We start from the raw sequence: 1,153,433 nt of genomic DNA, 5'->3' as shown, positions 1-1,153,433 counted from the left end.
GATTGCAGGCGTAATATATCTTAAAGAATGGTAAAATGATTCAATTCATACACAAAAATAGGTACCGTATTAGAAAATAATATTGGCACTATTTCTCCTTCCTCGAGTGCAGTGCAGGTACGTTGTGGATTCTTCAAGATTTCTGCGCTGGTCCCGTTTTAATTTTTATAAGCAGCATTTCTAAGTCTTTGACAACTTATAATTATCATGTAATTACATTCCATGATAATCATTTTATAGGCATTCTAACGCATGTAACGCCTAGAAATATTTATACCAAGATCGATAGCTGCAGTCGCTTAACTGCGGCCAGTATCCAGTAATCGGGAGATAGTGGGTTCGAACCCCACTGTCGGCAGTCCTGAAGATGGTTTTCCGTAGTTCCCCATTTTCACACCAGGCAAATGCTGGGGCTGTACCTTAATTAAGGCCACGGCCGCTTCCTTCCCATTCCTAGGCCTTTCCTATCCCGTCGTCGCCATAAGACCTATCTGTGTCGGTGTGACGTAAAGCAAAAAAGAAACCGATTTATTTATGGTCACACATTCTGAATTGTCAGCGGCTATAAAGTGAACTGCACAAAATTGACTCAGGACAGACCTGGAACATTAGGCTTATATTATGACAGAACTGTAACCATTACTATGAAAGGTGACCAAACCGAAGTGGTATTACGAACACAAAGATTATACTGAGCAATAAAATGAAATATTTTAGCATAATGCTTGATATATGCATTTTATCTTTGTGCTAGTTGCTTTACGTCGTACCGACACAGATAGGTCTTATGGCGACGATGGGATAGGAAAGGCCTAGGTGTTGGAAGGAAGCGGCCGTGGCCTTAATTAAGGTACATACCCAACATTTGCCTGGTGTGAATATGGGAAACCACGGAAACTATTTTCATGCTGCCCACGGTGGGCAAGAGAGATCCGGTTTACTCTAGGTCCGCTAGATGGCAGACAGAGTAAACCGGAACGTCGAAATTGACGAGCAGACAGCCAGATGGCGTCAAATCGAAATGTCTGCAAACGGTAGCTGAGGCCATACGATTATTATTATACGGTGGGATTCGAACCCACTGTCTCCCGGATGCAAGCTCACAGCCGCGTGCCCCGGTCCGCACGGCCATCTCGCCCGGTCGCAGTTTATCAGCAGGCAATGAAAACAGACCTCTTACAATGTATACTGATCCCTCCTCCATTAGGGTCAAGAACTTCCGAACTCTAGCAACATAATTTGACTTAATAAACGTTCTGGTAATGACCCTGTTCGACTATCAGGGTGTTTTATTCCGTGATATAAACTGACAACTTTCGGTGCACACCGTGTCAACATATCACTGTATAGCTTAAACATCTTAAACCTTCAAACGAGAACACTAATTTATGACCGAGCTCGATAGCTGCAGTAGCTTAATTAAGTGCGGCTAGTATCCAGTATTCTGGAGATAGTGGGTTCGAACCCCACTGTCGGCAGCCTGAAAATGGTTTCCCGTGGTTTCCCATTTTTACACCAGTCAAATGCTGGGGCTGTACCTTAATTAAGGTCAAGGTCGTTTCCTTCCCATTCCTAGCCCCTTCCTGTCCCATCGTCGCCATAAGAGCTGTCTGTGTCGATCTGACGTAAAGCAACTTGTAAAAACAAAAAAACAAAAAAAACAAATAAAACTAATTTATGCCGATTGCGTACTGCACAACACGCTAGGTACATTTTCATTTCAGTACCTAGCATAGACACTCTTAAACTAAACACTCGTCCTCATAGCAGGAACATTCTGACTTTCCCTGCACACCACCAAACGGTATACTTGCTCTTTCACTGTAGGTGCAGTACGCTTTTGGCACTCTGCACCAGAAGAATTTCGGAGTCTGACGTCAAGTTAGTCTATTAAAAACTGATATAAGAAATATTCACTTTTTATTTATGGAACTTCTTTTATGACTATTTTTAATGTTCAGATAATGTGTAGCATTGGAAGACGGTTGGCCTTTGTACCACATGTACACGAAATCAAATCTACAGACGTAGTATGGAGTTTTGAAGGGCGGAAATAAATCCTTTTACTGCTCCATGCTGTGCGATTTTGGCATCTAAAAGATTTCGTCCAATAGAGTTCAGATTTCTTTGTCATCTAGTAAAGCGAAATGGAACGTTTAAATTTATATGCAACGAGCTTAATTGGCGTCATATCAAAATGCCCGCACACGTTAGATGATGATGATGATGATGACGATGATGATGATGATGATGTTGATGATGATAATTACTAACTACTTTTGGAGACACCTAGGCGCTGAAATGTTTCCCACGGGATGTTTTTATGTACCGGCACGAGGCTGGCGTATTTGAGCTCCTTCAAATACTCCTAGACTGTGCCGAATTTCAACCTGTCACCTTGGGCTGTCCGACTCGTTGGCTGAATGGTCAGCGTACTGGCCCGCGGTTCAGATGGTCCCGGGTTCGATTCCCGGCCGGGTCGGGGATTGTAACCTTCATTGGTTAATTCCAATGGCCCGGGGGCTGGGTGTTTGTACTGTCATCAACATCCCTGCAACTCGCACACCACACACAACAGTATCCTTCACCACAATAACACGCAGTTATCTACACATGGCAGATGCCACTCACCCTCGTCGGAGGGTCTGCCTTACAAGGGCTGCACTCGGCTAGAAATAGCCACACGAAATTATTATTACCTTGGGCTCAGACTGGTAGCTAGCGCTGTACCATCTGAATGACTTAGTCCAGATATCGTCGGCGTAATCATAAATGTTATTATTAGACTACTTTTTTAGACATTTCTATTCTTTCCTACCGGGCGAGTTGGCCGGGCGATTAGGGGCGCGCGGCTGTGAACTTGCATCCAGGAGAGAGTGCGTTCGAACCCCACTGTCGGCAGCCATGAAGATGGTTTTCCGTGGTTTCCCATTTTCACGCTTCCTTCCCATTCCTAAGCCTTTCCCTTCGTCGCCATAAGACCTATCTGTGTTGTGGGATGTAAAGCCAATTGTAAACTGTTCTTTCCTAGTAGTAGCGAGTGATAGCTGCAGTCGCTTAAGTGCGGCCAGTGTCCAGTAATCGGGAGATAGCGGGTTCGAGCCCCACTGTCGGCAGCCCTGAAGATGGTTTTCCGTGGTATCCCATTTTCACACCAGGCAAATCCCGGGGCTGTACCTTAATTAAGGCCACGGCCTCTTCCTTCCACTTCCTAGGCCTTTCCTATACCAACGTCGCCATAAGACCTATATGTGTCGATGCGACGTAAAGCAAATAGCAAAAAAAGAAAAGAAAGAAAGTAGTAGCGAGAGTGATTGGTACTACAAACAGGTGGAACAATAGCTGGTAGGTACTCGGCGCGTCGAGAAAAAAAGTATAGGTTAGGAATGAACTTGATTGATGAAGCTGTACGCATAAACCGATGGCTGGTGCGGTCATGTGAGGCGAATGGAGGAGGATAGGAGAATAATGGACTCGATCATGGAGGGTAAGTGAAGTAGAGGCAGGTCAAGGTGGAGATGATTAGACTCGGTTTCTAATGATTTATAAATGTAAGAGGTTTGGAACTAAACGAGGCCTCATAACTAGGTACAAATAGAGGATTGTGGAGGCGTTCAGTGAATTCACAGAGGCCAGCAGACTGAGCGCTGAAAGGCATAAAAGTCTGTCTGTCTGTCTGTCTGTCTGTCTGTCTGTCTGTCTGTCTGTCTGAAATAAAAGTAGACAATCGATAACTAGGTTTTAGACTTTTCCCTAAATTACCATCCCCACATTCCACTAAAATATTATCCCCAAATCTAATTTCCAGCCCTACTTTCGTTTACTTAGACCTTCACAGTCGTAAAATTATGTTCAACTATTTTCCGTTAACGTCTTAAACAAACACAAAAAACAAATAAACGATAATTGAACCTACTTTTGTCTGTCTAATCTGCGATGAATTTTAAACGCATGGATATAAAATTGCAAGTTTACAGTGAGAATGATTGATATATATCACCAACAGATTATACTGCAGTTTTGATTAAATTTGTTTAAATAGACGGTTGAATTATCCTTTGTTTGCTATCATTGACACAAATCTCAAAGTTGAATTCGCCATGAATGGGCAGCATGTCACTGACAAACAAACACATCCTCTACTGAAAGGATTACCAACTTGGGCTCGCTTGCTGCACATCTACATAGAATATTAAATGGTTATTGCTGTTGTAATACAACTGCAGGGTACCATCAAAATTAATAGCTGGAATGCTAGCATGTGTGATGAGCCAACGCTATGCAAACGACTTGATCGTTGTGTTTACGACACCCGTGTTGCTCATTGCTCTACTTCTAGATATGTGTATGATAAGGTATGAAAGTATTTACACTTGCATTAATGTATCGTCTGCCTCGTTACTTGGATACTTCTTACAGAGATTAAAAGTGGACAGGTGGATCAGCAGCTGGAAGTGACAATGTATTAAGTATTCTCCATCCAAGTTCGCAGGCGGAAAAATGCGGGCGGGGACTGGTGAGGGACTCCCCTGAGAGGCGTAAGTTTGACTTCCGGTGAAATAAAAGATATTTTAGAATTTTACTTACAAGGACCGATAATAATTACAATGACACGAATCGTATTATAGCGGGAAATTGACACGTCAATAAGTTAATGACATTAAATCAATAAAAACTGATTAACTGATTTAACCTTTACGACTATTTTTGATATTTACTACTTTGAACCACCTTACCTGGCTGGTCGCCTAGCGTTACCGATGGTTATAGTATACGTTTCAAAATTTCTGGTGATTTTTGAAAATTCCATGCTCTGTGTAATCTACGTCCTGATTGTTTTAAGTCTATTGCAATACGCCGTTATTCTATATGGGGTGTAGTGTGTACAAGTTATGTTTGATATTGCGGACCGAGATAGGCAGCGGGGGTAGCTTGTTTGGTCGAATTAAGCCACTCTTGCACACACAGTTTCCAGAAGTCTACTCGCAGAGTTACGTTTACAGAATCCTACGGGGTGTCAGAATATGATTTAGTACCTGTATAAACGTTTGCAGTCCGCCTTTGTGGTGTAGTGGTTAGTGTGATTAGCTGCCACTCCCGGAGGTCCAGGTTCGATTCTCGACTCTGCCACGAAATTTGAAAAGTGGTACGAGGGCTGGAACGGCGTCCACTCAGCCTCGGGAGGTCAACTGAGTAGAGGTGGGTTCGATTCCCACCTCAGCCATACTGGAAGTGGTTTTCCGTGATTTCCCATTTCTCCTCCAGGTAAATGCCGCGAAGGTACCAAACTTAAGGCCACGGCCGCTTCCTTCCCTTTTCCTTGTCTATCCCTTCCAAGATACCCATCCCCCGCCAAGGCTCCTGTTCAGCATAGCAGATGAGGCCGCCTGGGCGAAGTACTGGTCATCCTCCCCAGTTGTATCCCCTGACCCAGAGTTTGAAGCTCCAGGTCACTGCCTTTGAGGTGGTGGAGGTGGGATTCCTCGCTGAGTCCAAGGGGAAAACCAACCCTGGAGAGTAAGCAGATTAAGAAGGAGAAGAAGAAGATAAACGTTTCCAGGAAATTGGAAGTATTGCCAGGTGCCCTGGCATGGACCACCAAACGAAAAGGGAAAACACAGTAGGACCGTTCAGTGCGTTGTCAACTCTACGAAACAGTCAATTTACGGTGCGAGCACTACAGGTGGGCCTACAAAAGGCTTCTGGAGTAAGAGTAAGTGACCAAACGCCCAGAAACAAGCTGCGAGGGGCCAATTTAACATCCCGACGACCCGTTCAAGTACCTGCACCTGACAGACATCGTAGGACAGGCATCGTCAATCGAGAGCGAAATGCCTTCGGAGTCAGTTTGCTCCCCGCTCTCGAGGAACGAGAGCAGCTTAGCGAGCAAGTAGGGGAAGAAGTAGGGAAGTGCATGACGTAGTATGTACTGAAGGCCAGTGGTGCAAATACAGTGCGGCCACGGTATGCAACCCGCCTGACTGTTGCTCTCTTGTCACGTGACAAACACCCGTCCCGAGCGGAGCAAATAACACCTGCTCCCTAGAGCAACTACGTGATGACGTCTGTCGTAGAAGACTGCAATTTGCTAGAAATCGTCTGCGCTGGCAACTGAGAAACTGGCATCACCTGCTGTTCTTAGATGAATCCCGTTTCGTGTAATATCATTCAGATGGTCATCTGTAAGTATGGGGAAGTCGTGGAGTGCGATTTAATCTGTCAGCTGTGCAATGTACCGTTGCTTACGGAGATGGATCTGTTATGGTGTGGGCAGGCATGAGTTATGACACGAAAACCGATCTGCTGATCATTAGAAATGGATCCTTAAATGCTCGACGAAACATTGACGAGATCTTAGTGCCACATGTGATTTTTCACTTGAGGCAACTTGGAGAAAATGCAGTATTCATTTATGATTACTACAAGAGCAGGACGTGTGACGAATGGAGTGGCCATCCAGAATTCCCGATTTGAATCCGATCGGGACTAACTGGAATAAATCACTAGAATGAGTAATCCTCCACCTGAAGCACTGAAATGAAATGACGTATGGCTTTTTGTGCCGGGAGTGTCCGAGGACAAGTTAGGCTCGCCAGGTGAAGGTATTTTTGAATTGACACCCATAGGCGACCTGCGCTTCGTGATGAGGATGAAATGATGAAGACGACACATACACCCAGCCCTCGTGCCAGCGAAATTAACCAATTACGGTTAAAATTCCCGACCCTACCGGGAATCGAACCCGCGACCCCTGTGACCAAAGGCCAGCACGTTAACTATTTAGCCATGGAGCCGGAAACCTGAAGCACTAAAGACCCTTGAATATGCCCTTTTGAAAAAATTGAGGACATCTCCCTCAAGTAAACGTGCGGTTTCTTGTCAGAAGCATGAGAAAGCTTTATGTAGCTGTTATCAATGCGAGGGATTATTAAAACAATTACTACGTGGCCATTTTAGTGTATGACCAGGGACCATTTTGTTTATGACAAGTTTTGCAAATGACTTAGTGTGTTGAGTGTCCAAAGAACGCTTATCTAGGTACAGGAACGCACACTTCCAACTCATTAATGTTCACTAGCTGTATTAGGTGCGCTCATTAGAGCACGGACTGAAATAAGCCTATTCTTCGTAATGATGCCAATGATCCCTGTCATATCCTTACTTCATAGTACTAACTAGTATAAAAATAACTTCATTAGTCGTAATGAATGTACGTATGTTGGGTATTCAGCCCGAAGGCTGGTTTGATCCTCTACAGCTCCACCAACAGCTGTCATAGATAGCCTAGGTGTCACTGAAGAGGCATACTAGGGAAGTGAGGAGTGAGGTAGTTTCCCGTTGCTTTCCTCACTGAGCCAGAAGTTGCTATTGCATATCAGTCTGCCAAGCCCACTGAAATGCATGCACCGACCGACCCTATGAGCGATATTTTCACACCATTCATAACAGGAACTGGCTGCATAAGGAATGGCATTACTGGCATTGCTCATACTCCGGTTACTTTCATGTTGTCAAAGCCAAGGATGAGACTGAGACAGGTCAATGAGAGTAACAAATTTATTCTAGCCCATACCATAAGACATAGTGCACTGTAAACACTACATCCTGCTAGCAAAGGCATAGTCGTAATATCAGAATTAACATTCGCAATTGGGCTTCCTTACAGTAGCCAATATTTGAGGTTTGAAAATAATGGATTCGAGGCCCGAATCCAAAACCTTCGATTGCGTTAAATGATTAAGGGTAGGCCATTATGAAATTTATATTTTCGGTAATTTTATACCTATCTATACGATATAGTTCTATTGAAAAAAGTTAAACATTTGCCCAAATAGAACACGCATTTCCGAAATTCCAAAATTTAAAGCATTGGTCCATCTTCAATATGTCTCAGTTTTAATACTTTGAATATATGAATTGTAGTATTATTTCTGGTTCCAGATACAACAGGATTTGTATTAATATGTGGCAAACCAAAAATGAGCCAGGTATCCAGTGACCCTAAAAATACCTAGAATAAGTTGAAGAATGTATTATTGCATTATCAGAACTTTTAAAAATAATTTAACACGGAATATTTCTGAAAGTTACCAAATGTTGTTAAGATGGATACTGCAAATTATGAAAAGTGTACGATTGCAGAAGGGTGCCAAATAAGAAGATAATCAGATTAAAACTGTTGGAAATTTTGAGTTCTACAAAATGTAATTGTTAACTAGCATTAATTTATGATACAGAATTAAGATCACTGAAGTTAAGTGCCTTACCTCAACGTTTCTCGTTAACTAAACGTGCATGTTCACTTCTCTTGCTTTTTCTACTGTTTTTTTTTTTTTGCTAGTGATTTAACGCTGCACAAACTCGTCGGAGGTTTTCGGCGACGGAAGGATAGGAAATGGCTATGATGGTGAAGGTAACGGCCGTGGCCCTAATTAAGGTACAAACCCCAGCATTTGTCTGATGTGAAAATGGGGAAATCACGGAAAACCGTCTTCAGGACTGCCGACGGTAGGACTCAAACCCACCATCTCCCTAATGCAAGCTCACAGCTACGCACCCCTAATCACATGGTCAAATCGCTCGATTTTTTCATGCTCCTAGACATTCTCTAGCGATTATTAGTTTTAATTTCTTAGCTTATAGGCGTCATCGTGTTAAAAATAGGAACATTTTAAAAACCAAATAAGCCTATCAAATTTAAATGCCTCCCCGGGACTGTTAATAATGGCTCACATGAAAACAGAACGATATCACTGCGGTCCGAAGTTTTGGGGAATGTGTTAGTACCGAAATACTATTTTCGATTTTTGGACAATTTCGGATCTGTATTTCAATAATCTCCCTTATATCAAATTGCACTTTCACACCTTGATGTTTAATAGCTACCAATTTACAATCTAAGGTTAGTCCTATTTTATCTTCCAGCTCCATGGATATATGGTTAGCCTGTTGGTCTTTGGTCACAGGGGTCTCGGGTTCGATTCCCGGCAGGGTCGGGAAATTTAATCATTGGTTAATTTCGCTGGCATGGTGTGTGTGTCCATCATCACATCTTTATCTCGACGCGCAGGTCACTTAAGGGAGTCAGATCAAAAAGAACTGTATCTGGCGAGCCAAGCATGTCCTCGGACACTCCCGGCACTAAAAACCATACGCCATTTCATTATACTGCTCCAATCTCTTTTACTGTTCCAATCTCTTTCTACTCAATTAGGGATTGCTGGGCGAGTTTGTATGGTTTTTAAGAGAACATCGGGAAGTTCGATCCAAGTCTTCGGCATACGAATATACTATATAAGTGTCTCATTTATCTCTAATGGATGCAGAATAGCGATGTTTAATTCATGGTGACGGCTCACTCCGTTCTTCGCTCACTGACTACAAACAAGAGAATAATTTTATTTCAGTTGTGTTTGATAATATACGATGCTTTAGATATTCTACACCACATACTTTAATATAATTTTTGCCTCTTCCCTGCTGCACACTCTGCATTCCAAACTGAGAGATTTATAGTGACAGGGAAACTGAGTTTACTATCTTCTAATAAGATTTCGATAACTAGGGGATTCAACAAACAAAGCAAAGCAAGGTTTTAGTTCTGCGTGGTTGTTGATATCGAGATCGTAGTCATAGACTTCCATTGTTACATGACTGCCGATATCGTCAGCATAGCCACAGACCTCAATTGTTACATGAATGCCGATATAGTCAGCATAGCCACAGAACTTGTTTCATACGACTGTCGATATAGTCAGCACAGCCACAGACCTCCATTGTTACATGAATGCCGATATAGTCAGCACAGCCACAGACCTCCATTGTTACATGACTGCCGATATAGTCAGCACAGCCACAGACCTCCATTGTTACATGACTGCCGATATCGTCAGCACAGCCACAGATCTCCATTGTTACATGAATGCCGATATCGTCAGCACAGCCACAGACCTCCATTGTTACATGAATGCCGATATAGTCAGCACAGCCACAGACCTCCATTGTTACATGAATGCCGATATAGTCAGCACAGCCACAGACCTCCATTGTTACATGAATGTCGATATCGTCAGCACAGCCACAGAACTTGTTTCATACGACTGTCGATATAGTCAGCACAGCCACAGACTTCCATTGTTACATGAATGCCGATATAGTCAGCACAGCCACAGACCTCCATTGTTACATGAATGTCGATATAGTCAGCATAGCCACAGAACTTGTTTCATACGACTGTCGATATAGTCAGCACAGCCACAGACTTCCATTGTTACATGAATGCCGATATAGTCAGCACAGCCACAGATCTCCATTGTTACATGACTGTCGATATCGTCAGCACAGCCACAGACCTCCATTGTTACATGACTGTCGATATCGTCAGCACAGCCACAGACCTCCATTGTTACATGAATGTCGATATCGTCAGCACAGCCACAGACCTCCATTGTTACATGACTGTCGATATCGTCAGCACAGCCACAGACCTCCATTGTTACATGAATGTCGATATCGTCAGCACAGCCACAGACCTCCATTGTTACATGAATGTCGATATCGTCAGCACAGCCACAGAACTTGTTTCATACGACTGTCGATATCGTCAGCACAGCCACAGACCTCCATTGTTACATGAATGTCGATATCGTCAGCACAGCCACAGACCTCCATTGTTACATGAATGTCGATATCGTCAGCACAGCCACAGACCTCCATTGTTACATGAATGTCGATATCGTCAGCACAGCCACAGACCTCCATTGTTACATGAATGCCGATATCGTCAGCATAGCCACAGACCTCCATTGTTACATGACAGCCAATATCGTCAGCACAGCCACAGACCTCCATTGTTACATGAATGCTGATATCGTCAGCATAGCCACAGACCTCCATTGTTACATGACAGCCAATATCGTCAGCATAGCCACCGACCTCCACTTTTACATGACTGTTGATATCGTGATCGTAGCCATAGACCTTCAGATTTACATGGGTGTTGATAATGTGATTGTTGCCTCTGGACCTCCAGTTTTATGGAAATGTTGACATCGTTATCATAGCCACAAAGCCCCCAGTTTTATGTGACTGTTGAAATCATGGTCTTAACTACAGGACCTCTAGTGGTACGTGACTGGTGATATCGCGGTCTGATCCACAGCTAACAACTGTATTGATAAATACGAATATTTTTTATGTTTGGCATAAGGTGTAGTGGACCCTACCACCAGGAGGGACAAACGCTGAACAAAAAGGCAATGACTTGTGCCACAAGGGAGGTGAGGAATACTTCCCAGTTGAGGACAATTTTACACCTGAGCGAAAGCGATGGCTGGTAAGTGTTCGAGAATGCTCAATTCTCCTTACGTCACGAATTGCATATAATTTGTTTTTCCTCTTCTACATTCCACGTAACATTCGATTTTTCAAAACTTTGAATTTACATCAGTCAGCATCAGTGAATACGCAGAATTTGAGAATTCTGTTTTGTTTCTATAATATACATGAAACTATTTTTCTTACTCCGGTCGCCAATAGCAAAGGAAAACGTTACGGTAAAACAGTATTAATTCCCCAGAAATAATGTAATAAGAGTATAATTACAATGGTGGATGTTAATATAGCCAGTGAGACAGGCCATTATGCCTCATTTAAATAAACGTCAAGTCTCAAATAGCACTGCTTACCTAGTGTAGGATTAAACCAGTTAGAAACTGTGCAAGGTATTTGGTGGGTATATCAGTTTGACTTTCCCTATAGCCGATAACGTAATGACAGTCTAATTTTTAAAAAATCTCAAGGACTCCCTTGTGACAGCTAGGAACTTTGCATATGAGTGAATGGTCTGTAATTATTTAGTCATTCTCAGGCACTACAATAAGATAGATATTTCAGCTCGTAATAATGACACAGGCATACTTGATGGTTGATTATTAATGACTGCATATTAACTATAATTTGTTTAAAGCTTCGTAAATCAAGTTGTCAAGTAACATTATAGTCTCCCTTTATGGCTCTGGTAGTGGTATACCGAGTATTGGATGATGAGACGTTTTAAGTGTTTAAACAGATCACTGATCAACAGTATGCTGTGAGTAAGATTTCACGCATTCACGATCTCCAGTGCAGTAGACGAGAGATAAATTTGATCAACACTGACGGAATGTACCGATTGAGTGCAACTTCAGGCACCCATTTGGTCAGCCGGCTGAAACAATAGCAGCTACTTGGGATCGGATGGATAGTGTTATGTATCCACTTCGCTACTGAAATATAGTAGACCGAGCTCAATAGCTACTGTCGCTTAAGTGTGGCCAGTATCCAGTAATCGGGAGATAGTAGGTTCGAGCCCCACTGTCGGCAGCCCTGAAGATGGTTTTCCGTGCTTTCCCATTTTCACACCAGGCAAATGCCGGGGCTGTACTTTAATTAAGGCCACGGCCGCTTCCTTCCAGTTCCTAGGCCTTTCCTATCCCATCGTCGCCATAAGACCTATCCGTGTCGGTGCGACGTAAAGCAACTAGCAAAAGAAATATAGTAGATCATTATTACTACTGTCCGGCTCCATGGCTAAATGGTCAGCCTGCTGGACTTTGGTTACAGGAGTCCCGGGTTCGATTCCCGGCGGGGTCGGGAATTTTAACCTTAATTGGTTAATTTCGCTGACACGGGGCCTGGGTGTATGTGTCGTCTTCATCATCATTTCATCCACATCACGACGCGCAGGTCGCCTACGGGATATGTGCACCAGATGTGCCCACTCCGATACTGGAATAGAATGTACTACTACTACTACTACTACTACTACTACTACTACTACTACTAACTGAGCCCCGCAGTTCGATGACTCTGTACAGTAAATGACAACCGAGTGATTAGAACTACAGAGTAATTTTTGCATCCTGGGATAAGCAGTGCCGTCTGGACTATCATGACAGCTTTACAAATAAAGGGTTGTTGAGGAGTGAAGTGACGTTGTTTCAGAGTTTACAGGCTGTAGACCAAGAATCAGTATGTCTCTTCGTACTGAAAGGGAATGATATAAACAAACAAGATTTTCAACAGGAAAGAACAGTCGGCCAGTGTCAAAGTGGATTTTCGTACAGCGAATTGCTGCTCGTATGGTAAATCATGCCACGAGAGTGATGCAATTAAGGAAGCAGTGGACCGAAAACAACCGGATGCAACGAAAATTTGCCAGTAGGTAAAAAATGTAAATGTCGTATGGCTTTTAGTACCGGGATATCCCAGGACAGGTTCGGCTCGCCAGGTGCAGGTCTTTCTATTTGACGCCTGTAGGCGACCTCCGCGTCGTGATGAGGATGAAATGATGATGAAGACAACACATACACCCAGCCCCCGTGCCATTGGAATTAACCAATTAAGGTTAAAATCCCCGACCCGGCCGGGAATCGAGCCCGGGACTCTCTGAACCGAAGGCCAGTTCGCTGACCGTTCAGCCAGCGAGTCGAACTGCCAGTAGGTAACGAATTGTGATTATAACGGGGAATGACAGACATCTCGGGCTGAATGTTACAGCTTCATTACAAGTATTAACACAATGGTGGTGCGCTGTAATAGGTGTGACATTGTCTACTTCCACTGCACAACGAAGTCTTCTTTGGAGAGGTCTGGTTTCACACAACCCTTCGCGCAAATATCTTTGATCCTGTCTCAGGCTGAAATGGACTCGTCAATACACATAGTAGCGTGCAGATTAGCGAAACGTCGTGTTTTCGGACGAGTTTCGTCTACTTGGTCTAGAATGATGCCTTTGAACGCATTAGACGATATCAGGGATAGTCTTCAGTGGTATCTTCCAGTATGCATTGTCCGGCGTCATACAGGTCGATCACTTGGCTTGGTGGTGAGGAGTGCCGTTGGGTATCGTTCACGATCTCAACATGTACGCATTAAGGATAATCTCACGAACAATAAAGTTATATCAGGGAAGTTCGAGAGGCAGAAGCCATACCCTTGTTTCAGTGTACTCCTGGCCAGAGGCATGCTCGTGCTAGCTCGTTGCGCTCCGTACGAGTAAAGATAATTCACAGAAGGATGTGATCATGATATAACATTTTACAACAAACTGGAATTTGTTGTTGGTAACTTGTTCGACTCATCCTTAATCTGAAAAAAATTAATACATGTAATTAATATATGTAAGAACACAGGGACTTGCCATTCATTCAAAGAACAGAAGTACAAATGAGAACAAACGACAAACAGAATAGCTTTTCAAAATGAATGATCTGTTAGGTTATTTAAATTATTAGGGTTAACTATACTACATCTTTCGGTGCTCATTAGTTGTGCCTAGTTGAAATTTCTTCCAACTTAAGCACTTGTTGCATCATGGATTGCTAAAATGTTCGTGTTTTTGACGAGACTCTATTATCTTCAGAGTTACTAGGTGTTCGGGATTGTTCAAGATGTCCATTATTTGAAGTCAGAAAATAATTCCCCGCTTTGACCGCATATAGGACGGATATAATACCATGTTAGTGGATCAGAAAAATCATATTACTTTAATTCCTTATTTCATTAATTAAAAACGCAAGGGTCGTATGTAGAAAAATTGCTTCAAAACGAAAATACGTAAAACAACATAAAATATAATCCAGCCTGTAAATGAAATGTCGTATGGCTTTTGTGCCGGGATATCCAGGACGGGTTCGGCTCGCCAGGTGCAGGTCTATCTATTTGACTCCCATAGGCGACCTGCGCGTCGTGATGAAGATGAAATGATGATGAAGACAACACATACACCCAGCCCCCGTGCCATTGGAATTAACCAATTAAGGTTAAAATACCCGACCCGGCCGGGAATCGAACCCGGGACCCTCAGAACCGAAGGCCAGTACGCTGACCGTTCAGCCAACGAGCCGGACATACAGCATGTTTTGTTATTATACACAGCCTTGATATTCGTGTTCTTGAAGTATGATTGGACAACGCAAAGAAGTACTTTAAAACCAAATTGTAACAATAAAGAAGAGAATGAAGTTGTATTCTCTTACTGTAACAATGACCATAATGTAATTAGTCTGTCTGTATATCGACTTTAGTGTTGTGAAGAATCTCCTCCATACATGGTAAAAAAGACTTCGTATGTATTGTGTAGAAAAGTGGGGAATGGCCTATGTATCATTTGACTGTCATCTGTGGGTGACAATTCTTGCAAAGCCAAACTTAAGGTTTGTAACAGAGAACTTTCCTATTTTTAAAGTGTCCACCAGGGATTTTGTAGGCTAATAAGTTTGATAGAACGACGATAGGACAGGGGTGGGGGGAAGGTTCAGACATGTCCCGCATTGTTCTTTTATAACTCTGGCAAACTTATCTTGCCACTACTGAATTGGATTGGTACCGTTAGCAGCAAACGCGTGGCACGCTGATACCATGCAAGTGAGCTAACTTAGGTTAGTTCGGTGAGCTAGAACTCAGCTCGCCGCGATGTGTTGGGCATGGCGCTCTAGGAGTCATGTTGACGAACTAGTTCGCTACAAGAGTTGACACGACATGTAAGACCAGAATACACTCCTCTACTCTCGACCCTATATGTCCGACTCGTTAGCTGAATGGTCAGCGTACTGGTCTTCGGTTCAGAGAGTCCCGGGTTCGATTCCCGGCCGCCAGGAACCTGCTACGTAGCAGGGGGAGAGGTGATAATCCCACGTGGCGCGTCCCAGGTGGCGGATACGGGGGTCCTAACCGGCTTGCCGGCGGACTTGATGGAAATAAAATACCTCTCGAGGACAAAACACACACCCCCTGTGGGTGGGGGAGGCAGACGGATAATACACCCACGGTGTCCCCTGCCTGTCGTGAGAGGCGACTAAAAGGGGCGACCAAGGGATGATTGAATTAGAACCATGAAACCACTTTTGATTCGTACCATCACGCGGGGAACACCATGGGTCGCCTTTACTTGCGAGTAGTACCACTCTGTTAGGTATTGAATAGTTTTGTGATTCGTTGCACTCAAGCGGGGTTAAGTGTGGGTTTCCAGTACCCGTGAGTCGTACCCATGTAAGCAACACCACGGGTCTGGGCGTTGTCTGTGAGCTGTACCACTATATGAGCGACACCGTGGGTCTGCGTTGCCAGTGATTAGTACCCACTATGTGAGGAACACCACGGGAATACCGGCGCCCGTGATTAGTACACCTAGGTGAGGAACCTCATCGGTTTGCGTTGGCTATGAGTGGCGCCATTGTGTGAGAAACACCACAGGTATGCGTTACCATTACGACGTACAATACTTGTGAGTAGTACCTCAATGTTTGGAATACCGTGAGTTTACGCTACCTTTGATTAGTACCGCAGCTTGAGGAATACCATGGTTCTCCTTTACTAGCGATAAGTGCCAGTATGCGGGATCGTTGACGTATATATTGACCTATTCACACAAGCATCATCGATTCAGGATTGGGCTTTGGAAGCAGTCCCGTGGTCAGTAATATTGTTTCTGGGAATGTTAGGCATTGCGCGTCTTATCCACTGATTGTTTTAAATTCGTATTCATCAACTCATCCTCATCATCACGTTTTGAATTCGGGTCAGTGGATGAATTTTGTACTTTTAAATTGTAATTCCATTTCGTCTCATGTCGTACCATAAGGGCCGATGACCTAGATGTTAGGCCCCTCTAAACAACAAGCATCATCATCATCATCATCATCATCATCATCATCATCATCATCATCGATTCCCGACCGGGTCGGGGAATTTAACCTTCATTGGTTAATTCCAATGGCCCGGGGGCTGGGCGTTTGTGCTGTCCCCAACATCCCTGCAACTCATACACCACAGATAACACTATCCTCCACCACAGTAACACGCAGTTACCTACATATGGCAGATGCTGCCCACCCTCATCGGAGGGTCTGCCTTACAAGGGCTGCACTCGGCTAGAAATAGCCACACGAAATTATTATTATTATTATTATTATTATTATTATTATTATTATTATTATTATTATTATTATTATTATTATTGCTAGGGGCTTTACGTCGCACCGACACAGACAGGTCTTATGGCGACGATGGGATAGGAAAGGCCTAGGAGTTGGAAGGAATCGGCCGTGGCCTTAATTAAGGTACAGCCTGGTGTGAAAATGGGAAACAACGGAAAACCATCTTCAGGGCTGCCGATAGTGGGATTCGAACCTACTATCTCCCGGATGCAAGCTCACAGCCGCACGCCTCTACGCGCACGGCCAACTCGCCCGGTTATTATTATTATTATTATTATTATTATTATTATTATTATTATTATTATTATTATTATTATTATTATTATTATTATTATTATTATTCGACCCTGTATTCCGTCAAGACAATGCTCGAGTACATGTTGCCAGGAACATTCAAGCAGAGCTGATACGTCTTCTTCTGTTGCTATTCGTTTGACAGATATGTCGCCTATTGAACGTGTATGGGTATGGTCGGTCAATCAGCCCGTTTTAGTTCTCCAGCAGCCGACATCAATGAACTGTGAACTCGCATACAAGCAGTCTGGCAGGTAATTCTCCAGGAAGACATCCGAGGCATCTTTAAATATATTCCACGACACAAAGTAGAAACTTTAAAACCAAATATATTGATATTGGCAATATGCAGAATAAATATGATTCTGTTCTCATAAGTCCTCAATGGTGTTCAAATAGGCTTCAAATAGGCTTTCAGGTATTAAATAACTAACAACTCGTCGTGCCCATTGCATGATATAGTATATGCCAAAACATTTAATTTCGGTGCACAGCAAAAATGGCCAACCTGACAACAATGGGACTCGAAGTATAGTCAATAATGGAAGATTAGCGCGCACTCTGTAATTATGTTTGCAATGCTCATAGACCTGCAGCAAGGATCCTAGCCAACAGGGTTGATTATATTGTTTCAATAGGAAATACAAATAGGCAACTATCCCTTATCAAAAGGGGAAAAAGAAATAATGTCGGACTTCACACGGCTATTAATGGAGGCAAAAAAAAAAAAAAAAAAAAAAAAAAAAAAAAAAAAAAAAAAAAAAAAAAAAAGAGGGAGAGAGAAGGGACAAGAAGGGCGTGGAGATGGGACTTCCTAGGCATCTGCTATTAGAGGACGTTTAAACGGAACATGTCATGTCATTGGTTTTTGACAGGTCAAATCACTCTTTTTTTCGGGACGAAGTTTCGACACTCCGACGACTGTTAAAAACTTTACCAATTGAAGGGACATTAGGCAGTTCTTAATGTGACCAGCCTGGCTAGGACGAGTTCTCGTAGCCTCGTGAAGCTAATCGACGAGTTACTGATACGAGAGGCAACGAACCCGGTCCAGTTATCCAAGCATTACGACTGAGAATGTCATACTGACCACTCACGCCTGAGCCACGGAGGATTATTATTATTATTATTATTATTATTATTATTATTATTATTATTATTATTATTATTATTATTATTATTATTATTATTATTATTTATTTGAACGAATATGTTTTCGAGCGGGAAGGGCTACATTTCCTTTCACCTTTTCAACAAGTAGATAACAGGCAGCAATTACTACCATAGTGGGTTTACCTGTAAACATGAGTCCGTATGTGTTGTACGGTGATTAGTGCTGCGTACGTGTCCTGTAGCCTGTCACATAAAACATCGCCTGGGCTTGCGTGTGATTGGACCACCGTAACACCAACCTCTTGGATAACCAAGGACTGCACGATGCATTTAATTGGAGTTTTAAAATATATTCTTACTATGCTATAGTCCTAGAATATTACAATGCGCGTATTATTATTATTATTATTATTATTATTATTATTATTATTATTATTATTATTATTATTATTATTATTATTATTATTATTATTATTATAATCCACAGCTTGTTTCCAGTCATTCGACGGAGTCAGGAATGGAATGAATGAAGCCCCTATCTAGTGGCGAGGATAGGAATTGTGCCGGCTGCCGAAGCCTGTCGCACTCCTCTAGGGCAATGATCAATGAATGACAGATGGAATGAAATAATATTGGAGAGTGTTGCCGGAATGAAAGATGACAGGGAAAAACCGGAGTACCCGGAGAAAAACCTGTCCCGCCTCCGCTTTGTCCAGTACAAAGCTCACATGGAGTGACCGGGATTTGAACCACAGAACTCAGCGGTGAGAGGCCGGCATGCTGCCGCCTGAGCCACGGAGGCTTATTATTATTATTATTATTATTATTATTATTATTATTATTATTATTATTATTATTATTATGTGGGATTGGGAATATCAAGTTGGAACAGGTAGATCATTTAAAGCATTTACGATGTGTATTCTCCCATGATGGTAGTATGGCAAAGTAGATTGAATCAAGATGCAGCAAAGCTGATGCAGTGAGCTCACAGTTGCGATCAACAGTATTCTGTAAGAAATAATTCAGCTCCCGGATGAAACTATCTTTACACCGGTTTGTTTTTAAACCAACTTCGTTTTACGGGAGTTAAAACTGGGTGGACTCAAGATAGAAGTAAGACATGAACGTAGCGAGAATGATCGCTGGTACAAACAGGAGGTAACAATGGAAGGAGAGTACTCGGAGTAAGGAGGTAAAGGCTTAGTTATGAATGAACTGAATTGATGAAGCTGTATGCATTAGTAAATTCAGAAGCTTGCAGACTGAAGGATGAAAGGTATAATTCTATAATGAAGATGCATGTTCTTCTACTTCTTCTTCCTATTCTTATTATTAACAACAAGAGATATACTGTACTTGGGAGATGTCCCAGTAGCAAACTTGTAGAGGCGCGCGGCTGCGAGCTTGCATCCGGGAGATAGTAGGTTCGAATCCCAATATCGGCAGCCCTGAAGATGATTTTCCGTGGTTTCCCATTTTCACACCAGGCAAATGCTGGGGCTGTACCTTAATTAAGGCCACGGCCGCTTCCTTCCAACTCCTAGGTCTTTCCTATCCCATCGTCGCCATAAGACCTATCTGTGTCGGTGCGACGTAAAGCCCATAGCAAAAAAAAGTGGCAAACTTGTAGGATGAAATGAAGTAAAATTAAAACAAATGTTACATAAAAGCGAGAAAAATACAGCAAGCAATTTCATGAAAACGTAATTTTACATTAATATCGTAAAAAGAATGTTGAAGATAATAAAGAATAAATATGAAGTCGATTAAAACAAGAAACATTGTTTTGAATATAATTATATATAAGTACTGATATACACAATTTATATAGTAATATTCTAGTTCCTTAAATACCGGTAGTCTAAAACCGGGCGAGTGGGCCATGCGGTTAGGAGCGCGCAGCTGTGAGCTTGCATCCAGGAGATAGTGGGTTCGAATCCCACTATCGGCAGCCCTGAAGATGGTTTCCGTGGTTTTCCATTTTCACACCAGACAAATGCTGGGGCTGTACCTTAATTAAGGCCACGGCCACTTCCTTCCCATTCCTAGGCCTTTCGTATCCCATCGTCGCCATAAAACCTATCTGAGTCAGTAAAGCAAAAATAGCAACAAATTGTCTAAAGTCATGCGTCCCGTGTTACCGTGGTATCGCCTCAGGGAATACTCGTATGTTCTGTATCGGCATCACAATCATAGTCGGGAGATGGCAACGTTTTCTATTTATGGAGGGCTTCAGCTCATACTCCATGGCCGGTCCGAAATCTATTCAGTCTAGCCCACAGTCTTCTGAATAGATATGATCCACAATCCTTCACGATGATAGAAATTGTGAAGCAGCAATCAAGTGCCAGTCGAGTGACCACTGCTGTTAGTCACTGAGCTGTGCATAGGCGTGGGTTCATTGATTTGAGCCAGCTGGATTGTAGGACAGTAATCTCCTGGCTAAAACACATCAAGGATTATTGGAAATGGTGGACGTTGTGTAGTGAGGAAGGGATCCATTCAGAGGATTATACAAAACACAGAACCCAGTGACACTCCTTTTAAGGGGACTCGGACGTCATAAAATGCCCAATCACGTGTAGAGAAAACTAGTGATTTAACATTTCAAACTGGACATAATTATTAGTAGTCTCAACATGGAGACCGCTCAATTTTATGCCGTTCTAGGGGATAATATTTAGAAAAGGAGTCAAAGCCAATTCCTCTCAGTTCGTTTACTAGTGGTTTAACGTTCCACTAACACATCGGAGGTTTTCGGCGGAGGTAGCGGCCGTGGCCCTAATTAAGGTACGGCATTTGCCTTGTGTGAAAGTAGGAACTCGCGGAAAAAATCTTTAGGGCTGCCGAAGGTTGTATTCGAACCCACCATCTTCCAAATTCAAGATCACAGCTACGTGACCCTAGCCACATGGCCAACTCGCTCGGTGATTCTTATTTGGAAAACCTCTCTTTAAACAATCAAAAATCACAAGATCATTTTATATTTGATCATAGATAGAGATTTCATGCTTGTCAGTTGTAATCGTGCGACTCGTTGGCTGAACGGTCAGCGTACTGGTCTTCGGTTCAGAGGGTCCCGGGTTCGATTCCCGGCCGGTTCGGGGATGTTAACCTTAATTGGTTAATTCCAATGGCACGGGGGCTGGGTGTGTGTGTGTGTGTGTGTGTGTGTGTGTGTTGTCTTCATCATTTCATCCTCATCACGACACGCAGGTCGCCTATAGGTGTCAAACAGAAAGACTTGCACCTGGCGAGCCGAACCCGTCCTGGGATATCCCAGCACTAAAAGCCATACGACATTTCATTTTCACTTGTAATCACTGCGAACAGATGCGTTTAAACTGAAAATGTTGAAGAAATGTCTCATCATTCTAATACAAATGTTGAAATTTTTCATCTGTTATATTTGTTCCTTTGGAATAAAATTATACAGTCAGCATACCAAGATTGTCTGATACAGTTGCTGTACGATCGGTCTGTGCTTCCGTCTCCAGCTACAAACCACTGCAATCATTTTTAGGTAGGCTATTTATACCTCTTCATGAAATTATAGATTTTAATACTTTTAATAAATAAAAGTAGAAAAGCAAAGTCATTTCCGTACAGGCCATAAGGACCCTTGTTAGGGTGGAAGGTAAAGATTTCCACTGTCCGTAACCTCGGCACTTCGTGGGGTAGAGTGTTTAGCTCTACGCCAGATCACATTTTCCCACAAACGTTTGCTGTAGGATGAGTGAATCTCTGGGCCATGCGCACCTGCGGAAGAGGAAATCTCTCCTCTTAAATGTTTCGACTTCCGGATGGGGAATCGAACCCACGTTCTTTCAGGTAAATCGAGCACGCCTTTACCACTTTGACTAACCACCTCCTGAATAAATAAAAATAGTACAGTGAAATTATGTCCATATGTTAGTATAAGGGATGAATTTTTGTACTCTTCAGAAAATAATTTCTGAAAAACATGTACCTAAACACGCTTCCATAATATAAAAGTTTTGTTAAGCACATTAACATTTTTTTATTTGCTATTTGCTTTACGTCGCACTGACACAGATAGGTCTTATGGCGACGAAGGGATAGGAAAGGCCTAGGAGTTGGAAGGAAACGGCCGTGGCCTTAATTATTGTACAGCCCCGGCATTTGCCTGGTGTGAAAATGGGAAACCACGGAAAACCATCTTCAAGGCTGCCGACAGTGGGACTCGAACACATTAACATTTATTGACCTGTTTACTGTAGGCTAGTTCAATGATATTCAACACAACATTTATTAAAGAAATTGATAACTGATAATCTAGGCCTTAATCAAGTGAAAAGTTTCTTGGAAAATCTGGAGGCCGACACTCTGCAGCTAAAACCACAGAGGGAGCACAGGCTGATCATTGGCACACGACAAATAGGAGTCTCGTACCCTTCCTGTGTGAACACGTGTAGCAATAATGGTTGGGTGAATGTGAATTTTCGGCTATCCTGTTTTAATTTCTTCTTCTTTTGCTACCGCTTTTCCCCACACCTGTGGGGTCGCGGGTGCGAACCGCGTCACACATATATATGATGATGCTGGAAGTTGTGGTGGTGGTTTTTTTGTGTGTGTGTGTGTGTGTGTTTGTTTTGTCCTGTTTTACGGCTGGATGCCCTTCCTGACACCAACCCTATATGGAGGGATGTAATCACTACAGCGTGTGTCTGTGGTAGTTGTTTTCTGAATATGATGAGGAGAGTGTTGGGACGGACACATAGCCTACACCCAGTCCCCGAGCCAGAAGAATTAATCAGAAGCGATTAAAATCCCCGATCTGGCCTGGAATCAAACCCGGGACCCTCTGAACCGAAGACCAGTACGCTGACCATTCAGCCAACGAGTCGACTATCCTATCTAATCGTTGGTGAAAATATTGTGTTGTGTGGAAGTTCAGCATGCTATTCCAGGCAAATTTACACAAGCGTATGCCACTTTACTGGAAATTATGTTCAATATTCATTATTTTGTTACTGTGCGCCAGTGTCGTGAGGAGGGCGACACAGTAGGAAGCAATAAATATATTTTACTGTTATATCGCCAACGGCCGTAGCCGTGTTGAAACACCGGATCCCGTGAGATCTCCGAAGTTAAGCAACATTGGGCGTGGTCAGGAGTTGGATGGGTTGCCACGCGCTGTTGGTGGGGGGTAAGGGAATGGAGGAGCGGAAAGGAACTGGCCACCCTACCGCAAGTAAACTCCGGCTCAGGAATACCTCTACGGAGGTTCGGACCTGCCTTCGGGCAGAACAACCCTTACCTACTGTTATATCTATGGTGTTTAAGAGGTAATAAAATGTTTACAACTGGTCGATTAAAATGTCCACATTGCTTGAAAATTGAAAGTACCGGTATGTTTAATTTTGTTCAAGAGTTTCGCGTGTCTCAGACGGTTGAGGCGCTGCCCTTCTGTACCAAACTTGGCAGGTTCGATCCTAGCTCAGTCCGGTGGTATTTGAATGTGCTCAAATACGTCAGCCTTGTGTTGATAGATTTACTGGCACGTGAAAGAACTTATGCGGGACAAGATTCCGGCACCTCTACCCCTCTAAAAACCGTCAAAACTAGTTAGTGTGACGTAAAATACAATAACATTATTAATAGTTTCTCTAGGAGAAGAGATCAAAGTGTAGCTTTTTGAGGTTAAATAGTAGCCATGAATGATCCCTTGGTTATACTACCCGCCGAACACCCATACTTATTTTAACAGTAAAAATAATATTGTTCTTCTTGCTACGATCACACGGCTGGAGTGTGCATGCACTGCTCAATAGGGACCGTATTAGCGAGTGGTAATAAATTCCACTGAAAATATATAATTGTACTGGGAAAAAATAGCGGAAAATTAATTGCTGTGTAAACTGCACTCGGAAGCGAGAAGTCACAAGCGTAAATTGCTCTGGGAAAATATTTTGATCAGTTTTTCATGGAATATGCTCCTTTATTGCATCTTCGAAACATAACAACCCATAATTTACTTTTATCTAGTAATATTAACATATTTAAAATTATCCATACTTAATACCTAGATGTTTTTTAATTGTTATGTACATCCTTCTGTCTGTTCAGCCCTCAGCAGCTCCGACATCAGCAATTATAGACAGCCTAGGCATCACTGAAGAGGCATACTAGGGAAATGAGGAGTGATGTAGTTTCCCGTTGCTTTCCTCACCAATCCAGAAGTTGCTATTGCATGTCATTCTGCCAAGCTCACTGAAATGCACGCACCAACCGATCCTATGAGCAACATTTTCACACCATTCATAACAGGGACTGACTGCATACCCCTAGCCTATACCAGAAGACGATATAGTGCACTGTAAACACTAGGTCTCACCAGGAAAGGCACATGGACATTCTTAGTACCTAGATTTTCAATTCAACTTTAATGGTAATGGTTATGAGCCAAATCAGTTCTAGCAACATTTTTTTTTTGTTAGGGGCTTTACGTCGCACCGACACAGATAGGTCTTATGGCGACGAAGCAACATTATTATTATTTCTCATTGTATAGACTGATGCATTGAATGTTATACTCCATTTCATTTCTACACTTTTAAGTTCACTATCGTAATAACATTTATGATATTCTATAACGATCAAATCCCTTCCCCGTTCAATTATGCCATTTACAATTGAAGAAATTACTGTGGAATTGTAGATGCTGATGCTGTAGGTACGTAAGGATTGAATTGAAGCAGTGATGGAGACTTGGTGGAACGAAACTCATTTCTATAGATATTGCTCGATTTAACTTTGTCGAGTATCTAGTACGGTCGCATCTTATTTTGTAGTTATGTGCGGTACTGCCTGAACAACAGTTTTCACAACATGCTTGAAAATAATAAGCAGTGCAATTTATATCCTTTCGTGTTAGTGACGCAGTGCAGTTTAAAATCACCCGATTATAAATATCTTATTTTCCTTTTCAGCATTAAATACTGAACTGTTAACCTCTTCACTTACAAGTTCCATTTCCCATTATTCATGTCTCATGCCTGGATGTTTTAACAATGTCTGAAATAAGCTAATTCGTATTGTTTATAAAGTTAGTCTGATAATGTGTATTGTGTATATTTATAAATAAAAATAAACAATGAACCTAATTGTCTCTTCGCTCTTCAGACGGAACTTTAAAACTATGGGATATATTTCCACAGATTTATTATCTGTAAACTAGTCTTCACTATCCTCATAAATGTCAAGACGTCTTTAATCGTCCTTTCTTTACACCTGGACGCAAGCATGTGTTGAAGATAAGAGTACATCAATCGAAGTAAAACAAAAAGTACAGAATTATTGTTAAAGTACGGTACAGAGACTGACTGTCGTCTTCACAAGGCACTAACAGATTTTAATAACTTGTGTTGAATAGTCAGATTAAATGCGGGACCGGAAGAGAGGATGACTTTTGAAATCAGAGTTAACTCGTGATTGGGACAGCGGAAGACGGGTGCTGACTTCCCCGTTATCTCGTGCGTGGGATATACAACTTTAAATAATTGATTATAATATTTAATACGAAAGAGTACAACCGACTCCTTGGCTGACTGGTCAGCATATTGGCCTTCGGATCAGTTTCCCAGGTTCGATTCCCAGCCGGGGCGAGGATATAGTTAATTCCTCAGATTCGGGACTGGATATCTGTGTTTGTCTTAATACTGTACACTTCTCTGCATATTCACATAATACACCACAATACTAACCACTACAGAAACACGCAGTAGTGAATACCTCCTTCTGTGTAGGGTTGGCATTGGGAAGGGCATCCAGTCGTAAAAGTGAGCCAAATCAATAATAATAATAATAATAATAATAATAATAATAATAGTATTAGTACACTGTATTTAGTGAGAGGGAGGTTATTGCATTCAATCAAAAGCTTTCATGTTGATAGTGCCAGATTAAGAATTGATGACAGGAACAGTTCTTTGGAAAAAAAAATTAGAAGGGTTGGGTAAGACTCTAATATATTTCAATTTTATTGTTGAGAGTTTACGTAGATCATTTACTAAAATATATAAATTAGTGGTAATGGATTCAGCTGCGTGAAAATGTGGTAAGCAGCTTGTCTTACGCCAAGGGCTTAATCCTAATAGCAGACTGTTGAAAGCCAGAAAGCTAATATCTTGCAGCTTGAAAAGAGATGCAGCGAGTTTAGAATGAAAATTATCATTTCTAAGACAAAAGTTATGTCGCTCGGGGACAAAATTTGAGGTTAACTGGGAAGTACAAAACTGAACAGGTGGATCATTGAAAGTACTTAGGATACGTATTATTCGTTTGCATAGTTATATCGCAGTTGGGACAACAGTGGTAGAGTACACACGTAGTTTGATACTGAATGAGGTGGATTTCTGTAACAGTGTTTTAATCGTGATAATAATGATAATACACAAATCCCAATGAGGTTTCTGGAGTGAACTACATGGTACTTCTGGACTTTGCCTTATTTTACGGTCGGCAGTAAGTGAAATATAATTAAGGGGTAGCAAAGCCAGTGCAATATAATGAACGGTGTTCTGTAAGAAGTGAGTTCTCGGATAACATTATTTTACATCGGTCCGTTTTCATACAGACTCCGCTGTACGGGAGTGGAAATTCGGTGAAAACAAGATATCTTATTCATAAGTTGGAATAAGAGAAATTCAGGTAATGAGAATGATTGCTGGTACAAACAGCTTGGAATAATGGGAGGTAGGTGTGAACTCGATGAAGCTGTGCGTATAACTGGCTTCAGTGATGGGGTCATGCGAGATGGATAGAGGAGGACAGGTTACCTAGGAGAATAGTGGACTCTGCCATGAAGAGATTGAAACTAAAGCGACGATAATTAGACTAAGTTTTGAATTATTTAAATGTAAGAAGTATAGAACTAAATGAGACCACGGAGCAAGTCGCGAGTAGAGATTATGGAGACTCATAGTTAGTTCATAGGGGCTTTGCAGACCGAATGTTGAAAGGCATAATCTATGTGAAGATCTGTGTACAGTAGACCTATGTGTTATCATATTTATTCAAGGTCTTTACTAGGAATGAAGGCCGAACGTCTTCAGGGTTGGCCACTCTAAATCTTATTCAAGGCCATTGGTTAATATTTACAGAGCGATTGCCAGCCGCTCCAGAATAGAAAGGAAAATAACATCCCTACCCGTCGATTACTCTAATAGAATCGAGACTTGAAGAATATAGTCACCAAGGAATACCTAACAGGAAACATTAAAGACTAGCACAAGTTGAGAAACAATGCCGGTCTGGAGAAAAGAGGCTTCCGAGACATGAGTAAATGAAGAATTAGATCTCTGAGGAGGCTAACTGCGGTGTTATAAACCTGTAAGTTCCGGAAACCACTCTCGCAGGAGGGAAGGCATTTTTTAAGCTAGGCTGAGAAGATATCGGGAACGAACGAGAACCTCTAAAAATAATTCATAAGTACTTCCTAGTAGGCTTAAAATGGATAAATAATAATAATAATAATAATAATAATAATAATAATAATAATAATAATAATAAAAAATTTTTGGTAAGGAGACACCTTGGTTATCTAATTTCTCTCCTGAAAGGTAGAGGACACTTTGTTCAATTCTCACGTTAATCTCCCGCCAACAGTAGTACATTGTGTAAAAGCTGGGCTCACGAAGCGATAAAAGGTTCTCGATCCTTGCAGTAATGCGTATGGAGACATAATAAATTATTATTATTATTATTATTATTATTATTATTATTATTATTATTATTATTATTATTATTATTATACCGGGAAGTACACCTCAACTCCGCACATATAAAAGAAGCGCTTTAAGAAACACTATCTATCAAACAACTCTTGAAACAGGTAATGCATAAAGTTGGGACATTAATCAGAAGATGTCACTACTGAATAACTGAGTAATATGTTATTTTAAAGTTTCCTAAACTGATTGGATGTATTTGTTTTCTTTTGGTGTATATCAAGAAGTTTGAACTTTTCTCCATAGATGTCTTTACAAAAAACTGAGATCATGCACTTTGGTGCAAGGTGGAATAATTAATGATTTGAAGAAGTTGTGTGTTTATAGGTTTTCTCAACTAAATTGACTTTCATTTATTTTGGTGCTTCTAGGTTTGCAACACTTCCTTCTCTTCCCTGCGGCTTTTGAGTCTGGGCAATCACAAATATTCTGTAATTATTTTTCAGCCAGTTATAGGCTTCTTGTGGCTTTCTGTTCGGCCAATAAAAATGAGAGGGTGTGTCCGGATTTAGTCCAGAGCCTTCTCGAACCCTCCCCTCGGGTATATAAGCTGCGGCTTTTCCTAGTTACCTTGTCTTATTGATCGTCGGAGTTCTGAGTGTGTGTGTTAAGACAGGAGGCGAGGTTCCTCTTTCTTCGGCAGGCAGAACATCAGCCCAGGTAATGGCCACCAGTTTTCTATCTCCGTAGCTATCTCCGCAAACTTACCCGAGGGGAAGGTTCTGATCTTTAACTATGTAACCACCTGTTTTCTAAAATGTAAACTTTCTTTCGGCTGGTATAAAATTTCATAAAAGACTTAAACTGTAAATCGGGGATGGAGAGTGCGTTACCCTCTCGAGTTCCCCTTCATTTATCTTGAGGTGACTATGATTTTGTAACCGTTTTTCTCCTGTAAATTACCAAGTAACTTGTTCTTCTAGTCACCTCAGTAGTGTGGGATTAGTCTCTGCATCATCAGGCATAAGCCCAAGTAGGGTTTTAAAACTGTATTTTCAAGGAGCGCAAGTGTACGCCTCCATACATTTTGAGTTTGGGCCAGTAATATTAACCTGTTCTTCTTTCTCACGAAGGTCCGGTAGTATGGGTACTAGATACCCCTGTGTAAAGGTATTGTAAATTGTAGTTTGTGCCTAGAGAGACCAGAGATTGTAAGGTTTTGTGTAAAGTTGCCTTGAGTAGGCTGTAAGAAATTGGGAGCCAGTCTCCTTTGTTGAATTCGGAGAGCTTGTAAACTCTTTCTGATTTTTGTGTAATACTGAGTGGTGTCTTTGGAAGGCCTCAAATTGTAACGGTTGGAGCAAAGTGCTCTGGAATTTTGTGTCTAATTAAACGCTACTTTGGCGATATCGTAAACTTGTAAATTTGGGGCTTGAAGCTCGAAACTGTTAAATTCCCTATTCGGGGGTTTACTACTTTTTTGTCAAAATTGCCATTGTACCTGATACATTGATATTTTTCACTAAGTGAAGAATTTTGTTAAGTTCGAGATTTGAAAAGAAATATAACCTTTATATTAACGTTTTAAATTAATTTTTGATGTCTTAGTAAGACCCATTCAAGCCCACACCTTTTTTTACCTCTCTCTGTTCCACGGAAACTCCGTAACAATTATTATTATTATTATTATTATTATTATTATTATTATTATTAAAATACAGCGGAATCTCTATAATTCGAATTCAGCGAGGCTACGACTGTACGGAAAGGAAGGCAATATTTCAAAACTTCACACAGCACAGCATGTGCAAAATACACGTACACAGATTCGCCACAGAACACGTCATAGTTGAATAATTCCCTTCGCAAAGGGTTGGAGTCCATAATGATATATGGCTGTAAAACTTGACGAGTCTACATTGTGCGATGTGGGAGGAGGAAGAAGAAAAGAAGGAATGAAATTGGAAAAGTAGCTAAAAAAATGAATATTTGTGATTGTTCCGATCATCTGCAGCCATGTAAAGGATTTTGAGTATCACGGTTGAGTGGCTTGTGCACTCACTGTTACGCCGCTTTATATGGATCAATGTGCATTTGGTGTGGTGAACACCAGGAATGATACAGCAGTTGAGTTAGTTCAGTTTGTATTTCCATTACGTGCTCAGAATGTCTCCATACGGATTACTGCAAGGATCGAGAACCTTTTATCGCTTCTGAGCCGAACTTTTACATAATGTGCTCCCGTTGGCGGGAGATTAATGTGAGAGGTGAATAAAGTGTGCTCTACCTTTCAGTAGAGAAATGAGATAACCAAGACGTCTCCTTAGGAACTAAAATTCCCCGGTATCTCATGGCCGCACTAAATGTACTTGTTAGCGCTGAGTTTCTTATTTTGTGGTGCTACATTCTATTTTATGTGCCTAGCTGAAGATTTTTTCAATTAACTTTAAATGTGAGGCGAAAGGGCATGTATGCCAATCCCATGGTGTTGGAAGAATGGATATCTCATACTTGAAGATCCCGGCATCCATTCCCAGCCAGAAGGATTCTAATTCTGAACAGAAGGCTGGAACGGGATTCTCTTAGTCTGTAACTGAGGAGTTGCCTGATATGAGAGTCAGTGGAACTGGTCAAAAACTATGCAGTATGGTGAGGATGTTGTCATCCTGACTCCGTTTCACGACAGAAGCAGCGTGCTCCGTATCTGGCTATCAATCGCTTAGAAAAAGATTCTAGGTGAACTGCAGACTACTGTAGGCCATTCTAAGTGGGCAGCCCCGTGCTTGGCCCAGGCCAGCCTCGGGCTCTGAGGGCTCGGAGATAGCGAATGAGTAGGAAAGAAACGGAGAGTGGAGGGTATGGTCGATACACTTTGATATATTAAAAATAACGACAAAATTCAGCCTATAATAATAATAATAATAATAATAATAATAATAATAATAATAATAATAATAATATATTAAGTCCCACTAACTACATTTTGACGGATTTTGGAGAATCTGACGAGCCGGAATTTTGTCTCGCCGGAGTTCTTTTACGTGCCAGACGATGGAGGCGCTGGCCTTCTGACACCAGCTTGGCAGCTTCGATCCTCGCTCAGTCCGGTAGTACTTGAAGGCGCTCAAATACGTCAGCCTCGTGTCTGAGCCACTCAGCCCGGTAAAAAAATAAAACATTAAGAAACTTTCCTTTCTTCTGCCTTTAGGACGGTTCATGGCATCTTCGATATTAAAAACTGTGTGGTATCAGTTACAATTGTTTAAGCAGAAATAACTCGTAACTCTGCTTCCAACGCAACACCGAACAAAAATGCCCAAATTTTACGCTTATTCAAATTCACGACTGAGAATGTATGTTCGCAAATATTTGTATAGTCAAAGTAACCAATTTGCACGCCTATGCGTGCATAGGCGGAAACTCTTTCTGTTCCAAGTTTTTATAAAATGCTTGGAGGCCCCCAGGAATTTTGTAATACCTATTTTCCAAAACAGTGTTTTATTGAAGCCTTATCAGCTCTCGTTGAACTTTGACTGGAGCCTGCTCAAATTTAGAGAAAAGGGCGTAATAAAATAACATTGGACAAACCATTCGAAATTTCAAATGACGGAACGTAGACCGCATGAGGACACTCAAATCTAACACAGAATCAGCATTTGCAACCATCTACAGTATGTTCATGGTCTCTGGACTAACTACTCCAGGGAATACTAATTGTGCTATTTTCCTACCCGACATCCGAAAGCCAATAAGAGTAGTGCAGTATTCTTTCGACACCGATCATTTTAGATCTATGAGGCATTAGGGAGTCTGGGGCGGGATAGCCCAGTGGCTCTGTCCCTGGTTGTTACGGAAATGATAGTCTATTCTTGAAATGTCACGTCCCTGTGGTCCGAAATTCACCTCAAAGTGTAAGTCCCGTGGTTACGATTACAACACAAGTCATTTAAAACTACAGAATACCTTACTACTGGGTGAGTTGGCCGTGCGCTTAGGGGCGCGCGGCTGTGAACTTGCATTCGAGAGATAGCGGGTTCGAATCCCACTGTCGGCAGCCCTGAAGATGGTTTTCCGTGTTTTCCCATTTTCACACCAGGCAAATGCTGGGGCTGCACCTTAATTAAGACCACGGCACCTTCCTTACAACTCCTAGGCGTTTCCTATCAAATCGTCGCCATAAGACCTATCTGTGTCGACGCATTGTTAAGCCACTAGCAACTTCTTTACCTACTGAGTCATTCATTTACACGTCAGGCTCCTTGGCTGAATGGTCAGCGTTGTATCCTTTGGTTCAGAGGTTTCTGGTTCGATACCGGTCTGGATCGCCCATTTTAGCCATGTTTGGTTAATTACTCTAGTTCGGAGACTGGGTGCTCTTCATTATCTCGATAAATATCTCTTGAGACACAGAAAACATAACATACCACAGAAACATACAGTAGTACCGAGCGAGTTGGCCGTACGATTAGGGCATGCCACTACGAACTTGCATTCGCGAGGTGGTGGTTTCGAACCTCAATGTCAGCATCCCTGAAAATGGTTTTCCATTTTCACACCAGGCAAATGCCGGGGCTGTACCTTAATTAAGGCCACGGCCGCTTCCTTCCCACTCCTAGACCTTCCCTATCTCATCGTCGTCAAAAGACCTAACTGTCTGTGATGTAAAAGAAATGCATAGTAAATAAATCCCCCCACATATGGGTGGTATTACAAAGGCATCCGACCGTAAAACAAGGCAAAGTCCAAACGTACCACACAGTTCACACCCAGAACCTCATTGGGAGTTGTGTGTTAATATAATTATTATTGTCCGGCTCCATGGCTAAATAGTTAGCGTGCTGGCCTTTGGTCACAAGGGTCGCGGGTTCGATTCCCGGCAAGGTCGGGAATTTTAACCATAATTGGTTAATTTCGCTGGCACGGGGGCTGGGTGTATGTGTCGTCTTCATCATTTCATCCTCATCACGATGCGCAGGTCACCTACGGGAGTCAAATCAAAAGACCTGCATCTGGCGAGCCGAACTTATCCTTGGACACTCCCGCAAGTAAAAGCCATACGCGATTTCATTTTTCATTCTTCCTTCTTCTTATTATTATTTTGCTTAAAACATTGAAGCATAGACATTTCTCCTTCCTTTATATCATCTACGCCATAGAGGCATGCAATTCAACAACAGAGCACTCAGCTGTACACTGTCCATAAATTCATTCAAGGTGAAAACACAGAAACAGAAGTCGACGCTTGTATCCGGAAATGTGCGGTTGTATTTCAACTACTCCGATCACTCTGGACAGCAGATTGTATTTCACTTAGCATCAAACTACACACGTCTGTAGTCTACCATTGTTGTTCCAACTGCAATATAGGCAAGCGAATCGGAGGGAAGATGCCTTCTGTTTATCGTGAGAAAAGTCGATGTTTTCCGTCATCGTTGTCTGCGATCCATTCTGAAGGTACAGTTCATTGACCACATCACCAACAAGGAAGTACTTCGGCGCAGCGGTTTGCTGGTCCTACACGTCACTGTTGCACGCCATCGACTCAGGTTTGCTGGCCATTTTGTATCGTATACCTCCAACGACCAAGCACTGAGTCCTTCATGGAGCCAGACGGACTAGAAGCCGCTCCCGTAACACCTAGCGGCGAACATTCAGCAATGATTTGAAACTTGGAGCGATGCTGAAACACTTGCGGTAGATAGCCATCGATGTTCAAATTTCTTCGCCCGATGTGCTCAACAGCGCGGGAGGATCAAAGTCTTGTTAAATGTGGTACTATCGTAGATGTGATTTCGCCGACACTGGAACACTGAAACCCTGGGAATCAATCAATCAATCAATCAATCAATCAATCAATCAATCAATCAATCAATCAATCAATCAATCAATCAATCAATCAATCAATCAATCAATCAATCAATCAATCAATCAATCAATCAATCAATCAATCAATCAATCAATCAATCAATCAATCAATCAATCAATCAATCAATCAATCAATCAATCAATCAATCAATCAATCAATCAATCAATCAATCAATTCTTCCTGTGCATTCAGGGCTGTCGCCCAAGTGGCAGATTACCTATTTGTTTACCTAGCTTTTTCTTAAACGTTTTCAAAGAACTTCGATATTTGTCTAATATTTCTCTTGATAAATTATTCCAATCCCTTACTCCTCTTTACTACAATTTGTCCTCTTAAATTCCAGTTTTGTTTTCATATTATGATTTTTCCTACTTTTAAAAGCTCTACTCAAGCTTATTCGTCTAATAATGTCATTCCGCGCCTTCTTTCCACTGAGCATCTCGTCTGCTTACTACAAAGTCTTCCAGTTCTTTTATCAAGCAGTCCTGGTTTGGGTCCCGTACACTGGAGCCATACTCTAATTGGGGTCTTACCAGAGACTTATACGCCCTCTCCTTTACATCCTTATTGCAAATCTCTAAATACCCTCATAACCATGTGAAGAGATCTGTAACCTTTTTTTAACAACCTTGTTAATATGATTACCCCTAATGAAGATCATTCCTTATATTAATACCTTGGTACTTAGTCTTTCCCATGAGGTACTATCACCCTTATTAATACAGTACCGTAATTAAAACTGAGAGGATTTTTTCTTTTGGTGAAACATATCCTGTCTTTTCATGCCGTTTGCCGTTGTCCGCTATCCATCGCTCAACATTGTCTAGGTCCCCCTGCAGTCGCTCACAATCCTGCACCATCCGCAAGTAGCCTTATGTCTGATTCCAGTTCTTTATTCATGTATATAAACTGCCCTGCGGGGTACCCCTCTTAATCATTACCGGATCAAATAATATTTCACAACGCTAATTCTCTGAGTTTTGTTTCCTTGAAATTTAACCACCCATTCAAGCAGTCTTTATTATCTAGTTTAATAGCCCTCATTTTCGTCGGTAATATCCTATGATCTACCCTATGAATTTTTTTGGATAGGTCAATAGCGATACAGTCCATTTGACCTTCTGAATCTAAAATATCTGCTATATCTTGCTTGAATCTTAAAAGTTAAGCCTCACTGGAATAACATTTCCTAAACCTGAACTGCCTTCTATCAAACCAGTTAGTAATTTCGCAAATGTGTCTAATATAATCAGAAATAATGCTTTCCCAGAGCTTACAAACACGTCAAGCTGTATGGCCTGTAATTATCCACTTTGTCACCCTTTCCCTTGTACACTGGAGCTACTATTGCAACTCTCCATTCATTTGATAAATGGCCGTGGTGTTAATTAACATTCACTATACAGTGCATACATGATTTGAAAATGGGAAAGCACCGGGCGAGTTGGCCGTGCGGTTAGGGGCGCGCGGCTGTGAGCTTGCATCCGGAAGATAGTGGGTTCGAGTCCCACTGTCGGCAGCCCTAAAGATGTTTTTCCGTGGTTTCCCATTTTCACGCCAGGCAAATGCTGGGGCTGTACCTTAACTAAGGACAGGGCCGCTTCCTTCCAACTCCTAGGCCTTTCCGATCCCATCGTCGCCATAACACCTATCTCTGTCGGTGCGACGTAAAGCCACTAGAAAGAAAAAAAAAAGAAAAAAAAGGAAACCATAGAAAACCGTCTTCTGGGCTGGTGTTGGTGGGATTCTAACCTACAATCTCACATTTACAAGATTACGGTTAAATCGAGCTGTACCAACATCACATGTTGCTATACCTGTGTTGGGCATTGGCCTATTAAGCATCTGCTGCTCAGTCCGAAGGTCTGCAGATTACAAAGTGCGTGGTCAGCGAGAGGAATCCTCTGGCCATTTTTCTTCGCTTTGTACACAAGTGCCACTATCTGACCTTCAGATGGCTTCTCAATTGCTCTCTTGTAGGCTGAGTAGATTTTAAACCAGCCCTCAGATCCAGATAAAATCCCTGACCTGGCCGGGAATCGAATCCGGAGCCTCTAGGTAAGATACAGGCTCAGTACTTCTAGACCACGGGACCGGAAATCGAGCTGAACCGCGTTGCATACTTGTTCGAAAACTACCTATTCAATAGATCTTTAATCGCGTTTAAAAATCTAATTTCCGCCATAAAATTTAACATCAAATTTCTGTCATTCTAAGAGCAACAAGAAAAGTGTTTAGTACAGTAGAATGACCTAAATCGTGCCCTTGTGCATTAGAAGCGAATTTTGATCAGTCACACGATGCATAAGCACAAAGACTAAAGACAAGGCGCAGTAAGCACCACGTGACGTGGGAGCTTCGGGTACAAATCTCTTGAAACTTGTAACATATTCCAACAAGCGCCTCTCTATAGCCTGAGGATCTGAGGATGAAACAGAATTTCATTACGTAATACTCAAGAGCGCTGACACCCTCCCTATCGCCTCGATAATATCCCTCATGAAGTCAGCCTTTTCTGGAGGAAAAAATCATAACTGCTTCATCGTGTTTGAGTGTGGGAGAACTGAGAATTGCGTAAATTATTTCATTATTTTGGTCTGTAATAACAGCACCGGACGAGATTGCCTTGCGGTCAGGGGCGCGTGGCTGTGAACTTGCATCCGGGAGATGGTGGGTTCGAATCCCAATGTCGGCAGCCCTGAAGATGGTTTTCCGTGGTTTCCCGTTTTCACACCAGGCAAATGCTAGGGCTGTACCTTAATTAAGGCCACGGCCACTTCCTTCCAACTCCTAGGCCTTTCCTATCCCATCGTCGCCGTAAGACCTATCTGTGTCGGTGCGACGTAAAGCCACTAGCAAAAAAAATGTAATAGCCGAAAAATAATTAGGTGGGTACTACGTCTTTAAGTTGAACGCGTCCTCTGATTTTGTCAGACTATGTTAGGGAGTAGTTGTAATGCACCTGTGTAATGGGCACAAGCAGACGAGGCTTGGGTAGGTCAAGATTATGATGGTTTTGTTGAACACACCCACTAAAAGCTATAGCACTTACATTTTTTTGTGTCAAAATTGATGGTTAGGTGAGATTAAATCAGTAAAATAATCTATACGCACGTTCTTTATTCCTACAGGCCGTGGTACGTCGGGCTGAGTAGCTCATTCGATTGAGGCGCTGGCCTTCTCACCCCAACTTGGCAAGTTCGATCCTTGCTCAGTCCGGTGGTATTTGAAGGTGCTCAAATACGCCAGTTAGCCTTGTGTCGGTAGATTCACTGACACCTAAGAGAACTCCTGCGGGGAAAAAATTCCTGACCTTGGCGTCTCCGAAAGTGGTAAAAGTAGTTAGTGAGACGTAAATAAATTATTATTATTATTATTATTATTATTATTATTATTATTATTATTATTATTATTATTATTATTATTATTATTATTATTATTATTATTATTATTGAAGAGTGGCATTCCGGTAACCTATGTGCTGAGTGATGTAGAGTGGTTAGCTCTATTCTCGGCTACTCTTTTCCCAGGATTTAATCGGGTACTCATTTCTGAGGTAGGCTGAATGAACGCGAGGACCACGTGTCACTCAAGTGGTTGAAGTCTTGTTTCTAAATTTTCAGACAACCTGACGGAGAATTGAACTTTCGAGATATCCCGAGCAGTCTTTTACTACGTCGGCTATGTAGCTAGCTTCCTCCCACCTCCATCACCTTTCTAATATAACATTTTTCCATGTACATAACAGAGATAGTAGGTATGCAAAGCCTGTCTTCAAATTCCCATCCATCGTAACACTAAATTTAACAATTTGTTTTCATGGCATCAGGTATCTTTAACGCCTTTAATCTTAAGTGTACCGGGCGAGTTGGCCGTGAGCGTAGAGGCGCGCGGCTGTGAGCTTGCATCCGGGAGATAGTAGGGTCGAATCCCACTATCGGCAACCCTGAAGATGGTTTTCCGCGCTTTCCCATTTTCACACCAGGCAAATGCTGGGGCTGTACCTTAATTAAGGCCACGGCCGCTTCCTTCCAACTCCTAGGCCTTTCCTATCCCATCGTCGCCATAAGACCTATTTGTGTCGGTGCGACGTAAAGCCCCTAGCAAAAAAAAAGAAAAGATCTTAAGTGTTGCACACCATACGCAGGCCGTAATATCTTTCATCCTGGAGGCTCAGAACATGCAATCTTGTGTTAATCAGAAAGCTGTATATGATTTAGACAATTGCCTTAATCACAACTGCTATTCTGTTTATTTTCTTGTAGTAAAAAAAGTCATAATGCTCTAGTTTAAACTTAGTATATAATGTATCTGAATAAACACAATCCTTACTTAAATCTACTTTAATGTTTAATCAATTTAATATTATAATAATTTAGTGTGTCCTTAAACCTGCATTTTATTACATGAAAGCCTCAATGGTATGTAACCAATAAATTCAATGCAATGCATTAATAAGAGAAGTAATATGTAAGACTCAAAACATTAACATCTGGATGCAACGTACTTCAACGTCTTTCAGATCACATCAATCTACCAACTGAAATGCAAGAAAGTAATTTCGTATTCTCGGTGGTATTTTTATCAACGTCGACACTACACTCAGGCTACAGTTTTATTACTCTCAGTGGTCCCTTGGCAGTTACATAATGCCATTCTTGAAATTGCCACAGAAGAATTCTGTTTGTTCTCTCCTCTTCATGACTTGTAACGTTTGTCACATGAAGACTTGTACAAGGAATATTTGAATTTAAAGGGACTTATTGTTATAGCCTAAGATCCTCCGTGGTTCAGACGACAGCGTGCCGACCTCTCACCGCTCGGTTCCGTGGTTGGAATCCCTGGTCACTCCATGTGAGATTTGTGCTGGACAAAGCGGAGGCGGGACAGGTTTTTCTCCGGGTACTCCGGTTTTCCCTGTGATCTTTAACACTTCCCAATTTCATTTCATTTCATTTCATTTCGTGTGCCAATCATTAATACCCTCTGTGGGTGGGGGACGCAGACGAAGAATACACACACGCTATCCGCTATCTGTCGTAGGAGGCAACTAAAAGGGGCGACCGAGGGATGATGGATTTGGAACCATGACCTCTCCTGTGATTAGTAGCACTATGTGAGGAACACCATGGGATTTTGATTAGTATCATTCGGGTTGGAGCACCGTGAGTTTACATTACCTGTGATTAGTACCACTATAGGCGGAACACTGTCATTCTGCTTTACCAGTTATGAGTACCATAATGGTGGGCCGCTGACCTGGATTTTGTACGCCTTTGGACAACAAGCATAATCTCGCAAAATAAAGCATTGTGAATCGGATCCGCTGATTGTTTCGGATTCATGGCCAGTTTTCATTATCATCCGTTTTACATTCTAGTCAGTGGATACATTTTGAAGTTATAAATATCGATTCATTTAGTTGCACCTTGTACCATTTAGAGCCGATGACCTAGCTGTTAGGCTCCTTTAAACAACAGACATCATTGTCAGTCATTAATTATTGCCCCTGAGGAGTGTGACAGGCTTTGGCAGCCGGCACAACTCCTATTTCCGCCGCTAGATAGTGCTTCAGTCATTCTATTCCTGACTCGGTCGAATGACTGGAAACAAGCTGTGGGATTTTAATTTTCATATATGTTATAGCCTATTGTGAAGTCAGCTAAAATGTGTTCAACTCAATTCGTAAACCGCTGAAGATTTCAATGATTTTACTTTCAGTAATCTTGCTAAGGAGCTTAAAATTTGTCTTGCAGCAGTTTTTCACGGTGTCGGTATCTGGTGAGATATCGGTTCGGCGGATGCAGGGTGGGTCTCGGCCTACTGTACGGCTCTGCACTCCGACCGACCAACCGAGGAGGGCGGAGGAGGGGTGACCGTGGCTCTGCCGTGGCTCTATGCCTCTGTATTCGGGAGACGGAGAGGGGCTGGTCCCCAACGTCGGCTGTCCTGAGAATGGTTTTCCGTGGTTTTCCATTCTCCTGCACTAAAGAGGACAGTTACTAATGTAGGCCACGGTCGCCGACCCTCTCACCTTCTCAGACACAAATCTCCTGGTCTGAGAGATTGCGTCACAGTCTAAGAAGCCCCCCTCCCCCTTCAGTTTGTGTGTATGTTGGGTATTCAGCTCGAAGGCCAACAGCCGTGCTAACAGGTGTCATAGATGGCTTAGGCATCACTCAAGAGACGTACTAGGGAAATGAGGAGTGAGGTAGTTTCCCGTTGCTTTCCTCGCCGAACCAGAAGTTGCTTACTTATCAGTCTGTCAAGCCCACTGAAATGCACGCACCAACTGACCCTATGAGTGATATTTTCATACCATTCATAACAGGGATTGGCTGCATAAGGAATGGTATTACTAGCATCGCTCATACCACAGTCACTTTGATGTTGTCAAAGCCTAGGATGTGACTGAGACAGGTCAATGAAAGTAACAAATTTATTCTAGCCCATACCAGAAGACATAGTGCACTGTTCACACTACAACTCGCCAGCAAGGGCATACCCCCTTCAGTGGAGGAATGGAAACATTTTAGTAGTAGTACTAACCTTATATTCGCACCCGGGAGATAGTGCGTTCGAACCCCACTGTCGGCAGCCCTGAAGATGGTTTTCCGTGCTTTCCCCATTTTCACACCAGGCAAATGCTGGGGCTGTACCTTAATTAAGGCCACGGACTCTTCCTTCCCATTCCTAGGCCTTTCCTATCCCATCGTCGCCATAAGACCTATCTGTGTTGGTGCGACGTAAAGCAAATAGCAAAAATTAATAAGCTTATATTTTAAAACACAACTACGATATTATCTAGCATTAGAGATACAAGCATTGCAAATTCATTGGTACAAATATTTTCAACATCCAACAAATACGTCAAAAAAAATAAATTTTGAAACTTGCTTGGATCGCCAGCTATGAGGCATATTCTAATGAAATGCACATCAGGCGACCAAGGCGAGCGCTCCGTACAGAGTTCCTTAACCTTCTTCTGAGAGCTACGTATTCACCCTACCCTTCTCGTAAATACACTACAATACCGAGCTCGACAGTGACAGTTGCAGTCGCTTAAGTGCGGCCAGTATTCAGGATATAGTGGGTTCAAACCCCACTGTCGGCAGCCCTGTAGATGGTTTTCCGTGGTTTCCCATTTTCGCACCAGGCGGATGCTGGGGCTGTACCTTAATTAAGGCCATGGCCGCTTCTTTTCCACTCCTAGACATTTCCTGTCCGATCGTCGCTATAATATCTGTCTGTATCGATGCATCGTAAAGCAACTTGTAAAAAAAAGACTATAACAAAAAAAACCATATCAATGCACAAATTAAAACAGGTGGTAAAAGGAAAGGAAAAGGGATATCTGATGTCTCTCAAGTAGTAAAATTCATTCAAATAAGGCGGCGCACGGTTGTCGAACGAAGCACGTTTGAAACCAATCCGTTCTCTCGAGAAGTACTTGACTCCTGAATTTGCAATGTTCATATCTCTAATGCAAGTCGGAAAAACACTGCAGTTCCATTTAAAAATGCAAACTTAATACAGTTATCACGGCAAATATTAACGCCCCGAAAAAGTTTGATTGTGAGCCCCTTGGGACATAATTGAAAGTGAAAGCAGAATTTCGATATATTTAACGGTTTGAGTTGTGTGAAGTGAACACTTTTAGCTGACTCACCGTATATATCTATTGGAGTTTAATTCTTAGATATTATTATTTTAACAGGAAGTATTACTTGTTTAGTTTTAAGTTTTAATTTACTTGTTTGGTTTTCGTACTGTTCCAGATAATGTGTGTTAATCGCTTCAGATCTAATGTCCTCTAGCAAAGATGAGTGCAACACAAGATATAGAGTACATTCCAACTAACATTGTCAGAATGTTACTGATAATTAATTTGGGGGGCTTAGGACATTGTTGACCATCAACCGTGTATAACCTACTTGAATGTATTAGAATGTGTCTGATAACTAGAATTTGGTAGTGGATACGGCAGTGTGTAACTTTTAGGGTTGGGATTTTGATAGGTGCCTCGGAACCGGAAATAAGACATTTGCCGAATATTTCCTAGAAATTGTGGAGCACTCCGGCAGAAAACCACACACAGCTTAGCTCCATCATTAGGGATCATTATTTGTACTGCTCAATATTGTGACAACGAAGACCGAATATGCAGGACCGGGCGAGTTGGCCGTGCGGTTAGGGGCACGCAGCTGTGAGCTTGCATCCGGGAGATAGTTGGTTCGAACCCCACTGTCGGCAGCCCTGAAGATAGTTTTCCGTTGTTTCCCATTTTCACACCAGGCAAATGCCGGGGCTGTACCTTAATTAAGGCCACGGCCGCTTCCTTCCACTTCCTAGGCGTTTCCTATCCTATCGTCGCCATAAGACCTATCTGTGTCGGTGCGACGTAAAGCAAATAGCAAAAAAAAAAAAAAAAAAAAAAAAAAAAAAAAAAAAAAAAAAAATCGAATATGCAGGGGGGTCTTTGGAAGCTATCTCGACGGAGCGGCGACAATGTGGGCGGGCCAGCAGGAAGCAAAACTAGAGCTGGCAAATTGTTAGGGCTCACGATAACGAAGCCCTAGAAGAAGCTGGAGACTGACTGACAATGTATAAGGGAGTCCAGAATGATCCGGAAATAGAAACTATGAGAATCCCTCCTGGGTCTATACAACGTGCAACTGTGGGAGCGCGGAATCAGCTTCGAGTGAGCCAGTGGTGCGCCAGTCGTAACGAGATGGTCACGAGTCCTGTGTGTCACGGAATACGAGCTGGGAATGTAACTACTCTGGAATGAAGCTGCATTGCGAGAGGCATGTTGGGGAGCAGGAGTTCGACTCGTCGCGTCGGAGTGCTGCGTGATCGCCCGAGTTTTTTATTTTGAGATTGTGAATAAAAGCTGTGTCGAGTGGAAAACTCAAACGCGAGTGAACTTGCATTTAACTGTAAATACTAGTTTAATATACTTCAGTAAAACACGCTACTTCACTGTGTAGTACTTTGTTTTAAGGTCCCTGACAACCTGCTAAAATATGGAATAATGTATATAAGACAATATTTTGCAGAGATATAGCTGTAGTACTCGTTCTACCAGAGACTGATCTGAGTAGAAATAATTAAAACCATTTTTCTCCAACTTTTGTTATGTGAATTTATAAAGAAAGCTTTTAAGGAAAGATGTGCAAAAACACCTCAGTATTCTTCAGCATTCCCTTGCTGTTTCTCTACAGCATCTCCCTTTATGCCACCCATTTACTTTCTATACCCTAAGCCTGCTTATTATCCATTGTTTGTAACTTTTCAATAATCATATCCTGGAGATTTTCTACAGTTATTCGTTTGCAGACAGATTTCACTTTCTCTATCCTAGGCGTAGAGATACTTAGTTCACTACAGACTGGATAGTGATCTGAATCATCGAAAAATTCCCTGGAATACCCGCACATTCCCAGCAGATGTCCTGAATGCAATGTCGGTTATAATGTAACCTATTATGGATCTCATATCCCTACTTTCCTACAATGTGCTAATGAATAGCGCTATGCTTGAAGAATGTATTCATAACTGCTAACCTCATACTAGCACACAAGTCCAGTAAACTGTTCCCATTCCTATCATTCCCAATATTTATCCATCGCCATGTCATATCCCTGAGTTCTATTCCCAACTCTCGCGTTGAAATCACCCATTAGCACTGTCCTATCCTTTCTGCTGACCCTAACAACGTCACTCAGTGCTTCATAAGACGTTTCAAGTTCATTCAAATCTGCACGCTCACATGGTGAGTAGACTGAGACAAATCTCGTCCCAATTCCTCCAAGATATGTTCAAATACAACAGAATACTCCCATCCCCTATTTTCGGTTCGCTTGGTGCTGCGGAGAGCGCAATAAATATCGTTTATTGTAATCCAAATTGTTTTTGATACATGCATAATTTTCCTGGTTACAGTTAGTTTTTCTATTACTACATTATACATTACAGATAAGCCTAATAATATTTACACCCAATCTCTTTGTATTTAAAAAAATAGTATTTATTTTTCTCCTAGACTTTAACAGTGTTACATACTCTAGGACAACATGTATCTTATCCATCATCATTTTCGTTAGTGCAAGTCTTCGTTTGTCATAGGTCTGAACGGAGTTATCCTCGACATTCAACTGTTAAATCCATCCAAGTTGTTTGCTCATTTACGTGGTTAACATACTATGTTTCATGCAATGGTATTCCTAATGAACAGTTCTACCCCTCACTCGGCCATTTCTCTTTTTAAAACTTGTTAAGAGCACTTCATAATCTCATCTTTCTCTTCCTAGGTATCTTCCCTTACCCGAATATCATTAACTCCTAACACACCCAGTCTCATCCTCTTAGCTGACTCAGCCAGGTCTGCTTTCTTTCTTTCTTTATTTATTTTTTCCTTCTTTCTTTCTTTTTTGCTTCCATAAGCCCCATTAATGTTGATAGCTCCCCATCGAATTCAATTTCGTTCGCCAAGTTGTTACATTGGATTCACCCGAAATTCCTGGGATGGGCGTGGAAGTATCTAACTAGAGTACTGTAATAGGAATATCGGAGGAACAGGCTGTTCATTATGAACAAATCGCATGCGTTCCCAGGTAGTAATCAATCAACACAGTCAGATTTGGACGAGCATTGTCGTGCATATCTAAACATTTTTTTATCATTTGGAAATCTTTACGTATATTACAAGACAGATGTGTCTGCAAAATTGGGAAGTTACGCTTGCCCAAAATTATGTCTCCGCAGACCAGCACATCGCCATTCTCAGCACATCCCCTTCAGCATTGTAAGCTTGGCTTTACATTCTTTTAAGTGCCCTTCAGTCTGGAAATCGTTGTGGAGATTAATCTGCATTAATTCACAAGCAGTATGCTGACTTAGTGCTCTCTGGTCCAAGCTCAAGATTCTCTGCACTTACGTTTTGTGAACAGCACCTCGCGGGGTTGTAGTAGGCATACAATCTCACTTGGTGAAAGGGGCAGTATATAAAAACAATATTGAAAATGCAGTGACTACGAGAGGTCGGATTGGAACATAGTGGAAGTAATGACAGGCTCGGCTAGTGGGCACATGGTCGCCAACCTACTACACTTACAATTTGAGAGCCCTGTTTAGTCGCTTCAGATGACACGCAGAACAAACCGTGGATGTATTCTATACCGCCAAATTTAGAGGTAAGAGTATACTATCTATGTGTATATATATATGTTGTAAAGCAGTAAGTTTGCATTCGGGAAATGGTGGATTTGAATCACACCATCGGAAGCAATGATTTTCAGAGTTTTTGCATGTTCACCCCATGCAAATGCTGGGACTGTGTCTTACAATGAAGTGTATTGTTTCTATCTAGTTTTAGCCCTTCCCACTCCATTGTCGCCGAAAACCTATATGCAATGTGTCGTCAAACACACCTCAAAGAAAATTACGTCCATCCTGCAATGTTCTTTATGAAAGCCTATTCATTTAACATGCAGGATATGTGACAACCTGCTATAGCTCGGAGATGGCGTGCTGCTGCCGCGCTAAACGACGACTACATAAAACGTTTAAGTGCCCCATCATTACGAGTATGTAGCTTGCAGGCTATCGTGAGAGGGTAAATACATAGTTGAGGGAATAAGTGTTAAACTCTCCATAACATAGCTTGCACCATTGCATACATTAACTAAATGCACGGGTTATATCTACTCCTTCTTCTTCTTTTATTCATTCAGCTGTTAACAAATTTAACTCAAAATTCTATCTATTTTAGCATATATAAAACTAGGCCAATGATGTAAAAGCAATGTCCCTCCCGTTAACCTAGAGGCACCGGGTACGATTTCCCGACAATTCAGGGATTTTGATCTTGGACTGAGGTCTGAAACGGATTTCACTGTCTCGTTAGACTGAGGAACTGTCTAACACGAGATGCAGCGAATCCGGTCAAGAAGGCCTAGCAATAGGCTGAGGGTGCTGTTACGCTGATTACGGGTACTTCAGCATCTGGCTGGACAGTAGTCGTCTTGGAGGTGAAGCACCTTAATGGAATGTTGCGCTACGTTTTTGATCTCGTTACATTGCAAGTCTGTCGCCGTAGTAGAGGGGTTAGTGTACCAGCAAATGACTGGTCGAGATAATATTTTTAACTGGCACAAATGGGTAATATGTACTGATATTCGTTTAACATATTTTCAGTTGGATCTGATAACCAATTCTTGGGGTGTTGTAATTTCGTTTCTAAGGAATGAATTTACATGCCAGAAGCCATAGAGACGGAAATGTCCCATTTTAAATTATTTCGAATACCATCGGCTTTAGTCAGGATTGAACCCACTGTCTTGGGAGAAGGAGCGCAATGATAAACCAGACGCGCCAGTGAGTCGGTGGTGACAATTTCAAAACTGATTTGAATGATTGGAGTGGATGCAGATACCATATCCGGCAATAATGCCACTGATATCCAGCAGGCTGCCTCAGTGGATCAGTGGTAGAGTTTTACGTTTGTTAGTGGTTTGTATCATTATCTCAAATGGGTTTTGGGAGACGATGGGATATGCAAAGACTAGGACTGGAAGGGCATTAATTGTGGTACATTCAGACCTGCCAACCGTGAGGTTTGAAGCTACTATCTCCTGAATGCAAATTTCCAGCCATGCGGGCCATTCAACGCAGCCAACTCACTCAGTTAAGTGTACGACTCATGATCCCAAGTTCGCTGGTTCGATGCCGACTGAGGTCTATTTGTTGAAAGGTACTAAAACATCTTGGCACTCCATGTCATAGTTGATGGCGGTTTTAGAGATCTCTGATTGCCCGCTCAGTGTCACTTGACAGAAATAAATTAACTCAGCCATAGCAACAGTCCAGCAGAATTCCGCTTTCGTCCTTTGGCAGTAACACAGTTGGGATATATAAGGTTTACTGGCTCAGATGGTAGAATTGCTAGCCCTCTGAATTCAAGGTGGGGCGTTCGACCCATCTCAGTCCGGTGGTATTTGAAAATGCTCAAATACATCAGCCTAGTGTGAGCAGATTTAAGGGAACGTGAACTCCTGCCGGACTAAATTCCGACATCTCGAAAATCGTAAAATAATTTTGAGGAACTTAAAAAACAATAAAATTATTAGTTATCGAGTTATATTAACAATAATGCACCCTCATCCAATATTTACCCTGAAGGTTTATTGTATTTCCTCCTCGTCTAATTAAGTATTGGAGGTAAGATTTTTGTTCGAGGAATTTTGGAACATTTGAAAACATTGTTCACTTCTCCGCATGTAAAAAAGAAAAAAGAAATAAAAAGGCCGGGCACTTGACCGTAACTGACACGCTGGAAGCACTTCAGTATGAATGACAGAATTTATCGGAAGTAGGACGTCGCTGGAGCGAAAGCCGTATCATGATTGTACTGCTGGAGGAAATCGCGCTTCAGTATTCCCGCAACCCATCACAAGGATGTCCTGCTCTCAACAGGTTTTGGCCGCCTCGCAGAGCACCGTGTTGACAGTGGAGGGGAAGTGTTTTGAGAACTTCTCTTCCTACATTATTAATGAGCAATCAGATAGACACTCCAGCACGGATTAGGGCCAAGGCTTCGCTAGCTCGCTCGCTGGTTTCAACACATACAGCAGTGGGCAGGCAAAACTCGATTTAAACAGTAATATGACTCTGAGGGAACATAAAGCCGCCGACTTTAATTATTTCTGTGGTTTTAGGAACTACACCGCATAGTAGTTTCCATTTTGGTTAATTGTAGGTGCCTTTAGTTGAATGGTTGTCTAACCCAGGCGCTAAACGTGTTTTAATCAACCAGAGGGATACAGTTTCCAATCTCTGACTGGACGAGCCGTCCCGTCTGGAGTTATATTATGGTTCACTTAGTTGGCACAACAAAAAATATTTAATCTTTGAATGCGGTTTCTAGGAGGATCAACTTGGTCAATAGAGAAACGCGGACAATGTTGATTTTTGCTTTCATTGGGCCACTTATTCTTGGTGTTGCCCTCTCTTTGGCCAGGGGATGTGTGATGATTTGCTCTGCAGTGAAGGACGAAGGAGAAGGGATCGACCATGGCCTATAAATTGGAACTGTCCCGGCATTTGCCTGCAAGTGAGAATGGGGAAACCACGGAAAACTATTCCTAGGACAGCCGACGGTAGAGTTTGATCCACTCGCCTCTTGAATGCAGAGCTGTTAAACTGTAGCCATTCCGCCCTGTGGGCACAGTTATCAGCAGCCTTATAGTCCATGCGTGTCCTCTGCCGTACTTCTACAATAGTTACCATTAACAACTGAAGTATAACTTCGGAGAGTAAAAGTAAGCCTATTTAGAGAAAAACCGAGATGATTTATTTCTACAAATAACCACCAGCTTCCCGAACGTACGGGTTGCCAACAGTTGACAAAGCAAGCAAATCAAGATGTTCCTTTTTACTTAATGTTGAATCAATCAATCAATCAATCAATCAATCAATCAATCAATCTGCATTTAGGGCTGCCACCCAAGTGGTAGATTCCCTGCCAATTGTTTACCGACCCCGATAGCTGCAGTTGCATAAGTTTGGCCAGTATTCAGTATTAGGGAGATTGTGGGTTCGAACCTTACTGTCGGCAGCCCTGAAAATGGTTTTCCGTGGTTTCCCAGTTTTACACCAGGAAAATGCTGGAACTGTACCTTCATGAAGGCCACGCCCGCTTCTGTCCCACTCCTAACCCTTTCCTGCCCCATCGTCGCCATAAGACCTATCTGTGTCGGTGCGACGTAAAGCAACTTGAAAAATAATGTTTACCTGGTCTTTTCTTAAATATTTTTAAAGAACTTGGAAATAATAATAGTAATAATAATAATAATAATAATAATAATAATAATAATAATAATAATGGTATGGCCCCAGCTACCGTGTGCAGACATTTCAATTTGACGCCATCTGGCTGTCTGCTCGTCAATTTCGACGTTCCGTTTTACTCTAGGCCCACTAGATGGCAGACCGAGTAAACCGAAACTCTCTTGGACGTCTATGGCTGAGATTTAGTGAATTTTGTCGGATAAACACCAAAATGTGTCACCAGAGATCTTTTACATGCCGATATCGTATGACATGGAGTGTTGAATGGACTTTTTTCCGCCCTCCAAAAATCCGACTACCTCTGCCGGGTTCTTTGAATCCGCTATCTTGGGATCCGGAGGCCGACACTCTACCACTGATCCACAGAGGCAGCTAACTTAGAAATGTATCGAACATTTCCCTTGATCATTTATTCCAGTCCCTTAATCCTCATCCTACAAATGAATATTTGCCCCAGTTTTTCTCTTCAACTCCAACTTTATTTGCATATTATGATCTGTCCTTATAAAAGCTTCTCTCAGGCTTACTCGTCTACTAATTTCATTCCATGTCATTTCTCTACTGACAGCTCTGAATATACCGCCTAGTCGATCAGCTCATCTCCTTGCTCCCAAGTCTTCCCATCCCAAAGTAACACTTACTACTCGTACTTTTCGGTCGGAAATCACCATAAAAAACCGTGCTGTTTTCCTCTGTATCTTCTCCAGTTCTCGTAGCAAGTAATCCTGGTGTGGGTCCCGTACACTGTAACCATACTGTAATTACAGTCTTCTTACACACCCTCTCCTTTACATCCTTACTACAGCCCTTAAATACCCTCATAACCTTGTGAAGAAATCTGTATCCATTCTTCATTGGGCCGGTCTAATCGCGATCATGCTTACGTAGTCATGTTTGCAAGTCATGTACTCTCCATAGAAGAAAGGACAAGGCAGTCAGCGAGGACAGCAAAATCGATACAAGAACGTTCTAAGGTTTAATATGAAAAAATGTCAAATTGACTGAAGTCGTTGAAAGGATGCAGCGCCTGTTCGTCCGATGTGATGACGTATTGTCTGCATGTCCAACAACAGCGACGGAGACTTTGAGAGATCGTAGAAAAGAAATGACCGCTCTATTCTTCAACAAAAAGGACCCTTGGTATACCGATTTTTGATGTGCCAAAATTGCGACAGAGTTTGCGGTTCTAGTATTGGTCTCTCATTTAACTAAGAATCCTTAACCGGCAACATAGATGTGCTCAGAATGCAGTTGTTATACCCATCATCGAGTGAATGCTTATGATGAGATCATGATACTGAAAATGAAAATCCACAGCTTGTTTCCAGTCATTCCACTGGGTCACGAATGGAATGAATGAAGGCCCCATCTAGCGGTGAGGATAGTAACTGTGCCGGCTGCCGAAGTCTGTCGCACTCCTTTGGGGCAATGATTAATGAACGACAGATGTAATTAAATGATATTGGAGAGTGTTCCTGGAATGAAATATGACGGGGAAAACCGGAGTACCGCGAGAAAAACCTGTCGCGCCTCCGCTTTGTCCAGCACAAATTTCACATGGATGATCGGGATTTGAACCACGGAACCCAGCGGTGAGAGGCCGGCGCGCTGCCGCCTGAGCCATGGAGGCTCTATTATGATGATGATGATGATGATAATGTTGAAATTCGATGACAGTATCCCAATGTTAGTCTTTCCTCTTATAGGTAGGTCTATAGCCAAGCTTGCAGTTCGGAGCTAGCGGCTGACTGGCCGACGCGGAAAGACGTGCTTGGTTCATGCGAAGGGACGTGAGTTCGATTCCCCGCCAGGAAATGGAGACTACCAATTCAGGAGGTACTCATAACCCTGAGTTTACACCAAAAATGAGTACCAGGTTAATTCCTGGGGGCCACGAACCTACTACGCTGGCGTAGGAGGGGGAGAGGTGATACTCCCACGTGGCGCGTCCCCGGTGGCGGATAGGGGGGTCTTAACCGGCTTGCCGGCGAACTTGAGGGAAATAAAATACCTCTCGCGGACCAAACAACACCCTATGGGTGGGAACTCAGACTTAAAATACACCCACGTATTCCCTGCGTGTCGTAACAGGCGACTAAAAGGGGCGACCAAGGGATGATTTGATTAGAACCATGAAACTACTTGTGATTAGTACCACCACGCGGGGAACACCACGGGTCGCTATTACTTGCGCGTAGTACCACTATGTTATGTACCAAACAGGTTTTTGATTAGTAGCAATCAGGAGCACCGTGCGGTCAGGCTTTTACGGTACCTGTGATTAGTAGCACTATATGAGCGACACCAGGGTTCTGGCTTGCCTATGATTAGTACCCACTATATAAGGAACACCACGGGATAGTACGAGTCCCTGTGCTTAGTACACTTATGTGATGAAAACCATAGGTTTGCGTTGCCTGTAAATGGCGCCGCTATGTGTGAAACACCATAGGTCTGTATTACATGTGCGAATTCCATTACCTGTGAGTAGTACCATAATGTGTGGAATACCGCGAGTCTACGATACTTTTGATATTTTTTTTTTTTTTTTGCTATTTGCTTTACGTCGCACCGACACAGATATGTCTTATGGCGACGATGGGATAGGAAAGGCCTAGGAATTGAAAGGAAGCGGCCGTGGACTTAATTAAGGTACAGCCCCGGCATTTGCCTGATGTGAAAATGGGAAACCACGGAAAACCATCTTCAGGGCTGCCAACAGTGGGGCTCGAACCCACTATCTCCCGATTACTGGATACAAGCCGCACTTAAGCGACTGCAGCTATCGAGCTCGGTATACTTTTGATTAGTACCGCACCATGTCAAATACCATGGTTCTTCTTTCCAAGCGATAAGTACCATTATGAGAGGCCGATGACCTATATTTTGGACCCCTTTAGCTTGCAAGCATCATCGATTCAGTATTGAGCTATAGAAGCAATCCCTTGGTCAGTATTACTATTGTTTTCCGTCAGTTTCAGAGACTGAGGCATTGCGGGTCGTCTCCACTGATTGTTTTAACTTCATATCCATCCGTTCATTTTTCGTCCTCACGCTTTGAATTCTGGTCAGTGGAAGATTTTGGATTTTTATTTTGTCATTGCATTTCGTCTCATTTCGTACCACCAGGGGCCGATGACCTAGACGTTAGGCTCCTTAAAACAACAAGCATCATCATCATCATCATCATCATAATCATCAATTCCTGGGGGCAAAGGTGGCCGGGCGTAGAGATAACCACACTATACCACTAAGTACGGAGTTCGCGGACAGTGGGAACCTTTACCTTTCACCCCTCTAAGAGTCTTCTTTACTTCTTTGCTTTGCTTGTAGTTCGGAACACGAATCTTGAATCAAATTTCCATATCTTCAAATAGATACTCCATGGTAATTGGAGTATGTAATAATATATTCCATTAGGTGAGAATGAAAATCTCGTATTCAGTGATGGAAAAGTAGGTTAGAGGGTGGGAGGGAGGGAGGAGAGCAGGAAGAGGATTGGGTTAAAGGACGTTATACAGAGATCATTGAACTGCCCTGGAAGGTATGGACCCTGTGAGGTTGCTATTGGTATTTACAGTTTCCAGGTTCGTCATCCAGTGATTACATGGCACTGCAGGTGGGATATCGGAAGTGAATCCAATCGTTCCATCTGTAATGACATTGATTGTAGCTACTTTCGTAGGTGTTGTAATCAAACTTTATTATCACTCTATTTAATTCGCCTTAGAACTCCATAGAAGGAAACCTGATAAGACATTAAACGACGTGAGTCAGGAAGATTTTAGACTCTGATATCTGTCAATATTAACTAAAGAAGATATGAGCTATTATTAATTTTAAAGAGCAAGTGAAAGAAATATCCACGTGATCGTGATGAGCTCGATGTGGTCTATTATTAGATATGCCGAGACGTTTAAATAGCAGATTAATGACAGGTCTTATAAAGTTAATAAACGTCGGTGCAATGACTGACTTACGTGGTCAAGTGATTAGCACGCTCTCTTGTTGAACCCAAGAACGTGGTTCGATGTCGGTCAATGTATTTTGAAAGACGAGAAAATCCATAACACACAATGTCGTTATTTCTGGTGAACGCAATAATTGCTCTTTCGGCTAAATACTTCTAGTGTTCTAATCTGGCTACGTAGTAAGTTTTTCTGGAAATTTCAATGACTGTTGTCGACTACACTGGCGCAATCTGGTAGTGAGAACGGACAAAAAGCCGTACGATTTTTGTATGTCAGCAGTGAGGCCACACGATGTTATTATTTTCTGAGATGGGTTAGTGGTATAGTATCATTTCATTATCTCAAGTTCCTGGGTTCAATCCCAGCTACGATAGCCGAATTTTCAAAACTCTTTGCATTCTACAGAATGTCATTGTTGTTGGCATGTTGAAGATCTTTGGCGATGTGAATCGTTTCACCCGACAAAATTAAATTCAACGCAGGAATTGTTAGTAGAATTAAGTTTTCGTTGCTAGACAGCAGTACAATCGGAATGTCAAATTGCTTGGCGGGCTGCCTAGATGACACTACTTCACAAGGTCTGCAACTTGGTACGTAAAACCATCAAATAATAATAATAATAATAATAATAATAATAATAATAATAATAATAATAATAATAATAATAATACAGAATTCACTACGTATACATTACAAGCATCATGTTACTCTCATTGTGCGTATAATAGTATGGCTATTTGCATTTTGACCAATGTATGTATGTATGTATGTATGTATGTATGTGATTCAAGGGTCGTTTCTTGACACATTGACAATAGTAGAATTAAAGCCAATGTCATCTAAAAACCAATCACGATGGTCCATAGAAGACTGGAAGGTATAATAATATAATTATTTAGTGTGCCGACGACAGCCTGGTGGAGCCCACGTAAGTCAGACTCTCCGATGAGTGTGGACAGCGTCTGACATAGGGAAGGAACTGTGTGTCATTATGGTGTGCGATGTGTCAGCTGCTGAAATATTATTGACAGAACGAACACCCAGTCACCGAGTTACGGGAATTAACCATATGCTGTTAAAATCCCATGATTCGACCGAAAATAGAACCCCATTGTCCGAATGCAAGAACACGGCCAATTAAACCATTGATGGTGGAAGTCTCAAGTCTGTAAACTCGGCTCTGAGTGGGACAGAGTGGCTAGCTCTGTATCCCACCGCCGTAGGTACTTACAGCTGAGCGAACTCCAGGACCAGGTGACGCTTCAAAAGAGGAAATCACTGGTTTCTATATTTCCCACACCCTGATGGGGAATCGAACCCACGTCCTACCGATTGATCTGAGCACATGTTTATCAACTTAGGCTAGGCAATCTGTATTAACTTAGAGGTTAAGTTAAAGAAATTCCAAAGTGTCGTAACCCTGAGTTGTTTCGCTGGAGGAAATTAGATCACTCTAAGAGTAACTTATTAGATAAATGTGTGAGTTCAAGATACATAGACACTGTAAGCCAAAAGAACAGGATATTGGTAGGTGTCAATAATAATAATAATAATAATAATAATAATAATAATAATAATAATAATAATAATAATAATAATAATAATAATAATAATAATTTTGTGTGGCTATTTCTAGCCGAGTGCAGCCCTTGTAAGGCAGACCCTCCAATGAGTGTGGGCGGCATCTGCCATGTGTAGGTAACTGCGTGTTATTGTGGTGGAGGATAGTGTTATGTGTGGTGTGTGAGTTGCAGGGATGTTGGGGACAGCACAAACCCTGGACCATTGGGATTATCCAACGAAGGTTAAAATCCCCGATCCGGCCGTGATCGAACCCGGGACCCTCTGAACCGAAGGCCAGTACGCTGAGCATTCAGCCAACGAGTCGGACGGTGTCATTGATGAGTCACTATATCTCATTTTTCAGCCTTCAGAAGAGACGAAATATTTGTAATTAAGTAGGGCTGAGTGACTCATTTGGTAGACCGCTTCCTTTCTGAGCCCAGGTTGGCGAGTTCCGACTTAGTCCAGTGGTATCTGAAGGCTTTCAAATGAGAAAGGTTTAGTAGGTAGATTTAACTCCTGCTGAACAAAATTGCCGCATCCTTGGCGTCTCTGAAAACCATGAAAGTAGTTGGTGAGACGTGATACCAATAACATTAATAAATTTGTACTGATTTAGTAACTTTCCATTAAGCAAGTAAAGCTCTTGTTCCGACGGTATATGTGTACTTGGTTCACTTGGAGGGATTTGGTGTTGATTCCCCAACAGGAGAGCAAACAATTTAGAAATGAGACCTTCATTTCAAGAGAGGCACATGGTCCTGGGTTCACCCAGCCTATAACAGAAATAAGCACCTGGGTAATTCCATAAGGAACGAACGAATTGGCTGCGCAGTTCGGGAGGCTTTTATCAGGGAGTTGGTAAGTTCCAACCGCACTGTTGGTAGCCTTGAACGTGGTTTTCTATAGTTTTCCTTTTTCACAAATTCTGAGGATATGCCTTAATTAAGGCCACAGTCACTTTCTTCCCAATCGGTGCGATGTAAAACCAGTAACAAGAAAAACTGTGGGTAAAATGTGATGAAGCGTAAAGCTAACCATCCTATCCCGCTTGGTATCCCATTTACCTTCCGTTCCTCCAAAGATCCGAAGGACCTATTAGATCTCATATCCAAGTTCAAGTCTAGTTTTTTTATTCATGCCATACGGTTTCTTTTTGTTACAGGGCTACAATTTATATGGAATAACAATGGATAAATATATGTAATTAAATATGTTTCAAATCTCCAAACTATGGAATAACAAGGAATTTTTGAAAAGGAAATTAACTCGTTGCAATTCAAGTCAATTAAAGAACAACCCACCCTCAGTACTTCTTCTTAATCTGTTTACCCTCCAGGGTCGGTTTTTCCCTAGAACTCAGCGAGGGATCCCACCTCCACCACCTCAAGGGCACTGTCCAGGAGCTTCAGACTCTGGGTCGGGGGATACAACTGGGGAAGATGGCCAGTACCTCGCCCAGGCGGCCTCACCTGCTATCCTGAACAGGGACCTTGCTGGGGGATGGGAAGATTGGAAGGGATAGACAAGGAAGAGGGAAGGAAGCGGCCGTGGCCTTAAGTTAGGTACCATCCCGGCATTTGCCTGGAGGAGAAGTGGGAACCACGGAAAACCACTTCCAGGGTGGCTGAGGTGGAAATCTAACCCACGTCTTCTCAATTGACCTCCCGAGGCTGAGTGGACCCCGTTCCAGCCCTCATACCACTTTTCAAATTTCGTGGCAGAGCCTGGAATCGAACCCGGGCCTCCGGGGGTGGCAGCTAATCACACTAACCACTACACCACAGCGGCGGACACCCTCAGTACTGTGATATAAATTGATGCAGAGCTTAACATTATCATTTTCAATAATGCATAAAATGCATTTCAAACCTCCTTTGCTTGACACTGGAGATAAGTGTGGATGAACCTTCATGAATTAATTTGGGTTGAATTTTCAGTGCTTATGAAACCTAATTGACGTATTAGATGATAAACTACGAATATTGTGTACAGAAACATGCGAGGATTTGTGGTGATTCATTTGTTTTTATAAACTATTCACCATCGGAGATAGTCCCATAAGATTCAGCATACACTCTAGAAGTGATTTTCGGTAACTCGGGTACAGTTCAATTTTTTTATACGTTAGATTAATATTCATCATGGTTTCTTGAGCACTGGGAGCACAGCTTCGTCAATCAATCAATCAATCAATCAATCAATACTGATCTGCATTTAGGGCAGTCGCCCAGGTGGCAGTTTCCCTATCTGTTGTTTTCCTAGCCTTTTCCTAAATGATTTCAAAGAAATTGGAAATTTATTGAACATTTAGGAAAAGAAGATGAAGATGAAGAAGATGCAGAATTTCGTATTTTCGAAACGTTTCAGGAGAATTAGGAAATATACCATTTGATCTTGTTTAGAGCATTATTTTATCAAAGTGCTTGAGTGCTAAAGAAATAAACTGTTAGTTCATCTTTCCGACATGCGCTTCTTCAGACCGTTTTATTCCAATTAGAAATCTAATTTTATGTCTGATAAGGATCGCTGAGAAGAGATCAAGGAACGACCTCGGCAGAGATGAACCACTGATATTATCTATGACCGAATTAAATGGAAACTGTGGAACCACACATTGGCCTTTATCACAGGGCAGGGCAAATGCTGATGAGGATGATGAGGATGATGGCAAACCCATTTATAATGAACTTAGAGTACGCCTAGGTACAATATTCGTGCTTTTACACTAGTGAATCACTTTTGCAACACAGAATAATTCCTTACCATCTCGTTATGATTCTTTTCTGACTGCTTTATGAAGAAATGTTCGTCTTTTAAGGGTCTAGCGTTTTTAATTAGAAACCGAAGCGACACTGTTACCAAAAGTGAGTGAGTGAGTGAGTGAGTAAGTAAGTAATTAATTCACCAAGAATACCGTATCTGTACCAGAAACGATGTAAGGACCAATCGAAAATTTCTCTGGCACAATCTTAACATTAATTTAAGCAGTTTTTTCTTCCCCTATTAATATATAACTAGAAAATGTACCCGTGCTTCGCTACTGTATTCTGCATTGTATACGAATATTGAAGTAAATACTGTACATGCAGTAAATAAGATTGTTTTAAAATAGCATGTCTCTTAGCGTTATCCGAGAAACAGCATGCAGAGGTCCCCATACGTTGTTTTCAATGTAAAGTGCTTGTTACGAATTTGTGATGATAACGGCAGGCTCACTTGCCTACTGCCATTCACAATCGAGTTGGGAAGTTTACATTATAATTGCAGGCCCCATTGCCTACTGCGCGGTCATAATCGATTTGGGGAGTTTCCGTTACAATGGCAGCCCCCCTTTTCTACTTCCAGACATTTTGCAAATTGATGAGCTTTTATTATAATGCCAGGAAACTTCCCTGCAACCAGTGAAAATTGAGTTGTGTAGTTATCATTATAATGACAGGCCCCTTTTCCAACTGCCAGCCAGCTTACTGCCAGTCACACCAAGTTGGTGAGTTTCCATCAAAATAGCAGGCCAGTATGCCTAATGCCAGTCACATTTTAGATGGGAACATCTGTTTATAACTGCGTGAACGCTTGCCTACAGCCAAAAACAATCGCGTAATGGGGAGTTTTGAACAAAACTGCATGTTCCCTTGCCTTCTGTAAGTCGAATCGAGAAGTGAATTATTCATTACAATGGTAGGCCTGCCTTATTAATGCCAGTTACACAGGAATTGGATAAGGACCCTATTCCTACTGCCAGTCAAAGTCGGGGTGGGGAGTACTGATTACAATAACAGACACACCCCTTCTCGATCGCTACAAAATCGACATCAGTGAATATATATATTTCGACATACGAAAGTATGTGCTTGTTTACAATATTGCAGACCTTCATTTACAGATTAACTGCTGCTAAACGGTACATCATATCGAGAAAGGATTGTACCATAAGACACCGGATTTAGCAGCCTAAATTGCTGGTCTTATGATATCTCATCTATTCATGGGTCAGATTGAGTTAGAAACTTGGAATAGGGTAAAATTTGTGTAAGATTATCTCACATTGCTTTTCGGATAAATGACAGCTACATACATAGCATTTGGCTCACATATGGCTGCTGGGTGGACCAATTTTCGTGTAGAGTTTGATGATTCTATCTTTCGTATAAGTGATGTATGTGAAAAGTCCAAATTTACTTAACATCGAGAAATAGAGAAAAATCAAACGTAAACGGTATAGAAATAGGACAAAAAGTCGTAAGACTAAGGTTGTCGATCACTCCAAATTGAACGGGGATTGTGCCATCCGTTATGTGATAATACTTCATTAAATATATCATTAAATTTGCCTCCATATTTTGATATTCTTCGGGATAAAAAGGAAAAAATTTAAAGATATTGGAAGTTTTCCGTCCGTTACAGGCTAAACCTTATAATTTTGCCTAATTTCAATATCCTTCTTCGACTGGCAGATTATGCCGCAATCTGGGTTTTCGGTAAGGAGTGTAAAAATTAGGACTTTTAAGAAACTAAACAAAAAATATGCAGATGGTCATTATTACCCCTTAAACGTGTAGCTGTACGAAAATTTCGCCAAAATAGTCAATGTACAGGCACACAGTCGTTACGATTTTATTTTCATAGATAAGGAACCTGCTCCACGTACAACACCTTTTGGGCTATATCCGCTGGACTTAACCTGAAAAACGGACCGTTTAAGATATCTCCCTTATTAATCCTCTTGTCGAAAAAATGCACATGAAAAAAGTTTTTAGAAATTGATTTCCATCAAGTTTGGTCGATTTCCAGTCAGGTTGGTCTTGTACTGTATATACTGTGTAAGAGTAAAATCACCATTTCGGTTCCCTATAAACCGCCAGTCCATTCCGGGAACATGAAATGTTATTGACGATTAACACCTACCGTTGGACAGGTGGATGTTAATGTAAAGTTTGACTCAAATATCATCAGTAGTTTTCAGGTTGTAAAAAATTCGCTTTACACGCACCCGCTCTTGAGTTAAGTCCGGTGGGACTTGTACCGGAAAACGGTCCGTTAATGATGTATCCCTTATTAATCCTCGTATTGAAATGATGCACATGAGGAAAAAGGCTTAGAAATTAATTTCCATTAAGGCAGGTAAATTTACATTAAGTTCGGTTGTGTATATTTTGTGGGAATTCAAAATTACTGTTTCGGTTTCTTATAATCCCCCAGTCAGTTAAGGGATTTAGAAACAATATTTGCCCTAAAACCTACCAAACACAGGTGGATTCTAAATATCAAGTTTGGTGAAAATATATCCAGTAGTTTCCAAGTTATAGACAGACAAACAAACAAATAAACAGACAGACACCAAAACTGAATATATGCAGATGGTCATTATTACACCGGAAACGGATAATTGTACGGCAATTTCGCCAAAATTGCCAATGCAAAGACACACTCTAGAAGTGCAGACCTTTATTTCGATAGTTACTGCTTTGAAACTGTACGACGTATCTACAAACGAACTTCACCATCAGACACCCCTTTCAGTGCTCTATATGGTTGGTCCTATGACATCTTCTCGTATCTCCTATATTTATGGGTTAGATTGAGTTAGTCATTGAATGGGGTGAAATTTTGTACAGTTTCCACATACTACTTTATAGTTTTGATACTCATGTGACAGCTAGAATAATAAAATTTGGCTATAACATGGCCAATTGTCATGTCAATGTGCATGCCGAATGTCATGATTCTACCTTTCCTATAAGTGTGCCAAATGATAACATATACGTGTAAAAGTACAAAATCAACTTGAATTCGAGAAATACAGTTGTATTTAACGTATTAGGGATAGAAATACGACGAAAAGTCATAGGACAAAAGTTGTAGATCGCTCCAAAATGAAACGCCATTTGCTTTGTGACTTGTGATACGACTTACTGATTAGCCACCAATTACCCCGAAACGGTCTGCACCGTCGTTAAAATTGCATCCATATTTCGGCATTTTCCTGGACCAAAAGTTATACATTTGCATAGCTTAGAATATTTCCTCAAAGAAAAGAGTGTCCATCATTAGGGATTAGCACTCGCATACATACGTGGTATTTGAGGAAGAAAATAATACAGTTTAGTAAGTTGAAATTAATAGAAAATGGATTATAACTGAGGACATCCGGATGACGACAAATATGTAAATACCAAGTGAATGTATTGGAAAATCAAATGCTCCTCAATAAATTATGCCGGTGTGAGTTATGGATATAAGAAAGCGGTAATCGGAGAGAAATTTAGGCGCAGGGATTCTTAGGTAAGCAGATAAGAAGATGAATATTTTACTTAAGCTATTCGAGGACGGTTATAACATCCGATGATATTCCGCCTATATTCCGCAGAATGGCCGATTGACGACTCTCTTGCTTTCTACCCAAGGAACAACCACGAATTTAAAGGAATGATGAGGAAAATGGCAATACGTTACTTCCCTGCTGGCAAGCAGTCAGAGACGTTGCCATGGTAACCTGTAGGTTCGTTGTCGGTCTGTCGCTCACACACGCAGACCATGGGTAATAGTAAATTTATCCGTCATTTGAATAGTAAGGTAAATTATGAACACAACGAAAGTTGTTTATAATGAAGAAACGTTTCATATACGGTCCACGGAGTTTACAGGAAATCAATAGTATAAGACAAAATGAAGGAAAACCGTTCTCGTTTTCCTATAAACCCCCCGTCTAATCAAAGATTTTAAAATGAAATGCATATAGAAACCTTCCTCGGGGTGAGTATACTCCAAATATGAAGTTTGGTTGAAATCTATCCAGCCGTTTTGCCGTGATGGTGGAGCAAACAGACACGAAAAGTAAAAACCACCGATTCGGTCTTGAGTTGACCTAAAACGGGTAAATATCTGAAAAATCGGCAAAACAAACGAAATTACAGACAGCGGACCCCCTACAACTTCATTTATAAGATTTCTGAACACTGCATTAAAACTAATTCAGCCGTCATATTTTTAACTTAGGCAACCTTGAATGAAACTATCAGATGTAAACTTTGCCCACATGCTTGGTATATGGATACTGATGTTGGAGACGGGAAATATTGAAAGTATTAAGTTGTAAAAAGGTGCGAAAATTGCACTTGTACATACTTGCAAAAATTACCGCAAGATCGCGACAAAGTGGGTAAATGTTGTCTGTATCAGTAAAATTAATAAGAGGGACTACCTGTTCCACCTGTAAGTTATAAACGACTCTAGCGAAGGGAAGAACTGAGTTGAACAGCAGCGTTAAGAGAAAATAAAAAATCTGTCACAAATCTGTTATACTGGTGATATGATAATAATGAGCAATATACAGTAAGAGGCCTTCAATTCTTCTAAACAGGATCAATGCAGTACCCATGGAGTTTGGCATTAAATGAAGCATCTGTAAAATAAAATTCTTGGTTATCCGTAAGCTGAGAATTAATAACTATGTTATAAACGTGGACAATAACACTACCGAAAGGGTGTCAACATTCCAAGTATCCAGAGTGGGACCCGTGAATGAAACCAAGAATAGTGGTGTGGAAGGCTGAACACTAAAGGCTCGGACAGTGAATCGAGTGCAGGCTGTTGGAATGTTGGTGTATTGCAGAATATTGAAGAACCCATAGGTAGAGCACGTCAGTAACGAAAAAGTTCTCCGTTGACTGGGAATCATGCGAATTTTCAGACCTCGCAAAATGCAGCAGAACAGAATATTTCGGACTTACCTTTTGAAATAAGTGATATAAATGATCATAAGACAAGATAAGCGAAACTTGGACGTAAGCAGAGATCATACTGGACGGAGATCTTCCAACAGTGGCTCGACGTTTATGATGAGGCAGCTTGGATACTGGAATCACAAAATAGGAATAATTACTCCATGATAGTCACCAGCATGCTTATTATTATTATTATTATTATTATTATTATTATTATTATTATTATTATTATTATTATTATTATTATTATTATTATTATCGGTAATAAAAGTTATTCCGAGAACATAGGGTAATAATCCAGAAAGAGTCCAAATGACACACGTGGTTGTCAATCTACACTCAGCGGGATTGCTACAAGCATGTCTCAGTTCACACATTGTGAATCTACAACTCGACATTGCCGTTCCATGGCCTACATGGCATCATTGGAACTACCTTTCTCTTAACATGTTTAATATGACACCTAATATGTAATTTTTCCATCAATCACCATTCTTGTTTTGAGGCCGCCGCATGTTGATGTAGTATGATTATTCTTATATATTTTTATCTACTGATGAGGAAGATAACCTATTTATATACGTACATTTGACTTCCAATCAAAAATATTGATTAATTCGAAATAATCTGAATCATGTTTATTGTTACAATATTCATAATTATCGTAACATCAATATTGCGTTAGCCCTAGCTTCTATTCTATATAAAAGAAAACTATTAACGGCTGGGAAAAAAGTTCACTTTTTGAGTGCCATCAAATTAAGACATGCACCGTGCTACTGGGCAGGACAAACGCTGATGAACAAAAACTAAGTTTACTGAGAATAAGTTATATTCAAATAATTTGTTCTTTCTGCTTTTGCTATTTTTTTGTCGCACGAATACACACATGGGTTGTTGGTATGTCTATCATTGGGGAGGGCAGAACTTGGAAGGTACTGGCCTTCGTATTTGCTATGGACAAGTCGTAGTATTTTCTTGGTGTGCCGCAGAATACTTCATACCCACAGAAACTAACATCTCCCGAATAGAAGTTTAGAACTAAAGACTCATTTCGTGTAGTCGATTCACTCTGTAAAGCTGAGGGTAATGCTAGTGCTAATCTGATGTAAACTTCAGCTGGGAGTACACCATTAAACATTTTATGGCAGTTCTCGTGCAAACAATGGACTATCGCGAGGTATATCAGCTGCCTCACCAACCGTAAATTGTAACACAATAATGATCGTTTATGGCGTTGACATATTTCGTATATTGTGGAAGAAATTGAAATTTTAGTAACAAGTGGTTTTGATTTACCTCCAGCGCTAAGAGTAAAGCCCTCATCTGTTTATCAGCACTGCTGTACAGATAAATACTAGCTAAATAAATAAATAAATAAATAAATAAATAAATAAATAAATAAATAAATAAATAAATAAATAACCTGATTCATAAGATTTTATTTTGTTTTTACTTGCGTTTTGTTTGTAATAAGGTGATAGGATTTTTCGTACAACAGAGATATTCTGTAGTAGTAATTAGGAAGATTAATGACCTACTAACAGATTCCTCTTTCTGGCCTTTTACCAATTACTATGTCCTCGGACACTCCCGGCACTAAAAGCAATGCGCCATTTCATTTCATTACCAATTACTTAGTGTTGGTGTTACATGAGGGTTAAGCCCGGTTTTACGGGCGGATGTCTTTTCTCATGTATTCAGTACTGCACGTTTCTGCACTTAATGTGTATTCTCCCAGTGTGGTAGTATACTGAGTGAAACTGATTAAGGGTGCAGCAAAGTTCATGTAGTGAGCCCGCTGTACTTTAAATTCAGTTTCATATTTCTTACCTGGCATTCAATCCTCTTAGGTTTCTTCTCTATGGGCATCACTCTAGTCTTAGAAATGCTGATTTTTATATCATCGCTGAACCTATTTCCAAGCTTTAATTGCAGGCTTTCAGCACTAGTCTACTATTAAGAACAAGTCGTCGGCATAGGCCACACTGCTTACTACGTATTCACTCAACTGAATTTCTAACAGGCTATAAGATGACTGACATAGTGCGTAAAGAATGACAGGCTCCGCTGTTCACTCTTGCAGAGTTAGTACAATATAGTCCGGCTCCATGGCTAAATGATTAGAGTCCTGGCCTTAGGTCCCAGAGGCCCCGGGTTCGATTCCCGGCTGGGTCAGGACTTTAACCTTCATTGGTTAATTTCGATGTTTCGGGGGCTAGTGTATGTGCCATTTTCATAATTATTACTAATCATAGGTAGAGCTTCATTCTCAAAGACGCGCAGGTCGCCTCTAGGTGTCAACTCGAAAGACCTGCACCAGGTCTCTCTGAAGGCCACATGCCCGTGAAATGAAAATCCACAGCCTATTTCCAGTAATTTTACCGGCTCAAGAATGGAATGAATGAAGCCCCCATCTAGCAGCGAGGATAGGAATTGTGCCGGCTGCCGAAGCCTGCCGCACTCCTCTGGGCCACATGCCATTGTTATTATTATTATTACTATTATTATTATTATTATTATTATTATTATTATTATTATTATTATTATTATTATTAGTGGTAGTAGTAGTAGTAGTAGAAGTTTTTTTGTTGTGGTATGATCTGAACCCGATTCCCTGGCGTGAGTCGTCGGCCAAGTTGTTGGCAGGCTTTCCTTCGTTCTTCTTCCCATCCAACACAGTAGAAAAAAGAGGGTTCTACTGTATCCCTTTCAGAACAGTACCGACAACCATCCCCCTGCGTCTTTCCCATCTTCATGGGGTATACGCTGAATCTTCCATGTCCTGTCAGGATCTGCGACAGATAGTAATCTACCTGCCGATGTCTACATTTAAGCCAGTCTCCTATGTCGGGTATTGGCCAACATCGGTTATGCCATCCCATCGGTCTTGCCAGTCTAGTAAGAGCTGATTCCTCAAGGCTTTCTTTTCTTCAGCAGATATAGTTGAACCCCTTTCATACCAAAGTTTTCTCTCTACGACGAGGAGGTCAATGGGAATACTGGCAGCTACAACTTGTAAAGCTGCTGTCGAAGCAGTTCGATATGCACAGATAATTCTGAGCTGCATTTTCCTCTGAGTGCATTGTGCCAGATAGGTGCAGCATAAAGTAAAATGGAATGTACTGCAGAGCACATAATCTGTCTCTTAACTGTTCTTGGTCCCCCGATGTTAGGCATAAGTCTAGCTAATGCCGATGCCTTCTTCTCTGCCTTTTTAGTTACTGCCTTCACATGTGCACCAAATGTGCAATTCCTGTCAATAGAACCCCAAGGTATCGTACAGACTTCCCTGGGATGATCACTGTATCATTTAACAAGAAGCGGATATTCTTCCAATTCCTAGAACCTTTCAAAATTACAGCCTCAGTCTTTTTGTGGAGCCAATCTCAATTTATTATTTACCATCCAAAGGTTAACTCGTCTCAGTGATTCATTTACTCGGAAGGTCAGTTCTTCTACATTCTCTGCTATTACCACTATTGCGAAGTCATCTGCATAACCGATAGATATTGTCCCTTTTGTCAGCTGCTGGGGTAAGACGTCATCATATAGAATGTTCCACAAGGTGGGTCCTAGGACAGATCCTTGTCGAACACCAGCATTCATTTCAAGGTCTTCTAAATCAAGTCGTATTCTACGTCCTTTGAAGTACTCAGCAAGTATTTGTTGTAGATACCAAGAAATGTTCTTCCTACGAAGTTCTCTCAAAATAATGCTCCAAGAAGCAATGTTCAAAGCATTTTTGACATCTAGCGTTATCAAAACAGCATATCGAACTGTTTCGACAGCAGCTTTACAAGTTGTAGCTGCCAGTATTCCCATTGACCTCCTCGTTGTAGAGAGAAAACTTCGGCATGAAAGGGGTGCGGCTATATCTGCTGAAGAGAAGAAAGCCTTGAGGAACCAGCTCTTACTAGACTGGCAAGACCGATGGGATGGCACAACCGATGTTGGCCAATGGACAAAAAAGCTAATACTCGGCGTATGAGACTGGATTAAATGTAGACATCGGCAGGTAGATTACTATCTGTCGCTGATCCTGACAGGACATGGAAAATTCGGCGTATACCCCATGAAGATGGGAAAGACGCAGGGAGATGATTGTCGGTACTGTTCTGAAAGGGATACAGTAGAACACACCATTTTCTTCTGTGTTCGATGGGAAGAAGAACTAAAGAAAGCCTGCCAACAACTTGGCCGACGACTCACGCCAGGGAATCGGGTTCAGATTATGTTGGAGAGCCCGCTTGCCTGGAACACAGTAAAGGCAATGGCGACAAGCATTAGGGGGACGAAGGAGAAAGAAGAGAAAAGGAAGAACTTAATAATATACATCACTCCATTCTGATGTCATGCCATCAAGCAGTTCCAGAATGGGCTTAATGAAGAGGGCAGGGGTTTCTAGTTGATGGAAATCCAACTCCCACACAGAGTGGTGTCTTTAAAAGATTTTCCCCTGCCACAACAAAAAAGTAGTAGTAGTAGTAGTAGTAGTAGTAGTAGTAGTAGTAGTAGTAGTAGTAGTAGTAGTAGTAGTAGTAGTAGTAGTAGTGAAAAATTCTCCCAATATTGGAAGACGTTAAGCAAATAACTCACTAAATTTTTCTGTGAGTTGTTCTTGTTCCAATAGGCTTTCATTCTTTCCGAGAAGGCTTGTTTACGTTCTTCCGACCACTTTGGTCTGTACTGTTTTTGTTGTGCTTGCTCTGATGTAACTTCCCAGTTTACTTTATGTCTAAAGATTTAACTTTCTAGGATGCCTGTTGAACTTATGTTTGCGTTTTTGAGGCCCTTTTGAAGTTCGTTAAGCCAGGGTGTTGAGTTCTTAAGTGAGGTTTTTTATTGCTATTTATTCGGGGCGTCGACCTAAGAAAGTCTTTTGCCCCTAAGGTTGCATATTATTATTATTATTATTATTATTATTATTATTATTATTATTATTACAACATACTAAGGGTACATGTTACATAATATAACATACCAGTCGCTTGGATTTAATTTTAGCAAATAAACAGCTTTGCATACTTTTGCATACCTGACAGCCTGATAGCTCAGAGATTAAACATTTATGGACTCGTGATGATATAAACTTTATTTCTTTTCCACTTTAAGGGAATCCTACCTGAGATTTTACTCCACATTTTTGTTACATCACTATAGAACATTTTAAATTGTATTTTACCTAATATAAATATGAAGATATTCCACGAGTGTGGGAATGCGATCATATTAAACACCAGAGTGATATAATGATGGACAACTGCTTCAGTTGAGTAATGGTGCAAACCAGTCGGCCTCTGTCTAGCTTCTAGACTGAGAATATAAAGCAGCGCTAGAGGACGTGATGGTCATACTACATTCACTTTGTATATTTCATAACCTTACCACAATTTCAAAGCCGCATATAAATGTTGAAGCATGAGCGGAAAACTGATAGCACTCTTTGTGCTCAGTACTAGACTTCTCCTTCCTGTTCTCGAGCGGCGTACTGTACTGAGTAGTCGTTTATCCTCCTGAGGTTGGGAACACATTTTATTGAGTCGAATACTATAAAAATGATTTTTAGACCAAATAGGGCACCGTCCTTCAGGAAATAACCGTTGTTTTCTCCTAATCTGGTCCATATCACACTGAGATTACAATGCATTTGTGTTCCTCGAACAGGTAACATGCACACGAATATAGCCGCGTACATAATAGACAGAAGAGAGAAGTAATAAAGTAAAAGTATTCAAATTACTTGTAACGAATACTTACTTTAGTATGTTTTTTTTACCAGTGATCGTTACTTTTTCACAAAATGTAATTTTTACTCGTAACTTTCTACTCGCAGCTTGCTGTGGTAACTAGTTGAGTTAAGATTTAAATATTAGTGTACCACGACGTTATGAGTTTACATGTGGTCGATACTGGAACCAGAATAAAAATTTGACGGTATTTCCAACCCCCCTCCATTTGAATAAAACATTTAATTTAGTTGGCCCCCTAAATAATGAGAACACGAGTGAAAAATTCACACTTTGCTTGGGAGCAATAATTTTGGAAGTTCCATGGTATTATATTTTGTCACACTTGACGATAGCCACTTAATATTTCTAGGCTAAAGAACACAACATGAAGCAATATTTTTCCTTGTAAATTTTGGTATCATTCCAGATCCACGCGAAAAGAATGTCAGGGCTTTCCTAAAGATACGCGTTATGTGAAGTAGTTGTAACAGTAATTGTCATTTAGGTGACTATTGAAAAAGTAATTTGTAATTGTATTTTGTGTACGTGTTTGGTGTATATAGGGTGTTCGGGAGACAAGGAGACAAATTTAATAATATTTGCTTTACGTCCCACTAATTACTTTTACGGTTTTCGGAGACGTCAAGGTGCCGGAATTTAATCCCTCTTTAACGTGCCAGTAAATCTACTGTCACGAGGTTGACGTATTTGAGCACCTTCAAATACCACCGGACTGAACCAAGATCGAACCTGCCAAGTTGTGCCACCCAGCCTGGCTACAAATATTTTCCTGCTACTTATTGATAGGGCCCTTAATATACATATGACGTCAAAATAATGTTCTCTTTCAAAAATAAAGAAATACATTTGATAATTTGATGTTTGCAGATTAGGTGGTATTTAATAATGAACGTCTTAGGGCTATGCTGACATACAATATTTTTTTGTGTTAAAAGGTTAATTTCTTGTACGTGCAAAATTTTCATACAAACGCTTTAGTGGCGTATACTGAGGGCTACCAAGGCTATCAGTGAAGCCCAAGCCTAAAATGAGAACGATGGAAATCTAAATCTTGTTGTAATGTAAGCATCTGACACATTCTTCCATATACAAAACTTGAAAGCATTGAGAAAGAACGTCGCTCGTATTTCTGAGAGCAAGGCACCGGAGACTAACATCGCAGCCGAAGCTTTCGGCCCACTCCCCTCGAACCACCACGCGAGGCTTACTGGCGAATGTCGGAATGGTGCGGGGAACGAGGGGATACTAACCTTCAGCTGTGCTAGGCTTCGCTCCGTCAAATCGCCACCGCTAACGAGAGAGACAGCGGTGGAAAGAGAAGGCCGAAAGACTCGAAGTTCTCCGGAAGTGTCCAAATTCATGGGATACACCCATGTGCTACAGTATCACGAGTTTGTTTTTGCATGTGCAGGACATCTTACGGGTTGCTTATAGTTGGAAATTATTGTTATATTTCAGTTGATCTCAGAACAATTTTAGTTTATCTGAAGTTATGGTGTTTAACGTGACTGACCTTGTGATGTTACTTTTGTGAAAGGGCTGAACCGTGTGTAAGTTGGTGGATAAAACATTCACGCAACTGAAATATGAAGATAAATTGCTGATAATTAAAAATGGTAAGCCTACCCCACCTCTTACTCAGTTACAGTGTGAACAGGAGGAGAAAAACTAGAATCCATACAAAGGGTATTTCAACTTAAGTAAGTATGAAAATTATTTGTGGTTATGTGGCTCAAGCGAACTTCACAAACTTTATTGTTGGCCATGCTTATTGTTTGCAACTGACATAATAATAATAATAATAATAATAATAATAATAATAATAATAATAATAATAATAATACCGGGCGAGTTGGGCGTGCGGTTAGGAGCGCACAGCTGTGAGCTCGCATCCGGGAGATAGTGGGTTCGAACCCCACTATCGGCAGCCCTGAAGATTGTTTTCCGTGGTTTCCTATTTTCACACCAGGCAAATGCTGGGGCTGTACCTTAATTAAGGCCAGGGCCGCTTCCTTCCCATTCCTAGCCCTTTCCTGTCCCATCGTCACCATAAGACCTATCTGTGTGGGTGCGACGTTAAGCAACTAGCAAAATAATAATAATAATAATAATAATAATAATAATAATAATAATAATACATAGCCTCTGGAAAGGCTTGATGGTGACCTGATGAAATGAATGGTGAAGACGTCATAAGCACCCAGTCCCCGAGCTAGGGGAATTAAGAGCACGAAGAGGCTGATTCGTTGGCTACCATCTACATTGATCAGGTGTTGAGTATTGGCAGCAGCAGAGGCTAGGGCTTGTGAATCATCCTTAACACAGCAGGCTACTCTGATGGCTATTAGCTGCAGCTCAAAACCCTTAAGGCTTGTCGTTGACTAAACCAACTATCGAAAATGGGTAGCCTAAGTCTAGTGATAGCCCATGTCTTGATTGCAGCATACGCCACTGAAACGCTTGCATATTACTTGAAGGCAGTGTAGTGATGTACATAGAATTCGCTCTTGTACTTCACGCGGGCATCCTCTTGAAGCCGCAGTGAAATACTGTGTACATCTGCAGTGCAGTGTTGTATTTAGAATTGTTTCTTGTACATTACGCGTGCATTATCTTGAAGCCTCGGTGAAGTGCTATGTAAAGCAACAGTGGAGTGATGTACTTAGAATTTCTTCTTACACATTACGTATGCGTACTACCTGGAGCATGGTACGGCGGGTGGTCTAAGACAAGGCGCAAACGAAGCTACTACCTATCTTACAAACATCGCGCTCTACTTCAGGCTCCTCCCTCAGACAACCCATTCCCTAATTAAACAACAAAAAATATGGGTTTTAGATGAAGTTTTTGTAAGACTGTTACATAACGTATGTATTTATGCAACAAAACTTGGCATGTTATTTCTGTTGTACTTATAGTCTTAATATGACTTTGAATAAAGGTGAAACTTGAGTACCTGAAATGGAGTAATTCATGATTAAAACTACACCCTAAAACCCATCATCACGTGTAAATAACACAACACCTCTGATACAACCATTAAATATTTAAAAATGTAATATTTTACGAACTATGGACATTCATTCCTACCTTCAATAAAGTTATCTTCTAAGCACCCTGTATATGGGAACGTGTGTATTAAGACGAGCAAGGACACTCATCCCTCAAACCAGATAAATTAACGAGACGACTGAAATCCCGGCCGACCGGAAATCAAACCTGAGACACTCTGAAACGAAGGTCGCTACATTTACCATTCACCCAACGAGCCGGTTAAATATACATTGTATATATAAACTAAAACTTTGGTAACTATTTCAATCCTTTAATCATTAAAGGTCTTTGGTTTAGAGGAAAGGAAACTTACCAGATCGCTCGTCACTGAACAATGTAAACTCTCGCGGATCCATCTTCTTTATACATCATACCACACCAAAGGAAGTACTTTTCAAACAATCGAAACAGTGCGTGGGATTCGAATATTTAAAACTTGGCGTAATTATTAAAGAACGCCGGCCATCAGGACGTCACATTGTCTCTCCCAGTAAAAGTTTCATTTCACCAAACAGAGACCTGGTTTAAGTACAGTTAATGTATATAGAGGTTGGTCGGAAACTACGTGAATCGGGTATATGAGTGTTACAGGGTTGGTCATACTGATAAATAATTATATATCTTGCTCCATTGTCATGTTATCAGCTCCTGAACTTAGCCAATCAGGTCGCTTCGCGGGCGAATTCAAAGGGGCTTTGCGAGGCAGTGTTGCTGTATTAAAAGTCCAATGTCGTATTTACTCTGAATTTGGAGAGATGGAACAATGTTGATACATAACATTCCCCAAAGACAAAATTAATGGAATGCAGTCGAATGAGATCACAATATATCAGACCAAGTAATTAAGTCTTAAAAACTGTAAAAAAATAAATAAATATTCTGGTAATAAGATCATCAACGATGGGAGATGTTACGACTATCCTAAGAAAATAAAATAGAAATAGCTTTTGAAGACCATTGTTTCAAGCATGGCACTGTCTGGAGGTGAAACATGGATATTGATTGGTGCAGTGAGGAGAATACAAGCTTCTGAAATGTAGTGTTATAAAATAATATTGAAGATAAGATGGATAGATGTATTACTGTACGAATGAAGCGGTACTGAATTAGGCGAGAAGAAAACAATTCGGTGAAATTTGATCAGGAGAACGTAAAATTGCCGATGGGAGATGTTTTGAGATTTATTTAGTTGGTTCAGAGGAAAGTGAACGGCTAAGCCATGAATATGAGAAACAGGTTAGAGTAGATATGGTATGTAGTAATTACATAGAGATGGTGGTTTTGGACCTCACCATTGGCAGACCTGAATATAGTTTACAGTGGCAAATCCTATCTGAGTTCGTGCAGCATTAAGCACTAGCAAGAAACAAATTCTAACTAATAACCACCAACCCTTGTGATCTCAATGAAGAACTGGTACAACGACATGCATTATGGAAAAATGAATATGTATGATTATATCCCCCAGTATATTATTACAGTTTGAAGGAAATAGGTGACATAACCACTACAGATGTTGAAGATAATGTCAGTCATGATATGTTTGAATTTCTTGGAGCATATAAGATTCTGACACCACCGCACAGTGAGCATCTGCATTATAGTGGACCTGAATAGTTCCACAAGTGACATTTTGTACTCCTTGCTACTTAAAATGCACCGTGAAACCGGTACACATAAATCTCGACTCTGAAGGTCTCCATTGAGTGGGGAGATGAAAAGTAATATGTGATCTGCAGTCATTAGTAATAATAATAATAATAATAATAATAATAATAATAATAATAATAATAATAATAATAATAATAATAATAATAATAATAATAATAAAGTAAGGAATGTCACGACAGAGTTATTAATAAAGTACTTTATGTTTAATAACTTCTCTGTTTGTTTCAGAGATATTAAGGTTTTAACTTGAAGCAGATTGCACGAAGTGTGTGATGACGGTAATTTTTTCTTCTTCTTGTTCTTCTGATGCCACCACTTTACGAAAGGTTGGTGACTGCCATGAAGAAAATGTTCCTATTTTGAGTTTCCCAACCGTACCACTGTTCAAAGGTCTGCGCAGAGGATAATATTCTCTACCCACGTCTATGTTTTCTTTTTGTCTTGCCTTCTATGATCAGTTGTATCAGGTTGTATTTGTCATTTCGGAAAAATGTGACCCGAAATAAGGCTCCTTTCCTGAGTTTGCGAGGGTTAAGACTTCACAAGATTTCCCGGCTCGACGTTGTACCTCTTCGTTTGTGACGCAGTCTTCGCATGGAATCTATAACATTAAACATTTCAAAAGCCTGCAGTCGGTTCACTGACAGAGCCTTTAGTGTCCATCCTTGGACACCGTAAAGTTGCACCGGTAAAACATAACATTTCCAACGAGTTTTGAGCGGAGGTCATGGTTGCACACAATTTGCCATAATTTCAGAAACAACTTCGTGCAGTGGCCATTCTGGTTTTTATTTCGATATCCAGATCCCAATCTCGTGTTAACCAGGATCCTCAGTACTTTAAAAGTGGAACCCCTTCGATGGTATTTCACTCAGGGATAATAATGTCGTGCGGTCTCCGAAGAGGGCTGGTGCAGGTTTTCCGAGTTGACGCAGTATAGGAGACCTGCGCATCTATGAGGATGGGACCCTACCTATCATGAATGAATTCTAATGATGAAGACGACACACATATTCAGTACCCGAGTCTCGGAATTAACCAATGAAAGTTAACATCCCTGACCAAGCCGTGAATCGAACCCGCGATCCTCTACTCCAAATGCCAGAACGCTAACCATTTAGCCATGGAGCCCGACCCCTCCAGGATGATAAGTGTTGATGAATTTCTGCTTGCTGATTACCATGCATTTTGTTTTCTGAATATTTATTTTTAGACCGAACGCCATGCTTGCTTCGTTGATATTGTTCAAAAGGAATTGACGGTTTTCTAAATTGTTCGAAAGTATCACGGCGTCAGCTGCATATGGGATGGTGTTTATTTGCTTGAAGTTAACATTGATCCTTTTATCATCCCATGTTGGGCAATTCGAAAAAAGGTGGGCTTATTGAAAACGTTATTAGTCGAGTGAAATTTTTTTACTGTGCCGCGTTCTCTGTTGTTGATATTAAGGGTAGGACGAGGTGAGAGATTTGCTGTAGATTAATACTGTAGCTCATGAGCTCAGCGCGACAACATAGAGAGAAAGTGAACACTTCTTTTTATACTAATTGCTTCAAATGGTGCCCTTTCCGATAACGTTACTGGGGAAATTACTTCGACAGCTTTTACAAGGAGAGTGAATCCATTTCAGTTTAAAGAACTGTTAATCCGACCGGCATGTTGAGGAAGAGGGAATTTTTTTATTTTTTGAAATGGATTTATGTAATGTAGCGTTGAAATGTCGACCATTTACTTTTCACGAACCAACTTTCACTAATATCATAATTGTAATTATGCTCGTCTAAGGATAAACAACAAAATGCTTTTATTGTACAGCATTTATTTTTCTTCTTCCTGACCTTTTCCCAATTACCTTGGTTTGACACATTGTGTACATTTATTACAGTTTTATGCCCCAATGCCTTTCCTGACGCCTATCCTATGTGCAGGGATCTGTTCAGTACGGTGTGTTTCTGTGGTGGTTTGTAGTGTAATGTGTTGTATGCAGAGGAATATATTGTGTATTGAGACAAACAAAAATGCCCATCCCCCGAGCAAGAGGAATTAACTTGACGTGGTTAAAATCCCCACTCGGCCAGTAATCAAACCCGGGGCCCTCTGAACCGAAGGCCATTACGGCGATCGTTCAACAATGGAGCTGGACATTTTCAGTGTACATTATTTCAAATTTTGAAATTATAGCTTCCATGTTGAACGTTTGCAATAAATCAGTTCAGAAATGAGGAAAACTATTTTTCTGAGTACCAATCCTTTGATGTAGCGGCAGCGCATTTATCTCATGCCCGGAGGACCCGCGTTCGATTTCCAGTTCGTCCAATAATTCGAATAGTTCCCACCATCATTTATCATGGAAAGCCTGGGTGTCACTGAAGAGGCACGAGGAGTGAGGTAGTTTCCCCTTGCTTTCCTCACAGACGCAGAAGTTGCTATTATACATCAATTTGGTAAGACCAGTTGACCCTATGAATGAAACTTTCACGCTATTCATCATAAGGATAGGCTGCACCTACACCGCTCATACCTCGGTCACTTTCATATTGTCAAAGATAAGACAGACATGTCTATGGAAACAACATTATTCTAGCCCATACCAGATAATTACAGTGTGTACGCGATAATCAATTATAATATTGGGAATATGTTTGTTATAATGTATAAAGTAATGCATTGTCACTCGATGTTAATTCAGTGAAAGGTTACAGGTTTATTTTCTAAGCTAGGACGAAGATATTAATCGATGCTTCCACGGCTCGTATAAATAGACATTATAATATTTCGGGGTTTTGCCGTGTCAAAGAAAACAAAGATTTATGTTTTTTACGTTTCGCAGAGGCTTTGCTTCACGTCTTAAGAAGGGAAAACACGTCCATCCACGAGGAAGATTTCCTTAACAATGACAGTTTGATCTTAAAAATACTGGACCATTTGTCTATTGTAAGTAATACTCTCTTTGGTCATTTAATATATGACCAAGCTCGATAGCTGCAGTCGCTTAAGTGCGGCCAGTATCCAGTATTCGGGAGATAGTGGGTTCGAGCCCCACTGTCGGCAGCCCTGAAGATGGTTTTCCGTGGTTTCCCATTTTCTCACCAGGCAAATGCTGGGGCTGTACCTTAAGGCCACGGCCACCGTCGCAATAAGACCTATCTGTGTCAGTGCGACGTAAAGCAACTTGAAAAAAAAAAACTTAAACGGGAGTTCATAATCCGGAAACTTTATGAACGACTTTTAAATAGCACAATTTAATTTATATGCATTTCATTGGACATTTGATATATTTTTATTAAAACACTATTAACAGTGCAAAGGAAAATACGTATCTAAATTTAACAATAAATGCAAACACAGTATAAATTATACTTTCATTAAAGTACAGTACTGTGCATAATTTCAGTTAATAAAGCCATAGGGATAGGGGCTCTTGCCTACACCGATGGAACATCCACACTGACAAAATCACAATAAGTCGAAAGGTTTTCCCCGAATGGAAATATTCTGTGGCTTCACAGTAAATTTCGGTTCACGTACTCGCGGTAGACAAGTATTACGCAAGAGCCTCTTGAGCTGATTGCTTAACATGGAGAGGGTTTCATTGACAACACAAAATATTTAAATCTGAAATAGTCAATTACAATTGAAAATTATTTCAGAATAACATCGGTAATCTTCGAATTGTCCGCCTCTGCGGTGTAGTGGTTAGTGTGATTAGCTGCCACCCCCGGAGGCCCGGGTTCAATTCCCGGCTCTGCTACGAAATTTGAAAAGTCGTACGAGGGCTGGAACGGGGTCCACTCAGCCTCGGGAGGTCAACTGAGTAGAGGTGGGTTCAATTCCCACCTCAGCCATCCTGGAAGTGGTTTTCCGTGGTTTCCCGCTGCCAGGCAAATGCCGGAATGGTACTTAACTTAAGGCCACCACCGCTTCCTTCCCTCTTCCTTGTCTATCCCTTCCAATCATCCCATACCCCACCAAGGCCCCTGTTCAACATAGCAGGTAAGGCCGCCTGACGAGGTACTGGTCATCCTCCCCAGTTGTATCCCTCGACCCAATATCTTCCGCTCCAGGACACTGCCCTTGAGACGGAAGAGGTGGGATCCCTGGCTGAGTCCGAGGAAAAAGCCAACCCTGGAGGGTAAGCAGATTAAGAAAGAAGAAGAAACAATCTTCGAATTAGAGTTTCGCTTTTGTAAAATCATCTTAAAATTTAGAAGATCATTCATCTTAGAATGTAGAAATATTATATACATTATCAGTCCGGATAAACCGGATAAACGGGGTTCTACAGTTTTTGTCTCGGAAGCCAGAATCCACGTGTTCGGTTTGAAATGTTTAGAATGTGTTACATAATTCGGATCTACAAAGGAGGAAAGTTAAGAAGTTGTCTTCACAGCTCTGGGAACTAAATTTATTCTTATTCTAAATATGTAATTCTTATCTCTGGCCATTGTAACATCGACGTTAGCGGCCATGGTCACTGCATAACTCTTCAGAATGCTCTCAGCACTCATGAGGGGTGTCATTGAAGCAGTATTAATGGCACGCTCTCGAACGCCCATGGAGGCTACAGACAATGGTTCATTAGTATAAGAAATGTTATCTGTGGTCGAGGGCCCCATAATTACCTTCATTAGATTATTGTGTCGTCAATTATCTCGTGCGGTTATTCCCGTCAACATCGCTTACTTATTTGCACCTTGTATGTTTCCAATTAATTTACCACAGTAAAGAATGACACAAGTCCTCGTAGTAACTGTGTGTGCCATGGTACGATTCCGAAGAGTAAACAAACTGCTAATAGTGCACTTGTTGTGATTAAGGCTTTGGGATTGTATTTAAACTTCAACACCACTGATGACCGACTAAATTTGAAGTGATATTACACACAGTAGATAGTTTCTATTTCTCTTCCAGGCGACTTGTCTGCGTGGATCGAGTTGCGTATCTGTGAAGTTGAATTGAAGATAGCATCACCATCATAATCTCTAATGATTGTCTTCTGAGCGCATCGTTGTTGTCCATTATGGTTCTTAAATGGCTGAAAATACCAATTCTAATATTGCAAGCTCTGCAGTAATGCTCCTTGTTAATAGATTACTACAGCCGTGTCTGCGTGAGATTGTATATTGAAATAGATTAGAGTATTGTTATCAGGAGCATAATGACATGCAACCTGTATCCTGCATTCCCAACTTGCTAACAATCATTAGTAGTATTTTGAAGTGAGTTTACATCCTGCCTCCCTTGCTTCGTAAGCCGATCGCGTGCCTTCGCTACAGACGTAAACTCACGTCAGCACCCTCACTCCCTAGCGGTGTTCCGCAAAGACGTGATGTACCGCGCGTGCTCAGATAAGATTGCATCACTGTTTATAGAGCAGCTAGTTCCCGTCAATGCCATTGGTATCAGTCATCAGACGTCCATACAGCGGCATTTGCAGATTGCCACGATGACAAAGATAGCTTAAATAATACAGAAGCAAATTACATATTCGTATTTAGACATTATTACTAAAATCGTGCTGAATTCAACCTACAAGACATGTGCTGAGGTCCATAAGCATGGTTTCTAATTATACAATGGAAACTGAAAGCATTGTTATGACAAACGTGTTTATGAAGGCTTTAGAGATTCTAAACCGTTCACAAAAAATTGGCAAAGATATAGAGGATGGTGACTGTGACTCCTATTATTAAGCCTATTAGTCACTGATTTGCAGTGGCACTTTTCATTAAGGAAAACGACACGTAGCATTCAAACGCGCCTATTGGTGACATCGATTTCCGCAGGCTGGCTTTCATCGGTCTCGAACCTGGTAGTAGGTTGGATGATGTACGTATCAGGTGAATGTGGCTTAAGTACCATGATGTCTAACAGTCTAATGTTCTTTATTAAAGAACCCATTCACCTCTACATTGAGCGTTGAATCTCAATAATAGGAAAAGCCTTCCCTTAAATCCTAGGGAAAGGTAAAATACAATCGGCACGCTCTCGATCCTGGTAATCCCTCACCTACATCCACAACTATGAAATCAAATCAAAATTAAATAAATAAATAAATAAATAAATAAATAAATAAATAAATAAATAAATAAATAAATAAATAAATAAATAAATAGACCAGGAAATGGTCTGAGGAACGTAAGATTGAATTTAGCCGGAAAATGAAGGACTACTGGGCCATCAGGAAAGCTCGAGGTACCAACAAGAAAACAGCTGCCAAACCAGCCGCTAAGAACACCAATTGTGGCAAACAACGACGATGACTTCAAGAAACAGCTAAAACACAAGCACCGTGGTCCATAGATGGCCCTAACGAATTAAAAAAAAAAAAAATAAATAATGTTGTAGGGGGTCCGCTGTTTGTAATTCCGTTCACACCTCTGCTTGAAAATCTCTATATATAAAATTGGATGTTGGTATGTTTGAAGCTAATAGACTCAAAAATTACTGGACCGATTTCGCTGAAATGTTCACAGTTTGTTCTTATTACATCTAAGAGGAATTATGAAGTGGTTTGAACAAAATCTGATTGGTAGTTCGGCACTAAGGGGTGAAAAATAAAATAGGGGAAGATACGCAAACCGCAAGACAAGTCCAATCAGCGGGTTGCCTACCCAACAGTATGTGAAGTTTATGATGTGTCCCTGAAAACTTATTTCTGCTTTTATCAAATAGTGTGGGGACAGGACACTCCTCCCAGCCCAAGGGGAGAGGATGAAATGTAAAAGTAATCGAAAACGATTGAAATCGAAGTGAAGGAACGTGTAATCATTTTAGACAAGACAGCGGTTTACTTAACGGCCAGTATCCAGTAATCGAGAGATAGTGGGTTCGAGCCCTGAAGATGGTTTTCCGTGGTTTCCCATTTTCACACCAGGCAAATGCCGGGGCTGTACCTTAATTAAGGCCACGGCCACTTCCTTCCACTTCCTAGGCCTTTCCTATCCCATCGTCGCCATAAGACATATCTGTGTCGGTGCGACGTAAAGCAAAAAAAAAAAAAGAAAGAAACATCCGATCATTAAATTTTTATATCCCCTGTTACATTTACGTCGCATCGACACAGGCAGTCAGCATTTTCCTGGTGTGAAAATGGGAAACAATGGAAAACCATCTTCAGGGCTGCCGACAGTCGGATTCGAACCCACTATCTCCCGGATTCAAGCTCTCAGCCGCGCGCCTCTAACCGCATGGCCAACTCGCCCGGTCGCACTATATCGATAGTACTCTCTCTCTCTCTCTCTCTCTCTCTCTCTCTCTCTCACACACACACACACACACACACACACACACACACACACATCAACCACTGTGGTACCTCTTGGAAGACCATCCAAAAATTTAACTTGGTATTCAAAATGAATAGGCTACATCAGAATCAATACATCACAAACACACAAATACACGTTCGTAAGTGAGACTTGAACTTATAAGACATACGGTAATAGGTTAGCGTTTATTACCCACGGTTAATAAACATTGAATGTGCGTGGGTGACCACTTATATACACGTCACGATATCTCTCTGAAAGGAGACTCTACTAACGAGCATAATATTACTTTAGGCAGAAACCAACCTCCGCCGGGAAGACGTGAGAGGGAGGGGAAAAATATACTTAAGAGGATAAACTGATCTTTTACTTGGCAATAAATTTACTGATGTGTGTCTCCTGAATCCACTGGTATTCAACCACATACTCACTTCAGATCTCCAGATACTAAGGAAAAACTAAATTATTTTGATAAAAACCTTTTATAATAATTAATATTATATACATTATAATTACATGTCAGTATTATTTGACACACCTTTTACACATTATCAAAGCAATCACCTAATCTTTTCTAAAATTATTTCTAAAAAATTCGAAATTTTCAAACATCTCCCTTGGTAAAAAGCAATCTTATTAATCTCCTAATGTCAGCGGAGAGATGGCGTAGGATGACATCTCCGAACATACCGCGTTATGGAGCAGCTCGTCGCCTAACTGTTTGCAACATTTTCGTAACATTGCTTTTTTAGGAAATCACCTGAAACAAATCTTGCTGCTTTCCTTTGGATCTTTTCCAGTTTTAGAATCAAGTAATCCCAAGTAAGGTCCCAAGCACTGGAACCCTACTCTAGTTGGGGTTTTACCTGTTATGCGCACTAAATACTCTCATAACCATGTCGACCCTGTTTTGCCAAAACGGCGAATGTGACAATGCTCTTTCTATCCATTATTTCCCTTAAGACTGGTCACGCCTTCTAGCTGCATATTGATATGCGGTCCATCTGAACAATTTTCGTTGAGTTCATTCTCCTATGCGACTGTGTAAAGGAAAATGAACTTTACTGTACCATACTAAAGGAATGTATGTTTGTATGACATTTACCCTCTCCTAGAGTGTGATGTATTTAAGGTTCATTTTCCTTTACACACGCGCATAAGAAAATGAACTCAACGCAAGTTGTTCAGATTGAATGGCTGGGCTGGGCGGTGTGACCAGTCTTAAGGGAAATAATGGATAGAAAGAGCATTGTCACATTCGCCGTTTTGGCAAAACAGGGATGATATGAAGAGATCTGTAACCTTCATTTACAACCTTATTAATCTGATTACTCCTTATAACACAACCTCACCTAGGTACTTATCTGAAGTTTAAGCTCTAGATGTTAAACAGTCTCATATTCTTCCTTCCCAATTATCTGGGGTTAGCACTGATGTGGGTAGAGCCTCCGTGGCTCAGACGGCAGCGCGTCGGCCTCTCACCGCTGGATACCGTGGTTCAAATCCCGGTCACTCCATGTGAGATTTGTGCTGGACAAAGCGGAGGCGGGACAGGTTTTTCTCCGGGTACTCCGGTTTTCCCTGTCATCTTTCATTCCAGCAACACTCTCCATTCTCATTCCATAGCATTTATCATTCATAATTAATCACTTTGGGAGTGGCGACCCCATCGTACTAACAGCCTATATCTGATTCATTCATTTCATCCCTGACCCGGTCAATGACTGGAAAACAGGTTGTAGGTTTTCATTTTCAGCACTGATGTGGATTCATTCTAACATCAATAAAATATGGAATGATGTATTCATTGTATGTTTCTGTGGTAGTTGTTTGTGTGATATGATATATGCAAATTAGTGATCTTGTTTAGTTACGGGATTTTAAGCTACCCGTTTCTCAATCACTTCTATCCATATGACTTAGAGTGTACGAATGTGAATGGTTTCACGGTTAGTTTTACACGTTTATTCACGGTTTGAGAAACTTGTTTTCATCTGAATATTTATTAAGTTATACATCTCCCAGTTACTGTGCTCCCATTTCTTCCCATATTCGTCTGTGAATATTGCATCTAAGAACATTTCCTGCAACAGTAAGAATCCACTTTTGAAACGGAAAGATTGCGTCGCTCGGCCACACAGCTCTCTTAAATTAGAGGATGAGTAGTTCAAATTAGAAGTCTACTGTATATTGGCGTGGTAGGCCTCGTAGGAGATGGACTCTGTCATCTTAGATCTCAAAGCACCGGAGTAGGAGGAGGACCTAGTATTCAACAAAAATGAACAGAGAATCCGCATCAGTAACTCCGCGTGTCAGTGGGACTAAGGAAGAAGAAGACTCATTAATATTGACAGTCCCCATCGAATTCAGTTTCGTTCGCCAAGTTGTTTCCAAGGAGTCCCTCGCCTGTCAATTGTAAGTCGAACTCCCTTCTTCCATAGGTCCTCTTGTTTAAAACATTCTGAGCGTGCTCGGTGAAAATTCTGTCAAGCAGGGGTCTACCCTTAATTTCACATAGTCCCAGTGAGGATCTCTCCTCTAACCGCTTAGTGGTGGTGGTGGTGATTATTGTTTTAAGAGGAAGTACAACTAGGCAACCATCCTCTATATAACACTAATCAGAGGGAAAAAATGGAAGGGATCCGACACTTCGAAAAATGAAGATATCGGCCATAGGAAGACAAGGGCCACGAAGGGCGTGAAAAGGAAGGACTCCCTAGCCCTCGCAAACCTAATAGCGTCAGGGTCGGAAAAGAACAAGAGTTGACCAAGTGAGGTCGGATAGGATAGATGAAAGTGAGGAGCCTGGCACAAGTAAGTGGAAGCAATGCCAGGACTCAGCTGAGGGCCCCGTGGTCGCCAACCCACGCTCCAAAGTTCAGAGCCCCTGGGGCATCTAACCGCTTACAGACCACCGGTGCATTGCATAGTCCTAGCCGCCTGAGCACAGGAAGGGCCATGATTCAGAATATGTCCACTCCCATTTTATAGTAACTGGTATCCCGACTCTCAGGACCATTTTCTAGACAACATAGCCGTTAGACATAATACTGTATAGGCTTTTAGGCTTATGCCGTGTCAAGAAAATAAGGTGAAATTCTTTACGTTTCGCAAAGAACTGCCCTCTGCGTCATCAGAAGAAAATCTCGACTGTCCACGAGAAAGGCTTCTTAAACAAGTAGCCTTTAAGAAGCCTTCTAAAACAAAAATCCTTTACGAAGCCTTTCTCGTGGACAGTCGAGATTTTCTTCTGATGACTCAGAGGACAGTTCTCTGCGAAACGTAAAGAATTTCACCTTATTTTCTTGACACGGCATAAGCCCAAAAGCCTATACAGTATCATGTCTACAAGTACGGGCCGTGAAAGCATCAATGGCAACATAGCCGTTGCTCATGGTTCACGAACTAGGACGTGACTGGAGTAACCCACACCACGAAAATTTCCAGTACTGAAATAGTGTAAGAAATTAATTTATTTACATATATGCGAATGACCAACTTTGTCAGTTGCAACTGTACATTGTTTACAAATTAAATTATTCTTTTCCTTTTTTGCTATTGGCTTAACGTCGCACCGACACAGATAGGTCTTACGGCAACGATGGGATAGGAAAGATCTAGGAGTGGGAAGAAAGCGGCCGTGGTCTTAATTAAGGTGTGCCTAGTGTGAAAATGAAAAACCACAGAAAACCATCTTCAGGTCTGCCGACACTGCGTCTCGAACCCACTACCTCCCGAATGCAAGCTTACAGCTGCGGAGCTCTAACCGCACAACCAACTCGCCCGGTTTAAATTATTCTATTCATTTCAACCTAGACATGCAGCCGGTATGTTAATGATTATTTCTGGGGTTGCAAATCAAAACTCTGTGGTAGATGTCAAAAATTTAATGTACTATTTTTGTCATTTGTATGATATTTTCCTAAAGGAAATTTGAGTAATACTCGTATTAGTGAAACCTTTTATGCCTTTTACCTGTTATATTATTGGTACATAGTAACATTGTATTTCTTTCCGTTTACTTTCAGGTAAGTACAGCATACTTCTCTCAAGATTCCTGTTTCTTGTGATCAACAATCTCATTACTCAGCCAGTGCTACAAATAGCCATCATAAAACAGGTAAAAATTCGAAGTTCTCATATTCAAAGTTATGATGTAATAATAATTTTGTTTGGCTATTTCTAGCCGAGTGCAGCCCTTGTAAGGCAGACCCTCCGATGAAGGTGGGCGGCATCTGCCATGTGTAGGTAATTGCGTGTTATTGTGGTGGAGGATAGTGTTATGTGTGGTGTGTGAGTTGCAGGGATGTTGAGGACAGCACAAACATCCAGTCTCCGAGCCAAGGGAATTAACTATTTAATTTTAAAATCTCCGCCCCAGCCGGGAATCAAACCCGGAACCCTCTGGATCAAAGGCTAGCACGCTAACCATTTAGCCATGGAGCCGGACAGTTATGAGGTAATATAAATATATTTCTGTCAAGAAAATAAGGGATTAGATTTGATCAGAAAACGAAGACTGAAATGGTACGGACATAGCTGAACATGTATGAAAAGTAGTTGACAAAAATAATTTTTAAAAGTCTGACTCGTTGGCTGAATGGTCAGCGTACTGGCCTTCGGTTCAGAGGGTCCCGGGTTCGATTTCCGGCCGGGTCGGGGATTTTAACCTTAATTGGTTAATTCCAATGGCCTGGGGGCTGGGTGTTCGTGCTGTCCCAAACGTCCCTGCAACTCACACACCACACATAACACTATCCTCCACCACAATAACACGCAGTTACCTACAAATGGCAGATGCTGCCCACCCTCATCGGAGGGTCTGCCTTACAAGGGCTGCACTCGGCTAGATATAGCCACACGAAATTATTATATTATTATTTTTAAAACACCGGACAGTAGGCCTAAAGTTTGGATATACCGAGCTCGATAGCTGCAGTCGCTTAATTGCGGCCAGTATCCAGTATTCGGGAGATAGTAGGTTCGAACCACACTATCGGCAGCCCTGAAAATGGTTTTCCATGGTTTCCCATTTTCACACCAAGCAAATGCTGGGGCTGTACCTTAATTAAGGCCACGGCTGATTCCTTCCCACTCCTAGCCCTTTCCTGTCCCATCGTCGCCATAAGACCTATCTGAGTCGGTGCGACGTAAAGCAACTAGCAAAAAGTTTGGATAAGTGGTTTCAGGATGTCAGAAAGGACTTGGAGAGGATTTTACTAAACCGCTAAGACATCTTAGATCGAGTACGGCACATATTGCAAATTAACAACTTCAAAGGTAGAACAGCAGATGGACGGCGGAAAGAAGACAGCTACCAGAATGAAGTCTGAAGTAATTGTGGGTTACGGACTGCTAGAAATGTATTACGAGTTACCTGGTTTGAGTTCTAATGGATCCGAACACAAGAAATGGTGTAGGAAGTGTTCACCGGAATCACAATACGATCCCGGACAAGACGGTTACTGGGGCGTCCACTGTATATATTTAAAATTTTTATATCGGAAGCACTATCGCAGAGATTAATTCATCATCATTTTCGGCTAGAAGAATGCAGTGCACGCCCATCTATCTGATTAACCGACCTACCCGGTGAATGTCTCTTCCTGTTTTCCACGGTCGCGTGAATAGAAAATAAATTATACTCCGATTCCCTGAAGTATCTATAAATTCTACAGGCATTTCTTTTCCTCTACTCTTCGTAATTTGGGAGCTCGTTTTTCAATGCGTCTACCATTAGTGTGCATCTCGACGTTCGTCATTCACCCTCCCATTACTCCTCCCCCGTAGCAGGCTTTAGGTCATGAAAATGATGGATTTGTCAACATTCAAGTGTGGACATGTTTACACGCATTTTTAAACGCTCACTCCATCATTTTGTCGTCTTGTTTGTTTTTATCGTCAGTATGGTTCAGCTCGCCTGTGTCTGTGAGGCCATTAACATACGATTACGTCCTGCAGTACTCGTGTCGCGATAATAGTTATGTGGTAAAGCAATAGTGCCCCCCGCTGCAGATCACATCGGACAAGGCTTTTACTGGTTGCCTGTTAAGTACACCTGCTCTGCTCCTAAATCACGTACTTTGATAGTGACCTGTAAAATGAAAACAAATAGCTAATTGTAGCAACAAGTTCTGCCGACGGTAGATACAACCTCATCATGTAACTGAACCTCCTGTCCTGTCCACCTGTTCCAGTACGTTTTAGTCCCGTAGCCATGAGCGAATGTTATCTTAAACAATTATTGATATAATTGCTATGTAAGTTTCTATTTGTATTTCTTATTTTTGTTTTCAACTACTGAAGATAAAATCCTTAAGTTTATTGCCTGTATAAGGCGTAACTCAAAGTTATCGATGCCTCAAATCATCCATGAAGTTCATTGAATTAACTTGATAAACTAAACGTATGAAGGAATGGAAGCGAGAAGAATCGAATGATTAGAAAATAGAAGAGATAATTAGTATTTTCTTGCAGTATTTATATTCTGAATTGAGACCTTATCAGGACAAAATTTAAAGGAAATTTATTACATGCCTACAATGAAGACTCATAGCCACATTCTTGAACGTGCTGTAGAGCCTCATTTAACCGAACAGATGATCACATAATATGTATAAATAGTTGAGTAAATTGGTAATAGTTTAATATTCTCGAGAATAATTTATAATTTGAGACAAACAGTCACAAAATTTGCAGTTTATTCCTTCCTCCGTGCTTGTATCTGTCTAAACGTTTTCAGAATTTCGCTGTCTATTTTAAATCTCCATATCTGGGAGATTTTCAAAGAAAAATAAAGTATCCATCACAGGGATAACTGAAGAATATTGGGGCGGGAAAAAAGAAAACTAACTGAGTAATTGAAAAATAAAAATGGTGTCTGGTAACTGGTAGAACAGACAAAGGGGCATGAAATCTGTCCGAAAAGAAAACTTAACATCCTTTGTTTCAAAACTAACGTACATAACTACCTCAGTGTGGTCAACAGTGGCTGAATTGTTACTTCCATTGACGTTTTCTTAATGGATATATTAGATGGACAGCATAGCTGCTTAGCTTCTTTACTGGCAGTAGCGGCACTTGGGAATTAGAAGTGGTGGTGGTGGGCACAACAATTTATAGGCAACAAAAGTTCCCCAGGTTCAAGGGATATCGCGTGGGGGTTGGGGGAATAGACATTGAAATAAATGGCTATCACATGGTAAGTTTTTAATGCTCTCTGAGTGCATTTCGATGGTTGACAGTCCACCATCTTAATTGCGGTGGTAATACAAAATACAATACAACTTTCACTAAAGGAACAATAATATCACATGTATTACAATTAAATGGAAGTACGGCGCGATTATACAATTTAAAAGTAATTTAGTATTTGATTACATACTAACAAAGTAGCATATACTAGATAGAACTGAACAGACACATTGAATGAGTGAAACTGCCAGACCAGGGCCTCTCAAAAAGCCCAAAATCTCACGCGTGCAAATTGAAGCGCAGAGTTCCTGTGCACAGTGCATCGGTCCCACTCGGCTCGGCTCGGACCAACGCCCCGTCTCTGGGCTACTCGGCTAAGCTCGGCTTAACTCGGCTCGGATTTGGAGCGCTACGGAGCAAATGAGGAAGAGGGAGACAGGCGAAATGAGCTAGACATCGCTATTGTTCCAAATCGACGAGTCGGGGCCTGCACTCTGTTCAACTAAGCGAAGTCGTCTTTTGCACCGTGCTCTGCGCAGTGCACTGGTGCATGCACTCTGAGAGGCCCTGTGCCAGACTAATGAATACGTGCGGCAAGCGGGTGACATTAGCAAAAATATACCCCTGACACTCTTCGTCGCAGAAGATGCTAAACATTGTTCCGCGGGTCTCCACTACTTGCTGTGGTGCCGTACAATTTGGTTAGCCGTGACGAACGACATTTTGTGCGTATTTCCGCTAAGTACTTTTCTTAATAATTAAATAAATTACAGGAAATACTCTTCTGAAAAGACAACAGGGTTTGTACAAATTGCATTTTTTTTTTTAACAAATCCTACTTTCAGGCGGTCAAAGTGGAATAAAAATTTATGTTTTCTCCACAACGTGGGGGGGGGGGGGCAGGGCGAATGCCTAATCACCGCTACTGTTTACAGGTAAGGAGAATACAATTTAGAAAGACGTCCTTTGGCCTGATTTTGAATACACTTATATTGCCTCAACCAGATGAGCAAGTGCTTTAACTGGAGACGCTGATTGATGTTCAGGAAAATATTCTTTAGGCCTTCTTGGTGTTAGCGCTTCGTGTATAAGAAGCAGAAAAGAGCTCTTCCCCGATAGTCACAGAGTGCTTTTCGCATTTCAGTTAAACTGTCTTGGACAGCTCTTCCGAACTCCTCGGGCTATCTGATCTTTTTCTAAGGCCACGATTAGATATTTCGCGCAATGTTTGAGCATAGTTTCATGAAAATTAATTTTTTTTCTGAAGCCACGACGCATTCACTACAAGGAATGTTTCATAGTGTATATGATTAATATACAGTATTTTATTTGTTTCAACACTCTTCACAACATTCTTCCGGGAGGCCTTGTTCCCAAAATTCCTCAAAATCATGAGCGATTATTGAGTCTACAATCTTGTTTTACAACCATTTCTCCAATATATAGAAACGAGAAATTTGAGGAGTTATACTATTTAAAAAAATAGTGACCGCGAACAAATTGTCACAAGTTTTGGTTTTAGTTTTCAGTGGGCTATGGCACTGTCTTTGAAATGGCTGCAGACACAACACCGGAAAAACCCTGGGAAGTGCTTTGAAACTCTGAAATTCAAGCTTGTAATCTTATCTTTATAACCCAGAGAAAGAGATGAGCGTCCGCCATATACAACAAACTATTACCATTGCTGCTATTTATCAAATGACTATCCGGCTCCATGGCTAAATGGTTAGCTTACTGGCCTTTGGTCACAGGGGTCCCGGGTTCGATTCCTGACAGGGTCGGGAATTTTAACCATAATTTGTTAATTTCGCTGGCACGAGGGCTGGGTGTGTGTGTGTGTCGTCTCCATCATCATTTCATCCTCATCACGGCGCGCAGGTCGCCTACGGGAGTCAAATCAAAAGACCTGCACCTGGCGAGCCGAACATGTCCTCGGACACTCCCGGCACTAAAAGCCATACGCTATTTCATTTCATGTCAAATGACTTTGGGGTTCTATAACGCTTCACTGATCTGTCCGTCCCACGAATGCAAGCATCTATACTTTCGGACCCTCATGAATACTGTTCGCGATATATTAAAGAAATATCTCAAGTCTGAAGATACATCGGCACTCTCCAAATTGAGTAAAGTTCCGCTAGACCCGTAAAATTTCACACTGTGCGCTGGGGTGCTGTGTGATCGCCCGAGTGTGTGTTAGTGAAAGAGGAAAAAAGCTTTGTCGACTGGAAAACTCAGACGTGAGTGAACTTGTAAATAACTGTAACTAGTACTTAGTGATAACATATGCACGCTACAGCTCGTTGTATTTTTAGTTTTAAGGACCCTGATTATCCATCATGATCTTTTACAAACAGAAATTAAATTTAATAATTCAAGGAATTAAATTTGTTTCAAGCTACATCAGATAATAGTTTACGAAGTAAAATTGCATTTAGGATTTAAATAGTAAACAATGATTCCTACAACTGGTGAACGGACTCTTAATGTAAATAAACAAGCTGCTCTTGCCTTGCTAAGCCACTGATCGTAACGCAACCTACCAGCTCAGTGCAATAACCACTAATTGATCGACAACTATGTTCTTTTTTCTCTTTTAAAAATAATCTTATTGGCTTTATGTCCACTAACTACTTTTACGGTTTTCGGAGACGCCACGGTGCCGGAATTTAGTTCCGCAGGAGTTCATTTACGTGCCAGTAAATCTATCGACACAAGGCTGACGTATTTGAGCACCTTTAAATACCACCGGTCTGAGCCAGGATCGAACCTGCCAAGTTGGGGTCAGAAAGCCAGAGCCTCAATCCGCTGAGCCACTCAGCTCGGCTTTTTTCTTTTTTTACAATTGGCTTTACGTCGCAACGACACAGATATGTCTTATGGCGACGATGGACAGGAAAGGGTTAGTAGTGGGAAGCAAGTGGCCATGGATTTAATTAAGGTTCAGCCCTAGCGTTTGCCTGGTGTGAAAATGAGAAACCACGGAAAACGATCTTCAGGACTGCCGACAGTGGGGTTCAGACTCACTATCTCCCGAATGAAAGTTCATAGCTGCGCACTATAATGTTCTCTCCTGAGGTCTATATTAATACCAGAGTTTTCAAATTTTGTACGCATGCAATAGGGTATAAGAGCACAACGATGACGAAGGAAATTGAAGAAATCCCTAATCAGAGTTACGGACTTCTTGCAGAGAACTCCTCGATTATTAAATTAACTTAAAACTTTTGAAACAATAACAGCAAACGTGTCCAATCTTCTCTGAATTAGAGTAAATATGGGAGATTCCTCAGAGTCAGTGTTGAAAATGTCTTCCAGCTGCATCTATACGCAACTGTACTCGTCACTCTGGGGAAGACGGTAATGAAGGAGTGATAGGGGATTGCTTAAGTAGGTGGCCCAAAGAACGAAATAATTTGAATGATAAACAAAAGCAATAGAATGTTACAGCAAGAGAATACTTGTTGACGTTTCTAAAATAAGTACAAATACAGCAGTAAGTTAAGGACTGAAACGTTCAAAAAGGGAAATGAGATGTATGATCTGGTGGCTGATGGGAATATACAGTATAATAATAAAGGCGAGGTGAGGAAAATCGGTGGAATTTATGCAATAAAGTTATAGAAGTGGCTCACCTACTAAAAAAACAAGAAATATCGGAGAGATTCGAAAGAGACAGGTAAGATCGAAAATGAACCTGAACTTGACACTATTGTCAAGTTATCAAACCGAGAATGGAAGACACCAGGGAGAACAGCAAAACTGTATAATATTATAAGAGGAACGTGGGAAAAGAAATTTAAAAAAGAATGAGAACGAAGATGCATATAGCTAGTAATAAGGACATGTGTGTGGATGTATCCTAGACTCTAGGAAGTATCTCAAATGCAAGTTTATATAATAACTAGCGAATGTACCCGTGCTTCGCTACGGTATTCTACATTGTATTCGAATATCGAAGTAAATAGTGTGCGTGCAGTCAATAAGATTGTTTTAAAATTGCATGTCTCTTAGCGTTATCCGAGGAAGAGCATGGGGAGGTCCCCGTACGTTGTTTCCAATGTAAAGTGTTTGTTATGGATTTGTGATATAACGGCAGGCTCACTGGCCTACTGCCATTCACAATCGAGTTGGGAAGTTTATATTATAATTTCAGGCCCCATTGCCTACTATGCGGACAGAATCGATTTGGAGAGTTTTCGTTAAAATGGCAGCCCCCCTTTCCTACCTCCAGACAGATTACAGTTTTTATTATAATGGCAGGCAATTATCCTACTATCACTCGAAATTGAGTTGTGCAGTTATCATTATAATGCCAGGCCCATTTTCCTACTTCCAGCCAGCTTACTGCCAGTCACACCAAGTTGGTGAGTTTCCATCAAAATAGCAGGCCACTATGCCTAATGCGAGTCACATTTTAGATGAGGACATTTCTTTATAATGGCGGGCACCCTTGCCTACTGCCAAACACAATCGGGTAGGGGAGTTTTAAACAAAACTGCATGCTCACTTGCCTTCTGCAAGTCAAATCGAGAAGTGAACTATTCATTACAATTGTAGGCTTTCCTTACTAATGACAGTTACACAGGAGTTGGAGAAGGAACCCTTTCATACTGCCAGTCAAAGTCGGTGTGGGGAGTACTGATTACAATAGCAGACCCACCCTTTCTCGATCGCTAAAAATCGACATACGAAAGTATATGCGTGTTTACAATATTGAAGACCTTCATTTACAGATTAACTGCTACTAAACGTACGTCATATCGACAAAGGATTATACCATAAGACACGCCGGATTTAGTGGCCTAAATGGCTGGTCCTATGATATGTAATCTATTCTTGGGTCAGACTGAGTTAGAAACGTGGAACAGGGTAACGTTCTTGTAAGATTACCTCACATTACATTAATTTTTGAATAATTATGTGACGGCTACATACATAGCATTTGGCTCATATATGGCTACTGGGTGGGCCAATTTTCGTGAAGAGTTTGATGATTCTGTATTTCATATAAGTAATCGAAGGTATGAATTATGCATGTGAAAATTCCAAATTGACTTAACATCCATTAATAGAGAAAAATCAAACGTAAAAGGGATACAGATACGGCAAAAAGTCATAAGACCAAGGTTGTAGATCATTCCAAATTGAACGGAGATTGTGCAATCTGTTATGTGAAGGTCTGCACCATCATAAAAATTGCCTGCATATTTCGATATTCTTCGGGATTAAAAAGTGAAAAATTTAATGATCTTGGATGTTTTCCGTTCGTTACAGTCTAAAACGTATAATTTTGTCAAATTTCAATTATCTTCTTTTTCTTCTGGCAGATTATGCCGCAATCTGGATTTTGGGCGAGGCGGGTAAAAATTAGGACTTTCAGGAAACTAAACCAAAAATTATGCAGATGGTCATTATTACCCCTTAAACGGAAAGCTGTACGAAAATTTCGCCAAAATAGTCAGTGTAGAGGCACACAGTCGTTACGATTTGATTTATGTAGATAAGGAATCTGCTCCATGTAAAACACCTTTTTGGCTATGTCCGCTGGACTTAACCTGCAAAACTGACCATTCATGATATCTCCCTTATTAATCCTCCTGACGAAAAAATGCACATGAAAAAAAGGTTTAGAGGTGGAATTCCATCACGTTTGGTCGATTTCCAGTCAGGTTGGTCTTGTTCTGTATATATTGTGGAAGAGTAAAATCACCATTTCGGTTCCCTATAAACCGCCAGTCCATTCCGGAACATGAAATGTTATTTACGTTTAAAACCTACCTTTGGACAGGTGGTTGCTAAATATGAATTTTGGTTCGAATATCTTCAGTAGTTTTCAAGTTGTAAGGAATACGCTTTACACGCACCCGCTCGTGTGTTAAGTCCGATGGGACTTGTACAAAAAAAACGGTCCGTTAATGATATCTCCCTTATTAATCCTCGTATCGAAATGATGCACATGAGAAAAAAGGTTTAGAAATTAATTTCTACCAAGGCAGGTAGATTTAAATTAACGTTGGTTGTGTATATTTTGTGGAAATGCAAAATCACACTTTCGGTTTCGTATAAACCCCCAGTCAGTTCAGGGATTTAGAAACAATATTTGCCCTAAAACCTATCAAGGACAGGTGTATTCTAAATATGAGTATTGTTGGAAATACATCCAGTAGTTTGTAGCACTCGCGTACATACGGCGTAATTAAGGAAGAAATAATACAGTTAAGAAAGTTGAAAGTAATAGAAAATGGATTATAATTGAGGGCAGCCGGAAAACGACAAATATGTAAATGCCAAGTTAATGTATTGGAAAATCAAATGCCCCTCAATAAATTATGCTAGTGTGAGTTATGGATATAATAAAGCGGTAACAGAGGAGAAATTTAGGTCCATTGATTCCTAGGTAAACAAATAATAAGAAGATGACTAATGGTGTTATTACTTAATCTATTCGAAGGCGGTTATAACATCCAACGATATTCCGCCAATATCCCGCAGATAGGCCGATTGACGCCTCTCTTGCCTTCTACCTAAGGAACAACCACGAATTTAAAAGCATGATGAGGAAAATGGCAATACGTTACTTCCCTGCTGACATGCAGTCAGAGACGTTGCCATGGTAACCTGTAGGTTCGTTGTCGGTCTGTCGGTCACTCAATGCAGAGCATGGTACCAGCAGAAAATTGTAAATTTCTCCGTCATGTAAAGAGTAAGGTAAATTATGAACATAACGAAAGTTGTTTATAATTAAGAGACGTTTCACGTACGGTAAACGAAGTTTACAGAAAATCAATAGTATAAGAGAAAATGGAGGAAAATCATTCTGGTTTTCTTATAAATCCCCGTCTATTCAAAGATTTTAGAATGATATGCATATTGAAACCTTCCCCGGGATGAGTATACTCTAAATATGAAATTTAGTTGAGATCTATCGAGCCGTTTCGACGTGATGGTGGAAAAACCATTCTGCTTTTCGTATAAACCCCCGTGTATTCAAAGATTTTAAAATGATATGCATATCGAAACCGTCCCCGGGATGAGTATACTCTAAATATGAAATCTGGTTGAGATCTATCCAGCCGTTTCGACGTGATGGTGGAAAAACCATTCCGGTTTTCCTATAAACCCCCCGTGTATTGAAAGATTTTAAAATGATATGCATATCGAAACCTTCCCCGGGAGGAGTATACTCTAAATATGAAGTTTGGTTGAGATCTATCCTGCCGTTTCGACGTGATGGTGGAAAAACCATTCTGGTTTCCCTATAACCCCCGTGTATTCAAAGATTTTAAAATGATATGCATATCGAAACCTTCCCCGGGAGGAGTATACTCTAAATATGAAATTTGGTTGAGATCTATCCAGCCGTTTCGACGTGATGGTGGAAAAACCATTCTGGTTTTCCTATAAACCCCCGTGTATTCAAAGATTTTAAAATGATGTGCATATCGAAACCTTCCCCGGGAGGAGTATACCCTAATATAAAGTTTGGTTGAGATCTATCCTGCCGTTTCGACGTGATGGTGGAAAAACCATTCTGGTTTTCCTATAAACCCCCTTGTATTCAAACATTTTAAAATGATATGCATATTGAAAGCTTCCTCGAGAGGAGTATACTCTAAATATATAGTTTGGTTGAGATCTATCCAGCCGTTTCGACGTGATGGTGGAAAAACCATTCTGGTTTTCCTATAAACCCCCCGTGTATTCAAAGATTTTAAAATGATATGCATATCGAAACCTTCCCCGGGAGGAGTATACTCTAAATATGAAGTTTGGTTGAGATCTATCCAGCCGTTTCGACGTGATGCTGGAAAAACCATTCTGGTTTTCCTATAAACCCCGGTGTATTCAAAGATTCCAGAATGATATGCATATCGAAACCTTCCCCGGGAGGAGTATACTCTAAATATGAAGTTTGGTTGAGATCTATCCAGCCGTTTCGACGTGATGGTGGAAAAACCATTCTGGTTTTCCTATAAACCCCCCGTGTATTCAAAGATTTTAAAATGATATGCATATCGAAAGCTTCCTCGAGAGGAGTATACTCTAAATATATAGTTTGGTTGAGATCTATCCAGCCGTTTCGACGTGATGGTGGAAAAAACCATTCTGGTTTTCCTACAAACCGCACGTGTATTCAAAGATTTTAAAATGATATGCATATCGAAACCTTCCCCGGGGTGAGTATACTCTAAATATGAAGTTTGGTTGAGATCTATCCAGCCGTTTCGACGTGATGGTGGAAAAACCTTTCTGGTTTTCCTATAAACCCCCCGTGTATTCAAAGATTTTAAAATGATATGCATATCGAAACCTTCCCCGGGAGGAGTATACTCTAAATATGAAGTTTGGTTGAGATCTATCCAGCCGTTTCGACGTGATGGTGGAAAAACCATTCTGGTTTCCCTATAACCCCCGTGTATTCAAAGATTTTAAAATGATATGCATATCGAAACCTTCCCCGGGAGGAGTATACTCTAAATATGAAATTTGGTTGAGATCTATCCAGCCGTTTCGACGTGATGGTGGAAAAACCATTCTGGTTTTCCTATAAACCCCCGTGTATTCAAAGATTTTAAAATGATGTGCATATCGAAACCTTCCCCGGGAGGAGTATACCCTAATATAAAGTTTGGTTGAGATCTATCCTGCCGTTTCGACGTGATGGTGGAAAAACCATTCTGGTTTTCCTATAACCCCCCCGTGTATTCAAATATTTTAAAATGATATGCATATCGAAACCTTCCCCGGGAGGAGTATACTCTAAATATGAAGTTTGGTTGAGATCTATCCAGCCGTTTCGACGTGATGGTGGAAAAACCATTCTGGTTTTCCTATAAACCCCCCGTGTATTCAAAGATTTTAAAATGATGTGCATATCGAAACCTTCCCCGGGAGGAGTATACCCTAATATAAAGTTTGGTTGAGATCTATCCTGCCGTTTCGACGTGATGGTGGAAAAACCATTCTGGTTTTCCTATAAACCCCCTTGTATTCAAACATTTTAAAATGATATGCATATTGAAAGCTTCCTCGAGAGGAGTATACTCTAAATATATAGTTTGGTTGAGATCTATCCAGCCGTTTCGACGTGATGGTGGAAAAACCATTCTGGTTTTCCTATAAACCCCCCGTGTATTCAAAGATTTTAAAATGATATGCATATCGAAACCTTCCCCGGGAGGAGTATACTCTAAATATGAAGTTTGGTTGAGATCTATCCAGCCGTTTCGACGTGATGCTGGAAAAACCATTCTGGTTTTCCTATAAACCCCGGTGTATTCAAAGATTCCAGAATGATATGCATATCGAAACCTTCCCCGGGAGGAGTATACTCTAAATATGAAGTTTGGTTGAGATCTATCCAGCCGTTTCGACGTGATGGTGGAAAAACCATTCTGGTTTTCCTATAAACCCCCCGTGTATTCAAAGATTTTAAAATGATATGCATATCGAAAGCTTCCTCGAGAGGAGTATACTCTAAATATATAGTTTGGTTGAGATCTATCCAGCCGTTTCGACGTGATGGTGGAAAAAACCATTCTGGTTTTCCTACAAACCGCACGTGTATTCAAAGATTTTAAAATGATATGCATATCGAAACCTTCCCCGGGGTGAGTATACTCTAAATATGAAGTTTGGTTGAGATCTATCCAGCCGTTTCGACGTGATGGTGGAAAAACCTTTCTGGTTTTCCTATAAACCCCCCGTGTATTCAAAGATTTTAAAATGATATGCATATCGAAACCTTCCCCGGGAGGAGTATACTCTAAATATGAAGTTTGGTTGAGATCTATCCAGCCGTTTCGACGTGATGGTGGAAAAACCATTCTGGTTTCCCTATAACCCCCGTGTATTCAAAGATTTTAAAATGATATGCATATCGAAACCTTCCCCGGGAGGAGTATACTCTAAATATGAAATTTGGTTGAGATCTATCCAGCCGTTTCGACGTGATGGTGGAAAAACCATTCTGGTTTTCCTATAAACCCCCCGTGTATTCAAAGATTTTAAAATGATGTGCATATCGAAACCTTCCCCGGGAGGAGTATACCCTAATATAAAGTTTGGTTGAGATCTATCCTGCCGTTTCGACGTGATGGTGGAAAAACCATTCTGGTTTTCCTATAACCCCCCCGTGTATTCAAATATTTTAAAATGATATGCATATCGAAACCTTCCCCGGGAGGAGTATACTCTAAATATGAAGTTTGGTTGAGATCTATCCAGCCGTTTCGACGTGATGGTGGAAAAACCATTCTGGTTTTCTTATAAACCCCCCGTGTATTCAAAGATTTTAAAATGATATGCGTATCTAAACCTTCCCCGGGATGAGTATACTCTAAATATGAAGTTTGGTTGAGATCTATCCAGCCGTTTCGACGTGATGGTGGAACAGACAAACAGACAAACAGACAAACAGATACAATTTTATTTATATAGATTAATATTAAAGATACGTCCAAGTACTATTTATGAGAAATACTGTATGTCAGGAAGTATACTTACATAATTCTGTAATATTTTCTTAGTTGGATCATCTTCATTATTGTGTAAAAAAGCTAACTACATGTATCAATTACGATTACAATAAATGAACTCCTCCCCAGTTGGTCATCCGGGACTGGGGGAGAAGAGTATTCTATTCATTCATTCATTCATTCACGTCACCCATATTCCGTGGCGTTCTCCGAAGTGTATCCTTGTCATTCTTACCGATTTCATTCCTAATGGCCTCACGGAGTCTATCAAATAACCGTTGTCTATTCTTGTATATTTATGATTTCTGTGGTGAGTATAATAATAATAATAATAATAATAATAATAATAATAATAATAATAATAATAATAATAATAATAATGTTATTTGTTTTACGTCCCACTAACTACTCTTTTACGGTTTTCGTAGACGCCGAGGTGCCGGAATTTAGTCCCGCAGGAGTTCTTTTACGTGCCAGTAAATCTACCGACACGAGGCTGACGTATTCGAGCACCTTCAAATACCACCGGACTGAGCCAGGATCGAACCTGCCAAGTTGGGGTCAGAAGGCCAGCGCCTTAACTGTCTGAGCCACTCAGCCCGGCTGTGGTGAGTTCAGTTAGCTTTCTCGAACAGCATCAACAGTACCTTGACTTATTTCAGGTGTGTGTTTTCCACTCTCCCAGTCTTCCAATTAGTTTTCACACACACAAAAAAGACGACGACGATTCTTTAAGTGGTAGATTTCCTATCAATTTTTTACCTACCGGGCGAGTTGGCCGCGTGATTAGGGACGGGCGGTTGTGAGCTTGCATCTGGGAGATAGTTGGTTCGAATCCCACTGTCGGAAGTTCTGAATATGGTCTTCCGTGGTTTCCCATTTTCACACCAGGCGAATGCTGGAGCTGAAACTTATTTAAGGCCACGACCGCTTCCTTCCAACTCCTAGGCCTTTCCTATCCCATCGTCGCCATAAGACCTATCTGTGTCGGTGCGACGTAAAACCACTAGTAAAAAAAGCACTTTAGCATTAAATGAGTTTTTCAAAGAACTTAGGAATGTATCGAAGATATTCCTTGATACATTATTTCAATCATTATTCTTCGTCCTATAAATGAATATTTTCCCCAATTTGTCCTTTTGAATTCCAACTCCATCTTCATTGATCTTTTCTACTTTTGAAAGCTCAATTTAAGCTTTATCGTCTACTAACGTAATTCCACGCCATCTCCCCACTGACAGCCCGGAATGTACCGCTTAGTCGAGCAGTTCATCTCCTTACTCCCAAGTCTTCCAAGCCTAAAGTTTTCAACATTTTCGAATCACTTCTTTATTCGTTCGGAAATCACCCTGAACAAATTGCACTGCTGTCGTTTGTATCTTTTCCAGTACTCGTTTCAAGTAACCCTGGTTCGGGTCCCAAATTCTAGAATCCTACTCTAATTGAGGTCTTATCCCAGTCTCGAAGACACTGAGATCATCAAAATCAATTTCAAGTGTAGGCCTACTCTAGCTTGTAGAGGGAAATTGTAATGCATTAAAATTGTAAAAATTCTTTGGATCACCCTGAAAATGAACCAAAGTATGTTTGTATGAGTGACGTAGTACAGGTCCTACCAAAAGTATGACAGCTGCTTATTCCATTAACGTGGTTCCTTCCCTAAGCTTTTGGTCTCGGGCTGTACCTTAATTAAGGCCACGGCCGCTTCCTTCCCACTCCTAGCCCTTTCCTGTCCCATCGTCGCCATAAGACCTATCTGTGTCGGTGCGACGTAAAGCAAGTAGCAACAAACTTTTGGTCTCAGGCATACGATTTTTTGTAGGGAACTAGTACATAATTAACATTTGCTGAAATGTTCATTAAAATAACACTAAGTAACTAATTTTTTTGTTTATCATAGTTTGAAAGAAAATTGCTATTCTTTAATACTTGAGGAGGCCTGAACAATACAATATGGGGGTTACATCAATTTATTTTGTTGTGGAGAAACACATTTACCTGTATAATATTTATAACGGTAATAGAGCGACAGGATGTTTCCATTTTTTAAAAAAAATCTCCCGTTTTATAGCTCGCAATAAAAACGCAGAAAGAAGTCATTAAACAAACATTCCTTGACCATAGCCGGAAAGGAGATCCCTCAAACTACTGAGATCGTTTGTGTGTTATGTTATTGCGTGAACATCGCACTGCAACGTAACACACAAACGATCGCGATTGCTTTAACGGGTCTCCTGTTCAGCCATGATCCAGGAATATTTGTTTAATGACCTCTTTCTGTGGTCCTATTTCGAGCTACAAAACAATGGGAATTTTTTAATTGAAACATGTTCTGTTGCTCTATTACAATTTTAAATATTCTGCAGATATCTTTGTTTTTCCATAACAAAATTATTTATTGTAATCCCCATATTGCACTGCCCGGATCTCCTCAAGTATAAAAATGTAGCTACTTTCCCTCCAATTATTGTAAACAAAAATATAATAACTTCAAAACAATGACTGATATTTTAATGAAATTTTCAGCAAATATTTCTCAAAATATGTACTAGTTCCCTGTAAAGAAGTCGTATGCCTGAGACCAAACGTTTAAGAACAGGATTCATATTCATGAAATAGGAGGTGTCCTTAAACTTTTGGTAGGACCTGTAAATAGCTTATTCCATTGTCGACTGCACCCTTGACATCATTTCTCTGGTCTCCGGCAGGGAATTGCAAGTATGCTCTGTGGGACTAATTCTACAGAGGAACGGCACGTTCCTCTCAGAGTCATAAGTCATCTGCTACGGAGCTTCCCACTTAGCACCACAGCTGTATGTGTGTGTTGGAAAAAGAACGGTCATTTAGTGTGATTTCAAGATGTCTTATAAGACAAGTATAACGTTGGTCGAAAATCCTAAATGTTACTTCTTACGCAGGATTTCGGGAATGTATAACCTCGTTAATTAGGTGCAGAATGTGCGACGCCATTTTACCTAGAAACTGTGCAGTCAGTGATGTGAAGTAATGGTGGATGGCAGTGACTGAGAGGGATATAGAAGGCTCTTTTATCAAGGAAGCCTAAACTCAGCATACCCTCGAGAAGTGATTATTTCACTCATGGGAGTCTCGTAGATCCTGAGTCATTTTCCCCCTTTCGATGCACTGACTCCTACATTTTTCGACTCCAAATTCCATACAGATGTCTCTCCAAAAAGACTCGTTAGATGAAAATGAATTAATCGTTACTAATTCGAATCTCATTTGTTGAAAGACATATTGTGAACATTCGATTTTTCCCGAAGGGAAATTTGTCGCCATTTTCTCTTCCTACTATCGGAGACTGTTTAGCAATTCCGTACTCTGCACAAAGATCAGCCACGGACGCACCATTTTCTTGTTTCACCATTACAGCTCATTTTCCGTGTATAAAAGGATCTGCATTTCTGTCTAGAAAAGAGTTTACTCAATGGCATGTTAAAATTCGGTAAAATACAATGCAAAGTACGAGATGAAATGTCGTATGGCTTTTAGTGCCGGGATATCCCAGGACGGATTCGGCTCGCAAGTTGCAGGTCTTTCTATTTGACTCCCATAGGTGACCTGCGCGTCGTGATGAGGATGAAATGATGATGAAGATAACACAAACACCCAGCACCCGTGCCGTAGGAATTAACCAATTAAGGTTAAAATCCCCGACCCGGCCGGGAATCAAACCCGGGACCCTCTGAACCGAAGGCCAGTTCGCTGACCGTTCAGCCAACGAGTCGGACATGCGTTTCATAAAACATCTTAATAGAAACAGACTTCATTGTGTATCCCCAACAATTGTAAAAAGTCTTAACCGTCAGGGAGCTATGCGATGAATGCGGCTGTTGGCTTTCCGCCACTTTTAAAACCTTGCTTTCTGCATTTTCTCAAATTCTTTTGTTTCTTTTTCTTTGGTGCCCGAATTAATAATAATGTTATTTGCTTTACGTCCCACTAACTACTTTTACGGTTTTCGGAGACGCCGAGCTGCCGGAATTTAGTCCTGCAGGAGTTCTTTTACGTGCCAGTAAATCTACCGACACGAGGCTGACGTATTTGAACACCTTCATATACCACCGTACTGAGCTAGGATCGAACCTGCCAAGTTGCGGTCAGAAGGCCAGCGCTACAACCGTCTGAGCCACTCAGCCTGACTGCTATCCGAATAAAGCGAAGTCCGGATAATCGGGGTCCGGTTTGTCTTTACGTTACTGTATTTAAGTTTTCAATTTCTTAAGAAAAGAAAAGCTAAGGTCCATCTTGTTAAAACTGTAATATCATTTACAGGCGATTTTTAGGATCTAAAATCATAGCTCCTCTCATTCATTCAGACCATACCGTAATTAACATTAGTTGTCAAACAGTTCCTACACATATATACGGCAATCAGAATCAAATTTTCAATCTATGCAGAATCTGGAAGTAGTAGTATTTTAGTTTTGACATCAGAAATGCTACGCATTCATAAAATTTCTGACCTATCCGTAAAAATTCTTGCGTGCGTCTTCTAATGTGCTGTAGACTTGTTGAAAAGTCAATCCCGTGTACAGCGTGGGGCTAGTTCTAGCTATTTGCTTTACGTCGCACCGACACAGATAGGTCTTATGGCGACGATGGGATAGGAAAGGCCTAGGAAGTGGAAGGAAGCGGCCGTGGCCTTAATTAAGGTACAGCCCCGGCATTTGCCTGGTGTGAAAATGGGAAACCACGGAAAACCATCTTCAGGGCTGCCGACAGCGGGGCTCGAACCCACTATCTCCCGATTACTGGATACTGGCCGCACTTAAGCGACTGCAGCTATCGAGCTCGGTTGGGGCGAGTTCAGTATTTCAGGTTTAAGCCCGACAGTTCCTCTGTGGCCGCCTAGTGACAATGAATATTTCTGAAAATTTAAATAGTCGATATATCTGTATATACAACGTATTTTGGTGTTGGTTCTACGTCGCACAAACTCAGACAGTTCTCATGACGACGATGGGATATGATAGACCTACGACTGGTAAGTAAGCGACTGTGGCCTTAGTCAAGGTACATACAGAATAAGCCTGATGTAAAAATAGGAAACCACGGCGGTTTTATAGGACTGCTGTTATTTGAGTCCACTATTTCCCGAATGCAAGCAAACAGCTACGTGTCGCGAACCGCGCTGCCAACTCGCTCGGTCTTTTCATATTGGACAAGGAATAAAAATGTATTTTTTAATCCGTTTACCGACCAGGGTTGGTTTTTCCCTCGGACTCAGCGAGGGATCCCACCTCTACCGCCTCAAGGTCATTATCCTGGAGCGTGAGACTTTGGGTAGGGGATAAAACTGGGAAGGAGGACCAGTGACTTGCCAGGCGGCCTCGCCTTCCATGCGGAAGAGGGACCTTGGGAGGGAATGGGGAGATTGAAAGGGATAGACACAGAAGAGGGAAAGAAGCGACCGTGGCCTTAAGTTAGATACCATCGCGGAGGAGAAGGAGTGGGAAACCACGAAAAAACACTTCTAGGATGGCTGAGGAGGAAATCGACCCCTCTCCACTCAGTTGACCTCCGACGCTGAGTGGACCCCGTTCCAGTCGTCGTACCACATTTCAAATTTCGTGGCAGAACCGGGAATCGAACTCGGGCCTCCGAGGGTGGCAGCTAATCACACTAACCACTACACCACAGAGGCGGACGAAATAAAACTTAGTGGATATACTTCTAAATTTCAAATCTCACTATGAGGAATATCGTCCTTCATCACACAGAACTTAAGAGAAGGTAGAAATAAGTGAAGTACATGATAATAGACATCGCTAACATAGCTTCCAAATGGAAACCTGTTTCGATCGCATTCAATGACATGCAAATGGCAGTGCAAAGTTGTCTGCTCACTCCAGCGTGTAGCCTTTTTCCCTCTTTTCTTGCTTCACAAAAGAGAGGAAGGATGAGATGAAAACTACTTGTAAAGGGTAACAATTGTTCATTTATCTGTTATATTTCCAATGTGTGTTTTACACAGAGTAAAGCAGATTTGGGCATTTGAATAGAATGCTCCATGGTAGTACAAGAGTATACTGTGCCCAGGTGTTTCGTTAAGCGGTTCATCGCAAGTCAGTCCATGCCGAGAAATTCGACCGAGAGAGTTGGCCGTATGTTTTTTTTTTCTTTCGTGTGGCCTTTGGAGACGCCTGGTGCAGGTTTTTTGATTTGACTCCCGAAGGCGACCTGCGCGTCCTGATGAGGATGAAATTATGATGGAGACGGTACATACACTCAGTCTCCGTGGCAGGGGAGTTAACCAATTATGGTTAAAATTCCCGACCCTGCCGGGAATCGAACCCGGGAACCTTCTAACCAAAGGCCAGCACGCTAACCGTTTAGCCATGGAGCCGGACAGGCCGTGCGGTTAGTGGCGCGCAGCTGCGAGCTTGCATTCAGGAGATAGTGGGTTCGAACCCCTCTGTCGGCAGTCCTGAAGATAGTTTTCCGTGGTTTACCATTTTCACACCATGCAAATGCTGGGATTGTACCTTAAGGCCACTACCGCTTTCTTCCCACTCCTAGCCCTTTCGTATCCCATCGTCGCCATAAGACCTATCTGTGTCGGTGCAACGTAAAGCAACTTGTAAGAAAAAAAAAAAGTTCGATTCAAAGGAAGTTATTCAATATAAAATATTTGAAATGCAGTTCTCTTGCACGTCAACTGTTTTAATACTACTACTACTACTACTACTACTACTACTACTAATAATAATATTGGCTTTACGACCCACTGAGTACTTTTTCGGTTTACGGAGAGGTGGTGGTGATGATTATTGTTTTAAGAGGAAGTAGATACAACTAGGTGACCATCCTCTAAATAACACTAATCAGAGAGAAAAAGTGGAAGGGATCCGACACTTCAAAAATGAAGATATCGGTCAAAGAAAGACAAGGGCGTGAAAATGAAAGACTCCCTAGGCCTCTAGTGCTCAAATACTGTCGGGGTCCGAAAAGAACAAGAGTTGACCAAGAGAGGTCGGATAGGATGGATGAGAGAGTGGAGCCTGGCACAAGTAAGTGGAAGCAATGTCAGGACTGAGGTAATGGCCCCGTGGTCACCAACCCACGTTCCCAAGTCGAGAGCCCCGGGGCCCCATTTAGTCGTCTCTTACGACATCCAGGGGATACCGAGGATTTTATTCTTCCGCCCCATCCACAGGGGGAGATTTTCGGAGACGCCGAGGTGCCGGAATTTTGTCCCGCAGGAGTTCTTCTACTTGTCAGTAAATCTACCGACACGAGGCTGATATATTTGAGTACCTTCAAACACCACCGGGCTGAGCCATGATCGCAGCTGCCAAGTTGGGGTCAAAAGGCCAGCGCCTTTACCTTCTGAACCACTCAGCCCGGCCGACTGTTTTAGCAGACTGTCAACATATTCGTTTGGAGGTCCGTCTATTTGTATTGAGTTCTCTGCTGCAGTTTTGCGAATGTGAGATGTCAATTATCAAAACTGGGAATAACCTATGCCGTCTGGACATGCATGTTCAGAGATTTTCCATCTAAGAACGTTTTAGGGCTTTTAATGTGGACTGGAAAAATTTAGATCTAACGCGTGTGATATTTGTACAAATAAAGTAAATCTGTATGCTTGTTCAGAAGTGGTGCAGCTCTTTTCTGGCCCACCTTCAGTGAAGGTAAGCTGCATGTACCTTCTTAACTACATACCAGTCCTTCTGTCCATCTTAAAACCCTGGAACCGTACAACTTTATTTCAGGGACGCTAACTGTACACCCGCGCACTAGATACCCCAAAAATAAAACACGTGTTTTACACATTCAGGCTTACAATTTCTTTTTAAAATTAAATCAGTGAAATGGATTACTTTAAATACGCGAATATATATTTTTGCAGACTAGAACGGCACTGTAATCGTTCGTAATGAAATAAAATAAAAAGGTCACATTAAAAAAAATATACCTTCTGGTTCACTTTGCAAAATTTGGGCACAATTCCAGCATTTGCATGCGATTATATCTTTAGTTCAGGGGCTGCCTGGCCGAGGCGGTAAAGGCGTGCTCGGTTTGCCCGGAAGGACGTGGGTTCGAATCCCCATCAGGAAGTCGTAAAATTTAAGAAACGAAATTTCCACTTCCGGACGTGCATATGGCCCTGAGGTTCACTCAGCCTACACCAGAAAAGAGTACCAGGTTAATTCCTGGGGACAAAGGCGGCCGGGTGGAGAGCTAACCACTCTACCCCATCACGTGCCGAGGTTAACTATGATGGAAGCCTTTACTTCCACTCCTCCAAGGGCCTTCATGGCCTGTACGGAAGTCACTTTGCTTTGCTATATCTTTAGTTCACTGCAAATAATGGTCATTTTAGACTCTTCAGACAGTCGTTACGTATTCCAGACCTGAGACCGACTGGTGTTGGCTGACTTCGGTATCGTAAACACAATTTTTCACGCAATAGAGTGGTGGATTCCTCTGCGTGTTAATGTATTTTTCCGGTCCTCATCAAACCCGGGATCTCATTAATTCTTCTGGCTTGCATCCGGGAGATAGTGGGTTCGTGCCGCACTGTCGGCAGCCCTGAAGATGGGTTTTCCCGTGGTTTCCCATTTTCACACCAGGCAAATGCTGGAGCTGTACTTCAATTAAGGCCACGGTCGCTTCCTTCCCATTCCTTGGCCATTTCTATCCCTTAGTTGCCGTAAGACCTATCTGTGTCGGTGCGACGTAAAGCCAATTCTAAAAGAAAAGTAATTTCTGCCAAAGTGAAAATAAATTAATCTGAAACACGAAGGGAAAATATATATGTTATCAAATTACTTCTTCAACAACGTTTATTTCCATTGTCTTCTTGAGCATCGACGATATTTTCAAGGATATCAGGATTAGACCCTTATAATTAGGGCTTATGGTAAAATCTGTTTGAAGGCAATACATTTCAAAACATTCTTAACACAAAATAAAAAGGAATATGTTTAAAAATGTGGATAAATAAACGGGTTGAAAAGAAATAATGTTTCATTAAGCGTACATCCGGGAATTATATGCTCCAAACATATTTTGTATATCCGTGCAGGGCTCTGACTATAGGGGTTGCGAACACCAAATTAAAGTACTGTGAATTAAAAATTCCCTGGGGTACTCAGTGTCTCGGTGTACGGTTCCACGGTTAAATTTCTGACAGTACCGGGAATCGAACTCAGGCGTCCGAGGACCATAGCATTAACCGTTACACTACACAGGTGGACATTAGTCAGTAATATGGACTGACTACTGCAGTACACATGGCAACGATTACTGTAACTATTGCGAGCTCAGTATTGCGTAAAGTCGACAGCCATGGTGAGCGCAGAGGGCGGTGGAGGGCCAGCTTTACCTCTGCGTTTTCGTGACATCTTCGCCCAGCGTAAGTCTGACTTCCGCTGACATGAAAGACACTTTAGATGGTCAATTCAATAAAATGCTATTTACAAGTGACCGATAATAACTGCAGAGAGAGACGAATAGCATCTTAGTGCGCAATCGACAAGATAAATAAATAAATAAATGAATGAAGGAATAAATAAATAAATAAATAAATAAATAAATAAATAAATAAATAAATATCATTCATATATGAAAACCTATTAACTGATACCACCAATAAAGCCGTTACTTTATTGATGTTATTTATTTTGAACTAAGTTATCTGACTGGTCACCGAGTGATATGTGGAAATTACTGGATGAGTTGGCCGTGCGGTTAGGGGCACGCAGCTATGAGCTTGAATCCGGAAGATAGTGGGTTCAAACCTCACTGTCGGCAGCCCTGAAGATGGTTTTCCGTGGTTTCCCATTTTCACACCAGGCAAATGCTGGGGTTGTACCTTAATTAAGGCCACGGCCGCTTCCTTCCCAGTCCTAGACCTATCCTGTCCCATCGTCGGCATAAGACCAATCTGTATCGGTGCGAAGTAAAGCAAATTTAAAAAAAAAATCACTACTGTAGCAGAAAACTCAACACAAATTGATTGACCTCCGAATGTGTTGATGTAGTCTGCTAGAACGGTCCAAGTACAAGAGAACTGCATTTCATTTTTATTTATTGAATAGCTCCCTTTGGATCGAACTTCTTGGCATGAACTGACTTAGGATGTATCATTTAACGTAACACATGTGGTCTCCGAGCCATGTCAGCATCTCACCAATGTTGATGTCTGACTCGTTGGCTCAACGGTCAGCGTCCTGGCCTTCGGTTCAGACGGTCCCGGGTTCGATTCCCGGCCGGGTCGGGGATTTTAACCGTAATTGGTTAATTCCAATGGCACGGGGGCTGGGTGTATGTGTTGTTTTCATCATCATTTCATCCTAATCATGACGCGCAGGTCGCCTACGGGAGTCAAACAGAAAGACCTGCACCTAGCGAGCCGAACCCGTTCTGGGATATCCCGGCACTAAAAGCCATACGACATTTCATTATTACCAATGTTGATATATTCTGTATCTTACCTCAAGAGGTTTGTGGCAAAGAAAGACACAGTCCCTGTTTCCATCTGAAATGCTCCATTCATCAGTAACCGTAGAAAAATATTCCAACGATTGTTGATGTTCTTAAGTAAGCCTGTTGTTTTGAATTTAATTCCGTTTAATTTACTGTAATTGGACTTATTGAAATTTAATTCACATAAACACAGCATGGCTTACTAAATTGATGTCAATAGAGCGAGTTGGCTATGCGGCTAGTCACCTAGCTGTGACCTTGCATTCGGGAGATGGTGGGTTCGAACCCAACATCAGCAGCCCTGGAGATGGTTTTCTGTGGTTTCCCCATTTACACAACAGACAAATGCTGGGGTTGTACCTTAATCAAGGCCATCTACGCCTCCTTCATGATCCAAGCTCTTTACTATGCCATCGTCGCTTAAAGACCTAAATGAGTCGGTGCGACGTTAAAACATGAAATTAAAGCTTTTCCTTCTGCTGCTGCTGCTGCTGCTGCAGCAGCAGCAGCAGCAGAAGAAGAAGAAGAAGAAGAAGGAGAAGAAGTATAATAATAATAATAATAATAATAATAATAATAAGTCGTGTTTCCTGATTATTTTGAAAATTTGTTAGTGAATTATCTCAAAACATGAACTATAAAGCTATCCAAGCTACAAATATATCGTTCAGGAGAGAACAATCATGCGAGTTAAATACCCCATCACAACAAAGACCATTAATGAGGAAACAATTGAACAACTGTCCTACCTGGCTCTCATATCGTATTTGATGGAATTTAAGATATAAATATAAACGCAGTTAAGAATTCGGACAAATACGAGGAAAGAAATCTGAAAAGCAAACCTAGGAAAGAGAGTTCCGTTAAATTCGCTATTATTACTTTACGGTGTCGACAGATAACGCACTCCAGCTCAATAGCTGTGGTAGAAATAATCTACTTAATCTATGTACCAAGATCAGGTCAATTCTGAAATGAAAATATCACAGGTGAGTTAAATTCACCCCGTAACAACTCTTAATTGGTTATGGAAAGCGATAAAGATAAAATAGTGTTTTTAAAAAAATATTGCGATTACCAACATGTTATTTTATATAACCCAAACAGCAAGAGATGTTGAACGTCCTAGGAATAAGTGGAAATTGTAAAGCTGAAAACAGGCTGCGTTCCTAATTCTTGCAGCATGAAAAAGTTTATCTCTTACGCAGTGCAATTATTACACCTCTCTGGATTTATCTTCAGGCTAGATCCTCATAAGTTGAAATTTACAACGCAGGGTGAACCACTCATAGCTTTAGAACGCAATTTTCTTGTCGTGCGGAGTGGTGGGTTAAGCTAGTTTGCACGCTGTTTATCAAAAATGACCGCGTTCCATAATCTTCTTTACATTACATAAACTTCAACGCCTGCAATTACGGTGGTGATATCAGCGCCCCTCATGGTCAAGAGAAAGTGAGGGGAGCTCTTCCTACAAACATAACCATGTTTCCATCCGAGCCTTGAACAAACGGCGTGCTTTCTAACTTACCTGCGTGTTAATACTATTTCATTGCAGTATTTGGTTTAATCAACTGCTCAGGGATTGCTTGTCTGCGTTTTACCTGGAGACTCTTTATTCCATTCCAGCCCATAGAATTATCTCATTCTTGAACTGAGAACACGGATGGTATTTACTCAGTCTCGTGAGACCAACCGATAATGTGTCTGCTATTAGTGGCAAATGGCCCGGTGAAAATAGCTAAGCCATACGGCGGAAAGAAACGGTCACGCTGAACATGTCACACTCTAATATCTTGAGACTATTTGGCTGGGAAGCGGTCTTATTTATCGGCAAACAAAAATCACTCTTATAAGCCTACCTATAAATTATTATCATTATCGAATAAATTGCAAGTGGGAGATTTCGCCATGGTTATGACTGCTTATAGTGGCACAGCAACGCCTTTTAAATCTGTACAAATAAAATCGTAACGACCGTGTGTCTGTAAATTGATTATTTTGGCGAAATTTTGTTATAGTTATACTTCAGGTGTAATAATGACCATCTGCATACTTTTTATCTTCGGTGTCTGTCTCCTTGAGTTCTTATAACTGGAAAACTTCCGGATATATTTCAACCAAAGTTCAGATTTAGAATCCACCTGTACTTTAGGATCAATATTATTTCTAAAACTCTGAATGGACTGCAATTTATAGGAAGATAGGAAGATCAAAACAGTAATTTTACTCCACCACAAAACATACACGACCAACTTTAATGGAAATCTACCACCTTTAATGTAAATCTATTTCTAAAACTTTTTTCTCAGATATACTTAATGGAATTAAGGAAATGTTGTACAATCTAAGTCCTAAGGGACATAGCCCAAAAGCGGCTGCACGCAGATCAAATTTCTTATCTCTAAAAATAAAATTGTAACGACCATGTCCGTACATTTATTATTTTGGCGAAATTTTCTTGTACTTATACGTTTGAGGTGTAATAATGATCAAAGTTTCCTAATTACGTGTTTCATACGTGATAGTGATCTAAAGGATTCTCCCCTTTGGTGTCAGCCTGTCTGTCTGGTTATATATCTGTTTGTGCTCCCAAAGCTGGAAAACTGCTGGACATAATCAACCAAACTACGTATCTGGTATCTACTCATTCAGGATTGTGTCAAGGTATCACTTCGAATTATGGTTTATTGAAACATTATTCTTAAATATCTTAGTCAAATTAGGTCTAACAAAAGACTGTATATAACTAATGTTTAAGAATATATTGTTTCCGTTAGTTTATGCCATATACTTATGCCATATACTTATATCGATCGATGAGTTCAAACAAAAAATTAATTTAATATACCACCTAACCATTTAGGTGGTATTTTAAACTGATTTGTTCACTTGGTACATGTCACTTCAAGGTGGGTTAAGGGAAAAAATAAAGAGACATTTTACGCTTTTCAGTAGAGCAGATAATCTTTCATGACTCTCCAGTCACAGCGCCACGTCAATGGTCAGAGAAACAGTAGTTTGTAACTAAAAAATGTAAACTTGTGCCCTCATCCCAAGGTAGTGCAGCTATTTTCAGGCACATGTTCCATTTCAACTACATACAAATCCTCCTGCCAATTTTAAATTTCTGGCAGTATCGGGAATCGAGCCCAGGGCCCCGAGGACGGCAGCTACGGAGGCGGGCAGTTTTTATTTTTTATTTTACAATTTGCTTTACGTCGCACCAGCACAGATAGGTCTTATGGGGACGATGGGATAGGAAAGGGCTAGGAATGGGAATGAATCGACCGTGGCCTTAAGGTACAGCTCTAGCATTTGCGTAGTGTGAAAACGGGAAACCACGAAAAATTATCTTCAGGGCTGCTGACAGTGGGGTTCGAACCCACTATCTACCGGATGCAAGCTTACAGCTGCGCTTCCCTAACCGCACGGCCAACTCGCCCGGTGCGGACAGTTTGTAATTGAGAAGCGGGGAGAATGAACCGTACAATAAATTCTGAAATCGCCCTCGTTCTCTCTCGACTTTGTTCGGCTTTGTTGCACTTCACGTTACTGCCACGTGTTTTCGGAGAATCAGTTCCTAACATGTATTAAACTTCTGAATGTAAGCAAGTAACTTCCCATGGATTCACGAAGGAAACGTGTGCAGTAATTTATTGCAAATTTCCGTGCGAAGAACGGGTAACAAATGGCAGAATAACATAATACTGTACCCTCTAGCTGGGAAAGAAGTCGCATGAAAACAAAACAAAAGAACCCCATGGAAATTTAAATGTCCTTACAAGTACTGTAACACAATTATAAGCAGTCACAAAGGAATGCCCATGAAATCTACAGAATTAATCAAATATTCCCTTAGAAGTAACTTCTTCCAGATCATTTTCGAAATTACTCTCCTTCGGTATTTCATGTAGATCTGGCTCGGTTTTACGGCTGGATGTCCTTCCTAACGCTAACCTTATGTGGAGAAAGGTATTCATACTTGTCTCTCTATGGTGGTTGGTAGTCTGATGTGTTGTGTGTAAATGAAGAAATGACGGTTAGCCCCGATACACAGAAATGAACCAGGTGCGGATACAATCCCCGGGACCTTCTGAACGCACTGAAGTGTTAAATACTTTCCAAGTAGGAAGAAAGCAAGCTTATTGGTATTCAGGTAAGAAAATTATTGCTTTATAGTGTTAAAATTTAAACTGTTGCCATGCCAATTGGCAAACTCAACTCCAAGTTGCGACGGAAACGGTCTTTCACAACAGAAGAAAAGCCCCACAGAAAACATTAATTTGCTCCGTTATTTCAAGAGAAAACAAACCCCAGAGAAGTGCGACAGGCTTCGGCAGCCGGCACAATTCCTATCCTCGCCGCTACATTGGAGCTTCATTCATTCCATTCCTGACCCAGTCAAACGACGCTGTCGATTTTCATTTTCAAGGGAAAGCAAAAAGGTGTCCAGGAAAAAGTGTTCGAAATAAATGGACGTGTTACAAGGACTCTGTGGATTTTAGAGATAATCAGTAGTAGGCCTATATGAAGAAAAACTGTTGTTTATCAACATCAAAAGGAAAATAATAGAAGATGTGAAACAATTTATTTTGACTCGGGGGAGTATTGTTGGCGGGTTTGCTCGGCACTTTGTTTGTGTATACCGCAGAACAGGCAAAGTACAATATTTCCGATGTAGAGCACGCGCTATCTGAAGTATTAAATATAAAATACGTAACTATGGACAATATTCTAGCCGCAATTAAGAAATTGAAAATGTTACGGCTATTCCCGTAGCTCACAGAGGAGTAGGAAGCGCCTGGGTTGAATGGCTGGACAGAGCATTTCTTAGAGCAACTTTTACTTGAAAAAATTAGGATATTTTATTTCTGCCCTTTCTTAAAATTGAGAGGGAGTGAAATTTAAAGTTATAACAAAGAACAGTTGAAAATATTAACAACGAGGTAGTCAACTCCAACAATGCATTGGACTTAGTAGTCATAAATCAGGTACAAAATAAAGTGGAAGGAATTTCCAATCGTTAAATTACGTATGGAAGAGCATAATTGCTCCTGACAGGTACAATTTATAGGAGGCTCAGCTCCAAGATACAATAGGCTAGCCTCAAACAGGCAGTCAATTGCTATTTACATTTTTAATTACACCCGGAAACCCCTAAGGTGACTCCATTCAAAGTGTTCATACACGGTTGTCCCATGGTGGGCTTATCAATTAAAAGGTTCCACAATTGCTTCCGGTACTGTTCCCAAAGGGAACCAAAACGTAGCCATAGTTACCCTAAGAACTATAAAGAATAAACAGGGGCATAATTACCCATACTACGAGGCCTTAAAGAAAAAGAAAGTGTTACACATGATAGGCCATTAGCAAAAGTCAAGGAGGCGAAACGCCAGCACTCCTTAAAGAACATTCTGGAAGGGACAAGAACCTAAGTGGACTTAAGGCCCAATGACACAGAGGCTAATCCCATACTAAAATGGGGTGACTAAAGGTGGAAAATTTAAGCCAAGACGAGATTTCTAAAATGAAGAGGTTGAAAACTTTAGTCACCCAGCTCCAAAGTTGAAGGGGAGAAACTGAGGGTCACCACTCGTGCTCCATCACATTATTTCTATTCCTTACTGGGAAAATAGTTGGAGTCTGAAGACTGCGCAGAAGGTTCCACATTTCAACCAAAAGAGAAAATATTACACATTAGATATCAAGAAAACTTTCGAAACCATCCCCTCAAACTACCCGTAGGCACGATCATATTTTTAGGTAACTACCATTATCTTGTAGCACTGGATCTTCTTCAAGCTGGCTGCCTCCTACCTCGTAGCCCTTTCTGGCCTCCGTCAAGTAGCACACTGGAGGATTTCAGACAAGCCGGCCGTAAAGTGCTCTCCTTAAACAGTTCCGTAGGGGTAAGTTCCAGACTAAATTAAAATACAAAGCGCTTATAGGCTGAATTTTCGTACACACCTCCAAGTTTGATTGGCTAGAGAACTATTTACAAGCGTGTGATTACAGTAGAGGAAGAACCAGCTGAAGTGTTAACAACTTCGGTACGTTAAGAAAACAATCCTTAGAAAAAAGGTTTACCAATAACAAAAACAAAATTTCTTCAGCAATTGGTTTGTGTCTAGCCTTTAGATGTCGCTAGTAAATAGATGGCAGAGCCATCTAACCGTCGAAGAAGAACGTTTTTGAAAGTTCATGTCCACTGGCATAGATGGCCGTAGAGAAGACACGCTATTTAAGTAGCCGGTGAAGATGTACCCCTGTGACATCAAGGGTTGCGGCGATGTCCTAAAAGAACCATTGCGTTATACACTGTCGATGTCCAGCAGGAGAAACACGATTTTTACGTATGTTTTACGGGGAAAATGTGAAAACAGCCAGTCACAATAACTCAACATTTCACAGAGTGTGCAATAAGTATAATAGCGTGGCCGTGAAAAGTATGTAAAAGTATGAAACTAGGTGAAAAGTACGAAACTAGATTTTGGCTGCAAGAACCGAAAGTTTGTCCATCAGCTTAGGCTCATGATTTCTTTTTGATTTTGCTATTTGCTTTACGTCACACCGACACAGGTATGTCTTACGGCGACGATGGGATAGGAAAGTCTTAGGAATGGGAAAGAATTGGCCGTGGCCTTAATTAAGGTACAGCCCAGCATTTGCCTGGTGTGAAATTGGGAAACCACGGAAAACTATCTTCAGGGCTGCCGAGAGTGGAGTTCGAACCCATTATCTGCCGATTACTGGATACTGGCCGCACTTAAGCGACTGCAGCTATCGAGCTCGGTAGCTCATGATTTAGGCAGTAAGGACAGTTTAATATGAGCTCAATTAACGAGAAGTTAAATTAGTAGTAATTATTATACGAAGGTATTACCAACCTTGTCATCATAATTGTTATTTCTATGTGTTAACCCGTATTTCATTGTTATGACCATCATCATTAACAACTAGTATATCTGTTATATTTTAAAACGTGTACTGTGATTCTCTATTGTATGCGTATCATTAAAATTAAAATCATGTAAAGCTACAGTCCTCTGAGTGGTGTTGAAATCACATGTATATTAAAACCTGTTCCTGTATTAGTAGATTATAATATCGAGTATGAGTATGGAAGAAATGTATTCAGCTGTTTCCCATTGATGGTGCAACAAACAAAGTGACAGAAAAGATAAAAACCGACCGTCTTGAGTTGACTTGAAACAGATAAGAAAGATATAAGAATTTCAAAAAGGTGCAAAAGAAACCTGCGTATAAACAGCAAGCTTCCTACAATTTTATTTATATATATATATATATATATGCTGTTACTTTATTTGTCGGCCCCGTGGTGTAGGGATAGTGTGACTGCCTCTTAGCCGGAGATCTCGGGTTCGATTTCCGCCTGGGTCGGTGATTTTTACTAGGATCTGAGGGCTAGTTCCATGTCCACTCAGCCTACGTGATTGCAGTTGAGGAGCTATCTGACGGTGAGATAGCGACCTTAAAAGCAAGAATAACGGCCGAGAAGATTCATCTTGCCGACCACACGACACCTCGTAATCTGCAGGCCTCCGGGCTGAGCCGAGGTCACTTTGTAGGCCAAGACCCTTCGGCGCTCTTGCGCCGTGAGGTTAGGTTTATTTTCCTTAGTTTATTTCATGCTTTTCCATCATGGTTATACTGCACTTTTAGAAAGAAACAATATCGGAAGTACTGTAATACTTTTCATTATAAGAAAACGATAAATAAATAAATGAATAAATAAATAAATAAATAAATAAAAAAATAAATAAATAAATAAATAAATAAATAAATAAATAAATAAATAAATAGTTGTGGAGCATGCTTTGGCTGGCGTCACGAATGCACTGGTGGTAGGGACGTGAAATGTAGGGATCTAGGAGGAAGGAGCCATGAATATAAGGACAGGAGAACAGGTAAGCCTGGAGCATCCGTAGTCGAATTGATGGACTCCCTCAGTTCATTACATAGCAATCAATATAAGGTGTGAGTACATCTTATGTACAAGAGAAAGCAATTGCTGTGTGTGGCTGCCCTGAGGCTCCGTTAACGCAGCACGTTCGCTGCCTTCCCGATTGGTCATCGAAAGTCGTAAAGAATCTTGCAAGTAATAGGCTTTAACCACCCAATCGTTAGGTCGAAGCCGTCTTGTAATTCTATTGAAGAAAACAAATACTAATGACGATAATAACAGCATGAACCCTGTCGTGACCAGGCCATCACTCAGCGCCTAACAACCGCCATTGTCGAGTCAAGTCCCCTCAGTTCCGCTGTTGTGGGAACGTCGTTCAGTTCAAACTGTGACCAAATTATAGAGTACATCCTTTACTATCTTGTCAAACAACACTTTAATGATTATTACATCGATCGATTGTAGTCTTCATCGATGTAAGGTGAAGGTGTCTACGGTTTTTGACAGTATAATAACTGGTTATTTCACTGAGAGACAGCATTTTGGTAAATATTGCAGAGGTTTATATTACGGTGTATTGATTGCTCGATGAAATGTTTTGCTCCTCCGGTACTGGAAATCGAGATCAAGCGGATGTTCTGTATTTACAAATCAAATACAAGCTTGTAAATAGATTTAATGTGTTCATCATGCGTAGAATAGGTGTTTGTAACTATGTACAGATACAAACATGCATATGAAAAAATATAATATTTTAGTATTCGACTTCCCTCGCTTCATTTTGGGTGAATTTTCACTGATAATAATAATAATCATCACTAATAATATAATATATTATTATTATTATTATTATTATTATTATTATTATTATTATTGCGTGTGGCCTCCGGAGAAGCCTGGTGCTGGTCTTCCGATCTGACGCCGTATAGGCGACCTGGCCGTCTGTGAGGATGGATCCATGTCTAGGATGAAATTTAATGCTGAAAACGTCACAAACACCTATCCCTCGAGCCATAGGAATTAGCAGATGCAAGTTAAACTCCCTGACTCGACCGGGAATCGAACGTGGGATCCCTTGAATCAAAAGCAAGCGCGTTAACCATTTAGCCACGTAGCTGGACAATTTCACTTATTTCAAGTATATACTAGCAAGGAATTAAGCTTGGGCGTATTTTTTAATTAATACTAAAAAAATGTTTACAATGTGTTTACAATAATTCATCTACTAATTATGATGCAACATGGCAGTATGGAAACTTACATGTTCCTAGAATGAATACAGTGAATTATGGAATTAATGGTGTATTGTATAGGGCTATAACAGTATTTAATTCCACCATAGACTCGATAGAAGCGTGTCAGAATTTCAGTAAATTCAAAAGAAATATTAAGAAATATTTATGGAGAAAATTTAATGTTCCTGTATTTAGTCTGTATAGATGAACTTGTTATCAGGTTTCATTCCGAACTATATAGTTCTGTTTACATAAGCTTTTAAACACACAACTGTATCTTTGAAAAATGTTGTATTTTAGATTTTAATTATTATACGTTTTTATCAGCTCTGCATTATCAATAATTCAATTTGTCTTTAATATTGTAACTGTGCTAGCTATTTAATGTACTGTCCGAATATGAGCATTAGCTCATGGGACCTTTGAAACAATAAAATAAATAAATCAAATAAGAAAATAATGTAATAATAGGTCCTATCGTAATAAACAGTATACCAGTTCTCGAATTCGGCAAGAAATATGTTGAAACGCTGTAAATTAAATTTGTACAGCAGAGGGGTATTAACGTGCATCAGTGTTACAAAGATTGAGATTGGAGTAAATTTAAGTAGCATGAAATGAGAAAGAAAGAAAGAAAGAAAGAAAGAGAGAGAGAGAGAGAGAGAGAGAGAGAGAGAGAGAGAGAGAGAGAGAGAGAGAGAGAGAGAGAAGGGGTGCATAACTCTTATCTATAATTGCCATAGAAAAATTTATAACTCTTAGGTTCTTCAGTCTGCTTTTTAGTAATACATTTATAAACTACCTGCAAAGAAAACATATGGCAACAGTATTTTACCTGAAAAAAGAAACAACTTAATTAAGTTGCACACGAAAACACCATAACGTTAACTGAGCAGCTTGACAAAAAGGATTTTCAAACTTGATCCAAATATCCCAATTTCAGAAAAATCTGACCTAAGAGGTTTTCATTCTTAGGTGTCGAAATATGGGACAAAATTCTGTCTCCTCGGCTTCTCCGAAACGCGTAAACATAGTTAGCAGGACAGCAGAGGGTTAGTCAAGTTAAAACTATTATTATTATTATTATTATTATTATTATTATTATTATTATTATTATTATTATTATTATTATTATTATTATTATTATTATTATTATTATTATTATTATTATTATTAAGTAGAGGAGTAATGAAGAGAGAGCTAACAAGAATCACATTTCAAGCTATCGTATACACCATTTCATCTTCTATTTATACATTAGTACCAATATCTTAACACAAACTATCCTGAATTAGTTAACTAGATGTTCCAGTAGGTGGCTCTCGTTATTCCACATCCTCCCCACCCTGGTCATTTCCAATATGCAGCTAAGCAGCTGGATAGGTCTGGTGATCTGCGTGCCGTAGGTGGTCCTCAGGAGCACGTTCCGCGTTATGCCGTCTCTGCCAGGTCGAAATCCTTCTATTCGTGCTAACTTCCATTCCATACATGGCGTCGCACGTTGTCCTCCTGTAAAAGTACATCATCTCCTATTCTGAGCGCCGCTGACTTGCTGCGTGGGTTTCGAACGATATGGAAGGATTTCAGTTTCAAAAGGTAGTCCTTGGTCCAACGTCTCCAAAACCCGTCTGCAGTCTTTTATTTCAGTCTGTACATCTTGGTCAAGTTAGAATCGATTGTTGGTTGCCCGGACGGTATTGTCAGATTTTCTGCATTTAAGAAGTGAGTGGAATCATTACATCTTGATCACTGTCTTGGTAATAATTTCGTGTGGCTATTTCTAGCCGAGTGCAGCCCTTGCAAGGCAGACCCTCCGATGAGGGTGGGCGGCATCTGCCATGTGTAGGTAACTGCGTGTTATTGTGGTGGAGGATAGTGTTATGTGTGGTGTGTGAGTTGCAGGGATGTTGAGGACAGAACAAACACCCAGCCCCCGAGCCACTGGAATTAACCAATGAAGGTTAAAATCCCCGACCCGGCCGGGAATCGAACCCGGGACCCTCTGAACCGAAGGCCAATACGCTGACCATTCAGCCAACGAGTCGGACACTGTCTTGGTGAGGGTTCTCGACTTAAGGGCGGCTTCAATACGGATGAGCAGGGTGTTATAGCTCCTCGTCGATGTGCAGTTTTTCTAGAGCCTTCCGTGTGCAGCGTTCGAGAGAACCCACCATTATTCATCAGAGGAGTAAGGCGGGCAGAGCCAACAAGAACACACATTTCAATCCATCGTATATACACGATTTCATTTTAATTTTCTATGTTATACAATAATACAAGCATGTAAACACAAATTATCCTGAGTTACTTAACTAGAGATTCCAGGAGATGGTTCCAGTCCCTCTATTATTATTATTATTATTATTATTATTATTATTATTATTATTATTATTATTATTATTATTATTATTATTATTATTATTATTATTATTATTATTATTCTCTCCGATGAGGCCTGCTAAGGACCACATGCCAATTTCAATTCAGTTCTTCATACTTTGTTGTTTTCTCTTCCGTTCCTTCCAATATTCTTTTATTCTTTCACTATGCTGTTTCCTTCTGTCCTCGGACTACTTCGCACCAGGCTTCTTGTTCAATCTTCCTTGGAAGCCTTCCGTACTTACTACCCTCTTTCTAAAAATTTCTCTGTCCATAGTTTCTTCTTCTCTTATATTATTTCTTTCTAAATATTTCCTTACTTCTTGAATCCAGCTAGTGGTTGTTTTTTTGTCCCAAAGGTACTTGAAAATCCTTTTCGTTAATCTGGAATAATCCATTCTGTAAATATGTCCGAAAAATTCCAATCTCCTTTTTCTTATGGTTTCTGTTATATTTTATATGTTCCTGTATATTTCATTAGATCTTAATTTCCATACTTCTGTTGTTTTCACATGGCCTAAGATTTTTCTCATGATTCTCCTTTCTAGTACCTCAAGTTTATCTAATCTATAGTTTAGTACCAGGCATTCCCCTGCATATAAGCATTCCGGTTTCACCACTATAGTGTAATGTCGTCTTATTTTAAGATTTTTAGATAGACACTTTTTGTTATAAGAATTCTTTGTGATACTATATGCTCTTTCCATCTTGTGTACCCTTTATTCTACTGCAGATTTGTCTAAACCATTTTCTTGAATTATTTCTCCCAGATATTTGAATTTCGTTACTCTTTCTACTGGACCAAAATCTGTTGCCAAAAAATTTGGAGTATTCTTCATGTTCGTAATAAATTTTGTTTTTTCTACGGAGATTCTCAAACCTGTCTTGTTGGCTATTTCTTTCAAGAGATTGACTTGTGTTGTTGCACTTGTTAGGTTTTCTGACAATATAGCAAAATCGTCTACAAATGCTAGGCAATTTATTTCAATGCCTTTGTTTTTCTCCCCAAAGTTACCGGCAAAATGTTATGCTCTTCAAGCTTGACGTTCCAAATTCTTACAATTTTCTCTGGAACACAGTTGAATTTTTACTACCAGTGAACCGGTGCGAAACTTCGGCACATCCAACATTTCCCTGTTCCCCCGCCCCCACCCCATAAATGATGTAGTGTTGTAGGGTTGTTCAAATACTCGGCGAAGTGTGCTGTATACACAAAATAACTTGGCAAAGATAGTTTATTAATGTCAATGTATTTACAGTTTACATTACCTTTCCATATAAAAAATTCGTTGTCAGAATGCAATCATCTTGAATTGTTTGTCATTTTTCGTAATTGACGCGAAAATAATCCTGACTCTTGAAAAGGCTACATAGTTTCCATTCGTAAATACATAATTTGGCAAGTATGATCCAACTCTTTGAAGCGTTCGTCCCTGAGATCGATAGTCGCTGGTCACTGCATCAACGACGTTCAGAAAGGCATGGTTGGATCGGATGGGGTGGGGTTAATTCGTGGTATGACAGCAGTTTTTCCAGAGTCAATTAATCGAGCAGTGACAATGTATTCACGAAGGCGCGTGAGGACTGTTCTTGCCTTATCGATTAATCTCTATTCAGCATTTAAATTTCTGATCAGCATGACAATAGTGTTTTTTTTCAAATTAATTTGTGTTGGCAAGCTTGATGGGTTTAAATAGACAGTGTTTTAACGTAAACTGAGTATGCTATGTCAGAAGTATGTAAAACAATCTATACACTAATACCTTGTTCATCGCGTAGGCTTTGAATTAGTTGAGAAAAAGGGATCTTGACAACATAAATAATATAAACTAAACTTAGTATACTTTGATGTCATACGTCCAAGGATACAAAACAATAAATTATTAAATGTTAATACAATTTATTAAAGATCGTCGTAACTCTTCTTACTATTAACTGATTAACAAGCATCGTGGTTCCTTTAGTAAGTTCCAGAGGAGTTATCCAATATTCACTAAAATTCGCACAGTGATCCACTGTTCCCCACGTAATGTGCGGACAAAAGTTTTATTGGGATCCATTTTCAGGAAGGGTGCGTCGGGGTCTCAGATGGTCACATAACTTTGTTAGTATTAACGGTGATCGTTATTCCTTTAGTAAGTCGCTGAGGAGTTACCCAATATTCACCAAAATTCACACAGTGATTCTTTCCCCATTTGAGGTGCGAACGTGCGAACTAAAGTTTCGTTCGAACACGATCTCAAGGAGGAGTCCGTCGGGGTAACAAATAGCCATGCAACTCAAAAAGAATTATGGCAGACTCCATGACGTTGCGGGTGGAAACCGCCCGGTAGATACGTTTTTGGATTTTTCTCTCGCTATCTTTCGTCTCGTGAGTTCATGTACCGTTAATTGAATTAATATTGTAGTAACCCGTGTACAATCATCGTATTTACCAAATATGTAACATTTTACAGCTCTACAGTTTGAAGTCGGTAAAGTAGCTTTGGTCTTCATTATGATATCATAGTAGTGGACGTCATTGTTGTCATATTTTCGTCTTCTCTTACGAGGTATATGTCACTTCTGAATTCTCACCATGATTCGGCCACGCTGTCATGGACGTGGTGGGTCCGAAGGCAATCACGGGAAAACTTGGTGATGAGAGTGGCGTCTTGTGAGTACCCGACGGAGTGCCTCAACTCCATCGAGGTATCGGGTCTACCGCTCCATCGTCTCCATATAAAGGTCGACGCTATCGTCATTCAGATGCGGAACTTCACTACAAGTTAATGGGACCTGCATGAAGTTCATGTCCCTGTATTCAAACTGTGTCAAGTGTGTGATCTTTACTGGCACTCTACACTAAAGACATGGAGGTTATAATCCCACAAGTCGCACTCATAGCGACCAAAGACCTCTTTCCTTTCCAGCTTGAGCGTTTGCATTTCCGTCTCCTTCTGGCCTTCGCAATGACCATCAATCGCACCAGGAAAAGACCAGGCATTCGCTGCAGATGGTTCCATTCGAACCAAGAATGCGGTCTACCATGAAATCTTCCAATGGATTATTCTTGTGAACAAGAGTTATGTAGTCTCTCTTTTTTCGTCATATCACGCTATTTTAATTTACTTTATTTCCAATCTTCTTAACATTGATGCACATTTAATCTTTCAGTCATATGACTTTAATTTCCTGCATTTTAACATATTTCTTGCCGAATCCGGGAACAACAATATATAAATGCTGCACAGCAGTGAACTATTGCTGATGTTTCCTGACGACATCTTGGAAGCACGTGCAAGTCAATGCACTTACATTCACTCTTACGTATACCTACACGCCCATTTGTTGGCTGATGTCGCTTCAACCACTTCAGAAAGAAAGGCAAAACATAGATCTCTATATAGCTAATTAATTAATGTTATTTTCTTTACGTCCCACTAACTACTTTTTAAGGTCTTCGGAGACGCCGAGGTGCCAGAATTTAGTCCCTCAGGAGTTCTTTTACGTGCCAGTAAATATACCGACACGGGGCTGTCGTATTTGAGCACCTTCAAATACCACCGGACTGAGCCAGGATCGAACCTGCCAAGTTGGGGTTAGAAGAACCGTCTGAGCCACTCAGCCCGGCCACGCTCTATATAGCAATGCTGAAAGTTGCAGAGGTATTTTTGAAGTTTTCTTTTAACTTACATTCTAAACAAACAATGTGTCTTAACGTAAACTAAGTCTATGTTACTGTATGTCAGAAATCGGTAAAAAACAAAAACAAAACAAAAAACTTCTTCATCAACACCTTGTTCATCGCTGTAGTCTTTGTATTAGCCGAGTTGACTACTGAAATAATATATAATTATATCATCACCTTTGCCAGGAAGCTCCTAGGTCGGGCAGTTGATCATTGACCTCCATTTCACCTTCTCCTTGTCCTGATCCACTTTGACGCTTCATATAAGCTATCATTACGGCGGACTCACCACATTCAAAGGCATTTGATACCTAACTGCCAGGTTTCATTGAGGCCGCCCCTTACCTGGAGAATAGACGCTGCCTGCTCGATTTTTGTGGCATTTTTCTCCATTGGACGGCCATTGCCCACCTAAAGGAGCCCTCTGTCCGAAGTCATTGGTCCCTTTAGAGAATTTCGTAATACACTGCCGCCCACTGCTTACTCCATCCCGTAGCTAGTAACCCATCAGACAAAACGTTCTTATCCTTCTTCTTCTTCTTCTTCACGATGAAGCCTGCTAGGGACGTCCGGCTCCATGGCTAAATGGTTATCGTGCTGGCCTTTGGTCACAGGGGTTCTGGGTTCGATTCCCGTCAGGGTCGGGACTTTGAACCATAATTGGTTAATTCCGCTGCCACTTGGGGCTGGATGTATGTGTCGTTTTCATCATTTCATCCTTATCACGACGCGCAGGTCGCCTACGGGTGTCAAATCTAAAGACCTGCACCAGGCGAGCCGAACTTGTCCTCGGACACTCCCGGCACTAAAAGCCATACGCCATTTCATTTCCTGCTACGGACCACATGCCAATTTAAATTCATCCTTCCTTGTTGTTTCCTCTTCCGTTTTTTCAACATTCCTTCACTTTGGACCTAGTTTTCTCTTCATTCTCCCTTTGAATCCTTCCATTCTTAAAATCTTATTTTTTTAAATGTCTCTTTCCCTTGTTTATCTTCTCTTATTTTCTTTCAAAATCTTTCTTGGCCTCTTGTATCCAGCTTGTTGTTGAATTTTTCTCTCATAGGTACTTGAATACCTGTTTTGTCAGCCTCTTATCATCCGTTCTATAGATATGTCCAAAAAATAGCAAATCCTTTTTCCTTTTGTTTCTGTTATATTTTCTATGTACTGGTATATTTCCTTATTACTTAATTTCCATTGTTCTGTTGTTTTCATTGGACCTAAGATCTTTGTCATGATTCTTCTTCTAGTACTTCAAATTTAGATAAACTACAGTTCAAAACTAGACATTCACGTGCGTAAACACATTCTGATTTCCCCACTGTATTGTAGTGCCTTATTTTAAAATTTTTACATGAGCATTTCTTGTTGGAAAGGGCGTATGGCATCACTAAGAATTTTTGCATTTTGTGTAATCCTTCTTTTTGTTTTGCAGATTTTATAAACCATTTTTTCAATTATTTTTCCCGGGTATTTGAAATTTTCTCCTTTCTCTATTCGACCATTATTTGTCGTCAACAATTTTGGAGCGTTTTTTTTATTTGTAATAAACTTCTTTTTTTACTAAAGAGATTCTCAAAACCTGTTTTGTTGGCTATTTCTTCCAAGAGATTGATTTATTTTGTCGCATCTCTTAGGCTGTTTGAAAATGTATCAACCTTGTCTGCAAATGCCAGGCAAATAATTTCAACACTTCTTTTTTCACCCCGATGTTACTGGTAACATTTTATATTCTTTTAATATTTAGTTCCAAACCCTTGAATTTTCTTTAGGATACAAACAAATTATTATTATTATTATTATTATTATTATTATTATTATTATTATTATTATTATTATTATTATTATGTGCGTATGGACCCAATGGATCACGCAAAGCTCTGACGATTCTGTTTTCTGAGTTGCCAAACAGCTCTCAGCCTTTATCCGTGGATGGATCCTTTTTCGTTCTTCTTCTGTCCACTTTGCTCCAGTCTTGTTTTTCGCTTCGTTCTCTGGTTGCACTTTCCATACATTATTTTTTTTCCTATATAGGTTTCTGTCCGCGGTGTCAGTTGAGTTTTTCTGGGCTTTTACCAGATCCTTCTTCACTTCCAGCACCCTTGGAATATTTTTTAGATGTTCTATGTAGGTGAGAATCTTGTGTGTCAGTCCACTTGCCGGCAGTCTGCGGACGTGCCCATAAAATTTCACAGGTCTTTTGCGGATGTCTGCTGCAATGTTGGAGAGCTCTGTCATTTTGCGTGACCTCAGTGTATAACCATCTTCTGCTTTTCGAGGGCCGATAATTTTCCTGAGGATTCTTCTTTTAAAATGTTTTCTAGGTCACCTTTCCCGTTTAGTGTAAGGGTCTCGCTGGCATATAAGACTTCGGGCTTGATTACTGTATTATAGTGTCTGATATTTGCATGCCGGGACACGCACTTTTTATTTTATATGTTGTGAACTCTACCGTAAGCTTTCTGAAATGTTTGTGGGTGAAGTTTCTGGGCAGCCTTCTCGCCTCCCGTTGGTTCAAGTATTTCTCCCAAGTACTTGAAGTGTGGTACTCGGTTGATTTGCCCATATGTAGTGTTCAAATTTTGGATGTCAAGTTTCGAGCAGAAGAACTTTGTCTTTTCAGAGGAATTGTAGGGCAACCTTTCCAGCACATTCGCTAAGGGCTTCAAATTGTTTAACGGCTGTGACTACATCATCTGTCAGTATGGCCAGGTCATCTGCAAAAGCGAGGCAGGATATCTCAATACCGTCTTTGGGTTGTCCTAGTCGTATGGGACACCAGTATCGCATGTCTTTCAATGCCTTCTCCCACTCGCGGATGACTTTGTTTAGGATGAGGTTGAAAAGAAGCGGAGATAGACCGTCACTTTGTCGGACGCCAGTTTTAATCGAGAACGGTTCAGAGATCTCCCCCATGAATTTAACTTTGGAGATAGTGTCAGTGAGTGTTGCCTTGATGGGGTTGAGGATCTTGGAATCAAGCCCCAGTTCCTCAAGAATAACGAAGAGAGACTGCCGATCAACCGAGTCGTGCGCTTTCCTGAAGTCAACAAAAATGCAGATGACCTGTTTGTTCCTCAATGCTTGTATTTAAGTGTTGCCTTCAGGTTGAATATTTGTTCTGCACACGAGCGACCAGGGCGGAAGCCTGCTTGATATTTAACAATACTTTGTTCAAGTTGTTCTTGCGTTCTCTTCAAAAGGCAAGCTGAAAGAATTTTGTATGCCACTTGGAGAATAGAAATGCCCCTGTAATTGTTACGTCAGTCTTATCTCCCTTTTTTGTGTAATGGGTGGATGAGGGCGCACTTCCAGTCCTGAGGTAATTCTTCCGATTGCCAGATATCTGTAATTATTTGAGTGAGTTCTTTGAGGGAGTTAGGTCCAAGATTTTTTCAGAAGTTCTGCAATGATGCCATCTTCTCCGGAGGTCCTATTGTTTTTAAATTTGAGGATTTGTCCGCGGGTTTCTTCCTCTGTTGGTGGTGGAGAATCTGGGAAAGTGTGCCTTGGGGATTCTTGAGGGAATCTTGTGAGGAGCTCTGGACATTTGAGGAGATCAGCGAAGTAAAGTGCTAGTTCCTGACAATTTTCTTGATTACTGAGTGCAAGTTTCCCATCTGATCTTTTGAAAGCCAGGTTTTGAGGAGTATGCCCACGGACTTGTCATCCGAATTCCCTGTAGAAATCCCGTACGTTGTAGTAACGAAAGTTATCTTCAATCGAGTCCAGTTGTTGCTTCAGGTGTTTTCTCTTGACCTGCCTGATGATTTTGGCTACTCGCTTTCTAGTTTCATTGAAATAGGTTTGGTTTTCTGGTGATTTCTTGCTGTTGTATTTATGGAATGCTTCTTTTCATTCCTTCAAGGCACGTTCACATTCAGAATTCCACCAAGGGTGTTTTGTATTATTTTTCAGGGGAATATGCTCTCAAGTTTTCTGGATTATTTTGTTGCGGAATTTCTCCCAGGTACCTGCATGTTCCCTTTCCCACACTTCTTGCAGATTAGCGTTTCCAACCTGTGTCGTGTCAAACTTCGGTATGTGTGGCCTGTTATGGTGAATTTTCTTCGGGGTGAATTTTGCCTTTATTCTCACTAAGTAGTGATCGGAATCGACGTTTGCTCCTCAGCGTACCTGTACATCGTGTACCTCTCTCTGCATGGGATGAGAGATGGCAATGTGATCGATTTGAAATTCACCAATCCCTGGACCTCCAGGCCTTCTGTCTCCGTGGTGATTTTCTCAGAGAAGTTGACATGATTTTAAGATTGTTTTGTTGACACAGTTCAGTGAGTCTCAACCCGTTTTTGTTAGTGAATTTGTGAGCAGGGAATTTGTCAACAGTTTTCTGGTGTTCTTTTTCTTTACCAATTTGTGCGTTATTATTATTATTATTATTATTATTATTATTATTATTATTATTATTATTATTATTATTATTATTATTATTATTACGTATTTCTAAGCGTAGGATAACGCAGTTTTTGAGCATTATTGCTGTGGATTGTCTTTATGTATGTGGATGTGCTAGTTGTGCAAGACTTCACTTGATCAGTTCGTAATTCATTTAATGTTAAATTATCCAGCTCACTACTTGGCATCAGATCAAGAAATTACAACATTTTTAGTACATGCAATTCGTAACGCAGATGCAATATATTCTGAGAAGTTGCGTGCTAGCCGTTTGACATGTTTTGAACATATGGGGTGAGAAAGTCTTGTTGCACTGACTGCTAATTAGAAAACAAAGAAGAAAAAGCTTTGATTAATGACAGGATTGTGAGGAAATACTGTGATATGCACGTGATTGTATTTACTTATGTGAGTGATGACCTATTAGAAGACAATGTGATGTGCAATGGGACTTCCGAATAATGGAGCTTCCTTTATGGTGAAAACACATTACTAATATTATTGAATTAGCCGCGCTCAGAGGAAGGAGTGACGGTTGTCTGAGCCCAAGATGACGGGTTGATTACGGCTCTGTGGGATTTAAAGGTGCTCATATATATATTCTAGCCTCGTGGCGGTAGATTTACCGGCACGTAAAAGAACTGTGTGGGATAAGATTCCAGCATCTTTAAAAACCGTACAAGTAGTTGCGAAAATGTAAAACTATTATTATTATTATTATTATTATTATTATTATTATTATTATTATTATTATTATTATTATTATTATTATTATTAACACTGAGATATGCCATGGATGTTTTGACGCTTTTAAGAACTCATGCTGTGAAAAATGTATCTGTAATAATATAACGAGAGCTCCAGAATTTATAGAGATAATCTGGAGCTCAAGTTGTACTTATTTTGTCTATTTAGCGAATAATTACACAATGGAATAAATTATATGCAGACTACATTAGGAATGATTCCAAATGACGGTATTTCCATCTGAGGAGGTCAATACCAAATAAACCTGGGCCCTGTTGTCATTATTTTCTGACCAATAGGAATGGTTATTTGGAGAAATTAAGACATTTGGTAATCTGGTGGAAACAGTGGTAACACTGGCTGCTCTTGTTACCGTCACGCAAGGGTCCTTTCGAAAATCCCATCCAAAAACTTAAAGATCATAATCACCGAACAAGTGACCGCACGGCTTGGGTCATGAAGCTATCAGGTTGCATTCGGGAGATAGTGGGCTCGAACCCTATTGTCGGCAGCCTCGAGGATGGTTTTCCGTGGTTTCTCGTTTTCACACCAAGCAAATTAAGGCTACAACCGCTTCCTTCACACTCCTAGCCCTTTCCTGTCGGCATAAGACGTATCTGTGTCGTAAAGCCAATAGTTAAAAAAAGAGACCCTTATCTGATTCACTCAGGTTCAGCGTCGAATGGCTAATCACTGCGCCAACGCCCCGTTGTATGTGGAATTTCTACCACATTAGATGTGGCTACTTATTTTCCAAAGCCGGGTTGAGTAGCTCAGAAGATAGAGCGCTGGCCTTGTGAGCTCAAATCGATTTCGACACAGTCTTGGTGGTATTTGAAGGTGCTCAAATACGTCAGCCTCATTCAGTAGATTTATCTGCAGTAAAAGAACTCCCACCTACAATGACAGAGGCTTATTGGTGAGATGCCGGTACTCCCACGAGGACATCGATGTTTACCGGTTGTCGGGTTGAGTGGCTCAGACGGTTGAGGCGCTGGCCTTCTGATACCAACCTAGCAGGTTCGATCCTGGCTCACGTGGTAGTTGAAGGTGCTCAAATACGTCAACCTCGTGTCGGTAGATTTACTGGCACGTAAAAGAACTCCTGCGGGACTACATTCCGGCACTTCGGCGTCTCATTTTTTTACAACTTGCTTTGCATCGCACTGACACAGATAGGGCTTATGGTGGCGATGGGATAGGAAAGGACTAGGAGTGGAAGGAATCGACCGTGGCCTTAATTAAGGTACAGCCCCAGCCTCGGCGTCTCCGAAAACTATAAAACTAGTTAGTGGAACCTAGAACCAATTACTTTATTATTATTTTGTTAGTTTTTAATAAAGTTTAGATTAATGTATAAACAATAAGAAGGTTTGCTGTGGAATATAACATAAACTGCGTCCCTTACTTTAGCTGTTCTCGGCCATACATTTCAGCAAAATTTACTTTTCTGGCGATTGCCGAACAACGGGAACATTTAGAGCAGTGTCCTGCATATCTGTATGGTAGGGTTTAAAGGTCATATGGGCGTAGAGGACAATGAACTAACTAACCAACTTGTTAAATCTATAACCTGTAACCTGTAACCTCCACCATTGTACACTACGATGTAGCTGTTTCATCTTTACGTCAAAAAATACGACTGGATGTGTTCCTAGAATTTACTTTCTTTCATTATTTCAACGTCTGAAAGTAACATGCTTCGATCAAGTGAGTTGGCAGCGTGAGATGGTGGGTTCGAATTCCACCGTTTTACGTGATTTTCCATTTCCATAACGGGAAAAGGCTAGAACTGTACCTTAAGTTCCCGGCCAATTCCTTCCCAGCCGCCCTTTCCTTCCCTTGCGCCACTTAAAACCTTCAGTGTGTTAGTGTGACATTAAGGCACTAACAAAAAGTAACATAAAAATAGCTTCGAATGGATTTATTAACTTAATTGTCAGATGTTTTATAATTATTCAAAAACTACGCTTTCAAGGAGGAAAAACGATGATATTATTATCCCCTAAAAATGGCATATGGCTTTTAGTGCCTGGAGTGTTCGAGGACAGAGTTTATGTCCGCAGAATATAATCATCATAAAATATCAAAGCTATTATTATAATAACAGTGCTGCTGGTTGTAATTATTATTATTATTATTATTATTATTATTATTATTATTATTATTATTATTATTATTATTATTATTATTAATCTGCTTACCCTCCAGGGTTGGCTTTTCCTTCGGGCTCAGCGAGGGATCCCACCTCTACCGCCTCAAGGGCAGTGTCGTGGAGCTTCAGACTCTAGGTTGGGGATACAACTGGGGAGGATGACCAGTACCTCGCCCAGGGGGCCTCACCTGCTATACTGAACAGGGGCCTTGGTGGGGTATGGGATGTTTGGAAGGGAGAGACAGGCAAGAGGGAAGGAAGCGGCGTGGCCTTAAGTTAGGTACCATCCCGGCATTTGCCTGGAGGAGAAGTGGGAAATCACGGAAAACTACTTCCAGGATGGCTGAGGTGGAAATCGAACCCACCTCTACTCAGTTGACCTCCCGAGGCTGAGTGGACCCCGTTCCAGCTCTCGTACCACTTTTCAAATTTTCGAGGCAGAGCCGGGAATCGAACCCGGGTCTCCGGGGGTGGCAGCTAATCACGCTAACCACTACACCACAGAGGTGGACATTATTATTATTATTATTATTATTATTATTATTATTATTATTATTATTATTATTATTAAAGAGCCCCATCAGCACACAAGTATTCAGTTCAAACCCAGTTTTAAATAATTTTTAATCAGCGATGATGGACCTTGGTGTAAGGTTGTGTGCTGATACGACTGTTTAATAATAATAATCCGCAGAATATGCCACACTCTCTCTCTCTCTCTCTCCTGTATGCCATACGTCTCAAGGAACTGTTTGACCACTCTGACTCTAATTCACTAATGTAGAGCTCTCACCCACAGTGGTAACAACTCCGGTAACTGCAGTGTGGAGCACTTTGTCCCTGTATACCACATCAGTTACATTACTCTGGGTAGAAATTAGAGGCGTACGTCGATCAAACATTGATAAAACCCACTAGCTGATGATAGCGCTCCAAAATGCTGATTATGATGATGCTTGTGTTTGAAGGGGCCTAACATCTAGGTCATCGACCCCTAATGGAAGGAAATAAGGCGAAATGTAATGACAATTTAAAAGTCCAAAATCATCCACTGACCGGAATTCAAAACGTCATGATGAAAAATGTATGGATGAATATGAATTTAAGACAAGTGGATTGGATCCGACCCGCATTGCCCCACCTTCCTAGAAACTATCTGAAAACAATAGTATTACTGATCAAGGTGATGCTTCTAAAGCACATTCCTGAGACGATGATACTTGATGTCTAAAGGGGTCCAAAATCCAGGTCAATGCTCATAATGCTACTTATCGTTAGTCAGGTAGAATCATGGTATTTGTCATGTTGCGGTACTAATCAAAAGTAGCGTAGACTCACGGTGTTCCACACATTATGATACTACTCACAAGTATCGTACGTCGCGCAGATAATGTAGACCTATGGTTTTTCTCACATAATGGCGCCACTCATGGGCAACGTAAACGAATGATGTTTCTCACATAGGTGTACTTATCACGGGCGCCGTTATTCCCGTGGTGTTCCTCAATCACAGGGCAACGCAGACCCACGGTGTCGCTCATATAGTGGTAACGATCACAGGTACTGTAAACCCACCGTGAAGCCACTCTCTGCTCCTACTAATCACAAACCTGTTGTGTACCTAACATAGTGGTAATACTCGCAAGTAAAGGCGACCCATGGTGTTCCCCGCGTGATGGCACTAATCACAAGTAGTTTCATGGTTCTAATATAATCATCCCTGGGTCGCCCCTTTTAGTCGCCTCTTACGAGAGCCAGGGAATACTGTGGGTGTGTTCTTCGTCTGCGTCCCCCACACACAGGGGGTGCTCCAGGATGAAGGGCTGGTTCCATCTCTCACCAGATCGTCTCCAGATTCCAATGCTCCCATTGTATGGGTGTCCGGCTCCATGGCTAAGGGGTTAGCGTCCTGGCCTTTGATCATAGGGGTTCCGGGTTCGATTCCCAGCAGGGTCGGGAATTTTAACCATAATTGGTTAATTTCGCTGGCACGGGGGCTGGGTGTGTGTGTCGTCTTCATCATTTCATCCTCATCACGACGCACAGGTCGCCTACAGGCGTCAAATCAAAAGACCTGCAACTGATGACCCGAACTTAACCTCGGACACTCCCGGCACTAAAAACCATACGCCATTTCATTTTTTATTGTATGGGTGCAAGCTTATGGCAACTACATCAGAAAGTAGCGTGTTCTTCCACTGTTTTGATGCCATGGGTTGAGAGTTTTAATCCACTGCTGTATGGCGTAGTTTAAGTGGAGATTCCGGAGCGGGCCTTCTTGATAGCAGTCTTCAGTCGCGCAGCCAATTTCGCACTCTCTGACGTGACATTTTTTTATTTCACTCTGTGGTCCTCAGAAGATCCTAACTGAATTTAGTGGCAGTAGCAGTGGGACTACGACGTGCTGACAGCAACAAATACCGATCCTCCTTAAAAGTTGTTTTACGGGGGCGTCCCGTTCGTTATCGATCACAAACCATTTGTATCTCTCTGAACTTTTTCCAAACCCTGGAGACATAACTCTGACTGCTCCTACGCGAACGGCGACATCCACTTGTCACCATCTTTCTTGAAGCAATGTTACAATGCGAGTGCGGTCAGTAGTAGAAGCAGTACAGTCAGTACACTTCCCATGTATAGCTCAGTCCTACACGACCTGAATATACACCACCGACGTTACAAGTGATGTTAAACTGAACGAAATGACAATTACGTCCTACCAGCCAAATATAGAACCTAATCTACGTTGACCTACAGTGAATACTGTAAGTGGGTTTCAGGAAGTGCTTAATTATTTAAAAACGTAGGTGTCGGAACGCATATCCACACATTTCCCCAATTTTCAACCATACGCCTCCCCCTCTCCAACCCAACCACCATAAAAGTCACAGGTTTGGATATTTGAAAACGTACGATGAGAAATCATTGTTTGCAAAATACTTTTCTGAAATTCAGGTCTTTAAACATATTTTTTTGTAATCATAACAATAAAACAAGATTTAATAAAAGCAACGGGTGATGTGTTATATTTTATAGTTATACTCAATTACAGTTCCGTTATTATAATTTAATACACGTGTTTGGTACTGTTTTAAATCTCCGGTGTAGACTATATTCCAGTAACTTTTTATTGAACAATCCTCTTAAAAACACTGCAAAAAATCGCTGGGAGGTGCCGGAGCGCTGTTCCGGCCGAAATTTAGCGCTGGTTTGACATACTGTGACATTTACCATGTGAAACTGTCTTCTTATTCCCATCTTTTTCTTAGCCGTATCTACATTACTTGGGGTTGGTACTATGCGTTTAGTAAGCTCAGTTCCACGGCTGGATGCCCTTGCTGCCGCCAGCCCTTTCAGGAGGGATATATTCACTAGTGCGTATTTCTGCGACGGTTTGTAGTGAGGTATGAAGTTTGTGCGTGTGTGAAGATTTTTGTTAGACGACCAAAAGCACTCAGCTCCCGAGCTAGAGTAGTTAACCATAAGCAGTTAAAATCACCGACTCGGTCGGAAGCTGAACCCAGGGTCACCTGAATCGAAGGTAAGTACGCTGATCATTCAGCCAACGAGCCAGACTACCATGTGAAACTACAGTATAATATGCAAAAATAACTCTTTTTACAGTGTGTGTGGCAACCTAGCGTGAAGACCGATTAGATGTGACAATAACAACAGTGCGTGAGAACTTCATGGTTCTCCAGGTTCGTGCATACATATTCATAGACGGTGGGTTAGTTAATGCATATTTGCAGAGATGTTCGATGTGAGATTCTTGTATGTGAAACTTACTTCCTCTTCAAACAATAGACACTAAGCGAACTTAATAGGCGCTACGAGCCGTGACGCTGTGAGCCTAAATTTGGAAACTGGCGGATTCGAACCTTACCATTACCAACCCTGAGGTTGGTTTTGCATGGTTGCTCTTTTTTTCGCATCTACAGATACTGGATATTAAGGTCACAGCCGCTTCTTACCCAGTCCTTGCTCTTTCATGCCACATCGTCGTCTAAAACCTGTCTTATGTTAGTGGGACGTTAAACAGGACGCCAGGACCGCCTATAACGAAACCCAACCACCATGACACTACAGCCTTGATGTGCCTTGACGCCTACTCAGCCCGCAGGCCTGCAGATTACTAGGTGACGCGTGGTTAGCGCGATGAATACTTTCGGCCGTCATTCTTGGCTTTCTAGACCGGGTCGTTATCTCACAGTCTGATATATCCTCAGTTCTCACATAGGCTGAGTGGGCCTCGAACGAACCTTCAGATTCATTACCACCACTACTGTGTAATAAGCAAGCAAGCTTGTAGTTTCACGTGACTGCTGATATCTTCATCATAGGCTCGGAGACTCAATTTTTACGTGGAATCCGAGCCATAGAGACGTGACTTTTCCATTTCATAATAATAATAATAATAATAATAATAATAATGTTATTTGTTTTACGTCCCACTAACTACTTTTTAAGGTCTTCGGAGAAGCCGAGGTGGCGGAATTTAGTCCCGCAGGAGTTCTTTTACGTGCCAATAAATCTACCGACACGGGGCTGTCGTATTTGAGCACTTTCAAATAACACCGGACTGAGCCAGGACCGAACCTGCCAAGTTGGGGTTAGAAGGCCAGCGCCTTAACCGTCTGAACCACTCAGCCCGGGCTTTTCCATTTCAAACATCCACCAATGCATTATCCGTCTTGGTGAGAAGCCATCAGCAGTACTGTGTGATCATAGTTGTAGAGAAGAGGAGACGCGCTTAGAGCTTTCCCCATTCGATCTGAAATTATTCATTCAGCGTGTCTGGTGTTCTTCCATTATTAATGTTTGAGGCATCATTTTTTTCTGAAGGAGTCGACTGTGTCGTAATAAAAGCGTTGTAGAGAAGTAGAATACACTGCCTTTTTACAAAAGTGGAAACATGAACTGTAAATGGCCAATGGATAGATTCTTTCTTTCTTTCTTTCTTTCTTTCTTTCTTTGTTTCTCTCTTTCTTTCTTTCTTTCTTTCTTTCTTTCTTTATATATTTAATTGTTTAGGCCCTTCAATTCACGGGAGTCCTAAAGTCGATTCTCAGGCAGGTAGTAGATTTTAAGCACGTTTGGTTAATTTCTCCGATCTGGGAATTGGGAGTTTTTTCCAGTACTCTCCTCGTCATGTATGTGTGTATGTTGGATATTCAGCCCGAAGGCTGGTTTGATCCTCCAAAGCTCCGCCAAAGGCTGTCATAATGGCCTAGGCGTCACTGAAGAGGCGTGCTAGGGATATGAGGAGTGAGGTAGTTTACCGTTGCTTTCCTCACCGAGCCAGAAGTTGCTATTACATATCAGTCTGCCAAGCCCACTGAAATGCATGCACCAACCGACCCTACGAGCGATATTTTCATATCATTCATAACAGGGACTGGCTGCATAAGGAATGGTATTACTAGCATCACTCATACCTCAGTCACTTTCATATTGTCCGACTCGTTGGCTGAATGGTCAGCGTACTGGCCTTCGGTTCAGAGGGTCCCGGGTTCGATTCCCGGCCGGGTCGGGGATTTTAACCTTAATTGGTTAATTCCAGTGGCCCGGGGGCTGGGTGTTTGTGATGTCCCCAACATTCCTGCAACTCACACACCACACATAACACTATCCTCCACCACAATAACACGCAGTTACCTATACATGGCAGATGCCGCCCACCCTCATCGGAGGGTCTGCCTTACAAGGGCTGCAATCGGCTAGTAATAGCCACACGAAATTAATTTAACTTTCATATTGTCAAAGTCAAGGATGACACTGAGACAGGTCAATGAAAGTAACATATTTATTCGAGCCCATACCAGAAGACATAGTGCACTGTAAACACTACATCTTGCCAACAAAGGCATCCCCTTGTCATATACTCCCATAATACACTTCATTACCAATCCCTACAGAAACATGCCCCTGTGCGGGGGAAGGGGGTAGAATAAAATCCACCGAGCTCGACAGCTGCAGTCGCTTAAGTGCGGCCACTATCCAGTATTCGGGAGATAGTAGGTTCGAACCCCACTGTCGGCAGCCCTGAAAATGGTTTTTCGTGGTTTCCCATTTTCACACCAGGCAAATGCTGGGGCTGTAACTTAATTAAGGCCACGGCCGCTTCCTTCCCACTCCTCGCCCTTTCCTGTCCCATCGTCGCCATAAGACCTATCTGTGTCGGTGCGATGTAAAGCAACTAGCAAAAGAAAAAGAATAATATCCACGGTATACACTGCCTCTCGTAAGAGGCGACTAAAAGGGACTCTCAAGTTGGGAGTGTGGGTTGTGGCGACCACGGTACCCTAATGAGTCTGGCATCGCTTCCACTTACTTGTGTCAAGCTCCTCACCTTCATCTTTACTATCCGACCTCCCTTGGTCAACAGATTTTCTTTTTCGACCCCGACGGCGTTAGGTTTCCCAGGTTTAGAATGTCTTTGATTTTCACGCCCTTTGTGGCTCTTCCCCTTCTTTTGCTGATATCTTCATTTTCTTCCATTTTCTTTCTGATTAGTGTTAATAGAGGACGGTTGGCTAATTGTAGTTCCTCTTAAAGCAGTAATGACCAGCACAACTACAACTATAGAAACACGAATTGTGAATGTGCAGGATGTGTGTGAAATAGGCGATGGAAGAACAAAAAATGTGAGGATCATTTTATTTATACATAGCTCTGCATTCGTCTTCATTACACGCTTTTATGCCTTTCAGCGTTTAGTCTACCAGCCTCCGCGAATCAAGTAAGTGCCTCCAAAATCTCTATATGTTACTAGATCTGTATTCTCGATTAGTTCTACACCTATTATCTACCCCCTGTGGTTGAGGGACGCAGACGAAGAATACACCCACGTATTCCCTGCTTGCCGTAAGAGGCGACTAAAAGGGCCGACCAAGGAATGATTGAATTAGAACCATGAAACTACTTGTGATTAGTACCATCACGTGGGGAACACCATGGGTCGCCTTTACCTGCGAGTAGTACCACTGTGTTAGGAACACAATAGGTTTGTGATTAGTGGCAGGAGAGAGCGGTTCACTGTGAGTTTTCCAGTACCTGTGATTAGTACCACTATGTGAGGAACACCACGCGTTTGCGTTTCCCTCGAACGGCGCCATTATGTGAGAAACACCATAGGTTTGCCTTACCACTTGCGCGTAGTACCACTATGTTACGTACGAAATAGGTTTGTGATTAGTAGCAATCAGGAGCACCGTGTGGTCAGGCTTTTACGGTACCTGTGATTAGTAGCACTATATGAGCGACACCAGGGTTGTGGCTTGCCTATGATTAGTACCCACTATATAAGGAACACCACGAGATAGTACGAGTCCCTGTGGTTAGTACACTTATGTGATGAACACAATAGGTTTGCGTTGCCTGTAAATGGCGCCGCTATGTGTGAAACACCATAGGTCTATATTGCATGTGCGAATTTCATAACCTGTGAGTAGTACCATAATGTGTGGAATACCGCGAGTCTACGATACTTTTGATTAGTACCGCAGCATGTCAAATACCATGTTTCTACTTTCCAAGCGATAAGTACCATTATGAGAAGCCGATGACCTATATTTTGGACCCCTTTAACTTGCAAGGATCATCGATTCAGTATTGAGCTATAGAAGCAGTCCCTTGGTCAGTATTACTATTGTTTTCCGTCAGTTTCTGAGATTGAGGCATTGCGGGTCCGCTCCACTGATTGTTTTAACTTCATATCCATCCGTTCATTTTTCGTCCTCACGCTTTGAATTCTGGTCAGTGGAGGATTTTGAATTTTTATTTTGTCATTGCATTTCGTCTCATTTCGTACCATCAGGGGCCGATGACCTAGATGTTAGGCCCCTTGAAACAACAAGCATCATCATCATCAGGTTTGCCTTACCTGTGCGACGTACAATACTTGTGAGTAGTACCATAATGTTGTTATCACAGTGAGTTTACGCTACTTTTGATCAGAACCACAACTTGTGAAATACCATGGTTCTACTTTACTAGGATAACTACCATTTTGAGGGACCGTTAACAGGTATTTTGAACCCCTTCAGACAACGAGCATCATCGAGTCAGGATTGTGGTTTGGAAGCAGTCCCTTGGACAGCAATACAGTTTCTGAGAAGGTAAGGCATTGCGGGTCGGATCCACTGTTTAAATTCATATCCATCCATTCCTTCATCATTACCTTTTGAACTCTGCTCAGTAGATAAATTTTGGACTTGTAAATTATCATTGCATTTAGTCTCATTTTGTACCATTAGGGGCCGATGACCTAGCGGTTAAGCCCCTTTAAACAACAAACATCATCATAATCATCATCAACACCGCTTATAACATAATGATTAAAAACAGAGACTAAATCGTCACATTGGTCTCCATCTACTTCTCTTGCCTTCCATAGCAGAGCCTCCCTGCCCCCAATCCCCAATTCAACCGGTTTTGATCTTTTGATTTATTCATTCATTCACATTAGAGTGAAATAAGTTTATAACTCAGTTTGTTCACCCCAATTCCTTAGTATGTATCTCTAGTGGTACAGTCTGTATGAGATACCGGTACTACTGTAGACGACCGTTGCAAGAATATTGCATTATTCACATGTGGTACGATTTCAAGTGGCTTTTTCATTCATTACCTTATACGTGTAATAGAATCACTGAATTTCCAAAGCTGGACTGAGTAGATCAGACGGTAGAGCGCTAGCTTGCTGATCCCATGGTGGCGGGTTTAATCTCGATGCTACGTGGCAATGTTCAAATAAGTCAGCCTTGTGTCGGTAAGTTTACTGACACGTGAATAAACTGTAGGAGAAATGTTTTGGCGCACTCGGCGTCTCTGAACTCCGTAAATGTATTGTAGTTAGTGGTATGGGACATAATAATAATAATAATAATAATAATAATAATAATAATAATAATAATAATAATAATAATAATAATACCGGGCGAGTTGGCCGTGCGCGTAGAGGCGCGCGGCTGTGAGCTTGCATCCGGGAGATAGTAGGTTCGAATCCCACTATCGGCAGCCCTGAAGATGGTTTTCCGTGGTTTCCCATTTTCACACCAGGCAAATGCTGGGGCTGTACCTTAATTAAGGCCACGGCCGCTTCCTTCCAACTCCTAGGCCTTTCCCATCCCATCGTCGCCATAAGACCTACCTGTGTCGGTGCGACGTAAAGCCCCTAGCAATAATAATAATAATAATAATAATAATAATAATAATAATAATAATAATAATAATAACATAGAGAATTACAAAAATTAAGTGCAATGTTACAAAACAATAAGAGTGTAAAGAATTCAATTATAAATTTGAAATGTCGTGGGGATACGGAAGTAATAATAATTTCGTGTGGCTATTTCTAGCCGAGTGCAGCCTTTGTAAGGCAGACCCTCCGATGAGGGTGGGCGGCATCTGCCATGTGTAGGTAACTGCGTGTTATTGTGGTGGAGGATAGTGTTATGTGTGGTTTGTGCGTTGCAGGGATGTTGGGGACAGCACAAACACCCAGCCCCCGGATCATTGGAATTAACCAATGAAGGTTAAATTCCCCGACCCGGCCGGGAATCGAACCTGGAACCCTCTGAACCGAAGGTCAGTACGCTGACCATTCAGCCAACGAGTGATACGGAAGTGAAAGGATAGGACTGACTGGCATGGGGTTTCGGATTACATGAAAGAAGTGATTGGACTAATCTATAAATACGGAAACAACTGATCACCATACTTTATTTATTTATTTATTTATTTATTTATTTATTTATTTATTTATTTATTTATTTATTTACGTACCTTGTTTTGCTTGACGTAGTGAAGCACATGAAGCTTTCTTACATTAAATAAAAATGAACAAATACGTGAAACTAATACAATTTACAATAAGTGGCAATTATTAAAGAAACTAAGCTATAAAATAATTACAACTCTATTAGGAATCTGATACTACTACTACTACTACTACTACTACATGATAGCCTACCAATAACTGTTATTAATCGGTATGATAAGCTAGGAATGTGCAAGTTTTGTGTATGAGATAATACGATCGTTACTGGTTGATGAGATGCATAAAGTGTTTCAGACCACCAAGGTGTTTTCAGGACTTTATTTCGAGCAATTGAGAACTACTACGAGAGAGACATGATTGACTAATCTGCACCAAGGTTTTGACAATCCTCAAGGTAATTCCCTGAAAATTCTTTCAAGTTTCTTTCATGAAAATTCTGGGATACAAACCTATTTCACAGATGCTAAGGCGCCTTTCTAAATTCTAGTTCCGAGTCATTACATTTGCATACACTATTAGCGACTACTACTTAGCAATGCTTTCCTGATAGGTTTTTCAAGACCATAACGTTCATATTTATATTGCGAATATCTTGGATAGAAAGGGATGGGAAAATAATTCTAATGCAAGATAAATACAGTTTTGACAATGCCATTGAGAAAAGGGAAAATCAGCCTATCGATCATTTTATAAAGCACTGGTGCACCATGCTCCGGAAGGATGTTTTCAGGAGGAAAGACCTAGGACAGCATTCTTAATAGCATCAAAGTAGAACATCCTTATTAAGAAATCCAGCAGGTAGCTGAAAGAAGACAGCCTTTACTCTACTTTCATGTTGCCCTCCAACCTTTGGGTTGAGGAGGAGGTGATGATGATGATGATGATGATTACATCCAACGAATGTGGTAACAACAGCTTCTCATAGAGGCAGATGTGGGGCAGAAAATATCGCATTTCATTTTGTAACCCGGTTGTCGGTAATCTCCGTACTCCCAACATGGCATACGACTAAAATAAAACATTAGCGTTACGTTTTCATGGTGACAGATGCATGTTTCGGTTGGAGTCATAGATGTGAATTATTTCGTGGCATGCCACCAGGAAACATAATATAATGAATATACTGCACATTAAATATTTTCCCTCCTATTAGTGCTCACTAAAATTCGTCGCGGTTATAAAGTGGTGTTAATAAAGTATGTAATAAATCAGATACCATATCAAGCCCATTAGGTCGGTAAAACTGCAAAAGAACCACAAAGCATTGATTCAGTTAAGTTTTTACCGTAGCGATTTGAGATTTCCTACACACACTCGGTGTAGTGACCAAAAGAATTTAAACCATTCCTTTGCCATTCTCCGACTGGATGTATTTCTAAGAATACAAGTCTCCATTTTAGGAACGAGTAAGTGGTACTGATACTACGCTCATATTATTTGTCATTTACATCTATTTCGTTTGTTTTAGAAATTGTTCCCCGAGGCTCGACAAGATTGCAGTATGTGGCAAATCGCCAACCTTCCAAACTTGTTCTACTATGAATGTGTAATGATTTAGCGGCCACTAGGTTTTAGTGTGCATTTTTGTGCCTCAGAGCTATTGCACTTTACCTATCAGTAAAGTGTATTTGAAGTACTTAATATCATACTTCAGTAAAACCTAGGACGAACAAACTCCCATCTTGCATTTCTATTACATGAATTACTTGTTATAGAACAGGTGGGTCCTTGGTTGAATGGTGAGCGTACTGGTCTTCGGTTCAGAGAGCACCGGGTTCGATTCCCGATCGGGCCGATTATATTAACTGCATATGATTAATTGCTCCGTCTCGGGAACTGCCTTTCTGCGTTTGTTTTAATACCTTGACCTGACGCAGGATTTCGTCCTAAACTTTATGTTCCTACCCGAAAGTCGTTGTACTTCGAACCTTCTGTGGGCTACTTCTGTGTTTTGCGTTACCTTTTGAATCACTTAGTATACGTTAATTTCAATCATTTGTTAAGAAGGAAGCCATACTTTTTTAGTTTTAGGTCACTTAAATGTAACTCAAAACCTCCTCATTGCCACTATTTTTTTCTTGCAGATATGTGAGTGGATCACAAACTACTATTTGTCACGCGGAAGCTATGCAGGCATATTATGCATTCACAACTACAGATGGCTCTGTGATTGCTGGTAGTAGTACAGAGAGCGCTATGAAATCAATTGTGCGGCGAGCGTCGTGCGAGATTGAAATAACCCGTGTTGAACAGCGCGCGTACATCAAAATAGCCCTTGTCCGGGGGACATGTTACAGAATGTCACAATGAATTGGTGGAAGTCGTAGGGAATAATGACCTCCATTATCTTACAGCAGCATGACGAGTAGGGTGTTTCAGCAAGGATGTGTGGCAACCGGTGATCAGCAACTCTCGGAACGACCTGTCAGCGTGCGGACCGACGCGGCACATGCCGCCATCGAGCAGCTTCTGAAGGAAGACAGACGATGGGCGCTACTGGAGATAGAAGGCAAGTGGTATCAAGAAATAATATATTTAGGACAACTGTATGGTGCGTTTCTCAATGCCACCTGCCTCCTCTAATTCCAGTAGCGTTCAGGAGCCTGCTGGATGACGGCACGTGCCACGTCGGTCCGCACACTGACAGGTCGTCCCGAGCGTTGCTGATCACCAGTTGCCACACATCCTTGCTGAAACTTTCCTATCCACCATGCTACTGTACGGCATGGGAGGGAATTATTCCCAAGGACTTCCACCAATTTACTGTGACATTCTGTAGCACTTCTCTCCCGGAGAAGGGCTATTTTGAAGCATGCGCGTTGCTCAACACGGGTTACTTTCATCTCGCACGACGCTTGCCACACAACTGATTTCATAGTGCTCTCTGTGCTACTACCAGCAATCACAGAGCCATCTGTAGTTGTGAATACACAGTATGCCTGTATAGCTTCCACGCGACAAATAGCAGTGTGTGATCCTCTCACACATCTGCAAGAAAAAGTAAAATAGTTGCAATAACGTTTGCCCCAACCCTCGTATTTATATTGAAATTGTGTGTTCGACAGACTAAAAAGTTACATTTAATAAATCAAATCAAATCAAATTAAATTAAATTAAATTAAATTAAATTACCATTGATCTGCATTTACGGCAGTCATCCTGGTGGCAGATTCTCTATCAATTCTTTCACCTGGTATTTTCTTAAATAATTTCGAAGAAGTTAAAAATTTAACGATCATCGTTTTGGTAAATTATTCCAAACCCCAAATTCCTCTTTCTTTTAACGAATATTAGCCCCAATTTGTCCTCTTGAATTCCAATTATATGTTCATACTGGCATTGCAACTGACCCATTTCATCGGTTCAACGGAAATACTTCAAAATTCTAGGATTCAGTTCGCGTATGGAATTATTTTACATGAATCCAATTTACCGCATCTTCTCTTTGCGAGATTTAATTCACCAGCTGTGACTACGCTGGAGAACGGCAAATGATAAGCATGAGTAACTGTCAGTGACGTGATCTAGATATAATGGTGTGATAATACACAGTTTCCATTAACTATTCAGTGTATTGGAGTGCAAGCCCTGTCGTGTGAGAACGTGCCTTGAATATACTGTGCTGCACACGAATTAAAAATAAACTATATTTAAATTCCTGTTCACATTAGTATTCTGTGGCCACATATTAAGACATCAAATGAAAAAGGTCGTTTCCCAAAGTTTAACCACAAAATTCGAGTTCACGAATTTCTCACCTCATCCTGCTATATGACATCAAAAGTTCATAAGAACAGAGACACGGAGTTACAGTTGTAAACTTTATTGCCGTAAGAAAGTTCGAGTTGAGAGGAATATACTGGAACTGAACTTAGAACTAATACATAATGAGAGGAATGAACTGTAACATGCTCTAAAACTTGAGAATATAAGAAAACTTCGTTTTCTTTCAACCCACGCGTCAGCCTACATGTATATACAGGGTGTTTCCAAACATGTCAGAAGTAATCCGGGTATGGATAGTACACACCAAGACAACATGAAAAGTCCCTATAAACTATGCCCTACGGGTCGATCGTTTAGGAGTACGTCTGTTTGTTATTGCCTGGAATGGAGGGAGAGTTCGTATTTAGAATTACTGTAAGTTTGGAGTCAGGCTTTTACAGAATTTTGAGTACTTCGACAGCGTGTGGAACAAGATTGTCATCGAATACGTGCAGTGCCTGGAATGTTCCAACGTGTCCGACAATCAGTCAGGTGGAGTGATCAGGCGTCCATTCAGGCGCATGGTGGACAGTTTTAGGACTTCTTATATTGGAATGCAGTATCGCTGCTGGTACACCAACTTAGTGACAGATACTCGACGTGGTTGGTGCCAGGTAAGGCTTTAACCAATACTTCCCGTACGAATTTGGAAATTCTGTAAATCGTAAATTATCGACCGTAGGGAATGCACAGTTAAATCACGTTACTATGACAACCTCCTAGTATCCAGCTAGGCAGCGACTCTGTCGGGTGCTGATAGGTCTCGAAATGTTTCTGGATCCATGGTGTCTGCTGTGCGTCCTACGAATGTTGAAGGGTGCGTGGAAGAGGAGACAGACTGCGAACATGACGATCGAGATGGTTGCACAGATGTTCAATTGGGGTGAGATCGGAGACGTCTGGGGGCCAGGGAGGAATTTTGAGTCTTGATCGTGCTCTTCCATGTGGTGGTGATTATTTTTTAAAGAGGAAGTACAACTAGGCGGACACTTCTAGCCGTGTGGCAAGGCGCATTGTCATGCTGGAAGATCCAGTCCTCGCGAGGAAAGACAATCCTCATGTACGGGTAGATGTGATCGCCGAGCATGGATTCATAACCAAATTGATTAAGAGTGCCTTCCACACGGCTGATGGGACCTAAAGAATTCCACGAGATGATTTCCCAGACGATAAATTGCCCCCACCACCTTGTGTTCGTCCAGTAACGGTTGCAGGGTGTTAATTTCTCGCCGGACACGCTGACCTCGATCTGTTCTATGAAGCTGAAAACGTGACTCGTCAGAAAAGGCCAAACAGCGACGATCCAGTCGCCATACTATCGTGTGAATTCCAGTCATTTTCGTCGATTCGCCTGTGTCAACCTTAGTGCAGTAACCCTCCGTGTACACCGGAGCCCCAATCTCAGAAGGGCTCGCTGAACTGTTACGGCAAAAATGTATTTAGATGCCTCCTGGTTCATTTGGACGCTGAGCTGTTCTACTGTAGCCTGTCGGTTGGCCTTCACAAGTCGTCGTAGTCGACGTTCAGCTCGGACATCAGTAGCTCGTGGAGCTCCGTAATTTCCAATATGGTTATTCCCGATATTACAACTCGTCCATCCACGGTACAACTTTACCAACAAGGCACGTGAACAGTTAACAAACGTCGCTGTTTCCGAAATGCTTTCCCCCTTGGCCAGAAAGCCAGTGATCATCCCTTTTTGCAACTCTGTTAAATATCTGCCATTATCCATGACAGCAGGTAGTGCAATGTGTACTGGCAGCCTGTCAGTCACCTTGTATAGCCGTTGAAACGGCATACGTTATGGGCTACGCGCGGCAGATGGCACCTAGCAGGTGATCATTATAACGTGATTCCTCTGTGTGTGTTCATAGGGGCTTTCTTTGTTTTGGGGTGTACTAATCAACCCCCCGGTTACTTCTCACATGTTTCTAAACATCCCATATAAATAAGTTATAATAATGCTTGTGCACTTCAAATTTTTGTCTCATACAGTACTTTGTTTTTTATTAAAGTATGAAGACTTTCACGGCCGGTGTCAATATAATAAAAATCTTCCGGGCTATTATGCCGTGGTCCACTCCTCTCGTTTCTTCCATACGTTTCGACTACCGCAGCAGTATGGAAGAACTTTTCGACTACCGCAGCAGTATGGAAGAACGTATGGAAGAAACGAGAGGAGTGGACCACGGCATAATAGCCCGGAAGATTTTCATTATACTTTGTTTTTTATCTCAGATTCGTTGTGTAAAAGTCGAAAGTGCGCTCACTTCAATTTTTAGTGACTTGTTACATCATCACGGGAAAATTACTTCCTGAAAATCTGTATTTACTTTCGGGAATAGCCAGGTTGTACTTTAGGCTATTATTTGCTTAGTAGACAGCGGCGTAACAAGACTAAACAGGAAATGTATCCTTTCTCTGTTACAATAGCTGTATAGAAACATCGTGCAGTCACCCTAAAAGAAGAATGAGCACATGGTATAAATTCCTTGCTGTTACACATTTCTCGGAATCAATTGCAATTATAGATATGTTTGTTGTGGGTATACACAGGACTTGTGTCTGCATAGGAGGTGAATTTCGGAATGGACATCTACGATCAAGATATCATGCAACACTGCTGCGGTGCGGTCTGTTCCAGGAAGAACTTCGACTATTAATCGCTGTTGTTTCCCAGGGTGTGAAGACGTTGAAACTCTGGGCCATGTCCTGGGTTATTGTCCTAAAGGCGAACGAATGACTCGGCATAATACGGTTCGGTTCCGTATCGCGTAAGCTTTAGAAAAGGCGAAACTGGAAGTCTATGAAGAGGTTCGTTGTTTGGCGGAAGATGGCAGCAGAAATAAACGAGTAGTTACAATATATATAAAGAAAGCTGTGATTCTTGACCCAACCATTCGATTTGAAAATAACTTTCAGCAGGCTGTATATATTGATGATGAGAAGCGGTCAAGTTTCCTCCCACGTATTCCTCACCTGATTGAGAGATATAACTCAATTTGTCTGTTATACACGAGAGGTAAGAGGTCTCCTTTTCAGTGCTCGTCGGATATCTTTTCTGCGGATCACGAAAATTCTAAGTTGACTGGGTTTGTGTGACGGGATATAAGAGCATTTTAACGGAATTCTTGAAGGATTCTGCTCATATATTTAACAATAATTGATATAAAAATTTCTTTATGTGTCTTATATTTAAACAATTATTTATTTATTTATTTATTTATTTATTTATTTATTTATTTATTTATTTATTTATTTATTTATTTAGTTAGTTAGTTAGTTATTGTATGCAAATGCGTTAGCCCATTTACAATATTTGCTCTTAAGTTCTAACACTATTAAACATAATTAGAAAAAATACAAGAAACAAAATAGACACAAAATAGAGTATGAAATAAAGAGTTACATAAGTACAGTATAACAGCAATGATAAAGAGCACAATAAAAAGGATTAAAAACAGACACCATGGCACTATTCGTCTAGCTAATTATATGAAATAAATGCTTAAAAGATTTCAGAAAGTCGGATTTCTTATTTTGAAATAAATCTATATTCAGAGGACGTAATTTATTATGCAGTTACGTCATTTTGTATACGGGTGAATTTAAATGTTTGTTTGTGTTAACTATCGGCAAAAAAAATATCCTAAATTTACCTGCCGGTTTTCTAGGTGCATACAATAGGAGTTGACAATTTAGATCAGTACTGTCTATTTCATTGTTAACTACAGTAGTTTATAGAGAATCATCATCGACTGAAATTTTATTCTGATATCAAGCCTTTCAAAATCAAACATTTAAATCATCTTATGATATGATAAATATTTAGAATATTCTTCGCGTCGCCTGAAGTATATATATTTCATGAACGTTTTCTGGATCCTTTCTATCAAATCTGTGCGTAATTTTTTTGATGGATTCCAAATAATAGAGGCATATTCCAGATATGATCGAACTAAAACAAATTAAAAACAAAATACAGACTTATTACTTAGACTAAACGAAGTTATCATTATAAACCCTTATTCACAAGATTTTCAATATGAGCAGTGAAACTTAAATCACTAGTTAATATTATTCCAGGATCATTAATTTAATTTACTTATTCCAAATGGGCATCATTAATTGAGTACATAAAATTTATCTTATATTTTTTCATTGAAAATTGATCTTCCTGGATTTATTAATATTGAACGGTAATTTGTTAAATTAGCTCCATTAAGACGAGATATTTAAATCAACTTTTATTTCTAAACAATCATTCACATTCGATATTAATATAATTTGATATCGTCAGCAAAGAATAATACCTTTGAGAACCGAATTTTGCTAGGAATATCGTTTACAAACAAGAGAAACAGCAAAGGACCCAAATTAAAGCCTTGTGGTACTCCAGATTTTGGAATGTAATTATAAGGAAACGTGTTTCTGTAACTTACAAACTGACTTACATGCTTCAAATACGAAACCAGAAGAGACATAACAGACAGATCTAAATTATAATCCATTAATTTACTGACTAAACAATCACGATCTACTTTGCCAAAAGCCTTATGAAAATCGGTATAAATGGCGTCTACTTGGGAGCGATTATCAACCTCATTAGATACGTACCGTATAAAGTTACATAAATTGGTTACTGTGGATTTCTTCGGCATAAAACCATGCTGATAGCACAGGATAATTAATTTGACATGATTTAAAATGTGAACATATAAAATACTTTAGGTGGAGACGATAGAACTGTAACTGGTCTGTAGCTATCTATTAACTGTTTCTTCCCAGATTTATAAATTGGCGTAACTTTGGCACATTTCCATTGTTTGGGGAAGGTAGAACTAGTTATGATATGATTGAATATTGTTTGGTCGTCATGATTACGAGCAACTGGTGATTGTGGTGGATGGTTCAAATCCGTGTGGTTATCAGATCCTGACATCCTCTGTGGCCCGGATTCGGTTTCTGGTACCGCCACAAATGTAAGGTTAGCAGGAAGGCTGGTATGTGCTTAAAAGCTACATGAAAATTACCTCCAATGCTGTACGGCTGCTTGGCTGAGTGGTCAATGTAGTGGCCTTCGGTTCAAAAGGCTCAGAGTTCGATTCCCGGCCCATTCGGGGACTTAAAATCTTAAGCGGTTCATTTCCTTGTCTTGGGCACTGTGTGTTTATGCTGTCCCGAATATTCCTACAACTTATAAAACATCCACAACACTGTCTTCCACTGCAATAACACGCAGTTTACCATACACGGCAGTTGCCATCCACCCTCGTCGGAGGGTCTACCTTTCAAGGACTGTGCCAGGCCAGTAATAGCCACACGAAATATTATACTTCCATCGAGGGTGTATCTGAAAAGAGCTGTACCACCTTGGGATGGGGACAAGAACTTATTTTAATCGCCAGGAAGGTAACAGAGATGACTACTGAATTGAGAAGGGAAACGTGAAGGGACGACCACTCGAAGAATGAGTGAAACAGAAATCATGAACGGAAGGGAAAATGAAAGACATCGTAGAGCTCAGATGCCTTAATATTACAGAGCCAGAAGAAAGCAAAAGTTCACAAAGGGAGTTCGACAGGAAATATTGCATGAGAAGGCAGAAGCTATATGGAGGCCCATGATGATGATGATGATGATGATGATGATGATGATGATGATAATATATACTTGCCAAGAGGCACAGAATAATTCAAAAGTGATTTTCAAGCATTTGTAATACATTTCGAGTCATTTGTTCCCTTAATTAACTACAACTTGTTGTTTGAACTGTTTTGTGTATTCTGAAAAATTTACTTTACTCGCGCCAACTTATAGCACAAGACACGTGATTTTTACCCTCTATTCTAGATTTTATTAATACTTTAAAAACACTTTAAAATGGTACTTGTAAAATTCACAGCTTCCATCATGTTTAATAAATAATATTTTATTTTGTACACAAGGAAGCTATATTCCTGTTTACGCATAAAACAGATTCCCGTAAGTATAAGTACTTTCGCATGTATTTTACAGTTAATCTCCCAATACTATTGAATATTTCCATTATTATTATTATTATTATTATTATTATTATTATTATTATTATTATTATTATTATTTTATTTGCGAAAATCAGATACAGTCGGCCATCTTAAAAGTTAATGCTACAGATTTTTCTTAAGTAAATATACTATACTTGAAACTTAATACTGATTCAAAAAAATATCATTATTGACTGAACACAGTCTATGATTCCGAACAGTGCATGCTAAGGAAAGGATTTCGATCAGGGCTGTGTAACGAGATTGACACAAAGAGCCGCCTTCCCTCAGTTCTTGGCAGAACATACGCGACTAACATCTGGTGCTGTTCATGACGATGAAGATCAGGTAATTCTGATGGAGATAAGGTAAATTTTGCGCTTAATCTATAAACCCATCATTAGTGATTAAGGTAAGTAATATTAAAAAGCCAATAGATTAATGGATGAGATAATTTAGTATAGTTAGAGGAGGTACTGCAATTACAGCGGACACAAGTGGTCTTCCAGATGTCCCATATGCTGCTGTTGTGGCTTCATATTAGGAGCTATAGACTCTAGGCCAGGGGTTTGCAACTTATAAGAGCCCTCGGGCCACATTGGGAACCATAGGCATGATGACGGGCCGCACTTACAAAAATTAGGCTAATTTTCGTAAAATTCTGCAAATAAAACAGATATATCAGTATGAATATGAAAAGTTAACTTGAAACGAAAACTTAGTAATTGTAATTACTTAAAATATTTTACATCTGCAAGTCTAATTCTGTACTGATCTTTGTTTCACTTAAAGAAGCAACACATTCACATTTTATGTAGGTGCCCTCATACACTGAATTCATTTTTTAGTCTAATTTGTCTTACGTTTGGATATTTTTCATCGGATAGCAGTTTTAAAAATCTGATCCCGTTCCTTGTATGATCTAAATCCAAAGATCTTCCTTGTGGAGAGAACATTGATATTCAGTTGCAAGAGACTAAAATCTCAACAATGTACTTCTAAGAGTACGTCCCTGAAAATGTATTCGAAAGTGCCGCACTGTGCACCCTTCAGTGCTACCAACAAGGGAACAATGAAGAACTGAAGCCGCCTCTTACACCAATAGAAATCAGAGTATTTTCGGAATTCGTAATACGCTTGGTTGCATAAAATTTCCATGGCTGAGGTTGGCATGGAGTTCAAGGTTTGGAATGGCTCCCATAGTCATTTTTATAACAGTCAAGACCTAACACTGACATTTATGAGGGCTCGTTATCCCCCAAATTTTGGATTTAATTTTAAAAATCAATCAAGTGAATACATAGAAACAGGTAATAATATCAAGGAATGAATGCTCACTCGGTTTTATAATGAGTATGAAAGTGAATACATTTTTGAACGAGTTGTGAATTTTTGTAAATTTCCTTCATATTTCATAAAATACTTTTTTCAAAAATCTTTCGCGGGACGCAAAATGTGGCTCCGCATGAGTCATGCGGCCCACAGGCCGCCACTTCGAAACGCCTGCTCTAGGCCATCCTCCCTGCATAATTTTTTAGTCTATGTTAATGTGCTTTTGTGCTAATAAGTGTACCTACTGTAGCTCTCCTTATGAATAGCAAAGTTGTCTGTAATGACTAAACATAAAGTGGAGTTGCTGAAAGACATGCGGAATAAAGCCCAAAAAAACAATTTTAAAATTTACTTGAAAAAACTAAAAGCAACACTTTTCTTCCGCTTATCTCAGTCATTTTTGGAGTCGCATGAGCCACATCGGCTTATTTGAGTTTTGACAAAGTTTAAGACTGCTTGTCCTTCCTAATCGGGGATGGTTACCTATTTGTACCTCCTGTTAAAAAATAATCACCAATCATAAATTCTCCCTAATTCTATGTGAATTTTCAGGTGAAATTATCACTTGTGGGGATATGCCATTCATATCCAGAGGTTGGGATGGTCGAAGCCATTCGGGGGAGGAGATTCCCTCCAGCATCTCCAGCAAATCGCAAACTAGGTAGGGACCACGTGGTTGCCCCACGCTTCCAAGTTGGGATCCCCTGGGGGTCTCACTCTGCCATCCCTTTCGACAGGCTGGGGATCATGGCTGTAGTCCACCGCCACCACTGACAGAGAAATCCAATTAACCTCAATGAAGCTATTCTGCTGCAATGACCTCAATCTTCCCGGTCAGAATGTGTTTATTGTGGAACATTATTTCCGGTCGTAGGGAGTATGAGGTATACAAATCCACCCAGCTCTTTAAACATCCACCGAAGAGACCTATCGCTCAAACTGAGTTTCAGCGATACATTGGGGACTGTAACATCTCTTGGAGAAGTCTTCCATGATTCTCACTTGTGGTGATGGTTCTTTGACACACTGTTGTCCACTTTCGTTGATCTAAGACTTATCCCGTATGACGGAACTTTGGACTTTAATTCTATTGCCCGGTTCCATGGGTAAATGGTTAGCGTGCTGGCCTTTGGTCACAGAGGTCCCGGGTTCGATTCCCGGCAGGGTCGGGAATTTTAACCATCATTTGTTAATTTCGCTCGCACGGGGCTGGGTGTATGGCATCATCACGTAATTCTCATCACAACGCGCAAGACGCCTACGGGAATCAAATCGAAAGTCCTGCACCTGGCGAGCCGAACACCGCCGGCACTAAAAGCGATATACCATTCCATTTCATTGTTCTATTATTTGGCGCCTTCTCATTAAATTCCCCCTGCTCTTTAACGTGAAGCAAACTGTCCATTCCGAACCAGAGGAAGAAGCACATGTTCTAACATATTTTAGTATACTATTCAATACAGCGGTCATTGACCGCACCAGCGGTTCTAGGTATGCTCATTACCTACGTCCTACCAAGGATGCAAATTTAATGAAATGTAATACGCATGATTCTGGCCGGTAATCAGGAAAAGTCTCTGAAGCGCTTTACAATACGACAGAAAATGCAGTCAAAACAAGGCTTTGAAAATGTATAGCGGACATTTTAACCGCTCTGGCGGTTGTAGTGTTAAGGTTTGCCGTCCGTTCTCCAGACGAGTTCCAGAATGCCTTTTTGGTAAACACAACACATGTGTCGTCTACAGTTTGGTCATGTCTCATCATTTAAACACCAGCTGATATGATTTCATTTACCCAACTGAGAATCGAAATTCGCCCTTCTAAGGAAACCCACTTTCCGTACAACATTTTCTAAATAATGTTCCTGTTCTTCCCAAGGGGTATAAAGGTTTTCCTTTTTTTAACATTATATAAATAATTTTTACTTAGTTGAGTTTGTGATTGGACTCTGTAAATTAGTTGACTCTACTGATACCGACCTGAACTAACTGAACGAAGGTTGGGGAACAAGACGCAGAATAAAGATTCTCGCATACTAATTATGTTTAGTGTAAGCTGTTTAGCCTCTGCGAATGAGAATGTCGTGAGATATGATGTCGCAGTGACATACAGTGTCAACGGCTTGTCCTACGGCACGAAGTGACTAGAGGCTACTCAATGAAAGTGAAAGTGCCTGTCAAACCATTTTTCATGAGATGCACACGCACTTGTGTTAAAAGATCATTAGGTCACTTCATGTAAGTTATAACTCAAGAGCAAGGAGTGGCTGCTTTATCTGGGGGGGGGGGGGAGGTGAAATACATCACGCGAACGTCCTGAGAGAAACGGTGGAGTATTGAGCCCCTACCCAGACCACTCAGTACTTACCAAGGCGAGTTCTGACAAATGATCTTGCTTCCTTCGTGGGTTTTTAAAATGCCAATATCCAACATTTATCAGCTCCCATGGTCTTTGTCCACGTTCTGAACTGAAATTAACGCTAAAGTTCATTCTAAGACTAAAGAAAGCCCAGTCTGAAAATGGTGAATGGATGATGTTGCCACTTACCGTACAGATGTTTAAACTGAGTACCTATATATATATATATATATATATGAACTCAAAGAAAGTGTGCATTTTTCAAGTATAAAGAAGGAAAATAATCAAACTTCGCCAAGCTAGTTAGATGATGTTATTTGAAAGATATAATTGTTACCTTTAAACAAGTTTATCTCCAGAGGATAAAGCACCGTGGTATTCGAAACTGGTAAAACTGTACTTAGGATATCTTCAACGTCATCAGCCTGGAGGCTAGTTGGATCCTCGTGTAGAACCACGGAAGGTGAAGTTTTTCTGAATGATGTCCCTGTTCCTACCAGGATATTTTACCCGTACAAGGGATATGCCGGGCTATTTAATTATTAACGCTGTATAAATATGTTTTACTTTATTGTGCTTGCTGTACGGGAAAGTGCAAACACAGATAGTGGCGCCATGAGATACATTATACATGGTAAAGAAATGAGTTAATTTTTCATTTCCTTCCCCACTGAGCCAGAAATCGCTATATACACACGGCTAACCCAAAGTAAAATATTTCATAACTTGCTGACGTACTAGTCTTGCTTTGAATTTCATTATTCAGCATCACTCATACTACAGTAGCTTCCATTATGTCAATCATTAATGAGAATGAATTTGATTCTGGCCTGTTATTACTGCATTCGATAAGAAATAGCCACGGGCATAATAAAATAGGTAAAGTGGAAACGGATGAGGACGAGTACGACGACGACTACAAAGAAGAGAAGGAGAAGAATATAACAACGGATGAGAATAATAGGATGGATAGACGTGGAGAACAGCAGTGATGATGAGATGAGAATGAGACCGTAGAATAAAAACGATGATGAGACAACAATAGTGAGAACGACAAGGTCGAAGAGGAGTCTACAATATTTAGGAAGAGGGCACGGAAGAACAAGAAAAGAACTACGAGAAAGAAATGAAGATGGTGAGAAACAGTGAAACTACGATGACGCGAGAGAAAAGTAGGATGATGGGAGGAAAAGGAGTTGGAATGTGGCGAGGGAAGTAACAGAAGAGTGGAAAGGAAAACAACAACGATGATGAACATGAACTGGGAGAAGAAGGAGAATAATAATAAGAAGAAGAGTCCTTTTCTTGGTGTTTTAAAGTCATCGAGCGAGTTGTCCGTGTAGTTAGGGGTGCGCGGCTGTGAGCTTGCATTCGGGAGATTGTGGGTTGCACCCCAGTGTTGGCAGCACTGAAGATGATTTTCCGTGGTTTCCCACCTTCACATCGGGAAAATGGTGGGGCTGTGCCTTAATTAAGGCCACGGTCGATTCCTTCCCACTCCTAGCCCTTAACTCTCCCCTCGTCGCCGTAAGACCTATCGGTGATAGTGCGACGTAAAGAGCTTTCTTTCTTTTTATAGGGTTTAGGCCTAATGTTGCACTAATTCATACAGGTTTCGGTGACGATGGGATGCGAAAAGGCACGGACTACTTCATGTGCCTCTTAAGTCTTCAGCCCAGAGGCTGGTTGGATCCTCGAAAATCACTACCAAAATTTATGCGGTTGTAGAGGAAACGGAAAAACTTATGCTAACGCCATAAGGAGGCGTACAAGGTATGATAAGTGAGATAGTTCGTCATTGTTTTTCTTATTGGGACATCGAGGTCATCATCCACCAAGTAAAAGAACGAAGGGTGCTTGATTAGAGAAAACGTGATGATGCCGGACTGAATGGCTCAGACGGTTGAGGCGCTGGCCTTCTTACCCCAACTTCGCAGGTTCGATCTAGGCTCAGTTCGATGCTGTTTGAAGGTGCTCAAATACGTCAGACTCGTGTCTGGCGGGACTAAATTTCGGCACTTCGGCGTCTCCAAAAACCGTAAAAGTAGTCAGTGGGACGTAAAGCTGCTGCTATTATTATTATTCATGGTGGTGACTACCAGGATGAGGTTCCATAAGGAAGAGTAACAGAAAGTATGACGGATTGGTCCTTTGGTTTCAAACTAATTGCCATTTCCATTTATCTTCTTCTACGATCTTCTGAGGGAATGTTACAGCTAGCCTTAATCAGGATGCACAACAAAGAGGAAAACGAGATTTCCTTCAAGGAAGGCAATTAATAAACAAACCCAGTGTAGGTGAAGATACGAGATCGATAATAGCAGATCTCGTTAGACTTCATTTCAAAGTGAACCATTTTGTAAGTCGGTAATTGGAACACTGACTTGTAGTTCATTATTATCTACAAAACCTCATAAAGCTCGTCAATTGTTATGTCAGATGCCTGCTAGACTTGTTCCGTATGTCAGATTATAATTGCATCCCGACTCCACTGACACTTCAGCTGCCACTTAAGGTCTGTTTTCAACCGTGTTGAAGTTTCACTTCATGTTGTTGGTAGAACCTTTTAGAGAGTTATGACATCCACAGCAGAGTACATTTTGCCATTCCAATTCATTCTGTCCAAAATATTCTGACATTTTCATTAGACACTCCTTAATTATTTTCTAGAGGTAACTTAAAGAACGTGGAGGGTATAGTTTTAAATATCTTAGCTATTGGTGCAAAGGGCAGTGAAGTCAGCACTTCAGCTGGGCTGAGTGGCGCGAACTGGGCAGAGTCGGCTTTCGCTTTCTGAGCTCAAGCTGGCTGATTCGATCTCGGAGCAGTCCGGTGGTATTTTTGGTGCTCAAATACGTCAATCTTTTGTCAGCACGTCAAAGAAAGAAATGTTGTGGGACAAAATTCAGCACCTGAGCGTTTTCGGAAACTGAATATTGGTAGTGTATATTAAACTTTATTATTATTATTATTATTATTATTATTATTATTATTATTATTATTATTATTATTATTATTATTATTATTATATAATTCACTGGGGCCATCAAGGACCACGTTAAATCTTGTTGGATTTGACACTGATCTTGGCCTATTTTAGAGCCCAAATTTCCTTCATTCTTTGTGAGTGGGCCTTCTTTCGCTCCTGTGTCCAAGGGGCACCGTGTCTTGTCTTCGGTTGCTCGTCTCGGTTTACCCCGTTCGTCAATATTTTCTTTCGGAAGCGATCTCTGTTAAGGGCGTCTTCAGCTGAGATATGTAGCATTTGCAGGTCTTCTTTGGTATTTCTAAACCAGGGAATTGTGGTTTTGGGGTGTGAATAAAAAAATTGAAAGATCTCCTTAGTTAACTTTCTTCCGTCCATTCTTTTCAGATGACCATAAAATTGTGTCCTCCTTTTTCGGATTGTGTCGGTAATTTTCTCTATTTTGCTGTACACTTCCTCGTTGGATCCCTTTTGATGGATTCCGTTCCTGTACTTTGATTCCAAGATTCCTCTCACAATTTTGCGCTCTCTTTCCTCCAGTTCTTCAAGGAGTCCTTTGTTGGCACTTAGAGACAGGTTTTCGGCTGCATATAGAACTACTGGCTTCAGAACTGGTTCATAGTGGCGTATCTTGGTGTTCTGCGAAAGGCATTTTTTGTTGTAGATTGTGCGGGATGTTTAGTAGGCTATTTCCAGTTTGCGTACTCGCTCCTGAAGTGCTTCTTTGTCCAGTCCATTTTTCATGATGATCTCACCCAGGTATTTGAATTCGTCTACTCGGGTGATGTCCCCGTATTTTGTATGGAGTTTTGGTGGGGCCTCTTTGATGTTAGTCATTACTTCTGTTTTCTCAAACGATATCTGCAGACCAGTTTGTTCGGCAATTTCCTTTAACATTTCAACTTGAGCTCTAGCGGTTTCTGCGTCGTTTGAGAGAAAAAGCAATATCATCGGCAAATGCTAAGCAGTCTGTTGTGATCCCCTTGGATTTGGTTCCTATTCTCAATGGACTGTAGATGGTTTCCTGTAATATCACCCGCCAGGTTCTGATGATCTTTTCAAGAACACAGTTGAAGAGTATCGGGGATAGCCCATCACCTTGTCGAACTCCTGTTTTGATGTCAAAGGAATGCGAGAGACATCGTGGAACTTCACCTTGGATATTGTATCGGTGAGGGTGTCTCTAATTAATGCCAACAGTTTCAAATCAACTCCAAATTCATTTAAGATGTTTAGCAGGATTTCCCGGCCAGCGGTGTCGTACGCTTTCTTGAAGGCCACAAAGACAGGCACATACTGCTTGGGTCTTAGTGTACAATATCTGATGATCGTTTTGAGATTTTGGATCTATTCGGCTGTTGAGCGACCTTTTCTGAACCCTCCTTGGTAATCACATATTTGATGTTCAACTTGTGCTTCCAAACGCTCCAGGATGGCAAGTGATAAAATTTTGTAAGTGACGGGTAGCAAAGATATTCCTCTGTAGTTGTTTATGTTCTTTATGCTGCATTTTTTGTGTAATGGATGGATCAAAGCTATTTTCCAATCTTCAAGTAGGGTCTCCTTGCTCAAATTCCTTCTATTTGCTTTTGCAAGATTATTATTATTATTATTATTATTATTATTATTATTATTATTATTATTATTATTATTATTATTCGCTGGGGTCATCGAAGACAACGTTAAGTCTTGTTATATTTGGCAGTGGACTTTGCTTTCTTTTGAGCCCAGATTTTCCTCATTCTTTATGAGTGCACCTGCTTGCGTTTCTCTGTTCAAGGGACACCATGTCTTCTTTACGGTTGTTCGTCTCGATTTAGCCCGTTCGTCGCTATCTTTTTTTCAGGAAAGACCTCTGTCAAAAACGTCTTTCGGGTTGATCTGTAGCACTTGAAGTTCTTCTTTGGTTTTTCTGAACCAAGGCATCGTGGTTTTAGGTTTTGAATGAAATAGGTGAAAGATATGTTTGGTCAACCTGTTTCAGTTCATTCGTTTAAGGTGACAGTAAAATCATGCCCGTCTTTTGCGGATCACGTGTGTAATTTTCTCTATTTTGTTATACGTAGACTTCCTTGTTGGATCTTCTTTTAGTGGATGCCATTTTTTAGCTGGATCCCATGATTCCCCTAATTATGCTGCGTTCCTTTCTCTCCAATTCTTCGAGAGTCCTTTATTGGCGTTTGGGGGTAGCGTTTTGGCTGCGTACGTAGCTACTGACTTTCGAACTGTTTCATAGTGACGTATCTTAGTGTTTTGTGAAAGGCATTTTGTGTTGTAAAAGTAGATCATGCGTTACATTTGGTAGGTTATTTCAAGTTTCGTATTCATTCATTCATTATTATTATTATTATTATTATTATTATTATTATTATTATTACTACGGGATTTCCGTGGTTCACAGAGGGATAAGAAGCGTCTGGGTTGAATGGCTGGACATGGAATTAACTAGAGCAGAACTTAAAACAACAAATTTGGAAATTATATTTCTTTTCTTTTGAAAAAATTGAGAGTGAGAAAATATGAATGAATAGCAATATCAGGGACGTAGAAGCCCGAAAATCAGGTACAAAACTTGTGATAATTACCAGGCATCTAATTTACATAAAAAAGAGCATTATTGCTCTTGACAGTTACCGTATATTTTTTTAAAATGCTATTTGTTCGGGGCGTCGACCTAATAGAGATCTTTTGTCCCTACTTGCACCATGTGATATGAACCTGCGTGTAAATAGAATGGAGGAAGTGTAGAGTGTTGAATGTGAGGAATGGAACGTTAAGAACGACACAGACACCCACTCCCCAGGCCAGGGATATTAATCATTTACAACTAAAAACTCTGACCCAGCCGGGAATCGAACCCGGGGTCACCGGGTGACAGGCGGACGCGGATGCGTTGCCTCCTACACCGCGGAGCCGGACTACAGTATTTTACAAGAGCAGGAGTTGATCCAAGAAAGTACACTACTCAGGAGTCTGAGCTCCGAAATACCATAGTCTAGCCTCGCAGAGGTGGTCAGTTTCCTTTGATACACAGAAATGACACTAGGAAACCCATGGGGTGACCTCACTTTAGAGTGTTTATCAATTAATCCACAATTACAGTAACATTAGGCACTGTTCTTAAACGGAACCAAGACGCAGAAACAGTTACTGAATAAACAGGGGCATAATTGCCCATACTACATGGCCTTAATGGAAAAAGGAAATGGGAGCACATAACTGGCCATAAACAAAAAGCAAGGAGGCGAAACACCTGCAGTCCTTATAGAAATTGTTGAAACCCTAAGTGGGCTTACGGTTCGGAGATACAGAGGCTAATCCTCTACTACAAGGGGTGACTAAAGGAGGAACATTTAATGCCAAGACAAAAATTACAAAATTTAGAGGTTGAAAGTTTTAGTTATCCAATGCAAGGTTGAAAGGGAAAAGACAAAGGGGCATCACTCTTCGTTTCCATACATTACATATTTCCCAGTAGGGAATAAAACCAGAGTCCTCACACTTGCCGACAATTCTACACTGAAACCCCCCAGTTTACAAAATTACATTAAAAGAAAAGAGGTTGAAACATTCCTCCTTAAACTACCTGCAGGCGCTATCACACGTCTAGGTAAATTCTGCCATTACCTTGTGCCGCTGGATATTTCCCACGCAGGGCTCGCCCCTGTCTTCCTTAGGTCAAGTCACACTCCCAAGCACTGAAGCGATTCAGACCATGCTCTTTGATTCAGACAAGACTGCCCTAAAGTGCCCTGCTCTTATAGTTCCATAAGGAGAAGCGTCCAGAGCTCTTTGCTGAGAGGCTGGATTCTTTACACATCCCCGGTTTTAACTGGCTAGAGAACATAATTCCAAGTATCTGATAGGTAGATTACAATCAAAGAGGAACAAGTTGAAGTGTTGACAACTTCGGTACATTAGAAAAATCCTCAGAACCAGGTTTACCAACTCCAAAATAAACATTACTCTTACAAATCGATGGTCTAGCCATCTAACGGTAGACGACAAGATCCTTTGAAGTTTACAAGTTCAAGTCCGTTGACATAGATGGCCTTAGAGAAGGCATGCAGTTTAAATAGCCGGGGAAGGTGTACCCCTGGTACAATAATAATAATAATAATAATAATAATAATAATAATAATAATAATAATAATAATAATAATAATAATAATATAATTATTAACGTTTTCGGAAACTGAAGATTGGTAGTGGTACATTCAACATTATTATTATTTATTAGTATTAATTATATTATTATTTCAGTAGTACAGAGATTGGGGAAACTTCAGTGATCACTTGGAAAGTCGAACTGGAAAGTCTGCACTAAGGTGGTGCGTTCAAACCCAACAGAAGTAGTTGGATTTTCGATGGGCGGAAGGAAATCCATTTGATACTTAACGTTGAATGATGTCCCTGGTGGCATATTTGGTATCTACCCGGCGTTCAAAAACTCGGCAGTAGGATGCCCAAAGGTGGTTTTTCTGTCATATGGCACAGAAAAGCATAATGTCGACAACGACACAGCCTAGTAGCTGATGCCCTACGGTGATTTTGATTACCCTCAGTGACAAAAGGGGAACGCGCACTAAGGAGTTGTCGTTTTGCTGCAAAATTCGCCATGCAGTTACAGTGCGCCTCGAGCAAACTGTTAAACGATTAGCGTAGTGTCGTGATTAGTTGAACGGTCCTACCACCAGAGGCCGTGAAAGTCTGCCACCCACTCGCACCTAGCGGAACATTGCTTACCTTTGTAAAAAGCTAGTCGACCACTCGACATGGCTCTACGACGTCCAGTCATCAAAATTTGAGTTGGGGGGGGGGGGGGGCAATTCACATTATTGGAATACGCCAGGCTGGACGATCTTATCGACAAATCGACAGTCACCTAGGTCGTTTTACCAGACTGTTTTGTCGTGTTGGGTCCGTCATCCCATCCCAGAATAGATGTCTCAGTAAGAAAATCTGTGTTTCCCAAAAAACCGTACGCCAGACTGCCTTGCTACTGCTATTGCTGGTTCTCTCAGTGGCCTCGATCAGTCTGGTCATGAGTTCCCTGTTTAACTGCGTGTGCGAGTCCTTATATAAAGAGGTTATTATACCGTCTAATAATAATAATAATAATAATAATAATAATAATAATAATAATAATAATAATAATAATAATAATAATAATAATTGTACCGGGCGGTACACCTCCACGCCGCAAATTTAAATATTGCGCCAATTTAAACTCCTCTATAGGAGAAGTTTGGAACCTTGAAAACTGAACTAATTCTACTATTTCTTAAAAGATGTCACTACTGTAAATTTGGTAATCTTGTAGTGTTCTGAACTGTGGTAATCTTGTAGTGTGGTAATCTTGTAGTGTTCTGAACTGTGTCTATTTTGATTTGTGTTTGTTTATTCCGGATCAAGAAGTGTGGACATTCTCTTCTAGAGGTCTCTACAGAGAAAAAAACTAGGATTACGCACTCTGTTGCAAAGGAATGAACCTTCTTGAAGAAGTTTTGTGTTCATAACTTTTTGATCTTACTAAATTTTGTTCTGTGGTTTGTGGGTTGGCAACATTAATCTTTTCTACCCGCTTGTTTTGAATTTAGCCAATGCCGAATTTCTCTAATTAATTTTTGACCAATAACGTATGTCTTCTCCGATATGGATATGTTGCTTTAAGCTATCCAATAAAGTTGAGGGGGGTGTGGGTACTCATTCTTGAAAGGTCTCGAATGTTCTACGAGGGTATTTAAACTGATGATTTGCTTGTCTCGGTGCCACTTCATCGACATCTTGCTTAGTGTGTGATTATGTAGCAGGGGGCGGGAAGCGCCTCTTTCTTCGGGCAGCGGTTCATCCACAAGGTAATGGCCGTTTAATAACTTTATTTCTTGCTAGCTCAGCATTTTAACCCTCGGGGCAGGTTCGAATTTTTCTCATGTAACCCATCTTTAAAATGTAATAGACATTTGGTAACAATTCCGTCTCTTTAACTACAAATTGGGATAGAGAGTGCCTACCCTCTCGAGCTCTCACTCATATTTTTTTGAGGTGACTACGTTTTCATAACCGTTTTTCTTCTCTTCATAATGTAATAAAGTTTTCTCATACGTGTCACCTCCCTAGCTTGGGATTAGCCCCTGTATGATCGGCCTAGCGCCACATAGGTTTTAGACAAAAACTTTGTGTAGGAGTGCAAGTTGTCGCCTCCATGCAATTTTGTATTTTGGGCCAGTTACTTAACCCGTTTGTTTTCCTTCCTGCGAAGGCCCAGTAGATTGGGTATTAGGTAACCCTGTTTCACTGTATGTGTGCCTTGAGGGCAGTTAGTGTAAAGTCAGTTTATGGCATCTTAAATAGGCTTGAAAACTTTGAGAGCGCATCTGCTCTTTCTTGTGTGTGAAACGTGCCTCTAGGAGGCTTAACATGGTAATTGGGAGCAAGTGCTCCTTGGCATGATTGGAGTTTTCTGCCCCTTTGTGTGAACTGGGTACATTGGTAAAGTTGGGCTCATAGCTCAAGGATTGTAATTGTGGGGCTCGAAGCCCAAAAACTTGTAACGAACTGTAATCTGTAATTTCTTAATTTGTTGATCTGCTACTTGGTACCTGTTATACTTTGTTATTTGTTGATTTTGAAAAGAAAATATAACTTTGTTAAAGTTTTAAATTAACTTTAATTTTGTAGTTGAGACCTATTCCAGCCCGCACCTTCTTTCACCTCTAACTACCACGGATATCTCCGTAATAATAATAATAATAATAATAATAATAATAATAATAATAATAATAATAATAATGGAAGTGAGATGCGTCGTTGCTGCCCATCTAGCAACAATAATATAAGAACTCGGCAAGTTTGAGTTCTCTAGCCTCTCTCACTTCAACTCCAAGCACGTAACCTACAAGAGGTGCCCCTGTTAAGCCGAGCAACCCAGTGGAAGGTTGGGTATCCAACCCCAGCGGGAAACTGGGTCGGCGAGCCGATCAGTGCGGGAGGATCACCAATCCGTCATTGAAGCAGGCGTGGTGATTATGCTTCATACCCTTTAAGTCAATCATGATGAGTGGCATTAACGTTAAATCTTCCGGAGGTAAATTAGCCCCACAGTCGGATCTCCGGGTGGGTGCAACTTTGATGTCCGAAGCATTAAGAAATGTTGGAAAGAATTCACAGATATTCCAGATCTGTACATACAACTGTCGTTCTCTATTAGGCAATGACAGACTAGAAGAGATCGAGAAAGAACTTACAAAAATCAACTGGAGTATTGTTGGTTTAAGCGAAGTGCGCCGTAAAGGGGAAGACTGTTTCCGTTTGAAATCTGGCAACTTGTTCTATTTTTGTGGTGATCCGGAAGGGAAATTCAATGGAGTTGGCTTTTTAATTAACAAGAACATTGCTGATAGAGTATCAATTTTAGAAGGATCTTCCAGCAGAGTAGCTCGAATGGTCCTTAAGTTGTCGAATAAATACAAATTGCAGATCGTTCAGGTGTATGCTCCCACTTCAAGCCATCCAGACGAAGAAATTGAGTCCTTTTATGAAAGCCTTGATAACACCTGCAAAAAGGGAAGTGATTGCCACTTCCAGATGGTTATTGGAGACTTTAATGCAAAAGTCGGTACCAAGAAACAAGGTGACACTGTGGTGGGTAAATATGGAATTGATGACCGAAATGATAGAGGTGAGAGATTAGTCCAGTTTGCTGAATACACCAATATGTCCATCATGAATACATTCTTTAAGAAACATCCTGAACGAAAATGGACGTGGAGGAGCCCTAACTTCAGTGTAAAAAATGAGATTGACTTTATTCTGTCGAATAGACCGCATATTGTAAAAGACGTATCAGTGTTAAACCGATTCAGCACTGGGAGTGATCACCGTCTTGTGAGAGCAAGAGTTGAACTTAATGTAAGATATGAAAGGAACAAACTCATAAGAAGAAAGAGCAACAGAATCAATCTCAAAAACCTAGAAAACAATTCGGAATCATTCCGGGCAGCTCTTCAAAGTAAGTACCATGTAACTAAGGCTGAAGATCTAGCAGAAATGATTGTTTCGTGTGCTCAAGAAATCGGGGGCATATGTAAGGAAAGTGACCAACCAAAGAAATTCAGTGACAAAACTAAAACCCTGCTAAAGCGAAGGAGAGAAAAGAAAATTCAGACTGATCGTGACATGATAGAATATTCTGAAATATGTAAGGCAGTACGAAGAGAAATGAAAACTGACTTACAGAAATTCAGGGAAGACACTTTAAGAACAAGCTTAGAGAGCAAGACGAGTTTCAAGACAGCCAAACGAAAACTCATAATCGGTAAAAAGCAGCTAATTGCTCTAGATGGAAATGATGGTCGAATTACTGAAAAGGAGGAAGTTTTGAAATTCATCAGAGACTTTTATTGCAATCTGTATAGCAAACCAAAGGAAGCCCTGAATGGACCTAAACTAAATGATATATCTAATGTTCCAGATATTCTCCCTTCGGAAGTCAAGTGTGCTTTAGATAGTATGAAAAAGGGAACTGCGCCGGGTGATGATGAGCTTTGTGTGGACATCCTGAAACTCACAGGGGAGGAGACAATAAATCACTTGGCAAAAATATTCACTTCCTGTGTGCACTCGGCTTCAATTCCAACATCATGGAACAAAGCAAAGATCATACTGATACATAAGAAAGGAAATATTCACAGTATCAAAAATTATCGTCCTATCAGCTTGCTCTCTATTTTGTATAAACTTTTTACAAAGATCTTGTTAAATCGAATCAGTTTCATCCTTGACTCAGCCCAACCTATTGAACAAGCAGGTTTCCGTAGTAATTTTAGCACAATAGACCACATACTGACTGTAAGAGAAGTGATAAGCAGAGCAAATGAATATCATTTGCCTCTCTGCATTGCCTTTGTTGATTTTGAAAAGGCATTTGACTCTGTCAGCCATACAGCTGTCATGCAAGCTTTACATGAGCAGGGAGTGGAAGCAGCTTACATCCAAGTGCTCAACAATATCTATGAGACTTCTTCAGCTTTCGTTAATATCGGTAAATCAACCACAGAATTCCCCATCAACAGAGGTGTCAAACAAGGTGATCCCATCTCCCCGAAACTATTCTCAGCGGTCCTAGAGATGGCTATGTCTAAGCTGAGCTGGGAAGAAAAGGGAATTAGAATTAATGGGAAAAGGCTAAATAACTTGAGATTTGCAGATGATATTGCTTTACTGGCAAACGACTTCGAAGAGCTCCAGACCTTAATTACAGATCTTGCATTAGAATGTCAGTTGATTGGCCTAAGCATAAACCTTTCCAAAACAAAAGTTATGTCCAACGAATGGGTTCAAGCTGGAAATGTGAATATTAAGAACATGCCATTAGAAGAGGTCAGTGATTACATCTACCTTGGCCAGATTATAAATATGACAGGTGATATAAGACCAGAAATCTATAGGCGCATCAAGCTCGGATGGCAAGCATTTGGAAGGAATTCTTCAGTATTAAGATCAAAAATGCCAGCAAATCTGAAGAAAACAGTATTTGACCAATGCATCCTTCCTGTGCTGACTTATGGCTGTGAGACTTGGACTCTGAATGAATTCACAAAAGGGAAACTTCGGACCGCGCAGAGAGCCATGGAAAGGTCAATGCTAGGCTATACAAAGAAAGATAGGAAAAGAGCTGATGACATCCGGTCTGTTACAAAGGTTAAAGACATCTTAGAGAGAGTACGGTCCTTAAAATGGCAGTGGGCTGGCCATGTTGCACGAAGAAATGATGATAGATGGACAAAACTAGTGCTGGAGTGGAGTCCGAGAGAACATCGAAGGCCTAGAGGAAGACCACCGGACAGATGGGACAAAGATATCAAGAAGATCGCTGGTACCACTTGGATGAGATCTGCCCAAGACCGTTCTACTTGGAGAAGACTGTTGAAGGCCTACCTATACCCACGACTTAAAGAGGCCACATCATTTTAATGATTGAAATGGCTGATTGTAATTGTAATTGTAATAATAATAATAATAATAATACCAAATTTGTTTTCATTTGACGGTCCGGTTCCTTGGCTAAATGGTTAGTGTGCTGGTGTTTCATTCCAGGGATCCCGGGTTCGATTGTCGGTCAGATCGGGGATTTTAACCTTCATTGGTTAATTCCTATGATTCGGTCTCTCTCTCTCTCTCTCTCTCTCTCTGTCTGTCTGTCTGTTTGTGTGTGTGTGTCATCACTAGATCTAATCATGGATGGGGCCTTATCCTCACAAACGCGCAGGTCACCTGTAAGGCATCAACTCGAAAGATCTGCACCAGTTCTCTCCGGAGGCCACACGCCATTATTATTATTATTATTATTATTATTATTATTATTATTATTATTATTATTATTATTATTAATGGACGGTATTTTGCCTACATTCCGTACAATAACCCACTTCATCTGACGACTGGAACTGATTACCAGATTGATAGAGACCTCGGAGAGAAGTAGCAATAGCAGTGGTTCTTCCGTACAGCCCAGCGAGAGAAATCACGTCGTATTACAAGTAAACTCGTTAACTTTTTTTATTTTTCCTCAGTTATCCCGCAATCACGATTCAAATCTGCTATAATAAATATTGCCCCACGGTACCGTAGCTCAACGGACCTGAATCTACTGAATTTAAATAGGATTACTATCAAGACATGTACAAATAACATGATAATTTTTGTGTGCAATTGACAGCAGAATCTTGCGCGAGATCACGGAACATACCATAATTAAATGAACACTCGCTGTGCTGCATGCGAGATGTGCTCCCAGATATCTCACAATCGCCAGACGATCTAAAACATGAGCTAATTTCTTTTCTGTTTTTGTCAGTAACGTGATACGTTAAACATTACCTGACAGATAGTAAGTCATCTTATTTAAAACTTAAGTGGTATTTCATATCTTCCATTGCAAAGTTCGATAGTTACGCTCCCTTTAAGTGAAGAATAAGATAATTTGAAGGAAACGCCTGGTATTGCATATAATTTTGTGATCGAATGTTAACACATTCGTTATTTTCCTGTTTAGCCTGGAGAAATTGATTCGCAATAAAATATCTTATGAGTTCGTAGCTGTGATCTACTGCATTCATTTAGAATACCTCTCCCGAAGAACCTACGTGGTCAAACACGATGTATGGGCACGTTACCAACACAGGCACAGCACACGCGTGTCCGCCGATGTAATCATAGTTACCACAAATAGTTTAATGTTATTTGATTTACGTCCCACTAACTACTTTTTACGGTCTTCGGAGAAGCCGAGGTGCCGGAATTTAGTCCCGCAGGAGTTCTTTTACGTGCCAGTAAATCTACCGACACGAGGCTGACGTATTTGCGCACCTTCAAATACCACTGGACTGAGCCAGGATCGAACCTGCCAAGTTGGAGTCAGAAGGCCAGCGCCTCAACCGTCTGAGCCACTCAGCCTGGCACAAATAGTTTTTAAGTATAAATGTGAAAATAAGCCTATTTGTAGAGTACCGTATATTACATTTTCCAGTCATCAAAGTGTGCATTTTAATCAATGTTAAGACCAATATTAATTATCTATAACAATAAAATAATAATAGCAAAGCAAATCCATGCCATTTCCATACAGGTCATGAAGGTCTTTACAGGAATGGAAGGTAAAGGCTTCCATTATTCGTAACCTCGGCACTTTGAGTGGTTAGATCTATGCTTGGCCACCTTTTCTCCCAAGAATTAACCCATAACTCATTTTTGGTGTAGGCTGAGTAAACCTGTGCCACTCCAGAATCGTAAATCTCGTTTCTTAAATTCTTCGACTTCTTGACGGGAAATCGCCCACGTCTTTCCGGGTGAACCGAGCTCGCCTTTTCTGCCTCGGCTATGCAGATCCTGTAAAATAGTAGTCATCTTCATCATCACCACCATTTATAGCATTCAACATACCCTTAGGACAAAAGGCAGGAAATAAGTAAATGCACGGTGTACGTATAGTTACATATATTAAAATAATTATAACAACCATAACAAGAAACTTACGTCACACACTCGGGTAGATATCACAGATGTTCCACCATTTAACTCATACTTCGCAACTTCCAATGTTGTAGTTGGATCAACTTTTTCTAGAGATCCTTTATCACCCTATCTTGTTCGAGAGCGACCTCGTGGACGTTTCTCCAATAAGGTAGGTGTGAAGCACACGGTTTGATAAAGAACCCTCTGTTCTAAGGACGTATCCAATCCATTGTAGTCTTTTCCTTTCCAATAACTGACGGGGGCTCGTTTTCCCAGAGCTCTGGTACAGGTCTTCCTTTGTCCTTCCTTTCCACCTGTCAGTATTATAGATTAGTATTGTATTGTATTGAATTGTAGAGCAGAACCCTCCTCTCAAGAGTACAAATTCGTTCTTCGAAGGTTAGTGGTGTCGCTCATATTTACCAAACACTTCATAAATGGTTAATATTACTAAAATAACATCGGACCTTAATACCTTGATGGTTCACGCTTGGGATAAGTTAGTTTCTCCAAACATGAGGATTAAAATCTAATGGTAAAATGTCATATTTATAACTTTTCATTTACTTGTTTTGTATCGTTACGTTGTTCATAAAACATATTCTACATTTAACGCTTTCATGGGAAATGTTGAAAAATGCTACGAGAGGAACAAACAGTCACCCATCTTTTAAGAGGAAGAGTTTAGCAATAATAATAATAATAATAATAATAATAATAATAATAATAATAATAATAATAATAATAATAATAATAACATGATGAAGAATTATGGTTTCATGCCCACTAAATACTAAATATAGAGACGCTGAGGTACAGAATTTTGCCACATACTAGTTCTTTCACGTGTCAGTAAATATATCGACACAAAGTTGACATATTTAAGCAGCATCAAATATTACTGGACCGAGTCGCGATCAAACAGGTCAACTTGGACTCATGAAGACCTTTGATTCTATGCTGGGAGTCAGCCAGCCCTGTGAATGTGAGTTTTTAAATCAGATTCGTTGCTCATTTCTCAGAATGACATCGCCGTAAATGAACGAAAGCTTGTTGGAATGAGGATATGCTTTTCATAGTAAATTGGTTCCTTTAGTTGCTATAGATTTTAAGAGACGCTGCAGTCTTTTGGCTGTAGTGATTATTAGAAAGTTGGAAGTTCATGAGGAGTCTCTCCGTACGACACCGTGGGAATCGTGGATATATTCTGTGCCCCCACCCAAAGGGGCTTAACCATATCCATACTAACAGTTCTTCAGTTGTGGATGAAGTAAGTTTTGGTATCGATTTCGGGAAGATGCCCGGCTCCTTGGCTGAATGATCAGCGTTCTGATTTATAGTTCAGAGGATCCCGGGTTTGATTCCCGACTGAGCCAGGGGTTTTAACTGCCTAAGGTTAATTTCTCTTGCTTAGAGACTAGGTGTTTGTCGTAAGACACTTCTCTTCATCTACATGCAACACGTCACACTGTCAATCACCGCATAAATATGCAGTAGTGAATACATTGGGGTTAGCGTCAGAAAGGGCATCCGGTAGTTAAACTGGGCCAAACTCACACAAGTACCAACCACAGTAAGTTGGTGGAAAGGCCAAGAAGCAGAATTACTTGAGAAAAATTAGGAGAAATTTCATGATAACAAGAGAAAAAGAGAAATTCAAAGGAAAACAAGAAATAAAAGTAGATGACAGTTACAAATTATTTCAGAGTACTGTACAATGATAATTAATGTTATTATAATTCACAAGTGTCCGACTCGTTGGCTGAACGGTCAGCGTACTGGCCTTCGGTTCAGAGGGTCCCGGGTTCGATTCCCGGCCGGGTCGGGGATTTTAACCTTAATTGGTTAATTCCAATGGCACGGGGGCTGGGTGTATGTGTTGTCTCCATCATCATTTCATCCTCATAACGACACGCAGGTCGCCTACGGGAGTCAAATAGAAAGACCGGCACCTAGCGAGCCGAACCCGTCCTGGGATATCCCGGCACTAAAAGCCATACGACATTTCATTTCATTTCAATTCACAAGTAACGTAAATATTTACAATACTTCAAAATAAAGTGAGCATTAGGTTGACTTAATACTAACTTCATGTTGCGATTACAACAAAATCACATAGTGTGCTAGTTTCTTGTACGGGTTCGATACGTGCCGAGGTCAATTAATTTCTTAAACGGGAGAAAATCCATGGTAAACGATGCGGTTCATATTGGCACAAAAATAACCCTGTCGGACTCACAAGGGACTTAATTAGACACACATCTCTCAGCAGTCTTATGTGCCTAAATATTGTTTATTTGCCCCTCAGCCAACTGTCGCTGAAGTGTTATTACCTGGGATTTTATCGGTTCATACAGAACTAATTCGCACAATAAGTCCATGAGGGTTGTAACAAGTATTCCTCAGGCTTCTACAGTCATAATAAGAATTATAAAATCGAATGGCCCTTAGCTGCCGCATGCAGGCATTTTGATTTGGCGCCCTATAGGCTGCATGCATGTCAGCTTCGACGCAGATTGTAGAGAAACCGGATCTCGAGTGGGTAACCGCTCGCTGAGTTGTAACGTGTCGGGTATGTGCCACTTAAGATGTTCTAAAAGTAAATATCGTACGACAAGGAGTGTCTTTTCTCCATCCTTTAAAATCCGAATCTGGGGATACGAAGGCCGAAACTCCACTGATCTTCACACCAATTATTTGTGATCAGTATTAATTGTTCTCACGGACCGGAAATATGGCACTAATCAGTCTACGATGGACGAACGGACGAATTTCCTTCCTGACCTGTATTGACCAAGTGACTTGTTACGGACATGCATACTCTCTCCACTCCTTCATCGGACGTACATTAGGATCTTCTTCCTATGGGTTGGTGGCAAAACGCTTCCTTTCCTTATTTTCCAGCTTTCTTCCTAATGATATAGCATTTCTAAGTTTCCTCATCTTTAGTAGATGTAGTCTGTTAGGAACAGACCTTGAATTCTCTCAAATGATGCTCGTTTCTTTCATGGTCGTCATTTGTGGGATGTAAACATAATAAAAAGTAATGTTATTAGCTTTACGTCCAACAAACTCCTTTTACGGTTTTCCGAGACGCCGAGGTGTCGGAATTTAGTCACGCAGGAGATTATTTACGTTCCAGTAAATCTATCGACACAAGGTTGACGCACTTGAGCACCTTCAAATATCACCGGACTGAGCCAAGATCGAACCTGCTAAGTTGGAGTCAGAAGTTCAGCACCTCAACCGTCTGGGTCACTCAGCCCGGCGGACGTAAACGTATTATTATTATTATTATTATTATTATTATTATTATTATTATTATTATTATTATTATTATTATTATTCTCTTATCGAAAAACTACATTCTTACCCTTTTTTCTTACATTGCCTACATTGCTCGGATCCTTGGTTTAATTGCCAGTGTAACAACCTTCAGGTCGGAAGGTTTCGATTTCCAGTCAGGTCGGAAGATTTAGCCATGACTGGATAATTTTTCTTGCTCTGGGACCGTGAGTTCGTGTTCGTCTTAATAATCACCTCCTCATATACACACTACCCAGCACCACAGAAGTATGCATCTCTTCATATAGTTCGCGACAGGAAGGACATCCAGCTGTAAAAATGGGACAAATTAACGTGTAGTGCAGGCCCGAAAATAATTTGGGAAAAGAAGAAGCCATTGTATTCTCTACGGAAGTTATCTACGTGATGTTGGTTAGCATACTACTCGTATCACGCATTTTCAGAAATTTCGTTTTTTTTTTTTTTCCTATGAAGGTTTGGTGAACTAAAAACTAAAAACACCGGGCGAGTTGGCCGTGCGCGTAGAGGCGCGCGGCTGTGAGCTTGCATCCAGGAGCCCTGAAGATGGTTTTCCGTGGTTTCCCATTTTCACACCAGGCAAATGCTGGGGCTGTACCTTAATTAAGGCCACGGCCGCTTCCTTCCAACTCCTAGGCCTTTCCTATCCCATCGTCGCCATAAGACCTATCTGTGTCGGTGCGACGTAAAGCCCCTAGGAAAACAAAAAAAACCTCCCTCTGTGGATTAGTGGAATTGTATTGGCCTCCAGTTCCTAAGATCGCGGATTCAAACCCGGTAGGGATAATCGTATTTTTAAAGGGCGAGAGAAAGTCCATTGGACAGTCCATGTCGTAGAATGTATAAATGTAAAAAGATCTCTGGTGATATTTACCCAGGACACCCAGCACTGCCATCGGGTACGCTGAAGCGGAACGTCGAAATTGACTCTCAAACAACCGGAATGGTGTCAATTAAAAATTATTATTATTATTATTATTATTATTATTATTATTATTATTATTATTATTATTATTATTATTATTATTAAAATGTAAAAATATAACACCAAATTTTCACCCAAAAAATCCTAATTTGTTACTGATCTGAAATATGCTTCTTGTCGGTTCATCTCCCTTGGAATCCAGTCGTGATCCAGATGGATGTTCTGGTGATCGCAGCCATTGATAGGACCAGAGTGTGACACAAATGAAACATTAGGCACGATACAATCAGCTGCTCACCAGTCAGACACGAGAAGGAGAATGGTTGACGTTGAGCGCGTGCGAGCGATAGTATCAGAGGACACCACTCCAGAGATACCTTTAATGGCTTATAAACATACTGGGCGGCACAGCGGGGTGTAACACTCATTCTGTTTGCCTACCACTTGGGTGAAAAAGTATCGTCTTCAGTGATGTAATGACATTAATAACTCTCGTTAGTGTATTTTTATTGCACATAACAGAGCTACTTCAACTCAATTAGTGTGTGTCATCCTTACATTAAATACCAATATACACCTCAATAACAGTTAGGAATAATGTCGTAGATCATTTTACCTCATACTGTAATAAGATAAATACGAAGATGGGAAGAATACATAAATCTGTTTGTAAAGGGTCAAAGAGAGATGTTAGGAGTGGTAGATGTCGGATTGGAACTCTGAAACTTCAATTTCCAGTTCCAATGCGTTAGAAACTACGGCACGGAGTCAAGTCGGAAATATTTGCGGCAATAGGACTATAAAAGTTTGAGGATAGATTTTAAACGTTAAATTTTGAACAAAAAAATAGGCTCATTGGCAAAAATGCTCGAAAAGGGCTAAAATATTTTTAATGTGGGTCAAATCCTCAAAATTTGAACACTTTTTTTAGAAAAACCACATGGCGACCTCGCCTTGTAAGTGGTATGTCCCGGGCTGTCAGTGGAGAGATCGCGGGGAATGACATGAGTAGACGAATACGCTCGAGTGGTGGTTTTGAAGTTTGGAATTATCATAATATTGATATAAAATTCGAATTCAAGAAGAAAAATTTGGGCAAATATTTATTAGTGGAATTAGGGAATGGAGTAATTCATCAAGGGAAATGTTCGATAAATTTCAAAGTTTTTTGAAATCATTTGAGAAAAGACTTCGTAACTAAGAAATCGGAAATCTTCCACCTGGACGACAGTCCTGAATGCAGATCCTCCGTGACTGACTGATTGATTGATTGATTGATTGATTGATTGATTGATTGATTGATTGATTGATTGATTGATTGATTGATTGATTGAGCGAACTGTGGCTGAGTTTTAATTCATTATTTGTTTGTTTACAATTGGCTTTACGTTGCACCGACACAGATTTTGTGGCAAGGATGGGACAGGAAAGGGCCAGAAGTGGGAAGGAAGCGGCCGTGGCCTTAATTAAGGTACCGCCCAAGCATAAGCCTGAAGTGAAAATGGGAAACCACGGAAAAAAGAGCTGCTGACAGTGCGGTTCGAAACCACTATCTCCCGAATGTAAGCTCATAGCTGCGCTCTCCTAACCGCACGGCGAACTCGCTCGGTTTTAATTAATTTTGTCGGGTTCGCACCCAAGATCGTTTTCATGCCGACGTCATACGACATGGGGTAGCGAGCGCACTTTTATTCTGACCTTAAAAAAATGACCACCTCTGCCGGGTTTGAACCCATAGTCTTGAGATCCAGAAGCCGCTGATCCACGCAGGAAGCTTATGGAATAAATAATTTCCCGCAACAAAGCACATGAATGTATGTATTAATCTAATAATAAACCCGGAGTGACTCAGACGTTAGTGTACTGGCGGGTTCCATTTTCGCTCAGTTCGGTTGCATTCGAACGTGCTCAAATACGCCAGCCTCGTGGCGTTGCTCTCATTCTTCCATGATCCTCCAGATAGGCCTATAAAGTGTCATCGATCCCTTCTGTGATTTCTAACCTCACGAATTTCTCTTCATCTCCGCCAGGTCCATGCCTTTTTTTATATACTGAAAAATTTCGATTAAATGCTAAAATACTCCAAAGTATTTTTCCCTGTTTAGTGTTAAGGAAGGACGCTTCCCCAGTTGTACTTTATCTTACGACTATCATCATCACACCAACATCGGAAACTTAATACCAACAAGATTATTATTCTGGAGAGAGGGAGATGATTTATTACTAGAAATAATAAACATCAGCTTTCCGAATGCACTGATTGCCAACGAAGGTTAAAGCCAAAAAATAGGTATGTTAAAATTTGAAAACATTATACACTTATAGAAAATCAAAGTAATATAGTTGATAAACTGCTTGGTGGATGTCTCTCTAGGCTTAAGAATATTGCCATATCTATCTTATATATATAAAATTGGATGTTGGTATGTTTGAAGCTAATAGACTCAAAAACTACTGAACCGATTTCGCTGAAATTTTTACAGTTTTTTCTTATTACATCTGAGAGGGATTATGAAGGTGTTTGAACGAAATCTGATTGGTAGTTCGGCACTAAGGGGTAAAAAATGAAATAGGGATGATAAGCAAACCTCAAGGCAGGTCCGATCAGCGGGTTGCCTAGCCAACAGTATGCGAAGATTATGATGTGTTCCTTAAAACTTATTTCTGCTTTTATCAAATAGTGTGGGGGCAGGACACCCCTCCCAGCCCAAGGGGAGATGATAAAATGTAAAATTAATCGAGTACAACCGATATTAGTGTCGTATATGCTGAGGTAAATACATGTACACAGGCAGGACAACGTCTGTCGGGTTTTGCTAGTACTGTATATATATATATATATGTGTGTGTGGGGGGTCCATACTGTTCCCATTGACCTTTTTATGACGGCTATCAGATAGGCCTATCTGAGATGCTCTTTTGGGGTATGCTGAACTGTTTTCAGAACTGTACGAAAGATGAAACGATAGCGCGTCCTCTTAACGTTAACCCAATAACCAATATTATTATGTGTTCACTGTTATTAGCAGAAATACAAATGGCAACATACGATCATTCAAAAACGAGTAGCTGATTGAGTTTTTAATTGGATATTGAGTTCGTTGCATACATGTTCTCACCCAACACTTTATTTGAGTTTCTGCGAATAAAAGTATAAAGTGAATGAATGACGGCTGTGTCATGCTGTATCTAATTTCTAGAGCCGAACGTCTAAGCAATTAATCTTGAATTATCTGAGCTATTTTGTGTTCAGATGCTTGTCTTGTCTTAATCCAGTGGAGAGATTGGGCTGTCAAAGATACGAGCGGGAGTATTAGGAAGACAGGCTCTGAGCTCGACCCAATTCCGGGCAATCTTCAAATCTCCTGAGCAAATGGGCCAGAGATCAAGCTCCTGTCAGCCGGGAATGGTCTGCACGTCACTCGCAAATGGTGCTGGAGACTGCGTCGTAATTGTGAGCACAATAGAACGAACTGTATCAAACACTAACGATATTTAATTCGCACATTCCCCAGATTATTGCTCTTCATTCTTTTTCCCTTTTGTCTGTTACTTAACATTGCACGAACATGGATAGGTTTCTGACTACACTGCGATAATAAATGACGGAGACAAAGGAGATACAGCCCCGGCATTTATACAAACTTCTACAACTCGAACGTCTATAACATGAATCTTCAATATCTGGAAGGAATTTGCGTTTCCTGACGGAGCCTTACATATGTTTCCTGTAACTCGAAGTTCTGTTGGTCGAATGTTTCGATGTTTCAAGCCCAGGTATAAAACAATTCTCTCTCACTTGAATTTTTTTTTTGCTAGGGGCTTTACGTCGCACCGACACAGATAGGTCTTATGGCGACGATGGGATAGGAAAGGGCTAGGAGTTGGAAGGAAGCGGCCGTGGCCTTAATTAAGGTACAGCCCCAGCATTTGCCTGGTGTGAAAATGGGAAACCACGGGAAACCATCTTCAGGGCTGCCGATAGTGGGATTCGAACCTACTATCTCCCGGATGCAAGCTCACAGCCGCGCGCCTCTACGCGCACGGCCAACTCGCCCGGTCACTTGAAATTATGAAGGTCATTACGCTTATGTGTACTTCATTATCCTCACATAAAACTACGTGCTGTAGTAGAAACATACCGTAAGTAGTCTCCTTATGCAAGAATATGTATTATGTACATTTCAATTACAGTGTATAGGCTAGCTGCATTCTATATCATCTCAACAGTTCGCAACCTTGAGTAGGCACGTACCATAACAAATTAAAATCCTAATTTGGGCTACTTCACAACTGTTAGAAAGCTGATTTTATATCTCATATCTTAGAGGGTTATGCGTAAGTTGGGAGTTCCGGACCTGTTGGATTATTCAAGCCAACCCTGCTCACAACAGTAATGTCAGTGAAGTGAAAGTGAAAAACAGAAGTTGGTGAACGAAGCAGGAAAAAACAGGGGAAAAAAGGAAGACATAGCAGTGTACTCTCGCATTCCAGCTAACAGGCAGACAACAATCAAGACAACATTTCTGACAGTATGCAATAGTCGAGATTTTTTTTTCCGGAAAGGAAGCGATGCAGCTGATTATCTGACTTTTCTTTGTGAAGCCGAAGCAGTATTTTCAGTAACTCGAACTATTTTAATCGGGCGAATTGGCCGTTCGGTTAGGGGCGCGCAGCTGTAAGCTTGTATCCGGGAGATAGTGGTTTCGAACCTCACAGTCGGCAAACCTGAAGATGGTTTTCCGTGTTTTCCCATTTTCGCGCCAGGAAAGTCCTGGGGCTGTACATTAATTAAGGCCAAGGCCGCTTCTTTCCCGTTTCTAGCCCTTTGCTAACCCATTGTCGCTATGAGACTTATCTGTGTCGGTGCGACGTAAAGCACGTTGTATAAAGAACTATTTTCAGCCTTCACAAACACTTCTAATTCCAGTGTACTTAATATTAAAATGAAAAAATAAATTCAAAAGAGCCTGTGTCGATGTCACGGCTGAGAACTTTGACATAGAATACGTAGGCCAAATTTGAAATTTTATTGTTGACATTCTATTTCTCAAATCACCTCAAATTTACGCATCTCCCAAGACAAAGTCGTTGTATCTAAACATAATAGGTCTGCGATATGAGAAGATATGGAAAGAAATTGGCGCTAATCTTACGTAAGAAATTTAAATCTGCATTTGCACCACACAGAGTCGTCGGAGCTTCAGTGAGAACCTTTAAGCCATATCGCCAGGGTGATCGGTATCCACATCTATCCGTCTCAAATTATTTTCCACCACTGGAGCAGTAAATGTGCTCGGCTGGGGTCTGGTAGAACACAACTCACATCACGACGCTTGGCGTTGGTAATTTTGGACGTTTTGAGTTCTGACAATCCACTCTATCCTCTGGAATGCATTTTCGATCATTTTGAAGCCGGTTATTGTTTATATGCCAGCTCATTATGCGAAGAAAAAGTTACTGCACCATTTGTCGTTCACTTGTAGAACTGACTCAGATGAATCCAATGAAACCTCACACGATTTGCTACCGTGCCGGAGCCCAGAGCTACACTAATCGTTAGCTGAGCCTCATGGACACTTTAGCACCTCAAGATGGCGGCACGATTGCATCACCCGATGACGTCACACTGAGGTCAGACTTCTCATTTCCCAGTACATTTGTTCTTTCTCTTTACAGTGAAATACTGAACACTGTCATCGCACGTGGTACCTTGAAATTACATAGATTTTAAACCTTTCATGATTTTGTAACTCTCGTCGGCTATACAGAAACAGTAGTCGTTTTCTACTTCAAAAGTGGTGATTGGTTCAAATATGAAAGATAACAAGATAATGATGATGATGGTGATGACGATGATGATGATGATGATGATGATGATATCTACAGCCTGTTTCCAGTCATGCGACCGAGTCAGGAATGTAATAAATTAACCCTTCCACCCATCTAACGGCAAGGATAGGAATTGTGCCACCTGCCGAAGCCTGTCGCAGTCCTCTGGGGCTATGATTAAGGTCTGACAGATGAAATGATATTGGATAGTGTTGCTGGAATGAAAGATGACAGGGAAAACTGGAGTACCCGGAGACAATCCTGTCCCGCCTCCGCTTTGTCCGACACAAATCTCGCATGGAGTGACCGGAATTTGAACCACGGAACCCACTGGTGAGAGGCCGGCTTGTTGCTGTCTGAGCCACGGAGGCTCGATGATGATGATGATGATGATGATGATGATGATGATGATGATGATGATAAAGCCCTGTTAAGAATAACCATAGCAAGAAAGACGAAGAGATTGTACTGTCCGGAAAAGAAGCCATGAAAATTGAAAACCAAATTTAAGTCAACGTGTTCGGAAAGGAACGAGGGCAGATCCAGGAATGTTCTATTTAGGCAGAGTAGAAGTGAAAAGTGCCGACAAATGTTCAGTGTTGTTCTCGGATGTTCACTGTGTATTTTGATATCAGGAAGCCATAGTCGCTGGCGACTCATTACTGAGTAATTGCATTCTTCTTTCATAAACTCGACCATGTATGTATGTATGTATGTATGTATGTATGTACATGAGTCAGCTGCGACCTTCAGAATACTCGGCCAGCATCCCTGGACAACGTCTAAAACTCTGTTGGAAGAGTTCATTCCAATCTGTATAAACAAAATTGTATGGGGTCTATGATAGTGGTCTGGACATTTGCCATTTATATGGGATATTTACCCGTTTAGTCATCAGCCCGAAGGCTTGTTGGATCCTCAACAGTTCCGCCTTGAGCTGTCATAGATGGCCTAGGCATCACTGAAGAGGCATACTAGGGAAATGAGTGAGGTAGTTTCCCGTTGCTTTCCTCACCTGGCCAGAAGTTGCTATTACATATCAGTCTGCCAAGCCCACTGAAATGCATGCACCAACCGACCCTATGAGCAATATTTTCACACCATTCATAGCAGGGACTGGCTGCGTAAGGAATGACATTACTAGCATCACTCATACCTCAGTCACTTTCATTTTATCAAAGCCAAGGATAAGACAGAGACAGATAAATGAAAGTAACAAAATTGCTCTAGCTTATACCAGAAGACTTAGTGAACTGTAAACACTAGGTCCCGCCAGCAAAGGCATAAACTCGACCATATAGGCTACTTGTTTAAACTTAATTCTTTCACTGAGCTATATTTCCTTTTCGTTTGTTTAATCGGTACAGTATCATGTGACTACTTTCCATGTTACTTGGTGTTGGGGTTCGTGTTACAACGTAGCTTACAGTCTCGCCACGGGGCTTGAGCTCTACTATGACAATGCGAACACAATGCTCAATTAGTGGCAATTAGTCAAATGATACTGCGCCGAGTGAACGTAAGCAAAGCTAATTTAGTTCGGAAAACATAACAAATTCCCTGTAAACAAACAGATACGTAGTAGAGATAAAAATATAATAAATGTAATTAGTAATGGGTCAGCTGCGACCTTCAGAATACTCGGCCAGCATCCCTGGACAACGTTTAAAACTCTGTTGGAAGAGTTCATTCCAATCTGTATAAACAAAATTGTATGGGGTCTATGATAGTGGTCTGGACATTTGCCATTTATATGGGATATTTACCCGTTTCAGATCAACTTAAGTGCGTCTGTTTATTTCTTCTATAATCATGGGGAAACGGCTATAGTATTTCGACTAAATTGATATTTAGGGTATTTGTTGAGGAGAAAATTTTAAGATGGGAGGTGGTGGTGGTGGTGATTATTGTTTTAAGAGGAAGTACAACTAGGCAACCATAATCTATTTAACACTAATCAGAGGGAAAGTACGGAAGTGATCCGACACTTCGAAAAATGAAGATATCGGGACAAGGGCCACGAAAGGCGTGAACATGAAAGACTCCCTAGCCCTCGCAAACCTAATAGCATTGGGGTCGGAAAAGAACGAGAGTTGACCAAGAAAGGTCGGACAGGATAGATGAAAGTGACGAGCCTGACACAAGTCAGTGGAAGCAATGTCAGGACTCAGCTAAGGTGCCCGTGGTTGCCAACCCACGCTCCAAAGTTCATAGCCATTGGGGTCCCTTTTAGTCGCCTCCTACGACAGCCAGGGGATACCGTGAGTGTAAATTCTACCGCCCCCACCCACAGGGGGAATATGTGGGAGTGGAAGTAAACTAGGTCAAAAGTGTTCTTTAACGTTTTCATACATAGACCTACTAATGACAGACCACATCACCGTCATGCCGGGAAGTCGTGTTGAATTCTTAATCCTGGAAACACAGGCAAGAAGCCTATTTCGATCACATCTTCAGAAATGGCGAGTACATCCTGATACAAGTCAAAGAAGGCAAGTTAGATGGTCAAAGTGGATGTGGGCGGAAACGATTTTCCTGGATGCGGAATCTTTGACAATGGTTCGACATCCACGATACGGTAATTCCTATATACTAAACACAAAAGAGGAGAAATTTCTCCATAATTGATGCCAACGTTCTCCGAGGAGACGGCAAAAGAAAAAAAAATAATTTTCTTTAAAATTTAGACACTCTGTAACCGTATGTTTAAAATAAACAAATTTTGTCCAGTGCAATGTTATGCTTGCCCTTGAAATGCCGGAGCAAATTAATGTTTTGTGTGGCATTTCTGCTTTGTCGATAATGGGTTCTTAGCTGTCTGAAGAGGCCAGTTCTAGAACCACAAACTCTGCCGCCGCAAATCTGCCACATCAAATTTATCAATACTCCTTGGGTTTTTTTTTTAGAACTTGGTAGTCGTTTCTTTTCTGTGCTCTCTGTCAGCTCGGTTCAGTCTGCAGGTTGGCATGTCAACGCTACGGTCTGCCGCCGCAAGGGTAATCCCGTGGCACTATACTAGTAATCATTCCTGTAAACTCGTGGCTGTTCTTTGATAGCGGGTGTGTGAGGCATGAACCCACTCTTCCCTGTTCATCTGTGCACCAGAAATATTGTTTAACATCAAGTCATTGAAATGAGCCTGCTGTTTCTCTAAATGCTCCAAATTTATATCCATTTTATTTGTTTTGTGTGAGTGGGAGGGGGGAGGGGTTGATTGGCTCAGTAACTTAGTTTCTGGCTTCCCACTCGGAAGGCTCGGAATCATGTTCGGTCTTGGGTCGAAATTACTATTTTAAAAGTCGTCAGGAAGGGTATCCGGTCTTAAAACCCCCGGTCAAAACCAAAATGAGCCTGGTAGCTCCAGCGACCCCAGAAAATACGGGGATAAGCTGAAGAACGTTCACTTGTTTTGCGTGGAATTCCATATCTTCCTGTCGATGTCTAAGTGCTGATGTCAGCAAAAGCAATACTAGATCTCAGAGAGGAAATCCTGGTTGACATTTCACATTACCAAGGTTAAGGTCCCTGGGGATCGATGTAAAAATAGAAAGAATGGAAAACACCAACACAGTAGTCATTTCCTTGAAGGTTAAAACTACGTGTAATAGGCTATGTATCTGCCACTGCTATGCCGAATGTCTGTACTAAGTGGCCTTCCATAACCCGGTCTACGAGTATAGAAATATTCATAATCTTCACCATTCATTATCATAATCACATTGTTGTACTGAATGCATCAATATCGATCATTATGGGTTTCAGATGGTTGAAGAGGCCATTTCTAGAACCACGAACACTGACGCAATGCTGCCACATCATATCTACCAAAGCTCCTTGTTTTTGTAGAACTCTGTAATCTTTTTTGCTCTACTATAGTAGAACGGTTGGCAAATCTGATGTAAACTTTACCACGGCATAGAAGCAAAATATGTCATTTTCCTGCAAATCCACTATTATTTTTGCAAATTGGACGTACATAGGATTTACAAGAAGGTCAAAATAATTTTCGGTTTCACTCTCAGGAACGCAGAAAATTGTTCTTCTCAATCTTCATGAAATTTACTTTATAGGCACTAACATCGTTAACTTTGAATGTGCCATGACAAATTTGGCAACTGTGATGTGCCAGCCACTGACTTACGGCAGGTTTACGGGACGGATGAGTGAAAGACGAATGACCTCCCGCAGTGCCGTCTCTTGTGGTTTGCGCGGAGGTCAAAAACCACTCCTGATTCCTGAATCAGAAAATGGCCTATGCATAGCCTACACTAATAACTTACTATGGATCACCAAATACAAAATATTAAAGGAAAAATGTAACACTTTCTGGCATCCCCACTCTCTCCCTTTCATAATTATTCAACTGGAAGAATCCACAAACTCTCGAAACGGTGTATAAGAAGTTGCACTATGACATATAACAAATGTTGGGCCTGAAAAGTGAATCAGATTGTCAAATATCAGTTGGTATCAGTGTTGTTCGGAGTACTGAGGGTATTTTTCTGACTGTGTAGTTCAAGGAACTGGTCTTAACCTCGCGTCACTTCCATACCTGGTAACATTCGATTTTGGTAGCATGCGAAAAACCAACGAAGTTTGCCGAACGTTTTTGTTTAATTTATAACATCATTCAATAATTCTCCGGATCCGTGGCTAAATGGTTAGCATGCTGGCCTTTGGTCAAAGGGGTCCCGGGTTCGATTCCAGGCAGGGTCTGGAATTTTTACCATCATTGGTTAATTTCGCTGGTACGGGGGCTGGGTGTTGTCTTCATCATAATTTCATCCTCATCACGACGCGCAGGTCGCGTACGGGAGTCAAATCAAAAGACCTGCACCTGGCAAACCGAACATGTCCTCGGACCCTCCCGGCACTAAAAGCCATACGCCATTTCATTTTTTTTTCATTCAATAATATGGACATTCGTTAGTAATATCTGACCATGAAAGGAGAAGCGACAGGCAAAGAAGGCGAAGAAGCAAACAGAACAGGCTTGAGAGCTGCTATAAAAACACAGCAGTCTGGCTAATAGCGGGCATGCCAAGTCTTGTGCATGCAACATGACTCTACCTAGTGATTACGTCTCTGACTGGAATCAAATATCCAACAGAAATTAATGGAAGTGCATTAAAATATGGCAAACGACCACTTTTTATAAGACAGGCGTGAACAACAAACATACCTTTTTCTTGATACAGTTGATTGATCTGACTCGTACTCTAATGTGCTAATCCACGTAGCAAAATACAAGTACCAGTTCGAATTCGATCAAGAAATACCTCATCATGTTCGTTAAAATATTTCGTTTGTAAGTTATAATTGGATAGAAAGATTACTTTTTATCTTCGACTTGTTAACAGTTCTTTTTTAGAGAATATTTTCCGGTCAGTCGCAGACAAATTATAATATAATTGAAAAAGACATAAAAGTTAACAAGAACATTATTAAATACAGAATGACACGCGCATGTCAAGAGGAGATGATAATAAACACGCTATTAACTCGATCTAGTCTGATTTATAATTTTTTTGATAATTGTCTGTTCTTAGATAATTTTAAATCATTTCTCAATCTTCACAGGCATTTTAGAGTTCCAGTTTGCATCAGATTTGGCAACCGTTCAACTTCAGTTTGACAAGAAAATGTCTGAGAGCTCTCAACCCATTAGCCTCAAATCATTCAAAAATGTTAGAAAACATATTACACAATAACCACTTCGAGATAACGTGTGTTCTTGTTAAACATTTTTGGTTTTCCGTGTTCTGGAAATATAATAATTTATGTAATGTTCTTCTTTGACAGTTTTAGTAAAATTTTGTACTTTTTTCAATATATGTTTTTTTTGCTAGTTGCTTTACGTCGCACCGACACAGATAGGTCTTATGGCGACGATGGGACAGGGAAGGGATAGGAGTGGGAAGGAAGCGTCCGTGGCCTTAATTAAGGTACAGCCCCAGCATTTGCCTGGTGTGAAAATGGGAAATCACGGAAAACCATTTTCAGGGCTGCCGACAGTGGGATTCGAACCTACTATCTCCCGAATACTGGATACTGGCCGCACTTAAGCGACTGCAGCTATCGAGCTCGGTTTTTCAATATTTTGTTACGGACATTATCATTTTCTACATTTAACATAAGGAAGTGTTTGTATTGGAATTCTGTTTCGGACTCTGAGACACGTATTTCACACCTTCACCTCATCCATCTTACTTTTAGAATCAACGTAAATCAGAAAATCTACTAAAGTGGAAACTCTCGAAGCTCTCATGTAATGGACACCAGTTGTTCCATCTCTGATTAATGTCACTTGTTCGACGATCTAATGGTGTGTATAGTTCCTCCCTAATTTGTAATGCTTTGTTACAGCCTAAGTCAGATTTCGCTCACATATAGACTACGTGTTTAGCATGAAATGGTATGCTATGCACACAGGAAAATGTAATTGTACATCCGATTATCAAGGGAAAACTTTCTTAAATACCGAACGACAACTGGTTATCAATGGGAGATGAAATGAAATGAAATGTCGTATGGCTTTTAGTGCCGTGATATCCCAGGACGGGTTCGGCTCGCCAGGTGCAGGTCTTTCTATTTGACTCCCGTAGGCGACCTGCGCGTCGTGATGAGGGTGAAATAATGATGATGAAGAGAACACATACACCCAGCCCCCGTGCCATTGGAATTAACCAATTAAGGTTAAAATCCCCAACCCGGCCGGGAATCGAACCCGGGACCCTCTGAACCGAAGGCCAGTACGCTGACCGTTCAGCCAACGAGTCGGACATCAATGGAAGATGAAGTGAAAATAGAGTTTTATTTAAGAGGTTGTGTTGAATTTATTCAGATTGTGTAAGAAATGAACTGTAAGATGTATCTATAGCAGAGATATTCATTAATGGGAAGTGGTAGGAGAAGTAAGAAATATATGGCATAACCTTCACATCCCCATAATGCGCTGCATGTCCACGTTGAAGTCACCAATGAGTGTGACGGGTACTCGTGTGTCTGGCACTAGGTGGGATATTATTGGATATTATTTTCCTGATATTCTCTGTATAGTTTCATAGCATTCGAGCAAAACACATTGCCATTTTTCGGAGTTCATTCGTCCCCCATATAATACGTTCAAACACATTACAAAATTCATTGTGATTGACCAAGAAAAAACTGGTATCCATGTACTGTTCATACGATTTAATTCCCGTTTTGTAATCCCGTCGTTTTGGTTGTTCATGTTGATGAGGTTTACGTTGCTTCTGCACTTTGATACCGTTCAAAGTATTTGAAGGTCGATCATCTTCATCAGTTGTCTTTGTTGATCGCTCTACTATCACGACATCTTCTTCCGAACGAACACTTGATCCGGGTCATCACTATATTTCACCACTTTAAGTTTTTTCCACTTTTATAACTTAACTAGCAGGATACCCGTGCTTCGCTACGGCTTTAAAATGAAAGTTATTATTCAAAGTTTAACATTATGGAGAGTCCACTGTCAGGTGTTCCTGTAAAATACGTCCTCAGTTTGTATGTCAAACGGTTTCTGGGGAATGATTATTTTATTATCTAGCACTCACCTGAACCTCGTACGGAAGAATTTGAATGTTTAAAACCATATCTTATTTAACATCTAGGACGTAAAAGCGATCAACCTGTGAAATTTTGAGTTTGTACGTCGAACAGCAATGGAGGAATGATTACCCTTTTAAGTGGTGAACATCAGTTAATAATTGTGGAACAAGTTCATTTTTAAAAAATTGCCCTTTCTACGGGTTTCTCCGTGAATAACATTTGAACCGGATATGATTTCCTAAATTTTCTTTTTCAGTTTGGTAGAAATCTCCAAAATACGCGTTTTGACAACTTAACCACTCTTCTACTTGCAATATTTTACTCACAATTGAGCGAAATAGCTTAACTTTACGTTTTTGCAGAAGTTTGGCCTTCCCTACTATGTGATCTAAGAAACATTTTCAGTGTTAAGTTGTACAATTTAAGACCAACATTTGTTAGCTTCACGGATACACCAATAACGCACATGCACACAAACAGGTCGATCACAACTGAGCCACTCGCAAGGAAATATGTGGCTAGGACTCTTATTTGCGAGGGAGCTATTCTAGCTAGTTAGCAGCGCTGCAGTTTGTTTTAGTTACTGTAACATATTCCTTCGCGAGCAAGTATTTACTTGAATAAATACAGTATATCATGATTATTAATAAAAGCGGTAAAGCTGTGGAACATAACGTGTAGACTTTCCCAAACTCATTTATAACAGATAGGTCTCGCTCATTATTTTGATATCTAGACTCTCTCGAAACTTTTTAGAGCGTTTTGATCAATGAGTGTTTTAAAGACGTAAGGCAAATTGTGAGTTAATATATGTTACATATCAGCTTCTGGTGCCGGGGGTGTTCGAGAACATGTTCGGCTAGCCTGCTGCAGGTTTTTCCATTTGACTCTCATGGGCGACTTCCGCGTCTCGATATGGGATGATGAAGATGATGAGGTAGGGAGAGGGTGGAACCTGGTGTCAGCACATAGTCTACTCCTGCCCAAAGCTTTACGTCCTCATCCGAAGGACGAATCACAGTCAACGGCGTAATATGCCCTCACTCCATATGATCACTAATCTAGTGATTAGAGATTGTTTACCACCACCTCTCTTACCCTGTCGGCCAACATTCTGATGGTGACAATATTTTTGACCAACGGGACTCGAACCTGCTAACCACGGTGTTAGGCCATATTAGACTTGACGCTTTAATGGTCATGGCAACTAGACAGGCGTTGTTTCACTCTCTTGGTTTCTTTAAAGTAACTTCTTTTTTCTAGTTGCTTTACGTCGCACCGACACAGATGCGTCTTATGGCAACGATGGGACAGGTAAGGACTAGGAATGGAAAGGAAGCGGCCGTGGCCTTAATTAAGGTACAGCCAGCATTTGCCTGGTGTGAACATGGGAAACCACGGAAAACCATTTTCAGCGCTGCCGACAGTGGGGTTCGAACCTACTATCTCCCGAATACTGGATACTGGCCACACTTAAGGGACTGCAGCTATCGAGCTCGGTAGTAACTTTTCTAAATGGTATTTGTTCGTGAGTAGCCTCCGTGGCTCAGACGGCAGCGCGTCGGTCTATCACCGCTGGATACCGTCGTTCAAATCCCGGTCACTTCATGTGAGATTTGTGCTGGACAAAGCGGAGGCGGGACAAATTTTTCTGCGGGTACTCCGGTTTTCCCTGTCATCTTTCATTCCAGCAACACACTCCATTCTAATTTCATAGCATTTATCACTCATTAATAAATCACTTTGGGAGTGGCGACCCCATGGTACTAATAGCCTATATGTGCTTCATTCATTACATCCCTGACCCGGTCATTGACTGGAAAACAGGTTGTAGGTTTTCATTTTTCATTTGTTCGTGGCGTCGACCTCTAGAGATCTTTTGCCCCTACTTGCACCATATGATATGAACTTGAGTGTAATTGGAATTGCGGAAGTGTAGAGTGTTGAATGGGAGAAAAGGAACGTTAAGGACAACACAAACACCCAGTCCCCAGGCCAGGGATATTAATCATTTACAAATAAAAGACCCTGACCCCGCCGGGATTCGAACCCAGGGCCGCTGGGTGACAGGCGGACGCGTTGCCCCCTACACCGCGGGACCAGACAAGTAACATAATGCATGTCACATATTTCACTTTTGACGTTATCGTTCAAGTCGTAATTACTGAACAATATACAAAATTGGGAAATAAAATAAATCTCATGTTATACACATGGGCTAGTAAGATCATGAACGTAGATAGAAGAGATTGGTTGGACGAATAATGATGAAATGGGTGGGGAATACAAGATCGTGACACATTATACTTGTAAAAATTATGCTGAAATCATAAGGAACTTGGTATCCCGGTCACTCCATGTGAGATTTGTGCTGGACAAAGCGGAGGCGGACAGGTTTTTCTCCGGGTACTCCGGTTTTCCATGTCACATTTCATTCCAGGAACACTCTCCATTATCATTTAATTTCATCTATCAGTCATTAATAAATCACTTTGGGAGTGGTGACCCCATCGTACTAATAGCCTATTCATTACTCCCCTGACCCGGACAATGACTGAAAAACAGGTTGTAGGTTTTCATTTTTTCATAAGGAACTAGGTATGAAATATAAATACACTGCTCAGAAAATAAATCTGGACACTTTCTGAAATGTCCGTATGTCCACGATACGCATACATATTTAAATGGAAACAGACGTGCAATGAAGAAAAACCTTTTTCTTTGCAACAATTAATAATTGAAATTAAAAACATTCTTTGTGCACTAAATACACGAGGTCATTCATTGCACAACGTGTCCTAAATGGTCCCGGGTCATACACCAAAATGGCTGTATGTTATTCAAGCATGTTAATAAAGAGCAGGCGTATTGCCACCCCTTTCATGGAAAACAGCTTATCAATTCTTTTGATCAGGCGCCGCACGTTCAGTCCAGTTCCTGCTTTTCCAAGACGGCGTCTCGAAAGGCTTGTTGTGTTTGGGGTGGTGGTTTTCTCGCTCGGTTGGTCCTAAACTTGTTCGATTGGATTAAAGTCGGGCTTCTGAATAACAACTCGATTCATTAAACGTGGTGCTACCGAGCTCGATAGCTGCAGTCGCTTAAGTGTGGCCAGTATCCAGTATTCGGGAGATAGTAGGTTCGAACCTCACTGTCGGCAGCCCTGAAAATGGTTTTCCGTGGTTTCCCATTTTCACATCAGGCAAATGCTGTACCTTAATTAAGGCCACGGCCGCTTCCTTCCCGCTCCTAGCCCTTTCCTGTCCCATCGTCGCCGTAAGACCCATCTGTGTCGGTGCGACGTAAAACAACTAGCAAAAAAAAAAAAAAAAAAAAAAAAAAACGTGGTGCTCTTTCAGGAAACTCCGAACGATGTTGACATCATGCGCTCTAGTATTATCAAGCATTATTTTTTTGTTTTCTCAAAGTTCTGTCATGAGAAATCAAATATGACACTATGATCTCGTCAATCTATCATCAAGCAGTTCAGGATCCATTATGAGTGATAAGGAGAACAGTTTCCGTGTCAAGACTGACTTACTCAGTAGAAGATCCACCTTTATAAGCAACGGTGGATTGTGTAGCTGTCGGATGACGTCCGTTCTCACGTCTTCTCCAGACTCGCAGACGACCATTGGAACGACGGGTTTCGTCCTAGAACAGCACAGGACTCCAGTGTCTTAGCTTCCAGTGCAGATGATCTCTACTAAACTGTATCCTCCTGCCACAATGCTGTCTTTCGAATGCAGATACTTAAGCGGTTCGTCAGGAATGGCCTCTCGAACCCTGTTATTAACGAACTTGACCTCGGTTTGCTTTTCTTCGGCGGCCCGTGCCAGGGCTTCTAGTAACACTTCCAGGTTCCTGGGAATGATTTCACAGATACCAAATCGCATTCTCAACAACTCAAGACATTCTGGCAACGAGTGGTTTCATTCGACGGCAACTGTTTTACCCAATACCTACTTCGGTCCGTACGATCATCCATAACTTGTAAACACTCCGCTCCACACAGACAAAACTTCGCACACACTTTGAATTGAGGTACTCGTACCTTTCTACTTACACTCCACCTCCCAAATATTCGGATGATAGTGGAGCCCTATGTTATGAAAAGCCCTCTGTGATGTAAACAGGACATGTTGAAAAAATGAAAATCCTCAGCCTGTTTCCAGTCATTTGACCGGGTCAGGAATGGAATGAATGAAACGTCTTCTAACGCGAAGATAGGAATTGTGTCGCCTGCCGAAGCCTGTCGCACTTCTCTAGGGCAATGATTTTATGACTGACAGACGAAATAAAATTATATTGAAGAGTGTTGCTGGAATGAAAAATCCGGAGTACCCGCAGAAAACCTCTTCCGTTTCGTCCAGCACAAATCTCACATGGAGTGACCGGGATTTGAACCACGGAACGTAGCGGTGGGAGGCCGGCGCGCTACCGCCTGAGTCACGGAGGCTCTAAACAGGACATGTTACAGCCTTTATAGTCCAATCCCCAACCCAGTGTACATTCGTACAACGTACTTAGGAACATCTAAAGACGAGATCAGATTTTTGAGCAGTGTATTGCAAATACGATAGTACATACTGAATTTAGAATTGATAGTTGAGATAGGAAGTTTAGATCTAATATATCAATCTTATTTTATCTAAAATCACAGTCTTCAAATAGCCGACGAATGTAATATCCAGTTCGTTACGCACGGTCAGAAAATATTATATGAACGAATTGCACCTGTGAAATTCCATTACAATTTTTGTCCTAAATGAAGATAATTGCTTGCACACAAATCAACAGTAAAATTAGCAGTAAATTAATAAATACCCGTATTAATAGAGACGGCGACTATTTCGCTCTAGACACGAGCGACTCTCTTCTGTGGCCTTCCGCTTCATCGTGCTATCTTTTTGTTTCCTTCGTGATGTCCAGGTGTAACAGCGACGAATGGGAGTGCTATGCCTGTGAATTCTCAACATCATTGTCCATCATGACTAAACCGAAAAATGGAGGTGAAATGTATCGAGGATATAATAACCTTCTTTAGCGAGGACATTGAGCGTATTTTACGAAAATTGCAAGACCTAGTACTGAATCATGTATTTCACCAAAAATAGCATGACCCGTGGTCCGATAATATTAATAATTGAATTATGGGAATAAGTCAACAGATTGGAAAGGATCGGAATAGTTCAATAAATAATCAAGCAAAGCAAAGAACTTCAATTGCGGAACGACTTCACAACAAAAGAAACAAAATTCCAATAAATACTCCTAATGTATTCGCCAATGTACGTATTTCTGTTTTAATACTGTTTTTTATTAATCCACCGCTAATTTGACTCTTGATTTTCCCTAAAACAATTATCTTCAATTTAAGGCAAATAGTGTAATAATGAAATTCGGCAGATACGATTTATTCACATAACCCCTTTCGTGGTCCTTCTCTTTCTTTTGCTGATACACTGATTCTTCGAAGAGTTGGACCTCTTTGCCTTTCTCTTCTGATTACTGTTAAGAGGGGATTGCCACCAGGCGAGTTGGCCGTGCGGTTAGAGGCACGCAGCTGTGAGCTTGCATCCGAGAGATAGTGGTTTCGAATCCCACTGTCTGCAGCCCTGAAGATGGTTTTCCGTTATTTCCCATTTTCACCCCTGGCAAATGCTGGCGATGTACCTTAATTGAAGCCACGGCGGCTGCCTTCTCACTCGTAACTCTTTCCTATCCCATCATCTCCATAAAACCTGTCTGTGTCGGTGCGACGTAGAAACACTAGCAAAATAAAAGAATTACCTCCAGGAACCCCTTCAGTCCGTTCCCCCTGGGTCATACCTATTCTATCTGCTACGGATGATATGTCTCTTCAGCACTCCTACTGATTTTTCCACATGCAGTGAACCAATTTAATTGTACCGTTGAGAATGAACTCCTGCTCACGTTGGGCACGTCCGTGATCCAGCCTGTGATCTGGCATATCTTTCACAAAATATACCGTGAAAGTTAGGCGAGAGTGCTTAAATGATTTATGTCCTGTTGCATGAAACAACTCCATAAAGTATGAAAATAGTTCCGGAGCTTCTCCTTCTGGGGTTCGCCTATAATTCACCATAATTCATTCCCTCTACGCTTAATTAACGTTTGGCTAATAGGCTTACGGACTGGCAGTGAAATTGGTGTAGCGTGAAGAGGCTTCAAAAACCTGCTGTAACCTATTATTTACAGCGGTCGTGTGTTGTGTCGGACTCAATCACAGACATTTAAATCAAACAGCCACCATCTGTTCTACATTTCAGCCATCATCTAACACGCTACGGTATCGGGCCGTCTATTTCTGTACCTGAAGAGGACGAGCACTCATCGGTGGCCAATCATAACCTCGTTATGTCAGAAACAATCAAATGTTTGCAAACCTGCCTCCGCTAACTAGGCAAAGAATCTCCTAGGAGTTAAAATGCACATGCTTGTGATGCTTATTTTCACATTCCCAATTCTCTAATGTACTTTTAATATTGTGTAGAATATTCACCTATACTTTGCCCGTTAAAAGTAATGTCCCATTTTCCGGTACGTGGTTGGGGATGAGGTGAGGTAAGGGTTATTCTACCTGAAGGCAGGTCCGAACCTCCGCAGAGGTGTTCCTGAGCCGGAGTTTACGTGCGGTAGGGTGGCCAGTTCCTTTCCGCTCCTCCATTCCCTTACCCACCACCAACAACAGCGCGTGGCAACCCATCCAACTCCTGACCACGCCCAATGTTGCTTAACTTCGGAGATCTCACGGGACCCGGTGTTTCAACACTGCTACGGCCGTTAGCTTGGGGAGGAGATGAGATGAAATTATCTGGCATGATTTTACGGCCGGTTGCTCTTTCTGACGCCAGCCTCAGTTGGGGAGCTAATGAAGTTGAAATGAATGATGAATGAAATTAGGTAAGGAGGTGGAAGGAATCAGCTGTGGCCTGTGGATAAGAACTGTCCCGACGTTTGCCTGGAAGTGAAAATGGGAAACCACAGGACAGCTGACGGTGTGGTTCGAACCCACTTGTCTCACGAATGCGGAGCTTGGTTCCATAGTCGTAGCGTGTTAACACGCGCGGCCACTCCGCTCGTTGGCCCATTAAACATAATTCAAAAGACAATCTCTACTAAAATTACCGATCATCTATCTGGTTAAATTCCTTGACGATTAAAGTTTGAGGTGCGCTCATTTAAAGCTCAAGTCCATCTCAGTTCATAACCTTCTTCTTCTCCTTCTTCTTACAGAAAATTGCTGACCATCGCGGAGTAATGATAAACTATTGGTTATTAATAGGAAACAACATTCCTCGCATTTGCGATGGGATGATCTTTGCATGTGATTTAAACGCTGCCATTTTAATTCACTCACTGATAACTAGAGCGAGTAAAAATATGAATAAATTTAAAATATAAAATAAAATGTATGAAAATATGAAAAACATGAAGTTTAAATTGACGAAATATGAAATTATGTGAAGTTGTTTGTGCTGGTTTTAATTTGTATACTTGAAAGTTAATTGGTAGGAATTCATTCCAAAATTCAATATAATAAAAGTAATAGATTGAGTTTTTATTTTAAAATTATTGAATAACAAGTTTCTTGTAATACTGTGTTTATTTAATCAGTTCCCAGTAATTTACAAAAAGTAATGAAGTAAATTATAATTAATAATTATTTGCAACCAATATGTAATTTTGCTTTTCAATACGACTTAGCATATAAAGCTGCTTTTACTTGTACAGGAAATCATGTTAATTTCAAGTTAATACGAAATCAAAGAAAACACTGACATTACATAAATTTTAATATGTTTATTTTAAAAACAGGATTAAAGCGTATTACATTTTCAGTATGCCGGCCCCGTGGTGTTGGGGTAGCGTGCCTCCCTCTCGCCCGGAAGCCCCGGGTTCGATTCCCGGCCAGATCAGGGATTTTTCTCTCGACCTGACGGCTGGTTCGAGGTCCACTCAGCCTACGTGATTGGAATTGAGGAGCTATCTGACGGTGAGATGGCGGCCCCGGTCTCGAAAGCCCAGAATAACGGCCGAGAGAATGCGTCGTGCTGACCACACGACCCCTCGTAATCTGCAGTCCTTCGGACTGAGCAGCGGTCGCTGGGCAGGCGAAGGCCCTTTCAAGGGCGTTAAGTGCCGTGGGATTTGGTTTGGACATTTTCAGTATGCTTTAATACACTTTCAGCTGCTGGGATCTGTATTGAAACAGGGTACACTATTTTTAAGTATGTCATACGATGTTATACGTGAAACTGTATTCAAAATAAATAACATGAATATTTAATTCTGAGTTAAGTTTTAATATGATATATTTTAGATTAGAACTTTGGCCGGTAAGGTTCTGTCATATAAGGTGCAATATTGTGTGCATATTGCCAAGGCATTCTCGCTCTTCATAACGTATGTGCTGCGGGTCAGTATATCTCCAAAAATATTATCACATAGGAGGTTTCGTCCCGGCAACGACGATATAAAGTTTTATTGACATATGTACGAAATTATGTTATCCGTGTTTACAGGCATCATAAGTATTCTTTCAATTCTACATTTCGTAAATAATCAATGTCATTGGATTTAATAGTGAATGTATACAAATTAACTTCGTTTTGTAATTTATTTTCTTATTTATTTCTTTATTTATTGCTTATAAAATCACGAATGAAAATATACACAATTTCTGTTTCTAATTTATTTGAATAACTACTTAATGTATAATTATATAGAATTTCATAAATGCCAGAATATGAATAAATATGAAAATGTTCGTAAAATATGAATATTGTATCAAAATATTATGAAATATGAAATTTTTTATTGGTAGATTTTGATTGCTGACTGCATAAAACGTAAAAAGATGTGGTTCCAACTTGAATATTCTTTATAGTTTAGAATATAAAATTTCATATATTTACTCGCTCTACTGATAACGAAAGTTCAGGATATAGAAAGAATGGAATCTGGACATAGTTTACAACACGTCCATCTCATCGATAGATGTATCCTATAAACAATTTGAGTTTCTTTGAACTGCAACGTCTAGAATGTTCTCCAAAGTGCATTTGTGATGTCACGACGATTATAGCGAGAGTGTTGTCGGTCAGCATAGTGACGGAAGGTCACCGTAAACTGGGCACGCCTTGTTGACGTATTGTTTGACAGCTTTAGCAACATTTTAGAGAGTTAGATATGGACTGTATCGTGGGTCTTGAAGAGGCCGAATGGTCGTATCATGCAACTGCCAAGCATATAGGGCATTCAGATATCACAGATTAGCTATTATTATTATTATTCTTCTTGTTTTCGAATGGGTCTACTATGGACCATGTTAAGCATCATTCATTTACGGTTCTTCCTCTTTCGATCGGCCCAGTACTTCTTCATCCTTTCGGAGTGGGCTTCTTTACGTTCTCGTGACCAGTTGTTGCCGGTCCGTTTTTTGCTACTTTGATCTTGGAATCCCTTAATTTTGTTGATGATTTTTCTGTATTCCTGTCTGTTGTATACTACCTGCTGTGATATATTATTTTCCTCCATATCCTCCTTGACCCCTTTAAGCCAGCTAGTTTGTGTCTTCCTGTTCTCCATGTATTCCAGAATTCGCTTGGCTGTTCTCTCTGGTGGCATTCGTTTAATGTGTCCGTAGAAGCAGAGTCTTCTCTTCTTGAAGGATGTTGTGATTTTTTCGGTCCTTTTGTATAGTTCCTCATTTGGTCGCAGTCTAAATTCTTGACCCACTTTCCTGGGCCCTAGTATCTTCCTCAAGATCATCCTTTCTGTCTTTTCAATTTTTTCTAGTAAGCCCTTCCTGTTCAGTGGAATACATTCGATCGCATATAGACTTTCTGGTTTGATGACAGTGTTGTAATGTCTGATTTTTGCAGTGAAACTGATTTTTTATTGTAGACATTTCGACATAACTGGTATGCTGCTTCCGTCTTTCTTGCCCTTTCCTGTAGTGCTATTCCTGGTAGTCCTGTTGGGGTTATCCATTCCCCCAGATATTTAAACTTCTGTACTCTTTTAATTGTTCCATACTTGGTGACAATATTTTGTGTCGGATCATTTTTGTCCTGAATCATTAGTCCCGTCTTTTCGAAGGATATCTGAAGTCCCGTCTTTACAGCAGTCTCTTGAAGTGTTTCAATTTTTGTACCTTGGCTGTTTCAGTGTCTTCTGCCAGTATTGCCATATCATCTGCGAATGCTAGACAGTCAATTTTGACTCCAGATCTTCCCAGTGATATTTCATTTTCCACCCCTATTCCGTCAGTCTCTTCCTCCACTCTCTGAACACTTTTTCAAGTTGTTATTATTATTATTATTATTATTATTATTATTATTATTATTATTATTATTATTATTAAGCTCGCCTGATGGTCATGATCCCCAAGGCGTTGAAGTCTAAACGGTATGACACCGTGGCTAGCCGGTTTGAGTCCCGTTGGTCGAAAAAAATTTCACCATCTGAATTTGGCCGGCAGGATAGGGGAGGTGGTGGTATACCATTTCTAATCACTAGATTACGTGTCAAAAGCCTGGATTAAATTCCAAACCTCTACACAGTGCTCATATGGAGTGAGGGCATATGACTCTGTTGATGGTGAGTCGTCCGACGGATGGGGACGTTAAGCCTTGAGCAGATTCCTTGGTGCTATTCGACAGGAGTAGGCTATGTGGCGGCACCGGGTTTCACCCTCTCCCTTCGTACTATCCTATATCATGTCATTCATTTCATCTCTGTCCGACTCGTTGGCTGAATGGTCAGCGTACTGGCCTTCGGTTCAGAGGGTCCCGGGTTCGATTCCCGGCCGGGTCGGGGATTTTAACCTTAATTGGTTAATTCCAGTGGCTCGGGGACTGGGTGTTCGTGCTGTCTTCAATATCCTTGCAACTCACACACCACTCATAATACTATCCTTCACCCACAATAACACGCAGTTACCTACATATGGCAGATGCCGCCCACCCTCGTCGGAGGGTCTGTCTTACAAGGGCTGCACTCGGCTAGAAATAGTCACACGAAATTATATATTCATTTCATCTCATTAACTCCTCTGATGAGGTTGCAGTCAGGAAGTCCATCCGGTCATAACAACCCGCCAGGACAGATTCATCTCACCTCATACCCGACCTCGTTGAGAAACGGGACTAAGTTTGGACAAACAAACATTATTATTATTATTATTATTATTATTATTATTATTATTATTATTATTATTATTATTATTATTATTATGTCCGACTCATTGGCTGAACGGTTAGCTTACTGGCCTTCCGTTCAAAGGGTTCCGGGTTCGATTCCCGGCCGGGTCGGGAATTTTAACCTTAATTGGTTAATTCGTACGTCACGGGGGCTCGGTGTATGTGTTGTCTTCATTTCCTCCTCATCACGACGCGCAGGTCGCCTACGGGAGTCAAATAGAAAGACCTGCACCTGGCGAGCCGAACCCGTTCTGGAATATACCGGCACTAAAAGCCATATGACATTTAATTTTTATTATTATTATTATTATTATTATTATTATTATTATTATTATTTGGATATAAAGCTTTTAAAACATTCTAGTTCAATTTTCTGAGATGAAATCTCCTTTCGTGGTGGAAACTTCTCCCCACGTTTCACTGGAGCCAACTGGACAGACCACTGACATTTTAGTCGAAGGTGAAGGAGTTCCGGTCGTGCTCTGCTGCCCCTCCGAGTGTCAGTGTTAAGTGGCTTCCTCGGCCACGATGGAGGGCCATATATTCACTTAAAACCGCCTATATATTGGTCATTCTGTTGAAATATAGAGTGCAGTGTTCATTATCTGGAGGTGAGTGGACATTGAGCGATTAATTTATTCCATTCGGAACCACTTAACGTGTAACGTGCATTAGCATAATTCAGAGGGCAGCCTGCATATGCAACTCTTGATTTATAGATTATGTTTCTTGTGACGGAGAATTATCGGAGGAGACAGTGGAAACAAAGGCTGGCGAACTGCCCACTTCTTAGATACAGGGAGGCCCATTAAAATTCTCTGTACAATATACTCGTATTAAAGTTGAGGTCAATGGCAGTTCGAAGAAAAATATGGAATGATATTATAGCTTCATGCTCGCCTGAGTTATGTGGTGGCTCTCGGCTTAGACTCACTGCTGTACATCTGGAAGATCAACCAAACTTGTAATTCTTCGTGCCTGGTAAACATTAAGATTTGATAGAATAAAGCCAACAGCACGTTCATATCTTGTATTTCTAACGGGGAATGTACCGTGGTCGTCTATATCGGAGTCTATAAGTAGGAAGTTCACACTAACTGCGCACAGTGTTAGCGGTGAGTAAAGTAAGAACGAACAGCGCCAGACTTGAAAAACACGATCTAATGGTCTAGGTGGATTCTGAGAGCTCTCGAAAGTTAACGAACGTAGGGCGTGGTGAGCACTTGGGGAAGATTATCCTGTAAGGGATCCTGTACTGTTGGCTCTGGAGAGGAAGGTATGAAGTGAATCCTAGTTCAGAATGTGCGATTCATATTCATATATTCACATCGAACAGGTCTCTCAGTGCTTTAGTACTGCCTTTTTTGTGTCCAACTTATTGGGTTCGATCCTCGATCCATCCAGGGGTGTTTGTAGGGTCTCAAGTAAGTCAGCTACGTGTCTGTAAATTTACCGGCATGTTAAAGAACTCCTATGGAATAAAATTCCGACATCTCGGTGTCTCCAGAAATCGTAATGGTAATGGTGGAGATTATTGTTTTAAGAGGAAGTTATTGGGACGTAACGTTATTATTATTAGCATCATATTAAGGATAGTTCGCAAACTGGTACAGTGGATACGTCCTGTTTATGTATCGAGAAATAAGCATGACCTTACACTGCATTTGGGAGATGGTGGGTTCAAATCCCCCAATCCATGGTTTCCCATTTTCACAGCAGGAAAGTTCTGTGGCTGTGCTTTAATTAAGGCTACGGCCGCCATTTCGAAATCCTAGCCCCTTCCCCTCCTTGGGCCGCCGAAAATCTTCGATATGTTAGTGCGATGTTAAAACCGCTAGAAAAAAAAAAGAAAACAACTGATAATTTCTTTCCTAAATCATTTTTCGACCGGAAAGTGAACCCTTTGGTCATATGACAAGAGCTTTAATTTAATCCTGGTTGTTACGTAATCAACTCTTGCTGACCCTTTTATTGTTCAGTAACCCATCAGGAACTGGTAATATAGCGAGTTAAATTATAAATACTAACTTCATCAACGTACCCTAGCACAGGGGTGTCAAACTCAAACCTGTGTGCGGGCTATGTACTCGTAACTTAATCGAGAGAGCACAGCAGGCCATCTATTGAGACAAGAAAATTATTAATATGGGGTATAGACGTGCATATTTTCTTGAAATTGATATATTATACTCCATTCGAATCTTAAATAACTGACCAAATTGCAAGATCAGACGAATACTATGTGAGCATACCATTTTATACTGGCAGTTAGCGTAAAGCTGGCCCCGTGGTGTAGGGGTTGCGTGCCTGCCTTTCGCCTGGAGGCCCCGGGTTCGATTCCCGGCCAGGGCAGGGATTTTTATCTCGACTTGAGGGCTGGTTCGAGGTCCACTCAACCTACGTGATTAGAATTGAGGAGCTATCTGACGGTGAGATGGCGGCCCCGCTCTCGAAAGCCCAGAATAACGGCCGAGAGGATTCATCGTGCTGATCACACGGCCTCTCGTAATCTGCAGGCCTTCGGGCTGAGCAGCGGTCGCTGGGAAGGCCAAAGCCCTTTCTAGGGCGTAAGGTGCCGTGGGGTTTGGTTTATTTATTTTGGTTTATGTAGCGTAAAGGAATGATCTGGTAGTGGAAGTCTCGCCTACCGCATGTTCAAGATACGGTGAAAGATTTTGAATTGATACAACCTTCACGATACTTTTCAAAGGATCACCTGGAAGCTAACTTCTTAATTTGGATTACTTTAACTCTAACAGGTAAAAGAACTGTTTACAAATAACGCGCTAACGATCACTGAAATGTTAGAGTGAAATACATGCTGTCTGCTGCAGAATTTTGTCTTTTTGAGAATGACCATACAACCTCGGACGGTAGAATGGAAGACGACATTCAGTTGTTTGAACCGAGCTAGATACAATTTATTACTAATACCTGCCAAAGAAGATGTATTCTGTTACGCGATTGATTGATTGATTGATTGATGGATTTATTATTTTTGGTTGCTACAACCCATTAAGTTAAAACTTAATAAATTAGGACCAAAATGAATAAAACTTCATGTTTTGTCACGGTCCGTTTAAAATGATATCGTGGGCGGCATAATTGACACCCTTGGTCTAGTTAATACAATCTTGTGAGATCTGAGAGGTTTAGGAATGATGGGCGTGTTCAGTATTTTGTTAGGTGATTGTCTTACGAGGGGGGGGGGGGGGAATTGAAAGCAACTGGCGAATTTACCGTGCTTCATCGCGAGATGTTTCATTGCGGTCTCAGTGCACAGTATATTAGGGAATAGCCTTCTGTTTCCAGACGTGGGTTCAATCACGGATCTGGTCAGTGGCATTTGAAATTGTTTAGATGAAACCACTCCATGTTGTTTACCACCAGAATTTTAAGGAATATTTCATTTAATGGGGGGCTGCTTGGCCGAGGCGATAAAGGCGTGCTCGGTTCGCCCGGAAGGACGTGGGTTATAATCTCCGAGAAACGAGATTTCCGCTTCAGGAGGTGCACATGGCCCTGAGGTTCATTCAGCCTACACCAAAAGTGAGTACCAGGTTTATTCCTGGGGGCAAAGCTCTACCCCATCAAGTGCCGAGGTTACGGCTAGTGGAAGCCTTATCTTCCACCCCTCCAAGGGCCTTCATGGTCTGTACGGGGATGACTTTGCTTTGCTTTGCTTTGCTTTGCTTTGCTTTGCTTTGCTTTCATTAAATGGACTCTCGGTAACGTTGTACTATTTGGAAGTTACCTACTAGTGATATTTCCACGCTGTGAGAATCCCTTCTAGAATATGGAAATTAAAAGCCATGGGACTTAAATGGAAAGGGACACAATCATCTGGGTTCGTCCTCGTCAGTTCATATTCACTAAGTGCTAATGGACGAATACAGAGCGTCCTTGAAAAAGATTCCAATATTTACAGAGGAGGCAACACGCAACGAACGAACGAACGAACGAAAAAAGGTCCTATAAACATTGGTCGCAAACTCAGTAACTTCCGAGTTATGGTCCGCCTTCACTACCATCAATGATCACAATGTCTTTGATCTACAATTTACAACATGTGCTCGATGTGAACACCAACCATTGCAGTGTCACAACAAAACATGCACCATTTGAGAACTACCATACAGCCGACGAAACTAACCTATCTGACTGCGAGAGTAATAAGTTACAGTCTGTAGTACTCAGTGGAATGAAATGAAATGGCGTATGGCTTTTAGTTGCGGGAGTGTCCGAGGACAAGTTCGGCTCGCCAGATGCAGGTCTTTTAATATGATACCCGTAGGTGACCTGCGCGTCGTGATGAGGATGAAATGATGATGAAGACGACACATACACCCAGCCCCGTACCAGCGAAATTAACCAATTAAGGTTAAAATTCCAGACCCTGCCGGGAATCGAACCCAATACCCCTGTGACCAAATGCCAGCAAGCTAACCATTTAGCCATGGAGCCGGACGACGCAGTGGAATGCTGTACGTTGACTAGTGTGGTTCGTTCTTGCTTGATACAGTAGAAATGCATACACAAACAATACACCGCATCAATTGTCTACGTACAATGGCCTCACATTTGTTTCGTGACAAAGTGCTCGGTTTGCAAGATTAAGGTGCTCCTACGGAAGACCACAACACAACACGTTACTGGATTCATGGCCAATGCTTATGTAAGAACGTATCTTCGCCTATTTATTCATGCGACCCTCCGTAAATTATTGGAACATCGTGATCATTGATGGTAGTTCCATAACTCCGAAGATTTGTATTTGCGACTGATGTGTATAAGACTTTCTTCCCTTTCGTTTATTGCGTACTGCCTCCTTTTTAAATATCGAAACCTGTTTCAAGGACACGCTGTACGAGGATATGCAAACTAAAACTGTGTGTACTGCTCAGAGTGACAGCCTGTCAAATGTATTCCATTGATCGTGTTCTACCCCACTCGTTTGAGATTTCCAGTGTCCAAAATGAACTTCTTAAAATTAAAAACCGTCTATATAAGCACACATTAAAATATTTATAAACCGGGCGAGTTGGCCGTGCGGTCAGGAGCTCGCGGCTGTGAGCTTGCATCCGGGAGATAGTGGGTTCAAATCCCACTGTCGGCAGCCTTGAAGATGGTTTCCCGTGGTTTCCCATTTTTACACCAGACAAATGCTGGGGTTGTACATTAATTAGGCTACGGCTGCTTCCTTCCAACTCTTAGGCCTTTCCTATCCCATCGTCGCCATAAGACCTGTTTGTGTCGATGCGATGTAAAGCAACTAGCAAAAAATAAAAATAAATAAATAAAAAGCCGGTTTTCGGAAGCTTAGTTCCATCATCAGTAACAGCTGAGTCAACATGCTCGGTCATTCCTGTCATTATAAGCACACCTGTCCTCTAAATTTTAAAATCAAGTCGACACAATTACGTAGATTTTAATATTTTAATTTTGAATATTCACTGATGATGGAACTAAGCTTCCGAAAACCGGTTTTGAATTAAAATACTTTAATGTGTGCTTATATAGACTGTGGTTAATGTTAAGGAGTGTATCAAGCCAACAACACTGTTTACAATGGCTTTTGTTTTTTAACAATAATTATGAATATACAAGATGAAAAACTTGCATTTAATCCAACCGTTCAAGTACAGTAACGACTGGAAAATAAATATTGATATAATAAATATCATCCGAAAAAATCTTGGTCCTAGTCTCAAAGATGGTGTTTACAGACTTCGGAGCAACTTAGAAATATACACCCTCACTGAAAAGATATCAAGCGTAATCCGGAAAAGGATAACATTTTACGCTCACCTCTTCAGATTGCCAGCTGAAAGAATCTGTAACGTTTGTTATCCTACTTCAGAAGTCTCTAAACGATTCCTCCTCGGTCGGTGGGGATCTATAAAGATCTTTTAAAACTATGGAATCTTAGAAACAGTCATCCAACTCCGAGCACCACTCAGGCACAAACTTAGACAGGTTCACCAAGAAGAGGTTCAAACTCAACTGAAACATGTCCATTCTGATGCATGGAAGAATGGACACTCTGAAGGGATGAAAAACAAACAGTTGAGATCTCGCGGTGCTTAGTGCCCCTAACAATGAATAATAATAATAATAATAATAATAATAATAATAATAATAATAATAATAATAAATATTGGAACATTCGTGAGTTACACCCAGTGTAATATGCATTTAGCAACTGTATCAAATGCAGAAACCTCAAGTTCGATGTCGCACGAGATGGATGGAATTTCGTTCCTGTAAATTTGGGTCTTGAGTTTAACGTTATTTGATTTGGTTTCCGTAAAGATTAGTCCTTAAGTTATGGTTATGCAGAAAATATCTTCAAAGAAGTTCAGAAATTCAATGCGACGCTTAACATAAAATTAAGGATCAAATATAAAACAAGGCTTAGAAAGTGCAATTGTGAATGTGTGCTGAAAGGAACTTAATAATTATATATGTTATTTTATTTTAATGTATAATTTATTTTTATTTTAAGTTATAATTAACTTACTTTATCTCAAAACTGGGGAATTAATTCTGATACCGTGCCATAAATAGTGTCGCAAACTATTTTTTGAATAACTGGAATATCGTTTCAGATTTTTCAATTTACTTTTACTGTAGTATGTTAGGGAAATGCGCATTACTCGCCATTTGCGCCATAGTCTTCAAAATTTCCGTAGTTAGCATTCATACATACTTGGAGACCCTTTGGCCAGTCACGTATAGCAGAAAATACAGTATCAATCAGGAATCTGCCATTGCTGCCACCAAGGAACATAACTAATTTTCAAGCATTGAGTGTATTTTCTTGCAGACTATTCCCTCTAGCACTAGCCACAGTTTGAAGTCCAGGGTGTTGGGACTGGGGCTACCAGTAGGCCACTCAGCAGAGGAGATGAAGTCTGGTACATTGGCCTGCAACGACTGTTGACTCATCCTTGCATTTTGAGCTAGCGCAGAATCTTGCTGGAAGATTCAGGTCTTCTTTATGAACATGTTGTGACTCAAATACTTCATGAGAGGATCCAGAACAGTTTTGACATGCACTCCGGCACTTATGTTTGCGCCTTTGTCAAAAATGTGAAACCTGTTAAGGACGTCATACCACGCCCGCTACCAAAAAATAACTGAGGAGGGATGATGACTTCTCTGGACCTTAGAAACTCTTTCACGAGCTTTTCTATAACTTGCTGCATATACCCTGTCGTTCTAGTGGCTAAAGCTCTCTCCATCAGTGATACTGTCCATCTTGTGAAAGATGACTGGCCAAATAGACTCCAAGACTGCATGCGTGCTAAGAGTGAAAGACTGATTGGAGCAAATAGTGTGAAATGCATGTGTGTGTGTCTACATTATATTGAAAGGAATTTTTAAACATTCTAAAACGATATTCTAGTTATTAAAAATATTTCTTAACAGTATTTATGGCCAGACTGTAACGGTTCAAATCCCGTTACAAGATGATATCTGTATTTTTATTATTGTATGATTTTATCTGTATATTATTATTATTATTATTATTATTATTATTATTATTATTATTATGTTATCTGTGATATTGTTACTATTATTGTAATTATCAGTCTTATTTAATTCGATTTTGCAAATGCCTGTTGCTTGCAAGATTGTACTTAGATGTATGCATATATACGTATGTGTAGAATAACACTCAATACCTGTACAGTGAGAATTGTTGTATATATCAGAGATTGGATGTGACATCCTTACATTGTGCAATATTGTTGGCATTTCTGCCAAGTCATTGCCAAGTCATGGCTACGGCATCGTATTTATTTAGCAATTCGCTCAGAGAGTCAGCCGCCCCGGGCTATTTCACCACTGTCTGTAATATCTGTCGCGTAGGTGGGAGTATGTTATTGTTATTTCTGGAGATTACGTAGCTGTGTCAACCAACGTCTATAAAAGGTGGGTGCATATTATAGCGTCAGTCATTATTTAAACGGAAGCAGTACAGTGAACAAGTCTACTAGATGAAGAGGCCTCAGTCGGTCAGTCAACGAGTGTGAACGAGAGATGGAGAGGACTCAGTGAGCCATTAATTATTGGTCATTGAGAGAGTGAGGCCAAAAGTTAGTTGGTCACTTAGTTGAAGACACGGACGCAAGGGCTTACCATGAAGTCAGAGAGGGCAACCCTGGACCTGCCAAGAGGTAATACCATATTGACTTACAAAGAAGTCAGATGATATGGAGAAGAAACAGTCACAAGGATGTATCACCAAGTTAGGCGTGACACATCTACAGTAAACACCAGATCAATGGATTACGTCGTAATTACACTCAAAGTGTTGAAGGTACAGTGAAGTGAATCAGTGAGGGAAATATTTCGTATAAATTGTTAAATGTCCGGTCAAGAAGAATTTAAATATATGCCTAGTTTCTTTCAGTTGCAATGTCATAATTTCATATTCTCATCTGTTTTATCGCAACAAGACTCACTATTTTTTGATATATTATTTAAAGAATATATATTGTTCAATCAAACGAATTCATAGTTTCATTTCATTGACAGTAAAATATCTTAACCTCAAAATTAATGGGGAAACCGAACGCCAATCTCCTTTTCCCAGAACTTATATGGTATGTTGTCAAAAGTAAGCTTATTACCCCACACCCTAGAGATAGTCAAGAGTCTCATTCTATTATTGCTGCACTGAGTGGCAGCTGGCGCCCTTCAAATAACGTATGTGTAATTAAGCAGGTAACAAGTAAGAATGAGTACAAGGTCCGACGAGTGTGTATTTTGTTTAATGAATGTTAATTTTCATAATTTCCATGTTAAATGCAGATATTCAGATTTTCAAGTTAAATGCAGTTTTATATATAATGTTTGTAAATTAGTCAGTGACTTAGGAAACTCTCAAGACTAACAGGTACAATAACATATTAACCATATTTATTACAGTAGCAGTAGACAGTTCTGGTTTGGAAAATGTTTAGTAGGGGGCCAACTCCTGTAGTGACCCTTCTCCAGTCTGGAAAGCAGCTCTGGTGTCTCCTTGAATATGGTGGGACACCAATAAATAGATTTTGGAACCAACTCCAGTCCTGTCGGAAAACAATGTCTTCAGGGCTTTTGATCGTGGGATTCGATTCTCGCAGCTAACTCGCTCAATATACTTGCATTCAACATCCGAGCAAATAACATAATATTGTTATTTATTCTTCCCAGGAAGCCTCCGTAGCTCAGGAGGGAGCACGCCAGCCTCTCGCCGCTGGGTTCCGTCGTTCAAATCCCGGTCACTCCATGTGAGATTTGTGCTGGACAAAGTGGAGGCGGGACAGGTTTTTCTCCGCGTACTCCAATTTTCCCTATTATCTTTCATTCCAGCAACACTCTCCAATCTGTCAGTCCTTAATCATTTCCCCAGAGGAGTGCGACAGGCTTCGACGGCCGGCACAATTCCTATCCTCGCCGCTAGATGGGAGCTTCATTCATTCCATTCCTGACCCAGTCGAATGATTGGAAACAGGCTGTGGATTTTCATTTTCACTGTTATTTCTTCTTCCATGTTAACTGACCCAGTAGAGAAATAGGACAAAGGTTACTCATCTCCCCCAAACACATATTTCTTCTTCCCTGGCCTTCTCCTAATATCTTGTGGTCGGCACTGTTTTTACACCCTGATGCCCTTCCTGACGCCAGTTCTATGTGCAGGGATACATTCATTGTAGCGTGTTAGTGTTTGTTGCTATTGTGTAGTGTAATGTGATGGGAAACTGTGTTTAAATAAATAGGTATACATTAAGACAAACGAACATGAACACTCAAAGGAATTAATCTGACGTGGTTTAAATCCCCTACCCCGCCGAGAGTCAAACCCGGGTGCCTCTGAACCGGAAGTCACTACGCTGGCCATTCAGCCAAAGACCGAACACATATATGTTTTTCCTATAACATCAAAACATTTTCTTTGAGATAGTTTAATTTTTAGAAAGTTTTGAAATTCACATAAACGTATTCCTTAATGTAATTAATAACTAACAATCTTGTATGTTTTCCTTAAGTTCTTATTTAATTGCAATACCCAGACTTGTAAGAACAAGCAGGTTATTTATTTTACAGTTTGCCATAGAGTACTGATGTTTTTCTTCTTCTTTTCCAGGTGAGTACTGTTGCTTCGTGACTGGTGATTAGAAAGAAATCTGTCTGTGAGTTACATGAAATTATTTTTAACTTGAATGACAAGTTTTAACCCATAATGACCTCCCGATTGTGACGTATATCAAGCAAAGGATCTACTGATTTTGATGTAACAATGTCTCAGAGAAATACGAGGTAGTATATGATGTAATGGTATGGAATGTAAATAGTGAAGTAGTCAGAGTAAATAGGTCAGTTAAAAATTGGCACTCAGTATTTTAGAGGCTAGGACAACGTCAGCATGTAGTAATATCTACATTAGACATGCTGATAGGATAGGCGGTAGAAGTAGGTTACATGGTTGCGACATCTTGCTCTTTATTTTTTCTATCATGCCATTTTAATTTAATAATTGCCATTGTTAGCTCATGCCGTTTGCCGAAATGCCATAGCCACTGGACCTCCGAGAAGTTGTTGTTCAAGGCCTATATGGACGTAGAATTTAATTTATTTTACTTACCTTATTTTATTTTATTTTATTTTATTTTAATTTATTTTACTTACCTTATTTTATTTTATTTTATTTTATTTTATTTTATTTTATTTTATTTTATTTTATTTTATAACCTGATGTGAATAAGAACATGTATTGGGCGGAAGCCTGTTATGTTCAGCAGTAAATAAATACCATACCATACTTATATTGTTGTGCCGTAATCGACAAAACAAACTATACTGAAATGCTATTTGATTTTGTTGGTACACTATGTGTCCAAAATGTACCACACGGTGTTCATAATGTTTCTGAAGATTATTGAACATGTTGATGAACGAAGGTTGCTGTAAGGACGCAAACAAATGACGTTATCTTCTCGTGTTATTCGGGAATACTTTTTTAACGAGTTTCTTTACGTCCCACCGACGCACGCAGATAGGTGTTATGGCGACGATGGGACAGGAAAGGGGTACGAGTGGGAAGGAAACGGCCGTGGCCTTAATTAAGGTACAGCCGCAGCATTTGCTTGTGTGAAAATGAGGAAACCACGGGAAACCATCTTCAGGGGCGCCGACAGTGGGATTCAAATCCACTATCTCCCGAATACTGGATACCGGCCGTACTTAAGCACTTGCAGTTATCGAGCTCGGTGGAATACTTTTTGGTCGGTCATATGTTTGAAATCTGACTCTATGAACATGTCCTATACAGAGTGGTCGGAAACAAAGGGAACCGTGCATACGAGCGTAAGAGGGTTGGTCATACTGATAAATAATTTGAAAAAAAAAAGTTCATATGTAGAGCCTCCGTGGCTCAGGTGGCAGCGCACCGGCCTCTCATCGCTGGGTTCCGTGGTTCAAATCCCGGTCACTCCATGTGAGATTTGTGCTGGACAAAGCGGAGGTGGGACAGGATTTTCTCCGGGTACTCCGGTTTTTCCTGTCATCTTTAATTCCAGCAACACTCTCCACTATAATTTCATTCCATCTGTCATTCAGAGGTGTGTGACAGGCTTCAGTAGCCGGTACAATTTCCGTCCTCGCCGCTAGATGGGGCTTCATTCATTCCATTCCTGACCCGGTTGCATGACTGGAAACAGGCTGTGGATTTTCACTTTCATTTTCAAGTCTATATGTCGCGTCGTTGTCATTCTATCAACTGGTGAAGTGAGCCAATGAGATCATTTCTCGGGCGAATTGAAATGTGCTTTGCGAGGCGGCGTTGCTAAATTTGCAAGTGGCTTAGACCGGCTTGAGAGCCATGCCAGGAAATCAGTATCAAACGTTGAGTTCCAGCCGGTGTCACAGTAGTGCACTTGCTATGGCGCGATCCTGTCAGTTTAGAGGTCCATGTTCATATCACTCCCCGGGAGATTTGTTTGTTTATGGGTGCTCTAAAGCCGATCTTAAGCCACGTGCAGATTTTTTTTTTGCTAGGGGCTTTACGTCGCACCGACACAGATAGGTCTTATGGCGACGATGGGATGGGAAAGGCCTAGGAGTTGGAAGGAAGCGGCCGTGGCCTTAATTATGGTACAGCCCCAGCATTTGCCTGGTGTGAAAATGGGAAACCACGGAAAACCATCTTCAGGGCTGCCGATAGTGGGATTCGAACCTACTATCTCCCGGATGCAAGCTCACAGCCGCGCGCCTCTACGCGCACGGCCAACTCGCCCGGTACGTGCAGATTTAGCACCACGGCCTCGCAAAGCTCATTTGAATACATCCGCGGAGCGATCTACTTGGGTAACTTCAGGAGCTGATAACATGACAACGGCGCGAGATATCGAATTATTTTTAAAATTATTTATCAGTATCTTCAACCCTCAAACGCTCACATACCCGGTTCACGTTATTTCTGACTGCTCTCTCTATATAAGCATCTGGGACCATGATATCCGTGGAGCAAGAAGGGTACGGGATTGGCAGTCGTCTAATTAGTTGTAGAACTCCAAAGTGTTATTACAGAAAGGTAAGTGACTCATTCGCGCTGTGCGCTGTAGCTCTATCTTTCTGCATCCATTGTTCTCAGAGGGGTAAGTTCCCGGCAGAACAAAAATGGCACAAATCCCGCACGAATGGGAGAATAATGAGGTCTCTGTAGACTACCTATTTCGCTGTTTTTGGATTCTGTGCAGCATCAGCAGAATGTAAGAAATAAGGGCCCGATATTTTACGACCGGATACGATGCACTAAATCATAACCCGCGCGTTGTGTATTAGTTTATATATAAGATCAGGACGTTCAAACGCTAGAAAACAAAACAAAACGAGTTATATGTTCGTTTATCTCTCCATCAAAGTGAATATGGATTTCAAGTGAAAGCCATATGTTGCAGAATAAATTTGGATCCTCATACGTCATGGACAACACTGAGCCGTAAACATGCAGCAGGGCTTGCTCATTCCTTTCTGCAAATTCACCGAGCTCTGTAAGAATCCACCGAACAGACCTGCACGATGTACGCAGTAGACTACGCTTTGAGCACTATAACACCTGTTGGAGAAGTGACTCTCGTTTGTGGTGACTGCCCTTGGGTGTCCTGTTGTCCCATTTCTCTGACATAAGACTGATCCCACATGACGGAATTTCTTAAAGACAGCTAACGTTGCTCTATTATTTGGTACCTCGTCATTAAATCGCACTGTACTGTTTTCTAACTTGAAGTAAACTCAGCCCACTGACTGCTTACTCCGTATGATCGGAAATAATCATCATCATCATAGGTTGTTCTGCCATCCGGCAGGTCTAGTCATGGCTGTGACCTCCATATCTCTCGATCTTGTGCCCTTTTCTTCACTTCTGCATAATCTTCCTTTCTTTTTCTAATGCTGTCTAATAATGTTCCACGATAAATACTCCCTACCTTCTCCTCTGTTGTCAGAAGCATAATTGTAAAAAATCAACACAACACTGAATTCACAATATGAGAAGTTCTTTTCTAAAAGATAGCAAATCTAACATATTTAAAATTGTGATGAAGATATAATACATACGTTGGTAGAAAGCTCCATAATATGACAGACGACGAAATCGTCAAAGTGGTCCAAATCCATGTCAAACAGGGTATTGAAAATCACGTCGATGCCATTAAGTACCATATCTCATGGGTGTGAATTGACTAACACATTACGCATCCATGCAGCCAATGAGGAGACATTTACGGGCCATGTGGCTAGCAGCAACAGAACACTTTGTTTAATGTACACTGTTGAATTCTATCATAACATTTACTGTCCGACTCGTTGGCTGAACGGTCAGCGTATTGGCCTTCGGTTCAGAGGGCCCCGGGTTCGATTCCCGGCCGGGTCGGGGATTTTAACCTTAATTGGTTAATTCCTACGGCACGGGGGCTGGGTGTATGTGCTGTCTTCATCATCATTTCATCCTCATCACGACGCGCAGGTCGCCTACGGGAGTCAAACAGAAAGACCTGCACCTGGCGAGCCGAACCCGTCTTGGGATATCCCGGCACTAAAAGCCATACGACATTTCATTTCATTACATTTACTATTATTATTAACCTAATTAATCTGTGCCTTCACGGTAAATAATTTAATTTTGATCATTGTGTATTTAAATACAGTCAGTTTCCCGATGCCGCAGTGAAATCTGACATTCAAAGGGAAGTAGTTAGTTTGTTCCAAAAATTAGCAAATCTATCCTCTTTTCTTGAATATTTCTTAAACTGTAAAAAAACAAAAAAAAAACAAAACAAAACAACAACTTTGTATAATAATGTATTTATTTTCTCTGAACGTAATAAAAGTTCTATTTACACGAGAAATTTTACACTCTGAGCGTTTTCGCGCTCTCTTGTAAAATTTTATTTTTGAACTTCGTACCTGTTGAAAATAAGCTTCTCATTATAAATACTATTATATTATAGGCCTACTATAAATAAATATTCGTTACTAGGGATATGTGGACAGAATATGAGTAATAATTTCAGTGGCGTTTTTCTTGCAGCTTACCGCATTACCTGATTGCCTAAATATCTTTGTCCAATAACTGGTAATGTGTCGTAAGATTGACATTCAAACTATTATTATTATTATTATTATTATTATTATTATTATTATTATTATTATTATTATTATTATTATTGAAGTATAGCCTTCATTTATGATCACTTTCATCAATCTGTCTGCCGTCTTCTGAATTCTCTGGAAATATCAGCCCCTCGCATTTGAAGGCGGCAGATTCTGCGTTGATGTTTCTGATCTCTTAAAGTGATTTCACTGACATGGAGGTACTTCGTTTTGTACATCAACAGTTTATTTGTGATTTGGAGAGATGAAATGTCTTCTATTGTTTGAAATTGGTTCACAATTTGGGTCAAAAATAACCCCCGTTTAATAGTTATTCACGACTAGTTGATGTACCCGTGCTTCGCTCCGGAATTCTACACTGTACACCTACATAATTCTAGGTTAGGTAATGTACACGTTGAAAGATTGCATTAAATTTCATAGCTCTTAACGTTACCCCAGAAACGCGACGGGGAAATCACGATACGTCTTTTCTCATGTGAAGACTGTCTCTTGCCTACCAACAGTCACAGTCAAGTTGGGGAGTTTACTTCTTCTTCTGCTAAGGACCACGTGCCAATTTCAATTCAGTTCTTCATACTTAATTGTTTTCTCTTCCGCTCCTTCCAATATTCTTTCATCCTTTCACTATGCTGTTTCTTTCTGTCCTCAGATCACTTCGCACCAGGCCTCTTGTTCAATCTTCCTTGGAATCCTTCCATAATTACTACCCTCTTTCTAAACATTTCTCTGTCCATAGTTTCTTCTTCACTTATATTATTTCTTGAAATCTTTCTTTACTTCTTGAATCCAGCTAGTTGTTGCCTTTTTGTCCCAAAGATTCTTAAATCCTTTTCGTTAATCTGGAGTCATCCATTCTGAAAATATGTCCTTTTTATGGTTTCTGTTATGTTTTCTATGTTCCTGTATATTTCATCATTAGATCTTAATCTCCATACTTCTGTTGTTTTCACAGGGTTTAAGATTTTTCTCATGATTCTCCTTTCTAGTAGATAGTTTAGTACCAGGCATTCACTTGCATATAGGCATTCCGGTTTCACCACTGTAGGGTAGTGCCTTATTTTAAGATTCTTAGATATACACTTTTTGTTATAAAAATTCTTCGTGATACCATATGCTCTTTAAATCTTGTTGTGTACCATTTCTTCTAATGCGGATTTGTCTAAACCATTTTATGGAATTATTTCTCACAGATATTTGAATGTCGTTACTGTTTCCACTGGATCAATATCTGTTGCCAAACATTTTGTAGCATTCTCGATGTTCGTAATACATTTTTTTTTTCTACGGATATCTCAAACCTGTCGTGTTGGCTATTTCCTCCAAGAGATTGATTTGTGTTGTTGCACTTGTTAGGTTTTCTGACAATATACCAAAATCGTATGCAAATGCTAGGCAATTTATTTGAATGCCTTTGTTTTTCCTCCCCAAAATTACCGGCAAAATGTTATGTTCTTGAAGCTTTACATTCCAAATTCGTAAAATTTGCTCTAGAACACATTTGAATAGAAAGGGGGGGGAGGGGGGGCGGGGCGGGGCGGGGCAAACCGTCACATTTAATTATAAAGGCAGATACTCACTCTCCACCTGCCTTTTTACATCCTCAATTGTTTTCCCAACTGAAATCAACATACGTCATTACAATGACGTCAGTAGGAATGTCACGATTAAAAGCAATGCTATCATATGAAATACTCTATCAAGTGAAAAACCAGACATTTTCGCACTTTTAACGAACAGTACTATGCTGCCGATCTAGCAGTCCAAAGTTCCAGAATGAGCAGGCCGCAGACAACCGTTAAGTGTGCACACTGCTCATTCCAATCAGCGCTTCGGAGTAGGGATCGAATAGCTGGAATACTAATAATAATAATGTTATTGGCTTTACGTCCCGCTAACTACTTTTTCGGTCTTCGGAGACGCCGAAGTGCCGGAATTTAGTCCCACAGGTGTTCTTTTACATGCCAGTAAAATCTACCAACACGAGGCTGACGTATTTGAGCACCTTCAAATACCACCGGACTGAGCCAGGATCGAACCTGCCAAGTTGGGGTCGGAAGGCCAGCGCCTCAACCGTCTGAGCCACTCAGCCCGGCAGCTGGAATACTATGATGGACCAGTGTGTTACGTACCAGCAGTATCAGAAAATGTATGAACCAGACGAATGGCATGCTTTAGAAGAAAATTATCTAACTCTCCAGCTATTTCCCGCCAATATTCAGGAAGACTGTTGTATTCGGTACGCAGCAGCAATCCCACCTATCGGAGATAAGTGGCAGCAGAAGAAACAAAGAACATCGTAACAAACAGTGGTCAATGTAATGTTATAGTTGATCAATTTTATGAGCTTTCGAAATTGTAGGCCTTCACATTTAGTTTAGACTCTGAAATACCATTCTTATCATAGTCGGTATGGTTAAATTGAATAAAACCTAAATGATCGCAAATAGTATTCCCTGTAACTTGCGTTATGTAGTACTTTTCGATAGGACCAATAACATAGTAATTTAAACATTAACTTTTAGGCGCCTTCCCTTAAACTACCATTTTATTCAGGCAGAATACAATTATTTATAGCCTATTTTTTTTTGCTATTTTGCTTTACGTCGCACCGACACAGATAGGTCATATGGCGACGATGGGACAGGAAGGCCTAGGAATGGGAAGGAAGCGGCCGTGGCCTTAATTAAGGTACAGCCCCAGCATTTGCCTGGTGTGGAAATGGGAAACCACGGAAAACCATCTTCAGGGCTGCCGACAGTGGGATTCAAACCCACTATCTCCCGGATGCGAGGTCATAGCTGCGCGCCCCTAACAGCACGGCCAACTCGCCCGGTATTTATAGCCTAGACCAGGGCCTCTCAAACGCCCAAAATCTCACGCGTGCAGATAGAGGCGCAAGAGCTCCGTGCACTGTGCATCGCTGCCGCTCGGCATGGCTCGGATCAACGCTTCGTCTCTGGGCTACTCGGCTAAGCTCGGCTCAACTCGCCTCTGCTCGGCTCAAGTCAGCCTGGATTTGGAGCGCTACGGCGCAAGTGGGGCAGAGGGAGACAGGCGGAGCGAGCGAGACAGGCGTGAGGAAAGAGAGAGTAAGCGCTATTGCTCCAAATCGAGGAGTGGGGGGGTCTGCACTCTGGTCAACCAAGCCAAGTCGTCTCTTGCACCGTGCACAGTGCATGCACCACGCGCATGCACCCTGAGAGGCCCTGGCCTAGACTGTAGGCTATTATTCCCGACTCTACAAGCCAATTTTTATTAAATTATATTTACGCATTTTCTCGTGGCTTGGCGTTGATACGGAATTAGCAATAAGAATACAAATTCATGAATATCTCTGTTATATTGGCCGGTATGGTAGAAATGTATAAGACATAAATGATCGGAAATGTAATTGTGTATATCTTTTTTATGTAGTGTTTATCGATAGGATCACTAATAACCTAAATATTTGAGAATTAATGTTATGCCTTCCCCTAAACTACCATTTCACTCAGCGTGAATAACATGACTTATAGCCTAGGTTGTAGTGGTCATTCCCCACTTTACACACCGATTTTCATTAAATTCCCTTCAATAATTTTTTCGTGATGCGCGTACATACATACAGAGAAGATGGAAAATTAAAACGTGCATCTCCTTGTTACTGTGGACACGTTCGATACAGAAATAACATTCGTTTTACATTCCGAGCAGTGTACAGACAAAAGTCTTATTTTATATGTGTAGATTATTCAAAACGGTGTCGTGTCGAGTAGCTATTACGAAACGCTACGCCTGTGTCTTACAGCAGCTCATTGCAAAAGCCCTTGAAGCATATTTGACGGGCGTGGATTCGAAACCCGTTATCTGGGAACGTTTTGCCTAATATTATAATATTTGCTCACCGAGCGGAGTGACCACCCGTGAACCAAGCTCTGCATTCTGGAGACGCGTGGTTTTGAGCCGCACCGTCGACTGTCCTGAGAATGGTTTTCTGTGCTTTCTAATGTTCATTTCCGGGCAGATGCCGGGGCAGTTCTTATTCATAGGCCAATACTAATTACTGCCATCCGCTTAACCAATTTCATTCACTATCATTCATTTAATCTTCATTATCTCCTCAAGTTGGCGTGAGAAAGGGCATGCGGCCGTAAAAGGTACCATTAAAATTCATTTCATCGCATCCCCGACTCCGTATTAGAAACGGGAGCACCGGGCGAGTTGGCCGTGGGCGTAGAGGCGTGCGGCTGTGAGCTTGCATCCGGGAGATAGTAGGTTCGAATCCCACTATCGGCAGCCCTGAAGATGGTTTTCAGTGGTTTCCCATTTTCACACCATGCAAATGCTGGGGCTGTACCTTAATTAAGGCCACGGCCGCTTCCTTCCAACCCCTAGGCCTTTCCTATCCCATCGTCGCCATAAGACGTATGTGTGTCGGTGCGACGTAAAGCCCCTACCAAAAAAAAAAAGAAAAAAGAAACGGGAGCAAGGGGTAGCCATTATAATGTCTGGTCATTGTTTTGTTCTTTGTTTCAGAATATTATTTCTCGTCAAGTTGATTTTCCTTTCATAATACATTTCAACTTTTTAAATAGAAGCTGTTGTATTATTCTTACCATTAATGTACTGTAAAAGATAGGTCCGATATTTATGATATTTAGATATGCTTAATTACACCAGCCTCATGTCGTCGAAAACCATACAAATACAGAGGCAAAAATTATTATTATTATTATTATTATTATTATTATTATTATTATTATTATTATTATTATTATTTGACTACTGGCTATACAAGGGTGATTCAAAGAATCATGCAACAAAATCTGTCATTGCATAAGTGTATTAAACTACTCATACGGACATTTTTTTACACATTCTATATCATTGCAGGTTGTTCAGACTATCAAAGCGCTGAATAAGATTTGTTCGATACATGAAGTGTTATTTCAGAACACAATGAAAATATTGTAGAACACATACACTTAAAAATAGGCTTAAAATAACAATAATTTTGATGAAACAGTGATGTCACAATGTTATAAAAACTACAATAAATTTCATTTGTAGATTTGACAGCATATTCTAGGAACTGTCTTCTCTGGAACCCGGCAGGAAGAAACTAAGTCGCATATCCCCGAATTTTAAGACCAACAGCTCCAGGTTTATGTTGTCCTTTAGGAGAATACGCCAGCTCGATGACCTTTGGGGTCTAACCCTCGATGTTCGAGGGAGGTTGCCGAGAGTAAGCATATATTGCTCGTCTCATGGCTTCGATTCCTCACAGACTTCAAGCGCTGAACGAAGCCGAAGGACTACATACGAGGTAATAAGTAAGCTCACGGTGTTGTTCGAATTCCACGTAAAAATTTATGTTTCAGCTGCTGTTATAATGTCCAATAGCAGTCAGTTTGCCGACTCGTCCTTGGCTTCATGTGACTGCTAATAATGACAAATATAATAACGTTGAACACACAAAAATAGATAAAGACCCTGATCAAAGTGTGTTTCACTGCGAAATTGATCAAAATCTACTCCTTGCCCTTAGCATAGATCTTCAGTTCTCCTCCTTGTGCAAGCATTTGTTGGAGTGGTGCCAAAATAACCTTGGATTAATTGTTGGTACGGACTAAATATTGGAGGAAAATAATTTGATCGTAATACGTGGGATGAAAATACACTAAACTAAAGTTTTAGAAAAATAATGTTTACAGAAGAAGAGAATGGACGAATTTACCTGAAACCGGACCCAGTGTATGGCAACTTGTTAACATCACCGTGAATTGTGAACTATTTTCCACCCAAACGTTTCTTTAATGGCCCAAATATATTAAAAGCACTCGATAACAGATTAAGACAGAAGGGAAATGGTCCAGTATCGTACCTCACAATAGCAACTCAAGCGGGTACTTCACTGACTAAGGCCTGACATTATTATAGAGTAATAAGATGCTTGTTTGCAGCGACCCGAGTAGCGTTCAACGAATTTCAATTCGTGAGGGAGCCTTGAGACGCAAAATCGTATCACAATATATATATATGACCGTGTTTCCTACAACACTGCATTCTTACTACTGGTGTTAAGATGGTATGACTGGCATGGGGTGCAGTCTGGTGGCTGTGAAAGTAACCAGTATTTACCTGGGAGAAAATAGAACTAAATGGGGAAAACTTTCACAGGTTACTTTCAATATTAAATTAGATTCGTACAATATACGAAATAGGTCTGAAAGCACTTGGACTCCTCGAAGTACGGAGCCCCTTATCATGGATGTTATTTTTCCAATCAAATCCTTTGCCAATAAAATAGTAATTTTGAAAACAAAAGTAGTCATTTCGCCTTCGGAAACCACTATGAAAATATTTCAGTTTAGAAAGATGGCTACTAAGGTGTTGTCATCTAAAATTCAATACTGAGCGAGTTATTCAAAAGTGCTCACTCTTAATGACGCATGTGCTGCGGGTCAGTATTTCTTCGATAACATCATCACATAGCCGTTTTAGCAGGCGCAACGACGAAAAGGTATATCCTGAGTGATATTTGATTCAGCACGATGGTAAAATCACCGTCAATGACCGCCCATGAACGTACTATGCTCATACCACTTGTTTACTGTACTAATGCAGAACACAAAGATAGAAATCTTTGAGGAAATGTTTTGCTCTCAAGTAACGGAAGGGTAAACAGAGAAGTACGATTTAATGGCTGCTCTCAAGCGGAAGGGCGGCCGCTCCGCTGGGACAAAGCTGAATGAAACGAGATACGAGCTCGCCAATCACTTCCTGGAGCTGACACACATTCTTCCTGCAGCTGAATTACTCGTTTGGGACGCTGTGTGACGAATGGCAGAATAGAGGAAGTTGGATATTGCCTACCATCTGCATGAATCGTGGGAAACTTTGGATTTTGTCAGCATTTCCGGAAGTTTTATATCTTGTGTAGTATATCCCTCTATTCTTGCAGAAAATGAAATTAAATTAAATGATATTCATTGTATTAAAGACACATCCCGGTCACTCCATATGAAATTTGTGCTGGACAAAGCGGAGGCGGGACAGGTTTTTCTCCGGGTTGTCTGGTTTTCCCTGTCATCTTTTATTCCAGCAACGATTTCCAACATTTCATTTCATCTGTCAGTCGTCCGGCTCCATGGCTAAATGGTTAGCGCGATGGTCTTTGGTCACAGATGTGTCGGGTTCGATTCGCGGCAGGGTCGGGAATTTTAATTATCATTGGTTAATTTCGCTGGCACGGGGGCTAGGTGTATGTATCGTGTTCATCATCATTTCATCCTCATCATGACACGCAGGTCACCTACGAGTGTCAAATCAGAAGACTTGCACCTGGCGAGCCGAACTTGTCCTCGGACACTCCCGGCATTAAAACACCATTCCTGACCCGGTCGAATGACTGGAAACAGGCTGTGGATTTTCATTTTTCATTTTCATTGTATTAAGGAGACCGTGGGTATCTGCATATCTTACATCTAGCTGTACAAAGTTGTCGTAGTCTGGTACAGGTGCACTACTTTGTACTGCTTGATAACTGACGGAACATAATTAAGACGATGGTTCAATAAAGAAGGTAACAAAACCTCGCATTGCAAAACTATATTCAGCTGCAATTATAGGTACCAAGAGGTGGGCAAAGTAAAATTGGCCCAGAAAATATTTATAAGACTGACGTGGAATTGACCCTTGTTAATGAACAGAACAGCCCATCAAGGGAAATGCTGGAAACCTTGATTTCGATGCACCAATCAGTTGCTGTCATATATCTGCGCGTGCGCATCTCCCGAGTACGTCGTTGTGTCAATACGTGTGAGTGAGTGAGTGAGACGTGCAGACGAGTTTGGTGACCAGGTGAATGCAACAAAAATGGTGGTTGGGATAATAAAACAGTGCGTGTTCACTGTCGACTGTTATGCGAAGCACGATTCGTGCAAAATCTGTGCGTAACTATTTGTACAAGTGTATAAAACTGGAAGTATTTTGGCAAAACCTTAAACAATATCTGGAATACAGAACTTGTGGCAAAATGGCGTGAAACGGCTTCTGTAACGAATAAAAGCCGTAACTATCCGAAAAGAGTTCTAACACCAGAAACATTGCTCGAGTGAAGGAAAGCCTGGCACGAAGTTCAACGAAATCTCAACGCCGTTTATCTGTGCAAGTGGGTATTAAGATATCGTCGTCTCAAAACAGTATCAAAAAGGATCTGCATCTGTATCCTTAGAAATTTACAAATTTACTGTTGTGCGTGCACTAAAGCGTCAAGACGAACTTTGGCGTATTTAGTAATGCCGGTGGTTTCTGAATGAAGTGGAGTCAGGCCTTTTGGATCCTCCGGTTTTCATTCCTTCAGATGAGGCACTTTCCAGCATCTTCTATGATGTTTATTAACAACGGTCAAAACCGCGTCAGTCCTATTTGTAAATATTTTCCGTGCCCACCCGGTACCGGCCAGAGTATGGCAGTGGTACAGACTAGTTTTCTACGAAGTCATCTTGAATGTCTAGAAACTTGTTCTTCCGGTACATCAAGGAGTCTAAGTCAGTACAGAACAACTCCGTGTCAAGTCCACGAAGCCATGTCAGGATGGCGGAGATATTCGGTTTACTGGCAATGTTACAGATTCGAATTCCTCTATCATCTTAGACACAGCACACATTGCCATCTGTAGTGCCGGCCCAGTTGGTGTGTGGTGCGGTGCTTGTTTCCTTGACACCACATTACGTCTTGAGTTGCCGGTGTCGTGCCCTTTGTTCATTAAAAGCGGATCACACTACGCTCTTCGTCATGTCGTCATGTATCTGTATGTGTTGCCGTAGTACAGCTTATATGACACCGAGCGAGTTGGCTACGTGATGAGCTTGCATTTGGAAGAGTGGGTTCTCGAACCCCACTGTCATCAGTCAGAAGTTGGTTTCCTACAGTTTCCTATTTCCAGATCAAAATTAAAGCCATGGTTACTTTCTTCCCGGTCAAGCTCTTTCCTATCCCATAGTCTCCATATAAGACATGTAAGTAACTGCGCGACACACGACAAACAACAAGAAAAGGTAAAAAATTCGCTGCACTGATAAGACTCTTCTAGACTTGACGCGCCCATTTATACATAGTGAACTGGAGAGGTGTAATTTATTTTATGTTAAATGCAAATACAAATTTTTGATACGCTTTTTATTTCTCTTCATTTTTTATTCTCGTATAATATTAATAACTATCGTCAGGAACACTGTGGTTTCGTTAGAGCATAACGAGTAGAATACCTCGTGAGATCCCTCGCTGAGTTCAGGTACGCTCCCGCAGAGCAGTGGTAGTGAAACCTAACACTGACACTTTCCTCAAATAAAGTACATTACTTAAGTTACCCACCAAAACTACGTAGTTTGAGGCCACTTTTGATAGTTTACGAGTAGACTATGCAGATTGTCGAGCTTGAAGATCTCTGCAGATTTCTCTCGCCCTGAAGAAGAATCAGCACCTTAAATAGTGGTTGACCAGGTTAGGAATAATGTCCAAAGTGTATTCAATAAAACAATCATCTCCTGATGGCACAACTGAAATCGTCTCAGTCGTAAAATATATCGCAACACATCGACCTAAACGAGCTCTGTTTATCATGAATTTTCCTTTTAGTCCGGAAAAGAATGTTACACGCACACACTTATAGATGGACGTGTTATAAACCGCATGCCACTGCCGGATCCATAATCTTTAATTTACGTAAGAATTGAGAACTGACTTTCACTTGCGTGACGGAGAGAATGGACACAGGATATATACTTCATAAATTTTGAGGATTGCCTAACAACATACCCGGCTACATGATAAACTAAGCAGTTGTATATCAAAGGCCGATCTAGGAAGCCAAGAATAACGGCGAGAGGATTCGTCGTGCTGACCACACGACACCTCGTTATCTGCAGGCCTTCGGGCTGAGCAGCGGTCGCTTGGCAGGCCAAGGCCCTTCAAGGGCTGTAGTGCCATGGGGTTTGGTTTGGTTTGTATATCAAAGGATCGGGGAAGGGTCTCTACTCCGGGAGAGCAGTTTCCTATTATTCAATATATAAACAGTATTCAATAACGAGGAAGTTAAACGATTTCACCATTCAGAACGAAACAGTCCGCCTTTATAATTCAATCTGCAAGAAAATGCAGGTCACACATTCTGTTTTTGGCCGACAATTATTTATCTTTCCACGGAATAAATCTCGCCCACTTCGCAAACTTTATTTTCGCTTTGTGGTGTAAAAAATCGTCTACCATCAAACTTCCTTCCGTAACCCGATTTACAACTAGGAACGAAACAGCACGACATTTTCTGGAAATAATAGGAAACTAGTTGATTGCACACACAAAGAATTGCAAAGATCCTAACATAGCCTTTCGGAAAATATTAATAAAAAGCAAATTCCCTCGATAAGCGTTAAAATTATCCCCATGACTTGATGCATACACGCTATTACCTTCGTCGACAATTTGGCGCACGTGGTGTTGCAGTTGCTGCATTGCGACCGCAGCGCCACACTCGAGCGGGGCCACCAACGACAATGTTAAGAGAGCGAAGTGATCACACTAGGTATTCTATTCGTCATGGTTAAAGTTAGAAAACTTATTCCGGAGTCAATACTGCTGATATATTGGACTGTAAAATGCAGCCGGCTGTGAAGATTTGTGGGAGAGGGATGATGGCATTTCAGTATATCCGAATATAGAAAACCAACAACACAAGTTATAAACTCCACGCTGTTGTCTATTATTTAAATAGGAGATAGCTGCTGAGTAAAGCGAGGACTTGTAACACACTGGTTAGCAAGGAGTACTCTGTTCAGCACAGCTCGCATACCGCGAACTACATAGTTTGTATTTTGCATTAGGCATAAGTTGTTGTAAATTAAATTTTAAACTTACTTTTCTTTAAAAATTATTTGTAAATTCATTATGAAAGAGATTTTTTTTAGAGACATTCCATTTCTGCTTCTGCTTCTGCTGTCTCTCACAAAAGATTGATGACTATCATAGAGTAAGTTTTCCTGTTTTGTTTGTCATATGGAAGTTGTCATATCGTGGATGTCGGAACACTGTCGGAGGTTCCGCGTCCACGATAATCTTCTCTGCCCACGTCCTCATTTCCCTTCTGTCTTGCTCTCTATGATCAGTTGTACCAGACTGTGTTTGTCATCTTTGAAGACGTGACGGAAATAGGCTAGTTTCTTTTGTCTTACGATTTCGCGACTCGACGGAGTACTTCGTCGCTTGTGATGTGATCTATCCATGGGATATTAAACATTCTGCGATACATCCACATTTGGAAGGCTTATGGTACGTTCATTGACCAGTAACACACGAACACTTCACGACATGCCAACGAGTTTGGAGTAGGTCACATCAGAAAACAATACATTTTAATGCCAGAAACACATACCTTATTATACCAATTCTGGATATGATATCTATATTTAGATCCCACCCTTGTTAACAAACACCCAAGGTGCTGTTACAGCGTAGAATTTGAATTTCTGAACAAAATATACCCTAATAGTGCACGAAAGCCAAATTTACCGTTGATACAAAGTTTAATAATAATATCCTCTGATTTTTGCGTGATTGTGGAACATCAATTAATGATAATAATTGTCATAATAATCAAATTATTTCGTATTGATTCAGTCCTTTCTCTCCAAATGACTCCAAGGTCGGACATTTCAACGACAATGAGCTGAATGCTACGCTCTTACGTGATGAATATCCTAGTGGTGAGCAGAGAATTCAGCTTCGAATCCCGAGAGAAGCCATATTTTAAGCTCACTCATGTTAATAATTGTTTCATTGTTGGTAAGAAAAGTAAAGAGTGAAAAGGGCTATAGAGAAGATACAATATTGACGAATTATTTGACAGACAGAAGGAAGACCTACGGAAATGGGTTTGATAAGGTACTTCATCAACATTAATTCAATTTAAATGTCAGTAGGTGTGAATAATTCTTAATTCGTGTAGAATATGTAATTATGCATTACTCAACTATACGGACGAGGCACTATTCTATCAATTAATTTATTCTAAAGGAAGTACTGTCAGTGTTAGTTACTACGTAAAATACGGTAAAGTGCTTTTCTTTGAAATTAATGCATTGAGTTAGAATAGTTCTATATTTCAAAATGTAACACACATGGGAAATACAGTCGAACATCGATACGGCAATGTTCCGGAGATTAGAGAACTTCTTAATATTAGGATTCTTATTGTATTGCATAGTTATGAAATTTATCTTGAATTTATATTTCGAAAGGATAAGAGAAATACGCACGAAATAAGGTCAAATCTCATCAAAGAATATTTACTCACCATTTTTTATTTAACATTTAGGAAGGTTCTTTGAAAAATACTGTCGTTCTGTGTCCTAGTTGGCAAGTTGCCTCCTGGCTGCTTCTGGTGGTGTTTGAAGGTGTTCGAATACATGTCGTTCTGTTGATTTACTTCCACTTACATTTTACCTGCGGGATAAAATTTCAACACTGCTGTCTCTCTTGAATTCAAATGCAACTGATGGGACGTTACACAGATATTAATAATAAAAGTAAAATAATAATAATTAATAATAATAATAAATGTTATGTGCTTTTCTGACTTCATTCAACTGCATTACTTTAGAGATATTATATATTTATTTTTTATCGTCTACACTTTAAACATTAAAAATTAAATAATTGAAGTTCAACCAATTCAATACATAAAAGAAAGAAATGTAGTAATTACATTCTTATTTAAATGGGACCGGTTTCGACCTTAGTCCAGGTCATCGTCAGCCGTAAAAACAAGTAGGCGAAATCACACAATGTTTATGAATATTGGAGAAATGGGTTAGTTTCACACTCTGTCAGGCACAAAGTCACAACACTATCAAATAATATATGAAGGTTATAAATAAACTTGAAGTCGCAGACGAATATTTTGTAGAAGCAAACCGCCAGTTCCCGGTGATCAGCGCGGCACATTCAAGGTCATGCGCTGCGGTCTCGAACGCCAAAGTAGAGAGGAGAATGTCTTGAAGGTCCAATATTTGTCTCGGTTGCGGGAAGTTAAGTACGTATATAAAAAAATATACGACGCAAATCAGTATAATTGAATGAGAACTTGTGCTCCTGCTAAGTTCTTGGAAAACAGTTGACTTTAAAAGTCTACACTTTCTCACTTTGATCATATATTTTATCAATTTCTCCTGATTCTCTGCTGACGAATATTACAATACAGTACAATACAGTTTATACTTTTTATATATAAACTGTAATTTATTTTTCAAATTTCGCTTTGACTTTCTTTTCACCTATTTAGCATTAGTGAGGAGGGGAGAACAGACTGCAAGCCTGTATCTTCATGGTAGCTTCTCGTTCAAATCCCTCGATCATTAACCACGGCATCTAGCTTTCTTCCTTTGTATTCAGTTTCAATCACTTTCATGATCTCAAAGATCTTGGGCCAATATTAATGTTATCGAAGTTGAGTACTATAATATTCCTTTTGTACGATTGGGTGGCTGGCCGGTACGGTGGGCTGATGGGCTCAATATATAGCACTAAAAGAGTTATCGTTTTTCATTTTTTTTGCTAGGGGTTTTACGTCGCACCGACACAGATAGGTCTTATGGCGACGATGGGAGAGGAAAGGCCTCGGAGTTGGAAGGAAGCGGCCGTGGCCTTAATTAAGGTACAGCCCCAGCATTTGCCTGGTGTGAAAATGGGAAACCACGGAAAAACCATCTTCAGGGCTGCCGATAGTGGGATTCGAACCTACTATCTCCCGGATGCAAGCTCACAGCCGCGCGCCTCTACGCGCACGGCCAACTCGCCCGGTATCGTTTTTCTAGAGATACATTTCCCATATTAATACTTAAATGGTACAGTTGTCGCGTATTTCGAGGGTGTGGTTGAAAGCCACGACCTGCGATTAATGAGTGGGTAATGCGCTTGATGCAAAAAGTAACTGAACTGTACATATCTCATCAAGTATTTGCTTTAATTATCGTTTTCCATCAACCGGTTAGTACATAAGATTCATGTCTACTCTCAGATAACATAGTGTATGAGCGAAGATTATTTGCATACTCAAGCTGAAGTAATAACTTATGATTTAATTATTTTTTTGCTATTTGCTTTACGTCGCACCGACACAGATAGGTCTTATGGCGACGATGGGAGAGGGATGACCTAGGAATGGGAAGACCGGGCGAGTTGGCCGTGCGGTTAGAGGCGCGCGGCTGTGGGCTTGCATCCGGGAGATAGTGGGTTCGAATCCCACTGTCGGAAGCTCTGAAGATGGTTTTCCGTGGTTTCCCATTTTCACACCAGGCAAATGCTGGGGCTGTACCTTAATTAAGGCCACGGCTGCTTCCTTCCAACTCCTAGGCCTTTCCTATCCCATCGTCGCCATAAGACCTATCTGTGTCGGTGCGACATAAAACCACTAGCAAGAAAAAGGAATGGGAAGGAGGCGGCCGTGGTCTTAATTAAGGTACAGCCCCAGTATTTGCCTGGTGTGAAAATGGGAAACCACGGAAAACCATCTTCAGGGCTGCCGACAGTGGGGTTCGATTTAAATTTGAGACATCATCTGTATACATACGTTTCAGTAGTTGTATCCATCAGACCTTGGCCTTATTACAAAGCAAAATCTGAAAATGTGGATTTACCAAAAATGTATAAAAACAAATAATAATAATAATAATATTTATGGCACACTAACTACTTTTACGGTTTTCGGATAAGCTGAGGTGCCGTAAGTTTGTTCCACTTGCCTGAACCGGGATCGAATCCTCCAACTGGAGCTTTAAAGGCCCAGCACTCTACCGTCTGAGCTACTCACTTACTTACTTCAATGCTTTCATTCCCCACCCTGAAGGGGTGGGGCGGGCCACCTAGAGGGTGTCGCCCTCTCTCTGGCCAAGAGATGCGGGCGGGTTGGGGAGATGTGATGGAAGAAGGAGGTGGGTAAAGGATGTGGAGAGTTAGGAGATGGGAGAGGAATTGTGCCTATGCCTGGGTATTACACAATTGCTTTATTTAAGTCATTAGTACATGATACATAAAACATATATGATTTACGAAAGGGTGTGAGGGATAAGGGGGTGTGCAAGGGGGAGAGATGAAGTGTAGAAGGAAGTGCTGGGGTAAAGGTGCAAGGTAAAGAGATGAAGGCTGGCTGTCATGTGATTAAGTGAAGTGAGGAGAAGTCGAAGGAGTTCAAACGTTGGGATGGTTGGGGGGATGAAACCAGTCGGAGGAAGGGGAGGACAAACTGGTGGAGATGGGTAAACAGGAGGAGGGTCCGGCCGGGGTCGGCGACGAGGAAAGGTAAATCGGGTCGAAGGTTGGGGAGGCGAACGGGAGGGTTCCACACGATGGTGACGGTCATATAGCTTGATCCCATGAGTGATGAGTTGGTTCACGTCTTCGGGCGTCGGCAGGTGGAGGCGAACTAAAAACGTTGGACCATCAGCGTTGTGTATCCGAAGTGCTCGTTGTACGGGCAGTCCTTGCTGACGGAGGTGAGTAGCGATGATGTCAGTAGGAATACTTGGGTCCACCCCGCAAGCAACACAGCTGTAGTTATGAGTACGGTTGGGCGACGGTGGTGGTGATGGTGAATTGGCCATGTTTGTTGAAGTCCCAGTGTTTGTTCGCTCGGCAGGTGGCTGGGAGGTTATACACTGAGGTCTTGGTTGATCAGTGGTGGGAGGGTTAGGGAGTGTAGACATCATAAGGGGTAAAGGATGGGATAGAGTTGTAGTGGTGGTAGGGTGGGTTGGGGAGGTGGATGCAGTGGTGGTGGTGACGGTGGTGGTAGTAGTTGTGGTGGTAACAGGGTTGGTATGACTAGGGAACAACGGTGGCGATGGAGGAGGGGGTGAGGTTACGACGGGCGAAGCAGTTGTAACAGGCGTAGTAGGTTCATCTTCTGGCAGCTGGGCTAATATATATGATGGAGTAGAGGTCGCTCGGTATCGGTAGCCATGGAGGAGCGCTCCGGTTGCTTGGAGGCGATTGCGGTCGTCTTCAAAGGCAAAATACAGAAGTACATCGGGAGATGGGTCGGGGCCATCATAGAGCCGTGAGGCGCTATGGACGCCGGTCCCGCGGAGGGCAGTCTGGATGTCGTCGTTGGAGAGAGCAAGGCTGACTTCTTCGATGACACAGGTATACATGGTGGGAGGCCGACTTCCAACTAGGTGTCAGGCCGTTATGCGTGTTTGGGATCGGCGGGGTGAAATAGTAGAGGTGTGGAATCACCCGGCCGAACAAAAAGAGACCTTGCGTGGAGAAGCGTTCCTGATTCGTTTTGAAGGGAAACCAGTTCTCTTCGTTTTGAAGGGAAACCAGAGCTGGAGCTATTCAGTCCGACAAAACAGGTTGTAGGGTAATGCTGATTTATATGTACTGTAGTCGAGTTACATTATTATAACCACCTCCCAATTCTGACGTCGGCAGCACGCAGCCTATATAATGTGTGGCATGCCTAACCTGGCGTTATGAGTAGGTTATGCAAGATGTGCGATGGGCCGTTTGATCAAGTATCACTCCCGTCTCTCGTAGATAAATGGGACAGATGATCCGAGTTGACGAGTGGCGTTATTTCCCAAAAAAAGCGCAGTTTGTGAACTGTCCGCGTGATGCTGTTGTGAAAGTTTATCGTGAGTGGACAAATGATAACATTGCGAATATTTAACATGGAAAATTCAGAGCACTCCCTATCGTTGTTTTGAATGGTATCCATCATCTACGAAGGTACGTAACAGCCGACAGAGACGTTAAAATTGAGCAGTTCGTCGTCAAAATGAACCAGGTGGCTACCAGACGTGTATCTAAAATGACAGTTCTGTAAACCTGCTGCATATGGGGATCCAAGGCAGGAAGACCCTCACTGCACATACGTTGACGTGGCTTCATCCGTGGAAAAGGATTCAGTTCGCACGATAGTATCGGATTTAAACTTCTGCTGGTAATGTGTTGCCTTCTCCATTGAGTCACGTTTTCTACTCCATCGAGCATATGGATGTAGACATGTCAGGGGAGACACTGCGGTGGTGGTGGTGGTGATTATTGTTTTAAGAGGAAGTACAACTAGGCAACCATCCTCTATATAACACTAATCAGAGGGAAAATTGGAAGGGGTCCAACACTTCGAAAAATGAAGATATCGGCCAAAGTAAGACAAGGGCCACGAAGGGCGTGAAAATGAAAGACTCCCTAGCCCTCGCAAACCTAATAGCGTCGGGGTCGGAAAAGAACAAGAGTTGACCAAGAAAGGTCGGATAGGATAGATGAAAGTGAGGAGCCTGGCACAAGTAAGTGGAGACACTGCGGGAAAGTCCACCTTGAAAGAATTGTTGGAAGAAACATAAGCCAGTGTTTAGTCTAAGGAACGTTTTCTTGTCAGTTAGTTTGCCAATCGCGTTTCTTGTTTTGTTCCTCTTATCTAAAGAGTATCTTTAGGATAGTCGAAATTGAACTTTATCATTCTTCAGACCGGTGCTACAGTTCTCCAGAAGCCTTGTATGTCTTTGTCGTCCCTCGATGGCGACGTCCTCCATCAGTTGTTCTCACCGGTGGCAGTGTCTGACTCGTTGGCTGAACGGTCAGCGTATTGGCCTTCGGATCAGAGGGTCCCGGGTTCGATTTCCGGCCGGGTCGGGGATTTTAACCTTAATAGGTTAATTCCTACGGCTCGGGGGCTGGGTGTAAGTGTTGTCTTCATCATCATTTCATCCTCATCACGGCGCGCTGGTCGCCTACGGGCGTCAAATAGAAAGACCTGCAACTGGCGAGCCGAACCCGTCCTGGGATATCCCGGCACTAAAAGCCATAGCCTACGACGTTTCATTTACCGGTGGCAGTCTCTCACCAACATTACACGACCAGAGTTTCTTTGGCTTTTCAACAGAGCGTCATCCTTCAGGATTTCGGTTGTCCTCATCTACTGCACGTGTCTAAGCTACCTCAGTATGCGTGTCTGTCTGCGGTCATGATTTATTTATATTATTATTATTATTATTATTATTATTATTATTATTATCTTGTGTCAGAAACGTATGTATACACAGTTACAATAATCTCCATCAAAATTTGGCCACATCCACTGTGGCTGGATTGAAGTAGGTGATAATTTGTACATCAACATTGACACGGTGGACGCTAAACCATGTTATTGAGAGTGTTCATTATGATGTCGGCGTTGTTATAGGACCATCTCTCCAAACTAATCTTCGACTTAGCCACTTCTGATCTCAGCCTGTTCATAGATTTCTGTGCAATCCAATTCTCATCATTACCAGGCGGTAAATTTTATAACAATGTTATTTGCTTTACGTCACACTAACTACTTTTTACGCTTTTAGGAGACGCCTAGGTGCCGGATTTGTCCCAAAGGAGTTTTCTTACGTGCCAGTAAATTTACTGACACGAGGCTGACTTACTTGAGCACCTCTAAATAAAAATGGACTGCACCAGGATCGAACCTGCCAAGTTGGGATCAGAAGGCCAGCGCCTCAACCTCTGAGCCACTCAGCCTGGCAGATAAGTTTCCGGCTTCTACATTTCATGCAGCGAGGTGGCGGACTTTTGTCTTCCATAGCTGAAACCTAAGTTTTGCAGACGTTTGGTGGCCTTCTATTATAGCTACTTGGTCCATATCCTCCAGACTTCGTTGTCACAGTTCGCTCCTAAATTCATCCTCAAAATCTTTCCCTCCCAAGTGTTAAGAACATAGGTGGCCAATGAGAGAGCGCCGCTTCTTGAGCTAACTGCATGACCGCGGGAAGAGCTGAGAGCATCCGACTTCCAATAGTTTGTGCTGTAAAGACTAGATGGTGATAATGCGGAGTTAAGGCGCATGAAAAGCCACAGCAATGTACCTAGATGAGTATATTATGTTTAACCAATACAATCGGACGGTTCGTTGTGTACCGTACCCAGGGGTAAATACCCTCTAGGACGATGCCTCCATTCCTGTATGAACATCCGACTAACTCAGGGTTGGGCAGAGTGTGGGTTGGTTGTCGATTGGGTCAGGATAAAAAGTCGAAGTTCTACACTAAAATATCAAACAATGACAGGAAATGGAGGTATAACACGAATGAGAAACAATCATAGGGGGTAAGATGGATTTATTAACAAATATCCCCGATCAAATCACACGAAAATAAATTGAATCAAGAAAAATAACAATTTTGTAAAAGAAAAATAAACTCAAAGTGTAAAAATAATTCGAAATTAGAAACGTTAATTGAATAATTGTACAAATTTGACATTAAAAGAAAAACAAGTTCAACAAAGAACATTAATATAAATCAAGATTGAGTTTCTTCTTATAGTCCAATGTTTATGTTATATGGCAACAAGTGTACGCAAACACTGCCATGTGTTATTTCCGTATGGAGTTTCACACTATCGCATCCCAACGATACGGTTTCAAATTTAAATTACTCCCGAGAGTCGTCAAACTATTTCCGTAAAATAAAAGTTACATAATAAGAAAAATTACGACGGAAAGAAAAATAATTAAGACGCACCGGACGCTATGTAAGGTATGCAAAATACTAGGGGCAAATCCTACACTATATTTACAGCAATTCAAATAATCAAACTAAACATATATGTACATCGGATATCGAGTAAAGTCTTAAATGCTACACTGCTTCTAATGTGAATCCCGGTTCACTACAAAAGATCTAGACAGAACTAGATAAACCAACAATACTTCAGCACTCGGGCTGTTCCCTTTAAAAAACAACGAGACAGGGTATACAATCATAAATAATAAGGTAAAACCATCCTGTAAGAGAAAAACATATAAATAATCCTTGATATCATGAAGAAAGCAATGGGCAACATTGCCTCCTTCTGCTGCGTTTGAGCGCTCAACAGCGCGGTCATCCGTCATGTACTTCCGGGTAGATTACGAGCTGTAAAGAAATATAGAACTCCACTACGCTAAACTTTGGATTTTGTCTCCCGTGGCCGCCGCAAGGAAATACTGTCTCTTTCACACATGCCGATAACACAGGCCAGGAATCTGCTTGCCATGAGATAATGCCCATCATCAACTACACGGAAACTCCCGTATATTCATTGCTTCTTAGCATGCTTGGGCCATTTAACAACATCAGACTCAATAGTCTGGAATTAACACTGTCCATTCTGATCACAATATACACTCAGAACACACTAAGCAGGCACACACATCTGCATAATACTCTATCTTGTCAGGCATACCATCAGCCTGCACCAACACATTATAATTCAGCATGCAATTATTATCTCATTATTCCTCATGAATCCCACTGGCCTTTCCACATAATGAGACGCAGTTCGAGTCCTTGGCAGACCATCAGGCAAACAGAATCCAACTTAACTTCAAAGATCTTAATTTAACAACGACGTTCTGCAGCTCCTTCTGGCAGCTTCTGTAAAACCATGCATCATGCAAAATAGCTATACCTGTCTCTCTGAATAACCAAAATAAAATGAATTGATACGTGTTTGACGTAATATAAAAATGAACCTGTCGATCTAGCCCTTCTAGCCTATATATTTAAGGAAAACTCGGAATATCCTACACTAAGTACTATATTTAAAACAATAACTGATCCTATCAATCCCTCATTTTCCCAAACATCTACTCATAAAGCAAAATGAAAATAAAATAAACATGCATTAATCTCGTATCCGAATCTATCATAGTAACAAGGTTAAACAAATACATGCCGTCAGGCTTACTTTATATGAAAATTAAAATTCTATCTACACTGCCCAAGTACCTTAACATAACTTACATATCATGCGGTAAATAATACATGCGTCTTACTTTACATTCTATGTGACTCTCGGGAAACCAGGATAGCAGCTTACATCCCCACTACTTTTGTGTTTACTCCATGTTAATCACAGCATTAACATGTGGGAATGCACTTCCTTCCTCTACAGGTGTATCCATCATCTTGCTGGAAAACAATTCACTGGAACACAGAAGACTATTATTGATAACCTCTTCACTGCTTAATGCTGCGAGCCGAGATACCCTTTCTTTTACCAGATCAGCTAACACACTGATTCACATATATATAACACACTTCACTTAAAGGGTAAAAACACAGTTTTTAAAGCAGCCCACGGTTCGGTACGGAAGTTCCACGCGAATACGCGCCCGTCGCGAAATAGTAAAACAATAGCACGTTTCCACCACACTTGTTACTCAGCGGTTACTGAACACCGTCTTTATCACTTGAAAGTAAACTCTGCCAAAATTGTACTATTTCATTTACTGAAGTACAGTAAATATTGCGACTGCACAATTTACAGTATCAATGATAACCAGTTACTATTACTGAAATAACGCCAGTCACAAAGTTAATACATCCGCACTGTGCAAACTTTTACTACAGAGTGACGCTCTCCAGAGCTAAGGGTTACTGAGGAGGCTTCGGTGACGCCAATAATGTTGGGGTTCCCGGGTGTCTGAACCAACCACCAATCAGAAAGTTCGTCATGTATGATGACATAATACTTATTGTAATATATTTACAAAACACAGCTCAAACACGAGCAAATCTCTTCCACCAATTTCTATAATACATTTCCAAATATATCTGACTTCAGAAACTGTGGAAAAACCGATCTCTTACAGAAACTGACTTTATCCACAAAGCACGTTGGTCATCCTGGAATTAATATTTGGCGCGGGGTAGCCTCCAGGTTTGCCAAATCCCTAAGTTCCCATTGGCTGAAATATCTTGCTTGGTCAGCATCTAATACACGTGTCGATCCTTGCCAGCGCTTGGGTACGCTATCCTTTCTCACGGTCATACGGAAATATGAAGCAATATCCAGCGAACCACTGTCTTGCTCAACATCCGGTATCAACTATCTTGGGGTACGATGCTTTCACATGTTAAGACTGTAACTTTCATGAATAAATTTCACATATTGGTCAAATAATATTCCAATTATTATTATGGGCCGGTAGGATACGGCTCATCCCTCTCTCACCCAGGGAAAAAAATGAATATGGAGTATTTATTTTTTTTTCTTAATGTATTATTTGACTATTTATTAGCATCTGGATGTATACAATCTCTTTCCTTTATTACTATTTGCCGTCTCGCAAATTTGTATTCTCTTCCCATAGTCTATCATTATCTTGGCGGATGTTGTAGTAGATATCAAGTAACGCGTGAAAACGTCGCTGCATGCCACCACACTCTTCACAATCTTCTACTCCTGAATAATTGTCTCCTTCCATCTGCGCGAAGTTGACATTCTCCGTGTCTTCTCCGGGGTCATCTGCATCCACCATCACAGGTTCATCATTTGGGTTTTCCTCTTCTTCTCCATCATCTTCACTCTCATCTTCTGCCATCTCTCCTTCTTCTTCTTCTCCTTCTGGGATGTCATCTATTCTAATTTGACCTCTGGGATAGTAGAGCTTGAGGTTTGAGGCGTTGAAAACTTTCTCCGTAGATCCGTCTAAGCTACAAACTTTGTAGGAATTATTTCCATATACCTGAGTTACTTTATATGGACCTATATACAACTCAGCAAACTTCTGACAGAAGCGCGCTGACACATCTGAGCTCTGAGGACGTTTTACCAACACAAGCTCATCAACCCGCAGTTTTCGATGAAACCGCTTGTTTCTGCTTCTGCGTAGCCTCTTGTCTGCCTGAGCCTTTAATTTTTCTGCAGTCTCTCGTATGCATAATTCTGCAGACGGCCTTGGGTCATTTGGACATTGAATTTTCTCGTACCATGGACGCTGGGGGTATTCATTGAGATGAATAATACTGGGAATCTGTCCGGTACTTTCATGCTTGGTAGAATTAATGCTTTCCATAATAATTGGAACCACATCTGGCCATTTCCAGTGCTCTCTTGGTATGAAGATGCGACAGTACTTTGCTATCTCTCTCATAACTCGTTCGCTCGGGTTAGACTCCGGATGTCTCACTGAACTCAACACATGTCTTATCTCCATCCTATCGAGCTCCCTCTTGAAAGCAGGCGAGGTGAACTGTGGACCGTGATCACTTAATATGCTTTCTGGCTTACCCATTCTCGGAATGATCTTATTTTTAATCTGATGTAGTGCGGATTTCGTGTTGGCCTTTTGTACTGGGCACAAAGTTACATACTTAGAAAATACATCCATGCATACTAAAATATATTTCACACCACGACGTCCTGCAGGTAACGCTCCAAAATAGTCAATTGCGAACAGTTTCCTGGGCATTGTAGGCAATACAGCTCTTGGTTGCTGTTTTAATAGGAAAGTGTTAGGTTTGATACGCTGACATATGTCACAGGTTCGCAAGACTTGTTGAATCATGCGTCTCATCCTTGGCCAGATAAAAGTATCCTGTAACGTAGCTGTAACTTTCTCAATACCCGCGTGTCCAGTGGTATGACGCCCTAACCATATCAAGTCCATCTGGAACACTGGTGGAACAACAATACGAAATTTAGTGTGTTCTTCGTCAATAAATTTATGCAAAAGGTTATTGAAGTAGTGATATTGGGATGCCTTCTTTTGTGCCTCGATGAAACCTGGGGTGCCGGGTTCGAGTTCCTTATTAAAGTAATCAATCAGTAATTTGGTTGGTCCGTAATTTTTCTGCTCTTGGCCTAAACTTGGTAACTTGTCTAAAATGTTTTGGTCCTCTTCGCCCAACATTGCCAAATTTACAGTAGCCTCAACTTCATCCGGGTTTCGACTGAGTGCATCTGCCACGGTGTTCAATTTGCCTGGGCAGTGTTCTAGTGTCAGATCGAACTGTTGTACAAATAATGACCATCTGTACACCCTGTCGCTACCTACATTGGATTTTAGAATGAAAGTTAATGCCTTATGGTCCGTTCTAATGATGATCGGAAATCCATAAATATACTTCTTCCACTGACCTAGGGCAACTACTATAGATAGCATTTCTAGTTCCGTTGTAGTCCACTTTAACTCATGGTTACGTAACTTCCTGCTTGTGAATGCCAAATAAGTGATCCTGGGTTCGTTCTCTGGATTTTCCTGATACAGAACCGCTCCTATGCCCACATTTGAAGCGTCTGTTTGAATTATGAAAGGGCGGTCATATGCAGGATAGCCTAGCTTCACTGCTTTCGCCAGCATTTCTTTGGTCTTTCTAAAAGCCACATCTTGATCCTCTCCCCATTTCCATCTGTTATTCACCTTCAAAAGCTCCTGCAATGGTGCTACAGTGTCTGTATATGATTTACAGTGGTCCGAAAAGAATTGACAAAGTCCTAAAAACTGCCTGATGTGCTTAATTTTGGTAGGTTTCGGAAAATTTTGTATTGCTGATATCTTCGCCGGATTAGGCTTGATTCCTTTTCCATCGATGACATGGCCCAAAAATAAGGTACTCCTGCTACAAAAATGAGATTTCTCCAGATTTACCTTGAAATTGCAGCGATTAAGATCTGCCAAGAGTCGGTCAATTTTGTCCAAATGTTCCTCGATTGTTTTCGAACAGAAAATTATGTCATCGATATAGATGATAGTAAATGATTTTATGTCTGGACTTAAATTGTCTTCCAATGCACGGATAAGAGCGGAACTTGAGTTCTTCAACCCGAAAGGCAAACGTAAGAAGTGATAGGTCTGGTTGTTGAACATGAAACCAGTTAGTATACTAGATTCTGGATGTAATTCAATGTGATGAAATGATGAAGTTAAATCAACGGTGCCGAAGTACTCCATGCCTCCGAACCTCTTTAAAATATCCTTAATTGCTGGTGCCTGCGTATACTCGGGGACTAGGCGCTTGTTAACCTCACGTGCGTCCAAACATACCCTAACAGAACCATTTGCTTTTGGAACAGCCAAGATCGGACTCAAAAATGGTGTGGGCGATTTGGTAATGACTCCATTCTTTTCCATATCATCTACCAATTCCTTCACCTGAGGGAATATCTTCTCGGGAATGGGATATGGTCTTTGTTTAAATGGCTCCCAGTTATTCACAATAATTTTGTACTTGTAGTTAGGTATTTTTCCTGGTTTTGATCCGAATACATTCTTATGTTGTTCTAAAATTTCTTTCATTTTCCCACGGGCTTCTTCGTTCACTGGTGCTTCCGCTAACTTCTCTGGCAACAATTTTGAAAATTTTTCATCCTCCTCGACTTCTAAGTTTAACGTCATGGCCTCAAAATATTCTGCGAGCTCATTACAATTTTCCACAAAATTTACTGGAAACTCAAAAGATTCTTCCTTTCCCTTGGTTAAAGTTGCTGTCCAAATTCTTTCATCTCCAACATTCTCTTCAACCTGATCTAATCTCAACTCTTCACTAGAATTTTGTGTTCGGAAAATAATGTTATTGTTTCCCATGTCTATCAAGGCATTGTATTCTCCAAGAAAATATGCACCAAGAATTAAATTAAATTCCATCTTTGGTAGAATTACGCAGGGATGTGACATAGTTAAATTTCCAATTTGAATATCCAAAAGAGCCTGCTCCTTACACACAGCTGTCTTGTCCGGTACAATTACCCTGACTTTCAATCTTGATATAGGAATAGTGAGTACCTTCATTCGTAATTTCAATTCATTAATTAATGCCTGAGATACCACACTAATCGACGCTCCAGTGTCCACCAAAGTTTTTACTCGTAAATGACCAGCTCTAGTATATATTACGGGTAAGCGCTTTACAGAATTATAATTTTGTGATACTTCCTCTTCCAATAAATCCTCGGGTCTTACAATCCAACTGTCTACAGAGACTACGGTCCAACCATTATTGTTCCCATTAGTCAAATCCAGGCTATCTTCCTCATCATCTATTGTGCTTTTTTTTGTTGTCAATCCCTCGGCCCTCATAATTAGGAGCATTGGTATTCAACCTGTTTTCCTGTTGCCTTACACGGTATTCCCTGTACGCAACACTTTCAGCTCCATGACATTCTTCATTACCAGTAGCTTGTATGGCTCCTCTCCACCGGTCTTCCTCCTGCCTTTTTCCTCTCAACTCTTCAACGTACTGTCTTGACTCTTCTCTTCTTTGGTCACGGTTCTCCTGGTAATTGCCTCTTCCTCCTCTGGGGTTTCGCTCCTTCTCGTCCCAACGATAATATGGTCTTCTGGGTCCACCATAATTTCTATACTTGTATCTATAGGTCCTCCCATTATTTCCATTTGGATAGCTATATCCTCGCTGATTTAGGCTGTTACCTTGATAATTATTTCTTCGAAACTGGTCTCTTCTGTCTCTCCGCTGCCAGTTACCATCCTGATGTACAGCACTCCTGTTGGCTTGCTCATGTGTCGCTGTTTGAGTCCCTAAGCTTTGATACTCATTTCTCTTCCTTACTTTCGGTGGATTACTTCCTTCTTCCACCCCTACCGTATGAATAGCCTCAACATGCCTCAACCTTGGCTGGTTTTGACGAGATGTTAAGTCTAACTGTCTTAAAGTCAACTCCGCCTCTGCTGCAGTTTTGGCATTAGCTGCAATTAATGTCCTCTGCACTTCAAGAGGTAGTTGCCGAGAGATTGCTGCTATACTTTCGCTCTCGCTTGGGGACATGTCTAAATCACGAAACTTGAGCATCTGAGAAATGAAAAAAGGAGAATACTTTGTTGGCGTCGTAGCCGGATATCTACGTGAATACAATTCCATCCTCAGTGATTGCTGCGTAGATACGTCCCAGAACTTTTTAAGAAATGCCTCCTTAAACTCCTCATATGTAGTAAATGTATAACGGAAAGCATTCGCCCATTCAGCCACGGTTTCGCCTAGAAATCTTTCTACTGTCCTTAATTTACGCTCTGGTGGTACCTTGTAATCTGCTAAGAAGTCATCCATTTCACGCAAGAAAGCTTTAGGTGTTCTCTCATCATTCCCTGTAAACTTCCGTGGTTTTTCTTCATTGCTCCTCATAATATTGTAAATAGGAACATTATATGTTTCATTCGGAGTTGAACAGTGGACCTCCTGACGCGGTAACTGTAAAAGATTGCTCAACGCAACGTTATCGCTAACCTGACTTGGTGCCTTCTCTATAATGGTTTGTTGAACTGTACTTTTCAATTTACTAAGTTCTTTGTCCGTACGTAAATCCAACAATTCTAATTTATCCTTCATGTAGGCGATTTCCTTCTCAACAACCTCTATCTTCACTTGATTTTTCTGTGAAACTTCTGTCCACGTCTCCAGACTCGAACCAAGTACCTGTAGATCTTCCTTGTTCCTTTCCCTATCAGCCATTATCATGTCTTTGACTTCCTTGCCTGTCTCCGCGATGTCTTCCTTCATTTCCAATCGAATCTGAGTTTCTATTTCCTTCATTCTTTCCTCAGTCTCCTTTTGCTTCATCTTAAGTTTCAAATCAATTTTGTCTTTTGTTTTCTGCTGAGCTTCAGTAATTTGTTTACTACTATGCTACTATTTACTTTACGTCGCACCGACACAGATATGTCTAATTTGTTTACTGATGTCCACGGTGAACTCTTCCAACCTCGTCTCCGTGTCAATCCGTAACTTGCCAATCGCGCCTCGCTGGAGTGTAATCTCTGCTGTAGCTTCTTCTACTGTATGCGATAAGTCTCCCAGCCTCTTATCTGTACTAGTCATGTGTTCTGTCACCCGATCGGCAATTTCCTCAACAGAATCTCTAATCTTTTCAATTTGCGTCTGTGTTTTAAGTTCTACTGTTTCTAGCTGTTTCTCTAATTTTCCCATGCCTTCTAAACAGCATGTACGAACGAAGTCAATTTTCCCCTGTAACTCATTGGTCGCCACCTTAAGTTGCTCCTCAGTTTTCTCCGCCGCCTGTGTTAATTGTTCCTCAGTCCTATCTGCAGCTTGTTTAAATTGTTCGTCAGTCCTATCTGCAGCTTTTTTAAATTGTTCGTCAGTCCTATCTGCCGCTTGTTTAAATTGCTCCTCCAACTTACCCGAAAGTTCATTCATACGCTCCTGTTCCCTTCTGTCCATCTCCGCCATGCGCTCCTGTTCCCTTCTGTCCATCTCCGCCAACAACTCCTCCATCGTCATCGCCATACCAAATACGTATTCGAGAAAACGCAGGGATGCTCGCCACTACCTAGTATCCTATACCGTATCTTGTGTACTCCATACGAAAACCATTTACTTTACTGAAAAGCTATGATTTACGTTAATCATATACCAAGAAAACATGGCCTCAAAATTCGCCATATAGAAGCTTCCTATGATTTGGGATATTTATTTTCTGCCGCGCACAACAAACAAACGCGTTATCATAACTTTAAAAAGAAATTACTAATATTGTGGCCCCAATTTATTTTAATCCAAACATTAATTTTCCTGTCTTTTGGGCTCTAATCTAAGTACTAGACAGCAGTACTGGACCATATTTACGATAAATACCTCCGACTCCAGACTAATATTCCAGCATAGGTTTACCAGTCAAGAATCATCACCATTCATTGTAAATATCACCACCATTCTCTTAAGACTGAGGCGATCTTAAGTTCCTAACCTTACTCTAAATCAAATAAAATTATCGTTACTGGCAATTGAAATTTGATCTGCACACAAATTCCAGGCTATGTCAAGATCAACACATGTCTGAAGGACACGTCATCGACCACTTTACCTCATTAGAGAAATCTTTTTATAGTTCTCTGACTCAAATAGAGTTCCTTTATTACTACGACCCGCCTTACTTGTCGGCTATGTTCCTCATTCTTCCTAACATAATTTAAATCAAACTTTTTGCCGATGTCCCTAACGTAATGCATTTAGATTTTATTCTAATTTTCTAAACACACGATTTCCGATGAAATCTTGCCCTTTCATGTCCACCTACTATCATTCGTAGTACTGAACATGGGACTCTAGACTCAAGCTGTCTGAACGTTAGGTTGCCAGATTCCTAAGTTGCGCCTATGGTTCGAAATTACCTATCTACCTTTCTTAAATTTAATCATTATCTGGATACCAATTATTGGTCTCTTCCAGCTTTCGAACCATGATCCTAATCCTATCTAGCCTTCGGAATAGCTTGTCAAATCACATTCAATCTCGCAAATCTCAATTTGACCTGCCCAAGTTTGTAAGAACAACCTAGACATCTTTGGGTAACACAAAAATACTCCCAGCGGGATACGAACATACACCAAAGTGTCTATTTGCCCTTAGTTGCGGCGCCACATATATATGTACCGTACCCAGGGGTAAATACCCTCTAGGACGATGCCTCCATTCCTGTATGAACATCCGACTAACTCAGGGTTGGGCAGAGTGTGGGTTGGTTGTCGATTGGGTCAGGATAAAAAGTCGAAGTTCTACACTAAAATATCAAACAATGACAGGAAATGGAGGTATAACACGAATGAGAAACAATCATAGGGGGTAAGATGGATTTATTAACAAATATCCCCGATCAAATCACACGAAAATAAATTGAATCAAGAAAAATAACAATTTTGTAAAAGAAAAATAAACTCGAAGTGTAAAAATAATTCGAAATTAGAAACGTTAATTGAATAATTGTACAAATTTGACATTAAAAGAAAAACAAGTTCAACAAAGAACATTAATATAAATCAAGATTGAGTTTCTTCTTATAGTCCAATGTTTATGTTATATGGCAACAAGTGTACGCAAACACTGCCATGTGTTATTTCCGTATGGAGTTTCACACTATCGCATCCCAACGATACGGTTTCAAATTTAAATTACTCCCGAGAGTCGTCAAACTATTTCCGTAAAATAAAAGTTACATAATAAGAAAAATTACGACGGAAAGAAAAATAATTAAGACGCACCGGACGCTATGTAAGGTATGCAAAATACTAGGGGCAAATCCTACACTATATTTACAGCAATTCAAATAATCAAACTAAACATATATGTACATCGGATATCGAGTAAAGTCTTAAATGCTACACTGCTTCTAATGTGAATCCCGGTTCACTACAAAAGATCTAGACAGAACTAGATAAACCAACAATACTTCAGCACTCGGGCTGTTCCCTTTAAAAAACAACGAGACAGGGTATACAATCATAAATAATAAGGTAAAACCATCCTGTAAGAGAAAAACATATAAATAATCCTTGATATCATGAAGAAAGCAATGGGCAACATTGCCTCCTTCTGCTGCGTTTGAGCGCTCAACAGCGCGGTCATCCGTCATGTACTTCCGGGTAGATTACGAGCTGTAAAGAAATATAGAACTCCACTACGCTAAACTTTGGATTTTGTCTCCCGTGGCCGCCGCAAGGGAATACTGTCTCTTTCACACATGCCGATAACACAGGCCAGGAATCTGCTTGCCATGAGATAATGCCCATCATCAACTACACGGAAACTCCCGTATATTCATTGCTTCTTAGCATGCTTGGGCCATTTAACAACATCAGACTCAATAGTCTGGAATTAACACTGTCCATTCTGATCACAATATACACTCAGAACACACTAAGCAGGCACACACATCTGCATAATACTCTATCTTGTCAGGCATACCATCAGCCTGCACCAACACATTATAATTCAGCATGCAATTATTATCTCATTATTCCTCATGAATCCCACTGGCCTTTCCACATAATGAGACGCAGTTCGAGTCCTTGGCAGACCATCAGGCAAACAGAATCCAACTTAACTTCAAAGATCTTAATTTAACAACGACGTTCTGCAGCTCCTTCTGGCAGCTTCTGTAAAACCATGCATCATGCAAAATAGCTATACCTGTCTCTCTGAATAACCAAAATAAAATGAATTGATACGTGTTTGACGTAATATAAAAATGAACCTGTCGATCTAGCCCTTCTAGCCTATATATTTAAGGAAAACTCGGAATATCCTACACTAAGTACTATATTTACAACAATAACTGATCCTATCAATCCCTCATTTTCCCAAACATCTACTCATAAAGCAAAATGAAAATAAAATAAACATGCATTAATCTCGTATCCGAATCTATCATAGTAACAAGGTTAAACAAATACATGCCGTCAGGCTTACTTTATATGAAAATTAAAATTCTATCTACACTGCCCAAGTACCTTAACATAACTTACATATCATGCGGTAAATAATACATGCGTCTTACTTTACATTCTATGTGACTCTCGGGAAACCAGGATAGCAGCTTACATCCCCACTACTTTTGTGTTTACTCCATGTTAATCACAGCATTAACATGTGGGAATGCACTTCCTTCCTCTACAGGTGTATCCATCATCTTGCTGGAAAACAATTCACTGGAACACAGAAGACTATTATTGATAACCTCTTCACTGCTTAATGCTGCGAGCCGAGATACCCTTTCTTTTACCAGATCAGCTAACACACTGATTCACATATATATAACACACTTCACTTAAAGGGTAAAAACACAGTTTTTAAAGCAGCCCACGGTTCGGTACGGAAGTTCCACGCGAATACGCGCCCGTCGCGAAATAGTAAAACAATAGCACGTTTCCACCACACTTGTTACTCAGCGGTTACTGAACACCGTCTTTATCACTTGAAAGTAAACTCTGCCAAAATTGTACTATTTCATTTACTGAAGTACAGTAAATATTGCGACTGCACAATTTACAGTATCAATGATAACCAGTTACTATTACTGAAATAACGCCAGTCACAAAGTTAATACATCCGCACTGTGCAAACTTTTACTACAGAGTGACGCTCTCCAGAGCTAAGGGTTACTGAGGAGGCTTCGGTGACGCCAATAATGTTGGGGTTCCCGGGTGTCTGAACCAACCACCAATCAGAAAGTTCGTCATGTATGATGACATAATACTTATTGTAATATATTTACAAAACACAGCTCAAACACGAGCAAATCTCTTCCACCAATTTCTATAATACATTTCCAAATATATCTGACTTCAGAAACTGTGGAAAAACCGATCTCTTACAGAAACTGACTTTATCCACAAAGCACGTTGGTCATCCTGGAATTAATATTTGGCGCGGGGTAGCCTCCAGGTTTGCCAAATCCCTAAGTTCCCATTGGCTGAAATATCTTGCTTGGTCAGCATCTAATACACGTGTCGATCCTTGCCAGCGCTTGGGTACGCTATCCTTTCTCACGGTCATACGGAAATATGAAGCAATATCCAGCGAACCACTGTCTTGCTCAACATCCGGTATCAACTATCTTGGGGTACGATGCTTTCACATGTTAAGACTGTAACTTTCATGAATAAATTTCACATATTGGTCAAATAATATTCCAATTATTATTATGGGCCGGTAGGATACGGCTCAGTTGTATATGCTGTATTCCTAAACAGCTTTTTATGTTGGATATAGGCCTAGTATTCCTAGGAGTACATGTAGTAGTCTAAGGAGTATATAGTTATCACGTGTCAAAATAATTAATATTGTTTCCAACGCATAACATATGAAATGAAAAAATTAAATGTATTTACTTAGCTTAGCACATGGCGTTTGTACACAAAATAATATCTCTTTCCTCACCATAATCATGCACTGAATAGAACGAGACACCAGGCACAATAAAACTGTTAACAGTTTAAATACACTTTAGGTACGCGCCCCTTCACTACTTGCAACCGAGAGCCGTGCAAGCAGCTGCTCTGTCAGAGTGCATACTCTGCTCCTTTATCTGCCTGAAATGGAGCGCTGCTCATTAAGCCGAAATGTGCCCGCCTTTGATTTAGAAGAAACTCGTTCTTTTTCACGAGTGACCCTCTTTCTACACTGTATATAATGACAAGTATTATAGCCCTATGCGTACACAACTTCAGCCGGTGATGATGGACGGACGGACGGGTTTCTGAAAGATGAAATCTGCGCTTTAACTTCTTCTTGACACCTCGTTGTGGTCGGTGATCACATTCTCCACGTATCATTTCGCTCCCTCACATCCATTGAAATATTGCTTGTTTCACCACTCGATCTTATTCATAATAATGGACTTGTAGTTTGTCTTCTCTTTACTGATATGAAGTCCCTGATCTTTTTGTCTTTTTTTCAGTGTCTGAACATTCAACCAGTATAACATTTTTTACCAAATTTCCTGATCATATTCTTTTAGCTAACATTATACCACGAATTACTTAATAGGATATTATTAAATGCATCTCCATAACAATATCGGCTTCCAGTTTCCCTTCAAGTTTTCAGTACGGAGGCTCGTTGGATCCTCAAATAGCACCACCAAAGATTTTTTAGGAAACCAATAATACCGTGCAGTGCTAAAACGGGGCGTACTAGGCGTGATAAGTAGTGGAGTGGTTTGCCATTTCTTTCCTCACTGAACCAAAATGTGCTATTGTAACACTACTGATCTTATGAGTAACGCCTTTCGCAGCATCCAGAGTACCAATAGTGCTCTGAGTATTAGTACTAAGCACCACCCATTCGTTCAATAGGGATTGATGAGTGTTCTGTGCATGGTTGGTCCTGAAAAGGATTTTTCATTGGTAAGTTCTCTTGCATATTTGTTGCTGTGTAGCAGCACCTTTGTGGAAAAATTAGCCAGTATTAATCCGTCGCCCAGGAATCGCCCGATTGCAGTAACCACAAACTTCGGGAAGGCTCCTTTCTTGATCCCAAATCATCCCGATCGAACAAGGTGGCTTTAGGAAACATCGGAGTTGCTGCGACCAGGTCTTAACATTGACAAGTGTAGTAGAAGTTGGATTTCAACGGGGTCTCAAATCAGCTGCAGTTTTTGTGGATCTTACAGCAGCTTACGACACTGTATGGAGGGAGGGCTTGATTTGCAAATTGACTGAAATCATCCCATGTCAAAAGCTGGCACTTTTAATGAACAACATGCTTTCTGACAGGCGCTTTAAGGTGTTCGTGAATGGGCAAGCTAGCAGGTGGAGGATTATAAACAATGGCGTACCTCGGAGATCATTTCTGGCCCCCAATTTGTTTAACCTGTATATCCATGACATGCCTCACAGAGATTCCATGAAAATCCAGTATGCAGACGACCTATCATTAATTATCCAGAGTAAAGATTTCATGTACTGCGAGAATGTTCTAGCTAGTGATCTGGCGAAATCGAGTGATTACTTCCACAAATGGAGACTTCAACACAACCCAAACAAGACTGAGGTTACTGCATTCCATCTAAATAATAAAGAAGCCCAAAGGAAGCTACATGTGACTTTTGACGGAATCGAAATACCCCATAACTACAATCCAATATATCTTGGAATCACTCTGGATCGGTCCTTGGCATTCAAAAAACAGTGCATCAAGTTATCGAGGAAACTTGGCTCAAGAGTGAATCTACTCCGAATGATTGCCGGAAGCAGCTGGGGTGCAGACGCTAATACTCTACGTTCTGCTGCACTCGCTCTTGTGAATTCTGCTGGTGAATATTGTGCCCCTGTGTGGGAAAACAGCGCTCATACCACTAAGATTGATGTGCAACTCAATGAGACCATGAGAGTTATCACTGGTACTGTTAGATCTACTGCACACAGTGGCTACCAGTCCTAGCTAATATCGCTCCGCAAGATCTAAGGAGGAAAGCAGCTAACGCAAACTTGCTCAAGAAGATCACCTCTCATAAGAACTCTCCGTTGTATGATGCCCTGCAAGATCCATCAACAACACGTTTGAAATCACGCAAGCTACCTTGGGTTGATTTAGAAGGTATCAATTTTTTTCAACATGACCTACAAGTGGCAACAACGTTGGAACGAACATCCACCCAACAATGCTCACCTGGTTGAAGATCCTACAAAGAAGGTAGAGGGATTCCAACTATCACGCCAAACCTGGTCGAAGCTGAACCGCATTAGAACGGGTCAAGGGAGGTGTGGTCACACCTTAAAGAAATGGGGTTTCCGTACATCTGCTGCCTGTGACTGTGGAGTGGAGGACCAAACCATAAAACACATTGTTCAAGAGTGCCCATTTCGTGCATTTGACGGTGGTCTGAAGACTCTACTCCAAGTGACACCATGTGCTCTCGAATGGTTGTCAAATTAGGATATTTCCATTTGATTATTTGTAAACTTTTGTGTTCTTGTACAACCATACGATATATACGTATATATATACATACCCATTCGTCAGCTGCTACCTTCCTCTCACAGGCATAAATGAGACGGAAACTTCAGTGAAAGTTGCATTTTGTTCTGGCATGTGCCAAGGAACAGATGTAAAAATACTGTATCCATCAAGAAATAGCGACGGGCACTTACAATTTTTTAACATTTAAACTGAACGTAGTTTCACAAAACTTCACAAGTAACTTGTTGCCAATACCATAGCAGTACGACAGTGGATTAAGCTATTCGGTGACTTGTTACTACTTAACATTGTATTTACAACGCCATCACATACAAATTTACACAAAATTTACAGGTCCGGGCTGAGTGGCTCAGACGGTTGAGGCGTTGGCTTTCTGATTAACTTGGCAAGTTCGATCCTGGCTCAGTTCGGTGTTATTTGAAGGAGCTCAAATACGTCAGCTTCGTGTCGGCATATTTACTGGCGCGTAAAAGAAATCTTGCAGCCGGCACCTCGGCGTCTCCAAAAATCATCAAAAGTATGGTAGTTAGTGGGACGTAAAAAAATAACATTTTTGAAACATTGCAATCGATGAAATTAAATTATGGTTCACTTCTGGGAACTTAAATTTTTGATAACAACATTATTATTAAATCTTAGGTTTGAAGCTTCGATGATTAAAGTTTACTGGATATTGGGGTTTATCTTGAAACATCCTTCCCTTTGGGAAAAGGGCTCTAAGTCAACTGCAAGTAATCTCAGCGTTTTACAAACGAATATTTACCACACTTTGTTTTACATTACTTTGCTTATTTAGCAGGGCTTTTCTAGTTAACTGTTCACCTGTGCCTAAGCTGACTTGTGTAACCATTGTTCACGGTACCGTTGAACCATTCATTTCTTTACTCTCCGGCTCCTTGGCTAAATAGTCAGCGTAATGCCCTTCGATTGAGAGGGCCCCGGGTTCGATTCCCGGTTGATATATATGTATATATCGTATGGTTGTGTGTTTGTGCTGTCCCCAATATCCTTGCAACTCACACCATGCAAAACTCTATCCTCCACCACAATAACACACAGTTTCCCATACACGGCAAATGATGCATACCTTCGTCGGAGGGTCTGTCCTGCAAGGACTGCACCAAGCCAGTAAAAGCCACACGAATGTAAAAAGGATTAGGTTATTTAACTACCATGACTTTACTAATTCCTATCTAAAGTCTGTTTTCAGGATCTTTTAATTAAATCACCAATCCAAATTAACTTAGGCTGAAGAGATCTGAAACTGCAGCTTCTCCAGTTTCTTGTCCTGATGTTGAACTTGGAACGTGACTGTGGAGAAACCGTGCCTTGAGCGCGCCAACTATGTGAATCAAAACTTAAATTTCACTCTAGCTAGCAAACACAAAATATATAAAGTAGAGAAAATCCCCGAAGTGAATAATAAATTATCTCAAAATAGACCATTCGTTATTTGAATTGTTAGACCAGGACTGCCGGTTGCATGGCTTCCAATGAGCAGGCAGCCCTGATCTTATCAGTATTCCTCGGGTCTAGAAGAAAAACATCTCCAACTCTGTTTAAGTGATATATGTTCTTGACGTGAATAGTAGTGGCAGAACCACACTGTAGTCTGAAGGAGAGGAATCAAGATAAGTAGCGACACATTTGGTTGGCCCCCTTCGTGTTATGTTAGCACATTCTTGCTTTGAAATATAGTCACCTTACCAGAAGCATACTGCATGCGTAAGCTAGTGATCTATAGCAGTTCACGCATATTTAAATAACATCACTTTTCAAGAGCAATTTGTTACCTGTATCATAAAAGAGAGTGTGAAAGTATCTACGACTGAAGAATGTTAGAACTGCCTATCTACAATCTGAAATTTCACACGAACATGAGACACAAATGCTTGGAAGATTATCTTGACATTCTTATGCAGGTAGGATCAAGAGAAACAAATATAGTTTAATATTACTAGCGTAGGATGTTCCGAGCAGTTATTCTGGACAATTTCAGATAGTAATAGGTGTATAAAATAGATCAATTTTCCAGTAAAAGCCTTCTATTTTGTTATAGATAACGCAAGCACAGCTCTATCTGTGGTGAGATACAGAGCACTGTATTTTGATATTAAGTAGACCACGTTCGTTACCTTCATCGATCTGCCTCAACCCGTCTTTGGTTTTGATGATATGAAGGATTCTCTATGCAGCCAATCCCTGTGATTAATTACTTGGATGTGACAACCTCTCGCCCCGCAGGCCTGCATGCACGCAAAGTTCGCGCGGTACGAAAATCAACCCGCTGATTGCAGGATTTTTCATGCAAATTATAAATGATTAAATTCGGTATTCCGATATTGCTAGGTAATTGTAGCTCACAGCTAAAAGCTACAATGAAACATTTAGCGCAATGATGCAACCTCTCCCCGCTCGATTACACGCACTCAGCGCTGTAACAAGTGAATGGCGTCAACCGATTTAAAATATTTTGGTCTCTTTTTGTTCACAAATAGACGATCTAACAAATATGAGTGACACTATACCAAATAAAAATACAGTTAATGAATAAGGGACTGTAAACGTAGAGAATTGCAACAAATCTTTTGAAAAATCTACAGTTTTTACGTCTAAATATAAATTTCGACCTCACGTATACGGTACCACTAGAAAGCTCTCGTAAGTCTGATACGGTGGTATCATAATGGTTTCGCTCCAACCGTTAGAGAAAAATGTATGTGGGGCGGAATATGTGAGAATTTCTTCATTTGTTTCAATCTGATTGTAAATTCCAATCCATGATCTGTATAATTTTAGTAGTAGTAGTAGTAGTAGTAGTAGTAGTAGTAGTAGTAGTAGTAATAGTATTTTGTTATGGCAGGGGAAAATCTTTTAAAGACACCACTCTGTGTGGGAGTTGGATTTCCACCAACTAAAAACCCCTGCCCTCTTCACTCAAACCATTTTGGAACTGCTTGTCGGCATGACTTCAGAATGGAGTGATGTATTTTATTTTCTTCCTTTCTCTTCTTTCTCCTTCATCCCCATAATGCTTGTCGCCATTGCCTTTACTGTGTTCCAGGCAAACGGGCTCTCTAACATAATCTGAACCAGATTCCCTGGCGTGAGTCGTCGGCCAAGTTGTTGGCAGGCTTTCCTTCGTTCTTCTTCCCATCGAACCCTTTCAGAACAGTACCGACAACCATCTCCCTGCGTCTTTCCCATCTTCATGGCGTATACGCCGAATCTTCCATGTCCTGTCAGGATCTGCGACAGATAGTAATCTACCTGCCGATGTCTACATTTAAGCCAGTCTCCTATGTCGGGTATTAGCTTTTTTGTCCATTGGCCAACATCGGTTGTGCCATCCCATCGGTTTTGCCAGTCTAGTAAGAGTTGGTTCCTCAAGGTTTTCTTTTCTTCAGCAGATATAGTCGCACCCCTTTCATGCCAAAGTTTTTTCTCTACAACGAGGAGGTCAATGGGAATACTGGCAGCTACAACTTGTAAAGCTGCTGTCGAAATAGTTCGATATGCACAGGTAACTCTGAGCAGCATTTTCCTCTGTACTCTTTCCATAGCTCTTCGGTGAATCTTCCTCCTGAATGCATTGTGCCAGATAGGTGCAGCATAAAGTAAAATGGAATATACTGCAGAGCACATAATCTGTCTCTTAACTGTTCTTGGTCCCCCGATGTTAGGCATAAGTCTAGCTAATGCCGATGCCTTCTTCTCTGCCTTTTGGGTTACTACCTTCACATGTGCACCAAATGTGCAATTCCTGTCAATAAGAACCCCAAGGTATCGTACAGACTTTCCTGGGATAATCACTGTTTCATTTAATAAGAAACGGACATTTTTCCAATTCCTGGAACCTTTCAAAATTACAGCCTCAGTCTTATGTGGAGCCAATCTCAACTTATTATTTACCATCCAAAGGTTAACTCGTCTCAGTGATTCATTTACTCGGAAGGTCAGTTCTTCTACATTCTCTGCTATTACCACTATTGCAAGGTCATCTGCATAACCAATAGATGTTGTCCCTTTTGTCAGCTGCAGGCGTAAGACACCATATAGAATGTTCCACAAGGTGGGTCCTAGGACAAATCCCTGTGGAACGCCAGCACTCATTTCAAGGTCTTCTAAATCATGAAATCGTATTATTCGTCCTTTGAAGTACTTAACGATTATTTGTTGTGGATACCGAGAAATGTTCATCCTACAAAGTTCTCTCAAAATAATGCTCCAAGAAGCAGTGTTAAAAGCATTTTTGACATCTAGCGTTATCGAGGCAGCCCATTTCTCACTGCTTTCTGCCTGTATTTGAATCACCCTCTAAGTAGCTTGGGTTTTGGTTCTACCCTTTCTAAAAACAAACTGGTTCGAAGAAAGTCCTCCCTGTCGTTCAAGTTCTTTCTCCAGTCTAGTTTTAATCAATACTTCGTAAAGTTTGCTCAAGGTGTTTAATAAGCAATGTGGCCTGTACGCTGATGGAACTAATGATAGTTTCCCTGCCTTCAATAACAGCACCAGCTTGGCTGCTTTCCACTCATCGGGGAATTCACGCTTTTTTAATAAATCATTGAAGACTGATAATATCCAACCAGGTGCCACCTCAACTGTATACTTGATGGCTTCTGGTGGTATTCCATCTACACCTGGTGCCTTACCAGTCTTCATATTGCGTGCTAACTCTTGTAACTCAACCACAGTAAACGGTTCTCCAACACAAAAATCTGATTCTGTTTCAAGTCTGTCATTAGTACAAGGGAACAACTCCGTTGCTATGGCTTTCCTTCTATCAGCTGGGAGCTGAACTGGTACTATGTTGATTGATTATTCGACCGGTCACTATCATATATCCCGCCCCCCCAGATATCACTGTCTAGATCTGTGTAGTAGTAGTAGTAGTAGTAGTAGTAGTAGTTCATATAATTATATACGGGACTCTATTTCTGATAAAATACATAACTCTTCTAATAACATTAATACTTGAAAAAATACTCTTGTAAGCAACTCTTACATATATTACAGTAATAATAATCTTAATACTTAAAATAAATTTAACTTGTAACTATGTCCTTCATACATTTAATAATAATAATAGTAATACATTATAAACTGAACAAGTTAAAGAATGATAAAGACATTATTTATTGCTAGTTGTAGAGATTATTCCTTAGAAGTTGAATGGACTATCTGACGTAAAAGTCAGTTAAAATTGATACATTCTATCCAGTTACAGTACAAAAATGAATCCCCCATGGCACTTCAGACCTGATGGGCTTTGGTCTATTAAGGGACCACTGCTCAGCCATAAGGCCTGCAAATTACGAGGGGACGCACTCTGCTAAAACAGGAGCTACCTAGTCGAGGCAGTAAAGGAGTGTTCAGTTTATCTAGAACGACACGAGTTTGATTCCCAGTCGAAAACTTTAGGAACGATATCAAGATCATGAAATCATTATCATCTTAATCATCTTTCTAGAACGACTGCTTGCAAATGCTTCTTCACTCTCGCTCATTTTTACAGGACGGAAAGTTCTTTCTACGCTTTCTAACAATCTGCATGTTTCTTCTTGTTCCTCAGTCTTTATATTCATACCAAGACTGATCAGAATTGCATGTAGCTAAACATACTCCAGTACTTTAATGAAATACATTTTTCTCGCTTCAAACGTAGGTATGCAAACAAAAACAAGTTTCTATGAAACGTGGCATTGCATGGAAGTGGAACGTGGACAATAACTAACGCAGAAAGAAAATAGAAGGCTTTGAAATGTGGAGTTAAAGAAGAATGTTGAAGATAAGGTGGGTACATCGGATCACAAATGAGTAGATACTGAGTCAGACTGGCGATGGGATAACGATTTGACAAAATTTGACTGGAAGAAGAGAAACTACGCCTACAAGTTGCTCAGTTAGTTTTCGTGCGAAGTGTAAGCGTAAGGGGAAGAAGGGGAAGGCATGGATATGGCAAGTAGATCAAAGTGGATGCAGGATTGCAGTTGGTACGTACAAATGAAAAGTTTAGCTTAGAATAGAGTACCATGGAGTGCTGCATCAAACCACTCTCTGAGCCTTACGCCGCTTACCTCCGAATATAACGGCTAGCGTTATTAGCTATCATCCTTGGATGCCTATGTTCGATTCGCAGTAGTGCTGGAGATTTAAGTTTAGCAGGAGGGCTTGTATATAATAATAATAATAATAATAATAATAATAATAATAATAATAATAATAGCACGTGGCCTCCTAAGAGACCTGCTGCAGGTCTTTCGAACTGACTCCTATAGGTAACCTGCGCTTCTGTGAGAATGGGGCCCGACCCATGACGAATTCTAATGCTAAAGATGGCACACACCCCCAGCCCCTGAGCCATCGGAATTTACCAATGAAGGTTGAAATCCCCGACCCGGCCGGGAATCTAACACGGGACCTCTTGGGCCAAAGGGCAGCGCGCTAATCGTTCATCCATGGAGCGCAACATTAAACAGGTTCATGCACTTCACCTGCATTGGGAGTGTGCCAGAATAGAGCTCAGCCGCATCGAGAAATGAGAAGAGACGAGTTTAAGATAAACTTAGATTGATTCTTCAAATCAACAAATGCCATGTAACATTGCAGGAATTTACCCTTATTTATTGGGAGTCCTAAGCTCACACAATGTTTCAGTATTGCTTCGCATGTTCCTTCAGTTTTCAGATACCAGACTGTTTTTTCATTTCGACAGTTTATGTCTACATAGAGATTACCACATGACGACTAATTACATAGGTATAACAAATGATCGGAATAGATTTATTTAGTTCATGTTGATATCATTAGTGGTACACTCGAAAATTACGACTGAGTCACTGGATTTACATGGACCTTCAGCTAAGAACGTAATCGGTTTCGAATTTGAGACGAGAAAGATGTCTCAAAATTATACTTCCTCTGAACTTCAGATAGGCTATATCATTACTAATTAGCTTAGGTGACAGTGAATTTTTAATAGAGCTCGGGTTTATCTGCATAAACAGGTTAGTGTAGGTGAAAAAAATAGCTCACACGTATAAAGAATTATAGGCCTATCTTACACACGGGGATTTCTTTAACTACAACTGCAGTTAACGACCACAAATTGTATTCATTCAAATATTGTTAAAATATCTGTAGTTACGTACATTGCTAAATAGTGAGAGAGAACTTCAGCACACATTCCATCCTTTCAAAAAAATAAAAAAATAAAAATATAATAATGTACGCCTCTGTAGTGTAGTGGTTAGTAAACATGAAATGACGTCTGGCTTTTACTGCCGGGAGTGCCCAGGGACAAGTTCGGCTCGCTAGATGCAGGTCTTTTGATATGACGCCCGTAGGCGACCCGCGCGTCGAGATGAGGATGAAATGATGACAACACATACACCCAGCCCCAGTGCCAGCGGAATTAAATCAATTATGTTAAAATTCCCGACCCTGCCGGGAATCGAACTCGGGACCCCTGCGGCCAAAGGCCAGAACGCTAACCATTTAGCCATGGAGCCGGACTAGTGGTTAGTATGATTAGCTGACACCTCGGAGGCCCACGGTTCAATTCCCGGCCCTGCCACAAAATTTGAAAAGTGCTACGAGGGCTGGAACCGGGTCCACTCAGCCTCGGGAGGTCAGTTGAGTGGAGCGGTTTCGATTCCCATCTCAGTCATCATCGAAGTGGTTTTCCGTGGTTTTCCACTTCCCCTCCAGGCAAATGCCGGGATGGTACCTAACTTAAGGCCACGGCCACTTCCTTTCCTCTTCCTTGTCTATCCCTTCCAACATTCCCATCCCCTCACAAGGTCCCTGTTCAGCATAGCAGGTGAGGCTATCTGGGCTAGGTACTGGTCCTCCTTCCCAGTTTTATCCCCATCCCAATGTCTCACGCTCCAGGACACTGCTCTTGAGGCGGTAGAGGGTGGGATCTCCCGCTGTGTCCGAGAGAAAACCAACCCTGGAGGTAATATAATTTCGTGTGGCTATTTCTAGCCGAGTGCAGCCCTTGTAAGGCAGACCCTCCGATGAGGGTGGGCGGCATCTGCCATGTGTAGGTAACTGCATGTTATTGTGGTGGAGGATAGTGTTATGTGTGGTGTGTGAGTTGCAGGGATGTTGGGGACAGCACAAACACCCAGCCCCCGGGCCATTGGAATTAACCAATGAAGGTTAAAATCCCCGACCCGGCCGGGAATCGAAGCCGGGACCCTCTGAACCGAAGGCCAGTACGCTAACCATTCAGCCAACGAGTCGGACACCCTGGAGGTTAAAAGTATTATGAATGTAAAGAAAATAATAATAATAATAATAATAATAATAATAATAATAATAATAATAATAATAATAATAATAATAATTTCTCACATCACAGACCCATTGCACATCGACTTCGAAGTTATGTAAATTCGTTTAGAAATCTATACTAATACAGAGAGATTGTGAGTTTGTTTGTATCTACTAGGCGGTCTAATCTCAGAAACTACTGGATCGATTTTCACATTTCTTTCAGCATTTGAAAGATAATATAATTCCGGGTAACACTGGCTATATATCATTCCGAATTTTGAATGGTTCCAGCGAGAACCATGACTGAAGGAAAAATGTCAGCAATGATAAATCTGAAAGTTTGCACGTTTGCCCGGCTGTATTTTTTCAAGTAAAAACTACTTGATGGTTCGTGCTCAAATTTGGCAACCATACAACTGGAACGTTTAATTAACTTATCGGCATTGCACCTGCGCCAGCCCCACGTTGTAGGGGTAGTGTGCCTGATTTTATCCGGAAGTCCCGGGTTCGATTCCCGGTCAGGTCATGGATTTTTACCTCGATCTGAGGACTGGTTCGAGGTCCACTCAGCCTACGTGATTATATTTGAGGAGCTGTCTGACGTTGAAATGGCGGCTCTGGTATAGGTTATAGAGGATGGTTGCCTAGTTTACTTCCTCTTAAAACAATAATCATCACCACTATCACCCTGGTCTAGGAATCCAAGAATAACGCCTGAAAGGATTCGTCATGCTGACCATACGACACCTCATAATCTGCAGGTTCTGGGTTTTTGTTCATTGCGTGTGCGAAAACCAGTATGTGAAATATTTCAGCTTAGAACTTTACCCGGTAAGGTTCTGTCGTCTAAACATCAATATTGTGTGAATAATTTCGAAGAATTCTCCGTCTTATATGTGCTGCGGGTGAGTATTTTTGCCATAATATTTTCACATAGCGGTTTTCGCAGGCGTAACGACGATATAGGCTACTTACTATTATAGTGTTTCTTAAGGAGGCCTTGCAGAAAAATAAAATGTGAAGCATATCATAGGAAAATATGCACCCGGGACCCGTACACGTGAACGGTTGGTCCTATTAAATAATGGAGTCAGCGATTGTATTAAAAATTCTGCTTCCTAGAGTAATGTCTAAGCAAGTCTTTTGTAATTCTAACAGTATTACAGAAAAAGACGCTTTTCTGTGTTTTACTATCACACTATCTCTGAAACTGATCTTGAAGCGAAATAAAATGTGAAGTAACTCAAAAGAAAACGTAGGCTACGCCTGGAACCCTTAAAAGTGAATAAACTGCCTGAACAGTTAGCCCTGTTAAACATTGCAGCAGAATAGGTGTACTTAAAATTCGATTTACCAGAAAAAGTCGATATGCATTTTTTTGCAACTCTAATAATTTCCTAGAAAAGAATGCTTTTCTGTGTTTTCACGTGAGGTTTCGAGGGTTGGAGTGTGATGTTCTTACTTTCAATGAATAAAACAAACCACAAAATGGCGGGTGCTACACACATTCGTGTGTGATTCATAACGCCCGCTCAAGCTCTCGCCTTTTTTTTACTTTTGATATAACCGAGCAAATGCCATATACAACTGGCTCTGCTTCAATTTGAGGACCATACCCTAGCACCGTGTGTCTGTGTGTGTGCGTGTCGTATTTAAGTCCTTTGATTGACAAGGAACATCAATAGATTAAACAAATGACAAAACAAACACACTCGGTCAACTACCATGGCATGGAATTTCACTGCAAGATTTTGCACTAATATAACAGAGATCGTTTTACATCTCGCACACCGAGCTCGATAGCTGCAGTCGCTTAAGTGCGGCCAATATCCAGTAATCGGGAGATAGTTGGTTCGAACCCCACTGTCGGCAGCCCTGAAGATGATTTTTCCGTGGTTTCCAATTTTCACACCTGGCCGCTTCCTTCCACTTCCTAGACATTTCCTATCCCATCATCGCCATAAGACATATCTGTGTCTGTGCGACGTAAAGCCAAAAAAAATTCTCGCACATTCACAGCCTTATTAATTCTTAATATTCTAAAAGTTTTGATGAAAAGTTTAGCGATATGACTTCGAAACATACTGTTCCTTTACGCAGGCCAATTATCCCATATACCGTATATTCAAATAATAAAATATTAATATTATTCATGAATAATTCTTTCCTTTGCGTTTGTACTTACATGATATGAAAACTAGCCGTTCCAAGTCTAAAGTGCTCTACGTGGTTAAGAAACCGCTGAGTTGAGTGGCTCAGACGGTTAAGGCGCTGGCCTTCTGACCCCAACTTGGCAGGTTCGATCCTGGCTCAGTCCAGTAGCATTTGAAGGTGCTCAAATACATCAGCTTAGTGTCGCTCCATTTACTGGCACGTAAAAATAACATTTGAGGTACTAAATTCCGGCATCTCGGCGTCTACGAAAATCTTAAAAGTTGTTAGTGGAACATTCCGTTAAGAAACCTAAGAGCATTTATTGTCGAGTTGGGTATAGAAAGCTGGAACAGGTAGATCGTTTCAAGTATTTAGATGTGCATTCTCCTAGGATGGTAATTTAGTAAGTGTGATTGAATCAAGGGGCAATAAAGCTATTGCATTGACTTCGCTGTTGCATCAACAGTATTCTGGAAGAAAGAAGTCAGCTCTCGGATGAAACTGTCTCTGCACTGGTCTGTCTTCTGACCAACTTTGCTTCGTCGTGTTCATCTTATGATTAAGTTAGACATAACAGGCAAGAAAGTAGCGAGAATTATCGCTTCTACAAATAGTTGGGAACAATGACATGAGGTACTCGTAATTAGGAGGTAAAGGCTAAGTACGCATGAACCGGCTTCAGTGGTGGGGTGATGTGAGGCGAGTGAAGGACGATAGGTACCTAGGAGAATAATGTACTTGGTCCTGGAGGGTAAGAGAAGTAGAGGGAGGCCAAGACGACGATGTTCAGACTCAATTAGGTACAGAACTAAACGAGGTCACAGAACTAGTTACAAATAGAAAATTGTGGCGCCGTTCAGTAAATTCACAGAGACTTGCAGACTGAACGCTTGCGCGTAGTACGCTATGTTGGGTACATAATAGGTTTGTGATTAGTAGTGACAGCGTGTGAATCCGCGTGGGTTTTACAGTATCTGTGATTAGTACCACTATATGAACGACAACATAGGTCGGCCTTGCCTATGATTAGTACCCACTATGTGGGGAACACCACAAGATAGTACGAATCACTGCGATTAGTTCACCTGTGTGAGGAACACCATAGGTATGCGTTGCCTGTAAATGGCACCGCACTGTGAGAAACACCATGGGTCTGTGTTACATGTGCGTCTTACATTACCTGTGAGTAGTACCATAATGTGTGGAATACCGCGAGTCTACGCTACTTCTGATTAGTACCGCGACGTGACAAATATCATGATTCTACTTTCCTAGCGATAAGTACCATTATGAGGGACCGAAGGCGTGAATTTTGGACCCCTTTGGACTAAAAGAATAATCGATTCAGTATTGTGCTTCAGAAGCAGTCGCTTGGTAACTAATACTATTGTTTGGCGCTAGTTTCTGGAAAAGTGGGGCATTGCGGGTCGGATCCACTGATTGTTTTAAATTCATATTCATCCATCCATCCGTCCATTCTTCGCCATCACGTTTTGAATTCTGGTGAGTGGGTGGTCTTGATTTTTTTAAAATTTTAAATTGTCAATACATTTGATCACATTTCGTACCGTTAGGAGCCGATGACCTAGATGTTAAACTCCTTTAAAGAACAAGCATCGTCATCATCAGTATCATCATGCTGTGAAATGTTTCCGCAGGACAGTAACACATTTTCAATTAAGGGAGAGAAATCTTTTTTGTATACCTAGTTAATTATCTCGATGGAGAATTTTTTTTGCCTTTTAATAGAGACTAATTCTAATTAAAAACCTTACGAGGATACATCCCCTTGAGGTCGGAGAGCACTTTGTTGCCGACATCCTTGAAAGCTCGGCACAGCACCTACTTCACATGCAGAATATTTCTTACCTGCTAATGGAATACCTTGTTAGGGCGTGATAGCAAAGTGGCATAGACACTGACTGTTCATTAAAGTGGTAACTGTTCGAATCCCAGCTAATGCATGTGCTATTTTTGAAATTAAAATTCGACCCTATGATTCTGATTAAACGTAAATCTGAAGATCTAGTGACCATGATCACGGAATTAACAGCCGCGTAAAACTACAAGCTTGCTTGATTGAAAACGGTGTCCATACGAGAACGGTGGATATTGAAGAAAGCATCCGGGCAGAAGGATGATATAAAGAGGATAGTAGTAGCTTTAATGGATAATTCAGTCAGAGTTCACAAAATGATCAAAGCAGACATTTAACTTGCACCATGAGCTGCGAATGAAGAACAAAAGTTCACTCCATCTTCCTCAGATTGTTTGCCAAGCGGTAAAGACGTACAAAGTTCGTATGGAAGGACGTGGATTCAGTTCCCTGTCGAGAAGTCGAAAAAGAAAGGAAGTTGATACTACAGAGGCATATGGCTCTTAGGTTCACTCACTCACTGAGTACCGGGTTAATTCTTGAGGCCAGAGACAGCTAACCACACTTAGTGCCGAGGTTACGGGTAGTGGAATTTTTTAGCGTTCATTTCTTCAAAGGTTTTCTTAGTCTGTGCAGAGATGGCAATCGTATATTTAGCAACTCGGCTAGCATTACTTATTGTAAGAGTCACTGTTGTTACAGTACTTTGCTCTGCCAACAATGCCACGATTTCTTCTCAATACCTTGTGCACAAGAGGCGAGCAGCTGCTCAGAAGGTCTTTAGGTAGGGACTGTGTATCCTTTAGACACCGAGAGGAAAGTAATTTTGAATGCCGCTAACCATATCCACGGCATGCTGTCTCACCTAAGTGACATGGCTCCTTCTACTCCATGTACTTTACTTGTAACCGAATAGAGAATCAACTTAAAGAATGAATTTCCACGTATGTTCTGATGCAGTTATGGAAAAGTAACATAAAGAGCTATTTTGCAACGTGACCTTATATTAATGATTAGGGCCCGAATTTAAATGTATGGGGTAGATCCCTGACTCGAATGGTCATAAAGATAGTGGAAGCCTTTGCCTTCCACTTCCCGAAACGTCACCAAGGTCTGTGCAGAGGAAGCTTTGCTTTGCTTTGAAGTGAGTTATAGGGGCCATGCACTTGTCCAGAAGTGTACATCTCGTTTCAAAATTTTTCGACTTACTGATGGAGATTCGAACCCATGTCCTTCTGGGCGAACCAAGCACACCTTTGATCTTCTTCTTCTTCTTACCGAGCGAGTTGGCCGTACGGTTAGGGGCGCGCAGCTGTGAATTTGCATTCGGGAGATAGTGGGTTCGAACTCCACTGTCGGCAGCCCTGAAGAAAGTTTTCCGTGGTTTCCCATTTTCACACCAGGCATATGATGGGGCTGTACCTTAATTAAGACCATGACCGCTTTATTTCCACTCATAGCCCTTTCGTACCCCGTCGTCACCGAAGACATAGGTCTATCAGTGCCGGTGCGAAGTAAAGAACCTTGTAAAATATATATACATTTCTTAACTCTATTTTTTTACGCCATGTGTTAGAAATCATTTTCTGTCACTGGGGCAGTAGATGAACATCTGCGTGGAACTCGCCTCACAACGCTCGGCGCTTTAACTCTGAAACACTCCCGATAAACTCTTCGACGCTCGACATGAGTGATTTTGGACTGTCTTGTATTATGATAAGCCTTTGTATTTTCTCGAATGCATTTTCTGAGATACTGAAGCCGTTTATTGTTCGCATGTCACGACATTTTATGAGAGAGATGAACTTTTCGCACTTCTGTTATATTTTTTAATGATTAATATTTGAATTATTTCTTCTTTATATCTGTACAGACCACTGAAACAAATCAAGCGACACCTCACGCGATGCGATATCAGGCCGGAGTACAGACCTACTCTGTTAACCGTGCTGTACAGCGCTTTTACTACCTCGACACGGCAGCACTGTAGCATCACCTGATGATGCCATACCGAGGGCAGACTCTATTTACTAGACACACTTGTTCCGAAACTATGAACATATTTTACGTCAAAATTATTCCAATAGTGAAATGAAATGGCGTATGGCTTTTAGTGCCGGAAGACATTCCAGTAATAACACATACTTTTTAGAACCATACCATTCGATAAATGAAGACCGTCCGTGGCTCAGGCAGCAGCGCGTCGGCCTCTCACCGCTGGGTTCCGAGTTCAAATCCCGATCACTCCATGTGAAATTTGTGGTGCACAAAGTGGAGGCGGGATAGGTTTTTCTCCAGGTACTCCGGTTTTCCCTGTCATCTTTCATTCCAGAAACACTCTCCACTATCATTTCATTTCATCTGTCAGTTATTAATTATGGCCCCAGAGGAGTGCGACAGGCCTCGGCAGCCGGCACAATTCCCTTCCTCGCCGCAAGATGGGGGCTTCATTCATTCCATCCCTGACCCCGCAATTGACTGGAAAACAGGTTGTAAATTTTCTTTTTCAGCATTCGATAAATGAGTTTTAGGTAGAGGAGCAGGTGAGTCCGAATTTCGATGCACATTTACGCACAGTTACTCGTATGTCCTGCTCTACGTTAATTTTTATTATCGTGGTCACAATATGAATATTGTTACTTAGACTTGTCCAAATTTAAAGGTCAACATCTACTTTAAAATGTTACTTTACAAGACCCTTGATAAATACACACTTCGTGTACATTTATTCTGTTAATACACTGCATACAGCTATTTGAATACGAAGTCTTCACAGCGTAAAACGCAAGAAAGCAGCCTATTATGGCCAAATCTCCCGAAATAACAAGTACAGTCTGACCCAACTAAATTCATCCGCGCGGAATATTATTATTATTATTATTATTATTATTATTATTATTATTATTATTATTATTATTATTATTATTATTATTATTATTATTATTGTTACGGAGATTTCCGTGGTAGGTAGAGGTGAAAGAAGGTGCGGCTGTGAATAGGTCTCCAACTACGGAATTAAAGTTAATGTAAAATTTAACAAGGTTATATTTTCTTTCCAAAATTCAGAAATAACAAGAATGGCAGGTACGGAGTAGCAAGGCAACAAAGTACAATTACAGTATTTACAGGATTTGGGCTTCGAGCCCTGAAAACACAATTCTTGAGCAACTAGCCCAACTTTACGATATACAAATTTCAACAACGGGGCAGAAGACCCCAATCAAACCCTGGAGCACTTGCTCCAAATTACACAGTAAAGCCTCCTCGAGGCATACAACACTCAGTTTAAAAAAAAAAGAGCCACTCGCTCTCAACTTTAAGCCTCTCCCAGGCCACACCAAACTCCACCTTCAAGCTGTCCTCAACGGACATAAACACAGGGGTAAAATACCCAATCTACTGAGGCCTATTAAGTGAGAAAAGGTTAATTATATGGCCTCTAAAATACCAACTTGAAAGGAGGCTCTCCGCACTCCTAATACACTTTATTTAAAACCTACTTGGCACTAGGCCGTTAATGCAAGGGCTAATCCCATACTACAGAGGTGACTTCAGAAAAGAACAATTTACATTATATTAACGAAGAATAGGTTGAGAAAAATAAGTTCACCTCAAAACAATATGATTGGGAGCTCGAGAAGGTTAAGCACTCTCTATCCCGATATGCAGTTCAAAAGATGAAATAGATACAAGTTTCTTTACATTTTAAGGAAGGTTACATAATGGAAAAAGCTTCGGACCCGCCCCGAGAGTTAAACTGCTGAGCTAGCAAAGAAAGAAGTTATTAATTGGCCATTACCTTGTTGTTGACCGCTGCCGAAGAAAGAGGCGCTTCCCGCCCCCTGCTATGTACTTTACACACTGAAAGATGGAACAGAAGTGGCCCAGAGACCCTAAAATCAGCAGTTTATATACTCTCGCGGAAGGTTATAGGCGTTAGGGGAATGAGAACACCCGCCCACAATCACTTTATTGGAGAATAAAGAGAAACCCCTACACAAGATGAAGAAGAAACACATTATTGGTGGAAAATTAATTTAAGAAATTCGGGATTGGCTAGATTTAAAACAAGGGGAAAGAAAGGGGTAATATTGCCAACTTAACCAATGACTGAAAGAAATTTAACAAAGAACAAACTTTTGAAATAAAATTTTCTCCAAAGAACAGTTCTTTTTCTTCGCACTAGGGTGCACTATTGTAGTTCTTCAGTAGTGTCCTCTAGAAGAGAAAGTTCACACTTCTTACTTCAAGCAAAACAAAAACACATCAAAAATGACACAGTTCTAAAACTCCAAAATTTACAGGTAGTGACATCTTCTGAGAAAGTAGAAAATTAATACCGTCAATAAAGTTCAGACTTCCTCCAGCAGAGGAGTTTCAACTGGCGCACATTTTAAATTAGCGGCGTGGAGGTGAACCGACCGGTACAGACCTCCCCCCACAAAAGTTCCTCCAGGGGTGACACATGAAATTTGTTTGAAAACTAGGTCCAAGTTTTGATGTAGATGTGGAGATTAATTGCAGAAGTATTTTTAAGATTTTCTTAATATGGTTTGATTCAGTTTCAAAATTTTTGTTGTTGCAGGTGAAGTAAAGTCTTTATGCTTGTAGAAGTTGAATTCAGAAGATAAACTTTAGTTTTTAAAGTTGAGAAAAAAAATTTCTAAGTCCACCAGGTATTGCAGAAAAATCCAAGAGAAGGTAGTAATGTCGAACTGGAATGTCCATGTAGTTGATTTAGACTAAGTTGAATGGCCAGATCGGCCGTTGCCGCTTGCGTCCAGGAGAGGCCGCTCGGACCCCTCAAGTACCCTGAGATACCGCTCGCCCGCACCATGAGGGGAGCAGTGGTGTTGAAACACGCCGCGCCCGCGGTGAAGATATACAGGCTGCGGGCAAGTAGCAGGTCGTGCGCCGCACATCAGCCTTGGCCGGGAGGAGAGCTCCGGCTCGCCGTGCACATGTCGTCCTCGCTGGGGTCGAGGGGGCCCATCCTCAAACCCAGTCACGGCACAGCGCCGCGCGGCTGCGGGGGCACTGAAACATTAAAGCTAGGCGGCAGAATATTGTTGGACCATCATCTTTTTGAGGGCACAGACTTTGTGGAGAGGTTGAGGGGCCAGCGGCGTGCAGATATCCATGGCATTTAATATAAGCAAGCCACAGTGTGTATAGCAGGAGACGGGAGCGTGGTAATGGCCGTGGTAAGGACAGAATGGCAGTTTAACCGTGCGGGAGGGGTTTACAAAAACTTACATATGAAACAAAATATTATAGAAGGGGTAGAATGCCTTAAAAGTGAAAACTCAAAAAAATATAACCTTCATATTCCTTTCAAATTATATGAAGCAAGTTAACACAAAATTTACACTGGTTTCACCTGTGACAGGTGAACCCTAAATATCCTCTCGGTGGCTGGATTACTTAATAACAACGTAACCGGCGTAAGGAAATGAAGAATGACACACGGCCCCTGGAATCTGGGGGCAAGCTTGCCCGCGGGAACAAAGTTCTTGACCATTACTTGGTCACCTACCTTCAAAGGGGTGGGTCTCCGTCCACGATCATACCTTTCCCTAACCTTTTCATGAGAGACTTTAAGATTGGCTTTAGCCTTCTTCCAAAGATCTTTGATGTTGTCCGGATCTATTGTCTCGGGTAGAATGTCACTCAGAGACCAGAGGTTAGAGAGCGGCATGTTGGGAACAAACTTGAACATCAAAGAGGCTGGAGTAAACTTATGTGATTCATGAACCGCCGAATTCAAAGCAAAAGCTAACCAATGCAAGGACGTGTCCCACCTGGAATGATCTTCATGATGATAGGCAATAAGCGCGGACCTGAGATTACGGTTAACCCGTTCAGCCAGAGATGGTTGAGGGTAATAAGCAGAAGTAGTTACATGAGAGATAGACAAGTCAAAACAGAATTTACGAAAAAGGTTTGATGTGAACGCCTTAGCATTATCAGACACAACATATTGGCACGGACCAAAAGAAGCAAAAATAGAATTTAGGCAAGTAATGGTGGACTGAGCGGTAGCCAGCTTAGTCGGAAATAACCAAGAAAATCTTGTAAAACCATCTACGCACACAAAGATGAACTTGTTGGCATTTCCCTTTGACTGGGGGAAGGGTCCTACATAATCAATATACAGGCGTTCCATGGGGCGCGACGCTTGATGCGAAGACAGAATGCGTACCTTGGTGGACATAGTAGGTTTACTAAGCAAACAGGATTTGCAAGCCTTCACTAGTTCACGGATTTCACCGTCCATACCCTTCCAGATGAACCTTTCACGAATCTTTTCACGAGTTTTAAAGATTCCAAGATGCCCCCCTAATGGGGTCTCATGATAGTACTTGAAGATCATAGGTACAAGAACAGCTGGAACGACAACTTTCATCATCTTATCATGCCTCGAAAACATAGAACACCATTCCTCAGAACATAAGGGACCACACGTTCCCCAGAAGAAAGGGTTTCCATTATCGGAGCCAGCGTCGGATCTTCACGTTGGTATTTCTCGATATCCCTAAAAAGCATGGGGGCATCTGTTAAGATGGCATTAACATCAGATAACATGGACTCGGGAGGAGATGAACGATCGACCGGTTCATGGTTCTCAACGTCGTTGAAAAACATACGGCTGAGTCCATCAGCGACAACATTTTCGGTACCTCTGATATGCCGGACATCGAATTGGAAGGCAGAAATACGGATGGCCCAACGGGCTATACGACCAGTACGACGCGGTCTACCTAAGACCCAGCTTAAGGCTTGATTATCTGTCTCCAGGTCGAATTTGACATGTTCCAGATAGAGACGGAACTTCTCTAAGGCGAATAAGACTGCCAAACCTTCGAGCTCATATGGAGTATTTTGCTTCTTGAGCCGATAGAGTCCTAGATGCATAGGCGATGGGTCTCCTCCCTAGTTCAGTCTCTTGAAGAAGGACTGCAGCTACTGCTGACGACGACGCGTCCGTTTGGACGATGAATTTCTTTGAGAAATCAGGCATAGCAAGGACAGGGGCATTACAGAGAGCTAATTTCAGATCTTCAAAAGCGGCTTGTTGAGAAGGGCCCCACTCGAATTTGATGCCTTTCCTACGAAGAAGGTTCAAGGGCGCCGCTCTATTAGCGAAGTTAGGAATAAACTTCCTGAAGAAATTCACCATACCAATGAACCTGGCGATACCTTTAATGTCCTTGGGAGGTTTAAAATCACGGATGGCCTGTGTTCTAGAATGATCGACTGCTACACCATCAGGTGACACGATATGCCCTAGGAATGACATAGAGGGCTTAGCAAAGGCAACCTTGGACAACTTGACAGTTAACCCAGCCTTACGAAGGCGATCGAGAACTTCTCGCAGATGATCTAGATGTTCTTCAAAAGTTTCTGAAAATACGACATCATCCAAGTAGTGATATAAGTACTCAAATTTGATGTCGGAGAAGACCCTATCTAGTAGCCTAGTGAGTACAGCTACTCCCGTGGGGAGCCCGAAAGGCACGCGGTTGTATTCATACATATTCCAATCCGTGGCAAACACTGTAAGATGTTTAGACTCTTCGGCAAGGGGAATTTGATTATAGGCTTGATTCAAGTCCAAGATAGTAAAGAACTTGGCCTTACGAAACCATGAAAAACAAGAATGAAGGTCAGGAAGGGGCACAGATTGCAACACCACCTTCCGATTGAGAGCCCTATAATCAATGACAGGCCTGAAGCCTCCTTGGGGTTTCGGGACTAGAAAAATAGGTGACGAATACGCCGACTTAGAGGGCCTAATAATACCGTCCTTCAACATCTGATCGATGATTTCTTTCAGAGCCTTCATTTTAGGTGGAGATAGCCTATAAGGTGGAAAACGGACAGGAATTGAATCCGTGACCTCAATTTTGTATTCAATAAGGTCAGTAACACCAAGAGTATCAGAGAACACCTCTGGAAATGACTGACATAATTTACGAATACTATCAGCCTGCTCCTCAGGTAGATGTCTAAGGTCTAACAACATCACATCCTGGGTAGGCGAAATAGATGAGCATGATACAGAATTACACTTTAACAAGGGAATTTTACAATTGAACGCAAATTTGAATGTGCACGACTTACTCTGAAGATCGAGCACAAGACCAGTGTGAGAAATAAAGTCCGCTCCCAGTATGATGGGGCAAGACAAATGCTTAGCCACAAACAGTTTGGTTTTCCATGTAAATTTAAAAATACGAATTTTGACCTGTACGGAACCTAGAATTTCTAATGGAGATGAATTAGCCGAAACATATTGAACAGGAGATGAGACATAGTCAGGTAGTTTACAAACAGATTTCAATTTAGAATACCATTCAGCCGAAATAATCGAACAAACACTGCCTGAATCTAAGAGAGCTGTTACAGGTTCATTATTTAACTCAATCTTAAGAAAAGGAACCGGTGCGGGGGTATCCGCCGCAATCCTAAGACACTCCTTGGGGCATTCAAGGGATGGATTTGAAGATTGAAATTTCCCTGATTTTTCGCTCTGTTTACCCGGGGCTGAGTCTCGGGAAGATGGATTAATCGACTCAGCCGAAGGCACTAGTCACTTTATATTGTTGTTGGAAGTTGCACCAGAAGTTGAGCAGGAGGGGGTGCTATTCGAATTGGGACAATTCTTGGCGATATGTGAGAAGGCCCCACATTTAAAACAGCCGTGTGATGAACCAGCTCCATTCCTTGTCACACTAGATTTGAGCAATGGGCACTTGTTCCGAAGGTGGTCGGGCGACCCGCAAGCATAGCATTTACGGGGTGTGACTGGTCGGCGAGGTGGAGGCCGATTATTACTAAAAGAAGGCGGGGGTTCTTTCGCGACACGCAATGAATCGGCGTATCTAACTCCTTCCGCTGAGACGGCCAATGCTTCAAGTTCAGAGAAGGTTTGTGGGCACGCCGCGAAACACAAATATGATCTATAAGATGGTGAAATACCTTCCACAATGGCTTGTACAATCTGATCCTCAGGGAAGTGAAGAGCAAACACCGTAGTATAAAACTTAATGTCCTGTATGAAATCAGACAAGTTTTCATCCAAGCGTTGTACACGGTAATAGTACTTCTGAATCAGAGATGACCTCGCGCGAGCAGGAATAAAATTTGCAAGCAAATGTGCATGAAAATCTTCAATAGATGACTGTTCGGCTATGGCTCTTACTATTTTGTCTGAGAGAATACCAGTTGCATAAGGATAAATTATTTGCAAAATTTGACACGGAGAAAGAGAAAAAACAAGGGCATGATCCTGAAATTCAACTAAAAATCTTAAAAATGAAATTACTTCACTGGTGGTATTAACTGAAAACTTAGAGATACCCCTGAGCAACATTGCCAATGGATGGGGCAAACTACTGAACCCAGGTGACATAGTCGGTAAAGGTTTAAGTGGCAAAGAAGTTAATTCAGAACGTACATTAGTCAATGAGTTACGACGTTCAGACTCGTTGTCTAATGGGGCAGAGATAGTTTGAGCAGCAACGGTTATCCTATTGACTTCTCCCTTAGGAGGCTCTTCCTCGCTCCCAGCATTCATCGTGGCGGGTTGATCAGTTTTGGGAGGAACTTCCCCAGTTAACAATTGAGTGACCTTGCTAGATAATTCAGAAATATTTTCAAGCAGCGTACTAGCTTCCTTCTTCTGAACGTCATTCAACTTTAGAGACAACAGATCGTTAACTCTATTTGAAAAATGAAACAGCCTAGCTTGCACACGCTTAATTTGATTAGGAGAAGGATCATTTTCATCAAAAAAAACTAACTACAGAAGCTAGCCCCGTAATATTCTCGACGATCGTGGAAAGAGAGTCGTCAATTTCTTTCTCTCCCAAAGTGGGGATGGAAATGGGCAAATCAAGGGACTCTCTAAGCTTGTTTGTGTCTACTGCAACCGTGCCTCCAGATTGCACATTTCTAATAGTTAATTCATAGATTAAATCCTCCTTGCGCAAATAGTTAAGATGGAGGACATCGCGAGGGCCGGGCATGATGACAGAACAATTTTGAAAACCTCAAAAATTCCAGCAACTGAGAAAATGGTTAGAGTTCGGAACAGAACACTATTTAGCCGTCAAAAGGGGCTAAAATGAGACCCATTCAACCACGCTCTGCTACCACTTGTTACGGAGATTTCCGTGGTAGGTAGAGGTGAAAGAAGGTGCGGCTGTGAATAGGTCTCCAACTACGGAATTAAAGTTAATGTAAAATTTAACAAGGTTATATTTTCTTTCCAAAATTCAGAAATAACAAGAATGGCAGGTACGGAGTAGCAAGGCAACAAAGTACAATTACAGTATTTACAGGATTTGGGCTTCGAGCCCTGAAAACACAATTCTTGAGCAACTAGCCCAACTTTACGATATACAAATTTCAACAACGGGGCAGAAGACCCCAATCAAACCCTGGAGCACTTGCTCCAAATTACACAGTAAAGCCTCCTCGAGGCATACAACACTCAGTTTAAAAAAAAAAGAGCCACTCGCTCTCAACTTTAAGCCTCTCCCAGGCCACACCAAACTCCACCTTCAAGCTGTCCTCAACGGACATAAACACAGGGGTAAAATACCCAATCTACTGAGGCCTATTAAGTGAGAAAAGGTTAATTATATGGCCTCTAAAATACCAACTTGAAAGGAGGCTCTCCGCACTCCTAATACACTTTATTTAAAACCTACTTGGCACTAGGCCGTTAATGCAAGGGCTAATCCCATACTACAGAGGTGACTTCAGAAAAGAACAATTTACATTATATTAACGAAGAATAGGTTGAGAAAAATAAGTTCACCTCAAAACAATATGATTGGGAGCTCGAGAAGGTTAAGCACTCTCTATCCCGATATGCAGTTCAAAAGATGAAATAGATACAAGTTTCTTTACATTTTAAGGAAGGTTACATAATGGAAAAAGCTTCGGACCCGCCCCGAGAGTTAAACTGCTGAGCTAGCAAAGAAAGAAGTTATTAATTGGCCATTACCTTGTTGTTGACCGCTGCCGAAGAAAGAGGCGCTTCCCGCCCCCTGCTATGTACTTTACACACTGAAAGATGGAACAGAAGTGGCCCAGAGACCCTAAAATCAGCAGTTTATATACTCTCGCGGAAGGTTATAGGCGTTAGGGGAATGAGAACACCCGCCCACAATCACTTTATTGGAGAATAAAGAGAAACCCCTACACAAGATGAAGAAGAAACACATTATTGGTGGAAAATTAATTTAAGAAATTCGGGATTGGCTAGATTTAAAACAAGGGGAAAGAAAGGGGTAATATTGCCAACTTAACCAATGACTGAAAGAAATTTAACAAAGAACAAACTTTTGAAATAAAATTTTCTCCAAAGAACAGTTCTTTTTCTTCGCATTAGGGTGCACTATTGTAGTTCTTCAGTAGTGTCCTCTAGAAGAGAAAGTTCACACTTCTTACTTCAAGCAAAACAAAAACACATCAAAAATGACACAGTTCTAAAACTCCAAAATTTACAGGTAGTGACATCTTCTGAGAAAGTAGAAAATTAATACCGTCAATAAAGTTCAGACTTCCTCCAGCAGAGGAGTTTCAACTGGCGCACATTTTAAATTAGCGGCGTGGAGGTGTACCGACCGGTACAATTATTATTATTATTATTATTATTATTATTATTATTATTATTATTATTATTATTATTATTATTATTAAAGCGTCTTTATTGTGGCGAAGTTAGGGCTCCCGGCCCTTTCTTACACTTAACCACTTCATGTATATACAATGTATATTTTACATAAAATTTAAACATACGAAATCTTTACAACCTAAAGTATAACTAAAGCAACTAAAGTATCACTAACTAAACTAAGGTGAGTAAAGTATAACTAAATTATATACAGGAACACATTGCAATAAACAACCATATTCACTCTCATTCATGCATCCCATTCACACTCAAGAAAGACTGGAAGTGCTTAAAAGATGACGCTGGCAAAGGATTTTAAATTTTGTCTTAGATTTAGCTTCCCTGATGTCATTGGGGAGTTCATTCCACCAGCTCGTGGCGGTGATAGTGAACGATCTGTTGTAGATTGCGGTTCGATGCACAGGAATTTATAGCGTACAGCCTGACCGGGTACTGAACAGGTGCAGGGAACTAAGGTAGCGAAATCTGGTGGATAGGTAAGGAGGAGTGTTTTCAGAAAGCACTTGATACACCAAAGTAGTTGCGTGGAGTCTACGTCTGTCATTCAGTCTAACCAAGATAATTGTGTATAGAATGGGGATACATGGGCGTATGGTTGTATGTCGAATGCATACCTGATGCATGCATTTTGGGCACGTTGCAGTCTCATGCTTTGCTCGTTATTGATATCAATAAAAACTGTATCACAGTCAGACAGTGTTTCGACGTTATTGATACGGCAGTTCTGATGCGGGAAACTCAGAAGAGGAAAATATTACTACACGATGTGTCTAGCGCTCTGTGAGGAGGCAGCACGTGAAGAGGAACACAATGCACAGTAATTATTCAGTACATCTCTTTTCGGCACTACCTTCCCTTGCTTAGGTCCAGTCGCCAGTCTGTTGTTAGAGACTTGGCTGAATTTTGACACCAGATATTCACCACGTACTTGTATCTTTTTTTAATAATATTGGTTTTCCATCACACAAACTACTTTAACGGTTTTTGGAGACGCCGAGGTGCCGGAATATTGTCAGGCGGAAAAATTTATTTTATTTGCCGATACACCTACCGACACGGGGCTGAGATATGTTAGCACCTTTAAATACCACCGGACTGAGCCAGGATCGAACCTGCCAACTTCGCCTCAGCCACTCAGCCTGGCTGTCTGAGACTCTAACCCGACGTCACTTCGCCGGGATTGGATTTGGGACACCTGCAGAACAGTGCTGCTACACCTTTTCCTCTCGAATGTGCGGCGGGTTGCGGTGTCTTGGAATGAGAGGCTGTTTCAGTTAGGGTTGCTGGCTGATTCCCGTGTGGAGAATAAGCAATACACATACTGTCAAAATAAATGAAACAGTAATACATCTTATAATATATTCATTATACTACGGATAAGGGATAGCGAGGTGATTCAATGTGCATATTTCAACAGTGGTTACACATTTGATGGGCCTGTTTTAGGTCTTTCGAGTTGACTTCTGATGGTCATCTGCGCGTCTCTAACGATGAGGCCTTATCTAGGATGAAATATAATATCCCAATCACCGAGGCAGATAAAATGACCAATGATAGTTAAAATTCCCAACACAACAGGGAATCGAACCCCAGGGTCTCTTGGACCGCCAGCATGCTAATCGGTCAGCAAGGAGCAGGACTACACATTTGATCATCCTGAATGACTTACTACACCAAAGGGAGTTCGCAGTTGATTTAGAAGTGAGCATCAGTGATCAATGCAATGACTCGTTCTTCATAACCTGTTAATGGAGCAAGTTTAAGACTACTTGACCGAGCGAGTTGGCCATGCGGTTAGGGTCATGCAGCTTTGAGCTTTCATTCGGGAGATAATAGGTTCGAACTGCACCGTCGGTGGCCCTAAATACGGTTTTCCGTGGTTTCCCATTTTCACAACAGACAAATTCCGGAGCTGTGGGCTACCTTAATAAAGGCCATGGCCGATTCCTTCCCACTCCTAGTCCTTTCCTCTCCCATCGTTATCATAAGACCTGTCTGTGTCGGTGCGACGTAAAGCAAATTGAAAAAGAAAAAAAGTCTACTTTGAATATTTTGTAAAATCTGACGACGACTACTTTGTGAAATGCAAATCCCATTCTCTAAATACAATCTTCCCATTCAGTACTATTACTTTTTTCACACCTTCAACAAAGGCAAGCTTTCCATCGTTGTCATGTGGATAATGTTTTACTCAATGCTAGTACTACGCATGAAAACTAAACATTGTGTACCACTTTCAATGATGTCGATAACATTGTGCTTTATCGACTCCAAAATGTGATGGGTTCTCCTTCATTTTGAGAAGGCATTGAACAGTAGAAGGAAAACGACCCCAGGATAGATGTCCCACCGGACGGGTAGACCAATTGAAATCCTGGGTTCGAAAATCGATATATGAGGCCGACACAGCTGGCACAGAACCGGAGAGAATGGTGTTTACTCCCCAATAATACATGACGTGCAACCACACTCTGTCAGGGGTACATAGACTGAAGAGAAGAGAGATTGTTTACAAGAGTTTCTGGATAGGAAAAGTAAACAACTTAAAATGACATGTAAATATTGTCTATTGCTGTGAACTAACAGAAATTTGTATTTTTCGTCCAGAGTGAAGTTTCCTTCTCATTCTTCCTCGCATGTGTGGACTTGTCCCAGTTTTACAGTTGGATGCCCTTCCTGACGCTAACCGTATGTGGAGGAATGTATTCACTACGGAGGGTTTCGGTAGTGGTTGGTTGTGTAGGGATGTGTTCAGTGTGTATGGATATAAGTATATTGGAATAAACACAAATACCTAGTCCCCGAGGCAGAGGAATTAATTAGATTCAGTTAAATACCTAAACAGACTGGCGAACGAACTGGGGACCTTCTGAATGGAAGACCTGAACGCTGACCCTTCAGCCAAGGAACAGGTCTTCATCCATAAAATATGAAGTGTATGCTATGATACAAAATTGTGTGGTATATTCCGTGACACATAACACTTCCAAGCCTTCCAAAAGATTCTGCCGTCTTATTTACAGTTTTAGCAGCATATTTGGAACATCATTCTTAGTGAATATTTTGATGTACCCATTAGTTTGAAAGTAAATCAAAATGTCCTTAAATTGTGTAATTCGGGCACAGCTAGTAAAAACTGCTGTAAAAACGCAAATGAAACAACTGGAATTCATTTGGTCTCTGTTTTAGAATAGTTTGGGTCCATCTGACAGGTGGAAACACTGACCGTTAGTCAGGAATTTGCTAGTACGATTAACAAGCCGAGAGCGTTTGTCGCAGAATTTGCAGCGGCCGACACCAGCATCCGAATAAAGACAAAGCAGCTTATAAGAAAACCAACAAAACGTTGATTTAAGTTCATCCGCCATTTCATACATTTAACCACGGTATTATATCACTCTTTCGAGACAAATCACCTGCCTGGTATCTACGAGGAAAATGCGGCTATCCTATAAGGAAGATGAAACAAAACAAATGGAGGCTTCAGATTTGCCACATTCCCGAAGGGGGATCCATTCATTTTGTTTTCATTTTTGTTGGATGTTGAGTTTCGCCGTATTCAGACTCTTCGCGGGATCTCATTACAATTACACTGTCGGACAATGTCCTAGAACTGGTCACATTCCATTCTTATCACAACTGAGGAAGTGAATTGGTAGTTCTTCCCGGCAAGCGCGCCCAGTAGATCGAAACGGGGCCATTTTCAATAGTCAGGTAGGGCATCCAATAGTAAAATTGTACAAAATCCACACAAAGTGTGCTACGGAAGTGACAAACGGGGTTTAGGAAAATTTGTCTCAAATACGATGATTTAAACTCGTTCTAAAAGCATGGTAGCTCCACAGTCTAGGGGTAGCGAGTCTGTCTGCTACCTACAGGACCTGAGTTCAATTTCTACCCAGGTCAGGTATTTTTACCTCGATCTGAGGGCTGGTTCATTGTCCACTCACCTATGTGAGAACGACTGAGGCGCTGTATGGCGGTAAGATAGCTGCCCCGGTCAATAAAGTCAACAATAATGGCCGAGAGAATTCGTCGCACTGACCACGCATCACCACAATCTGCAAGCCTTCGAGTTGAGCAGAGGTCGCTTGGAAGGCCAAGGTGCTCCAAGGGTATAGCACTATGCGATTTAGTTTGGTTTTAACCTAAAATAATTTTTACCTGGTTCTGAGGGCTGGTTCAAGCCTACGTGATTACAATTGAGGAGCCATCTGGCGGTGAGATGGCAGCCCCAGTCTAGGAAGATAAGAACAACAGCAGAGAAGATTCGTGTCTACCACACGACAAAACGAAGTTTCTTTATTACTTCCGGCGGCGCGATTCAAATTGACGAACTCGCCGTATTTGCTATGCCAGAGCACAAGCCAGCTGCCGCGCTTCAGGGAAGAGAAGACAAGTGGAGGGAGGGGAAGTGGGGTGTATGATGGAGACGGAGCGTATGCATAAGTTCCCTCGATTGACTCGCACAGGATTGTCCTTGCCTTTTACAGGCAATATCCACAGTAACTGCAGGGAGTACAAGAATACACTGTAAAGACACAATTGTCAGTCAAGGAATGCACCAGATCTTTACTCCTCTCGTCTTCTGGAGGCGTCATTTATTATAATTCTTCTTTTTTTTTTTTGCTAGTTGCTTTACGTCGCGCCGACACAGACAGGTTTTTTGGCGACAGTGGGAAAGGAAAGTTCTAGGAATGGGAAGGAAGCGGCCGTGGCCTTAATTAACGTACAGCTCCAGCATTTGCCTGGTGTGAAAATGGGATACCACGGAAAACCATCTTCAGGGCTGCCAACAGTGGGGTTCGAACCCACTATCTCCCGGATGCGAGCTCACAACTGCACGCTCCTAACCGCACGGCCAACTCGCCCGGTCATTTATTATTTAACATGCTCCAAGATGTATCGCTGCCGCCATATGATTGTGTATTTCTTCACTCACAACATTGTAAATGTAATGAAACACTGAACGAAGGTAACAATACGCCAATGGTTTGGTTACAATAGATGTTCAATTCGGTTTATGTACAGTAAGTGATAGGAAGGAGTAGTTGGTAAAGGAGAGCAGGACATTCCCGGAAGAGGAGGGGGTAGGACGGGACTACCCCTTAGAAATAAAAGAGAGATAAATGCGGAACGAGAAGGAGAGAGGCGCGGTACAGTAGGAGAGCGGTTACAGCCTCACAAGATCGACCGCTAATGGAATGGTGAGAAAGCTGCGCTGTCATCTGGTAGGGATAGTTGGGGGCGTCTTACGGTCTCCACGGATAGGGCCGGTCGTGTCATCAATGGGATGGCGGTCTTTTTCTCACCAGGGATGATGACATGGCCGGACAGCAGTAGTAGTAGGACGATAGTTTTTTTGGTTAGCGGGGTCGATGGACGTGGCATGCAGGGACTGAGGATGACTGCTGTGGTGATCCTCCACAGGGAGGGTCACGTTTCCGGAGTATCTGATGGACCTCATGCCATGCCCTAAGAGTCTCGTGTTGTTGTTTTTCTTTGTTCCTTTTTCCTGTTTTTGTAAGTTGTTTTTATTGTGAACATGTATTTGGGGATGAACGCCTGTTATGTTCAAGAATAAATGCAATACTTCTATGCACAGTTCACAACGGTGTAGTAGAGACCTTTGGACTCTGTTCAGGATTTGCGGTGAGTGACGAACGACCTGGAAAGATGTCTGTATTCTTGGTACACGTTCATATTCCCTTTCCACGGGGTTCGCTATAGTAGTCAGTTTGTTCATAACAAACTGTATCCCGTCTACTGGGGCTGAGAAGCGACTATGCGAAACGAACGAGAAACTTGTGCTTTCGCACGGAGCATTACCTCTGTCTCCCACTTCCCTTCGCTCTGACGCACAGCAACAGGCAGCGGCTGGCTCTCTGGCATAGCAAATACGGCAGGTCGTCCGTTTGAATCGCGCGCCAGGAAGATGCAATATAACCTAATTTTCCCGAAAGGAAAAGTTTTCTCCGTCAATCGCATTGCACCATCTTTAACATAATACGACGAGCATCCTTGATTTTTTTTGTCGCTATAGTTCTGATACACCCTATAGAAGCTATTCCCTTGAAAAATCGAATGCGATGAGCAGAACACGTAGTCTGAACGGAACGTGATCATCTCCCAATGATGATCCTCTACGGTGAACTGCAAGGGGGGAATGACGGGCCAGAAGACAAAAGCTCCGATATAAATATAACATGGGTCACTGCAAGCTACAGTGTGCTGAGCCTCAGCAAGCAAACACTATGACTGGCGACACAAAGGTTTACGTTCAAGCTAAAGGAGAAGTAAAGGATTTGGATGAAAAGCGAGATGCCATTAAAAATGATGCCCAAGCAGCAGTTTCTGCGTATCTAAAACTCAGGGAACATCCTTCCACGTGTTTATTCAGCGCCTCTTCAAAACAGTCAGTCACACCCGAGTACATTAAAAGAACAGGAATAGTAATACAGAACAGTACTCACTGTGGACAGATACGGCCAAAAATGTGTATTATTTTACAGTTAGTTTGCTTTCACTCCATTGAAATAATTAGTACTAAGAAATATTTAAACTCATTTTACACATTATCTCTTTTTCTGGGTTTTAAACAGTGTTGTATATTCTAGCACAAACAAGTATCCTTCCTTTTCCTATTTATGTTATTCCTTACATCATGCACTTAGGTTTTATTTTATCACATATTTCCTATATTATTGTCTCTCCCGATGTGATTCAGTCTTTTTTTAAATACTTCGACAATGTGGTGTGAAATTCTTTATCTTTATTGGATTAACATTACTTTTAATTTCTTTTGCGTTGCGACGATGGGATAGGAAAGGGCGAGGTGTGGGAAGGAAGCGGCTCTGGCCTTAATCATGGTACAGTCCGAGCATTTGCCTGGTGTGATAATGGGAAACTACGGAAAGCAATGTTCAGGGCTGCTGACAGTGGGGTTCGAACCCACTATCTTCCGCATGCAAGCTCATAGCTGCGCATCCCTAATCGCACAGCCAACGCGCCCGATATATTACCATTACTATCACTATCTAGGGTATGAAATTTCAGTAATAAATCCTATATTCATTACTCGGGATTCGAACCGCGGCTGCCTTCGTGAAAAGCTATTGAATTAGCCAATCGCACATCATATCCTTTGGTTAAACAATAACATGAGAGTGCGGTGTTCATCTCATGGTCTCAGCTGATGGAGATAAATTCGATCAAGGAGCAGACTGGATAGAAAGGCCTAAAAATTCAGCGAGCGTCGCAGCAAGCCAGTGCAGTGCCGGCCGCTCCAGATTTACCCCGGCCCCGTCTGTTCCAGGAATAAACAAACTGTTTCTAGGCCTCGCTCTCTCATCACGATAAAACATACCACGCTTCCAACTCGGCAAGTTCAAGCCTCGCGTTCGGACGATTTGTTATTCTCAGTGTAAATAGTTTACTTAGGCAAGATATTTCCCACTTGAATACTGACAGCACGATTTGTCACTCCCGTCAGTCTGTCTTAGGGGGCTACCTATACAGGTGGTTAGAAAGTAAGTTATATATTCTTCATGGAGCTTTAAAAATGACTTAAATGAAATCATATCCCAGTATATGAAGTGAATGTTTCAGCTACATTGTCACCAATTTGACCAAAGAGGTTGTACACTGTCTCTAATAATGATAAATTATTATTATTATTATTATTATTATTATTATTATTATTATTATTATTATTATTATTATTATTATTATACCAGCTATCGCGTGGTACCATTTTTGTTTTACACCACATACTGCCTGTATGTCAATTTCGACCAGAACGCTTTGTGTCTACTCACAGAAGACTTCTATTAATTTTGTTCGGTAAACGTCAACTGTGTCACCAGATATGTTTTACGTCGCGACATCGGATGATGCGGGATGCCGATTTTTTTTTCCACCCTTCAAAAATCCGATTACCTATGTCAGGTTTGATCTCTGGATCCGGAGCAGTCACATTACTACTGTTATTTTTGAGAAAGGAATTTTAGGCGCTAATACGTTATAATGCAACGTGTTTAAGCAAGTCTCAAGTATCATCAAGCCCGCGCGAATGTCTTGCAGTTAGGTTTGCATAAATATTAGGGATATTTTTCTTCTTCTTCTATTCCGAATCTCTTACATATGTTCCTCCTGTAAGTGGGGGTGGTAGAATAACACCCATGGTATCCCCTGTCTGTTGTAAGAGGCGGCCAGAAGGGGCTCCTGGAGCTCTCAACTTGGGCGCGTGGATTGGAGATCATGGAGCCCTTAGCTGACCCCCGGCATTGTTTCCACTTAATTGTGCCAGGCTCCTCACTTTCATCTATCCTATCCGACCTCACTCGAGGCCTAGGGAGCCTTTATTTTTCACGCCCTTCGGGACCCTTGTCTTCGGCCCATATCTTCATTTTCTGAAATGTCGGATCCCATAATTTTTTTCTCTTTGATTAATGTTATTTAGAAGATGGTTGCCTAGTTGTACTTCCTCTTAAAACAATAATCACCACTCCCACATCTGTGGCGTCACAGGTGCGAACTGGGTCGCACATGTGGATTTGGTTATGTTTTACGTCCGGATGCCCTTCCAAACGCCAATCCTATATCGAGGGATGTACTGCAATCACTATACCGTGTTTCTATGCTGGTTGGTACTGTAGGGTGTCGTCTGAATATGAAGTTGAAAGTGTTGGGACGAACACAAACACCCAGTCCCAGAGCCAGAACATTTCAGCGGACGCGATTCAAATACCCGACCCGCCGGGTTTCGAACCCTCTGGAGGGAAGGCCCAACGCTAACCATTCAGCCACTGAGTTGGACATTATTATTATGAATATTATTATTATTATTATTATTATTATTATTATTATTATTTACGTAACTCGTACATATCCTAAATGAATTGTCAAAACTGATAAATAGACAGCCTACATGACGTTGAATTACAATACCTACACCCAGGGCATGTTGTTATTCATTAGAATGACCTTTCTCATGTATCCTGGGCAATGAAGACATGTCATAAAGTACATTAGTGCAAGTTACTGCGGCTATATGCAGAGTTTTCGATAGGTTTGCTATCTATAGAAAAGGAACGACTTATATTTCAAGTTTGTTCCGATTATCTCTCAGATTTTTCCTTATAAGGCTATAGCTTGATTATATAATTGGAACAGTAGGTGTGTTGATTCCATCGACATTTTATCTCGCCAGGTCAATGTACTGTATTCACAAATATCTTCTCTGTGTACTGATCCAGATTCATTCAGAGGGATTACAACATCGATCAACCCAGTTCGCCTTCCTTTCTCGTAAACATTTCTGTTATCAGTCTATTGTATTGTACAGCTTTATTTGTGAGAATTGCTTGATAAAAGTGTTCAAAGTGGACCATAATAATGTTTACCATGGTCCCTTGTGATTGGAGAGAAGATCGATTTGTTAAACTAAGGGAACTGAAATGTCAGATTTCTCCTGTTCCTGTATTATACTCCTAGCATTAGAACTACTGATTCAGATGTAATGAAAATCTGCTAACGCAGATAGGGAGGTCACTTTATAAGTGGTACAGTGATTAAAATCCTGAAAACCGGGCGAGTTGGCCGTGCGTGTAGAGGCGCGTGGATGTGAGCTTGCATCCGGGAGATAGTAGGTTCGAATCCCACTATCGGCAGCCCTGAAAATAGTTTTCCGTGGTTTCCCATCTTCACACCAGGCAAATGCTGGGGCTGTACCTTAATTAAGGCCACGGCTGCTTCCTTCCAACTCCTAGGCCTTTCCTATCCCATCGTCGCCATAAGACCTATCTGTATCGGTGCGACGTAAAGCCCCTAGCAAAAAAAAATCCTGAAAAAAATATTTCACTGTTGCCGCGTGCCCTTCCTGACGCCAACCCTGTTTGGATGGATGACTGTTGCCAAACTTATAAATAAACAAATTCCCAGGCTTTAAACAACTAAAGGTACATTTATGAGCTATATTAAAGTAGAAGATTTTATATTAGGTACAAACAGAGACTACTTTTCAGTCTGGCTCCTTGATTGAATCTTCAGCATTGATAGCCTTTCGTTCAGAGGGCCGCAGTTTAGATTCTGGGCCGGGTCGGGGATTATAGCCATGTATGGTTAATTCCTCTTAACTCGGGAGTCGGCACTTGTATTGATATACCATTCATTTGCATACAACACTTCACATTACCCAACACCACATTAACACGCAATAATCCACGGGCCTACATTCCTCCACACAGGGTTGTGGGTAGGAAAGGCGTCTGGCCGTAAAACTGGGCTTATTCCATCTTAGTGCCAACCAACGTAACTAAGAAAGTACTTACAAAAGGAAAAAGTATATTGTGCACATTACTATCCAATGAAATATTATTGGTTTAGAATATAAAGTTTCCTTCCAATTTTATTTCGAAACATGTCATAACCAAGAATAATTCTAAGTTAATATTTCTCCTTCTTAAGTTCAATTTTAGTGTATTTTCCTTTAATTAATTCTTATTGCTGATAAATATAAAACATGCATCCAAATGCCTGACCAACACTTGTGTTTTGAACCTTAGTATTTGCTACTTATAGTTTCAGGAAGAGATCCTTATTTTCCTCGCCAGTGCATGATTCTATGTTTAAACTGTTTAACATTTTTTTTGGAAATTGATTCTTCGTTTAAATCCGGGATGCGAAATTTCTGTCAAATCTGATACATTTTTTTACAACTTGCTTTACGTCGCACCGACACAGATAGGTCTTACGGCGACGATGGGAGAGGAAATCCTATGGGTGGGAAGAAATTGGCTGTGGCCTTAGTTAAGGTACAGTCCCAGCATTTACTTGGTGTGAAAATAGGAAAACACGGAAAACCAGTTTCAGGGCTGCCGACAGTGGGGTTCGAACCCACTATCTCCCGGATGCAAGCTCACAGCTGCGCTTCCCTAACCACACGGCCAACTCGCCCGGTCGAATCTGATACATCGGCTGCATTGTAGTATTTCGCTTTTTGTTGTTGTTCAGAATCGTCAAACGTACACACGAGTCTGTCCACTTCATTCTATTTTCTTTCTTTCTTTCTTTCTTTCTTTCTTTCTTTCTTAATCTCTGGCTGCTTACACTGTTACATGATAAGGATTATCATTAGCATACCGCAACTTCAAATTTAGAACAATGTTTGATTTCAGCTTTCTTCTGGGGATTAACTGAAGTAACTGGCATCAAATCTCGTTGACAATCATCTCCACAATGTTCGGAGCAAAGCGTTGAATTGTTTTCTGAAAACGAGTTACACCTTTTACTAGCACGGAGCCATCGTTCATTTAGGTCAGTGTTTTCAGGGAATTGAAGAAACTGTATATTTGGTTCCTATGCGTGTCTGATATTTGTACAGCCTGTAATGGCGCAAAAGAAAAAAGAAAGATAAAAGTGCGCACTGTTACTGCTGTTTAGGTTTTATCACCGGAAATAAATACACACGCTTTCTTTTCCACCATAGATATGCTAATATCATTAGCCACTAACTTCTGCTTACACAGCGATTCTTATTCGAATTACCGCTACCTGGTCAGCGTGTGGGTCCCGCGTGACGTCACAGCTTCATTTTGCTACTGCGCACCTTTCCCGTGATACCTACCTCCTATTCTACGTACCTTGACTTCACCGAACCTGGTGGCACCAGCCCCGAACTCCAGCCACGCTAACCTGTCACTAGGTATGAAATGAAATGGCGTATGGCTTTTAATGCCGGGAGTGTTCGAGGACATGTTCGGCTCGCCAGGTGCAGGTCTTTTGATTGGACACCGGTAGGCGGCCTGCGCGTCGTGCTGAGGATGAAATTATGTTGAAGACGACACATACACCCAGCCCCCGTGCCAGCGAAATTAACCAATGATGGTTAAAATTCCCTACCCTGCCGGGAATCGAACACGGGGCCTCTGTGACCAAAGGGCAGCACGCTAACCATTTAGCCATGGAGCCCCACTGTCACCAGGTAGCAGCAGCAGATACCATCGAAGAAGGGAATTTGTTGAGGCAAATTCTTGTCCTGAGTTTGTAGCTTGGCAGTGACGTTAACCACTTACAAAAACTAGTTCTGTTGCGACAAATTGTCACTCTTAGTCCAGTCCTCACCACGTGCGTTTGACAGATTCCAGTGGTTCAAACGAACCCCTCCACACACCAAGTAACAAAAGAACCTAACTACATCATGGAGACGGGACCACCCCGGTGGATCGAATAGCCGGGACCGCGACTGAAGGTATGACTTACCTCTCCAAGCCAGAGGCAGCTCCCAAGCTGAAGACGTCCTTATCGGTATCTCCGACCTCATGCCGGAAAGCTCACCACGTCTATAAAAGCTTGTAGCTACTACCGTAGTCCCCTTCAAAAACTACCTCAATTTTATTGATGAAATCCAAACTACTTAATCTTCCCTAACGACAGCAATGGCCTCGCCAAATTTTCCAATGCCCTCACTAAAGCCGATCTCCAACGCCAAATTTCACATCATGTCCACTAACGCACCTACATAAACCAGATCACGGATAACAAACAAATATAAATACCCCCCCCCCCCACAAAAAAACGCACGCAAAGACCCAAACCTGAGATGCACCGCCCACATTCACTAAAACAAAACACACACAAACATCACGAAGAGAACCCAGATCTGAGGCGGGACCGGAAGCGAATCCCCCACCCCTTCTACCACCAACAGTACCAAAGGTCCATACCACATCTGTAACCGATCCCGGGACTAAGACGGTACTGGTTCTGAGCCCCTTCAAAACCCCGGACACACACACACCACACTTCGCCAGCTCAAGAGAAGACCAAGAAGCTCTGCCCCTCAGACCAGCAAAAATCCAAAGGGTAAGGGCGAGAATAGAACGCCAGAGCCTGAACCTAGTACACCACACAACACGACTCTTGTAATGTAGTGCTACAATTACCTGAAATTGCACCACTCTGCAACAGGTGGGGAGGTTCTCACCGCCACACTGTTTGTAAGGTGTCCCGAAGCCAGGCGAAGTGCACGAATTGCCTAGGTAACCATGCCACTTCATTCCTTGGATGCCCGTACATTAAAGAGGCAAGTGTGGCCCACTACAAGCGCAAGCTCAAACAAACACCCTTGCACCTCACACCTCCTCAGCCTCCACATTCGACGAACTCATACTACTCAGACCTGACATGCCTCCCTCACACTTAGATAATCACAGCCTCCTCCATTCACCTTCTACTCGCTCTTCAAATGAAGCACTGAAATGAAGGGTGGTAGGCATGAAATACATCCACCCCTCCATTAAGCCTCGACTTAATAGCTCAGTATCCAATAATTTATTTGAAACAACAACCGGTTGAACTAGGCAACTATCCCTCCGTCGTCATGATAGAAAGGACTCTTTTTACTATCGGCTTTACGTCCCGCCGACACAGATAGATCTGATGGCAACAAAAGGACCTTGTAAGTACGACGATACTACCCCTTCACTAACCCTTCACCAACCTTGGTAATAGAGAACCTTCAACTACCATGATCCCTAGAAAAGTATAATATTCCCAAAACTTCCGAACTTTGTAATGGGGTTCGAAATTGGGCCTAAGGAACAAAATCACATAAAACCGCACTGTAAACGTCAGACATTTTTCACGCAGTGGGAAGCTGTTCTTCCAACCGTGACTACTCCTCGACTTCAAAAATGTAACCATCACTGCGTACATTACGTCGTTTAGACCGATGTATTGATCTATGATGGAATCGTTTCCTTTCTCTATAATTGTTAATAATCAATTGGAAGACTAGCAGTTTATCATCATCATCACGATCCCCAATTAAAGGATTATTATTATTATTATTATTATTATTATTATTATTATTATTATTATTATTAACTCATTTAATTACCATCATCCCCACGTAGCTTAATAACAGTGATAGTTGATTTAATATTACTATCTTTCTCCTGTGTAAATTACTATTAATGACTAAGTATGTGTAAACGCGGGTTAAGTATAAGATACAGACATATATCCCTAACTTTTATTAATTAAATCATCTATCTATATATGTAGTTTTCATGGACTTAAAATGACCTGAAGGTCCAAATTAACTTTTACCATGAAACTTGGCCAAATTATTATTTGGAAGTTTTTGATATACGAAGATTATAAGGATACATAACTAACTGATCAATTAAGGAAGCTGAAGAAGTGATCCATTGGTTGACAGTAGAGGGAGGGTCCTACTGCTGTTACTGTATAGGCTAGTAACTGCTAACCGGATCAAATATTTATTAAAATAATCTATAAACATGGTATAGGGCAGCAGTTCTCAACCTTTTTCTAAGAGATGAGGATCCGGTCCCAATAAATTCTCGTAAATAGGTTTTCAACAAAATTCTTACTTCGTTCGGTTTTCAGAACAGAGGATTCACTAGCCAGCGTGGTAATAGGCTTCTATGTGATTTTTTATGACCGTTCAAAAATACCGGTATTTTCTTTCCCGAATGTTGAAAAATGCCTTCCTTTTTATAATTTTCTTTACGTCCATCGACACAGATAAATCTTATGGCGTCGATGGGGTAGGAAAGGGTTAGGAGTCGGGAGGAAGCGGCTGTGGTCTTAATAAAGGTACAGCCTGGTGTGAAAATGGGAAACCATGGAAAACCATCTTCAAGGTTGCCGATAGTGGGGTTCGAACCCACTATCTCCCGAATGCAAGCTCACAGCTGCGGAAAGATTTCTATGTCTGAAAATTCCCGATCATACAAAAACTAAGTGACCCGGGCAATGACATTTACAACACAGATAGTTGATTTCAGAATGCAGAATTTGGAATTTTAGAGACGAGTTGGGACTACCGGTTTCTACACAATCACGAAAATTATTTCCTAAGAATATTTCCAGTGTAAAATATTTATTCGTGAAAACTGATACGAAAAGTAAACCGACACATTCCATTCTCACCGTCTGGTAAAAATGATCCCGGCGGTTCATCATTATAGGGTAGCTGCCTCTGTGGATCAGTGGTAACGTGTCGGCCTCCGAATCCTAAGATAGCGGATTCAAACCCGGCAGAAGCAGTCGAATTTTTGAAGGGCGGAAAAAACTACATTCTACACTTCATGTTGTACGATGTCGGCATGTAAAATATCTCTGGTAACACATGGCGTGTACCTGACAAAATTCATTAAATCTCAGCCATAGACGCCCAAGAGAGTTTCGGTTTACTCGGTCTGCCATCTAATGGGCCTAGAGTAAACCGAAACCTCGAAATTGACGAGCAGACAGCCATATGGTGTCCGATTGAAATGTCTACAAACGGTAGCTGAGGCCATACGATTATTATTATTATTATTATTATTATTATTATTATTATTATTATTATTATTATTATTATTATTATTATTATTATTATTATTACTATAGGATCCAAGAAAACATTGTGCTTAAGACAAGAGATGTGTTTAACAGTTAATGCAATACAAATATTAAATAAATAAATAGGAAAGGAATGCTAGGCCTATATTTTATACAGGTCTTACTCAAAGCATTTTGGAACTTTAATTTGGAAAATAAACGCTCATAGCTTTGTGCACCTATTTATTAATATTCTTGGGTAACTTCATTCCACAATTCGACAGGAGAGTTCCTAGCAGTACTAAGGGAAAAGTCTATAAAACTGCAATAAGACCAGTCATATTGTATGATGCGAAATGTTGGTCAGTAAGGAAGCAACGTGCTTTTCAGATCAAAATGCTGAAATTGACCGGTGAAGTCACTTTATTGGACAAAGTGAGAAAAGGGGCGTCTTAAAGACAGGTCCATTGCATACAAACTTTTCGAGGGCAGGCCAAGATGGTACGGCTATGTCACGAGAAGCCCAGAAGATCATAGTTATGATTTGGCCGGTAATAGACTCAACCTACAGGCCGAGGAAGACCTCTTCAAACTTGGATTTCCGTTATAGATAAAAATCTGCGGGGATCCCAACTAAATCATTAATAGCCAGTTACTGGAAGAATTAGCCAATACCGAGCAAGTTGGTCGTGCGCTTAGCGTCGTGTAGCTGTGAGCTTGCATTCGGGAGATGGTGGGTTAGAGTCCGACTGCCGGCAACCCTGAAAATGTTTCTCTGTAGTTTCCCAGTTTAATAATGTTATAGATTTTACTTTCCACTAACTATTTTTACAGTTTTCGGAGACGCCGAGGTGCCAGAATTTTTTCCCGCTGGAGTTATTTAATGTGCCCATAAATCTAACGACTCGAGGCTGACGTATTTGAGCACCTTCAAATACCACTGGGCTGAGCCAGGATCGAACTTCCCAAGTTGGGCTCAGAAAGTCGGCACCCTGCCGTCCGAGCTACTCATCCCGGCATTTCCTATTTTCACCACAGGCAAATGCTGGGTCTGTACCTCAGTTAAGGCCGTGGCCACTACCTTCCCAATTCTAGCCCTTCCCCATACTTACGTCGCCTTTTGAACATTAGCAAATGCAAATATACTGCATATACAGTATACATATACAATATAGACAGCGCATTTAAACTTGGTGGGCCGACCCCAAATGAAATGGGATAAAGAACAGGACAAAGGAGGAGGTCCATTCCATTTTAATATTCATTTATCGTTGAACAATTTTAATTTATTGAAATTTTCTCGTGTAATATTGAGTGATACCAACGAGGAAGCATAATATTACAAAACTACCAGATAGTTATGGAATTTTAATATTCTTCGAGTTTGAGTAGTTCACACACATCGTATGTCACAGACTACTAACTATGCAACAAGACGTATAACCGTGGTTAGGCGAATTCTTGGCAATTTGTACTTCTCAACTCGATGGATGTACTGTAGATCTTAAACTAGGTTAAAAATGTGCACGTAACCAGTCTTAATGAAACAGATCCTTTTCCTTCACGTCTCTATTACTCGTATTCGAACCGGACTCCGCCTGCCTCCCTGGCCGTGACATTTAAAGAACTTGCTGACACATTGCAGTTCATGTAATCGAACTGTGTTGTGTTAGGAAGATCAGAACCTTTACATTCTTCGTAACCTGGATGGCATTTTCTACAGTTAGTCATCTCACGGTAACAACGAGATTCCTTACTTAATAATAATAATTATTTAATAATTGTCATTACTATAGCTGGCTGAGCTGCCCGTAATTAATGGGAAGGGACAGATTGCACACAACACAATCGAAATGGGCATGCATTTAGAGCATGTCACGCAGATGCCGAAATCAGGTAACAGCAGGCTCATTGAAGATTCTTTAATGGATGGAGTCCTAACGACGGTCAGAATACTACTCATCGCCCCGCCTAAGTACCGTTTTGAACATCCTTCGTTTTTCATACACGACGAGCGCCACTTCAGAGACCCCCATGACCCAAGTACTATGTATATTTCAACAAAGTTTGAACGCTGTGTCTCATAACATGTTTCTGACAATTCAGCGCTTATGACAGTGTTAATGTCGGCGGTTAGTTAGAAACAGTGTAGGCAAACAGTGCATCTGCCTCTCAACCGAGGACATACATCAACGAGTTTGTCCAAATATGTGTCCTTTGGTTAGTAACTCGATGAAGAGCTTTCAAGTGAAATACACGTGGGTGAATGACGGTTTTAAAGGGCATTTATTCCCATTTCCAGTTCATTGTACTTTTAATAGAAAGGCCATAATGAGTTCATTAATATAGATATCGAGGTGCTCAGGAGAAAACGCTAGAAAAGAAAGCTCTCTCGTTTTCACTCAGGGTATCTTTAATGTGAAGCTCTTTTAATTTCCTATATAAACTGATCTTCTAGTCTCTATTGTTGCAAATACGAGTATGTATTCCAATAATTTATCAGAGGGCTGATAAAATAAGCGTAGCAGTTCATCTCGCCATGCCTTATCGTAATCCGATAAGAATAGGGGAAATTAATTTTCTTTCCTGGAGTCTTTTCGTTCTCAGGAAAACCTCGCTTGACACATTCCTCACCATGACTACCTTGTCTTTTGTTGGCACCAAGCTCGATAGCTGCAGTCGCTTAAGTGCGGCCAGTATCCAGTATTCGGGAGATAGTAGGTTCGAACCCCACTGTCGGCACCCCGGAAAATGGTTTTCCATGGTTTCCCATTTTCACACCAGGCAAATGCTGGGGCTGTACCTTAATTAAGGCCACGGCCGCTACCTTCCTACTCCTGGCCCTTTCCTGTCCCATCGTCGCCGTAAGGCCTATCTGTGCCGTGTCGGTGCGACGTAAAAAAGGGCTAGCAAAAAAAATCTTTTGTTGGCCTCAGTGATAATGTTGTCGATGTCACGTTCCGGCATGGCTCCTATCATCTTCAGCTCCTCACATGCAGGCAGCTAATGATTTGGAATGCGCTGTTGTAGCATCACGCAGACATAATCGTAGTCGTCCTGTTCTCACGTTTGATCAAGGAATTTGCAATTTCGGGGGATAAGCTAGAGGATCATATTCAACTAAGAATCCAATCACCTAACACTCCTGTCACAAAATTTGTTGTAATACAAAAATCAGGTGTTTTAGACATAGTGGTATAATAATGGCGTATGGCCTCTGAAGAGGCCTGGTGCAGGTCTTTCGAGTTGGCGCCGTACAGATGACCTGCGCGTCTCTGAGGATGGGGCCTTAACTATGACGAATTCTGATGAAAAACACGGCACCCAAACCCAATCCCCGAGCCATCGGAATTAACCAGTGAAGGTTAAAATCTCAGACCCGTCCGGGAAACTAACCCGGGACCCCCTGGACGAAAGTCCATCACGCTATCCATTTAGCCATGGAACAGGACGACATGGTGGTAATCCTGTGCAACTAGAAAAACCACCAGAAAACTCAGCGTTTCGTTTTGTACTCGGCAAGAGAGAGAGAGAGAGAGAGAGAGAGAGAGAGAGAGATGCAAAGGTACTTCATCCACCAAGGAATAGCCATAGGTGATCTCAATTAATATACAAGGTGTCTGAAATAAATTATGGAAATTGCAAGAGGGCATAGTGTACAGAAACAAAAATCTATCTCTAGCGTATTTTCTTTCCTCCTAGTGGCAGCCCAACTGAAAGTAGACAAAGGAATGTAAGTTCAATCGTGAGCAACTTCTGTGTCAGCCTGTGCAGCGTGTGGCCGGCCAAACTCTCTTGCTTGTTAACCTTGGACGGTGCTTTACCGTAGCGCACTGACGTGTCGCTCGCTCACATTTAATCTTGCTAGTAATGGCGGCGTATCACACAGCGGCATCTGATCATCATGCCTGGATAATGCAGCGTCTTTATTATGATTATACTGTGCTAAGGTATCCTGAATGGACTGGCGTACTAAACTGTAATCCTAGTAATAAAACTCCTCCTGGTTTAGGATGAACACAATTCATTTGCTTTATGAAACATATCGGTAAACACAGTACATTGCATGCATATCAAAGTTCGCCTCGCTGGAAAATAATGACTGAAATGACATACCCCCGTAACATAAGTTATGGAATAGAAGAAAACATTGCAAGCACGCCCTGTGGTATTGGCAAATATTAAAGGCTAAGTTTAGAACAGAGCATTTTTGGATATAGACTAATAAAATTAAGTCCAGCGTAGCTCCGTACGTTCTTATTGTGGTTTGATAGGTGTTAATCAGAAATGTACACCACTATTAATGCCCAATATCTTCTTTACGTTATTTAGATTTCCTGACGTAACAGGCTTGGGCTTCAGAACTTGGCTTTAAGATTGCTTAGGTCATTAAGGGCATGCTCAGAGATAATTGTTTTCTGTTACTTGTTTATGTACTGCAGATAGTGTGAACATTTTTCTTTCCATTTTTGTAGTTTGTTTCAACCGGAGCAGTGCTTCAACGGTAAAAATTACAGGAAATTATGCTTTCAATTTTTCCTTCCTGATTCCTCGCTTGTCCACTCCCCTCCCGTACATGCGTCGAGTCACGTAATGCACTCTACTGTATTGCTTGCCAACTACACAGTAGATGTACACAGCCGATACCGTGCGGTACTCAGACAAGCGCTCATGTCTGTACTCCGTTTGTTAGTAGAGATTCTTATCATTTCTGTTTATCTCATGCATTATCCTTGGGAATTTTGAAATTCTGATTGCTAATCACCGCTAAAATTCTGTAGCGAATTCATTGAACTACATCGCAGGATACGAGAAATGAACCAGTTAGCCATGGCGATTAATCAAACTGTTTAGGAAAAAATGGATTAGGGCCTTTCTTAAATTATTAGGTTATCCACAAATTTTCCGTAACTTATTTTCAGACATTCTATAGAAGAAAGGTCCTGAGTTAGTTCTCCATGGTCCAATTGGATTTCATAACTGACCTTGAGAGAGAGCGGACTCTTGAAAATGGTCGGCATAGTTTCCGCAGATACGTTGGGAAATAGGAACCCAATTTGATCTTGGCGTACAAACCAAGGAACTTTCTCCCACATTTATCAAAATCTAGGATTCCAAGAATATCTCAGTATTTCTTCACAGGTACTTGGTCTCGCCTACCTATCCTTGTATACTGACAACAAGTTCATCAAACATGCAAATGAGAGCAAGTGGTTATCACAGTCTATTTTCTCTTAAAACAATAATCACTACAGCAACACCCCCCATCTGCTTTCACACAAAATCTTTGGTGGTATTCTACAAGATGGTTACATAGTTGTGAATCGATTCATGACAGCGGACATCCAATTAAGAAGATTTAAGTGGAATTTAGAGGGATTAAAAGTGACAGGTTCATTCAATAAAATATTTAATGCACTTGTTTCTGTGTAAATCTTTTGGTGGCTTTAATTTTATCTTTTTTCTATTTCAATAGGCTGGTGAATTTCTAGATTGGGTCTTTGCATGTACGTAAGCGATTGTGTTGCTGTCATTCTGCACAAATTGAGAACTTGATACTAAGTTAAACTATTGCTAGTGTATTTATCTTCAATTTCTTGTCGAGTCTCGTCCGCTCCCTTTCATAATTACAGAGGTATTTTAATATCCCTATTAACTCTCTCTGTAGATCAGTGGTTGAGTGTCAGCCTGTAGATCCGAAGGCCGCGGGTTCAAATCCGACAAAGGTACAGTAATCACATTTCTGCCGTCTGAAGTCTGCATGTAGAACATCCTCTGGTGACACATTCGGTGTTTACTGTAAAAAAACAAAACTCAGGTCACCCAGTAGATATAATAATAATAATAATAATAATAATAATAATAATAATAAATATAATTTTACCTGTTGTGACCTTTGGAGAGAACTTCAGTAAACCCTTTACGTTTCTAACAATTCTAGTTGTTCTCGGAAACAGTGTAACCAGATACACATTTTCTCTGTACTTTGACTATGTCAAAGTCCACACTCTTAGTATTCCGGCTTCATTTCCACCATGTGTAAAATCCCGTTTGATGTTTAATTACCAGCCTATTTCCTGTCGTTACGAATTGCAGCACCACCAACAGTCTGAATGACTGTCATTAAATCTTCTGATCAGCTTTGAGTTAGGTACTGCTTTGTCCACTTCAAATTATTTCGATACCAGATGTCGCTCTGGAGCTCTTCTTTCCTTCATAAAAGTAGTTAGTGAGACGTACAACCAATGTTATTATTATTATTATTATTATTATTATTATCTTTCAATAACTTATGTCACATGTTCGTCGTCGTCGTCGTTGTTGTGGTAGTAATAACGTAGAATACGTTCTTTCGGAGGATCTACTTCGTCAAAATTGACGCTTGGACAGCGTTATCAATAACCGTACAGCGCATGTGTACTCTTTGTTGTGGTCACAGTTATCAAACCACTGTTGAGTATAATTTTCAGAACGTGAAAAGTAATCCTATTATAACAAGTTCCATTTATCTATTTGTGTATTATATTTATTTATTTATTTATTTATTTATTTATTTATTTATTTATTTATTTATGTTTTTATAAAGTGGCGAAGTTAGGGTTCTTGCCCTTCTTTTATACTTAACCACATTGGAACAAATAATAATTAAATATTAGAATAAAATAACAATAATATTAATACAGTAATTATAAATACCTTGTAAACAGTTGTGTAATATTAAAAAAACGATAACCAAACCAAACCTCATGGCACTACAGCCTTTGAAGGGTCTTGGCCTACCAAGCGACCGCTGCTCAGCCCGAAGGCCTGCAGATTACGAGGTGTCGTGTGGTCAGCACGACGAATCCTCTCGGCCGTTATTCTTGGCGTTCTAGACCGGGCCCGCTATCTCACCGTCAGATAGCTCCTCAATTGTTATCATGTAGGTTGAGTGGATCTCGAACTAGCCCTCTGGTCCAGGTAAAATTCCCTGACCTGGCCGGGAATCGAACCCGGGACTTCCGGGTAAGAGGCAAGCACGCTACCCCTACACCACGATAACAACTAAGCTTAATCCCTCCGAAGTTCATACTTGCCTCAAGTGAAATTCCCTCCAAAAAGGACTGCGTAAAGCGAAATAAGATTTTTATGTTCCTGTCATTCGACTGGTATAAAAAACATTCTATGCATGATGTTTTCATAAAAAGGGTTTAAATTATTTCTTCTTCTTCTTTTCTTGCTGTTGTGTAGGGAGGGGTCTCTGACGGAGATTTGTGTAACTAAACACAAAACTTTGAGCGTTGCTCTGTAACCGACGTTATCAAAAATACGATAAACGAACATGCACAAACAACAAAACCTGGTTTCCATGCAAGAGACAACAATCGTTATGAATATTCTATATAAGGAGTGTGCTGAACGTAACCAGCACCCAATGAAAAATATCTTTTACTATCGTATAGGTTATTAAAAAGAGAATATAATATTCCAGAGACGTTTTGAATCAAGTGTTAATACCTTACCATTATTATTATTATTATTATTATTATTATTATTATTATTATTATTATTTATTTCGGGCTGAGTGGGGGCTCAGACGGTCAAAGCACCGCCTTTCTGAGCTCAAGTTGGCAGGTTCGATCCTGGCTCATTCCAGTGGTATTTGAAGGTGCTCAAAACGTGAGTCCCATGTCGGTAGATGTACGGCACGTAAAAGAAATCCCGCGGGACCAAATTCCCGTACCTGGACGTCTCTGCATACCGCACGAGTAGTTAGTGTGACGTAAAACCAATAACTGTATTGTCGTTCTCTGGCGCAGTGTTGTAGCTACTCGGAACTTGAATGTCCAGGTTCGAATTCAAGGGACTTCCAGTAAGATCAGTGAGAGGTGATTGCTAGTGCGTCCAGCCTAAACCCCACTCTGACTGAGCATTAATAATCATAATCCATCGAACCTACACGAACGTAGAATGGTTTCGTTGACGAACGAATTGTGGTGATATTTACACAGCCATTCGACCTAACAGAAAAATTAACGTTGAATTTGGACTGCCTCAAGGAAGTGTGTTTACCCTTGGTTTGCCTGAGTTTGTTATGGAATGTACTCGCTTTAATATTTTGCTACAACTCTCAACATGACTAGCTCTTCTATTAATAACGGTAAGAACCAAGCGAGTAGACACAACAGTGCCGTAACATTCCGAATATATCACACTAAGAATGTGGTTTAATGCGAAATAGCTCCCGCTGTGTATCTGTTCTGAACTCGTTATGCAGTATTTAAGAATTTGTCTTATGAATGAAGGCCGTATTACGCGACGCCCTGCTCTGGCACTAGAGTATTTTTAGCGCGGAAGTCGGAACGTTCTCACATTCAGTCGGTGTTTGTAATGAATGAACTCTGCTTAGAGATAAAAAGAAGTAAAGGAACATATATCCTCGTGAAGACGCCAAGTTGGTGTGTACATTTCGGCTTGTGGCCCTTCGTCCAATGGCAGTATGAGATATGAGGTCAGCTATCCACACTGATGAAAAACTGCCTGTGAGCCGGAGAAATTCTGTTTTGGACTGAGGGGGAGAGGGAGAATGTGATGATGTTTATCAGTCCTCGCATATAAAATGGGTGACCTACAATAGAAGTAAATAAATATCCTTGTATCTTTCTCCTCAAACCGAACAAGTTGGCTACGTGGTTCCAGGCATGTAGCTGTTTGCTTGGATTCGGAACATGGTGGGATGGAACTCCATTTTCAGTAGTCCTGAAGATGGTTTTGCTATGATTTCCCATTTTCACACCATGCAAATATTGACGGTCTATAATTAAGGCCGCGGTCGCTTCATTCACATTCCTAGCCCTGCCTTATCCCATAGTCGCCATACGACTAGTTGGAGTCCGTGCGACGTAAAACAAATAGCAAACCGAAAAGCAGAAATAATCTTGCTTCTCAGAGAAGTTACATTTATAGCACTATGATGTGTCGCGATCCAGAACAGGGTTGCCCAGCTGCTAAGCTAATTTTTACAAACTTCTATGGTTCATGGGGATGGCAGCTGAGTGACATTGTCAGTGACTTGTCACCAAGGTGGCCACGTTTCGAACCCCAGTTATACACAGAGAATTTTTAAATGAAAGGTAAAGGCTTTGAGGTTAGGATTTAATGCACAGTTTAAGATCGTATGGCCAATGATTGCAATGTCACACCCTCATAAATCTACAAAAGTCAAAGCCATCCCCGTACAACTCGTGAAAGCCCCTGGAGGAGTGGAAGGTGAAGGTTTCCACTATCCGTAAACTCAACCCCAAATTCCGCCTTTCCCCCAGGAATTAATCTAGTTCTCATTTTTGTGTAAGCCGATTGAACCTCTGGGGATATATTTCTCCAGAAGTGGAAATTTCAGGTCTTAAATTTTTCGATTTCGTGGTGGGTAATAAAACCCAAGTCCGTCCGCGTTGAACAGAGCACGATTTTACCACCTCACCTAAGTAGATCTCTCTCTTCAGCTTACCCCAGCTATTTCTGGATTGCTGGATCCACCCAGGCTCATTTTGGTTTAAACAGGATGCTCTTTATGACACCACATGAATTTTGAGATGAAAATTTCAACACAGGATCGATCGGAATTCGAACGTCAGCCTTCCGGGTGGAAGGCCATTATATTATTATAATATTTCAGTGTAATAGCAGCTTTTATCCGATCCGCTTGCATCTTGTTAATGAAGCCACAATGGATCTGAGATAACTAAAGGTCTCAACAGTTTCACACGTATAATATCAAATTTTTAGTTGCTTGTCCGAATCCATAGCTAAATGGTTAGCGTGATGGCCTTTGGTCAAAGGGGTCCCGGGTTCGATTCCAGGCAGGGCCGGAAATTTTAACCTTCATTGGTTAATTTCGCTGGCACGGGGGCTGGGTGTATGTGTCGTCTTCATCATTTCATCCTTATCATGACGCGCAGGTCGCCAAATCAAAAGACCTGCACCTGGCGAGCCGAACTTGTCCTCGGACACACCCGGCACTAAAAGCCATACGCCATTTCCATTTCATGTACAGTAGTTGATTTTCATTTCCTTTCGCTATTTCTTTTAGCATAGATTTTTTATTTAGTTGCATTGAATCTCAACCCCAGATTCCCTATCAGTTATTTCAAACTTCTTCGACTACAGAAATCGATTGTTCATCAGTCCTTACATGTAAAAGATGTTACCTACTAGGGAAGTAAATAAGTATCTACAGGATGGGCACAAAATCGCTTTCCCCCCAGTAAGTGGAGAAATAAAATAGAAGAAAATGGGTGACTTTCACTCAACTTGGCAATCTTTGTGTTGTACTTTAAACTGTTCAAACTATCCCCACCATGTTCAGTGTACTTGGTATATCTTTTCAATATTGATTTGCAAATATCATGACACTATCGAGGATTGTCATCTAAACTCTCTAATGATTGTTCGATTAGCTATTTCAAGTTACCCAAATCCTGCGGTTTGTCGGAAAACGCTTCATCTTTGACAATACCGCACAGTAAGTCGTCTCAAGGGGTGAGGTCACACGAGCGTGCTGGCCAATCCGATCCAAGAACTCCCTCACACCGCCACTAAAGTAAGACGGTGCTAAAAAACAACAACAACAACAACAACAACAAAGAAATGTGTAGACGTACGAAAACAGTGTTACCAGTCCAAGCTACATTAAGAGACACAGTAGTGCTTGTCCTACAAAAAAAACAACCACACACAAAATCCGCGCGTTGCTAAGTTGCTGTACATTCTTTCCTCGAGACAGTACGGGTTTCATCTGTTTCAACTGTGTCATCTGCAGACTAGAATTTGTAGTTATCTATAATACTCTGTTTGCTCCCACGGTTCGTAGTATTTTGTCCGACTGCTTTATCCAAGACTAAATAAAACTGAGTAGAGTGGAATGTTTTTTCTTACGCCTTTTTCAGGTAGGGATTCCTCTCCGAAAGTGTGTCTCGCTCATATTTTTACCTGAACTGTTCATAATTAACCAACGCATATCTGATGACAAATACAACTGGGTAACTACGGTTTATCGGAGAGCACTACAGTAATCAATTATCATCTTTTCTGAAACTGATTCGTGTACTGCCAGATCAATAATATGTGATCGTTTTTCAACCATACGAAGAGTATACAGTACGTCATTTCCACATTAGATCTGTCGGTTAACTTCACATTAGTATGATGTAAACTGATTGTACGTATGAAGTTTACTGACCTTGCGGTGGTGTTGGTAGTTGAAATTTACTCTCCTCGTCAGCTTATCAGCCCTCTGCTACTCAATTTCTACTATTTTGTTAATATTTTTTAAATTTTCAGGAAAAGTATGAATATATTGCCGACTAAACGATGGCGTGATTAATACCTGGTTTGCTGAAATACATTTTGGATAACAAGCAATAAAATAGAACTGGTAATAAATGATGTTATTGGTTTTATGTCCCACTAACTACTTTTACGAGTTTTGAAGGTACCGAGGTGCCGGAATGTTGCCCACAGGAGTTCTATTACATGCCTCTAAAACTACCGACACGGAGATGACGTATTTGAGCATCTTCCGGACTGAGCCACGATCGTATCTGGCAACTTATGCTCAGAAATAGTGCTCAGAAATACTGTATACAGTGCCTTAACCGTCTGAGCCATTAAGCCTGGCAAACACAACAATAGAACTAGAATTATTAGTAAACTGAGTAAAAAATCTGTGGTTTCCATTTCAGTATTATAACAGACAATTCAATGAATAAAGGAAGGCAATCATTCTGAAGATATGGTCGCGTCACTAATCTTTGATATACTGTAAAGTCCAAGATCTTGTCAAATAATTTTCATTACCGTGTTGATGTTAACCTACTTCAAAACTACCTTTAGAAAATATTCCACTAAATGAACATGTGTTATGTACTGAAGTAGTTTTGTTACACTAAAGGACCAGTTTCGACTCATCATAGAATAATATTCAGCTCAAATATTAAAATCAAGAACACTATATAATTACGTATATGCAGATAAAAAGTTATAATAAAATATATTGTACGTAGCATCAAAATGTCGAGGGTTCAGGAGAATTATTCTTCAGTCTCCTGTTATTTAAATTTATAAAAGTATTTCCATGTTGAGTTGAAACTAGTCCTCTGGTGTAATAAAAGTAGTTCAGTTCATAACTAGCGTTGACTTGGTGGAACACCTTTTTAAGGTAGTTTTCAAATAAAATCCAAGGACTACGTTTTACTCGTTCTCAGGAGAATATGTCATTATTCCCTTTCTGAGGACTACGCAAAGGACTCAACGACCCCGAGAAGAATTCTTTTTTTGGTATTCTTCCAAGTTCTATTTCCTCGTAGGATGCATCATTGTATCCAAGAATTACCTGACATGTCACAGTTGCACTGGTTATAAGGAGTTCATTGTTACTCTCATCAGAAACAAATGATAGCTATCGGCCAAAAGAAATGAATATGAATTTTGCTCGGAGGCTTGGCGAAGGGAATAACGCTGATTCTGTTCTCAGAGGAAACTTCAAAGTGAAGTAACTAGAGCGCTGAGATACCTGCTGCGAGGTGTATTTTGAGTACAATGGTAGCATTGAGTAGTCAGAAAGTCATGTGATCACAGTTACACGTAGAACAGAGAACCAGCATTTTCTAGCATGTCAGTTACGTCTGCGAAGTAAGCCCTTCTTTCAGAAGATCTCTCTGAATTAGTTATTTCTGGAATTAATCGGCACTGAGGCCTTCGTTTTCGAGGTTCATGAGTTCAATTCCAGATTTGGTTGGGTTTTTAGCCACATCTGTTTAATTCCTCTAGCTTGAGAACTGAGTTTTAGTGTTCGTCTTGAGACACACTTCCTCATTCATTCATTAATTCCTTCATTCATTCATTAATTCCTTCATTCATTCATTCATTCATTCATTCATTCATTCATTCATTCACAGCACACCATACTACCAATCACCACAGGAACCCACTATGGTGAATACATTCATTCACACAGTGTTAGCGTTAGAAAGAGCATCCGGCCATAACATTGAACACATTGCATCAACAATCCCACTACCGCGTGAGGGAAGGGACAAAAAAAGAAAGGAGAGAGAGAGAGAGAGAGAGAGAGAGAAAGGTTACTGTAAAAAAATTAGGAATAAATCCCTGTTATTGAACTAGGTTTCTGTGACCAGATTTAACTCTCTTCTAAACAGTAGGGTAGTCGTATCTCTAATTCAAGCTGTTTATTATATTGAGTCTAAATACCCTGGAATACCACTCATTTCCAGCCTACCAACAAGTATTAGCTACGTGTAGTCACTCAATGATTAACTCGGTACAGCATATCATTTGTTGTTTATGCTGGCCGCCACATGGAATTCTCTGTATCTTATAGCCTACCGAAATAGGAAGCAGGACAAAAAATCTCTCGTTAAGAAACGATGCTGGAATAAACTCTATACTTAAAAAGAGGCTGCTCGTCACTTAATGTGAATTAATTATAATACATATTCCTTTTGAAATTTTTCGTCGATTTACCTCAACATTTCTTGGTACAAGTATAATAGCTTATGTGGTATACGAAACTAAATTTGGAGAACTTGAATAACTATTCCTGTTATAGGAAATATTATAATGGGGAAATACTAAACATGACCATTACCTACACTTTATCGGGAAATCAACTCATTATAACGCAGATTATTTTGACTATATTTTTTTTTTGTTTTGCTAGCTGCTCTACGTCGCACCGACACAGGTAGGTCTTATGGCGACGATGGGACAGGAAAGGGCTAGGAGTGGGAAGGAAGCGGCTGTGGCCTTAATTAAGGTACAGCCCCAGCATTTGCCTGGTGTGAAAATGGGAAACCACGTAAAACCATTTTCAGGGCTGCCGACAGTGGGGTTCGAATCTACTATCTCCCGAATACTGGATACTGGCCGCACTTAAGCCGACTGCAGCTATCGAGCTCAGTTTGACTATATTTAATGTCTAACGAAAGCACATCACTACACAAATCTAACATTATGTTAGTTCGAGCAATATGAGTCTTCCACTAATAGTACGCTAACATCTGAAGAGGAGCAATATGTATTTTATTTAATGAAACAACTGCATCAATTTCAATCAATTACAGACTGTATATTTGAAGACATTATTTTTCAGGATATGAAGCACAAACTATTTTGTGTGTGAAACGATTTACATGATAACTTGAAAAACTGTAAAGTATACGCACTAATTTTGTGCTACAGAAAGTGTGGAAGACAAAAATTTGTTCATTCAAAGAGTAGTTTGTGACGAAAAGCGTGATGTCTGTGGATGTACGTTTTTATGATACCTGAGCTTCTGTTAACATTTACCTACTTTCAAGCTGTACTTTTTCAGACCGTTGTTAAACTCCTAAAGTATTTACGTAGAATTGTCAAGTAATGTCCGTTCACTATTGCCCATTTCTCATAAACTAATACCATTTATACTAAGGTATGTTGGGTTAAATATATGTACAATTCAACAAGGGACATGTTTCAAAATGATGTATAAGCCTATACCATAGCAGTGAGCTTGCATTCGGGTGATTGTGAGTTCGAATCTCGCTGAAGATGATCTTCCATGATTTCCCATTTTCACACCAGGCAAATGATGGGGCTGTAACTTAATTACGGCCACGCCCACTGCCTTTCCAGTCCTAGCTTTGCACTACCCCATTGCTGCCGTAAGACCTATCTGAGTCGGTGCGACGTTAAGCCAAAAAGGATATAAAGAGATATGTATTATATTATACCAGTCTGTATATATACGAACGATAACACACAAAGGAAAAATACTGTAAATTAACTGTAGAAATGCTTCAACTAGCATTATACTGTAGCGAAAAGGATGAATAATAATAATTATAATTTTACGTCTCACTAACTACTGTTTACGGTTTTCAGAGACTTGTAAAGCCGGAATTTTCTTGCAGGAGTTTTTAAAATGCTAGTAAATATACCGATACGAAGGTGCCATATTTCATCAAATACCACAGGACTGAGGAGACTTCGAATTCGCTAACTAGAACTCTGAAGGCCAGCACTCGACCTCCTGAGGTATTCAGCCAGGCGAAATGTTAATCTACCTTTATTTGTAATTTGTACTTCGAGAATAACAGTTCTACCTATATTGTTAAATTCCTCATGCGGTGTTTGAGGTATTCCATATTAAATTAGAGAGCAAAAATATGAGGGGTTTTAAAATGTTGAAGTAACTCAGAAAAATGAGGTACTTAGAGATAAGTACTCATTTCTGCATGGTGTCACGTTCCTCTCTTCAACAGCTCCCATTATATTGGATGCTGAATATAATATATTTTTTCTGAAAATCAACTTTTTACGGGAATGTTATGAGAAAACAACAGATTAAAATTATGACCTCCATTTCTTTACAATTATGAAGACACTATTCTTTTTTAATACAAAAGTAACTCGCTTACGTTTAAACATGTTCTGGAAACATATTTGTTGAATTCGCCCGACTAATTTTGAAAGCACGGGGCGAGTTGGCCTTGAGGTTAGGGCGCGTGGCTGTGAGTTTGCAAGCGGGAGATAGTAGGTTCGACTCCTATGATTCACATAACATTCATGGCCCCATATATTATTTGACAACGCAGATTTATTCAACTGCCGAAACTAAAATCATTGATGTATTCCGATATTTTTTTAAAATTTTGGAATAAAAGTTGAATTAACATTTTAATTTGCATATATAATTTGCATTATTTGCATATAATTATAAACCTATATTGCATGTGTGCAAATAAAACCTCATTCAGTTTTTTATACCTAAGGGTAACTTAAATAAGACCCTCGGAATTTACAAAAAAAAATTATATCATGCGGTACTTTTAACAACATTTTCTGCGAGTGAATTACAGTTGGAAAAATATTTGTGGTACAACCGTACAATAATATCGTACGCGGAGCAATTCTCAAGCCTTGAAAGTGGCAGTTCAAAATGGCACGCAAGAGTTTTGAAAGCGACACTGATTTCGAATCACCTGAAACTTTAGCAGAAACGTTGAATATTACTAACAATTTATTGCTGCAAAACTCAAGGAAAATGTATGAAACATTCTATGCGCAGTTCATGGAGTAGAGAAATATTGAGTTAATTTCCGGTGTTTTAAGGTGTCTTGCTTTGAGATTAAAATCCGTGCAGGCCTTCTGTTGAACTAGTCAGGAACAATTTTTCCTTTTATAAAGATACTAGCGCCTTAATAAATGTCATTATAAGCTCTTTGCAAAATATACTATTACATAACTTTTATTATGGCGCTTTTCTGAATCTATTTTGTTATTCTAAATATTTAGAAGACACAATCTTTTTAAAATATTTTGTGCACCTTTGGCAGTTTGTGTCAGACTTGATGTGAAATTTCCCCTGTATAAACTTCAGTGTTAAGCATTTTAACACAATAAGTCTTTCTCTAGCGTTACTTAACAATGAGTAGGCCCTGACGTGAAACAAACATATGAATCATAATTAAATTTGCCTAGCGGATATGAACTAATTTCCGCACATATGAATTAATTCCACCTCGTAATGACACGACTTTCATACTTCTTTCTAGATTCCACGAAATGATCCTGAGCATTCTTAAAACCCGCTTTGAATAATTAACATTCAGCGTACCAACTGCTTGTGTGTGTGTGTGTGTCTGTGCGTGCTATTTAAATCTCCTGTTGTATTATTTATGAAGTAACAACATATAGGTGTGTAGATATATATATATATATGGTCCAGTTGATAAATATCACACACATTAGTGCGCTTACTATTCACTCAGCATGCCATTAACAGATGAACTCCGCCCATAAGCGTCGACCAATGTAGCTGAACAATATAGTGTGTCTGCTGGGACCGTAATAAACAGTCGATATTTTAAAGCGGAATCCATCCTCCCTTTGAGATAGTGACAATGCCATCAGAAACCATAGACAAGTAATGAGAATCCCGTCATAAAACACGTCCTATCGAGTGTCACACAGCTTCGCCATGTGGGCGTGTTTTATGTTAATTCCCTTCGATGTTTGTCAGAATAAATGGAGTAGATTAAGGGCATTAATAAAAGAAATGTAAGGATACGTTTCAACGGATTAAACAAGTGTAACTAATGATATCATCTGGAAACAGACCGTCAGTATTACAAGAGATAAAGTAGGAGTATTTGTTACTTCCAGCAGAACTAATTACATCTGTCCCTTAAAGATTAAAATCAAGTTTATTTTCCTGCCGTTGAAGTCTCTTAAGTGGAAGGTAGAGCATTTGTTAACCAGTGATGTTATTTTTCTCTCACTGTTAGAAATTCATATTTTAGGACCTGTTAAACTGTATATTCATTACGTGCATAAATTCATGTGAAGGTTTTCTATTTTATTGAAAAAGCATTTGGGCATACTAATTATTGAGGAGATGGTGGTTGTATGGGAGACACTTTTTCTTACGTCAATAACTCTGAATATATATGTTATACAAGGTAACTGTCAGTAAATCCCAATCTAAATATCATTTTGCTTCATACCTACAAGAAAATAAACACCAAATTACAAATATTTATCGTTATTTTGCTGCAAATATGAGCACTAAGAATTTGAGACACAGAGTGAAATTTTGTTTTAATGTAGCATTACTATGATTTTGTAGTTAACAAATCTATAACATTAAAAATGTATACATACTATATTAGTATAAAACCACATCTTTCAGTCTTTCAAACTTTCCTTGCCTGTTTTTTTCCATTTCTTAAAAGTCACAACTGCCATAACAAGAAGTGTCAAAAGGAAAAGACACCAAAATTATTTAAAGAAACAATATGTCTAGGTGCAGAAATCACAAATAAAAACAGCTTGTTCACATGCTGAGCAATCCACATGAGCCCATCTGCTACAAACTGTGCATCTTATCCACATTTCTCCCGCATTTGAGTCTTCAAACATCTCACTACAGAAGATTGCAATTTTGCGTTATCTTCTCCGGGCGTTCAGTCTTCAGGAGGAAGGGATAGTTCTGATTCCCCGGATGATATGGACACGTCAGTGTCTTCCGAATCAGAAGATTCTTCTCTGAATGGAAGTGTTATTTTTGCACGCAGAGATTGTTGTTGCAGCTTAGATCTACTTTTTGTCTTCCTCTTCAATGTAGCAGAGTTTCCATTTGAAGCCGGTTTCTTTTTGCTAGTGGCTTTACGTAGCACCGACACAGATAGGTCTTATGGCGACGATTGGATAGGAAAGGCCTAGGAGTTGGAAGGAAACAGCTGTGACCTTAATTAAAGTACAGCCCCAGAATTTGCCTGGTGTGAAAATGGTAAACCACGGAAAACCATCTTCAGGGCTGCCAACAGTAGGATTCGAACCCACTCTATCCCGGCCGCGGCCTCTAACCGTACGGCCAACTCGCCCGGTGAAGCAGATTTTTACCTGTTTGAAGCGCTAGAAGAGTTGTTCGAAGTTATCTGGTATCCTGATGTGCTAGGTCTTGCATTTTGATGGGCATCTTTGGGATGATTCTTTTCTCCAGAAATTTCAAGTGCAGTCTTGTAAGGTGAACCTGTGATCACTGTGGCTACTGGTGCTTTTCGTCCCCTGTTACTTGTCTTTTTCTTCAGTCTTTGACGATGCAATGTAGATCTTGGCACATTGTAATGATTAGCAGCTTGTCGTGCACTTAATTTTTTTGTTCTCACGGCTGTAATTGCGGCTTTCATGACGTCTTCATTCCAGTTTTGTACGAATTGCCGTCGGTGAAGGCCCTAACTTTGTCCTTGTATTTTCTAACCAGCCAGCGGTTGAAACCTGCACACACAAACATTGCGGTTGTAATATGGAACATGTCTGTCCGATAACGCCACCAATAGCTTAGGAGTATTTAACCTTAAAATATTCCAACGTACATTTATTCCCCGGGCAAAACATATAACAGCTATAAAGCTACAACTATCCACTGTACCATAGCACAAATGAAATAACTGTACCTTACCTAATCGCTGAAGAACACAAGCTGAAATATCCGTCCGAAAAACTTTTAACTCGTTCAAAATTTAAACCCTCCTCTCACAACAGCTCTCAAGCGACTGTCGCGCTACATTCTCTGACATGGCTGCCTTGAATCAGAAACAAAATGGAGCCACCGCAATATATTCACGCCATTAGGATAGCTGAAACTGACGTGTCCCATTTTCCAACCCCGTCCTGAATTTCCATCTGATTATTATTATTATTATTATTATTATTATTATTATTATTATTATTGGGTCTTTTAGTAGTATAATAACTAGCGGTAGATGAAATAAGGGCGCGGCCGATGACCTAGATGTTAGGCCCCTTTAAACAACAAGCATTATCATCACCGAAGTACGGGGACATGAAGTTTTAACCTGCACAAAGAAACAAAGCCTTTCTTTGCAGAAGAAATACGCTTACGTCAAACAAGCTGGGTTCAGGTAGTCCGTAGCGTTTGGGTGTGAGTTGATGCCAGGGAGATAGCTAAGAGCCTGTTTATATATTTTTTCAGTTGTCGTTAGGAGTATTATTGCTGTGCTTATGGATACGCTTTAAATTGTGCTGCTCTGATGAAGCTGAAGTACTAGAAGAACGGTCGAATATGGACTGCCAAGTGCCAAACAACGAACGTTTGCGACATATTCTTTTGAGGTAGCTCGAACCATTTGTACACTGTACAGTGACGATGCTATCGGGGAGAGTACGGCAGAAAATGGTTTAATCATGTTAAAAGGGGTGAATGAAGCCTGGAAGGCAGTCCAAATTCAGGAAGACCATCAGAGCGTATTGTGTTCTGGAGTTTCTTCCCAGAAATGTAACTGTCTCTGCTGACGATTCTTGTCAAAAACTGAGACGCCTTACTGCCGCAATGCAAGAGAACCGAGTGGGACGATATCAATGCGCTGCTGGCATACCAATAACGTGAAAAATGCAGTTACCCAGGATTTAGGTCGGGAAGTTCTTCCATACCCCCCACCTTGCCGCCTCCGCTCTTTTCACGATGAAAGTGATCTTTGAACTTCTCTTGTCGAACTTCTTTAACGTCAAACCAGCTTAGAACTGAATCATTGACGCAGCGTTGTGATAATGCAGGGCATTAAATCTGCTGATTATGATTAGTGACACTAGTATGTAGCTTTTATCACTATTGTATTCCATTATCTCAAGCTGTGCAGTAATTGAACATATCATGTCACAACTAAAACTCTACGGACTTGTGCATCAGCCTAATAGTATGGCAGTAGAGCAGAGGCAGTAAGTAGTGCAGAAAGGGGATGAGTGGAAGCTTTTAAAATGCTGTGTTACAGAAGAATGCTGAAGGTTGGATGGGTAGATTGGATCACGAATTATGAATCGAAATGCTGAGAGGAGAACGATTCGGTGAGTAGCTCAGGCAGTTAGAGGGTTGATCTCGCCTCAATTCGATGGTATTTGAAGGTGCTCAGATACGTCAGCCTTGTTTCGGTAGATTTATCGGCACGTAAAATAACTCTTGCGGGACAACATTCTGGTACATCGGCGACTACGAAAACTGTAATGGTAGTTAGTGGGACGTTAAACAAGAATTATTGTTATTAAATTATAATTCTTCTTTTTCTTAATCTGTTTACCCTCCAGGGTCGGTTTTTCCCTCGGACTCAGCTAGGGATCCCACCTCTATCACCTCAAGGGCAGTGTCCTGGAGCGTGAGACATTGGGCCGGGGATCCAACTGGGGAGAATGACCAGTACCTCGCCCAGGCGGCTTCACCTGCTATGCTGAACAGGGGCCTTGGTGGGGGATTGGAAGGGAAAGAGAAGGGAAAGACAGGGAAGAGGGAAGGAAGCGGCCGTAGCCTTAAGTTAGGTACCATCCCGGCATTTGTCTGCAAGGGAAGTGGGAAACCACGGAAAACCACATCGAGGATGGCTGAGGTGGGAATCGAATCCACGTCTACTCAGTTGACCTCCCGAGGCTGAGAGGACCCCGTTCCAGCCCTCGTACCACTTTTCAAATTTCGTGACAGAGCCGGGAATCGAACCCGGACCTCCGGGGGTGGCAGCTAATCACACTAACCACTACACCACAGAGGCGGATGGACTGTAGATCTACTGGAAATTAACCAGTCCATATTATTTTCTGTATTCATGAACACACGATCGCTGAGAACCCATCACTAACCTGTAGGGACCTAAACTGGAAAGTGTTCACAGGTCATGTACGTGTTATGACTAAATTTGGAACGCTGATAGGGAGTCGTGTGAAATGCTTTCTTCAATCGGTTTTCTACTTGTTTCAGAGTAAGTATAACGAAAAGGCACTAAATGCTCTGAAAGTGAGAATGTAATGTTCGAGGAGGTATTACGCTAATTTTCCAGAAAGAGAAACTTAATATTGCGAGCACAAGTCAAGCGCGCAACATGCGATGTAATGATGGCAGACATGCAAGGAGGAGGGACATGACAGATACGGCGCGAGTGTGAAACAGCTGAGCTGAATGGCTAATCAGCTGAGTTTGGAGTTATGCCCACGTGCTAGTCCACACATCGAACATAAAGTTTCAAATACCTAAACTTTGATGACCTATTCATTCCCCTTAGCTAGGCCAGGGACCACTGATCAGACATATTGAACCGGAATTACTTATGGTTGTGTGCTCGGTTCCTTTTGGCTCCTCTCTTAGTCAACAGCGCATGGCTGCCCATCCAAGTGGTCACCACGCCCAATGTTGCTTAATTAATCCGGTGTTTCTATATGGCTAAGCCGTTGACCCAAATTCTAACTAAACGTACCGGTACAACAACATAAATACTAATACTAATACTTCTGGAGAAAAAAGACCACTACAGCATGGATTAAGGAAACGAAGAAGGATATGGAAAGGTTAAGCATCTTGGAAGACCAGCTGTTAGAAAGGAATACGTTTAGGAATACACTGAAGAATTTGGAAGGTGTTCAAGCCGCAGGAAGAACTAGGAAGACCGGAAGAGCCTGGACAGATGAACAACGGAAGCAGGCCAGCGAACGTATGAAGGAGTATTGGACACAGAGAAAACTCCGCACGAAGAGAAAGAAATGAAGTTGTAGCGTGATCCTTAGTGGTCCATTCGCTTGTAAAAAAAAATATATATATATTGTAACCGTTAGGGCATATGTCGTCGCACCAAAACTAAGTATGAACCAGCCCTGAGCACATCGGGCGACAAAAATGAAACTGGCCCCATTAATTGGGCAACAAAATGAGGCTTACCTTGAGTATAAGTAGGGCAATATTTCTTAATTTGGTTTTACAAACAGATGCACAGATGGAACATTTGGATGAGAACCGCCAGAAGTCACTTACCAGGCTTGAAGTCTCATCCTCCCTACTTTCATAGCATCACCGGCTGAATTCGGAGAGCAATACGGGTAATGGAATGTTCGATAAAGAAATAAAATAGGCATTATCTAAAATAATGAAAGTAGGATTCTATAATATGAGAGGAATATGCTAATATTTGTTAAATGAGAAGAATCTCCGTTCAAGTATATATTCTAAACATTTTATTTATACTGATGTGAACCACACAAATAATGTTCTATCTCAACATATGAGCGAAAGAAAACAATTAAACTGACACAATTATATACATTATATGCCTTCTTTTCTTGAAATTGTCCTGGCATAATTAGTTCTTGGCGTACATCAATTCACTCGATCAACATACACTGATATATGAGTGTATTTATTTATAAAAATGGATATTGAATGGTATCCTTTATTTATTAAACTCTTATCACAATGGATATTAAATATGGTTCCGGTACCGGGGATCGAACTCGAGCCTCTTGGGTAAGAACCAGGTATCCTTTATTTACTGGTCATGATTTGGATAGAGAAAGAAAAAAAGTTATAACACAATATAAGCACATCTGTTATACACACGAGATTGCATTGCCGAGTATCAAACATGTGATCCGTTTGACCACGACAAATGTATATTTACATTGAACACTTACGATGAACATACACGCTGAACATATATGTGCGTATCCTGGGTTTACCTAACTAATTATATATTCAAAAAATCAGCCAAAGCTGGAATCGAACCCATCACCATAGACCACTTTGGGAAATAATAAAACACACAGAAACATACATATAAAAATATCAAATATATTTACACAACACATTTTGAAGATATGGCTTAACCAAGCCATAATATCTGGTTAAATCTTCGCTCCAGCATCATTCGAACCAACAGGCTTCGGCTTTCAAGGTAAAAATTTTTGAATTCCAATCAGAGGCTAATTTAATACCTAGCATGAGAAGGGATCTATCCTTCACAAAATCAGGAAATTATCCGTGTTACTCGCAACGTATAATTAGAATGGGATTGAGACTACTCTGGTGAATGAAAAGAGCTTGGCCCGTTAACATCGCTTTGCTAGAAACTGCAAGGGTTCGCTCGGTCTACAGTCGACCGGCCATAAACTTGTCAATCACTATAACAGCTGCGTAACTAGCCCTAGGCTCAAGGCCGCACTAGATAGACAGGCCACAAGGCTCGGACCGTGACGTCACTAGAGTGGCTGGCGTTCAGCATGGCAGTGTAGGGTCCGCTCTCACTTTCACCATGATATTGTTCATTTATTGAACTTTAACGATATAATTGATCACTCCTTGAATTGTGGCTTTACTTAGGCTTGTATACTACCCGAGTTTTATGCGGGGAGAAAACTGGCTGGGCAGTATTTGCACATTTCTTTACGTAAAATTATGCTGACATCTGTCACTTGTAAATGAACACGGTATCATGTAAAAGATTAGAACGCATAATACGTATACAAATAGTTGTAATGTTACTAGGAAAATACATGATGGGAATTCACAATAGTCTGAAACCTTTTTTAGAAATTAAGCTGCAACTTAAAACTTACCTAACAATTCCTAAGGTTTCAGTTTATACATTTTTATTTCCTGAGGATTTCTTCTTCTTAGCCATGAGTTTGTCTACGGTAACTTTTCTATTGTTATTCAATAATATATTACAAAAGTTGTATATACATTAGTCAACGAAATGTTTAAAACTACCGGTATTTGTTTTTCTTTTTTTTGCTATGGGCTTTACGTCGCACCGACACAGATAGGTCTTATGGCGACGATGGGATAGGAAAGGCCTAGGAGTTGGAAGGAAGCGGCCGTGGCCTTAATTAATGTACAGCCCCAGCATTTTCCTGGTGTGAAAATGGGAAAACACGGAAAACCATTTTCAGGGCTGCCGATAGTGGGATTCGAACCTACTATCTCCCGGATGCAAGCTCACAGCCGGGTATTTGTTTAATCACTGCATGTTTTAAACATGACTTTTTCGTTTTCCAGAACATTGTTGACAAGCGAAATCAGATTTTTTCTCTGAGAATCCTCATGTAAAAACATTAGTATACAGGTTTACATTTTATAGCTCTAATGGAGTCTGGTACATCACATTTTGGTCCAGGGCAGGAGCAAGCCAAGGCCGCACTAGATAGACTCAGATAGACATTTTTTTTTGTCTGACTCACGGTTTTCAAAGTCAGGATAAGTTGTCAGCTTGATTAACCAGTTATTTATTAAGATTTTAAATAAATGACCAGTATCAAACAATTATTAATTTTTTGTGTTTCGTCAAATGGGTTTTGAAAAGTGGTTTGTAAATTGCTTTTGCACAGCTTTTCAAACATTTTCCTACTAACACTGTTAGGGCCTATTTTTAGAAATTATGCATGCAAACTTATAAGCTATAGGCCTATCTGTTAATACTTTAAAGACTTGCAAAGTTAGTTCTTCTAAGAAATGTCACGTTAGATTCTTACATGGAAGCAAATCAACAAATTCTTTCTTTTTTAAAAAAAGACTGGATTGACAACATAAAAGTTCGTGCAGTTGTAGCTAATGCAGTGTTATTTTCTCCACTTTTACTACTAAAAGCAACTCCCTCTACCTTTCCTCCTGCCGGGCGATTTGGCCGTGAGGTTAGGGGCGTGCGGCTGTGAACTTGCATCGGGAGATAGTGGGTTCGAATCTCACTGTCGGCAGCCCTGAAGATGGTTTTTCTTAGTTTCCCATTTTCATACCAGGCAAATGCTAGGGCTGTGCCTTAATTACGGTCACGGCCGCTTCCTTCCAGCTGTTAGGCCTTTCCTATCCCATCGTCGCCATAAGACCTATCTGTGCCGGTGCGACGTAAAGCCACTAGCAAAAACAAAAACAAAAAAATAAAACCTTTCCTCCTTTATAGTTCAGTTCACGTTTCACGTAGACTCCATCCAACAAGTTACAAAATCTTTCATGCTCCTTTAACAATTTTAGTTTCTTTTTCAAGTAATTCCAATGTGAATCATCAATACCCGAATTTCCCTGGCCTAGTTTTACAGTAAAAGACTGTGAATAACCGGGTGAGGCATTGTAAGAAACGTTGACTGTTCTATCTTCTTTTACGCTCCAGGAAATGCGAAAAATATTGAAGTGAACCATGTTATTAGTATACAGGAGTAAGACACTTTCTTTGCAAAGGCTATAGTTAACTGTTCCTTACAAAATTCTAATTTATCAGTAATGATACACTCATCAACTTCACTTTCAATTTCATCGATTATTTTGTGCACAGATTCTATTTTGTCGTGGACAGTCACTTTTGAGTTACAAGCAGGTCTAAACAGGAAGTTACAAATACTTTTCTAATTTGACCATTTTAATATTTTGCCCCCGTCCCTAATGCGCGTATATCAGCGTTATCATCATCATCATCATCATCATCATCATCATCATCATCATCATCATCTGTTTACCATTCAGAGTCGGCTTTTCCCTCGGACACACCTCTACCGCCTCAAGGGCAGTGTCCTGGAGCTTCAGACTCTTGGTCGGGGATACAACTGGGGAGAATGACCAGTACCTCGCCCAGGCGGCCTCACCTGCTATGCTGAACAGGGGCCTTGTGGAGGGATGGGAAGATTGAAAGGGATAGGCAAGGAAGAGGGAAGGAAGCGGCCGTGGCCTTATGTTAGGTACCATCCCGGCATTCGCCTGGAGGAGAAGTGGGAAACCACGGAAAACCACTTCCAGGATGGCTGAGGTGGGAATCGAACCCACCTCTACTCAGTTGACCTCCCGAGGCTGAGTGGACCCTGTTCCAGCCCTCATACCACTTTTCAAATTTCGTGGCAGAGCTGGGAATCGAACCCGGGCCTCCGGGGGTGGCAGCTAATCACGCTAACCACTACACCACAGAGGCGGACATATCAGGGTTATCACTTATGAAAATAACATGTTTAATGGCTTTAAAATCAAGAGCCTCGTTTAATGTTAAGGAAGTACCAATTTTCGGAATATTTTCCTCAGTCATATACATTTTGAAAATGCAGAAACTTTGGCTGTTAAAATTGACGAAAACTTTGTCCAAATCTAATTTGCGTTTAATACTGAAATTGCCCTGAACGTCATCGAAGTCCCGATCCCGTCATATTCTTCCTCAGCTTTCTTTCTTTCCTTCCTCTTCCCGTTTATCAATTTCTTCTTGTCTTTGAATAGGATTTTTGCTCGGTGTTGGAAGATTTTTAGACAGATAGGCAGGCACATTTTCAAACTTAGGAATAGCGTCGTTTGAGAGTTTTAAATGGTTAGGTTTTACAGTTAAAATAGACTCATCAGGTCTTTTAACAGAATCGTCCCTAATTACGAAACTTCGTCGAAGTGTTTTATGCCCACAACTGAGCTTGCTGAAGGGACGAATTCGGTTCGGTGGATGGCTATGATCCACTTTTGTTTCCGAAACAAGTCAGTAGGAAATTTAAACACTGAAATATTAGGCTGTTTTGAACTGTAGTTGATTCTACAAGCAGGTATACAACACGACGTGGCCATAATTCACAATGTTCACACACGTTTAAATCATACAACACCATCGATAGCCTCACTGCTGCGAGGTTCAGATCAGCCTACAAGTCACTGGCAAGAAGTGAAGCGGCTGGCGACTAGTGTGACGTAGCGGGCGAAGTGGAGGGGGAGCCTTAAGGCCTGTCTATCTAGTTGGCCTTGCTAGGCTGCGGACACCATAAATCGTCCTTCACGCTTTCTTTCATTTTCCTTACCTATCATCTCGGCTTATTGTCAAGTATGCACTCACTTCAAAGCCATTATTTCTTATTACTCGTTATTTGGCTATATATTCAGCCCAATTCAATATCTCACAACAGCTATAATTATTTATTATTCCCTACCACTCCAACAACATAACATGTTACTGCTTCGCCCTCTCATATCATGCCATCGTATCTCAATCCGTTCATTTAATTCACAGAGAAGACTCCATTTTTTCAGGCTATTTAATTTTTCTCACATTTTCATATATAATTATAAATTAATTATACCTCGGTTTGGATCAACTCCAACGATTATCTAATATTATCCGGGATTACAAATACCTGAATCACAAACGTATAATTTATATCCAAACTACTCTGAATATCTTTACCAGACGAAGAAATATAAGTCTAGCTAACTTGCCGTTCTTCCCAAAGATAGTTCATATAATCTAAGAACTTTGGAGTCTATATAATAATTCATGCAAATGAATTTTGTTAAATATCAATGATTATCTTAAAAATCACTTGATGATCCTAACTAATAATAATAATAAATCTTTCCCAGTCATACGCGCATAATGTTCCCTACACCTTTAATGTTTAATTATGACATTATAATATTTACAAAATAAAATTATTACTGGCATGCATCTCTCGTGTTTAAGGTATATAAAAGCATGTACTTAACACATGGTGAGTAAGGCTTGCTGTCATCTAGGGTACATCTTAGATCTTTGCACGAACATGATGAATATTCTTGTTCCTGGTAGTCCTCGATTCCTCTTCATACGACGATCCATGACTCGAACTGTTGTCTTCTCAGTTGAATTTCTGGACGTTCCCTGTAAAGCTGATCGCAGGCACTCAGGCGCGACTCTTGTAGGCTCCGAGTCTTGGGTTCGACGACCACACATGAACACACAGAAAAGTGGAGAATGAGTTATTAAATACTGTTTATGCACTTCAAAAAGGGGCCTACTTGTAACAAGATCCACGCTTAAGTTGAAATAGATTAACGCAAGTAGTGATAAGTTTGTAAAAATCACTGTTCATTCCCTGACCGTCACACAGACTATCACAACGAATGTCCCTGGAGGATGCGAATATTAATTTTGTCAAGAACAGTTATTTAATTTTTGCTAAATGTCACTCGTTCTTAAATGCTCAGGAGCGGTGATAATTATCCCTTGTATATATTAATTAACTGTCTCACCACGCTAAATAACCTGAAGCGTTTGCCCTTCGTTGGTGATTGTACCATAAGTCATAACTAACTATCTTCAACGATTGTGATGTTAAAATGCCAAATTAAGGCTTCTATTTGGCAATTATGTACATTAACTTGTACCACACGGCTTATTCCGTAAAAATATTTACATCACATCGATGTGTTTCTTCAATGGCACAACACTTGGTACACTGATATCCAGGTCACTGATATCCAGGTCCACTTCTAATGTGTTGAGCTGCAACTACACAGACGACAATAAGGTAACGTGTTACCACTGCAGCTACACGGATGAGAATGAGATACAGTATCTGGATCCTAGCTGTACGTATAGCCTCCGGACAAATGGTCAGGGGGGAGATGAATTACGTCCCTGTTGAAAATGACGGTCCGGTAATCGGAGTCTTTGAACGACGTGATAACAGTCGAATTAAAGCTTATGACCTCTACTTTCTACTGAACATACGTGAAACCAAAGCGATCAGTAGATCATTCATAATTTCCAAAGCGTCCTTTTGAAAAATCACGCGTCATGTTTCATCATGCAATATCTCCCACTTTTTCCCACATGTTGTCAGATTTCAGTAGTCACCTTTCATCTGCGTACTACTGTATGGTAGGCGTCATTACTGATCCATTATTGAAGTATTGTATTTATATGCATTGACAGTCAGCATAAAATACATTGGTTCGAATGGGACCTGATTTATAAATTTTAAAAAATTATTTCATATAGAAGTATTCTTCTTCTTCCTCTTTTTCGTAAATTATGGTGAAGTGGTACTAATGAATGCGGTGTTGAATTTATAGTGGGCATTTATTTTTCAACGGTTAACACACCTTAATTCGGCCCAGTCTCCAATAACCTCCATCTCCGTGCGTAGCGTTATCTTCCCTTCTCGCTCGCTCGGAAAGAGAGCGCGGTTTCAAGGTTTAGCAATACTGCGCTATCCTTTTCTTGTTACAGCGCAGAAAACTGCTCCCTTCGGGCTGACGTATCGCGAATCATACCCCGGTTCGACATACAGAATGCTAACTACTGCATTATATGTCACAGGATGTTGCGGAAAACGGCATATATAATTAGCCTGACCTCTTGACATGTCCACGGCTTGATGGTGAACGGTCACAATATATATATAAAAATAATCTAGGGAAATGAATCAAGGTATCGCAAAGTTAATGCTGCAAGCTCGCAGATGCAATCGACAGCATTCTGTAAGAAAGAAGTACACTCCTGGACGAAACTATCATTCCACTAGTTAATTTATCTAACCGACTTTGCTGTACTGGAGTGAAAGCTGATTGGTCATATACAGTATCTTATTCATAAGTTAAGATAGAAGTAACAGGCATGAACGTGACGAGAATGATTGCTGGTACAAAAGGGTAGGAATAATTCTAGGGAGATACTCGAAATGCGCAGATACAGGCTACGTTAGAATTAAACTCGGGTTCGTACCGCACTGTCAGAAGACCTGAAGATGGTTTTCCGTGGTTTCCTATTTTCACAGCAGGCAAATGCTGGGGCTGTACCTTAATTAAAGCCATGGCCGTTACCTTCCCATTTCTAGTCCTTTCCTGTCCTATCGTCGCCGTAAGACCTATCTGTGTCGGTGCGACGTAGGTTACAGCCAATTGTAAAAACAAAACAAAAGTAAAACAAAAAATAAAACAAAAACTCAATGGATGTTGCCTGTACGCATAAAGCCACTTAAGTGGAGGTGTCATGTGAGATGGAGGAGTACGTAAGATAATAATGGACACAGCCATGGAGACGGTGGTTAGGCACAGTATCTAGTGTTTTTAAGATAATAATAATAATTTCATGTGGCTATTTCTAGCCGAGTGCAGCCCTCGTAAGGAAGACCCTCCGATGAAGGTGGGCGGCATCTGCTACGTAAACGCGTGTTATTGTGGTGGAGGATAGTGTTATGTGTGGTGTGTATGTTGCAGGGATGTTGGGGACAGCACCAACACCCAGCCTCCGGACCATTGGAATTAACCAATGAAGGTTAAAATTTCCGACCCGGCCGGGAATCGAACCCGGGACCCTCTGATCCGAGGCCAGTACGCTGACCATTCAGCCAACGAGTCGGACGTTTTCAAGATAATTAAACGAACTAAACGAAGCCACAGACCTAGTAACAAATAGCGGAATGTGGAGGCGTTTAGTTAATTCACAGAAGCTTGCAGACTGACTGCTGAAAGGCATAACAGTCTATGACGAAGCTGTATGCTGAAGAAAATAATGAGCGCAGGGTATTGTATGTTCCTCACATTTAATAGCTTACCAGACTGAATTTTATCAAAATATAATTCACTTCCTATGTAGATACTAAACCCTGTTGATAACCGCAACAAATATATTTATATGTTGAATTAATACTGAGAAAAGTTTATGTGCGAGGAAATTGTGTTGATGGGGTGATAATACCTAATGGGGAACACTGTAAGTATCTAGGTGTTAATATAAGCAATGATCTTCATTGGGGAAATCACATTAACGAGGCTAAGGTTACAGATCTCTTCACATTGTTATGAGAGTATTTAGGGGTTGTAGTAGTATGTAAAGGTGAGGGCGTGTAAGTCTCTGGTGAGACCGCAGTTAGAGTATCGTTCCAGTGTATGGGGCTCTCACCAGGACTACTTGATACGCAAAAAATTAAAGGAAAGCAGCACAGTCTGTTCTGGGTGATTTCATACAAAGGAGTAGTGTTACGAGGAGGTTGCAAACTTTGAGCTGGGAAGACTTGAGGGTAAGGAGAATAGATGCTCGACTGTGTGATATGTTTTGAGCTGTTAGTGGATACTTGGTGTGGAATTACATAAGTAGACGAATAAGCTTAAAAATATGAAAGAACATAATATTAAGATAAAGTTGATATCAAATTAACAGATTGAGTGGGGCAAATATTCACTTATAGGACGAGGAGTAAGAGATTGGAATAAATTACCAAGGGAAATGTTCGATAAATTTCCAAGTTCTTTGAAAATGTGTAAGAAAGAGCTGAGTACACAACTGAGAGAGAATCTGCCACCCGGGCGACAGTCCTAAATGCAGATGATAGATTGAAATAAACAATAATATGCACTCATTCCTCTTCTGGGCGACTGATGTATTCATGAATGTATGTAATAATCATACACAAACTTTTCAAGGTAAACAATAAATCGATTAGTTAATTTTTGTGGACATAATATTCTGGGCATCAATAGTACAATAGTAGAGGGGTATTATTTTAATTTAAAAAGTACAAAATTCAGCGAGATCCTCCCGATTAAAACCGAACGAAATTTTCGACATTCATTACATGCTCAACCCGAAGCTTGACAAATGCTCCTTCAAAACCAAACAACGTAAACACAATACAAATTAGGTTAGATTTTCATCATCATCATCATCATCATCTGTTTACCCTCCAGGTTCGGCTTTTCCCTCGGACACAGCGAGGGATCCCACCTCTACCGCCTCAAGGGCAGTGTCCTGGAGCTTCAGACTCTTGGTCGGGGGATACAACTGGGGAGAATGACCAGTACCTCGCCCAGGCGGCCTCACCTGCTATGCTGAACAGGGGCCTTGTGGAGGGATGGGAAGATTGGAAGGGATAGACAAGGAAGAGGGAAGGAAGCGGCCGTGGCCTTAAGTTAGGTACCATCCCGGCATTCGCCTGGAGGAGAAGTGGGAAACCACGGAAAACCACTTCCAGGATGGCTGAGGTGGGAATCGAACCCACCTCTACTCAGTTGACCTCCCGAGGCTGAGTGGACCCCGTTCCAGCCCTCGTACCACTTTTCAAAGTTTCGTGGCAGAGCCGGGAATCGAACCCGGACCTCCGGGGGTGGCAGCTAATCACGCTAACCACTACACCACAGAGGCGGACAGGTTAGATTTTACTTAGTCTATCCCAGTTCGTTCGTAATCTGTTTACCATCCAGGGTCGGTTTTTCCCTCGGACTCAGCGAGGGATCCCACCTCTACCGCCTCAAGGCAGTGTCCTGGAGCTTCAGACTCTGGGTCTTGGGATACAACTGGGGAGGATGACCAGTACCTCGCCCAGGCGGCCTCACATGCTATGCTGAACAGGGGCCTTGTGGGGGGATGGAAAGTGTGGAAGGGATAGGCAAGGAAGAGGGAAGGAAGCGGCCGTGGCCTTAAGTAAGGTACTATTCCGGCATTTGCCTGGTGGAGAAGTGGGAAACCACGGAAAACCACTTCGAGGATGGCTGAGGAGGGAATCGAACCCCCCTCTACTCAATTGACCTCCTGAGGCTGAGTGGAGCCCATTCCAGCCCTCGTACCAAATTTCGTGGCAGAGCCGGGAATCGAACCCGGGCCTCTGGGGGTGGCAGCTAATCACACTAACCACTACACCACAGAGGCGGACGTCTATCCCAGTGCTTGGTCAATTTCTGGAGGCTTCAGGAGACAACTCTATCCCACTTGGTACAGAGGTTACGGATAGCGGAAGCCTTAATTCTTCACTACAGGAGTCTTCATAGTCTTCACGGAGATTGATAGTATGAGAGAAGATATAATAATACACTGAGATGAACTTAAAATGAAACCGCCCGACTCAGTCGGTAAAGCGCTGTCTTTCCAAAACCAGTTTGGCGGGTTCGATCCTGGCTCATTTCTATGGTGCTTGAGGTTGTTCAAATATTTCATTCTCTTGTCGGTACATTTACCGTCACTGAAACTTCGGCGTCTTTGAAAAACGTAATTTGGTTCGTAGTACCGAAAAGCAATAACCTTCTTATTGTTAGTATTTTTCTCTTTCTTTCTCACCCTCGTGGGTTTGCGAGTGCGGACTGCGTTGCAAATATGAGCTTGGCCACGTCCCACTTACGGATGCCCTTCCTGATGCCAACACTATGTGAAGAGCTGTAGTGTTTGGTAGTGTGGTGTGTTTTGTGTGTATAAATATACGGATAGGACTGTACTGAGATAAAATGAACCCTCAGTCCCCGAGTCGAATGGATTAATCAAAATCCCCAACCCGACTGGGAAACGAATCCGGGATCCCCTGAACCGAAGGCCTCGACTCTGACTATTAAGCCAAGAAACCGGACAATGACATTAATAATAATAATATTTAATAATAATATAATGAAAAATGATATTTGGATTCAGCAGAAGTCTCGTGCAGGTCTTTCGAGACGACACCCATTGTTGACCTGCGCATCTTTGAGGATGGGGCTGTACCTAGGCTGATATCTTATGCTGGAGGCAACACACACACACACACACACACACACACACACACACACACACACTGTTCCCCGAGCCATATGTATTAACCAATGAAGGTTAATTCTCCGATCCGACTGGCAATCGAACCCGGGACCTGTTAGACCAAAGGCTAATTTGCTAATCAAATGTACGATATCGGTACTGATTTTCTCATTACACTCCTCGTTTATTCTGGAATTCGTTTCATTTGCCTATAACACAGTGTAAGTGTTCTGTTCCGAACACATTACTTGAAAATCTTTCAGTTTTAGTCTGTGGATGTTGCGATGAGCACAGTGTTTTATCCACTTTAACTGCTTATAGTAGTGGAGAACTTCAGAAAAACATGTAACAGAAAGAGAGCCACTTCAGATCCTAGCGGTAAGTAAATGTTCTAGAGAAGCACACTCTGCCGTGAACAGTGTCAGCCACTTACTAAGTTACCGCTTCGTACCATGTGTCAGTCCTGTCATAATCTAGAGCGCTATTACAGTAACTCGTCATTTCTTGTATTAGCGTATATGTTGACTTATATCCAGTATATTTTACCACATTCTTTTTTTTTTACAAGTTGTTATACGTCGTACCGACACAGATAGGTCTTATGGCGGCGATGGGACAGGAAGGGGCTAGGAGTGGGAAGGAAATGGCCGTGGCCTTAATTAAAGTTCAGCCCCAGCATTTGCCTGGCGTGAAAATGGGAAACCGTGGAAAACCATTTTCAGGGCTGCCGATAGTGGGAATATCCTTTTTAGCATTTCCAAGAAGTCAGTGTGATTGCCCATGTATAGCCTCATGAGTTTTATTCGGGACAGAGTAAGTAAACAGCACGATTCTCAATCAGCCAGTTCACTTATTTAAATTAATAACGATGAATATAGCAATAAAATAAAAGTGATGCGACACGTTTCCTGCGTTTGTCCCGTTTCCCGACCTTGCACCCACTTCACTGTTGTTGGAAATTTGTGTAGATATGGCCGATTTTTACAGTCGGATGCACCTGCTTACACCATTGCGTGTTTCTCTGGTTGTTAGTAGTGTGGTGTGTTGTGTGTGTATATGTTGAAGGGTGTGTAGGAATAAACACGAACACACCGAGCGAGTTGACCGTCCGATTAGGGTGCGCAGCTGTGAGCTTGCATTCGGGAGATAGTGGGTTCGAACCCCACTGTCGGCAGGCCGAATATGGTTTTACGTGGTTTTCCATTTTCACACCAGGAAAATTCTGGAGCTGTACCTTAAGACCACGGTCAATTCCTTCCCACTCCTAGCCCTTTCCTATCTGTGTCGGTGTGACGTAAAACCAATTTAAAAGCAAAACAAAAACATAAGGCGAAGACCCAATCAGCGAGTCAGAGGAACTAACCTGATAAGATTAAAATCTCTGACCTGACCCGAAGTCGAAAGTTGGACCCTCTACACCGAAGGCCTCAACACTGACCCTGCAGCCAAGAAGCCGGACGCCTAACATAATACAGAAAACTCGTGTTTGTTTGAGCAAATGAGAGTAAGAATATGAATATGCACGGAAAATTGAAATAAACAATTCAATTAACATTTTTATCGACAACATAGTAATGTATTTAAAAAAAATTGCAAGAAAGCGTTTATTTTGAAAAGAGACTATGCATAACTGTATATAACATTGTAGAGACCAGCTCGGAATATTTTAGTAATCAAGGGAGAAAAGAGTACAACGTCCTAGTGTTTACACTGCATTTTCATTTTTGTGCATCAGTCTCATCCTTGACTTTGACAATATGGAAGTGACTGAGATAGATGTAATACCATTCTTTGTACAGCCAGTCCCTCTTACCAGTGGTGTGAAAATGTAGTTCATAGGGTCGGGTGGTGCACACAGTCGGTGGGCTTGGCAGACTGATACGTAACAACGTCTGGCTCGAGGAGGAAAGCAACGGGAAAGTACTCCACTCCTCATTTCCCTTGTACGCTTCTTCAGGGACACCTAGGCCACCTATGACAGCTGTTAGCGGAGCTGTTGAGGATCCGATCAGCTTTCGGGCTGACTACTCAACATACATACGAATGCCACTATTTGCAGAAAAGCTCAATGAAATACTCTAAGTCTGTGTTCCTCATTCTGGGAGAAAATGTGTTTAGACCCCTTTTTCACCCTGTTCCAGAATTGAAGAACTTTATCATTCAGTTCAATTTTAACATTCTGGCGAACATCCATAAATGGCAAAATGAAAGGTTGTCGCCAAACGACCTACAAGAAAGATACATTTACACTATTGCTATTAGAAATATACACTGACTGAGCAAATGCCATGGGATATCGGAGCACTGATGTGCAGGTGTGTTGTCTGCGCACCACACGCCCCCTGTGCCAGCGGCAGTTGTGTAGGAGACCTCGTGAGCAGTGGCTGTGCATGTGACAGGTGTAACATGGAACGTCGTCGTGAGCTGACACCGTTCGAACGGGGTATGGTGGTCGGTGCCCGACGGATGGAAAGTGCGATTCCGGAAGTGGTGCGGGAATTCGGCTTCACACGATCAACCGTGTCCAGTGTGTATCGTGAATGGTTGAATGCGGGTGTCACCGTCCACAACAGACGAACGACCGGCCGTCCAGCCTCCCTCGATGACTGTGACCGGTGACATCTGAGACGATTGTCAATAGTGACAGACGGGCAACCGTGCAACAAATCACGGCTCATTTCAACACAGGCCGTGCTAGACACGTCTCACAGTGGACAATCCGTAGGAACATGGGTTCTATGGGGTATGGGAACCGGCGCCGCACACGAAGGTGTGGTCCAGTGCGCTGGTGTCTCTGTTATGGTCTGGGGTGCATTTTCCTGGTATGGAATGGGCCCCCTAGTTGTTCTGGAATAGACTTTGAATGGTACGCGGTATGTTGAGCTGCTCGGAGACCATCTCCACCCATTTTTAGCCTTCCAGAGCCCAGACGGTTCTGCGGTGTTTCAAGATGATAACGCGCCGCCGCATCGCTCCCACGTCGCCCGGGAATGGTTCTAGGAACATGCAGCAGAGGTCCAACGACTGCCATGGCCACCCAGGAGCCCCGATATGAACCCTATCGAGCATATCTGGAATGTCCTGGAGCGCAGGCTCCGTGCCATGGATCCTGCACCCACGAACAGACCAGCATTGGCGACCACTCTGCAAACGATTTGGTATCAGCTGCGTCCAGAGGACTACCAGGGACTTGTCGACTCGCTTCCACGGCGTCTCACTGCAGTTCAGCAGGGCCAGAGGAGGCCCCACACGCTATTAGGTGACTATCCCATGACATTTGCTAAGTCAGTGTATACCAGCCTGTGTAATAGAGTCCACTTTAAAGGATATTTTACAAGTCCCCTCTCCCTTGACCAAATTTTATGTACGAATCAGTGGATGTGTATTCTCAGCTTACGTCTACTACATGACAAAATTATGAACTCAACACTAGTGACAGTATTGTGATACACTTTAGAGTGCGGTCCCAGTCAACATCGACATTACAGAATATCAAACATTTGTATGCCAGAAGAATAAAGAATAAGTTTAATTTTTTGTGGTCAACACACGTAGATACATTTACTTCAATAAGTGTCACTGTTTACTTTAACCATCTATCTTACACCATGGAGTTCAGTTATTTAGGCGCAACACTGTCCACCCCATCCCTCCTCTCTCGTAATTTGCTCCCCGAGTTTATAATCTATTGTTGTATCAGCTGCCTATACAAGATAATACTGACAATCTACCAAGTTAATTAAAGCTGGGATAATACAGAATTACTGAACAGAACCATCTAAGGAAGTAAAGCGGCTAAGTACGTTATGGAAATATCGCGCACCCAGCTGGTGTTTCTAATAGAACAAGAATTTGATTCCTGAAGAAAATATTTTCAAAAAATAAAGTCTTTCTATGAGAGAAAAGCCTTTCCTATACGGACCATGATAGGTCCAGGAAGTTTTCAACTCTCCGTAACCTCAGCACTTAAAGGGAATTCTATGGTGTGCCGGGCTCTGATTTTGTTGAGCCTTCGCGAGGTTACTCTGCATGGGGACAAAATCAATTCCTAGATGTTAGACCCTTTAAAGCATCATCATCATCTTCATTATCATTATTTGGAAATTCTTTGGAAAGGGCGGGAAATTTTGAGTTTGTAGCTGTAGAGTTTTCAAACACAAGCAGTCATATAAACCAGCATCCAGAGAAGCGTTCTTGTAGTATAATGGTCGAAGTGTTAGATCTTTAACGTGTGCTGGTTTGAGTCTCGATCAAGTCATATTTTAATTTAATTGTAATTTATAACTCTATTCTTGCGTTTTTTTGTTGTTTTTTTTTTGCTAGTTGCTTTACGTCGCACAGACACAGATAGGTCTTATGGCGACGATGGGACAAGGAAGGGCTAGGAGTGAGAAAGAAACGGCTGTGACCTTAATTAAGGTACAGCCCCAGCATTTGCCTGGTGTGAAAATGGGAAACCACGGAAAACCATTTTCAGGGTTGCCGATAGTGGGGTTCGAACCTACTATCTCCCGAATACTGGATACTGGCCGCACTTAAGCGACTGCAGCTATCGAGCTCGGTCGTCGTTTTATTGACTAGCTCAAGGTTCCAATGTTAATTTTCCCGTTTCCGTGTATTCACTTTCGTTTTATCGCAACTACGTGTACATGTCATGGTATAAATTCTTCAGAATAGTCTGTCCGGATCCGTGGCTAAAAGGTTAGCGTGCTGGCCTTTGGTCACAGGGGTCCGGGGTTCGATTCCCGGCAGGGTCGGGAAATTTAACCATAAATGGTTAATTTTGCTAACACGGGGGCTGGGTGTATGTGTCGTCTTAATTATCATTTCATCCTCATCATGCCTACGGGCATCAAATCAAAAAATCTGCACCTGACGAGTCGAACTCTTCCTCGGACACTCCCGGCACTGAAAGCCATACGCCATTTCATATCAGAATAGTGCAGTAAATCATCTTCAACAATACCTTTGACCACAGACAGCACAATCAACAGGAAGTAACTGTCATATTCTAATGAAGCCGACAGCTGACATGTTGGGAAACTGCGGTGAAAGAGTTCAAATACACAAATACTGTAAAACGGTATATTTCCGTGCTGAATTTTTTTTCTCGTTAGAATACCTATGTAGGGTCACATGAAGAATCAATATATTTCAGCTTTGGTGGTGGCGACGTCTGCCGAGAATACCATGGGCGGCCAAAATTAGTAATAAGTACACAGCTGAATATAGACAAAAGCCTATCATATTCCTTAACACATACATGCGTGAGAATAAGTTACATTATATTCTTATATTTATGCACCTTTATTTTATTTACTTACTTAATTGTGTAGTTATTCGCTAAATAGACAAAATAAATACAACTATAGCTCCAGATTTTCTCCAGATAAATTCTGGTGTTCTCGTTATAATGTTTCGGATAATGCGCAGCACATATGAAAAGTTCCCCTATTGGTTAGCCTTCAGATATAGGCTAATGCATCTATTTAAACAAAATTGTATACCATAGATTTTGTCCCCATATTTCATATTTACCTCATTAGGTATACCATATAGATTCAAAATTTAGGGTGTCTCAACGGGAAGTCTCACATTTCAATTCAGTATACCTTAAAGGGCATGGCGGTAGTCACATATCAAGCGCACTGAAACGATGCACAAATTAATGGGGTTTTCAAAAGTCAATTTCTTATCGACAGACGGCAATGTTGGAAAACCAGCAATATTTGCAGTTTCTAGCAGCTTTTCTCGCTCCCATTGTTAGTTATTGACACAGGCAGAACGAAGTCTTTATATAAAGTCCAGCAGCGCGTGTTTATCGTGACGAAATACTGGCTTACAGAATCTGTACTACCACACAAAAGGCTTACCGTCGCGAATATAGTATTCGGATAGTCGTGATCGGAAGAAAATAATATTGTAAAGCTCGTTGCTTACTGTCCCAGATAACAAATGTCCGTGAGTGACTGTTTCGCTTCCCTCGGAAATCATTACATCTGTCTACTGCCCGATCATGACAAGTGTATACATTGTTACAATTTTTTCCTCAACTTCTTGGAAAGAAACGCTGAAATTTTGACAATGACGTGGTTTACCGATGAAGCTTGGTTTCATCTCCCAGGATATGTAAACTCTCAAAACGCGAGGATTTGGGCGTGAGAAAACCCTCGTGAGATCCACCAGCAACCACCTTATTAGCGAAAAATTCCGCTGAGAAAATCATTGGACCAATTTTCTTTGAAAGCACTGAACACAACTGTTTACCAGGAACAATTAGACGACAATGAACTTTCGCAAGAGTACTTCCAATAGAATGGTGCCACGTGCCACATCTCCAATGGTTTAAGAACGGCGTTGTCTTCAATAACATTTGGCCTCTAAGATCACCAGACTTGATATGGGAAAATTATTTCTTGTGGAGATTTCAAGGAGATTGTCTACAAGAAGAGATAAAACACTAGTCAGGATCTCAAGGCAAACACCACGACTAAAATAATATTGGCGCGGGCATGTTGAGGCGTATATCAGGAAACACTGTGAATCGTGCAGAATGTGGCTTGAATAAACTATGTACTTGATGTGATTGTAAATCATTCTCCCATAGTTTATCTCAAATTTGCACGCCGTACCGTTGTTGTAATGTTATTATGTTGAACGCTACAGTTATTTAAAAAAGCGGGACTTCCCACTGAAATACACTGCATCTTCAGTTCACTTTCCATCCGTTCGCCTGTCTCTCTGGATGTTTGTCCGAACATCACGGGAAAACTACTGGACAACATTTCTTGAAGCTTAGTGTGTAAGTTCAGTGTTATCTGGAGAGTTCCCTAAGTCGTAAATCATGTTTGATTAGTAGACGTATACAGTGATGTTGCAATAATAAGAAGAACAAAGCAAGAAATACCAAATTTCTCCGTTGATATTAGTCATATCGAAAAACTGTAAGTTATAAGAGATATAAACAACATATTTTCGATATTTTTTTATGTGTTATGTACTTTTCCTTTGTTTTTAGGCGGTAATCTGTTACAATCCAAACTTATTGAAATGAGTAACAAATCTGGTTTCTCTAGCGTGCACAATTGTGATGCTGTTTTGATTAGATATACTACCCCTAGAAATTGTTACTGTCGATACATTATGGAAGAGTGGGCTGGATGACCATTCTACCAGCTAAATTAGTCTGTATTCTAACCTATTGCTGTCTGAAAATCCGCGATAGTAAATAATAATAATAATAATAATAATAATAATAATAATAATAATAATAATAATGATAATAAACATACCGGGCGAGTTGGCCGTGCGCGTAGAGGCGCGCGGCTGTGAGCTTGCATCCGGGAGATAGTAGGTTCGAATCTCACTATCGGCAGCCCTGAAGATGGTTTTCCGTGGTTTCCCATTTTCACACCAGCCAAATGCTGGGACTGTACCTTAATTAAGGCCACGGCCGCTTCCTTCCAACTCCTAGACCTTTCCTATTACATCGTCACCATAAGACCTATCTGGGTCAGTGCGACGTGAAGCAACTAGCAAAAAAAGAAGAAGAAAAAGAAAAAAACTTGAAAACTTGAGAAATAACTTTGGGAGATAAATGGTCTTAATCATGCGACGGGAGTAGGACCTTTTTTCTGTTAGTGAGAAGCAATCTAAGTTCTGCCCGAGTTCATGTTCCATTGTGTTCATAAGTCATCTCAAACGACTACTACTCACGCAAATAGACACTGCAGTTGTAACACTTAACCAAAAGAGAACTTCTCTGAACACCGTCCACATTTAATAACTGCGATATTTTCACATTCAAATAAACTTTAAAATTCTTGAAGCAGAAATCAATTACGTTATCAATATGGTCTTCGTTTTTTGCAGCTAATTCTGCTAACATCCATGCATAGTGCTGTCGTTGCTGTTATTACTGAGGTATTGTTAGTAGCCTATGCCAGTCACTCCGCTGCTGCAGAGCATCGGACGACTGTTCAAAGTCAACGTTATGTGAGAGCTCACGCATCATGTATTTGTGCAACTGGAAAGGAAAAATGTTAATCCATGGGTTGAAGATCCTCTGTTGTACTTCTCTTTTGCTAGCAGTTTAACGTCGCATTAACACATTGACATATTTAGGCGAGGCAACGATGAGAAAGAGCTAAGATTTAGAAGGTAGTGTGAGTACAGCCACAGCATTTGCTTCGTATGAAAATGGGAAACACAGAGCAAGCGGCCGCACAGTTTGGGTCGCGTAGCTATCAGCTTGCATTCGGGAGATAGTGGGTTTGAACTCCACTACCGGCAGCCCTGAAGATGTTTTTCCGCGGTATTCCAATTTCACACCAGACATTAAGGCTACGGTCGCTTCCTTTCCACTCCTAGCCCTTTACTATCACGTCATCGCCGTAAGACTCATCTGTGTCGGTGCCAAGTAAAGTAAACTCTAAAAAATGAGAAACCACGGAAGACCATCTCCAGGGCTACCGGCGGTAGTCAAGTTGAAAAATCCGGGAATATGTGTTTAGTATAGCAGGATATGGCCGACTCCCGTGGTGTAGGGGTAGCGTGCCTGCCTCTTACACGGAGACCCCGGGTTCGATTCACGGCCAGGTCAGGAATTTTTACTTGGACCTCAGGGCTGGTTCCAGGTCCACTCAGCCTACATGATTAGAATTGAGGAGCTATCTGACGGTGAGATAGTGGCCCCGGTCTAGAAAGCCAAGAATAACGGCCGAGAGGATTCGTCGTGCTGACCACACGACACCTCGTAATCTGTAGACCTTCGGGCTGAGCAGCGACCACTTGGTGGGTCAAGGCCCTTCACGGGCTGTAGTGCCATTGGTTTGGTTTATAGCAGGATATGGTAGTGTTATAACATTGAATGATTTTGCCTTCCTCATGACAAGGTCACTTGTCAGAAGGACCACTCAGGCCGGCATAAGTAGACACTGTAAGTCTCTCTCTGGAAGAAGTTTTCATCGAGGCAATTTCTTATATCCCGACGAATATATAATACATGTGGCACGATGCCTACGATGTCTGTAAGAAATTACTTCCGGGAGGCAAATTTTCCCCAGTGTTAAAAAGAAAGAAACTTAAATATATCTCAGTAGTAGTCAAAACACGACAGATAGTGTGAGTTGTTGATTCGGCGACGGTCCGCGATTCTTTCATGGTGTCAATTATTTTTAAACAAAGCGACGATTCTCATAAATATCAGCCAAATAAAGTAGCCCACAGTCTGGAGTCAATGACTGTTCCTTCCCGCCCTTTAGACGGTGAATTATTTGATACCGTGTTTCCATTCTGCAGAGTCATCACAATTTACACAAGGAACCATCCAATGAGACATAATTTGTGACCGCCCGCAGTACTGCGACAGTCTAAAAACATGTGCTTCCAACAGCTGCTGCCGGAATGAGATGAGCAATACATCACCTGACGAAACGATCCCCTATATCACTTTCACTAATTTCCGGATGTTGTAAAACTCTCTGATGAATTTAGCGCTAGAACGTTCTATCTGAATATTGATGAAAAGTGCACACTAGTTTCAATATAACAAGAGTCCAGAAAAGGTCTGTCAACACAGATATCTCTCATCGCTTCATCTTACTTCTAACAAGCCGGGCTGAGTGGCTCAGACGGCTGAGGCGCTGGCCTTCTGACCCCAACTTGGCAGGTTTGATCCTGGCTCAGTTTGGTGGTATTTGAAGGTACTCAAATACGTCAGCTTCGTGTCGGTAGATCCACCGGCACGTAAAAGAACTCCTGCGGGACTAAATTCTGGCACCTCGGTGTCTCCATAAATCGTAAAAGTAGTTAGTGGGACGTAAAGTTAATTAATTAAGTTACTTCTAACACGTTCCTCACTTGCACTTTCGCTGTCCGACTTTCCTCAGACAACTGCTTCTAAGAACATATTTTTTTACTTCGGCATAGATCATACAGGTTTTCAGTACCAGTGGGATGGGAAACATCTACGACAGAGAAGGAGGAGTCTGTGGCCTTAATTTAGGTACAGTTATTTCAATTTTTACTATTAAAATCACTTGCCAACAGTGGCGACTCGTGCTGAATTATATTGGTGGTTCTGCTCTGTTTCGCCTAGTCCATTGCAGTAAGTGTAATAGACTAATCTAAATTCGTATTATATATGGGAAATGCGAGCAGAGCTCGTGTGCATGCATCTTTCAATCCCGCATGTTCTATCAGATTTGAAGTTACCGAAAACTTACAGAAAAAGTACAGGTAAACATACATCTCAATTTATAAGACCCCGATTTCGACGGACATCAACGATATAAATAACTGACTTGTACAAAAAAACAATTAAAAAGTTGCAAAAAAAGCCTTTCTACCGCTCATCGAAAAAACGTTGATCTAGTGTCGACGCACTCATATTTACAGAGGTTCCGAGAGATGCATACATCTTTGAAACCCGGCTTCCTTAATGGAGGGGGAACATCATTTAATGGTACTAACGTTCCTGTTTTCATTTTCATGACTCGGAAGAATTCACTACCATTACGAAGAAATATATTCATGATTACTTGTAGGTCTAAGAACTCGCTCCCACAAACCTACTACGCTGGCGTAGCAGGGAGAGAGGTGATACTCCCACGTGGCGCGTCCTAGTTGTCGGATAGGGGCGTCCTAACCGGCTTACCGGCGGACTAGAGGGAAATAAAATACATCTCGCGGACCAAGCACGCAACCCCCTGTGCGTGGGGGACGCAAAGAATACACCCACGGTATCCCCTGCCTGTCGTAAGAGACGACTAAAAGGGGCGACCAATGGATGATTGTCTTGGAACCATGAAACTACTTGTGATTAGTACCACCATGCGGAGAACGCCATAGATCGCCTTTACTTGCGCGTAGTACCACTATATTAGGTACCAAATAGGTTTGTGATTAGTAGCACACAGGAGCACCGTGCGGTCGGCTCTTGCAGTAGCTGTGATTAGTACCACCATATGAGTAGGACCATGGGATGATAGCTACCATGGTTCTGCCTTGCCTATGATTAGTACCCACTATACGAGGAACACCACGGGATAGTGCAGATCTCTGCGGTTAGTACTCTTATGTGATGAACACCATAGGGTTGCGTTGCCTGTAAATGGCGCCGCAATGTGAGAAAAACCATAGGTCTCGAATTTCATAACCTGTGAGTAGTACCATAATGTGTGGAATACCGCGTGTCTCTGCTACTTTTGATTAGTACCGCAACATGACAAATACCATGGTTCTAGTTTCCTGGCCATAAGTACCGTTATGAGGGGCGGATAACTTGGACTTTGGAACCCCTTTAGATTGCAAGTATCTTTGATTCAGTGTTATGCTATAGCAGCAGTCTCTTGGTCAGTAATCCTATTGTTTTCCGTCAGTTTCTGTGAATGTAAGACATTGCGGGTCACATCCACTGATTGTTTTAAATTCATATCCATCCATTCACTCTTCGTCCTCACGTTTTGAATTCTGGTCAGTGGAGAATTTTGGACTTTTAATTTGTCATTCCATTTCGCCTCATTTCGTACCATTAGGGGCCGATGACCTCGATGTAAGGCCCCTTTAAACAACAAGCATAATCATGATCAAGAAGTCGCTCATTCGCTTCGTACGAGAGAGAATGTTTTCGGTCGTTGGATAGAAATTATACTTAAGACCGGGCCATTTACACAAAGATAGTGAAATAGACCTATACGTACCCCTAAATCTTGAAGTGCGTTGTTTGAAGACTTAACATGAATACTAAGTTGATTTCGCTTAATTTAATCACAACTGAACATCGTCAACTTTTACCACGGACTTCTCATGTATTTAAGCTATTTGGACTTTCTTTCTGAAGAGAAGCATCACAACTATACAGTAGTATCTGAAAGTATTGATATGTAAGAATTTTAAACCATGTCAATATCTACACAGTTTTAAGAGTTCTCTATGTACCTTGATGAGTACAGCGGAGGGAGCATTTTGCCAAACAGCTGAGATTTCAACATGCTCCGCTTTTTGCCGTGATTTTCTCGCAGATGGTGGCGCTGTTGCTACCTCTAGTGTATTATTTACTAACTCTAAGGTCGCAGCGATACAATACCTGCGAATAGGCCAGCCGTGCTGCAAAGCGTGCAGTTCATACAGAACCTTAGGGGCGACTCTTAGAAATCTATCGGATAAAGCTGTAGTTAAGTGTGCTCTCTTAATGTTCTGTTGTTGACAGAACCTAACAAGGTTGCCAGATGACCAGTTAATGCATTCGAAACAGTCATAGGTTAATTCGTCTTCTGGAAACATGAGAGCAAGGCATTTTTTAAATAAGCGAATCATTGCAGCAGAATTCATGATCCACCACAATGTAATGTTTGTGAGGAGTAGCCAATACGAAAGGATGAAGTTATCTGATCACCTCACAGCACCTCTTAAGGCGGCTGTCCATAGTGTTCAAGAACAGCAAACAACGGGCAAGTGTTTCAATGAAGGGAATAAAATGCAATTTAACAAAGTCAAAATAGTAGCGTTTATTGATAGGTGTTTAATGTCGCACTAACACATCGAACATTTTCGATGACGGAAGGATAAGAAAGGGCTAGGATTGGGAAGGTAGCGACCGTGGCCTTAATTAAGATACAGCTCCAGCATTTACCTGGTGTGAAAATGGGAAGCCACGGAAAAATTCTTAAGGACTCTCGACAATGGGATTCAAACCCACTAACTCTCAAATACAAGCTCTCGGCTGCGCGACCCTAATAGTACTGCCAACTCGCTCGTTCATAGGCCGGTTTTACATTTGGGTGAAAGTGTAGAACACATCCCGTTTTTGTTGTAAGAGGCGACTAGAAGGGAGATCTCGAAGCTCTCTAGGCGGAGGCGTGGGTTGACTTAACTTGTACTAAGCTCCTCATTTTAGTCTTTCCGATCTGCCGGGCTGAGTGGCTCGGACGGTTGTGGCGCTGGCTTTCTGACCCCAATGTGGCAGGTTCGATCCTGGCTCAGTCCGGTAGTATTTGAAGGTGCTCAAATACGTCAGCCTCGTGTCGGTAGATTTACTGGCACGTAAAAGAACTCCCGCGGGACAAAATTCCGGCACCTCGGCGTCTCCAAAGACCGAAAAAGTAGTTAGTGGGACGTAAAGCAAATAACATTATTATTATTATTATTATTATTATTATTATTATTATTATTATTATTATTATTATTCTTTCCGATATGATCTCCCTTGATCATTTCTAGCTTTCTTCGGACCCGGACGGTATTACTGTAGGTCGATGTCTTGGATTTTCGCGCCGTTGTAGCCGTTCGCTTTCTTTTACTTTCTTCAAAGTATCATACTTGTTCCTTAGTCTGCGCCGATCAGTGTAGAGGGGACGGTTATCTATTATTACTTCCCCTAAAACTACTACTGAAGATTGTTTTCTGTGGTTTCCCATTTTTATACCAGACAAATGCCGAGACTGCACCTTAATTAAGGCTACGGCCACTTCATTCCAACTTCTTCCCACTTTCCTATCCCATCGTCGCCAGAAGATCTATCTGTGTCGGTGCGACGTAAATCACCTTGTAGGGGGAAAAAAGCAAGAAAATCTACTCCTACCATTACCACCACCGAGACCACCCCTCTGATATTTAGTTAAAGTACAACAAAAATAAATACATGGGAGTAATTGTAGTGCTTGGCTTACATTTGGAAGATAAAGGGTTCGAATTCTACCACAAGCAACCTTAAAGTGGTTTGCAATGGTCACCTATTTTCACACAAGTCAGGGGCAATACTTGGGCTGTACCTTATTTAGGGCCACGGCCGCTTCCTTCCAAATCCTAGCCTTTACTACCCCATCGTCACCAAAAGCCTTTCTGTTTGGGAGCGACTTTAAACCACTAGGCCTAGTGAGAAAGGCAACGAAGACAATAGAGGCTGTGCGTGTAGTAGAGCTGATCACCCTATCTTAGTAAGTGCCGAGGTTCTGGATAGTGAAAGCCTTCATCATCTTCTTCTCCAAGCCCTTATTACATGCACAGTGGCTCAAGAAAAGAATGAGTACATGGTATTGTAGAAGATCCTCGCAGGTAAACTTCCCTCAGAAACAAGAAAGCCTATAGATATAATGTCTGTTGTCGGTATCCACATAGTTTGTTTCCACGTGGGAGGTGAATTAAAGTTTTTTAATCATTAAAATTAAGTTGGAAAAATATTACAAGCAAGGAACGTACAATACCAGGCTCGCATTATTTGTGTGGCTATACAAAGATGATTTTTTCTTCCGGATCCATGGCTGACTGGTTAGCGTGTTGTTTTTCGGACCTCGCAGTCCAAGGTTCGAATCGTAGCCGGGTGATGTGATTTTATTTTTAGACCCGTTCGATGTCTTGACTCGAGGAATGAGTACTTGTGCTGTTTCCAATACTCCACGAACTCGCACAGAACACAACGCCGCAGAACATTATCACAGAGTTTCCTATACACACTATTTATCACCCACCCTCGTCGGAGGGTCTGCTTTTCGAGGGGCTACACCAGGCCAGTATAAAGTCTTGTTACGTTTCGTTTGTTTGGTTGCATGATTCCCGAAAACAGGAGACGTTTAAATTAATGTGGAACAGCTTGGTCTTCCCATTTATACCATGAAGGTTTTATGACTGGTCTAATTTCAATATGAAAGGAGAACAGGAAGTTGTGTACAGTGGCTGGCGCTTTATCAGACAACTTCACCGGATGCAACAGGCTGCTCCTGCGTGGAGGCAGCACGCGATACAAATGTAACTCATTCATTACATGACCATGGGCAACGTAATGTTCCGATACCGGTATGGAATATGAATGCTATCGCAAACTCTGATTCATATCTGTCTGCAGAGGTCAGTTTGGATATTTTTGCTTTCCAGTGAGAGCGATTTCCGAATCCTATCAGACAGCCACACTTATCTCTTGTATAATTTTAAACATGAAATAATAATTTACGTTTCAGGTGAATTTCTATGCCAAAAGCTTGGTTTCGGTTGTCCCTCTAGATTTTATCCGGAAGCACGAAGTTCGATTCCCGTATGGTAAAGAATTTGAATCTTGGCGACAGGTGTAAGCGTAGGGGTCGGTAAGCCGAGGTGGTGAAGGCGTCATCGGTTCACGGGAAGGACGTGGGTTCGATCCACTGTCAGGAAGTCGAAGATTTTAGAAAAGAAATTTCCACATGCGTAGAAGCATATGGTTCAGAGGTTCACTTACCCTGCAACAAAAATGAGCACAAAGTTCATTCCTAGTGGTAAAAGTAGCTAGACATAGGAGTAGTCACTGCCCCACTTACTTTTAGTATCCAGTTTACAGATAGTGGAAGCATTTATCTTTCATTTCTCCAAGGGCCTTCCTGTGCTGTACGGGAATTCCCTCAAGAATGTCAAGCAGTGCGACTGCAAAGTTGGGCACGTTGCCTACCTGGCACTGCAACTACTGCACAGCTTGTGGACATGGACTTGATGACCACGAGATTCCTGTTGAGTCTCTTATTTACTTACAAGGGCTCCTTGTTTTATCCCCTCTCCTTTTGCCAACTATTGTTTTCTTACAGCTCTCACAATTATAGTTTTACACCGTCTAAGAACTTTTATCTTTCGCATTTCAAGACCGCCTCATTCTTTAGCAGATATCTTCATTCCTTGAAGAATCGGAGTTTTTCTTTTTATCAGGCTAACTTGATTCTGATGGTGGAGCAGAGGCTTTCTGGGCCCAAGTCTCAGTCCGATGGTATTTGAAAGTTAAACAAAAGTACAGTCTCATGCCGGTAGTGTTAATGACATATGAAAGGACTCCTGCGGAACAAAATTCGTGGCACCATGGTGTCTTGGAAAACAATAGATGGGACGTAAAGCCACTTACATTATTTTGTATCTTTAGTCCTAGCCCGAAGGCTGGTTGGATCCTCAACAGCTCCACCATTAGCTGGCCTAGGCATCACTGAAGAGGCGTGCTAGGCAAATGAGGAGAGAGGTAGTTTCCCGTTGCTTTCCTCACTGAGGCAGAAGTTTGCTATTATATATATCAGTCTGCCAAGCCCACTGAAGTGCATGCACCAACCGACCCTATGAGCAACATTTTCACATCATTGATAGCAGGGACCGGCTGCTTAAAGAATGGCATTACTAGCATCGCTCGTATCTCAGTCACTTTCATTTTGTCAAAGCTAAGGATATGATTGAGACAAATCAATGAAAGTAACAACATTGCTCTGGGTCGTACCTGAAGACATAGTGCACATTATTATTATTATTATTATTATTATTCATTCATTCATTCATTCAACTTCGCTAATCGGCCAACTAGGGACCACGATAAGCCTCACTTTACATTCTGGCATTTGTTCGTCTTTCGCTTGATCCGCATCGTCTTCATTAGCTCACTGTGTTTAGCACGACGTTCTTCTGTCCATTTAGCACCAGTTGCCCGTTTTTCGTTCCCGGAAAGTCCCAAAAGTCTTGATGGCTGCTCTGAAAAGATTTCGGTCTTGTGCATCTTCTGCTTGTAGGCCCAGTTCTTTAAGATCTTTCTTGACATTAACGTACCATGGCATTGCCGTTTTTGGTTTTGCGTCAAATATACTGAAGATACGTTTCGTCCATCGAGAGTCGATCATCCGTCGTATATGACCGTAGAAGCGAACTCTGCCTTTACGCATTGTGTCCGTGATCTTCTCTATCTTAGAGTATATTTCTTGCCTGGATTTTCTAATGTAGATGCCATTTTTGTAGTTTGGACCAAGTATGGTGTGTAAGATCTTTCTTTCTTTCCTCTCTAAATCCGCAAGGAAACATTTCTCGGACAGGATAAGGCATTATTATTATTATTATTATTATTATTATTATTATTATTATTATTATTATTATTATTATTATTATTATTATTATTATTATTATTACTTTCACCTGTTGTCAGTTTAACGACCGGTAGAAGATCCAAAACAACGATAATCACTGTCAGATATTTTACAGGCCATCTAGCTGGGCAATAGCCTTCTTGGCAGTCCCAGGACACTTAAACAATTTCCCTTATTTGTCGTTTCGTAACAACATAATTATAGAATTATTATATTATGCATCAAAAATTGATTCAAAATGGCCCTTAATATAAATCAGAGGACTGGGTGAAAGTCCTTCACCACTACATTTCGGTTTCAAATCCTAATGAATTCCATGTGAATACTATGTTGGACAAACCGGAGATGGGGCAGGTGTTCCCAAAGATTTCCAAGTTTAGAAAATCTAATAAAACCATGTCTATAGCTCATACCGCAAACTTCTTAGACGACAACTACTCAGACAGATGGTCATGAGTTATTGTTGTGCGGAATCTTCAGGGTGACGACTTCCGGACCAGATTTATTAGGCTCCCTTCAGTCAGGCTGAAATACGAGGGTGAGTGAACCGCGTCCCAAATCCCAGACTAGAAATATAGTTCTTTTATGAGTTGGAGAAACGAACCTTGGACACCGAGGTTATAGGCAGATACTCTACATCTACCCCTTCACCATAGGGGTTACTAATTTCAATCCAGTAATACTTCAAAATCGTTCACTGGCCAGAAATTGTTTACAACAGTGCTAGAAGTCGACACGATCCTATACTTTGGACTTCATCATTTGATCCGTCAGGCGTATTTTCCGGCATATAAGACAACTTCTTTTGAATTTTTTTAAAGCCACAACTTGGCAAGGATCTTGCATAGGCATATTTTAAAAATCAGTAAAATATATGTGGGAAAATGCATAATATACTTAAAAATATGTATGCATTACACCCTATTAATTTATTATTCCTGTTTAAATATTTGTATAAACTATTGCTTATCAGCGGCTCAAGAGATGAAGCAACTACACTCATAGTCTGGGTTAAGTGCGCGATATACGTTAATCTGGTACGAAGAGTTGTGCCTGGAGTAAAAATTTTTTTCCTTATAGGTTTCGCGCAGCCGATTCGCTCGGTTGGAATGAATCAATGAGAATTATTTTACTTATTACAATTGTAATCGTTTCTTACGTAGTACATAAGCATAGCCCGGTGATAATGTAATTTGCTTTTCACAAATGCGGCTGCGGTTCGAATTTCTGACTACTAGCGCGTTTCGAAAATATGTCTATTATTTTTCTCTTCACAGATACGAAGTTATCATTGAAATTTAATCTCCCATGCCTCCACAAAGTGATCTGGTATTCAAAGGACTTTTTTTCTACTTAACACTCGTGCTGTTATTGATTTTTTTCGTTTCAATGCACTTCCATCAGATCATGTACGTTGTGCTTGTCAGCCGTACGTTAAATCATGAGTAGTAAAACGTGTGCGTAACAGAGATAAACATTCAGTATTTGCTTTAGACGTTGTTTCCTTTAGTTCCTTTCAACATTCCCTGCTACTGATATTCCTCTGACTTTTCTTTCTTTCTTTCTTTCTCTCTTTCTTTCTTTCTTTCTTTCTTTCTTTCTTTCTTATTTACCTCCCTTCCTCATTTCCTCTTTCCTACCTTCCTAATTTTCCTACTACTCATCTTTATGTACCAACGGCCGTAGCCGTATTGAAACAACGGATCCCGTGAGATCTCCGAAGTTAACCAACATTGGGCGAGGTCAGGAGTTGGATGGTTTGCCACGCGCCGTTGGTGGGGGTAAGGGAATGGAGGAGCGGAAAGGAACTGGCCACCTTACCGCACGTAAACTCCGGCTCAGGAACACCTCTGCGGAGGTTCGGACCTGCCTTCGAGCAGAATAACCCTTACCTTACCATCTTTATGTCAGCCATTTTTCCCTTTCTTACCTCAATTTTCCCTTTTTCTTTTTTTACCGTTATTATTTCTTCCTTTCTTCCCTCTTGCTATTCTTCTTTCCATCGTTCTTTTCATTACGTTTTTACCTTTGTACCCTCCTGTTTTTTCCATCCATTTATTCCTGACTGACCTTCCTTCTTTTCTTCCCGCACTTCATCTTTCCATCAATTCCTACTTTTTCTTAGCCTCCTTTCCTTCTTCTCTCGCATCCCTAAAATTTGACCCCTTTGAAACTTATCTTACGTTTATACGGCTGTTAAACACGCTAATGTGGCAACCTTAACGTCATCAGCTGACCATTACTGACAGTTTAGCTGAGAACAGTGATGTCCATGATCGGCTATCATGCTGTTTCAGTTGCGTTCACGTCCTGTTTCATGATATTAACGTTTCTTACTCTTGAACATATATTTGTAAAAGCGCATTTTACCTATAAAAGTACTTAAGTAGTTCTAATATATTAGGAAAATGACAAGTAACGTTTAGGGCAATTTGAAACAAATTGTATCATTTAAACTCGTCCTATAAGCACAGTGTAGCTAAACCTCCTTATACTAGTATTAGCTAGCTATAAAATCTGTGTGCTTGTAGTCGGGTACATTTCAACCGATCACATTTTCTATCAGGCATTTTACAACTGTCGTCTAATTAGGGTTACAGCTAATATATATGACCTAATGAGAAGAAACAGTTTTAGTATGCTGAATATTTAGTACTTCTAAGTGGGTTTGATGATGCAGTTTTTCTTTTTCTCATGAGGCATTGTCGTGTACCATCTTCTTAGAAAGACCACGCATGTTAATAATTTTTTCAGTTCTGTTCATCCATCGTATTCTGAGAATCCTGGGGCCAAATTGTAAGATGTTCCTAACTGTCTGACTATATTTTACAAATATATTATATAAAACTGCATTTAACTTGAAAAATCTGAATATCTGCATTTAAAATGGAAATTATGAAAATTGACATTCATTAAATAAAATGCACACTCGTCGGACCTTGTACTCACACTTACTTGTTACCTGCTTACTTACACATACGTTATTTGAAGGGCGCCAGCTGCCACTCAGTGCAGCAATAATAGAATGAGACTCTTGACTATCTCTAGGGTGTGGGGTAATAAGCTTACTTTTGACAACATACCATATAAGTTCTGGGAAAAGGAGATTGGCGTTCGGTTTCCCCATTAATTTTGAGGTTAATATCTTTTACTTTCATTGAAATAAAACTATGAATTCGTTTGATAGAACAATATATATTCTTTAAATAATATATCAAAAAATAGTGAGTCTTGTTGCGATAAAACAGATGAGAATATGAAATTATGACATTGCAACTGAAAGAAACTAGGCATGAATTTGAATTCTTCTTGACCGGACATTTAACAATTTATGCGAAATATTTCCCTCACTGATTCACTTGACTGTACCTTCAACACTTTGAGTGTAATTACGACGTAATCCATTGATCTGGTGTTTACTGTAGATGTGTCACGCCTAACTTGGTGATACATCCTTGTGACTGCTTCTTCTCCATATCATCTGACTTCTTTGTAAGTCAATATGGTATTACCTCTTGGCAGGTCCAGGGTTGACCTCTCTGACTCCATGGTAAGCCCTTGCGTCCGTGTCTTCAACTGAGTGAGCGACCAACCTTTTGGTCTCACTCTCTCAATGACCAATAATTAATGGTTCACTGAGTCTTCACCATCTCTCGTTCACACTCGTTGACTGACCAACTAAGGCCTCTTGATCTAGTATACTTCTTCACTGTACTGCTTCCGTTTAAGTAATGACTTATGACCGACTGAGGCCTCTCCTTCCCGTAGACTGACGCTATAAGGCGCTGGTCCTCGTATTTATAACCACTGGTTGACACACCTACGCAATCTCCAGAAATAACAATGACATACTCCTACCTACGCACCTACGCGACAGATATTACATACAGTGGTGAAATCGCCCGGGGCGGCTGACTCTCTGAGCGCATTGCTAAATAAATACGATGACGTAGCCATGAAGTGGCGATGACTTGGCAGAATCGCCAGTGGTATAGCAATATAACAACGTCACTTCCACATCTGATACATCGAAACTCTCACTGTACAGGTATTTAATGATAATCTACACATACGTATATATGCATACATCTAAGTACAATCTTGCAAGCAACAGGCATTGCAAAATCGAATTAAATAAGACTGATAATTACAATAATAGTAACAATATCACAGATAACATAATAATAATAATAATACTGACATAATAATAATAATAATAATAATAATAATAAAAATAATAATAATAATAATAATAATAATAATAATAATAATAATAATAATAATAATAATAATAATAAAATACAGATAAAATCATACAATAATAAAAATACAGATATCATATTGTAACGGGATTTGAACCGTTACACTACTCTTATTAACTTGGAACGTAATTACCAGCGTCGTCGTGCTTACATATTCCTGGTCCGTTCTTTCAACATGACCGTACCATCAAAGACCAACTATGCTAATATTTTCAGACACTTCCAGCTCTCCTCTCACTACCTTGTTTGCTACTTTATCGATACTTTATCCTATACAGTTTCTTATTCTTCTTCCTATTCCAATTGTTTGGGGTCGGTACCACATGCGGATTAAGCCCTGCTTTACGACGGCAACCTTACGCGGAGGGATGTATTCTCTACCGCTTGGTCAGGAGAGTAGTGTAGTAGTGTGGTCCGATGTGTGTATTAATATAAGAGTACAAATCCAGCCCTGAGCCAAAGAACTAACCAGACGTGCCTAAAATCTTCGGCCCGGCTGAGAATTGAATCTAGAGCCCTCTGAGCCGAAGGTTACTGCGCTCACTGCTTAGCCAAGGAACCAAACTGTCATATCCTGTTTATCAACCCATTTTCAAGTCATTGGCGAAGTTTCTCCTTTGTAAGTCACAAGGTGTTATGTCTACAGTTTTGTGGATCCTCCCTTTTTATTTTTCTGGCACCTTTCTGTCAGAGAAGGTACTGTACACCTGTGTATAATTAATTAAATCATAGTAAATTAAAATCCTTCAGAGCTGTACATTACGCTGCGTGTAGAACAACTACAGGGCTAGAGATTACTAACCATAGGGCACAGGGAATTCCTTTGAGTGATGAACCAGAGTTGATGTCTGTCAGCTGGACAATACGTGTCATACATATCTAGCTCTGGTTCATAATAGCATCACTACTAGATAGAGCAGACAACTTTCTGATAGTGAACTCTGTATAGGGAATGAACAGAACAATTCGAGCATACACTGGTATTGCACGCGTTTGACTTCATTTATCTGTCTATAGACAATATTATAATTATCCCTCTATTATCATCATCATCATCATCATCATCATCATCATCATAATTATTGTCATCATCGTCGTCGTCGACATTCAAGGATTAGGTCATTGGCTTGTTTCGAATTCGCATTACCATAATGTTAGAGGGCTTCCATCTGTCTTGCCCTTTAGAATGGTAGTCGTTATCGTTTTCATAAGTCTTCATACATCTGTTCTAAATACCTGTTAACCCCAACGTCATTTATAAATTCGAATAATAACCGCAAGAAGTTTTATACAGAGATTTCTACGTACTACTTAATTGTGGAACAGATCAGGGCTAATGCAACCTTTGACTGATCGTAAGAGGTAGATTCAGCAGCAGTGTTTGGGCTATAATAATTGTTTCTGAGAATTCACGTTTCACTTTCGAACAGAGAAGGTAGGGTAGCCATTCCATAACAAAAAAGGGTGCTAATTTTACATTTCTCAGTGTTATCTTTATAATTTCGAATGTTTGTGTGATGTGTTCGTAATATCTCTTCATCGTATGTGACAACAAAAACAACTACAAGTGCGCGTTGGTATATTGGTCCAACTACTCTTCTCCCAAACCAGGTGTCCTGGATTCTATCCCTAGGACGAGCGCGTGGAGATAGGAAGTACATCCTGAGTTAAACTCCTTGTCAAATCTTAAATTGAAACTAGATGATCGGTTACTAACTACTACTACTCGCTCGTTTTATAATTTCCATACGACTGTCTTAATTATCATTATACGCGAGTTGCATACGACTGTTTATGCTCGACGATAATTATAACTCTATTTTTTTAAATATTCATAAATTTCTGTCGAGATGTCGCTTGACAGTTGAGTTTACTGAACAGGCGCAGGTTATTGATTGTCCGTGAGTGGATCAGAGACCTTGGCAATGTCATATGTTTACAAAACTTTGATTGAAGGTTATCATACCCTGGCTTTATTTCAAATACAAATTGTTTATTGCACAGTTGGTGAAGTGGATTTGTGAGAATGTGCCGTGTGGTTGTGGAGTATTGGAAATAGAAGGTGCATTAATGTTAATCTATGCCTTTGCTGGCGAGATGTAGTGTTTACAGTGCACTATGTCTTCTGGTATGGGTTAGAATATAATTTGTTATTTTCATGGACCTGTGTTAGTCTCATCCTTGGCTTTCACGAAATGAAGATGACCGAGGTATGTGCGATGTTAGTAATACCAGCCAGTCCCTGTTATGAATGGTCTGAAAATGTCACTCACAGGGTCGGTTGGTGTATGCATTTCAGTGGGCTTGGCAGACTGATATGTAATAGCAACTTCTGGCTAAGTGAGGAAAGCAACGGGAAACTACCTCACTCTTCATTTCCCTAGTACCGGGCGAGTTGGCCTTGCGCGTAGAGGCGCGCGGCTGTGAGCTTGCATCCGGGAGATAGTAGGTTCGAATCCCACTATCGGCAGCCCTGAAAATGGTTTTCCGTGGTTTCCCATTTTCACACCAGGCAAATGCTGGGGCTGTACCTTAATTAAGGCCACGGCCGCTTCCTTCCAACTCCTAGGCCTTTCCTATCCCATCGTCGCCATAAGACCTATCTGTGTCGGTGCGACGTAAAGCCCCTAGCATTTCCCTAGTATGCCTCTTCAGTGACGGCTAGGCTATCTATGACAGCTATTGGCGGAACTGTGGAGGATCAAACCAGCCTTCGGGCTGAATACCCAACATACTGTACATACATGTGGATCCGACATGTTTCATTTTGCTATCCTTACCTAATTGGTCAAACAGTTGTATCATAATGAAAATCTGAACTCTGATTGGTGGAGAACCTGTATCATAATGAAAATCTGAACTCTGATTGGTGGAGAACCTGTATCATAATGAAAATCTGAACTCTGATTGGTGGAGAACCTGTATCATAATGAAAATCTGAACTCTGATTGGTGGAGAGCCTGTATCATAATGAAACTTGAACTATAATGAGCCTCATTAAGATTCAGTTTTCTGGAATATAATATTTATTTTTCAGCATCGTCAAGCATAATCATATCAACTTTTCCCACACGCTGGTACGAGTTGTATCGCACATGTGAACTTGGCCCTGTTTTACGCCTGTATGTTCTTCCTGGCACCAACCCTATTGCGTGTTTCTGTGGTGGTTGGTAGTGTGGTGTTTTGTCTGAATAGAAGAGGAGAGTGTTGGGATAAACACCCAATACCCGAGCCAAACGAATTAATCAGACGCGGTTAAAATTCCCGACCCGTCCGGGAATCGAACCCAGGACCTTCGTAACCGAAGACGTCAGCGCTGACCATTCAGCCAAAGAGTCGGGAAAAAGTAAGAACATCATTAATAAATAATATTCACTGAATATTCTTGTACCGGGCGGTACACCTCTACTCTGTTTATTTAAAAGTTGCGCCAGTTGAAAATCCTCTTCTGGAGGAAGGTTGAACTTTATCTATTCTATTAATTCTCTACTTTCTCAGAAGATGTCACCACGTGGAAAATTTTGAGTTTTTGAACTGTGTCACTTTTGATGTGTTTTTGTTTCGCTTGAAGTAAGAAGTGTGAACTTTCTCTTCTAGAGGACACTACTGAAGATCAACAATAGTGCGACCTAGTGCGGAGTTAAAGAACTATTTTGTTGGAGAAATTTTTATTTCAAAAGTTTGTTTCTTGTTAAATTTCTTTCTGTTATTGTTTAAGTTGGCTGTATACCCCTCTTTTTCCCCTTAGTTTTGGATCTAGCCAATCCCGAATTTCTTTAATTAATTTTCCACCAATAATGTGTTTCTTTTTCCTCTATGTAGGGGTTTCTTTTCCCGAACCAATAAAGATTTTGTGGGAGGGTGTTTTATTTCCCCTAACGCCTAGAATCTTCCGCGAGAGGATATAAACTGCTGATTTTGGGGTCTCCGGGCCACTTCTGTTCCATCTTTCAGTGTATTAAGTACATAGCAGGAGGCGGGAAGCGCCTCTTTCCCCGGCAGCGATCTACTACCAGGTAATGGCCTATTAATATCTTCTTTTCTTGCTAGGTCGGCAGTTTAACTCTCGCGGCGGGTTCGAAGCGTTTTCCATCATGTAACCTTTTCCTAAAATGTAACTACTCTTTTCTTCTTTTTCTTGTAAAGCTACATATTGGGATAGAGAGTGCTAACCCTCTCGAGCTCCCACTCACATTTGTTTTGAGGTGAACTTATTTTCTCAAACTTTTCTTCGTTTATGTAATGTAAAGTGTTCTTCTCTAAGTCACCTCTGTAGTATGGGATTAGCCCTTGCGTTAGTGGCCCAGAGCCAGATTAGGTTTTAAAAGCAAAGTGTATTAGGAGTGCAAGTTCGCCTCCTCTCAAGTTGTATTTTAGAGGTCATGTATTAATCTTTTCTCACCTAATAGACCTCAGTAGGTTGGGTATTTTACCCCTGTGTATATGTCCTTTGAGGACAACTTGAAAGTTGAGTTTGGTGTGGCCTGGGAGAGGCTTAACTTTAAGAGCGAGTGGCTCTTTTCTAAAACTGAGAGTTGTATGCCTCGAGGAGGCTTTGCTGTGTAATTTGGAGCAAGGGCTCCAGGGTTTGAGTGGGGTCTTCTGCCCCTTTTGTTGAAATTGGTATATCGTAAAGTTGAGCTAGTTGCTCAAGAATTGTGTTTTCAGGGCTCGAAGCCCAAATTCTTTAATCCCTGTAATTGTACATTTCAAGTTGTATTTCGGCTACTAAGTACCTGTTCTATTTGTTGTTACCTAATTTTGAAAAGAAAATATAACCTTGTTAAATTTTAAAATTTAATTTCTCTTTAGTAGCTTGAGACCTATTCACCACCCAGCACCTTCTTTCATGCTTAGCTACCACAAAAACTCGGTAACAAGTGGTAGCAGAGCGTGGTTGAATGGGTCTCAATTTAGCCCCTTTTGACGGCTAAACATTGCTTTGATTCGAACTCTAACAATTTTCTCAGTTGCTGGAATTTTTTGAGTTTTTCAAAATTGTTCCGTCATCATGCCCGGCCCTCGCGATGTTCTCCTCCTTAACTACTTGCGCAAAGAGGAGTTGATATATGAGTTAACTATCAGAAATGTTCAATCTGGAGGCACGGTTGCAATAGATACTAACAAGCTTAGAGAGTCCCTTGATTTGCCCATTTCCATCCCCAATTTGGGAGAGAAAGAAATTGATGACTCTCTTTCCACGATTGTCGAGAATATTACTGGGCTAGCATCGGTAGTCAGCTTTTTTGATGAAAACGATCCATCTCCTAATCAAATTAAGCGTGTGCAAGGCAGGCTGTATCACTTTGCAAATAGAGTTAATGATCTATTGTCTCTAAAGGTGAATGACGTTCAGAGGAAGCAAGCTAATACGCTCCTTGAAACTATTTCTGAATTGTCTAATAAGGTCACTCAATTGCTAACCGGCGAAGCTCCTCCCAAAACTGATCAACCCGCCTCGGTGAATGTAGGTAACGAGGAAGAGCCTCCTCAGGGAGAAGTCAATAGGATAACCGTTGCTGCTCAAACTATCTCTGCCCCATCGAACAACGAATCTGAACGCCGTGCATCATTGAGTAACATCCGCTCTGAATTAACTTCTTTGCCCTTGAAACCTTTAACGACTATGACACCTGGGTTCAGCAGCTTGCCTCATCCATTGGCAATGTTGCTTAGAGGTATCTCTAAGTTTTCCGTCAACACCACCAGTGACGTAATTTCATTTTTAAGATTTCTAGTGGAATTTCAGGATCATGCCCTTGTGTTTTCTCTTTCCCCATGTCAAATTTTGCAAATTATCTATCCTTATGCTATTGGTGTTCTATCTGACAAAATAGTTAGAGCCATCGCTGAGCAATCATCTATTGAGGATTTCCATGCCCATTTGCTAGCTAACTTCATCCCGGCTAGGGCCAGGTCCTCCCTTATTCAGAAATACTATTATCGGGTACAGCGCTTGGATGAAAACCTGGCAGACTTCATCCAAGATATTAAGTTTTATACTAGGGTGTTTGCTCTTCACTTCCCTGAGGATCAAATTGTACAAGCTATTGTGGAAGGTATTTCACCATCCTATAGGTCATATTTGTGTTTCGCGGCGTGCCCGCAAACGTTCTCGGAACTTGAAGCATTGGCAGTCTCAGCGGAAGGAGTTAGATACGCCGATTCTTTGCGTGTCGCGAAAGAACCCCCGCCTTCCTTTAGTAACACTCGGCCTCCACCTCGCCGACCAGTCAATCCCCGTAAATGTTATGCTTGCGGGTCGCCTGACCATCTGCGGAATAAGTGTCCTCTGATCAAGTCAAGTGGGACAAGGAATGGAGCAGGGTCATCACAAGGCTGTTTTAAGTGTGGGGCCTTCTCACATATCGCCAAGAATTGCCCAAACTCAAATAGCACCCCCTCCTGCTCAACTTCTGGTGCAAATTCCAGCTATGCCAATAATAAAAAGTGACTAGTGGCGTCGGCTGAGCCGACTAATCCATCTTCCCGAGACTCAGCCCCTAGTAAACAGGTTGTAAATGCAGAGATCGACCAGCCTTCAAATTCATCTTTTGAATGCCCTAAAGAGTGTCTTAGGATTGCGGCGGATACCCCCGCACCTGTTCCTTTTCTTAAGATTGAGTTAAATAACGAGCCTATAACAGCTCTCTTAGATTCAGGCAGTGTTTGTTCCATTATTTCGGCTGATTGGTATTCTAAATTGAAATCTGTTTGTAAACTCCCTGACTATGACTCACCTCCTGTTAAATATGTTTCGGCTAATTCATCTCCATTAGAAATTCTAGGTTCCTTACATGTCAAAATTCGGGTTTTTAAATTTACATGGAAGATCAAATTGTTTGTGGCCAAGCGTTTGTCTTGCCCCATCATAATGGGAGCGGACTTCATTTCTCACACTGGTCTTGTGCTCGATCTCCAGAGTAGGTCGTGCACATTCAAATTTGCGTCCAATTGTAGAATTCCCTTGTTAAAGTGTAATTCTGTATCATGTTCATCTATTTCGCCTACCCAGGATGAGATGTTGTTAGACCTTAGACATCTACCTGAGGAGCAGGCTGATAGTATTCGGAAATTGTGTCAGTCGTTTCCCGAGGTGTTCTCTGATACTCTTGGTGTTACTGACCTTATTGAATACAAAATTGAGGTCACGGACTCGATTCCTGTCCGTTTTCCACCGTATAGGCTATCTCCACCTAAAATGAAGGCTCTGAAAGAAATCATCGATCAGATGTTGAAGGATGGTATTATTAGGCCCTCTAAGTCAGCGTATTCTTCGCCTATTTCTCTAGTCCCGAAACCCCAAGGAGGCTTCAGGCCTGTCATTGATTACAGGGCTCTCAATCGGAAGGTGGTGTTGCAATCTGTGCCCCTTCCCGACCTTCATTCTTGCTTTTCATGGTTTCGTAAGGCCAAGTTCTTCACCATCTTGGACTTGAATCAGGCCTATAATCAAATTCCCCTTGCCGAAGAGTCTAAACATCTTACAGCGTTTGCCACGGACTGGAACTTATACGAATACAACCGCGTGCCTTTCGGGCTCCCCACGGGGGCAGCTGTGCTCACTAGGCTACTAGATAGGGTCTTTTCCGACATCAAATTTGAGTACTTATATCACTACTTGGATGATGTCGTCGTATTTTCCGAGACTTTTGAAGAACATCTAGATCATCTGCGAGAAGTTCTCGATCGCCTTCGTAAGGCTGGGTTAACTGTTAAGTTGTCCAAGGTTGCCTTTGCTAAGCCCTCAATGTCATTCCTAGGGCATATTGTGTCACCCGATGGGGTAGCTCTCGATCATTCTAGAACACAGGCCATCCGTGATTTTAAACCTCCTAAGGACATCAAAGGTATCGCTAGATTCATTGGTATGGTGAATTTCTTCAGGAAGTTTATTCCTAACTTCGCTAATAGAGCGGCGCCCTTAAACCTTCTTCGTAGGAAAGGCATCAAATTCGAGTGGGGACCTTCTCAACAAGCCGCTTTCGAAGATCTTAAATTAGCTCTCTGTAATGCCCCTGTACTTGCTATGCCTGATTTCTCGAAGAAATTCATCGTCCAAACGGACGCGTCGTCGTCAGCTGTAGCTGCAGTCCTTCTTCAAGAGACTGAACTAGGGAGGCGTCCCATCGCCTATGCATCTAGGACTCTATCGGTTCAAGAAGCCAAGTATTCCATCTATGAGCTCGAAGGGTTGGCAGTCTTATTCGCCTTAGAAAAGTTCCGTCTCTATCTGGAACATGTCAAATTCGACCTGGAGACAGATAATCAAGCCTTAAGCTGGGTCTTAGGTAGGCCGCGTCGTACTGGTCGTATAGCCCGTTGGGCCATCCGTATTTCTGCCTTCCAATTTGATGTACGACATATCAGAGGTACCGAAAATGTTGTTGCCGATGGACTCAGCCGTATGTTTCATAACGACGTAGAGACCCACGAACCGGTCGACAGTTCATCACCTTCCGAGTCCATACTATCTGGTGTTAATGCCATCTTAACAGATGCTCCCATGCTCTTTAGGGATATCGAGAAATACCAACGTGAAGATCCGACGCTGGCTCCGATAATGGAAACCCTTTCTTCTGGGGAACATGCTGTCCCTTATGTTCTGAGGAATGGTGTTCTATGTTGCCCTTCGAGGCATGATAAGTTGATGAAAGTTGTTGTTCCAGCGGTTCTTGTACCTATGATCTTCAAATACTATCATGAGACCCCATTGGGGGGGCATCTTGGAATCTTTAAAACCCGTGAAAAGATTCGTGAAAGGTTCATCTGGAAAGGTATGGACGGTGAAATTCGAGAACTTGTAAAAGCTTGTAAATCTTGTTTGATCAGTAAACCCACCATGTCCACTAAAGTAGGCCTTTTGTCTTCTCATCAAGCGTCGCGCCCCATGGAACGCCTGTATATCGATTATGTGGGACCCTTCCCCCAGTCAAAGGGTAATGCCAACAAGTTCATCTTTGTGTGTGTAGATGGTTTTACTAGATTTTCCTGGTTATTTCCGACTAAGCTGGCTACCGCTCAGTCCACCATTACTTGCCTAAATTCTATTTTTGCTTCTTTTGGTCCGTGCCAATACATTGTATCTGATAATGCTAAAGCTTTTACATCAAATCTGTTTCGTAAATTCTGTTTTGACTTGTCCATCTCTCATGTAACTACATCTGCTTATTACCCTCAACCATCTCTGGCTGAACGGGTTAACCGTAATCTCAGGTCCGCACTTATTGCTTATCATCATGAAGATCCTTCCAGGTGGGACACGTCCCTGCATTGGTTACCTTTTGCTTTGAATTCGGCGGTTCATGAATCTCACAAGTTTACTCCAGCTTCTTTGATGTTCAAGTTTGTTCCCAACTCGCCGCTCTCTAACCTCTGGTCTCTGAGTGACATTCTGCCCGAGACAATAGATCCGGACAACATTAAAGATCTTTGGAAGAAGGCTAAAGCTAATCTTAAAGTATCTCATGAAAAGATTAGGGAAAGGTATGATCGTGGACGGAGACCCACCCCTTTGAAGGTAGGTGACCAGGTTATGGTCAAAAATTTTGTTCCCGCGGGCAAGCTTGCCCCCAGATTTCATGGGCCTTGTATCATTCTCGATTTTCTTACGCCGGTTACCTTATTGCTAAGTAATCCAGCCACCGAGAGGATATTTAGGGTTCACCTGTCCCAGGTGAAACCGGTGTAATTTCTGTGTTAACTTGCTTCATATTATTTTGAAAGGATATGAAGGTTATATTTTTTTTTTTTTTTTGAGTTTCACTTTTAAGGCATTCTGCCCCTTCTATAGGATTTTGTTTCTTATGTAAGCATGTTTGTGAAACCTGCCCCGACCCATTAAACTGCCATCCTGTCTTTGCCACGGCCATTACCACGCTCCCGTCTCCTGCTCCACTCTACACAGTGGCTTAATGAATACCATGAATATCTGCACGCCGCTGGCCCCTCACTCTCTCTACAAGCCTGTACCCTCAAAGAAAATGATTGTCCAACACAATTCTGCCGCCTAGCTTTAATGTTTCAGCGCCCCCGCAGCCGCGCAGCGCCGTGCAGCGACTGGGGAGGGGGATGGGCCCCCTCCTCTCCAGCGAGGACGACATGTGCACGGCGAGCCGGAGCTCACCTCCCGGCCAAGGCTGATGTGCGGCGCACGACCTGCTACATGCCCGCAGCCTGTATCTGTTCACCGCGGGCGCGGCGTACTTCAACACCTCTGCTCCCCTCATAGTGCGGGCGAGCGGTATCTCAGGGTACTTGAGGGGTCCGAGCGGCCTCCGTTGGACGCAAGCTGCAACGGCCGGTCTGGCCATCCGACTCAATCTACATCAACTACATGGACAGTCACCATAAGCAATAATTACATTTGGGAATTTAACAACAATATTTGGTGGACATTGCAAACTTTTCTTCACTTTTAAGCATTAAAGGTTTATCTTCAGAAATTCAACTACTACAACAGAAAAACTTTACTGCACCGGCAACAACAAAATTTTGAAATTGCAACCAACCAAATTACTAAAATCTTATAAATGCTTCCGCAATTAATCTTAATATCAACATCAAAACTTGGACCTTATTTTGGAAACAAAGCTTATGTTCTTCTGTGTTACCCCTTGGAGGAACTTTTGGGGGGGGAGGTCTGTACCGGGCGGTACACCTCTACTCTGTTTATTTAAAAGTTGCGCCAGTTGAAAATCCTCTTCTGGAGGAAGGTTGAACTTTATCTATTCTATTAATTCTCTACTTTCTCAGAAGATGTCACCACGTGGAAAATTTTGAGTTTTTGAACTGTGTCACTTTTGATGTGTTTTTGTTTCGCTTGAAGTAAGAAGTGTGAACTTTCTCTTCTAGAGGACACTACTGAAGATCAACAATAGTGCGACCTAGTGCGGAGTTAAAGAACTATTTTGTTGGAGAAATTTTTATTTCAAAAGTTTGTTTCTTGTTAAATTTCTTTCTGTTATTGTTTAAGTTGGCTGTATACCCCTCTTTTTCCCCTTAGTTTTGGATCTAGCCAATCCCGAATTTCTTTAATTAATTTTCCACCAATAATGTGTTTCTTTTTCCTCTATGTAGGGGTTTCTTTTCCCGAACCAATAAAGATTTTGTGGGAGGGTGTTTTATTTCCCCTAACGCCTAGAATCTTCCGCGAGAGGATATAAACTGCTGATTTTGGGGTCTCCGGGCCACTTCTGTTCCATCTTTCAGTGTATTAAGTAGTTAGCAGGAGGCGGGAAGCGCCTCTTTCCCCGGCAGCGATCTACTACCAGGTAATGGCCTATTAATATCTTCTTTTCTTGCTAGGTCGGCAGTTTAACTCTCGCGGCGGGTTCGAAGCGTTTTCCATCATGTAACCTTTTCCTAAAATGTAACTACTCTTTTCTTCTTTTTCTTGTAAAGCTACATATTGGGATAGAGAGTGCTAACCCTCTCGAGCTCCCACTCACATTTGTTTTGAGGTGAACTTATTTTCTCAAACTTTTCTTCGTTTATGTAATGTAAAGTGTTCTTCTCTAAGTCACCTCTGTAGTATGGGATTAGCCCTTGCGTTAGTGGCCCAGAGCCAGATTAGGTTTTAAAAGCAAAGTGTATTAGGAGTGCAAGTTCGCCTCCTCTCAAGTTGTATTTTAGAGGTCATGTATTAATCTTTTCTCACCTAATAGACCTCAGTAGGTTGGGTATTTTACCCCTGTGTATATGTCCTTTGAGGACAACTTGAAAGTTGAGTTTGGTGTGGCCTGGGAGAGGCTTAACTTTAAGAGCGAGTGGCTCTTTTCTAAAACTGAGAGTTGTATGCCTCGAGGAGGCTTTGCTGTGTAATTTGGAGCAAGGGCTCCAGGGTTTGAGTGGGGTCTTCTGCCCCTTTTGTTGAAATTGGTATATCGTAAAGTTGAGCTAGTTGCTCAAGAATTGTGTTTTCAGGGCTCGAAGCCCAAATTCTTTAATCCCTGTAATTGTACATTTCAAGTTGTATTTCGGCTACTAAGTACCTGTTCTATTTGTTGTTACCTAATTTTGAAAAGAAAATATAACCTTGTTAAATTTTAAAATTTAATTTCTCTTTAGTAGCTTGAGACCTATTCACCACCCAGCACCTTCTTTCATGCTTAGCTACCACAAAAACTCGGTAACAATTCTCATTTCGCATGTCTTGTAAAATATGTCTATCCTAACTAATGTAATTTCTTCTGCTATGCGATACATCAAACGTCGTGATCTAGAGGTGAAACAAATTGTGACCGGCAGATAATGTAGTTTTACCATAAGCGATACTGACAAGATATTCCCTGAATTTTATTACTCTAGCCTGTGGAACAATTGCGACAGCCGAGGGATGACCCTGAATGCTAGACACAAATCATATAGAACTGAGAGCATATGATTTCTTGGAACATACAGCTCCGTGAACTGCGTTGACAGAAAGCAGATCAGTGGGCTGATTCGTCACGCTAACTCGACGCCTTTCCATTAGCCTGCTACGTTTACATTTGCGAGCCATTCATCACTCTCATATGAATCAGACAAATTTGAGGTTAAATCTCGACTAATTTATTTTCGTCGTATTTTGAACGTTGTGTCATGTGATAGACTCCGCTATGGGACGCTGTATTTATCGATGTCTCCCCTCGCGATGACACTGACATATCTAATACGTGCTTCAGAATTCCTGTACAACGCTGCAGAGCGATTTTCTCGTCCAGAATAATTCAGCCACATTAGTCGACAGATATTCATTTGCAGATGTCGTCGGCACATAAATTTTACTGAATTCGACCCAGCCCATGCTTGGAGGTCACTCCCAAATATTTCAGAGTATCTTTAAGCTTAGATACTGTACTATAATTTTCATCCATAGCTCTCTGCATCCCTATAGAATCGATCGGCTTTTATCCATAAAAATGAATGTTGTAACTAACAGCCCTGGACCCCAGCCAATTCCTGATACCATATCAGAAGGGATATTATTTTACGGCGCAGATTAGTTAGTTCCCGTCTTTATTATCATTGACTCGACCTTGATTACGAGTGAGTTATCTGATGAACTTGCTCACCTCCCGCAGTGGGTGGCCAGGAATATACTGTACACCAACGTTTTCTCTGTAAAATGAGATGAGGAGTTTGTTGTCATTAATAATGTGTTCAACAATTTCTTAATTACATGTTTGAAATATACGAGTCCGGAGGAAAACGACTTCTGGTGGTAATGATGATGATGATGATAATAATAATAATATGAAAGTCAGGCTTATTAAAGCATTAGTTCTCCCAATATTTTATTACTGTGGTGCTGTAATAATTGATGCAACTAATGAAAAAGTAGGAACATACAACGGACTATGAATTGTTGCATCAGATTTATATTTTCCTTACGCTGTGACACACGTTACACTTTATTACAAGCAACTTTTCCTCCTGATATCTGAAGAATTCAAATATCTTCATGTAGCCGTGTTGGTGTTTAGATCCCTAATTGAGAGATCTCTCCAGTACCTGTCCTCAAAATGTACTTACCTTTCCTGTTTTCATCAGCACAATACACGCTGTGTTACCATCCTTGCCACCACCTTCAGCAGGTCAGCTCCGTGTAATCGATCATTTAATTCCAATGGAGACTAGATTATAGGACTCGGTTACAAACAACATACACAGCATGAACGATTTAGTCAGTCAAGTCTTCGCACAGGAAGTACCTAAAATATTTGTCAAATTCAAGACTTCACAAGACTTCAAAAGAATTTTAAATACTTCACAAGTTTTCTTGTCAAATCGCTTGAAATATACTTGACAAGTCTTGCGAAATCTCCAGAAAATCTTAAAATTGAATTACAACATGTTTTAATCGATCAAAGAATTGCCAAATCTTTGACAGAATTGACCAATGGAATTCGAATATTAACGGTGCGCGCTATGCCGCTAGGCATGCTGGGATTGCTGGACGGGAATCAAAAAACCAAAGCGGCTGTCTTCTTGACCGAGGGATATTGTGTGTGTATTAATTGCTAAGAATAAGGCACATTCCTGCCTATATTCAGTGGACTCAGTAGAGTACCATAATAAAATGAATAAAATGTTATCATACGAGGAGAAGGCAAGAGAAATATCTCAAAGAAGTGGAGAACTTTTATGTTTATTATCGTACAATAACCTGTAAGTAAGTACTATCATCAATGTTCGATTTATAACGAGCTTCACATATTATTATTATTATTATTATTATTATTATTATTATTATTATTATTATTGAATTCCTAATATATATTCATGTAATAAGATATTAATTTCCGTATATCCTATTTGTTATCATTTTTTATTCAAATGCAGGGTAACATAACCTCTGAAAATGACGTTTTGACAGTAAATACATTTCATAAATTATGTTGAAGGTAACCACATTTTTTATTTTATTTATTAACATATTCATTAACTGCATGCTCCATTACAATTTAAGTAATACTATATGCATTAGTATTCTTTTGTAGTCGTGATTACATTTTCTTTTCATTATGTTACCTATTTGATTTTAGTGTGTCTAGCCTAGAAACATGTTACAGTTTCCTTTCAGTGAAAGTGTTCTTTCTTGACATAACTATGCCCTACATCACGTTGTCAAAATTGGTACACTTCAAAAAATAGCTTAAAGAACTTTAAGTATTTACGTATAAGTTCATTCTTGCTTGTAGGCCAGTGGCCTCCTGAGTTGATTACATTTGTCTTTAGGTTTATCCCTTCGTGTTTTAATAATTCACACTCATATAGGATGTGGTCCACACTTTGCGTTTCTTCGCCACACCGACACATCGCATGCTCTTGGATATAAAATCTATGCAGATAGGTCCCTATTTTTCCATGCCCTGGTATCATAAACGTCATATTGTGGCTTAAGAGAGAATTTTTGAGTCAAGTCTCGCTTTAACACTCGGAAAATATGCTTTCGTTATTGATCCATTGGAAGTTTCTTCACTCTTCTACCCACAATTGTAAACATCTCTCACGCAATATTTTTTTACTGCACCATCAGAAATTTGATCGAAAGTCACTTCTAGGTCTGTCAAAGTAACCGCATTAATATTTTCGCCATCTAATCTATGGTCTATTGCGCGTTTGTATTCTTTTTTTTAACAATGTATCCCACTTCTAGTCCAAGAACCACAACTCCTGTTTGTCTTTCCTCAGTGTAAGAACAAAATGCTATCAAACCTTGCCAAATCTTTTCAAATATTGTCATACCTTCAGCAAAGTTGAACAATCTTTGACGAGATTTGATAACATTTTTTTTAAAGTACTCAACTGAAAGAAAATTTTGATGGTGTACAACAGGATTTAGATGCTTAAACCAACGTTGTGAATCGTAATGAGTGAATGATAGTGAAAATGAAAACCTACGACCTGTTTTTCAGTCAGTGACCGGGACAGGGATGGAATGAATGAAGCCCCATCTTGCGCCGAGGATAGGAATTATGCTGGCTGGCGAAGCCTGTCGCACTCCTCTGGGGCAATGATTAAGGACTGACAGATGAAATGATAATAAATATTATTTGCTTTACGTCCCAATAACTACTTTTACGGTTTCGGAGACGTCCAGGTGCCGGAATTTCGTCCCGCAGGAGTTCTTTCGTGTGTCAGTAAATCTACCGACATGAGGCTGACGTATTTGAGCACCTTGAAATAACACCGGATTGAGCGAGGATCGAGGGTCAGAAGCCCAGCGCCTCAACCGTCTGAGCCACACAGCCCGGAAAAAAATGAAATGATAGTGGAAAGTGTTGCTAGAATGAAAAACGATAGGAAAAAGCCGAAATACACGGAGAAAAGCCTGTTCCGCCTCCGCTTTGTTCAACACAAATCTCACATGGACTGACCGGAATTTGAACAATGGAACTCAGCGGTGAGAGGCTGGTGTGCTGCTGCCTGAGTCACGGAAGCCTCAAACTACCGTATTCTAGGCACTAATTCACTACAATGTTAATACGCCCCGATCAATGCAATTTGGCTCATAACCATTATTTGTTTATGAACGTCAGATATGAAGGCTTTTACACAGAGAATAACTTCTTCCGTGTCGTAGAAAAGCTTACAGTTATTGATGAATGACTGTTTCGATCTTTGTGTAAACCCAGAATGCAGTGAAATCTACTTCTGAATGGGTAAACCCTAAAATGAATTTTGGTCGAAATAAATTCAGTGTTTAGTTGTCCTGAAATGGATAATTTTTAAATCGATTATTCTCCCTCGTACTCTTCAGGTTGCTGAAGATGACAAAGAATATCGATGAAGTTCCCTGTAATAATGCTGCGAACTCGGTAAGATAGAAGTACGTAACTTTATTGATATTTGGTACAAGAGTAGCTTACGGCTACCGGAATGAATACTCCTGAGATTTCTCTAGTTGATGAAATAGAGGAGATATTCTTGAAACGGGAAAGTCAAAGAAATTTATTTTAATGAATGGTAGGGATTTAATTCATTTCTTCTGGACATCCAACCAGCCTTTGGTTACAGCATTCAACATGTCAGGATCGAGTGTAGAAACATTGTACTGAAGGTATTCAACTTCGAATTTGCGAATAAATTTCTTTCCAGGCCTACTGTAGAACAGGAGATTTAGTTATCTTGACTGTGAAGGTGGCTACAATTAATTTTGAGAGATCGGCTGCTTCGTGGTAGAATTATTTTCCTTGCGTCGTACATCATAGTGCTAATCGTTTCCAGTCCGGAACTTCGGAGGGAGCAGGATGAGTTAATAGACAATTTCTGGCGTCGCGATGCTAAACAAACACCCGGATATAATTCATCCTCTTTAGCTGGGAAGCTTAAGTACGTGAATGGACGGATGAATGAGTATATTAATGAATGACGACATATGCCATTATATAAATCTATGTTCTTGGCAGCACAGACGACACTACCGACGCTAGTGGTGTGAACAGATTTGTTGAGTTCTGGCTCCACTGTTGTGTGTTTATTCAGGATGCTATTATTTGATGAATGATGATCAACAGATTTGGCCTCATTTTAAAGATATTGTCTCATGTATCGGTCCCAATAAACCGCAATAATTGTTTGCAAACTTATTTACCCTTTTGAAAAGTATCATCCTAATTTATTTTTACTACTCGATTTGAGAGCGACCACCTAGTTAACGATTTGGATAGCAACGTCTATCATGGTCATACTTATATTAATTGTGAAGCGTATTTCCAAAACGTACCAAATCAAAAATATTCAAAATTGAGACGAATATTATGATGATGATGATGATGATGATGGAAGACATACGCTGAAAGTTCCTTATTATGAAAGAAAAATAAATCGTCAAGACGGCCAAAATAGAAATCAAACATTGCGTAGGAAATCACGTTGTATAACAATAAGTACAAAATCCATGCAGCCAATGAGGAGCCATTTCCGGGACACGTGACCAGCAGCGACAGAACCAAACCAAATACCATGGCACAACAGCCCCGAAGGGCCAGGGCCTACCGAGCGACCGCTGCTCACCCGAAGGCCTGCAGATTACGAGGTGTTGTATGGTCAGCACGACGAATCCTGTCTGCCGTTATTCTTGGCTTTCTAAACCGGGGCCGCTATCTCACCGTCAGATAGCTTCTCAGTTGTAATCACGTAGGCTGAGTGGACCTCGAACCAGCCTTCATATCCAAGAGAAAATCCCTGATCTGGCTGGGAATCGAACCATGGGTCTCCGGGTAAGATGCAGGCACGCTATCCCAAGACCGCGGGGCCGGTGCTATAGCAGAACACATTAATTTACATTGTTTTAAATTATTTAATTTAATATTATTGTAACTAATCTATGCCTCAGTATAAATAACATAACTTTGATTCACTGCACATTTAAATAATACAGTCGGTTGTCTGGTGAATGCAGTGGAATGTGTGACTTTCACATGGAAGTATTCACACTTTCAGTGCTACAAAGTACCACATCCAACCTTTGTTGTTGACTATTTCTTAAATTGCGAATGTTTTAATTCAAACACTTTGTTTAATAATGCATTTATTTTGTTGTAACATAATAAAAGTGATAAGATGAATTTTCAGTTGAAACTTTACACTCTCAGCGTTTTACCTTTTTCCTGTAAAATTTTGGACTTGGTGCCGCTAAGCTTTTCAAACGTTGCGTTAGAGGAGTTCAAATGGCCTATCTCGATAATGGTTACTTCCTTAAATTTATGCTTCTTTTTCAGCTATGAGGTATTCATTCGGGAGAAGTGGGTTCGAACTCCACTGTCGGGAGCCATGAAGATGGTTGTCCGTTGTTTGCCACTTTCACACCAGGCAAATGCTCTGGCTTTACCTTAAGGCCACGGTCGACTCCTTCCTACTGGTAGCCTTTTCTTATCCCATCGTCGCCGTGAGACCTATGTATGTCGGAGCGACGTGAAGCAAAATGTAAAATATATATACATATTTCTCAGCAACTGCTAGGTATGTAATGTTTAAATATTATTGACATAATTTAAAGGCACCTTTTTGAAATTAAACTAGGCATTTTGCTCTCCTATCAGTGTAACCAGTTTTTTTTTTTTTTTTTTTACAATTTGCTTTACGTCACACTGACACAGATGTGTCTTATGGCGACGATGGGACATGAAAAGGCTAGGAAGTACCGGTGGTCTTAATTAAGGTACAGCCTGGTGTGAAAACTGGGAACGATGGATAACCATGTTCAGGGCTGCCGACAGTGGGGTTCGAACCTACTATATCCGAACAGAAGCTGACAGCTACGTGACCCAAACCACTGGGCTAGTTGCTGGATAAACAGTATTTATGATTTACATACATATATCTTCATTATGCTGTAAACTGTTATGCCTTTCAGCATGTAGCCTGCAAGCCTCTGTGAATAAACTAAACGCCTTCACAATTCCCTATTTACAAGTAGGTCTGTGACATCTTTAAGTTCCACACATCTTTGTCTTCGAATTGATATTAAACGAGTTCAACCATCGTCTCCATCTGCTTCTCTCAACCTTCATCGAAAAGTCCATGGACATAACCTTCCTGCTCCATTCGCTTCACATTACCCCTCCACCGAATTCGGTTTATACTAATACTGCTAATAAATAATATGATATCACCGGCCTCATTCATTTAATGAGCTTTAGACACGTCCAGTTAAAACTGTGCAGGTGGAGTTCGTGACTAGATGTTCCGAGCGTGACACCATACCAAACTGTATGACGATAAGTGTGTGACTATTACGAAAACGCATAGTAATATCTCTAATTATGACCCAAAATCTAGTTAATTTATATAATTTGTACGACTCCTGGTTTACAAGTTAGCGCAACAGGTTGTTGCTAGACGGAACAGGATTCACACTTCGACTTCGTTATTAATTGTTGGGCAATACAATAAGTATTATACAGGATTAGCTTAGTGCCCTCAGGACAATTCTGATGAAAGCTGAAAACGAATTGGTTTCGTAAACAGACTGCTATGGCCCTGGGATCCACCAGACTCTACACTTCTGAAATATTCTGCTGGTAAAGAACATGTCTACTTGGAAATGCATGCCTTCTTCTTCTTCTTCTTCTTCTTCTTACCGGGCTGGGTGAGGACGTTTCTCCAGTTGTACCTCCAGTTAATATAATAAATCACCACCACCACCGCCAGCGGTCTGGTTAGCTCAGACGGTAGAGCGCTGGGGGGTTAGATCTCAGTTCCGTCCGGTGGTATTGGTGTGTGCTAAAATAAGTATGCTGGTCGCGTGTTGTTAGATTTACCGACAGGTAAATTCACTCTTGTTGAACAAAATTGTGGAATTCTCCGGAAACAGCAAAAATAGTTAGTGGGAAATAAAACTAATAAGGTTATCTCTTTCTCCTCCATGGCTTAGTACGGTTTCCTCAAAACATCCTGCCTTCCGCCATCTTTTCGCACTAACTTCTCTCTGTCACTTTGTTACCTGCTCCAAGAAAATCGTCTTCAGTTTTACCTTCAACCTTCCTTCTATATTGGCAATCACATAATTATGTTCTATTAAGTGTCCAGTAGTGCCGGCCCCGTGGTGTAGGGGTAGCGTACCTGCCTCTTACCCGGAGGCCCCGGGTTCGATTTCCGGCCAGGTCAGGGATGTTTACCTGGAGCTGAGGGCTGGTTCGAGGTCCACTCAGCCTACGTGATTAGAATTGAGGAGCTATCTGACGGTGAGATAGCGGCTCCGGTCTAGAAAACCCAGAATAACGGCTGAGAGGATGCGTCGTACTGACCACACGACATCTCGTAATCTTCAGGCCTTCGGGCTGAGCAGCGGTCGCTTGGCAGGCTAAGGCCCTTCAAGGGCTGTAGTGCCATGGAGGGGGGGGGGGGAAGGTCCAGTACATTTATTTCATCTCTTATGTATCCTTGTTTACTGGTTTATTTCCTCAAATATTTTATTGTGTTTATCTCCATTACTGACTTCATCTACGTATGAACATTTCTGTAGCTTTTTCCAACACCACATGCTTCAGGTGAATGTATTGTAAGCTGCGCACGTTCCCATTCAGATAAGACTTTCAAAGTTTATTTCTGTGCATATGGAATTAAATATAATTTAATGATTAAAAAGTAGGTATATTCTCCTGGACTTATCTATATGCCCTTTAGTTTTGTCCTGAATAATCAGCTTTTCCGTATTGTTTGGTTCTCCTTTCATTACAAGGCCAAAGTGTTTCAGATGATTGAACAGAATCTGGCATGAGAGACTACTTTCAATTTTAAGCTCTTAAAGAATAGAGCTATTCGTACGGTAATCGATCCACGGAATTCTCAAAATTCTTCTCCAACAAAGCATTTCGATCTTATTGGTCGTCTTCTTAATGTCTTGTTTGTTGATGCTTGTTGTTTAAAGGGGCTAACATCTAAGGTCATCGGCCCCTTCTTAATGACCACGACTCACATCCATACATTAGTATGGGAAATACTAGACCGTTTACCAGTCTTATTTTCAAATTCTTAGACATCTGCTGGGTTGAGTAGCTAAGACGGTTGAGGCGTTGGTCTTCTGACCCCAAATTAGCAAGTTCGATCCTGGTTCAGTCCGATGGTATTTGAAGATGCTCAAAGAAGTAAATCTCGTGTCGCTAAGTTTACTGGCACGTAAAATAACTGCTCAGGGACTAAATTTCGGCACAACGGTGTCTCCGAAAGCCGTGAAAATAGGTAGTGGGACGCAAAGTCAAAAATATTGTTACTTAGAAATATGTTGCTCTTTCCACCGTCTTATTTTTTATAACCACGTCAGCCGGGTTGCATATTTGTTTTACAATTGGGGGGGGTAATAGGCATGAAAAATGGAGAAATTGTTGCTGTATTTAGGTGGGAACAATGGCAGGAGGTTAAACACATGTCAAAGTAGGGATTGAGCACGTTAACGAGGCTGTGCATATGAACAGGCACCGGTTTTAGGGTAATGTGAGGCGAAAGAACAGTACAGGTTACCTGGAAAAATTAGACGCAGAGCCCTGCCTCACTGTCCTGGAAATGAATCCTGGTGACTTTAGATGGGATTTTCGCTAGAATTAATACATGTCACTGCGTGAGGCATCTTAGCTTAAACTACGTGGCAAAATCCCAATTACCGGGCGAGTTGGCCATGCGTGTAGAGGCGCGCGGCTGTGAGCTTGCATCCGGGAGATAGTAGGTTCGAATCCCACTATCGGCAGCCCTGAAAATGGTTTTCCGTGGTTTCCCATTTTCACACCAGGCAAATGCTGGGGCTGTACCTTAATTAAGCCCACGGCTGCTTCCTTCCAACTCCTAGGCCTTTCCTATCCCATCGTCGCCATAAGACCTATCTGTGTCGGTGCGACGTAAAACCCCTAGCAAAAAAAAAATCCCAATTGAGCTGCGTGCTTGCCTACTGCATACACACATGAGAAGGTAGCACTGAAGACGCACTCTAGTGGAGGATAAGGGAACTACACAGAAATAGGTGGTAATAATAATTAGTATTGCAATAATATTTCGAAGAAGTGGCCATGTGGTTAGGGTCGCGCAGCTGTGAGCTTGCATTCGGGAGGCAGTGTGTTCGAACTCCACTGTCGGCAACCCTAAAGCTGGTTTTCCGTGGTTTCCCATTTTCACACCAGACAAATTAAGGCCATGACCACTTCCTTCTCACGTATAGCCCTTTTCTATCCCATCGTCTCCATAAGACCTATCTGTGTCGTTGTGATGTAAAGCAAATTGTATAATAATAATAATAATAATAATAATAATAATAATAATAATAATAATAATAATAATAATAATAATAATAATAATAATAATAATAATAATAATAATAATAATAATCGTAGGGCCTCGGCGACTGTGTATAGGCATTTAAATTTGACGTCATTTTGTTCAGTTTGCGTTTAAATTTTGCCAATAATTCATTTCCATCACTTCAAGCAACGTAGCGATACTCCCTGCTATTTGACACCCTCCAGAACCATACAGCGCTATCATCTCTATAGTTCCTTTCCACGGGCAGTATTTTACGAAATGTATTATCTTCTTGCTCGATATTAGAAGGTATGATATATTAATTGATGTATGTAATATTTGGAGTCGTAAATGTATACCTCCCTCCCTTAAACGAAAATGCTAATGTACCTTAAGAGCAGAGACCACTCTCACAAATTAGCGTACGTTTCAAGAGTACAAGGAAGAACGATATCAGGCCACTCATATAATGCGATTCGCGCTAGTTTTACAATATTATCCTCATCAATCAAACTTCGAGTCACGGAGGAACCCCTTTGTTTCAGCTGCAGCCATCTGCTGAACTCCACACAGAATTGCTGACGCTCAATATTAGTATCAACTCGTAAATTAAGTCAAGAGTGGAAAAGCCTGGTCTCGAACTAGTGGCCTCTTTCATCTCCCTAAAGTTATTCTCGCCTATGCTTGGAGATCCTCCTTCATGACTGTAATAAAGAATGTGATCTTTGGAGTTTGGGCAGAGGGATAAAGTAGATTAAAAATGTCAGACTTCAAGAGTCTCATAACCACCGAATATATCAGTCCTTTGAATATATCTGGTTACTGTAGTAATAACTACGACAGTCATACATTTCCCAGGATGAAAAATGGCAATGATATAAAACTGATACATTAAAAATTTATAATTGACAGTCACGAGAGCTATATAGATCCTGCCGTTACAAATGTTCATATGTAGATCATGAGTATTTCACTTTCACTGTTTTATATAACTGTTCATGAGCAAGTATAATTTGTCTCAGGGAAAATAAATGTCAGATTCATCAGTAATTCCTATATTTCCGATCATACAACATGGCAATCTGGAAACTTACATGTCCCTAGAATGAATACAGTGAATCATGGAACTAATGGTGTATTATATAGGGCAATAATAGCACTTAATTCCACTTCAGACTCGACAAAACTTGTCACTCACCAACATCGATAGCTTCAGTAGTTTAAGTGTGGCCATTATCCAGTATTCGGAAGATAGTGTGTTCGAACCCCACTGTCGGCAGCCCTGAAGATGGTTTTCCGTAGTTTCTCATTTTCACACCAGGCAAATGCTGGGGCTGTAACAATTAAAGTCACGGCAGATTAATTCCCACTCCTACTAGCCCTTGACTGTCCCATTTTAGATTTAAGTTATTATATATATTTTTATTAGCTCTGTATTATCAATTTTTGAATTTGTCTTCAATATTGTAACTGTGCCAGCTCTTTAATGTGCTGTCCCAATACGAGCATTAGTTCATGGGATCTTTGAAATAAATAAATAAATAAATAAATAAATAAATAAATAAATAAATAAATAAATAAATAAATAAATAAATAAATAAATAAATAAATAAATAAATAAATAAATAAATAAATAAAATGTTATAGCCGGAGGTCTTGAAAGAGTATTTTAACATTGCACAAATCGGAGACTTTTCACGTTCATCTGTGGTGAACGAGGGGTATAAGTCACAAACCATAGCCAAGGTGGTCAACATCAATATTAATTAAAGTGGAGTTTCTCTTGTAATGATAATAACCAATGGAAGCGCTACGATTGTTCGGATCACACACCTTAGTCAGTAAACTTGTAGAAATATCATTGAGCTGGGAAATACCTATATCCCCATTGTACATGGTTTGAATTTTCACACAAATTTTCACACCAGGCAAATGCTGGGTATGTACCTTAATTAAGGATACGGCCCCTTCCTTGCCACTGCTAGACCTTTTCTATTCCATCGTCGCCATAAGACCTATCTATGTCTGTGCCACGTAAAGCTATGTGTAAAAAAATTGGATATAAAGAATCAGAAAAATGTTAGAGATGCGGTATTAGCAATTCAATGTCATACCTCTATACTAACAACCCTTTGAATTGCATGTAGTATACACCGCATTCACTGAATTGGAAGAAATTTAAAACGTCATGGCAACTTATTTTGGCAAACATACAACATTGCACTTAAAGATCCACAGATCGTAAATGAATATACTTTTTACTACCCGTGAAACACCTGTAACATTTAGCTAACATTATCGGCGCACCTTGCACAACTACGGCAATAACATCTAGAAGTGGATTCTAGGTCAACCTGTTGCACTTGTGAATATGACGGATTTTGTCGGAGAAATACGGATTCACAACACACATCATTTAGAACGAGAATCATTTGGTGTAACTTGAACATTATGAAATCTCAGATGACAAAGCCTTTCAACATGAAATACTTCACGCTGCCGTTTTTGCAGGCACAACGACAATATTCATATATATTATACAGGCCTGTACTTCATTCAGATTTTTAGCATAAGAGTATTTTCCACTCAATTTTTAAATCGTTGTATATTGTAAACAAAGTAGCCGTTACATAAAGGGAATCATTAATTGCCAACTAATAGGTTGAAATTAAAATTCGTATAAGTGTCGTTTGTGTACAGTTAAAGAAAACTTTGTTGAAGAAAGGCAATTATAACTTCTGTGGAGCTGGTGATATAAGGCTAACTAGTATTTATCTATCGTATTGAAAGTTTTCATTCCCCAACCCAAGGGATGGAGCGGGCCATCTAAATAGGAACACCCCCTCTCTGGCCAGGTTTCGGATTCTATTTAATTAGGAATATGATGCATGTATCTTCAGTTAATTGATGTTACTCATACTAATCTGCTTAATGTTTGTCCTTACTTTAAGTAAGACATTTTGAGAGCTTCATTCATATCAATTACAATTCCTTAAGAAATCATTCCACAGAAGGTGAATGTACTGAAAGGTAAATAGAAAATAGAGAAAATATTTCCCCTGTGCGTGAGGAGTATGGAAAACATCCTTTGCCTGGCGTAAGATGCGATCAAAGGAGATTTCGAAGCGTGGGATGGTAACCATAGGTCCTGTTCGATAGCCTGGTAATGGTTCTATTTACCTGTTGATATAGATGTTGATTCCCATAGGGAATATGAAATATTTGTCCTGAATGAGCAAATTTATAATACCAATATAAATGGTCCGTTATTGTACATTATAAATTTTCCAGCTAGCTCATTCTTGGTTGCCAGCGTTTCGCCCTCGTGTGCTAGGGTGGGCTCATCAGTTCGTACCTAGCACACCTACCAACACGCTGGCTAGTGCATACCGTGGAGGCCACTGCGTAGGCTAACTGGAGCCACCGGCAGTGCCAATGCACTAAGAGACTTTGTCTCATCACTAAAAATTGATGCCTGCTTGGCCATCAGATGATATAGATGTTGATTCCCATAGGGAATATGAAATATTTGTCCTGAATGAGCAAATTTATAATACCAATATAAATGGTCCGTTATTGGACATTATAAATTTTCCAGCTAGCTCATTCTTGGTTGCCAGCGTTTCGCCCTCGTGTGCTAGGGTGGGCTCATCAGTTGGTACCTAGCACACCTACCAACACGCTGGCTAGTGCATACCGTGGAGGCCACTGCGTAGGCTAACTGGAGCCACCGGCAGTGCCAATGCACTAAGAGACTTTGTCTCATCACTAAAAATTGATGCCTGCTTGGCCATCAGATGATATAGATGTTCATTCCCATAGGGAATATGAAATATTTGTCCTGAATGAGCAAATTTATAATACCAATATAAATGGTCCGTTATTGGATATTATAAATTTTCCAGCTAGCTCATTCTTGGTTGCCAGCCTCCATGGTATGCACTAGCCAGCGTGTTGGTAGGTGTGCTAGGTACCAACTGATGAGCCCACCCTAGCACACGAGGGCGAAACGCTGGCAACCAAGAATGAGCTAGCTGGAAAATTTATAATGTCCAATAACGGACCATTTATATTGGTATTACTACTTACCTGTACCAGGCTTCTTACTTTCATCTTTCTTATTCGACCTGCCTTGGGCATCACTTATTCTCCTTTTACCCCATTGGTATTAGATATCCAAAGCTCTTCTATTTTCTTGTGTGAGTAGAGTACTTTATTCCTCGAACCTTCGGACCACTTCCATTTCTCTTCTGATTAGACTTAAGTCATTCGGACTAAATCCTATTCAGAAAACATTAATAAATGTCTTACTATTTGTACGAAGTAAAATGTTTTGACCGGGCGAGTTGGCCGTGCGCGTAGAGGCGCGCGGCTGTGAGCTTGCATCCGGGAGATAGGGGGTTCGAATCCCACTGTCGGCAGCCCTGAAGATGGTTTTCCGTGGTTTCCCATTTTCACACCAGGCAAATGCTGGGGCTGTACCTTAATTAAGGCCACGGCCGCTTCCTTCCAACTCCTAGGCCTATCCTATCCCATCGTCGCCGTTAGACCTATCTGTGTCGGTGCGACGTAAAGCCCCTAGCAAAAAAAAAAGTTTTGATGATATTCTTGCAAACAATAACCACGGCATTTTTAATTCATCCATAAACATTTTGAGTTATTTACAATATTCTGCCACATCTTCCATAATTTAGCAATACTATTGTTCTCTCATACACTTTATAGTTTTTCCTTTTAAAATATCATAGACATGTTTGTTGTTGTTGTTGTTGTTGTTGTTTAGTCCTCAGCCCGAAGGCTGGTTGGATCCTCAACAGCTCCGCCATCAGCGGTCATAGATGGCCTAGGCATCACTGAAGAGGCGTACTAGGGAAATGAGGAGTGAGGTAGTTTCCCGTTGCTTTCCTCACCGAGCCATAAGTTGCTATTACATATCAGTCTGCCAAGCCCACTGAAATGCATGCACCAACCGACTCTACGAGCAATATTTTCATACCATTCATAGCAGGGACTGGCTGCAGAAGGAATGGCATTACTAGCATCAGTCATACCTCAGTCACTTTCATTTTGTCAAAGCCAAGGATAAAGCTGAGACAGGTCAATAAAAGTAATAAGATTGCTCTAGCCCATACCAGAAGACATAGTGCACTGTAAACACACGGTCCCGCCAGCAAAGGCATATCATAGACATAGCGAAATAAACATGTTTTGTGTTGCTAAATATGAAACTAATATTATTATTAATTAATTAATGCTCTTAACGTCTTAATGTTTTTCGTCCTTTTGGAGGATGGTCGATATTTTCCGAACTAAGTATTACTTTACAAAATAGTTCGTGACGACGATGAGGACGATGATGATGATGATGATGATGATGGTGATCATATCGTCGTATTGTCTCACCTAACATGTTCAGGTATCTATATATGACGCCATTTAGGTTACCTGCGCGTCAATTTTGATGATCCGTTTTACTATGCCCGATAGCAAAGAAACGGGACCTCTGTTGTGCGATCTATGGCTGAGGTTTAATTAATTTGATGGGTAAAAATCAAAATGTGTCACCAGGTATCTTCTACATAAGTTACCGACATCATACGACATGGAGTGTTCAAAGGAATTTGTTCCGCCCTTCAAAATCCGATTACCTCTGCCTGGCTTGAACCTACGATCCCTGGATCCTGAGGCCGACACTCTATCACTAATGCCAAGAAGGAACTGTTGTTAATAATAATAATAATAATAATAATAGTAAGTTTTAAGTACACATGTCCATTAACTAAAATCCCGAAAGTCACTAATACGACGTAAAACAAATTCGCAAAATGTATACATTAAAATATTAACATTATTTTGTCATTTTTGTTCTTTGACGTTTGATGAAACAACGAAACGGAATATTTTTATAATTTTGATGCCAATGCACGTGTTTTTCCCTTCATACAAATATGCGAGGTTTGCCCAATGTGTGTTGTAGCACTGCTTATAGCAGTGACAGAGGAATAATCTCATCAACGAATACTTTTCATCAGTTGTAGCATGACCTCGCTGCGGTGGTTCACGGTTATTCCAGCACGCCAAGTTCCAGAACTGTAGCTATGGCGAAATAGGAAAAATTCGTGCGGAGCAATGAGTTTGGCTGGGAATTCGCCAAAAATGACCTCGGCTTGTCCTGTTATACGTGTATGGCCACGAGGTAAGTGGAATGAGACTTGGAAAAATGAGACCAAGGAGATTTACATGATAGTAAACTACGATACAACAAAGATCATCTCGGAAATTTGGTTTTCGAAGCGTCTAGAGAACTATTAATATCTAGGGACAACATTAAAGGAATGTTTTAAAGAACTCAACAAATAAACTCACGAATAATTTTATCATTAGAAGCTGTATTCTACGCGAATAATCTATATAAATAAAGTTGTAGGGGGTCCTCTGTCTGTGATTTCGTTTGTTTTGCCAATTTTTCAGATATTTATCCGTTTTGGGTCAACTAAAGACAGAATCGATGGTTTTTTACTTTTCGTGTCTGTTTGTTTGTCTGTCTGTTTGTCTGTCTATCTGTTCCACCATCACGTTGAAACGGCTGGATAGATCTCAACCAAACTTCATATTTAGAGTATACGCATCCCGAGGAAGGTTTAGATATATATATCATTTTAACATCTTTGAATAGACGGGGGGTTTATAGGAAAACCGTTCCGGTTTCCTCCATTTTCTCTTATACTGTTGATTTTCTGTAAACTCCGTGGACCGTAAGTGAAACGTCTCTTCATTATAAACAAATTTTGTTATGTTCATAATTTACCTTACTCTTCACATGACGGAGAAATTTACTATTTTATGCGGGTATCATGCTCTGCATTGAGTGACCGACAGACCGACAACGAACCTACAGGTTACCATGGCAACGTCTCTGACTGCTTGCCGGCAGGGAAGTAACGTATTGCCATTTTCCTCATGCTTTTAAATTCGTGGTTGTTCCTTGGGTAGAAGGCAAGAGAGGCGTCAATCGGCCTATCTGCGGGATATTGGCGGAATATCGTTGGAGGTTATAACCGCCCTCGAATAGATTAAGTAATAACACCATTAGTCATCTTCTTATCTGCTTACCTAAGAATCATTGCGCTTAAATTTGTCCTCTGTTACCGCTTTATTATATCCATGACTCACACCAGCATTATTTATTGAGGGGCATTTGATTTTCCAATACATTCACTTGGCATTTACACATTTTTCGTTATACAGCTGTCCTCAGTTATAATCCATTTTCTTTCAATTTCAACTTTCTTAACTGTATTATTTTTTCCTTAATTACTCCGTATGTACGCGAGTGCTAGAATCTACTGGATATATTTCCACCAAACTTCATATTTAGAATCCACCTGTCCTTCGGTAGGTCTTAGGGAAATATTGTTTCTAAATCCCTGAACTAACTGGGGGTTTATACGAAACCGAAACCGTGATTTTGCACTCCCACAAAATATACACAACCAAACTTAATGGAAATCTACCTGCCTTAATGGAAATTAATTTCTAAACCTTTTTTCTCATGTGCATCATTTCGATACGAGGATTAATAAGGGAAATATCATTAACGGACCGTTTTTCGGTACAAGTCCCATCGGACTTAACTCAAGAGCGGGTGCGTGTAAAGCGTATTTCTTACAACTTGAGAACTACTGAAGATATTCGAACTAAACTTGATATTTAGCATCCACCTGTCAAAAGGTAGGTTTTAAAGGTCTATAACATTTCATGGTCCCGGAATGGACTGGTGGTTTATAGGGAACCGAAATGATGACTTTACTCTTCCACAATATATACAGTACAAGACCAACCTGACTGGAAATCGACCAAACGTGATGGAATTCCATCTCTAAAACTTTTTTCATGTGCATTTTTTCGTCAGGTAGATTAATAAGGGAGATATCATGAATGGTCAGTTTTGCAGGTTAAGTCCAGCGGACATAGCCCAAAAGGTGTTGTACGTGGAGCAGATTCCTTATCTATCTATATAAATAAAATCGTAACGACTGTGTGCCTGTACATTGACTATTTTGGCAAAATTTTCGCACAGCTACCCGTTTAAGGGGTAAAAATGGCCAACTGCATATTTTTTTGGTTTAGTTTCCTGAAAGTCCTAATTTTTACCCTCCTCGCCCAAAATCCAGATTGCGGCATAATCTGCCAGACGAAAAAGAAAATGGATATTTGACAAAATTATACGTTTTAGCCCGTAACGGACGGAAAACTTCCAAGATCTTTAAATTTTTCACTTTTTATCCCCGAAGAATATCTAAATATGGAGGCAATTTGAATGATGGTGCAGACCTTCGGGAAGTCCTATCACATAACGGATTGCACAATCTCCGTTCAATTTGGAATGATCTACAGCCTTGGTCTTGTGACTTTTTGCCGTATGTGTATCCCTTTTACGTTTGATTTTTCTCTGTTAATCGATGTTAAGTAAATTTGGACTTTTCACATGCATAATTCATACTTTCAATCACTTATAGGAAATATAGAATCATCAAACTCTTCACAAAAATTGGCCCACCCAGTAGCCATATGTGAGCCAAATGCTATGTATGTAGCTGTCACATAATTATCCGAAAAGTAATGCAATGTGAGATAATCTTACAAACGTTTCTAACTCAATCTGACCCAAGAATAGGTGGCCATGGCCATTTAGGCCACTAAATCCGGCGTCTTATGGTACAATACTTTGTCGATATGACGTACGTTTAGCAGCAGTTATCTGTAAATGAAGGTCTGCAATATTGTAAACAAGCATATACTTTCGTATGTCGATCAATATATATTCACTGATGTTGATTTGTAGCGACCGAGAAAAGGTGTGTCTGCTATTGTAATCAGTACTCTCCATACCGACTTTGACTGGCAGTAGGAATGGGGTCCTTCTCCAACTCCTGTGTAACGGGCAGTAGTAAGGAAGGCCTACCATTGTAATGAATAGTTCACTTCTCTATTTGACTTGCAGAAGGCAAGGGAGCATGCAGTTTTGTTTAAAACTCCCCTACCCGATTGTGTTTGGCAGTAGGCAATGGTGCTCGCAATTATTAACAAATGTCCTCATCTAAAATATGACTGGTATTAGGCATAGTGGCCTGCTATTTTAATGGAAACTCACCATATTGGCGTGACTGGCAGTAAGCTGGCTGGCAGTAGGAAAGGGGGCCTGACATTATAATGATAACTGCACAACTCAATTTCGACTGATAGTAGGGTAGGTGCCTGCAATTATAATAACAACTCCGCAACTGTTACTGTCTGGAAGTAGGAAAGGGGGCTGCCATTGTAACGAAAACTCCCCATATCGATTGTGACCGCGCAGTAGGCAATGGGGCCTGCAATGATAATGTAAACTTCCCAACTCGATTGTGAATGGCAGTAGGCAAGTGAGCCTGCCATTATATCACAAATCCGTAACAAAGACTTTACATTGGAAACAGCGTATGGGGACCTCCCCATGTTGTTTCTCGGATAATGCTAAGAGATATGCAAATTTAAAACAATCTTATTTACTGCATGTACTGTATTTACTTCGATATTCGAGTACTATGTAGAATACCGTAGCGAAGCACGGGTACATTTGCTAGTATTTTAAATGAAATTGAACGGACCTTCTATTTGATTATTTCGCAAATAATTCTTACTATTGGTAGCATTTTTATTCATAAACCGCCAAAATTTCTACCGGATCGTAAAACCTTCCTAAGACCTCCAAGGAATATGAATAGCATACGTTGAGGATGTCTTCCTTAAAGCAAAGCAAAGCCACCTACGAATGAGCCATGAAGACCCTTAGAAAGGTGGAAAATAAAGGCTTCTGCTATCCGCAAACTTAGCACTGTGATAAAGAGATCTGGCACGCATGGATGTGTATATGTTGTCGTTAGTTGCGGGTTTAATAAGACGTCTTATTATTCTTCTATTACTTTCCTCACATCTCTGCGGTCGCAGGTGTGGTCTGTGCCGCACATGTGGATTTGGTCCTATTTTACGACCGGATTTCCCTTCTGAACCCAACCCTATATGGAGGGATTAATCACTATTGCGTGTTTCGGTTGTTGTTCGTAAATAGTATGGCGTGTTGTCTGAATATGAAGAGGAAAATTTTGAAACAAACACAAACACCAGTCCCCGAGCCAGAAGGATGAATCAGATGCGATTAAAATCCCCGACCCTGCCGGGAATCGAACCCGGGACCCTCTGAACCTAAGGCCTCAACGTTGACCATTAAGCCAATGAGTCTGGTGGGTTTAATTAGATACAGGATAGTAATTATTTCTAGTGACAATGATTTTCTGACGCATCCAGAATAAATTAATATAAAAATAGTAAGCAAGATTTAGACAAAATTAGCTGTGTGAAAGAGTATCGACTGGAAATTTTTTTAATGTTTAAGAGATAAATGCACATAAATTCCTATCAACCTGCTTTTTTCATTTCCAAAATTTTATGAGGTGTTATGGAATGCGCTTCACTGGAAGGGATGGTACAGGAGAGAAAGGCTCCATCCGTTTCATACTTTGCAAATGGTTTCAGATTGCCTCAGTCTGGTATGAAATATATGACTTTCAGTATTGTCTACAAACTTTGTTAATACTATTTTTAAGAATGGTGTGTTTTGTTTTTATTTAATTGCTTTCTCTTGATGAGTTAGTGTTAGATTTTAATGTAATATCTAATGTAAACATGTAGGTTTTAGGAAATCAATTCATAATGGAATGTAATAATTTGTGGTTTGTAATAGAAAATATTTCTTCTCTTTTCAGGTAAGTTTGAGCAATGATGCCAAATTCATTATTACCTTCACTGATGTGAACACAAGGAAGATATAATGTAAGTCAAATTAGTTACATATTGTCATTGAGCTTGCAAATATATATATAGTATTTTAACTTATATCTTTCAGCGGTAAGGTTCTGTCATCTAAGGTTAAATATTAGTCCAGGGGCATTATGCACATTTACCTACTCCGTGGTTTTTTTTTGTGAATGGAAGGCGTGACTATGTGGAATCGCTTTATTGTGTGCTACATAATGGTGTATTACCGGGTGTTTACCTTCAAATTTCGTTGTTGGGCTTTTATGGCGTCATAAGTCCAAGATGACTGCCATATGTGACATTTTTCATTATATTAAGAATAACTCCTTCCAGAGTGCTCGAACGCAAAACGTGCATAGAACATTTTTTGATATCCATGTTCCGGCGAACAAATTTAGTTTCTTGCCGTTTGTGATTTATAGTCTATTACATATGTCATCATCGGTTTTAAACATGTTACCATCAGTTATTTACTAAGGGATAAAATAAATAATGATAGAGCTGATATTTACTCACAATAAGTTTAATAATACAATGATATGGAACAAACATTACCAATACAGTCATTTACAATGGTAGAAACACACATCTAGCTTCATTGCAAGATTTTGTCAGATATTACTTTGCTCTTGATTTAGGAAACTATGCAAGTATGATCGCTTGGTATTTGGCTAATATAAGGCAGATAGAAAAGACAAACCCAAATCTCTGGGAATATAGTTTATGAAAGCGAACTGGGTAGTAAACAGGAGTAGCATACCATTTGGTCGTTTGGGTGCAACACGTTAACATTCGAGTACAAGATAAGTGATACAACGTACGTTGGAAACACTTCTATGAAGTTAATGTTATCGTACACCAAGACTAAAGATGAGTTAACAGCTTACTTATAAGAGAAAGCAATAAAGCATGCAGGTGAAAGAAACAAAGTTCATTTATATCTTGAAGGGAAACAGCAAAGTCTTCAATGGATATTGTAACGGATGAACTCAAAAGCAATCATGAGGAGGTAGATACGAAAATCATTTTACATTCAATATTCGCTCGTCGTTGTGGTGTAACACAGCTTCATTATTACTCACCTGATACAGATGTCTTAGTTCTTGCTTTGTGATTGTCCAAGCTCTTTCTACTGGTGACTATGTTTATAACTGGAGTTGGTCAAAATGGAGGAATTATCAGCTTCAGCAAAGTAACAGATTCCCCGGGCCCAAGGAAAACTTCAGCATTACTAGGTATGCATGCATTGTCCGTAAATGACACCACAGGAGCATTGGCGGAGAAAGCAAACACCTCTGTTTGGAAAGTCTTCAGTAAAGCAGATTACGGCATGCTTGAAGCTGTTAGAAAACTTGGAAGCTTGGAAAATATTCTTGATAATGCCAGAATTTGAATAGAAAAGTTCATGTGTCAAGTCTATGTCCCTGGCACAAATATATCAAACATTGGAGAACTGAGGTGGGGGATGTTCGCAAAGAAACTTGAGGCGAAAACTTGCCACTAATAAGAGCATCACTGATACCATGTATTGGTAGAGTTCGTTATCAAACCATGGTATGGTGCCGTGCTGACAAGCTGTACCTAGATCTGCCTTCACCGTTAAACTGTGGCTGGGAATTGAAGGAGAAAAACGACTATTATGCCCTTGTTATATGTATGCTACGGTGCACTCCAGAGACAGTTCTTCAGCTTATTCGGTGCTCTTGTGTTAAAAGAATGTGTGCTCCACCATGTAAATATCTTTCCCAAAATCTAAACAGCGCTGAACTATGTCGGTGTTTGAAGGAGATGAAGATATGTGTGGCAGTTATGGAGACCATGCAAACCATGAAGATTCATCGGAGGAGTTAGATTGTGATGATAATTTGTTTTAAAGAATAATCTCATTAAATAGTACTTTTTACATCAATACCTAATATAGTTTATAACTACTACAACGACGCTCTACTAAAAATGTATTATATAATTGAGTTAAATTTGCTTTATAAAGAATAATGCCGTATCATTGTCATTAGTTCTTTAACGTTAGACATTGCTTGTTCAGTATCATTGTACATGCATTAGTAAAGTGTGTTTAATACCACATGGCTGTACTAACAATGTTTGTTCCATATCACTAATTGATAAGGACTACATTTGTTTGTCGGATCCTGGACATCAGAAAATGTTCTATGTACATTTTGCGTACGAGCACTCTGGAAGGAGTTATTCTTAATGTAATGAATAAATGTCGCATATGGCGGCCATTTTGGTTTATTTCATAAAAACCAAACAGCGCAGTTTTAAGGTAAACAACCGGCACTGCACCAATATGTAGCATACAATAAAGAGATTCCACATAGTCACAGCTTCCCTTCACGAAAACTCCCACGGGATGCATTATGCTCCTGGACTATATTCTCAGGGAATTCTCGTTCTTTCTAGTATGTGCTGCGGGTCAGTATTTCCCCAACAAAATTATTACATAGCGGTTTTCACAGGCGCAACGACGATATATTTTTAAACACTCTAATTTGTTATCGACTGCCATGATTGAGTCAGCCCGAGGACTGACTGGATTCCTAACAGTTCCACCATCAGCTGTTACAGGTAGGAATTGGTAACTATTGTTATTATTATTATTATTATTATTATTATTATTATTATTATTACGAAGATATCCGTGGAGCAGAAATAGGTAAAAGAAGGTGCTGGGGTGAATGGGTCTAACTACAATATCAAGAATTGAATTAAAACTTTAAAAGGTTATATTTCTTTTATAATATCCAACTTAACAAATTTCTTCACTCAGTTAACACAACAACATGACAAGTACAATTAGTAATCTTGAAACCAGACTTAGAAAATCCCAAATTAGTGAATTTTACAGCTTTGGGGCTTCAAGCCCTTAGCTTACAATTTCTGAGATACCGGATCCAGTTTACAAAACTTACGAAATATCAATGGTTAGACAGGGACGGAAATATCCCGATTTAAGAGCACTTGCTCCAAAGTTACGATATTTAGCCTTCTAGAGACACCTTTCACTATTACAAAACTTTGAAAAGAGCTTACATGCTCTCGATTTCTTACAGCCCACTCAAGGCAACATTAAAACACAATCTTACACTCTTTGGCCTCACAAGGCACGATTTACAAATGCAAATAGTTTTACACAGGGGTATCTAGTACCCAACCTAATGGGCCTTTGCGGAAAAAGAACATGTTAAATAAATGGTCCGAACACAAACTGAATGGAGGCGTACACTTGTGCTCCTAGATAATGAAATATTAACACCCTAACAGGCTATGGGCCCGACGAAACAGGGGCTAGTCCCAAGCTACTTAGGTGACTCGCATGGAAATAAATTTTAAACATTACAGGAAGAAAACAGTTACGAAATCGTAGTCACCTCAAACCAAGATGAAGGGGAACTCGAGGGGTTAACTCACTCTCTATCCCCGATTTACAGTTTAAGACTTCATGAAATTTTACATTAGTCGAAAGAAAATTTACATTTTAGAAAAGTTTCTTACATAGTTAAAAAAATTCGGACCTTCCCCTCGGATAAGCCTGCGGAGGTATCTACAGAAAATAGAATTTAGGGGGCCATTACCTGGCTGATGTTCTGCACACACACACTCAGAAAGACGACGATCAAGAGTCAAGGAAACTTAAAAAAGCCGCAACTTATATACCCTCAGGGAAGGTTCGAAAGGGTTCTTGGCTAATCCGGACACACCCTCTCATTTTTATTGGCTGAACCCAAAAGTTACACTCAAAACCGAACAAGAAGCTTGTGATAGGCTGAAAATTAATTACAGAAAATTTTCATTGGCCAGATTACAAACCTGCGGAATGAGGCAGAAGTGTTGCAAACCTAGAATTACATAAAAAACAAATGAAAGTTGAGAAAACCTATAAACACAAAATTTATTTCAATAACAACTTTCTTTACCTTGCACCAGAGTGCATGACCATAGTTTTTTTTGGTAGTGACATCTGTGGAAAAATGTCCAAACTTCTTGATGTACGGTAAAAACAAAACCAAGAGAAATCCAATAGGAAACTTCACAATAACACAATTTCTTGATATTTCAGTAGTGACGTCTTCTGATTAAAGTCTCAACTTTATGTAGTAGCAATTCACATTTTGGTCGGTATAGGAGTTCATTAAGGCACTTATTTTGAATGTTTTGCCTGCTGCCATTTCTTGATGGATGCAGTACTTTTGTATCCATCTCTTAGCACAGGCCAGAGTAAAGTGTAGCTTCCACCGAAGTCCCAGTCTCATCCATGGCTGTGACAATATGGAAGCTGCTGGGGTATGGGTGGTGCTGAGTAATGACATTCAGAGCACGACTAGTGCATCTGAGTGTTATGAGTTGCTCATAGGGTCAGTCGTGTTGCAATAGCACTTTCTGACCCAGTGAGGAAAGCAATGGCAAACTACCTCACTCCTCGTCTTGCCTAGTACGCCTCATTTTGGTGCTGCCATTGGTTTTTGCGGTTTCCTTCTAACCGCATAACTTTTGGTGGTGCTATTTGAGGATCCAACCAGCCTCTGGGCTGATGACCTAACAGACAGACAGACAGACAGACAGACAGGCAGACAGACAGACAGACATTTTGAGGTGTACCTCCCTGTACAATTATTATTATTATTATTATTATTATTATTATTATTATTATTATTATTATTATTATTATTATTATTATTATTATTGTGTGTGTAGTCTGCGAAGAGGCCTGGTGCAGGTGTTTCCGAGTTGATGTCGTATAGGTGACCTGCGTGTATGTGAACATGGAAACCTACCTATGATGAATATTCTGAAGCTGTAGTCGGCACACATGCCGTGCCCCAACCCGTCCGGGAATCGAACTCGCGACCCTTCTACTGAAGTTGAGCATTCTAACCATTTAGCCATGGAGCCGAAAAGTAGGAGAATGAGTATGGTTACTCGCTGAGTCAGAAGCTGCTGTTAAATGTCTACGGAAATTTGAACACACTGTTTCTTTCGACATCATTCTCACAGGGACTGATAGTATAAGTAATGACGTTACAGGCATCGTCCATAGCTCAGTCACTTCCATATAGGCAAATGCAGAGACTGAAATAACTCATATCGTAGGAAATAACGAACTGCTTCTGGCTCATACCAGAAGATTTACTGCGATGTATAGCCTAAACTCTCTCACCTGAAATAATCAGTATGTAATTTCGAATAAAAAAGTAGTTATAACTTAATTATTATTCTTTTTCCCTTACCGTCAGCGAGTGTGAACTGCGTCGCAAATCAGGAATTGGCCCTATTTTACGGATGGATGCACTTCCTGACTCCAAATCTATGTGGAAGGAGAACTGTTGCCACTTGGCCCCGTTTTGTGGCCGATTGCTCTTCCTGACGCCAACTTTATCTTCTTTCTATGGTGGTTAGTAGTGTAGTGTGCTGTTGTTACACGAAGAGGAGTGTATGGGGACAAACACAAACACTCAGTCCCCGAGCCAGAATAATTAACTAGACGTGGTTAAACCCCTCCCTCAGCCACGAAGCCAACCCAGGACCCTCTGAACCAAAGACCTCAATGCTGATTAAAGTCTCAACTTTATGTAGTAGCAATTCACATTTTGGTCGCTCGACAGACAATCAGTTTTAAATGATCGGACCCACAGGGACGTACTTCTCATTCAAGAGAACTTAATGTTAAAATAAAAGCCAATCAAGTAGCCACTTGGTTTGGGTCACGCAGCTATCAGCTTGCATTCTAGAGTGTGTCTGTTTGAACCCCACTGTCGGCAGCATTGAAGGTTTTCCGTGGTTTCCCATTTTCACACCAGGCACATGCTGGGGCTGTACCTTGATAAAGGTAATCGTCGGTTCCTTGCCGCTCCTATCCCTCTCCTATCCCATCGTCGTCATAAGACCTATCTGTGTCGGTGCGACGTAAATCAAATTGTAAAAATTGTTAAACTGAAATATGGATTAAATTAGCTGGGTGAAAGAGCATTGACCCGACTATTAATTTTGTTTAAATCCTTAAGAGATACATGCATATAAATTCGACCATTCTTCCTATCGACCTGGTATTTCATTTCAGTACTTTTAACTTAGTGCGTTGTTTTAAAGACAAATTTCTTACTGAATTTTACATCGATTCAACACAACGTACCTTAATAGAGCTAGTCTCCGCTGTTACGGAATCAAACTGTTCGGCCTCCTTATCAGGTTACACAGAACAACACTTCAGGAGAAAGAGAAGCTTAATGCCCAGGACTTCAAACGACGATTTCTGTGATAGGATATGTTAGACAAATTATTGTTTAACAAGATGGACCAATGAGCAATTCACACAGAAGGTCAAATAATTACGGTGGACCAGAATATAACAACAAATTCTGTAAAGAGAAGCGGAGAGTGAGGATCAAAATGACAACTAAGAGGAAAATGAAAGGGGTAATTTAATAAAATGAAGTAAGGAAACCAATTCATGTTATAAAACATTGTGGCACACACGCCAAGATAAACAAGAAAAATCATACAAAAATATTTTTCGAATTAGATATTAGAAGTAACATTTAACTACTTCTTCTACCGCGCTTTTCCCACGCGGGTGGTGTCGCGGATGCGAAACGCATCGCAAATATGGATCTGGCCCGTTTTTACGACTGGATGCTCTTCCTGATGCCTACCCTATGCGATGAGACGTATTAACTATTGCGTGTTTCTGTGGTGGTTAGTATTGTGATATATTGTGTGAATATAAAGAGAAATGTGTTGAAATAAACACCCAGTTTCGAAGCCGTAGGAATTAACCATACACAGTTAAAACATCCGGCCCGGCTGGCAATGGAACGCGGGGTCTCTGAACTGGAGGTACGTACGTAGACCGTACAGCCAAGGAGCCGGACAGATTTTGACATTGCATTATTATTATTATTATTATTATTATTATTATTATTATTATTATTAAACACACCAGGACCAGGGAAAGTGGAGAAATTGTGTAGTAGTCTCATGAGATAAATGCATGGAAAGCATACCGAAAGACGGTGAAGATAGTGATGGTACTGGTTACAAATCGTGACGACATGAATGAGTTGATAAAAAAAAAGTTTTGAGTTAGTTAAAGTGTGGCAAATAATTCACAATGTCTATTTATGATTATTTACTTCCACGAATTCCGTGCGGTATATATAAAATAGTTATATTTTATTTAGTGATGTCACTCGTCTGATTTCTTGGCTGAATGGTAAACGTCGTCGTCTTTAGTTCAGAAGGCACTGGGTTCTGTTCCTGGCCGGTTACTTTCACGGGCTCGACGGCTGGGTGTCTCTGTTATTATGAATCTCTTAACTTACACATAACTTACCACACTACCAGCCACACAAAATATGCAATAATGAACACATCCCTCCACATAGGGTCTCGTCGGGAAGAGCACCCGGCCGTAAGACTGAGCCAGATCCTCATGGCGCGCTGACCCGAAGAAGATAATATTTGAAATCACTCGTATTTTGAATTTAAATTGACTAACTGCGTATATCGGTAACGATAAATTAATACTCTCTACCAGTTGGTTGTCATCTGTGATAAGAATTACTGTAATTTACTCATTCATAGCATTGTCGGAAACATTTCCTGAAAGAAAATCCTCCGTGGTTCAGGCCACAGAGCATTGTCCTCCCACCGCTGGGCTCCGTGGTTCCCGGGTACTCCGGTTTTCACTGTCATCTTTCATTCCAGCGACACTCTCCAATATCATTTCATTTCATCTGTCAGTCGTTAATCATTGCCTCAGAGGAGTGCGACAGGCTTCGGCAGCCAGCACAATTCCTATCCTTACCGATACATTTCCTTCCTGATCCGGTCGAATGTCTTGAAATAGGATGAGGATTCCCTGAATGAGGGTACAGGGAGTTGTTTGAGAACCTTCCCTTTTAGCCTTCGGAGGCTCAGTTTAAGCACACTTGCCGGGCAGTGAGTTGCCTCCTCCACCTTAAGGGCCATTAATTGCGGTCTGCTCCCGACGACAAGGCCTGTGTCCCTCACGGAGGCAAGTCCAGCTTGTGATCTGTGAGATTACAGCTGTGCTGTCAGGGGAAAGGACAGCCGTCACTCTCAGTACACGACGCGCACGCCTGTGCGCGACTCTTACAGTCCCCAGCAAGTCCGTGACCCTCCTAGCACAAGACAGTACTTGAACTACTTAACATTTTTAGTCATCTTGCACTCTTGTGGGGTCTCCTCCATTTACATCGACCTATCACGATGTTTTCGTTTAAGTGCCCGAACTAATTTCCACGACATAGTAATGTTCTCGCTTGTACCTTCCACCTGCAGTTAGCACTTTCAGTTAATTCTCGACCGAGTATGTAGCGCAGATGTTAGATAGGCTTACTCACCTATCCTCACGTATGGGGCACCGCATCCTAGCAAAGTGGACTTGTGTCTAAACGTGCCTAAAAACTCTTATCAGAAGACTTACTACCGGGCGAGTTGGTCATGCGGTTAAGGGCGGGTAGCTGTGAACTTGCATCCGGGAGATAGTGGGTTCGAACCCCACTGTCAGCAGCCCGGAAGACGGTTTTCAGTGGTTTCCCATTTTCACACCAGGCAAATGCTGGGGCTGTACCTTAAGGCAACGGCCGCTTCCTTCCCACCCCCACCCCTATCCTATCCCATCGTCGCCGTAGGACCTATGTGTGTCGGTGCGACGTAAAACAAATTGAAAAAACCCTACTGGCTCGTCAAAGAATGCAGTTACTGCCCACAATTCTTACATTTCATTGTCCATCTTAGAAATGGTAGCAATAGAAGACAGATAAAATTCAAAACATTATTTTTTAATTTATCGTCTCGTCCCAAGGGCGACCAATAGGATAGTTTGTACGGAGGTGGGGGGCTAGACCCGGGGGTTTGTAGTATTGTTAACATTTTGGAAGATAAATTGCGACTTTTATTCCACGTTATAATATCCCCCACCACTTCTACGTAATGCCGACTTTTAAATAATTTTCTTGAAAGAAAAACACATGACTGTATTAGATTTTTCCTTTCCCTGAGAGCTAGTCGGGGGGTGGCGTCTCCCCCATGCCCCCGGGCATGGGCGCCCTTGGCTAGTCCCCCTGTGACCACTTCAGCCTTTCTGGATTTCTAGTACTCCCTCATCATGGTAGAGAATGCAGTTCTTCGCTCTTCGGACCACTCTGCGCAGGTCGTCTTCTCGCTCCGTCCGGAATATTCTTTATCTCTCGTATCCAGACGTAAACTTACTTGTTTGTTATCCAGTGTCGTAAAGACACCGGTTAAATAATGCTTCCTCATAACAATTGAAAACTTAGAGTACAGGACCTCAGGAGATATTAACCCTCATAATTTTGACGTAAGCCGAGGATCTTAAGTAGGAATTTCTTCTTTCACTTGAAGCGTCTCTATCTTGCTGTAGTGTGTGAGTACCAAGCACTCAGCAGCTTATAAGGCTTCAGAACGTACTACTGTGATATAGTGGCAGTATTTGGCCTGCCATGAGATCGATCTCTACTGGTAAGTGGATTTGGAGAAGTGAAAACCTACTTTCATGCGCCCATCTCGATACTTCAGGCTTCTTTCATTGAATCACTGGAGGAAATCATCTCTCCAACGTACTTAAAAATCAAGAAATGCAGCAGTTGTATTATGACGACCAGACATCATTACTTCAATTTATTCAAAAGTTATCTGTAGGCAAATAGAATGGAATGCTCCCAACCCCTAGTTCCGGATCGCCTGCAACTGGGTAGAGAGTAATCATTCATTACAATCACAGTTATATTTGATACATGCATCATGCTCTTGTTACAATTAGTTTGTTTATTACTACATTAAATATTACGATTATGGCTAATCACCATTTACACTCTAAATTGTAGGTTTTATAGCTTTATTTATTTTTGTCCTAGACGTTAAGTGTTATATAGTCTAGGGCAACATATATCTTACCCTTATTAATTTGTATTAGTGCAAGTATTTTTGTCACGAGTCTGAACAAATTTATCCTTACCTTACAATAGACATTATGAATCAACTGAATGACTTTATGAATGCATGAATTGCATGAGTGGATTGCATTCATGCAATAAACACCCGTCTCTCCTAGTCACGGATTGCCACCAACTGGGAAGAGAGCATTCAGTAATGAATGTGTGATTGAATGCTCTCAGCTGGAGGCTTATAGCTTCAGTTACTTCCTGTAATGTTTAAACCTGGAGGCAGGTGATATTGAGGTTATCTGCCATTTGGACTACTATATATCATCTGCAAACGCAAGGCAGTCAATGTTTTCTGCTTTGAATACAGTGTCCAGCGTAATACCATTATAGGGTAGTCTATTTCTCAACTCTCGGACGATATTTTCAGCAACACAGTAGTTAAAAATAATGAGAGAGTCCATCTCCTTGACCAAAACCAGTCGTAGTCTCAACGGATCTAGAGTTTTCTCTCACGAATTTCACTTATGAATAGGTGCTGGTCAGAGTTTGTTTGATAATTGACTAAAATCAACAAAAGTCAATACCATTAATTTGATGGGAAGATATCTGATGTTTGCGATATAGTAAAAATATATGTTCACTACAGGAGTGGGTCTTACGGAAGAAAACTTGATATTTACCAATCTGCCGATCAAAAACAGGTTTCATGTGATTTTGAATTTCCTTTGACAGGATTGCATAGGCAATTGAACGAAGGGATATGACTGTAATTATTCACATCTGTTTTTATGGTAAGTACGTATAAGAGCCGATTGCCACTCCATAAGGATAGTTCCCATATATCATGAAAGATTTCTTCAATGATGGCAAAAAAATTAGGACCAGCCAATTTGAGAATTTCAGCAACTCCGGGATCCTTGCTTGATGTCTTGTTGTTGTGGAGGGATGGAATGATTTGGGTGATTCATTCTCAGTCAGGAGGAAATGAAGGTTGGAACAGAAATTGTAATCTTTGATGCTGAAAGAGGACAGTTGACTAAGGACTCAAAATATTACGCTAATCGTTCACAATTGTCATGTTTATTCAAACCAAGTTTGCCGTTCTCGTCTTGGAAACATAGTGAAGGGACTTGGTAGCCGGAAAATTATTATTATTATTACACACTGGATAAATGGCTAAGAATTGGCCTCCAGATCCCGAAATCACGGCTTCAGATCCGGTAGAGAGAGTTGTATTTTTGAAGGGTAAAAGAATTGTCCTACGATATCAGCATGTGGGAGATCTTTGGGGACTTACTCGGTTATTACGGATCGGAATTGACGAAAACTCAGCAGTAGGCCACCTAATAGAATTGCAGTTACTCTGGCAACTGGTAGAGTAAAACAGAACGTCTAAATATTACGCAGGTATCATAAGTGATGTCAAAGCAATGTCTAAAGGCGGGAAATGATGGCTTAAGATGATTATATTATCAAAAATGTGTGTATGGGCTTTTAAAATGTTTGTATTATGAAGTATCAATGAACCGGCTCACTGCTTTGATTATCGGCTGATTTGGAGATTTTAGCTAATTAATTCCTCTGGCTCGGGGACTGGGAATTAGTGTATGTCTGCAATCATACCCCTTAATGTCCATACGGGAAATTCCACGTTAAATTGGAAAATAAATTGCAAATGAAAGGACTTGGGATTTTTTAAATTGCAAAATGTTAACGTAGATAGATAAGCGTCAAAATATAGATTATTAAAACTATTGTTCTAATTGTAATAGAGCTCACAGAATGATTACATATAATTTTTCCTAAATTTCAAGGTCCATATTTCAATATTCCTTAGAGGTAGAAAATTGAATATGTTATTTTCATGTATATAAAATTCAGGCTTTGTAAATGACAAGCGAATCTGAGGCTTGTTGTCAGTACTTGAAAGTAACCTTTAAATATTAATTCTATTGTTTTCTGTCTGGCTCCATGGCTAAATGATTAGCGTGCTGGCCTTTGACCCTGGGAGTCCCGGATTCGATTCCCGGCTGGTTCGGGGATTGTAACCTTAATTGGTTAATTCCAATGGCTCGGGGATTGGGTATTGTGTGTCGTATTGAGCGTTAGATTCATCATAGGTAGGGACCCGCATGTCGTCTATATGTTGTAAACTCGAAATGTTTGCACCAGGCTTCTACGGAGGCCACACGCCATTTTTATTATTAAAATATTGAAAAGATATCTAAGTACATCAATGCTTTTAGTTTCATCTGTTGAATAAATCTGCGTTGTGAAATGTATGGGTTCATAAATGATATACAGATAAAAAGTTAATACAAAATTGTGTTTGAGAATAATTGCAGTAGCTGTAGGTATGACCTTGTTTACTCCCCTAAAAACGGTGTGGATACTGTCGGTATCAACAGTGTTTATTATTTGACAGTGATTATTTTGGTAAGACTGAGCTCCCACAAATTGCACGTAACTACTTAACAATCGAGCAGCAACGCAGGGCGTATGCACCTGATTACTACCTCCACTCAGTAACAGTTCGTGTAAGGTTGCATCAAGTTAAGGCACAATTTTAAGAAACGGAACAAATAAATTCACATTCGTACAGTTAGAAGAAGACTCCCGAAGTCTTGTAAACGCAGTTTCAGAACATGTTAATAAATATTTTCTTAATACCGTTAGTATTGTATTCTATACAGTATTGTTTGTACACCCGTAAAGACATGAAAGGCATATCTTTAGTAGTTTGTTTATATTATTTTTGCCAAAATTTGATTGTTGGAAAATATATTCAACATTTAATTTAATGAATACCGTTGAGCAGAGGGAACTGATATTGTGCATAAATGAATATCTCGAATCACCTTTTCATTTTATGAGATTATTATTATTATTATTATTATTATTATTATTATTATTATTATTATTATTTTTATTATTATTATTATTATTATTATATAATTCTCTGGGACCATCAAGGACCACGTTAAGTCTTGTTGCATTTGACACTGAAGTTGGCCTTCTTTAGAGCCCAAATTTCCCTCATTCTTTGTGAGTGGGCCTGCTTACACTCCTCTGTCCAAGGGGCACCGTGTCTTCTCTTCGGTTGCTCGTCTCGGTTTAGCCCGTTCATCAATATTTTCTTGCGGAAGAGATCTCTGTTAAGGGCGTCTTCAGCTGAGATATGTAGCATTTGCAGGTCTTCTTTGATATTTCTAAACCAGGGAATTGTGGTTTTGGGGTTTGAATAAAAAAAGTGAAAGATTTCTTTAGTTAACTTTCTTCCATCCATTCTCTTCAGATGACCGTAAAATCGTGCCCGTCTTTTTCTGATTGTGTCGGTAATTTTCTCTATTTTGCTGTAGACTTCCTTGTTGGATCTCTCTTGATGGATTCCATTTAAATTGTATGTTATAGTTTCTGCAAGGTATTTTCTGATATATTACATTAATTTTTTAAATATTATTTTGTAGCTGTCCTAAATCACATGGAGTACACAATACAATATGCTATGATATCCCTCCACATAGAGATGAGGGAGGAAGGGCATTTGACCGTAAAATATGACCAAGTCAAAATATGTCAGACAGTTTGCATCCTCGACCCTATTATGGTATGGAAAGAATAAGAATATGAATATGAAAATTATTTGACTGGCTGTTCATAAGGACTTGCAGAGTGTCTGTCAGATAACGCTATAATTCTTCTTCTTACTTTTCTTCGTTATTCCAGACTAAGGAGCCTGATTGAACCTATTTAGCCAATGTCGTTGCCTTTGTCTTCACCCCAAAGTCTCTCCATCTTCTCGCTATGGCTTTTCTTGCGAACTTCTGACCAAGTTTTGTTGGTAGCAGTGCTTGGGTGATGTGTAAAGCGGTGACTGTAGATCTAAAACAATGTCATCTGTGATACCTATTTTCAGAAGATCTTCTCCAACTTCGATCAGGCAATTTTTTTTTTTTTTTTTACTTTCATTGATAGGACAAGGTTCAGAATCCTTTGGGTCAATCTCTGATTACTCATTCTGAGAATGTGTCCGTAAAATTTCAAACTCATTTTCCTAAATGTGCCTAAAATGTTCTCTGAGTGTTGGTACAAGTCATGAGATTTCCTTATCGTCCATATCATCCCTGTACAGACTGGTTCAAAAATTTTCCTTAAGATTTTTCTTTCTTGCTTTTCTACATCTTTAATGAATGATCTACTCCCAATGATCAGTGTATTATTATTATTATTACTATTATTATTATTATTATTATTTAAAATGAAGATCCTTATACTGTTTCCAGTCATTTGACCGGGTCAGGAATGGAATGAATGAAGCCCTCATCTAGCGGCGTGGATAGGAATTGTGCCGGCTGCCGAGACCTGTCGCACTTTCTCTGGTGCAATGGTTAATGACTGACAGATGAAATGAAATGATGTTGGAAAGTGTCGCTGGAATTAAAGATGACAGGGAAAACCGGAGTACTCGGAGAAAAACCTGTCCCGCCTCCACTTTGTCCAGCACATATCTCACATGGAGCGACCGGGACTTGAACCACGGAACACAGGGGTGAGAGGCCACCTGAGCCATGAAGGCTTTATTATTATTATTATTATTATTATTATTATTGTACCGGGCGGTACACCTCCACTCCGCTAATTTAAAATGTGCGCCTGTTGAAACTCCTCTGTTGGAGGAAGTCTGAACTTCATCTACGCTACTAATTCTCTACTTTCTCTGAAGATGTCACCACATGGAAAACTTTGAGTTTTTGAACTGTGTCATTTTTGATGTGTTTTTGTTTCGCTTGAAGTAAGAAGTGTGAACTTTCTCTTCTAGAGGACACTACTGAAGATCACCAATAGTGCAACCTAGTGCGGAGTCAAAGAACTATTTTGTTGGAGAAATTTTTATTTCAAATGTTTGTTCTTTGCTAAATTTCTTTCTGTTATTGTTTAAGTTGGCTGTATACCCCTCTTTTTCCCCTTGTTTTAGATTTATCCAATCCCGAATTTCTTTGAGTTATTTCCGACCAATCCGATGTATCTTCCCCCAACTTGGATATGTTTCTGTACCCTAGCCAATAAAGAATTTGCGGGAGGGTGTTTTCATTCCCCTAACGCCTCGAAACTTCTGCGAGAGGATATAAACTGCTGATTTTTGGGTCTCGGAGCCACTTCTGTTCCATCTTTCAGTGTGTAAAGTACATAGCAGGGGGCGGGAAGCGCCTCTTTCTTCTCCAGCTGTTCAACACCAGATAATGGCCTCTTAATAACTTCTTTTCTTGCTAGGTTGGCAGTTTAACTCTCGGAGCGGGTTCGAAGCGTTTCCACCATGTAACCTTTTCCTAAATGTAACCAATCTTTTCATCTATTCTCTTTTAAGCGGCATATTGGTATAGAGAGTGCTAACCCTCTCGAGCTCCCACTCACATTGTTTTGAGGTGAACTTATTTTCTCAACCTATTCTTCGTTAATGTAAAACCAACTGCTCTTTTCTAAAGTCACCTCTGTAGTATGGGATTAGCCCTTGCATTAGTGGCCTAGAGCCAGATTAGGTTTTAAAAACAAGTGTATTAGGAGTGCAAGATCGCCTCCTCTCAAATTGTTATTTTAGAGGTCATGTAATTGCCCCTTTTCATTTAATAGACCTCAGTAGGTTGGGTATTTTACCCCTGTGTCTCTGTCCAGTGAGGACAACTTGAAGGTGGAGTTTGGTGTGGCCTGGGAGAGGCTTAAATTTGAGAGCGAGTGGCTCTTTTGAAAATTGAGTGTTGTATGCCTCGAGGAGGCTTTTCAGTGTAATTTGGAGCAAGGGCTCCTAGGCATGAATGGGGTTTTCTGCCCCTCTGTTGAAACTTGTGTTTGGGGTAAAACTGAGCTGATTGCCCAAGCAGTGTAAAGTCAGGGCGCGAAGCCCAAATCCTGTAAATATTGTAACTACCCTTTTGATTTGCTACTTTGTACCTGCCATGCTTGTTATTTCTTTGTTTTTGAAAAGAAAATATAACCTTGTTAAATTTTACATTAACTTTGATTCCGTAGTTTGAGACCCGTTCACGCCCGCACCTTCTTTCACCTCTACCTACCACTAAAACACGGTAACAATTATTATTATTATTATTATTATTATTATTATTATTATTATTATTATTATTATAGTCTGCTCTATATTCTGGATGTAGGCCCCTAGCATCGATTTACTTCGATGGATAACTTCTCAATATGAAATGAAATGTCGTATGGCTTTTAGTGCCGGGTTCAGCTCGCCAGGTGCAGGTCTTTCTATTTGACTCCCATAGGCGACCTGCGCGTCGTGATGAGGATGAAATTATGATGAAGACAACACACACACACACCCAGCCCCCGTGCCATTGGATTAAACAGTTAAAGTTAAAATTCCCGGGAATCGAACTCGGGACCCTCTGAACTGAAGGCCAGTACGCTGACCATTCATCCAACCAGTCGGACACTTCTCAATATCATTTCCACAATTTGTTTAAGAGTGACCTGTGAATCACATGGCTCGCTTGGAGCCTTCAGATCTATCCCGCAAGACGACCTCCTCATACTAGTTTGCCCCTTATTCAATGTGAGAACATCGTCAGCTACGTTGCTTAGCTTTCCTGAACGGTTAAGATAAGTACTCTCGCACCACCTGCTTTGTTAACACTTGTTTTGATGAAAGGAACTGTACTAATTTGTATGTACGCCACGCGGGCTGGCCATTGTTTTCGACTTGGATTCATGGGATCGTAAAAGTAGGTGTTTATAGAGGTATATAATTAGAGCTGAAGAGAGCGAGCCCACGTGGCTTCATCTTGCCACGTGCAGTAACATTCTGAGAGTCTTAAAACTCGGTCAAACTTGTATTATCGAGAGGAGATCTAATACCATATCTCAAACACCACGGGAGCTGCCGTCCAGTCAAAGTGCGTTCACCCCACAACCGCACGTGTTCCTCCGAGGCTTGATGTTTATTTATTAAGTTTTATTCGAAAATCTGGATGTTTATTTTTCCTTCTTATTTCCCTTTCTTCTGAGTGTACGCTTCTAGGCCGCGTAACATTTGAGGCTCTTCTTAGTGAAGGAATCTTAAATTATGATCTCTCTTTCCGGTTTTACCAAGAGAGGGGAGAATTTAAATTAAAACCTTTTATAATAACTGAGGAAAGTGGTTCTCAAGATATCTATTCCAATGTTATCATAATTATAAGATTGTGGAACTTTGGAAATGTCTGTAGAGCTTTGATTGTTCGCATTGGAAGAAACAACTTGGGAAATGTCTGTAGAGCTTTGATTGCTCGCATTGGAAGAAACTACTTCGGAAATGTCTGTAGAGCTTTGATTGCTCGCATTGGAAGAAACAACGCTTTTGATTTCATTTTCATGTTACCGAGCTCGATAGCTGCAGTCGCTTAAGTGCGGCCAGTATCCAGTATTCGGGAGACAGTAGGTTCGAACCCCCCTGTCGGCAGCCCTGAAGATGGTTTTCCGTGGTTTCCCATTTTCACATCAGGCAAATGCCGGGGCTGTACCTTAATTAAGGCCACGGCCGCTTCCTTCTCACTCCTAACCCTTTCCTGTCCCATCGTCGCCATAAGACCAATCTGTGTTGGTGCGACGTAAAGCGAATAGCATTTTCATGTTTGTCTCAGAGTTCGTGTTTCAAGGAGAGTTAATATAAATGAAGGAGAAATGCCACTTGTACTCTCTTCATACTCTAGAACTGTAAGCCATGGTCGAAGATATGTAATTGTAATGTGAGGGCGTAGAGAAACCTTTTGTCAACAGTTTCATGTGCTTGAGAGAGTAACTTCGTGTGTCTAAATTGGTTTGTGGATTGGTTGTCAATTAATATTGTACGATATTAAACTATAGACAGGCCTCGGTGGTGTAATAGTTAGTGTGATTACCTGCCACCGGCGGAGGCTTGGGTTCGATTCCCGGTTCTGCCATCAAATTTGAAAAGTTGTACGAGGGCCGGAACGGAGTCCACTCTGCCTCGGAAAGTCAACTTAGTGGAGGGGGGTTTGATTCCCCCTCACCCATATTCAAAATGGTTTTCCGTGCTTTACCCCTTCTCCTCCAGGCAAATGCCGGCATGGTGCCTAACTTAAGGCCACGGTCGCTTCCTTCCCTCTTCCTCGTCTAACCCTTTCGATCTTCCCATCAACCCACAAGGCTCCTGTTCAGCATAGCAGGTGAGGCCACCCAGACGAGGTACTGGTCTTCCTGCCATGTTGTATCCCCGACCCATTTTAACGCTCCAGGACACTGCCTTTGAGGCGGTAAAAGTGGGAACCCTCTCTGAGTCCGAGGGAAAAACAACCCTGGAGGGTAAACGGAATAAGAAAGAAAGAAAGAAAGAAAGAAAGAAATAATTAAAATATGGACCATACCACTCTTATACTGTATGAACAAGTATTTAAGGTACGAAATACAGAAAATAGACTATGATACTTCAAGGCACTCCTAACTTTTACACCTCTTTCTGCATATGCGGCCCTTTCTAAAACTCCCGCTAACAGTTTTTTATAATACATGCACCCAATTTTAACTGGGTCTTCCGCTCCAAAATGACTTCATCTCAAGAGTAACTTTTTCTAGAATTCTAAATAATCGGGACAAATCAGTTTTAACTTGGTTTGGTCAAACTTTCACACAAACGTGAATCAGTATGTTGCACATAATTTGTAGTAATTTTTGAATGGTCGGAATCTTGTAAAAATGCCGTGAGTCAGTGAATGAAAAATCAACAGTTTTTAAGATGCATGTCTGTATGTCTATACGTTATTCCCGTTTCCTTATACAGAAACGGATGTGAGGGAGGCGAGATGAGATGAAATGTTTCTACGGCCGTATGCTCTTCCTGTCGCCAACTTCAGTTGAGGAGTTAATGGAGATGAAATAAAAGATGGTGAATGCAATTCGATAAGAAAGGGGAAGAAATCGGCTGTGGTTTATGAATATAAACTGCCCCTGCATTATCCTGTAAGTGAAAACGGGAAACCTCAGGGAACCATTCTTCAGGACAGCCGACGGTGGAGTTCGAACTCACCTGACTCCCGAATGCAGAGCTTGATTCCATAGCGGTAGCGCGTTGATTCGCGCGGCCACGACGCGACGGTCTGTTGAAGAAGCATGCCTCTCGTTAACAAAAATGTTGTTAAAAATACTGTAAAACATTTTAATTAATACTAAGTACAGTAATAAAATTATTCTTTAGTCTATACTAAGCTTAACAATCAAGTTCCAAATCAGAAGATAACATTTTGGTGCGCACGGAGCGTTTAGAAAACAAACCTTTTTTTTTTTTTTTTGAGACAGAGCCATAATACCGAAACTAATAGTTCAGTTTGAACCAAATTTTGAATTATCTTCATTTGGACTGTATTAACTGTCTCAACAAATTTGGTATCAATGAGATGATTCTAAAAATAACAGACAGAACATTTATTACGTACTCTTCAAGCTGTATTTTGCTGGAAACAAGCTTTTGTGGAGTTCACACTCACTACCCGGAACGCTTCACAAGGACAATCTGGCGTGAAGGGCTGCAGAAAATTAATCTATGTACTGATGACTACAAGAAGAAAAAGAACCCTTTTAGTTCGCATGTGTATTGGTAATAGAAACCAACTGCTATCGTGCTCTTTTACAGCAACGAAGCTCGAGGGGATGGACACCCTCGCAGTGCTAACTAATAGTGGGCGCAGTGGAACGGACAGGACCTGCTGCTGCTGTGTACAAGAAACATTCTTTACTTGAATTAATTTGCCACGCGTTACACAGTAAAACAATGCATAGCAAATGAGCTCCCGTACGCCATCCTAGCAATAAATACAGCTCCAGTCATTGGCAAGCCATCTGGTGCACCGTACCTGCAATCATATTCCGTACATCAGTAAATGGTGTAAAATGCACGCTTTTTAACAAGAATGTTTGACTATAGTGTCTACTTTAATGTTTTTTCTACCTACTTAACTTTCTGAATTCACCACCTGCTCAATTAATCTAAAAATCTGAAATTGACGGACGGATAGACACAAGTTGTTACGGTACAGTAATCCAATAAAGCTAAGATTAACTAGAACATATATTTAACTTTTAGTGAGGTGGCCGGCTTCTTGGTTGGATGGTTAGTATTACAGCCTTGGTTCAGAGAGTACTAAATTCGATTCCCGGCCGTATCGGTTATTTTAGCCGCGTTTAACTAATTCCCGTAACTCGGTGACGGGTTGTTTGTGATATTCTCAATGCACACCTCACCATATAAACCCAACGCATATCACAACCAACCCGAGAATTGGATTTCTGAGCCCAAGTTGATGGGTTCGATTCCGGCTCAGTCTAGTATTCAAAGACGACAGCCTCCTGTCAGTAGTTTTACCAGATCATAAAAGAACATTTGTGGAACAAAATTCCAGCATCTCGGCTCTCGGAAACCATAACAATAAAACCTGAATAATAATAATAATAATAATAATAATAATAATAATAATAATAATAATAATAATGGGTTCCCTTTACGTAACCTCGGTACTAAGAGTGGTTAGCTCAGTGTCTGGCTGCCCTTGCCACCAGGAATTGACCTGGTTGTTGTTTCTGGTACGCTGGTACGGGATGAGTGAAACTCCGGGTCGTCTGCCTCTACAAGCGTGGAACTATCATCCGTACATTTTTCGTCTTCCTATTGAGAAATTGAACCTACGTCCTTCTTGGCGAGTCGAGCTCGCATTTATACCAGCTCATTCAGGCGGTTTATATACATGCGTTCATACACACTCCTAGTGAATGGTTACGTTGCTGTCAGCTTGCATTGGGGAGATAGCGCGTTTGAACCCCACTGTTAGCAGTCCTGAAGATGGTTTTCCGTGGTTTCCCATTTTCACACCAGGCAAATGCTGGGGCTGTACCTTAATTAAGGCCACGACCGCTTCCTTCCCACTCCTAGCCCTTCCCTGTCCCATCATCGCCGACGTAAAGCAACTAGCAAAAAAAACCTAGCCCTTTCCTGTCCTATCGTCGTCCATAAGACCTAGCGGTGTCCGTGCGACGAAAGCAAATTGTGATGAACAGAAAAAAAGACAAAAAACCCAACAATATAAACACGCGCAGAGCTGATATCTATGTTTTAATTTGCACCAAGTGCGAGACCTGCACAGCGGGTAACGTTAATGATGCAACTGACGGGAGAGATTATATTACTGCGAATAATTACGGGAGCAAAAACTAAACAGAGAATAGTTTACTGTAATTGTGTGTACGTTTACTTAACCCGTGAGTTACATTCTGTACACAGCGCAGCATGTTGTGTTTGTGCTGTGCGTAGAAAATGTACCAGGAATGACTAATGTATTCTGAAATTAAATAATTGCCATGAAGCTGCATGTTGTCCACCCTGGAATGAGTATTAGGTTACTGCATAAGTTCCTAACTTTCGCAATCATCATAAAGTGAGTCGCTGATACGTATTATTATTATTATTATTATTATTATTATTATTATTATTATTATTATTATTATTATTATTATTATTATTATATTACCGAGCGAGTTAGCCATGTAGTTAGGGTCTCGTAGCTAAGAGTTTGCCTTCGGAAGGTTCTGGGTTCGAATCCCACCGTCAGTAGCCCAAAATATGGTTTTCGGTGGTTTCTCATTTTCATACCAGGCCTTAAGTTAATGGCCGCTTCCTTCCCTTTCCCATCCTTGCGTCGCTGAAAACTCTTAGCGTATTATTGTGACTTTAAACCATTAGCAAGTATATATTCATCATTCATTCAATTAGGTCATCTCAGGACCACATAAAACAGTTCTCTTCTTCTTCTTGTCTTCCCAAAAATTCATCGTTTCTCGGTACTTTTCCTTCCATCTATTTACCACCTAACTTATTCTTGTCTGTTTCTGAAAATTTACCATCATATATCACTTCCCTTAATTATTTTCTATTTGTAAATTTTTCTTTTTTTTAAATTCTAGTAGGCCTAGTTTTATATCTTCTTCGTATTTTTGAAAAATGCTAATTTAATTTTTCATTTGCATAGTGTTCAAAAATGTGTTTTGTGAATCTGTCTTTGTCCATTCTCTATAGGTGACAAAAGAATCTCAATATTCTCTTTCTGAAAGCATGACCTATTTTTTCTGATGTTCTGTATAAATCTTGTTCTGGTCTGAATTGTTATATGCTATTCTTCCAATTATTATTATTATTATTATTATTATTATTATTATTATTATTATTATTATTATTATTATTATGTAAATCCATACTTGATTACATCTCCCTCAACACACATGCATGGGACCGCCCGGACTGTGAGATAGCAACAAGTACATTATGAGACATGTTCCTTCCTCCTCCCCTCCCCCACTCGTTTCTGCTCTCCTGCGTACCATATGTTCGCACAATAGCTATCTTTGCAACAAGTATCGAATTACAAGTGATTTAGGCACTTTTCGGAGATGATGTAAACAATACTTTTAGCCAGACGAATTATAATGCTTATTTCAGAAAAGGAAAGTTAATGACTTTTTTCAGAAGTAATAAATAAATAAATAAATAAATAAATAAATAAATAAATAAATAAATAAATAAATAAATAAATAAATAAATAAATAAATAAATAAATAAATAAATAAATAAATAAATAAATAAATAAATAAATAACAACAATAGTATGGCGTTACCTACCAGGTTCAACCATATGTATTTAACGATTCATGGTTGCTTCTTTTCAGAAGTTATTACAACAGTTAAGTTTCTAATGGAAATTCATTACTATAGACTTACGAATGGATTTTTGTGTTCTATCATAGCCGTCTGTGGTTCTATACCATTACTATGAAACACGTTTTTCAAACTTAAGCTGATAACAATAAGAACGTGTCAATATTCTGTAGAAAATTGAGCAGTATGTAAATTCTGATATAGAAAATGCTGTGGAAGCTACACTGTCAAACCTCATGCCATGTAAGTCCAAGAAAACGTACGGAAGGTTTGTTATTTAGTGTGTGTGAAGAGAAATGGTATGTTACATTTCTACATTCTTAACTCTGTAAATGTTATAGTTGTGTTGTGAATATTAATAATAAACGGATTAAAATCCTTTATTTTGAATATTTACAATGGGAGTGTGTAAAAACATGACTTTTGCTAATGATTAACTAAATAAAGGTAAATTATTTCACAACTAAAGTTAGTATCGAAAAGTAACTGTTATATCGTATAATAATTCGGATGTCTAAAAATTCACAAACGTGCACGCTAGGAATCGAATGAGGCATTCCAAAAGGGCAAGAGTTCAAAACGAAGAACGAAGGAATTATTTTAGAAAATGTAAAAAAATTGCATTGAATTTCACAGAATGAGAGATTGCTTATTAGCGAATTCCCTCTATGATCAGAAAAACTTCAAAATTACGCCCCTTTTTCAGTTTTTAATTTTTTAGATTCCGCTCTTAAACAAGCTGTGCACTCTACCATTATACAACCACTGGAGCTGGAGAGCACATTCCACTAGAGTTCGTGGTTTACGCTGGTATCGACTGGTAGGTCTCCATATTGTCTACTGTCCGCGCTGGTATTTTTAATAAAGTCACCCCTACTATTTAGTCAGTGACCCTCTCTGGTATGTTATTGGAGGGTAGAGTATCGGGTGTCGATCGTTCCGTAAACAGCGCAAGCTTCCCTCTAATTCAAAGTTATATATATTTGTTAGTTGCTTTACGTCGCACCGACACAAAAAGGTCTTATGGCGACGATCAAAGTAATATTAAAGGTACCGGTAAATATGATTTCCATATCGATTATTTTTGTAGGTTCACGATTAATAATAATAATAATAATAATAATAATAATAATAATAATTTGTCTGACTCATTGGCTGAATGGTTAGCGTTGAGGCCTTCGGTTCATAGGGTCCCAGGTTCGATTCCCGGACGAGTCTGAGATTTTAATCGCCTCTGATTAATTCTTTTGGCCAGGCGACTGAGTGTTTGTGTTTTTCCCAACACTTTCCTCTTCATATTCAGACAACACACTACACTACCAACCGTCACAGAAACACGAAATAGTGATTACATCCCTCCATATAAGGTTGGTGTCATGAAGGGCATCCGGCCGTAAAACAGGGTCAAATTCACATGTGCGACACAGTTCGCATCCGCGACCCCACAGGTGTTGGGAAAACGGTAGGATAATTTGTTTTCGTCCTACTAATTACTTTTACGGTTTACAGGGACGTCGAGGAACCAGAATTTTTCCTGCAGGAGTTATTTTACGTGCCAGTAAATCTACCTGCGTGAGCCTGGCGTATATGAACACCTTTCAATATCACAGGACTGAGCCAGGATCGAAACTGCTGGAGGCCAGTGCTCGTCGGCCTGAGTCACTTAACCCCCAGCTGTTATTATACAAAGTATATATGCGAATAATCCCATTAGGACTATGCAAAGTACTCAGAAGCGTGCATTTGCCTTTCTCTGTGCCCATATTTCCTTAATTCTTTTACTTTAATTCTTTTACTTTAATTCTTTTCCCCTTGGTCAACTTGCTATTTGTGAACTTTGGATCAGAAAATTACCCTCTTTGGGACATCTATTGGAGTCATTCCTGCCTGTTTCAGGTCAGTTTTGTTTTATCCAATCCAGTTCATTGTGCCTGTTTTCGTAGAATTCAGCTATTTGTTTTGTAAGTCAGTCTTGATGCATTCTTTTGATATGTCCATAGTATCTTAATCAGCGTTTTCTAATGACACTGTGAATATTTGTATATTGTCTGATGTTGATTGTTATTATTAGTATTATTTTTCACTGATTAAACCGATACAGGATTTTTACCGACACACGGATTTCTGAGAATTTCTCTTTTAAAATTTGCACAAGGCTGTTTGTTTCTAGAAGCCAAGCTGAAAAGTTTAGGTTATTTGAGGAAAAGATAATGGAATATTCCCACAGCCAAACAAAATGTTATAAGTTGATAGAGACCTCAAACGAGGGGAAATATATGTAGACAGTAAAATAACAGCTATTGAATATCGATATCAATCACTAAGGAAGGAGTTCATACAAGTGGATACCGCTTAATTCAGCACAGAATTAGGGAGCGTTGCAGGGTTCGCGTATCGAAGGCTATTCGAAGCCACAGTCATTGCCAATGGATGGAACGGGGAAGGTAGTCTCTTCTGTAGTGAGTGTTATTAGAGGTGATGCCTTGGATACCATTTATGCATTTCCAGAGACTGATTCCTTGGAGGCCCGATTAGCGATAAGGTATGGTGTTAAGGATCTTCAATAAGTTAAGTTTATCGTCGCCAACTTCATAGAAAACTCCCGAAACGTGACTACATAAACCACGATACACGCTCATCATCGACCACTGGATGATGAGGAGTCTCTAGACGAGAATGTAGAGAGAATTGTTTTGAAATCCTTGTACAGTAAGCCGCAAAATCTCAAACGTTCAGGAAAACTAAGAGCAGCCGATTCTAAGTGGAAATCATCGTGGGTCAGCCATGCTCCTTCAAAAAATTGGGGTACATGCCATTTGACTCATGCGTCAGTTGGACAGTCTATTTGTCAACGGATCGATGACTGGTGTGGTTCATGCGATGCTTCTGGACACCGGGGCCACCATCACCATTCTGAAGGAGGACACCATGGAAGGAGACTTGTATCCTACGATAGTTTTATTGAAAACTGTGACCGATGAGACAGTGAACACCTACGGCGAGACAAAGTTAGACATCGCCCTGGGGAGCAAGATGACTCGACATCGAGTAATAGTGGCCCATACGACAGAAAACTTTATTTTTAGGATGGACGTGGTGATTACATTTGGACTCACTTTAGACCCTAAACGAGGATGTTTAAAATTCACAAACAAAGAAATAGTTCTTCGCGAACGAAGCAGTGCAACCATTGGAACAGTTTGAAGTACAGATGAGGTATTTCCTCCCTGAAGCAACAATTTTATTGTGATTCAGGTAGATATTATAGACGGAGAAGTGACAGGAATTTTCGAGTTCATAGCCGGAGAGGAGGTCTGACGAGGAGCAATGGTGGGAAGAGCTGTTTTTAATGCTAAAGGTTCCATTCCGATCAGCATGAGGAATAACGAATCTAAACGAACCCTTGAAGAGAGACACGCTGGTGGCCTCGTGTAATCCGGTATGAACCATTATTTATGGGGAAACCATGATAGATACCAAGAACGATGTCGCATTCCACTCGAAATTAGCCGAAATTTCAGCTCGGACAACCTAAGGTGACCCAGGATCAGAAGACCAAAGTCCATGAAATTCTGGCCAAATATCAAGATGTCTTCTCAATCGAGAAGTGGTCTTATGACAGAACGAGTGTTGTAAAATGAAATAAACACTGGAAACAATTTATCGATCCGATAGCGCCCACGATGCTTGTCGTTATCAAGAAGTGGCTGAGAAAATCCTTCGTATAAATAAGATGTCACTGAACTGTCTAGTAGTCCCTTGGCGTCGGTGGTTTTAGTGAAGTGAAAAGATGGGTCGGCATAATTTTGTCTGAACTACACACAGTTGAATACAAAGTCTATCTAAAAAGCATTATTTCTCTTCGGGATAGAAGACACTCTGGACACTATCTCTATATCAGTTTTTCCAATCTAGAATTAAAGAATGGATATTGGCATATGAAAATGGAGATCGAAGATAGAGATAAGGCAACGTTCTCGATTTTTACGGGACTCTGGTACTTAACGGTTATGAGTTTTGGGTTGTGAAGCTTACCAACTACATTTGGATTCAATACTGCGACGTTTAACGTGGAAAACTTCACAGTAATAGGGAAAGATGTTCAATGAATGTCTATAATGAAAATGAGGGACTACAGGGCACCAACCTTAAGCTGAAATTGAAGAAATGTGTTTCCAGGAAGAAGTCTAGTATTTAGGACATGTTCTTTTCAAAGGCGAAGAGTGAAAGAATATCCTATTCCCAAGGATACGCATGAAATTGGAAGTTTCTTGAGATTTTGATCCTGTTATCGATTCTTCGTACCCAGATTTGCCAATATCATCAAACCTTTGACGAGACGATTGTAGTCAGTTGGGTTGAACAATTGAAGAAACTGCTAGTCACGGATCCAATTTTGATCAATCCCCGTTCTACCGGCATGGGAGGAAGAAGGGGAATTCCAAGCCAAGTGGCTCTTTAATACACAGAGACAACGTAGTTTGTCACCCAAACTCCAGTGACCTTGGTAAGTGATGAAGTCCAAGTTCAGTCCCAGTCTGAATTGGGGTTAGAAGGGGCTGAAAAAATCTCTGAAATGATTATTGATGTAGCCTATGCGTGTAGGTTTCAGCATAGCTCTCAACTAACCTTGGCGGGGGAGGGGTGGAAAGGGGATTAAATATAAAAAAATAATAGCAAACGACCAATATTCGTGTAGAATCCATAGTTTTCGGGGACACTGAAATGAACAATGACACTCAGGATGTCGTTAACGTTCAAAGTCAGCGTCCATTTTTATGGGAACTGAGAAGGGTTTAAAAAAAGAAAATGTCCAAAACGACAGAAATTACGGATATATGTGTGTGTGTTCCAGCATAAATCTCAACCGGACTTCGTACACGTATGACTTTCGGTGTGGAAAAGTTACTTTGGGGGTAAGAATTCCCTAGGGGTGCAGTGAGGACGGTTTCAAATGTAAAAATAATCAAAAGCGACCAATATTTGTGTGAAATCGATATACTTTTTGGGGTCGTTGAGTTGAATAATGACTCTCCGGATATACCGTTTAAGTACGAGTTCACTCTCCATCGTCATAGGGGTTGAGAAGAGTGAAAAAATAATCTCTAAAATGGCCAAGATTATGTATGTATGTATGTATGTATGTATGTATGTATGTATGTATGTATGTATGTATGTATGTATGTATGTATGTAGGTATGTATGTATGTATGGTACACATGATTTACTATGTGGAAGAAAACACTGTGAGGGTAAGAGACCCCTAGAAAGGTGTGACATGTAATAATTATTTAAAAAATAACCTATATTAGTGTCGAATCCATAGCTTATGGGGTCACTGAGATGAATTATGACACTTTGAGTCCAAGTTCAGCCTCCGTCGGCATTACAGGCTTGAGAAGTGGTAAAAAGAATCAAGGTTTAAAATGAACGAAATTAGTGTTGAATCCACAGTTTTTCGAGTCACTAGGTTGATTGGTGACTGTCTCAGAGATAGTTGGAATCGTGTACATCATAACTTACTTTATTTATTTGAAAGGATGAGCTACTTGGCAGACAATCTGTGCTCCCACAATGACAAAGTTAACGTGCAACTAAATGCTGTAATATCTAACTAAAAATTAAACACATAACAACAATTCTAAATCTACAAAAAAAGTTCGTCAAATGTCAATCAACGTCCACAATAAAGAAATTGACAAAAAATCACTTTAAGCAGGTGACTTGAAACCTAAAATTAAACATTCGAAAAAGTATTCGAGCAGAGCCGGGTACTACAGCTGGTACCGTATAAAACAGAGATGATGACATTTATTTTTGTGTTGCAGCTTCACGCACAACAGAGGACTAGTTTTGAGTGTATTATTATTATTATTATTATTATTATTATTATTATTATTATTATTATTATTCAAAATAGAAGTGATGAGTTTTTATAGTTCTATTTTACATACTAAAGCGAAAGCATTGTTATTATTATTATTATTATTATTTTAAATAGAGCATACACTTAAATATATAAAATACTAGCTTTCGGCCTTGATTTCGTTATCGTTACTAAATAAAAACTTTCGAACATAGTCATGTGTCCACCAACATGAAGCGAACCTGCTGCACAGCTATGCTTTGTCTCTATTCGCAGAACGTACTGTAGTTACATCACCTGCCCTGAACTTCCACGCTTGCACTTAGAGTTCTGGTGGCTTTTGAGCTTGTCATACCTGATCCAATTCAACGATGGTATAATTAATGTAACATATCCTTTGATATGGAAAACTTATTTCATCATCAAATTTTAGCGTTTGAACTCGTTGAATCATACTTCCTAGGGTTAATATAGGGGCACTCTGAAAGTCGAAAATTACAACTTTGTGCACTTTAATTTGAAAACTAACACATTTGGAGCAGTTTGAAGAGATGGAACTAGTATTTGATTCCCTTTATTGAATTTAACAGCCATTATACTGTGGAGTATTTCATATTTGTGGTCTGAGTACTTAACCGACGCTTGGCTGCAGTATCTACTACCATTCATCATCATTAACTAGAAATGGCCAAATGATATCAATTACTGTGCAGCGGGTTAATGCAGACAGGGGATTAATATTTCGACGTTAATAATTGAGTTCAGCGCTGTTACAATAATCCACTACCGTTCAGTTTGTATACGTATTGAGGAAATGATTTCTATGAGTCATAAAAACAGTTTATTTATCCCAGTAATAGAAACGCGATCCACCAAATTGGGTGTAATAATTACACATACTAATGAGGAGTAATTGGTTATATGTAGAGTGGAAGGTCGATTTTTCTAACATCAGTCCTTCGAAACGTCAAATATCCTAACACACAATTCTTCGTTAAAACTTTAGTGCATTTTCTTTCTAAAAAGTAAAACAGCACACTGTACAAGAGTAGCCTCTGTGGCGCCGGCCTCTCACCGCTGTGCTCTGTGGTTCACATCCCTGTCACTCCATGTGAGATTTGTGTTGAACAAAGAGGAGGCTGGACAGTGTTTTTTCGGTTACTCCTGTATTTTCTGTCATCTTTCACTCAACAACTCTCTCCAATATTGTAAGTTAATTTCATCTGTCAGTCATTAATCATTGCCCCAGAGGAGTGCAGCAGACTTCGGAAGCCGACACAATTCTTATCCTCGCCCCTAGATCGGGGCCTCATTCATTCCATACCTGACCCGGTCGGATGACTGGAAACAGGCTGTGGATTTTATTTTAATTGTCACTGTGAAAGAGTAGTGTCATGACGATTCGAGATAATGCACTTTCAAAGAATGCCACTGCCTTGATTCACCCAATGGATCAAAAGAACTGAAAGACTTCACAAGAACGACTAAGATAGCATTATTGCTTTTTATAATAAGCTGAATCTTCAGGGCTGTTCCTGCATGTTCGATGAATCGTAGGAATTGATGACGAAATATATTTTTTAAATGCTTGGAATAATCTCTGATCAACAAAAGAAATAGAATAGAATGGGTCCGAAGAGCTGCAGAGAAGTGCATTTACAGACTTGTTTGAATCGATTTCAGGGTTTGAAGTCTATGATGAAGATTATGCAAATGAGTGGCTGCAATGTGACGGTGATCCAGGTTTTCAAATGTTAAATGGCGATGAAATTTCAACAAAATTACTTACTACAATCTATTTTCACTGGATCGGTCGAAACTGGCTAAGAAAATCGCCAGGAGCTGAAACCGGGCCTCTTATACTTATAAACAGAGTGAAAGAGGCACATCCCAAAATTAATAACAAAATAACGGAGATCTAGGCTTAATTAAAATGAAACACATTTATTATAGCGAACAGGGAAGAAATCAGTCAATGACTGGCATGAAAGAAAGAATAAATAAGGATATAGGAAGTTAGTTACTCGCATACATGATGTTCAACAGCGGTCCAATCAAAGGGAGTGTTACACAATTTCATATGTCTTTTGTATACTTCAAGAAAGCACAGTAGAGGAATCTGTTTGGTAATATAATATTTCACTCTTCACACAGTGAGCACGGCGCTTAATTAAGATCAGATCCCAAAGTATTTCTGTCTCGAAATAGGAAAAATAATCATCTCCAGGTACATCATCAGAATCTATATTCCCACCATTTTTTAACAATCCCCACGGAGATTAAATCCCCAGTAAAATCAAAGATGCCAGCGAAATTAAGACCGGCTGAAAAGAACTACCATGGAATACAAGAGAGTAAAGAAAATGGTTGCCATAGTAACAGGAAATAAATAAACACGCGTCAGAAAGGCGTAAAAATGAGGTTAAAATCCAAAATAAACGGATAAACCGGCTAGGAAGGCCAGAAATGAAAGTAAGACAAAATGAGAACAATGATAATAATAAATAATAGCTAGATACTGGAAAGTAGCGTAGTCCCGGTATTCACACCACACCCACACACGCACGCACACACATAAAGACCAGCATACGAAATATAAAGTACAAAAGTACAGTGGCACGGCACACGACGACAAGAATCGTGCAGCATAAAATACTTCTGTCAACGTCTCATGAGTTCGATCTGAAAGCACAGATCAGAACCCTGAATTGCCGCAAAAGGGGCATGGAACACCCAGTCCAAACACACAACGTAGACAAGTTACTCGCTGCATAGCAAGTATTCATATCGTGCAGAACGACCAACAGGAATCGTACAGTATCAGTGACAAAACACAATGTAGAGCATGAACTCGAGCCAAGGCATCGAAGGTAAAGAAAAATTAAAGGTCTCCAACTAAACACAGCAAGCAAACCCACCACGCACATGGACAATCGGGCCGATGCTACCTTTCGCTCTTAGCCGAAATGAGCATACATGTAAAGGAAGGGAGGTAACAGAAAACAAGTCTGCAACAAGATAATAAAAGAAATAACACACAAAACGAGAGACCTCCTTATGAACAAGCTTACTACCTATTACCTACGGTGAACTGAGAATGGTAGTAACAAACAGTACGTCGAGAAGAAGTAGTCATAGTTCCGATTCCAAACTATGAGAGTCGTACAGGGTAACGTATTTAAAACGTTTGTACCTTCTATAAGAGACGAAAGCCACATCACAAAACACCGTCTCCATCTTATTATTCTTTTTAAGCTCCAGACAGTCAAAGATCACACAATGCAGATAAGATAGAAACAAATACTTTGGCAATCCTCATAGCATGAGCTGCCATCTGTCTAAATAGGGATAAATTACACATCGGGCACGGCATTCATGATACATTCGGGAGATAGTTGGTTCCAACCCCACTATCAGTAGCATTGAAGATGATTTTCCATGTTCTCCCATTTTCCCACGAGGCAAATACTGGGGTTGTACCATAATTAAAGCCACGGCGCTTCCTTCCTATCCTATCCGTGTCGGTGCGACGTAAAGTAAGTTGTAAAAAATGCAACATAAAATGGTGCTCACCATAAAACAGCGCGTGTTCATTGTGATGTGTTAGCGAAAGACTATTCGTGGAAAACTTGTGCCAAAAAAAAGTTTGCGCAAGAGTTTAAGACTGGAAGTGTTTTAGCAAAACCTCCTGAATAGTCTGCAATGCAAAACTTACTGGCAAAATAGCGTGAAACCGGCTCTATAGCGAATAAAAGGTGCAACTGTCCCAAAAGAGTTTGAACATCAGAAAACATTGCTCAAGTGGAGGAAAGCCGATGAAATCTGAACGCCGTTTATCTGTGCAAGTGGGAATTACGAGATCGTCGTGTCGAAGCAATATCAAAATATACTTACAAATTAACTGTTGTGCATGAGCTAAAGCGCCCTGACGAACCTTCTCGTGCTGAGTCCTGCCGGTGGTGGAGTCAGGACTCTTGAACACTCAGTTTTTTATTTCTTCAGACGAGGACGTTTCCAGCATCTTCTGTAATGTTCATTAACACGGGTCAATTTTGCACACCCGGTACACCTATAGAATTGTGATTGTCAGCAGACCGGAGGATAGTTGGATCTTCTGATAACTTCAGTGGAGGTTTTAATTGAAGGGAAGCACGCAAGGTTTGGCGGCTCTAGTCTACAATAAGGCATAATGGCCTTTAAACTGCCCCTAGTTCTGACATGTACTAAGAGCACAGTTGTAGAAATAATGCATGATTGCATGCATTAAGAAACGGAAACTGGGATAATAAGTGTAGCAATATGGAAGAAAAGTTGTTCGAAAGTTGAGTGTCTTCGGGGAGTTACCATCTCCCCCAGTTCCTAGTCCATTCACCTCATTCGACTGCAAAACTGAAAACAATATTTTTTCTGTTGGTTGTTAATTTACATTCAAATATCATCAGTTAAAACCTTAAGTTTAAATAATTAACCTGGAAACCATTTATATGAGAATCCTTAAGTAGATTCGCACGTAAGATGCCATAAAGAAAGGTGATTTGTTGTAGTTTTCTTAAGTAGTATATTTCAAACTTCTCGTCTGAGACGTGCGCTTTAATGACCTTGCACCCATCAATGTGCATCTGAAGTCTGGTAACAGTCCTCGACGTCTGAAAATACGTCCAACTGTAATTCCAGGCATAATTAATAAACCAGCACTCACTGTCGCCTCATTTGTCGCTTTAGCCAAAAACTTGTCCAGAGCATCGTGGAAGACTATATCTAAAATGCAATTTCTGTAATGAGTTTAAGATTTATACATACACAATACCTCCTTACCGAAGAGAGGTTCATATTTGTAAATAACAATAACGCGATAAACATTAACTGTAAGCTTTAACTCCGAGGAAATGGTTTCGTATGTCACCATCGGTAGCTCTGGATAAGATTTTCAGATTATTCCCATTTTCAAAGGCTGTCACTGAAAAGGCGTTTTAGGGAGGGACTTAACCATTGCTTTCTTACCGAGCCAGGAAGTGCTCTTGGATCTTACAAAAGATACCTTCACAGCATTCATCACTGGGAATGACAGTATAAGGAATGATGTTAGTAGTTTCTCTGATACGTCAGTTACTTTCCTATTATCAACGTCAAATGGGTCTGAGACACTTCGATGAAAGTAGGGATTTATTAACCCATACTGGAAGACCTAGTGCTCCATTACCACCATATGTCATATGACTTTGGTTGAGGCTTAACTAAAATAATGGAAATGTTCAAATTACAGAATAAAGTTATTTATATTATTATCGTGTATACTGAAATAAAAGAACATACTGAATGCAGATATCATGATAATGTTATTGCCTTTACCTCTAACTACTTTTACGGTTTTTGGAGACGCCTAGGTACCGGAATTTAGTCCCGCAGGAATTATTTTAAGTGCCAGTAAATGTACCTACACGCGGCTGAGGTATTTCAGCACCCTCAAATATCACCGGACTGAGCCAGGATCGAACCTGCCAAAATAGGGCCAGAAGGCCAGCCACTCAACCGTCTGAGCCACTCAGCCCGGCTGTAAATATCTTAGTTACCAAGTTCATATCAACGTACAAGGTTGATTATGTTATACACATATAAAATAGAGACGTCAGACCGCACTTACATGTGAGCACATGGATGCGGAAGACAAAACATTTACTTATTTCCATCGAAAAAGAGTAGTTCTAAACCTAATAAGGTACAAACCTCAATTACTAAAAAAGTAAACGGAACATAACAAACTATATCAAAAACTAAAAGATAACTAAAAAAATAGAAATAAGTGGATAAAGTGGATAAAGAATCCTTCAGGACCTTAAGGGATGATAAATGGTGTAGATCCTTGAGTGTTAATTCCAGACATTGTTTGTTGTTCAGAAGTTGCAGATGGGTGGACTCAGGATACCTTACTCATAGGCTGGAAGTGAATGGAAGTGACAGAAATGAAGGTAGCGGGACAATTTCTGGTACAAATAGATGGGAAAATTGACAGGGGTTATTCGAAGTGAGAAGTTAAGATAAGTTAGGATATAACTCTATGGCTATAGCTGTGTGTATGAACTGGTTTCGGTGGAAGTGTCATGTGAGACGGAAGGAGGAGGAGAGGTTTGCTGCGAAAATAATGGACTCGACCATAAAGGGTAAGAGAAGCACAGGTTGACCAAAGACCAATTGCAAATGAAGGCGTGTAAAAATGTTCAGTTAACTTCTAGAGACTTGCATACTGAATGTAAAGTATAACAGTCTACAATGAAGATGTATGATACGTGTATTCTAAATTGCAGTCTAAAAATGTTAAAATCCACATCTTGTAAACTCCCAGGAATGTAGTAGATCTACTCTGAGGAATGTTCGTTATCACTCTCCATGTCTATTAATATTCGACCATTGTGCTGAAACCCTGAACGTATGTACCGTAACTGAATATACTGTATTTCTGAGAAACAGCTGGAGAGATTCTTTAAATGACAGAATAGACACCAGAAGCAGCTTTACGCTAGATAAAATTTCATGCAGAAGGAAAGAATGTATACACCTCCGTAATCCAACATTCAATTCAGGCTCCGTTGTTCGTGCAAACTTAATGGCAGAAACGGCTCAGGCATAAATCGCTCCTCCCTTACAGAAAATAGCACAATAAAGATAGCATTCTCGTAAAGTTTTGTTTGAATCTCCTCCATTGGAGAAAGGGGGATGAGGGAATATACTAAACTCCCAGCACTACGACGCTATTCAGTATTTTGATGTGTCAGTTATCAGACACCATTGCTTGGCAGAACACACCATTACCGATATATGACAACAGTAAACATTTTGATATCATCCCAGTGACTTCGTTTACTACCAGTTCGGTTCCCAGTGGAGAGGAAAGTATTTAGTTTCCATTCGTATTCTGTCATATATTTTGCTCACCGCATATTGTTGAAAACGGTGTAGACTTCCAATCGAAGGAACCTCTCTTTATTCTCTTACAATATACTACATTCTTTGGGAAACTTCTGATGAGCTAAATAGCAAAATATGTCAAAAGAAATTACATTCTTTTTTATTTATTATAATTTGCTTTACGTCGCACCGACACGGGTATGTCTTACGGCGACGATGGGACTGGAAATGCCTAGGAGTGGGAGGGAAGTGACCGTGGCCTCATTTAAGGTTCAGCCTCAGCATTTGCCTGGTGGGAAGATGGGAAACCACGGAAAACCATATTCAGGACTGTCGACAGTTGGATTCGAACACACTACCTCCCGGATGCAAGTTCACAGCTGCGCACCCATAACCGCACGGCCAACTCGCCCGGTAAATTACATCCTTCCACCCACTATACTTAATACTTAAGGAAGACTGGAACCCAAAAGACGATATTTTAATCGCAAAGAATAATTAAAAATTTTCTGATTAAATTAATATTCAGAGCTGTTCCAATTGTAAGCGTGCGTTACGGTATTTTTACTACTTCAAGGTGGTAGCACTGACGTCATACCGACGTCAGACTATTGTTGCTAGATACATCGGTCCTCTTTAAAATGAGATGTTGAGAACTGTCGTCGCACATGTCTAAAAATGTTCTTGACTTATAATGCTTTTATAATGCTGACCGGTCCATGTCCAGACATTTAGACGTATTCCACATGAAAAAAACACTCAACCAATACAGGTGTATAGTAGAACCTCTGTTAACAGGAACAAGGGAAGGGAGGAGGGGAAGGTGGTTTTGAATAATGAAAATATCGGATAATAATTTATCATTTTTATAGTTAAGAATACTTTTATGTTTTGCATTAAGGTAAATTAAGACAATACTAATAAAGCAATTTAATAAATTCAAATTTCTGCGCATGTTTAGAACAAACCATGCTCCATAATGTATAAAGTTATATTCTGCACATTGCACTATTTCTTTGAAAAATCTTCTACTTTCTTTTGTTTTTATTTTTCATATCGTTTTCTAGTTCTCTGTCACATAGTTTCATTAGAAGAATGTTAGAAGTCCTTGATTCGTCCATCACTGGGTTGGCAACAAAGGGAAGCAGGCAGTCAAGGTTGGAGTCCACGCGTTCGGATACTCATTCTCTTTGTCATAATATAACAAAAAATATTCTTTTAATTCGTTTTTGCCGAAAATATTTATTTTCTGTCGTTTCAGTTAAACGTTATTTCGGTTTAAAGTGTTCCGGATAACAGGTTCTACTATATGTCGTTAAAACATGGACATTCTTCCTCCACTAAACGTACGCACATCGGTACAATATGCCTCACAATTGGTAGAACACTCCGTGGTAGGCTATCCCTACTACTCAACATATCAGTACTGACTGAAGGTACCCAGTTTTTCAAGCACTGAATGCATGAATTAAACTGGGGAGTGGCTGAAACTTTTTATGGACTGACGTATGTTTTGGCTACCGATGTTTCCAAAATATTTATTGATCTTGTAAGCGAAGCATCTTCAGAAGGAGCATTTCAATTTTCTGAATACATGCTAAAAATTTGTATTTGGTGGTGATGGAATACCACCGTGTCCTCTTTGTCACCTTCACTGTGGGCAGAGTCTCCAAATGAAATAAAATTGTCTCCGCAGTAAATAATCCGGAGGCATTTTATAGGTATTACTATGATTACTTTTAGAATTTGCATCCTTCCATATTGAAACTTATTGAAGTGCTGAAGGAAACACAAATCAAGATTTGCGAATCAACATAGCAAATAATATGGCTTCGAAGGAAAACAAATGTATATCGTGGATAAGTTGTGACTGATTTCTCTCTATACATGTGCATGATTGGTGCCTCCGTGAAACATAATGTTTATACACCTCAACAGAAAATAACTATACATCTCTGGCTTCGGTATCGATAGGAGGAAAATGGTTAGACCGAAAGAGTTGGCGGTGCGGTTAGGGGCGCGCAGCTGTGAGCTTGCATTCGAGAGATAATGGGTTCGAAACCGACTGTCGGCAGCTCTGACGATGGTTTTCCTTGACTTCCCATTTTCACACCAGGCAAGTGCTGGGGCTGTATCTTATTAAAGGCCACGGCCGCTTCCTTCCCACTCCCATCATTTTCCTATCCCATCATCGTCATAAGACCTATCTGTGTCGGTGCGACTTAAAGCAACTTGTAAAAAAAAAATGTTAGCTTTTCCTTTGGGGACGCCGACTATACAATTACAGTTTACAGTTGTGATTGCGTAATAAATACGTCCAGAATTGAAAGTTTACACTTTTAACTCCGTTCCGTTGAAGAGGTATGGAGTAATTTAATCTAGAAGTGTTTTCTTCTCTCCTAGAAGCTAATAAAAAGAGATTTTGGTAGAACTTTGCTGGCGTTGACGGACCGATTGTTTACGACGCCACTGAATTACGTTACAGTAATTACCGTGCAGGTTTCAAGGCAACAATCACCTGTGACATTTAGTGTGTGAAATTATTTCTGTGCACCCTGACACAATTATTCGTTTTACTTGTAGGGAGTGCAAACAAAAACGTTTGCTATGCTCACCTTTGAGAACTGGCAATGAGAAAAATATCCAGTGTGAAGATCATTGTTTGCAATAATCTATATTATTACCACGATAGACTTGTCATGTACACAGCAAGGTCATCCCGGTGTATTTATAAAATTTCAAGACCTTATCCTACTAAACCAACGGCCGTAGCCGTGTTGAAACACCGGATCCCGTGAGATCTCCGAAGTTAAGCAACATTGGGCGTGGTCAGGAGTTGGATGGGTTGCCACGCGCTGTTTGTGGGGGTAAGGGAATGAAGGAGCGGAAAGGAACTGGCCGCCCTACTGCACGTAAACTCCGGCTCAGGAACACCTCTGCGGAGGTTCGGACCTGCCTTCGGGCAGTATAACCCTTACCTACCTATCCTACTAAAAACCTTCAACTAAAAATTTTACTTAGAATTGCACCTAAATTTACTATTATTGTATAATCATTTTCGTAAATCCAACATCAACAGAGATTATTAGAATTCTTTGTTTTACCCGGGCTGCGTAGCTCAGATGGTGGAGCACTTGCTTTCTGAGTTCAAGTTAGTGGGTTCGATCCCAACTCAGTCCGGTCGTATTTAAAGGTGCTCAAATGGGCCAGCCTCGTGCCTGTAGATTTACGAGCGCATAAATGATCCCCTGAGGGACTAAATTTTGGTACCTCGGAGTCTTCGAAAATCGTGAAATTAGTGAGCGGGTCGTAAAATCAATAACATTATAACTGATTATTATTCTGCTTTCTGCAAACCGCAAGTATTTTCAGAAAATTTGAAATCATGTGTCCTTTTTAAAAATTATTATCCATGAGCTGCTAAATTCCAAATATAAACTTTGGCTGAAATACTTCGAATTGTTTCCTGGTGTACGTGTACAAACAGGCACATAGACAGATAAAGAAATGTTATGTTTGCTTCATGCTTTCTGCAAACCCCCAGTACATTTAGGGATTTTGAAATAGTATGTATTTTCTCTAAATCTACCAACCACCACAGAAATTCGCAATAGTGATTACAACCCTCCATGTAGGGTTGGCGTCAGGAAGGGCACCCGGACGTAAAACAGGGCCAAATCTACATGTGCGACACAGTTCGAGCCCGCGACCCCACAGATGTGGGAAAAGCGGTAGAAGGAGAAGTACCGGGCTAGTTGGTCGTGCGGTTAGGGGCGCGCAGTTGTGAGCTTGCATTCGGGAGATAGTGGGTTCGAACCCCACTGTCGGCAGCCCTGAATATGGTTTTCCGTGGTTTCCCAATTTCACACCAGGCGAATACTGGGGGTGTACCCTAATTAAGGCCACGGCCGCTTCCTTCTCACTCCTAGGCCTTTCCTATCCCATCGTCGCCATAAGACCTATCTGTGTCGGTGCGACGTAAACCAGATAGCAAAGAAGAAGATTTATTGTCTCTAAATAATTATCCTACAGCTGGTACATTCCAAATATAATATTTGGTTGAAATATTTCTAATCTCGCCTCCCTTGCTCAGGCGGCAGCCTCTCACCGCTGGGTTCCGTGGTACAAATCCCGATCACTCCAAGTGAGATTTGTGATGGACAAGGCGCAGGCGGGACGGGTTTTTCTCCGGGTACTGTTTATTTCTGTCATCTTTCATTCCAGCAACACTCTCCAATATCACTTCATTTCATCTGTAGATCAGTGGTAGAATGTCGGCCCCCGGACCCCAAGAAAGCTGGTTCAAACCCGGCGGAGGTAGTCTGAATTTTGAAGGACGGAAAAAGCTCCATTCGACACTCCATGTCGTACGATGTCGGCATGTAAAAGATCTCTGGTGACACATTCGGTGTTTACCCGACAAAACTCATTAAAACTCGGCTATAGCTGCCGAAGAGAGATTCTGTTTACTCTGCCATCTAGTAGGCGTACAGTGAAACTCGGCTGTAGATGCCTAAGAGAAATATGCTTTACTCTGCCATCTAGTGGGCATATAGTGAAACTCGGCTGTAGATGCCTAAGAGAGATTCGGTTTACTCTGCCATCTAGTAGGCCTACAGTGAAACGGAACGTCGATATCGACAAGCAGACAGCCAGATGGCGTCATATTAAAATATCTAAACGCGATAGCTGAGGCCATACGATTATGATGATGATTTATTAATTATTATTATTATTATTATTATTATTATTATTATTATTGTTGTTGTTGTTGTTGTTGTTGTTGTTGTTGTTGTTATTATGTCTACCCTACAGGAGTGATAGGCTTCGGCAGCCGGCACAATTCCTGTTCTTGCCTCAAGATGGCGGCTTCATTCATTCCATTCCTGACCCGGATGAAAATGAGAACAGGCTGTGGATTTTCATTTTCATTTCGAATCCCTTTCTGCTGTAAGCATATAAACTGACACACAGACAGTTAAAACAATGTTATGTTTGGGGTATTGGTCTTAAAACAGTCTGAAAAGCATGAAAAACGCGAACCATTGATTTAATTCGGAAAAACTGGAAAAATTGAGTTTTGAATAGAAAATAAAAATTGGTAGTTCTGTCCAACAGCTGATATCCTCTTCGTGGTTACGAGACAATAAAATTTTGTTACGAAACACCGCCTATAGATTATACGAAGGTTTTGTTCAATGTGAACCGAGCGAGTGGCCGCATGGTTTGGGGCACGTAGCTGTCAGCTTTGCAGTGGTTTTGAATCCTACTCTCGGCAACCCTGAAGATGCTTTCCGTGGTTTCCAATTTTCATACAGGCACATGCTGGGGCTGTACCTTAATTAAAGTCACGGCCGCTTCCTTCCCAATCTTAGCCCTTTTCTATCCCATCGTCGCCACAAGACGTATCTGTGTCGATGCGATGTCAAGCAAGTTAAAAGAAAGTCCAATCTGTCGTTATTCCAGGGTCTCTTGTGTTCCTGTGTTTGTTGCTAAGTAATCTAATTTAATTACTTCCCTGAAGTAGTAAGTTAACCTACTTCCCGCCATCAATAACAACCCACAGTATTAAGGTAAAATCCGCTTGCTTCTCTAAACACACCATATGTTTTTACTTCCTAACGAGGAATCGAAGCCACGTCCATCTGGGTGAACCGAGTACGTCCTTACTGTTCCCGCTAGACAGCCCCTTAATTGCTTTCTAGCTGTTATTTAATTTGGTCGGTTGCCTAAAGTAATTTCGGTCTTCATCACATAATGACTGACTGCAAATCTCAAGTGAGAATATATGTGACAGTCCTTAACAGAAGTTATCTAGAAGAGAACTCAGACAGACAATGTCTCACTCGGCCTGCCAGACGTGCTAGAGAAATGAACTACTCTCTTAAGACATTGATCGCAACAACCGACTCCGGTAAGAGAAGCAGATTAATGTTTCCTCCTGGTGGAGAACAGTAATGGATTAATACCTTCCAGAGCTCAGAAGACTATATGATGAATGTTACACTGGAACGAGTTGTTATAAAGAAGAAAAGATATAGAACACTTCATCTGAAAGTGCTTTGTTACTTTCTTTTCCCTCTCCTGGATATTCACCTAATTAGTTTTTTAAAGAAGCATTTATTTTAATTACAGAACAATTAGCTGCTCATTCTAAAGAGAGTTTTGCAGCTGCATTCTTTTAAAACAGCCCATTAACTTACTAACATGAAAATTATCCGAGGTGGTTTGTAGTCAGGTTCTGGTTCCAAGCGATCTCAAGAGGGAACTTCATCGTCAAACAAAGGGAGAATGCTGTCTACATATCATGCTGGACAAAGAAAATGTAAAGGAGGAACAACTGACCTAGGCCAGGACGTGAAAGATACACACACGTACATAAGAATAACCTAGCCATGTGTGTGCTGTGAGTTACCTTATTATCTTACATACAGTATTACCATGATCTCAAAATCCCTGCTAACATACAAACCAATGTACTATAATAGAAGGTCATGAAAATAAAATCATTCATTACTACTTGTATGGTTTTCTTAGATACTAAGGTGCCAGAATTTTGTCCCCTACGAGTTCTTGAACGTGGCAGTTAATATACTGATACGAGGCTGATGTATCTAAGGTGAGCCGGGATCGAACCTGTAATATTCGGCTCAGTCAAACAACCCGGTATTCGGAAGGTCTTTAACCCACGTATTCACAAGACATTCCAGGTGACTCTGAATTGTGCAGGAGGTCAGTAATGCAGAATGTAAACTGCACTGCATCAATAACACGAGGAGGTGTACATTGAATTGTTCATATTTTCACTAGAGATGGGAAGTAATTCAGTAGAAGTAATCTTATTACTTGCAACAAATCGTTACTTTTTTTTGAAAAATGAAAGTTTTGCTCGTAATTGAACTAACTCTGAAATAATGACATTCTTGTAACGGGCACATTATAGTAATCGACATAGGCCTACACCGCAGGGAAGCAGAATCGCGATAACTCGTCAGTTCCACTACAACAGAACCACTAGCTTCGGATAACGTGCTTTCTTACCTCTTCAGTATTTCCAAAGACATCAAACTTATAGCCGGGCTGAGTAGCTCAGACTGTGGAGCGCTGGCCTTCCGATACCAACTTGGCAGGTTCGATCTTGGCTCAGACCGGTGGTATTTGAAGGTACTCAAATACGTCAGTCTCGTGCCAGTAAATTTCTGGCACGTAGTAAAACTCTTGCGGGAGTCCGGTTCCTTGGCTGAATGGTCAGCGTTAAGACCTTTGGTTCAGAGGGTCCTGGGTTAGATTCTCGACTGGGTCGGAGATTTTAATCGCATCTGATTAATTCTTCTGACTAGGGGAATAGTGTTTGTGTTTGTCCCAACACTTTCCTGTACATATTCAGACAACACAACTACACCACCAACCATCACAGAAACACGCAATAGTGATGACATTCCTTCATATAGGGTTGGCGTCAGAAAGGGCATCCGGCCGTAAAACAGGGCCAAATCCCCATGTGCCACAGCAAGGGTGTTGGAAAAGCGGTAGAAGAAGATGATCTCCGAAAACTGAAAACAGTAGTTAGTGGGACGTAAAACATTATTATTATTATTATTATTATTATTATTATTATTATTATTATTATTATTATTATACAATATACGGTACATCACTGCTGTGGAAGTTCTTAAAATTACATATAGGTATTCCTTCAAGTGCCGCAGTAAGATCTTCTGTTCAGTAAATGTAAATATGGATAATTTTAAGAATCAATTATGATGTAAAATAAATTGTAAATTATTTGAAATGCGAAAAGTCACCATCTTTGTGAGAAAAAAGGTAATTTTCACTGTTCCAAGGTATCATACATTTAGTCTCGTATTTAGTGACAATAACCACTTCATGTATGTTGAAAAAACAAACAATGAAGTAACATCTTCGTCATTACAGATGTTGGTATCATTCCAGCCCATGTGAAAAAATGTCTAAAATGCCAGTCATTAACTTGAATAATTATTGGCGTTCTATGAATCAATTGTAATTTTACCTACTACTTGTTAAAAGTGTAATTTGAATTGTAATTGACATAAAATATTTCTCAGGTAACTGTAATTTAGGTCAATTACTTTTATCATGTAGGTACATTCCGCATCACTTATTTCCACACACTTACTGAAGACTTTTGTCAGACAATACCGTGCATAAGATGAAAAAACCCTACAACCTGCTTTCCAGTCATTGACGAGTCAGGGATGTAATGAATGAATCATACATAGGCTATTTACATAGGTGATTTATTAATGACTGATAGATGCTATGAAATGAAAATGGAGAGTGTTGCTGGAATGAAAGATGGCAGGGAAAACCGGAGTACCCGGAGAAAAACCTGTCCCGCCTCCGCTTTGTCCAGCACAAATCTCACATGGAGTGACCGGGATTTGAACAACGGTATCCAGCGGTGAGGGGCTGACGCGCTGCCGTCTGAGCCACGGAGGCTCCACCGTGCATAAGATAAACGAGCAAAATCTTTAAGTGAGTTCCGTTCCACCGGCACTGCCTTAGTGCTTCAGCTCGGTCTACAAGCATGTATAGTGTGAGCGCCTGTAATTCTACAGTGATGTACCGAGCGAGTTGTCGTGCGCTTAGGGGCGCGCATTGTGAGCTTACATTTTAGAGATAGGTGGGTTGAAACCCCACTGTTGCAGTCCTGAAAATGATTTTCCTTGGTTTCCCATTTTTATACCAGGTAAATGCTAGGGATGTACCATAATTAAGGCCACGGTCGCTTCCTTCCCATTTCTAGCCCTTTCATATCCCATCGTCGCCATAAGCCCTATCTTTGTTGGTGCGACGTAAAGCAACTTGTAGAAAATATCTTATGTGGTTTGCTATTCTTTTAACAGTGTCGCATTAATGAACGTGAATTAAAATTTTTGGTATTCTAATTTTTCTTCAGTATACATTGTTCCCAGCCGCCTCTGTGGTGTAGTGGTTAGCGTGATTAGCTGCCACCCCCGGAGGCCCGGGTTCGATTCCCGGCTCTGCCACGAAATTTGAAAAGTGGTACGAGGGCTGGAACGGGGTCCACTCAGCCTCGGGAGGTCAACTGAGTAGAGGTGGATTCGATTCCCACCTCAGCCATCCTGGAAGTGGTTTTCCGTGGTTTCCCACTTCTCCTCCAGGCGAATGCCGGGATGGTACCTAACTTAAGGCCACGGCCGCTTCCTTCCCTCTTCCTTGCCTATCCCTTCCAATCTGCCCATCCCTCCACAAGGCCCCTGTTCAGTACAGCAGGTGAGGCTGCCTGGGCGAGGTACTGGTCATACTCCCCAGTTGTATCCCCCGACCAAGAGTCTGAAGCTCCAGGACACTGCCCTTGAGGCGGTAGAGGTGGGATCCCTCGCTAAGTCCGAGGGAAAAACCGAACCTGGAGGGTAAACAGATGATGATGATGATGATGATACATTGTTCCCTATTCCGTTGTGCTTGAGGCCAGACCTGTCTAGATTTTGCCGGCCAGGTGAGCTATTCCTGTTCGCCAGTGCACCAACAAAAACTATAGCGCGCCGAGGCCTCACCTTTTCTCTTGCTGTCACCTGGCATCCTATGTAGAGCAGTAGTGAGGAGGAAGATCTTTGAGCGCTGCATTCAGAATATTGCGGAAGCCGCATAATTATATATTCCCTTTCTTCGCTTCTTCGAGAACTACACCAAATCCTGGAGCTTTAAATTACAGATTAAATACCGGTACTTGTATTGCGACAGAAAATATTTCGTATAAGTAGCAATTATTTTCAATAATAGTGTTCTTTGTGAGTGTTTCCACGTTGTGTCGATTTACATACATATAGCCTACCAAGGTGTGGCGTACAGTGAATTACTTCAGAAGATTTTTATTTGCAGTTCTTTCACCACAGGAAATAAGCGTCCCTAAAATCACCTCCACAGTCCGACTCGTTGGCTGAACGGTCAGCGTACTAGCCTTCGGTTCAGAGGGTCCTGGGTTCGATTCCCGGCTGGGTCGGGGATTTTAACCTTAATTGGTTCACTCCTACTGCACGGCGGCTGGGTGTATGTGTTGTCTTCATCATCATTTCATCCTCATCACGACGCGCAGGTCGCCTACGGGAGTCAAATAGAAAGACCTGCACTTTGGCAAGCCGAACCCTTCTTGGGATATCCCGGCAATAAAAGCCATACGAAATTTCATTTTCATCACCTTCACACGTTGTGGCGGAGCTTGTCGTTTGTGAGATACAAGACTTTCAGAGATATAAGTAAAAATGAACATGGAGAGCACTTTGACTACCTGCTTATGGAACCTTGGATACTCTTACTCATGACGTTTGCCGACCAGAACATTAGATCCTTGTGTTTGTGTTACGGGAATCATGGCGTTTAAGACAATGTTTTCTTACATTTAAAATTACAAGGTCACATAAAATATATTTAACATTTCCGCTATGTGGACACGTTTCACTTTGTCACAAACTTCGAGCAAATGCAAGTATGAGGCAAGAAAGAGAGAGAGAGAGAGAGAGAGAGAGAGGAGGGGAGGGAGATAAAGTTGTGATCTCCAAAAGTATTGTGCATTATATAAATTGAAAATAAATATAACATTTTTTATAACTCATGTATTTTTATTTTACTCTTAGCTTTACATGAATTTGGTTTTAATTTAAAAGTAATATCAAAATGTATTGCCTATTTGCTATAATTTACTCAAATGTTATGTTTCTCCTCAATACGCATTCAAGTGTTGAATTACAAATGTGTAAATTCTATAAAATGCAATGCAAAATATTTGCTTTAAAACACTGAAAATCCACCTCCGCTATCATTGAAGAGTAATGCAGCTAGTTGTACATATGAACTGATTTCTTTAATGGCATGCGTTGTTCAGTTTAATTCCTATACATACCGTGCCTTGTTTCGTTTACCGGAATTCTTGGCGCTCCAGATTCAGGCCATTAATTGATAACATAAGGCAGTGACGTAACAATAGCTAACTAAAGCATGTCACATCTCTATTTAGTAAACATTCTGCTCCAATTAAAAAGCTCATTTCAGAGAAATGAAATGGTCGTTCATTTAATTCGTCTGGTCAGTTAACCCACTTGTTCTGATGAGAGTGGTGACTGTATCGCAGTAAATAAAGCTGCGGTACAGTTGGTGGCGACACCCGCCGAACCATCTCCAGTGATTGCATGTGTTCGATTCCTTCACAGCTCCCTCTTTGGATCAGTGGTAGAATATCGGCCTCCGGATCGCATGATAGCGGGTTCAAGTCCAGTAGACGTAGTCGGATATTTGAAGGGTGGGAAAAAGTCCATTCGACACTCCATTCGGCTGTGAAAGATCTGAGGTGACACATTTGGCATTCACCCAACAAAATTAATTAAGGTTAGCCATAGACCCCATCCAGTAGGCCTGGAGTGAAACGGAACGTCGTAAATGACGAGCAAGCAGCAAAATATTGTCAAATTGAAATACTTGCACACGATAGCTGAGAACATATTATTATGATTAATAATATTAGTTATTATTATTAAGATTATTAAAATAGTGTTATCATCATCATCATCATCATCATCATCATCATCATCTGTTTACCCTCCAGGTTCGGCTTTTCCCTCGGACTCAGCGAGGGATCCCACCTCTACCGCCTCTAGGGCAGTGTCCCGGAGCGTCAGACTCTTGGTCGGGGGATACAACTGGGGAGAATGACCAGTACCTCGCCCAGGCGGCCTCACCTGCTATTCTGAACAGGGGCCTTGTGGAGGGATGGGAAGATTGGAAGGGATAGGCAAGGAAGAGGGAAGGAAGCGGCCGTGGCCTTACGTTAGGTACCATCCCGGCATTCGCCTGGAGGAGAAGTGGTATACCACGGAAAACCACTTCCAGGATGGCTGAGGTGGGAATCGAACCCACCTCTACTCAGTTGACCTCCCGAAGCTGAGTGGACCCCGTTCCAGCCCTCGTACCACTTTTCAAATTTTCGTGGCAGAGCCGGGAATCGAACCCGGACCTCCGGGGGTGGCAGCTAATCACGCTAACCACTGCTCCACAGAGGCGGACTATTATTATTATTATTATTATTAATAATAATAATAATAATAATAATAATAATAATAATAATAATAATAATAATAATAATAATAATAATAATTCCTGCATGAATTATTCCGACCTACGCAATTAATAGGTGTTAAATACGCTTTTCCTTCGGCAAATTATAAAGATTTCAAATGTGTCATATCCCATTAGGTCAGTCACAGATGGAAACATACGCAGCACCTTCACCTGAAAAGAACTTGAACGGGGCTCTATTGGGTTCACGGCCTCAAGTTTTGACGCAGAATACACACTGCGTGATAGATGGATGTGACTACATAGATTTTTTAGAATTTGCTGTACGTCGCACCGACAGAGATAGGTCTTACGGCGACGAAGGGATAGGGAAGGGCTAGGAGTGGGAAGGAAGCAGCCGTGGCCTTAATTAAGGTACAACCCTAGTTGCCTGGAATGAAAATGGGAAACCGCGGAAAACCATTTTCAATGCTATCGACAGTGGGGGTAGAACTCACTATCTCCTGAATGCAAGTTGATAGCTACGTGACCCAAACCGCGCGGCGACTAACTCGGTAATGACGATGTAAAATATCTAGTATGGTTTTGAAACTTTATTGCTGACATTTCATTTCTTAATTCTAAAAAGAAAATAGCTTCAAGACAAAGTCGATGTAAAATGGCTCTGTGTTTTGTGAAGTAGCATACATAATATGGAAAGAGATTGACGTCAATAGTACGGATACTCCCGGCAATAAAAGGCATACGATAGATAGATAGATAGATAGACAGATAGATAGATAGATAGATAGATAGATAGATAGATAAAAGGGAGAAAATTAAGTCTATATTTGTACGTCACAGAGTCGTGGGAGATTCCATGGGTGCAGCGGAGATTCCGTATCATCTACACCGTGATCAGTGTCCACATCCATGGGTTCCATATCATTTTCTACTTCCTAGGCCATAGATGTCCTCGGCTGGAGTTCCAGTAGCGCGGATCTCTCCTCACGGCACTCGGCTGCCTTAGTTTTGAGACACTCCCTATAAGCCTTGCAGTGATGGATGGACTTTATTCCCACTATTCGACAAAAAAAATTCGTCACAAATGGTCTACGGAATAGGAATCATCTGAAATTCACAAAGGTAGAGCTTATGCTCTCGTACAACCAAACCAACCAATACCAAGTCATGGTATAAAAATTTTCATCGGTCACGAGCTCTAACGATTTCTGTAATCCGAATGAGGCTAAATCATGGATCATTTCCCTTCAGATCTACATCGCACACGAGTTTTGGATTCACCACGCTGTCAATGCCAGTATGCGGAGGATGGCGATCACAACCACATTTTTTTTTAATATGGCCCTTATGATGCCTCTCGAAGCCGTTTTATATCTGAACTATGTCATCTACAAGTGCCGTTCTCGACCAGCGCTGTATTGGTGTTGCAAAGTGTAAACAACTCAGTTCTCAATGCTGTGATGGACTTTCTGAGAACCGCAGATGTAAGAATTTGACTTTGTCCTCTTCGTATTGTTGTCAGTGTTTTGTTTGTTGTTTTCCCTCTCCTTCCGGAAAAGAGATTCAATGTGGTTTCATGTACTTAATGAATGTAGACAATTTGATTTTTATTTCTTGTCAGCACTTCGCGCTGTCGATTCATATTTTTGTATGTGTACTGTGAGTCTTCATTCTACATGGAGGATGTCAAAATGTTGTTACAACAAAGGTCAATTAAATTAAATAAAAAAATAAATGGAAAAGCCTTTCAGCGGTCGGACTTCGACTTCATGGAATTCTGACAAGCCACTCTGTCCTCCCAAATACATTTTACATAAATCTAAAGCCATTTATTGTTTCTACTTAGCCGGGCTCAGACGGTTGAGACGCTGGCCTTCTGACCCCACCTTGGCAGGTTCGATCCTGGCTCAGTCCGGTGGTATTTCAAGGTGCTCAAGTACGTCGGCCTCGTGTCGGTAGATCTAAGGGCACGTAAAAGAACTCCTGCGCTACAAAATTCCGGCACTTCGGCGTCTCCAGAAACCGTAAAAGTATTTAGTAGGACGTAAAGCAAAATAACAAAGAAATAAACTTTTTGCACTCTTTCGCACCACAATTTTCTCAAATATTCTCTGTATAAGTGGTTTGGCAGTTTGCTTATAGAACTTATTAAGACGAATCGAAGGACACCTAAGACGGTCTGCCAGCATGGGGGAGTTCGGAGTGACGATAATTAATGGCTGGCCGCGCAGCATTGCGATTTTAGTATAAGTTGGTGGCCCTATTGCATCACACAAGGCTTAGTTACGATTATTCAGCAATGAACCATCACCGAGCACGGCTGTTTTAACGATTTCGAAGGTACGAATTCAGTTGACCGTTGAGATATGGGTTTTATAATCCGTGGTTCAAGACAACGTCTGTCACAGACGAGAATGGAGTTGACTTACAAGTAACTGGTACCCAGCCAACATTTGTGAAGTGTTTAGATATGAAGTAAATGGGTTTTTACCATGTCTATTATAATAATTTAGACGGACTGAGTGGCTCAGACGGTTAAGGCGCTGCCTTCTTAGTCCAAGTTGGCAGGTTCGATCCTCGCTCACTCCAGTGGTATTAAATAAAGGAGCTCAAATACGTCAGACCCATATCGGTAGATTTACTGGAACGTAAGAAATCTCATGCGGGACAAAATTCCGGCAGTATGGCGTCACCGAAAACCGTAAAAGTAGTTAGTAGGTCGTAAAACAATAACATTATTGAAATAATTTAATTATTTGAGGTTAGAACTGTGATAACTATTGTATTAAATAACATTTCTATTATTTCAGTACTGTTTTCTGTTGCTTTTAAGTTCCTTACTTCCATGTAATTTCCATAAGTGAACTTTAAGTTTCTTCTTTTTATTACTTATCGAAAAGGGGGACATGCGCAGGTGATAAAAATCAGGGTTGCAAAAATTTAATATTTCTCCAAAGGGTTATATTCATACACATTTTCAAAAAGAGGATTCTAAGCAATGCCACAAGATAAGATACATATGTTAACACAAGAGACACCGAGCTCGATAGCTGCAGTCACTTAAGTGCGGCCAGTATCCAGTATTCGGGAGATAGTGGGTTCGAATCCCACTGTCGGCAGCCCTGAAGATGGTTTTCCGTGGTTTCCCATTTTCACACAAGACAATTGCTGAGGCTGCTCCTTAGTTAAGGCCACGGCTGCTTCCTTCCCACTCCTAGCCCTTTCCTCTCCCATCGTCGCCATAAGACCTGTCTGCGTCGGTGCGACGTAAAGCAACTTCTAAAAAAAAAAAAAAAAAAAAAAAACAAGCGACTGTAGATTGTTTTTTCGTTCACCTGAAAAATTTTCAAACTTGTACGTACCACCTTTTATAAATAAATATTCATTTGGTAGTCATGAATTTAACTCTTCTTTGTGTTCACTTTCGAATACATAGATTAGAGCGAATGGAAGTGTTTATAATTTTGACGCAGACCTTGCCAGAGGTTCAGGTGCGCAAGAATGTGCGGAATAAATACTCCTGCTTCCATAAATAACCGTTATCGACAATCCTCACTGAATATGCAGCAGCAAACTTAAAATGTAACGACCTGGATGCAATGTAACCTGCAGGTGCAGTATTTCACTGTTATTGGTTGAAGCACTTTCCTCCAATGTGAAGCAATGTGATCACCAGCGTAATTTAGAGTTTAGAATAGCTGCCTACCGTATGGGTGGTCCCGAGTTCAATTAAGGGCCTCACCTAAAAAGTCCACTTTTCAACCGGGATCGGAGTTCCTATGTGATTAATGAAGGAGTTACTTCGTCATGAATAATGGTATGAATGGCGATTGTACTCGTTACACTGATGAAGTTACACCCAATACAACCGCCAATCGTGGGAGGAGAAACTGAGTGACCATCGCGCTCTCTCTCTGATGGAAAATATTTTTCGCAAGTTGCCGAATAAATTTAATGCATAGTGTATCCTGATATTTTCCGTGCGGCTTAGTAATTTTGGAGTTAAATTTACTGTAGATCCTATTTTGAACTATGGAATGTCAATAAAAAAACATTCGCCAGGTGAAATAAAACCATTTACTCATCAGAACCGAATAAGCAATCAGGTCAATTATAGCCAAGTGAATACCAGTACTGGGGCGTGATACCAAGTGGAATGGTCACTGGATTTTGTCCAAGGTGGCCGTGTTTTGAATCCCAATCAATTCTCTTGGGATTTTCGAAATTAAACCTCACGTCTCTGTGTTTTTGTATCCTCGTAAAATTGGAAGTAGCATTGTTATGATCCGGTGTTAGCAGTCACATAACACTACAGACACAGTTTATTTGATGGATATCATTCTCTGGAAACCAGCAACTGTCATTTCATGCAGATTCAATCGCCTACTTATTGGTAGACTTTGTTTAAGGCATTCAGCTCAGTGCCAGAGATACTTAAAGCTACCAACTCAGTTTTATTTATCTATCTATCTGTCTGTCTATCCATCTATCTCTATCCGTTTCGAATTATCGGCTAATATTTTATTCTCAGACGAATTTGATCGTGATCAATTCTCCTTCCAATTCATTTTTGTATTGTTCGTCTGATTTTGACAGTTTCCTGCCAAATCTTCTTGTGTTGATGGCGGGCAAATTGGTATTTGAGAAAGAGCCGTACTGGAATATTCCTGAGTAGGAAAAGGGTTTAAAGGAGGAGTTTACTGCACTTTGTTTCAACTACAGTTAAAGGCACCTGTTCATAATACCTACATGCATTAAAGCGCATTTTGTACATTCGTGTCTAAGATACTATTTATTCCAAGACCATCAAAATGTGATTACTTTCAACATCAACTAGGACAACAACCCATCAAGAATATCAACTATCCATCTCCCTTCATACATCAAATCACATTAAAAGGAAACTAATTCAATTTCTGCAACAAATTTAGGCAAAATTTTCACGGAAAGGTAGACTATTACTTTGAGTCATAATTCCTTATGCTCAAGTTAATATCAGTTTTTTGTAACAGGTGGATAGAACGAAAGTTATAGGAACAATAGCTGAATTCATTTCCTGGTTGTACGCGCAATTTCTCAAATATTTCTGCAAGACCTTCTCTGATATTCTTCATTCATAAGTTTATACCGAGTGCAGACTCCTGCTGATGTATTACTCACTCCCCAAGAAAATGCTGCTAAATCCACCACAATGCCACCGATTATCAAACACGTATCGAAACTCTGAATTACAAGGAGTTGCTGACGTACAATATCCTCAGCTTTTGAAGCTAATCAAAGATAACATTGTAGTCCTTGAGTCTTGTTAATGAACTACTAGATAACATTACTCCTAAAGGGATTACGACGATACATTTTCTACAATGGCACAAACTTTAAGATGTCAGCAATGAATATAATAGCTAGTTAATAACACAAAAATGAAACCACCATTCTTCTTATTCTTTTCTTACCGCTTTTCCCACACTTGTGGATTCGCGGGGGGCGAACTGCGTCGCACATGTGGATTTGGTCCTGTTTTACGTCCGGATGCCCTTCCTGACGCCAACCCTATATGAAGGTATGTAATCAGTATTGCGTGTTTCTGTGGTGGTTGGTTGTGTAGTGTTTTGTGTGAATATGAAGAGGAGAGTGTTGGGACGGACACAAACACCCAATCCCCGAGTCAGAAGAATTAATCTGAAGCGATTAAAATCCCCGACCCGGCCGGAAATCTAACCCGGGACCCTATAACCACAGGCCTCAACGCTGACCATTCAGCCAATGAGTCAGACACAAAAATGAAACCACCTTTCCCTTTGCGAAAACTAAATGATCGTAAATATGTCCCATGTGGGTGAGGGACGTAGACGAAGAATACAGCCACAGTATGTCCTGCCTGTTGTAAGATGCAACTGAAAGGGATCCCAGGGGCTCTGCTTCCACTTACTAGCGCCAGGCTCCTGACTGCCACCTATCCTATCCGACCTCCCTTGGCCAACTCTTGTTCTTTTTCGACTCCGTTGGTATTAGAACACTCAAGGCCTAGGGAATCTTGCATTTTCACGCCCTTCGTGGTCCTTGTCTTTCTTTGGCCGATACCTTCATTTTTCGAAGTGTCGGATCCCTTCCATTTTTTCTCTGAGTAGTTATAATAGAGGATAATTGCCCAGTTGTACTTCCTCTTAAAACAATAACAACCACCACCACCGCCACCATCAACGGCTGCTAATTTCAGGAGACCACCAGCCATAAGACATAGCCGGTGCGGTTGCTCGGTAACATTGTCTGGCCATTCATCACAGCTTCTACGGTTGCTAGGTTACACTTCCGCAACACATTTTGTGACGGTACCGGTAATTTCGTAACGCAAATTTTCAGATGACTTCCAGTCATGAAACATAATTGCAACCTGTGACAATAAATTTCGTTGAATGAAGTCAGAACGGTCGATCCGGCAACACTGGCGACACACAACGCTGCACCTACATAGCAGCAGGTTTTGACCACCTGCTCCCAACGTTGTTCAGTTGAGCATCGTGTGTGTTCCGTGTAAGACCTGTTTGACACAGTGCGTGTTTAGTGCGTTGGTTCTGAACTGCGAACTGGAATATGAACGACCAAAAGATCGATGTACAGTTTTGTTTTAAGCTTGGCAAGACACCGAAAGAAACGCATCCGATGCTGGTACGTGTTTATGAAGATCAAGCACTGTCCTTGAAGTGTGTGTACGAGTGGTTCGCCCGTTTTCGAGGAGGCCGGGAAAGTGTTTCTGACAAACCCGTGGCGGAAGACCGGCGACCGCCGTTAGTGACAAAAGCATTGAGAAAGTGAGGACATTAATCACGAACGATCGGCGATTAACTGTGCGCATGATAGCGGATGAACTGCAGTTTAACCGTGAATCCGTGCGAAAAAAATCGTTACCCAGAAGTTATGAAAGAGGAAAACGTGTTTACATCTTGTGCCACATCACTTGACTGACGATCAGAAGCAGGCACGTTTATGAGACTTCACAGGATTTTGTCGAAACGGCGGATGCGACACCAAATTTCTTGAACTGTATAGTCTCTGAGGATGAAACCTGGTGTCTCAGGTAGGGCAAAGAAGGGGGTGGTGCAACTTGAACATCCCCCATACTCGCCAGATCTCAATCCTCCAGACTTCTTCCTATTCCTACGATTCAAACTCGTTTTGAAAGGAAAGAGATTTGACAACATTCCTGAGATCCAACGAAATGTGACGAGACTTTTGAACACCATCCCAAAGGAAGCCTTCTTGCAAAGTTTCCAGGACATGTATTGCCGATCTCAGCAGTGCATAGTTATGGAAAGGAACTATTTCGAAGGTCAGTAAGGTCACTGTCGTGCATTGTTTATCTATGTTGATAGTACAGGGCTATTCACCGAACGTTTTTGTCACAGGTTGTATATTAGGCCACGGCCATCTGCTCGGCCGCTGGTCATACGGGCATAGAATACGTCGTGTGGCTTTTGAATGGATGTTACAAATAGATGAACGAGCAAGACACTAGGTTTATATAGGTTTTTACTCCTTAGCTGGGATCTTCTCTGGTTAATGTTGTGAAATCGTACTATTTCCAATCTCCATAGACTTGATGACAATTCTTGAGTCTTCTGTCTCTATCTCGAGAGGCTCGGCGGGAACAGTAAACTGGAACTGTGCTAAACAACGCGTACCGTATAAGCTCATTCATAAGAAATGGGTCTCGCTCAATACTTCGAAGTCTAGACTCGTGTAATGCTTCCTGGTCAATAAGTGTTTGAAGGAACCAAACTTGAAAAGATAATGGACTTCACGGAACAAATGAGCCCAACTAACTGTCGTTGCTTTGCATCCGGGAGATGGTGGGTTCGAATCCCACTGTCAGCAGCCCTGAAGATGGTTTTCTGTGGTTTCCCATTTTCACACTAGTCAAATGTTGGGGCTGTACCTTAATTAAGGCTACGGCCGCTTCCTTCCCACTCCTAGGCCTTTCCTATCCCATCGTCGCCATAAGACCTATCTGTGTCGGTTCGACGTAAAGCCATTAACAAAGAAAAAAAACCTATCCTTACTGTCTAATCATTAGAGTAGAACGAATGTGGGCAGATTCCAAGAGCTGCGAGATTCTGAAGTTGAAATGCCGCACTCATCGGAACACTGTTGCCACATGTATCCGCTTTCGGCACATCTATATTCTTGTTGCACCATCACTGTATGTAACTCTCCTAACGCACTCAAGTGAAGCATATGCAAGGCAGCAATTCCCAAATTGGTCTTTCACTGAGCGACTGTACTAGTGAGTGCACTGGTTACCGAGCCTATTATCGAGTTTACGTTGTTCTGATATCGCTCACCTTGACCTAAGAGCGTGGCGTCTGTCCACGCTCGTTCATTTATTAGTCGGAGGTGGATTTTAATGACCGAAAAATATTTAAAATGTGGAAGCAAATATGACGTAAAAAGCATTCAAATACGACACGAAAACACAAAAATATGACCTTATAGATTAATGTATAAAAATGTAATGTTACACTTAATTTAATTCACATATAACTGTCATCTTAAAATCATTACTAATAATATACTATTTCTGTCATCTATAACAAAGTTCTTTGTTCCACTTCACCTTCAGTTATAGCAAATTAGGTCTCCTAAAAAAACTGTAACAGTCAGTGTCGAAGTATTTGGCAAGTTTCTGCTCATCAATTTATATTTTATAAAAATTAGAATAAAATACCCGTAGCTGGCATTAGATCCAACTGTAAATGAAAATTAAGCTGGATAATCACGTGCGTTTTCGAGTTCCCAAATGGAAACCTCTACGGTTGTAAGACAGGATGATTTTATACCTGAAGAAACTCCGCTCGACAACTCTTTATGTTACGGGACCGAGCTCGATAGCTGTAGTCGCTTAAGTGCGGCCAGTATCCATTAATCGGTAGATAGTGGGTTCGAGCCCCACTATCGGCAGCCCTGAAGATGGTTTTCCGTGGTTTCCCATTTTCACACCAGGCAAATGCCGGGGATGTACCTTAATTAAGGCCACGGCCGCTTCCTTCCAATTCCTAGGCCTTTCCTGTCCCATCGTAGCCATAAGATGTATCTGTGACGGTGCGACGTAAAGCAAATAGCAATATATATAGGCCTATATAACTTATACACTGACTGACAGAGCAAATGCAACACCAAGAAGGAGTGGTTCGAAAGAGATGAAAGTTGGGGAAAAAACAGAGACGGCACGGGCGAATAATTGATGTTTATTTCAAACCGATATGCAGGTTACACAATGCGCACGGCATCGACTCAGTAGGATGTAGGACCACCGCGAGCGGCGATGCACGCAGAAACACGTCGAGGTACAGAGTCAATAAGAGTGCGGATGGTGTCCTGAGGGATGGTTCTCCATTCTCTGTCAACCATTTGCCACAGTTGGTCGTCCGTACGAGGCTGGGGCAGAGTTTGCAAACGGCGTCCAATGAGATCCCACACGTGTTCGATTGGTGAGAGATCCGGAGAGTACGCTGGCCACGGAAGCATCTGTACACCTCGTAGAGCCTGTTGGGAGATGCGAGCAATGTGTGGGCGGGCATTATCCTGCTGAAACAGAGCATTGAGCAGCCCCTGAAGGTACGGGAGTGCCACCGGCCGCAGCACATGCTGCACGTAGCGGTGGGCATTTAACGTGCCTTGAATACGCACTAGAGGTGACGTGGAATCATACGCAATAGCGCCCCAAACCATGATGCCGCGTTGTCTAGCGGTAGGGCGCACCACAGTTACTGCCGGATTTGACCTTTCTCCACGCCGACGCCACACTCGTCTGCGGTGACTATCACTGACAGAACAGAAGCGTGACTCATCGGAGAACACGACGTTCCGCCATTCCCTCATCCAAGTCGCTCTAGCCCGGCACCATGCCAGGCGTGCACGTCTATGCTGTGGAGTCAATGGTAGTCTTCTGAGCGGACGCCGGGAGTGCAGGCCTCCTTCAACCAATCGACGAGAAATTGTTCTGGTCGATATTGGAACAGCCAGGGTGTCTTGCACATGCTGAAGAATGGCGGTTGACGTGGCGTGCGGGGCTGCCACCGCTTGGCGGCGGATGCGCCGATCCTCGCCTGCTGACGTCACTCGGGCTGCGCCTGGACCCCTCGCACGTGCCACATGTCCCTGCGCCAACCATCTTCGCCACAGGCGCTGCACCGTGGACACATCCCTATGGGTATCGGCTGCGATTTGACGAAGCGACCAACCTGCCCTTCTCAGCCCGATCACCATAGCCCTCGTAAAGTCGTCTGTCCGCTGGAAATGCCTCCATTGACGGCGGCCTGGCATTCTTAGCTATACACGTGTCCTGTGGCACACGACAACACGTTCTACAATGACTGTCGGCTGAGAAATCACGGTACGAAGTGGGCCATTCGCCAACGCCGTGTCCCATTTATCGTTCGCTACGTGCGCAGCACAGCGGCGCATTTCACATCATGAGCATACCTCAGTGACGTCAGTCTACCCTGCAATTGGCATAAAGTTCTGACCACTCCTTCTTGGTGTTGCATTTGCTCTGTCAGTCAGTGTATATGTTACGGGAGAAAATTTGATTGAAATAATTTCACATGAGAAAAGTTCTGATTCACATTCCTCTAATGTTAATTCGTGTCCACAAAGAATTTCTCTTATCTTGAGAATCGTAGAATAACATAGATTAGACAATAGCATTCTATCCAATTTTTCACTAATCGTGTCGGCCACCTCACGTTTTGATCGAATTGATTCATCCTCAGTTTGTTTTAAATTTCCAGTGCATCGCAAAGTGGAAACCCTGAAGTTCCAAGATGAATGAATCATCTCTGTAATCTGCCAAAGTTTGATGTGTGCCAAGCTTCTGACCAAGCTCTGAGAAATCAAATCTTACACAATTTGAATAGATGAAGGATTGGAAGGTTCAAACTCTTGAATTACTCTCTCAAAGGAATCGTAAATTCTGCAGTAATATTGAGTATCGTCGAGACACGTACCCCAGCGAGTAAGGATAGGTTTAAGAGTGAGTGGTAGAACAGGGGTTGTTTCTTTCTTTTTCTGTACTAGAATTTGAGCATTCCGGAATATTGTCTTCCCGTTAGAAATTAGCCTATCTTCGTCGGGGTAGTTGTTTTGAACCTCTCCCGCCACTCTATGCAAAGCAATCGCGGGACACGTAACATGGTCCTCTCCCTGCCTTAGTCATGTACGGGGCGGCATCTGCTACCAACTGTAGAATGTCTTCCCTCTTTACATCATCTGGCCAGAGTAGCTCCATAGCATCATGAAACAGCACTGCAATGACGGAATGATTTACTTTCTCCAGAACTTCACATATCAGAAGAAACACTTCACCAGGCGGGTCCTCTTTAATTACACCAATAATAACGATTGCTACATATCCCCCTTTTATATCAGTTGTTTCATCCACCGAAAACCATATCTTTTTTTTTTTGCTAGTTCCTTTACGTCACACCGACACAGATAGATCTTATGGCGACGATGGGACAGGAAAGGGCTAGGAGGCTAGGAGTGGGAAGGAAGTGGCCGTGGCCTTCATTAAGGTACAGCCCCAGCATTTGCCTGGTGTGAAAATGGGAAACCACGGAAAACCATTTTCAGGGCTGCCGACAGTGGGGTTCGAACCTACTATCTCCCGAATACTGGATACTGGCCGCACTTATATCTTATTTTTGACAACTTAAAATCTTATCTTTTAAAAAAAATCTTCACGGCATGAGGAGATATAATTTTTTTCTAGGTAGCGATTCACAAGGAATTGGCTGACTGATGTACGTTGCTAAGAAGGATCTGAATTTGGTATTGTTTACTTTTTACAGGAATACTGGAGGTAATCATCATCATGCAGAGATCTTTAAAAATTCCGACCGATCGAGTTGGCCGTGTGGTTAGGGGCGCGAAGCTGTGAGCTTGCATTTGGAAGATAATGGGTTCGAACCCCACTGTCGACAGCCCTGATATTGGTTTTCCGTGGTTTCCCGTCCTCAGAAGGCAAATGCTGGGTCTGTACCTTAATTACGGTCACGGCCGCTTTCTTCCCACTCCTTGCTCTTTCTCATACCACAGTCGCCATAAGACCTATCTGTGTCGGTGCGGCGTAAAGCAAATTGTAAGAAACGAGTAATAATAATAATCGTGTTATCCAATAAGCCCGTCAGTAATCGGGAGATAGTGGGTTCGAGCCCCACTGTCGGCAGCCCTGAAGATGGTTTTCCGTGGTTTCCCATTTTCACATCAGGCAAATGCCGGGGCTGTACCTTAATTAAGGCCACGGCCGCTTCCTTCCAATTCCTAGGCCTATCCTATCCCATCGTCGCCGTAAGACATATCTGTGTCGGTGCGACGTAAAGAAAAAAAAAAGAAAAAAAAGAAAAAAAACAAGCCCGTACTTGAAGAAGCTCCCTCTTCGCGAGAGCTTTTAGGCTTACCTGTATCGCTGTGTGCTCTTGCACATTAAAACGCCTTTAGCCGATACCTTAACTTCACAGAGTTTACGGTATAAAGTAACTCAATCACTACTAAAATTCATTACCCAAATGCTTAAATTAATTGGCTCAGTTTGACACTTTTTGAACACTTCCCTTCGGGCATGTTGAAACAACACTGAAAAACTGAAGTTGCGATCTCAAACCAAGGACAGCTGAAGGGTGGAGGGGAGGTTATTTCAGTTTCTTTCACTTTTTCAGGAAACAAAATTTCTGGCAACGTGACCATTCAGATAAGAGCGAGATAAAATACGCCCAAAGCCAAGATGCCTTTTTCAAAATACTGTATTTCGCTGTCGAGGTTGAGCTCGTTAGTAATTTCCATTACTCGTTTGTGCATACTTTTACTGCTACCTGCTCGGCTGCTAAATATAGACTAAAGCTGGGAGATATTCCTTCCACAGAAAGACACCACCTACCTGTTGCAGTAGTAATATATTGAAGTTTGCCACATAAACTCACGTACCGGTAATATAAAATTCTATAGAATATGACTTCATATAAGCAGACATATGAGGAATGTATAAAAGGTCGAAGATATGACTTTTGACGCAAAATAATCGCCCTTTAATTTCCTTCAGAGGACGTATACGCATGTTTATACATAGGTAAAAGTCAAAATAAAGTTCTTGGAACAGATATGCCATGTCAGAGAAGTCCGTCCCTTACTCATAAGTCTGCGTGTTTGTTCTAGGGACAGGTTCGTTCTCTGAGCAAACGAGCAGAGCAGCAGAATTGGAGAGGTGTAATATGATGGAACGAGCTCAGACTTGGTCATTGCACGGCTCAGCGGCACTGACGTACTGGCTAGAGCTCGCAGCACTCGGCCGCCTCGGATTTCTTACGTAGTCTACATCGTCGTTCCACCTTGAAATACCGCTGTGTGACAATGTTGAGGGGAGAAATACTGACCCGCAGCGCATGTATCACTTAGAACGAATATTCATTGATATAATTCAAACAAACAATACCGAATATTAGACGTCAGAACCTTTCTGGCCAGAGTTCTAAGCTGAAATATTGTCGCATAGTGGCTTTTCTAGGGTCAACGACGATATGCTAAATTTAGCTTCTAACATTTTGGGCATGTTTGGCTCCTTTCTTACTCATTCTTCGGTTTTATTTCCTTTTGCAATATTTTCGAACTTTTGTGAAATAAGATATTGAGACATTCCGGAAATTTTTACAATAGTCTCCAGTCATTTCACATTTTTTTACACACTACATCACTAGAGCAATAGACCTTGAGTAGACAACGAATGACACCTGGCTGTACGTGATGCCGCGTTGCAGCCCAGAATTGTACTAATTTTACAGCACACGCCAACCTCCAATTTCACTGCAAAATGGCGGATGTCCCGCCGCCTATTATTGGGTCATCTGACCTTCAAAACAATTTGGCTAGACTCTTTGGACCTTTCTGTTTTCGTCTCATTTTTTTATAGTTTTGAAATTATTGAAGGAAGTCTGACGAGCACATTTTGGGAGACGCGGAATTTTATTTAGAGACCCAGTACGTTACTGACCGGGTCCGTTGCCTCCCATATGAACAGTTCCTCAGTTGGTCTTACGAGGCTGAGTAAACTCCATCCCAGACCTCGGTTCAGAAATTGAACTTTGGACCTCTGGGAAAGACAAGCGAGTTACCCCTACCACACTCAACAGGATGATGATAATGATTATTTATTTAACGTCTCATATGTTACTGATGATTTAAAGAGACATTCAACGACACGAAGTTGTCGCATTTAAACAATCTCAAAAATCAGACTTCTATTTGAATTGAACCTTCTATCTTGAGAATAGAAAGAAGACGACCAACCGACTGAGTCATGGAGAGTCGGACTGAGTAGCTCAGATAGTAGGGTGCTGGCCTACTGCTTCCAAGTTTGCGGGTTCAATCCCGGGTCATTTCGTACAGTAGTTTTTCTAGGTGCTCAAATACGCCAGCCTTGTGTCGATACCCTTACTGACATGTAAGAGAACTCCTGCGGGACAGAATTCCGGTATCTTGGCGTCTCCAAAAACTGCAGTAGTTAGTGGAACGAAAATCCAGTAGCGTAACATTTATTATTATTATTATTATTATTATTATTATTATTATTATTATTATTATTATTATTGAATTACTGAGGTCTGCTGAGCTACGATATATATGACGTATACTTAAATACATAATTCAATAAAAGTTAGGTTCATTCAAACATGTAATTAGTTAGTCAGATATTTACTGTTTTAGACGTTCATTTATTAGTTGGGAAGGAGAAGTTACAACGTTTTCGACTCTAGTGTATCCATGTAATGAAAATAATGAATCCTGTTTGCCCTAGAAAGTGGCGGAACTGCCCTTTTACCTCAGTACTTACTGTAATATTTCTGGCTTTTAAGACATTCTCCTGAAGGACTTGATCACACTAGAACTGCTTGATTAAATTTTAACAAAGGAGTGGGTTGCTCCCTGGATGTGTTACGTAAAATAATTTTTGAAATACCTCTTGCAGACGAGATGGCTGATTCCTCCTCTGAGATCTGGCCTATCCTGTTAATCAGATCGTATCTTTCTTTCCTTCAGATTATTCCTGTAAGGGGGAGAAAACAATATGGTGTTCTTGTGAAGCTCTTGTCAAAATATTCGTTGCCACGCCGCTGCGCTGTATCTCATACCGGCTTAAAGGGAATAATTTGGCTTGCTACCTTTGAAGGCGAGCTGTCTCTTGCTTATTAAGTAGCTACTGCTCCGGCTGGCAAGCGTGAGAGTTATTACTGGTTAATTAACGTGAAGTATAAGAGACAAGTACATACACTTAACTCAATAAAGGGTAATTCACAGTTAAGCTCACCCTATGTACCCTCTGATAGCCTATATACAATCAAAGTGAAGGGCTTCACGCTGAACTTTGAAGTTTGGAACACGGAGGGTCTCGGTTAAGTTTCCAAATTCTGGAAATGTACTGAGTAGCTTCCGAATAAGCTATTGTATCCAGCAAATACAAACATGTTCTGAACATCAACCAGTACTGAATGTCGCCAGAAACCTGCCACTGCAACAATGGATGCAGTAAGATCCCACCTCGGGTGGTCACCTGCACTTCTGCAGCAATACTTTGGAGATCGCTTAAATTACAATAAATTCCCAGATGTCCTCATATGGGGCATGCTGAAAGAATATGTTTTAACGCAGAATTACGTTTCTCGACAAGGAGTACATAGATAGAAAAATTCTCAGACTCTCTTTAGCGCTTCGCTATAACGCGTATATCGCCGATATACGATTATGTTTAATGTCTCAGTTGACAGATAAGAGGACGCTACCTGTTGTAAAAGAATGAAAATATGGAACGGAGTTTTCATGAAATAGCGGTTCAAATCAACGCAAAAGTTTTGCTAAATGTGACGTCACACGCGTACTCTGTTCTATGATGGCGTTGTGTTGCCTCGCGCACTCAGCTGGAGGTTAACTGTCGTCGCGAATACATCGTGGTCGGTTGTATATAATAGGCGTAATAAATTTAATAATGGAATCTTACTTTTACTCGTAATATTACTCCCGAGTTCTTAAATTACGTTTCTTGTTTCTTATACTGTATTTCCTTACTACAGAGAGCTATTACCCACATTCCAAGTGTACTACGTTCTATTGAACAAAATTAACATCCACATAATATGTGCGTATTGTTTTTAATAAGTAAGTCTAGGAAACCCTTAAAATCCTGCGGGAATTACAATAGTGACAGCCTACCACCAATGTTTGGTTCAGATGACCAACCTAGGAATTTTCCCGAATTACGAGAGAATGTAATGATATTTTTTGGTGTCCTTGAAGAAACCTGTGTTCAGCAACGTGTTCGACAATCTGTAGGACCATTATGAACAATGCACGAGACGTGAAGGTGCAAAATCTGAACACATGCTGTACTGGTACAGTTAGATACATGTTGCCGTCCTCACCTTGGCTGTTATAATGACGTATCTTGATGTTCAGAGCATGTATGTCCTTCGTAGCTGTGAGCTTGCTTCCGGGAGATAGTCGGTTCGAATCCCACTGTCGGCAGCCCTGAAGATGGTTTTCCGTGGTTTCCCATTTTTACACCAAGCACATGCTGGGGCTGTACCTTAATTAAGGCCACGGCTGCTTCCTTCCCATGTCTAACCCTTTCCTATACAATCGTCGCTATAATACCTCTCTGTGCCATTGCGACGTAAAGCCACTAGCAAGCATTATTATTATTATTATTATTATTATTATTATTATTATTATTATTATTATTATTATTATTATTATTATTATTATTATAGTAATGTTATTGCTTTTACGTCCCAGTAGCTACTTTACGGTTTTCAGAGAAGTTGAAGTGCCGGAATTTGGTCCTGCAGCAGTTCCCTTTTACACTCGAGTAAATCAACCGATAGCGCTTCAAATAATATATGACTCAGCAGGACCGAACCCGCCAACTTGGGCATAGAAATCTAGCGTTCTGCTGACGGAGCCACTACGCACGATATTATTATTATTATTATTATTATTATTATTATTATTATTATTATTATTATTGGAGTTTTTAATTTTCCTCAGAACTTTCTATATTTTGCATGTACACACTAGAAGGAAACGTTGGCGATTAAACTTCATATTAATGCCTTTTTTGACATTTTAATTTCATTTTTATAATGAATTTAATTAATAAACTACTACAAAATAATTCGTTAGTAAATAAATATACAGTTCATTTATTAACACGCTCTTCTCACGCAGAAGAAGCGCAGCGCAGTAACTGGGATCAGTTTCAGTTACCGGGGTTGGGCCGGTGAAACAAGGTCTGAGGACCAATACGCTAACACGTACCACAAATACGTAAATACATTTAAAATCCCGGCTGACTACTTTTTTTCTACTATTGGTAACTAAAGTAGTCAGATAAGTCAGAGATGCATGATGCCCCTTATCTGATTTGCTATATGCTTACTTTATTGCCACAGTTCAGAACGTTATAATTTTACGGTACCAAATGAGATTAAGAATACGCCAGCTATTGATTTTGAATTTCTTGTTTGCGGTTATTTATGAGACATATATTTGGTCACGCACCATACACACAGTTTTCAGATAATGGAACTTAATACTAGTAATAATAACTGCCTTGAGGCACTTTTAAATTAGGCTGAGCAGTAATCATCTTCGAAATTCACACAATTAGATTCAATACAACATAAAACTTAAGGAGACCCAATTGTTTGCTTGTTACGAAGTATACTTAGCTATTTTGAACATCGTAGTTATCAGATGACTCTGTTCAACTCGTGACAGTGTTCATTCAGATACTTGAAAGTATTAACAGAAATTATAGTTTCATTAGGATGGTACGTGACACTAGCCTCTGAATAAAAATTAGTAAAAGAAAAAATGAAACCTACAATCTGTTTTGCAGCCATTGACCTGGTCAGGGATGGAATGACTGAAACCCATCTTGCGGCGATGATATAAATTGTGCCGGCTGCCGAAGCCTGTCTCACTCCTCTGGAGCAATGATTAATGACTGAAAGATGAAATGGAATGATATTGGAGAGTGTTGCTGGAATGAAAGATGACAGGGAAAACCGGAGTACCCGGAGAAAAACCTGTCCCGCCTCCGCTTTGTCAAGCACAAATCTCACATGGAGTGACCGGGATTTGAACCACGGAACCCAGCGGTTAGAGATCGACGCACTGCTGCCTCAGCCACGGAGGATAATAAAAGAATAAAGGAAAAAAGAAAGCACACTGAAGATGAACTACAAGGGAACAGAATAATGAAGTCAATAATATTCTTAATAAAAACGTTCGCCTGCAAAATTGAGGTTATTGAAAATTGTTTGAAATATTTCAACTGTTTTATACAGAAATACGTGTGCTGATTTTTATTGAGACCACCATTTTCCTTTCTCGCATACGGAATTTTCACAAATGAATGTGAAAATATATAATAAAGTGAGGAAATTAAGTTTAAAAAAAACAAGCTTGAAATTATTTCATGCTTATATTTTTTAGCAGGAAACCATTCCTAACACTTAAGTACATTTATAAATCCTCATGATTTATTTTTCGCTTTCACTCAATCGCGTAGAGAGTAATATAATAATAATAATAATAATAATAATAATAATAATAATAATAATAATAATAATAATAATAATAATAATAATAATAATAATGGCAATGGCGTGTGGCCTCCGGAAGAGCCTGGCGCAGGTCTTTCGAATTGACGCCTCATAGGCGACCTGCGCGTCTGTAAAAATAGGACCCTATATATGATGAATTCTAATTATGATAATTACACACAGACACAAAACCCCCGAACCATCGGAATTAACTAATGAATGTTAAAATCCCTGAACCGGCTGGGAATCGAACTCGGGACCTCTTGGACCAAAGGTCAGGACGCTAACCTTGTAGCCATGGAGCCGGACAGGACAATAATGAATGGTATATACATAGTGATTCAAAAGGATACTTAGATAATGAAGTAGCTCACACAGGGCTTGACATACAACTCTCGAAAAGGAATTAAATTGTCTAAGAAGAAACCCTGTGTCGAGTGATGCATTAAATGTGACAGTTTGAACAGCTTTTGTAAAAAGTATTCACTATCCAGTCTCTAACTTCGTTGTGTGCACAAACGACTAGCAATTCATTATCAACTTTGAATTGTTTAGGAGTGTAGAGAATTTTTGAGAATACATAGTCCTTTATGTTGTTCCGGACATCCCCAGTTCTTGCTCCACCGGGCGAGTTGGCCGTGCGATTAGGAGTGCGCAGCTATGAGCTTGCATCCGGGAGATAGTGGGTTCGAATTAAACTGTCGGTGTTGGCAACCCTGAAATTTATTTCCGTGGTTTCCGATTTTCACACCAGGCAAATGCTGGGGGTGTACCTTATTTAAGGCCATAGCCGCTTCCTTCCCACTCCTAGACCTTTCATATCCCACCGTGGCCATAAGACCTATCTGTGTCGGTGCGACGTAAAGCAAATTGAAAGGAAAAATTTCTTCCTCCGACACAGGGTTTTGTTTCTAGATTTCATGTTCCTGTTCGAATGTTGTATTTCGACTTTTTTTACAGGCTACTTCAGTTTCGAAGCAGCGTTTCGAATCACCCTGTTTGCATATTAAAGTACAATGATTCATAGTTAATGATGCAGATACGATTTAGTCATCTTTCCCAGAGAACTACACTACACAGCAGTCGTAATGACCAGTCAGCAAGAGCACGGCGCGGCGTATCGTTCCTCTAATGGTTTGTGCCATAAAGCAGTGATATTGTACTTGTTGCCAATAGTCGTCTCAAGTATCGGGAATATAAAAGTCCCCCGTCGAGAGCGTATAGTAGACTGCGCTACTTTCGTCGAGCTGTAGACACATTAAGAGGATCTACACCGCACCATTTTAAGAAAACTCTTTGGGAGACATTAAAGATAAGTCCTTCGCTCCGGGGAAACGGTATTATTACACTGTGGACGTCTTAGAGTCTCATGGTTTCTCAATACTAGATCTCTCTTGCCTCGTGAATAATCATGGATTATTCGATGTCGGTTATCGAGATAGTTTCCATTCTCTTTTTGTGGCATGCGACTTAGTCTTTTCCACCACGATGATGATGATGGTGATGAAGATGATGATTGTGCTGATGACGATAGTGGGGTTGATGATGGGAATAATGATAATGATCATCTTCAACTTTTAATTTTGTGTGACTTATAGAAAGAAAGTATCTGTCTGGGAGGTGTAGTGTCGTGAAGTTTTCGCTTATGAAATATGCCTCGCCGATGGGTACGAGAAAGATATCAACAATTGTCGCCGGTTGTTCGGGCGAGGAAGATGTGTCTACCTCAAAGTGAGTTATTGGTGCGGGCTGCATCTGCACGTGTTTGATGAAATGTATCTACTTAAAATGAAGGAATACATGCTTGGAAACCTGCAACAGAACGATCCCGACGTTCAACAGTATGGGAGGATCGCCACACCTTACGCGATAAACAATTATTGGTAATTGTTTGCCTGCATCAGGCTTGCAAACCTGTGTCGCTGTTGCAAGTGTTGTACTCACTCGACAACATTGACGTGGACTGGGAAGACTTAGGAGTAAGGAGCCAAGTTGCTTGACTATGTGGTATGTTCTGAGCTGTCAATGGAAAATTGGCGTGGAATGACATAAGTAGACGAATAAGTTTGAGAGAAGCTTTTAAATGTAGGAAAGATCATAATATGAAGTTAAGTTAGAATTCAAGAGGGAAAAATTGGGGCAAATACTCATTTATATGACGAGGAGTAATGGATTGGAATAAATTATCAAGGGAAATGTTCGATAAATTTCCAAATTCTTTGAAAATATTCAGAAAAATCTTGATAAACAAGGTAGTCTTCCACCTGGGCGACGGACCGAAATGCAGAGGATTGATTGATTGATTGATTGATTGATTGATTGATTGATTGATTGATTGATTGATTGATTGATTGATTGATTGATTGATTGATTGATTGATTGATTGATTGATTGATTGATTGATTGATTGATTGATTGCCGTGGTGTCAGGAACGGTCACGCTGGGCTGGCGAATGGCATGGTGTTGTCTTCAGTGATGAATCGTGCTTTTGCCTTGGCAACAGTGAACGTCACAATCGTTTCGGACGGTTTGATGGGGAGAGGGGTCGTGCCGATCTTATTTTCGATTGGCAAACTGGGCCAAACCCCAGGCATTAGTCTCGGGAGGTGTTCGCTTTCATGTGAAATCGCCGTTAATGGTTGTTGAGGGCAGAATATTTGCTCAGCAGTATGTGGACTGCTTTGCCAATCTGGTGGTTGTACCTCTGATGTTTTTGTAATGGCCCGCCAGGTCTCCAGACCCAAACCGTAATGAAAATTTGTGGGACATGATGAGAAGTTGCCTGCATAACTCCAAGTCATCCCATACTTCGAACGAATTGACCCGCGGTGCAGCAAGCATGGTCTGCAATTCCGCAGGACGTGTTCCAGGGCTTCATTGACTCCATACCGCGCAGGATACAGCAATAAATTACAGCTCCAATGGACACAACCTGTACTGACTTCTGTGTACAGGAACAGGTGAATGTGTTATCGTCGCAACCTCGCTTCACACTCATCCACCATGCACAATTACGGCGTTGCAGTCACACACCTTCATGGTGTTGCAATTTTCATTTTCTTAGTAAAGTATGATAACCTAGTACTACAGTTCCGGAATGTATAACTAAGGAATGGGTTTATAGGTATAAATAATTATTTTTCAATAATTATTTTTCTACATCTTGAACGAAATTCTAGGGATAAATTGCCGCCTATACTGCTATACAATGTATTTTTCATGAGAATTAGGGGTCTTAGTGAGCATGAACGAGGATTAGACTTTAATGTGTGTACTAATATGTGATAACCTAAAAATGTTCCAATAATTTAGCGAAAATGTTGTGATTTTCTTCAAAACAAAGCACAATAAAATGCCATAGACAAAGTAGCATTCTTGTACATGGTGTTGCAATTTTCTTCAAAACAAAGCACAATAAAATGCCATAGACAAAGTAGCATTCTTGTACATGGTGTTGCAATTTTAAGAGTCGTTATGAAAACAAATTTTATGAGAATTATTATATGCAATCAAAATTAGTCTTCTTATTAGTGTAGTTTTATAAAGTAGTGATATTTGAAAAGAAAACTACCGATATACAACGTATGTACTTGCTGTCTGAACACGTCGGAAATGCTTTTGAATTTGTATGTCAGGGATAAATTAAATTAGTTTTCAAATTATACCCCACTTATTATAGCAGAAATATCTTGATGGCTCACTTCAATTTGTACTTACCTCAATCATTTTCGTGGTCAGTTCCAAATATAATAGTAATGCGTACGAAGGAATTAAGAAAATTCACTTAGCAATGATTGCGCAGGCCATTAAACAAGTTCGAGCTACCTTTTCAAATTATTTGTCTTTCGCACGATCCCAGTTCCCTTGCACCTAACATCTTCAGTATGAAAATTAAAAAAATTATTTTAGAGTACTTTCGATAACCCCTACCTAAGGCAACAACTGGACATTTCGACGTCTAAGATCAGTAACAGTTGAAGAAACATTAAATATTTTTTACAGCGTTTTACAGCGTTATGATGGTTATTGACTGCTTTTTTGAACTGGAATCAATCTTGAACAATTTCCTGTGGGATTCCAATTTCCTGAAGGTCTTTTTCTGTTTCACTAAGTCAGTTGTTCATTGAAAGAGCAAGGTTGAGAATCCTTTTGGTGAGCCTGTCATTGTCCATTCTGAGAATATGGCCATAGAACTTTAATCGCCGTTTCCTGATGGCGTGGGTGATCTTTTCAGAATGCGATAAGGCTACCGAGACTTCAGATTCATCCAGATTCCCTCTGAGCAGACTGGACCAAATATTTTCCTCAATATTTTCCCCTCCTGCTTCTCTATATCTTTAGTAAGTGACCTGCCTCCAATGATCAAGTTTTCCGAGGCCTATAGTGCTTCAGATTTGATAACTGAATTGTAATGTCTTAATTTTGCATTCTTCTTTTGTTGTATCTGTTACAGGTGAGTCTATAGGTCTTCTGTACAAAATAGTAATATATATTATTATTATTATTATTATTATTATTATTATTATTATTATTATTATTATTATTATATTATTATTATTGTTACCGTGTTTTAGCGGTAGTCAGAGGTGAAAGAAGGTGCGGGGTGGTGAACAGGTCTCAAGCTACTACAGTAAAATTGTTTGAAAATTTAACAAGGTTATATTTTCTTTTCAAAATTCAGAAAAAACAAGAATGGCAGGTACGGAGTAGCAAGGCAACAAAGTACAATTACAGTATTTACAGGATTTGGGCTTCGAGCCCTGAAAACACAATTCTTGAGCAACTAGCCCAACTTTACGATATACAAATTTCAACAACGGGGTAGAAGACCCCAATCAAACCCTGGAGCACTTGCTCCAAATTACACAGTAAAGCCTCCTCGAGGCATACAACACTCAGTTTTCGAAAAGAGCCACTCGCTCTCAACTTTAAGCCTATCAAAGGCCACACCAAACTCCACCTTCAAGTTGTCCTCTACGGACCTAGACACAGGGGTAAAATACCCAACCTACTGAGGCCTATTAATTAAAAAAAGGAAAATTACATGGCCTCTAAAATAACAATTTGGGAGGAGGCGATCTGCTCTCCTAATACATTCGTTTAAAACCTGATCGGGCTCTAGGCCGCTAATGCAAGGGCTAATCCCATACTACAGAGGTGACTTAGAGAAGACCAATTTACATTACATTAACGAAGAATAGGTTAAGAAAAATAAGTTCACCTCAAAACAATATGATTGGGAGCTCGAGAGGGTTAAGCACTCTCTATCCCGATATGCAGTTTAAAAGATGGAATAGATACAAGTTTCTTTACATTTTAAGGAAGGTTACATAATGGAAAAACTTCGGACCCGCCCCGAGAGTTAAACTGCTGAGCAAGCAAGAAAAGAAGTAATTAATCGGCCATTACCTGGTTGTTGACCGCCGCCGAAGAAAGAGGCGCTTCCCGCCCCCTGCTAGGTACCTTACACACTGAAAGATGGAACAGAAGTGGCGCAGAGACCCAAAAATCAGCAGTTTATATGCTCTCGCGGAAGGTTCGAGGCGTTAGGGGAAAGAAAACACCCTCCCACAATCACTTTATTGGTGGATAAATAAAACCCCTACACAATATGAAGAAGAAACACATTATTGGTGGAAAATTAATTGAAGAAATTCGGGATTGGCTACATTCAAAACAAGGGGAAAGGAAGGGTTAATATTGCCAACTTAAACAATGACTGAAAGAAATTTAGCAAGGAACAAACTTTTGAAATTAAATTTTCTCCAAAAAACAGTTCTTTCACTCCGCACTAGGGTGCACTATTGTTGATCTTCAGTAGTGTCCTCTAGAAGAGAAAGTTCACACTTCTTACTACAAGCAAAACAAAATATGTCGAAAATGACACAGTTCAAAAACTCCAAAATTTTCAGGTAGTGACATCTTCTGAGAAAGTAGAAAATTAATACGGTCAATAAAGTTCAGACTTCCTCCAGCAGAGGAGTTTCGACTGGCGCAAATTTTAAATAAGCGGCGTGGAGGTGTACCGCCCGGTACAGACCTCCCCCCCCAAAAGTTCCTCCAGGGGTGACACATGAAATCTGTTTGAAACAAAGTCTAAGTTATGAAGTGGATATGAAGATTGATTGCAGAAGCATTTATAAGATTTTCTTAATTTGGTTTGATTCAGTTTCAAAATTTTTGTTGTGACTTGGTGAAGTAAAGTCTTTATGTTTGTAGTAGTTGAATTCAGAAGATAAACTTAAGTTTTTAAAGTTGAGGAAAAATTTTCTAAGTCCACCAGGTATTGCAGAAAAATCCAAGAAAAGGTAGTAATGTTGAACTGGAATGTCCATGTAGTTGCTGTGGATTAAGTTGGATGGCCAGACCGGCCGTTGCAGCTTGCGTCCAGAGGAGGCCGCTCGGACCCCTCAAGTACCCTGAGATACCGCTCGCCCGCACTATGAGGGGAGCAGTGGTGTAGAAACACGCCGCGCTCGCGGTGAAGATATACAGGCTGCGGGCAAAAAGCAGGTCGTGCGCCGCACATCAGCCTTGGCCGGGAGGAGAGCTCCGGCTCGCCGTGCACATGTCGTCCTCGCTGGGGTCGAGGGGGCCCATCCTCAAACCCAGTCGCGGCACAGCGCCGCGCGGCTGCGGGGGCACTGAAACATTAAAGCTAGGCGGCAGAATATTGTTGGACCATCATCTTTTTTGAGGGCACAGGCTTGTGGAGAGGTTGAGGGGCCAGCGGCGTGCAGATATCCATGGTATTAATATAAGCCAGCCACTGTGTGTAGTGAAGCAGGAGACGGGAGCGTGGTAATGGCCGAGGTAAGGACAGGATGGCAGTTTAACTAATCGGGGGAGGTTTACAAAAATGCTTAAATATGAAACAAAATATTATAGAAGGGGCAGAATGCCTGAAAAATAAAACCTAAAAAAAAATATAACCTTCATATTCCTTTCAAAATAATATGAAGCAAGTTAACACCAAAATTTACACTGGTTTCACCTGTGACAGGTGAACCCTAAATATCCTCTCGGTGGCTGGATTGCTTACTAACAACGTAACCGGCGTAAGAAAATCGAGAATGATACAAGGCCCATGAAATCTGGGGGCAAGCTTGCCCGCGGGAACAAAGTTCTTGACCATAACTTGGTCACCTACCTTCAAAGGGGTGGGTCTCCGTCCACGATCATATCTTTCCCTAACCTTTTCATGAGACACCTTAAGATTGGCTTTAGCCTTCTTCCAAAGATCTTTAATGTTGTCCGGATCTATTGTCTCGGGTAGAATGTCATTCAGAGACCAGAGGTTAGAGAGCGGCGTGTTGGGAACGAACTTGAACATCAAAGAAGCTGGAGTAAACTTATGAGATTCATGAACCGCCGAATTCAAAGCAAAGGCTAACCAATGCAGGGACGTGTCCCACCTAGAATGATCTTCATGATGATAGGCAATAAGCGCGGACCTGAGATTACGATTAACCCGTTCAGCCAGAGATGGTTGAGGGTAATAAGCAGAGGTCGTCACATGAGAGATGGACAAGTCGAAACAGAATTTACGAAAAAGATTTGATGTAAACCCCTTAGCATTATCAGACACAATATATTGGCACGGACCAAAAGAAGCAAAAATAGAATTTAGGCAAGTAATGGTGGACTGAGCGGTAGCCAGCTTAGTCGGAAATAACCAGGAAAATCTTGTAAAACCATCTACACATACAAAGATGTATTTGTTGGCATTTCCCTTCGACTGGGGGAAGGGTCCTACATAATCGATATACAGGCGTTCCATGGGGCGCGACGCTTGATGCGAAGACAGAAGGCCTACCTTGGTGGACATGGTGGGTTTACTAAGCAAACAAGATTTACAAGCTTTTACTAGTTCACGGATGTCACCGTCCATACCTTTCCAGATGAACCTTTCACGAATCTTTTCACGAGTTTTAAAGATACCAAGATGCCCCCCCAATGGGGTCTCATGATAGTACTTGAAGATCATAGGTACAAGAACAGCTGGAACGACAACTTTCATCATCTTATCATGCCTCCAAGGGCAACATAAAACACCATTCCTCAGAACATAAGGGACAACATGTTCCCCAGAAGAAAGGGTTTCCATTATCGGAGCCAGCGTCGGATCTTCACGTTGGTACTTCTCGATATCCCTAAAGAGCATGGGAGCATCTGTTAAGATGGCATTAACACCAGATAGTATGGACTCGGGAGGTGATGAACTGTCGACCGGTTCGTGGGTCTCGACGTCGTTGGAAAACATACGGCTGAGTCCATCAGCAACAACATTTTCGGTACCTCGGATATGCCTGACATCGAATTGGAAGGCAGAAATACGGATGGCCCAACGGGCTATACGACCAGTACGACGCGGCCTACCTAAGACCCAGCTTAAGTCTTGATTATCTGTCTCCAGGTCGAATTTGACATGTTCCAGATAGAGACGGAACTTCTCTAAGGCAAATAAGACTGCCAACCCTTCGAGCTCATAGATGGAGTATTTTGCTTCTTGAGCCGATAGAGTCCTAGATGCATAGGCGATGGGTCGCCTCCCTAGTTCAGTCTCTTGAAGAAGGACTGCAGCTACTGCTGACGACGACGCGTCAGTTTGGACGATGAATTTCTTTGAGAAATCAGGCATAGCAAGGACAGGGGCATTACAGAGAGCTAATTTAAGATCTTCAAAAGCGGCTTGTTGAGAAGGACCCCACTCGAATTTGATGCCTTTCCTACGAAGAACGTTTAAGGGCGCCGCTCTATTAGCGAAGTTAGGAATAAACTTCCTGAAGAAATTCACCATACCAATGAACCTGGCGATACCTTTAACGTCCTTGGGAGGTTTAAAATCACGGATGGCCTGTGTTCTAGAATGATCGACTGCTACACCATCAGGTGACAAAATATGCCCGAGGAATGACATAGAGGGCTTAGCAAAGGCAACCTTGAACAACTTGACAGTTAACCCAGCCTTACGAAGGCGATCGAGAACTTCTCGCAGATGATCTAGATGTTCTTCAAAAGTCTCTGAAAATACGACGACATCATCCAAGTAGTGTTATAAGTACTCAAATTTGATGTCGGAGAAGACCCTATCTAGTAGCCTAGTGAGTACAGCTGCTCCGGTGGGTAGCCCGAACGGCACGCGGTTGTATTCATACAAGTTCCAGTCCGTGGCAAACGCTGTAAGATGTTTAGACTCTTCGGCAAGGGGAATTTGATTATAGGCCTGATTCAAGTCCAAGATAGTAAAGAACGTGGCCTTACGAAACCATGAAAAACAAGAATGAAGGTCAGGAAGGGGCACAGATTGTAACACCACCTTCCGATTGAGAGCCCTATAATCAATGACAGGCCTGAAGCCTCCTTGGGGTTTCGGGACTAAAAAAATAGGCGAAGAATACGCCGACTTAGAGGGTCTAATAATACCGTCCTTCAACATCTGATCGATGATTTCTTTCAGAGCCTTCATTTTTGGTGGAGAGAGCCTATAAGGTGGAAAACGGACAGGAACCGAATCCGTGACCTCAATTTTGTATTCGATAAGGTCAGTAACACCAAGAGTATCAGAGAACACCTCTGGAAACGACTGACATAATAATACTATCAGCCTGCTCCTCAGGTAGATGTCTAAGGTCAAACAACATCTCATCCTGGGTAGGCGAAATAGATGAACATGATGCAGAATTACATTTTAACAAGGGGATTTTACAATTGGACGCAAATTTGAATGTGCACGACTTACTCTGAAGATCGAGCACAAGACCAGTGTGAGAAATAAAGTCAGCTCCCAATATGATGGGGCAAGACAGGTGCTTAGCCACAAACAATTTAATTTTCCATGTAAATTTAAAGATACGAATTTTGACATTTACAGAACCGAGAATTTCTAATGGAGAAGAATTAGCCGAAACATATTGGACAGGAGATGAGCCATAGTCAGGTAGTTTACAAACAGATTTCAATTTAGAATACCATTGATCCGAAATAACAGAACAAACGCTGCCTGAATCTAATAGAGCTGTTACAGGTTCATTATTTAACTCAATCTTAAGAAAAGGAACCGGTGCGGGGGTATCCGCCGCAATCCTAAGACATTGTTTGGGGCATTCGAAAGATGTATTGGCAAACTGAACGTTCCCAGAATTCACGATCTTTTTGCCAGGGGCTGAGCCTTGAGAAGCAGAATTAATCGACTCAGCCGAAGCCGCTAGTCACATTTTATTATTGGCATTGGTGGAATTTGCACCAGAAGTTGAGCAGGAGGGGGTGCTATTTGAGTTTGGGCAATTCTTGGCGATATGTGAGAAAGCCCCATATTTAAAACAGCCTAGTGATGAACCAGCTCCATTATTTGCCCTACTAGACTTGATCAGTGGACACTTATTGCGCAGATGGTCGGGCGACCCGCAAGCAAAACATTTACGGGGTGTGACTGATCGGCGAGGTGGAGGCCGAGTATTACTAAAGGAAGGTGGGGGGTTCTTTCGCGACACGCAAGGAATCGGCGTATCTAACTCCTTCCGCTGAGACGGCCAATGCTTCAAGTTCAGAGAAAGTTTGCGGACACGCCGCGAAACACAAATATGACCTATAGGATGGTGAGACACCTTCCACAATGGCTTGTACAATTTGATCCTCAGGGAAGTGAAGAGCAAACACCCTAGTATAAAACTTAATGTCCTGTATGAAATCAGCCAAGTTTTCATCCAAGCGTTGTACACGGTAATAGTACTTCTGAATCAGAGATGACCTCGCGCGGGCGGGAATAAACTTTGCAAGCAAGTGTGCATGAAAATCTTCAATACATGACTGTTCAGCTATGGCTCTTACTATTTTGTCAGAGAGAATACCAATTGCATAAGGATAGATAATTTGCAAAATTTGACATGGAGAAAGGGAAAACACAAGGGCATGATCCTGAAATTCAACTAGAAATCTTAAAAATGAAATTACGTCACTGGTGGTATTAACGGAAAACTTAGAGATACCTCTGAGCAACATTGCCAATGGATGAGGCAAGCTACTAAACCCGGGTGACATAGTAAGTAAAGGTTTCAATGGCAAGGAAGTTAATTCAGAACGTACATTATTTAATGAGTTACGGCGTTCAGACACGTCCAATGGGGCAGAGGTTGTTTGAGCAGCGATGGTTTTCCTATTTGCTTCTCCCTTAGGAGGTTCTTCCTCACTACCTACATTCACTGTGGTGGGTAGATCGCTTTTGGGAGGAACCTCCCCCGTTAACAATTGAGTGACCTTGCTAGACAATTCAGAAATATTTTCAAGCAGCGTACTAGCTTCCTTCCTCTGAACGTCATTCAACTTCAGAGACAACAGATCGTTAACTCTATTTGAAAAGTGATGTAGCCTGGCTTGCACACGCTTAATTTGATTAGGAGAAGGATCATTTTCATCAAAAAAACTAACTACAGAAGCTAGCCCAGTAATATTCTCGACGATCGTGGAAAGAGAGTCGTCAACTTCTTTCTCTCCCAAGGTGGGGATGGAAATGGGCAAATCAAGGGACTCTCTAAGCTTGTTTGTGTCTACCGCAACCGTGCCTCCAGATTGCACATTTCTAATAGTCAATTCATAGATCAACTCCTCCTTGCGCAAATAGTTAAGATGGAGAACATCGCGAGGGCCGGGCATGATGACAGAACAATTTTGAAAAACTCAAAAATTCCAGCAACTGAGAAAATGGTTAGAGTTCGGAACAGAACAATGTTTAGCCGTCAAAAGGGGCGAAAATGAGACCCATTCAACCACGCTCTGCTACCACTTGTTACCGTGTTTTAGCGGTAGTCAGAGGTGAAAGAAGGTGCGGGGTGGTGAACAGGTCTCAAGCTACTACAGTAAAATTGTTTGAAAATTTAACAAGGTTATATTTTCTTTTCAAAATTCAGAAAAAACAAGAATGGCAGGTACGGAGTAGCAAGGCAACAAAGTACAATTACAGTATTTACAGGATTTGGGCTTCGAGCCCTGAAAACACAATTCTTGAGCAACTAGCCCAACTTTACGATATACAAATTTCAACAACGGGGTAGAAGACCCCAATCAAACCCTGGAGCACTTGCTCCAAATTACACAGTAAAGCCTCCTCGAGGCATACAACACTCAGTTTTCGAAAAGAGCCACTCGCTCTCAACTTTAAGCCTATCAAAGGCCACACCAAACTCCACCTTCAAGTTGTCCTCTACGGACCTAGACACAGGGGTAAAATACCCAACCTACTGAGGCCTATTAATTAAAAAAAGGAAAATTACATGGCCTCTAAAATAACAATTTGGGAGGAGGCGATCTGCTCTCCTAATACATTCGTTTAAAACCTGATCGGGCTCTAGGCCGCTAATGCAAGGGCTAATCCCATACTACAGAGGTGACTTAGAGAAGACCAATTTACATTACATTAACGAAGAATAGGTTAAGAAAAATAAGTTCACCTCAAAACAATATGATTGGGAGCTCGAGAGGGTTAAGCACTCTCTATCCCGATATGCAGTTTAAAAGATGGAATAGATACAAGTTTCTTTACATTTTAAGGAAGGTTACATAATGGAAAAACTTCGGACCCGCCCCGAGAGTTAAACTGCTGAGCAAGCAAGAAAAGAAGTAATTAATCGGCCATTACCTGGTTGTTGACCGCCGCCGAAGAAAGAGGCGCTTCCCGCCCCCTGCTAGGTACCTTACACACTGAAAGATGGAACAGAAGTGGCGCAGAGACCCAAAAATCAGCAGTTTATATGCTCTCGCGGAAGGTTCGAGGCGTTAGGGGAAAGAAAACACCCTCCCACAATCACTTTATTGGTGGATAAATAAAACCCCTACACTATATGAAGAAGAAACACATTATTGGTGGAAAATTAATTGAAGAAATTCGGGATTGGCTACATTCAAAACAAGGGGAAAGGAAGGGTTAATATTGCCAACTTAAACAATGACTGAAAGAAATTTAGCAAGGAACAAACTTTTGAAATTAAATTTTCTCCAAAAAACAGTTCTTTCACTCCACACTAGGGTGCACTATTGTTGATCTTCAGTAGTGTCCTCTAGAAGAGAAAGTTCACACTTCTTACTACAAGCAAAACAAAATACGTCGAAAATGACACAGTTCAAAAACTCCAAAATTTCCAGGTAGTGACATCTTCTGAGAAAGTAGAAAATTAATACGGTCAATAAAGTTCAGACTTCCTCCAGCAGAGAAGTTTCGACTGGCGCAAATTTTAAATAAGCGGCGTGGAGGTGTACCGCCCGGTACAATTATTATTATTATTATTATTATTATTACTATTATTATTATTATTATTATTATTACATAAATACCTTTTTACCACGAGTTCGAGGTATATCTAAGCAAATCAATGTGAGATAGAAAATGTTATAACTGTATTGCGTTGAATACGTCATCGTGTATGTTTTTATAACCCTCGCTTTAACGAGCTTCGTAGAACTGGGGCCACTAAGGGCCAGGAGTTATGCGCTACAAAGCATGCGAGTATGTAGAATTTTTTAAATTTTTTAACGGATATTTTCTTTTTGCTCATTCTTTCCTTGTTTTAGTTTCATTTTCTGCTTACGGACGACACACAAACCCAGTCCCCGAGCCAGCGGAAATAACCAATTAAGGTTAAAATCCCCTACCCGGCCGGGAATCGAACCCGGGGCTCCTTGAACCAAAGGCTAGCACGCTAACCATTCAGCCATGGACCCGGACAAATGATCGTTTCTATTAAAGAACAGGAAATAGTTAACCAAATTCCATGAATGACAAATATGAAAATTGAAAATGATTTGAATGAAGAGATATAATTGCAAAAATGCAAATATTATAAATGAGGTAAACATACAAGCTTCCTCTTGGAGTACAGAGCTCTGTAGGCAACTAAATAGTTCTGTAATAATTAGATAATTTAAGGGGATTCTGTTTCATTTCATATGATGCTACCGTTTAATAGACAGAACTGATTCACAAACATTTGATAATCAAGGCAGGTTAAAGTGCAGTTGTTAATAGCATGAGAGCAAATCCGTTGGTCTACGTCAGGACGCTTTTATGGTGTCCAGTATTAGTTATTGTCTGGCTCCCTGGCTGAACGATCAGCTCTCTGGTTCACAGGACCACGTATTCGATGCAGAGTCGGACCGGAGATTTTAACTGCCTAGAGTTAATTCCTCTAACTCGGATATTATTTGTCATCACCTTAATACTCATCTCTTCCTTTTCTTGCCACGCATTACATTATTAACAACCACTGAAACAGGAAACAGTGAATACACCCCCCCCCCCCACATCAGCTTGGTGTCAGGAAGGGCATCCGACAGTAAAGCAGAGTCATATCCACATGAAATCCCGACCAAATTAAATGAGTTTAATTAGAAATGAGTCCATCAGAGCCAGGTAGAATTGATTTTAAGAAAATAAACACCGTATGGCTAGAAAGAAGCTGTGGTTTTTAGAAGTGTTTAAATTGAAAAAAAAAATACGAAGACCTATTACAGAAACTTGACCCTTCCTTGGGAATATAATAAGACAACAGTGGCCTTAAGTCGGGCAAAATTTCACTGTTTGACTTTAGTTCAAGTATTAAGCATAATAAACCTCTTACTGTGCATACGTACAAGTAGTATACATGGATCATTTAGTGGAAGATATGAAATTTCAGGAAGGAATTCATTTGGGTGGATGCCTGTCGTAAGAGGTGACTGAAACGGGCGATCAAGCGATGATTGGTTCAGAACCATGAGATTACCTGTGATTAGTACCATTACATGAGGTACACCATGGGTCTGTGTTACCTGTGATTAGTACCATTACGTGAGGAACGTCATGGGCCTATAAAAATGAAAACCTACAATCTGTTTTCCAGTCATTGACCGGGTCAGGGATGTAATGAATGAAGCAGATATAGGCTATTAATACGATGGGGTCGCCACTCCCAAAGTGATTTATTAATGACTGATAGATGCTATGAAATGAGAATGGAGAGTGTTGCTGGAATGAAGGATGAGAGGGAAAACCGGAGTACCCGGAGAAAAACCTGTCCCGCCTCCGCTTTTTCCAGCACAAATCTCGCATGAAGTGACCGGGATTTGAACCACGGTATCCAGCGGTGAGAGGCCGACGCGCTGCCGTCTGAGCCACGGAGACTCCCATGGGTTCTGTATTACCTGTAATTAATACCACTATCTGAGGAATATGACGGGATTGTGAGTTTCCCGTGATTAATATCATTAGGGGAGGAGAAAACGTGGGTTTACAATACCTGTGATTAGTAGCAGTATATTAGGAACACCATGGGTGTACGTTACCTGTGATTAGTACCATTATGCGAGGAACACCATGGGTCTATGTTACCTGTGAGTTGTACCATTTTATGGAAAACACCATGGCTGTACATTACTGTGAGTAGTACCACAATATGTCGAACACCATGGTTCTACTTTGCCTGTGATTAGTACCGTTATGAGGTGCCGGTGACCTGGATTTTGGATCTCTTTGGACAACAATCATCATATCAGAAAATAAGGCATACTAATTGGATCCACTGATTGTTTTCGAGTCATGCTCATTTTTCATCATCATTTGTTTTACATTCTAGTCAGTGGACACATTTTAAAGTTTTAATAATCGTTTAATTTCGTTGCACCTCGTACCATTAGGGGCCGATGACCTAGCTGTTAGGCCCCTTTAAACAAAAAGCTATCAGCCGAGTTGACCGTGCGCGCACCTGTGAACTCGCATCCGGTAAATAGTGGGTTTGAACCCCACTGTCGGCAATCCTGAAGATGGTTTTCCGTGGTTTCCCATTTTCACACAGACAAATGCTGGGACTGTACCTTAATTAAGGCCGCGGCCCCTTCCTTCCATTTCCTAGGCCTCTCCAGTCCCATCGTCGCCATGAGACCTATCTGTGTCGGTGCGACGTAAAGCAAATAGAAAAAATCTAATAGAAGTAAGCAGTCAGGTCAGCCATTATTCTTGAAGGAGTCTTTCAATGCATCATTCGCTTGTAGCTCAGTCACTTCCATTGGTAAATGTTCTGAATTTTCAAAACGTCCACTTCAAAAGGATTTTGAAACGCTTGGATCTCATTTATCTAATCGTGAAGTTCCAGAAATTAACTCTTTCAGCGAGTTCTATTGCTTGATCACATTTGTCAACAGGAAACTCATGGTCTTTATCTTCAAGTTCGATATAAATTCTCTGACAACGGGACTCGAGCTGGCTAACTACGGCGTCAGGTGATACGGACTTGATACTTTAACGATCATGGCCACTGCGTGGGCTAATAATAATAATACTAATACTAATAATACTAATAATAATAATAATAATAATAATAATAATAATAATAATAATAATAACAACAACTTGTGTCAGGGATGGGATCTTGCTACCTGCTACTTTCCCATAACCTCCAGCCACTGTGTGTACATGTCACGTCTTACTACAGGAAGTGGGGAAAAGTTATATGATGCTGCCGAACCACTGCGACATTGGCACCCAGTCCACAAATTTGAGAACTATCATGCATGCTCTTAGGAACAAAAATAAAATAAACTCCAGAGTGGTCAACAGTTTTCTTTCTCATTGCTAATCTATCACTCTTTGGACCACAATAAATAAAAATAATGAAATTGCAAATAAACATTTCTAATAAAATCTCGAGCTGGTGCACAGTCTTAGACTTGCTGTCTCTACAGTGTGGACGGAGGCACCATTCAGCTTATTTAGACCGCTTTTGGGTGGAGTTTGAGATTTCTTCTATGATTCTCTAACGCCGCAGGACATCTGAAGTGTACAACAATATTCAGTGTAGAGTTTGCAAATAATTCAAGGTAATTTTATTCTGCAAATCATGACGGGAAGGCTTCGCGGGCCGCGGGTTGCCAGCCGCTGCTCTAGACGAAACGTAATCGTTTCCGGATAGGGAAGCAGGAGGGCGTTCCCAGGCGCACATGTTTTTCTGTTTATAGATTTTCGCTGTTCAGGTTAATTAGATGCTTTCTGTAGCCATAAAATATGGGTTTGGTAAAATATCAACATCACAAGTCATTTTTTCATTTTTTGTGCTTAAAATCAGAAGACATAAATTTCTTAAGTCAGTTTTATGAGATTTACAGGTAATAATGGAAGTGATAATTGTTTTAAGGGGAAGTGCAACTAGACAATCATGCCCTATAAATTCTAAACAGATGAGAAAAATCGAGAGGAAGATTGATGTTATCGACAATCGAAGAAAAAAGACCTTGAAAGACTTAAAGATTTCATAGACTTCGTAAACCTACTACCGACGGAAGAGAAGAATAGTTTTCGAAGGCAAGTCAGACAGGAAAGATGGAAGAAAGGATCCTGGTACAAGTAGGGAGAAGCAATCATAGACTCGGCTTGAGGTCCCGTGATCACGAATCCATTCTCCCAAGCTGAGAGCTGCTGGTAAGTAACTCCTCACCCCCCCCCCCCTCCACTACCTCCACTTCCAGTCTCCTGGTGCCACAGGTAGAAGATACCGTGTGTATATTATACGCCTCCTCCCACAGGGGGATTGTGGAATGAACAAGAATGAACAAAAGTAGGAGTTAAATTACTAGTGTGAAGAATAAATTATTTTGGCGAAGGATTGAGGATGATGTCCAAGGTATTAACTTCGAATGAGTGTGAAAGTAAGTCTGCGAAACACTATACTCAGGTCAATATAGGTAAATACAAGTATCAACAGTAGTCATTCTCTTCAGTTATTATCAACTGTAACAGAGTTCTTCTACCACTACTGGTCTTCAGTGTGTTCAATTTATTATGTGCAAATTGAAAAGTATAAAAATATGTCTGTACGTGTTAAAGCGGTATTGCAATCTGAGATATCATAAACTTTCTGTCTTACTATTACGAGGGTCGTTCTCGGTTGAAATATATTACATATAATTACAGGCATAACGAGCAGTAAAACTTTTACTGTCCGACTGAAATTTGAGTGTCTTCTCCTTTCTGTAGCTTAATGGCGATTCTGCGTAAGGATGAGCTAAAAGAAGGTTCCAGTTGCAGTATATTTGATCAGACTGCATGATCATCTCAGAATTCGACACAATATTATATTTATATTCTCGAGAAAACTCCTTCAACACAATATGGACAAGTGACAATGACGTAAAATTGTCTGTTAAAACAAGATCATCATCATCTTGACATTTTTTTTCAATGACACGGTTTTATTTCGAATGGAAGCTATTCGAACTTCCTGAAAATATTGAATATTCGGTAAGAATAGCTTTGCTTCCTGAGAAGAACATACGTCTGTTCTGATTATTTCCAAAATAATAACAATAATAAAAACACAATTGCCGCCATGGCGCAAGGAGCCCCGAAGTACCTTGGCCTACCAAGCGACCGCTGTTCAACACGAAGACTTGCAGGTTACGGGGTGTCGTATCGTTGGCGTCCGCCTCTGTGATGTAGTGGTTAGTGTGATTAGCTGCCACTCCCGGAGGCCCGGGTTCGATTCCCGGCTCTGCCAAGAAATTTGAAAAGTGGTACGAGGGCTGGAACGGAGTCCACTCAGCCTCGGGAGGTTAATTGAGTAGAGGTGAGTTCGATTCCCACCTCAGCCATTTTGGAAGTAGTTTTCCGTGGTTTCCCCACTTCTCCTCCAGGCAAATGCTGAGATGGTACCTAAATTAAGGCCACGGCCGCTTCATTCCCTCTTCCTTATCTATCCCTTCCTATCTCCGCGCAAGATCCCTGTTCAGCTTAGCAGGTGAGGCTGCCTGGGCGAGGTACTTGTCATCCTCCCCAGTTGTATCCCACAACCCAGAGTCTGAAGCTCCAGGACACTGCCTTTGAGTCGGTAGAGGTGGGATCCCTCGCTGAGTCCAAGGAAAAAACCGATCCTGGAGGGTAAACAGATAAGGAAGAAGAAGTATCGATGGCACGATGAATTGTCTCGACCGTTATTTTGGCTTTCTAGTCCGGGACCGCTCTCCTCAATTGTAATCACGTCAGCTATATAAATAAAATAAAAATTAAACGTAAAACAATCTCCACACGCGCCCTAATTCATCCTGGAAGAGTGGAAGATAAAGGCTCCCATTGTTCGTAACCTGTCTATTTTTCCATGAATTGACATAACACATTAAGTCCACGCTGAGTGAAATCCAGTACTTCGGAATTGTAAGGCTTGTTCTTAAATGTATAATTCTTGACTAAGAACTGAATGTAGTTCTTATCTTTCTGCGTTAACCAAGCACTCTTTTACCGCCTGTTAAGATACGATATCGCTCGGACTATGATGTGGTTGGAAAGAAGGACGCTATAATAATAATGGCGTATGGCCTCCGGAGAGGACTGGTGCAGGTCTTTTTCTAGTAGACGGCCTATTAGGCAACCTGCGTGTCTGTGAAGATGAGGGCCCTACCTAGGATGATTTCTTATGTTGAATACGCCACATACACGCAGCTCCCCGAGCCATTGGAATTAACCAATTAAGGTTAAAATCCCCGACCCGGCCGGAAATCGAACCCGGGACCCTCTGAACCGAAGGCCAGTACGCTGACCATTCAGCCAGCGAGTCGGACAGAAATACGCTAAATAACTTGTACAATTGAAAGTGGCGTTACCTATTTGGATCCTCTTGACATTACCTTATGCAGTGGAATACCAGGAGAGAGCGTCCGTGGCTCAGACGGCAGCGCGTCGGCCTCTCACCGCTGGATACCGTGTTTCAAATCTCGGTGACTCCATGTGAGATTTGTGCTGGACAAAGCGGAGGCGGGACAGGTTTTTCTCCGGGTACTCCGGTTTTCCCTGTCATATTTCATTCCAGCAACACACTCCATTATCATTTCATAGCATTTATCACTCATTAATAAATCACCTTGGGAGTGGCGACCCCATTGTAATAACAGCCTATATATGTTTCGTTCATTACATCCCTGACCCGGTCAATGACTGGAAAACAGGTTGTAGGTTTTCATTTTCAGTGGAATATCAGAATAGCATGAACATTATATTTTACTACTATGGTATTTATAAGAATGGGGGTCATTAAACCTTCAGACACCAACCGAGCATACCATTAAGGGCCTAAGTGACTCCAAATATTGGAATGGCATGTGGTCAGCCTTTGGGTTTCATGACCAGGTCCAGTGCCTCTCATGTCAAACAGCTACTTAATTGGTCTCTGTCGTCGCCGTAAGACCTATCTGTGTCAGTACAACGTAAAGCAAAGTGCAAAAAGTATATATTGTTCTCAAGAGGCTATGTGCACTCCGTTTCAGCCCTCAGTTGAGGATTGAAATCCTTAGACGAGCCAAGAATCGAACCAGTGGTCTCCAGATAAGAGGCAGGCACTCTACCCCCATTACAGGGCTCGCCGAATTTTACCCAAAATTTTCAGTAACTCGTAGACTTGAACATACAATCCAGGCCATGTCTGACGAAGTTCGCCAAGTAGAAATCAAATCTATACAAACTGAAATGCATTGTTTTGTTCATCGTCTGTTCATCTTTCCCTTCTCCTACAGATTTCGGCACTCCCTATTGAGTTTGTGGCTGCAAAATTCTTCGTACATGTGGACTTGGCCCTGTTTTACGGCCAGATGCTCTTCCTGACTCAGTTATATGACGGGATGTATTAATTATAGTGGTTTCTGTGAATGTTAGTTATATGGCATCTGTGAATGAAGAGGTGTGTATTAAGACAATCACGAACGCCCAGCCCTTAAACCAGGGGAATTAACCAGATGCGATTAAAATCGAACTTGGAACTCTCTGAAACGATACTGAAGTGGTGATCATTCAACTAAGGAGCTGGACAGTTCATAGTCTCTCAGTACCAAATAAAAAACATTTGTTTTCAGTTGCTAAGCAGTTATGCTACACAATGGGGTTCATTTAATTGTATAATAATAATAATAATAATAATAATAATAATAATAATAATAATAATAATAATAATAATAATACGAAATGTATCTCTAAATTCAGCTTCATTCAGATGGGGGATACTATCTACAGAACATAAGTTACTAAACACCGGGGCATATAGAAATGAAGGATTAAATTAAATCTATATTACAAGAAAAATACTTTCTAAACATAAAATTCATAGATTGAATGTTCGCTATCCATCGGACGCGATAAGATATGAATCCTATATAAATGACTAGCTGATGTATCCGTGCCCCGCAACGGAATTTGATATTCTATACACAATTCTAGGTTAAGATTGCATTAAATTGCTTAGCTCTTAACGTTACCCTAGAAACACGACGGGAAATTCACCAAACGTCTTTTCTTATGTGAAGACTGGTTTACGGAATTTTCATTATAATGGTACGCCCTCTTGCGTACCATCAGTCACAATCACGTTGAGGGGGGTCATTATAATGACAGGCACTCACTCTCCACCTGCATTTTTACATCCTCAGAAAGAGTGGTTTTGCTTTACGTCGCACCGACACAGATATGTCTTGCGGCGACGATGGGATAGGAAAGGCCTAGGAATTGGAAGGAAGCGGCCGTGGCCTTAATTAAGGTACAGCCCCGGCATTTGCCTGGTGTGAAAATGGGAAACCACGGGAAACCATCTTCATGGCTGCCGACAGTGGGGCTCGAACCCACTATCTCCCGATTACTGGATACTGGCCGCACTTAAGCGACTGCAACCATCTCGGTATAAGTAATTTCGACGACGCCAGTAGGAATATCGCGATGAAAAGCAATGCTATCATATGAAATACTCGATCAAATGAATAACCACACATTTTCTCACTTTTAACGAACAGTACTACGCTGCCGATCTAACAGTCCAAAGTTTCAAACCTGGTACGACCATGCCGCAGTCAGCCGTGAGGCGTGTACACTCTTTAATTTGGGGGAGGAAGTGGGGGGGGGGGGGGGGGAGAGAGTGCGAAAGGTGTAGAGTTCTAGAGCAAAATCTATGTCAGTTTATTCAAATGTTTAATAGGAGTACCCGATGAGTCGGAAAAATCTCAATTCACCACACTGGCGGGGGAGAAAGCTGTCTGTCTTGGTGGCAAATTTTTACTCCAAGCCGGAGGAGAAACTCCCTCTTCGCTGCTAATTTGGAATAAAATGAATGTAGAATTTAATAAAAGTGAATACGAAGAAGCTTTTCTTAAAAAAAACGCTCTTTTCAGTGTTGAATTTTGAGTCATTTCGTGAATTGTGGTGCTAGAATTTGGAATAGGCCGAAATTGTAATTCTAGACCAGGTAGTAAGTGAGCCTCTGCCATTATTCCGTTAAGTATGAGCACTGATCATTTCAATCAGCGTGTGAGAGTAGGGGTCGAATAGCTGGAATACTATGAGGAATCAGTGTGTTACGTATCAAAAATGTATGAACCAGAGGAATGGTATGCTAAAGAAGAAAGTTATCAAACTCTACAGCTATTTCCCACCAGTATCCAGGCAGGCTGTTATACTCGGTACTCAGCAGTAATACCATCAAGCGGAGATGAGTGGCAGCATAACACAACAAACAATGATCAGTGTAATATTATTGTTGATCAATTTTATGAACTTTCGATACTGTAGGCCTTCACATTTAGTTTTCTTCTGACTGTGAAATACCACTCTTATCATAATCGGTACGGTAAAACTGAATAAAACATAAATGATCGGAAATTGTATTCTCTATAACTTTTATTTTGTAGTACTTTTCGATAGGACCCAAAAACATAGGTATTTTAAGAATTAAATTTTAGGCACCTTCGCCTAAACTACCATTTCATCCAGGGTGAATAAAATTGTTTATAGCTTAGACTGTAGTTTCTTATCACCCAGCTCTATATACCTAATTTTATTAAATGTTGTCCACCCATTTTCTCGTGGCTTGGCGTTGATATGGATTTAGCAACAGAAATATATATTCATGAATATCTGTTATCATAGCCGGTACGGCAAAAATGTGTAAGACATAAATGATCGGAAATTTAATTCTATATAACTTTATTTATATAGTATTCATGGATAGGACCATTAATAACATAAATATTTGAGAATTAGCCCTTCCCCTAAACAACCATTTCACTCAGCGTGAATAAAATGATTTATAGCCTAGATTGTGGTGGCTCATTCCCTGACTTAACATACCGATTTTCATTAAATTCTCTTCAGCCGTTTTCTCGTGATGCGCAGACAGACAGACAGACAGACAGACAGACAGACAGACAGACATGATGGAAAAATGAAAAGTGCATTTCCGTGTTGCTGTGCGTAGCCGATCATTATTTTTAAATTCTGAGTAATGTACAGACGAAACTCTTATTTTATATGTATAGAGATTTCAGAATGCGAAGTAATCCTTTGAGAGTGCACAGGGTCACTCATTTAATGAATGAATCATGTAATTTGTACTCCATACTGAATTTTATGAACAACCAGGAGTTGTTGCTTGCGCTCCGATCGTAAGTCGAATTACCTTGATGACCTGATAAACGATATTTTTCTTAGTAATAGGAAACGGTCTTTCTCGTAAATTCTGCACTTTTCCTTGCGGAATTTTCTGCTGATCTCACTATTTTCCCATCTGATAGATGGATCGATAATGGTGGCAGATTCTTAGCTAGGTTGTGTGGCTATGATCTCGATTCCTCTGTGTAATCCCTTATCAGAAACACCATGCACCTCCTCGTGAACCCGATATCGTCTTACCCCAAGAGCTTCAGCTATCATGGAAAACATTGTACGATGCCTCCTTACGTTCGGAATCTGTGGTAGGAATCACACCATTGGTGGCCATGAAAGCGGGTTTCCGTGGTTCCCCGTGTTTACTCCAACTTGTACCTGATTTAAGGCTTCGGCTGCTGGTTTACCAATGGACTATGCTCTTCTGTCCGAGAGTCGCCAAAATTGTATCCGTATTAACACGAACTTAATCAGCTACAAAAGTGAAATTACGATTTGCCCTGTACTCATTCCTACCCTGAGAGTCCAGCAGGTGCCTATTTCCCTCTTCCTAGCTTTTATTCCAAATAGCCATTTTTTATTATTCTCCACCTCTACTTCGCCCTGTCGATAAAATAATACACTTGTACCTCATTTTGGGTACCTCTGGATCTGTGCCCAAGCATAGACAGGCTTAATGCCAGGATTCCCGACGTAATCAGAAATTCTCCTTCGCACATGCCCATACCAGCGGAGACACTTTTCTTCCAGCTTGTCGGTGATGTCGCGTACGCCACGTACTCGTTGTAACACCACACATCCACCTCAGAACCGGAATTAAGGTGGGCAGGATTGTTCGGATGTGACTCGCAATGATCCCTCACTGCCATAGGTCAAGAATGGCTCAATGATTGTGTTCTATACTAGTCATTTCATATTGACAGCCATTTTCTGCCACACATGACCGCAGGTACGTCCCTGTATTTGAGCCTGGTGGTAGAGAGGGGGCAATGACTGCATATAAAAATAATATTTTATAAAAATAATATTGTATATGCAGGCGGCTAACGAATGAAGGGACCGATTATCTCCTGGTATAAGGAGATCCCCTATACCAAGTGCCAATAGTCTCTTTGAGAGTGGATGAGCGGGTATGGGTAAGGGCACTCTATTGTCCTAGGGACAAGAAATTGTTCCCAAAGGCGAAGGAACCAGTTTGGTCAACGGCATTAGGATGCAGAAGGCAACGGGAAACCACTGCATTAACGATCCTGAGAGATATTCCAATAAATCCACATGGCATGGCTGCAACGTCAAGATCGGAGCTGGCCGTGCGGATCGTCTACCTCCGTTTGGAGACGACGGCTTAAGAAGAAGAAGGCTGCGATGCGGTGCTGAATGTTTGTACTCAACATTTCCTGGGCAGTGAACTATATCATTATCTGCGTTGGTCGCACTTGGTGATTTGTTGCTCACCGATGGCAATCTTTTCTTCTTGGGTATCAGATATATTGCATGCCATGTACTGGGTCTTCTTGTAACTACTCCTCACGCACATAAAATATATGAAAGTGAATTAAATTGAAATACAATATTAAAATGCTCATGAAATAAAAGATTACATCGTCGGACTATGTACTCACACTTTGCATACCTGATTACGTACACACACAATTGTTGATGGGCTCCAGCTACAAATAGATGTAACGATAATAGAATGAGAGTCTTGAATGTCTCTTAGGGTGTGAGATAAAAACTTACTTAGACAGCATAACATATCGGTTGTGGGAACAGGAGATTGATCTACTATAGAAATGAAACAATCAATTTTATTTGGTAATGAACAAAATATGTTCTTTAAAAATTGACTTTAACGAGTGAGATTCACTGCGATAATACAAGAGAAAATATAAAACCGCCGGGCTGAGTGGCTCAGACGGTTAAGGCGCTGGCCTTCTAACCCCAACTTGGCAGGTTCGATCCTGGCTCAGTCCGGTGGTATTTGAAGGTGCTCAAATACGACAACCTCGTGTCGGTAGATTTACTGGCACGTAAAATAACTCTTGCTGGACAAAATTCCGGCACCTCGGTGTCTCCGAAGACCGTAAAAGTAGTTAGTGGGACGTAAATCAAATAACATTATTATTATTAAAATATAAAACTCTGACATTGTAACTAAAGGAAACTGTAGGCATGAAATTTGATATGCTCTTGACCGGACATTTAAAAGTTATAAAAGAAATTTATCCCTCACAGTTCACTTGACTGTTCCTCGAACACTTTGAGTGTTATTACGACGTATTCCTTTGAGTTGGTATCTGCTATAGGTATTTCAAGCCGAAGTTGGTGATGTATCCTTTTAGTTTCACAAACGAGGTATAGTATGGTTTGAAATTATATTTACACTTCACAATCAACTTTAAAAGTAATTCACTGGCAACTGTTAGTCTGCATTACGACGACTCATTATTCGGCTTTCACCTAACTGACACATGAACTCAATCGAACAGATGCACCAAACACACACCGAGCATATAATCCATTTGGCCACTGACAATTACGTATCCATATCACTGTTCCCCATTTGTCTCCTTCCATTTTACTCCAATTGACTTCATGGCAAGTCTTTCCATACACCTCCTTCCAACCAACTGCTTCCAAGCAACTGAACTATCCAACTGACTGACCGACTGAGGCCTCTATCCAAATGACTAACCATCGACCAATGTTCCATCCCTCTGACTTCACTGACCATCTGTGGCCTTACTCTCCAAATGACTGACTCTAAAGAAGACTGGTCCTTGTATATATAAACACTAGTTGTCAAACCTACGTAATCTCCAAAACTATCAATGATGTCACTCCCACCCGGCTACAAATGTTACACACTCTGTTGAAATAGCCTGAAGCTAACTACGAGCTTCCTAAATATGATCTCTTCGCTAAATGCATACAATGACAGAGCGATGACTCGACAGTTATGGTAGCAGTATTGCAAAATGTGAAGCAATTTTTAAAAAGGTAGTATCACAAATAATATATCCATATCCGATATTAGGCAGTAAGTCTCACTTTTCATTATTTTGATGCTAACATTCACACACATACTGTATATATACACAATAAAGCAAACGATAATTTATTAATTAATTCATAGTGAAATGAGATTATAAAATAGAATCACAAAATAATAATAGTTACAATAATAGTAGTAATAATAATAATAATAATAATAATACAGATAATTAAAAGAATCTTCGACTATTTCCATAATAAGAATACCAAGCCGAACTGATTTAAGGAAACTGAGAAGGACCTGCGAGAATTCCAAATTACAGAAGAGATGCTTGTTGATGGATCTGCGAAGAAAATAACCAAAGATAAAATAAAAAGGTTTTAGGACAGGGTGAAGCCGAAACGACTATACAAAATTTCTGAAGAAGGAAGGCATGGTCCGAAAGGATAAAAAAGTACTGGGAGGACAGGAAAACACGACTCGCTTACCATTGACAGATCTATCGTACCCCAAAGAGGGTGAAACGAACAAGAATAATACAGAGAAATATTAGTAACAGGATTTGAACCGTTACATTATGAACTTTCAACATCAAGCCACTTCTTTGTAACTGCTGTTTTCATTCCATAAAATCTTGTTCAAGCGATTTACTACTTTCTGTGCAAATAGTTACGTTATCAGCATAGATAAAAGTCCATTTTGCTTTAGTTTTGTTATCTTCAGTTAGTGCATCTAGAACCAAACATACAAAAACCGGCCGTAAGACCGAACCTTGTTGTACTCCTTCCGTCACTATAACCGATAATAACTTTGAGATTTTTGCCTGACGGATCCTGAGTTTGCTCCATACTTTATATCTAAATTTCATTCAACTCGGAGTTCATTGTGAGAAGATCATAAAACCAAAACCTTGGGCCGGCTGTTGAAAAATACTAACCAAATGCGAGTGATAGTCACAATAACCTTCATACTTAGTATTATCTATACTGGGTTTTTCGAGATTGGAAGCCAGGAATTAGCAAGTTCCGCTCAGTTAATCAATGTTCTTTCATTTCCTCTGCAAGCTTTACGGGGCGTGTGTTCCTGACCTCGCTCCAGCTAAATATAAGATAGTAGTTGATCATGGTAATGTCCACGAACGAAATGCGTGCTACGCCTTGTTGCGTGTCGTGGCGCTATTAGTGCAGGTAATTGGCCTGCTCTGGCTCGTATTAAGCCACCCTCTCTAACCCACCAACAACGAGCGACACTTACATCGCCTGAAGGCAATACACTTTACAAGATTACAGCATCCCTTAAACTAATGGAGAACACTTTACCTGCTTCCCACGATACACTTCATTCATCTTACGGTCCTTGGCGGCTGTTTGGAGAGGACATGACAGCCTCTTTCACAGACTTGTCATACCTAAAAGGTAAGTTTGGAATAGCTGGATAGCGCATGTATGAAAACGCCAGGTCAATATATTATATTCTAATCTACAAAAATACATTTTCATTGCAGAAACGTTTTGTTTCAATAATAATCTTCGTCTCAATGCTCGTAATATTGGTCACTTCCTAGACACTGATGTTTGTTTGATAGTCCTACCATTTTCCTGTGAATATTCTTCGAAGAATTAGTCATTATAAATGTCTTCTCTAAGTATTCAGTATCGTACCATACGTAAAACAGCAAAAACAAGAACAACATTAACACCAACAATTTGGTCAGTAATGCCATCGGGTGACACAATAGAAAATTACGTTATGCGTTGCTTATTAGCTGGGCAACACTACGTTACTCTCTTCTGTCCTGACCACACAACTATTGAATGATGGCGCTAAAGTTAAAGGTTTTGTTGGTTACCTAACCTAACCTAAGAATTGCACATTCGTTCCAGCCAATCTCACTTTAGGACAAGCGGCACTTTGAGAAAAACTCAACTCTTGAGTAGCTGACAGTAGAGCTCTCGCCCTCTGATTCCAATTTGGCAGGTTCGAACCTGGCTCAGTCCGGTGGTATTTGAAAGTGCTCCAATGCGCCAGTCTCGTGTCTACGGATGTACCGGCACGTAAAAGAATTCCCGTGGGACAACATTCCGGCATCTTGGCGTCTCCGAAAAACAGTAAAACTAGTTAGTGATATGTAAAACCATTCCTAAAAGATTTTCTGAATTTCACGTCTGTTATGACGTAATATTTTGGAATTAGTACCCTAAAATTCCACGTTTAACCTTCCGCCTGAAAAATGAATGAGCAACTCTGTAGCCTAGAACCAATGAAGCGTAACTATATTGTTTCCTTTTTTATTTATTGCTGATTCTGTTACACCCAACTATGGTCTATTAGATGCAGTGAGTAGTAAATCCAAAGAGCTTTAATAAAGAAGTCAAAAAGTAGTAACTCCACCTCTTCATAGGACCAAATGGTAGTGAATGCCACTTGATTCTCTTTGGTTCTAAGATTTAAGTACAAGGAAGTGCGTAACTCCACACAGGTATGAGTTACTCTCATTTAGCTCTCAGTATGGAACAGTGTGGTGCAACATTAACATTATACTCTGAACACAGTATTGTTCAAACAGTGAAATATTGCTCTCTTCAAAGTCATAATACATGATTACCCTCTTATTATTTTCTAGTGTAGATTCGAGACTAGAAAACCTTTCTTCCAGGCTGATTTTGTGTTGCTAGAAACAATATTTTGGAATGTATAAAACTGGAAGCAGTGAATTTAAAAGTAGAGGGGAGCTAATGGCAGAGTTGGCTCTATCGGTTGATGTGGACAGTCAGAATGCAGAATATAATACAGTTGAGGAATAGAACTGAAGGTTAGTTCCAACACATTATTTTTTCTTCACGGTAATGGGTTTGTTTTGCAAATTATGGGAATATTCCCATTTCGTTTTTACCTGGAATAAGAAACGATCTGGGCGTATGTAAGTAATGATTCTACGCTTACTTACAATTTTGAATTGTCATTTTTAATTGCATTTACTTACGTTTAAATTAAGTTTAAGTGTTTCACATGTTTATTAACTTAATAAAAGGCTGTGTGTTTGGTTACCTTCCATGGAGTTGCGTTCATATGACTCTTAGCAAAATGCAACGTAAAATGAAATTCCCTTAGAGCCAAATAATCGTAAGACCCTTTTCTCAATATTTTTATATTTTAAAAAAGTCTGTAATGATAAACAAAGCTGAACGACATCGTAAGGCGTATCACTCAAACGTTTTATAAAAATTCAACCAATTCTTAGAGATATTGCTGGAAATGTTAGCGAAATGTTGTTTTCTCGCTCTCCTGCTAATTATTTGGCGCTTACTTTTGTTTGACTCTGGGCTACAGAACTGCTAATCCGTTACTAGCATGGAAGTCCAGCAAACGCTTCCAATTTTTTCCATTTTACCCCCGGGCCGATGACATAGATGTCAGGCCCCTTTAAACAGCAAGCATCATCATAATAATCTCATCATCATAATTTCTTCCCCACATTTATCCATCATCTTCTCATATCCTACAGTTCTATTTCAAATTCTCGCTCTGAAATCGCTCATTAGCAGTTTCCTATACTGTTGACCTTTACTTCGATGCCTCCATTGCTTCATATAAATTAAAACTTGTCAACTTCATCCTCATATGGTGATTAAACTGAAGTAATTCTCAACTATAAAACATATTCGCTCATTTACGTGCCTAACAGAAACTACGTTGTTTCCTTGGTGCTCCTGGCGAAGTCTCACTCTCTTCCCTTCCTTTTTCACAATAATAACAACAATAATAATAATAATAATAATAATAATAATAATAATAATAATGTTATTGGTTCTTTGAAAAGGAGAGGAGAAGGAAATAAATGTTATATTGAATAAATTATGTGAAATCATGACAGATCCTATGGAATCACTTCTTCTTCTTCTTTCGGTGCCTATCCGTTTCGGATGTTGGCGATCATGATGGCTATTTTCGTCTTGTTTGTGGCAGAGCGGAACAGTTCAACTGATGACATATTGCACCAGCCTCTAAGATTGTCAAGCCAAGATATTCTTCTTCTTCCAGGACCTCTTTTGCTGTTGATTTTCCCCTGGAGTATTTTTTGGAGTAGGTTGTATCTATCTGTGTTGCGCATTATATGTCCCAGATACTGCAGCTTTCGGCATTTCACTATCTTGATCAACTGAGGTGTTGTGTTCATCCTTCTCATTACTTCCACGTTTGTAATTCTCTGGGTCCAAGATATTCTCAGGATCCGCCTATAAAGCCATGTTTCCAAAGCCTCCAGCTTCTTCTCTGTGTTTTTATTTAAGGCCCATGTCTCTACACCATATAAAAGAACAGAAAATACATAACAGTGCAGAAGTCTGATTTTAGTCCCTAAAGTTAGATTGTGGCTTTTAAACACATTACTCATTTTCTGGAACACACTTCTTGCTTTTCCAATGCGTGCCTTGACTTCTTGTGAGCAATAGGGAATCACTGGACAGATAAAAGGAATATTTTTTCCTCAACGTAAAAGGAAACATTCCTGTTGAAGTTGCGAAAAATGGAGTTCAGAGTAGTGAGATCGACTGTGCCAGTGGAAAGGATAGATTACATTGTCATAAAACAGCAGTAATAGATGAAATTAATCTTTAAATAGTGAAATGTAGTGGGGAGACTGGGAAGAAATGCCTTCATAGAGTGAAAGGATTACCGTGGATTGTGGGTAAGGTACCGTCTGATTTGACAAAAGCAATAATTACACCTATCTACAAGCAAATAAACAGGAGGGATTGCAACTACGGCTTATGCTGACGACTTAGTCTTAATAACAGGTCGCGCCGAAAGCTTAGTCTAATATCTTGGAAGTTGAAAATAGGTGCAATGAGTATGGTATGAAAATTAGCTTTTCCAAGACTAAATTAATGTCAGCAGGTAAGAAATATAAGAGATTGGGGATACAAAGCTGGCTGAAACAGGTAGACTATTTCAAGTATTTAAGATGTGTGTTCTCCCGGGATGATAATATTGTAAGAGAGATTAAATCAAGGGGCAGTAAAGCCAATACAGTGAGATCGCAGTTGCGATCAACAGTATTCTGTAAGAAGGAAGTCAGCTCCCGGACGAAACCATCCTTACATCGGACTGCTTTCATTCCAGCTTTGCTTTAAGGGAGTGAAAGTTGGATTGACTCAGTATATCTTATTCGTAAATTAAGAGTTCAGACGTGAAAGTATGGAAAATGATTGCTTATACAAACAGGTGGGAACAATGACAGAAGGCTACTCGGAATGAGGAGATAAAGGATAAGTTAGGAATGAACGCGATGGATGAAGCTGTACGCATAGACAGGCTTCGGTGGTGGGGTCATATAAGGCGAATGGAGGAGTTTAGGTTACCTGGAGAACAATGGGCTCTGTGATGGAGGGTAAGAAAAGTAGAGGGAGATCAAGACGACGGTGTTTAGACTCAGTTTAGAGGCCACAGATCTAGTTACAAATAGAGTATTATGGAGGTGATTAGTAAATTCACAGACGCTTGCAGACTGAACGCTAAAAGGCATAAAATTCTATGAAAAATATTTATTTATTTATCTTTTTTATTTAATTATTTATTTATAATTTATGATTAACCTGCGTGCTGAACCTCTGACAGTGGTTCGGCATTGAACATGCGGCAACGGTGATACGTGAAGTACAATATAGCAGAAGAAGGGGAAAAGAAGAAGGCCAGAGTCAAGATTGACACCTCATGTATATCTTCTTACTTCCGAGTGAGTTGGCTGCGCTGTATGGGACACCTAGCTGTGAACTTGTATAGGGGAGTTCGTGGGTTCGAACTCCTGCACCAATAGCCCTGAAAATAGTTTACCGTGGTGGTGGTGGTGGTGGTGGTGGTGGTACCGTAATTAACGGCACGGTGCCTTCATTTCTACTTCTACATTTTTCCTATACCATTGTCACCGAAATTCTATCTGAGCTAATGCGACGTTAAACCACTAGAGAAAAAATAGTGAATAACCTTTTCTTGAATATTCACATCCTGTTGCCAGTCATTCGACCGGGTGAGAAATGGAATGAATGAAGCCCCCATCTAGCGGCGTGGATAGGAATTGTGCTAGCTGCCGAAGCCTGTCGCACCCCTCTGGGGCGATGATTAATGAATGACAGATGAAATGAAATGGTATTGGAGAGTGTTGCTGGAATGAAGTATGACAGGAAAACCGGAATACTCGGAGAAAAACCTGTCCCACCTCCGCTTTGTCCAGCACAAATTTCACATGGAGTGACCGGGATTTGAACCACGGAACCCAGCGGTGAGAGGCCGGCGCGCTGCCACCTGAGCCACAGAGGCTAATAACCTCTTCTCACTATATGAATTTGGTTTATCTTCGCCCTCTCCCTTTAAAATTAATTGGAGTGTGAAATTTAGGTTAATATTCAATCCTGCGTATATTTTCTTTCACCCCTGTATTTTCCAATGATTTTATGTTGGCCAGGATATAATATTCATAATTACATACATTATTCCACGGCTGCCTTTATTTTATAAAATATATTTACTTTCCTTCTATGTCTGTATGTTTCTTGTGCTCCTAGATTTATTCTACTAATTCTTGGCATTCAAACTTGCTCTTTTATGAAGGACTTCGTCGTTCCTAGAAACTCTCTGTTCCGTTCAGCCTGCAGAATAACGACTATCCACTTAACTACTGTAGGATCATTTTGAACTTGCAGCCATTGGCGTCGCAAGTTTTTGCAAAGAGAAAGGCTAATGTGCATGGTACTAAATTGGCATCCTCATCATACTTTTCTGCAACTCAGGCTAGGAGCGGTCAGAGAACAGAGTAACATAATGACGCTCAATCTTTTCTTGCAGAAGACTATTTCACGCAATAGCGGCAATTAAATTTGTATTTCTAATTTCTTTAATGATTTAATGATATTTAAGTAATGAGGTTTAGTCCGTGATAAGTTCATTACTGAGCGATGCCTAAGGGAAGTCATCTTCCTGCGCGCATCATTACGATATGAAATCGTCTGTAACACAGAAAAAGTAATAGCACATTAGGTTTTATGATATTCTACGTGCGTAAAATATCTAATACCGACCTATCACTCGAGACAGGACATCATAGACAAGTGATGTTTCTCTTTACGATGTTCTATAGACTTTTACTTGAATCTAGTTATCTGAATAAGTCACTAACGGACAGGAATAACGAAGTACACTGCACAAGCGACACAGTATTACGCCCATAAGTAATATCCAACGCGGTTTGATGATGGGAGTGATGGTGATGGTAGTGATCATTGTTTTAAGAGTAAGTATAACTGGGCAACCATCCTCTTAACAATAATCACAAGACAAAAAAGGAAAGATCCGATCCTTCGAAGAATGAAGGTATTGGCTAAAAAAAGGAAGTAAGGTTAGCGAAGAGCTTGCATGATATGCGAGACTCACTAGGCTCTGCAAACATAATACCGTCGGGTTCGGAAAGGAACAAGAGTTGACGAAGGGAGTTGACGTGGAAATGGTAAAAATGAAGAACGCGCCACAAGAAGGTCTAAACAATACCGGAATGAGTTAGGACCCTGTGGTCGCCAACCCACACTGTCTAGTTAAAAGCCTCTGAGGTCACCTTTTACTCGCCTCATACGATAGGCAGTGGATATCTTGGATAAAGCCTATTCTACCGCCCCCACCAACATGGAGGACCAAGGGAATGTGTAAATGATATAGATTATACACTGAAGAAAATGGAAATTGCAACACCCAGAAAGAGTGGTGCTACATTGCTGCAATTGAACATGCAGGACGAGTGTTCGGTTGTGATTCGATGATTACACTTTCAGGTTCCTCTGACCGCAAGTTTGGACAACAATCAATACAGGATGTGCCCACCACGAGCTGGAATACATTGGTGAGTTCGTCGAGGCATGGAGTCAATAAGGCCCTGGATTGCTTCCTCAGGAATTGTGGCCGATGCTTGCTGCACTGCATGGGTCAGTTATTCCAGAGTTGTGGGTGGCTGAGGACGGTTGGCCAGTTGTCGACCCATCATGTCCCACACATGATCAATAGGACTGAGGTTCGGTGATCTGGCGGGACATTCTAAGGTTGTGATGTCGTGGAGAGCTTCTCTGGAGATGCGTGCAGTGTGAACCCGGACATTGTACTGCTGAAACATCCCATTAGCAAATGCTCGCCATCATAGGGACAACCACTGGATTGAGTACGCTATCAACGTACTGTCGAGCAGTCATAGAGCCCTCAACAAGCACTAATTGTGATTTCACATTAAAACCAATATCTCCCCAGACCATAATGCTTGGTGCCTCTCGACAATAAGATCTGGGCGGCCCCTCTCTCCGGTACGTCGACTCACACGATTCCGGCGATCACTGCGGGCAAGACAGAAGAGCGATTCATCACTAAAGACGACCCTATGCCATTCGTCGACCCACGTCGATATTTCTCGACACCAGGCCAGCCTTACACGTCGCTGTTGTGGGGTCAATGGAACACCTTCTGCAGGGACACGGGCTCGTAAGCCAGCCGCACGCAGGTGATTACCAACTGCTTGTTGTGTAACGTGGGGTGCCACAGCTGATCGAATTTGCGCTGCTGTTGCATGGGATTCCATCCGGGCCATCCGAATGATGCGGCGATCCTCTCTCACAGTTGTCTGTCGCGCTGGGCCTGTGCCAGGTCTACGAGTGAGGGTACCTTTATTTGACCACTGCTTCCATACACGTTGTACCGTAGATGCCTGTCGGCCAACAAGTGCAGCGACAGTCCTTAGCGATAATCCAGCCTCACACAGCCCAATTATCCGAGCCCTCTCAAACGGCAACAGTTGTTGATAGCGTGCTTTTCTCTGTCGTTGAGGCATGTTTGATGGGGAACACTTCACTGCACAGACTGCAAGTCAACTACGCTACACCAGAGTCCGTATACTGGAGTTGATTCCTCCGCGACCAATCACGAGGGGAGACCTGTAGCAACAATCCAATGGGTCTGAAACTTTGATCGTTTACATATCTACATGGCATCGTTCCATATCTTGTAAATCAACACAAACGACCAATGCCTTCATGGTGTTGCAATTTACATTTTCTTAAGTTTATATATAAATGAGTTCAACAAAGCACGTGCTATAAAAATGGGTTAATTCATTGTAATCATCGGTGTACTTTTTTAGATTATATGATGGAATACCCCCTGCCTGATGTCAGAGGCGGCTGGTGCCACGGTGTAGGGGTAGAATACTTGCCTCTTTTACCAGAGGCCCCAGATTCGATTCTCGGCCAAGTCATGAATTGTTACTTATTTCAGAGGGCTGGTTCGAGGTCCACTTAGCCTACGAGATTACAATTCATTAGCTATCTGACTGTCAGATAGCGGTCCTGGTCCAGAAAGCCAAGATTAACGGCCGAGAGGATTCGTTGTGCTGACCACACGACACCTCGTAATCTGTAGGCCTTCGGGCTGAACAGCGATCGCTGGGTAGACCAAGGCCCTTCGGGACTCCTGCGCCGTGGGGTTTGGTTTGGTTTGGTTTGGTTTGATTCATTTTGTCGTAAGAGGTGACTAAGAGGGTAACCCTTATGTGCTTTAAAATTGGAAAGGTGAATTGTTGACCACAGGAATCCCAATCGAGCCTAATATTTTTCCCACTAACTCGTGTAAGCATCTTCACGTTATCAGCTCTTCTTTACTACGATCATCCGACAGTACAATGTTTGCGAGGCCTAAAATGTATTTAATTTTCGCGTTGCCCGTTGCCTTTCCCTTTCTGTTATCGATACATTTACTATCGGACGGGAGGGAGTTCTTCCTTGACTAGTGTACATAGACGGCTGCCTAGTTGTACTTGCTCCATTGGTGGAGCAATTTGGAGTATTTCGTCATCGCTGCTTGACCGGAGCTAAGTCCTGTATATATTTTTTCTTTGTCTGGATACATCTCAAATAGGTAGCTCACCAGAATTACCTGTGTCTGGCTACTTGGCTGAATGGTCACCGTAGTTGCGGCTGTTCTTTCCTTCAGCTCGGGGGCTTGGTGTCGGTGTTCGTCTTCGTACACATCTCCTGTTGCACACAACACATCACACGGCAAACCACAATAGAAACACGCTACAGTAAATACATCCCTCCACACAGGGTTGGCATCAAGAAAGGCATCCGGTCTAAAATGTGGGCTAAATTATTCATAATAAAATCCGACGCCAGGGGTAAGTGGGAAAACGCGGTTAGAACCACCGAACCGACTGATAATCGAACCCGGTATCCTCTGAATCGAAGGGCACTACGCTGACCATTCAGCCAGGGAGCCGTCCATTAAAATTTATCGCGTGCACTGTTATAAAGAATCTCTATTTTCAAGCTGTGCGCGTTTAATACAGAAATTAGGTTTAAAAGGTATCATTCATGATAACGAAATAGTCGAATGGAGGAACGACGAACAACTTGTAAGTCAAAAATCAGTTTTATTGGAACCTTCAACATCACCTAAATTGGGATGTCAATTGAGTAGAGGGGGGGGGGGGTTCGATTCCTACCTCAACCATCCTAGAAGTGTTTTTTTTTTTTTTTTTTTCGTGGTTTCCCGCTGCTTCTCCAAGCAAATGCCAGGATGATACCCAAATTAAGGCAACGGCCGCGTCCTTTCCCGTTCCTTGCCTATTCTGTCAAATCTTCCCATCCTCCACAAGACCCCTGTTCAGCATAGCCCACGCGAGGTATTAGTCCTCCTTACTAGGTGTATCCCCCGACCAAATGTCGCACGTTCCACGATACTACCCTTGAGGCGGCAGAGGTGGGATCCGTCGCTGAGTCCGGGGGAAAACCATCTCTGGAGGTTAAACGTATTTAAATAAATAAATAAATAAATAAATAAATAAATAAGTAAATTAAATACCATGAACGAATCGCGTGAGTACACCGAAGGTTATCACACAGTATCCACATAGGCCGACATGTGTCCCTTTAGCGTTTCATGCTGTGCGTGGAAGTTTCACTAGTTGCATACAAATCCTTATTCAGACGTACAGTACCAGACACCGAATAGGGCCTCAAGAACAGTGTGAACCAGAGAACTATGTTGAATGAAACCGCAGCATGCTCCACGGCACAGTCAACAAGCCTTTGACCAGCTACACGAGTTTTAAGGTGGCGTCATAGTAGGTCTAAGGAAGTCGCATTCGACGGTTCGATGCATTGATCACCACTTCAACCGTTCTGACTACACTGTGCGACGGGGTTGGACGCATTGGATATATGGAGGGTTCCAGTTGCGCTAGCTGTGGCAAGATCATCCACAGGAGAATATCCGACGTCTGTATGCCTCCACGCTCGACCGTACTTCTCACAATCCGTGCTATGGGTGGTCCAACACCGTATTAAGTACATCCTGCATAAATGGTTAGTGTGGTTCAATATCTTTGAAGTTTTAGTCCTGTGAGTCAACCCACTTAAATATCCGTGCGTTAACTCCATGGTGTCCAATTTTTTTTTTTTTTTTGAGAATGACTTTATTTTGTAAATATTCTTATTATCCAGCCACAATTATTACTGTGGTATATTGGTTAAGTCCATTAGTGAATATTGTATTCAATATTCCCTTTTTGTATAAATTGTAGGTTACGTACTTAGTAACCAGTTTGTCTGGGATCAAAAGCACGTTTCTAGGTGTGGGTGAGGTAAGGTCTACGGTCAGAATAGAATAGCCGAGTCAACCTGAGTTGCGGGTGTTCAATTACTTTTTTAAATTTATATTTAGAGAGGCATTTGTCCTCCTGGTGCCCAACAGCATACGGTCACGCCACGTAGGAACCTCCATACCACAAGGTCATTCTGAGAATAGCCTTATTACTGATTCAGGTTTCCTTCGGATTTGATTAATAATCGATTTAACATTGTATCTCAAATACAATAATAATAATAATAATAATAATAATAATAATAATAATAATAATAATAATAATAATGGTTTTTCGTTCCACTAATTATTTCCCTTTGCAGTATTGCAGAGACTGCTAGGTACTGGATTGTTTCCCTCGCGGCGTTGAAATTTGTACGTGTACCAAGATGAAATTATTTTGTGAAAGAAGAGAATCCTTCTTGAATTAACCTTCATTAATTCCTCGGACGTCTTGATAACTCATTTCTTTACAGCGGAAGCCCATTCCTTTGTGTGAACGGGTCAGTATTTTCGAGAATCTTTCGAAGAGTACACGTCGAGCAAAAAATAAACGACCGGGCGGGTTGACCGTGCGGTTAGGAGCGCGCAGCTGTGAGCTCGCATCCGGGAGGTAGTGGGTTCGAACCCCACTGTCGGCAGCCCTGAAGATGGTTTTCCGTGTTTTCTCATTTTCACACCAGGCAATTGTTGCGGCTGTACCATAATCAAGGCCACGGCCGCTTCCTTTCCACTCCTAGCCCTTTCCTATCACATCGTTTGTCTGTGTCGTTGCGACCGAAAGCAAGTTGTTGTAAATTGTTTTGAAACTCAAGTGTGTGTTGGGGAGTTGGGGATTAAGGATGTGTAGTGTTCATTTTGTTGAATAGCATTGCAGACATTCTTGATTTAATGCAAACCATAAGACTGACGAAACGTTATAAGGCAGCAACGATATCCCTTGAGCGTATAGCACAGTAGCAGTGTAAGCTGATACCTGTTGATATCCTGTACTATCACTCAAACAGAATAATTAATCTTCAGCAGGTGTTTACTTCCACACTGTTTACAGTCAACAGAGATTGAATATATAGAATTGTCGTAATTTAATGCATTTCATTTTGAGGACATACAAGTTATTCTCATTCACCGAGCGGGTTGGCTGCGTGGTTCGAGCCACGTACTTGTTAGCTTGCATTTGGGATATGGTGGTCTCAAACCCCGTCGTCGGCAGACCTCAAGATAGTTTTCTGTGACTTTCCATTTTCACAGCAGCAAATGCTGGGGCTATACTTAAATTAAGGCCGTGGTTGCTTCCTTCCCAGTGCTAGCCCTGGCCTATACCATCATCACCATAAGACCTGTACGAGGTAAATTAAATGTGAAAAAGGAATCTACATACTCGTAGATTTAAGCCGGCATACCGTAGTAAAAATTGAAACAGTTTACACGATAAATAATCTAAGGGCAAGACGAAAATTTATGTAATTGAAAAGGTTAGAGTAGGGGAATAATTTCTCAAAATACCGGACCCATGTACTATGACTTACATTGGTCCCCCGTGAACCTGATTTCTTCCTGCTCATCTGATTTATTTTAGCCAATACTTTCCTACTGTCATTTTCCTTACACTTTTTATTTATGTCTGCAGCCATCTTTTGTTGCCATTCCGACTTCGTCATTATTAACAATTCTCTGTATTCTTTCCTTTTTCTACAACATTCGTTTGTAGCTACTTGACCACCATCCACCCTGTATCTCCTAAGTGCCTTCATAACCAGTGACTTTTTCTTAGCACATTCTGTATTATACCATCCACATTTTATCTGCGTTCTACCTGGATTTTGCCTCATACATTTTCCTGCCATTCCAATTACATTTTCTATCCTGGTTAGGGATTCTTCAACTCTATTCTCTTCTATCAGTTTTACAATACCTATTTTCCAGATCTCAAAATTCTCTCCATTGAAGTACTCTCTAAATTCTTTCCCTAAGGATAGGGGAATAATAAACACAAGATACATGAAAATTATCTATAACAAAATAAAGATTATCACTTTATTATTTTACAATAACTTGTTACAAAATTAAACGAGAAAGAGAGAGAGAGATAAATAAAAGAAAACAATCGTTGTCAATTTCGTAGTAAGATAGAAATAATTTTCAGGAGTCCTGTGTTCATTATTCCCCTATTCCAAAATTATCCATTGCACAAATCGTCGACTAAAATTGATAACATTAAACTTGTGTAATTTGTAAAATATTAGAATTTTGTAGGGAGGTATGCTGGTTTAAATTGATTTACTATTCAACGAGAAATAAGACCATAAATTGAAGTACACGATCACTTTGGTTTTTAGGAAGCAACACAGTTATACCAAATTGTCATAATTAAATAGAAAATATACCTACAATCGCTGTAGTAATGTAGGTTTTTGGGCAGATTTAGACCACTAGATGGAACTTGTTATTCAGTAATTTCTCAAATCACTGAAGTAAACAAAAAACGTAAGTAAAGTCACTCATAAGAAGAAAGAGTGCGTGATATTGTGGAGGTCCCTCGAGGTACTCTCAGAAAGAATTAATAATAATAATGTTATTTGTTTTACGTCCCACTAACTACTTTTTAAGGTCTTCGGAGACGCAGAAAGAATTGAAACTATAGATATAATGATATATTTTATGTGGGTATGTTACGGGGTTGTATTTTCATGGAAGGAGAATTACATTTTTAAACAATTAAAGTTATGTATGATGAAATATTTAAATGCATACTATACATTTTCTTATTTTTTGAGCGACTGTGCATTCGACAGAAACTGAGTGTTTGAATTACTTCAGTGAAAATGAATAAAGTATTCAAAACCAGGACTCTCAAATAGGATTACTTTCTTGGATACAAGTTAGAAATGCTTTGTGAAGCAAATAAATGTCTTGAAATACCACAAGTAGTGTAGCCTTAATGTTTGTTTTATTACTGTTGGTTTAATTGAAAGTGTTACTTTCTTTACGATCTTGTGTCAGCCTCTTCTCCGCTCTTCCGCCTGTAGTGGTAATAAAATCTCGAGGACTGTGTCCACCATTAGAAAACAATTTGGTGAATGTTACTTTTAGAACGGTAGGTCAGTTGTTTATTAGATGTCTTGGACAAAGACAACGTTGCTTTAAAACCACTACACTGTGAGCGATTGACGATTGCGTTTAATATAGGACACCGAAGCCAAACCAAACTCAAAACACACGGCGCAACACCCCGCCTGCCAAGTAACCGCTGATCAGCCCGAAGGCCTGCAGATTACCAGGTGTCGTGTAGTCAGGACGACGGATCCTCTCGGCGGTTATTCTTGGCCCTCTAGACCGTAACCGCTATCTCACCGTCAGATAGCGCCTCAATTGTAATCACGCAGGCTGAGTGGACCTCGAACCAGCTCTCAGATCCAGGTAAAAAATTCCCTGACCTGGCAAGGAATCTAATCCGGGGCCTCCGGGTAAAGGCTTGGTTTCTCAGAACTGACGCATGCGAGGTGCGAGGCCGACATTGCGTGCTTTCGTCCCAATGACTCTCCGAGGCTCGTGGTTTCCCAGGCAGCGAAGCGGATCGGTTGCCGAGCATATGCCTTGTTCAATGGATCTCGCAGCCTGTGCGCTACTGTTGGAAGAGGAAGCGGATTATGTATCAGTACTGGAGGGTTTTCTTCACCCCTATAGCAGTATCAATGGAAACTGTTGATGATCTTGTGATGTCAGCCTATATCGTCCACAACCTTCTCCGGAATGAGCGAATTCCTTGCCCAAATGAACACTTTATTGGCAATTTGGAATTAACAGAAAAAACATGATTCCTCTGGCAGCTGACAACGGGGAAAATTCTACACATGATGCTTTCATGATAAGAGAAAGCTTCAAGAATTTTTTTTGTAGCAGGGAGGGAGAATTGGCATGGCAAAGAGAATATGCTAACAGGATGGAGTGAAAGTATTTTTCTAACGGACAGACATGTGTTTGTTTACCTATAGTTTACTTTTTCTGTGACCCAATTCGCATAATAACGGAATGAACACCGTTATGAAAATAAAAGACGTGATTTTATTAAATGAACAATACTGAACTCAAATTTTTTTCATATTAAAGTAATGGATTTAGTGGTTGATATATCATTTCTAACTCTGTTAATTATATAATCCGTTGAAACTGAACTCATTATATTTGTTATAAGTAACATCATCAATAATAATAATAATAATAATAATAATAATAATAATAATAATAATAATAATAATAATACTCTACCACCGATCCACAGAGGCAGCTACCACATCAATGAAAAAACAAAGAATCCCAAGAACGGAGGTTCCAAATGACAGTAAATTAACATTAATCGTCTGGTACCTCCGTCCTTGGAGTTTCTGTTCTTACGAAGTCTTTCCTTCTCAAGACCACCGTATAATACATAAAACTAGCAACATTTATTAGCTTTTCTATCCAGCTTCAGCGATATCATTTTCCATAAGTTGTCGTTGTTGTAGCTCTAGTGTTGTAAGTGATACAACCCTGGGTGCATTCGAACTTCTTCAATCAGTTCCTCGTCCATTTTCGTCCGTAAAGCTGATCGTGTTGCTTAAAACAGTGAAAACAAGTTCTGTTCTGTTCGTGAAGTTGATATGGGCTCGTTATTTCACCCAGAGTGAAAACAAGAACAGAAACAATGTCGCCTCGTACTGTTGTCGCCTCGCACAAATCTGGCCGGACGAATCAGTGCGCGGTGACGCTGCGAGGTCTCATTGCGAGGTTGCGCACACTGCGCACCGCGCAGCTTGAGAAACCACTTGCATAAGCTCGTGTAGTCTGAATTTGTGCGAGGCGGGCCTCGCAGCTCGCACGTCGCATGCGCCGGTTCTGAGAAACCAAGCCTTAAGAGGCAAGCACGAGACCCCTACATCGTGAGGACGGCGGGCCACCGAAGCGCCTGCTGCTGTTTCTTGATGAAAGTAATATTTTTTGCATATCTGTCTTACCAGAACAGAATGCAGCTTCCACCGAAGTCCGACTTTTTTCTTTTGTTAGTCGTTTAACGTCACACTAATATACCGAAGGTTTTCGACGATTCAAAGACGGGAAATGTAGTGGCCGTGGCCTTCATTAATGTACAGCTCCAGCATTTTCCTGCTGAGAAAATGGGAGGGCACAGAAAACCATCTTCAGGGCTGCCGAAGGTGGAACTCAAACCCAACATCTCCCGAATGCAAGTTCACAGCCGTACGACCCTAACCGCACAGCTAGCCAGCTCGCTCGGAGGTCTGACTTACTGACTGTGACCATATGTAAGGTGCTGAGTAATGATATTTGGAACACGATTAGTGCGTCCGGATATTATAAACTGTGTTACTGATAGCGCCAGTAGTGGCTGCAATAACACTTTCTGGCTCAGCGGTGGAAGTAATTATTGAATATTAGTAATGTATATGCTTAACGCTACCATCGGTTTTTTCAGTTTCTTGATAACCACGTGACATTTGGTGGTACTATTTGAATTTCCAATAAGCCTCCAGGGTGATCAATCAATCGGTCATTCACCATTGATCTACATTTAAGGCTGTCGTCCATGTGGCAGATTACCTACCAACGAACTTGGATATTACATTTATTCCAATCCCATACTCTTTGTCCTATAAAGGAATATTTGCCTGAATCTGTTTTCTACTTTTAAAAGCTCCACTAAAGCTTATTCTTCCCCTTATGCCATTCCACGCCAACTCACCACTGACAACTCGAAACATGCCGCATAGTCGAGCGTCTCGTCTCCTTACTCTCAAGTTTTCCAATTCAAAGTTTGTAACATTTTCGGAACACTATTCCTTTGTCGGAAATCAACCAGAACAACTCCTGCTGCTTTCCTTTGATTTTTTTTTTTCAGTTCTCATATCAAGTAGTCCTGGTGAGGGTCCTATTCACTGGAGCCACACTCTCACTGCGGTCCTACCAGACACTTCTATACCCTCACCTTTGCATCCTTACTACAACCCGTGAGATCTATAGTCTTCCTTAACAACCTCGTTAATACTCGTATGATTGCCCCAATGAAGATCATTCCTTATATTAACACCTAGGTAATTACATTTTTCCCATTAGGTAATATCGCCCCATCAAAGCAATAATTATAACAGAGACGACTTTTTCCTCTTGGTCCGTTAGGTCTCGCAAACCTAAGAACAAATATGCAACCCAAGTGCTGCAAATATCCCTGAGGGAGGGGCGTGCAATCTTCATAACCTTGGCATTAAGTACAATAGAATGGTTAGCTTAGTGCCTGGCTACCTCTATCTCGAGGAATTGACCTGGTAGGTATTTCAGTTGGTGAAGAGTGAACCTCAGAACTACGCTTGTATAGAAGTGGAAGTCTCTTTTGCAAATTTATGGACATATTTTATCGTTATGTTCTGCTCGAAAATGTGATCACTCTTGTTCTACTTTGATGTATCGGTGGACCATACATAATTATTTATTACTATTCAAGCAGAAAATGAGTAAATATCCGGTAAAGGAGATAAGTGTGCATATCAAAGAATATTAGATAAAACTGTAATACCGGGTGCCGGCTCCCTGGTGTAGGGGTAGCGTGCCTGCCTCTTACCCGGAGGCCCCGGGTTCGATTCCAGGCCAGGTCAGGGATTTTTCCTGGGCCTGAGGGCTGGCTCGACGTCCACTCAGCCTACGTGATTAGAATTGAGGAGATATCTGACGGTGAGATAACGGCCCCGGTCTCGAAAGCTAAGAATAACGGCCGAGAGGATTCGTCGTGTTGACCACACGATACCTCGTAATCTGCAGGCCTTCGGGCTGAGCAGCGGTCGCTTGGTAGGCCAAGGCCCTTCAAGGGCTGTAGTGCCATGGGGTTTGTTTGTAATACCGGGTAATACAAAATGTTGCGCAGAAACTGCAGTAGCCCGTAAAGGTTTCTAAATACAACTTTCGAAGAGAATCACGGCAAGACTGGTAGTGTCAGGAACGAAATAATGGACGATTTATTTTATTTGTTTTTCTTTTTTTCTGTATTCCTAAACAATTCAGGTCTGACAATGAATATATGACACTGGATAGTGTATGATGTTTACAAAATCTGATCAGACTGCCACATCGGCGCAGTACAATCTGGCAGAGGTAAGCTCAACTTCAGTTTCTGCGCCCATTTTGTATTACTCTGTGTATTTTGTGTTACTTTATGGTTGTTAGCAGAATGACTTATTTGACTTGGATATTCGCATAACCCACTGTATGAAGTTTCGTTTTGTGTATTTTATGTTTATTAGATAAATGGCAGGCGGATTCTGGCAGCTAGCGCGCAGGAACTGCAGCTCCTCATGAAGAAGCTTATGTCGATTAGTAGGGAATATGCTGGGCTGAGTGGCTCAAATGGTTGAGGCGCTGGCCTTCTGACATCAACTTGACAGGTTCGATCCTAGCTTAGTTCGGTGGTATTTCAAGGTGCTCAAATACGTCAGCCTCGTGTCGGTAGATTTATTGACACGCAAAAGAAATCCTATGGGACTAAATTCCGGCACCTCAGCGTCTCCGAAAACCGTAAAACTAGATAGTAGGTCGTAAAGACTATGTTATTATTATTATTATTATTATTATTATTATTATTATTATTATTATTATTATAATTATTATTATAGACTATTAGTAGGGAATATGGCCTATTAATTAATAGACGGAAAACAGAAGTAATGATTATCGAAAGACAGAAAGTCAACCAACTAAATGTGAGGGAGGTGGCTTGTTTCGAGGTCATCGGGAAATTTGTCCACCGGGCTAGTTGGCTGTGCGGTTAGGGGCGCACTTTTTTCGCACTCCTAGACCATTCCTATCCCATCGTCGCCATAAGAACTATCTGTGTCGGTGCGACGTAAAGCAAGTTGAAAAAAGAAAGAAGTTTGTCTACTTGGCTTCAGGATTTCCGATACAAGAGGGTGTTCCAGTGATATCAAGATAAGAGCGGCCATGGCCAGGGCAGCCACCACAAAGATGAGTAGGATATGGAAGGACCATACAGTTACAAAGAACAAAAAACTGCAACTGGCACACTCCCTATGTACTTCCTTGCCACCTATACAACTGAGACCTGGACAATCAAACAGGCTAATAAGAGGAGAATGGAGAGCTTCGAGATGTGGGTTTACTGACTCATGGACTAAACACCGAACTAATACGTCCGTGCTGGAAGAAGTAGGCGTCCAGACTAGGCTTCTTGTACGGATCAGACAGGCTTACCTCCGGGACTTTCGGACACATCGCCAGAATAGGCACTCTGGAGAAGCTTGTGGTGGAGGGGAGGATTAACGGCAAGAGATCGCGAGGAAGACATCCAGTCAGATGGGTGGACCAGGTACAGCCTCCGGTGGGGAAATCTTTCCACGAGGCAACCCTTATAGCGACAGACCGCCAGACTTGGAGAAATAAACTCAGGACAGTGAACGCCGCCATGCACTGTCAAGGGTAGAGGATTGAGGAGGAGGAGATAAATAATGAAACTAAAATAGTTGTAAGACCGTCGTGTGGTGTAGGGGTTAGTGTGATTAGCTGCCACCCCCCGGGGGCCCGTGTTCAATTCCCGGCTTTGCCACGAAATTTTAAAAGGTACGAGGGCTGGAACGGGGTTCACTCAGCCTAGGGAGGTCAAATGAGTAGAGGTGGGTTCGATTCCCACCTCAGCCATCCTGGAAGTGGTTTTCCGTGGTTTCCTACTTCTCCTCCAGGCAAATGCCGGGGTGGTACCTAACTTTAGGCCACGGCCGCTTCCTTCCCTCTTCCTTGTCTATCTCTTCCAATCTTCCCATCCCCCACCAAGGCCCCTGTTCAGTATAGCAGGTGAGGCTGCCTGGGCGAGGTACTGGTCACCCTTCCCAGTTGTATCCCCGACCCAATGTCTCACGCTCCAGGAAGCTGCCCTTGAGTTGGTAGAAGTGGGATCCCTCGCTGAGTCCGAAGGAAACGAAACCTGGAGGGTAAATAGATTAAGAAGAAGAAATCATTGCAAGGGAATGAATTTAGTAGTGTGTATTATATGTTTTTATGTATGCTGAAGTGAATTATGTTCTTTTTCTTTTACAGGTAAGTACCCCTTCTCCTCTCTGAGCGCTACCTGTACAGCACGATGCAAACTGTGAGTACTTAGCTTTGACATAAATACACTGACGAGGTGAGCCATATATCCAAATCAAATTATATCACAGTGATAAAGAAAATCTACTTGAATATAAGGGCACCTGGACATGAGACCTGCATGTTATAAGGCTCGCTTTGTAGGTTCGTATCACAGAAACTATTTGTTCGAAGTCTAATAAACTTCACATAGGTCAACTCGTGCACAATAGTCACTATTCCCTTTAGTTCATAAACAGGGATGCAAGCAGCAAGAAAGCACTTTTAAAAATCGTCCGCCTGCGTAGCGTAACGTTTAGTGTTATTAGCTGCCGTCCTTGGGAGCTCGGGCTCGATTCCCGGTACTGCCAGAAATTTAAGATTGGCAGGAGGCCTGGTATGTGGTTAAAATGGTACATGCAGCTCACCTCCATTGGGGGTGTGCCTGAAAAGAGGTGCACCACCTCGGCAGGAAGATACGAGTTTACTTTATTTTACATTTAAAAATTAAAATTTCTGACGCACAATTTTCGCTGTGGTCTACTGTATATTACTTTGAGGTATACTAGTATTTTGTACAAGTTAAAAGCACTAGTACCTACTATAGGCTACTTATATCTGCATTCGAAAAGTATTAGAATGGACTCCAAAAAACCCAATTTATTTCCCTCAAAATTTGGAGGTATTTTCTGTCGAAATATTTATGATTTAAAAAAAAATATATATACACCGAGCTCGATAGCTGCAGTCGCTTAAGTGCGGCCAGTATCCAGTAATCGGGAGATAGTGGGTTCGAGCCCCACTGTCGGCAGCCCTGAAGATGGTTTTCCGTGGTTTCCCATTTTCACACCAGGCAAATGCCGGGGCTGTACCTTAATTAAGTCCACGGCTGCTTCCTTCCACTTCCTAGGCCTTTCCTATCCCATCGTCGCCATAAGACATATCTGTGTCGGTGTGACGTAAAGCAAATAGCAAAAAAAAAAAAAATATATATATATACTTTTGTATTTCTTGTAGCTCTTAGGCAATTAAAGGAGTATGCTGAGTCTGATTTCTCCAGCCCTTATGGTTCCTCAGAGAAGTATACTTACCGAGCAAGTGGCCGTGTAGCTGTGAGCTTGCATTCGGGAGATAGTGGGTTCGAACCCCACTGTTGGCAACACTGAAGATGATTTTCCGTTGTTTCCCATTTTTAAACCAGCAATTGCTGGGGCTGTACCTTAATGCCACGGCCGCTTCATTCCTACTCCTATCACTTTCCTATCTCGTCGTCTCCATAACACCTATCAGTGTAAAGCAAACTGTAGAAGAAAGAGAAAAGGAAAAATCAAGGAACTTATATTTAAAGATTTTTAAATGTTACTTTCGGAAATGTACTTCGTAATATTAGCTGACAAAGAAAGCAGCAGTTTTGTCACTACATTTAAATAGCCATTTACACTACTGTTGTTACAGGAACACAAACATAAACATATTACATATTTTTCGTTTCAGAAAACCTTAATTCATTACAAAATTGAAAAATCCAAAGCGAGAATTTGTAAAGAATGCTCATGTCTAGTTGCCCTTAGAGACGTATCAGTATTAAGGAATACATGGGATATTATGCCATCATTTATGGTTCATTGTTGTATTGTCCTCGAAACAGTGTACATTTTGGGCAACAGTCTGGTCAGGTTTAAGTAATTTGTTGCTGACCAGTTAGAACTGGGTGTATGGTGAGATTACGCATTCAGGTGCATCGACTATCTCGATGTACTTGTAAGACTGATATATGAGCCGTGTTTGCCAATGGCTGTATAAACAAAAGATACCCTATTGACATATTTAATTTGATGAACATGAACGATCATCATCAAAGTGTCTGCATCTTGATGAAACTCTGCACTTCCCTGCAATAAGCTTCTGGAGGATATCAGTACAACCTGAGTACGGCTGATGTACCATTGATGTGTGTAACATTAATAATAATAATAATAATAATAATAATAATAATAATAATAATAATAATAATAATAATAATTGAATTGCTTTTACGACCCACTAAGTACTTTGGACGGTTTTCGCAGTGTAACATTACTGATCAAATTCAACAATCTGTTTTACTTGACTAAATGGCAGAGAAAAAGGATCTCTCTCGGCAACTTGTGGCCGAGTTAAATTAATTGTGTGAAGTAAACACTCATTGTGTGACAGGAGGTCTTTTTATATGCCGACATGGAGTGCAAAACGTAATCATTCTACGCCTTTCAAAAGTCTGGTCAACCATTGTCAGATCTGAATATGCGATCCTGTTTTAATAATGTAATGGCGTTTGGCCACCGGTGAGGCCTGGTGGAGGACTTTCAATTTGACGCCGTACAGGCGACCTACGCGTCTATAGGGTAGGGCCCTACCTATGATGAATTATAATGCTTAAGACGGCACACACACCCAGTCCCAGAGCCATTGGAATTAACCAATTAAGATTAAAATCCCCGACCCAGCCGGGAATCGAACCCGGCACCCTCTGGACCAAAAACCAGCACGCTAACCATTTAGTCATGAATCCGGACATGAGATCTTATACACTGCTGTTTGTAGAAAGTGAAACACCAAGACCGAGAGTTGTGATCACAATGCAATTTATTCCACATATTAGGGACATGACAAGACACAAATGATTACAATTACAGAACTGTACATGCACGGTGACCGTGGAAATTCAGTACGGCGCAACGCCACCACGCGCTGCAATCAGAGCCGCTAGACGTCGTGGCATGGAATCAAAGAGCGCCTGAATATACTGCTGGAGGATACTCTGCCACGCGGTTTGTAGGCGCGTCCATAAATCAGCAACAGTCGCTGCAGGAGAACCTCAACGAACACGTTGCCGACCGACCATATCCCAGACATGTTCAATGGGTGACATATCCGGCGAACGGGCAGGCCAGGGAAGCAGTGGTATCCGTCGTTCTTTGAAGAATGCTTGCACATTCCTCGCCACATGCGGCCGGGCATTGTCCTGTTGGAATATGGCGTCTGGAACGGCCTGCAGGAGGGGCAGTGTCTCGAGCTGTAAAACCTCTCTGATGTAGCGGTAGGTGTTCAGATTGCCTTCAAGATGTAGGAGGGGAGATCGCATGTTATAGGCAATTGCGCCCCAAACCATCACACTTGGCGTTTGTCCGTTATGCCGCTCAAAGATACAGTCTGCCCGATGGCGTTCACTACGGCGGCGTCTAACGCGTATGCGGCCATCACTGTAGGACAAGCTGAAGCGGGACTCATCCGATAACACTATATTTTGCCACTCAGCACGCCAGTGTCGGTGTTCACACGCCCATTGCAGTCTACGACGCGGGTGGTTGCTGGTCAATGGAAGCCGGCGCAATGACATGCGTGCCACCAGCCCGGCCCTCAGAAGACGGCGTCGAACCGTCGATGCAGATAACCCCACACCCGTTGCAGTGCTCCATCGTCGAGCCAAAACTGTGGACAAACCTCTTCTGTCCGTTACGGCTAAGCGGACAAGATGGCGGTCATCTCGTGCTGTGGTCACATTGTGTCGTCCAATACCCTGTCGGCCCCCTTCTCTCCACTGGTTCCACATACACCTCACTGTTGGAGCAGCGTACCCTGCACGAGCCACAATGTCACGGAACGACAGACCCATCTCCCGGAGCCCTATCATTCTGCCCCGTTCGAACGCACTCACATGCTGATATTCCCTCCTGTGATGTCGGCGAGGCATAGTGGCACCTAGATACACGTTTCCACTTCGTATGACGGCTCCGCACTGACTGAGCGTAGCGTAACACTGTCCTGGCCGGTCACACACAGAAGGGCACTGCTGGGCCTACGTGTACGCCATCTCTCTGCAATTTAAAACACTTATTATGGTTCCACTGTTCTACACGTCCTCTGATTTTGACGTGTTTCAGACCATTGCTTCTGAGTGTTTCAGTTTCTACAAACAGCAGTGTAATATTTAAACTGACATACTTCTGACCCAGACGGGTAACTATAGAAATAAAATCCATGAACAACTGACATGTCATGAATTTATATATTAAGAACGTTTAATAAAAACGGTTATGTCCAGTCCGCCCATCCGTTCTATCGGTCCGATTTGCTTTATTTTTGTTCTATACTCTCCGGAATCACCTGCCGGTGAATCATCAAACATTGATAGGCCTCTAAGTTCAGTCATCATTGAGTAATCCTAAAATCATGTCACCAAATGACCACTACAGTAATAGCAGGCGAAGGCTTACTCTAGCCTGCAATACATTCTGTACTTAACGGGGTCGCACACAGTTAAGGAGCAATATCTTAAAGATATCGGCGGACAGGTTTGCCTGTAGTCAGCTGCAATTTCAACCAAACTTCGTACAAATGTAACAATACTGTCTGTCTGTCTGTCTGTCTGTCTGTCTGTCTGTCTGTCTGTCTGTCTGTCTGTCTGTCTGTCTGTCTGTCTGTCTGTCTGTCAAGTTATCAGCCCAGAGGCTGGTTGGATCCTCAAATAGCACTACCAAAGGTTATGCGGTTATAAGGAAACCCCAAAAACCAAGGGTAGCAACAAAATGAGGCATACTAGGCAGATGAGGAGTGAGGTAGTTTGCCATTGCTGTCCCCACTGGGTCATAAAGTACTATTGCAGCAAGACTGACCCTATGAGCAACACCTTTCATAACGCTCAGATGTACTAGCCGTGCTCTGAATGTCAGTACTCAGCACTACCCATACCCCAGCAGTGTCCATACTGTCACAGCCATGGATGTTGACTGGGAGTTCGGTGGAAGCTATACTTTACTCTAGCCTGTGCCAAGAGATGGATGCAAAGGTACTGTATCCATCAAGAAATGACAGCAGGCAGGTGACAATACTACCTGGAAAGAAATAATGTGAGAGTAAGACACACTCAGCGCACCTAGGCATGAAGCTGAGAGGAAGTGACATATAAAAGTAATCGAAAGAGCCGTATATTAGTGTTGGATACAAAGATTTTGGGGTCTCTGGGATCAATTGTGAAATTTCGAATGCCGTTTACCTGTACGTTCAGCCTCCATGGGCATGCGGGTTGGGCTGTGGGTTTAAATGGCGTGAAAAAATAAAACTTACGAAATGTTCGAAATTAGTCTTGTATTCAGTTTTGGGGTTCACTGGGCTGATTGGTGAAAGTTGGAATCATGAACATCATATCTATAGGGTGATATATATACAGTAATCACTCATTTATTATTATTATTGTTATTATTATTATTATTATCCAGTATTCGGGAGACAGTGTGTTCGAACCCCACTGTCGGCAGCCCTGAAGATGGTTTTCCATGCTTTCCCCTTTTCACACGAGGCAAATGCTGGGGCTGTACCTTATTTAAGGATACGGCCGCTTCCTTCACACTTCTATCCCTTTCCTGCCCCATTGTCACCATTAAACCTATCTGTGTCGGTGCGACGCAAAGAAACTTGTAAAACAATGAAAATGGAAATCCACAGTCTGTTTCCAGTCATTCGACCGGGTGGGGAATTGAATGAAGTCCCCATCTAGCGACGAGGATAGGCATTGTGCCGGCTGCCGAAGCCCGTCGCACTCCTCTGCGGGAACGACTGATTAAATGAAATGATATTGGAGAGTGTTACTGGAATGAATGATTACAGGGAAACCCGGAGTACCCGGAGAAAAACCTGTCCTGTTACCGCTTTGTCTAGCACAAATCTCACATGGAGTGACCGGGATTTGAACCAGTGGTGAGAGGCCGACGTGCTGCCGCCTGAGCCACAGAGGCTTTTTGCAAAACAATACATATATATAATATTATTTGAAGGGATCAGCTACTCCCCAGGCAATATGGACTGCAGGAAGGGCAAACCTCTAAGCGAAACAAAAGAATCTAAAATTAAAATTTTTAATTAAACACGTAACAACCACTCTGAAACTATAAAATGGTTCGTAAAATATCGATCAACATCACAATAAACAAATCTACAAAAAATAACTTGACACTAATTAAGAGGCAATACAAATCCTAAAAGTAGACTTCAAAACTTATCCGGGCATCGCGTCGAGGAATTTCATATGGAGACACGTTATCTCACCTATTTATAACAAATTCTGCGGGACACCACGCGTCCTCTAGTATAATAAAGAATCCTACCAGAACAGTTGATAGAACAAATAATATAACAAGTTTAACAGTAATAATTTATTTCCTTATTAATTATTATCCTTCGCTCTTTCCTTGTCATAGCTCTAATAAAAGCCTGACAATAATTAAACAGAGTAATAAATTGATAACTGTTTGTGAAAGGCGTGAAATTATTTTACTTCGCTCCCCTTTGTCCGTTTGAGGAGACTGGTAATAGCGTCCTCCATCTTCCGACTAGCACTTATTAATTGGGGCTGACACAATAATTAAAAGGTTCTTGTTATTGAATCACGCCGGATGTGTAAGGGACTGAGGCTGGAAGCTGTATTCAGAACGGCTCGAGACCTATACAACCGAACGCTGTAATCTTGGGAGCAATCTGTCTTAATAATGTAGCGAACAATGGAGTGAGTGAGAAGAACCAAGTCCTTGCTGGCCCCACCCAGCTGCAGTTGCCTCTGGCAGTTCACTCTACCTTAAAGGAGTCAGCTACCGCTAGTTTATAGAATGACCCTGATTGTCACTGTATTTCTGGAGGTATTCGGATGGTACCACAACATGGGACTTGATTTTCATTGTCTAGCAACGGACTATCCAAATACAACTCTTCCCATACAGTGACTGTTACCTAGAAGTCACCAATACTCTTTATCAAGAGCAGACGATATGGATGTTTTTCTCCTTAAAACAACAATAATCGCTATGAAAAGACACAATTAGAATCACATGCACAGTGAGATGTGAAGGTAGTAGCGATTATTGTCTTAAGAGGAGGAACAACTGGGGAACCCTTCTCGCCGAATAAGACTACAGCTTACTGCACAGTTGCAGTAACCTATGACGGAAAGCTCACTTCTGTCATGATCTTGACTTACAGTATAATAATTATAATTTCGTGTCACTATACCTGCAGCTCTCGTAAGGCAGACCCCCCCCCCAATGAGGGTGGGCGGCATCTGCCATGTGTAGGTAACTGCATGTTGTTGTGGTGGAGGATAGTGTTGTGTGGTGTGTGAGTTGCAGGGATGTTGGGGACAGCACAAATACCCAGTCCCCGAGTTAAGGGAATTAACCATTTAAGGTTAAGATCTCCGACGCGGTCGGGACTCGAACCCGGTACCCTCTGGACCCAAGGCCAGCACGCTAACCATTTAGCCATGGAGTCGGAACACTTACAGTAGAAAGGGTGTTTATGCTAGTGAGTAGAAGTCATACGGACATTACCATACAGGAAATATGATTAACGTTTATATAAGTATCATACAAATAAATCGATTAGGGAGTACATGATATCATAAAGAGATGCAGTTGAATTTCCTCTAAAGTACAACTTCTTTAAGCTTTAAAGTGGACATTATTTTAAAGAATTTAATTTTGCATGAGAAAGATGTTCGAAACACCTCCTTTAAGTCAAGTCCTTGAACCTCGGTTAGTAAACAGTCAACTTATCTTAAGCGGATGCTTCGTAGAAGTTCTAACACTCGACAAATAAAAATAAGAATGATGTACGTAACTCACCAACTGGATTGCTGAGGTACTAAGTTATTAAGTTATTAAGAGGAACTCGTTAACACCCGGCCGTAAGCATTTAAGACTTGCGCCGAGCGCACAGGCATTGTGGGAACTGCAAGCAAGCTCGCGCTGTTCCAGAACACCGGCCAAGGTCAAGCGACGTCACGCAGAAGGTTCTTTCGTGTTCCATAGCATTGCAGCATGAACGAAATGTGATATCAATATTTCAATAACGTCACCTTGCAGGCAGGAATATTGAACGCTGCTAGCCGAAATTTCATGTCAATCAGTGTAAAGATGGCCAAGATATAAAATTTTCTTGGGGCCCACAGGTGTAGCCACGCCCACCGACCTTTGGCAATATAAGCGAATCGCCAGCCTGGGGTAAAGCAGAGAGTGTGCAGTGTGCGCAGTGTGCAGCTGCAGTGTGCCGTAGGCAGAGAGAGTGAGAGGAGTCGGCAGTAAGCCGTGAGCTCAGTGTGTGTGTGCAAGTAAGCACGTCGCGATATAATTCGTCACTCGGTCCGGCTGTGTACTTGAGTTCGGAAACGTTAGTGTTGGAAGCTTTCTCCGTGGGCTTGAACTTTGTGCATGAACAAAAACGTAATTTCGTTTTTATCAGTCTGTACGACTTGGCGATTATATTTCGTTTGTGGACTATGAATGTTTCTAGCATAAACTGTGCCAACCTTGATTTCATTTAAAGACTGTGTTTCTAGCATAAACTGTGCCAACCTTGATTTCATTTAAAGACTGTGTGAAAACAGCGATAACGTTTCTAACATAAACTGTGCCAGCCTTCATTTCATTTAGACTGTGTCTATCCATTGAACTGTGTTCGTAATAAAACTGTGCCGACCTTCATTTCATTTAAAGACTCTGTTTATCCATTTTTCGGAACTGTGTTCGTAATAAAACTGTGCCGACCTTCATTTCATTTAAAGACTGTGTCTATCCATTGAACTGTGTTCGTAATAAAACTGTGCCAACATTCCCTCTTAAAGACAGTATTAACTTGTGGAATACGGTATCGTCATTTCTTTCCGAGGGACCATGCCAATTCCCATCATAACCTGTTCAGAATCACGTATGATCTTAAGTGCCAGTGATAATCTTCTGAAAATTACGACGTAACAGAACTTGGACTGTCGTTTATTTCAACAGGTGTGTGAATATTGTGCTCATGGTGTACAGTGCAGAGACTGTACCCGGTGAATTTCCTTTTCTTTGTGAAGTGCTTAATCATTGCACCTCGGAAGGTCCTAGATTGTTTTCGTTTGTTTATTATTCCAAATACGATAATTCCTTCCATCTTATTCTCATGGAACTGTGACCCTGACTTTATCCTTGCTGCTAAAGTGCGTTCAACATCATTGACTGTGGGAACTATTTCGGTGTGCTTCGCCTTAGAGAGGTGTCACACCAAGTCCCATGACGTCCGATGCGGAAGCTCCACATTTCCCCGTTCCTGCCTCAGGTTCGAGTCGCCATCAACACTAATACAGAGAAAACACCAACGACGGAAGACAACGCCGACGCCGACCGCAAGACGACGCAGACGCCGCAGGACGACGTCCCCTCCACGCCTTCAAGGACAACCCCACGATTCAGCTGTAAAAGGTGACATAATTCTTTGCATATCTATTGAATAAACTGAAGGATCCACTTAATCATAAATTTTTTTTCACTACCCTTCTCTCTCACTCTCTTAGCATGGGCCGTACACGCCTTGTCATTTCTCATGCTCTCCGACAAACTGAAGTACGGGCGTTCCTGTTTCAGTACATGCATACATACATAGACTACATACATACATACATACATACACTGGGTGGCTACAAGTCACGGGAAGGGGTGTCCCACTAGAAATTGTGCCGTGCATGTCCCCTAAGCGTTGCGGCTAGCTGCAGCGTAGCTGGACACTCTGTCACAGACACCGGTGTCGTGAAGGTGGCATCACGTTGCGAGTTAACAGACTTCGAACGCGGGATAATGATCGGCGCACGGCGCATGAGCCATAGGATTGCGGAGATTACACGGGAATTCGGGCTTTCGACGACAACAGTGTCAAGGGTGGTTCTTCAATATCGCAGAGAGAATATTTCCATCCGCGTAAACCACCACACGGGAAGACCAGAGCGTGTTTATTGAACAGACATCACGTTGCCTCCGCAGAATCATACTGGGTGCTCGATGGGCTACTGTGAGTCGGATCACCGCCCAGTTGAATGTTGGGAGTCAGGAACCCATTTCTACAAGGACTGTAAGGACGCAACTGCATCGCCTAGGCTTCACCAGCCAACTACCAACTCGTATCCCTTTGCTGACACCTCGACACAGATCTCACGACGTGCATGGCCCGCGAACATGGAACCATGGAACAGTGGCGGCTTGTGGTATGGTCCGAAGAATCCCGGTTCCAGTTGTATCGAACTGATAGGCGCGTAAGAGTATGGCGTATGCCCCATGAAATTACCAGATGCATGCATAAGATTTTGCCGGGTGTTGTGGTAAAGCAAACACGTAATTTTCAAGGGAAATTCGTTTTCTGTTCATTCAAAAGGGGCTGCCTGGCCGAGGCGCTAAAGGCGTGCTCGGTTCGCCCGGAAGGACGTGGGTTCGAATCCCCGTTGGGAAGTCGTAAAATTTAAGAAACGAGATTTCCACTTCCGCAGGTGCATATGGCCCTGAGGCTCACTCAGCCTACATAAAAAATGAGTAGCAGGTTAATTCCTGGGGGAAAAGCGGCCGGGCGTAGAGCTAACCACTCTACCCCATCACGTGCCGCGGTTAACAATGGTGGAAGCCTTTACCTTCCACTCCTCCAAGGGCCTTCATGGTCTGTACGAAGGTGTCTTTGTCTTGTTTATTCAAAATATTGGCCATTGGCTTCCACACACTTCGCCCATCTTTCAGGTAAGTTATGAATACCATGCCAGAAAAACTGCGTGTAGTTTTTGGCAAACTTTTCATCGAGCTATTTTCCAACTTCCTCGAAATTGCTGAAGTGCTGCTCTGCGAGCGTATGTCACATTGATGCGAAGAGGTGATAGTCAGATGGCGGTGGGTGCGGAGGAATGTTCCATCCAAGCAGTTTCAAGGTGTCTTTCACTGGTTTTGCTATGTGAGATGGCGTATGGTCGTGTAACAGAGTCACTTTGCCATGTCTTCTGGCCCATTCCGCTCGTCTTTCGATCAAAACATGATTCAAATTAATCCTTTGTTGGCGATAGCTTGTATTTAATGGTTTCGCCCGAAACTGCTCGTCTTCGTACTTTTGTGGTCTACCAGAGCGCGCAGTGTTTTTCACATTGAAATCAAGAATTAGAAAGACAATCCGAGCCGCAAATATTCTTTTTCAGGCACAAGCGTCGGCATGATCACTGACCGATGCAACACAGACGCGAGAGTTTCGCGAGCTCAACTTGTATGTGTTGGTAGGTTAAATTCAGACGAACAAACTGACGTATGTGTCAAATTCATACGCTGCTTACTGTTCGCTAGCGCCATATTTTAGTGAAACTGGAAAAGACTTATGCATACACATGGTATAGATACTGCGTGTCAATAAGGTTGTGTCGAAGCTGGTCTGGGGGCGTTCTCATGGTCGTAATTAGGCCCCATTGTCCGGCTGCAGGGAGCGCTGACAGGTGCACGTTTTGTGGACATTCTTTCAGACCATCTGCATCCCTTTCTGGCCCTAGATTACCCTGATGGGGATGCCATGTTTCAGCAGGACAGTGCGCTATGTCATCGCTCTATGGTGGCACGCAGGTGGTTGAAGGAATCCACCAGTGAAGTTACGACCATTGATTGGCTCTCGAGATCGCCCGATCTTAATCCAGTCGAGCATTTATGGAATTCTGTCGATGCTGGTGAGGGCTCCATGAACTCCACACTAAATACACAAGACCAATTGCAGGTAGCAATGCAAGATGCGTGGGTCCAGATCCCTCGAGAACGATTCCAACACCTTGCAGAATCGATCTCTCGCCGTATTGCTGCCGATCTCAGGGCTCGCGGAGGAGCAACTCGTTATTAACATCACATTCAGTGTCTTTCCGTGACTGTTGGACACTCAGTGTACATACATACAAACATACATATAACGAATAATATAATTATTTTGAAGAATATGCAGACACTTATGGAAAACATTACTAATTATCTGGAAAAGTGGATCCATCTATCAAAATGGAAATCACGATCTGCAACTTAGTACGGTGTTACCCTACCCCATAAGTTCATTCATGCTTTGATCGATCATTCGTGGGATGCTGACTACTTGGCGAGTGAGGCTGTCCTGCTCTACCCTTTCCCTCTCTTCGACAACATCCCTCCGGAGGTCGTCCTGGGTTTGAGATGGGTTGCTACGTCTTCATATCTCTTGTTTCAGCTGATCTCAGGCCTCTTAAAAGGATTCATACTAAAAGACATCGTAGATCATTCTATACGATTGACAGGGAGCTGAGGAAGATTTTACATTAGGGGAGCAGTGCACGCGTATTGCCGTCTTACAGAAAGAACTTACCTCAGATACGTTGTCGGTATGACCTAATAATGGGCAGCAGGATTCAGTCCATTTTAGAATTGCCATTATGCCGTCAACTACGATGAGTGGTGGTCGATGTGCATACATAATGCCAGCACAAGACTTGACGTATCTGCATCCCTGCCAGACGCGTTGCATGATGGATGTGAATCGGCTGGCATGAATACGACCTGACGCCATCATGCTTGATTCCAGTCCGAATATTACCCTAATCATGTGCACCTGGCGTCACTGTGTTTGGGGTGAACATATAGATGCTCGCCAAGGAACTCTGGAGTGCAGGTGGAGCCTATGGAGATGATATTTGGATTATCTGACATGCACCTCTCCCAGTTTCCATCAGGAAGGTATTGCGCAGCTCTACTGCGGTGTCTTCTGGGTTCTTACAAGCCAGGATTCACAGGCAGTGGCTATTTCGTTGTTATCAGCGGGTGACCAGTGGGAGAACAATCTTGAATATGCTGGTTCATACGTCAGTGGTCTTAGGTCCTCACGGGGAAGCCTTGCTGATGCAATTTAACGATTGCGCACCCTCAAATATTGTAACGACTCGTCGAGGCATGTTTACACACTGAACGGGCTACAAACGGCGTTCGGTGCATTTTGTGTCCAAGGGTTCCAGCTAGATTTAAATCTTATGGACTGTCCTTATATTGCAGTCGTCCTGATATTGGTGACGGCATTTCATTACGGTGTCTCTTCCTAATGAGACATCAGACATTTACCATCAGTAAATTCATTTATTTATTTCTTACTATCATTAACCCAATCTTAGGCCGGGCTGAGTGGCTCAGACGGTTAAGGCGCTGACCTTCTAACCCCAACTTGGCAGGTTCGATCCTGGCTCAGTCCGGTAGTATTTGAAGGTGCTCAAATACGACAGCTCCGTGTCGGTAGATATACTGGCACGTAAAAGAACTCCTGTGAGACTAAATTTCGGCACCTCGGCGTCTCCGAAGACCTTAAATAGTAGTTAGTGGGACGTAAAGCAAATATTATTATTATTATTATTATTATTATTATTATTATTATTATTATTATTAACCCAATCTCATTATGATCAACATCATTAATACACTTATTTAGTACATGTACTCTTATATTTTAATTTTATAGTGCACTGTAACTCGGGATTTGTTCTCTGGAGTATTTTTTTCATTAGAAATAAATAAAATAAAAATAAAATATGCCTTCAGTTTAAATAACGTAAAACACTCGTTAGACAGAAATAGACCATACATTCAGTAGCATAAATTATTTAGATAACTGATAGGAAACTGAATTCACTTTTCAGTTGTTTTTTTTTTTTTTCGCTAGTTGCTTTACGTCGCACCGACACAGACAGGTCTTATGGCAACGATGGGACAAGGAAGGGCTAGGAGTGGGAAGAAAGCGGCCGTGGCCTTAATTAACGTACAGCCCCAACATTTGCCTGGTGTGAAAATGGGAAACCTCGGAAAACCATTTTCAGGGCTGCCGACAGTGGGGTTCGAAACTACTATCTCCCGAATACTGGATACTGGCCGCACTTAAGCGACTGCAGCTATCGAGCTCGGTACTTTTCAGTTTCTTGTTAGTTATTGCATAGAAATTAGGTTAATAGACATTGTCTCTGTTATACGCCTCGTTCTTTTCGTAATACAATCTTTTTTTTTTTTTTTTTTTTTTTTTTGCTAGTTGCTTTACGTCGCACCGACACAGATAGGTCTTATGGCGACGATGGGACGGGAAAGGGCTAGGAGTTGGAAGGAACCGGCCGTGGCCTTAATTAAGGTACAGCCCCAGCATTTGCCTGGTGTGAAAATGGGAAACCACGGAAACAATTTTCAGGGCTGCCGACAGTGGGGTTCGAACCTACTATCTCCCGAATACTGGATACTGGCCGCACTTAAGCGACTGTAGCTGTCGAGCTCGGTACTTTTCAGTTTCTTGTTAGTTATTGCATAGAAATTAGGTTAATAGACATTGTTTCTGTTATACGTCTCGTTCTTTTCGTAATACATTCTTATCAGCACAATTACATTTCGAGTAAACGGAGAAATATTTAAAAGAAATAACTATAAGCCTATCGTTCGCAAAAAAAAGGAGGCTTGATAACCGACCGTTTAAAAAGTACCGTTAGCAATATTTGAAACTTGTTAGGAGGCCATATTACTTAGCAAGCAGAACGGTCGGTTTTATCGTTCTGTTGTTTTCACATAATTTACTGAACTGTGCATGGCCTACTTACGTGAGGATAATTAAAAACTGTCTCACGTGCCTGGTAAAGACAATCTCTTGGCCTATAATCTTGTAAACAATCGAGTCCCAAGTTTTACATAATGATAAAGATCGTTATCATATTTCAAACCCACCGATTTAATAGAAACGTATTAGTTACAGTCCCTCACAACGGGACAAATGGATATTTTAAATCGTTCGTTCATTTCTGTAAGTGCTGTGTTCGAAACCATGGGAATTTCCAAAACAGTTTTTTTCTTGCTTTTTGGTTTTGTTTACTGTACCGGGTGGTACACCTCCACGTCGCTAATTCAAACTTTGCGCCAGTTGAAACTCCCCTACTGGAGAAAGTCTGAACTTTATCTAAAGGGGTTAATTTTCAAGTTTCTCAGAAGATGTCACTACTTGGAAATTTCTGAAGTTTCTGAACTGGGTCGTTTTCGATGTATTTTTGTTTTGCCTGTAGTAAGAAGTGTGAACATTCTCTTCTAGAGGACACTACTGAAGAACTACAATGGTGCACCCTAGTGCGAAGTGAAAGAACTGTTTTTTGGAGAAATTTTTATTTCAAAAGTTTGTTCCTTGTTAAATTTCTTTCTGTTATTGTTTAAGTTGGCTTTATAACCCTTTCTTTCCCCTTGTTTTGAATTTAGCCAATCCCGAATTTCTTTAATTAATTTATGACCAATCAGGTGTATCTTCCTCAACAGGGATATGTTGCTTAACCCTAACCAATAAAATTCTTGTGGGAGGGTGTTCTCATTCCTGAAACGCCTCGAACTTTCCGCGAGAGTATATAAACTGCTGATTTTTGGGTCTCCGGGCCATTTCAGTAACATCTTTCAGTGTGTAAAGTACATAGCAGGGGGCGGGAAGCGCCTCTTTCTTCGGGCAGCGGTTCATCCACAAGGTAATGGCCGTTTAATAACTTCTTTTCTTGCTAGCTCAGCAGTTTAACTCTCGGGGCAGGTCCGAAGCCTTTTACCATGTAACTTTCCCTTAAAATGTAAAGACACTCGGTATCTATTCTATCTGTTTAACTATAAATTGGGATAGAGAGTGCTTAACCCTCTCGAGCTCCCACTCATATTGCTTTGAGGTGAACTTATTTTCTCAACCGTTTCGTCCTTAACGTAATGTAAATTGTCTTCTCATATAAGTCACCTCTTTAGTATGGGATTAGCCCTTGCAGTAACGGCCTAGTGCCAAGTAGGTTTTAAACAAAATGTATTAGGAGTGCAAGAACGCCTCCTCTCAAGTTGATATTTTAGAGGCCATATAATTGACCTGTTTCCTTACTTAATAGGCCTCAGTAGGTTGGGTATTTTTACCCTTGTTTTCATGTCCTTCGAGGACAACTTGAAAGTGGAGTTTGGTGTGGCCTCTGACAGGCTTAAATTTTGAGAGCGAGTTGCTCTTTCTTGAAAATTTTGTTTTCTGCGCGCCTCAAGGAGGCTTTACTGTGTAATTTGGAGCAAGCGCTCCTGGGCACGAATGGGGTTTTCTGCCCCTCTGTTGAAACTTGTTTTGGGGTAAAGCTGGGCTGATTGCTCAAGAATTGTGAGTTCGGGGCTCGAAGCCCAAATCCTGTAAATACTGTAATTGTACTTTTGTTGCCTTGCTACTCTGTACCTGCCATGCTTGTTATTTCTTAATTTTGAAAAGAAAATATAACCTTGTTAAATTTTATCTTAACTTTAATTTCGTATTTTGAGGCCCGTTCACCCCCGCACCTTCTTTCACCTCTGCTGTTCCACAGATACCTCGGAACATTTACAATTTGCTTCACGTCGTACCGTCACAGATAGGCCTTATGGTGACGATGGGATAGGAAAGGGCAAGGAGCGGGAAGGAAGAGACCGTGGTTTTAATTTAACTCCTCAGCATTTGTCTGGGGTGAAAATTGGAAAAGACGGAAAGCCATCCTCAGGGATGCGTACGGTGGGATTCGAACCCACTATATCTGGAATTCAAGCTGATAAGTAAGTGACCCAAACCGCGGAGCCACTTAGTCTTTCTTTGAATCAGTAAACATAGATGTTGAGCCCAATGTCAACAGATAACGTGCAAAGAGAATCGTTAACGGCCCATTCGAAATGAAACGTTGATCTTTTGGTGTGACCTTCCAAGAGTTAAAAATGGATAACTTCCACAGTGTTTGCACTAACTTAATGAAATCAGGCGACACATATCCTACTAGTTGTTAGAGCCCAGAAAGAAAATTACAGAGGTCTAGTGACACAATTGTAGGTTCTAGATGACATTTCGTGATTTCTTTACGTGGTCCTAAACTTCTTACCGGTACTGTAATTTGAAAGTCATTGGGCTTATACCCAAAAGTTCAAAAGCATACACTAGCATCAACAGGTGTCCGACTCGTTGGCTGAACGGTCAGCGTACTGGCCTTCGGTGCAGAGGGTCCCGGGTTCGATTCCCGGCCTGGTCGGGGATTTTAACCTTAATTGGTTAATTCCAATGGCACGGGGGCTGGGTGTATGTATTGTCTTCATCATCATTTCATCCTCATCACGACGCGCAGGTCGCCTACGAGCGTCAAATAGAAAGACCTGTACCTGGCGAGCCGAACCCGTCCTGGGATATCCCGCCACTAAAAGCCATACATTTCATTTCATTTCATTCAACAGGTTAATACTGAACATGAGAGCTAGCTACTTTATTTTCCTGTATAATTCTTGAATTCCTTCAAATTAATGGTTTGCCTAAACATATTTTTACTCTAAAGATTCGAGCCATAGTTATGCTCATTAGAAATCGGAACGTTTCCCAACGGCTCCTAATCACAACCAGATTAGGTCCTAATTCTAAGAATGTAGGGAAATTATCTAAATTTGGAAATAATAAGTGGAGATGAAGCTGAACAGAGAGCTCTAATCCCTCGAGCTGACTTACCAACATCCGATAAAACATTTCCATTTTCTTTCAAGAGGCATCAATTACCAATCCGCTTGACATTTTGTATCACGATGGATAAATTCCAAGGGACATGTAGGTCTCTGTTTACCTCAGACAGTTTTTAGCTATAGCCAGTTAAATATTGCAATATCAAGAGAGCGATATTTTAAAGTTGCAATAGTGCCAAAAGGTAATTGTACACGGAATGCATCGAGCAAGTTGTATCACGTATCTATCAGCTTGCATTCGGGAGATATAGAACCCAACTGTCGGCAGCTCTGACGATGGTTTCCCGTTTTCACACCAGGCAAATGCTGGGGCTGTACCTTAATTAAGGCCACAAACGCTTCCTTTACACTTCTAGCCATTTCCTATCCCATCGTCGCCGTAATACACACGTGTCGACGCAACGTAAAGGAAATTGTAAAAAACAAATCGAGGAAGTCCTTCAATAAATATTTATCTCATTGACCGTCGTGTCTTGACGGGTCTCAGCTTGTATTTCATAATTACTGTATAACTCTCTCGGTTAATCACATGTAAGTACTTGACCTCATGTTTTTAGATTCTCCATGATACAGGAGTTCTTGAGGAGTGAATGTCACCGATGGTGTTTCATATCGACGTTCAAAAAAGCTTTAGAAACAGGTTTGATGATCCATTACTAGCATTTTAAGTTATTCCATTTCATTGAAACAGAGTACTCCGAATTATTAAATCCACAGAATGTTCCCAGTCAAGCCCTCATCTAGCGGCGGGAATAGAAATTGTGCCGGCTGGCGAAACCTGTCGCACTCCTGTGGGGCAATGATTAATAACTGACAGATGAAATGAAAAATTGGGGAGTGTTTCCGGAATGAATGATGACAGGGAAACCCGGAGTACCCGGAGAAAAGCCTGGCCTGCCTCCGCTTTGTCCAGCACAAAACACATGGAGTGACCGGGATTTGAACCACGGAACCCGGCGGTGAGAGGCTGGTGCGCTGCCACCTGAGCCATGGAGGCTTACAGAGTACTCCAAATCTGGAGCTAACTTCAGTTAATGCCGGGCTGAGTGGCTCAGACGGTTGAGGCGCTGGCCTTCTGACCCCAACTTGGCAGTTTCGATCCTGGCTCAGCCCGGTGGTATTGGAAGGTGCTCAAATACGACAGCCTCGTGTCGGTAGATTTACTGGTAAGTAAAATTCGGGACTAAATTCCGGCACCTGGGCGTCTCCGAAGACCTTAAAAGTAGTTAGTGGGACGTAAAGCAAATAACATTATTATTATTATTATTAAATTCAGTTAGGAGTCCGCAGACAATGTATTTCCAGCAGTATATTATTGTGGAGTAGGTTACCTATCTGAAAATTATTGAGGAACATACATAATTTAAGAACCAATAACCTGGTATGTTGAAAAAAATATAACTTCTCCCATCGAATTAAGTATGTAAGTATTAGTAACGTTGGCATTTTAGTACTATTCCTAAAACGTTGTAGAATCCCTTTCGAGCTCGGATATTTGTGGTTACTTAGACTGAAGTGACACGTATGGACGTATAGAAATCGTCTCCCTGCATGATTCAGATCTATCCACAACTGCTGCAACGAGAACTTGAATTGACCAAAATATGGCTTCCGATGGAGATAGCTAGAAATAAAATTCAGGAAACTCAATCGTCAAAAGTTACCAGTGTTTCGCCCAGAGTGCGGCATGGGCTCATCAGTTGGATACCGCACCTTCTCCAAGACACTGGCCGGCTAGAATTCTTGAATATTTCAGAGAGGTCCCAGTTTATGTTCCAGCTGGTCCAATGCATTCTCATTTGGCCACATATTCGAATAATTTGCTGACCAACGGAGCAATTCGTGATTATTTATGCATCTTGTGGCCATTTGATATGTGCAGGTTAGAACGTACTGTCATGTTGAAATCATTCCTGAGGCATGAATAGCAACACAGGAGGATTAAGATTCTATCACCGTAATGTCTGTAGAATCATCGGTAACGAGGAGTTATTATTAGAGAATATAACTTAGCTTCTTCAGTTGGTCTTACACTCTGTATTATTACTTATCCTTTACACTTTAAACAAAAGAAGAGGCTTATATTTGTCGTGACTCTTAAAGCATTGAGACCAGTGTACAGTAATTTAAGATAATAATAATGGTATTCATTTTTATGTCCCACTAATTACTTTTATGGTTTTTGGGACGCGGAGATGCCGGAATTGTGTCTCGCAGAAGTTCATTAATGCACTATTAAATCTACCGATACGAGGCTGATCGATTTTAGCACCTTCAAATAACACCGGACTGAGCCAGGATCAAACCTTCCAAGTTGGGCTCAGAAGGCCAGTGCTCTATTGTCCAAGCTTCTCAGCCGTGCGGTAATTTAAGACGTTTTATAAAAGCATGTCCAGGATGTACAAAAACTGAATGGTAAAACTTCAGGAATGGGTTCATCATAGAGAAACAAAAAGGAAATGCATAATTGTAGTCATCCGACCTTTGCGTTGGCCATCACGCTCTCCAGACTTAAGCACTCTGGACTTCTCATTTGTAGAAACGTACAGTCAGTCATGTATTGAACTCCTGTTGGTAGACCAACTTCCCGTCTATTAGATAGTACACACTACACCAGACTTTTTGATCCCGTTCAGCAGTCAATGCAAAGACGAACGGAGGCCTGTATTCAGACAGGAGGAAGTCACATTGAACATTTCATCTGCTGTTACAGGCCTATTCATGACAAGAGTGCAACAATTTTGGGAGTGTCGGATTTCACTGACGTTTCTGAAGGTCGAAAAGCTCCGTATTTATGAATTTTCGGACCCATGTTGTTGTACCCTTCTTTGATTCTCCAGGAATCTTCTCAGGAATCCATTACTGAAGATTTACCGTTGAGTTTTGATACATCTTGTATAGTATCAGTCTTCCCATTTCACGTTCCATTTAGGCCTACCTGAATGAAATATATCTTCCATGTGCTTTCTATCATTCGAAAATAATTCTTCACTTTTATTTCCATCCTCTTCAGCACCGTTTTTTTTTGGGAAACTTGAACCTTAACATTTCCTTCATCCTATGGGTGGGGCGGTCTGAAATGGCGTATGGCTTTTAGTGCCGGGAGTGTCCGAGGACACGCTCGGCTCGCCAGGTGCAGGTCTTTTGATTTGAGTCCCGTAGGCGACCTGCGCATCGTGATCAGGATGAGATTGAGATGATGATGATGAAGACGAGACATAGACCCAGCCCCGTGCCAGCGAAATTAACCAATGATGGTTAAAATTCCTGACGCTGCCGGGAATCGAACACGGAGCCCCTGTAACCAAGGTCAGCACGCTAACCATTTAGCCACGGAGCCGAACGGTGGGGGTGGTAGAATACATCCACGCTATCCCCTGTCTGTCGCAAGAAGCGTAGATGAGTGGAGTGAGTTATGTATATTCTTGCTGCAGTGTATCCGGCTCGACTTGCCGAACGCCCACTTCGATACAGACATTGTATCTGCGTATCATGTTCCGATATACTCTCTCACAAACCCCTGGTAGTCGAACATCCGTCGCTGCCATAACCAGCACAAGCAGATCTTTCCTCGACTCCATCGGGATCTTGTAATTTCTACTCTTCATGTGACTCCGCAGGAATTCCAGCGGCATCAAATCTGAAGAACGTTTAGGCCGGTCAATTGGGCCACCAATGGCTATCCACCTTGCTTGTAGTTGGGACAGACATGGGTCCCTATTCATTATCTACATGCACCTTCTCCCCATAAGAGTGTGTAATAGAAATTGAGGCACGGTCTGTATAAGCGATAAGGAGAAATAGAGGCTGATAATAAATTGCCATGGCAACAGCTCTTCAATCAACGACCAGTAAGAAACTCACGAAAGAATGTAAGGAGTAAAAGTGATGAAGAGACGAGTTTCGGGCAACTCTATTTTCATTATTTTGTTGCCGTTAACTGGTGTAGGCATTACTGTTATTATATGTAATAATAGTTTACGTAAATCTACTGTTGACAATTTAATGATTAACACTAGTTGGAATGCCATTACTTGGGCCGATACGTCTTTATTTCAGTGTTCGTGTTGAGGAAAGTGTGATTGAATTGAGCTTACAAATTAACAACTGACTGAATATATTTATCATACTGTTGATGTATTTCATTGTACTATATATTCTGAATAATTAATGGACCCTGCGATCAGAAATATTTTAACTTAGAAATACAATTAAAACATTGAATCAAATTGTCTGCGTCGTTCATACAGTTCGATACCCGGTCTCCGTGAAAACAGAGAATGGGGTTGTGTAAGCAATATGACACATTTGAGGATAACAACACATTTTTCAAAGTACCGAGGAACAATATCGTAAAGCGCGAACTTCAGATAACTACTACGCCATTACTTTAATGGAATGTCTGTGTAGCACGCAGTTGTATGTCATGCGCTGTACTGAACGATCGGACTTCACGCCTTCTTTTCTCTTCTTACCAAGTTTCTGTGAGAAGTAAATCTTATGAAGCTCGGGGTGACAAAATAAATGGCTTAGTATTGAATGCCTGTCGATTGAACCACGGCGTCTCAGAAAGCTTTGTCACTTGCTGTTAATATTGCTTGTTATGATACAAGATTACTACAGCAGTGTTCATTCTGCTACATGAAAAACCTTTTTCAGGAATTGTTGTAACGTTTTTCTTTGTAGCGTAGATGGCATATTTTATATCTTAGTCTGAAATGTATGTAAACTATAATACGACATGTTTGCTAGAATGAAAATGTTGAAACCGTGATAAGCGGTAAGTCATAATATGAGCCAAGAATTTCATGTTGTAATAGGTAAGAAACCAAATTAATGTAAGGGTGCCCTTTTCCCCCCGCTCTAAAGTTGTGTAGGGGGAGTTGCATAAGTAGCAGGAAATATTACAGGCTGTACACTAAAATAGATCTAAGCAAATCTCGTAGCAAAATAGTCGTGCACACAGATGATATTTGATATCCGTTTGCATTAAAACTTGTTTCTGCATGAAATTCTCGGCCTGGCCTTAAAAAAGAGAAGAAAAGTAAAGAAAAGAAAAGGAAAGAAAAGAAAAGAAAAAAAAGAAAAGAAAAGAAAAGAAAAAAGAGAATGAAAGGAAGAAATGTATGTGTTTTGTTTACATGATCAATGGATAAATATTATTTTTGAGAAAATGTTCCCTTGAAAACCGGAGTGCTTGTAACATTCGATGGCATGGTATTATTCACACGCAGACTTGAACTAATTCAATTTACGCGCTATACATGCTACGAGTATGGTGGGAAGTCGCCAACGGAAACGCAGCTATGGGTTTTCTCGTCATTTGCGCACTTTTTGTTCGTGATTTCACTTTGTAATTAGACAATTATAACGCAGCTGTCGCTATTTCTGTATGGTTAATTTTAACATAGGCCTATACAAATTCTGACAATCGTGACGTCTCAAATAAATAAAAAATGCTTACTAACAGTTGGTGATAAAAGAGTGGAAGTCGTTGTTGATCACGGTTGGTTAGAAGTTCATAAGTTTGCTGATTTGTTTCGGTTCATGTTCGGTAGAGACAATGCAGACGTGAAAAAGCAGAGAAAATCCTATGAGGCCCTTTCAAACGCAGAACATCTGAAGAATGTAACGTCTAATGGTCGAAGGTTTACGAGTAACACACATTCCAAAGCTGTACTGGAATTATCGGTAACAGCCCTACCCGGTATATTCCGCTTAGAATAACTGTTTGTGAACAAGAAGTTTGCTGGTTTCTCGGCTTCGGAGCGTGGTATTTTTTAGTATTGTTAGGAATCGTGCATGACGTTATCAACGAGAGACCGAGTGAGTTGGCCGCGCGGTTAGGATCGCGTAGCTATGATCTTGCATTTGGAAGACGGTGGGTTAGAATATCACAGTCAGCAGCTACGAAGACTGTTTCCCGTGGTTTCCTATTTTCACACAAGAACCTTAACTAAGACCACGGCTCCTACCTACTAAATCCAAACGCTTTCCCATCCTTGCGTGGTGGAAATGACTCAAAAGCTTGGTCACAATATGAAGATGTACATAGAAACCTATAAAAACGTCTACCTTTTTTGTGGGGGGGGGGGTGCTAATTAAGAATTGCAACATTAAAATGGCGGATCCAATATGACTGATAAAATATTTTGCGATATCTAAAAAATACATTTTAAATTTCATCGCTTAAGTGCCTCACCCGCTTGCCGTTGATTGCAAGAGAACTTTGCTCTTTGTCATAATTTCGTCATCGACCCCCAGAATTAGCGCGCTTAAGGGCACATTTTTTGAAAAATTTCTGCTACGTACTGCTGCAGTAAAATGGCGATAAAACAAAATTGATTGAATATGGGCAGCTTCTTCTTTCTGTTTCCTTTTAAATACATTCAAACGCATTAGGACAACCATGGCTCAGGCGGCAGCGCGTCGGCCTCTCACCGCTGGGTTCCGTGGTTCAAATCCCGGTCACTGCATGTGAGATTTGTGCTGGACAAAGCGGAGGCGGGATAGGTTCCCCAGTTTTCTCTGTCATCTTTCATTCCAGAAACATTCTTCACTATCATTTTATTTCATCTGCCAGTCATTAATCATTGCCCCAGAGGAGTGCGACAGGCCTCTGGTGGGGGCTTCATTCATTCCATCTCTGACCCGATCAATGACTGGAAAACAGGTTGTAGGTTTTCATTTTCATATTAGATATAATACGTTTATTTTTTATATTTTTAACAGCTAACGGCCACATAAGAGAAAGAAAGGCAATATTAAAATAACACGGTAAGTGATTATATTATACAATACCTTAAGACAGAATTTCGGACTCCTAAATGAATACAAAGTACCCACTCCATTCCACTTGATAAACTTGACAGACATAAACCGTAAAGATCAACCAGAGGACGTATGTTCATGAGGACATGTGTACTATATACTCCCCGATTACATCCCACATGGCTGCAAATATCGTGCATAATGAAAACATGCGAGGATGTATAAGTTTTATGTGTGGATTATTAATTGGAAATGGACAATATATATCGAAAGTATTGCATAATAATGTGTACGTTATTCGAAAATTTCCTCTCGTCAATTCTATAACACAAGGTATACCGTCGACTATGCAGTCGGAGCGAATAGGCCATGCGGTTAGGGCCGCGTAACTGTGAGCTTGCATTCGGGTCCCGGGCTACTACCTGTCCAATATTAGCCCTTCCCCTTCTTGGAGTCGCCGAAAGCCTTCGATGTGTTAGTGCGATGTTGATTGACTACAAAAGAGCCCTAAAATTGAGTTAAATATAAAAAAATTAGAATAAGCAAAAAATGACGTTCCTCCCAATTACTTCCTATCCCTTTTTATTAGGTGTTAATAATAATAATAATAATAATAATAATAATAATAATAATAATAATAATGGATTTATGCCCCTCTAACTGCTATGGCTTATGGTGTCGCCGAAGTTTCGTGATTCTGTCCTGCAGGTGTAAGTTATTTGAGTACTTTCAAATACCAGAAGAGTGTCCCCGGCTGAAAGTGGGAATGTTAAGTCACGCTGGTGATGCGCATTATATTCCTAGGTAATTTTTAGTAGTATTATATCTGAATAATCAATTCTTCTTAACCCTTCGAAAAATAAGAGTATCGGCATAAGAATGGAAAGGGCTAGAGGGGGCGTGGAAATGAGAAACTCCCTAAGCCTCGCACCCCTAATACTGTTGGGATTAAGAGAACAAGTGTTGACTAAGAAAAATGGGAAATGAGGTATAGGGTCTAAAACTGATGAGTATAGTAAAATGTAAGGGTAAGCAATGCTGGTATCAACTAGTTGCCCCATGGTTACAACTCACTCTCTCAAGCTGAGAACCCCTGGAGGTTCACCTCTTACGAAGGTGTCCTCACACGCAGAGTAATGACGGGTGTTTATTCATAATTCATCAACCAGTAGGCGTTTTTGAAGTTTGGGATGCGAAATATTTTCACTCTTCCTTACCCCAGCGGGTCTCATCTTAGCCAAATGAAGGTATAGTTTAGTAGCAACAGGACCCTAGCTACTTCTGACATTGCTTTATGTGTCTGGCTCCTCACTCTCATCCTTCATATCTGACCTCGCTGGGTTGACTCTTGGTATCTTCTGACCCTGTCGGTACTAGGAGTACGTTTCTTTTACTGCCTTACATCTCTGTTCCCTTTCTTGCCGATACCATAATTCTTAACTCTGGATCTGTTTTTGCTTACCCAAATTCCTATCCAAAGCAAATAATGTATAACTAGAAAATTGTATCCTTTCTTCGAAAAGGAAATTTATAATGATTTATATTTGTTTTCTCCATAACTTTGTACCAAGTTCTGAGGCTCAATTCACATTTCATTACAGTATGTTAAACTGATATTTTTCTCCGGAAGCTTGTGGCAGTAATGTGAAGTACGATAAAGACGGCCAAATCGGGATAGAACGAGGACGATATCAGAATGTACAGTGCGACACAGTTTCCGGCCCAAAGTTGTGTGAAATTGCAATTCCTACAACATATAGTATAAAATTGATTGATAGACCTGATATCAACGGAAATACTTCAGAATGACCGTTCCGATTTTCTTATAAACAAATACTCCATGTGATTACCTTGAAATCATATCCATGTGATAATCCTGAGAGGTAAGGTAGGTAAGGGTTGTTCTGCCCGAAGGCAGGTCCGAACCTCCGCAGAGGTGTTCCTGAGCCGGAGTTTACGTGCGGTAGGGTGGCCAGTTCCTTTCCGCTCCTCCATTCCCTTACCCCCAACCAACAGCGCGTGGCAACCCATCCAACTCCTGACCACGCCCAATATTGCTTAACTTCGGAGATCTCACGGGATCCGGTGTTTCAACACGGCTACGGCCGTTGGCAATTCTGAGAGGGTAGATTCCAAATACGAAGTTTGGCTGACATTTTCCCAGTTTTAGGAATAATAATAATAAATAGACACCAAAAGTAGAAAACACTCAATCACTATCACGTATGAAACGAATAATTATCAAGAAAATTTGTTTAAATAGAAAATATACAGACACATAACCTACGATTTTATTTATGCAGATTATTGAAGCATGGGCAATGCAATCGGGAAGGACAAGGAAAAACGGAACTTTTCTAGTATAATATAAGAAAAGTCGTATTGACATCGTCAACTGGAATAATTCGTTGACTGATCACTGATGTGTTGACCATGATGGCCCACAACATAATTATGTATTGAACAACAGCAACGGAGGTACGTGTAAGACACCGTACAAAAGAGCGAATCATTGAGAGAAGAAATGTCCGTCAGGCTGTACAACGAGAAGTACCTTTGGTAGATTCGATTTGCCAGCACTTTGGTAGATCGTGTGGCTCTAGATTTGACTATTCAGTCATATAAAAATCCATCGTCGGCAACATTCATGAAGTCGAAAGGCAATCGTTATGCCTGCTGATGATTGCCTGAGATTAATAGCCCAGCAAAAAATAGTAGAAAATTAACATACCATTCTTCCAGAGACTTCCCTGTCATCTGTCTCGGTGCCTTTGTTCAGCTAGCCGTAAAGAGAATCGACTTCAAGAATCAAGTTTCAGAATATCATAGGTGTTTGCACCGACGAATAAAAAGGAATGGGTAATAAATGAAAACCGACACACCATCGATTTAGGACAAAAGCAACACTTTCATTAGGGCAATACGGTGAATGCCAGGAAATTCATGTTATTTTCCTTCTAATGAAGGCCACGGCCGCTTCCTTCCCATTGCTAGATCTTTCCCATCCCATCGTCGCCATTAGACCTATCTGTCAGTGCGACACAAAGCAAAATAGCAAACATTTTCCTTTCATTACTATCTAGAAAGGCTTATTACTTGTATAAAAAACATATTCTTTTGTGTGGCCTTCATTGAACCTGTTGCAGGTCTTTCCAGTTGACGTCCTGCAGATGACCTGCGCGTGTGTGGGGATGTAACACTACCCACCACCACTCCTGAGGTGGAAATCGAACCCAGGACTTCCTGGAACAAAGACCAGCACGCTAACCGATTAACCTTTGAACCTGGCGAACTAGGACTGATATAATATCTGTTGCGATCGGGAGGACACATCTTGAGCGCGTCTGCGAGTCTTTAACTGTTATCTTCATTGCTTCCTCCTTGATGTGTAAAATGCGGCACATCTTGCATGGAAACCATTTGAATTGCGAATCTGACCTATTCCACTCCGCTTGTTTTAATCTAAGGCACGGTAACAATATGTCAGCCTCCGTGTTATCTACCCCCGCCGACGAAACAATAATTACTTTTAAGACGACGATGGGAGGGCAGCGCCCCCAAGGAGCCACCGCGACGCCCCCAGTATCGATCCAGAGCCGCCTAGCCCGCCCCTAGCGGATCGGCGTCTCCTCTGTCGTCAGCTGCACGGACACTTATCTGTTGTCAGCCACACACGCGGACGGAGCTCCGTCACGCAGCACGACATTCACATGGACACACATTCATCCTGACACGCTGTTACAGAACAACATTGGATACATTCTCCCGGGGGGTTATTCACGTTTGTACTTAACACAACCCTGATGAGCACAATTTGTCTCGCATTGTTTAAATAGATACACGACGTTCACACTTTCGTTACTTCATCCGCTCACTGTAATGATGAATATGGTCGAGTGACTTGTAGACCCATTGAATTCACCCTCCTTGCTTTAGTTGCTATGTAAGTGTTGTGTTCTTATCTTCAATTATAAGTGCCCAGTGCATATATTTGTGTTCAAAACGAATGTTTAATTAGGACAGGGAATCGATCAGATTCTCTGTCGATTCTGATATAAAACTAGTCTATTAGTAAAAATAAATATTTTGAAAGAGAACCAATATGAAATATTTTAAGATTTTTCTTCTTTTTTATGTCATTGACCAAAAGCGAATCAAATGTAAAAGGACATTTTTTTGCTATTTGTTTTACGTCGCACCAACACAGGTAAGTCTTATAGGAAAGGCCTAGGAACCGGAAGGAAGCGGCCGTGGCCTTAAGTAAGGTACAGCCCCAGCATTTGCCTGATGTGAAAATGGGAAACCACGGAAAACCATCTTCAGGGCTGCCGACAGTGCGATTCGAACCCACTATCTCCCGGATGCGAGCTCACAGCTGCGCGCCCCTAAACGCTCGGCCAACTCGCCCGGTGAAAAGGACAATTAACATACCTGCGTCATTTAGTATAAGTTTCCCTATGATGTGATATATTTCATCATCGATAAACACGTGTAACTTCTGTCTTCTTTGATAGGAATACTCGCATCCACTTCTTCATTGCTACATGTAAGTTTATCGAACGTTTAGACATTTGTCCTAACGCTGCCTCTGTTTATTCAAACCCTCCACCTTCTGCAGAACATTCCGGACTTAGTCCTTCTAATAATGTACTTAAAAAGGCCTGGACCTCGACATGGGTTTGAAAACGCAGATCTTCAACTCCGTCTTCCATTTTCATTAAAAAAAGTCGCTCTTCTTTCGGGAAACATTTTGCACCACATTTGCACAGACATGTCGGAATCACCACACACAACACCGAGTTTCTTGTGAATTTCGTTGGATTTTTCGACATGTATCCACTCATACCCGAATATGGCACACACTTCTTCCGTACTCTACGTCTCCAAAACAGGAGCACCAGCCATGTTACCATACTCTGACACGAGACCGATTTTTCCCATCGCTACTTCCCTCTGTGGGTCGCAGCGGCTATGTCTTCGCGTCTATAGAGAAACTCAGGACTGTTTCTTGTAGAGAACAGACGACACTACATTCCTAATAAATTAAATATATAACGGCCTGCTCCAAAGAATGAATATACAGGGCGGTTGGTAACAATGTGAACTGGGTATATGAGCGTTAGAGGGTTGGTCATACTGATAAATAATTTTGAATTAATAAATCGAAATCTCGCACAGTTGCCATTTTAACAGCTGCCGAAGTTAGGCAATCAGATCGCTTCGTGAGCGAATTCAAATGAGCTTTGCGTGGCAATGTTGCTAAATCTGCAGATGGCTTAAGGCCGGCTCGAGAGCCATACCGAGAAATCAGCAGCAAACAACACAAACACACCGTTGGTTTCAACCAGTGTCCTGGTAGCGTACTTGCTTTGGCGCGATGCTATCATCTCGGAATTCCGTATTCAAACCCGTCCTCTGACGAAGTTTTATTCTTCGACTGGTGCTCTCATGCCGATCTTTAAGTCATGTACAGATTTAGCAATAGTGCCACGCAAAGCATATTTGAATTCACCCGCGAAGTGATCTGATTGGATAAATTCAGCAGCTTATAAAATGGAAAAGGCGCGGGATATCGAATTATTGTTTTCAAATTATTTATCGGAATGACCAACCCTCTAACGCTTTTAAACCTGGTTCACGTTGATTCCAACCACTCTGTACATAAAAGGCAATTAACATCAGTATTAATAGGTTTAAAACTTACCAAATAAATCTTCCTTTTTCCCAGAACAGTTCTACAGAAATAGTTTCCTTATTTCTTAATTAATTAAATGTTTTAACACAGGACAGAGAGTAATAAGGATAATAATTAAGCTGACCTATCGGCCACCCTGGGAGAAGGTGTGATAGCCTAGTGATATCATCACTGCTTTCTCACCAAATCGACAGATGTTCGAATCCAGCCTATTATGTTTGCGATATATGAAATGAAAATTCATAACCCAGTGGTTGGGATTTCACGTAAAAGTGGAAGTCCCGAGGTTATGATTGCAGTATCAACAATCACGTAAAACTATGTTTGCTTGAGAAGATTCATTTTAAAATGCCCAAAAGAATGTCTTTAAACAGGTCTGTTCTATCAATATCATCTTGTTTCTTGAATATATTTCATATTTCTCGGTATATAATACCCAGGGAACCATGAAAGCGCTGGTACACTGGCCCCATACCTGAAAATCCGGCTACGAATCCACCACTTAGTCCTAAATTGAACATGATTACTGGTTGATTCATGTAAACGTTAGAAAATAAATCTTAGACAGAGAGACATAACTATAATAGTAATAAATTTGCAGCTATATAGGATATACTGTACTTAAATAGAGCGGTACTCCAAAATTGTCCAAAATAATTCATTTCACCAATACTTGTCACCATAAGCGGGTAATTGTCACAGATATTTGAAATATTTCACCAATGTTGAAACGTAGCGCTCAGTACGGCGCTGGCCTTCTGACCCCAACTTTGCAGGTTCGAACCTGGCTCATTCCGGTGGTATTTGAAGGTGTTCACATGGTACGTCAGCCCCATGTCGGTAGATTTACTGCCACGTAAAAGATGTCGTGCGGGACTAAATTCCTGCACTTCGGCGTATCCTAAAACCATAAAAGTAGTTAGTGGGACTTAAAGCTAATAGCATTAATAATGTAATCTTTTAACTTCGTATATTCTCCGAGGTAGTTCAGCTAATTTTAGGCACATCCCCAAATGAGATGACCTGCATGTATGTGTTGAAAAACGCACCACCCTTTCTGCTAATCTTAAATCTCTGGTAGTACTGGGAAACAATCTAGGCAACTCAGGACGGCAGCTAATATAATAATAATAATAATATTAATAAGAGAAGAAGAAGAAGAATGACATCTTATTAAATATTAAATTCTTCTCCAATCTTCGTTATGCCCATTCAAAGAGCGCGTTTGAATTTGTTCGTTGGCCTGATGGTTTTATACATTACATTATTATTATTATTATTATTATTATTATTATTATTATTATTATTATTATTATTACTATTATTCAGCTTTAGAACTCCCCCCGTCAGTTTACGCACAGTGAATAACGATATATTTTTAGGAGAACCGAATGTATTACATATTCATAATATCATAATTATTTAACAAGGGAAAATAATGATATGCATCAAATTAAATAATTAATATTTAATAAATTAATTTCATTGTAGTTTTGGTACATATCAGAGAAAACCATGATCCGCTGGTATGTCTAACTGATGATCTGGTGCTGGAGTAGTAAGAATAAACTACCGATCTCTTCACGCATAAAAAAATGTATATACACAGAGGATGTTGATAGAAAACAAATTCGATTTCCTAGAAATACGTTCTGCGGCCTATTTTCAAGCAAAATGAAAAATGAAAACCTACAACCTGTTTTCCAGTCTTTGACCGGGTCAGGGATGTAATGAATGAATCATATATAGGCTGTTATTACGATGGGGTCGCCACTCCCGAAGTGATTTATATTAATGAGTGATAGATGCTATGAAATGAGAATGGAGAGTGTTGCTGGAATGAAAGATGACAGGGAAAACCGGAGTACCCGGAGAAAAACCTGTCCCGCCTCCGCTTTGTCCAGCACAAATCTCACACGGAGTGACCGGGATTTGAACCACGGTATCCAGCGGTGAGAGGCCGACGCGCTGCCGTCTGAGCCACGGAGGCTCCTTTCAAGCAAAATATCATAACTAAATGAAAGAACTCTTTACTCATTTCAAGTTAAGTTACATGCGATGTTTTTAAATGACTAACTAAAGGTTAAAAAATATATTACATTCCGGCTATATAGTATTAAATTTTGTAAAGGGTGTACTACAACACAGACTCCATGTACCAAATTACGTTTTTTTTTCAAATTCCGAATCCCTCTCAACAGTGAAACCCTCCTGTAAGATATTATACATACTTGAAGGTAGTCTTTGAAATGCTTCCTGTAAATCATGGAAAGCTTACATTTCTATGAAGATTTAATCATTTTCATCTGCTTTTGAGTCAGATCTCATTGCAATTGCTAACTGTCATTGGTGGGGGTATATCCAGATCTATATGCGGAATGGCTCGTTAGCTGAATGGTCAACGTATCACCAATTGGTTCAGTGGGCCCCAGGTTTGATTCCCAGCCGTGTTGCGGATTTTTAGCCGCATGTGGTTAATTTCCCTTGTTCGGGGTCTATATGTTAGTGTTCGTCTTAATACACACCACACAAACACTCATTGGCGGCAGTGGACGCTTTTTAATATAATTCTGTGATCATAGAACTAAATGTCGGATAATAAGAACATGGAACATCAGCAATGTGATCCGAAGAATAAATTCCATAAATTTCGAGGTACTGAATTGCAGTTTTCCACCGGGCCAGTTCTTGCATGAGAATTTTATCGATGAGATAAGACCTTATGTAATTATTGCAATGATTTCGAGCGATAACCAGTCATTAGAAACCCTTCATATCCAGAACTTTTGAAATTACTACAAAACGGTGGGTTAGTAACATAAACACCTTGGTGAATTATGATCTAACTTTACTGTATCTCTCTAGTCTGTTGTGTCTTGCCGTACAGTACAATATTACAGCGTTAAATGTCGTAAGCAACTTCTGAAAAAAAAACATCTATGAATCATCAGATAAGGAAAGGAATTATACGAAAATGTAAAATGCATAGTTAATAATGAATGGATATATTTTTTCCTCCTCATTCTGCTCTGTCTTGACTTATAGTACAAGATTTCCATTTTCACAAAAAATGGGCACGTGGGTTTTTTGAAATAACCGATTCAATTAGTCTGATGATCTTACTATTTTTATTCTTGGTCTTGTTCGAAAATGGTGGCATGAATTTCTTGTCCGAATATAACAACCCGTAGTGGACCGACGAGGATACTATTAGAGCAATGGACAATTGAATTCAAAGCTTTCGAATTTAGTATAACTATCATGGCTGGCCGTTGTTCAGTATTGTATAAGCAGATCAAAACCTGTGTGAAATGTAAAATATCCATATCCAGAACAAAGTGTACCTTCCACTGAAGTCCCAGTCTCATCCATGGCTGTGACAATATGGAAGCTGCTGGGGTATGGGTGGTGCTGATTAATGACATTCAGAGCACAACCAGTGTGTCTGAGTGTCATGAAAGGTGTTCCTCATAGGGTTAGTTGTGCTACAATAGCACTGTCTGGCCCAGTGAGGAAAGCAATGGCAAACTACCTCACTCCTCATCTTGCCTAGTACGCCTCATTTTGGTACCGTCATTGGTTTTTGTGGTTTCCCTATAACTGCATAGCCTTTGGTGATGCTATTTGAGGATCCAACCAGCCTCTGGGCTGATGACCTTACAGACAGACAGTTTATTTCTTAAGAAAACTTTCCTTGCCGGGCTGAGTAGCTCTGATGGTAGAGCGCTGGCCTTCTGAACCAAACTTGGCAGGTTCTATTCTGGTCCAGTCCATGCAGGAAAATATACTGGCACGTAAAGGAACTCCTGGGGGACGAAATTCCGGCACCTCAGTGTCTCCTAAAATCTTAAAAATAGTTAATGGGACGTAAAACCTTTAATATTATCAATCAAACTTTTCTAGTAAAAATATACACGAATTATTTAAGAACATAATTTCCTTCCTCATATAAAACTTCGATTTTCTTGGCCTTATATTTTGATACTACGCTATCGTTGAATAACTATATACTATCGTTAATAACTATACTGAGTACTTTGCGGATGTAAGTTCAGTGCGATTCATAAAACTCTCGTATGGTGTACTGGATATCTCTGCTCCGTTCGGTAGGCAACCAGCAAAACAAGTGTGGCATCGTTATTTTTCTGCTGACAACCTTCCAATCCCCAGATTTTTCCAACCTTTCCTTCGTGGATAAAGTTTAAAATATTTCCATGTCACTGCCATTTATAGGAAGGATCAATATTCTCATATTTTCTACTGTACTAAATCATGGAGAAATAAAAATAATTTATTGAGCTACATCCTCCTTCCTGGCCTCATCTACTCAATAAGGTAAATTATAGCCCTACCATTAAAATATTCATACCTCAATTTCCCGTCATCACTCATATTGTAATGTCGTACATTCTGGTAGTTAGATTGAAAAATATTATGACTTCCGTCTAACAGGAATTGTAGGACGAGTTTTATGACTTAAAATCTCCTCATACGAGCACGACGTTTCCGAACTGGGTTAGTAGCGTGTTTAGAATTATTACATTTTCCTTCACCATCCTCGGATGTATGCTACACTTGAAATGACGAATGGTTCCAGGAGGCAATAAGCAATAAATATATCGTATTTATTGTATTATAGAGAGCTTTATTCAGCACTGGCTGTCAAAAACCATCCAATAGCACGTGAATACTAAGTACCGTACACATTCTATTGTAAAGTATTTAATAAATCACTCCATACGACTTATGACCACCACTTGCTTATAAGCGAATGAAATACGGTTTGGCGTACAGTTCATATTATTACCACAACTAATAATAATTGTACAGTAATACCGTAAGTATTATTATTATCAATGGATTTACGTCGCACCGACTCATAAAGGTTTTATGGCGATGGGATAGAACAGGGCTGGAACTTGAAGGTGATCATGGCCTTCATTAAGGCAAAGGCGTGGTGTAAAAATGAGAAACCACGGAAAACATCTTCAGGGATGCCGATAGTGGGGTTAAAACCCATCATCCTCCAAATGCAAGCTCAGAGCTACGTGAAACGAACCACATAGGCAACTCGCTCGATAATCATACTAGTTTATTAATTAATTAATTAATTAATTAATTTATTTATTTATTTATTAGCTATTAATGTCGGGAGTGTTCAGCTCGTCTGGATGTGAAATGACTACTGTAGCCTATAATAAGGTAGGGAGAGGGTGAAACCCGATGTCGGTACTTAGCCTACTCCTGTCGAATACCACTTACGGGTATGCTCTAGGCTTAACGTTCCCATACGACTGATGAATCACTACCAACAGCATCACATGACTCACTGCGTATGAGCACTGTGGAGGTGGTTGGAATTGAATCCAGGTTTGCAGGCCAGTGATTAGAAACTGTATACAACTTTAGGATAAGTTTATAATGGCTGAAGATGCTTACGACAGTTGAGCGAAACATGTCCCAAATTATAACACCAGTTGTAATGATTGTATCATAAATATAAGGATTGATAAGTATTGGAAAGGTGGTTTATCTTATTGCTTTTTATTTACGACTTTTATAATCTATATCAAATACGGTTTACAATGAGATTTATAACACGTAATGTATACAACCACCTCTCCTTCCCTGCCAGTCAACATTCTGATGGTGAAAATTGCTTCCACAAATGGGACTCGAACCGGCTAACAACCTTGCGAGACCATAGAGCCATTACGCCTTGTCGTTCATGGCAATAATAATAATAATAATAATAATAATAATAATAATAATAATAATAATAATAATAATAATAATAATAATAATAATAATAATAATAATATACACGTCGTTCTAAAACTACGGAAGTGAACACCTTTATGACTAAATGCAGGTGAATCCCCTTGTAATAACTAGCCAAGAAATATCTGTGCTCCTTCCTCTAGGAGTTGCATTAGGTGAGTGGCATTATCACTGGCTTCCCTTCAAGGCGACCTCGGTTCGATCCCGTCAAACGCATCTGAGATTATTGAAGTGAAGGAACAAGTTCTTTTGGTTCGGGTTCCGCGTAAATATAGAGTATATGTGCCTATGACCATGATATCAACAGTCACGTAAAACAAGAAGATTACTTGCTTCTTTGCTCCTTCCTTAATATTGTGCTTGTGTTCCGGGGGCGAAGATGTTTTCAGCCGATCACTTGTTGTTTCGAGATCGTTCCTAGCTGAATCACAAATGGTCCCTATATCATCGACGCAGGGTACAACAGCTAGTTGAAGATGAAGTAAGTTCGCAACCAGAGAGAGAGAGAGAGTTGGATACATTACACGGGTCTTGTAGCTGTAAACTTATATTCAGCAGGTGGTTTTACTGGTCCTGATGGAAGATTCAAGTCCATAATCCAGCATGACTGTGGATGGCAGCTTGGACTCAGAAATCGCCCACAGGACAAATAGTAGATGGATGAACTGGAGAAAGATGTCGGGAGTGCTTTGCGATAGGAGGATAAATGTGCAACTGTGAGACGTACAATGTTGTATGGTGCAAAGGCATGGGCAACTGTGAGAATGCAGGAGAATCAGCTAGCCATGTCAAAGATGAAAATGCTGAGAATAGTGTATGGTGTTACCAGGATGGACAAGGTCAGATACGAGAGGATACAGGCGAGTACTAAGTCAATAGAAATTTCCTAATAAATCCGAGAGAGAAGACAAAAATGGTCTGGTCATTTAATGAGAATGAATGGCGACTGTGGAGGTAAAAGGAGTGGCAGTATTAATGTCGAAGGCTCCATAGGACGAAGAATATCAAGAAGGAAATGACTGAACCACCTCAACAAGGATTTGAGAGGGGAAGGACTTAATGAAAATGCGTAGCACCCAACTAAATGGAAGCGATTCTCTAGAAACGCCGACCACGTTTAAGAAAGAAGAAGACTGCTTGAATCTCACCGTCGGCAGTAATGAAGGTAGTTTTCTCATTTTCACATCAAGAAAATGCACAGGCTGTATGTCAGTTAAGATTACGGGTCAGCCGTAACCCTCATATGTGTTTATGTGAAATTAAGACGCTAATGATTTGGATCTGACTATCGCAAGAAAGCAGAAAAAAATACAGGGATCTCTCAATGTTCTTTGTGAAAATAATACTAGTTTGTTAGGGAATGGCCGAGGAAGGGGAACCTAGGAATAGACCCAACATGAATGATGTTCGTTTTCAAGCCACGAGAATTACCACCACTTCGACATTGCGTTCACTGTTTGTGCCTGCAATCATTCTCGCTACCTTTATGTCGGTTACTTCCAGCTTATGAATAAGTTGTTCTGAGTTCACTCATTTTTCACTTCGTACACGAAAACTGACCGATTATCGTAAAGGAGCTGATTTCTTTCTTATAAAATACCACTGATCTCTACTGCGAGCTCAGTGCGTTAGCTAAATAATTGAAATGATCCGCTTTGGTATTTCATGCAGTCTGCCTTTGTTTCTTCCCTACCGGCGTCACTTTAGTCCTTGAAATGCGAATTTCTATTTCATAGCCACTACGCCTCATTTCAAGCTCGAAAACCGAGCAAGTGGCTGCGGGGTTTGGATCGCGATGTTGGCACCTTGCATTCGGGAGACAGTGGGTTCGAACCCCACTGTAGGAAGTCCTGAAGATGGTTTTTCCGTGGGTTCCAATTTTCTCACCAGGCAAATGCTGGGGCTGTACCTGAATAAAGGCTACGGTCACTTCCTCTCCACTAATATCCCTTTCCTATCCCATAAGACCTGTCTGTTTTGGTGCGAAGTAAATCAGGCTGTAAAAATGTTCAAGATTGAAAACATTAATTTGCAAGCTTCCAGCAAAGTTTACAAGTAAGGCCAGTCATCAATAAAGGCCAGACCGTTAACTTGATTTTACCGAAATGAATCCCTCCTTGCTATTTCATTCCTTTCAGTAAATGATCCATGAGCAGTCATCAACAAAGGTGAATATTCCTTCATCTAAACAAGAATTAAAAATAAAATTCGGATCCAAAGCATACGGTGCAGTTAGTAACTAAAATGAGTTTGACGAACTTCCTTGGTCAGTTTCTTGTGTTGACGTCAACAATTCATGACAGTGACGCAAGGGGGTAGCTGATTACAGGGAGACTTATCGGCCTAGTAGGAGGTCTGTGATGAAATAACGTGATACTCTCAACGAAACGAAAATAGATGCACTAACGAAGAGTAATATCCTTCAAAGAAACAACGGTCCCAAATGAATGTGTGCTCATCTACTACAATGGAAAAGTATTTCTTTTTGCTAAGTTGCTTTAAGTCGCACGACACAGATAGGTCTTAAGGCAACGATGTGGCAGGAAGTGCCTAGGAATGGGAAGGAAGTGGCCGTGGCCTTAATTAAGGTACAGCCCCAGCATTTGACTGGTGTGAAATTGGGAAACCATGGAAAACCATCTTCAGGGCTGCTGACAGTAGGGTTCAACCCACTATCTCCCGAATGCGAGCTCACAGCTGCGCGCTCCTAACCGCACGGCCAATTCGTCCGGTGAAAAGTAATTCGACCGTAATAAAGCTATTTTCGATCCTGGCTGTGTCCGTTGGTATTTGTGCTCATGTACGCCAGCGTCGTACCGGTATATTTACAGAAACGTAAAAAGAACTCCTCTGAGATCAAACTCCGACATCTCTGAGTCTCCGTAAACCGTAAAATCAATAACATTGATTAGAAATATTTTCAGCGTTTGTTTATTAAATTTCTCTTGAGATTGCGGTTTTGGTCCATCGCCTAAGATGGCTTTTGAACCCAGCTCGATAGTTGCAGTCGCTTAAGTGTAGCCAGTATTCAGTATTCGGGATATGGTGGGCTGGAACCCCACTGATGGCAGCCCTGAAGATGGTTTTCCGTGGTTTCGAATTTTCACACAAGGAAAATGCTGGGGCTGTAGCTTAATTAAGGCCACGGCCACTTACTTCCCATTCCTAGGCCTTTACCGTCCCATCGTCGCCATAAGACCTATCTGTGTCGGTGTAACTTAAAGCAACTAGCAAAAAGAAAATGTTCTTGCACAGATGCAGGGATAGTCCTACCTAGCGGATGCGATTGGCAGCAGAAAGTTAAATTATACCTCAGTTAACAAATGTCAGTCTCTGTAACTTTATTTATTCTTGACCGAGCGAGTTGGCCGTGCAGTTAGGGTAGCGTAGCTGTGGGCTTGCTTCGAGAGATGGTGTATTCGAATCCCTCCCTCGGCAACACTGATAGCTTTCCGCGGTTTCCCATCTTCACACAAGACAAACGCTGGGGCTTGTCCTTAATCAAGGACACGGCTTCTTCTTCCCACTCCTAGCCCTTTCTTATCCCATCGTAGTCATAAGACCTACCTGTGTCGATGCGACGTACAGTAACTTGTAAAGAAATAATCGTATCTCAATGTATTTAATACAAACAATTAGAAATTGGCTTTGCTAAACATTTTGTTATTTACTTTTTAAATACAGCCAATATTTCCGGAAGTAACTGGATGTTTGTGAATATGTAATAGATGCGAATATCTCCGATATTACTCCTCGTAAAACAAAATCACATGACACAGAAAATATCGTAAATTATATTTTTTGCAACTGTTCCTTTGTCCAGTGTATAGCTGATATTATTGGAAAATTTTGGAATTTCCGTTCTAATATCCTTAATAACACTCAGCCACTGTACACTAATCAAATAATATACAGATTAGTCCACAGTCCGGCTATCCCTGAACGTAACTACCCAGTTTCTAGGAATTCTGCTCAACCGTATTCCCGTGATGTTAACACGAACGAACAAAATAACACTGAACTGAACCTTCGTGTCAAGAACTAACGATAAGTGTGAGGCAAATAAATAATGTACAGACAAAATTAAAAATTTTGTTTTACACGCATTGTCTTTTGTATTGTGTTATTTTAGACAAAATAAATCAATTTATTTAAAGACTTAAGGGATTCAAGTCATATTCTAGTTATTATCAGTCGAGTTATGACCGTAGGAACTGGACTTGACTTGCCTCTAAGCTTTGTAATGACGACTGACTTGTCTTTTCTGCTCGTGTACTTGCCTTGTAGAACAACAGTTTCATTCCCGAAGTAATACCTCACTGCTCTAGTTGTTATTTATCTCGAAAGGTTCATTACTCTACACAGAAAGTAAGAATTGCCGATAATCACTTGTCAATTTAGTGACGTACAATAGACAGAGGAATGCTTTCTGATTTCTTCATCTTCGTTCATGTCATCAGCAAGTCATCATAGGCCAGTCTCTAATTTAATGCGCTCGGCTGTTCTTTTCTACGCTGGAATATCTATGTTGCATCAGACTTCCCAGACATTTATATACTGTGCTTGTTATAGTTTCACCTTCAAATAATATTCAAGGCACAAGTTGAGTCTGGATTCTACTCAACTGCATTCCTCTGCTCTTCGCGGATTTCTCCGTATTTCCACTTTTTAACTTCATCTCATGTTTCAGCATGCAGCACTATATCATCTGCATATATCATTGTCCAGAAGTCCCTCCCCCACATTATTTCCGGTATAGATTTCATGAATAATGCAAACAACAGCGGACCAAGAGCTGAACCTTGGTGTAAGCCGATATTCACTTTGATGGATGCCGTTTCACCAGCTGAGTAGCTCAGACATGTGTAACTGTAACTGTTCGTATCTTAGATCGATATCTATCAAGTTGATTCCGTTGTCTAATTACAATTTTCGTACCATTTACTAATTTTTATACTCTGTATAGATAATTGCACATTACGTCTCGGTGGTTAAGAGTCTTTTCCATTCATAAATATTTACATGGACCTTGTATCCTAAATTAATTAAAATAAAAAAGCATTATCGGAAAACTACGAATTGCATATTAATCCTTAACTAATACGAACTCTACTATTGGTTTTCTTCTGGATTTATATAGAGTATATTCTGTACCACTTCGACAAACTACCGTTATGTGAGATTAGATAAATAATACTTTTACAGTTTTATTAGGAATAGGATTGAGAAAATGTATCTGCTTTTGAGCACACAATTAAAATCTAACATGCTAACGAATTGAGTATTAAAGTAGCCGGGAATGTTCGATTAGAATCCAAACATGTCTATGCCGTTTGTTCATAGTACTAAAGCTCTCGCTGTACACTCAAGAGCCTATTCATCAGTTTCTTTTTTTTTTTCCTTTTGCTACTTGCTTTACGTCGCACCGACACAGATAGGTCTTATGGCGACGATGTGACAGGAAAGGGCTGGGAAGGAAGCGGCCATGGCCTTAATTAACGTACAGACCCAGCATTTTCCTGGTGTGAAATGGGAAACCACGGAAAACCATCTTCAGGGCTGCCGACAGTGGGGTTCGAACCTACTATCTCCCGAATACTGGATACTGCCCGCACTTAAGCGACTGCAGCTATCCAGCTCGGTTCCATCAGTTTCGACGTTCCATTTTATTCTATCACATGGCTGAGAAAGTGAAACTCTCTTAGGTGAACTGTAAGGGAATTTTTAGTTACTTTTTTCCGATAAAGACAAATGCGCTACCGGGGCTCTTTTGCTAGTCTACATCGCACGATACTGAGTACAGAATGGAACTAAAGAGACTGATAGTGTACTACAGATACATATTAAGTCTTCGTGGTTAAAAGTAACTTCCATTCTTCAACATTTGGGGACAGCACAAACACCCAGACCCCGGGCCATTGGAATTAACCAATGAAGATTAAAATCCCTGACCCGGCCGGGAATTGAACCCGGGGCCCTCTGAACCGAAGACCAGTACGCTGACCGTTCAGCCAACGAGTCGGACAAAAGTAAACTCGTGTCCTCATCCCGAGGTGGTGCAGCTCTTTTCAGGTACACCCCCGTTGGAGGTGAGCTGCATGTACCATTTCAACCACATACCAGCCTCCTGCCATTCTTAAATTTCTGGCAGTACCGGGAATCGAACCCGGGCCACCGAGGACGGCAGCTAATAGTGCTGACCGTTCCGCTACGGAGGCGGCCAATTGCATGGTAATCGTTAACTACTACGAACTCTACTAATGATTTTTTCTGTATCTATAGGCCTATATATTCTGTACCGCTTCAACAAACTACCTTATTGTCGATTTATTATGTATGACAAACAATGGACATGAATAGAAGCGAAGAATATGTTCAGTCACCCATGTCTGTCGTAATGGTGTATGGCCTCCGGAGCGGCCTGGTGCAGGTCTTTTACTAGTAGACGGCCTATTAGCCAACCTGCATGTCTGTGAAGATGAGGGCCCTACCTAGGATAATTTCTAATGTTGAATACGCCACACACACCCAGCCATTGGAATTAACCAATTAAGGTTAAGATCCCCGACCCGACAGGGAATCGAACCCGGGACCCTCTGAACCGAAGGCCAGTACGCTGACCATTCAGCCAACGAGTCGGACATGTGTGTCCGACTGGCAACTATAAAGAGTAACTGCCGTTGGCTCTCAACTTACAGTATAAACATGATTAGATGACGGCAGGTCTGACATTGTTTCCACTTACTTGTACCATGCTCCTCACGTTCATTTCGTTATCCAAACTCCCTTGTACAATTCTTGTGATCTTCTTATCCCGGCGGTATTAGGATTTTGAAGCCTTTTATTTTCACACCAAACCGCCGGCTGAGTGGTTCCGATGGTTGAGGCGCTGGCATGTTAAATACTGGCTCAGTCCGGTGGTACTTGCAGGTGCTCAAATAGGTCAACCTCGTGTCGATAGATTTACAAGCACATACAAGAACTCCTGCGACCGGGCGAGTTGGCCGTGCGGTTAGGAGCGCGCAGGTGTGAGCTCGCATCCGGGAGATAGTGGGTTCGAACCCCAATGTAGGGAGCTTTGAAGATGCTTTTCCGTGGTTTCCCATTTTTACACCAGGCAAATGCTGGGGCTGTACATTGATTAAGGCCACGGTCGCTTCCTTCCCATTCCTAGGCCTTTCCTGTCCCATCGTCGCCATAAGATCTATCTGTGTCGGTGCGACGTAAAACAAATAGTAAAAGATAAAAGATAAAGGATAAAATTCTGGCACCTTGACGTTTAGGAAAACCGTCAAAAGTATTTAGCGAGACGTATAAACGTTATTATTATTATTATTATTATTATTATTATTATTATTATTATTATTATTATTATTATTATTATTATTATTATTATTATTATTATTACCTTCACGTCCTTCGTAATTCTTTTGCCGATACCTTCACTCCTCGAAAAGTCAAATCTCTCCCTTTTCTCCTTCTACTTAGTATTAAGAGGCGATAGTTTCCAGGTTGCACTTTCCTATAAGAAAATAATCACTATCATCACCACCGGACGAATTGGAAAGAGGATAACAACTCTGACTGAAGAAGCACAGAGGATATAAAGTACAGAACAGCTTGAGCCAAATCTTTCTTCAACGAAAGGAAAGGGTTGCTCATGTCAGATGACGTAAGTATAACAGTATGCCCTGCGTAATGTGTGACTTTGTACATATTTCAGACATGGAGGATCCGAAATAGAGAGAATTGTTGTTCTGAAGAAGATTACTTAGTTTTTCATGGAAAATAGTGAGGAGTAATGATGTACAGTATCATAGGAAATAGTGAGGAGTGATGATGTACAGTATCATAGGAAATAGTGAGGAGTGATGATGTACAGTATCATAGGAAATAGTGAGGAGTGATGATGTACAGTATCATAGGAAATAGTGAGGAGTGATGATGTACAGTATCATAGGAAATAGTGAGGAGTGATGATGTACAGTATCATAGGAAATAGTGAGGAGTGATGATGTACAGTATCATAGGAAATAGTGAGGAGTGATGATGTACAGTATCATAGGAAATAGTGAGGAGTGATGATGTACAGTATCATAGGAAATAGTGAGGAGTGATGATGTACAGTATCATAGGAAATAGTGAGGAGTGATGATGTACAGTATCATAGGAAATAGTGAGGAGTGATGATGTACAGTATCATAGGAAATAGTGAGGAGTGATGATGTACAGTATCATAGGAAATAGTGAGGAGTGATGATGTACAGTATCATAGGAAATAGTGAGGAGTGATGATGTACAGTATCATAGGAAATAGTGAGGAGTGATGATGTACAGTATCATAGGAAATAGTGAGGAGTGATGATGTACAGTATCATAGGAAATAGTGAGGAGTGATGATGTACAGTATCATAGGAAATAGTGAGGAGTGATGATGTACAGTATCATAGGAAATAGTGAGGAGTGATGATGTACGGTATCATAGGAAATAGTGAGGAGTGATGATGTACAGTATCATAGGAAATAGTGAGGAGTGATGATGTACAGTATCATAGGAAATAGTGAGGAGTGATGATGTACAGTATCATAGGAAATAGTGAGGAGTGATGATGTACAGTATCATAGGAAATAGTGAGGAGTGATGATGTACAGTATCATAGGAAATAGTGAGGAGTGATGATGTACAGTATCATAGGAAATAGTGAGGAGTGATGATGTACGGTATCATAGGAAATAGTGAGGAGTGATGATGTACAGTATCATAGGAAATAGTGAGGAGTGATGATGTACAGTATCATAGGAAATAGTGAGGAGTGATGATGTACAGTATCATAGGAAATAGTGAGGAGTGATGATGTACAGTATCATAGGAAATAGTGAGGAGTGATGATGTACAGTATCATAGGAAATAGTGAGGAGTGATGATGTACGGTATCATAGGAAATAGTGAGGAGTGATGATGTACAGTATCATAGGAAATAGTGAGGAGTGATGATGTACAGTATCATAGGAAATAGTGAGGAGTGATGATGTACAGTATCATAGGAAATAGTGAGGAGTGATGATGTACAGTATCATAGGAAATAGTGAGGAGTGATGATGTACGGTATCATAGGAAATAGTGAGGAGTGATGATGTACAGTATCATAGGAAATAGTGAGGAGTGATGATGTACAGTATCATAGGAAATAGTGAGGAGTGATGATGTACAGTATCATAGGAAATAGTGAGGAGTGATGATGTACAGTATCATAGGAAATAGTGAGGAGTGATGATGTACAGTATCATAGGAAATAAATGTGAAACAAAGTTCATGAAAAACTTTCAACAAGAGAATTATTATATATTTTTGACACTCAACGCGGTATAGCAACCGCGCTGTTGTCATAATAGAAGGAAGCCTAGATAGGAGGAAATACGGAGGACGCCCTATTGAGACTTTCACGGAGCATGTAGCTGAGACCAGAGTCAATTAAATGTCAAGATTGCTGTCGTCTGTTACAATGAGATTCCGTTTGATCTATTCAAGTGATTAGTACAGTATCGAAGTCGTAATAAAGCTGATATCGGTTATTCTTAAGCAATAATTTATCAGTTTAGTCTTACTCTTGGTTTTACTTCTCTTCACTGTCTTTCCTCGCGGCGAGTGAACTGTTCTTAAAGGAAATCAATGGTGACTGGAAGCTGGCTCATCGCCACTGAGATAAGTTAGGAAAATCATACGAATTATTCGTAAGGTCTGACACTGTTCATATCTGTTTTCACTTTGGCTACATTAACCGCCAGTGTCTAACAAGAAGGAGAGTCATTCAGAGCGGTCTGTATGGATATGGTGGAAGGAGTATTCTGAAGGAGCTAATTATGGGTGAATCTTGAATCTTCTTAGACAGGGCCGTAAAATGGAGGGAACATTTACCGAGTAGTTTTGTTCCATACCATACAAATTAAATTACGATTTGGATATATATTTTATACTAGTAACTATGCCTTCGACAGTCAAAATTAGTATGTAAATTGTTATTAGAAATTTGAACTGAACATGTTACTGTAACTCAGGAATACGAGTTGCACTTCCCATGTTACACACATGTTAATTGTATAGAATCGTAACAGCTGTTACCGAATTTCCTTATGCATATTGAGAGTAGTTGTTGATGGCAGTTAAAGTTTATGGATCTGAGAACTCTTCAGAAAGCTACAGTACACTGAGTGCTCAAAAGTCATGGGAAGGGGCGTCCCATTGGAAAATGTGCCGTGTATGACCCCTGAACGTTGCGGCTAGCTGCTGCGTAGCTGAGCAGTCTGTCACAGACACCGGTGTCGTGAAGGTGGCAACACATCGCGAGTTAACCGACTTTGAACGTGGGATCATCATCGGCGCATAGGTCATAGCATTGCGGAGATTACACGCGAATTCAGGTTTCCGAGGTCAACAGTGTCGAGGGTGGATCTTCAATATCGCAGAGAGAATGTTACCACCCCCGTAAACCACCGCACGGGAAGACCACAGGTATTTAACGAACGGACATCACGTCGCCTTTGCAGAACCATATTGGGCGCTCGATGGTTCCTATGAGTCAGATCACCGCCTAGTTGAATGTTGGGAGTCAGGAACCCATTTATACCAGGACTGTGAGGAGGCAATTACACCGCAAATGCTTCACCAGCAGACGACCAACTCGTATCCCTTTGCTGACACCTCGACATAGAGCTCAACGACGTGCATGGGCCCGCGAACATCAGCAATGGACCATGAAACAGTGGTGGCGTGTGGTATGGTCCGAAGAATCCAGGTTCCAGTTGTATCGAGCTGATGGGCGTGTGAGAGTGTGGCGTATGCCCCATGAAGCTATGGATCCTGCGTGTCAACAAGATTGTGTCCAGGCGGGATGTGGTTCAGTTCTGGTCGGGACGGCATTATCATGGTCGTAATTAGGCCCCATTGTCCGGCTGCAGCGAGCGCTGACAGGTGCACGTTATGTGGACATTCCTTCAGACCATCTGCATCCCTTTCTGATCCTAGAGTACCCTGATGGAGATGCCAAGTTTCAACAGGACAATGCGCCATGTCACCACTCTGTAGTGGAACGCAGGGGGTTGGAGGAGCACTCCAGTGAACTTACGATCATGGATTGGTCCTCCAGATCCCCCGATCTTAATCCAGTCGAACATTGATTGGACGCTGTTGATGCTGGTGTACGCTTCATGAAGCCCGCCCCAACTACACAAGAACAACTGTGGGGAGAAGTGCAAGGTACGTGGTCCAGATCCCTCCAGAACGATTCCAACACCTCGTAGAGTCGAAGCCTCACCTTATTTCTGCCGTTTTCAGGGCTCGCGGAGGAATAACTCGTTATTAACATTACATTCAATGTCTTCCCATGACTTTTGGCCACTAAGTGTATTTACCCATTGGTAAACAGTAGAGTGGCGAGAATAATCCTAGATCGATGTAAAGTATCTTCCTGTGCCTTGTTGCCTGTGACATAGAAGGGTAAATTTAGAGGGAACTACCTACGTTTAAGAACGAATGGTATGTCAGAATTTCCAGATTTATTCTTGGAATAAAACACGGTCTTCATGCAGCTGATACCACCAGAATTTCTGCATGAACATTATTTTAGACTATCTTTACCATAGTCAATTGCACAAACCAGCATTAGTATTTAGATTGTGAAGAATAATATTAGAACGCATCTAAGTCTTATGTCTATCTTGTGAGGTAGCATGTCTGAAGGGTAAAGAGATCTAAGAAAACTAAATGTACGTTCTCATAATCATCATCTCATTCTGCAGCCAGTTCTAATGTAGTGTACGTTATTTTGTCACCTTTCAGAATGTTCAGAACCTTTTGATTGATCATGTTAATTTGCCCTGAATTCTCATTTGGATAAAAAGAAAAACCAACCAAATATTGTACAGTATATTTTGGAATTTGATTTTATGAAATCTCATTGCAAATTTGGTCTCGTTAGACATTACTGAGCTTTAGAAGCCATTCAGTCCTTTTTGGTTTAAAAACATTCTTTGGTGATAGACTTGAGTGATGTAAAAAAATGAAATGGCGTATGACTTTTAGAACTGGGAGTGTCCGAGGACAAGTTCGCTTCGCCAGATGCAGGTCTTTTCATTTGACACCCGTAGGCGACATACGCGTCATGATGAGCATGAATTCATGAAGACGAAACATACACCCAGCCCCCGTGCCAGCGAAATTACCCAATTGTGGTTAAAATTCGCGACCCTGCCAGTAATTGAACCCGGGACCCCTGTGACCAAAGGCCAGCACGCTAACCATTTAGCCATGGAGCCGGACTGAGTGATGTAAAACTGACTAAACAAGGATCGGTTAATTTGAATGTAATTTTCAGTTTCCTGCCATTTATATGTAGATTTCTGATTTCTTTCCTAGGTCCAACAACATCTCAAACTCAAATATAATACGGAATTCTTGCACTTACTTTCAGCGCCGTAACTTATTTACAGACAGCAAGCGGTCTGTAATGTTGTAGCCCATACAATATGATGGTCACGCGTGTCCGTTGGTTTCAATTCTGGCTGCACATTGGTAAGGTGCTCTATCGTATCTTATTCCATGCTCGCTGGCTGGCACAGACGGTTTTGCTAATATGGTGACGGGTGACGGGCAATAAACTTGGCCTCAGCGAGCGAATGCATTGCAGTACATGTCGCTGTCTCTGTTATTATGTACTCGTTGGCAACCACCTACAGCAAAGCTTTCTTTAAAAACGTACCAAATCATGGTTGTGAAAGATTCATAGTATTCTCCTTGTAAGGAAAACATAACAATAATAATACCAATTTCATCTATTGAAATATTCTCGTTTCCTCAAAATCGCTAATAATAATAATAATAATAATAATAATAATAATAATAATAATAATAATAATAATAATAATCGTATGGCCTCAGCTACCGTGTGCGGACAATTCGATTTGACGCCATCTGGCTGTCTGCTCGTCAATTTCGACGTTCCGTTTTAGTCTAGGCCCACTAGATGGCAGTCAGAATAAACCGGATCTCTCATGGGCGTCTATGGCTGAGATTTAATTAATTTTGTCGGGTAAATACCAAATGTATCACCAAAGATCTTTTACATGCCGACATCGTACGACATGGAGTGTCGAGTGGACTTTTTTCCGCCCTTCAAAAATCCGACTACCTCTGCCGGGTTTGAACCCGCTATCTTGGGATCCGGAGGCCGACACTCTACCACGGATCCACAGAGGCAGCTTCAAAATCGCTCTGAATGACAAACGGAATAGAGATTTTATATAAATAGATAACTGCTCTTGTTAACGTAAAGAAATGGATGAATACTGATTACAGCCACTATATTTATTTAAAGAAGGCAAGATTTTAGCCAAATTCCATTGTCTTCATCAGGGCATGTTAAGTTCTGCCTCCGACAGTAAGCAAAGAAATTCGAAGGAACGTAGAAGTCATGACTGTACTATCCACGGCCTACCCCACTAATTGGACTCAAGGATCATTGTGCTGTGATTCACCGACCTCTGTCGACAGTTTCCTGAGTGCGTCCCGCTGTTCCATGTATTTCTGCAGCACAGGTCTCCATGTATTTGACAACTTGAAGCCGTCTTCCCTGTTGATGTTATTTGGGTGCAGCTCTATCTCTATGGCTTCTCTTACCAGTCGAGCATAGAATTCTTTTAAAGGCGCGATGACCTTCGCCTGGTCAAAAAGGATTTCATGGTCTGTACTGTAGAAATGTTCTGCTAAGGCAGACTGGCTTATGGCATTCTCCGTGGAGGATGAAAGAGTGACTCTTTCTACAGTACAGACCATGGAATCCTCTTTCACCAGGCGTTCATAACTGATCTTGTTACACTTTTTTTTACATTTTATTATCAATCTATACGTTCGTTAATTTGTCTGTTGTCAGTGCAAGGGGCAGTGTTATGTGTAGTTGTACCTTCTGATATTGAATACATAAATGAATAAAACATATAATTTTCGTTGGGCAGCAGACAACATAGATTTCGATGTGGCTCTCTGCATGAATCCTTTATCGAATAACTTCTTGTGACTTGCACGATGGAAGGGAAGTTCCACAATTCCTAAAGCACAGTTTACTATGGAGAGTCATTTAAGATATAATGTAATGGCAATATATAATTTCATGTAATTATATGGCTACTAAATAACATACGTATCTTTAGACCACCTAGCTAGGAGAAAACACTTAACCACTGTAATACTCCATGAATGGCAATGTGCTAGTTGCTAGCCCTGAACACCCTCTTTGGATATAGCACTAGGTAACACTTAGCAAAAGTACTTTTATAGGTGGAATGTAGTCTGAGAGTTCAGCTATCATCAGCATGAACCTTACGAATAATTAGAGTAACAAGCAAAAAATGACTGCGACCTCTAGCAATATCATAGCCTTGGATTAAATATTAGAACGTACGTTAGGATGATACCACCAGAGGAGCAGCCCCTGAGGGTGGTATCCCCTGCCTGTCATTAGAGGCGATTAAAAGGCTCCATGGCTCTAAAATTGGGAAGCGTGTTGGCGACCACGAGCCCCTAAGCTGAATTCTGCCTCTTCACTTCCATCTGTCCTGTCCGATCTCCCTTTGTCAACTTGTGTTTTTTTTTTTTTTTTTTTTTTTTTTTTTTTTTTTTGGAACCCGACGATTTTAGGTTTTTGAATTCTAGAGTATCATTCATGGTCCTTGTCATTCTTTGACTGATGCCTTCATTTGTTGACGTGTCGGACTCCTTCCATTTTTTCGCTCTAATTAGTATTAATAGAGGTTGGTTGACTTAGTACTTCGACAAGTTTTCTCCTGTACTCTAGGCAGGGGCCCTTACAGGATGCCATCAGCCAGGCGAACTGAGGCCTGGTTTTTTAACGAGGTTGATACTCCTCCCGCTCTTCCTCTTCTTTTTTACGAAGTGGTCTCTGCAACCGACACATAATCATCATCCATCATCATCACCATCATCATCATCATTCGTTGATAGTCATTCAAGACCACGTTAAGTAATACATTTTTGCTAGCATTTTTGAAGCCCAGAATCGCTGCATTTCTTTCTGGCAGACTGTCCATTTTTCCTCCGTCTATCCTTTGTTCTGCTTCACTTCTTTGTGGAAGCCCTTGAAGTTTTAATTCTGTAATTTCTATCGCACTCAATTTGAGATATCTCTTGCCTTAAACCAACCGCACCGACGACCTTTCTTACCTACTGAAACCGCTTATCTGAAACATTAGCTCTATTGCCCAATACTTTTAAGTCTAATTTTTGAACCATTTTCCGTCCATTGTATATAGATATCCGTCGACTTCAGTCTTTTTCTTATTGATTACGTTAGTCCACGTTTTTCTGATTTAATTCTTTGACTTTCTATTAACTACTGTCCCGTTACTATCATTGGACCATTATCTTGCGAAGTATTTTCGTCTCAAATTTCTCAGATTCTCTAAATCCACACTTTTCAGCCGTTCGGAGGCACTCTCTTGCATGAATACACTTCGTTTTAATTAGTATTGTAATATCTTGAGCATAGTGTGTATTGGATGGCCTTTTTCTTGCCCAGAGTGGGTGTTATACGGAAGGAAATGACAATTTTTTTCTCCAGCATGCATTATTTCCCATCTTGTTCCTTTAGTAGAGTCATGTATTGAACAGCTGTGCTTATGTTTTTTGATAAGATGGTCATCAGCGAAAGCAAGACAGTTATCTTGACACCATTCTTTAATCCTCCGATATTTACTTGTTTCAGTAAACCTTTCCTGGCAAGTTCCCTTTCTCATTCGCAGATAATCTTCTCCAAGACACATTTGAAGAGAGTTGGTGACAGTACACCCGCCTGTCTGAATTAAATTTTAATTTTGAACTCCTTGGAGAGCTCTTTCAAAAATTCAACTATTGAGTAAGTGGGTTTGATCATTTCCGTTGTTTTGTCTTCTACACCAGATTCCATTAAGATGTCGAGCAGCACTCCGGTCGACTGAGTCATACGATTTTTTTTAAAATTTAGGTTCCATATCGTTCCCACTTTCCTATTATTATTATTATTATTATTATTATTATTATTATTATTATTATTATTATTATTATTATTAATTTCATGTCAAGAGGAGTTTATAAGTACAGTAACAATAAACATTATACATATATAAATCTTCGATGTAGACTGTTATACCGTTTAGTCTCTAAGGCTCTGTGAATTAACTGAGTGCCTCTACAATCCTCTATTTGCAGCTAACTGTGCGACCTCTGTAAGTATCACTTCTCGCATCATTAAAGCGTTAAAAATGAGTTTAATCATAGTCACCTTGGTCTTCCTCTGCTTCTCTTCACCCTCCATTGCATTGTCCATTTTTCCCGTAGAAAACCTGTAATCCTCCATTCGCATCATATGATCCCACCAACGAAGCCAGTTTATATCTACAGCTTCATTCATTGACTTCATTCTTAAGTCGGCCCTTACATCCTCATTCTGGATTTTGCCATTGTTCCAACCTATTCTACTAGCGATCATTTTCGCTACCTTCATGTATGTTGCTTCTGACTTACGAATAAGATATCCTGATTTCACCCAACTTTCACTTCCCTACAGAAAAGTCTGTCTGAAAATAGATCAATGTAAAGATAGTTTCGTCCGGGAGCTGGCTTCTTCCTTACAAAATACCGTTGATCGGTATTTCGAGGTTAGTGCGTCAGCTTTGCTGCACCTTGTTTCAATGGTTTCTTCTTCTTCTTCTTCTTCCTTTCACAGTTATTCTAGGGACCACATGACTATTTCAATGTTTGCATTTGTTGTTCCTTCTTCTTCTTCTTCTTCTTCTTCTTCTTCTTCTTCCAATTCTCCTTCACTTGTTCACTATGTCTCTTTTTCCACTTCTCGGGCCATTTTGAATCTGGTTTCTTTCCCTCCCGACCTTAGAATCCTTCCATGTTTAACACTTTCTTTCTAAAAATCCCTCTCTCTGTTGCTGCTACTTCTCTTATATTATTTTTTTCCAAATCTTTCCTTACTTCATATATCCAAGTTGTTGTTAACTTCTTGTTTGAAAGATATTTGACGATCTGCTTGATTAACCTGCTGCCATCCTTTATTATTATTATTATTATTATTATTATTATTATTATTATTATTATTATTATTATTATTATTATTATTATTATTATTATTATTATTATTATATCACCTACAATATCACAATTTACGAGCAAGAATTCATTATCGACAATGGCAGTTTCTAAGAAAGGAATAGTGAATCAATATAACAACTTTGTTCAGTAATTGTTCACAGTTCGATGAATTGAGGTGTATGAGTAGCATACATAGCGGTAGATATGACAGTTTTTCACCTCTCCGTACTCTGTTATTTGTGCACGCAAGGTTGCATGCCTCTGTAATGGCACTCTCTTAAGTGAGCTGTAAGATTAACGCTTGATTTAAACCGTGATGTATTCATATCAGTGAAACAACCTTCACCATTTTTTTTGCCTGTTGCTATTGTGTGAAGAATGCCGCACGGCCCTGACAAAGAAAGCCACAGCACGTGATATACGACGTCAGTGGCAGGACAATCCATCGCCACCTACGTTCTACTGTTTTGCGAGCACTTTTCCGAACAGACATCTCGGCTTGTTCTTTACACACTTTTTACTCTCAACTCGCGTGTCACGAACACTTACTTATTATATCTTGGACAATCAAATATTTGATGGTATCACCGCATCTCTCTTATACGATATTTATTTTATTTTTATTTAGTTTTAATTGAAAATGATACAACAGAGAACATGTATCAAATACAGCATACTTAAAAATATTAAAATATAGCAGTACAAATACTAATTAATTTTATTAATGACTAGAATTTGTACCCGTTCTTTGAACGGGAATTTACCGAGCTCGATAGCTGCAGTCGCTTAAGTGCGAGCAGTATCCAGTAATCGGGAGATAGTGGGTTCGAGCCCCACTGTCGGCAGCCCTGAAAATGGTTTTCCGTGATTTCCCATTTTCACACCAGGCAAATGCCGGGGCTGTACCTTAATTAAGGCCACGGCCGCTTCCTTCCAATTCCTAGGCCTTTCCTATTCCATCGTCGCCGTAAGACATATCTGTGTCGGTGCGACGTAAAGCAAATTGAAAAAAATAAATTGAACGGGAATTTGCAATGAATTGCATGTTTCCTTCATAAATGTGTGTGAAGTAACACGGCTCTATTCACACGTTTAATACGATACTTTGAAGAGGTATTTTTCTTCGAAGGCACGTGATAGTAATGCGAAGTACGATAAAGGTGAACAAAGTGTAGACAGAATTAGGACGATTTCCGATTTTTTTTTTTAAATTCACAGTATAGTTCCTACTCCAAAAATTGTGGAAAATTCTCCCTGCTTCTGAGATGCATATTGTTTGTGGTGTGACGCTGTGATTGCTTTTTTATGCTAGGGGCTTTACGTCGCACCGACACAGATAGGTCTTATGGCGACGATGGGATAGGAAAGGCCTAGGAGTTGGAAGGAAGCGGCCGTGGCCTTAATTAAGGTACAGCCCCAGCATTTGCCTGGTGTGAAAATGGGAAACCACGGAAAACCATTTTCAGGGCTGCCGATAGTGGGATTCGAACCTACTATCTCCCGGATGCAAGCTCACAGCCGCGCGCCTCTACGCGCACGGCCAACTCGCCCGGTGCGCTGTGATTGAAGTCTCACGAGACCCATAGTTGATGATACCTCTCTTATTATCTGTTCTATCTTAAGGAGTAAAATGGCACGTTTGTTCTTCCCGTTAACCTATCTAGAAGAGACATGCACCAAGTGTCTCATGGAACTTGGTCTAAACGTCCAAGGTTTCGTAAACATCTCCGTTATTATCAGTCGCACGATAAATACATATATGGCATAAACGGATAGAAATAACATATTCTCAAACGATTATTATATACAATATTTCATAAACCTAACGTTAACGAAGATATTTGAGAATAATCATCCTATAAACTCTAACTCCATGCGATGACCTTGACGTCATATGCACCTGATAATACAATGCTGAATGAGTAGATTCCAAATACGTTGTTCGGTTGAAGTATGTCCAGTCCTTTAGATGATCAGTGTCACTAATGAAACAAATTATTATAATGAAACCATTCCGTACAATTTTGTGTATGTAGATGATGAAGATGATAACAATAATAAAAAATATTAATCATCCAGGTATTCTCATCTTCCCCCCGGTGTTCAGTTACATTAGGCGGGATTAACATCTAACAGGGGCGAAACATTGTGGATCTTCTGATATTCTCCCGTTATTGATCCTTCAAATCACTATTCATCACTTTCCTTAAAGTCCTGCAGATCAAAAATCACATATTGTGAAGTTCAACGTAGATGTTCTACCACAGGTTTAGGCGAAGAAATGCATAATGCGGCTGGTGGGAAATTGTTCTAATTCTCGCACGACGATGTCTCTGATGAGCTGATGCCTTTCCCAGTTCATAAAACTGTTGTCCCCAACAAATGTGGATTCTCGAATAAAACATTTGAAAACACGATTTTTACAAATAAAATAATATAAAATAAAATAAAATAAAATGTTATATTATGTCAAAAAAAATTAGAAGAGCTAGGTACCTATTATGAGAAAAACCAACTCAAACCAAATCCAGCTAAGGCTCAAATTTGTGCGTTCCATCTGCGGCATGCGCAGGCCTCTCAGAAACTCAAAGTACTATGGAAGGGGAACTTACTGGAACACTGCTTTACACCAAAGTACCTGGGAGTTATGCTGGATCGCACATTAACATATAAGAAACATTGCCAAAACCTGAAACAAAAGATAGCTGCCAGAAACAACATGCTACGAAAGTTATCAGGAACAAGTTGGGGAACACAACCACAAACGATTAGAACATCAGCTCTAGCTCTATGCTATTCTGCAGGAGAATATGCCTCCCCGGTTTGGTACAGGTCAGCTCATACGAAGCAGGTCGACATCGCTTTAAACGAAAGCTGCAGGATGATTACTGGATGTCTGAAACCTACACCCATTGAGAAGGTCCAACTTTTAGGTGGTATTGCTCCCGGTGAGATTCGTAGGGAGGTAGCAGCTAACAAAGAAAGGCTCCAGGCATCTTCTTCAGAAGCACATCCTCTCTATGGATACCACCCAGCCACACAGAGGCTAAAATCTAGGAAAAGTTTTCTCCGCACATCAGTTAACCTTGAGGGGAAAGCAGAGAATGCTAGAGTCACAATGTGGAAAGAAAGAATCCACCACCTTTCCAACTGGATAGAGCCGAAGGAAAGTCTTCCATGTGGACACCAGGAGAAGTGGACAGTATGGAAAGCCCTTACAGACTCCGTACAGAAGTCGGCAGAACCAAAGTAAACTTGCAGAAGTGGGGCTTCTCAAGTGATTCATCACTTTGTGATTGCGGAGAGCAGCAGACGATCCAACATCTATGTCAGTGTGTTTTATGTCCTTCAATGTGCACTATGAAAGACTTCATTGCAGCCTCCCCCAACGCTATTGACGTCGCCCATTACTGGGCAAGCATCATCTAGCTCTCGAATATTGTTGCTCTATCTGTGATCGTATAATAGACTTGTATATTTGTATAGTAAGAATGTAGATATCTTGTTGGTTTTTGTTAAAAGTGTGGGACTCTACAATTTCTTGACGGCAGCATCGCAGTTTCTTTAGCCTACTGTTTGACTAAGATGTAATTGGTTTAGTATTGTTTCAATGTCCGTGTGTTCCTTTTGTAATTCGGTTAAGAAGTGATACGGACTTGCAGTAGATGATGGAGTTCCACAACAATTTGTAGGCGATGAAATTAAATGGCGTATGGCTTTTAGTGCCGGGAGTGTCCGAGGATATATTCGGCTCACCAGGTGCAGGTCTTTTGATTTGACATCCGTAGGCGACCTGCGAGTCGTGATAAAAATGAAATGTTGATGAAGACAACACATATACACATCCCCCGTTGTAGCGAAGTTAACCAATGATGGTTAAAATTCCCGACCATGCCGAGAATCGAACCCGGGACCCCTGCGACAAAGGGCCAGCAAGCTAACCATTTAGCCATGGAGCCGGACTGTAGGCGATTATACTACTCCTCGGAAGGGTTATTAATCTTCGAAATTCACCGAAGTGTTGAATGGTATTGGTTCTATAGTTCTAATGAATATTGAAGAGGAATTAACTTATGGCATCTTCTTCTTCTTCTTCTTCTTCCTCTATGAGAGTAATTTCAAAATGATCACTTACTGTAAGGAATTCCTGTTGGAATAAACACAAACACCGGGCCAGAAGAATTAATTAAAGGCGATTAAAATCCCCGACCCTGCCGGGAATCGAAGCCGGCACACCAAGGCCTCAACGCAGATCCATTCAGCAAAGGAGTCGGTCAGTACATTATTATTATTGTTATTATTATTATTATTATTATTATTATTATTATTATTATTATTCATGTATTTAATGTATTTATATAGTTATCGTATGCTAATACAAAGGTATAAAAATTATTGTAGCTTACATAATTGAAGAGAAGTACTCCGAGATCAGAAGATCGGAATATCTGTCCAAACCCACATTGGAAATGTATTGGATGGCTTCACTGAACGTGAGAAGAAGATCTATCAAAGTGCTGTTGAACTGTCTTTATCTGCTCACCACAGTCGCACTTCGGTAGAGTCCGCCATCCACGTCTGCTTGGCCGAGGCAGTAAAGGTGCACTTCGATAACCTGGTAGGACGTGGGTTCGATTCCCTGCCAGGAAGTCGTAAAATTTAAGAAACGAGATCTCCACTTCTGGAAGTCACATGGCCCTGAGGTTTACTCACCCTATCCGGAAATGAGTACCAGATTAATTCCTCGGGGCGAAAGGGCCGGGCATAGAGCTAATAACCACTCTAGCCCATCAAGTGACGAGATTACGGATAGTGGAAGCCTTTACCTTCCACCCTTCCAAGGGCCTTCATGGCCTGTACTGGTTGTGAGATGAATTTGCTTTTTTTTTTCTTTTTCTTTTTTCTGGAATTCTCAGCTTAGTTCTTGTGTTACCTCAAAGGATTAGGAAAAGTGCTTAAGACTACATAGTATGGACATTTAAATTGTTTACCAGCGTAATGAAGCAACTAAACATTCGATGATGATGATCTAAGTACCAGTTTGATACTGACATTCCCCTACTGTCATCAAATGTGGCAACATATGTGAAGAATATACATTTTAAAACAAATGATTTAAAATGGGCTAATGCAGGGGTTTTATACATACAGTATCTGTCACAACACATTGGTGTATCGTGTTGCTCGTCGGGGTGTATCGCGATATTCCAGAATTTTAAATTACATTTATACCATTCATAAATTCTCTATAACTCATCTTATATTTGCCATGAAGCCCTTAATATGGTACATTTTATTTCTAAACACTTCAATACAATCGCCAACGGCCGTAGCCGTGTTGAAACACCGGATCCCGTGAGATCTCCGAAGTTAAGCAACATTGGGCGTGGTCAGAAGTTGGATGGGTTGCCACGCGCTGTTAGTGGGGGGATAAGGGAATGGAGGAGCGGAAAGGAACTGGCCACCCTACCGCACGTAAACTCCGGCTCAGGAACACCTCTGCGGAGGTTCGGACCTGCCTTCGGGCAGTATAACCGTTACCTTACCTCAATACAATCCTTTAGAATTTATGCACGATATCAATATCTCACATACAAATTTACCTGCTTTTTTTTTTTGCTAGGGGCTTTACGTCGCACCGACACAGATAGATCTTATGGCGACGATGGGATAGGAAAGGCCTAGGAGTTGGAAGGAAGCGGCCGTGGTCTTAATTAAGGTACAGCCCCAGCATTTGCCTGGTGGTGAAAATGGGAAATCACGGAAAACCATCTTCAGGGCTGCCAATAGTGGGATTCGAACCTACTATCTCCCGGATACAAGCTCACAGCCGCGCGCCTCTACGCGCAAGGCCAACTCGCCCGGCTCTGCTATTTTTAGCGTTACACTTGTGTGAATTCAGAATTTTCGACAATGTCAATACTGTAGTTAAATTTAAACAGAGGAACAGCCTGGCCCATCTTAGAGATAGTTTTAGTATTGGGTCTGTCAACTATAATCCTCCTGAGGTTGGTTTCCTTCTAAAAGGACACTGTTTAAAAAGGGAATATCCAACAAAAAAATATTTTAAAATGACATAAAAATGAATTGAGGATATGTTTGTGTTCCATTTTTAATTTTTGGAAATCCGGTGACCTCTGGTGTGGTACACTTCACTGTCTCACACTTGGACACCATATCTATCTGAAGTACTTATTTGATTATTGTTTGCATGAAGGAGCTATATCAGATGAATAGAGAGTTGCTATAGTAGCCCTTGTGTTTAAAGGAAAGGATGATAGACATAAAGCTGAAAATTACAGGCCAGTCAGTTTGACATGCATTGCATGTAAGCTTTGGGAATGCATTCTTTCTGATGATATTAGACATGTTTGCGAAATTAGTAACTGGTTCTATAGAAGGCTGTTCGGGTTTAGAAAAGATTATTCCGGTGAAGCTCAGCTTGTAGGATTCCAGCAAGATATAGCAGATATCTTGGATTCAGGAGGTCAAATGGACTGTATCGCGATTGACCTGTCTAAGGCATTTGATAGGGTGGATCATGGAAGACTACTGGCAAAAATGAGTGCAATTGGACTAGACAAAAGAGTGACTGAATGGGTTGATATATTTCCCGAAAATAGATCTCAGAGAATTAGAGTAGGCAAAGCGTTATCTGACCCTGCAATAATTCATAAGATAATTCCTCAAGGCAGTAGTTTTGGACCTTTATGTTTTCTTATATATTTATGCGTAAAAATTATATGAGTAAAGATGTTGAATCAGGCTTCTTGCGGATGATCTTATTCTGTATAAGCAATAAATAAGTTACAAGATTGTGAGCAACAGCAAAATGATTTCGATAATGTTGTGAGATGAACAGCAGGCAAAGGAATGATGATAAATGGGGTTAAAAGTCAGGTTGTGAGTTTCACAAATAGGAAACGTCCTCTCAGTTTTAATTACTGAAGATAAAGTTGGAATTCAAGAGGAAAAATAGGGGCAAATATTCGTTTATAGGAAGGGGAGTTAGGGAGTAAATACAGTAATTTACCAAGGGAGATATTTAATAAATTTCCAATTTCTTTGAAATCGTTTAAGAAAATGCTGGGAAGTCAATAGATAGGGAATCCGCCACCTGCGCGACTGCCCTAAGTGAAGATCAGTAGTGATTGATTGATTGATTGATTGATTGATTGATTGATTGATTGATTGATTGATTGATTGATTGATTGATTGATTGATTGATTGATTGATTGATTGATTGATTGATTGATTGATTGATTGATTGATTGATTGATTGATTGATTGATTGATTGATTGATTGATTGATTGATTGATTGATTGATTGATTGATTGATTGATTGATTGATTGATTGATTGATTGATTGATTGATTGATTGATTGATTGATTCTGTTAGAGACACTTTCGAGATTTGACCAAAGGGAAATATTCTGGGCCTCAGGAGGATAAATCCACGTATCGAGACGCACCAGTAGTGCGGATTTGATATTAGTTTTAATAGATGATTGAAAAAAAAACTCGTTGGCTGAATGGTCGGCGTACTGGCCTTCGGTTCAGAGGGTCCCGGATTCGATTCCCGGCCGAGTCGGGGATGTTAATCGCTTCTGATTAATGCTTCTGGCTCGGGGACTGGGGGTATATATCTGTCCCAACACTCTCCTCTTCATACTCACACAACATATCAAACCACCAACCACCACAGAAACATACAATAGTGATTACATCCCTCCATATAGGGTTGGCGTCAAGAAGGGCATTCGGCCGTGAAACAGGGCCACATCCACATGTGCGATGCAGTTCGCACCCATGACCCCACATGTGTGGGAAAAGTGGTAAGAAAAGAGGAAGAAGAGGAGGAAGAAGAAGAAGAAGATGATGATGATGATGATGATGATGATGATTTTACAAAAAATTAAGAAATTAATATTTTGTCGGATATCCAGTGTAGGTAAGTCGGGTAAGTCTTCCTCTGACGCAATGTGACATGCTACTTGTGTTTAGGAGAGTGCAACTATTTGTATGTTACGGTGATGGAGATTATTGTTTTAAGAGGACGTAAAAAACTGCAATTATCCTCTACTAACACTAATCAGAAAGAAAAAATGAAGAGTTCCAATCATTCGAAAAATTAAGGAATCTGTAAAAGAGACGGAAGGGCCAGGGGGCGTGAATATAGAAGACTTCCTATGTCTCTTAAACCTAGTACTGTCGGAGTCGGAAAAGAACAAGAGTAGCCTACTTCTTGCTATTTGCTTTACGTCGCACCGACACATATGTCTTACGGCGACGATGGGATAGGAAAGGCCTAGGAATGAGAAGGAAGCGGCCGTGGCCTTAATTAAGGTACAGCCCCGGCATTTGCCTGGTGTGAAAGTGGGAAACCACGGAAAACCATCTTCAGGGCTGCCGACAGTGGGGCTCGAATCCACTATCTCCCGATTACTGGATACTGGCCACACTTAAGCGACTGCAGCTATCGAGCTCGGTAGAACAAGAGTAGACCAAGGGAGGTCGGATAGGAAATATTAAAGTGAGGAGACCGGCATAAGTAAGGGGAAACAATGCCTGGCTCAGCTAGGGCCCCGTGGTTGCCTTCCACGCCCCTAAGTTTTTGTTTTGTTTTGCTAGTTGCTATACGTCGCACCGACACAGATAGGTCTTATGGCGACGCTGGGACAGGAAAGGTCTAGGAATGGGAAGGAAGCGGCCGTGGCCTTAGTTAAGGTACAGCCCCAGCATTTGCCTGGTGTGAAAATGGGAAACCACGGAAAACCATTTTCAGGGCTGCCGACAGTGGGGTTCGAACCTACTATCTCCCGAATACTGGATAGTGGCCGAACTTAAGCGACTGCAGCTATCGAGCTCGGTACGCCCCTAAGTTCAGAGCCCCTGGAGACCGTTCGGCATGCCTCTTAGGACAGGCAGGGGATACCATGGCTGTATTCTACCAGCCCCACTCACAGGGAGATTTGTGTGTTTTAATCGGCCTGTCTACAATAATGGATGTCTCATACTACATAGAAGTTTATATTATTTGTTTTTCTTCCTCTTCTTTTTTGCCAAGCTGAGTGGCTCAGGCGGTTGAGGCGCTGACTTTCTGACTCCAACTTGGCAGGTTCGATCCTGGCTCAGTCCGGTAGTATTTGAAGGTGCTGAAATACGTCAGCCTCGTGTCGGTAGGTTTACTAGCACGTAAAAGAACTCCTGCGGGACTAAATTACGGCACCTCGGCTTCTCCGAAAACCGAAAAAGTAGTTAGTGGGACGTAAAGCCAATAACATTACCATCTTCTTCTCCTTCTTCTGTCACGATGTCGGGGGTGTTACGAAAAAGCGTGCCGTTATCCAAGGAATGTAGGGAGACTTTAAGATTGCCCCTCGATCAACGTATCAGAAATTGAAGCTGGCATGCATATTAATAGCGTAGCCTCTATTAAAATTTATTACCTTCATTAATCGTTGACCGTACATTACGTCAGTTACAGATATAGCACGAGACCTCTGGCACTCGAACTCAGAGGTTGTAAATTGAAGTGCTGCTCTTATAACGACCCCTCTGGTGCAACGTCATGGTACTAAACTAAATTTGGCCTGAACAACTAAGGAAGTGAATGTATATCATTAGAGTAATATCTTCAAACAAAATAGTAAGCTGTGCAATAATCTCTTGCAGCCGTTTGACTATCTCAGTGACCTATCTGTTATAGGAATATCAGGAACTTCAGTCAATCAGCAGCTATATTTCGTGTGAACACTTTGGTACTAACGCACCTACGTGCAATTGCTTTTATATACATTCATCAGGATAGTGCACTCAAACAATTTTATAGATAATTTGCTGTAATATCGTACTTCAGTTGAATAATCACGATTTCAAGGTTGAAATTTTTCCTGTAGTCAATAGTCCTCAACATACAAACTCTAACTGAGGGCTATCATTTACTGATAAATGCATATACAACCGCAAACTTTTCTGTAAATTTTTTAAATAATCAACAGGTCTTTCACAATACTTAGGGTCTGTCGTTAGCGGTTTAGGCAACGTAAGACAAAAAAGCGATCGGATGACCGTTTATTTTTCTTTGACTTCCTTTACTATAATCACCAGCGCTTGATTTCCTTATTATTATTATTATTATTATTATTATTATTATTATTATTATTATTATTATTATTATTATTATTATTATTATTAACGTAGATTGATGTTCATACACCTAAACTTTCTCCGATAAAGTTTCTATGCAGTTGTGAAAACCACATCATAATCCGTGCTGTAATTTGCAATATTAGTCCGCACAAACGTAGGTAGACACTTATCAGGGACTCCATTGGATTCATCACCCAGCATAGTCACCAGCGTTGAGCTGCTGGCTTGCCAACGGTTGTTTTGCTGGAAAGCATCTACTTCTGCCTTGGATGGGTTTGGTCAGTCTCCACTCCTTGTTGTATGAATTAAACTTTTCCAGATCATTGCAGAGGATGCACTCTTCTTGCGTTGTTGTTGCGACTAATGCTAGGTCATCGGCATAGCAAACTTTGGTATTCGTGGTACCGGAACTGTTCAGCTCAGGAACAGACAGTGGAAGACCTTGTGAAGGACTGCCTACTGAAGAAGTATCTTGGGTCGTTCCAAGACCTCATCTATACTCCAACCTGGCTGCAGTCACTACGTAGCAATTTATGATAAGGACTCCGAATATACAGTCACTCCCATAAATATTCGGCCACTGATAAAATCCGCGAAAAAGTGATGACAATAACGCACCCATGAGCCGAATGTGAAACCAAATGTGTCCAAGTTATGAAACTACATTTGGTTGCTTAGACCGAAGAGAAATCACGGAACATTGATGTACAGCATGCTGTAAAAGAAAGGACATAGTGGACGTGGGTGAAATGACACGCCTCAAATATATTCGGTCACCCGAAAAGGCCGGGTTTGCCGTTGTGTTCATTGACAGAGAGAGGGCAGACAGCGTTGCAAAACGTTCAGTTCAGGAGTGCGGTGCCGCGAGACACGTCGTACAGAAATCATTTGCTGCAGTGTTGCGGAATGGTATCAAATGGGGTGCAAAAGACAACACAATACCACTTTTGAAGAACGCCATCTCGTAATATTCCATCGTGCTCGAGGTAAATCGCATAGAAAGATATCTCAGATGCTTAACATAACCAGATAAACAATTGGAGATATAATAAAATGATGCAAAAATGAAGACAGAATTGTTTCAATTCCCCAGACAGGCAGACGAAGAAGGCTGACACAACGAGAGGAGCGGTTGTGCTTCAGAATGGAAAACGAAATCCGAAAATTAGTGCTCCGAAACTGGCAGCAACTGTTTTAGAGGAGTGTGGAAAGAAACTGGGTACTGATACCGTGCGAAGAGCACTGCGAAGGAATGAGTTCTTTCGGGGAAGAGCTAGGAGGAAACCATACATTAGTGCAGTAAATAAAACAAGCGGCTAGAGTTTGCAAAAACTTTTGTACGCAAACCCAGTGCTTGGTGGGGGGATGTTATTTGTTGATGAGTCAAAGTTCAACGTCTTCAGGTCCGATGGAAAGCAATTTGTGTGGCGGAAACGTCACGAGGAACTGAGAACAAACAATTTACAAGCAACGGTAAAAAAAATGTGGAGGAAGAGCAATAGTGTAGGGATGTGTAGCATCGAACGAGGTTGGTGCACTGAGTTTCATTGAAGATACTTTGACAAAAAGGGGGTATTTGGCTATCCTCAAAAACAATGTGCGACAATTTGCGGAACAACTTGGTATGCAGTGTACTTTCAGGTTCTACCAAGATATCGACCTCAAGCACAAGTCGTAACTTGTCAGGGAGTGGCTGTTGTACATCTGCCCGAAGGTCTTGAAACTCCACCACAATCACCCGACCTGAATCCCATCGATAAGGTATGGAGTCCAATGAAGGCAGCTCTGCAATTGCGGCGGCCAAGTTCCTTCAGAGACTTGAAGAGGAGACTGCTACAAGAATGGGCGGCATTAAGCCCTGATTATATCAAGAAAGTTATCGCCAGTATGCCGAATCGACTGGAATAGGTCCTAAAACATCAAGGTGGACCTACAAAGTACTGAATGTGTAACACTGTTGTGAATTATGCGAGTTTATGTTGCTTTTTGTGTAGTGGCCGAATATTTTTGAGGTGGCACTGGAATTATTGCTTTTATTTAATGTACGACAGAGGGGGTACTAATGACTGTCAGAAGATTTTGAATTACATCACAATGTTTGTATAACGTGTTACTATGTTTTCCTACATGTTTCGTTGTATTAGACGTTGTCATTATAGTGTAAGAATAACTACCCAATAAAAGTGTGTGAAAAATCAGAGTGACCGAATATTTATGGGAGTGACTGTATATATCTTCTATGAACTTTTGTGACATAGTTGTGAAATATGCCCTGTGTATTTTTGTATCATATTTCTTTGTATTTCTCTGTATATATCTTAAATAAAAATAAGTAAATATGGCAAATACGATAAGAATAGTTGTCAATATTTATCCCGTCTAGTAGCAGGGTTCGCACAGTAGCTCGTTCGATCGTGGCCTATGTCTCTTCATGTCGCTGTGCAGTGTGTCAGCCCAGCGTTGGTCATGTCCCTGAGGTCTTTCTCCGACGACTTCCCAACGTTAGACTCATTTTTGCAATAGTATCTGCTTTCTCATACTGCACTTGTCCAAACTGCAATTTTCATGGATTTTCTTCTGGATCGGTGCAACGATAAATGTCTACTGACCATCTCATCATCATTTTCTCCATGACATTCAGTGGACGTTCTGCCTCTTTCGTGATGGACGAACATTCGGTAATATATCCTTCAGAAGTGCAAACACGCCTGCTAAATTTAATTTGTCTAGCACAACTCCTCCTTGGTAGAGTGCAACAGGACAACGGTACGATAAATTTCAGATGATCTTCCCTTCTGCGGTCGAAGATGACGCTAGCTGTCGTTCACTACTTCATTCTGGCTGGATAAATTACCCCCTGATGGTGGTGGTAATTTTTTTCTATTTGTTTTACGTCGCACCGACACAGATAGGTCTTACGCGATGAAGGGATAGGAAAGTGCTAGGAGTACGAAGGAACCGACTGTGGCCTTAATTAAGGTACAGCCTCGATATTTGCCTGGTGTGAGGATATAGGACACCACGGAAAACCATCTTCAGGGCTGCCAACGGTGGGTTTCGAACCCACTATTTCTCGAATGCAAGCTCATAGCTACGTGACCCAAATCCCAGTCACTTACTCGGTATATACTATTTATATATATATATTTTTTTGCTATTTGTTTCGCGTCGCACTGACACAGACAGGTCTTATGGCGACGATGGGACAGGAAAGGTCTAGGAATGGGAAGGAAGCGGCCTTAATTAAGGTACAGCCCCAGCATTTGCCTGGTGTGAAAATAGAAAACCACATAAAACCATCTTCAGGACTGCCGACAGTGGGCTTCGAACCCACTATCTCCCGATGCGAGCGCACAGCTGCGCGCCCCTAACCGCACGGCCAACTCGCCCGGTCTATATTGTTTTAAAGGGAAGTGTAACTATCCCGTCGTATCTAATCAGAACAGAGAAAGGGAGAGGTCACACCCTGAGAAGAATGACGTTATCGTCAAAAGGAAAGGAAAGAAAGGGAAAGGCTACTAAGGCAAAGACTCACTAGGCCTCGAAATCCTAATACGGTAGGATGCGGAAGAAAACCAGAGTTGACACAGGAGGTAGAACAGCAGAGATGAAATAGAGGATATTAGCACGAGTAAGTGGAAGTAGTGCCAGACTCAGTTAGGGACCAGTCGTCGCCTATACACAGTAAGAAATTGAGTGTCCCTGGTGTTATCCTCTTGGTCGGCTCTTAGCGACAGGCAGGAGATACACTGGATGTATTGTAGCACCCCCATTCACAGAGTGTGATAACCCTCGCGTTCATCTCTTCAGTAAGTTGGATGGTGTCATTTGATGTATACATACTTGTTAATTGGATATAACAATTTCAGCAAGCGAATTTCAGTAGATGATTGATTCTAATGTATGTGTCGTAGAAATAGCTACAGTGACGTTTTGAACCTAAAGAAGAGGAAGTGTCATCCTGTATTGACATGTTGTGAACTTGCTATATAATTTGGCCAGTTCTTGATCTTTCAGTGTATCTCCAATATTGATTTCCTTAGTGAAAATGAAATGAAAATCCACAACCTGTTTTCAGTCATTGGACCAGGTCAGGAATTGAATGAATGGAAATGTGCTGGCTGCCGAAGCCCGTCGCACTCCTCTGGGGCAATGATTATTGAATGACAGATGAAATGATATTGGAGAGTGTTGCAGAATGAATTATGACAGGGAAAACCAGATTACCCGGAGAAAAACCTGTCCGGCCTCCGCTTTGTCCAGCACAAATCTCACATGAAGTGATCGGGATTTGAACCACGGAACACAGCAGTGAGAGGCCGGCGTGCCGCCGCCTGAGCCACGGAGGCTTTTCTTAGTGAAAACGTTTTAAATTTTTGTTATTGTTGGATAAATTAATAATTATCGCTTGTTTATTGAACGGTGGTCAGAAAGCGTCTTGCTGAACTTTGTGGATATTTTCAGAAAAATAACCGAATAATGTAATTAGAAACTGGTTTGATAATCAAAATATAGCGACAATTTAAATGTTACGTAATAAAACAAAGGACACGAACAAAACGAAGCCAAATCAAATCACATGGCACAACAGCTCCGAAGGGCCTTGGCCTACCAAGCGACCGCTGCTCAGCCAGAAGGCCTGCAGGTTATGAGGTGCCGTGTGGTCAGCACCACGAGTCATCTGGGCCATTGTTATTGGCTTTCTAAACCGAGACCGCGATCTCACAGTCAGATAGCTCCTCCATGGCAATCACGTAGTCTGACTTGAACTCGAGTCAGTCCTCATATCCAGGTAAAAATCTTTGACCTGGCCGAGAGTCGAGCCCGGGACTTCTGGTTAAGAGGCAGGCATGCTACACCTATGCCGCGGGGCCAGCAAAGAACAGGAACAAACTCACGTGTTTAACGGGTTTGAAGGCAGCGTCTATCAGATCCTGGAGTACCTTAAGGAGAGTGGGCAAGGAGGTGTACCAGGAGAGGGCTAATATCAAAGTACGCACGATTGCAGTGTTTCTTCCAGAGAGTACATTGATCAAAGAAAAATTGATCTATGCCTGTACCATACAAGTCTACTCTTGAACAATATTCTGAAGGGGTTTAAGACAGTCCGACATATTCTGTGAAATATTCTGTGAAATTATGAGATTGTCGACTCTGAAAACAGAAATGTAAATTTAAAACATTTTCTCTGCCATCCACAAACGGTGGAGAGTATAATTATTTTATGTACATTTACATGTTTTTAAACGGATGGAAGAAAGGAACCTTTCCTGTTTGCCCCTCCGCTGAACTTCTAGGTATGGTGTAGGTGGATCACGAGCCTAAGGCTGTATCTGTCTAAACTCGATTAGTTACGCAAATATTAAAAGCGTTTTCGTTGTAAACATCAACGATAATTTCGTTGATTTTCCAAGATGAGGACGTAGAACACATTCTCACAGCAGGACTGGACAGGTCTTGGACCAGTTACAGACATCCTCAGTATATGATATTATTATGTTTCTCCGTAACAAGATATTCCAGCATTTCATTTTTAACCAGTTCTCGGACAAGAGAGACTAATAATCCCGTCCTTTGCCACTTAAAATAAACACCACCATCACAATCACAATCACCGAACAGACAAGAGATCGATATACTGCACAACTAAATAATAATAATGATGATAATAATAATAATAATCATCATTATCATCATCTATCCGAAGGAGTAGCATTATGAACTCGAGTTAACAAGCTAGAACTCGTTCATCAACTTACCAAGAATACCTACAATAAAAAGGGTCTCTCCCGTAACACTAAAATGAAGCACTACCAGACAGTCATCCGCCCTGAGGCTTTTCTTGCTTCAGGATGCCTAGTATTCAAGAGGAAGGGACTCGCGGACAAGCTCGAAATCCAGGAGAGAGAGACATTGAGGAAGATGTTGGGACCAGTCAAGGAAGGGAGCGAGTACAAAAGGCAACCCAAACAAGAGCTCTATAAATACTGTGAAAAAATCATCCGGGAAGAGACACCTAACATTTTATGAACACGTCTACAGGATACATCATGTCAGGCTGACCAACCAGCTTCTCGCTTACTGGCAAAAGAAGAGGACCAAGTCACTATGGTTGATGGAAGTAAGCAAAGATCTGCAAGAATTGGGAAGTCATCTATCAGGAGGATCCTTAAACAACTCAGGTTCCAGGACAAACCGCCAAGAAGGAAGACGGGAACCCGCTGGACAAGGGACAAGAAAGAGAAACACAGGCAGAGGATGCGCAATTACTGAGCAAACATCAAAACCCACGCCCATACGCAATAATAATAGTCTCGACCAAGAATCGAGCACGGGATCCTACTACGCTGAATGCAGATCATTGATTGATTGATTGATTGATTGATTGATTGATTGATTGATTGATATTTGACTAAGTTGGCGCGTTCAATCCTACCTCGGTCTGGTGGTATATGGTGGTATGCAAATACGCCCGCCTTGTCGGTAGATTTACCAGCACTTAAGAGATCTGCTGTTTTGCTGCTCCAGCGAGTCCAAAAACCGTACATAAAGGTAGCTTTTGAGACGAAAATTCAAGAGCAGAGAATAGTTTTGACAATTTTCACCAAAACATCTTTTATAACAATGAAATTTCACGATTATGTACACCTAAATTAAAATAATATCTATAATGTTTTGTTTTCAGACTGTACTCTCTCCTGTTTATAGAACTTCCACCTATTCCCGGGTACGTCAGCCTCGGTTACAACTTAATCGTGGTAAAATAGATAGCTTACCAATGTTAAGTTGAATTTCTGTTGCATCATGCCCGGTTTTGAAATGTGTGACGTTTCACCGCGATTAAAAGTTAACCGGTTGTGAGGGAGCAGTTACGAAGCTAACCGAGGTTTTAAGGCCTACGTACGCTACATAACCTCACGAGCAAATTGTATATTACGTGCATCCAAAGTGCCGTGACCTTATCGTTACATGGTTTTGGCACTACATATCCTATATCTAAGTGTCTTGAGGATCATGAACAGAGAGAAGGAGACTGTGGCGTCCTTGTTACAATTAACAAGTGAACAACTCGAGTTCCCAACTCATAGAAATAATCCTGTTTCACCAAAAAGTAATCTAAGTGAGCATTTCAGTTTCAGATACTAACATTTGGCGCTTTCGTTCGTCCTTTCTTTTCCACATCGACTGATACTGATAGCCTAAACTAGCCTAATGAAACAACATTAATAAATATTAGAAATAAAGAGCTGTAACAGAAGATACGTAAAAAGTTTCTGACAAGGAGAAAAAATGTTTATAAAACTTTTTATAAAATGAAATAATTTAAATAATATTCGTTCTAGAAATAAAGACAGCTGATGGTTCCAGACAAAACATAAACAACTGGGAACTGGATAAATGTCATTAGAGAAACATGACTGTCGAAAATACCACTACCTTCTGGATAAATTAAAGACAAGTGACTATGGAACTCATCACTGCATCCTGAATATTACTTTGAATTAGTTCCGAGAGGAATAATATTGAGAAAAAATGAACGTCAAAGAGCGCCCTTTTCAAATCAAGGATTAACAATGGTGCAACAGGTTAATGACAATACCGTGGTAGAGTTTTACAGCGGTTTCGTAACGCCTGATATTTACCGAGAATGGTGTACCCGGGCAGTATCCTAATCCCAAGAACTGCCAAGACTTGAACCTTAATATTTCATATATATTGCGTATTACTATTTTATCTTAATAACTGTGTTACTAGCCGTAATAGTATTTAAAATATATAAGCAGATAAATGACACATGTAATTTATAAAAGGCTTATTTTACACCCTCCGAATGGTTTATGGTAACTATGACCACGATGGAGCACACAACTGTTGACAACGCTTTCATTGTGACACTTTTGATCAAGTGGGTCGTCCGAAAATACATATTCTTCTTTAATAACAGTAAGCCGTAAAGACTGTAATTGAAACTGTGTTATGAACTGCTCCCCTACGATATTTCATGTGGCATATTGCTGTCATGGGGTTGTTGACTTCTCTTTGTCTACCAGAAATAGGTCAGAAAACTGCTCACAAATACCGGACGTACAAATCAAGCCCTGAAAATAATTCTGTGTCTGAGCATGGTGTGGTAACCATCCCCATTAGAAGGCGTCCTTGTCTTTTTTCTGTGGGCTATTCCAATGATAAATAGAATGACGGAAAGTTGTTCACAAAGGAGGGAGGAAATGGAGACTGTCTTCCGAATCGGTTTCCTAAGACTCGAATGTTCCCATTTGGGAGACAATAGCGGCAGTGAGAGGTTGAGAGGAGGGGTGGCTTTTATATTTCACCGCTGACTGGTCGTTGTCTGCAGTTCTACGTGGTGACGTCTGTAAACAACCATCTCATTTCAATTAACCATACATTAGCTTCATTCTTTCTCAAAAGTTAATAATAGAGTGGCTTAGAAACAAGCCCATACATGGAGATGAAACTCTGGCTAAGAAAACTGGCGCCAAATTGTCGTCTTATTACCATAACTCTGTAAACTAATAGTGGGTGATGATATGGGGTATATGTACTTGGCCTCAATCCAAGTTTCACTGTATCTACTGGTTTGGTTTCTTGAACTGGGTACTGCTACCATGAAAGTGCCGCCTGTACACAGTACATGTTGTAAACATTTACCCGCTCTTGCTTTTTAGAGTGACACGTTAACTCGCCTTACCTGACACCCTCCAGTGAACAACTCCTTCGACGTTACCACGGTAAGTAATGTGCATTTATTTAGGTTTGCAGTGGACCAATTTCTGTTCTTAAGAAATGCCTTACCGAGCTCGATAGCTGCAGTCGCTTAACTGCGGCCAGTATGCAGTATTCGGGAGGTAGTGGATCCGAGCCCCACTGTCGGCAGTCCTAAAATGGTTTTCCGTGGTTTCCCACACTCACATCAGGCGAATATTGGGACTGTACCTCGATTAGGCCACGGCCGCTTTCTTCTCACTCCTATCCCTTTCCTATCACCATAAGAACTATCTGTGTCGGTGCGACGTAAAGCCAATTGTAAAAAAAAAAAAAAAAAAAAAGAAATGTCTTCCCTGCTTGTGCTAGTTTGCATTTTAAAATATGTTCTCCTAACTTCTGCTATCTTGAGTTATTCTAGCACCCAGGAAACATCATTCATATTGGCGTAATGTTTATATCAATTAATATTCGGTATAAAATTCAAAATATCTGAGACGCAGCACATAACAAATTGCGTAAGCTGTACGAAGTGTATTCGTATAAGAGGATGATATGAACAGAACTTTGAGAGCAGAACAAAGCATAATAGTGTGAGGATGCTGGTTGCGATACGCTATGAATTTTCATTCTTAACACACTCCACACATGTCCATAAATCTCACTTGAATCTTGACCCCGAAGGACACTTTATTACCGCAAAACTAACGCATGTTCACTTTATATGGTTTAGTCGACTCCAGCGGTGATATATTAAGATTTTCTGAAGTTACAACATACATAACAGCCGCACTGATTTATTACGCCCTCCCGCGATGCTTGAAAGTAAATACATAAGAGTAAGTTCTTCTTCTTCTTCTTCTTCTTCTTCTTATTCTTGTGAAGTATCTGAAAATGTTGAAGACCCCTTGGATAGACCGCAACACCAATGAGAACATGTCTTGCCGGAAAATCATGTGAAGTCCATGCCCTCAGAGAAAGCTGGTGAAAATCATGGAGTAATTATAATTTTTCGCTTCCCGTATCAGAGTTGCCGTATCGTGGATGTCGAACTATTGTACGAGGGTCCGTATTCAGGATGATCTTCTCCGCCCCATCAAGTTACCCGTCTACCGCGTGTTCTATGCTCTGTTGTATCGGTCCGTATTTATCATTTCGGAAGATGTGATTTAAATATGCTGTTTTCCTGTCCTTTGCCACGGTTAGGACTTCCCATAATTTCCCGGCACGATGAAGATCGTCCTGATCGGTATTGCGGTCTATTCATGCGATCTTGAATATTGTGCGATATTTCAACATTTCTGAAGCCTTCAGTTGGCCAATTGATGAAGCACTTAGTGTCTAACTTTAGACACCGTAACCACTAACTTCATTCGGAGAAAATTCTGAACCTTTTTCAGACATTTGCTTCTTTTGCTAGTTACTTTACGTCGCACCGACACAGATAGGTCTTATGGCGACGATGGGACAGGGAAGGACTAGGAGTGGGAAGGAAGCGTCCGTAGCCTTAATTAAGGTACAGCCCCAGCATTTGCCTGGTGTGAAAATGGGAAACCACGGAAAACCATTTTCAGGGCTGCCGACAGTGGGGTTCGAACCTACTATCTCCCGAATACTGGATACTGGCCGCATTTAAGCGACTCCAGTCATTTGACCGGGTCAGGAATTGAATAAATGAAGCCCCCATTTAGCGGCGAGGATAGGAATCGTGCCGGCTGCCGAAGACTGTCGCACTCCTCTTAGGCAATAATTAATGACTGATGGATAAAATGAAATGATATTGGAAAGTGTCGCTGTTGAGAAAGATGACAGGGAAAACCGAAGTAGCCGGAGAAAAACCTGTCCCACTTCCGCTTTGTTCAGCACAAATCTCGCATGGAGTGACCGGAATTTTTTTTTTTTTGCTAGGGGCTTTACGTCGCACCGACACACATAGGTCTTATAGCGACGATGGGATAGGAAAGGCCTAGGAGTTGGATGGAAGCGGCCGTGGCCTTAATTAAGGTACAGCCCCAGCATTTGCCTGGAGTGAAAATGGGAAACCTCGGAAAACCATTTTCAGGGCTGCCGATAGTGGGATTCGAACCTACTATCTCCCGGATGCAAGCTCACAGCCGCGCGCCTCTACGCGCACGGCCAACTCGCCCGGTGTGACCGGAATTTGAACAACGGAACCCAGAAGTGATGAGCCGGTGCGCTTCCACCTGAGCAACGGAGGCTCCAATTTCATTCAGGCCCAGTTCCTTCAACGAATGTTAAGTGTTAGCACTGCTGTTTAGGAGACTTAACACATAATTTAGTAAAATGGGCATCTAATCAAGAATAGTTTACTCTAACAAATTGTTAATATTTGTGTTAAATTAACATGGCAGCAGCCTTGTTTTAAACCTATTAACAGCTGTTAAACTGTCGAAATGGTAGCATGTAGAAGATGTAAGTTTGAAGCTTTACTGCTGTATGAAGACTATTATAAACTGAAGAACGCAAAGGACGAACCATACTAAGAAGAAACAACTTTTTAGAGTTGTCAAAAGAAAGATTTCCATAAAGATACCTAACTAATGTCATAATGAATAAGGTACTAGAAAAAAATTGAAAATGCATTAGCATTTCCCACAGATTGAAACTTATTAGTGTCACTAGTGCAGCAGTTGTTTATAGTTCTTAGAGATTATGCTTCAGACTCATTTCATGTAATTGTAGGCGACTATGTTCATGAGTGCAAGACAAGTGAGTGTAGAATTCTGCAAAGAATTCCTGCTGCAATTGCAGCATTAACAAGGCATTATATTATTTTCTTCGCGGTAAAAGAATGCCCGAAAATCATTCAGGACGTACCAATTATTATGATATTTTCTCGGTGATGTAGAAGCCTTAGATTGCACTCATATAAGAATGTTGTGAAATAACAGTCAATTCCTTCATTTTTCAAGCACACTCGCAAACTTTCAAATGAAATCTATAACAGCATTTGTCCCACATGGATCAGAATAATGTTTTTAGCTGCCTCTTATAACGTCTTAGTGGTCTCCGCTAACCATAATCTATAATAATGTACTGTAACAGTAACGCCCGTACTTCAGTTTATCGGAGAGCATGAGGAACGACAAGGCGTGTACGGCCCATGCTAAGAGAGTAAGAGAGAAGGGTAGTGAAAGAAAAATTCATGATTAAGTGGATCTTTCAGTTTATTCGATAAATAGGCAAATAATTATGTCACCTTTTATAGCTGAATTGTAGATTTGTCCCTGAGGGCGTGAAGAGGACGTTGTCCCGCGGCGGCTGCGTCGTCTTGAGGTCGGCGTCGGTGTTGTCTTCCGTCGTTGGTGTTTGTATTAGTGTTGATGACTCGAACCAGAGGCAGGAACGGGGAAATGTGGAGCTTCCACATTTGACGTCATGGGGTACTGGTGTGACACTTCCCTATGGCGAAGCACGCCGAAATAGTTCCCACAGTAGCAAGGATAAAGTTAGAGTCACAGTTCGTATTTGGAATAATACGCAAATGAAACAATCTAGAACTTTCCGAGGTGCGGTGATCAAGCACTTCATAAAGAAAATTACATTTATCGAGTACAGTCTCTGCACTGTACTCCACCAGCATAATACATTTGTTGAAATAAATGACAGTCCAAATTCCCGTGCGTCGTGATTTTCAGATTAACACTGGCACTTAAGATCATAATGCAACACAGTTCAACGGATAGACATAGTCTTTAAATGAAATTGAGGCTGGCTAGAAATACTACCGCTGCTTTCACACAGTCTTTGAACGAAATCAATGCTGGCACAGTTAATGCAAGAACACAGTCTTTAAATGAAATAAAGCTGACACAATTAATGCGAGAACACAGTTTTTAAACGAATTCAAAGCTGACACCGTTTATGTGAGAACACAGTCTTTAAACGAATTCAAGCTGGCGAGAACACAGTCTTTAAACGAATTCAAAGCTGACACAATTAATGCAAGAACACAGTCTTTAAACGAATTCAAAGCTGGCACAGTTTATGTGAGAACACAGTCTTTAAACGAATTCAAGCTGGCGAGAACACAGTCTTTAAATGAATTCAAGCTGGCGAGAACACAGTCTTTAAACGAATTCAAAGCTGACACAATTAATGCAAGAACACAGTCTTTAAACGAATTCAAAGCTGGCACAGTTTATGTGAGAACACAGTCTTTAAATGAATTCAAATATACAGCCGGATCGAGAGACGAATTATGCCGCGACGGCTTACTTGCACACACTCGCTGATTCACGGCGTATTGCCGACTCACTCCACTCTCTGCCTTCAACACACTGCCGTCGCATACCGCGCACTCCCTCTGCTTTACTGCAGGCTCTCTGCTTACATTCTGCCTTACCCCAGGCTGGCGACTCGCTTATATTTCGTTCATGCAGCAATGGAACACGAAGGAACCTTCTGCGTGACGTCGCTTGTCCTTGGCCGGTGTTCTAGAAAGTCGCGAACTTGCTCGCAGTTCCCACTATGCCAGTGCGCTCGGCGCAAGCTTACGGTCGGGTATTAGCGAGCTCCACTTAATAAAAGAATGAAACGTGAATGCTCGTAGGGCGTTACCGTTTCATCTCCCCCCCCTGCTCGGGAAAAAGAAAATTGCTGGGCGATTTTCTTTTCGCTCATCTCCTAGTAAAGTATTTCTTGAGATTGGCCGAGTTGAAGATCCCCTCAACGTCGCTATCTGCCCTTCCTACTTCGTACGCACCATTATCTAGTGCGGTAAGTATCCTGAAGGGTCCTATGAACAAGGGGCAAAATTTGGCGTAAATTCCCTGGTCGGGGTGCGAAACTGCAGGCTTGCGTATTAATACCAGGTCATCCACTTGTAAGGGTTGTCGAAACTTGTGATGTCGTAACTTCTTTTCTCGGACTTGAGCAGCATGTCGTAATTGCCGAAGTGCCTTGGTAATGCGAGCTTGTTGGCTCACTGCTGCGTCAGGTTGATCAGGCAAAACTCGATCCAAGGTCTGTCAGGGGTGAGGCCTTTATGTACACTTAAAGGGATGTCCTGAATAGACTCATGCATGGTGGTATTGACGATCCTTTGCATAATGGGCAGAACTTCAACCCACTTCCAATGCTGTTGTCCACAATACAATCTACAGAATCTGGCAATTTCTCGCATAACCCGTTCGGCTGGGTTGGCTTCCGGGTGTCGGATGGAGTTCATGATATGCCCTATCTCAAGTTCTTCCAGTGCAACTTGGAATTCCATGGAGGTAAACTGACTTCCATGGTCTGTTAAGAGAAATTCCGGCTTGCCCATCTCGGGAATGATGTTTCGACGGATCCTGCGGAGAATGTTCCCCGTATTTGCCTTCTGAATTGGAAGCAACATAGTGTATTTAGAAAATGCATCTATGGTGACAACAATGTATCTGTTGGCACGTAACGCCTTGGGCAAAGGTCCATATAGGTCCATTGCGAAGATCTGGCCAGGTTTTTCAGGTATTAAAGGTCGTGGATATTCCCGGAGGAGTCTGTTATTGGGCTTGATCCTTTGACAAATATCACAAGTCCTAATGGTGTTACGGATGTCACGGCGTAAGTATTCCCACGTAAACCTTTCTCTAATCAGGTTTAGGACCTTGTCCGTACCGGCGTGTCCAGAAATGGAATGGCAATGCCATATAATAGCAGTCCTTATTCGAGGAGGGGCATAAATACGATCTGTTGTTCTAGCGAGGTCGACGTACTTGTGAAGTAGGCCATCATGGTAGCAAAAATTTTGAGCTATCCTAGATATACGAGGATACTCGTCGTCGTCTTGAGGGATAAATCCTTTTAAAAAACGAATCAGCTCATGGCTTAGAGGATCTCTTCCTTGAGCTTGCGCTAGATACTTTAGTCGTCGCAAGAACTCTTCATCTTCATCATTCATGACTTCAATCGCATGGATCGAAACCTCATCTGTCGGATTCCGACTTAATGCGTCGGCTAGGATATTTTTCCTTCCGGGCCTGTGAACAACAGTGATATCAAATTGCTGTATAAACAGCGCCCATCGGGTTATCCGTTCGCTTGTAATGTCTGACTTGAGAATAAATGTCAGTGCTTGATGATCTGTGCAAATAATCACCGGATATCCAAAGATTATTTTCTTCCAGTAAATGAGAGAATGTACTACGGCAAGGGCTTCTAACTCTGTTATCGTATAAGCCTTTTCATGGGGTCTCAACTTGCGGCTCATGAACGAGAGAAAGGTGCGGACTTCAGGTTCCCTTGGATCAATTTGGAAAAGAGCTGCACCGATCCCTATGCGACTGGCGTCACATTCAATATAAAAGGGTAGCTCGTAATTAGGATAGGCCAGTTGAACGTTGTCTTTCAACATCTGTTTTGTCGCCACAAATGCTTTATCGCAGACATCAGTCCACTTCCACCTGTTGTTCTTCCTCAATAACTGCTGCAGGGGTGCTACCGTTTCAGTAAAATTAGGGCAATGCTGCGCGAAGAACTGGCAGAGGCCTAAGAATTGCCTGATGTGTTTCATTCTTGTGGGTTTAGGAAATTCTAGAATACATTGAATCTTAGCCGGATTGGGCTTGATCCCATTCCCTCCAATAAGATGGCCTAAAAACAAAACTTCAGTTTTGAAAAACTGGCTTTTCTTGGCGTTAATTTTAAAGTTCTTGGTCTGTAATTCCTCCAACACCTTATGAACATCTCGTACATGTTGTTCCAGGGACTCGGACGCGATGATGATATCGTCCACATAAATGGTGGTGATTGCCTTTACTTCATCGGAGACTTGTTCCTCTAAGGCTCTGATAAGAACTGCACCAGAGTTCTTAATGCCAAAAGGGAGTCTATTAAAGGCATAAGTGACATTATCAAAGATGAATCCGGTAAATTTCCGACTATCTTCATCCAATAAAATGTGAAAATATGAAGAAGCCATGTCCATAGCAGAAAATACTTTCATGTTATGAAATCTCCTAATTACATCCCGGAGTAGGGGAGGGTGGTCATATTCTAACACAAGCCTATCGTTCAAAGCCCTCGCATCGAGGCATATGCGCAGATTACCATTTGGTTTTCTTACTATAGCCAGAGGATTAATATAAGGTGTGACGCATTTTGATATGATTCCATCATTCTCCATCTGTTTAATGATGACCCGTGCTTCTTCCAAGTACTTCATGGGTATCGGATAAGGCCGTTTCTTATAAGGTGATGTGTCAGTAACATCTAAGTGGTGCTTGAAACCCTTAATGACTCCAGGTTTCTCAGAAAATACATCTGGAAACTTCTTGAAAAGCTCTTGGATTGCCTTTATTACTTCATCATCATCGTAATCTGGGCTTTCAGCTACATTGGCGTAAAGCGTGAAGTTGTAGTGGTCCTCGTTAAACTCATCATCGATAATGGACGCCATCTGGTCCTCTACGGGTCCCACTTCCTCGGGTCGCCCCTCTTCGTGGACGCTTTCTTCGACAGGCGGAGCCTCGCTCATCTTGCCTTCTACTATGTCCACCGGGGTCTCACATTCCGGATTCTTCACGTCATTATAAGTAACCAACTGTAGCCCTACAGATTCGACGTGAAAAAATTTAATCACATTAGCGGGATAATCAATGATTCCCCCATGTTGAATGAGAAAGTCTGATCCAAGAATTAAGTCAAATTTCATTTGCGTCAAAATCAAAAATAGATGTTGGAACTTAACACCACCAATTTCTAACTCAAGAAACGCCTGGGATTTGCATTTAATAGCTTTGTCCGGAACTATGCCTTTAACCTTAACTTGAGCAACCGGCAAGATGGAGATGTAGGTCGTCTCCTGCGCCACATCTATTAATTTCTGCGAAATTAGTGAGGCCTGCGATCCTGAGTCTACTAAAGAGTGGACAATCATATTGCCTAACTTAATGATAATGATCGGTAAGCCGCGTTGTATCTGAGGCTGTCGTGGTGTTGAATCCTCATATAGTAAATCTGCATCCTCTAAATACCAATGGTTAATGAGTGCACTACATACTACCTCTCCTCCCTCCGGGTTTTCAGGCAATCTCTTTATTGCTTTGACAAAGTTTTTTTTTGGTACCCGTAGCTCTTGGATCCATTTCTGTTCTCTCATTTCTTCTCTGCATCTCTGCCTGGTATTCCAAAGAAGCTGCTCCAGGTAAGCCCTCTTCCCTGTTCTTATTCCTTACATATTCCGTAGTCTCCCTCCAACGTTTCTCTAATTCTTCCCGTTGGGAGTTCCTATTATCATTGGGTTGGTTAGCTGCCTGCCTCCATGAAGGTCCAGGTTGAAACTTAGCCCTCCCTTCGTAGGGACGATTCCTAGATCTTCTGTACCGAAACGGAATATCTCGGCGAGTTTCTCTTTCTTCTCGCGGTTCTGAATTTACTTGAACCGGAGTCTTCATTTCCGTAAAGTTGGTTGTAGTTTCTTTGGTTCGACCTGCTTTTGCTGCGCTCTGAGTGTGCGCAGTATCGAGTTTCCTCAGGACATCATCGAGCTGCTCCAAGTCCTGGACGTTTGCTGCCACCAATATTTCCTGAACATTTGGTGGAAATTGCAGCGTTATGACCTGAATAAGTTCTTGCTCCGGTAAAGGAGGATCGAAAAACTGCATCTTTTTAAGCTGAGATATAAGATAATCCGAATATCGCGAGGAATTGACGGACGTGTTATACTTTCTAGAGTATAATTGAAGTTTTATCAGGTGCTGAGCCTCAGCACTCCAAAATCGTCTAAGTAAGGCCTCCTTAAATTCTTCGTAAGTGTTAATACTGAATTTAAAAGCGGTAAACCACATTAACGCCTTGCCTTCTAACAATCGAGATGCTATTCGTAAACGACGGTCGGTCTTAACGTGATTTTCTTGAAAGAATTCTTCGAGGTTGAGGAGAAACTCCTTAGCAGTATACTCCTCTTTCCCCGAAAATTTGGCTGGTTTTTCCTCAGTTATTTTAAAAATTGTGGAAACATTCATGGATTCTCCACTAGTGTTGTGAAGGCTAGATGATGAAACATCCTGTTCGATTTGCGATACTTTGCTGTTGAGAGCTTCTATACCCCCTTGGAGTTCAAGTTTTAGGGTTTTAATTTTCCCCTGTACGGAATTCTCAATTTCCTTGACCTCCTTTTCTATGTCGGTCTTGACTTCTGCTACGTCGCGACAGATACGAGTAATCTGCGTGTGAGCATTATCTAACTGAGTCTTAACACGTTTATCGGCCTCCTCTTGCTGACTTTTCAGAAGAGTAATTTCGTTTCCCAACTTCATGAAATTATTTTTAACAGATTCATGAAGTTTGTCTTGAATAGACGCGATTTTAGTTTGCGCAAGAGATAATTGAGCATGGGACTCTTGAAATTCTTCCTTTAAGCTTTCTACTTCCTTAAGGACTTCCTGAGAAGAAGACGGGAAAGCAAGTTTTAAGTCCTCCGCCACTTGTGATTTTATATCTTGCTTAATGGTTTCTAAGTCACGTGTTAATCTTTCATTTATTTCCGTAAACTTAGAATCCATCCTTTTGTTAGATTCTTTAAATCTTTTTTCAATTTCGGCACCTGCACTATTGAGCCTACGTTCCAAATTATTATTAACTTCTGCAAATTTTTGATCAACAGATTCTGTCAATTTTACAATGTTGGCATCATTAGCCTCCCTAAGTTGACCTATACTAGCCTTAGTGGCTTCCATACGACTTTCCAAGGCCGCGTTAGATTCTTTAAGTTGAGCTCCTAAAGTATTATTAGATTCAGCAATCCTACGCCCGAGATTAGTGTTACTTTCCGTAATCCTGTCATTTAGACTGATTTTTAAAGCCTCAGTGGCAGCTAGTATATTTTCCATATTAATGTAGTTATTTTCACAAAATGCAGAAAATACAATCATTCACCTCATACGTAAAATCACCATTATTGTCCAACGGTAAAGTTCAAAATTTCACCAACACAAAATATCAAACACTTGTACATAAAATCAAATATCACCATTATTGTCCAATGGTAAAGTTCAAAATTTCACCAACATAAATATATAAGCCTGTGCATGAACATTATGCCTGAAATGTTTTATATAGCAAAAGAGAGAAAAAATAATAATCACTTGTGCCATAAACTTGATCAGAGTTCTGTGCCAAAAGTTTAAAATTTCATCAAAGTCATTGAATTGAACTTCGTAAAATTTTAACACGTTCACTGAACTGGAATTAACGTACGTACTATGCACTTTTATTTGAATTGGTAAGTTAAGATATCACTGATTTCAAAGTTAATTTTTATCACTTTACTCTCTTTAATCTGGCCCCAACGTCACGGGTGCCACTATTCACTACCTTCTCTCTGTAACAGTAACGCCCGTACTTCAGTTTATCGGAGAGCATGAGGAACGACAAGGCGTGTACGGCCCATGCTAAGAGAGTAAGAGAGAAGGGTAGTGAAAGAAAAATTCATGATTAAGTGGATCTTTCAGTTTATTCGATAAATAGGCAAATAATTATGTCACCTTTTATAGCTGAATTGTAGATTTGTCCCTGAGGGCGTGAAGAGGACGTTGTCCCGCGGCGGCTGCGTCGTCTTGCGGTCGGCGTCGGTGTTGTCTTCCGTCGTTGGTGTTTGTATTAGTGTTGATGACTCGAACCAGAGGCAGGAACGGGGAAATGTGGAGCTTCCACATTTGACGTCATGGGGTACTGGTGTGACACTTCCCTATGGCGAAGCACGCCGAAATAGTTCCCACAGTAGCAAGGATAAAGTTAGAGTCACAGTTCGTATTTGGAATAATACGCAAATGAAACAATCTAGAACTTTCCGAGGTGCGGTGATCAAGCACTTCATAAAGAAAATTACATTTATCGAGTACAGTCTCTGCACTGTACTCCACCAGCATAATACATTTGTTGAAATAAATGACAGTCCAAATTCCCGTGCGTCGTGATTTTCAGATTAACACTGGCACTTAAGATCATAATGCAACACAGTTCAACGGATAGACATAGTCTTTAAATGAAATTGAGGCTGGCTAGAAATACTACCGCTGCTTTCACACAGTCTTTGAACGAAATCAATGCTGGCACAGTTAATGCAAGAACACAGTCTTTAAATGAAATAAAGCTGACACAATTAATGCGAGAACACAGTTTTTAAACGAATTCAAAGCTGACACCGTTTATGTGAGAACACAGTCTTTAAACGAATTCAAGCTGGCGAGAACACAGTCTTTAAACGAATTCAAAGCTGACACAATTAATGCAAGAACACAGTCTTTAAACGAATTCAAAGCTGGCACAGTTTATGTGAGAACACAGTCTTTAAATGAATTCAAATATACAGCCGGATCGAGAGACGAATTATGCCGCGACGGCTTACTTGCACACACTCGCTGATTCACGGCTTATTGCCGACTCACTCCACTCTCTGCCTTCAACACACTGCCGTCGCATACCGCGCACTCCCTCTGCTTTACTGCAGGCTCTCTGCTTACATTCTGCCTTACCCCAGGCTGGCGACTCGCTTATATTTCGTTCATGCAGCAATGGAACACGAAGGAACCTTCTGCGTGACGTCGCTTGTCCTTGGCCGGTGTTCTAGAAAGTCGCGAACTTGCTCGCAGTTCCCACTATGCCAGTGCGCTCGGCGCAAGCTTACGGTCGGGTATTAGCGAGCTCCACTTAATAAAAGAATGAAACGTGAATGCTCGTAGGGCGTTACCGTTTCAGTACGTCACGTGTGACAAAATACTATTCCAACATACCGCTAGAAGCGCTTTATATAAAGAAACAAAAGATGCTCACTGCCAAACACATTCAGAAATCTCACGGAAACTATTAATTTGTCTTTAACAACTGTTTTATAACAAATGTTAGAAATATGTTCAAGAAACAGGGTACTTTTAACCAAAGTGTTAAATTAAGAACAATTGTTAGTGAACATTTGTTAAATAAAATTTAACATTGAGTTGAAGAAACCGGGCCTCATAATCGAACTGATTATGGGAACAGAGGTATAACCACTAACCAACTACGCCAATGAAGTATATTCTTAAACTGCTACGTGAAATCAACTTCATACTCAGCCGAGGTCCCTGTGGTCTCAACCCAACGATCTCGAGTATAGAGCAACAGAATAATAAAGACTCACTTCATTTATAAATACAGTGGTTAAATGATTCAATTCATAACGTGTAATATTTTCATCCTTTTTGTAGGTTAGTTGTTAGTGTGATGAATTTATACTCTGTTTTATGACGCTCTTGCTTAAACAACTCTCGCTCTTACATCTGTCGACATCTGTGATGGATTTGTGTACGGAAGCACGAAGTGTATTCTTCAATCGACTCAGATTTAATCCCTCGCTTTCTTTCCTTATTCTCTTAGCTTCAGGCAGGTTCCTTGAAACATATTCTAAATCAATTCCTGCCGTAAAAACTTCCATTCGGTTACTTTCTTATTGGTCGTGTGATCAATTGTATCAGGCTGTATTTGTCATTTCGGAAGATGTGACAAATATGCTCCTTTCCTTCCTTTTGCCAGGCACATTTGACAATAGTGTCCGAAAACCACACCAGCATCACCACTACTGCCTTATTCTTCTTTTTATGCTTCTTCTCTTCTTCTTCTTCTTCTCCTTCTCCTCCTCCTTCCGGTCTAAGTGAATCAGCATCTAAAGCGCTGGCTTGCCGAGTCCTATTTGGCAGGTTCGATCCTTGTTCAGTCCGATGGTGTTTGAAGGTGCTCAACTAGGCTACGTCAGCTTCGTAAAAGGAAGTAAAATGACTCCTGAGGAACAAGATTCCGTTAGCTCTGCGTCTACGAAAACCATTAAAGTAGTTTGTGGGACGATTCTTCTTCCAGTGCCGGTCCTTGATCGAATGTTGGTGGTCCACCTGATAATTTCGTCACTATTGACCACAGCCCGTAACAGTTCATTGGATGGAGCCTCAGATCATGTACTTGAAATTTTAAGCCAGAACTCCCTTTTCTTATTCTACTTCTAGGTCCACGATTACCAACCATTTCCGCCTGAATTAGCTCGCATCTCATCACATGACCCAGATATTCCAGGTTTCTTTTTTAATTTTTCTTTCCACTTTAGAGTTCTTTACTTAGTCTCCTCCATACTTGGTAGTTTTTATACAGGGTGTTTCAAAAAGTATTTTACAGCTTTACAATCCCACAAAGACTCTCATATCTTGCAGATATGGTTAACGCCTCATGTTAAAGCCAAACTCGTCAAGTTTTGACCCAGCAAATTTAAAGTGTATGGCCCGCTTTTTCATGTTTTATTGAGAAAAAAACCATATAAGGCAATGTGTATCGAGAAATGGGCCAACAGTTCCAAATTCCGAAAATTAATGAATATGGCAACGATGACCAAGATGGACGCGTTCCATTCCAGGAAGATGTTGCACCACCACACTACCACAACGAAGTTCGTGCCCTACTTACACAGAGATTCGCAGGTCGTAGGAATGGTCATGAAGGTCCAGTTGCGTGGCTCATCAAATCTACGATCTTTTCCTGTTGAGGTTTGTCGAAGATCTTGTTTTGTGTGCCTCTTCTTCTTGCCAGTCTCACCCAGCAAAGAACTCACTGTGCGGACTTTGACTCCTGACGTACTGACTCGTGTGTGGGAAGAGGTTATCTTTCGGTTTATATATCTGCCTTAATATCTCTTAAATAGATATGAAGAAAACTTGGAAAACGATAGGCTACTCTTTCTACAAATACTGTAACTCTCCATCAGTTAATACTCAAGCTTTAACAAGAACAAAGAACAAATAGTCATTGCCAACCTAACAGTAGCATTCAAATTTATGCAACAAAATAATATTCAACTGAGGATCATGGCAATGCATTCTTATGATGAATTTTTTCCTTCATTAGTCAACTCATCGACAAATAGCCATTGAAGAAACATGGCTTTCATTCAAGCAGAATAGATACATTTGTGAAACTTTGAGTACAATTTTGTTGTATTCATTGTCAGATTATCCTTGACCAGTTCATTCTAATCGTGTGAATGAGCTTGTTGGCGAGGTGTTAAATACGCAGCGATATTTCATTTGTCTGGACGAGAGCTTATCGTACGCCAGCTGTTGATAACTGTTGTGAAAGAGAATACCATCCATCAAACAAGCTAGCCCGTGGGGCGTATCATAGACTCGCCAATGATACATTACAGTTTTAATCTTTCTGTACAATGGAGATATTTATCCACGTCGAAATGCAAAGAAGGCTCGTTTTTTCCTTCTCATAACTCGTGGAGCGTGAGAGATTCTGATGGACATAGGTCCATGCCGTGGAGCAGCTTCTTCCTGCCCGGAGGGAATATACCTGGCCATCCATCATCACGAAGTAGTATTCGGACCCTTCCAACTGGGATTAAACAAATTAAATTTTATAGACGAAACGGAACATGTCGTGTGTGCTTTGTGCAGGTAAGGTGTGTGTTCATCTGAATATCCGTAGCTAGACTATGTGCCGCTTGAAATTCTACTTTCTCGCATACAGATACAGAATAAAGAAACTACCAGTTTAATGAAATAAATAGATAAATAATTAAATTCATCTTTATTGTGGACTGTTGACTTTCAGCTACCATTTCGTTTTGCAAGTTATTTTACGTCGCACCGACACAGATAGGTCTTATGGCGACGATGGGGCAGGAATGGGCTACGAGTGGGAAGGAAGCGGCCGTGGCCTTAATTAAGGTACAGTCTTAGGATTTGCCTGTTGTGAAAATGGGAACCACGGAAAACCATCTTCAGGGCTGCTGACAGTTTGGTTCGAACCCACTTTCTCCCGAGTACTGGATACTGGGAGCACTTAGCACTTAAGTGACTGCAGCTATCGAGCTCGGTTTTCAACGTCCAGTCGGCAGGCCTCTGTGAATTAAGTAAGCGCCCCAACAAACTTCTATCTACAACTAGCTCGTTCGTCTCGTTGGTTAAACGATTATTTATAGAAATGGAGGTACATCTCACAACGGCGCAGTAGCCACCAGCGTTTTGGAGAAATGTGGCAATCCAACTGACGAGCCCACTGCCACACTGAAAAGACTCAAAGTGCTTGAATGTTTTACAAAATGGGCAATCAATCAAATTATGGTTTCCTTCTAGGAACTTATTTTTTATATTAAATGAGTATAACCATCATCGCCTTTGTCTCCCTCTACTCCACTCATTTTTAATGACAGAGTCCATTACTCTTCTCCATTCACCTCACATGACCACACCACCAAAGATAATTTATACGAACAGCTTTATTGACGAGTTTATTCATTTATAGTCTTATTTTCAGTACCTTCCAGTCGTTGTTCTCACTGTATCAGCAATCATCCTCACTACCTCATGTCTATAACTTCTAACGTATGAATAAGATACCCCCATTTCACCCTCCTTTCACTTCCGTACAAGCAGGACTATGTAATGAGTTTCATCTGAGAACTCTCTTATTTCTTACAAAATACCGTTGATCGCAACTGCAACCTCAGTGCATGAGCTTTTCTATTCAATTTCACTTAGTATGCTACCATCCAACGTACTAAGTACTTGAAATGGTCAGTTTGTTCCAGTTTCGTATTCTATGTGTGGTATTCAGTCCCGTTAGATTTCTTCCACGCCCTGAGGGGGGGGAGACGAAGTATACACGCACGGTATCCCCTGCCTGTCGTATGCGGCGACTAAAAGGGGTGTCCAAGGGATGATGGAATTCGAACCATGATAATTACTCGTGATTAGTACCATTACGTGAAGACGTTACTTACACTTTGTTAGTGCCATTATCTGAAGAAGACCATAGATATGGACATTGCCTGTGATTAGTAACATCGTGTGCATCCCTCCGAGGTGGGGGAGCGGGCGCACTCAAATAATACACTAATGCCAATGAGTGAGAAGGCGCTGCGCTAAATTATGTTGGTTCCCCAGTGTTCAGAATACCGAGCTCGATAGCTGTAGTCGCTTAAGTGCAGCCAGTATCCAGTAATCGGGAGATAGTGGGTTCGAACCCCACTGTCGGCAGCCCTGAAGATGGTTTTCCGTGGTTTCCCATTTTCACACCAGGCAAATGCTGGGGCTGTACCTGTAAAGCAAAAAAAAAGGATTCAGAATGGGTCTGCGTTACCTATGAGTAATGCCACTATGTATGATGATGGATTTAGAATGTTAAACTAGTAGTATTTCTTGTAAAATTTTCTTTCCATGGAATTGCTTGCTGTACACGTTGTTGTTGTTGTTGTTGTTATTGTTGGGTAATTATGTTTTTCAATTTACTTTATTATCACACTATTGTAAGTGATAACTGCCACCGGGATATATCCCAATTGCGATTTATCTAATAATAATAATAATAATAATAATAATAATAATAATGTTACGAAGTTTCCGTGGCTCACAGATTAGGAAGCGCCTGGGTTGAATGGCTGGATAGGGGATCGCTTAGAGCAAACATTTAGTTCAACAAATTGTGGAAATTGTATTTATTTTTCTTAAAATTCAGAAGGAGTAATTCAACGACAGAACAAGGAGCAGTTGAGATATTAACGAGTTCGTCAGCTCCAACAATGCATTGGACTCAGAAGTCCTAAATCAGATACAAAATAAATTGGGAGAGACTCCCATTTGTTAACTTACGTACGGGCTCCTGGCAGGTACAATATTATGAAGAGCGTAGTTGCTCTGAACAGGCACAATTCATAGGAGTCTCAGCTACAAGATACAAGAGGCTAGCCTCAATCAGGCAATCGGTTGCTTTTCACAATCTTAATTACACATGCTAACCCCTAGGGTGATCTCACTTCATAGTGTTCATACACTGAGTGACCCATGGTGGGTTTATCAATTAGCAAGTTCCACAATTAGATTACGTGCTGTTCCCAAAGGGAACCAAAACGTAGACACAGCTACCCTAAGAACTATACAGAATAAACAGAGGCATAATACCCATACTACAAGGCCTTAAGAATAAAAAGAAAAGTTTAGACACAACAGGCCATTAACAAAAAGCAAGCAGGAAAAATACCAGCACTCCTTAACGAACATTTTGGAAGAGACAATAACTACGTGGGCTTAAGGCGCGACGATAATAATGTATGGAATTGCCATCCATGTCCTCCAGGCCGACTGGGAGTTCCGCTATTCCTTTCTAAGAAGTACAGAAAGGGGCTACTGCAGTGCTGGCACGTAACAATACCTTTACTTTTCACTCATTCAAATCTTGTACGGAAATTACCTTGTTTTATATATTTCACCTTTATATTCACCTTCAAAGTTGGCTCAACGAGTTTCCCCGAATCGTATTCTCTTCCTTTGTGATCCAATATAGCGATCGCACCTTAAATATTCTTATCTGATATAAGATATTTGAGAACTTTATTCTCTTTTCTTACTGCATCAGTTAGTGCAACTCCCTCTGGGTATCAGGAGTAGAGTGTCGGCCTAAAAAATTCGACGATTGCGTGTTCATACCCGGCCGACATAGGTAGTCGGATTTTTGAAGGGCGTAAAATAGTTATTTCGGTACTCCATGTCAACAAGTAAAAGAGCTCTGGTGGCACGTTTTTTTTACCACACACAATTTATTAAAATTCAGTCGTAGATCGCCCAACAGAAATCCGTTACTCTGCAATCCGATGCAGTAAAATAAAACCCTGAATCTGACATGCACACAGTCTGAATGGCTTTAGGTCTTAGTACCTGCACACAATAGCTGAGGCCATATTGTTGTTATTATTATTATTTTAAGAGTTAAATTACAAATTGAAACCAATGGAAGGGTTGGCTGAGGATCAACTATCACTGCAAATGTTGACAACTCAGTGACCTTGTCTCCAGATCCTTAATGTGGCCTCGGTTCGTTCTTCGACAATACTACTGAGACTTACAAAATGGTTCGGATTCTACGTTAAACTTCGAGTCTTTTGGCTAAACAGTACAAAATAGTAATTCAAAACTTCTTATATATATTTTTTCTATTTATTTTACGTCGCACCGACACAGATAGGTCTTACGACGACGATAGGACAGGAAATGCCTAGGAATGGGAAGGAAGCGGCCGTGGCCTGAATTAAGGTACAGCCCCAGCATTTGCCTGGTATGTAAATGGGAAACCACTGAAAACCGTTTTCAGGGCTGCCGACAGTGGGGTTCGAATCCACTATCTCCCGAATGCGAGCTCACATCTGTGCGCTCCTAACCGCACGGCCAACTCGCCCGGTACTTTGTATATCATCGCCTTCCTTTCTCAGATTTTATATAATTTGCTGGTTTTTCAAACCTGTGACAAACAACGGAGAATTTCAAATGTTTTGGTGACCATACATTATATACTTATTTGCAGTAAAGTTTACGGTACTTGCAGTAATGAAAGACGAAATACGAGTGACGTGACTGGTAGTGCTTGGCGGGCTCTAATGAGCCATGGAGGAGTGGCAGACGGCTTCACGTCTGTGATTGATCTGTAATCATGCAAATAAGGTTACGGCGGTCATTTGTACAGTCTCAATATATGGTTTTACAGCCATTGGACCGCTGACTTTGCTTGAAGTGACCATCGGGACGTCTTCGTCTGGTTGAGATTGAAGATATAATTCGATTATTAATCCGCCTGAAATTGCAGGTGTCCACAAGGATCCAAAATAGTACAAAATTAAAAATCAATTGCCTGCAGTAGATATGAATAAAATAATTGCAATATAAATATATAAAAAATATTTATGATTTGTGGCACTTTAAGTGCGTTAACATGAGAATCATTGTAATTGATGTCTCAGTATCCTGATGCGTCCCTTCAAATCTATGAGGGCAACAGCGTGGAGGATATCTTTGCCGATTCGGAGTCTACTGTAGAAATTGACAAGAAAAGACGTACCGGGCGAGTTGGCTGTGCGGTTAGGGGCGTGCTGCTGTGAGCTTGCATCCGGGAGATAGTGGGCTCGAATCCCACTGTCGGCAGTCCTGAATATGGTTTCGCGTGGTTTCCCATTTTCAAACCTGGCAAATGCTGGGGCTGTACTTTAATGAAGGCTACGGCCGCTTCCTTCCAACTCCTAGGCCTTTCCTATCCCATCGTCGCCATAAGACCTGACTGCGTCGTCGGTGTAATGCCACTAGCAAAAAAAAAAAAAAAAAGAGACGTAACTGTGCCCCTAGCTCGGACCATAAGTCCCCCACAACTTCAAGGTTCTTGAGGTGATAGTGGAAGATACACGGATTGTGTCCATTCCTCTTTTCGCTCTACTGGCTGTGTCGCAGAAGTCTTAAAATGAAATGGCGTATGGCTTTTAGTGCCGGGAGTGTCCGAGGACAAGTTCGGCTCCCCAGATGCAGGTCTTTTGATTTAACTCCCGTAGTCGACCTGCACGTCGTGATGAGGATGAAATGATGATGGAGACGACACATACACCCAGCCCCCGTGCCAGCGGAATTAACCAACTATGGTTAAAATTCCCTAACCTGCCGGAAATCGAACCCGGGACCCTGTGGCCAAAGGCCAGCACGCTAACCATTTAGCCATGGAGCCGGACGCAGAGGTCTTAGATTTGACGGTTGTGTCGATTAAATACCTGCTGTTTGATTTTTGCTTCTTTTCGAAGGTGATTAGTTCTATTCGACGACAAGTGCCGGCAGTAGTAGGCTATTGTCTACGCACTATCGATATATGAAATTCATGTAGCAAATTTCCATTCTTCTTTCATTTCTACTTGACCAGTCGAGTGAAGCTGCTTGGAAGCTCACTGCCTGAATTCTGGTTTACATTTTTGATTCTCAGGATATTCTTCTTCTTATTCCTCTTTTCTTCCCCTTGCTCACACCCTGGAGGAGGAATTGGGTGAAAAATGTGTCGCACACGTGAACTTGCCTCTATTTTATTGCCAGGTACATTTCTTTTTCTTCCTTGTGATTTAACGTTCTACTAACACATTGAAGGTTTTCCGCGACGCAATGATGGGAAACGCCTACGGTTGTGAAGGAAGCGGCTGTAGCAATAATTAAGATGTACCCCAGTACTGTCTGCTGAAAAATGGAAAACTTGGAAAAGCATCCATAGTGATGTCGAAGGTGAGTTTCGAACCTACAATCCCCCAAACACAAAATCACTGTTACATGATCCAAAACGCGCACCCAATTTGGCTCGGGGGATGCCCTTCCTCATGTCAGTCTGTGTTCACTGGTGCATGTTTTTGTGGTGGTCGGTAGAGTGATACTTGTATGCGTATGAAGGGATTAATTCCTATAAAGTTTTAAATTAATATATTCTCGTTGTTTCAGAAGACTAGTGAAAATGAAAACCTGCAACCTGTTTTCCAGTCTTTGACCGGGGCAGGAATGCAATGAATGAACCATATATAGGCTATTAGTACAATGGGGTTGCCACTCCCAAGGTGATTTATTAATGACTGACAGATGTTATGAAATGAGAATGGAGAGTGTTACTGGAATGAAAGATAACAGGGAAAACCGGAGTACCCGGAGAAAAACCTGCCCCGCCTCCACTTTGTCCAGCACAAATCTCATATGGAGTGACCGGGATTTGAACCACGGTATTCAGCGGGGAGAGGCTGACACGCTGCCATCTGAGCCACGGAGGCTCAGAAGACTAGTGTCGAGTGAAAATTCAAGAATTTTATGGTGGACTAGTGTTTTACAATGTATTTACACTTTTAGCTGAGGGTTTATAAACACCAATTTATTTAATGATTGTGTCCTTGCTTTAGTTTAACTTGTGTAAATGAATATCTGAAGATGACCGAGTCATACAGTCGAAACTAGTTCTATTCGTAAAAAGTATATGTATTGATTACGTGGAATAAAACATCAAGCTACAAAGTAAGATTATAAAACGTGTGACTACGATGCCGTCAGACCTGGTATTGATCATGTGTGTTACTGTAGTCCACCGGATGGGAAATACAAGAGTTCCCTGCGTATTTCATTTCGGCCAGATTATCGGTTTGAGGCTTCGCGCAGGCACCAAATTCGTCACGTGGCACTGTTTCAGAAGTGTTCCATGAGTAGGTAGATTGGGGGGATTCCACCATGACCACCAAGGTCAAGTGCCGTGGAGTGCAACGTGCAGATGCCGGCTAGCTGGGATGTTAAGAGTCCTTTCAGTTTGCTTTACGTAGCACCGACACAAGTAGGTCTTAGGGCTAGGATCGGGAAGGAAGCGACCGTGGCCATAATTAAGATACAGCTCCAGCATTTGCCTCCTGTGAAAATAGGAAAGCACGGAAAACTATCATCAGGGCTGCCGATAGCGGGGTTCGAACTTACCATCTCCCGAATTCAAGCTGACAGCTACGTGAACCAGACCATGCACCCACTCGCTCGTTTGGATGGTAAGAAGGTCTTATAGTGCAGCAGATCACTAGCAAAATCGTGCTGGACAATAACGCAGCTATGCCATCCCGAACCATCTCTACGCGATAGATACTGAAGTCACCATCCCACGGGGGTACCTCTGTTCACCGCACGTCACAGCACACAATGACTGACACGGGCAAAGGAATACCGCCTTAGACTTCCGACTTAGGTAAAAGATCCCCATGTCAGATGAGTAGAGGTACAAGACGATGGGGGTGGGGAAGTATGACTGCGTCACCCCGCACGTGAAACAATGGGACGCCCTTGCCAGTAGGTTACAGCTCAGCCGGTGGTAGCGATATCCTGGTTCACTTGGGAAGAAATGGGACCTCTGTTATATCTGCAAACGTTCGTCCCTCTCGGGCGAATGATACAGTAACCTTCTGTGTAAATGTATATTTAAAACAAATACTTTAACTTATGACCAAAAATTAAATAGATAATGAATATAGGTTATTATATATTTATACCTCTGATCATGTCTACCCGTCGCCTCCAGCACCCTCCAGGAAATCTTTTCCTTCAGCAAGGCAGTACACTGGCCCATCGCTCCTGAATTGTGGCCATTGGTTCAATGAACACTCGACAGACAGGAGGATACCTTGTTAGTCCCGAGGGTCACCCGACCTCAGTCCTCTTGAACACATCTGAGATGCTATCGAGAGGGATCGGCGCGCCCTGAACACTGCTCCGACCCATCTCCGTACATTATTGGAGGCTGTGTGGCTGTCATGGATCAGTATGGCACACTAACGCCTTCGATACCTTGTGGGAGTCAATATCACGCTACGTCACTGCCATCATCAGGGCGAAAGACAGCGCTACACACTGATAGCCAAGTATTTCTAATTTAATTGCCCCTAAGTGAAAAGATGACCAAGATTTCACAATATGTACATAATATTTTAACTCTCATTATAAACGATACAAAAGTATTAAAACCATAATATATTCATATACAGTAATACTCTTTTCCTTACCTTTTTACCCAGTTTATTAGGGTCCTGTTTTACAGCTGGATCCCCTTCTTGACGCCAAGCCTATTTGGGTGGATGTATTAACTATTGCGTGTGTCTTCAGTGGTTGTTAATTCGGTGTACTGTAATAGAAGTGTATTAAGACGAACACAAGCACCCAGTCTTTAAACCAGAGGAATTAACCATACGCAGTTAAAATCCCCCGCCCGGCCTGGAATCGAACTGGGGCCATCTGAACCGAAGGCCAGTACGTTAACCACGCAGCCAAGGACTCGGACGATATATTCATGTACGGTGCATGTTAGTAAAACCGGTTTATAGAACGTAAAGATCTGTTCGTATTTTCAAAATCTCATTTTCGATGTAAAGTATTTTGTGTAACTATATAACAAAACTGTTGGTATTTCAACAGCTAACTGCTCCGAGATGCCTATACATTTTCCAGCAATTAATTATAACACTACTATTGATTTATCAGAAAAATGATTGTTAATAATTGTAAGTTCAGGATATATCAGTTGATCGTTTTCCCAAGATTCCCTTGTTAGTGTTAGAAAAATTATTCACATTTAGGAATAGGAGAAAGAAACTTTCCTCAGTTAAGGATATCAAGAGTACAATTAGTAGTTCCTCCACTCGATATCTCAATTAATATGCTCATTCAGTTCACATTTGCCTTGAAAATGGACAATGAGAGGTGTTTTCCTTATTGTAACTCATTGCGGAAGCCAGTATCTATAGACTGCGGGCAATAATAGTATATTGCAGGGAAGTCAATACCAAATAGACTCGACTGAGCGGCAATTTGTAGTGATTGGCTGCGCGAAGTCACTGTGAAAGGCACCTCAGAACTAGATCGCAGACATTGAATGATGTGAGCCTTTACTCATACGTCAACCAAAGCTACTGCCTCTCTGGGCAGCACAAATGTCACCCTGTTGCCCGCCATTAAATAAACTCCTTAGACGGAGAGATACCATTCTCTGTTGGATTACTGTGTTTACATTCCTCGATATATCCTAGGTCTATCCTTATGCATCCAGTGCTGCGTAGGCAAGGCGATGAAGACTTGTATTAGTTTACTTGTCTTTCCGGTGCCGTCTTCTTACAGAAGGTTGGTGACCATCATGGCCCTATTTTATGTCCTGGATGTCGAACCACTGTCGGAGGTTCCACACCCAGTCTTCTTCTTTCTGTCCATGTGTCCCTTCTATCTTGCCTTCTTTCCATGGCTAAATGGTTAACGTGCTGACCTTTGGCCCACGGGGTCCCGGGTTAGGGTCGGGAATTTTAACCATCATTGGTCAATTCCGCTGGCACGAGGGTCGGGTGTATGTGTCGTCTTCATCATCATTTCATCCTCATCGCAACGCGTCAAATCAAAAGATTTGCACTTGGCGAATCGAATACGTAGTACAGTCACTAAGTTTTGAGACTTGACGCCTGGAGGACAGGCATCCACACGACTGCGTATGCTGCACACGATGCCGCATTACACGGCGTATGCCTATACAGAAGCACATCCACCCTCAAAATAGTCGCCGTTGGCCGTTATGCACGTTTGCCAACGTTGGTATAGCTGCTGGAAGCACCGCTGGAAGGAAATGCTATGTTTCGTCTGCAGTTATTATCCGGTTGAGAAACGTCCGATCATCGTTAGCAATACTGATGTGGTCACCACAAATCGTCATGCGATCATCACGTTGGTCTTGCGATAGGATTCTTGGCACACTGTGCTGGGCAACACGAGACATGTTGTGGTCATCCGTCAGAATTTTGTGGCAAGTACCATGGCTGACCCCTACTGCTGCTGCGAGATCGTCTACCGATTGGGAGCGGTTATCCCGCACCAACGTTGCAACTTCTTGGATCTTGCGTTCCTTTCGAACTGTTTGTGGCTGACCCGTACGCACATCATCTTCCAAAGTGCCCTGTCCTTGCATAAAACAACACTGCAACTCAATGCGTCCTCACCGTAAACCTGCTACATCATTTCAAACGTTCCGGCAGCGGTTTTGCCCAATTTCTGGCAGAACTTGATGTGTGCCCGTTGCTCAAACTGTGACATGTTAAGGTCCGACGGGCGCATTAAAATCACCGTCATAACAACGACCATACGTCTGCTTCCAGTTCATGCATTCAACTTTCTCTTGCAGGGATGAGAGACTAACTGACATGGTACCATACCACGGCGCCACCTATCAATCAATCAATCAATACTGATCTGCATTTAGGGCAGTCGCCCAGGTGGCAGATTCCCTATCTGTTGCTTTCCTAGCCTTTTCCGAAATGATTTCAAAGAAATTGGAAATTTATTGAACATCTCCCTTGGTAAGTTATTCCAATCCCTAACTCCCCTTCCTATAAATGAATATTTTCCCCACTTTGTCCTCTTGAATTCCAACTTTATCTTCATATTGTGATCTTTCCTACTTTTATAGACGCCATTCAAACCTATTCGTCTACTAATGTCATTCCACGCCATCTCTCCGCTGACAGCTCGGAACATACCACTTAGTCGAGCAGCTCTTCTTCTTTCTCTCAATTCTTACCAACCCAAACATTGTAACATTTTTGTAACGCTACTCTTTTGTCGGAAATCACCCAGAACAAATCGCTGCTTTTCTTTGGATTTTTCCAGTTCTTGAATCAGGTAATCCTGGTGAGGGTCCCATACACTGGAACCATACTCTAGTTGGGGTCTTACCAGAGACTTATATGCACTCTCCTTTACATCATTACTACAACCCCTAAACACCCTCATAACCATGTGCAGAGATCGGTACCCTTTATTTACAATCCCATTTATGTGATTACCCCAGTGAAGATCTTTCCTTATATTAACAGCTAGATACTTACAATGATCCCCAAAAGGAACTTTCATCCCATCAACGCAGTAATTAAAACTGAGAGGACTTTTCCTATTTGTGAAACTCACAACCTGACTTTTAGCCCCGTTTATCAACATACCATTGCCTGCTGTCCATCTCACAACATTTTCGAGGTCACGTTGCAGTTGCTCACAATCTTGTAACTTATTTATCACTCTATAGAGAATAACATCATCCGCAAAAAGCCTTACCTCCGATTCCACTCCTTTACTCATATCATTTATATATATAAGAAAACATAAAGGTCCGATAACACTGCCCAGAGGAACTCCCCTCTCAACTATTACAGGGTCAGACAAAGCTTCACCTACTCTAACTCTCTGAGATCTATTTTCTAGAAATATAGCAACCCATTCAGTCACTCTTTTGTCTAGTCCAATTGCATTCATTTTTGCCAGTAGTCTCCCATGATCCACCCTATCAAATGCTTTAGAAATGTCAATCGCGATACAGTCCATTTGACCTCCAGAATCCAAGATATCTGTTATATCTTGCTGGAATCCTACAAGTTGAGCTTCAGTGGAATAACCTTTCCTAAAACCGAATTGCCTTCTATCGAACCAGTTATTAATTTCACAAACATGTCTAATATAATCAGAAAGAATGCCTTCCCAAAGCTTACATACAATGCATGTCAAACTTACTGGCCTGTAATTTTCAGCTTTATGTCTATCACCCTTTCCTTTATACACAAGGGCTACTATAGCAACTCTCCATTCATCTGGTATAGCTCCTTCGGCCAAACAATAATCAAATAAGTACTTCAGATATGGTACTATATCCCAACCCATTGTCTTTAGTATATCCCCAGAAATCTGATCAATTCCAGCCGCTTTTCTAGTTTTCAACTTTTGTATCTTATTGTAAATGTCATTGTTATCATATGTAAATTTTATTACTTCTTTGGCCTTAGTCCCTTCCTCTATCTCGACTTTATCCTTGTAACCAACAATCCTGACATACTGCTGACTGAATACTTCTGCCTTTTGAAGATCCTCACATACACACTCCCCTTCTTCATTAATTATTCCTGGAATGTCCTTCTTGGAACCTGTTTCTGCCTTAAAATACCTATACATACCCTTCCATTTTTCACTAAAATTTGTATGACTGCCAATTATGCTTGCCATCATGTTATCCTTAGCTGCCTTCTTTGCTAGATTCGATTTTCTAGTAAGTTCCTTCAATTTCTCCTTGCTTCCACAGCCATTTCTAACTCTATTTCTTTCCAGTCTGCAATAGTGCACCACAGCTCCATCACACGGTCAGTCTCAGAACTTAATGACTGTACTACGTATGTCCTTGGACACTCCCGGCACTAAAAGCCACATGCCATTTTATTTCTTGCCTCCTATGAGAAATTGTGCATCAGGATGTATTTGTCATTTCGAGAAACGTGAAAAAAGAGGCTGGTTCCTGCATTTTGTAAAGGTTAAGACGTCATGATTTCCCGGCATAATATTCTTAAATGTTCACTCATTGATTTCGTTTTCGCCGTATACGTAATGACACTTCACACGACGCATTACCACGTCGTAATCCAGAGCTACACTGACTGTTATCCACGCGACATAGCGATTTCAACATCTCAAGATGGCAGCATTACTGCATCACCCGAAGTCAGACTCTTGTTGCTGCATACATTGGTCCTTATTCTTGAGATATTGAACACTGCTATAGCACGTGTTGTCTACAAAATATTTTGATTTTCAAACATTCATATTATTTTAACGATCACGGACCGAGCGAGTTGGCCGTGCGGTTAGTGGCACGCAGCTGTGAACTTGCATTCGGGAGATAGAGGGTGCGAATCCCACTGTCAGCAACCCTGAAGATGGTTTTCCGTGGGTCCCATTTTCACACCAGGAAAATGCTAGGGCTGTATCTTAATTAAGGCCACGGCCACTGTCTTCCCACTCATAGCTCTTTCCTATCCCATCGTCGCCATAATACCTATCTGTGTCGGTGACATGTAAAGTAGATTGTAAAATAAAAAATAGAAAAAGAAAGAAAGTTACGCTCACGGTTTGTAAGTCATAGACGTCTTCTACGTCACAAATTTGAGAATTAGGCCTCTGGGCCGAAACATTTACTTTAAGTGAACCAACACTACATACTCAATCGAAGACTGCATGAGAGATCAGTGAACAGGTTGCAATTGATAGCGCTCCAAATGTAAGGTAGTGCCAACAAACACGAGGTCTTGGGAAAGCACTGTTTTCAATTGTTTCAAGGCAGAATACTCATGGATAGTTGACCGCTTGTAGAAAATTCACAATGAGATCGTAATACCACTCTGTAGACCAAGTCAGTCTCGTACACTAACTTACCGGGGGAGTTGGCCGTGCGGTTAGGGGCGCGCAGCTGTGAACTTGCATCCGGGAGATAGTGGGTTCGAATCCCACTGTCGGCAGCCCTGAAGATGGTTTTCCGTGGTTTCCCATTTTCATACCAGGTAAATGCTGGGACTGTACCTTAATTAAGGCCACGGTCGCTTCCTTCCCACTCCTAGGCCGTTCCTGTCCCATCGTCGCCATGAGACCTATCTGTGTCGGTGCGACGTAAATAAAAGCAAATAGCATACACTTCTTGGGTCTAGTTTCACGGCCGGACGTCCTTCCTGATGCCAAACGTGTATGTATGTTTAGACATCAGCCCGAAGGCTGGTTGGATCTTCAACAGTTCTGCCATGAGCTGTCATAGATGGCCTAGGCATCACTGAAGAGGCGTACTAGGGAAATGCGGAGTGCGATAGTTTCCCGTTGCTTTCCTCGCCGAGCCAGAAGTTGCTATTACATATCAGTCTGCCAAGCCCACTGAAATGCATGCACCAACTGAACCTATGAGCGATATTTTCACACCATTCATAGCAGGGACTGGCTGCGTAAGGAATGGCATTACTAGCATCACTCATACCTCAGTCACTTTCATTTTGTCAAAGCCAAGGATAAGACAGAGACAGATCAATGAAAGTAACAAAATTGCTTTAGCCCATACCAGAAGACTTAGTGCACTGTAAACACTACCTCCCGCCAGCAACGGCATTCAATGTGAAGGGATGTATTCACTACTGCGAGTGTCTGTGGTGGTTGCTGTTGTGGTGTGTTGTATTCAGGTGGATAAAAGTGTACTATGAAGAACACAGACACCCAGAGAAGGGAATTAAACTTTGGCAGTTAAAATACCCGGCCAGGCCGGGAGTCGAATCTGGAGCTCTCTGGGGTTTATATGAAGTTAAAAAAATGAAAATTCTACATTTACACACAGAAATATAGTTTTGTATACATTCACAAATATTTCTTCTGCTGTTATCGTGTCTCTGTTGGCCTATGTTGTGAACTTCAATTGCTCTGGCACATAAGTAAATATACCATTTTACAAGGGACTATTAAGTGCTTCACTCGTCCCGAATGGATTTGTTCTTCTTGTGATTTGTAATATTTCAAGCAAAATGAAAGAACTCTGCTCCAGTCGAGAACACAAGTTGTGTCTCATTCCCTAAGTCTTGCTACCGCCGCCCGCTCTTTCTCCGCTTCACCCTTCTCCTCTCCCTGCCCCTTTGTACCGCTGTGTGCAGAATCCCACTTCAAAGTTTGTAGATTGGTCTGTTCTGAATGAGGGTACGAAAACAAACAAACCGAGCAAAGGCACTTAATGCCGCCATGTAATTGAAATGTTGGGCTGTTATTAATTGGACAGTAAGTCAGCGACAACAGAAACATCCTTCTTCAGAATTCGTCGTCCTCTTCATAAAGCACCCAGTTATATAGTAGCCTACCGTATATGTGTGTGCGAAATTCCTTTTGTACACCATTCGTTGGTGTGTGTGTGTGTGTTCCAGTTCATCAGATTTCCGTGAGGAAAATAAAACTGCTGTCCTGTTTTCATTACCCCCTACTATGAAATGGTCATCTGACGAGGAACCCGTCCTACTTCCAGGTCGGGAAAACGCAATGTTCTTAACTAAATTATCATTGAAAGTATCACACAACGTCTAGCTCACATATACAATATTAGGTGCAGACCGAAAACCTTGTTCGGCTCGCCAAGTGCAGGTCTTTTGGTTTGATGCCCGTAGGCGGCCTGCGTGTCGTGATGAGGATGTAACGATGATGAAGACGGCACATACACCCAGCCCTCGTGTCAGCGAAATTAACCAATGATAGTTAAAATTCCCGACCCTTCCGGGAATCGAATCCGGGACCCGTGTGACCAAAGGCCAGCATGCTAACAATTTAGCCATAGAGCCGGATTGGGCTGTCTATAGTTTTAACCAACATATTTCCCGGACTTGTTCTCTGTTGAACGCCAATAGCTCCGTCAATTGCCAAGGCTAGCAGATTCCCCCGATCTCTTTCGTATTATGTGTCAATGAAAACGTACTGTTAATAGCTGAGACCATCAGATTTCTCAATTTCCTCTCCTATTGAATATAAAGTAGATTATCAACAACCGACGCGAAAAGATTCCCGAACTTCTTTCCTGTTGAACATCTACGGGACTGGACCGCCAATTGCCAAGGCCAGCATTTCCCCCAGACCTCCCGCCAATGACCTCAACGGGACCGAATAGGATAACATCTTATGAGGTTCATTCTTTATGTTAATAACAATTAGATATATCATTTGCGAAAATGAATCCTGGCGCACTCATTTTGTATTTGCGAGTGATTAATTACGACATATCTATGTCAGGAGATTTACTGGCATGTTTAAGATACTTTTCGAGCATTCTGTATATACTTTAGCCTACTAGCTTATCTTAAAATCGAAAGTATTTGAAGATCAATTAAATACACTGCATTTTGATAAGGTGGTAGAAATGTGTGTCAGCACTTACTAGCGTAGACCTACAGTATCCTAAAATGAAAAGCAACTCAAGGTTCGTTACATGCACTACAGTTTTATTTACTGATGCTATTATGTTATAATTTCCCTAATTATGGGGCTGCCAATGGAACAAAGTATACTTCATTTATAAATACACAACTTACCATTCGTTACTTAACACGCTATAACAAAATACTAAGTAATAAATCACATGAGCATGAAATATGAAATGTTTTTCACATACAGTACAAAAAGGAATTAAGAAGAAAAATTGACGCACACGATACTATTGACTGTATAAATGGTTTCGCAAAATTATCAGTGTGCCGCGAATGGCAACTACCTCTATGTTTGTCAACAGATGTCTTTATATACCTAATGAAATACAAAACTGCGATAAGAATTTAGGAACTGTTCCCCGGGTTCCCACCATCAAGCCTGTGACTAATATATTTTGCAGTCTATATTTTTCCTTATAAATACGAGACTGAATTCTGATCTGGGTTCAATCCGTCCTCTGCCCATCTTACATTTCTCATGTATCTTACAAGCAATACTACTTCTATGACGTAGCTTGGTTCATCTTAGCGTCGGTCCCCAGTCCGGATAAAGGAGGAGCATTTTGAAAAACTAGCTATTTGGTCTTGAGAATTACTCTGATAACGAGAAAGCGTGCGCTCTTTCGGTGCTGCCAGCAAATCGTACTCTTAGGGCATGAATGGAAGGAAGTATCCTACGCCTCCAATCTGGTACGTCTATATTACAGTATCTCTAACAACAGAAGACCTGGGGCTCCAGGTCTGGAGTTGTGCGAGAGTTTCGTAGCCTTCTAAATAAAGGTTAAATCATTACTCATCAGCTTCAAAAGAGGCGTAACGGGATGGGTCATTCTCGAGATAATCATCCCGCCTGTAAGATTAATTTCCTGGGCTATTTGGGCACTATTTATTTCCACTACAGAGTAAATAGCAGCGTATATCGTTGTACCTAATTTGCATGATGTACAGTCGTACCACTACTTGTGTGCATTTAATTTATAACTCATGGATAGAAAAGGTTTCCTGTTTTTCATTCAGCTTACAAGAGTGTATATTCAACTATAATATTGTAGTAATATTAAATTAAATATAGGCTACTGCGTTTTCGATAACTATTATGGCTATACTATATGTTATCTGCTATGACTCGAAAATATTCCTGAAACTCCAAAAATATTCAGATATACTGTAGAATGTGAATATGGCAAGTCTCTCAGTTGGCAGGATCGATCTCAGCTAAATCTGGTGTTACTTGAAGCTGCTCGAATTCGGCAGTCCCATGTCGGCAGATTTACCGGCATGTAAACGAAACTGGACAACATTCTGGCACCTCGGCTTCCAAAAAGCCGGAAAAGTAGTTAAGTAGTTTGAGGGAACTACAGCCATTATTATTATTATTATTATTATTATTATTATTATTATTATTATTATTATTATTATTACGGGGTTTCCGTGATTCGCAGAGGATTACGAAGCGCCTGGGGTGAATGGTTGGACAAGGAATTACATACATACATACATGCATACATACATACATACATACATTACATTTGTAATTACCCCCCCCCCCACATAGTACAAACCATCAGTATAAGGAAATAAAGAAAATAGCACATCACTGGACTAACTACTTAACTATAACTAAATCTATAGATAATTTTATACCAAATCCTCTACATAGCAGCTCACACATGGGCGGATACCTAGCTCCACATGCAACGCGCTACCTCTACATTCTCTTAGTACCCGACTAAACTAACTACTTAACTACAACTAAATCTATACTAAATCTGTCTGATCGCGACATCAACCCTTGGTGAAGAACTGCGACCACCTTTTCCTGGGATGCCGCGACCAGCCATGTCTCATGAAGCAGAAAACAGAGCCCTCATAGAACCCCTCACCCTTCACCCACATGTGAGCGGATTGCCAGCTCTACATGTAGCCTGCCACATCTGCATTTTCCTGTCGAGACGGATGCCATAACTCGGCTCTTCTTTCCCTGTCTCATTGACATCTTTCTCGATCTAACCTAATAATGTTTTCTACCTTGCTCTACTAGTACAGTCGGTCTGATTCATCACTTTAGCTTGAGATAGGTCAGGTCTCTCTCTCTCTCTCTCTCTCTCTCTCTCAGCACTACGTCACAAAACTCCACCATCTCGCTGCATCTTTTTTTTCTAACTAGTTGGTCAACAGTTCCTTTCTCAGTTACAGTACAGGTATATTTCCAGACCCTCCTTATACTTAGCCCCTCTTAACCACTCTCATACTTATCTTTTAACATTAATCAAATTCCCATTTATACATACACATACACGTAACAAAATATGTAATACAACGACAAATACTACACAGTAAAACATTCTATCCTTAATACCTCGTTCTATTCTCGGTATTACATAGCTCCTTCAGCCATTTCACTCTCCTTTCTTCCATCACTAACTCTATACCTTTTCCTGTTTCAACCCTTTATGTACATACCTTCCAAATTACGTCCATCCACCTTTCCTTAATACTCCTTCCTTCTTCCTATTTACCTAAACCTTACATAAGCCGCTACCCATCCTCTCAATAATATATATTACACACAGACTTTACACTACACACATAAAAACAGTCTACCCTTCATACCTCATTCTATGTTCATTCTTTCTTTTTATAGTTCTTTCCGGCGCGCGGCTATGAGCTTGCATCCGGGAGATAGTAGGTTCGAATCCCACTATCGCCAGCCCTGAAAATGGTTTTCCGTGGTTTCCCATTTTCACGCCAGGCAAATGCTGGGGCTGTACCTTAATTAAGGCCACGGCCGCTTCCTTCCAACTCCTAGGCCTTTCCTATCCCATCGTCGCCATAAGACCTATCTGAGTCGGTGCGACGTAAAGCCCCTAGCAAAAAAAAAGTTCTTTCCGCACTATCTCCCTCTCTTCTTCTTCACACTAATGTATTTGTCTTATTACTACTTCTTACACATTTCTATACTTACATTTCACATCAGTTCTATATTTTTTACAACTAAACCATTTATAAACAAGGGTTTACTTAGAGCAACGTTTAATATAACATTTGGAAATTTTATTTCTTTCCTTTCCTTTTTTCTGGTTTTAAATTGAAAGATATAACACCTGAATGAATAACAAGAAAATAAATCAACTTAATAATGGGCTCGCCTGCTCTAATGATATCAGGGACTTAGAAGTCCGAAAATCAGGTAGGTACAAAACTTGAGGTAATTACCAATTTGGTTGATTTACATAGAAAATAGCATAATTGCTCTTGGAAGGTATAAATATTTTATAAGAACAGGTTTTGCTCCAAGAAGTTACATTACTCAGAAGTCCGAGCTCCAAAATACATAGTCTAGCCTCGCAGAGGCAATCAGTTTCCTTTGCTACACAGAAATTACACTAGATCACATCGGGTGACCTCGCTTTAAAATAACATCAGTTTATCCACGCATTGATCGCTGTTTCAGAAATAGAACCAAAGTCGAAGAACCAGTTACCCTAAGAATAATACAGGAAACACAGAGGCGTAATTATCCATATTTCTTGGTCTTAATAGTAAAAAGAAAAGGTTGTACTTAGTCGGCCATAAACAAAATGTAAAGAGGCAAAACACCTGCACTCCTTCCAGAAATGGTTAAAACCGTAAGTGGACTTACGGTCCGAAGATACTGAGGCTAATCCTATGCTACGGCGGGGTGACTAAAGGGGAAACATTAATGCCCAGACAAGATTTAAGAAATTTACAGTTTGAAAACTTTAGTCACCCAATGCAAGGTTGAATTGGAAATGACAGAGGGTCATCACTCCCTGATCCCTTACATTATATTTTTCCCAGTAGGGAGTAGAACCAGAGTTCTTAGACTTTCCGAAATTCTACATTTAAAACCATAATCTTGTATCAATATATAAAATGAAAAGATGTTGAAACCTTCTCCACAAACTATCCGCGGAGGCTATCACATGTCTAGGTAAATTCTACCATTACCCTGAGTCGCTGGATCATCCTCACGCAGGCCTCACCCCTGTCTCCCTAGATCACGTCGCACTCCCCAAACACTGGAGGAATTCAGACAAGACGGCCCTAAAGTGCCCTGCTCTCATAGTACAATAAGGGGAAGATTCCAGAACTCTTTACTGGTAGGCTGGATTCCTATACATTCACACCATTTTAACTGGCTAGAGAAAATATTTCCAAGTTTTTGGTAAGTTGATTACAATCGAGGAGGAACCAGCTGAAATGTTGACAACTTCGGTGCATTAAAAAATCAAGCCTCAGAACCAGGTTTACGAACATTAAAAAAAAAAAAAAAACATTACTGTATGAAATAATTAGAGTTTAGCCCGTGAGAGAGAGCAAATAAATCGATGCTAGAGACCTCTAACTGTAGAAGACAAACGTTTCTACGAGTTCACAAGTTCCAGTTTGTTTACATAGATGGCGTTAGAGAAGGCGCGTAGTTTAAATAGCCGGGGAAGATGTACTTCTGGTACACTTATTATTATTACTATTATTATTATTATTATTATTATTATTATTATTATTGTTGTTGTTGTTGTTGTTATTATTCGTGATTTAAAGTTATCGTTTGTTTCTCTTTGCAGGTAAGTTCATCTTTCGTAAGGGAATAACTAGGGGAGCATCTCATTCACTGTGGTAACTCTGTGTAAAACTGTAAGTAGAATATTTAACACATTCTTCATTCTGAAACGTCGTTATGTGCGGCTGTTCGCTTTGCTCTATTTTCTATTGTTTTAGAACTTTTAAAATTTCTTGATATGTTAAAATCGGATATAAATTAAGAATTTCTTCTATAAACGTTAAATTGCCTTTGTTCTTTGCTGGCGGGACCTAGTGTTTACAGTGCACTATGTCTTCTGGTATAAGATAGATCAACATCGTGTTACTTTCATTGATCTGTCTCTGTCTCATCCTTGGCTTTGACAACATGAAACTGACTGAGGTATGAGCGATGCTGGTAATGCCAGTCCTTATGCAGCCAGTCCCCGCTCTGAATGGTGTGAAAATGTTGCTCATAGGGTCGGTTAGTGCATGCATTTCAGTGGGCTTGGCAAACTGATACGTAATAGCAACTTCTGGATGGGTGAGGAAGGCAACGGGAAACTACCTCACTCCTCATTTCCCTAGTACACCTCTTGAGTGATGCCTAGGCCATGTATAACAGCTTATGGCGGATCTGTGGAGGATCTAACCAGCCTTAGGGCTGAGGTTTGAACATGCACACATGTAATTAAATGTCCGATTCCATACGTAACTGGTTATCACCCTGGCCTTTGGTCCAATAGCTTTAATTCCCGGACGGGTCGGAGACTTAAATTTTCATTGGTCAATTGTTGTGGCTCGGGGACTGGTTCAGGTATTGTAGAATGTTACCAATTCTCGAAGAGACGTTCACCAGCTAAAGAAGTGTTGTGCCGTATTTTGCTTTAACCCAGATTGAAGCGCAAGAACTCCTGCAGCATGTGCTCCATATGGAGATCATCTGAGAGTGTGAATAAAATATGTGAAACGTTCTTTCGGGAAGTGTCTACTTCTTATATTACTTCTGGGAAGAAATCGTGCAGGCAGGGAGATAAGAACTAGCGGAGAGAAGTATGATGCTCGGAATAGTTAAATAATTTTGTCCATGTCTTGCCAATAAATTTTTGAAATTCTGTCCTGAATCTCTGTGGTGATATAAAGGCTGTTTGAACGAATTTTTCAGGCCATGGAAGATCATACAAAAGTGCGCATTTGGAATTGCATACTGGCAGTCAGGTTTGTTAGTTAAAGAATAATAGCAGGCAATTACACTTCCTGGCACAGGAACAGAGTGGCCTCTTGCACGGAAAAATCTCCGTCAAACTTTATATATCTCGTCTCATGCCTTTTTCATCCAGTTTAATATGTTTCTTGCTTTATTTATTATACAGTACACCCGTTGGCAATAAACTTGTGTTAGAAAATGTGACTTGCAGCGTTTAGGACAATTTGTAGCTAATGTTAAACATTTTCTGAAAGCAGAGACGTGAACATGTTCGTGTATTAACTAGCCAAGACTTTTCGAACGTTGAATGTCAGCTGGGAAGGAATTATACTGGAACACTGAAGAATTCCGAAATTCCTCGGAGTTACTCTCGACTGTGCTTTGATGTTCAGAAAGCTCCGCTCGAACATCGAGCAGAATGTGGCTGCTAGAAATAACATTGTCCGAAAGTTGACTGGAACAACTTAGAGTGCACATCCAAATGCAGTGCGCTATTCAGCAGCTGGCATACCATACCAAAACTGTAAATGCCGACTGAAAATGCTGTCTACGTCCCACATCTATTAATTTGATTTTGTGTTTTGACGGGTAGCACCTCCCAACACCTGCAGAGAAATAGCTGGCAGAAAATAAAAGGACATGACTATGATTTCTGAAACTCATCCTGTGTTTGGCCATCAGCCAACATGTCAACTTCTCATATCAAAAATCAGTGTCTAAGATCTACTGATGTCATTGCAGAAACAATACGAAAAGCAAGGATTCAAAAGTGGTGAGCCAGAAGTTATCTAATGGCTAATTCCAGATGAGCAGCTCCTTTCTGGTAACATGGCAGATTGAGTGACTTGGAAGTCGCTCTACATTCTGCGTCCAGGTGTCATGAGGTCAGGACAAAACTCAAGAAGTGGAATTCCAGCGTGGATTCCATATTGCGTGGATGTGGATAAGAGCAGACCATATTTGCGATGCAAAATATATATTGAACAAAGCTTCATTATTCCCAGTTTCTGAAAGATCATCATCATCATCATTATCTGTTTACCCTCCAGGGTCGGCTTTTCCCTCGGACACAGCGAGGGATCCCACCTCTACAGCCTCAAGGGCAGTGTCCTGGAGCTTCAGACTCTTGGTCGGGGATACAACTGGGGAGAATGACCAGTAACTCGCCCAGGCGGCCTCACCTGCTATGCTGAACAGGGGCCTTGTGGAGGGATGGGAAGATTGGAAGGGATAGGCAAGGAAGAGGGAAGGAAGCGGCCGTGGCCTTAAGTTAGGTACCATCCCGGCATTCGCCTGGAGGAGAAGTGGGAAACCACGGAAAACCACTTCCAAGATGGCTGAGGTGGGAATCGAACCCACCTCTACTCAGTTGACCTCCCGAGGCTGAGTGGACCCCGTTCCAGCCCTCGTACCACTTTTCAAATTTCGTGGCAGAGCCGGGAATCGAACCCGGGCCTCCGGGGGTGGCAGCTAATCACGCTAACCACTACACCACAGAGGCGGACTTCTGAAAGATAACATTATTTAATTCTGTGGTCAGTTATGAGCCTATGCTATTTTCACTCACCATTTTAGGATCTTAAATTTGCCATCTAAGTAGGCATAGAGTTTCCTGAGTTGAGGTCAAAATATATTCGTTTTAAATTTGTAAGCCAACGGCCGTAGCCGTGTTGAAACACCGGATCCCGTGAGATCTCCGAAGTTAAGCAACATTGGGCGTGGTCACGAGTTGGATGGGTTGCCACGCGCTGTTGGTGGGGGGTAAGGGAATGAAGAAGCGGAAAGGAACTGGCCACCCTACCGCACGTAAACTCCGGCTCAGGGACACCTCTGCGGAGGTTCGGACCTGCCTTCGGGTAGAATAACCCTTACCTTTACCTTAAATTTGTAAGGCTGTATATTATAAGTAAAACGGCAATTCAGAATATAAATTTCTCCTTATGGTTTAGGAGTTCGTAGAGAGTTACGCTAACCACGTTATGCTGCTGGTGCTAATTAATTCTGATCCATGGGGAACTCTGAAAATCCATCTCTGCGATTACACGTGCACTCAATGTTGCACTGAGAAAATGAGCAAGGATTTATCTCGAAATGATTTCTACCATACTAACTGTAGGCCTATTTACAAAATTATAGGCCATTTTTGACTCCTTCCCAAAGTAACATTCATTGAACTCTTGCGAGCGTGTAAAACATTTGCTTAGAAATTGTGTACTTGACACTTCCAGTGCAGTAGGTCAATATTTTCTCTAGTATGGTGGCAAAAGAAACACAAAATCCTTGCTCATGCTCTGCATTGAAATTTAAAAAGCACTGCGAGAGGAATAAAGAGTTATGTGTATGTTTCGTAGATCTAGAGTACATGTGAACTGATAAACATATGTGATCGGCTGATATATCCAAGTTCACCTCATCATAGAGATTTCTTGATGCCGCGCTGATTAGCTGAGGTGGTATAGCGCTGGACAAGTTCCCACTAGATGGTCGAATACTATCAGGAATATAACTGCATTGAACCTTCTTGGTTCAGCATGTCTTGCCGAGGACTGCAATAGATAGACAACTGAATAATAGTCTCCTCGGAGAGCATGGTCCTCAGAATTTAGGGAACGGTAAGAGAGAGAAAGTTTTACGGTTGGTTTTACAGTAAAATTGTTGATGAGAAAATGCATTTAGAATATTTTGCCCTATACCTTCCACCGATGAAGTGGAAAGAGAGATACGTGCTGGTGAAAGTTTTCCAAGAGCAGATAACTAACTGTACGGAGAATTGCTATAGAAATCATCGTAGCAAAATTTAAGGGCTTTCTATACATCTGTCTTTAGTCAATTCTTCATTATTGACCAAATAGTTGTGTTTTACACTGGAAGGAAGAGACGAAATCAAGAGCAGCAATAATACAGAAAAAGAGGAACTGCTAAAGGCAACAACGCGCCAGGAAGCGAATACATCGCAACAAGCCTCTAACAGCCGCATGTCCACCTACCTCCTCAGAGCAACTTCAGGGGTCGACAAAAATGAAATCATTCACGAAGGGGATAACTAGTTTACCATGGTGTAACGAATGCGCCACGGGCCCACCTGCCAAAATAAAAATTTGGGCCCCTCAAATAAAATGTAAAAGTAGGGGCCGATGACGTAGAAGTTAGGCCCCTTTAAACAACATGCATCATCATCATCATCAAAATGTAAAAGCCTATTCACTGCGGCAGGTAGAAATAATCAATATATTGTCAAGTTATGTAAACGATTATTCGTTATCGTAAGGTTATTTAGACTGAACAGTCAACCATGAACCACTTAAATGTTCGTACTCAACTTTAATTGGTTTCATTTTTCAGTAATTACAGAACTATACTCTGTAGCCGATAACGAAGTCACGTTTTTAATAATTTATTCCATTTCAAAAACTAAAATTTTCAAAGAAAGTTTGAAAATATCAAACCGCACAACTGATAAGCCTAGTCTATTATTAACTTCACGCAGAGAGAGCTCGATCGATACTGAGTTGACTGATTGCTACTACACCAACTTCTTATTGACACTGTACCGGAGGCACACCTTCTCCGGCCAGTTAAACTGCGCGCCTTCTATAAGGACATCTATGCAATCAAACTTGAGCTCTTGTTATACAAGGTACTTGGGTTTTCAACGGTTAGATGTCTCTACCACAGGTCTAACTGACCCCTCGGGCGGGATCAACGGTAATTAATTCTTAACGTAAAGTTTATTTTTACTATTGGCCAACATTAATTTTTGAAAAAATCAAAGTTACCAACACTTTCGCTGCTTCCTTCTTCAATAGCTATAGCTATCAACCAATTTGAAATTTGTAAATTTGTGTACTGAAATCCAGCTTATCTCTAAAGAGTTCTGGAAACTTCCCCACGAAATACTATAAAAGCTGGGTGCTTTACGTCCGGATTGTGATCTTCATCGCTCAGTTTAGTGAGTGCGGCGTGTTCTTAGAGGGTAGGAGCCGCGATCGGCGTTCGGAAGGCCCAGCAACTCAAGGTAATGGCAGAATTTTCTTAATATGTGATATCTCCGGCAGATAGCTTGTTAGGAAAGTTTTCAAATCTCTTTTATTTTTTGTAAATTCTAAACCTAGTGGTTTGAATGTAGACTTTTCAGCCGGTCTGAGGACTCTGTTCTATTCCCTGTTGGGAGATATGTAACGTAAGGGAACAAAGAGTGAAAACCCTCTGATTGCCATTCAACTTGGTATGAGGTGACTAAAGTTTCTAATCATCTAAAATTCTTAACACTCTTTTGGTATTTCATATTTCTCCTTTAGTCACCTCGGTGTAGAGTAGACATAGTCTCTGTATCTTTGGGCCATAGGCCCACTTAGGTTTTTTTTAAACTAGAAGGAGTGAAAGTGTTCCGTCTCCTAGCCTTTTGATCATGGTCAATCATGTTCAACCGTTTCTTCTTCTTCTTCTTCTTCTTCTTCTTGCGTTACGGCCTCTGTAGGACCACGGACAGCTCCTTCACGGATTGCATTTTCTTCTTCTCCTCCCAGAACCTCTTCATCCTTTCTCTTCTTCTCTCCCGCTCTTCTTCCGAGATATTCAGTATCATCTTCTCTTGTCTACTCCACTGGTGACTCTCAATCCTTTTCCTGTATCCATCCCTATCATTGATCTCTGGCATATTAGTCGGTATGTACTTGCTTTTCCAATTTTCCTTTTCTTCCACCTTGATCCCCAATTCTGACCAATCTTTCCGGAGTTCAACTACCCACTTGGTTCCTGTCTTTCCTCGTGTCCTCGCTGTTGTTTCCCATACTCTTTTCGTCATTCTATCCATATTCATCCTGATTACATGTCCCGCAAACCGTGCTCTTTTCAGTCTGATTTCTTCTGAGATTGTCCTCATGTTCCGGTATAATTCTTCCCTGGGTCTCCTCATCCATCTCTCACCTCCTCTCTTAGGGCCTAGTATTTTCCTCAATATTTTTCTCTCTTCTTTCTCTAGTTGTTCCGCACCATTTCTTCCTAGTGCTATTGTCTCAGCAGCATATAATACAGCATTTCTCACCGTTGCCTTGTAATGTCTGATCTTTGCGTCTGTAGATATATTCTTTTTATTGTATATATCTCTGGTCATACAGAAGGCTGATCGCATCTTCTTTATCCTCTCTGTTATTCCCTCATTACTCCTATTCCTTCCTGTTATAAATTCTCCTAGGTACTTGAATTTGTCCACCTTTTGCACGGTGCCTTCCGGTGTTGTCCAATCCTCAGTGGTATTCAATGTCTTTGTCTTGTTGTAGGCGATCCTCAGTCCTACCCTTCCGGCTATATTGCTTAAGTTGTTGAGTTGTGTCTTTGCATCTTCTTCTGTCTCACTTACTATAGCTATGTCGTCCGCAAAGGCTAGACAATCTACTTGAGCCCTATTGTCCTTTTTGTCCCCAACATGCGTCTTTGGTATTCCCATTGTCTCATTCATTGTTCTCCACTGTCTGATGACTTCATCCAGAGCTATGTTGAACAACATTGGTGATAATCCATCTCCTTGTTTGACACCAGTGTTGATATCAAATTCTTCAGAGAGTACTCCTCTGAATCTCACCCTTGCCTTTGTGTCTGATAGAATTTCCATTATGAGTTCATGTGTAGTGCCATCTAATCCTCTGTTCTTCAGGATTCTTCCAAGAGTTTGTCTGTCGATGGAGTCATATGCCTTAGTGAAATCTACAAAGGTTACCACCGTTTTTCTGTTCTTTAAGGCCCTATGTTCTATCAGTTGTTTCAGTATAAATATCTGTTCTATGCATCCTCTTCCCTTCCTAAATCCTGCTTGGTAGTCTCCAATTGTACTTTCTAACTGTTCTTCCAGTCTATTGAGCAGGACTTTCGACAACACCTTATAGCCAATCTCTAGTAGCGAAATTCCTCTATAGTTGTTTGCATCCCTCTTGTCCCCCTTCTTATGTATTGGTATTATGATCGCATTCTTCCATCCTTCTGGTAACTTCTTTGTTCTCCAAATCTGGCCGATGATGTTGGTCATGTTGTCTACTGCCTTGTCACCTCCCCACTTAATCATCTCAGCTGATATTCCATCTTCTCCGGTTGCTTTGTTATTCTTTAGATCGCTTATGGCCTGTGCGACCTCATCTCTAGTTGGAGGACATGACTCTCTCTCTTCTGTGTTTGTCCCCAGCTCCAGCTCTTCTTCAGGTGGTTCACAGTTTAACAGGTCATGAAAGTATTCTGCAAGTATCCTACAGTTCTCCTTCGCACTAACTGCCAGATCCCCATTCTTATCTCTTATAAAGAGTTCTTTGCCTTTATATCCACTCAGGCTCTTTTTGAATTTCCCAAAAAAGTCTCTACTATTGTTTTTCCTGAAGTTGTTTTCAATTTCATCCAATTCCTGCTTCATCCTCTGTCTTTTGGTCCATCTTATGGTTCTGGCTGTTTCCTTCCTTACTCGTAGGAAAACTTCCCATTTTTCCAGGTTCTTCTTAATGCTCCAGTCTCTCCAGGCTTTCCTGCGATTCTCAACCGCTTCCTCACAGTCCGTATTCCACCACCAGTGTTTCTTTTTCTTTTCTTCCTTTCCCCATATTTCAGCCTGTTTCCTCATATTCAGCTTCATGTCATCCCATCCATTGCCAGTTTCTATTCCTTCCTCGTATTTGGATCGATTGTGCCGTAATTTGTCTCTGTCTATATTTATTTTTCCAGTTGGTCTACTTGTCTGTGGCAGTCTACCCCTGTGCGGAATCCAAAGGCACTTGATTTCTGTAAGATAGTGATCTGATTCTATTCTTGTGTTCTTTCTGACCTTTGTGTTCATAATCTCTTTAGTGTTTGTCCGATTGATTGCCACATGGTCAATCTGGAATTCCCCAATGTGGGTGCATGGGCTTGCCCATGTCTTTTTCTTATTCGGTTTGGCCCTGAAGTGAGTTGTCATAAGTCTCATTCTGTGTTCTCGACATAGTTCAATTAACCTTTCTCCGTTTTTGTTCGTCCTCTTGTGTGCTGGGTACTCGCCTACTATCCCCTTATGTTGCTTCTCCCTCCCTACCTGTGCATTATAATCACCTACAAGTATCTTTACTTGTCTGTGTGGTATGCTTTTCAGTGTATCATCCAGTTCTTCCCAGAAACTGTCTACAGCTTTCTTGTCTTTTCTGTTCTTGTCATTGGTAGGCGCATGTCCATTTACTATGGTATATTTTTTGTTCCCTGCTCGAATTGATAACGTGGAAATCCTTTCAGACCTACTCTTCATTTCAATTATGCCATCCTCATACCTCTTGTCTATTATGAATCCTGTACCAAAGCATGTAGGTGTGTGTCTTCCTTTTCCCACTCTGATTCCTGGTTTCCCTTTCAGCACTATGAAGCCTTCTGACTCCACTGTGTCTTCATCACTATATCTTGTTTCTTGCATGGCTAGTATCCCAATGTTTCTTTCTCTCATCTCATCTATTACCTGTTTAAGTTTACCAGTCTTTGTCATTGTCTGTACATTTATGGTCCCCATCCTGAAAATCTTTTTCGTTTTGATCCTTTTGGAGGTTCTTGGGAGCTCCGACTCTTCCCATTCGCACATTCTGGCAGGTCCCCCAGAATCCGAATGCCTGCTTGCGTCAACTTTGGTTGACGGGGGATTGTCCCCCTGGGGTAATCTCAATTCTACAGTGCGATCCATTCCATGAGCTAAAAGGAATGTTTGTTGGGACAGCTCGGGACTGTCCAATTATACGACTGAGGTTGTTAGCCCCAGAAGATGAAATAAGAGCTTGATGTTCAGCTCAGGCTGGCATTTCCTCCAAACCTCACGCTTCGGTTTTCCCCGCCGGTACTCGGGTGGCTGACTGCAATGGACTCTGGAGCCTCTGTGGCTCAAGCGGCAGCGCGCCGGCCTCTCACCGCTGGGTTCCGTGGTTCAAATCCCGGTCACTGCATGTGAGATTTGTGCTGCACAAAGCGGAGGCGTGATAGGTTTTTCTCCATGTACTCCGCTTTTCCGTGATTTCATTCAGCAACACTCTCCAGTACCATTTCATTTCATCTGTCATTCATTAATCAGCGCCCCAAAGGAGTGCGACAGGCTTCGGCAGCCGGCAGAATTCCTATCCTCGCCGCTAGATGGGGCCTTCATTCCATTCCTGACCCGGTCGAATGACTGGAAATTGGCTGTGGATTTTCATTTTCAGTACTGACACTCATTGCCCCTGTTTATGCTTTGGAACAGAGAGTGAAAAATTGCTGTGTAGAAGATCAGCTCAAACAAGGGCTAAGTAACTGTAAATACCTTATTTGAAGATTGTCAGGTATAACCTTGTGCGCTGTAAGAAATGTGTTTACCGAGCTCGATAGCTGCAGTCGCTTAAGTTCGGCCAGTATCCAGCATTCGGGAGATAGTGGGTTCGAACCCCACTGTCCGCAGCCTTGAAGATTGTTTCCCGTGGTTTCCCATTTTCACACCAGGCAAATGTTGGGGCTGTACCTTAATTAAGGCCACGGCCGCTTCCTTCCCACTCCTAGCCCTTTCCTGTCCCATCGTCGCCATAAGACCTACTGTGTCGGTGCGACGTAAAGCCAATAGCAAAAAAAAAAAAAAAGAAATGTATTTCTCGGAGAAGCTGGATTGTATTAACTTTGGAGCTCAGACTCCTAGGCTGTGTAAGTCAGTGGAGTAACATGCTTTTATCAAACATTGTACCTGTTTCAGAGCTACAATGCTCATCCCTTCATATATTATCATTTCTCTCTAGTTTTGTACCTGAATTCTGTTGGAGCTGACGTGCTCATTATTATATTCATCATCATCATCATCATCATCATCAGGGTCCCAATCCAGTCGCCCGGGTGTGGTTTCATTATGATATTGTTATTCTTAATTCAGATCTTCTATCAAATTTTAAATTTAAAAGAAGAAAATAAATAAAATTTCGAATTTCAATGTGTCAAGTTCTACTCTTGTTAATTCGTTGTCCACCCATTCACCCTAGGCGCTTCCTTACACTTCTGTGATCTACGATATCTCCGTAACAGACATTATACACTGTTGTCTAATAAATGTGTGACAAAAAGTTGAATGTTCAGAAAAGTGTGTGCATAATACGATATCACGTGCACTACACGTTAACAAAGTATCATTTTCCAATTAAGGTATGATATTTTGGTATCAGTTTTCACTGCTGTAATAATTTGCTGCTGGTCTTTTGTGAGAGGCGTGTTGCTATTTTGCGAGCGTGCACAGTGATTATTAGGCCACACACACACACACACACACACACACACACACACACACACACACACATATATATATATATATATATATATATATATATATATATATATATATATATATATATATATACTATTTTCATTTTTTGCGAGGAGTCTTCGGGGCCCTGCAGGCCCTAACCTTACACCCCTGTATGATACAAAGCTACCAAATACAAGGTGACCCAAAAGTTCGTTAATATTAGACGAGGCAATACTTCACGGAATACTGGAGGTAGGTAAGGGTTATTCTGCCCGAAGGCAGATCCGAACCTCCGGAGAGGTGTTCCTGGGCCGGAGTTTACGTGCGGTAGTGTGGCCAGTTTTTTTCCGCTCCTCCATTCCCTTACCCCCTACCAACAGCGCGCGGCAACCCATCCAACTCCTGACCACGCCCAATGTTACTTAACTTCGGAGATCTCACGGGATCCGGTGTTTCAACACGGCTACGGCCGTTGGCTACTGGAGGTAGAGAGGTAATAACTGACACACATCATTGGCATGACATGGGGTTTTATTGACATCAACAACAAGTGCATAAACAGGCGCTGGACAGCAACACGTCAGTGGTGCCACATGAGACCCGTATAGGGTATAAAAGGAGCTGTCGTGAGAGAGGGCGTCAGATGCAGTGTTGCGAACTTATAGTTTCAAGATCCGCTAAATACTGCAAAAAATCCGCTAAAATTCCGCCAAGAAATCCGATCTCAAATAATGAGTAATAATAATAATAATAATGAAAGTAAATGTCTGCACTCACCTGATCTGTGAGTTTCACTGGGATTAACCCCCTACCTGCGAGCCGGCGAGGTAAAACTTGTAGGCGTTTTACTGCCGGGTACAAACTAGGTGAATCCCCTACCTCAAGTGCCGCACACAGAACAGGCCATTTCATTAAACGGTCTTCCTTCATTGCATAAATATAAATGCTACTCTCTCACAGTTTCATTATCTGTCGTCATTCGTCAACTAAGAGATAAGCACCCTTTCCTCACGCATTACAAATTTATGATACCATGTTCTCATAACATCAAATCAAATAACATGTTTTCCTCATGTGACTGCTCGCTCCTGACAAGAAATACGGAATAGCTCAGAGACAGACTGGAGTACAAATTTTTAAAAAAGTAACATGGATAAAACGCTAAATTCCGCTATAATAAATCTAGAATTCCGCCAAAAAATCCGCTGTCCGCTAAGTGGTATATTTCGCCGCCGATAGTCTTCTAATTCCGCCAAATTTAGCGGCAAATCCGCTAAGTTGGCAACACTGGTCAGATGCGCCTGCAATCGCTGCATGTTTGTTACCGTACAGGAAAAGGCACTGTTAGTGAAGCTTTATTTACTTAGTCTTGGTGTCAATAAAACCCCACGTCATGCTAATCATGTGTATCAATTATTACCTCTATACCTCCAGTACTCCGTGAAGTATTGCCTCGTCAAATGTTAACGGACTTCTGGGTCATGATGTACTGCAGAAAGGAAATGATGGCTCTCTATTACAGCATTTAGCCAATATAAAGGCGTTCAATATTGTCCCTCTATATCTATGATTACATTAGTCATTACTCATTATGAATGTAGCGAACGATGTAACATATATCCCGTAATTCCTGTCCCACTTTCTATTCCACTGAAGGCGTGTCGACTCGCAAGGTCACAAGGAGCGATGATAAACTCAGCCAAGGGAATTGGCCATTGAGGAGATTGCTGAAAGAAAGAGGTAGCCCCATTCTTTATCACATTGAAATAAGTCAGGCTGATTGGCTCAGGCAGTAGGGCGCTGTCTTTCTGAGCCTTAATTGGCGTGTTCCATCTCGGCTCAGTCCGGTTGACGAGGTGTTGGAAAGTGCTCATGTGCGCAAACCTCGTGTGCGGTACATTTACCGGCATGTAAAAATCACCTTCAGTGGGAAATTCATTTCTGACACCTTGCCATCTCCGAAAACCGTAAATATGTTTAGTGGGACGTAAAACAGGATCCTTGACTAAATGGTCAGTAACGCGGCCTTTGGTTCGATTCTTGGGTGGGTCGGGAATAATAATAAGCGACCAAGCGACCGCTGATCAGCACGAATACCTACCGATAATTAGCTGACGCGTTGATAGCGCGACGAATCCTCTCGGTTATTATTATTCCCTTTCTACACCGATATCGTGAGCTCATCGTCAGATAGCTCCTCATATGTATTCACATAGGTTGAGTGGACCTCGATCTAGTCCTCAGGTCCACGTATAAACTCCTCACTTGGTTAGGAATTGAACCTGGGGCCTCCGGATAAGATGGAGACACGGCACTCCTATACCATGGAGTTTTATTATTATTATTATTATTATTATTATTATTATTATTATTATTATTATTATTATTATTTAGTAGTAGTAGTAGTAGTAGTATTTATTTATTTATTTATTTATTGACAACCACGGCTTGATAGCTGACTTACTGAGCAAGTTGGCTAAGAGGTTTTGGTAATGCAACAGTGCACTTTGATTCGGCGGATAGTGGGTTCGAATCCGCACTGTTGACAGCCTTGAAGTTGATTTCCATGGTTTTCCAATTTCAAATCATACAATTGCTGGGGCTGTACTTTTATGATCACGGTCGCTTCTTTTCTAGTCCTAGCCTTGTCCCAACCCACTGACGCCATAACACCCGTCTGTTGGTGCGACATGAAGCAAACCTTCTTAAAGTCTGTAAAATGCCCTCACTATTTCTCATTTTCTGACAAAGATGCTCAGAAAATTGATAAAAGGCTCCAAGGCACTGAAAAAATTGCACTGTTGGACAAGGGAGTGCTGTAGCTCTGGATCCCCAAACCTTCCTTCACACATGCTCTTGTATAAATTACGTGCGAAATACCAGGCATGAAGATTGTTAACTTTTAAAAAACTCCAGTTCTTACGGATATTTTGTCCTAGAGGTCTTGATAAGTTTTTATGGGATAAATTTCTATTGCAATGTACAAATGAATGCAGATTGTTACAAGACTTTCACTCTATTTCCGCGTTGTTGTTATTATAATAATAAATAATGTTAATGGTTTTACGTCCCAATAACTATTTTTACGGTTTTCGGAGATGCCAAGGTGCCCGAATTTTGTCCCGTAGTAGCTCTTTTATGAGCCAGTAAATCTACTGACACGAAGCTGACGTCTGAGCAACTCAGCCCGTCGGCGTTGTTTTAAAGAATCATATCCGAATCCGTAATTATTACTCTTGGTATTTGATTATTATTATTATTATTATTATTATTATTATTATTATTATTATTATTATTATTATTATTATTATTATTATTATTATTAATATCAATATCGCAGCAGACACCAGACGGTCGGCAGACTGCACGAGGGCCTCACCCTGGCGGGCGGTATTGTTATCCTAGGTGGGGCTGTGACCTCAGCAGTGGCCAAACCCATAAATCTCCGCGCATGACGTCATGACACAAGCATGTCAATCAATTGGTTGCGAAGTTTGCTGTGTTTCCTGACACACGGATCCTGCACTATGGATAGTGATATCTGAGCTCCGCCTACAAGCCAAGTACGAACCTGATTCCATCCCGGACGAAGTTATGGAGAAGTGCTGAAAACAAATCTATCTCTCTGTCTATAGACTATCTATCTATCTATCTATCTATCTATTGTACCCTTGGAAATATCCTAAGGCAATTTGGGTGCACTATCTATCTGAACATACTTGCACTCAGTGTCGGATTTACTATTTCTGCACCGCTAGCCACAATATAGTATGATTTTCTGGGCATATTTTTCTGGCAGATGAGTAGCAGAGTGGGGATTTTCCAGACTTAAGACGTTAAAAAGTATATAACCTGCTAGATAGGTGTAAGAAAAAACTGTCAAGTGCTTGAAATAACTACAGAATACGGTATACCTAATAGGGTCCAACTAATATTTTAAATAATATAAAACTAAAATATTCAGAACCTGGTAACGTTTGAAGACAATAATGTACACACCAATCATAGAACAGCTAGAACACATTCATAAACAAAGCATGGACCTATGAACAACAATGAACAGCATGCCGATGCCTATGCGATTAAACAGTAGCACTACAAATACTGACTAGCTAGCTTGCCATACATTTTTCACGCAAAAGCCAGGGTCCCCGAAAATATTTAACTAGCAGATGTCAGAAGATGATGTTCTGTGGTTTTCCATTTTAACATCAGGGCAAGTTTGTACTTTAATTACGACCACGACTGCTTCTTTCCCAATCCTAGCCCTTTCTCACCCTTTAGGAAACCTTCCGTGCGTTAGTGCAACTGACTATAAAACCACGAGGTGAAGAGAATAACATTTTCAAAAACCTTCGTACATATGCCTATCTCGTTCTTATCTCGCGCGAGAGTATAATTATTAATTTAACTTTGTTTACATTTTTGTCAGTTTACTCTGGAAACTACCCGAGTGAACAGTAAACTGGTAAGAAAACTAGCCTGCCAATTATTATATTAACCGTAAGTAAACCTTAGAGATGGGGGGGGGGTCGTCAGTAGGAATATAGTAAGAATCACTTAGGTCTAATGTTTAAGGTAGAAATGTGCAATTTACAGGGAGTCCCTGAGGATCTCCATCAATATCTTTTCAATTTCATAGAATGGAAGTTTCAAACTTTTCAGTTAAGCTCCTGTGTACTATCTGCGCACCTTTTAGCGATAGATTTACACCCTAGAGCTGAAGCGGTCGACCTCGGCATCTTCGAGATTCGTACTGGCAATCTTTGAAACACAAACTATGAATCGCTTATGCATCGCTGTGCGACGTCTGGCGTACACTTTACGTATTAGTACTGTTATTATTTACACAGCAAAGCCAAACTATAGAATTCACTCTAGGAATAAGATTCGCATCGAGAAATGTTATATAATGTTATATAATGTGTGTGTGACACAGTTATTGCCTTAAAATAACAAAGATTTAGAAAATTCATATCGATCGATCATATTATCGATTCATACCAGATTTCATTTCCATTCAGTTGGCAGTACTTACGGAACCGGAATCGCTCCCTTCTTACTCCTCAAACCCGCACGCAAATCTATCGCTAAAAAGTGCGCAGATAGTAGTTTGGTAATAAAATTCTGTTCCAAAGAGAGGGCTCTAACGACCCACTGATCAAGATGAATATCGTGTTTTGAGGAAAGGTAGGGCTAGTTTCTCAAGATAAATTTCGTCAGTCTGATTCGAGTCCCTTTCAAAACTAGTATAATGCTATTGCTTTTGCGTCCCACTAAATTACTTTTACGGAAGACGCGAAGATGCAGGAATTTTGTCCCACAGGAGTTCCGACACTATACTGGCGTATTTGAGCAGCTTCAAATACACCGGAATGAACCAGGTTCAAACGTGCCTATTTGGAGTTAGAACGCCAGGGCTCTATCGTGTGAACTACACAGTCTGGTTTTTCATAAAGAATAGTAGAATCTAAAAGTATTGCCTTTTGGATGGCTATGATGTCAGCCCTCAGTACAGTCTTCTGTAGAGAATTAATGAACCTCCTTGTGCACTCCCATCTGTACTGCCTAATGGATTGAGCACTTGTTGATGGCGATTGTTGCACAGTGGTCCAGTGCTTCGGCATAACCCTCAAGTTTCCCAGTCTGTCAAACATAAATTATAAATTTAAGAAACACGTTAACATACCTGGAAAATGATATATATATGTATATGTAATACTGAATTATACGTTTCGTTCCACACGAATATTCTGAGATTCTATCAAATCACTTATTTATCATTGTTATATATCTAAAAAAGTTTCAGCGTTTACAGAACGTCGAAATTCACTCACATGCAACCCAAATAGTGTCCAATGTGGCTGTACGTGGTAGCTGACGCCGTACGATATTTTTTTATTTTTTTGCTATTTGCTTTACGTCGCACCGACACAGATAGGTCTTATGGCGACGATGGGAAAGGAAAGGCCTAGGAATGGGAAGGAAGCGGCCGTGGCCTTAATTAAGGTACAGCCCCAGCATTTTCCTGGTGTGGAAATGGGAAACCACGGAAAACCATCTTCTGACCTGCCGATAGTGGGGTTCGAACCCACTATCTCCCGAATGCGTGCTCACAGCTGTGCGCCCTTAACCGCACGGCCAACTCGCCCGGTACGATTACTATTATTATTATTATTATTATTGTTATTATTATTATTATTACTATTATTATTATTATTATTACCTACAATATGCTTAGCCTCAAGAACTTAACAATAACATTACACTGTCTAACTACTGGTAGTTGATCCGCTTCCATTTCCTTTTTGCTAGATTGTTTTACTGCTGAAGAGAGGATGAAGAGACATTTTCTTCATTTGTATAAGACTAACCCAGCAATGATGGACGTAGTAGATATCAATCGTACATAGGCCTCAATTGTACGCTGTCCTTCTGTTACACGTGAGAGAGAAATGCACGAGTGTGGCACTCACTAGGTGGTCCAAGTCTTACACTGCTGTCTCGCTCCTGAAGACTTCGATGACTGCGCGTCAGAATGGCTCCAAGGGATTTGAAATCAGTCTTATCTATCGCTCCAGCGTGCGTAAGTTAACCTGAATAGGTTTCATGGAACGAGACATGTATGAACGTATTTGAATACAGCTCCAGGCTAACGTATTGTAAGCATAAGTCACAAACCACAGAGTAACACGGTAGTCGGATGGACAGATAGATATCTTGAATGGTTGTGAAGTTAGAGCTCTGGAGCAACTCTTACGCTTCAGTACTAGCCTATTTATATATATAATTATCGAATATAACGCTACAAAATTTCAAGGGGACTGTAGAAGAAAATTATACATACGCTGGTCGTAATTGCAAACTCAGTGCGTTAGCTTCACGGCACTTCGATTCAATTTCGCTTACTATACTATCAGCCTGGGAGAATATACATCCTAAATACTTGAAAACATCCACCTGTTCCAGTTTCATATTTCTTTGCTGGCATTCAATCCTCTTAGGTTTCTTCCCTACTGACATCACTTTAGCCTTGGAAGTGGTAATTTTCATATGATTATAACCGCTGCACCTTCTTTCAATCTCCAAGATAATATATTGCAGGCTTTTAGCACAGTCTACCATTAAGATCAAGTCATCGTCGTAGGCCAAACTGCTTACTACGTAAAACTAACGGAATCCTTCCGTCAATTTTACACTTTTCAGTAAGCGACTCATATGTATACTACGAACTACAAAGGTGAAAGCTAGCTCATGTAACTGCTTCGAACCAAGTCACAGTACAATCAGTTCCCATTGTTCAACATAAATTCCTTAGAATGCCTGTAATAACCTAGTCCTTATCACATATTTCCACAGTACGGCTGACATCTTTTCCCTTGGTACTATGTCATATGCCTTTTCTAGATCAGCTAGGGCGATTCAATAAGTAACGCACAACTTTCTTTGTTGTGAAATAAGATGTCGGAGATGGACCTAATTTTTATACATAACTGCAAACCTTCCTTGGCAATGTCATAAAATTTCATCGTTCTCTTGTAAAAATGGCTACTGTACATGAAGTAGGCAAAGCAAAATAATAAGGTCCTTGGAGGGGTGCAAAGTGGAGGCTTCGGTTACGCCCGGCCGCCTTTGCCCCCAGGAATTAAGTAATTTTGGTGTAAGCTGAGTGAACCTTAGGACCATATGCACCTCCGGAAGTGGAAATTTCCTTTCTTAAATTTTTCTACTTCCTGACGGGGAATCGAACCCACGACTTTCCGGGTGAACCGAGAACGCCTTCACCGCCTCGGCCAGCCAGCCCCTACATGAAGTACGTACAGAATCTATAGCTGTGATTGAATTTCATTTTGTGGAATGGTAGCCTCATTTCAGTCTGGTGTGCCATACTCCGTCAAAGGCTTGCTTTAGATCTAGAAATACGGCTTCGTTATAGTTTGCGTATATGTCTGTGCGAAACAATTCTGTGGTACACAGTAATTGTTTGGTCTGATATGAAAGCGAATTGCTCTTGTGTGAGTGCAGGGTGTATATTATGAGGCTTGATTCTGGAGATAAGTTTTCCAGTACCTTACTCTTAGTCTCTGCAAGACTTGTTACAGGGCAACGGGGGATGCTTTCGTCGCACTTGTGGTAGCAGGATTCAGTTTTTAATTATACTAAAACTGTGATCATTTACACAGCTGCCTGCCTGCGTCCTATCTGCATTTGTTGCTGTCCGATGTTCCTTCCTGGGTGCGTTCTTTTATTTGCCAATGAGCGCATTCTATTCATCTAAACACGGGAGTCATAATGGGTTAATAACTCTATTTCATTATATTCATACAATACCACAAGAACATCTGTCTGGTGCCTTACGGAGTGAGATCCGAGCAGTCAGTGGACCTCGTCATCCGTTTTATGGGAGTCTGTGATCTTATTGTTTTTAACAGTGACATTTTTATTTTGGTTACTTGTGTTTAACTGTTATTTTACTGTAAACTACGCTCTTATATTTTTTCTATTTTTAAAATCTATTTGTTGTGTGTTTCAATATGTTCTTAGCTTTTAAGTTGAGCAGTACTAACGCATTATCTTTTACGAACAATGCCTTATTTCAATGTATTACATTGTAATGTGTTTTAATCATATTACTGAAATAAGACATTGTGAATTAGATCTTCTGAGTATTTTAAAGTGCATAAGGATTTTTATCATCCGTATAATTTGAATTCTAGACATTAGGTAAATTTTAAGCTATCATTTCGTTTCGTTTCATTTCATATTATACTATCAGGAACCGATGGCCTATATGTTTTTTAATGCTCTTTGTTTGTGGCGTAGATCTTTTGCCACTACTTGCACCATATGATATGAACCTGCGTGTAATTGTAATTGTGGAAGTGTAAAGTATTGAATGTGAGGAAAGGAATGTTAAGGACGACACAAACACCCAGTCCCCAGGCCAGGGATATTAATCATTTACAATTAGAAACCCCTGACCCGGCCGGGAATCGAACCCAGAGCCGCCGGTTGACAGGCGGACGGGTTGCCTCCTACACCGCGGGGCCGGACTGACCTGTATGGTAGGGACCTTAAGAAAACAACCACCACAAGCATCATAATCATCATTATTACTGTCTGGAATGTAGAAATCCGTGCCAGAAAATTACACTCCATTTGGCCCGTTCCAGCGAGCCGACTTTTTTTGTTTTTGGTTTTACAGTTATAGGTTTGAAGTTCAATGTCCTTGCACAGGACAAAATAATTTAGAAAACCATCACTGACTCAGCATATTGTGAGAGAGGTGTCAACTGCGTATGCATGTGTCTCTATGGGAGACTTATCGCTCGGTAATTGTTCACGGCCGGTCAGGAATGTGTATGTAGGAGCACCTGGCGGTAATTAAGCTCAAAAAGGCATCCGGGAGCGCTGCGAGGCACAGGCCATCTCGCGCGCAGGAATGTAGGAACTGGTGTTCGAGGAAGTGACCAGTTTATGCAACTACCACAACATTGTTCACTCAAGCTCGATAAGGAGCTATATACAGAGGACCATAAATCTTGCCAGAGGACATTCCGCTGCATTTCAATTCTAACTTGCGTTACTGAAGAAAAATATGTATACTCAAGGAATTTGTGACAAGCACCATTGAGAATTTTCTTAGAAGACAGAAGGGAAGGCTAGAATAAATTTTCTTCTTGTTACGTATTTAATTTTTTTGGGCACCGTTGTTATCAGCCCCTAGTACTAAGTAGTAATCTGTGAGCCCATATTCTCTGTATGCTAATGTAGCTAGTGGAACGTAAAACTGTAACGTTTACAGTTTTCGAAGACGCTAAGGCACCGGAATTCTATCCCACAGGCGTTCTTTTGTGTGCCAGTAAATCTGCCGACACGAGGCTGTCATATGTAAATACCTTCAAATACCACCGAACTGAGCCGGGATCGAACCCACCCTGGGATATTTTAGCCCGACATATTTTCCTTTTAATTTGTGAATTTGAATTGATATATTCCCTTACCTACTATTGTGAAAATTCAACTAGCGTAATTTTTTACTAAAACATATTTAAAAATGTCGGATGCGGGCAAGTTGACGAAATGTTAACAGATCTTAAATAAATAAATAAATAAATAAATAAATAAATAAATAAATAAATAAATAAATAAATAAATATTGAATATGAAAAATGTGTTTAAAATGAGTGGTTCATGCGCAATTGGCCGTGTGTATAGAGCAGGGCCTCTCAGGGTGCATGCGCGTGGTGCATGCACTGTGCACGGTGCAAAAGACGAGTTGGCTTGGTTGACCAGAGTGCAGACCCCCACTCCTCGATTTGGAGCAATAGCGCTAACTCTCTCTTTCCTCACGCCTCTCTCGCTCGCTCCGCCTGTCTCCCTCTCCCCCACTTGCGCCGTAGCGCTCCAAATCCGGGCTGAGTTGAGCCGAGTATAGCCGAGTAGAGCCGAGTATAGCCGAGTAGCCCAGAGACGAAGCGTTGATCCGAGCCAGACCGAGCGGCACCGAGCGACACCGATGCACAGTGCACGGAGCTCTTGCGCCTCGATCTGCACACGTGAGATTTTGGGCGTTTGAGAGGCCCTGGTATAGAGTAAGAAAATAGCACTTTTCTTTACATTTTGTAAAATCTTTAAAACTCTATAGTCTATGTCATCGTAACATTGACCTGAATAAATGATTCCAAAGCAAAGCAGTCTCCGTATACCCTCCATCTGTTAACTGAGTTCATTACTACTGGTTTCTCACGAATGGGACCGTGTCGTGGATCTTGGCCAAAGCATTGATAATATTTTGAGAATTGTCCTATTTTTCGGATTATATATTAAACTAGAGGTTCCATGGCAATGATCACATCAACTGTCATGTGAAACTTTCATACATAAGCTACTTTATAGACTGTCATGTTCAATCTACAAGCTTCCGGGCTTCCATAATTCTCTATTGCATTCAGCACTGCGATGTGATTTACCCCTCGTCTCTTGCATTGAAACTGCTGTATAACAATTGAGGAGTGTCCGTTCAAATGGCGCTATTTCCACCCTAAGTAAGTTGTGGAAAAACGCAAGGAAACATTAATAAAAGGCACATGAAACAAGCCCATGATCGTGTATAGTACTACTTTTAAAAAATTGCATCTTTCTGGTCTGAATTGCTCATGGCATTCGATAGTATACAGCTAATACAAATAATAAATAAATAAATAAATAAATAAATAAATAAATAAATATATATATATAATACCTTTCGAATTCCACAGTTATAGTATATGTCTATTGTCCCCCTTCGGCGGCATAGCCTATACAAAGAAACCGAGGTTATCGTCTTTAACCCTCCCCCTGAATATTTTAACTTTCCTTAACACTTGTAGGTGGGTGACGCAGACGAAGAATACACCCACGGTATCCCCTGCCTGTCGTAAGAGGCGACTAAAAGGAGCGACTAAGAGATGATCAAATTAGAACCATGAGACTACTTGTAATTAGTACCACCACGCGGGGAACACCACGGGTCGCTTTTACTTGCGCGAAGTACCACTATGTTAGGTACAAAATAGGTTTATGATTAGTAGTGACAGTGTGTGCTCAGGATGCATTTTACAGTACCTATGATTCGTACCCGTATACGAGCGACACCATGGTTCTGCCTTGCCTATGATTAGTACCCAGTATGTGACGAACACCACGGGATAGTGCGGGTCCCTGTGGTTAGTCCACTTATGTGAGGAACGCCATACGTTTGCGTTGCATGTATAGGTCTGCGTTGCCTGTAAATAGCGCCGCAGTGTGCGAAACAACATAGGTCTGTGTTACATGTGCGAATTTCATTACCTGTGAGTCGTACCATAATGTGTAGAATACCGCGAGTCTACGCTATTTTTTATTAGTATCACAACATGACAAATAGCATGCTTTTATTTTCCTAGCGATAAGTACCATTATGAGGGACCGATAACCTGCATTTTGGACACGTTTCGACTGCAAGCATCATCGATTCATTATTGTGCTTTAGAAGCAGTCCCTTGGTCAGTAATTCTATAATTTAACGCTAGTTTCTTGTAATGTGGGGCATTGCGGGTCGGATCCACTGATTGTTTTAACTTCCTATCCATTCATTCTTTCTTCGTCCTCATGTTTTCGAATCTGGTCAGTGGAGGATTATGAATTTTTAAATTGTCATAACATTCCGTCTCATTTCGTACCATTACGAACCGAAGACCTAGATTTTAGGCCCCTTTAAACAACAAGCATCTTCTTCATCATCATCATAATCATCATGAACTTTTCTTTCTTATTTGAAGCATAAAACATAAAGAAATACAGGGGACCGAGCTCGATAGGCGCAGTCGCTTGAGTGCGGCCAGTATCCAGTATTCGGGAGATACTAGGTTCGAACCCCACTATCGGCAGCCCTGAAGATGGTTTTCCGTGGTTTCCCATTTTCACACCAGGCGAATGCTGGGGCTGTACCTTAATTAAGGCCACGGCCGCTTCCTTCCCACTCCTAGTCCTTTCCTGCCCCATTGTCGGCATAAGACCTATCTGTGTCAGTGCGACGTAAAGCAACTAGCAAAAAAAAAAAAAAAAAAAAAAAAAGGAAATACAGGTGGAAGCACCCCCTCCACTTCGTGGAGAAAACATTACATTTTTATTCTATTTTAGCCGGCTTAAACTCAAAATTATTAAAACAAGCAAACTTTTTACAAGCCCAATTGTCTGATCAGCTAATTATTTCCTTTATTATCTTCAATTATTAACAAAATTATCAGCGGAAATACGCAAAAATGTCGTTCGTCCCGGCTAACCGATTTGTATAGCGCCACAGCAAGTATTGGACACTTTGCATGTGCTGTGAGAAAGGGTATGTATGTTCGGTCCGTCAGCGATTCCGCTGGTGGGATCTTCAACAGCTCTGCCATAGGCTGTCACAGATGGCCTAGGCATCACTGAAGAGGCGTACTAGTGAAATGAGGAGTGAGGTAGTTTCCCGTTGCTTTCCTCACCGAGCCAGAGTTGCTATTACATATCAGTCTGCCGAGCCCACTGAAATGCATACACCAACCGACCCTATGAGCAACATTTTCACACCATTCATAGCAGGGACTGACTGCATAAGGATTGGCATTAGTAGCATCGCTCATACCTCAGCCACTTTCATATTCTCAAAGCCAAGGATAAGACAGAGACAGATCTATGAAAGTAACAAAATTGCTCTAGCCTATACCAGAAGACATAGTGCACTGTAAACACTAGGTCATGCCAGCAAAGGCATGTGAGAAAGGGTAGGAGGGGTATATATATATATTTGCCAACGTCATGGACACTGAGGTATGATATACCCACTTGCCGCGCGCATTCCTCAGTTTGGCAGTCTCTTTAATGTCTGTTACTTTCTTAGTTTGTAGCCAAATACTAAATGATTTTTAATTGTATAAACACACTGTACTTCCATTAAATTGTAATATATGTGTAATGTTGTTCCTTTTGTGAAAGTTTCATTGTATACTATTGACAAGAAGAATGATGAATGCGAAGTTCCGTATCTGTTGCTGTAATAGTTTTCAAAAAATGGTGGTTGTTGTGCTTTGTAAATTCTGCAGGCACAAACCCGCACACGTGCCAGCCAGCCAGCTTGGTGCGTCCAGCTGACTTGTGGCCAAGCTCTCGCCCTAGATGTAAAGAACACATCTCCTAGTGCAGTCTGTCTCTCACCACTTCTCGGTTCCGCTCCTCCCTTTCGAGTTCTCCGGTCTTCCCCTCTCCTGGCTGCTGCCCCGCATAAATTCGGGCAAAGCACACGCCACCTGACGAGAAGTCACGGCAGCTTGTAGGTACAGCATGAGTAACAGATACTACATTCAAAGCTACAAACAGTAATCGTGCGGACCGTGCGAGATCTCTGAAAGAAATGAATGTTCATAATTAAACTGTTCATTATGGAGTACTTACAGTAAATGTGTAACTAAAGCACAATTACACTACTATTTTGAAACTTTTAGTCAGCACCTCAGTACGCAAGAGTCATCACGGGCGGAACCGATGTTTGTTGTCAGGCTTTGAGACTTGAGATAGGCGCATGCGCTTGCGCAACAGCCATACTTGCCCCTCGCACCCCTTACCCCGCAACCACGTGACTTCTCATCAGACGACTATAGTAGTAGCAACGTTGTAAAACCTACCTAGGTGATTCACGTAGGCTTTCTGGCGTTTATCGGGCGGAATGCGTGCATTTACAATAAATTGACCGACTTGCCGTTGTCAAGGTAACTTTTCCTTCTTCCTTTGTTCCAAGCCATGAATGCGGAAAGTAACTGCGGACATTTGACAGTAATTATTTCCTCAGACTGAACGATTCTTTATCCGAGAAAAGTTGCATATACTGTACCAGTAAAAGAGCCCGACTTTAAGAGTTATTTTCAACGTAAGCTTGGAATAGTTCTCAGGGCTAAACTGGATGAATATTAGCTAGGGCTTGGTACAGGAGGCAGGGTCCTATCTACAAGAAAAGTTTGAATCTGATTTGATAAGAGTTTATTCATGTAATGCATATTAAATTGCACATCACCTCATGGTAGATAGGGGTTGTCTTCCACATTGTCCTTTAAATGGCACGGATCTCCAGCTCATCAGGCCGCACCGGCTGGAACACGTTCCAGAAGATGCCCAAGTACTCCGTCAAGATGCGGACGGACCATCCAGGTTGGTTACATGGAATACGCCTCAAGCTCGGGATGACCTCCGATGGTTCCCGACGATGTTGCAGGTAATCACATTACCCAAGTACAATGAGGGTGATAATGCCCACAAAACTCCGAAAATGTGTTCTTCGTCACTCGCAGAATTTATAAGTCAAAGTTCATGAAAACCTTGAATAATTAGTTTTCACACCATTAGTAAAATCACTAGTCAATGTTCATAAACACTTTCAAGAATTCACTCTTTAACACTCATGGAAATGACAAGTCCATGTTCATGAAGACTTTCAATAATGTTATAGTTCATCAATGGAAAAAATTACAAGTCTTTAAGTAATCACTGGCAAAAATCACAAGTGTATGCTCATGGGAACTTCGAATAAATTTAGAGTTCGTCACTCGTGAATATTACAAGTCTTTGAATAATCACTAGCGAAAATTTTAAGTCCAAAGTCCATCACTGATAATTATTACAAGTCTTTGAATAATCACTGGTGAAAATCACAAGTCTATACTCATGAACATTTGGAATAATGTTAGAGTTCAACACTCGTAAAATATCACAAGTCTTTGAAAAATCACTGGTGAAAATTTAGAGTCCATCACTGGTAAATATTACAAGTACCATTTATAAAGACTTAGAAGAATCTCAACACTCGTAAATATTACAAGTCCCATTTATAAAGACTCAGAAGAATTCGTACCTCAACACACGTAAATATTACAAGTCCCATTTATGAAGACTTAGAAGAATTCGTTCCTCAACACACGTAAATATTACAAGTCTAATTTATAAAGACTTAGAAGAATTCAGAGTTCCTCAGTGAGACTATAACCACACGAAGATAGCTTCCGACGATAATGGCAGCGAGTAGAGCCACGTTGACTACTCGACTGTGTCTGACTGACTGAGATATCAGGCTATACTGAGCCCTCCTTATATTTGGTTTGGGGACATCTACGTCACATATGCCGTGAAGCTGGTTATCTCCTGAATCCCTCGACGGATTTTCTTGAAATTCAAGCATTGCGACGTTTATGTAGTTCCCTTTAAAATGACATGTTGCTCAAGTCGCTACCACAATTATTATAGGAGTTTTAAATTTTTTCCCATCGAATGTTCGGGAAGGTGTGACGCTTGAATCTGGAACATACGAGTTCAGGCTAGCTGCACGTGGCATGACAGGCGGGTGATCTAACTAGCCCTGCAGCTACGTCACGCATACAGCTGTTCTCAGCTTGCTCGCTCGTCCCGCTGAATGTAAACAAACCAGGCTTGCACGGAGTAATACGCGTGATGATTCAATACAAAAAACATGCATGTACAGGTCGTAACCGGTACAATACGTTGTGTATATACAACGTACAATATCTCAAGGTTTGCGGCTGTACCGTTCCCTTCCATCCTGTATAAAATGAATATTACCTTCGTTAGATTCCCATATTCAAAGTACGCCTTCATACATGTGTCCAGAAATAACAATAGGCTAATAATAATAATAATAATAATAATAATAATAATAATAATAATAATAATACAATCTAAAGTAAAAAGGAAGCACTGGGGAGGATAGCAAGGAAGATGGAACTGACATTTAAAATGAGCCATGATATTTTCATATCCAAAGCCATCTCCTACCAGCTGAAGTTGCTCAGCGTTGAACAGAAAGTGATGTGCCAGCCCCATTACAATATTGTAGTCTAGCCCTTTAACTGGCAGTCAGCTACAGTTCAAGGAAACATTTTCAAAGGATAGTTCTACACCACATGGACACTCTGAATACTCTGATGTGTTGACAAATATATATTTACATCAAGTACAGAAATTACGGAATGTTGCTTGAGAGCAGCACTGCCGAGTAACAATCAGTAAATTCGATAAAATTCGTAAGAGCAAAACTGCCTGTTAAAGGGCTTCTGTTGTTCACGGCCCATGAGGATCCAGATTTTCAGCAGAGTCCTCATTATTACTCCATTCGTGCGGAATTTGCAGTTTTTCCTTGCGGCAGAAACTTACCCCTACAGAGAAATGGATACCGCAAGACGGAGATTCCATTTATCAACAAATCTAAGTCACCAAAAATAAAAAATAAATCCCCCTGAAAAGGCCTTTTTGTTAAGATGCGAAGCATTCCCTCCCTACCCTATACCCTTATTCTTCTCAAAATTCCAAGCAATTAGATTTCTATGTTTCACAGGAAAGGAGGTTCCTTTCCTAACATGCGGGTAAATGTTTCCCTCCATGACAGATCGTTATTCCCCCGCCAGTTTATGTGACAAAAATTTGCCGATTTATCGGCATTTCGCGGAAACAGGCGAGTACACGGGTATAGATTTCGTCCTGGGACTCCCATGTAGACCTACTCTCTCTAAATCAAGAAAATGAAAAACGCAAGATGGAGCTACAGCCTACACGTGGCGGAGTCACTTACCCTTGAGCAATACTTTCTAGATCGCCTCGTTTCTCGTGGAACTCCATTCCGGCTCCTTCCTGCTCTTCGAATCTTGCGGCCCCAAATGCTTACATTTAATTATATTACGCGAGAAGATATCATTTTTTTGTGTCCTTACAGCAACCTCTGTTCAACAACATGTTCGGTCATCTTTAGAAGTTATGAACAATGTATTTATACAAATTTTGAAGACATACTGTGCCATAGTAGTAAAATAACATTTCATTGTCGATTGTTTTGCCTCATACAGCACAAGGGTAAACAGATTAGCAATCTTGAGCATGCATAGAATTTTCGCTCCGAATTCAGAAGATATGTTCAATGAATAAATGAAGGAAAGCCGCCATTAGGACGTTCCCTACTGACGAAAGTGTGTATTTATAAAAAGCGTTGATTTATTTAGGTACTAAAACTTGTTGTAAAATGCTACATTCAAACCAATAACTGACTAAAGTGGCTATAAAAGGCATCTTCATAGAACACGAATTCAACATCATATTGTGTTTATTATCCTGAGTGAGTCTCACACCTTACTTTTATTTTTAATTTTGTATTCATTGGTGTATTCCAGATGTAGTAGCACTAAGTACTGGTAAAGTAGCCTACAGTACGTTTGAATAACCCGTCTTTAAAATGAACCCCACTCCTTCCACGTACACCACTGTTCCGCTCTGCTTCGATTGTCCTCTGCGACCAAGTCAAATATTGTCCTTTATGACCTATCCTTCTCCGTTCGCTTCTAATGGCATCTTCCACCGAAGCCTGTTTGTATGTACACCGTCATCTCGCGCAACATAACGTTTAGTACCTTACTGTATATCCGCTTGGAAATATTCTGCTATTGTTTCTTCTTAGTTTTGGAATTTCACTATAAGGTACCCGCAGTCCACTGAATTTGTAATCCCTCAAGCGAAGTCGACCTGAAAACGGAGCTTCATAAGATTATTTCCTCTACGAACTTACTTCCTTCTTATAAAATACTGTTGATTTTAGCTTTGAGCTCACAGTTGGTTGTTTTAAGAGGAAGTACAACTGGGCGACCACGGTCTATTAACACTAATCAGAGGGACAAAAATGGAAGGAGTCCGACACTTCGAAAAATAAAGACATTGGCCAAGGGAAGACAAGGGCTACGAAGGGCGGGAAATTGAAAGATTCCCCGAAATTTGGAACCTAATACCGTCGGGGTCGAAAATAACAAGAGTTGACCAAGGGAGGTCAGATAGGATAGATGATAAATGGCACAAGTGGAACCAATGCCCAGATTCAGGTAAGTGTCCCTTGGCCGCCAACCTACACTCCCAAATTAAGAGCCCCTGTGGCCCTTTTAATAATGTTATTTGTTTTAAGACCCACTAACTACTCTTTTACGGTTTTCGGAGACGGCGAGGTGCCGGAATTTAGTCCCGCAGGAGTTCTTTTACGTGCCAGTAAATCTACCGACACGAGGCTGACGTATTTGAGCACCTTCAAATACCACCGGACTGAGCCAGGATCGAACCTGCCAAGTTGCGGTCAGAAGGCCAGCGCCTTAACCGTATCAGCCACTCAGCCCGGCTGTGGCCCTTTTAATCACCTCTTTTAAGACAGGCAGGGGTACCATGGGTGTTATTTTAACCGTCCCCACTCGCAGGAAGATGTGAGCTCACAGCATAAGCTTTAGCTACACCTTGATTCAAATCTTTAGTTTAGAACTTTCTTTATCAAGCGAGTTGACCAAGCGGTTAGGGTCGCGTAGTTGTGAACTTGCATTCGGGAGATGGTGGGTTCGAATCCCACCGTCGGCAACTTTAAAGATGGTTCCTCGTGGTTTCCCATTTTCACACCAAGGAACTAAGGCTACGGCACCTACGGTACCTTATCATCCTTCCGTCGCCGAAAACTTTCAAGGCGTTAGCGCGACGTTAATCCGCTAAGAAAAAAGAAAAATCAACTTTCTCTCATTTGACTTTTCATTTTTCTTACAGCATGCCCTTATTAACAGTTTTCACATTTATGTAACTTTACAAATATTATGAAAAGTACCCAGGTTGAAATCAATTCTTTAACTCAAAATAATTTCATGAATGAGCATTTCGTAAGTGGTGATACTCTGTTGTGAATCACCGTATACGTTTAATTAGTAGGTGAACTGTACCGTATGGTAGACCAGTTCGTGTAAGCAGTGGTCGTTAAATCTCGCTGAGACTGGGTCAGGCAGACCCATCCCGGGAGAATATTACTCCAGCCAGTTATTTACTGTAGCTTACAGGGCGCAGTGCTGGTTATGAGTAGACTCCTCCCCTAACCTAGAGCTTAACAAATTGTACTAACAACCCCTGCTCCGTGGATGAACCTACCCTAAACATATGTGGAAACGTATCCTGAAAATTATGTATCTGCAACTGTAAGGAAATAGCTTTAGGTTCAGTCTGAGCAGCGAAGACACAGAAACAATTTTCAGACTGACGCAACTCCATACTTATTAAGTATAGGACTCAAGTGTATATCTATGTTAATAATTATAAGTTTCAGTGTTGTGATTCAAAAAGTTAGTTATATCAATGAAAATATATATGAATTCATAGTGCACTTCCAGACATTCTAGAACCTGAAACCTTGATGCCAGCTTAAGCATTTATTCACTAGGTGTGCCACTCGCTTATCAGTACTGGTGCACTTTCGCTGAAGTACTGTTCAAGTTACAACTTGCTCATTTCGCTTACTACATACGTCGGAGGGTGGTGTACACAAATAAATTATTACCTTTGGTGGTAATTCTTCTGGTGATTAATTAAACTGCTTATTTTTCTGCGGAGATAAGGTCTGGAAGCGATAGTAATTCCTTACGAGCCATCCTGTGACACGTAGAGCTCGTTAAGAACCTTGTATTACCAAGGCGACTACTGCCCAGGTACGCAGCTTGCGGATATTAGAGTACCGCATGGTTAGTGTGACAGCTTCCTCAGTCGCATTACTTGATTTTCTTGGCCGGATGGACTAACTCTCATATAAGAAATATCGCTTGGTTTCACGGGGCCGTCAACTGAGTCCTCCCAGCCCTCATTTGAGATTTTAAAATTCGTAGACGAGCCAAAAATAGAACCTGGAGTCTCCGAGTAATAGGCAGACAATTAATACCACACGGCCTACAGCCTTCGGTTTATTATTTTAGGATACTGGCACAGGATTAATTATATTTCACGATGAAATGAAATGTCGTATGGCTTTTATTGCCGGGATATCCCAGGACGGGTTCGCCTCGTCAGGTGCAGGTCTTTCTATTTGACACCCGTAAGTGACCTGCGCGTCATGATGAGGATGAAATGATGATAAAGACAACACATACACCCATCCCCCGTGCCATTGGAATTAACCAATTAAGGTTAAAATCCCCGATCCGGCCGGGAATCGAACTCGGGACCCTCTGAACTGAAGGCCAGTACGCTGACCGTTCAGCCAACGAGTGGGACATATATCACGATAATGTGATTGTATAAAAGCTGTCTGAAAACTAATGCTGTTGTGATGTCCAGAAGACGAAGAAGATGATTATACTTTGGTGACTTTAATTTATTTGTATTATATTTTTATTTTTATCTCTCTGGATAATAATGAATAATTCCCACGGTATTTCCTACCTGTCGTAAGAGGCGAATAAAAGGGGCCCAAGGGTCTCTAAACTTGGAAGCTTAGGTTGGCGATCACAGGGCCCTCAACCGAGTCTTGGGAATGCTTCCACTTACTTCCAGTTCCTTACTTTCATCGATCTTACTCGACCTCCCTTGGTCTTGGTCAACTCTTGTTATTTTCCTATTAGGTTTTGACGCCCAGGGAGTCGTTAATTTTCATTTCCATGTCTTTCTTTTGCCCATACCTTAATTTTTCAAAGTGTTGGACCTTTTCCATTTTCCTTGAGATTAGTAAACGTTTCGTCTCACTCTGGGGTGGTTCAGTGCTTTTCAGGCACAACCCCCTTGGAAGTGGCAAAACAGTGTAACTGAAACTACACCAACTTAGAACTTTACTCTGAAGATGTCACAACAGAAATATGATGTAATTTTGTTATTGTGCAGTTTCCTAACCTGAGTGAATTTCTACTTGTTTTGTTTGACATTCATCAAGAAGTTGGACATTCTTCCACAGATGACACCATTAAAAACTATGATCATGCACACCGGTGCGAAGTGAAAGAACCTATAATGTAAAGAAATTTTATATTTCTAGGTTTTTTAACTAATTGATGTTCATTTATTTTGGGTTGTCAATATTTACCTTTTGTTTCCGCCAGTTTTGAATCCAACCAATCACTAATTTCTGTAATTAAGTTTCCACATATCTCAGGCTTCTTCTCCGATTCTGAGTGTTACTTTTGAAATCTACCAATAAAATTCAGTGGGTGTGTCTTGATTAATCGTAAATGATCTCGAACCTTCCCTGAGGGTTTATAAACTGCGGCTTTTCTCGTTTCTTGGCCAATTGCCTTGATCGACGTCTGAGTGTGTGTGATAAGCAGGAGGCGGGCGGCCTTTTCGTCGGCAACTAGAACTGCTACAAGGTATGGCCACATAATTACATCTTTCTTTCTTGCTAACTCCGCAGGTTAACCCGAGGGAAAGGTCCGAATCGTAAACTATGTAACCTCCTTTTCAAAAAATGTAACTTCTGCCGGCAAATGTAAAAAATTAATAAATCTTTAACTTTAAATCGGGGATAGAGAGTGATGTACCCTCTCGAGCTCCCCTTCAACTTGGTTTGAGGTGACTACGTTTCATAACTTTTTCATTCTGTAACGTGGTAATGTAATTTCTATACGAGTCACCTCAGTAGTTCGGGAATAGCCCCTGTTCCATCGGCCTAGTGCCCTTTAGGTTTTAAGTGTTCACACCTAGGAGTGCAAGTTTCGCCTCCATTAATTTTGTGTTCGGGCCATTTATTTAACCGTTGTTCTTTTTCCATGAAGGCCCAGTAGGTTGGGTATTAAATACCCCTGTATTATCCTTTTGCAATTGTAAGTTGTGCCTTTAGAGGCCTGAAATTGTAAGTTGATGTTGCCTTGAGTAGGCTTGGAAAACTGAGAGCCTGTTAGCTCTTTTTCAAAGTTTTTGTAAGATTTATGAATGCCTCTTGAAGGCTAGATGTTGTAATTTTGGGAGCAAGTGCTCTTTGAATTCGGGAATTTCTGCCCTTGTATAAATGTGTGCTCTTTTGTAAATTTGAGCTAGTAGGTCAGAAAATGTAAAGCTAGGGGCTTAAATCCCGAAGTGTTAAGATTCTGAATCTTGGATTTTTCCCCATTAATGATTGCTACTTGTACCTGTAACATTGGCGTGAAAAAATTTTTTTGAGTTTAAAGTTCTGAAAATATAACCTTCAGTTCAAGTTTTAAATTCTATTCTTGACATTGTAGTTAGACCCATTCCAGCCCGCACCTTCTTTAACCTCTTCTGCTCCACGGGTAACCTAGTAATTATTATTATTATTATTATTATTATTATTATTATTATTATTATTATTATTATTATTATTATTATTATTATTATTATTATTATTATTATTATTATAAGCGTCGGAATGTATTGCAGCCAATACATTGTCAATACGCTTTTAACTATTTTTCATTTTGTAAGTGAATGGCAGTAACAAACGGTTCCAACAACCGTAATCCTAGATCAGATATTGTCTGAAGAGACTAGATCCAGTATTGGTATGGCAGGCGTCGTCGTATTTCGTAGTAAGAAGTTCTACACCATTTTAGGAATGAAGACGTTGTATAAGGCTATATATAACAATCGGCTTAAGTGGCGGAGTAAATGTATTACGGAAGACTGCTAGCAAGACGGGCTCAGATGTCAAGTCCAGTGTTGGATGTAGAACCACAAGGCGGTTGTTAAATCCACTTCGTACGTTTCAAAGTAAGAAGTTTAGTCACCCATGACTACATTGATACCTACGTCAGGAATACCATGGAGGCTCATGATCCAGTCAAAGAGACTAGCTGACCAAACACTGGAAGTCGAGGTAGACCCTACTGAAGATTGACATATCAATGATGAAATATTATCCTATTCACGTTGGTGCGTTCGGAAAGATCTGAGTGTTTCCGTTAAATATATGATTTACTCAGATGGCTTAGTAGTTATGAGTACAGACGATATTCATCTTTTGCCATCTAATATCTTAGATAATGAAAATGAATGTAGCGGAGTGCAATATGGGAAGACGAAAGTGATTCGGTTGGAAAGGAATAAATTAAAAATAGAAATTCATAAGTGGAGTGTCTACATGCATCCTGCCACAATGGTAATAGGGTAATTAAAAGCGTATCACCGAACGAGTTGACTGCTGTTTGGGAGATGGTGAGTTCAAACCACTCTGTCGATAGCCCTGAAGATGATTTCCCGTTGTTTCCCATTTTCACACCAGGAAGATACTGAGGCTGTACCTTAACCAAGGCCATGGTCGCTTCCTCCCCTGTCCTGACCCTGTCCTACCCCCTCGTCATCAAAGACCTGTCCGAGTTCTATCCGTACTGTTAGAGATACTTTGAGGAATATCCTCTAGACGGCAGCACCGTGCAGGCAAGTGAACACCATAAAGTAGCAGTGTGGTAATGACCGTCCACTTCAGACATGCATGAAAGTTGGACAGTGGTCTCGTATTTTGTTTCTGAGCAGTAACGGTTTGAAACATTTTGAAAATTATCGACGAATGGCGATTTAATATGGTGAGGCATGTTTGTCACAGTAGAAAGATGAAAATGCTTAGCCCCATATTGTCAGGGTTGTGACCATGCAGCTCCTGCATTTGGAGTATCCATATCCACCTTATTCCTCAGACGTTGCCACTACTACTACTACTACTACTACTACTACTACTACTACTACTACTACTACTACTACTACTAAAATGTTTTTCATTCCTCCCGCGAAGGAGGAGGCGGGCCTCTTAGACGGTAACGCCGTCTCTTAGGACGAGAGATATGTTACGGTGAAGGAGAGGGTGAGGGGGTTTGTGGCCGTGGCCTATACTAGAAACAGTCCCGGCATTCGCCTTGGTGCAGGAGAAGGGATACCACGGAAAACCATTCTCAGGACAACCGACGGCTGGGGCCAGCCCTTTCCCGTCTCCGAATGCAGAGGCGTAGAGCCACCGTAGAGCCGTGGCCACCCCTCTCCTGCTCAGATGACCAGTCAGAGTGCAGAGCTGTTGGACCACGGACCAGCCGTGGCCACTTATGGGCCGAGACCCACTGAACTCATGTCCCACGGCTACGAAGTGGCCTCTATCGCTCAAATGACCTCCCCGAGGTCTAGACAGAAAATGCCGCTCTTCCTGGTCACCTACAACGGGACCAATGCCCAGGAGAGCTCCATCTACGAAATTACAGGCCTAGCTAACACCTCAGTCAAGCTAGAACGTTACCGCGGCCCCCAAGGCCCTATCCAATGCTATCGCTGCCAGGGCTTCGGTCACGGCTCTACTGGCTGTCACTGCAATCAGAAGTGCGTGATCTGCTCTGAACAGCACCTCGCTGGAAACTGCCCTAGACGAGGACAGGATGAATTCGTCCCGACGTGTGCTAACTGTAAAAAGAAGCACACGGCAAATTACAGAGGATGCGAAGTATATCTCCGCATACTGGAAGGCAGAAACCAGCGCCTACCATTCACTAAGAAAGGCGACGCCGCCCCCACCCCCATTAAGAACCCGGCCCTTAGGAAGAAGGGAACTACATTCGCCCAAGCCATGGGATCGAACCCCGAACCTTCCCAACCCAACACCTCATCCGCCCCCCCTGCCCCCCTCTTCTCCGCTACCAACTTCCCTCTTCTCCCCACTACCGCCGCTCCCGCCCCCGCCCACCCCCAAACCACAACAAACTCCCCTGCAGCCGACCTGTTTGAACTAATCCAGTTCCTACAGGACCCCAAACTTAGGGAAGTACTGTCCCTTCTCCGTCGTCTCCGCAATGCCTCTACCAAGGCGGAGATGATGGAAATTTTACTAAGTGCAGCCCTCGAATGGACCAGTGATGGGAACTAGACCCTACGCACGACCTCAACACTTAAGAATTCTCTTCTGGAATGCCGACTCTATCCTCCACAAGACAGCTGAACTTGGTGAACGAGCCCGCACACACCACGCAGACCTGATCTTAGTTGGGGAAACTCAACTCAAACCTCACTTAAATGTACACCTACAAAACTACATTCTGTATAGAAACGACCGCCCCGGTGATCGAGCCGGCGGAGGTACGTGCATCTTCATTAAAAACACACTTAAACACACTCGCTTACCAACCCCACGAGGCCTAACACACCTAGAGGCCACTATAGTGGAGGTAGAGACCAGTCGAGGACCTTTAGCTGTTGCTTCGTGCTACTTACCCCCCCAAAGCTGAGCTTAATACGGACGAGTTCGACTCCATACTACGAATCAAACCAAGAGTAATCCTCGCGGTAGATTTAAATTGTAAAAACACCAGATGGAAAAGCCGCCTTACTACGCAACGGGGCCGTATTCTCGCCACGTACTGCGATAATAACAACGTACTAGCTCATCCCTCCGATAAACCTACCTTTTACCCCTACGACCCTAGCCTACTTCCAGACCACCTTGATATGGCCCTCTCACGGAACCTCAATTTATTCCCATGTCTCACCACTGAAGATTTCCTAGACTCTGACCACACTCCCGTCCTTCTCACCCTCGACGCCGCCCCTCAGCACGAACCGGATACCATCCCGCTACACATGCGTACTATAGACTGGGAACGATATCGCAGTACACTGAGCGAGGCTATCACTGGCAATCCTAGCATTCGCTCAGCCGAGGATATCGACCTCCAAGCAGAAATTATTACGTCGGCCATAAGGAATGCAGCTAAGACTTCCGCCGTGGGACCTTCTACCCGAAAGCCTAAAGCTACCTCACTGCCACTCGAGATCCTACAAGTACTCAAACTGAAAAACCGGGTTCGAGCCTTGTGGATGAATACCAGAGACCTTCGAATGAAGGCGCTCTGGAACAGACACAAGCGCAACCTACGAGTACTACTAGAACACCACCGTAGAGCTGCATTCCAGTCTAAACTCTCCGAATTAAGCTCAGCAGACGGCTCCGTCTATCGCATGGCACGCAAATTTACGGGCGCAAGGACAGGCATACCTGCATTACACGGCCAGAGAGGGTTAGCCTACACTGATGAGGAAAAGGCAGAAGCACTGGCGGACACGTTAGAAACTACGTGTTCTCCTAATGCTGAACCTGCGAATGAGGACTTCATAGACGAGGTGGAGGAAGATCTACTGGAAATAGACGACCCCCACCCGCCTCTGGAATTCAAATTCGTCTCTACCGCTGAGGTCATGTCGCATATTAAAAGGCTAAAGAACAGGAAAACCCCCGGCCTGGACGGGATTTCAGCGGTATTCCTAAAGCACCTCCCCAAGAAGGCTATCACCTTTCTCACTAAACTATTTAATGCCATATTTCGTTTCGCTCATTTTCCAGCCTGCTGGAAAACAGCGAAGGTAATTATGCTACCCAAACCTCAATCTGACCGGACGTTCCCACAGAACTACAGGCCTATCTCTCTCCTATCTATCATCTCGAAATTATTCGAAATGATCCTCCTATCCCGTCTCCAAGCGACTATAGACGACCTCAATCTGGAACTGAATGAGCAATTCGGCTTCCGGAAAGGGCACTCCACGACACACCAATTACTCAGACTGACAGAAGACATAACCAAAAACTTTAATGACAACAGATACACAGGAGTCTGTTTTCTGGATATTTCTAGAGCCTTCGATAAGGTCTGGCATGAAGGGCTTATTTATAAAATGAAACATTTCGGCTTCCCGCCCCATTTGACCGCTCTAATTACGAGCTACCTCTCAGAGAGGAAATTCCAAATTTCAGTCAGAAAGGCACTATCATCAGCACGTACTCTTACGGCGGGCGTGCCCCAAGGCAGCGTGATCAGCCCCTGCCTGTTTAACCTATTTATCTCCGACATGCCTAAACCTCCGAAGGCTAAAACCTACCTATATGCTGACGACACGGCGATCTCTGCGGTCTCATGGCAGGCCCCCAGAGTTGAAACATACCTTCAGGACAGCCTCTCCCTTCTCGAACCCTGGTTCGAAAAGTGGAGAATCAAAATTAACGTTAATAAGAGTCACGCTACTCTCTTCACGAAGCGAACTTCGAGACTTGAGGGCGGTCTGGACTTCTTTGGCGAAGTTATCCGATGGTCCCCAACCTCGAAGTACCTGGGGGTAACTCTAGATCGAGGATTGACGTTCCGTCAGCATATATCTCAAATTTCGGCCATCGCCCACACTAGGGTATCACAATTATACCCCCTACTTAACGCTAATAATAGCCTCTCCACAGAAAACAGGCTCCAACTGTTTGTCACTATGATTAGGCCGCTACTCGAGTATGCCTGTCCAATATGGGGCATTGCCGCCAACAGCAACCTGCATAAGGTGCAAGTTGTCCAGAACCGGGCACTTCGCCTTATCACAGGGGCTGAGTGGCACACTAGGAATACTGACATTCATGACGAATGTCAAATCACCACGCTGGGGAAAAGACGGAGGCTCATGGCTAGCAAGCTTTATAAGCGGCTACCCAACGCAAGCAACCCGCTTATCAACCAGCTAGGCAACTACGAAACCGATGGCCTCAAGTATAAGAGGCCAAAGGTAATCCTGACTTAAAACCCGCGCTCAGCGCCAGGCCACACTGGCCAGCCATGACTTCACGTCAAAACGAACCCATACTCCACAAGCAATTAAAGCAAGCGGGGAAATATCAGATCAAGACAGGGCTCTCAAAACCGGTATCGGTTGACAGGCCACAATAATCGCGACTTTGCGACTCGCGTCGCAAAGTCGACGAAAGAATAGGGTGGGTGGTGGCTGCATCCACCGACACCTTGCCCCTGGCGATTATCACGTGTTTGGGCCACTCACAGAGCCACTGGAAGGAAAAAAGTTCCGTTCAGATTAAGATGAAGGATGGAGTCTGTGTACGAGTGTCCATACAGACAACCAAGGCATTTAATGGTAGAGGAGTCCATGCACTTCTTATTCACTGCAAAACTTGCATTAAACGTAACAGAGATTACGTAGAAACAATATACTGTTGTCTGCCACTTTCAATCAAAAACTTAAATTCAGAAAGATGAAGGTTTCCATTTGACTCGTTCCCGCAGATACCGGTTTTTTGTGTTCGTAAGGACAGTGTACTCTGAACTACAAGAAATATATATATTTTTTTTTGCTAGTTGTTTTACGTCGTACCAACACAGATAGGTCTTACGGCGACGATGGGACAGGAAAGGGCTAGGAGTGGGAAGGAAGCGGCCGTGGCCTTAATTAAGGTACAGCCCCAGCATTTGCCTGGTGTGAAAATGGGAAACCACGGAAAACCATTTTCAGGGCTGCCGACAGTGGGGTTCGAACCTACTATCTCCCGAATACTGGACACTGGCCGCACTTAAGCGATTGCAGCTATCGAGCTCGGTAGATATAATTGCAAGAGAATAGTATTGTTGTTCCATGAGATTAGTTCTCGGATTCTATCTGGTAAAATACGAATAGGACAACCCTACGTATACAGCTTGTTTTGTGAATTGGACACCTTTACCTCACTCTATATGAATTGCTTTCAAATAACGTGGAAATAGTTCAGATGTTCCTACTTGTATATATCTGCTAATTCATTCTGGTATGTGAATTATCCAATAATGTTGGCATCCTTTCATAATCTTAAACATGCCAGTAATGCTGTATTGAGCATGCGAATTTGAGTCATGCAGCTTCGTAATATGCATCAGTACAAGCAAGTGTTCGTACATGTAGCGGAAAATGAGGGTTGTAAACTGCACCAAAGCGTTGAAAGACCCTGAAATATGTGTAAGATGAACAGACCATAAAGAACAGAAGATTTATCTTCCTCGTTTAATGTATTCTATGCCATGCTTTGCGACCGTGACCCCGACACTGCACAGTTCACTTCTTTCATGTCTCTACAAAAATAGTGATGCCGTTATTCCTTCGTAAATGTAACCCTACTCTACGTATTACTTGTATCTATGCTGACAAATTGTGTTAAGTGGAACTCGCAATTCCCCGTTTTGTATGATAACTCTTTGGGAGTTTAATTTAGTCCTCCATTCGTGACAATTAAGGGGAAATATTCCAACAAAGAAAATAAATCTGTATATTTTTCATAAAGTACTCTCGTTGAGTGTTTATTCTCACTGAATATGAGAGTGATTAAGTTTGTTGCTGCAATTCTTTACATCGTTATTAATCATACTAGCCAGGCAAGCCTTCAGCTTCCATGCCATGAATTCTAAGAACTAATTTGATTAATAACTTCGAGAAAATCAATTAGCGAAATAGGCGTTACCATCGTTTGACGGTGGAGTGAATGGGTATTGAATAGCAAAGAAGTTTTTATGCTGCTGTTTTGCATTATAAAGGTTGCATTTTACATGATTTACTTTCTATTGCGCGTATTAAATCCCTGTCTATAGCAAGGTAAAGTATTCTCCGTACAGGCCGCGAAGCCCTTGGAGGAGTAAGAATTAAAGATTTCCACAATCCGTAACTGTTTTGGTTTGATCAGATCAATTGCATTGAACGTTGGTAGGATGATTAATTAAGACATCATAAACTTAATGGTAAATGCCGTTCAGCCGTAAAATAACACTTACCCATTTAAAAATAGTAATTTGTTTCTACAGATTGAAATGTGATCTGACGTATGTAAGGTATCGATTACAAAGAAACTTAATGGGATGATCAATTAAGATATCAAAACATTGCTACACTCCGTCGTTATACAGAGTGTATCTTGATGATGTTACAAACTTTCCGGAAACGATCGAGTTAAAAGTTAAGAAAATTTCTATTCATTTAAGTCCGTTTACCTGCACAAGTTTCACAAGCTTTTCAATTTACAACAAATGTTCGAAATTCCGTCCCCTTGCGTCAATTCAGGCATAGCATCGTCACTCAAAGTTGTGTTGTACCCGTTTGAATACTCCCAGTGTCGTTTGAACAGCGTCGCAGGCAGCGAGAATTCTTGCAAAGAGATCCTCTTCAGTCTGGACAGGTGTTTCAAGAAGAAGAAGAAATCAAGTGGGGTGAGATGAAGTGAACGATCGGGCGACGAAACCTTGTTGAGAACAGACGGACGTCAAACCACTTGGATAATTAATAACGTTTGGCTCGAACGTTTCCCGACTACGGTTCCTCATCTCAAATTGATCCATTTACCGTCCTCCAGTAACTCTGAAAGTTGGTAACTTCATTACGGCTACATCCTGTGTAATATGACATAATGAATTATTTTGAACTGAAATATGACAATTTCCTCATTTGTGCTAAATAAAGTCTATATTAATAGCATGCACGTTCGGTAGATGACCAAGATTTCATACATTATATTTTAGCTTCCATTATATAGCCTATATATAAAAAGAGGCAATACTAAATTCTTCCTCTTCTTGCCGGGCTGAGTGGCTCAGGCGGTTAGGCGCTAGCTGTATGATCCCAACTTGAAAACTCCGTACATAAGACTCGTTCAAAAATGTATTTCAGAAACAAGCTCTATTATTGTTCTGTTTTTTTTTTCTTTTTTCTTTTTGCGAATATTCTTATTATATAGGAATGTTTGCACTAACAGTTGTTCTTCATTTCACATGCCTGTGTTCATGTTAATCACGTCCTCCCCCCCCCCTCAATAATTACCCGAAGTCCCCGAGATGCAGGGGAATTTTGCCTGCCTCTTACCCGAGAGGGGCTGCCTCGCCGAGGCGGTAAAGGCGTGCTCAGTTCGCCCGGAAGGACGTGGGTTCGAATCCCCGTCAGGAAGTCGTAAAATTTAAGAAACGAGATTTCCACTTCCGGAGGTGCATATGGCCCTGAGGTTCAGTCAGCCTACACAAAAAATGAGTACCAGGTTAATTCCTCGGAGCAAAGGCGGCCGGGCGTAGAGCTAACCACTCTACCCCATCACGTGCCGTGGTTAACAATGGTGGAAGCCTTTACCTTCCACTCCACCAAGGGCCTTCATGGCCTGTACGGAGGTGACTTTGTCTTTATCTTTGTCTTACCCGAAGGCCCCGCGTTTGATTCCCGGCCATATCAGGGATTGTTAGCCGGATCTGAAGGCTGTTTCGAGATCCACTCAGCCTGCAAGAGTACAATCGAGGAGCTATCTGACGGTGCAGTCACCGTGCATGTAATAATGACGTATCTTGTTCAGAACATGTTTGTAATTTCAGTACCGTTTGTTTTGCCGCATACTGCATTACACATTACCGTTCTGATCCAGAAATGCACAATATTGCAACATGTAAAACATTTTTATGAGTATATCAGAATTAAAAATTTAAATATTTTCATTGCATGTAACATATGTAAATTGTTAAGTTGTATAGTTCTTGATCTAGGGTAAGACGAGGTGATAGATTTTAGTGGTGTGAATGGATTTGACACAATCAAGTTGGACTGAAAGACTAGCCAGTTCTAAGATTAAGTTTGTAAAACAATGTGTATATTTAACAAATCCCACTTTTTTGCCTCCTCAGTGCTGAATGCTGAAGTATTTAGCTATCAATATTGGCTGCATTACACCTCTTTGTTTAATAACTGCTCTCGGTATATCACACGAATAACAAAATTGTGGAACCAAATTATCGTATCGTGATGATAATGGTAAGTAAATCACAGAATTTTGAACCAATAAAGCGTTACACACGCAGTATACTGGTGCAATATATTTCCATGTTCATTTTCCAGTTCGTGGATTTGTAAACATATGTTAATAGAAATGAGTTTGTTAAATATCCAGGTGACAATCAACTAGTGAAATCTGTATTCAAACCAGCTGTAGTGAAAGTGAACAGAGTCAATATACGGTGGCATAGATTTCATGTCGGTTTGAATGTGCTGAATTGTTATTGACATCAGTTGGACGTATCATACTTTTTAAATTGAACATTGATTTATCAGAACTCCGAATAAGTCGGCAGTACTTCTTCAGGAAATGTCTCGGTAAAATATCTAAATACCTTGATAGATGATCATTATGATGATGATGATGATGATGATGATAATCATTACCATTTAAAAAGAAAATCGATGGAGAGTATTTTATGAAACCCTTCCTATCGTTCGAGAGTAGCGGGAAGATGTCTCATTATCCGACGGGATATGCTGGTGAAAGCTCAAGGAAATGGCCATGTTTGTAAATCTTCAGTCATTTGTTTCAGAAACAACATTTCTCCATTCAGTCACATTTGCGGGAAAATTAGAAAAATATGTTCTCTAAGATATAATTTTCTTTGAACAATTTATATTTGCAGGTTATCTCATTACTAAGTGAAAATATCCCGACGTCCTGTTCAAAAAAGACAGCGCATCATCACCTACTATAGATGTTTTAATATGTGATGGAGATGTGCAGTTTTTGAAGAAAACAGAGTAAAAACAGTACAAATTAGAAAATCAAGAAGTGGAAAATAAACCTTTAAAATGTGAAATTAATAATAAAATTCTAATATTAGCAGTAAATATTTTAAAATTGTTTAATATTGCCTATTAATCATACATTTTTATAGAAAACATGTTTGCAAACAGAATTTCTTTTTACTTTCTCTTACTACAACATAAACACAATATTCTTAATATTAATAATATTGCATATCTGCTCCTTTTTGTAGCGCTTTTCCCACACTGTGGGGCCGCGGATGTGAACTCCGTCGCGCATGCGAATTTGACCCTGTTTTATGGCCGGATGCCCTTTCTGACGCAACCCTATGTGGAGGGATGTAATCACTATAGTGTGTTTCTGTGGTGTTTGGTAGTGCGGTGTGTTGTCTGGAAAAGAAGAGGAGAGTGTTTGGACAAGCACAAATGCCTAGTCCCCAAACCAGAAGTATTAAACAGAAGAATCCCCCCTCTGCTCGGAATCATCTGAAACGAGGGTCGCAACGTTGACCAATCAGCCAAGGAGCGGACTGTTAATAATATTGTATATACTTTTTATAATACATTAACGATGTACTGAGAGTATAAAGTAATTCATTCGTATTTCTGAGTATGAGATTTATTTGTATAACCATGACGATTTTCGGTTTTGTTTGTTATAAGTTGCTTTACGTCGCACTGACACAGATAGGTCTCTTAGCGGCGATGGAACAGGAAAGGGGAAAGAAGCGGCCGTGGCCTTTATTAAGGTACAGCCCCAGCATTTGCCTGGTGTGAAAATGAGAAACCGGTGGTATTCGAAGGTGCTCAAATACGTCAGCCTCGTGTCGGTAGATTTACTGGCACGTAAAAGAAATCTTACGGGACTAAATTCCGGCACCTCGGCGTCTCCAAAAACCGTTAAAAAGTAGTTAGTGGGACGTAAAGCAAATATCATTATTGTTATTATTAAAATGAGAAACCACTGAAAACCATCTTCAGGGCTGCCGACGTTGGAGTTCGAACCCACTATCTCTCACTGAGTTTGGTGCGAGTTTTCAGTTGATGTCGCTGGCCAGACTAACGTTTCATTATAAAAGTCATGGCATTCTGATGGAATGTATGGTTTCTATTCCTTTATGTCAGTTAACTTCTCATATAATGTTGCATTTCTTCATGAATAAGCAGGAATACTGGCCCACAGTGGAGATTAACAGTTTAAAATTATGAACATCAGTCAATTGATATAATTGCACAAGCGGAAATGGAAAGTGTTACACCATGTACACCCTGACGGAATGCCACCACACTGAGACCCCAGTATTTCCATGCCAGTGAGATATGCTGATTACAATTTATTCCTCATACGACCTAAGGCTGCTGGTGTGGGTGCTTGCTGGCTATTGGGTATGTCTAAAGTTACTGTCTCTTAGAGATTGCAACACAACATGCCTAGAGGACGTGCACAGGCAGCTTGTCGCCATCTTTTGGACTTTGTGAAAAGTGGAATCGTTGGCATGACTGATATTGGAGCATCATACCGACAGATTGCACAGACAATTGGCTGTAGTGCAATGACTTCACAACGAGGAGTAACGGGATGAACTTAGGGCAACAGTGCGGGACGAAGAGGAGGCACGGGTCATTCTAGAAGGACTATACCGCGAGAAGATCGTAGGATTCATCGGCTGGCTCTAACGAACAGGCGGATGACAACAACTGAAATGCGGTCAGAGGTTACAGGCGGAGTGTCACCACAGACCGTCGGGAACAGATTACTGGAAACTGAGTTGAGATTTCGAGTTGCCATGCGTTGTTTACCGCTAACACCAAACCACAGACAACGGAGACCTGTATGGTGTAGAGCCTGAGTCAACTGGGACATTGAATGGCATTTTGTGGAGTTCAGTGATGAGTCTCGCTTCTGTTTGTGGCAGTCAGATCGACGTGAACATGCTTGGTGAAAGGTCGCAATAAGCAGCGATTATCGAGACCTGTACCTCTCCAATTTCATGAATCATGGTGTGGGGAGTAATTGTATATGACAAGAGGACGGATCTGGTACTGGTTGGAGGGAGACTAAATGCTCGCCAGTATGTGGCAAGAATAGTGAACCCTGTTGTCATATCCTTCATGATGAGGGTACCAAATGCCATATTCTAGCAGGATAATGCAAGAGTCCGCGTTGTAGTCCATACCAGAAACGCCTTGAGGAATGTACGGATCCTTGACTGGCCTGCCCGGTCTTCTGATTTGTCACCCGTACAGCATGTCTGGGATGTGATGGGAAGACGTATATGGTCATACCAGCCACCGGCCAGCAATCTTCATGAACGGACACAGCATGCGTTTCACACATAGCACGAAATCCCTCAAGGCTGCTTGCTTCAATGCCACACTGAATGCAAGAGTGTGTTCGTGCCTGTGAGGGTAATAACTCATACTGATGATGATGATGATGATGATCGACAGTTCCGAATGAACTGCAAGTTTAATCATTTAATACCTGTAATATGATGAACATCTTCAAGAAGTTTTATAAATATCGGAGTGATACTTTTTTTTTTTTTACATACATATCTTTATTACCCACCCTAGAATACACCATCGGCTTTACAGGTAATAAAGACAGACAGAGCGAAACCCCAAAACAAAAAGAACAAACAAACAAACACTAGGCACTACATCTCTCCTAAAACTACTTAGCTAAATTATTTACCTCTAAATCTACTCAGTGTCCTCCCACACGCACGCGGATAGCCGGCAAACGTGCAGGAAGCACCGCACTACAAATTACCCTATTTCCCTATTCCCCTATTCCTACCAACCTCCTAAAAAAATATATAGTAGACCAGTCTCTGCGTCAGCCCTGGTATGGAATACATGCCCACCAACCCGTTGATCGCAGGGACCAGCCTCGCCACGTGAGAACTGATCTTATTTCTCACCTACACCTGCTGACAATGTATTCCTTACTTACCATGTGTGCCAAGCCAGCTTGGCGGAAACCAGACCCATCACATGGCTTGTCACACACTTCCGCTATATACGTCACACCTTCTCTGTTCATTGTCAGCTCACTACCTTCCCTCTTCTTTTTCTTTTCTTGCCGTGCAGACATGCTAAAGCCTAGCTTCTTTGGGTTGGGTCAAGCCCCAACCCGTCCCTCTTCCCTTGATACGCCACCTTCTCCTCTCTCGCACTATTCCCGCCCACTATATCTCACCTTCTTGAACTTAAGACTTAAACATCAACAATTACTTTTTTTTCACTTACACACAAACAGACAGTTTCCATTCCAAGTCCATCAGTTCGGAGTGATACTTCATGGTGTAACATTTTCCATTTCCGCTAGTTAATTTACTATAACTGTATTAATGCTCCATAAAGTCACTTTCATGAGCCGACGCAACACGTCCGCCTGTATCTATTTGGAACAAAACCAGCACCTACCGAGAAGTTGTATTGGATGTGCAAGCCAGAGTTATACCGCAGAAGTGTTCTTTATGCAAAAGTATTGTTTCTGAAACAGATTATTCACTTTGTAGCATTGTCTATCCAACTAACAAGGAGTCTCGCAACCTTGTCTCCGCCAATTTGATCAATTTTCAATATAGGTTACTTGATCCTGCGCATGGCAAGAAATTTAACCGATTCAAATTGCAAGGCGGAAACCTCTACCCAATTCCGTGAAAATGGACTTCGAACATTTCGAGAATGCTTCACAAGACCAGCACGGGACAAATTTCCACAACGAAAGAGCAGCGCCAAGAACAAGCCGTTCGATTCCCAAGCTCATGTTCCACGGAATAAACATGCACGCATAAACTGGCTACTGTGATGTGAGGTGGTTACCTTGGACAGTAGTGGACCGAGCTCGATAGCTGCAGTCGCTTAAGTGCGGCCACTGTCCAGTATTCGGGAAATAGTGGGTTCGAACCCCACTGTCGGTAGCCCAGAAGATAGTTTCCCGTGTTTTACCTTTTTTACACCAAGCAAATGTTGGGGCTGTACCTTAATTACGGCAATGGCCGCTTCCTTCCCTATCCTAGCGTCGCCATGAGATCTATCTGTGTCGATGCGACGTAAAGAAACTCGTATAAAAACACGAATAGTGGACTCGGCCATGAAGGGTAAGAGAAGTGGGGGAGAAAGGGGACAGTAAGTGGACTCAGCTTTTCATCATAAGAGGTGTGGGAATAAACGAGGCCATATAACTCGTTGCAAATAGAGGATTACAGACTGAACGAAGGCATAATAGTTTATAATACAGAAGTTCTTAATTATTATTAATTAATATTATTATTATTTCTCCGTTAGAGTCTTTTAAGGATCACGAGACAATTTCAATGCTTCATTCTTTGTTGCTCCTTATTCCTCCTTTAATACTCCTTCATCTGCTCATTATGCTCCATTTTTCTCTCCTCAGACCATTTTGAGCCGGTTTTCTTGCACTCGCGATCTTGGAATCCTTCCATTTTAACGCTTTCTTTCTAAAAGTCTGTCTCTGTATTGCTTCTTCTTTCCTAATGTTGTTTCTTTCCAAATCTTTCTTGATTTAATGAATCGAGGTTGTTGACTTCTTGTTCCAAAGATATTTGAATATTTGTTTGGTTAACCTGTTGTCATCCATTCTGTAGTCCGACTCGTTGGCTGAATGGTCAGCGTACTGGCCTTCGGTTCAGAGGGTCCCGGGTTCGATTCCCGGCCGGGTCGGGGATTTTAACCTTAATTGGTTAATTCCAGTGGCCCGGGGGCTGGGTGTTTGTGATGTCCCCAACATTCCTGCATCTCACACACCACACATAACACTATCCTCCACCACAATAACACGCAGTTACCTACATATGGCAGATGCCGCCCACCCTCATCGGAGGGTCTGCCTTACAAGGGCTGCACTCGGCTAGAAATAGCCACACGAAATTATTATATCCATTCTGTATAAATGTACAAAAATATTACTCGCCCCTCCGCATTGTTTCTGTTGTGTTTGCTATGTTCCAGTATATTCCATTATTACTTCTTGATTTCCAGAGTTCTGTAATTCTTAGCGGACCGAATATTTTCAGTATCATTTTTCATTCCAGTACTTCTACTTTATTCAGCTTGTAATTAAGTACTAGACATCCACTCGCATACAGACACTCCGGTTTGACTACTGTGTTGTAGTGTTGTATTTTGATATTTTTAGATAAACACTTTTTGTTTTAGATATTCCTAGTTATACTGTATGATCCATCTTGTGTGTCCTTTCATCTACAGCGGATTTTTCCAAACCATTTTCTTGATTTTTTCTCCAAAATATTTTTATTCTTTTAACTTCTTTATTCGACCAATTTATATTACTAGGAATTCTGGAGAATTGTTATTATTTGTCATAAATTTGGCTTTTTCTACAAAAATCCCTGTCTGTTGGCTATTTCTTCCAAGAGAAAGACTTGTATTGCTGCATTTTTTCAGGTTTTCTGAGAATATGGCAAAATCATCTGCAAATGATGGACAGTTTATTTCAACACCTCTGTTCTTTCTTCCCAGGGTTATTGCTGATAGCTTGTGTTCTTTCAGTTTTTCATTCCAAATCCTCACTATTTTCTCCAGAACGCACTTGAATAAGAGTGGATATAAACCATCACCTTGTCTTACACCGGTATTTATTCTGAATGGTTTAGATGTTTGCTCCCGCTCCCCTCCTGACCAATTTAATGTGATGGGTTTCTACAAGGATGATTTTCGACAGGGATTTCAACCTGTTTTGTTATTGTTACTAAACAATATTTTGTAAACTATGAGGTCCACAACCTCACCATGTACTACTATTGTTCATTTCCATCTGCATCATTTGTTTTTTCATTCCTTTGTTTCTAACTTGTGATTTGGTTCTTCACAGTTCAGAAGTTGATCGAATGTTTTGCTAGTATTTCACAGTTCTCGGTGTTGGTTGGACCTATTGCGCCATTTTCATCCCTGAAGCAAATACCTGGAGTTTTATAGCTCTTAATGTTATTTTTAAACGTTTGTTAGAAATTCCGGGAGTTGTTTTTTGCAAAGTTATCCTGTATGTCAACAAGTTGTAATTTTTCAAATGATAGTTTAGTAACTTACTCCTTGTTATTCTTGCTGTTTATTTTCTTTGCTGCGTAAATTGCTCAAAGTGTTCTTCCTTTCCAGAGCACTGTCATTCTTTCCCTACTTTTGTTCTTTCTGTTTGCGCTTCGTCACAAGTTTCATTCCACCAAACTTCCTTTTTAGTTCGTTGCCGCACTGTTCATTTTTTGGATAATTCTTGCCAGTTACCATATTGAGTTACTTGAATTTCTTCTTAAAAATTTTTTTTTTCCGGTGTAATGTTTAGTGTCTCTATGTTATATCTCATTAATTTCTTTGTTTTATTTGATTTTATGAGGGAGAAGTTTAACTTTAGAGAGGTAGTGACCAGAGTCCAAGTTTCTATTTCCTACTAGTTTTACATTAATAATTTGTTTAATATTTCCTTGAGAAATAGCCACATGATCCAACTGGAACTCCCCCAACATTGGATTCGGAGATATCTATGTTTTACTTCTTCTTGGTAGTTTTCTGAAGATAGTCGACATTAATTTCAACTGAAAGATTTTACAGAGATTAATTAGTCTCATTCCATTTTTGTTCGATCTTTTATGGGCTGAATATTATCCTACTGATTTACAAAAAGGTTTTTCTCTCCCTATTTGTGCACCAGAATCTCTCAATAGTATCACAACATTTAATTTTTGGATTTTGGGCATTTCCACTCCCATAAGTTCCCAGAATTCTTCTACTTTACTAGGATGTTTCTTGTTATCTTCATTTATTGGTGCATGGCAATTTACAAAGGTATACTGTTTATTTTTGCATTTAATTGTGAGATGAGATATTCCTTCTGAACTAGATTTGAATTCTGTTACATTATCTATTACATTTTTATGAAAGTAAAAAAAGGCAGTACCTAGCAGTGGCGTTTCCTTCATAGTTTTGATTGTTGGTTTACCTTTAAAACTTCTACGGTTCTTGGTTTCTGTTAAATTTTCATCCAAAATTATTGTTTCTTGTACTACTAGAATTTGTATTTCATGTTTATCTAAAATAATTTTCAGTTCTTTCTGTTTACCAGTTTTCAACAAGGAATTTATATTCAAAGTACCTGCAAAAATTTTCTTCTTAAACTTGAGTCTGGAAGGATACCAAGGATGCTCCGACTCATCCTTATTGCAGATGCTGAGACTCCCCTGAACCCTAGGTCATGATGCATTGCATAACGCAATGGCGGATTCCTTTTCCAAGCTACCACCTGGGGTAGTGCTTTCTCTCAGTGGACTTTACATTCTGCAATTGAAATTGTACATAGTACAGGGTAGGAAATGAATTCCAAGATAAGATCGGACTGTTAGTCTGAAATTTTTATTTTATTCTTTATTTTATTTTTTCTTCGTGGTTTACTCCACTAGGTTCTGCCGCTCTCTCTACCGTTGGGAATCGGAGATTCCTCTTCCGCCTTTGAGACCATTGACCGGGTTTCACATTTAACACTAGACAGGGGCCCTTAGAGGATACTACCGCCCGGAGCCAGATGGACCCAGGTTTTGGGACCAGCAGTGGTATTATTATTATTATTATTATTATTATTATTATTATTATTATTTAATGTAGCAATCTGTATTAAGGGATGTTTCAATGCGGTCAACATTAATACTTGCGTACAGTGGTTATTATGATCTGAAGAACGTACAATTTTAGGCACCCTGTAGAGTAACGTTAGGGGCACATTGGGGAGCGCCTAAAGGAGAGAAAATTGTAACTTATCGCTCGGGCTCGGCAGAGTCTTACGGCGGCATTAACTGCTATGGACGGCGCTTTGTAAAGAGTCACTAATTAATTGGCTAAGTAAAGTCCTTTAACAATTTATGTATTTAAGCCCGAGCTGTGGGGGTTAGCAAACCTTCACAATTTAATTAGCGAAACACTAAAGAGAATATAAAATATTATTAAAATGCAATGTAATTTTGAAGCTGAAGGGATCAAAGCTATTGACTGAACATGATTGTAGTCACTTTATTCTTGCAGATATCAAATAGCTCTATAACATCCCTTCTAACATTAAAATATTTAGTATTTTATTATTATTATTATCATCTGTTTACCCTCCAGGTTCGGTTTTTCCCTCGGACTTAGCGAGGGATCCCACCTCTACCGCCTCAAGGGCAGTGTCCTGGAGCTTCAGACTCTTGGTTGGGGATACAACTGGGGAGTATGACCAGTACCTCGCCCAGGCGGCCTCACCTGCTATGCTGAACGGGGGCCTTGTGGAGGGATGGGAAGATTGGAAGGGATAGGCAAGGAAGAGGGAAGGAAGCGGCCGTGGGCTTAAGTTAGGAACCATCCCGGCATTCGCCTGGAGGAGAAGTGGGAAACCACGGAAAGCCACTTCCAGGATGGCTGAGGTGGGAATCGAACCCACCTCTACTCAGTTGACCTCCCGAGGCTGAGTGGACCCCGTACCACTTTTCAAATTTCGTGGCAGAGCCGGGAATCGAACCCGGGCCTCCAGGGGTGGCAGCTAATCACGCTAACCACTACACCACAGAGGCGGACAAAATATTTAGTAATAATAAATAATAATAGTATGGCCTCAGCTACCGTGTGCAGACACTTCAATTTGCCGCCATCTGGCTGTCTGCTCGTCATTTTCGACGTTCCGTTTTACTCTAGGCCTACTAGATAGCAGACCGAGTAAACCGAAACTCTCTTGGGCGTCTATGGCTGTGATTTAATGAATTTTGTCGGGTAAACACCAAATGTGTCACCAGAGATCGTTTACATGCGGACATCGTACGGTATGGAGTGTCGAATGGACTTTTTTCTGCACTTCAAAAATCCGACTGCTTCTGCCGGCTTTGAACCCGCTATCTTGGGATCCGGAGGCCGACAGTCTACCACTGATCTACAGAGGCAGCTAAAATATTTAGTAAAAGTTGCTCACGGCTCAATGAAACCCTTGCTGCTGCGTACTCTTCTTCTTCTTCTTATTCCTTAGCCTTTTCCCAGTTATCTGGGGTTGGCCGCTATGTGACTTCTTCTTCTTCTTCTTCTTCTTCTTCTTCTTCTTCTTCTTCTTCTTCTTCTTATTATTATTATTATTATTATTATTATTATTATTATTATTATTATTATTATTATTATTATTATTATTATTATTATTATTATTATTATTATTATTCCTTAGCCTTTTTCCCAGTTATCTGGGGTTGGCCGCTATGTGAATTAACCCTGGTTTTACGGCCGGTGGCCCTTCCGGAATGCAATCCTATGAGAGGGATGCATTCACTATTGCGGTTTCACTAGTGGTTAGTAGTGTGATATGCTGGTAAGATGTGTACTAGGATGATCACAAACCCAAGCTGAATGAACTGACCAAACTTGGTTAACATCCCCGGCCCGGTCAGGAATCAAACCCGTGGCCCTCTAAACGACTACACTGACCTTTCAGCTAAGGACTCGGGCAAACCTCTTGCTGCTGACGATCAACAGAATGAACCTTTTTCTTCCGCATGTCGGATATGTTCCGATTTGGTCTAGTGCGTTTGGGTAATAGCCCGGTAAGCGGCAACCTGAATTACCCGGATAACTTTTCAATCGAGTGTTAATTTACTCGCTCATTAAAATTTTACGTAAAAGCTTTTTTTTTTTTTTTTTTTTTTTTTTTGCTAGGGGCTTTACGTCGCACCGACACAGATAGGTCTTCTGGCGACGATGGGATAGGAAAGGCCTAGGAGTTGGAAGGAAGCGGCCGTGGCCTTAATTAAGGTACAGCCCCAGCATTTGCCTGGTGTGAAAATGGGAAACCACGGAAAACCATCTTCAGGGCTGCCAATAGTGCGATTCGAACCTACTATCTCCCGGATGCAAGCTCACAGCCGCGCGCCTCTACGCGCACGGCCAACTCGCCCGGTCGTAAAAGCATTTAGTGGGACGTAAAGCAATTAGCATTATTATTAACATTTTACTATCTGTAATCTCATGATATTGAGGAGGATGAATTAAAACCAGTTATACTAAATCAGAAAGTACTGTAACAAAAAGGTATGTTCGAAAATATATTGTGCTGTATGTGTTTTGCTTGTAAATCCAACGAAAGTTAGAGAAAATTATTATTTGCATTTTACCGTTCGTTGTTGAATAATCTGTACAATCTTCGCTGTAAGCGTATTGTCGCAATCATGGATTTGACTCGTACAAAGTAAGGATTTATCTGAATGGTGCGAGAGTATTAATTTTTTTATTCCCAGCAGTAAACAAGCACCCGAGTGACATAATCTACCAATATAACTGTATTATTGTAACGGGCTTCAATGAGCGAGTTGGCTACGCGGTTTAGACCGTTTAGCTGTCGGCTTCCATTCAGGGGATGGTGATTTCAAACTCCACTGTCAGCAACTCTAAGGATGGCTTTCCCACTTTTACAATAGGAAAATATTGAGGGTGTACCTTAACTAAGGCCACGTTGCTTCGCAGAGTTGCCTTAGGACCTGTCGAAGTCGGTGCGACGGAACACCAATGGCTTCTCACCGAAGAGGGCTCACGCCATCTTTCAGGCCATTCCCTTTGGGATGGGAGAACAGTCCGTGTGGTTCGTACGTAGCCTCTTGCCCTACGATTAAGTAAGCGTTTCATTCCAGCCGTCTAGTTTGCAATGTCACATATACTTTTTGTCTCTGAGACCTCTTGAGCATATCCTACGCATGCCCAAGGACCACTTGATTCTTCATTCAATAAACATAAACCAGAATTTTGTAATGGTACCGTGTTTGATTTTATTCGTAGAATTTAGGACAAATATTTACTTTCTTTAAAAGTTTAATTTAACTTCATTTACATAAAGATACTTTATAACTGCACAGAAATAATAAAACAGTGTGACGCTTGGTTAATAATTACAACAGTCTGAATATGAGATTTACTTTTTTTAAATCACTGGCTGCGGTTGTTGGATGAGTCGGACGGATGGTGGTGTTTTCCAAAGGCCAAACGATTTACAAGCATTGTCACTCGAAGATCAACCTCTGCATTAGCTCTGTTTCTGTACTTAGTTTTCATTTGTGTGAGAGCAGAAAAGGTACACACACACACACACACACACACACACACACAGGTATGTTGTCATGACAGGCATTACACGCAGTATTTCCTTTCTAGATATTGTATGGTATAGGGGATGTCATGGACCCAATAATCAATCAGAGACGTGGAGTTCTGATACATTCATTTAATTTGCTGGAGATAAACATGCCACTCCATCTGATTCTACACCCATACCGTATTTCAATTTATTTTTCACTTTCTCTCTGCCAAGCTACTTCGGCTAGTTGATCTTCCTCATAGAGGACAGTTGATGTTCAGTTCCAAAGAAGGGCTTTCTGATCCTCTAGATTGTCTCAACCAGAGGCGGTCAATATGGTCTGAGTGTGGATACTAGCAATTACAAGTCTGCCACAATTGCATCACTTACATTGCCTTGTAGTATTCCTTCTTTTCCCGCTGCTGATTTGTACCATCCATCGGCCAAATTAATAGAGTTACATACAGTGAAGACGTAGTTCCTAAATTTAGTATAATGCTCTATGAATTTTGTGCGTACAATAGGATTTCACTCTTCAAATACTTACAACTTACATTATTATTGCGGACCCTTGGTTTATCGTCGCGGCCACCCAGGGGGCTGCTGACCACAGTTTGGGAATGGCTGATACAGAAAGTAATTTCATCCACATCAAAATGTGTAGACAAGCATGTGGCACTATAAAGAAGAACATTAAAGAATAGGACAAAAGAAATAAGACGAATAAAAGACCTCAAAGACTAACATTTCTTTATGAGAGTGAAACTTGGATGCTTGGCAATAAAGAGTAGAGAACAGCAACAGCTGCTTGAATTACCTCTCTAAGGTCGCTCGAGGAATGGTCAGTTTCACAATCGAGATATATTCGAAAAATATGGTATGACCTCTACTGGATATATTTTTGAGAGTTATAAAAGGTGATGAGAGCCTTCGTAGCTCAGGCGGCAACGCGCCGGCCTTTCACTGCTGGGTTCCGTGGTTCAAATCCCGGTCACTCCATGTGAGATTTATGCTGGACACGGCGGAGGCTGGACAGGTTTTTCTCCGGGTACTCCGGTTTTCCCTGTCATATTTCATTCGAGCAACGCTCTCCAATATCATTTCATTTCATCTGTCATTCATTAATCACTGCCTCAGAGGAGTGCCACAGGCTTCGGCAGCCGGCACAATTCTTATCCTCATCGCTAGATGGGGGTTTTATTCATTCAATTCCCGACCCACTCTAATGGCTGGAAACAGTCTGTGGATAAAAGGTGATGAGATGGGCGCATTTTAAGGATGGAAAATATAGGCTTTATATTTTAAAAATCGCAAAGAAGGGAGAGATACGCAGGACGTTCCAGAAACAGGTAGCAGCGTGAGTGAAGAGGTAATAGAAATTGATGGATTTAAAGGAGTCATTGATTTGGATGAAGGGAAGGGAATCTTCCCTTTGGTAAATATATTTTCTTTCTTGTTTTTTCATTTTGACTCTTTTTATCATTTTCCAGATATTACAGTCTAGTATGTAGTATACTTAGATACATATTCAAGCGAATAACATATATTTACAGATAAATAAACAACGTATGATTTTTTAAATAACAAAGAAAGGCGTTTATAGAAACAGTATTTCCAGAATATATCGCTTATCGGACATGGACATTTTCTTACACCCAAATTAGAACAGCAGATAGATTTGTCTTTCATGGATCGTACAAGAGATTTGCATACAGTGAAAACAGACGTACATAGTATTCACTTATAGGCTATATATTCCACATTTATATTATGAACCTTACTGACATTGACCTGCAGGTCAGTTATACATTTCTCAAATACACGTTGCTTTTTTTACATTCCCAAACTGCAAATTTATTTATTTATTTATTTATTTATTTATTTATTTATTTATTTATTTATTTATTTATTTATTTATTTATTTATTTATTTATTTGCCTATCCGTGGTATCTTATTTTTTGCTAATGGTTTAACTCGTACCAACACTTCGAAAGTTTTCGGCGACACAATGTGGGAAAGTGATGCAATTACAATGGTAGTAGCAGTGGCCTTAATTAAGGTACAGAATTTTCCTGATATGAAAATGGAAACCACGAAAAGCCATCTGCAGAGCTGGTGATGGCATTCGAACTCAGCATCTTCCGAATGCAAGCTCACAGCTACGCGATCCAAACCGCATGTACAACTCGCTCGGTGGGAGTACACTTACCAACTAGGCATGGAGCTGGCCTACAGTCTCTGACCTTTTTTCTCAGACTAATCCCAGTCAATACTGTATATTCGTAATACTGTGGCGATACAACACAACTCATACCACCCATACTGTGGCTTCATGGCGCATAGATAACGCCGAAGACATAATTCTAGGCGGTAAACGTCACGTCCACGACTTTGAGAGCAATTTCCCCCAATTGAATAGCCGATAGGAAACCATGAACGTGTTTAGGGTTAGTAGACTTTCCATATTCTGCTCTTTCTGTGGTTGTTCCATTTGTGGTTAGATCGTTTTCATTGGATTTTGTGGCTTTGTGTGTTCGTGGTGGTGACGCTGATGAAAGAGCATCTGTCAACCCGTGAAACCACCCAATGTCATCGGTGATAAACCGAATTAATTTACGTACAGCTGCAATAATGGCGACGAAGATTGAACCTGAGAACATTATTTTCAGTGCTGAGAATATTTCAATGAATTCAGAACAATTGCGATACAACAGAACAACCTGCATTGACGTCAGAATTAGAAATCCGATTTGAACCGCTCTCGTATACCATTTCATCTCCCTCCTCAGCCTGTACATCAATTATTGTATCAAATCCCGTAGCCAGGGAGCATTAATTGTGCTTATTACAGATTAGGAAATGTACGAACAAACGTACATTTTCTTCGGCTTACTCTACGAGGGATAGTTCTCTCAGATGTAAATTAATGTCTTGATGGGGTGATATTACCTCATGGGGACCACTGTAAGTACTTAGGTGTTAATATAAAGATGACCGTAATCAGTGGGATAATCGCATTAAGAAACTTGTAAAGAAATGTTATAGATCTCTTCGCATGGTTATGAGGGTATTATTTAGGGGTTTTAGTAAGGATGCAAATACGAGCAAGTGGCCGTGCAGTTAGGGTCGCGCAGCTGTGATCTTGTGATTCGGGAGATAGTAGGTTCGAACCCCACTGTCGGCAGTCCTTAAGATGGTTTACCGTGGTTTCCAACTTTCACACCAGGCCAAGGCCGCTTCCTTAACACTACTACCCCTTTCTTATCCCATCGTCACCAAAGGACCTATTGTGTCGGTACGACGTAAAGCAAATTGTAAAAAAACAAAAAGAAAAATAAAGATGTAAAGGAGAGTCTCTGTTAAGCCGCCAATTACTGTATGGTTCCAGTGTATGGGAATAGTCCTGATGCGGGTGAAATGGAAAGTAGCATGATTTGTCCTTGGTGATTACCGAAAACAGAGTAGTGTTGTGATAATGTTGCATACTTTATGCTGGGAAAATTGGGAGTAAGGAGACGAGCTGCTCGACTAATTGGTATGTTCCGAGCTGTCGGTGGAGATATTTTTTTTGCTAGGGGCTTTACGTCGCACCGACACAGATAGGTCTTATGGCGACGATGGGGTAGGAAAGGCCTAGGAGTTGGAAGGAAGCGGCCGTGGCCTTAATTAAGGTACAGCCCCAGCATTTGCCTGGTCTGAAAATGGGAAACCACGGAAAACCATCTTCAGGGCTGCCGATAGTGGGATTCGAACCTACTATCTCCCGGATGCAAGCTCACAGCCGCGTGCCTCTACGCGCACGGCCAACTCGCCCGGTGGGTGGAGAGATGGTGTGGAATGGTATAAGTAGACGAATACGCTTGAGTAAGCTTTAGTGAAGCTTTAAAAAGTGGGAAAGATTATGAACATGAACCTGAAGTTGGAATTCAAGAGCAAAAGTTGGGTCAAATATTTATTTATAGGATGAGGAGTTAGCGACTGGAATAATTTATCAAGGAAAACGTTCGACAAATGTCAAAGTTATTTGGTTATATTTAAAAAGGCAATATAAACAACTGATAGACAATCTGCCACCATGGTAACAGCCCTGAAGTAGATCACTGATGACTGAAATTCATTCATTCGTCCCTAAGAGAGATTCTCTAACAGAATGAAATCGCGTAACGATTGTTGTAGGCTATTTGTTCGGGGCGTCGACCCATGTGGATCTTTTGCCCCTATTGTTGTAGGCTACTTGCACCACTAATGAACAACAATAACGATTTGCTATATTAATATAACCAGGACTCCAGAATTCACCTAGGGAGAGACTGGAGCTCTGGCTGTGTTTATTATTTAACGAATAAGGGAAAAAGTAAATCAGTAATCATAATAGAAGTGCATAAATATATAACATAATTTAGTGTGCTTTCCAAAAAGCTTCTTTAAAATACTTGTATTTGTGTTAATGAGTGATATGCTTCTACAACAATATAATAAAGATAACTTCAGCTTTCATATCTTAAAAATTGTATAATATAATTGCTGAGCCACGCTAACAGTATTTCCTGCTGCGAAGCAGATCGAATAGTGTGATACAAACAGTCCCTGTGCTACAGTGTGTAGGCATGTGTTTATCCTACAAAACGGACCCCTTATCTGAGGTGCGATGACATCCTCACACGTAATCTTCCTCCTAATTCCTCAACGTTTATTAGTTGAATTATTTAATGGAAAATGCTGTCAATCCTCACACGGATCTATATAGATTATCGATACGCTTTGTGTCCCTGGCTCTTCTAATATTAAGAATGTCATAATTTTTCTACTGATAGGTTAGCTCAAAAGCCTATTCGTACGACTATTAACTGTCAGAATCACAACTAAAGAAAATACACCATTATTCTTGGAAATATATCTCATCTCTCGGCCACCATTCCAATTTCTTAGCAATCTTTCTTATCATGCTGCCGTTACAAGGAGCAAACTGTACCGAGAAAGAGATATATCTGACCTAAATATTTGATGAATTGTTAGTTTTATTCCTCATTAATTCCTCTGTACGGTTAAACTTCCTGGATGTGCTGGAGCATTTTCTTGCCGCAAGATATCTCACTTTCTGCTATTTACATTAAGGTAACGTAAGCATATAACTTCATAAACCCGGTTGATTAGCTTACAATGGAACTAGGTCCAATTACTTGGCCGTTTCGGACCAGTTGAAAGTGGAGAACTGCTTCAAAATTCCACTAATCGCAGAGAATCATCTTTTGTTCAAAATAAACTTGACGAACTACCGTTTGATGTTTTTTTTCACAAGTCATGCCGCTTCTCTTCTCAGAATGTTTCATAAATAACTCTTCAAAAACCAGCCACCTAAAATAATGTTTAGGAGGTGATACCAACTTTTCTCAGCTGTGACCACGTCCTATGGATTTATTCATAAACTTTTGTGCACAATGTCGAGTTGGAGTAGCTGTGTAACAGCTGTGACTTCGGAAATACCATGGCTTATGACAGGGCCATGAGACCGGAGTGGCATAGTCACTGGCTTCTCATCAAGGCAGCCACATTTCTATTCCCGGGTCATACTTGTGGGATTTGTGAAATGACATGTTATCGCAACGTTAAAACACTAGAAGGAAACGTCTTACTTATTTATATTAAATGTCAGGACGTGAATATAATGTATTGAAGTTTTCTTGAAAATTAAGTTGGCTTAAATACAATATTAGATCCTGTATATTGACCATACAATGCTCTATCTTTGTGATATGTAATGAGACGTATTGAAATTACTTGTAAAGTAACTCATTTGGTGATACGATATTAAGCAATAATTATGTTGTCTGTTACTCCAAGAAGGCAAACTCTCCTTAATAAAGTTATAGGATGAATAGAGGCCTACTTGATGAACAAGAGTCTGGCTGAATAGTCACGTACATATTTACAATTTATTAAATACGACAAAATTTGACCATAGAACGTCAATTTGAAACAAATATTATGATATGATGTAATTCATCTTATATACAAATTCATCCAAAATTGGCTTTATATTTCCAGTTAGAAAGTAGTTAACAGGATTTTCTGTGTATTGCAATATTTTTGTAGTTGATTCTGAACACCTGAAGTATGTAAGCTATGTCTTTATGAGACAGCCACCTGTTAGAAAGCGTTCCATTCCATCTGGCAATGCTTTGCTTGAGCGGAACTAACACTGAATAGACCTGTCGGTGTGAACAAAAGGCTTAAGCTGCGTTCATACATCTGAGAGGTGAGATCCTGATAGAATTCTGCTCCGTTAATTTTCTGTCATTGTCAGTGGAGAAAGGGAATTACACAACAAATCAGATACTGCACAACAATCCGTCATCTATATGTTTCTGTATACGAGTTTTGACTGTACATTGTTAATAATTAAAAATTAAATGGTATTTCTATATCGGTCGTGTCAAATTTAATAAAATTTGGTATGTAAAGTAAGGGAATAAGGCACTACAAAATGTATACAGAAGACAATTTCCGATCGTTTATATCTTATACAGTTTTATTGTACCGGTTATTATAAGAGATGTAAGCAAAGCAAAGAAAAGTCATTTCCGTACAAGCCATGAAGGCCCTTGGAGGGGTGGAAAGTAAAGGCTTCCACTATCTGTAACTTCGGCACTTCATGGGGTAGAGTGGTTAGCTCTACGCCCGGCCGCCTTTGCCCCAGGAATTAACCTGGTAGTCACTTTTGGTGTAGGCCGAGTGAACCTCAGGGCCATGTGCACCTCCGGAAGTGGAAATCTCGTTTCTTAAATTTTACGATTTCCTGTCGGGGATTCAAACCCACGTCCTTCCGGATGAACCGAGCACGCCTTTACCGACTCGGACAGGCAGCCCCTACATAAGAGATATAGGCCCACGTTAATTTATACTCTTGTTGCTTAGTCCATTCCAATGCCCAACATCGGTAGCATGGAAATACTGTTCGAGTCGTGTTAAATGGCGATGGTGGTGGTTTTGAGTGTGCGTGTCTTAAGGTGAAAATACGCACGGTTATCAGCAGATATCGACAAGCAAAATTGTGAAGGTGACTATCAAAATGAGAAGGAGGAAGAACTCCCCTCCATTGGATGATTTAGAGTCCGTAAAGCACTAAATGTAAAGGCTTAGAGTATCGAAAACCCATAAAATTGATCATCAATTAGCATTACAATGACTATTGTTTGTTGTGATGTTTGTCCGACAGATCGCATTATTGCTGCATGCCACATGAGCTAATTTACGCGAGTAGAACAGCCTGCTTGAATATTGGAGGGAAGTAGCTGGGGAGTTAGATAACTTCCTTTTCTTAGCAGGCCATTCCTCTGGTTCATATACGTTCTGGTAACTACTGGTGGTGCGTGACACTGGTTCTTCATAGTATGCCAGATTTTCGATCCCTGCTATGAGGCGCTGATAGAAATGAGAAGTGCGTGCGCGTAACGTAAAACGGCAGAGAGGAGTGTTCACCGCTGTCTGTGGCTGGGTCATTCCAGGTCTGGTCCTTGGCATTGCTGAAACGCTAGCATACTGTTAGTGAAAACTGAGAAACTGTGCAGTTTTACATTTGATCGAACATTACATATGATAGAATTGATTTTAACCGCGACAGAATATTGTATTCTTATAATAATACTGGCGTCATTGTAATGACCTATGTGGAGTTTAGTTTAATATTTGTCTGTGTTACTTACAGCATGACGGAACTTGGCATTTCAGTTTAGACTAAGGCTGTAATTTGTTCAAACAAGAGGGTAGTTCAGAATTGGCCTAAAGTATAAAACTCGGTGTATCTCGATTACGGTTTGTTTTACATGAAAATAGCTCATGCCGAATTTTTTGTTTTTAAAGTTGAAAACATTTCTTAGCAGTCAAAGTAGGGCGCCTTATACTAAGAAAAACGTAAAATTAAGGAATTTCCTCAATTGTGCCGAAAGTTGAAGGGTTAAAGAGCCGGGAAAGGTTTCAAATTGTCAGTCTTTAATAGCTCTATCAAACTTTAAAAAATTACAAATTTCTAAAATCACTTCCGGCCTAAATGCCGTTCTGTAAAAGCAGCCTAAAATATCTTGTCTCTTTAACTCGTTTCCTTTTTTATTCAAATCCTAGCCAAATTAACTTATTTACATAATTCTTTCTGTAATGTATTCCTTGGTTCCATAGCCTCAGGAATTTTTTGATTTTTGAAAAATGTCCACACCGAATGTAGTTATAAGGGCTTAAGTGAAACTGTGCATTGACTCATATTAGCGCTCGTAGTGGTAGAAAAATACATCATTATACTTCATTATATTTTACTTGCCTCAACTTCGTAGCTCATATACCTAGGTTATTTTCAACATTTAGTTGCTTGCCTGAAGGGCTAGAACTGTGTATTTTTTCTGATAAAATGAAAAATTAATCAGGTCTGGCAGTTTAAGTCCAAGAACCGGTAAATAACTCTATAGAATAAAGAGAGTTGATATGTAATTTTTTCCGGCAATGTTTGAAAGGCTTTGTACATCTGTCATTATTTTTTAAATATTGGCCCGATAGTTGGGTTGCTTTCGTACCGGAATGAAGAGATCGAGTCAAGATCAGCAATAATGCACAAAAATATGTAATTACAAACGGTCACATAGAGCAAGGAAGCGAGTACGTCACGACAAGCGGCTGACAGGTAGAGGTATGCCAACACATGAGCCTCAGAATCTGGGGAACAATATGAGGGGTGGACAAAATGTAAACATGCACATTCTAAGTGATTGTCCCGTCAAAGATGGATTCTACAGATGGTTTAATATCAATTTAAACATGTATTATATATTCATAGAGGAACTCTGCCGCACTTTAGCCCCAGATGGGATTTGATTCACTGACAGACAACTGCCTTTCTTTAGGCAATGTTCATTGTGATGGTGGTGATGCAGTGGTCACCAACCCATACTCCCAATTAAGAGCTCCTGGGATTTCACTCTTAGTCACCTGTTACGACAGGCAACGTATAGGGTGGATGTATTCTACCGCCTTCTAAAGAGGAGGATTACTGTTGTAAGGAGAAAAACAAGAACAATCCTCTGCCCCTCAACATTAATGGAGGGCGACAACGGAAGATGTTGAATGTTTTGAAGAATGAAGGTACCGGAAAGTAAAGAAAGGGCCCTGCAATGGAGACGTGAATGCAAAATACTAATAAGGCATCATGAAGCTAATACCATCAGGCTGGTAGAGAGCAACAAGAACTGAGTAAGGGAGGTCGGATAGAAACAAAAATGAGGAGCCTGCACAAGCATGTGGGAGTAATCGCAGACTCCGTAGAATCAGCCGGCGTCCCCATGGTTGCCTTGACGCTATCAAGTTGAGAGTCGCTGGGAGAAGTACGTATACTATGTTGTATATTTGAAAAAGTATAGTACCGTGTATTTTTTTTTTTTTGCTAGGGGCTTTACGTCGCACCGACACAGATAGGTCTTATGGCGACGATGGGATAGGAAAGGCCTAGGAGTTGGAAGGAAGCGGCCGTGGCCTTAATTAAGGTACAGCCCCAGCATTTGCCTGGTGTGAAAATGGGAAACCACGGAAAACCATCTTCAGGGCTGCCGATAGTGGGATTCGAACCTACTATCTCCCGGATGCAAGCTCACAGCCGCGCGCCTCTACGCGCACGGCCAACTCGCCCGGTCCGTGTATTTTTCAGCAGTACTTAATAGTCAATCCTTTAGAAAGGAAATGTGAACAAGTGTATGATCACATATTCTTACCAATGTGAACTCGTACCAACTGACACTCTATCAGAAGAATCACTGATATATTATTTCTTATCCAGTTCTTAGTTACCAGGGATAAATTGATTGTCATTAGATTACTCTTCGTAATCAAGTTTTCAGTGTGAGCAAGGAAATAAAATTCCCCATTATTTTCATTCCGACATGAATGAAAATTATTCGAATAACAATACAATTTCCCAGAAGAGGCAGCACTTATAACCTGCACTAACAGCCTTGAGCTGGCATACCGGCTGACCAAAACCATCTACCACAAAATGTCTTCCTCGCGTAAAATAAAATTTTGATGTTACCATACAGTTATGCACTCAGGATGCTTCTACGCTACCGAGTGTTTGATAGCAAAACATTGCAAACAAATAAATTTAAATTGTATTCCATTCTAAACTAAAATCCCACTATGTTGTCTCTTATTGTTAAGCTCATGTTTATAGTTCACTTCCTCGTTTCTCTTGATATCATCTACCTCATCGTCTTCGAAAACATCACTAACAACGTCATTATAATAATCATATTAATAATACAGGTTTACAACTGTTATATTCATTATTGTCAAACTATATACATATATAACTGAGTATTTATAATATTGTATCGATATTATACTACTGAAGAAAAGTGCGCTATTACGTTAAATCTGACTTTACTTTATTTTCCCAAGGACCTCCACTGGGGTGAATAAAATATTTTAAGTTCTTTATTTTCATTATTTCCATTTATTTAGTATTTAGAATTGTGTATTGTTCGTATGTCTTTCACATCATTAGGTTTGTGCCTGTCTGAAGCACAATAAATAATAAAATAAGTAAACAAATAAATACTTAATGGGAACGGGCTGGGTGACAAACTGGAGACCCAGGAGAGACAGATCCAGTGAAAGATACTTTTTTTACAATATTTTTGACGTCACACCGACACAGATAAGTCTTACGGTGACCTCTGGATGGAAAAGCCTAGGAGTTGGAAGGAAGCAACCGTGGCCTTATTTAAGGTACAGTCCCATTATTTGCCGGGTGTGAAAATGGGAAACCACGGAAAACCATCTTCAGGGATGCCGACAATGGGGTTCGAATCCACTATCTTCCGGATGTAAGCTCATAGCTGCGCACCTCTAAACGCACGGCCACCTCGTCCGGTGAGAAAGATACTGGGACCAGTCGAAATAGGTGGCGAATACACAACGAGACTCAATCAGGAGCTGTATAATTACACAGAAAAACATTACAGACTTGACTAAGGGGAGACCTCGAATCTTCTACGGATATAACACGAGGATGATCCCAATTTGACTGATAACCCGGCTTCTCTCCGACTAGGACAGGAAGATCAAGACATCGTGACTAACAGAAGTGATCACAGACATTCAAGATATAAGTGTAACAGACGGAGATTTCAGATACAGATCGCCTCTCAGAAGAATACTGAGAAGAAAGAAATTCCAGGACAAACCACCCCGCAAGAAGTCAGGCATCCACTGGACGAAGAAGGGAAAAGAACAGCATAGACAGAGGATACGTGATTACTGGGAACATATAAAGTCCCGTTCTTAGCGAAAAAGAGTCAATGTCGTGCTTCTTAGTTGGCCCATTCGAAATAATAATAATAATAATAATAATAATAAAATATGACCTACCGTGTGCAGATGTTTTCATCTGCCCCATTCAGGCTGCCTGTGGTCAATTTCTATGTTCCGGTTTACTCTACGAAATGGCAGAAAAACGAACCATAGTTGGGTGATCTATGGTTAAGTTTTGATTAATTCTGGCGGTTAAATACCTATTGTCACCAGAGATGTTTCACATGTGGAAATTATACCATATGGAGTGCCGAATTTACTTTTTTTCTCCCTTCAATAATTCTAGCACCTCTGCTGGGTTTTAGCCATGTTTCGTAGAATCTTCCCTCGATAAAGTGCGTCTCAGAACGTTAGTAGTAGTGGGTAAAACTTAGGCATATGTTTACTGAGGTATCGTATATATATTTTCTTGACTTTCGGTGACAAGTCCCTTAATTTGGGTTACCTGAATGATTTTGTTGAATTTTTATGTTGTGACTTTATCACTGCTCACACAACGCAGTCAATAGTAGACGATTTGGAGCAAGAGAATTCTTGCGGATGGACTCCTAGTAGCACTTTAGCAAGGGCGTGTGGCGTCGATTGATGTATGATAGTGATTATTATACTTGCAATGTCTGACTAGTTGGCTGAATGGCCAGTGTACTGGCCTTCGGTTCAGAGGGTCCCGGGTTCGATTCCCGGCCGGGTCGGGGATTTTAATCACTTCTGATTAATTCTTCTGGCTCGGGGACTGGTCTTTGTGTCCGTCTCAACACACTCCTTTGCATATTAACACAACACAACACACTACACTACCAACCACCACAGAAACACGCAATAGTGATTACATCCCTCCATATACGGTTGACGGCAGGAAGGGCATCCGGCCGTCAAACAGGGCCAAATCCACATGTACGATGCAGTTCGCACCCGCGACTCCACGCGTGCGGGATAAGCGGTAGGAAAATAATAATAATAATAATAATTATTATTATTTCGTGTGGCTATTTCTATCCGGGTGCAGCCCTTGTAAGGCAGACCCTCCGATGAGGGTGGGCGGCATCTGCCATGTGTAGGTAACTGCGTGTTATTGTGGTGGAGGATAGTGTTATGTGTGGTGTGTGAGTTGCAGGGATGTTGGAGACAGCACAAACACCCAGCCCCCGAGCCACTGGAATTAACCAATGAAGGTTAAAATTCCCAATCCGGCCGGGAATGGAACCCCGGACCGTCTAAACCAAAGGCCAGTACGCTGACCATTCAGCCAACTAGTCGGACATTGCAAATATAATAATCACTATCACACATCAATCGACGCCACACGCCCTTGCTAAAGTGCTACTAGGAGTCCATCCGCAAGAATTCTCTTGCTCCAAATCGTCTACTATTGACTGCGTTGTGTGAGCAGTGACCACACGCCCTTATTATTATTACTATTATTATTATTATTATTATTATTATTATTATTATTATTATTATTATTATTATTATTATTATTATTATTATTATTATTATTATTATTATTTACATATTTTCACACAAGGAGGTATCCCGCTAACGCAGTGACCACCAGAGTACGAGTTCTTTTTTAAATGATTAAAATCCATATTTTGTTGATTACTACCTGAACCTAGATAAAAGTTCTAATGCAGTATAGTTTGTGCTGCAATGAGATATGCCTGTAGTGAGATATTTACCCGGGGATATCAATTGAAGCAAAGGGATATCTTGTTATTGTGAAGATTATTGGCTGAGATAATAAAGTAAATATTTGCTTAGTGCCATTAAATTTAAATTAACAAGGCTTGTTTTACATTTCGGTTTTGGGGCTTCGCTTAAATTTTACACGTTTAGAAGGTACAAAGCATTTTTTTCATACCACATATGTTTAACGTTAGGTGTGGTAGGCCGCGAATAGATACGTCGTAACCGTTTTTGAGTTTAAAGACGGAACATTCTTGATTGTGCCATTGATTGCGTACTTCTCGTTTATATTATTCAATTGACTTAAATTCTCGTACTCATCTTCGTTTCAACTTGACAATTGCATGTTTTTATTTGTAAAACGTGGTAGCAAGACTTGGATTGAATTCTTGCAGAATGGAAAACGAATCTGATTTACAGTTCTGTGGCTAAACACCAGTTTCCTGTAAGAATGCACAACTTTCGTAAACAAGTCACTTGGGGTTTAAGTTGTTCAAAACTTTAAGAGCATTTTCCTGATTCTAGTTTATTAAATAACAGTACGAAGCTGAAATTCGCACCGATCATAAAGATAATTTTGGTAATTATTCATAAAATTGCTTTCATATCTGTTTTGAAAACCATTAACCGATTCATTACCATGTGGCAACATTTTCAATAGTGCCTACAAACGGAGAATGACGAATTATATTGTACTCTACACTGCATTGAAGTTTCATTTTGCGCTCGTGCCTCATAAATAACTTCGGATGGCTGAAAGGCATAGTGAGATAAACAGTCACCGTTTGTCATTGATATAGGAAAATATTTAGTTACAAACCACCCACAATCATGTAAATTTATACCGCACAGTTCTGTACTGCAAAATGGAGTCGTCGTAAAGCTTTGCTCTAGTACATTGGCTCCAGATTATGGTATGCATGCCCTCGGGAGAACATGAGTAGTTAATGTGGGATATGCAAACAGCTGAGATTGAAGAAAATGCAGTATGACCTTTCGATAAATTACCTCGTAACTGCAAATAACTACCATAGAGGGAAAAGGAATAGCAAACTAAACAAACTTCGTCATTTGACATTAAGGTAGATAAATATTTATGTTCAAAGCATTTATAAATGTCAGTTTACATTAAACAACATTCCGTGCTTGAAACCTCTACAGCGCCTGAAATTATTATTATTATTATTATTATTATTATTATTATTATTATTATTATTATTATTATTATTATTCCTTCGCTAGTGGCACGGCAATTGTTGAATTAACCTCTGGCCACAGGGACCCCTGAGATTCTTTCAGCTTACATCAGAATTACTTCCGCTGGCCGTGCGGTCAGGGACACGCGGCTGTGAGCTTGCATCCGGCAGATAGTGGGTTCGAATTCCACTTTCAGCAGGCCTGGAGATGGTTTTCCGTGGTTTTCCATTTTCACACCAGGCAAATGCTGGGGCTGTACCTTAATTAAGGCCACGGCTGCTTCCTTCCAACTCCTAGGCTTTTCCTATCGCATCGTCGCCATAATACCTATCTGTGTCGGTGCGACGTAATGGAACCAGCAAAAAAAAAAAAATTTACTTCCAGACGTACAACCATCTCATTTCACTTGACGCGGTTAGAAATCGTAGGTCAGGAAGTCGACAATCTACCACTGGAAACCACGGAAATCCTCTTCTGCGATGGTCGAAATCGATAATGAGTGCATTCCGTTGCAGGCATATCGAATCATAAATTTTTTGTCCGGCTCCATGGCTAAATGGTTAGCGTGCTGGCCTTTGGTCCAAGAGACACCGGGTTCGATTCCCGGTTGGGCTGATTATTTTAACAGTAATTGGTTAATTCTTATGGTTGGGGGACTAGGTACGTGTGCCGCCTTCAGCATTAGAACTCAACATAGGTGGGGCCCCATTCTTACAGCCGCGCAGGTCACAAGCCATTCTTCTTCTCTTCTTAAATAGTTTTTACATAGCCGAGAATCGAACTCTTTATCCTGGTGGAAATCCGCCGTACTAACGCTAGACCCCGTCAGTGCATCAAGGAAAATATCTAAGATAAATTTATCGATAGTATGAACAAAGGTAATCAGTTGTTAATAAGAAAGAGAAGCTGGTAGCAATAAGGACTTTTAAAAGTTAGAAATGTCCAGGTATGTACATATGATGTTGGAAAACTATCTGTAGAAACTGACACCGCAACTAAGGGTTACCAAAACAATCGTATATTATATAGGAATTGATGTCTACTTCGAGACACAAAGTAACCTGTCTCTGTCGTTGCGATATAAAACGAATATTTAAAAATGATATTCCATATGACTATCTAACACATTCCATACAATTTTTCAGATCTCTTCTAAAGCGGTCGAATTTGTTAAAAAATAATAAACAAATGCATTTATTTATTTATTTATTTATTTATTATTTTATTTATTTTACCGTGGTCCAATATACTTATTGTATTTACATTAGATGCGGGCGGTATAATTCTGCATAATTACTTTAATCGATTACTTCAAGACCATCGTGTAGTTTTGAGTTAATATCTGTTTCGAGATCACTAACCATTAGACGTACAATTTTACGTAGAATGCGAGCTAATGGGATGTGACTCTTTAGCTCGAGAATTCCACTTGCATTCAAATCGCTACTGCTTTGATCAGATAGGGGCCAGTTATGATGTCACTCGACTACCATGTTCATAAATTGATTATTTCTCTAATACTCAGTTTATTTTTTGTGGACCGGGCAAGTGGCCGTGCGGTTAGGATCGCTCAGCTGTGAGCTTGCATTCGGGAGGCAGTGGGTTCAAATTCCACTGTCGGCACCTCTGAAGATGTTTTTCAGTGGTTTCTCATTTTCAACGAGGCAACTACCAGAGCTGTACCTTTAATTAAGGCCAGGGATGCTTCCTTCCCTTTCCTTGTCCTTTCCTGTCTGTTGTCGCCAATAGACCTGTATCGATGCGACGTAAACCAAATTATGTATTTTTCGTGGAAAATAGTTCAAAGTTTTTCTGACAGTTTCTAGATACTTTCCGAATTTATAAGTTGCAACCAAAGCAGCCTTTAACTACGTACTTACATACATATACTTTCGTTACTGACATAATGTCGGCGTTTTATCTGCAAGTTTCTGCGAAATAACTGAGCGGCTTCACAGTCCTCTATCTGCAAATGGTTTTGTGGCCTCATTCCGCTTCAAACTTCTCATCATTAAATCATTAAAAACCATCGTCGCCTTGGTCCCCTTCCACGTATGTTACCGTCCATAACAGAGTCTATTATCTTCCTAGTCCTCTCCATTACTGGGCAAATTGGCCGTGCGGTTTGGGGGCGCGCAGCTGTGAGCTTTTATCCGGGAGATAGTGGGTTCTAGCCCCACTATAGACAACCCTGAAGATGGTCTTCTGTGGTTTCTCATTTTAACAACAGGAAAATGCTGGGGCTGTACCGTAATTAAAGCCACGACTGCTTCTCACTCCTAAGACATTCCTGTCCCATCGTCGCCATAAGACATATCTGTGTCGATGCGACGTAAAACAAATTGTTTAAAGAAACCTCTCCATTCGTCTGATAAGACCCAGCCCTCGAAGCTTGTTTATGCATACTATGATGAAATGATGGATGTTCTACAATCTCGAACTTAATCTCGTGGGAGTTCACTGTTGAACGAATCTTCGTTTACAATATAGGAAGGGAAGTTTTCCTTTAAATCCAGTTCCAATTTGTGGTTGGCAGAACTTGAAGCGCGCTGCAATAGCCAAGAATGTTGTAGGATTTAGGCCATATTCTTAAACGAACGAACGAACGAACGAACGAACGAACGAACGAACGAACGAACGAACGAACGAACGAACGAACGAACGAACAAGTAGTTTTACATGGTTGTTGATATCGTGATCATAGCAAAAAGGACCTCCAGTTCTACGTGGAATCCGAACTTCAGGGTCTGACTTTTCATTTCAGAAATCCCATATGCATTGGCCGCGATTCAAGCCATGACCGCCAGTGACTTAGTCACTCGCTTATCACGTTCGTCATTGTTTATATTGTAGAAGAAGCATCAAACTCGGCTATTTTCACTATACGGTGATGAAAGCCTGGGTATCGCTTGGTAGGTATTTAAAACAAAGGTACACATCTGGTCTTAAAACTGAAAGACATATCCGATTCTCAAAGTGTGTCCAAATTTCAATCCCGCTCCGTTCAAAAAATACGGTTTTTAGAGAATTTATACATTTCTAGGTCACTGTTTAATGTTTATTTTAATTTTTAAGAAGAAATGCTCTCCGAACACAAACAACTGGTCCCCGAGTGAGAATTAATCATACACGGCCAAAATTCCGTATCATGCTAGGAATCGAAACCGGAATCCTTTGAACTGAAGACCTGTACGTTGACCATTCATCCAAGGAAAAAAAGAACTGTTCTCTGAATATGAAGTTAAAATACGAAGCTGTCATCTGTCAGTGCGACACAGCAAAGATACATCAGTTCACTCACGTAGGTCCCTGCGGAGAGAGTGTGACGGGGTGCTGCCTGTCCCCTTAGGGGATATATATTCTCCGCCGAGTCACCAGAAGATTTCCCATAGCGTCTCTTCTCTTATCTAAGTCACTGCTGGTATCTTTTATCTTAGCCTGAATTGCACGTATTATGAAACGTGTCAGTGGCCCATTAAGCTAGGTCACCCTTCTCGACCCCTATGATACACTGTCTTATTCTGGGCAGCTTCTTAATCTTGCTACTCTCAGCAGATTCTCCGTCAAGCGCCGGGCGGTATCTTGTATACAAAAGTGCGCCGTAGAATATGAAGCGCTATTTCCTTGGATGCTACTAAGTATGCACTACGGCGAGGAAATCTTCAGGCACTGTATTTTATGGCGGCATAATATACAACGTGAGTGTCAAGTAGTTTAAAGCAGTGGAGGGAGGGTTATTTGATCTGAAGTGCATGACCCGCTACTACTCAAAGGCTTTCTGAACCCTTTGTAAATCTAATTTCGCACCTACACTACAGTAGCGTCCAAAAGTTAAGCATAGTTAAACTGTCAGGAAATGTTTAGTAATGAGGAGTCAGGGTTGACCAAAATGGTGTAAGTTAATCAAATACTTACCAGTGACGTGCAAAGAAGGGAGAGGCTTATTTTTAAGACTGCTCATTCAAATGCAATTTACCGGCATTTTAATTATGCTCCCTGTTACTACTATTATTACTACTACTACTACTACGTTTAAAACATACCACTGAATATATTAAAATACATTATTTGAATTAATGTTGAAGACAAAATGATATTGAATTATCACTCTCTGTAGATTTCTTGCAAATTGCTCCATTCCACTATAGTGTTCAGTGTTAAACATAGCTGTTTACAACAAGGGCCGGTATTGAATGACATCAGCATATACTATGGTATACACTATACACAGGTGCATACTTTTGTCGTTAAACGTGAGGAGAATCACAAGGCAAAACAATGATTACTATTATTATTAGGCTGTTATTATTTGTGGTTGCAGGTGTTCCTTTGAATGTGAGAATGTAACAAAGGGATTCAGTTAGTATTATTTATTATTTTATGTTTCAATAAAGGAAGAGAAGTACAGACGTTCGATCGGAGTTTAGACGAGGTAACCCTGTCCCCGACTTGCGTAGGCCACTGTCTTGTATACTGTAGAAGACAATAAAATACACGAAACTAACGGTTGATTTATATTACAATAACACGAATACAAAACAAAATGAATATCCCTTACAGCGAAAGAGGTTAAAAGGAGTTGTAGTTACTTACTGACAGTCACACGGTATAACATGCTTTTTTTCTTTGTTTTTCTATTTATTTTACGTCGCACCGACACAGATAGGTCTTTTGGCGAGGATGGGAAAGGAAAGGTCTAGGAATGGGAAGGAAGCAGCCGTGGCCTTAATTAAGGTGTGAAAATGGCAAGCCACGGAAAACCATCTTCAGAGCTGCCGACAGTGGGGTTCGAACCCAATATCTCCCGATTACTGGATACTGGCCGCAGTTAAGCGACTGCAACTATCGAACCGGTGACATAACATGCTCTCTTCGAGATGATTCAAGAGCTTTGAGGGCAACTCTTCACCAAGGGTGATGCAGAACTGTGGAATTTTATTATTCTTACTGGAGGCAGGTCAGCTGCATTTTAGCTTGCTATTTAGGTACAGACATGCTGTATAGTATATTAATTATACGCCACTTATCCACCGATTCGTGTGTTAAAATGTATACTTTCAAGGATAAATATATAAAACGTGTGGCTATTGATCTGAAATAGTTATCTCCATTGAGTGACTGCTTTCAGGAAGGAGTTATTGTTCAGATATGCTTAGGACAACGTAATCTCCTGAATCCACATTTTCTCACATGAATGCAATAAAGTGCAACACTTAGACCTTTCGAAACAAACGCTTAGAGGTTTCTTTCAATATTCCTCTGACGTATTGAACTCAGTTTACGAAGTTATTGCGAGACACATGGTGCCAATTCTTGCATTAGTCAGTTTGAAGATGTTATTGCATAGTATTTCAGGTAAAGGATAATGACGTTGCATATAATTTCTTTTATTACCTCCTGAAGTAAGAGAACAATAATGCCGATTTGAGAACCATGCCGAGAATTCAGCATCAAACACAAACACAGCGTTAGTTTAAGGTGGTGTCCACGTAGCATACATGTTACAACGCGATCCTCTCAGTTCGGAGGACCGTGTCCAGATTCCTCCGCTGGCGAAGTATTTTTCTTAGAGTGGTTCTCTCAACTCAGTCTTAAGCCACTTACAGGTTTATCAACACCGTCTCTTAAAGAACATTTTAATTCGTCCGCGAAGCGATCTGACTGGCTGACATCTGCTGATCAAATGACAACAATGAGAGATATAGTTTTCAAATTATTTATCAGTATGACCAAACCCCAAACGCTCATATAACCGGTTCACGATGTTTCCGACTGCCCTGTATATTTAGTTTATAAAATATTAATTTCGATTTGTTCTGGTGAAGTCATATTGAGTAGGTACTGAAAATAAACAACTTATGGAAAAGGAAAGTCGAAATAGCAATCGGTGTGTGCTATGATGTGATTTATTTCATCTAGTGGGGTCTGTGATGTCACGCGGCAGGGCGGAGTGAAGCGTGCTGCCATTTAGTTATAGATTCATGACGTCTGGAAACTTTCGCTTAGTATAATTTCCAACTCACCTTGGTAATTCGCTGGCAGGACCCATTAAGGCATACGTATTCAAGTAAAAGACCATTCTCCCTGGCACATCGAATATTTTAGCATTTCTTCTTAGAATAGCTTACCATACCAGAATTAAAGCGATTCTTATGTACTGAACAAGATTTGAAAATTAATTATATTTAAATCTATTTTTGAAGGGAATGATATTCCTAAGTAAGACAATGGAAAAGATTTTACTGTGACATAGGTTTAGTTTTCTATGTTGTTCAGTTGTTAATTTAATGTATACAATCGTAGGAATGGATTATTATTATTATTATTATTATTATTATTATTATTATTATTATTATTATTATTAAAATAATACTTGCTTCACGTCTATTTTGATGGTTTTCGGAGACGCCGAGGTGTCGAAATTTAGTCATGCAGGAGTTATTTTACGTGCCAGTGAATCTACCGACACGAGCACCTTCAAATACCACCGGTATGAGCCAGAATTGAACCTGCCAAGTTGTGGTGAAAAGGCCAGCGCCTCAACCGTCTGAGCCATTCGGCCCGGCAGGAAGGAATCCATTTAGATGGACATGTAATAAGCAGTTTGGTCCATGCTGATGACTTGGTGTTAATGGCAGGCTATACTGAAAGCCTGCAGTCCAATATTTTGGAGCTTGAAGGAAGGTACAGCGATTATGATATGAAAATTAGCATTCGCAAGAGGAAAGTGAAGTCGGTAGGGAAGAAATCTAAAAGAGCTGAACGCCAGTAAGGGAATATGAAACTAGAAAATGACAATTTCAAGTATGCCTACTTGGGATGTGCATTCTCCTAAGATGGCAGTATACGTGTTACCAGTACTAAGTGAAGTGGAATAGAGGTACAGCAAAGATAATGCAGTAAAACTCGCCTTTGCCATCAACGGTGTTATGTAAGAAAGACCGAGCGAGTTGGTTGCGCGGTTAGGATCGCGTAGCTGTGAGCTTGCATTCAGGAGATGGTGGATTCGACTCCCGCCTTCAGAAGCTCTGAAGAGGGCTTCCTATTTCCACATCAGGCAAATGCTGGAGCTGTGCCTTAATTAAAACCAAGACCGCTACCTTCCCAATCCTAACCCTTTCCTATCCGAAAACCATTGATACACTATTGCGACGTAAGACCACCTCCATCTGTGGGAAAGAAGTTCTCGGACCGACTTTTCTGTACGGGAGTGAACGCTGCGTGGACTCGGATTATCATATTCATAATTTGGAAGTAACAGACGTAAAAGTAGCGAGAATGATCGCTGGTGCAAAGAGTTTTGAACAAAAACTCCGTGTGGCTTCTGAAGGGGCCTGGTGCAGATCTTTTGAGTTAACGCGAGGATGGGGCCCTACCTATGATGAATTCTAATGCTGAAGATGGCACGCATATCCAACGGCCCGAACCATAGAAATAACCAATGAAGGTTAACATATAATCCCCGACCCGGCCGGAAATCAAACCCGGCACCTGTTGGACGAAAGGCCTGCACGCTAACCATTTAGCCATGGAGACGGACATTTGGAACACTGACAGAACAGTACTGGAAGAAGGAGATAAAGGTTAAGTTAGAAATAAACTCCATGGATGAATATAAATTGGCTTCGGTGGTGGGGTCATGTGAGGCGAATCGAGGGAGATAGTTTACTTAGCTGTGGAACGTGGAGTAAATAGAGGGAGAACAAGGTGACAATAGTTGGACTCAATTTTTGGTGATTTGATGATGGGAGGCATGAAACTGGAGTAGACCACAGGGCCGATTGTAAATAAGGGATTGTGGACACAGCTAGTTGACTCCCAGAGGCTTCTAGGCTGAGCGCTGAAAGGTACAACAGTATACAGTATAAAGGAGATGAAGGTTCAGTGGCTATTCGTATTTGTTACAAGAACGTGACGAAAATTTGAATATATTACGTGGAGTACTTTGGCAGATGGGGATAATAAGACGTGGTATGCAAGTCACAACGATTAAACTAATTTCGATGCAAACACTCGTAAAGTGAAGCACCTCTTTCGATAACTGAAGAGAATGCAATGGAATCACGTAAAAATGGAATCATATTTCATTATAAGTTACTAAACTTTAGAAACATGTTTATGAATCATTTTCAATAAATGATACACATTCATCATAACATTTTACATTATATTGTTTGATGAAAATATTAAAAAACTTTATTTTGCTTTACGTCCCACTAACTATATTTTTGCAGTTTTCGGAGACGCCGATGTGCCAGAATTTTGTCCCGAAGAAGTTCTTTCACGTGCCAGCAAATCTAGAGACACGAGGCTAACGTATTTGAACACCTTCAAATACCATCGGACTGAGCCAGGATCGAACTTGCCAAGTTGGAGTCAGAAGACCAGCGCCTCAACCGCCTGAGCCACTCAGCCTGGCGAAAATCTAAAAGAAGCACAAACTTTCTATTTTTAGGAGTCCGATTCCCATTAAGGGGTTTCAGTTGGACTAGTGGTTTAATTAAGGAACTGTCTCTCATGAAAAGCATCGAATTCTGTTATCAATGTCAAGCAATAACATAGGGGATTCGTCATGCTATCTGAAGTTCTAACTCATCTTGGTAGACAGCAGGTGACTCGGCAGTCTCAGGGCACTTAATGGATGGTATAGGTTCCGAATTTACTATTTTATGGTTTCTCTATTGCTTCTTTTATGGGTGAAGGGGCTACAGCCTTGAGAAAGGTACGCCCCCTAACAAGAATTTACGGCGAGCTCAAGCAAGGAGCGCATAGCGGGCTGAAGGGCTGTATTTCCTCAGAACGTTGCCAGTCTTTCCGGCTGAAGACAGCCGCTTCTCACAAGACGGAATTAGGGAACGGCCTCATTGTCCTAAAAATATAGGAATAAGTGAAAAGCAGAGATCCCATACTAATTTATCCCATCACCGAAAACATTTACAATTTCAGCCATAGAATTACGTTCAGTGTGAGTCGTATCACTGCCTTGCTGAAAATAGGTGTAGTTCCCCTCTTCTTCGGTCAACATATTAAATAAGGGGTGCACAACAGTGTCCAGGTATCGTTTGGAGTCAGTGTTTCGTAAACAAATATGAGTCCAATTATTCTTTGTCCAGAAACTGCACGTCAAACGCCCACTTTCGTGCATGCGTGGTGATTATAAGTGTCCCAGTGTCGAGTTTTCTGAGAATTAATGTATCTACTGAGATGTAGCCAACTTTCGTCAGACGTGTTAAAAAGCGTAGGATGCAAATATCCGTCATTCAATGATTGTAGCACCCAGCGGCAAGATCTCCAACATTTAACTCGTGCAAAACGGAATTTTAAGCCCTCTCAACACTGAGGTGGGCGAGATGCCACCCTCGTATGGTAAATGGTTGGACGGTTTACTAGACCTAACCTGAAGTCCAGCTCTCATATCTCTACATTTTCGTCGCTAAAGACGTTGCCAAATGCCATTTTCTCCTAAAGAATGGTCCAGTTTGGGCATCACCGTTCCAGCAAAGCACGAACACATGGTTTTGATGGTATAGAACTTTCGGAAATAGTTTGCAACACTTCCCCACACACCTATCATACGACTTCTATTTTAAAAGGTAAGTTTTAACAGTAAATACTGTTTCTCAATGGTGTACTTAACCATGCTGCATAATTGTTATTGTGCACTTTATGATCACAATCACTGAACGCGTCAAGTAAATCACGGCTCTCACTAGTACAAATACAGAGTTCTGCTAACAACTGAGTACCGGGCGAGTTAACCGTGTGGTTAGGTGTACGTAGCTGTGAGCATGCATCAGGGAGATAGTGGGTTCGAGACCCATCGTCGGCATCCCTGAAGATGGTTTTCCGTTGTTTCCCATTTTTACACCAAGCAAATGCTGGGGCTGAACCTTAGTTAAGGCCAGGGCCGTTTCCTTCCAACTCCCAGCCTTTTCCTATCCTATCGTCGCCATAAGACCTCTATCCGTGTCGGTGCGACGTAAAGCAATTTGTAAAAAGTAACTGAACCTTACAGGACAGAGGATAGGGCAAAGAATCTGTAGTTTCTCCCTCGTCCTTGAGTGAGGGAATACAGTACAGCCTGTCCTTCTCATCAGTTCGCTGTGCTATGCGCCTAGCTTGAATTTGCCATAAACACTTGTTTGTTGGTCATTGTATAATATTGCTACATTTAGTAATAACTTTTCTTAGCAACAGTCACGGTGAGATTCACCAGACTCTTTGGTTCAATGATTAGTGTCGTGGCCCTCAGTTCAGTGGGTTCTGGGACCTAGGAGGGACCGGCTCGAGAATGTATAACCTCGTCCGGCTCATCTGGCTGGGAGACTGGGTGTTATTGTTTCTCCCAATACACACCTCTTGATATACGATTACATACAATACATCACAGAACTAATCACTACAAAAATACGTACTAGTGAATACATCCCTTCAGATAGTGTTGGCATCAGGAAGGACATCCGGCAGTCAAACGGTGAAGTTCACTTGTGGGACAGAGTTCACACCCGCGGTCACATCAAGGTGAAGAAGAAGGAAAAGAAGAATACCCCATGTGGGTGGGGGCGAAGAATACACCCACGCTATCCCTTGCCTATCGTAAAACGTGACTAGAAGAGGCGACCAAGGGATGCTAAATTTTGAACCTATAGGTTAACTGTGATTAGTACCATCACGCGAGGAACACCGTGAGTCGACTTTTCTTGCGATTAGTACCACTATGTGAGGAATACTATGGGTCTGTGGTTGGATCACTATGGGTTTACAGTACCCATGTATAGTATTTACCGCTATGACGGAGGCTCACCCTCAGTCCAGATTCGGCTGAACAACCCAAAGGAGATTTTAAAAAAAACTATGCTCGCTGGGGTGTATCAGCATCTGGTTATGGACATCACGGACCTGCGTTCCAAGGAACACCACGGATATGGGCGTAGTCTGTGATTAGTACCAGTATGTGAGAAACACCACGGGATAGTGCGGGTTACTGGGATTAGTACCAGTATGTGAGAAACACCACGGGATAGTACGGGTTACTGGGATTAGTACCAGTATGTGAGAAACACCACGGGATAGTACGGGTTACTGGGATTAGTACCAGTATGTGAGAAACACCACGGGATAGTACGGGTTACTGGGATTAGTACCACTATGTGAGAAACACCACGGGATAGTACGGGTTACTGGGATTAGTACCACTATGTGAGGAACACCATGAATTTGCGTTGCCTATGAGTGGCATCATTATATGAGAAACGCCATAGATCTGCGTTACCTGTAAGTAGTACCACAATGTGAGGAACATCGTGAGTCGACATTACTTGTGATTAGTACCGTTACATGAGAAATACCATGGTTCTACTTTACTACCGATAACTACCATTATGAGGGTCCGTTGACCTGGATTTTGGACCTCATTAGACAACAAGCATCATCGATTCAGAATTGTGTTTTGGTAGCAGTGCCTTGGTCAGTATATACGCTTGTTTTAAGTTAGTTTCTGAGAAGATGGGGGCATTGCGGGTCGGATCCACTGATTGTTTTAAGTCCATACTCACTATTCATCGTCATTTTCTTTAATTATAGTCGCTGAATTGATTTTGCAATTATTTTAACTTTCAATATTGTGAGTCGCTGATTATTTTAAATTCATATTCATCCATTCATTCTTCATCATCACGTTTTGAAATCTAGTCACTGGATGAATTTTGGAATTTTAAATTGTCATTACATTTCACCTCATTTCGTACCATCAGGGGCCGATGACCTAGATGTTAGGCCCCTTTAAACAACAAGCATAATAATAATTATTATCATCATCATCATCAAGAAGAGTACTGTGATATTTCATAGATGCCCTGACCTACACTTTTCTCTAATGCACTTTGATCGGAGATATGAAATGAAGCTTGCCCACCTGAGCATCACACATAGAATTCGAGACTCCGCTTTTGTACTTCAGCGGTGAAAAATATATTAATCTTTCAGTAAGAGAAATGGTGCAGTGAGAATTTTAAAGAAAAGGAGAAACGTGAATAGAGATAATAGAATAAGTGAGGAAGAAAGAAAATTGGAATATCGCTTAACTTTGATGCCGTCATGCGCAGATGATAAATTACTGCTGGTGTTGTTTACCAAAAGTTGGAACGGTTTGGAGAATCTATATATCGCCGTAAGAATGAGTGAGCTTGGTTAAGACTACTTCAAAGTTTTCCTCCTCAACATTTCCAAAATCTTATCACCCACACACTTGGCTGTAACTCTCTTCGCGAACTCGATACTTGTGCTTCTGTGTGGCTCGTTAATGATCTTTGGTCAGGACAGACATTACAGTAATAATAATAATAATAATAATAATAATAATAATAATAATAATAATAATAATAATAATAATAATAATAGCCGGCCCGGCGGTGTAGGAGTAGCGTGCCTGCTTCTTACCCGGAGGCCCCGGGTTCGATTCCTGGCCACGTCAGGGGCTTTATCTGGATCTGAGGGCTGGTTCGAGGTCCACTCAGCCTACGCAATTACAATTTGAGGAGCTATTTGACGGTGAGATAGCGGCTCCAGTCTAGAGAGCCAAGAATAACGGCCGAGAGGATTCGTCGTGCTGACCACACAACACCTCGAAATCTGCAGGCCTTCGGGCTGAGCAGCGGTCGCCTGGTAGGCCACGATCGTTCGGGGCTGTAGGGCCAAGGGATAATAATAATAATAATAATAATAATAATAATAATAATAATAATAATAATAATTAGAAACTCTAAATTTGTAATCACTTTTGTAGGCTTTAAAAAAGCCTATGATTCAATTGATAGAAATATTCTAGTTGATATTTTAAATGAATTTGGAGTTGGTAATAAAACAATTAAAATAATTAAAGCAACATTAACAAACACAACATCCAAAGTAAATTTTTTGGGAGAACTCAAAACCATTTGAAATAAGATCAGGTGTACGACAGGTAGATGGTTTGTCACGATGGTTTGTCACCTCTACTCTTCAGTTGTGCATTAGAGAAAGTAGTTCGAGAATGGAGGAAAGCCAATACTAAATGTGTTCAACCAGGAATAAATCCAAATAAAATCATCATAGATTGTTTACCTTTCGCAGATGACGAGGCGCTAATTACAGACACTTTAGATAATACTCAAGAACAAATGCGAGAATTACAGAAACAAGCGGCCAAAATAGGATTGCAAATATCATTTGTAAAATCAAAGTTCATGTCAAACATCATTAATGCCCTTCAAAATATCACGATTAACAATAACATGATATTTCGGACAGATTGCTTTAAATACGCGGGAGTGTAACGGTTCAAATCCCGTTACAAGATGATATCTGTATTTTTATTATTTTATCTGTATTATTATTATTCTTATTAGTAGTAGTAGTAGTAGTAGTAGTAGCAGTATTGTTATTATATCAGTATTATTATTTTATCTGTGATATTATTACTATTATTGTAATTATCTTTCTTATTCAATTCAATTTTGCAATGCTTGTCGCTTGCAGGATTGTACTTAGATGTATGCATATATACGTATGTGTAGAATAACACTCAAGACATGTACAGTGAGAATTATTATAAATCAGATGTTGGATATGACATTGCTATATTGTGCAATACTGCTGACATCTCTGTCAAGTCATCGCCACGTCATGGCTACGTCATCGTGCTCACTTAGCACTGAGCTCTGTTCCTTTGATTTTCTTAGGGAGGCCCAGGGCATTTCACCATTACATGTAATACTTGTCGCGTATGTGGGAGTACGTCATGGTTACTTCTGGAGATTACGCAGGTGTGCCATGCAAAGTCTATAAAAGGTGGCTATATCTTGTAGCGTCAGACATTAGTTAAACGGAAGCTGAACAGTGAAGAAGTCAAATGGATTAATGGACAGTCATTATTCCACTGGAAGCAGAGGCCACAGTTGGCCATTGTGTGAACGAGATGAAGAAGACTTAATGAGCCATTAGTTGTTGGTCATTGAGAGAGTGAGGCCAAAGTTGGTCGGTCACATAGTTGAAGATACGGACGCAAAGGCTTACCAGGAGTCATAGAGGGACACACTTGCATAGAAGTGATACCATACAGATTTACCAAGAAATCATATGATATGGAGAAGAAGCACTCATATGGATACATCACCAAATTAGGCGTGACACATCTACAGTAAACACCAGATTTAAGGAATACGTCGTAATTACACTCAATGTGTTGAAGGTACAGTCAAGTGAAAGAGTGAGGGATATATTTTGTATAAATTGTTAAATGTCCGGTCAAGAAGAATTCAAATTCATGCCTAGTTTCTTTCAGTTGCAATGTCATAATTTCATATTCTCATCTGTTTTATCGCAACAAGACTCCCTATTTTTTATATATTATTTAAAGAATATATTTTGTTCTATCAAACGAATTCATAGTTTTATTTCAATGACAGTAAAATATCTTAACCTCAGAATTAATGGGGACACCGAACGCCAATCTCCTTTTCCCAGAACTTATATGGTATGTTGTCAAAAGTAAGCTTATTACCCCACACCCTAGAGATAGTCAAGATTCTCATTCTATCATTGCTGCACTGAGTGGTAGCTGGCACCCTTCAAATAACGTATGTGTAAGTAAGCAGGTAAGAAGTAAGTGTGAGTCCAGTGTTCGAAGATTGTGTATTTCATTTGATGAATGTTAATTTTCATAATTTCCATTTTAAATGCAGATATTTAGATTTTTCTATATAAAAGCAGTTTTATATGTTTGTAAATTCAGTAAAGGAGTTAGGAACAACTTACAGGAGAATGGATAACAAAGAACACGGAAGAAAAAGTATCTATTGATATAAGAGTAAACAAAATGGAAAGGATGTTTCATACGAGAAAAAATGTATACAATGAGAAATCTCTATCCTGGAACTTGAAATTAAGACATTATCAAACAGTGGCCCGGTCAGAAATTTTATATGCAGCAGAAACACTTCAACTTACAAGAAATGGGGATCTTGAAAAATTAGAAAAGTTGAAAGAAGAATTTTGAGAAAAATGCTGGGACCTATAAGAAACAACAATGCTGAATTTAGACTGCGATAAAAAAGAGAGCTATATTTAAAAGTTAAAAACTAACAACTGTAATGAGGAAAAGAATACTCTAGATTTTTGGACTCTTTTATAGAATGAATAACAATAAACTAACTAAACATATCTTCAACTTATTGAACAGTTACAAATCCAAGCCAACGTGGTTCATTGAAATTTGAAAGGATATAAAAAACGCTGGAATTGAAATAGATACAATAGAAAACAGAACACGTTTCAGAGAAGTAACATGAAAGGCAGGATTTCAGGAGAGGCAAATTAACAACTGGAAGAAAATGGACTCAAGAGAAAAAGAAACAACATTCTCAGAAAATGAAGGAAGTTTGGAAGCGAAGAAAGTTAATTACAAAGAAAAGTAACCAAAGTTGTTTTATCGTACCCTCAAAAGGGTTAGTCTAATAATAATAATAATAATAATAATAATAATAATAATAATAATAATAATAATATATGTGATAGCAGAGCGGCATTGTCACTGGCTCCTCAACAAGGCGGCAGTGGTGGCTCGATCCCCAAGAGTGCATTCGGTATTCTTAAAATGAAAAATCATACCCTCGTGGTTCGGATTCTACCTAAAATGTATTTTCTTACTACTACTACTAAAGTAATAATATAATTCATATAATAATATAATATATTTAACCCTTTATAAGGCAGTACTCAATAAAACATTTTCTTTTATAACTTTATTTACAGGCTCTATAAGTGCTAAATAATAAAATTTAACAGAAAACAAAGACAATACAGTGCTCAGGGGGTCAGTAATAAGACGGGAATTTACTTCCCACTGCCTGCTGTTTGCCATTCAGAAGTGGGGAAATATTTCCAATGGCCCACCTACGGACACAATTTCAGTTCAGTTAGATCACTTTTTATTTAGCAGAAATATTTTGGACACCTATGTGGGCTATGGGAAGCATATTCCCACATACAATCTATATAAATAAAATTGTTTCTGTTTGTCTGTTTGTCTGTCTGTTTGTCTGTTCCACCATCACGTCGAAACGGCTGGATAGATCTCAACCAAACTTCATATTTAGAGTATACTGACCCCGGGGAAGGTTTCGATATGCATATCATTTTAAAATCTTTGAAAAGACGGGGGTTTTATAGGAAAAACGGTTTTCCTCCATTTTCTCTTATACTATTATAGGCAAAATATCGAATTTGTCGTATAAGGACGAGACAAAGCTCAATTTAATCCTCTTGACGCAAAGAACAAAACTCGGTAAGCCCTACGGGCCCGAAAACCATGTTTTAAGGCCCTAAAACCAACCGTTACGGAGATATTGGCACCACACTACCCCTGCTCTAGGAATCGGATAAAGAAATGAACTGCCGTAACCATGGCAACGTCAGCTCCAGGATTCTAGAGCAGTGAGATTATGCATGTACGTTTGGGCATAGCTGTCAACCAAAATAGGTACAAATAAGACTTAATATCTGGGAAAAAAATATACTGTTGTGTAAGGCACTCATAGGACTCCTTTGGGCGGGGATGGAAAGGGGGTGAAGAACGAGTGTAAAAATCTATATAAATAAAATTGTTTCTGTTTGTCTGTCTGTTTGTCTGTTCCACCATCACGTCGAAACGGCTGGATAGATCTCAACCAAACTTCATATTTAGGGTATACTCATCCCGGAGAAGGTTTTGATATGCATATCATTTTAAAATCCTTGAATAGACAGGGGGTTTATAGGAAAACCAGAATGGTTTTTCCACCATCACGTCGAAACGGCTGGATAGATCTCAACCAAACTTCATATTTAGAGGATACTCATCGCGGGGAAGTTTTCCATATGCATATCATTTTAAAATATTTGAATATATGGGGGGTTTATAGGAAAATCAGAATGGTTTTTCCACCATCACGTCGAAACGGCTGGATGGATCTCAACCAAACATTGTATTTAGAGTATACTAATCCCGGGGAAGGTTTAGATATGCATATCATTTTAAAATCCTTGAATAGACGGGGGGGGTTTATAGGAAAACCAGAGTGGTTTTCCCACCATCACGTCGAAACGGCTGGATAGATCTCAGCCAAACTTCATATTTAGAGTATACTCATCCCAGGAAAGGTTCCGATATGCATATAATTTTAAAATCTTTGAATAGACGGGGTGTTTATAGGAAAACCACAGTGGTTTTCCTCTATTTTCTCTTATACTATTGATTTTCTGTAAACTTCGTTTACCGTACGTGAAACGTCTCTTCATTATAAACAACTTTCGTTATGTTCATAATTTACCTTACTCTTCACATGACGGAGAAATTTACAATTTTCTGCTGGTATCATGCTCTGCATTTAGTGACCGACAGACCGACAACGAACCTACAGGTTACCATGGCAACGTCTCTGACTGCATGCCAGTAGGGAAGTAACGTATTGCCATTTTCCTCATCATGCTTTTAAATTCGTGGTTGTTCCTTGGGTAGATGGCAAGAGAGGCATCAATCGGCTCATCTGCGGGATATTGGCGGAATATCGTTGGAGGTTATAACCGCCCTCGAATAGATTAAGTAATAACACCATTAGTCATCTTCATATTTGTTTACCTAAGAATCACTGAACCTAAATTTCTCCTCTGTTAGCGCTTTATTATATCCATAACTCACGGCATTTATTTATTTGTCGTTATCCGGCTGTCCTCAGTTATAATCCATTTTCTATTAGTTTCAACATTCTTAACTGTATTATTTTCTTCCTTAATTACGCCGTATGTACGTGAATGCTAGAAACTACTGGATGCATTTCCACCAAGATTCGTATTTAGAATACACCTGTCCTTGATAGGTTTCAGGCCAAATATTGTTTCTAAATCCCTGAACTAACTGGGGGTTTATACGAAACCGAAACAGTGATTTTGCACTTCCAAAAAATATACACAACAAACGTTTATGGAAGTCTACCTACCTTGGTAGAAATTAATGTCTAAACCTTTTTTTCTCATGTGCATCATTTCGATACGAGGATCAATAAGGGAGATATCATTAAAGGACCGTTTTTCTGTACAAGTCCCATCGGACTTAACTCACGAGCGGGTGCGTGTAAAGCGTATTCCTTACAACTTGAAAACTACTGAAGACATTCGAAACAAAATTTATATTTAGCATCCACCTGTCCAAAGGTAGGTTTTAAACGTAAATAACATTTCATGTTCCGGAATGGACTGGCGGTTTATAAGGAACCGAAATGGTGATTTTACTCTTCCACAATATATACAGAACAAGACCAACCTGACTGGAAATCGACCAAACCTGATGGAATTCCACCTCTAAACCTTTTTTTTCATGTGCATTTTTTCGTCAGGAGGATTAATAAGGGAGATATCATGAATGGTCACTTTTGCAGGTTAAGTCCAGCGGACATAGCCCAAAAGGTGTTTTACATGGAGCAGATTCCTTATCTATATAAATCAAATCGTAACGACTGTGTACCTCTACACTGACTATTTTGGCGAAATTTTCGTACAGCTTTCCGTTTAAGGGGTAATAATAACAATCTCCATAATTTTTGATTTCCTGAAAGTCCTAATTTTTACCCGCCTCGCCCAAAATCCACATTGTGGCATAATCTGCCAGAAGAATAAGAAGATAATTGAAATTTGACAAAATTATACGTTTTAGCCTGTAACGAATGAAAAATCCTATATCATTAAATTTTTCATTTTTTATCCCCGAAGAATATCGAAATATGCAGGCAATTTTAATGATGGTGCAGACCTTCGGAAATTCCTATCACGTAACGGATTGCACAATCTCCGTTCAATTTGGAATGATCTACAACCTTGGTCTTATGACTTTATGCCGTATCTGTATCCCTTTTACGTTTGATTTTTCTCTATTAATCGATGTTAAGTCAATTTGGAATTTTCACATGCATTATTCATACTTTCAATTACTTATATGAAATACAGAATCATCAAACTCTTCACGAAAATTGGCCCACTCAGTAGCCATATGTGAGCCAAATGCTACGTATGTAGCTGTCACATTATTATCCGAAAAGTAATGTAATGTGAGATGATCTTACAAAACCTTTACCCTGTTCCACGTTTCTAAATCTGACCCAAGAATAGATGACATATCATTGGACCAGCCATTTAGGCCACTAAATCCGGCGTGTCTTATGGTATAATCCTTTGTCGATATGACGTACGTTTAGTAGCAGTTAATCTGTAAATGAAGGTCTTCAATATTGTAAACACGCATATACTTTCGTATGTCGATCTATATATATTCACTGATGTCGATTTAGCGATCGAGAAAGGGTCGGTCTGCTATTGTAATCACTACTCCCCACACCGACTTTGACTGGCAGTAGGAAAGGGTTCCTTCTCCAACTCCTGTGTAACTGTCATTAGTAAGGAAGGCCTACAATTGTAATGAATAGTTCCCTTCTCGATTTGACTTGCAGAAGGTAAGTGAGCATGCAGTTTTGTTTAAAACTCCCCTACCCGATTGTGTTTGGCAGTAGGCAAGGGTGCCCGCCATTATAAAGAAATGTACTCATCTAAAATGTGACTGGCATTAGGCATAGTGGCCTGCTATTTTGATGGAAACTCACCAACTTGGTGTGACTGGCAGTACGCTGGCTGGCAGTAGGAAAAGGGGCCTGTCATTATAATGATAACTGCACAACTCAATTTCGAGTGATAGTAGGGTAATTGCCTGCCATTATAATAAAAACTGTAATCTGTCTGGAGGTAGGAAAGGGGGGCTGCCATTTTAACGAAAACTCCCCAAATCGATTCTGACCGCATAGTAGGCAATGGGGCCTGCAATTATAATGTAAACTTCCCAACCTGATTGTGAATGCCAGTAGGCAAGTGAGCCTGCCGTTATATCACAAATCCGTAACAAACACTTTACATTGGAAACGTACGGGGACCTCCCCATGCTCTTTCTCGGATAACGCTAAGAGACATGCAATTTTAAAACTATCTTATTTACTGCATGTACACTATTTACTTCGATATTCGAATACAATGTAGAATACCGTAGCGAAGCACGGGTACATTCGCTAGTGTGTGAAATAAATGTATATTTCAGAACTCCTCAATTGGTAAAAGGAAGTAAATAATCTCAGAACAAATGAGAAAAATGCACAATGAACAAAGAACATCCATGTAAATAGTATATAGACTTATAAAATGTTGACTTCTTACCCTATTTTCACTTCATAAATCTTGTTCACAACAGGCGTTGCGCTGGCACGATACCACTATTCAGATGTTTTAAAAAGAATCTAAAGAGTCTAAGGAGATTAGAATAGTTCCACAGATATTCCCAAGAGTGCAGCACACATCAATACATGGGAAATAAACTCGCAGCAACCAGAAATGACAAAAAACTGAGGTGGGAAAATAATTCCCACCTCCTTTAAAGGGTTATATAAAGTAAAGCGGCGAGTGGTGCAGTATACACAGCATACTGATGAGGTATAACTCATATAACATACCGTCGTTGTTACATTAAATTCAGGTCGAAATGAACACAGCGCTTTTGTCGAAAAAAGTTCCCATAAAGGTACTGACTGAATCCACCAGTACGTTTCTACAAACGTTTATCAATTCTCTCTCTTTCACATAAAATGTCTTGAAAAAATTAAGGACAATACCCATAACTGATCTTCTCCATCCAAAAAAGTCGGTGTACCTCGAACTTCCCGGATCCGTATTGTTGGGAGAATTTCGCCCAGTGCTATTCTTCACATTTTCCGTAAATCGCTTGACTTTTCCCTTGGAATCAAGGTAGACTGGTTCGGACAATTTTTTTTCGAACCGGACGGTAATGTCGACCATAATGGGTGGGGAATAATTCATGTCAAGTGCCACGATGTCACTGAACCGGCGGGTTCCATAATTGTTCTTCTTCAATATGCCTTGCCCAGACTCCCGGACGTTGGCGATCAAGAATAGTGTTCTTGTATCTTCGGACCACTGTAGAGTTGTTGGACGGTCCATATTCTAGTCACCGAGCTCGATAGCTGCAGTCGCTTAAGTGCTGCCAGTATCCAGTAATCGGGAGATACTGGGTTCGAGCCCCACTGTTGGCACGCCTAAAGATGGTTTTCGGTCGTTTCCCATTTTCACACCAGGCAAATGCCGGGGCTGTGCCTTAATTAAGGCCACGGCCGCTTCATTCCACGTCCTAGGCCTTTCCTATTCCATCGTCGCCATAAGACATATCTGTGTCGGTGCGACGTAAAGCAAATAGCACATATTCCAGTCCAGTGTTGAGACATGACACTTTTTTCCCCGCCTGATCATAGCTGTTCTTCAATATTGACATCGTATAAACCACACAGTGATTGGCCACTCTAGAGTGATTGGCCACCTTGTGATCTCTCTGCCTCTTGTACTCTTTGGATACAGTCTGACTACAGCTGATGCCACTAGATAGCAGCAGTGTACCTTTGTTGTTGATTCCAGCTAACTTTCATTGTCACCAGATGCTTGAGTGTTGAGTAATGGCATACTGTATTTGTTGATATGAAACTATTTCCGAATTTTAAGGTATGTATTGAATATTTATTAAGGTTTTGATAAATTCATTCGGCCATCTCATAGGAGAATGAATTGTTCTGAAGTAGTTATACTGTATGCAGATGGTGTTTAAAGCATGGAATGATGTTTAGCGCAATTGAATTGCTATGAATCACAATGTTACACGCAGTTTTGGGGTGGCCAATGACTGTGTGTGAATAATAGTGGAAAAATACTTATTGGCCAGGTGGCCAATCACTGTCCTTCGTAGTGGCTAATAACTGTGTCCAATATTAACACAGGTGCAGACATTTAAGTATCCATCATGCCCAAGGCTCCAAAGCAGTCTTATAGTGCAGAGACAATGACGTAAGTCTCCAGTTGAGAATAAAAACCCAGGTCATAAAGATACATTTGGTCCCAGTACAGCTCTGTCAGATGAGGAAGAAAGAACATTAGTGAGGCAGGCCTTTACATTTCCTCTTCCTTAGTGTGCTTGCACCGTATTTTATAACAAAGCCTACGTCATTCTCAGCTACTCCTTACCTTATTTCAGATGGATAATAGAACTACCACGGAAAGTTTTCCCAAGGAAAAAGGAGGACTTAAAAACAAGCGTCCAGCAATTCCTGTGTTAACATTTAGACACAGTTATTAGCCACCACGAATGACAGTGATTGGTCACCTGGCCAATTAAGGCGTGGATGTACGACCAGGCCTAGGCCTACCGTGTTCAAAACAAATGGAACCTCAGGTATAATTTATACATACCAAGACAATTCACCTACACATTCCAATTACGACCACGCAAAGAAAAGACCCTTTTTACAAAGCACTCCTATGAAAGCATGTGTCAAATGTTGAACCTGCAAGAGAACAATAGTTCTTCACAACAGTGTTGTTTGCGATTATTGTCACAGAAAGTGAGTACGAAAATACCACCAGATTCACATTCCTGAAAGCGATGAAGAGGACTTTCTTTGCCCTGGTTGCTACAAAGAGGGCGATTCTGACAGTACCCTTAACTGTGTAGTGTAATCAGATGGTGTACTCAACAAACTGTGTAAATTAACGAAATAAAAATGGAATCATCTTTGATTACAGCACCACGAAACATCAACTAATTTGTCATATTTTAAAGTCGAGTGATATCAGGACTATGGACGTAAATCAATAATTATTATATTGCGATCAGTGCGTAGAAGGAATGTCTAACACTTCCATAATTCAGTCATCTCAGATTTAATGTACTTTGTGTCAATTAAATGCCTTAATTTAAATAAGGAACAAGTGGCCAAACACTGAAATAATACTGGGCAATAACTGTATCTTTTTAATCTTATTCAAATTTGGGAATTATATTATTGTCTGATCAAATAGTTGTATTGGTGCACTCTGAAGGAGAAAGTCCTCGTTCCAGTGAAACAGTGCTGTTGGCCTTCGGGAATACCGCGAACTTTGAAATGCCTATTTCCTGCCTTATCTCACAACTTTACTCTTGAAAGGAGTCTGGGTACATCTTTTTGGATGTATTGGTATTAGTTACGATTTGACTGTTAGCAAAACCGCATTTCTTCATCGAAGTCCTCGATTTTGTCCACAAATGGATCTGATAAAGCTCTGCATGATAGATAAGCGCTGAAGATATTTCTCTCACGAGCAGTTAAAATGGCCAGACCTCTTCGATCACGTGGTGAGTAAAACATCGGCGTAGGTATATTAGTTGGAAGTCTAGCTACGAGTTATAGACTACTCCTGATCATGAGGTATATGCCATTAGTTATGGCAAACGCAAAGAGAACCATTTGTAGTAGAAATATAAGAATTACGAAGGGGTACTGACTGATAAAAATTTCTGGTTCGGTTTAAGTAAAGGTGTAACTGTTAACTTCTCTAATTTTGTATTGAAACGAAGTTTTATGTACCAGTTTAATGTTATTTCCTCAGATGTATTGCTTCCTAAATATTTGATTTTCTTTCCGGGCCCTAAAACCCTAATTACGCTTCCATTAATGGCAACATCCTCCTGATGAAGCGCTCCCTTGAAATTCTGATAACACTGGATTTATTTGCGATAACATTATGCCAGTCTTATGAAACATGACACAGTTAAATTTATTTAACGAAAAAGAGCAGTTAAGGACTAGTAATTACTTGGTCGTCAGCAAATCTTAGTTAATCATGCTGCGTTAATATCCTCCGCTGATTTATAACCGAAAATGTTTCTGAAATTTGGGTAGTACATTTCCTAAAATTGCGATGTTACAGAACCAAAGGGGCAATGTTCCACCCTGTGGAACACTTTTTTTTTAATTACTTGGGTTCTGACCTGTCTCTCAAGGAAAGAAATATTTTGTTTTGTTCACATGAACTGGCTATTAGTCACTGCATGTTTCTTGATCCGCCCATTGCCATTAAATGTCTTTTGATCTACTCATGCCCGATGTAATAAAAAGCTTTGGATATTTCAAGAAAACCCACAGCACAATCCCTCTTGTGATTTCTGGCATTCTGAATTACCACGTTAACAATTTTAGAACTGATCATACATTCTGGAATTTCTGGAGAATAACATCTTTGATTCGGATTTAGATCGAATTAACACCTGAGATACTATTCAAGGACTTTATCGATGATTCATCTTACTGTTCAGTAGATGGATGGTTACTCACATCCTCTGCATGTCCACAAGAATTGTTTAACCGTCTGAAAGTGTAAGAGGTAAATAAGCTGTAGCAAGCATTATGTCATATCATCACTTTTAAAACATTTGCCACATGTAACTTTTAAATGGTCCTCGAGAGGATGCGATCGTGTTCAGGAGCAGAGTCAAAATAAATTTATTTGATTGTTCGGCTGACAACTTCAATTTCAACAGTTATATCAGGCTGCAGTTTTCGTTAGTGTTATGCTGTAAGTAGGATGCGGATTCTTATGAAAGTACATATTCCATTCCTTTACTTTTAGACAACATAAAATTAAATATTTCAGCGAATTGTGGTTCTTCTGTGTTCAGTATGGTCTGCGTTACGTATGAGTTGTACCACTTTATGTACAACACCACTGATCTACGTCGCCTGTGGTTAGTGAGAAACACCACGGGTTTGGCTCACCCCCGTGATTAGTACCACTATTTGAGGAAAATCATTGGTCTGCGTTGCCAGAGAGTAGTATTGTTATGTGAGGAACATCATGGGACTGTGTTGGCGGTAGGCGTTACCATAATGTGTGATGCACCGTGAGTCTGCATTGCCTATGATTAGTACCACTATGTGGGCGACCCCATGGTTATACGTGACCTGTGATTAGTTCCACCATGTGAGGAACACCGCGGGATAACCCGCGCCCTTAATTAGTGAACCTAGGTGAGGAGCACCATGGGCCTGCATTGCTTCTGATTGGTGCCGTTATGTGCGAAACGCCATGGGTTTGTACTACCTGGGAGTGGCGCCATTGTGTGCAACAAACCATGGGTTTATATTACCTGTGATTACTACCGCCATGCGAGAAACACCATGAGTCTACGTTACCTGTGATTAGTACCACTGTAGGAGGAATACCATGGTTCTGTTTTACTGGTGATTAGTACCATTGTGAGGGGCCAGTGACCTGGATTTTGGACTTCTTTAGATAATAAGCATCATCCCAGTAATTAAGACACCGTGAATTATTGTATCCACTGATTGTTTTTGTTTCACGACCATTTCCTCATCACCATTCGTTTTAGATTTTAGTCAGTCGATACGTTTCCAAGTTTTAATTTTCATTCCGTTCACCTCGTACCATAAGGGGGCGATGACCTAGCTGTTAGGCCCCTTTTAACAACAAACATAATCATCAACATCATTGTGGTTCTGATATGGTTATACACATGTTTACATATCCTTGGTACTATTACACCTTTTTACATATTATGTGAAGAATGTAAAATTTTTGTACATATCTAGGTGATTATTCAAAAATAGTTTAAAATTTGTCAGCTCGTTTAATTTTCGGTGCAGAAGAAAATTTTGCCGGAACGGCACCAAAACATCGCAATGGAAAACATGCAGAAGTACTTGGTGACACCCCGTGCATCACGATAGGAAAAGTTACATGTAAAGGAAGTCCTCCTACTTTACATACCGATTTTCATTAAATTCTGTTTACGTATTTTCACGTAGCTCGACGTTGATGTGGACATAGCAACAAAAATACAAATTCGTGAATATCTCTCCTATCATAGCCAGTACGGTAAAAAAAACGGGCGAGTTGGCCGTGCGCGTAGAGGCGCGCGGCTGTGAGCTTGCATCCGGGAGATAGTAGGTTCGAATCCCACTATCGGCAGCCCTGAAAATGGTTTTCCGTGGTTTCCCATTTTCACACCAGGCAAATGCTGGGGCTGTGCCTTAATTAAGGCCACGGCCGCTTCCTTCCAACTCCTAGGCCTTTCCCATCCCATCGTCGCCATAAGACCTATCTGTGTCGGTGCGACGTAAAGCCCCTAGCAAAAAAAAAAAAAAAAGTACGGTAAAAATGTACAAGACATAAATGATCGAAAATTTAATTCTACTCGTATATAACTTTTGTTATGCAGTATATGTCGATAGGACTACTAATAACATAAATATTTGAGAATTAAATTTTAGTCTTCCCCTAAACTACCATTTCACTCAGTGTGAATGCAATTATTTATAGCTTAGATTGTAGTGGCTCATTCCTGACTTTACATACAGAGTTCCATTAAATTCTCTTCATCCATTTTCTCGTGATACACGTACAGACAGACTATTAAAAATTGTGTTTCCTTTTTACTGTGTACATACCCGATACAGAAATACCATTCTTTTTAAATTCTGAGCAATGCACAGACAAAACCCTTATTTTATATATGTGTAAGAAGATAGATATGCTTCATCACTTCCAAATGACTTTCTTATTCATTCGAAGCAAAGGAATTCCCTTCTTTCAATGAATATTCAATCATTTGAAGACGAGGCGATGACAATCCGATTTCCCAATGTGTAACTGAGGAATTGAATTCCTCAGAGCACTCCCTAAAGCGGGGAGATGAGGAAGTTGTGAGAACTTTCTTCTCCAGTTTAGAGCTCACCAATTGACTTGGAATGCAGCCAATAATCAGGCTTTAAACTGGAAGTACTTTTACCATGCTAGAAATGCCGATAAATTCAATGTAATCCGGAGAAAGCAAATTTTTTCAAGAATACAATGAAAGTTGGAAAGATTCCTGGAACCGAATGTTGAATTTTGTGAAATTCTTAAACTACAACCCTATGAGTAATGAAACTGGACATAAGGATAATGTTTGTAATAGGTGATCATTTGTCCGCCTTCTTGGCAGTATAGTCAACATAGTGGCCTTCTTTTCCGAAAGTCCCGCCTTATATTCCCGGTCTGGTCGGGAATGGCGAATAGGTCTCTCCACATAGGTTTGGCTTCTGGAAGGGCGTTCAGTGGGTTCGAATCACACCATCAGCAGCCCTGCAGACGATTTATGTAGTTTCTAATTTTCACACCAAGCAAATGCTGAGGCTGCACCTGATTTGAAACCATGGCTGCCTCTTTTCCTTTCCTGTCATCGCTGAAAACCTATCTAGATAGTGAGAGGTTTCATCACTCATGAAAATGAAGGGTATCCGACAGTAAAATTGCGCCAATTCCTTATGAAATGCAGACTCTAAGTACCTGGAAAGAAGAAAAAATAATAGATCGTTTATCTCTGTTATTCATTGGTTGCACCTACCTTAGAGAAATGCATTCTTATTGCGAATTTACGGAGGTCGTCATTGCACTCAATGTGATTATTTAGAAAGTAATGAACTTTGACAGCATTATCATGTGTAGTGTGTTCATCTTGTTAAGTTCACACAACGAATAAATACATCCCCTGTAACACAGAATTCCGTGTAACAAACATTCAACTATCCAAAGGTCGTTGAGAAATACGTAGAAGTATGCAGGAAACTAAAATGAATGCAATAAAGAGACCTTTACTACCCTCTTAGCCCCTTTAACTCCCGAAAACCTTGCTTCATCAGGCATGGCCTGGGACAATAAGAAAACCAGTACAGTGAAATTATGAAGTAAACACGAACAAAAACAGCATAGGTTCAAACACACATTCCACTGCTCTCCCAAGTGTCGGACACACAGTTCGTAAAGAAGGATGGTGACTGACAGACCCTCGCGTGTTGCCGTGGGACGATGAATTTCACTCGAACAACAGTCTTCTTCTGTCAAAAATTGAATCCCAGCGCGTTGATCCTGTTTTGACGAGTTCGGAACTGTTGTCTTATTTGTCCACTGGTCACCCTGGCAGAACAAGCATGGTAACTGTCAACTCGAGCTGAGGAATGGTTGGGGTATAGCTGTCTCTTTTCCCTGCCTACATTTCATTGATACGCACGCAGTTAGGAGAGCAATGGAGCTGTTGTAAATTTCATTTTTTCTTCTGATTCGTCTGTAGGGTCACAGTGACAAATTAGTTCGCAACACTCGTTTACCCTTTATGTAGAAGTTTTCATCGTTGGAAAACATTTCCTAAACTTGTTTTATCTTTTCTGAGTGAGAGAGAGAGAGAGAGAGAGAGAGTTAGTTTTGGTCGACAACATTAAAATTGACCTCCAATGTCACCACACTATCATCAGCCTTCATGCGCTTATCCATTACTAGTTCAGCTTTTCTATGTTAAATAACGTGATTAATCACGCTTGGAGAAAAGCTTCATTTCCAGCTAAATGTGATGTACGGTATTTGATGTTCGTGACAATGCCCTCTGGTAGACTAAGATTCGATTTGCCAACTCCCAACGGAGCAAAAGAACGACTTATCCAGTGTGGCTATAAAGTGGTCATTTAAACCTACAATATATATTTAAGGATATTCATATATATTTATTATTACCGCTATGGACAGAGAAAATTTGAACGATAAACAAGTTTGAATTTTCCGTCCTTTTTCAATATTATACCAATATCTGTCAGGCATTTCGCGAATGTGCCTTCTCAGACTTACGTTAGCACCGTATATTCTTATCTGTGCATATTCTTCTACATTTGAACTGTTCCGGGATAAGCTGAACGTGCAGCTAGGGGCGCGAAGCTGTGAGCTTGCATCCGGGAGATAGCGGATTTGAACCCCACTGTCGGCAAACCTGAAGATGGTTTTTCGTGGTTTTCCCTGTTCTCACCAGGAAAATGCTGGGGCTGTACCGTAATTAAGGCCATGGCCGCTTCCTAGGACTTTCCCTGTCCTATCGTCGCCATAAATTCCATCTGTGTCGGTGCGACGTAAAGCAAATTGTAAACAAAACAAAAAGTTCATAACCTGAAGAAATAAAAACTAAAAAATTACTCGCATTTCATAACTGGAAGTCAAATCAAAATAACCCCTTGAGAAAATGCACTAAATACAAAAATATCGCAAACATCCCCGTTATTGTTAAGCGATATTTTCTCAATTTTTTTAGTCGGCACGTGATGTGTATTTGGCCTAGTTTTACGGCCAGATGCTTTTCCTGACACCAACCCTATATGGAGAGATGTATTCACTATTGCTTGTTCCTGTGGTGGTTGGTAGTAGTTGTTATATGTGGATGAAGAGAAGGGTGTTAAAACTAACAAAGACTGTAATTTCCCAAACCAAGAGAATTTAACTCCCTGAAATGAAGGCCAGTATGATGACCATTCACCCAAGTAGGCGAACTCGAACAATAAAATAAGTGTTTAATATTTTCGTCGGATACTAATTTACTATGCGAACAACATTACGTTGACTATTTAGCTGATGGCTCCAAAGACTAAACCCGTAGAAGCATATCCGGAACTTCAACAAATCAACACCTGTCTATTCCGTAATTATCGCACTTACGTTCACATGTTTCTATATAAATTCATGATAATAGCGCACACACATTTATATGTTCTTTGCTTTACTATCATGCTTCACAGGTCTTCGATGATACATTTCATTGATATTGACATTTATTGAATAACATTACAGGCTTTCGGCCCAAATACATGTTCCCGCTACAAAGAGATAAAATATGAACTAAATGTACCATGTGGACGCAAAATACAGTAAATATTGTCAACAACCTTCGGGATAGGCCCGCCCTGTCCCTCCCTCTTGTGTCATTCTTTCCCTCCCCCCTTCCTAAAAAAATACAAAGTCTACTATGTGGACGCTCACATGGGCGGAAACCAATGCTCATGTGAGCGCCCCCCACCCCCTATGACTAACTCGATAATACATTTACGTAACTGTATGAAGCGAGAGTCGTCATACTTGGAGATTGCCACCCAAGGAGTTCAAATGCAAACACTTCCGTACTGAAAGCTTTATACAGGGTCGGAAACAACGTGAACTGGGTCATACTTATAAGAATGAAAACCTACAACCTGTTTTCCAGTCAGTGACCGGTGAAGCCCCCCATCTTGCGGCGGCTGCCGATACGTGTCGCACTCCTCTGGGACAATGATTAATGATTGGCAGATGAAACAAAATTATAGTGCAGTGTGTTGTTGATATGAAAGATGCAGGAAAAAGCGGAGTACCCGGAGAAAAACCCGTCCCGCTCCGATTTATCCAACAAGAATTTCACATGGAGTGACCGGGATTTGAACCACGGAACCCAGCGGAGAGAGGCCGACGCGCTGCCGCCTGAGCCACGGACGCTACCGTTAGTCATACTTATAAATGATTTGTAAAATATAATTCGACATCTCGCGCCATTGTCATTTTATCATCTGTTGAAATTAGCCAATCTGCACGTGGTTTAATACCGGCTTGAGAGCACCAATCGAAGAAAAACTTCACCATGCGAGGGATTCGAACACGGACCTCCGAGGTGACAGGATCGACGCTACGGTGACTGTGGCTGAAACCGACGGTGTGTTTGTGTTTGGTGCTGATTTCTCGGCATCGGTAGCTGGTGGGCGATCAGTCGTCAACGGAATTGTTCGTTAAGCAGCCATGTGGCATGCGTGCAGTGGACTTGGACTCACCTTCTTCTATTAGTGGTCTCAGGAATATGAAGTAAATCATTGAGGATGATCATATTGAAAAATATGGATTCTAAACACAACTGTCAAAATTCTGCTTATTTTAGGAGAGGAGAAAAAGTGAAATAACTATGGAGCTGATGGTAAGAATGCTTCTTGTTTTACTATATTCACCATAATGCTGTTATATTTTATAGTCATGTCCTCTAATTTTTAAGAATTGCTGCAAGTCGTATGATTTAATTGAATTTGAAAAACGCTACGGAATATGTCACTGTACCGGTTGATTTAAATATGGTGCATTTATAGAAGAAATAATTCGTATATTTATTACTAAATACTAAAGACTATTTTGTCAGTTCAAATCAGAAATTTAAATTTTCATGTACGGAAACAAAGCAGTGAACATAAGTATTCTGAATACTTAAACAAAGTATTGCATACTATTTATTATAGAAAATACATTTTACATGTTGGTGTTGATATTTTTCTTCATTCACAAAGTCTAAAAATTTGGATTTGAAAATTTGTTATTTTAACAATGACTTTGATGCATGAGTATCTACTTTTGTTAGTTGAATTTTGAATATGACTACAATCTTCATCTTCTTCCACCGCTTTTCCCGCACCTGTGGGGTTGCTGGTGCCAACTATGTCGCCAAGTGGATTTGGCCTTGTTTTACGGCCGGGTGCCCTTCCTGACGTCAACACTATGTGGGGAATGTAATAATGTATTACTATTGCATATTTATGTGGTGCCAAGTAGTGTGGTGTATAGTCTGAATTCGAAGACGAGAGTGTTGAGGCGAAGACAAATACCCAGTCCTGAGACAGAGAATTAATCAGATGCGATTAAAATCCCCGACCTGGCCGGGAATCTAACACGGGGCCTCCGGGTAAGAGGCATGCACGCTACCCCTACACTGAGGGTCCGGCATTTTGAAATTTACGGATATAAAAATTTTAAATAATAGAGGACCAACGTGTCACAAATTAAGGTCATACGAGACAACAGACAGTTATGCAGTAATTGCTGAAGGCGTGGGAACATATTTTCTCCCCACGAATTTCTCTTTCTGGTTATAAACTCGCTGTACTGATTATCCCTTGTTATGTTCGGCTCGGCAACAAAAGCACAAGTTGTCCACCACGTTCCACTTCCCGCTTGGAAAAGCATTCAAAGTCTACGAGATAAAGGCTTCCATAAATCTATTTCCAACTTCCGTGGATGGCTTTACAATGAGGCGGGAGTGCTCGGGCGCACGGCTAATCATGTCGGCAGACAATAACGAAGCTGAGGGCGGTTACTGACAGGAAGACTGTCGACGTTCTGCGGTCTGCTGGACTGTCATCGTAATTCGCCGAGCAATTTTCTCTGTGACAAAGCCAGGCTTTATTCACTGCCAGTTGATAGTATTCTCCCCTTTGTGGAGTGGAGACCTGTTAAATGATACAGTATTTCTGACGGGTACGTAATGAGTACAGTAATCTGAGGATTGACAATGGTATACAGATACCATAAAGAGCCAAAACAGATTCTGCAGTGGGGGCAGTAGAGGTACAGCCAGGGTATCCCCTGTTATTAGAGGGGGGGTAAAAGGTATAAGCCCAATGGCTTTCAATTTGGGAGCGTGGGTTGGTGACGATGGGTTACATTGATGAGACGGGAATTGGTTCAACTTTTATTTGCTGGGCTTCTCACTATCATCTTGCTGTATGAACTTCCTTGGTTAATTATTTTTCTCTTCCGACTCCAACGGATTTAAGTTTTTTTTTCTATGGAGTCCTCAGTTTTCACAACTTTGTCCTCTTTTTCTTTTCTTTGTCGACACCCTTATTCTTCGAAGGGTCAGAATTCTCTCATTTTTCCTTTAATTAATGTTAATAAGGTACGGTTGCGCATTAGAACTTTCACTTCAAGGCATCTAGACGGAAAGTCATCAAAAATTAAAAAAACTTTCATGAATTCGGAAATATATTATAAGTGTGACAACTATCATTGATCTGCACTTAGGACTGTCGTCCAGGCGGCAGATTCCCTGTCAGCTATTTACCTATTCTTTCTTAAATGATTCTCACTTCGAAATTTATCGAAAATTTCCATTGATAAATTATTTCATTCCCTAAATCCTCTTCCTATATAATATTTTCCCGAGTTTGTCTTTTTGAATTTCAGTTTTATCTTCATATTATGATCTCTCATACGTTTAAAATATACTTCTTCTTCTTCTTCTTCTTCTTGATGTGTTTACCCTTCAGGGTCAGTTTTCCCCTCGGACTCAGCGAGAGATCCCACCTCTACCGCCTCAAGAGCAGTGTCCTGAAGCTTCAGACTATGGGTCGGAGAATACAACTGGGGAGGTTGACCACTACCTCGCACAGGCGGCCTCACCTGCTATGCTGAACAGGAACCTTGCGGGGGGATGGAAGGATTGGGAAGGGATAGATAAGGAAGAGGGAAGGAATCGGCCGTGGTCTTACGTTAGGTACAAGCCGGCAGTTGCCTGGAGGAGAAGTGGGAAACCACGGAAAACCACTTTCAGGGGTGGCAAAGGTGGGAATCTAACCCATCTCTACTCAGTTGACCTTGCGAGGCTGAGTGGACCCCGTTCCAGCCCTCGTGCCACTTTTCAAATTTCGTGGCAGAGCCGGGAATCGAACCCGGGCCTTCCGGGGTGGCAGCTAATCACACCAACCACTACAACACAGAGGCGAACCCTTTAAAATATCCACTCAAGTTTATTCGTCTACTAAGTTCATTCCACACCATATCTGCTCTGACAGCTCGGAACATTCCGCTTAGGCGAGCAGCTCGTCTCCTTGCTCCAATATCTTCCTCACCCAAAGTTTGAAACATTTTGTTAACACGACTCTTTTGCCGGAAATTACGGAGTACAAATCGTACTGCTTTTCTTTGGATCCTTTCCTGTACCCATGTCAAGTAATCCTGCTGTTGGATCCATAAGTCGGCCCCACACTGTACAGTAATTGGGGTCGTACCAGAGACACACTGTTTTTCCTTCACATCCTTACTCCCACCCCTAAGTACTCTCATAACCATATGAAGAGATCTCCTTTACAACCTCGTTAATGTGATTGCGCCAATGGAGATCTGTCTTCACTCAACTTCTTACAGTGATCCCTATGTTCATGTTCTTTCACCCCATCAACACAGTAATTTTACCTGACAGGACTCTTTCCCTCTTGGTGAAACGTGCAACCTGACTTTTCATCCTTTATAATCACTCCATTGTCTGCTGTCCATCTCGAGGTCATTTTGCTATTGATCACAATTCTGTAACATTTATTACTCTATATAGTATAATATCATCTGCAAAATGCCTTATCTGTGATCCCAATCCTAACTCATATCATTTATATACATAAGAAAACATAAAATTGTAATAATACCGTTCTCCGGGAACTCCTTCTTAATCGTTACAGAATCAGATAATGCTTCACCTGGTGTAATTATGATTTCTGTTTTGTAGAATTCTAGCCACCCTTCTACAACTTTTGTCTAGCCCAATAGTCCTCATGTTCCTTTCCGTAAAATTTTATTTTACATGGCTGTTTAAATATAGTGACTCAACTGCCACTCCTCCCTCAGCTGCCAGCTAACATTACATTCCTCAAAGTGACTACATACATACATACATACATACTGCTATGCCACTGATCGCTCAGTCTGCTGGTCTCTGTTAATTAACTAAACGCCTCCAACGCCTCCAAAATTCCTTATTTTCAAAAAGCTCCATGATCTCGTTTAGTCCCAAATCCCATTTTATTAAATCATTAGAAACTGAGTATAACCATGGTCAGCTCGGTCTCCCTCTACTCTTCTTAACCTCCACGGACGATTCCATGAGGGCGGTAACCTATTCTTCTCCATTCGCCTCACATGACCCCACCACCGAAGCCAGTTTATATATACAGTTTCATCCGTCGAGTCCATTCCGAACTTAGCCTCTATCTTCTCACTTCGAGTACAGTCCTACCATTGTTCCAGCCAGTTTGTACCAGCAATCATTTACGCTACCTTCATGTCTCTTACTGCCAACGTACGAGTAATCTATACTGAACCCACCCTGATTTCACTCCCATACAGCGAAGCCGGTCTGAAAACAGACGAATGTAATGATAGTTTCATCCGAGAACTCGTTTCTTTCATACAAAACTGTAACTGTGACTCACTTTCTGTTACGGACCTTCATTCTATTTCACTGTCCCGCTCCATGGTTCAATGGTTAGCGTGCTGACCTTTGGTCACAGGGGTCCCGGGTTCGATTCCCGTCAGGGGCGGGAATTTTAACCATAATTGGTTAATTCTGCTGGCACGGGGGCTGGGTGTATGTGTCGTCTTCATCATTTGATCCTTATCATGACGCGCAGGTTGCCTGCGGGTGTCATATCAAAAGACCAGCATCTGGCGAGCCGAACTTGCCCTCGGACACTCCCGGCACTAAAAACCATACGACAATTATTCTTACTTACAAGGAGGCCGTGACAACGTGTACGGACTGCTTTCATCCATTTCATTGTACACGCTCTTTAAATATTAGGTATATCTGCTGAGTTTCACGCTCTAATTGATTCCTTAAGTAATTTCAAAGGGTTGTTAGCGTAGTTAACGAACCCGTTAAAACAACAGCCACCACCTCTAAAACAGCTCTCGTCCTGTTCGAGCTCTTCTTTAGTACTTAAGTATTTGTCATTAGGCCTGTCATGCATTTTCAGCATTTTCCTGTACACTAATATTTCGAAGACCTTGTCCGTTGAAGGTAAACATTATATAACAAAAGCTGACTACGGGTTAAAGAATCTAATATACTCATGTATCGCAGTCTGAATGCCTCCATTGAATTCACTGTCGAGGAATTTAAGATGCGTATTAGAACTTCTTGAGAAGCAGAACATGCGGGATCTCCTTCCTTCCTCTTGCTGTACCGCGTGAAATACCTTTGGGTAAAGTTAAGTGAAAGTTTCGAGAGAAGTGGCTTCAGCACCTCCTAGTGTGTATATAACGAAGTTCTCAAAATGTCTTTCCCCTCTCTCTTTCTCACCAAAAGCGGGAACTCGTTCGCGTGTGATTCCTTGTTATATGAAGTATTGGTCTGTACACGTAGTAAAGTCCCGTACAATAAACAACTTCATGCAACGCGAAACATTTATCCTGCGCTAATAAACTGGAAACCAACGTCGTTCCCTCACGTAAGAAAAACAACCCATTACACTTGAAATATATATCGTTGCTGGAAAAGTAAAAGGTTGTATTCCACAAAGCTCTTCCTATCAATTATTCTCCTTAAGACTGGTCACGCCTCCCAGCCACATATGGACACGCAGTCCATCAGAACAATGTCCGTTGTGTTCGTTTTCCTATGTCGACAATTAAACGAAAATGAACCTTACATGCATTGTACACTAGGAGTGCGTAAATACCTAATGCAAACGTACATTCCTACAGTACGGTACTGTAAGGTTCATTTTCCTTTACACATGGGCATAGGAAAATGAACACAACAAAATTTGTTCTGATGGACTGCATATCCATACGTGGCTGGGAGGCGTGACCAGTCTTAAGGAGAATAATTGATAGGAAGAGCTTTGTGGAATACAACCTTTTACCTTTCCAGCAACGATATATAAAATAAGAGTTTTGTCTGTACAATGCTCAGAATTTAAAAAGGATGGCATTTATTATCAGTCATGTCGACAGTAACAGGGAAATGCACTTTTTAATTTTCCGTAATGTCTGTCTGTCTGTCTGTATGTATGTATTATGTATGTATGTATGTATGTATGTATGTATGTATGTATGTATGTATGTATGTATGTATGTACATGCATCACGAGAAAACGGCTGAAGAGAATTTCATGAAAATCGGTTTGCAAAGTCAGGGAATATGCCGCTAAATCTAGGACAAATAATTATATTCACGCTGAGTGAAATGGTAGTTTAGGGGAACGCCTAAAATTATATTCTCACATATTTGTTATTACTGGTCGTATTTTAATGAAATCGGTATGCGAAGTTGGGGAATAAGTTGCTACAATCTAGGATATAAATAATTGTATTCACGCTGAGAAAAATGGTAGTTTACGGGAAGGCCTAAAATTTAATTCGCAAATATTTATGTTATTAGTGGTCCTATCTTAATGAGAGTCGGTATGCGAAGTCGGGGAATAAGTCGCTGTAATCTAGGCTATAAATAATTTTATTCACGCTGAGTGAAATGGTAGTTAAGGGGAAGGCCTAAAATTTAATTATCAAATATTTGTTATTAGAGGTCGTATTGATAAATACTACATAACTAAAGTTATATGGTATTACATTTCCGATCATTAATGTATTACACATTGTTAATGTACCGGCTATAATCACAAAGATATTCATGAATTTGGATTCGTGTTCGTAAGTCATATCAGCGCCGAGTCACGAGAAAATGGGTAAAGAGAATTTAATGAAATTCGGTATGTAAAGTCGGAGAATAAGGAACTACAGCCTACGCTATAAATAATTTTACACATTACAGAGCCGAAAGAAAACTAAATGTGAAGGCCTACAATATAGAAAGTTCATAACATTGATCCACAATAACATTACATTGACCATTGTTTGTTGTGAGGTGCTTTGTGTCTTCTGTTGCCATTCATCTCCGGTGGATAGGACTACTGTTGCATACCGAGTATTTCCTTTATTTGCTTTACGTCGCACCGACACAGATAGGTCTTATGGCGACGATGGGATAGGAAAGGGCTAAGAGTGTGAAGGAAGCGGCCTTGGCCTTAATTTAGGTACAGTCCCAGCATTTTCCTGGTGAGAAAATTGGAAACCACGGAATACCATCTTCAGCGCTGCCGACAGTGGGGTTCGAATCCACTGTCTCCCGGATGCAAGCTCACAGCTGCGCACCCCTAACCACAGGGCCAACTCGCCCGGTCGTACAGAGTGTAGCTGCCTGCCTGGATATTGACGGGAAGTAGCTGGGGAGTTAAATATCTTTCTTCTTTAGCATACCATTCCTCCGGTTCATAAATTTTCTGATAATACTGGTAAGTAACACATTGGTTCATCAAAACATTCAAGCTATTCAATCCCTACTCTGAAGCAATGATTGGAATGAGCAGTGTGCATATTTAACGGAATAATGGCAGAGGAGTTTTAACGGCAGTCTGCGGCCTGGTCATTCCAGCTCTGGAACTTTGGACTGTTAGATTGGCACCGTACTACTGTTCGTTAAAAGTGATAAAATGTGCGGTTTTTCATTTAATAGAGTATTTTATATGATAACATTGCTTTTAATCGCTACATTCCTACTGACGTTTTTGTAATGACCTATGTTGATTTCAGTTAGGAAAACCAGTCTTTCTGAGAATCCCGTAGCGAAGCACGGGTACATTAGCTAGTACTTTATAATTATAGCATTCATGATTACAAACAGAAGGAAAGGAAAACGGAAAGAAAGTTTAAAATTCATGTCTAAATTACTTTAAAATTTTGGAGCCTCTGGAGCAATATCCAAGAAACCCAGAAAAATATCCTCGACAATATTTTCGATGATTTTTTGTAATATCTGCATTTGCATGTTGGGCTCAGGATTTTCCTTCTACTTGTACAAAAGGTCGGCAAATGTAATATGATTTGTTATGATTGTGTTCAGAGTCGATCACTTCTCCAAATCATCATCGAGGGGAAAACTGAAGGAGAACGATCTCTTGGAAGACGGAGAAATTCCTGGCTTAAAGATCTGCGCCGTTGGTATGGACGAACTTCCATTGAAATCTTTCGAGCCGCTGTTTCGAGAGTTATCATAATCAATTGGATCGCCAGTCTTCGTAAGGAAACGGCGTCCTAAGCAGAAAAAGAATAAGAATAAGAAGAAGTAGTACGATGTTCTAATAGAGCACTATTGAGAACATCTCCTTAAAAACAGAAATGTTTTCAAGCAATAGCTGTATTGATATCGTGACCAAAGGCACGAGACCTCCAGTTTTCCGTACTTCCAGACTTTGCACCTTTGTACGAAAAGTATTGATAATAGTCTTACTTCTTACATCCCAAGTCGAGTGGCTGTCACAATCTTGGTGTATCATCAGGTATACTGTATTCTAATACAAGGTCTTAAAAATGTCTAGCAAGCACCTGAATGACGCCTGAACACACCATCTCATTGATTTTCATAGTTGATAGCTATATTGGCGTAGTACTGAAGTGTCCGTTACGGCATGACTGACTTCAGACTTAATCCTGCATACGAACTGTCCCTCCCCACATTCCAGATAACTAAAACAGGTGCAGCTTGTAAGCGATCGACCGTAGAGGAAATGTTCTTAGAGATATATGTATTCGGTTGGAGTTTACTATGCATACGTCCCCTCTCCCTCCCTCCCGCTGATTTCCCATATGTTCGGGAACACTCTGTAGCAAAAACGATGAAGATCTCACGAAAATGAGCCACACGGCTTGCGAGAGAAATGAATAGCGATCTATAATACATATATCGTCGTTGCCACTAGAACTAGCTTAGAAATCAGACCAGAAAGGTTCTGTCATCTAAGGTTCATTATTGCATGAACTATAGGCTATCAACGAATTTTCAATCTAAGTGATACCTATGATGGAGGTCAGTATTTTTCCCCTCATCATTGTCACACAGCGGCATTTCGAGGCGCAACAATGATATGCTGAAATGTCGTTGAAGAAGCAATGCCGCGTATCTGACAATGCTCTTCCTATCCATTATCTTACTCAAGACTGGTGACACCTTACCGTACCGTACTATAGGGGTGTGTGCTTGCATGACGTATTTAGCATAGGAAAATAAACACAACAAATTTTTTTCTGCTGGAAGCTGAAAGGTGTGACCAGCCCTCAGGAAAATGTGTAGGAACAGCATTGTAAAAATACGCAGAATTACTTCCTCAGAGGTGATATGTTTTTTTTCCATGAGTATTGTTTAAAAAAAACAGCCTGCATACATTGCTCCAATTACCCTCATACCAGACTTGATGGGGGTCGTTCTAGCTGTACTAGCTCCTTTACCGACTTTGGCAATCGCTTGTGAAGGCTGTTACAAAGTTATGATAGGGAGGTTTCTCCATAATACCGTTGGAACGCTAGTTGCCCATGGTACTGATAGGAAGCTGTGTACCGTAACATCGTAGTTCCAGCTTCAGATGTGTTGGTTTCTTGTTTCTAGTGTCGCTAATGGCTTCATAATAAGATGTTTCTTATTGATAATTCATAGTGACGTGGTAGTCTTTTTTATTGCATAGTATAGTGATTTGGTTCCTTAAATTCTGTTAAAATTTTTTCGAATATGTGATATTGTTGTGTGCCCTTTTGTACTTCAAGCAGAGGAAAGAGCAAGGCGTACTATCATTTCACAAATTTCCTGTAGAACAGGACAAAAATAGACAGTGGCTGAAAGTGATTTCTGGCGACAACCTTTTCCCAAACAGTAATTCTGCTTCTTTTGTTGTCTATAACCTTCATTTCAAAGTTGATGATTATTCATTTGTAGGCAACAGTAAACCAAACCAAACCAAATCCCATGGCACTGCAGCCCTTGAAGGGCCTTGGCCTACCAAGCGACCGCTGTTCAGCCCGAAGGGCTGCAGATTACGAGGTGTCGTGTGGTCAGCACGACGATTCCTCTCGGCCGTTATTCTTGGCTTTCACCGGGGCCTCACCGTCAGATAGCTCCTCAATTCTAATCACGTAAGCTCAGTGGACCTCGAACCAGCCCTCAGGTCCAGGTAAAATTCCCTGACCTGGCCGGGAATCGAACCCGGGGCCTCCGGGTAAGAGGCAGGCACGCTACCCCTACACCACAGGGCCGGCATAGTAGGCAACAGTAGGAAACTATAAAAAGTTTCTGTACTATCAGCGTTCCCTAACTATTCTAGTCATAATACGACTAGTACCAAGAGTCCCCGAAGACAAATGACTAAAACCCAGTGGCGTGCGGTGAACATATTAATTACCCCAGCTGCAAAAATGTTTTGTAAATATAAACAATCGTAACCTCGCTACACTCTCTAAAGTCAACATTACCATTTTATAAGGCTGCGTTTTTCGTGGAAAGGTCTACCTGAGAAATATCTTTCAAGAATATTTTCAACCAGACGCTCGCACATACTTCCAATGTAATACCAAATGTAATACTCTTCCGGCGTACTTCCCTATACACGTTCCTCCCCGCCCTACACGCAACCAGCGCACCCATCATGTGTCCCATCCGCGTCTAACTTTACAACAACGCTCTATCTTCCACCGTCTCCCTACTCCTGGTATCTCACTACCCGATATTGACATATTCATACCTTTCGCATCCTTCAAACAAAAAATTAGAAGATTCCTCTAAGTCCTCCCCAGGTTTTCACTTTCTTCCGTCCCTCCAACCCTCGACCTTTCTTCTTCCTAATTTCAGTAACCGACCCTTGCCAGTTACCGTTGTCATTGTTGTTACATTGTTACTGTTAAAATTGTTAAGTTATTGTTGTTACTTAATATTGTTGTTTATACCTTTGTTATCTTTTATACGTATTTAAACTTATTATTATTATTATTAGTGTAAAATGGCCCTCCATAGGCTGTATCAAATAAATAAATAAATAAATAAATAAATAAATAAATAAATAAATAAATAAATAAATAAATAAATAAATAAATAAATACTTACTTACTTACTTACTTACTGGTCGGCGCTACAGTCCTTGTAGGTCCTTGGCCTCCTTTATCACCTGCCTCCATTCATCTCGGTCCTCAGCTTTTCTTCTCCAACGTTTAACTCCTAACTTTCTAAGGTCATCCTCAACATCATCAATCCACCTTTTCCTGGGTCTTCCTCTTCTCCTCCTTCCATCAAGTTTCCCTATAAACACCTTTTTTACGGTGCAGGTTTCTGCCATTCTCTGAACATGACCGGCCCACCTAATTCTTCCCTGCTTAATTTTAGCAACAATATCTGGCTGGCCAAACAGTCCTTGCAGCTCTACATTTGTCCTCATTCTCCACCCATCCTGCTCTCTTACTGCACCGAATATCTTTCTCAATATCTTCCTTTCCCACCGTAACAGCCACTGTTCTTCTCTGGAGGTCATCACCCAGCATTCTGAGCCATACATAACTATTGGTCTTAGTACTGTTGTGTATATTTTAATTTTTGTATTCCTGCTGACATTCCTGGATTTAAACATATTTTGCAAGGCGTAAAAGCATCGGTTTCCACTTGTTATCCTCTCCTGTATTTCCACGGAGGTTTTATTGTCCTCTGTTATTATAGAGCCTAGATATTTGAAAGATGTGACTCTTTGATATTCCTTCCCATTTAATCTTACTGGGGTCCTTCCTCTTACTCCCTCTGTATCTCCCATCTTCATATATTTTGTTTTGTTTATATTCACTTCTAGTCCTAGGTCCCGTGCTTTCCCTTCTAATACTGAGTAGCTCTCTTCAAGAGCTCTTTCATTTCTTGCAATTATTGCTACATCATCAGCATATGCTATCACTTGTACTAATCTGTTCAAAATGGTTCCCCCTGGGTTGATGGGCAATTCACGGATTACTTTTTCCAATGCTAGATTAAAAAGAAGTGTGGAAAGTACATCTCCCTGTCTTAGTCCTCTCTCCACTAAAAACTCCTCTGACAGATCTTGCTCCACTCTCACCTTGCATACCGTTGTTTTCAAAGTCATTTCTGTTAATCTAATCAATTTCCTTGGGATTCCAAATTCTTTCATAATCTTGTAAATTTTACCCCTATCTAGACTGTCATATGCCTGTTTAAAATCAACATACAGCTGATGTAGCTGTTTGTCATATTCATAAAATTTCTCTAGCACTTGTCGTAATATAAATATCTGATCCAGAGTAGAGCGATGTTTTCTAAAACCTGCTTGGTAATCCCCTAATATTCTTTCCATCCATAATTCCAATCTTAAGGCTAGTACCTTACCAAAAACCTTGTACGTTCCATCCAGCAAGGTGATCCCTCGATAATTTCCACATACTGCCTTATCTCCCTTTTTATGTAATGGGTAAATTATACCCAATGTCCAATCCTTGGGTATTTCCTCCTTTGTCCAAACCTCCTTAATCAATTCATAAACAGCCATTTCTATTCCCTCTCCCCCATATCTCAACAGCTCTGACTCCATTCCATCTTCACCTGGGGCTCTATTATTCTTTAATGCATTAATTGCAGCTTTGACCTCTTCTAAGTCTGGCTCTTTTACTGATTCCTCTTCCAATTCTCTTTCTTCCCCATCAACATTTATATTTTCCTCCTCTCTATCATCTTCATTATTTCCATTGAGTAACTCGTAAAAATACTCCTGCCATCTTCCAAGCACTTTGCTTTTATCACCCAGAAGGTTTCCATCTTTATCCTTGAAGAAAACAGCTCTTGGTTGAAACCCTCTCTTAATGTCTTTTGTTCTTTCATAGAACTTTCGTACCTCGTTTCTATCCTTCATTTCATCCAGTTCTTCGATTCTCTTTCTTTCAAAAGCTCTTTTCTTATATCTACATATCTTATCTGCTCTTCTTCGTTTCTCTCTATACTCTTCTACTGTTTGTCTTGTTCTCCTTTGAAGCATTCTGTTCCTAGCATCATTCCTCTCTTGGATTAATGTTGAACATTCCTCATCAAACCATTCTGCTCTCTTTACCAATTTCTTCTTTCCCAAGGTACTATCTGCAACTTCACTGATAGTTGTTTTCAGTATCTCCCATTTATCTTCCACTTCTCCTTTCTCCCATAATTCCCTTTTTATTACCAAAGATTCAGCTATTTTCTTTTTGTATTTCTCTTGCAATTCCTCATTTTTTAGTCCTTCAATATTGTGCTTTGCCTTTCTTGTTACTTTTTCCGTTCTTGCCAAATCTATTTTTTGTCTGTACTTGACTCTAACAAGATAGTGGTCTGTATCTGCATCAGCACCTCTGCAGCTTCTAACATCCATAATATCTGATGCATGTCGCCTGTCTATGATAACATGGTCTATTTGATTTCTTGTCACACCATCTGGTGAAATCCAGGTCTCCTTGTGAATGTTTTTCCTAGGATGCCAAGTACTTTTAATTATCATCTGCTTTCCACTCACAAAATCAATCAATCTCAATCCGTTATCATTACTTACTTCATGCAGGCTTTCTTTCCCTACTAAGTGTTTGTACACTTCTTCTCTTCCAATTTTTGCATTTAAATCTCCAAGGATAATTTTTACATCATGCCTTTGAACTTTATTAATTTCTTCCTCCAATTTGGTATAAAATGCATCTTTCTTCTCATCTTCTGCCTCCTCAGTAGGGGCGTACACACAAAACACAGTTACGTTGAAGAATTTTGCCCTAATTCTCACAGAGCACATCCTATCATTGATTGGAGTAAAGTTGATCACGCTTTGCTTTACTGACTTATGTATGAGGAATCCTGTGCCATTACTGCCTGCTTTTTCTCCACTGTACATCAAAATATGTTGTCCAGACATCATCATCCCTTGCCCTTTCCATCTTAGTTCCTGTAGAGCTGCTATTTTCACTCCATACTTATCCATTTCATTCCTTAATACTTTTAACTTGCCAGGTCTCTTCAATGTCTTAACATTCCACGTTGCTAATATAATATCATTTTTCCTTCTCTTTAGCCGTTTTTCTCGCCGGTTCGTCACCAAGTTTTCCAGTCCTGCATTATTCATTCTTAAGGTATCCGTAACAGTTGGTTTTTTTACGAGGTAGGGGAGTTAACCCTACGCTCAACCCCCAACCTGGAGGACCAGGGTATCACTCTTAGTCTGGATCATCACCTTAGACCTGTCCGGCTTGGGTGGCCCTACCAGGAGCAGATGCTCCCGCCGGCATAGCTCTAAGGATCATTTGACCACGCAAGCCTCCAATAAACACCCGGCAAAATATATTTTGCCTTCGTCAAGGTGGTGATACCTTCGGGAGGAAAATAAATAAATAAATAAATAAATTGATATTCACGGCAGTGACGACACCAGCATAACTAAATCTATAGCAGAATTTAAACAGTGTACTTACAGTTTCATCCGGTGACGCTTCGTGATTGACGAGTAGTACAGTGATGGTTTTCACAAAAATACGCTAGGACTAACTATTTGTTTTTTACTTAAAAAGCCTTATCTAAACTAATCAGCAAAAAGTTAACTGGTATTTTACCGTCGCTGAAGTTCTAGTTTCACTCGCATATTGAGTGTACGTGCATCAACGACAGACGAGGGAAAGTATTTGTCACGACGTATAACACACGTTATATTCATGAAAAATGCCAGAGAACTCGCGAAACCTTCACCAACAGTATAATTCAATAGGAACACTACAAAAATTCACTATATACCACCAACACAGACAACCAAATACAAAATTCTTTTAATTCGCTCTTAACTCTGTGTTCATGCTGGGAAACCTAAATATTTTTCTGTGACTATCGGAACACTTACTCTACACTTGCCATAAATGAATTGCTCGAAAAAACTGTATGCGGTACTTGCCGAAACCCAAGACTAAAATATATTCTTCTATATTACAATTGATTTCGTATACTGGCTCTATTTTTATTAGCAAGACGATGTGCAAGTGGCTATATTGTTAAGATCATAATATTTTTGTTGCAGTCTCTAGTGTGTGCGCTGAAGACTGCGACTGTCAAGTATTAAAACTAACATTGCCTTACCTAAGCTAGCTGGTCTGTCGCCGTAAATTGCTGTCGGGGGAGGGCCTACAGCTCCGCCGCGCTGCCAGGACAAGGAAGCTTCAAGTGCATGCGTTACCCAAGCGACCTTAAATTTCGCTGGGGTATCTCTCTTTCGCGCCGGCAAGAAAACCTAGCTCGCTGGAGAAGCTGAACTGCGGTAGTGCAAGGCGATTGTCGAGACAGCTGTAGGCTTGGCTTAGATGTTCGCAGTTTTTTAAACTTTATAGAAAAGCGTTCTAAGGAATAATTAGAAAATGTTAATACAAAGTTCTTTACCCCAGCAACGCTGGAGTAGATGGGGTTCCGTGCACGCCACTGCTAAAACTGCTCAACCTTCACCCAAAAATATCAGAAGTGTTAAAGTTGCTTATGATTTTCAAAACCCCGATTCAAGCTGCTCAACATCAAATAATGAAGGTATAGGCAATGTTGAAACTAAAATTGATATAGAGATCCTTAGATACGTATACACCGCTGCCGCAAATATTCTCCAATGTCTTTTATTAAAGAATCTTTTGGGCGGAGCCATATTTGCCATATGAAAAGCACGCAACACAATTTTAGCAAATAAAACCTGAACTTCAACATTTAAACACACATAGGTAGCAACCATTACTGTTCTGACAGTAAGGCCAAATTGTGAAACTAAGTGTTCCCTATTGAATTACACAGTGTAAACTAGGATTAGGCTGAAAAGCGACCTATTTCACTGGCATTGTAGCTCTACATTCGGGGGGCAGAGGGGCTGGTCCTTACCATCGACTGTCCTGTTAATGTTTTTCATTTTCCTGTACTACTGTGCATGCTGGAACAGCTCCTATTATAGGCCACAACGTACCCACCTCACTTTCTTCGCAAAAATACAAATCTCCTGGTCTGAAAGACGGCTAGAAGGCCCGCCGTATCCCATCAGGGTACGTAATGGAAGTAGTAGTAGTAAAGGGCGAGTTGGCCGAGTGGTTAGGGGCGCGCGGCTGTGAGCTTGCATCTGGGATATAGTGGGTTCGAATCCCACTGCCGGCAGCTCTGAAGATGGTTTTCCGTGGTTTCCCATTTTCACACTCCTGGGCCTTTCCTCTCCCATCGTCGCCATAAGATCTATCTATGTCTGTGCGATGAAAGCCACCAGCAAAAAAAGTAGTGGTATGCAATAAACAGTTCGGCAATTCTTACTCAAAATACTTTTGCCTCATGGAATTCTATGTAAAACCCTAGAGCAAAATATGAGTGAAATGTAATCAGTAACTGTATATTAAAATGAACATTTAAGCAGGTTCGAGCTGACATAAACCTGTTATTCACTCACCGTGTCGTTCAGAAAGCACCGCTGAGTGTTTAGTGTAAAAGACAAAGAATTTTACTTTTGTACACTCCCATTCCTGACTGTAGCACTTCAATTTTAAAACTAATAATTATGTTATTGTGTTTACGTCCAGCTAACTACTTGTGATGGTTTTCGGAGTCGCGGGAGTTCATTTACGTGGTAGTAAATCTACCGGCACTAGGGTGACGTATTTGAGAACCTTCAAATACTACCGGACTGAACCAGGATCGAACATTCTAAATTCGAGTCATAAGGCTAGCGCCTCAACCGTCTGCGCCACTCAGACCGGTGATTTTTAAAACTCTAATAGAACAACGAAGCTTAACCTCAAGATCATGACTTTCCTAACATCAGAAGACAAACTTACTGAATAATAACCTTGTGGTAAATTCTACTATGTGTTTAAATAATATGGATAATAAAAGTGATTACTAATATTACTTACTTACGGAATGCCAGCTGGACTGCTGTATCTCTTAACAATCTCATTTCACACGACATTATTTTCAACGAAAATAGCCTTTAGGATTAATAATTAACAATCTCCCTACCTTCAAATTACGATACGTCGGCAATCAAAGTCAATAAATACCTTTTCCACAAAGGAGTATAATTTCTACCGCACAAACTTAGGCGGGCAGCACCACGCGTCGAGCTATGAAACTACTCTGATTACAATGTATGTAGGGCCTACTCATTTAGCAAGGCCGCAGCACAGCGTTGATGTAGTTGACAGTGATGTACAAACGCGATGAACCCGCGAGAGTTTACATTGTTCAGTATCAAGCATTCTGGCAAGTTTTTTCGATGAACCAAAGGCTGTTAATGTTTACATGATTAAACTAATGACCAGAAGTGTTAGTTTATATATTCAGCTCGTTGGGTAAATGTTCAGCGTAGAGGTCTTCAGTTCATTGTGTCCAGGTTTGATTCCCGGTCGGCTGGGGATTATAGCCATCTGGTTAATTTGTCTGTTGCGGCTATGTCTCCAAATACCGGCTACTACTACTGCTACTACTACTACTACTACTACTACCACCACCAAATAGTTTCATTCCTCCCTTGAAGAGGGAGACGGGCCGCATCGACGGTGATGCAGCCCCTCAGGCCAGGAGATTCGTATGGGAGAAGATGATATGCGGAGAAGGTGAGAGGGTTAGCGGCCGTGGCCTGTACTAGGAACTGACCCGGCATTCATCTTAGTGCAGGAGAATGGAAAACCTCGGAGAACCATTCTCAGGACAGCCGATGATGGGGACCAGCCAATCTCAATCTCCGGAATACAGAGGCGTAGAGCTACGGTAGAACCGTAGTCACTCCTCTTCTGCTCGGTTGGCCAGTCGAAGTGCGGAACTCTCGGACCACGGACCAGTCGTGGCTACTTGTGGGCCGAGATCCACTCTGCATTCGCAGACGTGTTTAGAAGATAAGTAGAAATAACCTTACGGGAGGTAGGGACGAATGTCTGCAGTTCGTAAAATATTGTTTATTTAGCGAATGGTTTGTCCACAGTAGGTTTGTGATTAGTAGCAGAAGAGAGTGGTTCAATTTGGGTTTACAGTACCTGTGATTAGTACCACTATACGTGGAACACCACGGGCTTACGTTGCCTGTGATTAGTATCCACTATGTGAGGAATACCACGGGATAGTTCGGGTCCTTGTGATTAGTACACCTAGGAGAAGAACACCATGGATTTGCGTTGCCTATGAGTGGCGCCAGTATGTAATACACTGACTGACAGAGCAAATGCAACACCAAGAAGGAGTGGTCAGAACGTTATGCCAATTGCAGGGTAGACTGACGTCACTGAGGTATGCTCATGATGTGAAATGCGCCGCTGTGCTGCGCACGTAGCCAACGATAAATGGGACACGGCGTTGGCGAATGGCCCACTTCGTACCGTGATTTCTCAGCCGACAGTCACTGTAGAACGTGTTGTCGTGTGCCACAGGACACGTGTATAGCTAAGAATGCCAGGCCGCCGTCAACGGAGGCATTTCCAGCAGACAGACGACTTTACGAGGGGTATGGTGATCGGGCTGAGAAGGGCAGGTTGGTCGCTTCGTCAAATCGCAGCCGATACCCATAGGGATGTGTCCACGGTGCAGCGCCTGTGGCGAAGATGGTTGGCGCAGGGACATGTGGCACGTGCGAGGGGTCCAGGCGCAGCCCGAGTGACGTCAGCACGCGAGTATCGGCGCATCCGCCGCCAAGCGGTGGCAGCCCCGCACGCCACGTCAACCGCCATTCTTCAGCATGTGCAAGACACCCTGGCTGTTCCAATATCGACCAGAACAATTTCCCGTCGATTGGTTGAAGGAGGCCTGCACTCCCGGCGTCCGCTCAGAAGACTACCGTTGACTCCACAGCATAGACGTGCACGCCTGGCATGGTGCCGGGCTAGAGCGACTTGGATGAGGGAATGGCGGAACGTCGTGTTCTCCGATGAGTCACGCTTCTGTTCTGTCAGTGATAGTCACCGCAGACGAGTGTGGCGTCGGCGTGGAGAAAGGTCAAATCCGGCAGTAACTGTGGAGCGCCCTACCGCTAGACAACGCGGCATCATGGTTTGGGGCGCTATTGCGTATGATTCCACGTCACCTCTAGTGCGTATTCAAGGCACGTTAAATGCCCACCGCTACGTGCAGCATGTGCTGCGGCCGGTGGCACTCCCGTACCTTCAGGAGCTGCCCAGTGCTCTGTTTCAGCAGGATAATGCCCGCCCACACACTGCTCGCATCTCCCAACAGGCTCTACGAGGTGTACAGATGCTTCCTTGGCCAGCGTACTCTCCGGATCTTTCACCAATCGAACACGTGTGGGATCTCATTGGACGCCGTTTGCAAACTCTGCCCCAGCCTCGTACGGACGACCAACTGTGGCAAATGGTTGACAGAGAATGGAGAACCATCCCTCAGGACACCATCCGCACTCTTATTGACTCTGTACCTCGACGTGTTTCTGCGTGCATCGCCGCTCGCGGTGGTCCTACATCCTACTGAGTCGATGCCGTGCGCATTGTGTAACCTGCATATCGGTTTGAAATAAACATCAATTATTCGTCCGTGCCGTCTCTGTTTTTCCCCCAACTTTCATCCCTTTCGAACCACTCCTTCTTGGTGTTGCATTTGCTCTGTCAGTCAATGTAAAAACCATAGGTCTGCGTTACCTATGCGACGTACAATACTTGTGAGTAGTATCATATTGTGTGGAACACCGTAGGTCTACGTTACTTTTGATTAGTACCGCAACATGAGAAATACCATAGGTCTACTTTTACTAACGATAAGTAGCATTATGATAGGCCGTTGACCTGGATTTTGGACCCATTTAGACAGCAAGCATTATCGATTCAGGATTGTGCTTTGGAAGCAATCCCTTGTTTTAAGATGGTTTCTGGAAAGGTGGGGCATTGCAGGTCGGATCCACTGATTGTTTTAAGTTCATAATTACTGTTCATCGTCGTCTTTGTGAATTCTAATCAGTGGATCGATTTTGTAATTATTTTTTATTTTTCCAGTATTGTAAGTTGGATCTGATGATTATTTTAAACTCATATTCATCCATTCATTTTTCACCATCAAGTTTTGAATTATGGTCAGTGGATGAATTTTGGACTTTTAAATTGTCATTACATTTCGTATCATTTCCTACCATTAGGGACTGATGACCTACTTGTTAGTCCCTTGTAAACAACAAGCATCATCATCATCATCATCATCATCAATGGTTTGTCCGAGGAGCCTGAAGTACAGTGCGATGTTTTTGACGTAGTTAGAAGCATCCTTTGCCCCTTGGCTTACACCACCCGCCGTACCATGCACCAGGCAGAGTACAACATGCATGCGACTTCAAGACGTATGCGTGCGTAATGTGCAAGAAACAGGTCTATGTATAACACTGCATTGCAGCTTCAGATATTATGCAGGCGTTTGTATAAAAACGTTCCACGGACAAGAAGCGAATATATGTATGTAATGTATGTATGTATGTATGTATGTATGTATGTATGTATGTATGTATGTATGTATGTATGTATGTACTGTATGTATGTACATCAACAAAGCCCTATACTGTACAGTATATATGTTGGGTACTCATCCCGAAGGCTCGTTTGATCCTCCACAGTTCCGCCAATAGCTGTCATAGATGGCCTAGGCGTCACTGGAGAGGCATATTAGGGAAATGAGGAGTGAGGTAGTTCTCCGTTGCTTTCGTTACTGAGCCAGAATTTGCTATTACATATGAGTCTGCCAAGCCCACTGAAATGCATGCACCAACCGACCCTATGAGTGATATTTTCCCACCATTCCTAGCAGGGACTGCCTGCATAAGGAATGGTATTACTAGCATTGCTCATACCTCGGTCACCTTCATGTTGTCAAAGCCAGGGATGACATTGAGACAGGTCAGTGAAAATAACAAATTTCTAGCACACAGCAGGAGACATAGTGCACTGTAAACACTACATCTCGCCAGCAAAGGCATGTACTGTATATGTTACAAAATAAATTTAGCAAATACTTCCCCAACTTAAGGTTTGCCATAAAGGCAAAATATAACAAAACAATGATAATATTCAAGTAAGTCCAAGAGATTAAAAAGAAATCAACAACAGAAAACATAATGTATGTTTAGTTACTACCACTCTGTGTTTTGGACCAAAGTTCAAAGTAGATAGGATAGCCAGAACATTTCCACTCTAACCAACTGATACAACATGAAACAGCTGAACAATTATCTTACTAAACTGTGACGCAGAAGAGACGTACTGTATAAGTAAATAATTGTTGGCAGAGTTATTAATCGTACCCTGACAACCTGGGCTTAATCTGTTAGTGTTTGATACTCGACTAAGATAGAGACATCGTCGACCCAAATCAAATTTTACAGTCTACAAGCCATGGCTGACAGTGGATATTACGTTCTACAGTACTAAATGAACCGATCTCATCTACCCTCGACATTATGATGCAGTTATGAAACAATCTGTAGTTGGAATGCAGATAGAATACTCCGGAGATTATGTGGGTCTCCCACAAACTGTATACCTGAGATGATCTATGTCTGACGTCTCGGTGCGTGTATATTAAACACTATGATTAATGTCCCACCCGAGACACAATTCAGTGCTCCTGTTTCGAACTAATGCATCAACGGAACGTGCCGAAGTACTGAGACTACAAAACACCAATAATTATACCATAAAAACAAATCTAATTAAGATTAGAGCTCTGGTGGATACATCCATGAGAATGAATGGAGAAAGTTGTTAAAACATCAAGTGGTATACATTTTATCCCATTGTAAAATCGTTTCAAAATTTCATAGTGATATTCCCAACTATTAGATCTTCTACTGTAATATATTACGTCGACATCCTGACGAAATAAAGAGTGAAATTTTTTGAGAAGGAACGATCCAGGTGTTTGCCGCTCACATATTCCGAGATGTTTAACACGGATTTCTGAAGTTTTATTTTGTGGACGTTTTCTAGACTATTTGGGGATCAGCGCTAAAGTAGATGAGGGCTAATTGCCAATTTTACTGCCGAATTCCCTTTTTGAGGACAATCCGATGAGGAGGGATGTATTCACTGTTACATGTTCATGTAGTGGTTGGTAGGTGTAATTTGCTAGTGATTTAACACATGGAAGCTTTCGGAGACGCAAGGATGGGATTCTAGGGTTGAGAAGAAAGCTGCTTGGGCATTAAGGTAAAACCCCAGTAATTACCTGGTGTGAAAGTTGTAAACAACGGAATACTCTCTTCAGAGCTGTTGACGGTGGAATTCGAGCCCACCATCCCCCGAAGGCATGCTCACAGCCATGCGATCCGAACCACCCAGCCATCTCGCTCGGCAATGGCTTGGCAATGAGATGTACAGTATGTTAATGGAGATGTGTTCTTGAGAAGACCAAACACACCCCAAGAGAGAGCATTTGACTAGAAGCGGTTAAATTCCTGATCTGGCAGGGAATAGAACCCGATGCTCCATGAACAAAGGCCACAAAATTGACCATCCAGCCAAGGAACGGAACAACACAGGCAATTGAATTAAGGTACAGTATTGTTAACACTTACGTTTTTAGTTTTCCATATACTTCAATGATCTCACATCACTGTTTATTGTGTAAACTGGTGGAAAATTAAATCCCAACACCAAGAAGGGGGAGGCGTGTTTGCCTATTCACACTTGCGCGTTAGTCTATGAAAGGGGGTGCTAGTAGCGCCACTATGACCTTGAGAAATAAGTTTGCTTTAAGCGCGCTGTACACTTCGTGAGTGTTATCGCACGGTGCTGACGTCGTGAGGTAGGTGTGAGCCAGATCCACCTTTAGGGAGACGGAGAGAGTATCAGCAACTTCAGTGAGTTTGTCAAAGCCGTGTAATAGGGCAACGAGAAGCTGAGGCAGGGATGTATCCATAGTGCATCGGTGTTGGCAACAGTGGTCAGAGGAAAGCACTGTCTCAGGAAGCCCGGAATCCAGCCACACACGGGCCACTACCCGCCGTATTCGTCGCATGGCAGTGGTGGATCATACTGCATCTTCAGCAGCCATCAGAGTTTCAGTTGGCGCCACAATGACACAGCAAACTGTAAGAAATCGATTACATGAAGGACAGCTCTGTACTAGAAGTCCTCTATCGTTTATTTCATTAACTGTTACCTGCGACTTCAGTGGTGTCAACCTAGAACCAGTCGGCCGTGCTAGAACTCACTGGAGGGCTGAGTGGAGATCTGTTGTGTTTCTGTCTTGGTGCATGCCAGTGATTGCTGTAGGTTGGTGAAGAGGAGGCCAAATGAGCGCTCGGGAACAAGCTATCTGTGGCGTCGACACACTGGACCTTTCGTCCTTGACAGCGGACTTGTACGTCAGACTAGAGATTGAACCGTTTGTGCTGCCATACATTCGCAGTATTCAATGGGGTGTTCCCTAACTGGATAACGTTGTTCTCGTACCACTGCTGTCACCCAACGTGTTCTGCAGAGTGTCGACCAGTCGCCTTGGCCTGCGACCATTGAGCACATATGGCACAGTACGCGAAAAAACCAGCGTCATCCATTACCAACATTAACCGTTGTTGTTTTTATTGACCAAATGTAACAAGCGTGAAACTCCATCCCAAAGAAAAAAATACATATGGCACCTGCAGGAGACAATACATGCACGTTTGTAAGCTTGCATTCAAAATCGTGCCGGCTACGGCGGTTAGTAATGCCACAAGTCTTCTGGCGCGTACTTAAATCTGTGACCTAGACACTTTAATGAAATAAAAAATATGTTACATAGGCAATTGCTCAGTCTAAACTGTAGTCTTGTAAACTAACGTCTTATTGCTGTTGGGATTTCATTTTCCGCCAGTGTGATTGGCTGAAAACAAAGAGTTCAAAAAGATGGTGAGAAATATGATTCTGGTAGGGAAGTCATGAATGAATTTGTTATCATGAAATGTTCTGTATTTATCATTGTTAAAATTACCACATCAAGTAAATGATTGAGTTCAAACAATGGTATTTAACTGAAACATAGGAGGTTATAGAAGGCCCTTTTAAATGAATTTGTATGAGACAGTGTAATGCATGGGCGTACAATTTTATTTTAATAGCTTTTGATCTAGTGTTAATCATACAGACTACTTCAGCCGTACGGAATTTGATGCATATGACACACAAGATGAATAGAACACTTGACACTGTTGATGATTAATAAGTGCACTCTTTTGATAATGTAAGTGGCAAGTAGGAAGAATTTACTTTTGTCTTATATTCTCTCTTATATTTCTTAAATATCTGCGCACATGCCCTCAGTCTGGTCTTCTCATCAGCTGAGCATTACTCTGCAGTGTGGCTCAACAGCAGATATACGAAACTTGTTTATACTCAATTGAATCAGGAAATGAGAATTGTGACTAGCACAGTCAAATTAACGTCTACATTCTGGTTACCGGTTCTGAGTCACATTCCACCAGCAGAACTCACACATAAACATGACTTAGTTCAGGATTATAAGAAGACTGTGCTAGACTTTATTAACAATTTAAAGGTCAGATTGTAAACAATGTAATATATTCTATCTATTTTTATAAGTATTTGTTATATGCACTCCCAAACGGTAAATAAACAAATAAATGAAATGCGAGTAGCATTGTGTTTTGTAGCCAGTAAATGTGGACAACCTACTTGGTGGCGGTTCGTGTAGTTCTGTTAAGTTCTTTGTGAAGTCTTCTTACTGTGGATAAAATCTCCTGTATTGTAAGGAAGGATAGTCAGGGTCGTACAACGAGACACCATCATGTGTACAAAATGGCGTGTACACGATAATAATCCGAAGCAGTAGGTACGACAACTGCCATGGTTAAATCGGACCTTGATGATACATGTAATGCACCTTCTGACAGAGTTCCACGCCGGTGGATGCAGAGTAGGTCTTGGCCCACAAGTGGGCGGTCCGTGGTCCAACAGCTCTGCACTCCGATCGACCGACAAACCGAGCAGAGGAGGGGTGGCCATGGGTCTACCGTGGCTCTATGCCTCTGCATTCGGGAGACTGAACAGGACTGGACCTCACGGCTGGCCCCAACCGTCGACTGTCCTGAGAATGGTTTTCCGTGGTGTTCTATTTTCTTGCACTAAGACGAGCATCTCCTTCACCGTAACAAATCTCCCGGCCTGAGAGACGGCGTTACCGTCTAAGAGGCCCGCCTCCCCCTTCAGGAGAGGAATGAAAACGTTGTAGTAGTAGTAGTAGTAGTAGTAGTAGTAGTAGTAGTAGTAGTAGTAGTAGTAGTAGTAGTAGTAGTAGTAGTAGTAGTACAGAGTTCCACTACGAGAACTAGAATGGAAACTCATGATGCGGCTGTATGTGAGAATAATGTTACACACGATAATGTTTGGAGATAACTCGCCCTTCCCTCTTCGTATTGAGTGCTCTTTGTTTTAACCAAGTTAAGTTTTGACCAGTTCTCAGAGGCTGGCCGCATTCTGTTGCTGGATTGACGAGTTTGATATTATGGGCGATTGCTCTCTGAGAAGGGATCTACACAACAGTGAAACGAAAACCACATCGTTTTAGGTTTACGAGCTTTGTGGAGATTGCTAGTCCTAGCATTACGTGATTAAAGATGCTATGAGATAAATACTGTATGACGAAGAAACAGCCGTAGACAATGCATTATATGAACTAATGAGATACGGTGGGCCTACCTCTTAAATTGGCTTGTACATTTATTTTCCGATGACCTCATTTTAAAGCTTCACATTTATAAACGAACCGAACATACGTGTTGCAATACTTGGACTTAGGGTGGTACAAAGAGACGTTAATGAGGTGTGACAAGAGATGAGAATAGCACAGATAAACTAAATGAGATTGTTCATTAATGTTATTCTGTTCATTATCATTCCTCTTTTCTTTAAAGATCTTAAGTCATTCAAATCAGGTAAATGTAGAATACAGTCAGTTTTAAATTATTTATAGTTCTGCATTTGATTATATTTTTGACCACTTTTAATTTAAAAGATGCCTCATTGGAACTCTTATGTGGAACGAGTCTTAAAATACAGTGATATATGTATGCATTGTCTTTAAAATAAACTTTCACCCTCAAAATGTCGTGTTGGTAGAGAATTTGGATACCACCATAGCATCGCCTACATCGCATTAAGGCTTGCTAAATAGGCGTTCGATTACCTGTAACCACTCCACACGATGCTCCTTAGACCAGGCCATTCAAACTCGGGGTTTGAGGGCTAGAAGCCCTGGCACTGCCTCGTGTCTGCGCACGGCTGACTCCCACTCCTCTCTCCGTGTGGCCGCGACGATGTATGAACGAGCGCGATGGTTTGCTGACCTTGTCGTTTTAGACGACATTACAAACCGTTTGAGTATTTGTTCTTACTAGTGATATAACTGATTGAAGGTTTTCGTCGCAAGGATGGGAAAGTGCTAGAAATGGTAAGGAAACTGCAGTGGTCTTTATTAATGTACAGACCCACCATTTCCCTGGTATGAAAATGTGAAACTATGAAAAACCATCTTCTCGACTTCCGATGATGGGATTCGAACCATTTAAGTAATTCAAATGTTTCCTTGGAAGGCCAAGACGTGTTGATTGTCGTTATGTGGGACATAATTCGTGTTTTTAATATGAAACTTTTATTGTTGGAAAAACAGTTGCAGGCTAATTGTTTGAAGATTACGATCTTTGCAATCATGTAACTTAATTGATTTTATCACTGATAGTTAATGAGTCCCTCAAACAATTAACCAGTGGTTTAGAAAAAGCGCCTGAATTAATCGCTCTATGACGCCCTCTTCCGGAGTGTTCTCTCGAAGGTTGAATCATCTAACTTATTGCCTCGGTCCATTTTTACATTGTTTGTCTGTTAATTAATCTACTCAGAGGCTGACCACCGAAAGGTCAGTTTATGTCCGGTGTACTCTACACTTTCTTCTGTGAGTACTTAGTCGTGTACGCTTTATATCACGAATACTTCCCATTTCATAAAATATATACACCAATCTGTGAATCGAACTTCGACGTGGAAGTTGAATATCAAGGAATCTGCCAAGAAATAATATTTCTACATCACTAGCATATTCTGTTCGCACGCACGAATCATAAATACATGTCTCTGTTTTTGTGTGTGTGAAATAGAATACGTGAATTGAGTCAAATTAACTTTTATAGGCTTCCTCCGTGAAGACCGGAAATAAGATCACCACACCACAGTTGCCTTTTTAATCGTCCTCAACATGCTTGGAGTTCGAATAGCTAGCAACCCTGACTCTCAAGACACTATAATGGTTCGGTATAGTGTAAGTCTGATTTGCTAATTCGTATCCAATTTATCAACATTTGACGAGGATGTCACACGGTGGTAATTCTGAACTGAAAAGGGAGGAGAGTTAGTGGTGGGGGAGTCTCCCCCAGGTAACATACTTTTTTTAAAGTTTGAACTGGACTATACTTTTTTTTTTGCTAGGGGCTTTACGTCGCACCGACACAGATAGGTCTTATGGCGACGATGGGATGGGAAAGGCCTAGGAGTTGGAAGGAAGCGGCCGTGGCCTTAATTAAGGTACAGCCCCAGCATTTGCCTGGTGTGAAAATGGGAAACCACGGAAAACCATCTTCAGGGCTGCCGATAGTGGGATTCGAACCTACTATCTCCCGGATGCAAGCTCACAGCCGCGCGCCTCTACGCGCACGGCCAACTCGCCCGGTGGACTATACTAGTAATGCTTTTAGGTCTTATTTAAGTTCAACTTCAAGCGAACAATATTACGCACGGAAGAACGCCAATACAAACATATAGCTTAACAGGCTGGATTCAAATTCCCTATGTTCTTTCTTAATTACGAGGGCGGATCGAACAGAAACAGATATTATTATTATTAATAATAATAATAATAGACGGTTTTACGTCTTACCAACTACATGTACGGTTTTCGGAGATGCCGAGGTGCCGGAATTTTGTTCCGCAGGAATTTTTTAGCGTGCCAGTACATGAGGCTAACGTATTTGAGCACCTTCAAATACCAACTAACTGAAGCGGGATCTAACCCGCCAACTCGAGTTAAGAAGGCCAGTGCTCTACCACCTTATGTACCCAGCCCGGTGACATTACTTTTACGAAATGTTTAATGAGAAGTAAGAACAAAATTATGTACATAAAGTATAAGTTTTTACCTTTTTTTTCAACACATAAGCCAAGTCTTTGGAAACATCTCTACCGCCGTGATACGCAGTTGAGTATGGCTCGTACATAGAATTCCTTTGGCTGGCAATATAGCCACTTCTTCATCTGAACCGAAGCATTGACACTCTACAGATTGTGGAAGGCCCAGACTGAAAGGTGGTCGATTGGTTACCTCCCAGCAATACTACTCATTTTTTACACCAACAGAAGCTGCAGCGTGTGGGTGAGCATTATTATGAAGAAGTCTGACATTCTCAGTGAAGAAATTCCTCTGGGTAAGAGTCATATTCAACTTCGTGTCAAGACGAGAGAAATGTCTAGTGAGGATTGGTGCATATGTTGAAAAAGAAATCAAACCTGTAGATTTTGTGTATATTTGTTTTGTGTGCTCATGAAATACTTCGTAAAAAAAGTGCAAGGCTAACGCGTGGAAACGTCGGTGTCTCTATTACTTGAAATAAGTGAGTTTATTTGTTTGTACTGTATTTATTAGTTATACAACAGCAATAGTTCGTTTAATATATGAGTCGACATGTACGTAGACCTTTCACTACTAAATCATGACAATCTCACCATTTTTACTTTTTCGTCTGAAATTTTTGGTTTGGGCAATTGTGTATACATTGTGCTGAACATTCCTTGTTTGTTGGTCTGTTGGCTACAAAACTGCACCTTCCAAACGATCCTAACCCATCGCGTTCCTAAACTACGATGGTTTTCGTGCTCTGAAAGAAAGGAAATGGTCATTCATTTCAGCAACCATCTTATTTTGTGTGATAATGTCAATAACTCAGCTTATCGAGTTTCTTTGGCCCATTACTCTTTCCAAAAACGTCATTATGTTAGCTCTACGTGCAATTTAACTATGTTTACTCTGCGTTTCAAAGTAAAAGAAAAACGTGTGTCACTTTTAGATCGACCCTCGTACTTACTACAGTAGCATATCGAACTTCAGTCGGTCCATAGCCACGCTAACCAGCTTCCTCCAGCTTGTCATGTTCAATCATTCGTCTAAAACTAGTGTATATTTGCAGGCTCTGCTTTTACCGATGGTAGCCATCTTCTCCTAGGTCTTCCTGGTGGTGTCTTTCCTTCAATTATTACTATCTAGCACCTACCTACCGTACTATGGAAGTCTCCTCTCCTTAATCATAACTACGATGTGTAGGTCTCAGCAATGTGCGGTTCTCATTTCAATAGTTGTGACGTGTCCCGCTGTTCATTCACATTCGTTGTGATGAGCTGTTCCGAAGTGGAATATCCCTCCCTCAGTGTGACTTAATTCATATCCACGAAAAGCGACCATGTTATTTTCAACAAAGAATTTCGTTTTGATAAAAATGGCACTAATATTCGACGAGAGGGGAAAATTAAAAGAAATATAGTGGACATAAACCAATTAACATACTGGTATTCTTTCTTTACAATTAATTTGACGTCGCACAGACACAGATAGGTCTTACAGCGACGATGGGATAGGAAAAGTCTAAGAGTGGGAAGCCCTTAAATGAGGTATAGCCCCAGCATTAGCATTTGCTTGATGTGAAATTTGATATTATTTATTTATTTACTTAGTTATTCATAATCGATTTTAGCCATCTACGGACAACGTAAAACACCTTTCATGGCTTGTTTTTTTGCTAGTGGCTTTACGTCGCACCGACACAGATAGGTCTTATGGTGACGAAGGGATAGGAAAGTGCTAGGAACTGGAAGGAATCGGTCGTGGCCTTCATTAAGGTACAGCCCAAGCATTGGCCTGGTGTGAAAATGGTAAACCACGGAAAACCATCTTTAGGGCTGCCGACAGTGGAATTCGAACCCACTATCTCCCCGATGCAAGCTCACAGCTGCGCGTTCCTAACCGCACGGCCAACTTTACTTTTCATTGGGACCAGTTTTTCTTCACACTCTTGCTTACAGCTTCTTTCTTTTCAGCCGCCCAATGTTCTTTCTTCCTGGTCGCTGTTTCTGGCTTTAGGAACCCCTGAAATGTGTATATTATTATTATTATTATTATTATTATTATTATTATTATTATTATAAGCATAGGGAGGTAATGTATTCCAATGACTGTTTTAGGTACATAAAATGTTAACAGATAAAACGAAGAATATATGTAGAGCTGGTAGACGACGAGACGAATTTTCTTCAGAATTTTCTCATGTCCCAATATGATTTTGTATGCTTATTGGTATATATTGAAGAATATATTAAATCGTATAATAATTCGAACACGCTCAGCTAATTTTCCAGCTTCCATGGTGAATGAACGTCTGAGCCCTTTTGTATCTGCACTTGGAGTGCTCTCACTGGGTAAGAAAGGGCAGTTGTCCAGCTGTATGTCCTCTTAAAACAAGGATAACCAATACCAGTTACTATTTTATTCTAATTGATAATCAATAGATAGATAGATAGCCTGCTCATTCGTGATTAAATTTTTCACTCAAAATCCCTGACACTTCATTTAGGTGGTACGACATTAAAATTGTACAAGTATACAATAGAAATAGTAAGTATAATAACAAACCAAGAAGAGACTCCGTGGCTCAGGCGGCAGCGCGCCAGCCTCTCACCACTGGGTTTCGCGGTTCAAATCCCTGTCACTTCGTGAGAGACTTTTGCTGGACAAAGCGGAGACGGGACAGGTTTTTCTCCGGGTACTGCAGTTTTCCCTATCATATTTCATTCCAGCAACACTCTCCAAAATAATTTAATTTCACCTGTCATTCATTAATCATTACCCAGAGGAGTGCGACAGGCTTCGGCAGCCGGCGCATTTCCTATCGTCGCCGCTAGATGGGAGCTTCATTCATTCCATTCCTGACCCGGTCGAATGACTGGAAACAGGCTGTGGGTATTCATTTCAATAACAAACCATAGCAAAAATTGTCATAGTAATTGTTACGGGATTATCATGGATTGCAGTGATGTAAGTAGGTGTGGGCTTGAATGGGTGGACAAAGAAGAGACGAGAGCATAATTTAAAATACTAAAATTAGAAATTTTATTTTTTTCACTTTTCTAAATTAAAACTTTTGTTGTTGTTCATTCAGATTATTTGTCAAACAACAGTTAAATGGAAAAACTATGAGCTCGTCAGCTCTTTACACAACAATGACTTAAAGTCAAAATTTAGTTACAATTGACAAGGTTTACGATACGATAGCTTACAAATGAATGAGCATGGTAGCTCTAAATGTACATTATTTTAAAGAGCATAATTGCTCCATCTAAATACACCTTAGCAGACTGAGCTCCAAAATTAACTACAGTCCAGCCTCTCAAAGGCACAAGTATTTTTTATCCAAATATTACATCAGATCACTTTGAAGACAGTGTCTATTGTCATTTTTGTTTGACAGTCTGATCCACAATTTTTCATAAATAATTAGAAATTAAACAGGGGCAATAAGTGCCCATACTAAATGACCTAAATGTACAGAAAGAAAAGGAGTAAGAAAATCGGCCACGAACAAAATGCTAGGAGGCGAAGCACATGCACTCCTTTTGAAACACTTTGAAAAACACTTCAAATCCTGTATGGGTTTATGGCCCGAAGTTACAGAGGCTAAGCCTATACTACAGCGGACTAGATGCCAAAAAATATTAAGTTCCAACAATGTTTGAAGATTTCAGAGATTTAGAAAATCATAGCCACCCCCATACCAAGTTGAATTAGAATTTATAGAGGGTGAACACTCTTTATTCCATAAGTTACATATTTCCAAGCAGGGATTTAAATAGAGTTCTTAGATTTGCCTTAAAATTTAGATTTAAAAGGCGATGTCAAATTTTAGAAATGTTACGTTAAGAATGAATTTTGAAACTTTTCCCTGAAGTTAACTTTCTGGAGCTATCACATTTTAAAAAGATGTCTTCCATTACCTAGTGCTGGTGGGCCTTCTGACGACGGGCAAGAAGGCTTTTCCCTGCCTCCACTAACACCTTATGCACTCTAGACTGGAACGATGAAGAAGGAAACATGGCCCAAAAGCGCCCAGCCTATATAGCAGAGGAGAAAGTTCCAGAACTCTCTAGGCAGAATGCCTGTACACACTCCGAATTTTAATTGGCTAGAAAAATATCTACAAAAATTTCTGATTGGTTGACAACTTCAGGAAGAAGGAAGCTACTGTATGTAGTGCTGACAACTTCAGCACATAAACATATTACAAACACTTCAGTTGTACAAAACTTGAAAAGAGAACATTCCCTTAAAAATTAATTGTCCGTCCTCCCGCCAGAGGGGGCACTTAAGTCGATAGTAGAGACATCTGAAGATTAATGGTCCAATCTTCTTCCGATACATAGTTTCAGATTGATAATACAGATGGCCTTCTAAAAAGCGCTCAGTTCAAATACACGGAGAAGGCGTACCTCCGGTGCAGTAATAATTGAAATAATTATTATAACGCACTACTTTTAGAATGTACAACATGGCAGTATAAGTGAGGATAATAGTTGTAAAATTAACAACATTAGTAATAAAAATAATTTGCAATATAAACCTATAACTATCAAACTCGTGTCCGAACTTTTACAAAAGTATGCTCATTCACTCACTCATTTACAATTCGCTCATCATACAAGGCCACTGGATCAACTCAGCAAGTGATTTAGGCAGTCTAATTCCTTACGTAACTGCAAATCTCTAATGTTGGCAGGGAACGTATTCCATAGCCTAACGCCAATGACTACGAAGGAGTAATTGTAAACACTGGAATGACAAAGATATAGAGAGAGGCCCGATCGTGTATTGTGGTTATGATAGTAGGTGAGGTAATTGAGGTTTTGAGGGAAGGTAATTCGGTGCACCTGAATTTAGAAATCCACAAATAAAGACAACATGTTGAGTTCGCTACGCTTGTATACACGAAGACAACAAGGTGAAATATTAGTATCGTGTCGCAACTTAAATATAAATCTCTTTCAGGTGTTTTGAACCCCATTCAAACTTCTTCAGACTGTCTTGAGGTATGTCCCTAAGTCTAGTGTCTCAGTAGCCTAGAACAGGGAAGATGAAAGGGTTGCACCAGTCATATTTCAAGCCGTTTATGAAAATATCGTCTAAGGGGGAGATGGAATGAAAATTATTTCACGCTAATGTTGAAATTTCCGAATTTATGTAATAGTAAGACTGCCGCAGCAGTGTTTAAAATGCACAAATATATAAACATGTAATTTTTTTTTGCTAGTTGTTTTACGTCGCACCGACATAGATAGGTCTTACGGCGACGATGGGACAGGAAAGGGCTAGGAGTAGGAAGGAAGCGGCCGTGGCCTTAATTAAGGTACAGCCCCAGCATTTGCCTGGTGTGAAAATGGGAAACCACGGAAAACCATTTTCAGGGCTGCCGACAGTGGGGTTCGAACCTACTATCTCCCGAATACTGGATACTGGCCACACTTAAGCGACTGCAGCTATCGAGCTCGGTAACATGTAATATAGTGTAAATAGACTGATTATTCACGCTTTCATAATAACAAAGGTGTATAGTAACTATGAACGCGGCATAATATACATATGCGCTATAAGCCTATTCATAACGCTGTTCGTGCGTCGCTTCTGACCAAGTAGGTCTTCCGAAAATACGTTCTCTAGGTTAAAAACTACGAAAATTGAATAGTGGTCGTCAACAATAATAAAGCAACGTACTAGAATCAGTTTGTAATTGATTTTGGTTTCCTTTAACCAAATACTACAACAGTTTGCATACTTCATTACTTGAATACGCATATATTTACCAAGTTGAGTGGCATCAACTTGCTGGGGCTCTTGCAGCGTCTTCCCCTTTGATTGGATTCCCTTCCAGCGCTGATGGAACTCTGATGAAATGTAAACGTCGCCGAGATGCTCCATGAAGTGTGACGTTTGACGTCGCATCTTCTCGCGACACTTCCGCAGAAAGACGCGACGTAAAAGATGATGAATAGCCTCGCCCTGCCGTAACAGTCTCCGCCTTAGGTCAGGGTATCGAACCGAAGAGTTCAACAAAGACGGTGACGGGAGGCATGTTTGCTTCTTTTCTTCTCCGTGAAAGGGGACACAACTTAGCCGGTTATAAAGACTCAGTCGGGCTGAAACTATCTGCGCGGCGATAGAGATGTCTGCTAGGTAGCTATATGGGAGAGGATGAAATACGGGAGGGTAAGGTTTAACTGCCTTGGCGTATATAAATGTATTTGCGATAAGACGGGTGACTCCCTTTCTGTCGCATATCATGAACAATGGGACGCAGCTTTTGTATAGAATCCGAGATTTTGTTTTTGTTTTAGAAAGGAACTTGGAGACCATACATCATATATCTTTTAAACTCTCACACCTATCTCGTTTTCTCTTCACACTCAGTCATCCTGTGTCAATTTCAGATATTTTTCTAGGACTTTCTCAATAGGAAGTTTTCTATCTAAAAGAGGAGAATCAAAAGTGAAGTTACAGGTCCTTGTATTGATCAGTAGATATTCCTGAAATATTTCTTTCTGAAATGTCAATGAAAAATACGTAAAGACGAGCAAGTGTCCTTAAAACTTTCAAATTACCAACAAGTGTTCCCTATTGCAACCAAAAGTCTGTATGACAGTTTCTTGGTTCTAGTTCCCTTTTTGTAGGACTATTATTGAATGAAAACCTACAACCTGTTTTCCAGTCATTGACCGGGTCAGGAATGTAATGAATGAAACATATATAGGCTGTTAATACAATGGGGTCGCCACTCCCAAGGTGATTTATTATGAGTGATAAATGCTATGAAATGATAATGGAGTGTGTTGCTGGAATGAAAGATGACAGGGAAAACCGGAGTACCCGGAGAAAAACCTGTCCCGCCTCCGCTTTGTCCAGCACAAATCTCACATGGAGTCACCGGGATTTGAACCACGGTATCCAGCGGTGAGAGGCCGACGCGCTGCCGTCTGAGCCACGGAGGCTCAGGATTATTATTATTATTATTATTATTATTATTATTAATTTAAAAATTCATATTTTTTAACGTGCAGAAAGTCAAGGACATGTTTCTGTCCCATTTAAACACCTTCAGTATCACCGATCTCAGCTACGACCTGCTAACTTAAAAAAAAAATGACAGCAGCAAGTGGACATGCCACTGGACCGGAAAGTTTCACTCTTAAATTCCTATTATAATCACTTCCATATTTTCTGACTTTCGAGGCATCCTGGTACGTCGATTTACTGACGATCAAGTTAAGGAAGCATTAAAATAATTTTAATTGGACTGGATTATGTAATTTTATTTATTGACAATGTTCTTATGGCTTGTGCTTATTATGATTCTAACATGTGAAATATTTGTCTTTGCAGGTGAGTATATCCATAGGCATTCTCAGGACTAGCAGCCCATAGTAAATCTTGTTCACTTCACCGATGGCGTAGTGGAACGTACTGTGATTATTTATGCACCCGTTCAGATAGTTGTAAGTACTATAATTAATATATTTTCCAATGAGGTGACAAACTGTTATGTATAATAGTGAAAAGTTCTTGATTAATTTTTAATTCTATATATAATACTGGAAATTACTTCTGGATTTATTGCAATTACATTTGCTTCCAGACAGTAGTTTTACTCATTTGAGATCTCTGCATGTTGTCATTCGAAATTAAGCTGGAAGGTTAAGACGCTAATATTGCTGGTGATACCGGTATTTGTCTATATAAATAAAATCGTAACGACCGTGTGTCTGTACATTGACTATTTTGGCGAAATTTCCGTACAGTTATCCATTTCAGGTGTAATAATGACCGTCTGCTTACTTTTTAGCTTTGGTGTCTGTTTGTCTGTTTGAAAACTACTGGATGTATTTCCACCTGTCCGTCGGTAGGTTTTAGCACCAATGTTGTTTCTAAATTTCTGAACTGACTGCGGGTTTATTCGAAATTGAATCCGTGATTTTGCACTCCCTCAAAATATACATAACCAAAATTAATGGAAATCTACCTGCCTTAATGAAAAATAATTTCTAAACCTTTTTCCTGATGTGCACCATTTCTATATAAGGGTTAATAGGGGAGATATCAGTAACGGACCGTTTTTCGGTACAAGTCCCACCGGACTTAACTCACAAGCAGGTGCGCGTAAAGCGTACTTCTTACAACTTGAAAACTACTGAAGATATTTGAACCAAACTTTATATTTAGCATCCACCTGTCCAAGGTTAGGTTTTAAGGTCAATACCATTTCAAATTCCCGGAATGGACTGAGTTTTTATATGGAACCGAAATGGTAATTTTTACTCTCCCACAATATATAAATTACAAGACCAACCTGACTGGAAATCGACCGAACTTAATGGAAATCCAATTCTAATTTTTTTCTCGTGTGAATTTTTTTAACAGGAGGATTAATAAGGGAGATATAATGAAAAGTCGGTTTCTCAGGCTAAGTCCAGCGGACATCGCCCAAAATGTGTTATACGTGGTGCAGATTCCTTATCTATCTACATAAATAAAATCGTAACGACTGTGTGTGCCTGTACATTGACTATTTTGGTGAAAGTTTCATACAGCTACCCGTTTGAGGGGTAATAATGACCATCTGCATATTTTTGGTGTAGTGTCGTGAAAGTCCTCATTTTACCCCCCTCACCCAAAATCTAGATTGCGGCATAATCTGCCAGATAAGCAAGAAAAATGAAATTTGGCAAAATTATACGTTTTAGCCTGTAACGGACGGAAAACTTCCAAAATCTTTAAATATTTCAATTCTTATCCCTGAAGAATATCGAAATATGGAGGCAATTTTAATGATGGTGCAGACTTTCGTTTATTTCGTAGGATAAACGGGAAGTCCTATCACATAACGGATTGCACAATCTCCGTTCAATTTGGAGTGATCTTCAACCTTGGTCTTATGACTTTTTGTCGTATCTATATCCCTTATACATTAGATTCGTATCCATTTCTCGATTTTGAGTAAATTTGGACTTTTTACGTGCATAATTCATACTATCAATCACTTGCAGGAAAGATATAATCATCAAATTCTACACGAACATTGGCCCACCCAGTACCCATATGTGAGCCAAATGCTATGTCACCTAATTATCCGAAATGTAATGCAATGTAAGATATCTTACACAAATTTCACCCTATTCAACGTTTCTAACTCAGTCTGGCCCATGAATAGATGAGATGCGAGAAGATATCATAGGGCCAGCCACATAGGCCGCTAAATACTGCGTTTTATTGTACAATCCTTTGTCGATATGACGTACAGTTTAGCAGCAGTTAATCTGTAAATGAATGTCTGCAATATTGTAAACATGCACATACTTTCGTATGTCGATCCATATATATTCATTGAAGTCGATTTGTAGCGATTGAGAAAGGGTGTGTCTGCTATTGTAATCAGTACTCCCCACACCGACTTTGACTGGCAGTAGGAATGGGGTCCTTCTCCAACTCCTGTGTAACTGGCATTAGTAAGGGGGGCCTACCATTGTAATGAATAATTGACTTTTCGATTTGAATTGCAGAACGCAAGGGAGCGTGCAATTTTGTTCATAACTGCCCTACCCGATTGTGGTTGGCTGTAGGACAGGGTGCCAGTCATTATAAACAAAATGTACCCATCTAAAATGTGACTAGCATTAGGCATAGTGGCCTGCCATTTTAATGGAAACTCACCAGCTCTGTGTGACTGGCAGTAAGCTGGCTGGCGGAAGGGAAAGGGGCCTGTCATTATAATGATAACTGCACAACTCAATTTTGAATGGCAGTAGGCAAGTGAGCCTGCCGTTATCATCACAACTCCGCAACCCACACTTTACAATGGAAACAACGTATGGGGACCTCCCTATGCTGTTTCCCGGATAACGCTAAGAGACATGCAATTCTAAAACAATCTAATTTGCTGCACGTACATTATTTACTTCGATATCCGTATACAATGTAGAATACCGTAGCGGAGCACGGATACATTTACTAGTATCCAATAATAACAATGATAATATTAAAGGATTTTGAAGATTTCTATCGATGGGGAATTTTGTTTCACAGTAGTTCCTGTACGTGCCGGTAAATCGATTGACACGAGGCCAGCATATTTGAGCACATTTAAAAATTCACAGAAGTGAGACTGGTTGAATTTACTACTTAGAGTTCAGAAATGAGCGCCGTCTTGTTGAAAACGACCTCATTATTATCCATCTGCTCAGGTAATTCCTCGAAGATATGGTTGTAACGGGCACGAGACGTTCGATGCTTGCTACTATCGGTTACCATACAACCTGTTGTTTCCAATTTTCTAAGCCAGGATTGTGTCTCTGTTTGCCCTTTCTGTAACAGTAATGGAGTTCCATATCCAGTAGTTCTTCCACCAAAAATAAGTACGGTATCTTCACAGCACACGACAACAAAATTTAAGGACAATGGAAATAGACGGGGGAAAAAAGAATAACATATAGACTATGGCGACATCACTCGCATACTTCCATAGTTCCAATGTCTTAACCGCCAGAAATCGTACATTAGGTCTGTGGACGAAGATATAATATTTTTGAAACCACCCGTTTTATGTGTTTTTTTTAAAATGCTATTTGATCGGGGCGTCGACCAATGTGGATCTTTTGCCCTTACTGGCACCATATTGCATGAACCTGCGCGTAATTGGAATGGCGGTAGTGTGGAATGTTGTGTGTGAGGAAAGGTAGATTAAGGACGTCACAAAAACCCAGTCCCCAGGCCAGGGATATTAATCATTACAGTTAAAAACCCTTGACCCGGCCGGGAATCGAACCCGGGGCGGCCGGGTGACAGGCGGACGCATTGCCCCCTACACCGCGGGGCCGGAGTTTATGTGGGTTACTTTGTAGCTCAGAAACAGCTGTATAGCCACAGACCTAAACGAGAAAAGAACCATTGAAAGCCTGTGCCAAGGGATAGGTACACAAATACTGCATCCATAAAGCAAACAACGTGGTTGTTCTTTCCGTAAATTCTGTAACTTGAACATATCAACCGTCCGACTCGTTGGCTGAACGGTCAGCGTACTGGCCTTCGGTTCAGAGGGTCCCGGGTTCGATTCCCGGCCGGGTCGGGGATTTTAACCTTAATTGGTTAATTCCAATGGCACGGGGGCTGGGTGTATGTGCTGTCTTCATCATCATTTCATCCTCATCACGACGCGCAGGTCACCTACGGGTGTCGAATAGAAAGACCTGCACCTGGCGAGCCGAACTTGTCTTCGGACACTCCCGGCACTAAAAGCCATACGCCATTTCATTTTTCAACATATCAACCGAGTGAGTTGACTGTGTGGTTCGCGCCGTATAGCTGTTCGCTTATATTCGTTAGATGGTGGGTTCAATCCCCACTTTCGGGAGCCCTGAAGATGGTTTCTCGTAGTTTCCCTGTTTTCATACCAGGCAAATGCTCTAACTGTACCCTAATTAAGGTTGTAGTTGTTTCCAGTCCTAGGCCTGTCCTGTGCCTTGGTTGCCAACCATTCTCCTCTCAATCCTGCTGTTCTCTTCACTTCCTTGTAGTCTTTATTTCCCTTCACGTTTCTCATATCGTCAAAGTATGTCTTCCTTGCTATTCCTCTATGTATATAAACCATGCATCATTTGAGTTAATGTGACGTAAAACCAGCAGAAATATATCAAATGTCACCATCGTGAAAACGTTTGGTATTTCTTCTATGTTTAAATTAACAACAACACCGTGTGAAGCGGAGAAAATTCAAGTGGAATATTTGATAAATTGGGTTGATAATCTGGGATTTCGGTGGGGTATATTTCATTCCATTACTCGTTGAGATTTGTTCTATTCGATACACATTGAAAACTGGGGAGCATAGCATGCTTGGAGATATCTATATAGACCGTACATCATTCTATAGCGTATAAATTAACAGATTCGGTACATATCTCACTTTCCTTCCTCGATTACCCTGAATTGAAAAATATATTATTGACGACCTCTTCCATAACAATCTCCATTAAACTGCCAACGGTTTAAATTGGTAACGCGTCATCCAGCTAAAGACTGAGAGTGAACAAAAACCATTCCTTCTTTATCCAAATGAAAGGATAATGACAAATCTGAGGCAAACCTGAGTAAGACTCGTATTTGCTGCAAACTTCAATTGCTGTTTGCCAAAATATGTTCTGTTCCTTGCTCAGCGTACTGTCCTCCGGTTCGGAGGACCTCTGGTTCGATTCCCGCCCTGAGCAGAGATTTTAAACCCTGATGGTTATTCTTCTGACTCATGTAATGTTCGTCTTGATACACTTCTCTTCATCTACATACAACGTACCACTCTATCAAGGGAAACGCGCAATAGTGAATACATTCCTCCGCATATGGTAGGTAACAGGAAGGACATCCGGGCATAAAACTGGGCCAAGTACACATCAAACTGGAAAGAAGAAGAAGACTGAACATTATGTAAACAAACCGTATTTCATTGCAAGTAGCAATAATTGACATTCAATTAGCTGATGCATAATTTACGAAATGTTAATACCTCGACAATTAGATTACCGGTGTTAAATACAATATTCGAATGTGCCATCTGATATTATTCTAATACGCTTACAGTCTTAAGAGACTGTATGATATTAATGAATTGCACTAACGATATGAAGGTACGAACTATGGCAATAGTTTAACTCACTGCAAATCACGAAACTGTTGTCAACATGCGTGTTAAGAGATAACTGCAAGATGTATCGGAAAGTGAGATCTCTTCATGTGTTCGTGGTAATTTATAGTGCAACCCTACAGTCAGAAAATAATATCTAGGTACGGTAGTCATGGGAGATAATTGTAACGGACCACAGTTAGGTGACACAGACTATAACAGAAGAAAAACATAAATTCTTTGTTTTTCAACAAACGTCATATTAGTTAGTAATTTTTAAACATGTCTTCTGTATGTATCTGTCAGAAGTTGGCAAACAAGAGCTTCTTCCCTTATGTGCATTATCGTGCCATACTGGACCGACTGCACCGTGCGGTAATGGTATGATTAAGATATTTTACAGTTCTTGTTTAGGTCTGGTGGCGTTTCATGCGACTTGGTGCTGTAAAAAGACAGATCAATTATTCAGCCTGTTATGATCCTGTTCTGCCTTGAAGGCCCATCTTGTTTCTTTGTTTTCCGGAAACTCTCACTTTTGGAAGGGTCGAACCTTATTTCTCTTCCAATAAAGTTGATGGAATGAACATCAGGTTGTGCTCCTCCTTAAATAATTACCTCATCAGCTCCGATCATGTACCGGTAATAGATCTTGGCCAAATAGTCGAAAGAATACAGCAGGACATCTGCAAAAAACTGTTCAACATCTTTGCGATGGAAGTAATTCTAGGGTTGGCCACAGCATACACTAGTGAGAATACGACAACCAAGTGCATTATACAATCCTGGACATTGCTAACTTAGTCAATGTCCTCAGTTTTAAGGCAGAGGTTACTGATTAGACATTCTGAGCCGGAGATTATTTGCAGTAGGGTGGAGAATTCCTTCCCGTTCCTGTTCTAGGCAAACGGCACGTGGGATATCGGTGAGCACGCTCAACGTTAGTTAACTTCGGAGATCTCAAGGAATTTGATGTATCAACATGGCTGTAAGTTGGCAACAAGAATACAAAAGCATTTTTATGTCTCATAAAACAGGTATCAAACACAACGAGCTGATTGTCACAAAGTAATCCCTGGTCCATGTGGTCATATGCCCTTAGCAAGTTTGTAGCGTGGGATGATTCGTGCACTCGAGAGATGGTGGTAGCCGACCGCTCCGTCAGCAGCTCTGAAGATGGACTACTATGGTTTCTCATTTTTACGCTAGTCAAATGCGATGTATTACCTTAAGTAATGCCACGGTCGCTTTCTTCACAGTCCTAGCCCTCTACCATTCCATCGCCGCGGAATGTATTCGGCTCTTTGGCAGAGTCATCTGTATTTTTCCCTTCAGGCAATAGTATTTTGTTCAGTAAAGTTCCTAAAATACACAGTTCGACAGACGTTTGGTTTTACGGATATCCCTTAGCCCCTAGTAGCCCATTAAATAGTGCTCACTGTATATGTTTGAAAATTGTTTACTCCGCGACTTCAGCTCTTCTGCAAGTACCTAAATGTCAGGAAACAGTAAATATCAACGATATCTCTCCTGTGAATATATTGTTGATTCTGGAATACCAACAGATTCAAACCAGGAAGCATTGTTAGTTACCCTTGGCACTTATAAATGACCCACCTGAAAGGATCATGTACTGTCATAATCTACGATATGCCGGTGGTTTAAAATTATTTAAATTATTCACTCGACTGCGTATTTACTCAACGCCAACATGATTTAGACAAAATAATGTAATTGAACATTAAATATACGGTGTATTTAAGTTCACAATAATATCCTTTATTCTTAGTTGAAATCCTGCTAGATATTCCTACAAATTAGGAATAAAAACGCTCCAAGTACAAATAGATAAGAGATCTTGGGGTAATGATTCAATATAAAATTTCATGCACTTTTCATATTTATATTTTTTAATTTAATTATTTAAAGTGATAAAGTGTAAGAGGGGGACGTGAGTCCTAACTTCACCACAAAGGTAAGTCAGAAATAAATAAATAAATAAATAAATAAATAAATAAATAAATAAATAAATAAATAAATAAATAAATAAATAAATAAATAAATAAATAAATAAATAAGTAAACCAAAGAAGCATCCGTGGTGGACTCAAGAATGTGATGAAGCCATAACACAAAGACAAATCGCTTGGCAAAGGTGGAATTCCCTGAAGAATCCAGAAAGATATGAAGACTTTCTGAAGGCTAGGAAACTTGCAGCGAAAGTGATCCGCCAAGTAAAGCGCGCATTTGACAAAATCCAACTGACACAGATCGAGCAGGACTTTAATAAGAATAATACTAGGGATTTCTATAGAACCTTCAAACGCAACCTCACGAAGTACACCCCACCAAGTCTACATTTCCGAGATCACAATGGAAAGGTTGCCTACAACGACAAGGATAACTGCCAAATCTTGGCTAAATATTTTGAATCTCTTCTTAACTGCGAAGAACCAGAATCAGAATTCACCTTTGAAGAATCCAGACATCCCAACCCAGACTCTTCTCCCCCCACAAAAGAGGAAATCAAACAGATAATTACATCATTAAAGAACAACAAAGCACCTGGAGAAGATGCGATAATTGCTGAACTCTGGAAGTCTGCAAGTGAAAAGGCGATCGATAAACTAACTGAGATCATTCGCGAGATCTGGGAAACAGAAAGGATCCCAAATGATTGGACAGCAGCCCTGATTCATCCCCTACATAAGAAAGGTGAGAAAACAGATGTAAACAACTACCGCGGCATCTCCCTTCTCTCAGTAACATACAAAATTCTTTCCAAAGCCCTTCAAACTCGGGCAGAAGAGCAACTTGATTCACAGTTGGGTGAATACCAAGGAGGCTTTAGAAAAGGACGATCTTGTGCAGAGCAGATCATGAACCTTAAGTCCGTCCTGTCGTACCTAAAATCCAGGAATAGGAATTTTGTAGTTACTTTTGTTGACTTCCAAAAAGCCTATGACTCCATAGATCGACACACTCTCCTCCGCATTCTGAAGGAAATGGGCTTAGACAACAAAACGAGAGCTATCATTCAACAGACCTTAACCAGCACTACGTCCAGGGTGAAATTCAGGGGAGAAATTTCACACGTCTTCGAAATCAAGACTGGTGTTAGGCAAGGGGATGGACTATCACCCCTTCTCTTCAACTGCGTTCTGGAGAAAATCATTCGGGAATGGCGCAAGGAGATGTGCAAGGAAGAGGTTGAAAATGGCCTTAGAATAGGATATAAGAAAGATGATCTTATCATAGACTGCCTAGCTTTTGCAGATGACCTAGCGATCTTTTCTGATTCCCTAGATACTGCTGAAAAACAAATTAACCAACTGAGAATCCAAGCAGCAAAAGCTGGCCTTCAAATCTCTTTCCAAAAAACAGAGTTTATAACCAACATCAAGCCAGCTCCCAGAGAGCTCATTGTGGAACAGGGAAAAATCAAGCAGGTGGAAAAGTTTAAGTACTTAGGTGAGTGGATAGTACCTAACAACTCTGAGAAAGAAGCAATCATGTACAGAATCAACAAGATGGAGATGGCATATCAGCTGACTAGGAATGTCTACAACAAAAGATCAGTGTCCATCAACGCCAAGCTTAGGCATTATTGTTCGGTTGTACGCCCGGAAGCACTGTACGCAGCAGAATGCCTTGCAATGAACAGAAGAGGTCTGATGGAGAAGCTAGAAGCTAAAGAAAGAAAAATCCTGAGAAAGATTCTTGGACCAATCAAAGAAAATGGTGATTACAGGAGACGACACAACTGCGATCTGTACCAGCATATGGAGAGGATAACGGACACGATTCGGAAAAGGAGGATTAATTTTTATGGCCATATAGCACGCATGAGCACACAGAGACAGACCAATAGGATATTTTCCTACTTTCTTAATAAGAAAACCAAGGGACCCTGGTTTATCGAAGTTGAAAAAGACCTTCAGGAAATAGGAATCACACTCGAAGACATCCAGAAACGTGCTCCTCTCCAGAAAAAGCTCCAGGGATACAAGAGGTTCCAAGAAAGGCCAAAGTTGAAAACAGGCAAGAAGTGAACTGATGAAAGAAAGGAGGCTCACAGAACGAGAATGCGTGAGTACTGGGGAAGAATTAAAGCTCAAGGATGCAAACGGTTGAAATAACGTGGTCCACAGCAGGCCGAAACGAAGAAAGAAGAAGAAATAAGTAAATAAGAATTTATTGCAGCCACATGTTCATATAATGGGATACAACAATAGGATTCAAGGTTACAAAGTAAGCATGAAATATTGTCACACAACACACTGCGATTTACAGATGCTCGAGGCGGTTTAGTCTTTGCTATAGTCAACTATGTTCTTTTCCCTGTTATTACACAGTGTTATGTGGTATTTGTCGAATGGCTTCTCACACTGAGAACATATACATTCTTTGTTCGGTTCATGATATTTTATGTTTTTGAAAATTTTGTGATGGAAGCCGTGTACGGCGAGTCTTGTGACTGCGTTTCTTAGTTCCTGAGTTTCCTGTGTACAACTTCTTGGCCAAATAGTCGAAAGAATACAGCAGGACATCTGCAAAAAGCTGTTCAACATCTCTGCGATGGAAGTAATGCTAGGGTTGGCCACAGCATGCACTAGTGAGAATACAACAACCAAGTGCATTATACAATCCTGGACATTGCTAACTTGGCCAGTGTCCTCAGTTAAGGCAGAGGCCACTGATGAGACATTCTGATAGAGTTTATTTGCAGTAGGGTGGAAAATTCCTTCCCGTTCCTGTTCTGCGTAAAAATCCAGTGGTATGTCCTGTTGCTTCAGATGCTTCTGCTCAAGTACCTTCTCCATTTGCATGTTAGATGGCAGGTGTAGTTTGAATCGGAGGTCTTCTATATAGAAAGGTTCCCTTGCTAATTCATAGATTAGTCTGGACGGTAACGATCTTGCCACGCCCAGTGCTCTCTTAAGGAATTGTACTTTTACAGGTTACAGAAACCTGTAATTTCTACTGAGAAATTTTATTTGAGTAAGGTTAGTATCTGTTTTTATCTATAGATTGCGATTGTATGGACAAAATTCGGATATGCGAGCAATATTTGAAATCCAGCTGCAATGTCATATTGCAAGCACAGAAAAAGTTCCTAAATCCATTCTCCAATGGGTGTGACAGTGTTATTCAGGATACAATTTCAATACAATTTATAAACGTTAAGAAGTGGATATTTATCATTCTAAATGCTGTCATTGTCTTCTACTTTTTGGGGAAGGAGTGTTAATAATGTTCCCAGGTATAGATGGAAGTGAAAGATTTGCATATTCTTTCTCAGAATCTGTATTCTATTTCTCCGAACGTAAATTTATATCTACCGAGAAAGTGGCTGGGCGGTTTGGGTTACGTAGCTAACAGCTTGCATTCGGGAGATAATGGGTTTGAACCCCAATGTCGGTAGCCCTGAAGATGGTTTCCCGTGGTTTCCTAATTACACATCAGGAAAATTTCGGGGCTGTATCTTAATAAAGGCCACGGCCGCTTCCTACCCACTCCTAGCTCTTTCCTATTCCATCGTCGCCATAAGACCTATCTGTGTGGGTGCGACGTAAAGCAACTTGTAAAAAAAATGTCTGGTTAGGGAGCCTCTTGCTCCGAATAGCAGGCCTCTGACAATCCATCGATCCATAGGTATTTTGTACTCTTCAGAGAGGTAAGACATTTTAACCTCTATATTTCATCACGACGAACTGCTGTTAAATTTTGACATAAAGAAATTGAAAGCTTACGAATGATACAAATTTTTATTCAAAACTTTAAATATAAGAATAACAATGTTCCTATCGTTCCTGAATTTGTGTCCTCCTTATTACATCAAGATCAAACAGAATTTGAGGACCCGGTAGCAAGATCCATTTCACATAAGAACTAGCTTTTATATGGGCTGTGGTGTGTTTACAACAGCGCTGTTCGTAACAAGTAGAGCTTACATTTCAGTAGTCCGTTCCATGAATTCACGTTCAGTTTCAGAATTTCCACAAACACCGCATAGATACACAGAAAATAATTTTAACGTTGATCATCACTTTCATTATAAATTAATGTATACTGAAAATAATTACTTTTTAAAATATATAGACTATTTTCAACTTACTTTACTACTAGCACCGGCACAGATAGATCTTACGGCGACGATGGGATAGGAAAGTCTCAGCAGTGGGAAGGAAGCGGCCATGATTTTAAATTAAGGTTCAGCCCCCCCAGTATTTGCCTAGCACGAAAACGGGAAACCACGGAAAACCATATTCAGGGCTGTCAACAGTGGAGTTCGAACCCACTATCTCCCGGATGCAAGCTCACAGCTGCTTGCCCCTAATCGCACGGCCAACTCGCCCAATGAAAATAATTAGACATATGTAATATTGGGTGATGTCATAGTTCGATCTTCATTTAGTTAAATCTCTGTAAGATACGTGCATCAAATATAATTTAAATTGGTTTCATTTCTTTAGATTACTTTATATAAATGTTATTTCAGTTTATTGAATTATGCATTTTAACATAATTTAAAATATAATATGGCGGCTGAATGATGCGGAAGTATTCTCGTAAACTGAGAGCACTGCATATGTACACAGTATTCATTGCACATAATATTGTATTTAAACATTATTGAGAATAAGCAGTGTAGATACTCTGCAATCGGGGCGCATAATAAGCCCTAAGTCTTCAGTTCCTAAGAATTCACAACTCCCACTCGCATTTAATTATAACATGACGCAACAGGTGTTCAGACACGGCTTGCACCCAGTATCCCTGCAGAAGTTCTTGTATTCTTAGAATATTCCCTTTACATCTCAAGACACAATTAGAACGTACTCTCAATTAGCCATATCAGAGACCTGTGGGGCAGAATTGTTACATTGCCTTGGGGAACATCACAGACGCTGTAGTTAACAAAGACCTGAGAGCTCTAACAGTACACAGTACATCCTCTCCGGGAAATCTTTTCTCCCTAAATTAATTAAGGAACTGTATACATTCTTTCAACAGGAGGTTACATTTATTAATCCAAATAAACATTAACAAGAGAACAATACTTCAGAGACAGCTCTTTCTTCTTCTACCGCTTTTCCCACACTTGTGGAGTCGCGGGTGCAAATTGGGTCTTTTTACGGCTGGATGCCCTTCCTGACGCCAAACCTATGTGGAAGGGTGTAATCACAATTGCTTGCTTCTGTGGTGGGTAATAGTATGGTATGTTGTCTGAATATGATGAGGAAAGTTTTGCGACACACACACGAATACCCAGTCCCCGAGTTAGAAGAATTAATCATACGCGATTCAGATCTCCGACCCGGGCGGAAATCGAACCCGGGACCCTCTGAACCGAAGGCCTCAACACTGGCTATTCAAGTGCTTCTGCAATTATATACTTCAAAGAGGTCTGTCTCTGGTCCGGCTCCTTGGCTGAATAGCTTGTTTATTTATTTGTTAATTCGTTCATTTATTGATTGAGCCATGCAAATTGTCTAAATAATAAGAACCTATCTATAAGCATGACCTAGGAAATGGTTTTTGTGAAGACCTACATAAAGCTTTTCACTGGCTTTTCATAATTCTAATGGCTGTATGGTGATAAAAATTATAGCACTAACACGTTTGTACCATTTTGCAATGACTTGAATTTTCAAGCCAAATAATTAAATGTATTTGATACACATCATTAATACTATATTAATACATTAGTTTGAGAGCAGCAGCTGCAGTCGATTTTATAGGAATATTTCAGTGATCTGCTGAAATTACATTTTTATATGGATAGTAATGATTAATTATTGGGAGATACAAATACAGTGTAGCATTAAAGACTCATCTACATCATATATGTAACATCATACTCGCACATTCACTTCCAGTGATAGATTTCAAGGCCTAATATTAGCACTACAGAAACTACAAGGCATTCTGAACTGGCTGTTCCGTCCGACAACCAAAGCTATTAGACACGAGTAGATACACTATATGATCTGACTTGACAAAAATACGTCACTGCACAAACGACAGACTCTTGTACGATAACTAGCGTTCACAACAATTCTCTGATACCAAGTTTAGGATAATGCAAACCAGACAGATGTGAGTAAACGAAACGCTGGCGCAAATTTTACGAGGTGGTTCAACTTAAGGGACATGCAATTTCGTAGCCGAGGCCACATTACTGCAGTATTATCATTATTTGTATTATTATTATTATTACTATTATTATTATTATTATTATTATTATTATTATTATTATTATTAACAAATACATCGCAAATAGGAAATATCCCGGTGGCAATGGTCACTTACAATAGTGTAATAATAAAGTAAAGTTAACATAATTACTCAACAAACAAACAAACATGCCGGGCTGAGTGGCTCAGACGGTTAAGGCGCTGGCCTTCTAACCCCAACTTGGCAGGTTCGATCCTGGCTCAGTCCGGTGGTATATGAAGGTGCTCAAATACGTCAGCCCCGTGTGGGTAGATTTACTGGCACGTAAAAGAACTCCTGCGGGACTAAATTCCGGCACCTCAGCGTCTCCGAAGACCTTAAAAAGTAGTTAGTGGGACGTAAAGCAAATAACATTATTATTATTATTATTATTATTATTATTATTATTATTATTATTATTATTATTATTATTATTATTATTATTATTATTATTAAAAAACAAACAACAAGAGTACAACAAGCACTTCCATGGAAAGAAAATATTACAAGAAATATTACTAGTTTAACTTTCTAAATCCAGCATCATCACATACAGTTTCATACACGACTTAATTATATCCACAAGAGTACAACAAGCAATTCCCTGGAAAGAGAATACCACAAGAAGAACTATTAGTTTCGCGATCTAAACCAAGCAGAAAATCACAAATTCAGTGTCTGTAATTTACAAGTTTTACTTTTTACTTTACACTAGCACTAATCGTCTTCTTAAATGACTTGATACCGGAAGGGAATCTATCAAAGACTGCTGCAGGTAATTTATTCCAATCCCTCATGCTCCTGTTTACGAAGGAAAACTTTCCCGAGGCCGTATGCTAATTTCTGGTCCTAATTTTATGCTTATGATTTCTCGATAAGGTTCCAGCCTATTCTTAATACTATGCCAGGCAACCCTTCCCGTATAGCTCTTATAAAGACCACACAGACGAGCTCTAGTTCTTCTAGATTCAAGACTTTCCCAATTAATGGTATTCCTCTTATTCCCGGTTACGAAACGCATCGCTCTTCTTTGAACTTTTTGTAGGGAATTTATTAAATCTACCTGTACGAATCCCAGCATGTAGATCCATATTTGAGAATCGGTCTTACCAAGTATCGGTCTTACCTAAGTAGTTACAACTATCAACTTCAACAACACTTACTCCTCCAACTTCATAATCCCTCTTTCCTGTCATTTCATTTTTACTGAAAAACAATTTCTTGCTTTTTCCGCTATCAATTTTCATTCGATTTTCACGGGCCCATTTTTCAATCGTAGCTAAATCCTGCTGAAGCAATAGTTCGTCCTCCTCTGTCTTTATCTCCCGGTATATAACGCGATCATCGCGGTGTAGTACGGCGGATCTGAATTTTCCCTAATTATCCTTTTGGGAACGAATTTATTCAGCCCAGTATTTAAAATGGTTTTGAAGTTCTCCCAAATGTCGTCCATCCCCTTGCCCTCCTTTAACCAATTAGTATAGCACAACCTCAAATAGTTTTGAAATACAATATTCTCTACAAGTTATTATTTCATGGTATAGTGTACGACTGATAACAATAACGATGTCCTCTGTACTTCCATCAATTTTTCTTTCTACTGTGTTTGTTGTTTCCCTGTTCCGTAGATAATTGAGTGTCTGTATTCATAGAGTTAAAATAATGTTTAATGCTTCCTCTTTATGTCATTTAGAAGTGTCTTCTTGTGTGTATATTTCTTAAATTTCCATTTGCTATTTGTTTTATGTCACTCCAATTCGGACAGGATTTATGGTGACGATGGGATAGGACAGGGATATAAATTAAAAAAAGAGACCGTGTCCTTACCTAAGATACAGCCCCGAAATTTGCACGGTGTTAAAATGAGAAACGACAGGAAACTATTTTCAGGACTGTGACAGTGGGGGTTCGAAACCACCTTTGTAATGCAAGCTAATAGCTACTTGCCGTAAACCGCGTAGACAACTCGCTCGGTGACCATACAGAATGCTAGGCTCTTCGGGGCAAGGAGGAACAAATACGTCAAGCTGCTGAAATCAGAATGCTGAGGGTGGGGAAGGGGGAGTCAACGGGCATCTCCCTGGAAAGCATGCCGTAATGAAGAAGTCCATGGACAGATGCAAGTCAGTCGGCATCGTCGGCAAGGTCCGGGAACGAAAACTGAGTGGGAGAGGCCGTGTTGAGAGAACTGTTGCCCGACACTGCGAGTACGACGGACGCAGGTGGAGTAGACGACGACCCAAGCTGACTGTGGAAACGGAAGTTCGGCAAAATGTAACCTTGCTTGGACTGTTCACAGCCGACGTTGAGGGCAAGGTGTGATAAAGAGGACCTCATCACATCGCTGACCCAACGACGAGATAAAGCGTTGAAAACTTGATTGTAGTTAATTACTGGAGCATTACAATTATGTAGAAGCTGCATACCAAATACAGTCACACAGTGGAAACTCAGAATTATACCTTTAAAGGAAGAATATTCCGATTTTAAATGAAAAGCAGGGCGTAGGTTAAATTTCGACGACAGTTATAGATCGAAAGGACAAGTCCAGTTCAGCGGCAAATGCATGATTTCTATCTAATACCGGTGCCGACGGTAGAGCAGTAACTAGGGTTAGCTATCGGATGGATACCCTATAATTTGAATATTATATTTTAATCCCGAAACAAATGCAAGAAGTTCATAATTAGATTTATCTTCCACGTGCCTTATTCTGCTTCTTCTGGATTCACGAATTCTGATAAAATTATCCCGCCTTTTGACATGATAGTATAAAAACCGCTGTGTTTCCAAAACCAACTGATACAGAACGCTGAGTTTTACACTGATTTGAGAAGTAGAATTATGTTGGTAGCCTTGGAATAACAAGTATGGCTGTCTATATTTCGGTATTCAGCAATTCAGCATTTGGTTGCGTGAGTTTTCATATTGATAACTTCTTATTTTTTAGCACTTAACATGTTCAGTCTAATATGTCCCTTTGTTTCACAAACTGCTTAGTCGGTAATATAAGAATTTTTAGAGTAGATGTACAATTTATTTATTTATAGTTCGACAGCATGCAGAAATATTTAGTACCCTATGACGAGGAAATATTCTATCCTCAGACCTAATGTAACGATTCACTCTAGGTCTGCAGGTCGTACCAACAGAAAATAAGACAAATCCTCTTGATACGCACTTGTCTTGTATTGGGACACTATGAGGTGATAGCTCGTGTGGGAAGACTTAGGAGATGGAATTTTTCCCCCTTGTCAAGGGATTCACTGCAGTTTCCAACACTGGCTATTGGTCCGATTCCTGATAGGAACAGTTCAAGATTTCCTTGGTAGATAAAAATCAGGTGCGGAGTTGATCTTTAAATAGGACCAAAGCTTTGTGCTACTGTTCAACTTTTATTATTCTCGACCATGGAAGTTTGCTTTAAAATCGCTCTCTGCTGATCTCTTGGCATGAGTTATTAAAACTAACCAATGAACCTAAATTATTATAGGAAAAACTCTCACTTCGTGAGTTAGATAAATATATATTTTTTCTACACATGATACTGTAAAAGCTTATACAATATCATGTCTATAAGTACGGGCCGTGAAAGCATCAATGGCAACATATATTTTTCTTTTAACATTGTTTAAAGCAAGAATGCTCAGTTCAGTAACCACGTAACGAATCATGAAAGCAGCTTAAAAACGTTAAAAATTCTAGTTTGCGTATGTTTTTCAGATAAAAGGGACGTGTTTAACAATTTTAACATTTGAGAAATGGCGTACTCAAACTCTTTAATTATTACTCTATAATCTTTTGAGTTGGGTTACGGGTATTAAGCCATTTTCTTTGTACGATTACTTTGATAGTAGTAATTATAGTAATGAAGTAATCTTCAACATTTTTAACATAAAAAGTTAAAAACCAACATAATGTTGTTCTCTGGCGTATAAGTTAGGAATTAACTATGTATTATGCAAATATGGGTCGTGCGGGTCTTGGAAACATTAGTTGAAGTCAACAACCGTCTCCTAAGCTTACACGGCTAACTTGTGTCGGAAGTTTGAAACTAGATCCAAACCTCTCAGCAGCTGGTTGTAATGTGAGTCTTCGTTTTGTTTCCGTACTCGTCGTGTCCTTCCACTGCTTTGACTATCGAGCCGATCACTGGCAGCCAGTACAAATAAGTGTTTCAAATCTCTGTACGAAACTGAAATGAAGTGGAAGTCAAGCCAAGTAGCGTTCTAAACACGAATTCATACTATAAAAACCAGTGCAGTGTACCTATTGATACAAATGAAACAGCGTGTGTTTAATTACTTTCAGGATGACCCAATAAATGTATACACATATATACAGATGCAATTCTCTTCAGCTATGAATGGCCACAGTTACTAATTGCTATATATTTACAAGTCTCTCTTCCTTATGGCACAGTAGGCGGTCCGGCCCGTTGCTATTACATGGAGACGGAAAATCCTTACTTTAATTTCCCCAAGTTCAGTCACCTTATACAGCAGCTGTGTGTAGACCGCTGGATTTCAACACAGGGCTACGGGCTACACAACACAAGATCACTATTCCTTGGTTCGACTCTAGAGACAGTCCAGTGATTCACACAGTCGCAAGCGGTAAACAACTAAACAGCAACAGCCCAAAAGTATTGAACAGCATGACGATACTCACAACAGTGAATTTTAACATAGGTCCAATTACCCTCACTAGGAATACTTGATTCAGGAACTGGAAAAATTCCAAAGAAAAGCAGCTCGATTTGTTCGGGGCGATTTCCGACAAAAGAGTAGCGTTACAAAAATGTTGTAAAGTTTGGGATGGGAAGACTTGGGAGAAAGGAGACGAGCTGCTCGACTAAGTGGTATGTTCCGAGCTGTCAGTGGAGAGATGGCGTGGGAGGACATCAGTAGACGAATAAGTTTGTAGGAAAGATCACAATATGAAGATAAAGTTGGAATTCAAGAGGACCAATTTGGGGCAAATATTCGTTTATAGGAAGGGGAGTTAGGGATTGGAATAACTTACCAAGGGAGATGTTCAATAACTTTCCAATTTCTTTGCAATCATTTAACAACAGATAGGGTATCTGCCACCTGGGCGACTGCACTAAATGCAGACATTGATTGATTGATTGATTGATTGATTGATTGATTGATTGATTGATTGATTGATTGATTGACCCTCGCACTCAAGAAAACGGCTTCCCTCGCACAAAAGACGTACAGTAGGCCTACTCTCAGATACTGCACAGACTTCCGTAAATTGTACTTGTTCTCATGAAGCTTGCTTTCTTATAGCAATGTACAGATGACTCTAGTTGATCGTCATGGTTACAATGGTGTGACCGTCGGAAAAAAATGTTGTTGGCTTCTGTCGATTAGAGGAACATCAACTGCGCAACAACAACAACAAAAACAACAACAACAACAACAACGCAACATTGATTCAACTATGTTTTTAGCATTTCAGTATAATGCAAATGTTATCAAATAATTCGAGCTGGTATTGTGTTATGTAGTTTACGAACATTTGGGTTCTCAACTATTCACTGAACAATCAGTGGGTAATTTCGGAAGGAATGCTGCTTCTCCCACTTGTATATCTATAATACCCGCCCATGCAAGTTAAACGAGTTAAGTGCAAACCTCTCTAACATTCTGCGGTCTGCCTTACTTCACCATGCGTGAGTCGGCAATTAGAAGAAGAACCACAGCAGTTAATGTGGACGGTGCAGCCACAAAACATTTCTCGGAGCTCCTCGGGTAATGAGCTGCCGCCCGGTTTATTGGGGTAGAACGATATTGTTCTACAATCTCCATGTTTACAGATTAGCTGTGGAATGGGGCTATTTAATCTCTCACCTCCTCCGTCTGATTACACAGCGAAATGCGTCTGCAGACATATTCTTCGGAATGAACTCATAATATTCGATTTCCTTCATTAATAAAACTAACTTCTACAGAGTGAGTTGGCTGCTCATTTCGATTCACACAGATATTAGCTCTCATTCGAAAGGTGTTTGGTTTGAATCCTGCTGTCGCACAGTGGAGTATCTCATTCAGAAATATGGTTAGAAATCAAATGTTCACTTTAACACATCGAAGATTTTCGGTGGTGCAAGGATAAGAAAGCTAGCGACCGTGGTCTTAATTACAATACAGCCTTGATATACTGAAACCACGTACACCATCTTCATAGTTACCCACAGTCTTCGTAAAACAAGCTCGCGAATACATGACGCGAACCGCGCAGGCGACTCGCTCGTTAGATACAACCAAGTCGACAGAAGTAAATCAAGCCGTTTGTTCAGCAATAATATTACAACTTCTTCCAGAGCAGCTGATACCGACGTCCTAAGAAGACACGCCAGAGGAAGACGAGGAGGAAGATTCAGATAAACAGGTGAATAATAACCCATTTTAGGACCTGCAGCTTCTTGTCCGTTCGTGTGTAATTACATTCAAATATTACTTTATATCTTTTATGTGTGTATGTTATATTGATGAAACCAATTTAATAATTATGTCCAATTTTTCAGGTTAAATACTCCACTGTGCTTCGGCAGTCCTGAAGAAAATTTTCCGGTCGGTTTCAAATTTTCACAACAGGAAAATACTGAGGCTGTACCTGAATTAAGGCTGTGACTACTAAGTTCATAATACTAGCTCTCCCTAATTAATCTATCGCCGAAAACCTTCTATGAGTTAGTGCGACGTTAAACTACTGTTGAATCCCGGTAATTCGAACTCTGCAATTCAACAATCATTCGAGCATAATCCGTGATTGAGAAAACAATTAAGTCACTTTCATGGATTTAACCATAGTACTGTATTTAGAAATGGTTATTTAAGCTAGCATTTGACGGAAAAGAATGCAAATACACAGTATACTGTTAATTTTTGCTAGGCCTAGTGGCTTTACGTCGCACCGACACAGATAGGTCTTTGGGCGACGATGGGATGGGCAAGGACTGGGAGTTGGAAGGAAGCGGCCGTGGCCTTAATTAAGGTACAGCCCCAGCATTTGACCGGTGTGAAAATGGGAAACCACGGAAAACCATATTCAGGGCTGCCGACAGTGGGATTCGAACCCATTGTCTCCCGGATGAAAGCTCACAGCCGCGTGCCCCTAACCGCACGGCCATCTCGCCCGGTATATTGTTAATTAAAGTGGTCTATAGTTTATATATTATAGGCTAGCTCTAATAGAAGTCGAGCAATGAAGTAAGAATGAGAAACATTTCTAGCAATTTTTGTGTAGTTTTCTGTACTGTATTTACAAAATTGACTTGTTCTTTGAAAACAGTGGTAGAGCTTCGGCCTCCGGGTCCTAAGATAGCGGGTTCAAACCCGGCAGAGGTGGTCGGATTTTTGAAGGGCGGAAAACATTCCAATCGACACTCCATGTCGTTCGATGTCGGCATGTGAAAGATCTCTGGTGACACATTTGGTGTTTACCCGACAAAATTCATTAAATCTCAGCCATAGACGCCCAAGAGAGTTTGTTTACTCGGTGTGTCATCTAGTAGGCCTAGAATAAAACGGAACGTCGAAATTGACGAGCAGACAGTCAGATCGCGAAAAATTGAAATGTCTGCACACGGTAGCTGAGGCCATACGGTTATTATTTTTATTAACCATTACGACATTTTCTGTATTTTGTAATGCACTGTTCAACAATAATGTATTTTCCTCTTAGTTTAGGTAATTACAAAAGCGCTTCAAAAAATAAGGTAACAATACCTCGCACCAAGAAACCTCAGTTTACAGGCAGATGTAAGAATACACGGCAGTAAGTCATTAACCAACATTGTCACCATTCTTGTAGAAGGATTTGTTCCAGCGGTACAAAAAGTCATCGATGCCGACATGGAAGAAACATGCGTCCATTCCCTGAAGCCACGTCATGCTAAACACCGGTATCGTCATTGAATCGCTAACCACAGAAATCAGTGGGTGCCATGTCGGGGCAGTAGGGAGGAATGAGCGCGCATGGTGTTGTGTAAGATCCACACAGGTGCACATTTTTCGGATGTATGTATGTATGTTTAGTCCTCAGCCCGAAGGCTGGTTGGATCCTCAACAGCTCCGCCATCAGCTGTCATAAATGGCCTAGGCATCACTGAAGAGGCGTACTAGGGAGATGAGGAGTGAGGTAGTTTCCCGTTTCCTCACCGAGCCAGACGTTGCTATTACGTATCAGTCTGCCAAGCCCACTGAAATGCATGCACCAACTGACCCTATGAGCAACATTTTCACACCATTCATAGCAGGGACTGGCTGCATAAGGAATGGCATTACTAGCATCACTCATACCTCAGTCACTTTCATCTTGTCAAAGCCAAGGATAAAGCTGAGACAGATCAATGAAAGTAACACAATTGCTCTTGCCCATACCAGAAGACATAGTGCACCGTAAACACTACGTCCTGCCAGCAAAGGCATATTTTTCGGATATATAATGTTTATTGTCGGTAATCACAGGATTTGTATGTACATGGGATTTGAATATTATATTTCGATTTTAATTATGACACAGTGTTAAATGTAAAGAACGTAGACTTGACACAGAAAGTGGGCGCGCTGAGAAATCCTAAGTTCAACTGTCCAATGACGAGCATTGTCACATTTACCCAGGACGGGGTTCGTATTTCGATATCCAGGGACAATGAGACACGACTCATCGAGCTGGGTAGCTGCAGTCGCTTAAGTGCGGCCAGTATCTAGTATTCGGGAGATAGTGGGCTCGAACCCCACTGTCGGCAGCCCTGAAGATGGTTTTCCTTGGTTTCCCATTTTCACACCAGGCAAATGCTGGGGCTGTACCTTAACTAAGGCCACGGCCGCTTCCTTCCCATTCCTAGTCCTTTCCTGTCCCACCGTCGCCATAAGACCTATCTGTGTCGGTGCGACGTAAAGCAACTTGCAAAAAAAAAAAAAAAAAAAAAAAAAAAAGTAAAAGAAAGGAAAAAGAAAAGAAAAGAAAAGAAACACGACTCATATGTAAATGGAATTATTACTGGAGTAACTACGAGTGTGGGAAACAGATAGCACCGTTCCCTGTAAACGGCCTTAAACACGAGCGAAGTAAAAGGTAGCAGGACCGAGCTCGATAGCTGCAGTCGCTTAATTGCGGCCAGTATCCAGTATTCGGGAGATAGTAGGTTCGAACCCTACTATCGGCAGCCCTGAAAATGGTTTTCCGTGGTTTCCCATTTTCACACCAGGCAAATGCTGGGGCTGTACCTTAATTAAGGCCACGGCCGATTCCTTCCCACTCCCCCACTCCCAGTCCTATCCTCTCCCATCGTCGCCATAAGACCTATCTGAGTCGGTGCGACGTAAAACAACTAGCAAAAAAAAAAAAAAAGGTAGCAGGCAGACTAATAGGTGTGTTATGTATGACTATTTGTGAAGAGCCGCAGTCCAGTTTGTACGGAGTCAAGTTCACATAGAGAAAGTGGCTGGATCGAATCCGCTCGGATGTTCGTTTATTCACTCCGCCGGCAGCAACAACCGGCAAAGAAATCAGATTACAGCATACCCTGAAGCAAGTATCGCACACCTACTGTAGGACCTCACATCCGTGAGAGGGCAATTGCTCTTGTTGAACAATGAAATCTAACCTCAACAGAGGCGGGACGACTCTACGGCATCCCAGCGAGTATGGCGACGCATTGGATACGACGTCTTCGAGAATCGGGAGACATAAGCCGACATGCTACCTCGGGTTCGTGGCAAACTTGAATTGGGAGCCGGGCTGATTGGCTCAGATAGTTGAAGCGCTGGCCTTCTGACCCCATCTTGGCAGGTTCGATCCTGGCTCAGTCCGGTGGGATTTGAAGGCGCTCAAATTCGTCAGCGGGTAAACTTCTCCCGGAAACTGAACCTATAGATATAATGTTTGTTATGGATATCCACAGAGATTGTATCTACATAGCAGGTGAATTATATTTTGATAGCAATTAAAATTAAGTCTTAGAAAATATTAAAAGCGACGAACTTACAATACCATGCGTTTAATCTGCTTTTGAGTGACTATACATCTCAGCGAGAAGTTTTCTCCAGGTTCTTCCAACCGCCTGCCAATTAGCTCTCTCCTTCCTTACGATATTGAGGCCTAAACCAACCGTGCGCGTTCAATAAAACGCCAGTAACTCCTTAACCATTCATGCAATTATATACTATAAGGGTACTTTTATTTTAAGATTACTTGAGGTGAAAAGGTTACTTTGATAAGGATTACGTTATTAATTTCAGAATTTTGGTTGACTTTTTTTTTTTTTTTTTTTTTAGTGCGAACTATGCCATAGAATGTTTACTGACGGATACATTTTACAAATGAATACATACCGTGGCGGATCTTTCTGTAGAGCTGGTTTTTTTTTTCCTGTAGTGGTAGGCTATAACGTCACACTAACACATCGAAGTTTTTTTTCCAGTCTGCTTCACGTCGCACTGACACAGACAGGTCTTATGGCGACTATGGTATAGGAAAGGGCTAGGAGTGGGAAGGAAGCGACCTTGACCTTAATTAAGGTACAGCCCCAGCATCTGCCTGGCGTGAACATGGGAAACCGCGGAAAACCATCTTCAGGGCTGCCGACAGTGGAGTTGGAACCCACTATCTCCCGAATGCAAGATCGCAGCTGCGAGCCCCTAACCGCACGGCCACTTGCTCGGTATCAAAGTTTTGCGACGACGCAAGGATGGGAAAGGGCTAGAATTGGAAAGGTAGTGGCCTTGGCCTTAATTCAGGTACAGCCGCAGCATTTGCCTGGTGTGATAATGCGAAACCATGAAAAATGATCTTCAGGAATATGGACGGCGGGATTCGAACCCACCATCTACCGAATACACACAGTTTTTCTATGCATTTTTTGATTGACTGTACGTAGCTTGGGGTTTATCATTCGTGGTTTAGACAGCGTAAAGTAAGAAAGCGCACGGATGACCTATTTTTCTTTGACTTCCTTCACTAAAATCATCACCGTTCGGCTCTCATTTGTCGTAGATTAATATTTCATGGAGTTAACCCGTCCTAGATAAAGTCTCAATATTCGCCTGAAAAAAGCAAACATACGCCAATCGGAGAGTTTGTTTTATAACGTGTACAGTTCTTTATTACAGAACAGAAACTGGTTCTCAGCGGGCATGCCTTAAGACAGTTGAAAGGGTGTGTTGCTGAACATAAACGTGTTTTTGTTACAATTCCCTTTCCGTCGCACCGACACGGATACGTCTTATGGCGACGATGGGATATGAAAGGCCTAGAAGTGGGAAGGAAGCGTCCGTGGCCTTAATTCATGTACAGCCGCAGCATTTGCCTGGTGTGAAAGTGGGAAACCACGGGAAACCATCTTCAGGGCTGCTGACAGTGGGGTTGGAACCCACTACCTCCCGAATGCAAGCTCACAGCTGCGCGCCCCTAACCGCATGGCCAACTCGCCCAGTAAAGTGGTTTCTAGGGAGGACGATTTCAAATCTTGAAGCGTGAAGGCTGAAGCGAAATTCGCGCACTCGGGCGTCGCAGCGCGACTCCTCAGATGCCAGCAATAAAAGAATGTATCTCACAAAAGTTCGTCCTGCGAGTATATCCGGGAGAAAAAGGTCGTTAAAGAATGGCAATCTGGCAACACTGTAACCACATGTGGGGCAACTACCTCTGTCAGCACGTATTAGCCGTACTGTACAGTTGGTGCAGTGGATAGAGTTTTGGATTAGCATGCAGGAGGTCGAGGGTTTAATCCTGAGTTGAGGCGCTTTTTTATTTGCTAATTTCCATCGGACATTACATACTGTAACATAGTAAGACACCGTTTCTTAGGTCACATGTATCCTACATTTACACAATTTAGTAACGCTGAACACGTTGTAACGCATCTAGTAGATGAAATGGCGTATGGCTTTTAGTGCCGGGTGTGTCCAAGGAAAGTTCGGTTCGGCAGATGCAGGTCTTTTTATTTGACACCGATAAGCGACCTGCACGTCGTGATGAGGATGAAATGATGATGAAGACGACACGTACACCCAGCCCCCGTGCCAGCGAAATTGACCAATCATGGTTAAAATTTCCGACCCTGCCGGGAATCGAATCCGGGACCCATGTGAACAAAGGCCAGCACGCTAACCATTACGCCATGGAGCCGGACATCTAGTAGATGAAGCGGTGCGAATAAATTCACGCCTACGACGTGGAAAGGGCGTCTTTCAAAGCTGACCAATGAAAACGAATGTTCGCCCCTTTCTAGGATCGTAGTATGTAAGTGCAAGTGGTTTCTCGAGGACCCGCTGCAATCGCTGTTGACGATTAAGATGCCAGATACCATACCACCTGGACTACATTTACGAAATAAAAAACATACGCCTTAACCCGGGATCGACCCCTCGATCTCCCGCATGTTAACTCAGAACTCTATCCGCTGCTCCAACTGTACGACACGACTAATAACTGCTGACAGAATTAGTTACCCTACATGTGGTTACAGTGTTGCCAGATTGCCACTCTTCAACGACCTTTTTCTCCCGGATATACTCGCAGGACGAAGTTTTGTGAGAGATTTTTTATTCCTGGCATGTGAGGAGTCGCGCTGCGACGCCCGAGCGCGCGAATTTCGCTTTAACCTGTATATTACGATTTGGCATACGGACAAAAATCTGGCTCATTCTGTGTAATTAGATCTACAGCTCTTCCTCGCGGCACGCACATCAACATCTAGTAGTCATTAGGCCATTTCTCACTTAAGGAACAAAGCGTAATCAATGAATAATGATTAATAGTACTAATTGTTTGCTACGTCTTTAAGTGGAACTAACTTAATTAAGTTGGCATTGTTCTCAGGATTGCAAACGAATAATTTACAGTCGACGTAATGCATTCATATAATTGAACACGTGCTTTGTAATGAGTATCACGAAGATAATTGATAGTAGTAATTACTGAAGCTGCGTCGTGAACTGTTCCAACAAGGTTTTATTTAGTACTCCTGTCCAGTGTAAGAGGCTTCTTAGAGCGCAGGCTCTCTCAGAGACTCTTAAGCGGTGACTTTAACAATTGACGGATACGTCATATGACGTAATATATTTCAATTTGTTGCGTTTGCGGAAAATTTTCTCCTTTTTTCTTCAGGACGTCTCCCATTTCTATTTCCTTATTAGAAGGAAAACATGTCCGCCTCTGTGGTGTAGTGGTTAGTGTGATTAGCTGCCACCCCGGGAGGCCCGGGTTCGATTCCCGGCTCTGCCACGAAATTTGAAAAGTGATACGAGGGCTGGAACGGGGTCCACTCAGCCTCGGGAGGTCAACTGAGTAGGGGTGGGTTCGATTCCCACCTCAGCCATCCTGGAAGTGGTTTTCCGTGGTTTCCCACTTCTCCTCCAGGCAAATGCCGGGATGGTACCTAACTTAAAGCCACGGCCGCTTCCTTCCCTCTTCCTTGGCTATCCCTTCCAATCTTCCCATCACCCACCAAGGCCCCTGTTCAGTATAGCAGGTGAGGCCGCCTGGGCGAGGTACTGATCATTCTCCCCAGTTGTATCCCCCGATCCGATGTCTGAAGGTCCAGGACACTGCCCTTGAGGCGGTAGAGGTGGGATCCCTCGCTCAGTCTGAGGGAAAAGTCAACTCTGGACAATAAACAGATTAAGAAAGAAAGAAAGAAAGAAAGAAAGAAAGAAAGAAAGAAGGAAAACATAAAAAACAATAGAATTGATTCTTTGTTGTTTAACCTGTCTGAAATTATCGCTTTTGTTGACTTATTCCACTATTTATCATTCGTCATATTTCTCGTTCATCTTCGACTAATGATAAGTGCCAGTAGCCAGTATTCGGGAGATAGTAGATTCGAACCCCACTGTCGGCAGCCCTGAAAATGGTTTTCCGTGGTTTCCCATTTTCACACCAGGCAAATGCTGGGGCTGTACTTTAATTAAGACCACGGCCGCTTCCTTCCCACTCCTAGCCCTTTCCTGTCCCATCGTCGCCATAAGACCTATCTGTGTCGGTGCGACGTAAAACAACTAGCAAAAGAAAAAAATGATAAGTACAGTACGCCGGGCTGAGTAGCGCTGGCATTTCTGAGCCCAGCTTGGCAGGTTAGATCTCGACTCTCAAGGGGGCATTCCCTACTCGTCACCAACGATTTCGCTCAAATTTATAGAACATGCAGGGCTTAGCTAGAAATGAAAGTACCCGAAGTGGGAACTCCAGATGGCCAAGCGCATAGAAAATAAAAATAAAAATGTTCACGTGGCTCTCGCACCATATAAGCCACTTACGTTAGCGTACACGCCGAACAGTTGTTGGCGTAGCGGTAAGAGCTCGGACTGGTAATTCGATGGTCGTGGGTTCGACTCCCCGTGTGGAGACTGGTTTTTCTCTCAACGTTTATATTATTTCTTTTTCCAATCAAGCAAAGAGGTGAATAACTCATTTTATTTATTTATACGCAAAAGGCATTGAAAGGTAAAATTATGGGATTTCATTGTCGGACTTTTTTCTACCTGCGCCAAGAATCTATTGTTTGTGTACAGCCGCCAGGAGCTACCTTCACTTGTCAGACGGAAACGAGTCCTACAGCGAAACTTCTATTCACGTTTATGGCACGTTCCCCAAGGAGGGGAGATAGCCAATAAAGGAGAAAAGAAAGAAGAATTTCTGTTTGAACACGTCGGGAAAGTTCGCAACTCCAAATTTTCTACAATTGTGCGCTCATTAAAAAAATGACGTCCTATATGCCTTTTGCATATACATAAATACGATAAATTAAAATAAATGAATAATATGAAAATCGAGAAAAATCTCCACCCGGGGAGTCGAAGCCACGACCATCGAATTACTAGTCCAAGCTCTTACCGCTTCGTCAACTACTGCTCGGCGTGCGCACTAACGTAAGTGGCTTGTACGGTGCGAGAGCCGCGTCAACATTGTCATTTTTATTTTCATTTTCTATACGCTTGGCCATCTGGAGTTCCCACTTTGGGTACTTTCATTTCTAGCCAAGCCTTGCATGTTCTATAAATTTGAGCGAAATCGTTGGTGACGAGTAGGGAATGCCCCCTTGTCAGTCCAGTAGTATCTGAAGGTGCTCAAATACGTTAGCCTCGTATCAATATATGTTCCTGCTGAAAGTCTCCTTGCATCCAAAAGATACATAGCAGTTCACCATTGTTGGCAATGAAAACTGCTTCAATTACACAATTATTCAATCTTCTTTCTTGTAGCAGAAAATCATTATTCCCGCTCACCTTTCAATCCTGAAAGCTCTTCCGACACAACGCAGTCACCTGATAGTCTGTCTCTTTCAAGAATGTGTTGTCGTCAGCATCATCAAAGGGATTAACATGACCGCGTTCATCTGTTTTCATAGAGAAGCATGACAGTGAGCGACAAGGTGCAATGAGTGGCACAGTTCTAGGGACTACCAATGCGTCTGATCAGAAGTTGTCATTCTATCCTATTGTTTCCTTTTACGCTGTCCAGTTTAGATCCTTGCCACGGAAGATTTATGTGTCGAGGGGCCTTTTGAGGCGCTCCTGGTTCTCTCTCCTCATCCTACAGTCCCTCAGTTACGGAGAATATAGTTTCTCTCTGAATATTCACCTCCAGCTGAGTAGGAAGGAGGGAGAGTTGGAAACTTGTGGAATCCCTAGAGTACCGCTTCAAAATAGTTGAAAACAAATTAATAATAATAATAATGTTATTTGTTTTACGTCCCACTAACTACTCTTTTACGGTTTTCGGAGACGCCGAGGTGCCGGAAGTTAGTCCCGCAGGAGTTCTTTTACGTGCCAGTAAATCTGCCGACACGAGGCTGACGTATTTGAGCACCTTCAAGTACCACCGGACTGAGTCAGGATCGAACCTGCCAAGTTGGGGTCAGAAGGCCAGCGCCTTAACCGTCTGAGCCACTCAGCCCGGCTGAAAACAAATTACCCTTGAGGTTTGCATAACTAAGTTATATAGAAATCGTATGTATCTTTCGTCGCCTCTGTGGTGTAGTGGTTAGCGTGATTAGCTGCCACCCCCGGAGGTCCGGGTTCGATTCCCGGCTCTGCCACGAAATTTGTAAAGTGGTACGAGGGCGGGAACGGGGTCCACTCAGCCTCGGGAGGTCAACTGAGTAGTGGTTTTCCGTGGTTTCCCACTTCTCCTCCAGGCAAATGCCGGGATGGTACCTCACTTAAGGCCACGGCCGCTTCCTTCCCTCTTCCTTGCCTGTCCCATCCAATCTCCCCATCCCTCTACAAGGGCCCTGTTCAGCATAGCAGGTGAGGCCGCCTGGGCGAGGTACTGGTCATTCTCCCCAGTTGTATCCCCCAACCGAAAGTCTGAAGCTCCAGGACACTGCCCTTGAGGCGGTAGAGGTGGGATCCCTCGCTGAGTCCAGATTAAGATAAGATGTATCTTTCGCTCTTCACCTGTGATTTGCTCAGTGGCTTAGATAGTACCTTTCTATCCAGATTAATGAAAGTTCGAGTCCGGGCCGATATGGGGTTGGAATCATCACCCTCCAGGACAGTCATGCGGCCGCAAACCATCGGCTGAAAGCAAGCTGAGCCATCGTGGCTCCAGTGACTCCAGAAATACTTGGGATGCGCTGAAGAAGTGTTTCCTCCTCCTGGTGAGACCATTTTGGTCTGCTTTTTAACTGTTTTTAATGATAAACTGAATTGATTTCATCTTACCACGGTGCTTTACTTCAAATTTGGGGTTATAGTGAAGTAGTTAACTGTATTGTATTTCAGTCGGTATAAGGTAGTTGAATGTTTTGCTTGAATAATGAAAAGAGCCTTCGTGGCTCAGACGGCAGCCCGTCGGCCTCTCACCGCTGGATATCGTGGTTCAAATCCCGATCACTTCATGTGAGATTTGTGCTGGATAAAGCGGCGGGGCAGTTTTTTCTCCGGGTACTCCGGTTTTCCCTTTTATCTTTCCAGCAACACTCTGCATTCTCATTTCATAGCATCAATCAGTCATTAATAAATCACTTTGGGAGTGGCGACCCCGTCGTACTAATAGCCTATATCTGCTTCATTCATTCCATCCCTGACCCGGTCAATGTCTGGAAAACAGGTTGTAGGTTTTCATTTTTCATTAGATTTTTTTTTTTTTTTTTGCTAGTTGCTTTACGTCGCACCGACACAGATAGGTCTTATGGCGACGATGGGACTAGGGCTATGAATGGGAAGGAAGCGGCCGTGGCCTTAATTAAGGTACAGCCCCAGCATTTGCCTGGTGTAAAATGGGGAAACCACGGAAAACCATTTTCAGGGCTGCCGACAGTGGGGTTCGAACCTACTATTTCCCGAATACTGGATACTGGCCGCACTTAAGCGATTCATTAGAATTAAGGAGGACATAAAGTAAATACTAGTACAAAGGAGGAAAGCCTACCTTTGGAAAATAAATTAGTTCCAAACAGATTTAAGTAGATTTAGGATGTATTTATGTAGAAGTAGGGGTTGCCTGGCTGAGGCGGTAAAGGCGTGCTCGGTTCGCCCGGAAGGACGTGGGTTCGAATCCCCGTCAGGAAGTCGCAACATTCAAGAAATGAGATTTCAACTTCCGGAGGTGCATATGGCCCTGATGTTCACTCAGTCTATACCAAAACTGAGTACCAGGTTAATTCCTGGGGGCAAAGGCGGCCGGCCGTAGAGCTAACCACTCTACCCCATCTAGTGCCGAGGTTACGGATAGTGGAAGACTTTACCTTCCACCACTCCCAGGGCCTTCATGGCCTGTACGGAGCTGACTCTGCTTTGCTTTTATTTATGTAGAAGTAAGAAGGTTAGCACAGAACAGGGTGGTATGAATGGCTGCGTTTAACCAGTCTATCGACGGTTGACACAAACAATGTATTATGCGAATAGGCCAATTAGGACTACGCAAAGTACTTAGAGGCATGCATTTGACTTCCTTTGTGAGCATATTTACTTCATTCTATACTGTGGGCTTCCTTTCTGACTTCAGACCAGGTTGTTTCAGTCTTCTTCTTTGGTCTTTCCTCTTGGTTAACTTACAATTTGTGAATTTTGGATGTGAAAATTACTCTGTTTTGTACATCTGCTGGTGTAATTCCTGTCTGTTTCAAATCAGTTTTGATTTCGCCAATTCATTTCATTGTGTCTGTTTTGTCTCCAAGGCTAACCCAAACGATTTTGACATATACTGGAAAAACTGAAGAACGTATCTTGGATACAAGATGCTAAAAATGATCTGGAAAAGGCCCAGGCAGAAACATCAGAAATACTGGAAAGAAACGTTTACCGTCAGAAGATAAATAGATGGGTAGTAAAGCCAGAGAATGAAGTCCCTAAAAGATCGGGACTAACAAGAGGGCATTCCCTACTCGTCATCACCGATTTCGCTCAAATTTATAGAACATGCAGGGCTTGGCTAGAAATCAAAGTACCCGAAGTAGGAACTCCAGATGGCCAAGTGCATAGAAAATAAAAATAAAAATGTTCACGCGGCTCTCACACCGTAGATTATAAGCCACTTACGTTATCGCGCCCGCCGAACATTTGTTGGCGTAGCGGTAAGAGCTCGGACTGGTAATTCGATGGTCGTGGGTTCGACTCCCCGTGTGGAGACTGGTTTTTCTGTCAACTTTTATATTATTTCTTTTTATAATTAAGCAAAGAGGCATTGAAAAGGTAAAACAATGGGATTTCATTGTCGGACGTTTTTCTACCTGCGCCAAGAATCTATTGTTTGTGTACAACCGCCAGGAGCTACCTTCACTTGTCAGGCGGAAACGAATCCTACAGCGAAACTTCTATTCACGTTTATTGCACATTCCCCAAGCAGGGGAGATAGACAATAAAGGAGAAAAGAAAGAAGAATTTCTGTTTGAACACGTCGGGGAAGTTCGCAACTCCAAATTTTCTACAATTGTGCGCTCATTAAAAAATGACGTCCTATATGCCTTTTGCATATAAATAAATAAATAAATAAATAAATAAATTAAAATAAATTAAAATAAATGAATAATATAAAAATTGAGAAAAATTCTCCACCCGGGGAGTCGTACCAACGACCATCCAAACTACTAGTCCAAGCTCTTACCGCTTCGCCAACTACTGCTCGGCGTGCGCACTAACGTAAGTGGCTTGTACGGTGCGAGAGCCGCGTCAACATTGTCATTTTTATTTTTATTTTCTATACGCTTGGCCATCTGGAGTTCCCACTTTGTGTACTTTCATTTCTAGCCAAGCCCTGCATGTTCTATAAATTTGAGCGAAATCATTGGTGACGAGTAGGGAATGCCCCATTGTAAGTGGTCAGAGGAAAGAAAACAGGCACACAGTGAAAGAAGGAAAGCAATATGGTCTCTTAGAAAGGCGAATCATAAATGTAATGCGTAATCCAACAGGGTCCATACGGAAATAAGAATATTATTATTATTATTATTATTATTATTATTATTATTATTATTATTATTATTATTATTATTATTATTATTATTATACCAAGATGAAGTGCGTTCAGTTACTGCCGAGAGAAGGGAATATGCATGCGGGGCATGGAAAAAACCAAAACCCCAGTAATTTCCACTGGAGTGAGCAAGATAGCTGAATAACATCATAACTGGCTTTCCGCTAAGGTAGCCACGAATCGAATCTTTGCTGTTGCATGTGTAGTTTTGAAATAACAAGTTAAGTGTATGTGATACGTACTCCATATAATTACTGATAGAAAAGGCATTCAACCGTAAAACAGGGCCAAATCCACAGGTGCGAAACAGTTCGAATCCGCAGCCCACCGACGTGTGGGGAAACAACGCAAAAAATGAAGACGTAGTTTACATCTGGGATTACAGGTTCTTAGTGTTTTATGTTAAGGGCACTTGGACTTGAAAAATTATAAAAAAAAATTCACATTAAAAAAAAGTCTTTGACTAGAGTAAGCTTTTCTTAATCCAAAAGTGTATGGAGTATGTATGTGTAGGTTCCTGCAACAGAAGTGTATTCAAAATGGATATTTAAATATAGCTGCACCACTACTTCCCCTGAACCGTTAGTCAACTTTACATTTCTGAAAATGACACCATTTTTAATCTCTAGGTACTGTTTTCTGAGGACCCATGAGAGCCAGAACAGCAAAACTCGGTATACTTCTTTAATGGCGTAAAGAGCTACAAGGATGACTTGCAAAATTATATTTTGTACTAAAATTGGAAGTTGTATGGTACTAACCACCTTCAAAGATTTTAGGGAAGAATATAATCTTGCCGGGCTGAGTGACTCAGACGGTTAAGGCGCTGGTCTTCTGACCCCCCAACTTGGCAGGTTAGATCCTGGCCCAGTCCGGTGGTGTTTGATGGTGCTCAAATACGTCAGCCTCGTGTTGGTAGATTTACTGGCACGCAAAAGAACTCATGCGGGACTAATTCTGGCACCTCGGTGTCTCCGAAAACCGCACGCGTAGTTAGTGTGGCGTAAGAGAATGATTATTATTATTATTATTATTATTATTATTATTATTATTATTATTATTATTATAACATGTTCACCGAGCTCGATAACTGCAGTCGCTTAAGTGCGGCCAGTATCCAGTAATCGGGAGATAGTGGGTTCGAACCCCACTGTCGGCAGCCCTGAAGATGGTTTTTCGTGGTTTCCCATTTTCACACCAGGAAAATGCTGGGGCTGTACCTTAATTAAAGGCCACGGCCGATTCCTTCCCATTCCTAGGCCTTTCCTATCCCATCGTCGCCATAAGACATATCTGTGTCGGTGCGACGTAAAGCAAATAGCAAAAGAAAATAGTATAACATGTTCTTCTTTAGAGTCCATTTTAATAAGAGTAAATACGTTCTGGACACACTTCTAAGTCCTTATTTTAGGTACTAGTGTTCCTTGAATAGAAACGAATCACGTTTCATCAAGTAATGTCCTGAAAATTGCTCCTAAAGTTGTGACAAGACATTGATTTTTAAGTGCGATTGGTTGCTATTGGCATAGTCAAGGGACATATATAGTTGATAATAATAATGTTATTTGCTTTACGTACTACTAACTACTTTTACGGTCTTCGGAGACGCCGAGGTGCCGGAATTTAGTCCCGCAGGAGTTCTTTTACGTGCCAGTAAATCTACCGATACTAGGCTGTCGTATTTGAGCACCTTCAAATACCACCGAACTGAGCCAGGATCGAACCTGCCAGGTTGGGGTTAGAAGGCCAGCGCCTTAACCGTCTGAGCCACTCAGCCCGGCATAGATAGTTGATATTGTGCATTTATTTGCACTAGGAGGTTAACGTGTGAGCAAGGTTTGGTAATAGAACAAATGATTTAGTTAGATATAAAGTGAAGCAAAACAAAGCAGGCCATGCAGACCCTTGGACGAATGGAAGGTGAAGGCCTCCACCATCCGTAACCTCGGCACTTGGTGGGGTAGAGTGGTCATCTCTTCGCCTGACCGCCTTTGATCCCAGGTATCAATGTGGTGCTCATTTTTGGTACAGGGTGAGTTAACCTCAGGGCCATGTGCACCTCCGGACGTTGAACTAAACTACTTTACCGCCTCGCGCAGTTAGCCCCTAGTTTCTTAGATATGAACCTACAAAATGGACTTGTAAACAGAGTACCTTCATGCATGTAATATTTTAGAACGGTAAATTAATGAATACGGTATTCAATAAGCAACTCGGCTTTGTATGAACTTGGTGGGAGAGGATATTCTTCATTATTTATCGCAGAGCTGCGTTATTCGATTCATTTGAGACTGCCATATCAATGCTGGTAGCATACCTGTGAAGCAAACGGAAATATAAACGAGCTGTAGGATATAGTGTGTAATAGAAACCATATTTCACAAGCTGGCAGACTTGCAACTGGAAATAGCAATGGAGTTCTCCAGATGATATCACCGCGACACAATATCCGGTACGGCGTGTTGGGAGCACGCAGGCGCTGTCCATGTCTGGGTCACACTCAGTTATGGTACTGTATACGAATCACACTGATTGATAATACCGCTCCTGTTTGAATTACCATTTATTTAACTCAAGTGAGCACCCGCAGATCGATCTTCGCATTAGAACAAATTCATACGAGGAACTCCCAATACAAAGGGCGAACTATACAAAGAATGCACGTTTTGAGGATAAGTTATTTAAAATTATTTCATGTTGAAAAACTGAAGAGAAAAAAATAATTTACAAATGTTACATACTTTTCCAAATAAAGCTGTTTATTCTGTATTACAGGTTTTCTGTATTTTAGAGGACTGAATATCTATAAACAAATTAAGAAGCTAAAATGTAAATTTTCTCCAACCAAGATTACCTGGGACTCGTCCGTGGTGGGTACGTGATGGTGAGGGGGACTGAGACGATGACCGTCATGCTCCATGTTTAATGATTTCGAATGATAAGAAGTGTACAGCTAAATGAGGCCACATAGCTAGTTGCAAATAGAGGGTTGTGGAAGAGGTAATTCAGAGAGGCTTCCAGACATCTATATGGATGTACGTATGTATGTATCTACTGTAGGTACCGCGGGCCCCGCGGTGTAGGGGTAGCGTGCCTGCCTCTTATCCGGTGGCACCGGGTTCGATTCCCGGCCGGGTCACTGATTATTTTTACCTGGATCTCAGGGCTGGTTCAAGATCCGATTAACCTACGTGATTACAATTGTGGAGCTAACTGACGCTGAGATAGCGACCTCGGTCTAGAAAGCCCAGAATAACGGCCGAGGTGATCCGTCGTTCTGACCGCGCACACCGACTAATCTGCAGGCCTTCGGGCTGATCAGCGGTCGCTTAGTAGGCTATAGCCTTTCGGGGTTTCTTACGCCATGGTTTTTTTAATGTATCTAGGTGTTAATACAGCGTGATCGGAAGCAACGTGACCCGGTTATATGAGCGCTAGAGGGTTGGTCATACTGATAAATAATTTTAAAAAATAATTCGGTATCTCACGTCCTTATCATTTTATCAGCTCCTGAATTACCGAATCAGATCGCTGCGCGTGCGAATTAAAATGGGCTTTGGGAGGCGGTGTGGCTAAACCGAATTTCGAATAATAGAGAAATAAATACGTGAAGAAGGACAAACGGCCGGGGAATTTGAGTTACTTCAAGATACTTAATATTCGAGTGATGGAGGATAGAGATAGCGAGGTTCGACTGTATGTATGTACACTCATGTTCATAAAAACAGAACACCTTGAAAGACTAGAGATAGGACGTTCATTAGCATGTTTTGCAGAAACGATTAGCGTTTCAGTCACCTAGGTTCAGCATGTGTCATGTTGCCTAGTAGGCACTGGGTCCTCCATGGGCACTGATAACTTGTTCCATACGTGATGGCATCGAATCGTATAGGCGCGAATGGCGTCCTGGGGAATAGCCATCTATGTGCATTCACCTGGTTCCAAAGTTCATCATTGGTGGTTGGCATTGGGTCACAGCGGCGCACCCGTCGTTTCACCCTATCCCGCACATTTCCGATTGACGAAAAGTCCAGTGATTATAGTGTACGATGTGTTACACTGTTCCACTGTTGCGCCAGAGCCGTGAATGACGCAGATCTGTCTTACAATGCCATTCGGATGAGGTGTCGATCTTCTCGGGGGGGGGGCGGGGAGTCTAGGTGGTGCGACGGGGCCCATCTCGTGTTCTGCGGCCTTTTGTGAACCATTCTCTACACACCCGTTGCACTGCCGACACACTTCGTCCCTCACGAACTGCAATTTCCCGAATGGATGCATCACGTTCTCTCACGTCAAAAATGCGCCCTCTTTCAAACTCACTCATTTGACGATACCGTTCTCGCATACGTCTGTGAGGCATCCTGAACGTCTGCTCAAGTCACACTGATCCAATACCTTCGGTTTATAGTGACAACGAGAGCCGCAGGCACATTTTACCAGTCGGTGGTGGTGCGCAGATATACCGATGTGGACCTTGAACCTGAGGGCCGACATGATACAAATGCTAATCATTTCTTCATAACATACCAATGCACATGTCCTCTGAATATGAACTTTTTATCTCTAGAATAATTATTGTACTTTTGCTGTTTTTGCTTTCTTCCTGTCTTTCTTAATCTGCTTACCCTCCAGGGTTGGTTTTCGCTCGGACTCTGCGAGAGATCCCACCTCTACCGCCTCAAGGGCAGTGTCCTGGAGTTTCAGACTCTGGGTCGGGGGATGAAACTGGGAAGGATGACCAGTACCTTGCCCAGGCGGCCTCACCTTCTATGCTGAACAGGGGCCTTGGTGGGGATGGGAAGATTGGAAGGGATAGACAAGGAAGAGGGAAGGAAGCGGCCATGGCCTTAAGTTAGGTACCATCCCGGCATTTGCCACGGAAAACCACTTCCAGGATGGCTGAGGTGGGAATCAAACCCACCTCTACTCAGTTGACCTCCCGAGGCTGAGTGAACCCCGTTCCAGCCGTCGTACCACTTTTCAAATGTCATGGCCGAGCCGGGAATTGAACCCGGGCCTCCGGGGGTGGCAGCTAATCACACTAACCATTACACCACAGAGGCGGACTGTTTTTGCTTTACGGAGTGAAATACTCTGGAGCAGCAATGAAATATTGTAAGAGGTAGCATGCAATGGTTTCAAACAGTAACAGCATACCACGATTCCTCATTTCTTCTTTCCTCAATGTTTTACGTTTAATACTGGATTTTTAATACGTAAGACTCGTTTGCTGAATGGTCAGCGTACTGGTCTTCGGTTCAGAGGGCTCCGGGTTCGATTCCCGGCCGGGTCGGGGATTTTAATTACTTCTGATTAATTCTCCTTGCTCGGGGACTGGGTGTTTGTGTCCGTCCCAACACTCTCTTCTTCATATTCACACAACACACTACACTACTAACCACCATAGAAGCACGCACCAGTGATTATATCCCTCCATATAGGGTTGGCGTCAGGAAGGGCATCCGGCCCTAAAACAGGGCAAATCCACATCTGCGACGCAGTTCGCACCCGCGACCCCACAGGTGTGGGAAAAGCGGTAGTAAGAGAAGAAGAAGAAGAAGAAGAAGAAGTCGTGGAAGAAGAAAGAAGAAGACTGCAATGTTTTAATACAATGATTTGATGCTTAGTTAGCTGTTAGTAAATTCACTTTTAATATTTAAAGATAATGCATAACACTTTCTCACGAAATAGAACACGTAACCTACGTAAATCAGTTCAGTCGAATACATACATGCAATAATAATAATAATAATAATAATAATAATAATAATAATAATTGTTACCGTATTTTCGTGGCTCACAGAGGAATAGGAAGGGCCTGGGTTCGATGGCTGAACAGGGGATCACATAGAGCAAACATTTACTTCATAAAATTGGAAATGTTTTCTTTCTTTTCTTAAAATTCAGAGAAAGTAATTTAATAGTGTAACAGAAACTGTTGAAGTATTACTTGAGGATATTCACATTAAATAACGAGGTCGTCAGCTCCAACAATGCATTGGACTTAGAAGTCCTTAATCAGGTACAATATAAATAGGGAGAAACTCCCAGTCGTTAACCTACGTATGAAGGATCATAGCTGCTCCGAACATGTACACCATTTACAGTCTGAAGTGCTAATACATAGAGGCTAGCCTCCATCAAGCAGTCAGTTGCTATTTGCAATATCAATAACATTGTAACCCCTAGCGTAACCCCACTTCATAGTGTTCATACACAGGTTGCCCCATAGTGGGCTTACCAATTACAAAGTTTCACAATCAAGAAAGTCCTCTTCCCCAAGGGAACCTAAACGTAGACACAGTTACCCGAAAAACAATAAAGAATATACAGGGGCATATCAACCCATTCTACAAGGCCTTAACAAGGAAAAGGTTGCAATAAAACAGGTCATTAACAAAAGGCAAAGAGGTTAAGCACCAGCACTCCTTAGAAGAATGTTCTAGAAAATACAAGAACCTATGTGGGCTTAAGGCCCAATGACACAGGGGCAAATCCCAATCTAAAAGGGGTGACTGAAAGGGGAACATTTAACGGCCAAGATAAATCTCCAAGATTTAGAGGCTGAAAAACTTATCACCAAGTTCGAAAGTAGAAGGGGAGAGATCCGAGGGTCACCATTTGCGCTTCCTTACATTAAATATTTGCCATTAAGGACTATAAAAAGAGTCCGAAGACTGAGCAGAAGGTCCTACATTTCAGCCCCAAAAAGAAAAGATTACATATTAGATTTTAAGAAAACCGCTGAAATCATCCCCTCGAAACACTCGCCGGCACATCACATGTTTAGGAAATTCTGTCATCACCGGTTAGCACTGGATCTTCTTCAAGCCGGCCGCGCTCTTCCCACGGGCCTCCTCTAAGCTCCGTCAAATCGCACTCTCAAACATCGGAGCAAATCAGACAAGACGGCTCTTTTTTAAATAGCTCCACAGGAAAAGGTTCTAGATTAAAAATTAACTCCCAAGCACTGATAGGCTACAGTACCATACACTCTCCCGGGCTTGATTGGCTAGAGAACTTAGTTACAGGCATGTGATAGGCAGATTACTTTAGAGGAGGAACCAGGAGAATATTGACAATATCAAAAAAACAATATGCAGAAACGAGGTCTACCAACTACAACAAATGAAATATATTATTAAGTTGATTTGGGCTTAGCCCAATAGGGATCGATAGAAAATAGATGCCAGAGCCATCTAACCATCGGAGAAGAAAGTTTTAGAAAGTCTTAAAAGTTCTTGGTCACTGTCATACATGACCATAGAGAAGGCGCACAGTATACATAGCCGGAGAGGGTGTACCCCTGATACAACAACAACAACAACAACAATAATAATAATAATAATAATATTAATTTTTAATTACATTTATTAGTATCATTATGTCCAACTAACTGCCTTTGTGGGTTTTCAGGAAGCAGAGTTGCCCGAACTTCGTTCCGCAAGAGTTACTTTTCGAGCCCGTAAATGTACTGACGCGAGGCTGGCGTATTTGAGCACCTTCAAATAGACTTATCCAGGATCGAACCCACCAACATGAGCTCTACCGTTTGAGCTACTTAACGTGGCAGTCCCTGTTGTGTGTGAAGCTTGAAAACTGTTCGGACGCCCAACAGTTTCAGCATTAACTTTTGTAGAATTTCCAGGCATCACTTAAAAGACGTACTAGCAAAATGAGATGTAAGGTAGTTTCAGAAGAGGTCGAGCTACGTTTTAACCGAGCGAGTTGGCTGTGCGGTTAGGGTTGCGCAGCTGTGAGCTTGCATTCGTGAGATGGTGGGTTCGAACCTCACTGTCGGTAGCCCTGAAGATGGATTTTCTGTGGTTTCTCATTTTTACTCCAGGCACATTCTGAGGCAGTACCTTAATTAAGGCCACGGCCACTATCCTCCCAATCTCTACCCCTTTTTACCCTGCGTCACCGAAAACCTGTGTGAACTACTAGCAAAAGGAACAAGTCACGTGATATGTTGTAATCACTAGCAAGATTACATCTTATTTCACCTATTTCTTACGCTTTTTAGCAATCAGTAGAAACAAGTGACCAAAGTCAGAACCCTACTTCTTTTTTAACTGCATCTTGATATTCCAAGGTGATTTTTATCTGTAAATAAACTATATTTGTCCTTTGATATATTTTCAGATTATTCCCATACTTCAGCCAACGGCCGTAGCTGTGTTGAAACACCGGATCCCGTGAGATCTCCGAAGTTAAGCAACATTGGGCGTGGTCAGGAGTAGGATGGGTTGCCTCGCGCTGTTGGTGGGGGGTAGGGGAATGGAGGAGCGGAAAGGAACTGGCCACCCTACCGCACGTAAACTCCGGCTCAGGAACACCTCTGCGGTGGTTCGGACCTGCCTTCGGGCAGAATAACCCTTACCATACCCATACTTCAATTTCACTTGTGACTGAATCCCTTTCCTAAGTTTTTCTCAATTATCTGGGACCGGCATCAGTGTGGATTAAAGCCAGTTTTACGGCCAGATACCTTTCTTGACGCCATTGCAATGTGGAGTGATGTATTCACTATTGCGTGTTTCTGAGGTAGTTGGTAGAGTAATGTGTTGCATGAAAATCGAGATGTGTATTAGGACGATGACAAACCTCCAGCCCCCGGGCAATACAAATTTACCAAACGCGGCTAAAATCTCCGACCCGACAGGAATCTAAGTTATGACCCTATGAAACCAAGGCTATTACGCTGACTATTCAGGCAAGGAGCCGGACTAACTTATGACCAAATATGTTGAGACATTTCTACAAAACTTCGAATGGAGAGTTCAGAGCCCTTTTGAGAAATCTCAGCAGGGAATATTAGCTGAGAGAAAGTGAAACGCTGTGCAAGGCTTAAATGGTAGGGGCCTATATAATAATTTAACGACAAAGGATTTGAAACAGTTTCTGAAAATTTTCAAAAGACATGAATGTTTTAAGACGTGGATCCAAAGGGGAAAGTTTCGTATTTTATGGGTTCAGAGAAAAGAGAACACCGAATTATGCATTAAGACTATCACGAACTTCTATCGATGATTAAACGACGCAGAATGGAATATACTAGTCACATAATGAGAGAATGCTGCAAGGAAAAATGACGGTGGTATTGAAGAAGAAGAAGAAGAAGAAGAAGAAGAAGAAGAAGAAGAAGAAGAAGAAGAAGAAGAAGAAGAAGAAGAAGAAGAAGAAGAAGAAGAAGAAGAAGACGTTTTACTTTTGCGTCCCTGTAAGTATGTTTATGGTTTTTGGCACGCTAAGGTTGAAAAATGTTGTCCCGCAGGGATTACTTTTGCGTACATGACGATGGATTATTTATGCACTTTAAGATCGAGCTGAGATCGAACCCACCACTTTTTACTCCGAAATCCACCGCTTTACCAACTGAGTTACTAGGCTCGGCAAATATTTTATTTCATACCATGTCGAATTTCATATTCTTCAAAGTTATGTGGAGAGTGGAATTTGCGACGCTGTAGTTGGTTACCTCACTCAACTTCCACCAGCATAAAAACATACCATTGGAAACCTTCCACAGTTCATGCAAAATAGTTACTCACATGCTTACCGGATATCTACATTGCGTCATATGGGCGAGTCATTACAATTATCGACTGATTCTTCAGTGATATCGATTCTTTCATGGATGGCATCAATTGTTTGAATGGTCGGCTCCGAACTGAATATAATATGTTCATCTTAACACCTGTAGGTGACACTATGTACATTTTCTTACGAAATTGAGGTTTGATATAGTTTACTATATTTGCTGTGCTACTTACTTCCTATTAAAACAATAGACACCACCACCCCCACTCTTTTCATAGGTGTAAAATACAGTCTCGTGCGGGAAAAAATAAAGCGAACTAGCCAATCTGAGGCAAAACACACCAATTCTAGTATGTTTCCAAAACAAATGAAACAAATAATCAAAATTTGAGGAGTGGGTGTTAAAAGGTCGAAAACATTGTAAAAGGAGTTAACATATATTTTCATTAAAATTAATTATTTTAAAATGTGAAACACACACAAAAAGATATTTTTTCAGCTCTCATGTAAAACTGCGCATGTATGACATAGTTGGTACCCTTTACCTTTGAGGTACAGATATTATTAAATTTTAAGAAATGTAAAATAGAACATAATATGAAATATAGTATATTACTATGACGCAAGTGACTCAAGCATTCGTTTCAAAATATCAGCCGAGCCGTCTCAACTAAACCTCATGTTTGGCCCTTGTAAATAATTATAGCATAGAGTGTTATTTTACAGATCAGCCCTATTAATAAAAGTTTAATTCAAGATTCTTCTTCTTCTTCTCATTATTATTATTATTATTTTGAGAATGCCCTGTTCAGGATTCTTGGTTGAATGATCAGCGTAGTGACCTCTGGTACGGAGGGCCGCGGTTTCGATGCCGGGTAAATAGGGGACTTTAACTTTATCTCGTTAATATCCCTCTGTCTCGGGGCTCGATGCGTGTATTCGTCTTAACACATGTCTTTATTTACGTAGATCACACTACAAACCACTACAGAAACACACAGTAGTGATTACCTCCCTCCACATAGCATTTGTATCAGGAAAGGCATCCAGCCTTAAAAATCGGGCCCAGGTAATTGAGCAAAGACCAGGAAGAAGAAAATGATTAATGCGGAGAAATTGCTGCAGGTCATGGTTTCCAGTATCTGCTCACTTATATTGTTTATAACCAGTATTCTTCCTGAAAATTGCTTCCTTATCGCTAGTCATAACTCGAGGCTGGAAGTTAGAAACACCTGCCCGAGGAAAGCAGACACTACCTTTCTGGTGAATACAAGACACTTTTGCCGGTAACAGAGCAACAACAATACCATGAATAACTGACCACTTGCTGTACAGCTTAGAACATATTATTCCTTTGTGTGGTGGCCTTCATCCGTGAAGCGATCAGTTTTGACGTGAAAGATCTTTTATTACTCTTTAAGGTAAGGAGCGATCTGCCGTTTACGACTTCAATCATAAAACAAACGCCATCGTAAACATTTGCATTATCTGGTAAAAGATTACAGTTCGAGTGCTCCATCTGTTCTATCTGTTCCATTTACATTCTCTGACCGTTGTATACTGAAAGGCAACGAGAAACATAATATTTATGGGTGACGGTGTAACTCAGCCACTTGTAAATTTATTTCATGTTGCTCTTTACACGATATCCTGAAGATAAAGTAACACTTGGTCTAGGAGTAGCATGCTCTGCAAACCAATGGTACCGTGTTGACCTTCGGAACCCAAGATCGTGGGTTTGAACCTTAAAGAGAGAGTTAAATATGAATAACTATTTTACAATTTGCTTTACGTCGCTCCGACACAGATAGGTCTTCTGACGACGATGGGATAGGAAAGGGCTGGGAGCCGGAAGAAACCGACTGTGATCTTCATTAAGGCACAATCCTGTTGTGAAAATGGGAAGCCACGGAAAATCCATCTTCAGGGCTACCGACAGTGAGGTTCGAACCCACCATCTCACAGCTGCGCAACCGTAACCGCACGGCCAACTCGCTCGGTTAAAACGTAACTCGACCTCTTCTGAAACGACATTACATCTCATTTCGCTCGTACGTCTATTAAGTGACGACTGGAAATTCTATAAAAGTTGATGCTGAAACTGTTGTGCATCCGAAAAGTCTTCAAACTTCAGATGCAACATAGCCTGTATATAGGCACTGCCACGTTAAGTAGCTCAAACGGTACAGCGCGACCTTCTGAGCTCAACTTGGTGGGTTCGATCCTGGCTAAGTCTATTTTAAGGTGCTCAAATACGCCAACCCCAATTTATTCAATTTTTAAACTATTTGAAAAGAATAAATAACAGTAGATTTACTTATCAAATACACATTCTTTTTGCAAATCAAACGTACGAGATCTAAATGATATAAGCAAGTAGAGAAAGGCCTCACCGAATTAGGATCACCAAATCTGCAGGATATAAATGTAGTCAGAAAAATTGTTCACACAAGGGGATTTGAGGAAGACGAGAAGGAACTTACGCGACGTACTTGGTCGGCAGGGGTAGACCTATGTATGGATATGAAAAACAGATTAGAGTAGATGTAGTAGATGTAGCAAACAAGGAAAGAGCTAGAAAATTAGAACTGGCCTACAGACTGACACAGAACAGGTACAATAAACGGGCAATATCCTACAAAGCCAAAATTAAACACTACAACGCTGTTGTAAAACCAGAGGGGCTGTACGGTTCATAATAAATGGCGTATGGCTTTTAGTGCCGGGAGTGTCCGAGGACATGTTCGGCTCGCCAAGTGCAGGTCTTTTGATTTGACACCCGTAGGTGACCTGCGCGTCGTGATGAGGATGAAATGATGATGAGGACGACACATACACCCAGCCCTCGAGCCGGCGAAATTAACCAATGATGGTTAAAATTCCCGACCCTACCGGGAATCGAACCCGGGACCCCTCTGACCAAATGCCAGCACGCTAACCATATAGCCATGGAGCCGGACTACGGTTCATAATGCCTTATATTAAATAAAAAAGGGGAACTTAAAGGAATTGAGAAGAAGGAAAGAAAAATTCTGAGGAAAATTATTGGACCTCAGAAAACGACGGATGCTACGTTGAAGAAAAGGAGAAATGAGGATCTCTACAAGTATTCCGAAAAGATCACGGACACAATACGAAAACGAAGACTGAAATTTTACGGATATCTCGTCACAATGAATGACAACCGCCTGACTAAAAGGATATTTAAATATATAATTGGATTGAGGAGGACAACGAAATGGGTGAAGGAGGTTAAGAAGGACGCAGAAGAAATTAAAATAACATCAGAACTGATCCTCAGCAGAATGAAGTTCAGAACTCGAGTAGATGACCACAAATTCCATGAAGAGCAGCGGAAGAACAGGCCCAAATTTGTAATATCTGAGGAGCAGAGAAAAATAAGGAGTGAACGAATGAAGAAGTTCTGGGAAGAGAAAAGAAGAAGGCTGGCCAGAAAGCATTAGGTTTCACGCGGTCCACAGTTGGCCAAATTCGAAAGCAAGAAGAAGAAGATGTAGTAGTTACGCACAAATGAAAATGTTAGCACAGGTTAGGGTGGCGTGGAAATCTGCAGCAAACCTGTCTATGGACTGATGATCGAAGCAATGACAGAAAGTTGTGTAAATTCATGCTTGTTTATATTTGCATCATGGTTGTTCTCATCTAGCCATAGTATGATAAAAATAATTGTATATTTTAGGTTGCTTCCATTGTACAATTGTGAAATATATATATATATATTGTTGCTAAAAGTACCTTGAAAGACCACATGGCAATACACACAGGGGAGAAGAAGTTTAACTTAAATTTATCTGCTTAAGACATTTTCACGGCAGACTTACTGGAGTAAGGATCAGCAGATTCACACACGCCCACCCGCTACAATAACACATCAAGATACACGACATAATCATGAGTACCTACCTCACTTACTTTTCTTCATTAATTGCCGTGGATGGACTGGAACGAACTAAGACAGTTCGGAGCTGGACCCGCGCATAGATAAAACGGGGAGAGAAGAACAGAAAGGCAAGGACCCATGAATAAAAGAATGGATCAAAAATGGGGTTTATTATCAACACTCAATACTAAAATGAAAACAAGAGAATGGGAAGCTGCTTTGGAAAGTTACTAAGCAAACAAGCTATTTGTTTTACGTCGCACCGACACAAATAGGTCTTATGGCGACGATGGAACAGGAAAGGCCTAGGAGTGGGAAGGAAGCGGCCGTGGCCTTAATTAAGGTACAGCCCCAGCATTTGCCTGGTGTGAAAATGGGAAACCACGGAAAACCATCTTCAGGGCTGCCGACAGTGGGGCTCGAACCCACTATCTCCCGAATACTGGATACTGGCCGCACTTAAGCGACTGCAGCTCGGTGGAAAGTTACTTAAATAGCTGTAGGCAAAATGCATATAGAGTAGGACCATGTTCAACAATATACTAGGTTTCTGTGTTTCTCGGCGAGAGTACACACAGTCGCCCAATTCAATTCAGTAAGACCACATACGAATACAGACTTACTCCGAAAATGCATGAAAATGTGACGTGGAATACGTTACCAAAGGAACCAGAAAATGGAACCACCATGGGATAATATAATCGTATTAATACGAACCGCGCACATGTCAGAAGTTAGTAGTCCCGTTGCCCCAAACGAGCGTCAACTCGATGCTAGGGCGTCACAACACCAACACCAACACCAACACCAACACCAACACCAACACCAACACCAACACCAACACCAACACCAACACCAACACCAACACCAACACCAACACCAACACCAACAACCACCACCACCTCAGAAAGGAGCAGAATCAATGTTCAAGAAGATGGTGCCACAGTTACAAAAACAAAACACAAGCGCCGACAATAGAGCAGATAACGGTCAGAAATATAAAATAACTCAACACACAGGCCCAGACCGGCCAAGTAAAACGAAAGCAGAGAATAAAAAGAAAGAAAAATTAAAATTAAACTTACGAGATACGGAGAGTAACACATACCGCACTCAGGCAGACAGCACAGGCACGCACACATATATCCGGACAAGAACAGAGACCCAATATAAAAATCGACCCAGACTAGGTCGGCGTGTCAAGGCACGCGACGTATACGCTCGCGCGGGATCGCGACGGATATCGTGAACTCACGCGCTTGGTTCGATCATCATAGATACCATGCTGGACCGCTGCAAAAATAGGCAAGGCTGATCCAAATATAATCGTGGCAGTCATAACATTCGTCGACCCGCTACCCGGGATATCCAAATTGCCTCACGTGGATAAACATGGATTAAACCCCGTAGCGTCAAATCATACAATATACCATTGCTCAACCATGATTCAAAACGACGAGAAAAAAGAAGTGCATGGTCTCAAAACCCACAAACACAAAGACGCAAACAAACGGATAGGTAGATAACCACTCTCCGCTCTCGCGCGTGTGGACACAAAGAAATAAAAACTTATAACACACACAAAATAAATCAACTAAGAGCCCGCAAAGACTGGTAATAAAAGACTACGGAAATGCAATCACATATAACCGTTCTTTAACAATGGTACGTGAAATTAAATAAAATGACATACCTGGGAGCAGCACATCCGGAATCTCAAAAATATATACGTCAATCAGAATAACGACTCCCAGCAAAGAGCCGAGCGTTGAAATAAGTAAATGCAAGATAGGAGGTGGTGGTGATTATTGTTTTAAGAGGAAGTACAACTAGGCAACCATCCTCTATATAACGCTAATCAGAGAGAAAAAATGGAAGGGGTCCGACACTTCGAAAAATGAAGGTATCAGCCAAAGAAAGACAAGGGCCACGAAGGGCGTGAAAATGAAAGACTCCCTGGCCCTCGAAAACCTAATAGCGTCGGGGTCGGAAAAGAACAAGGGTTGACCAAGGGAGGTCGGATAGGATAGATGAAAGTGAGGAGCCTGGCACAAGTAAGTGGAAGCAATGCCAGGACTCAGCTAAGGGCCCCGTGGTCGCCAACCCACGCTCCAAAGTTCAGAGCCCCTGGGGCCCCTTTTAGTCGCCTCTTACGACAGGCAGGGGATACCGTGGGTGTTATTCTACCGCCCCCACCCACAGGGGGATTCAAGATAGGAGCAATTCGTAGATCAAGAAGCACATTTTAAATCTCAGTTTGCTCATTATTTTTGATCCCTTCATTATAGGTTTCACGAGCAGACCAACTTAACACTCGGGGAGCAAGAGACAGACTCAATCACAACACAGATGGATAGAGCGCCATCTTCAAGGAGAAACTATAAGTTTCACGTCACATTTTGGTCATGTTACCGCTAATAGCGACAAGGAGAAGTAAAAATAAAGGAAGTGCATCACCAAGACAGGCTTGGTGTGGCACAAGGTTCATACCCTAACTAAAAATGATGATAGTGAAACTAATCTAATTAAGTTTTGTACCACCGTTGAATAATAATAATAATAATAATAATAATAATAATAATAATAATAATAATAATAATAATAATAATAATAAAAAGAACACCGGGCGAGTTGGCCGTGCGCGTAGAGTCGCGCGGCTGTGAGCTTGCATCCGGGAGATAGTAGGTTCGAATCCCACTATCGGCAGCCCTGAAGATGGTTTTCCGTGGTTTCCCATGTTCACACCAGGCAAATGCTGGGACTGTACCTTAATTAAGGCCACGGCCGCTTCCTTCCAACTCCTAGGCCTTTCCTATCCCATCGTCGCCATAAGACCTATCTGTGTCGGTGCGACGTAAAGCCCCTAGCAGAAAAAAGAAGAAGAATTGTTCCGGGGTTTCCGTGTTTCACAGAGGAGATAAGAAGCGTCTGGGTTGAATGGCTGGACAAGGAATTAAATAATTAACTAGAGCAGAACTTAAAACAACAAATTTGCAAATTTTATTTCTTTCCTTTAATTAAAATTGAGCAATATAAAAATCTGAATGAATACCCAACAAATATAACAGGTTATTAATTAGCTCGTCAGCTCTAACAATATCAGAGACTTGGAAATCCGAAAATTAGGTACAAAAACTTGTGATAATACCAGGTAGTTAATTTATATAGAAAAGAGCCGTATTGCTCTTGACAGGTACAATATTTTACAAGAGCATGATTTGCTCCAATCATTTACACTACATAGGAGTCTGCCCTCCAAATATACCATAGTCTCGCCTGGCAGAGGCATCGGCTTCTTATGGCTTCCTAAAATTTTACCTGACAACCTAACGGTTGGCCTCACATTGAAGTAATAATACACAATTGCCCGATGTGTGCTATGTCTTGCTCAATATTTTCATTAGTCACTGTTCCCAAAGAGAACTAACAAAAGGAAATCTTTACACTCTCAAAAACTAAACAGGGGCATAATTGCCCATACTACTTGGCTTTAATGGTAAAAGAACAGGTTGCACATAAGCGGCCATAAACACAGGGCAAGGAGGTGAAACACCTGCACTCCTTATAGAAATCGTTAAAACCCTAATTGGACTTACGGCCCGAAGATAGAGAGGCTAATCCAACAATATAACGTGTGACTAAAGGAGGAATATTTAAAACCAAAATATTCGCGAAATTTTGAAGTTTCTAAAACTTCAGTCACCCAATGCAAGGTTGAATGAGAAACAACAGAGGAGCATCACTCTTTGTTTCCTTACATTAGATATCTTCCTGAAAACTATACATTGAAACCACCAGTTTACAAAATTACATTAAAAGAAAAGAGGTTTAAACCTTCCCCTCAAACTACACGCAGGGGCTATCACATGTCTAGGAAAATTCTGCCATTACCTTGTGTCGCTGGATCTTCCTCACGCAGGCCTCGTCCCTGTCTCCCTTATGTCAAATCGCACTTCCAAGCAATGGAGCAATTCAGACAAGACGGCCCTAAAGTGCCCTGCTTTCATAGTACCATAAGGGGAAGATTCCAGAGCAAAGAATCTGATAGGTTGGTTACAATCGAGGAGGAACCGGCTGAAGTGCTGACAGCTTTGGTACGTTAACAAAAAAACAATCCACAGAAAAAGGTTTAGCAATAACAAAACTGAAATTTCCTAAGCTCTACGTTAGTTTTCAGTCCATAAGAGTGCACTAATATATCGATGGTAGAGCCATCCAACAGAAGAAGATGAAATTTCTTGGGAGTTGGCAAGTTAAAGTCAGTTGTCACAGATGGCCGTACAGAAGGCCGGCAGTTTACATATCTAGAGAACAACAACAACAATAATAATAATAATAATAATAATAATAATAATAATAATAATAATAATAATAAGAGGCTTCCAGAAATCAGACTAACCCACCAAATTCTTGAAAGAGTTGATGAACTGAAGGATTTCCCTTGGACACAACAAACAAAAGCGGACATGAAGAAGGCACAAATTAAACCTGAAGAAATTTTGAATCTACATATACTGCATAAAGAAAATTGACAAGTCAGAAGTTACTCCAGAGAAGGAAGTACCAAAAATAGCAGGTACCAAGTGGACGGAGGAAAGGAAGAGGATCTTTAGTGAAAAAATGAAAGCATCCTGGATCCTCCGCAAACGAAATAATAAAGCTTCTTGTGTTCCGAAAGGGACCATTCACGCATAATAATAATAATAATAATAATAATAATAATAATAATAATAATAATAATAATAATAATATATGATTAGGATATGTGTCCTCAGACCAGAAATGGGATATATCCAAACATTTTAAACTAAGTGTGGAATTACTACACGTATTACAGCACCTGCTACTGCTTGAATTCGAACCTTGGATCACCCAGCGTTCAGAGTCCCAGTCCTGCATTTAACTACATTTTATTGCGCTCATCTACGGAGTATGGGTCTTAACTTTTTTGCTAATGAAAAATAGGAAAAAAGGATATTGTATTCTGGAATGTGAAATGAAATTCATTTCATATCGTTGATATTGGCGAGTGAAAGCCGCATTTGTAGGCAATTGTGTGGAAACAATACTCTCCTTTCACAGCCCGTATACACTGAGAGACATTATCTCTGTGGTATGTGGAATAAAATTTCTAGACAGCTCTATAACTACATATATCTGAGGTACTATTCCAAGCCACTGCACAGTGTTTCGGTGGTAAGTCCCGTGGGCAGAGATAGGATCCTGCCGTCCAGCCACCAGCGCGCCCTACTGACCTCAGCGGGGCTTTCAGCCTTAAGTCCTCCCGCTATAGCCCTCTGATTAAAGACGATGGCTCAGTACGGCACGGACATGAATAACTTACTGCTCTATTAAATAATAATAATAATAATAATAATAATAATAATAATAATAATAATTGTTCCGGGGTTACCCGTGTAACGCAGAGGTGAAAGAAGGTGCCGGGGTGAATGGGTCTAACTACAATGTCAAGAATTGAATTTAAAACTTAAACTGAAGGTTATATTTTTAGAACTTCAAACTTAACACATTTTTTATGACAATATTGCAGGTACAAGTAGCAATCATCAAACAAGATAGAGAAAAATCCAAGATTCAGAACCTTAACTCTTTGGGCTTTAAGCCCCTAGTTTTACAATTTTACAAACGGAAGAGGAACTATACAATGAGGGACAGAAATCCCCTAATTCAAGAACACTTGCCCCCTAAATCACAATATCTAGCCTCCCAGAGGCACACTTTACAGGTACAAAAATTTGAAAAAGAGCTAACCGGCTCTCAGTTTCTTACTGCCTACTCAAGGCAACATCAACTTACAAACACTGGCCTCTCAAGGCAAAACTTGCGATATGAAAATGATTTATACAGGAGTATTTGATACCCAACCTACGGGGGCCTTCATAGAAAAGGAACAGATTAAATAACTGGCCCAAAAACAAAATGAATGGAGCCGTATCCTGCACTCCAAGATAATAAACACTAAAATCCTAAAGAGCTCTAGGCCGATGAAACAGGGGCTATTCCCAAACTACTGAGGTGACTCGTATAGAATTTACATTACCACATTACAGAATGAAAAACAGTTACGAAACGTAGTCACCTCAAACCAAGATGGAGGGGAGCTCGAGAGGGTACATCACTCTCTATCCCCGATTTACAATTAAAGATTTATGAATTTTTTACATTAGCAGGCAGAAAGTTACATTTTTAGAAAGGGAAGTTAAATAGTTAACGATTCGGACCTTTTCCTCGGGTTAGACTGCGGAGTAAGCAAGAAAGAAAGATGTTATGTGGCCATTACCTTGTAGATGTACTGCTGACCGATGAAAGAGGCCGCCCGCCTCCTGTTTTTACACACACACTTAGTAAGATGACGATCAAATGGCCAAGAAACGTGGAAAGCCGCAGTTTATAAACCCTCAGGGAAGGTTCGAGATCATTCAGGAATAAACACCCTCTCAATTTAATTGGTCAAATTCAAAGTTACACTTCAGGATCGAACAAGAAGCCTGTGATAGGTAGAAAATTAATTACAGAAATTTGGGATTGGCTAGATTCAAAACTGGCAGAAAGGAAAAGGAAATATTGCTAACCCAAAGACAAATGAACATCAATCAGTAAAAAAAACTTGTGAATACAAAAAATCTTTAAATTATAACTTCTTCCACTTCGCACCAGGGTGCATGATCATAGTTCTTAGTAGTGTCATCTGTGGAAAAATGTCCAAACTTCTTGATGGATATCCAACAAAACTAGTAGAAATTCAGTCAGTTCAGGAAACTTCACAATAACAAAATTACGTCATATTTCTGTGATGACATCCTCTGAGTAAATTGGTGTAAGTTGGTGTAGTTTCAGTTTCACTGTTTTACCAATAGAGGAGTTGATTTAGGCGCAGAATTTGAATGCACGGCGTAGAGGTGTACCTCCCGGTATAATAATAATAATAATAATAATAATAATAATAATAATAATAATAATAATAATAATAATAATAATAAAATGGCGTATGGCTTTTAGTGCCGGGAGTGTCCGAGGACAAGTTCGGCTCGCCAGATGCAGGTCTTTTTATTTGACTCCTGTAGGCGACCTGCGCGTGGTGGTGGGGAGGAAATAGTGAAGACACATACACCCAGCCTCAGTGCCAGCAAAATTAACCAATGATGGTTAAAATGCACGACCCCGCCGGGAATCGAACCTGGGACCCCTGTGACCAAACGCCAGCACGCTGGTTGATTGGTCAGCCTACTGGCCTTCGGTTCAGAGGGACCCGGGTTCGATCCCCGGCCGGTTCGGGGATTTTAGCCTTCATTGGTTAATTCCATTAGCCCGGGGGCTGGGTGTTTGTGCTGTCCCCAACATCCCTGCAACTCACACAGCACACCTAACACTATCCTCCACCACAATAACACGCAGTTACCTACACATGGCAGATGCCGCCCACCCTCATCGGATGGTCTGCCTTACAAGCGTTGCACTCGGCTAGAAATAGCCACACGAAATTAATAATAATAATAATAATAATAATAATAATAATAATAATAATAATAATAATAATAATAATGTTTCAGCTACCGTGATGCAGGTCTTCGGAAGTGGTGCCATCTCGGTGGCTAATTTTGACATACCTATTGTACGGTTATCTAACAACGGATGTGAAAGTCTAATGGAACGGATCCTATTGTTGAGTAAATTTAATTTTGTCGGGTGACATTGAGTGCGCCACCAGAGATATTTAACAGCAACAATGACAAGGAGTGCCAAGATTTTTGACGGTCTTTCTAAAATCGATTCTCAGCCAGAATCGAACCCGCGAACTTGCAATCATGAGTTGGACACTCCATGACTGATCCACCGAGGCAGGTTGAGACATAGTATATCCATGACATAACTTATGTAGCATATGGTGATAATGTGACTGCTCAAAAGCATCTATTCTCATTATTGTCTCTTCGGTACGCGTTCGTGCTTCCATTTCGTAATAATAATGTTAGTGGCTGTAAGTTCCATTAATTACTTCTACGGTTTTCGGAGACGACGTGGTGCCGGAATTTAGTCCCGCAGGAGTTCTTTTACGTGCCAGGAAATTTACCGACACGAGGCTGTCGTATTTGAGCACCTTCTAATACCAGCGGGCTGAGCCAGGCTCGAACCTCCCAAGTTGCGGTCAGAAGGCCAGCGCCTCAACCGTCTGAGCCACTCAGTCCGGCCATTTCGTAATAAATGACCGAAAACCCATAACTCAAATTTCTGATTCTGAGGTGGATGTTAATTTGTATGTTACACAAAACTTTTTATTTTTATGAATGTATGTGAGGCTTTATCAGTGTAGCTCTTCCTTCCTTTCACATGGTCCCAGTTATTATTGAGTGTGCATCCCAAATGCATAGGCCTATGCTGTGAAGGAAAAGTAGACTGGCTAACGCAATCATTTTGACCCATAGAGGTGTACACTCCCCTTAAGTTCATGGTAGATTTCACTCTAAATCCTGTCATATTTGCAAATACGCACGCCGATACAAATATCACACACTTAAAATGGCAAACCATTGTGCCAGGATTCGATTCCTTAACCATGAACATATGTGAAAATTGTGCAATCAAGTGCCCTACTCAACTGATGAATAGGTTTTCCAACAGTATTGCATGCTACTTGAAAGGTGAGTTCTTTGACCTGCACCAGGGTCACCTAGGCGTGAATCACACAATTGTGTATGAAGCTCTTACACCTACTGGAATTTGTGAACGTAATTATAGTCGACACACCTTCGTACTGCCATTATTCACCACATAATTGACATGTACCCTTACTACGGCTGCCCATTGTAACAACTCCGTCCACTCTGGAACATGGTCATAACATAAGGTTCATTCAGTGGCTTACTGTTCATACACAAAAGCTAGTCAATAAAACAGTACGGGAGCATGTTGTGCTGATTGCCAACAGAATACAGAACAAGATTTCCTGCACTAATCAATCCCTTCTCATGAAAATGTATAACTAGCGCATGCAAGGCCTTCGTATAGGTGAGCCTACGTATCAATCTATTGTTAAATTGTTATTAAAAATAATTCAAGTTGAACCTATAACTGTCCTCTTACAGCCTTATATAACCTGTCCTCTAGATTTCGCTACCTTAGTCTCTTGCACCTATTCAATACCCGGTCAGTCCGTACGCTTGAAATCCCTGTACATCGAACCACAACATACACAGATCGCTCACGCTTACCGCTTGTGGAATGAACTCCCTGATGACATTAGGAACGCTGCATTTAAAACAAAATTCAGACCCTGCCGCCAACGTCACATTGTAAACATTACCAATCTAATTTGAGTTTGAATGGGATACATGAATGAGAGTGAATAATAATAATAATAATAATAATAATAATAATAATAATGTTACTGACTTTTAAGTCCCACTAACTACTTTTACGGTTTTCGGAGATGACGTGAGCCAGGATCGAACATGCCAAGTTGGGCTCAGAAGGCCAGCTGCCTCAACCGTCTGAGCCGCTCAGCCCAGCTGTCGAACAACTGTCGGAGGTTCCGCGTCCAGGATAATCTACGTACATAGCCACAGTTTTCCGTCTATTAGGTTCTAATAGTCATTTGGGAATATGGGACGGAATTAGGCTGTTTTCTATCCTTCCTTCGACTTCTCATGATTTTCTGGCACTACAGGGTACCTACTCATTGATGAACTGGTCTTCCCGTCGAATCCTGAAGATTCTACAAAATTGTAAAGGCCTGCAGTTGGTTCGTTGACAAAGCCTTATAACTGTTAGCTTATTGAGTCTGTCGAAACTAATTTTGAGTAATAAATTTACAAACTACCTGCAAAAGAAAACATATGGTGACAGTAATATACTCGAAAAAGATTTAATTAAAATTGTGTATTTCGAACGATGAAATGTCGTATGGCTTTTAGTGCCGGGATATCCCAGGAAGGGTTCGGCTCGCCAGGTGCAGGTCTTTCTATTTGACTCCCGTAGGCGACCTGCGCGTCGTGATGAGGATGAAATGATGATGAAGACAACACATACACCCAGCCCCCGTGCCATTGGAATTAACCAATTAAGGTTAAAATCCCCGACCCGGCCGGGAATCGAACCCAGGACCCTCTGAACCGAAGGCCAGTACGCTGACCGTTCAGCCAACGAGTCGGACTTTCGAACGATAAGATATAGGGACTCGTCAGTGGATTTTTGTGTAAATAATCTAAACATATTTCCACATTAAGTTGTTATACAAAACAAAATCATTTCGTTGCCATAAACCAGCACCAATATTGCATAACATTCAAGATACGTCAACAGGTATCGAATCGGAGGTCACGGCTGTACACACGAAGTTTTAATTTCAAAAACACACTTTTTACACTGCCGATTGTGATTTTGAATTCGATATCCAGATCCTGTTGTTGCGGCGCCCTTTCAATGTATTTTTTTCATCCAGAGTAAGCTTTGTGGAGATCTTCTGTTCACTGAAGAATGTGAATATGTGTTTAGGTTATTTACGCACAAATCCACTCAAGAGTTCTTATCGTTACAATTACCCAATTTTAGACGACTTTAGATACCTTGGACTACCCCTCAGCAAAGAGACTTCCCCTCCTACAAAGTCGTAAGCCCAAAGGTCGCTGTTCTGCCAGATCTGAAACAGCGTTGCAAAAAAAGGCCACTGCTGGATTTCGCTCTCGTTTTGCCACGTCCCTGCGCCCGTAGCTCTTCGTATCCAGAGCTCGAATGTCAGTCTTCTCGCCATACTGGTAGTACGATGCCACTGAGTGGACGGTAACACAACGTGAATATGATTTTCTTATCACTGCTGCTGTGTTGTTATTAAAATAATTAGGCACAATTACACATAGAACAGAAGTGATCAATAATTCATTTTTGTGGTTTGTTTTCGCATGGTAAGGAGAATATGCTTTGATTATTATCATGGTTATTCTTCTTCTTTTTCTTGATTCGTTACGCCCAGCTAAAGAGCGCGTTTGAACCTATTTACGATAATGCTTCTTCTTTTCTTTCCAATCGTTACCTCTTAATTCTTTACCCAGTTACCTCTTGCGTTCTACTGTCCACCAGTATATTTTTTCTTTTAGGTTTCTTTTGATTTATGTTTGCTTACTAAGTTTCAAAATCACGTTCTATCTTTAATGGTTTCCTTGGCAATTTTAATTTCTTGTAGATCTTCATCTCTTTCCACTAACCAATTTTTACTCATTTTCAGAGATAGTACTAGGTTTAGAAGTTTCTTTGTCAGTCTGTTATCAATTCTTTGTAAGTGTCCGTAGAATTTTAACCCCGTATTCATTATTGTATCTGTGACATTTTCTGTGGTTTCTCTTGGATGATGATAATGATGATGATTGTGACTATTATTATTATTGTTGTTGTTGTTATTATTATCATAATACAGCAAACGATTTAATACGATATAAAATAGCTTTAATCCTTCATTTTGTTAACATATGATTGCATTTACTGATAAAACGTATGTGTGGAAATCTTTTGGGCATGGAATACGTCACGTCGGTGCCCGAAATTTCAGAAATAGGGAATAAGGAAATGCGCAGAGTTCAGATTTAGACGTTCCTTTCGTCTCGCCTTGGGCGTATTTATGCCTGTAATGCCAGAGGAGAGTAGCACACGTATTCACTCGGCTGCAGTTCGGGCTACTCCGTCGCCTCACCTTCACTTAGTTTCCTGTAAGCTTGTTTACACTCAGCTTCGGGCTTGTTTCCTTATGACCAGGGCTAGGATTTTGATGACATGTCATTTTTTAATTTGTTCACAACAGACATTGCTAACTTGTACAGAAATCCGGATCATAGTTCCCACATTGTAGATATGATGTACTGTAGGTCTTCCTTTTTTGGTCATTTTTTGCCATTATGTACTTACAGGTCATTTTCTAAAATTATACGTTATTGTTTGGTCATTTTATGGAATTTATTGGTCTATTTTATATTTTTTGAGTTATTTTCTTACATGTTTCAGGATCTTGAAGCATTTACGCGTGTGGTATTGTATATTTTCGCAACTTTAAGTGAGGATGAATACGCAGACTTGAGAAACTCCACAACGCTTTGTCCGTCTGGGGACTAAAGAAACTTTGTTCGCCACTTACTTCCTGGAAATGCGCACTGGAAAAGTTTTCCTCGTTGAGAATTTCACCTTGTTTTCTTGACCGGAGAGCTTATTACGGTAAGGTAAGGGTATTCTGCCCGAAGGCAGGTCCGAACCTCCGCAGAGATGTGCCTGAGCCGGAGTTTACGTACGGTAGGGTGGTTAGTTCCTTTCCGCTCCTCCATTCCCTTACCCTCCACCAACAGCGCGTGGCAACCCATCCAAATCTTGACCACACCCAATGTTGCTTAACCTCGGAGATCTCGCGGGATCCGGTGTTTCAACACCACTACGGCCGTTGGCAGCTTATTATGTCTATAACATAAATATAGGCTATAACAACTCTACTAGTATTATGATTGTAAAATTTAATTTAAAATTTGTCATTTTTAAACATTTTGGATCATTTTACTGGTATTACAGTCATTTTATAGATAATTCTTATACATTTGAGGTCATAAAAATCCCGGCAATGCTTATGACTTATTACTTCACCGGTCTGAGTAACTCAGACGGTTAAGGCGCTCGCCTTCCGACATCAGCTTGGCAGGTTCGAACCTGGCTCAGTCCGATGGTATTAGAAGGGGCTCAAACACGTCAGCCTCGTGTCTGTAGATTTACTACCACGTAAAAGAACTCCTGATGGACTAAATTCCGTCACATCGGCGTCTCCGAAAACTGTAAAACTAGTTAGTGGGACGTAAAGCCAATAACATTATTATTATTCATTATCTCCTCTTTTTTTCATTTGCGGTAGGTTCGAAATTGTTTTAAATTAAGATATTTCGGGAATTATCAAAAATTCTCAATGAACAATTTTTCAAGTACCAGTTTTCTCAGAAATATTATTACAAATACCTTCAGATCTCACGTAGATGAACGGAATGGCACCCGTCGGCCCGTTCTATCATGTCCATTTCCGAGTTATACTAATTGTATTGTTCGCGCTGAGCTCCGATTTCACTACAAAATGGTGGATCCGCTTGCAACTCGCTGTTGATCTATGCGATCTTGCAAACAGTTCGAGTAGACTCTGTCTACCTCTTTCTTTTCAACTCGGTTATTCCATTTTTGCTAGTTTTTATAGTTTCAGAATTATTGAAGGAAATTTGCTTTACAGGTTTTGGTACTGTAACGGTTCTAATCCCGTTACAAGATGATATCTGTATTATTATTATTATTATTATTATTATTATTATTATTATTATTATTATTATTATTATTATTATTATGTCCGTATTATTATGTTATCTGTGATATTGTTACTATTATTGTAATTATCCGTTTTATTCAATTCGATTTTGCAATTGCCTGTTGCTTGCAAGATTGTACTTAGATGTATGCATATATACGTATGTGTAGAATACCACTCAATACCTGTACAGTGAGAATTGTTGTATATATCAGAGATTGGAAGTGACGTTGTTATATTGCGATACCACTGGCGATTCTGCCAAGTCATCGCCACTCCATGGCTATGTCATCGTATTTATTTAGAATATGCGCTCAGAGAGTCAGCCGCCCCAGGGCTATTTCACAACTGTGTGTAATATCTGTGGCGTAGGTGGGAGTATGTCATTGTTATTTCTGGAGATTACGTAGCTGTGTCAACCAACGTCTATAAAAGGTGGGTGCATATTGTAGCGTCAGTCATTAGTTATACGGATGCAGTACAGTGAAGAAGTCTACTAGATCAAGAGGCCTTAGTTGGTCAGTGAACGAGTGTGAACGAGAGATGGAGCAGACTCAGTGAGCCATTAATCATTAGTCATTGAGAGAGTGAGGCCAAAAGTTAGTTGGTCACTTAGTTGAAGACACGGACGCAAGGCTTACCATGGAGTCAGAGAGGGCAACCCTGGACCTGCCAAGAGGTCATACCATATTGACTTACAAAGAAGTCAGTTGATATGGAGAAGAAGCAGTCACAAGGATGTATCACCAAGTTAGGCGTGACACATCTACAGTAAACACCAGATCAAAGGAATACGTCGTAATTACACTAAAAGTGTTGAAGGTACAGTCAAGTGAATCAGTGAGGGGAAATATTTCGTATAAATTGTTAAATGTCCGGTCAAGAAGAATTCAAATTCATGCCTAGTTTCTTTCAGTTGCAATGTCATAATTTCATATTCTCATCTGTTTTATCGCAACAAGACTCACTATTTTTTGATATATTATTTAAAGAATATATATTGTTCTATCAAACGAATTCATAGTTTCATTTCATTGACAGTAAAATATCTTAACCTCAAAATTAATGGGGAAACCGAACGCCAATCTCCTTTTCCCAGAACTTATATGGTATGTTGTCAAAAGTAAGCTTATTACCCCACACCCTAGAGATAGTCAAGAGTCTCATTGTATTATTGCTGCACTGAGTGACAGCTGGCGCCCTTCAAATAACGTATGTGTAAGTAAGCAGGTAACAAGTAAGTGTGAGTACAAGGTTCGACGAGTGTGTATTTTATATAATGAATATTAATTTTCAGATTTTCCATTTTAAATGCACATATTAAGATTTTTAAGTTAAATGCAGATTTATATGTTTGTAAAATTAGTCAGCGACTTAGGAAAGTCACAGTACACACGTATGTTTGCTCCGTGGTTCTGTGCTGGATTGAAACAATAAATACTAGGGGCGTACTATATTGTTTTACACTTGATTTTTTGTAAGTACGAGTATGGTTCACATTTCACTTTTGAAGGTGGTGACGTCTCTAGTGTCTTGTTCTACCGTTCTCACGCATAGGAGCCAACAAATGCACTCGTCATAGCCATTTCATAACACTGTCAGCGTAGGAGCAGACAGCATGGAAATCAACCGTCAGCGACAGCGCTATACCCCTTGGTTCCTATGGAAAGAAGGCGTGACCACTGCAGAAATTCATCGGCGCTTGGTGGAAGTCTGTGGAGAACATGCACCATCACGGAAAACAGCTTAAAACTGGGTGGAAGGTTGGAAAACAGGGCGCACATCGGTGGACAAAGGAACCAGTTCTGGAAGGAATATGTCAGTGTCAACACCAGCGAACATTGCCCGGGTCGAACAGGCCATCCAAGGAAACAAATGCATCACATTTACGGAAACGGAGACAGCCACGGGAATTAAGCGAAACACCCTGCAGCGGACCGTGCACGACCACTTACTGTTGGGGAAGGTGTCATCCACGTGGGTGCCTAGACTCTTGTCTCCAGACGAAAAGCAGAGGCGTATGGACGTGTGCAGAGAACTTTTGCAACGTCATGATTAAGATCCAGCCAACTTCCTGGCTAGGCTTGTGACTGGTGATGAGCCATGGCTCCATTACGATGAGCCACAAACGAAACAACAATCGATGCACGGTGCTGCCACACCCACCATATTCTCCCGACTTGGCACCAAGTGATTATCACCTGTTCGGGAACATGAAGAAACCTCTGCGTGGTCGCCGTTTTGCGTATTTATCAGAACTGGACACAGCTGTCAAGGCATGGGTACGTAGCACTCCGAAAGAGTGATTTCAGGAAGATCTGGAGAGACTGACACATCGATGGCAGAAGTTCATACAGTTACAAGGAGATTATGTTGAGAAGGTGGACGTGACAACTGATGTGTAATGTACTTCATTTTGATAGAAAGAAATAAAGTGTAAAACAGTACATTATGCCCGTCTTATATTCTACGTCAAAACATTTGGAAGAAAGTACGCTTTACATTCGAGCAGAGCCATACGGTACCTGCTGCACTTCTATGTTTTGTCTCTACGTCCTGAACCTGCCGTTCTTGCATCATCTACCTTAACTGATCTAATCCAACTCTTTTTTTTTTTAATATTTCATTCTTCTCCTGGTCTTTTCGTTATAATATCATTGCAGGCATCCTGCATTCATTTTACTTACTGATGACAATAGAATCCTCGGTCGCTGGGTTCGCTGCTCAGATCGTATAACCAGAGTAGTGAGTGTAATTAGGGTAGTTAAATGCTCGTTTCCTGCGCTCGAGTTATCGGGGTGGATTTCCGAGATAGTCGATCATTGTATAAAAGGATTTAAATGCGAAACACCTGAGGATCGTTAAACAACCCCTGTCAGAGTAAAATTCCGACATTGTAACATCTTTTGAAATCGCTAATAGTTACAAGGGTAATAAAATAAATATATTTATAATTATTTATAATATTTACTCATGGCTTCGTACGCGTGAAATTTGTATTTCTGCCCATACTTAAAATAGGAGAACACTGAACATTGTACACGATATGCGTTCAGTTGTTTGTGAGCTGTGGTTCATTTGAACAGAAATCGTTGCAGAGTACTGTTCACTCTCTTCCGAGAGGATGCCTACGATTCTTCTTCATCTTTTTCTTTCTGGCATTTTTCCAATTACCTGGGGTAGATACTTTGTTTTGATTTAGCCCGGTGGTACGTCAACCCTTTGTCGAGGGGCATTACTTATTTATATGGTGGTTTGTAGTTCAGTGTGCTATTTGTACTCAAGACGAACACAAATACCCAGCCCCCGAGCTAGAGAAATTAATGTAGATAATGTAGATAGCCCTGAAGTGATGTCATTTGATTCAAGGCTTCCCCTATTTTGATTGATTTATGATGTTATTTTGAAGTGTACTCAGTACTTCACGGTTTGAGTGTGATTATATTCTATTTCTTTCCTGGTGAATGTCTCTTCACAGCATGTACTTGTTTCATTAGTATTAGGTTTGTATTTGATAATAAAAGTGCCGAGCTGAGTGGCTCAGACGGTTGAGGCGCTGGCCCTTGTGACTCCAACTTGGGAGGTTCAATCCTGGCTCAGTGCGGTTGTATTTGAAGCTGCTCAAATACGTCAGCCCCGTGTCGGTAGATTTACTAGCACGATAAAGTATTCCTTCGGAACTAAATTCCGGCACCTTGGCGTCTCCGTAAAACGTAAAAGTAGTTAGTGGGACGTAAGGCCACTAATGTTGTTATGATAAGTCAAGAGGGTGTTGTTTACTTCTGTAAACTACGGTTGCCATGGCGTAGAGCTTATAAATATAGGCTGTGTTCCCTTCGGTCGGATTAATTCTCAGCTATATTTTCCTTTCTATATTAATTAATTCTTTCAATACCGGGCGAGTTGGCCGTGCACGTAGAGGCGCGCGGCTGTGAGCTTGCATCCAGGAGATAGTAGGTTCGAATCTCACTATCGGCAGCCCTGAATATGGTTTTCCGTGGTTTACCATTTTCACACCAGGCAAATGCTGGGGCTGTACCTTAAGGCCACGGCCGATTCCTTCCCATTTCTTGGCCTATCCTATCGTCGCCATAAAACCTATCTGTGTCGGTGCGACGTAAAGCAAATAGCAATAAACAATTCCTATCCTCGCCGCTAGATGGGAGCTTCATTCATTCCATTCCTGACCCGGTGGAATGACTAGAAACAGGATGTGGATTTTCATTTCAGTGCTTGATAACCTCAGTATTACTGATGATAGTCCACCGAACTCTGAACCATATCTTTCACCATTTTCTCCATCACCCGTTTGTGGAAAGGATTTAAAAGTTAAACAGCGGATTCATATCATATCGGTAAAGCCCACTCTGTCTAACTAGACAAGCAAATCAGAATAAATCTTCAGCTCTAGCTGCGATGTCCTTCCTCTAGTAACCGATTATATCGCGACAGTCCAAGATGTAGACAGGTAACCGTCCTCCTGCTTAATGTACAAGATCCAAAATAATAAGTGGAAATCTGATATTAAGAAAATTGTAAACTTGAAATATTTCAGTAGGAAAGTTGTGGAATTCGCTGTCTTTCTATCGAAAGCCATTCACCTACTTCCTGGGTCTGAGCTGACCACTTGTTACTACCACGCTCGTAAAATGTAAAAGGCATTCGACATTTATTCTAACTTCCGTCGAAGCAGTAATCCTGAGCACCCAAGTAAACGTGACCGCAAGAAACGGAGAGCTCAGTATCAAAAACAGGCTTTTTGTATAACCAGAGAAAGAAGGCAGTCCATTATGTCTTGAATAGCAATTCTGTACAATGCGGTTCTAAAGTAAATTATATTATCTCCACTATTCCTCGCTTCATTTTACACCGAAAATGATTCCGAATACGACAGGAATATGATTCGCATTTTCCTGAAGAAAAATGTATCTCTTTAGATGACACAAAAACATCTGTCGCTAAATATGAAGTTGCTACTATTGTTACTCGGACGGATGTTGACAAAGCTCACGATCCTACAAGGTACTGATAAGAGCAATCTAAAATTACACCTGCTTTGACGTGGCCCTCGTCGTAACCACAAATCTGATCTCTCAAAATGTTGTTCCTCCTTGTTTTACTAAGGCCAGGAAATCACTTACTCACACAGGCGGTGACCCAAATGGTTTATCTAACTGGGGGCCTGTAACTATCTGCTCGATATTTGCAAGAGTTACCGCATTTTGGATAGCACGGTTGCGTTCCTTCTTCACTCTTAGAAAATCACAGCGTTGATTTACAGATTCAGCTGATAGAGTAAACAATAGGTCCATTCTCGGCTCCATGATGCCATCTTAAGATGTGTCTTCTTGGTCTCCGTTGACATCCGTATGGCATTTAGTAATGCTGAACATGATCACCCCTGACCTCTGTTCGAACTATACCACCTAGTAATGCATCCTCACAGCACCAATTCTACCCAGATTGAAGCTAATAGCCAGCCAGTGCTTGTAAGTATCTGAAGAGATGTGATGGAACTGAGTCCCCTGTCTCCAATTTTGTATAATATGTCCACATATCACTTTATGTAAGAATTGAATAAGGAAGTACTTACTGAAGAGTTTGGTTACTCATTTGTGGATGGCATCCCTAATTTTACTTACTAGCGTTAGCTGATATACCTTGATTGTCGGAAGAGATGTTGATGTTGCAACAGTGCTCGCGAAAAAGGCCATTCTAAGATTCCGTGAAATAGGTCTTAATATTAACATCAGTAAATCCAAGCGCATAAATACTGTGGTCGGTGTTCTCTAAGAAAACCCCCTGTTACGTAGTGATGATGGAGGAATTCCCACTGTGCGCTCCAACAAGACCATGGGATGATCTTTGTTTCGAAACGAGTGATTGCCAAATTATAATCGCTAAAATTCTCCCCTGATCAAATCACACCGAAAAATGTCAGTACTTAGTTCCTTCACCTGTAAAACTCTTATATATACGTTCTCTACTACCCCTTCTAAATTAATGCCCTCAAGGGATTTTTTTCAACTCTCTGGTGACATTCCCGATACTATGATATACTCAGTCAGAAAATACGAGGGTTTGGATTTATTTAAGTCGAAATGAGAAGCACTTCTTCAACACATCAACTCTTGTCAAAAGCTGCTTCTATTATAACAGATAGCGCACAAATGTCCAAAGTTTATTCCTTGCTGTGTTCCATTAATGAGATTACTCTTTTTTCACAATTGCTAAAATGATATCGATTACACTGTTTACCGCACAGAACGCGCATACAGGGCTCATGGAAACCTTTTCGAGTGTATAATTTATGATAGAAACCGTAAATTGCTAGTCTGTGTGTTGGGCTCGCGTTTTCGGTCCGGTCCAGCTCCGGTTGATCATAGCCTCAGTGGAGTAGAATCTTAGATCTATTTCCTCTCTTTTCCTTCTTCTCAATTGTAGGAATTCTGTTTCCTGTTTGGTAGAAGGCAGTTTTTAACATCTAATAAGGTTTTCACCCAAACTCGTGACATGGGTCGTGAAGCTTTAACCTGCATGCATCAACTTGGTTTGGAGATGCAGTAGATATGGAAAGACTTGCCGTGGATACCCGACACATTAGTGTTCGTAAAGCTAGAAAAGAGTTGCGGGAAAGAGAATTCGAATCCTGATGTCGCCTCCCACACAGAGGGAAAGGAGTACACGCCTGCTAATGGATGGGTGAGCAAGCCTGAAGACTTGAGCAGTAGGGAGTGGAAAGAAGCCGTCAAGGTAACATCTAACATCAGCATCGAGCGAGTTGGCCATGCGATTAGGGGCGCGCAGTTGTGAGCTTGTATTCGGGAGATAGTGGGTTCGAGCCCTACTGCCGGCAGCCCTGAAGATGGTTTTCCGTGGTTTCCGATTTTCACACCAGGAAAATGCTGGGGATGTATCTTAATTAAGGCCACGCCGCTTCCTTCCCACTCCTATCCCTTTCCTATCGCACAGTCGCCATGAGGCCTATCTGTGTTGATGCGACGTAAAACCAACTGTAAAAAATATCTAACATCAGCGCTGTTAGAGCCGTAGCTGGCAGGTCCCAGAACAATAACTACTCTCGGGGTTGCCACACTGAGTATGGAACTCTTCTGCATGTTTTGCGTTCTTGTTTGTACGGCGAATCACTGCGTAGTTCGAGACACCATAAAATAATGGCATTGCTGACGCTATAAGAGAGAAAGGTTCTCTTGTTCGCGCAGAAGGCCATGGAATCTCTGAAACAGGCAGCACAAGGTGTATCGTCATAATTATCAACTCTGAGTCGAGAGTAGGTACTATTACAGACCCAACCCTGAGGACATACTCATACCTCGAATAATCATCTGGCGTGCACTCCATCTTTAATCCAAACATCCCTTACTACAAGTCCAAGTATCAACTTGACAATAAGGCCATGAGTTTAATGATTGATGTGACAGATACGATCCCAGGCTTCTTCATAAATTTTGCAAGGAAGTCCATTCTGAACAGTGTGCCTTTGTTCTGAGAATTGTAATTACTGCTCTAAGAGACTCAGTTCAAATATTACACAATTTTAACGGGCCGTTAACTACGAAATCGCAATGTTCAGTAGGCTTTGCCTTATGACAATCCCTGAATGGGGAAAGCATATTGTTTGTTATCAAGCAAATAAAAAATGAATAGGTAACTTTAAATACCTGACCCAGACGGGAATTGAACCAGGGGACCTCTAAACCGAAGGCCACTATGCTGACCATTCAGCTAAGTACCTGAACTATTCAGTCATTATTTAAAAAAAACTGAATTATTTTCATTTATATTATTTAGGAGATCTGCCTCTTCCTATTGGTACTAAGAATTTAAATTCTTGATATCTATCTTTACCTCCGCATATGTCTAAACAGAAATCATAAATATTTCAAATCTTGTGTAAGAAAATAATTTTCTGACGAGACTCCTCTTGTCGGTACATGTTTCAGACTATTGCAACGCTTAAGATTTTGAATGGCATTAATATGCAGGCAAACATGTTTGGATTACAAACGTAGGCCTAAATGAAAATTTAAGAGTCTGTGCTCTGTTAACTTCTATAGATAGTTTTGATCTCTTTCATAGAATTTCAGGAAATATTCTGCAGATATAAGAACATATTTACGTCCATGAATTATGGCCAATTAACGACAAAGGAAATTTGGAAGTTTGCACGTCGCAGGTCGAACATGTTACGTCGAGTCGATTCAAGAGGTTAATGACAATGATCTGTGTAAGCACGCTTCCGAAAGAGATGAAAAGTTGTTCTAAACTATTTCACTTTTGTAATATTCTAAATACGAAAGCCGAGAGTCTTTGTTTAAAACAGTATTATTTTCTGCTTATGTCAATTTCAGAACTCTTAAGCAATAACGAAGTTTAGAGCTGTTTTAATACTGCAACATTTTTACTGTACAGTACAAGTATGTTGTCCAGCAGCAAGTGTGTGTGTGTGTGTTTTCCAAATATTCATTCACCGGGTAGATCGCAGATATTCTATTTTCACATACTGTACTTTAATAGTCGTATCCTTGAATTACATTTAGGAATGTAATTAAAAACCCCCAATTAAAGTTTCCCAGATTATAAAACTTGCACCTTTCAATTAGAACGAAATGTTTTGACTTAATCCCGAAATATTTTAATTTTATTATGTATCGTATTTTGAAAATAACTAATTTAGACTATTTATAGAGCACTAAACTAATAAATGATAGAGGTCACGTGACAATTTCTTTTTTTTTTTACCAGTGAGATCTGGTTGATTTAATTACAATACTGAACTGAGTATCGCCACGCGTTGAAGGTAACATCGAAACACAGGAACTTGACGCCCGCCATTCTGCGTAAATCGTATCACTTAAATAGGTAAAGGGGCTAAGTGACGAGCAGGTGTATGCAATTTGAGCGGAGCCCGTCTTGTCTGGCCCGCGGTATGTGTGTACACAGTTACACATATCGATTATCCATTACCAGGACACTGTCCCTGTCCAGATCCAGTTGACTCCTGCCCTGCTGCGCCATTAGCCAGCTTCCACGCTCCCGTGAAACGGATACGTTTCCAGAATTCATTACATTGTACAGCTAGCAAATTCTAATTAAGCTAATAATATTCGTAAGTAAAAAAGAACGAGTACGGATGCATTGCAGAGAACTGACCTCGCATAACAGCGGGCTATTATTCGAAGTAAAAAGCGTAAAGCTTTTCAGGCTCATCCCCCAATAGAGGTGCAATACCAAATAGTATATCATTTTAAACACATAACAGCCCTCTACCATTAGTAAATCTATGGTTGTACCGGGAATCCAACCCGGATCCCTGAGAGTGGCAGGTAATACCGTCAGATAACCATGTATATTCGCTGCTTCTGTACGGCGCTGAAACATGAACTCTGAAATGTAACACTATAAAGTGAATAAACCTTCGAGATGTGAGTTTTCCCAAGGATGTTACGGATCTCGTGGACTGACCACGTCTCCAAAGCTACTGTACTCAGGCGCATTGGAGGGAACGAATGTTGATGTGTACAATCAACCTTGGGCATATTATGAGGAATGTAAAGTACAACATACTAAAATTGATGGAAATAGAGTAATAACAGAGGAAGTTCTACACATGCCTTCTCGTCATCTATATATGTAAAATAAGAGTTTTGTCTGTACATTGCTTAGAATTTGAAAATAATTGTATTTCTGTATCGGTCATGTCCACAATAACAAGGAAATGCACTTTTTACTTTTCCGTAATTTCTGTCTGTCTGTCTGTCTGTCTGTCTGTCTGTCTGTCTGTCTGTCTGTCTGTCTGTCTGTCTGTCTGTCTGTCTGTCTGTAATGTATGTACACGCATCACGAGAAAACGGCTGAAGAGAATTTTATGAAAATCGGTATGTAAAGTCGGGTGATGAATGAACCACTACAATCTAGGCTGTACATTATTTTATTCGCGCTGAGTGAAATGGTAGTTTAGGGGAAGGCCTGAAATTTATATCTCAAATATTTATGTTATTGGTGGTCGTGTATTAATGAAAATTGGTATGCAAAGTCGGGGAATGAGTCGCTATAATCTAGGCCATCAATAATTTTATTCACTCTGAGTGAAATGGAGTTTAGGGGAAGGCCTAAAATGTAATTCTCAAATATTCATGTTATTAGTGGTCGTGTCGATAAATAATACGTAACTAACATAAGTTATGTAGTAAGTTAGAAGTAGTTATTAAATTTCCGATCACTTACCTCTTATACATTGTTACCGTGTCTCCTATGATCACGGAGATATCTGAATGTGGATTTTTGTTACTAAGTCCATATCAGCGCTGAGTCACGAGAAAATGGGTAAACAGAATTTAATGAAATTCGGCATGTAAAGTCTGAGAATAAGGAACTACAATCTACAATATCAATAATTTTATAAGATGCCCTAATATCACAAAGTCGAAACAAAACTAATGTGAAGGTCTACAATATAGAAAGCTCATAAAATTGATTAACAATAACATTATATTGATCATTGTTTGTTGTGATGTGATTTGTGTCTTCTGTTTTCACTCATCTCCGATAGATAGGATTATGGCTGTGTACTGAGTATATTTTAAAAATTTGCTTTACGTCGCACCGACATAGGCAGGTTTTATGGCGACGATGGGACGGGAAAGGGCTAGGAGTGTGAAGGAAGCGGCCTTGGCCTTAATTAAGGTACAGCCTGGTGTGACTGGTGTGAAAATTGGAAACCACGGAACACCATCTTCATGGCTGCCGACAGTGGGGTTCGAATCCACTATCTGACAGATGCAAGCTCACAGCTGCGCGCCCCTAACCACACGGCCAACTCGTCCGTCGTACCGAGTGAAACAGCCTGCCTGAATATTGGCGGGAAGTAGCTGGGGAGGTAAATAACTTTCTTCTTTAGCATGCCATTCCTCTGGTTTATAAATTTTCTGATACTACTGGTACGTAACGCTCTGGTTCATCATAGCATTCGAGCTATTAAGTCCCTACTCTGAGGCACTGATTGGAATGATCAGTGTGATGCTTAAGGGAATAATGGCAGAGGAGTGTTCATGACAGTCTGCGACCTGGTTTTTCCAGTTCTGGAACTTTGGACTGTTAGATCGGCACCGTAGTACTGTTCGTTGAAAGTGAGAAAGTGTGTGGGTTTTTTAATTTGGTCGAGTATTTTATACGATGACATTGCTTTCAATCGATACATTACTACTGCCGTTTTCGTAATGACCCACGTTGAATTCAGTTAGGAAAACCACAAAGTCAGTCTTTCTGAGAATCCCGTAGCGAAGCACGGGTACATCAGCTGGTATGATGCTAAAGTACAACTTTGAAAAACCGTTTGAGACCCAGATAAAAAAAAAAGAAGACTGGGATATCAAAAAATGGAATACTGAAAATGAAGATACAGTGTGGTGGACTGATGGCTCAAAGGCTGTGGATGGCACAGGAGGAGGGATGAACGGGGAAAGACCTGAGAGATCAATCCAGATGAGCCTGGGGAGACACGCTACAGTCTTTAAAGTTGAAATCATGGCTATCACAACACGTCTTGAAGAAAATCTGAAAATGAACTATAGGAATAAGAACATTTTCATTTTTACGGACAGCCAAGCGGTCGCTAAGTCACTAGAAGCAGTCCGTATAATATCCAAAATTGTCTGGTATTGCCACTCATTTCTCGTGAAGCTCTCAAAGTACAACACTGTCAAAATAATATGGGTACCAGGGCATGCAGGTATAGAAGGAAATGAGAAGGCAAATAAACTGGCCAGGAAAGGGGCAGAAACACATTTTGTAGGTCCAGAACCTGTATGCTGGATATCCTATGGACAATCCCGATACTACATAAGAAAATGGGTACAAAAGAAACAAATGGAGAATTGGAAAAATACGCCAGGATGCAGGCTTGCAAAGGAACTGATAAATGGATCAAACAAGAAGCTTACTAAAGAACTGAAAGTTAGCAGAGAAAATATAATATGGGTAGTAGGACTGTTGACAGGACACTGCCACAGGAAAAAACACCTACATAGAATTGGAGTAATAAGAGACAATATATGTAGGAAATGCAATGAAGGAGAGGAATCAGCTGAACACATACTTTTCGAATGTGAGGCGCTGGATAGAATCAGACTCTCCACTCTAGGACTACCAGGTGAAGAGAGAGAAAAAATCCAAGACCCAATAAGAACAACCTGCAGCTTTGTATATCTAGGTGGGAATGAAGGAAAAACATGGTAGCAAGAGGTCTGAGAGGTCGACGCTAATTAGGAACTAATAATTTGGGGCCCCATGAAGGAAAGAAGAAGGAGAAAAAGAAGAAGAAAATTGATGGACGTAGAGTTCGCGGTCGAAAGAAACACTCTTAGCAAAGGAACTTACGGAACTGGACAGGACTACTCGTAGATTCAAGTAGACTGATAAGGACAACCGAACGTCGTGCAGACTTTGTTGTGATTGTGGCCAACCTTCAGTAATGGAGAAGACACTACAAGAATGGGTGCATGTGAAATCACGAATTTCACTTACGTGCTGCGGTGAAAATATGAAAACACAATTACTCACTACTTCGCAGACTACTATGACCGAGAACAGTATGTAACTAGATTTCGGCTGCAACAAACTGTCCATCAGCTCATTCTCATGATTTAGGCGCTAACAAAAGGTTAAAATCTGATCAAGTATAATAGTTAAGTTAGTAGTTATTACATGAAGATGTTACCATCCTTGCCGTTCTAATGTTCATTTTCACGTGTTAACCCACATTTAATTACCGTGATCATCATTAAAATTTAAATTTCAAAGGATATTTTAATTCGAGGCTGTCTTGTTTGTATGTCTATCATTACAATTAAAATTAAAATCGATAATAAACTCCAGTACTGTAAATATTTATATTAATTGTTACATATCACTTAATACAGAATATACTAAGGGGATGATCTGATTTGGCTGTTGTCCTATTCCCGAGATAATTGAGTTCTTTCTGACTGAGGTCGACCGAGCAATTTGGCTGTACAGTACTGCCCTGGGAGGCATGATAATGGAATCCGTAAGCCTGCCTAACACTCTCAGCGTAAGAAAAGAGCAAGTTGACTTGGGGAGGTCAGACAGGAAACACGAAAGTGAGGAGATTGGCACAAGTAAACGGAGGCTATGTCAAACTCAGCTGGGGTTTTTGTGGTCACCACTTTCACTCCCAAGTGAAGAGATTATGGAGAATAACACATCCATGGTATCCTCTCACTCTCGAACTACTAAAAAGGGGATCAGGGGCTCTCAATTTAGATAGAATTTCTTCTTTCATATTCGACCTACCGAGCTCGATAGCTGCAGTCGCTTAAGTGCGGCCAGTATCCTGTATTCGGGAGATAGTAGGTTCGAACCCCATTGTCGGCAGCCCTGAAGATGGTTTTCCGTGGTTTCCCATTTTCACACCAGGGAAATGCTGGGGCTGTACCTTAATTAAGGCCACGGCCGCTTCCTTCCCACTCCCAGCCCTTCCCTGTCCCATCGTCGCCATAAGACCTGTCTGTGTCGGTGCGACGTAAAGCAACTAGCATATCCAACCTCCATTGGTAAAATCTTGTTCTCTTCCGAACCTGACGCTATTAGGTTTGTAAGGCCTAGGAAATCCGTCATTTTCACGCCCGTCGTTCTGATTAGCAAGGATGGTTTTACAGTTATTGTAATTCGGCTTAAAACAATCTCCGCCAGCAGAGGTATAACGAGCCTTTCTTTCAAAATATTCTCCGCCGCGATCAGGTATCAAGCCAGTGGAGCGCGCTGAAATGCCTTATTAGCAAAACACTGGTTCAAAGAGCGATCAAATTTTTACAGGCTTTAATCTTGGACGGAGTTGTATGGACAGAGCGCTCCAGTTAGCACCCCGTCGCAGTTTCAAAAGAAGAGGGTATGATGTAATTACCGTCTTCTATCTTGTGGAGGTGGCTCCGTGCAAAAAAGGAACAATTCTATTGAGCTGCCATCATCCATCATTTACACCATCAATATCGGCCGTTCCTCTTTCTGGCCTTGCACATATCCTGCCACAAGTTGGGCACCAAGATAGAGAGCCTACCCTAACTTTCTCAAATTTAATAAAATAACGACAATGTGTTCAGTCATCCGAATAACTTACTAAAGCTCTTGGGAGAGTGCACCCTAACGTATATAATGTGCGTGAATAGTTAAATTACAGTGTTGTAACCTCAGGCCACGTAGCGCAGAATATCAAATGATAAAGCAGGATGAGAGGGGAAACAGAGGAGAAGAGACAATAGACAATAAAGCTCGTCCAGTTTATTCTGTAGAGAGCATGCCGTTTTGCCTGTAAGCAGAGAAACTACTGTCCCGGAAAACATTTTGAAAAGGGATCATTGTGACGCGTAGTCCACATTACAAATAATAATAATAATAATAATAATAATAATAATAATAATAATAATAATAATAATAATAATATGCCCGAAATGTACTCATCATATACAAATTATGCAGACGTTTCTATGCTTATGTCTCCCTTTTCTGTAGACGGTTATCTTGTGTAGGCCTGGACAACAGACGTAGGCTGCACGAGACTACTTTAGTGTACCAGGTGCCCTCTGCAAACACTCCTACTTACCTGTCCTCCATATTTCGCTACCTTAATTTCATCCACCTGTTCTAAACCGATCAAGCCATACATTGGAAGTCCCTGTACATCGAACCACAATATGCAACAGATCGTTCACGGTCACCGTGACGAAGTGGTGGAATGAATTCCCCAACATTAGAGAAGCCAAATCTAAACCAAAATTCAAAGCCTCCTGCCAATGTCATCTTATAAGCACTTCCAGTCTAACGTGAGCGAGAATGGAATGCATGAATAAGAGTGAAAAAGGTTGTTTATTGTCATGTTAGAGTGTAGTCATAGGAATTTATACCTTAGATTCTAGAAAATTTAAATACATTCAGATTAGATCACCTAGGGTCTCTTTTATTTGCTACTTGATTTACGTCGCATCGACACAGATAGGTCTTATGGCGACGATGGGACAGGAAAGGGCTAGGAGTGGGAAAGAAGCGGCCGTGGCCTTGATTAAGGTACAGCCCCAGCATTTGCCTGGTGTGAAAATAATAATTTCGTGTGGCTATTTCTAGCCGAGTGCAGCCCTTGTAAGGCAGACCCTCCGATGAGGGTGGGCGGCATCTGCCAGGTGTAGGTAACTGCGTGTTATTGTGGTGGAGGATAGTGTTATGTGTGGTGTGTGAGTTGCAGGGATGTTGGGGACAGCACAAACACCCAGCCCCCGGGCCATTGGAATTAACCAATGAAGGTTAAAATCCCCGACCCGGCCGGGAATTGAACCCGGGACCCTCTGATCCGAAGGCCAGTACGCTGACCATTCAGCCAACGAGTCGGACGGTGTGAAAATGGGAAACCACGGAAAACCATTCTCAGGGCTGCCGACAGTGGGGTTCGAACCTACTGTCTCCCTAATACTGGATACTGGTCGCACTTAAGCGACTGAAGCTATCGTGCTCGGTTTTAAAAATCATATTGGTGCATTTCATGTTTTAATATTTCAGTATGAGAATATTAATTTCAATTTAAGTCTCTTATTTTACACACTAATATTACAGCACCTCATAATGCCTAAAATTCAAAGTTTATCTATCTTTATTTGTAGTACTTACCATATGTACAGGTAATTTTACATATTACTGTTATTATTATGTTAACAGGAGCAAGAAAAGGGAACAAGCGGCAAAATCTAGGCGACTGAAAAAAGGGCACTCAAAAGCTTTAAATTTTGAATGTATTCCCAAAATTATCCTTTTTATGTTTTCTTTCTATTTTCTTTCCAGTGCAACAACAAAATAACAATATTTAACAAGAGATAACCACATGACTACATATTTATCGGCATAAATTTCGAAATTTAAGAGCTTAACCATTAAAAGGGGAGAAGGAGCTCCCATTTGGCAAGACTTGTGAGTCTTTATACACATCTTTGGTACAGCAAATGTTTGAGCTTCCAATAATAAATGTTTCCCTTCAGGGGGATATCGAACCTTTAACTTAGGTTTACAATGGCCGCATGGGCTTAGAGTTCACTCCTATATTTTCAAGCTTATGGACTTTTACACTACTTGACAGTGGCTGCCCGTAATTCACATTGTAGCAACACACAACACACAACACACAACACACAACGCATGGATCAAAAGGATCCAGAGAAGACAGGAGCCGAAGCTCATACTTGCCGGCTAAGGAAGATAACAAAATAGAATGGAATGAAGAGCCGTCAAGCGATCCCGTGACATGACTTGTAATAGGGCAGAAGGCCCGGTGATACAGAGGATAAAACATACTACGTTGGAGACTAGGACAAAAAAGTGGGTGGGGGACGCAGAGGAAGAATACACCTACAGTATCCCCTGCCTGTCGTAAGAGTCGACTCAAAGGGGCCACAAGGGCTCTCAACTTGGGAGCGTGGGTTGGCGACCACGAGGCCATTAGCTGAGTCCTGCTTTGCTTCCACTTACTTGTGTCTGACCTCCCTTGATCAACTCTTGCTCTTTTCCGACCCCAACGGTATTAGAGCATTCGAGGCCTAGGGGGTTTTTCATGTTCACGCCCTTCCTGGCCCTTGCCTTTCTTCATCCATTACTTCATTTTTCTAAGTGACGGATCCCGTCTTCTTCTTCTTTTTCTCTATACCCTGTGGGTGGCGGACGCAGACGAAGAATACTCCCAAGGTATCCCATGCCTGTCATAAGAGGCGACTAAAAGGAGCGACGAAGGGATAATTGAATTAGAACCATGAAACTACTTGTGATTAGTACCATCACGCGGGGAAAGCCATGGGTCGCCTTTACTTGCGAGTAGTACCACTATATTTGGTACACAATAGGTTTGTGATTATCAGCAGCAGAGAGCGGTTCACTATGGGTTTCCAGTCCCTGTGATTGGTACCAGTATATGTGGAACATCACAGGCTTACGTTGCCTGTGATTAGTACCAATATATGTGGAACATCACAGGCTTACGTTGCCTGTGATTAGTACCAATATATGTGGAACATCACAGGCTTACGTTGCCTGTGATTTGTACCATTATGTGAGAAACACCACGGGTCTGGGCGTTGTCTGTGATGAGTACCACAATATGGGTGACACTGCTCGTCTGCGTTGCCTGTGATTTGTACCCACTGTGTGAGGAACACCAGGGATAGTACGAGTCCCTGTAATTAGTACACCTTTGTGAGGTGCACCATGGGTTTGCGTTGCCTACGAGTTGCGCCATTATGTGGAAACATCATAGGTCTGCGTTACCTGTACGACGTACAATACTTGTGAGTAGTACCATAATGCTTGGAACATCGTGAGTTTACGCTACCTTTGATTAGTACTGCAACTTGAGAAATACCGTTGTTCTACTTTACTAGCGATATGTGCCATTATGAGGAACCGATGACCTGGATATTGAACCCGTTTAGATAAGCATAATCGATTAAGGATTGTGCTTTTGAAGCATTCCCTTGGTCAGTAACAGATTTTCTGGGAAGGTGAGGCATTGCGGGTAGGATCCACTGATTGTTTTAAATTCATATTAATCCATCCATTCTTCATCATAACGTTTTGAATTGTCAATGCATTTCATCTCATTTCGTACCCTTAGGGGCCGATTCCTAGATTTTAGTCCCGTTTAAACAACAAGCATCATCATAAAAAAATGCCGAAAAGTCTGAAGAAAATTTACAAAATTAGAAAATGTCAGGCACCAAATACCAAAGTGAACAAGATAAACGAGGGTCCACACTCGTACAACCGTAAGCATTACATGACACCCACTAGGGTTGCCACACGCTGTCCGCAGACAGCCTAGAAACCTACATATCACAAAACTAAATGAATTTAAGAAAGTCTGCATTTAAAATCAAGGTAAATGTGGCTCACCCTAACTGTTACATGTTAGAGAGGTGCGCCACACGCTAATAAGTTCACATGTTAGAGAAAAATTCTTGCCGCCTACCTTACGTGCTGCTCTCGCTCATCCGTAGCATTCTGTGAGGAGAACCTCACTTGTCACTGCATTCAACAGGATCTAGATAGTTCCATGAGGTCCATGATTACCAGTATTTGTAGGGCGGAGCTGGACAATGATTTGTGGTTTAATTTGAATTGAGAGTAGTGGCAACTTAGAAACAAATGAATTAAGTTATCGAGTGCCAACACACTAAGAGGCACAATTCTCAACTAAGCAGTACACAATCCAAAACCGTAGGTGGCTCTCCACAGTCAAAAGTAATGACATCTGTTAATAAATAAGAAAATGAAATGCAGTTCAGAAGGTTAAAGCTGTCTACGGGAGACAGGCGTGTAAAGTTTTGCCTACCTCTAGAGAGAGGCCTTACTGATGGTATTATTATTATTATTATTATTATTATTATTATTATTATTATTATTATTATTATTATTATTATTGTTACCGTGGTTTGGTGGATTAGCAGAGGTGAAAGAAGGTGCGGGGGTGAACAGGTCTCAAAATACGGAATTAAAGTTAAGATAAAATTTAACAGGGTTATATTTTCTTTTCAAGATTAAGAAATAACAAATAGAACAGGTACTCAGTAGCCGAAACACAATTCGAAAATGTACAATTACAGTGATTACAGGATTTGGGCTCCGAGAGCCAGACACACAATTCTTGAGCTATAAGCCCAACCTTACGATATACAGAATTCAACAAAGGGGCAGAAGACCCCAATCATGCCTAGGAGCACTTGCTCCTCTTTACACGGTAAAGCCTCGTCGAGGCATACAACAACTCAATTTTCAAGAAAGAGCAACTCGCTCTCAAAATTTAAGCCTATCGAAGGCCACACCAAACTCCACATTCAAGTTGTCCTCCAAGGACATGAAAACAGGGGTAAAAATACCCAACCTACTGAGGCCTATTAAGTAAAGAAACAGGTAAATTACATGGCCTCTAAAATACCAACTTGAGAGGAGGCGTTCTTGCACTCCTAATACACTTTTTATAAAACCTACTTGGCACTAGGCCGTTACTGCAAGGGCAAATCCCATACTAAAGAGGTGACTTTTAGAAGGAAACAATTTACATTACGTTAAGGAAGAAACGGTTGTGAAAATAAGTTCACCTCAATGCATTATGAGTGGGAGCTCGAGAGGGTTAAGCACTCTCTATCCCAATATGTAGTTTAAAAGATAGAATTGATACTAAGTGTCTTTACATTTTAGGGGAAAAGTTACATGGTGGAAAGGCTTCGGACCTGCCCCGAGAGTTAAACTGCTGAGCTGACAAGAAAAGAAGTTATTAAACGGCCATTACCTGGTGGCTGAACTGCTGCCCGAAGAAAGAGGCGCTTCCCGCCCCCTGCTACGTACTTTACGCACTGATAGATGTTACTGAAGTGGCCCGGAGACCCGAAAATCAGCAGTTTATATACCCTCGTGGAAGGTTCGAGGCGTTTCAGGAATGAGAACACCCTCCCACAAAAATTTTATTGGTTAACGATGAAAACCCCTACACTAGATGAGGAAGAAACACCTTATTGGTGGAAAATTAATTACAGAAAATTATGATTGGCCAGTTTCAAAACTGGCAGAAAGAAAGGGTTAATATTGCCAACTTAAACAATAACTGAAAGAAATTTAACAAAGAACAAACTTATGAATTCAAAATTTCTCCAAAAACATAGTTCTTTCACTTCGCACTAGGGTGCACAATTGTAGTTCTTCAGTAGTGCCATCTGGAAGAGAATGTCCACACTTCTTACTACAGGCAAAACAAAAATACATCGAAAACGACCCAGTTCAGAAACTTCAAAATTTCCAAGTAGTGACATCTGAGAAAATTGAAAATTAACACAGTAGATAAAGTTCAGACTTCCTCCAGTAGAGGAGTTTCAACTGGCGCAAAGTTTGAATTAGCGGCGTGGGGGTGTACCACCCGGTACAATTATTATTATTATTATTATTATTATTATTATTATTATTATTATTATTATTATTATTATTATTACTAGAAGTAGTAGTAGTAGTAGTAGTAGTAGTAGTAGTAGTAGTAGTAGTATAGTCGCATCAGTAAAATCGTCTGCCTACCAATTTTCGACATTATGCTGACTGTGTCGTCTTAAACGTTCAATAGTGCACGAAATAGATTCGTTCAAATGCTGACCGCAGTGTTTCGTGAAACGTCTGGATTGTCAAACTCTGTTGAACATGGAAATATTTTTTACAGTTTGCTTTGCGTCTCACAGACACAGATAGGTCTTATGTCCACGATGGAGTAGAAAAGGACTAGGAGTGGGTAGGAGGTGGCCGTGATCTTAATTAAGGTACAGCCCTAGCCAGCATTCACATAGACTGAAAATGGGAAACCACGGGAAACCATATTCAGGGCTGCCGACAATGGAGTTCGAACTCTGTATTTTCCGAATGTAAATTCACTGCTGCGCGACCTTAACGTACGGCTTACTCCATAGAAATAATATTCCCACTAGAATTTTCGCGATCTTTCCATTGCGAGATATATGTACGCGTTTTGTTTTCCTTAGCAGGGCAGTGTGATAGCAGAGCGCCATCGTCACTCCTGGTTCGATCCTGGTTAATACAAGTGGATTATTTAAAATCAAAGGTCACTATACTGTCGTTTGAATTACATTAAAACTGGAATTCCTTTGCCTATGATCACGACATTAACAATCACGTACCGTAAATCTAAAAGTTTCTTTTCCCCAACCTAACTCTGATTACATTGTGAAAGAAAGTGGTGAAACTTGGGCTTTGTTTCTCAATCGAGAAATACCTCTGTACGCCTTTGTTGCGATCCAATATATTGGACGCGTCAACCAGAAATACATCTGTGCACCTGAACAGTGAACGCTTCAGCCACGTAGCCCAACCTACACCCCGAGTGCACTTTTGTATATCTTTCACCTCGTTTGGTGCTAGTCATATTTGTGAACGACCGGCTCCCTCTGACCCGAGCACGTCCTGGACGAGTGGTGATATGCCCCAAGGCATGCGTTCTCCTTGTCCGGCAACTCAAATATAATCTGCCGAACTGTTGATTCTGACCTCCACAATCTCAAACGTGTTGGGATAGCAAAAGTGTGCAGTCGATAAGATACCATCCAGAGGGAGTCGTAAATTTGAAGGCCGCAATCTCTGTGGGATTACTCTGGACCTTCTATGCCTTCTCAACTGCGGATATAAGAGCCGCGGGGCGAACGACGGACAAGATGCTAGCCACGACCGAAAGTGGATGAGATATGCATTTTCGTCCGTTTTTCGTGTCATCACCTGAAGAACAATGTTATTTCAGAAGTTTCATACTAGGAGAGGTGGGAGGGGGAGTTATTAGGGAGGTGTGAGCTGTACCGGGAGAAAGTATTGTAGACACTGCTTTTAATAATTATGTGGCGAGGGAAGCTAAACTGAAGTGACTAATACTAGGTTTCGGATATATTCTGCTCCTTTACTTCCTCATTTGGTATATTTATACTGCTTGATTCTCTCTCAAATATCGTAAAATAGGAAAGGATGCACTACGTAAATATTTGAAAATTGAAAATTGAAATTAATTGACATTTTGTTTCATTCCAAAGTTCAGAGTATGTACCCAAACGCGATCAATGTTATTTCCATTTTAGAATATTCAATCTTTCTACAATGTGCAGTATATTATTTCACGCTAATTACAAGTTCAAGCCATAGATGCCTCTGGAGAAATGGAAGGTAGAAGTTTTATTTTTTGTAACTTTGTGACGAAATATATAGATTAGTTTTGTGCGTCGTCGTCTTTGTTTCCATGAATTATACTCATTCTCATTGTAGGCTGAGTGAAAACCGAACAGCCACATGCCTTGCATGAAATAATAATAATAATAATAATAATAATAATAATAATAATAATAATAATAATAATAATAATAATAATAATAATAATAATAATAATAATAAACTTTAGTGATGTAGTCAGGTAGTCCTTAGATGCTGCTTCGAAGATACAGTAGCATTTTTAATAGCAGGTCAGCTTCATTGCACTTACGGGTGGTACGCTATTTTTACCCGTATTAAGACTTAAATGGAGACTAATAAATCATGTTTTGGCACATCAAGTTTCGTGCTGGAGGTAGTGTGACGAAAATGATAGAGAACCTTGGGTGGAAAACGCTTGAAGCTAGAAGGAAAATAAGCACGTTTATGTGCCATGTACGATTTATATAGGAAAAATCAATTTTAGGTCTAGTTGACAATTGACTAGGAAAACCCTCTTACATAGGCAGGACCGATCATTCACGTAAAGTAAAGGGAAGACCACAGAAAATAAACCATAGTAAATATTCGTTTGTAAATTGGAATACAGCTGTGTTAGAACCTTCTCCAAAAATGTTAGATGTTTCAAAGAGTCTTCGATATTTTTAGCCTAATAAATTTCTACGTGGTGTTAAGATCGTAGTATATCACAGTACCCACTCAATCTACTCTAAATATTAGTTGTAAGTTACTGGAATAGGGGAAAGAGATCTTTCTCGGTCGACGCCTCGAACAAATTGTATTATTTTAAAGTTACTGGAATGATTTATGTGCGAATAAGTATGCGATTACTGTGCTTCATCATTTTTAATGAAATACTTTAATTATGTTCCTTAAAATCCAATGTGAATTACAAGGTAACTGCGGTGCTGTTATTTTGTTCCGCTACTTGTATTCGAACGATTTAATTTTGTATTTTTGTGTGAATCTCGTAACGAGGTTTAAAAAACGATAAAGATCTCTTCACGTGGTTATGAGGGTATTTTAGGGTTGTACTAAGGATGTAAAAGTGAGGGCAAGTGGATCTCTGGTAATACCCCAGTTAGAGTATGGTTCCAGTGCATGGGACCCACACCAGGACTACTTGATGCGAGAACTGGAAGGGATCCAAAGGAAAGCATCACGAATTTTTCTTGGTGATTTCTGACAAAAGGGTTGCAAACTTTGGGCTGGGAAGATTTGGGAGTAAGGAGATGAGTTGCTCGACTATGTGATACGTTCAGAGCTGTCAGTGGAGAAGTGGTGTAGAATGCCATTAGTAGACGAATAATCTTGATGAGTGGAGCTTACAAAAGTAGTAATGATGATAATATGGATATAAAGTTAGAATTTAAGAGGACAAATTGGGCAAATATTCATGTGTAAGACGAGAAATAAGGGATTAGAATAATTTATCAGGGAAAATGCTCGATAAATTTTCAAATTCTTTAAAAACATTTATGAAAATACTGCGTATAAAACTGATAGGGAATCTGCCACCTGGGCGACAGTCCTAAATGCAGATCATTGACTGATTGATTGAGTGATTGATTGATTGATTGATTGTAATTATATTTCACTACCTGTAAGTAATCTTTAACATCCATGTATTTTTGTATTTTATCAGGATTATTTTAGTAATCTTCCGTTATCGTGCAATTTCTTGAGTTGATATACTGTAGTTACTTACAATAATTTGTTTATACGTAATTTTTATTTATAATGTTGTTGTTATGTTTGTTTTAATTTAATTTCCTTATTGTGATATTGTAGGCAATTAATTTCTCAATAATAATAATAATAATAATAATAATAATAATAATAATAATAATAATAATAATAATAATAATAATAATAATAATAATAATCATGGTTGTTAGTTTGGAAGTCACCACTGTACCTCAAGGGAATCATTACATCGTTTCAGATTCATCCTTTTTTAATTAAGAATTTGCACGATGTCTGAGACGTTGACAGTCGAAAGATCATAAAAAGAAAACAGTATCCTTCATGTCACATAGAACCAATTCTGTGTTGAACGAGAAACGCCGACGCTTCAAGAAAAGGACCGCTACGACGAAGCAATTTAAGATTCACGGCTTTATGTTGCAACACACTCTGCCCCCACTCTCTTGTCCTTCCTTTCTCCACTCTACATCCGAATGTCCGTTGTCCCTTGTACCTAAACTGATCCCCTTTTATCCCAAGGGAACTTTTCCATTTCTCAGCGATTGCTTTGCGATCGTATCTTGGTTGTATGCTTTTGGTTATCTGCGGGAAATTCGATTTCTAGGCTCATCTTTGTTTCAAGTCAGGACTTTTATGGGTGGAAAAATGTAGTTGTGAGCGAGCGTGCAATTACTATTAACATTGTAGTGGTGGTGACCAAATCCAATAACCCGAGTGGAGATTATATGTAAATATTAGCCTGCTCGTCAAATGTATTCAACCACCACGCTACTAACGACAAACAGAACAGAAGAGCAGCGGAACCGTCAGGTGTCGTATTTGCTCAGCCTCTCTCTTCATCAAGGTATTAAATTTCCATTAGATGAAACGTATGAATCTGTATGAATAGTCTTAATTAATTTCATTCTATGTAGGGGGCTTTAGTTTATACAAACCTTAGTCGTCAGGCGCCTTTTAGAACAAGATTTCTTACCGAGTGATTTGGCTGCGTGGTTTAGGTCAGGTGGCTATTAGCTTGCAATTGGGAAACGATGAGTTCGAACTCCACTGTCGGTAGCCCAGAAGATGGTCCTCCGTGATTTCCCATTTTCACTCCAGGCAACTGTTGGGCCTGTACATTAAGGACACGATAGCTTCCTTTCCACTCCTAGCCCTTTCATACCGCATTTTTGCTATAATACGTGTCTGAGCCAGTGCGTCATAATACCAATAGAATAAAATATGCCTCCATTTTTACTATAGACTATCATACCTTTAAGCGTTCAGACTGCAAGCCATTGTGAATTAACCAAGCGTCTCCACATTCTTCTCTTTGCGTTTAACCCTGTGGCCTCCTTTATTTACGTATTTCATATCCTTGAATGTCCACCTCCGTGTTTAGAGGTCAGAGTCTTGACCTTCGGACCTCGAAGCTCTGTGTTCGGCTCCTGGCCGGGTCGAAAGATTTTAATTGTAAACGGTTAATTAACATTGGCTCGAGAACAAGGTATATGTGCTATCCCCAACATTCCTGCAACTCGCACGCTGCACGCAATACCATCTTCCACCATACTAACAGTGGTTGCCATAGACGACAATACTGGCCACCCTCATCGGAGGGTCTACCTTACAAAAACTGCATCAAGCGAGCAATGGTCATACGGAATTGTTATCTTTGAATAATTAAAAACTAAATTTTCGTCTTAGTCTCAGACTACTTCTCCTACCCTCCATGGGTGAGTCCGTTATTATCTTAGGTCTTACATTATCCCACCACCGAAGCTGGGCAAAAGCACAGCTCCATCGATCCAGTTAATTCGTAACAGCGTTGATCTAATTACGAGTGTGCTATCACATGTTTCTACATAGAATCATTCGCTCTAGTTTCATGTCTATTATTTCCGGTATATGAATAAAACAAACCCTGAATCCAACCAGCATTCACAGCTGTAGAACAAATTTGGTCTGAAAACAGACCATAACCATCTTCACTATTCACTTCAATGCCTTTTAGCGCTTAATCTCTAAGCCTCTGTAATAAAGTACTTTGTACCTCCATGATCCTCTCTTTGCAAATAACTCTGTGGCCTGCGGTCTTATATGGTCGTTCATGGCAGTTTGGAAGAAATAATCTTCTGTCACATTCACAAAGCGCTATATAATCATTAAAAACCCCACATTGGACTTAGAAATGCTATAGATACATTTATGAAATTAAATGGTTCGGGAAGCGCGATTTTATTTGGATTAAAGGATATGTAGGCATTATCCATAATGACACGGTCGGCCATTTAGCTAAACAGGCAATAACAGGTGCACCTTTTGATGCCATTGCTCTTCCGTATAGAGGCTTCTTTCCACCGCTTATCGTCGCACTCGAGAAGAATGGTCTCAATCGGGAGAATAATACAAAGTGATGAAGGACACTTATATGATTCACATCAAGTAGACATGCCACCAAAAGTTTGGTTCTCCACCTGTAATGCCGACAGAAGATACATAACATCTATTATACTTATGGACTCGATTATGGTAGCTTTGGAAACCACCTATATTGCATTACTGATTTACCATACTTTTCGTACGATAATTAGTGAATGCAAGACTTAATCATATTTTATTTGTGTGTGACCTCTATCGGGAAAAATGGTGATCGTTTTTAAACAGTTTGGGTGTGTTGCGATTCCATTTCCCAATTAACATTCGGTGTTTACTTTCCTCAAACAATTGTTGAGTTTACAATGCTACTTCCTCTTTGCTAAGTCAGTCTGTTATACATGCAAAATCAATGTTGTTCGGTATTGTTATATCTGTCATAGTGTGTAATTGTATACGATGGTGCTCTAATTTTCATTTGTAAGTACATTTTGTAAGAAATGTTATTTAATGTTTCTAGGGCGTTCCGAGGACCATTTTTGGCAGAAGACTTTAATTTGATCAGTGGATCACAAGTTGTTTCTCCAAATTATTGTCTTCTTTTGTGTGCGTTTCAGTGTTTCTTAGTTTTGTTATATCTGTCATTGTGTAATTGTATTTGGCTGTATGGCTCCGTGAAACCCAAAACCAAAATACATTAATTAATTAATTAATTAATTAATTAATTAAAGAAACACTGTGGCCACGTTTAGTTCTATACCTCTTACATTTAAATGTTAATAACCGAGTCTAACCATCTTCAATTTCGTCCCCCTCTGCTTTTGTTTCTCCTAATTAGTACAGTATATGTGTCTCGCATGGTACCACCACCACCACAGCTGTGTCCGGTTATTTCGCTGAATAGTCGGCGGCTGTGGTGACGTAAGAACTACGCGCTGAGTTGCTGACCTTACCTTTCAGCTGATTGTACAAACCATTTGAACGTTTTAAATGTTCATCTACTAGGCAATAATAGGCTCCAGTCAAATTTGAATGAGAATTACTAAGGCTTCAGTGTAACAAAAATAAAGTGTTATTTCACTCTTCCCTTTGAGTTTTATGAGAACGTGAAACGTGCGTCGCTGAAAACCTTCCATGAGTTAGTGCGACATTATTAACCACCAGCAAAACAAAACAATGATTTGTTTTCTAGATTTTGCATGGGAGAGTGACCCACAAAATCCTTCGCCTAGAGAGCCTAATATTTTTGCACCATTCTGCCTTGTTGTACTTCCGCTAAAACAAAAATCACCACCACCACATTGATCTCTTAAGGCTTAGTGAACCTCATTTCAAACCAAAGACCATGATAAAGCCCTTGGGCTAGTCAGCAACCGAACCCGAAGAAACAGAGACTCTATTTAATATGTACATTATAGTATACCGCCTAGCATGGCCCAAATTACTGTATGGAGTCTACAACCAAAACTGGCTTCTTTGAGGAAGAGTTTCCTGAATAGAATGTAATACGCTAAAGTAATGTTATTGATTGCACTTGAAGAAGAGATAATGAACCCTCACCCTTCTCCCTCTTCAGACACCATATCGTAATTGAATCACGTGGTAGAGGCGCCTCTTCTCTCTCTGAAAGTGAAACCGCTGCCAACTGAAGAGGAGCTGTCGAGCATGTGCTGGAGTTATTTGCAGTCCTATACACCAGCTACAGAGGTTGAAGTGGGGGCGAAAAGAAAGAACATTGCACACGCGTGGGCCGATCAACAAAATTCGGAAGCGGTTTTTATCAACGTTTATTACTCTTCTTCAATGTTTACATGATATTTTTCAAAATAGTCCCCTTCTACTTGAATACACTTCTTATAAAGTTTTTGTCAGTCCTCGAACACATGATGCTGGCCATTCTTCGTCAGGTCCTTTAGAATCACTTCACATCTTTTGAACATCACTTCAGAGATCTAAAATCGAATGCCCCGGAACTTTTCCTTCCGTGATGGGAATTAAAGAAGTCACAAGGAGGGAGATCCAGGCTATAGGAGGTGGATGTGGTTGACAGGTAATTTTGAATTTAACCAAAAATTTTAAGACTTGATTCGTGACACGAAGTCTTGCGTTGTCGAGATGAGGTCTCTACACCCACACACAACGATGAATGTATGGTAATTTCCTTACAATTTGCCTCCTTGGTATTCCCAATACTGACGTGTAGTATAATGCTGCTCTCGCGTCCCATTGATTTTGTGGTCTGCGAAATGCAAGGAGGGTGTACAACACAACCAACCGACTGCTACGACTGTATTGCCACCTTAGTATATTTTCAGATATTCTAGGTACAGACATGAAACTATCAAAGAAGTCTCGGTCTTTCTTGATCAGCCTTCGTAGAAAGCTTCAGATATTGCGAGATCGAAGATGGTCAAGAAGAATTTTGTTATAGTACATCTGTTTTCGAGATGAAGGACCTGTTACTATTGTTAGTACTATTATTCGCTGAACGAGCAAATCTATGAGTTGTCAAGATAGATGTCGCTTTGTACCAAAAGTAACGCGAAGAAGTCCATGAACATCTACAAGCCATTTCAACATTGGGATGAAAAGTTACAAATATGTGTTTAATCTTGGAGTAGGTGCGTGCTTTTCGGTGACATGAATGGTCGCTTGGGAGCAGGCAGGTGTGTATGTTAAAGATAAGTGTTTCCTTTCTTGTAAATCTCTATAATATACCCTGTCCACTTTAGAACTAGCATGTTTTCCTCATCTTCCTCTTCTCCTGCTGAGCTTTCCATTCATGGCCATAAAAAAACTGTGTTTGTCTCTTGAATGTCGCTTTTTTCCTCAAAAGGAATTTCATCCTCGCCACTACAGAGTTCATTCAGCCGACTACGTATGACCGAGAAATATCTTCTTCATAGTTACTGCCATGACATGAAGTAGGTACTTCTGATGTCACCACAACAAAGTGCGAATCCATGATTTCGAAATTATCACGGAACACTTAAGGCACGGTTTATTGATGAGATACAGATGGATACGCAGATACCCCTTATATTTATTATAGATATGAAGTGAAATCAGTATAAAACTGTCCGAATCGTTGGCTGAATGGTCAGCGTACTGGCCTTCGGTTCAGAGGGTCCCGGGTTCGATTCCCGGCCGGGTCGGGAATTTTAACCTTCATTGGTTTATTCCAATGGCCCGAGGGCTGGGTGTCTGTGCTGTCTCCAACATTCCTGCAACTCACACACCACACATAACTCTATCCTCCACCACAATAACACGCAGTTACCTACACATGGCAGATGCCGCCCACCCTCATCGGAGGGTCTGCCTTACAAGGACTGCACTCGGCTAGTAATAGCCACACGAAATTACAGTATAAAACTTACCGTGATAAAAATTGTTACACGAATAAGTGCGTGAGGGACACTCGCCACCCAGCGACGTCAAATGTCTAAGAATGCAACAATAAAGACGATTATTATCAGGTATAATTAGCAAAATAATGTTCTTCAAAGGTACGGAAAGACAATCGAGCCTGGAGTAAGTGAACTAGCTTCGGTAGAATGAAAACAAAATACGTGGGTGACACCTGTCCGCCACACGCCTATCGAGGGTTAAATGTCACCCATCCTTCGCAAAATGGAGGTGCTCGCTGGGATAATAATATTGTTCTGCTTTTTTCCACTCCTGTGTGGTCATGGGTAGGAACTGTTTAGCACATGTGGATCTAGCCATGTTCAACGTCCGGATGGTCTTCCTGACGCCAACCCTTATGGAGGGATGTAAAAACTATTGTGTGTTTCTATGGTAATTGGTAGTGTGATGTGTTGGATAAGTATGAAGAGGAAGGTGTTGGGACAAATACCCAGTCTCCGAGCCAGAAGAATTAATCCGAAGCGATTAAAATTCCCTGTTCGGCCGGGTATCGAACCCGGGAGCCTTTGATCGGAAGGCCCCGACGCTGATTATTCAGCCGAGGAGTCAGATATAATAATAATAATAATAATAATAATAATAATAATAATAATAATAATAATAATAATAATAATAATAAAAAGACAGTCACCTCCGTACAGGCCATGAAGGCCCTTGGAGGAGTGGAAGGTAAAGGCTTCCATCATTGTTAACCGCGGCACGTGATGGGGTGGAGTGGTTAGCTCTACGCCCGGCCGCCTTTGCCCCCCCCCCCCCAGGAATTAACCTGGTACTCATTTTTGGTGTAGGCTGAGTGAACCTCAGGGCCATATGCACCTCCGAAAGTGGAAATCTCGTTTCTTAAATTTTACAACTTCCTGACGGGGATTCGAACCCACGTCCTTCCGGGCGAACCGAGCACGCCTTTACCGCTTCGGCCAGGCAGCCCCTTAATAATAATAATAATAATAATAATAATAATAATAATAATAATAATAATAATAATAATAATAATAATAATAATAATAATAGTTCATGGCTAGCAGAATACCTTATGAGTTGCAACTTGAAAAATGTCTTTATGCTCTGCGTTCCCAGTAACAGGTCGTTCCACTGTAGTTAACTACAGTCAGTACTCCTAGTAGAAAACCACGAACTCTATATAGACGGATTAGATCCCCTGAGAGGCCTAGGTAATCCAGCTCAATGAACCATTAATGAATTCACCAGACTAATGCCAGCATGAATGACGTGACGAGCAGTATAATTTCCCATCTTCGAATCTGTACCAAACTCGGCCGCCCTCGAACACACAATCTTTAAAATCTCACCACCAAGTTTCATTCACGCTTCTGCATATCCCATTCCATGTTTTTGTAGATGTTTTGACAATGGCTGTATTAAGCTCATATATTGGTTATATTTACAAAGTTATTAGACAATCATGTACATAAAACATTAACAATACCGTATTCACAGAAAGATCTAAAACCTCTGTGGGTAGAGGACGCAGACGAAGAATACATCCGCGTTATCCCTTGCTGTCGAAAGAGGCGACTAACAGATACGACCAAGGGATGATGGAACTGTAACAATGCGATTACTTGGTATTAGTACCGTTATGTTAGGAACACCATGGGTTTGAGCGTTTCTTGTGATTAATACCATCGTCTGCATTCTACCGAGGTGGGGGAGCGGGCGCTCGGCACACGGACTAGCGCCCGTGCGGGAGGAGCTGCCGTGTGCCGCGCTGAATTGCGTTGGTTCCCCTTTGTTCCCTATGCGTAGTACCAGTATATGCGGAGCACCATGGGTCTGTTACCTGTCGGTGGTACCATAATGTGTGGTACACCGTGGGTCTACATTGCCTATGATTAGTACCACTATGTGAGCAACACCATGAGTATACGTGGCCTGTGATTATTTCCACTTGGTGAGGAACACCACGGGAATACCGGCGCCCGTGATTAGTCTCACTAAGTTAGGAGCACCATGGGTCTGCGATGCTCCTGAGTTGTACCCTTATGTGAGGGGCAGCATTGGTCTATGTTACCTGTGCCGTTATGTGTGACATACCATGGGTCTACATTACCTGTGATTAGTACCATCATGAGTTTGCTTTATCTGTTTTCAGTACCACTGTAGGAGTAACATCATGATCCTGTTTTACCAGTGGTTAGTACAATTTTGAGGCGCCGGTGACCTGGATTTTGGACCCCTCTGGACAACAAGCATCATCTCAGAATATGGGGCATTGTGAATCGGATCCACAGATTGTCTTGGATTCATGGCCATTTTCCAGCATCTTCTGTTTTAGATTTTAATCAGTGGATACATTTTGAAGTTTTACTTATCGTTTCATTTCGTTTCAACTCGTATCATTAGGGGCCGATAACCTAGCTGTTAGACTTCTTGAAACAACAAACATCATCATCATCATCATGTTCATAATCAAAAACATCTGAAAACATCATCTTCCGCCATGTATTATTGACACCTGAAAGAAGAAGTGTTGAAAGCCAAAATAAAAAAAAAAACAACTGTAGCTGTCAAAGCAAAACACAAGGCACAGAAATCATAAAAATTCCGGCATGGGGATAGTATCGAATCATCTGTGGTTTTAAGGGTGCACTGTCAAATGGTACCACCACGCATTGAAAAACAGAAATGGGGTGTCATACTGAACTCGGGGGTGGGAGAGAGCGTGACATTTAAATATTTGTTAACAGCGGAAGACGTGTGTTGACTTGCGAGTTAACTCGGGCGGTGTTCAACAGCATTTCTAGTCTCCCATGATTATGCTAGCATATTTACCACGAAGACTTCAAAGATAATTGTGTAGCTGAATCACGTGGTGGTTCAGTAATGTATGTAATAAGTCCCTACACGTGAATACTCTTCCCTATTTCATTTTTAATTCTCTCGGCTGCAGTACGGCTGTCACCTATCCTTGATGCATGGTTGTACAAGTTGTACATGTTCACATGTTGTGTTATTGGGATACTTAGTGTACTTTTAATAATGTGGTATGTTTCTCTCTCTTTGTAGGTAAGTTGCCATAATCAACTGTGCCGTTCAGGGTCTGCAAACTTCCAGAACACAGTGGAAATACACAAGTTTAGTATGTAACAAAAGCTTTCATTATTCTTCCTCGTGAATCAAAATAATCACCCGTACTTCATTTCTTCTTCAGACTAAAAGCAGTAATATCTGAAAGAACTTCGCGTTGAAGTCATCGCTGTATATAAAAATGAAATGACGTCTGGCAGGGTGTCAACCTTCAGGAACAACATTACGTCTAAGTCGATGGGAGGCATTTCATGAAACCTTGCTCAAGCATTTTCAGAGGGAACTGTCACATGAATAAGTTATATCTCAAAGTGTTGACTGAAAAACATATTTCCGAAATGTTTGCAAAATAATAAATAAATAAATAAATAAATAAATAAATAAATAAATAAATAAATAAATAAATAAATAAATAAATGAATAAATAAATAAATAAATAAATAAATAAATAAATAAATAAATAAATAAAACAATCATCGCAAGATAGTGTCAGTTTCTTTCTCGCTTAAACAAGCCACAACAAGAGGATCATTTCAGCCGAAATTTGATAGTGATATTAAGTTTAAACACAGGTCTATTCTAATCTTTGAACAATAAACCATTCAAAATTGGTGGCCACTAATATGTAGGTACTAGAGTATATTTTATTTGTTGAGAACCAAAATAATTGGGAAATAATTAATCCCTGCTGTTCAAACACATATCTTTTAATTACAATTTGATTTACCCCGCACCGACACAGATAGGTCTTATGGCGACGATGGGATAGGAACGGGATAGGAATGGAAAGGAAGTGGCCGTAGCCTTAAGGTATAGCCCCAGCATCTTCCTGGTGTGAAAATGGGAAACCAGGGAAAGCCATCTTCAAGACTGCCGACAGTGGGGTTCGAACTCTTATCACCTAAATGCAAGCTCACAGCTTCGCGTCGCTAACCTCACGGCCAATTCGCTCGGTCAAATACATATCGTCGTTGCGCCTGGGAAAACTCCTTTGTAATAATAGTGTGGGAGAAATACTGACCCGCAACACATATATCATAACGAGCAGGATTTCCTTGAAATTACTCAGACAATTATGAACCTTAGATGTCAGAACCTTCCCAGGCAAAGTTATAAGCTGAAATATTTCACGAAGGAGTTTTCGTAGCCGCAACGACGATATGTTTTCAATTTTCTCCCTAATTTTTACTTGTATTTGCTTTGAGTGTTTAACAAACATTGGAATTTTGTGCATGATAAAATGTTACGACCGGGCGAGTTAGGGGCGCACAGTTGTTAGCTTGCATCCGGGAGATAGTGAGTTCGAATCCCACTGTCGGCAGCCCTGAAGGTGGTTTTCCGTGGTTTCCCATTTTCACACCAGGCTGTACCTTAATTACGGCCACGGCCGCTTCCTTCCAGCTCCTAGGCCTTTCATATCCCATCGTCACCATAAGGCCTATCTGTGTTGGTGCTACGTAAAGCCACTAGCAAAAATATGTTATGAACATGTATATTAGTTTCAATTATTATTCCTTTTTCTTGCTATTTGCTTTACGTCGCACCGACAGAGATATGTCTTATGGCGACGATGGGATAGGAAAGGCCTAGGAAGTGGAAGGAAGCGGCCGTGGCCTTAATTAAGTACATCCCCGGCATTTGCCTGGTGTGAAAATGGGAAACCACGGAAAACCATCATCAGGGCTGCCGACAGCGGGGCTCGAACCCACTATCTCCCGATTACTGGATACTGGGCGCACTTAAGCGACTGCAACTATCGAGCTAGATGGTTTTAATTATGAAGCTACTTTATTTATATACATCTACATAAATATTCATTATAGATTGTTATGCCTTACAGCGTTCAGTCTGGAAACGTCTGTGAATTAACTAAACGCCTCCATAATTCTCTATTTGTAACCAGCTACGTGGCCTCGTTTAGTTCCATACGTCTTATCTTAAAACCATTAGAAGAAGAGTTTAACCACCATCGTCTTGATAAAGTCCATTATTCTCCTAGCTAACCAATCCTCCTTCAACTGCCGAAGTCGATTGATACGCACTGATTCATCCATAGAGTTCATTCCAAACTTAGTCTTTATTTCCTTATTCAGAGTTCCCTCCTGCCATTGTTTCCACCTGTCTCTACCAGAAATGATTTTCTCTACTTTCATATCTATTACTTGTGATTATATTGAATCCACCCAGCTTCCATTTCCGTACAAAAAATTAATCTGAAAACAGACCCGTGTAAGGATAGCGTCATCCGAGAGCTGACTTTCGTACCGAATAATATTGATCGCAACTGTAGGTTCACTCTATGAGCTTTGCAGCGCCTTGATTTAATCTCTGTTATTATACTGCCATTCTGGGAGAATACACAAACACTTGATATACTCTACCTGTTAACGTTTTTATTATCACTTTAATCTACCTAGCATATAATTTAGAGAGATTAAATTCTTACAAAATAATTTATTGATACGTCCACTAGTTCAATACTTATCGTGTTGATTATAATAAACGTTCTTCAGAACATCCCCCCGCATCGTCCGTAAAAATGGATACTTATTTTATTGCAAACTTAGTGTTTAGTTTTATTATGCTTGTTTTTATGTATCTTTGTAATGTAATTTAAATTTTTTTAAGTATTTAGAACAATTTTGATTACAGATGAAGATGGTGAAATATGACACGCCGAAATATGTCCTAATGTTTTAAAGAGCTTATATTATAATCAGTACGATAAGTAGTGAATTGGTGGACCTATTAATACATTCCTTTATAAGAATTGAATCTCTGTAGCCTACATTATATTGTCAGTACGATGCCAACATGTAATTCATAAGTTTAAATCTACATAGTACATATCACAGGTAGCCTATAAATTAAAGGTTACACGTTCTTCGACTGCACATTGAATATATTTTCGCTCATTTAAGTAGTTCATCGCCCATGAAGTCTTCATACAAAATATAAAATTATCCGCCTAATAATAATAATAATAATAATAATAATAATAATGTTGTAACCAAGGTTGAAATTTACAAACACAACTTTTATTGCTTCACTTTATGATATTTACATAAATAATTGAAATTTATTTTGAAGCAAAAAGGAATATTGAATCTTGAGAAAAGTCTGTCTTTATACAATATGTACAGGTTTACAGTCTTTATATACACTTCTATCTTGAAAAGATAGTATTTGTGAATTGACACGTTGATAGTCGAAAACTATCTGGCACACTAACATAAATGTCTTTGAGAGTCCTTGTTTGTTGAAGTGCCTGAATTCCTAAAAAGCAAGTTCAATTGATTGAAGAAATTCCACCTAGCGAAACTAAGGGAGCTTGCATAAATTAGGGAATGAAAATGGCTTGTAAAAGAATTACGGAACATAGGCAGCGGAAACAGGTAAGGGAGCGGTGACCAGAAGTGAAACCTCGTACTGCCAGAAATTCAGTCCACCTGGTCGAAGCACATTTTCAAGAGGAGTAGCCTCCGTGCTCGACGTAGGGTGTATTCTGGAGCTGGACACCGGGGGCAAGTGGGCAAGTGAGCAGGCAGGGAGCTCCTATTTATAGTACACTCGATGGTCAGGCACGCGCACTGAGGGCTGCGCGTCGAAGCTAGCAGAATGATACACAGGCGCGCGTGCAGCTGGCTGGCGGAGCGAGAAGAGAGCGCCGGACATACAACACCCTCCCCTCCTAAATACGCCGGTACGGCGTGAAACGGCGGCGGCGCTGGCGGCGACTGCGATGCTGGGGCGGAGCTGCTGAAGTTTCTGTTGTATTGTCCGGAGCTGGAACTGGGCGGAGTGGCGCTGTCTCGTCCTGAAAGGAACCCATTGTTATTAAATGATCTAAGGCTCGTTCAGCAATAGATTTATCTGGTTTAGCAATAGCATCAATAGCTGGACAGGGGCGGTAGCGCAGACGTATCTGATCTTGATGGCGGCAGATACGTTTCTCCGTAGTCTGTATCTCGTATAGACGATGACCCAAAGATCTGCAGATGACTCCAGGTATCCAGAGTGGGTTGGATTTGAATGTCCTGGTGTAGACCTTGTCGTTGAGGGAGAACTTCGTTGGTGAGGTCTTATGCTGGGCCGGAAGAGGCTGTAACAGAGAAAGTAAAGTTCTGTGAGGTCGTCCATGGAGCTTCTGTGCAGGAGTGATATTATCAGCGCCGGGTAGGGTTCTGTAGTTGTTTAAGAGTTGGAGCAAGGCTTGGTCTTTAGTTAAGCCTGAAGAGACAGCTTTCTTCATACTTCTTTTAAATGTTTGCACGAAGCGTTCAGCTTCACCATTAGATTGAGGGTGAAAAGGTGGTGCTAGGATATGACGAATGCCATTATGTGTACAAAAGTTCTGAAAAGCAGTAGCTGTAAATTGAGGTCCGTTGTCCGAAATGAGTACTTGCGGTAAACCTTCTGTAGTAAAGATTTTCTGGAGAGCACGAATGGTAGCTTCGGTTGTAGTAGTCGAATGCATATCCACGACATATGGAAAGTTTGACAGTGAATCGATGACTATTAACCACATGGAATTGAGGAAAGGACCTGCGAAATCGATGTGAACTCGTTCCCATGGAGTAGTAGCAGTAGGCCATGAAGCAAGATCAGAAGACGGGGCGTTCTGATTCGTTTGACATTGCTCACAATGACGTATTAGCTTTTCGATGGCGGCATCAATACCGGGCCAGTAGCAGTGTTGACGGGCGAGTTGCTTTGTTCTGGAGATACCCCAATGGCTTTGGTGTAATAATTCGAGAACTTGTTTCTGTAGGCTAAGTGGGATAACCACTCGGAAGATGGTGTCTGCTTCTAGTAATACAACTCCGGCACGAGTCGTGAGACGATGCTGCATACGATGATAAGGTGCCAGGTGGGCAGGAAGTGTGCTCTGAAGAGGCCAACCGTTGCGGATATAAGTACGTACAGTAGCAAGTGTACTGTCCTTATCCGTAGCTTTAGCTATGCAGGTAGCATCAATAGGAAAACTGGATACAGTATCTTCAAGTTCTATGTCCAACTGAAGACATTCAGATTCTTGAGAATCGAAGGCAGTATTAGGACCAACGGGTAAGCGGGAGAGGGCATCAGCATTACAATGCTGGGATGTGGCTCGATATACAATCTGATAGGAATAATCAGAAAGGAACATGGACCATCTTTGAAGCTTTCTGAGGGAATTCTCTGGGATCTTATTACCAGGATGGAATAAGTGTACGAGAGGCTTATGATCGGTAATGATCAGGAAATGGTTGCCATAGAGATATTCATTGAAACGGCGAATACCAAAGATGATGGCTAAAGCTTCTTTCTCTATCTGTGAGTATCGACGTTGATGGTCATTAAGTGTTTTCGAAGCGAAGGCGATGGGGCGTTCTTGTCCATGACGATCCTTCTGGGAGAGAACGGCACCGACACCGTAGTCTGAAGCGTCAGTAGCTAGCGTGATGATCTTGTCGGGCTGAAAATGAGTGAGTTGTATAGCTTGAATTAAGGCGTTGTTGATTGTTTTCCATGCCTGTTGGCATTGCGGAGTCCACTGAAACTTAACACCTTTTTTACGTAGAGCGTTTAATGGAGCTGCCACTGTAGCGAAGCGTGGAATGAACTTATTATAATAGTTCGCTTTGCCTATGAAGGACTGAAGCTGCTTGAGGTTCTGAGGTGCTGGCATGTTTACTATCGCTGAGACATTCTGTGTACTAGGACGAATTCCATTCTTATCAAGTATATGTCCTAGGTAGTGAACTTGAGGCTGAAAGAAGGTACATTTAGCGAGATTCGCTCGTAGGCCATGGTCTTTCAATTTCTGGAGAAGGAGGCGTAGATTGGTTAGATGTTCCTGATGATCTTTTCCAGTAACAATAATATCATCCAGGTAGTTAGCACAACCGGGAATGGAGGCGGTGAGTTGAGCCAAATAGCGCTGAAAAATAGCCGCTGAGGATGAAACACCGAATGGGAGCCGCTGGAGCTGGAGCAGTCCGAGAGGAGTGTTGAGTGTGAGAAATTTCTTAGATTCTTCGTCTAAAAGTAGCTGGAGATAGGCTTCTTTAAGATCAACTCGAGAGAAGAATTGTCCACCAGAGAGACGACGGAATAAGTCTTCTGGACGTGGAATAGGAAAGATATCTGTGTCGAGTTGTGCGTTGACTGTAGATCGAAAATCACCACAAAGTCGAACATTACCATCAGGTTTCTTGATTACCACGAGTGGAGTAGCCCATTGACTAGAAGTAACTGGTACAACAATTCCAGTTTGTATCCATCTTTCTAATTCTTTCGTGACCTGGTCTTGAAGTGCTAGGGGTACTGGACGAGCTTTGAGGAAGCGAGGCTTAGCTCCGGATTTCAGCTGTATGTGAGCTGTATAGTCTTTGGCTGTTCCGAGCTGAGAGTCGAAGACTTCAGGAAACTGCGCTAGGAGAGCGGTAACGTCAGAAGTAGGATGCAATGTAGATACGACGTTAATGTTGTCATGTATCTGGAAACCAAATAAGTTAAATAGATCCATGCCCATAATGTTTGATGCAGTGTAGTTGTTAACTACGAGAAGAGGAATGGCCTTCTGAATTCCTTTATAACTAGCCTGAAGCTTGATTTGACCTTTGATGTCAATTTTCTTCTTGTTAAATGTCACGAGCTGGATGTCAGCTGGAGAGCATGAAGGTGAACCTAAGTCGTGGTAGGTAGTCAGGTTAATAATAGAGACAGGTGATCCAGTATCTAATTGAAAATCGACAGATCGATCAGAGAATGAGATAGGAATGATGATTTTGTGAGAATCCTTTGTGGGAAGAATAAGATTGATCTGATCAACTTCCATGTCTTGGCGGGGCTGTATATGCTTCCGGCGTGCTGCAGTAGTCTTAGCAGGGCGTAGCGAACTTTGACAGACAGTCTTAATGTGTCCAAGTTTATTACATCGTTCACAAGTAGCTTTGAAAAAACGACAGTCACGACGTTCATGATGCTTGAAACAACCTCGGCAGGAAGGCAGGAGTTTCGAGGTGCTGTTAGAATTGGGCTTCCGTGTAGCATTGCGAGAGGGAACCTGGCGAGAATGCTTGGTGGAGAGCGCCTTATCTGTACGGTTCACTGTAGCAGAGGACTTGCGGGCCTGAGGCGAGACTTGTGCAACTTCGTGTGGAGAAGCTATGGCTGCGGCAGTCTTGGTAGTAAGCTCATAAACCGTAGCAATACGCTGGACGTCTTCTAAAGAAGGGTTACTCTGTTTGACAGCGTCAAAACGTATTTTGTCTTCAGGAGTATGTAAAATTATCATGTCCCGAATGAGAGAATCAGTGTAGGATGAACCACAACCGTCCTTGGAGCAGATGAACTGGCAGGGTTTAGCTAGACCACGCAATTCAGTTATCCATTCAGTATGTGTCTGATGGGGTTGCTTTCTGCTCTGAAAAAATTTATAGCGAGCAGCCACTATGTGAGGAGCTTTGGCATAGTGTTCCGTGAGACGGGCCAAGAGCTGCGTGAAGGGTACCCCAGATAAGTGTTCTTCCGGACTTAATTTACGGAGTAATTCACACGTAGCATTGCCAACCGAACTAAGAAATAGTGCGCGGCGGCGTTGATCATCTGTGACAGAATGGCAGATGAAATGCTGTTGCAAACGGGCTAAATAAACTGACCATTCTTCCTTAGCTGGATCAAAAGCAGAGAACGGAGGAATAGCTGATGGCTGTGTAGAGACAGAAATAGCTTGAATAGCCTGAATTAATGCGGCCTGTTGTTGTTGCATAAACTGTTGTTGTTGCTGCTGTAATGCTTGGAAGACCGTAGCGAGTTGTTCCGCAGTAGCCATTGCGAGATGCGTGCAAGAAAGAGTAAGGTAAGCTGTGTGTCAGAACTGGTTGGAGTGTCGTTGTTGTTTAGCACGTCGCCGTAGAGTTGACAACTGGGCCTGTTGAATTGTAGTGTCGTGATTACCTCGTTGCTATAGAGTTGGCGATTGGGGCTGATGACGTGTAGTTTGTTGCTTTTTTACTTCGTCGCTATAGAGTTGGCAACTGGTGTCGAAGAATTGTAGGTTATTGCTTTTTTACCTCGTCGCCATAGAGTTGGCAACTGGGGTCGAAGAAGTGTAGGGTTGCTGTTTTTTTACCTCGTCGCCATAGAGTTGTGTTGTAACCAAGGTTGAAATTTACAAACACAACTTTTATTGCTTCACTTTATGATATTTACATAAATAATTGAAATTTATTTTGAAGCAAAAAGGAATATTGAATCTTGAGAAAAGTCTGTCTTTATACAATATGTACAGGTTTACAGTCTTTATATACACTTCTATCTTGAAAAGATAGTATTTGTGAATTGACACGTTGATAGTCGAAAACTATCTGGCACACTAACATAAATGTCTTTGAGAGTCCTTGTTTGTTGAAGTGCCTGAATTCCTAAAAAGCAAGTTCAATTGATTGAAGAAATTCCACCTAGCGAAACTAAGGGAGCTTGCATAAATTAGGGAATGAAAATGGCTTGTAAAAGAATTACGGAACATAGGCAGCGGAAACAGGTAAGGGAGCGGTGACCAGAGGTGAAACCTCGTACTGCCAGAAATTCAGTCCACCTGGTCGAAGCACATTTTCAAGAGGAGTAGCCTCCGTGCTCGACGTAGGGTGTATTCTGGAGCTGGACACCGGGGGGCAAGTGGCCAAGTGAGCAGGCAGGGAGCTCCTATTTATAGTACACTCGATGGTCAGGCACGCGCACTGAGGGCTGCGCGTCGAAGCTAGCAGAATGATACACAGGCGCGCGTGCAGCTGGCTGGCGGAGCGAGAAGAGAGCGCCGGACATACAACAAATAATAATAATAATAATAATAATAATAATAATAATAATGTACGCCCCACTGACTACTTCTTGACGGTTTCCGGAGACGCCGAGGGTGTCGGAATTTTGTCCCGCTGGAGTTCCTTTACGTGCCAGTAAACTTACCGACACAAGGCTGACGTATTTGATCATCTTCAAACACCACCGGAATGAGCCAGGATCTAACCTGCTAAGTTGAAGGGGGGGGGGGAGGGATCAGAAGGCGAGCGCGTCAACCGTCTGAGCCACACAGTTCGGTCAATTATCCTTGTAATCCCCTGCATTTCCATATGGGAACGAAATGTTTCTTCGTTTCCTTCGTCCTCTTCATCCAAGATACATCTTAAATAGAATAAACCTAACTAGGGTCCGATAAAATATGAAGTTCACTGCACGGAACTGACGTGAAAAACTCATGTTGGAAAGGACAGACATGGAAACGGAGAGCACCGTCACGTCTCATCTCATGAATCGACCTTAAGTTTCACTATTTTATTGCTTAGTAACGAAGGAATGGAGTCTGCTCTAACTTATATATCCGACATTTCGGCGTTACTCACAAGGAATGATCGTGCACTGGTGCAAAAATCGGTAAACTAGAACCTTGGCACAGCGTCATTTGTATGATGGCGAAATTACTGAACTAGTGGTGGCGGGAGGCGGTCCCCACAGTGATCCGGTTTTTTTTTCACGCAAAACAAGATTCACAGGAAGACTGTGTCTGTATTCTGAGAGAAGGCGATGTCTGCCGAACTAGTGTGGATATGATGGATTTATAACGGCTCAAAATACTTTGGTAGACAAAGAGTGGATTGGCCGTCCAGTAGCATTAGTTAATGTTGCTAATGAAATAAAGCAGGGGATCAAATATATAACACTAAATCAATATTAGAGAGGTGTTCACTGAACAAGGCACTACTCCACGTCGTCAATGAAAGGAGTCACTCATTGTATGCTGCGACAAATGTTACAGTAACTTACTCGAAATATAACGAAGAGATGCTGAAATAAAGAAGTGCTCTTTATTAACATGACTCTATGTACTGAACCCTTTCTGGCCTGGTATACTATGCCACCACGTAAGCTAAAGCCAAGTATCCTTGACAACAGATGTGACAACGCTCAATGCCTGTGCAGGATTCAAACGCACGCTTCTCCGCACCTTTGATCTGGATTACCGGCATTCTCGGGGTGGTTTATTCGAATCTAGAAATTTATATCTACTTTACAGGCTCAAGGATGTGGAGAAAAATTCAGGATGCTCTAACTACGGCAAATGAAATTCTCCCAAAAGGAGCAAAATAATATTTAATGGCCTTGATGACAAATAAATTACATACAACGAACTATAACGTGAACGCATACATATGTTTATATAAGTCATTAGGACCATATTTCGGAATACGTGAAACTCCGAAATACAAAAAAGAAAAAAAGAAACATTCGCATGACGAAATGATTTTGAATTAGATTCAGACAAGTACATCCCCATTAATAATCTAGTAATGAAATGGCGTATGGCTTTTAGTGCCGGGAGTGTCCGAGGACAAGTTCGGCTCACCAGATGCAGGTCTTTTGATTTGACACCTATAGGTGACTAGCGCGCCGTGATGACAATAAAATGATGATGACGACACATACACCCAGCCCCCGTGCCAGCGAAATTAACCAATTATGGTTAAAATTCCCGACCCTGCCGAGAATCGAACTCGGCACGCTAACCATTTAGCCATGCAGCCGGACAATAATCTAGTAAAGTACTGTAATTACAAATGCGTCAGCTAATCCTGTATATATTTTCCCTTCCACACTGGGAACAAAGTTAAATCTAAAAAACAATGATAACTGAAGTTATTTGAATCGTTAATGCCCACGTATTATTTAAACCAAAGAAAAAAATGACACTTAAATAGAATAAGCCAATACTTGGGTCCAATAAAATACGACTCCATAATCATTACGTGAACCAGGCCGGAACTTACAACAGACAAACAAAACCACACATATCACGAAAATAATAAACAACAAAAAATTAAACAATACAAAATCAACCACTGGCTGCATGTACATTTCTGTCCAGTTTAAGGAAAATCTCGTGCAAATTCATGTTGGTTTGCTGGGATTCGAACCATTAATCTTCTGTCGTTATGGCGGATCGCTGAAAAAGAAAACCCTAAATACTTTATTTCAGGAAAGGGGTTCCTGCCACCTACACTCATTAATTAATTAATTAATTACCTGTCCCGTTCCATAGCGCAGATCGGCTACGGGTGTCAAGTCAAAAGACCTGCACCTGGCGAGCCGAACTTGTCCTCGGACACTCCCAGCACTAAAAGCCCTACGCCATTTCATTTCAGTGTTGATGGCCGTACGGATCTTGTCGTCGTCCGTGGCAATCTTATCGCTGCGGTGTACATCGAGCAGACACTGCTACAGCATGTGTCGGTTGCTGCATACGGTGTTGGCCATGAATTCGTACTCATGCACGACAATGCCAGGGCTCATGTAGCGCGCATCGCCAGAGCTATCTTGCGAAAACTGGACGTTCCAAGAGACGGAATGGCCAGCAGTGAGTCCCGAACTTAATCCTATCGAGCATGTGTGGGATAGGTTTGACAGAAGTGTTCGAGAGCGTCCTGTTTCACCACAGACTCTCCAAGACCTCGAAGAGGCTCTCAATGAAGAATGGGACCTGGTGCTGCAACGTGACCTCCGTTGAATTATACGGAGCATGCCACGTAGGTGCCAAGCTGTAAGGACATACACCATACTGAAATTCTACAACTGTGATAAAAATCCACCATGGAGGACTGTCATCACTGTGTTTTCGCCCTTACGTGGACATTTCCGTTTGTGTTCTGAAAATGAAAGCAAATCCATCGGTGTTGTTTTGTATATTTCGACGGTAAAGAATACAGGTTTAGTTGGTAATATACTTGAGTGTGAGGTATTGTTTTGTGGAGCATGGCATACGTTCAAAAACATGTTCCCCTAATTTTTTGAACTGTGTAGTATAGTAATTGCATGTAAATATTCTCATTAATTCAAGTTTTTGAAGCCTGCTGGTTGGATCAGGAATGCACTCGATGTTTTAAATGTAAATCAGTAGGAATTTTGTAGCAAAAGGTCCGTGGCTGGAGAATTGCTGTAAGGTGTACTATGAATGACGCGGGGATTAGAATCCAAGACCACCCGTTTAGAAACAGCTTTCCGTAAGGAAACACTTTTCATATTAATTTCCTCTTGTCCCCAGAATTTTAGAGAAATCTTTCTTTTTTATTTCAATATGACAGTTCATTTTTATGGGTGTGTGTGTCTCGAAGTTTAAGAGAGTTGTTTTTACTTGGGCGTGCTCAGGTAATGGAATCTCGTCTATATTTCTTGAGACTGCGTCAGCAGGAATTGGATAGCGAGAAAGTCCCGTTTAATGATATGATAATTACAAGTTGTGATTTGTTTATCCTGCCAAAGATAATAACAGCGACATTTGTGCGAGATGGAATTAAAGATTATGTTTTCAGCAGAATGAGACGTTTAACGTATTGTATGCAGTTTTATGCTGAGTTGATGTTTTAAAAGGTCTTGGTGAGGCAGCGGAACTGGGCCAGTGATGCGCGGGACCAAGTATGCCTTATGTGTCAACCCCCGGCTGTCAGTGCTAAATGAATGGCCTTCTTTACGAGAGTAACGACGTAAGGGGAGAAGGAAACATATTTGACCAAGCCTGTATTTATATTTCCACAAGGGAGGTTTACATCTCTTAAGGTTTGTTTTAAATGCCAGGAAATAATTCGGCCGTAAGGCCAGGTAATTAATGAAGCGAAATGGCGTATGGCTTTTAGTGCCGGGAGTGTCCGAGGACAAGTTCGGCATGCCAGATGCAGGTCTTTAGATTTGACGCCCGTAGGCGACCTACGTGTCCTGATGAGGATGAAATGATGATGAAGACGACACATACACCCAGTCCCCGTGCCAGCGGAATTCATCAATAATGGTTAGAATTCCCGACCCTGCTGGGAATCGAAGCCGAAACCCCTGTGACCAAAGGCCAGCACGCTAACCATTTAGCCATAGAAACGGACACCATCAACACTGATGCCACCCCACACCATCACATAACCTTGTCCGAATCGGTCGCCTTCCTGGACAACATTTGGCATGTACTGCTCACCACGGCGTCTCCATACACCTTCACGTCCATCACGCTGTGTCAGGGGAAATCTGGACTCGTCTGTGAACAACACAGGTCTCCATTGGCGAAGTTGCCAGTTGACGCGGGTACGGGCAAACAGAAGGCGAGCTGCGCGATGTTGCTGAGTTAAATGGGGCACTCGAACAGGACGTCTGGGTCGTAAGGACACTTCTCTTAACCTGTTCTTTACTGTCTGATCAGATGCCGTGACTCCAGTGACAATCCTGAGGTCTTGTTGCAGTTTTCTGGCAGTTGCTGAAAGACGCCACAATGCGCAGATGGTCAGATGACGATCATCCTGGGGGATTGTCATGCGTCCACGACCTTGTCCAACCCTCCTTGTCAACTAGCCTGTCTCACTGTAGTGATTCCACGAGCGTTCGGAGAGACATTGAGATCCACAGCAACATGAGGAAAAGTCCATCCTTCCGGGATCGAAGTGACAACCCTTGTGACTTGAACCTCGTTAAGATGTCTCATGTGATGTGCTGGTTTACGTACAGCGCGCTCAACTGACAGCAGTCGTCTGTGTACCTCACAACGACACACGGACGTATCGCTGTTGACTTCGTTTTGAGGGGTCACCTGACAGTTTAATGCATGGCTACGTCTACAGATGGAGTATAATTTCAATTTGACGTACCCTGAGTAGCTAAGGTCTCGAGGTATGCTGTACGGCCATTGGAACCCCATCTACCAAATTAACGTTCGCATACCAGATGTTACAAAACATGTTCCCCTAATTTTTTGAACTGTTAGTTATTTCGCATCGCCTTAATATTTAAACTAATGCACTCACAAAATAAATAGAAATTCCCTATTCGGGAACTTTACATTTACTACGTTCCCAGTAATTGAACTATACGATGACTGTGAACTAATAATTATAGCTGAGTAATTACGAAGATCCCTTCATGATTTCTGCTAAATTTAACTAAACTCACTCAAAAGCTTCCTACACTAAGTCCCTAAATAGATTAAACAGACATCCTAATCCAATAATGAATTATTTACAAGCTACGCATTCATAATTACTTTTAATGGGATTATGTACTTACTTGATTACTGCATTGTTCTTTCTGTTCGAGCCTTGGGAAGGCCCATGCTGTGAAGACTTATAATTCCATCACGATGGCGATTGTCCTTGGAATATCAGGGGTCCAGAGCCGAGTTCTCGTCCGCTGATACATAATCCAAGCCTGGTTCCGACTGGTCAAAAGCTGTTGTATAAACAGAATATTAGCCACACGTTCACGTAACTTCAAATCATACCCTATAGAAATATCCAGACTACCGTCTCGCAATGATTTTAAGCCCGGTTATCTGTATTTCAGCGTGGTTTACTATTTGAAAGCTATCTTTCAATAATTAGCTAGCCCACACTACGCTCTTTTGTTTCGTGCGGTCGGCACTATTTCTACAACTGCCATTCAGTTTTACACTGATAATAATAATAATAATAATAATAATAATAATAATAATAATAATAATAATAATAATAATAATAAAAAAGAATTACAGACCCGTCTCTAAATGTCAAAGGAATTATTCTAAATTCCGGTGCTATCAAACAAATACGTCGTGAACTGTTTCTGAATAATGCTTTATATATTTAAGTACCGTATTTCTGCTCATTGCTTCAGATTATCACCGCACAGAGAGACTGACTTTCACGACGAGTGACGTGGAGGTAACCCAGAGACTCTCCCCAGACTGACTGGGGTGCAAGATCGTCTGCCGTATTTATTAAAACTGGCATAAAATGGCTGATCCTAGGAACCTCCCAGGGAGGATATCAATCTATTCCATTGATATCACGAATATCAGTGAGGCAGTGCGTTCAAGAGGTGGCCGAGGTAATCTCATGATTTTTGGTCGCATGCGGAAACGAAATCGATCGTTAACTTCTTGAAATCACCCAAAGCATCATCTCTGCATTTGAAGCAATTGGGGAAATTTCCGTAGCAGGCCGTGTGTTCCGTGTGTCGCGTGGGAACGCCTCCTTCATGTGACAGTATTTTTATTTATTTATTTATTTATTTAATTGACCTTTGTTGGTACAACATCTGGTCCTCCTCTATGTACAAGGAACACTCATTGCACACATATAAAAATAAACTGTCAGTGTAAAGGACATACAAGAATGAAAATCAGATTGTCACAGTCTTCAAGTAGAGAACACGACACTTAATCTCTCTTCCGGAAGAAGAGGGGGAGAATAAACAAAACACACAACAAAATACAACACAAAACATTACACAACTCTGGCAACAATGTGAAGAGCACAAAGTCAAATTCTTATTTCCGCGGTTCTCAAAAAGTTCATCACAGTATTGAGAACTGAATTGTTTTCACCGTGCAACACCAAGGCAGCGCTGGTCGGGAACGGCACTTGTAGAGCAGATAGTTCAAATAAAAAGCGGCTGCGAGAAGCTTCATAAAGCCCACACTTAAACAAAATGTGGTTGAGATCTCCATCCTCCGCATACTGACATCGACAGCGTGGTGAAGCCAAAACTCCTATGCGATAGAGCTTCATGTGACAGTATCACAACTGCGTAATATACATTACTCGGGAATATATAGCACATCCTTTCCGGTCAATTTTTCTTCTAAATTATGAAGATGCATATAGTGTCATTTGTTGTTCTAATTACAGCGTAAATCGAGGTGCAAATTTAATTTAACTTCAGTTTTTCGTCCTGCTAGGCTGGTTATCCATAGACAATATTTCTGTTTGGGGTGTTGGCTCTCTGCGATTTTCACCTGCACGGCATTATCACGTGGTACAAGCTCGAGACCTGCCCTTTTCTGTTTCTGTCGCACAATTATCTTTATACCACTCGCTCCTTGCGTGTAATTTTCCATGGCATCAGTCCTCAAGCGTCCTCTTCTCGTATCCGCACGCGCCAAATACAGAATATGTTTAATTAAATTTGAAATACAGTACATGAGCCTGGATCGCTAAATCATGGCTCTGATACGGCACATCACGTATGTCTACCCTCTAGTCCTGTTTCCTGATATGGGGTAGGGGTTGAAGTGAGATGAAATTGTATGGTATATTATTACGCCTGGATTTCCTTCCTGACGCCAAATTCAGTTGTAGAGCTAATGAAGATGAAATGAGAGATAGTGAATGAATTTTGGTAAGGAGGAGGAAGAAATGAATAGGAACTGCTCCGGCATTTACCTCGAAGTTGAAATGGCAAAGCACAGAAAACAATTCTGAGGACATCCGACGGTAGGTTTCGAGCCCATTCCTCTCCCGAATACAGAGCTTGGCTCCCAGCCGTAGCGCGGTAACACGCTAGGTGTTGACCTGTCTTTATCTTCTCACATAATAATAATCGATCGAGTTGTTAGCTTGCATTAGGAATTTGGTGGATTCGATCCCTACTGCCGTTAGTCCTGAAGATAGTTTTTTGTGGTTTCCTATAATAAAGACTATGATCGCTCCCTTCCTAATCCTAGTTCTGTCCTATCTCATCGACCACAAAAAGCCTTCCTGTGTCGATGCGACGTAAAATTTATTATTATTATTATTATTATTATTATTATTATTATTATTATTATTATTATTATTATTATTATTATTATTATTATTATTATTGCTGGCCCCGTGGTGTAGAGGTATTGTGCTTGTCTCTTACCCGGAGGCCCCGGGTTCGATTTCCGGCCAGGTCGGGAATTTTTAACTGGACCTAAGGGCTGGTTCTAGGTCCACTCAGCCTACGTGATTAGAATTGAGGAGCTATCTGATGGTGAGATAGCGGCCCCGGTCCAGAAAGCCAAGAATAATGGCCGAGGGGATTCGTCGTGCTGACTACATGACACCTCGTAATCTGCAGGCATGGGCGCCCGCAGGATCTTTTCCAAGGGGGCCACATTAACAATTTTCTTGAATATAAAACCAATATAACGTCACCAGCATCAAATTGTTTACAGAAATTTCCAGTTATAACAGATGCTAGATGACTGTCAGTAAGTTCAGTTTATGAAATAATCTGGTGTGATATTAAATAATTGAACATCAAACTTTTTAGAATTCCAGGGGGGCGGGCAAGTGCCCCCCGCTTGCCCCCCCTTGCGGGCGCCCATGTCTGCAGGCCTTCGGGCTGAGCAGCGGTCGCTTGGTAGGCCGAGGCCCTTCAAGTGCTGTAGTGCCATAGGGTTTGGTTCATTATTATTATTATTATTATTTTTATTATTATTATTATTATTGAATGTGTTATTTTTACGGCCTCATTGAATTGGCCCACAACGGGCAACTTGCGCGCACTCTGCAGCTGTGCTGGGAGTACTGGCACACCTGTACATCAGATCCTTTCCAACAAAACCAATAGGCCACTATTGTACAACTCAATGGTTACAGCATCTGATGCGGAATTAGAAGGTTATTGGCTTGGACCCCACTGGTGTTCAACTAACCATTTTTCTTCTGTATTTAACATATCTTCGGTATGTACTGTGTTTATTATCCTTACTAGATGGCCCGTGTTGCTCCACAGCTTTCGTTATAAATAGGTCATGCAAGTCTTAGTCACATTGTTTTTTCCTGCCCTGTTGAATGGTTCCATGTACATTTAACATGAAGCGCGCTATGGTATGCTGCTGCTCGTAGACAGAATTCATCCATTCATCAAGCAGTCTGTTTGCTAAAATATCTATCCATATATTCGCATTTTTTTATCCTGCAGTTATTGATGTAAAGCTCGGTATTGTGTCGTAGAAGGCAATGGTAGTTTCAATCGCAGTTCTTCTATATATAACGGTTGTCTTCTTAGCTCATAAGGTTGGTCTCATAGGGCTTTTTCTCTTAGCAGCATGTAAGTTATTTGGAAAGCTCTGCCATCTGTTGGATAGATTTGGAAGCTGGGAAAGGCTAGGCAATCAATCAATCAATCAATCAATCAATCAATCAATCAATCAATCAATCAATCAATCAATCAATCAATCAATCAATCAATCAATCAATCAATCAATCAATCAATCAATCAATCAATCAATCAATCAATCAATCAATCAATCAATCACTACTGATCTGCATTTAGGGCAGTCGCCCAGGTGGCAGATTCCCTATCTGTTGTTTTCCTAGCCTTTTCTTAAATGATCGCAAAGAAATTGGAAAATTATTGAACAGTTCCCTTCGTAAGTTATTCCAATCCCTAACTCCCCTTCCTATAAACGAATATTTGCCCCAATTAGTTTGAATTCCAACTTTATCTTCATATTTTGATCTTTCCTACTTTTAAAGACACCACTCAAACTCTCTCATGCCATCTCTCCTCTGACAGCTCGGAACATACCATTTAATCGAGCAGCTCGTCTCCTTTCTCCCAAATCTTCCCAGCACAAACTTTGCAACATTTTTGTAACGCTACTCTTTTGTCGGAAATCACCCAGAACAAGCGGAGAATAGTAGGCCTATTCTTCTGTGATCAGAGGAAGTTTATACACGCTGGCTTGACAGGTAGCAGTCAGAATGGCTGCATGCAATGACCTTAAGATGGATGTAAATCACATATCAAAATATGAATGAAAGTGTTAGTTGCTTTGCAACGTGTTAAGCATAAAATGTATTGCGGGTTAGGGTAAGCCTTCGCCTGCAATTATTGGAGTGAGCATTTAATGATTTCATTTGATTTTATGATTACTCAAAGTTGGCTGGACTTAGAGACGTATCAATGTCTCATGACTCACCGGCAGGTAATTCCATAGAGAATGAAACAAAAATGAAGCAGATCGGTCCAGTAGAACGGACGGACGGATTTGCCAAAGCTGATTTTAGTAAACTCCTTAAATATACCGATTATTATTATTATTATTATTATTATTATTATTATTATTATTATTATTATTATTATTATTATTATTATTATTATTATCATTATTATTATTACATCCAAAACCAAACCCCATGGCACCAGAGCCCTTGATGGGCCTTAGCCTACCAAGCAATCGCTGGTCAACCCGAAGACCTGGAGATTGTGAGGTGTCGTGTGGTCAGCACGATGATTCCTCTCGGCCGTTATTTTTGGCTTTCGAAACCGGAGCGCTATCTCGCCGTCAGATAGTTCCTCAATTCTAATGACATAGGCTGAGTGGACCTCGAATCAGCCCTCAGGTCCAGGTAAAATATCCTTGTCCTGGCCGGGAATCAAACCCGGGGCCTCCGGGTAAGAGGCAGGCACGATATCCCTACACCACGGCTCGGCTGTTATTATTACATACTCCCCTAAAAATAATTATGGTTACTTACTTTCGGACTTACCTTCGTAAAATCATGGCCAATAACCAAAGGATTTGCAGGCTAGCTATTTGTGCTAACAGCGAGAAACCGTATAACAAAATCGATCAATCATTTACTTCAAGCATGACATTTCTCATTCTCACAAGTAACACGTTCCGTTATCTCAGACCTCTGTCCTCGTTCGGTTTTCGTCAGCTATATAAATACGAGACTTAAATTGAAAAGAGAAAATGAGTTTGGTAGGAAAATATTTGAAGAGTTCTTGGTTACCGCACAGCCATTTCATGTCGGAGAGCCTCAAGAACAATTGTAATCTATGAACTGGAACTGCAGCTCCCAACAGTTCCTTCCCTTTAGTGCAATGTTTTACTGATGTAAGATAAGAGCAATCCAAGAATATCAGACTCTGGCTGTTATTGAAAATGTAGAAGAAGGAAGTTTCACAAATTTGACCCCAATTTACCAGTCAGCTATTATTGTTTTCCCTGCAGAAAAATTACGCCATGAATTCATGAGCAGAATCGGCATCCATTTGACTGTCTGGCAGCCGACAAGACGGGCGTCGTCGTTTTGATAGGAAAACTTGTCCCAGTTCGCAGAAATTTAAACCCGTAATAATCCTCTGGAGAAGACATGCCACTTCCTCCCAAGAGCGCGCTAACGCGAACAAAAACAAACAGGAGGAATAATCCTTCTATAACACGAAGACGGAACTCTAAGAGGGAATTCTAGCCTATTGCAAATAAGACAACTGACACTGTTAGAGAAAATAGTTCTGTCGTGTGTCCAAGATTGAGACCATTGCGTCTCCCCAAAAAAGTTTATATTCCGTAAACATAAAAGTTATTGATGCTGGTGGTGATGACAATGATTAATCAAAATTGAATATATTATTAAAACATTTAGGCTCTTTAGCCCTTTTGAATTGTGAAATACAAGCGTTTCGCCTCAGTGTAGCAGTAGGCTCATCAGTTGGATTGCTAGACATTTCGAAGACTCTGGCGGCTACTACTACTACTACTACTGGTACTGAATGTTTTCGTTCCTCACATGAAGGGGAAGGTGGGCCTCTTAGACGATGACGCCGTCTCTCAGACCAGGAGATTTGTATCGGAGGAGAAGAGAGTGTTGGCGGCCGTGGCCTATAGTAGGAAATGTCCCGGCATTCGCCTTAGTGCAGTAGAATGGAAGACCACGGAAAACCATTCTCAGGACAGCCGACGGTGGGTACTAGCCCCTCTCCGTCTGCCGAATACAGAGGCGTAAAGCCGCGGTAGAGCAGTGGCCACCCCTCCTCTGCTCGGTTGGCCGATCTGAATGCAGATCTGTCGGACCACGGACCAGTCGTGGCCACTTGTGGGCCGAGACCCTCTCTGCATGCACCGACCTCGGCTACAGACAGACCACGCGACTCGACGGATTGTGGGCGGAGCCCAGATCCATGGAGCAATTTTAGCTCTTCGGCCTTGTGAGCCTTGAGTGCACTTTCGACATATCTTTGGCTAGACTGCAAAGATGTAGACCTGGTGGTACTTTGAGGACGGAATCGAATTGGTCAGGGTATGACCTGCACCCTGAAGGGTGATTAGTTTAGAAAATACTTCGGTCTTTTGTAACGCAGACCTTTAGTGACATATTTACCCAAGTTATAAATAAAAGGGTTGGGGTTGGAGTCTATAGCAGACTAGAATTTTCTGGCGGACGTCAGAATTCTGGTATAGACTTCGTCAATATGAAGGTCGTTATGAATTTCCCGATTCCGCTCGTACCATTGCGCACCTGTAATCATGCAGAGGGCACGATTTTGATAACGTTAGACTTGATCTAGGTGCGTTTTGGCTACGACCCCACTGACGGGACTGGCATATTCGAGGATTGGCCGAACGGAGGTTTTATACAGCAGGAGCCTATTTTCTAAGTTAAGCCCATTGTCGGCTTTCATAATAAGAATAATTTCATAAAGGCACTTGAACGCCTGGACCGAAATTCTGGAAACATGATGTTTGAACGTCTATCCTCTGTCGAGGGAAACACCCGGTTATTTACTGACAACAGACCACCGGATCACCTCGACGAAAAAAATCATTGGTTGAGGGTCAGATCTTGTACGTTTGGAGATGAGCGTAGCACTGCTTTTTGTGATGTTAATTTTGATTCTCCACTGTCGAAGCCAAGGTTCGAGAGTGGAGAGGGCTTCCTGAAAATAATTTTGAACTCTGGGTGTTTGCCAAGAGTCAGCGGATACGGCGCTGTCATCAGCGTGCATGTTACATTCACGCGCGGTGGATGGCGTATGTCACAAATGTATAAATTAAATAGCACAGGAGAGATAACGTCTCCCTGGGGGACCCCAGCGCCGTTACGGCGGGGATCCGACAGCGAGTTATTAACTGTCTATTTCCTGTCTAAAAGGTAACTATGTTGGAGGTGGATCAAGTAGTCAGGGAAGCAAAGAAGTTTGCATTCATAAACGAGACTTTTGTGCCATACACTGTCGAACGCGCGTGAGATGTCAAGGAAACAGACTCCCGTGTGCCTCCTATGGTTATAGTTCTTCGTACTTTCTTCAGTGATCCTCATTATTAGTGTGTAGTACAGTGATCACTTGTGAATCCGAACTGCTCGCCGTCGAGGAGGTCCAAATGGGACAGTATGGGCGCTCACCCCCGCGGGGGTCAGTTGGCCTCAATTGATTTCCAGTACTGGCTTCCCTTTAGCGATACTCACCTGGAGTGTTTGGAAAAATAAGTATACGAATAATAAGAACAAACGAATTGATAGTAATAATAATAGTGATAAAAGGTGTAGTAATGGTGGGTAGGTTAACTGAGTTATATCTGGTAACAACTGTAGAAACGTGAGCCCTGTCGTTGAGGAGGTGCCACGGCAACCCTCCTATGTAAGACAATGTAGTGACGGTGCACTATGGGAAGCATCTGCCTCCACTAGTATAAATGCCTGCCCCTGGCGTTTACTCAGTTTTTCATTGATCAGGTAGGTTTTCATTAGCTCGCTGTGTTGAGCACGGCGCGGCGTTCATCCGACCACTTTGCACCAACTTTCCACTTCACATCCCGGTAAGCCCCAAAAGTCACGATGCTTGTTCTGAAAAGGACCATTTATTTCCATCTCCGAACATTCTAATCTGTCCTCATAACATTCTTGTTTCACTACTACTTCTGTGGTAACATCAGGCTTAAACTTGTGTGTGTGAACAGAATATAAAGTTTATTTTCAGATCATGCTGGTGATATCAAATCAAAGTGCCGGGTTGAGTGGCTCAGACGGTTTAGGCCTGACCTTCTGACCCCAACTAGGCAGGTTCGATACCGACTCAGTCCGGTGGTATTTGAAAGTGTTCATGTACGTCAGTCTCATGTCGTTAAATATACTGGAACGTAAAAGAACTCCTGCGGGACACAATTCCGGCACCTCAGCGTCTCCAAAAGTAGTTAGTTGGACGAAGAAACAATATTATTATTATCAGATCAAAGGAATTGCATTCATCAGCCGACACTAAACAATTACCATTCTTGTTGTTGTTGTTGTTGTTCTCCTTCTTCTGCTTACTATTAACAGGTATCACCTTCTATCAGACTTAAATTCATGGCAGAGCCTAGAATCTAATACGGGTCTCCCGCTTGTTTTGTTACTTTAAGCATCCGTCATCTAAATATGCTCTATGAAATAAGGATGGCAAAATAGTTACAAATTTGCTATGCTCATGTTGCCGACTCTATGGCAACGAAAAGGACTTTCGTCGCATCCTAGAAGGCCCGGCAATTGATAATATCCTACAGCGAGCGGCATCAAGCCATATGACCAGTTGTTCCCACCGTCGTATTTCCCCTGTGAACATTTTCCATCTCGGTCTGTGAAGACATAAACCTGGGCGCAATGCGCTGCGAGCCAGTGCCAGCACAATATTATTACGGTCACAGTACACTCATACAATTGGCCCCCTGGTACATCAGTGTAGTGGAATATGAGATGAGTAGCAGAGATTTCACCGGCTTTATAGAGGTCGCCTCCCATTACGACAGACCCTACTCGCGGGAAACGAGGTCGGCTTCCTCACCCCTTTGAATGTCAAGGTGCATTCCTTCACTGTCCAGAGAAATAATAGAAATCTGTAAGGAATATCTGCGTCTATCAAGTTCGACCAGTTTATCTCAGGTGTTGTAGTCATGGAGTTAGACTCATACTTCTGAGTTCGAAACCCAGCATCGTCTATTCTACAAATTGTCCTAAACGCAGCTTGTCACTAAGAAGCCACTTACTTTCCTGATTCTTATTTTTCTAAAGATACAATCAGGGAGGATAATGTTGGTCATTCGGCCTTCTTGGCTTAGATCATAAGGAAACTATAGCTAGCACAGCTGGGTGGTTCATTCTGTAGAGTGAACAAGCAAAAACTTCTAAAATAGCCGTAAGAGGGGAACATGTGTTAAGAGCTATAGGGAAAACTTATTACAAAAAATGCTGGGCTGAGTGGCTCAGACGGTTGAGGCGCTGGCTTTCTGACCCCAACTTGGCAGGTTCGATCCTGGCTCAGTCTGTTGGTATTTGAAGGTGCTCAAATACGACAGCTTCGTGTCGGTAGATTTACTCATGCGCAACTAAATTCCGGCACCTCGGCGTCTCCGAAAAACCGTAAAAGTAGTTAGTGGGACGTAAAGCAAATAACATTATTATTATTATTATTATTATTATTATTATTATTATTATTACAAAAAATATGCAGAAATCGCCACAGAAATTTGTGGCTCATATACTCGGCTTGAAACAAAACTAATTTAAGCACCCAAATGAAATGTTTGGATGTTAATGTAACTTTGTACACGTGCACACCATCGCCTGGTATATAAATGATCAGAGATTGAATTCTCTGCAACAGGTAGGACGGCTACCAGAGTGTGTTAGTGTTTTTTCGTGTTTAGTGTTATTACTAGGTCTGGTAGGGTATATAAGCGGAGTGAACAGCATCAGATATTGAGTGATCACTTTGAAGGACAGGGAGTTGCCATATACTCGTGTGAGACAGCGTTATCAGCACGTGTCAGAGTTTGAAAGGGGCCTCATTTTGGGTCTCCATTTAGCCGGCTGGTCGAATCATACAATATTGAGATTTGTGGCGCATTCGGATAAAACAGTGGCCTGATTTTTGCCTGCGTGGAAACGTGAGTTCAGGCATACTCGTCTTCAAGATTCCAGCTGACCACGTCTGACCACCACAAGGTAGGATCGCTGTATTGTGCATCAAGAACATTGTAACTCTGCACCTGCAAACAAGTTATGGACTTCCTGCAACATTCTGTATCATCCAACACCATTGGAGAAGACTAGCAGCAGCCAGACTAGGGAATTACTGCCGTTAACACCACAACACAAACAGCTGCGTTTGAAGTGGTGCTGTGACCGGAAAGCATGGACTGACGTTGAATGGCACTGCATTGCGTTCAGCGATGATTCGCGCTTCTACACTACACTGGATGAACATCATCTGCAAGTATGGCAGCGACCTGGGGAGAGGTCCCATTTCTTCCACTTTCAAAGTTTTGGGAAGGCACAGTGGTGTTACTACTGGTGTCATGTGTGGTGAACCAGCTTGGGGAATAGATGAAAGTCTGATGGTGCCAAATCAGGTGAATAAGGTGGATGTGGCAACAATTCGTACCCCAGTTCATGAAGTTTTGCCATGGCAATAATACTTGTGTGCGGCGGAGCGTTGTTCTGATGAAAGATGACCTTTTTCCTTGCCAAACCAGGCCCTGTTTCGCGTATCTTTTCCTGTAGTTGGTCTAGGAGGTTTGCATAGTATTGCCACGTAATTGTTTGGCCAGTAGGAAGATAATCTAAGAGCAGAATGCCTTTTGCATCGCTGAAAACTGAGGCCATGACCCTTCCGGCCGAACGCACTGCCTTTGCTTTCTTTCGTGGTGGTGAATCAGCATGTTTCCACTGCTTTGACTATTGTTTTGTCTCTGGGGTATAGTAGTGGACCCAAGTTTCATCTGCAGTCACAAACCGCCTCAAAAAATCTTGTTGGTTGCACTGAAAACGGGCCAGACTTTGTTCGGACATTTCCAATCTGGTGCGTTTATTGTCCAATATCAAGAGCCGCGGCACCCATCTTGCGGATTTTTTTCATACCCAATTCTTAGGTTAAAATATAATATAACCGTTCAGAAGACATCCCTATAGCTTCAGCAATCTCGCACTTTCAGTCGACGATCCTCATGACCATTTTATGCACTTTTGCGATAAACTCTGGGGTCGTAACATTTTTTGGCCGTCCACTACGCGGATCATCATCCAAGCTCTCCCGACCAAATTTAAACTCGCTGGTCCACTTGGCAATAGTTGAAAATGAAGGAGCAGAGTCCCTTAGTGTGTTCTGAAAGTCGGCATGAATTTCCTTTGCTTTCATACCTTTCGTTACAAAGTATTCAATCAATGCACGAATCTCAGTTTTTTTCCATTGTCACAAATCACTACGCGGGAACAACAACAAAGAGTCGTCACTACCACACTCCTGCAGCTAGAGCACTGACGCGTCACGTGTTCACTCACAAAGGATGTGTGATTATTGCGCGGGAATCTCGTTGCTCTAGCACTGACATCTAGCGGTGATTTCGAGAACTTTTCAAACCGACCTCGTAGTAGTGACTGAGCCAACTCCGATGGCACAACGGTATGTCACGGACATATGTCCTCATGTGTTACCTCTCATACGATAGTATCGTGGTGCCATTTTTCAACAGGACAATGCTCATCTACACACGGCACGTGTGTCTATGCAATGTCTGCATGATGTTGAAATACTCTCGTGGCCAACAAGATACCCAGATCTGTCACCGATATGTGGGACCAGCTCGGACGTCGACTCCATCCCAGTGCCAGCATCCAGAGGAACAGTTACAATAGTTGTGGGTCAGTTCGCCTCAGGAATATCCTTCCCAACCGAATCAGTGCATGCATCCAGGCCAGAGAAGGTGCGACGTCATACTGATAAGGGAGCTCATATTGCCAAGTCATAAATAAAGTTGTTCGTGTCTGTTTGTCTGTTTGTTCCATCATCACGTCGAAACGGCTGGATAGATCTCAACCAAACTTCATATATAGAGTATACTCGCCCCGGGGAAGGTTTCGATATGCATATCATTTTAAAATCTTTGAAAAGACGGGGGTTTTATAGGAAAACCACAACTGTTTTATACTATTATAGGCAAAATATCGAATTTGTCGTATAAGGACGAGACAAAGCTCAATTTAATCCTCTTGACGCAAAGAACAAAACTCGGTAAGCCCTGTGGGCCCAAAAACCACGTTTTAAGGCCCTAAAACCAACCGTTACGGAGATATTGGCACCACACTACCCCTGCTCTAGGAATCGGATAAAGAAATGAACTGCCGTAATCATGGCAACGTCAGCTCCAGGATTCTAGAGCAGTGAGATTATGTATGTACGTTTGGGCATAGCTGCCAACCAAAATTGGTACAAATAAGACTTAATATGTGGAAAAAATATGCTGTTGTGTAAGGCACTCATAGGACTCCTTTGGGCGGGGATGGAAAGGGGATGAAGTACGAGTATAAAAATCTTACTATATATAGAAATGGAAGTGTGTGTGTAAATGACACATCTCCTCCTAAACCACTAGAGCAATTTCAACCAAACTTGGTACACGTATTACTTACTATCGGGAGACGATCACTATGGGGGGGGGGGGTAAGCCATCCCTAGCGCCCTTAAGGGAGTGGGTCAAAGGGGGGTGCAGTTACAATAATAATCTAGAATAGTGTCGAATTCATAGTTTTCGGGGTCGCTAAGTTGAAAAGTAATACTCTAGAATTTTTTAAAGTCCAGCCCCCTTTTAGGTGGGGAGCAAAGGGGGGGGTGAGATATGGAAATAATTAAAAACAGTTTCGAATCCATAGATTTCAGGGTCTCTGAGATTAATAGTATTACTCCGGATTTTTTGCAAGTCCAAGTGGGGAGCGGAGGGGGTGAGATATAAAATTAATCGAAAAACTACATATAAAAATATTATCTTCTTCTTCTTACTGTATATAAAAATTGATGTTTGTGTGTGCGTGGGTGTGTGGGTGTGTAAATGGCACATCTCCTTCTAAACCACTGGAGCAATTTCAACAAACTTGGTACACTTATCAATTAGTATCAGAAGACAAACCGCGTGAGGGTAAGACACCCATAGCACCTTATGGGCAGGGGGCGAGGGGGGTGGTATAAAAATAATCTAGAATATTATTGAATCCATAGTTTTCGTGGTAGCTGAAATAATTAGTGACACTCCGATTTTTTTAAAATTCATGTTCAGCCCCCTTTGGGGTGTGGATGAGGGGGAGTGAGATATAAAAATAATCGAAAACAGTGTCGAATCTACAGTTTTCTGGGTCACTGAGATGAATGGTGACAATCCAGATTTTATATCTCTTAGTGGTGGAGGGCGGAAGGGGGACAGTCTCATTGACAGTTGAAAGCCTGTACATCGTATCTATAGTGTGACGGCTAAATACATATAGTTATCACTTGTTAATTTTTGACAGGATCTAACACTTCCCAGTCGATTCGAGCTTCCATAAGGACGAAATTTTAGTCGAAAATTAAATAATCTAAAACTTGAAATCAAACACATCTAAATAATTTTAAAACTGTATAATAGATCATAACATATCAATCTGCAAGTCAAAAAGGAATTCTATAAAAATTCACATCACACATAACTAACTGGTAATGCAAATCTTAAAGGTAAATATTCAGAAACTATCCGGGCAACGCCGGGTACTACAGCTAGTTATTTATAAATTTGATTCGATTTTGTAATCACTGAAATAACATCACATACCCTTTCAACACATGAAGTTTCATATAGTTTCCTCCTCGCCTTCTGGGCGCTTCAAACTTTTTGTCAGGTGGTGTACTTCTCTTCTGTCACAACACTACTCTTCCCAGACACTCCCCCTATACTTCTTTCTCACACTGTCACTATCCTCCTCTCGTCATATCTATCTCGAACAAGCGGAACACAAGTAGGGTTCGTCTCTGGTTTGCTAATACTTCAAGGAAGTCGGGACAGGATTGGCTGATTGGTTTCTAATAATGCTCTCAATAGTAGTTGCAAAGTTCCTCCTAGTGATGCATTGGAGCATATTATTTTCTGTTTACTCTTGAAAACCGGTATCATTGCGAATATGCTTCACGTATGTTTGTAATAGTACCAGCATCGAGCGAGCTGGGTGTGCGGTTATGGACGCTCGGCTGTGAGCTTGCATTAGGGACACAGTGGGTTCGAATTCCACCGTCGGAAGCCCTGAAGTTGGTTTTCCGTGGTTTCCCCATTTTCTCACCAGGCTGTACCTTAGTTAAGGTCATGGCCACTACCCTACCAACCCTAGCCCTTTCACATCCCTTTCCCATTCGACGTGTTAGTGCAACGTTAAACAAGTAGCAAAAAATAAAAATAAAATAATAGTAACAGCCTAAAATGTGTGGTTCATAATAGCGGAAAACAGCGTTAGCGTTCTCCAGGAATCTAACTATTAAGCTAATTGCTAATTGCTTTACGTCGCACCGACACAGATAGGTCTTATGGCGACGATGGGACAGGAAAGGGCTAGGACTGGGAAGGAATCGGCCGTGGCCTTAATTAAGGTACAGCCCCAGCCAGCATTTGCCTGGTGTGAAAATGGGAAACCACGGAAAACCATTTTCAGGGCTGCCGACAGTGGGGTTCGAACCTACTATCTCCCGAATACTGCTTACTGGCCGCATTTAAGCGACTGCAGCTATCGAGCTCGGTAATCTAACTATTTAGTCCTCAATTATAAATAACTTAACATCCAGGCTTTGGGAAGATAACTTCCTCTTCTGAACATTTCTCAGGACCGATCTGATAAAGATAAATAGTTTTGCAAAGTATTCAAGCCTCTAATTTATTTTCTCTACAAATGTTGAGCAGCAACATCATAGACTTTCACATTTCGAATTAGGTGAGTGTTTATTTTGTCTTTGTGGTCTGATTTTTATGTTAGTATTTTACTTTACCACCATTGGGGAAAAGGTGAAATTGTCCAAGCATACCTGCTGAGGGTAGCGGACCTACAGTAGCAGGCTGCATTTCAGAAACCAATTTCGCATTTATTAATGTTTTACACGCATGATTTTAATATTCAAATCGTTCTTTTGAACTTGTTCACATTATAAGCATGATTAAAATAGTGATTTGATAGAATCCGCTGATGTTCTTGTAGAATTAAACATCTAATTCTGTTACTAGAAGTGTTTTCTTTCATTTCATATTATAACCTAAAGGCCTTCTTTTCGTACTCAAACGAGTGCGGGAAAAGACACTACAACCTACTGTAATAATTTTCCGCACTGTTATTATAAATCGCCTCCGATTGGTTGAACTGCGCTTCGCAATAATGTAAACACGAATAGTCAGAAAGATTACGAATCAGAGAACATCTAACTTAACTTTGTTGAATTGCTTCACCGCCTGATTCACTAGGGTTCCGTACCCATCTACAACAAAATTGGATGTTGACTAATATATAGCTTAATCCATTTACGACAAATAAATATCGCGTATATTAGAGTATATCATAAATTTCCCATTACCTCCATTAACCCAGGGTAGGATGAACATGTTTACGACACGGGTAGCTTAGTGGACCGTTCACTGCTTCAAATAACATTAATTTTCATGTTTTATTACCACTTAGCAACATACCAGCAACAAAACAAGAAAACCGTTACTGCATGAGTGAATCATGGACAATTTGCGTGACGAATGTCAAAATTACATATTTCATTTAAAATAAGTAAATTCACCATTGTGTGAAATAAAATATTGTACGCAAAACCCACTAAAGTGTACGTTATTCGTTTCGAAATTCCGTCCGAGTCGTAGGCGAGGATGTAAGCATTCCACTCGTAACTTTCTGTGGCAGTTGCGAATATATTCTAGACATGTTATGGTGTTCATTAAATCTGTGCTTTGCGTCCGACAGACTGAAAAACGTAAACGTTATGTTGAGAGTAAAAATAAATAATAGAAACAAGGATAAACATTTCCAGCGTTTATATCATCATGAAACCGAGCAAGTTGGCCGTGCGGTTAGTCTCGCAGCTGTGAGCTTGCATTAGGGAGGCAGTAGGTTCGAACCCACTGCCAGCAGCCCTGAAGATGGGTTTTTCTTGGTTTTCCATTTTCGTGCAAGTTACTTTACGTCGCACCGACACAGATAGGTTTTATGGCGACGATGTGAGAGTAAAGTGCTAGGAATGGGAAAGAAGCAGCCCTGGCCTTACGAGGTAATAAAGGTACATCCCCAGCAATTTCCTGGTGTGAAAATGGGAAACCACGGAAAACCATCTTCAGAGCTGCCGACAGTGGGGTTCGAAACCACTATCTCCCGAATACTCGATACTGGCCGCACTTACGCGACTGCAGCTACCCAGCTCTGAGTTTCCCATTTTAACACAAGGCAAATGCTGAGGCTGTACCATAAGGCCACGGCTGTTTCCTTCCCACTCCTAGCTATTTCCCATCCCATCTTCGCCATTAGACGTATCGTGTCGGTGCGACGTACAGCATTTTATTAAGAATTGTATTATCGTGTAATGTTTTTCTTCTTGAGGTTTGAGGTTTGGGGCGTGCAGCTGTGAGCTTGTATCCGGGAGATAGTGGGTTCGAACGCCACTGTCGGCAGGCCTGAAAATGGTTTTCCGTGGTTTCCCATTTTCACACCAGGCAAATGCAGGGGCTGTACCTTAATTAAGGCCATAGCCGCTTCCTTCCTACTCCTAGGGCTTTCCTATCCCATCGCCGGCATAAGACCTATCTGTGTCGGTGCGACGTAAAGCAACTAACCAAAAAGAAATTAAGTTTGAGATTGGTAAAAAAAAAGTTGTTTAGTCTTAGGAATGAATAGCAGTACACCTATTCTTTGCCAGAAAATTCGATAAACTGGGCTCAAATTGGAGGGTTCAATTCCGCCTCAGTCAAGTGTTATTTGAAGGTGGTCACATACGTCAGCCCCGAGTAGGCAGTTTTATCGGCACGTTAGCAAATTACGTTGGGACCAATTTCTGACAGCTCAGCGTCCTCAAAAACAATCAAAGTAGTCGGTGGGACGTAAACCGAATACCATTATTGAACAAACAGTATTTTAACCAGCAAGATGTGTTCGACTACGGAGGATTAATGGTGCTCGTTAATAAAATCAGAATGTGAAGGGAAATCCGCATGCGAATGCACTATTAAAATGCTACATGTTAAATAAAATATATGTGAAACCGGCATGTGGACAGTGGATGAATGAGAAATTAATGATTGCGTGAAGTCGTAAGCACGCGATGTGGCTCTTACATACGAGGCAAATTAGCGAGCTACGGCCTAATCGCGTAATGAAGGCAGTTTTCATTACTGATGACGCTGTGATTATCTTTAAATGCTGACTGGGATAGGGGTAGGCGGTAACGATGCGCTAATCGACGACAGAGTTTGACCTTATACACGTTCTTGTTAATGTAGCCGTCAACGGCTTATGTTCGCGAATAATTATCCACACATTTTCCTTCAATTGACGCTACTTTATGTCTATGATAGACACTTGCGTGAAAATTACATTGTGTGTACTGTAGTCAAATTTTCGCTGAAATTATGTTTTGCAATTCATCCAAAAATGAAATAGTGTGTGTGTACCTGTCTCAATGCCTTCCTAAAGGGCAGCATGTCTTAATCACTGGGAGCAATTTCAGGAAGGTTTGTGCAAACACACTCAAAGGAAATGGTCACATGTTTAACTAAGTTTAATTTCCAAATACTGACCATAAAATAAGTATATGGGATTTTTTTTGTAAAGAGTCGTGAAATTATTTGCAAAATTAGCTTAAAATAAGAAATGTATGTTTCTTTCTGCCTCTCACGCCTTATTCACTGTACTGGACCAACATAACTGAATTTTTGTATGAATATATCTGGTTTTTTTTTTTCAATAACTGACCTTTTTCAAATGGTGGCCATTATTATGTAGGTATTTACCGCATGCTTTGTCCGCTAAGAGAAAGAAGATGAAAATTAAGGTTACAGACCTCCTCATATGGTTATGAAGGTATTTAGAGGTTGTAAAGGAGAGGGCGTATACGTCTCTGTTAACATCACACTAATTAGAGTATAGTCCCAGTGAATAGTACCCTCATCAGAATTACTTGTTAGAGAACTGGAAAAAATCCAAACAAACGCAGCTCGATTTGTTCTGGGTTATTTCCGCAAAAGAAGTCCGGCTCCATGACTAAATGTTTAACGTGCTGGGCTTTGGTCACAGAGGTTCCGGGTTCGATACCCGGCTGGGTAGGGAATTTTAACCGTCATTGGTTAATTTCGCTGGCACGGAGGCTGGGTATATGTGTCGTCTTCATCATCATTTCATCCTCATCATAACGCGCAGGTCACCTAAGGGTGTCAAATCAAAAGACCTGCACCTGGCGAGTCGAACATGTCCTCGGATACTCCCGGCACTAAAAGCCATAAGCCATTCCATTTCATTTTCCGCAAAGAGTGGCTTTACGAACATTTTGCGAAGTTTGGGATGGAATGAATTACGATAAAGGAGACGAGCTGCTGGACTGAGTGGAAAGATGCTGTGGATTGACGTTAGTAGACGAATGTTTCAGTGGTGTTTTTAAAAGTAGGAAAAAATCACGAATGAAGATCAAGTTAGAATTCAAAAGGACGAATTCGGGAAAATGTTTGTTTATAGGAAGAGGAGTTGGGGATTGGAACAATTTACCAAGCGAGATGTTTCCAAATTATAAATTACTTAAGAAAATACGAGGTTAACAAATGATAAGCAGTTTGCCACTTGGGCGACTGCTCTAAATGCAGATGATTGATTGATTGATTGATTGATTGATTGATTGATTGATTGATTGATTGATTGATTGATTGATTGATTGATTGATTGATTGATTGATTGATTGATTGATTGATTGATTGATTGATTGATTGATTGATTGATTGATTGATTGATTGATTGATTGATTGATTGATTGATTGATTGATTGATTGATTGATTGATTGATTGATTGATTGATTGATTGATTGATTGATTGATTGATTGATTGATTGATTGATTGATTGATTGATTGATTGATTGATTGATTGATTGATTGATTGATCACAAAATAATGCCCGGCATGAGTACTGAAATTTCAGTTTTGTACGAGAAGAGGTCATGTGCATTCTCCTTGTTACTCTAATGGTTCTCCAGGAAATTACACTTTTGCGTATAAAGCACGCGTTCTAAAGCCTCTAAGCCTAATCAACTATAACATTACTCTGACTGTTGTTTGTTGAAATATAGTCTGTCTATACTGCTGCCACTCATCTCCGCTAGTACTGCTGCAGTTGTATAGAATTATCCCATCAGCGACAGGTATAGTAATCTAAGTTTTTGGTGTGTTGTTTCAATCGGATACGTTAAAACAAATTTAAGCCGGGCTGAGTGGCCCAGACGTTTAAGACGCTGGTTTTCTGACCCCAACTTGGCAGATTCGATTCTGGCTCAGTGCGATGGTATTTGAAAGTGCTCAAATACGTCAGCCTCGTGTCGGTAGATTTACTGCCACGTAAAATAACTCTTACTTGGCAAAATTCTGGCATCTCGGCGACACCAAAAACCGCCCGAAAAGTAATTAGTGGGACCTCATTAACAAATGTAAAATTCTTTTATTTTGAAACTAGTGATCCGATGGGTCGTGTTCTTTTCGGTAAAGCAAGCAGGCAGTGACGTCAAAACAGAAAAAGAAGAAGAAGAATATGGAGATTAGGACCGAGCTGAACTACTAAAATGCGAAAATAAAAATATACTTTTTATATAAGTAAGTTTTCCTTTGATTAGGTGTGCAATATAATTTTTTTTTTTTTTTGCTAGGGGCTTTACGTCGCACCGACACAGATAGGTCTTATGGCGACGATGGGATAGGAAAGGCCTAGGAGTTGGAAGGAAGCGGCCGTGGCCTTAATTAAGGTACAGCCCCAGCATTTGCCTGGTGTGAAAATGGGAAACCACGGAAAACCATCTTCAGGGCTGCCGATAGTGGGATTCGAACCTACTATCTCCCGGATGCAAGCTCTCAGCCGCGCGCCTCTACGCGCACGGCCAACTCGCCCGGTCAATATAAATTCAAGACGCGTGAATGCTGTTGGGAGTTATGACCAAGTTAGATCAAACTTTTGTCACAGAATTCAAACAAATTTGATGAAAAATATAAGCGCGAAAAGAAGCAGTATACATACATTTATACATAAATACATACATACGTACGGAGCGAGTTGCTTGCGCAGTTTGGCTCTTTTAGCTATTAGCTTGCATTCAAGCCCCATTGTTGGCACCCCTCGATAGGGTTTTCCGTCGTGCAACATCACATTCTGTCAAGACAACTGCTGACCAGTCAGATAGTCTGGGGATATTGGATAACAAAAGCGATATTCAATCAAATAAAAAGGTTATAACAATTGAACTTCTATTCAAATTTAATACTTCTCACTCAATAAAAATTACTAAATCGTGTATAATAAAATAAAATGCTATAATAACCAAAATTATTGCCACAATAAATAAAAACAAAAAACGTGGACAAACGTAACAAAATTTTCAGCTTGGCTTTCGTGATCGGGTTCAATGCTTCTCGTATCATATAGCTCCTCTGTTCGTCCGATGAGGCTGAGCGAACATTCTTCCAGCCCTTACTCCAGAATTAAAATCCTTGGACTGGCTGGGAATCGAACCAGCGTTTGAGGCTGGCATGCTACTCTTACACGACGGGGTGGCGTAGGGTTATACCGCCAGGTCGAAATTTTCAGAACCATGTTTTGCTTGAATATCACTTTCTTCGAACAACTTCATTCAGAACCTTCGTTATGGACAGCCACTGAGCGAACCTGGTAGTAACTTAAAACTATTGTAGAAGCCATAGCAGACACAGGAAGGAGTTAAATACTATTGAGTAAGTGGTGTTTAATATTCTTCACGTTATATTGGCTTTTATACACGATGTTATTTTGTTGTGGTCTCTCTTCGTAGGGCAGGTCGTGGCTGAATGCCAATCCCCATACCAAACAGCCCCCTTCTTCCGTGGAGTGGTTTCACTGAGGTATTTCCCTCCCCGTTCAGGCGAATATATAGCGATGCTGACCGCAGTTCTAGCAAGGCTATATGTTTCCTATGACAGCCGGCGGAAACCATGATATCGTGCGAAGTGAATTTGAACCATTTAGACTAGGAGTGTCAGAATTAAACACAGGAGCGTTTCAACAGATTTTCCTATTACTTTTAAGTAGCACCGATTCAGACAGGTCTGTTGGTGGTGTTGATTACTATTTTAAGAGGAAGTAAAACAGGACATATCATTAATCAGAAGAAAAATGTAGAAGAGGTCTAACACTTCGAAAAATATCTGCAGAATAAAAGGACAAGGCAACGAAAGGCGTGAAAATGTAATACCGCCGGAGTCGGAGAAGAACATTAGTTGACCAAGGGATGTCTCATTGGAATGATGAATGTGAGGAGCCAGATACAAGTAAGTGGAGAGCCCTGGTCCACCTTTTGGTCGCCTCTTGCGAGAGGCAGGGGATTTCGTGGGTGTCAGACAGGACGATAAGATATGACAGGGCTTGGAAAGGAAAGGAGGCAACAGTGTTCATAATTAAGGTATATGATTGCCCCAGCATTTGCCTGGTATGAAAATAGGATGTTGGGATTTGAACCCACGGGCTCCCGAATGCAGACTTACGGTTACATGGTGAGGAAACAGCGCTGCCAACTCGCTCGGGCAACAGATTATATTGACTGCCATCGGCAACAATAATATGTACCGCATTCAGAAATCCATGCATTGATGGCGGTGGCGGGGGTGATTTTTGTTTTAAGAGGAAGTTCAGATGGGAAACCATACTAAATAATAATAATAATGATAACAATAATAATAATAATAATAATAATAATAATAATAATAATAATAATAATAATAATAAACCAAACCCCATGGCACTATAGCCCTTGAAGTGCCATGGCCTACCAAGCGACCGCTGCTCAGTCCGAAGGCCTGCAGATTACGAGGTGTCGTGTGGTCAGCACGACGAATCTCCTCGGCCGTTATTTTTGGTTTTCTAGACCGGGGCCACTATCTGACCGTCAGATAGCTTCTCAATTCTTATCACGAAGGCTGAGTGGACCTCGAACCAGCCCTCAGGTCCAGGTAAAAATCCCTGACCTGGCCGGGAATCGAACCCGGGGCCTCCGGGTAAGAGGCAAGCACGCTACCCCAAAACCACGGGGCCGGCATAATAATAATTATAAGAATAATAATAATAATCAAGCTAGTTGGACGTGCGGTTAGGGCCGCGCAGCTGTGAGCTGGCATTCGGTAGATAGTGGGTTCGAACTGTCGACAGCCCTGAAGATGGTTTTCCGTTTTTTGCCATCTTCACTCCAGTCAAATGCTGCGGGTGTACCTTAATTCAAGCCACGGCCGTTTCCTACCAACTCCTAGTCCTTTCCTACCACATCTCGATGCTCACAAAATTCTTCCTATCTGCTTGTGGTCACGTCTCGGCTGCAGTTACTTAGTTACTTAGTTACTTAGTTGTTTAGTTAATTATTACAAGTTGCTTTACGTCGCACCGACACAGATAGTTCTGTACCTTAACTAAGGCCACGGCCGCTTCCTTCCCGCTCCTAGGCCTTTTCTGTCCCATCGTCGCCATAAGACATATCTGTGTCGGTGCGACATAAAGCCAATAGAAAAAAAATGAATATCATTCTGAAAGAAAAGCTTCCACTTTGACATCAGGGTACATTCCTACATTGTGCTCAGGAGACGATCAGGGTTATTACTACTACACATTCCTATTGTTAAAGGGAATTGACTATAGTGTGTGCATGCCCAGCATTCTTGCTTATCCATCTGGCCGTTTACCAATAAGGAAAGCTAAGATAGAGAATGTAAAGAAGGCAATGAAGTATATTCCATATGAATTCAGAAACTTGTATGATGAAATAATGCTACTGCCTGCCGCTGATTAAATCATATCAAACAAGTGCTGGAATTTGAAGTTACTATCATTAGCATAACTTTTTTTAAATGATTTTTGTGGTAGTATTGCCAATTATTTATTGCAGATGGAAATTCTGTGTGAAGTGTACTTTCAAATTTGGTTTCTGTATTCCATTCTCTTTTGAGTATAAAAGTCAAAATTTAGTAAAATTAACGACATGTATATTTTCAGTTCTTGATTTTATTGCAGAAAGGGACCTCTTTCAGCAACCATTAAAAATGATTTCCTGGAATTAAACTGTCTTAAGTTTTGTTTAGAGAAGTTTAAATCATGCATTAAATACAGCTAAACATAATGACAAGAAGATAAATTGTATAACTCAAAATTAAACATATTATTACGTTTTTGGTAATTTTCTCAAAACTATAGAAGAGCGACTTAGGTCCCTTTCTGAAATAAACTATTCTTTGTTATTTTTTATTGACGGGAAATGCATTTAAACTAAAATGTTTGATCCTGTATAGAGGTTAGGAGCCAGTTGCTCCGTTAACAACTTCCAAGTGGGAAACAGAAGTCAGGAAGCAGTTAAAATGTGATCTAACCTATACTACTACTGCTACTACCACTACTACATTTTTCATTCCTCCCCTGAAGGAGGAAGCGGGCCCCCTAGACGGTGACACCGTCTTTCTAGGCGAGGGGATTTGTATCTGAGAAAGAGGTGTGCAGCGAAGGTGGGAGGGTTGGTGGCCCGGCATTCGCCTTAGTGCAGGAGAATGAAAAATAACACGGAGAACCATTCTCAGGTCAGCCGACGGTGGAGACCAGCTCCTCTCCGTCTCCTGAATACAGAGGCATAGAGTCACGGCCAGCCGTGGTCACTTGTGGGCCGAGATCGACTCTCCAACCACGGACGACCTAACTTATGACTACGACTACTACTACCAAATACAGTACAGTCTCCCATTTTAACAAGGCTAAATCCGTAAGTGTCGCGTATTGACTCTACTGTATTTGCTACTACTAAATGTTTTCATTCTTCTCCTGAAGGGCGAGGCGGAAGGATTGAAACTAGATTTGGTTATTTTCTAAACATTTAAGTGTGAAGTTTCATAATAGTTACGGGTTTTACGAATGACTTTGGCTGGGAATTTGGAAATGAATACGTGAAACACTTTCCACCTGTGTAATGGTCAATATTTTCTTTCATAATATACTATTTTAGTCCGCCTCTGTGGTGTAGTGGTTAGCGTGATTAGCTGCCACCCCCGGAGGCCCGGGTTCGATTCCCGGCTCTGCCACGACATTTGAAAAGTGGTACGAGGGCTGGAACGGGGTCCACTCAGCCTCGGGAGGTCAACTGAGTAGAGGTGGGTTCGATTCCCACCTCAGCCATCCTGGCAGTGGTTTTCCGTGGTTTCCCACTTCTCCTCCAGGCGAATGCCGGGATGGTACCTCACTTAAGGCCACGGCCGCTTCCTTCCCTCTTCCTTGCCTATCTCTTCCAATCTTCCCATCCCTCCACAAGGCCCCTGTTCAGCATAGCAGGTGAGGCCGCCTGGGCGAGGTACTGGTCATACTCCCCAGTTGTATCCCCCGACCAAGAATCTGAAGCTCCAGGACTCTGCCCTTGAGGCGGTAGAGGTGGGATCCCTCGCTAAGTCCGAGGGAAAAACCGAACCTGGAGGGTAAACAGATGATGATGATGATATACTATTTTATTTGAATAACATTAAGAATAACAATTCAGGGTCCACTAATCAAACAGTTAACGTCATCTCTGAAAGTATCGATAGCATTCAAGACTTAGTCGATAGATATGCCCATATGATGCGGTGTAGCTATTTGGTAAGTATCAGAGTAAACGTTTTACATATACTGGAAAAGTTTTCTACCGGGCGAGTTGGCCGTACGGTTAGGGTCGCGCAGCTGTGAGCTTGCAATCGGGAGATAGTGGGTTAGAACCCCACTGTCGGCAGCCCTGAATATGGTTTTCCGTGGTTTCCAATTTTCACACCAGGCAAATGCTGGGGCTGTACCTTATTTAAGGCAACGGCCGCTTCCTTCCCACTGCTAGGCATTTACTGTCCCATCGTCACGGTGCGTCGTAAAGCCAATAGCAAAAGAAAGTAAATACTTTTCTAGTAGTATATTTTATTATTGGTAGAAGTTGAGTTCGTTAAGTGTACTCTTACTTCTTCTCCCCTGTTAATACTGAATGTAATGATTTATAGTCATGTTCTAACTATTGTGTTCGATTCATTGTCGCTAACCATACAGGGACCCTATTGAATGATACGACGTCTTACAGTTACTGTTAATCTGGCACTTTGGCACTAAACGGTCATTGGCTATTTCGTGACCTGCAAGAATTACATATTGTCACTGCCGTATTGTTAAAATCACTAGTGCTACATTTGCGGGTATAATTAAATCACATTTTCTTTTCCTGTGGGATTGTAAATCTATTTGGGTAATATCAGGTAAGTACAATAATGGCATGCTCAAATAATGCATTTAATAAAATAATAATAATAATAATAATAATAATAATAATAATAATAATAATAATAATAATAATAATAATAATATCCGCCTCTGTGGTGTAGTGGTTAGTGTGATTAGCTGCCACCTTCAGAGGCCCGGGTTCGATTGCCGGCTCTGCCACGAAATTTGAAAAGTGGGACGAGGGCTGGAACGGGGTCCACTCAACCTCGGGAGGTCAACTGAGTAGAAGGGGGTTCGATTCCCACCTCAGCCATCCTGGAAGTAGTTTCCCACTTCTCCTCCAGGGCAATGCCGGGATGGTACCTAACTAAAGGCCACGGCCCCTCCTTCCCTTTTCCTTGTCTCTCCCTTCCAATCTTCCCACCCCGCGCAAGGCCCCTGTTCAGCATAGCAGGTGAGGCCGCCTGGGCTAGGTACTGGTCATACTCCCCAGTTTCATCCCCCGACCCAGAGTCTCACACTCCAGGACACTGCCCTTGAGGCTCTAGAGGTGGGATCCCTCGCTGAGTCCGAGGGAAAAACCGACCCTGGAGGGTAAACAGATTGCGAACGATCAATAATAATAATAATAATAATAATAATAATAATAATAATGATAATAATAATAATAATAATAATAATAATAATAATAATAATAATAATAATCGTATGGCCTCAGCTACCGTGTACAGGGATTTCAATTTGACGCAATCTGGCCGTCTTCTCATCAGTTTCGAAATTCCGTTTTACTCTAGGCCGAAACTCTCTCGGGCGTCTATGGCTGAGATTTTAACGAATTTTGTCGGGTAAACACCAAATGTGTCACCGGAGATCCTTTACATGCCGAAATCGTACGACATGGAGTGTCGAATGGACTTTTATCCGCCCTTCAAAAATCCGACTACCTCTTCCGGGTTTGAACCCGCTTTCTTGGGATCCGGAGGCCGACACTCTACCACTGATTCACGTAGTTGGTGTGAAATGATGAACGCAGCATTTCATGAATTACGGTATTATTTCGTCCAATACTTACGTATAGAATTCGATTAGGATGTCTAAGAAGCAAGAGTAATCTGCCAGAACTCCTCCGAAAAGGAATGCAACATTACCTCCTTTAAAGATCAGTTCAGTGGAAATGGAAGGAAATTTCTTTATCAACTTAACCTAACCCTGTCTTGTCACGAATTAGGTACTGTTTGCAGACTTAGCCTTTGTGTATTTTATTTTTATTTTATTTTTTATTACTTACAGCATATGTACATGTAATATATTTGCATGTGTGCATTATTACAGAGTGGTTTCACATACGTCCGACAAGTGCTTGAAAATTTCAAGAAGGGAGTTGAAATATTTACACGAGGCAAGCACCAAGGAATACGGTTATAGTAACGCGTATATCAAAATAAAGGCAGAAATATATAACATTAATTTGAGGTTGAGAGAGAGAGTGTGTGTATTTCCTTAATTTTTCACTAAGCTTAAAAACCGACTAATTATGAATATCTTGATTGGTCATTTATTTATAATTGACTTGGCTAAGAGACCCTCCATTAATGATACATTGAGGTTAGTTTGTTGACGGTTACGTCTCGTGATTTCAATATGTAACTAGTCAAGTTGGCAGCAGTGATGAGCCATTAAAAAAAGAGAATAGTGCGGCGATATTTGCCTTTCATTTTATATTCGTACGTGACCAGTACTATAATTACGGTATTTTTGAATTTCCACTTTGCACATTATTTTAAAGAATCTAAATATATTACTTTTTGGCATATTATGAAATAAACATACTTTTGTGTACACTTTCTGCACAAAACTAAATTTATTTCCCAACGGTCACAACGTGTGCGTCTCAACTGCGATTCAGATGTTACCTCATCGCTATGGGATGCCAAATCTCGTTCCTGACGATTTCTCTTGTCTGAGCGAGCTTTCTTCTGTCCTCAACAACGGGGACACCAAATAAACAAGTCGTCGCTAGAAATAAACAGATCATAATTAACTGATATTCCGACCTGGAGTGTTACAGTTGATTCGGGAGGTAACCTAACTTAGAAACGAATGCCCATCATTTTCATGGTTCCTTTGCTAGTGGTTTTACCGTCACACTAACATATCTAGGTTGTTGGCGAAGAGATGCGAAAAGGTTGCGATTGAGAACGTAGCAGCGGTGGCTTCAATTTAGATACCGACTCTATATTTGCCTGGTGTAAAAATGGGAAATACTGGGGAACCATCTTCAGGGTTGCAGGTTTGAATTCAATGTTTCACGAACGCAAATAAACTGCTACAAAGCCGCATAATTTGTACCAAACTCAACTTTTTATATTTTAATCATGGGTAGTACATTCACTGAGGACGTACCGTTCGTGGAAATTGGCAGGCAGCATTATAACTTTACTCCATGTTTTTTTTTCTTTGGTTAGAAGGGCCATCTAAGATTTGGAAAAAAGTTCAGCTAAAATTGCTGCTTACATATCGTGTTATGTTAACTCCACCGTCATTATTTATACAGGATAGTTCCCAACTTCCTTGGTTTCTGGAATTTTAGCTGTTAATATGAGCGATGAAGTTCTTAATTGTGTATATTTTGGGATCTATATTATTCTGCAAGTAGGAAAATACGAAATTACATTTACCTTGATCTGTTTCCTGGCTATGTTTCTGTGCGGAAGTGAAAACTAAGGGAACTCAGGACATCTCATTCGCAAGCTGGAAGTACGGTAAACGAGGGTAGTAAAATAACAGCTGGTTCAAATTGGAGAAAAGAAATGCCAGGAGAACGGATGCTATGAGGAGATAAAGGACACGCTAAGAATGAACTCCGTGGTTGAAGCTGCCCGTTTGAACTGGTATCGATGCGTGTTTCTGAAGTTAAAACATCTCGTGTGCAACAATGACCTCTTATTCGAAATTTATTGGCGTGTCGTAAAGCTTTGTGTGTTCGCAACGTTGCTTTGCAATGTAGAAGGTTGGGCAGTAAGGGTTTCTCAATGAATCGACTTCTATCGTGGTTTTCTTTTGTGATTGAATCGAAGAAATTTTAAGATCGTATGGGTAGGCCACGATACGAACGGAAAACCACGCGAAGTCCTAAACCCAACAAAACTGAAGAAATCAGCGTATTTCGGTCAAATCTTTCCAAATATCAATTAGAGCTTGATACAACTGATATTTGTAGGCAAGTTTGTTGAGGAGTGTGTATGCGAGTGGAGAATTTTCATGAGCATGGAAGCTCTGGTATATTTCGATATACACGACACGGCAATCCTGATGTAGGAGACTTAAGATAGGAATAATAATGTTATATGGTGGTCCCGAGCAATAATAATAATAATAATAATAATAATAATAATAATAATAATAATAATGTCAAATATAAATCACCATATGAATTCACCATTAAATAGAATATGTCGGTCAGTTAATAAAATGTCAAACGTGGACATATTTTACGAGCAGAGCGTCTTCTTAAGATCAGTCAGAAGGTAACTCACACAGATAGGGGACATAAATTAAATAGAGTACCATACTTGTGTACCATGAATAGTTAAGTCCATACATTAATTTATATTCACAATGTATATTTTAGAATAAATTAAAAATATTGAGATGAAACACACACTTACCACTGTCCACAGTGCATAATTATAGTATTAGGTTTCATATTTTAATTTTTATTGTATATTATTTATAACATTATAAATAAGAAATGTAAATGTTCTGTAAGTGGGCGGATATGCCTGTTGGACAATAAATAAATAAATAAATAAATTAATAAATAAATAAATAAATAAATAAATAAATAAATATATATATACATAAGTGAATAATTATATAAATAATAATGCGACCCGTTAGCGACGGAAGAGACAGTTAATACAACATTCAAATATTTCAGACTTCTGTTATTCTCATCTTAGGCAGGGAACAGGTGTATCATTTCAGGTATTTAGGTTGTAAATTCTCTGAGGATGGTAGTACAGTGTATTAAATGAAATTAAATGAAGCTGTAGAAAAGCTAATACAATGATCTCGTAGTTGAGATCAATGGTACTCTGTAAGACGGAAGTGTGTTTCGGACCGGCCTATGCTACATAAGAGCGAAATCTGGGTGGACTCTGGACATCTTATCGATAAGTTAGATGTAACAGACATGAAAGTGGTGATAATGATCGCTAATACAATCAGGTGGGAGCAATAACAGGAAGGTACTCGGAAAAAAGAGATAAGGTCCGCAGCAAGTTAGGTATAAATTCGAAGGATGAACAGGTTCATGTGAAGTGAATGGAGGGTAGATTACCTAGGAGTATAATAGGATCGAGCATGGATGGTAAGAGAAGTAGAGGGACACGATGGTGACGTATGTTATACTGTTGTTTTAATAACAGAATGAAAAAGATGTGGAACTAGACTGGTCCAGGATTGTGGAGGTACTTAGTTAATCCAGAGAGACTTGCAGACCGAATACTGAAAAGCATAACAAGCTTTAATGAGGATAAATGTACGTCTAAATTTGTATGTTCTAGTCCAGAAATACTCTCCTCCCATTAGGTGAGCCAATAGGTAGCTTGTTATTGTAATCCGAGAGATTGTTCAAGGCAGTATTTTTCGCCTTTATTTGTATTAGTTTACTGGCTCAGGTACGGTTACGGTATCACTGGGATAACCAGTTCAATATGGCAGTAAATAATATTGAGTTATTATAGCTGGTCCAGTTAAAAAAGGCCATTTCAAGAGCGACAGTGTAGATCATTTCAATTTCAAAATCAATCTAAAACCAGTTATACATCCTGTCCGTCGAGCTTTATCGCAGATGTCTCCCTTTAACAGCTGTTACGGCTGGTAAACACCTTCTATTGTTAAAATGCTCATATCCATAAGCGTAATGCCCTTGAGTACGCCATGTCATGGGGGTAATCTAATTGCGCGGAACAGTATTCACGATTAAGCTCGTAAATCCACGCAGCAGTCGAGAAAATTTTCAATTATTGTATTGAAAAACAAATCCAGCACAGATTTTAAAATTTATACCGTCGTAAATTCCGTGATAGAATTACAGCACCTCTCTGTGTTCTATTGCAGAGAGTGGAATGTTTGTTACATTATTAACACAATTATCAGGCTTTCGTCAATTCAGTGAACTTTATGTGGCTTATCCCAGTAGTTAGTGACACATACGTTATTCAGCCGCAGTTAACTTTCAAACTAGACAGGCTGGGGTCCCAACTGAATTTAATAATGCTTCGAATTACTAGGTCCAAAATTCCGCCCTCAGCTCTACTGTTAGAACTTTCTTGAACAACTCTCGTTTTCTTCCAGCGTCAATGTAATTTTACGTTTTCTTCCTTCTGCCCTACCTTCATTTAGCGAGAACTTACAAGTCGTGTTTCTTTTTTTTTTTTGGTACTGTCTTTACGTCGCACCGACACAGATAGGTCTTATGGCGACGATGGGATAGGAAAGGCCTAGGAGTTGGAAGGAAGCGGTCGGGGCATTCATTAAGGTACAGGCTCAGCATTTGCCTCGTGTGAAAATGGGAAACCACGGAAAACCATCTTCAGGTCTGCCGACAGTGGGATTCGAACCCACTATCTCCTGGATCCAAGCTCACAGCCGCGCACCTCATACCGCACGGCCAACTCGCCCGGTAGTCATGTTTCTGTTTCTTTCCTTCATTGCTATCATGATGCCTTATAACCAAATTGGTTTTGCCTTTAAATCAATAATGGAACCTGTAAACCGCATTTTCATGTCACTTTTCCGGACAACTTTCATGTGTTTTTTTTTTTTAATATGACTGTAACTTATATCTCGTGTTTGCCTCTTAGCTACAATATCTCATTTGATACAGTGGTTATAAATCCCCTAGCGAGTCACCAGAAGAGAGTGAACTTGAAGATTTATTTAATTTATTACTGGGAGAGTGATTGAAAGCTATTATTGGGACTTCCTCGAAGAAATAATTATCATATTGATATATACAGTATTACCTACGTACTTATTTTTTTAATCCTTTAAACATCGTGAGCAGCCTCGCGATTCCTGGCAAATGCCGATCATCTGTTAACATTCAGACTCCAAAACGCAGTGAGCACCGCGTGGAGGGCACAATACTCCGGGCCCCACCTGTCGGTGGTCACGGCGTGGAAGATCTACTTTACCTATCACTGCACGTTTGTTTATTATAACTGTGTATTTGTTTTGTTCACTAACAACAAATGGTCCAAGCTGGAGGTGACCTCTGTATAGACCCTTTGGAAATAAATAAATAAATAAATAAATAAATAAATAAATAAATAAATAAATAAATAAATAAATAAATAAATAAATAAATAAATAAATAAATAAATAAATAAATAAATAAATAAATAAATAAATAAATAAATATTTTTTATTTATCATGTGGTATCTACATTCGACAATATGCGGGGTGATCGGAAACAACGTGAGCCGAGTATATAAGCGTTAGAGCGTTGGTCATACTGATAAGTATTTTGAAAAACTTACGACGATATCTCGCGCCGCTGTCATTTTATCAGCTGCTGAAGTTAGCCAATCAGATCGCTTCGCGGCCGAATTCAAATGGGCTTTAAAAGGCGGTGTTGCCAAATCTGAACGTGGCTTGGTCGGGCTTGAGAGCCATGCCAACAAATGAGCATCAAACACTAACACCACGTGGGTTTCAGGCAATGCCACCGTAGCGTGCTTTGGTATGGGCCGAGCCTAAAACCAGGGATATCGTTGTCCAAGTCCCGATCTGGAGAAGTTTATTTATTCTATTGGCGTTCTCAAGCCGATCAAAAACCACGTGTATATTTAGCAACACCGCCTCGAAAAGCCCATCTGAAGTCGTCTGCGATTGGCTAACTTCAGCAGCTGATAAAGTGACGAAGGCGCGAGATGTCTATTTTTTTTTCAATTATTTATCAGTATGACCAACACTCTAACGCTCATATACCTGATCCACGTTGTTTCCCACTTACGAGTGAAGAGGTTTTCTCTTAGATACACGCTTCCTCAAGAAATTATGAGAGAAAAATGTCAGGTGTAAATCAGGTATAGTAAATAGAAAAATTAACAACCATGTATCGTTCTTATATGTTTACATGGCACTGACCGACGCAATAAAGGTGTATCTGTGCCAGAAATATAAGGGAGGGAGGCTGTGGTCTTCAGTATGACCACTTCTAATGGCTATGCATTCATTGCTTCCTCTCTATATACTTTGTACGAGATTTTTCGTAAGTTCTTTTCATAATTTAGCAGATTCCTCTTTCATGCAGTCTTCGCTAGTGGGTGATCACGTGCCACTAGGCGTCTTCTCACGACGTCCGAGACACATTCTATGAAATTTAAAGTGGGATAACGGGCAGGCCAGTTCATCTGTAGTTGCCGGGCTGAGTGGCTCAGATGGTTGAGGCGCTGGCCTTCTGACCCCAACTCGGCAGGTTCGATCCTGGCTCAGTCCGGTGGTATTTAAAGGTGCTCAAATACGTCAGCACCGGGCGAGTTGGCCTTGCGGTTAGGGGCGGGCGGCTGTGAGCTTGCATCCGGGAGAAGTGGGTTCGAGCCCTACTGTCGGCAGCTCTGAAGATGGTTTTCCGTGGTATCCCATTTTCAATTCAGACAAATGCCGGGGCTGTACCTTAATTAAGGCCACGGCTACTTCGTTCCCATTCCTAGGCCTTTCCTGTCCCATCGTCGCCATAAAACGTATCTGTGTCGGTGCGACGTAAAACAAATTGTAAAAAAATACGTCAGCCTCGTGTCGGCAGATTTACTGGCACGGAAAATAACTCCCGCGGGACTAAATTCCGGCACCTCGTCGTCTCCGAAAACCGTGAAAGTAGTTAGTGGGACGTGAAACCAATAACGTTATTTTTTATTAGTCCATCTGTTGAATAGCATAGCTTCCCAACAGTTCGTCGACAGCTATAATATGGTATGGACTAGTATTGTCGCCCATGGATAAAAACTCTGTGACAATAGGACCTTTCTACAGACGTGCATGGGGAGGCAAAATCTGCTTATATCGGTAAAGAGAACTTCACTCCATTGCTCTGCTGTCCTGCCCTTGTGTTCTCTATGTGCACAATTGTGAACGGCGTCTCCGATGGGTAGATGTTAATGGGCCACATCGTGCCCGTCATCGAGCAAATATTCCGCCTCTGTCTAGTCTTCTGGCTACGGTAAACGGTGATACAGTGACAAGGAACATTCACAAAGTGTCTGACTGATAATGGTATAAAATTAAACACTATAGAATTTTCAGAGGTAATTAATGCTTATTGTTCCAATTTTAGCTGCCCATAGAGGAAGTTACACACAGTTATGCGCCTAGATAAATATTGGCATAATAATTAATACGTCAGGATTATAAATACAGTAGCGGCAATATTGATAGAACGCAATATTTACTGAATTAACAAGTACAATTGCACTCCTTCACCCGCAAAGTCTATTACCTTTTGCCATATTTTGGGAAACCGACCGTTGGCAAGGCGTTCTCTGTTGATGACAGCGACGGAGCTCCCTCCTGCGCGGAGTACAGATGCCACTTCAGGAAATCGGTGGCCTCGGAGGGGTTCCTTCAATTTCAGAAAAAGGTGGAAGTCACAAGGACTCATGTCTGGCGAGTACGGAGAGTGTTCCAAGAACTCATTCCGTCCCACACGAAACGCCTTGACCCATCGTCCAACCGTCATATTCTCGTTAATGCATTTTCACGTAATCCTCAATAACATTCTGATGCATTTTTGCCACGGGCATTCAATCCATGAACGCTGATCGTCTTATGAAAACATACTTTAGAGCGGTGAAATCGACGCTCTTCACTTCAACGCCACACACCAACATTACTCCCAACTGGATACCTGTTAAATGCACACTACACATCGACAACAGCGCACCTGACCGCTCCCATATGTTACTTGCTCATACCCAATCTCCTGCGAGTGTCTGGACTACGTTGCCAGTATTTCATTTTCACCCCTCGTAATTATTATTCTACTAATTTTATCTATCCTTACACAAACATGTGCGTGGGACTTGATTTAGAAATCTGTTAAGCGCAAATGTAATCGACAATAAACACACTGGATGAATTATGCACTTGTGAACGGGAGTTGAGCAACTGGAGTCTTCAGTGTCCCAAGTAACATTGCTAGGAGAATCAAAGGCAATACATGTACCTGAAAATGTGGCTTTCTTCCAGGCATACACAATCATTTTACTAAATATGGGGGCACTTTACTGATTATGGGTAAGCACATGAAGGTAATTGATAACGTTACGCTTCTGGAGGTCAATGTCAGTGTTCTAGAAACTCGCTTACAAAATCTTTGGTGAACTTCTTCCAGTGACGAAGGAAGTATACATCCAAAAGATTGAACAAGGGAAGCTCCACCAGGTGGAATGATAGTTACCTGTGTGTGTTTATCGTTAATGAAGAACAGATTTTGTTGACGGAGTGAAAATAAATCTTGAAGTGGACACCATTCTGTTCTAACATCAGGAGAGAGAAAGTTATACCCCCATTGTTCAACAATACTCTTGTCCACCTTGCCTGATTTTGAGCAAGTAATATGCGTGCTAGAAGGTCGGATCATGTTGTGTTACTCAAGAGGACCAAATGTACACTTTGGTTCACTTAAAACAATAAGAAATGAATAGAGAAGATTACCTTCCGTGGTTACAATGGCTGAATTGTGCACGAATGTGATAGTCCAGACGCTGATTTCAGTCAGACTATCGTTTACCTTTCACCGGTGCTAGATATTGCATGATTTCTCTAAATTCCATAATTAAAACCAGATTTGTCGGTGTGTAGAATTTCAGCTGATGAGCAATTAGGAATTGTCAGTGAATTCAATACCAAATGTAATCAGAGGGTTCTCAAACATTATTTCTACAGAGCATGTTTTTAAGTTACATTATGCGCAACTTTGCGATGAGTCTACAGTAAATCTTACGTGACTGCCCTGTAGTGGATCATTTGTGCCTATTTACAGAAGATGAGATGAATGCCCGCCAGTATTCCTTGTGAGTCCTTTGCCTCTGTGTACTTGTGGTGCTACATTACTCGCTGCCTTGCGTCCGTTCCTCTTGTCAATTAGAAATACACTGCTGTTTGTAGAAAGTGAAACACTTAGAAGCAATGGGTCTGAAACACGCCAAATTCAGAGGACGTGTAGAACAGTGGAACCATAATAAGTGTTTTAAATTGCAGAGAGATGGCGTGCACGCAGGCCCAGCAATGCCCTTCTGTGCGTGACCGGCCAGGGCAGTGTTACGCAACGCTCAGTCGGTACGGAGCCATCATACGAAGTGAAAACGTGTACCTAAGTGCTACTATGCCTCGCCGACATCACAAGGGGGAATATCAGCATGTGAGTGCGTTCGAACGGTGCAGAATGATAGGGCTCCGGGAGATGGGCCTGTCGTTTCGTGACATTGCGGCTCGTACAGGGTACGCTGCTTCAACAGTGAGGCGTATGTGAAACCACTGGAGAGAAGAGGGCCGTACACAGCGCCGACAGGGTACTGGACGACACAGTGTGACCACAGCGCGAGATGACCGCCATCTTGTCCGCTTGACCGTAACGGACAGAACAGCTTCGTCCACGGTGTTGGCTCGACGTTGGAGCACTGCAACGGGTGTGGGGATGTCTGCATCGACGGATCGACGTCGTCTTCTGAGGGCCGGACTGGTGGCACGCATGCCATTGCGCCGGCTTCCATTGACCAGCAACCACCAACGCCATAGACTACAATGGGCACGTGATCATTGACACTGGCGTGCTGAGTGGCAAAATGTAGTGTTTTCGGACGAGTCCTGCTTTAAGTTATCCTACAGTGATGGCTGCATACGCGTTAGACGCCGCCGTGGTGAACGCCATCGGGCGGACTGTATTGTTGAGCGCCATATCGGACAAACGCCAAGTGTGATGGTTTGGGGGCGCAATTGCCTATAACATGCGATCTCACCTCCTACGTCTTGAGGGAAATTTGAACATCTACTGCTACATCAGGGAGGTTTTACATCCCGAGGCACTGCCCCTCCTGCAGGCCGTTCCAGACGCCATATTCCAGCAGGACAATGCCCGGCCGCATGTGGCGAGGAATGTGCAAGCCTTCTTCGAAGAACGACGGATACTACTGCTTCCCTGGCCTGCCCCTTCGCCGGATATGTCACCCATTGAACATGTCTGGGATATGGTCGGTCGGCAACGTGTTCGTTCAGGTCCTCCTGCAGCCACTGTTGGTGATTTATGGACGCGCCTACAAACCGCGTGGCAAAGTATTCCCTAGCAGATTCAGGCGCTCTTTGATTCCATGCCACGACGTCTAGCGACTCTGATTGCAGCGCGTGGTGGCGTTGCGCCGTACTGAATTTCCACGGTCACCGTGCATGTACAGTTCTGTAATTGTAATCATTTGTGTCTTGTCATGCCCCTAATATGTGGAATAAATTGCATTGTGATCACAACTCTCGGTCTTGGTGTTTCACTTTCTACAAACGGCAGTGTATATAGCAGTTCTCATTCGGGTGGCTTTTCATGCACGACCTCCACCGGTCTGTCATACAGCCGCAACTGTCCCTGTGAAGGCTTTTCGTACGATGCTATGCGCGATACCAAACTCGAGAGCCACTCGTGTCACATTCCTCCCTTCTTCGAGATTCCCAATCATTGTACCTCGAGTAAAGTCATTCAGATGTTCTCTGTGGACCATTTAGTCGCTTTTAGCGCACTATGACATTAATTCTTTTAACGATATGCTTTTTTCCATTCAATTGGTGCGTTTGCACTCTGTTTAAAATCATAGAATTGCTATGAGCTCTCAGACTATTACAAGATCAAGTTTATATGCTGTCAGTCCATCTTCGTGCGGTGTTCCATACGACTTTTAGTTCGCTTGTAACCGTTATCAACTAAGTTATGTGGTGTTATACACTTCGTCTTCAAGTATTACACACCAGTATAAGCTTTTTTTGCTAATGGCTTTACGTCGCACCGACACAGACAGGTCTTATGGCGACGATGGGATTTGAAGGGCCTAGTTGGAAGGAAGTGGCCATGGCCTTAATTAAGGTACAGCCCCAGCATTTGCCTAGTGTGAAAACGGAAAACCACCATGGGAAACCATCTTCAGGGCTGTCGGCAGTGGAGTATAAGTATATACAGGACGTTAAAGTTGAACATGCCGGGCTGAGTGGCTCAGACGGTTGAGGTACTGGCCCTCTAATCGTAACTTGGCAGGTGCGATCCTGGGTCAGTCCGGTGGTATTTGGAGTTGCTCAAATACGTCAGCCTCGTGTCGGTAGATTTACTGGCACGTAAAAGAACTCCTGAGGGACAAAGTTCAGGCAACTCGGCGTCACGGAAAACCGTGAAAGTAGTTACTGGATCGGAAAGCCTATAACATTATTACTATCTGTAATACCCGGCGTCGAGTGACAGTCATACAGCATGTGCAAAGTTATCTAATTCTCCAGCTACTTTGTGCCAATATTCAGGCGTGCTGTTTTACTTGGTACGCCGTAGTAATCCCATCTATCGGAGATGAGTGACAGCTGAAGAGACAGATCACATCAAATATCAACAATGGTCAATGTAATGTTATTTTTGATCCGTTGTATGAGCTCTCGATAATGTAGGTCATCACTTTTACCTTTCTTCCGACTCCCTCTTCTCTTATTCTTGAAGTGATTGTTCCTTTAGGTTTTTTTCATTTTTTATAATCATCTTCACAATTTTCCTTATCGATACGGACCGATGATCATTCTGTTTTACACCTGAAGATAATCATGACATAAACCATCGCCACTTAACACACTTAAACTAGATTTTCAAGTTAGCAATGCACGAAGTTAATACGGACTAAGCAACATAAGTCTAAATTCATGAATTATATTATTATAATCGGTATGGTATAACTGTATGACATAAATGATTGGAAATTTAAATCTGTATTAGTTATATAGTATTTATCGATAGGACCACTAAAACATAAACATTTGAAAATAAAATTGTAGGTCTTCCCCTAAAGTACTATTTCTCTCTGTGTGAATAAAATTATTTCTAGCCTAGATTGCAGAGCATTACTACCGACTTTCATTAAATTCTCTTCAGCCATTTTCTGGTTATGCCCGTACGTACAGATAGACAAACAGACAGACACGACGGAAAATTAAGAAATTCATTTCCTTGTTACTGTGGACATGAACGATTGAGAAATAGCATTCTTTTTTAAATTCTGAGCAATGTACAGACAAAACTCATATATCCACAGCCTGTTTCCAGTCATTTGACCGGGTCAGGAATGGGATGAATAAAGCCCCCTTCTAGCGGCGAGGATGGGAATTGTGCGGGCTGCCGAGGCCTGTTGCACTCCTCTGGGCCAATGATTAATGAATAATTAATGAAATTAAATGATATTGGAGAGTGTTGCTGGAATGAAAGATGACAGGAAAAACCGGAGTATCCGGAGAAAAACTTGTCCTACCTCCTCTTTGTCCAGCACAATTATCACATGGAGTGATCGGGATTTGAACCACGGAACCCAGCGGTGCGAGGCCGGCGCGCTGACGTCTGAGCCACGGAGGCAAGTATAATATACATAAAGATTATATGAAGTTGAACATCTAGATACTGCATTCGGCCAAGATGGTGCTGCTGGAGAAGAAGCCATCAGTAGATCGTTCCAGTCACGTGAAAGCGTCCGTTTGGTCACTTGAAACACACTTTTAATTCATTAGGTCGTGTTCAGTACATATGGCACAGAGTGAAGAGATGTTAAGTACGAAATAAAAATGGCCATCCCAACATGAGGGGGATACGAATTTAGAGTATAAACTTTTGCAGGAGGACGGCATCGGGTGTACAAACACGCAAAGGGTACGGGGTGTAAAAGCAATCACATCCGAGGCAGAGCGTCAACATACATTCACCATTATCTCGCCGACGGTTCGATTGTGACCCCATGTTCACTAAAGCATTTTTGCTTCTCTTTTTGTGCATGTTTCACAGTTTTCGCTTGTGCTAAGTCCTCCGATACACCCTGTAACGAGTTATGTATTGTACTCACGTGAGGAGTGTTCCTTGTTTGATTGCTTCCCAGTGTCAAGAGGTAAAAGCAATTTTGTCCTTAAAATGCATCACTGTGATTTATGTCGTTGAAGGAAAACTGCAAAAACTCAAGACAGAGGTTTCACTAAACAGGGGGAAAGATCAGGTAGCTTGTCCCAAACACTTTTCTTCTTAACTGTATGATGTGACTGGTTGATGAAATATGACACCTATACAGTATGATCATCATCATCATCATCATCACCATCATCATCATCTTGATCTTTTCCTCACTTAAGTGAGTGTAGTAGAATAAGCTTACAACAGGCATTGCTTACCTGCCATAACCTCCAGCGGCTCTCATCCTGGGATCGTGGCTTGGCGAGCACGAGGCCTCTACATGATTCCCACATTGCTTCTACTGTACTTACTTGAGTCAGTCTCCTCACATTCATCTTTCCTATCCGACCTTCTGTGGTCATCACTTGTTCCTTTTCCACTCCGACGGTATTAGCTTTGCAACACCTCAGAAGTCTTTCATTTCATGCATTTCGTGGCCCTTCTCGTTCCTTTGCCGATACCGTCATTTTTTTAAAAGAGTCTGCCTAACCTAGGTAGTAAAGGTCTGTTCGGTTCACTCGGAAGGACGTCGGTTCGAATCCCCATCAGGAAGTCGAAAAATGTAAGAAACGAGATCTTCGCATATGTAAGGATTATAAACCAATAATAATAATAATAATAATAATAATAATAATAATAATAATAATAATGCGACCCGTTGGCGAGGTAGCCCTTTGTGAGTTAGGCAGGAGACATGCGCATGCGCTTGACATCACAGCGAGTGGCGCATCACTTTCTGTGTAATGCCTACACATACGAAACCATTTTAATATAATAGAAAGTACTCATCGCATTTTCAAAATAAGCACATCACTGAACTTGTAGCTCGATTCTTAATTGTTCTGTTGGGTGATATTAGAATAGTTCCATTTAAAAAAAATCAATGTTGCTACCAGTTTCTTGGTATTTACGTACGTGATGGAGACGAATTGGACAGTGCTTTATGTTATTGGGCTTTACGTCACACTGATACAGATATGTCTTATGGCGACGATGGGAGAGGAAAGAGCTAGGAGTGGGAGGAAGTGGCCGTGGCCTTAATTAAGGTGCAGTCCCCAGCATTTGCCTGTTGTGAAAATGGGGAAACCACGGAAAACTATCTTAAGGGCTGCCGACAGTGGGGCTCGAACCCACTATCTCGCGAATACTGGATACTGGCCGCATTTAAGTGACTGCAGCTATCGAGCTCGGTCAGTGCTTTGTGAGCCCTTTCATAAATTTAGGAAGTTTAAAAAACGAATATATCCTCAAAGGATCAGAAGATATTTGAGGTGGACAATTTAGGTGAATAACCCTGAGTATTGTTCCAAACCCTCTTATTACCGAGCTCGATAGCTGCAGTCGCTTAAGTGTGGCCAGTATCCAGAATTCGGGAGATAGTAGGTTCGAACCCCACTCTCGGCAGCCCTGAAAATGGTTTTCCGTGGTTTCCCATTTTCACACCAGGCAAATGCTGGGGCTATACCTTAATTAAGGACACGGCCGCTTCCTTCCCACTCCTAGCCATTTCCTGTCCCATCGTTGCCATAAGACCTATCTGTGTCGGTGCGACGTAAAGCTACTAGCAAAAAAACCCTCTTATTTTCACAGAACAGAATTTTACAGAAACAGCAAAAAACTGATTGCCAGCAAAAATGCAGGATAGCTCTAAACACTCAGATGGAAGTGTAACTACGTTAGGCACGTATCAAGAATCCGCTGAAAATGAAATCGCTTCAAAAATAGTTTTCATGAAAACTGGAGACACGTTCTGGACGTAACACGGTTTGATCCACACAATAAAGTAATCATATTGTAACAATAATGAGACATGTAATTTGTCAAATTCCTGTGTAATTAAAAAGAAACCACTGTTGTTATTACATGCATTTCATGTTTATAACGTTATTAAAGTGCAAAATCACACTGGCAACGGTAACAGTACCCTGAGGGTATACTTCTTCCTTTGACAAACTTTATATTTAATTTATGCCTCCGCCTTGCTCCAAGCAGTGGCTTTTATCACAATTTCTGTAAATTAGAAAGAAATACCAATACTAGTATGAAGTGTGAAACTTGTCTCTGTTTAAATAACTGATATGACATGTATTGAATTAATGTGTCTAATACTGCACTTCACTGATGGTTTCTGCACTTCATACGTACCTTGCCTTGGATTTTGGGCTGCCGTGCTGCGTTCTTTTCGTTCTTTTCTCTCTTTCGACTCCCCTTAGAATGCTCCCCTACACTGATAGTGTGCTCCATCTTGAAGGTAAAATGCAAGTAAGGCTGCCTAGTGTTATGGTTAGAGACTGGCGCCTAATCTGCATAGTAGCCAACATAGCACAACTAGTTCCATTGTATTCAACGTGGCAGAATGTATCCGTGGAATTCATACGATTTGCACAGAAAACTTTGGTGAAAAAAATACGGTTTCTGTTCTTTCTTTCTTTCTTGGTTTCCTTTTTTACCGGGCTGAGTGGCTCAGACGGTTGAGGCGCTGGTCTTGTGACCCAAACTTGGCAGTTTCGATCCTGGCTCAGTCCGATGGTATTTGAAGGTGCTCAGATACGGCAGACTCGTTTCGGTAGATATACTGACACGTAAAAGAACTCCTGCGGGACTACATTCGGGCACCTCGGCGTCTCCGAAAACCATTCAAGTAGTTAATGGGACGTAAAGCAAATAGGCCTAACACTTTTTTATTTACTCAATAAAGGGCACCTGAGCCGAGGCTCTTAACGGTGCAATACAAGGATTAAATATTGGCAGAGTTTACAAAATATTTACAATAATACCTTATATCTAAATACGTTACAGTCTTGGAGAAGCGGAAACCCTTACAAGTATATAAGACCACTGTACATTACTTGGTTTGTAAGATTAACTGTTCATTTTCTTTGTCCATTATTTATTTTTTGTTTAAATTTTGAAGTTGTTGCTGCCTGCTGTACATGTTTAGGGAGAGCATTGTACACCTTCACAGAGTAGTGCCATAAGGAGGTACCACCATACTTACTAGTTTTTACAAGTTCTGTATGGACTCTCTCTGCTCCTCGAGTGTCATATGAGTGTATGTCAGAATTTATGGTACAGGTAGTGTTTTCATGAACCAAATCTTGCTTAATTTTATACACCATCATAGCTGAAGCTCAATCATGTAACATAAGGGGTGGTATAAGTCTGCATTTAATATACAAATGATCCGTAGGGCGGTAAATTAGTTTTTAGTGCTCTTCTTTATAAAATGGCAACTTTCTCAAAGAGTTCCTTATTACAACATCCCCAAACATGAATCATCTAAGTCGGGTGACTTTCAGTGAGAGCATGAATAAATAGATTTTAAAAACTTAAGGTTGAATTTATATTTTAGTCTGTGAAGCACTCCAACTGCTGGAGTTTTTTAGTTGTTTTTGTATATGGTTTTAACTTGCTCGTTCCAGTCAAGCATTTCATCTATTTTTAAACTTAGAAATGTAGTCAGTTGTACCCTTGGTAATGGATGATCGAAAAATGCTAATATAAGATCAAGAGGAGTTGCACATGAGGTCTTGTGAAAAATCATATAGTTGGTCTTGCTAAGATTGATGGCTAGTCTATTGTTTGAAAGCGAAGTTTGTAATAAGCTAATGCCATACTGCATTTTCACCTAAAGTTCTTTAGCAGAAGTACCAACATAAAAAATATTTGTATCATCTGCAAAAAGAGATAACTGTCCTTGCAATTTTAGGGAGCCTATATCATTCAAAAATATTATAAATAAAATTGGGCCCAGTACTGAACCCTGAGGAATTCCAATTGATATAGGAAGAGATAAACGTTTTGCATTGCTATATGAAAGGAACTGTGATCGATCACTGAAATAATCCTAAAATCAATTCATCGCTACACCTCTTATTCCTGCTACTCCCAGTTTTCTGATCATGATCTCGTTATCAACTATGTCAAAGATTTTTCTTAAGTCTATAAATAACCCAGAAGCTAATTTTCGTGAATCAAGAGCTTTCTGAAATCTAATGATAATACCCTCAACAGCATTGTATGTGCTGGAATTTGGAATAAAGCCATAGTGATACTTATAAAAGTAATTATTCTTAAGAAGGAATTTTAATAATCTTATTTTACATTTTTTCTTACATTTTGGGTAAAATGGGAACTATAGAGATCGGTCTGTAGTTGTTTTTGTCCAATTTATCTAGGCCCTTATGCATGGGTATAACTTTGGCAATTTTTAACAATGGAGGAACTGTACCTTCAATTAATGATTTGTTAATAAATGCAGTGATGTATGGAGCTAATTCAGTCGATAACTGTTTTAAAAATTGTGTTACTTAAAACATAACAATCGTAACTATTGCAATTTTTTAGTTCTTTTATCATAATTGCTACTTCTTCGTTGTTTGTTGGATACAAGAACAAAGCATTTTTTGGCACTGTGTGATAACTATGTGGATTACTGGTATTAGTTGTAGGCAAATTAACAGCTATACCCTGACCAATACTAGTAAAATATTCATTTAATGTTGTTGAAATAGCACAGGGGTTGATGATTATATTATTATTAATTTTAGTTGAATACCTCTATTGTTGCTATTTGTTGTTTGAAGTATCTCGTTAACTAATTTCCAGGGATTTTGGTAGAAATTAACCTGTTACTGTAATCAGAACTTGCAGCTTCTCTTTTAAGGTTAGTGACCTTATAAGAGAGTATTTTATATTTAGCTTTTAGTTATTCTGGCATCCCCTTCCCAACCTATAATGCTGTCTCTTAATTTTACCATATATTTTATTTTCATGTTTTATGAGATTGAGGAGTTCAGGAGTCATCCATGGGCATACTGAGTTTTATGCCTTGATATGCTGGCTTCTTCTAAAAGATTATTTAACTTATTAACAGTAGTTTCACAGTTGTCATTAGCATCAAATATCAAAGGATTTTGAGATACAAGTTTCGTTGCGCTTTTAATGTCTATTTTTAGGGTGTGTGTTGTGGTCTATTTAAAAATACTACTACTACTACTATCACTTACTGGAATATCATGATCACAGACCAATACATTGTGATCACTGGAGTCACTGTTAACATTATACACAATTTTTTCATAGGGTGCATTAATATAAATATGATCCAAAAGTGCAGAACTCTTTTCTGTTACTCTAGTGGGGTATATATTATTACGTGGCATTTACCCATAGCATTTTCCTAGTGTACTAACTCAATACATTGCTGATTTTGTGATGTTTTATCAATATTAAAATCCACAATTATAACACAAAATGCCTACAATTCTTGTTCCATATTTCTTCAAGTTCACTTGGATTTACTGAATTTATAATGTGGGTTATGGAAAGCTAAAATAAGTATTTCTCTTTGAAACCCACTGATTTCTATTAATAGTATATTGTATGGTTTATCTATACAGTTAACTGACAATAATCATTTGGCTTGGTGGTCTGATTTACTATAGATAAAAATTCCACCTCCCCTATTGTAATTGCTAGAGCAAAAATAACTGTCATAGTTATTCAGAATAAAATATTTATCTTCTTCAGGATGTAGCCATGTTTCCACAATCATTATAATATCAGGCACTTGGGTTTGTTTTGTTAGAGTGCACAGTTCTAAAATACGGTTTGCAACGACAGCTAGTTTTTCAGCTTAATTTTGACTAGGACTAAATGCGGTTTGACCTAATTTGATTTAACTGCATGAAAGATCACATGAAAAACTATATGAAACCGTATAAAACTCAATCTTGTCCAGAGGAGAACATAATACGGTTTACAACGATAGTCCTCATACCGCATATAATGTTAAGAGACGATGGTTGGCCAGTTGTACTTCTTAAATCTTTTCATCTTCTGCTTCAAAACAAAAATATTAACCACAATATCAGTCAGACAAGTTATATGAAAGCAAAGATCAGGATTTTGTCACAAAGGGATAGATGGATGAGAAATGTCTTTATACTTCAATTAAGAGAATAAACCAACATTTGAGAAGTTCTGGTTCATCATTATTCAGAGCGTATGTTTCTCGTTAATCCAGCCCGCTTTATATAATGAAAAGAGGCTGCGTATTGTGGAACCAGTTCTTTTGATTGGAATTCCTCGCGCTTCTGCTTATTTCTTTTTTTCTTTCTCCTTTCTTGCGCCTGCCTCGCCTTCTTGAGTTGAGAGGAACGTAACTTTAGCCAGTCATTCTTTAGAACCTCGACAGTGGTGCTCGTAAAATCCAGCTCTATGCTATTGAACCTCCAAGTGATCTCGTGATATAAACTTGTCCGTGTTATACTCCCATAAAATATCGTCAAATAATCAAAATAGAATACTGTTTAGTTTTGTAGACTTCCCCAGAATTAATATCTTGCCAGCTATCTTTGTGTGTCAGTGGTAGATTGTCGACCCCACGGATACCAAGATCCTGGATTCAACCTAGTAGAGAAAGGTTTCTGAAGAGCGGAAAAATTCCGTTCTACACTCCCAAGATGTTGATGTCTGTAGGTAAAAGATCTTCGGTGACACCGTCAGTGTATTCTAGACAAAATTAACAAAATTAATTAAAACTCGCCCATCGGTCGCTCAACGGAATTCTAATATTTTGCTATCTGTTAGAGTAAAACACAACATAGGTGACGTAAATGGTGACGTATGTCTGCGACATGATGGCTAATAATAATATCTTTCTCTGGACCAGTGGTCGAATGCCAGAATTCGGATCCAAACTTACGGGTTAAAACCCAGCGAAACGAATTTTGTCACTTTTCCTCAGTAAAGGTTAGTTCTGTCAAACAAATTGTAACGGCAAGTAATGTTTAAATTTAAATGTATAATAACTTTTGTTTAAAACTTTATAAATTAAGAACAATAAGACGTCAGGTGAAGATTCAATAGTTGCAGAGTTATTGAAATATGCCGGAGAACACTTAGTGACTCAGCTAGAAGCACTGCTTGAGGAGATTTGGCAGACAGAGAGCATCCCAAAGGAATGGAAGACATCATTAATACACCCGCTGCACAAAAAAGGAGACAGAACAAACGTTAACAATTACAAAGGAATATCATTGCCACCAGTTGCCTCTAAAATTATATCCAAGGCACTACAAAACAGGACTGAAGGGATAATAGAAAAAGAACTTGGTGAATACCAGGCAGGATTCCGGAAAGGGAGATCATGCAGCGAGCAAATTTTCAACCTAATTTCCATAATACAACTACGTGCACTCACAGCCAAAAATCTAGTGATTGTATTTGTAGATTTTAAGAAAGCCTACGATTCAGTCGACAGAGCAACCTTGATAAGCACGTTAGAAGAGTTTGGGATAGATAAAAAAACTAGAAATTTAACCAAAGAAACCATCACTGACACTACATCACAGGTTAAGTTTATGGGTATGTTGTCAAAACCATTCAAGATCGAAACAGGTGTCCGACAAGGGGACGGGATGTCACCACTCCTGTTTAATGTTATACTTGAAAAAGTGGTCAGAGAGTGGAGGAAGAGACTGACGGAATTAGGGGTGGAAAATGGAATATCACTGGGAAGATCTGGAGTCAAAATTGACTGTCTAGCATTCGCAGATGATATGGCAATACTGGCAGAAGACACTGAAACAGCCAAGGTACAAATTGAAACACTTCAAGAGACTGCTGTAAAGACGGGACTTCAGATATCCTTCGAAAAGACGGAATTAATGATTCAGGACAAAAAGGATCCGACACAAAATATTGTCACCAAATATGGAACAATTAAAAGAGTACAGAAGTTTAAATATCTAGGGGAATGGATAACCCCAACAGGACTATCAGGAATAGCATTACAGGAAAGGGCAAGAAAGATGGAAGCAGCATACCAGTTATGTCGAAATGTCTACAATAAAAAATCAGTTTCATTCACTGCAAAAATCAGACATTACAACACTGTCATCAAACCAGAAAGTCTATATGCGATCGAATGTATTCCACTGAACAGGAAGGGCTTACTAGAAAACATTGAAAAGACAGAAAGGAAGATCTTGAGGAAGATACTAGGGCCCAGGAAAGTGGGTCAAGAATTTAGACTGCGACCAAATGAGGAACTATACAAAAGGACCGAAAACATCACAACATCCTTCAAGAAGAGAAGACTCTGCTTCTACGGACACATTAAAAGAATGCCACCAGAGAGAACAGCCAAGCGAATTCTGGAATACATGGAGAACAGGAAGACACAAACTAGCTGGCTTAAAGGGGTCAAGGAGGATATGGAGGAAAATAATATATCACAGCAGGTAGTATACAACAGACAGGAATACAGAAAAATCATCAACAAAATTAAGGGATTCCAAGATCAAAGTAGCAAAAAACGGACCGGCAACAACTGGTCACGAGAACGTAAAGAAGCCCACTCCGAAAGGATGAAGAAGTACTGGGCCGATCGAAAGAGGAAGAACCGTAAATGAATGATGCTTAACGTGGTCCATAGTAGACCCATTCGAAAACAAGAAGAAGAAGAAGTCAACCGTTTAAAAAATATGGGCAAAGGATAATTTCAGCATCAACAGATCGTATTGCCTACACTTCTATAATATTGTTAAGAATACTGCGTAGGGAATGGCATATCCTGTGTTGCTTACACGTAAGGAATTTTTATACTGTCGAAGTCAAAAATGACACTAAGAAGGGAAAAGTTTGTTTCTTAATGTTATTGGCTTAAAGTCCGACTAACTACTTCTACGGTTTTCCGAGCAAATTTGTTTTATCCTATGCCAGAAGACATAATGCGCTCTGAACACTATACAGTATTTAACCACGAATGGATCTGACTAGAACATAAATTGTTTTGCATTCTTTTATAGATCCGTGGTGTTATTTTCAAAATAATTATTTACGTACTAAGTCACCTGTTGCTATATCTTGATGGGTGCAGTATTTTTACATTTGTCTCTTGGCGCAGATCAGAACACAATGTAGCTTCCATCTAAGTCTGACTCATTTAGGCTCTGGCTGTGACAATGTGGAAGTTGCTGGAGTATGGATGGTGCCAAGTAATGACATTCGAAGCATGAATAGTGCCTTCGGATGTTGTGGAAGGGCCAGTAGCGCTGCAATAGCACTTTCTGACCCAGTAAGGAAATAAATGGCGAATTACTTCACGCCGCATCATGCCTTGTCCGGTACGCTTCATTATTGCACCACCATTGGATTTTGTGGTTCGTCTGTAATTGAATAACCTTCTGTCGTCTTATTTGAGGATTCAGTCAGCCTCCAGGCTGAAGACAATGGACATTTATCAAGTACCATAACTAAAACTTAAGCGGATGGATCTCATGTTTCCGGAAGAAGTGTCGCAGAATATAGGATGTGTTTGAGTGCGTGCGTAGTACATGCAAAATTGTTTTTAGCAAAAGCTGTCTACATTATTTAAAGCCACTTTAACAATAAAAGAATAATATTTAATATTGACTCAATTTTCATCATATTCGTTGTGCATTTAAAATTTAACACGTTCCTCTGTAATTATATCTGGCAACCACAAGATCCTGAGTTGGCAACAATTATAAGTTCATTCCTCCCCTATCAAATTGACAGCACACCTTCACGATTTTTTAAATAAGTCAATCACTACTGAGGAATTTTTGAGGCGCCACCTGAGACGTTTAGTGTGAACTAGACAATTCGAAGGCTAGCCACGAAAGTTTGAAATTAATTAATCATACCACAGCAACTCTTGAGAGACAGCTCTCCATCGTTTCCAAGAAAAGAAAATACCGGACAAGTGGTTCAACAGAAAGATAACGTGCATTTTAAAACTCGAAGTAGTAGTTATAACACGTCTAGCCTAATTGTAAAAGTTTCAGGCCGTCTACAAATTACTTCAGTTGTTTTGCTGGTACGCAAATCACGGGGTTTCATTTTATGGTGTTCGTGGCCAAACTACAACATTTTACATTTGTCGGAAAAGACCTACTTTTCCAACGCAAATCTGTTTAGAAACCACCTAGTTTGTGTTGTAGTGTTTAAGTTTTAGGAAGGCGGTGTTCATTGGCTACCTACCTAATTTATTTTTTATTTTTGATAGAAACATTTATAGTCAGGATAAATCTGTCCGATTAATATGACTGTTTCCACCACCTAATCGAATTTGTTGCACAAAGTAATTATTAATCTGTCACCCTCTTCGTCGATACTGAGGATCTTACCGGATGCTTTTGTTAACAAACAGATAAATTAACAACATCCGTTGCGTAGGAGGAACGGACATTGTGATATCGAGAAGCTCGGTCAAACACCTCTCCGTGATAGCATCGCCTACTCGGCTCCATTACAGCAGACAGATGATTGACGGGCCGCGGGAACCGAACCTGGATTTATGCACTAAGACACCACATCACTCGGGGATATCCTCAAGGCAGAACAGGTCTTTTCTTGTCTTTTTTCTCTCCATTACGCCCATCTATTTGCCACGTTATTGAGTTTAAACTCGCTGGGTGGCCGGCTTTAAATTCATCTTACAGCAGAGGAAGTCTGAGTCAATTACGGGACTCAAGTATCTTTTCACACATTGGAATTTCTTTTAGGATGGAAAATGAAGTCAGCTAAATAAGAAATCATGACCGTGAATAAAGCGTGTCGAAAGTTCAAACCCACATTTAGAATAACAACTTACAGGTAAGGTGAAATTAAAGGGATGTACCAGAAGTATTGAAGCATTTTTGATCCATGTTTGGTGACATGGTTTATAAGATATGCAGAATGTTATGGGATCGAATCTCGACATAGGCCTAATCAATTAGAACTTCCCAGTATTTTTACGAGGTAGGCACGGTATTTAAGGGGACGATGACCCCTACGTTGGGCACCTAATACAGTATTCATTACTAAGCACGGAGGCTAAGTGGTACGAGTCGTGTGATCATAAGCTAGGAGCCTGGAGATAGTAATCTCGGAACCCACTATTAACAGTCCACCAAATGATCTGATCTTCTGTGGTGACCCATTTTAACATCAAATAGATGGAGGAACTGTGCAGTTAAGATTACGCTTACTACCTTTCGAGCCCTGAAATTATCTTATCTCAACGTGCCGGGAACGTTAAGAATAAACCGCCATCTGTATCAGTAGATTTACTGACATTTTAAAGAAACGCACTTTTCGACCATTCTGCTGTGTGTTCAGACACGCATTCTGGTTAAATTCGAGATTTCAGGAAAATCATAAACACTAATATTATTACAGAACCTGATCATCACCAACCACACTACTTCTTCCTCGGAGTCAGATTTGACCAAGCTTTACAGCGGAACGCCTTTTCTGACGCCAAACGTATGTGGAGGGATGAATTTACTATTGCGCCTTTCTGTGGTAGTGTGGTATATTCATAAAAATAAGTGTATTAAGACCGAAGAGAAATTGATCATACGTGTTAAAATTTCCGGCTCGACCGGGAACTGAAATCGGGGCCCTCTGTGAACCGAAGGTCAGGTCGCTGATCTTTAAGCGAAGGAGACAGACAAACATTCATCATTTTATTGCAGCTATTTCTGGAGGTCGCTGGAGCCAGCTAAGCTCATTGTTGGTTTTGACCGGACGCCCTTCTTCACGCTACATGATTTTCGTGATGAAAATTTCAACCCGAGATCGACCGGAATTCGAAACTAGGCCTTTAGGGTAGGAAACCAGCGACCACACTCATTTACTATATGTAAATTAATAATAATAATAATAATAATAATAATAATTTCCTCCTTTAATCCTTTCCTCACATTCACATCCTCAAATATATCCTTCATCACAGAAATTCATGTCTTCAACGTCCTTATGTGTTCCACGCTGTTATTAAACATGGGAACCACTCCCTTTTCATTCTTGTTTTTCTGGTACAGTAGAAGGATTAAGTTAAAAGTTGTTTTATTCCAATAACCTGGCACAAAACTGCACCACTAATACTTTTACCACCGAGCTCGATAGCTGCAGTCGCTTAAGTGCGGCCAGTATCCAGTATTCGGGAGATAGTAGGTTCGATCCCCACTGTCGGCAGCCCTGAAGGTGGTTTTCCATGGTTTCCCATTTTCACACCAGGCAAATGCTGGGGCTGTACCTTAATTAAGGCCACGGCCGCTTGTTTCCCACTCCCAGCCCTTCTCTGTCCCATCGTCGCCATAAGACCTATCTGTGTCGGTGCGACGTAAAGCAGCTAGCAAAGTTAAAAAAAAAAAAACTTTTACCTTACATAATTGAAATAAGCATTTTTATGGAGTCATTATCATCATCATCTCGGTCGTAATCGGCTCTCCAGGAAGTTAAAATCCGAGTCCCAAAGTTCAATTAACCACGTGGAATGGATAATGTTAGCTATAGTAGTTGGAGAAAATTTATGAGAATTATACTGTAACGTTTATACCTTCTTAATTCTATCAGTCGTTCTATACCCACCACATTTATTACATCAACCAAAATTCCTTAACTATAACCGACGATCATATTACAAAATCCTGCGTATTCCTACTCATGTTGGCATTAGAAGGGCTTGAGCCTTTTCTTGGATTCTTCCCCAAGGCGCGCGTTCGTTCCTGGCTCATTTCGGTGGTATTTTGAAACATGACTTGGTAGATTTTTTTTTTTTTTTTTTTTTGCTAGTTGTTTTACGTCGCACCGACACAGATAGGTCTTACGGCTACGATGGGACAGGAAAGGGCTAGGAGTGGGAAGGAAGCGGCCGTGGCCTTAATTAAGGTACAGTCCCAGCATTTGCCTGGTGTGAAAATGGGAAACCACGGAAAACTATTTTCAGGGCTGCCGACAGTGGGGTTCGAACCTACTATCTCCCGAATACTGGATACTGGCCGCACTTAAGCGACTGCAACTATCGAGCTCGGTACTTGGTAGATTTACTGGTTCGTGAAAAAATCTCTCTTGTGACAAACTTTTTAGCATATCGGCATCTCGGAAGACCGTAGAACGTAAAGCCCAATGGCATTGCTACTTTCTTTCTCCTCTACTTTCCTCACACTCTGTTGGGCTCATGCGTACAATCTGTCAGTTTTATGACCGAATTCCCTTCCTGACTCCATCCCTATGCACTGTGTGTACATTAAAATAAACACACAGTTCTCAAGCTAGAACAATCAACCACCGGACTCGGCTAAAACCTCCACCTCGGTTGGGCATTGAACCTGCGAACTTATGAACCTAAGGTCACTATATTAACCATTCAGCCAAGTAGCTGTACAGCAAATAATAATAATAATAATAATAATAATAATAATAATAATAATAATAATAATAATAATAATCGGCGTGGGTAGCCTGATTGGTTGAGAGGTTCTCGCTTTCTATATTCAAGGTTGTGAGATCGAATCCTGGCTCAGTCGATTGCCATTTAAGAGACCTTGAATGAGAAAGAACAATGTTAAGAAATTCACTGGCACATATTTAAGATCCCCACTTACGAGTGAAGGTCTGGTATAATGACATCTGTCTAAAATGCCAGGGAAATAATATTAATTATAAAGTACATCACCGAGCGAGTTGGCCGTGCAGTTAGGGTCACGCAGATGTGAGCTTGCATTCGGAGATAGTGGGTTCGAACCCCACCATCGGTGATTTTACATGATTTCCCTATGTTCACACCAGGCTGTTTCCTTTCCACTCCTAGCCATTTCTATCCCATAGTCACCATAAGACCACTCTGTGCCGGTGCGACGTAAAGCAAATTGTATAATAATAATAATAATAATAATAATAATAATAATAATAATAATAATAATAATAATAATAATAATAAAAGGAAATGCAAACCATCTTAATAGAATAGCTGCTGAATATGACATGGAAATATCAACTGAAAAATAACAAACAGTCGCTTTCAAAGACGAACCAGTTCCTTATAAAATTATACTGAATAATAGGGCAGTATAACGAACTGCCTCAGCTACACTCTATCATTTGACAGCAATACCGATATCAATAATATCATTGCAGCATTTAATAAAACTGGGTACAATAATTTCAGTCATGAAACCATCTACAGTGCATAGAAACCCAAGACTACACATTAAAAAAATAATAATAAGGAGAAGAATAAGAAGAATAAGAATAAGAAAAAGAAGAATATTTATTTTACTTCCCAGTAATTACGCAATTACTTTTTCGGTTTTCGGAGATGCCAGATTTTTGTCTTACAGGAATTCCCGTACCTGCCAGTAAATCTACAGAGAAGACACTGCTGTATTTGAGTACCTTAAAATTCTACTGGATGAACCCGGGCTGGAATCCATCAACTGGGTCAAGAGGTTCCGGGTTCGATTCCCGGCAGGGTCGGGCATTTTAACCATCAGTGGTTAATTTCGCTGGCACGAGGTCTGGGTATATGTGTCGTCTTCATCATCATCATCATTTCATCTTCATCACGACGCGCAGGTCGCCTACGGGAGTCAAATTAAAAGACGTGCACTTGGCGAACGGATATGTCCTCGGACACACCCGGCACTAAAAACCATACGCTATTTCATTTTCCCTCTGAGCCAGTCAGTCCGACTTATTGGATTTGCGCGTGCGGGGTGAAAGGAAGTGATTCCCGCAAACGAGGCAAAGATCTGTAATGTGAGGCGAAGGTACGACCTGGAGTGAAGTGAAGAGGATGGTAGTCAGCAAGGCCAGGTGGATTATTTCGTAGAATTAATTAAATAAAGTGACGAGAAAGACTACCACCTGTCTAGTAGTTGCAAGCTTATGTTGTTACTGGATGCTTGACAAATTGTTCTGGTAACATTTTTAGAGAACGCTGCTTGAAATCTCATGTGTTTTTCTCTTTTAAAATCTTCAGAGGTCACTCTGTAGTGGAGCAAGCACTCGTAGGTGGGTGAGAATTTCTAATACCAATCACTTGTGAACAAGCTGCTTAATAACCTTTCGTTGGAGACAGATGTTCAGCGGCACAGTGAAAGTTATTTCACATCGACGCCTACAATATCTCAGCGTCAGGTGGGACGTCATATGACCCTGTTTATACTGCTAACAAAGTTATGGTTGAAAATTATGACACTATAGCTCTGATCCCGCATTTATTACCATACCATCTGTTCGAATTCGCTTTCAAAGAATGCGGGCGTCAAGAACTGTCTCAAATTTTGGAGCTGAGAGCTCAGACCGGTACTATTTCAAGGTGTTCAGATACGCCAGCCTCGTGTCAGTAGTTTTACTGGCACGTAAAGGAACTCTAGCGGAGCAATATTTTCACACTCGCACCTCCGAAAAACGATAGTGGGACGCAAAAATTATTATTATTATTATTATTATTATTATTATTATTATTATTATTATTATTATTATTATTATTATTATTATGCCGTGGGAAGTCTCCCCGGGGCCTTGGTATTTTATTCAGCCTGGCCAGGCTCTAATGTTACGAGAACTTTATATTTGTAACTGTTGTATATGTATATCTGTTTATGTATTCATTTCCAGCCTGCCTTCCTTCCCTTAATAACGTGTCATTCCTCGATTATTAAGTATGGCTCCAGAGGAAGTGGATATTTCCCACTCTGGAAGCGTCTCTCCTCTTCTCATGCCTCCATGTCTTTGGGCTACTTTCCCAGCCCCTCTCGGGGGATCCAATCGTTGTTGTCCCGCCCGACACGTCACCTCGCTCCTTGGGCAAGGTCACGGTTGACCGAACTGAGAGAGATTCTGATTCTCGTGCTTGAAGGCAACACACATACGAGCCGGTGCTGTGTGAAGGTCGAACTAGGTTCCAATGACACGGAGGTAGGAGCTGAAATTTCTCTAGTTCCCCGATGTCTTACAAAGTAAGAAAGGGTATGAGGTGGTTGGACCCCTTTCAGTAATGAAATGAAATCAAGGTGAGTTTGCGCAAAACTTATTTGTAACTTTCTTTGTAAAAGTCTTGTTGGTGTGTTTACGTAGAGCTAATGCTCGTTATTTCTTGTACCATTTTTCACTTCTGCCGTGGCAGTTTGTTTGATGAGGCATGTCGTACCCCTTGCATGGGGATCTTTAAATTGTAAAGTCCTTGATCATGAGTTGTAAAGCCACGGGTAATGTTATTTGAGGTTCCTTATAATGAAATGGTAAGGTTTTACGCACCTTCATGTAATGCCAAGTAATGTGTGTATAAGTCGCATCTGTTAGAAACTCGGAGAGTTTCTCTGCTGTTCTAAGAGCTGTTTATATGTTAGGGTAAACTCGTGTTTACCTAAAGTGTAATAGTTTTAGATTGTTAGGCACGTTATTTTCTAGAATTATCTGTTGGTATTTGACGATTATACGAAGTGGGATACCCTCCTCTTTAAGTTTGTATTAACTGTATTTTTAAATTATCCGCGCTGGTTCCCTAGGTGACTTTACATCACGTTTGTAAATTATATGTTATACGAGAGTGTTCTTATTATATATTGGATAAAGAGTCTGACTGAGTTTATGATTAAGGTGCGAAGCAAATGTTGTCATCAAAACAAGGCAAATTTAAATCTTTTATATAATAAAGTTTTGGCACTATGTTTCGAGTGCTTATCTGTCCAGCACCATAGGCAAACCCCTTCCTTCTCTTTCGCTACGCTCGCCACATGTTGGCACAATTATTATTATTATTATTATTATTATTATTATTATTATTATTATTATTATTATTATTATTATTATTATTATTATTATTATTATTATTATTATTAAAACATTCTGAGCTGTGTATATCTTGAGTTTGATTCCACCCTACTTACTCGTAGTTCCAGTAAGAATTTGTCCTATATCGGTTTAGAGGCCTCGGTATATTTTATAGTCCTAACCTCCTGAACACTAGATGGGTTGCAGACTAAACGCTGAAAAGCATAACATACTGTAATGAAGATATCATCATCATCTTCTTCTTCTTCTTTATCCAAGGCTCCTAGCACGTGAGAAGGGTGTTTTTATTGGGTTTGTTTTATTTCTTCTTTGGTAATTGTTCTAGTGAGAAACATACACATGGGGACTCAGCAATTAATCGATGATGATAATAATAATAATAATAATAATAATAATAATAATAATACATTTCCATTATAGACTGTTATCTCTTTCAGCGTTCAGTCAGTTAAGAGACCTGAAATCACGAAACTTCGCTCCGAAATTGAGAGTCCCCGGAGGTTACCTCTTACAGCAGGCAGCGACACTATAGATGTATTCTCTCTCTCTCTCTCTCTCTCTCTCTCTCTCTCTCTCCACTGAATTGTACTTTCTCATTCTGTGTGGCTCTTCCCTTTCCTTTACCACTACCTTAATTCTTCGAAGTGTCGGATGTGTTATTCTTTTCCGGTTAGAGCGAAGCGGGGTCGGTTGTCCAGTTGTACCGCCTCAGGCACCATTGTAATTCTTCGACTTCGACGCCAGTAGTATAATTGGATGATTCGGGCGCCACCACCTCCTCCGGCTCCCAGAGGCCTCCTCCACCACCACCACAGCCAGATGCCTCCCAGAGGCCACCTCCACCACCACCACAGCCAGAGGCCTCCCAGAGGTCTCCTCCACCACACGCGGGAAATTTGAATTTGTAAACAAAGCCACGTGCTTTTTGACAGCTGTCATCGACAACAACGCATCGCTAACCTCACTGCTGCCATCTTGACGGGCCTAAACCTCAGTGGTACCAACTTAACCTAACTAGCGCGTAGTAAACAAAGCCACGTGTTTTTTGACAGCCACGTGCTTTTTGACAGACAACAACGCATCGCTAACCTCAGTACTGCCATCTTGACGGGCCTAAACCTCAGTAGTGCCAACTTAACCTAACTAGCGCGTAGTAAACAAAGCCACGTGCTTTTTTGACAGCTGTCATCCACCATCTTTAAACTACAGAGCACTGTGCTGCCCTCTTTATCGCAGTAGCTGCAAATTCGTCACCTGTCATCGGCAGTGCTGCCATCTTGGCGGACATAAACCTTAGTGCTACCAACTTAACCTCACTACCGCGAGATAAACAAATCCACGTGCAGCTGACATCCACCATCTTTAATCTATAGAGCACAGTGCTGCCCTCCTTAGCTACTTACCTTTGAAATGTGGTGGCGGATAATTTGAAAAATGCTTTTTGACAGCAGCCATCTTTGAGCACCGTGCTGCCCTCTTTAGCTACTTACCTTTGAAATGTGGTGGCGGTAAATTCCACGTGCTTTACAAACCTATATGCTTTTCTGGCAGCTGTCATCCGCCATCTTTAATCCAGAGAGAACAGTGCTGCAATCTTTAGTTGAAATGTGGTGGCGGCAAATTCCACGTGCTCTTGTTTGGAAACAAATCAACATGCTTTTTTGACAGCTGTCAACCGCCATCTTTAATCACCGTGCTGCCCTCTTTAGCTACTTACCTTTGAAATGTGGTGGCGGTAAATTCCACGTGCTTTACAAACCTATATGCTTTTCTGACAGCTGTCATCCGCCATCTTTAATCCAGAGAGAACAGTGCTGCAATCTTTAGTTGAAATGTGGTGGCGGCAAATTCCACGTGCTCTTGTTTGGAAACAAATCAACATGCTTTTTTGACAGCTGTCAACCGCCATCTTTAATCACCGTGCTGCCCTCTTTAGCTACTTACCTTTGAAATGTGGTGGCGGTAAATTCCACGTGCTTTACAAACCTATATGCTTTTCTGACAGCTGTCATCCGCCATCTTTAATCCAGAGAGAACAGTGCTGCAATCTTTAGTTGAAATGTGGTGGCGGCAAATTCCACGTGCTCTTGTTTGGAAACAAAGCCATGTGCTTTTTTTTGACAGCTGTCATCCACCATCTTTAATCACCGTGCTGCCCTCTTTAGCTACTTACCTTTGAAATGTGGTGGTGGTAAATTGTACGCGCTCTTGTTTGGAAACAAACCGGCAATTTCGTTAGCTGTCATCCGCCATCTTTAATGAACAGAGCACCGTGCTGCCCTCATGCGGGGCAATTTCGTTAGCTGTCATCCGCTCGCATACCCGCAGTGATGCATGTTTAGACTTGAACACACACATACTACTGTTCAAAACTTATTACAACTTGAACTGCATACTAGTGTTCGATGTTGTTGAACACTGCATTGTATAACTAGAATCGAGCACTGTTTAGAAAGAAAAACAAAATATCAACATACTTACTAACTGGTCTTCTTCCTCTATCAAGCTACATCTCTATCGAACGTGCATTGCAAAAGCAAGAGTATTGCAAGTTTAGACTTGAACACATACTACCGTTTATAGTTCGAAGTTGTTGAACACTGCATTGCAATCAAACACTGTTTAGAAAAAGAATTATCTTCTCAACATGAGCTAGACAATAACATACTTACGAATCTGCTCAACACCTTCTTTCTTGCTTTTCTTCTTTGAGTAACAAACAAAAACTCTATCTTGCAAATAAGGAGCGGGAGGAAGGTAATACCTAATCTAAAATAAAAGAATATGCTAATTCTACATTATTTATTTACATCTTGTATGTACAAGTTTTATCTCGAATCATTTTACCCTAGTGATGTTTGCGTACTTCTCGATGCAATTCTTGTATGTACAAGTTTAAACTTGCCGTACTACGCTCTCAGCGTACCTCTCCCTACAATATGTACAGTGCATTGTGATGTAAGACAGCGTAACGTAAGTACACACCTCTAGCATAATGTTTACACACACATCTGCTTTATGTAAAGTAGTACCTATCAATACTACTATGCCCCCAGGCTAGAGTGTTGGTAGAATTTGGAATGACAAACCGTTTGCAATCATCACTATTAAGGGCTACCTTACTAATTAAATGAGTGTACAACTGGTGCTTCTTGCCTCTAATGACAGACATTTGCTTATGCAAAACAGGTGGATTACTTTTAATGCAATTGTTATAGTTTTCAAAACTTAGCTGATTCTGAACGACATTCTTTTTAACCCCCTTCAATCTCATTATTTGTAATTCATTTAAGAGTTTTATGCAATATGACTTGGATTTAGTACCTACAAATGAATCGATAATATTCCCAGCACATTCATCTTTCATTTTACCTAGAACCTTTTTGTTCACTAGCGGTAGATGATATTGATTATTTGCAGGATAGTTACTTGTATCAAACCTACCCAAGTCTGGCTTTATATCATTGTAATAGTCATCAGTTTTGATTTGATAAATAAACGAATCGGTATCTGTGTAGAGCAATTGCGCATTATGCGCGCACTTCTTCATCATATAATCGTAATGGAATTCATACATGAGTGTTTTAGCCAATTCAAGTACTGCAAAGCCGACGTAGGTAGGTTTGTCATACTTAACCTTAACACGATTCATCTGTATAATAACTAAATTCTCATGTATGATGGTGCAGCTGTGGAAATTTGCTTTACTTATTAAATAGTTAGCACCATACCTTTTCTTAATATTTTCCCAGTTTGTAATCAATTTTACATCAACGCGTTTGTCAACATTTTCCATAGTCTTACCAAACACACTGTTATTCATGAGCTTGTAGAAATCTTTTTCAAACTCGTTAACCGCATTCGTTCTTAAATTATTGTTCAGATCGATATATGGCTTTAGCCACGGTGACTGATTAAATTCTAGTACGCGATGAATTTTGGATAACTTCAAACTATGCTGCAAACACTGTTTTAAATTTCGGTAATGAATGATATACTTAGATTTATCGCACAAATTAGCAATTAGCATTTTCGTCGTTGATGCGATGTACGGGGGCTTCATATTTTCAGGGCAGAACGGTAGGTCATTATGAGAAGTGTGTAACTCTATAGGATACTGTAAGTCAACTTCGAGGAAATAGCCTTTATCAGCTTCATCGCCTAGGGCGTGCAGCTGTAAAGCATCAATTTCGCACTGCGTTAGCCAGCGGAAACCACTCACCGGTAGATGCTGACTCATCGCCCACCCATACTGATTATTAGCATCGAGATAAACGATATACTGAGATTCCTGACTAGAATCGAAACTCGGCATGTACTTATTATTTGCCTTGGAATACCGCCCACTGCACTGACTTAGACCGCCTCGAATAGATGATTTTATAAAGTGCACCATATCAATATCAGTTAGCAGTTCCAAATTCACCTGCGTGTATTTTAACATCGCGTCCCAACTTAACCCAGGCGCAGTAAAATACTGACATGGGTCAAGGCTGTAGGTTTTCTTGCAAACACAGCGAAAATTTTCAAAAACATCAGCTAACAAAAGTACATCCGTCTTTAAATATAAATCGGAGTATTCACCCAGCGTTTGAATGTGGAACTGCTCCCAGAAATGTTGTTCATGTAAATAGTCATCATAACTAATATCTGCTGAATTCAGCGAGCTGTAAAAGGATTGTTTCGATGATAAGGCACGTTCTTCGAGGCGTTCTAAGCAGTCAAGATATTCATAACAAAAAACACCCTTACGCCGAAGTAAATTAAACTGCGCTTCTTCGGGAAAAACGCGTCGAATTTCCGTAAATTGTTCAGGCTGTAAATGACTAGAAAGTTTATCGAGGCTACTCGCCATAAAGCGAAACGAGTCAAGGAATCTCAGTTTTATAGAATGCTCAGCATCTACGTTTACAGACTTTGAAAACGCAATGTACCGCTCTTTATTCTGAGGGATTATATCTACTTTTTCATCTGAAGCTCCAAATTGTGAAATGATGAAATGAGAGTCGTAACCAGATAAGTTATGAAAAATTACAAGGATAAATTTAGGAACTCTATACATAAGATGACAGCTATAATGAGCGGCACATCTGTAGAAACCAGTTAAATGATCATGATCAAAAACTTTAGGGTCATTTTCGGAAAATTCCCCATCACAAATGCTACACTTTGTAGCACGTTCATGATCATTTAACTGAATATCGGTGAGTGGCTTCATAGGAATATTACTATTTAGAATACGACCAAGACGAATTGCATCACTTTCAAGTCTTTCTAAAAATACTTTAGCAGCATCATGTCCTCGATACAGCTCTAACTTGTTAAGCGTACTATCGTAACTACCCTTGATGTAATACGCGAAGCTATACGGGACATGCATGTGCGTAGTATTAGTGAAAGAGTTGTCAGGATTAGGTAAGCATGTGTTGCATGGCGTGAGGATGGCTTCAAAGTCTGCATAAATCACGAACGGTACCCACATCTGCTTGTGAAAATTTGTAAATTTTAAAACATTATTGCCTGTAGTAGGTATCTCTGTACGTACATGATTGCAGTCATTCTTGGAATGCTTCGTTAACTGATCTTCAGTTCTAAAATACTGCAAGCATCCATCACATAGCCACTTTTTACACTTATGTTTTGACAACTGACTGCCAACAAGTCTACTCAGATTTTTAATCCAGCAAAAGTGGCTATTCTCACTGTTTTCAATATAGAGTAAGTTAACATGAGTACTCTTCTTATGACATGTATAATACAGAGCACCTACTACAGACTTTTTCTCTACACCATACACATTAATGCTAATGTTATTTAGTTAATATCCTTTATCTGCACAGGAAATTCTATACTATCGAAATTTAGTTGCATTGAATAGTGTGGATACGATGATGTTCTATTCGCTACATTCCGCTTCACAGGATTTAAAGCCGACATCACCGCCCATGCAAAACATGCTTCGTCATTGTTTTGGATGTTTACAACAGCTTCTTTTCGCTGAATCCATGTCGGCAGCTCGATGTACGATGAACCTCGCATGGGATTGTACTTATTGATGTTAACTTCTAGATACATTATTTCAACTAAAGCCCACCCTGATTCCTTTTCCTGAAATTCCTCGCTCTTAGTTGAAATAATGTTAGAGACATCCCTAAGTACATCACCAAAATTAGTCGACTGACTTATGACAAAATACTTCGTATTAAATGATTTAATGTCCGTTATTTCGGATTCATCCGTGCTTTTAATGTACAAGGCGAAAAGTTCAAAATTAAATTTAAATAAATTATGATTGGACAAAGATTTAGCAAGAAGCTGTTGTACATCCGGTTGAACGCAATTTAAAAAGTTTGAAGTGCTCTGAAACTTTTGACTGGTGCGAATTCTGTAACTTGCAATCCTACTTTTAAATGCTGTATTAATTTCCTCGATGTTTGCGTTACTACCACTTCTACACGCATTATTTTTATGTGCATTACTCCGTAAGTGTCCCTGAAAATGCGAAGATGGTACATCAGTGTTACAGTGCTCGCAGTGAATAGTTTGAAGTTCATGATTTTTCCTAGGTTTTTTACTACTAGTACTTTCTACAGCTACATCAGTAGCTGCACGCTTTTTCCCTACTACTACCTGAGGGCAAGTAGATATTTGATGTACCTCTACTAAGTGAGCCTCGTATCGCTCTACGTTAGCGAAATACACACTACAAACTTTACATAAAGCAGATGTTATGCTAGGGTGTTTTGATTTCATATGGCGCATGAAGTTATCTCGCCTTGTAAACGTTACATTACATTCCTCACAGCAGGGGAACATCTGAAAAGAGAACAACCAATAGAGATTAGGCGAAAGTTACGATGTTCGGAAGAAACCAAGTTTCAACGTAAAGAGGTCGGACATGGCTGTGAGTTTGAAATTATAAGATTAACCTCTTCTATAGCATGAGGATTGAAGAGAACGACTATTTATGAATAGACTAAAGTTACGATGTTTTAGAAGAAACCAAGTTTCAGCCTGTTGAGGTCGGACATAGCTATGTGTGTTTGAAATTATAAAATTAACCTGGTCTGTAGCATGAGGATTGAAGAGAACGACTATTTATCAATAGACTAAAGTTACGATGTTCGGAAGAAACCAAGTTTCAACGTATAGAGGTCGGACATTGCTGTGAGTTTGAAATTATAAGATTAACCTCTTCTATGACATGCAGATTAAAGAAAATAACTATTTATCAATAGACGAAAGTTACGATGTTTTAGAAGAAACCAAGTTTCAGCCTGTTGAGGTCAGACATAGCTATGTGTGTTTGAAATTATAAAATTAACCTCGTCTATAGCATGAGGATTGAAGAGAACGACTATTTATCAATAGTCTAAAGTTACGATGTTTTAGAAGAAACCAAGTTTCAGCCTGTTGAGGTCAGACATAGCTATGTGTGTGTTTGAAATTATAAAATTAACCTCGTCTATAGCATGAGGATTGAAGAGAACGACTATTTATCAATAGACTAAAGTTACGATGTTTTAGAAGAAACCAAGTTTCAGCCTGTTGAGGTCAGACATAGCTATGTGTGTGTTTGAAATTATAAAATTAACCTCGTCTATAGCATGAGGATTGAAGAGAAAGACTATTTATCAATAGACTAAAGTTACAATGTTTTAGAAGAAACCAAGTTTCAGCCTGTTGAGGTCAGACATAGCTATGTGTGTGTTTGAAATTATAAAATTAACCTCGTCTATAGCATGAGGATTGAAGAGAACGACTATTTATCAATAGACTAAAGTTACGATGTTTTAGAAGAAACCAAGTTTCAGCCTGTTGAGGTCAGACATAGCTATGTGTGTGTTTGGAATTATAAAATTAACCTCGTCTATAGCATGAGGATTGAAGAGAACGACTATTTATCAATAGACTAAAGTTACGATGTTTTAGAAGAAACCAAGTTTCAGCCTGTTGAGGTCAGACATACCTTAAAATCTTCGCGCTGCAAACTGTTACTCGGATGAATAAAATGCGTGCGTTCAAGCCTGAAACTCGAATGATAATATTCTGGTCCTACCTAAAAGAAAAGAACAAACATATATGAATGTAGTGTAGGGTACATCAGCTAACCTAGCTATCTTTACAACTCAAAGTTCGAAAACATACCTTAAAAATGCACGTGCTGCAGACTGTTACTCGGATGAATAAAATGCGTACTTTCAAGCCTGTAACTCGAACGGTACCTAAAAAAATGAAAAGAACAAACATATATGAATGTAGATGTCTATTACCTAGCGTAGAAGTTGCTTTGCAAACAGTAACTAACAGTTCTGACTTACCTTAAGATAAAGGCTGAAGAATAATATTCACAGCAGACAGTACTTAGACGGGAGATGTGTACGTAATAAACGCATACAGAGAACTGTGAGCGCTTCACGCAGACTGCAGCGAGTAAATATGCTGCTTGTTACCAAGCGGATGTGAAAGTCGCTGACAACTGCAGTACAGTTGGAACTAAATGTTTATGCAACAAGAGCTCTCCTGAGTGTCTTACGCTGAGTTCTGCAGGCTGACGTATTTAAGCCGGAATCGAACCTGCTGTTGAGGCCGAGTTGTCAGATTTTAAGAGTTCTGCAGCGGATCGAGCCTTGGAAAGTTAGCGCGCGATCCTCGACCTCTGGACTTAAACGGGAAGGTACTAAGCTACATCCGCGGTATTCCTTACCTGTAGGCACTTAAAAGTATTGAGCTAAAACTACATTTAGCTAGATCATGTAATTACACGTTATGACAATCGCGCAGGCCCCTCGCCTAGCATTTGCTATTTTTTACGGCTTCCAACAGTAGGAGTTCGAACCCGCTATCTTCCGAAGTAGCGAGAATGATTGAAGAGTGTTGAGGGTGATTCATTTGTCGGATGGAGGTGATAAGCCTTGTGCAGGCTTCTTCGGTAGGAGTAGGCTATGTGCCGGTACCGGGACATCTAGTTATAAAACCCGCTACAACTGATTTGTCGCGTATACTGCGATTTAAAATCCTAGTCAGGAAGGGTAACCGGTCGTAAAACTATGGTGTATGATCTAAGAGGCTGGGTGTGCAAAAAGCCAGCATTAAGTAAGGGCTGTTGATGGGGGGTGTTAAACCTTGTGCAGGCTTCCCCGAAACTGATTGTGAGTACAAGATGTTGAGGGTGATTCATCTGTCGGATGGAGGCGTTAAGCCTTGTGCAGGCTTCTTCGGTAGGAGTAGGCTATGTGCTGGCGCCGAGTTTTACCCTCTCCCTACTGTAGTATATTACATTCTTAGGTAGTTTCGAGGGCATGCAAAAAGCCAGCATTAAGTAAGGGCTGTTGATGGGGGCGTTAAACCTTGTGCAGGCTTCCCCGAAACTGATTGTGAGTACAAGATGTTGAGGGTGATTCATCTGCCGGATGGAGGCGTTAAGCTGTGTGCAGGCTTCTTCGGTAGGAGTAGGCTATGTGCCGGCACTGGGATATCTAGTTATAAAACCCGCTATAACAAATTTATCGCGTATACTGCGATTTAAAATCCTAGTCAGGAAGGGTAACCGGTCGTAAAACTATGGTGTATGATCTAAGAGGCGGGGTGTGCAAAAAGCCAGCATTAAGTAAGGGCTGTTGATGGGGGGTGTTAAACCTTGTGCAGGCTTCCCCGAAACTGATTGTGAGTACAAGATGTTGAGGGTGATTCATCTGTCGGATGGAGGCGTTAAGCCTTGTGCAGGCTTCTTCGGTAGGAGTAGGCTATGTGCTGGCACCGAGTTTTACCCTCTCCCTACGGTAGTATATTACATTCTTAGGCAGTTTCGAGGGTGTGCGAAAAAGCCAGTATTAAGTAAGGGCTGTTGATGGCGGGTGTTAAACCTTGTACAGGCTCCTTCAACAGGAGAAGCCTACATGCCGGCGCCGTGCAGGCTCTTTCGATAGGAGTGGGCTATATGCTGGTACTGTGTTTTAACCTCTCCGTACAATCATAATATTTTATGTTAGGAACTTACACGAGCTAAATGGTACACAGCTAAGAAGACGTTCTGTGAGTTACAAGTGACTTATCAGCACGCAGTGTCCCCGTTCAAGGTTGGTGCAGCCGGAAGATGCGTGTACAGTTTCAGTCAACACATGCATTCCGCACCTCGCTCTGAATGACTGCGCCGATACAACTTCAAAGATAGTGTTCTATGCGGTAGAACAAAAAATGTAACCCATAGCATGCTACTAAAGCTTAACACTGTAAATGTTTGGAGCTCCTGTTTTACAGCTAGATGTAGTTCCTAACGTAACAGGACCGGGATTAAAAATATGTTTTACAGCCGAGTACCCCCTTCCATAACATGAGATTTTAAATCGCAAATATCTGTTTTACGGCTGGTTGCCCTTCCTGACGTGAGATTTTAAATCACAAGAATCTGTTTTACAACAGGATGCCTTCTAGGATTTTAAATAGCAGTATCTAGCCTCTTATATCATACACTATTGTTTTACAGTCGGTTGCCCTTCCTGACGTGAGATTTTAAATCACAAGAATCTGTTTTAAAACTGAATGCCCTTCTAGGATTTTAAATAGCAGTATCTAGCCTCTTACATCATACACTATTGTTTTCGACCGGTTGCCCTTCCTGACGTCAAAGAACTGGGATTATGAATCTGTTTTACAACTAGTTGCTCTTTTTAACACGAGAATCGGGGTTTTACAGCTAGATGCTCAAAGCAGTATCTAGCCTCTTACATCATACACTATTGTTTCACGGTATGGCCGGTTGCCCTTCCTGACGCGAGAATCTGTTTTACGACTGGTTGCCCTTCCTGACGCAAAACTGGCAGTATCTAGCCTCTTGCATCATACACTATTGTTTTCGACCGGTTGCCCTTCCTGACGTCAAAGAACTGGGATTAAGAATCTGTTTTACAACTAGTTGCCCTTTCTAACACGAGAATCGGGGTTTTACAGCTAGATGCTCTTCTTAGATTTTAAAAAGCAGTATCTAGCCTCTTACATCATACACTATTGTTTCACGGTATGGCCGGTTGCCCTTCCTGACGCTGAAAGACCGGGATTTAGCCAGTTACCCTTCCTGATGTAACAAGACTAGGATTTTTTTTAGACTGCACTTAGCTAGAAATAGCCATACGAAATTATTATATAGAAAGAGAATTGCTGGGCGGATGACAGCTGACGCAAGAGTGCGGCACGGTGCTCTGTTGATTAAAGATGGCGGTTGACAGCTGTCAAAAAAGCATGTTGATTTGTTTCCAAACAAGAGCACGTGGAATTTGCCGCCACCACATTTCAACTAAAGATTGCAGCACTGTTCTCTCTGGATTAAAGATGGCGGGTGACAGCTGCCAGAAAAGCATATAGGTTTGTAAAGCACGTGGAATTTACCGCCACCACATTTCAAAGGTAAGTAGCTAAAGAGGGCAGCACGGTGCTCAAAGATGGCTGCTGTCAAAAAGCATTTTTCAAATTATCCGCCACCACATTTCAAAGGTAAGTAGCTAAAGAGGGCAGCACTGTGCTCTATAGATTAAAGATGGTGGATGTCAGCTGCACGTGGATTTGTTTATCTCGCGGTAGTGAGGTTAAGTTGGTAGCACTAAGGTTTAGGTCCGCCAAGAAGGCAGCACTGCCGATGACAGGTGACGAATTTGCAGCTACTGCGATAAAGACGGCAGCACAGTGCTCTGTAGTTTAAAGATGGTGGATGACAGCTGTCAAAAAAGCACGTGGCTTTGTTTACTACGCGCTAGTTAGGTTAAGTTGGTACCACTGAGGTTTAGGCCCGTCAAGATGGCAGCAGTGAGGTTAGCGATGCGTTGTTGTCGATGACAGCTGTCAAAAAGCACGTGGCTTTGTTTACAAATTCAAATTTCCCGCGTGTGGTGGAGGAGACCTCTGGGAGGCCTCTGGCTGTGGTGGTGGTGGAGGTGGCCTCTGGGAGGCATCTGGCTGTGGTGGTGGTGGAGGAGGCCTCTGGGAGCCGGAGGAGGTGGTGGCGCCCGAACCATCCAATTATACTACTAACGCCATTTGCTTTATGGGACTTAAAGAATCTTTCACTTCTTTATCTTCCATGGTGCTTCCTTTCTTTGATATAAAACCCTCATTCTTCAAGCATCGGAGCAGTGAAGGGTAAAGACTACCGTTGTTTGTACGTAGGCCATCCAGAAATTAAAATTCCCCACTTATATTTTTGTAAATAAACTTATTTAGCCAGAAAATGCGAGCATGCGCGACAGATCTATGACGTAGAAATCATATACCGGCCGGACAAGTCCCGCCTGGTGTCAGTAACGCCCATCAGTGGCTCAAAACGGCGGCTCGTATTCTTTCTCCTGCCGCCTGCAAGGTTCGATCTGTGATCAAGTTTCTGCGGAAATTCCGATGGCCATTCAGAACAAGAGGCGTGGAATGCTCAGTGCAGGTGTTGGGCTGATCCATGACAATGCTCGCCCACATACGGCAGGGCGCTCAGCAACTGTTCTGTAGGAGTTCGGCGGAGAGGTGTTTGATCATCCACCGTACAGTCCTGATATTGCTCCCAGTGATTTTCATCTTTTCTTGCACTTCAAGAAATTCCTGTCCTCCTGTTAGCATTTTCTCACGGATGAAGAGCTGAAGACTAATGTCATACGATAGTTCCATTTGCAGACTGCAGATTTCCACGACACCGGCATACACACGTTGATCCCACGATAGGACAAGTGTCTCAGTTCTGGTGGTGATTATGCCGAAAAATAACTCCAACGTTGCTGTATAGGGTACCAAGAACGTTTTTCATCTAACTGTGTTGTCGTTTTTAACATGGAAACTTAATTTTTGAATGGCCCTCGTAGTTTCGGTTCTTACTGGGAATTAGATCTACGCCCAGACATCTTTGTCTCCAGGAATTAGCCTGGTACTCATGTTTGGTGTTGGCTGAATGAACCTCAGTGCCTCTCTAGAAAAGAGAAATCTCGTTTCTAAAGTTTTCGACATCCTGACTGAGAATCGAACTCACGTACTGGTGGATGAACCTTAACCAACTCAGTAAGGTGGACACCCTTGTTGTTCAAGTGTTGGACTTCTTCCATCTTCTCCTTCGATTATCATCAGTAGAGGTTAAAACAACACTCAACACTACTCTGTTGATAAGGAGATTACTGTTGGCGTAAGGAATAAAACGTAAGCTGAATACACCATGCAAGAGGCAGAGCAATCGTATTCATCCATCGGTTTCGATTCAGGAGGGTTTGGCTGCGAGCAGACACGTGGAATATTTATGAGGTGTGGTGTATTACATTTCACGACTCATTTAAATTTCACGGTTAATCACAGCTAAGATGTTGCGAGGGCGATTAGGTTGTGGTCTGGCTGATTCTTATCCACTTCCTCTTGAACCAAAATAGCAACATAGCTTTCGGGTAATTGAAGAAAGGTGTGAACTCTAGTGCAGTGATTTAGAACTTGTGATATGTGGGTGCTGCTTCGATTATTTACCGTGATTTGCCGCGTTCGAGAACAAGTCTCATCTTGTAAAGTATTTCATTTAAAAAGTTTACAGGCACAGGATTACAAATTAGTAATTCTAAATATTTTCGTAGTTTTCGTATTACGGTCGATGTCCGTTATTTTAAGTTTCATGACGCACCTGCGAACGTAAAGTTTTAAAATTTTCTAACTCTGGATACTGGCTTAAGTGTGGCCAGTATCCAGTATTCGGGAGATAGTAGGTTCGAACCCCACATTCGGCAGCCCTGAAAATGGTTTTCCATGGTTTCCCATTTCACACCAGGCAAATGCTGGGGCTGTACCTTAATTAAGGCCACGGCCGCTTCCTTCCCACTCCTAGCCATTTCCTGTCCCATCGTCGCCATAAGACCTATCTGTGTCAGTGCGACGTAAAGCAACTAGCAAAAAAAAAAAAAAAAAAAATTTCTAACTCATAGTGATTTAACTTCACATTGTCCATATTTCAGGACAGCCAGTGCAGGTTCTGCGATATTGATATGTCCCATCTCCTTTAAGTAAAGCTTTTATGAAATGCAAACGTAAATCTTACACAAATCTATGGAGTGGTGAATAAAATCGTTTGTGTAAAAAAAATAGTTGAAATTGATGAGTGCATAAATGAATATCTTAGCCTTACTAACGTATTTTTTTTACAAACTGCTTTACGTCGCACAGACACAGATAGGTCTTATGGCAACGATGAGGTCAGGAGAGGGCCAGGAGTGAGAAGGAAGTGGCCGTGGTCTTAATTAAGGTACAGTCCCAGCATTTTCTTGTAGTGAAAACGGGAAACGATAGGAAACCATTTTTTCAGGGCTGCCGAGAGTGGGGTTCGAAGCCACCATCTCCCGAGTGTAAGCTCACAGCTGCGTGCCCCTATCTGCATGGCTAACTCACTTCGGTAAGGAAAATTCTGAGACATCATACACACATACTTATAATAGATTGTTGTGCCTTTCGACGTTCAGTCTGCAAAACGTTGTGCATTATCTAAGCGCCTCCACAATCCTCTATATACAGCTAACTGAGTGGCGTTCTCTTCGTCTCCCTATACTTCTCATAGCCTCCATTGCCGATCCCATTATTCTCCAAGGTAACCTATTCTTCTCCATTCACCTCATTTGACGCCACCACCGAAGCCATCGACTTTCAGTCTTTTCTCTTCATTTCTGATACTTCCATGGCTAAATGGTTAGTGTGCTGGCCTTTGGCCACAGGGGTCCCAGGTTCGATTCCCGGCAGGATCGGAAATTTTAACCATAACTGGCTGATTCCTCTGGCACGGGGACTGTGTGCATGTGTCGTCTTCATAATCATTTCATCCTCATCACGACGCGCAGGTCGCCTATGGGTGTCAAATCATAAGATATGCACCTAACGAGCCGAAGTTCTCGGACACATCCCAGCACTAAAAACCATACGCCATTTCATTTTCATTTCGTATACTCTCCTGCCTTTATTCTCACCTATTTGTATCCGGTAGGTATTGTTTCGGAAACGTTCATCAAATAAGAAGGGAAAATAAAATGCTTATTGATTAATAAGCTTGCCAACATTTAATCTGTGGTTCATGCTTTGTCCACCCATTTACCCCACTCGCTTCTTTCCCTCTGTGTACCACGGAAATCTTCGGAATAATGTTATTATAATTATACAAGAAGCATACCCATGTTAAAACAAACCATTAAATGTCTTGGCCTGACGAGATGACTGCCGCCCTCTCAAACCACTTACAGATTTTGGAGTGCCGCGTGGTTAACGTGTCAACATACTGTCCGTATTACTTGGATGCTGTGACCGGGTTGCTGCTTTTCATATAGTTCCCAAGTTCGTCTCCTACGTCTGAGTGAACCCCATATCCATCCTCAGTGCTGAGCTGAAATCCCAGGACTGATAGAGAATCGAACCTCGTGCCTCCACTTGAGAGGCAGGCACGCTAGAACGGAAATGTTATTCATTTTCCTGGCCCTTTCCCAATTTCCTAGGATTGGCACGTTGAATGGATTTAGCCTAGTTTTACGATCGGATACCTTTCCCGACGCCAGCTCTTCTTAAAGGGATGTATGCGCTAGTACGTGTTTCTGTGGTGGTTTGTCGCGTGGTGACGCACAGCCATATTATTATTATTATTATTATTATTATTATTATTATTATTATTATTATTATTATTATTATTTATTATTTATTAATATTTTAAGACCAGAAAATTCAATTTACTTGGATCTCTCTCGTGAAAATCCCCCTTTAAATTTCAACAGACTGCGCTGACAAAATGAGTACCTAACCAGCCACTGCATATAGTCCAATTAAAAGCGTGAATCCAAACGTAATAATATTTGATCTACGTGACAGGCGTGCTTGTTCCCCAATCAGTGTTGATATTCTACTCTGGAAGAGCTATCAATAAAAATCATTCAGTAAATATTAATTCTTATCAGTACGAGTATTCAAATGACATTACGCTTCCTAAATCGTTGAGCCGTTCAATGTATAAAGCGTAACGATCATTACCGTTGTAAAACGTGAGTTGGATATCTCGTCATCTCTAGGACAGACTAGAACTTGTTTCGTCTCACGCATGGCCTCCTGTATTCAGAAACAATAACCGGTCACGCTTTATACTTCTTGAGTGCTAATTAAGTTTAACGTACAACTTCCTAATATTCAATTATATATTTCAAGTATGCCTTGAAAGAGGCGAGATCTATGGCCTCATGAGATTTAAGCGCCAGTTAAAGCGTCATGAAGATTGGATTTATTGAGCTTTCGTCGTTTCTTGTGTACATAGACAACATCAAGATAAGTGCTTCTAAAAAGCTCGTTCCATAACGCATTAACGAAGATCACGAAACGTGCTTTATAAAGTAGAGCAGTCCACAGTCAGATCACTGCTGTTTCAAATTTACATCCTCTTCATCGTGAGAAGGAAAATAAGTGTTCCGTTCTTTATTACCTGCACACAAGACCAACATTTATATCCTTGCGTGCTAAGTCACTTTTCTTTAACGAGTTCAGACATTTGACTTCTTTAATGCTAAGCACCGACGACTCATTATTCCATTATTTTGCGTCACAAGTGACTGAAGTCCGGCCCCAGGGCTGAATAATCAGCGTCTTGGTCTTCGGTTCTCAGGGCCCTGGCTTGGATTCTCGGTAGGGTCGAGGCATTGTAATGTTAAATTGTTAATTCCCTTGGATTAGGGACTGAGTGTTTGTGCTCTCCCAAACATTTCCACAACTCGTAGACCATGCACAACACTATCCTCCTCCACACTAACAGGCAATTGCCCAAAATTGTATTTATTATTATTATTATGATTATGATGATGATTATTATTATTATTATTATTATTATTATTATTATTATTATTATTATTATTATTATTATTATTATTATTATTATTACTTGTGACTGACACTAGTCTTGGCCCTCACCTGAATTTTCTGAGTTGCGGCCTTCCGGTCAGAGGGTCGTAGGTTCGATTTGCGGCTGGGACAGGGATTTTAGAAGCTTCTAATTAGTTACCCTGCCTCGGGGAGCGAGTGTCTATGTTTGTCTCGATGCACAACGCTTTATTTACACACAACACACTACACTAACAGCCACCATAGAAATAGCCTACGTAATAGTAAATACATCCCTCCGCTTAAGATGATGATGATGTTAATGATGTTAACTTTACGTCCCACTATCTACTTTTACGATTTTCGAAGACGCCAAGATACCTGAATTTTGTCCCGCAGGAGTTCTGTAACGTTCCAATAAATCTATTGGCACGATAATGACGTAATTGAACACCTTCAGATGCCACCGAACTGAGCCAGGATCCACCTTGCCCAGTTCGGCTCAGAAAGCCAGCGTTCTACCGTCTGAGCTACTCAGCCCGGCCTCCGCTTAAAATCGGCGTCAGGAAGGACATATGACCACAAAACAGGGCCAAGTCCACTTGTACAATACAGTTCACACCTGCGACTCCATCAGTTGAGAGAAATGTGGCAGGAGGAGAACGACTTGGATTCTTGTGATTAACACTAGCATTTCTTTTACAATGTATTTTACATCGCATAGCCAACGGCCGTAGCCTTGTTGAAACACCGGATCCCGTGAGATCTCCGAAAGTTAAGCAGCATTGGGCGTGGTCAAGATTTGGATGGGTTGCCACGCGCTGTTGTTGGTGGTGGGGTAAGGGAATGGAGGAGCGGAAAGGAACTGGCCACCCTACCGTACGTAAACTCCGGCTCAGGTACACCACTGCGGAGTTTCGGACCTGCCTTCGGGCAGAATACACCCTTACCGTACCTTACATCGCATCGACACAGATCTTACGGCGACGATGGGAGAGGAAAGATTTAGGAGCGGGAAGGAAGTCTCCGTGTCCTTAATTAACGTACAGCCCCAGCATTTGCCCGGCGTGGAAATGGGAAACAACGGAAAACTATCTTCAGGGCTGCCAACAGTGTTGTTCGAACCCACAATATCCGGAATGAAAGCTCACAACTATGCGACCCTATCCGCACGGCCAGCTCGCTCCGTGGTATGATTTGTATATCAACAGCTGGTAATAGGAAGGCCACGGTTCTAGCAAGTAAAATGTGTGTTATCGTGAAATACTTTGAATCAGGGAAAGTTTGGCATTCAGTCTGAATGTTATGAGTTAGAAATTGTCGACTTCTTGTGGTAATTTCATTAGGAACATCACGTGCCAGCTATACAGCTCCGTATGATTATTCCAGTGAAACTGTACCAGACATCCTTACTACACCTCCTGCCTCAGGACGACAATGAACAGAGATTGTTTCTAATACGACGTCTCGGTGAGCACTAAACTTGTTATTCTGGAGGGTAAGATATAAACGAAAGGAGTCAAAGCCAACTTTTTTATCGTTCTTTAACGTATCAAAAGCCGCATTACCATTTTTCATTTGAAAATTGTAACTTCTAATCGCTGCAAACAGACTCTTCAAATTGCAAGCTGTATTAAATTAAATTAAAGTAAATACTTGTATTTCAAGTTCTCAATCAAGATTTTCTGGCATGGAGATCATGCGATCGGACTCTCTTCTCTATGCTCTGACTCCAGTTGTAGACCATGGGCGCGTGGGCACGTGGACCGCTATAAAACGTAGCTGTTTATTATTACGGCCATATAGGTATTACCTACAACAAAGTGAACATGGGTTACAGACCTCATGACAATAGAAACTATTATAAACATACATATCTCGATATAGATACGTGATGAGAAGGACTAGTTTATTTGTTGCCGTGGTCACATAGACTGCGTTGTTGTTAATGGTTAAAGAATATAGATTCATATTCGAAACTGTAATTACAAGAGTTCCTATATAATGTTCGTAACGTTTGTTTTAAAGGTCGAAAATATCAGTTTACCGCCGAGTCCTACAAGTAGTCCATTCTGAACCATGCAGCGAAAGGTAAGGCTCATCAAGAAGGTCAGCCAGACGAATTTGAGATACTTCGGTCACATATCGAGGAAGACCACTATGTGGAAAACTTTGTGAGATTTCCGGTTTATATTGAATGAATAATGAAATTTGACGACCGAACGCAGTGTTTTGTAAAAAATACGGAAAAATTTTCGTTTAGGGGAAGCATAAAAGTTTTCTGTATCGTCTAAAGCAAGTTCAACCTTTCCAGAGTCTACTGACATTGCTGCTCCTGGTATGTCTGTCAAGACTGGAACATCTAATAGTGAAAACTGCATCCTCTACAAAAGAAAGAGTATTAATTAATAACTGAGTTGCGCGCATCTGTGAGCTTTCATTCGGCAGATAGTGGGTTCGAACCCCACTGTCGGCAGCCCTGAAAATTGTTTTCTTAATGAAGACTGCGGCTGCTCCCTTCCCACTCCTAGCCCTTTACCGTTCCATCGTCGCTATAAGACCTATCTGTGTCCGGTGTCACGTAAAGCCAATTGTAAAAGAAAGAAAGAAAAATTGTGAAGTGGATTGTGCGAGATAGTAGGCCAGACATCATGATGTTAGGTCGTGGTCTCGAAACGGTTTTACGGGAAGCTCTTGGTTTGAATACTTGCAATCAAATCCCTTGTAGATGTGCAGTAACACAAATAATTATTAAATAGCAGGATGTTAAAAAGTTGAAATTATTACATGAACTGAATCATAGTGAATTTCTTGGTATTATTGGGTATTTATGGACTTCGGTATCTGATCGTAGCTACTTGAGGCCAATTCAGCACTCCAAGTTAAACAGCTCAAAGAAAGGCACAACGTTACTGCATGCATTGTGAAATTTGACGATGTAATTAGTGAGTGGAATTCGGAAAATAATGCTGTGGTATTCTTATTGACAATGCCAGAAACATTGTTCCTGGAGTTGAAAGAATCAAACTAAAATCAGTTTTTCTGAGCTGCTCATACTCTACCACTATAACTATTAAGGATTATTCAGTGGATATTTTACTTGAAAAATGTAAAAGAAAAAAAGAAAAAGGAAAGAAAAACAGTGGATCGTTTTAAACGCAGCCTTTGCTAGAAAACCAGCTTGACTGGAAACTTGAAGAACTCGACCTTGAGCCATGCCAATTGAAAAGGGGTACAGTAAGTAGGTGGAATGGCACATGTTTCATGTTTCAGAGTATCCTGAAAGCTAAAAGAGGAGTTAACGACTAAGTCTACCGATGTCGTACCGCTAAACACAATCGAATTAAAACTAGTTTCTCTGTTTTGGAACGAGCTTAGAAATATGTGATCGTCTAGAGGCAGCAAATGTGTGACAAATGCGCTTTTTCCAGCAGTAACTTACTAAAGAATGTCTTTAAATTATTCTGATGTCTACCCTGGGTATATAGCCAGATTTAAAAACTGTACCTTCTTGTGGGCAGTTTGATGGGGAGAATAAATGAGCGGAGTAAATTACAAATCTCTCAGGAAACCACAGGCTTCAATCCTAGATTGAAATATCTGAGATAAGTTCTAAAACAATATGTAGGATATGTGTGGAAAATAATTCCTACCATAGCCGTGGACAGCATACAAACTCCAAGAGAACCATGCGTCAGGAAGAGGAAGAGAACATTGTGTGTGACGTGATAAAGACGTAACACATTCAGCTCAGTAACCATTTGCGAAGGAGATCTAAGTTTACAAGTCTTGGTAGGAACTAGAAAATGACTTCGAAGACTATCTACAGTTGTGGAAAACACATTCTGTCCAGTTTCCACATCTTGGGGCCATTGTAAAGAAGTTGCTTTGCGTACCAACTACAGAAGTTCCCTCTGACCGCATTTGTATTGATGCTGGAAGTATTACTAGCAAGAAAATAGCGGTCCTTATTTTCGAGCATGTCAACGTCCTGGCGCGATTGAAGTCATTGCTTAAGGAGTTGTGAAGATGTATGTAAACGTTTGTATCAAAATCACGGATTTGAGAGTTGATATTTGAGATATAGTGTGACATGCAAATAAAATGTTTATAATCTTGTCTTCTGAACACTGCTTCAAATTAATAGGAAATATAGTCGGTTATGCTAATACCGAGATCTACGTACTCCAGCTCGGGACCCTCGGAGTTTTGAAAATTTTCGACTTTTCTAGGGATCTTGCAAACATCAATTTTTCTGTTAGCTAGTTCAAGTTCTATAGTGTATCTGAAATCGCGTCACTAATCCATGCTTACTTCCAATTCTACACCTATCTTTATATCCGAAATTGCATCATTAACTCATGCCTACTTTCAGGTCTTTATAACTGAAAGTGCGTCATTAATTCATTCCCCGTTCTGAACCTATCTTTATTAATCACTGTAATTTGACGGCCATGTACTTTTTTTTAAGATCAAATCCGCAAAATCTCAAAAAAAAAATCCTCAAAACCTTCTCGGGGTATGTTAAAATCAATTTGAACTAGTAACTTTTAAGCCAAGGGATATTGTGGGCTATCAGTCTAGAATTAAGAAAACGGGGCTGTTTCGTGATTACGGCCGCCAGTTTTGATGTAAAATACAAACAATGCAACAATTTCTGAAAGAAATACATTTTTCGCAATTCTTCGCACTACAAGTGTGACAAATTTTCGCTGTTTCACTACTGGTTCCTGTACACGCGTAGAAACCACTGAGACAAGTCCAATGACACCTTTTACAGTGTGCTACCACGCCGAAGTTTAGGTCTGTACTAATTGCCAGCTGCGTGGGACGGCGGTTTTACTACCCCGAGATGGCAGCATTATTGCACCATTCGACGACGCCATATCGAGGTCAGAATCTTGTTGCGAGGTGTATTGATACTTGATATTTAGACTATTATATAGAACGCTGTTTTCGCACGAGTTGTCTAGAAATTGTCCTGATTTTAATCATTCGTATTGTAGTAATGCTCTTTGGCCCAAGTACGGGTCGAAACTTTTGGATATATTCTACGTCAAAAGTTTCCCTCAGGGTTAAAGAATGTTTATGCTTTTTCAGCACTTTGTTTAACATTGTTCTTCAAAATATTATTGTACACTACTTTGTCCGTCATGGCTTCAATAAATTGAATATTTCCTACACCCTGTGCCGGCATACACCTCCACATGATAACCGATCCACCTCCGTGTTTCATTGTGGGAATTGTATTGGCCGTATCGTTGTCCATATTGGTCTTTCTCCACACCCTGCGGGCACCATCGGAACCAAACAGGGCGATTTTAGTTCCATCGGACCAGATGACATTATTCCAAAACTCCTCGCCCTTGTTTACGTGTTCTTTCGCAACGAGCAGTCTTGCAGCACGGTTCTTCTTACTAACATAGGGCCTCTTCCTTGGTACACGGCCATGGTAAGCGTGTAGATGTAAAACTAGCCGGACCATCTGAGTACACATTTTCTTCCCAGTAGCAGATTCCAGCTCTGCCCACAGCTGTGGAGCTGTTTTGAGAGGGTTGGATTTCACTCGCATCACAATAAGTCTTTCTGCACCGAGCTCGATAGCTGCAGTCGCTTAAGTGCGGCCAGTATCCAGTAATCGGGAGATAGTGGGTTCGAGCCCCACTGTCGGCAGCCCTGAAGATGGTTTTCCGTGGTTTCCCATTTTCACACCAGGCAAATGCCGGGGCTGTACCTTAATTAAGGCCACGGCCGCTTCCTTCCACTTCCTAGGCCTATCCCATCGTTGCCATAAGACATATCTGAGTCGGTGCGACGTAAAGCAAATGGCAAAAAAAAAAGGTCTTTCTGCTTGTGGATTTAGTTTCTCTTTTTCGGGTTTTCTTGGCAAATTCACACTGACTTTTCATACTTGAACATATTTACGACATATTGAATAGTGGCATGATTTTTCTTCACCATTTTTCGCAGGAAGTGCCCTCTGTGTGCTAGATTAGCAATTGTCTGTTTCAACTCAAAGCCAACCCCTTTACCCTTGCCCAATTCTACCAGCACTCCCACAGCTGAAAGACGAACACAACCAGCAACACCTCTCCTCGCAACACACCTGCTTACGTATGCTCCGTTCAATGTTGTCGAATGATGCCATCTATACTAGTGTATGAATAACAAAGTGACTTGAAGTTTTGGAGTGTATGAAGTTTTTATTTGTGTAAATGCAAATCATTTGCACTCACAAAAATATTGTGTAGTGAGTGTTTACGTCTTGCTGTTACTTTCACGGCACACAACTATAAATTAATAATTGCCATCAGTATACAAGGCACATGGAACGCTTTACAACGAAATTGGTTGTGTATGAATAGGAAAGTGACATACTGTATGTGTTTCGCTGGGTGTGGTAGACTAAAAGGCTAGTACACACCTAGCGACAAAGTCGCGGGACATTGTATGGGGACAGTTGAGAGACACTGTCCCTAGACTGTTGCGATACAATGTCCCACGTCCACATCTATAGAGCCAGTTGCACCACAGGAATTGGCGCGAAATTGCGCAAGAAATTGATTGATGTGCTTTTAATGTTGTGAATCTTTTTCTCCATCTCGTGAACGGACATAGTGAGCTTTTCAGCCAGAGACTCCATTGCTTCCCTCTTTTTGTCTCTGTTTTTATACTCGGTAGACATAACATCCCAAAGACAAGGGAGGGTGTGTAAATCCGCAATGATATTTAGAGTAGTTTCCATCGCAAAACAACAGAACACGAAACACAACATCAACATGTGGCGGCTATCTGCACACTGGCATCGGCGTGCCCCGGGACTTTGTCTCGCGACACATCCAGACTACATCATGTTGCGCAACATTTGTATCATGTATTCCATTTCGAGTGGGAGACCTGAGACATGCAACTTTTGTATCGTGGCAGTCCCAAACACGGAAAAAATGTCCCATGACATCCTTGGAACTTGTCGCGATACACGTGTTCCGCAACTTTGTCGCTTGGTGTGTACTAGCCTTGAGATGGCACATTCTGGTTCGATGTGGAGCGCGACGGGGACTTACCGCACTCCTCATTTTCGTAGTACGCCTGCACACTGTTGCTTAGGCTGTATACGACAGCTAATGGTGGAGCTGTTGGGAATTCAATTAGTCTAAGAGCTGAGGGCTCTACATACACTATAGATAAATATTATACCTGTATCTGCCAGGCACTTTGCGAATTTTCCTTGTAAGACCAGTCCCATATTTTCAAGACCAGTGAAGTTCCCGGCAACGATTTATGAATTACAATTTGATGATTAGAGTGCCATTGGCGAAAGTGTTAAAGAATACAACCGACTTAAGTAAATAAAAGAAAGATGAGAGCAAATGTTTTGATTACTTTTGGACAGACTCCTGTCAAGACCATTAGTTCCCCCAGGCCAGCGTGAGTGATATCCTTTATTGTCCGAGTACAATGTCTAACTCATTCGTGTAAGCTAAATTACGATCTTGAAAGACATGTAATGTAAGTCGTGACTCTCATTAAAAGTTAATAGCGAGAGCATTTCGGATTTGACGTTCTATATATGCATTAAACGCTTGTGTCTGTGCAGAAAGGAAGCACGCTATTTGAAAGAACTCGGCCGTACAGCGCAGCACAGTAGTAGCAAGTGGCATATGATTAACGGCAGGGAGGAAATGAACGTATTGCACGTTCCGGCGCGGAAAGTTGATGTCACTACGTAATTGAGATACAACGAACAAGTATGTTACGTTGGTCAGCCTAACTCACTTTCACTTATTCTCAACAAGCGATGACCATGGTTTCAGTCTAGAATACCTTAGAATTTTGGTGAGTGGTTCGAATCTGGGATGCAGAAAATATCCAAAGTATTTATATAGAAACATAACAGTGCGTAGCCATAAACGTTTATTTATTTATTTATTTATTTATTTATTTATTTATTTATTTATTTATTTATTTATTTATTTAGCAGTGACGAAGTTACGACTCATGTTCCTCTCTTTCGGTTAAAATTGTAAGTTACAAGATGGTAAAGGAATCATCATTTACCACTGATCTGCATTTAGGACTATATTTTCTTAACATTTTTCAAAGAAGGTGGAAATTTACATAAAATATCCCTACGTGAATTATTCTGATTCCTAGTTTCTCTTCTTTTCAACGAATATTTGCCCAGTTTGTCCTCTTGAATTCTAGCTTTATATTTAAAAACTTGTAAAAACTCAATTCAAACTTATTATTCTACTAATGCCATTCTACGCCTTATATCCAATGACGGCTAGTAGTCGAGCAGTTTGACTCCTTACTCTCAAGTCATCCCAATCATGGTGTTTTCCTTTGGATGTTTTCCAGTTCCCGAATCAAGTAACCCTATTGAGGGTCCTATACATTGGAACCATACTCTAATTGGAGTCTTACCAGTAACTTATTCGCCCTCTCATTTACACACTTCTTACAACTCCTAAACTACTTTTTAACGATATGAAGACATCTGTAACCTGTATTTACAACCTCGTTAATGTGTTTGTGCCAATGATGATGTAAATTATTATAATCATTTCACAGATTATTAAATGCCCTGTACACAAACTACACTATCCCTCCAATGACTTTCCAATGTAACCGTAATTCCGCTCAGCAAAATAGTGAAGCTTATTGTTATGATTGAACCGATCTCGATAGCTGCAGTCGCTTAAGTGCAGCCAGTATCCAGTATTCGGGAGATAGTGGGTTCGAACCCCACTGTCGGCAGACCTGAAGGTGGTTTTCCTTGGTTTCCCATTTTCACACGAGGCAGTTGCTGGAAATGTACCTTAATTAAGGCAACGGCCACTTCCTTCCCACTCCTAGCCCTGTCCTATACCATCGTCGCCATAAGACCTATATGTGTCGTTGCGATGTAAAGCCAACTGTGAAAAGAATAAAAATGTTCTGATTGGGCGAAACTCTTGACTGGTCAGTACGTGTAAGAAATACTACTTGCAGTAAGCTGTACGTGATGCTACACTCACTCAAATGCAATAAGGAGATGTCGTTACATGACGCGAAAATACGTGTCAGCCAGTGCTTGACTACTGCCACATGGTCCTCCTTGACGCGACTCGTGAATAAACTATGACACTGCAACGATCATTGAACTCTGGTCTTCAGTTTGCTTTTGAGTTGCGATGCTCATGCAACTCCCAGCAACAATGCTTTTTTCTGGCTAAAACCTAAAAGGATGGCGGATATTTCATATATTGACGTCAGTTATTCTAACGTTGTATGAAAATCACCTATATTTATTTTTATTTATTTCTTCTTCTTGTTTTCGAATAGGTCTACTATGGACCACGTTAAGCATCATTCATTTACGGTTCTTCCTCTTTCGATCGGCCCAGTACTTCTTCATCCTTTCGGAGTGGGCTTCTTTACGTTCTCGTGACCAGTTGTTGCCGGTCCGTTTTTTGCTACTTTGATCTTGGAATCCCTTAATTTTGTTGATGATTTTTCTGTATTCCTGTCTGTTGTATACTGCCTGCTGTGATATATTATTTTCCTCCATATCCTCCTTGACCCCTTTAAGCCAGCTAGTTTGTGTCTTCCTGTTCTCCATGTATTCCAGAATTCGCTTGGCTGTTCTCTCTGGTGGCATTCTTTTAATGTGTCCGTAGAAGCAGAGTCTTCTCTTCTTGAAGGATGTTGTGATTCTTTCGGTCCTTTTGTATAGTTCCTCATTTGGTCGCAGTCTAAATTCTTGACCCACTTTCCTGGGCCCTAGTATCTTCCTCAAGATCTTCCTTTCTGTCTTTTCAATGTTTTCTAGTAAGCCCTTCCTGTTCAGTGGAATACATTCGATCGCATATAGACTTTCTGGTTTGATGACAGTGTTGTAATGTCTGATTTTTGCAGTGAATGAAACTGATTTTTTATTGTAGACATTTCGACATAACTGGTATGCTGCTTCCATCTTTCTTGCCCTTTCCTGTAATGCTATTCCTGGTAGTCCTGTTGGGGTTATCCATTCCCCTAGATATTTAAACTTCTGTACTCTTTTAATTGTTCCATATTTGGTGACAATATTTTGTGTCGGATCCTTTTTGTCCTGAATCATTAGTTCCGTCTTTTCGAAGGATATCTGAAGTCTCGTCTTTACAGCAGTCTCTTGAAGTGTTTCAATTTGTACCTTGGCTGTTTCAGTGTCTTCTGCCAGTATTGCCATATCATCTGCGAATGCTAGACAGTCAATTTTGACTCCAGATCTTCCCAGTGATATTCCATTTTTCACCCCTAATTCCATCAGTATCTTCCTCCACTCTCTAACCACTTTTTCAAGTATAACCTTAAACAGAAGTGGTGACATCCCGTCCCCTTGTCGGACACCTGTTTCGATCTTGAATGGTTTTGACAACATACCCATAAACTTAACCTGTGAGGTAGTGTCAGTGATGGTTTCTTTGATTAAATTTCTAGTTTTTTTATCTATCCCAAACTCTTCTAACGTGCTTATCAAGGTTGCTCTGTCGACTGAATCATAGGCTTTCTTAAAATCCACAAATATAATCACTAGATTTTTGGCTGTGAGTGCACGTAGTTGTATTATGGAGATTAGGTTGAAAATTTGCTCGCTGCATGATCTCCCTTTCCGGAATCCTGCCTGGTATTCACCAAGTTCTTTTTCTATTATCCCTTCAGTCCTGTTTTGTAGTGCCTTGGATAGAATTTATTTATTATGCCTTTGTAGGTGGCGAAGTTAGGGTTCTTGGCCCTCTCTTACACTTAACCACTGTAGTGATACATCATTGAGAGCAGAGTTAGAGTACATAATAATATATAGTAAATAATAACGTACACAAAAATACATTACACTTTTCTAACTCACATTCATTCGATCTTCCAGTCATACAAGTTAGTCAGCTGCATTCAGCAGGTAGTCTCGGCAAGCAATCTTAAATTTAAGTAATGAGGTGGAATTTCTGACACTGACAGGCAAGGAATTCCAAAGTCTAGAACCCGCCACAACAAAGGAATTGTTGTACATAGAGGATCGGTGACCAGGAATAGAAAGGGAGGAACCAGAGCGGGTATTACTGTTGTGAAAGGAGGACAAATACTTAAGCTGGGATGAAATGTATAGTGGTCTGTGTTCAGAGAGCAGTCTGTATATCTGTATCAGTATGTGATACGTTCGTCGTTTGTCAGGTTTCAGCCATGAAATAGTGTGATAGTATGGGGGGACATGTGTATCATAACTTAGACTGTATATAAATCTAAGGCAACAATTAAGCGCTAGCTGAAGTTTCGATAAAAAATTCCGTTTAACAGATCCTGAATCGGGATGCCAATCAAGAAAATCGCCTTCAGCACTGACACTCATCCCACCGACGCACCAGCTTGTAGATCCCCGTGCGGTAAAACACCGTGTAAGAGTAAGTCCGTAATCACCTGCTGCACATCCTCGTCCGGCAGGAAGCGTCGGGCCTTCGTGGCCTTTTTGATGGGACCGAATGCGTGATAATCGGATGGTGAGAGATCAGGATTATAGGGCATTATGTTTTATTGCAAATATAAAGGTAATGAGTGATTCGAATTTCGGCAGTCAGGACCTCTGTAATTCGAAGTCAAGACACCAATCCTCCATAAATCGAATTTTCACGATCCGGATTTCCATAAATAGAATCGATGACAGTTTATATATGTCCGCGTGACCATAGTTTAAGCTTTACGAATTACATACCTTCTTAATTCATAGTAGTAATGGATAAGGCTGGCCTTCCAGATTGACCGAGGTCTTGTGTCGAAACGCGACCCGCACGGAACTTGGTGCACCATTCCACAACGGTGGTTTTCGACAGACATGCTGTCCCATACATAGTCTTTATTATCCTATGGATATCCACAGATATTTGGCCGTCGGCAGCCAAGAACAGAATAACAGCACGTTGGTCCTGTTTGGACCGCATTTGGTAATAAGGTCGCCATAGTTCACGAGGCCGCATTTAACGCACGCACCTCGGCACGACTGGACTATCACACTAATTCCCTTGCCTACATGTCCGTGCTTATATACCCGCATCGAAATCGCACTACATTGCATGTCCACTGTAGCAGCTCCCTCAAACGCAAACTTTTTGATCACGTCTTATATTTCTTCTAAATATCATGTCTTGTCATAATTCCAAAACAGTACCATTAGATTCTGCACTTCCCTCACTATCCGCGTCAATCACTCTTCACTGTAGTTAGGTTCTTCGTTGTCACTTGGTCGCGACTTTCGAATAGAATTCCAGCTGCTGTCGGGAAATGTAAGGCACACCAACATTCAAGACAATTTGTAGAAATTTTCTCCTGAATACCGATGACTCGTGTGATTGGTGATTATGGTAGGATGTATGGTTATAGTATGCAAGTTAGTAATATTTTAATTGCATAATTAAAAGACGCTGAGTTTTCTTATAATTAACTTCAGCACCGTTATTACTTTTTCATATAATAGCATATATGTTCATAATATTTAGGTTTTAATTCCTGTGTATAGAATTTGAGTAACGTAACAGTTTATTGACGTACGTATCTTGTGTTATGTATAGTGTACCATTATACTTTTCATATTGTACTTGTTAAAAGTGATGTAGCCGATTGTTTCTTATTAAATTTTTGATATTATGCTTCATACTTCTCTTTGTTTGATGTACATTGCTTTCTTTCCTTAGTATGTGTTGATCAAACTATTGTCTTGCGTAACTATTTCTTTTCTGCAACCGAATAATAATATTCCGATATTTTAGATTCAGGAAGTCAAATGGTCTGTGTCGCTATCGACCTATCCAAGGAATTTGATAAGGTAGATCATGAGATCTGCCTGCTGTCATTTCTTGATGGATACAGTACTATTCATCCATCTCTTGGCACAGGTCAGAGTTAAGTGTAGCTTCCACAGAAGTCCCAGTCAACATCCATGTCTGTGACAATATGGAAGTTGCTGGGGTATGCGTAGTGCTGACTAATGACATTCAGAGCATGACTAGTGCATCTGAGTGTTCTGAAAGGTGCTGCTCATAGGATCATTCGTGCTGCAATAGTACTTTCTGACCCAGTGAGGAAAGCAATGGCAAACTACCTCACTCCTCATCTTGCCTAGTACGCCTCATTTTGGTGCTGCCATTGGTTTTTGGGGTTTCCTTATAACCGCATAACCTTTGGTGCTGCTATTTGAGGATCCAACCAGCCTTTGGTCTGATGACCTAACAGACAGATCATGGGAGTCCACTGACGACAACGAGGGCTATAGTATTAGAAAAAAGTTCGATTGAATGGGTGGCTAAATTAAGAGAAGGATTCTACAAGGCAATATTATTGAAGTTCTATGTGTTCTTGTATATTGAAGGTAATGACTAAAGAACTTGTATCACGGAAGACTTTTTGAGGATGATGCTATGCTGTATAGAGCAGGGCCTCTCAAACGCCCAAAATCTCACGCGTGCAAACTGAGGCGCAGAGGTCCTGTGCACAGTGTATCTGTCCCACTCGGCTCGGCTCGGACCAGCGCGTCATCTCGGGGCGACTCGGCTAAGCTCGGCTTAACTCGGCTCGGATTTTTGGAACGCTACGGAGTAAGTGATGAAGAGGGAGACTGGCGGAGCGAGCGAGACAGGCGTGGGGAAAGAGAGAGAGAGAGAGAGAGAGAGAGAGAGAGAGAGAGAGAGAGCGCTATTGTTCCCAATCGAGGAGTGGGGGTCTGCACTCTGGTCAACCAAGCGAAGTCGTCTTTTGTACCGTGCACCGCGCAGTGTACTGGCGCATGCACCCTGAGGGGCCCTAGTATAGAGTAATAAGTTTCAGGATTATAAACAACTGAAAATAACGCGACGAACAGTTAAAGGACAGCAGATAAGGGTGTGCTGGAAAACGGAATAAAATGTCATGTTTTAAGTTCCGCCAAAAAATGAAATCTCCATCATTCGAATTTCGGCAATCAGAACCTCTGTAATTCGAAGTAGAGCCGCCAATCCTCCACAAATTGAACTTTCACGATCCGGATTTCCACAAATCGAATCGATAACAGTTTATACGTACGTTTGACCATAGTTTTTCATTGCATACCTTCTTAATTCATAATAGTCGTAGACTTTTCATTCTTATTTTTAATATTTTGTGTGTTTTCTATTAAAATAAATTGTTGCAAGTACATAGTTCTATTTCATTTTGATTAAAATATATATTTTTACGTCAGTGATTTGAATTTGTAATGATTTTGTAAATTAATTCTGTCAAGTAAGTTTATTTCCGTCCGCTTCTCTGGTGTAGTGATTAGCGTGATTAGCTGCCAACTCTGGAGAACCGGATTCGATTCCCGGCACTGCCACGAAATTTGAAAAATGGTACGAGGACTGGAACGGGGTCTACTCAGCCTCCGGAGGTCAACTGAGTAGAGGGGGTTTGATTCCCACCTCAGCCATCCTGGAAAGGTTTTCCGTGGTTTTCCACTTCTTCTCCAGGCAAATGCCGGGATGTTACCTAACTTCAGGCCATGGCCGTTTCCTTCCCTCTTCCTTGTCTATCTCTCTTTCCAATCTCCCCCCCCCCACAAGGCCCCTGTTCAGCATAGCAAGTGTCTGCCTGGGCGAGGTACTTGTTCTCCTTCCCAGTTGTATACTCGGATCCAAAGTCTCACGCTCCAGGACACTGCCCTTGAGGCGGTAGAGGTGGGCTTCCTCTCTGAGTCCGAGGGGAAAAAATCAACCCTGGAGGGTAAACGGATTAAGAAAGAAAGAAAGAAAGAAAGAAAGAAAGAAAGAAAGAAAGTTTATTTTACATTTGAGAATGACTTCGTGAAATATATCAATTTTCTATTCGGTTTGTGAAATTTTACTCAAAACTTTTATACCCATCGACTCTTCTTTTATTTCATTTCGTTAAGTTTAGTGATTCGAAACCTCTATAAATTGATTTCCTCTACCCTGGAGATTCGTCTTATCAAGGTTTTGTTGTTCAAATACGTTGTAGGCTATGTTTGGGAGTTCAATTTCTTATTCCCTTGTGAGTAACTGAGTGGCAATTTTTTGAGCATGCAAAGAAGTTTGAGTAAAAGGTGAAAAAAACAGAGTTGGTTATTCTTCGTGTGGCCGTACATAATTCAGCCCTTGGTTCACAGACATCTCCAGAGAGGACCAGCTTGATAAATCATATTTGAAGTGGGCCGATATTAGCACAGCCGTCGCACAATTTATGGTCCTGGGTGGATTGCAGGTTCGAAGCGTAGCTGATTTTCCGCGGCGTGAAGAAATCACAGAGTTGCTAATGTGGCAATTAGTCTCGATGCTCCATACACGTATGCGTAATTGAAACATGAAATGTGTAACGTATGAGACGAATATGATAACTTCGTGAAGCAAATTAATCCGATTTTTTATCTGTGTTATGCCTTTAGCGTCTATGTTCAAATGTGATTTTAAAAGTATGCTATCCGTCTAGCATGACGGAATGCTTGAATTCTACGACAAAAACCCCTCCCCAGCTCAGTATTTTGAGAGGTAATGAACGAGAGGTTAATCGGCTTTACCTTGCTCTATATTCAGAACACTTTTTAACCAATAGGATACGGTAGACTTGCCTAAGGGCGTCAAATTCTTGTAATTCTATCGGCTATCGTACCTCTCTTCGACAAGTCGGCTATGTAGGTGTTTCAAGTAGGCAATCTTATTCGCGGCTGTAAAGTCTCCATTCCCATCAGCGCCACCATAGTACGGATCGAATAGCTCGAGTACTATGATGGACCAGTGTGTCAAGTACCAGTAGTTATCAGAAAATGTGGATCCATAGGAATGGCAAGTTAAAGAAGAATGCTGTCCAATTCTCCACCTGCCAGGGTGAGTGGGTCAGACGGTTGAGGCGCTGGCCTTCTGACCCCAAATTTGCAGATTCGATCCTGGCTCAGTCCGGTGGTATTTGAAGGTGCTCATGTCGGTAGATTTACTGGCGGGATACAATTGTGGGACCTCGGCGTCTCCAAAAACCGCCAAAAACTAGTTAATGGGACGTACAAATTATCATTATTATTATTATTATTGTTATTATTATTATTATTATTATTATTATTATTATTATTATTATTATTATTATTAACTCTCCACCTCCTCCCTAGATCTCGCATTATGCAGACGTCCTCTTAAGGCTCAATTTGCGACAGACATTATATTCAAGAGTTTCTACAACTATAAGGTACAGAGGTTTGGACTGTAGTTTTCCTCCTCTCTTTGTTACAAATGATTCTTCAGTAAAATTAACATTAAGAACGGCAGGGAAAAGGAAATAGATACAATATATTTCCTAAATATTTCCCTTATTACTCGTCGTAGGATGAACTATCACTGCGTGTAAGATTAAAAATCCTCTCTTTAAACTGATTTTGCCCTGTAAAATTTATCGATCGACCAATTTGACTGATTTGTCCCCCTAAATACTATTACGTCCAAACCAAACCAAACCAAACCAAACCAAACCGCATGGCACTACAGCCCTTGAAGGGCCTTGGCCTACCAAGCGACCGCTGCTCAGCCCGAAGGCCTGCAGATTGCGAGGGGTCGTGTGGTAAGCACGACGAATCCTCTCTGCCGTTATTCTTGGCTTTCTAGACCGGGGCCACTATCTCATCGTCAGATAGCTCCTCAATTCTAATCACGTAGGCTGTTTGGACATCGAACCTGTCCTCAGGTTTAGGTAAAAATCCCTTACCTGGCCGGGAATCGACCCTGGGCCTCCGGGTAAGAGGCAGGCACGCTACCCTTACACCACTATTACGTCCAGCGTGAATAAATATATTATAACCTAGAATGTAGTTCCTTCCTTGAATACCGATTTTTTATTGAATTCTATTCATCTTTTTCTTCTAATCCTCTTACGTAGGGCCTACACATAGACATGACGGAAATGTAAAAATTGCATTTCCTTTTTGTTTTAGCTTGACATTCTAACAGGAGAGTTTATTTATATCGACAAGCGGTTTTACCCGTTCTTGCCGGGTAAGCTTTCGTACATAGAAGCAGGAGTAATGCCACTAAATGTGTAGTTAAAATAATTCAGGCTTTAATGGGTTAAAGCGCTGGTAGTGGCGCGGAAACTGGGCTGAGTGCAGCGACCCTCACGTCAGCTGGTGCAGCGAGTGCGGTTTCGCCCTCGAGATATTGATTGGGTGTAACTTGAGCCATGGTTTACAAGAAAGAGCGCTGCAAAGAAAGTGGCTGCTTGAAGAGGCCAAGCACACAGAAGTTATGACAGCGATGGAAAAAGCGGGAGAGTGGTCTTACAGAGTGCGTAGATAAACACCTGGCAACTAGAAAAGACATTACTTTAATCAATGCCTTGGTCAACCGTGCGACGGAGATTGTTGGGTGTTCGTTCTCTGTGACCAAATCTGTCTACTTGAATTGTATAGCACATACAAATTTACGCGAAAGTCACCATTCATTCCTTCATTCCTTCATTCATTATATCCACTATGATTTGACTATTACTCTTCTTCTTCTCCTTCTTTATCTGTTTATCGTCCAGGGTCGGTTTCTCCCTCGGACTCAGAGAGGGATCCCACCTCTAGCGCCTCAAGGGCAGTGTCTTGGAGCTTCAGACTCTGCGTCGGGAGGTACAACTGGGAGGATGACCAGTACCTCGCCCAGGTGACCTTGCGGGGGAGGGGACGGGAAGATTGGAAGGGATAGACAAGGAAGAGGGAAAGAAGCGGCCGTGGCCTTAAGTTAGGTACCATCCCAGCATTTGCCTGGAGGAGAAGTGGGAAACCACGGAAAACCACTTCCAGGATGGCTGAGGTGTGAATCGAACCCACCTCTACTCAGACTGAGTGGACCCCGTTCCAGCCCTCATACCACTTTTCAAATTTGGTGGGAGAGCCGAGAATCGAACTCGGGCTTCTGGGTGTGGCAGCTAATCACACTAACTACTACACCACAGAGGCGGACTGACTATTACTCTTCATGTTCAAATTCAGTTAAAATCCATACAAACACAAAGCTGACGACGTCGAGGAACACTGAGGCATGCGGCTTGCAGTGTTGTACATCTGAATCAATTCTATTAAAGGGGTGCTCGATGCATGTTTGAAGATCATTCAGTGTCCTAGGTTTTGGAGGCGATTTAACGTCCCATTTACTTAAGATAGATTTTCGGCGACGATTAGAGAGGAAAAGGCTCGGGCTCTAAAGGACACAGGCGTGGCTTTAAGCAATAATTGCATGATGTAAAATGAGAAACCACGGGAAGCCATCAGAGCTGCCGATGGTGAGGTTTCAACCCTCCATCTCCCGACTGCAAGTGTACATATATGCAATTCGTACTGCGGAACTAACTCAATTGGTGTCCTGTGTTGTGCATTATGAGGGGCAACATTTTGTTCTCGAGTTGGTTCCAAACAAAAGAAATACTGGCTATAGGCAAGAGAACTGGAGCCGTTGGATCCATTTGTATTGAATCCCTCGTTCCGATGACTTTCCGGTAGAAAACTTCCTCGATGGTGATCATTTTAGTGGTGCTACGACGGGATGGATCGCAATCATGTTAGCAAAATAAGCAGTCATAATTATTGCAGTACATCTTTAGCCGTAGAAATGCGTATGTTGATGCTTTTCCGAATTCTTCAGACCAGTAACATCTCCAAAAAATAAAACACCTGGCTGATTATTGCGTGAGTGGAAATTCCAGCCCGAACTTTAAGTTCTATATCTAAGAGACAAGAGCCTTCGCGTTTCACACGGCAGCGCGTCGGCCTCTCACCACTGGATACCATGGTTCAAATCCCGGTCACTCCATGTGAGATTTGTGCTGGACAAAGCGGAGGCGGGACAGGTTTTCCTCCGGGTACTCCGGTTTTCCCTGACATCTTTCATTCCAGCAACACTCTCCATTCTCATTTCATAGCATCTATCAGTCATTAACAAATCACTTTGGGAGTGGCGACCCCATCGTACTAATAGCCTATATCTGCTTCATTCATCACATCCCTGACCCGGTCAGTGACTGGAAAACAGGTTGTAGGTTTTCATATAAGAGATACAAAGGCTGTGAGAATGGTTGCTCACAATAACAAATAACAATGGCAGTAAGGGAATAGCAATGAAGACTGATGTGGGAAGTAACACGATGGATGAAGCTGTGTTCACAATGAGATTCCGGTAGAGGGGAAATGTGCGTCGAAGGGAGAAGAATAATCGACAAGGTCATATAGAGTAAGGGAAGTAGAGGAAGTGCTAGGAGACAATAATTAGAGTTAGTTCTTAATTATTTAAAAATATATATGCAGAAGTAGCTTATAAGGGACAACAGTACTAGTGCCGTGTGGTAGAATATGGAGGCGCATCGTTTATGGAGGTTTGCAAATCGAACGACGAAAGACATAGGCATTTATATAAATTATGAATATTTAAGAAATGTTAAGCCTAATTGTGTTCCAATAAATTATCTGTAGAGGTATGACATTCCACATGATGTACGAATTCGCGAGAAAGAAGGACAACACTTCACGCGTTATTTTTTAAAATAGAACTAGCTTTTAGGTTCGAATCCCACCATCCGCAGGCCTGAAGATGGTTTCCCATTTTCAAAACAGGGAAATGTTGGGGCCGTGCCCTTAATTAAGTAAGCATTTGCCGGATGCAAAAATGAGGAACCACGAAAAACTATTTTCAGGGCTGCTGACAGTGGGGTTCGAATCTTCTATCTCCCGAATGCAAGCTGACATCTACGTAACTATTTTAAAACATCATAAAAACTTTTGTAGCATGATTTGTGGATTATCTGTGTGAAAATTAGGTGTACACAGAGTTAGGCCTATAATAATCATCATGGATATATATACATTACTGTAATATTAATTATGACTGCGCTGTAGCACTCATTCTTTACTTCGTGGAAGACAGCACATCACATGTAACAATGAACGTACCTTTAATTATGAATCCCAAGTCACTGCCATGCAAATCATACTTCAAATCTCTTTTCATCAACGGATGAACAGGGAACACAGTATTTGCAAAGTTATAGTTTATTTATTTATGTATTTATTTATGTAAGCCTCCGTGACTCAGACGGCAGCCCGTCGGCCTCTCACCGCTGGGTTCCGTGGTTCAAATCTCGGTCACTCCATGTGAGATTTGTGATGGACAAAACGGAGACGGGACAGATTTTTCTCCGGGTACTGTCATCTTTCATTCCAGCAACACACTCCACTATCATTTCATTTCATCTGTCAGTCATTAATCATTGTCCCAGAGGAGTGCGGCAGGCTTCGGCAGCCGGCAAAATTCCTATCCTCGCCACTAGATGGGGGATTCATTCATTCCATCCCTGACCCGGTCATTAACTGGAAAACATATTGTAGGTTTTTATTTATTTATGTATTTATTTATTTATTTATTTATGTATTTATTTATTTATTTATTTATTTATTTATCTATTTATCTATTTATCTATCTATCTATCTATTTATTTATTTATTTATTTATTTATGTATGTATGTATGTATGTATGTATGTATGTATGTATGTATTTATTTATTTATTTATTTATTTATTTATTTATTTATTTATTTATTTATTTATTTATTTATTTATTTATTTATTTATTTATTTATTTATTTATTTATTTATTTATTTATTTATTTATTTATTTATTTATTTATTTATTTATTTATTTCATGGCTTTAAGTACCAGGAATGTTCGAGGACATGTTCGACTCGCCTGGTGCCCGTGACTGAAAGACGCGTCTTCATGTGTTCCTCTATTTTTAAAGGGAATTCTAAATACCAATTTTCACGCCTGTAACCTTCAGTTTTTGAGACAGAAGTATCCCATAGAAAGAATTCAAATTTTTCACTTCCTTTCATTCTCCCCCATTAAGTAGATTTTCCGAAAACCAAAAATAAGTGTTTCTTTGCTTGTAAAGGAGCTTCCAAATACCAACTTGCACGACTGTAACATCTGCAGTTTTTGAGATATATGTATCTTCATAGAAATAATTCAACTCCTTCTCCCGCCCCAAGTTGATTTCCCCTCCCCCCACAAAATATATTGAACCCGAGTGACTTAGGCCCAAAGTCAATCATGATTTGATTTATGAAGGGAAATAGTACATTTATTGAAATACAGAAGTGTAGTTGAAAATATTTCATCTGTGTAGTGTTGAAATATGAGCTAAGGAACACGACAGACTGGAGCCTAACAGATTAGCTCGACACAACATCATTTAGCTGCTTCACAGCAGGGGAGCCCAGTAGTTGGCGACCAGAAAAATACAAGTCCACAAATAAGTCTTGGTCAGAAAGAGAAGAGGGTAGTTTGACACAAAGGAAGCTTGCAATATGAGTAGTGCGCTGGGATATTTTTGGCGGACGGAAACTTCCGCGACGTCATGAATTCCAGGAAAGGTTGAATGGAAAAGTACAGTGGTTGCGAGGACATTCGCTAGCCTAGGTTATCGCAGGTGGAAATTTAAATCACGTGACGACTTGCAGGCCAATCACGAAAATTTAGATGGAGACTCAGGGATACCATCTTAAGCAATAATGGATGAGATATTCTCCTAACTTCAAAAGTAATCAGTAATAAATTATTGTGAGTACACGGATCGATGTAATGAACTTATTAGATGTCACGTATAGAAAAATAATCGCTAATTATTGGCGAATTAAATAAATTGAAGGCTGGATTTCTTGGAAACCAGACAGCTTGAATGTCATTGGCTAGACGAAAACCACATTGTAAGGGACGCTTTCCAAAGGCGCGAAATGTGAGGAGCTAAATCCACCCGTATCTCTTAAATCTATGATCGTCAGGAGTTCATATTTAATCCAGCAAATAAGCTAGAGGAGTGGATTAATTTGATATAAAGTTTAACGTCCGATTCGGAGTGCAAGTGCCGATATTAAAAATCCACCCCTTCCCTCATGGGTATGACGTCAATGAATCCGCGAGGGAAAGCTTCATCCATATATACGGGCGCAAGGGATACTCGCCAACACACTTGAAATGAATCTCTGGAGCTGAACCGTCGTTCGCAGCTGACTTCAAATCCGTCGGGCGTACAGTAACTCAACATTTAATGGCGCAAGCATCCGCCAGTACTTATAAAATGTGATCGCGCTCAAGCAACATGAACTGAAAGTAGTTAACTTAGGACAGTGTTTGCCAGTTATAAATATCATAGTGAAGTCAATTAATTGCATTGTAAGAGTGAGTAATATAAATTGCACCGCAATAAGTACGTAAATAACATACTGTGTGACGAACAGTACTTTGAGGGAATAATAGCCTGTACTTAGGAATATCGCACCGCTATCGTGAACACTTCAAGAGGGCCGTATGAAACAGGCGTATCGCGTCGGACGACATAAATTGCGACGGGCGTAAAATTCGACACACCCTCGTACGTGTCCATGTCCATGTGTGCGGTAATTGGACGAAGCTTAAAACAGTGTAAAATATTAAATTTTTGGGTCTAGGGTATTAATTTGTTTTATAAAAGTAAAGTTTTCAGTGTTAACATTGTCAATGGTGAAGTATTGTGATAATTAAGGTATTAGTGTAAAAATGGTAATGTGCCAGGAAATCATTTGTGGAACTACGCCATCAAGAATGGAGGAGTAATACGGCGGATAGGGCCCGAAAGGAGCCTCTCATCTGCCAAGCTGCAATGGATTACCAATAACTAAGATGAGTACTAAAATGTAGATAATATTTGGGAAATGTTAGCGTGATTGGAAAAATGGGAATAATTTTATTAGACTTGGTTACCTTCTGTAAGAAGGTGAGTCGCTTAACGACGCCATCCTAAATTTGTAGCACGGACAGTATTAAATAATAACAATGTAAATAATCGGGTCTTTTTATGTATTCAGTTTGTTGTAGATGTAAATTTTGTAGATATAGGGTAGTACGTTAAGTCATGCATGCATTCATATTTTCTTTGCAGTCAAGAATATTTTTTTTAACATTTGATTTTGTTATCATAGTCTAATAGACCCGATATGTGCTTTTCTGTTTGTCATTTTAACGAGTTATGTAATGACATTGAAGGAAAGTCCAGCCTTGTCATACCAGTTGTGTTTTGTTGTTGATTAGTGTGTTCATATTTTCAAAGTGAAGTTGTTAAATTTGTGAGAAGCGATATTAATAATAATAATGATTCATGAGATATTGGAAATTTTAGTGAGCAGTGCGTAATAATAAAATTTAAGTGATCAGGTGTTGAGTTTGTCGGGAATCATTTAATGAAGGGAGGTCGTTTTAAATTCGGAATTAAAGTGTGTGGTAATTTAACTTGATAAATTAATAATATTGAAATGTAGATCGGTGCTAATAATCCGTACATGTTAATGAACGTGTGGTTTAAATTACGGTCCAATATTTTTTTACGTATAAATGTTGTGTCTTAAATTTGCAATTCAGTAGCCGGAACACGTAGGACTAATATTACGAAACCATGATTGTCAAATTTTGGTAAATATAATTTCAAGATGTTACGATTATTTGTGGAGAACGAACTAAGGCGTAGATCAAAATGAGATAGAAAAATGTTAAAGAATCTACAGTCAGATAATAAAAGGTCGTACGATGTCAGAAGTGAATAAATAAGTCAGTTGATAATTCTGTGAGAAATAAATGAATCAAGGAATATTGAGATAGAAAGGGTTATAAGTTCCGTACGAGAGACACTTAGGATATTGAAATGAGTGTAAAATGTACGGGCAGTGTCACAGAGAAATACTGAGTTACGTAGCGGGTAGAATTCGAACCCGTGACAGCATGTACGAAATAAATAGATTGCACCGCTATTCGTCGAGATACTACGGATCTAAGGATAATGAGAGTTCAGATTCCACATAAATGATCGGATATTGTAATCATTGTAATGACGAGTGATGACAATCATGATGGCGTGATGATAATAATAAATATTGCAGATAAAGGATTGGACCGCCTTTATTAATTGAGCGTTGATAAAGATGTTAAACGGGAATCTAAATGAGAATATGCAACCGATAATAATAGTAACAATGTTAGCACGATGTCAAATCGTCGCGGTCAGATTAATAATAATTGTCATAATAATAACAGTAATGATGTCGTTGGTTGATCGGTGAAATAATTGTAATTGCGACCGATATCTTAATATATTTTGGGGGAAGTGACCGGTTCAATAATAATAATAAAATCTTGAGTCACCTATTCATTATTAATAATAATAATAACCACAAGAGGGATATAATAATAATAATAATAATAATAATAATAATAATAATAATAATAATAATGATAATAATAATAATAATAATAATAATAATAATAATAACGGTAATAACCATTTGTGTTTGCGTCCCGCATAATAATGACGATATTAACCAAACGTGACAGTGCCAGGAACCGTTGAGTAATAATAATAATAATAATAATAATAATAATAATAATAATAATAATAATAATAATAATAATTTCAATGATGATAATTTCGTGGATAAATGAATATTCTGACGATAGTGAATTAATTAATTGGTGACAACATCACTCTACTCGTATGTTTGAATAATAAGAATAATAAATATTATAGTCATTTGTTACCTCGTTATCGTTCGGTTTCCGCACGGGACGAGTTACAGTAATACTTAGTGTGTTTGTTTACTTCGCTTGCGATGCGAGGAGAGGTCTTCGGCACGGTATTTCCCACCGCTTCTCGTTATCTCATCTGTGGCAGTAGTCTACTGAGGCTACTTTGTAACATTTCAGATCATGTGTAAATAAAGTATAAATGCTAATTCAGTGGTATGGCATCAGCTGGACATCGTAAGATAGGAACTGTCCGTGTAATCCATTTTTCGTAATTCACGAGAAACGTTACCCAGTCCGAGTACCGGTCTCGGAAAAATGTATATAGCCGGGGTACGTCATCTTAGTTAAATCGAGAAGCCGACCGTAACATGGGTTATGCTCGGGCTCCCGATAGAAGGAAGCTATATCCTTGAACAACGGTTCGATTCAAATGGAATCGATCCGTAAGTTATACTCCACTTGTAATTTCTTTCAGAAGCAACCCAGCAACATATTGATACCACTTGCGGTTTAGCAAGTGATTTGTTTATGTAACATGTGTGGAAATTTAAATATCATTGCCAAATGTATCAAAGTTTCGTACGTCGGATGGCGTAATAAACTGCTCCTTCTGGCAATTATTTCAAAGGAAACCATTCTCATAATATTTTTATTGTAGTTAGATGATACCCTTTTTAAAGTTAACTGCAACTTCCTAGTCCTATCATGGAGTCCTTAAATTCAAGTTTACAATCGAGCTTTCCCCATTTTAATTTTAATTGCTCCGTTCACTCCCGTGTTCTATTATGCCTCTATATTTATATATTCGTGGACTTAAAATAATGAAGCGACACCCCTGAGATAAATGCTAGTCTGGGACTCGGGAGGTGGACGGGTGCAATATGTTTCTTTATTTTTGAAGGAGATTCCAAAAACCAATTTTCACGTGTGTAACATCTTTAGTTTTTTAGATACGGTATAAGTATCCTCATACAAATAATTCGACTAATTTTTCAATTCTTCCTCCCCGCTTAAGTGGGTTTCGCGAAAACAAAAAGTAGCCTACATGTTAGTTTATTTTCAAAGGAGATCGCATATACCAATTTTCATGTCTGCAACATCTTCAGTAAATATATCCTCATAAAAAGATTTCAAACTCGTTTTCGGCCCTTTTCATCCCGCCCTTAAGTGATTTTTCGAAAACCAAAAAGTGCCTTTTTATTGTTAAAGGAGATTTCAAATGCCAATGTTTACGTCTGTAACATGTTAAGTTTATGAGATATGCTCATTTTAGAAATTCATCCATTTCCTCATTTTTCACCCTCCTTTAAGTGGATTTTCCGAAAAGAAAAAAGACGTATTTATTAATTTGAAAGGAGATTCCATGTACCAATTTTCACGTCTGTAACATCTCCAGTGTTTGAGGTATAAGCATACTCATAAAAAGGATTCAACCCAAATTTTACTTATTTTTACCCACCTGAAGTGAAGCTTCCGAAAAGAAAAATACGTGTTTCTTTATTTTTAAAGGAGATTCCAAACACGAATTTTCACGTCTTTATACTGTTCAAGTTTTGAGATACTGTATATATATATTCATTTTAAAAATTCACCCACAATTTCACCCTATTAGCTATGGAATATCCAAAAATCCTTCCTTGGTGAGCACCTACACTGTGATATAAAGGTATACCCAAAATGTTATTACTTAATGTCCAGTAGTTTTAGCTCGGCGATGATTTAGTTCTTTTACCTGGAAGAGTGATTACCTCGGATCGAGTAGGGGTATTTCAGTCGCCTTGACTAAGAATACTGCAATGTATCCGAAACTTCCTCAAACTGTAATTAGTGTACAGAAAACAACAACACGGTTCAATCCAGAAAAAGAACTAGGCCTAAATAATTCTACACACCGTGGAAGCTGCACTTCTAAAGCTCATATATTCTACGAATTTTGTTTTAATTTCACACTCATTGTAGGATAAGTAAATTTTCCTTTAATTTTATGGCTGTGATTATCATAATGTCACTATTTCATTCACCAAAATCATATTTGTTATTATATCTCTATATCGCCAGAAAGTAATGTTGTCGCCTTAATCGTCAATACCGAGCGAGGTGGCCATGTGGTTAGGGGCACACAGCTGTAAGCTTGCATTCGGAAGATAGAGGATTCGAGTCCCACTGTCGGCAGCCCTGAAGATGGTTTTCCGTGGTTTCCCATTTTCACACCAGACAAATGCTGCGCTTGTACCTTAATTAAGGGCACGACCACATCCTTCACAGTCCTAACCCTTTCCCATCCCTACGTCGTCGAAAACCTTCGATGTGTTAGACCGACTTTAAACAAGTAGGAAAACAGAAAATCTTGAACTAGTGGACTTGGTTGTCTTAATAGTGTACAATTCTATCGTCAGGTTACCCGTTATCACCGTAGAAATTCGAGCCTCTCATCTGCGAACGATGCACGTTTCCTAACCTACCAAGAAGTTGATAGAGTTATGGAGTAATATTTTCTCAAATAATCTATATTGTCCGAACCTTCAATAATACTGCAGTCTGAACACGTAGACAATCATACACACCTACTCAAAGCGTGATGATAGAATTCGTTCTACGGTACACTAAATTTGTTTTTGAAATATTTTCATGTGATTTACTGTATAGGAAGAGATGAAAATAGCAAAACTATGCATAATTTGTAAGCCTGTTTTATGGTTCGATGCATGCCGCTTTACGTGACGGCTATCGAGTTTCATGCTCCAAGGCAGGTACTTCCATTTGTTACCTGATGTTTGTGGAGCCTTAACCTCGTCGACATTCAGGATTATGGAGCGTGGGTGTAGAGTACGTGTGATCTAAGTAATGATATCCCGTCAAATAGACCAGTGACCGCCCCATTTGCCCACAACGTACGATGTGCATCATCACCAAATAAAGCTATCACTCAATTCTTCTCAACAAACCATTCAACCGAGAAATAAATTTCTTCCACAACGTACAGATTTGAATATTTACATCTTCAAAGGTGGGATATTTTGAATTGCTTTGCTACTTTTCCTGATATTCAATGACTTGTGTATATTACAGTAATGTGTCGTTGATTTTACGTACCACTAACTAAATTTTACTGGAGACACCGAGGTGTTTGAATTTTCTCTCGTGGTTATTCTTTTACATGATGGTGAATCTACCGAATGGACTCAGTCGGGATCGAACCCACCAATTTGGGCACTGAAATTCAGCTCTATTCGGCGGCAATATGATAATCATGATGATGACGTTGTTGATTATGATTGCTGTTTAAAGGGACCTAACAGCTAGGTCATCGGCCTCTAATGGTACCAGGTACAACTAAATGAAAATTAAAACTTCAAAATGTATCCACTGACTAGAATCTAAAATGAGTATTGATGAAAAAATGATAGTGAAACAAAAACAATCCGTGGATCTGGTTGACAATGCCTTAATTAACGGGACGATACTTAATATCTAAAGGGGTCAAAAGTCCAGGTCACCGGCCCCTTATAATGGTACTAATCACTGGTAAAGCAGAACCAGGGTGTTCCTCCTATAGTGGTACTAATCACAGGTAACGTAGAGTCATGGTGTTTCTCGCTTAGTGGTACTAATCACAAGTAATTTACACCCATGATATGTCACATACAATGGCACCACTCACAAGCAACCCAGACCCATGGTGTTCCTCACATAGTGGGACTAATCGCGGGTGCCGCCTAGATCCATGGTGTTCCTCACATAGTGGAACCAGTCACAGGTCACGAATACTCAAGGTGTTGTTAACATAGTGGTACTAATCATAGGCAATGTAGACCCACGGTGAATCACCCATTATGGCACCACCCACAGGCAACACCCATAGGCAACACAGACCCATGGTGTTCTTCATACAATAGTACTACTCCCAAAGTAATCCTCCCCCGTTGATACTAATCACAGACCCAGCTGGAGGCAATAGCGCTACGAGTTCCTCAGGTAGTAGCAACTATTGCTATAAAAGGGCGCACACCCAGGCACATGTAGTGGTACTAATCGCAAGTAAAGTCGACCCATGGTTTTCATCTCGTAATGGTAGTAATGATAGATTGTCTCATGGTTACCGAAGTATCATCCCTAAGTCGCCCCTTTTATTCGCCTCTTACGACAGGAAGGGGATACCGTGGGTGTATTCTTCATCTGCGTCCCCCACGCACAGGGGGAAAAAGAAGGGTCCAACACTTCGGAAAATGAAATACCGAATAAGAAAAGACAAGAGCCACGAAGTGCTCCCTAGGCCTCGAACGCTCTAATACCGTCAGGGTCGGAAAAGAACAAGAGTTGACCAAGGGAGGTCGGACAGGATAGACGAAAGTGAGGAACCTGGCACAAGTAAGTGGAAGCAATCCCAGGCCTCAATTAAGGGCCCCGTTGTTGCCAAAACACGCTCCCAAATTGTCACTGGGGGCCCCTTTTTGTCGCCTTTTACAACATGCAGGGGATACCGTGGGTTTTATTCTACCACCTCCACCCAAAGGGGGAGGTCTAGGAGTCAAACTGCGATGGTCTCAATCAAGGCACAACCCTGATATTTACCTCAATGTTAAAATTAGGATTAACAGAACACATCTTCAGGCCTTACCACGTAGCCATCTCGCCCATATACTAATTAATATTGAGTAATATGTCCACCTAATTCATTTCGTAGGTACAGTACTAGGCTTAGGCACTGGAAGCACTTGGGTTTGTTTCGCGGCTCTATTAAATATCTAGCTGCGAGTTAGTACAGGTTATTTGTAAGAATATATAGCACACTGTATGATGATGGGACACATGAAGGGCAAAAAGGACTCTGGCCACTCTGCCAACATCTACGAGTGAAGGTGTCTGGCCAGTCATCTTCAACGGACTTGTTGATTGTTTGCTGCTTACGTCTTGCAAATTTCTGATAACCTTTGTGGTTGTAGTGTCTGTACAGTTTGAACATTAATTTGTAGTTTACTGGATACTTATTATGTGTTATGAAAATACAGTGTGCTGACTATATCCTAGAGAGACAGAGTTAGTATCGAAGAAGTACTGAGAAGAACATGAGACGTCATGCTTGATAAAGTACATAAGGAATATAAGGAATGTATGGATTGGACATATAGTAAGGTACGGAAGTCTACTGGCCACTATCTTCGAGGTCTCGATGGACGGAAGAGGTTGTAGATTCAAGCCTCGGGTAAGAGAGAGCTGGGCCACCACTCCTATGTGGAATTATGGAGTTTAGCACAAGATCGCGACTGTTGGAAGACTTGTACGAATCAATATGAGGGTCGACAATCATAGTAGAAGAAGAAGGAGAAGAAGAAGAAGAAATGAAACGGCGGATTATAGTGTGTTAATAACCATGCCGCATGTCGCCCACAACTGAAGTGGAAATTTACGTCAAGGCTGATCAGAAGTGATATGTAAACGTACTTATCTTCTCTGACTGAGTGTAGCCACTAACACTAGCACTAACGAACCGAGCGAAACATTACTCAGTCGCGAAGCCTGAGATTAGATAGGGTAGGCTGAGCTTTCCCAAAAATGTTCTGATATAATAAAAGCAAATACCTGATCTGCATTTAATTTATTACCTGGCGAGTTGGCCGTGGGGTTAGGGGCACGCGGCTGTGAGCTTGCATCCGGTAGATAGTGGGTTCAAATCCCACTGTCGGCATCCCTGAAGATGGTTTTCCGTGGTTTCCCATTTTCACACCCGGCAAATGCTGCGGCTGCTTAATTAAGGCCACGGCCGCTTCCTTCCAAATGCCAGGCCTTTCCTATCTCATCGTCACCATAAGACCTATCTGTGTCGGTGCGACGTAAAGCCACTAGCCAAAAATAAAATGCATTAATTTACTACTGAAATGCGCGCAGTGAGTCTGTGTAGCGAAGCTCTACCTACCGGGAGAGTGTTCAGCTACCGCTACAGCGCCAGCGTAAACAGAGAGGAACTCACGTTCCCTCGTCTCCCGATTGGAAGCGAGCAGGTAAAGGGTCCGCCACTTAATGCACCCGCTCTTATATTCGCCCAGAGTCTCTAGGTATGGTATCTTTAGTCCAGCTTTCCCTAGCAAGTTATTGTTTTCTGGAGTGTGTTTTATGGCTATTTTACAAAATATATGTCAGAGATTCAGAAACCAGGTGTTGGATTGCAAAACTTTCCCAGGAGCAGACGTGGACTCTGACCACAACTTGTTGGTCATGAAATGCCATCTGAAGTTGAAGAAATTGAAGAAAGGAAAGAATGCAAAAAGATGGGATCTAGACAAGTTGAAAGAAAAGAGTGTGATGGATTGTTTCAAGGAACATGTTGCACAAGGACTAAATGAAAAGGCCGAAAGAAACACAGTAGAGGAAGAGTGGAGAGTCATGAAAAATGAAGTCAGTAGGGCTGCTGAAGAAATGTTAGGAAGGAAGAAAAGATCAACTAAGAATCAGTGGATAACTCAGGAGATACTAGACCTGATTGATGAACGACGAAAATACAAGAATGCTAGAAATGAAGAGGGCAGAAAAGAATACAGGCGATTAAAGAATCAAGTGGATAGAAAGTGCAAGGTAGCTAAGGAAGAATGGCTGAAGGAGAAGTGCAAGGATGTCGAAGGCTGTATGGTCCTGGGAAAGGTAGATGCTGCATACAGGAAAATCAAGGAAACCTTTGGAGAAAGGAAATCTAGGTGCATGAATATTAAGAGCTCAGATGGAAAGCCACTTCTAGGGAAAGAAGACAAAGCAGAAAGATGGCAGGAGCATATCCAACAGTTGTATCAAGGTAACGATGTAGATAATTTGGTTCTGGAACATGAAGAGGCTGTTGATGCTGATGAAATGGGAGACCCAATTTTGAGGTCAGAGTTTGACAGAGCTGTGAGTGACCTAAATAGGAACAAGGCACCTGGAATTGATGATATTCCCTCTGAATTACTGACTGCCTTAGGAGAAACCAGCATGGTAAGGTTATTTCATTTAGTGTGCAAGATGTATGAGACAGGAGAAGTCCCATCCGATTTTCGGCAGAATGTTGTTATACCTATTCCCAAGAAAGCCGGTGCTGACAGGTGTGAAAACTACCGCACTATTAGTTTAGTATCTCATGCCTGCAAAATTTTAACACGTATTATTTACAGAAGAATGGAAAAACAAGTTGAAGCTGAGTTGGGGGAAGATCAATTTGGCTTCAGAAGAAATGTAGGAACACGTGAAGCAATCCTGACTTTACGTCTGATCTTAGAGGATCGAATCAAGAAGGACAAGCCCACGTACATGGCATTCGTAGATCTAGAAAAGGCATTCGATAATGTTGATTGGACCAGGCTATGTATGATTCTGAAGATGATAGGGATCAGATACCGAGAACGAAGAATTATCTACAACCTGTATAAAAATCAGTCTGCAGTGATAAGAATCGAGGGCTTTGAAAAAGAAGCAGGCATCCAGAAAGGAGTGAGGCAAGGCTGCAGTTTGTCCCCTCTCCTTTTCAATGTTTACATAGAACAGGCAGTAAAGGAAATCAAAGAGAAATTTGGAAAGGGAATCACAGTCCAAGGAGAGGAAATCAAAACCTTGAGATTTGCCGATGATATTGTTATTTTATCTGAGACTGCAGAAGATCTCGAGAAGTTGCTGAATGGTATGGATGAAGTCTTAGGTAAGGAGTACAAGATGAAAATAAATAAGTCCAAAACAAAAGTAATGGAGTGCAGTCGAACGAAGGCAGGTGATATAGGAAATATTAGATTAGAAAACGAAGTCTTAAAGGAAGTAGATGAATATTGTTACTTGGGTAGTAAAATAACCAACGATGGCAGAAGTAAGGAGGACATAAAATGCAGACTAGCACAAGCAAGGAAGAGCTTTCTTAAGAAAAGAAATTTGCTCACTTCAAACATTGATATCGGAATTAGAAAGATGTTTTTGAAGACTTTTGTGTGGAGCGTGGCATTGTATGGAAGTGAAACATGGACGATAACTAGCTCAGAAAGAAAGAGAATAGAAGCTTTTGAAATGTGGTGTTACAGAAGAATGCTGAAGGTGAGATGGATAGATCGAATCACGAATGAAGAGATACTGAATCGAATTGGTGAGAGGAGATCGATTTGGCTAAATTTGACGAGAAGAAGAGATAGAATGATAGGACACATCTTAAGACACCCAGGACTTGTTCAGTTGGTTTTTGAAGGAAGTGTAGGTGACAAGAACGGTAGGGGTAGACCAAGGTATGAATATGACAAACAGATTAGAGCAGATGTAGGATGCAATAGTTACGTAGAAATGAAAAGGTTAGCACAGGATAGGGTGGCATGGAGAGCTGCATCAAACCAGTCTATGGACTGATGACTCAAACAACAACACATGTCAACTTAATACTAAGTAATTATTCAAATAGTGTCTTATACTCTGATATCATTTCTATAGACTTAAATGTGATTTAGACTGTAGATATCTAACGTACTGGCCTTCGGTTCAGTGGGTCCCGGGTTCGATTCCCGGCGGAACGGAGATTTTAATCGCTTCTTAATGGCTCGGGGACTGGGTGTTTGTGTCCATCCCACCACTCTCCTCTTCATATTCACACAGCACACTACACCGCCAACCACCACAAAAACACGCAACAGTGATTACACACCTCCATATAGGGTTGGAGTCAGGAAGGGCATCCGGCCGTAAAACAGGGCCAAATCCACATGTGCGACGCAGGTATGGTAAAAGTGGCAGGAAAAGAAGAATAATATCTAACGTGCGCAGTTGTAGTAACAATCGGCTGAATGCAGTAGAGGAAAGGAAAGTAAGAGGTAAAAGTGTAATAAATTAATTGTGAAAGCTCATACGAAAACTACTCTTAAAGGGATTTCAGAGCTGAATCAGCAGTTTCCGAATCCCGTATCTCCGACACAGGGACAGGGAAAAATTCACGATAATTTGCATAACATCTACGACAGACCTATACTTGACAAATCAATGCTATACACGGTATTATTATTATTATTATTATTATTATTATTATTATTATTATTATTATTATTATTGGAAATATTTTAATCAGAGATGCTCGAACGCTGTCTCATGATTAGAACCGTACTACTGAACAACCATAAGAACTCCCTTGCTGGAGCACTTCCTATCTCCTCGCTTCATATTAAATACCAAAAGATGTGAGGGAAATAAATATATGCATGATTTTCCATCCTGACTTCTTACTGGATAATGAACATGATGATTCAGAGCGTCCTGGGATCGTTTCCAGGCAGAGCCTGGGATTTTTGCTGCGTCTACTAAATAATTCAGTTACATGGACTAGGCTTTTACATTTGAATAAATACCTCTTCACTTAAACACATCGCATCACGTCACACTGCCAATCACCACGGAAAATGAAATGTCATATGGCTTTTAGTGCCGGGATATCCCAGGACGGGTTCGGCTCGCCAGGTGCAGGTCTTTCTATTTGACTCCCGTAGGTGACCTGCGCGTCGTAATGAGGATAAAATGATAAGGAAGACAACACATACACCCAGCCCCCGTGCCGTAGGAATTAACCAATTAAGGTTAAAATCCCCGACCCGGCCGGGAATCGAACCCGGGACCCTCTGGACCGAAGGCCAGTACGCTGACCGTTCGGCCAACGAGTCGGACTCCACGGAGACATGTAGCAGTGGAACGTATCCCGCTGTATATGACGTGAATGAGGAAAGAGACTCGGTTGTAAAACTAAGCAAAGTCAGCATGTGCAACACAGATCACACCCAGGATCCCTCTATTGTGTGCAAAAAGCGGCAACACAAGGTAGTAGTGTTTTAAGAGGAAGTGTAAGTAGATAACCAAGGAAGAAAAAGCGAAAGTAAGATATCCATCACCTCGAAAAATTAACGTAACGACGAAATAAAATGGAGGCTCACGAAGGGCGTGGAATAAAAGGCTAATCCTTGCAAAGCTAATACCGTTCAAGTCGGAAGAAAACACTGATAGGAGAGATGAAAGGAAGAAGCCTGGGACAAGTGAAAGGAAACAACGCCATATTGAACTAGTGGCGCCGTCAACGTGAACATTTTTACAACTTGCTTTACGTCACACCGACACAGATTGGTCTTATGGTGACGATAGGATTGGAAAGGCCTGGGAAGGGGAAGGAATCGGCCGTAGCCTTTATTTAGTTACAGCCCCAGCATTTGCCTGGTGTGAAAATGGGAAACCACGGAAAGAAGTCTTCGGGCTACCGGTAATGGGGTCTGAACCCACTATCTCCCGAATGCAACCTCACAGCTGCGAATCCCTAACCCCACGGCCATCTCACCCGTTATATTCCTAATTTGAAAGTCCCCGAGGTTTCTCTTTCAGTCGCCTCTTACGAGTAGTAGGGGATACCATGGATGTATTCTGCACCCCCACCCAAGGGGTGTATAAGCAAAAGAAGGAGAATTATACATTAGTCACTAATTGCTTCGCTGGCAATGCTTGCTAAACCCCGCTCTTCTACATTTGCCCCTTGATATGAATGGTCTTGCAGGTTAGAACTTATGCAGCGACAACAGCACTGTGTCCACCGCTGCCCTAGATCAAGAAAGCAGCGCAAGGATCACCAAGACTCTGTCATAAATGTGCGAAATATTCACCTCAAACGACATGAAACTACTGTTCACTTTCTGTGGATGCTGTCTCATAAGGGATTTGAAAACAATGAACGTGTTGATCAGTTAGCCAAAGAAGCGGCACAAAACTGACCACTTTTGGATATGCCCATACACTCTCTTGATTATATCCCATAAATTAAACAATGATTAAGACACGTTTGGAATGAGCAAGTATGGATCAAAGCCAACACCGAGGATACCAGTAGCCACACCCGCCTCTCACACCGTGGTTTTCCAAGTGGAACACGAATAGAAGAATTATTACCTCACCCATACGCATGCTATTCAATCATGGATCCTTCAATAGCCATCTATATAGAATTGGTGTCATCAGCTCTTTATATTGCTCCTGTGACAGTCAGTCATTGGAAGACGTAAATAATCTGTTCGTCGCTTGCTCATTACATCGAATCTACCAAACGACATTACTGAAGAGACTTTAACATTTACAGCAACAACTTCCGATAAACATTGAGCGCCTTCTCGCTTCAAGAGTGAAAAAAGTGTGCTTAGCTGTAAACAAATATTTTTTTTTCCTATTTGCTTTACGACGCACCGACACAGATATGTCTTACGGCGACGATGGGATAGGAAAGGCCTAGGAATTGGAAGGAAGCGGCCGTGGCCTTAAGTAAGGTACAGCCCCGGCATTTGCCTGGTGTGAAAATGGGAAACCACGGAAAACCATCTTCAGGGCTGCCGACAGTGGGGCTCGAACCCACAATCTCCCGATTACTGGATACTGGCCGCACTTAAGCGACTGCAGCTATCGAGCTCGGTAACAAATATTTAACTGATATTAACGTTCAAATATGATACTAAGTGTACTAAATTACTAGCTACTCATCCAAATCCAGCGTGTGAATAAATTGAGCAACGCCGATTTTAAGTTTCAAGCTCTACAAGTGAATCATTTTCCGTGTGCTCGGTTATTAATTCTTTCACCTATTCTGCAAAGGAATCAAATTATATATGTACAATAATTTAACGTACTATATTTTATAAACTAGCATGTAGCGGGTTGTACGGTCAACATGGCCTTCAAAATTAAGAAATTAAAATGTGGGAAAGACTGAGCAAATAGATCGAAATATTCTCGAAACAGAAAACAGAACACAATAACCGTGTCACTGCATCTCCACAATGGATTGTGATTTACTGCCCGGCTCCATGGCTAAATGGTTAGCGTGCTGGCCTTTGGTCATAGGGGTCCCGGGTTCGATTCCCAGCAGGGTCGGGAAATTTAACCTTAATTGGTTAATTTCGCTGGCACGGGGGCTTGGTGTATGTGTCGTCTTCATCATCACTTCATCCTCATCACGACGCGCAGGTCACCTACCACGTCAAATAAAAATTACCTGCACCTGGCGAGATGTACATGTCCCGGACACTACCGGCACTAAAAGCCATATCCATTTTATTTCATTGTGATTTACTAACCACAACACTCAGAAAGTTTGAAAAAATGTCATTGACGAACTAAAACTCCAACTAGGCATTGATTAAAGACTTAGCGTATAAAGAGCCTCAGAAAGTTTTCTTCTTTCAAGTCTTGTCTTTTCCTTCTGTTCACGTAGAATTAATGATATCACGAAGCACATGTACCTATACCGGACATGAATCGGCAAGTCATAGCCAAACTGAATTTCAGATTGATTGCTTCACTATTGAAATGTGCAGACAATTCTCTGTCTGTTTCTTGTGAAGAAGTAGTTTTATTTACCAGCCTAGGAAACAACTTACCCTTTAAATCACAATGTGTTGTGGAGATGCGGTGACATTGTTATTGTGTTCTGTTTTCTGTTTCGAGAATATTTCCATCTATTTGCTGCCATAGCTTGCTGCGTAACTTGATCCTTCACAGAACATTCGTAGCGACGTTGAAGGGGAAAGGAAGGAAATTCTCAGCACATTCTCCTTAAGATGACAACAAAAGTTTCTTTCGAAGGAGAAGATAAATATACGCAAATGTCTACATTTTCCCTTCCCTAGAAACATACAGCCTGCTTAAAATAAGCTTATGTGGCTTCTTTCTATCTGCTTCGCGTAAGTATAATGCGCCACAATGATAAGAATGACGCTACTTATGCAAAAATATTTTGGAACGATCTCCAAAACCAGACGGAAATCTTTGAGAATTTTGTCTGTCACTAACTTTCCTCTTGTACTTTCATCGGGCAGTAGTTAGTATACGACCGAGCTCGATAGCTGCAGTCGCTTAAGTGCGGCCAGCATCCAGTATTCGGGAGATAGTAGGTTCGAGCCCCACTGTCGGCAGCCCTGAAGATGGTTTTCCTTTTCCCATTTTCACACCAGGCAAATGCTGGGGCTGTACATTAATAAAGACCACGGTCGCTTCCTTCCCACTCCTAGACCTCTCCTGTACCATCGTCGCCGTAAGACCTATCTGTGTCGGTGCGACGTAAAGCAACTTGCAAAAAAAAAAAAAAAAAAAAATGTTAGTATACGTAACTTGGACTGAAAACACGACGAACATTGTTAAATAAGAATCACGTCTTCTTTTCTCCTTGACATCTAAGGGTGGCAGTTCTTTACTTTATACCTCAGTTCTATAGAATAGATTTATTGTGCCTGGAAATATTAAGACCATTAGGCCTTCTCTTCCATATTACCAGAAAATGCAATATTTACATGTGCAGAATTTAAAAAAAGCAGATTACAAATGAAACATCCTAGAGCTCCTAAACCAAGGCCTCTCAAACGTCCAAAATCTCACGCGTGCAAATCGAGGCGCAAGAGCTCCGTGCACTGTACATCGGTTCCACTCGGCTCGGCTCGGACGAACGCTTCGCCTCTGGACTACTCGACTAAGCTCGGCTCAACTCGGCTCGGATTTGGAGCGCTACGGGGCAAGTGAGGAAGAGGAAGACAGGGGGAGCGAGCGAGACAGGCGTGGGGAAAGAGAGAGAGAGCGCTATTGCTCCAAATCGAGGAGTGGGGATCTGCAGTCTGGGCAACCAAGCGAAGTCGTCGTTTGCACGGTGCACAGTGCATGCACCCTGAGAGGCCCTGTCCTAAACAATACAGTATTATAATTAAAAGTAAGAAATAAATGACAACGACGATGAGGAAGAGGAGGAGGAGGAAGATATGCACTGTTATAACGTGATGATTTTACTTGACTAAAGTATTAACACAATATTAACTTAGCTATCTCGATGATCATTAATAATAAGAGTTTGTTTATACACAATGCATTGCGTGAAGAAAGGCTAATCTGCAATATTAATATAACATAATTACAACAATCTAGGTCTCCAACCTAGTAGACATTGGTGACAACGTTGCCTAAAATCAGCAGCTGAGACCCCTCTGAGGGAAAGGACTAGGTAAACACCTGATAGCCGGGCTGAGTGGCTCAGACGGTTAAGGCGCTGGCCTTCTGGCCCCAACTTGGCAGGTTCGATCCTGGCTCAGTCCGGTGGTATTTGAAGGTGCTCAAATACGTCAGCCTCGTTTCGGTAGATTTACTGGCACGTAAAAAAACTCCTGCGGGACTAAATTCCGGCACCTCGGCGTCTCCGAAAACCGTAAAAGAGTAGTTAGTGGGACGTAAAACAAATAACATTATTATTAAACACCTGATAGGGAATCGGCCACCTGGGCGACTGCCCTAAATACATATCACTGATGATAGACTGAGACTGGCTGTGTATTCCACTGTCGCCTTGAATAAATAACGAATGAGTTTGATCGTCTTATGGTGCGATTAGGTGGTATCGATAAACATTTATCAATTTTTGAACGTGTTCCGAATTTGTGATCGGGTGTGAGGTGGTGAAATTTACAGTGCAAGTAGGGAGGTGAGCACAAGGAGAATATTCGATGAAGAAGGCATAAGGAATGACGATTACGACGCTGTTTGAGTTTTAGACAACCAAGTGCATTGTAGGCATGTGTAACATGATCGTAGTAACGAAGGTCATCATAACAGTCGAAATGAGGTATTACCAAATTACAAATCAGGCGTTCCTTTAGTACTCAAGAAAATTTGCTCTGGAATCTTTTAAGCGAGTTACGTGTCGCAAATACTTTTATGGAAACGCTCATACATCATCTCCTTGTATGAACGATCTTCGTCAATGTTAGAACAGAGATCTTCGACTGATTCACTGAAATCATTTGGCGAATTTGGTAGGTAGAGTTTTGGGAAAGTCAAGTTTCTTATGATTCTTGAACGACGCCGTGGGAAGGAAATTATTATAGCTTGAGATTTTACGTTATTTAGTCTAAGTCCATGCGTATGAGTCGTATTAAAAATTTCTTGCAAGTCTCTACTGACATTTTTAATTTAATCTGTTAGTCTTTTCGGTTCATTATTCAGGTATAATTATATATCGTCAGCGTACATATGGTGTCTGCACTTGTTAAGTGATGAAGTAGTATCGTGAATATAGATGTAAAATAGAAGTGGTCCTAGGACAGACCCCTGTGGGACGTCAATTTTTATGGATATCCAGGATAATTATTCATTATTGTTATTTCTTACACACATGCTGACGAGCGTGGAGAATATAATTTAAATACGGTAGTTTGGAAAGTAGTATGCCTGTGTCGGCTGAGTCAAAAGCCTTAGAAAATTCAAGGGGAGTCATCGTACTAAGTGCTCTTGATTATGACAAAGTGCTCACTTCTCACTGCAGATCTCTCCGGCTCCATGGCTGAATGGTCAGCGTCTTGTCGATTAATCGAAATCAATAAATTCCCTTGGCCGGAGTCTGGATGTCTGTGATGTCTCTAACATTCCTCCCACTCATATACCACACACACCACCAATCCCCACCACAAGAACACATTTTTACTCATGGCTGACGCCACCCAACCTCATCGGAGGATTTGCCTTATTAAGGTTGCGTCTTCCTAAAAGAACTACACAAAATAATTATTACTACAGATCTTCGTCCGATCAGAAGGAGATCCTACATATGAGGAGATAGGAAAGAATTACTCATAGATATAAAGGAAAATAACGACAGATAACAGCAGTCTTAGCTGTCTCGGCTCAGAACACACAGTACGAGCAGCGTGAGCAATTCGACATTGTGAATATTTGGTCGAACGTAATTGGTTACACTACCTTAATTTACGTGAGAAAGCTGTGTAAAGACCTTCAGATTCTGAAAACGACGAACTTTCTTGCGGATTATCTCGAGTGCAAGTGAGTTTTTAAAATATGCAGGGTAAAGCGTAATTCGCGCACTCGGGCGTCGCAGCGCGACTCCTCACATGCCAGCAATAAAAAAAATGTCTCTTACAAAATTTCATCTTGCGAGTATATCCGGCAGAAAAACGACGTTGAAGAGTAGCAATCTGGCAACACTGTAACCACATGTAGGGTAACTACCTCTGTCAGCAGAAGTTAGTCGTACTGTACAGTTGGTGCAATGGATAAAGTTTTGGGTTAGAATGCAGGAGGTCGAGTGGTCGATCCTGGGTTGAGGCGTGTGTTTTTTATTTCGTAAATGTAGTCCAGGTGGTATGGTATCTGGCACCTTAATCGTCAACAGCGATTGCAGTGGGTCCTCTAGAAACCATTTGCACTTACATACTACGATCCTAGAAATGGACGAACAATCGTTTTCATTGGTCAGCTTTGAAAGGCGCCCTTTCCACGTGGTGGGCGTGAATTTATTCGCACCACTTCATCTACTAGATGTGAAACCTGTTTTCTTTGTACCCTCCTCCAGTAGTCCCATAGATTAGTACCAACTATTATTCTTGCCTCGTTCAGGTCCATTACATTTCGTTAGGGCCTTACGTTACCAGTAGGCCTAGCAACGTGCTCTGCGAATAATGTCCAAACTCGGTTACAATTTGTATGTGTTATCACCATGGTCCCAATAATTCTGCTTTTCAACATTGCGTCTGGTAACCGCATGCTGTTTAGTACGTATCTCAATGTATTATTATTATTATTATTATTATTATTATTATTATTATTATCTATCTTAATCTGTTTACCCTCCAGGGTTGGCTTTTCCCTCGGACTCCGCGAGGGATCCCACCTCTACCGCCTCAAGGGCAGTGTCCTGGAGTTTCAGACTTTGGGTCGGGGATACAACTGGGGAGAATGACCAGTACCTCGCCCAGGCGGCCTCACCTGCTATGCTGAACAGGGGCCTTGTGGAGGGATGGGAAGATTGGAAGGGACAGACAAGGAAGAGGGAAGGAAGCGGCCGTGGCCTTAAGTGAGGTACCATCCCGGCATTTGCCTGGAGGAGAAGTGGGAAACCACGGAAAACCACTTCGAGGATGGCTGAGGTGGGAATCGAACCCACCTCTACTCAGTTGACCTCCCGAGGCTGAGTGGACCCCGTTCCAGCCCTCGTACCACTTTTCAAATTTCGTGGCAGAGCCGGGAATCGAACCCGGACCTCCGGGGGTGGCAGCTAATCACGCTAACCACTACACCACAGAGGCGGACATTATTATTATTATTATTATTATTATTATTATTATTATTATTATTATTATTATTATTATTATTATTATGTTGTAAATGTAGGATACATGTGACCTCAGAAACGGTGTCTTACTGTATTACAGTAGGTAATGTTAGATGGAAATTAGCAAATAAAAAATGCACCTCAATCCAGGATCGAACCATCGACCTCGTGCATGCCAACCAAAAACTCTACCCACTGCACCAACTGTACAGCACGACGCGAAAGTGCTGACAGCGGTAGTTACCCTACATATGGTTACAGTGTTGCCAGATTGCTACTCTTTAACATCCGTTTTCTACCGGATATACTCGCAAGACGAAATTTTGTAAGAGACATTTTTTTTATTGCTGGCATGTGAGGAGTCGCGCTGCGACGCCCGAGTGCGCGAATTACGCTTCACCCTGTATAACAGTTATGTTTATTTCACCTCTAACACGGTCCAGAATTCTAACCCAGCAGGCCTTCTTCAGAGCAGTGTTTTTATTATCTTGTTAATGCATGTAACCTACACGATAATTAGGTTGTCAGCTAATTATATGTCGTTACAGTGTCACTGTTATTGCAACAGACAGGTTCTCAATGAAGAACGCCCTCACATATTTCGACTGTGGAATGCTTTTCCAACTTCAATATTTTTCCTAGCTTCTTTAAAGTTTCTCCGGGATTTCTTTTCTGAGAATACTTTGAAGTTATTTTTCTCGATAGCACGTTTAGTATACATAAAAATTCAATGAAGTGCTAGAGACAAATTTGTTCAAAATCTAAAAACGTTCAGAGGTAATTCGTAACATACTTTACAGTTAGAAAATTTCACGGGGTTTGTGAAATCCTGTGTTTTAACATATTTTAATTAATTGAGTCATCTATGGGCTACGAAGACACTCGTTTTATTGTTATTAATTTCCTTCCTTCTGGTCTTTTCGCATTTATCTGAGAGTCAAAATTGTGAATTGAACCCATTCTTCGGTCAGATGCTTCTCCTGACACCTACCCTATATGAAGGAATATCCTGTATTCTCTATTGCGGGTTTGAGTGGTTGTTGTTAGGTTGGTGTTTTGTGTAAGTGAATATGTTTTAGGACGAAAAACAGCCAGCCCCTGTGCTAGAGGAATTAACCAAACGAAGCTAAAATCCCAGCCTTGCCGGGATTGAACTTCGGCCCGATCAACCGAAGCCCACCACTCACCATAAAGCCAATGAGCCGTACGAGATACGAAGAGAGAACAGCCTTTAAATCTATTTTCAATGTGATACTTCCTTGTTTCCTTTCCTTTCGCGTAGAAGATTCTTCAGTGTCTATTGCAGAAATAGGCTTTTCTCGGTGGGTAATATTTTACCCTTCGACTTTCGCCTTAATACTCACTCTGTCCCAGAAATCTTTCGTTGCAATATTCGTCATTTTCCAGTATTTAAGCCACGAACGTTATGACTTCCACTTCTCTTGGAAGAAGATAATTTTTTGCCTATCTCGTAGGTCACTATTTGTTCTATATGAGCATAAAAGAACATTCTTTATACGTTTAATAAATATTGAGAAATGGCCTTAGAGTTGGTTTTTCTTCTTCTTTATTCTTTTTTTGCGTTGTTACCACGTTGCAGTGGGAGACGCATAGCTAATTCGCCTTTGCCAAAACAGTGGGTCGAAGATATCTTCCTCAGTGAGACCAAAATTCTACATGTCAACAATAACTTGGTATTTCCATCTCGTGTTCGGCCGTAACCTAGGCCGGTGACCTGCCACTATCCTTGCCACTAGTGGTGGATCTTTTAAGGTGTCGGAACCATCTGAGGTTGGAATTTCGAGATTTTCGCAGATGTTAGTGCTTCACCGAGGTTGTTCCACATGTCCTTATCCCTACTGAGTTCTTGACGATAATTCAAGTCGTTCCGGTAGATTAGCAGTATATTATAGCCTGATTCTCATTCTTTCACTTGAGGATTCCGTTTTATCTCCAAGATGATGATAGTACGTTCAAAACACATCATTATTGAATCATTTTCATTTGTTGTTGTACTAATTCCTGAGCGTCATGACCTCATTGATATCATTTTAATACCGCATCTCTGACTAGGAAATCTTCACCCAGAGCGCTCTTCGGCTCTTCTTAACGTAATATGATGAGCCAGGTCGGCTCTCTCGTGGTTTACTGCCTTCGACTTTGCCTTCCAAAATTGTATTTTCTTCTCCTGGCACCTACCCTATATGAAGGAATATCCCGTATTCTCTATTGCGAGTTTGAGCGGTGGTTGTTAGGTCGTTGTTTTGTGAAATTGAAGATGTTTTTGGACGAAAAATCAACCAGCCCCTGTGCTAGAGGAATTAACCAAACGCAGCTAAATATGTTGCCAGGAAACTGGATATAACTTTCACCTACGCAGGAATATCAACGATACTTGATGCTCATTTGGTCTCTTATGGAAACATTTGTTCGTCTTTCCATCCATAGTATACTTACTTTCATCAACGGTACATCTCGCGAGCATCGATTCAGTTTTTGTCTCTAGCTTTCAGAGCCGTACACAAAGGACACAGAACACTAGTGCTTCTACCAAACGTATCTTCGTCGTTTTTGATATTGCCCGGTTCTGCCAAATCTTATTAAATTCCCAGATCAACACGAGGCAAATGCTGGGGCTGAACTTTAATTAAGGCCACGGCCGCTTCCTTCCCACTCCTTGGCCTTTCCTATCCCATCGTCCCCATAAGACCTATCTGTGTCGGTGCGACGTAAAGCAAATATAGCAAGCAGCTATCTCTTTTATTCATATTTCCTCGTGTCACAGACGACATACCCCAGGTATACGAAATCCGAGACCACGTTTAGATCCTTTAGACATCCTGTAAGTTGGATTCGACCTTGTTAATCAGTTACCATTTGTATGGTACCTTTTTTTTACAATTTGCTTTACGTCGCACCAACACAGATAGGTCTTATGGCGACGATGGGATAGGAAAGGGCTAGGAGTGGGAAGGAAGCGACCGTGGCCGTAATTAAGGTACAGTCCCAGCATTTGCGTGGTGTGAAAATGGGAAACCACGGACACCATCTTCAAAGCTGCCGTCAGTGGGGTTTGAACCCACTATCTCCCGGTTGCAAGCTCACAGCTGCGCGGCCAACAAGGCCAACAGGCCCGGTGGTCCCTTTCATACTTGTTTATAGACCTTTATAAGGACTAATATGTTTTACTCTTGTAATCAAGTCAGCACGTTCCTCTTCACTTACAACAATGAGGGAAGTGTCAACAGCACAGCGAAGGTTGCTGAGTTTTCTACCACCAATCAAAATTCCACCAACTCAGCCATCGAGAACTTTTTTTGATGACATACTCTGTGTAGTTATGGAGCTATGGCGGTACAGGGTGAGTTGGCGGTTTGGTTAGAGGCGCGCGGCTGTGAACTTGCATCCGGGAAATAGTGGGTTCGAATCCCACTGTCGGCAGCCCTGAAGATGTTTTTCCGTGGTCTCCCATTTTCACACCAGGCAAAAGCTGGGGATGTACCTTAATGAAGGCCACGGCCACTTCCTTCCAACTCCTAGGCTTTTCCTATCCCATCGTCGCAGTAAGACCTATCTGTGTCGGTGCGACGTAAAGCAACTAGAAAAACAAAACAAAAAAAAAAACAAAAAAAAAAAGAGCTATGGAGGCAATATACAACCTTACCTTACTTAACTTATCACATTAAAATGTCTAAGATCACCATCCTCCTTTATACAGTAGGTGCAGCAAAGGGGCCGTGCAAGAACTATTTTAAAATCAACGGAATCACAAATTCTTTCAGCACCTGCCACAACTTGCCCCACATAACATAACCAAGTACCTTTTTTCTTTTGTTCAAGAAAACAAATAAAGGTAATTACAAGTTTCTCACAATTTATTACGTACTGAATATAAGACAAGAACGTCTGCCTCCTCCGTGACTTTCAGCACTTCTCCCAGAATGCAATGAGTACTCTAGCTATTTGCTTTATGTCGCACCGACGCAGATAGGTCTTATGGCGACAATGGGATAGGAAAGACCTAGAAATGGGAAAGAAGTGGCCGTGGCCTTAGTTAAGGTACAGCCAAAGCATTTGCCTGGTGTTAAAATGGGAAACCGCGGAAAACCATCTTCAGGGCTGCCAACAGTGGGGTTCGAACCCACTACCTCCCGGATGCAAGCTCACAGCTGCGCGCTCCTAACCGCACGGCCAACTTGCCCGGTGTGTCAGAGATTTAAGAATGGCAGGATGACAGGCATGTGGTTAGAAAGGTACATGCAGCTCACCTCTATTAGAGATGTTCCTGAAGAGAAGTTTCTTCTCTACTGGTACCAATCAATCATCATTTATATGCATTTAGGCTTTCGCTCACGTCGAAGATGTCTTGTTTGTTATTTTCCAGGGATTTTCTTAAGTTATATCAACAAGTTGGAAATTGTAAAACATTTCCTTTGGTAAATTATTCCAGTCCCTACTTTACCTTTCTATAAACGAGTATTTTCCCCAATTTATCGTCTTGAATTCAACTTTATCTTCATTTTATGGTCTTTTTTTACTTTAAAAAGCTTCACTCAAGTTTATTAGTGCTGGGGCTGTACCTTAATTAAGGCCACGGCCGCTTCCTTCCCACTCCTAGCCCTTTCCTATCCCATCATCGCAGTAAGACCTATCTGTGTCGGTGCGATGTAAAGCCACTAGCAAAAAGAAAGACATTTATTAGTCCACTATTGTCAACCCAAGCTATCTCTCCACTGACAGCTCGGAACATTCTGCTTGGTCGAGCAGTTCGTCTCCTTAAAAAGCCCTACGAAGTTCGCTTTTTTTTTTTTTTTTTTTTTTTGCCTGTGTGTTGAGGTTAACGAAGTTCGTGACAAACTTGGTCTTCCATTGAGTTGAAAAATATTTGTTCGTTTTAGCGCCTCGCCTCACGGCATTCGCCTGTGTACTCTGTTCAGCCAGAAGGATGTTAGTCGTATTGCCTGCTATGAACTCTAAAAATTTAAAAACCGAAATTTCCACCAGGCTAGTTGCCGTGGACAGAAGTGGCTACACGTACAAATAACCACTAAATCTCAGTTAATGTTGAGGTTGAGGTTGAGCCTTCACCCTTCGCTTCTCCAAGGGCCTTCCTATGAATGTGGATACGCTATAAATGTCAATTTGAAAAGGACTATTTTGAATGATGATGCAGTTTTATTTAAAACGTTATTTTTCTGCTTTGGTACAAATTATGTTTGGGTGGGTTACATAAAAAATCACCACCATCAATATCGTGATTATAATCATTATCACTGTCAACGAAGACCTTCAGAAGACAACTCTTACATTTACTGATTAAATGGGGGAATGACGTAAGTTCTTAACATGAATCAATGCAAACTATTATTTGTGTACATATGCATGCCTAGATTAAGAGCGTTGGCATCGAGAATAAATAAATAAGGAATTGAAGGAAATCCTATTAGAACATTAACTTGACAGCTTAATTCTTCCACAACATTAACTCATTAATTATCATAAGACATGTCTGTAATATTAACGGCGTTATTTGAGCTACAATATTTTATAACTATTATTCCTTTATTTGTAAGGATGTTTACTTAAGTGATTGAGTTATTAGGCTAATTTTCTTCTGGAGCTAATTGAGGCTAGAAATACTCCTTAAATGACATGCAAATATTTTATGAATATTCATGACTTTATTGCACACTTTAATCAATAGCAACCAGTTGATATTTTAGTGTCATTAAGTTTGCATAAAAATGGCGCGAGGGAAATTAGCGCCTGTAAATGGCGCCTGAAAGTCAGTCAGCATTACGAAATTTATGGATATCCGAGCCTGTTAAGGAAACTTGTATTTATGTGCTCTTTAAGTATATGTGGAATATGTGAAATATTTCGAAATGTATAAATATATTTTAAAAAACTGTACGGAACCTTGTTTTATGGAGTGTCGATATGTCTTACGGCGACGACGAGATAGGAAAGGGCTAAGAGTGGGAAGGAACCGGCCGTGGACTTAAATAAGGTACAGCCCCAGCATTTGACTGGTGTGAAAATGGGACACTACGGGAAACCATTTTCAGAGCTGCGGACAGTGGGGTTCGAATCCATGTCTGATTTTTAAAGATGCGGCTGACCATTTGATCGAAACTTTTAACTAGTGCCTTTCTCAAGTGGGCTTCGCGCTCATTTCATATCAAGAATAGTCCTCGGATATGGACAGTTAAACGGACCATCAGTGGACTGCTGATATCGTCGATAGATAATCTGGAAATCGTGAAATATTTGTATGCTACTTATAAACATTAAATCTTTTGGACGAAAAAAATGCTGTACATAACGTAAGAGATGTATCGAAACTGAACATTCTCAACATTCCGTACCACATAAGAGAAAATGTATATTATTAATCAATATGTTTGGCCAAGTTTGATCCATTCATTACAATGAGTACCCCTATGGTAACACAGACATATAGTACTTTAGTGGGTGTTGATAAAATAATTAGAAATACTGTGAAGGAAGAAATCTGTTTACCGAGAGTTTGAATAAACAGCTTCAGAATAGTTAGTGGGTCTGGTATAAGATAATCTCAGTCTTTATTTCAACACACCACATTAATTGGACTCCATTGTTGACTCGCTTCCGGTTAAAATAAGGAATTTCAAAGAGGAAATACAGGGTATGAATCCTAAGTTTCACAGGTGATGTGGTGGTGATTATTGTTTTATGATGTAGTACAACTAGGCAACCTCTGACTCTTCGGGAAAAAGTACAGTTCAACAATTTGAGATACAGAAAATCTTAATTCACCATGTTAGAGGAGAATTGATCATTTTCTGATTGACCAAAATAATGAACATTCGAAATTTTAAGTGTAATAATGTCATAAAAATTAACTGTAGTGTGATAACAGCCCTCGGCCTTCCTGGTGAGTTTGAAACCATTCCTCTTGCCCTTGGATTCTGTAGAAAGGTAGAACTATTAAAACAATGGCAGCTAAAACACATCGACATAAATCAGAGAGTTCTCCAACTGCCGATCGACTAAATAATCATAAAACTCATGACGTTCTGTATTTCTTGGTGCATCTTTCATGATAATAAGTCATACTATTTCGACATTTCCTGATAGAATATGAATCAATGCACAACATATTGTCACACGTTGTCGAATTCCCGCGGCCGTCTATAATTTGTTAGTCCCACGCGTACTGAAGTTTCTCTGGAGGTGTGAGTGTAATCTGAACCTGACAGCCCCTCTGTGGTCTGAAACCACACTGGTTTTCATCCAACTTACTTCTAAACCACTGATCGCACCCTCCCTTCCAAGATGCCAGTGAATACTTTGCCTGGTATCAATGAGATACCTCGATAATTGTTGCAATCATTCTGTTCCCTTGCTTGTACCCGAGATATGTGCAATGACTGCTTTGTCCAATCTGAAGGTATCTTACTAACACTCCATGCTAATATTATTATTCCATGAAGCCATTTCATCCCTGCCTTCCCACTATACTTCACCATTTCAGGTCTAATTTCATCTCTTCCTGCTGCTTTATGACAATGGAGTTTATTTACCATCCTTTCCACTTCCTCAAGCGTAATTTCACCATCATCATTTTCCTCCTCCGTTGTTTGCGACGCCACCATGAAGATTCATTTCCTTTTACGTTGAGAAGATTTTCAAAATACTCCGTCCTCTTCTCCAGTGCTTCCCTGGGATCTATTATGAGTTCACCTGAATTACTCAAAACACTGTTCATTTCCTTTTCCCCTCCCTTCCTAAGATTCTTTATTACTGTCCATAAAGGTTTTTCCTGCTGCTTGACCTAGCCCTTACAGGTTACTGCCAAAATATTCACACCACTTCTTTTTGGATTCAACGACTATTTGTTTCGCTCTGTTTCTTTCATCTACGTACAAAACCCCGCTGCCTCGCCCCTTGTTTGGAGCCATTTCTGATAAGTCTTCTTTTTAAGTTTAACAAGCTGCTCTCACTTCATCATTCCACCAAGATGTTAGTTTTTCCCCATCTTTACATACAGTTGATTCCTAGGCATTCTCTCGCTGTTTCTACTACAGCATCCCTGTACGCACCCATCCTCTTTGTATACCCTGAACCTGCTTACTGTCCACTATTCGGAACTTATCACTATTTATATCCATGTACTTCTGTCTAATTTACTCGTCCTGGAGATTTTCTACCCTTATTCGTTTGCAGACAGATATCACTTTCTCTATCCTAGGCCTAGAGATAGTGGTCTGTTTCATCGAAAAATCCTCGAAGAACCCGTACATTCCTAACATATTTCCTGAATTCGAAGTCGGTTAAGATATAGTCTACTATGGATCTGGTACCCCTAGCCTCCCATGTGTAGCGGTGAATAGCCTTATGCTTGAAGAATGTATTCGTAACTGCTAAACACATACCAGCACAGAAGTCCAGCAAACGCTTACCATTCCCATTAGCTTCCATATCTTCCCTACATTTACCAATCACCAATATCCTTCAGTTCTAATTCCAACTCTCGCACCGGGCGAGTTGGCTGTGCGGTTAGGGGGGCGCAGCTGTGAGCTTGCATCCGGGAGGTAGTGGGTTCGAACCCCACTGTCGGCAGCCCTGAAGATGGTTGTCCGTGGTTTCCCATTTTCACACCAGGCAAATGCTGGGTCTGTACCTTACTTAAGGCTACGGCCGCTTCCTTCCCATTCCTAAGCCTTTCCTATCCATAAGGCTTATTGGTGTCGGTGCGACGTAAAGCAAATAGCAACTCTCGCATTGAAATCGCCCATTAGCATTATCCTATCCTTGCTGTTGACCCTGACTATGATGTCCCTCAATGCTTCATTAAACTTGTCAATTTCATCCTCATCTGCACCCTCACATGGTGAATACACTGACAAATTCTCGCCCTCCAAGTGCCAAATCTACCCACATCATTCGCTCGTTTACGTACCTAACAGAAAGTATGTTGTGTGCAATAGTATTCTTGATGAACAGTCCTACCCCAGACTCTGCCCTTCCCATTTAACACCCGTCAAGTACACTTTATAAGCTCTTCCTCGTTATTTCCCTTACCCGAATATCATTTACTCCCAGAACATCCAGATTGCTGACTCAGACAGTTCTACTTTCTTTCTTCCGTAAGCCCCATTAATATTGATAGCTCCCCATCGCCAAGTTGTTTCCAAGGAGTCCCTCGCCTGTCAAATATGAGTAGGACTCCCTTACTCCCATAGGTCCGAGGCTTGTTTAAAATGTTCTGAGCTCGGTTAATTCATGAAGCAGTATGCTGCCCTACTTACACATAGTTCAAGTGAGGATCTATCCTCTAAAGGGTTAGGGACCACCGGTGGATTGTATAGTCCTAGCCGCCTGAGCACAAGGAGGGCCAGGACTCAGAATATGTCCGAGATGCCCACTCACATTCCATAGCAACTGGTATCCCGACTCCCAGGACCACTTACTAGGCCACTCTGCCGTTTGACATGGTTCACGAACTAGGACGTGACTACAGTAACCGACGCCATGAACCATATAATAAATAAATAAGTAAATAAAAAAAAATATTATTATTATTATTATTATTATTATTATTATTATTATTATTATTATTATTATTATTATTATTCTTTCGACACTATTAAAGGAAATGTTTACTAGTCGTATCATTCCAAGAGTGTCTACTATTAACATCCGCATGAATTACGCGTTGTACGAACTCTGCAAAGAAATAAAAAGAAAAATAAGGAAAACATGCCAGCGGCATTAAAAGTTGTAAGAGGTCCTCCAGCCAAAAGTTTGCTCTTCTTATTCTCAAGTATTATTGTCAAAAAGTTTTAATATTTGGGTTAAGAGGTTCTTGACCCGTGCTCACAGTGAAGCTACCTATTTAAAATGTTCTACTTAAGAATATTTTTTCTAAAGGCTGAACTTCCCTTGTGTAGTCCCAAGTAACGATCTTAGTAACACTGGCTTGTTTTCGTAATGGAGTACATATGATAATATACAGTATATATATAATTAATTCAAATCCTGCTATCAAGTTCGAGACCCGTGAAAGCCAATTTGAGGAACACATCTAGAAGTCAACTCTCAATTTATTTCGAGAAACGTATTATCTCGAATCATTGACTGTGATTGTCTTATGAAATAATACAGAAGGTTCATCCCTAATTTATTGTGCCGACTTATTTAAACAGTTTGGAATCTCTCAAGCCTTCGTAAACATACTTGCATTAACAGTACTTAAAGGTCCCGTTAGTATATTTAGGAACTGTGCTTGTGGCTTTCAACACAAAAATTTATTTCAAGCATATTAGAAAATTCCAAATAACACCCATCTAATTTTACATAGTAATTAAATGCATGTCTTAAAGCACCATTTGTCACCACGGAAATTGGCAAATGCTGCAGGAAGAGTTTTAAACAAACAAACAAACAAACAAACAAACAAACAAATGGCTCCATTACCTTACAGAGTACTCTTCTGCTATTGCATGTGCAAAACAGCTGTAAAAGCCTAGATGAAGATTTTGATGTATTTATAACAAACTAGCTGTAGTACCCGGCAATGCCCGGATATTTTTTGAAAGTTTACCTGTAAGATTTATATTACCAGTTAGTTAAGTATGAAGTGAATGTTTAAATTCCATTTTGAGATGTTGATTGATATTTTATGACCTACCATGGAGTTTTCGAGTTATTTACATGTGTTCGATTTCAAGTTTCAGATTATTTGATTTTCGAGTAAAAGTTTGTCCCCGTGAAAACTCAAATTGACTGCAAAGTATATGATCCTTTCAAAAAAAAAAAAAAGTATTAAGCCGTCGTGCTGTAGATATGATGATCACGATTTCAACTGTCTTTGAGACTATCACGAATCAGCCTTGCGATCCCAAAAGCAGTGGATTCAACTCTAATCTCTGTCATTTTAGACTATTCACTTTTAAGCCCCTCTCAGCCTCCCGTCTCAATGGAGGCTGAACGTGGATTTAAACGGTATCCAGAGCATTAGAATGAGTCTCAGCGACACATCAATAATGGATTCGACTTTAATATATGTTACTTTCCATTATTTTTACATGTCATCCCCTCCCATTGCCGGCCCCGTGGTGTAGGGTAGGGCGCCTTACCCAGAGTCCCGGGTTCGATTCCCGGCCAGGTCAGGGAATTTTATCTGGATCTGAGGGCTGTTTCGAGGTCCATTCAGCCTTCGTGATTATAACTGAGAAGCTATCTGACGGTGAGATAGCGGCCCCGGTCTAGAAAGCCAAGAATAAGGGCCGAGAGGATTCGTCGTGCTGACCACACGACACCTCTTAATCTGCAGGCCTTTGGACTGAGCAGCGGTCGCTTGGTAGTTCAAGGCCCTTCAGGGTTGTAGTGTCATGTAGTTAGGTTATTCCCTACCATTCCCCACTTCCAGCGGTATGTTTTATCTCCACAGTATTCTTTTTCAAGGTGGTAAGTCATATGCGTACCAAGTTTCATTGAGAGCTATTCTGGAACATACCCACATACATCCATAATCTGGAATAATTTTACATTCATTTTCATCCCTTCTCAAGCTACACACTGATTACGGCTGAAGTATGATTTAACCATCCACAGTGTCACAGTTCAACTCAGCGAGCTCGCAAAACAATATATTCCACATTTATATCCGTCATTTTAGTTTATTCTTATATCTCACCCACACCCCTAGGAGTGCGGTACTCCAAAAGTGTGTTTTTCAGCTTGTATGTTATATGTGTACCAATTATGTGTGAAGGTTGTGCTGGAAGAAACACACATACATCTTTAATTTCGGTTGTTTTGGACATTTTCTTTTCTTCACCCGTTCTCACCCCCCTACCTATTGGGGCTGAACTTTCTCTTAAACGGCATCCAGGGTGTCACAGTTCATCTCAGCAACTCCGAAAAATATGGATTTGACACAAATATCGGTCGTTTTCGATTATGTTTTAAGTTTCACCCGTACCTCGGGGGTCAATGGGAATCGTATGCACACAGTACTTTTTCCAGATAGTAAGTCATATTTTTATCAATTTTGGTTGATATGTACAATGGAACACACACACATTCATAATGTCGGGCTTTTCGGCCATTTTTTAACCCTTTATCTCCTCTACGCCAAAGGGGGTTGAACTTGGACTTTAAAAATTCCGGAGTGTCAGTATTCATCTCAGCGACCCCCAAAACTTTTGATCGGTACTATTTTCGATTATTTTTATATCTCACTCCCCCCTCGCCCCTACACCAAAGGGGGATGAACTTGGACTTTAAGAATTCCGGAGGGTCACTACTCACCTCAGCAATCACGATTTTTATCTCACCCCCGCACCCATCCTATGGTATAAACAAATCATATCAGCGACCCCGAAAACTATGGATTCGACACTATTTTTGATTATTTTGACATCTCACTACTCCCTCGCCCCCATCCCAAAGAGACCTGAACTTGAATTTTTATAAAATCTGCAGTGTCACTATTCATCTTAGCGACCCCGAAAAGTATGGATTCGAAACTATTTTCGATTGTTTTTATCTCATCCCTATCTCGCCTCCACCCCAAAAGGGGGCTGAAGTTGGAATTTAAGAAGTCCGCAGTGTCACTATTCATCTCAGCGACCCCGAAACTATGGATTCGACACTACCTTCATTTTTTTTATCTCACTGCAACCTCGTCCCCCACCCAAAAGGGAGTTAAACTAGGACTTAAAAATTCGGAATTTAACTGATCATCTCAGCGACCCCGAGCACTATAAATTCGACACTATCTTCGACTATTTTATTATCTCTCTCACTCCGATACCCCCACCCCTAAAACTGTGGATTCGGTGCTGTTTTCGATTATTTTTATATCTGATTCCCACCTCGCCCCCTCACAAAGTTGGCTGAACTTGACTTCAAAAAAAATCGGATTGTCACTATTCATCTCAGCGACCCCAAAAACTATGGATTCGACACTATTTTCGATTATTTTTATATTTCACTCCACCGTCGCCGCCACCCCCCCCCCCCCAATTCCATTTTGAACTTGGACCTCAAAAAGCCGGATTGTCATTATTCATCTCAGCGACCCCATAAAGTATGGCTTTAACCCCATTTTCGATTATTTCTATCTCTCATACATCCCTCGCACCCCCCCCTCCATGCCACAAAGGTGGCTGAACTTTGACTTAAAAATCCGGATTATCATATTCCTCTCAATGAACCTAAAAGCGGATTCAACACTATTTTCACATATTTTTATATGTCACCTCCCTCGCCCCCCAGCCCCTAAGGGTACTTGGGGTATCTTACACCCACGCTGTTTGTCTCCTGACACTAAATCGTAAGTGTACCAAGTTTGGTTGAAATCGCTGCAGTGGTTTAGGAGGAGAAGTAATACATACATACGTACATACATACATACATACATACATACATACATACATGCAATGAGATTTATACTAATTGGATATGGGTTAAAAGGTTCTTGGCCCAAGCTCACAGTTAAACTACAAATTTAAAATGTTTTTCTAAAGACCGTTTTCATATTTGAGTAAGAGGTCCTTGACCCGAGCTCACAGCGAAGCTACCAATTTAAAATGTTCTACTTAAGAACATTTTTTTCTAAAAGCTGAATTTCCTTTATGCTGTCCCAAGCAACGAACTTAGTAGCAATGGCTTGTTTTCGCAATGGAGTACTAATGGAGTACTAATTGGACATGCTGAGAGTGGTTTCCAAGATTTCGGTTGGGAAATATTTCTTGGAAATACAAAACTCCTATCAACAGGCCTGTTAGCTCTGAAGGTTACTTGAAAACAACCCAAGAATAACGATGAAGGTATTAGCAAAAGAAATGAATATATCATCTCGTAACGTGAAGTACTACATGAAGAGGATTAGTTGCGTTCTTCCCTGCAGTATTTGGGACTAGATGAATTGAGTGAACATAACTTGGCTCAGCGGGCGACTGTGATTTTCTATTGAGACACAATCAGTATGATCCTTTCCTAAAACAATTTGTGACCGCGGACATACAATACAGCAGATGCTTGCAATATCACAGTTGTGAACAGAACGAACAGCTGTACCCCTGATTGAGGTGAACTTATCAACGCACTTTGCCGCTTCTGTACATCGGGTGTGCAGCATTGTCCGGCGAATATTCGTGGTTGAATGGAGAGAACTTCTGCCAGGAACAGGCAACATGACAGATTGCGGACTGGCGACAAGTGGTGTTCAGTGAAAAAATTACGGGTGTGCCTCGGCACAGACGACCGCCGAATTTGAGCCTGGAGACGTCCTGACTAGCGCAGTGATCCATGCTTCTTTGTAGAGGGGCACACTGGCCTAACGACGGGTGTCGTACGATGTCGGCATGTAAAAGATCTCTGGTGATACATTTGGTATTTACCCGACAAAATTAATTAAATCTCAGCCATAGACGCCCAAGAGAGATCCGGTTTACTCTGTCTGCCATCTAGCGGACCTAGAGTAAAACGGAACGTCGAAATTGACGAGCAGACAGCCAGATGGCGTCAAATCGAAATGTCTGCACACGGTAGCTGAGGCCATACGATTATTATTATTATTATTATTATGGTGTCGGGTATCATTTTCTACGATTCTCCCTCTCCACTGAAGAAACTCTGACGGAATGACGCTACGTCCAAGAAATTCTGCCACCGTGTGTGCTTCCCTTGCTGTTGCTGCTTGACAAACCCATTTTCCAGCAGGATACATGGCCTCGCGCAGCACGGATAGCTCTGGCCTGTCTTCGCAATGTCGACATCGTTGCCAACAAGGTCTCCAGACTTCTCTTCCAGCGAGAACGTTTGGGACTAGACTGGCCGGCAACTTCAGCCAGAGGAAAAATCAGCAGACCCAGAGGGTCAGATGCGCCAGCTGTTGCAGAATTTTTACCCTGTTATAATTTATATTTGGTGTGGTATATTATTTGATTATTTGGACGTTTTCTTTATACTACCATATATTGCGCCTGTACTTACGTACGTGAGCCTTCGTCAGTTCCTTTATGGTATGCATTATTTTGCTTTTTGCAAATGAGTGTACCTGACTTCTTACGATCACTAATTTCTATAAATTACATGTATTTTATGTCGCCGGGCCGAGTGGCTCAGGCGGTTGAGGCGCTGGCCTTCTGACCCCAGCTTGGCAGGTTCAATCCTGACTCATACCGCTGGTATTTGAAAGTGCTCAAATACGCCAGTCTCATGTCAAAAGATTTGCTGGCACGTAAAAGAACTCCTGCGGAATTAAATTCTGGCACCTCGGCGTCTCCGAAAACCGTAAAAAAGTAGTTAGTGGGACGTACAACCAATTACATTATAACTTTTTTGCCGGAGGTCACTAGCAAATTTCTCCACAGAATTCAGTTTTTTGTTATCCTAGTTAACCGTCTTTGCTAGCGGGACCCAATGTTTACAGTACTCTGCGTCTTCTAGTATGGACTATAACGATTTTTTTACTTTCATTGACCTGTTTCAGGCTCATCCTTGTCTTCGACAACATGAAAGTGACGGAAGTATAAGCAATACTACAAACGCCATTCGTTATGCAGTATCGCTCATAGAGCCGGCTGGTGCTTGCATTTCAATGGGATTGGTAGAATTATATGTAATAACTTCCGGCACGGTAAGGTCAGCAACGGGAAAATATCTTTACTTAGTACGCCTCTTCAGTGACGCCTAGGCCGTCTATGACAGCTGATGGTGGAACTGTTCAGGATCAAATCAGACTTCAGGCTGAAAATTCAGCATACATACCAGATAGCGCATCAATGCAGTCACAGATCACGTTACAGTCAATGGAAAATCACGTCCCTGTTGTATGGAAACCACATAACACATTTTAAAAATCCTTCAGTTTAATTACAACATAAGATAGATCACAAGAAATGCTTGAATGTTGTTGCCACTCTCGTGTTGTGAGTTGTTGGCATGATTGTGTAGAGGTGGAGGATTTGAATGGGGAGATGGAATGTTAAATTAGCTGAGTTACTGGCTTTCGCCACAATTTATTGGTTTTCCTCAATATTATTTTCGTAAAAGTAAAGTTCTTTCCTTCCTGATACCTATTACATTTGTTTCTACCAAATTGTCTAATAGAAATGATAATAATTATGTTTCTTCCTTTTGTTTCAGGTGAGTATTCGGCTGGGTTATAAGAAAAAGATTCGGGTGTGATGTAATGGTGAGTCCAACGACGATGATGATGATGATGATGGTGATGATGATGGTATGACATCAGCTACTGCATACATACAGTATATTTTATTTGAAGTCATTTAGGTCACCTGCATGTTGCTTTCGACGTTTCGGTTTACTCATTATTATTATTATTATTATTATTATTAGTCGATTCCTAGCCAAAAAGTCTTAAATTTGGAAACGTGGTTTGCACATTTCGAATGGTATATGGCCCTGAAGTTCCCTCAGACTACAGCAAAGATAACGAGGAATTTCTCTTGCGTAGTCGAATGATTGGTCAAATACTTACTGGTACCTCGATTAATATCATTTCTTTCACTTTAAGACCTAGAGACAAATTTAATACACAGAACATCTACGGAAATGAATTTGTGCGGTTGGTAGATTTTCACATGAATTATGTTCTGTTCTTTTACTTTTTAATAGAGTAAGGATCTGGACTAAGAACCACAACTGTTTCTCTCCCTTGAAAGAATGGTACCAGTCTGAATTTGATCAATGAACGACAAATATTTCCTAGTTATTGTAGGAATGTTGCCAGTCTGAATTTAACAATGAGGAAAAACTGTTTCCTAGTCCTTGAGAGAGTTACGCCAGTGTGAATCTGAACAATTAATAACAGACCTACATTTTATCTTGAAGGAATTGCACTAATCTAAATTTGGATTACAAACCAGAATTGATTCCCCATCCTTGAAGGAGATATATCACAGTGAAGAAACACTGACTGGAGACATACAGTGTATTGGATTCAGGAAGGAGTGACATACCTTTTGTCCTTGACTGTTCTGACGCTGGTGGCAGAGGATTGGCTTGAGTAAGCATGTCCAGTGCAATTGATCTCTCCAATGTACAGTAGATTCCGTGTACTTAAGGATCGAATAAGCGGCAAGTGAGCAATCTGGTATATGCAAATTAACTAGTTCGCACTGTCTCGTTAGTTAGTGAATACTCTGACGTGTGTATCTATGCCTGTTCCCTTCTACAAGATTCGTTTTCAGATAAAACATAGTTCCTTGTATTAAGTCTGGGTGAAACCAAAATTCTGCACCATTCTTATTTATTTCGCAACCATACGAATAAAACTATACTGTGCTATCCTGTTTCTGGCAGACCCTACCTGGAATTACCTCTTCATGTCTCATTCACTTACATTTCTATGTAACAGAACAAATAATAGAGGAGAAAGTTACGGGAGACGATGCTCATGTGGGGTTCATGTGGGTATTCCCTTCCCGGTGTAATGCAAACATCCAGCGGAATTATCCGTTCTTGGCACTGCGTTTCCTTTTCATAACGTGCACTAACTCGCAAGGAAACAACTCGCCGGCAACCATCAGTTCAGACGTTCTACAGAAAATGTTAGGACCAGTACTTGACGTTGTTCTTACAGGAATCACCAGTTGGTGTTACAGAATACAATTTGAACCTACACCACTAAAAATGTTCGTGGCTTACTGCACTCATTTTAACTTGTAATATAAGTTCGTCACTACCATATATTAATTTAAAAAGGTAGCTGGAAAAACTAAATCTGCCTGTTCTGTTAGCCACCAGATAGTGAGGAACCGATAGGCTACCCTGTTAGTAAACACTTGCTTATTTAAATAATATAATCTCACAGTTTCACGGCAACAAGCGCGTAGAATCTTTCACTTTCAGCCAACTGAACAAAACAAGGAGCGGAATCGCCAATTGCTTCATCTCGAAATAAAATGCCACAACGCAGATATGAACAAGCGATATGAATGATACAGAGTGGCATACAAATATTCTGTACTATAAAGTAGCCTACGACTCATTGGAACTAATATTTCTCATTTTTCGTGATCTTACTCTGATCTTAATAAAGTTTGAAGCGTCTACAACCTGTGTCAAGGGAAACCTCTTATTGTCTTCAATGAATCAAGTGGCACGTTTGATTCTCTTATGCAGCAGAACTTGATTGATATCCAAACCTAAGCCTATATATTAAGAATCTCGTAAATATAGACACGATTCTTCTTATTCTGTCCTATCCGGTCCGGAAGTTGGCGATTGTCAAGGCGATCCTATTCTCGTTGACAGATCCTCAGAAAACTTCAGTAGATGTCCGTCCGAACCATTGTCGTACATTTCTAAGCCATGAAATGGGACGTTGTTCTGGGCATCTTCTCATGCCTCAATTTCATACAATAAAACGGGATGTACGTAGCACAATTACGGCGGGATAATTTTTTCGCGCTCTGTCTTCAAATAAAATGTTATCTGCTATTTGGTTCATTTTCACTCCCACACTCTGCTTGCATTCCCGGATAAAAACGTAGAGCCAACAAATCTTCCATTTGATGCAAGTTCGCTGGTTCAGACTTTATTTATATACATTTTCGTCAACGGTAAACATTTGTCAAATGCTATTGCGTCCAAATTTCACTTCACAAAATTGATGTCGAGCTCCAAAGTCGAATTGCTATCATTAACGTTCATTCGCTTACCCATGATCAAGTCAATGCTCCAATATGTATTAATTATGTTTAAGTACGTCTGGTAGTAAACTATATATCTAGTTAATAACTTTGATGCTTCCGACTATGTAATCTGGAATGCTGAAGATTCGAGTTGCACTCCTTCCAGCTTAAAATGAATTATGTAGTATACTTGTTTTCAGAAACATTCATATTTACATCATTTATCTTTCTCCCTAAATAAAGGCAATTACGGTACGACAGGTACTTAAACTTAATCCACAAAAAACACGTTATTTAAAAATGAATTTCTTCTTCTTCTTGCTAGGGGCTTTACGTCGCGCCGACACAGTTAGGTAAAATGAATTTCATACCTACAGATACTCCCATACATATTCGATCAGTCCGATTTTTCACACACTTTTATTGGGTAGTTATTCTTACACTATAATGATAACGTATAATACAACGAATCATGTAGGAAAACATAGTAACACGTTCTACAAACATAGTGATGTAATTCAAACTCTTCTGACAGTCATTAGTACGCCCTCTGTCGTATATTAAATAAAAGCAATAATTCCAGTGCTACCTCAAAAATATTCGTCCACTTTACGGAAAGCAACGCAAACTCGCATATTTCACAACAATTTTGCAAATTCAGTACTTTGTAGGTCCACCTTGATGTTTTAGGGACCTATTCCAGTCGATTCGGCATGCTGGCGATAACTTTCTTGATATAATCAGGGCTTAATGCCGCCCATTCTTGTAGCAGTCTCCTCTTGAACTTGGCCGCTCAATTGCAGAGCTGCCTTCATTTGACTCCATACATTCTCGATGGGATTCAGGTAGAGTGATTGTGGTGGAGTTTCAAGACCTTCGAGCAGTTGCACAGCAGCCACTCCCTGACAAGTTTCGACTTGTGCTTGGGGTCGTTATCTTGGTAGAACTGGAAAGTACGCTGTATACCAAGTTGTTCCACAAATTGTCGCAAATTATTTTGAGGATACCCAAATAGCCTTTCTTTTTGTCAAAGTATCTTCAATGAAACTCAATGAACCAACCCCGTTCGATGCTACACATATCTACACCATTGCACCATTCCACCATTTTTTACTGTTGCTTGTAAATTGCTTGTTCTCAGTTCCTCATGAAGTTTCCGCCACACCAATTACTTTCCATCGGACCCGAAGACGTTGAACTTTGACTCATCAACAAATAACACATCCTACGTAGATTTCTGTGAACTCTAGCTGCTTGTTTTTTTTATTTACTGCACTAATGTGTGGTTTCCTACTAGCTCTTCTCCGAAATAACTCATTCCTTCGCAGTGCTCTTCGCACGGTTACAGTACCCACTTTCTTTCCACACTTCTATAAAACAGCTGCTGCCATTTCGGAGCACTAACTTTCGGATTTCGTTTCCCATTCTGAAGCACAACTGCTCCTCTCGTTCTGTCAGCCTTCTTGGTCTGCCTGTCTGGGGAATTGAATCAATTCTGTCTTCATTTTTGAATCGTCTTATTATATCTCCAATTGTTTGTGCTATGTCAAGCATCTGCGATGTCTTTTTATGCGATTTACCTCGAGCATGATGGAATATCACGAGCTGGCATTCTTCAAATGTGGTATTGTTGTCCTTTGCTCCCCATTTGTTAACACTGCAGCAAATGATTTTGGCACGACGTGTCTCGCGGCACCGCACTCCTGAACTGAACGTTTTGCAACGCTATCTGCCCTGTCTCTGTCAATGAACACAGCGGCAATCCCGGCCTTTCCGGGTGACCGAATAATGTTTGTGGCGTTTAATTTCATTCATGTGCAAAATGTCTTTTCTTTTACAGTATACTGTACATAAATGTTCCGTGATTCCTCTTCGGCCTAAGCAACCAAATGTAGCTTCATTACTTGGACACATTTGGTTTCATATTCTGCTCATGGGTGCGTTGTCATCACGTTTTCTCGGATTTTATCAGTGGCCGAATATTTATGGGAGTGACTGTATATGCATCACGCATTCCACGAACCTTCCCTGCGAAGAGAGAGAATTGCCAACCCCGTCCACAGCCTCGTCTAGGATTTAGCATAGTGTCTTTATGTCAGAGTGGTCCAGGTTCTCTTCCCGACTGACCACGAATGTGAGATCGATTTGAGGGAATAACGCGGCATGAATCAGTGCTAGGCCACATAACTGAGTAGAGAAGTCGATGGAAGAGTCACATTGTTTTAATGAATGTTTCTTTGGTCTTCCTTTTCCTTTTTGATTTTTTGCGTTTCCCGTTTCTTTTGACGGGAGCCCGCTACTTGCATTTTATCCGCCGCCAGTTACTAATTTTGTTGGAGGATGTGCCTCTAGGACAGCGTGTTGCAGTGTTGTTTCAACATGAAAGCGCTCCGCCGGACAATTAAGCAGTCATTGGAAACCACCTGAATGCCATACACCCCTGTCCCATAGCCCGATAGATCACCAGATTTAACACCATTGGATCTTTCTGAGGGGCCATTTTAAACAAATAGTCTGCCCACAACAGCTGGAAGATCCTGAGAGTCTTCGAAATCTAAGTTACTTACGGAGGCCTGCAGATCAGTTACACCTACCATGCTCTAGCAAGTCAGAGTCTCAGAAAATGGCATACCCAAGTGTTGCGTTGATCAAGGTCACCGTTTCGAGCACATACTGCAGTAGCGAAGTTGTGTTCACGTACCTCAAGGCCCTTTCATCAGCCATAGAGTAGGTGGCACATTTTCGATCAAAATTTAATGAATCGTGCGTTCACACTTTACTTGCGGTACTATCAACATGACAATGAAGTATCCACTTTAAACAATGGCACACATTATTAACAACGCTATTTAAATAAATCCTCGTTATAAAAATTGTACGAAACAGAGGAGCCTGTCTTTGATCGCAATTGCACTGCTAATGGTACAATTCTGATCACATGAAGTAAAATTTGGATCACGCACATTTTTCATACACAAAGTATCTCTTTCCTTTTCCCACAAAACATATTTCATGATACCATGCAATGCAGTCGTGGCATTGAATCCGTGCTCCTTTTGTCACGTAATTCTCACAGTTATGATCCAGATGATAAAATCCACACTGGTTGCCTTTCGAATGCTCTCACTGAGATTTATCATCTTGAAGATTTGTTGTGCTTGACATGCCGGTTATCGTTTGATTTATGTTTAAGATATTGTCGTTCTTAAAGAGAGATGTTTGAACGTAACAATCTGAAAATATTCATCTGGTGTGAAATTGATGAGGATTTTACCTTTTTTCCTTTTTTCCGTTGATTTTTTCACGTGACAATAAGATGTTTTTAATGGAATTTTCGGGTGATACAGCGCTTGTGGCATTAAAAGTTGAAGTTGAAGCGTTTTCCTTTTTGGTTTAATTATCTGATGTTGAATTAGTACTGAATTCCAGTCATTATTTACATTTTGCGACAGGATTCTGATTCATTTTGGGTTGACTGTTTGAAGGAGACTCAGGAATTTTAGGCAACGGTATTGTTTCTTCGATAACCAAATGACTGAAGGGCTAAGGAGGTGCATAATTGACCTTTTCAGATAAACTTTCTCATATGACCTTCTGTGCGGAATCTGCAGTGAGAAAAATGCAAACATCTATGGTCGAAACTGTACCATTCTATCCGATCGAAAATGTACCGCATGTACTTCAACAATGGATCCATAAACTAGTTACAGAGAAATGCAAGAGATAGTGCTTGCAGTATCACTCTCCCGTTTTGAGGTTCGTAGAGATATGACGTTATTATAAATAGCACTTTACGCTACAAGAAAATATCCCCGAGCTTAGCTAAGACCGCTTCAAACATATAACAATGTGACATACAATGAAACATCGATCACCTTGCAATGTAAAATTGAAAGTTTCTTGCAAACTAATACTTTTTCACTTTCACAAAGGAGCTGCTTCATTCTCCTCACAGCCGGTCACATCTAGGTGGTACTAATATTGAAGGATGAAATATAGGGGAATTTCTAAGTTTGATCGGAATTGTACTTATATCGAAATTGTACCATTCTACCCTAGTGTTACTGTCCAAACCTGATCATCAAATAGCCCTGTTCAGGGCCACATAAACATCCCGTCGCTGAAAACATTTACGTGAGAAAATATGCCCGTGAAGTAAGGCGAAATAAAAAAAATAAAGAAACAGCATCTCTGGGGATTTGAAGGAGCTCGCACTTTATCCGTCCGCTTAATAATTCACTGCCGGTTCCAGCAGAACAAACGAGGGACCTAGGTGGTCGTCGGTCCAGTACGCTTGGCCTAAACCTAATGTAGTCTTCCACGTGAATAAAGATTTCATTCGCTGTCACGAATGGTTAATGAGTTGATTCAGGAGCACTGCTGCTCCCCAATCCATGGCGTATGGCTGTCAGAGCCGTACGGAGTATGTACTCGGTAATATCCGTAGTATGTGGACACCACGTGGCCAAATGTTTCTAGGTTTTCTATAAAATACGCGTGTCCAAAGTGTGGACTGAAACTACATTCGAAGGCAGCAGAAGACACTCACTGTGTAGTGATGTCCTGCAAAGCAGTAGAAACGTTATGGGGGAAGAAATATCTTGAGCTCAAAAGTTTCATCCCTTACGTTACGGTGTTTTCTGGGACGCAATATATCATTGCTTTGAATAAGGACGTCTTGGATTACTGTATCTGTTGACAAATATTCAAGAAATATATCTGAACTGCGAAATATTGCCTTTTATACAGGACTTTATAGCTGCTTCATTGAATTCTCAGACTTGAGTCCTGACGGTATATTCCATTCAATGTCACGCACTTACACCTTCTATTCATGCTCCTGCCTCGGCAGACTGATGTGGGTGGCATCAGCTCGCAACTTCTTTCAAAGCGCGGTCTGCTCCAAGAGACTATTCTAAAACTTATTCGCTTCCTATTCTGGTGACCTCGAAGCCATCAGGATATCACTCTGCATGCAAGCCCCTTTACAATTTCACTGATACTTTCGTAAACTGAACTAGTTCTGGTTTAGACATGACATGTTTGGAAGTCATAGTACTTAATATTTCTATCCTAGAGTTCTAAATAATGCTTTTTACATTACGGAAGACAGTTCATTATCTCTGAAGGAAGTCATTCTAATCTGAATCATTAGTCCACGGATTGGAAGCCTCCGTGGCTCAGACGGTAGCGCGTCGGCCTCTCACCGCTGGATACCGTGGTTCAAATCCCGGTCCCTCCATGTGAGATTTGTGCTGGACAAAGCGGAGGCGGGACAGGTTTTTCTCCGGGTACTCCGGTTTTTCCTGTCGTCTTTCATTCCAGCAACACTCTCCATTATCATTTCATAGCATTTATCAGTCCTTAATAATCACCTTTGGGGTGGCGACCCCATTGTAATAATAGCCTATATATGGTTCATTCATTACATCCCTGACCCGGTCAAAGACTGGATAACAGGTTGTAGGTTTTCATTTTCAGTCCACGGTTTGATCTGGTGTAGCTTTCTGTCCTATGAAAATTTTCAAAATGCTACACATGTCTTCGTAAATATTTCACCATTTCTAGCTTCATTTCTTCTCAATATCTGTGAGCCATTCTTAAAGTTCAGAAAATTTTCTTTCCATTCTTCTGAGCAAATTTTGCAAATGTTCTTTCACTTCAAATATACTGCCTCAGTGGATCATATTTGTAGCATCCGACTCATAATCAAAAGTTATGAGTTCGATCTTGGTCAAGGTAGTATAGTTTTGAAGGATGAAAAAAATCACCGTGCTGAGTGGCTCAGACGGTTGAAGCGCTGGCCTTCTGACCCCAACTTGGCAGGATCGATTCTGACTGAGTTCGGTGGCATTTGAAGGTACTTAAATACGCCAGCCTCGTGTTGGTAGATTTACTGGCACGTAAAAGAACTCCTGCGGGACAAAATCCCGACACCCCGGCGTCTCCGAAAATCGTAAAAGAGTAGTTAGTGGGACGCAAATCAAAATAACAATATTATGAACAAAAACCTTGACAATTCGCATTGTTGTTAGCACATCAAGCACATCACACTACGTCCACCCGACAAAATTAACACAACCTCAGGTAACGTCCTGAAGGGTTTCACTTCGGTGTCCAATTAAAGCACAGTTGTTACTTTGAACATGGTACACACACTGCCTAAGACGTATGATTTATTTATTTATTTATTTATTTATTTATTTATTTATTTATTTATTTATTTATTTATTTATTTATTTATTTATTTATTTATAACCTAAAATAATGTCTCTAGACCAACATTCACATTATACCGGAAGAAAATTTTGTCAAAACAAATTAGTTTCTAATATATAGTCTATATTTCAAATCTGCTTTAGGTCGCACTGACTCACATAGGTCTTACGGCGACAATGGAATAGGGAAGGGCTAAGAGTGGGAAGGAAGCGGCCATAGGGTACTGCCCCAACATTTTCCTGGTGTATAAATGGTAAACAACGGAGAACACATTCAAGGCTGCCGACAGTCGGGTTCGAACCCACTATCTCCCGAATAGAAGCTCACAGCTGCACGCCCCTAACGCTCGGTCCTAACGTACCCTATATTCGATGTCAAAGAGTATAGACACATACGCTTGCATGGAGTGTTCAACTCAAGGCATTGTACGTGAAGTTACCTTCAGGTCAGATTTTCTATGTATATAAGAACACTTTCTGTTATTTGTTTTTAGTTTTTGATTCCATGCTACGTGACGATTATTCTTCGGTTGTTCTGAAATAGCGCACCCGATATTCTCTTGCTTGATAAAAGGGACATGGGGAATTTGGATATCTCTGACAAACACTGTTTTAAGTGTCGCTTTTCACTATGAACTCCGTAAGTAAACTGACCTCCTTTCCTGTGCATGCATTAAATTCACTTGCTTCTTTTGGCGGTAATATTCATGTGCACTGAAATCACGAACAATGGTGTAAGAACAACGGAAGCACTAGTGCAATAATGAAGTACTGTATTGCTGGGAATTTCGTGCAGATATCTGCATTTATTCAATGTGACGAATTCAATGGAACGAATGTTCTAAACAGTGTATAGATGATTAATTAATATATTCACCCGATCAATTTGTAACCAAGTATCTATTTTAAGTATTAAATGGATGATTGATTCTTACTTGTATTTCCAATTGTAAAATAATGATTTAGGTTCCTTTGAGCAAAACAAATTGCCTTCAACTGAACTTCCAAGTTTTGTTAGAGCATGCATTTTATGAATTTTTCATCATTCATGAAAATAGAAAGCTCTGATATCATAATATAATTTTACTATCTTTGAAGTATCAGCAACCATATTTTCTTTATTAGCGTAGTGTAGGAAAAATATCCTCCCTTCGGACTTGTTTAACATGAATGTCAACATTACACACGGTATCACTCACGAACGGAATCGTTTTTGACTTCTTCAGACTATCAAATTATTAACTGATCCATATGAAAATGATTCTTACAGCATCTTAGGTGTTATGTTAAAGTAAGAACGCGGATGGTTAATTTGAAGATATTTCTCAATAACGCATACTTTTTATTTAAAGACCGGTGAGCAGAACAGCTGTGGGCTAAGGCCAGGTGTCGGGTGTCGTTAGTACTTGTGGAACACAGTTCCTAATATGTAGTACCTCTAGGAGACAATTTCTTTGTAAATGATACGATAAACACTCTAATTATTAACCCAACCTTTAAGACAAACACTTGCAGGTGGAGTCGCAAATCTTGTTATTCTGCCGTGTTAATTTCACTTGTGGACATGTTAATTGGATTGAAATTGATGCAGAAATGATCACAGCGAAAAGAATCTGCCATCTGTCGTAAATCGAGTGATAAACGTTGAGTTACAGCCGATAATTAACCAGATATTTGCCCACGGTGAGTAATACATTACTACCTTATAAAGTTTAGGATCTGAGTTGAGCAACCAAGCTGTTAAGGAAATTAACGTTGAGGCAGGTAACAGCACATGATAGAAATATGATATGGCTGCAAACTTCAACAGCAGGATTGAATAATAAATTTTGGATGTGAGGAGATTAGTTTAAATGTAAAATGCAAGTAATATTACTTTGAGATAGACTGTCTACTCTGTTCACCCTCTGTTTCAGTTTATAGCAAACGATCAAGTAATATGCCAATAAATGCCTGTCGAATAGTGAAATGTGAAGGCTTGCACTGTACATAAACACGACACTCGCTGAAACTTAGGTTTCATTACGAAAGCGCTGAAGAGCACCAGTTCTCAGGCGTAGGCGTTGGACGATTATCTATCGCTGGTGAGGCCAATTTTGGAATATGGAGCCGTATGCGACCCATATCAAACAGGTCTCATCAGTGAACTAGAGCTGGTACAGCGAAAGCCTGCAAGGTTAGTTCGTAAGGAGTTCAGTTGAAGAAGTAGTGTGACGAGAACGATAAACCTGGATTTGAGATGCTGGTGACTGGGACATGTGCCATTTATAGCCGCTCAAGAAAAAAGAAATGAGTGCATGAAATGGTACGTTCCTCGCATTTAATATTTTATCAGACTTAATTTCAATGATTATCAAAATACAGTCCGGGTCCATGGCTAAATGGTTAGCATGCTGGCCTTGGGTCACAGGGGTCCCGGGTTCGATTCCCGGCAGGGTCGGGAATTTTAACCATAATTGGTTAATTTCTCTGGCACGGGGGCTGGGGGTATGTGACGTCTTCATAATCATTTCATCCGCATCACGACTCGCAGGTCGCCTACGGGAGTCAAGTCGAAAGACCTGCATCTGGCGAGCCGAACTTGTCCACGGACACTCCCGGCACTAAAAGCCATACGCTATTTCATTTCATCAAAATACAATTCACCTCTCCTTTAGACGCAAACCCTGTGGTTACCCACAACAAACGTTATATAAATAGGTCCAGTTCTTTCTGAGAAAAGTGTACCTGCGTGGAACTCCTACCATACAATGCACTCATTCTTTCTCGATGTACTGCACAATGCTTACACGATTAAGTCCATCTCTGGAGTGCTGAACAGTCTAGAAAAGTCCCTATTTATAACAAGGCCCGATCATTCAGGAAAAAGCTAAAGGAAGACAGCAAAATGGTGAATATTCGTTTGTAAATCTGGGAGTTGATAATTGCAGCAGTTTTACTGCCTCCTCCATAATATGTCAGATTCTTCAAGAAAGGACTTCAATATCCTGATAATTTTACTAATGATTCAAGAGATGGTGGTGAAATACATTGTTAATCTAACCGCTCAATTCGGCGTAAATCGTAGTGTTGAGCTATTGGAACTATTTACGTTATCTCTGTGTTTTTATAGCATGGTATAGCAATTATAATGATGCAATACTTCTATTCGAGTATCTGAAGTTACGTGAGAATACCTAATCGATTGATTGTGATTATCATGTTACACTATTTCCCAGTAATCGCAAAAACCTTTGACGTGCTCTTGGAGGATCGAACGAGCTTTTGGGCTGATGACCTAATAAACAGCCTCGTAAATGATCTCTAATTTTCAAGTTTTTTTTTCTTGTTTTCGTAAATTTATTATTTATTCGTCTGTTTTATTACCACGTAAATTGAAATTTTGAGGCAATTTCTTGCAATATTCTGTTTGCATATAATTATTTTTGTGCTGCTGTTACGTAATGTATAATGTTCCTTAAAATTCGTTGCTGTACTGTTATAAGCAAGCATTGCCACATGATTATCTTAAAAGTGCAATACATTTAATAATAATAATAATAATAATAATAATAATAATAATAATAATAATAATAATAATAATAATAATAATAATAATAAAAGCATTTTTTTCAGTCTTCAGCCCTAGGGCTGGTTGGATCCTCAACAGCATACAGCAATTAATTCTATGCTAGGCTCAGTGATTTAATCTCTGTTATAAGTTGCGAGAAACGAAGGATCATGAGTCCGTACGGTGATGTTCTTGTCTCCTTCCGTGGCTCATTGTACCCCTGAACACATAACAATTCTTTGAACACTTACTACATTTAATTGGAAGTTCGTCCTCTTGGCTGAATGGTCACTATTAAGGTCGTCAGTTCAGAGGGCCCGGGTTCGAAATTTAATCGAGACTGTTTAAATTCTGGTTCGATTTCCGGTCGGTTCAGGGATTTCAATCGAGTCTGTTTAATATCATTGACTCGGAGAATGGTTATTTGTGTCCGTCCCAACACTTACCTCTTCATATTCACACAAAACACCATACTACCATCACCACAGAAACATGTCATTCGGATGTAAAACGGGGCCAAATTCACATATGCAAAACAGTCCGCATCCGCAACTTCACAAGGGTGTGGGAAAATTGGTGGTGATGATGATTGTTTTACGAGGAAGTACAACTAGGCAACCATCCTCTATTAACACTTAATCAGAGGGAACGAATGGCAGGGGTCTGACACTTCGAAATATGAAAGTATAGGCCAAAGGAAGACAGTATCACGAAGGGCGTGAAAATGAAAGACTGTCTAGGCCTCGTAAACCAAACACTATCAGGGTCAGAAAGGAAGGAGAGATGACCAAGGAACGTCGGATATGATTGATGAAAATGAGGAGCCTGGCACAAGTAAATGTAAGCAATGCCAGGAAGCAGCTAAAGGCCCCATGGTTGCCAACCCACGCTCCAAAGCTACTGGAGCACCTTTTAATCGCCCCTTTCGAGTTGTTCTAATTTTAAAAACTCCGCTGTACGTAATTAACGAAATGATCCTTACATCAGTCTGTTTTTGCTTTACGGGAGTGATATCAGTGTAGGCTCAGAATATCTTGGAAGAAACCGACGTGAAAATAGCGAGAATGATTGTTGATAGGAATAATGGCAGCAGGGAACGCCGAAGGCTAAGTAGTGAATGAATTCGATGTATGAAGCTGAGCTTATAAACCATCTTCCGTAATGGAGTCATGTGAGATGAACTTAGGGGGGAAGTTACCTGACAGAATAGTAGACTTCGCCATGAAGGGCAAGAGAAGCAGAGGAAGACGAAGGTGACGATGGTTTGCTCAAGAGGTCTGGAAATACTGTAATTGACGGCACAAAGCCTGTAGCAAAAAGAGGCGCGTAGTTAGTTCACAGAGAATTACAGACTGATCACTGAAAGATATAATAATCTATGACGTATAATTTTCTCTGTGGATCAGTGTAGAATTCTGGCCTCTGGATCCGAAGATCGGGGGTTCAAACTCGGAATAGGTAGTCGAATTTTTTAAGAAAGAACAAAAGCTTATTCGGCACTCCATGACGTACGATGTGACACAATGTATACTCGACAAAATTAATTAATAGAGATCCATTTCTCTGCCAACCCATAGAGTAAAACGGAACGTCGAAAGTTACACCCGGACGTCCTGGATGTCCTCAAATCAGAATGGCTGCGCACGGTAGCCGAAGTTACATTATTATTATTATTATTATTATTATTATTATTATTATTCTTTCTTGTTTCGTTTCGGCCAGCTAAGGACCACGTCATTTCAACTGTTTCCCTTGAGCTTTAATGTTGGTCCAGTACTCCTTCATTCGTATACGGTGTTGCTCCTTTCGTTCTTCCGTCCATGCCTTTCCAGTTTTCATCTTCGGCTTTGGTAGGAAACTCTGATGTTCTTGGAGTTTTTTCTTAAGTTGTTGTTATTATTATTATTATTATTATTATTATTATTATTATTATTATTATTATACTTGCGTTCCGGCCTTCTAAGGACCACGTTACAATTTCAATTGTTATTATTATTATTATTATTATTATTATTATTATTATTATTATTATTATTATTATTATTATTATTATTTCGTTATGCCCATTCATATAACGCGCTGGAACTTGTTCATTGGCTTGATGACTTTCGCCTTCCTATTCTTCCAAAATCTCTTCATGAACTCACTGTGTTACCTCTTCCGTTCTTCTGACCACTTGGTACCAGTTCTGCTGTTTGTTTTGACCGCAAATGCGTGTTTATTTACTGAGGTCCTGAATACTTCGCGATTTTTCATGTCGCCTTTCCTGATGTTCCCCTCTTGTTTCCTCCAGCCAGTTTACTCTCCTATTTTGGGAACTTATTATGTTGAATAAACATTTTTATGTGTATATTATTATCCATCCTAAAAATGTGTCCGAAAATATTTCAAACTTCTCCTCCGTACGGTATTGATGAAACTATCTGTGTAACTATAGAGGTCTGCAGTTCGCCTTTTTCTTTCCAAATTCCATTTTCTAGTATGGGGCCGAACATTTTCCTAAGAATTTTACGTTCTTGTTTTTCAATATCCGCAATTTTAGAATAACCTTCTGAAGTTTCTGATGCATATTGAAATGTTTCAGTTTAGCATTACGTGTCATTACTCGTTTATTGTAATGATCCCATGTCAGTATAAATGCCCTCTCAAGTTTTGAGTCCCTTTCTGTATTAGCCAAACTGTCTAATCCCGAGAGAAGAATTATTTCTCCAAGGTGTTTATAAATAGCATACCTGTTAAATTGTCCCATATGCCGTTTCAATTTTATCCTTCTTGCACTTTTTTTCTGAAGATACTGCATATACTTGGTTTTCTCGAATGATATATGAAGGCCTACCTGTGATGCTATTCTACGTAATGTATCAATAGCATACTCAGTTCCTTCTTTGTTCTTAGTGATGATAACTAGGTCATCTGCGAAAGCCAAACATTTCACTCTGATTTTCTTTCCACCAGTCCCAATTGTTATGCCTGAGATATCGTTTTTCCACTCTCTGATGTCTTTATATAAAACCAAGTTAAACAGGAGAGGAGAGAGTCCATATCCTTGACGAACACCTGTGTGTACTTCAAAAGGGTCAGAAATTTACACAAAAATTACACCTTAGATGGTGTGTTTGTGAGGGTCTGACGTATCATTTGTCTGGTCGTCCTGTCTACTCGAAGTTCTTCTAGTGTGTCGAACAAGGTCTGCCTGTCCACAGAGTCATACGTTTTCTTCAGGTCCACGCAGGAAATGGATCACAGAGTTTAAGCTGAGTAGAAGATTGATTTTAGTGAAATTAGATACTAAACCAAGGGACACCCTGATCATTCAAGTCTACATGCCAACCAATGCCTACGAAGATACGAAGATGAAGAAGTGGAAAGAGTGTACGATGATCTGACAGAATTAATCAAAGGTGTTAAAGGATATGGGAATCTGATAATCCTCGGAGACTGGAATGCTGTTACTGGAGAGGGTAAAGATGGAATGTTTCTGGGACAGTTCGGGCTTGGCACACGGACCGATCGAGGGAACAGTTTATTGGAATTCTGCGCTTATAATCAGCGGTGGTTGCAAATACATTATTTAAACACCATGCACGAAGACGTTATACTTAGACAAGGCCAGGTGGTGGGAATCGATTTCATATCGATTACATTTTAGTAAAGCTGCCCTGGCCCAGATATTGGTAATGACCACAACATGCTTTGGAGCAAATGTGAACTAAAACTGAAAAATCTGAAAAGGAAGAAGAGTCAAAAATGGAATACTGAAGCTCTCAGAGATCGAAACCTTGGTATAGTTCTCAAGAAGAAGACAGATTCACTTCTGGCAGAAATATCAGCAATAGACTTAAGAAGTATGGAGAATAAGTGGAATGCTTGGAAGGGAAGTGTTATAACAGCAGCAACAGATATTGTGGGAAAGCCGAAAGCACAGAACAGGACAGCCTGGATAACTAATGAAATAACTATGAAGATAGACACAAGAAGAATGTTTAAGAACTCTGCGACTGAAGGAGGACAACAACAATACAGGAAATTGAGAAACGAAATAAATCGAGGGGCGAAGGCAGGCAGAGAAAAATTTCTGGAATTGCAATGCATGGAAGTAGAAGAACTAGTTAAGGATCTTACATTTGAGACAGCGTTTAAGGTAGTCAAAAGGTTCTTTGGGGACAAGAGGATTAGGTGCAATGGATTGAAGACAGATGATGGAGAACTGGTGTATGAAGATTCTGAAATTGCCACAAAATGGAAAGAATACATCGAAAATTTATATGGAGGAAAACATACACCTTGTTAAATACTAGAAAATGAAGAGATAATAGATAAATAAGATGAGGGAGGTGAAATACTCCTATTTGAATTTAATCAAGCAATGGAAAGGCTGAAAAACGTAAAGGCCTCTGGGGTTGACGATATACCAGTAGAGCTGATAAAAGCCACTGGAGACAATGTGAAAAAAGTCCTATTTGATCTGATTTGTGAAATGTATAATACGGGACATATCCCATCGGACTTTAGGAAGTGTGTCATAGTGACCATTCCAAAAAAATCATCTGCAAATAGATGAGACCAATATCGCACACTGAGCCTTGTAACCCATGCTCTGAAATACTCATCAGCATGTTCTTGAAACGAGTTGAAGGAAAGGTGGAGTTGACATTGACAGAAGATCAATTTGGATTTAGGAAGGGTAGAGGGACTCGAGAAGCAATCCTAGCTTTAAGGATAATTATAGAGGAACGACTACGAAAATATATTGTTACATTCATTGTTTTCGTAGACCAAGAGAAGGCATTTGATAAGGTTGAGTGTGACAAACTATTCATGGTGTTGAAAGAACTGGGTGTCGAGTACAAGGACAGTAGGACAATTGGAAATTGTATGAAGAAGATGTGGAGATTCCACAACAGAAGCCTAGATTAAGCAAGGAGTTCGGCAAGGTTGTTCGCTCTCACCAGTTCTTTTTAATACATCCAAAAAGCAATAAATGAAGTAAATGATAATTTGCCAATGACTGGAGGTCTGAAGATTCAAGCAGAATGAATTACCATGCTTCGTCAGGTCACCTACGGGCGTCAAATCAAAAGAGCTTCACCTGGCGAGCCGAACCCCTCCTGGGATCTCCCGGCACTAAAAGTCATACGCCATTTCATTTACCATGCTTCGCTTTGCAGATGATATCGCAGTCCTGGCAGAAAACGAAGATGGTATGAATTATACATTAGCAGAAATGGAATCCACCTTCAACAAATATAACATGAAGATAAACAAAATGAAAACCAAAGTACTTCTCTGTATCCGGCAGTATGAACTACTACTACTACTACTACTAATAATAATAATAATAATAAAAAGTTTTCATTCCTCCCCTCAAGGTGGAGGCGGGCCTCCTAGACGGTGACGCCGTCGCTCAGGCCGGGAGATTTGTTACGGTAAAGGAGATGCTCGGAAAAGGTGAGAGGCTTTGCGGCCGTGGCCTATACTAGGAAATCTCGTGGCATTCGGCTTTGTGCAAGAGCATGGAAAACCACGGAAAACCATTCTCAGGACAGCCGAGAGTTGGGGCCAGCCGTGAGGTCCAGTCCTGTCCCGTCTCCCGAATGCAGAGGCGTAGAGCCACGGTAGAGCCGTGGTCACCCCTCCTCTGCTCGGCTGGCCGGTCAGAGTGCAGAGCTGTTGGACCACGGACCAGCCGTAGCCACTTATAAGCCGAGACCCACTCTGCATCTACCGACCCAGTATGAACCTCGTTGTACTTTAAATAGAGAGCAGTTGACAAATGTACAGGAGTTCACTTATCTTGGTAGCAAAATAACAGCAGATGGAAGAAGTAGAAGAGAAATAGTCAGCCGCATTAACCAAGCAAAAATAGCGTTCAACAAAAAAGGAAAGTTCTTTACATGCAAAAACAGTATTATGAGCCTCAGGAGCCATCTTGTGAAGATATATGTGTAGCCTTTGAAATATGGTGCTACAAGAAAATATTGAAAATTCCATGTGTGGACAAAATCAGTAATGGAAAAACGCTGAAAAGGATTGGAGAGAAGCCATGTTTATGGAATATGCTTACTCACCGAAGAGACAATTGGATTGGACATTATCTTGAGGCATGAAAGCCTTTTACACGCAATACTGGAGGGCAGGTTGTGGAAGGAAAGAACTGTAGAAGTAGACCACGTCTAAGATGTATAAAACAAATCATTCGCGACAAGGATTGTGATAATTGCTTGGATTTGAAGAGATTAGCCACAGACAGGAGTTCATGGAAAGCCGCTATAAACCAATCTTCGCATTGAATACCACAGAAGATGTTCCTGGTAGGTCTTCATCCCGAAGGCTGGTTGGATCCTCAGATAGCGCCACCAACGTTTATGTGGTTCTAAACAAACCGCAAAAACTGAATGCAGGGCCAAAATGTCGCGCTCTGAATATCATTACTTAGCACCACCCATACCTCAGCAGCTTCCAACTGTCGCAGACATAAATGAGACTGGAACTTCGGCGGAAGCTACATTTTACTCTAGCCTGTGTTAAGACAGAAGAAAGCCAAGAATAACGGCCGTAAGGATTCATTGTGCTGAGTACACGACACTTCGTAATCTGCAGGCCTTTGGACTGAACAGCGGTCGCTTAGTAGGCCATGGCCCTTCGGGTCTGTTGCGCCATGGGTTTTGGATTGTGTTCAGACAGATGAAAAACACTGCATTCATCAAGACATACGAACAGGCAACAGATGTAAATTGGTCCGGAATGTATTTATAAACTGATGCAGAATTAACCCTCGTTAATGAACAGGATAACCGCTCATCACAGGAAATGCTGGAACCCGTGATTTCGATGCACCAATCTGTTGTTGTCGCATGTCTGCGCTCGCGCATCTCCTGCACCTTCCAAGTACGTCGCTTTGTCATTACGTGTGAGTGAGTGAGTGAGAGGACCAGACGTGTTTAGTGACAATATGGTGCTCATGATAAAACACTGCGTACCGAGCTCAATAGCTGCAGTCGCTTAAGTGCGGCCAGTGTCCAGTATTCGGGATAGTAGGTTTGAACCCCACTGTCGGCAGCCCTGAAAATGGTTTTCCGTGGTTTCCCATTTTCACACCAGGCAAATGCTGGGGCTGTACCTTAATTAAGGCCACGGCCGCTTCCTTCCCACTCCTAGCCCTTTCCTGTCCCATCGTCGACATAAAACCTATCTGTGTCGGTGCGACGTAAAGCAACTAGCAAAAAAAACAAAAAAAAAAACAGTGCGTGTTCATTGTCGAGTGTTTTGCGAAGCACGATTCGTGGAAAACCTGTGCGGAAGAGTTTGAAACTGGAAGTGTTTTGGCAAAACCTCCAGCAAAGTCTGCAACGCAAAAACTTAGTGGCAAAATGGCGTGAAACGGACTCTGTAGCAAATTAAGACCATAACTGCCGGACTGAGTGGTTAAGACGGCCTTCTTACCCCAACTTGGTAGGTTCGATCCTGGCTTAGTCCGATGGTATTTGAAGATGCTCAAATACGTCAGCCTCGTGTCTGCAGATTTACTGGCACGTAATAGAACTCCAGCGGGATAAAATTCCGGCACCTCGGCGTCTCTGACAACCGTAAATGTAGTCACTGGGACGTAAAGCAAAAGACATTACTAAAGCCGTAACTATTCAAAAAATGTTCGAACACCAGAAAACATTGCTCGAGTGAAGGAAAGCCTTGAACGAAGTCTGACGAAATCTTAACGCCGCTTATAAGTGGGAATTAAGTGATCATCATGTCGAAACTGTATCAAAAACGACCTTCATCTGTATCTTTAAAAATGTATTGTTGTGTGTGCTTTAAAACGTCCGGAGGAACTTTCGCGTCTGGTATATACCGGTGGTTTGTGAGTGAAGTGGACTCGCGGCAGTTCTATTATAAACATTTTCCTTTTATTTTGCCCACCCTGTACAGTAGCGGCGATTAGGGGGGCACTCGCACTAGTACCTCCTCCCCCGCCCCCCTTGGGTGCAGGAAACATTACATTTGTACTCAATTTTAACTGGCTGAAACAAGGAATTACTAAAACAAGCAATTTGTACAAGCCCTGTTGTCTTATCAGCTAATCATTTCCTTTATTTTCTTTAATTATTAACAAAATTATTAACGGAAATATGCATAAAATGTCGTTCGTCGTGGTTAACCTATTTGTATAGCGCCACAGCAAGTAGTGGACACTTCGCATCTTCTGTGAGGAAGCTTAGCAGGGGATATTTTTTGCTAAGGTCATGGACACTGAGGTACAATTCACTCGCTTGCCACACGCATTCGTCATTCTAGCAGTCTCTTTAGTGTCTGTTAGTTTCTTAGTGTGTAGTCAAATACTAAATGATTTTTAATTGTATAATCACGTTGTACTTCTATTTAATTGTAATACATGTGTAATGTTTCTTTGGTGAAAGTTTTGTTCTATAGTATTGGATCAAAATCTCAAAAAAACTACTGTTAACACAGTTAAGTTGGCAGGCTGTCAGTCTTTACCTTTCTGTCGAAATTCGCTCAGAGAGCATAAAAGTTTACAACTTTGTAGCTTTTTTCTTCGGTTTTGATGTATATAACACCCTCTCCCTCCCCCCGCTAACTAACAAACCCGGGTACTTTGTTGCCTTTCTGCCCCCCCCCCTACTGTTAATTCCCAATCGCCGCTACTGTGTGTGTGTGTGTGTGTGTGTGTGTGTGTGTGTGGTACGCGCAACATTCAGTGATACATGGACACCCTAGTGCTGAATCGGTAGACCTCGGTTATCTTCGAGATTCTTATTGGCAACCTTAGAAACACAAACTATGAGTCGCTTATACATCGCCGTGAGACATCTGGCGTACACTTTACGTACTAGTACTGTTATTGTTTACACAGCAAAGCCAAACTATAGAATTCATGCTAGGAACAAGATTCGCATCGAGAAATGTTACATAATGTGTGTGTGACACAGTCCGACTCATTAGCTGAATGATCAGCATTGAGGTCTTCGGTTCAGATGGTCCCGGGTTCGATTCACGGCCGGATCGGGGATTTTAATCGCCTCTGATTAATTCTTCTGGCCTGGGGACTGGGTGTTTCTGTTTGTCCCAACAATTTCCTCTTCATATTCAGACAACACACTACACTACCAACCACCACAGAAACACGCAATAGTGATTACATCCCTCCATATAGGATTGGCGTCAGGAAGGGCATCCGGCCGTAAAACAGGGCAAAATCCGCATGTGTGACATAGTTAGCTCCCCCGACCCCACAAGTGTGGAAAAAACGGTATAAGAAGAAAAAGAATATATATATGTGTGTGTGTGGGGGGGGGATGGGACACTTGTTGGCTGAAGATAATGAAGGTTTAGAAAATTCATGTCGATCGATCATACTATCGATTCAATTCAGATTTAATTTCAATTCAGTTGGCAGTATTACCGAAACCGGGAGTGCTCCCTCCTTACTCCTCACCCCCGTAACACCAGCTATCACTAAAAGTTACGCGTACAGTATGTATGTATGTATGTATGTATGTATGTATGTATGAAATACTGTACGTAGGATAATTCTACAACCTTCCCCAGTATTCTTTATCTTTCGATTTCAAAATTATAAGAAACCTCTACATACGAGAAACAGCCCTACTGAAGCAATGATGAATGTGTACTAATTAATGTATCGACGCTATTGACATTCCCTAGTGCAATATTATCCTACTTAGATATGACAGAATTCTCATGGCATGGTGTTGAACTAGTATTGATAGAGATGTGTAGTGAGGTTTATCAGTCCTCAATAATTAATGTTAAAGCGATTATAATCAAATTGCAGTGGCAGCACAATAAATCGTTAGCACGCAGCAGGCCTGACGCGTCTGTGGTCGAACACACACACATGATATATTTGGGTGAAGGCATATATTACGTTCTATAACAGCCAAACCGCGGTGACTGGCAGTCTACATAGTGTTCAATTCATTACACATGTCATTGTACATTTCTGAATAAAGGGCTAACCCCTTGTTACCTGCAGAAAGAACGCCTCGAATCCTATAAGGTTAAATACGAGGGTGATTCAGTAATTAACTGGATCTCACATTACACAACTCCTCATATAGCAACTGCTATATGTTTCACACTTTTTTATTTTATATTTTACAACATGCTTTTACGTCGCAGCGATACAGATATGTCTTATGGCGACGATGGGAAAGGAAACGGCTGTGAGTGGGAAGGAAGCGCCCGAGGCCTTAATCAAGCTACAGCTCCAGCATGGGAAACAATATAAAGCCATCTTCAGAACTGCCAACAATGGGGTTCGAAGTCACTATCTCCCCTAATGCAAGCTGATCGATACGTGACCCAAACCACAAAACCACTTTGCTCGCTCATCATACATTATTGTGGAGCATGATAGCTATCGTCACTGGATTCTCACAAAGGTGGTCCCTGTTTGAATCCCAGTCAATGGGAGCCTATGTGGGATATTATAAAGGGAAAGTCGCATACTTGTTGTACGGATTTCATGGGATTCCCGTGACTATCAACAGTCACATAAATCTACAAGCTTCTTTGCTTAATTCACAAATTTCCGATGTAGACCTGATAAAACATTCCTGTTCTTCATAGAATGTTGTTTTACGCTGCGTTATATCACTGCTAATGTACGGTGATTGAGGATGCACCGTCTCATATCAGGCTCAAACTGAGTATATCATGTACGCTATATTGTTTTCTACTGTAGTGAAATCTGTTTGATAAAACACCTCATTACAAAATTGTATGCATGGATTATCATCAACTTTAGGCATAATATTCATTGATGTTATTCTCAACATCGTGCATGTTCTTCTTTTGACTACCGTATAACAAGAAATTCTCAGTACTGTTTTGCTATGGATGTTTGTTTTCACATTTTGTTCGATAGCTACATCGTTTCTTTTACTATTTCCTTCTACGCTCAATAACCCCCTTTAACCTACCAACCCTATCCAAATTTTCTTACCTTGCTTAACACTAGATATTTCTTTTCACTCTACACAGTCAAAAGAATTAGGGGAACATGTTTTTGAACATATGCCATGCTCTACAAAACAATACCTCACACCCAGGTATATTACCAACTAAACCTTTCTTCTTTACCGTTGAAGTATACAAAAGAACATCGAAGGATTCGCGTTCGTTTCCAGAACACAAACGAAAATGCCCAAATAGGGACGAAAACAAAGTGATAACAGTCCTCCAGGGTGGATTTTTATCACAGATGGAGAGCTCCAGTATGGTGTAGGTCTTCCACGAGCATTTATCACAGCTTGGCACCTACGTGGAATGCTCCTAATAAGTCGACGGAGGTCACACATTGCAGTATCAGGTCCTATTCATCATTGAGAGCCAGTTCGAGGTCTTGGAGAGACTGTAGTGGAACAGGACGTCCACGAACACTTCTGTCAAGCCTATCCTACACATGCTCGATGGGATTAAGGTCGAGACTCACTGCTGACCATTCCATTCCTTGAATGTCCAGTTCTCGTAAGACAACTCTAATGACGCGCGCTACACGAGCCTTGGCATTATTGTGCATGAGTACGAATTCAGGGCCAACACCGTATGCAGCGACCACCACATGCTGCAGCAGTATCTGCTCGATGTACCCCGCGGCAGTAAGATAACCACGGACGACAACAAGTTCTGTACGGCCATCAATAGTGATGCCAACCAACACCTTCACAGAACCTTGTTCTGAACAACATTTGGCAAGTACCACTCACCACGGCGTCCCCGTACTCGTTGACGTCCATTACGCTGTGTTAGGGGAAATCTGGACTCGTCTGTGAACAACAAAGGTCTCCATTGGCGAAGTTGCCAGTTGACGTGGCGAGCTGCGCGATGTTACTGCGTTAAACAGGGCACTCAAACAGGACGTCTGGGTCGTAAGGACACTTCTCTTAACCTGTTCCTTACTGTCTGGTCAGACACCGTGACTCCAGTGAACCTCCTGAGGTCTTGTTGCAGTTCTCTGGCAGTTGCTGAATGACGCCGCAACACACAGATGGTCAGATATCGGTCATCCTGTGGGGTTCTCATGCGTCCACGATCTTGTCCAACCCTCCTTGTCAACTGGCTTGTCTCACTGTAGCGACTCCACACGCCGTGAACAACTGACGGAGAGATACTGAGATCCACAGCAACGCGACGAAAAGTTCATCCTTCCTGGATCAAAGTGATGGCCCTTGCGGCTTGAACCTCGTTAAGATGTCTCATGGGATGTACTGTTTTACGTACAACGTGTTCAAATGACCGCAGTAGTCTGTGTACCTCACGACACACGGACGCACCGCTATTCACTTTGTTTTGAGGGGTCACCTGACAGTTTAATACATGGCTACGCCTACAGATGGAGTATATCTTCGATCTGACATTCCCTGAGTAGCTAAGGTCTCAAGGTATGCTATACGACCATTGGAACCCCATCTATCAAATTAACGTTCACATACCAAACGTTAGAAAACATGTTCCCTTAATTTTTTGAGCTGTGTAGCTTCCACGACAAATTTTGGTCTTCTACCCAAATTTATCCTTAGATCATTCCCACAGTAAAGCGTGCCTTTAAACTTCTGTTGTAGGTATATACTTCCATTCAACCATTTAGTTTACTTCGACCATCGTGAGCCGAATTCTTGACTTTCTGGATAGTTTTACTTTAGGTTACCTTCCATTGAGCTTTGTGGTTTCCTACTCTCAGCTGTTCTCAAAACATGACCATACCATTCAAGAGCTGCCTCTTTCACAGACGTGACCAAGAACTCCAGATGAAATTGTTATTTGGTAACAGTATTTCATTCAGTCTCTTCTAGTTTTCCCAGCCATTTTTCGTCCGATTCGTTGGCTGAAGGGTCAGCGTACTGGTCTTCGGTTCAGAAGATCCCTGGTTCGATTCCCGCCCGGCTCGGGGATTTCAACCTTCATTGGTTAATTCCATTGGCTCGCGGGCTGGGTATTTGTGCTGTCCCCAACATCTCTGCAATTCACACACCACACATAACAGTATCCTCCACCACAATTATACAGTTACCTACACATGGTAGATGCTGCCCACCCTCATCGGAGGTTATGCCTTACAAGGGTTGCACTCGGCTAGAAATAGCCACACGAAATTATTATTTAGCCATCTTTCGAAGATACCTCATTGCTACTGTTGTAAGTCTTCTGTAAAAGTGATATACTTAGTGTGGCTTTGATAGGAAGACACATTTTTACAAGTTGGAGATGATTGGCGTAGGCCGCAGAATACTGACCTTCTGAGACCAAGATTATCGGTTCGATCGTCTGGCTCATATAGGTGCTCATATATTGCCCTAAGCTGCAATAGTGGCAAAATTAAAATGATACGAAATCAAAGATATTGCAGATTTTAGCATTTCCTATTCGTTCCATTATTATAAACTATTTTTTAAACACTTCAGCAATAGCGACAAACCTCAAAACACCTAGGTCATGGATTCGGCAAGGGGTATGAAGGAGCAATGTTTAAGTAACACTTTTACCAATTGAATACATATCAACCCATTTAGTATCGCTTTCTCTTTATTCCATAGATTGATGGTATAATTTCTGCATTGCACTACTAATGGAAACTCTGGACTCATTTATCTCAGAATTTAATCTTTTGAGTAGTGCCGCTATTGCGGCTCATGCGCGATATGTCAGCCTTGTGTCGGTACCACCACGGAAAAGAGCTGCTGCAGTACTTGCAAAAAATGGAAATAACTCGTAAGCATATTCAGAGTTGCCGACAGTGTGCACTTGAACTACCATCTGCCGAATTCAAGCTATATGACCCGAACCGCGTAGCCAATGCACTTGGTGGTTCGCATTTCTGTAGTAAGTCCATTGTGTTATTCATTTTTATTTTGTGTAAGTTTGTCATTTTGAAAGAAAAGTAATTTTTAATCAGTTGTTGCCCATAATTTATGGGATAGCTTCGCCCTGTTTTCCTTGTCCGTCTGTTGAATTATATGTTAACCAAAATCTAGGCCACTGTAGAATTAATACATTCGAAAGGTAGAGTGTGAACCGCACACTCCTTAGGTCGCGAGTTTAGTCTCAGCAATATCAAATTTTGGTACAATTACAGGAACAATTGATAGTACAATACTATATAAACGCACGATTTTCAGATTGGTAAACTTGTGACGAAGAATATTTGCTACCAGTTTCTGACAAAATGTACCTAATCTGAGTCAGGATGCTGCAGCCATCTCTGATGTATCTGTAGTCTCTGGTCACTGATGGAATTTTCTGCCTTTGGAAATGGTGATTAGGGTTTTAGAGAAATAACTGGACAACCGACTTCTTTTTTCCTTTGATATGATAGAAGTGTAAACTTCATAGTATACTTTTGATAACTTACGGTGCACACTACCTTATTATGTATCGCAAGTATAAATCCTTCAGTTCTGTTGAATAGATTCTCTGAGCTCAGTTATTTCCTAGAAGCTTTTCTGTCTTCATTGAGCCTGTTCAAGCTCATAGGCACGTATTCTATACAGCTCTGCTTCTATCTATTGTTCTTGCGCCTTCACTTCATATTTTTTGGGCTGGATATGTTAATGTCATGCATTTTGGCTGGTGCTGACACAACTGCTTGATGGGGCAGCAAAGTATGTAACATGATATTGTCTTAATGGTACTACAAATGACGTGCTTGTGCGCTGCGTTACATTAATACTCACTGCATTCTTGCGCGATATTGTTTCTACCTTAATTTAACAAAGTAAAACTCTCTTATCGGCATGATACTCAAATTATCTGAAAATAAGAGAACGTGAACTCTTGTCTGCAGGGAGAATTTGACACGTAGAACGGAAATCAATTTGAACTATATAAATTATGATTAGAATCGTCTTTAAATTTGTGCTATATAATGAAGACAGTGGCAATAAAAAAAGTGTGAAGACTGTTGGGCTATTAACATACATTAGGGACTAGTAGAAGGATCTGTGATTAAATCTGTTATATCACATTAACACGTATTATTTACAGAAGAATGGAAAGTCACCTTGAAACTGAGCTGGGTGAAGATCAGTTTGGCTTAAGAAGAAATGTAGAAACACGTATAGAAATTTTATCTATACGCCTGATCTTACAGGACCATATTTAAAATGTCAATCCCACGAACATGGCGTTCGGTAGATCTGGAAAATGCATTCGATAATATTGATTGGAACAAGCTTTTTGAGATTATGAAGGTGATAGGGATCAGATGCCAAGAAAGAAGAATTGTCTACAACCAGTCTCCGCAGTGCTCTAGGCCGGCATCGGGTTTCATCTTCTCCCTTCCTAATATAATATATCACGTCATTAATTTCATCTCATTAACTCCTCTATCTCGGTTGACGTCAGGAAGGGCATCCGGTCATAAAAACCTGCCACGACAGATTCATCTCGCCTCATACCCGACCCCGTAGAGAAACGGGACAAGGGTTGGACAATCAATCAATCAATCAATCAATCAATCAATCAATCAATCAATCAATCAATCAATCTGCAGTGATAAGAATCGAGGACTTTGGAAATAAAGCATAAATCCAGAAATCAGTGAGGCAAGGCTGCAGTTTGCCCCCCTCCTTTTCAATGTTAATATGGAACAGACAGTAAAGAAAAACAAAGATGAATTTGGGAAGAGAATCGCAATTAAAGGAGAGGAAATCAAAACCCTGAGATTTGGCAATAGTGTTGTTATTTTATCTGAGTCTGCAGAAGATCTGGGGCTGCCTGGCCGAGGCGGTAAAGGTGTGCTCAGTTCACCCGGAAGGACGTGGGTTCGAATCCCCGTCAGGAAGTCGTAAAATTTAAGAAACGAGATTTCCACTTCCGGAGGTGCACATGGCCCTGAGGTTCACTCAGCCTGCACCAAAAATGAGTACTAGGTTAATTCCTGGGGGCAAAGACGGCCGGGAGTAGAGCTAACCATTCTAATCCATCAAGTGCCGAGGTTACGGATAGTGGAAGCCTTTACCTTCCGCCCCTCCAGGGGCCTTCATGGCCTGTACGGAGATGACTTTGCTTATGAATTTGCAGAAGATCTGGTGAAATTGCTTAATGATATGGACAGAGTCCTGTGGGAAGTAGTACAAGATTAAAATAAGTGTCCAAAACAAAAGTAATGAAGTCGAACGGAGTCAAGTGGTGCAGTAAATATTATATTAGGAAATTATGTCTTAACAGTATATGAATATCGTTACTTGGGTAGTAAAATAACTAACGATGGCAGACGTAAGGTGGACTTAAAATGGAGACTACCACAAGCAAGAAAGACCTACTATAAGAAAGAAATTTGCTAACTTCGAACATTAATATAGGAATTAGAAAGACGATTTTGAAGACTTTCGTCTGGAGCGTGGAATTGTATGGAAGTGAAACATGGACGATAAATAGCTCAGAAAGAAAGAGAATAGAAACTTTCCGAATGTGGCGTTACAGAAGAATGATGGTGATATGGGTAGCTCGAATCACAAATGGAGTGATGCTGAATATAATTCGTGAGAGGAGATCGATTTGGCCAAATTTTGACGGGAGGGATAGGATACATGTTAAGACACCCAGGACTTGTTCAGTTTGTTTTTGAGAAAATTGTAGGCGGTAAGAACGGTAGGGGTAGACCAAGGTATGAATATGACAAGCAGGTATAGGATGTAGTAGTTACGTAGAAATGAAAAAAGGTTAGCAAAGGTTAGGATGGCATGAAGGGCTGCATCAAACCAGTCTATGGACTGATGACTCAAACAACAATACCATATTTAACTGTCTGGAAATCAGTTCTTTATAACTTACTGAAATTTTATCTTAATTGTAAAATGATTTCTTAATCTACCAAATTATGTTCATGAGTCTGTCAATACCAGTGTCGACATAATTCCTGGTGACGAAATGTTGTTTCAAGCTAATACTGTAAAATTAGCTTTCTGCTGTATAATGTGAGGATTTCGTGACATCGAAAGTGGGAGAGATTGAGTGAGAGAGAGGGTGGGAAGGGGAGGAGTGTAGAGGAAAGTAGGCTAGAAAATAAAATAATCCCAATCTTCAAGATTTTTATTTTTTCGTCCAAGGAATTCTATCTTAAATGTGTGACACAGACACATACATGCAGTACACGTTCGTGTAGAAGAAATTAAGTATCCATATTTATGCTTTTCCCCAAGGTAAAAACTTAAGACGATATTAAATTCCTCATAAATCGAATTCAGGTGTCTGCTTAGCATTCTAGCCCGAAGTTATAATTCACAGGACTGGACTTCTTGGGCAATAAATTATGAAAACCACCACGTTAGACATACGAGATATTTCTGTCACATACAAGTCTTTACGCATTACAGATTTACTAGGTACTTAGAATCAAGGATAAAATCTCTTTCAGCACATCCGTTGTACAAAAAGTGTGTGCCATCAGGAGATGAATATTAGTCGTCTTGATGCAAGAAACTAGCCTAACGTATGCCTTCCCTTAGGCAATTAAAATCTGTGAGGAACATCCGTGCTGGAACTGATCGTTGTAAGGGGAATTGGAGAGCTAAAAATGAAAATCATTGATATTTACAGAATTTCGTCACACACAATAATGAATCAATGAGTTCGATAAACAGTCACCTCCATCAGAACTGATTTTGCCTAGAGAAGGGAAAGGAAACTTTCCAACATAAAGGAGGTATGCATAGGTTTTATTTTAACGCAGAATCTTTAATTTCTTGCTTGTACAGAACCACGTAGAGGATTTTTAAAGTAACTCGAGAATGTACAGAGTTCGGATTCTGAACTTTGTAACTGTATATGATATTGTGACGGTTAGTATTCGGTTAAAAAGATGAGGAATGAAAATATTGTTTGAAATTAGTTTAAATAAACGATTAGTTTCAATTGGTTTCGTTACATTTGTCACGAATAACTCTATCATACTAACTACCATTGGGCCTCCAAAATATCGTGACCAGATCATTCTAAATTTGGAAAATTGTGCTAAATTTGCAAGATGTATAATTGGATGACGAACTACTGCAAACGTGTACAGAAGGATAGAGAAATATCTGAGGAATCGAGTAAGCCCAAGAAGTCTGCAATAAAACGTGCCAGAGAGTGCCGAAAGTGTAATAAATTGGAAGAATATGCACTGTGGAAAGTACAGCCCAGCACTTCTACAGCTTCTGTACAGCCGTGGACTGGGAGTCGGCTGTATAAATCATAACCAATAGATATTGTTACATCCATTTCTGTCTACTTCATTTCTGATATAAAGACATATTCTATACCATAAGCTCTGCTGCCAATGTCTCAGTTGCAAGTACTGAATATCCAGCTCTTTGGCTGAATGGTCAGCGTAATGGCCTTAGGTTCAGTGACCCCGGTTTAGAATTCCGGCCAGGTTGGGATTTTAACTGTATATCGTTAATTCCTACGATTCGGGGAATGGGTGTTTGTGTTCGTCTCAATACACACCATGTACATACTGTTCATCACACTACTAACCACTGCAGGTCCGAACCTCCGCAGAGGTGTTCCTGAGCCGGTGGCCAGTTCCTTTCCGCTCCTCCATTTCCTTACCCCCCAACAGCGCGCGGCAACCCATCCAACTCCTGACCACGCTCAATGTTGCTTAACTTCGGAGATCTCACGGGATCCGGTATTTCAACACTGCTACGGCTGTTGGCACTACAGAAATACGCAACAGTGATTACATTCATTCATATAGGTTTGGGGTTAAGAAGGGCATCCTCTCATAAAACTAGACGAAATTCACACCTAGTCCGACTCCAAGAAATTGGGAAAAGTCCAAGAAGAAGAAAACAATAATAATAAGAAGAAGAAGAAGAAGAAGAAGAGAAGAATTTTCCATTACTGAATACAAGAACCTATGGGCAACTGTCAGTATGCATATAAAATAGTCATACACTAAATGCATGATAATAGATCTTTACCCCTAGGAATAAGTGAAAGTAAAAAAAGAAAAAGTTCTCATGCTGTGGATTATTTTGAGAAAGTTTTATTTACTTGCCATACCTTTTCTTGGCAGTTTCATCATTCATTTTCATTTGTCGTAGAATACATCATTGTGGGTTAACGTTATAAGATATAGCGTACGTATGCATGATCTTCAAACAAATAAGTAGGCAATTGTTGGAAAGTCGACACTTTTTAGTTTTGCAATTAGTGGAATGTTTTGTAACAAAAATGGGTCAATGGTTAAACTCTTGGAAAGGTATCCGTTTACTTTTGACGTAGGTGAACCTCCCAAAGTTTAAACGAAATCAAATATTATGGAAATTTATTTAAAAATCGGAGGAGTAACGGAACTAAAATCATGGAAACACTCCTTCACTTTTTGAATTATACATACTAGCATAGTACAGGCATTTCTCTCTGCAAACATTATTTAAATAACAAATGCCAACTTTAACATTACTTAAGAAATCAATTTTGTGATATTTAAGTTCATTAAACTAAAAGCAAATAGTGAAAGTATTCTTTATTTATTTATTTATTTATTTATTTATTTATTTATTTATTTATTTATTTATTTATTTATTTATTTATTTATTTATCGTATGGCTTTTAGTGACGGGAGTGTCCGAGAACATGTTCGGCTCGTCTGGTGCAAGTCTTTCTCTTTGACGCCCATATGCGACCTGCGCGACTGGATGTAGAATGATGATAATGAAGCAGCGAGTGGGTGAAATCTGGTGTCAGCATGTAGCCTAATCCTGTCGAATAACACCAAGGGGTCTCATCAAAGCTTTACGTCCCCATCCGACGGACGAGTCACTATCAACAGCGTCATATGTCCTCACTCCATATTAAAACTGTGGAGAGGTTTGGAATTTAATCCAAGCTTTTGGCACGCAATCTAGTGATTATAAATTGTATACTGCCACTTCCCCTACCCTGCCGGCCAGCATTCTAATGGTGAAAATGGTTTCAACCAACGGGACTCGAACGGGATAACCACGGTGTCAGACCATTCAGACTTCACGCCTTAATCGTAACACCCAAACGGTTCTATTGCTGGTAATTTTTGATCCGTAGGTATAAAAGCCCTAATTGGCATTATAATTCCATGGGGAGTACTTTTTTTTTTTTTACAGAAAATCATTTACCTAGCAGGTTAGCAATATTTTCTTGGTTAACTAGGTGAGAATGTGTAGACGTTCGGCCATGTCTAGTCAGTGTCTTTGAAAGGCATCCCAGTCCAAGTGACGCACAAAACGACAGGCTGTGAGCGAAACACCGCGCGCACACGCACTATCCTAATAACCCAAAAGGTAGTGTACTACTGCTGTGATATTTTATTTGTGGCCATGAAGGCCGTTATTGGCAATGGCGCGATTCTTCAAAAGTGAAGGTATCGGCTAAGAGAAGAAAAAGAACACGAAAGACTGAAAATGGAGGACTACCTAAAACTCGCAATAAGGCAAGGTCGGATAAGATAGTCTACAATTATGATAGAATATTTAACGTATTCTGTGCTAATTTAATAATACTTTGGTTGTGTCATAATTTGCATATAATTGTCGTGAATCTACACTATTTTTCGTCTTAGTTTCTGTCCATTATAGTCTATAGCTTTCAGGTACATTTCATTCTTTCTGTAAAATAATATATCCTGACGACTATCCCCATCTCTTTCACAGCAATATTAATTCAACTTCTTCTGCCGGATGTTTATTTACAGCATGCTGTGACTTTTTAGAAGTCATGAACATATTCCCACTATCTGAATATGTCGCAAATACTACTCCATCTTTGTCTTTCGCAAGTCTAGTGTTATTACTTTGCAGCCCTCATGATTCTGCTTCTTTCATAATAGGTCCTTTCGGCTAAATAGCCCTCAGATTTGTTTCTTCCCTTCAGCAACCACTCCCTTAAATATTCTTTACTATTCGGTGTAGCACATCGTATTATATTTCTTGTAGTTTATTTCTTCTAACTTTTCCTTTCATTCTGACATTCCGTCATAATATCTTAGTTTACTTTTCCTAATGTTACTACGTGTCTGTTTTCGGCGTCCGACAAAGTCCACCATGCTTTAGTTTCCTCGCATGCTCTTTCTGCACGTGTTGATCTTTCATTTTCAACACCCTTATTTTCTTCTTTTTTTAAATTGGACCATGCTACCTATTTTAAACAGTATCACTGTAATCAACAGCAAAAGGTTCTTCAGATATGGCTGTAAAATCCGATAGTTCTTTCATGTCATTGATGAAAGATTTTATATTTCTATCTTCTGATCCATACCTGGTAATTTTCTGACTACTTTATTTTCAGAACCATCCGTCACTGTTTTCAACAACACCAACAAAATAAGTATAAATACCGCTAAAATACTAACACTTCCCCGTACATTCTCTGCACTAGTAAGACTTACAGTAGGATCCAAACACAAACTAACAAATAAACAGACTAGCAAATACGAGGGTAAATCTAAATGCAATCCTAGGAGTGTAGTAAAAACTCTAAGCGCCTCGCTACAGTTCTCTCCGTAGGCGATTCCGTTACGAAGGCGGCAACGCCGTGGTACACTGCAATTCCTTCTCTAGACATACACTCGACCATCCTTGGGAGATTAGGTTTGGTTGGACAGAAAATTTACAACAGAAACAAGCAGAATTTATGTGTGTACGTATGAGGTTTATTATAAAATTCACAATTGGTAGAAAAATATTGACACAGTTTAGAGATATTTTCAGTTTTCCAATTTCAGGAGCGACATTTTAAATAAACGCGCGCGCACACACACGCGCGCGCCCCAGTCAGTGTAGTGAGTACCTATAGAACAAGTGATTAGGTACATTCATTATAGTGTACCATGGTTTACCATTTCTACTCCATGAAAATTATGGGAATATTCCTCTCACTTGGTCATGGGTTCTACCTTTATCTCCTAGCCCCATGCACTAACCAGTTCTGAAATTTCACAGTGGCCACCTAACGAGAGCTTACGGCACCCTCAAGAGACGAACAAGGAGTTACCTGGAAGCTTCTTTGCTCCATCCTCTGTCCTGCAAGGCCCGGTCGGTAGTAGAGCTCTGTATTTGGGCTAGCGAGACGCGTAATTTACTTGATGAGCTCGGTGATTGTGATTATAAACCGCAGAATAACAGTTATTCATCACAGTTCAGTTCACCATTGAACAACGAGTGTTTATTGTTGAAGCATACGGATTATTATTATTATTATTATTATTATTATTATTATTATTATTATTATTATTATTATTATTATTATTATTATTATTATTATTATTCACTACGGTGTGCGGAGGAGGAGATCATTCTCCAGACCTCAGTATGTGCGATTTTCATGTGTGGGGAACTTACAGCTTAGGAACTGGAAAACGATATTTGGAGCGTGATAAGTGATGTAACAGAAGACGAATATTGTGATGTGTGTTACAGAATTTCCATCGAAGTTGCCAAGTCTGCATAAGTGTTAAAATCATTTTTTCTTTCCTGTTTTTTAATAATGAGGCTGTTTCCTAATTCCTTCTTGTTGAAAACAACAACGGCTGACTCTAGCTGGAAGGACTGGGTAGGATTCTCGGGAAGTTCGAGGTTGTTAAGAACGGTTGCAGATCTCTTCACATGGTTGTAGTAAGGATGTAAAGGAGAGAGCGTATAAGTCTCTGGTAGAACCATAATTAGAGTATGATACATGTGTGGGACCAACACCAGAACTACTTGATAAGAGCACCGGAAATGTTCCAAAGGAAAGCAGCACAATTTGTTCTCAGTGATATCCGACAAAGAAGTAGTGTTACGAAAAGTTTGCAAACGTTGGGCTGGGAAGACTTGGAAGTAAGGAGATGAGATGCTCGACTATGTGATATGTTTCGAGCTGTCAGTGAAGAAATGGCGTGAAAAGATATTAGTAGACGAATAAGGTTGGATGGAGCTTTCAAAAGTAGGAAAGATCATAATATGAAGATAAAGTGGGAATTCAAGAGGACAAATTGAGAAATACTCATTTATAGGACAAGGAGTAAGGAATTGGAATACATTATCAAGGGAAATGTTGAGTAAATTTAAAAGTTTTTTGAAAACGTTTAACGAAAAGCTAGGTAAACAATTGATAGGTAATCTGCCACCTGTGCAACAGCTCGAAATGTAGATTGATAATCATAATTTCGTGTGGCTATTTCTAGCCGAGTGCAGCCCTTGCAAGGCAGACCCTCCGATGAGGGTGAGCGGCATCTGCCATGTGTAGGTAGCTGCGCGTTATTGTGGTGGAGGATAGTGTTATGTATGGTGTGGTGTGTGAGTTGCAGGGATGTTGGGGACAGCACAAACACCCAGCCCCCGGGCCGTTGGAATTAACCAATGAAGGTTGAAATCCCCGACCCGGCCGGGAATCGAACCCGGGACCCCCTAAACCAAAGGCCAGCACGCTAATAACTTAGCTGTGAAGCCGGACGTAAGAACAATTACAGTATGTGCTCAATCTGATATTGGAACGGACAATGTGAAGTACCTAAAGTATAATAGTCTTAGGTTGACTGTACATTGTATAAAACGAGACAAATTTTAAACTGTATTGTAAAATGCTTTGCTTCCCTTCAGTAGAAACCACTCGTACGAGAAGTTGTCCTTTTAGAAGCTTTTATAGATTGGCAATGTAAGAAAGATTGAAAAAAATAATCCGTAAACCACAAAAACGAAAAGAGCTTATACAATTTGTCCAAAATCATTCAAAAATCAAACACAATAATAATTATAAGAAATGCACAGTTTGGAAGAGAATCGGTTACCTAGAAGAATAATAAGACAAGAAGAGGGAGAACAAGGCGACGGTGGTTTGTTAAGGTTTAAAGATAAGAAGTACTAAACTAAACAAGGCCAAAGAGCTAATCACAAATTGTGGAGAACTGTAGAGGCTTGCAGTCTGAACGCTGAAAGGCTTAATATTCTATAATGATGTAACTTATGTATGCGCAGTTTGCAGCAATTAGTTAAAATACCAGATGAATTTCAGATAAAGAAATTAAAATAATTAACTGAAACATCGAAGTATTCTTTCAGGTCACACGGAAAGAATGAACTCAAATATTCTGGAGAGTACCTACGACGTACAGATGTACTTGATTTTTTTCGTTGAACGAAAGCTTCCCATATTTTTTTGCTAGTTGTTTTACGTCGCACCGACACAGATGGGTCTTACGGCGACGATGGGACAGGAAAGGGCTAGGAGTGGGAAGGAAGCGGCCGTGGCCTTAATTAAGGTATATCCCCAGCATTTGCCTGGTGTGAAAATGGGAAACCACGGAAAACCATTTTCAGGGCTGCCGACAGTGGGGTTCGAACCTACTATCTCCCGAATTCTGGATACTGGCCGCACTTAAGCGACTGCAGCTATCGAGCTCGGTCTTCCCATATTTACTGTACAGAATCAATGTAGTATTCAGACTCTATAGAACACAGCAGGGGCCGGATCACTTCCTGTCATCATACAGTACACCGATTCTACTAAACACCACAGCCAAGGTCACCGCAGTCAAGCCTGGATCATTGGGGTGTGGGAGTCAAGTTTTAAGATGACTGTGCAACCTACCTGCTCTCGCTTACAAGAATACGAAATATACTTTGCGAATGTTAAATTGAGGAAGTGAAGAGACCATAAATATAAAAAAAGAACTCACAGACCAAGGAAATCGTGTAAAAATAGAATTCTGACTCTCCAACGTCTCCCAAGACACAACGTTGCATACCATTGCCCATACATTAACAAACTAAACAAGTCGAAACGTAATAATACTTCTCTAGCAACAGCCCTTTATTAATAATAGCACTCGATAAAAGAGTTTGAAACTAAATATATCTCCGTCAGAGCGTCACTGGATCCTGCACTGTTTCTTCTGGCTAGTTGATTTTCCATTCTGAAGCTTATATAACTCCTTGTATAACAATACGTGCAGTAATTACATTAATAAGTGCATATGTACCCTCAGGGACGTTGCTATTCAATTTGTTTCGTAGGTAAGACAATTCATTTTAAGTTACAGCCATAACAACTTAACCTACTCTAGATTACATCTGACGAATAAAGTTCTGCACTGTACATCTCACGCTCGCCGGGGGCCATGTTTTTACAGACACAAGCATGCAAAGCTGCCGTATGTGCTGGCTGGCCCCGCTCCAATGGAAAGCGCCCTCTCTTTAAGTCTATAAAACGCGCCAGAGTGCGTTCATAAAGAACATACCGCAAACCAGTCACACTACATTCTCAACAGAATGAAGTGCGTATACTTTTTAAATGGCAACCATTTTTGTAAGGGAAACGCATTCATGATGTATTAAACATGTTCATTAGGTGTAAACTCAGTAACGATGGTTCCAGACCTTTGAGAATACAGGCTGTAGAGTTCTACAGTTTATTATCCGAAACTGAGTGCATTTGAAAACGAATAGATGCTATGTTTTGTGACGTAATGTCAATATCGTAGTGTCATGGCTTTTAGAATGAATATCTTAAAATTGGATTTAGTCGCACCAACACGAGTAGATCTTAATGGCGACGATGGGACAGGACAGGGCTAGAAGTGGCAAGGACGTAGCCATGGTCTTAATTAACGTCTATCCCCAGCATTTTCCTGGTGTGAAAATGGGAAACCACGGAAAGCCATCGTCAGGGTTGTCGACAGTGGTTTAAACCCACTATCTTCCGAATGCAAGCTCACAGCTGCGAAACCCCTAACCATACAGCCAACTCACTCGGTGGACTGAATCTGCCGAAATAAATAGATAAATAAAGAGGTAAATAAATAAATAAATAAATAAATAAATAAATAAATAAATAAATCCATTAATTAATTTTGAAAACAAAAGCGTGTTAGGTTCTACCAAGTACAGCCCCTATAGCTATTTACATCAAACGCCTATTGTGTATAAGTGAATACGTTTAAATTTTCATATCATTTTAATTTTCATTTGCACACGTTTTAACAATTGCGTAAATTAAGAACTGCTGATATCCAACTGCAACTCTTACCTACATTTTCCGTTTGTGCTTACAAGAGGCCAGCACTGCAGGCTCAAGTGGTTGGACACACGAAAAACATGAAAGTTGGAATAGGAAGGAATATGGTAAAACATCATACAAATGCACTGGACTAAATATCCATTAGTACTTCCCTGAATTTTGCTGTCTAATAACAATCTAGCGACTTAACCTCTGAGAAATGAACCTCATTTCCATAAATATGAAATGATTGCTTACAGGTGTTGGATTTTACAGGATGATACAACATTGCGGTTAGAATAGCAAGGAACATCTATGATACTATCTAGCGATTTATTCTCTGGAAAATTAACCTCAATTTCATAAATTAGTATCAAATAATGATTGCTCATGTGCATCATATTTTCGTAACGTCATTTGTAGAGGCACGATTTCTTCGCATTAATTTATGTTCGATTTCGCGAAAAGGAAACAAGTTTTTGCATTATTTCACGAATTAAGGCTGACCCCTTCGCTTTAATTTCGCTTTCATCCTTTCCTAAAGTTATTCATAAAAGGTTTAATTCGTCAGATTTGTGAATTATTTATGTGAAAGACAGATAATAAGTAGAAACAATAATAATAATAAATTATTATTATTATTATTATTATTATTATTATTATTATTATTATTACTACAAGTTACCATTCCATCCTACATGGGCATAAATTTCACCCTATATGGTCATACCATTAAGGGATTTTATAGAATATTCACACGAAGAGATACTTCTGTCGAAATAGGAAATCCTTACTCTGCTTTCTGTTTCCCTTCACACGCGTGATATTGGAATACAGTTTCAAGATCGTTATTTTCCATCCATTTCGCTGTATTTTCGACTTATCGCAAAATAAGTAAACTTCGCTTTAAACTGGCCTTGTTGATTTAATTTGCTGTAATTCGCGACAACAAAATCACATTTCTTAACCAGAATCATATGATTAGTTAAGATATTTCAAAATTGCTTCAAAATATTTTTGTCGCGTTTATCGTTAATGTGAAAAAATCATGCTTCTAGTCCATTGTAAATGAATAAATCAACGGATTGCAATCAGATTAGCTTCAAAATTGAATTCTGAATACAGGTAAGTAACTTTCCAAGCAATCCTACAATTATTTCCTCCTGACAATACCTTTAGCACAGCCGTACATTGCAGCAATTGAAAAGTCTGCTGTGAATATTTCACCTCAACTCTAGAGGAAATATTTTTATTCAAGAATATATTATATTATTAGTCAAGAAAGTGGGGAAGAAGGAGGCTTTCGGTACCTTAGGTATAATTTGTGCGATAATAACAATTGGTCTTCTAGGATTTGTTGTATGGGCTCACCATATGTTTACCGTAGGTATAGATGTAGGCACACGAGCTTATTTCACTTCTGCCACTATAATTATTGCCGTCCCTACAGGGATTAAAATTTTTAGTTGACTTCCCACCCTCATGGAACCCAGTTAATATACAGCCCAGCTTTACTTTGAGTATTAGGGTTTGTATTTCTCTTCGCCATTTGTGGATTAACAGGAGTTGTATTAGCTAACTCCTCAATTGATATTATCTTACACGATACACATTACGTCGTTGCCCACTTCCACTATGTTTTATCCATAGGAGCAGTATTTGCAATTATAGCTGTAAACTCCGTGTTTTTCTCATGGTAAATTTTATGTATCCTGCTCCAGGGTTAGAACTCCGAGGAATGTATACATTTTTGCTCCAAATAGTGTAATGTTATTTAGCCTATGGCACTTATTAATGTTTTTACAGTTAAAAAATATATAAAATTATGAACTGAATTCAATAATTCGCAATAAGATCAAAAAGTTGCCAAACTGCAGAAAAACAAATGTAATTTGGTTTTTGATGTAATTTTTATAGAGTTTGTTAATATTATATTACATTCTATTACCACACCAGATCGTGCGTTAATTCGAAATTTCGTACCTTTGCAACATGAACAACGTGTTACATTGCGGAAGGACCCCGCAAGCATATGCAGGTAATGTCTCCTTTTAAGCATTGGTTAACGTAACATTGTGTAAGTGCCGGAGTTCGCCCTTACATATATTTACATATTTATGGGTTTAGAATCGTGGTAATAATAATAATAATAATAATAATAATAATAATAATAATAATAATAATAATAATAATAATAATAATAATAACTTCGCTGTAGCAACTTCTTTCCACGATAGTGAACAGCCTATTTAAAACGGCTTTAGTCTATAATGGTCCTCTTGAATTCAATTTCAGAGAGAAGAGAAGTCTGCCTCAACTGGAAGTTAGTTGTTCATTTTACAGTCCAGGCTCCATGTATTGTAGCAATTGCAATGCTCACAGCAGTTCTCCGAGTGAGGTCAGTAACCTCAGTTTTAGATGGTAGATAAGACGACAAGGGTCTTTGTATCAGATTAAATGTCATTTAGGATCTGGCGAAGTTGGGACAGGGGTATCTGGCGGGATAGTGTTCCGCAAGGAGCCATCAGAATGCGTCTGGAGTCTTGTTCTGTTCTCGCTTCAACTTCAAGTATCCTCCTCAAGCAGTCTGCCACTAATTCTCTCCAGAGATACGACATCACTAATCTTTCCATATCTTTGTTCTGCTGGAGCGGAGAATGGGGCTCCTCAAGGAAGCAAATGCGACGACAGGCATTTAGTGTCATTTCTTTCTCTGCCTTTATTGTTTGTTGATCCCGTAATCTCCCAGTGAAATCAATATTTCTTCCCATGGTAGTTAGACGCCTTCTCTGTTTCATACATCTAGAGAATACACAACGTTCGCATCCACCACGTTCACCTTCTCTTTCACAGTTTTCGTATCCCGTGAATAGAACAAAATTCCTGAAAATATCTGGGCTATGTGCAAGACAAATACGCTTTCAAAACAGCTGTTTGGTAGTTCTTGTGTAACTAAATTACTAATTACTAAACTTTTTAAAGCATATTCTTTTTGCCGGGCTGAATGGCTCAGACGGTTGAAGCGCTGGCTTTCTGACCCCAACTTGGCAGGTTCGATTCTGGTTCAGTCCGGTGGTATTTAAACGTGCTCAACTACGTCAGCCTCTTCTTGGTAGATTTACTGGCACGTAAAAAAACTTCAGCGGGACAAAATTCTTGCACATCGGCGTCTCCGAAAACCGTCAAAGGAGTTAGTGGGACGTAAAAATAATAACATTATTATATTCTTTTTTATATCTTCCCAATGTAACTCGCCGACTCGTGTTAAATTCATATGTAATCATGATTCAAATCATGTCTAATTGTTTGTTATGTTTTCACATCAGTCAGTTGTATCTTATTTGATTATTAACTACCTATTTTGATACTGTACCTTACTTTAATCCCGTTTAGCAGTTAAAGCACTTCATGCTCATTCTGTGGTTTGTGTACATTTGGATCACCCACATGACACCTGATATCTGAGAGACTGTTTTACATAAACAGTAAATGGTTTCTGATGGTATGTTTTTAAGTTGGTAGAAGTTCAGTGCGGTAAATAACTACAGGATCGTAAAGTTTAACTTTCTACATTATACTGAAAAACGTGCACATAAGATGTACCCAATTAATAGGCTACACTTCCTATTTTTTAGCCTCATTCATTCATTTGCGGCGACTGGAATTAGAAGAGCGGGGGGAGAGGGTCACAAAGTAGACAACAAAAATTACCGTGGGTTAACGGGATATGTGGGTAGAGGACAACATTTTAAAAATAATAGTTTTCGATGCTGTCTGAGCAAATTTGAACAAAGGAAGTAATGTTTAACAATAAAACGTTCACCAAAATAACAATTTCACTCTATTGCATTTAAATAGAAGGACTTTGAGAATTTACAAATAATCAGTAATAATTTCTTTCAAAGATATGGCTCGTTGGAAATAAACACCAAAAAAGTGATAATTTGCTAAAGTACAGCCAATAAGAAATTAAAGGAAAGACAATTAGATGATAAGACAACCAAATTTCAATAAATTGTTTTCTTATAATTCCTAGCTTTAGATGGCTAAAATGGAATGAAAACTCTCATTCTTCCCCACAAAGTGGAGGCTACCGACCTCCTCCAACCCCATAATCACAGTCACTGCTTTCACTGCCAGCTACAATATTTTTAAGAGATTTCTAGTCTTTAGCCATCGGCTTTCACTGGATCTCCCAAATTAAGCAACACTGGGTGTATTAATCACTTGCAGCGGTAGACCTCGTACGAAGGTAAGACCGAGCTCGTTGGTTGCGAGTTACACACCGATTAACTCTAAGCTTGGATTCGGGGAAAGACTTGTTCGAAACTCACGATTGGCAGTTCAGCAGATGGTATTGCTGTGGTTTCCCATTTTCACATCAGGAAAATGTCTGGGCTATATATCCTTATTAAGGGAACGGCTGTTACTTTCCCAATCCTAGTCAGTTTGTATCACATCTTTACCGAAAATCTATTTATGTTAGTGACGTTAAGCCCACTGAGAAAGCCTATTTCCTTTTCTTATAATATTCGATCGATAACTGTTCAAATACTCAAGTCAGCATCATTTTTCTTTACAACAGTTAAAACACATTAAATTAACAGAATTAAATCAAGTCGTTGACATGTCTTGAACTTCTGATTAAACTTGGCTAGCTACGAAAAAGAAAACTTCATATACACATCTTTATTTTAGATTCTTTCGCAAACCGATAGCATAACATAATTCCATATCATTATTACCTTTATAAATGCTTCAACGAAAGAAAATCATTTCATGTATTGAAGAAGGTTATTTCCGCGAAATAAATCTGGACATGTGTTAGATTGCAAGCATATAAACATACATGGATTCTGCGATAATCCATATATAAATATATCTGGTAAGCATGCAATAATAATACGCCTTTAAAGTCATTGTCGGTGTAATTTTACATTTTAAAAGGATTCTTCACCTCAGATTGAGCCTCCGTGGCTCAGACGGCAGCGCGTCGGCCTCTCACCGCTGGATACCGTGGTTCAAATCCCGGTCACTCCATGTGAGATTTGTGCTGGACAAAGCGGAGGCGGGACAGGATTTTCTCCGGATACTCCGGTTTTCTCTGTCATATTTCATTCCAGAAACACCCTCCATTCTCATTTCATAGCACCTATCAGTCATTAATAAATTACTTCGGGAGTGGCGACCCCATCGTATTAATAGCCTATATCTACTTCATTCATTACATCCCTGACCCGGTCAGTGACTGGAAAATAGGTTGTAGGTTTTCATTTTCACTTCACCTCAGCAGGCAAAGTGGTGTATGGGTTTTAACATGAGATACATACTTTGAAGAACTGTTTTTGTTGCATTATTATTGCTGTAAGGAGTTTGGACAGAAATACAGGTTTTGTTTTTCGAAATCGCTACATTTAAAGGCTTAATAGTTCCGAAAGTAATGCGCTTTTTGCCAGAAAATGATTATCCAGCATTTGTCGTTTTACCGAGAAACTCCTCAATTTTAAAGGAAAATATTCCTATTCAGAAGCAAAATGTATTGGAAATGAAAGTCTGTGAATACTTTCAAATTTTTTTTCTCGAAAGAAAGATTTTGACGTCATGATTATTTGTAATTTTTTACCTTCCTCGCAGTACTTACCGCACAGGTGGACTAAAAAAAATGCTTGCTTTTTTCCCAAGTGGCAGGAATACAGTGCGTGGTCAGGCAGCGCATGGATCATGGTTAGCGGTAAGTGTAAGATATGAATGTTTACTTTACGAGTGGAGTTCTTGTTGAGCGCACGTTATCAGTGTTGCATTCCTCTACTATACCGAGCTCGACAGCTGCAGTCGCTTAAATGCGGCCAGTATCCAGTAATCGGGAGATAGTGGGTTCGAGCCCCACTGTCGGCAGGCCTGAAGATGGTTTTCCGTGGTTTCCCATTTTCACACCAGGCAAATGCCGGGGCTGTACCTTAATTAAGGCCACGGCCGCTTCCTTCCACATCCTAGGCCTTTCCTCTCCCATCGTCGCCATAAGACATATCTGTGTCGGTGCGACGTAAAAAAAATAGCCAAAAAAAATAGTAGCATTCCTCTACTTGTTGTTGCATGTTATAATATATATCACTTAACTAAAAAATGACATCTAACTACTATGTCCACATGTTCGTCGTTGTGCTTGTTCGTTATGACCATCACTATTGACAATGTTTAACGCCATACGGGACGGTGAACTATTTGCGGATGCAAATTATTTCTCAAGTGTTCCTATCTCTCTCTTCTTCTCCACTTCCGTCTCCTCGTAACATACGATCATTACCGGAAGCCCAACGCCTCTCAAATTCCTCTTCATTTCTCCCGTCTTCCAGAGTGCCACTAATGCAGGGAAAGCCGTAATTACACAACCACACCCTTGGTGAATCCCCGTCTCACTGTTTTAATATATAATAATAAAGCTTGTTATATCGTAAAGTAATTTAATTTCTCACATTAAACAGTTTCACATCAGATTGGAATGTTGCTAACGGCTGGTTTGACATACTTTATGAATCTTCGCTCACTTAACATCACGCTCTTCCTTCAACAGACATTTGTGTCAAAAACAGACTAGAGAGAACTTCGTGTGTGAGCGAGGCTGCCTCTATAAAGTTTTTGCCAGCGGAAGGGTGTTTCAAACCATCACATTTCCATGCAGATATGTGTTTAAAATTTGTTTTATAGCTGATGCAGGATAATGGCGAAGTTTTATGCGAGAATCGATATGACATTAGTTTTTTGTGCGCCACTAGTCATCAGCATATGGTGTAACAGTTACTTTCCCGATACGGTATTCTGTATCTACGAAGCACATACAGAGAGCGTATAATGGTTTCCCCGTTATAAAATAGGAATATATATGGGACTTTAAATACCAGACGGAAGAAAGAGAATTTATGGACCACTTGATATTAACTCGCAATATATCGGTGGCTTGTTTTTAATCGATTTCTTTATCGTTCTTTGGAGTCTGTTGGAATAGAATTAAACACGTGAATGATTAAACTTGAATTATATACCAATGTAATATATTTTGTTGTGAAATTCAGTGAATCGACTAAGATATAATATAGAAAAATTGGAATATTCGCAAGCATCTTGGCACGGAGCCAGGAATTGGGAAAATGATGGAACTCACTCATCACACTATCCCATGTATTCCAACACATGTAGGTTATTAAGTGCGTATTTGCTATGATCTGCACCTGCATGCTAGACTTCATGTTTTACATGTGTATGTGTGAGCATTGATCTGTTGTACACAAAGCTATTTATTCCCATGCTTCCACAATGAGGGTTTAATTTTTGTTCTGTTAACTACGCGCATGTACAGGTGAGCAGTAGGGCATAAAACTCATAAACGTCAAACCTCCATTATAATTTCCGGTAATATATTGATGTGCCTCGTATTGATCACTGATTGTTGAGTGCAACGAAAAATAAACAAGTCTTCTCTTCCATTTTAATCCTAAAATTGTACCTCAATCATTCCTACGTACAAGCTTTTTTTCATATAGAGTCCTACCCTCCAAGAAATCCGTAAATTTTTTTCCGAGCGCGTAAAACCCATTATTATTATTATTATTATTATTATTATTATTATTATTATTATTATTATTATTGCGCGTGGCTTCCGGAGAGACCTGGTGTAGGTCTTTCGAGTTGATGAGTCGACCTGCATGGCGGTGAAAATGGGGCCTACCCAAGATGAATATATTCTAATGCTGAAGGCAGCACAGACACCCAACCCCCAAAACCTAGGAATTAACTTATAAAAGTTAAAATCGCCGACCCGGCCGGGAATCGAACCCAAGAACTCTTGGACGAAAAGACAGCATGCTAACCATTTATCCATGGAATCTAACATATTATTATTGTCATTATTTTTATTATTATTATTATGCTACTGCATGTTAATAAATACTTGCTAGAGACTACCATAGACACTCCCTCTCAGGTGATGATTTGGTGGTTAATGAGAGTATTATCTGTATACAAGAGCGAAATGACGTTTGTTTCTCTGCCTTCCGAAAGACATCATGCTAAACCGCTGGCCAAAATATGGCTTCCGATTGAGATAGCTAGAAATAAAATTCAGGAAACTCAATCGTCAAAAGTTACCAGTGTTTCGCCCAGAGTGCGGCATGGGTTCATCAGTTGGATACCGCACCTTTTCCAAGACACTGGCCGGCTAGCACGCCGGCAGCGCATTGCAGTGCATTGTGCTTATCACATGTATTGCTTGCAGTGTGAGCCCATCCCGCACTCTGGGTGAAACACTGGTAACTTTTGATGATTGAGTTCCCTGAATTTTATTTCATGCTAAACCGCTGGTCGAAATTTCCTGAAATTTTACACAAGTGTTCTTTGAGAGATCTATCATATAACTAACGATACTTTATCTCTAAGAATGTGTTATTTACAAACAGTCGCATAATAATAATAATAATAATAATAATAATAATAATAATAATAATAATAATAATAATAATAATAATAATAATAACACAAGCTATCATCAATAACACTGGGAAGAATTAACCGAGGTGTTGAAACAAACTGTCTGGCATCTGCAGATGGTTTTGCCATACTTTTTCTGAAAATACCGAGAATAGTTAAAAGTATACTTGTAGCAAAGCGGTGTTTCTTTGATGACATTCTTATGAACAACCACTGTATCTTCTACTAATAAAATCACTCATGACTGAGTTTTTCCCTCTCTCTCTCTCAACATTAATTTTAAAGTTCGTAAAATGAGTAACGTGTGTAAGAGACGGGTAGGTAGGTGGACATAAATACAAAATAAACCTACTTTTGTTATCTAGACGTTGTCTGAATGACTGACGGTATTCATACAAATAAAATTATAATTTTGTCAGTATATTTCAAAGTTTGATCTCTGACATCGTAAATACATCTGACTAGGTATGAAAAAGTAGAAAGCAGGTACAGTTCAGTTTTGTCTGTCTGTCTGTCTGTCTGTCTGTCTGTCTGTCTGTCTGTCTGTCTGTCTGTCTGTCTGTCTGTCTGTCTGTCTGTCTGTCTGTCTCAAAATTACGAGGAAACAGCTCAAGAGAATTTCTTCAAACTTGGTATTTAAGTTGAAGGATATCCAGAGTGCCCTAGGCTATACACTACCGACCAAAAGTTTCCGGACAAGCATTGAACAGTAAAGAATGGACTGAGATTAAAAGAAAACAACATACCTATGCAAGGAATTGACACACACACACACACATATATATATTCTAAAACTAATATTTTCAATAAAACTACATGTTTACATTACATCTGAGTAAGAAATAAACAATATGTACAGATTTACTCACATAGTTCGCCAGAACACGCCAAATTCCCTTCTCATCAAAAATGTCAAAGTTGATTGAAATCATTTAAAAGACTAAGTAAACAACTCATAAGGAATCTGCCACCCTGGATGACAGCCTTAAACGCAGATCAATCATTATTTATGTATTTATTTATTTATTTATTGTAAATATGATTATCTTTTTTGTTGCGTGTAATTTTACATCTTGGTAATATTTCTGGAGACATTTACAATTTTGTATACAACATTGTTACGGTAAAAAGATACCCACCTAAAAGATCGGAAGTTATACTCTGCATGACTTGTTAATTTGACATTTGACATTTCTTGTTTCATCCCCATTAATACTTTTAATACTTTTACACCACTGCTTACCAATGCACAGTGCACAACTCGTCTATCTCTGAACTTAAGAACCGAGTGTCGAGAAATTATGTAACGACATATTCCCATGATATCGTAACAGACGAATAGACAAACACACACACACACACACACTGAACCTACTTTAGACTAGTGTGTATCTAATCCGTGAACTCTACGAAGTATGAGGCATATATATGAAGTGTACGGACAAAATTGTAATTTTAGTCATGATGATGGCTGGCCCGGCTACGTGGGTCAATGGTTAGTATTGTGGCCTTCGGTTTATAGGGACCCGGGTTCAATTCGCAGCCCTGTCAGTGATTTTAACTGAGTTTGATTAACTCCTCTAGCTCGGGGACTGAGTGCGTGTGATCGTCTCAACATAAATCTTCATTTTTATACAACACATCATATCACCAACCACCACAGAAACACGTGAATACATTCCTTCGCATAGGATCGGCGTCAGGAAAGGCATCCAGCCAAAATTGGGCTTAATCGTTATAAGCGCCAACCCCAGATAGCCTCCATGGCAAAAGGTTAGGAAAGAAAAAAAGATGGCAGTATAGGTATTGCTAGCCTATTGATTAAGTCACTGGTCCCCGAAGAACACACCGTGCATCCCAGAGACGCTGCCGACTTCAATTAGGGCGCTGCACCGAAGATAAAAATGTGTAGCGTGCATAAGTCTATTCTTAGTATATAAACGACTTTCTACAGGATAGTGATAATTTTCTTGTCATTTATCATCTTATATTTACTGTCAAGGAACCCAGTAAATGAATATAAATGAATATAAAGTAAATCCGTGCGCAAGCGTTTTCACACTCGGAGTAGTGCTTCCTGTTTGTTAAATTCTGTGCATCAAAACAACATACTTCAGTGGGAGATTCATGATGTATCAAATCTTAATTTCTCTACTAAAAAAAAGTAACCTGCCCAAAAATAAATACAAGAATTAGAATGTACCCGACTTACGCAATCATACTGCATATTATGATAAGCAAAGAAAGGGAGACTCGTGTGTCACAAGTTTGGGATCATTGAGATTAGGCGCTTATTTTCTTGTTCAACATGCGGCATCGAATACTATCACTCTTAAGTAATCAGTTAAAAGTGTTAAAACGTGAGAGTCTTGATTTTGGTATATTTATTAGCACGCTAAAGATTTCTTTAAAGAACGAATTTCCGCCACATCGGCGCCATTTATGACAGCTAAAGATTTGCTTAACTGAACCAACGTATGCATCGTTCAATAATTCCTTGTGACTCACATTTTATTACAAGCTCGAATTATAGACAAGTTACAACTTCTTTTCCATCTAATACGTGGTCTCTCTTCAGGTCTGCTATCATGCCGTAGAAGCATGGATATACTACGGTCAACAGAGGTACACTGCCATCCCGATTTGTGTGCTCTCTGGTAGTTGACTTTACGTGATCACTACAGTACCGCTGTTTAATACGAAAGTGTGGCCACACTAACACGTGTCACATTCCTGTTGTGCTGCAGAATTATGCTCCCGCGATCCGGGCAGGGCACGGAGCAGGCACTAGCCTCGTTACAGTGACAGATACAGGCCCAGCCCCTACCCCACTCCGTAACCATAGCAACCCGTGACGTCACGATCCACGTGGCTTTCTCTGCCGTGTCTCGCCCATTCATTAAGTACCATCAATCACCGATATGAGTATTACAAATGGATGTTGGTGGAAAAACAACTTGACGAGTGCTCCGCTGAACACAGCCATTATTATTTAACTGTTTCCATTTTTATGTCGAGCAGATTTACGTCACCTATTGAATACGAAAAGCTTATCCTCTTTATAATACAAAACACGGTTTTTCTAAAGGAGAAAGGCACGCGGATAAAAAGAAGAGATGCCAGCACGTGTTCTCTAGCTCCTTGTTATTTTCAAAGAATGAAAAAGAATCGCTCTAATATTGCACATAATTTCCAAACAGCATAGCCTTCTATGTTAATGTATAAGTGCATTCTTCTATAAATGATTTATGAACATCGCCGCAATATAATCTTAATTCATTTTACATATATTAGTTTTATTACCATTATTTTATTATTAAAAATACTTAGCCGCCAAGAGATGCATCTAAGCACAATGGTACAGTACAGCGAGGAAGTAGTCCGTCTCTGTGGTGTAGTGGTTAGCGTGATTAGCTGCCACCCCCGGAGGTCCGGGTTCGATTCCCGGCTCTGCCACGAAATTTGAAAAGTGGTACGAGGGCTGGAACGGGGTCCACTCAGCCTCGGGAGGTCAACTGAGTAGAGGTGGGTTCGATTCCCACCTCAGCCATCCTCGAAGTGGTTTTCCGTGGTTCCCACTTCACCTCCAGGCAAATGCCGGGATGGTACCTAACTTAAGGCCACGGCCGTTTCCTTCCCTCTTCCTTGTCTATCCCTTCCAATCTTTCCATCCCCTTACAAGGCCCCTGTTCACCATAGCAGGTGAGGCCGCCTGGGCGAGGTACTGGTCATACTCCCCAGTTGTATCCCCCGACCAAGAGTCTGAAACTCCAGGACACTGCCCTTGAGGCGGTAGAGGTGGGATCCCTCGCTGAGTCCGAGGGAAAAGCCAAACCTGGAGGATAAACAGATGATGATGATGATGATGATGATGATGATGATGATGATGTTAATCTAATTCGAAACGATGTAGGAATTACAGGTTGATAAATTCGCGCTATGGAAGTGTTTCAACCCTCGTAGAGCGCACTTGCATTCATGTGACGCAGTGTGAAGACTGGAGTCCAATATTTAAAATGTTTGTAGACCCTATATGCGTATATGATAGGGCACTTGCTGATTAATTCTTAGGGACCTTGAAAAACCTTTTCAATCGTCCCGCAGGAGTGCCAACCAATTTCAAGGGAGAGAGATAGAGAGAATATAGTCAGGCAAGGACATTATAAAGGATTAAAATTTGTATGGAGTCTCTGCAGTGAGCTGTGCTTGTGTCAGAAAATCTACATTCCTGATCATGGAGAAAAATAGAGAAAAACTCGGAGAAACTTTGCTTGCGTTTAGAGATGGACTTTGTACAATAATGTCCTGGTTCTATCCAAGAGATAGTTCAAGACTATCTTTACCAACAATAAACTGCCGTTGCTTGCTTCCTTGAATATGAAAATGCTTTTGACAATGTTAGACTTGATATCCTTCTAAATGAGCTGATTATCAAGAAGCTGTATTGGAACCAAGCAGTTCACGTCAAAATTGAAGACCACGTTTATGAAGAGATCACGATACAGAAAGGTGTGAGACAAGGGTGTACACTTTCTCCAATCCTTTTTAACTCATACTCCGAAGGCGGGTTTTGAATTGCTCTTGGTGAAGTTGACAGAAGAATTAAGATAACAGAAAAGCAAGTAAACACTATCGGTTATGCAGATGACTTTGTGTGATACTTGCTGACAATTTAGAAGACCTTCAATTTATTTTGGACAGCATCAACGAAATAAGCAAGGAGTTTGGCTTAAATGTAAGCATTCAGAAAAATAAATTCATGGTAATCAGCAAAAAAGTCACAAATCCTGTTACCGACTTGGATGAAAAAGCCATTGAAAGGGTGTCACAATTGAAATGCATACACTTTTGGTTAAGACAAGAATGGAATCTGGATGTAGAAATCAAATCCTGAATCGGCTTTGCAAGAAGTGTGTTCCTGAAATTGAAACATCTTGTGTGCAACAAAGATTTCTGATTCGAAACTCGTTGGAATGTTATAGGCTATGATGCTTTACGGTGTCGAAGTCCGGCTCCATGGCCTTTGGTCACAGGGGTTCCGGGTTCGATTCCCGGCAGGGTCGGGAATTTTAACCATCATTGGTTAATTTCTTTGGCACGGGGGCTGGGTGTATGTGTCGTCTTCGTCATTTCATCCTCATCACGACGCGCAGGTCACCTATGGGAATCGAATAAAAAGACCTGCACCTGGCGAGCCGAACCTGTCCTCGGACACTCCCGGCACTAAACGTCATACGCCATTTCATTACGGTGTCGAAGCATGGGCGATAAAGGCTTCGTCACTGAACCTACTAGAGGCGTTTGAAATGTGGTTGTATTACAGAATGTCCAAGATCTCGTGGGTAGGACACATCTCTAACAAGGCATATTCAGGCAGTTGGAGATATTTCCTCAGGCTAACAAATGAAGCTAAGTACTCGATCTTCAGCTATGATGTGTCGCTCATGCAGAGATTAATGTTTCTTGTTCTTGTCAGCGTTGTAAATTCGTATATATGTATTACATCTTCTTGCATACACTAAGTCAGTGGTATGTGTACAAACGTGCACATTAATGGTGTCCCTACATAAACAATCAACACTGCCCCACTCCAGTACTGAAAAGAAGGGGAGAGAGTGAAGGGGTAGTGTTGAAGGCACAATGACTCACCTTCTCGCTTAATGCATTGCTGCATGGACATGCTGACAGCCCGCTACAAGACTTCGTTGTGATCGAAATGGGCACAATGGCGGATGTATTGAAGTGCAGCATTAGGTTACCTCCTCGTTCGGCCCCGCGGTGTACGGGGCAACGCGTCCGGCCACCCCGGGTTCGATTCCCGGCCGCGTCAGGGGGTTTTAATTGTAAATGATTATATCCCTGGCCTGGGGACTGCGTGTTCATGTCGTCCTTAACGTTTCTCACATTCAACACTCAACACTTCCGCAATTCCAAGTACATGCAGGTTCATATATTGTGCAAGTAGGGGCAAAAGAACTCTACAGGTCGACGCCCCGAACAAATAGCATTTTAACATAAAAAATTGGTCTACTCTGTTAATTACAGTATTAAGAGGTAAAGAAGGTTTTCAACCGAAAAAGTATTTTATACTAGTTAGGAATATTTTGTAGCTGCGTTATATCGGGTCTACCAATCCTTCTTCACCTCGTTCTTGCCATATTTCTATCCATCTCCAAACTGTCTTAAGACTGCATGGTATTGCTTGTGCTATTGCTTGGGGGACCATGCGAGCCTCCCACATGTCAATAATACGGCCTTGATTCACCTGTAATAGGATAGGAGCCATCGTATTACAATGTTACAGTATAACGCCGGAATACACACACTGTGTATTTAGCACTACCTGTTCACTCCCTTCCCCTCCTTTTCAGTGCTGGCCTTCAACACTATCTCTTCACTCTCTCCCCTCATTTTCAGTACTGGAGTGGGGCAGTGTTGATTGTTTATGTCGGGACACCATTAATGTGCGTGTGTGTACCACTAGGGGTACGCGAGGTCGTCTCAAGGGGTACGCAAATTTTTCTTCTTCTAACATTCTTGTGTGAGCATTTCAGAAAATAGTTTAGCCAGCTCATTTTCAATAAAATCTTGTTTTGATTTAGTCTTTCTGTCCACCACTAAGCAGTGGTCCAATCTATTCATTCAAAAATATTTGTCAGTTTGACTAGGTATGTAAAAGTGTTTACTTATGCTGCCTTACGCCAACGGCCGTAGTCGTGTTGAAACACCGGATCCCGTGAAATCTACAAAGTTAAGCAACATTGGGCGTGGTCACGATTTGGATGGGTTGCCACGCGCTGTTTGTGGGGCGGTCAGGAAATGGAGGAGCGGAAAGAAACTGGCCACTCTACCGTACGTAAACTCCGGCTCAGGCACACCTCTACGGAGGTTCGGACCTGCCTTCAGGCCTTACCTTATACTGTATTGCTTTTTTATATAAAACATTTCGAAATCCACTTGTCCGCTTCAATTTTCCTTCAGTAGCAGTGTATAGGCTATAGTACAATGGTAATTGTTGCATTAATAATAATTATACTTGTATAGGGCCTATATATCGTTGCTAGGCAATGAACACCTCGTAATTCCACTCAAGAGAAAACCACGTTTCTCTATCTGTCTTGTGAAGGGTTGCCGCGTTGCCTGAGAACGGAAGAGAAGACCCCAATGGTCAAATAATCGGACTATCGTTAAGCATGAAAATACCAGGAACAGTTCTCCGGCCATTGCTGACGGCTCAGTTTTGGACTTCTTCTGTAAAATTTACTCCGAAGGAGTTACGAGTTTTCCTTGGCCCAACGACGATATTTAGGCTTATATAATACACTGTTGTTATTATCGGGGAACAGGTTGGTGTAGCGGCTCAGTTGCTTACCTGTCATCCCGGCGACCGTGGTTTGATTCCTGGTGTTTCTGACTGGGATCTTCAGTTGAAAATCCCGTGGTGTCAGGAGGGTCATGTGACCTTAGATGTCCGGCCCCAACTCTTTCATGCCTCAGTGCGTGGTCGGACCCTGACCAACCTGGATAAGCTGCAGAAAAAGGAGAAGAAGAAGTTATTATTATTTGGCATCCAGAAACAGTAATTTCGTATTTCTGGTATAATTGCAATATATTCGTACTTCGGAAGTACGACAGTAAAAGAATTGGATTTTAGGGGCATGTCGACCAAGAAGTTTGAATACCTCTGCACTAAGTAATAGTACAGTTGTTAACCTGCGTTCTGTATCCGAAATGTAACTTATATCTGTATTTAGCCCGGTGGCTAAAGAGTAACGTACCTGGAGCCATGGGTTTCATTCTCGTTTCAACCAAAAATGTTGGCGTAGACTTAGGAATGTAACGAGGTTCACTCAGCCTCATGAAACTAACTGAGGAGTTATCTGATACGAGAGGTAGCGCTTCCGGTGAAGAAAGCCATCCAACAGCGTTCAACAAGCCTATGTGACAAAGTTTTTGCTGCTTTTGTTTCACTTGCAATAGATTGAAGCCAGGTTGGGATAACAAACGGCCAGTTATGCACGTTCTCAGAACTGGATCAGGAACACCAATAACGAACGTCAAAATCTCAATATAAGAACGAAGAGACGAACCCGGGTCAACCACGTGGGAGGGTATAGTATGCTATCATCTTGGCCAAAGCAGCAGACACGTGCTGTGTGGAGAGTCATGTTTGCAAGTCTTACACAATCCAAACAGAAGCATAGGGCACGTGGACTATGTATAGGCAGCAGAGCTCTGATTGTCCGCGGTTACCATTCGGTCTGCTGTAATGACACTACGCGGTACTTTAATCAGTTGTAACTGCTTAGTGTGCAATTTAGTCACTCGATAAACATGAGGGCAGGGCCGGAGGTACACTGATCTCAGAAACAATTGAACCTATAGATAAGGCAATAGTGATCGTTGTGGGTATCCACAGGCTCTGTATCTACATAGGCTGCGAATGATATTTTGATAATAATCAGAATTAAATTTGATAAAACATTAGATGCGAGAAACATATAATACCACAAGCTCATTCATTTCTGTACATTCTGTACACTTTCTTCTGTGGCAGCTGCCTGAAGTATATTACATCGGTGAACCCACTACACTGTCTCTAACCACAGCTATGGCCTTGTTCAAAGTTAAAGGCCCCCAGTGCTAACATAAGGACTGGAACTGATTTGGGATCACGTAACAAAATTTGACTCGGGGGTTATCGACATTGTTAAGGCTAGGTTGTTGGAAAGAACACCAGGAAACTCCAAGATGTCACCTTCTAGGCTGGCATGCGAGCTAGCTGCAGGTGAATTTCTCGTAGAAGTTCTAAGACCTGAACTTCAGCTTGCATCTACACGGCACGCACATCATCTCCTTTGGATCAGACAGAAGAAACTGGCAGAAATCAACTTAGACTTCTACCCAACCAATGCCATATAAAAGCTGGAGAGGAACAAACTGCTACCTGAACAATGCTTTAAACAGACTGGCGATATATGCACTCCACCATAAACTATATACCCTTCCAGGATTTGACAAGCCGTCTATGCAGAATGTGTTTGTTTCTTGCAATAACCAGTGTAAACTTCAACTTTCAGCTTATTAGCTCTTGTGAGGTACAAAACAAAAATGGCCAACCGGACTCCAGTGGGATCCGAACCCACAACCTTCCGATTTCGCAATGGATGCTCTTCCGTTCGAGCTATAGAGCAATGGTGGCCTAGGAGGTATGTGTATTGTTGGAAAGGATCTGTGCTACAAGCCTGGCACTACTGTCAGCACAACTGTAGAATACCCCCTTGTAGCCTGCTCAAGTGAATATTTTTTAATTTCAATCAATCATTACTGATCTGCATTTAGGGCAGTCGCCCTGGTGGCAGATCTCTATCTGTTGTTTTCCTAGCCCTTTCTTAAATGATTGCAAAGAAATTGGAAATTTATTGAACATCTCCCTTGGTAAGTTATTCCAGTCTCTAACTCCCCTTCCTATAAACGAATCTTTGCCCCAAATTTTCCTCTTGAATTCCAACTTTATCTTCATATTGTGATCTTTCCTACTTTTAAAGACACCACTCAAACTGATTCGTATACTAATGACCTCCCACGCCATCTCTCCACTGACAGCTCGGAACATACCACTTAGTCTAGCAGCTCGTCTCCTTTCTCACAAGTCTTTCCAGCCCAAACTTTGCAACATTTTAGTAACGCTACTCTTTTGTCGGCAATCGCCCAGAACAAATCGAGCTGCGTTTCTTTGTATGTTTTCCAGTTCCTGAATCAAGTAATCCTGGTTAGGGTCCCATACACTGGAACCATACTGTAGTTGGGGTCTCACCAGAGATAAATATGCTCTCTCTTTTACATCCTTACTACAACCCCTAAATACCGTCATAACCATGTGCAGAAATCTGCACCCTTTATTTACATTCATATTTATGTGTTTACCCCAATGAAGATCTTTCCTTATATTAATACCTAGGTATTTACAATGATCCCCAAAGGGAATTTTCACCCCATCAACGCAGTAATTAAAACTGAGAGGACTTTTCCTATTTGTGAAACTCACAACCGGACTTTTATCCCCGTTTATCATCATACCATTGCCTACTGTCCATCTCACAACATTATCGGGGTCATTTTGCAGTTGCTCACAATCTTGTAACTTACTCATTACTCTGTATAGAATAACATCATATGCAAAAAGCTTATCTGATTCCACTTCTTTACACATATCATTGATATACTACAAGAAACCACAAAGGTCCAATAACACTGCCTTGAGGAATTCTCCTCTTAATTATTACAGGAACAGATAAAGCTTCACCTACTCTAATTCTCTGAGTTCTATTTTCTAGAAATATAGCAACCCATTCAGTCACTCTTTTGTCAAGTCCAATTGCACTCATTTTTGCCAGTAGTATCCCATGATCCACCCTATCAAATGCTTCAGACAGGTCAATCGCGATACAGTCCAATTGACCTCCTGAATCCAGGATATCTGTTATACCTTGCTGGAATCCTACAAGTTGGGCTTCAGTGGAATAACCTTTCCTAAACCCAAACTGCCTTCTACCGAACCAGTTATTAATTTCGCAAACATTTTGCCGGGCTGAGTAATTCAGACGGTTGAGACGCTGGCCTTCTGACCCCAACTTGGCAGGTTCGTTCCTGGCTCAGTCTGGTGGTATTTGAAGGTGCTCAAATACGACAGCCTCGTGTCGGTAGATTTACTGGCACTTAAAAGAACTCCTGAGGGACTAAATTCCGGCGCCTCGGCGTCTCCGAAAACCGTAAAAATGTAGTTAGTGGGACGTAAAGCAAATATTATTATTATTATTATTATTATTATTATTATTATTATTATTATTATTATTATTATTATTATTATTATTATTATTATTATTATTATTTAATTTTCACGACGGCATAGTACTTTCAGCATTTTAGGTTCTTTTCGGTACATAGGCCTATATCCATTTTACCAGTGTTAACGTTAGCATTTTTGCAAATGCTTCAAGAGAGCAAAATCCTTATTGGAATACTGTAACTTCTAATGCACATTTCTGCGTCGTTCATCTATATCTGTCAATATGACCAGCTTCTTGGCTGAATGGTCTGCGCAATGAACTTCGTTTCCGAGGGCTCCGGGTTAGATTCTTGGCCGGGTCTAGGATTTTATTAATCTTAAAAGGTCACTTCCTTTGATTCGGCGCTGGGTGAGGTATTGTGCTGTCTCCTCCACCACAGCAACACCCAGGTGTCGCAAACTCTCGTCGTATAGTCTACCTTGCAAGGGCTGCAAGAGATTAGCGATAGCACACGAAATTGTCTATAATAATAATGATAATAATAATAATAATAATAATAATAATAATAATAATAATAATAATAATAATAATAATAAAGTAAATGTCTGCACTCACCTGATCTGTGAGTTTCACTGGGATTAATCCCTTCCTGCGAACCGGCGAGCTAAAACTTGTAGCCGTTTTAGTGCCAGGTGCAAAACAGGTGAATCCCCTACCTCAAGGCTCACACACAGAAGAGGCCAGTTCATTAAACGGTCTTCCTTCATAGCATAAATGTAAATGCTACTCTCCCACAGTTTCATTATATGTCGTCATTCGTCAGCTAAGAGATAAGTACCCCTTCCCCACGCATTACAAGTTATATATACCATGATTTCATACCATCAAATCCAGATAGCAAGTTTTCCTCATGTGCGTGCTAGCTCCTGACAAGAAATACGGAATAGCTCAGAGTCAGACTAAGAGTACAAATTTTTAACAAAACGTGAAATGGATAAAACACTAAATTCCGCTATAATAAATCTAGAATTCCGCCAAAAAATCCGCTGTCCGATAAATGATATATTTCTCCGCCGACAGTCTTTTAATTCCGCCAAATTTAGCGGAAAATCCGCTAAGTTGGCAACACTGGTTCCCACCCTTCGAAGGATCAGATAGTCGGTAAATGATAGGAATGGGCCATAGAAGACGCGAAAATAAAGGATTCCATTGGGGTTATCAGAGAGCAAGGCTCAACCAAGGGATGTCGGAAAGGGTGGATAAAAGTCAGGAGGCCGCTACAAGTAGGTAGATTCCCCATGGTCACCACTCCACGCTCTAAAGTTGTTAGAATATTTGGTAAAGAAGAATGATTATCTTCATATTAATGCATTCAACTTTTCTTCTGCAAAGATATTTATTGTGATGCTAATTATACAGTTGTATCTATTTAGAGTCCTGGTTCACGGGTAAATGGTTAGGGTTATGGCCTTTGGTTCGAAAGGTCCAGGTTTCGATTCCCGGCCGGGTTAGTGATTTTAACCTTATAAACTTTGGGACAAAACACGACGACTTTATTTCCTGGAAACGAGCTGGAAGCCAGTAATCAATCACACCCTGCACCCTGCTGAGTTAACAAGTTCTAAGTGATCCTTCTACGGTATAGACAGGTTTCCAAACCACTTTTTTCCACAATATCTTCAGTCTTTACCCTATCTTCGTATCGAGTGCAGTAGAAAAATTGACAATTTCGGGTACAGTAGACGTAGTAAATCCTATAAGCCGCTGATAGGCATAGGGCTGACGCTGGAGAGTGATGGTGTGAGGTGAGGTAGTCATCTTTTGTCCCCGAGTAGAACTCATCTGGCTCGGAGCCATCTTCATCATTAGAAATCATCTTAGGTAGGGCCTAAACCTCACAGACATGCAGGTCGCCTATGGGCCGTCTACTCGAAAAAGACCACCAGGCCTCTCCGGAGGCCATGCGCAGTTATTGTTTATTCATTTATTTATTTATTTATTTATTTATTTATTTATTTATTTATTTATTTATTTATTTATTTATTTATTTACCAGTGAGCTAGTGACCTAAAGAGGGACTGCCCTTTACAATCACATCTTGGCAGCTTTTAGTTTCAGTTAGCTAATAAGGTATACATATAACAAGGAATGTTTTACAAATATTGATTTACATCATAATATCATTACTTTACATGAAAAAAAGAAGATATTCAAAAAATCTAGACTTAGGTGGAAAGTAGGTACACAGTATTATGGATTTATTCTCCAACATATTGTTCAAGGAAGTACCTGCGTACTTTTTTTATTTGGTATTTGGTAGTGTTAGTGGAATCTTTGTACAACTGGTTTATGGGTGTGGATATCTTTGCTGTATCGTAGTTCTGTATTAAAACTTAATGCACACATATCGTGACTGAACTATGAAAACCGGCTTTTTATGAGCCACTCCAATTCTATTATTGAAAATATTTAGAGTTAACCTCGTAAGTTCAAAAAACATTTTTAAGTCCTTCTATTCACAATTCCCAAGCCACTTAGCTCGTCAGCACACCTGCGCCATGCGCAGAGTGTAGACGATAGTCGATCGTTTACATTGAGCAGTATGGGAAGACTATCTCGGATGAGCAGAAATATATCAACCGTCCTGATAATGAACACTAAAATGTATTCGAAACGTCGGCAACCTCTGCACTTTCTGACACACGACTGAGCGGACTCTCGTACAGAAGAATCAGCGTCAGATTTCCTGTTTGTGTCTTGTAATAAAATATTATTTTGTACTACACTTATTCATCCACAACTTGCCCTGACTAGTTATGTTATGCTAAGGAAGTGAAACGCAGTATTAAGGGGAACTTCTGTCTTAAGAACTGGTACTAAATCGATAGAAGTGCATCTACTTACTGACAAAGTGTGGATAAAACTCTGTGTATAAACTGGCTATGAAATTTGTATGACTATTTAGCTCATGGATCCATTGACCAATCTGTAGAGGCACGTCTTCTTCGCAAAGCGCAAAATCGTGAAATTTTTGGGAAATTTTAAGAATTTGACTGAATACGCGAAACTATTTACCTCATAAAATCGCGAAATTATTGACAAAATTATGTGGAATCTTTTTTTGACCCAAAAGCAAAATGAAAGGTGAGATGGAAAATGAATTTTCTCAACTAATAAAGGTAATTCCCGTCTTAAGAAAACTATCAGCATCATAATATCTTAAACCAGGCACAGTGTTTAGGGATCTAGTTTGTAACTCATCTAAAGCAAGTAACTATCGCCACCTTGGTCTCCCTCCCTCTCTCTTACCTTCTATGGCCATGTCCATTACTATTCCCCTCGGTAACATATTATCCTCCAATGCATCACATGAACCCATCACGCACAGCCTCCCCCTACGCGCTCATTCCTAATTAAGTATTTATCACCTCACTCTGAAAACCCTCCTATCGTTGTTTACACCTGTGTGTACCAGCAATCATTTTCACTGTCTTCATGTATGTTACTTCCCACTTATGAATGACATATCCAACAGTCCAACCAACTTTGAATTCCCTGCAGATAAATCAGTCTGAAAACAGAGCAATGTGAAGATAACTGTCTATGAGCCTAATTATTTCTTTCTTTTCTTTCTTTCTTTCTTTCTTTCTTTCTTTCTTTCTTTCTTTCTTTCTTACAAAATATCGTTGATCGCAATTAAGAACTTGCTGCATTAGCTTGGTACACCTTGATTCAATTTCATTTCATCGTAGTAGAAAACACTTCTTAAGCACACGAAATTATCTACTTGTTCCAGTTTTGTGTTCCCATTTTGAAATTCAATCGCCTCTTATGTTTCTTCCCTGCCGACATCGCTTCAGTGGTTGAGTTTTATTTAATTATGCCAGGTAAAAACCAAATCCTTCACCGCAGACCTTTTACATGGGAAAATCGCATGACGCAGTATTAAATTGACTTTTACCCGAAGTTCAAATATCCAACTACCCCTACCGGGTTTGAACCCGTGATCCTAGAATCCGGTAGCCGGCACTCATTACTGATCCTCAGAGGGATCCATTATAGCAATGACTTTGTTTGTACCAGTATTTTAGAATTTGCTTTACGTCGCACCGACACACACAGGTTTTATGGCAGCGATAGGATAGGAAAGGGTTAGGAGTGAGAAGAAAGTGGCCGTAGCCTTAATAATTAATTATTAATTATCAATTAATTATTAGCCTTAATTATTAAGGTACGACCCCAGAATTTACGCGATGTGAAAATGGAAAACCACGTGAAACCATCTTCAGGGCTGCCAACAGTGGGATTCGAACCCACTATCTCCCGAATGCAAGATGAAAGCTACGTGCTCCAAACCACGAGCCTACTCGCTTGGTTATCGATATTTTTCCATAGACAAGTGAGAAAGCTTTTCTACAGATTCCTTCGTTACTGTTATTTTTGCACTCCAGCAGGTTATTAAGTAATTGCTTCAAATGCATTTCGTGAGCGATATTCCAATGGAATGATAATTCGATGATGGCCGAAAACTTGGCCACAGTGCTTGTTTCACCGCCTGGCTGTGTGAGGCAGTAAGGCAACAAGTAGGCCACCGGAGAAAGTGGTTGGTTACCTAGCCGGGTCAGGTCCTGGACTGCATCGTGAGACACCAGGGCGCGCGATATGTCGGGTGCAGAACACGTTCTTTTCACAGCTGGGCACTGTACAGTCATATTATGAAGATTCTTATTCAGGATAACTGGTAATATTTGTCGTGGTCTGAAAATAAACCACTCAACTTTGGCTCTACAATCCTATAATGGAACATCCCTTCGGTCGCTCAGCAGTAAAAAATTAAAAATATAATAATCATTGTGTTTCTACTCCATAGTCCCGATTCTTGATAAGGGGTCGGGGATGAACTGAGATGAACTTATAATGCATGATTTTACAGCAAGTTGCCCTTCATGACGCCAGCCTCAATTGTGGAATTAATGAAGATGAAATGAATGACGGTGAATGGAATTGGTGAATGGAAAGGACGTGGAAGAAATTAACATTCACCTATGAACTGGAACTGTAGCGCTATTTGCCTGGAAATTAAAATGGGGAAACCTCAGTAAATCATTCTCGGGGCAGCCGACGGTGGGGTTCGAACCCACGTGTCTCCCGAATGCAGAGCTTGGCTCCATAGACTTAGCGACCACGCAGATCGGTGCTGCTACTACTACTAATCATCATCATCATTATCATCATCGTCATCTCTCTACAATGTGGTCAAGCTGAATAGGCTACGTGCACTTATAAACTTTCTTTCGGAAGAGAATGGATTCGAATTCCACCATGGCCATTCCTGGAGATGTGTTTTAAATTATTTTCTACTATCACACCAGACAAATATCGAAAATCATTCTCATGTTGTTTTGGTACTGTTGCATAATTTTCACTCTAGTGGAAATCAAGAACAAACGAAACCAAACCCCTTAGCACAACAGACCCGAAAGGCCTAGGCCCGCCAAGCGACCGCTGCTCAGCCCGATGGCCTGCAGATTACGAGGTGCCGTGTGGTCTCAACGACGATTCCTCTCGGCCGTTATTCTTCGCTTTTTAGACAGGACCCGATATCTCACCGTCAGATAACTGCCCATTTTAATTACTGAGAGGACCTCGTATCACCCTTCATATCCAGGTAAAAATCCTTGACCTGTCCGGGAATCGAACCGCGCGTTTTCGAGTAAGAAATCAAGAACAAGATTTGATTAAATACAGTATTCTTCAATATACATCGTGCTACCCATTTCTATTGACTGTATTTTACCATCAGGGTAAGGTAAGGGTGTATTCTGCCCGAAGGCAGGTCCGAACCTCCGCAGAGGTGTCCCTGAGCCGGAGTTTACGTACGGTAGGATGGCCAGTTCCTTTCCGCTCCTCCATTCCCTTACCCCCACCAGCAGCGCGTGGCAACCCATCTAAATCTTGACCACGCCCAATGTTGCTTAACTCCGGAGATCTCACGGGATGCGGTGTTTCAACACCTTATCACAGAATTCCCGTGAGGAAAGCTTATCCTAGACATTGGATAATTTCTGCACAAAATATCTTTGGTTGTATTTAAATTTGGTTGATAAAATTTAGGGTTTTTAGTAATTTTTTTAGGTCCCATACATATGGTATATCACTTCAAATGTATTTGTATTTAGGATATATAGAAGATTATTCTCCTAACACGTTTCAACAAAAGGAACTTCTAATCCACTGATGATATAGATATTCTGTTTTTGCCGGGCTGAGTGGCTCAGACGGTTAAGGCGCTGGCCTTCTAACCCCAACTTGGCAGGTTCGATCCTGGCTCAGTCCGGTTGTATTTGAAGGTGCTCAAATACGACAGCCTCATGTCGGTAGATTTACTGGCACGTAAAAGAACTCCTGCGGGACTAAATTCCAGCACCTCGGCGTCTCCGAAGACCGTAAAAGTAGTTAGTGGGACGTAAAGCAAATAACATTATTATTAACATTTTTATCATATTCTGTTTTCATATTCTTAAATGGCATTACGGGGCTCGTAAAACATTGTGCTTCGTCTTTCTCTGGTATCACTAATAATAAAGATATTGACTAACTATTTTAATGGAACTATAGTAATGTCTTGACACTAGCAGGACAGTTCGCACTAATACAATTTCAAACGTGTCAAACATTGGGAAATTAATTTTTGAAATCAGTAATGCGCCAATTTGCATTTCTAGTGGCTGAGAGCGGACATTGGTCTTACCCTATCAGCCGGCATTCACTGACACAAACTGTTTCCTCGTTGTGATTCCATTCGCACAACTGGTACTCTAAAGTACGTAAAAGCATGTCTCGTAGATACGACTTCGCAAATAGTAAAAGAAAAAAGTTACTCGAATCTTCAGTCATCAAGATAACATTATCAGGAGTATCATAAACATCAACTGGAAATACAACTTCCGTACAAACGTACCTAATAAAATTATTGACTAGGCATATATAAGCGCTTGGATAGTTTATAGACAGGAGCAAATGATAACATTGCAGCTTTGGAGGATGATATTAATGTTGTTGACTGACCAAAAAGTACACACCTAAAGGATGAACTAGAGCAGTAGCGCCAGGTGAAATGATTGTGATCTCTGCTTGTTTATCCTGAATTACAAACTGATTTTGGTGATATAGTGTATATTAATCATGAACCAGACAGTATTTCGTTTCTAGATTGAAACAGAGATAATTACTCCGCTATTATTGAAGATTATTCTTGTCCCGATTGTCTATATCTTGGTATAAGCGATAGCAGTAACAGTATTCGTAATCCTGCAAGCCCTTGTGATAAATGGCCTAAAAGTAAAGCTTGTAGCTTCTTTAAGCTATGTTTCATTGAGCCTAGCAGACTGATATGTAGTGTAATATTTGGACTTAGTGAGGGAATCAACGGAAAGCTAACAACGTCATTTTTCTCCTAAAACACCTCTTCGGTAACATCTGAGATTTCTGTGATAGCTGAGTGTGGAACTTTCGGGGATCCAACCAGCCTTCGGAATGGGGTTCAACAGTGTACATGGACATACAGTTATCGCTGTGGATAGCATTGTATATTTACTTTTAATAATGTTTTTTCAAAGCTTTTTTCAAAACTCGAGGTCGTACTATTTGTGGAGTTAAGCCCTGTTTCCGATGCCCTTCATATGTGCAAGGCTGTATTCACTATAGCGTGTTTCTGTGGCGGTTTGTAGTGTAGTCTGTTGTTTATAAATGAAGATGTATCTTGAAAACTAACAAAAAAGAAACATCTTTCCTTGCCCCCAAGCCAGGTGAATTAAGCATACGCGGCTAAAATTCTCGGACCGACTGGGAGTCGAACTCGAACACCTCTGAACAGACAGGCGGCATTTATGTTTATCGTTCAGTCAAGGAGCCATTGCATCGGAGAGGTCATGTTAAAACGCCAGATCACATGATATCTCGGAAGTTAAACAACATTGATATCGGCTCTTGAGTGCGTAGCCCACACGGTTATTTCAGCAGACAGTACACTCATACACATTCAACCATCGTTTCATTTCGCCCCATTATCTGTGGCACTGTGTCTAAATGGCGAACCTATCTACTGGAGCCAGACTTTGTCAGCTAGCCTACCAGATGCTAAAACAAATACCTGACACCTGTTGTATACGGAAGTACCTTATTAGACTTTGTTTAGAAATAAGTGCAATAGAATTTAATATTCGATTATTCTTTTGAACTTCGAAGTAGTAGTACATAAAGCTGCTAGAATTCACTTCTCCGAAGAAAATATTACAGGATGCAGGATTCACTTCTACCATGGTTCGAAACCAGGCCAATACACATGGGATTTTAAAATGAAAAGACACGTCCCACGTAAAATTGGACATCCCGTGGCTATGATCCGGATATCAACCAAAACCAAACCCCACGGCACTTAACGCCCTTGAAAGGCCTTTTGGTCTGCCCAGAGACCGCTCCTCAGCCCGAAGGCCTGCAGATTACGAGGACCGCGTGGTCAGCCTGACGCATCCTCTCGGCCGTTATTCTGGGCATTCGAGACCGGGACCGCCATCTTACCGTCAGATAGCTCCTCAATTCTAATCACGTAGGCCGAGTGGACCTCGAACTAGCCCTCAGGTTGAGATAAAAATCCCTGGCCTGGTCGGGAATCGAACCCGGAGCCTCATGGGAAGAGGCAGACACGCTACCCCTACACCACGGGGCCGGCTCAGGATAAAAACAGTCACGTAAAACTGTAAGCTCCCTTTGAAAATTCAAGCTTTCCCTTAACTAAGCGAAGAATTTCAAAATAACAAATCCAAAATTCGGAAGTGGCTGGGCCTATGAACTACCTAGGTGTTAGATTGAAAAAGTAAGTCATTATCATAATCATCATTGGAAGTGGCTAGAAAAGCATTTTGGTTTATTTTATTTACCTCCCGAAGAAATATCTCGTGGAACTCATTTCCGATGCACCTGCACTAACTGAATGAATTTTATAGATTACAGCTTGTCAAATTACATTAGCACATCAATCATCCCGTGTATTTCTACGGGCCGCGGCACCTGAAATAGGTGATGTGAGGACTACTAATGAGGCTAAGGCATATCATAGTAAACTGGATGATCAGTTTCGTACACTGCATTTACAGTAATAGGCGTTAAAAACAGCATTATACTGTTACTATGCTGAAAATTTGCAAAATATAGCCAGATGGAGGAGCTACAAGTGTAGAACAAAAAGGAAGCATGATAACTTCATCATGCACTGGTATACTAACGGAAAGCCGACGCGTAACACAGTACCACGTAATCATCAGGAAAAGAGTCCAGCTCGTTGGCTGAACCGTCATCGCAGTATCCTTCGGTTAGGTGCCCCGCGTTCGATTCCCGTTCTGGTCGGAGATTTAATATCAAATGGTTATTTCCATTGTCTCAGGGACTGGGTGTTTATACTGTACCTGACATTGCTGCAACTCTCACATCGCACACAACACTATCATCAACTGCAAAAACACGCAGTTCGCTTACATGGCAGATGTCACCCATTCTCGTTGTAGGCTCTGCCTTACAAGGGCTCCACCAGGCTAGAAATAGCCACACGAAATTATTATTATCGGGTGAGTTGGGCATGCGATTAGGAGCGCGCAGCTGTGAGCTTGCATCCGACAGATAGTGGGTTCGAACTCCACTGTCGGCAGCCCTGAAGATGGTTATTCGTGGTTTCCCATTTTCACACAGGAGGCAAATGCTGGGGCTGCACTTTATTTAAGACTACGGCCGCTTCCTTCCCACATCTAGGCCTTTCCTGTCCCATCGTCACCATGAGACCTTTCTGAAATTCTAAAAAATATTCTTATTCTTCTTATTATATATATAATTCGCTGGGGCCATCAAGGACCACATTAAGTCTTGTTGCATTTGACACTGAACTTGGCCTTCTTTAGAGCCCAAATTTCCCAAAGTGGGCCTGCTTACGCTCCTCTGTCCAAGGGGCACCGTGTCTTCTCTTCAGTTGCTCGTCTCAGTTTAGCCCGTTCGTCAATATTTTCTTGCGGAAGAGATCTCTGTTAAGGGCGTCTTCAGCTGAGATATGTAGCATTTGAAGGTCTTCTTTGGTATTTCTAAACCAGGGAATTATGGTTTGGGGGTTTGAATAAAAAAAGTTAAAGATTTCTTTAGTTAACTTTCTTCCGTCCTTTCTTTTCAGATGACCGTAAAATCGTGCCTGTCTTTTTCTGCTTGTGTCGGTAATTTTCTCTATTTTGCTGTACGACTTCCTTGTTGGATCTCTTTTGATGGATTCCATTTCTGTACATTGATCCCAAGATTCCTCTCACAATTTTGCGTTCTCTTTTCTCCAGTTCTTCGAGGAGTCCTTTGTTGGCATTTAGAGACAGGGTTTCGGCTGCATATAGAACTACTGGCTTCAGAACTGTTTCATAGTGACGTATCTTGGTGTTTTGGGAAAGGCATTTTTTGTTGTAGATTGTGCGGGATGTTTGGTAGGCTATTTCCAGTTTGCGTACTCGCTCCTGAAGTGCTTCTTTGTCCAGTCCATTTTTCATGATGATCTCACCCAGGTATTTGAATTTGTCTACTCGGGTGATGTCCCCGTATTTTGTATGGAGTTTTGGTGGAGCCTCTTTGATGTTAGTCATTACTTCTGTTTTCTCAAACGATATCTGCAAACCAGTTTTTTCGGCAATTTCTTTTAAAATTTCAACTTGAGCTCTAGCGGTTTCTATGTCATTTGAGAGAACAGCAATATCATCGGCAAATGCTAAGCAGTCTCTTGCGATCCCCTTGGATTTGGTTCCTATTTTCAATGGACTGTAGTTGGTTTCCTGTAATCTCACCCGCCAGGTTCTGATGATCTTTTCAAGAACACAGTTGAAGAGTATCGGGGATAGCCCATCACCTTGTCGGACTCCTGTTTTGATGTCAAAGGAATGCGAGAGACATCCGTGGAACTTCACCTTGGATTTTGTATCGGTCAGGGTGGCTCTAATTAATGCCAGCAGTTTCAAATCAACTCCAAATTCACTTAAGATGTTTAGCAAGACTTCCCGGTCAATGGAGTCGTACGCTTTCTTAAAGTCCACAAAGACGGACACATACTGCTTGGACCTTAGTGTACAATATCTGATGATCGTTCTGAGATTTTGGATCTGTTCAGCTGTTGAGCGACCTTTTCTGAACCCTCCTTGGTATTCACCTATTTCATGTTCGACTTGTGCTTCCAAACGCTCCAGGATTGCAAGTGATAGAATTTTGTAAGTCACGGGTAGCAAGGATATTCCTCTGTAGTTGTTGATGTTCTTCATGCTGCTTTTTTTGTGTAATGGATGGATCAAAGCTATTTTCCAATCTTCGGGTAGGGTCTCTTTGTTCCAAATTTCTTCTATTTGCTTTTGCAAGATATCAAGTGATTCCTCTGGGGCATATTTCCATAGTTCTGCTACTACTGAGTCTTCCCCCGGCGCTTTGTTATTTTTGAGACGGGCAATGTGGCGCTTTATTTCATCCTTGTCGGGTGGTCTGGAATCTGGGTACCTGAGTAAGGGTTCCTTGGTCTCAATGGCGCTTTGCGGTTTAGAGCAATCAACTAAATTCTTGAAGTAATCTGCCAGAATGCTGCAATTTTCTTCATTTGACGTCGCCAGTTTGCCGTCCTCTCGCTCAAAACATAGAGATGGTGGTTTATAGCCAGTGAGTTTGCGTTAGAAGGCTCTGTAGTACTCTCTGCTTTCATTCTTCCTAAAGTTTTGTTCTATCTTTTCAATGAGAGATTTTTCGTATTTACGTTTCTCAGTTCTGAACACCCTAGGCGCTTGGGCACGTTGGGTTTTGAAGGTTTCCCAATCATTTTCTGATTTCGTAGAGTAGTACTATTTCCACGCATTGAGTCTTTCGTGGAGGACTGATTCGCAGGTACCATTCCACCAGGCATGCTTTTTGCTTCTCTTGATTTCTGCAACGTCTTTGGCGGCCTCAACAAGGAGACTTTTGGCGTTGTTAAAGTCAGTCCTTTGGTCTAGCCTTCTCCTGGAACTCCTCGACTCTTTGCCGAAGTTTATCATTGTCGAAGCGTGTGATCTGTTTGGTTGTCTTCCTTGTGTTTGCGGGAATTGGTTTGAATTTGATAAGAGACATATAATGATCTGAGGCCACATTGATGCCTTTCTTTACCTTGACATTCATAATCTCAGGGCTGTTTCTCCTGAAGATTGCAACGTGATCAATTTGGAACTCTCCGAGAGCTTGGACGGGAGAACGCCAAGTCATTTGCTTTCTGGGTAGATGGCGAAAGTGGGTCGACATGACCTGCAGGTTGTGATTTTCGCAAATAGACGCCAGTCTTTTGCCGTTGGGATTGGTTCTTTTGTGAGCAGGGTAATTTCCTATAATTTTCTTGTACTTCTGTTCACGACCTAGTTGGGCATTGAAGTCACCCAAAAGAAGCTTGACATGGTGTTTGGGGATTTTGTTTAATTTTTCATCCAGTAGGTCCCAGAAATTATCAACTTCGTCTGGATCAGACTTGTTCTTATCGTTTGTAGGAGCATGTGCGTTAACTAGGGCGTAGGTTTAGTTCGCGCATTTAATTGTGAGTATAGACAATCTGTCATTCACAGGTTCGAAATTTGCAACCGATTTAAGGATCTTGGTTCTAACAGCAAACGCGGTTCCAAGCATCACAGCTCCGTTGAGGATTCCTCTTTGCGCTTTGCTCTTGAAAAATCGGTAGCCTTCGGATTCAAAAATCTCTTCATCAGGGTACCTTGTTTCCTGTAGGGCCATTATGGATATCTGATTTTCGTGAAGAGCTTTGGTGAGGGTTTTCAGCTTGCTAGTTTGTGTAAGTGAATTTGTGTTGAAAGTTGCTAGAAAGGTTTTAGATTTTGGCCTGAGTTTTTTGACTCTTCGGGGTACAACGAGACGCTCCGACTCGTCTCTTGCATGATGTCGAGTCTCCCCCAAAATCCGAACGAGACTCGTGCGCCGTGGCGTTCACGACGAGGGATTTATCCGAAGATTTACCTCCTGGGGTATGTTTCTTGAAATGTTGTGCCATCATGCTTTTTGACTTGACTTTGCTTTGGACGGGTACCCATCCTTTTACAACTAGGGTTGTTAGCCCTAGAGGTTGCCTCAAGATGTTTTCTGGCTTCTGGTCATTTACCAGTCTTCGCCGTAACCCTGGCAAGGGACCAGTTTTTTTTTTTCACGGTGGTATTTTCTTTCCCTACTACCCTCTGACTCTGCTGGCAGCAGAGCCAGCGAGCTTCCCCAATTCCAATGGGACGCGCCCGATTGAGGTAACCGGTAAATCCCCACACGGGTGTTATTATTATTATCATTATTATTATTTGTTATTGTAATGTGGTTAAGACCCCAAGTCCTATATCTACCAACATTTGAGTCGAGCAAATAAACAAAAATAAAAAGTGAGTAAACTGTACCCTCCAGTACATGTACAGTTCTGTTATCTTTATCGCCAGCACACATAACTAGAGCCAGCTATTCAAAACATAACATGTTCAATGTCTAATGTTAACATGCACAACAACTATCAACCCAAGAATACAATGGACAAAGACAATTCCCTTAACTGCCAAATATATTACTGATAACTTCTTAATATTTTGTGTGTGCAACTTTAAATTCAATAAGACCTACAGTAGAAGGTAAGATTTCAAAGGATGCAAAAAGAAACTCCAGTTATACATTTTCTATTAAGAATACACGCCTGAGCATCATTCTCTACAGTACTCACCCATCGTCATTCCCTATGGCGACCATTGAATTGTCTGATTTCCATGCCAGATCACATCTTGCTTCCTTTTTCTTGCCTGGGTTTGAAATCTGAGAGAGATCCTTTATATTGAGAGGTTCAGACTCATTATTATTATTATTATTATTATTATTATTATTATTATTATTATTATTATTATTATTATTATTATTATATCAGAAACCGAGCTTTGATAAGAACAACTATAGCCTATTTCGTATTGCAGTGTTGAAAAATATATTTTTGTGCCCATTTATCATAAAGAATGAAAGTGTGTCCAAATTATTCAACTGTGCAGAAATGACCGAGCTCGATAGCCACTGTCAGCAGCCCTGTAGATGGTTTTCCGTAGTTTCCCAATTTCACACCAGGTAAATGCTGGTGCGGTACCTAATTAAGGCCACGGCCGCTTCCTTCCCACTCCAAGCTCCTTCCTGTCCCATCGTTGCCATAAGACCTGTCTGTGTCGGTGCGACGTAAAGCAACTTGCAGTGTGAAGAAATGACCGCCAGGCACCCCACGTACTGTTGGTTGGAGGAGGAGCAGAAAATATCTGGGCAATCTACCGTAAGGGAACTCCAGATCAACTGAAAGCAATTGCGAAGTCGTAAACATCGAATTTTGGGAATTGCTCCTTGAAGTAGACATTATATCGGAAAAGTATTTGGTCATGAAGAAGTTTCATTTCGTAACGAACATGATCTTATGTGTAACGTGTATCAGGAAGCGACCTTGTGTCTGCATGGCGAAACATAACTAGTACTATGAATATTGAATTTTCACGACCGCATTGTAATCGAAACAGACTTTCAACGTATTAGGTCGTGTTACGTACTAACACGACCTAATACGTTGAAAGTCTGTTTCGATAACTAGTACTCGTTTGGGCAACGTGAAACCCTGCTCATTTCATTATTCCAGGAGCCTATTGTTCCGTATACGACTCTCAGTGTTTATATAATTTCCTGTGGAACACAGTTCTCTCCATTGATTATATTTGTCCCGCTGATCCTCCAGCGAGGCGTGATAAAATTACGAAAATTCACTTTTAATTCAATTACATTGTTTAATTTTATGTTCACACAATTTTCCCCACCCCATCCACTCTTTCAAGCAATTTTTTGTATATAATCATGTTGATTAGACTTCGATGAAAACTAGAGTTAAATATAAGGGAGAAAGAAATGTCTCCTGTGGTCTATACGAGATCCAAAGTTTAGAACGATATGATACTTTATATCAGTCTTGGAAGGCATGTATTTTATCCGCACAATGTCTACATTTACGTTATTTATTCCAATCTTAAATATGATTTATCTATTTTTAAAAATAAATATTGTATTGGAGGTTGCCTAGCCGGGACGGTAAACGCCTGTGTGGTTCTGTGTGTCCAACAAGACGTAGGTTCAGTTCCCAGCCAGGAATTTCTTTGCTGCAACAAACAAATGAACGAACGAGTAAATATTAAACTGCAGTCGAGAAGACCATGTTTTGCCCTATTTAACATAAAAACAAGCAGGCATATCAGGTTAATTTTCAAACGGCACAAAGAGAAAGGTGAATATATATATTGGTGCAAAGGATCGGCCCATTTCTGATATGTATTCATGGTGCTTTGAGCAAGTATCCTTTTATTTTTGGTCTTACGGGACAAAAGTTTGGCACCTTGGTGTCTCATTAAGCCATAAATACGTAGTTAGTGGGACACAAAACTATTATTATTATTATTATTATTATTATTATTATTATTATTATTATTATTATTATTATTATTATTATTATTATTATTATTATTTGCTTTTTACCCTGGGAAGGCTGCCAACGTCGTCCAGGAATCCTCCTCCTTTATCCGGACTTGGGACAGGCAAAAACCTGCATCTACAGAGCTACTCAATCTACCTGGCATGCACCTCTGGTGGAGTGAGAAGGGGAGAGAAAGAAAGAGTAAAACAAGCATATTAACAGAATGCACGAGGAAGATGCAAGAATAGCAAAAGGTTAAAGGGAAAGGGTCTGGAAGAACGAGGCGAAGGTTGAAGAATATTCTGTAAATGCTTGGTTGGGGATAAACAGGCCAAAATTCACGTTTTGTGTGTTCATCATGAAAATGATCATGTTTGTTTGTCTAGAAACACTTTCCATGTCGAGAAAGACTTCAGATAGCATCAGTTCAATGTCTGTCTGTCTGTCTGTCTGTCTGTCTGTCTGTCTGTCTGTCTGTCTGTCTGTCTGTCTGTCTGTCTGTCTAGGTATAAGTTAACGTGAAAACCGTGTGGAATGCTTTTATGATACTCGCCATACATTTTCCATTGTGTTAACTTATATGCTGGGCTTATTGACATTACGATGATCAGAGGAGGAAGGGAGCTGAAAGGGTTTGAAATGGATTCTTTCTGATATTTAAGAACAGATCAGCTATAATTTGAAATGTTCAAACAAAACAATTTTTTTTTTTTTGAAATGTTGTAAGTACATCTCTTTTATATGGCTAATTCTGACTGACATAGTTGCGAAAAAAATGAGTAAATTGTACCAGTGTCGGTTTTTATCTTGCACTGTTAGGCTACAGAGGCCACCAATCTACCACTAATCCTCAGAGAGGGAGAGAGAGGCTCTGAAAGTAATCAACAATAACATTACACTGACTGTTGTTAATTGGCATGTGCTCTGTCTCTCCGCTGCCTTTCACCTCCAGTAGATGGCGTTACAGCTGCAGTTCTACATAATATAACCCGTCAAGACAAGAGAGCATAAGAGAGAGACATGTGTGGATCGGCTTGTGAAAATGAAAACCTACGACCTGTTTTCCAGTCATTGACCGGGTCAGGGATGTAATGAATGAAGCAGATATAGGCTATTAGTACGATGGGGTCGCCACTCCCAAAGTGATTTATTAATGAATGATTGATGCTATGAACTGAGAATGGAGAGTGTTGCTGGAATGAAAGATGACAGGGAAAACCGGAGTACCCGGAGAAAAACCTGTCCCCTTTGTCCAGCACAAATCTCACATGGAGTGACCGGGATTTGAACCACGGTATCCAGCGATGAGAGGCCGACGCGCTGCCGTCTGAGCCACGGAGGCTCCTGGATCGGCTTGTAAATTCATAAAATACTCGCCTCACGCTTGGGCGTTAATTGTGACTTCAAAAAATTGATATTAATATGAATAATAATGATATTAATGCTGGTACCACAACTGGCTTTATCACTTGGCGACTTCTAATGAAATAACATTAATAATAATATATTCGATGTGGAGATAAGAGGCATAGAACTAAAATGAGGCCACAGTACTAGTTGCAAATGGTGGATTGTGGCGACATTTAGTAAATTTACAGAGGCTTACAGACTGAGCGCTGAAAGGTACAACGGTCTATAATGGTGATGTATAATAATAATAATAATAATAATAATAATAATAATAATAATAATAATAATAATTTATAGTTAGCCGAAAGTACAGGTAAATGGGTGACATAGGTCACCATAGGATCCCTCAGTTTTTAAGAATAATAATGGCAGAGCATAAAAATTTCTCTCAGGTAGTGTAGATAAAAGCTGCAAAAACTGGTACTCCGTTGACTGGGCCTTACCTAATATTCTCTGTAAACGTGAGAAAATGGTAGTAGCATGATAACATGCTAACTTTAACTCACAATTTGACTTTAATAAATACACATGTTCAACAAAACAAAACAAAAACATATCAAAATTTTAAATTAGAATGTACAATCTTACTGTATGAATCATATCAGCCCTAATACAACATATTATTCCTTTGTAATGGGTTACTCACACTAATGGACTGCTGCTTCCGTGACTCGATTTGAAGCCTCACATCCTGGAACTCTAGAACTGTCTTACGTTCGACCCCTCAAACTCGAACCGTGTTTATGCTAGCGCGCGTATCACCATCCTCTGTCGTGTAGTAGCGGATGCCACTTTTCCCATGCACGGTAAGCATAGTCTCTGCTGATGATGTAAAGTGCCGTAAACCTAATGCACTCGAGTTATTCCTACATAGGCCATGTTAAAGGCTATGGACTACTGATGCTTGACGGTCTGTTACAGTGTTTCGACTTTTACATCAAATCACGTCTCCAAGCCTATTCATATGAAATATGTTAACTGTCTATTTGTATCAGAGGTGGATTGCGTGTCTTGGATCGCAAGATCGCGGGTTTAGACTGGACAGTGGAAGTCAGATTTTTGAGGGGTGGAAGAAATTTAATTCGGATCTCCATGTCGGCACGTAAAGGATCTGTAGTGATACACGTTGTGCTTATGCGGCGACATTAATTAAAAACTCCGTCATAGATTGTCCATTGGAGATATGTAGAGGTCTGGTAGAGTAAAACAAAGTCGTCGAAATATGCACGAAAGCAATCTGGATGACGTCAGATCGAAATACCTTCACATAGAAGTTGAGGCCATATTATTATTATTATCATTATTAATATTATTAATATTTCCTTTTTGTTCTTATCGGCCTACTAAGGACCACGTTCTTCTCTGGGCTTTGATCTTTGCCCAGTCCTCCTTCATTCGTTGCTGGTGTTGCTCTTTTCCTTCCTCCATCCACGTCTTTTCCTTCTGGACATGAGTATACAGCTCATGGTTACGCTGACGACTATATTCATCTGTCTTTAATTTGGCTTAAGAATTTTCCTTATCTTTCTTTCTTTCTTTCTTTCTTTAATTTCCAATTTTTCTGTCAAACCATCCTTGTTCATATCAAGGCATTCCGCTGCATACAAAGCCTCTGGTCTTATGACAGTGCAATAATGTCTGAGTTTTGCGTTCAAGGATATGGACTTTCTGTTGTAAAAATCTGGTCAGTTCATAAGTAATTTCCATTTTATTCATGCGCGATGCAAAATCTCATTTTCTTTCAAAGATGATTATATTATTATTATTATTATTATTATTATTAAATTTTGTTTTCCTGATATAAGAAGATAAGCAGACGCAGAGAGGAATATCAAACGTGAGTATATAAATACAAGTAATAATTATCCCGTCACAGGGCGAGTTGGCTGTGCTGTTTGGGTCACCTACCTGTTATCTTGCATTTGGAGGATAGTGGATTCGATCCCCACTGTTGGCAGCCCATTTTCACGTCAGGCTGGAATTTAATTAAGGCCGTGGTCGCTTACTTCTTAATCCTTGCCTCGTCCTATCGTTTGTCTCTGGCAATTATCGTAAAGAAAGCAAATGTTCTAAAAAGGAAAGGAGTGTGTGTTTGAACGTCAATTGTCACTATGCCACTTCTCCACCGAAGAGAGTGGAATTTTGTTTGCTCATATCTGTGTAGCAGCGAGCAGGGATCTGCAAGTCAATGTTGTCTGAATACTTATTATCCACACCTTTCCTCCAAATACAGGGAGTTCTCATATTCTTCTCGAATGAATAATTCATTGTATACAATGCTTAAACAGGCAAAATATGAATTGTGCTCTGCAGCATGTATCAACTGTTGATCGATAGCCTAGCTATTAAATATCTCATCATTTATAATGCAAATATGAATGGAGAATTGCAAGATACAAGCGGCCTCGGTAAGTGCCTTCGACTCTCCTGAACTCCTGTCTGGAGTTTCACGCACATTCTTTGAACAAATATTCTCATTCGCATCAGTACCTTGTCTCAGAAGTCAGCAACGGTAAGTTCCCATTCATTTTAGCCGGGTTCGTTTCCTTGTTCTACCACAATCATAAGAATGACCATTCTACCTCATGGACACTACTGACAAGAGTAGTGCGTTAAAATTTCACTCCCGAGCACACTAGAAAGTGTTTCCCACGGATTTCTCTCTGCAGTTCCAGTAAGTTGGTTCAGAACAATTTAACGTCGGATTATTCTTTCCCACTTCCAATCCCAGCCCCTCTGCTGACACAGCCCCAATGTAGAACAATAATAAAAGAACATTACAGCATAGGTGAATCTTAGACATCACCATAAGAAGCGATTCACTAAACCAAATTATTTGGTTTACTAAAAAACTGCAGGACAGAAAATAACTGATTTCGTCGTCACTTGATATCATTATATTTAAGCGAGACCATGAACTTCTATATCATTTATCTCCTCTGTTTCCTTTTCCAGACCAATTTTTAAAAACATAAATGCTATTTGTTCGGGGCGTCGACCTATAGAGATCTTTTGCCCCTACTTGCACCATGTGATATGAACCTGCGTGTAATTGGAATGGAGGAAGTATAGAGTGTCGAATGTGAGGAGAGGAACGGTAAGGACGACACAAAAGGGTTTATGCATTAGTGATGGGCGAATTTGCCTGCATATAACTCACATATTGCCAGTGTGTAGGACAGAACATAATCATAGATCTCTCATAGTTACAAAATCCTCGTGAAAATCGGAAATATCAAAGTGTTGATCATCTTACCGTGTAAATAGGAAGCCGTCCATAATCAGTTAATCAGTCAGATCCCACACGCAAAGTAAGTCGTACTCGTCGTGTTCTTGTTTAGACTAGACGCCCACTCCTGAAAAGAGGTATCTAATTACTTCCATGCTGTCCTCTGCGGGGCAATCTGTATCCAGTTTCTTCCCACGGAGGGCTGGATAAAGACCTGACATTTTGCTGGGGGTCGGCCGATGCTACCCCTCAACTACAGGATTATCCAGTGCATTTGACCCGCCCACCTCTACTTGAGTTGCACCAATCACTCCATCATGTTCACGAATCCTTCCCTCCTGATCTCCTCGTTACGGTTCTGCTCCCATTGAAATCTATCGCTCACTGGCAGAATAGGAATTGATATGCCATATTCACTGTGAGAGTTCCGATTTCAAGTGCATAGGTCGCTAGTGGAAGCCTGTGATCCGCAAAAAGCGCCTTCCGTCGATGGTAGGTTAGGGAATGTTCGTCAGACTTGCTTGAAGGGTGGAGTTAAATAATACACATTAGCTCCCGTGGATCGACAGTTGAAATCAAAACAATCTCCATACAGTGGAAGGCAAATGCTTCCACTATTCATCACACTAGAACTAAGTGGGGCGGAGTTATTAGCTCTATGACAGCCCACCTTTACCTCCAATAATTAAACTGGTACTAATTTTTGGTGTAGGCTGAGTGAACTTCAGGACTGTGTATCTCTCCAAAAATGGAAATCATGTTTCTCCTGACGGGGTATCGAACCCACTGCCTTCCAGGTGAACTGAGCACGTCTTTAGCGCCTCAGCTATCAGCTACTCACCAACATGTTCGGTGAATGTGGTGTTTTAAGTGCTGAAAACCATCCAAAAATATAAATCGTCGAACTTCCAGGCGAGTGGATGTGGAAGCGCAGAATTTTGTAGATGCATCAGTTAGATAGATGCTATTTGTTTTACGTCGCACCGACACAGATATGTCTTCTGGCGACGATGGGATAGGAAAGTTCTGGGAAGTGGAAGGAAACGTCCGTGGTCTTAATTAAGGTACAGCTCCGGCAATTGCCTAGTGTGAAAATGGGAAACCACGGAAAACTTTCTTCAGGCCTGCCGACAGTGGGGCTCAAACCCACTATCTCCCGATTACTGCTCGACTAAAGGAAAGGCGTATTACTAAATGCTTATGACCACGACGAAGTCTTCTTTTTCTTTTTTCTTTTTGCTAGTTGTTTCACGTCGCACCGACACAGATAGGTCTTACGGCGACGATGAAACAGGAAAGGGCCAGGAGTGGGAAGGAAGCGTCCGTGGCCTTAATTAAGCTTAGTGTGAAGATAGGAAACCACGGAAAACCATCATCAGGGCTGTCGACAGTGGGGTTCGAACCCACTATCTCCCGAATGCTGGATAGTGGCCGCACTTAAGCGACTACAGCTATCGAGCTCGGTCAGAAAGTCTTTAGCAACAAGCATCGAGAACTGAGGCTGGCTCCGTAGTCTAGCGTCAGAAAACCTACCTCTTACCAGGAGCCACCGAGTTTCATTCCCGGCTAGTTCAGAGTTTTTTACCTACATATGAGAGCTGGTTCGAGGCCCACTCAGCCTACGTGAGAGCAATTGAGGATGTATCTGACGATGAGATAGCGGTCCCGGTTTAAAAAGCAAGAATAAAGGCCACCACACACACAGAGCTAAGCTATGCTATGCAACCCAAGGCAACGAAAAAATATGGCTCCAATTAAGTTACATGGAATGGCACACCCAGGCTGCTATGCTAAGCAATGCCAAGCTAAATTTTACATATCGCACATACGCACGTTCACTTTTTTCTTTCTTGCCTGGCATCTAGCAAACGGTCATTTATTTCATGTGTGTGGCTTTCGTGAATTACCTCAATGCAGTTTGCTGATTGAAGTGGTGCAAAGATACATTTGTCTTTCAAATTAGTCAATTAGAACTGTTGACAAGAAACAAATGAAACTCTGGAGATGTATTTTACGTATCATTTATTTCTTTTACATATTTTAGCCTATATTCTGTAATTTGGGTATTTCATATTTAAACTATTTAACATCATTTCCATGCAATGCTTGCATCAAATGATCGAATTCACCATGAATTATTCTCCTTCCAATTTCACGTATACAGAATCTTCTCCTCTTTCTGTTTCTTCATCTTCCACGGCAGAGACCAATAAAAAAGCCTCTTATTCTTTAAATGGCTGCCTAGCGTACTTTAACTTAGCTTTTTATTCGTGACATTGCACAACATAGCTTGGCATCGCTTAGCATAGCGTAGCTTAGCGCAGCTTATCTTAGCTTTCTGTGTGTGATGGCCTTACAGCCGGGAGGATTCGTCGTGCTAACCACTTGCTCCTCGTATTCTGCAAGCCACCGGGCTGACCAGTGTTCGTCTGGTAGCCAGCTCTAGTGTCATGGGGATTGTTTGTTATAATATCAAGCACGTTAGAGTGTTGGTTCTTTTAGAACACGGGGAGTCAGGGATTTGGCGCATAGCACTTTATTGCTTATTATTATTTTGGTCGTGCACACATCGCCCTAATCATGGCCCCCTTCATGACTGTTCAATTTAATAGCGGGACGTGGCCGCACCTCGCCAGTGTACAACTTATGAAGTAGTCAACCGAGCACACAAAGTGCACATAAACAAGACTGTAGTCAAACGTTTGAGATCTTCCAGCTGCTAGATTATATTCTTTATCTTTGTCTACAGTATATGAAAGCTAGTACTTGAAGTATTCTCGGCCAGGTGCTCCAGCTATTTCTTAGTGATATTATTTCATATATTTTCCCACTCTATCTACTAGTCTTTCAAAGATTCAATCTGCCATTAAAACTTCCATTGAATGTTTTAAATTGATCTTTGAGTATTTGACTTCCACACGTATTACTGTTTCCGATCGCGAGTCGTGAAACTGTTGTTCAACGATCCAGTCTGTTCATAAGTGTTCTGCATTATATGCACATCAAGTCCAGATCCGACTTAGGCAAGTCATACTGTTATTGATAGTGCTCTATATCTTATGGAATGGGCTAGAACAAGTCTGCTCCGTCCATCGACCAGACCCTTAGTATTGACAATGACAATACCATAGTGACTGATATATGAGCGATTATACTAACGCTATCCCTTATCCTGCCAATCTCTATGATATATGATACGCAAGTATGGTTTGTATAGAGTCGGTTGGTGTACGTTTTTCAGTTGGCTTGACTGACTGCAACACTTTCTGGCTCAATGAAGAAATGAATAGGGCACTTACCCCACTATCACACTCCTCATTTCCATAGTGCGCGACCTACTGTACAGTGATTATTCAGCAGTCGACTACAGTGAATAGCATAACTGTTGAGGATCTGAACATCCTTCAGTCTTATGTTGATGTTATTGATGATGATGATGATGATGATGATATTAATTTCACGCCCCACTTACTACGTAATTTCACGGCATTCGAAGATGCCGTAGTACAAGAATGTTGTCCAGTAGGTGTTCTCTCACTTGTCATAAATCTAACTACACGCGAGATTGATACATCCCAGTACCTTCGAAAACCACCGGACTGAGCTGGGATTGAATCCGCCAACTTGGCCTCACAAGACCAGCACTTCCGCCGGCCGACCCACTCAGCCTGGCAGCACCAAGCTGTCATCTACTGATTTGGTTGAATATTGGATATGATAAAATGGGTCAAGAAATAAGAGATGAATATTTTATTCGGAAAAAATCATATTAAAGGATTAAGTTCACCCTTCGAAAATAGGAGTGTAATGATTTTATTGTTTCAATTAGAAAAATGCATTTACAAAATTTGTTACCAAGGCACATTAAAAAGGCTCTCTAACGCGTACTATTATTTGATACTGTAAGAGGTAAACTAGCCTAGAATATGAAAGCAGATGCCAAAAATATTTTTTAAGCAAGCCATATTATATATATTTTACAATTTTCTTTACGTCGCACCAATACAAATACGTCTTGGGGCAACGATGGGAAAGGAAAGGGCCGGGAGTGCGAAGGAAGTGGTCATGACCTTAATTAATGTATAACTCCAGCATTTGCCTAGAGTGAAAATGGAAAACTACGGAAATGTTCAGGGCTGCCAACAATTGGGTTCGAACCCACTCACTATCTCCCAAATTCAAGCTCACAGCTGCGGGAGCCTAACTGTATGCCCAACTCGTTCTGTAATAATAATAATAATAATAATAATAATAATAATAATAATAATAATAATGGCTTACAGGGAGGGAATTATATAAATGCAAATTATCGGTGTCCGCCTCTGTAGTGTAATGGTTAGCATTATTAGCTCCAACCCCCGTAGGCCCGCGTTCGTTTCCGGTGGTACGAAGCCTGGAACGGGGTCCCCTCAGCCTCGGGAGGTCAAGTGAGTAGAATGGGATTCGATTCCCACCTCAGCCATCCTCGAAGTGGTTTTCCGTGGTTTCCCACTTCTCCTGCGGGCAAATACCGGGATGGTATCTAACTTAAGGCTATGGCCGCTTTCTTGCCTCTTCCTCGTCTATCCCTTCCAATCGTCCCATCCCCCACAAGACCTCTGTTTAGCATAGCAGTTGAAGCCACCTGAGTGAGGTACTGGTCCTCCTCCCCAGTGGTATACCTCCGACCCAAAGTCCCACGCTCCAGGACACTGCTCTGGCGGTAGAGGTGGGATCCCTCGCTGAGTTCGAGGAAGAATCAACCCTAGAAAGTAAGCGGATTACAGTAAGAAAGAAAGAAAGAAAGTAAATTATCGGTGATTGTGGGTCACCGTGTATATGTTAGGCTACCCTTTGAAATCAAATTGACGTGTTTTGACTATTTCTCGAAACAATCACGTGGTAGACACCCTTGAAAGCATACAAGAGAAATACTAGTACACCCAATTAGCAGACTTCGTGTTAAACATTTGTAAGTAGAATTATTATAAGAGTATCCTCTTGACAAAACCTACCATCCGATGTGAGGAGAGTAAATCGCCCCGAAATAGGCTATGACAATATAGAGTAATTGACGAACGCAATGAAATGAAAACGAAAAATCGTTTGGCTAAGTAATATAAAATTTGCTAGACTTTTTAAAAATCTGCGAATTTATAGTTTTCAGAATTCTTCATTCATATTCCGTCAGGTTGGCAGTATTTTCCGTATTTAATTTTGTTCTTGCGAATAGTTTGCTCCAAAAGAAGACGAAGTACATTTTTCATGGGTCTTGGTAAACCAAATTTTGTAATTGCTTTTATTCGAAAAGATTAAATTTTTATATGAAACAGTTACCGTACCTATATCCCTATATCGGAACATGATTCACCCCTTCCGTATTTTTTTCCACATAAAAGGAAATTAGGTCTACGTATGTCTTATTAATCCCCTAAAACATATGAAAACTTCGGCAAATTTGGCAGACGACACCTCAGTACGTTTCCTTGTCAGATGATATCTCCAGTTATTAAATCTAGAAACCGTTTCCTTGAATGTGGAGAGCCGTGTGTAAATACGTGTTAAGTGGAGTGATCAACAGGTACTCGCAGGCAAGTGTTCTCATGAAGAGAAACTGCGGCCATCAGAGCTCTAGTAATCCGGAGGCCAGAATTTATTATCTTGCCATTCTCCTCTAATATCCTCCCTTCATCGACCATAGCTCCCTACCATCCATTTCTTGGCCGACCGCCTCTCTGCAGTAGTTCTAGCACCATATTCTCTGCGGAACCATTTACTCAATCACACTTTTCTTTATTATGTAGCCATACCAGGAATGTGTTTCCAATTCCTTCACTCTACTATTCCTTCTGTTTTATTAACATGTTTCCGTTTTTCAAGTGAAGTAATTCAGATCGCAACAGGTCCTACAATGCTGTGTGCATCAATCATAAGACAGCATTTTGTTGTTTTTGCTAATTCGCTTAACAAATAGCATAAGCAAGTTAGGAAATCTTTATCCGAGGTAGCTAAGATGCGCTTGGTTGACCTAAAGGGATGGAAGGTACACTCTTCCTGAGGAAGACGAGAAATCTGAGTAAGAGACCTGCATTATGGAAGAGAGACTAGAATCTGAGGTACACTCATAGGGAAACCGTTTAGTTTATAACAGATTTCAATGAAACTCTTGTGAATGATCAACTAACATATTCTAATTTTAATAGTGATAATCACTTTACTGTAAAACGAACGGTAGTGTTATAATTAATAGTTGAAAATAGTGGGTTGCAGTTACAGTAGTCGATGCTGACATAGAAGGAACTTCCGCATGCACTGTAGAAATATGCCGATGGTTCTGTTTTAAAATTTAAGTTTTAAAATACTTTATACCCTAAATGAGATTTTGAAAACACGAACAGAACGTCGCGCGCAACAAAACTATTTTACAAATAAGCACATTTTATCGTCGTTGTGCCTACGAAAACTGCTATGTAAAATATTGCTGACCCCTGTGGGTGGGGGACGCAGGTGAAGAATACACCCACTGTATCCCCTGCCTGTCTTAATAGGCGACAAAAAGGGGCAAGCAAGGGATGATGGATCTTGAACCATGAGACTACATGTGATTAGTCCCACTACGCGAGGAACATCATGGGTCTGCGTTACCTGTGATTACTACCATTATGTGAGGGATAGCACTGTTCTGGGTGGCTCCTGTGATCAGTACCACTATGTGAGGAGCACAGTGAGTCTATGTTACTTGTAACACCATGGTTCTACTTAAGAATTTTGCTTTGTAAACAGTCCCTTGTTCAGTTGATATCATTATTTTAAGGGAAGGAGTGGCATAGCGGGTCGGGTCCACTGATTGTTTTAAATTCATAATCATGGTTCTAGCATTCTAGAATTCTAGTCAGTAGCTGGATTATGGAATTATTTTAACTTTCATTATTATGAGTTGGGTCAGCTGATTATTTTAAATACGTATTCACTCGTTCTTCTGCATCGTGTTTTGGTTTCCGGCCAGTGGATGAACTTTGGAATTTTACTTGTCATTATATTTACTCTCATCTCGTACCATTAGGGACCGACGACTTAGATGTTAGGCCCCTTTAAACAACGATCATCATAATCATCATCATAAAATATTTCAGCTTAGACTTTTCGTCTGTAAGGTTCTGCCATCTAAGTTTCAATACTGTGTGAATTTTAATAAGGAATTCTCCTCTTCATAAAATGTGTGCTGCGGTCAGTATTTCTCAAAAAATATTATCACATAGCGGTTTATGCAGGCGCAACGATGATTCAATTATATGAGAATATTGTGGTTTAGTACTTCTGCATCGTTTAATGGAAGCACAGACATTGTGCAGTATGAAATCATGGTCAGCTACATTTAAACGCGCATATTAATATAATATTTTATTAGCACAAACGAGGAAATTGCCGGATTTCTGCTCATAAACGCTCACTTTGTCATGCTATTTCATTGCAGTCGATCTAATCCAACCAAATAGTTCCCTTGTTAGTAATCTTTTCCTATTATCCTCCTCTTGGTGCAGTCTTCTCACATAAGGTTGGCGACCATCATGGAGTCATTTTTCCTGTCTCGCTTCTCCTGTATCAGGATTGCTGTGTCATGTACGTCGAACCATTGTCGGAGTTCCACGTCCAGGATAATCTTCATCGTCCACATTTACGTTTCCTTTCTCTCTTGTCTTATCTTGTATTTTGTGATCAGTTGTATGTGACTGTATTTGTCATTTCGGGACATGTAACTTAAAATTTCTCCAGTCCGTTGAACACTATAACATACCTGTAAGAATACACTGTTGAATAAGGAATACAAATACACACTGTTAAACAAAGAATGACATATTTCGTTCTTAAAAGAACATCATCAGATTCTATGAAGTCACACTCAGTATCAGGAAATATTTATTTTTTATTTTTGTCCAAACACTTATGAAATTGAAACCTGGAACTTCTCTTAATGAAGCACTGCCTTGTTTCCACTCCAGCATGCAATGCGAGGCGTTTGAGGAACTCGTTCATTCATTCATTCCTTCATTCATTCATTCATTCATGCATTCATATTTTATGCGATTCACTCTACCTTCCATGCGAACAGTGGAACTCTCTGTTATGGGAGGTAGCGGACACGGTCAATTAAACAAGCAATACAGCTAAGGATATCGTCACACAGGCCACGCAGGCCCGCAACGCTTTCAGGCTACCTGATTGGGCATCAATCGCCTTGGCGGACCAAGGTCCGTATTGATTTATTTATGCCTCACATTAAATCATTTTAGCACCTGGTGCATGACATCCGTTGTTGCTGCCATAAGTGCTTCAGAGTTTTGCACACGTTTAGGGTACTTCAAATGAACAGAGTTATGTTTCTAAGCGATTACTTGAGGAAACATCTTGTTGCTATATTCACTGGTGGCTACGAGTTGCTTTGAATATTTCAAGCGGAATGCCCGCAGCTGTATACTTTGTAATATTTACGGTTTCCTTCCTTTAAACCCATTTTAAATCATCCACTTATATCCTATTATTCCAAGTAGATGTTTCATTTCGCTCACGTATAACCTTCTCTTCTGTTACATCTCGAGTCCTATCTCGCCACAATGTTATCACAGTTGCTTATGCATTTGACTTTCACTGGTTACTGTAGGTAGTAATGGAATTTTCATTTCCGTTCGTCTTCTATAGTTAGGTTTCATTCCTCCGTATTTTTTCTCAACTCCCTCACGTTAAATATTTAATAAAACATTTGGTACTTCCCTAATACATCATTTTTATATCCTTACTATCTAACTTCCTATATGCATACTTAATTTAGGCCTACAATAAGTTCTTTCAGAGGACCGACTCGATTAAAGGCGACGGGTTTTACTTCCTCCTAAAACAATAATCACCACCACCACTGAAGGTGACGCGTGAACAGTGTTATCAACAGCCGCATAGCGCATGCGACTACTCTACCACGGTCATAGTTACCATTATCAAATATAACTTCAATGTAAAAAACTATTTACATATTACCGTTATTCTTTTATGTATTTATAAAACTGTCAGGGTAGATACTAACGGTCTTCTTCTTCTTCTTCTTCTTCTTCTTTCGTCTTCCTTTCCTACCGCTTTTCGCACACCTGTGGGGTCGCGGGTGCGAACTGCGTCGCACATGTGGATTTGGCTTTGTTTTTACGGCCGGATGCCCTTCCTGACAACAACCCTATATGGAGGAATGTAATCACTATTGCGTATTTCTGTGGTGGTTGGTAGTGTGGTGTGTTGCGTGAATATGAAGAGGAGAGTGTTGGGACGGACACAAACACCCAGTTCCCGAGGCAGAAGAATTAATCAGAAGCGATTAAAATCCCCGACCCGGCTGGGAATCGAACCCGGGACCCTCTGAACCGAACGCCAGTACGCTGACCTTTACACCAACGAGTCGGACACAGATAATAACGGTCTAGTAGAATAAAATGGTAAAAAATAGTAATAATTATATTCGGCTCGGCTGTAATGTCAGCCCTGGGGCCCTAGGTTAGATTCTCGCACGGGTCAGGGATTCTAACTGTGTATGGTTAAATCCTTTAGCTCCGTTATTGCGTGTTCTTGTTCGTCTTGATGCACGTCCCCGTATGTACATACAACATTCTACACTATCAACCACAACAGAAACGCGTAAATGTGAATACATCCCTCAATATGAGGTTGACCTCAGGAAGAGCGCCAGACCGTAAAGGGAGGTTAAGCCAATAAAATTATTACTAGAAAATACTTCCTGCTGTCAAATTACAAAACAGGAGGACATATTAATCGTTACGAATACTAAATTGAAAATTTCAAATGCCATTTTTTAATTTTAAAAATGCTATCGGTCAAGATTTCTAGAACATCGTGTATCAAACAAGCCCCTTTTGAAGAAGGATAATAGAAAATATACTCCGTCTGAAGGTTCGATATTGTCGATGAGGAACCCTATTATTATTATTATTATTATTATTATTATTATTATTATTATTATTATTATTATTATTATTATTATTATTATTATTATTATTATTCGAATTTGCCTTACGTCGCACCGACACTGATACTGTAGGTCTTATGGCGACGATGGAATAGGAAGGGCGTAGGAGTGGGAAGGAAGTGGCTGTGGCCTTAATCAAGGTACAGCCCCAGCATTTGCCTGGCGTGAAAATAGTAAACCACGGGAAACCATCTTCAGGGCTGCGATAATGTTGTTCGAACCCACTATCTCCCGAATGCAAGTTGATGGCCACACGGCCACTTGCTCGATTAATATATATTTTGCACTCGTGTGTTGACGTATGTTAATTTTAAGATTAGCGATCGTTAATAGCAACAATTATGTTTTCAGCAACCTTTGGCCAATACCACGGCTATAAACTATCCGTTCACGGTCTTTGGAGTAGCTATTTCTTTGCAAGATGAGGAGAGCCGCACTTTATCTAGTTACATACTCAGAAGATTACAGGGGTACTCTACTGATTGTAGTAACAGACCAAACAAAAAAATTCATATTATTTTCCAGAATATTTTAAATAAAATGAATGTCCTCGTCAAATTGTTGGCTTTGAGGAATTAAAGTGATCAAGAAAAGCATTCCTAAATATTTTGCATTTCCTCCATTTAAATAATAATAATAATAATAATAATAATAATAATAATAATAATAATAATAATAATAATAAGTAGTTTTATTTCAATTTCGAGTTGATTTCAAAACGTTTTAGCACTACGCATACGTAGTAAGAACGCTCGTATTTTTTCATAAAAATAAAAAGGAAAAATTTGTATAACCAATCAAACTCACTAGACTGATGAAGTTCAATCTATTTACTTTCCTGGAATCAGCTGCGTCTTTGATTTCAACCAAGATGTGTGCTGCTCCTTATTTTGAGAGACAACGTAAAAGTAAAGGGTGAGGCTCGAATACACCTACGGTTAGTTTGTGGGTTTAATACTCTACGCCTAATGAGTAATAAAGCAGGAAATATTGTATTGTAAAAGGAAAGACAGCTTCTGTAGTTAAGTACAGGTAAACCAGTCTTTGGGCTACTATGTTGTAAATCCACACGGCCTTATAAGCTTATAGCATATCTAATCTTTAACATCAACTTCGAACACATGGCAGTCTATAAATTAACTGAAGAGTGATGGACCTTCATAGTTTGCGAATCAACGCATGCTATATGAGAGGTCACAGAAGAAGAATAAATAATTCCAGATTATTTCCTAAGAATATGAATACTCTACGTCGTTCCATATAATTCTTGAGTCGCCACACGAAGCACTTCTCTAACTTCTATCCTGATATTTCTTAATGTACAGTATATATATATTATGTGGGAAGAAAGATTTTACAAATATAAGTTTTCTGAAACAGCTCAAGCATGGAAAAGGGAATTAAGTAAAGAGGAAGTTTGACATTTGACTGTTTAGTTCTTCCACTCGAAATTCTAATAATACTACTTACTATAATTATTTAAATTCAGGAAATGTAAAATTTCTAGGAATGCTTTCCTTGTTCACTTTAACTCCTCAAAGCCAATAATTTGACAAGAAGATAATTTTATTGAACATATTCTGATAAAGAATATGATTTTTATTTGCTCGGCGTCCGACTCGTTGGCTGAATGGTCAGCGTACTGGCCTTCGGTTCAGAGGGTCCCGGGTTCGATTCCCGGTCGAGTCGGGGATTTTAGCCTTAATTGGTTAATTGCAATGGCACGGGGGCTGGGTGTATGTGTTGTCTTCATCATCATTTCATCCTCATCACGACGCGCAGGTCGCCTCCGGGAGTCAAATAAAAAGGCCTGCACCTGGCGAGCCGAACCCGTCCTGGGGTATCCCGGCACTGAAAGCCATACGACATTTCATTTCATTTCATTTGCTCGGTCTGTTACTACATTCAGTAGAGTACCTCTGTAATTTTCTAAGTGTGTAACTGGATAAAGTGTGGCTGGTTCTTCCTCAATTGTAATCAACCTATCAGATACTTGGAAATATGTTCTCTAGACAATTAAAACCGGGGGTGTGTACAGGAATCCAGCCAATCGGTAAAGAGTTCTGGAAGCTTTCCCTTAGGGTACTATAACAGCGGTGCACTTTAGGGCTGTCTTGTTTGAACTGCTCCAGTGCTTGGGAGTGCGACTTGACCTAGGAGGCAGGGGCGATGCCTGTTTGAGGAAGATCCAGCGGCACAAGGTAATGGCAGAATTTACCTAGACATCTGATAGCTCCTGCGTGTAGTTTAATGGGAAGGTTTCAATCTCTTTTCTTTTAATGTAATTTTGTAAACTGGTGGTTTCAATGGAGAATTTTGGCAAGTCTGAAGACCCTGGTTCTATTCCCTGCGTGGAAATCTGTAATGTAAGGGGACAAATAGTGATGACCCTTTGTCATTTCCCATTCAACCTTGCATTGGTGACTAAAGATTTCAAGTTATACATTTCTTAAATCTTATCTTGGAATTAATGTTTCTCCTTTAGTCACCCCGGTGTAGTATAGGATTAGCCTCTGTATCTTCGGGCCGTAAGCCCACTTAGCGTTTTAAGGGATTTCTATAAGGAGTGTTGGTGTTTCGCCTCCTTACCTTTTGTTTATGTCCGATTATGTGCAACCTGTTCTTTTACCATTAAGGCCACGTAGTATGGGCAATTATGCCCATGTTTTTTTATTTCTGGGTGTAAGGTTTTCCTTGTGTTAGTTCCATTTTGGAACAATGACTAACGTAACTGTTGAGCAAGAGATAAGCCCACGTCGGGGAAACTGTGTACGAATAATTTAATGTGAGGTCAACTGATAGGTTGTCAGGTGGAATTTTTTAGTGCGTCGTAAGAAACTGATGCCTCTGCGAGGCTAGACTATGGTATTTTGGAGCTCATACTCCTGAGTAGTGTATCTTTTAGGAGCAGATTGTGCTCTTGTAATATATTGTACATGTCAGGAGCAATAAGGCTCTTTTCTATGTAAACTAACTGCCTGGTATTATCACAAGTTTTTGCTTGTCATTTAAAGGGGCCTAACATCTAAGGTCATCGGCCCACCACAAATTTCTATACCTAATTATTTGACTTCTAAGTCCCTCATATTGTTATAGCTGACGACCTCATTATTAACCTGTTATATTTGTTGGGTATTCATTCTGACTTTCTATCTCTCAATCTTAACAAAAGCAAAGAAATAAAATTTCCAAATTTGTTGTGTTAAGTTCAGCTCTAGTTAATTCCTTGTCCAGCCATTCAACGAGACGCTTCTTATCCCTCTGTGAACCACGGAAATCCCGTATCAATAATATTGCATAATTCAGATGTAATCCAAATTCCTTCCCTTCTAACTGCTAATGGACGAAAGCACTTCTGAAACAAGTTGCTCATGGACAGACAGATTATAACGTTCCCCATATATGCAGCAGTAAGGAGAATGAATAAGTTTCAGTATGCCAACTTGCAATATCCTGGCAAGTATTATTTAACGTTCATGTCTGTTTAGAAAAACGCCTGAGTGTTCTGCTTTGTTGATTTTAAATGACCGGAAGATAAGTCACATGAATTACTAAGCATATTTTGATGTTTGATTTCTAACTGACTTTTCAGTTTACTTAATAGCATACAGTCTGGTACCAAAAGTTTTGTACACGGCGTAAAGTGCAGCTTCTATCCACTAATGACTTCTGTCAAAATTAAACATAATATCTCAGTAATGTTGTGTAACTAAGGCCCTTGTCACTGGTTTACGGTACGCTTTTTATTTTTTTCTACTTTCACAACGGCTACTACAGATAAATTTAAAAATTAATATAAAAAATACTAGAAGGAAAAAATTAGAAAAATATCAGTTGGCTTTATGCTTAGGAACGGCATTATTCAGTTGATAGAATGTCCGAAAACATCAAATTCAACAACTATTTTATATAGGAATACAACTTTGCGGGAAAGAACTAATAATAAAGAAACGTAGAATGCCTGTTTTCGTACATTTGCAGTATACAAGACAATCTAATTGTATTTTTTACTCTACTCATTTTTTTTCCACTTTTACCGTATTTTATTTTGGATGATCCTCTTAATAAAATATACTACCTAATGGGTAAATGAAGTTAATAAGCAAAGCGTTCCTAGAAATTCTGCATTTCCTACACTTCCGTAATTATGATGAGTAGTTCATATTTTCTAAAATATACCGTACGATAAAGTATATGGCCCCCTTTCCTCGGTATGTAAAGTGGTACAAATTATAAAACACGTCTAGAAGTTCCTAATAAATTCCTTACACAGGACAGCAGGAAAGTGTGGGGCTTAATTTCCTACTAGCTGATGGCCTTTCTTTCCCCAAGAACCATATTTATGCTACCAAAGTCATAAAGATGATTCTTTGTTAATAAATTCGTTTTCATTTCATTTTCATGAAAGAACATAAAAAGTAAACTCCATTAAAAATCCACAGCCTGTTTCCCGTCATTTGACCGGATCAGGAATGGAATGAATGAAGTCCCATCTAGCGGCGAGGATAGGAATTGTGCCGACTGCCGAAGCCTGTCGCACTTCTCTAGGACAATGATTAATGACTGGCAGATGAAATGAAATGATATTGGAGAGTGTCGCTGGAATGAAAGATGACAGAGAAAACCGGAGTACCCGGAGAAAACCTGTCCTGCCTCCGCTTTGTCCAGCACAAATCTCACATGGAGTGACAGTTATTTGAACCATGGTATCCAGTGGTGAAAGGCCGGCATGCTGCCACGCCTGAGCCACGAAAGCTTCGAAAAGTAAACTCAATTATTAACATTAAATGATAGTCATATAACGTATCTTACTTAACACCTTTCTCACTTTGGACGTGGTCAGTTTAATTGTTGTTAGTTTATTCTTTGTGAATAATGATTATTTCCATATTGTGCTGCAGTTTTCAATTTTTCCAGTGAACATTTATATTTATTTATTTATTTATTTATTTACTGCGCACTACAGGATTTCTAATCCCAATTACAGTGGCAGATGTTTACACGTGTTTCTTTTTAATGTTTCAATTAGTCTAATAACCTAATATCTAAACTATTCTAATATTATATTTACGTTGAGAAATAAATAATATTACACATCTAATCCTCACAAGAAACAAGTAGATAAAAACATAATTTCATATCTAAAATAGTCTAATAACCTAATATCTAAACTATTCTAATATTATATTTACGTTGAGAAAGAAATAATTTTACTTATCTAATCCTTACAAGAAACAAGTAGATAAAAATCATAATTTCGTATCTAAACTAGTCTAATAACCTAATACCAAAACTATTATAATATAATATTTACAATGAGAAAGGAACAGAAGTTCACATCTAATCTAATTTTTATCTTTACATGAAAGAGTAAAATAAAAAATAAAAATCGTAATTTCATATCTAAACTATTATTTTCTTCTAGGTTTAACACTTATAATTACATTTATGGGACAGGGCTTAATGTACAATGTTTATAATAGATGTTGTGGTTCAAATCATTATTACAAATTAGAGATTTTTCGCGCAGATGCTGAATTGTTGTAAAAACAGGTCTAGTGATACACAGAAGTCTAAAGAATTATTTTTCTGAACTGCACTGTTGTAGACATTGCATTGCCCTGTAGAGTGGGGAATTTTTGTGAGCGGTTGTTCTGACTTTTTTGTTATGAAAAGTTACATTTGTCCTCGCATTAAAGCGGGGCACGTGCAAGCTCAAGAGGCATAAAAAGTCAGGGTTGTCAATAATAGAATTCACAGTTTTGTACAGAAACTTCATGTCATCCTTTTGCCTCCTCAGTTCCAAGCTTTCTATTTCAAAATTTAGAAGAAGTTCTTTGTATGCTATGTGTGGATAATTACCGGTTTTTTTGAAATGTAAGTATTTTAAATATCTCTTTTGGATATTTTCGATCTGTGCAATATATATTTTGTTTGCTGGATTCCTTATAACTTATAAGTTTCTTCGTAGCAGATCTACACAATCAGACATAGTTTAGGTTTTTAGAATATCTAAACCTTTCAGTTTAGGAATTTACTTATTTAAATGGAAAAACACAAAACACATATCTTTCTTAGAAATCCTGTAACTCTTTTGTACAAGAGACCTTGTCATTTGATGTTGAGCAATTAAATGCACGTCATTACCTTCGACAGCTATTCTTTTCTGTTATCTCCTAGCATGACGTTGAATAATGGAATACTTCGACTGTTTACCCACATCCTATATACATACCTTGGTTTTAAAATTGTATTTATTATGTGCCTGCTGTGTATGTGAAATATAACACCGCATAGTATTGCCAGAGCCTTCAAACAGAGTTGTAATTGACACGTATACATAAGTAAAATACGAAATAACGTAGCTTTGAAACAGTTTGTCACCAAGCTCGATAGCTGCAGTCGCTTAAGTGCAGCCAGTATCCAGTATTCCGGAGATAGTAGGTTCGAACCCCAATGTCGGCAGCCCTGAAAATGGTTTTCCGTGGTTTCCCATTTTCACACCAGGAAAATGCTGGGGCTGTACCTTAATTAAGGCCACGGCCGCTTCCTTCCCAGTCCTAGCCCTTTCCTCTCCCATCGTCGCCATAAGGCCTATCTGTGTCGGTGCGACGTAAAGCAACTAGCAAGAAAAGAACCAGTTTGTCTTTGTTTTCCATACATTTTTACAGTAAATCATCATCGCTTGAATGTCTGTGGTTGAATTAAGGATTTTAGATTCTATTAGTCAAAATAGTATCTGGTCATATCTTTCACGTTTTGAATAACTTTGGAGTCATTATAAGGGAGCTGAAGTTCGAATCCCTAACACTGCATGAGGGATATTTTAAAAGAAGTGACACTTGTATGTGGTTCAGTTTTCACATAAAACTAGAGGTCCCGTATCTATGAGCAGCATATCAACGATCACATAAAGCTACAAGTTTTCTTGCTTCTTCTTGAAACTTGGACAGTAATTGTTGAGGAGAGATGGGATTAAATCCACCAATTCGTGTTTGTTAATTAGTTAAAACAACAAACACCGCCTTAACTGCAGCGTCATGGTGTAATCAAAGATCAGTTGTCCTCCGCGTACCATATCATTACTCTGAATATGGCTCCCATTGTTTTCTAACTCAGCTGGAGCCATAAATTATTACGCTTCAAGTACACAAGTGTCAAGCTCTATATTTAAGATATTAATGTTACTTATATGAATTCATATGTTGCATTCCCACCTGGATAAATAGTAGAGTCTTAATGTAGCAAGCCGTTAGCAGCGACCAAACCCAACATTGCACAAAATATGCTAATGAACCCTGTATTACCATGATAACAAAATAAAAAATGTTACGACTTCTTTATGGACACATTTCTGAGAAGTTATTATAGAACTTACCATTGTATATCAAGGTTTCAGGATCAGGTAAATAATCACTCCTGCTATGTATAAATTCTAAACACTATACTTGCATAACCTAATGTATACGATCCTCTCCTTTTTCGGATAAACAGGGAATAGAGGAACGAGACTACTTGCTTATTAACTTCGTACCATAACATTTACAGAGGAGGTAAGCCCGGTATTTATGTACACCTTACAGTGGGGTGTTTAAAAGGAGGACTGCCCACAGGGGCGGACGAGTAGTGTACAGGTAGAAACAATACAACTCTAAATCACGTAAGTCACCTTATACTCTGCTACTCCTGCCTCTAAAGCCACCCACGTTTGGCTGCCGCAGTTCATGGTCTGGCTAGAATACAACAGAAACAAATGTAGCTAAATAAATAATTCACATCCTACTATTTTAGTTCTTTCGGCAACTTTAAATTGTAAATGATTCCGAGAATTTTTAATGCAAATTTTCCTGGAACAATTTGGAATTAGTTTTAATTCCGAAGATTTGTTCTCACATTGTGAAAAGTATTTGTTCTAAATTTTGCAAACATAAATACCCAAATCTCAGGTTGCTTAGATTACAAGACACTTCCGTTCCAAATATTTGCTCTCTTCGTGTTTACTGTATCGTTAATGATCAACAATTATTGTGGTTAAGGAACTAGAATTGAAATGTAACTGCTGTCCTGCAATTCTCAGGTTTCACTCCTATCAAATGATGCACGTTATATTGTGGCTCATTAATGCTCGTTACTAATCCTGAAGCTGCTTAGGACGATATATTAATAATCACACTTTAAAATAATGTAGGATCTCTTTGATTTTTCAGTTGCAGATATAAAATTACTTTAAATACCATTAACAAATACTTTTTGAAGTAACAATCAACTTAAAAATCAGATATTCTACTTTTTATGAACTCTTTTAAAGTATTGGAAATTATAAACCACTACAAGAAGTTCCTTAATAAATTCATTAATCAAGGATTCCTTTCACGTGAAGTAGAAAAATCTGGGCTTTAATTTTTCACTAGCTGGTTGTTTTCAGGAACTGTATTTATGCTTCCAAAACAATTGTGGGATAGTTATTTTCCAGAAATGATAAATAACAAGTCTCTTTAGTTGCAAATGAGATTTCAAGAGATGTATTTTTCAGAAAGGTTAACTCTTTTAAGTAAACCAAATAAGTTCATGATTTTGATATTCCGTTCCATGAGATATATTTATCACATTTTCCACTTCCCATTATTTTTTCATGAGATGTACTGTAACCAGTTCTTTCTTTTTTTTGTTTCAGGTGAGTATCGTGCTCTTTACGTCATTTAGACAGCAGTGAGTAAGTCTACAATTATTTCTAGTTCTTGCTTCCACATAAGTACTTTAAGTTACCGAACAGACGAGTTCTTTGCGGATTGCAACCCACAACGGTCTTTAATGTACACGTACTGTGTGAATGTAGCAATTGAAAGATCTGTCTGGATGACAAGGTGGGGAGCTGCTGTCTTTCAAATTTGACGATCCAAGTTCGACCCGGTGAATTTAGAGTTAAATTTAAGTTATAATTCACGTATTGTCAGGAAGGTAATTTGTTTTAAGCCCCAGCACGAACTCAAAATATGATCGCCGAGTGACATATTCACTTGGCTTCTCATCAAGGCGGCCCCGATTCGAGTACCGGTCAATTATGAAACTTGTGAAATGTAAATCAATGTCCCTGTGATTCGTTTTTTTGCGTAAAACTGAAGGTTGCATGAATAAATAATTATTTATTGTGACTGTCGTTAGCCTGGTGCAGCCCTTGCAACGTAGACCCTCTGACGAGGGAGGGTGGTACTTGCCGGTCGTGTGAAGGAGACTGCGTGATAGTGTGGTATAGGATAGTCTTGTGTGTGGTACATAAATTGAAAGAATTTTGGGGACGGCGAGGACATCCAGTCCCCCAGCCAAGGAAATCATTCACAATTAAAATCCTTCGATGCAGCTGGGAATTGAATCTGAATCCTCCAAGGCTATGACGCTAACCACTGAGATATAGAGCAGTATATTCCGTGGCAATGACCACGATGTATATAGGAAAATATTTAATATTTATTTCAATCGATTCAATACAATACAAGATGTTGGCATTTAAAACATTTTTTTAATGTGAGGCATGTTTCGCCTCTTACTGTGAGGCATCTTCAGTCACTTTCAAAACCTTGTTATTTTTGTCAGGTAACAGGTTAAAATTATCCTGAAATGTGTTTGATAATGATTGTAGGTGAGATAAAAATTTTACAGCTATTGTAAAAATGTACATGAATGATTAAAAATCTAATATAATGATAAACTCATGTGTAGTTCACTTGATGAATAGGACCCCATCCTCTATGCTACTGTACCATCAAATGACGTCCTATTCATCAAGTGAATTACACATGCGTTTATCATTATTAGATTTTTAATCATTCATGAACATTTTTACAATAACTGTAAAATTTTTATCTCACCTACAATCATTATCAAACACATTTTAGGATAATTTCAACATGTTACCTGACAAAAATAATAAGGTTTTGATAGTAACTGAAGATGCCTCATAGTAAGAGGCGAAACATGTCTCACATTTAAAAAATGTTTTAACTTAAATGTCAACATCTTGTATTGTATTGTATTGAATAGGTGGAAATAAATATTAAATATTTTCCTATATACATTTTATGACACTTTCAATACGGACAAAAAACGAATTTTATCACTTGTAATAATTACCACGGTATCAAAAACTACATAAGCGTTCATGCTTAGATAACTGAAAATAAGCCGAGATGGTTCCAGTGACTCGAGAAATATCTGGAACAAGCTTAAGAAAGTATTTTCTTTCAAAAATATCGAGCGAGTTGGTCGTGTGATTAGGGTCGCAGAGATGTAAGCTTGCATTAGGGATACAGTGGGTTCGAACACCACTGTCAACAGCCCTGAAGATAGTTTTCCGTGGTTTCCCATTTTCACAGCAGGAAATGAAGACCACGGCCACTTCCTTCCCACTCCTAGCCCTCTCCTACCCCATCGTCGCCATAAGATCTATCTGTGCCGGTGCGACGTAAAGTAAATTGAATGTGTCTCTTTCGTAAATTAGAAAATCGGTGAGGCTATAAATAAAGGACTGTACTCTAACATTTACTATAGAATACAAATTTTCTAACATTAAAGATGTTTGAATTGCACATGATGAATATTTTCTGCTTAATAGCATTACCACTAATTGAATATTTTACACGATTGAAATAGCAACTTTGGATTTGAAGTCTGTCACCGCGTTCCAAAGTTATTTGTTTATTGGTTTATATATTAACGTCAACGGAATAATAAGGGTGGCATCAATATCGGCGGGCGGACGCTAACCGTCAAGTGTAAATGATCCACGCTCTTGAATAAAAGGGAGGTGGAAGAGGAGTTATGGCAAGGGATAACGAGTGCCACTCATATCTTTTTTAGCTGAACCTACGTGTCTTCATCGCACTCGATATATCAGAGAAGCAAAATCTACTTCTGTGTAAGTCTAGTACGGCCAGTATTTCTATGGGTGTGAAACATGGACACCTCCAAAAGCGCATGAAGAACGAATGGATGCGATCAAGAGGAAAGTGCTGAGGATGATCTACAGTCTAACATAAAATGCAGAGGCTAGAAATTGGGAAAGTAAAGTAAGGGTTATTCTGCCCGAAGGCAGGTCCGAACCTCCGCAAAGGTGTTCTTGAGCCGGAGTTTACGTGCGGTAGGGTGGCCAGTTCCTTTCCGCTCCTCCATTCCCTTACCCCCCACCAACAGCGCGTGGCAACCCATCCAACTCCTGACCACGCCCAATGTTGCTTAACTTCGGAGATCTCACGGGATCCGGTGTTTCAACACGGCTACGGCCGTTGGCAAAATTGGGAAAGAAGACTGGAAAAATAATTCTATCGACGCTCTGACAATTAAATGTTAGCAAGATGATAGGATGGAAAAGACCGCAATTTGCTACAGCATGTTTGGAGGTCAGAGGGGACACTCCCAAGTAAAGTGCCGAACATTTATCCACCCGAAAAACGACCAGGTGGACGTCCAAAAACAAGGTGCAAAGATTGATTGATGTTAAAACTGGCAGAGCCAGCGGAGGATGCGAGGGACAGGAGATGGGCTAACAACTGTGATCAAAATAAGCGATTGTGATTGTCAATATACACTGCCTGAAAAAAGAAGCGAGGCACCCAGAAGAAATGGTCAGTTGTCAATGTAACTTCATACACGTACATACCATCGGCAGGTATGTTGCAATTCTCTGTGACAGGTAGAACAGCCACCAGAGTGCAGTAAGCCGCGTATACACTTGAGCATTCGCCCCGAATGAGCATGCGTTGCCGATGTGGGAGCGCACAAGCACGACCCACATGCCAGTCTGATCAGCAAGTTTCCACTGTGTTCGAACCTCGTGCGGACCGAGAACACCGTCTGTGTTTAGTTGTAGTGTAGTGTAGTGTTTTGTCTGACCTGAAACTACAATGGTGAATCGAAAATTTATCGTCGCCAGTTATTGTTATATGTATTTATTGGATTCCTTGAAAACAAAAACGAGAAAGTGGTGGTGGCAAAGAAAACTGTACGAAGAGAGATGCAATGCTCAATTGTTAAAAATGATCGGACATGAAACAGATGACAATTTTTAAAATTTTACGAGAATGTCATCCGACGATTTTGAATGGATATTGCATAGTATCAGGGCTATGATTGAGCGAGAGGACACAACATTTAGGAAAGCCATATCTGCTGACGAACGCCTAGCTGTGACACCCTGCGATTTCTCGCTACTTGAGACTCTTACACGAGTTTGCAGTACCTCTTCAAAATTTCGAAACAAGCCATTAATGTGATGAAGCAAATGTCATTGATCTCAAAAGTTCGGCTAGTTTAGTTTTATTTATTTATTCTGTTTTACACAGCTGCAAGAAAAAAGAAACGCTGCAGTATTTACCCGATCCAGTCATCTTTCTTCTTTTCATTCTTGCCTTTTCCCTTCGGTAGGAACCCTTGACGCTTTCAATTTTCTTGCGGCACTCATCTTTGGAAATTGCATGAGGGCAGCAATTTCACTCCAAGCATCGTCCTTTTTTAAGGTATTGTAATTGAACTCGTGCTTGGGGTTCCACAGAACGGTATACTTGTGGTAATACCCCAGGAGGATAAGAGAATTATCCTGGGACAATTCCATTTCAAATTGAAATTATATTTCACACTCTTCCTTCACTTGCATGCGCGAGATCGCATATTTATAGCGGAAGCAGTCGGCTCATACTTTTCGGGCTACCCCACTCGTCTTCAACCGTCCACACTGAGCACGAACAGAGCACGTGCTCACTTTGAGGTACCGACAACATTCGGATCGGGCTGAGGCATGCGGATCTATTCGGTTCGCCCTGTACTCATCTGAGCAAAACTGGGCAAACGCATGCTCATTCGGGGCGAATGCTCAAGTGTATACGCAGCTTTAGAGTTGTTTGTGTTCAGTGTTGTTACCAGGCCTAGTAGTGTAAATAAGGAGTGCGAACAGCGTCAGATGTTGAGTGATCTCTGTGAAACACGCGGAGATGCCGCGTACTCGTGTGAGACAACGTTGTCAGCGCTTGCCAGAATTTGAAGGGGGCCTCACTGTAGGTCTCCATTTGGCCGGCTGGTCGAGTCACCCAATATCCATATTTGTGGGGCATTCAGATGCGACAAAGGCCCGATGTTGGACTGCATGGGAACGTGAGGGCAGATTCTGGTCGACCACATCTGACCACCTCAAGAGAGGATCACCGTATCGTACACCAAGCACGTTGTTACCCCTTCACATCTGCGCCTGCTGCCCAAGAACAAGTCCTGAACTCCCTGCGACATTCTTTATTACTATTATTATTATTATTATTATTATTATTATTATTATTATTATTATTATTATTATTAACAGATACATTGCAAATGGGAAATATTTCGGTGGCAATGGTCACTTACAGTAATGTAATAATAAAGTAAAGTTAACATAATTATCCAACAAACAAACAAACAAACAACTAGAGTACAACAAGTAAATCAATGGAAAGAAAATATTACAAGAATTACTACTAGATTAACATTCTAAATCCAGCATCATCATACACAAATTCACACACAGCATTTCCAGTTCTTGACACTACGGCTTACAATACTATAGGTTGACCTTACTACTAGCTTAACATTATAATTGATAATAAAGTGACCGAGCTCGACATCTGCAGTCGCTTAAGTGCAGCCACTATCCAGTAATCGGTAGATAGTGGGTTGGAGCCCCACTGTCGGCAGCCCTGAAGATGGTTTTCCGTGGTTTCCAATTTTCACACCAGGCAAATGCCGGGGCTGTACCTTAATTAAGGCCACGGCCGCTTCCTTCCAATTCCTAGGCCTTTCCTATTCCATCGTCGCCGTAAGACATATATGTGTCGGTGCGACGTAAAGCAAATAGCAAAAAAAAAAAAAAAAAAAAAAAAAAAAAAAAAAAAAAAAAAAAAAAAAAAAAAAGAAAAAAAGAGAAGTGAAGTTAAACCGTAATTACCCTACAACATCAACAACAAGAGTACAACAAGCAAGAAATACTACTAGTTTAACTGTCTAAATCCAGCGTCATTATATACAAATTCGCAAAAACAGCTTAAGTATTTCCAATACTTAACACTACGAATTACAATACTATACTGTAGGTTGAACTTACTACTACCTTAACACTACAAGTGATAATAAAGTCAAGTTAAAAACATAACTACCCAACAATAACAACAACTCGAGTAAAAAAAGCAGTTCTATGGAAACAAATTTTTACAAGAAATACTATTAGTTTAATATTCTAAATCCTGCATCATCACATACAGTTTCATATCACAACTTCCAGTACTTAGCACTATGGCTTACAAAAGTATAGGTTGAGCTTACTACTAGCTTAACACTACAAGTGATAATAAAGTAAACTGGGTCATCCCACACAGTTGGTCGGAGACTAGCAGCAGCCAGACTAGAGAATTATTGTCCCGTGCATAAGCTGCCGTTAACACTACAACGCAAACAGCTGCGCTTGGAGCGGTGCCGTGAATGGGAAGCATGCACTGCTGATGAAAGGAATCACATTGTGTTTAGTGGTGAATTGCGATTCTGCACTGCCTCAGATGACCATCGTCTGTGAGTATGGCAGTGACCTTAGGAAAGGTCCCATTCCTCCCATGTTTGGAGAGGAACAGCAGTGTTACTCCTGGCATCATCGTGTGGGGAGCCATCGGGTGTGATTTCAGTTCACGGCTGGTAGTGATTGAGGGAACTCTGAGAGCACAGTGGTACGTCACACCCTCATGTGTTACCTCTCATGCGACAGTACTGTGGTGCCACTTTTCAACAGGACAATGCTCGTCCACACACGGCACGTGCCTCTACGAACTCTCTGTGTGATATTGAGGTACTCGCGTGGGACCAGCTCAGACATCAACTCCATCCCAGTGCCAGTACCCAAGATATCGAGCACCAATCACAACAGTTCTGGGCCAGCTTGCCTCAAGAGAGGATACAACAACTTTATGACACGCTTCCCAACCGAATCAGTGCATGCATCCAAGCCAGGGTGGGTACGATGTCATATTGATAAGTTTACTAATACTGCCAAGTTCTTTATATGTCTGATTTGATTTCATCACTGAAATAACATCACATACCCCCTTACCATGTGGAGTTTCATTGTTTTTGCTAGTGGCTTTACGTCGCACCGACACAGATAGGTCTTATGGCGACGATGGGATATTAAAGGCCTACGAGTGGGAAGGAAGCCGCCGTGGTCTTAATTAAGGTACAGCCTCAGCATTTGTCTGGTGTCAAAATGGGAAACCTCGGAAAACCATCTTCAGGGCTGCCTATAGTTGGAATCGAACCCACTGTCTCGCGGATGCAAACTCACAGCCGCGCACCTCTAACCGCACGGCCAACTAGCCCGGTTATTTTGTTTCCTCTTCTGCTTCTGCGTGCTTCATTTTCTTTGTCAGGCAGTGTATTTAAGCTAGTCCTTAACTATTGATCTTAACGGGTTCTTTAAAGTAATAAATTATTATGATAAGTAATCTGTCTATCCATTAATTGTAAATGACCGAGCTCGATAGTTGCAGTCGCTTAAGTGCGCCCAGTATCCAGTAATCGGGAGATAGTGGGTTCGAGCCCCACTGTCGCCAGCCCTGAAAATGGTTTCCTGTGGTTTCCCATTTTCACACCAGTCAAATTCCGGGGCTGTACCTTAATGAAGGCCACGGCCGCTTCCTTCCAATTCCTAGGCCTTTCCTATCCCATCGTCGCCATAAGACATATCTGTGTCGGTGCGACGTAAAGCAAATAGCAAAAAAGTCATTGTAAATGATAATAATATTTATCAATTATTATTATTGTTATTATTATTATTATTATTATTATTATTATTATTATTATTATTATTAACAAGGTAAGAGCTCAGTATATATCCCTAATAATGATTATCACTTCAACCTGTCTGTCATATTAGTGTCGTGTACTATTTTCCTCACACACATTTATATCTGTCTTTTGTTTTATAAGTTATTTATGTAAAGGCCTTTACCTGATTTATTTCTCTCCAAGGAGTGTTTTACTATTGTTTAATTTGAAAACCCACTCGAATTATGTAGGTACCTCATCACGAGTTGACCAAATGAAAAGCCCGAGCAGTAATGTTCTCTCTTATCAGTCAACACTGAAAATTAAGCTATGTTTACATTGACCGACACTACTGAAGTAAATAATGGCGGGTAATCTTTAGACAAATCGGTATATTGTATACAAGATCTGAGGATGTCAAAAGCCATGTCGCAGTTTCTCCCACACTTCCACACTAGCCAATACCGCCCTACCATCGTACCTTTCCTTAGAAGACTACATTATGTTCACGCTGATCACAAATATATAAATAAAACGTGCATGCTATAGAATGAAAAGAATTCATAAGCAGAAACATTAAATTAATTCATATATTAGACACTAGTGCATGATAAAATGAATCGAATAAATCATAAATCGGAGAGAGAGATAAGAGTGAGTGTGTGTGTGGTTTCTTTGTACTATAATTTTCAAATATTTTCTGTGAAGCGTACATAATGTACTTAAGGCTTGTGGGAATGATGGTAAAAAAAAAAAATAATAATAATCCAACATTCCTGATCAATAAACTATCTAGTTTTAAACAAGCGATGGATAATACACTGACTGACAGAGCAAACGCAACACCAAGGAGGAGTGGTTCGAAAGGGATGAAAGTTGGGGGAAAAACAGAGTCGGCACGGAAGAATAATTGATGTTTATTTCAAACCGATATGCAGGTTACACAATGCGCACGGCATCGACTCAGTAGGATGTAGGACCACCGCGAGCGGCGATGCACGCAGAAACACGTCGAGGTACAGAGTCAATAAGAGTGCGGATGGTGTCCTGAGGGATGGTTCTCCATTCTCTGTCAACCATTTGCCACAGTTGGTCGTCCGTACGAGGCTGGGGCAGAGTTTGCAAACGGCGTCCAATGAGATCCCACACGTGTTCGATTGGTGAGAGATCCGGAGAGTACGCTGGCCACGGAAGCATCTGTACACCTCGTAGAGCCTGTTGGGAGATGCGAGCAGTGTGTGGGCGGGCATTATCCTGCTGAAACAGAGCATTGGGCAGCCCCTCAAGGTACGGGAGTGCCACCGGCCGCAGCACATGCTGCACGTAGCGGTGGGCATTTAACGTGCCTTGAATACGCACTAGAGGTGACGTGGAATCATACGTAATAGCACCCCAAACCATGATGCCGCGTTGTCTAGCGGTAGGGCGCTCCACAGTTACTGCCGGATTTGACCTTTCTCCACGCCGACGCCACACTCGTCTGCGGTGACTATCACTGACAGAACAGAAGCGTGACTCATCGGAGAACACGACGTTCCGCCATTCCCTCATCCAAGTCGCTCTAGCCCGGCACCATGCCAGGCGTGCACGTCTATGCTGTGGAGTCAGTGGTAGTCTTCTGAGCGGACGCCGGGAGTGCAGGCCTCCTTCAACCAATCGACGGGAAATTGTTCTGGTCGATATTGGAACAGCCAGGGTGTCTTGCACATGCTGAAGAATGGCGGTTGACGTGGCGTGCGGGGCTGCCACCGCTTGGCGGCGGATGGGCCGATCCTCGCGTGCTGACGTCACTCGGGCTGCGCCTGGACCCCTCGCACGTGCCACATGTCCCTGCGCCAACCATCTTCGCCACAGGCGCTGCACCGTGGACACATCCCTATGGGTATCGGCTGCGATTTGACGAAGCGACCAACCTGCCCTTCTCAGCCCGATCACCATACCCCTCGTAAAGTCGTCTGTCTGCTGGAAATGCCTCCGTTGACGGTGGCCTGGCATTCTTAGCTATACACGTGTCCTGTGGCACACGACAACACGTTCTACAATGACTGTCGGCTGAGAAATCACGGTACGAAGTGGGCCATTCGCCAACGCCGAGTCCCATTTATCGTTCGCTACGTGCGCAACACAGCGGCGCATTTCACATCATGAGCATACCTCAGTGACGTCAGTCTACCCTGCAATTGGCATAAAGTTCTGACCACTCCTTCTTGGTGTTGCATTTGCTCTGTCAGTCAGTGTACATAACTCGAAACCTGTCACCGATCCAAATCTGTAATGTCTGTAGTGGGTATTCTAATGATACTTAGACCATCTGTTGTACCTGTTCTTGTCAGAAAAAACACTTTTCATGTGTCTGATTTAACTTTTATTGATCATTTACTGGGTTATTTACACAGAACTTTGGGATGTCAAGGTAGTGGCTTAATAAGTTGAATTTTTAAGGTAGGGCCTATCATTTTTATTGGTAGATATGTCAGGCAGAGTACCTGTATTGAATTTACAATCTACAGACGGGTGCTGTATTATGCAATTAGGCAACCCATTGACTGAAATATGGCATTCGTATTTTTCGGAGTAGTCATCTATAGTGTAGCCTAGTTTAATGCAGTGCAGTGCAGGGTAAATTTGAACATTTAGTTTGTAGTTAGAAAATCTGTAACACCGCACACTTTATGCAATGTTGGCCAGTACAGACCGCGAGTAATCGCTATTAATTTTTTAGTTGTTTCTTTAGTAGTAAAATTATTTTTATACAGATGTGAGGTTTCCCTATGACGCATTTTTATCCTAACAGTAGTCCATCTTCACGACTAAGTGAATGATCAGTTCATTTCTGTCTGTGTGAAATGTACCTTCAGGCCATACTGTAACTCCGTGAAGAAGAGGATGTTTTCGTAGGAGTCAGTAGCAAAATACGCATGTGGTGGGACTGTGTTTATGTCAACTCAAAAGCTCTCTATGAGAGAAAATAGTATTCAATGTGTTTCGGGGCGTACATAATGTACTTAATGTAGGGACGAGAGTATTTTTGTGTGTTACCCTCAAAATGTAGGCTGTTATTCTTACTTTTTGAAACAGCGCGCCAAAATGTTGAACTATGAAAATAATGTACAGTCCTGCTCGAAATAATAATGTTTTGTGCCTAATGTAAAATTAAGTTCCAGGTTAAAATACGGTGTAAAAATGTACAGGTTAAAATATAATAAATTGAAGTTACGTGCCGAATGAAAGTATAGTGCATCTCCTGGATTTCATGAAGACCATTATTATCCTACAGTACATTATTCTTCATGTTGTATATGCTTCCCATTCGTATATCGACTATTGGGGTTAAATGTTATGAAGTATGAAATATTCCATTATATTTAAATATAAGATATTGATATTTAATTAACATTAACAATACATTTCAATTTTTCAATATATCGATTACCTATTCTACAGTCTAATCCTCTTGATACCATTGCACCAAGATTTCACTGTTCTTCAGTTTTGTAAACTGTGTGTTCTACCCAAAATTATGTTGTGTGACTCTGAGAACGTAACGGAATTCAATAACCCGCCTATATAGCACAAAGAACATCACACTCCCTAATAGCTTCTAACAATATTAGAAGGTATCTAGGTAGCAAAACTCAATCCAGATAAGTTACTAACAACTCCGTCTTATGGTGAGTAAATTGAACAGAAATGATTACCGTAGCAGTTAATATTATTCTTGGAGAAAGTTCGACCACTTGATAACAAACCCGCACTTGTGATTTGATGCAAATATAGCAGGTAAAATGAGCAACTTTATTATATTCCAAAGTTATTCTTATATCACACGGACTAGCATTGCGTAATTGGTGGTGTGCTCGAATTCGTAATGACCTTGTAAGTACAGAATAGTACTTTTCGTTAATGACTTCATTAAATAAATCATTTCCTAACTTGATTTCTAAAAATCACGCTCCAATACAACCCCTAGCAGCCAATGCTTATGGACGTTGGAAAGATCGTGAAAGATATTAAGTGAAATTCAGACACCGACTGAATCTTCTGTAGCTAGTATTAAAAGCTTTTAGAGGATTAAACCTTGTGAAAGGATATCATATTACTCAGAGGCTCAAATTCGATTTCCAACTCTTCCAACTATTTAAATACTTATATGAAAGGCTACGGAATCGTTCAAGAAATCCCAGAAATGCGGCTGAGGATACACTGATAATGGAATATTCCTATTCTTCATCTGGCTGGGTAGCAGTCGCCCTGGCGGGCCAAGGTCCTCAGTGGATTGTTTGAAACACACGTTATTTTTCATATAAAGAAATGAGCTATTTCGTCTTTACTTGGATGTGATCAGAACAAAAGGCCATCGGCGTAGCCGTGTTGAAACATAGAATCTCGTGAGATCTTCGAAGATCAACATTGGGCATGATCAGAACTTGGATAGGTCGTCTTCGTGCTTTTGGCTACAGGAAGAGCGGAAAAGAAATCCCCAACCTACCACAAGTAAACTACGACCAAGGATGCTCTTTGGTACTTGGCCAGTCTAGGTTTCGATTAGGCACTTGTAAAGGCAAAGAGTGGGAAGATAGAATAATTGCTGAAAGAAAGATTAGTGAGTCTAAGTACACTTTCGTTTGTTGCTGTCCAAATGGCTGTTTCTTTTTCCTAAAATCTTGGTGTATCTCCCCATGCCCACTCCCTTATCTTCTATCAGCGTCGACATTTTAACATTGTTCACCATCGTTCACACAATATCCTTTCCAGCCGAAGGATAGGGGTATACTGCTGAAAAGTTTAGACTTTTAATTATTCTTTTGTATTACCTTCACGTACTTGCTAGGAAGTCCTGCTATCTACTCTCTTCTATACATACCTGGACATAAAGGGTGTCGTAAGTAAATGTATATAACTTCAAGGATATATTCATTGTCTGTGTGGTCCAGCCTTTTGAACGCATCACATCATTTGACTGTGAAGCACGATTTAGGACTTAGTCCTTTTACGCTAAAGACGAGAATAATGTGTTTGTCATGCTGATGAAAATAAGTTTGCAGTAATTCGCTACATCGGTAAGCAAGAGAGAAAATGATGATGATGATGATGATGCTAGCAAGGAAGCAATGCCAATAAAATTAGAATTTAAATTTACCTCCTCTCTTAATAGTACCAGTACTCATTGTATTGATAGGAGTAGAACGTACTGCGACCACAATGATAAATTTGAAAAGAAGATTCACCTACTCCTCAGCGACTGACTGAGTCCCAGGGAGTATCATTGGACATCTCTCTGGCAGATTACGAAATGTTCCCAAATGCCGCTGTGACAGCGAGTGTTGTAGCTATTCATCACAAGTTCATTGAGATCTCTTACCCAACCAAGTAGTCATTGTCATCAAGCGGTTTCGCTAACATACAACCTGTCTCCTATATTAGGAACCGTTATACAACACACTTAAGGTCAATGGGACAGTAAAATATTTTGAGAGCGAAGCTATAGGCATACAAAGATTTATTTCTTCTTCCCCCATTTGAAAGCTGCCCAAAACACAAAGCCTACATTAAAAGTGGATTGACAACTACGAAGGTAGTGTAAAATATATTGTCTATTAAAGTTTCATCAAAATCTTGTTTGTATTTTCCCTTTTATGTAGGGTCTTCCTTCTTGCAGTGTTTCGTCCACTTCAATCCATAAAGGATTAGCATACCACATTATACCTATCACACAGTAAAAATCGCATCAACCTATATTTTGCAACTATGAGGAACTCCTTAAGATATTAAGAAAGACTAGGAGTATAAATAATTTCTGACTGTTATTAACGAGGTAGACTACAGTGTGTTGAATTTATTGGACTGAAAACTATATTTTGTACTTTTCCTTCTTATCTGAAGAAAAGCTATATGGTCATTTTTCCTCTCCTTTTCCCAATCAATTTCAGAAGTTACTACAATCAACACCATTTTTTGTTTAGTTGAGCTTGAGTGGCTCAGATGGTTGAGACACTGGTCTTCTGACCCCACCTTGGTTGGTTCGTTTCTGGCTCAGTCCAGCAGTATCTGAAGGTGCTCAAATACGTCAGCCTTGTGTCGGTGGATTTACTGGCACGTAAAAGAAGTCCTGTGGGACTAAATTTTGGCACCTCGGGTTCTCCAAAAACCGTAAAAAAACGTAGTTAGGGAGACTTAAAGCCAATAACTTTTTTTTTACAATTTGTTTTACATCGCACCGACACAGGTAAGTCTGATGGCGACGATGGGGCAGGAAAGGCCTAGGAGTGTAAAGGAAGCGTCCGTGGCCTTAATTAATGTACAGTCCCAGCATTTTTCTACTGTGAAAAGGGAAAAACACGGTAAAACATCTTCAGGATTGCCGGCCGTGGGATTCGAGCCCACTGTCTCCCGAATGAAAGCTCACAGCTGCGCGCTCCCAACCGCACGGCCCACTTGCTCGGTAATATTATTATTATTAATAGTAATGATATTTGCTTTACGTCCCACTAACTACTTTTTTACTGTTTTCGGAGAGACGCCGAGGTGCCGGAATTTAATCCCGCAGGAGTTCTTTTACATGCCAGTAAATCTACCGACATAAGGCTGACGTATTTCATCACCTTCAAATACCACCGGACAAAGCCAGGATCGAACCTGCCAAGTTGGAGTTAAAAGGTCAGCGCCTCAACCGTCTGAGCCACTCAGCCCGGCTTTATTATTATTATTATTATTATTATTATTATTATTATTATTATTATTATTATTATTATTATTATTATTATTATTATTATTATTATTATTATTATTATAAAGAATATCTGAGAGATTCTAGAAAATGTTGTTGAAATAAGTACTTAAATCCTGTCAAGAAAGTAACCACTGAATTATACAATTTACAATTTTTCATCAATAAGTTCAGTGTTTTAACATTCCTCAAATCCTCACCATAATGTTTTAATAAGCAAAACCGTGATATCCCTTGTCTTTTCATATGTAACACTGTTGGTTTTCTGAACTTTCATAAGGTGAACGTTATCTTAGAAGGATCCATCTTTGTAAGGACATGTATGTCGAGTCCTCAGTCAGGTGGTATCTTCAACAGCTTCACCATCAACGGCCATAAACAGCTTGGGCGTCACTGAAGATATGTATTGGAAAAATGTGTTGTAAGGTATTTTCCCGTTGCTTTCCTCGCCGAATCAGAAGTCGTTCTTACATATCAGCCTGCCAAGCGCATTGAAATGTACATGCCCACCAACCGCATGAGCGACATGTCCACTGTAGTCATAATAGGGCTTGGTTATATATATGTATGTAATTAAATTATCATTTACCGGGCGGGTGTCCTTGCGGTTAGGGACGCACAGCTGTGAGCTTGCATGCAGATGATGCCCGCTGTCGGCAGCCGTGAAGATGGTTTTCTATGGTTTCCCATTTTCACACGAGGCAAATGCTGGGGATGTACCTTAATTAAGGCCATGACCACTTCATTCCCACATACAGGCCTTTCCTATCCCATCGTCCCATAAGACCTATCTGTGTCGGTACGACGTAAAGCAAATTGTAAAAAAAAATTGCGATCGCACATAAACCACTCACTTACATGCTATCAAAATGCAGCATATTACCATCAAATTTACATTACCTTAATCAAATACAGCATACGCTATTACGACAAACTGTTCTCACACGCATGCAGACTCCTTCAGTGAACTTACAACTGACAATATATACGGTCGATAAGGCTGCCAAATGGGAAGATCCGATTGGTTAACGTTTGTTTGACCGGGCGAGTTGGCTGTGTGGTTATGGGCGCGCAGCTGTGAGCGTGCATCCGGGAGATTGTGGGTTCGAAACCCACTGTCGGCAGCCCTGAAGATGGTTTTCCTGGTTTTCCATTTTCACACTAGGCTGTGCCTTAATATAAGGCCACGGCTGCTTCCTTCCCATCGACTTTACCACAGAATTTAATGTCGATAGATGGCAATTAGGAACTAACTACTCACTTTATCGTACTTCTTGCAAAATGCTTGTTGTAATATACAATAAAACCGAGCTCGATAGCTGCAGTCGCTTAATTGCGGCCAGTATCCAGTATTCGGGAGATAGTGGGTTCGAGCCCCACTGTCGGCAGCCCTGAAGATGGTTTTTGTGGTTTCCCATTTTCACACCAGGCAAATGCTGGGGCTGTACCTAATTAAGGCCACGGCCGCTTCCTTCCCACTCCTAGCTCCTTCCTGTCCCATCGTCGCCATAAGACCTGTCTATGTCGGTGCGACGTAGGCCTAAAGCAAATAGCAGTATATATATATATATATATACAATAATCTCAATTTACATAATTTTTGTGAAAGTGTGGTATGATTATAGGCTACTCACGTATTTACAAGTGTTTTTTCAAGCAAACAGAAACAGTTCTCATCATAAACACTGGGTAACCTAACTTTCTGTCATTAATACGTAATGAAAAATTAGAAAATGTTGTTATATAAACAGTGCAATTTAACAAAATCAAACCTTTACAGAAGCTCATTTATCGTAATCATGTTGTCACGAATCCGTAATCTAAGTCGTAAGTCGAGAGGTGTTAAAAGTGTTCAACCGACCTTCCCTGGATTGGAGGCGAGACCACTCCCAATTAGTTGGATGACTCTTGTCTAACAGCTGTCCGCAGTTTTTCTTACCACTCAGTGACGGTCTCGTGAAGCGTTGGGATGAAACACGGGGAAGTCACGGCTGTAAAATAGGGATAATAGATGGCCATGTCTTCTAAAGCTAAACTCAATCACACTGTCACACTGGCGAGTTAATTGGACGTAGGCTGCTGCCCTCTGTTCGATAATATACATTTAAGAGAGATAATGAGTATTACTAACGTGGTTTTAAATCCCCCGAAATATTCTCTAACACATACAACTTACTAACAGGACATTCGCCGGGCTGAGTGGCTCAGACGGTTAAGGCGCTGGCCTTCTAACCCCAACTTGGCAGGTTCGATCCTGGCTTAGTCCGGTGGTATTTGAAGGTGCTCAAATACGACAGCCCCGTGTCGGTAGATTTACTGGCACGTTAAAGAACTCCTGCGGGACTAAATTCCGGCACCTCGGCGTCTCCGAAGACCTTAAAAAGTAGTTAGTGGGACGTAAAACAAATAACATTATTATTATAACAGGACATTCGAGGGGCCGATGGTTTGCGATGTCGCTAACTTCCGTTTGTACTCTGCTTTCACGTGTAATTTTCAAGCAGCAACCTTCGCATACCGTGGTGGCTAGTCTGACTTACAATACCTACACCAGTGTTGCCAACTTATATTTTCAAGATCCGCTAAATACTACTAAAAATCCGCTAAAATTCCGCCAAGAAATCCGATCTCAAATAATGAGCAGTAAAATGAGCAGTAATAATAATAATAATAATAATAATAATAATAATAATAGTCTAATAATAATAATAATAATAATAAATGTCTGCACTCACTTGATCTGTGAGTTTCATCGGGATTAACCCCCTGCCTGAGAGCCGGCGAGCTAAAACTTGCGGGCGTTTTACTGCCGGGTGCAATCTCCTACCTCAAGCGCCACACACAAAACAGGCCAGTTCATTAAACGGTCTTCCTTCATAGCATAAATATAAATGCTACTCTCTCACAGTTTCATTATCTGTCGTCATTCGTCAACTAAGAGATAAGTACCCTTTCCTCACGCATTACAAATTTATGATACCATGATCTTATTACATCAAATCCAAATAACATGTTTTCCTCATGTGACTGCTAGCTCCTGACAATAAATACGGAATAGCTCGGCGACAGACTGGAGTACAAATGTTAGAAAAAACGTAAAATGGATAAAACACTAAATTCCGCTATAATAAATCTAGAATTCCGCCCAAAAATCCGCTGTCCGCTAAATGATATATTTCTCCGCCGACAGTCTTCTAATTCCGCCAAATTTAGCGGAAAATCCGCTAAGTTGGCAACACTGCAGTGCGGCCAAATATCCAGTCGGACAGTGTTCCGGACCGCGCATTTTAACGAATTTCTTCGAGAGCCCCTAACGTCACAAAGAAAAAGCATGCATACCCTTTGGTAGAAAAGTGAACTTTCAGTACATTTGTCCGTTATTTTCGTTTTTAGCTTATAAAACATGCTCAAATTCAGTCAATTCCTGCATATTAATGGCCGACATTTAGAAAAGTTTCATTGAAAAACATATTTTAATTCATTATATGTGAACTATATGATATATCCATAGCAAATTTTAAATAAATTGATAACGTAGTCTGAGCATTATTGAAAGAAAAATGAAGAGACGCTACCTCATTTTAAACTATTACACGATTTAAAACAATAATTTCACAACTATTAGCCTATATTTATATCTTCAAACGAAACATAACACAATATCTGACCTCTGTCGCCTGCAATCGCAGTCATTACCCGGCAAGGACCCGTTTCCAGCCCGGTCCGCACATTTTGACGACGGTCCAGAACATTATTATTATTATTATTATTATTATTATTATTATTATTATTATTCCAAGGTCACTGTGGAACAGCATAGGTGAAAGGAGGTGCTGGTTGGAATAGGTCTCAACTACAGAACCACGAAAGATGAATTAAAATTTTAACAAGGTTATATTTTCCTTTCAAAATCAACAGATAACAACAACAGAGTAACAGGTACCAAGTAGCAGGAAAACAAGTTAAGAAATTACAATTGTTAAAAGATTTGGGCTTCCAGCCCCAAGATTTCTGAGCTCTCAGCTCACCACCACAATAGCTAAAGGGCAGAAAACCCCTAAGTACGAGGACCACTTGCTCCTAATTACAATGTTAAGCGGAAAAGAGCAGACCCGCTCTCAATTTTACAAGCCTATCAAAGGCTACAACAAACTTCATTCCTAACTGCCCTTAAGGCACACATACAGTGAAACAGGGGTATCTTGTACCCAACCTACGGGGCCTTCACATGAAGAAAACAAACTCTGGGTTAATTAAATGGCCCAAAAAACCAAATTGACTGGAGGCGTAGCTTGCACTCCTACATGAAACTTCTTAAAACCTAGGTGGCACTCGGCCAGTTATACAGGGGCTAATCCCACACTAGGGAGGTGACTAGTCGAAAAGTAAGTTTAAGACTTTAAGAAGGAAGAGAAAAACGGTTACGAAAACATAGTCACCTCAAATTCAAAAGGAAGGGGAGTTCGAGGGGGTGAAGCACTCTCTATCCCCGCTTTACAGATTTGTAATTTATAGATAGACAGAGAAGAATTTACATTTTAAAAGGGTAGTTTACATACAAAAGGTTTCGAACCCTCCCCGAGAGTTAAACTGCTGAGCTAGCAAGAAATGATGTTAACAGGCCATTACCTTGTAGATGAACTGCTGCTTGGAGAAAGAGGCGCTTCCCGCCCCCTGCTATATATATTCACACACTGCGAAAGATGTTACTGAAGTGGCCCCGAGACAAGAAAATCAGCAGTTTTTATACCCTCGTGGAAAATTCGAGACCTTTCAAGAATGAAAAGACACACCTCTTCAACTTTATTGGTAGACTAGGAATTACACATGGAAACCTGAGGAAGAAAGCAATGATTGGAGGAAAATTACTTACAGAAATTACTGATTGGTTAAATTCAAAACTGGCGGAAAGAAAATGGTTATACTGCCAACCCAAAAAATGAATGAAAGAAATTTAACAAAGAACAAACTTATGAATACCAAATTTCTTCAAAAAAAAATAGTTTCTTCACTTCGCACTAGGGTGCACAATTATAGTTCTTAAGTAGTGCCATCTAGAAGAGAATGTCCACACTTCTTGCTACAGAGCAAACAAATACAAATCGTAATAGACATAGTTCAGAACACTTCAAAATTTACAGTAGAGACATCTTCCGAGAAACCTTTGATTTAATACAGATTTTAAAGTTCAGAGTTTCTCCTGTAGAGAGGTTTCAACTGGCGCAATATTTGAATTCGCGGCGTGGAGGTGTACCGCCCGGTACAATTAATATTATTATTATTATTATTATTATTATTATTATTATTATTATTATTGATGGTCTGGAACCCACAGCAAGTTGCAAGACCGCTACTGGGCGGTAAATTACATCCTCTGCCATTGTCAATGCTGACATTGTGACCAGCACTATCGTTGAGTGTAGGCAAGTGCGCGAGATTTCTTGCGACACGAATGATATACTTCCGTGAATTATTGACCTTATTATAGAGGTGAACAATTGTACGGTCAATATCATTTATATCGTTTATTTCAAATGTGTTTACATTTTTATTTATATGCCAGGTGAATCTACTGTAATCTCACTTTATGTACTCCAAAGGAAAAGATGGTTCTTGAAAACGAACCCAGGAAAGATTAAAAATGATCAGTTTATGATCAAAATAAGTACATTATGAACACTAAAATCAATCGGTCTCAACTCCTTTTTCACCCCACTGCCGTTAAATTGATTTCCCCCCCGCCCACCCAAAAAAAGGTGTGTTTCTTTATCTTTAAAGGAGATTCCAAATACCAATGTTCAAGTCTGTTACCTTCAGTTCTGAATTCACGTTTTTTTCATTTCCTTTCACACTACCCCCCCCCCCCCAACGCCATAAGTGAATTTCCCGTTAAAAATACTTGTCTCTTTAGTAGTAAAGGATCTTCTAAATACTAATTAACACGACTCTAACATCTTCAGTTTTGAGATAAGTGTCCATATAAAAGGAATTCAACTACTTTTCACCCCCGTCCCCCAAAATGATTTCGTCCAAAAAAAGCTATTCCCTTTGTTTTTAAAGGAGATCCAAATATCAATTTTTACGTCTGTAACAACTTTAGTTTTTATTAGATGTAAGTATCCTCATACAATTAATTTAATTAATTTTTCAATTTTTCACCTCCCCCCACCCCTTTTATTGGATTTTCCGAGAATACGTGTTTGTTTAATTTTAAAGCAGATTCCAATTTTCACGTCTGAAAAATCTTTCGTTTTTGAGATAATAGTATCCTCACACAAATAATTCAATTAATTTTTCAATTTCGCTCCTCCCTTTAGATGGATTTCCGAAAACAAAAAATACGTATTCCTTTATTTTTAAAGGAAATTCCAAATTCAAATTTCACGTCTGTGACATCTCCAGCTTTTGAGATATCAGTATTTTAATTAAAAGAATTCAACCCCATTTTCAGTCACTTTTACCCCTCCAACCAAGTGGTTTTTCAGAAAACAAAAAGTACATGTTTCTTTATTTTCAATAGAGATAAAAAAATACTATTTTACTTCGGTAACATGTTAAGTTTTTTAGATATACTGTAGAAGTGCTCATTTTAAAATTTCATCCCAGTTTTAGTTCCCCTTAAGTGGAATTTCCAAAAACAAATCTGTGTTTCTTTATTTTCAAAGGAGATCCCAAATACCAATTTTCAGGTCTGTAATATCTTCTGTTTCTGTGACATAGCTATCCTCATTTAAGGCATTCAACCCCTTTTTCACCCTTTTTCATCCCTCCTTTACTTTTAAAGGGGATTCTAAATACCAATTTTTACATCTGTACACTTTAAAAGTTTTGAGGTATATACACACTCATTTTAAAAATTCACCCCCTTTACAACCCCCCCCCCCACTAATTGGGTTTTCCAAAAACCAAAATATGTGTTTCTTTATTCTTTAAGGAGATCCCAAATACCAATTTTCAGGTCCGTAATATCCTCAGTTTCTCAGATAGAAGTATACTCATTAAAGGTATTCAAACCTTTTTGTCCTTTTCCACCCTTCCTATTGGGATTACCGAGCTCGATAGCTGCAGTCACTTAAGTGCGGCCAGTATCCAGTAATCGGGAGATAGTGGGTTCGAACCCCCACTGTCGGCAGCCCTGAAAATGGTTTTCCGTGGTTTCCCATTTTCACACCAGGCAAATGCTGGGGCTGTACCTTAATTAAGGCCACGGCCGCTTCCTTCCCACTCCTAGCCCTTTCCTGTCCCATCGTCGCCGTAAGACCTATCTGTGTCGGTGTGACGTAAAACAACTAGCAAAAAAAAGTCAGTCATTCAGTCAGTCATTCAGTCATTCAGTCAGTCAGTCAGTCAGTCAGGACAAGTCATCTATACTAATATTACGCAAAGAGGAAACATTTGTTTGCTTGTAACGAATAGACACAAAAACTACTGAACCGATTTTAAAAATTACTTCAACTATAGAAAGCTACATTGCGAGTGAGTAACATGGGCTGTATTTTATTTTCAAAACAATTCAAGGTGGGGGGGGGGGCACTGGTGTGAGATATAAAGATAATAGGCCAATATAGGCAAAATATCGAATTTGTCGTAGAAGGACGATACAAAGCTCAATTTAATCCTCTTGACCCAAAGAACAAAAATCGGTAAGCCTTACGGGCCCGAAAACCATGTTTTAAGGCCCTAAAACCAACCATTACGGAGATATTGGCACCACACTACCCCTGCTCTAGGAATCGGATAAAGTAATGAACTGCCGTAACCATGGCAACGTCAGCTCCAGGATTTTACAGCAGCGAAATTATCTACAATAAATCACAAAAACCTAACATGTTACAGACATAAAAATTGATATTTGGAATCCCATTTAAAAATAAAAGAACACAAATACCGTTTTCAGAAAAGCTATTTAAGTTGGGGGGGGGGTGGAGGTTGAAAAGAAGTGAGGAAGGAGTTGAACTATTTATGTGAGAATACATATATCTGAAAAAATGAAGATGTCACAGACTATAAAATTGATACTTGGAATCGCCATTAAAAATTAACACACTTTTTTTGGAAAATCCACTTAAGGTGGTGAAAAGAATAAAAAAAGCTGGTGAATTTTTAAAATGAGTATCTTCTTCTATCGTTTTACCCACACCTGTGGGTTTGCGGGTGCGAACTGTGTCGCACATGTAGATTTGACCCTGTTTTACGGCTGGATGCCCTTCCTGATGGCAACCGTATGTGTAGTAATGTAATCTATACTTCTATACTAATATTATAAAGAGGAAAATTTTGTATATTTGTTTGTAACGGATAGACTCAAAAACTACTGAACCAATTTTAAAAATTACTTATGGAAAGGTACATTGCCAGTGAGTAACATGGGCTGTATTTTATTTTCAAAACAATTCGAAGGGGGGGGGGCGACGGTGGGAAATATAAAAATATTAAAATAATAGGCTAATATAGGAGAAATCGAATTTGTTGTACAAGGACGAGACAAAGCTTATTTTAAGCCACTTGACGCAAAGAACAAAACTCGGTAAACTCTTCGGGCCCGAAAAGCATGTTTAAGACCCTAAAACCAACCATTATGGAGATATTGGAACCACACTACCCCTGCTCTAGGAATCGGATAAAGAAACGAACGGACGTAACCATTGCAACGTCAGCTCCAGGATTCTACAGCAGCTATATTACGCATGTTCGTTTGGGCATAGCTGCCAACCAAAATTGATACACATATGACTTACTATCCGGAAAAAATAAACTGTTGTGTAAGACGCTCATACAACTCCTTTGGGCGGGGATGGAAAGGAAGTAAAGTATAAAAATAATAGCCTCGGAGATCTCCGTAGTACAGCTACCAGAGGTTGCCGACGGGCCTCCGTTTTTACGTACTGGCTTAAGTTTCAGCATTTTGCGGAGTCTGTTACCTATAGTTTAAACTATTTTCTATCAGATCATGGAGTATTAGGATCACTGATGTTATTAGTGCCGATATTTTGGTCCACTTTTACGATCATTGTAACCATGAAAACAACCTATATACTGTACACAATTGTCAAGAAAGTGCGCCCATGACTTGAAAAAATTTCTCAACATTTATACTCAGATTCATTGTATGATGTGCGACGTGAGTGACAAGCCCTGAGAATTATAATTCTCGATAATTATAGTAGTCTCTTTTATGCATCGCGTATTTCCTTGATCATTTGTAATAGTTACGAAATGTCCGATCAAACAAATACCTTCAATAATATTCACATTTGTGGTAATATCTAGCGGAAGTATACTTACACTAAACCTGCAGCTTTGTGAAGGGAGCACATAAATCTAGGTGGTAATGAAGGAAAAACATGGTATCAAAAGATATTAGAGGTCGACGCTAATTAGGAACTAATATTTAGAGGCCTCCATGAAGAAAAGAAGAAGATACACTAGAATTCCAAACATGTCAAATAATTTCTACGTACTTAAATACACCAGTGATATGAATATCTAATGAAGTCAGTTACGCCGATAGTATGAGTAACAAATCCAGTTTCTGATAACCCGGTCGAAGTACTCCATGTGAGATTTGTGCCAGACAAAGCGGAGTCGGGACAGGTTTTTCTCCGGGTACTCCGATTTTCTCTGTCATCTTTCATTCCAGCAACACTCGCCAATATAGTTTCATTTCATCTGTCAGTCATTAATCATTGCCCCAAAGGAGTGCGACAGGCCTCGGCAGCCGGCACAATTCCTACACTCGCCGCAAGATTGGGGGCTTCATTCATGCCATCCCTGACCCGGTCACTGACTGGAAAACAGGTTGTAGGTTAGATTTATAAATGTATAAACATGTCTATTAATTTCTGTTTAAATACTTATGAACTTAACATCTGGAACTTATCTTTTATTTTTAACTATTAGCTTTACGTCGCACCGACACAGATATGTCTTATGGCGACGATGGGAGAGGAAAGGGCTCGGAGTGAAAAGGAAGCGGCCGTGGCCTTAAGTAATGTACAGCCCCAGAATATGCCTGGTGTGAAAATGGTAAGCCAGGGAAAACCATATTCAGGGCTGCCGACAGTCGACTTCGAACCTACTATCTCCTGGATGTAAGCTCACAGGTGCGCGCCCCCTAACCGCACGGCTAACTCACTCGGAAGGGACTTATCTTAATGAAGTCCTATTTTGTCTTCAACCAAGCATTTAAGAACCATATGTTTTCTTTTTCAGGTACTCTATAAATGAATTCCTCAAAGTTAGGTTCTTCAGTCTGCTGAAACTAACAGTTAAAAATTAACTGAGTCGAAATTGAAGGAGATGGCTTCAGATATTACCAAAACAACTTTGTTCCTCAAACCAGCCATAAAAAAGTAGAATTGTACCTCTAGATTCAAATAAGGGACCAGAGGCTGTTGTTTTATTTAGGTTATATTTTTCCAAAAAAATATTGTGCCCTGGTTCTTAGATCGCTTTTTTTTTGCCAACTTCCTCAGGCTGCGTACTTAAAATTTCAAACCAAACAGTGGGATCAATCATTTCCGCTTCAGATTTTTCCGATTAATTAAGATAATCTCCATTCTACATTTATGGAACATTCAAAATTCATATGATAACCAGTTTCAGTATCAATGAATAAGAACTGTAGAAAACTCACTTTTTGAAGATAATTTATGAAGAAATTCAAGATACATGCTTTACATATTTCCATATTTAGATTACATATACGATTTTTTTTTTTGCAATTTGTTTTATGTCGCACCGACACAGATAGGTCTTATGGCGACGATGGGATAGGAAAGGCCTAGGAATTGGAAGCAAGCGGCCATGGCCTTAATTATGGTACAGCCCCAGCATTTGCCTGGTGTGAAAATGGGAAACCACGGAAAACCATCCTCAGGGCTGCCAACAGTGGGGCTCGAACCCATTATCTCCCGATTACTGGATACTGGCCGCACTTAAGCGACTGCAGCTATCGAGCTCGGTCATATACGAATTGGAGAGAGATTTATGTATAAGTACTTCTCTACCTAACCTACCATCTGTGCAGCGTTTACTTAATGTACAATACATAGCCTCACAGCTGAGAACATTCTTATATTAACTTAGATCATTGGCTTGTGCAATAATAGGACTAAAAATATGCTCGACAAGGCAAAATTGACTGGTCCTTCTGATATGTAGGCAAACAAAGATTAAGTTCAAAGCTCGAAAATCGACTTTCAGTGGAGAAGATGAGGACAATACCGTAAAAATTATGCCTTGACACAACTATATTTTCAGGGTGATTTTGCTGATGCAGGAGTATTTTCCTGTTCTGGTTTAGACAGCTGAATGAATCAATCAGAAGATGCGTGTAAAATGAAGGAAAATTCCCTTCTACTGTCGTAGATCAAATCATCATATTTCCTGTCGGAGAATAATGAATGAGAGAGGAACTTAAGGTCGAGACGATGTAGGCTAGAAGGAAAATAGTATAATTATATGTCGTGTATTGTACAATGGCCTGCCCCGTGGTGTAGGGGTAGCGTGCTTGCATCTTACCCGAGCCCCGGGTTCGATTCCCGACTAGGCCAGGGATTTTACCTCGATCTGAGGGCTGGTTCGAGGTCCATTCAGCCTACGTGATTAGAATTGAGGAGCTATCTGACGGTGAGATAGCGGCCCCGGTCTACAAAACCAAGAATAACGGCCGGGGGAATGCGTCGTGCTGACCACACGACACCTCGAAATCTGCATGCCTTCGCGCTGAGCAGCGGTCACTCGGTAGGCCAATGCCCTTCAAGGTCTGTAGTGTCATAGGGGGGGGGGGGATTGTACAATGACTACAGGAATAAGCCGGCTTGGGGAAAGTTGAACTGCCGATTAGGAAAGCCCGCCCTGTGACGTAAGGTACACAGTTCCAATCGTTTACGTAGAATAAAATGTAGAGCGCAGAAAACAAACTATGGTAACTATTCATATGTAAATTGGGAAACTGATCATTGAAGTTCACTATCCAAAAGCGTAAGGTGCTTCAAGAATAACTGCTATATCGTGTACATATTGTGCAAATTTCTATGTGATAATGCTGTGTTCTAAGTCATCGTACCACTCAATATAGAAATTGGTGTGTTAAAGTAAAAAAAGGTATTACCGGGCGAGTTGGCAGTGTGCAGTTGTGAGCTTGCAACCGGGAGATAGTGGGTTAAAACTCCAATGTCGTCAGCCCTGAATATGGTTTTCCGCGGTTTCTCATTTTCACACCAGGCCTTAATTAAGGCCACGGCCGCTTCCTTCCCATTCTTAGGCCTTTCCTATTCCATAGTCACCTTTCTGTGTCGGTGCGATGTAAAGAAAATTCTAGAGAACATACTAGTAAACGTTAATATCTCTTGGATTGCATTATAATAACGGAAGTCCGCCCTCTTTATCTGTAAGCGATCGGTCTAGTGTCAAACACGATGTAAGTGTGCACACAGTGCGGAGCCAGATCAGAGGGGCATAAAGACGTGGGAGAAAGTACTAACTGTTAGAATTTTCTGGCAGTTCAACCTCTCTTTCCGCATTCACTCGCAATAATTTCTTCTTTAGACTCCTGCAGAATATATAAACAACGATTAAAGCTTACGAATGATTGTTCCGTATTTGCCATACCACATATTGAAAACAAGAAGAGTTTCCGCAACATAAATTGTACAACGCTCCACTTTAACAAACGAGCATCAACAACCCGTTTTAACAAGGTAACTGTAACACGATAACTCCAAAGTAACAACATAGTGTGCATTAAAAACAAGAATCACAACAGGAGGATTTATAATCGTCGCGTCATAAAAACAAATTTTATAGTAATGAAACATGCGTTTAATTCTTAGACACATAAGTGGATTTTTTTATCGTTACGCTGATTTTTAATTTATTTTTCATTTCTCATAACACATAAACCGTATATGTATCTTTTTTCAGTAATTTTAGAACTTCTTTCGTCAATTTAACAATCAGCCACCTGATGATGGTTAAAGAGAGCTGAAACATACACTGGAGAAATAAATGTCTTTCCATTATGTATCATTAATATAAAGATGTTTGTGAAAGTGTATTGAAAGGTGGAAAAATACTTTTTCTGTTATGAGTATTTGTAAGTCAACAGGGTAAGATCATCATGAGATTTATTGCGTGTAATTTTAATTATTGTGCTACAGTACATTTTTTAAATGTTAGTGAATTTCTGAGTAACAGCTATATATTAATGTAAAACTAGAGCTAACCTAAAATCAAAGTTAAAATATATTTTAAACTCTTGTTTCATAGATTTTATCTATTATTTATGTCTTGCCTTAACATTATGATTTTGACTAATGATGGTTTCTAGCAAGATCGAAACTAGTTACAAATATATGTATCGTTCTTTTAGGTTACAATAAATGAGTTTAATAGGTGGAAACCTTTTAGCTCTTGTTGTACATGATGTTGCTCTTCAATACGGAATAATATGAAATTTATTACCTACGCTGTATATTCGTTGTGCTACGCTATATGCAACGGAATAGTTTAGGTTATTTTCTGCAAATTTTAAATGCGCTTCTATGCGATTGCTTGTAATTATTACAGGACTCGTAAGTAAATTTTAACTGTCAATAATTCTTATTTCGTGATTTTATAATCGTTTTTAAAAATCATTGTGCCAAAATAAGGAGCGCGATTGAACTTATATTCCTCTCGGAATCTCTTCATACTCTCTCTGTATCTTCTTTCCGTTCTTCCGTCCATGCTACAGTGGTTCTCATTATTATTTCGTTATTATATAATTTCTTGTAATGCTTTGTTTTCATCGCTTGTTTTTGTACTTGCTATTATTAAATTCATGTTTTAATTTCATTTTGTTGTTACATTGCCGAAAGCAGACATTTTCACCAGGATTTGCGACGTATATAATAATAATAATATAATAATAATAATATAATAATAATAATAATAATAATAAATAATGTCCGCCTCTGTGGTGTAGTGGTTAGTGTGATTAACTGTCATCCCCGGAGGCTCGGGTTCAATTCCCGGCTCTGCCACGAAATTTGAGAAGTGGTACGAGGGCTGGAACGGGGTCTGCTCAGCCTCGGGAGGTCAACTCAGTAGAGGTGGGTTCGATTCCCACCTCAGCCATCCTGGAAGTGTTTTTTCGTGGTTTCCCACTTCTCCTCCAGGCAAATGCCGGGATGGTACCTAACTTAAGGCCACGGCCAATTCATTCCCTCTTCCTTGTCTGTCCCTTCCTATCTTCCCATCCCCCACCAAGACCCCTGTTCAGCATAGCAGGTGAGGCTGCCTGGGCGTGGTACTGGTCATTCTCCACAGTTGTATCCCCCAACCCAATGTATCACGCTCCAGGACACTGCATTTGAGGCGGTAGAGGTAGGATTCCTCGCCGAGTCCGAGGGAAAAACCAACTCTGGAGGGTAAGCAGATTAAGAAAGAGAAGAAGAAGAAGAATAATTCGAAAGTTCAAGTCCTGTTCTTACAGCCTCTGTGGCTCACAACTTAAGAACTATCTTCAAGAAGGTATTACAGAAATACATTCCTGACTCACAGTAGTGCGGAGTAAATTACTTGTAGAACGGCCAACATATGTTTAGCTAAATTAGTCTCGACAGAGATGAATTATTTAATTTACTTGATCAACAATAGCTTCCCCAATCCTTTGACCCCACACATGGCGGATTAATTAAAGTACCTAATGTTTTGTTCTTTTACCCTGCGGTACTCCGCGCCCCTCCGTTTCGATGCTAGATTTATAATGATGACAACTACTCCTATTGTCTAACCATATGAAACAAGACAATGATGCTCTGTCCAATTTACATGTAAAACATTACTTAATTTATCTCTGTGCCCTAAAGTACCCATTATAAGATGCCGACGTGATCAGTAATTTATTCCTCACCGGCGACGTGGTATAGGGGCTAGCATAGTCACTTCACCCAACCTAACCAGGGTTCGATTCGAAAAAACTGAAAACTGTTTAAAGGTATTCGGACTTGTAGCAGTGTTGGTGTCGCAACAAACGCGATTTAGTTGACGAATATTGCGTTGTAAAAGTATTGCTATCTTTACCTGAAATACTGTACATGTCTTGACACAGGTCTAGTAAAATGTAGCTTCAACCGACATCTGTCTCATGAATGGTTGTGACAGTTTGGAAGCTGCTGAGTACAGACCATTGGAGGACGATTAGTACGTCCGGAGTTTCTGAAATGTACTTCTCAGAGAGCTTTCTCCGGCAGCGAGGAAACAAATGGCAAACTGCCTCACCCATTATTTAACATGCCTCATACTGGTGCCGCCTTTAGGTTTTCATATTTCACTATAACCTCATAACATTTGGTGGTGCTATTTGAGGATCAAACCAACCTCCAGGCTGATGACTTAACACCAACATGAAATACGAGGTGGATGCTGTACATGTTTGATAGTGATTATCATTGAGTTTTGATCACTTTCATACATTTCTCTTTAAAAAAGTCCATGGTGCAATAACCCCGAAAGGCCGTGGTCTGCCAAGCTACCGCTGCTTAGCTCCAAGGCCTGCAGATTACGAGGTATCGTGTGGTCAGCACCATGGATCCTCTCAGCTGTTTTTCTTGGCGTTTAAGGCAGGGATCATTATCTCACCGTCAAGTAGCTCCTCACCGAGCGAGTTGGCCGTGCGCGTAGAGGCGCGCGGCTGTGAGCTTGCATCCGGGAGATAGTAGGTTCGAATCCCACTATCGGCAGCCCTGAAAATGGTTTTCCGTGGTTTCCCATTTTCACACCAGGCAAATGCTGGGGCTGTACCTTAATTAAGGCCACGGCCGCTTCCTTCCAACTCCTAGGCCTTTCCTATCCCATCGTCGCCATAAGACCTATCTGTGTCGGCGCGACGTAAAGCCCCTAGCATAAAAAAAAGTAGCTCCTCAGTTTTAATCACGTAGGCTGATTGAACCTCGTACTAACCCTTAGATCCAACTAAAACTAGCTGACCTGGCCGGAAATCGAACACGGGGTCTCCAGGTAGGAGGCAGGCACGCTACCCCTACATCGCGGGACCGACCATACGTTTCACTCAACATTAAATATATATCATTCCTTAGCGAACGTTGCAATGTACTCAAATATTGCATAGAACCATTTCGGCTCTTTAGATGAATGGTCAGCGTACTATCCTTCCACTCAAAGGGCCCCGGGTTCGGTTCCCGGCCGGTCCGATAATTTTAACTGCCTATGTTGTTTTTCTCTGGCTTAGGGCTCTGTTTTGTATTCGTATTGATACACTTCTTCTCATCTTCACACAACACAAAAAAAGTATCCACCACCACAGAGAAACGTAATAGTGAATGCATCACTCCACACAGGACTGGCGTCAGGAAAGGCATCCAATCGTAAAGATGGACCGAATCCACATTATGAGTCGACCTCAATACATTGGAAAAAATATCAGGAATAAAATAAGAATATATTTACCCAGTTAACTTGCTTTGTGCTTAACATAAACCTAGACTAGTGAGCCACATGACCAATTCCAGTATTCTAATTTGATAAATGGATTTGATACATTTTGTGACCAAGCCGTCCCTAAAAAGGTGTTGACTTTATAAATCTTTGATAGGTGTAGGTTTGTACATGTGAATTCAGTCCACCGAAGTTTCACAGTACCTTACAGTACGGTCTGAAAAATATAAACAATTTAATTCGCAAGCTCCTTTCCTTTTTATAAAATACCTTTTATAGTAACTTAATGTTTTAGTTTCTTTAAATATGCATTCTCCTTTTCTCGCTAACTAGATATAATATATGTCCTAAACTTCTTGAAAGTTCAGCGTGCTCGTATTTTATATTATTTGCATTGTATTTAAAATCCAGCGGTTTCTTTTCTATCTATTTCTATTTTGTCCTGCAAGTGTCTATTTTCGTTTTCCTTTTGACGTTTCTCACATTTAGATTATGCATTATCGATAAAATTTACAGTTGATATCAGGTCATACCTATGAAGCAAGAAACTGTAAGACCTGATATTTGCACTGATATACAGTAAATGACTTTCTGCAATATTCTTCCTTTTAAAAGATTTTTTGTTTTTGATAATTCGGTTTACGTCGCATCGACACGGATAGATCTTATGGTGACAATGGGATAGAAAAGGATTAGGAATGGGACGGAAGCAGCCACGGCCTTAATTAAGGTACAGCCCCGGCATTTGCCTGGTGTGAAAACGGGAAACCACGGAAAACTACCTTCAGGGCTGGCGACAGAGGGACTCGAACCCACTAACTCACAGCTGCACGCCCCTAACCGCACGGCCAACTATCTCGGTCAAAATAATATAATCCCAGTGGGGCTTGTTCTTTGAGTCACTATCAATTCATTTTTTTATGTTTTTATTTGTGACTATGAGTAAGCAGTGGTACATTGGCCTTTCAATCACATTTGCATTTACAGACGCAAGTCTCACCTAACAAGCACAAATGACAAGCACCATGTAGGTCCAGATTGCTCATCGATTATCACAGCACGAAACAAATGTCATTGTAGTCGAAGAGAATTCCTGTCTACTAAGGTGAAAGCTATGAAGTAGCTAAAGAGTTTCCGCTAGACAATTGTTGTATTCAAGGTCAATGACCTATCGTAATTCACTTTTCTTTAAAAAAAATGGACATTCCTACAAGCTTTTACTTTTTTGCATAACATGCAGCGGTTGAGAGGGGAATCTTGGTGAACGTAGGTAGCTGAAAGGCCAGACAATGCGCTTTAGACAATGCACTCACGCCCAATGTAGACCCAGATTCGAACCGGGAACTGTAGAAACAATAGCGGCAGACAGCTACCATGAGACGTTACATCAGATAATAGTATCGGATGTAGGTTTTGAACACGGGTTGGTCGGTAGGTGAGAACCACATGGGAGTTGTATCTGTATACATCACACACTCTCGCTGCTGAAATATATCCGCTCAATCAACGACAATCAAATGGAATCCTCCAACACCCAGCAGGGACCGGTTGTCTACGGTAGTTTCTCTTCACCGTGCGGCATACCAGTGTGGCCCAGCAGAATGTAAATGTTCCTGAAGCCTTATCTCTTGACGTCAATAACAACTCTAGCTGAACCTGTACCGGTATGTGAAGGAATTAGGCGGTATTTTTCTGTGAGTAGTGACCCAACGGAATGGCCGCGAGTCTTAACACGCTACGGCTGTAGAACCAAGCTCTGTATTGGGACACGAGTGGGTTCGAGCCCCATCGTCGGCTGTCCTGAGAAAGGTTTTCTCTGGTTTTCCGTTTTCACTTCCGGGCAAATGCCTGGGCAGTTCCTATTTATAGGCACAAGGCGATTCCTTATCCTAATTAATTTACCATCATTATTTCATCTTAATTATCCCCTCAACTGAGGTTGACATCGGGAAGGGCATCCGACCCTAAAAAAGCATTTCGTATACCGTAATTCATCGCACCACATCCTTGACTCCGTATCAAGAACCGGGACTAAGGGATAGATACAGAAATTCTCCGAGTAATGATTGCTGTAAGTTTATGTCTTACTTTATTTTATTTTTACAGTTGGCTTAACGTCGTTCCGATATAGGTAGTTCTCATGGTAACGATGGGATATAATAATGTATAATTTCGTGTGGCTATTTCTAGCCGAGTGCAGCCCTTGTAAGGCAGACCCTCCGATTAGGGTGGGCGGCATCTGCCACGTGTAAGTAACTGCGTGTTATTGTGGTGGAGGATAGTGTTGTGTGTGGTGTGTGAGTTGCAGAGATGTTGGGAATAGCACAATCACCCAGCCTCCGGGCCATTGGAATTAACCAACGAAGGGTAAAATCCCGACCCGGCCAGGATTCGAACCCGGGACCCTCTGAACTGAATGCCAGTACGCTGACCATTCGGCCAACGAGTCGGACACGATGGGATAGGAAAGGCTGAGAGTGTGAATGAAGCGACCATGCCTTAATTAAGGTACAGCCCCAGCATGTTCCCGGCGTGAAAATGGGAAACCATGCAAAACCATACTCAGGGTTCCCGACAGTTTGGGGGGCGGAGTGTTGAACTCACTATCTTCCGAATGCAAGCGAACAGCTATGTGACTCAAACCACACAGCCACTCGCTCGGTAGGTACGACATCAATGTATCGGCTCTTGTCAAAACGAAACACTTCCAATCCAAACTATTTGATCATATAGGAAAAAATATCTTTTTTATGAAATGAAATCAACATCTTGAAGACGTATTTATTTCTTGTGGTGTTCCAGCCTTATAAAGCAGACTCACTGGCGAGGGAGGCTGTGTATACGAAATTACATGTTAATCTGATGCAGGGTAATATTCAATGTGTTGCATACAGCATAAATATCGTAGTCCTCGGACCAAGATGCTGAATATGCAGCCCTGGAGCAGAGATCGTCACTATAAACAATAACGCAATATATTAATTGTATTACATTTGCATATATTGTGGCAGGTTATCAGGGTCCTTAAAACTAAAATTACAATACGGAAAGATAGCGTGTTTTGCTGCCCACAACAAGTTCGCTCGCATTTGAGTTTTCTGCTGGACATAGTGTCTACTCACGACCGTAACACACACTCGAGAACACCATAATCGAACTCCTGTTCCCAACTCTGCTCCTGAGAGTGCAGTGTCGTTCATGAACAGATTACAATAGCAAGCCTCGTTGAACTCCGCATAGCCATCTGATGGTCTCACTCCCACGTCACGGACTCGCGACCCTCTTTCACTCGCTGTTGTCACACTCAAGACTGACCCCAGACTGACAGACTTGTTTCTTTTTTCGGGGGAGGGGTGCGGAAGTCCACTCCCCCCGCGTGACCATCGACTCAATTTACATGGCCTGCGACATGCTATTAATTCTAAAGAAGAAAGAGATAGAAGGGAAGTGATGCAAGGAGTATCTGCCGGTTTCCGAGTTAGACTCGCTACCACGGCAAGAGTTTTTATTGATAAGGTGATGTTGAAGTGTGGTATTGAAGGGTTGGGGAAAACCATATAGGCAGAAAAGAGAAATAGCCTACATGTAAGCACATGCAAGGATGTGGGCTGGAAAGGTCCAGTAGTAGTGTTAGTTGAGAAGAAGTATCATGAACCGTAGTCTCGCCATTCCATCTGCCGGGGGATCAGTCCGTCTGGGCACTGCCGTGACTACCGCGGGCCTTGCCGGTTGCGGAGCCATGCGTCGAGTACCACTAGGGCCCGCCGCACAGCGCCACCTGCATGGGGTCCCTCGTAACCAGTCTCCGATCCCGGAGGATGAGGCTAAGTCCGCTGAGGCGGAAGCCTCCTGGAAGGGGGTGAGTCAGGACGCCGGGCCTCCTTCCTCTCTGCCCGCGCCATGGCCCGGTAAACAGGGCAATTGCGATGGGAGACCGGGTGGCCTCTCGCGCAGTTGGCGCACACCGACTCCTCCTTAAGTGCTGCGCAGGCCGTGTACTGGTGATCACCACCTCAGCGGTTGCACTTCACTTGGAGCCCACACCTCTCCTGCCGATGGCCCCACCTCAGACAGGCAACACTGCAAGAGCTGCTGAGGGGGACGTTTCAATCTCACCTGACTGCCGCTACCCGCTGAGGTCCTCTCCTGATTTGCTCCTCGGTAGCCTGCTGTCCTGGGTGCAGTCCCGGGTTGCGGGTGGGCGGCCCCCTCCTGATGGGCCAGCGTCGTCTTCTTTCCGGGGGTTTCTTCTCGGCAGGGGAAGAGGCCTCGTCCTGGTGGCCCTCTTCCCGGCCTGTGACCCCGGGGTAGCGGGTTGCTCCGCTGCGTCACCGTCTTCTTCCTCCTTCTAGCTGGCAGCGGTGGCGTCAGTCGGCGCTAACACTCGACTCCGTTCCCTGTTCTGTGGGGCGCATATCCAGGTCTGCAGCTCGACAGACATGCAGGCAGGATGGGCCTGGACAGCAGCCTCAGAACGCCAAAGGGCGTCCTTCTCCACTGCTGTGCTGCCATCCACCGTCACGGGCGCTTTCCTGGTTTGCGCCCGGATTACAGGCCGTTCCTGGTGGGCCTGTGTCTGCGTCCACTTCGCCCTGGCAGGTGGTCGACGTTCCTGGTTGGCGGTCTTGTTGGTCTGAGTGTACTACGCAAAGTACAGCGGTCCAACTGGGATAGCACCGTCGTGGCGCTCGGGAGCGCAGCCGTCGTCCTCGATCCTCGGCTCCGTCTGCGTAGCTGCCTCCTGGTAGCCTGAGACGTCCAGGTGCTCCCTGAGTCCTGGTAGCCGGACAACCTGGTAGAGCTGGGACACCAGCTCCTCGTAGGCCTTGAAGCGGGCTGCGTCCTTGGGGCGGATGATTACCGCCCAGCCAGGGATCACCTCGGCGATGATCTCGATGCTCGACTCTCCCATGAACTCGGCAGCCGCATTAAGGAGGTCGAGTATGCGGTCCGTCCCTCGGATGGTGCGCATCCCCCAGTGGTTGTACGCCAAGAGCGACGGGAGTCTGACGTCAGGGGCGACCCCTAAGCTGAGCTCCGCTTGTAGTCTCGCTACGGCTCCTCTGTAGTCGTAGCAGGCTGGTGTCGCTGGTAGGCTTAGCTTGTCCATCCTGGTCTTCCTGAAAAGAAATCCTGAAAGAGAACAGAAAGCGAGCACTGAGAAGTGCTCAGCTCTGACAAAAGCTCTTTCGAAGTTGTACTGATAAGTACAGCTGCCTGACTAGCACTTAAAAAGTACAGAGCGCCTGGCAAGGAGAGAGAAAGAAGAGCGAGAGGCACTTACGTCCTTCAGCTACAACAGTCAGCTCGTCCTTGCCAGACTTGTGCCAGCGGTGCTCTTTTTATTGGCCCGCGCAAGATCCTCTCGTAGTTTTCAGTTCTGAATATTTCTGGAAACCCGGTCCATTTTTAGTCAGTTTCCAGTTTCTGCCAGGGCTTTCTTATCGCGAGCCTCAATAATTCACCGGCGTTATTGTTTATCTCGCCGCAAAGCCTCTGTTCAGCATAGCGGGTTAGACCGCCTGGGCTAGGTACTGGTCATCCTCCCCAGTTGTATCCCCCGACCCAGAGTGTGAAGCTTCAGGACACTGCCCTTGAGGTGGTAGAGGTAGGATCCCTCGCTGAGTGCGAGGGGAAAACCGACCCTGGAGGGTAAACAGATAAAGAAGAAGATAGAAAACAATATGTGTTACAAAAGTAAATACATGCGTCCCTTTTTTTTGATAACTTAATTTAGAATGTATACACTGGCCTTTAGATCCTTATAGAACTATCCATCTGCCCAACATTTTGTTTTCTAACGGATAAAACCTGTGAACCGAACTCGATAGCTGCAGTCGTGTAAGTACGGCCAGTATTCGGGAGATTAGTGGGTTCGAACCCCACTGTCAGCAGCCCTGAAGATGGTTTACCGTGGTTACCCATTTTCCCACCAGACAAACTCTGGGCTGTACCTTAATTAAGGCCACGGCTGCTTCCTTTCCATTCCTACCCCTTTTGTGTCCCATCGTCGCCAAAAGACCTGTTTGTATCAATGTGACGTAAAGCAACTTGTAAGAAAGGAAATAAGATCAAGCATGTGCAAGTTTATTAACTACCTGCTGTACATGGTTGAACGCAATAGTCCTGTATTTGAACTGAATATCTGAAATATATTCATACTAAATTTCACCTTAATTGGCCTTGTGAATTCATCGTAATAGGGACGGAAATGAAAAATTGTAATCTCATTTTTAGCAATAACGCGTATATTTTCCATATAATTTGAAAATAATAATTTTTTCAGATCGATATTTTCAGATTAAACATATTTGGTTATGCGACAGTTCCGTCTGAGAATATGTGAGGGAAAAGTTTATAAAATTCCGCGTACCGGTTTAGAAGTGATGTTTCGGAAGGCTGGTAGATATTTCATTTTTATACACATTAGATCCCATTCCACAGTATATTCCAAATGAATCGTTCATAAACTAATCCACTTCTGAAGTCCTAGAATGACTTTGTCATGCACTACTGAGATTTAAACACGGACCTTTGTTCTTTGGCATATCAGCTGGAAGTCATAATAGTTGCTGTTAGCTGTACTGACTGCCGACTAATCTCACCATTATGCTTTGGTTAATAGGTTAGTCTTTGTTGTATGTCTGAGCCAACATCAATACTACCGCAATCTTCAGAACCGGCTGAATGAAGATGTTATACATGTCACGGATATTAGTTCAAGTTTCGACGATTCAATTTGCTAATGATTGTGAACGCAGAACAAAACAGTAGAGAAAGCGCAGTGTAATTTTGATAATGATGAAGACTCTTCTTGTTAGAATGATTTGTAACTTCCTGCAATTATCGTGTGCGGAATGGCAATTTGCTTTCCGGTCTTGTTCCACGTCAGCACTTTAGCTCTTCTAGTGCACGACTTGACAAGAAACAGCCCCTAATTGCAGGATGCACAAGGTAGATAATGTTCAGGAATTGCATTTTTTATCGTCTCTCAGTGCAGTCTGCGAATGAAATGTAAAACTGGAAGTATCACTAGTGGAGTAATTAGTTTAGGCATCAAATATAATAATAATAATAATAATAATAATAATAATAATAATAATAATAATAATAATAATAAAAACACAACAGGCCTGTGTTTGAACTGAATATAACCAAATTTCACCCCAATTGGCCTTGTAAATTTAGCGTAATTGAGCCGGAAATAAAAAACTGCAATCTGATTTTTAGCAATTACGCGTATATTATGCATATAATTTGAAAATAATTATTTGCAGCCGACAAAAGTCTTCTTTCCTGGTGACTTGGTTTTAGATCTATTCGTGTGGTTATGTTCTTAAATAATATTTTATAATTCAACTGTATTGTCCAGCTACTTGGGTAAACATTCAATGACGGGATGAGTGGCTCAGACGGTTGAGGCACTGGCCTTCTGACCCCAACTGGGCAGGTTCGATCCTGGTGCTCAAATACGTCAGCCTCGTGTCGCTAGATTTACTGGCACGTGAAAGAACTTCTGTGGGACTAAATTCTGGCACCTCAGCGTCTCCGAAAACCGTAAAAAGTAGCAAGTGGGACGTAAAGCAAATATTATTATTATTATTATTATTATTATTATTGGACATTCAATGTAGTGGTCTTCGGTTCCGAGTGCCCCGGATTCGATTCCCGGTCTGGCCTGGAATTTCAGTTGCGTCCGGCGAATGGTCGTTTGTGTTCGTCTGAATACACGCCTCCACTTATATACAACACACCACACTACCAACCACCACAGATACACGCAATAGTAAATATATCCCTCCACGTAGGGTTGGCGTCAGGAAAAGCATCCAGCCGCAAGACTTGGTCGATCCCATGTTAAACGGAATAAGTCAAGGTGAAGGAAAAATTATATTTTACTACATAATAATGTCATTGATTTCCAGGTGGTTGTCATGGTTTAAGTGGACTGCATAAATATGCATTTCAGAAATTTCTCACCTTGATCTTTATAGCCACTTGAGCATCGGAGCTTATTCTGTTGTTTCACAATTCTTTTACGGCCGGATGCACTTCCTGGCGCCAACCTTTGTTGAGAAAATAATGAAGATTAAATTAATTATATTGAATGAAATTGGGTAAGGTGGGAGGAATCGGCTGTCGCTTTTGCACATTTGCAAGGAAGTGAAAATGGGATACCACAGGAAATCATTCTCAGGATAACCGGCGGTGGGGTCGAAACCACTAGTCTCCCGAATACAGAGCTTGACTCTATAGCTGTAGTGCGTTAAAAAGCGCGGCCGCTCCGCTCAGTATGACAATAATAATAATAATAATAATGATGATAATAATAATAATAAATGCCAGAATGTAAAGTGAGGCTTATCGTGGTCAATAGTTGGCCGATTAGCGAAGTTGAATAATAATAATAATAATAATAATAATAATAATAATAATAATAATAATAATAATAATATGTACTGTTCTAATTAACACAACAGCCGCTTCCTTCACAGTTCCTGTTTTATCCCACCGTCACCGTAAGACATGTCTGCGCCAGTGCGGTGGAAGAAAAATGGACTGTTCTACGTATGAGTTCCTTACAGACAGCAGGAGTCCGCCTCGTTGGCTGAATGGTTAGCGTACTGGCCTTCTGTTCAGAGGGTTCCGGGTTCGATTCCCGGCCGGGTCGGGGATTTTAACCTTCATTGGTTAATTCCAGTGGCCTGGGGGCTGGGTGTTTGTGCTGTCCCCAACATCCCTGGAACTCACACACTACACACAACACTATCCTCCACCACAATAACACGCAGTTACCTACGAATGGCAGATGCCGCCCACCCTCATCGGAGGATCTGCCTTACAAGGGCTGCACTCGGCTACAAATAGCCACACGAAATTATAATTATTATAGACAGCAGGAAAAATATAGTCACATAAGGAACGTTTGCGAAGTACCTGACAGGTATAACTACAATTTGGAATAAGATAGGGAGTTCGGCAGTGAGATGTGTACTTTTGATTCCCATTGCCGAAATTATACACGTTAGATGTACTTCAATAGCCTAAGGCGTAAATCTCCTTACAGGCGTGTCAGCGATCTCGTATTTTCTTAGGTAATCCAAGTGGCGTATTCAGACCCCTTGAGCAATAGAACTTGATCTGACGTGCAAATATACACTGACTGACAGAGCAAATGCAACACCAAGAAGGAGTGGTTCGAAAGGGATGAAAGTTGGGGAAAAAACAGAGACGGCACGGACGAATAATTGATGTTTATTTCAAACCGATATGCAGGTTACACAATGCGCACGGCATCGACTCAGTAGGATGTAGGACTACCGCGAGCGGCGATGCACGCAGAAACACGTCGAGGTACAGAGTCAATAAGAGTGCGGATGGTGTCCTGAGGGATGGTTCTCCATTCTCTGTCAACCATTTGCCACAGTTGGTCGTCCGTACGAGGCTGGGGCAGAGTTTGCAAACGGCGTCCAATGAGATCCCACACGTGTTCGACTGGTGAGAGATCCGGAGAGTACGCTGGCCACGGAAGCATCTGTACACCTCGTAGAGCCTGTTGGGATATGCGAGCAGTGTGTGGGCGGGCATTATCCTGCTGAAACAGAGCATTGGGCAGCCCCTGAAGGTACGGGAGTGCCACCGGCCGCAGCACATGCTGCACGTAGCGGTGGGCATTTAACGTGCCTTGAATACGCACTAGAGGTGACGTGGAATCATACGCAATAGCGCCCCAAACCATGAAGCCGCGTTGTCTAGCGGTAGGGCGCTCCACAGTTACTGCCGGATTTGACCTTTCTCCACGCCGACGCCACACTCGTCTGCGGTGACTATCACTGACAGAACAGAAGCGTGACTCATCGGAGAACACGACGTTCCACCATTCCCTCATCCAAGTCGCTCTAGCCCGGCAGCATGCCAGGCGTGCACGTCTATGCTGTGGAGTCAATGGTAGTCTTCTGAGCGGACGCCGGGAGTGCAGGCCTCCTTCAACCAATCGACGGGAAATTGTTCTGGTCGATATTGGAACAGCCAGGGTGTCTTGCACATACTGAAGAGTGGCGGTTGACGTGGCGTGCGGGGCTGCCACCGCTTGGCGGCGGATGCGCCGATCCTCGCGTGCTGACGTCACTCGGGCTGCGCCTGGACCCCTCGCACGTGCCACATGTCCCTGCGCCAACCATCTTCGCCACAGGCGCTGCACCGTGGACACATCCCTATGGGTATCGGCTGCGATTTGACGAAGCGACCAACCTGCCCTTCTCAGCCCGATCACCATACCCCTCGTAAAGTCGTCTGTCTGCTGGAAATGCCTCCGTTGACGGCGGCCTGGCATTCTTAGCTATACACGTGTCCTGTGGCACACGACAACACGTTCTACAATGACTGTCGGCTGAGAAATCACGGTACGAAGTGGGCCATTCGCCAACTCCGTGTCCCATTTATCGTTCGCTACGTGCGCAGCACAGCGGCGCATTTCACATCATGAGCATACCTCAGTGACGTCAGTCTACCCCGCAATTGGCATAAAGTTCTGACCACTCCTTCTTGGTGTTGCATTTGCTCTGTCAGTCAGTGTATGTGAGTTCAAAATATGCCGAAGAGTGAACATTAATGTTCACACTCAAAGGGCACAGAATATATCCAAGGAATCTCCTCCCTGTCGTAAGATATTACAGCAAACGGTGATTCTTGAGAGCTATCCACTTGGGAGCATGTCTTGTATACAATATATCCTATAAACAGTGGTGTGCACTGAACCCCATCTAGCCCAGCGCCACTGGTGTAAATACTTTGCATTTACATTTTCTTATTATTCCTTAGAACGTTATTTATAAAGTTTTAAATCTGCGAACATCTAAGCCAAGCCAAGTACAGCTGTCTCGACAATCTGCTCGCTCTACCGCAGTTCAGGTTCTCCAGCGAGCTGGGTTTCCTTGCCGGCACGAAAGTGAGCTTCCCCAGCGAAATTTAAGTCGCTTTGGTTGACGCATGCACTTGAAGCTTCCTTGTCTTGGGAGCGGGGCGGAGCTGTGGGCCCTCCCCCGACAGCAATTTACGATACGTGACACTCGAACTGTTCAGCGCCACACACTAGAGACTACGAGAAGAATATCAACATGTTACCAGTATAGCCACTTGCACATCGTCTTGCATATAAAAATAGAGCCAGTTTATGAAATCAATTGTAATATAGAAGAATGTATTTTTTGCGAGGGGCTTTACGTCGCACCGACACAGATATAGTTTTTGGCGACGACGGGATAGGAAAGGCCTAGGAATTGGAAGGAAGCGGCCGTGGCCTTAATTAAGGTACAGCCCCATCATTTGCATGGTGTCAAAATAGGAAACCACGAAAACCATCTTCAGGGCTGCCGACAGTGGAATATATTTTATTCTTGGATTTTGGCCTGTATAGTTTGTTCGAGCAATTCATTGATGGTACATGTAGAACATGATTTCCGAGAGCCGCAGAAAAATACTCAGGTTGCCCAGCGTGAACACAGAACTAAGCGCGAAATAAAAGAATTTTGTAGTTGGTTGTCTGTGATGGTGGTATATGGAGATTTTTTAAAAGTTGGATTATAGGTGAAGTTTCCGTGAGTTCTGTGCCATCGTTTATGAATATAACATGTGTTATACGAAGTGACAAATATTTCCTCTCGTTTGTCGTTGATTCACGTAGACTCAGTAAGCGAGTGAAACTATAAAATTTCGGCAACGGTAAAATACCAGTTGAATTTTGTTTATTCAGTTTAGGTTAGGCTTTTTAAGATAAAAACATATAGTCCCAGTGTATTTTTATGAAAAGCATGACTGTGTTGTACTATTATGAAGTGTCACCGGATGAAACTCTAAGTACATTGTTTAAAATACGCTATAGATTAAATTATAATGGTGCCGTCACTGCCGTGAATATCAATTTGGAAATATGTGCGAATTTGTCATTAAAAATATTCTTCAAAGATCTTTCTGACGCAGACCTTCCCGCGAAAAATGCAGCCTTACAAAATGGTAATGTTGACTTTAGAGAGTGTACTGGGGCTACGATGTTTATAATTTAAAAATCATTTTTGCCACTGGGGTAACGAATGTGTTCACCGCACGCCACTGCCTACAAATCTTCCTTGGACGTATCTTCTGTAGTCCATGAATTCATTTTAAGTGGAACTTCAAGGCATAGAATCACTCACCTTAAAGAATCCTGTCTTTCAAACGGAGTAAACAGGACAAGTACTGAAGTTTCGTGATGCTACCACCAAAGGGATCCACTGCACAATGCACAGTACAACGTTTACTGCCAGAGTACATCAAAGGACGTTATAAGTCGATCAGGCCTTCTCTTCACCCTGAGGTAAAGCTACAGTAAAGTAATACGTAAGTAGCTAACCTTGGACTTTAGAGACATTTCCTAGTGTTTTAACCACTCATCACGCGACCTTCTTGCTTCAGCAATTCCATCACCTCTATTGTTCCCTGACCTACTCCAAAATAAGCTACACCAGCAACATTACACTATTGCATACCAAACCAGCCATGACACTAACTTTGCATTCAATCTTTCAGATTCCACCTCCTATAGTACAAGTCTAAATAATAACAACAATATTCCGTCATAACATTCCAATCCATCATACCACAGCTTTTACCAATCAGCGTTAACATTGCTTCATATCATTTCAATCCGCCATAACACTCCATAATAAAATTACCTCTCCATCTCCCAAAAATTTCGACCATGCATAACAAATACCATTCACGCCTATACCAACACCTCTCCAACATCATACTCCTTCCTCCTCTCCATACAAACAAACCACAATTTACAAAATTGTAATAAAATCACCTCCCTCCAGCTCCAAAAATTCAATACTCATACCAGACACCAATACAATAATACTCTCTCCCAACTTCCACGAATTCGGCCGTAAATAAACCATCTCAATACCATACCATACATCACCCAATCATACATACTAAGCCTCCAATGCTTCCGACACCATATCTCAGCAATACAACACATACCAACACCTCTCCAACATCATATTTCTTCCTCCTCTCCATACAAACAAACCAAAATTTACAAAATGACAATAAACTCACCTCTATCCAGCTCCAGAAATTAAATACTTTTACCAGACATCAATACAATAATACCACCTCCCAACTCCCACGAAGTCAACCATAAATAAACCATCTCAGTACCAAACCATACATCACCTAAATACTAAACCTTCAATACTTCCCACACCACATTTCAGCAATACAGCACCAACTCCACATTATATACCACCTCTACTTATATCACCACTTCTCCCACACTACATTCCAACGATATAACACTTTTCCAACACCACATATACCACCACTCCTCCAACTCCAAATATCACAATAAATATATCACTTCACCATTACCACATCTCAGCCTTCACCAATTATTTACCATCATAACCTAATGAAATTACAATGAATAACCAATACCAGTCACGCATATACCAACACCTTTCCAACATATTTCTTCCTCCTATACCACTTCTCCATTACCATATTTATACCACCACTCCTCCAACTCCACTTATCAACAATAAATATACCACTTCACCATTGCCACATTTCAGCCTTCACAAATAATTACCATCATAACCTAATAAAATTACAATGAATAACAATTACTAACATATCATAAAACAAACAGACCATGCAATCCTGCCCTCTTAATCAACTCCACCTAACTAAGTTCCCTAATCCATTAGAATTTTAACATACTATCCCCTTCCCTTATACAGATAACTATTCCACCCCCTATTCCCCTGCCCACCCTCTAACTCACTCTCCTTCATTTTACTCTCGCAGGCCTTTTTTGTCGCACAAAAATACCTGTTCAATTCACCCCCTTTTTCCCATTGTTTAATAATCCATCTCAATATTGCGTTCTCATCTCCTCTCCCCAGTATTTCCCGATGCTCGGCACTCAATAATCCATGTCTTAACCCCCTCGTTACCTCACAGTCTCTTAGCAAGTGAAACTCATCATTTACATCTCCACAAAGTACACACCTTGTCTTATCCCTGCCTTGTAACCAGCCTTTATTCCTTGGCAGACCTAAAAGCCACCACATCATCCCATATCGTTTTGACCTATCGACGTATCTAATATTCAACCCTGCTATCTCCTCTATTTTCGTCAAAACAGTCAGCGAATTTCTTAGTCTGCTTTCCCCCAATAATTTCTGCCTATGGATATCTCTAATTCTCCTTTCCAGTATATTCATCCCTCTCACTTCTGTCTTTGACCAAACCTCCCCCCACAGGTGTCCTAATCCTATCCTCTCCAAATATCCCTTTATTTTTTCTAACCATCCACCCTTATACATGCTCTTAAATTGCTGTACATATGCTGCCTGTAAAACTCTCCCACCTTCCTGTCTTTTTAAATTCATCCAATATCTAACTATTCTTTTCACACCCTCTGATTCCAAATCCTCCCCACACATTAATTCCGCCCCTACATTTGCTGTACACCTCGGTAAGCCCATCACTAACTTGGCAAAACTACTAACAATCCTTCTTAGTTCCTCTCTTTTCTCATCCAGCCCCCAAACTTCTGCTCCGTATAATACCCTCCCCACGATTACCGACCTGAACACGAGTCTCAGTGTTTTGTAACTGATCCCCGGGTACTTGAGTAGCAAATTTCTGACTGAGGCTAAGGCTGCCAATCCTCTATATTTCATTCTTTTGATCTGGTCACTCCAAGTTCCTTTATCATTAAAAATAACTCCTAGATATTCCAGCTTCCTTACCTGTTCCAATCTTTCTCCCTGAATTACCCAATTCCCTTCTATCTTTCTTCTTTTGTTCACCTGTACTACCAATATTTTAGACTTATTTCCATTAATTTTCAATCCCCATTTCCTCGCAAATAGCATCACTGACTCTAAGGCCCTATTCATCGCCCCTGAAGTTAACGTCATCAATAACACATCATCCGCAAATATCAGTCCTGGCACTTCCAAACCATTAATTACTGGTACAGCCCAATTTTCTGCCCCAAACCCCTCTAAAATATCGTTGATAAATAAAATAAACAGTATGGGCGATAACTTGCATCCTTGTTTTAAACCCACCTTGGACTCTAATGGTCCACTCATTCTCCCTTCTCCCAATTTTACACAAAACCTGACGTCCCTATATATTCCTTCCACTGCCCTCAACATCTTCTCCGAAATCCCTAACCTACCTAATTTCTCTAGTAGGGCCTCTCTATTTACCTTATCAAAAGCTTTCTCAAAATCTATTGCTGCTACATAAACCGTACTTCTATCCATATTCTTATACTTTTCTAAAATAGTCTTTACTATCATTATATTATCCACTGTTCTTTTCTTTTTCCTAAATCCCCCTTGGTAATCTGTCAAAATTTCATTTTCTTCCGCCCACCCGCTTATTCTGTTCGCTAGCACCCCAGTATATATTTTACTCAAAGAATCCAACAGAGATATACCTCTATAACTGTTCACATTGTTCCTACTACCCTTTCCCTTGTATATAGGGCATATAATTCCTGTTTCCCATTCCCTAGGGTAATTTCCTCCCTCGAATATCCTATTGAATAGCTTCACCATGCCCTCTATCATTATCTCATTTTTACTAATTTCCTTCCAAAACTTATTATTTATACCATTACACCCCCCGGCCGACTTCGCTCTGGCTCTGCTTATCACTCCCCGGATTTCCTCTCTTGTGATTTCTTTATCCAAGTCATAAATTGCCACTCCCCTATTCCTCCAAATTACTTCTTCTCCCGAACCTCTCCATCTATCACCCCCCTTTTTTCCTAGTAATTCATCGAAGTGCCTGACCCATTGCACTTCCTCAATACTCGTTCTCTCCATATTCCTTCCACCCTTAATAATTCTATTAATCTTATCCCAGACTCTCTCAAAATTGTTAGTCTTGCAGTCATTATTTATGGCTTCCATTTGTTCCTCTAACCACGTCTTTTTTGTCTCAGAGATTTTCTTTTTATACTCCTTCCTCAATCTACAGAAAAACTCCCTTTCTTGGCTCCCACCTTTCCTTCTATATTCTCCTAACGCGTCCATCACCTTTCTCCGCAATCCTTCGCACTCCCTATTAAACCATTCTTCTCCCTCTTTCTTATTTCCTTTTCTAGCTTTCACCTTCTGCGCTATCATCTTTATTGGATGTAGCAACAATTCCAAGGCTTTATCAGTATCATTCTCTTCTAACGCCCCTTCCCACCCATATTTCAGAAGATGTAGCTCCTCCTTTACTACCCTATTCCAATCCCGGCCCACCTTCTCTGTCCATTTGTACTTATTATAACCCCTCCCTCGTTTATCCTTTGTCTCATTTTCCTTCATTGTACACTTCTCTTCCTCTCTTTTCAGCATAACCCTCACCGGGAAATGGTGTGACTCAATCCAATCTCCTATTTCCATACTTACAACTTCCTCAATCATCCCTTCCGAGCTCAAAACCATATCTATCACACTACCCCCTTTCTCCGTAACATATGTCAATTTCCCCGTCCTGTCGCCCTCTATCCACCCATTCAGAATATACAAGTTTCCCACAGCACACATCTCTAGGAGCTTCTCTCCATAACTATTTGTAATTTTGTCCTCACTCCTTCTGCTTTCTAACAAACACATTCCATCCTCCCTACTATAAACTGGGCTCTGTTCTCCTATTCTCGCGTTCCAATCCCCAAATAACAACATATCCTCCTCCCCTGGATACATTCCCCTTATCCTACCAATATCCACCAATAACTCTTCAAAAAAATATTTATTTGCATATTCTGAATTACTAGGGTGGCAGTAAACAAAAGCTAGATTTATTTTCTTCCTCCATCCCTCTCTCCCTCCCAAATTCAATCTCAGCCATATGGTTTCCATCATATCTGTCTCTATATCCTCTACTCTTTCACTAATTTCTTCCCTAATTAGAACTATCATCCCTCCTGGTGCTCGTCCCTTATTCCTCTCTTTTCTTCTATATTTATATTTTATCTCAAACCCCTTCCATGCAATCTCCCTCCCTGTTTCCAACCACGTCTCCAAGAGTGCCACAACATCGAAACTTTCAATTACTTCCCTAACTTTCTTGTTTCCTAATTTGCTCCTTACTCCTTCAATATTCACACATCCTATCTTCCAATATTGTTATAACTTTCCCTCCCTCCCTTCTAGGTCTCCCCCTCTATTCTTACTTCTAGTATTTATCGACCTCTCTCCCTCTGTATCCTCCATCCCTTTACGTACTTTTCCCCATATGTCTTTTAAGCTCTTACTCCTGACTTTACTCATAATTTTTTTACCTTCCTGTCGATCTGTCTCCTCTTGACCTTTCTTGTTCACTACACCACTGCACCCTGCACTCACCCCTTCTAGCTGCTCACCCCCACTCTCCCCCTCACTATTTTGGACTTCTGAATCCACCTCCCTTTGTCCTTTCTTGCTCACTGCACCTCTACACTCTCCTCTCCCAGTTTCTTGCGGCCCACTCTCACCGTCCACTTCACTATCTTGGTCTTCTGTCTCCCGGCTGCACTGCCCATTCTCTTCCGAGATGCCCTGCTCTCCTGCCACGTCCCTCCTCCTCTTCTTTTCTTCTTTCTTCTTCCCATCTTGCCTTGTCCTCTCACCACTCTCAACCCTCTCGTTTTCGTCCATTTCCTTTAGCTTAGTCACTGAATGAACTCTGACCCATCGCCGTTTGTCACCTCCAACCTCAGACCTCTTATTCGGGCCTTTAGCCCCTGGTTCCTCGCTCTCCATAGGTGCCTATTCAAGACCTTCGCGTTTTCACTTCCTTCTCTTCCCATGTCTCCTTTCACCCCTATTTTCCGCCCTTGTACATTCTTGCTGTTCCTTAACACAGAATCTGCCATTAAGGTTGAGAACAATTTAACCCTAATTGGCCTCCGACCTTTGATTTTACCAACTCTCTCTACATCATCAATGTCTACCTCACTAAAGTTTATCTTCATAACATCACGTATAGCTTCCACCACCTTAAATATCAGCTCAAACTTGCTCTCTCTCGCCCCTTCCTCAATTCCATATATAAATATGGCTTTTTTCAATCTCTCCTGCCTGTACCCCTCCGCTTCTTTCCTCAACTTCATCACCTCATCTTTCAGATGTTTCACTTCCCCTCTCAATAACTCGATTTCTTTCTCGTTATTGACCACTCTCCTGCTCGATTCCTCTGTCTTCGTTTCAAGCCATTTCTTCATGTTCCCTATCTCCCTTCTCTGCTCCTCCATCATGTCCTTTATTTCCTGCACCTTATCCCATTGACACTTCTCCTGCATAACTTCACTTACAACCACCCTGAGTGCGGCCAAATCCTCCGTACTATATTTTCCACTGGTATTTGGGCCTGGGTTTACTTCCACCCCCCCAATAACCAGTAACACTGCTATCACTGTCACCACCAGCACCGCTTCACTCATTTTCAATCCGTCCGTCACCAATCCACTCCTGGCCTCCTTCTTCTGCCTTGCCTGCCATTTCCCAATAGCGGCCCGGTACTGTTCAATGCCGACCATGTTTACAGCACGCACTTCGCAACGCAACCTCTCTCCTCGACCGCTCGAGCTAGACTGATTTCCTAGTGTTTACGGTGTCATGGAGAGTGGGATAGCTTACCATGTACTTACTGTTAGCTACATATATCTTATCATTTAGACTTTCACGGCCCGTGTAACTATTCATGAGTTATATTTTTTGGGTTTATGCCGTGTAAATAATTGTAAACACACTCAACGTTTCAAAAGGAACCTTGCCTTTCTTCATCAGGAGACAAAAGAGAAAAACGACGTATTAATCGTTGCTAGGAGAAAGCAACAAGGAAGCTTCAAATGGTGCCCAAAGATGTAAAGGGGACGCCATTTTAGCCCAATGCTAGAGACAATGAATAGTAACAGCAAAGCATTACTCTCGAATGGTTCTGATTATAGGTAGCCATGATTCACTGAGGTTGTAACCTGTATCGCGGTTGAAATTATCTGGCTGTTTACGTATTTCAACCGCCTCCCTGATAATTCTTGGGCGATATTGCTTTATACGGGCAAGAACATCCACTTCTTGGAACAAAACATCATGACCAGGTGTTAAGGCAAGATCAGCAACAGCTGATTTATCAGGTTGGTTGAGTCTGATACATCTGGTATGTTCTTTGATGCGAGTACACACCGTTCTCGAAGTCTGCCCAATATGAACCTTGCCACAAGTACAGGGAACTCTGTAGATACCAGGTTGTTGTAATTTAGACGAACTATCCTTAGTTGGTCGCAGGAGTTGCCTAATCTTAATTGATGTTCCAAAAACAGTTCGTACATGGTACCTACGTAAGATTTTAGCAATACGATCCGTCGTGTTATGTATGTAAGGTAGGTAAGCAGTTCCTTTTACATCTTTTTTCTTAACAGACGTCCGATTATATTCCGATTTCAGAACCCTTGAGATCAAAGCTCTGCTGTAACCGTTGCTATCAAAGGTGGTTCCCAAGGTGTTAATTTCCTCTTGTAGATCTGACGCTTCACAAATCTCAAATTCTCACCATCACCCTGCCCAGAAACATGGTATCCTTACAACGCTGACTACCAGGGCCAGGAGGATTTGTGAAGCGTTAGATCTACAAGAGGAAATTAACACCTTGAGAACCACCTTTGAGAGCAACGGTTACAGCAGAGCTTTGATCTCAAGGGTTCTGAAATCGGCACATAATCGGACGTCTGTTAAGAAAAAAGATGTAAAAGGAACTGCTTACCTACCCTACATACATAACACGACGGATCGTATTGCTAAAATCTTACGTAGGTACCATGTACGGACTGTTTTTGGAACATCAATTAAGATTAGGCAACTCCTGCGACCAACTAAGGATAGTTCACCTAAATTACAACAACCTGGTATCTACAGAGTTCCCTGTACTTGTGGCAAGGTTTATATTGGGCAGACTTCGAGAACGGTGTGTACTCGCATCAAAGAACATACCAGATGTATCAGACTCAACCAACCTGATAAATCAGCTGTTGCTGATCTTGCCTTAACACCTGGTCATGATGTCTTGTTCCAAGAAGTGGATGTTCTTGCCCGTATAAAGCAATATCGCCCAAGAATTATCAGGGAGGCGGTTGAAATACGTAAACAGCCAGATAATTTCAACCGCGATACAGGTTACAACCTCAGTGAATCATGGCTACCTATAATCAGAACCATTCGAGAGTAATGCTTTGCTGTTACTATTCATTGTCTCTAGCATTGGGCTAAAATGGCGTCCCCTTTACATCTTAAGGCACCATTTGAAGCTTCCTTGTTGCTTTCTCCTAGCAACGATTAATACGTCGTTTTTCTCTTTTGTCTCCTGATGAAGAAAGGCAAGGTTCCTTTTGAAACGTTGAGTGTGTTTACAATTATTTACACGGCATAAACCCAAAAAATATAACTCATGAATACTTATATCTTCCTATTTTCACCGTCCTTTGTTTTGACGGACTTAGCCGAGCCACTCCCATCTACACTTTCCGACAACCCTGCCTGTCATTGTTCCCATCTGTTTGCAACAGCAGTTATTCTCGCTACCTTTCTACGCGTTACTCCAAACTTATTATGATTTTTGGTGAATCTTGTAATTTTACGCGACCGGACCTCTAGAGTTACGTGGAATCCAAATCACAGGGATGTGACTTTGCATTTCAAAACTCGCACATGCATTGGCATGGATTCTAACCGTGACCACCTTAGTAAGAAGACAATGCCTATGCCACTCAGCGCCATTTCCATTTATTTATTTATTTATTTATTTATTTATTTATTTATTTATTTATTTATTTATTTACGATGCACAACTTAGCTACACTGAGCGCATTTCACTTGTACTCTCAAAAGACTTCTTTTTTTTTCTTTCTTTTTTTTTACGTCGCACCGACATAGATAGGTCTTATGGCGACGATGTGACAGGAAAGGCCTAGGAATGGGAACGAAGCGGCCGTGGCCTTAATTAAGGTACAGTCCCAGCATTTACCTGGTGTGAAAATGGGAAAGAACGGGAAACCATCTTCAGGGCAGCCGACAGTGGGGTTCGAACCCACTATCTCCCGGATGCGAGCACACAGCTGCGCGCTCCTAACCGCACGGCCAACTCGCCCGGTAACAGACTAATTGACAAATGTAAACTTTCATAATAAAATATAACAAACATAACAAAAGATAAGATCAGGTACACAGCCTACTAATAACCAACTGCCTAAATCGAAAACCATGAGAATGTCCATGTTCATAGCCAAGTCTTTGTGGGTGAATATTGCGTGGCGGTATTTCCACTTCACATCGACTTGTCCTTAAGGAATTATTTACACCCCTGTGTAACATAGTTTTACTTGATGTTATATCAAGCTCCTATCTCTTGTTGATAGTGTTAAAAAGAGTTGGGAGGCGGTTTGGAAAAGATCGTTGAAGGAATGAGTGCAGAATGTAGGGAATGTAGAGAAGGTATTTGACTCAGGTGGAGCGGGAAGGAACGCGAAGGGAGAAGAGTGAGACAACATATTCCGAGAGGTAAAGCCCATTTAAGATTCCAGGGAAGAAATTCCTGTCAGCTGCCTGTCGACCGATGTGAAGTGGCGACACATTTATTGCCCTTAATCGTAGACAGATTTCTTTTTTTTTTTTTTTTTTTTTTTTTTTTGCTAGGGGCTTTACGTCGCACCGACACAGATAGGTCTTATGGCGACGATGGGTTAGGAAAGGCCTAGGAGTTGGAATGAAGCGGCCGTGGCCTTAATTAAGGTACAGCCCCAGCATTTGCTTGGTGTGAAAATGGGAAACCACGGAAAACCATCTTCAAGGCTGCCGACAGTGGGATTCGAACCCACTATCTCCCGGATGCGAGCTCACAGCCGCGCGCCTCTAGGCACACGGCCAACTCGCCCGGTAGACAGATTTCTGAGCTTGGGGTTTCTTTCCTTACAATTGCAGCAAAGGATGACACTGCTCTGTCTAATTTGTTAGTATTTGAGGAGGAGGAGGAGTTTGTCCAAATCGGAGAGGTTCAGAAGAGGTTGAATGATGATGGTGAGGAAGAAGTGGCGAAGAGCGCTGAGATCAAAAATGTTTGTGAAACGGTAGAGGAGGGCTAGTAATTTCATAGCCTTGGTTGTAGGTTCTTGAATTGTAATTTCGTATCGAATATTACACCTAAATCGCACTGTTTCTTAACTATTTATGAGTAAGATATAATAATTCCACCCAGCTTTCTCTTCCGCCCAGGAAAGTCTGTCTGAATACAGAGCATTGTAAAGACAATTTTGTTTGAGAGATCACTTCTCTATTTCTTTCATAATACCGTTGATTGCAACTGCGAGCTCACTGCCTTAGCTTTGGAACACCCCTGATTCGAGCAGGTGAATGGAGTAAAAATTTAGTGACAGCGATTTTATGTTCCTAAGAGAAAATAATGCTCTGTACCTAGTAAGCACACGTTGACTCTAGAGGAATGACGAATGACGATTCAGCTCGGTTTTAGTGGCACTTTTCCCCTTCTCTCTATGGGTATATTTCAACCCCTACCTTCTCTACAAAGACGCTGTAGAAATGTTGCTTGACGGAGTCCCGCGCCGTCTCGAGAACTACTCAAAGTAATAAAGAGCATTTAAGCAGAAGTGGCCACTTCACGAGGCGTGCAGCGCTCCAGCGGCCCGTGTAATACCCGCAGCTAACTCGCCCCACCTGAATGCTACACGGTGACTTGGCGTTGTTAGCAGCAAGAGACTCTGTCCGGGAAATCGTCAATTCTTTGTTGGATAAAGCGGTAAATAAAAAGTGTAGGATATGGGGGGAAATACGGATAAAAGCAATGAAACTTCGTAGAAAAGTAACTTTTCAGGAAAATGTAAGATGGTTCAAGAAAATAGTCCAAGGTCCTATAAATTTTGTATTCGTTATTTTCTATGTGATAATATATTTACAATATTAAGCTAGAAGTAATTCTTCGTAGCGCTCAGTCTACTGTAAATCATAGTGTTAAGGTATTGGAAGTACTGAAGTTACGTGCCAATGTAATTGTAGTTGCGTTGTGAATGTTATTCTACACTACTTTCGTTTTCCTGGTCTCTTCCCAATCACCTGGGGTCAGCACTTTGTATGGTTTAAGTCCTGTCTTACGTTCAGATGCCTCTCCTTACGCCAACCCTATGGTGGGTTTTATTCACTACTGCGTGTTTCTGTATTGGTTGGTGGTGTGTTGTATTGTATATACTGAGAATGAAAATGTGTATTATGATGAACACAAACACCCAGCCCCACAGCCAAGAGAATGAATTAACCAGAAGCGGTTAAAATCCCTGAGCCGGTCGGGAATCTCATCCGGGGACTTCTGAACAGAAGAGTCTACGCTGACCATTCAGCCAAATAGCTGGACTCCATACTACCTGTAATGAAATATTTTATACATTTTGAGTCAATTTCTGAGTTAGTTCATTGTATTAATTACGATACTCTTAAGCAAATATCTAAAATTATTTTCTGTACATTTCCTACCATTTTCTCTGCGACTGCTTTCAATCATTATGCCTCAAAATTCATAATTATCTCATGAAACCTGTGTTAGTATCCCGTTTATTAATCGGCCACTTCACACCGCTGTCAACGGCCAGATTTCAAAAGCTGACCTGAATGAAACGGTAATATTAGTGCAACCTTGAGACAGTCATGTGGAGTTAGACCTATTCACACTTGGCTAACCGCATAGCATTTCAGTTTATCTTTTCTGGGGTACAAAAAGCACTCACCTTCTCCTTCATCCTCTCCTTGTTTAAGGAAAACATTTACGGGATTGAAGCAGTTTGTTAAATTAAGAACTAACCCTATGGCACTAGAGCCCTGAAGGGCCTTGGCCTACCAAATGACCGCTGCTCAGCCCGAAGGCTTGCAGATTACGAGGTGTCGTGTGGTCAGCACGACGAATCCTCTCGGCCGTTATTCTTGACTTTCTAGACCGGGGCTGCTATCTCACTGTCAGATAGCTCCTCAATTCCAGTCACGTAGAGTGAGTGGACCTCGAAACAGCCCTCAGATCCAGATAAAAATCCTTGACCTGGCCGGGAATCGAACCCGGGGCCACCGGGTGAGAGGTAGGCACGTTACCCCTACACCATAGGACCGGTTCAGTTCGGTAAATTGCCTAGTTAAATCTTTCAAGTATTTCAGAATGTCCCCTATCTTAACGTGACACGATCGACGCGCAGGTGGCCCACGGGCGTCAAATTGAAAGAATTGCACCTGGCGAGCCAAACATCTCCTCGGACACTCCCGGTACTAAAAGCCATACGCCATTTCAACGTCATAGGGCGGTATTTCTATGTACACTACCTTCTCAGGTGGTCTCCTCGCTGTCAGTACACTACTGTAATTAGTGCGCTACCAGTCAATAGCGCTCAAGGAATTTTGCGGTCTTATCAGATGGTCCACATGCGCTCATCAGCACAAACCATACCCACCCAAGAGAACGCGAGTATTCTTTGAGTACAGTAGTTCTTGCAAATTTCATTTCTGTTGTGCTTAGTAGTGACATACGGTACGGTACCGGTATCGTAATTAGGATACGTCTGAAAGTAGTTTAAAATTACTGTAGTGTACTGTACAGTAGTATACGAGTAATATCCTATTAGAATTTAGTGTGCTTATTTTATTATTGTAAAATATTTGTGTAGTACTGGTGTAGTAGAGGAATCCGTAGAAACTCTTAATAAAATATTGTTGAAATTAGGATAGGCTTAATTGCAGTTTGGAATTGTGTAGTTCTTGTGTATTACTTTCGATATTCAGTAATTAACAGCAGCTTTTATCCTGTTAGGGGTTGTAGGATAAAAAAAATAGAGCACGACTAATTAGTATTGTAGTGTAGTCGTATATTAATTACCTTACTGTTGTGTACTATCCCAGACAATATATCCCTCCGTTCATTTATTTATTTTTTTGCAAAAAAGTTATTTTATTTTTTAATTTAAAATTTTTCCTCCGTAAAGAAAGGCTAAGGAGCGCGAGTGTACTTATTGTGGGTGTGGTAAGGCATTGAGGGGTATGAGGGAGGAGTTGGAAAGTTTGAGGGAGATAATTAGGATTCTCACAGAAGACAGGAAGGAAGATAGGACTCCCTCAAACAATGTACAGGTTACAGTAGGTGTACAAGAGGGAGGGGAAGGAAAGGGAGGAGTTGTAGAAGACAGGTAGTCTAATGTTCTAAGGGGAAGGAGATTGCAGGCCAAGGGCTCTATTCAGGATCAGAATTCAGGACAGGTGTCTGTGCGAAATCGGTGCGAGTCACTCCAGGTAGAACAACAGAGGGAAGATGAGGGACAGGGAACTGTTGCTGAGATGCGTGGAAGTAGGAGGAAGGGAAAAGGTAGGAAAGGGAAATGTAGAGTAGAGGATAGGAAAAGACAGGTGGAACAGGGTCATGGGAAGGAGAAAAGGGAGGAGGAAGTAGCTTCTGCAGCTATCAGGAAAGATAGGGCTGACCAGGAGGGGGGGGGAATCAAATGGGGTGGGTAGGGTTGAGGCTCTGGTCATGGGGGATTCCATCGTTAGACACGTGGGGAAAGTGTGTGGAGGAAAGGGAACCAGGGTAGAATGTTATCCAGCAGTTAGATTGAGGCAGATGTTGAGGAAAGTAGAAGAGAGGAAGGAGGGGAAGGAGAAGGTGGTAGTGTTTCACGTTGGTACCAACAACGTAAGGCAAGCTGATATAAGTACCAACATAGTTGGAGATGTGTGGGATCTGGTAAATGCAGCACGGGTGAAGTTTAAGAAAGCGGAGATTGTTATTAGTGGAATACTGTGTAGGAGGGATACTGACTGGAGGGTGATTGGGGATTTAAATGAGACTATGGAGTGGGTATGTGGGAAACTGGGAGTGAAATTTCTAGATCCTAATGGGTGGGTTGGAGATAGGGATCTGCGCTCGGATGGCCTTCATTTAAACCGAAGAGGTACGTATAAGTTAGGAAATTTTTTTGGAAGGGTAATAGGGAGGTACATTCAGGGAAACGGGATGGCCTAGGGAGCGGTGATAAGGGAACAGGGAACTGGAAATCAAGTAGGGATGACATAAAATTGTTAGTGTTGAACTGTAGAAGTATTGTAAAGAAAGGAATAGAATTAAGTAATTTAATAGATATATATTTACCAGATATTGTAATAGGAGTTGAATCATGGCTGAGAAATGATATAATGGATGCAGAAATTTTCTCACGACACTGGAGTGTGTATCGTAGAGATAGGATAGGAAAGGTGGGAGGGGGAGTTTTCATTCTGGTGAAAGAAGAATTTGTAAGCTACGAAAAAGTTAAAGATGAGACACATGAAATTCTAGGTGTAAGGTTCATTTCTAAAGATAATAGGCAACTTGATATATTTGGAGTGTACAGATCGGGAAAGGGTAGCACTGATGCGGATTCGGAATTATTTGATAGGATAGTCAGCTATGTGGGAAATGACATGGAAAGAAATGTGATTGTAGCGGGAGATCTGAATTTGCCAGATGTAAATTGGAAAGGAAATGCGAACGACAGGAAGCATGACCAACAAATGGCAAGTAAGTTAATATGGGAAGGACAGCTGATTCAGAAAGTGATGGAACCAACCAGAGGGAAAAATATTTTGGATGTGGTGCTGATAAAACCAGATGAGCTCTATAGGGAAACTGAAGTAATAGATGGTATAGTGATCATGAAGCTGTTTTTGTGGTAGTTAAAAATAAATGTGATAGAAAGGAAGGTCTTTAAAGTAGGACTGTTAGGCAGTACCATATGGCTGATAAAGCAGGTATGAGGCAGTTTCTAAAAAGTAACTATGATCGGTGGAAAATGGTAAATAAAAATGTAAACAGACTTTGGGATGGGTTTAAAGAAATTGTTGAGGAATGCGAAAACAGGTTTGTACCTTTAAGGGTGGTAAGGAATGGTAAAGACCCACCTTATTATAATAGAGAAATAAAGAGACTAAGAAGGAGGTGCAGACTGGAAAGAAATAGAGTTAGAAATGGCTGTGGAAGTAAGGAGAAATTGAAGGAACTTACTAGAAAATTGAATCTAGCAAAGAAGGCAGCTAAGGATAACATGATGGCAAGCATAATTGGCAGTCAAACAAATTTTAGTGAAAAATGGAAGGGTATGTATAGGTATTTTAAGGCAGAAACAGGTTCCAAGAAGGGCATTCCAGGAATAATTAATGAACAAGGGGAGTGTGTATGTGAGGATCTTCAAAAGGCAGAAGTATTCAGTCAGCAGTATGTAAAGATTGTTGGTTACAAGGATAATGTCGAGATAGAGGAAGAGACTAAGGCCAAAGAAGTAATAAAATTTACATATGATAACAATGACATTTACAATAAGATACAAAAGTTGAATGCCTTTGCTGGCGGGACCTAGTGTTTACAGTGCACTATGTCTTCTGGTATGGGCTAGAGCAATCTTGTTACTTTCATAGATCTGTCTCAGCTTTATCCTTGGCTTTGACAAAATGAAAGTGACTGAGGTATGAGTGATGCTAGTAATGCCATTCCTTCTGCAGCCAGTCCCTGCTATGAATGGTGTGAAAATATTGCTCATAGGGTCAGTTGGTGCATGCATTTCAGTGGGCTTGGCAGACTGATATGTAATAGCAACTTCTGGCTCGGTGAGGAAAGCAACGGGAAACTACCTCACTCCTCATTTCCCTAGTACGCCTCTTCAGTGATGCCTAGGCCATCTATGACAGCTGATGGCAGAGCTGTTGAGGATCCAACCAGCCTTCGGGCTGAGGACTAAACATACATACACAAAAGTTGAAAACTAGAAAAGCGGCTGGAATTGATCAGATTTCTGGGGATATACTAAAGACAATGGGTTGGGATATAGTACCATATCTGAAGTACTTATTTGATTATTGTTTGGCCGAAGGAGCTATACCAGATGAATGGAGAGTTGCTATAGTAGCCCCTGTGTATAAAGGAAAGGGTGATAGACATAAAGCTGAAAATTACAGGCTAGTAAGTTTGACATGCATTGTATGTAAGCTTTGGGAAGGCATTCTTTCTGATTATATTAGACATGTTTGTGAAATTAATAACTGGTTCGATAGAAGGCAATTCGGTTTTAGGAAAGGTTATTCCACTGAAGCTCAACTTGTAGGATTCCAACAAGATATAGCAGATATCTTGGATTCTGGAGGTCAAATGGACTGTATCGCGATTGACATGTCTAAAGCATTTGATAGGGTGGATCATGGGAGACTACTGGCAAAAATGAGTGCAATTGGACTAGACAAAAGAGTGACTGAATGGGTTGCTATATTTCTAGAAAGTAGATCTCAGAGAGTTAGAGTAGGTGAAGCTTTGTCTGACCCTGTAATAGTTGAGAGGGGAGTTCCTCAGGGCAGTGTTATCGGACCTTTATGTTTCCTTATATATATAAATGATATGAGTAAAGGAGTGGAATCGGAGGTAAGGCTTTTTGCTGATGATGTTATTCTCTATAGAGTGATAAATAAGTTAAAAGATTGTGAGCAACTGCAACGTGACCTCGAAAATATTGTGAGATGGACAGCAGGCAATGGTATGTTGATAAACGGGGTTAAAAGTCAGGTTGTGAGTTTCACAGATAGGAAAAGTCCTCTCAGTTTTAATTACTGCGTTGATGGGGTGAAAGTTCCTTTTGGGGATCATTGTAAGTATCTAGGTGTTAATATAAGGAAAGATCTTCACTGGGGTAATCACATAAATGGGATTGTAAATAAAGGGTACCGATCTCTGCACATGGTTATGAGGGTGTTTAGGGGTTGTAGTAAGGATGTAAAGGAGAGTGCATATAAGTCTCTTGTAAGACCCCAACTAGAGTATGGTTCCAGTGTATGGGACCCTCACCAGGATTACCTGATTCAAGAACTGGAAAAAATCCAAAGAAAAGCAGCTCGATTTGTTCTGGGTGATTTCCGACAAAAGAGTAGCGTTACGAAAATGTTGCAATGTTTGGGTTGGGAAGAACTGAGAGAAAGAAGAGGAGCTGCTCGACTAAGTGGTATGTTCCGAGCTGTCAGCGGAGAGTTGGCGTGGAATGACATTAGTAGACGAATAGGTTTGAATGGCGTCTATAAAAGTAGGAAAGATCACAATATGAAGATAAAGTTGGAATTCAAGAGGACAAACTGGGGCAAATATTCATTTATAGGAAGGGGAGTTAGGGATTGGAATAACTTACCAAGGGAGATGTTCAATAAATTTCCAATTTCTTTGAAATCATTTCGGAAAAGGCTAGGAAAGCAACAGATAGGGAATCTGCCACCTGGGCGACTGCCCTAAATGCAGATCAGTATTGATTGATTGATTGATTGATTGATTGATTGATTGATTGATTGATTGATTGATTGAAATACCACACCTACCCACAGGGAGACATACAAAGCTTCCATATTGAACTCTGTTTTAATGATCATGATCACAAAGCTAGCATGCAGAACCGTGGTTTGAAAAAGTCTAGTGAAAACGATTGATAGCGTTCCTTCGAAGTGCGGGGTCTTTTACGAGAGTTACTGTCGTACTCACACGAAGAGAAAGACACATCAGTGCATGTCAGAGTGGAATACACTTGTGAACTCGGGAAAATGGACGTATTTGAATTCCCTTTTGACCACATTTACAATGGCTTTCCGTCGTTTCAAGCCCAAAACCAAACTTGTATTTTAACGTAACCTGATAATAGCCTCAGGTTCTCCAGTTTATGTAGAATCCTGACCACGGAAAAGTGACTTGGGCTAGGCAGAAAAGTGACAAAAGAGTGGCTAAATTTCTAGAAAATAGAACTCTCAGAATTAGAGTAGGTGGAGTATTATCTGACCCTGTAATCATTAAGAGGGGAATTCCTCAAGGCAGCAATAATTTGACCTTTGTTTTCTTATGTATATATATAAATGATATGAGTAAAAAGCTGGAATCAGAGATAAGGCTATTTGCAGATGGTGTTATACTGTAGAGGGTAACCACGGTGTCAGACCTTACAGACTAGATGTCTCAACGATCCTGCCCACCAGACTGGATGATTTTAACAAGAGTGGCATCTCTCGATCAAAAATACTCCTCTCATTACTTCAACTAGACACCGATGCTTCCTTGTTCTGTCTTATAATAAGAAGCAAAACCAATAAAATTAACTAATGACCGTACACATATTTAATTTTTACAGTGGTTATTGAGAGAGATGCATGTTGTACAGGTAACATGATGTCTTTTACCCCAAGGACCAAAGTTCGTTTCTTGGTTCGTCTGAGGGTTTAAATCCTAGTCTGAGGACTGAAATGAAATGGCGTTTGGCTTTTAGTGCCGGGAGTGTCCGAAGACAGGTCTTCCGATTTGACTCCCATAGGCGACCTGCGCGTCATGATGGGGATAAAATGAAGATGAAGACGACACACACACACCCAGACCCCGTGCCAGAGAAATTAACCAATGCTGGTTAAAATTCCCGACCCTGCCGGGAAACGAACCCGGGACCTCTGAGACCAAAGGCCAGCACGCTAACCAGTTAGCCATGGAGCCGGACAGACTGAGGACTGAAACTGAATTCACCTTGGTTCGTGTGGTGAATGAATGAGTTAACTGATACGCGGTGGGGGGGGGGGGGGAGTCAAGACAGCCAAGCAATATGACAGAGGACGTCCGCACATAAACCATCTGACACTACGATATCGACAGGTTATATGGCCATCATTTGAATATATATACTGATTATCGTCCGATTATCTCAGTTAAGCAATACTGGGCGTGGTCAGTACTTGGGTGGATGGCGGCTTTGGAACACCGCGTACCGTTGGTTCAAATTCCTTAAAGTAGCTGTCTATCCGAGGCGGTAAATGTGTGTTCGGTTCGCCCGGAAGAACGTGGGATCGATTACCCGTCAGGATTTCGAAAAATTTATAAATGAGTTATCCACTTCTGGACGGGTACATGGCCCTCAGGTTCCCGGTTGCCGGATATTTATAGTCAAGTACTGAGATATACTTGCGCCCAGTCACAAATTCCCCAGCAGTTACAGGAGATTTGTGGTCACTCCAGCAGGGGGTTAATCTCGGGGTAATCCCCGCTAACCTGCCTGGGCTCCTGTTCGCTCGCTTCCAGAATAACATTCTTCCTGCTTTATTTTTAGACTGATACCTTCAGCCACGAACACCATTGTATATCGAAACTTCCTGGTGTAAGTAATGTATTTACTCTTGCGTGCTGTGATGGAGTTGACTGTTACTAATAAGGCAAATCGTTGTGCACATTAGAGGTTATATGCACAGAAAGTATAGGGAAATCAACATTGCAACGTCACCTCTGTGTGTGTGTGTGTGAGAGAGAGAGAGAGAGAGAGAGAGAGAGAGAGAGAGAGAGAGAAAGTTAGAAAGACGGCTGAAGACAAGAGGCAAAGAAATACTTCACATCTGATCGAATCCCACTTTTAACACAACATACGTTGGGACGCATTATACTTTGCAGAATTTTATGTTTCAAAAACATGACAGTTTTTCAGAAACATGGTTGAAGCACGTTTAAAAACTGGCACTTTTTGTGTTCTACCTGTGATGAAAATATTAAAATATAAATTGTACATTCCGAACCTCCATGATCTAACGTGAAGTGAAACGCGGAATATGGTGGTGTTATTGTTTATTACGTAAGCATATTGGTTATTTCCAAACTCGAGTACACATAGTATTTTCGTCGACTACATTGATGATCACACTTCTCCGGAGGCAGATTCCTCTCGCACGTCGGCCGACACAATTCGGGAACAAACACATCTCAGTGACCACAAATGTCCGCAATTTTGTGGTGACCGCAAATGTCCGGGCACCCGTTTCTCTCAGTATTCACCAAAAATGATTATCTGGTTAATTCCTGGGGACAAAGGCGGCTGGCATAGAGCTAACCACTATCCCATTTAGTGCCGAGATTACGGATAGTGCAAGTCTTTACCTTCTAGCCCCCCAACGGCCGTGCTTTGAGTTACTGGCAGGGCAATAGTCATGTTAGTAGCCAAGACCTTTAATGGGTCTGTGTGCCACAATTATTAATAAATTAAATACCTTAAAATACATTTCGTGGACAGATAAACTTCCAAATTTATATTCAGCTGAAAACCTAAGAAACATGTTTTTCTTTAGTTTCTATTCCGGGGATAACGTGGTGGTCAGAGGTGAAAGAAGGTGCGGGCATGCATAGGTGGATATAAAAAAAATTTGGAAGACTAATTTAAAACTTTAAAATTTTTGATATATTTCTTTCCGGTTTTGCATTTTTTTCAAACTTTACACTTTGCTAAGCAAATAATAAAATCAGGTACAACGCCTAGCTCGTGAGCTTGAGTAACAATACTAGAATAATCACGTAACAACAATTTAACAACATGAGCTTGAAGCTCCCTAGTTACCAATTTACAAGAGCACTACTGCTCCCTTCAATCAAGGAGACTGAGCTCCAAATTTACACTAGTAGAATGACCGTCTTTGCTCTACACAATTACTTCCTGGGAGACAATCGTTCAAATTTACAAGTTCCAGGCCTATTAGGTCACCTACCTACATTTAACAGAATAAACCAGTAGACACTCTCTTATATGCTCAATAATCTGATTGTCCTTAAACTTTAACAGGGGTAACAAGTACCCATACTACGTGACCTTTGGTAAAAACGAAAGGTTAAAATTACTGGCCGAAAATCAAAATGTTAGGAAGGCAAACACTTGCACTCCTTGAAATTCATATGAAAATACCTAAAACCCTATGTGCGCTTGTGGCCCGACGTTACAGAGGCTAAGCCTATACTACGGAGGTGACTAGATGGAGAGAAAGTTTACAAAATTAAGAGATAGATTTAATGGTTACAAAATCATAGTCACCTCAATATCAGGTTGAGTGGAAATACAAGAGGGTACCTCACTCTTCGGTTAAGTTCTTTAGACTTGTTTTAGAATTTACGTTGAGAAATGAAAGTTACATTGCGAAAGAAATTAGAAACCTTCCCCTCGAGCTAGCTTTCAAAGACTATTACATTATTAAGCTGAATCTGCCATTACCTTGAGCTGGTGGACCTCCCGAAGATGGACGATGGAGCCCTTTCCCCTCCTCCGCTACGAACACTCTCTAAACCTCTTGACTGGAGCGATCATAAAGACAACATGATCCGAAATGTCCCAGCTTTTAGAACGGAGAGGAAGTTTCCAGATTTCTCCAGGCTGAAACTCTGACACACCCCCAATTTTCAGTGGACAGTCAAATAAATATCCAAAACAGTGATTGGTTACTTAAATAAATGTACAAGTTTTGTTATTGGTTAACATATTAAGTTGGTGGGAAGAGATAGAAGTTTTGATAACTTAAGAACGCCATAAACAAACTATAAACAATTCAGTTTAGGAAACAGAAATTACTTCTAAAATTAATAGTTCATCTTCACCCCCAGAGGGCGCGTATAAGTTAGTAGTAGCGATATCTGTCGAGAAATATTTACACTATTTCCGAAATGAGTTTCAGATTTCCTGTTATAGATGGCCTTCTGCAAGACGCTAGTTTTAAATGCACGGGGCGGGTGTACCTCCGGTACAGTTTCCTTTTTACGTCCACTATTCAACTCACTTCTTCGTGCATCGTATATAACAATTGGTTGGGCTAACATGTATAAAATTTGTTGTAACCAATCAAACAAACAGCGCCATTTCTGGTAAGAAATAGCCCAGCAATTCGAGATTTACAATGCTGTTCGCTACTCTTCAGAATGCGCAGAGTTGCCATGGATTTAATGGTCCATTAGAGAGGTAATGGGGACATTAAGCAGGTATCCTTTACGACCGCTGTAGTTGTTAAATGTTCTCATATACACACGATTTGGTCCATTTCAGGAAACACATTCTAAAAGGAAATAAGCAAATGGTTATCATACTACAAGATGTTATAGCCATAAGAGGTTCGAAGAGAAATATTGGAATTTGCTGTCGGTTCTAGGTCAATAAAAGTAATTTAAGTGAATTACTTCCGTATTTATTCTGCAGAAGACTGCACAGTGTATATTCAAGGGAGTTACAGCTCAGAGTGCCGTTTCAACGAAAAGAAAGCCGAATATATGGCATCAGAGCCACAGAACATCGGAACAACCTGTGGGATTTCACTCACTATTCAATCTCAACTCAAAGCTATATTGGCGCAGGCAGAGTATTGTTAGTTAACACTAAACATAACAGGGACATGTAACGCACACGATAACAGCGAATAACACTAAAGTCAAGCACTCAAAGTGTTGTATCAACCAAACGAGTTGGCCGTGCGGTGTGAGGCGCGTAACTGCGAGAGAAGGATGTTTCGAATCCCACCGTCGGCAGCCCTGAAGAGCATTTTCCGTGATTTCCTGTTTTCACGCAAGGCAAATCCAGTAATGTATCTTTATTAAGTCTACAGATGCTACCTTGCCAATCCTATCAATTTCCATCCTTGCTCGCCGAAAACTTTCAATGTGTTAGTGCGACATTAAACCACTCGAGAATAAATGTACTGTAGCTCGTGTTACTCTTAGTTATTACTCGCGGAGCACAGACGAGACGGTGCGATGTTCGTGGACCAGGAAGAACACGGTAGGACGAGCACTTGGTTTGACTAAGTTTGTGTGACAAAGGCTCCTTAGCTTAAGCAACCTTTCGCTTAACTAACATTGCCCAGCAAATTCAAGGATGTACACTTGTCTTTAGGAAATATGGCACATATCGGAAGGGCGATTTAGGTTGGTAATGAAGAGTCGAACAGACCTACTCTCACCAGAGTCAACATTCTTGCCCCTCTGTCATACTCCCAGCACCATGATTGATAAGTTCTTAGTCCCCCCTCCTCATTGGATGAGAACTCCACATCCCTCACTCAACAAGGTCCAGTCTCGAATCATATTAAAATTGGACTCCGTATTTACCCCAGTCATAGGAAATTTCATTTCATAACATCAGGACATGAAACACTTAAATGTTTTTGTTCCGGGGATTGTGTGGAACGCAGAGGTGGAAGAAGGTATGGGCATGAATGGGTGGATATAAGAAAATCAGAAGATGAATTTAAAACTTTAAAATTACAGCTATATTTTTCTCTTCTTGTTTTTTTTTTCAAAAGTTAGACTTTACAAATTCATATCATATCATTCATATCCCAAAATAGAGTTGAGAAGGAATACGAGAGGGTACCTCACTCTCTATTCCCTGATTTCGGATAAGATCTTTTCGACTAGTTTGAAATTATATTTAGAGTTTGAAATTTACATTTTAGAAAATAAAGTTATATCACTAAAGATTTGAAAAGTTTCCCCCGAGCTAGTCTTGAAAGACTATAAGATTTTAATCAGGATCTGCCATTACCTTGAGCTGGTGGACCTCTCGAAGATGGACGAGGCGCTCCCGCCTCCTTTATGAACACTCTAGATTGGAGCGATTACTAAGACAACCTGGTCCGAAAATGTACCAGAAGAAGTTCCAGAAAACTCTGCGCTAATGACCTGACACACCCCCAATTCTCATTGGATAATCAATTACCAAAAATTTCTCATTTGTGAATAAATGTATACAATTTTTCATTGGTCAACATCTTAAGTTGGCGGCAAGACACAGAAGTGTTGAAAACTTTAGCACACTCAAAGCAAAGAAAGCATTTCAGTTTAGGAAACCTTTACATACAAAATTACTCTAGAATTTTAACAGTTCATCTTCACACTAGAGTGCACATAGTGCGTTTATAGTGGCGACATCTGTTGAGAAATGTTCAAACTTCTTGCACTAGTTGTTTTCAAGTTTTATATTTTATGTGACATTCTCCAAGGCGCTTAATTTAAATGGGCGGGGCGGGTGTACCTCCGGTACAGATTTTTTTTTTGCTCTGGATTTACTTCAAGGCTGTCACAGGCGAAGCAGTAAGGGCTGGGTTTTCGTTACATAAATGTGGAAATTTTACGGGGGGAAACACACTCTTTTGATCTACGGGAATGGGCCAGATTTTCAGCACTCAAATGTACCTGACTGGGGATGAGTGATGGTGAAAAATTACGTCGGCCATTTAGAGATTTCTTACAAATCTAAGTTGACCTTCCACGAATGAGTGAAGAAGTTCCGATATACTGAGACTCCGATTACAGATGATGGTCAGCTTATCGAAGAGGACAATGCAGACTGGAGGAATTGACAAATGTAGATAGGCGTCACATATGATCGCCAAATGAAAGCCCTCCTGAAATCTAATTATACATCACCAAGCGTATTGTGATAAAGATTCTGAAATGGTCAGCTGGTGGTGGGGTGGTTGACTACTGTTCTTCATTCTATCGACAGATATTTGGGCGAGAAATTTTTAAATCTTCGAATCTTTGGTAACCGAGCAAGTGGCTGAGTGGGTTGGGTCGCGTAGCTGTAAGCATGCATTCGAGAGATAAGTGGGTTCGGACCCCACTGTCAAAAGCCCTGAAGATGGTTTTCCGTGGTTTCCCATTTTCGCACCAGGGAAATTCTGGGTCTGTACATTAAGGCCATGGTCGCTTCCTTCCCACTCCTAGCCCTTTCCTATCCTACCGTCGCCATAACACCTGCCTGTGTTGGTGTGACTTAAAACAAATTGTAAACAAATAAAGAAGAATCTCTTGGATTTAAAAATGTGTTTAAAGTTCGAACCAAGGGACCATCATCTCACTTCAAATCATAATTCTCTAGGTGTTCAAATAATTGAAAAGAATTTTAGTACAAAGTTCTTTGAACTATTATCAATCGGTCTGTATATTTTGAATGTATAGACACAAGAATAATATTTAGATAGCCTATGCATCATTTCAAAATCCCTGAACGTAATGAAAACCTGAAAATAAAATAAACACATGCCTTTATTTATGATGACATAGATTAGAATAACAGTAACTAACCCGCCAATAATAATAATAATAAAACGCAGCCATAGACGCCAGGGAGAGATTCGGCTTATACTGCCATGCAGTTAGTCTAAAGAAAAACGGAACGTCGAAATCGACAAGCTAGCAGCGTAAAATTAAAATGCATGCACACGGTAGCTGAGGCCGTACGATTATTATTTTTTATTTTGGTAATGGTGTGTTACAACGTCTCTGCCCCACCGTTATATGTTTCTATCAGTTCCTTGTTTTTATTGGCAGCCGACCTTTGCCCATGATGCGTACAGTCATACGACGTCAAGATAGCTAAGCGATCAAGTTAAAACAATTTTATAGGCCCGAAACTATAACCAATATCAGAACGTATCATGTATATTCGTGTAATTATATGCCATTAGTTTTCTAGAAAAGCAGTTCTTTTTTTCTTAATCTGTTTACCATCCACGGTCGGCTTTTCCCTCAGACTCAGCGAGGGATCCCACCTCTACTGCCTCAAGGGCAGTGTCTTGGAGCACGTGACATTGGATCAGAGGATACAACTGGGGAGCATGAGCAGTACATCGCCCAGGTGTCCTCACCTACTATGCTGAACAGGGGCTTTGTCGGGGGATGGGAATATTGGAAGGGATAGGTAAGGAAGAGGGAATGAAGCGGCCGTGGCCTTAAGTTATGTACCATCCCGGCATTTGCCTGGAGGAGAAGTGGGAAAGCACGAAAAACCACTTCGAGGAAGGCTAAGGAGGGAATCGAACCCCCTTCTACTCAGTTGACCTCCCGAGGCTGAGTGGACCCCGTTTCAGCCCTCGTACCACTTTTCGAATTTCGTGGCAGAGCCGGGAATTGAACCCGGGCCTCCGGGGTTGGCAGCTAATCACACTAACCACTACACCACAGAGGCGGACTAGAAAATCAGTTGAAAAAAATATTTAAAACCCTTTCATGTTGTGCAAATATTGCGTCTGTTTTCATTGTGATGGAAACGCCTAGGTATTGGACTATAAAATTAAACACACAATTTCAGTAATTTAATTCCGTTTTATCAGTGTAAATATTAGTAAATACATGTTTATTAAATTTAATTACACTGCCTGACAAAAATGTTGAAGCACTCAAAAAGAAATGGTTGGATGTCAATGTAACTTCGTATACGTACACACTATCGGCAGGTATGTAAATGAGTAGAGTTTCAATTCTCTGTGACAGTCCGGCTCCATGGCTAAATGGTTAGCGTGCTGGCCTTTGGTCAGAGGTGTCCCGGTTTCGATTCCCAGCAGGGTCGGGAATTTTAACCGCCATTGGTTAACTTCGCTTGCACGGGGGCCGGGTGTATGTGTCGCCTTAATCATCATTTCATCCTCATCACGACGTGCAGGTCGCCTACGGGAGTCAGATCAGTCCTCGGACACTCCCGGCACTAAAAGCCATACGCCATTTCATTTCTCAGTGACAGGTAGGACGGTCACCAGAGTGCATTAGTGTTTCTCCTGTTTGGTGTAGTTACCAGGCCTGGTAGGGTACACAATGTCCAGTGATCACTGTGAAGGATACGGAGATGACACGTACTAGAGTGAGAAAGCGTTATCAACACCTGGCAGATTTTTACAATTTGCTTTACGTCGCACCGACACAGATAGTTCTTACAGCGACGAAGGGGTATGAAAGGCCTAGGAGTAGGAAGGAAGCGGTCGTGGTCTTACTGTACAGCCCCAGCATTCACCCGGTGTTTTTGTGAAACTACGGGAAACCATCTTCACACCTGCCGACAGTGGGGTTCGAACCCACTATCTCCTGAATGCATGATCTCAGCTGCGCCCCCCTAACCGCTGGGCCAACTCACACGGTGAAATTGGCCTCATTGTAGATCTCCATTTGCCGGCTTGTGGAATCGTGAATTATCCAGATTTGTGAGGCATTCGGATGTAACAGTGGGCCCATGATTAGGGTTGCCATAAGGTTCAAGATGAAATTCAGAACACCAACATCGACAAGTTCCAACCACAGGCGCACGACTCCACGGGAGCACTTGCCCCCATACACATAGTAGTACGGGAACGCAATTGTGTTTTTGCTCCCATAAAAATATTTGATATGTTCATTCTTGCCCCCATGCTCAAGACCAAAATTTGGCGCCTATTGTTCCAACGAGTGTATTTGGGTAATTCTATGTGTACTGTACTCTCCCATCCATTACCAAAAGACACAAAGCGGAAATACGCTGCTCCCGTGTGGAAGTAGATAGCGTTAGCGTAGGTCAAGCCTGTTACCATGACAATGTCCGGCAATGACGTCAGACTCTGTTTCAGGATGACCAACCAAAAAAGTTCCATACTTTTCAGAAACATTTGAGCAAAATTTTAAATAATTTGCTCCAATTTTTAAAATTCAGAACATTTTGGGATTTTTAAAAGTTCAGTCAGGACGTTGGGATGCATGCTCAAATTTAGGACAGTCTCGCTTTTTCAGGACGTATGGAAAACCTACTCATGATGGACTGCATGGGAACGTGAGGGCAAGTTTAATACTCGTCATCGAGGCTCCTGTCGACGACGTCTGACCACCACAAGGGAGGGTAGCCGTATTGTGCACCAAGCACATCGTAACCCCATCACATCTAGGCCTGTCATCCGAGAAAAGGTAATGGACTCCTTGCACATTCTGTGTCATCCCGCACCATTGGTCAGAGACTAGCAGCAACCGGACTAGGGATAGTCTGGCGTTGAACCACAACATAAACGGCAGCAGTCTGAATGGTGTCGTGATCGAGAAGCATCGACTGCTGATGAATGGCGCCACATTGTGTTGAGCGATTCTGCACTATTCCGGATGACCATCGTCTGGGAGTATACTGGTAAGCTGGGGAAAGGCACAGCGGTGATTCCCCTGGCGTCATGGTGTGGGGAGCTATCGAGTATGACTTCAGATGACGGCTGTTAGTGATTGAGGGAACTCTGACGGCACAGCGGTACGTCACGGACCTCCTGTGTCCTCATGTGTTACCTCTCATGCGACAGTACTGTGGTGCCATTTTTCAACAGGACAATGCTCGTCCACACACGGCACGTGTCTCTATGAACTGTCTGCATGATGTTGATGAGGTACGCCCGTGGCCAACAAGATCCCCAGATCTGTCCCCGACAGAACATGTGAGGGACCAGCTCGGACGTAAACTCCTTTCCAGTGCCAGTATCCAGGATATCAAGGACCAGTTACGGCAGTTGTTGGCCAGTTTGCGTCAGGGGAGGATACAACGGCTTTGACACCCTTCCCAATCAAATCAATGCAAGCAACCAGGCCATAGGGTGTGCAACGTAGGCTCGTACTGCCAAGTTCTTTGTAAATTTGACTTAATTTTGTTTTGTAATCACTGGAATAATATCACATACCCTCTCAATACGTGAAGATTCATTTAGTTTTTTTCTCCCCTTCTGGGTGCTTCAACTTTCTCTCAGGCAGTGTATACTGCAATGAAAACAATTGTTAATAGCGGTTTTTTTCGAATAATTTGTAATAGAACTAATATCATAATTAATCTTACCGCACAGAAAATGTATTTAAGTAGAATGTGACTATAAGATTCGCCATTACCACGGTCAACCTCTCTCGACCACCTACCTGTTCCTCCGTGTGTCACTGAGCTGCTGTTCGGGATACCTGTTTTCACGCCTTCCAAATGGGTCTATTGTTCCAAAAGCCAGTGTAGATACACTTTACAAGGTAGTGTGCTTCAGCTACTCAAGTTCACTTCTCCTTTATTCCTGCGTTTTCACTTGTCGCTTAGGGATGACCTTTGTTCGGTTAGCGTTTGTGGACCGGAATCTATTTTAAACCAATAAGAGACTGCTTCGAAAGCCTCCGTGGCTCAGACGGCAGCGCGTCGGCCTCTTACCGCTGGATACCGTGGTTCAAATCCCGGTCCCTCCATGTGAGATTTGTGCTGGACAAAGCGGAGGCGGACAGGTTTTTCTCCGGGTACTCCGGTTTTTCCTGTCATCTTTCATTCCAGCGTAAATTTCATCCTTGGCGATTACAACTGCCGAAGCACATCTTGGGGATACCCAGATTCAGATACCAATGGAGATAAACTGGAAACCTGGGCAGAGAATCATGATCTTCATCTAATTCATGATCCAAAACTACCAGCATCCTTCAATAGCGGTCGGTGGAAGAGAGGCTACAACCCTGACAATATTTTCGTGTCATCAAAAGTTGCTGGGAGTTGTGTGAAGATGATGGGTAAGCCTATCCCATCTACCCAACATAGACCTGTAATCTGCAAAGTGAATGCCATGGTAGTGCCAGAGGAGGTACCTTTCAAGCGAAGGTTTAATTTTCAGAAGGCCAATTGGGAAAGATTCACCAACGAGCTTGATATAGAAGTTGCCAAGATCCCACCGAAACCTGAGATGTACGAGGCATTTGTCAAATGCGTCCAGACAGCCTCTAGAAGGACCATTCCAAGAGGTTGTAGGACAAATTACATACCAGGAATGACTGATGACAGCAAACAGCTGATGAACTATTACAAAGATCTTTTTGAGGCTGACCCATTTGCTGATGAAACTATCCAGGTTGGTGAGAAATTGATGCAAACTATCTCAGCAAATCGCAAAGTTAAGTGGACCTCACTGGTAGAGAATCTGGACATGAAGTTGAACAGTAGGCGAGCCTGGAATCTCCTGAAAAACCTCAGCGGTGACCCAACAAAACCTAGAAACTTCACCACAATTACAGCTGACCAGATTGCAACCCAATTACTCATGAACGGGAAGATTAAAGGTCGGAGTACACGGGAGCAAATGGAACGAACCCCAGGAAGTGAGAACCAAAATCTCCAAGAACCCTTCACCTTGAATGAACTAGAGTCTGTCATCTCCACCTTGAAATTAAATAAGGCTGCTGGCATCGATGATATCAGAGTAGAACAGATCAAGAAATTCGGCAGGACTACTCTGCAATGGCTGCTTACAATGATTAATGAGTGTGTATCTAAGCTTTATATTCCCAAGCTCTGGAGGAAAGCTCGAGTGGTTGCACTACTTAAGCCTGGTAAGGAGCCAAACGATCCTAAAAACTTTCGCCCAGTATCATTGTTATGCCATTGTTTCAAGATCTTCGAGCGCCTTATCCTTAACCGAATTAGTGGCATCCTCGAAGGAAACTTCATTCCTCAACAAGCTGGTTTTCGACCTGGAAAGTCATGCTGCAGTCAAATCCTGAACCTTACTCAACACATCGAGGATGGTTTTGAACAGCGTAAGGTAACTGGAGTTGCCTTTGTTGACTTAACAGCTGCCTATGACACCATCAACCACAGGAAGTTACTGAGGAAAATTTACCAGCTCACTAATGATTATCAACTAACATCTCTTATTGGCATTCTCCTGCAGAATAGAAGATTCCAAGTCTCTCTCCATGGTAAGAAGAGCAGATGGCGCGTACAAAAGAACGGTTTACCTCAAGGCAGTGTGATAGCCCCTGTGCTCTTTAACATTTATACTAATGATCAACCCATAATGGAACATACCAGGCTTTTCATCTATGCCGACGATACTGCAGTGGCTGCCCAAGGAAAGACATTTGAAGAGGTGGAGGAAAAGTTGACTTCTGCACTAGATACTCTTGGCTCTTACTATGAAGGCAATCATCTAAAGCCAAATCCCAACAAGACTCAGGTGTGCGCATTTCACTTAAGGAATAGAGAAGCTCGGCGGGAACTGGACATTATATGGCAAGGCAAACGACTAGAACATTGTCCAATACCTGTGTATCTAGGTGTTACTCTTGACCGAACACTGTCCTTCAAGAAACATTGCCACAACACCAGGCTGAAAGTTAGTTCACGGAACAGTATTTTGAGAAAGCTCACAGCCACCACCTGGGGAGCAAGCCCTCACGTCCTGAGAACCTCTGCTCTTGCTTTGTGTGTGTCCGCTGCAGAGTACGCTTCACCTGTGTGGAGTGCATCCACTCACACCAAGGAGGTTGACATTGCAATCAACGAGACCGTACGTATCTTGTCGGGATGTCTGAAGCCAACCCCAGTTGACAAACTCTACCCGATTGTTGGAATAGCTCCCCCCGCTATCAGAAGGGCTGTTGCTGCTGATGCAGAGAGGACAAAGCAGACTAATGATTCTCGCCACCCACTGCATGATCACCAGGCTGTAGTCTGTCGACTGAAGTCGAGAAAGAGCTTCATCACCAGGACTCAACCACTGGTAGGAACACCTGAGTATAACCGCATCACCAGGTGGAAGAGCATGCTGCCGCCTGATACTCCTGCAAAGGAAGAGCTAGCTCCAGGAAATGACCTGCCCTACCCTATTTGGAGATCACTTAATCGTCTTAGGGTGGGCGTACCTCTTTGCAAGACCAACATGCAAAAATGGGCCATACTTCCAGCTGATGGAGACGCATCCTGCGAGTGTGGTGTAACACAAGATCCGAACCACCTGCTCATTTGTCCCCTACTAGAACATCCCTGCACTACACAGGACCTAATTGAGGCGAACAACAAGGCCATCGGAGTTGCTACATTTTGGAAATGCTGACCGGACACGGAATGATGATGATGATTTCTCAGTCAGTAATCATTAGTAAATCACTTTGGGAGTGGCGACCCCATCGTATTAATAGCCTATATATGATTCATTCATTACATCCCTGACCCGGTCAATGACTGGAAAACAGGTTGTAGGTTTTCATTTTCAAGAAACTGCCTCATCCATGAAGGGGCTGTTGTGGCCAACAAATGTTAAGGATTTTCTACCAACATTAGATAATAGGAATCACTGTTGGGAACTGGATGCACCGCCAAGATTGCATGCTCGTGACTGTACATTCTGCTAAGAATATAATAAATATTGCTGTATAGATATGTGTGTGTCTAAAACCTAATAACTTTTTTAGTTATGAGCATTAATTGGTTTTTACTTTCTCCAGCCCTTTTGTGAAAATCAGATTCGATTAGCATGTTTCATTGACACCTAAGGTTTGTGCGCTTAATTCATATAATCTTCTCAAAAACGTGCTACTTATTCGTACACATCAACATAATAATAATAATAGTAATGATGATGATATCGATCTCGAATAGTACTTATTTTATCTTGTGGTTTACCCATTACTTACGCCCCATCAGTTCGCCGTGTAGCGTTCAGATGTTATATTGAGCAGATAAATGAATGCTAATTATAGGACTCAGGAGGTGTGAGGCAGAAGAATCTCTTACCAGTACGCAACATGTCTGTAAATTACCATGTACTGAACTTAAATATAACTTGTCTGCAACGAAAACAGTGTTACTAATGACATGCATGTAATTTACTGCTAAAACAGCTACAGTATTATAAGTAAGATGTTCAATATCATTACCATGTTCTGTAGAACAGGAATAGGCAGTGAAATTAGTCAAGCTTGCGTGCTATACACAAGGAAAACAATGTCCGATATTTGCAAGGTATCCTAATTACGAATACCTCCCTGAAACAATCCGGAGATTAAAATATGTTCCAGTTGTGGATTACCTCTTAAAGCAATATCTCTTAAATCAGTCGGTTCGATTTCATTACTACTATTACTACTAAAATAATATAAAATAAATAATTATATTAATAAGAAGGAGAGCCATCTAGGTAAAGTCCATAAATTTCCTTGGAGTATGGTAAGGTAAAGGCTGATATAGATGTTATAGCTGTTGATATATTGGTAAGGTAAAGGCTCCCACAATCCGACTCGGCTCTAAGTAGGATAGAGGGGTTAGCTTGGTGGCTGGCTGACTTCCTCCTACCCTCCCAAGAAAGTAAACTGAAACTCCTTTTCTGGTGCACCTTAGGGCCACGTACCTCGCCAAAAGTGGAAATGTCGTTTCTATATTTCCCAACTTCCTGAAGTGGAATCGAACTCACGTATTTCCAGATGAACCGAGCACCAATTTACCACCTCCCTTTGACAGTCCCTGATGATGATCGTATGAACTCAGGTCTGCCTCTTTTGTTAAATAGACCGCGTACTGGGATTCACTTGAGAGGGCCCCAGGTTCGATTTCCAGCGTGGCTCTTCCGTTCGCTTTGCTAGTATCGTCGTTCTTCAAAAGACACTAAGGGTCTCTACACTAACGCGCGTGGGATCGTTCCCACAGAGTACCTGGCTGATTCTGAAATTGCTTCCAGTTAAATCGTCTTTGCAATCCAGCCTTCTTTGATAAATTCTTGCTTTACTGATATTAGGTTTGCACGACAAGGAGTCACACCATTGGTGAAATAATGATTCTTAGAGGATGTGATGTTAAAATATTGATATGGACTTTCTCAGCTGATAACTTAATATGTGTAAGACTTCCATGAAAATAATATAGCCTAGGCTTATTGTAACATTAGATACAGTACAATGTTTAACGTCATAAACTACTGAATCTCCACATTATAGTTACTCCAATTTTCAAATGAATATGTGTATTAATGACCACATACAGTTATGCGTTCGGGTATTGCAAAACGGTATCCAAGTTATCATATTGGTAACATTGTGTTAAAAATATTCAACGTTGAGGCTTTAGGGTCAGAGGGCCGCAAGTTCTATTTGCGGCTGGGTCAGTGATTTTAATCACTTCTGATTAATTCTTCAGTCTCGGGGACTGGGTACTTGTGTTTGTATCAACACTCTTCTCTTCACATTCAGACAACACACCACACTACCAACCATCACAGAAACACACGATAGTGATTACGTCCCTCCACATGGTGTTGGCGTCAGGAAGGGCATCGGTTCATAAAACTGGGCCAAATCCACATGTGCGATACAGTTCATACCCACGAAGTCACTGTGTGGGAAAAGTGGCTGAAAATAAAGAAGAATAAGAGGGATTTGGTGGCTGATCAGAGTATATAAGAATAAACACATACGACAAAATAATTGAGCAAAATTGATGCATGTTATTCAGTAAAGTTGTGGAAGTGGCACACCTACTAAACGACTAAAACAAGAAAGATCAGGTAGAAACATATAGATGGGAAGGAGATAGGTAAGATCGAAAATGAACCTGAACCTTGTACTCTCGCGAGTGCAGCAAAACCTTGTTATATTGTAAGCAGAATGTGGGAAAATAAATCTGAAGAAGGTGAAAAGAAAACCGCGGTAGGATTTCGTCGGGGTCCGCCTACGGCGCGCAGGAACCGCACGCGGATAAGCCCGGCGGCCGCGCGCTTTCGACTCGCCACCACCGGCAGGACATCCCACGAACCATGCCAGTTAGACACCTACAAGCGATGAACCGACAGCGTGGGACACAAATCCAACTACGAGCTTTTTAAGCGCAACAACTTTATTATACGCTATTGGAGCTGGAATTACCGCGGCTGCTGGCACCAGACTCGTCCTCCAATGGATACTCGTTAAAGGATTTAAAGTGTACTCATTCCGATTACGGGGCCTCGGATGAGTCCCGTATCGTTATTTTTCGTCACTACCTCCCCGTGCCAGGAGTGGGTAATTTGCGCGCCTGCTGCCTTCCTTGGATGTGGTAGCCGTTTCTCAGTCTCCCTCTCCGGAATCGAACCCTGATTCCCCGTTACCCGTTACAACCATGGTAGGCGCAGAACCTACCATCGACAGTTGATAAGGCAGACATTTGAAAGATGCGTCACCGGTACGAGCACCGTGCAATCAGCCCAAAATTATTCAGAGTCACCAAGGCAAACGGACCGGACGAGCCGACCGATTGATTTTGATCTAATAAAAGCGTCCCTTCCACTTCTGGTCGGGACTCTGTTTGCATGTATTAGAATTACCACAGTTATCCAAGTAAAGTGGTACGATCTAAGGAACCATAACTGATTTAATGAGCCATTCGCGGTTTCACCTTAATTTGGCTTGTACTGAGACAAATCAAATCAAAATCAAAATCTCTTTATTTGCAAATGAGGTGCCTACCCTCGGTGGCAAATGGTACACTAAAATACATTATTGTCAAGCACTAAATATTAAATTAACAAGAGAACAAAATTTTCCTATAATACAATATTATACAATTTACGCTAACAATTTTTTTTTATTAAACACACAGCTCATCCTTAGTAAATTTATATTGTTTACAAAATTCTACTAATAATATCTCCTGTACTACTTACAAATATAGTCAACTGATATACTTTATGTGGAATTACTTCAAATGATACTGTACAAATGGTATAAGATTAAAATTTACATTGCATTTTTTTACTTTTTTCTTTTTTCCTTTACCCATTCTGGAACCTAAGTAGCATAACGACCTGCTGCGTCTTAACCAGAGCCCCTTTTGCCACCACTTTTCAGAGTTCCTGAAGGGCCTTCACAGCTACCGTAGCGGTCCCAGGGCCCTCGAAGTCCCCACTGTACTTCACTCCTACAGGCAGTCCCCGACTTTGGCTGTCCAAACTCCTTAGACTAGGGGATGGAATTAATTTATTCACACACATTTTTATTTACATTAACCTGCACTGGTTGAATGCCCTCTAACATTTCATTTATTTTCTCTGTTGCTGTTTATTCTCTTCTTGAATATCTGTACAGATTTTGGAAAAGGATCAAACACTACCCCTGGTAAACTGTCCCACTCCTTTACACCCTTCCCAATGAATGAAAATTTACCCCAATCGCTTCTACTAAAATTTCTTCTAATTTTACATTTGTGGTCAGTCCTGCCGATATAATTATTTTCCAACTGAAGCCTCTCATGGATATCTCCCCATACTGCTTCTCCTGTATAGGCTCTATATAACCCTATAAGTCTAGTTTTCTCCCTTCTCTTACTTAAAGTTTCCCACCCTAGTTTCTTTAACATTTCTGATACACTACTCTTTCTCCTGAAATCCCCTGTTACAAACCTTGCTGCATTCCTCTGCACACTGTCTATTTCTTTTATTAGGTATTCTTGGTGAGGATCCCAAACACTGTTTGCATATTCCAATAATGGACGAACCATACTTAAGTAACTTTTTTCTTTTAATTCTTTGTTGCATCCTTTAAGTAGCCTCATTATGACATGTAACGATCTGTATGCTTTCCCAACAATGTCATCCACATGACCCTTCCAGTGCAAATTACTTTCAAATTTTACACCTAAGTATTTGCACTTGCCATCTTTTGGGATAACTACCCCATCCAAAGTATATTCAAATTCAGTTTTATAACTCCTGTTTGTAAATGTTGTAACAGTTGATTTGTCTCCATTAACCTTCATATTATTCTCTTCAACCCATTGTTGGATACTCTCAAGGTCCCTTTGTAATTCTCAACAATCCTCAATGGTATTTATTTCCTTATAAACAATTATGTCATCTGCATACAACCTTATTTTTGATGTTATATTATTCCCTAAATCATCTATATATATAAAATAACTTGTCCTGACTGACTGACTGACTGACTGACTGATTCATCATCGCAGAGCCAAAACTACTGGACGTAAAGAAATGAAATTTTGGGGATATATTCATATTATGATGTAGGTGCTCGCTAAGAGAGGATTTTTGGATATTCCTTCGCTAAGGGGGTGAAAAGGGGGGGGGAAATTTTAAAATGAGTGTATCTATATCTCAAAACTTTAAAAGTTTACAGACGTAAAAATTGGTATTTAGAATCTTCTTTAAAAATAAGGAAACACGTATTTTTTTGTTTTCAGAAAATACCAATAGGAGGGGTGAAAAAGGGTGAAAATGGGGGGAAATGGGTTGAATGCCTTTAATCAGGATACCAGTACTTATATCTCAGAAACTGAAGATATTACAGACCTGAAAATTGGTGCTTTTGATCTCTTTTAAAAATAAAGAAACACGTATTTTTTTGTTTTTGGAAAATCCAATTAATACGACGGTGAAAAGGGGTGAATTTTTAAAATGAGTGAATCTATATCACCAAAATTTTTAAGTTTGCAGATGTAAAAAATGGTATTTAGAATCTTCATTAAAAATAAAGAAACACGTATTTTTTTGTTTTCGGAAAATCGCAATAGGAGGGGTGAAAAGGGGTGAAGAAGGGGTTGAATGCCTTTAATGAGGCTACTTATGTTTCAGAAACTGAAGATATTACAGACCTGAAAATTGGCGTTTGGGATCTCCCTTAAAAATAAAGAAACACGTATTTTTTTGTTTCTGGAAAATCCAATTAACGGGAGGGGGGGGTGAAAAGGGGGTAATATTTTAAAATGAGTGTATCTATATCTCAAAACCTTTAAAGGTTATAGATGTGAAAATTGGTATTTAGAATCTCCTTTAAAAACAAAGAAACACGAATATTTTGTTTTCGGAAAATCCCAATAGGAAGGAAGGGTGGAAAAGTTGAAGAATGGGTCGAATGCCTTTAATGAGTCTACTTATATTTCAGAACCTGAAGATATTACAGACCTGAAAATTGGTATTTGGGATCTCCTTTAAAAATAAAGAAAGTCGTATTTTTTGTTTTTGGAAACTCCAATTAATGGGGGAGGGGGTGAAAAGGGGGTGATTTTTTAAAATGAGTGTATCTATATCTCAAAACTGTTAAAGTTTATAGATGTAAAAATTGGTATTTAGAATCTCCTTTAAAAATAAAGGAACACGTATTCTTTTGTTTTCGGAAAATCCCAATAGGAAGGGTGTAAAAGGGTGAATAATTGGTTGAATGCCTTTAATGAGGCTACTTATATTTCAGAACCTGAAGATATTACAGACCTGAAAATTGGTATTTGGGGTCTACTTTAAAAGTAAAGAAACACGTATTTTTTCGTTTTTGGAAAATCCACTATTGGTGGGTGAAAAGGGGGCGTGAATTTTTTAAAATTAGTGTGTCTACATCTTAAAACTTTAAATTTACAGATGTAAAAATTGGTAGTTAGAATCTCCTTTAAAAATAAAGGAACACGTATTCTTTTGTTTTCGGAAAATCCCAATAGGAGGGGTGTAAAAGGGTGAAAAATGGGCTGAATGCCTTTAATGAGGATACATAGATCTCAGAAACGGAAGATATTACAGAACTGAAAATGTGTATATGGGATCTTCTTTAAAAACAAAGAAACACGTATATTTTAGTTTTTGGAAAATCCAATTAGTGGCGGTTAAACAGAAGTGACAAATTGGGGTGAATATTTTGAAAGACTATATCTACAGAATATCTTGGAAACGTAAAATATTACAGTCGTAAAAAGTGGGTGTTTGGAATCTCATGTAAATGTAAAGAAACATAGGTGATTTGTTTTTGGAAACTCCTTTTAAGGGGAACTCAAAAGGGGTGAAATTTTAAAATGAGAATTTTTACAGTATGTCTAAAAAAACGTAACATGTTACAGAAGTGAAAAATGGATATTTTATCTCTATTAAACATAAAGAAACGTGTATTTTTAGTTTTCGGAAATACCACTTGGCTGGAGGGGGGGGTGTGTGTGTAAAGGTTTCTAAAAATGGTGTTGAATTCTTTTAATTAGGCTACTGATATCTCAAAAATGAAGATGTTACGGACGTGAAATTTGATATTTGCAATCTGCTTAAAAAGTAAAGAAACACGTATTCTTGGAAAATCCATTATGGGGGGGGGGGTAAAGAATTGAAAAAATAATTGACTTAATTGTATGAGAATACATACATCTAATAAAAACTAAAGTTGTTACAGATGTGAAAATTCCTATTTGGATCTCCTTTAAAAACAAAGAAGAAACGCGTTTGGGGGGCGGGAGTGTAAAGGAGTTGAAATCCTTTCATGAGGACACATAAATAAAAAATTGAAGAAGTTAGAGACGTGATAATTGGTATTTAGAAGATCCTTTACGATTAAAGAAACAAGTATTGTTTTGCGGAAAAATTCACTTAGGGGGGGGGGGGGGAGTAGTGTGAAATGAAGTGAAAAAAGTAAATTATTTTTATAGGGATACTTATATCTCAAAACTGAAGGTAATAGACGTGAACATTGGTGTTTGGAATCTCCTTTAAACATAAAGAAACACGCCTTCTTTTAATTATTTTTTTGGGTGGGGGGTGGCGGTAAATAAACTTAACGGCGGTGGGGTGTAGAAGGAGGTGAGACCAATTGAGTTTACTGTACTTAATGTACTTATAAGGATCCTCCGTTGCTCAGGCGGCAGCACGCCGGCCTCTCACAGCTGGGTTCCGTGGTTCAAATCCCGGTCACTCCATGTGACATTCATGCTGGACAAAACGGAGGCGGGACAGGTTTTTCTCCGGATACTCCGGTTTTCCCTGTCATCATTCATCCCAGCAACATATAATAGTAATAATAATAATAATAATAATAATAATAAGAATGTTAATGTTCCGGACCGTCGTCAAATGTGCGGACCGCGCTGGAAACGGCTCCTGGATGGGTAATGACTAAGAATGCAGTCCGGCCGCGGGTTCAGTGCCGCCAAGGCACCCAATATGACACCACGCCGGATCTCCTGAAGGATTTTATCGATATTAAAAATGATTATAGGAAAAGATGGCAAAGATTTACGGACCCAACTGACCGGGTGGAATACCTGGACTTAGCACGGAAGTACGAAATCTATTGCTGGGAAGAAAGATTGAAAAATGGGAGGAAACTTCCCATAATCTATTAGAAAACGAGTCAGATCACGACTTTTGGCGGATTCTCTCAGAAAACGAGTCAGACCGCGAATTTTGGCGGATTATATATAAAACAATAAGCATTCAATTCTAAATTTCAGTATAATACCGTAGCGAAGCACGGGTATCTTGCTAGTTTACGTATATTAAGAAAAGTAACGGACCGATTATACTACCCTGTGGAATTCCCTTCCAAACTTTCTCTTCCTGCGATACGTTATTTCCTACTTTGACTTTCTGAACCCTTAAATTTAGAAATGTTTTCACCCAACGTGTAACCCTTACGTCCAGGTCTATTCCCTCCAATTTCTTTAATAATATTCCATGTTCCACTCTATCAAAGGCTTTGGAAAGATCTATGGCTATGCAATCTAACTGGCATCCTGAATCCAATTGATCTGATATGTCCTGCTGAAATCCCACCAGTTGTGCCTCACAAGAAAATTTCTTCCTAAATCCATACTGGCTCCTCATGAACCAATTTTTATCATCACATATCCCTCAGATGTACTTTGATATTAAACTCTCCAGTATTTTACAAACTATACTGGTCAGGCTGATTGGTCTGTAGTTTTCTGGTTTCCTTTTATCACCCTTTCCTTTATAAATTGGTATTATTATAGATTCCTTCCATTCCTTTGGTATTACACTATTATTTATGACATAGTCAAAGAGAAATTTTAAATGAGGCACTATGTACCACCCCATTGTCTTTAACACCTCCCCAGTAATTTGATCACTTCCTGCTGCTTTTCCTTGCTGAAGCAGTTGGATTTCTCTGAAAATATCTTCATTTGTGAATGAGAAGCTTCTTGTTTCCCTCTGTGTCTCTCCTTCTGTATCTTCTGTTTCGGTTTCCAACTCCTGACAATCATCTACTGAATATCTGAATTCCTTACTAAAGAGGTTTGCTTTCTCAGTATCTGTTAAATAGTGTTCACCCCCTTCTCCCACCATTGTAGGAATTTGGATTCCTTTTCCTTTTTGATTCCTGATATATGAATACAGCTTTTTCCATTTCTCTTTGTGGTCATTACGCTCTTGAAGAATGCCATTCATATAATTCTCTTTTGCTTCCTTTTTCACTCTATTCAGTTCCCTCATTAGCTGTTTTCTAGTTTCTCTACTCTCCCTACCTTCCTTGATTTTCCTGTTTACTATTCTACATTTTCTTTTTCATTTTCTTATTTCCCTTGTATAATAAACAGGGTCTGAGGTCATTTTACCCTTCCTAACAGGTACAAATCTCTTCTCTCCTTCCCAAATGATTCCTTTGAATTTAGCCCAAAGTGCATCCACATTACTCCCTTCACTTATCCAACAACTGAATTGTGATTTAAGGTAAGTCCCAAATTCATCAACTTTAGTTTTTCTGTACAATTTCTTGTCTTGTGTGACCCTCTTATTAAGCCTTTTTGGTACCAGTCCTACATCCATTATTACAGCCTTATGGTCACCTATTCCTTCAATTACCTCAGTTTTATCAACAATTTCCCATTGTTTAATCAAGAATACATCTAGTAAGTTATTGAGACGAGTTGGTTCTTGAACTACTTGTGTAAATCCTCCCTCCCAGATTAACTTATTTGCCAGTTTCTGTTCATGGGCTTCACTTGTAGCTCCATTCCATTCAACTTCAGGCAAGTTTAGATCTCCCCCAATTATTACCACATCATTATTATTGTTTTTATGAGTATAATCTATTATTTTCTCAAATATTTCTACGTCCCTTTCCTCTCTTCCTGGCCTGTATGTTCCTATAATTCCCACCTCCATCATATTATCACAAATTAATTTTATCCCTAATATTTCATCCCTTTCATCGGTAAGCCATTCATGTGAACAATAAGTTTCCTTCACCAGAATAAACACCCCCCCTCCCTTTTTATCTCCTCGGTCTCTACGATAGACTGTGTACCCTTCTGGAAATACTTCTCTGTTACCCACCCCTTCTCTCAACCACGATTCCACTCCTATCACCACATCAGTCTCATAAGATTCCATCAATGTACCGAATTTTAATTGTTGCATGGCTTAATCTTTGAGACAAGCATATGGCTACTGGCAGGATCAACCAGGGAGCTGGCTGGCTCGAGAGCCGAAACCGAGCGTCGTAGCCCGCCGCCGACTAGTGCGGCCTGCGGGACACAGACTTGCTTAGTTCCGTTGGCCGTCCGAGTGGCCACCAACTAAAATTTCATAGGCCGCCGAGCACGGGCTCTCACCCGGCCGGGCGCGTCTTCACTAGGGATCGGGTCCCTTCACCATCCATCGTCACATCTCCATTTCGTCCGCTGCCGAGGGCGGCAGGACCGTACGAGAGGCGTACGACACTACATTCTCACGCCCGAGTAAGGGCGAGCGGTTACCAACATTAGCGTCGCATATGAGCATGAACACTGGGTGTGCAGAGGCTCGCACCATTGCAGTCGTGGGCAGGCTGCCATGCAGCTAGTACAGTAGTAAGGATATTCTTGTGAAGGTGTCCTAGACCCTGACTTAAAATCTAGGAAATACCTCAAAGACTTTCTGTCTAATCATTAATTGAAGGTATGTCCGGGCAGTAATTATAGGCTATACAGTATATTAATTTATACTTAAGTAATTTTGTAACATTTTCTTAGTGTTGGATTACCTTTATTACTCTGTATTATAAAATGCTATCTGCATGTATTAATTATTATTACAAAAATACATAATCTCTCCCCAGTCGGTAGTCATCCGTGGCAGGAAGAGAGAAGTATTCACTCATTCATCCGAAACAGTTTCTTATAGTTAACCTGAAAATAGGAGAAAGTAAATAAGAGTAATGTTATTGGCTTTACGTCCCACTAACTACTTTTACGGTTTTCGGAGACGTCGAAGTGCCGGAATTTAGACCCACAGGAGTTCTTTTATGTGGAAGTAAATCTACCGACACGAGGCTGACGTATTTGAGCACCTTCAAATACCACAGGACTGAGCCAGGATCGAACCTGCCATGTTGGGGTCAGAAGACCAGCGCCTCAACCGTCCGAGCCACTCAGCCCGGCCGAAGAAAGTGAGTAAAGCCTTAAGGCAAAATATGCAGTTCATATATACTGTATATTTTTCATGTACTTCCTCGACTCTTCAAGTTTGTATTATAGGAGAGTGATATTTTGGTGCGTTCTCTCCCAGATTGTATTTGAAGTAGCCAGGTTCGTGTTGGTAAACTTACTGGCACGTAAAAGTACTGCGAGACAAAATTTCTAGCAACTCTGTGTCTCAAAAGCCGTAAAACTAGTCAGTAAAACGTAACATTATTATTATTATTATTATTATTATTATTATTATTATTATTATTATTGTAATTTGTGGGTACCGAATATATTGAGATTAAAAAAAACCAGTCGCAGACTTTTAGGAAATCATGCAACTAGTTTTTCTCTCCATTAAAAAAAAGAATGACCGTATTTACACGATTATAACAAGCACGTTTCTTTTCAAGAAAATTTCGTCTTGGTTACTAGAGTGCGTGTTATATTCAATGACGTGGGTTATACAGTATTCGCACGCAGACTCGAGCAGATTTAGAATGCGCGCTATATACTGTTTGCTACAAAGTAAGGTTAATAATAAAATGTAAGAACCTTGGCTACGAGATACGGCGGTAAGTCGCCGACGGAAACGACACTTGTGAATTCGTATTTTTTTTAAATCTTTTGCATACTTTTTATTCGTAATTTCATTCCAATTTTTGAAAACGGTTACTGTAAATTCGAATGTTATTTTAATGTTGAAAATATTTCTTTGCAGACAAAGTAGGAGGCCCCATACTCCAAAAAACGTAAAATTAAGCAATTTCCTCAATTGTGCCGAAAGTTTGCTGGTTTGTATCATGTCGGTCTAAAGGGCCCGGGAAGTTTTCAAATTATTTCAAATTGTTCAAATTAGTTCAAATTAGTTCAAATTGTTTCTTTCTCGTTTTTAAAATTCAAAACCTATCCAAATTAACTTATTTACGTAACTCTTTCTGTAATGTGTTCCTTGGTTCAATACCCTCAGGCTTTTTTCTTTTGAAAAATGTCCACACCGAATGTAGTTATAAGGGCTTAAGTGAAACTCGTCATTGACTCACATTAGCGCTCGTAGTGATGCTTAAGTGAAACAATGTAAAACAAAGTATTGACCCGCATTGGCGCTCGTAGTGATAGAAAAAAGGCTAACTGCTCATCTAATCGATCGGATAGAGATGATTAAGAAATGGGCTGTAATTTTTAGGATTAAATAAAGAATATTTTCTCATACTTATTTTATTTGCCTAAAATTCGTAGCTCATGTCCCCAGGACTAAAACTGTGGATTTTTAAATAATGACATACACTTGTCCCAATTTCTCTTTCATTCTTAAATTTTTCAACAAATCAACAAAAGTGTAGGAATTAATTATTCATTAGCGGTCAGTATTATTAAAACATTCACGAGTTTGCTGGTTTGTATCTATTCATGTTTATTAGTAGCACGAAAAAGCTAAGAAAGTACAGCGATGCCTTCTTAAAATGCAAAGTGATGCTTCACATCGCAAGCTACGCCGATGAAGAGTTATGAAGTTTGTCATTGGTTTCCTCACTAGAACAAAAAGTACTACTGCAGCATGACCGACACTACGAGTACACGTTTTATTATGTGATATTATTATTCATTCAGCACCACCCATACGTTGCCAGGCTTGTTGGTAAGGAATTTTTTTTTTTTTTTTTTTTTTGCTAGTTGCTTTACGTCGCACCGACACAGATAGGTCTTATGGCGACGATGGGATGGGAAAGGCCTAGGAGTTGGAAGGAAGCGGCCGTGGCCTTAATTAAGGTACAGCCCCAGCATTTGCCTGGTGTGAAAATGGGAAACCACGGAAAACCATTTTCAGGGCTGCCGACAGTGGGGTTCGAACCTTACTATCTTCCGAATACTGGATACTGGCCGCACTTAAGCGACTGCAGCTATCGAGCTCGGTAAGGAAAAGCATTAATACATTTTCTTAGTCATAATGTCTTATACTAGAGTACTGTGTACAGTCATGCAACATTTTTTCTGGATTTTAGGATAAAAAGTACTGTTATGAGTATTATAATCCAGTAAAAACGGCACTAACTTACTTACCAAATTAACTGCAGATCATACAAGACGGCAGCGCATTCTCCAAGGGTGCAGTACGTCGCATTAACGTGAAGTTACATCGATACGCTTGTCATAGTTGTATCTGCTTGAGATTTCTAAGTGCGGTGTTACGACATTACGAGCTTCACTCTACCAGCAATAGTAGTGTAGTCGCGACATCACAGAGGAAGATATTAGATTATGTGAAATTGTATTCATGTGGCCACATATTAAGTCACTTTTCGCTGCAGCAAACATTAAGCTTTATTTATACGACATGAATAGCGCAGTAGTGACTTGGTACTTCTCTTGGATGTACCACGAAGAGATACAGCAACCAAGATCCAGTCAACAGAAATATAAACAACCTTACAGCATGAGGAGATGTTGTTAGCGCTCAATATAAGCTGGGAACTTGTCCTAGCCATTACAGGAGCCACGTTATTGGCCATCATCACCCTTGCCGACAGTAACGATGGAAATAATAAATATAAAAAACTGCCAGGGCGAGCCATCGCCAGTCGAGCGTGACGTTTATGTATGAGAACCACGAGAAAATGTGTGACTGTCCGTGTAAGTACTCCGCAACACATAGAGCAGCAGTGCTAAAACCTAGCACAATGACTAAGACGTGAAATCCCGTCTTCAACTGAAGAATTCTCACTTCTCTCACATTCAGCATTAACAGTCCACAGTGTAATGAATGTTGAGGATATTGTTCAAGCGATCACTTCAAATAACGAAGAAGATCGAGGTAATATTATTCTACACCTGCATTTATTGTGCTGCTCAGTATATGAGTGTAGTAATAATGATAAGAAGAAGAAGAAGAAGAAGAAGAAGAAGAAGGATACTCACTGCCGGCAGCCCTGAAGATGGTTTTCCATGGTTTCCCATTTTCACACTAAGCAAATGCTGGGGCTGTACCTCAGTTAAGGCTATGGCCACTTCCTTTCCACTCCTATTCCTTTCCTATTCCATCGTCGCCATTAGACATATCTGTGTCAGTGTAACGTAAATCAACTTATAAATAAATAAATAAATAAATAAATAATACAATTTTTGATGCAAAGGTTTATTCGTCACCACGTTCTTTTGTGCATCCGCTGTAGCGTAACAAATGTGATCGTTTGAAATGCTACGCGTACTCAGTTTTTCAGTGCAGATTGTCTTTTGCCCAGGAAAATAATATTACGACTGCGTGAACTGGGACATAACGGATCGTCTATACACGGGTAGTGTGCGAGTATAATTTCAAATGCATGCACACGATGCTCCATTTCACGATCACTCTACTCATTTACTAAGGATGGACGAAAACTTGGAATCGTATAGTCGATTGTGGGACGCCTATTTCCACAGAACGTTTAAGAGTTCACTTTATTGGCTATCGTTCAATTGATTCCGCCACAGCAATACAATTCTGGGCGTGAGTGCTTAGTCTTCCACTACGTGGCACACCACGAACACTTCCCTCCCCCAGTCTTACTTCTCGCATACCAATCACGTTTACTGTATTTTCCTGAAACGCACAGCAAAGTCCCTCGTAACGTCTTTCATTGGTTTGTGTGTCGTTGGATGTTTGTGAAACCACTCGCAAGCCACCAAATGCTCCTCAATACTGGAATCACTCGTATCCGCCAGGGTGTTACTCTCTCTACTAAACTGAACGGACCCCCTGTGGGTGTGCGACGCAGACGAAGAATACACCCACGGTATCCCCTGCCTGTCGTAAAAAGCGACTAAAGGGGTGACCAACAATAATGACATTAGAACCATGAGACTACTTGTGATTAGCACGATTACGTGAGGAACAACATGGGTCGACGTTACTTGCGCTTAGTACAACCATGTGAGGAACACCGCGCTTGTCTAGTTAGTACATCATGTGTATGGGATGGGTGCATTCGGCTGCGCGGACTAATGTCCATGTGCCGTAACGCTGCGCTGGAATGTGTCGGTTCCCCTGTGTTCGGAATGGATCTGCGCTACCTTTGTACCACTATGTGAGAAACACCACGGGTTTCGCTTGCGACCGTGGTAAGTACCACTATATGTGAAAACCGAGGGACTACGTTACCTGAGAGTAGTTCCATTATATGAAGAACACAATGGGTTTGTACAATTTGCGGTTGTTACCATAATGTGTCATATATTGTGGGTCTACATTGGCTATTAATAGTAGCACTATGTCAGCAACACCATGAGTACACGCGGCCTGTGATTAGTTCCACTTAGTGAGGAACACCACGGGAATACCGGCGCCCGTGATTAGTCCCACTATGTGCGGAACACCATGGGTCTGCATTGCATGTGAGTAGTACCCTTATGTGCAAACAACATGGGTTTGTCTTACCTATGAGTGGTGCCATTGTGTTTGAAATGTCAGGGGACTACATTAGTACCACCGTGCGCCTACGTTACCTGTGATTTTTTATATTTTTTTTGCTAGTTGCTTTACGTCGCACCGACACAGATAGGTCTTATGGCGACGATGGGACAGGAAACGGCTAGGAGTTGGAAGGAAGCGGCCGTGGCCTTAATTAAGGTACAGCCCCAGCATTTGCCTGGTGTGAACATGGGAAACCACGGAAAACCATCTTCAGGGCTGCCGACAGTGGGGCTCGAACCTTACCTGTGATTAGTACCACTATAGGAGGAACACTGTGGTTCTGCTTTCCCAGTGATTTGTACCATTATGAGGGGCCGGCGACCTGTAATTTGGACCCCTTTAGATAATAATGCATCATATCAGTAATTCAGGCATTGTCAACTGGATCCACTGATTGTGTTTGTTTCACGATTACTTTTTCATTGTGATTCGTTTTAGATTCTACTCAGTGGATACATTTTGAAGTTTTAATTTTCGTTTCGTTCACCTCGTACCATTAGGGGCCGATGACCTAGCTGTTAGGCCCGATTAAACAACAAACATAATCATTATCTTCATCAAACCGAGCGGGAATAATAATTAAAACAGTTTTCGACTCAAGGACCCTGTTGTCAGTTACTGTACTAGAACTTTCTTCTATCTCTTTTCTATACAAAGTGATAATAATCATCTTTGTATCCTTCCAGCGAGCTGGCTAGGATGTTTAAGAATGATTTGCCTCTATTTTGCTCTATCTCGATATATTTCTAGTGTTCATATAGTTAGGGACTGTCTATAAAATAAATATTTTTTAAATGTCTTCACATTACGTTCTATTGAGGGCTAGTGTAAACGGATTTTTCACCCATTCTGTACATGCCGATAAATTGGCAAAGCCCTAAGGGACTTTACGCCTTTTTTTCTGTTCTTTTCTTCTCCCTGTAACGCGGTTGATTTAGTCCTCGAAAGACAAAGTAAGGTTTCAGATTTACGTGATCACCGTTATTGTGATTGTAGTCACAAAAACCCCAAACTAAAGATGTCCCCTTCATTTAAAAATGTTCCATATTCCCTTAGAAGCTAGCGGACTCAGCTGTAACATTGCCCATTCAGAAATACGCTACCATGGTCTGTACTAGAGGATTAGGAGGTTCAAGCAGTGTGGCATTGTTTTATTTTCCTCGTGCTTCCACCTCAGGATCATCAGTTCGTGACCTTATTAATCAGCTTATATTGACGCCTATTTACTTTCAATCAGTCATTTTTATTAGCAACAATGTTCGGCTTCTCCTCCCAGGGTTCCCGGATTCGATTCTCGGCTGGGTTTGAGGATTTTTACCTTCATTGGTTAATGGCGGAAAGCAGTCTTCAGGGCTGCCGACAGTGGGGTTCGAACGCACTATCTCCCGTATGCAAGCTCACAGCTGCGCGCCACTAACTGCACGGCCAACTCGCTCGGTAAAAAGTATAGTTAGTGGGAAGTGAAACCAATTACATTGTTATTACAAGGGAAATGGAAAAATTCAAATATCAGTTGGAAAATGCGCAAGAAAAGGTATCACACATACATCAGCCTCTTTGGAAGAAGCTATTAACTTCTTGGGTAGTAATATGAGGCTCCTCCATTGGAAAATATCCGCAGCTTTTTCTATAGTGTCTGTCTTGTCTCTGAGTTTATAGAGGCGACCTTAGTGTATTTGTTAACTTAGAAACGGCGATCATATTGACTTAACAGTATCCCTCGTTTTCTGTTTAAAAACAGTGTTTTTTCCTTTGTTTGCCTCTGTTTTCAATCCTTATCAAACATATAGCTAATGCATTAATATACATTCCTCTCGGCTATAAGTCTACTCGTGACCTATTCCACTCTTCCCTCTCTGGTTAGGTTCTGTATGAGTTGCGCTGAGTAAAAGTTGCGCCGTGGAGATTCCCCGTCGGGAGTAGAAGTGGTTTGACAGCTGTCTTAAGCATCTGCTACCTGCGCTGCACCACAGGAGGTTATTTCCAAGTTCAAGGAATGTCTGTGAATATCTGTAGTACTGAGATTTTGAAATTAATATATAAAAAATATTATTCACTCCATCTTTTTCATTGCTAGTTGTTTTACGTCGCACCGACACAGATAGGTCTTACGGCG

Source organism: Anabrus simplex, chromosome 3 (genome assembly GCF_040414725.1).
Source record: "Anabrus simplex isolate iqAnaSimp1 chromosome 3, ASM4041472v1, whole genome shotgun sequence".
Lineage (NCBI taxonomy): Eukaryota > Metazoa > Arthropoda > Insecta > Orthoptera > Tettigoniidae > Anabrus > Anabrus simplex.
Note: the sequence above shows the minus strand (reverse complement) of the source record.